An 877,326-nucleotide genomic window follows, 5' to 3' on the forward strand; every position below is an offset into this window, starting at 1 on the left:
AGAGCGTTTCAAGCACCGCACGGCAACGTGCTTCGACCTCTGCATCTTTGCAGACGCGCGAGGGGCAGCGCGGCAGGTGAAGGCGAGAGACGCCAAGGGAAAAGAGACGTGGTGCCCCAAGAGACTCCCGGTGACAACCACAGAACACCGCCCCCGGCTAACTCCTCAGTGGCCTCGGGTCGACGAGGTGGAGACAGAAGTTGGGCAGGAAACTGGCAGACAAAAACGTAAAAGGCACACCTCAAGGGTGGTCTCATACCAGCTCAGCAGAGCTTATTTCCTCTTCGCGTCCCACCCGCCCCTCCGCCCCCCCATGCAGCCAGATGAACTGTAGCCTACTGATGCCCTATACTTTCCTTTAAGTCAGGTCATTTTCCCTACAAATCCTGCCATAGATGGGGCTTGTGGGGCATAGAAGTGACTGTGTCACCGAAATGTATAGTTTTTCTGAAAACATCGGGTATTTTGGCCAGTGTTCTAATTCTTATACAAATATTCATTGGCAGCTACTCTGTGTCCAGGCACTGGGCTGGACGCTAAGGATGCTACGACGACAGCAGATAGTTGTTTTCGTTCCTTGTCCAGGTATTTCCCCCACCCCACAACTAACCAGAAAGCTCTTTTCAGAGTAATTTCCTCTGAATTATCCATATATAACCCCTTACATTTTCATGTGGCATTGCTGTTATACACGCCTGCACTTTGTGCTGTTTCCTTAGCTTAATATTTTCACTTTGCAGTCTTTCTGTTGCTCTTTTAACAGTCCCTGCCTTTCAAACTTCTTTTCTTTATTTCTATTTGTTACTTTTTTGGTTCCTTCTGACTCTGATATAAAACGTGTAACCCCTACTCAAAGCAGTGAAACCAGAATGTTCAATAGCAGCATCAGATTTTGGTAATAAGCCATTTTGAACCATATGACTGCTGAATTCTCTGAGCAGAAGGGAGAGAATTCAGTTAGAATGTGACCCTTAAATCTACACTTAATCACACACCTTATTATAACGCAAAAACATACGTAAGCTCCTTGACACTATCTTGCCATTATGCCCAATCTGCCCAGCTTCTTAATAGGACAGTGAGACACGTGAGATACCAGGTGGAACATGAAGTTAGCAGGAAGAGGTAAGAACACTTAGAATGGTTCGGTTTGGAGGGGTGGCTACTGGGGACCAAGGAAGGAAAGCTCCAAAAGGCATTCGGCTACATAAGTGGCTATTATATGGAAGAGGGGTCACACCCTAAGTGGTGAAGACCAACCATGCCCCTCACCTAATAACTTGAAGATTTACGATTGTATGGGGAGAGGGGGGAGATAGTGGAAACAGGGATGTGGGACGCAGAAGCTAAGGAAGGGATTGAAACTGGGAAAGAATTTAAAAGGGTGAGTGTTGGAATCTTACATTCAGTTTTTCCTATAGGCATGAAGTTCAAGGTCCACGAGGCAGGACTTTGGAAGTCAAGAGGACAGCGTTAAACAGTAGCATGAGACATGAAAGTTTAGATGATGACTAAGAACTTCTTACAAATCTGGTTGTAGACTCTCAGAAGGTCTTTTAAAAATCAGAGGGATTGGGGAGGGGGATGGGTAGGGAAGATGACCTAAATATGAGCCAGCCCAATATAACACTTGCAAGTCTCTAAAAATATAATTCGTGATGATGCCCCGTCAGTGCACTGGTGGCAATGGAGGGTCAGGACTTCTGTTAGGTTGCATTTGTTTTAACTCCCCTGAAATTGCTGTTAAATCAGAAAATCAGAAGTGTTTTAACATGGAAGGAGGAAGAGGAAAGGTGAGGGTAATTGGATTTATGGGGCCATCTGGCAGGCCATGTGTCCCAGGGGCAGAGATAGCTTTACAGCAAGAACTGACAGTAATTACTTGTGACTCTTCCAAGCCCTCAAATCCCCCCAAACCTGCTTGTATAAAGTGGTCTTTCTTTAAATTCAGTGCCTAAAGGAGATCTTACTGTTCCCCTAGGGTGGTTGAGATGGAAGGTTGCTGAGAGGGAAAAGGCTGAGAATCAAAAAGCCTGGTTTAGATCTCAGTGCTTAAATTGAATTTACAGGACCAAGAAAAGACTGGCGAGTGACTCAGATTCAAATGTTGTGATTCAAAGAGCTTTTCTATTTGAGTCATGCCCAAGGAGATCCTTATTCTTATTCCAGTTTTGGAATTGCCTCTGGGTTCATGCTCAGTATCACTATGCCTAGGGACACACTCAAGGTGTCCCCTCTTATCAACAGCAACTAGGAACAGACCAGTGTTGGTGTATTGCTGACCTAAAGTGACCCCTTCCCCGTGAGAATCAGAGTTGTTGCTCCCTGAGGTGTGGAGTCAGTCTAGGATGTACTGAACCCTTCCAATGGCCTTTCTCCCCACTTTTATCCTTCCCTGCACTACAAAAGATTTCCAGGATGAAGCAGGATCTCCCAAGACTCTTGGAATCAGGGAAGAACTGGAATACATGTAAATTCTTCAGTTGCCATCGATGAATGCAGATTGTCCTTCTACTTCTTCCCAAATCCCCCCGTTGCCCATCTTCAACCTTGCCCTTGGCAACCAGAAACCCCAGAGATAAGACTGTCCCTATCCTTAATCTAAAGCTATAGTCTGGCACCATGCAGATTTTAGGAGCTCAGACAGCTAAGCATCTGGGCAACTAATTACATTCATCAAATGTGATGTGACCAGGACAGCTGTTTGGGGGAAGAGGAAATAATAAATCTAGCCTGGTTCATGCTAAGAAGTTACTATTGATAGAAAAGTATTTTGAAACTATAACATGATTCATATGTGCTAAATAACTAGTAGAAGTCAGTGGCATTGACAGCATCAAATTAGAAACACTGAGCACTCAAATCTCAAACTTCACTGTTAAAAATGTTTTTCTCTTACTGCCACAAAGGGTCAGTAGTGAGACCCAGTTTTACCCCAAACTGTTTTAATGTTAGGGCTATAAAAGAGAAAACAGAAGAAGAATAGTTGGACTGTGTAACACTACTCAAAAGATTCCTGGTGAGTAAAAGGACTAAATGTTTTGATCCCAAACTAATCTGTGATGGCTTGGGAGAGTATAAATGTTTTGGAGGGCAAGGGACTTGGGATCCAAACCCAGCACCATCTTCACCTAATCATGAGAAACCAAGGCTCTTGGGGCTCCTTTCCTCATCTCTAGAATTATGATGAGGAAGAAGGAGGGACATCAGAGGAATTCTAAGGTCCCTTTCTGCAGTAAAATTCTATTCTGTTCTACAAAGACTATTCCAGGATGACTTTGCAAAAAAAAAGATAAAACACAGTACTTGAAAAAAAAAATGACGTGAGACCTAACAAGAGATATCAGACTCTGATGATGCAAACATTTTATTTAAAATTGAAAATCCTTTCTGAGGATTGTTATAATTTTTCAGGCAGTGGGTACTTAGTATTTTCAGGTGAGTCATTGCTATGACCTTGGAAAATGGAGGAAAAGGTGATTTCTAAAATCTGTTACTTAATCAATGATTAGGGCCAATATTAGATCCCACTCCAGAATATAAAGATTCTAAAAATGAAGCTCTTTTCACTCACCAAGGGTTTCCCTCTGCCCCTCCCCCAATCCTTTTTTTTTTTTTTTTTTAAGAGCTTTACAGAAATCATGAAACATTTCTTAGTCACTAGGTAAGCATTGGCACAGATGGATGGAGTGTTTCAATGCCCCATACAAATCAAGATCAAATGATCACAAGGCTCTGATTTCACTGCACCTTGGTCTATACCACTTTGCAATGAGATGTGGAACTCCACATACGGAGAAAAGTGGGAAATAGAAATATCAGTCGTTCTCTTTCCTGACCTTTTTCCTCTAGTTTGAATTGGATTCTGTGTAAGAGTTATCCCTTTTATAAGTTCTTTTCATGTTTCCAGAACCCAGCTAAAATCGTAGGTTATTTTCTTATAAGGCTGAACACCTCCAGCAGCCTATGTTAGAAGAACTATCTCTCTGTTAACCCTTTTAAGCCCTTGAGGATTTCAGAACAATTCTGTCTGAAGGTAAGTAGTAACCTCTATTGAGTAAAATACTATGAAAACGTGACCATCACTTGAGGGATGATTTTTTAAGCCTGTCATGGAGTGCTATTATATTAAAGTTTTAAGTTCAGTATGTAGGTTCTGTTCTCTTTCAAGTTAGTACTGATTGGTCGTCCTGATCTTCAAAAAAAAAAAAAAAAAATGAATTCTACCTGCTATTCATTCTGAACCTGCTTCATGGAGTTTCCCATTCAAGATGCACCTTGATTGAAAATCAACATTTTCATTTGGAACATCTACACTTGTATTTTTAGTATTGGGCTCATATTTGAAACTGCTACTTGAATTCTCTGCTAAAGGCATCTTTATCCACAAAACTTGTCTCTCCTACTAGGCAATCACTTGAGTCTCTCAAATCTCAGGTTCGGCCTTGGTGAGACTATCCCCCAAGCCACATACTGTATATTTTAAGTCTTATAGTCCCAAACACCCCTCTAAATGTGAAGAAAACCCACCCAGATGCTTTCTTTTACTACTATAGTGACACAAAAATATTAATCTTGATAATTCAGTACTTTTATTGAAGGGGCACATTTTCATGCCGATATTAGTCAGCTTTTGCTAGAGAAGCAAACCAAACTCTCAGTTGCTTATAAACACAAGCATTTTCTTTTAACCCACATCACACAATGGTTGTTGGTTGGCTAACCAAGGTCCAGGCAGTAAACCTGACTGCAGGTCTGCTTGTATTCTCATTCTGAAGTCCAAGTTGAAGGAGCAGCTCCTATCTGGGGCATGTTTTTGGCATAAGGACAGAAGTGCAAGAGGCTAAGGCAAATTATAAAACCGTATCTAAAAACTTCTGTTCAAATATAGCATGCAGCATGTCATCTCATATTCCATTGGCCAAAGCATGTCATAAGAAAAAGCCAAAAGTGAAAGTGCTGGGGGCATATAATCCTCTTACAGGAAACAAATGTGTGAAAAATTAAGAACTTTAATCAAATCCATCACATCCATCCTCTGATAAAACTTTAATACCAACTTACTTTTCAAACAGTTCGACTTCCTGGAAAGACTAAATGCACATATGATTTTTGTTTTAAGGCTGCAGACTATTTCATTTTGAATAAATACTTCATCCCACTCACTGGTCTTTTTTTTTTTTTGGCTGTGAGGCTTGCAGGACTCCCACTCAAGGAGTGACTATGATTAAGGCAAGACAGTTGGGCCTCATGAAAGCCCTTCATCCTGACTCTACCCCATCAGGGTCTTCTGGGAGGAAGAATGACCTTCCCACCGTGGACAGATCTACTGACCAGGGATTGAACCTAAGCCCAATAGGGATACCCTGGAAATGAGAGAGCCATAGAAAAGCTAGATAAGCTCTCCACACACCTCCGGCCGAGGAAGGACATGCACATTCAGAGGAGACAAAAAAGGATTTCATGGAAAGTAAAAGCTGAGGAAGACTTGAGAAATGCTGGAGGAATCCATTTTCAGAGGATTGAAACCTTACAGGTTTGATGTATTTGAGCACAGTCTCTACCCAAATCATTTCCTGACCACAAAGCTATGCACACTTAAGGGAAAACTCTAGGAAGGCAGGCTAAAAAATAAATGTAATAATAATAATAAAAACTGAGCAGAGATATTAGCAGCCACACACCATGAAGGAAACAGATTCTGCAAGCTAAGTCCTAGCAAATTACTGAAAAAAAATGCCTCAGGAGGGAGAAATGAGAATCGAGAGTTGCTATAATGTATTATTTAAAAGGCTCCGTTTTCAACAACAGCAACAAAAAAGAGACAAGCAAAGAAATAGTAAAGTCTAACCCTCACTAAGGAGAAAAATCAGTCAGTAGAAAGTGACTTTGAGTGGGCCCAGATGTTGTTTGTTTGTTTGTTTGTTGACACAATAGTGTTTTATTTATTTTATATATATATATATATTTTAAAATTTATTTATTATTTTTGGCTGTGTTGGTTCTTCGTTGCTGCGCGCAGGCTTTCTCCAGTTGCAGCGAGCAGGAGCTACTCTTCATTGCGGTGCGCAGGCTTCTCATTGCAGTGGCTTCTCTTGTTGCACAGCACAGGCTCTAGGCACGCAGACTTCAGTAGTTGCTGTACGCGGGCTCACTAGTTGTGGCTCGCGGGCTCTAGAGCGCAGGATCAGTAGTTGTGGCGCATGGGCTTAGTTGCTCCAGGGCATGTGGGATCTTCCTGGACCAGGAATTGAACCCGTGTCCCCTGCATTGGCAGGTGGATTCTTAACCACTGCGCCACCAGGGAAGTCCCGAGTGGGCCCAAATGTTGGTTTTAGCACACAAAAACTTCAAAGCAGCTATTTAAAGTGTTTTAACCGTACACCAACAAGAGGTTAATATCCAAAATATACAGACAGCTCATACAACTCAATATCAAAAAAAAAAAAACCTAATCAAAAAATGGGCAGAAGATCTAAATAGACATTTCTCTGAAGAAGACATACAGATGGCCAACAGGCACATGAAAAGATGCTTAACATCGCTAATTGTTAGAGAGATGTAAATCAAAACCACAATGAGGTATCACACTGGTCAGAATGGCTTTCATCAAAAAGTCTACAAATAATAAATGCTGGAGAGGGTGTGTAGAAAAGATACCCCTCCTGCTCTGTTGATGGGAATGTAAACTGCTGCAGCCACTATGGAGAACAGTATGGAGGTTCCTTAAAAAACTAAAAATAGAGTTACTATATGATCCTGCAATCTCCCTCTTGGGTATCCCTCTTGGGTATATATCCAGAAAAGATGGAAACTGTAATTGAAAAAGATACATGCACCCCAACGTTCATAGCTAGCACTATTTACAATAGCCAATACATGGAAGCAACCTGAATATCCATCAACAGATGATTGGCTTAAGAAGATGTGGTATATATATGCAATGGAATATTACTCAGCCATACAAAAGAATGAACTGCTATACATAAAGTAAATAAGCAACAAGAATATATTGTGTAGCACAGGGAACCATATTCAAAATTGTATACTAACCTATAATAGAAAATAATCTGAAATATATACATATATGAATCACTTTGCTGTACACCTGGAACTAATACAATATTGTAAATCAACTACAGGTCAATAAAAAAAACAAATTTAAAAAATATGTTTTAAAAAATGAAAGGAAACCATGTTTAAGACTTACCTAAACGTATAATAACTATTACATAACAAATAGAAAGTTTCAATAGAGAAATAGAAACTACAAAAAAGAACCAAATGGTGATTCTAGAGTTGAAAAATTCAATAACTGAAATGACAAATTCATTAGATAGGTTCAGCAGCAGATTTGATATATCAGAAAGCAAGTGAATTTGAAGATAAATCAAGAGAAAGTATCCAATCTGAAGAAGATAGAGGAAAACAAACAAAAAAAAAGATTAAAGAAAAATAAGCAGAGCTTCAGAGATATGTGAGACAATATCAAGTGTACAAAAGATGTGTAATGAGAGTCCTGTATAGGGGCAAAAAGTTTATCTAAAGAAATAATGGCAGAAAACTGTCCACATTTGATGAAAAACATTACAGATCCAAGAAGGTCAATAAATCCCAATTTGGATAAACACAAAGAGATTCATATCTAGGCATATCATCGCTAAACTGCTGAAGCTGAAAAGGAGGAAACATTGAAAACAGCAAGAGAAAAACACTTCATAGGAACACTGGAACAATACAATTTATGGCTAATTTCTCATCAGAAACAATGGAGGCCAGTGGCATTGGGATGACATATTCAATATCCTGAAAGAAAAAATAACTGTGAATCAAGAAGTCTATATCCAGGGAAGCTGTCCTTCAAAACTGAATATCGGGACTTCCCTGGTTATTAAGAATCTGCCTGTCAATGCAGGGGACACGGGTTTGATCCCTGATCCAGGAAGATCCAACATGTCGCAAAGCAACTAAGCCCATGCGCCACAACTACTGAGCCTGCACTCTAGAGCCCGTGAGCCACAACTACTGAAGCCCGCACGCCTAGAGCCCGTGCTCCGCAACAAGAGAAGCCACCGCAGTGAGAAGCCCATGCACTGCAACGAGGAGTAGCCCCCGCTTGCCACAACTAGAGAAAGCCTGCATGCAGCAAGGAAGACCCAATGCAGCCAAAAAGAAAAAAAAAACAAAACAAAACTGAATATCACTCAGCAATTTCAAAAAAGAAGCAAACTATTGATACATGGAGTAGCTTGAATGAATTATGCTGAGTGAAGAAAAGCCAATCCCAGAAGATTACTGTATATACTTTTTTGGGGGCCGCACAGCACTGTTTGTGGGATCTTAGTTCCCAGACCAGGGAATCGAACCCAGGCCCTTGGCAGTGAGAGAGTGGAGTCATAACCACTGGACGGCCAGGGAATTCCCAGAAGGTTATATACTTTGTGCTTCTATTTATATAACATTGTTAAAATAAAAAAAATTATAGAAGTGGAGAACAGATTAAGAGCTGTTAGGGGTTAAGGAGGTAGTGGGTATCTGAGGGAAGTGGGTGTGGCTATAAAAAGGTAATTGGGAGGGGATCCTTGTATTGATGGTAATGTTTTGTATCTTGACTGTATCAATGTCAATATTCTAGTTGTGCTGTAGTGCTATAGTTCTGCAAAATGTTACCAACTGGGGGAAAACTGTGTGAAGCGTACACAAGAATATCTCTGTATTATTTCTTATAATTGCATGTGAATCTACAATTATCTTAAAATAAAAAGTTTAATTCTAAAAATTCTGTGTAAAGATATACATATTTTAAACTTAAAAAAAAAAACAAAAACAAAGTGAATGGACCAAACTCTCCAATCAAAATACAGAGATTCTCAGACTGGCTAGAAAACAATCCAAATGTCTGTGAACTGGTAATGGATAAACAAAATGTGTTTTTATCTGTACAACAGAATTTATTCAACCACAAACATGAAAAAACTACTGATACACGCTTCAAGACGGATGAAGCTTAAAAGCATTACACTAAGATAAAGAAGCCAGTTGCAAAAGATTCCATTTATATGAAATTTCCAGAAAAGGAAAATACCTAGAGCAAGTAGATTAGTGATAGCCTGCAGTGGGAGGTGGGAGCAGGGATTGATTCAAATGGGCCCAAGAAAACTTTGGGGGGAAATTTAAATGTTCTAAAACTGGATTATGATGATGGTTACACAACTGTAGAAATTTACTAAAAAAAATCCTGGAACTGCACATTTACAATGCTTGAATTTTATGGCATGTAAATTATACTTCAATAAAACTGTTTACCAAATTAAGTTTAATTAAGTCCCTATTCTTATACTTCTTTTGAAACCTACTCATACAATTATCAATCCAAAAGTTGTCTACAGATTAAATATAGTCAAATCACCAAACTAATAAAATTCAAATGAACATTTCTAGGACACAACTGAGAAACTTAAAGATACCACCTAATAAAAATCTTCTTCTTAAATATTATTTATTCCCTTATACTAATACAAGTTGATATGCATAAAGACAAGATCAACTCAAGAAGTCCTCTCTCACTATAAATTTGGCCATGGTTGATCTGGCACAGGTTTTTTAGAGGCTGCAATGTCTGGACTACAGTGTGCCCTGTGGCAACTCAATTATCTCACCAATTTTCTCCCTCCAAACTACTGCAAAACTCTCCCTTGCACAGTTGGACCATAATGTGCTTTGGCTTTACTTGGTGCTTAGACATCTTTCACTAGAATGTAAGCTCCACAGGACCGAGAACTTTTTCTGATTCACTGCTGTGTCCCCAAAGCATAGAACGGTAGTACATGGCATATTGCAGATATCAAAAGAATAAATGAGTGACTTTACACATAAAGACCACTCTATTATGTATTATTACTTCACAATATTACTCTGGTGTACTGTATCATTTTCTTCTTTTTCTTTTCTTAATTTTTAAATTTTATTTTATTTATTTATTTTTTATACAGCAGGTTCTTATTAGTTATCTATTGTATACATATTAGGGTATATATGTCAATCACAGTCTCCCAGTTCATCCCACCACCACCCCCTCCCACTTTCCCCCCTTGGTGTCCATACGTTTGTTCTCTACATCTGTGTCTCTATTTCTGCCTTGCAAACTTGTTCATCTGTGCCATTTTTCTAGATTTCACATATATGCGTTAATATACGATATTTGTTTTTCTCTTTCTGACATACTTCACTCTGTATGACAGTCTCTAGGTCCATCCACGTCTCTACAAATGACCCAATTTCATTCCTTTTTATGGCTGAGTAATATTCCATTGTATATATGTACCACTTCTTCTTTATCCATTTGTCTGTCGATGGGCATTTAGGTTGCTTCCATGTCCTGGCTACTGTAAATAGTGCTACAATGAACATTGGGGTGCATGTATCTTTTTGAATTATGGTTTTCTCTGAGTATATGACCAGTAGTGGGATTGCTGGGTCATATGGTAGTTCTATTTTTAGTGTCTTAAGGAACCTCCATACTGTTCTCCATAGTGGCTGTATCAATTTACATTCCCACCAACAGTGCAAGAGGGTTCCCTTTTCTCCACGCCCTCTCCAGCATTTGTTGTTTGTAGATTTTTTGATGATGGCCATTCTGACTGGTGTGAGGTGATACCTCATTGTAGTTTTGATTTTCATTTCTCTAATAATTAGTGATGTTGAGCAGCTTTTCATGTGCCTCTTGGCCATCTATATGTCTTCTTTGGAGAGTTGTCTATTTAGGTCTTCTGCCCATTTGTGGATTGGGTTGTTTGTTTTTTTAATATTGAGCTGCATGAGCTGTTTATATATTTTGGAGATTAGTCCTTTGTCCATTGATTCATTTGCAAATATTGTCTCCCATTCTGAGGGTTGCCTTTTCATTTTGTTTATAGTCTCCTTTGCTGTGCAAAAGCTTTTAAGTTTCATTAGGTCCCATTTTAATATTTTTGGTTTTATTTCCATTACTCTAGGAGGTGGGTGAAAAAAGATCTTGCTGTGATTTATGTCAAAGAGTATTCTTCCTATGTTTTCCTCTAAGAGTTTTATAGTGTCCAGTCTTACACTTAGGTCTTTAATCCATTTTGAGTTTATTTTTGTGTATGGTGTTAGGGAGTGTTCTAATTTCATTCTTTTACATGTAGCTGTCCAGTTTTCCCAGCACCACTTATTGAAGAGACTGGCTTTTCTCCATTGTATATCCTTGCCTCCTTTGTCACAGATTAGTTGACCATAAGTGCATAGGTTTATCTCTGGGCTTTCTATCCTGTTCCATTGATCTATATTTCTGTTTCTGTGCCAGTACCATATTGTCTTGATTACTGTAGCTTTGTAGAATAGTCTGAAGTTGGGGAGTCTGATTCGTCCAGCTCCGTTTTTTTCCCTCAAGACTGCTTTGGCTATTTGGGGTCTTTTGTGTCTCCACACAAATTTTAGATTTTTTGTTCTAGTTCTGTAAAAAATGCCACTGGTAATTTGATAGGGATTGCACTGAATCTGTAGATTGCTTTGGGTAGTATAGTCATTTTCACAATACTGATTTTTCCAGTCCAAGAACGTGGTATATCTCTCCATCTGTTTGTGTCATCTGTGATTTCTTTCATTAGTGTCATAGTTTTCTGAGTACAGGTCTTTTATGTACCATTTTCAAATGATAGTATCATAGTCACTAAATAAGAAATCAAAATTTTATTCTATGAAAATGATTTTCAATTGCAAATTATCACTGTAAAAAAGAAGAGTGAAATTTTTTTCCTGTATTTGCAACTAATAAGAGTTGTGTAATAGTAGTTGTGAGATAAGTGTTATCTTCTTGACATCAGGATGTGTAGTAGGGCTGGACATTCTTACCAACACATTTAAAACTAAACTCTTTGGTGGATCCCTCAGCATAAATGCAATCATAAATACGGAGCCCTCCTCTGATCTAAAACTGTTTGTCAGTGCAGTTTTTCAGTCTGTCTCCTCAACAGACAATAAGTGTATCAGATAATTTGAAATATGCTTGTATTAACTTTTAAATTAGCATCTAATTAAAAACTAGAATTAAAAATTCTCCTACAGAACTCAAAAATGCTGAAAGACGTGTTGTGTGGATCTCAGTTTAAGAAGCACTGGCCTAGGGACTTCCCTGGTGGTCCAGTGGCTAAGACTTCATGCTCCCAATGCAGGGGGCCCAGGTTCGATCTCTAGTCAAGGAACTAGGTCCCACATGCCGCAAGTAAAGATTCCCGCGTGCTGCAACTAAGGTCTGGTGCAGCCAAATAAATAAATAAAATATTTTAAAAAGAAGCACTGGCCTAAATCATTACACATTTCACCTGACAGTATTCTGCAGTTTCATGAGCATTTATATTTCATTAGTGTCCTCACTAAAAGCATGAAATAGTGCTCCAACTAATTATTCTGTTGGGAGGGGTATTCTACTTAATACATTTTTAAATTGAAAACCTCTGCTTTTAACGATTTTTCAAGCTTGATTCATTCCTACTGTGTTTTATTATGGAGAATTCTGAAATCTCAGTTGAGTATTTCTTCAAATGCTGAAGCAGATTCTTGACCAGGGGTGGAGGGGTAGCTGGACACTGGGGAGGGAGAGAAGGGAACAAAGACAGCTCATTGGGGAATTCCCCGGTGGTAAAGTGGTTAGGACTCCATGCTTTCACTGCTGAGAGTGTGGGTTCCATCCCTGGTCAGGGAACTAAGATCCCGCTAGCCATGCAGCATGGCCAAAAAAAATAAAAATAAAAAGTGAAGATCAAAAAAAAAAAAAAAAAAAAGAATGAGGTCTTAAAAAAAAAAAGAATAAGACAGCTCACCAGCAACTTTCTGGTCTCTTCCATTGGCAGAGGCAATGGCAACGCTTTGGGGAAGCAGACTAGTTGTACTCCTAATCTTCCCCCACAGAATGTCAGCTCTGACACCTTTGCATTTGGGGGTCTTATACACATAGGATTCATTCCCTTCCTTCATGGACATAAACAAATACTAATTAGTGCCTCCTGTAGTTTGTACAGTGTGCTAATTGTTGGAGTTATGGATGTAAACGAGATACAGTCCCTGACTGAGGAGGCACACACTATCAGGTAAAAGAGAGACAAACTGAGTATTGCAATGCATTGTGGTAAGTTCCAACATCGGATAGAGGTGCCCTCTGAAGGCACAGAAGGGAAGCATTTAACTAGCCTTAAATCCAAGAAAGCTCCCTTGATGAGGGATGGATTGATGAGGGAATAGAGAGAAGTGAGAACAAGCAGGGAAGATGTTACAAGAAGAGGCAGCAAAACCAGTAAAGGCACTAAGGCAGGAAAGAACTAGGGAACTTGGAGCTGAAGAGAGATGTGCCCATTTTCTTATTCATCCCTCCGTCCATCCATCATCCATTCATCCAACAAATACTCAGTGTTAAATTATGTCTTAAATTCCAATTGCTGGGCTAAGTGGTATGGATTCAAAGGTTATAAAGATTTGACCCCCATTACTCTAGAGAAACCGGAGTCCAGTGGTTCAGGAGAGACCTAAATAAATGCAGGATCTCCTACCTATTTCTTGAATCTGTTCAATTCTCACATTCTTTACCACCAGGCTAAGTTATTAATCACCTCTTGCCTGAACTACTGCAATAGCCACATCATTGCTCTCCTTGCTTTCACCCTCTCCCATTTATCCTTCACACTGAGGACAGCGTACTTTTTGAAATGCAAATCTGATTAGGCCATTGTCTCTGTTTAGAACACTTCAGTGGTTTCTCACTTCTCTGAGACTAAAGACAAAATGTCTTAGCATGCTCCTGCCTGGTCTGGATGCTTCTACCAGCCTCTTCAGCCTCAATTTATTTGACTCTGTCCTTCTCACTCACTCCTTCAGCGACACAGGCCTTCATGTCTTTGTTCTTACTATTTCCTGTCCTTCTACCACAGGGCCTTTCCACATGCTGTCCCCTGTGCATGGAATGCTCTTGGAGAAATTTAACTTTCTCAACCTTATTTGTTTCACTCTTATTTGTTCTTCCAGAAAGAAGCCTTTACCGACCTCTTAGACCTCCTTATACTCCCTCATGATCTCTCATTTGCACTATTTATCGGCCTTATAATCATATATCTATTTATGTGATGTTTGAATAATGCCTACTTCTCTCGCCAGATAGTAAATGTATGTTTTTCCTCACCACTGACAACTTAACTCTTAATCCAGTGATCAATAAATATTTATTGAATGAATGAATGAACGCATACAGTGTGTCAGGTTGCACTTTCCAAAACTGGCCACAATAGTATCTCCCCATCCCACATGTTTTTCTTAATGTGTGGCTTTAATGTTCCTCCTGTTGAGAGGTGGTAATTGTGTTCCCTCCCCTTGAGTCCAGGAAGGCATGTGATTACAGCAGAAGTGAAGCTATGTGACTTCTGAGGCCATAAAAGGCAACAGCTGCTGCCTGGTTCTTTTGAGACTTTTAGACTTGGAACTCAGCCACCAAGCCACGAGAAAGTCCAAGATGAAGAACTGAGACCCCCTATTCCACAGCCCTGTCTGAACTCCCAGCTGACAGCCAGCACCATATTGCATCAAGGGTAGGAGCCATCTTGAAAATGGACCCTGCGGCCCCCAGTTGAGCCACCACGGTTTGTACTGTGTGGAGCAGTGACGAGCCACCTCTGCAAAGACCTGCCCCCAAATAAACGACTGCTATTGATTTAAGACAGGAAATTTTGGGGTAGTTTGTTACACATCAAGAGATAACTGGAACATATAGTAAAAGAGGTTCATACTTAAGTGACAAGATATCCAGATTAGGTTGTCAAGATCGCTAAATCAGAATGAATATTTGGTCACTCATAAATTGTTTTTCAATCAACCATTTCAATAATGGAATAGAGCAAAGCAACCATCAAAACAGCACATCAAAGAATCACAAAGAACACAACGTTGTAATTCAACTATACTTCAATAAAAAATAAATTTTAAAAAGTCACAAAGAAATCATAGTAATATAAAGGATTTATGCCTTTTCACCCAGTCTAGATCCCAACTCTATACTTTATTTCTGTCCACTCCTTTATTCTTCTTTAGTCTTTCCTATCTTATGCTATTTAAATCTACTAAGTTGTCTTGTTCTAATTTTTGCGATACAGGGTTTAAGCCAATGATAATTTTGTGATCGGTAGAGAAACAGCTAAAAGATTATTACAAGGATAATAGAAATAACTGATCAAAGGAATTTGCAGTGACATCCCTTCTGAACAAAAGTGTCTGGAATTCTTTAGGTTCTTGATTTTACTTTTGCATGTTTGTGGCATGTGTCTTACTAGATATATGCAAGTTGAGGAACTCTGTGGATTCTCTGCAACGTGGCTGCTGATTAAGCTGATAAGGTAATCATGTTTGTGATAGGGGGCATATAACTAATTTCCCTCTGGAGTACACCTTGAAAAGCCCTGCTCCAGTCTCCCCTCAAGCGTTAAATGTCTACTGACAGGATGCAAAGAGAGCATAGTATATTGTGAATAAAGAGTGCCAGATCCTGAGTCTGGCTACCTGGGTTTGAATCCTAGCTTACCATTTATTAATTATGTCACTGTGGGCAAATCACTTATTCTTTCCAAGGCTCAGTTTCTTTAGCTGTACAATGGGTACAAAATGGTACCCATTCTGGAGGTTTGTTGGGGAGGTTAAGAGAGATAATTCACATGAAGCATTGAAGAGGTGCTTGGCCATAAAAAGTGCTCAGTAAGTCCAACTCTTGCATTGTCTGTATCATGACTCATTGCTTCCAGTTTCATTCTAGATGGACAATCTCTGCATGACCCTTAGGGAAAGATGGTGTGTGTGAAACAATCTTGAAAGAAATGAGTCAGTTTACAATTTTCAAGACTACTTCTCACCATATCAAATCATTCCCCTTCCAGAGTCAGAGATTAAGATGGTGGAGTAGAAGGACATGGAGCTCCCCTCTCCCACAAACATACATGTGGAACGAGTCTCACAGAAAACCAACGGAAAAGTAGCGGAAGATCTCTTATACAACCAAAGCTGCAAGAATGATCTCCACGTTACCATCTAGGACAAAAAAAACCATTCCCCTTCCCACTTCTATTGTCTTCAGGTTTGTTGCAGTTTTATTACAAGTTCACCAGGTGAAGAACAACCCTGCTCAGTGTGATGAAACTATTGAATATATACAAAACAGAAACAGACTCACAGACATAGAAAACAAACTTATGGTTACCAAAGGGGAAAGGGGGTGGGAAAGGATGAATTAGGAGTATGGAATTAACAGGTACAAATCATTATATGTAACATAGATAAGCAACAAGGATTTACTGTATACCACAGGGAGCCATATTCAATATCTCGTAATAACCTATAATGGAAAACAATCTGAAAAAATGTATATATAACTGAATGACTTTGCTGTACACCTGAAACTAACACAATATTGTAAGTCAACTATACTTCAATAAAAATAAATAAAAACAGGTAATGTTAAAAAACAATGAAAATAGGGCTTCCCTGGTGGCACAGTGGTTGAGAGTCCACCTGCCAACGCAGGGGACGCGGGTTCGAGCCCTGGTCCAGGAGGATCCCACATGCTGCAGAGCAGCTAGGCCCGTGCGCCACAACTACTGAGCCTGCGCTCTAGAGCCCGCGAGCCACAAATACTGAGCCCGCGCGCCTGGAGCCTGTGCTGCACAACGGGAGAGGCCGCCGCAATGAGAGGCCCGCGCACCGCAACGAAGAGTAGCCCCCGCTCGCCGCAACTAGGAAAAGCCCACACGCAGCCACGAAGACACAGTGCAGCCAAAAATAAATAAATTAAATAAATAAATTTTTAAAAATGAAAATAAAAATTAAAACCATAGTGAGATACCACTGCATACCCACCAGTGAGGCTAAAATTAAAAAGACAGACATACCAAGTGTTAGTGAGAATGAAAAGCATCTGAAAGTCCCATATTATGCTGGCAAGAGTGCAATTTGGCAAAACCACTTTGTCGAAGTGAAGATACTGGTTTGCCAGTATCTGCTAACACTAAACACTTGCATACTCTGTGATCCAGCATTTCCACCCGTAGGTATGTCCCCTAACAGAAATGCAGGGGATTCTGTATAAATGTATACCAAAAGACACGTACAAGAATGTTTATTGCACCACTCTGTAAAACTCCCCAAATGGAAATAACCCAAATGCCCACCAACAGTAAATGGATTTTTAAAATTTTATTTAATATTCATACAGTGGAATACTCTATAACAACGAGAATAAGCAAACCACAACTGCACACAACATGGGTGAGTCTCTAAAGGTTCTGGTCACCAATTCCAACGTGTGTGGGGGGAGGGGCAGTTCCACACAACAAGAAGAAATTCTCAAACACTACAATTTAACTCAATTCTGACACTATCTACGCTGAGATAGCATCAGATCCCACAGGTCAAGGGGTCACTCCTACAAGACTGCCTGGTATCCAACTTCAGATAACAGTTGCCAGTCCAGATTGTCATGTGTGCTTCTGACCTACCTGCTATAGACTGGAAGGGCCAACGAACCCCTCTCTGAGTCTGATTGGTTTGCTAAAGCAGCTCACAGAATTCAGAGAAACATTTTACTTGCAAGATCACTGGCTTATTATAAAAGGCTATATAACTCAGGAATAACCAGACGGAAGAGATACACAGGGCAAGGTATGGGGAAAGGGTGCAGAGTTGCCCTGCCTTCTCCAGGAGCATTGCTCTCCCAGAAGCTCCGTGTGTTCACCAACCCAGAAACTCTATGAGCCCTGTCTTTTTGGGGTTTTATGGAGGCTTCATTCTGTAGTCCTGATTGATTAAATCATTGGTCATTGGCGACTGAGTCAACCTCCAGCCTCTCTCCTCTCCCTTGAGATTGGGGATGTGGGACTGAAAGTTCCAACCCTCTAATCACATGGTTGGTTCCCCTGGCAACCAGCCCCCATCCTTAGATTACCAAAGAACTTTCCAGAAGTCACCTCATTAACGTAACAAAAGACACCTTTTGGGCTCTTACCAGGCATTTCCAAGAGTTTTAGGAGCTGTGTGTCAGGAATGGGTTGAAGACCAAATATATATTTCTTGTTGTAAATCACAATATCACAGTCTCACAAGAATATTGTTGATGAAAGGAAACCAAAGATGGAAGCATGTATTGTGTGATTCTGTCTACAGTGTTAAAAGATAGGCAGATCTAATTGACAGGAATAGGAAAATGGTTACTGCTGAAAGCAGTAATGACTGGGAAGTGGCCTAAGGTAGATAATGTTCTATTTCTAAATCTGGGTACATGAGTGTGCTCACTTTGTGAAAATTCATTAGGTTGTGCACAAAATACTTTGCTTCTGTATGTACATTATACTTCAATTTTTTTTTTTTTTTTTTTTTTTTAAGGCAAGCAACTTGGCTCAAGTCTATATCCCGAATCCATAGCTGTTAGCTGATGGTAAAGGTTTTATTTCGAGATCAAGACACACCCTTTGTTCTCCAAATCCTACTCTGTTATACTTTTAAAAGCTCTGCAACCAAATGACTATGACCTTAGTTGGCTGGTTATGACCTTTCTTAGCCTCCTACAGTAGAATAAGTGGATACTCTAAGCCTTACTGTAATTCTGCTTCTACTCATTAGACCTTACCAAGCTTTTTCTGCACATTTTGGACTAATTCTTGCTGTGGGATTGTCATCTCACATTATCGTTATTGGTTTGAGCTTTTTGCCAGCTGTTGCCCCATCTCCTGTTTTTTATACTCATAGACGTGACATGCTTACACCCTCTATTTATCTCACTTACCAAACTACAGCCAAAACAGGAGTTAAACTAAGCCTTGCCTCTCAGAACTTGCCACTCTTAATTATGATTGAGACTGGGCTCAAGCAGAAGCATCAGAGAGCAGTGAGAGCTACAGAGGAAACCTGGCTGAGTGGTCTTTGAATAGTGCTCCCAAGTATTAACTGAGAAATAAATCATACTAAATCAGGAATAGAAACAGAAGTAGAAAAAATGTGGCTGAAAATTTTTTCTGTGACTTTAAAAAACTGCTTGAAATATCTATGATTATAGGCCATAGACAGTATGTCATGTATAATAATAAAAAATTAGTATTTAGAGTGTTTAATGTATGCCAGGTTCTGCACTAAGTCCTTTTATACACACTATCTCATTTAAGTCTCACAACTACCCTATAAGAGGGATTATAATTATAGTTATCTCCATTTTACAGATGAGGAATTTGTAATTCAGAAGTGTTAAGTAACTCACTCCAGACTGCCCAATAAATGAGTGGCAATGTTAGAATTTGAGCTGAGGTCTCTTTGGTCCCAAACTCTATCTTAACCACTATCCTCTACTACATATTTATTGTACAACAGATAGTGTATGCTGATTGGAGATCATGGATGAAAGTCTATATAGGAGGGCTGAAATGAGAGCTATTACAGTAAAGTGTCATAAGGATAGAGCAAAATTCAGAAATGGAAAGTACACATCATGCTAATCAGGCCCGATATGGAGAGGCCACCAGTAAACCCAACCATATGCTTATTATTTTATTTTATGGGACCTGGATGCATTGTACATTCATCAAAGATGTCTCTACTCTCTTAACATTCATCAGCATGTTATTTGTTTAGAAACTCAAGGTTGTTGTATCTGTTTACTGAGAATAATTTATAAACATTATGGGTTTTACACATCGTCTGGGACCATTCTTTATTCTTTAGTGCCAGTACTAGGAAAAAGAAACAGAAGACTTGGAGGCTAGAGGTTCATGCTCCTGTATTACTGTTGCCATGACAACACCCAGGCTCTTCACTGATGAGCTGTTGCTATCATTCAAAAAAAAAAAAAAGTTTTGTGTTTTTATTTTCTATTATTGACTTTTTTTGATGTATTTTATTTCTTATTTCTTATGACCCATAACCAGACAAACTACAAGGCATGAATAATCATCTTAGTTGCTTTGGGATCATGTTCACTGGTTTGTGTAATTCAAATTTTTTAAAAGACATGAAAATAATTACTGTGCTTTCAATTTAAATTTTTGATGTGTTATGGTTGAACTAACCATAAAATATAAAATCATAAAACAACAGGTTTGGCTGGTACTGAAAGATTATGGTTAAATCAATAAACTGCTGCATAAATGACCAGGACTAGGCTTTCCAGGCTAGTGTGGTAGATTGTGGAGGGCAAGGTTGCCCATCTGAGCAGCAGAATGGATAAATTGGGTGTCTAATGTGGTTGAAGGGATAATGAGTCTGCCTACTTTACCCAAAAATATCTCTTCTGATACTTGTCAGACATGGTGCTTGAAATGCCACTATTAGAGCTTTGTTTCTGTGGGTCATGAAAGGTTTTCTTAGGAAAAAAAAAATTTTGGGGGGGTGAAATACAAGATACATATTTAGAAGTGCATAAGCCATAAATAAAGTTTAACAATTACAGTAATTACTAAGTAAACACCTGAGAAACCATCACTGAAATAAGAAATAAAACCCTGACAGCACTCCCCCAAATCCTCTATGTATCTTATCCAATTAACAGCCCCTTCTCTCTTTCCCAGAGGTAACAGCATTCTTGATATTTACAGTAACAATTTCTTTTCTTTATAGTTTTATCAGCTGTGTATGCATTCCTAAACAATATAATTACATGTTGTCTATTTTAAAAGACTTTATATAAATGGAATAATAGGTATTTTTTAACATTTTCCTTCTTTTGCTAACATTATATGTAAGATTCATTTATGTTGTAATAATTAACTATAGTTAACTCACTACCATTAGTGTATAGTATTCCATTGTACTCTACTGTTGATGGACATTTGGGCTGTATTTTCTTCATCTTTTGGGTTGATCACATGATTTTTCTACTTTAATCTTTTGTTGTGATGAATTACTTTGATTGATTTTAATGTTAACCCAATCTCACATTCCTGGGTTTTTAGTTCCTGGGCAACTATTTTCATGTGTTGAGATTCGCCTCTATTTTTCCTTTTGTTTACAATCCTTGTTGAGTTTTGGAATCAAGGATATACTAACTTCACAAAAGGAGTCGGAAAATGTTTCCTCTTTCTATTCTCTGGAAGAGTTTGTATCCGCTTTATTTCATCACTGAAATATGTCATTATTGAACGTTTAGCAGAATTTTCTGGTAAAGAACTTGATTTCTGTCTCCCTACCCCTGAGGCTGCTGAATCAAAGCTCAAGCTTCCTGGTATCTTTTCTAACACTGGCAAATGCCCTCAAGCAGCGTTGGGGCTCAGTGACTTTCCTTACCTCTTTGGGATCAGGCTTTCTCTCAGAATGTGTCTGACAGTTCGCTACAATTTTGTCAACTTGTCAATGTTTAAACATAAATTAAAAATTTTTAATTTGTTTTTTGCTTCTTTTCAAGTCTGCATTTTCATTTGTTTTAAAGTCCAAGGAAGGTAGGTCTGAATAAATATTTAATTCCATAAAGAGTCCTCTATAAAATACGAATGCACTTGGGAGGGTAAACTCTTTGAATACCCAATTGATTCATTTAAGTTCATTGTTTTCCTAGTATATTCCAGAGCTGAGCTAGGTAAGACTGATGGGACAAAGGCTGTGGTCCTAGTAAGAAGGACAGATCATGGAAGTGACTTACCTCCCATGCCACACCAGCTCCAACTTCTATTGGAAGAAGTAGGAGGTATTGCTACTGCCCTGTGACTCACTTGCTTTGACTCCAAAATAACTTTAGTGCCTGAGGCTACCTGTTGACTCCACTCTGTCTCCACTTCTGCTCTGGTCACAGTTCCACCAACTAGCTCTGTTCCCATCTTTTCCACACTTTCAATCTCAGTTCATTTGTCTCTGGAAACCAAGAGGCACCAAACCTTCAGACCTCAGAAATTTCACTTCAAAAGAAGCAGGTCCTTGATGGGATTCAGGGGACACAGCTTGCAGAGTCATCACATGGTGCCCTGGGTATAGTAAACCACCCCAGAAACTACTCTGTTCTTTGAAAGAGGGCATAGGCTGTCTGGGTCAGATGAATTTCTTGGATTATTGAGGGAATAATAATCTCTCTTCCTTAGGGAAGAGGATGCCTCATTCAGTTGTCTACCTGAGCTCTGAGCTGTTCAACTGAGATCATTGAGCTTCGAGGCAGCAAGAGAGTTTGGAGGACCCCGGCAAGACATGCTAGATTGCTCTAGCTGCTGAAAATGGCCCCTATCACTGTCATCCCTCACTATAGCACCTGAAATCTGAATCCATAACTTCAGATTTACAATTGTTAAGGGACAATTCCAACAGGACGTTCTACCATCAACTCACACTCAACATTTCCAAAGCAAGCTCATCCTCCTCTATTTTGAATGTCCCCCTTTTCTTCTCCACCCCCTCCTTCATTTCTGAATTACCTTAAAGAAAATAGCATTCCTCCATCACTCAGGGTGAAAAGGTGGAATCGCTTTTTAATAACTATCTTTCCTCCATCCCCTGATCCTATTACATTATCAAGATCTTTTAAATCTTTTTTTGAATGTATCTTATTCCTATTTCATTCTTCCAATTCCTACAGCTACCACCTTAGTTCATGACCCTATCACTTCATGCCTCTGTTACTGTAATATTTTCTATCATATTTGGCCCAGTTGATTTCCATGCTCCATTCCTTCTGCAGCCAGGATATTGATGTCATTGAGCCCTGCTTTCATCAACTCATTGTTCTGCATAACAAATTTCAAGGGTTTCCTCACTGTGAGTTGGATCAATTGCAACTTCCTTTATGTTGCTTTCAAGTCCTCCACAAGTTGCCTCTTTCATCTACCTACCCTCTCTAAATCCATAAATCTTCTAACCCAGCCAGGCTATGACCTAAGAGTCATGGATACATACCATGGCCACTTCTAGAATTGATATCTCAGATAGTCTGACATGCAGCTGGGGCTGCAATTCCTGCCCCTGCACTGGGCTGCCTGCCTCTCTGGAGACAAAATTTTCAGTCAATCCTCCACATAGAGACCAGAGGTGAGTTTTCTGGAGGTGAGAGCATTCAACAGTAACAGAAAGACTGAGCCTTCAGGAGTCCTTCTCCCCCAGCCAAGAGAATAAATAAAAAATACTGTCCCTCCCAGAGGGAATGGCCAAGATTACTCCTACTCTTAAAAACATAAAGGGGGCTTCCCTGGTGGCGCAGTGGTTGAGAATCTGCCTGCCAATGCAGGGGATACGGGTTCGAGCCCTGGTCTGGGAGGATCCCACATGCCGCGGAGCAACTGGGCCCGTGAGCCACAACTGCTGAGCCTGCGCGTCTGGAGCCTGTGCTCCGCAACAAGAGAGGCCGCGATAGTGAGAGGCCCGCGCACCGCGATGAAGAGTGGCCCCCGCTTGCCGCGACTGGAGAAAGCCCTCGCACAGAAACGAAGACCCAACACAGCCAAAAATAAATATAAAAATAAATAAAAAAGAAAACTAATTATAAAAAAAAAAAACATAAAGGATACAGGGGTGGTGGTTCCCATCTTTCTCATGTCATTCAGCAGTTTGGTCCCTACAAAATCAAATATATACTGTGGAGGATGAAGGTAGATTACTGCAAACTCAACCAAGTAGGAATTGCAGTATTAGATGTTGCATCTTTGCTGGGGCAGATTAATGCAGCCTAGGTATGTGGTATGCAGCCACTGATCTGGTAAATGCATTCTTTTTCATCCCTATCAGGAAGAAGAATCAGGAGTAGTTTTTATAAATGTGGCATAGACCACAGTACAATTTATGCCTTCATCCAGGTCTATATTAACTCTCTTTGTCTCTGTCATAGTCTGAAGGACCTAGAGCATCTGGACATTCTGTAGAATATCACATAGGTCCACTGTATCCATGTATCAATGAGATCATGTTCATCAGACTGGTTGAACAAGAAATGCTAAGTATATTGAAAGCCTTGATTAAGAACACAAACTCCAGCATGAGAGTGATGATGAAGTACAAAGTCCTGGCCCCCTTCCATCAATTGGGGACAATCTGAAGGAACATCCTAACTCCACTGCTTCTCCTGAAATGAGCTGAAGCTTCTCTTGCAGCTACATCATGGATCAATTTCTCCTCAGTCAAATCCTGCTTCTTTCACTGCTTTACAAGAGTTGTTTCATAGGGCAGTTCCCAGTAGGTCTCCTGCATACAAATATCTCACTGAGAGTCTGTTTCATGGGCAACCTGAACCTTAAATAAAGCCTGAGGTAAAGTCTTTAAATAATGAGGGGGAGTTGGTGGCTGATATCAACCAGTGAGGTAGTGGGTAGTAGATGCTGATGACTCAAAGTTCTAAGCTGGTATTTTGTGGGAGGGAGGAAAGAGGAAGAATGGTCTACCATCTACAAAAGACAATGAGAAGCTAGGACGACCTGCAATCCCACTTGCACAGGAGTGTGGGAGAGAAAACAGCCTCCATTTGAGAGGACCAAAGCAGAAGCAGAGGCCTGAGGGGATTACTACCTTTTAATGAGGGCAAGAAGGTGAAGGAAATGTTCAGAGAAGACTGAGGAGAGTTTCTTATAGTGGAACACGAGTTTCAGATTGCTGGTGGAAAGGAAAGGCATGAAGTAAAATCTAAAAGGAAGATGTGCAGAATTGCTTGGGAATTAGAGTGGGTGGGAGGAGAGGCATCCTGGGCTTCTACCAATAATTAAAGTAAACAGAGATGAACATAATGAAATTAGTCTCGGGATTATTAAAGCAGAGCAGGCAGGAGAGTCTGTGCCTGTGGATGAAGAGGACAGGTAAGGGCGTTGTTGGCAATGCAGAGTGTCGGGGTCCCATTTCCTTCCACCAGAGTTGATGTGAAGGCTGAATGGAATAGCTTATACATAGCATCAGACCCTCTGAGGCTCTCCCTTCAATCCTTGCACAGGGGAGAGGCAGTCTTTGCCTAAAGTAAAACTTTCAGCACATTTGTGAGATCAGGTGAATTATTTTTATTCTCTTTCTCACAATAGTAACTATGAGACATACACTCCCCCATTATAAAAATTTTTCCTTCCTAATAGCTGATATAGCATTAAATTAAAGATGTTTGGTTATAATAAGAAGCTTCAGAAATTGAAGCTGTCAAGCAAAAATATCTGTGTTAATCTAAGCTCCATTAAACATACACACAGAAAGAAAAAAAAAATGGTTATTTGTCAAGTAGGAAGAATAAAATCATCCAGAAATGAAAACATGTTCATGTTTATGAGAAGCTGAGGTGAAGAATAGGCAGAAAAAAATAGAGTGAATTTAAAATATAATCCTGGGGCTTTTTTCTTTGATAAGAATGTTTAAGTTTGGTATTTGGAGAAATATTTCTTCTGATAACTTCAATAACTGCTGAACAAAGCCTTTCCAATTTGTCCAAAAGATGGATTAAATGCCTCTGGAAGAAAGACTCTAATTGTGAGGCCATTTTTGCCCTGAGTAACTTGGTGAAAAAGTCATTGATTTATTGATCCATTCACAAAACAAATATTTGTTTTGCACCTACTACATGCCAGGCACCGAACTTAGTCTTGAAGATAAAGTTATGGAGAAGATGGAGACGATCCTTCCCATCATAGAAGTGGGGCTCGTAGCCGGATACAGACAGAGGCAACAGCAGGATAGTGTGGTTAGTGCAGGTGGCGAAAGTACAGGAGTCCTCTGTGAGCATTTAGGAGGGGCCCCACCTTAATTTTAGCAGGAGTTAGAATAGTGAGAGGACTAGAAGGGTGTTTGAGGCAAGTCAACAGCTCCTGAGAAGGCCCAAGGTAGAGGAGGTCTTCGCAAAACAGACTGGAATTGTCGATGAGTGATGTGGGGAGGGGAGCAGGGGAGCAGCTAGAGCATTAAACCAGGTAAAACAATTTGGTCTTTACATTGGGGAGGGTGAGTCTTTGATCACATCGGCATTTTAGAAAGATCACTCTGAGTACTGTGTGAAAAAGAAGGATTGTCAAGAGGGCTTGAAGGGATTGGACCAGGGGGTTTTTAAGACTTTTTTCCACCTCAAACATTTCATGATTTGTTTAAGTAAATTATATAGAACTTCTGTGAGTAATCACTAGGTCGTTCAGAATTGCCACAGATTATAATAAGGGCTAACATTTCCTATAGCCCTTCTGTAAATCAGGATCTATTTAAGCATTTTATATGAATCAATAAATTAAAAACCCACAACAACACTATGATACATGTTCTATTATTATTATCATTGTCCCACTTTACAGAGAAGGAAACTGAGACGCAGAGAGGATCATCAGTAAGTGGCAAATCTAGATTTGTATCAGATTTCAGTGCCCAGGCTTTACCTTGGGATGCAAATATACTGACTACTCCACTTCCCATTATTCAGAAATCTCGAGTCCTACAGGAAGCATTTCCCAAGTGAAATGAGAGGGGATCTTCCTTTGTGACCAGGAGTGACAAATCTATAATCTGTACCCAAATTTGGGATGCACTCCTATGGGAAAGCAGGAATAAAACCAAGCTGATTTCCTCAACATCTGGGCTCTGAAATCAACTTTGTCTTTCATAAATAAAAAGTTTTCTAGCTTTCATAAAATCTTTTCCCCAATTCCACCACCACCAAACTTAAATTGGTTAACCAAATACCTCCTCTTTTTGAGTAATAAAATTAGAGAAAGAAAAGTGTAAGAAGCAATATAAGACTATGAACATGACCTTTATAAATAATTAGAGGTGTTGTTTTTTCTTCAGCTAAGTGTAACTATTCCTGATTTTCAACTGAATTTAAAGTGGCTTGAGTTAAATAAATGAATTAAATGCACAACAGATGGGAAGTAACTTTGATATTCCAGGTTTGGTAGCTGAAAGTATTGCAGTTCTTGTCTAAAATTACTATTAGTAACAGTTTAAGAAAACCAGTATTTTTTTTCCCATGAGTATAAAAAATATTCTTTTGATACAGCCACTATGGAGAACAGTATGGAGGTTCCTTTAAAAACTAAAAATAGAACCACCATATGAACCAGCAATCCCACTACTGGGCATATACCCTGAGAAAACCATAATTCAAAAAGAGCCATGTACCACAATGTTCATTGCAGCTCTATTTACAATACCCAGGACATGGACCCAACTTAAGTGTCCATCGACAGATGAATGGATAAAGAAGATGTGGCACATATATACAATGGAATATTACTCAGCCATAAAAAGGAACAAGATTGAGTTATTTGTAGTGAGGTGGATGGACCTAGAGTCTGTCATACAGAGTGAAGTAAGTCAGAAAGAGAAAAACAAATACCATATACTATCACATATATGTGGAATCTAAAAAAAAAAAAAAAAGGTTCTGAAGAACCTAGGGGCAGGACAGGAATAAAGACGCAGACATAGAGAATGGACTTGAGAACACGGGGAGGGGGAAGGGTAAGCTGGGACGAAGTGAGAGAGTGGCATGGACATATATACACTACCAAATGTAAAATAGATAGCTAGTGGGAAGCAGCTGCATAGCACAGGGAGATCAGTTCGGTGCTTTGTGACCACCTAGAGGGGTGGGATAGGGAGGGTGGGAGGGAGATGCAAGAGGGAGGAGATATGGGGATATATGTATATGTATAGCTGATTCACTTTGTTATATAGCAGAAAGTAACACACCATTGTAAAGCAATTATACACCAATAAAGATGTTAAAAATATATATTCTTTATTTGTGGACATTTCTTCGAGGATTCTTACATGAGGGAAAGGCACCTTTCAATTTCCACTCTGACAACCTCCCAGGCACAGGGGCTGTATTCCTTTTCCTTCAGGTAGAGATGGATTCCGAGGAAATACTCCCAGGCAGCAAGTCCCAAATGGCAGCAATCCAGATTGTCTTTTTTCATCTGCTCCAGTTGGTGCAGCCTCAGATCAAGGCTAGAGGGAAGTTTACGGAGGAGGGTGTCGTTCCAGGGAGCACGGCTGTCCTCCGTGTTGAAGAGGTTGGAGATCTGCTGGAGCATCAGTTGGTAGAAAACCAGTAGTTTTTAAGCAGCCTGGTGGTTGAAGTGAACAAACTTTCCATTTTGTGATTTTCATGGAAGAAATGGTCGCTTCAAATTGGGAGTGATTAATATACTAAGATATCAATTCATAGAACCACCTATATTGTAACCTAGCAGCAATACTGGTAACATATTCAATAGCTTAAATTCTTACTTACATATGGGTTCAGTTTGGGGAACCTTACCTAATTGCAATGCTTATTTTATTAATTACTGTGGTAAAATATTATTTGAGATCTGAAGAGTCTATTTTCCCTTTCCTTCCTGGCTTTTGGTATTGTCTCCCTCTCACTCTCTATTTTCCAGTAATTTTATCCCACCATAGGAAGGAAGGTGTTAGCAGTTTACACACACAAGCACACACACACACCACACCGTATAGTGTTAGGATGCTTCATGTTTCTTTTCTGGTGTCCTAAAATCCTGTCCTATGCATTCTGTATTGCTATGGATCCAGTTATCTTTGCTGATTGAGTTTAGAAGTTGATTTTAATTTACCTCCTTTATTATAATCCTTAACAAATTGTTAGTGGGTGAGAGACTTCTTTAATAATTCATCCATTTATTTGTTTAAAAACATTCAATTAAGTGTCAGCTACTATGTGTCATAAAATGTATTTGGCCTTGAGGATATAGGAAGAAACAAGACCATTCTTGCCCTTAAAGACTTCCTGGTCTCGTGAGAGGGAAGGGACAGTGCTATGGTGAAGATGAGCCTAGGGTGCAAGTAGAAAAGAGAGAGAGTTGGGGTTCCACCTTCCTGTTCTCTACTAGTTTCCTACTGCTGCTATAATAAATTACTACAGACTCAGGGACTAACACAACACGAATTAATTTTCTTATAGTTCTGAAGTTCAGAAATCCAAAGTGAGTATCATTAAGCTAAAATCACATTGTTGGCAGAGCTGTATTTCTTCTGGAGGCTCCAGGGGAGGGTCTGTTTCCTTGTTTTTCTCCAGCTTCTAGAGGCTGCCCACATTCCTTGGCCTCTCATCTTCAAAGACAGCAATCACATCACTGTGGCGTCTACTTCCGGCTTCACACCTCATCCTTTGTCTCTGCCTCTCCTGCTTCTCTCTTTCATTTATAAGAACCTTTGTTTTTCCATGAGGCCCACCCCGATAATCGAGGAAAATCTTCCCATTTCAAAATCCTTAATTCAATCACATCTGCAAAGTCTCTTTTACCATATAAGGTGATATGCGCACAGGTTTCAGGGATTTGCACATCGATACTTTTGGGGAAATATTATTCTGCCTACCACAGTTTCCAAGACACCTGTGCCTCCTCAACAGCCTTTTTACCTCCTGCCACCTTGCTCCCTGGTAATAGAGCCCAATTGGTTCAGCTGGCAGGTGGGATTCTTTGATCGTAGGTAGGGAGGTCCCTGTCCAGCCCTAGGGTATGAATCACTGGTCCAAAACTGTCATATAATCTCATTCCTGTTAGTCAGTGACCCTTCTAAGGGTAGGCATGTGACCTAGTTCTGGCTAATGGGTAAAGGTACAATATCAATAATACGACAAGATACATGAAGTGTACACAGGTGCTAAGATCTTTATACAAGTTTAAAACTTTAATCCACACAATAATCCTATGAAGTAAATTGGTAAAGCCATTTTACAGATGAGAAAAGTGAGATACAGATCAGTTAGGTAACATGAACAAAGTCAAACAACTTATAAACGGCTGAGGTGGGATTTGAACCTAGTAAGTCTGGCTCCAAAATCCATGTTCTTAATTGACACTTCATTGCCTGCAAGGGAAAAGCTTCTGAGGAGAGCATCCTTCCCAAATACAAACACAAAGCTCTAGGAGGAGAAAGCCTAATACCCCATCCCTTTCTTCTTGCCTTAAAACTAGACATGATACCTGGAGGTGCAGTAGCCATTATGGAGTCATGCGGAAGCAAGAAAAGCATGAATTAATGATGGAGAAAATTACAATGATCTCAACATTTCTGTTGAGGGTCACTGAACCAATGGCAGTAATAACCTGCCTCTGGATTCCATATAAGGTGAGAAAACTAAAATCCTGTATGTTTAAGCCACTGTAATTGGACTTGCTATAAATTGCAGCCAAGCACCTTTCTAATTGATGCACTTACGTACTACTCTATCACAGCACTTTTCAAACTGCTGCAACTATTTGGACCCACATCTCCCTCCCTTATCAGACTGGGTGTTCCTTAATGGCAGGAGAAACCTAGTCCAGTAATTAGTGCCTCTCATAGATGGCTCCCAATGATTCTCACTCCTGGATTCATGCCCTTGTGCAATTTCCTTTCCTTGAATGTGGGCTACAGCTAGTGGCCAGCTTCTAATGAACAATTTATGGTAAATGTGATGAGGTGTCACTTCCGAGATCAGGTTATAGAAGACTGTAACTTCCCTCTCTCTCTTTCTCTCACTTACTTTTTTCCTGATGGAGTAGGCTGCCATACTGTGGTGTGGCATATGGAGAGGCAAGGAACTAAGGGTAAACTTAGACCAACAGCCAGCAAGAAACTGAGGCTCTTGGTCCAATAGCTCTCCAGGAACCCAATCCTGCTATCATGAGTGAGCTTGAAAGCTAATTTTTCACCAGTTGAATCTTAAAATGACTTCAGACCACCTGTCAGGAGAGTGTGTGCTCTAGAGCTTGAGCTCACACCTTTCCATTCTTTAATCTGAGAATAAAGCTTTCCTTTGCTTCTGAACCAAACTTGGTCTCCTTTTGGCACAAGCCACACCAGCCAGAAGGACCCATGTTGGAAGCCATGTGGCTGACAGGGTCTTGGTGCTCCGGCCAGGTGTCAGGCCTGAGCCTCTGAGGTGGGAGAGCCGAGTTCTGGACATTGGACCACCAGAGACCTCCCGGTCCCATGTAATATAAATCGGCGAGAGCTCTCCCAGAGATCTCTGCCACAACACTAAAACCCAACTCCACTCAATGACCAGCAAGCTCCAGTGCTGGACACCCCATGCCAAACAACTAGCAAAACAGGAACACAATCCCACCCATTAGCAGAGAGGCTGCCTAAAACCATACTAAGTTCACAGACACCCCAAAACACACCACCGGACGCAGTCCTGCCCACCAGAAAGACAAGATCCAGCCCCACCAACCAGAACACAGGCACCAGTCCCCTCCACCAGGAAGCCTACACAAGCCACTGAACCAACCTTACCCACTGGGGGCAGATACCAAAAACAACGGGAACTATGAACCTGCAGCCTGCGAAAAGGAGACCCCAAACACGGTAAGTTAAGCAAAATGAAAAGACAGAGAAACACACAGCAGATGAAGGAGCAAGGTAAAAGCCCACCAGACCAAACAAATGAAGAGGAAATAGGCAGTCTACCTGAAAAAGAATTCAGAGTAATGATAGTAAAGATGACCCAAAATCCTGGAAATAGAATGGAGAAAATACAAGAAACGTTTAACAAGGACCTAGAAAAACTAAAGAGCAAACAAACAATGATGAACAAAATAAATGAAATTAAAAATACTCTAGAAGGAATCAATAGCAGAATAACTGAGGCAGAAAAACGGATAAGTGACCTGGAAGATAAAATAGTGGAAATAACTACCACAGAGCAGAATAAAGAAAAAAGAATGAAAAGAATTGAGGACAGTCACAGAGACCTCTGGGACAACATTAAATGCACCAACATTCGAATTATAGGGGTCCCAGAAGAAGAAAAGAAAAAGAAAGGGACTGAGAAAATATTTGAGGAGATTATAGTTGAAAACTTCCCTAATATGGGTGGGATGGGGGGGTGGGAGGGAGACGCAAGAGGAAGGGGATATGGGGATATATGTATATGTATAGCTGATTCATTTTGTTATACAGCAGAAACCAACACAACAATGTAAAGCAGTTATACTCCAATAAATATGTTAAAAAATAAAATGACTGCACCACTAGATGACACCTTAACTGAAGCCTTGTGAGAGACCCTGAATGAGTCAGAGAACCCAGCTAAGCTGTGCCCAAACTCCTGACCCACAGGAAATATTGTTTAATAAATGTTGTTGTTTAGACCACTAAATTTGGGAGTAATTTGCTATAGAGTGATAGGTAACTAATTCAGTGTCCAATAAGTATTCATTGAATACAGCAATAAACATTTGTTGAGTTGAAAAATGCAAAAAAGGTGGAAGTACGGGAAATATTAGGGAATAATTCTTCCATAGAGAAGGTGATAACTAAGCTGAGGTTCGAAGGATGAACAAGAGGGAATGGAGTACATCCAACAGGGGGATTGGCATGTAAATGGCAGAGAGAATGTAAGGAGAGTTGAGTTAGGAAACTTACTAGTAGATCCTTAAGAATGGAGGGCAGGATGTCTGTGGAAAGGAGCTGGAGATAAAGGTGAAAGTTTTAGTAAGATGAACACTCCGAGGCTTTGCAGTACGCCATGCAAAGATGTGAGCTTTGTTCTCTAGGCCGTGGGGAGCCAGCGAAGGCTTTCCAGTAGGGAAGATGCTTCCGATGGTAGCTATGGAGGGAGATGGAGTTGTGGGGTAGTGGTGGGGATGAGTGGAGGGAGGCCAGCTGGAAGACTACTGCAGGAGTCCAGATACAGGGTGAAGATGCCCCAGAGTGAGACTGGAGTCGTAGTGGGGAAATGAAAGGATAATCCTTTCAGGGTAATGCGACCCCACCTAGGAGTGAGGTAGAAGATGGGATCTAAGGTGACCTGTAGGCCCCGATGGGGTACATACCCTCAGTGAGACAGGGTCTGAGCTGGACCCTAAATGTAAATTAAGACATTATCAGTGCAGAGGTGGTAGATGAAGGAGGATGAACATTTAATGAGCACATACCATGTGGCAGATCTGAGATTCTCTCATTACTTATGGTTTCACATTTATTTCTTACAAGTACTTGGTGAGTTATGCATGATTAGCTCCATTTTACGGAGGACAAGGATACTGAGGGTCAGAGAGGTCAAGACCATGTAGTTAATAAGTGAAAGAATCAGTGTTCCAACCCACGTGACTGTCTCAGAGTTCCAGATTATTTCCATTTTCCATGGTGCTCTGGAAGACTGACAAAGCAACAGGACCAAGAAGAGAGTCTGGGGAAAGAATGATATTGAAGAGGTGGGTGAAGAAGAGGAGGCTGTGAAGCGGACCACAAATAGGTGGTCTGAGGTGGGGGAGAAGATTAGAAGGCGCGGTGTCATGGGGGCAGTGGTAAGAGAGAGATTCAAGATGAGGACAATGTCCCCAGGATTATTTCAGCACTGAGCTGAATGACAGGAAAGTGGTTATTAGCCGTCTTAAAAGGACAATCTCAGTAGCTTGATGCCAGGTTGCTAGTGCCTGAGGCAAGACTTAGATAAACCAGCAGGGGAAATCAATGCAAACAATTCCTTTTCTGAGGCTGGCTGTGAAGGGTAGGAGAAAGTTTGAGAGATACAGAAATAGGTAGAGGCTGCTCAGGCTTCAGGTAAGATTTTGCTTGTTTACAGGATCAGTTTAGACATCGGGAGTGGATCAGATTCTGTGCTGAGAAAGACCCAGTGGTTAGGGAGAGGATTGGCAGTTACAGGAGATGGGGGTTGTTGATGGAATCAAGTTTGTCAGCTGACACGAGAAATCTCAGTCTGGAGACAGATGACAGCCTCCACCTTGGTCTCCAAATTTAGTCTCCCCTCCGTGTGACCAGGAATGATTCTTCCTCTGCTGTCTTGAAGGTGACTTTCATGGTTCCATTATTCTTTATGTCAGTTCTTGAAAACCATTTGTGATCTTTAAGAATTAATTCAAAACTCTGCTTCTGAGGGGCAGCCCCAGACTAAAAGAAGTTCTAACATGATTTCTGGTTCTACCATACATATTCTGTGTGACCCTTGTTTCTTAGTTTTCCTTCTTATCTCCTTAGATCCCTGAGATATTGTAAAGATTCAAGAGATCACTGTGTTCCTCTTATATCTGCCTAGTACTCAGCACAGTTTTGTGCACACAGTGAGTGTGTAATAAACACATTGATTTGCATCTGCTTAATCCTCAGAAAATCAGGTGCATATAAACCTCCTGGAGGACCTCCTTTTTTCTTACACAGGAGGAAAATATCTCAGTATTTAATCCCTGCAATCCATAGGCTAGAGGTGAGGTCATAGGATAATACCTAAGCAGCCTTTGTTATATTTCTTATTAGATAAAATTGTTATAACAACATCTATATAGACTGTGATTTAGAGGTAAACCAGAAACTGCTGGTTCCCTCTCCTTCAGACCGTGGAGATGTCCTTTCTGCAGCACGTAGGGACAGAGTAATTGTGTATTCTATATGTATCAATAAGTTGTTTGCAAGCATCCATTACCAAAATGAATGAATTAAGTAATAGCATTACGATGGCTAGTTGATATAGAAATTTGACCCAGCAACAAATCCATTAACATGTTTCTGCTTGTTTCTAATTTTAGAATTCTATCAGATTAAGGCAAAACTGAGTCAAATTATCATTCAGTTCCACATAAACTGACGTCAAGATGCTGTTCTTTTTCATTTCTATCTGGAAACTTATTCCATCCAGCGTTTAAATTAAATGCAATATAATAGGCGTATGGCTGGTATGTGCAGGACGATTAAGCTAGCTTGCGGATGCAGAACAAACCCACAACTAGAAGAAAGGAAAACATATTCAGTTCTCCGGCCAGGCATGTTTCAGTATCATGGTTGATATTTTTTACTCTTTGTAAGGTTGCTTTGATATTGTATAGTCACTCTCTTCAAATCACATCTCTACATCTAGATGAAATCCTGACCCACCTCAGTATATCCCTTAGTCTTCAGCAGCAGGGAACATGAAAAATCACAGCATGAAGAGGTCAGAATGCACCCAGACTCAGGATTGAGTTGAGTAACAGTAACATCCCTACTGCACTGGTTAAAAAGATACACTATGGCTTCATCACTAATATTGTATTCTGTTGTGTCACTCAGTAGACAAGCTGGTGGTCAAGCCCTATTTTGAGCCCAAGGGTAAGAGAATCAGGAGTGAGGGACTGCCTTTTTGAAGTCTTGAAGCACCTCCCCATCTTTGTCATCAATTTTCATCACTGGAGTGTTTGGAGACCATGTGCCTGAGGGGGCTGTCCATCAACAGAGATGTAAAGCAGTGTTCTTGGCTGCATGTGATCAATAAGTATCCCTTGGCCCTTCTGTGAATAGCAGAGCTGGTGACCTCAGTGTCACAGAAAATTTCTAATTTGGATAATTACATTCTGCTTCTCTCTGTTGCTCCTGTAGCTTAAATAGAAAATGGAATTCTTCATTTTCATTCGTCAACTGCTGCTTAACTTACACTGCTGTGAGGTGTCACTGTGAGCTGTTAAACATCTGCTGCACCCTACTTCGAAGGTGGTTGCATTTTAATTGAATTTTACTTTAATTGACTTGAACACACTATATAGGTTATAAATCTGTTTGCAAAATCCTTTCCAATCTACTTAGAAAGATTCCCATAAATATTAAAACACAATAATTAGCTTTATGAAAGAGATTTGGGGGATACGTTTTTTTAAAGACATATTGTTAAACAAAGTCTATTACTGAGTGTTTTCCACAAATGTACAATAAAAGACACATTATTTTTTCTTTATAAAGCTAAGAGTTTTTGATTAACAAATTAGTCAATCAGTGGGTATGTTCTCAATACCTGCTTAGCACAGGGCTGGGTTCTTTCTCTCATGAAGAGGTGCTAAACAGGTCCAAGAATAAGTAGTTTCCACTAGAGGTCAGGCCTATCCCACTAAAGCAAGCACTGGGGATACCAAAATATGGGGGTGGGGATGTGAGGCGAAAACGGTATGCTCTGGCCCCCCCAAACCACCTTTCCCTCCAGTCTCCCACAAATACCCAAAACCCCAGTTTTAAAGTTCTGTGGAAGATCCCATGAAATGCGAATTTATGTCTTGAAAGGACTACAAATATTCTTACAAGTTTTTTTTTTTTTTCAACATTTACTGAGAGCCCACTATGTTCCAGAAACCTTGCCTACAGTATTATGATCACCATTGGGCAGGTGAAGAAATTCTGAGAGGTGTATTAAATTGGCCAAAGTTGCATGGTTAATAAATAGCAGAAATGGGATTCAACTCCTTTGGCAAGTTGCTGTTTCCGCCTCGCCAGCTGGCCTCCCTGCTGAACTGGATGTGGCCTTTTTCCCACAGGCTGAGGGGAAGGTAGATGCGTACATAACTACAATACAGTGTCACGAGAACTGCCACAGAGAGGTGTACACTCTGGCACCCGAACTCAGAGGAGGGAATGACTAACTCTGCCTGGGAATCAGAAAAGTTTTCATGGAGGAGGTAGCTTTTGTTTTTTTGGTCTCACCACGTGGCTTGCGGGATCTCAGTTCCCTGACCAGGGATAGAAGCCGGCAATGAAAGCACCAAATCCTAACCACCAGACCACCAGGGAAATCCCACGAGAGAGCATTTTAGACTGGATTTTGAAGGACAGAGAGAGGGTGAGTTCCAGAGCACAGCCTGATTTTGTGAAAAGTACTTGGGCTTTAGAATCAAGGACTAGAATTTGAATCCTGGTTCCAGCTCTTAAACATTCCATGAACTTGAGCAAGGTTTTTAAATTTTTCTAAGCATGATTTTTCTCATTTTCAAAATTGGAAAAATAACAAATTTCTAGGAGTACAGGAGGAGGAAGTAGATAGCACAATGCCTGGCACATAGTGGACATTCGGTGATGACCATTTATCTTCTCCTTTCTCAGGCAGAGAGAGTGACATGCACCAAAACTGGCTGATGTGAGAGCCAGAAATTTGGTGTGGCTCCAATAGAAGGGTGGGGCATCTTGGTGGGAAACAAGGTTTATACAGATTCTGAAAGACCTTAAGTATTCTGTGAGGAGTTTGGATTTTATCCTATAGGAAGTCAGGAGCTATTAGCCATTTTTAAGCCAAAGGATGTCATGATCAGATTTCTGTCTCAACAGAACTCTGATTTCAGTGTGAATATCGGACATTAGAGTGACAAGGAGGCCAGTTAGAAAGCTGTCACAATAGGACAACTGACAAGATTTGAGACCCAAAATCCAGATAGTGAAAGTAAAGATAGAGAATGACCCTCAGTAAATGAAATTGATGGAAATTTTTGATTGAAAAGAAATTAAAGCTGACTTGAAAATTTTAATTAATGGGTCCATGTAGATGGTGTTGCTACTAACCAGTTCAGGGGAGTGAAAATGTTTTGGGAGGAAGGATTATTCATCTTATTTTATATACTAGAATTTGAGGATCATGTAGGAGATACCAGTAGACATTTTCAATGTAGTTAGAAGTTTGACCTGATGCTCAGGATAGAGATATTAACATGATTGTTAATGTTATGTAGGTGGAAATTGAAGTTATGAGATGAGGCAAAATCACAATGGGAGAGCAGACAAAGCACTAAGAGAAGAGGTCCATGGGAGGAACCATGGGAGAGCATAAACATGTAAAGAAGGAACAGATAATGTGAAACTGAAAAAAAATCTGAAGAACTGTGAAAGAACTTGGAGGAGACTTATACAAGACAGGAAGCCAAAATTTCTGCCACTACTAAGAAGTAAGTTCCATGAGGGCAGAGGTTTTTGCTGTTGTTGTGTTTCACTGATATCTATCCCAGCTTTGGAACAGTGCCTGGCACGTAGTAGATATTCAATAAATTCACTGAATGAATAAGTGTTAATTAACTTGTTAGGGAAGAAGGAAGTTTCAGGAAAGAGTGGTCAACAGCATCAAATGCTATAAAGAGATCAGGTAGAATGAGAACTGAAAAGATCAGCAATTAAAAAGTCATACGAGACCTTTCAGTATACAGTGTTCATATTTCAGTGGGTTATAATCTAAATGGAAAATAGAATGGAATTCCCTCAAAAAACAAAAAATGAACTATTATATTATCTAACAACCCGTCTTCTGGGTATATGCCCAAAAGGAATGAAATCAATACCTCAAAGAAATACCTACACTCCCATTTTCATTGCAGCATTATTCACAATAGCTAAGATATGAAAACAACCTAAGCATCTAGCGACAGAAGAATGGATAAAGAAATTGTGTTTATATATATATATATATATATATATATATATATATATATATATATATATACACACATACATACATACATACAATGGAATATTATTCAGCCTTTAAAAAGGAGATTCTGCCATTTACAACATGCATAAACCTGAAGGACATGATGGTAACTGAAACAAGCCAAACACAGACAGAAAAAACCTGAATGATCTCACTTATATGTGGAATCTACAACAGTGGAATACACAGAAGAAAAGAGTACAACAGTGGTTACCAGGTGTGGGCAGTGGCGGAAGTGGGGAGATGTTGGCCAAAGGATACAAAGTTGAGGTTATGTAGGATTAATAAGTCTAGAGCTCTAATGCATAGCATGATAACTATAGTTAATAATTCTGTACTGAATACTGGAAATTTGTTACTAGAGTAGATTTCAAGTGTTCTCATTTAAAAAAAAACAAACAGTAACTATGTGAGGAAACGTTAATTAGCTTGACTGTAGTAATAATTTCACTATGTCTATGTATAACAAATCATCATGTTGTACACCTTAAAATATATAATTTTTATTTAAATTTTTAAAAAATAGACAAATTGAGAAGGAGTTGATAGAGAAGAAAACATAAAATGCAGAATGCCAAGAAATTTGGAAGTGGAGAAAAGAGAGGGTAGTTGTAGAGGACAGTTTTCTAGAAAGTCATTATTAGTATGTCTACAGAGAAAGAAATGACTAGAGAGGAAGAAAATGAGCATACAGAGGAGAGTGGTGGCAGGAGACTTTGAGTCTAGGTAGAGGGCTCAGCCTTTAGAAGAAAGAGGGGCAGAAGTAGCAAGAAGGACCTTGGCTATTTCAATCTTTTGAGTTAGAAGGGAGGAACCTCAATGAAGTAGGAGGAAAGGTTTTCTAATGAACTTAGGGAGACTGAGGATTGGGTAAGGGTTAGGGAAAGAGAGTGAAGAATAGCTAAGGGGAATCACCAAAGCAGGAAAACTGAGGTGAGGTTAGCATAGATGAGTTTATCCCATTAGCTGCTGGGGCCTTTGGAAGCAGAGATCAATGCACAGAGGGAAAGTTATTTAGGACATTTTCTCAAAGAGCAGTAGATGGGACATTGACCAAAGAAAGAAACCTCAACTGAAACACCAGAAGGGCACTTGGCCCTTGGGAAGGTGGAGAGGGTGACAGGTGGGGGAGTTCCAAGAGGAAATTGTACAGATGTTCTTAGAATGAGAGAATCTTGTGTTATATAGGAACTTAGAGGCCATCAAGTCAAAACTGTCATTCAGAGATGCATGGTAACACTTATTATGAGCTTGGTACTGCATAAAGCATTTATATGTATAACCTAATAATAGTTCTTAAATGAATGTGTTTTTCTCTTTTGCCTTCCTGGGTACTTAACCTTCACTCCATTGAGCCTGGATATCCAAATGTGGGTGAAAGAGTATGTTTGAGAAATTAGGAACTTCAAAGAAAGAATGCAGAGTAAGAACATGATAACACTGTGAGATTCAGCTTCTGGCATGCAAAATAGGATTAGGCAGCAAGACTATACCTTTGCTAACCAGATTTTTGTCTTGAAAGAGGATTTCCCAAATCCCCTCATCCTCTATATTGGCAAATTTTCTACTGAGCTTGGAGGACAAAGCTCATAATGTTATACCATCTTGTAAGTGATATACTGCGTCTTTCAGTAGGCTTCAAGGTAAGGTGGAGGTTGTGACAGAGATGCTAGTCTTCTCAAACAGTGGAAGAGGAGAGGAGATAGTGTCAATCAGACATCCCAATTGGGTCCTGACCTAGTACAAAGAGACCAGACTATGAATTATGCATTGTGGAAATAAAACTTTCATTTAAAAAAGTATTATGAGTGAAGTACTGTGATATTTTCTGTTCAGTTCTACTTTATTCTATACAATTTTATTTTTAAAAATCTTGGACACAATCTACTAAATTGATTTTATAACCTACAAATGAATTTTGATCAATAGTTTAAAGAACATTTTTTTAAGATTTGTAATGAGGACTTACATATTCTTTATTTTCAATATGATAGAGAAGTTTTACTATGTTCCAACATCGTTGGAAAACATATTGGAATGTCAAAGAGGTTGATGAAGAAGACAAGGAAAAAGAAGTGAACTTAGAAATTAATGGAAAACAATGTCTCTGGAAAAAGACTCCAAGAGCCCTCTGTACCCTAAATCAGAAGTCTTGATGTTAAGAAAAGTTAATAATATGGAACTGGAGCTGGAAGATTTTGAAGGACAAGAAAGTATAGGACAAAGGGTGGGAAAAGAGAAGGCTTTGAGGGGGTACAGTTGGCTCTCACCAAGGTGGTTTCCAGGAAATCCCTGAAGGAAGTCTCCCACCTAAACCTCCTTTTACACAATTTGCTAGAGAGAAATAAGCAGGAACCATTCCTGAGAACAGTAGGATGTGTAGAATTCTCTGGAGGGGTGCCAGGTGCTTATTTGAATTGCTGATGGTTGATGATGAACATCTTTATTTGAATTGCTGATGAAGTAGGATCCAATTTTGGTATATCAGTGGTTCAGATGTGTAAGGAAGTACCTCCAATCTTAGAAAAAAAGGAATCTGACATCTAAAATACTAAATATGTGTAACTAAAATTCTTATTCATCTCATTTCCTCTCCTTACTATATTCTCTTGAAGAATCTCCACTTTGCAGTCCTTGGGACACTCACCAGGTGTCAATTAGAGATTGTGAGGAGAGCGGAGTAAATGGAGAAGATTGGCCTTGGGGACAGATATCCCAAAGGGAAAGATTTTACAGGCTGAGAGGCATAGCTCAGTGGGTAGGGGTCTTTGTTTGCAGGCTAGAGGCAAAAAAAAAAAAAAAAAAAAAAGTTTATTTAAGCAAGCAAGAAAGAAAGAAAGAAAAAAGAAAAGAAAGAGTGTTGTTGGGGTGACTTGCAAATTCAAGTCAGCAAATATGCAGTGAGGACAGGGGCCAGAGCAGTCTGGGGACCTCAGTAACAAGAACCAAAGGATAATCTTTTCAAAGTGTCATCACTGGAATGGGCCAGTTCCTTGTATCAGTCTCAGTTCAAGAGTCAAAGTCCCAAAGGCCACCATCACCCTGATACCAAAACCAGACAAAGATGTCACAAAGAAAGAAAACTACAGGCCAATATCACTGATGAACATAGATGCAAAACTCCTCAACAAAATACTAGCAAACAGAATCTAACAGCACATTAAAAGGAGCATACACCATGATCAAGTGGGGTTTATCCCAGGAATGCAAGGATTCTTCAGTATACGCAAATGAATCAATGTGATACACCATATTAAAAAATTGAAGAAGAAAAACCATATGATCATCTCAATAGATGCAGAAAAAGCTTTTGACAAAATTTAACACCCGTTTATGATAAAAACCTGCCAGAAAGTAGGCACAGAGGGAACTTATTTCAACATAATAAAGGCCATGTATGACAAACCCACAGCCAACATCGTTCTCGATGGTGAAAAACAGAAACCATTTCCACTAAGATCAGGAACAAGACAAGGTTGTGCACTCTCACCACTATTATTCAACATTGTTTTGGAAGTTTTAGCCACAGCAATCAGAGAAGAAAAAGAAATAAAAGGAATCCAAATCGGAAAAGAAGAAGTAAAGCTGTCACTGTTTGCAGATGACATGATACCATACATAGAGAATCCTAAAGATGCTACCAGAAAACTACTAGAGCTAATCAATGAATTTGGTAAAGTAGCAGGATACAAAATTAATGCACAGAAATCTCTTGCATTCCTATACACTAATGATGAAAAATCTGAAAGAGAAATTAAGGACACACTCCCATTTACCACTGCAACAAAAAGAATAAAATACCTAGGAATAAACCTACCTAAGGAGACAAAAGACCTGTATGCAGAAAACTATAAGACACTGATGAAAGAAATTAAAGATGATACAAACAGATGGAGAGATATACCATGTTCTTGAATTGCAAGAATCAACATTGTGAAAATGACTCTACTACCCAAAGCAATCTACACATTCAGTGCAATCCCTATCAAGCTACCACTGGCATTTTTCACAGAACTAGAACAAAAAATTTCACAATTTGTATGGAAACACAAAAGACCCTGAATAGCCAAAGCAATCTTGAGAAAGAAAAATGGAGCTGGAGGAATCAGGCTCCTGGACTTTAGACTATACTACAAAGCTACAGTAATCAAAACAGTCTGGTACTGGCACAAAAACAGAAATATAGATCAATGGAACAGGATAGAAAGCCCAGAGATAAACCCATGCACATATGGTCACCTTACTTTTTACATAGGAGGCAAGAATATACAATGGAGAAAAGACAGCCTCTTCAATAAGTGGTGCTGGGAAAACTGGACAACTACATGTAAAAGAATGAAATCAGAACATTCCCTAACAATATACACAAAAATAAACTCAAAATGGATTAAAGACCTAAATGTAAGGCCAGACACTATAAAACTCTTAGAGGAAAACATAGGCAGAACACTCTATGACATAAATCACAGCAAGATCCTTCTTGACCCACCTCCCAGAGAAATGGAAATAAAACCAAAAATAAACAAATGGGACCTGATGAAACTTAAAAGCTTTTGCACAGCAAGGAAACCATAAACAAGACGAAAAGACAACCCTCAGAATGGGAGAAAATATTTGTAAATGAAGCAACTGACAAAGGATTAATCTCCAAAATTTACAAGCCGCTCATGCAGCTCAATATCAAAAAAACAAACAACCCAATCAAAAAATGGGCACAAGGTCTAAATAGACATTTCCCCAAAGAAGACATACAAATGGCCAAGAGGCACATGAAAAGATACTCAACATCAGTAATCATCAGAGAAATGCAGATCAAAACTACAGTGAGATATCATCTCACACCAGTCAGAATGGCCATCATTAAAAAATCTACAAACAATAAATGCTGGAGAGGGCGTGGAGAAGAGGGAACCCTCTTGCACTGTTGGCAGGAATGTAAATTGATACAGCCACTATGGAGAACAGTATGGAGGTTCCTTAAAAAACTAAAAATAGAAGCACCATACGATCCAGCAAGCCCACTACTGGGCATATACCCTGAGAAAACCATAATTCAAAAAGAGACATGTACCACAATATTCAGTGCAGCAGTATTTACAATCGCCAGGACATGGAAGTAATCTAAGTGTCCATTGACAGATGAATGGATAAAGAAGATGTGGCACATATATACAATGGAATATTACTCAGCCATAAAAAGAAACGAAATTGAGTTATTTGTAGTGAGGTGGATGGACCTAGAGTGTGTCATACAGAGTGAAGTAAGTCAGAAAGAGAAAAACAAATACCGTGCGCTAACACATATATATGGAATAAAAAACAAAATGGTTATGAAGAACCTAGGGGCAGGACAGGAATAAAGACGTAGACCTACTAGAGAATGGACTTGAGGACACGGGGAGGGGGAAGGGTAAGCTGGGACGAAGTGAGAGAGTGGCATGGACTTACGTATGCTACCAAATGTAAAATAGCTAGTGGGAAGCAGTCGCATAGCACAGGGAGATTATCTCGGTGCTTTGTGACCACCTAGAGGGGTGGGATAGGGAGGGTGGGAGGGAGACGCAAGAGGGAGGAGATATGGGGATATATGTATATGTATAGCTGATTCACTTTGTTATAAAGCAGAAACTAACACACCATTGTAAAGCAATTATACTCCCATAAAGATGTTAAAAAAAAAAAAAAGAGTCAAAATCCCAGAAGAAAACTTCTGATGACCTAATTTGGGTCACAGTCTTACCCCTTGACCAGGGGATGGCAGTATGTCTTGATTGTTATACCCATCAAGTCTATATCCAGTGAAGGTGAGAATATAATTCTACGGAGCGAAACTGGGACACAAATGACAGGATAGGGATTGGATGCTGGACCGTGGAAAATCACAGTGTCCACATCATGCAGGGTACCATGCTGATAAAGAAGGCAGCCTCAGGAGACCTGCTGGGCCCAGAGGGAACAGAGGAGCTGACATCAGTTCTGAGAGGCCTGGGATCTGCACATGGCTCTCATATCCAAAGCAAATGCACTTGACTCCCTGTATTCCTTTCCAGGACTGAATTTGGAATTCAAATCAAACATTATTTGGATGGAAGAGATATGACTTTACTGGACTGTTTCAAAGAGCACATCAAAGGAGCTCTTTGTAAATAAATCATACTGCTGTGTTACATAAATCTTGAAGGACTGTAACTGCTCTTAAATATGCAACTGGGTTAAGTTACAATTAATGGCAAATGCCAGGACATTGCTAAATATATTTTTTCCTTTTCCTTTTATCCTTTCAAGAGGTGCAAATGTTGATTCCATGCCTATGGGAATTATGGATCAACCTTGTCTATTCTGCTCGTCATCTGCCATGATATTCCATATTTGAACACTTACCCAATGCAAATAGGGCTTTTTCCTATGCAAATACAGGATTTTTACTGAGAACATTAGGTTGTTTTTAAATCGGAAGAGAGCACAGATTACTGAAAGATAAAATACTCCTGTGACGCCACTTTCTTAAATGAATAAACTTCACACACAACTTGAGATGTACCTCTTTAGTAAGTTTACGTAAAGTACCACACAGACACAAGCATTCAAATCTGTACATTCATGTTACTGCTGCGGCTACTGCTTCTGCTATTGCTACTTCCTGAGTGCATGAGCCCATCTGATTTGTGTGATCACAAATGGACACAAAACATCCGTTTGTGATCAGTTCTTCTTTCCCCACAGGACAGAGGAACACCCTAGGGAAGACTGCCATTTGCAGAGTTTGAATCTTATAAAATATGTGCTCCTTGCCTCATGGTCTTCCTTTACTAAAAACTTTCAACAGCCTCTGATTGCCACTCAATTTGTGGTCCCTGCTGCTGTTTCCCAATAAGCCACAGCTTTGGTTTGAAGACAATGTAAATTCTTAAGTAAGATCAGCACTATCTGATGTTAGTGCTAGGTTGGAGATGCCAAGTTACTTATCCTGAAGTTCCCATGAGGTTTAGGTCTAAAGAACCTCTACAGTCCAACTCCTGGACCACTTCTGAAAAAGACAGTGCAAACGTTAACACCATAGCAACAGAAACAGTTTAAGTAGGCCATCACCTTCTAAAATCTATGGATATTAACCCTAGTTGGGGAGGAGGAAGATACTGAGTGATCGTGGGGGAGCTGAGAAGGCCATCTGCTTTAAGTAAGTGGAATTAGATATGTCCACAAGTGATCCGTTCATTTCTATTTGATCACTAGACAATTTCCTACCTTCTGACAGAATACCAGTTTCGCTGAAACTGGACTTGTGTATTTATATAATGGATTTCATACTTTTTTCCAGTTGCAATTTCCTTGAAAATATGCCAATGTTAATGAATGAAGATAAATATATCTACGGGTGCAGCTCCTCACTACCATTCTAGGGAAGGCTATTTCTAGAAATATTTGCTCAAAATATCTAAGCAGAAAATTTTTGTGAGATCTACAGAAATTCCAGCAATGTAGGTTTTATTTCCTTTTCCAAAAATGAATAAACCAAACAAATATGAAGTTCCTAGTTATCCCTATATCATAATAGTGTAGTGTACTTCAAGTTACTAGCCTTCCCCATACATTATATGTAATAATCATGGATCCTCACTGTGCCTATGAAAATCTATATTAATACTTTATATGGCCTTCTTTCCTTTCGTTTTACATCTGAGCAACCACTAATTCTGCTTCCACTAATGTCAGCCTGACTGATGTACCACCTCTTTAAAATGCCGAAAGTTCAGATTTGATTTTTCCAGATGAGACACTGCATTTATCATGATGAATCAATTTGAGAGGTAGACTAATTTTTTATAAAAGAAAGATTGTTTTCATAGTTCCTGGCCTTTCTCTTTCCTGAATAAGATCGGTCTTGTATGGGGAATCACCAATGGTTTCTCATTATGTAGACTGCTACAGTAGAACCCTAATTTTTAGTTGGAAGAGTCATCTTTTGATCTTCAACATGGCTACCTGTCAGAGGGACCAATATTTTTCTGTCTCAGCCAATCTTGCTGAGAGCTATAACTTAATCATTTTATCAGAAATTACCATTGACCTCCTGTGGGACTTGTGCTTCCATCAGACATATAGAATCAACTGTAGTCAAGTGTTGCTCACTATGCTATTGAATAACTCCTAACTCCTGAGATTTGTGAAACAAATGTATAATTCAATGCAGTTATTGTGTTCTTAAGGGACTTAATTACAGTCCCCCAAATTATAAAAGAAGTATGTGTTGTTTGATTCCCTTTGGGATAGTCTAGATGTTGAATGGTAACTTCAGTTTTCACTCTACCCTAGAGATCTTTTGTGATTCCTTGTGTTGGACCTCTCTGTAGATTAAGATAACTGTCAATCTAAGAATCATATAACTGTTCAAATTAATTGCTACATATGACCAGATTTGGGGAGGGGGGATAATGTGCTTATTTTTCTTCCCTAAACTTTTGCTTTGTAGTTTTCTTGAAATCATTGTCTTAAGGGATTGGCCTAGACTTACTGCCCATTCTGACAAAGCTCTCCTTTATCTCAGGCACCCTAAATAAATGACTTCGGGGCCAACCTTAGACATAATCTGATTCAGAAGCAGAAGAAAATAACTCCCCCACCCAAAGCAAAACCTACTTCTACTTGCTGACCTGAAATTCTTTTCACGGGAATCAAAGTGTCTCATTTCACAGCTAGAAATCAAGGGCAAACACCTGGAAGATTTAAACTTCAGAGTAGAAGAGGTTCAATCTAACTGCAAATGCTGCTTATGGCGTTTGATTATGTAGGCTTGGGAAGATAAAAGATGGACCAGCAACAGTGAGGATGGGAGGTTGTTAGTGATGAGCAAGAGACAGTAAAAGAGAAACTCCAGGGGAAATGCAGCCTGGTAGTAGGTGTTCAGAAGGCTGAGAGAGAGAGGCTAGAGTAGTTTTGCCCTGCTGGGTAAGGCCCTAATGATAAGTAGATCAGGGGAAGTCAAGAAGAGGCAAAACGGAAAGGTGATGGCATTTATACATGTGCATATGCTTGGCTAAGATGTTTCTGGAAAGCTGTGACAATTGAGAGGAATGACTCCTCAACCATCAATTTTGAGGCAATATTTTGGAATGTGGAAAAATCTTGAGATTAAGGATTTATACTCCAATCAAAGTGTTTGGAATGTTTGTAACAGAGTGCGAAATAAACCCATGATATAGCTAATCAGAGTTTCCTGAAATATGTTATATTCATGTGTCTGGGATTAAAATACTGAATGAAAATCACACTTTGAATCTCACTAACATACTTGGGAGGCTCTCATATGCAAGGGACGATAGAAAAGCATAGTTTTTTATATCTTCAGAGACTCTCCAGTGACACAATGGTAAGACTTACTTCAGAGGAGAAATCCATATTTTTTAGGCTATAGAGAGTTTCCCATCACTGTAATGAACCATGATGCGGAATGTGTCAGCAAAATACCCAGAACAATGAAGCAATTTCTAACAGAGGAATTCTCTCTGGCCAGTGACCTGTCCTGACTACGCAAGGCAAGTATACAAATGGGAAAGGAAAGGGAAATTAAAATTTGTTTGAAAATTGAAATAAAAATCAAGAACAAGCGAAAAGCTTTGGATATATGATAAAAGAGTATTTAATGGAAAGTGTAGTGATCATTGGCTATAAAAATGAGTTCAGTGAGACAGTAATATTAAACTAATCTTTTCCTTTTTGCATAAGACTTACGGTTTGTTGGAACACAGAAACATCATAGACATTTAACATATCTCAAGTTTCAATACACATTTGATGAAGACTTCCACAACAGCTTCATGGATGGGTTGTTGACAGGACAGCATGGTTGGTGAGTTATGGCGGCTTGCACAAACACAGCTGGTGCTTATGAATGACAGCGTGTGGGTCAGCCCTCTTCCAGAGCAAATCCTGAGTAAAGCACACAGTGCTACCAGTGAGGCAGCATCTTCAATAACGTGTTAGAAGCTCTTCCTTGACTTCATCCTGTTCAACAATCTCAGTGACTTGGATAAATTCCCAGAAAGCAAGATTATCCAAATTTCAGAATGTAAAATTAGGAATGATGATTTATTGAACAGAAAGAAACTACACAATAGATTCCATATTACAATTTATTATTTCTAGCAGCTAGAATATTGGATTAAAAATCTGTAGAGGGAAATTTAATAGAAATAAGTGATAATACATGTAGTTTTCATTTAAAACAAAGTTTGCTTTGGAAGTGTGGTTTGGAGACAGGTTGTTTTTCATGAAAACATCTCATAGAACATCATCCGATCTTAAAAAGAATAATGTCCAGATCATGAGACTATCAGTTCCTTAACTTATGGAGTATTATATTTGATTTTTTTTAGTGGCACATTTTAAGAAAGACGTTGACGAACAGTGAAGTATCCAGAGGTGACTGGAGCATCCTGGAAACCAAACCTATTGAGGAACAATGGAAGGTAATATACTACTTAGTGTTGATAAGAGAAAACTAAGAAAGTCCATCATAAAGCTTTTGAAATATATTTTAAGAGTTTTCCTGGACAAGTGAGAGGACACATTTGTTTTATATTGCTGCTGCAACAACAACTACAACAACAACAAAACCCCCCAGAATCGGTAAGGAGGCAGATTTCAATTCCTGAGAAAATACTTATTTAATTAACTAGGTCAATGATACATGTTGCCTGGCAAGGCAAGGCGCTCCCTTTGCATCATGGCAGAGAGGTCCACAGAGGCAATATTTAAGACACGGGAGTAAGTAGAAGGAGAGCTATAGATTATGAGGGGGAGCACACCAAGGATGGAACCCTGACATTGGGGGTCCCTGAGGAAGACAATCCACAGGAGACTGAGTAGAAGAAACTCAAGTGTTAGGAGACAGAAAACAGCATCATTTTATAGAAACCAGAGGAAGAAGCCAAGAAGAAATTAAATGATCACCAGCATTGAACAACTCAAGAGAGATCAAGTAAGATAAGAACTGAAGAGGAATCTTTGTATTTAATAGGCAGATCACTGGTGATCTAAGTGATTTCAGTCACATTATGAGGACAGAAGCCAAATTGTGGAGAGTTGTGGGAAAATGAGAGATGAGGAAGAGCAGCAGATAGCCAAAGTTGTTCTTTCCAAAATGCTATCTGAAAAGTTGCAAAGGAAGGACAATGCGGCAATGGTATGGACTGAATGTTCGTGTCCCCCCACGCCCAATTCATATGTTGAAGACCAAACCCCAATGCGATGGTATTTGGAGATGAGGTGTTTGGGAGGTAATTAGGGTTAGACGAGACCAGGAGAGCAGAGCCCTCATCATGGGATTAGTGGCGTTATAAGAAGAGATATCTCTCTCTGCCATGTGAGGACACAGAGAGAAGGCAGCCATTGCAAGCCACCAGAAAGAGGGCTCTCACCAGAACCTATCCCTACTGGCACCCTGATCTTAGACTTCCAGCCTCCAGAATTGTGAGAAAATATATTTCTGTTGCTTAAGCCACCCAGTCTATGGTATTTTGTTATGGCATCCTGAGCTGACTGATACAGGCAATAACCAAAATGAGGTTCTGGATCAAGGGAAAGACTTTTAATTTTAATTTTTTTTAGGATGGACAAGGTTGAGCATGTTTCTAGGCTTAGAGGAGGAAACCAGTGAAAAAGGAAAGGTTGAGGATACAGAAGGTAAAATAGATAATTAATGGAACAAAACTCCTCAGAAAGCAGGAGGAAGTGGAGCCAAGAGCATGACACAGGGATTGATCTAAAATGGGAAAAACACATACTGGGTGTATAGGAAGCAGAGTTTCCGGAATCACTCCCCATAATTGGCTGTTGAAGTGTTGAATATTCTGCTTTCAGGAAGTGTTGGAGGACAATAAAATATGAAGTTGGAGAAGAGTGGATTCCACAAAATGCTTCGTTTATTAGGAGATATGTTGGTTTATTACTAGCCTTTCAGAAACTATTTCCCTCCAAATATAGGAACCTCCACTTATTTTGGGGGAAAATGGAGAAAATTTTATTTCCATTGTAGCTATATGGTAAACAGAGTGATTAAAAAAAAATAAAAAGCAAAGCTTAAATAACTGCTTCTAGGTGAAGTTTTAAGCCAGGGACATACAAGTCTATAATAGTCAATGAAAATAAATAACAGACATATTACTGATGCTGCACAATACTCAGCCAAAAGCATTTTCTAAAGATTCCCAATGCAAATCTGAGTGTCAGAAATATTTTTCAATGGAGAGAATAATTTCTCCTCTCCTGGGGTTATTGAATGCCCAATATTTAAGATATAAACTCTTATTTCAGTATTAGGTTCTTTTAAAAACACACTTAATGTTATCTGGGCTCGATTAGTCTCTGCTGATGACCGTTATTAACATAATTTAGCCCTGACTTTTCCTGTTCCTGAGGCACAGGGAATTCCATGCACTCCTCAAGTAACACCTGGCACCTCTAAAGTACACAGAAAATGTTTGTTAATTCAAGTTTCATTGCTTTTTAGCATTTGCCCAGGAAATAATAAATGTGAGAATCAAAGCATGACTGTTTTGCAGAGCCTCATCTACATATAATATAAATAGCCTGATTAAAGGTAATCATCCAATCGTCCTGATTTGCAAATGGAGGACGTTTTAAAACACTGCCATCTACTGCACGAGCCACAAATTGCATGGGCATTTTACAAACCGAAAGTAGATACAGATGTTTGTGCCTTACCCAGCTCTATCATTTAACTGTTGAGATGATTTGAAATAATAAACAAGTTATTGGTTTTCTTAGGTGTTGTACCAGGAAAGATAAATTTATATATGCACTTCTATGACACTTTCTAGAATAGTCAGGCTTGTGGAAAGGCAGGATTGGGGAGGATTTGTAGGTTCTGACATGGGAAGCCTGGTATGTAACTAGTGTTTAGTACACCACTTCTGTTAGTGGCTCAGAGCCTCCTGTTGTGAGTCACTAAGTAATAACCATCTTGAACATGAAATCCATGCTTGATTTAAAGGGGAGACTTATAAAACCTTCAGTGAAACTAAATAGCTTTTCGTCTGGCTCTCAGAGTCCTTGAAATTCTCAGTTCAAGGGAGGTGAAATAATTACATAATAACGCATAGAGTTAATTTATCTTTTTCTGCAGATTTTTATTGTAAAAATGTTGCTTTCCACAGAATAATTCACTGATTCTTTTTATATCTCATTTGAGTGTATATATTTGGTAGAGAAATTTTATGAGAGTATTATCTGTGGAGCCTCTATCACCTTAATATCATGAAAAAGTAATCTTGACTGAATTAAATAAAAAGAATATGCTTTCACTGTTAAGTCTCCATTTGTCAGGGGAAAAAACGTTCTCTAAATCTCAATCATTTTTATCTGTTTGCCTTTCACTGAAGTAGATGATCTATTCTGTGATTTTGCAGTTATTGTCTAGTAATACACATTGAGGTGACATATCTTAGGATTTCAATTGGCAAGACAAATATAAACAAGCAAGATCAATAGCCTGATGACCCTATGGATCAGAACTTTGGAATCTTAATGTTTACCCATTATCTTTCACAGGCTTCTATTTAGGTGTGTGACATGAATACCAAGTTTACCTGCTTGCAATCTCTGAATAAAGCATACTGATCGAGAAAAAAGAATTGGGAGTAAGCATGATAAGACTGGTGCCCTCCAATTCTAACCACTAATCATTAGAACAAGCAATTTAGAAAAGTGTATAGTAGGGAATTCTGGTGCATTTAAATTCAACATTTTAAACTGGATTCAAATTACATTGCCGTTAGTCTAGTCGTTCACTTTTTGGGTTACATCTATAGAAATAATTCTTAATTTAAAATACAGATTCTCAGTATTCTGATAAAGAGTTTTATTTTTCTGGTGTGATGGTTAATTTTGTGTCAGTTTGGCTGGGCCACAGTGCCCATGTTCGTGGTTAAACGTTATTCTGGATATTTCTGTGAGAATGTTTTGGATGAGATTAACATTTTTTTAAACTTTTTATTTATGACAGTGGACTTCGAGTAAAGCAGAGTGGCCTCCATTGGATGCGATTCCTCCAATCAGTTGAAATCCTGAATAAAACAAGACTGACCTCCCTGAGTAAGAAGGAATTCTGTGGCAGATAGCTTTCGAACTTGAAAGCTATCATTGGCTTTTCCCGAGTCTCCGGCTTCTCAGCCCACCCTGCGGATTTTGGACTTGCCATCCTCCATAATAGTATGATATCCTAATGGTTCTGATTTCTAGACAACCCTCACTAATACACCTGGTGTTTAATTTTTTAAATCAAAGATGAATGTCATATTAGATTTTTCCTTTGCAAGCAACAGAATCTGACCCTGGCTGAGTTAGTTATGTTTTCCATGAGCCCATTGAGTAAGCCTTGGATTGATAGAGCAAGTAAGTTGTCTGACAGCCTCAGGTTGGTCATCTTGTCTACCTGCTGGTCCAGGGGCCATCACAGGGGGATTTGGTGAGCATTCACAGTAGCCACTGCTGAGCCTAGGTGTTAGTCAACCAACCAAGCAAATAATACCCATGTAATTCTCTCAAACATTAATCCAGAAGCTCTGTTAAGTGCATTCATATTGATCAATTTAGCCCAATCTAGAATTATTTATCCCCCCTACTTTTTTCTATCTCTTAGAATCTATTACTATACATATTCTCTTCCCCCTTCCGTCCATCCTTCCTTCCTTTCATTCATCAACACAAATTAGCAAACCCTGGCAATTCTTTTGATGTGTGAGTCTTTGACTCTTGGGTTTGACTTTATATTTGGGCTCACTGGGAACAGGTAAAAGGTCTGGAGACAATGGGAGATGGTACAAGTGGCAGAAGGAGAATCACCTTCCCCTTGCAAGGAAACTGAGGTGAGATAATCATAGGATCTTCACATGAGGCAGGAGGAGCCTCAGGCAGAGGAGCAGGTGGTGCTTCTCCTTGAGGAGCCTCGGGGCAGTCTGGGATTCTGGAGGACTCTGAGTCACTCAAATCTTGCCATAAATTCCCATTTTGGGGGGTCTCATTCTTTCCCTTAACGTTCTTATAAGAGAATAGGCTTGGTCATGAATTCAACTGTTATAAAAAAACAATCCAGAGAATCAAATTTTGAGTTTGATTTTTCTAGTATGTGATCCTGTAATTACTTTTTTTTTTGCAAGTCACAAGATTTATTTATTTATTTATTTTCTGCTTTGGATAGTCTTTTTTTTTTTTTTTTAAATTGGGAGTATAATTGCTTTACAATGTTGTGTTAGTTTCTTCCGCACATCGAAGTGAATCAGCTATACGTATACACACATCCCCTCCCTCTTGGACCTTTCTCCCCCCTCCATCCCACCCAACTAGGCCATCACATAGCACCGAGCTGAGCTTCCTGAGCTATATAGCAGGTTCCCACTAGCTATCTATTTTACACATGGTAGTGTATTTATGTCAAACTTAATCTCCCAGTTCATCCCACCCTCCCCTTCCCCCACTGTGTCCACACGCCCATTCTCTACATCTGCCTTTCTATTCCTGCCTTGCAAATAGGTTCATCTATACCATTTTTCTAGATTACACATATATGCGTTAATATACGATATTTGTTTTTCTCTTTCTGACTTACCTCACTCTGTATGACAGACTCTAGGTCCATTCACATCTCTACGAATGACCCAATTTCATTTCTTTTTATGGCTGAGTAATATTCCATTATATATATATGTACCATATCTTCTTTATCCATTCATCTGTCTATGGACATTTAGGTTGTTTCCATGTCCTGGCTATTGTAAATAGTGCTGCAATGAACGTTGGGATACATATGTTTTCTCTGGGTGTATGCTCAGTAGTGGGATTGCTGGGTCATATGGTAGTTCTGTTTTTAGTTTTTTAAGAAACCTCCATACTGTTCTCCACAGTGGCTGTATCAATTTACATTCCCACCAACAGTGCAAGAGGGTTCCCTTTTCTCCACACCCTCTCCAGCATTTATTGTTTGTAGATTTTCTGATGATGGCCATTCTGACTGGTATGAGGTTTTGATCTGCATTTCTCTGATAATTAGTGATGTTGAGCATCTTTTCATGTGCCTCTTGGCCATCTGTATGTCTTCTTTGGAGAAATGTCTATTTAGACCTTCTGCCCATTTTTTGATTGGGTTGTTTGTTTTTTTGATATTGAGCTGCATGAGATGTTTGTATATTTTGGAGATTAATCCTTTGTCTGTTGTTTTGTTTGCAAATATTTTCTCCCATTCTGAGGGTTGTCTTTTCGTTTTGTTTACAGTTTCCTTTGCTGTGCAAAAATTTTAAGTTAATTAGGTCCCATTCGCTTATATTTGTTTTTATATTCATTAATCTAGGAGGTGGGTCATAAAAGACTTGCTGTGATTTATGCCAAAGAGCGTTTTTCCTGTGTTTTCCTCTAAGAGTTTTATGGTGTCCTGTCTTAAATTTAGGCCTTTAATCCATTTTGAGTTTATTTTTGTGTATGGTGTTAGGGAGTGTTCTAATTTCATTCTTTTACATGTAGCTGTCTAGTTTTTCCCTGCACCATTTATTGAAGAGGCTGTCTTGTCTCCATTGTATATTCTTGCCTCCTTTGTAACAGATTAGGTGACCATAGGTGTGTGGGTTTATCTCTGGGCTTTCTATCCTGTTCCATTGATCTATATTTCTGTTTTTGTGCCAGTACAAGACTGTCTTGATTACTGTAGCTTTGTATCATAGTCTGAAGTTGGGGAGCCTGATTCCTCCAGCTCCATTTTTCTTCCTTAAGATTGCTTTGGCTATTCAGAGTCTTTTGTGTTTCCATACAAATTGTGAAATTTTTTGTTCTAATTCTGTGAAAAATGCCATTGGTAATTTGAAAGGGATTGCATTGAACCTGTAGATTGCTTTGGGTAGTATAGTCATTTTCACAATATTGATTTTTCCAATCCAGGAGCATGGTATATCTCTCCATCTGTTTATGTCATCTTTGATTTCTTTCATCAGTGTTTTATACTTTTCTGAGTACAGGCCTTTTGCCTCCTTAGGTAGGTTTATTCCTAGCTATTTTATGCTTTTTGTTGCAATGGTAAATGGGATTGTTTCCTTAATTTCTCTTTCTGATCTTTCATTGTTAGTGTATAGGAATACAACAGATTTCTGTGCATTAATTTTGTATCCTTCAACCTTACCAAATTCATTGATTAGTTCTAATAGTTTTCTGGTGGCATCTTTACAGTTTTCTATGTATAGTATCATGTCATCAGCAAACAGTGAGTTTTACTACTTCTTTTCAAACTTGTATTCCTTTTATTTCTTTTTCTTCTCTGATTGCCGTGGCTAGGACTTCCAGTACTATGTTGAATAATCTGTAATTACTTTTGATTAGAGACTTTTATGTCTTAACTATGGACATTCCATAGTTTTCTGTGAGCTGGGAATTTAATAAGTTGAGGCTTTTATTCTCTTTCTTTAAGCTACCCAGTGCAATTAGAAGCAAACATCTTATCCTACAGCCCTTAAATCCCTCACAACCTTCCTATTTTTTTCTATGGTAGCAGCTACATGGTCACTCAAAGTATTGCCTTCAACAGGCATTTTATTCCATGTGGCTGTAGGTGTTAATTGTTATTACCTAAATTAATTAGCTCTTTTGCCACTATGTGTGTGCTGTGTGATGCCAGAATCTACCTATTGTTATTAGCTGGATTTTAGTAGCTAGGTCCAATGAGTTCAGATAACCCATTCCAGATTTTCTCCATTTTTCTGAGATTCTGCTGTCTGTAGCCACTTCCATAATTGACTTCTGTAACATGAGTTTTTAGCAGTAAGGAAGAAAAACAAAAACATTAACGAAAGACCTGAAACTGTGTATACTTAACTATTTTATTAACATTTGGTGAATGGTTGAAAAGGGTAACTTGTGAATATATTTCAGAAATGAAAGGAGAAAGACAGAGGAGAACAGTGACTAAGAGGGAAAAAAAAGGAGAATAAAGGAGGGCAGAGATGAAAGAGAGAGAAACAGGAGGGAGAGGAAAGAAGTTAAAGGACATGTTGATAGGAAAGAAACTAGAAGGCAGGTAGACTTGAGGGAAGGGAGAAGAACTGGGGGAGAAAGAAATGTAGAAAATTCAAATCAGAGTGCTGGCCTCCAGAGCTCACAATTTTAAACATTATAATCCAAGTTTACACAACTAGTAAGTGGCATTTGGATTTGGAGCCAAATCTCTTAATTCCTTGTTTTGAGAGCCTTTATTTCAACATTTTTTTTCATTTGATTTGGTGCATAGAAAACTATAAAGTCATGTACAAATGAGAATGCTAATGCATTACTTGAACCATACAGTTTACTCCATCCAGTGAACTCAAAAGAAGTAATTAACTAACTCCTTTGATTCTGTATTTTGCTTTGCCTCATGAGACCTTGATCCTACATGTCCCCCATCCCAGAAAGTAGCCTATAGGATTGTTTCTTGTTAACCAGATATTCCCACAATAGATAATCTTTGCATGTTCTATGATATCCTGTAGATGGCACCTTGGTTGATGCTTCCATTTCTTACTAAGCTTGTACTGATAGGACTATGTGATGTACAATTTAGATAGGAGGCATTTGAGTTAAGTCAAATGTAAAATGTTAAGTAAATGCATGAATTTTTCTGGTGCAAATTCTCATTTTACTTAGGCCAGCATGATTACAGTTTTATAACATGATTTCAGACTATAATGACATTACTACGCTAATTCTGAGGAAGTCAATTGGATTTTATATACTAGCTATAACAACCAGTAATATTTTATAGCTATATGATGGTTGTTATGAATATTAATTGCCACTATCAACTGTTCCCGGACTTTTACCATTTATTCTCTATTCCTTTGACTTTACAATGAAGGCTCTATAGTGAAATTATTATTATCTGTGCAAAGCAATTTTTTTAAATGTCTTTTTGAATCTTTTGGATTACTCTAATTCTATCTTCCTATTTTTAATGACCGAATATTGTAGAAGTAGATTATTTTGGAGGTGGAGGTCTGATTTTACCCTTCTATTACTCATACAATTTCAGCCAGTCTTTATCCTTACACATAGATTATATTATTTTCTAGCTGTTCTACAGGAAGAAAAAAAAAACTTTAGTGAATGGAAGAGTTAATACTTAGAAGAAATTAATCAGAAAAGCCTGGATAATTAGGTAAATTTCAGAATAAAATAATTATGTTAAAAGTCAATAGCTATGTATGATCTGCTTGAACAATATTAGTCAACAATACTTAGTGAGAATTCTTTACAGTATTAACTGTATATAAAAAGAATACATCCCAACTATGACTATACTCTTTTGGCAAAAAAACTTTTGTCAAAAGTATACTAAGAACTCTTAAAGAATAGAAACATGAATATGTATAACTGAATCACTTTGCTGTACACCTGAAACTAACACAACATTGTTAATCAACTCTACTCCAACATAAAAAAAAATTTTTTTTAAAAAGTATACTAAGAACTCTTAAAGCTCAACAGCAAGAAAACTAACCACCCAATAAAAAATTGGGCAAAAGATGTAAACAGACACTTCACCTGAGAATGTATACATATGGCACATAAGCATATGAAAAGATGCTCAACATCATTTGTCATTAGAGAATTGCAGATTAAAACAACAATGAAATACCACTACACATCTATTAGCATGGGTGAAATTTTAAAAGAAAATGACAATACTAAACAACCCTAGGGCTTCCCTGGTGGTGCAGTGGTTGGGAGTCTGCCTGCCATTGCAGGGGACACAGGTTCGTGCCCTGGTCTGGGAGGATCCCACGTGCTGCGGAGCAGCTGGGCCCGTGAGCCACAACTGCTGAGCCTGCGCGTCTGGAGCCTGTGCTCCGCAACAGGAGAGGCCGCGATAGTGAGAGGCCTGTGCACCGCGATGAAGAGTGGCCCCCGCTTGCCGCAACTAGAGAAAGCCCTCGCACCGAAACGAAGACCCAACACAGCCAATAAATAAATAAATAAATAAATAAACAACCCTAAACTGGCAAAGATGTGAAGCAACAGGAACACTCACTCATCATTGGTAGGAATGCAAAATGGCATAACAACTTTGGAAGACAGTTTGGCAGTTTCTTACAAAGCTAAACATAGTCTTGGCATATGATCCAGTAATTGTGTTCCTAGGTATTTACCCAATCATGTTGAAAACATATGTCCACACAAAAACCCACACAGGGATATTTATAGCAGCTTTATTCATAATTGCCAAAACGTAGAAGCAACTAAGAGGTCCTTCAATAGGCGATGAGTAAACAAACTGTGGTACATCCAAGCAATGGAATATTACTCAGCAATAAAAAGAAATGAGCTATCAAGCCACAGAAAGATGTGGAGGAATCTTAAAGGCATATTTCTAAGTGAAAGACGTGAGTATGAACAGATCTTATGATTCTAATTATATGATTTTCTGTAATTATATTCCAATTATATGATGTTCTGGAAAAGGTAAAAGTATAGAGACAACAAAAAAGATCAGTGGTTGCTAGAGGTTCAGGGGAAAACAGAAGGAATGAATAGATGAAGCACAGGAGAATTTTAGGGTGGTGAAACTATTCTGTGTGGTACTGTAATAGTGGATACACAACGTTATGCATTTGTCACAGCCCACAGAATTCTACAATACAAAGAGTGACTTTTGATGTAGACAAATTAAAAAAAAAATCATTTAGGAGGTTGGAAGATCCCAGGAAAAATGCAGACTGTGACAAGAGAATCTAATTGTATTACAAATGCATGAAACAACCTCACTGAAGGGAGTCCAGGGAAAGGTACTGACCTCAGTAACTGTGGAAATGAACATAAGATGAAAGGCAAAAGGAACCATGCATAAATAATGTACTCTAGTCTATAAAGTTGTTTCCCTCAGGAGTACGGGTTAACAATTCAAAGATTACTATACATGTTTACTGGAATTAGACAATTAAGTAAATGAATGGCAGATGGTGGGAGCCAGATTTCTTACTGCTGATGTAGAAATTTACAGATTACCAAGGGGAGAAAGCGAGAATGATCCTGTGGTGATGGAGTAGAGTTGGAAACATCATTAAGAACTCATGTTTAACTTCATATACTTAAGATGGCTACATATAGAAATATTTACAGATATGTGTATATATGTGGGTTAGTATGCACATATATATTTCTTTGCTCTGTCAGCTGACAGAAACTTGAGGAAATGACACTCCTACAGCAACGGGCACGTCTAGCACTCAGTGTGGATTTCTAATACCATTCTCCGATAAAAGGAACAGAGACCCTTGAAGAGATAGCTTCAAGGACTGGACTTCTAGAACTGGGGCAGGAAATATTAGAAGATAAGCCTAAAGCATCTTGTAGTGCCAGAAAGTAAGGGAATTCGTAAAACAAAACAACCCGTATCAATGGGGTTATGTCAAAGGGGCAGGGGATCCAAGTAAGAGAGCTTCTAATGGCCAAAGTGGGACCAATTTGAGCAACAAAATAGTGTTGGATTATAACCCAAAGTTTAAATGAGTATTTGTGAGTCCATGCTGATATAAATCAATGAGTGAATAAATAAACTAACAAACTGGTGAGAAGGGACAAATCCCCCATGCAGGAGGAGTCCAAATAAGTTATGTAGCTTCTTCATCACAAAGGAGGGGGAGCATAGCTCCACCCCTTATGTGTGGGCTCACTTAGAGATGTTCCTCCTAAAGAGTACAATATGAAAAGTGGAGGGAAAGAGGGTAACTTTACAATGCAGAAACCTGACAAACACTACTTCAGCCAGGTGATCACAGTCAACATCACCACTCAAAAAATCATACTGATTGGGTTTCCCTGGTGGCGCAGTGGTTAAGAATCTGCCTGCCAATGCAGGGGACACGGGTTCGATCCCTGGCCCGGGAAGATCCCACATGCCGTGGAGCAACTAAACCCGTGCGCCACAACTACTGAGCCTGTGCTCTAGAGCCCACAAGCCACAACTACTGAAGCCTGTGTGCCTATAGCCCGTGCTCCGCAACAAGAGAAGCCACGACAATGAGAAGCCCACGCACCCCAACGAAGAGTAGCCCCCGCTCACCGCAACTAGAGAAAGCCCGCGCACAGCAACGAAGACCCAACGCAGCCCAAAATAAAAACAAATAAATAAATTAATTTAAAAAATCATATTGATTGCATGTACCCTTCACATAGTATGATGAAAATGGACTTTACCTTTGTCATCTTCCTCCCCCAAACTCATAACCCCAATGTAATCATGAGAAAAACATCAGACAAGTTCCAATAGTGGGGCATCCTGCAATGCACTTGACCAGAACTCCTTAAAACTCTTTGTTTTTACAAAGAACATCTTAGAAACTGCCACAGATAAGAGGAGCCTAAGGAGGTGTGACAGCTAAATGTAATGTGGTATTCTAGATGGGATCCTGGAACAGAAAAGGGATATTAGGTAAAAATTAAGGAAACCTGAGTAAATGATAGATTTTAGTTAATACTAATGCATCAATATTAGTTCATTAAGTATAACAACTGTACCATACTAATGTAGTTACTAACAGGAGAAACTTGATAAAGAAGATATATGGGAACTCCCTGCACTAGCTGCTCAATTTTTCTGTAAATCTAAAACCATTCCATTGGGCTTCCCTGGTGGCGCAGTGGTTAGGAATCCACCTTTCAATGCAGGGGACACGAGTTCGAGCCCTGGTCCGGGAAGATCCCACGTGCCGAGGAGCAACTAAGCCTGTGTGCCACAACTACCGAGCCTGTGCTCTAGAGCCCGCGAGACACAACTACTGAGCCTGCGTGCCACAACTACTGAAGCCCGCACACCTAGAGCCCGTGGTCGGCAACAAGAGAAGCCACCGCAGTGAGAAGCCCGTGCACTGCAACGAAGAGTAGCCCCCGGTCACCGCAACTAGAGAAAGTCTGTGTGCAGCAACAAAGACCCAACATGGCCAAAATAAATAAATAAACAAAATAAATTTATAAAAAAATAAATAAATTAAAAAAAATAAAACCGTTCTAAAAATTAAAGTCTATTTATAAAAAAAAAAACCATGCATGCTATTTGCCAGCACTAAACTTGGATTAATTCTAATGTTACTTTATTTTATATTCAAAGGCAACCTGCAAGAGATACACTACTAGTAAGCAAAAGAGCAGGGATTTACTATATCTTAGTTTGGCTGCAAAGCCCTAATCTTGCCACTAGATCAGCATTACTCAAAATATGTCCTGTGGAACATTAAGCCCATTAAAAACTCCTGGGAAGAAATGATTTTTTTAAAATAAATTGTTTACTTGTTAAATATATTTGGGAAATTTGTTATAGAGCTCCCCTGGGACCCTTTAGAGATGCCTAATGCACATTAGCAAATAAATGATTCTGAGAAATCCTGCAATAAAGAAACCTGTTTAACTTTGTAACACAGTTTTTCCCAAACTTATTTTCTACAGAATCCACTTTTCACAAAACTTTTACTCTACTGGCCTTGCTCCACCAGGCTTTCCTTCTGCGGCTATGGGAGACTGTGATGTGGTCTTCAGGTAGTATGTGTTCAAGTCCAGATGAATTGACAATCTGTGGCAGATACTGCTGGTTGCTTCCCAATATCAACTCACCCCTTCTTCCTTAGTAACAAGCTCAATTTTTAGTTTGACACATTGTTAGCTAGATAAAAGACAACATTTCCCAGCCTCCCTTGCCACATGTTCTAACCTTGTGACGAAGTTCTGGCCAAGGAGATGTAAACTGCATTATCTATGGAATTTAACCAAATATCCTTAAAAGGGACAGAGAGCTCTCTTTCCATCTCCCTTCCTTCTTCCTGCTGGCTGAAGTGTGAGAGCTGGAACTCTGACAGCTATCTTGAACCATGAAACAGCACACCAAGGATGATATAGCAGCAAAACAGAAGAAACCAATACCCCTGACAACTGTGTAGCTGCCATATCAACCCTAACCTTCCAACCTCCAGACTTCCTTACAAGAGAAAGAAGTACAAAGATATATACTCCTATTTTGTTTAAGCCACTTTTATGATTTTTAAACATTTATTTTATTGAAGTATAGTTGATTTACAAGGTGTTCATTTCTGCTGTACAGCAAAGTGATATGTGTATATATATATATGTTTATCCATTCTATATATATTATATAGAATGGATAAATAACAAGATCCTACTGTATAGCACAGGGAACTATATTCATTATCCTATAATAAACCATAATGGAAAAGAATATGAAAAAGAATATATATACAATAGTTTGTATCTACTAATCCCAAACTCCCAATCCATCCCTCCCCCATATGATTTTTAAAATTTGATATGTTGCTAATTTGGTTTGGTTGTTATATGCAGCTGAAGTGACTCCTATATGATATACATTCTGATTTAAAATAAAACAGTCCAAAGAAAATAATACATAAGCAAAACGAAATTCACTAAAGTATTGATTATTTGGGGTTTGGGAGAGGAAATAGTCCTTCCATGCTAATAATTGGCACCTAGTTTCAAATAGATAAAGCCCTGGAAAGTCAGTGATGACAATCTCTTTTCTATTCAAGTATTAGCACAGAAGCATCATCCTCTGAAAAAGCTTCCATTATTTCCCAGCCAGACTTAGATGTTCCTCTTCTAACTCGCATCAAACCTTGAGATACTCCTTATAAAACAATCACTATATTGTGAATTGTCAATCTTCCAGTTACATTTTTACCACCTAAAGAAAAAAATTTAGATACTCTCTCCTGTTACCTCCCATACCACAGGCGAGGACAGTTGTTGCAGCTCAAGAAATAATTGTTGAATGAATGAATGAATGAATAAAGGAAACTGCTTAAGCCTTCCAATCAGGTAAATATGTTCCTTCCCCTAATCCTCCAATATCAGCAAGACAACAGTTATTTTTTCAGGTGGTTTTCCTTCTAGTTTTTGGTCTTTCCGTTTGAAGTTGTTTTTCCTCTGGAGGTTTCCCCTGGCACTCTCCACATTTTATGCAACGTAGAATGACTTGTCCTTTGTAAAGCCATGGCAAGCCCCTCTCCTTTATCTCAGGTCTGATACATAGGCCAGTTTGATCAGGATGGAGATTTGCCCTTCGTGACTGAGCACAGCTTGCCAGGTGACACAGGCCCAGGAGAAATGTGGCTCAGGGTTGGCCACATGGAAAATGGATAACTTCATACCCAGTTTTCTTGGCTTCCCGATCACAGACTCCAGAAAATTTGGTGGACTGGGGGGTGTCAGATAGGGGTGGCAAGTCCCAGAGGCCTGAAGACGCTTCAGTCAGCTCAGGTTCTCAGTTAGAACATTTTTGTGACCTTGTAGAAGGTAAAATCCTGAACATCTCTAAGACTAAGAGTCTAAGAAAACCCTTAATTTCAACTCATTATCTCTAAACGTATAGGTTTCTTTACTTTTCAGTATAAAATATGCCTAAACATTGCAAGTGAGATAGGAAGGTTCTGTCTTCTCATTTTTCACTTGAAAAGGAAAGTGACAAATCCAGCATTTTGAATCGAATGTCTTTAGGAAGGGCAGGAAGTCTGTGCTTTGCTCCAGACCCCATAGTCACAGTCACTTTATGTTTCATGTTACCTGCCTATCCCTGCAGGTAGCTGCATTTGGGATCTCTAGAAATAAAAATTTATTTTCAGAACCCTCCATATTTTAAACTCTACCACTGGTCCTTGCTTCTTAGGCACCCATTTTATAAATGATACATCTAATTGGGAAAAGGGAGGATTATTTAATAAATGGTCTGAGATGGTGAGTTAGTAATTTAAACCACAATTTAGACTCTTACTTCTCAGCCATATATCAAAATAAGTTTAAGGAACATTTAGAGCCACGCATACAAATTTCAAACCATTAAAAAAAAAAAAACTAGAACTGGGAATGGGATATTTCTGGAAGGAGGAGGAATACTAAATTTAAAACATGGATGGAAAAAATGGGATTATTTAACTACATAAAAAAAATTACTTTGGCCATTAAAAAATCCACTCTAGGGCTTCCCTGGTGGTACAGTGGTTAAGAATCTGCCTGCCAATGCAGGGGACACAGGTTCGAGCCCTGGTCCGGGAAGATCCTACATGTCGTGGAGCAACTAAGCCCGTGCGCCACAACTACTGAGCGTGCGCTCTAGAGCCCTTGAGCCACAACTACTGAAGCCCACGTGCCTAGAGCCCGTGCTCCACAAGAAGAGAGTCCACCGCAACGAGAAGCATGCACACTGCACCAAAGAGTGGCCCCCGCTCGCCACAACTAGGGAAAAACCTGCACGCAGCAACGAAGACCTAACACTGCCAAAAATAATAAAATAAATAAATAAATTTATTTTTAAAAATCCACTCCATTAGACTTAAAAGATAAATAAGAAGTAGGGGTAAAATATTAACCAAACAAAACAAAATGCCTAATTCTTATTATGTAAATATGGTAAAAAATTAAAAATAAAAACAAAAACTACGACTGGGTACTAATTATTAGCAAATGCTTTTTCTGCACCTACAGAAGTGTGATTACATTATGATTTTCTTTGGGTTAATCTATTAAACTGACAAATCTCTTAAAAATAAGAAAATTGATGTAGAGGTTGATAATAAAGACATTAAGACCATATTAAGTGCGTGAACAAAGCATTTAAACAATTTACAAAAGAATAACTGAAGGTGGTCAACAAATGGGTAGGAAAAAAATTCTGTTATCAATAAGTGGCAATTACAAATTAAAATAACTACAAGATACCATTTTTCCTATCAGATTAAGAGAAATTATTCTTAAAAGCAGTATTTGTTGCTGGTGAGATGATGTGAAGTAGATCTTTTATACATTGCTGGCAGTGGCAAATTGTTGTAACAGTTTTGGGGTTTTTGACCCTCTTAATCTATACCCCTAATTTCCCCCTCCCCCTTCCCTCTTCCCTTTGGTTGTTTTCTATATCTGTGAGTCTGCATCTACTTTGCATATACATTCATTTGTATTATTTTTTAGATTTCACATGTAAGTGATATCATACAATTTTGAAAACTAATTTGGCAACATATAGTAAATCATTAAAATATGAATATACTTTAAAATAACTTTAAATAAGATCACCTTTAAAAATAAAGTACTTTGAACACTACTTTTCACTTCTAGGACTATATACTAAGAAAATAAGCCTAAATGCAAAATTATATATAGCTGCTGCCCCCTCTCCCTGCAAAAGGACCAAGGATGTTTCCAGACCTACATGCCGGCTATGGAGGAATGGTTAAGTGAAAGAGGGTGCCTTCATATCAATGGGATATTGAGCTGGTATTAAAGTTATAGTTATAAAGAGTTATAATAATGATACTAATAACCAAAATAATAATAGCTATGTGTCAAGTGTTATACAGATCATCTTTAATCTCCACAATAGCTGAAATGTAGTTATCATTAACTAGATTTTTTTTTAATTTTTAAATTTTTATTTATTTATTAATTTTGGCCGTGCCACGCAGCATGTGGGATCTTAGTTCCCTGACCAGGGATCGAACCTGTGACTCTTGCAGTGGAAGCACAGAGTCTTAACCACTGGACCACCAGGGAAGGAAGTCCCTATCTCGATTTTAGAGATAATGAAACCCAGGCATGAGAATAACAAAATAACTAATATTTATTGGTGCCAATCATGTGCCAGAACTGTATTTTATCCATAAATGACAACCACATGATGTTGGTATTATGTGAGGTAATGGATGTGTTAATTAGCTTGTTTGTGGTAATCATTTCACAATGTATATGTATATCAAATCATTATGTTGTACACCTTAAATATACACAATTTTTACTTGTCAATAATACCTCAGTAAAGCTGGAAAAAATACACTAATTCTGAATAGTATATGAAATCTCTACCACATCATATTTTACTAATGCGATGTTCTTCTGCATTCAATAAATAAATGCTTTATGAGTTCTGAAAAAAATAAACTAAGTAAAAATTCTAGAATAATAAGTGAAGAAACTAAGCTAATCACACAGCTAGTAATTTGCACATATGCTTAGAACAAGTGCTTTTCTCCTGTTTTTTCTTTCCATTTTTCCTTAATTTCTAAATTGTCTTTAGTGAGAATTCATTTTTATAAGGAAAAATAATGTCTTAAAAAATTCCTATGGAGAAAATAGCCAGTGCTATTCATATCCTGCCTGCCATCCCCTTGCTCAGTCATTAAGAGTTCTCAGATTCCTGTGGTGAAGACAATCAGAACTTGAGTGTTTAGTAAGGAAATTCACTCAGATTGCTTTCTTTCTAACACCTGCGCAAGATCAGATGCATTAGGAAAAAGAGACTTAATTATTCTGGAGCTTAGAGTACTTTGGGAACTGAGATAGACCTGGAGAAGGATTTAAATCACTGATCTCTAGGGGGGTGAGGGTACTAGAGGTGAAAGAGGAGTGCCAAAAGGAAGGAAGGGTTTCAAATATAAATTTCACTACTACCTAGCAAAAGAGAAACTAAATTTTTAAAATATTTAATATGTGCCAGGAATTGTGAAAGTCAACTCATGTATATTATTATGACACTTAATTCTCCCCAAAATCCTTGTGTTATTTTTTCCCACTTTACAGATTGAAAAACAAAAGCAAAAACAAAAGCAAAAGCAAAACAAAGACTGGAAGCTCAGTAACGGAGAATAACTTGCCCAAGTCAGCTGTTTAGTGACATGGCCAGGATTGACTGAACCCAGGTTTGTTTTCCTCCAAACAAAGCCTGCTTGCCACAATGGTTTCTTTGGACTAGAATCTAGCCATTCCTTATAAGATTGTTTCTATGAGGAAATGTAAGTCAAAGTCTTGACTTACAAATGTAATTCTGAAACACAATCTGTTTTTTAAATGGAGGCTGCCAATGTTCATTTTGATCATCATACTGTTATTTGGAGGGGTCTTCATGACACAGAGAATTGGCCTGATGGGCTTCTTTTACCAGTGCTTGCTTTTTAGATGATCTCCCTGTAAAATATGTTGGCATTCTCCAAACAAACATATGCCTGCGTGTTAGTTAATTAACTGTCTAGCTATGAACATTGTGAAATTCAAGTTTACATATGTTTTCAAACAACATATTTTAAATAAAGTTATTTGCAGAAGAGGAAGCTCATGTATTCATCACTCATTTGACTACTATCTGTCAAGCATCTCCTCTGTGCCAAGCACTGCAGTAGGACAGGGACTGGTGCAGTGAACCAGAGTCCCCTTCCTCAAAGAGGCTATGTCTCCTGAAAACTTTTCAACGGAGTTTGAGATGCTTTTATCATGGTGCCCCTGTGGAGTAAAACTTAAAAGAATCAATGTATTTTGAAGAAAAGGCATGGAAATAGCCTTTCCACCACATAAAATATAAATAATCTCTGGATTTTCCTGCTCATTTGGTGCACTTAAAAATGTTTCTTAGATGTCAGCCATAAAAAGAAACGAAATTGAGTTATTTGTAGTGAGGTGGACGGACCTAGAGACTGTCATACAGGGCAAAGTTAAGTCAGAAAGAGAAAAACAAATACCGTATGCTAACACATATATATGGAATCTAAAAAAAAAAAAAAAAAAGGTTCTGAAGAACTTAGGCACAGGACAGGAATAAAGATGCAGACATAGAGAATGGACTTGAGGACACGGGGATGGGGAAGGGTAAGCTGGGACGAAGTGAGAGAGTGGCATGGACTTATATATACACTACCAAACATAAAATAGATAGCTAGTGGGAAGCAGCCACATAGTACAGGGAGATCAGCTGGGTGCTTTGTGACCACCTAGAGGGGTGGGATAGGGAGGGTGGGAGGGAGATGCAAGAGGGAGGAGATATGGGGATATATGTATATGTATAGCTGATTCACTTTGTTATATAGCAGAAAGTAACACACCATTGTAAAGCAATTATACTCCAATAAAGATGTTAAAAAAAAATGTTTCTTCCATGAATGCTTGTCATTCAATCAGAAATTCAACTCTTTCCTTGTGTGGAATGTATTACAAGTTGCAGCAAGGGAAACAGGTATGGGCTTAAGCAGGCTGCAATGTAATGAAGGGGACCAGACAAGCTAAGATTATCAAGAAAACTCGAGGTCACGTGTCAGCAAACAATCTGTAAATGACTGAATACTGAATTTTAATTTTAGGTTTTGCAGCCCATATGGTCTCTGTTACAACTACTCAACTCAGCCATTGCAGGATGAAAGCAGCCACGGACAATATGTGAAAGAATGGATGTCGCTGTGTTCCAGTAAAGCCTCATTTACGAGAAGAGGCAGCAGGCTGAACATGACCAACAGGCCCTGGTTCACTGACCTCTGCTTCAGGTGAGGCAATTTTGCTACATCTACCCTCTTACAGATGGCCAAAACAGGAATCCCTTTCCTTTCTCACCATAGGATGTGTGTCCTTTCCAAAATGACAAGGCCATTTTTCCAGATAAGTAGGCCATGCTTGGGGCAATGACTTTTTGAGTTAATGCATTCCTATGCCAGAACTTCCATGAAACCACACAGAAGCCCACATTGCAAAAGTAAAATATTTAATTTAAATTAAAACTATGAATGATCGGTAAAGAAAAGTGGGGAAACCATTGCAAATGAAAAACAGAATAGGCCTCGACTCACTAAGAATATGAGGGTATGAGGAACAGCCTGATGGAAGAAAGGGCATGGGTAGGCATGAATGAATGAAGCAGGAGGTTTCCATGGGAAGATGAGCATGAATCTTTGGAGTTGACATTTTAATTCAGTTTGAAAAACAAGCAGGGGATCTAAAGGAGAGACAGACCCAATGTAATAAGAGTTGAGGCAGGAAGAAGTTGCAGTCTGGAAGCCAAAATGCATCTAGACCAATGGTCCAGGGTATGGCACATGTAAGGTCTACTCTAGTCCCGGCTGTAGCTTATTACACTAGTGAGGGAGAGCAAAGATCTTCGTGAATTGCTGATGTGAAGCTGAAGGAAGGAGAAAGATTGCAGGCTGATAAACCATGACCTGGCCACTTGCACAGACGGGACTGTGTGACAAAACCCCAACTTGGGCACTTTGCATACAGATCAAAGACACGTATCTTACGTGGGTGGCAGAGGCATCTGACGTCATAATCCTAAATCCTAATCCAAATCCTAATCCCCACATATGCAGAAGGCCACCTCCAGCCAGGCTAGTACCTGCCTAGCCAACAAGCTCAGGTATTGCCCACCAAGAAGCAACACTCAGATGGGCTTTCCTACTATGTGACAGACCTTGTTCTGTTTTTTTGCCTTTAAAATACCTACTCCATTTCCCCTTCTCGGGACCTCATATTCTGGAGTCTAAACTATCCTGCATGTGTCCCAGTGTCCCCTTGGTGCTCAATATTTGTTGTTTTAGTATTGCTCTTTTCTCTTTAAAGGAGTGAAGCCCAATTTCTACTTGACCACTTATTTCCACACTTTTTATACTTCTAGAACTTTTTTTCTTTTTTTGCATTTCCATATCCTGCTCCTCCTTAACATCTACCCTATTACAATGACCCAGTTTCCCCACCATCTGGCTCAATTAGGCCCAATAAATACTTAATGAGCGTTTACAATGCCCAGACACTATCTTAGGTTTCGGAGATATAATAATGAATAAGATATTACATTTCTCCTCCGTGAGTTCACAGTCAGATGGGATGCATTTACAGTTGATGTAGAAAGAGATTTATTTATAATTTATTAGACATTGATGTAGTCACCATTGTAATAGTAGAAGTTTCTCTTAAAGCATTGTTAATAATATCTTAGATTTGCATAAGCAAAATTACAAAGTCAAAAGCCTTTAGGGTCAGGCAGTTTATATAAATTAATGTTATACCAGCTGTTAAACCTGTTGGGGACTATCATTCATCTGAAGGCACCCAAATTAGACAACATGAAACACATTCTTCTATCAAACCAAACATGTCTCTGGGCTACGTGGCTGAGATCACTGGTTTATTGCTTTAGTTTTTATGAAGCGAACTCATATGTTTTCATTTAGCTAGCACAAGAAACTGTCAGGCAGCCTGGAGAGCGGTTACTATGCTTATTTTACAGATAAGGAAACTGAGATTACAGTCTACTCCTATCTGCCTGGGTGAAGTTGTACTTATTATTCTGGTGAGCTCATCTAAGATGTTTATCAGTATAGCAACTGGTCTCTGAGGAAGGCTCCCTGTGGAGTCTGGCCTTTTAGAAAGGCATGTGTGTAACAGTGTATAATGCTGAATATGACCTCTCGTCTAGAGCCAGAATTCTGAGCCCTGACCTCCTTAATTACTGTGCTTAAACACAGGCCAGTAAACATAGCCTCTTAAGGCCACCCATCCTTAAAGCACTGCCCGGCATTCAGACTGGGGCTCAGTGATTAGCACTTGTCCATGAGCACCCTGGTTGATATAAGATAGTCCTTTGGCATGATAGGTGAGCGGAGCTAGACAGCAAACCAGAAATACACATGTGCCACCTGTATCCTGAAATGCTGCTCCCAAGTGCATTTTCATCGCCTATGGGAGTGGGAGCCAGACTTTCAGAAACTGAGCTGAGTGAGATGCTAACGGATCTCTTGGCCTCTAGTCTGTCCCTCTTCAAACCCAGTACACGGGAAGTGATCAAGCAACATTCTCCACGCTCAAGCACTGAGTGCTGGTTATGATATCATTGGCTCAAGCTGGAATGAAAACTGGACTCCATTACACTGAACCTTAAATAAGAAGGGGAAAATTTACACATGTGGGCAGATACTTTCACTCCAATGTAGTCAATTGACATCTTAATACTTTGGTTTTCCATTTTAGACACGACTTTTAAAATTATTCTTACATCCGGGGACTTCCCTGGTGGTGCAGTGGTTAGGAATCCGCCTGCCAATGCAGGGGACACGGGTTCGAGCCCTGGTCCGGGAAGATCACACATGCCGCGGAGAAACTAAGCCCATGTGCCACAACTACTGAGCCTGCGCTCTAGAGCCCGCGAACCATAACTACTGAGCCCGCATGCTGCAACTACTGAAGCCGGCGTGCCTAGAGCCCGTACTCTGCAATAGGGGAAGCCACCACAATGAGAAGCCCGTGCACTGCAATGAAGAGTAGCCCCCGCTCGCAGCAACTAGATAAAGCCCGCGTGCAGCAACAAAAAAATAAAAATAAATTAATTTAAAAAGTTATTCTTACATCTGGACTAAGATATGGTGCTAGTATTTAAAAATCACATCTATTTGTGGCTGATGAATAAAGCTTTCTTAAACAAAATAAATAAAGCTTTCCATTTTAGCCTAATTTTCACATAGTTCTCACATTTCACTTACAGAGATTTCATATCCTAAATATAAAATGCAAAGGAAAGGAGAGTGGAAAAAAGGAAGCGGAGAAGGAGGAAGGAAGACTATGTTACCTAGTTTTAGAGGAAACAAACTTCCTTAGACTTCTCGTATATTCTGAAAATCTGTTAAAGCATGTGATTACATAAAAATATAAATATATGTTTTTTCCTTAAGCTCCTTTCATTGGTGTGGTAAGAATAAGAGGGATATTTCTAAATTAAAAAAGCAAAACAAAAACCACATGTAACAAGATTGTGCAATCGGTTATTCTGACCACATGTCTTCATTAAAATTCAGGATGCCTGTTTGGGCACCCATAAATCTGGACCAGATGCCAGGGGGCAGCTGCATCCAACTGCTTCTCTATTTATGAAATTAAACGATGAAGATTATGTCCCTCCAACTAGCACCTTAATTCATACATATCTGTTTCCTATAATCTTTCATGGGTGAAGTTTTCTCGTTTTTCCAAATTGTGTGGCAGTTAAGATTTCAGCTTGATGCCTATAAAAGCTCTGGCTGCTTAGACAGCGAGCTGCCTCACTTCAACCATTTCATTAGATTTACACTTGAGCAAAAATGGATTCCAACTGTGTTATGAGTCTAAAGAAAGAATCTTTCCCCTCCTCTCCAAACTACTTTTTATTCCATTAACTTAAAGCAAATAGGATTTAAAAATGACTATTTAATGCACAGAAGTTTAGTAGGCTTTTCCTCTGTGCCCTCCCTTCAATTTGACTGCAGATTCCAAGAGCCATTTCTCTTTCCAGATTGCTCTGTCCAGATTTGCTTTCAAGCAGGGTCCATGCTTTAGGATGACAGAATGTCCTCTCCTGTCACGGACATTGCCAGCTTTCAGCTTCAGCACTGTTGTCTGACTGTTCCGAATTTATGAACCTTTTCCAACTGATGGCTGCCCCCATGGCTCTATTTGAGGTGTCTCTAAATGAGACATACTGTGTATTTCTCTAATTACAGAAATATCTTGACAAGGACAGTCACTGCCTGTAATTACTCACCCCAGTTTCCTCCAAATCTAAAAAAAAAAAAAAAATGTCAAGGCTGACAGGCTACTCTAACATTTCAAAAATAGTTATTTTCTTGGGTGTAAAATTGTCTGCTATTTTGCCTCCCCTATTCTGCCTCCTTGGTTGTACCCACGCATACCTCCCCAAAGGTCTTCATCAATCATTTGTGAACAGATGCTACGCGTATTTCTCCCCTCTGTGGCCACTGCCCTAGAGCCCCCAGAACAATGAATTGAATATATGCATTTGAAGGCCTTGTATACAACATCTCTGCAGCTCTCCCATAACTCACTGCAATTTCCACCAAAGGGTGGGAGTGATCGGAGCATAATGAAAACTTACCAAGACATCAGTCTCCTAGACAAAGGATCTTGAGTCTGCTAGTCTCGTTAGTGTTCCTGTGAAAAACAATGAACAAACTAATGAATTATCCTGAAGCATATTAAAGAGGAAGGTAGACAAAAATCTGCAGGGGTAATGAGACTTATCTCTGTTGGTTTTTTATTAATGAGAGAAATATGCCTTTTCTATACAGAATGAAATCTTTAGGCAAGAAACAATTACTTAAGAAAGATCACTGAGGCCATTGTATTATCACTTGTCTAACAGCTCTAATTTACATTTGTGCTCTGACACAGGAAAGAACTGAAATGTGACATTTCAGGATACCAGAACTGTTTGTAATGACACAAAGCAAATTTAATCATCTGACTTTCTTGCACTTATTTATTTTTTTAAACGTCCACACTCCTCCCCTTGAACCTTGACTTTTCAGGAAAAAGAGTCTGGTATGATGGCAGACCATACTGTGGGTGTCTGCACCCAGAAAATTTGATTGATGCATTGGTGAGTGTTACTTCTCTATAAGGCTAACTAGGAATAGTGATAGCACATCTTTATTAGTCATTATTACCATTTACATGGCACCATTCATCTCAGGCCAGTCAACAAAAATAATGTGAATCCAGATTCTTATATGTTGTGACAGATAACTTTAAATTATACTTGTTTATTTACTTATTTACACCTCTTCTGTTTACCAAAGCATTTGAACCAGCTCATATTTATGCTTTATTATATGAAAAAGACTTCACATTATGGATGTTTCCTCAAACTGTGAAAATAACTCCTGGATGTCTTTTCATACTGTGAAGTAGCTGCAAGGAGGCCCATGAATGTTGAAAGTACTTTTCTTCTTGATTTTCTTGGATTCTTGCCTGCATCTTTACCTCTTAGAGAATTTCCTCTTTGTGTATTACCCCTGGTCTCCTCGTGTAAAGGAATAAACCATTTCCTATTGAAGTGCCTTCCTATTTCATTTTCCTTACTGCTTTCTTTTCCCCAACTACATCTTCTTTGTCATATAAAACTGAGGTCTAATAAGCATGTGGTCTCTACCTGGTAAAACCCCTTGATAAGTCGCAAGACCTAGATTTATGTTCCCCCAAAGCTCCCTTTCTGCTAACAAGCTTCAGTCTGGGTTAACAGCAATGGACCACTCCCGTCTCTTCCTACGCTTCACTTCCATCTCAAGGACATAGAACAAAGCTTCAGCTTCCAATTTAGTTCCCAGTGTGCAAATAAAGCCCAGCCACAGAGAGGGAGTTATTACTATCCTGGATTTATTGCTTCCTTGCCCAGCAGACTTACACACCACACAGAGAGCCACGGAGCCCTGGCCACATGCTACCTCTCCTCATGATTCATTGCTCCCTGTCTGCCCTCAGGAGAGACCAGGCCTTCAGGTTAATCAACCTCAAGTGTGATTACCCTGCACATCTGCTCAATGTTATATGTCCCTATGGTTGGAAATAAGTGACTTTAGGAGTCTGTTGTGGAACAGTTCTGTGCATGAGCCAGTAAGATCAAAGTATACAAGTTCCACAATCATTTTTCTAAAACCCTTGTGGCTTAATATTTTGGAATTCAGAGTGTTTCTGATTTGATAAAGAAAATATGGTGCATGGGTCATCATATACTACTTAATATCCCCTGCAAGTCTGAGACAACACCCTATTATCTAGCACATTATTATCTTACCAGCAAAACATGTGACTACTCACATGAAATAAGGCAAATGAAGACTATGAAGAGTTTTAAGTCATATCAGGCCAGATATTGTTTCCAAATGATTACCAAAAAAACTTTCAGTTTTCCAAGCTTTGTAGATTTTAGACATGTATTGTAGACAATAGCTAATATGTAATACACTGGGTACCAACTGCAGAACCTGGTTATTTATCTAAGATTGGCCAGTCACCTGCTGAGGTTGTTGCATTGTGAACACTGTGAACTGGGGATTTTGATTAGAGGTCTCCACTCATCACTGCTTTTCTCTTAAGTCTGGGAATTGCAGGCACCCATTCCTATGTGGTCTGTTTGTTGCCTAATCAAGGTGCTGAGCCTGGCTGAGATTACACAAGGTTTCTTTGACTTTGAATGTGAAAGGATAATTTGTTGAGATATTAATTTGTGTTCTTCTCTCAGCATTTTCCCCAATCCCCCAGATCCTCTATGTTCCTTTGCCTCTGGATAGGCAACCTCCTTTTCTGACATTTGTTTCCCAAAAGGCTGAAATCCTTGAGGAGATGACATTTGGAAGAAATGGAGAGAAGTGAATGATTTTGAGGAGTGAGAGACAGAAAGAGAGAAAGTGGATTTTCTAAAGACTTGGAAGGATTTGGAGGTCAGCAGGTTCCACAGGGAGTGGGGACCTAAGGATGAATGGGAAAGGTGGCAGAACTTGGGTTGGAGGTTGACTGCATGATCGCTGTTGTGGACTGAAAGTTTGTGCGCCCCTCCCAAACCCATATGTTGAAGCCCTAACCCCCGGTGTGATGGTATTTGGAGGTAAAGCCTTTGGGAGCTGATCAGGTTTAGATGAGGTCATGAGAGTGAGGCCCCATGATGAGACTGGTGTCCTTAGAAGAAGAGAGACCAGAGCCCTCTCTCTCTCTCTCTCTCTCTCTTTCATGTGAGGACACAGCAAGAAGGCAGCTATCTGTAAGCCAAGAGGAGGGTCCAAATCTTCCAAGCCTGATCTTGGACTTTTCAACCTCCAGAACTCTGAGAAATAAATTTTTGTTCTTTACCTACCTGGTCTATGGTATTTTGCTATAGCAGCCCAAGATAAGACAGTCACCACCTAGCATTCTGATTTTGATCAGAGGTCAAAGATATTCACATGCTCAAGAAGTAGAAGAGCTTTTCAAAGGTCTAGCAAGGATAATATGAATATTAATAGTAACCAGGGTGGACTGAAGATGGGAAGTGCCACTCATAATATTTTGTAAGTTCCCTGGAGTACTTCATAAGATTGGGGTGGGGTTAGGGTGTTCCAATATGATTGAGATTGAGCTTTCTGTCAACCTGGTCATGGGACTTGGGACCAAACTCATACTAAATTAGATTTTTAAAAATAAAGTAAGGTAAATATTTTGTATATCTGAGGGTGTGGATTCATATTTGCCATCATTAATTTTCCAATAACTCTCTCTCTTTCTTATTTCTTGGCTGCTTTTTTAGATATATTGCTATCTCACGCCTGATACCTATGGTTTGATTTATATTTTTTATGCTTTATATTTTACATTTTTCACTTCTCCATATTTCTTCCTTACCCAACCATTTTATTCTCCTCTTTTCTTGATGAGGAAGAATCTCCTCTCAGAAAATTCTGGGATGACCCAGTAGGACAAAAATAGAGGTAGGACATGGGGTAGAGGTGAGAGCCTGAGTGTGGCTCCATATAACTCAAAACAAACGATTCAATTACATTTGTTTCTACCTGAGACCCTTGACCCATCTGTGTCCTCTTGGCTCGGGCTGGAATGTTGGAGCAGGAACTAGATGCGGGAGTGGGAAGGCTTTGAACACTTAGTAGATCTGTGTTCTTTGCTGCTGGGCTGACAGCAAATAGCAGTATAAATACGTACAAAGTGCCTTGAACAAAGTCTTCCATAACTGCGATTATACTCCATGACTGGCACCATTCAATAGTGTTATGTCTTTGAGAAAAAAACAGGTGAAGGATGAACGTCAGTAATCATATATTAAGAGTGTTTAGGATTTAGGAAGGGCTTCCCAAGATGTCGTAGTATGTCCCATATGAAGAAGCCACCAGTAGACTCTTCAGATATCATTCCATTGTTGTCTGGCTGGGAGGTGTTGTGAAAGAGGAACAACACCTGGTTGAGGGCTTCCCTGATTGGACATACATCCAGCTTCATATCAGGCCTTTTCAGCATCTTGCTTCCCCAACCCCTAGGTCTTCCTGCAAGCAGCCCTGAGGATTTTCCTGGTGTTGCTCCCAAGCGACTGCAGGTGGGACCAAATAGTTCAAAGTTTTCATACATGTACTATATGTTTTTAGAGTGATAAGCTCACAGTTCCTTAAAAGTCTTGCTTATATTTTAAGATTTATTGCTAGGAACTTATTGTTGTTTTGGCAAATAATTTTTTAAATTACATTTTATACTGTTTATTACTAGTGTGTAAAAATGTTATTGACTTTCATCCTTTGTGCTATCGACGTTGTGAAATATTCCTGAGCATTCCTTTAAGGTGAAGATCTTTGCCAGTGTCACTTTCTCTGGGACATCTTCATTTTTTTTTTCTCATTACAACCACTTTCCTTATTTATGTCAATGCATTCACCTTCACAAAGTTCCTCTGTTGTATGTCAAGAGTTTCTCGAATGGTGGCATTGTCAACATATCCACAGCTATTTCTTACATAACTCTATTCATAGTGATTCAAATTTCTCTTCCAACGCTATCACTTTTCATTTCTTTGCTGCACTTTCATCTTTGGTGACCAATTCCCTCTTTTGAGTATTCATTTTTGTAAAATGTCATGTCATGTGGGTTGGGGTATCACTGAAAGACAAGAAGGCAGCGCAACTACATACTTTGCTGTCTGTATTTGAACTTAGTAACAAATGCACAGTGACAAATTACAGACAGACTTTGAAAGTAGTGATGTGACTGGTCACTGATCATTATGCTCGTCTGTTCTTTATACACTGATTTGATATATACCCTCTCCTGGGAAGAAAATGAAAACACTGATTTGAAAAGATACATGCACCCCATTGTTCATAGCATTATTATTGACAACAGCCAAGAAATGGAAGCAACCCGTGTCCACCAACAGATGAATGGATAAGAATATGTGTATACACACACACACACACACACACACACACACAATGGAATATTACTCAGCCATAAAAATGAATGAAATTTTGCCATTTGCAAAAATATGGATAGACCTGGAGGATATTATGCTTAGGGAAATAAGTCAGATAAAGACAAATACTGTATGTTATCCCTTATATGTGGGAATCTAAAAAAACAAAACTAGTGAATATAACAAAAAAGAAAGAGACTTACAGATATAGAGAACAAACTAGTGATTACTGTGGGTAGAGGGAAGGAGTGAGAGACAAGATGGGGTAGGGGATTAAGAGGTATAAACTATTATGTATACAATATATAAGCTACAAGATTAAGTCTTATAGCACAGGGAATATAGCCAATATTTTATAGTAACTATGAATGGAGTATAATCTATAAAAATTTTGAATCACTATGCTGTGCACCTGAAACTAATATAATATTGTAAGTTAACTACACCTCAATAAAAAATAAAATAAAAAATTGATTATGCTTGTGTGCATGTGTAATCAAAAAATTCCATGTGGAGAGCATAAATGACAGAATTAAGGAGACATTTTCACTTTATACACTTCCTAAGTTTTCAGATGTACATTTTATTTTTCCTTTTGGAAAGAAGTTTAGTTAAGACATGATTTATACAAAGCAATATATTTAAAGAACAACATATGTTAAAGTCTAAAGTTAATATGTTAACTTTACTCCCCTCTGAAAAAGGTCTTTGGAACACTTAGACTCCTGTCAACTTCCTGCCACCTTGCATGCCATTCTTGCCCCATGTTTTAGTTCTGTCTTTTTTGAATACCCTTAAATTAGACATTATTACTATTACTATTATCATCATTATTTTTTTGCAGACAATGTTTTAGATTCAGCTATGTTTACCACTTTCTTTCCTCACCATTGCTCCTTGCATTTTCAGACCTTCCTTCTGATATAATTTTCCTTCTTTTTGAAGTACAGCTTTTACGTGTAATTTAAGTATAGATCCATTGGTGACAAACTCTCTAAGTGTCTACTTATCAAGAGAAATTTATTTTTCTCTCATTCGTGAAAGAAGGTTTTCTTGGCACACAACTTGAGATAGATATTTTCTCTCAGCTCTCGGAAATATTCTTCCTTTCCTGGTATTCACTGTTGAGTATGAAGTCTACTGTCAGTCTAATTGTGATTTCTTGTTAGACTTTTCTCTCCGGCTGTTTTTATGATCTTTTGTTTGTTTTTGTTTTTCCACAGTGTGGTAAAGTAGATAATGGTGAATTTTGCAGTATCACGTGGTAAGAAACAGGCTTTACTCCGGGGACACTCGCAAGCCAAGGATACCAAGCAAGGACCTGAGTGTCTCAATTCTTCCTCCACCCCATAGAGATCTACATCTCTGTGGGCCATACAACCAAGTTGCAGTGAAGAGACACCCCCTTCATCCCCTCTCCTTTTTTTATTGAGCAAGCATGAGAATAATCTCAGTGGGGCAAACACAGATGACTTAGTTTCCAGGAAGTGATGATGCAGGTATCAGCTATTTAGAGAGAGTTTTCTGGGAAACTCAGCTGTCCAGCACCTTGGAGGTCTTGGGGCCAATAAGAAGTTGCAGCACCTCCTTTGGGGATTGGAGGCAGCTCCTGACCCAAACTAGTTTATTGTCCAGGCAACAAAGAGACTTCTGGAGTCTCAGAAGTCTCAGTCTCTGAAGATTCAGTTGCTGTAGCATAATTCCAGCCGCTAACCTCTGGTCTCCTACATATCTGACACAGGAAGAGAGAGCGAGCAGTTATTTGCCCCTCACTCCCACCTTGCAGCCCTTCAGTTTCGGGGTGGGATGTGTCTCTAAGTTCAATCAGTCAGTGTTTCTCATCCCCCCTGAGGAGCAAGGTACAATAGATCCCATGTCCTATTGTTGGAGTCCTACATTCTCAGGGAATCCAGGAGTTATTATTCTGACTCCAAGGGCGACATCTAGAGGCAGAGGAGAGTAGCTGCAGAGCTAGCTGAAGCCATTGGTATCTGAATCGTCCTTCCAGCCATCCTCTGTGGCCCTCTTTCCCCGGCAACCAGGGTTCCTGCCAGGGCAGAGTGGCCAAGGGCAGAGACTGCTCGCATAATGTCCGACCCACTCTTGCCCATTTCGGACTGCATTCTGGTTAGACTTGGCCCTCCATTGTAAAAGCCGTCAGTGAGGCAATGTGATGAACTCTCATGGTTTAGCAAAAAGTCCGCAAACTAAGTGCGGTAAGTGGAGTACTACCTGCCCCCTTACCCTCAGCATCAGCAACCCCGGGGGTCGGGGTGGGAGGGCACAGACGACCAAGCCCCACCCTCATGCTCCTCTAGTCCTAACAGTCCGAACCAGCAAGGTGATCCTCTGGCTCTGGACTGGCCTGGATTTGCAGGGCGGCCCTAGAGCTGGGTGGGTGGTTGGGTAGAGGCGTGGGTTGGTCACCCTCACCTTCTTTGACTGGGAGGCTGTGAATTTGGATGGCAAGTTCAAAGGCCTGATCCCTAGAGGGAATCAAATTTCCCATCCCCAGGGCCTTCTACCTCATTGTCTTCTTCAAGGCTTTCTTCCTTCTTTGCTGACCTTCTAGGAGGGCTTCTTTCCCTAAAAACTGCTCTATTTTTTCTCTTTCCCATTTACCCAGCCCCAGGGCAACTTGTTTTTCTATCAGTCTTCTGGCTTTCTTCTCTACCCTACAGCTGCAGCTGCCTGCAAATACCCTGCCCAGAGCCAGAAACACACCGTTCCTTGACAATCCGGCCGCTCAGATGAGGGATTTTCCTAAATTGGCATGCTGACTCCAGATGGTGCAGCCTCAGGCTCGGAGAACGTGCCTCGGCTTCCCGAATACTGTTCAAGAATAGGGAGGGCATGCCTGCTGCCTCCTATTTGGTCAGTGCAGCAATTTATCCTGCAGTAGCAGGCCCTAGGATTGGTAGATCTTCACCCTTGGAGACTCTGTCCATAGGCGCTTTTCTCTGGAGAGGATGTTCATTTCCTTCTGCCCAGAATCAGGTGGCATTACTAGCTTGTGACCACCCACCCCTTTCCAGTCTCCCTGGTTTAATTCAGAAATCCTAAGTTTAGCTAATTGGAGTAAATTACTGGAAGGCAATTTGGTAAATAATCTGTAGATATTTTGACTGTGTTACTGATCCCCAAGGGGTCGGTGACCCCTCAATGGATTCTTTGCCTGGAGTTGCAAATGCCAATCAAATGAAACCAGGTTTGGCATAGCACAGCAGTAACTTTATTCATTGATTAAGGAATGGAGAAGGGAGAGCTTGTGCTCTAAAAACACCTTCCCCTGGGACGGAAGGGAGTAAGGGAATTTTAAGGCAGGAAGATGTTGTAAGGGCTCTAGGAAAGGGGTGGACATTTCCAGGAGCAGCTGGGGCATTTGCAGTCCTACATGCTTCTTTGCACACACTTCTTAAGGCCTAGCAGAGTACAAATCCCCCCGTTGGGCAGAAATCTTAGCATAGTAATGAAGCATAGGTAACCTTTAGCCACACCTAGGTCTGCTTTCCGCAAGCACTTTCCAGTGGTCAAGCCAGAGCCGGTTCAGGGCGGTTGACCATGCCTATCTCTTAAAGCACAGCTGCAAAACATCTCTGTCAAATACCAGGTGCTTTTGTAACAGATAAATCAAGGCAAGGATCAGCTCTCAGGGGCTGGTATGGGTGACAACCTAATAATTCCAATTCTAGGATTTTAACCTAGGGAAATATGTGAACGCATGTCAAGATCTATATACAAAGGTATTCATAAAAATTTTTATAAAAGCAAAAATTGGGAATAATTTTAAGGTTCAGTTGGTGATTGGCTAAATTATGGTGCACCCATACAATTGAATTCTATGTAGCAGCTACATGTAGCTATTTAAATTTACAGTGCACATCTTCAGTTATTGAAATGAAAAAAAAATCTTGGCAATATCTTGTAAGGAAAAAAGTAGTCTACAGAGCAGCATATATGATATGATCCCAGTGTGTATTTCATTTGACCTCTGGAGCATTTGGCACTGCTGATTATTCTCTTTTGTGAACCTTTCTTAGTTTCATGACACCTCTTTCCTCACTCCTAATTTTCCTATGCTCTCTCTGGCTGCCTTCTCAATCTGTTAATCTGTTCTGTTTGCTCACTTCTGAATGTAGATATTTTTTAGATATACATGTTCCCCTTCTTTCATCTTATTCTATCCATGCTCCTTGAATGACTTCACTTAATACATGAATTTAACTGCCATTTAGATGTTAATAACTCTCAAATCTGAGTGTTTAGCTCAAGTGGCTTTCTAAACTCCAGAACCATTTAGCCAACTGGGCATGACCATCTGGATGTCTTTCAGGCTCCTCAAACTCTGCCTGCCCAGAACAGAACTCATCTTCTCTCTCGCCCCCAAACCCCTTCCCCCAGTATTTCTCACCTCAATGATGGCCACTACCTGCATCCTGACAGTCATTGTTGTCTTTTCCCTCTCTTTAACCAAACCAACCTGTCAATTCTACCATCTGAATAGCTCTCTAATCTGTATTTCTCTTCATATCCTCTTCCTGATGTTGGATTATCTAACTTCATCGCATGATCAGGGCACTAGCAGAGTATGGGGTCCCAGGGACCCCTCAGAAACTCCCACCTTGCCAGCCAAGACTCTTGGCTATTTGTCATTTAAGAATTCTACCCTCATCTGAGAAAAAGATGAACTTGATGAATGGACACCAGAAGACAAAGATCTGCCCTGTCCTGTTCCCAAGAAACAATTGATATGTTACTGCAAGGGGAAGATATTAAAATATTAGATGCTCTTCAAAATCTTATCTTTCTCAGCCATGGGAATTTTTACATACTTGTTACTTTGTAATATTTTTAGTAAACAATAGAGGAAGCCCACCTCTCAGTGCTCCAAATTAAGAAAGGAAAGTTGTATTCAGACATTTTCACTGTCAATCATCTCAGATATAAAAGAGAGAGGCACTTAATTTGAATACACCTGCCCCAACCCAGGGAATCAGTGACCAGATCATGTCCAGAGTTTAACTGTGAATGGGCATCATTTTATCAGCTATTTCTGTGACAGGAGAGGCATTCATTAATAAAACTATGAGACAGTTCTAAGAGAGAAATCTCACCAGTAGAGAACTGAGAAACCAGTGTGTAGATAATACATGGTTATTATTTAATGAAAATGTTAAAGAGAAATGAAAAAAGCCTTTTTAAAAGAACTCTGGGGCTTCCCTGGTGGCGCAGTGGTTGAGAATCTGCCTGCCGATGCAGGGGACACGGGTTTGAGCCCTGGTCTCGGAAGATCCCACATGCCGCGGAGCAACTAGGCCCGTGAGCCACAACTACTGAGCCTGTGCGGCTGGAGCCTGTGCTCCGCAACAAGAGAGGCCGCGATAGTGAGAGGCCGCGATAGTGAGAGGCCCGCGCACAGCGATGAAGAGTGGTCCCCGCCTGCCGAAACTAGAGGAAGCCCTCGCACAGAAACGAAGACCCAACACAGCCAAAAATAAATATTAAAAAAATAAATAAATAAATAAAAGAGCCTGCCCTAAAATTAAAAAAAAAAAAAAAAGAACTCTGATTTCTGTCACAATGTTCTGAGTCTTTCAAACCAGGTAATTAATTTACATCCTGACAACTAGGCGGAAGTCTCCCTTGATATTTGACCAATAATTTCTCTAAAACACCTGGAATATTTTTTAAAAGGAAAAAAATTAGAAAAAGAATATTTGCTATATCAAAAAAAGATTATATTCAACATAAGACAATATCAGAAAATAATTGAATTTCCTTGCAAATATTTTTATGGTTTAATATAGCTTTTCTTTGAAATACACAGGGGGAAACTTGAAAACATCACAACTTTTGCAAGATTTGAATCTTTATCTGACCCTGCTTCTGCCATTCCCTATTTGAATTTCGCAAAAACTCTAAGCCAGTTTATTAAATCAGAGATTTAAAAGGTCTGTTTCCAATCTTGCCTGTTTAATGTTCTCAATACTGCTGCCACTGTGATCTTTCCAAGATGCAAAGATCCATGCTCAAAATCCTTCAGTGGTTCCCTATAATCTTCAAGATTATGTCTAAACTCCATGTTATGGCATACATGACCTTTTATACCCAGGACACTCTTACCTCTTCAAATTTTTTTTATATGCTCCCCTAGCCTTCCTCCTCCATTTCCTTCTCTCTACCTTGTACACAACACTCTGGCTCTGCTGCAACATCTGAGGCTTTTCTAATGTTTTCATGCTCTTTCTAGCACTGGACCTTTACACGTTCTTCTAATCCACCTGGCTAACTCCTACTTATATTTCAGTATTTATATCATGTCATTTTCTCTAGGAAGCCTCCTATGATGTGCACTTTTGAGTCTATGTCCTAATCCCAGCATTTTTGTGTGAGTGGCCCAAGCCCCAATTTCCACAGACCAGATAACACCTGCACATGCAGTGGGTTTTGTTACATGAAAGGGAACCCTGAGCTTGGGGAATCTGGGATCTTTTATAATGGGTAGTAAACATGCCTGCACTTTACTCCTGAGAGAGGTATTATCTTTATTATACTGGACAGAAAGCTTGGCTGCCCCTTTGCTCCAGAGAGAGACACTATATCTTCCAAAGCTGTTTACTGGTTAAACATCCTGGAGGAGATAGTCCTGAAAAAAGGGCAGTCAGTGTCTTGCTCATAAGACATGCAGAAATTTGAGAGACCCATGGAGTGACTCCCAACAATATTTTGAAGATAGAGCCAAGATTTATGATGGATTTGTGAGGTATTAAGAAAAAAGAAAAATAAATATGACTTCAAAATTGTTGGCCTAAGCAACCGAAAAAATGTAATGCCGATTTACTGAGATGGAACAACTGTGGGAGCAGCAGGGCAAGAAGATAAATGTGGTTTTGGTCAGGCTAATTAATCAACAAAATAATTACAGTCATAATGATATTTATTGGGTATTTGCCATGTGCTTGGCACTGTGTTAAACACATCACATGCATTTAATTGATAAACACTAGCTGAGCACCTTATACATGCTAGTCATTATTCTAGGAGCTGAAGATACCACCGTATTGAACAAAGCCAGCAATATCTCTGCCTTACATTGTGGTGCTTGCATTGTAATGAAGGACAGTCAGGCTGTTGGGGAAATTCAATATGAGCGGGAATCAACGCATCCTGGAGATACAGAGATGTCAACCTTGTAAGGAAGGTTTTATTTCCCCCCACTTTACAGATGAGAGGAAAAAAAGGCTTAAAAAAGTAATATGCCTAAGGTCACAGTTAACAAGTGTTGGAGCCAAGATGCTAACTCAAGTCTGTTTAACTCTAGAGCCTATGCTTCATTATTTGCCTTGTGAATAAGAATGTAATCATGAATATTCACTAGTAAAAGTGAATATAATGTCTTTTAAGAAGTGTTAAATTAGCCTGTCCAATAAATTTTCCTCAGAAATGCAGTACTGAAAGTTTAAAAAAAAGTAATGTAAAAATAACGGATCTGGCTATTGCAGTGGAAAAGTTAACTGAATTGCTTTTTCAATTTAATATTGATTTAATTTCATGCTGATATTGGATTTTCTTATATCTCATGACATAAATTACTTTTGAATATAGTTTCATTACATATCCTTATTACTTTCTTTTTCCTTTGTGGCATAATTTTTAAAATTATGTCATTGAAATGAATTAGAGTAAACGTAAATTTCAAAATATTTGTCCTATTCAGTGGAACATTAAAAAAGACTTCTAATATATGTTAGTAGCTCTCAGATAGTATGAAGCACTGAAAACTGTGGTCCTGTAATGAAAACCCAACACTTAAAAAAGAGGTACTTTTTGACCATTTATCAAAGACAAAGTTTTGTGAAAAATATTCCCTGGGGCTATATACAGTGAAATTCTCAATAATGTGACAGGGACCATAAGAAATATTATATTTTAGGCTAAATGTAATATAAAGAAGAGGGAAAAAATTGTGAAGGGATTATACTAACACATTTATTCAACTACTCATTTATTCATTTTGTAAGTATTTATATTAATATTGTTATTTAATGAGATGGCATTTGTAGCATGCAGTAAGCTTCTAATTATTGTGCTGGCCAACAAGTTCGTTCGGTTTTTCCATAAGATGGCTCTAGTTGCGCTTAGTTGTCTTTAACATCATTCAAAACAATTTTGTTAGATTGTATTGTGACAGCTGTCATGTGACAGTGTGCATTTTAAAAGAACTTATCAAAACTGGTGAATTTTTGTGTAGCCATTTTAATATTGAAGATGGAAGAAAAAAGCAACATTTTCGGCATATTATGATTTATTATTTTAAGAAAGGTAAAAACGCAACTGAAACGGAATAAAAAGTTGTGCAGTGTACGGAGAAAGTGCTATGACGGATCGAATGTGTCAGAAGTGGTTTGCGAAGTTTCTTGCTGACGATTTCTCGCTGGATGATGCTCCATGGTCTGGTAGACCAGTTGAAGTTGATAGCCATCAAATCGAGACATTAATTGAGAACAATCAACGTTGTACCACGCGGGAGATAGCCGACATATGTAAAGTATCCAAATGAAGCACTGAAAATCATTTGCACCAGCTTGGTTATGTTAATTGCTTTGATGTTTGGGTTCCACATAAGTTAAGCGAAAAAAACCTTCTTGACTGTATTTCTGCATGCGATTCTCTACTTAAAAGTGATGAAAACGTTCAGTTTTTTTAAAAAAAAATTGTGATGGGCCATGAAAAGTGGATGCTGTACAATAATGTGGAATGGGAGAGAATGTGGGGCAAGTTAAATGAACCACCACCAACCACACCAAAGGCCGGTCTTCCAAAGAAGGTGCTGTTGTGTATATGGCGGGATTGGAAGGGAATCCCCTATTAAGAGGTCCTTCCGGAAAACCAAACAATTAATTCCAACAAGTACTGCTCCCAATGTGACGAACTGAAAGCAGCATTTGAAAAAAAGCGTCCGGAATTAGTCAACAGAAAATGCATAATCTTCCATCAGGATAACGCAAGACCACATGTTTCTCTGACGACCAGGCAAAAACTCTTATAGCTTTGCTGGGAAGTTCTGATTCATCCTTCATATTCACCAGACAATGCACCTTCGGATTTCCATTTATTTCGGCCTTTACAAAATTCTCTTAATGGAAAAACTTTCCCTGGAAGACTGTAAAAGGCACCTGGAACAGTTCTTTGCTCAAAAAGATAAAATGTTTTGGGAAGGGACTTCCCTGGTGGCGCAGTGGTTAGGAATCCACCTGCCAGTGCAGGGGACACAGGTTCGAGCCCTGGTCCAGGAAGATCCCACATGCTGCGGAGCAGCTAAGCCTGTGAGCCACAACTACTGAGCCTGCGTGCCACGACTACTGAAGCCAGTGTACCTAGAGCCCGTGCTCCACAACAAAGAGAAGCCACTGCAATGAGAAGCCCGTGCACCGCAATGAAGAGTAGCCCCCGCTCACCGCAACTAGAAAGCCCATGCGCAGCAATGAAGACCCAATGCAGCTAAAACTTAATTAATTTAAAGAAAAAAGTTTTGGGAAGATGGAATTATAAAGTAGCCTGAAAAATGGCAGAAGGTAGTGGAACAAAACCATGAATAAGTTGTTCAATAAAGTTCTTGGTGAAAATGAAAAATGTGTCTTTTATTTTTACTTAAAACCCAAAGGAACTTTTTGGCCAGCCCGATACATCTTCACTGCCTGTCTTCCAATTTTCACAAGGATGGGTACAATGTCTCTTTTGGTCACACTTCCTTCCCCCAGAACTCCGGCATGATAGGTCCTCAATAAATGCTAGACTAATGAATGAAGGAATTAATAAATGAATCTGGGTATTTTCATTCAATTGGTGCCTGAAAAACCATAGGCACAAATATTCATAATACAAGGTTGAAAGTTTTAGGGGCTATAACAAGTGTAAATGATAAATCCTGTGAGACTTGACAGATTAGAAAATTTTGTTGAGAAAATTGGGGGAGTTTCATAGCATTGGGGCTTGCACTTAAGATAGGCAGATGTGTTAGGTTTGGTTTCCTAGAAAACGCAGCCTAAGTCAATGATGAAAGTGCTTTCAGATGGAAGGTTCAAACCAAGGGCAGAAAGGGTGAGTTAAAAGGAAAATGAGATGAGAGAACATACGTGAGCTTGGATTTTAAAAATAACTAGTTGAGTTCCACTATACTATGTAGACTGTAAAATTATGGAAAGAGCATAACATATGGAAAGACCCTAACAACAAAAAAGGCAGGAAAAACTAAAAAAATAATAATTTTTCTGTAACCCATCAGAGAGCTAAGATCACAGAGGGGGCTTCCCTGGTGGCGCAGTGGTTGAGAATCTGCCTGCCAATGCAGGGGACATGGGCTCAAGCCCTGGTCTGGGAAGATCCCACATGCTGTGGAGCAACTGAGTCCGTGAGCCACAACTACTGAGCCTGCGCGTCTGGAGCCTGTGCTCCGCAACAAGAGGCCGCGATAGTGAGAGGCCCGCCCACCGCCATGAAGAGTGGCCCCCGCTTGCCGCAACTAGAGAAAGCCCTCGCACAGAAACGAAGACCCAAGACAGCCAAAAATAATAAAATAAAAATAAATAAATAAATTTTTTAAAAAAAGGTGTCTATGTGGTAAATCAAGCCTATTATGTTTTTTTTCAAATCTCCTATATCCTTACAATTTTTGTCTTCTTATCCTAACAGTAATTTAGAGAGACTCTGTTGAAATCTCCTGCTGTAGTAGTGGATTTGTCAACTTTTCCTTGAATTTCCACCATTTTTTGCATTTTATATTTTGGTGTAATTTTAATAGAGTTGTTCCATAATTTTGATGCAATAAAAAAGTTATACTTCAGAGTATATTGTATTATGGCCCTCACTCTTGATGAAAGAGATAAGTATCCATTTTAGTCACTTAATATCGCTGGGTTGTTTCCAAATATGATTACTATGGAAACTAATCAATACGAGTACAGTAGTCCCTCAGTATTCATGGGATTAGTTCCACAGATGCTCAAGTCTCTTATATAAAATGGCATGGTATTTGCATATAACCGATGCACATCCTCCCATATATTTTGAGTTACCTCTAGATTACTTGTAATATCTAACACAATGTAAACGCTGTGTAAATAGCTGCCAGAGACTGGCAAATTCAAGTTTTGCTTTTTGGAAATTTCTGAAATTCTTTTTTTTTGGAATATTTTCAATTTCAATCTGAGCTTGGTTGAATCCACAGATGTGGAACCTGCAGATCCAGAGGGCCGAATGTACTAATCACTGGAGTACATATAAATTTTTATCCTAGCAAAAAGATCAGAATGAACTCTCATGTAATAGGTAGGGTTAGTTTTCTTTTGCTGCTGTAAAAAATCACCACACACTTACTCACTTAAAACAACACAAACTTATTTTCTTAGAGTTCTGGAGGTCAGAAGTCTGAAATGAGTCTCACTCATTTCGAGGTTTCAGCAGGGCTGCATTCCTTTCTGCAGGCTCTGGGGAAGAATCCATTTCTTTCCCTTTTCCAGCTTCTAGAGGCTGCCTGCATTCCTTGGCTCCTGTCCCCATTCCTCTCACTTCTAAGCCAGCAAGGTCACACCAAGTCTCACACTGCCATCTCTCTGGTTCTTCCTCTGCCTCCCTCTTTCACTAGTAACAATGCCTGTAATTGCACTGGGCCCACCTGGATAAGTACTGTCTAATCTCCCCATCTCAGAGTCAGCTGATAACCTCCTCCCATGTGCAACCTAATTCCCCTTGGCCATGTAATCTAACATATTCACATGTCCTGGAATTAGGTCGTGGCTATCTTTGGGAAGCCATTATTCTGCCTATCACAGGTGGTAAATGGAGGGAGCAGGAAAGGTGGACATCATGCTTAGATTGAATTAGAGTAAGTTAAGGTTAGAGAAGGTACATAAAATAACACAGCAATCTGTCCAAGTATGACATTGCTTTCAGATCTACTTGATGTTTTCTCCTAATATGAATATGTGAACATAGGTAATTATTATTTAATCAGTATTTATATGTTATTAAAATATGTTTACTTTAGAAAAACGTTAATATTTGGTTTATTTTCAGATAATACCCTAAACAATGTCCTCATCCACCTGGGGGGACTTTCACAAATGTCTAACATGGTACTGAGGATACACTATCTAATTTCTAAAGACCATGCTGGTCCTTCACATTCAAACTTCCTTAAGAGTAAATGTCCAAAAGACCTAAAGTTAATTTCATTTCAGAGTAAACTGCCTGGATTTTAACCCAATTTTATTTATTTATATGTTTATTTTTTGCACAACAACAATTTCATTCTTTCTTTTGGGTTTAGGGTAGTCTTCAAAGTGGCTAAAACTACAATAATCAGACTGCTGAATAAGGATGGGATGCCATATTTAAAGACACAGAAAACAATCAGCATTGCAACTAAAACTAGAACTTTTGGGGTTTTTTTGGTGTTTTAATTTTTCAGTAGTTTTTCCTTAGTAATTCATTTCATTAACCAAATGTGGTTAAACACGTACTCTGTATCAGAGCTCATGTTAGTCATTTGGGATAAGCGAAGTCATTAATTAATTCAATAAATATTCATTGAGTGCCTACGATGTACCAGGAACTTTTTTTGATAGAGCTCCTCACAGGCCTTACATTTTAGTGTGAGAGACTGACAATAACAAGTAAAATATGTAGATGATAAGTACTGTGAATAAGTATCATGAATCAAAATAAAGAAAAAAAGGGGAATGGGGGACGGCACAGACTTAAGTGGTCAAAGAAGGCTCCTATAGTAAGGTGAAATTTGAGCAGAGATTAAAGGAGATCAGGAGTGAGCCATGCGAATTAAGATTGAGAAAAGGATTTCAAGAGGAATTGCAAGAGGAGAGTCACAAGAAGCTGAAGCATGCCCAGCATAGTCCAGAGAATGCAAGGCCAGTGTGGCTGAAAGAGAACAAGCTTAAGGAGGAGAAGCAAAACATGAGGTGAGCAAAGTAAAGGGTGAGGCGGGGAGCAGGTTTTATGGGGTCTTGTACATTGTGAGGGTCTGGCTGGCAGGGGAAATGAGAAGGATTTGAGCAGGGGGATGAACCGGAATTATTTTCATAGAATTAGATTAATTTGCTAAAATAAAATCTTCTTGAAATTTTCCATCTATATTTGGGTTTACTGGTAGTTTATGTGATGCCATGACTAAGTTCCACAACCATTATTAAAGATTTTCTTTCTGTTTGATTACTTTTTAAACAATTAATTTATATTTTATTAGGCTTGGAATGCCAGTACATCACAATGTAAACCAGACTTTCAAAATGGCATTGAAAGACAATTAACTTGAAAGCCCATTTTATCACCGAGTATTTTAGGATTAAAGCTTCTATGTTTGTTTAGTAAACAAATCATTAAGTTAAAAATTACAGAATAAGTAACCAAAGATTAAAAGAGCACAGAAGTATTGTTAAAAAAATAAAAAATAAAGATAGTAAAGTTAGCTTCATTAGGTTCCTGTTTTGGGCTCATAAACACTTATAAACAAGTTATTTGAGCTTTGTTTTGAAAAATAAATTTTCCTGTTGTTTCATGTTATTTGCTTAATGTTTTAACTTTAAAAGATTAAAATTATGGTTAAAGACCCTTTTAACACATAAAAACTATACTTTTTGCTCCTTATGTTTACATATTGATAGACTTGGCAATTTTCAGGCCTCTTTAAAACATCCCTCGTGCATAACTATTGGTGATGCATGGCTTGTGATGTGTTCACTTTTTCTTTTCTATAGGAAACCGTTCCCACATTATCTTCTCATACTCCTTAAACTAGTGCTATATGTATTACCCAAATTTTTGGTTTATAAAACTAATTCTGATAAGTGGAAAACCTACTGAAACAATCTACTTGTGATTGTAGGTTCTCCTGATTTTTTCCATCAACTAAAACTTGAGTTCTAATACAGCTGGCCCCAAACTACAGCTATTAAATATGCTGTAAAGGATTTCAGTGAGCTTTTTACTATTGGGATATTTTTTGAAGACACATTCTTTCTGTGGAAAAAATAATTTACAGTACTTGAGCACCAACTTTCATCTACTACTATTACATTTTTTTGAAGGATTATTTGCAGGTTTAATGTGTAACAAACATGTATTCTCTGTGTGTAATCTTATCCAGAGGACTGGCTCAACTACCTATGTGGTGATAACTTCTGTATCTCCTTCTCTAGGCCACTCTCTTTGGGAGCTTCAGATTCTATTTCTACTGGACCTCTCTATCTGGTTATCCTGTAGACACTTCAAATTTAATGTGAGAAACTCACTTTGGTCCTAAAGATAAAACTAAATCCCATATAGATATCACCAAATCTATAAGCCTGCTCCTACTTTATTTTTGATTTTATTAGTGGCAAAGCCAAAAATCAGCTAAATAAGAAACCTAAACGTTACTCTCAAAGACTTCCCCCTCCATCTCATTTAAGCAGCCACTGATTTCTATTAAATGTACTTCTAAATCTCTCTCAGATTCAGCTTCTTCCCAGTATGATGTAGTAGAAAGATTAAGGATTTTGGAGTGAAGCAGACCTAGGTTCGAGTATACACTACTTGTAAGATAAATTTCAGCTAGTTTTTCCATTTGCAAATCTATACTGCAAAGTTTAAATGGGATAATATATCTATCACAGTGCCTGCCACATTATGTTTAATAAACCTTAATTGCCATTCCCTGTCACCTTGTTTACCATTGCTTTAGTTTAGGACATTATCATTTATTGTTTAGAACTCTGCAACAGTTTTTTTAACAAGACAAATTGATTCTATTTTCCATGCCGTAGCCAAAAGGAGCTTCCTAAAAGTCAAGTCTTGTCATTTGCTTTTTTGCCTAAAATTCTTCATTGGCTCCCTGTGGCCTATATGAGGTCCAATCCTCTTAGCATAACATACACTTGCCCCAGCGTGACCTCCTGCCACTCTAGGTTTATTCTTAAAAATTACTTGCTAGTCCCTGGCATATCATTGCCTACTTGTCCCTTCTATGTCTTTAGCTTGTCTTTTTGTTCTTTTGCTTAGAATTGCTTTGTTGGTCTCACAGGTGAACCCTTATTCTTAAGTCTCAGCATCCCAGTTCCCTCCTGAGGAGCTTCTCTACACCTGTCCAGGCAGTAAGGCACTTCCTCCCAGGTCAACAATTACTTACTGACTGCTTATTAGGTATGTACCAGCCAGTAATACACTGAAAATGGAGCTGTGAAGAAGACAAGGTTTCCTGCCCTCACAAAGCAGCTAGAGACAGAGACTAACATTTAGATAATTTACTTATAATTTTGTTGAATGCTATAAAGATTCAGTGTTATGGGAATGTATAACCCCGTCTTGAGAGGGTGGTCAAGGGCTAGCTTCCCTTAGGAAGAAACACTAAAAGATTTGATGGATGGTGCCATTGTACCCTTTATAATTCTTTCTTAAAGTACTTAGGCAATTGCACTTGAATTGCTTTCAATATATGATTTTGACTAGCGGATAAGTTATAGGAGACCACGATTACCAAGAGATCCTTTTGGCTATCACAAATACAAGATTCTGATTCTGATATCCATGACTTAAATCTATGTACATCAGGCACTAAGTATATAATCTTTTATCCCTAGCAATAACCCAGCTATTATCTCTCTTTTATAGATAAAGAAGTTAAAGTTCAAAATGAATGGTTCAACGATTCTTCCAAGGTCTCTCTGTTGAGTCAATGACCCCAACCCAGCAGCTTCAGGATCCCAAACATTCTTTTCACCATACATTTCTGTCTACTCCTATATCTATTTCCAGAATCTTCTAGCGTCTGGTTTCTAGCAGGTGTTCCGCGAACAAATAAACGGAAAGCCTTATGCTAAAGGTAGCATTATTTTTCACTCTTGTTGCCCTCAGCAACTCACACTAGAACTTCTTCCCATTAGGAGGGAGACGTATTTCCAGATCTGTTTTCAGGCTTGCAGTAAGACTAGTAATTCCAAGTTGTTTGTTGACTCCCATCAGTCTTTTTTTTGCACCGGACGCCAATTTTCCACACCCTCCTCAGGAAAAAACCCCGCAGCTTTTGAGAATATTGGTTATCCGAGCCCGCTTTCCTCAGGTTCCTGTAAGGAGGCGGGCCTCGGCTCCACGACCGCCTCCCCCTCCTGGGTGGGGCTACACGACAAAGCTCCCCAGCACTTACGGTTTCTAAATTTGGGGCCTTTAGGCGGGAAAACCGAAGCCACAGGTTCTCGACTTAGTGGAGCCCACAGGGCCCCCTTAGCTCCTTCAAGTGCTTTCTCTGTTCGCCAATCCCTGCACCCCCCTCTCGACCTTTGGGCGGCAAAGGCCGCAGCCCGAGACGCCCTACCGCACAAAGCAGGCTCCGCTAACCCCTCTACGGCGCCCAGAGCCCTACCGCTTCAGGCTGTGGAAGACTAGGGCGGGTCCGACGCTCCTCTTGCGCGCTGACGTCACGCCGACGCACGGCCACGCCGGCTCCTCCCACAAGCCCGAGAATCCGGTTTCCGGCGGGAGCGCGGAGATCCGAGCGTGGGTGAGGTTGCGGTTGTGAGCGCGGGGCTGGCTGCGGGCTCCTCTGTCCTCTGGTACCCGCCAGGATGCCTCACCTGGAAAACATGGTGCTTTGTCGCGAGTCCCAAGTGTCCACCTTGCAGTCCCTGTTTGGAGAGGTATTGTGGTCCAGCTATCTTTTCTCTTCCAAATCCCGAAGGCAAACAATTCCGTGGTCTTGCGACATGTTCCAATTTTTAAATTTTCGTTCGGATTGAGGGGCCGTAGACCGTCTTTTGCGTTGAGGTAGGGGGTGTTATACGTTTCTCCCACTCCTCACCCGAAGTAACTTGTGAGCGGTCTCTTAAACTGCACGGGAAGGACCGGGCTGCACTAGGGCTCGTTGGCCCAGGACGTCATCTTTTACACACGCCACGGTTTTGAGGGGGTGTTAGTCCAGAGTAGCTACTCGAAGTTGCTTCTTACCCCAGCTGAACAGGATTTTATACAACAGGTGTGTTTGCCCAGTGTTACTTATTCAAAAGTGAGTCCCCACGTTTCAGTGAGGTAGTTAGTGTAAGTCCTGTGTGGATGGGTAGTTGTCAAGACCAGTGAGGGCCAACGTGGTGCTTCAGGTTTAAAACTTCAGCGGCTTTTCCAGCGTTGATAAAGCACAGAAGAGGTCTTGTCTAGGCTTCTTGACTAGCAGTTCAGGTGTTGCCTAAGAGAAGAGGTTAAATGTTTCCTCTGGATGAACACTGCTACGGAGTCCTTTCCATAGGAGGTAGCATTCATCAATTCCATACTTAATCTGTTTTTGATTATATTCTGGTGGCCTTTAGTGAGCCTTTTGCTTCAGACTCATTAATTAGACTTGGAATTGATCACACTTGGATCTCATCTGTAAGGAGAGTAAATGAGAGTTTAGGGTCACACTCACGTTCTCCCCTCACACCTCTGGTTTGCTTTCATTAAGTACTGCTTTCATCCAACTACCGGGGTGGCAGTCTGGGGTGGCCTGTGAAGTATTAGTGGAAAAGTACCACCCTCCTTCTAAAGGGGCACATTAGTTAGGGAACTAAGAGGTCAGGGACTGCACCCTCAGTATTCTAGTTATAACGCTTTTTTTTTTAACGTCAGATTTTTTTTTTTTAAAGAAGGCATTGGGTCTTTTTTTTTTAACTTTATTTATTTTTGGCTGCGTTGGGTCTTCGTTGCTGTGCGCGGGCTTTCTCTAGTTGCGGCGAGGTGGGGCTACTCTTCGTTGCGGTGCGGGGCTTCTCATCGCGGCGGCTTCTCTTGTTGCAGAGCAGGGGCTCTAGGTGCGTGGGCTTCAGTAGTTGTGGCACGAGGGCTCTAGAGCGCAGGCTCAGTAGTTGTGGCACACGGGCCGCTTAGTTGCTCCGCAGCATGTGGGATCTTCCTGGACCAGGGCTTGAACCCGTGTCCCCTGCATTGGTAGGCGGATTCTAAACCACTGCACCACCAGGGAAGCCCAGTTATAATGCTTTTAACTGTAGTTATCTATATTATCACTGAAACATTTTCTTAGTTATACCTTATGCATTCCTTTCCTGGAGTAGACAAACCCAGATCACTACAAACAGAAGTGGTCCTCCTGAAAATGAATGTTGGCAAATAGAGATGAGTGGTATCGATTTGGTGTAGATCACAGAAAGAAATCATATTTAACAATTTTAATAGCACTTTTCTGTAAGGTGCTGTTCATGTAGGAGATGCAAAGATCTATAAAAAACTGGTTCGTATTTCTTAGCAGATTCATTTATGTATTCAGCAAATAAATATTTAGTAAGCACCTTCTCTGTTCCAGGCACTGTGCCAGATCCTGGCTTATTACAGTTTATGTTAGGTTTATGAAGGTGAAAGGTTAAATAACAGTGCAAGAGTTCAGTACAATTCTAGTTAACAGTAGAAAAGATGATGTAAGGTGGAATATTATTAAGCACCAAATAATGGATGCAGATAAGTGTGGCAGGATTCCAGGAAAGGAGAGTTTTAGTGTAGCTTGGAAAAGAGTCCTGAAGGATATCTTGTGCTTCTCTTTCAAGGTGAAATATAGTATTGTATTAGCAGAGATGCTCAGCAAGCATGCGTTTAATTCTTGTTACAGAATTTTTGAGCTAGTTAATTTAGAAGAGTGTTACGTATAAACTTAAGAAAAGAATCCCTGTATGAAACATCCATTTTTAATCTGTTGGGCTGCTCTTGCCATAGGCATTTGCCATTAGAAAGTATTTTCCTGTATAAATCTGAGTTCCTGATTTGTCTTGAAAAAGGAAATTTGTAACTTGGTGGCTAGAATGTGATAAATGTTTGTGACTACAGTTGGCCTTTGAACAATGTGGGAATTGGGGGTGCTGACCCCCTGTGGAGTTGAAAATCAGTGTGTAACTTTTGACTCACCCCAAACTTAACTGCTAATAGCCTTACCGAGAAACAGTCAATTAACACATATTTTGTATGTTATATATGTATTATATTCTGTACTCTTACAATAAAGTAAGCTAGAGGAAAGGAAATGTTATTAAGAAAATCATAAGGAAGAGAAATAATTTATAGTACTATACTGTATTTATCAATACTGTAAGTTTACATTGTTTATAAGATGAATCGTCTGTCAATATATCAATATTGTCATAATAATACAAAACACTGGGCATGTTATACCTATTACTAACTCGACATTAAAAATGAAAAGATAATGTGAAAAAGAAATTCATAGCTATTTACAGGTATAATGATTCATACATTGATAACAAAGAAGCAGCGATATGATTGCTTTATGGTAGCCTTCTGTTATGGATAGAATTCCTTCATGGTAGCCTACCTATATAATAATGAATGAACCCTTATAAAGTTTCATGGCGTACAGTATTCCAGTCATATTCATAATACAGTATTGTAAACACATGGTTACATTTTTTGAAAAACCACTTACCTGTGATGATAGGCTAATACACAGTTTCTCCAATTATAGGAAGGAAGGAGGGGTAGGAAGAAGGGAGGAACGGAGAGGGGGAGAGGCTGGGAGGCACAGACATACCATATGGTATGTATGGTAATGTAATCCTTTGGAAGCAAAGTTATAAAACAGAAAACTAACACATTATTAATTTTATATTAAATATCATTCACCTTATGCCTTTGTAAGGATATACTATTATCTACATATATTTTACGCTTCATGGCATACTTAATTTTTCCTATGTGTTTAGGCTATGTGGTTCATCTGTGAGTTTTTTCAAATTGTTGCAAATCTCCAGAATTGTTTCGAATATGTTTATTGAAAAAAATCCATGTATAGATGAACCCAAGCAGTTCAAAACCTGTGTTGTTCAAGCGTCACCTGTACTATTGTAGTGGTAGATGATGATCATAGAGACTCTACTTTTTCATGAAAATTGCATCATCCAATTTTCTTATAATTATTTTTTAAGTGTATGTGAATTCCTCCAAAGCAGGTTTTATCTCTGATTTTTGTACTCTTTAGTGCATCATGGTTTTCAGCATTTAGTAGCTGTGTAATAAATGTTCATTGAATGAATGAAACATATTTGTAGTATTGACCAGACCAATATAGGGGTGTTTGACAATTTTTACTTTTCTCTAGGCTGCTGACTCAGTGTACTTCAGGAGAATCTTGGGAATATGTATTTTGAAATATATGCTGTGTAGATTTGATCATTGAAAACAATGATGAAATGTACACATTTAGGCCAAGGTAAATGTAGTATGCATAATTCAGAAGTATCCTGTAAGTTTTCCTTAGAACAGAGGACTCTTGAAATTCTTTCTAGCCCTGTGATTACATATGCTTAGTTTCAAACCTTAGAATGTAGACTGAAGTTGCAGCCTGTGGGCTTAGATTCTATAAAAAAAAGGTTAAGAAAAAAATTGAAGTATGGTCAAAATTATTCTTGAAAATTCTGTTAAATCTCTCATAAATTTGAAAATACAAACATTTATATATATAAACCTGTATAATAATAAAAGGGTTGAATATATATATGTATAGTAATATATCATATATAATAAATAGGCCAAATGTGATTTTGCAGAAATTTTGAGAAAGAGTAGAGTTGAATTCAAGTAGGTTTAAGGTGTAATGATGAATCCACTAAATGCTCACTGTAGAAATCATTTGGATTGAATAATTTACTTTATCATGGAAAAGTTTGTCACAAGTTGATGAATGTTTATTTTCTGTTTTGTATGTGCAGACTGATATTTGTCTTTTCTCTGCTAGAGACATCATTTCAGTTTTCCATCCATTTTTATTTATGGACATACTGCCAGTGGAAAGACCTATGTAACACAAACTTTGTTGAAAACTTTAGAGGTAAGAATATCCGAAACTCATTGTTAATTGATTTTTATTCATAGACTCCTAGAAATAGAAGGGATCTGGGAGATGTTTAGTTTACCTTTCTCTGAAGGAATATCTTCTACATAAAACATTTCTGACCAGCTTTTGGTTGAAGACCTTCAAAGACTGTAAGCTTCAGAAGGCATTGTCAAATAACTTGAGCCTTGATGTTAGAATGCACTTTTTAAGTTGAGCCAAATTCCTCTCTCTAACTTTCATTGGATGATAATATTTGGGGGAAAACACACATAATAATAAATTCTTTAAAAATACTAAAATCTGTTTTTTCTCCATTATTGTACATATTTGTAATATTGATAGTGATAAGTCTGAATCTCCACAACTACAAAACTAAATATGTCACCTTTACCCTGCCCTTCTTCCCGTATTGCCTCTAACAGTGAATTTCACCATTCACACAGTTGTCTAAACTTGCTCTTTACTCTTTCTTTATCCTCACTCTCTCAGTAAATTGAACAGTAAACACATCCTGCTGATTCTGTATCATTAATGTCTGGACTCCATGTAGCTTGAATCGTAGCCATTCCTGCTACCTGAGTTTCATTTACCATTATTTCTTTCATTTATTTCCACAACAGTTTCCTAAGTGCAGTCTGTTCTCCACCCTGCAGCTAGTCCATGAAAATCTTAAATAAGATCTTTAGGAAAATGTTCGGGTGTTTTGCCTGATATATAAAACCCTTCGTGAGCTGAGTTCAGTTTATCTTTCTTAACATAATGCCTAAGAATTTGAGATAGAGTCTGGCAGACTCATGTTCTTCTTCAGGGTTCACCCCTTAGTGCTTTCGCATCTGAAAAGTAGGGCTAATAGTGACAACATTTGGAATTGTTGTGAGAATTCAGTGAGTTAATACATGAAAAGTGCTTACCACAATACTTAGTATATAGTAAGCACTCGATAAAGTTTAGCTGCTCTTGTTCGTGATTATTGCCACACCCTCTTTCATATCCTAAGCCAGGGATGGGCAGACTTTTTCTTACGGGCCAGATAGTAAATATTTCAGGCTTGCGGGCCAGGTACTTTATATTACAACCACTCAACTCCTCCTCAGTGTGGAAGCAGCCATGGATAGTATCTGTCTAAATGGGTATGGCTGTATATATCAAAACAGATTGCTAACCCAAAGGCTGTAGCTTGCTACCCCTGGTCCTAACTCTACCTCAGAGTATGCGTGTTTTGTGTGGCATACTGAACTATTTACAGTTCTTGCTGTCTCTTACTTTCAACCCTTGGCACATACTTCTTGGAATGGCTTTCTTGTACTCGTTCACTCCAACTCTTCTACCCTATTATTTGGCAAATGCTTATTTATTTTGCTAGGTTTTCTTGTGTTTACACTTTGGGTAGCCTTTTTTGACTCTCTGGGCTGTGTTAGATGCCCCTCTGTTGTGCAGCCTCAGCACTCTGTGCTTAATTCTGTCATAATATTTATCCCTTTCAGCTGTGATAAATGTTTGTGTTTCCCTGGCTTGAAACTGTGAGTTTCTTGAGATTATTCCCAGCACAGTTCTTGGCATATATCAACTTAGGGATTTTAGCCTTTGATCCTGAAGATTGCCTGTGCATTTTAAAATACAGATGCCTGAGGTTCATACCAGGCTTCAGAACCTGAGTGTACAAGGTCCTGGCTCAGGCATTTGCATTTGGAACTCCCTGCATGAAGTGTCCAAAAATATCTATATTGAATAAAAGCATGAAAACTGAATATGAAAGTTCCATATTTAAGGGCTGTATATCATTTTTTAATGTATCTTGATTTTTGCTGCTACTTAAACATTGTAATGATGATTATCACCACTTTTGGTATAGGTACACAAAGACATTTAGAATATGCTGCCATTAAAGGTCATGGATAGCACACAGGTAGCAGTAAACAAGACAGTCTTAACAGAGCTATTGTGGACTCTCGTTTATAAAGGAGTAGGGGTAAAGGAAGTCAGAAAATGCTGGTGAAATTGTGCCTAAGTAAATATAATGAAGCCTTAGTTACACTGCTACTCTGAGAAAAAAAAGCCTCTTTATTGGGTGAGATTTATAGAATGTCGCTAAAAATAGTTATAGGTTCCATTATTTGTGCCAGATGCCACAAGCTGTCCTCCTCTGAGTGATCAGTACTGCTTTTGTGATTTCATTTTGAGAACAGACTATATTTATAAATCTTTTTTTTCCTTGTTACTTCTGGAATTAGCTCCATTTTGATAGTTCTCTAAATGAAGAGCTAGTTCTAAGTCCTCATAGGGGGATTACTCTGGTTTTTAACTCTTAAAAATGTTTTTTTGGTTTAGGTGTGTCCATAATTAAAAATATTATCTTAAAATTATAAGTAAGAAATTCCCACTAAGAATTTTAACATTCCCATGTTTTTGGGTTTCTTTGTAAGAATTCTTTAGCGGGAAATACAGGTTTGCTTTCAATCCCTGTAGGAAACAAATGAAAACTCAAATAATTAAAGTGAGTTTAATGGAGGGACTATAATATTTTACAAAGGTTGAAGAAATGTTAAGGGAACCAATAAGGGATGGTGATGTGCTGAGAGCCTTTACCTCCCTGAGACCTGAATGGCACAGGAAGGAGCTGTAATCAGGCCCCAGCAAGAGGTGTAGCCTTTGATGAGGGGCTGCCCAGCTCGACCTGTAGCCTTTGGTAGAAGGTGCAGCCACTGTCAAGCTGTGGGATGGGGGTGGGAGTCAAGGGAATGAATATTCAACTTCTTTCTCTTACCACTTTGCTTCTGTCTCCTGGTTCTTCCCATTGGCTGAATCCAGCCAGAGCCAGAAAATAAGAATCTGGGTGATGCAGTCTGTAGTGGTCAGCCTCCTGGGGCATTCTCCAAACTCCAGAGCAGTTTGGAGAACGGTGGGGTATATATTTAGAAGGGCAAATGGCGGATATCCAGCAGAGCCATTGTTGTGTATGTGTGTTTTCTATTTACACTTCTTTGGTTTTTGTTTTCAGCTTCCACATGTCTTTGTGAATTGTGTTGAATGCTTTACCTTGAGGCTGCTTTTGGAACAAATTTTAAACAAGCTGAATCATCTTAGTTCTTCAGAGGGTAAATGTTCTACTCAAATAACCTGTGAAACATTTAATGACTTCGTTCGCTTATTTAAACAAATAACCAAAGCTGAAAGTCTCAAGGATCAGACTGTATATATTGTAAGTATCATCTTATTTGAAAACTGATTGATTAGATCAATTTCCATATTTTTCTTTTGAGACTTATTATGTACAGTGCATTGTACAAGGTGCTTATGCAATATAAAAATGTTTTAGATATATTTCTTTTTTTAACTGAGGTATAGTTTTTTAATTGAGGTATGTATAGTTGATGTACAACATTAGATAAATTTCAGGTGTACAGCATAGTGAGTCACAATTTTTAAAGGTTATATTCCATTTATAGCTATTATAAAATATTGGCTATATTCCCTGTGCTGTGCAATGTATCCTTGTAGCTTATTTATTTTATATGTAGTAGTTTGTACCTCTTAATTCCCTACCCTTATGTTGCCCCTCCTTCCTTCCCTCTCCCCATTGGTGACCACTAGTTTGTTCTCTTACCTATGAGTCTGTGGATGTAGTTCTTATCTAAAGGGAGCTTCAGTGTAGTGGAAGAGCTATGACGTGACGTACTCAAATATGACTACATGTAGAATGGGATTAGTAATAACCATGATATGCAAAGCACTGATTCAGGCACATCTGGTACAGCTTCATAAGGTGATAACATTTGAGATAGATCTAAAAGAATGATTCGGGTATCATTAGGAAGAAACTGAAGAAGAGGAATTTCCTATGGAGGGAATTAGGCAAAGGCATGCAGATGGGAATGGAGGCCAGGGAATGCCAAATAGTCTGGTCTTAGTGGATTTAAAGTATGAAGGAAGAAAAAGAAGAGTAGAAAGGTGGGTGGGGGTAGATCAGGGAGTGTCTTGAAAACCATACTAACGAGCTTTATTTCATTTCCTAGGCAGTGAGAGGCAAGGACGTAGTGAAGACTAGAGCAACAAACATGCTTTAGGAAGATTGCTATGAAGGCATGTTGAATAGGTGAATTTGAGGGGATTGAAAGACATAGGCTAGATGGTTTTGAGGCTCTTGTAACTGTTTCCATTAGAGGAAATTTGGGCCTGGACTAGAGTTGGGGCAGAAGATGCAGAAAAGAATAAATGAAAGAGACAGCAAAGGTCAAACTTGTCAATTATGTATGGGGTAGGTCTGGGAAAGATGAATTGTTTGATTTTAGGTTGGCTAAGTTTAAGTTTTAGTTGTTAAATCAATGTGAAAATAACTAGCAGACAACTGAAAATATATAATGTGTTTTACATTAGTGAGATTTTATAACACCGTAACCTTATTTTAAAAAATGATTATCTCTGGAATTGAAATTAAATTTTAATATAATACCTTCTCATAATGGCTAAGTTTATACTCACCGAAGGGACCACATCTTATGCATTCTTGCATCTCCTTAAATGTATAAAACAGTTCCTTCCACATTTTAATTTTGTTCATTTATTTATGCAAATATTTACTGAGTACTTCTTACGTGCCAGGCACTATTTTAGATACTGGAGATGGAACAGAGACAGAATAGTGTCTGCCCACTTGTGGCTAATGCCTCTAATTGAGGAAGATAGGTAGTAAGCAAGTTAATATGTAGTATGTCAGATGTGGTACATTAGAGTAAGGGAGAATCCACTGGGCGGGGGAGGCTAGTTATTTTTCTAAGTGGGGAAGGCAGAGAAGATCTCACTGAGATGATGATAACTGAGCTGAAACCTGAAGGAAGCGAGGAGCAAGTCATGAAAATATCTGAAAAAAGAGTATTCCAAGCAAAGAGATTTACATGAGCGTACAGAGGAGACTGGAGCATGCCTGTGTATTCAAAGAATATGAAGGAGGCCATTTTGGCTGGAATATAGTTTAAGTAAGGGGGAGAGGGGTAATGTTGAGAATCAAATGAAGAGTACAGGTACATTTGATACTTATTTGAGAATCAAACGAAGGGTACAAGAGTACACTAGTGCAGGCTAGTGTTATGGGTTGATTTGTTTCCTCCAAAAATTCGTATGTTGAAATTCTAACCCCTACTACCTCAGAATATGACCTTATTTGTAAATGGGGTCGTTGCAGTTCTAATTAGTTAAGTTGAGGTCATACTAGAGTAGATTGGGCCCCTCATCCAATATGACTGATGTCCTAATAAAAAGAAGAAATTTTGAGACAGACACGCACAGAGAGAAAATGCCACATGAAGATTGGAGTTATGCTGCCACAAGGCAGGGGATTATCAGGAGCTAGGAGAGGGACCTGATACAGATCCTTCTCTAGAACCTTCATGGGAAGCATGGCCCTGCCAATAACTTGATCTTGGACTTCTAGCTTCCAGAACTGTGAGATAATAAATTTCTGTTGGTTAAGCCACCCTGTTTGTGGTGCTTTGTTATGGTAGCCCTAGGAAACTAATACAACTAGTTATGAAGCATTTGTATTAATCTAGGCAAACAACATGTTGGCTTAGACTGGGGTAGTAGCAATGGATGTGGTAAGATATGGACTGGATATATTTTGAAGGTAGGGTTGACAGAATTTTCTGATAGAGTGAGTGTGGAGGAGGAGAAAAAGAAGTCAAGCATGACTCAAAAAAAAAAGTTTTTGTGCACTTGAAGGGATAAGGTTGTCATTATCCGAGTGGAGAAAACTGAAGCAGGTGGGGTCTTGCTGGGGGAGAAAGAGTGATGAGGAATTTGGTTTGGGGCATGTTAAGTCCAAGTAGAGATGTTCAGTCGGCAGTTGGATGCTTGAGTCTGAGGTCAAGAGAGGTTCAACATGGAGATACCATTTTGGACTGCTGAGCATATAGTAGTAGTACTTAAAGCTGTGAGACAGGATTAGGTCACCGAGAGAGTGAGTGAGTTAGAAAAGAGGTGAGGCCAGTGACCGAGTATTCTGGTGCTCCAGTGTTTAGGGGATGAAGAAATGAGGAGACAAGAAATCAGTGATGTACTGATGTCCTATACAAAGAAAACTTGGAGAGTGCATAGTCCTGGAAGTCTCTCTGAGCTGCCCCTTTCCTGGTCCTTTGGCTAGAGGAAGTAAGGTTTTTGTTGGGGCTGTTTTGGTCCGTGCTGCTTGGCCTTCCTGTGTTGCCGGCTTCTTCAGCTCCACAAATGGGATATGTGAGGGAAAAAGACAACTTAGACAAGTCACCCTCTGAAGTGAGTTGTCATTCTTCTGGTCCTGAGGTCCCTAGCTGGTCTGCCTTCTTCTTTCCACCTTTCAGAGCCCCATTTGTTTTATAAATAATACTCAAGATTCTTAGTTTTACTTAGGAGGAAGAGGAAAGTACATCTACTCCATCTTAGAAGCAAAAGTCTAATTTTTTTTTTTTTCTTAAGAGCAGGTACATAGTGAAGAATTAATAACTGCTAGTATAGTTTGGCACTATTACCTTGATTTATGCTAAGGCGACTCTAGTTTAACCCACCATTGCTTTTGCACCATTAGTGCAAATGTCACCATGATGAAAAAGGCATGTAAATTTTTAGTATTATTATGAAAATAGTTTTGACCTCACCAACTTCCTGAAAGAGTATCAGAAACAGCACGCCCCCCCTGCCCTCACCTCACAGGGGGCCACAGACGACACTTCAAAAACCAGTGATGTAGGAAATAAGTTGATCTTTCACTGGGTAGGGTAGGCAACAAGATCACTGGTGGAGAGAGGGGTTTAAGGAAATGAGTCTACCATATCAGAAGGTCATTTATGTGGATTTTGAAATATCCAAAAAATACAGGAGTTATATTAGAGATGTGATAGTCAGAAACTATAATATTTAAAGACCAAGGAGGAATGACCCCAGAGTGTTGGATGACTCCAACAAGTAGAGTTTCAAAGTTGTGTCTTTAGGGAAGAGGGAGAATCAATATTCTGCAAAGAGCCATGAGGAATAAGTAGGACCCAACTCACTTTTCAGGCCCAGTGGATCAAAGTAGGCATTCAATAAGTTATTTGTTAGATGACTAAACATTAGGGTGGAAAAGTTTGCAGGTGTTTAGCATAGAACATTATTTAGAGTAAATCGTAGAATGTTCACCTATCTAATATATGAATTGGTAAGTTTCAGCACTTAGGAAATAATGCAGAAAGATGTCTGAGAATGTTTTCTAGTCAGTAAACAAGCTTACAAATCAAGAGTCTATTAGAATACCTTCAGGTAAATTATTTAAAAAATGTTTGAATCTGAATTAAAATTTTAACTTCTTCAAATATTAGTTATTTGATAATTGCTTTTTTTTAAACATCTTTATTGGGGTATAATTGCTTTACAATGGTGTGTTAGTTTCTGCTGTATAACAAAATGAATCAGCAAAAATATGGAACGCTTCACGAATTTGCGTGTCATCCTTGCACAGGGGCCATGCTAATCTTCTCTGTATCGTTCCAATTTTAGTGTATGTGCTGCAGAAGCGGGCACTGATAATTGCTTTTGAAGAAGGATCATTTATTAAAATACCATAAAACCATTCATTACAGTGGGTTAATTGTATCCAGTCAGAAGAATGAACTATTAACTTATTGCTTCAGCTTTGTGTTTTGCATTAAAATGGGCATACAAATGGGCCAGTTTATTTGAATTAATCTGTGTCCTGTATTAGAGAGTTTTTAAATGGAAATTGATGGGAAAATTGCAATTGCGAATACATAGTGGAGAAACTAATTTGTATTTTTTTAGTGGTAAATAATTTTAGCTTTATTTTGTCTAAATGAATTAAGAATGAAATATCTTAAGTTGATTACTCTCATACATTGTTTCAAGCTGTCTATTAATAAAACAGATACAAAACAATTTGGACTATTCAGGGAAATAATATTATATTCCCTGCATTTTAATTTTATTCCTAATTTAAATGATTATAATTTGCAACATAATCCCAGTAGCATTATCATAACACTGAACAAAAATTTAATCTTTCTTAACATGATCGGTTTTCTAGTTAAACAGGGTTTAGTATCGAGTTACAAAGTTCAAGCAAGAAAAGTTTTACATGATGAAATTCAGAATTTTCTTCTGTCAGGTCAGAAAGCTTTGTAATTATTGGTATGTGGTAGACATTTATCTTTTACTAAATGTAATTAAAAATGCACATAGTTTTATTAGTTTTATTTCTTGTATACCTATAAGAAAAGGTCCTTAGAGCGTCTTAATTCATTATCTTTTTGATGGTATATCTTTAAAACAAACCTTTTTTAGTATAACTATGACCCATTCTCTAAAATCTGGGTTGAAACATGTTGTTAGTAGTTCATTTTTTAACTTATTTGACCTATTTGAAATGTCTTCCACAAATGTAAATACTGTTTAAAAAATTAATTCATAAGTTCCATCTTTTTTTAACATGGGAAGTTCAGATCTTGAATTGTGCATTATATTATGTAAATGTTTTGCTAAAGGGCTTTTAAAATCAATTTTGACACTGCTTTTCTTTTTTTCCATAAGGTTCTTGATAAAGCAGAGTATCTAAGAGATATGGAAGCAAATCTTTTACCTGGATTTCTTAGGTTACAAGAATTGGTAAGTGATGAATGAATCTTTTTCCCCTATGGCCTAATCAGTAGAACTGTATTGTCACATTTTTTCATTTTGCCAATTTGATAGGTGAGAAATAATCTCTTAATATAAAGTTGATATGCATTTCTCTATTATGTGTGAAGTTGAGCATTTTTTCAAAGTTAAAACAATTTGTGATTTGATAAGACTTATTCTTCAACTATTTTAGCTTTTATTTTTGATTGTGAAGTGGCTAACACTGCTTTCTATTAAAAGATTTTAGGTGGTTGCTAGAGTAAATGGTGGGGGTGGGCTAGACTTTGAACTCTCTGCAAGAATTTTAAAATTTTCATTTCAGTAATCTAAAAGAATGATAAGTCTGTTCTGGATCATCTGATGTTCTGTCTCATGGCCACTCAGATTTTGGAACGAGCTTTGTGTTTCAACTTAAAATTGTGTTGGTACTGAATAACACTAATTCTACTGTGATTGTCATGGCCTAATAAGAAAAGAACAGGGAGAGACTTACTATGTAAATGTCAGGTGAAAGCCAAATAGTAATATGATGGCAACAACAGGCAGTAGTTTGTAGTAATTTGAATAAAGGAAATTGGTGAGAGAATTCAGTTTTTACTAATACTAGTTGCTATAGGAATGCTAAACTCAAAAGGACTGTGGCTGTTTCCTGTTAGTACCATATTCATGAAGTGAGCAAAGATTTAGTTTAGGCAAAACAGTAATGTTCATCATATTCAAATAATGTTAATTTAAATTTTACTAGTTTTATAGTTTTATATTTAACTTATAAATAAAAATATTTGGTTTTATAATTTTATAAGTACCTTGAGCATAAATAGTTTATACCTACTTAGTTTTATGTCTGTATTATTTAAGTATTAAGGAACATTATAATAAAAATTAAGTAAACATTTGGGGAGACAGTGCCTAGAGCATTTCCACCTTTGAAAAGTTAAATATATTACTCAAATTTGAGAAACTGCTAGAAGTTCTCAGCTGATTGCCACTGGAATCATTGTGTGCCTAAGGCTGACTCCTAAAATCCCCTTTTAGTAATAGTCTTGAGGGGAAGATGTGGAGAGGACAAGAGAAGAGTAAGTGTAGCTCTTGGTGACTTATCCTGGAAGTTTCCTCATGAAGTCTAGCCTTTCCCAGATTGATTAACTCTTGGCATTTTACTACTGACACCAGGGACCCATCCTCATTGAGTAAAGGTCTCTTTCTCTCTTTCTTTTTTTTTTTTACAATTATTTATTTATTTATTTATTTATTTATGGCTGTGTTGGGTCTTCGTTTCTGTGTGAGGGCTTTCTCTAGTTGCGGCAAGCAGGGGCCACTCTTCATCGCGGTGCGCCGGCCTCTCACTATCGTGGCCTCTCTTGTTGCGGAGCACAGGCTCCAGACGCGCAGGCTCAGTAGTTGTGGCTCACGGGCTGAGTTGCTCCGTGGCATGTGGGATCTTCCCAGACCAGGGCTCGAACCCGTGTCCCCTGCATTAGCAAGCAGATTCTCAACCACTGCACCACCAGGGAAGCCCTCTCTCTTTCTTTTTATTTATTTTTTGTTGTGGTTTGTTTGCATTTATCCATCCACTATTTCCCATTGTTTTGCTCAAGGACTCCCTCTCTGGTAGCCAGAGTGCATTCTTGCTGTCCTCTCGCCCTTCCAGTAAAGCTCACCCCACTATTTTTATCTTGTCACAGTACTTAGACCTTTGATCATGCATCCTGTCATAGTACTTAGGCCTTTCACTTTTTTTTAGTTTTAATTATGGAAGTTATTTGAAGAAAATGAAAAGATTCATAGTAAGCTCAACTCCATCAGAAAAGAAAATTGTTGTTTTGATGTTTCTGAAAACATGCTTGATTTTTAAATGTGTATTTCATTTAAGAGAAATACAGCAAAAGCATTTCACACTTTTTTATATTAAATACTTATCAGAGTAAAATGAAGTTTAAATTATGATAGATATCACTGTACATTGAAAGCACTTTCAGATGAACAGATGAGAACATTACCCAACTTAAATCCTTTTATTTATTTATTTTGTAATATATATATTTAAATTTATTATTAATATACTTTTTTTTGTATTTTGGCTGTGTTGGGTCTTTGTGGCTGCGTGTGGGCTTTCTCTAGTTGTGGCGAGCGGGGGCTACTCTTCGTTGCGGTGTGCGTGCTTCTCATTGTGGTGGCTTCTCTTGTTGCAGGGCATGGGCTCTAGGTGCGCGGGCTTCAGTAGTTGCAGCACGTGGGCTCAGTAGTTGCAGCGTGCGGGCTCAGTAGTTATGGCTCGCAGGTTCTAGAGCGCAGGCTCAGTAGTTGTGGCGCACAGGCTTAGTTGCTCAGCGGCATGTGGGATCTTCCTGGACCAGGGATCGAACCCGTGTCCTCTGCAGGTGGATTCTTGACCACTGCGCCACCAGGGAAGTCCTTAAAATCCTTTTAGACTGATAAATACCTCTATTTTTTTTAACCTCTCAGTATTTTTTTAACTGACTTTATAAAATTCTTCTGGGTAATCATTTTAAAGCAAAAACAGCTCAATGCTTTGTAATCAAGATTGTGTTTAGAGCACGCTTTTTGATCCCTATGGAAATGAATTCAAGGATTCTTAAAAATTAATAAGACAAAAAGAACATTTGAAAGTAAAAATCTTTTTCTTTCTTTCATAAAGATGCTACATTTTCTGTGGAGTTACTAATTTATTGAACTCAGCTATCTTTGTTCGCCAGAAGTATATTTCTCTAAATAATGAAAATTGGAATATAAGGTTACACATAAGTTAGAAATCAATAAATAGTAAATCACCATCAAAGTATAGTGTAATTTATGTATGACATTGGGTCCTAAGAATAGTTATAGAACAAAACAAATATGTCTGTTTTGTCAACTTGGGAGACGTCCAAAAGAACATGGGAAGCATTAAAATTTGTATTGAGAATGCCAGGTGTCTATAGATAAATTCTAGCATTAGAATTAGCATTTGTGGCCACTTTGTAGAAGGATAACGTACACATTGAGCTTGTTCTCTTAATGTTATTTTTGGAATACTAATTATAATTTCTACATATATTTCAAAAGATGTCTGTTTACTTAACATTGGTATTTTGGATACTCAACACTTGTTTGTGTTTTTAATGTATACTCAACATCTTCTTGAATCTACATTAAAATATGCAACTGGTATTTTCTTTTCTCTGGGTACTATAGCCATTTTAATAATGAAAGATGTTAAGTTTTGTCTTTTTTGGTTTATTGATGTAAAGCGTGTGATTTCTTTGAAAATTCCCATAAAAAGTTCTTGTCTTAATCATTGAAGCAGACATGTTTCTTAATTTCTATAAAATTAGTCGTTGTGTGACTGTCCTAGCATTCATGGGTAACTGAATTGTCGATTAACCTAAAAGTTTTATGGAAATTCTAAGTAATTATGTTTGAAAATTTGCATACAAGGATGAGCTCCTTGATTGGGTTTTCTAAATATGGCTTATTAATATGCAAATAATTTGTTATATGTTGGAACTTTGCTGGATTTCTTTTGAAAGAAAAATTCAAATGGAATTACTGTTCTGATTAAGATTTTTTAATGCAAAGTTACTTTTATTTATCTCTCTTTTACAGACTGACAGAAATGTGACTGTTATCTTTCTCAGCGAGATTGTTTGGGAAAAGTTTCGTCCAAATACTGGATGCTTTGAGCCATTTGTCTTGTATTTCCCTGATTATAGCATAGGTAAATTTGAAAACATTGTTTTGATAAATGATATTCAGTAAAATAGTTTTTGTTGTTTGAAAGATTAAGCTAACATGTTCAAATGGGAATACTTTGATGTTTTAATCTATTATGGTTTGCTGCCAATCTCAAATAAAATGTTATTTATATTTCTGCACTTACAGAGGTTGTTCTTGCATAATTACTAACGTTTTTTGAAAGAGCAGTTCTCACATATTTGTAAATAAAGGTGTATTTTCACATTTTTTTAGTCAGTACAATAAGATGTATATATAAGTGGGATTATTACATCCATACAAGTGAGATGTTTAGATTGGCAAAGCACATTAAAATTGTACTGAAATCTTTATATACCATGTACTTGAGTTAAGTACTATGTGGAATGTATCTTTTGATTTTGTAAATCTCATTTTTCATTACTGTAACTCTTACAGTAGCAACTGTCCTAGCCCTTGTGTTTCTTATTTCTTTTTGGTTTGTGTTTAATCTTAAATTTCATAGATCCTAATAATTTTTATCTTTGGAATAATACAATAGCTTTTTTGTTGCTGAGTAGCTTTGTAGATTAATACTGTGCTGTTACTGTGCAAATATGATACTTCTGATTCAAAGATTATAACTGAAGCATAAGATGGTTAGAGGCTATGAAAAAATAACATTCCTTGACCTTGGCCTCAAAACACTATCCCTGTGAACTAATCAGCTACAAACATTCATTATTAAGATCAACACATATTTGCCTGTTTTCACAAGAACAGCGATCAGATAACACCTCTTGCCTTTGATAATTAACTGAGATAACAAAAAGGAACCCAAAATAGATGAAGGGAACCCTTAAATTTTTCATAGCTCCTCTTCTATGAAAAATCACAAGGAGAAGAGAAAAGGGTAGGAAGAAAATGAATAAATCAAAGGATTTCATAAAAAGAATTTCTTTTTACTTATGTCATGACCGTTAGATGTTAAAGTTTTTCATGACCCATTTAGTGAAAAATTATTAAAAAATGCTGGTTTTCTAGTGAAGTTGAAATTAAAGTATGCTGTAATGAATTGTAGAATTTGATTAAATTTTATAAAAAATAAGGATACAAAGCTGCAGAGATGGAGAGAATTTGAGGACATAATTAAATAATTAAAGTGACCTTGCTAATTTTAGAAAGTGTTAGCTAATAGATTTTTTTAAAAAATAAATTTATTTATTTATTTTTGGCGGTGTTTTCTTTGTTGCTGTGTGCAGGCTTTCTCTAGTTGCGGCAAGTGGGGGCTACTCTTCGTTGTGGTGCACGGGCTTCAGTAGTTGTGGCGCGCAGGCTTAGTAGTTGTGGCTCATGGCTGTAGAGCGCAGGCTCAGTAGTTGTGGTGCACGGGCTTTGTTGCTCCGCAGCATGTGGGATCTTCCCCGACCAGGGCTTGAACCCATGTCCCCTGCATTGGCAGGCGGATTCTTAACCACTGAGCCACCAGGGAAGCCCTAAGCTAATAGATTTTTGAAAAATGTATAATGTGGAGCCAAGTTCATCTGGTTATTAAATTTTAGAGCCTTTAACATATTAGGTTTTTTTTAATAATACAAAAGCATCATAATCATACAAAAAAAGTTCAAAAAGGAAGCATTAATTGATAAGTCAAATTATAGTCAGAATAAGTAAGCATGGAACCAGGGCAAAAGGATAATCTTAGTGTCTAAGTCGTCCAATCATAACTTGATACATATGTCATCTGTAGAAATATGGTATCTGATGTTCAGGACACTTTCCTCTTAGCAGTATCACTAGGGCCCTAATTTGGATTTCTTGTTTTCTCTCTCCCACATGCAGACTGCTCATCTTTTGGTAATGCTTTGTGTTTTTTTGTTTTTGTTTTTTCCTTCAGGTGGATTATAGTGCAGTTGATCAGGTTTTTGGTTTAGTTATTGAATCAATCAGAATAAGTTAAGTTATTCTCTAGTTAACAGTCTGAAAATCTCAATGACTTATAATTTCCCACCTCACAACCTTTGTGCTATTTTTGTCCTACATTTTACATATACATTTATTATAAACCTTATAATATATTACTATTTGGGCTTTACAGAAATAAAAAGGCAAGGTGGAAAATATCTTTTATTGTTTATCCTGCTGGAGATTTGTTGAGCTTTTTGGATATGTGAGTGTATAGTTTTAACTTTGGAAAAGTTTCAGCCATTATTTCTAAAAATATTTTATCTGTGTCCTGTCGTTTCCCCCCCACCCTGCTCCCCACACCTTTTTCTGGGACCATGTTACATGAATGTTAGACCTCGTGATATTGTCCTGCTGAATCTCTTATTTATTTATTTAAATTTTACATCTTTTTTTGTCCTCAGTGTTTTATTTGGGATAGCTTTTGTTTCTATGTCTTCAAGTTCACTGATCTTTTTATCTACAAGTGTCTAATTTGCAATTAATCCAAGCCAGTGGAATTTTTCACTACTGACCTCATTATGCTTTTGTTTTCCTTTATATTCTTGAGCATATGAGCATGTTTATAATAGTTGCTTTAATGTTCTTGTCTACTAATTCCATTACCTCTTTCATTGTGGGGATGTTTCTATTGACTAATTTTTCTCTATTATGGGTATCCATTATGCTTTCACATGTGTTTAGTAATTTTTGATTGAATGATAGGTATTAAATTTTTTGTTGCATGTTGGACTTTTTTCTGGTTAAGCATTTAAATTACTTGAAGATACATGTGACCCTTTTGAGGTTATTTTTAAGCTCTTATAGAGAGAGGGTCTAGAGCAGCCTTTATTCCAGGGCTAACTTTAGCTCCACTTCTAAGATATAGCCCTTTTGGGTTCTCTGCTGAATGTCCCATGTATTTAGTATAGTTTCTCCATTCTTACTGGTGGCAAAATGAACAGTTTATAGCCCTGTCTGAACTCTGGAAATTGTTTGACTTACAGCTCTCTAGTAATTGTTTTTTCCCCAGAAGTTGTTCTTGCTTGTCCTTTTGAGGTTTTACTCTATGCATATAAGTACTGGTATTCAGCTAAGAATCAAGGGCAACATCTAGGCAGATTTCTGGGGCTCTTTCTCTGCATAGCTTCCTTTTCTCATGTATTCTACCCTGCACATTCTAGCTACCTTAGGTCTCTCTTCTCTGATCTCTGTCTTATCAACTCACTGAGATTAATGGGCTCCTTTTGGAACTCTCCTGTACCACAGTTCTAAAATTACCTCTAGTTAGAAAGCCTGGCTGATGGTAAGACTCACCTCATTTCACTTTTCTCATGTATCACAGTCCTTTGTTGCCTATTGTTTGATGTCTGAAAATTGTTTTCTATATTTTGTCCAGTTTTTAGTTATTTATAGGAGAGTATTTCTGGACCCTCTTACTCCCTTATGACTGGCAGCAGAAGTCCCTCTCCATGTTAGAAATGGTTGTTCTTGGTGTGTTAGACCATATTTTGATAGTGAAATTTTAATACAGCAGGGGACCCATCAAGTGATTTCTCCTTCCCTTTATTTATTACCTGCTAGTACACTGCTTTCAGCTTTCTGTTAGAGATGGGATTTTTAGTAAGTTTGACTGTTAGAGCTGGTATGGCTTCCTTAATGTTGAGTTGTACTCTGAGAATTTGTCTGTAGCCTGTATAACTAAGCAGCTGGTCTACTTTTGTTGCAACCCAGTGAAAGTTCTAATTCTTAGAAGACTTTAGTCAGAACTGAAATGGGCCAGTGGTCATATATAATCAACTTTCTTATGAGGTACTGAGTGTCACCTGTAAGGGATATCCCGAAGAGAGTCAGGAGGAGCTTAGGAGTGCAGTCTAAGCTGGAGACTTAACTGTTTTCCAGGTTTCCTCATCCATGCATTTAGAGACCACCTTTTTGCCTACGTATGTTTGTCTGTCTGACCATTGATCCGTTTCTTCCTTTCCTCCCTCCCTTCTTTCTTTCTTTCTTTCTTTCTTTCTTTCATCTATCCAGTTATTTGTCAGCTTTTATTGGGTTGGCCAAAAAGTTCTCTCGGGGTTTTCTGGGTTTTTCCGTAACATGTTACGGAAAAACCCAAACAAACTTTTTGGCCAACACAATATATAAATATCTTTATCTCCAAGTTTTAAGGCACCTTTAGAAATTTTTAGTGTATCAAATATTTGTTTTAAAAAGCTTAGTAACATTAAATTTAAAACTATTACATGTAAGACTCCAAAGTCAAGTTTTGCACTTTGTGTATTTTTTTTCAGTGGTTGTGATATTAAAATACAGATCTAGTAACAGTCTCTATCTGGAATTCCTTCAGGATAACATTCTAGGCATGAGAATAGGCTTTGAAATGTTTTTTGGGCTTTTGTTTGTTTTTTTTGTTTTGGCCAACTGCCCTGTTTGAAAGATCCCATTAATATAACTATTTCTAAATTTCTGTATATTAGTATGTATTGATAGGCCATATATATTGTTATGTACCTATATCTAACTGACTGTGAGGAATAAGACAGTAGTTAAAATCAAAGGCTGATGGTAAATGGGAAAGTATCCATGGTAAAAATACTCACAGGGATTCTTAGACAAAAGGAAATTGACATGATCAGAACATCCCATGAGAATTTTCACTTCTAAGTATTGTGAAAGTCTTGAATCCTGTGGAAGTAGGCTTAAAGTACTAGTCATGTTCAAAGAGCTCTTAACTGAGAAGTCTAAAGAGACCATTGCATCAAGAAGTCAGAGGGAATTGCAATAAGGAATGAATGAATGACTGATTTATGTGCTATAACTGGGAAATTTTGAATAATAGGTCGTTTCTTTTTAGTTTTAACTGTGCTTCTACAATATGATATTTCTAGCAGGATAAAATACAAGTTTAGGACTCTAAACATGTGATACTGTATAAGGAGTTTAAGGTAGAAGAGAAATAAAGATACCAAAGTTGTAGGAAGAAAACACATTTTATAAAGAAAGGGAATGACAAAGTAAAGATGAAGATTTTCATTAAAAAAATCATGAGTTCTTTTCACTTTACAAAAAATGAGCATTTTCCAGTTTGGTGGTAGTTTATGTAGTATCCCTTATTTTTATCTAGTTGATTTACTTAATTGGTAGAAAAATAAGTGGAATCCATATTATTTTTTTGCCCTTGATATTGATGTTGCCTGTTATAAGGTTCTTGTGATTTTCTTTAGATGTCATTGCTTCGTATTTGTCTTAAGTAAAATTTAGTAATTTTTTTTAGAACGATAGGTTCATAATTCTTTTACCTCAGTTTTAAAACTTGTATTACTTTTGCATTCTAATCTTGTAACTGTTTCATTGTTCCTAATAATTGCTGAGCCTGTGTATTTATTGTTTAAACCTTTGTTATAAAATGCTAGAAGATATAACTAGTGTGATTGGTCAGTCATTTCTGTTCATTTGTGTCCTTTGAACAGGTAACCTTCAAAAGATCCTATCCCATGATCATCCTCCAGAGTATTCGGCTGATTTCTATGCTGCCTACATTAACATTCTTCTTGGAGTCTTCTACACCGTCTGTCGAGATTTGAAAGAGCTCCGGCATCTGGTCCGTGCTCATTTTGCTTTAAAAAAAAAATGTACATCTTTTAATATTTTTCCATGAAGAAAGGGTGTGAGATAGGCTAGAAGCTGAAAATTTATTCTGGAAATTTGGATATGGCCTTTGGGAGCAAATACACCATAAGAAGGTGGAAGTCTGTGGGTTAGTACAAACTTTGACCTGATCAGAAACCTTTCGGTCATTTTTAGTTGTTTCTTTTAATACATCCTTAGGAGTGTTTTTTAATTTCCTCCTTTCTCTTTTCTCTAATTGCAGAAAATGTTTAACTTTATTAAAATTAAAATGAAGATTAACAGAAAGGTGGTGTGAAAACTTAAGCAATTTTATATCTTTTTGTTAATTTTTTGTAACAGATTTTTTCAGGTTTATGTATGTATTGATAGTGGTCTGGAATCTAGATGAATTTGAATATGGTCAGAAGTTTTATATAGGTCTTTCATTAGCCACTGACCTTGAGTTAGTAATCTTTATATAAAGGATTACTTTTTTTTTTTTTTTTTTTAACATCTTTATTGGAGTATAATTGCTTTACAATGGTGTGTTAGTTTCTGCTTTATAACAAAGTGAATCGGTTATACATATTAAAGGATTACTTTGAATATTTATATAAAAGATTACTTTAAAAAGTTTTTAAAAACATTAGAATAGCTGTTTATACTTCATAGGCAGTTTGGAAAATAATTGTATTTACTTTAATTTTCATATTTAATTTAATTTTTACCTTTCTGCTTTAGTTGTGGGGATCTGAAAAGGAGGAGGCAAGAATATCTGGTTTCACTTTTAGAACCTTTTATTAATACTTAAGGTCTTATCTCCATGTAACAGAAAATGGTAATATATCTAAGGCTAGAAAACAGTTACTTTCAAAGGAACAGATTCTATATCTCTTGGTACATTTTCTTTGCTTTGCTCTTTTCTTTGCTCTGAAAAGTGTTACTTAGAGGGATTCCGTGTGTATTTGAGATAGAATATAGGAGAAAATGACCATTTAAAATTGTGTTCACATTTAGTATGTTTTTGGAACTTTTAAACTTTAGGCCTCTTCTGATTTAGTTGTACGTTTCGAGCATCTTCTGAGTAGGGAAAAAACAGAAGACAAGCTGTTCTAGTTCAAGCTCATCACTAACATCTCTCTGGAAGTTGAATGTCTGGGACTCCTGGTGCCCAAGGGAAATGACGACAGGGGGGCTTACAGAGAGGAGAGAGGGTCAGTGCACGGTCTCAGCGTGAGGTGGAGTCAGGAGCAAATACTCATCCATTGTCCTTCCTGGGAGATAACTTGTAGCTTCTACTCCTTAGCACTGATGTCCTTGAATCCTGTGGGAATCTGTGCTGGCAGCCATTTCAAAGTAGATTATAAAGTACAAGAAGGAGGAATTATTTAGAGAAACTATTAGTAGGAAGAGAAAATGTGAAATTTAAACATGGTTTTTATAAAGTCCTTTGGGTTTCACTGAGGAATGATTTTATTTAGGGATGAGGTTACAGCTTTTTATGTTATTGTTACATCATATTCATAAACTTGAAGCTTGAAGTATGGTTTAAGTCTTTACTACTACTAGTAATACTAATAAATATAAGAAATGATCTTTAAGCATTGGAGAAATAATAGTATAGTGTTCTGTTTTTCTGAGTATGTAGAACATAGGAAAATAAATATATGTTGTCCTTTTTCCTTCAAATGGTTACTATTATTTGTTTTAAAGTTTGTAAGTGGCATATTAAGAGTTTAATAAATCATCTGCAGAATATTCTTTTTAGGCATGTTTTCTATGTATGTGCTTTTTTTTAATATAATAAATTTATTTATTTATTTATTTTTGGCTGCGTTGGGTCTTCGTTGCTGCACGCAGGCTTTCTCTAGTTGTAGCAAGCGGGGCCTACTCTTTGTTGCGGTGCACGGGCTTCTCATTGTGGTGACTTCTCTTGTTGCGGAGCACAGGCTCTAGGCGTGTGGGCTCAATAGTGGCTTGCGGGCTCTAGAGTGCAGGCTCAGTAGTTGTGGCGCACAAGCTTACTTGCTCCGTGGCATGTGGGATCTTCCTGGACCAGGGCTCGAACCGGTGTCCACTGCATTGGCAGGCCGGTTTTTAACCACTGTGCCACCAGGGAAGCCCCTATGTATGTGCTTTTAAATTTGCTTTGGGAATTGTTATATTTCTTTATATCTAGAGGCTGATACATTAGGCAGGATTTAGCCAGTTAAGGAATATTTTACATATTGTTTTACTGTTGTTATTGATACTTGTGGTTTTATTGTTGTAGTAATAAACTATAATAACATTTTACTTGAGCAATTATATTGAAATAAAATTGCCTGAATTCTAATAACATTTTTACTTGAAAAATAATATCTAATTGTGGTAGATAAGTGCTTTTTTCTCTTTTTTTTCTTTGTTTATAGGCAGTACTTAATTTTCCTAAATATTGTGAACCTGTTGTTAAAGGAGAAGGTAACTATAATTTTACTGTAATAATATTTCTTTTGAAAAAAGTTTCTGTAATATCTAAATTATTGAAATTTTCTCTCTTTGGAGTAGCAAGTGAACGTGATACTCGCAAACTCTGGAGAAATATTGAACCTCATTTGAAAAAAGCCATGCAGACTGTTTATCTCAGGGAAATATCAAGGTAATTTTCTATTTAGTATATGTAATTTTTTCTATATTTGGGATATCCACTAAAGTGTACATGTTTTCCTTTACCTTCTTCACAAAAAACTCTTATGATTTGAATCATTTCTTATTATTTTGGGAAGGACAATTTTTAGCCAATATGTTACACAAGGCATATTTCTAATAATTGCTAATTTTTTTAAATCTGGAAAGCTATAGGAAAATCAGTTTCAGCTTTGTTTTTTATATTTATGTTAGATATTTGAATGGTATAATAAAAAATTGATTATTAAAGAAATGTATAAGTCAAGTCATAAATCTACATTTGTCTCTTGTTAGACTTTCATAGTAATGAAACTGCTTAGGAGACATGGTTGCACAGACATAGACTAGTGAGAAGAACATAGTTTTGATTTCCAGCTTAGCCATTTTCTGCCTTATGGGGTCTTAGCAACTCACCTAAAACCTCTAGACCTCGGACCCCTCTTCTAACAGTCCTTAGAAGATTTCAATAATATATGTGAAGATGATTTGTGAGTAATAAAGTGCCTTATAGGTGTTAGGTTTAGCCTACGTTACAAAGCAACATAGGAAATTTAAAAACGTCAACGCTTTTTGTCTTTTTTCACTTTCTAATCAATTTTGTTATCATTTTTATTTCATGAATACCTTATTCTATAACTACTTTGTGCTTGATTTAATTAGCTGATTTTAAGAATGTAATAGTTTCTGAATAAGTAGAAACATTACAAAGATATTATTATTCCTCTTTTTAATAATTGATGAGAATTTTTGGAAGTCACAGAATAGAAAAGCTTGTGATCTGATCTTTTAAAGGCAGAAAAATTTGGATGCTTGTTAAAGTGACTCTTACATAGTAATACAAGGACTTCCAGTTTCCCATAGGATAATGTTGGCCATTAAGCCAACAATCAAGTTCTCTCCACAAGGTCAGTAAGGAAAGCAAATAAAATCACTCATAACCCTTGCCTGCAGTATGACTAGGAGTCTACGGAGCTGACTGTAAACTTCAGTTTATATGTAAATAGTGAAATAAATAACTGAAGCCAGCAGAGCCAACTGGGGCTTATGCTGAAGTGAAAAGTTAAACAAAAGCTTTAAGGAAAAGAGGAGAGGACAGTGGGGACAGGGGATGGGGTCGACTTGTAGTGATGAAATACAAATGAATCACCTCCAGAGAGAGAGTCCAACCCTGAGTGGGATAATACTGAGAACAAGTGAGACCTGAAGGATTAGAGCACCGGCTACTGAAGAATCAAAAGGAAGTGTTTCAAGAGTATGTAGATAAGAATTAACAAGGCAGATTTGGGAAAGTACTGTTTTTGAGGGGAGACGGAGAGGTGATTTGGAAGGACATGGCATCTCCTGGAGGCTTGGTGGTGAAGAATGAAGCAAGGGGTGGAAATTAAGGCAAAAATATGTCACTTACAAAGGAAAGTGAATCTGTAATAAAGCAAGACAACAAGTGAGCAACATTTTCAAGAAACTTAAGGAGAGAGGATGTGTAAGCCAAGGAATTTTATATCTAGCCAACCTGTCATTCAGGTAGCGTGGCTATAGAAAACCAGTTTTAAACATGTGAGAACTCAGGGAACACTATACTCATAAACACTTCCTCAAGAGTCTGCTAGTGACAGTGTTGGTGCAATGGAGATGACTGGGGAAACCAGCAAAAGGAATGATGAGCACCAAATTTGATTAATTTTAGCTCAAAACTAAAAGATGGGAATGAGGGTAGAAGAACACTATGTATATGTTACATACTTTGACGGGGTGGCAATAACACAGTTACAAAGTTAAAAAATGGAAAAGAAGAGAAAGAGAAAGGGCAAAGAATAAACTCACTGTTTGCTGTACAGGTAAAGGAGGGCGTCAGAATAATTCAGAACCTAAAACTATTAAAAAAAGTACTCAAAGAAGTCTCACACCCCATTATTCCTTTCATTCCTTTCCTAACCACATGTATAATTTCTGATTTGTACTAACCTTCTTTTACAGGTATGCATATATAACATAACATCTTTATATATGCAATTAATATATAATCTGTAGTATGTTTCTTTCACAAAAAGGTATAGAACACAGAAATAAGCATTGCTAATTTGACCTCCTGCCTTACCGAGGCATTCTGAAAACCTTTTTCTTTAATGGGGTACACCCATTTATATTTATTGATAGGAAATATGTATGTTTTATTAACTGTTGTATTAATTTGCAGAATTTCCTATGTGGTTATTTTCTTTGTCTTTTTGAAAAAAAATTTTTGGTATTTAGGGCAGTTTGCATTTTTGTTCCTTTATAATAATAGCATATATAATGCCCTTAGTTACCTTTTTGTCACACTGTGCAATAAAGGACCAGTGAGACTCTCCAATAGTGTAGTAGAGAAATGGCATTCTAAGCCTGGTGATATCTCCTGGTCCATTTGAAATTTCTTCACAGTAAATGACTCAGCTGTTTTCCCTGCTACCCCCAACCTCCATTCACCCGTGTATAATAAAATTTTTACTAAATTAAAGAATAATAATCATCACATATTTCATATTTTCTAATTGAGATTAAATAATTGGGATAAGCAGAATAAAGAAAAGGAGAATAAAGCTATAGAAAGTTAGATGCTCACTCAACAAACTGTTATTGGGAATATATGTTGGTTTTATAGCTTTTATAAGCAATTTGGACAAATTATGAAAAAGTCTCCAACCTTGTTCCCTGGTAGTGGAACTAAGAGCTGAATCCTTGTAGAATGCCTGCAGAGTTTGTGTTATTGACTGGCTGAGTGTCCCTGGACAACTTAACCTGTGGGCCTCAGTTTTCTGATGTAATGATACTTACTTTAAGAAATTGTTATAGAGTTTAGAAATGGTGCATAACAATTGTATTTAATACGATAACTGGAATATTGGGAGTTCTGTTGTATGGTAGGTGATGTTATTTATTTGTTGGTGCTTTTTGATAGCTTTATAATTATGATCAGAGGAAAAGAGATTTTAAAAAATTTAACATCTGGGCATTGATATATAAGTTTATATTGTTCTAATATACACTAAATGATTTTGTAGAGGTACCAACATGTATATGTTATTTGTCTTATTTATAAGGAAATTAAATGTATTTTGTCAAATAAAATAGTTTTAGTTTTTCTACGGCTTTGTTTTAAGTACAGTACATTGATTTTATATGTTTGCGGTCCATCATTGCTCTTTCATTTTTTTTTCAGTTCACAGTGGGAAAAGCTACAGAAAGATGACACAGATCCAGGACAACTGAAAGGTATCAAAGGAAGTGTTGAGACAATTACCAGAGACACTTCTTTAATTGATTACTAATAATCAAGATACTAAAGTTAACACTAAAGATAGCATCAGTCAGTAGTGTTATAAAAGATAATTTACAAGCTACCATGATTTTTTTTTTTTTTTTCCTGCACCACGCAGCTTGCAGGATCTTAGTTCCCCGACCAGGGATTGAACCTGGGCCCCAGCAGTGAAAACATCAAGTCCTAACCACTGGACCACCAGGGAATTCCCTACCATGATATTTTAATTAATTATTTTCTTTTAAGCAACACACCAATGTAATAGGAAGAAATGAAGTTTGAATACCAGTTTCTACATGTTGGGTTATATCATGTGAAAACCAAGCAGTTTATATTTCTTTAAATGCTTGTGTTAAAACAATCAATTGTATACCTAATTTTATCTCAGTATATATGTATTTCATGAGTTATGGAATAAAATTCAATTTTATGTTAATGTAGTTTAGGGAATGCATTTCATTTGGTTATATTTTGAAAGTTTTGTGCTTTTGTTTTCTTTAAAGAAACTATTACTTTGGGTTTTTCCCAACAGAACTACAGTTGACCCTTGAACAACACAGATTTGAACTGCATAGGTCCACTTATACACGGATTTTTTTTCAATAAATATACTGGAAAATTTTTTGGAGATATACAACAATTTGAAAAAACTGGCAGACGAACTGCATAGCCTAGAAATATCAAAAAAATTAAGAAAAAGTTAGGTATGCCATGAATGCATAATATATATGTAGGTATACATATAACATACAAAATATGTGTTAATTGACTGTTATCAGTAGGCTTCCAGTCAGCAGTAGGCTATTACTAGTTAAGTTTTTAGGGAGTCAAAAGTTATATGCAGATTGCAGATTTTCTACTGTGTAGGAGAGTGGTGTCTGTGCCCCTAACATTCCCCCACCCCGTATGGGTCAACTTTACTTTTACTTTAAAAAACAGTAAAGCAACTATCTAAAATACTCTTATTTAAAAGTTGGGTCAGTAGCCAGTGGTGGGGGAAGTGGTATGAAATGAAGTGGTGTTGAGATTCCGTTTTGGTTTTTATTTTTTAATTTAATTAATTAATTAATTAATTTTTAAAGATTTATTTATTGTTTATTTTATTTATTTTTGGCAGTGCCAGGTCTTAGTTGTGGCATGCGGGATCTTTCATTGCGGCGCGCGGGCTTTCTCTCTCTAGTTGTGGCGCTTGGGTTCCAGAGTGCATGGGCTCTGTAGTTTGCGGCACGCAGGCTCTCTAGTTGAGGCGCGCCAGCTCGGTAGTTGTGGTGCGCAGGCTAGTTGCCCTGCGGCATGTGGGATCTTAGTTCCATGACCAGGGATCGAACCCGTCTCCCCTGCATTGGAAGGCAGATTCTTTACCACTGCGCCACCAGGGAAGCCCCTGTTTTGGTTTTTAAATGCTTGAAGTACCATACAAGTGATTTTCAGTCGTGTGTTGTAATGTAAAGAAATAGATACTAGAGTTTTAAAAAATCTGCAGTAATTTGCTCTGCTGCCTGTGTGGACTTGAGCCCAACTCAGTGTCTATCTAAAATGGAAAGAATATCTACTTTTAAGTTACTGCAGAGATTCAGAGATGCTTAAGGAAAGCACCTAGCACAGTGTCTTACATATACTAGATATTTCAGTAAATATCAGATTCCTTTTTCCCTTCCCATAAAAATCATTGCTGCTTGACTGACTCTATTGTTTTATTTATCCATTCATTCAGTTATTTCCTTTGTACAGGGTACTGTAGGGATACAAAAAAGCATTAGACTTGGCTTCTTCAGTGAACACTGTAGCTTAGTAAGAAATATCACTTAGTTTAATTAATTCTTTATATAAGGTATAAAGTTATGTGGACCGTAAGTAAAATACACGAAGTAGGAATTCACAGTAGAGACAGATTTTCTCTTTTGGTGTGGTAGGGGAGCATCAGGGAAGGTTTAATGGAGAGTGTGGCTTTGAAGGGCAGGACTTTAGAAGAGGCAGAGCCAAACAAAAATAACAGAATGAGCAGAGCATATCATTAATAATGTTTCCCCCACCACCATCATTATCATGGCACTTTAAGCTCAGGGCACTTTAAAATCTTTTGACTAGAGGGTACCATATGAAAGTCAAAAGATAAGTGAGAAAAGGTAAGAGACACTTAAAATCTAATGGTAGCCTGTTAAATACCTTCATAAAAGTATTTTGTTGTCTAGGTCTCTCGGCATATACTCAGGTGGAACTTCCATATTACTCTAAGTTTATTCTCATTGCTGCATACCTCGCTTCTTATAATCCAGCAAGAACTGACAGAAGGTTTTTCCTTAAGGTAATCATTATTTCTTTTTCACTTTATTTTTGCAGATCTAGGGAATATTTTGAAATTCCTCAACACCTGTAAATTTGTAAGGGATAGAGATTAGAATAAGAGATTCCTAAATATGTATTTAGGACTCATTCTTTAAAGATTTTATTTATTTATTTTCCTTTAATCATTTATTCTTTATTTCTCACTTTACCTTTGCCAGTCAACAATGTTATTTGAGAACTTTCTTTAGGTTATTGGGGGTGAGTGAGTGCCACTTTTGGGGTGGGGACAGTCGCGGAGCAGACAGGCTAAAAAAGAGGTGGTATTAGTGTCTAGTAAACATGATATGATAAACAACTTGCAGGGAAGTGTTGAGCAAAGAAGGCTTCATGGAGGGGGTAGCATTGCTTGCTGAATTTTGAAAGACAAACAGAAGTTAGTCTGAAAATGACAGCAAAAAACAATGTTCCTGAAATGAATGTTGATAATAAAATCTAGAGGCCCTCAGAACTTTATCCATCAATGGAGCATTCCTCACAATTAAACTTCCCAAGAGGGTTTCTTTGGGATGTGTGAGCCATTACCTCAGTCACCTTCCACCTAAGCAAACACCAACTCTCCTTCTCCAGAATGAACGGGTGCTCTGTTTGGTCTTCTCCCTATAACCACTCGCTCTCTCTTACCAAGGCATTATGTCAAGTGGGTGAAAATTATCCTTGCAGCCCGATACATTTTGCTACACATCCTAAGCAAGTCCAATTACAAGCTGATTAATAAAAAAATTCAAACTGAACTTTTCTGTTTCCAGAACTTAGCTGTTTTTCCTCCTAACTCCCCGAGCTCTTGTTTACATTGGTTTCTCCATCTAGAATTCCTTCCTCTCCCATCTCTACATGCTTAAATTCCACCTATTCTTTTTTTTTTCTCCTCGTTTAATCATTTATTCTTGACTTCTCACTTTAAGATCACAGCCCAAATGGGTGAAGTAGGTAGTTTCACAGAAGCGTTCAGGTATACCTTAGGTAATAATTCTACATTTAAAAAAATGTAAATAAGGTTTTGTTAAAAATATGAGAGATGGGAATGATTTTAAGGGTCGTAACTCCTTTATTGTTCTAAAGCTCCTACTATAGTATCATGTACTCCATACATCATTATCCAGAACATTCAGGAGGCTCTCTGCATGTATATTAGTTGGAGAAATCTCATTTTAGAATTTTCTTGTTGAAAACAAATAATATGCAGTTTGATTTATTATTAAATATAATACATTTTTGTCTCTTTATTTTTTGCCTATCTCTACCACTAGTCTTTGGTTTCAAGAGGGCAAGGACTGCATCTGTATTTTTTCCCTACTATTGAATCCCAAGTGCTTAACTAAATGCTCTCAATTTTATGCGAATTGACAGCCTGCCTTACAGAATGAATTGAAAACCCGTTTATCTTTGGAAGTTTTGTTTTTATAGAAATAAATGTGCTGTAATAAATCAATATAAGTTCTTTTAGGAAATGTCACTTTTATTTTGAAACCTCTTTACATGCACAAGTAATCTTGTGTACAATCAAAATTGATTTAAAAAGCCTAAAATATGTTGGTATTTTAAAGTGATGTTTTAGGTGATAAATAGAATAAAATAAAAAAGCCTAAGATACATAAGTTAGTCTTATGTGTATCATGTTTTAAACAAATTATGCTTTCTGGTTTTGTGGAGTACTATCTTTCATCTTAAAAATTATTTTGCTTAATTGCAGCATCATGGGAAAATTAAGAAAACCAACTTTCTAAAGAAACACGAAAAGGTATTTATGTTGTAATTTCTTTAATGGGAAAAACTTACAAATTTAGACTATTATAGGAAGTAAGTAAATGCATAATTGTATGCATTTACATAGTCATTTGGATGTAAGAAGTTACTTGTATTGATATGGTACCATCATAATGCTGTAGTAGTATTTTGTTATGTTGGATACAGTGATTGGGGAGGCACAATTCAGGTGAGGTGGTTCTAGAGATAAAAGGGAGTTAACAAAATTTTTCTAGTGAATTAATAGATGAAAAAGGTCACCCTGGAATTTTAAATTAAATATAGCATAGTTTCCTCTTTTCCCCTTCGAAACACCACAAAGATGGCATTGAAGAAATGAAAAAGGTTAAACTAACAAGGACTAAGCAGATGAGATATCTATAAAATTTGGAATTGACTAGTAGGTAGATATGCCGGTGACTAAGCACATCAGAGAAGGCTGAAACCTAACCCCCAAAACAAGCTGATTTGACCCAAGGAATCTGGAAAAGCTTAGGAATTAGAAGCACTAAGCAACTTTGAAGGTAGGGGTGTGGGGCAAGTTGAAATTGGCAAAAGGAGCATTTAGACTGTTCAGCTCTCTCGTACATCTTAACCACTGTGGTTTCTCCTGGCAGAAGATAGGGAAGTTAGAACTGTAGACTTTGCACTATAGAAGCTGTGAGTTTTGTTTCTCACTCTCATTGTTAAAAGCAGTTTTGCTCAGTATACACTTCTGAATTGAGGACATTGTTTTACTGTCTTCTGGCTTTATTACTGCTAAAAAAAAACTGCTGTGAGTATCTTATTCCTGTGTTATTCCTGTTTTCTCTGGCTGCTTTCAAGTTCTCTTCTCCTTTTACTTTAGTCTTCTTACAGTTTCACTGTAGTGTATCTGGGATTGAATTTCTTTTTACTTGGCATTAGTTTTGCTTCCTAAATTTGAATAATGATGCCTTTATTTAATTCTGGTAAATTCTCAGTCATTAACTTTTCAAATATTGCCTCTCCTCCATTCTCTCTTACATGTTTTCCTGAGACACTGGTTAGGCTTATGATAGACCTTTTCACTCTACCATCTGTGTTTCTTAAGTCTTCCATATTCTTCATTCCCTTTCATCTCTGTGTGCTATGTTCTGGGTAATTTCTTCAGTTCTCTGTTCTTGTTTTCTCTTCACCTTTGTCTGATCTGCTATTTACATCAATTTTGTAATTTCAGTAATGTTATATGTAATCTTCAGAAGTTTTTACTGGTTCATTTCAAGTCTATCTGATCACTTTAATATTTTTCCTAGTCATATTTTTCTTTAACATAAAAAAACCTATTTAATATTCTGTGTCTTATATTTCAGTTTTAGAAGTCCCTGTTAGTCTAATTCCACGTTTTCTATTTTTGCTGACGTGTGCACATAATGTCCTGTTTCCTGAACATTTTATTGTTTTTAATTGTTGGCTGAACTTAATCTTTGGAATTTTTGAGGCCTGAGATGTGTTCCTTTAGAAAGGTTTTACACGTACTTCTCTGCAAGCACTTATGAACACCGGTAACCTGGGATCATTTGAAATTCAGTTCTCAGCCTGGGGACTTGCAGACCACAAAGCTACTGTGCATTCTGCCCCCACATCAGCATTAGCTCTGGCTTCTAGTTAAAAGTCTCAGGGAAGCCTTTTTTCTTGCATTCACACAGAGCTAGAGTTTGGCAGGCAGATTTCCTCACCAAATCCATTTGCTTGGCATTGAAAGACTTTTCCATTATGCCCTTTCACTGAGACATCTCTGATTAGGCTCTCCACTATAGGCAGATCATTGATTTTGTACCCTCTTTCTTATGTATGTAGCTGCTTTGGGTCATAAAGGATGGGTAGGAGGAGAGAGTACTTCTGGCTGAGGTAGGGAGGGAAGGATGTGTAATAGGGCTTGCATTTTGAGTGGGCACTCAGGAATGGCGAGGATTAGATATGCAAAGATGGGAGGAGAAGACATTTTAGTTGAGGAAATGGTTTGAGCCAAGAAACAGAGGTAAGATAGTATAGGGTATATACAAGAAATAATGAAATAAAATTGGCTGGAGTGTATGGTGAGTTTGAGAGAAAAATCAATTGAGGCCAAACTGTGGAAGAATTTCCTTACTCACCAGTTAAGGGAAGAAAGCCCATCTCTTCACCTCTGTAATCTCGGCACTTGGTGGTAATTGGTGGGTGTTTATTGCGCAAATGAATAAATTGAATGAATGAAAGAAGGAAATCAAAGAATGAACGTAAAGCTAAGAATTTTAGGCCTTATTCTTTAGACAGAAAATTATTTAAGAATGTTGAAGAGGGAGATATATGAGTGCTGATCAGTGAGGACTGTGAAAGAGCTGGCACTTTAGACCATCCTTGCGGAATGAGTGGATTTGTACAAGTCTAGGAAGACAGTCTTGACAGAGGGAACCATATGAGCAGACACTGTGAAGTTGTCTTTAGTTCTAGGTGAGCTCTAGTTCTTCTGATGTTATTCTTATAGATTTGACTTTTGTGTTAGCCTCTTTTGTCTTTGGTTCATGTCATTTTAAAATCTGAGCTTAGTTACTAAAATCTATGTACACTTAGTAGTTTCTTTGTATTTTTGTTCCCTCTCTTTTTGAAATCTTACTGAATGCTTACTCTATGCCATGCACTCTGCTAGATGCTGTGGACATAGTGGAGAACAGAATAACCATTGTCTCTGCTCTCATGAAGCTCTCAATTTAATAAGGGCATCAAACATTAAAAGCAAACCACATGAATAATAATCATAACAGTTGTTTTAAATCTGTTATGTATCTTCAGTTGTATAGTTCTTTTTCTCTGTATATCCTCAGTTGACACTCATTTTTTAAGATTTTGCTTTTCAGTTCACCTAATGCATGTATGTGATACCAGGTTATCTGCCACTTAGTTTATGTGAAAAAGCAGCATTTTTTCCTCTCCTCACTCATAGTCCCATTCCCCACAATTAAACTTCTTTTAGTTGTTCCTAGTTTTAGTTTTTCTGGTATAAATATCTATAACTCTAAGTTTATTTTCCCATCACTGTTTTTCTTGGTTTGACTTGATACCAGTTTTCATTCCATTTTATCTCATTTATTTGGTTTCTTTTTTCGCTTATTTCTTCCATTTGTACAGACTTTCATTCTGTCTAATAAGCTATAGCAAATCTAGTGAGATATTTCTCACACTTTGACTTTCTCTCTAGGTGGGAAGCCAATTTGCATTTATAGCATACAAAGTCAGTTCTGTGAAGAAGATAAATGTCATATGCCCTCCATGGCACTAGAACACTTTAATTTTAAATTGGAAATGTGTTTTCTAATCACAAAAATAAAAAGTGAAAATCAGAAAAGTGTCAGCAGCATTTCACAGTGTGATTCTCAGCCTGAATTGCCTCCCACTTGATTCCCAACACTTCAGGAATTTGGTAATTTTTACTAACCTCAAGTCACTTCTAAGTGTTAATGAGGACAGGGACACCAGTTCCATTTAGATAGCTCAACATTTACCTTTATTTTTTTCTTTCTTCCCTCTAATACCATTTCATTCATTATCCTTTCATCCGTTCATTTATTTAACTAACAGTCCCAAGTGCTAGGGATGAAAGAGGTAAATAAAACATCACCTGTTTTCAAGGCATTTGTGTAGAAAAGAAAATACGTATAAACAAGTATATCATGATGATAATAATAAAAGCTGTTGAGCAGTATAAGCCAAACACTGTTAAGCGCCACATATGATCTTACTTAATTCTCACAATGACCTAATAAATGTAGTTGCTATCATTATCCTCATTTTCTAGATGAGGAAACTGAATATTAAAGAGAAATTTAGTAACTTGCCCAAGAATACATAGTTAATATGGTAGAACCAGCATCCAATTCCAGGACTTTCTGAATCCAAAGCCTATCATGATGTTTAACCACTGTTCTTGAACTCATACACCTGATAATGATTAGTATCTAGGATTTTTAAAGCTCATACAAACTAATAAGAAGAAGGCAAAAATCCAGTAGATAAATGGGTAAACGATACAAAAAGGAACTGGAAATGTCCAACAAACGTAACATGATTATCACCCTCATTCACTAATGAGAGAAATGCAACTTTAAACACCACTGAGGTATTATTTTACACTCCAAGGCTGGCAAAACGAAAAAAATGTCTGATGATTCCAAGTGTTGGTGATAATATGGAAGAATAAGAGCCTGCGTGTTCTGCAGGTTGGTCATATCTAATAAAGTTAATATGTGAATGTACTTTACATTGGTCAGGATAGGTTGGACAGTGGTGTAGTGAAAAACAAACTCCCTAACCCTCAGTGGCTTAACATAAAAGTTATGTATTGCTCATATGTATATCCATATTGCTCACGACACAGTTGGATATGAGTTATGTGGGCCTTTTTCATGGTGGTATAGTGATGTCAAGTGAAACATGGTGGCCTCTTAAGTTGTCACCAAAGGTAAAGAAGACTAAAGGATCCAGTGGTTTGAAAGGCCAGGTTTGGTAGTAGCTCACATCGCTGCCACCTGTATTCTGTTGGCCAGAACTCAAATCAGATGGCGTCCATCTAACTGCAGGAGGGACTGAGACATGTAGTCTTCTACGTGCCCAAGGAGAAGCAGTGTTGATGAACACATAGCATTCTCTGCCCCCTACTTTAATTGAGCAATCCCACAGAGAAGTTCACACATGTGTGCAAGGAAAAATGTACACGGTTGGCCATCACAGTATTCTTTGTGATGAATTATAGGGATTAATTTTTTAGGGTAGACAGTGATTTGTCATGAAATGGAATTCTGTAGGGTAATTTAAAAATGGACTAGAGCTACATGTATCAAAACGAATAAATCTCAAAAACATAATGTTGAAGGAAAAAAGCAGTTTGGTAGAGTGCTATGTCCAAAATGATATCATTTATTTGAGATACTAGATTATGCGAACAATGCTGTATATGGTTTATGGATACATATATAGCAGTAGTAGTTTAAAAATTGTCATCAAAATGATAAAAACACCAAATTCTGGATGGTGGTTCCTTGAAGGGAGGGAAGGGGAGAGTGGTATGTGGGAGGGATACAAGGGGGCTTCAGTTTGTAATGTGATCTAATGCTTTTTTTACACAAATTGCATAATGTTTGGATGTGATAAAATTGGGTGGTTGCATTGGTATTTATGAATCTCTTTTCTAAATGTTTGAAGTATTTAATAAGAAAGCATATAAACTTTAAGACCTGGAAAATGATTTCTAAACTATGTTTTAGATATAAATAGCTGAGGTAAATACTTCATTTTGTAATTATGAGTAGGTTTTTTTTACTTACAGTCATTATTTTAAAGAAATAGTTATTCCCATTCTTGTAAATAAAGCTTCTCATTTTATTTGCCCTTGCTCATATAGAGTACTTAAATTATTACATTGCTGCTAAAATTATCTAATAGAGTTATCTAATTATCTATAGACCCTTGAGCACTGCAGTTTTCTAATGGCAAGTAATTGTACCATTGACTTTGTAGACAAGTATGAACATTTTACAGTCTTAAAAATTTTTAATAAATTTTACATTGTTTCCGACTGGCAGCTTATCCGCATACTATGAAACACTGCATTCATTTTCTAAGCTAGTATTTATTATAACTGATCTTTTTAGAACTATTAATTTTGAACAGATATATTTTTCAGGCAGTGGCACAAAGAGGAATGGTGAGGAGTTAGTAGTAAGTTCTAGTCTAGGGGTTAGGGCCTAGACCCTTGTTTTGGTTGTACACTGTCTTGACAAATGACTTGGCTAAGTCACTTAACATCTGGTTACAACAGCAGAATAGGGGTGATGTTCGGGCCTAGACTGGGTAACTTGTGAGTTCTTTAATATTTGTTGATGCTAAATCAGAACATCTTGAAGAAAATGTTGAAAGATAAATCATGATAATATCAGGTAAAGTTTTAACTTAGAGATTGCAAGTTAGATTTATTAGCCTCTTTGGGGAACTGTATACAATGTAAATAAGTTATTGGAATTTATAGTACAGAAAGTGAGTGTTCTGCTGTAAGAAGAAAATCCATGATCTTTTTTTCTTATAGACAAGCAATCATCTCCTCGGACCAAAACCGTTTCCACTAGACAGATTATTAGCAATATTATATAGTATTGTGGATAGCAGAGTTGCTCCAACAGCAAATATCTTCTCCCAGGTAATGTTAATGATCGGTTATTATGTATCATCTTTACCTTTATGGAATTCTTCAGGTAATGTGATCAGCAGAGTTCCAGGCATTTAGATTTTTGGTCAGCATATGTTACTAATTAAACTATATAATGAACAACATCCTTGGTAAGTAATTGAAATTCCAGATATACAATTTTCGAGGGTGTTACTGAATTTGCATATATTTAAAGGTGTAATTTGATGACAGAAACAACTTGATGTTTCTGGTCTTTTTCTTTTTTCAATAAAGGAATTTTTAAATGATTATAATTATCTTGCTGATTAAATAAAAAAGTGGCTTCATGATTAAATTGATGAATTATAATATAGAAATATAATTTAATGAAAAAATTTAGAAATGTATTTATAAGAAAATAATCCATAATATTCTTATTCCTCATATATATACTTTGCAGATTGACAGTATGCTTTTTTAAAGAAATGATATATTGATATTTTCCAAAATGATTAAGTTCTTAAAATTTTCACTAGATGGCAGCAGTAGCATAAAAATAGGAAATATGACATTTATAAAGTAGCTAAGGTTCTTTTTTTCGGTGACATTTAAGAAAAACCTATTTGTTAAAAATACAGTCACAGTAGATTTCTTAAATGGTCCAGAAAAACAGCACTTAGCACATGGTATGAATGGATAGAAGAAAAACCACATGATGTAACTAGTATTTATTGAAAAGCAAAGTCACCTCATGTTTCAATGAGCATTTTATTTTATGTATATGTTTTTAGGTTGAAAAACATGTAAATAATAGCATTTACATTTTAATTTACTTCAAATAAATTTGGTTCCTGAATGGATATTAGACTTTGTAATCTAATGCGTGATAGTAACTTTTGATTCTTCATTTAAAGAAGTCTTTGGGGACCAAAAATAGCTATGTTCTCAATGTGCTCAACATTAAAGTTAGATAATTTTTATATAAGTCAACTTTATAGAAAATCGTGTCTACATTTATTACATTTTTGAAGAATGGTAGTCTAGTGAGTTATTTGGTTATGTAAATAACTAGCTAGATGGGTAGGTGGATGGTAGCCCTAATGCTGATAGTTTTAAAAATCTAATTCAGTTTTAATCTGTATTACAGGGATTTTTTTGCCATGTGTGTGTGTGTATGCATGTGTATATATATATTTAAATGCTTTTGTCTGAAATTAATTTTTAGTCAAACTGTACATTTTTATTAGTAGCTTTCTACATATAATATGTGAGGTTTTTGTTTTGTTTTTGCTGTTGCAATAACTGTGAAATAGACATCAGGTATTATGATCTTTATTGTAAGGAATTGAGCCTCAGAGAGTTTAAGTGATTTTCCCACTATGACAAAATGAGTAAATCTTTGAGAATTAAAGCCTAGGGAAGTGAAGGAGACAGTGCTTCTAAACAGAACAGAAAGGTGTTTGTATCACATGTGATTAATATTTCTTGGGTGCCGAAAAGTTACGTTTGTGGGAGACACAAAGAAGGATAATAAATGTGCATTTCTTCCTTCCAGAGAGCTTATAATTTATTCTGGGGGGCAGATAAAAAAACATGTACATAAAAGTAATATTGTAAGGCTGTAAGTGAATGCTAGATAGTGCTGCTGAGAAGTTTAGAGTAGAAAGAGATCACTTCTGGATTGGACAAGAGGAGAGAACTTGAAGGTATCACAGAAAAGGTGAAAAATGGGGCCGGGCTATAGAGAATCAGTAGGATTTTTTTCTTTAAATATTTCTAATTTACATACAACATGTTTGTTGTACAAGAATGAGTAAATAAAAAAGGAAAAATAATAGTAAAATTAGCTGACATCTTGTTTCCAATGGATAGAATTTATAGAGCTCTAAGAGGGAGAATAATATGACCCAAAGGTGTGGGACTAGGAAAAAAAGCAAGACACAGTTGTGAAGTGTCACACCAGATTAGTTGAAAGTAAGCGGGGTTATACTGTAGCAGGGGTAGCAGTCATTGTAGTTCTGATCTAGTACTAATACTGCCACCACCACACGTCACACCTTACATATTGTACCTAACATTGGTAGAGCATTTCCTAGCAGCAGGTCTAGGTTTATAGGGATGGACAATCAAAAATAATGATAGGCTGCTGACTTAGAGGTCTACTAGCTACTCTGAGGCTTTGATTATAGATGAACAATGTAACCAGTCTTTGTTTTCAATAATGCCTATAATGTTGTAATTAAACAATTTAGCCCCAAATGTATCTCTATGTTTTAATGAAGCTAAATTCTTTTCAACGTAAACAACCTCAGTCTTTTTATTCTTTATCTCTTCTAACTATCAGTAATCAAAATGATAAATTTTGTATATTTAAAACACTGCTTTAAATGAACTTACGTTTATTTGATGAGAAATCATTTAGGACTTGATCTCAGTGATTTCATTTGGGATGCAAAGGTGGGGCGGCGGGTGGGGGGGGTACAAAGGGATAGTTACAGTCATCCCTCCATATCCGTAGGTTCTGCATCCACAGATTCAACCAACCACAGATTGAAAATATTCAGGAAAAAAAATCCAGAAAGTTTAAAAAAGCAAAACTTGAGTTTGCCTCACTGGCAGCTATTTACATAGCATTTACAACTATTTACATAGCATTTACATTGTGTAGTAGGTACTATAGATAATCTAGAGAAGGTTTAAGTGTATGGGAGGATGTGCATAGGTTATGTGCAAATACTGTGCTGTTTTATATAAGGGACTTGAGCATCCTCGGGTTTTGGTATGGAGGGGTGGTGGGTGGTATCTTGGAACCAATCCCCAGCAGATACCGAGGGGTGACTGTATAACTAGCCCTAGGAAGTTTACCTTTACTTTTGTTTGGTCAGTAGAGTATCAAAGAAAATCAGATAACATACCATATTTTAAGAACAAAATGTGGTAGAAATTGCATCCAAAAGAAAGGTATTTCTCCCACGTGCCTTATATTTTTTCTTCCCATTATCTCTTAGTGACTTTTTCTATTTTTCTCCTTTAATTTATCCATCAAAACTGTACTCTTACCCATAGGAATGACAATTTTGTATTTAACCTGTACACAATTTTTTAAGTGCAAAACAAAAATATGACTACATTTGTATTGGAAGTACTTGATATGAACACTAGATGGCAGTATTGTTGCATTCTAGCTTTAAAATGAGCAGGAAAACCTAGCTTTGTTAATATTGTCTTTGATATTTAGAGAGGGCTGTTTGTTAATTTAACACATTAGTTTATTTGCAAAACAAATTTGCCTGAAGATATTTAATGTTATATGCGCATGCTCACACTTTTACAGTTTCATGAAAATGTAAATAAAATTGGTAAGGAATTGTTTTGCATGAATATTTTCCACCTGGAACCAAATTGCTTTTTATTGGTTATAATATGTCTATATGAGATGGTAAAGTATTATTTTTCTATTCATTTTGTCTAACTGCAACTGTTTTAAGGATTTGCTTTACAGTAATGTGTTATTTTATAGCTTCATTTACCAGTTATATAATTATTTATAATTTTTCACATATAATAAATTGATTAAATGTGGTATATACATTCAAAATCCTTTTGAAGCAAAAGTTTATTTCTATCACATTCATTTAAATCTATTTAAATCTATTCTGTCATAAAGTTATAAAAATAGTAGCTTAAGGGATCTCTAATATTATTAAAAGTCCAATTGAGAATAATAGTCAAATTCATAATAGTTGAGTAATAGTAGTGTATTGTAGTTGGCATTCTTCTCAATTTCTTTATTCTTTATTAAATTTTAGATAAAATTCTACTCATTAACTTTTTAGTCTCATAAAAAAGTAAAGGAATAATAGCACATTTAACATTTTACAATAGGTTAATGCTCAAATTTATTGAACTGAAATATAGTTTTTAAATTTTTCTTAGACCTTTAAGATAATTTCATCTTATCCAAATCCTTATACAATTTTACATTCATGATCATGGGTCATTTTAAAAAATTCATTCAAATAAAATAAATGTAGCCTTTCTATATATACCTAAACTTCATGAATGATGAATCATTAATTCTGGTGTTTTCATTCTTTTCTCCTGTCAGAATGTAAATAGAATACCATTTATTTATAAGTGGTAGAATATAAATAGAATACCATTTATTTATAAGCAAGAAATGGTAATTTCTGTAGGTATTACCTTCAGAAGTTAGTTATGAGATACATTTTTGAAGACCATTTATTATCTTTAAAAGATATTGAATTGCCTTTTTTTCAAAAGTATATTAAAACCAGGTTATGCTTTTAATTTATCTTTTTTTGTCTTGAAGAAAAATGATAAATTGTTTGGAAACTTTTGAATGATTTATTTCATTGTTTTGATATTTCTGTATCTCCTCTTACTCAACCTTGCCTACCCCCTCCATATTCTTGTAGTTAGGTGCCCCTCCATACTCTTGTAGTTAGGTGAAGGCAGTAGGAGAACAGTTCTTTAAGATTGTCAGATATATCATTTATTTTAAAATATTGGGACTTCCCTGGTGGCGCAGTGGTTAAGAATCGCCTGCCAATGCAGGGGACATGGGTTCAAGCCCCGGTCCGGGAAGATCCCACATGCCGCGGAGCAACTAAGCCCATGCACCACAACTACTGAAGCCCGCGCACCTAGAGCCCGTGCTCTGCAACGAGAAACCACTGCAATGAGAAGCCCGCGCACCGCAACGAAGAGTAGCCCCCACTCGCCGCAACTAGAGAAAGCCCGCGCACAGCAACGAAGACCCAACGCAGCCAAAAATAAGTAAATTTAAAAATAATAAAATAAAATATTAAGCCATATTGCTTTATATTTTCCCAGAGGATAAAATTGCTGAAGAGTTTATTTCTGAAATTATTGGTACAGGTTTCTAAAGTGACTTTTAAAAGGAAAATTATCTTTAAACAGTTAAGGACATTCAATTACACATATATCAAATATTATTATTGATCTTGTTTGATCAGTTAACATTTTGAGAAATTACTTTTGAAGGTAGTTCACTGTAATTCTACAGTTTGGGAGGTTTAAAATAATAAGTTTTTTTTTATTATAAGAAACAGTGCACTCTGAATTAATTTCAAGAAACAACTGAAAAATGAGAAAAGGAGCATAGTTCTTTAGTTCTGTGTACCAAATTGACAAGTTGTATTTTTCAGTAATTAATATTTAATTTCTGAATCGTTTCCTATTTAGTTGTGCATATTAATAAGAAAAACATTTAAGTTAAAATGTCCTTTTAAATTTATTTTCAAGAGTAAATAAAACATTATGGAGCAAAGTGTAGTAATATATATATTTTTTCAAAAATACGCATTTCCATTTTCTTTTGAACTCACATCATTATACTATATATTAGAATATATTTGGACTTACGTTTGTTATATCAGTTTAATTTTTTAGTCATAAGTCAACTTGATCTTTTCCCACAAGTGTTGCATTAATTGTAGTAGCATTTAGTTAACCTTATGCTTTTTGCTCATTTAAGTGTTGGTTTATGATAAGGATATATTTAAACTAATTATTTTGGGGTTTTTAAATTTTATTTGTTTGTTTGTTTGGCTGGTGGTGTTGGGTCTTTGTTACTGCACGCGGGCTTTCTCTAGTTGCGGCGAGCAGGGGCTACTCTTCATTGTGGTGCGCAGGCTTCTCATTGCGGTGGCTTCTCTTGTTGCGGAGCACGGGCACTAGAGTGTGTGGGCTTTAGTAGTGTGGCTCGCGGGCTCTAGAGCGCAGGCTCAGTAGTTGTGGCGCATGGGCTTAGCTTCTCCACGGCATGTGGGATCTTCCCAGATCAGGGCTTGAACCTGTGTCCCCTGCATTGGCAGGTGGATTCTTAACCACTGCGCCACCAGGGAAGCCCTATTTTGGTATTTTTGAAATGAATTTATCATTAATCAGAAAGCAAAATTATTTAGTTATTTTACATATGGGAGTTTTTGAAGCCGATGCTTAATCTCTAGTTTACTATAGCTGTAGGAAGATGTTTTTGCTATAAATTTTAGGGCAGGTTACATTTATTTATTCAACCAAAAACAGATTTGGCATTTTTCTTCAGCTATAGATAGATGTATAGAACATTTATGTAATTTTCAGTTTTTTTTAAGGTGAAGGGATTTTGTCCATATTTATTTAATTAAAAATGTTTAAATGTAATTTAATTCAAGCTTCAAATTCAAAGTCAGTATTGACCTTTTTTCCCGTAGTTGGAATTAAAGTTTTCTTTGTCTGCTTAAAATTTCATTTAACATGTTTATTAAGGGCCTATTATGTTCCATGCTCTGTGTTATGTAAAGAGAATACAAAAGTCAAGAAAATGCAGTTCTTGCCCTCAAGGACCTTATGGTCAGTCTGTGGCTTCCTCTGCCCTTCATTAGTATTGTGTGCAACTGCCAGATTATACAAGAGTTAATTCGTGCTGAAGGAACTAATACTTAAATACTTGAAGTGAAAACTAATAGTTAAATTTGTAAAGTGAATATATAAAAATAGGATTTTTCAGTTCAGTAGTCCATGATATTTGATAATATAGATATTTAAATGTCTTCTTCCAAGTAAAATAACAATCCTATTTGTTGAAATTTTCATTCTGACATTCCTTGAACTTAGTGTTATGGAGCACAATTGTTTGATGTCTATGTCACAGCTAAATTTTGTTAATAATTAAATTATGACATTGGTATCAAACAATCAGTTGAAACTTAAGTTATGGACAATAAGTAGTGTATTATGCATAGCATATTATAAACTAAGTGGCTTTTCTTAAAGTTACGTGGCTACATTTCAGATACCTTATGATTAAAAGTTATACTCATTATGTCACTCTTTTATATGCAGTATTTCAAACTACTTTTATAGATTTTTAACCAAAAAAACTCATTTTGTAGACTTATAAAACCTCTTTATCTTAAAAAATTAGTGTATTATATAAACTATAGTTGTTTGATTTATATTTTTTAAAAGATAATTACATTTATCAAATGATAATCACAGAACCTCAGAAATCATAGTTGATGAAATGCTATCCTTTGCATATATTGCTTAGATAAGAATTTGAACCTTGTAAACATAAAACGTAATATCCTAAAATCTAGCTGTATAAGATATTCATATGAAGTGATTTAAGTATGCGAATTATTTTATAGATAATGAAGTTGGTGAACAAAAGGGGCAGTTTTCCTAAAAACAAATTCCCTGGTTACTAGAGTATTAGAAAATGTGAAAAGCTCTTCTTTGGCAATTTTTCTGTGTTTCATTTGACTTGTACCAGCATTCCAGTGTCTCTATAGTATACAACTGAAATGCTTGATGTCATTAAGGTAAATTATGTAAATCACAGGAAATATCCCAAATGCTAACATTTTCTAGTAATCTTACTATGTTTTTTTCTTAACCACAACTGAAATTGTGAGACATTCCATTCCATAGATAGTGCAAGAGCCTTACTTAATGCCTACTTTGCTGATGAATAGGTCAGCAGGGGTGCTGTTTGATAGAGGCGGGCTCTTCTCTAGCAGGGAAGAGCCTTTCCATCGTGATGCTCTGTCTCCGCTGGTGCAGTAAATCAGATTCTGAAATCTCCTACTACCCTTGGTGTGGATGTATTACCATTCTGCCTATCAGACCACTCTGTAGTAGGTGTCTATTTCAGGAGACTTTTTAAAAACCGTTTTGTCGTGCTTCATATTTGGAAAGAGTAAAATTGAACTAAGATTTTCACCAGCTGCACTGTTGTAAGGAATACTCAGTATAACCAAGGGTAATAAAAAACACAAGTATATTTTACTCTGTGGCCCAGGGATAAAATCTTTCTCATTTTCATTTGTAAAAGGACAGTGTTTACCCCTACCTTTCTCCAGTCTTCCCTAAATCTGGTGTTAAATTTCTTCAGTGTAACCACTTTGCCTTTGTGAATATATCAGCCCAGGAGTAGGCATGTTTACTGAACTCTAGAGAAATGGAACCATTGCTTAAGGGTGACATGTAAAATACTGCCTAAGGGGTAGAAATAGTGCATAAATTATGCTTTCAACTGTTGAATAAAATAATATCTTGGAACCTTTTTTGTAGGCAATATTTTATGACTAGCTTTCTAATAAATATAGCAAATGTATACCCTTTATTCACAGTTTTTGGGGAAAAATATTGAACACCAATAAATTTTATTTGACTTTGCAAATATTTTGCTGAAAGCACGCACAAAAGAGTTTATATGGATATGTGCTTATACATGCCTATTCAAGTAAATCTGTTAATACAGAGACTATATAGGCAAATGCATACCTTAGAGCTTTATGACTGGATTGTTTTAATGAGGATAGGAGTTTTAATAAGAACAATTTAGGAGTTAAATGATTTGGAAAAAATCTACATTATGGAAATGTGTGCTACATTTTAAAATACTCTGTAAAAAGTTGATTAAAAGGAATGTTGATGCTTAAGGGGGTTTCCAATGAGAAATTGTCCTGATTCCTTGTCAGCTCACAACTAATCCGAGTCCTTTGGAGGATATAGGCCTCACCTGCCCATAGTAGACATTTTTCATGAGATGGTGCTGCACCAAGTCCTTGTCCTTTCCCCTAGATGAGAAATTAAGGTCCTTGTTCCCAAGTCACCTCTAGAACCTAAGGTGTTCTCTCACCTTGGCCACTCTGAATAGTGGTGGAGAGCTGAATTTCCAATAATTAGGAATAAGAAAGGGAACTAGGTTTATCTGGGAGTGTCTTATTTATTCCCTTGGCTTCAAATGCTATGTGTATGCTGATAACTTTTTTTTTTTTAATATTTATTTACTGATTTATTTTTTTGGTCGTGTTGGGTCTTAGTTGCGGCACGCCAAATCTTTTGTTGCGGTATCCGGGCTCTTTGTTGCAGTGTGTGGGCTTCTCTCTAGTTGTGGTGCGTGGGCTCTCTAGTTGTGGCACACTGGCTCCAGAGCATGTGGGCTCAGTAGTTGCAGTGCGCGGGCTCAGTTGCCCTGCGGCATGTGGGATCTTAGTTCCCCGACCAGGGATCGAACCGGCATCCCTTGCATTGCAAGACCAATTCTTAACCACTGGACCACCAGGGAAGCCCTATGCTGATAACTTTTGAATTCTCTATTTCTAGTCCTTTTCCTCTATCTCTGGACCCAGACTGCCAACAGAACAATCAGACCTGAATGTGCCATATTTACTAACACCTGATATATCCAAAACCAAAGTATTCACTAAACCTTTTCCTGTGATTTTTTTCTGCCTTACCTAAGTTTCAAAACTTGTCATTTACTTGTTCATCCTTTACTAAGCACATACTTCATGGCATGCACGATGTTAAGTACTAGAAAAACAAAGATAATACAGTTTCCAGTTTTTAGTTTAGTTAAATGGAAAAATTGTCTCTGAACCCTCTTTTGTTTTCACTTCACTTAGTTGTTCAACAAGCCCAGTCTGTTTTTCTTCCTAAACACAAATGTCTCAAACTTGTTCCTATCTTCCCACCTCCACTGCCATCGCCTTAAATCCACAGCTTCATTATTTCTTAGTTAGACCATTGCAACACTGTCCTAACTGGTCTCCCTGACACTGACATCTTCAAATTCATTTTGCATGCAGTCATCAGCAAAGATCTTAAAAAATAAATATGGTCTTATTTTTCTGCTTACGCTTTTTTAGTGAGTTGCATTATCTACAGAACCAAGTCTACATTTCATAGCATTTCTTGTGAGGCCCTTCGGAGACTGGCACTATTTTCTGCCACTGTCTTTATTCATCTTGTACACCATTCACAGTAAGGTGTTTCCTCGCTGAAAGCACACCCGTTTTCCTTGTTGTGTTGTTACATATGCTGTCCTCCCCACTGTTGAGCTCTCTTTTACGTTTCGTGGTCCACCCCCCAAATGCCATTTCTCAATGAATTCACATTTTGCCTCCCTTCCTATTAGTCATTACCTTTTCTAAAGTCAGGTAATTGGATTTATCCATATCACTAGCATAGCACTCATATTGTGTTATTGCCATTGTATTATATGTTTGTCTCCCCTGATACCCTGAATTCTTTGAGGGCACAGACTTTGTCTTCATTTTTGTGTCTCTTGCACTGTGCCTTGAACATGGGATTCACTCGTTGAATGAATGACTTCCCATTCTTCTAAGCATGAAGTTAGGGTCTTCCTGGATAGTAAAGACCTGCAGTCATCTGTATGCTAAAAAGTTCCAGAGATTAGAGGTGCTATCTTTAGTTCCTCTAGGTATAAACATTCATGCCACTTTTCGTTTATCTGAGTGTTTTGAAGAGTAACAGTCCATTCCCTGCCTTTTTTTTTTTTTAATACAAATTCACGGTGATGGTTTTTTAAATAAATTTATTTACTTATTTATTTTTGACTGCATTAGGTCTTCGTTGCTGCAGGCAGGCTTTCTCTAGTTATGGCGAGTGGGGTATACTCTTCGTTGCGGTGCGCGTGTTTCTCATTGTGGTGGCTTCTCGTTGCAGAGCATGGCTCTAGGTGCGTGGGCTTCAGTAGTTGTGGCACGTGGGCTCACTAGTTGTGGCTCATGGGCTTAGTTGCTCCGCGGCATGTGGGATCTTCTCAGACCAGGGCTCGAACCCATGTCCCCTGCATTGGCAGGTGGTTTCTTAACCACTGCACCACCGGGGAAGCACCACTGTGATGATTTTAAGTTGAATTAACTTAGAGAGTATTTCCCTCCCTTCCATTGCTGCACTCACCACCTCTCCTTTGTATGCATAAAAATGTCGGTTGAACTCTTCTTGATATATGCCATATGTTCATGAATTATCACATTGCCTGAAATCAGATCAAATGTGTTGCTTGTTGGGTTGTGTGGACCTCATACACTGACATGTTAAGTTTTTTTATTTAAATAATTTAATGTTTCAGATTGTAAAGCTCTTCCAAAACAAGCAGGATAGGATATTTCACAAATCAATTGACAACCTATGAAAGTATTTCGCAAATCAATTGACTAACCTATGAAAGTATAAAAATAATGAGCATGTTAAAATTTAATTACAGTTGTAAATTGATTTCCTTTTGTTGGCATAAAGAACATAGTTTATTAGCCCAGGAACAGGTTCACACTCTTTTAACATCAAGCACTTCCAGCTGAAGCTTGTTAGTGACTGCCTCTCGGATTAAGAAAAAAAATCCTCCCTGTGGTACATGAACTCCTATTGTTAAGACATAAATAATCAGCTCATCCCCTAGATGGATGAGAACAAAGAACATAATAGTACACAGAGCAAAGATTAACTAAGCAAATATTGTATAACCTCATCAAAGATGTAAAGTTTAAAACATTTTATGTTTAAGGAGGTTTTTAGTTTTTATTTTTCTTTGTGAATGCCTCAGTCATGACATAGGTGCTAGTTGGAGGGAAAAAAATAAATATTTTGGCTTTTGAATTAGGTAGACTGATTATTTTAAGCTAAAGTAAAATAAAATCCTTTAATTAGTGTCAATATGTTACATATATATGTATATATATGTGTGTTTATATATGTGTGTGTGTGTGTGTGTGTGTGTGTATAAAGACTACGGAAATACTATTCTCTTTGATAGTAAGATGCTTCAGATTTTTAGTTTTGTTTATTTTTAAACCAAGAAGTAAAAACCAGAATTTATATTTTGAGGAGAAACATCAGTGTAAACATGGCTAAAACTTAGAGGTAAAGTGACTGACTTTTTGTACAAGTTTCTTTTTAAACTTTATTCTGTATTTCCTAGCACAAAATCTAAATCCTCACTTTGAAAAAGAAAACCCATTTTCTAGACTAGTTTTTTTTTTCAGTTGAATTTCATTCATTTGAATTTGAGCTTGATACAATAGACAACAAAAACAGCTGTGGGAAACAGTGTATACTTCCCTAAAATCTGAAAATTATTGGCAAAGGAATATATGTCTTCATAGGTAATAGAAACCAAGAAGGGGAGTAATAATTTCCCCACAGAAATTTAAATTTACTTAGGTAATTAAAATGGTATTTCTTGAAAATTATTCCAGTGTTTCAGGAAAGACCTTTTTATATCTTTGCTTTAAAATTTTCTATGTGTATCCTAACTTTTAATTTATTCAACTATTATATATTTTGTATGATTTATAGTCATGAATGTTTTTGGTAAATTATCTTTAATCCACAAATGTGTAGGAAGTTTTGCTTTGGGATACCATTTTCAGTGTTGAATAATTTCAGATTTTAAGAAATTGTGCTTTTTCCTCCACCTTAATTTATCTTTTAAAATTAAACCTTAAAAACAGTAATTTTATGTCTAATATAATATGCAGTTTGATTTATGAAAAGTTTAAATGTCATAAGGTTAATAAATTCCACATTAATATTACTTTGGTAATATCAAACCTCTCATATCTGATAATTTTGTTCACAGGGTTATTGATTGTTAATTCTTTTTTTTTTTTTTTTTTTTTTTTTTTTGATTGTTAATTCTTAAGGCTCTTACCTGTATCCCTGGGGCAGGACATTTGCCTATGTTGAGATACTTCTTTATCCTTTTTGCTACAATTTCATTTAAATTTTTTCCTCTGTTTTATCTGCAGTGCCTTTGCTGCTGGGTTTCTAACCTCCAGCAGACTCACAGTATCCCCTTTCATTGTGGAATGCTTTCAGAGTTGTCTTTTTACTCACTTTTCCTTACTGGTGCCTTCTTCTGTAAAGCTTTCCTTAGTCTGTCTCAATATGATGATCTCTTCCCTATATTCTGCATCTCCCTTTGGGGTAGTGTAAGGAGTATAAGCTTTGAATTCAGATGGTATTCAAACCCAGTGTAGCTCTTACCACTATTACCTCAGTGATCTTGAATATTTACTAACCTCTCTGAAGATGTTTCCTCTTCTCGAAAAAGAGCTTTATTTATAGTACCTAACTCACGGCTGTGCTGTTGTGAGGACTGAAGGAATTAAAGTGCCTAGTACAATGCCTGTATCTATAGCCTGCAGATACAGATCTGTCAATGTCTGTATCTAATCTATAGAGCCTGGACTCAATAACAAGTTCCACTCCCTATACTACTAATTACCCATGGTCACTGATATTCAGTAGAACTAACCAATCAGGAGTGAATGCCAGTTACATATGTGTCATTCTCAGGAACTTTGAAGAGCAGTAGAAGAAAAGATAAAAGCACTGACTGGGGTCTTTACTACAGTAGTCATAGTCTTGGCAGACCACCTTCTAATATTCATGAACACCCAAAATGAAGCATTATTTTGGCTAAGCATTTTTAATACGTTAAATATTCTTAGGATTAAGTACTTAATTTAAAATTTGTCACAACTCTAAAATGTTTTCTAGTAAACCTCTTGCATGGTATATATGTTATATTCTTTTTCATTGGGACTTTTGGATTAATAATTTGAAACATCTGCTAACATGTCCAACATATTAATTACTTAGGGGTGACTGACTAGGGGCTGATAATGCCAGTCATCCTTTTATGATGTCTGTTTTCTCATCTGTGAAATGAGGCATTGATCTCCAAGGATTCCAGTCCTGATGAGCTAGCTCATAATTTTATTTCATAATAATTTTTATAGTGGAACACTAGTATTTAATAAGTTTGAAGTGCATTTGGTTGCTATAGCCTCCAAACAAACAAAAACAAAACTTTCACCATTGAAAAAAATAGAAATAAAAGGTAGAATTTGGGGAAATGTAGAACACTGAGGTTGGGATTTACATAATAGCAGTTTTGCTCTAATCCTTCTATGCTTTAGAGGAGGTGATAAGTTGTACTAGCCACAGGTTTGGAACAACTTTGTGATATTTTTATGGGCTCACAGCATGAAACCGGCAGCTACAAATCCTCCTTGTGGCTGAACCACAAGTCACAACTAATTATCTGGCTTTCAGTGGCAAAATCTGTAATCTATAAACTTTTAAAAACCCATATAGCCTCACTTCAGTGACCTATCAATATTGAAATAATATTCTCAAACTTACCCACTTTAAGCAATATTTTATCAAGTAGTTTCTTTAAAATCCCAGTAAATAAAGGTCAAAAAATGTTTTTATTTCTATGAGTAGGTTTAAGTATCTACTTCATAGGTACTTAAATATTTTGAGATAAAATGCGTTCTGGCAGTTTATAAGGTCTTTCTCAAAGCCCTCTATATTTTGTGTATTTTATCAGTGTTGTTATTTTTTAATTAAAAATTTTTTTTGAGTTGCTGTAGATGCATGTGCAGTGGAAAGAAATAATAAGGGCTCTTTCTTGCTGCATGCCCTTTACCCAGTTTCGCAACCAGGAAATGGCCATTGATGCGATCTACTGATCTTAATCAAATTTTCCACTTCTACATGTATTCATTTTTGTGTATATCTGTGCATATTTGGTTATTTGAAATTTTATTCCATGTGTAGGTCTGTGTATCTCTCTCCACAGTCGATATATCAGTTCTACCATCACAAGGACCCCTCCTTTTATAACCACACCCACCTCTCTCTTGCCTGTTCCCCTAATCCCTGGCAACCACTAATCTCCACCTCTAAAATTTTTGTCATTTCAAGAGTTTGTATAAATGGAGTCATACAGTATGTAACATTTGAGTTTGGCTTTTTTTTCACTCAGCATAATTAATTCCTTTGAGAGTCATCCAAATTGTTGCAGGTACCAATAGTTCATTCTTTTTTACTGCTGAGTTGTATTCCATGATATGGAATACACAGTTAGTTTAACCATTCACCCATTGAAGGATATCTGGGTTCTTTCCAGTTTTTGGCTGTCACAAATAAAACTACTATGAATGTTCATATACAGGTTTTTGTGTGAACATGCCCAAAGGGTGCAATTTCTGTGTAATATGGTAATTGCATGTTTAGTTCTGTAAGTGGTATCAATGTTTTACTACTTCCAGTGAAATGCGGTAACCTTACTTACGTTTAGGTTATTTTAACTTTCCCACTTTTTAAATATCATTGTCTTGATTATTAGATGGTGTCAGTTTTTAATCAAATATGATTTAGAAAACTCATGAGGAGATAGTCTACTTTATCCATATTTCTGCTCTTTCCGTTGTTCTTTATTCTGTCTTGATGTGCAAGATTCCTTCTTTTTTTTATTTCCCTTTTGTTTAAAGAACTCCATTTAGCCATGCTTCAAAGGTAGGTAGGTCTACTAGTGACAGATTCTTTAGTTTTCCCTCATTTGAGAATGTCTTTATTTCCACTTCATTCACGAGGGATAGTTTTGCCAGATACAGAACATACAACTGCCAGCCTTTGGGCAGGACTCCTGTTCAATCCAGGAGAGAAATAAGCCTACCTGGGTAGCTTTCTGTTCTGGATTGGGTGTCAGGAGATGCTGAGCCTGGGTCACCTTGTGCTGTGTGTGGGGATTCGTCAGACTTCCAGCCTCTACATTATTCCTCCATTCCTGGGTCCTTAAGCAGTCTGCCTTCCTCTTTCCACCTTTCAGAGTCCTTTGGTTGCTGTTTAGGTTATTTCCAGGGTTTATAGTTGCACTTAGCAGGGAAGAACTGTAAATACGAATCTGTGCCATGTTATCTGGACCAGAAGTCCTCCTATATATTTTTTTTAAATATATTTTCTTCTGGCTAGGCTTGTTTTTAGTATTTGTTTATGAAATATGTTTTAGGGTTATTTTAGCTCAATTGGATGAAAAGCTTTCTGTAAATTGAACAGTGCTAAAAAAGATTTCAAAATATTCAAATATATTTTGCCATTATTTAGAGAGCTTTTTCCCAACAAAGATTAAATCTTTCTAAGACATCGATTTTATAGCCTGCAAAATATTCCAGTTAATTCTTATTTGCTGGAACTAAATCACTTCCTTCATTTGGGGTCTTAACAACACTAGTGACTCTTGTGTGCCTGTTTTCTTTGTTACTAAATCTTCGGCTGCTGCAGCAGATGAGAAAGACTGATTCCACCTCTGTCTTATGTTTGCACATGCTCACATACAAAACTGAGTCTGGTCCTGAGTACCCTTACTGTCTACAGACTTTTGCCATATTCCTACTGACCATATCAAAATATTTAGGCATTAATGCCAGCCTGCAGATGCGACCTCATCATTTTGTCATGAACATTTAACGTTGGGCAAGGAAGTAAATTAGTATTTTCCATGATCCTATTCATCTTTGAATGCACAGTACCTAGACCAAGTCCCCAAGAGTTTCATGGATATGCAGTGGGAAATAAAAATTAGATAATTTTAAGGATTCAATAATGGAGAGGAAGGTGGGTATTCTTGTACTTACACATGTATAGAAATAATTTTCCAAAAGTTTCATATATTTTTTCCAGAATTTTTCATTTAGGCATAAATTAATATGTTTGAGATTCAAAATGTTGAACCCATAAGTTAATCTTTGTATTTGATTTTTTCAGTTTTACTCAGCATTATTTTCATAAACTGGCAAAGTACTTTTAAGTTGTTGGTATTTGTACACTGCTTTATGTAACGTTCTCCTAAATTATGTATTTGTATGTTGGTTTTGTTCATACGGTAAGTTCAAGGAGTAAAAGATCTCTGAAATTAGTGTTATTTAATGTGAAAAATCACATTACAATTTAATTGTTTTCACTTTGGTTTAGATTTTTTGTGTATTAGCTTCTCCTAAATGAGACCCTACCCTCCCACCCCGCAACAAATTGAGCAGTCATCTTACTAATATTTTGGAAATGCTTTTTGACTGCTACATCTTAAAGTTGTACTATATCCTTTGTGTAATTTATAAGATTCATTTATCATGGAATCTTGGTAGAACTGGAAGTGATTCAAGGGACTGTCTGTTTCAACTTAACTGCCTTTGGTAATTTGCTGTAACTAATATGGTAAAAGTAATAAGACAGTGAGATACCTGAAAATATTCTTGAAATTCTAACTTAACTAGATTAAAGACAGATTTTGTATTTATGAAGAAAATGGAAGAAGAGTAAATATAGCATACAGTTTGGATTAAAGAATTGAATTAAATATGTGAGAGTATTTGAATCACAGGAAGGTAGAAGTTATAAGAAATAGTATAAGGAAATGCCAGTGGGAAAGTAAAATGTAAGTAATGTCTTATATATTAAAAGAAAAAGAACTACTAAAGAAATCTATTTTTAATAATAAAGGGAGATTAATCTGTGAGTTTCAAATGTCTATTACTAACCTACTTTAGCAAATGAATTCCTTGTAGAAAAATAGAAAGGAATGAAGTTAATGAGTATATTTTGCCATAGGAGACGGTGTCAGCTCTTTTCTATGTAACCTCCCATTCATTAAACTTTCAGACCTACTTTCTCATCATGATCCCTACCTGTTTCTAAACTGGGAAGGAAAATGAGTTTGTCCTGACTTTCAGCAGTACTCACTTTCCCCCAAAGATCCCATTATTCCCTGGCTGCTCATCCTGTTCTGTGTCTCATCCCTTCATAGTGAGGGTCTCAAGCCACTCCTCTTGTGAGAGATTAGGAGCTCAGGGCCTGCATTCTGTCATTACTAAGTGAGCCCTTCTTTAAATCTCTTTTTAATTCTCTTTTGTCTGCGTGAAGACACCTTCATCATTTTACTTTCTCTTTAGTTTGCTTCATGTATCTCATTTTGTCCTTTGACTTTTAACCTTCCCATATTCTTCTGTTTTAGATGTATCTCTCCTAAACAGTATATAGTTGGATTTATTTTTTCAGTCACTTAATCTTTGCCTTTTATTTGCAAAAGTTAGTTAACTTTTAATATAATTACTAATGTAATTTTGTTTATATCTATTATCTTGTTTTATACTTTATATTTGTCTTACCTTTTTTTGTTTCTTCTTCTTACTTTCTTTTGGAATTTTCTAGTTCAGGTTTCCCCTTCTAATTTAGAAGTACATACACTTGTTTCTGTTCTCTTAGTTGTTACTATAAATATTATAACATTCATACTTATCAAAGTCAAAATTTAGTGAGTACTTCTATTCTCTCAGATACCATAGGACCTTGGACATTTTAACTTCTATTTTGTCCACTCCCAATTTATGTATTACTGGTGTTGTGCACTTTAATCCTATTTTTAAACCCATAATATAGTATTGTTATCACCTAAACAGGCAAATTAATTTAGATTTACCATCACATTTACCAGTTTCTTCATTCTTCATTCCTTCTTGCACTTCAGACCTTCCAACTTGGATTCCTTTACTTTCACCGGGAGGTACCTTTTAGGAATTTGAGTGAATAAGGATCTTTTTTTTTTTTTTTTTAATTTTATTTATTTACTTATTTATTTTTGGCTGTGTTGGGTCTTCATTTCTGTGCAAGGGCTTTCTCTAGTTGCGGCAAGCGGGGGCCACTCTTCATCGCGGTGCGCGGGCCTCTCACTATCATGGCCTCTCTTGTTGCAGAGCACAGGCTCCAGACGCACAGGCTCAGTAGTTGTGGCTCACGGGCTTAGTTGCTCCATGGCATGTGGGATCTTCCCAGACCAGGGCTCGAACCCCTGTCCCCTGCATTAGCAGGCAGATTCTCAACCACTGTGCCACCAGTGAAGCCCGAATAAGGATCTTTTGATAGCAAACCTCTGGTTGTTCTTAGTTTGGAAATGTGCCTTTTATTTCATTCTCAGCCTTAAACGATTGTTTTTTCTGGCCATATGGTTCAGAGTTAACAGTTACTTTCTTCAGTATGTTGAAAATACACCACTGTTTTATGTCTTTCATTGTTGTTCTTTTTTTTTTTAGAGAATACTTTATTAGTTTCTGTAATCAAACCCATGTAGATAAGACCTTACATATTTAATACAGTGTGTTACCCCTGTACAAATGGAAAAAATTATGTTTAATGTTTCTAGACCAATATGGCTGTTGAACAATGCCAACCCAACACAGTACAACTGGGATACTTCTCCAAAGTTGACAGCAGAGCTAAAGTTTCCAAAAATTCAAATTATATATATATGTGTGTGTGTGTGTGTGTGTGTGTGTGTGTGTGTATATAGATAGATAGATAGATAGATTTATTTATTTATATAAAAAGACCAATAGCAGTATGTTATACATCGATAGTAGCAACAGCTTTTCCGGGTTCTGCAGTCATCTGAACAAAATAATAGAGACAACCAGCACACTCCATTAAAAAAAAAAAAAAAGGTGAAAAACAAAACCTGAGAAAACAGCAAATTCTGTTACTGTTGTGGTACCTGGCACCATTTTTTTTTTTTTTTTAATTAGCTTCTCAATTACCATCTGTCATCATTGTTCTTAAAACAGCTGTCAGTCCAGTTGCCAGTCCTGTGAAGATAATCTGTTTTTCCTTTTCTAGCTACTTTTAAGAACTTTTTATCTTTGGTGTTTAATACTTTCACTATGATGTGTCTAGGTATGGATTTCTTTTTATTTCTCCTTGTTTGGACTTATTTGGTCCTTTAATTCTGTGATTTGGTGTTTTTAATCTTTTTTTTTTTTTTTTTTTTTTTTTTAATTTATGGCTGTTGTTGAGTCTTCGTTTCTGTGCGAGGGCCTTCTCCAATTGCGGCAAGCAGGGGCCGCTCTTCATCGCGGTGCGCGGGCCTCTCACTATCGCGGCCTCTCTTGTTGCGGAGCACAGGCTCCAGACGCGCAGGCTCAGCAGTTGTGGCTCACGGGCCTAGCCGCTCCGCGGCATGTGGGATCCTCCCAGACCAGGGCTCGAACCCGTGTCCCCTGCATTGGCAGGCAGACTCTCAACCGCTGCGCCACCAGGGAAGCCCCTTAATCTTTTTGAATGAATTTTCATCCATTGTCTTTTCAGATATTACTTCTGCCCTATTCTTTCCATCTCTGTTTTCCTTCTCGATCTTTGATTAGAAATATGTTAGATCTTCTCACTTGTTTTTTCTATTTTTTAACCTCTTTCATATTTTCTCTTTTTTTAACCTCTTTAGTTTGCATTCTGTATCATTTCTTCAGAAATATCCTCATATTCCTTAATTTTCTCTACATCAGGGTCTAATCTGCCATATAATTTTTAATTTGTTATATTTTTCATACAGGTTTTTTTTGTCAATTCATTTTTTTAATCTACTTCATTTCCTGGTGAAATTGACACATTGAGTGTTTCTCCCTAAGTAATTTATATATGTGCACATTACTTTTCTTGACCTGTTCAGAAGTATTTTTTTAATTAAAATATTGTTGGTTTGTAATTATGTTAGTTTCAGGTGTAGAACATGGTGATTTAATATTTTGGGGCGTTATACTCCATTTAAAGTTATTATAAAATATTGGCTGTATTCCTTGTGCTGTACAATATATCCTGTAGTTTATTTATTTTATACATAGTAGTTTTTACCTTTTAATTCCCTACTCTTGTCCCTCGCCTCTTCTCTCTCCCCACAGGTAACCAATAGTTTGTTGTCAATATTTATAAATCTCATAAAGATATTTTAAATCTGCAGATAGTTTTATTTTTTATTTTCTAAACAAGCATGGCATATTATTCAGAAAGCTATAGGATATATATATATGTGAAACTGTTTTCAAATAAAATACAGTGAGTTTTCACTAAATGGGCTATTAGAAAAGAAACCTATTCATTAAATTTGAAATTAAAAAATAGTGCTAATACATGGTAATAATATAAATAGTAGCTCATATTATTGAATACTGTGTTACAAGCACTGTGTTAAGTTGCTTTACAGATGACCTCATTTAATGAGCACAATACTATTTCACACATTTTTAACAACCAACTTAATTTTCTGTTTCCTTTAACTTAACTCCTAAACTAAGTAAATGGGAGCACATTTATAAAAATATTGAGTAACTTGACATTTTTTAACCTTTTCATCAACTTTACTCAAAATATTACTAAGAAAATCATTAACAGAATGACAGCTGGACAACTACACCTCTACGGTGAGCACATAACTTACACACATACCAGATTTCCAGCTTAATGGGTAAGGATCCCTTGGTCCTGTTGGCTGGAGGCACACTGACAGGTCTGTTCTCTTGAACACTCCCTTTTTTACAGATCATCCTCATTCTTTTAACACATTCTTTATTCAGGCAAGATTATAATACAACTTATTAGAAGTTAGCTCTCTCAGCTATGATCGCATTTTAGTCATACTTTTCATAAGTTTTGGAGTTGTAGTTAGGAGACCTAAATCCTAGTCAAGTAAGTTTCTGTCATTATCTAGTCGTTATCACTTCGGACAAGTCACTGAACATCTCGATTTCTACATTGGTTAAGTTAATCATCTGAATATAGCAATTTTTTTAATGCTGAGGTTGGCATACTTTTTCAGTAAAAGGCCCACATAGTAAATATTTTAGGCTTTGCAGTCCAAGAGGCAAAATGGAGGATAGGATATAAGTATGTGTATAATTAAGAGAGAAAACTCTTGTCTCACTCCACCTTGTTCGCCTATGATGGGGTCATCCCATTTTGTGGGCATGTTTTTCACTCATTTGCCATCAGCTGAAGACATTCTTGGGACAAAGAGGGAAGGGGCTTGGCAGGCAGGACAGGCAGAGTGACCACTGTGGTCAGTTTCACTCTTTGCCACAGTGGCATTTGTGTCCCTGTGCCCTCTTCTTTCCCCCTGAAGAATCCAGCTTTCTCATCAAATTTCAAAGGATTAGTAGTATACAGACCACATTCTGTGATATCCCCCCCTTAAAAAAAAATCAGAAAATACTAGAGGAACTTTATGAGTTGAAAATTAAAGAAGAATTCTAAAATAGCTTGGGGGCCAAAGAAAAAATTAAAATGGAAATTAAGAGTATAAAACTATTTCCAAGGTAATAGAGTAAAACAATAGAATGAAAAAATATTATAATTCATATCTTTTTTCCATCTTTTTCAAGTGTTTTCTCGAATGTCTACACCTCAGTGGGGATTAATTTTTTTTTTAGCCGCACCCCACGGCATGTGTGACATTAGTTCCCCCACCAGGGATCAAACCCACGCCCCCTGCATTGGTAGTATAGAGTCTTAACCACTGGACCACCAGGGCAGTCCTCAAAATATTATAATTCAGTTCAATAAAAGGCAAGAAAGGAATAAGAAAGACACATAGAAGAAGGAGAAATAGAAAGCTTGACATAATGGTAGAAATAAAATTTTAGAATATCTTTACAGTGAAAGCAAATGGAGTATATAGTCCAGCCAAAAGGACTGTTGTTAGACTGACTATAAAAAGAAAGTCACACTATATGTTGTTTATGTGAGCACTATCTAAAGTTAAGAAAATACAAAACCTGAAAGTAAAATGACGAAAAGTACATAGGAAAAAAGATTAGCACCTAAAAGAATGCTGATATAGGTATATTAATATTAGAAAAAAAACACACTTTAAGGCAAAGCCATTACTTTTGAAAAAAAGGACCATTAGATAATAATGAAAAGGTTTAATTTGCCAGCAAAACATGATAATTTTAAATGTATGCACCAAATAACAGATTCAGAAATATAAAGCAAAAACTAACAATTACAGAGAGAAAAGGACAAACTTCTTATTATAAGGGGAGAATTTTAGTACCTCTCTCAAGTAGATAAAAAAAATGATGTTTATAAGATTTCAACAACACAAACAAGCTTGATCTAATAAATATATGTAGAATGGAGAGTGTAACAGCTTCAAAATACATATTCTTTTCAACACATAGAACATCTATAAAAAATGTTTAGGGACTTCCCTGGTGGTGCAGTAGTTAAGAATCCGCATGCCAGTGCAGGGGACATGGGTTCAAGCCCTGGTCCAAGAAGATCCCACATGCCGCGGAGCAACTAAGCCCGTGCACCACAACTACTGAGCCTTTGCTCTAGAGCCCACGAACCATGACTACTGAAGCCCAGGCACCTAGAGTCCGTGCTCCACAACAAGAGAAGCCACCGCAATGAGAAGCCTGCTCACTGCAATGAAGAGTAGCCCCCGCTTGCAACAACTAGAGAAAGCCTGTGCGCTACAACGAAGACCCAGTGCAGCCAAAAATAAATAAATAAATTTATTTAAAGAAAAAATGTTTCAAGACATAATCTAATTTGTAATATTAGAAATTAAAGTCTTAGCCTTTTGAATGCAGAGCTTCATATTTCAATGTATTGATACAAAATGTTTTTCTAATTGAAAAAATATTTTATATTTGCTAAATGTAGTATTTTCTATACATAAAATACTGTGGTAATCTATCCATATGTTCATTTAAAAAATTGTTAATAAAGTAATGACAGCTGACTGAACACTGCATAACAGTTTTCCCTTTGAAATTGTAATGGGAGGGAGTTCCCTGGTGGTCTCTGGTTAGGATTTGGCACTTTCACTGCTGTGCCCGGGTTCGATCCCTGGTCAGGGAACTGAGATTCTGCAAGCTGCGTGGTGCAGCCAAAACAAAAATAATAATAATAAAATAAAAAATAAAATTGTAATGGGAAACATAGTGGAGTCTTTGCAGCATAATACGGTGAGCAAGGACTCTAGGTTTGAATTCTTGCTAAGCCACCTCCAGTTCTGGGATCCGAGGAAAGTTACTTAACATCTCTAAGGCTCGTTTATAAAATGAGTACAATAGCTTCTACCTTGTAGGGTCAAGAGGAATAAATGAGATGCTGTGTATAGGTACTTGGTACCAAGCAAATCACTACTACGATTACTGTTTTTATTACTCAGAATGTTTACTGCATCTCAAGGTATTGATCTCAAGTTAAGTGAGCATTTTTTTATTCCTAAGACACATGATTAGGTATTACGGATACTATAACTCTTATCCCTTATATTGCCACAGACAGTTACAGGTCACCAAGTCTCCAGATCTTGCCATTGCTGGCTTCTTTTTTCTGTTGGCCTGCAGGAGATGAGAATAAAAAATTGGGAGAAGAGAATGGGCTACTCAAAGAATTTCAGCTCTTGGGTCAGCTTGCTTTCTTGGGTTTCAGAGCATTTAACACTTTTGTTGGCCTTATGCATGTGAAGTTATTTTGATTTTGACCTGTCAAAATACACTTTTGCTTTTGCCAGTATTAATCCACCTGGTGTTTTCCTGACTACCTAGTTGGTGATCAGTTTTAAAAGAAGACTAAGTCCCGGTCTGAAGGATGTATTTCTTATCTCATCTAACCAGCTACCCAACTCTGAAAAAGGCCCACTTTCACATTTTAGCTGCGCAATTCTCAAGGGAGTACAGATTTGCTATTCTGAGCTATGTAGATAGAAACTTCATAAATTTTTTATGGAGAGAAGGAATGTCCTTTGTTTATAGTTTTTAAAGGTTAGCAGTCATGTGTGTGTCATTAAATGAAATAAATTTATATCTCTAGTGGAGTCCTTAAAGGTTGATCATTGGTTTAACTAAGACTTTAAGCATATGTACAAATTTGTATATACAAATTTCGAAGTAGTCATATTCTTCGCAGATGTTCTTCTGAATTCAGTTATATATCTTTATCAAAGTATAAAATGTTTCAGAAACAAGGGCATCATGTAATCTGATTAAACCATTTTCTCATAAAAATGCTTTCTTATTTTTAGATTACCTCTTTAGTGACTCTTCAGCTATTAACCCTGGTTGGCCATGATGATCAGCTTGATGGACCAAAATACAAATGCACAGTATCTCTAGACTTCATCAGAGCTATTGCTAGGTAAGTGTAGAATAATTGTTAAATGTCTTGAATTATGTAAATGATACACTAAATATAAAAATTAATCTTCTTTCTAGTGTAATGTCATTAGTCATTTAAGCAAGAAAAGGTCATTTTAGTGCCAAGAATGCATAAGTTTCACTGTAGAATGAACCCGCTCATCAAATTTACAAATGACATAAAATTGGGAGAATTAGCTAACATGTTATATAGCAAAAAATCAAGATTCTGAGAGACCTTATCAGACTGGAATAATGGTCACATAGTAGCAAGGTAAGATTTAATGGGCAGTTGACTACAAAAAACTAGTATGTACTGTAGTGTATACAGAAGTCGAAATACAATTACACATGAAACTTATATAATGTTATAAACCATTGTTACCTCAATTAAAAAAACAAAAAAACCTCATAGGTGCTAAAACAAGATGGAAGAGACCTGGCTTAAGTTCTAAGTATTTTAGATGACTACAGGGTTTTAAAAGTCTTGGTGTCTTGTTCAAGGGATATAATAGGTCTTCTATGTGTTGCCATAGGCAGATCAAATGTGGTATGCTATGCTGTGCTTGGAGTTTTAAAAGGGGGCATTAATGAATGGGTACATGCTGAGGGGGCAGGAGGAGAGTAGTAGAATGAGGAACCATGTCACATCCCTGAGTGAGGGGCAAGGTGTGAGAGAAAAGGCTTAGGAAGGATATGGTAACGACCTCTAGATTTCAGAGGCTGTCATGTGCAAAATGGATGAGACTAATTCTCGATAATTCTAGAGCATTAGAAATTCAAGGGAAGAAAGTATGTCTGTCAAAATGAAAGCTATCTAAAAATGTAACGCGTTTCCTCATGAAGAGGTGTTAGGCAAAATGTGATAGCCATTGGTTGCAACTGGATAACAGTTTGTCAGGACTTGTAGTAGAAGAGGTAGTGTGTGGGTAGTCTGGTAGGTGGAACAAGACAAGCCATAATGCAGTGTCTTCCCAACCTTTTTGAATATGATGATTCCATTTTAAAATCCTTTTAAAATTAATCATGGAAGTATTTATGTATATTTCAAAATTAATAATATATAGGCATGGAACATTATTCAGCCTAAAACCAGTGCTTGACATAGGTATGGATTTGCAGATCTCCTCTAATGAATTTTACAGTTTCTTGAAGTTTCTGAAGTCCACAGGTTGGCAGCCTCTGCCCCGAAGTCTCTTCTGAATTAAAAGTTCTGTGATACTATGAAGCAGGTATTGAGACATTTTGATGACATGTAGACTCTGAAACTTGAAATGAGGGTTTTGAAATGTGTTGTTAGGCTAAAACTGGGCAAACTTTTACACTGAGGAAATTGAGCAGAAACTTTTTTGGAGTTCATTCCACATGACCATAAAGCAGGAACGTTCTGTTTCTAAACAATGGTATTTAAAACTCTGTATCCTAAGAGCCTCTGTCAAAGGCATAACTTTTGAATGCTGAATGTTTACTTCAGGGATTTTGTTATGACTGTGTATGTGTTGAGTTGTGCCCCATCATAATCATGTACAGGACAGGTTTGTGAGTGCCCCATGTGATGAATATGCAGTGAACCGAACTGAACTGTGTGTTGCTTAATCCACAGCATCACTGATAATGAACACATCCAGAGAAGTGCACTTCCATTTACAACCTCAGAAGGGAGCAGGAATTGTAGACCTGGAATTTTGCCGTAGAATTTGGGAACACTAACTTGCTTTGTTACATGTGTTTACTCTTTCTTACTTTCCATGGGCAGTGTCCAAAGAATAGTCACCTCCCTCTTTCCACATCTGCCCTCATCCCCACTCCCAACCCAGTGATGTTTTTGTACTTCTTTTCTGATGATTTAACCTGCCATTTTTTCCCTCCCTCCCCCATCCTTCTCTCTTTCCCTGATATTCTTCGTCACTGCCTTAATGAAAACCTGATTCTTACCTGGAGATACTACTTTCCCTAGAGTTATCTCTAGTGGTAGCTTCTTACTTTCTCAAACCCCAGTCCCTCAGGGTTGGATGCTCGTTAAGTGCTCTCCTTTTTTCTTGTTGCCATTTCTAGATTGTTACTTTCCCCCAGTTTCTTGTGAAAATGTGGGTTTGTTTGAGACTCTTGCAATCTGGCTCTATTTTCCTCTTCTCCTTATGACTGATTATCTTCTACCAGCCTCCCAGCCATTCCACCTCATGTATCGAACAGTAGAGCACGTGGTTCATAGGTTTCTTTTCAACCTAGATTCTCGACTATTCAAACCGCAAGTCCTAATGTCTGTATTTGCTCTGTTCAGCATTCACTGTTTCACAGAACTAAATCGAGACTATCAGTTGAGAACTTCTTCAGCTACCTACATTGGTGCCCATCTTCTGTCTTTCCTTTATCAGTAGGTTGGGGTCCTCTTACTGTCTAAGGTGGCTTCTTCCACTTCTGCTCTGAATTCCATCTCCTCCCTTTCCCCAGAACCTTTTGCAGTCCTCAGACTCTCTGTTCTGTTCTTTCAGGCACCCAACATGGTTGACCTCTTTCTCTCTCTCTGTCTCTCAAAACTCTCTTCTCCTAGAGCCCATGATTCCAGTCTTCTGGTTTTCATATTTATTCTTTGGCTGTTTCTTCTAAAGCTCATTTGCCAGCGTATCCTATCCACCTGACCTTTAAATGTAGCTGGTCCTGGAGTGCTTTTTTCTTTTCACATTATATTTTTTCCTAGGTAATTTTAGCTTTACCCCTGCTTCAACATCTATCTATGCACTGATCTTACTCCCCAGTTTTTAAAGGCCAGACCTTTTTTCTAATATTCTTGACCTTTATTGGATGTTTCCCACCTATATCAATGTATTTCCAAAACTGAACTCAGGAATTCCTACCTCTACTTCTGCCTGCCAACAAAAAAGGAGTGATGCAGCTTTCCTCCAGGGTTCCCTGGTTCAGTGACTAGCACTGCAGTCTGCCATGTTACACAGGCCTGAAACCTGGGAGTTATTTTTGACATTTCTCACTCCCACACTGCCAGTATCCAAGCATTAGTCCTTTTGAGCCTGTTGAGTCCCTCCTATTGTATCTCAAATTCATTCACTTTTGTCATTTGTTCTGTTAGCCCTCTAGACCAGGCCACCATCATCTCTTCTCTGGTAGCTTCCTAATTGGTCTTCTGTCTACTCTTATTCCCTTATAATTTGTTGTCCACACTATTGCCAGAATGATCTTATAAAAATTTAATATCACCTTCCTACTTAAAAGTCTTTAATATCAATAGTTTCCCATAACTCTTAGGATAAAAGACAGAATGTTTAAAATAGCTGGCGAGGCCCCAGTGACCTGGCCCCGGCCTTTATGCCCAGCCACACCTGCCGCGCACATCTTCTCCCCTAGGTATTTGCACTTTAACCGCTCTGGCTGTTTTCAGTTCTTCATATACACCATTCATTGCATATGCAGCACTTCCCAACTCCTCCTCTCCTTTATGTAGCTAACTGCTGCGTAACCTTTAGATTTCAGTTTAAATGTCTCTTCCTTGAAGAAGCCATCTCAAACATACAATGACCTCCCATCGCTCACGCCTGCACACACACACTATAAACAGTTATACAGGTCCCCTTATCTTCTCAGACTTACCATTATTTTACGTAAATAATTAATTCAGTAATTAGAACTTCCTCCCTACAGTATAAGTCCATGAAACTCAGAGCAGAGACTGCGTCAGTCATTGCCTTACTCAAACCCAGCACAAGACTTTAAACTTAATATATGCCAAATGTCCAAAGTATTGCATGTTTCTTAAAAATCACAATTAGCAGTAAAATTTCAGATGAAAGGGAACAATTGTGGTCTTGACTCTGGGGGCAGCAAGAAGAAGGGAGCTACTAAGGAGGCAGAGTTTCATTCGAAATTGAGGTTTGGTGGAGATCGGAGATCCCAAGGATAGTTAACAAAGATGAAGTAGGTAGCCCTAGTTCCAGACACCCGTGGAAGAGAATGAACAATTAGATCACAGGACACAACCTAAATATCCAAAGTAAGGGGATGGATCGGTTATTTATTATATATTCTTACAAAAAAACCATTGTGTGGTTATTTAAAATCATAATTTTGAAGGATAAAAACACAGGAAAATACTCATGATACAAGCTTAAGTGGATAAAACAGTGATATAAAAAGTTGTATATTATACAAGAAAGGCAGAAAACCCTAAGGCAAGGGAGTAATGGTCAAAATTGTCAGTTGCTGCCAAGAAATCAGGCCGAGTCTATGCAATTTAATGGTAAAGCAGTCATTGGTAACTTTATCAAGAACACTTTCCGGGATACAGTGGGGTAGAAGTCAGGTTATAGGGCATTTAAGTAGTATTTACAAGAAAGTTGATGCAGCAAATAGAATGCTTTTTATTCACTTAAGATTTATTGTGTTGTCCATTATAATCCCTATGCTAGGTTTTGGGGATATAGCAAGAAGTATAACAGATTTGTATCCTATCCTCATGTGCCTACATTCTAGAATATTTTTGCTATAAAGAGGAAGAGAGGATTATTACCTACTAAACAGTTTGTGGGGTTGTGAGCAGGTAATTATTTTTTAAAGATTTGAGCATATTTAAATGCTGATAGGAAAGAACTCATTGAGAAGGAGAGTTAATGATACAAAAGAGAGGTATTAACTTAAAGCACAAAGTCCTTGAAAAGGTGTAGAACATGGGATTTAGAAACATTAAAGAAATAGGCCTAGATGAGAGAGGGGAATCCCTTTGCATTATAACAAGAGGAAAAGATGGATTCAGATGGAGCTGAATTGGGAGATTTGGTGGCAAGAAGTTGAAGGAGATCTGATCTGACGTCTTCTGTTTTGCCTGTAAAGGAGGAGGCAATATTGAGACTAAGGACAGAAGTACTAGCAGTTTGAGAGGAATATGGATATTTGAAATAGCTGCTGTGGGGAATGGGAGAAAGTGCTGACAAGGAAAGCAACTTGATGCTAGTGTTGAGGGCCCAGTTGAGGTTCTTGACCTTGAATTTACAGTGGCAGCAATCTGTGAAACTTGTGATCTTCTCGCAACAGCATTCCATATGCCAGGTACTGGGACAGCAAAGGGCTGTAATTGAAATCACATAGGATTGGGGTTTTGCCAGGTGAATTCAGTGGATGCTAGCAAATGAATGCTTGAAGTGACAAACCATGGAGTCTAAGCTAGGAAGGGAAGGAAGGAAGTAAAGCCAGTAGAGGGCTAATAGTTCAGTGCCTGGCACATAATACTCAGTAATTATTTGTAGATCAGGAGAAAGCAAAGAGAGGTTTGTGAACTAGTTGTCTCCTCTGGAGGTAAGAAAGAGGGATAGTGTGCAGTGAAGTCACTAAAGCTGAGGCAGATCTTGGGATGGAGAGGAAGACTGAACTGGGTGCTGCATTATTAGCTGACTAAGAGGTGGTGACGGGGGGGGGATAAAGGGTGGCTAGTGGAATGGTCTGAGACTCAGAGGAGCAGAGCTTTTTGCACAGGGACACCAAGCCCACCTGACAGGACTGCCTGGGCTACAGTAGAGTCTAACCTCATTGGAAAGATCTGAAGAAGAGGCTTGGTCCTTCAGGGGGAGCCAACGTTCAGTTAAGCCTGGAAGAGAAAAAAAACCATGCATTCATGGAAGAGGTAGAGGACATAGAGAATGTTCTTGACCGAGGAACAGTGGAAAGATTTGGACAGAGAAGCAGTAGGAGGCTGGTTCCAGAAAGGAGCACAGAATATGGAGGTGTAGAGTATGGGAGAGGACAGATGCCAAGAAGCGTATTAAATATTGTCCCTGGGTTGTTCTTAATGTTAACGGTAGTTAAAGTTTCTAATTTTTTCCCTCCACAGTCAGTGGGTAGACGCTACAAAATAACTTAGATTGCAACTTAAAGTTGTATGATTGCAAATTGTCGGAAGGACCAAGCTAAAAATGAATAACTCAAACTGCCTACAAAAGTAAAAGGAAATAAAATAGTATCCCATGAGAAAAAAGTATTTCAATGTAGTAAAAGCATCAACAACGTGAAATAAAAGGATAAAGGCAAAATTAAATCCTTAGATATATGCCATGTAATTAACTCGTATTAAAGTATTCTAAATTCTGATTTAAGAATTACTCCTAGGCAGAGTGCCACCAACATTATTTTTGTTTTTCCTATTTCTTTCTAGATGCTTACTTTAGAAAATAATTATTTGTGTTCTATGAGAGAGAGAATCTCCTGTAGTATTTAAAAACTATCTTTGGGATGTGTGATTTAAGTTTTGATGTTGCCCTGTGGTTATTCTATCAAATTCTGCTGTGTCTTAAAATAATATATGTGGGGATCAGTTGGGTAAGTCACCTGTTTATACTGGGGGGTGGAGGGATGATAGAGAAAGGTAGTCATACATCTTGGGCAGTAAATGTTTCTTAGAGGAATGATCTTACATATTCATTTCACAGTTAATTTAGTTTTTTTTAAAGTCCAGAAATCTTAACTGTATGATTCAGTTTGCTTGAGTGCTTCCCAGTGGCAAAGCAGAGAAATGGAATGTAGTGAACCTTTTATAAATGCTTAGTGTTTTAAGTGTTTAAGTGTTTTTAGTGTAAATTGCTTAGTGTTTTTAAGTCAGTCCATTCATTCTAAAAAGAAAAATTTATTGCATAAACTATGCTGCAGTGTTAAATAGATTATTAGATAAGATGAAGGAGTCCTACCACTAACAAATCACAGTATTTTCATTTGTTTATGTTCTAGTACTAGTCCATTATACAAACATTTCTCTGTAGCTATCACAACATAGTTGCAATTCTCTTTTCTCCTTACCTCTCTTAATATTGTAGTTATGGCTTCACATTGATCATTTTGTATGGCTTTGTAATAGTCTATCAAATAATGCCTTCTAGTCCCATAGTGTGGGAATTTTAATTGTTTTCATCTTAGCTTCTTCTAAACTTTTTCTTTTCCACTCAGTGCAAAAAAAAAAAAAAAAAAGAAAGAAAAAAATCCAAAAGACAATAAAACTTAACATTAGGTTCACTTTACCTTGTCACTTTAGGTTTATAACCTTAAGACCCAACATCATTGTGGGGAGATGTGCCTGGAGAGATATACAAATTCAACCTTCCTTTTTGCCTATGATTAAAAATAGCCTACTATCTCTGTTTCCTTCTAAAATCCTCTAAAAAAGATCTTTTCAACCAATCATGAAAAATCTTTTCATGATTTTTTTTAAAATGGTTTGTTAGTGGTACCTTGTTACTAGTAAGTTTGGTGGGGCTCTAGAGTTGAATGAAAGAAAAGCACATAAAAATAAACAGCTTTATGATATAATAACCATACCTTTTGTGTCTTTATGCCTGAGATAAGTTTTTATTTTAGTAACTATTTTTAGTTGTTTTATTACTGCTAATGATAACAGAATTGTTTTGGCAGTGTTTTTATACAATTTGGAAAGTTTTAGTGTTCTTCAGAGAGACACTATTGTAATGAAACAATTAAAGTACTCTTCATTCCATCATTAGGTACCACAATAGCCATAGCATCTCATTTGAGCTATTTTAAAATGTGTTTTCATAAGCAGTATCTATAGTTCCCCATTCCAGATTTTTTAAAATATTTGATATGTCAGTCATTTGCTTAGAAACTTTTTTAGAAAGTGTATTACAAAATGATAGACAAAAACACTAATTGATGATGGTTTAATAAATAAGAGCATGCAATTAGTGCATCTTTAAAGGCTGTTCTCACATGGATGATTATTTTTGCAGAATTGAATACTTTAAGGCTTTAATTTTATACTTATTGCTAGATCATTATATCTAATTATTTTGACCATTTATTCAAATAATAAACCTCCAAGTCTGAATATTTATAGTGAAGAATGAGTTTAGAGAAAGGAAAATAATTATATGTCTCTGTCTCCTGCTATTTTATTCTGCCTGCTATCAGAGTACAAAAATATACATTTACATCGTCTGTTTGTTGTATCGTATTCTTGTATCATACAGATTTAGTTACAATACACACACAGGTCAGCCAGTGTTAAAAGACTGAAAAGAATGAAAACTACAAATGAGGACAGATGAGCTATGCATTATGTAATGATAAAACAGGTGTTTTGGAAGATAAACAATGTTCAAAAGCAAAGAAGATTTAAATACTTCTGCATCTCTAATTACTTTATTCTGGTTATTAGACAAAAAGCAAATAGCTTTCAGATGAAATCCAAACTTTCTGTAGTATAATACAGAAATACAGAATGTTGGATAATTCTAACTTCGTTTCCTTTTTTTAGAAAAGCAAACTTGATGCATTGGGGAAAAAAAACTTTTTAAAGAAACTCTGTTCCTAGTGACATTTAAAAAAATAATGTCAATTCTATCATGATGCTTTTGACAGTATCTTAGGATTGTTTAGCAGTAGTTGTGAATTATTTTGCATGTGATTCTCAGAATCATACATACAAAGCTGAGCAGTCTAGGCGGTGAGGATGCTAACATACTATCTGTTTTTGTTTATAGGACGGTGAACTTTGACATAATAAAATACTTGTATGATTTCTTGTGAAAACAAGCTTCAAAGCCATATGGACACTGTGACAATGACTAAGCCAAGCTGTGTTCATCCAACTACTCAGTTGGCCAGGGAGAGGAGTTCTTTGGCTCTATTGGATTTGTCCAGACAGGTGCTGGCCCAGCATGGAATCTGATGAAAATACTCTGATTGGTCTGGGTGAATGTGAGCAGAAGACTATTTACCAGGGACCCTGGAGTATTTGGAAGGAACGTGTTAATTATAAACAGCAGGGTTTGAGCACAATCTGTTCTACTCTTAATGATGTTATCTTAACACTGAAATTGCCTGAAACCCATTTACTTAGGACTACATTTTACTCTGTGAACTATCCCCTGCACCTTGAATGTGCCAGCAGCCCTTGTATATAAGCCCAGTCTTTTCACTTCCTCTCCACAGGAGCCTCTGCAGTTGCTTGCCAAAGCAGATTTTCCTAAGGCCACCACTTTAAAAAATCATAGTTGCAAAATATAGTAAGTAGAATTTTTTTTTTTTTTAAGATCCAAGTTTGTATATGCTTATCTTTCACCCTGATTTTCTCAAAAGGCAAGGTAGTTTGATCAGATATAGGGCAGCTTTCCACCTCTAAGCCTACTTGATAACTGCAGTATGCTTAGGTGAGGTTTATCTGGTCACTTTTGCAATTAACTACCCAACATAGCTTTTTAATCTGCATGATGGTTTTCTTTCCTTTTTTTAGTCATTGGCCTTTACTAGTTCTACAATAAAATTTTTTCCTGTTATATCAGTTATGAACCTTGGGTCTGATTTTCTTGTCTATTCATATTTTTTAAGACGTTTTCTGTTAGCATGTAAATGCTTGAAAATTATTTTGAGCAGATTTAAAGTGCTTAATTACGGAGCCTAGTTTAAATTTCAGTTGCATTTTATTCTTTCATTCTTTTTTTGAAGAAGAATTCTCACAATAGGCACCCCCAAATAGGAAGCCTTTTAATGTAGTGACTGACACTTTCTGGATCAAAGAAAACGAGTGGTTGTCTACTTGCATTTATTTAGAGGTACTGAGTAGGGGGAGAAGGAATGAAATTCCTTTGTGTCTGCCTACCCAAGATAGCATGGAGCACCCTCACCCTGTGTCTCTTGTCCCATGGAAGATGGTGAAATTTTGTGTTCCACAGATGTTTGTAGAAGCCAGGACCAGGGAAAAGCCATGTGCACTGCAAATTCAGGCTTAGGCTTCCTGCACGTAGAAATCTGTGTATCATTCAAGTAGAAGGCAGTTTGAGTAGCTGATTCAAGGAAGAGTAATGCCACTTCGGGGATTTTCAGCCCCTCATAGTTTGCTATAAAGTGGCAGATCTGCTGTGCAGCTTTCTTGGATAGCCTGGGACCAATCTGCATTTTGAGGGAAGAACTCTGGAATATGAGGGGGGACAGAGATTGTCAAATAGGGAACTGGGGAAGACAGAACGGAGGCAAGGTTTCCTGTATGTGACTCTCCCTGCCTTCTCACTGCTGGCCACCTGTCCCCCGCCCAGCACCTTGCTTATCTTGTACTGCCCCACACTGTGCCACCAGCCGTATGTATGGCTTCCCTGCAAAACACCTTGTAACCAGATTTTCCCTGCCTCTGACTGGGCCATGAGAACTTTATGTTTTGTAATTTACTTACTAATGGGTTGCTAAATGACTCACTAACTAACTTGATTAATTTACTTAAACGAAGACTAACAGAGCTTAATGTGGATATTAGCATTTTAATAAGGGTCATCTGCAAATGAATTTTCTAATTGGAAGATACAAATCTCCAATTAGAGGAGGGAATCTAATGATGAGAATGATGCTGGCTGGTGGGCCAGATATTTCTGTTAAGAGAGGAGGTGCCTAAATTATATTAAGCATCTATTCTACCTAGATCTAAAAATGATTTAGGTGGTAGAAGAACAAAGTTACCAGGCTGTGGGATTTTAGATTTTTTATACGTGGTTGATCCTCCATTTTAAAAATGTCTTCTTTCCATTACCATGACTCATATACATAGTAAGGTGGAGACCTTATTCCCCCTCTTATTTTCAAGTCAGTTTCAATCCCTGAATCAGCCTTCATTGCTGAAACAGTTCCTTTTCAGTAACTCTGGAAGGGATTCTGATCCAACAAGTCTCTTTTCATTAAGCCCTAAAAAGTCAAAAAGGAGTCAAGTCTCTAGGGCAGCAGTTAAGAGCTGGGGCTCTTGAGTCAGACTACCTTTGTCAAATACCAGCTGTATCTCTAGGAGCTGTGTGATGTTAGATAAATTATTGAATCTCTCTGTGTCTCTTGTTTTCTCACCTATACAATGGAAAGTAGAACTTCCCTCATGCAGCTGTTTAGAGAATTAATAAATAAGTTGATATATTTAAGGTGGTAGATCTCAACTGGAGGCAGTTTTGCCCGCCAGAGAATATTTAGCAATTTCTGGAGACATTTCTGGTTGTCACAACTGGGTGTGGGGTAGGGGAGGGTAGAGACCTAGGATGCTCCTAACCATCCTAAATGCATGTCCCACAACAGAATTATCTGGTCCAAAGTATCAGTAGTGCCAAGGTTGAGAAACCCCGATCTAAGTAAGGTACTTGCCACTTTGTAAGTGCTCAATAAATGTTAGCTATTACTATTATCATGAAATATTTGTGACCTCAAAAGGAGTTAAGTGACAGAATGTGACAACATTCCAACTAAATAGAGAAGAGGTACTCATACCTAATCCTATCTAGGAAACTTATTTCTTGTTAAAAATTTTTGAATTATTCAAATGGATGCAATACCTTGGATTTTTATTTTTAGAATTGAAGGATTTTCTACTGGGTTCTAATTCACATGTAGGTTTCATTACTTATTTTTCAGGATCTTGTTGAATAGTCAAAAGCATGAACTGAGAATGATCAATCAGAGAGCAGGTGACTGAGGAGTTACATTGTTTGCCCTCAAGGTGTGATGGCTGTACAATTAGTGGTATACCTCCAACGGATTTAGTTAACCAACAACTGTTTAATGTAATTAAGGTGGTCTGGAGCAAGGAAAGCTCAGCATAAGAAGAAGCCTCCTTTGTTACTCCAAGGTATGCCCTACTCTGCTTGTACTATGCAAAGAAAAGAAAAGTAATGGACCAAGTCGAGGAATAATGCATCCCTTATCGCATTAAGTACTCAGAGAGTCTCTAAAATAGTAGAGGAAATGCCACAACTGCCCATGTATGCGACCAGGGCTATAATAGCATCCTCTACTTTTACCTGAAGTCTCACACTATTGAGTACCATAGTTGCATCTCATGCGTTTTTCCATGAGCAGAGACTTAGATAGGAGGTAATTAACCAGAGGTTGATATTATTCAGCTTCATCCCCTACATTTTGAAAGCTTCATCTCCTGCAAAGTGTGACTGTATCATATGTAAAATAGTTTAGATAATTTTGTATGTAATTTCAGTCTGCTGACACAATTTGCTTTCAGAAATGCTTAGTAGAACTCAAAGAAATCTTTCCTATCAAGATATCAACGTTTCACTCAAATTTGATGTTAAATGCCCTCAATGCACAGTTAGTGTTCATTTTCCAGCAGTGACACATTCATGAAGCACAGTTTGAGAAGTAGAAATTTGGTAGAGCAGAGAAGATTATAATCAATTCATTCATTTAACTGCATGTTGATGCACAATAATGATGGGATTTTAGGAGGCATTCAGCTGTTTGAGTAAATAGTGGTAGCTTTGGCATGAGAAAAGAGTCTGGATTTTAGAGGCAGTAGAGATTTGCTTGGGGTTTTGGATAAACCATAATCCATTTCATTGGTCTTTGAGGAAGTTGAGAGTCCTATTTAATGAGAGTTCCCATAAAATAATTCAGTATTCATCAAAAAAAAAAAACTAAGTACCATCTACGTGTCAGGCGTTGTGTTGGGTGTAGGAGTAGGAGGTACAGCAATGGACAAAGGAGACAGATTTCTGTCCTGGACAACAGGTGCTTTCAGCATTGGGAGAGCCGTTCCTCGAAATGGGAAATCCTGAGGGAGCGACTATGTCTGTAGGATGAAGAGGATCATGAGTTCAATTTTGAACATGTGCCGTTGAGGTGCTTATCCAAGTGGAGTGTGAAGTGTGTAGCTGGATCTAGTTAGAGATCAGAGTTACTGCCAAGCATTAACGTAGGGGTCACCAGAATAGAGGTGAAAACTGTTCTTGACATAGTGAGGGAGAAACCATCTTGAAATGAATTAAGAAGGTGGTCATAACTCTTGCTCATCAACTCACCACAGAACTGCAGGTTAATTTTATTTTTTCAAATAAGAGTTCTCCTCTATTCATATAAACCCCATCCCTTTCAGTATAAGAAGTGGCAGTAAGAGACCTGGGCTAAGTCCCATTTAGTATTTGGTCCCAAAAGGAAAAACCAAACCCACTTAGCGTCTTAGTTCTGTGGAGAATGTTAGATCCAAACACATGATTTCATCACTTTGGACCAACTTTCATAATAATAGAGGCATTGCACTGGCTTATGTGTGCCCTAGAATTTCTGAAACCACTTTAGGTTCACTTTCTCTGGGAAGGAACATTCAGCCATCCTAGTTCATGGGATTCATCCAGCTGGAAATGAAGAGAGCCTTAGAGGAACAGAGATGCACTAACCCCGTAAGCATCCATGAGAAAGGATGCTGAAATAGAAACCCCTGCTGTTTTCTACATCAGTCTTTCTTTTTGAATTGAAAAATATTGACTAACTAAAGCCTAGTCATCGAGAGGATGGAAAGACGTGGGAAAGAGCCACATGGCTTGAGGAGGGATAAAACAGGCAGCTGCTACAAATGCCTCTGAGTGTAAAAACATAATAATTAAGCTGAGGTGACCTACAGAGAAAAATAAGTAGATCTAAAAAATCAATTTTTTAAAATTGTGATATTGTAACTGAAAGTTATGTGGGAGAAATAAAACATGTACCAATAAAAAGAAATTTTCTTAGATTACTAGAGTAGGAGAGCTAACTCCCCAGCTTAGGTAAGAATAAAACTTTGGAAATGTTGAACAGCAGAGGACACTGCTCACAGCTCCCTGCAGCCTGGGCTGGTCGCCTGATTTCTTTATGATAAAAGTTCTGGGTTAAACTGTAAAAAAAAAAGCAGAAGGTGAAAAGAGCCCCACCCCTGTTTAAAGAGAAGACAATTTAGAACTTGTATTTTATAATGCTGTTATACATAATTTAAAAATCTGTTTTTAATTATTATAAAAGGAACACATGTTTACTGTGGAAATTTGGGGCAATCAGGAAGAAGTAAAAATCACCAGTTAACAACATTCAGAGATAGCCTCTGTAAGTAAAAGTTTTGGTATATTTACTTTAGTTACTGTATTGTTCTGGTAGTTTAAAGAAAAGGGGTAATTGTGTCTTTTATATTGAGAAAGAAAGGACGGATCAGGTGAAGATTAATGATTCTCATAGCAGCCTGTGAAACATGACTGGTAGGACTTAAGTTTGGTATTTCATCAAAAATGTTTAGAGTGACAACAGTTGTTTTTTTTTTTTTTGTAAATCACTTACATCCAAGTATATAAAATGTGAAACCACATCAACATAATGAAAAGCAATATATTTTAAAGCTATAACATCAAAAACCAACTCTCAAATATGTGTGGCCAATATATCTCTTTCAGTAGAATTGCTTATTTAAAATGCTTGTCATGATAATAAAATGGGAGAAAGAACAAAAGAAGCACCAAAGTGAGGGCAGAGAGACAAAAGTTGAAGTATGGAAGGAGGAGGGCAGTGAAGTAGATGCTAATTTGTGGAAATACAAATCAAAAATGGTGTGGAAACAGGACGTTTCCTTATCTATATCTGGATGACAAAGCAAAAAGAGCAATCATTTATTTTGATCATGAATCTGCAGTTTGAGCAGAGCTTGGCTCAATGTGGTATCCCTTGGGTCAACTTGAGAGTGGAGTTGAATCACATGAAAGCTGGTTTCCTCACCCTTGTCTGGAGGCTGACACTGGCTAATGGCTCCTACCTGGAATACCTACACATGGTCTCACGTGCTCTCTCCACTTCATGGAATGGTGACGAGGTTCCGAAAGTCAGCATGCCAAGAGAAACTAGCAGATGCTGCATGGCCTTTTCTAATCAAGCCTCAGAAGTTTCATAGCATCACTTTTGCAGTATTGCGATTAAGGCAGTGATTAAGTCCTCCTTTTATTTAAAGGGAAGGGAATTATTATACCCACCTCTTGATAGAAGGAGTGTCACAGAATTTGCAAGCATGCTTTAAATCACCACACAGAGCATAATAGGCTGAAAATAAAAATATGGAATGCAGATGGAATATATTTTATGTCCTTTAAAAATTTGAGTTAGTGTGACAAACTGTTTCTTATACACATACCCTCATCAAACCTCTCTTCTCCATTCCTCCAAAGCACAGGAGCTCTGGCTGCAAGGGGGCCAATATGGTTGGAGTACAGGAAGCAAAGGCAACCTTGGTAGGAGATGGAATCAGAGGGGTAATGGGTGCCAGGTCATGTGTAGCCTTGCAGGGCATTGAAGGACTTTGGTTCTTTTTTTAATAGGTTGTAAATATTTTATTGCATTTGCATATTTTAACTGTTTCTTTTTAAAAAATTTTTATTGGAGTATAGTTGATCTACAATGTTGTGTTAGTTTCTGCTGTACAGCAGTGTGTATCAGTTATACATATACATAAAAGCAACTGACAAGGGATTAATCTCCAAAATATACAAACAGCTCATTCAGCTCAATATGAAAAAAAACAAACAACCCAATCAAAAAATGGGCAGAGGATCTAAATAGACATTTCTCCAAAGAAGACATACAGATGACCAAAAAGCACATGAAAAGATGCTCAACATTACTAATTATTAGAGAAATCCAAATCAAAATTACAATGAGGTATCACCTCACACCAGTCAGAGTGTCCATCATCAAAAAGTCTACAAACAATACATGCTGGAGAGGGTGTGGAGAAGAGGGAACCCTCCTATACTGTTGGTGGAAATGTAAATTCCACCAATATGTGAAAATCTAAAAAAATGGTACAAATGAACTTATTTACAAGATAGAAATAGAGTCACAGATGTAGAAAACAGACTTATGGTTACCAGGGGGGAAAGCGGGGGTGGGAGGAGGGATTAAATTGAGAGGCTGGGATTGACACATACACACTACTATATATAAAATAGATAACGAATAAGGACCTACTGTATAGCACAGTATTATCTACTGTAATACACAGCTCTTCTCAATACTCTGTAATGACCTATATGGGAAAAAGAATCTCAAATAGAGTGGATATAGGACCTTGGTTCTTATTCTTTGTGAGATGGGGAGAGTTTTGAGTCACATGATCTGGTTTAGATTTTTTTTGAAAAGGATTACTGGAACCTATATTGAGAATAGAGTGGAAGCAAGAAAAGTAGAAGGCTATTAAAAAATCTAAGTGAGAGATAATGGTGGCTGGTGGAGGTGGTGAGATGTTGCCAGATTTAGGATATAATTTAAAAGAAATGTCTGCATGATTTGCTGATTAATTGGGTGTCAGTTTTGAAAGAAAGAGTCAAGAATGATTTCAGGGTTTTTAACGTGAACATGTGGAAACGTGTAGGGGAGATAAGATCAGGAGTTCACATGTGGACATGGTAAGTTGGATATTTCTGTTAGGTATCAAATTGGAAATGTCAAGGAGGCAGTTAGATAAATCTGGAGTTCAGGGTAGAAGCCCAGGCTGGAGATACAAATTCAGGGGTTGTCAGTATCTAAATGGGAATGTGTAAGGGAAATGTGTACATGAAGGAATTATGGCCAGCTCTTCTGAGTCAGAAAACTACCTTCTCACTGAGCTTCTGCCTAGGAGTGTTCAGAGCCCCTCTAGAAGGTAAACCCCCTCCCTGGGGAGTTGCTTCTAAACTGTAAGGAACCCTCAGTTATTTGTTTCCATAGGAAGAAGGGATTCATGATAAAAGTGAAATTTTCTTTTTTTATATACTGAAATTGCAAATACTAAATTACTAACTTTAATACTAAAATTTCAAAAAATCTTTGCAACATTAAAAAGAAAAATGACAGGAATGGAGTGAGTGGGTCATAGATTTAGATATAGCAATTTATGCGATGCCCAGCCAAGACAAAATGACCTGTAAATACTGAGTTCACAGATTGAATATGTTAATTAATTTCCAAAATCCATTCTTTTAGAGCTGTTCTTACTACTAGGAATTTGTGTTCTTTCCATTTCAGAAGTAAAAATTAATTAAAAGATAATATGCCGAATTTCATCATTAAAATAAAGGTTCCTTCTAAGTATATCTAAGTTTGTGATATTTGGTAGCTTTTTTTTTTTTTTCTTGGCATATCCATCTATCTTTTGTTGTGTTTTTTTTACCCTAATCATGATAAGTCCACCACTGAATCATGCTCAGTAGAGGACATGTTTGGAGTTGTGGCTCCAGATGCTGGATTGGTTTGCACTGACTCTCTTTTAATCCCCATCATAAACAATTCATTAGTAAGAAAGTTGTAGGAGGCAGAAGAGAGTAAAACTGACAGGCCTATCTAATGACTAAAACTATAAATATGGGTCCATCATTACATCACAATAAATAAGAACTCCCTGAGTAAGGAAGATGAGGAAAAAAGCTCAAGGGGTTACTGGACACATATTGCCATTTGAGATGGAAATTTGTTTTTCTTTTCCTCTTTCACTTTTCACTGTTAAAACTATGTGATTGTAATGGTGATAATTACCAGGTGAACATTTATGTGCTTGACACTGTAATAGACAACTCATATACATTATCTCTAATACTTATATAGTGTGTATGAAAAAATGTATTCACTCAACGGCTGACACTAGAATGCCTCTTAGGGGAGAAATTTGAGGAGTAGACGATGAAAAAGCTGTGAAGTGGCAGATGAGACCCTGATAGTCCTTGGAAGAAGTGGCTAAAGGAACAGAAAAAAATCTGTCTATTGCTAGGGAAAGATCAGCAAAATTGATACCTCTGGTCAAGCTAATCAAGAAAAAAGAACACACACATTACTGTATGATAGAAGGAATGTAATCACTGAAAGAGAATATTCTGAATGCCCATGAATTTGATTATTTAAATGAACTGGACAAATTCCTTGTAAAACACAGCCAACCAAAACTTATTCAAGAAGAATTAGATAACCTGAATAGCCATATTCTTCATTAAAGAATTCTAATAATTATTTAAAGGATAAATAATACTTAGTCTACACAAACTCAGAAAATAGAAGAGGAACACTTTTTGACTTATTTTACAAGGCCAGCGTTACCCTGATACCAAAACCAGACAAAGATAGGACAAGAAACTTGCAGACCAATATCCCTCATTAAGATAGACACAAAAATCCTCAGCAAATTATTACTGAATCAAAGCCAGCAACTGTATAAAAGTATCAATAATAATACATTATGACCAAGTGGAGTTTTCTCAGGATTGTGATTTAGCACTCAGAAATCAATCAGTATAATTCACCATGTCAATAGACTAAAGAAGAAAACCACATGATTAATGCAGAAAATCATTTGACAAGATCCACTTATGATTTTAAAAAAAACCTCTATGCAAATGAGGAATTAAAGAGAACTCTCTCATTGATAGGGCAGTGATGGCCACTGAGCAGAGGAGAAGTCCTGGCTCACACCTGCCTCTGGCCTTAGCCCCTCTATCTCCAGTACCCCCTCCTACCAAGGTGATAGCTGCCTGCACATCCTGGGGAAAGATGTGACTCGTGTTCACATCAGATCCAGCTTCTCCCGCAAAGTAACTGGGCACACGCAGACTGTATAGGGTCACTCCCACACAAGGACACTCCTTCAAGACTACAATAGGTAACTGTTTCACCTAATTTCATAGAGACAGAGAAAGTTAAGCAAAATGAGAAGACAGAGGAATTTGTTTCAATTGACAGAGCAAGAGAAAACCCCTGAAAAAACAACTAATGAAACAGAAATGAACAATTTACCAGATAAAGAGTTCAAAGTATTAGTAATAAGAATGCTAACGAAATTAGGGAGAATAGATGAACACAGTGAGAATTTTAACAAGGAACTAGAAAATATAAAAAAACAGCTGAAGAATACAATAACATTAAAAACACATTAGAAGGAATTAATGGCACATTAGATGGTACAGAAGAATGTGTGAGTGATCTGGAAAATAGAATAATGGAAATCAGAACAGAAAAAAAGAAAAACAACAGGAAAAATGAGAACAGTTGAAGGGATCTCTGGGCAACATCAAGCGTACTAACATTTGCATCATTGGGGTCCCAGAAGGGAAAGAGAGAGAGGAAGGGGTTGAATATATATTCGATGAATTTATTGCTGAAAGCTTCCCAGACCTAAAGAAGGAAACATATCTAGGTACAGGAAACACAGAGGGTCCCAAACAAAATGAACCCAGACTCAAACCAAGACATAATTAAAATGGTGAAAGTTAAAAATAAAGGGAGAATTCTAAAGGCAGCAAGAGAAAAGTGAAGAGTCTCCATAAGGCTATCAGCTGATTTCTCTGCAGAAACCTTGAAGGTCAGAAGGGAGTGACATGATATATTCAAAGTCCTGAAAGGGAAAAACCTAAGATACTCTACCCAGCAAGATTATCATTTAGAATTAAAAGAGAGATAAGGAGCTTCTTAGATAAGCAAAAACAAATAGTTAATCAATACAAAACCTACGCTAAAAGAAATGTTAAAGGGTTTTCTCTAAGTGGAAAAGAAGTAAGAATCTACAGGAAAGGGAAAATCCCACTTAGGCAAATATATAATAAGGACTGAGGATCAGCCACCTCAATAAGGCAGTATGGAGATCGAAAGACAAAAAATTACAAAAGCAACTACAATTAAACAGTTAAGGGATAAAACTAAAGATGTATAATATGACATCAAAACCACAAAGTGTAGGGGAGGGGAGTAAAAAATGTAGATCTTTTAGAATGTGTTTGAACTTAAATATTTGATTACCAGTTTAAAACAAGTAAATACAGGTTAACATATATGAATCCCATGGTAACCACAAATGGAAAACTAAAAAGAAGGGAACACAAGCATACTACTAAAGAAAATCATCAAACCACAAGGAAAGGAACAGAAAGAAGAAGAAATGAATGGAGAAGAACTATAAAAGCAACCAGAAAACAAGTAATAAAATGGCAGTAAGTACACGCCTATCAATAATTACTTTAAATGTCAATGAACTAAATGCTCCAATCAAAAGACATAGGATGGCTGATTGGATTTAAAAAAAAAAATAAGACCCATCTATAATATATGTCGCCTACAAGAGACTGGTGGCAGAGCTAAAGACAGAGTGAAAGGGGATGGAAAAAGATATTTCGTGTAAACAGAAATGACAAGAAAGCAGGGGTAGCAAAGTCATATCAGATTAAAGTATACTTTAAAACAAAGGTTATAATGAAAGAAAAAAAAGGGCATTATATAATGATAAAGGGATTAATACAAGGGAAGGATATTATACTTGTTGACATATATGCTCCTAATACAGGAGCACCTAAATATATAAAGCAAATACTAACAGACATAAAGTGAGATATTGATAATAATACAGTAACAGTAGGGGACTTTAACACCCCACTGATATCAATGGATGGATCACATAGACAGAAAATTAATAAGGCAACGGTACTCTTAAATGACACAATAGCCCAGTTGGACTTAATAGATATCTGCAGGCATTTCATCTAAAAACATCAGAATACACATCTTTTCAAATGCACATGTATGTTCTCCAGGATAGATCACATGCTAAGCCACAAAACAAGTCTCAACAAATTTAAGAGGATAAAAATTATATCAAGCATTTTTTCCAACTACAGTGGTATGAAACTAGAAATCAATTACAGAAAGAAAAAAGGGAAAAGAACAAAAACATGGAGACTAAACAACATGCTACTTCGAAACAAATGGGTCAATGCAGATGTCAAAGAAGAAGTCAGAATATACCTTGAGACAAATGAAAATGGAACTAAAACTCTCCAAAACTCATTGCATGTAGCAAAAGCAGTTCTAAGAGGGAAATTTATAGTGATACAGGCCTTCCTCAAGAAATAAGAAAAATCTGAAATGAACAACCTAACCCACAACCTAAAGGAATTAGAAAAAGGACAGATAAAGCCCAAAGTCAGCAGAAGGAAGGAAGCAATAAAGATCAGAGAGGAAAGAAATACAACAGAGGAAAAAAAAAAAAAAAAAGAAAATGGAAAAGATCAGTGAAACCAAAGTCTGGCTTTTCTAAAAGATAAAATTGATAAACGTTTAGCCAGGCTCACCAATAAGAAAAGAGAGGACCCAAATAAGAAATTAAAGTGGAGCAATAACAACCAATACTACAGAGATGAAAAAAAATCATAAGAGCATACTACAAGTAGTTGTATGCCAACAAGTTGGACAACCTAGAAGAAATGGACAAATTTCTAGAAACATAACAACCTACCAGGACTGAATCAATTAAAAACAGACAATTTGAACAGACCAAATTTGTAATTTAAAAACAAAAACAAAAACTCCCAGCAAACAGAAGTCCAAGATCAGCCACCTTCACAGGAGAATTCTACCAAACATAATGGAGAACTAATACCTATCCTCCTCAAACTATGCTAAAAAATTGAAAAGGATTGGACACTCCTAAATTCATTCTATGAGGTCACCATTACCCTGATACCAAAATCAGACTAAGACACTACAATTCCAGTCCTAGGTGATATGCTCAAAACTTCTGAGTGTGTTTGCCCACCAAAAGATGTGTATAAGAATGTTCATAGTGGCTTTATTCATAATAGTCAAAACTGAAAATGACCAAATATTCATCAATAGGAGAAAGAATTTAAAAATTGTATGTTCTTAGAACCCGCAACAGCATGGATAAATCTCATAGACATTATGTTGAGTGAAATAAACCAGAAACAGAAAAAACTAATTCATGGTCATCTGAATAGTGGTTACCTCCAAATGTGGTGGTTATCATGTTAACTGAAAGAGGATATGATAGAACTTTCTGGAGTGATGGAAATATTCTGTATCTTGATCCAGGTGGTGGTGGTTACACTGGTGTATAGAAAAATTCAATTGAGCTGTACACTACAGAGTTATGCAGTTTATGCACTTCACTATTATGTTTTTATTTTTACCTCAAAAAGAAAAAAAACCCTCAAATCTAGCAATGATTCTTTGTTCTAGACCATAAGTAATCTCCATGAGTCAAAGAGTATCACTGGCTCAGTGGTAAAAATAAAACAATAGAATAGAACAGAATAAAATAAAGTAGAAGTGAAAAAAATTTAATATAAAAGCAAAAATTAAAAAGAGGGAAAAGAAAACGCTAGGTTTAAATTTGCCACTTCTAAAAACCCTGCTATACTTTCAGTAAATCCGCAGGGAGGTACGTGAGGAAACCAAAGCTTTGGAGGGATTAAGAGGTATTTCCAAGGCACAGCTAATCAAGTTGCAGAGCCACGTCTCAAACCCAAGCCATAGTGTACCGTTATACCATGGCTACAATTTTAGTGAGGCTAGGTTGGTCAGTATATCTTCAATGCTGTGTTCTCTAGCAACTGCATATGTCACAGTTTGTATCCTTGAGATAAACCTTGAAATCCTAGTTAATGGGACTGCAGACACCACAGCCATCAATTTCAGGGTCTCTTAGTTTATCTTTGCCAAATGCAGAGTCAGCATATTTGCATTACATTATATTCTAAGGGGCCTCAAAATGTTTGTGGTGAGGAGCTAGTCTGTTTCTCATTTGAAGCTTTGCTCTTGATTACTCTCTCAGTGGGGGAGTACAATCCAGAAAGTTCATGTATGGGGAAGGGGCGAGCGTGCTGACAGGTTTAAGCCAGGCATGTCTTTTTTCCCGTTGGAAATACTTAGGTCATGGTGAGGGGCCTCTGCTGAAGCTAGTGACCCCACAGTCAATCTCAGCTAGGTTTTCAGTCTTCTAATAAGTCATGAGCAGCCAGTGGGGACCCTGTGGGGTTCAGTTGTCAAGGGAATCTGACTGTTTGAAATGCTGAGAGTGAAAGGAAGAAAATGTGTTGAGCATAATATACTACTTTAAAAATCTATGATTTGGGGGGCTTCCCTGGTGGCGCAGTGGTTGAGAATCTGCCTGCCGATGCAGGGGACATGGGTTCGAGCCCTGGTCTGGGAGGATCCCACATACCACAGAGCGGCTGGGCCCATGAGCCACAGTTACTGAGCCTGCGCATCTGGAGCCTGTGCTCTGCAACTAGAGAGGCCACAATAGTGAGAGGCCCGCACACCGCGATGAAGAGTGGCCCCCGCTTGCCACAACTAGAGAAAGCCCTCGCACAGAAACGAAGACCCAACACAAGCCATAAATAAATAGATAAATAAAGCATGACACAAATTAAGGGAAAAAAAAAAAATCTATGGCTTGGGACTTCCCTGATGGCACAGTGGTTAAGAATCCGTGGGCCAATGCAGGGGACATGGGTTCGAGCCCTGGTCCAGGAAGATCCCACATGCTGTGGAGCAACTAAGCCTGTGCGCCACAACTACTGAGCCTGCGCTCTAAAGCCTGCGAGCCACAACTACTGAGCCCGCGTGCCATAACTACTGAAGCCCGCGTGCCTAGAGCCCGTGTTTCACAACAAGAGAAGCCACCACAATGAAGAGTAGCCCCTGCTCGCCACAACTAGAGAAAGCCCCTGCACAGCAATGAAGACCCAACGCAGCCAAAAAAAAAAAAAAAAAAAATCTATGACTTGTAATGCTGAGACAATGTAATGGATTTATTAAGAACACAGCAAGGGTTTGAAAATTATTTCTTGAACATCCTAGCCTTGTATCTGTAGATTCACAAACTTAATGAATAAGAAAAATTGTTAGCTGTCTATATTTTTTTAAAGAATCATCTGAAATAAAGCCTTTCCCAAACTAGTTATTATAAATTAATACATCAAAAGTATATTGATTAAAATATTAATCCCATAGAAGGGCAATTCAGTAGCAGCATACTGAAGGTTGAGGAGTGCTCAGTGGAGGCTGGGGCTTAGGTTAAGACTCATGTGTGAACTAGGTTTGTAAATGTTCTCTTTGGGATTAATGGTGCATTCATGACATTTGATAATTATTCTGTTTACAAATCAGTGTCAGCAGCAGTAAAATTAAATTATAAATGGACAGAAGAGAAATATTACAGGTGGAAAATAACTGATACAAACAAGTAACAACCAAATTCACATTAAAAAAAAAAAAAAAAAAAAACAAAGATGGGAACATCCATCACAGAGTGTTTCTCCAGCTGGTGGAGTCACTTACTTAAAGGATCATCCAGCCATATCCTTGATGAATTCAGAGATGTCGCTTATAGACAGTATCTTTATAACCAGGTCTACTGAATATGTATTTGCTGAATTCAAGAAGCCCCAGGAAACTGTAATGCCAAAATATATGTTGGGTAGTGGAGAGCAGGTAATTGACTTTATCATCACATAGGGGAACAGTAGTTGTCCAAGTAGGTTATGCTTGGGGCTGGGGTGTGGGGCTCTGTATGGAGGACATGTAATTATTCCTGCTGATTCTGTGCCTTCAGAATTTTCCTATACGTGTTCCCACATTAGGAGAAGCGGTGACTATATTTCTGGCTCATTGTTTGATGAAGGATTTTTTAAATGAGAATGCTTACTTAACAGTTGTTGTTTATGTCCACAGAAGCCTCAATGAGATATAGAATTAAGGTAACCAGTTTTGAGTGAGGAACTTGTTTGAAAAATCAGGGTAATATATCCAGCCTTGTTAGGTGACAAGGCCAGAGAACCATTTGACTTTATTAAATGATTTAGGACCTTGTCATCTATTACTTTGTATTGTTCAAGACTATTCTACCTCTGTCAGGCACTTTTAAGTTGCTGAGCATCTCTGGAGAAATTCCAAGCTAGAGGTAGATTTGGGAGTCATCAGTTTCTGAGTGACAGCTGAAGTCCTGACCATGGATGAAACCCTGCAGAGAGGAATAGTGAAAAGAAAAGGAAGGCCCAGGTAGACACCAGAGAAATTTGGGTCATGGATGCCAATGAAGAGAATGTCCACTGGAAAGAATATAAACTGTCAAATCACAAAGACTAGAAAGGAGTAAAAGGCAGATTACAGTGGTTTGAAGGGTGCATCCCAGAGAAGAGACCCCACTAGTGTGCCTTTCTGAGTTGCCCATGAGTGCTGGTTCTAGATAGTTCTTTGGTACTAGGCAATACACCTGGTAGTGGCTTCATCCATTCAACATAGGTGTACAGTGTCCACTATGAGCTAGGTAACGTGCTTAGCCTGGAGATGCAGCAGCAAGTAAGGCAGACTCGGACCCTGCACCCACAGGCGTATGCTCTAGCAGGAAGGAGGGCGACTGGACAGGAAATGCCAGTAGATTGTGACGGGGGTCAGGGAATTCTGGGAGCACATCAAATCAGTGAGAGCCTCCTTAACCTGCACACAGCACCGTCGGGATACCAGCTCCTCTGCAGGAAGCTGCCTGCTCCCTGATGCCTCCAAAGGCTATGCTAAGAAGGTCCCACCTCTGCCCAGACTCAGGGCACACAGTTTGGAAACATTTCTGGGTTTATCAATGTATTAAGTGAAAACTATTCATTCTCAAGTGTAGGCTTTCCTTAAATAGGGCCTTCCTCCGAGAGCAAGCCTTGGTCTCGGTGGTGGTAGGGTGGGAGGTGTCTCTGCCCCTTTGGAGACACTCAGAAGGTTGGGCGAGCAGTGGGCATGCCTCGTTGCTCAGAGGACAATGGTGGAGTTCAAAGTAGTAGTCCTTGAAGTTGCCCTGGAGCTCACATGCCCTGGAGGGAGAGCCCTCTGATAGCTGAAGAGCAGATGGGATGTATTAGTTTCCTATCGCTGCTGTTAACAACCACAAGTTTAGTGGCTTAAAACAGCACAGATCTACTGTCTTACAGTTTTGGAGGTAAGAAGTCCATGGGTTTCACTGGGCTAAAATTCACCTGTTGGCAGACCTGAGTTCATCTGGAAGCTCTAGGGGAGAATCTGTTTCTTTGACTTTTCCAGGCTTTAGAAGCTCTCTGCATTCCTTTGCTTTAGTACCTTCCTTCATCTTCAAAGCCAACAGCATAGCTTCTTCAAATCCCTCTCTGAATCTGACCTCCTCTTCTGTCATCACATTTCCTTCTCTGCCTCTCCTGCCTCCCCCTTTCCCTATGAACCCTTCTGAATACAGTGGGCCCACCCAGATAATCCAGGATAATCTCCCCATCTCCAGATCCTTAAATCAGTCATGTCTGCAAAGCCCCTTTTGCCATGTAAGGTAACATATTAACAGGTGTTGGTGAATAGGATGTGGACATCTTTGGGGGGGCCGTTATTATGCCTAGCACCTGAGGATTCTTCTTTGCTAAGGGGAAAAGTAGCTAAATTCCCATTCACAGCTGTTCATCAAGCACCCACCTTGGCTAGGCACTCTGCAGAGGGGAATGGGACCAGAATGCCCACACCACGTTATGACCAAGGAAAGGGTCAAAGGGTTCAGGAGAGGGGAGGGTCACATCCACTTGGGGAGTCAGGGGAGGCCTTTTTTCACCTGGTTGGGGTAAATGCTGTGATAGAGGCACACAGAGTGAAGGAGTTGGAAGGTGATTCATCCAACTGGATGAACTAAAGACAGTCCATTGTGTGGTGACAGCATACAGGGGAGGCGGTGGCATGTAGCCCGGACACTGCAGACCTGGTAAGATTTTAAGGCGAGGAAACAGCTGAGCAAAGTCTGGAAACAAGGAATGCTTTCTTCTTCAGGAAGAGTGAAGGAGGGTCCAGTTGGCAAGGAAGTTCGCCCAACTGGAGTCTCACCACCCAGTTCACAGCAACTGTAGGGAGATAACTGCCCCCGGTTTGCGTGTACTGCATCATTTCTTACAGGCTGCCCACCCCCTTCCTCAGGTTAAGCTCTTCTCTTGCATCATTCTGCTTCCTCTCTTGGCCCCTTCAACTCTGTCTTCATTTCCCCTGTTATTCTCCCATTCTCAGTCCTCACTGTGCTATAGCTTTGTCTTCTAAACCTCAGGTTCCTAGAACACTTTAGTCCCTCAGGTGATTTCGCTTACAGGTCAGACATTCTTCATTCTGGGGAAGGGCTCAGCTCACTGCTAGCCCATGTTTGATAAGAGGTGTTGGGTATCAGGCCCCATTATTTATTACTTAATTAGCCCTTACGTAAGTGACAGTGCAGTGCTCCAAGTCCAACTTTTCCAAGGGGTTAGGTTTTCAAATGTGGTTATATCCATAGAATAAAAAAGAAATGATCATGAAAGTAAGGTGGGGAGGGATGACTACAAAAGAAAAAACTGGTTTTCAGGAATCTATATCATCCATAACTGTTCTGTCCAACATGGCAACCACTAACCACGTGTGCCTATTTAAATTTAAGTAATTGATAAAAGTAAAAATTCAGTTCCTCAGTTGCTCCAGCCACATTTAAAACTCTCAGTAGCCACCTGTGGCTAGCAACCATGTTATTGGACAGGGCACATATAGGGCATTTTCATCATTATATAAAGTTCTGTGGGACAGCACTGGTCTGTATCCATGCTCGAAACCCCCAACACCTTCTCGTAAAACCCAAAGCCTCTGTCAGGGACTATCACAGTGGTTTCCAAGGAGATGATACTGTCTACTGGGGGGCTTATGGGAAGTATGTGGAGGTGCTACTGGCATTTAGTGAGTGGGGCAGGAATGCCAGACATTGTACGATGCTCAGAATAGTTTCCCACAATGCAAAAGTGCTGCATCCAGCAAGACCTTTGAAAGTCCTGAAATCTATTAATTATGACTCAAGCCTAGATCCTAAGTCCATTTTACACATAAACACAAACTAATTTTTACAGGCTTTTGCCACACACCTAATTATCCAAGAGTGCAACTGTTGCATACCTCAGGGAATGTTTGTACTTCGCTTTGTTCGGAACTCTTCAAGAGTACTTGCCGTTTCAGAAAATCTCTATACGGCCACATGATGCTCTCGAGTTGCCAACACACTGGTATCAGTCCATTGTCACATTCACAGTGATTTGATGTACAGGTGCAAGGATCCTGTTAACTCATTATATTTTCTGGTATGGCTGGGAAAGAATTATTTTATTGTAGGCCTTCTACTTCTTCCTGGAATTGGGGCATTATATTAATTTTTTAAAATTATTAGTGAAGGCTATATTATCTACAGGTTTTTATTACAAGAGAGTAAAAGGGCCATTTGAAGACATTTGTTATATGAAAGAGGCCTTTGTTTCGTAGACTCACAGACCCTCATGGGGCTCTACGAGTGATGGGCCTCTGGCTAACACTCTCACCTAACCTCCAGCCACTTTGGACTTGCACCCTCTGCTCCCACCACACCGGCCTCTCGCTCTTTCTCAAGCCCAGCAAACAGGCTCCTGCTTCAGCCCTTTGCACTCGCTGCCCCCATGGCCTGGAACACTTTTTCCCTAGTGGTCTCAGTCCCTCCCTTACTTAAGTCTCAGCTCAAACGTCAGAGAGGCCTTCCCTGACCGTGTTGTGTGCAATGGCACCTCCACTTCATTCATCATCCACCTATCCTGTATCTGATGGTTCATTCACTGTCTGCCCCCGGCTCACTCATGGCAGCAGGGACTTTGTCATGTTCACCACTATACCCAGCACCGTGTTGGTGCTCAATATCCCCCTTGAAGGGAGGAAAGAAACTCGAATTCCTCAAGCAAAGTATTCAGGGCATTGAGAACTTATATAGCTTGAATGAATATTAGGATTTTTTGTAATTGAAGTGTAGTTGATTTGCAATATTATATTAGTTTCAGAATTTTGTTTTAAGGTGGGGAAACCATTTTCTAGAAATCTGAAATGTGTAAAAAATTACGACTTGTATCATTACTAACTTTCTTCTTCGTTAGACTAAACAACCCAATTTTTCAACTTGCTTGTTCTCCTTGGAATTTATCTCCAGTGATGCTGCAAAAAAAGCTTCCAGTTTTGATATGCTGGATCCCAGGAACAGTTTGACGGTTTTCTTACTGCTCATAACCTGCAGTTCCCTACAGAGGCCTCCTCTGTACTGCAGTCTCTGCCAGGCAGTTGTCACGGCATTAATTAAACGGGCAGAATAAAGGCATTGCATGTCATGTTCTGTGTTGAATGCCTTCATGTTATGGATGTATCTCCATGGAGAAATCTGGTACATAAACTGAAAACAAATGCCTGGTAAATTTACAGACGCTCAATCAGGGTATTGTTAAGGGGAGAAATTGCTGCACACTGAAATGTGAACTCTGTTGCATGTATCAGATTTTTTAAATGTCTAGAAAAATATGAGTTTGCTACCTTTTTTATTTTCCAAATTATATTTCAACTTCGTCCCCCAAAACACTTTTTCAGCAGTTTTAAAATGGTCACATCTTTTTAATAGATACAATTCTTAGTGTTACTGTATCCAGGCAATAGACTATTAACTGCTGTAAAATAAGAATTATACTGCCCCACTACATTCATAAATATGGATAAAATTTTTGATTTATTTTTAGATGTTCTCAAGTACCATATATACAAACTGTATTAAACATATTGCATTTTAAGAAATATGTTTTTAGTAACGGTGAGCATAATCAACTATAAAATCAACTGAAAATGGTGGCCTTGCTGTTCCCCAATAGAAGAATAAAAGACTTGGGAAAGATAAGGCTTTATAACTATGTTACAAAGATCAGCTCACTGGGCTTCTGTTAAACTAGAATGTGCAAGGATTCTATAGGAGGCTTCTGGAGGCCTTCCTTGGAGAGAGATTGTGGACAAAGTTAGCAAAACACATAGGCCAACCTTGTTAACCTGAGGGCACAAGGGGAAAGGCATGCTGAGAGCCTCAGGAGGGCAGGAGAGCAGAGTGAACTCTGAAGCAGAGTCTAGTCCAGTGCTTCTCAAAGCATGTTTCTCCAGCTGTTCTTACTTGACAACCATGGTGTAAGAATAGAAATTAAGAATAGGTGGTCAGGGGACTTCCCTGGTGGTGCAGTGGTTAAGAATCTGCCTGCCAATGCAGGGGACACGGGTTCGAGCCCTGATCCAGGGAGATCCCACATGCCGCGGAGCAACTAAGCCCATGTGCCACAACTACTGAAGCCCGCGCACCTAGAGCCCATGCTCTGCAACAAGAGAAGCCACTGCAAGGAGAAGTCTGCCCACCGCAACGAAGAGTAGCCCCCGCTCACCACAACTAGAGAAAGCCCGCATGCAACAATGAAGACCCAAAGAAGACCCAACACAGCCAAAAATAAATTAAAAAAAAAAAAGAATAGGTGCTCAGGATTTTGATAATTATATGTCCATTGAACATAATAGTAGTACATTATATTTTATTAATAATTTAATTATTCTTATATTTCTATTTTCTGTTTTTATTTTTCTTGTAATACTTTTTACTGTAATGTTTAAAAGTATTGGTCTACTGCAGATTGTATTTTTTTCTCTTAAAAAAAATGGTCCCCAGAAGTAGACTCACAGACACAGAAAACAAACTTATGGTTACCAAAGGGGAAAGGCAGGGGAGGGATAAATTAGGAGTTTGGGATTAAAATGTGCACACTACTATATATAAAATAGATAACCAACAAGGACCTACTGTATAGCACAGGGAACTCTACTCAATATCCTGTAATAATCTGTAATGGAAAAGAATCTAAAAAAGAACATATATAAAACTGAATCACCTTCCTGTATACAGGAAACTAACACAACATTATAAATCAACTATATTTCAATAAAAATTTTTTACATTAAATTAAAAGGGTCCCTCACTGCAGATAATTTTAGATCCAGTGGTTGCAATCAAATTGAACTGTGTAAGTTAATCCATTGCCAAGGAGGGCACTCTTAGCAGAACTTCATTTAGAGCATAGAAGTACAGATTGTTCTCAGTTTTTGTATTCGATGCACAATTCCTGAAAAGTTTGAGGTGTCAGATGGGAGAGGTCAGATTATTTCTAAGGTATCTTCCTACCCTGGTTATGTGATTAATCGTTCATTTAACAAACATGCATTGTTAAATGTTCCAGGTGCTTTGAATACACTAGTGAATAAAATAACAAAAATAGAGTTTACATTCTGGTGGAAGGAGAAGAATAAACAATAAATATAATAAGCAAGCAAATTACACAAATGTAAAACAGTAAATCAGTGATAGAAATGCAAGTTAGGAGTGCCAGGGTTGGGGGTGTGTGTGTGACCATTTAGAATACTGTGATAAGGGTAAGCCTCATTGAGAAGGCGATGTTTGAGTAAAAGTTTGAAGATGATGAGGGGTTAGTCATGTCGCTTTATGGGGGAAGAATGGTCCAGGCTGAGGGAAGAGCTAGTGCAAAGCCCCTGGGGTAGGGTAGCTGGGAGGATGGGTGAGGGAGCAGCAAGGAGGCCAGTGTACTAGAGCAGGCTGCTCCAGGGGAGGTGATTGGAGACGAGGCTGGAGAGGGAATGGAAACCTAGATCTCTGGGGCAACTTTGGCTTTTACTCTGAGTGAAATAGGAAACTACAGAGCATAGGGCCAGGAGTGTAGGGGTGGCGGGCTTTAAAAGGGCCACTCAGTCCACTGTGTTTAGAATAGAGTGTGATGGGAGATCAGTTAGGAGGCTGTTCCCAGTGAGAGATGATGATGGCTTGGTCTAGGGTAGTAGCAAGAGAGGTGGTGAGAAGTCGGTAGAGTCTATATACTTTTATGGTGGAGCTAACAAGATTTCCTGAGCTATGGGGATGTAGCATATAAGAGAAAAAAGGAATCAGTTGTCTTGGTCTCATATCCTTTTTTCTACCATTATAACTTCAGAAATGTGCTTCCTCAGAGAAACTTTTCTCTTTTTTGTGTGTAAAAACTACACTGAAGAGCCATGAATTCAAACACTGGATTGTGGCCTCCTTCGGGATGGGCCTGTATCTTTTCCCATCTCTGACTCTATCATGAGACATGATTCCAGGTATAGTACAGGCTATTAATAAGTGTTTTATGGCATAAAAATATTATACTTTCATTTACACAGAGGATACATGTGTGTAATTCTCCCATACTTTCTTTGAGACAATAACAAATAATCCCAGCAAGCTATCATACCTTACCATTTATTAAATATGTATATCAATGTCTATATGACATTGATTCTTATTTGGTGGGTTTTACCTCCCAATGGCAGTTTAAGCAGTTTAAGCTGCTCTATGGGTTAAATTATTATTTCCAAGTTTTACTGGAATTCCCAGCTTGAAGAAGCACAAGAAGATAATTCTTTAGGAGTACCTCTTGTCCTTCAGAATCTGGACTCTGGTCACAGCTCACCGAGACCAGAAGATCCTCACACACATACTCTCTGTTGTGGAGGTAATGGAATGGTAGACATTTGGCATTTTGTAAGATTTGTTCATCGGAAATGCAAACCGAAGAGCTACATTTTTGGAGTTTCAGCCATGCCCCTTTTGAAATCTAACTTCAATCGGACCTGAAATCTAGCCCCTTCAAAAACTCTGCCTTTTAGCCTAGGGCCCTGACATCAGCATCCTCTGCTTTTAAAAACAGAATCCCATCCAGAAGAGGTAAAGACACAACTCTCTGGAGGAGCTGTGCCAGACCCTACACCAGGCCCTCCACATGCATAATCCAGCTGACTGCAGCCTTTCACCTTTGAGGCCTGCGTCACCATCCCAAACGACAGACTGGAGAACAGGCTTTGAGTTTAAGCAACTTGCCTAACGTCACCCAGCTAGTTGATGCAGCCAGGATTTAACTCAGATGGTTTGATCCAAAGCCCTTTTGATGTCCACCATCCCACTACTCTGCCTCTTAACACAACATAGCACTTGCCAAGTGATGGTCACATTCCTTCCTCTGAAACTCCAACATCCCCTTGTGGAAAACCCTGTGTAAAGAGGGACCAGGGTATCTCTTCCAATTTCTATAGTTTACCAACCCTGGGCATTCATCTTGTCTGGATTGAACTTCAGCCAGTTCATTTTTAGCCAAGTTTCCAATTTAGGCTGCCAGTGGGCAAAATACAAAAACCACCCTGTCAGAATCAGATGAAAAAGAAATACAGGCTGGGGATTCTTGGCATAATGTTGAAGCAGGTGGTCCAGGTCCCTTGCTGGTGTTTTAAATGGTCTCCTACTGACACAGAACAGGCAACATCCCTCTGGCAGGAGACACAAGAGCAGCAACCCCTCAGTAGACGAGCAATCACCACAAACCACCGTTTGGGTTTTCGGAGCGAAGGATGGATTTGCTGGAGCCAAAATGAAACAAAACTCTAACTGTGCCACCTCAGCACCTGAAATTGAATAGTGCTCGGTGATGGTACAAGGAGCACAATAAATATTAAATCAGCCAAACTGAATTTGCTTGACCACAGGAGTCAAAGTGGGAAACCAAAAAGAATTGATTGAAATGGTTCTGCTCCTCCCTTCCGTTCATCCTCCGCCTACATCCATCCTTCCCTTTATCTATCCTTGCCACCTGCTCAGTCCTCAGCCGCCAGCAGTGCTGTGAACACACTAACCCTAAGGAAGCCTACGTGGGAAGGTGAGGGGGCAGAACCTGTGGGCCTCAAGAGCACTGAGGCTCCAATCTTTTGTCTCCTCTCAGCCTGGAAGCAAAGGTAAAGTCAGGAGAGAAAGATCCAGAGCAGATGTGGGCGAAGATCCTCCAGATTCTGATGGGAGGGAGACCAAGAAAGAGGGAAGAAGGAGAGTTGAGAGGAGGTGAAAGTAAAGGAGGCCAGGGAGTGGGAAAACTAGGAAAGGGAGGAGGGATGGAATGAACTAAAAAGGCAGGGCCCCACCCAGAAACCACCAGGGAGGCCCTCAGAATAACTTGCCCAAATACCACGACTATGCCGCCCTACTCTGTCGTCCAGTCCCTAGATAATTTTAGAATTTAAAATCGGTATCAAGATGGATGTCTGAGAAGTCTTTCTAATCTACCTACTGAGCCCCTGTGGGACTGAAGCCCACCCGCCTGGAGCCCCCCTGTCTTCCTTCACAGACCCACTGGCAATTACCTGCCTCCATCTGTGTGCAGGTCTGTCTTCCCCCATCCCCCAAAACGGAAAGGCTGTCAAGGGCAAGGACTGTCTCTAATAGGTCTTTTTTTTTTTTTAAATTTAATTTAATTTAATTTTTTTATACAGCAGGTTCTTATTAGTTATCTATTTTATACATATTAGTGCATATATATGTCAATCCCAATCTCCCAGTTCATCCCACCACCACAAATAGGTCTTTATAGTCCCTGCCCTTAATATGTTTCCTGCCTCATGGCAGGGACTTAATAAATAAAAAACCTAAGTACCATAAAACCAAATCATTGGGCAGACACTGACTATATCCTGTGTGACTGCATGTATAGAAACATCCAAAACAGGCAAAACTAATCTGGGGACAGGAGTCAGGATTATTTTTGAGTAAGGGTAACAATGGGAGGTGGTGTGAGGGGGCCTTTTAGGAGTGATGGTGTTCTATCACTTGAGCTGGGTAGTACTTCTTTTTAATATTGTAAATCTGCTTTATTTAGCAATCATAGCGGGCAAAGAGCAGAGGAAACATCACAGGGATACAGACCCTGTACGTCACAGAACTAGCCATTTGTGCTTTCATGATCACTGCAAGGGAGGACCCAGCGCCTGTATGATGGGGAATTCCTAGGCCAGTGGAAAGCAAGGGGGAGTTGCCCCATTGTGGCGTAGGACCCAGGCAGTGACCTTCCGATGGTGAGCAATGGAAGCTCAGGTGGAATAGGTGTTGGCAGAGAGGAGATGAGGGCTCTCAGCAACTTCAGTTCTAACTCAACGAGTAAAAGAAGTAGGAAGCAGGAGAGAAGAAGGAACTGGAGGAGAGGGCAATGCAGCTGAGAGGGGGCCTGAGACATTGTGGAACCAAGGCAAAGGCAGGGCTTCAGTGCTTATAGCTCTTCCTGCTGGAGGAGGAGTTGGGGGTGTATCTGATGGTGGAACTGCTGCCCCCGGCAGAACTGAGGCCACTTCCCATGGCAAGCTGAGTTGTACTTTTTTTGTGTTTCCACTGTGAAATTTAATAAGCTGTTCACTTATGATTTGTGCACTTTTCTGTATGTATATGTATGCTTCAACCAAAAGTTTACTAAAATTCAAAAAGAAAAATAAAAGAATTAGCTACTCCAGACAGAGAATCTATCAAAAGAAATTGAGGTGGGTGAGAGATTTCTAATTATACATGGAGCTGCTTCTCCCTTCTTTCTTCTGCTGAGTATGAATTAAAATAGCTTGCAAATTATGTGACAAGCCTCACTAGCACTTCCTAAACATAATTACTCAGTAGCATGTCTTATTTCACTGCTGATCAATCGCTGATCCTTAACAGGTCAACAAAAAGAAATGCATCCATATGTATGTGCAAAGCACAATCTAATTAAGGACCTCTGTAGTCCCATGTTCTATATTATTGATTCCCAAAAATGTTGTTTCACTGGAGGCAAACAAGAAGCCTTTTCTGCATCAGTAAGGTTTCAGACACTGAAAAGTGAATTGTGCCTCTGATTAATTGACTTTAATAATAATACTTTTATTTATATAGAGACCTTGCCAAGGCATTCGGGGAGCTGTAAAGCAACCCATAATCCATGATTAAAGCATTACACAAGCAATATATAACATGCCTCCCTCCTAAAGTAAAACAAAGGGAAGAGATGGATGGGGCTGAGATATGAAGGTACAAGAGAGGGAACAGGCTGTAGATTCAGTGTGGAAAGGGTGATAGATGCTTCATTAGGGAAAGAGGGGAGTTTCCTGGGATTGGCGAAGGAGTGTAATTTAATAGAGTTGCATTGCAATAGTGGCCTATGGGGAGTCAGTCCGGGCCCTGCAGAGATGTGTGCACTTCCTCCACTCCAAGCCTGATGGAGAGAGCACAGATAATCATCACATCTTTCCTGTCAGCTACATCCTATCTATGAGCAAAGTTTTTCATAATGATCCAAACAGCAGACATTAAGGAAAAACATATAAATTATTCCTCACTTCTTGACATTGGCAAAAGATCTAGGTAATTTTCTTTTTATCAGGTCTTAGTGAAGTCCTGGGAAATATAAACATATGTGCAAGTGACTGTGAAGGTGCCCAAGTGTGAAAGTTCTGAGAGAACAACAGCAGGAACTGAGAATTAGGTGTGATCAGCTGGGGCTTCCTTCCTCTGCAGACCCGTCCCCAGTCCCACCTGCACGCCTTTCCCATGCCTGCACCCTGCCTGCCCCAGCCTCCATCTGCCCACATGACATGTCTCCTCACTGTAGCCCCTCGCTTGGTCTTTTCAGTTTTTTACTTTCTTTTATTGTGATTTGCAACCAATGCATGGACATTATTTTAAAATGTGCAAAGCAGAGAAAGATGTAAAGAAGTAGAAAAAAATTATGCCTCGTCCAACCACCCAAAAGCAACTGCTTTTGAGATTTTCTAAAATATTAAATACTGTATTAATGTGTATGTGACATATTTATGAGAATAACATCTCCATGGATATGTACCAAAGTGTTGTCGGTGGTTATTCTAGGTGGTGGAATGATGGTTGATTCTCACTTTTATCTTTATACCTTTATATAATATTGTGGAAAAACAAATATATGTAGGTATCTATTAGTTAAAATCAGGGAAAAACAATAAAGTAAAAAGAGTCAAGCAGGTTATTTCTCTGTTGAGCTTTGTCACCTGATATTAAATGTTATCTAGTCCATCTTTTTTAGATGGGATGCTATAAAATATGACTTCCAAAAAGATGAGATGGCAGACGCTGAAACAACATTTTTGGACAGAAAGTTGGTGGTCTAGTTCTACTCCACTCTAGGTTACAAGTTTAATTTGTATTTAGTTTGGTCATATGAGTAATAAGAGAGTCACTGAAGGAAAAGTACAAATAATTAACAATAACCACAAGTGATGAGATGGAAGATTAAGAGTGACACCGCCCCACTAGCAAGGAGATATGTGCAGTTAAACAGAAAGGCCGAGATCACTAACGGGAATTTTTCGCTAGCCAGGGCTGGGGCAGGGAATTCCCTATGGCTCAATTAATTCCACCTAGTCCCTGGGTAAATCAAATAAAATCTTTATCTTATGCTGGGTAGATACAGTGGCTAATATCTACCCAATAGACAACGACGTTGTCTGTAATGAAATAAAAAAGTTTTAAACCCCGCTTTTGTTTTGTGTTCTTATCTAGGTTGGCCACGTAGTCCGGTGCCTTTGTTTGATGAAAGCTGAAAAGATGTTCTGGCTGGGAGGAAGGGGAGCCAGAGTTTACTGGGAATCCTTGGGCGATGAGTGATTGATTACTGGGTGAGGAGTCAAGTGAGAGCTAGTGCCCTGGATTTAATAAAAGAGCTTCCATTATTCAGAGAATGCTAGAGAAGGATGGAGAGAGACTGCATGGAAGGCTGCCATGAGTCTGAGAAAAAAGCAACTTTCTGGAAAAGAAAGCACACATTAGGGCAAAGAAGGCAACCGTATTCTACCCACTGAGCAAAAAATTTGACAGTAGGAAGGACAGAGGATAAAAAATTAGTCTAGAGGGAGGCAGGTTGTAGAATGTTATATGAGTTTTGCTTTTGTGGGACTATTTCTCCTTCAATATTTGCCCTTCTCTTGATTGCTGATTACATAATCACCAATTTTATAGATTTTTATGTCCAAGATGAGAGAATTTTTTTAAAGTCTGCGACTGATGCTACATGATTGCTTAGTCTTATCTCTTGGCATGTTTGTATTTGCCTGCAGTATGTGGCATCTGAGACTATTACAGAAGAAAGAAAACAGGGAAGAATATAAGCCATCTCTGTTACTCAGAGTGGGCTAGCAGCTGAGTCAAAGCTGGGATTATCAGGTAACAAACTGAGGTTCGATTCTTGGATTACTTTGATGTGATAAGACTGTCTTTCTCTAAACAGTGTTTATCAAACTGAAGGTTGGGGTCCGTTACTGAATTGTGAAATCAGTTGGGTGGATTACTCAGCATTTTTACAGAATTAAAGAAATAGAATAGAAAATATCAGAATGCATTGCATGTAGTAAGGGCAAGTATTGTTTCATAAAACTTCTGTTGTTTCACGCACACACATGTACACACATACACATACTCCTGTGTGTGTACTGATTTTCAATGTAAAATGTATTTTTTATATGTGTCAGAGTAAAAAAATAGTTTCAAAGCTACTTTCATAGAGTACATTCTTTAATAATACCAAATTACAAGTTAAAAATATGGAAGCATTATAATCCCAATTCTTTGGAAAATTATACTTTATTGCAGTAATTTTCTACAAGGATTTTGAAGCAAGGAGAGCCCAGGCTTGAGTTGTTTCAAACCTGACTAAACAAAGACATTCTCAGAAACTGCACCTAACTGGCAGGTTAAACCTTTCAGTAAAACTAGTGAGGGTGAATGTATCTTTGGGCGAGTGGGTATTTGACTTAACACATCACCTTTTGAAGCCCAAACACATTAAATCTACATATGTTCAACTTGTGGTAATTTAGGATAATACATGGAGGCTAGTGGATCAGAGAATTAAAAATACTACGTAAGAAAAATATCACTTGTATTTGCTTTGGAATATGCTACTTGAGTTTTCTTATTAGATTTACCTCACTATGTACATTTCCTGTTTAGTTGTATTAAGATGAATTTCCTTCTCTGAACATAGACTTTCTGACAGAAGGTAGGTAACTCAGAAGCAAACTGAGTGATTGAAAATTGTCACTTTGACATTAAAATTTGCCTCATATAATCCATGAAGAAGCTATCTTATATGAGATTTTGCAGCTGGCAAAATTCACAGTTATGACATATATATTTGAGTATTATTTCTTCTATTACATAGTATTTGCCATAGAAAAAAATTTTTGATTTGTCTAATCAAGCTTAAGTCCGATTGAAGATGAATTTGTCTTAGAAGTACTGAAGCATTTTTATTATTAGGGAATTTTACACCTAAGTCTGTCTTGTTGTATAGTCAGCTGAGGGTGAATAGCATCCTACCTTGATATTCATGTGCACACCCACCTGAATTGATCCATACACTCCCCAGCCAGGTCCTTGCTACTTTTCCAGGATGTAACTCAGGAGCTTGGTGTAGAATGGGTCATCCGTGACCTGGATGTAAGAAAATAAATTATTTAAGTAATAATGTATTTTAATTTTATTTTAACATACTTCAAAAAATCAATACCTGAAATTCCCCCGAAAAGGAAGCACTCAGTGAAGAGAAGGTGGGGTAAGTGATGAGGAGGCACTGAGGAAGATAAAGAGCTGTGAAAAAATCAATTGCATGAGTTTGGCACCAAACCTATAAGGGGAAGCATTTTTAAATCTTTTTCTTTGACAGTATTGCTAACTGAACTCCTAGGCAATCAGTCTTCTATGAAGTAGCATTTTAAGAGCTTATACCAACAGATTGAAATGTGGTGGTTGCTTTTTGAATTTTCATTCTCTGAAAATTCATCTTTCAATCTGTTCCTCACTTAGTTGTTTGGAGTTATGTAGTACTCTCTTTAATAAGTAGCAATCAGATTCCTTCCAAAGAAAAAAAATCCCTTGCAAAATTATCTTTTTTTTAAAAAAACTTGCTGATTAAAGAGCACTAGTTCTTGGTAAGAGTGCTGTAGATTACTCGGCAGCACACATCTTTATTCATGAACACCCTTTGAAATTCAGTTTTGCATGTATTTAATGTAATTTTTCTTCAAAATGAATGAAGTTATTTAAAAATGAGAATGAATACCCCGCATTTAGTCCTTTGAAAAAATTAAAATAGTCAAAAGTGATTGTCCTTAAAAAGCCTCTTTGCTTGGAAAAGCATATTGGCTATCACTTTCTTTGTAAGTTTTAAAAATACTAAACACAATCTTTATCAAAACCATAGCTGTCTTTTTTGCAGAAATTGACAAGCTGATATTAAAATTCATATGGAAATGCAGGGAACCCAGAATAGCCAAAACAATCTTGAGAAAGAAGAGCAAAGTTGGAGGACACACACAACAATTTCAAAACTTACTACCAAGCTACAATAGTCAAGACTAGCATAAAATTAGCATATGTTTAGACAAATAGAGCAATGGAACAGAATTGAGAGTCCAAAAACAAACCCATACATTTATGGTCACCTAATTTTTGACAAGGGTGAAAGAGAATTCAATGGGGAAGAATAGTCTTTTCAATAAATAATGCTAGGACAACTGGATATCCATGTACAAAAAATGAAGTCATATCCCTACTTCACACCATATACAAATTTTAATTCAAAATTAATCGTAGACCTAAATGTAAGAGCAAAACCTATGAAACTCTTAGAAGAAAACTTAGGGGTAAATCTTTGTGACCTTGGATTAGGCAATTGTTTCTTAGAAATAACACAAAAAAACAAGTAACAAAAGACAAAATAGATTGAACATCATCAAGGATGAGAACTTTTGTGCTTGAAAGGATAGCATCGAGAAAGTGAAAGTTCAACCACAGAATGGGAGAAAATATTTGCCGATCATATATCTGATAAAAGTTTGATATCCAGAATAAACATTTACAACTCAACAACAAAAGACAACTTAATTTTAAAATGAGCAAAGAATTTGAATAGACAGTGTTCCTAGAATCTATTTAAGTGGTCAATAAGTACGTGAAAAGGTTCTCAGCATCATTGTTATTAGGTAAATGTACATCAAAACCACAATGAGATACCATTTCACACATGTTAGGATGGCTGTGATAAAAAAGATGGACAGTCATAAGTGTTGATGAAGATGTGGAGAAACTGGAACCCTCATGTATTACAAGTGGGTACGTGAAATGGTTCAGCTGCTTTGGAAACAGTTTGGAAGTTTCTGAAAATATTAAACTTAGAGTTACCATATGTCCCAACAATTACATTCCTAGATATAGACTCAAAGGAAATGAAAGCATATGTCCACACAAAAATTTGTACATTAATGTTCGTAGCAACATTACTCATAAAAGCCGAAAAGTAGAACCAACCCAAATGTCCAGTCAACTGACGAATGGATAAACAAGATGTTTATCCTCACAATGGAGTTTTATTTTTCAGCTATGAATTATTCAGCTATGAAAAGAAATGGAGTGCTGATACATTCAACAACATGGATGAACCTTAAAATCATTGTGCTAAGTGAAAGAAGCCAGACATAAAGGCCACATATTGTATGGTTCTACTCACATGAAATGTCCAGAATAGGCAAATCCATAAAAACAGAAAGATGAATAGTTGGCAGGGCTGGAGGGAGGAGAGAAAGAAGAGTGACTGCTAATGGGTAAGGGATTTCCTCGAGAGGATGAAAATATTCTAGAATTAGATAGTGATAACGGTATATAATGATACCACTAAAAAGTACACTTTGAAAAGGTTAATTTTATGGTATGTGAATTATATCTTAATAAAAAAACAAAAAAATACATTTTATGGGACAACTGAGGAAATTTAGACATGGTCTAAATATTAGACAATATTAGGGAAGAATTTCTAATTCTCTTAGGGTGAAAATGATATTATGGCTATAAAAGAAGAATATCATTATTTTAAATTGACAAATTCTTAAATATTTAAGGATAAAATTTATGATGTTTGCAACTTATTTTCAAATGGTTCAACAAGAGAGAAATATTTTTATATATGTATAAATAAAGCAAAGTTAGCAAAACAATGGTTCAATCTAAGTGGGGGGCATCTGAGTATATACTCTACTCTTTTTCAACTTTACTTGAAATTTTTCGTGAAATAAAGTTGGGAAAAGAAGAAAAAAAAGTCTCTTAAAGTTTCATCATTTGTCATGTAGTAAATACTTTGTGGGTTGGTTTTTAGAAGCAAGAGGTAATTTATAAAATGCCATACAGAATTTAGTGATTTCTGTTTTAAAACTCTGCATTTTTAGAGATTGGAATGTCTGTCACCACTCAATTATGACAAATGCAAAATCCATTATTTTATGATAAGTCAATCATCAACTGTCATTATTTTATTTTATAAATTTAAGACATGCTTTACTTTCCTATTAAAATTCTTTTTAGAAAAATTTCAGGGCTGCTCAGGGTTAGATGCTAATAGCTAGCAACGATTATTTTGATGGCAAACTTTATTTTCCAAGCTGTGGGGAAAAAATTTTATCAGGACAGTCTTCAGAGAGTAAAAACAGAAACATTAGACTTAGCTATAAATTCACAGCATGAGATTCTTGAGAGAAACAGCACATAAATGAGTAGTAGACATTTTGTAAATAGGATTGATGAGCTGACTGAATCTGGAACTAGGAAAAGTAGAGACAGCTTAGGCAAAATATTGTATAGACAAATCCCACTTAAGACTGATAAAGCAGGGACTTCCCTGGTGGCGCAGTGGTTAAGAATCTGCCTGCCAATGCAGGGGACACGGGTTCGAGCCCTGGTCCGGGAAGATCCCACGTGCCGCAGAGCAACTAAGCCCTTGCACCACAACTACTGAGCCTGCGCTCTGGAGCCCACGAGCCACAACTACTGGGCCCAAGCACCACAACTACTGAACCCCAAGTGCCTAGAGCCCGTGCTCCACAACAAGAGAAGCCACTGCAATGAGAAGCCCGTGCACTGCAACGAAGAGTAGCCCCCGCTCTCTGCAATTAGAGAAAGCCCACACACAGCAACAAAGACCCAATGCAGCCAAAAATAAATTAATTAATTAAAAAAATGTTATTAAAAAAGAAAAGACTGATAAAGCAGCCCTCTTGGTGCTCAGGCCCTGGGTGCCTGGTTATCCTGCACCCTCTCACCCTGCCAGGCCCTCTACCCCTGACAGCCTCCTTCTGACCTTCCAACAGCAAAGCTTTCTGCTCTAGAGGGAAGCCTTGGACGTCTGTGGACACACTTATTGGTAAGACAAAGACAAGTTTTCAACCAAAGAGTTTTATCTCTTTCAAGAAGTAAGAAAGGCCTTACAGAGCAACATCTACAGCACCTGAATATGGAAACCTTTACTCCTTCATCCATTTACCCTCTCACTGGCAGGCTTTGCATGTATGTACCATCAGAGCAAGAATCCCATTGATCTTGTTCACCTCTCTATGCCACCTGACATAAGGTAAGTGCTCGGTTAATATTGATTGAATAAATAAGTATTATCGAGTGCCAACTATGTACCATACCCTATGTCAGGTATTGGGGTTACTAGGATGAAGAAGACATGATCCTAGCACTTGAGGAACTTTCAAACTCTTAAGAGAAACAGCCATAAACAGATTATTATAATATTGCAAGTACAATGAAAGGGATACATATGAGATATTATGAGATTACAGAGGTAGGTAGACTTAGGAAAACCTTGCATAGCTGCAATCCATAGTTACATTAGTAGTTTTAGTGACAGTGGGGGGCTTGTTTCATTGAAGAACTGCCTCTATTCTAACAGTGTAATTGAAACCCAGAGGCCCATGTAACCAATGTCTACTCTCATTTGTACATATTGGGCAGTTATTAAGAAATAAAAACACCTGGGAATGACCTCTTCCCTGATGCCTTATGTCTGATACTACCTTTTGGTGAGGCTCGGATCTTTTCTGCAGGAAGTGCTCTCTGATCAATCTTGCTTAGATCCAACTTTCACTTACATACTCTTTGCCTTTGTTTTACCAATTTGAAGTAACAGACATGTTGCTTTGAATTGCTTTTCCTTGTTTTGTGTGTCTATATGATTTTTCTTACTGGATTTTCAAAGGACGAGGGCAACCAGTTCTTCTATTTCTATTTAATTCCATTCTTCTTCCTTCACCACCTTCAAGTAGAACTTTGCCCAGAGCAGTTACTTCATTATGGCTGCTCAAACGTGTTGGCTTATGATCTAACTGGTTGTTACCAAGTACAACACAATGCCACCAGGGGCTCCCTTTCCCTTTTCACTTGACTTGAGGCCTTCTGTGAGTTTCTCTTTATGGAAGAATTCTTCCCAATTACTCCTGTGGGGTGGCCAGGCCCCTCCCATTCCCCTTTGGTTCAGTGACTGAGTGACCCAGTGAGACACTGACATGGCAGTGCAAGACAGGACTTGGACAACACTGGGTGTGTTCTAAGCACCTGTCCCTCATCGCTCCTTCCAGAGGTACATTCTTATTCTTTATTTCCATTTCTAAAACATACAGCATAGGATCTGCAACTCATTCCCAATAAGATAATAAAGAATTGAAAAGATTTTAAATGTCTCTTCTCCTTAGATTAATTGCAATTCAATAACCTAGCAAAATGTGAAACTAAGGAGTGAAACTCCAACCATGGAATTTCAGATATTATACTGCAAGAGAAACAAGTATTTTCTGGCCATCTTGGTTTCCTCACCCATCTCAGCACCTTTCTTAAATCGAAAGCCATCATGCTCCCTAGGGGTCACTAGTTCACATCTAATGTTGGCACAGGTTGTTGCCTTCTTGGTGACAACTTGATATTTATGTGAAATGAAGTGGTAATTTCATTTCCTGTTCCTTGTACAAGGATGCCCAATGCACAAACTCCATCTAACAGGTTTCCACCAATATTTAGCACTCTGTAGGAAACCAGAGACCAGGGAGTGAATAGCCTGGAGGAGAAAGCCTCTCTCCCTTGAGTACTTCCTTTAACAAAAAGTGGACACGTCCTTCATCCTTCTGCAGGGGGAGCTAAGAGGAAGGGGTGGAAAACTTAATTTGCAACTTTCCAACCTCTGCTGGGAATAAATTTGATAAGCATTGGGATTCACCAGAATCTGATTTGCTAATCTTGAGAAAGTCGTTTACATGTTTAACATGAATTTAGATGTACTCTTGCAAGGAGAACCAAGCAGCACAAGTGTTGTGCTTTTGATTTACAGCTTCAATAGTGAGACTCTGAATGTATTTCAGATGATGTGATCATATTCTATCAATACGGTGTGAACTCTGTGTAGATCATTTACTGACTTTCCTGATAATAAAACATCAGAATATGAACATTTCTTACTTTGGGAGCATAACAGAGAGACAGACACTGTATGTGGCTCTGTAGCTGTATAAGCCAAAATACTGATAGCAATCATCCATAAAAACTGGGGCCACTATAAAAGTTAATTTGGATTCAGGTAATAAAAGTATTTAAAGTCAGAGAACTGAAATCATAGGTTAGAAGTACCAAATGTCATGAATAGTTTTTGGAAGGTTCTATATGAGAAACTGATTTTAAAAAAAGCAAACCCATATCTCAGAATAGTTATTTAATAACAGTAACATGGACACTAATTCTTATGTTAATTTCTTCCAAATGATAATAATGCTCTACATACCTATAGTGTTTTACTCTATATAAGGCAACATGTCACAATGGTTAAGAATATTGACATTGCTAATTACTAGCTGTGTGACCTTGGATAAGTTTCTTAGCCTTTCTGTGTCTCAGTTTTTTCATATGTAAAATGGGAATAAGAGTAGCGCCTACCTCCTAAGATTGTCGAGGGCTGTGTTAAGACACTTACAGCACTTAAAATGGTGTCTGATACAGAGTAAGCCCTCCATAAATGTTAGCTCTTAGTACTATTTTCTTTTTCATAATCTACATTCATTTGTTAGTCACAATAAGCTTTGCAGTGTTAAAGTATGTTAGTGTGGTAGCCAGTGACAGAATCAGCTTAGGCAGAGAGGCAACTTACTTTGACTCATGGGACCCAAGGAAGGGTTGGACACCCAAAATTGTGGGAAGGTCTTCCAGCTCACTAATTTGTTCTTTAACTATAATCATTCTGCTGTTAAACCCATTTATTGTATTATTCTCCATCACAATATGTTCAATTACCTATTTTTCATAACTGCTTTCCTCTGCTTCATGTTTCTAATATTCCTCCTTATATCTCTGAATTTTATTCATTTAAAATCTTTGTCTGTTACATTAATTCTGCTTTTTTGGTGCAAGTTTTTCAGTATTTGTTTTCACTGTATAGTGTTTGTCTTTGTAAGATATCTCATTATTTGTTCTTTGGGATTATCAGCTAACTTTGTGTTCTGGAGGTCTTCTGTTCATCCCTGCAGATCCACTCACCATCTTTTCCCACCCTGCTCAGTATCCCTTAAGGCTGACCTATACAGACAACATCAACAGGTTCTCTGGCCTTCTGGCTTCCTCTTGGGTTCAGCCACTGGGAAGAACCATCAGGAGAATGGTGGGAGGGGAGAATGTGAGGTCAAGTGTATTTATTCTCTCACTTTGCTCCCTATGGTGTTGGCTGTGTCCTTGACTGAAGATCAGAATCCCAACTTTCTCCTTGTGATTCTAATATCTCTTAACTCCTTTCAGGTCTGTTGCTAGCACTATATGCTGCCTACATAACTAAAAATAGCCTTAATATTAAAGTTTTCTCAAATTATCAGGTTGAATATGCCACCATTTTCCACTGGAACCCTGGCTTATATATTCAGCTAGTGGTGTCTACCTGGAGAGAAGGGCAAAAGCTTATTAGACCCTGGCTAGCATTTCCTCAAGTGAGTTAGAAGATGGGGAGTTCTATACCAAATGATTTTGGGGAAATGACCCATGGTGGAGAGACCCTCGTGCTGAAATCCAGGATTAAGTCACCCTTGCATCATCCTTTCTACCCTGGGAGTTCAGTCCCTCTTCCCAGGAACTGCTTTTACCCAAGGATGCCATTGCTAAAGCTGTTGAGGGTGCTTTGAGGAAGAGCAGGTTGCTCAGGTGCTTGCCAGCTCATCTGCACTGAGACCTTATATTCTTTATCTCTGCAGCTTCCAGAGCTTCTAAGATATCATCTTAAGGGCTCTGTAGTTATGGTAGAGAAGGCAATGATCTCTGCTCAGGGAATGTTGGGAAGAGAAAAGAACACAACTAGAAAATTCCCTGCCAGCCTATCCCCATTTGGGGCTTTAGAGCATGCCTCATCATCTACGCCACCCTAGACCTAACCACCTTCTATTTCTCAAGAGTTTCTTATAGTTTTTATTTTGTTTTGTTTTGTTTTTTAGAGGTTTAGAGCCAGCTCCGAGCTCTTCTTCAGCTTCTCTTGAGTGTGGTTTGGGGAAGGGGATCATTGGTGGATTCCTTGGACCTGTAATTGAACATGGGTGCTCAAACAGATACCTATGTTTTGCTAGCACTGACATTTTGATTCATTAGGGCAATAATTATTTGCCCAAGGAAGCCTCTCAACTGCTATTGATTCATATGTAGGCTGATAATGAATAAGGTCAACCTTCAGAGGTCACCCAATCCATCTCCCTAGGAAAATCTGCACCCAACACTATCACAGAGGACAGATAGAAAATCTCTGCCCAAGTGCAGGAAGGTCTGGCCCTACCTTCTATGGTTATTACACTAACACTGTCCTGAATATTATAGTGGATGTTCTGATGTACCACCCAGGCCCCCATCAGAAATGAAGGTTTGTTACCCCAGCTGCTGAGCGTGCTGTCAGCCCTTTGGGGGGATTGCCTTAGCTGAAGAGATAAGAGGAGATATGATGAGAAGATGCCGCTGCTGCTAAGCATAAGAGAGGAATCAGAGAACTATTAAAGTTTCTACCTTTGAGTAGCTCACAGCCTTGTTAGGAAGACAACTCATAGATAAAAAGAAGTATAATTGAGAATACAAAACAGTAGGTGATAAACCACAACAGCGAGCCAGGCAACAACTACAGTAATTTTGGAATTTGGAGGAATATGCATGAGGTCCTTTTGGACAAGGACCTAGTTATGGAAGAATCTGTATATGGGAGGGATTTGTAAAGAGTCTTGAGGCTGGATGAAATTAGCTAGGATATATTGCAGATATGGTTGATCTAGAGATTTCTTTTTTTTTTTTTTAACTTTTTTTTAAATTTTTATTTATTTATTTATTTTTTATTTATTTATGGCTGTGTTGGGTCTTCGTTTCTGTGCGAGGGCTTTCTCTAGTTGTGGCAAGTGGGGACCACTCTTCATCGCGGTGCGCAGGCCTCTCACTATCGCGGCCTCTCTTGTTGCGGAGCACAGGCTCCAGACGCGCAGGCTCAGTAATTGTGGCTCACGGGCCTAGTTGCTCTGCGGCATGTGGGATCTTCCCAGACCAGGGCTCGAACCCGTGTCCCCTGCATTGGCAGGCAGATTCTCAACCACTGCGCCACCAGGGAAGCCCTAGAGATTTCTTAACTCTATCAGATAGTGTCTATCCTATTTCAAATAAATTGATATGTATTGAGAGAATTCACCACAATAACCATGAGAACAGTCAAAAAATGGCTGAATTTTTCCCAAAAAAATGCCTACTCATGAGACAGGTACTATTATTGTTCCCAACTCCCCAATAAGAAAGTAAGGCGCAGGATGGGTAAGTGACTTGCTCAAGATTACACAGCTAGTAGGTGGTTGTGTTGGGATCCAAGTCCAAGCAGTTTGAGCCAAAGCATGCATTTTCCTACCATGTTTCCAAGGCTTTCCTCTGAGACAGCAAAAGATGAGACTTGGATTGAAACTGTTTATGAAGTGATAGTTATGGATAAGCTACTATGGCTCTGGGAAGAGGAGCTTGTTTATCATTTTTCATCTTTTTTGCAAAAGCAATTTTTACAGGAGCTCGAGTTATATCATGAGTAAATGAAACAGGTGCTCATTAGACTTCCAGGCCGGTGTGTCTCTCACTTTGCAATTGCTGTAAGAGGTGAAGAAGATGAACAATCCTAAATGTTCATTACAGAAACCTGCATACCATTTCTATTCATGTGGAGTCGATTAACCTAAGTTTCTTTAAACTGAGTTTTATGAAACAGGCAAATGTTTTTGGGTGTGGAAGGGCAAAGGTCGTGTATCTTAAAAAAACCACAAAGAACAGAAACAGAAATAATAGAAAATTATCCCCTGCCCTTTCCTTTTATGGCAGTCTCTGATGCACATATGCACAGACTGCCTTATTGTTTTTAGTGAAAGTTAATAAAAGAGACTTTGTTTTGGAGATGGGACAATACCTTACCTGATGGCTGAACTATTTTGAGTTCAGCCTTTATGGCTTTATTGAACAGAGAATGTGTGGTACTGTGAGATGTCTGCACAGAACCCAGCCAGTCTGCACAGAGACAAATGGGCTTTTATAAACAAGGGGAGAGCTATGCATTGATTCAAGGGATTCCTGAAATTGCTGATTCCTTTTAATGACTCTTCTTTGATAAAGTGTCTGCTGCCATTCACCTGCAGGTAAACATGGGATCAAAGTTCTGATTCCCCCAGGATTAATCATTTTCTTCTTTATCTGTATCAAAGTTCTTTGATATGGCAAAACTTCCTTTTTCAGTTGAACCTACTGTATGTTTAGATTTCAATCAATAATAGTAAATATTGACTTGAAAGGTCATTGCTTACTTGAAGGAAAAGGGTTATCATTAGAAAAATTCCCATTTGCCAATTTTTTACTCTACTTCTTTCCATAAAAGAGGTAAACTTAAAAATCTTATTAGTCTGAGAAAAAAAAGTTTGGTCAAAATTCCTTCACCGTTTCGCTTTATTTCAAAATATTTGGGGGAATTTTTCTGATTCTACATGGATTTTGTAGCACAGTTTTTACAAGCACAGTTTGAAATCACAAACACTTGAGCTGACTTGTGGTTGTACACCTTTTCATTGCCTAACATTGGGCAAGATAGCAACCTCATAAAAGGAGATCATGACAAGACCTACGTTTTATGGTGGTTTTGAGATTCAAAGGATATAATCAATATAAAGAATTTAGTTCAGTACCTGGCACATAAGTGCTCAATAAATATTAGCTATTAATGCTATTGTAATATTTAAAAACATATATGTGTATGCAAGTTATGGTGTGTGTGCTTGCATAATCTAAAAACTGCTACACATTACAGAATCCAGATGTAAGTGAGCTCAGCAATTTTCTTAAAAGAGCAATACATTTTATTTATTTATTTATTTATTAACACCTTTATTGGAGTATAATTGCTTTACAATGGTGTGTTAGTTTCTGTTGTATAACAAAGTGAACCAGCTATATGTATACCTATATCCCCATATCCCCACCCTCTTGCGTCTCCCTCCCACCCTCCCTATCCCACCCCTCTAGCTGGTCACAAAGCACGGAGCTGATCTCCCTGTGCTATGCGGCTGCTTCCCACTAGTTATCTATTTTACATTTGATAGTGTATATATATCAATGCTAATCTCTGACTTTGTCCCAGTTTACCCTTCCCCCTCCCCATGTCCTCAAGTCCATTCTCTACATCTGGGTCTTTATTCCTGTCCTGCCCCTAGGTTCATCACAACCATTTTTTTTTTAGATTCCATATATATGTGCTAGCATATGGTATTTGTTTTTCTCTTTCTGACTTACTTCACTCTGTATGACAGACTCTAGATCCATCCACCTCACTACAAATAACTCAATTTTGTTTCTTTTTATGGCTGAGTAATATGCCATTGTATATATGTGCCACATCTTCTTTATCCATTCATCTGTCGATAGACACTTAGGTTGGTTCCATGTCCTGGCTATTGTAAATAGTGCTGCAATGAACATTGTGGTACATGACTCTTTCTGAATTATGGTTTTCTCAGGGTATATGCCCAGTAGTGGGATTGCTGGATCATATATGGTATTTCTGTTTCTAGTTTTTTAAGGAACCTCCATACTATTCTCCATAGTGGCTGTATCAATTTACATTCCCACCAACAGTGCAGGAGGGTTCCCTCTTCTCCACACCCTTTCCAGCATTTATTGTTTGTAGATTTTTTGACGATGGCCATTCTGACTGGTGTAAGGTGATACCTTATTGTAATTTTGATTTGCATTTCTCTAATGATTAGTGATGTTGAGCATCCTTTCATGTGTTTGTTGGTGATCTGTATATCTTCTTTGGAGAAATGTCTGTTCAGGTCTTCTGCCCATTTTTAGATTGTGTTGTTTGTTTTTTTGCTATTGAGCTGCATGACCTGCTTGTATATTTTTTGAGATTAGTCCTTTGTCAGTTGCTTCATTTGCAGATATTTTCTCCCATTCTGAGGGTTGTCTTTTCATCTTGTTTATGGTTTACTTTGCTGTGCAAAAGCTTTTAAGTTTCATTAGGTCCCATTTGTTTATTTTTGTTTTTATTTCCATTTCTCTCAGAGGTGGGTCAAAAAGGATCTTGCTGTGATTTATGTCATGGAGTGTTCTGCCTATGTTTTCCTCTAAGAGTTTTATAGTGTCTGGCCTTACATTTAGGCCTTTAAACCATTTTGAGTTTATTTTTGTGTATGGTGTTAGGGAGTGTTCTAATTTCATTCTTTTACATGTAGCTGTCCAGTTTTCCCAGCACCACTTATTGAAGAGGGTGTCTTTTCTCCATTGTATATTCTTGCCTCCTTTATCAAAAATAAGGTGACCATATGTGTGTGGGTTTATCTCTGGGCTTTCTATCGTGTTCCTTTGATCTATTTTTCTGTTATTGTGTCAATACCGTACTATCTTGATTACTTTAGCTTTGTAATATAGTCTGAAGTCAGGGAGCCTGATTCCTCCAGCTTCGCTTTTCGTTCTCAAGATTGCTTTGGCTATTCGGGGTCTTTTGTGTTTCCATACAAATTGTGAAATTTTTTGTTCTAGTTCTGTGAAAAATGCCATTGTTAGTTTGATAGGGATTACATTGAATCTGTAGATTGCTTTGGGTAGTATAGTCATTTTCACAATGTTGATTCTTCCAATGCAAGAACATGGTATATCTCTCCATCTGGTTGTAACATCTTTAATTTCTTTCATCAGTGTCCTATAGTTTTCTGCATACAGGTCTTTTGTCTCCTAAGGTAGGTTTATTCCTAGGTATTTTATTCTTTTTGTTGCAGTGGTAAATGGGAGTGTTTCTTTAATTTCTCTTTCATATTTTTCATCATTAGTGTATAAGAATACAAGAGATTTCTGTGCATTAATTTTGTATCCTGCTACTTTACCAAATTCATTGATTAGCTCTAGTAGTTTTCTGGTAGCATCTTTAGGATTCTCTATGTATAGTATCATGTCATCTGCAAACAGTGACAGTTTTACTTCTTCTTTTCCTATTTGGATTCCTTTTATTTCTTTTTCTTCTCTGATTGCTGTGGCTAAAACTTCCAAAACTATGTGGAATAACAGTGGTGAGAGTGGGCAACCTTGTCTTGTTCCTGATCTTAGAGGAAATGGTTTCAGTTTTTCACCATTGAGAACGAAGTTGGCTGTGGGTTTGTCATATATGGCCTTTATTATGTTGAGGTGGGTTCCCTCTATGCCTACTTTCTGGAGAGTTTTTATCATAAATAAGTGTTTGAATTTTGTCAAAAGCTTTTTCTGCATCTATTGAGATTATCATATGATTTTTATCCTTCAGTTTATTAATATGGTGTAGCACGTTGATTGATTTGCATATGTTGAAGAATCCTTGCATTCCTGGGATAAACCCCACTTGATCATGGTGTATGATAAAAGATCAATACATTTTAAAAATCCTTGAACAGAGATGTCATTTGTAAAGGGATATCCAACATGATTTTTAAAAATTAAGCATACACGCCAACCAAGCTTGATTCTATACTTTAAATTGGTGAATATATTTTCACTTCAGAATTCAAATTCATAGGGTCAGAATGCCCAGTAGAGTTAAAATAACATACATATATGTAAATACATACTAATTGAAATGATAATATATGCTAGTTTTTAAATGCAACTAGTGTGTGTAAATGTGACCCTCAGTATTTCAAATAAGGAACCGTAGGCCTGTCAGTTAGTGACAATGGCCTTTTTCTCATCATAGACAACTGGGGAACTGCACTGTAGAATCACTTTTATATACTTTTTTCACAATGCAGATACCAGGGTCTCACCTTGAATCAGAATTTCCAGGAGTGGAATCCAAATATTTGCACTTCTATTACTGTGGTCCTACTGTAAATAACTGGAAAACTGGGGAAAATATATGAAACTGTGGTTTTTAGACATTAGATAACAGGCCATTGCAAGACTGTTATCCATGGAAGGAGACAAACAAATGAGGTGAGCCCTTCAATTGCCCCAGCTTCCTTCCTGGAAGCTGTTTCCAGGGGGAACCCTAACAGAGCCTGAAGGTTTCATTGTGGGGTTCTGGCAGGCTAAAATGGCATGGGATTTGTGGAGCAGAGTATCATAGAGGAGGAAGTTGTAAAGAGAAATCTCCAGAGATTAGCAGAGGATTCCCTGACATCTCTGGCTAGGTACCAACTTATACATGTGTAAAATATATATATATATACACACAATATATATATGTATATATATTTGGGGGGAGGGTGATATTTTGCTCAGACATTATGTTTGTGAAGTTCATCCATGATGTGTGGCAGTTGCACCTTAATTGTCATTGCTCCATGTTCTTTATTATTATATGATTAAAATACATGGTATTTATCATTTGATGGCTCATAGGACTTTGGTTTGCATGGTTCTTTCATTCTTAGCTCTTACAGATAATGGTGCTGTGAATATTCTCATATGTGTATTTTGGCTCATACATGCAAGCATTTTTCTTCAGTGTAAGCCTAGGAGAGGACTAGTTGGGTCATAAAATATGTATGCATGTAATGTACATTTTCCCAGAATGATTGCACCAATTTCACTCCCCAGAGGGCATGAGAGTTCTAGTTTCTCCATAGTCTCACCAACACTGGATATTGTCAGTCTTTATAATTTTAGCCATTCTGATGGGGATGTAGTGGTACCTCATTGGGGTTTTTATTTGCGTATTTCTGTTTAGTAATAAAATTGAGCACCTTTTCAAATGCTTATTGGCCATCTGATTATCTTTCTGTAGGATTATCTATGTTTCTCTTATAGATTTATAGAAATTATTTTTACATATTCTGGATTCAAGTCCCTTGTCTCTTATATGATTTTCAAACATCCTCTCCCACAAAGTGGAAGAGGTTTGCCTTTCACTCTCTTATTGGTACCTTTTACTTTAGGAACAGGAGTTCCTAAATTTAATTTATTCCGATTTATTTATCTTTTCTTCTATGGCTAGTGCTTTTTGTGTTCCATTTAGGAAATCTTTGCCAATCTCACTTCATGAAGATATACTCCTGTGTTTTTTTCTAGAGTTTTTTCCTGTCATGATCATGGGAGCAGTCAAATTTTATTTTCTGAATTTTATTTTCAGTTTTCTCTTTGATGTAGGTGTCCAAATACCCCAGCACCATTTGCTACAAGACCATCTTCTCCCTTCTTCTCTGCTATGCCCCCTTTTACGTAAGTCAAGTGTCATATGTGGGTGGGTCTTTTGCTGGATTTTGTTCTCTTCCAGTTCTCTACTAGTCTATCCTTGTGCCAGTACCACTATCTCAACTGTAACAGCTTTAGAACAAGTCTTGATATTCAGTAGTGTGGCTCCTCCCAACTCTGTTCTTTTTCTTCAAAAGTATTTCAGCTATTATTAGCTCTCCGTGTTTCCATATAGATTTTAGAACCCGTTGGTCAATTTCTACCTTTTCTTTCTTCCAGTTTTGAGATTTAATTGACATACAGCACTGTTTGAGTTTAAGGTGTACAGCATAATGATTTGACTAGTATATATCATTAAATGATTACCACAATAAGTTTAGTGAACATCCATCATCTCATAGAGTTACAATATAAAAGAAAAAGAAAACAATTTTTTTTCCTTGTGATGAGAACTTGTAGGATTTACTCTCTAAACAACTTTCATACATAACATACAGGAGTGTTAATTATATTTATTATGTTGTACATCACATCCCTAGTACTTATTTGTCTTATAACTGGGAGTTTGTACATTTTGATTGCTTTCATCCAATTCCCCCTCCTCCGTCTCCATTTCCATATAGATTTTAGAACCAGTTGGACAGTTTCTACTTTTTGATGTCAGTTGTAATGTGTTCTTGGAATTTTTTCATTTTACCTAAAATTTCAAATCTCTCATCATAGTCCTAATATCCTCATGTTATCTTTTTTATTGTCAGAAGGACCAGGGATAATATCCCTTTTTCATTTCTATTATTGGTTATTTTTGCCTTCTCTCTTTTTTCATGGATTAGTCACACCAGGGGATTGTCAATGTTCATAGTCTTTACAAAGAATAATTTTTTGGCTTTGTTAATTTTTCTTTTATATTTATTTTCTTTTTAAATAATTTCTGCTTTTATAATTTCCCTGCTTTTACTTACTTTAGGTTTCATTTAATTTTATTTTTGCAGCTTCTTGAGATGGATACTTAAATCACTGATTTTAAGACCCTTTGCTTGTCTAATATGTATGTTGACATTTATATATTTTACTGGAAGCACTGCTTTCATTTCATCACACAAACCTTACTATGTATGTTTTTCATTATTATTCAGTTCAAGTATTTTCTAATTTCCATTTTGATTACTTCTGGGTAACATGGGTTATTTAGAAGTATATTGTTGAAGTTCCAAACATATGGGAATTTTCTAGTTTTCTACAGTGGTAGTGTTATTATGGATATCTAACTTATTTCTAGTGTAGTCAGAGAATATATTCTCTAATTTTAATCTTAAGAAATTTGTTAGAGTAGCTGATGAACTAGCATATGTCCAATTTAGATAAATGGTGCTGTAGTTGTTGGGTACACTCTTCTATGTATGACAGTTGCGTCAAGTGTATTAATCATCAAGTTCTTAATACCAGTTACTATTAATATGAGGATTTACCAGCTAAAGTGTCTCTTTCATTCTTTTTATTTCTCTGCTGAAATTCTCTGTTTTGTTCTTTTAGTTCTTTGAACATATTATTTTGAAGTTCATGTCTGATAACTGCATCAAACGAAATAATAAATATCTATCGTATGTTTTATTATCTTGGCTTTTAGTTAAGTACTATCTTCTCAAATGCCGAAATATTTTTGATTGGGTGCCAGACACTGTATATAAAAAAAAAAAAAAAAAATGGAGAGGAAGTTGAAGTTCTAGATAATGTTATCTTCCTTCAATGAGAATTTTCTTTTACTTTTGGAATCTGGTCTTGAGCTAGGGCCTCCAGATCACCTTATAACCAGAAATTGAAATGGTTAGAAGTTGGATGTCAGTATCTGGCAGGGCTGTACTTCCAGTGTATATCCCTTTGGGGTCCCAACTCACCTCTATAAATAGATTCCTGCTCTATAGAAAGCCTTGAGCTTCAGTTTTTGCCCCCTAGACCTATGTCTGCTTAAAGTTCTGCTCAGCTTCTCATTTACTGCTTGTAAGAATGCCATGTCTCTTGAAAGGATAGTGGCACCAAATGCCAGACTCACCTCTTTGGGCTTCCTCCCTCTCCCTAAGATGTTTCCCCACACATTTTTACTGGCTTGGGGTGTGTGTGTGTGTGTGTGTGTGTGTGTGTGTGTGTGTTCCAGCTTTCCTAGTTCTCAGTGGGGAGTTTGGTCCAAACAACTAATTTTTGATGGCTAAAAAGTAGAACTCCTAGCCCAGAGAATTTTAAGCTAACAGAGCAATCTCATCTCATCTTATGTGTTAATTGGTTTAGTAAACACAGCCCTATGTCTAGAATTCTCCTGGCAGATTTGTGAGCTTAAACAAAAAAAAGATTGATTGTTGTTTTAAGCTAAGTTTTAGAGTGGCTTGCTATACAACTGTGGATAAATGACGCATATTTTGGTACTCGTACTTGATTCTGGTACTGATGCCATAAGAAAACCCCAAAACATGTCATCAGCTTTGGCATCTCATGGTTCATGGTAGCTGGAGGGAATACAAGGGGCATGTTAGTAAAAACCTAAAGGGGCTTGAAAAGAGCGTTAGCAGAAGTCTAAAACCCCCCAAGGAAACTTTCGGTAAGCGCTAAAGGAAAGAGAGTAAAAATAACTAGAAGCTGGAGAAAAGGGGGCCCTTTTCATTCGGTAGCTGAATGTGGAAAATGGAAAATATAATAAACTTGATGATGAGCGAACAAATTTCCATGAAGAGCATGGATGGTTCTGCTTGGGTTTTTAGCAACCTATGGTGAAATGGGAGAGGAGAGATGAACCAAAAATGACTGTGGCAGGGAGAATTCTAAGACAGCCCCCCATGATCTCCACCTCCTGGTGTGGCACCCGTGATTAGGTTATATTATATGGCACAAGGAATTTAACAGATGTGATTAAAGTTCCTAATCAGCTAACTCTGAGTTAATCAACGGAAGATTATCCTAGTGGGATTAACCTAACCAGATGAGCCCTTAAAAGGGAGTGGTCCCTTTCTGTGAAGAGATTTGAAGTGTGAGAAGGCTCTGGAAGGGCCACACGGTAAGGACATGACAGTGTCCTCTAGGAGCTGAAAGCAGGAAGAAATAGAGACCTCAGTGCCACAGTTCAAGGAAATGAATACTGCCATCACCTCAAGGAGCTTGCCAGCAGATCTTTCTGTAGATAACAGCTGCCTGATTGTAGCCATGTGAGACCCAGAGCGGAGGACCCAGCTAAAATATGCTCTGAGATAATAAATCTGTGTTGTTTTAAGCTACTAAGTTTGTGATAATTTGTTGCACAGAAATAAAAAACTAATACAGCAATTGTTCAATTTCAAGGAAAATTGGAAGAAATATAAAGAAGCCAGGCCTTTTTAGATTTGAACATAAAAGATGTCTTTTCTCAATCTGTTAAGATGGCAGACCACTCTCAAATTAAGAAACGGCTTCCAGGCAAAGATCAAATCTAGGATGGGCCATTAGGATCCTTTTATAAAACCTCAGAAGAGGTAAGATGGCACCTCAGAGACTCTTTCAAATAGGCAAAAGTTTTTCTAAAGATCTTAAAGCATGCCTTACAGACTCTTGTTATGCAATGGGGCTTTTTAGAATCTTAAGGGATTGTCACACAGCAACTTCATAAGGACTCTAAGGTAGAAGAGAGCTTATCTTAAAGAGATTTGAGGTTACGGCTTTCTTAAAAGTACTGAATTCATGGAGAACTCACAGAATATTTAAGAGAACTGTTCTGATGGAAGCACCATAAGCTTAAACTAAGAACCAAAAACAACAGAAAATCATTCCCAAGGAGCGGAACTGGGCTTCCACAAGAAATTAACATGTGCCTGCCTGTTTTCCAGAATTACTATGGACCAGTGACTATTGCATGCCTCTATTTCCCCACTTTTCCAGCTTTAGTCTTTGAATCAACTTCCTGCCTTCCAATCCTGTCTCCATGATGGTGGCAAAACAAAGCCAAAGCAGCTTATATCTTGCGTTGAAGCCCTTGGTCTCTGAAAGATCCATGCTGCTGTGAGGGTAAGCAACTTTTGACACAAGCTTAGATCAGTTTTATGGCTCAGACATAAAGTGTGTGGGCTGCCACAGACTTCTCCAAACGAAAGAAGAGCAAGGTTGTGGAGAAGGGGACTGACGAGCTGGCGCCTCGTTTTTTTTACCTTCAGAATTCCCCATCCTTCTCATCATTAAGTACATATGTGAGAGCATGAGTGCGTGTGCAAGCGTGCATATATGCCTGTGTTCAAGTGTATTTGGGTGTCTTTCCAAGATGACCTTCAAGCAACTCTCCCCTAACCTCTCCTCCCCAAACTGATATGTGCCCTTCTCTCTAATAGAAAAACTTCCTTTGCCCCTTTATAACCAAATTCATAGCCCTAGTTTAAAAGAAAAAAAAAAGAAACAGATATCTCTAGCTCTTTTGTCAAACATGGGGCTTATAAGAAAGGGAGATGCTCATATCACATGTTGCCCAGGACCTATTTTACTAATTATTCCCTCAGCATATCATCTCCATGGGCCAGTCACTTAGTGACAACCCCTGGACATCTCAAATGTGGCCGCTGAACTCCCAGGCTGTCCTCATTAGCGTAGGTCCAGCCTCTGCACAGACGTAGAGAAAAAGCAAGCAAAAAAAGAAAAAAATCCGTCACTCAGGCACATTTCTCTCAGACACTCTTTGTAAAAGAAAACATGGGCTGACTGAATTGCATAATTCTCCCTCCGACAACCCCACCAGACAGTGTGGACTTTCTTAAAATGAAAAAGCTGAAGAAAAGAGTTGTCTAAAATGGACCACATGTGTTTTTTCCTTTCCTGAGGGAAAACCTGTTCGACTTTGGGTTTCACCACTCATAAATTATCAAGTTATTTCTCACTTATGGCATAAATATCAGTCTGGTTGGTATATGCACCTGCACGTCAGCTGAGACTGAACAGGTCTAAATTTGCAAAACATTAAATCAATAAACATGTGTGAATGGGTAAACAGCATGATATCCTTAACTTAATAATGCCACGGCATTGCTGTTAATCATCTGTTTTGCCACTTCTGAAGTTTTTTTCCTTCTAATTTTATAGTGTTGCTAGAAGCCTAGATGGGTGAGGTCCTTCTATCAGAAGAAGAAAACAATGCACCTCAAAATAGGAAATGAGGGGCTTCCCTGGTGGCGCAGTGGTTGAGAATCTGCCTGCCAATGCAGGAGACACGGGATCGAGCCCTGGTCTGGGAAGATCCCACATGCCGCGGAGCAAATGGGCCCGTGAGCCACAACTACTGAGTCTGCGCGTTTGGAGCTTGTGCTCCGCAACAAGAGAGGCCGCGATAGTGAGAGGCCCGCGCACCACGATGAAGAGCGGCCCCCGCTTGCCACAACTAGAGAAAGCCCTCGCACAGGAACGAAGATCCAACACAGCCATAAATAAACAAATAAATAAATTTAAAAAAAAAAAATAGGAAATGAGAAATATTCCCAAGGAGATGAAACCATGATAATATCCAAAGTGCTGCAACCATTGCAAGATGCTGTATTCATAAGGAAGAAATAATAACTACAGTGCATTTTCCTTATTGTTTAAGCTAAGGAGAAACCCCAGAACAGACAGGGCTACCAGATGTCTCTCAGGAAAACACCAATCTTCCAGATGGCAAATGGAGGAAGATGCAGGAACAAATGAAAAAAAATAGCATTTCTTCTCCCTTCTCTGTTCTAGGGCTCCCCCAAAACATGTCTCTAAACCCACAAGAACAGATGGACAATCTCCTTACGTTAAAAAATATCCTTCTGTAGAGAAGTACCCATCCCCACCATGGGCTCTACTTTTATGTTACTAAACAAATGCCATTACAGGCTAGATTGGTGTATTTGAACTGCATTACTTACCAATGCCCAGAACTTTTTCCAAGGATAATGTACTAGAGGGAACCACTAGCAGATGAGAGATTTCATCTGGTGGAAGATATTAATGACGGCTACAAATTGGTGGGAACTATGGTCCTAAACAGTTCTGTGTAAATGCAAAGAAGGACAATAGTGTGGAAAGAACTGAGCTCCCAAACAAAACCCAGAGGGACTCTAAACTTGGAGTTGGCAGGGGCAGGTGTGGGAGTGAGAAGGGAGATGGAAAACATGGCATTAACTGGGATTCTATGTAAATACATAGAGCAGACTTGCCTGGCCTCTCTGTTCATTCACCTGATCAGCATACAGACCAACTCTCAACCACTTATTCTAGTTGTATTGATGACTTCTACTCCCTCTCTACCACAATTAACACACATAAACATAGCTCCTAGGCAGCTTTTCTACTCAGGGGTGAAAATGAGCAAAAAAATATGCTAACATTTGCAACAGGAGAAAATCCGTATCTGCTACCTAAAAAAGAATAATCTAGTCCATGTTTACATGTGGATGGACAATGAATCATATGAAGAAATCCAGAATCATGAAATCAAAAGTCCAAGATAAAGAGAATATCTGATCCCCAGGAAATACAAGATAATTTAGGAAAGAGAAAAAAGAAAAGTAAAACTGAAGTTATATTTTCAAAGAGATTCAAAATGTATTTTAAAGAAAATGTGTATTTTTTAAAGTCACGAAATACCTCTCAAGGATTCATAAAAAATTAATAACAAGGTTGTCTCTAGGGCTGGGAACTGGTGAGAGAGAGCTTGTCACCATGCGTTTTTTAACATATTGAGTTTTGTCCCAGGAGCAAGTGTTACTATTTAAATTAATAAAATATAATAGATCCATAAATTAGAACAAAGTACTATAGAAAAGGAGCAATCAGAGTACATGAAGGCCCTCTTGGAAAGTAAAGACATTATTGATGAAATAATAAAAGAGTTGGGATAAAAGAGTAAATATACAAAGAAATGGCAAATCTCACAAGTATGAGGTTCATGAAAGGAAAAAAGAGATATTATCAAAGAAATAATAGAAGAAAATTTCTCAGAGCTAAAAGGACATGAGTCTTTGGATTGAAATTATCTTTTTCCTAATTCTTCTCTTCTGTTTTAAAAGATAACTGCAGAAAACTATGATTATAATACTATGTTTATGGGCTCACGCATGTAAAGATGTAATTTGTATGATAATAATAGACCAAGGGAGGAAAAAAGGGGTATATGTATATATTGGGAAAAAGGTTTTATATAATATTGAAATTAAGTTAGTATTAATCTGAACTAAATTATTTTAAATTAAGACTGAATTTACTCACCAAATTCTGAGAAGGATGAATGAAATAAAGACCCATAAATAAACATATCATTGTGAAACTTCAGAACTTCAAGGATAGATAAAAGATCTTAAATACTTGCATGGAAGAAAAAGAAGTCATTATATAAAGGAATAAAAATCAAACTGGCATGAAGCAATGCCTTCAAAATTCTGAGAAAAATAATTTTCAATCTAGAATTCTACAACCCAGTCAAATGATCAATTAACAGTTATGGTAACATAAAGACAATTTTAGATCTACAAAGCCTCAGAAAATTTACATATAAAATATTCCTTCTAAAGAATTTTCTTCTGACAAAATAAGATAAAAAGTAATTCAAAAGGAGTTGTAGGATGCAAGAAATGGTGGCACTAATTCGGGTGCACAATAAAAAGAAATCCCAGGAGAAGAATTCTGTAGCAGGCCAGAAAAGCAATTGACCCAAATTAGAAGAGCAAGTCAGGGGGCTCCTACAAGCATGTATTTAAGTGGTAGCCAAAAGGGAACAGTGGTAGCATTACCTATATCAGAGAAAATACCATCAACATCTTCTTTTCCTCTGATTGACTCACCTGACAAAACAGTGCAGGTTAAACTCCACACTCTGCCTAGGCTGTGTCTGCACATCAGCAGCTGTTCATGACTGGGGACACAATTGCAGCTGGGATGACTGGTCTCTAAGTACTGGACCCCAAATCTCACAGGTACCCTCAGCACAAACTACCAATGCTGTTATACTTAATTTCCAGTCCCTCTCTCCCATCTGACTATTTTACACTATATTCTTAGTCCCCAAACCTCATACAGCTGTTTCCCATTTCTAACTCTTAGCTGATAACTACATTATTGATTTATTGATACAGTAGACATATTGATCTATATGATTCTTTTCCTCATGACTGCAATTGATTAAATCAGTGTGGACACCTCCCTGACATGCACACACATATAAAACCCCATGTGGTCTGGAGAAGCAGAGAAAGAGAAAGGCGAGCAAGTTGAGGGATGTCAAGATAAGAGGTGGAGTGAATCCAGCTGGACTCACATTTCCTGTTTCCTGTTCCCTTTTAAGGTCCAATAGCTTTTCTGTCCTGAGTTCAATGAAATATCGCTGTATCTTCATGTAAAAACTCCATTCCCTCCCCACCCCCCTTTCTAGCTTGAGTTGGTTTCAGTTGACTAATACAGAGAATCTGAATACTTTATGGCCCATTTGGGACTTTGAAACTGTCTTCTAGACAAATCCCCTTAGTTCAGATGGTGAATTTTTGTCTTGGGTTGACATACAACTCCCCCCATGCCAAGTCCTGAACCGTGAGATAAAGGAGTCAAGCAAATGAAGATAAAAGTATTGGGTTTATTGCTGATTAGTGTTGAGTTGGAGGATGTAACTTAGGTCTGAAACCAGAGAGAATTTCCTAATGCTGAACCCCAGAATTTGACCAACTTATCCATCCATCGCAGGTAGCCCAAGAAAATGGTGACCTCCCCTTGCAGGGGCAGAGCCTTTGCCACTAACTTACCTTGTGGCACATTTTCTCTGCAGCCAGACAAACCCCAAGAGGAAAGAGGGGAAGGAGGGACTAAGCTGCAGAGCCACAGTCCCTGCTCCTAAAGTCAGATAAGCAGATAAGAAATTCCTCCTTTCCTGGGGATGAAGAAGGGGTCAGAGAGTCCAGGTGTGCTTTGCGATGGATGTCTTTCCACAAAGACGGAAATCTATGGAGAGGGAAATACTTAGTCACATGTGTTCCCTCCCCCTACAGCCTAGTTGTGTCCTCCATGCACATAGAGTCAGGAATCCCCTTTTGTCTACTCTAACGCCGCAGTAAGGCTGTCATCATGGAAGAAGACACACAAAAATTCAGCAAATCATGGGAAAACATTTTGAGACATCTTTTAAAATAGAGATTTCTCCATCTGGAGTAGGTTTAGGAAGTTGACATATATTTCTGACCAAGACGTCTTAGTCGTATTTCATGGAGTATGATTTCCTTTGATGAGTTACTGGCAGTATTCTTACTTACACGACAGTCTTTTACAACCCTTACATAAGCTACATTTGGGTTACCAAATGTAGCTTATGGCCAAGGTCTTCTTCCAAAAAATTGCTTCATTGTGCTTCACTCATTGTGGCTAAGGTAATGTGACAGATGCCTTCTGGAATAACAATGAGATTTCTCCATAAAAGTCATTCTTTATGGGCAGATAGCTCAGGATGACAGCTCGTTAAAAGTTTGGGTGTCTCTGCCCTTCTTTTTTGGCCACCCCATCCATACTGCATTTGAAAGCAGACAGTTAATATGATGGTCCCAGCCCAAAAAGATGGATCAAGGAAGTATTTGACATTAAAGCTCTTGCAGGGGAGATGGCGTACCGTAGTTTGGGAGCCCCTGGGACATGTAGCCCAGGATATTGGAATTAGATGTTGTTCTTCAAGCCTACTAATATGACTGGAATAACTGGGCAGAATCTTTATTTTACATATCTCTCAATGTAATTAAGGTGTAGGTTGATCTTTAGAAAAAAGTACCCAAAGAACCTTGTGATCAGCATAATTTTTAAAGGCAATACCATAGAACTAGAATAGTTGCAAGAACTCTTTAACTCCTTTGATAAGAGAAAAACTTCTTTCTTGATTTATGCCCAATTTGGCAGTGAAAATATGATTTGTTCTCAGTGGTGAGAATTCTCAATGCCATCTATTTGTGGCTGTATTATTCAGAGTAATTAATTGCAACAGACAGCCTTGAAATCTCAGGGGTTTAACACAATAAAAGTTTATTTGTCACTCTCATCACAGCCCAGTGTTGGCCACGGAGATCTCCATCTTCTATGACACCTGTGCATGTTCTTCAAGGTTGCTCCCACTGGGGAAGAGAGTGATGGAGAAGGCATACCAGCTCCTACATGCCTCTGCCTGGAAGGGACACATACAGAGCCCACTGGTCAATTTAATCATATGGCCCTAACCTAATTGCAGAGGGGGTTGGGAAATACATAATGAAAGTGTAGGCTGATCTTTATTTTTTTAGGTGTTTTTTTTTTTTAATTTTTGAATTTTATACAGCAGGTCCTTATTAGTCATCAATTTTATACACATCGGTGTATACATGTCAATCCCAATCGCCCAATTCATCACACCACCCCCCCACCCCCCCGCCGCTTTCCCCACTTGGTGTCCATACGTTTGTTCTCTACATCTGTATCTCAATTTCTGCCCTGCAAACCGGTTCACCTGTACCATTTTCCTAGGCTCCACATATATGTGTTAATATACGATATTTGTTTTTCTCTTTCTGACTTACTTCACTCTGTATGGCAGTCTCTAGATCCATCCATGTCTCTACAAATGACCCAATTTTGTTCCTTTTTATGGCTGAGTAATATTCCGTTGTATATATGTACCACAACTTCTTTATACATTCGTCTGTCGATTGGCATTTAGGTTGCTTCCATGACCTGGCTATTGTAAACAGTGCTGCAATGAACATTGGGGTGCATGTGTCTTTTTGAATTATGGTTTTCTCTGGGTATATGCCCAGTAGTGGGATTGCTGGATCATATGGTAGCTCTATTTTTAGTTTTTTAAGGAAACTCCATACTGCTCTCCATAGTGGCTGTATCAATTTACATTCCCACCAACAGTGCAAGAGGGTTCCCTTTTCTCCACACCCTCCCCAGCATTTGTTTTTTGTAGATTTTCTGATGATGCCCATTCTAACTGGTGTGAGGTGATACCTCATTGTAGTTTTTTTTTTTTAAACAGTGCTATACAGCATGGTGTTGGAAGCTATTGCACATAGGCAGAGTCAGGAGCAAAGGCTTTTTTAAAAAAATTTATTTATTAATTATTAATTATTTATTTATTTATTTTCGGCTGTGTTGGGTCTTCGTTTCTGTGCGAGGGCTTTCTCTACTTGCGGCAAGCGGGGGCCACTCTTCATCGCGATGCGCGGGCCTCTCACTGTCACGGCCTCTCTTGTTGCGGAGCACAGGCGCCAGACGCGCAGGCTCAGTAGTTGTGGCTCACGGGCCTAGTTGCTCCGCGGCATGTGGGATCTTCCCAGACCAGGGCTCGATCCCGTGTCCCCTGCATTGGCAGGCAGATTCTCAACCACTGCGCCACCAGGGAAGCCCCTCATTGTAGTTTTGATTTGCACTTCTCTAATAATTAGTGATGTTGAGCAGCTTTTCATGTGCTTCTTGGCCACCTGCATGTCTTCTTTGGAGAAATGTCTATTTAGGTCTTCTGCCCATTTTTGGATTGGGTTGTTTGTTTCTTTAATATTGAGCTGCATGAGCTGTTTATATATTTTGGAGATTAATCTGTTGATTGTCCATTGATTCATTTGCAAATATTTTCTCCCATTCTGAGGGTTGTCTTTTCGTCTTATTTATGGTTTCCTTTGCTGTGCAAAAGCTTTGAAGTTTCATTAGGTCCCATTTGTTTATTTTTGTTTTTATTTCCATTACTGTAGGAGGTGGATCAAAAAAGATCTTGCTGTGATTTATGTCATAGCGTGTTCTTCCTATGTTTCCCTCTAAGAGTTTTATAGTGTCTAGTCTTACATTTAAGCCTTTAAACCATTTTGAGTTTATTTTTGTGTATGGTGTTAGGGAGTGTTCTAATTTCATTCTTTTACATGTAGCTGTCCAGTTTTCCCAGCACCACTTATTGAAGAGACTGTCTTTTCTCCATTGTATATCCTTGCCTCCTTTGTCATAGATTAGTTGACCATAGGTGCGTGGGTTTATCTCTGGGCTTCCTATCTTGTTCCGTTGATCTATGTTTCTGTTTTTGTGCCATTTTAAATTAATTAATTAATTGGTTTGTTTGTTTGTTTTGGCTGCGCTGGGTCTTAGTTGTGGCATGCAGGATCTTTTAGTTGCAGCACGCAGACTTCTTAGTTGCGGCATGCATGTGGCATCTAGTTCTCCGACCAGGGATTGAGTAGATATTGTGGAGCATATATATATATTTTTTTCCCTTTGCTAAACCTGTTAGTAAAAGCTTATTTTCATGGATAGGATATTTATTTGTAATAAGTCCTTTAATTTTTGAGACTCACTGGATAGCTCTCATATCAATTTTGCTTTAGTCAAAAGGGGCTTCCCTGGTGGCACAGTGGTTAAGAATCCGCCTGCTAATGCAGGGGACACGGGTTCAAGCCCTGGTCCAGAAAGATCCTACATGCTGCGGAGTGGCTAAGCCCGTGTTCCACAACTACTGAGCCTGTGCTCTGGAGCCCGTGTGCCACAGCTACTGAAGCCCGCGCGCCTAGAGCCCGTGCTCTGCAACAAGCCTGCGCAGCACAGCGAGGAGTAGCCCCCACTCGATGCAGCTAAAGAAAGCCCACGTGTAGCAAAGAGGACCCAACGCACCAAAAAATAAATAAATAAATAAATATTTTTTTAAATTTAAGAAAAGGGGGGTTGGAGGGCCATTGATAATGCCTCTTAAAAGATGATCCTGCAACATTATCCAAGAAATCTTTAAGATTCCTGGGTGGAGACAGGTGGTGCCGCTCAGCAGTAAAATAATCAGTGAGCACCAGACTGTTGATCTTATATGTGGATCATAAATCTCCAGACAATGACTGATGGTGCTTGTGAACATTCCCCCACAAATTCATCAGATGTGTTTGTCATAATGCAGCCAGAGAAACGAGTGCCCCTATTATGGTAATTGTGAATTACACAGGCAATGGAAGCACAATACACTTGACCAAGTCACAGGGTTTGATTTGCTTTAAAGTAGAAGTGAGCCTCTCAACATAAGAATCCCAAGAAGTGGCTTGACATCAGATTGTTCAATTTGTTTTAGTCCTTATGTTTGAAGTTGGATTCATTTGCTTACCAGTAGTATCTGAAGGTGGATGTGTACTGAGGGTTGTTTTTCAATATTTTTAGGAAAGAATCTCCTCTCTGTTGTTATAAAAGACTTTGAGTTTGTTAAAAGTAAAGAGCAACAATAAATGAGCAGGCCTTCATTCAGCAAGACTGTTCATAGTTGTTCTAGAAATACTCTAGTCACCCCATCTTTGTTTTCTAAGAAACTCAAAGGGACCAAAATACTAGCAGTGAACCACTCTACTATATACATATTTAGAAACACATAGCTTGAGTGACTTTTATTCCATTTTATGTATGTTGTAGATAATTAAGTACAGTATTTTGAATCTTTTTGTTAAATGTTTTAATGGAAAAAAAACTGATGATTTCATGCTGGGATAGTTGAAGAGGGTTAGGGTACCATTAAATTCACATAGATTATCTGCAGGTCTAGGAATTGCTAATGTTTGACTTTGCCTATTACTTTCAGGGTTATCCTAGTTCATCACAAGTTCTAGCATAATGTGTCTTCTCATGAAGTCTATGCAAATGCTGCCTCTGAGGATGTGAACAAGGATAAGGATGTGTAGATGTTTAAGAAGTGGTTTAGACAGAAGATAGCCATTTTGACTTGTTCTCTCCATTATTCTTTGTTAATGAGTGTAACTTGAAGGAGGTGAGGTTAGCCACAAATAACTGACAAAGCAAGACTTTTTACATGTATAATCTGTTACTTGTAAGGGAGGATAATACAGTGGTAAAACATGTTGGCTTGGAATCAAATTTCCTGTGTTCAAATTCCATCTCAGCCACCTACTAGCTATAAGACTTTGTATCTCAGAGCCTCAGTTTCTTCATCTGTAAAAAGAGGAAAATAATATTATCTACCTTACAGTCTCATTATGGATAATGATATTGTGTTCATAAAGAATTTAGCATAATTTAGTAATTAAAATTAATGTTTTTGCATGTGCTAACATGAGAGAGCTTACCCAGGTGCTGTCCAAGGTCCTGAGGTGAGCTCTGAATCATGATTTTTATGACACAAGTGCAGAGTACATACGGTCTATCAAGTAGATGGCCTCCCATTCAGCAAGGCTATATCTATGTAGGGCACCATTTTGACTAAATTGAAGGGGGACCACTGATAAACTACTTCACATAAACTGTATGATGGGATTCAGTGCCACCAAATCAACTAGCCATTTAAGAAAACAGCTGTTTTGACTTGATTTGCCCCTCACTTCAATGAATTACCATATTGACCAATTAATATCTCTGTGGACCACTTTAATTTTAAAAATAAAATACATATGCAAATTTATTCATTATATAGGTTTGATGTATGAAAGGAAATTCATTATGAGAATCTGTTTAACCTTGTAGGTATCTAACCAACATGTTATGTTCATTTATTAACTTATTAACTTATGATTGGAATATAATGTCCAATGGGTTGGTAAGCTGTCATCTATTAAACTGTACTCTATAATCAAATGTCTTCCTGACCTCATATTTTATATTATAGAACTTATTTTTTACTTCTTGTCTCCCTCTCTTATGAGAGAATAGTTGCTGCATAAGGGCAAGGTAGCATCTTGTTTGCTTCCTAGAGCCTGAAACTATGCATGGCATATAAAAGACATGTCAACAATTTAGATAACCTAAATGAAATGGATGATTTCTTAGAAGGATAAATTATTGAGATTGACTCAAGAATAAATAGAAAATCTGAGGAGATCTATGGAAAGTGAAGAGACTGAATTAGTAATTTTAAAACTTCCTACCAGGAAAATCCCAGGCCCAGATGGCTTCATTGGTCAGTTCTACCAAATGTTTAAAGAAGAATTAATACCGATCCTTCACACACTTCCTACAAATAGAAGAGGGGGCACACTTCTTAACTTATTCTGTGAGGTCAGTATTGTCCTGATAGATAAATTACATGAATATCACAAGAAAACTACAGACCAATATCTCTTATGAATATGTATATACATATATATACATATATATATGAGGATTTTACATATATATATGTAAAACACTAGCAAACTAAATCCATATAAAAAGATAGTACAACATGACCAAGTGATATTTATCCCAGGAATGCAAGCTGGTTCAACATACAAAAATCAATTAATATAATATACCATATTATAAAATAAAGGACAAAAACCACATGATCATTTCAACAGATGCAGAAAAAAATTTTGACAAATTCCACCACCTTTTCATGATAAACACACACAAACACGCACACACACACACACACACACACACACAGTAGAAGGGAACTTCCTCAACCTGATGAAAGTCATCTATGAAAAACCCACAGCTAACATCATACTTAATGGTGAAAGGCTGAAAGCTTTCCACGATCCACAGAATGGGAGAAAATACTTGTAAATCATATATCTGATAAGGGACTTGTATCCAGATTATATAAAGACAAATAATCCAATTAAAAGACGGGCAAAGGATATACATAGACATTTCTCCTAAGAAAATATGCAAATGGCCAACAAACACATAAAATGATGCTCAACATCATTAGACATAAGGGAAATGCACATCAAAATCACAATAAGATACTACTATGAACCAATTAGGATGTCTATAGTCTAAACGATGGACAGTAAAAAGGTAAAATTGGAATCCCCACATATTGCTGTTAAGAATGTAAAATAGTGCAACAGTTTGGCAGTTTCTCAAAATATAAGGTTAACATATGACCCAGCATTTCTGCTCCTGGCTATATACCCAAGAGAATTGAAAAGATATGTCCTGTACACAAATGTTCATAGCAGCAGTATTCATAACAGCCAAAAAGTGGAAACAAATGCCCATCAATGGATGGATGGATAAACAAAATGTGTTATATCCACACAATGAAATAGTATTCAGTCCTAAAAAGGAATGAAGTACTGATCCATGCTACCACATGGATGAACCTTGAAATTATTATGCTAAGGAAAGAAGCCAGTAACAAAAGGCACATGTTGTATGATTCCATTATGTAAAATGTCCAGAATATCCATAGAAACAGAAAGTATATTATAGTTGCAAGGGCTGGGCGTGGGGATAATAGGGAGTTACTGTTAGTGGGTACAGGGTTTCTTTTTGGGTGATGAAAATATTCTGAAATTAAATAATGGTGATGTTGCAGAACTCTGTGAATATACTAAACAGCACTGAATTGTGCATTTTAAAATGGTGAAATGCATGATATTTGATTACATTTCAATAAAGCTGTTTTTAAACATATGAATGAAAAAGCACAGTTAATAGCCAAAAATACTTTATAAGGAATTCCATTCCTTACTTGCCTCTTACAAGGAAAGCTGAAAGGAATACAAATATATAGTTCTCTATCCATTGCCCTTGCTCTGTACATCTGCTCTGCCACCTTTTCCTTTGAACTTTGCAAAAAAAAACAAAGTGTTCTTACTTTCTCTTACCCCCTCACTTCTCTCTAAGCCCTTCATTGTGTAAATAAACTTAGCATCTCTGACAGTGAGAAAGAACTCATCCTCTTCACAAGACTGAAGGGGATGAGGAATAGCCTGGAAGTTACAGGATATTTTTGGTAGACTAGGGGAAGAAGGAAATCTGCACGTACTCCCACACAGAAACTTCTATTCTGTCCCATATGTGTTTGTATATGTAGAAATAGGACATAACATACATTTAATGTTGCAATAAAGCAAATTGTTTTGTAGTCAATGATGCACATTAAGGTAGGGATTCCTAAAGTGATATAATATTGTAGGAGGAATTATCTTTTCTCTTTATCCATCCCCCTATTTATGCCATCATGGCACCTGGTTCTTTCCAGTGCTTGGAGAGGGAATAGAAAGGAGCTATTTGTAATGTAACTGAAGGGAAGGAGACAGACACTAATGCATCATGCTGCGTGCAGGAGATATCCTAAAGGGAATTAACCTCTGGGATGTGAGTTTTTTGGGGTTTTTTTTTGAATGTTTGCTAGGTGTTTTCAGTCTTAGACCAGTTCAATTTGATATCTCTTCCTTCTTTGTATTCACTCAAAGAATTTGAAGCTCACTTTCTCCCCTAGGGCGTTAGAGGGACTTGACGGTACATAGAGTGCCTACAACCATCAGCAGTAGCAGAACATAAGATGAGGTCTGTCGTTTGGGGGTGATACTTTTGAGGGAGACAAGAGAAGGCACAGGGAGAGGGCCCCAGGGGAACACTTTCTGATAACTGAGGTCATCAGGAGAACCTGAGAGTCTAGTAAGGCCCTGTGTCTAAAAGTAGAAATCAGAGACAACACAAATAGGTGAAGAAAGTCAGTCATAAACCTTGGCCACCCCAAGGGCCTTAGGTGGGTTGGAATACTATATTACTTAACTGTGGTATAATAATAGATAACATTCAATGGGACTTTGTGCCTATATTTGATTGGTTGAAGGAGTAGGTAGGTCACTTTTACCATCACTCCCAGATTACCGCCAGCTCTTTGACTCCTCCAGTCTGAGGGGCAGCAGGTGAAGAGAGCCACGAGTGGGACCACCCAACAGTCTCTTCCCTGATAAAGGACCTACTTTCTTGGTTTCGATTATATAAATTCACATCAGGGGGAAATTTAAATTTTCCTCTTTTGATTTTGCGTTGTACAGATCATGGTTACACACGTACAGTAACCACATATCGGGGGATCAGTTGTATGGGTTGCTTTGTCAGATGATGCTCGATTGCATTAGTAAACAAATACATTTGAGGTGACAATGAGAGTGATTTAAAATTAGGGGAAGAGAAAGGAATTGAATTCATAATTAATACCTTAACCAATAGGAAAAAGAAAAATATTCAGTAATTTTATAAAAATGACTAAATGCCAACTCTACTTGATAAGCATCACAGAGAAACCTGCAAAAGCTAGGAGTCCTTGAATCTGGCATGGTCCCCTCCTCCTAATAGAATAAATCTCCAGAGATTTGTTGCAGCCATCTAGTGGGAATTGTGTGCTAATGAGACCCACAATGAAAGAGATCTAAATTCCAGTCCAAATCAATAAATAAAACCACTGCCCTCACACCTCAGAATTTGCAAAATTTTTCATTCTCGAATTATTAAAGTGTGTCTAATCACCAGACTCACACCTATTTTTATGAGGTGGGCAAAATGACTCTTGTGCCAAATAATTTAGCATTATTGGCAGGGGCTGGATTTCTTCCACTATTATTGTTTCAATGCCCAGGAAAATACTTTGTTTGAAGCATGTTGCAAGACAAATACATCTTTTGAGTGTCAGATTTCATATGCCTGCATCTTTTCCTAGTCCCTTACCTGTCATTATATGAAACTTTTATGACTACTTGCAGACAACGGCCAGAAACACAAAGGGAAGAAAAAGAGCATAGTTCAGTAAATAACAAATCAGCAATTTAAGCTTGGCTGAGAAATTCAGCTCCCAGGCCCCAGACTGCTGAAGAGGCTGGATTCAGGTGTAGTTGACACTGGTGAGTCATAGAGAGGAGCTTTAAGCACCCTTGTGTCCTACTGTTAGTGGAGTAAACCTTGCTTCAACTACTAACCAAACCAAAGAATCTCACATCGATTGCTTAATTTGCTTGCCTCTGTTTCTTGACCTGCAAAATGAATCTACCAACACTGCACTCTCCTTTGATACACAGTATTGCTGTAAAATATTGCTAATTAAAAGATTAGAAAAGCAGATGACAGTTATAAATTAAATAAATATAGATTAAATAAAGATGACACACTGCAGGCATAAAGAGGAGAACTTTGATTTCTCCATAACGATAATAGCCTACATTTATGGAGGGTTTTACTATGTGCCAGGAATTATTCTAAATACTTTACTTATTTAACCACTTATTTAATCCTTTTAGAAACCCCATGAGTTCAGTATTTCATCTATAACGTGCAGAGAATAATAATTCTACATTGTAAAATTGTTGGAACAATTCCAGGCATAGAAGAAATAATAAATGTTAGCTGTTATTATTTGGCTCACAATCTACTCTACTCTTTTTCACTCCTTGAAAATTCAGGCATTTGCTTTTCTCCAGTTTTCAGGCACTTTTCCCCTTATCCATGACATCACAAAAGTCACACAGATTCTTTTAAACTTTTAGAGCTTGAAAGAATGGATGCATTTAACACAACAGGTCAAGCTTACTTGATATCTCTTCTCCTCTTCCATCTTTCCATTCCCTTTTGCTGAGGTTTATGCCATATTTACCTTGATAATAGTCTTTTTTTTTTTCACTTTTGCCTGGTAATTATATTGTAATCTTTTTTAAATTGAAGTATAGTTATGTACAATATTATATAATTTACAGGTGTACAATTTAGTGATTCACAATTTTTAAGGCTTATACTCCATTTATAGTTATTATCAAATATTGGCTATATTCCCTGTGTTGTACAATGTATCCCTGTAGCTTATTTTATACACAATAGTTTGTACCTCTTAATCTCCTCCCCCATCTTGCCTCTCTCCCCTTCCCTCTCGCCATTGGTAACCAGTAGTTTGTTCTCTATGTCTGTGAGTCTGCTTCTTTTTCGTTTTATTCACTAGCTTGTAGCATTTTTCAGATTCCACGTGTAAGTGATATCATGCAGCAGCGGTACCCAACCCCTGGTCTGTGGCCTGTTAGGAACTGGGCCACACAGCAGGAGGTAAGTGGCGGACGAGCGAGCGAAACTTCATCTGCCGCTCCCCATCGCTTGCATTACCACCTGAACCATCGCCCCCCTCCCCAGTCAGTGGAAAAAATTGTCTTCCATGAAACCAGTCCCTGGTGCCAAATAGGTTGGGGACTTCTGTCATACAGTATTTGTCTTTCTCTCTCTGACTTATTTCACTTAGCATAATACCTGTCAAGTCCATCCATGTTGTTGCAAATGGCAAAATTTCTTTTTTATGGCTGAGTAATATTCCATTGTACATATACACCACATCTTCTTTATCCATTCATCTGTTGATGGACACGTAGGTTGCTTCCACACCTTGGCAATTGTAAATAATGCTGCTATGAACATTGCATGTATCTTTTCGAATTAGTTTTTTTGTTTTTTTTTGGATGCATACCAGGAATGGAATTGCTGGGTCATATGGTAGTTATATTTTTAGTTTTTTGAGAAACCTCCACACTGTTTTCCACGGTGGCTGCACCAATTCACATTCCCACCAACAGTGTATGAGGGTTGATGTTTGAATTGTACATTTAAATTTACAAAGTAATTTTAAATGTGTTCTCTCCATACTGCAGAGTGGTCCTTGGAGTTGAGCTTTGGGGTAGTCTTTAGGCTTGTGTCCTAGCTCAGCATCTACTGTGTGTGTAATTTGAAGTGATTCACCAACCTCAGCCCAAATTTCCTCAGGTGTAACATGAAATTAATAAAAGTACATACCTTCTGGATTCATTTTTAAATGATATAATACATGCAAAGGGTTTAGCATAGTCCCTAGCACAATAGAAAGTATACATAGTAAATGTTAGTGGAGATTGTTATTTGTAGTGATAATAGTGGTTGACTTTCCAACATCTGTACTACCCCATAGGGTTAGTCTGAGCTAGTCATAGTTATACACTTACCTTTACTGTAACTGACTGTATCTTTATTAACAGAAAAAGGGACAATATTCAATAATTTTACAAAAATGCCTAAATGCCAACTCTACTTGACAAACTCCCCAGGGAAACCTAGAATGCTGAGGGTCCATGAATCTGGCAAAGTCTACTCTTCTTAACAGAATAAATCTCCAGAAATCTGTTGAAGATATCTAGTGTGTATTGTGTCAATAAGACCCACAATTGGCATGTCACCCAATTCTAGACATAAGACAAGAGGGGAAGTCTGCTGGGGAGTTTCTGGGAGACTACTAAAAAAGAGCTGCAAGAAAGAGCTGGTGCCTCTTCTTCCTTTGGATATTGTCATGCCTGGATGTGATAATGGGGACAGCTGGAGCCGTCCTGCTGCCAGCCTGAAGATGAAGGCAGTGCGCAAAGGAGGGCACAGGGAGCTGGAACCCCAAGGTGCTGAGCTTGGAGATGCCCTACCTCTGAGCTCCTAGTTAGGTTTTCTTACCGCTTAAACTGTTCTGCATTGGGGTTTTCTCTCCCTTGCAGCCAAAAGCACTTTCTGATATAAAATGTTGATAATAATACTAATCAGCAGCCACATATGAGAAAGATGGATGAGGTTTTGTATTTCTCTATAACAAACTTTCAAAGAGGTTCTACAAGTGAATTATTTAATCGAAGTATTCACAGAAGAGATAACCCAGTCCTTATAACCCATTTAAAGTTACCATATTCTAAGTTTATGTGGGGCAAATTGGTTTTCAGAATCCCTTGTGCTTTATATTTCAGCTGGATGTGCTGGAGGATGAGGTAGGAAAATACTATGTTCCATGAGGTGTGGCTTGTAACTACTCTTGCCATCTTACGATAAAACTGGGGTTGTATAGTCACAGAACTCTACAAAGTAATGATAAACTAATGGTTTTCAATCATCCCCTCGGTCTATTTTATTATCGTTGCTTCCTTATGTTCATTTAAACATTGGCTTTTAATGGTAGATTGTCAAATAACCAACATATTTTTATCAAGTAATCTGTCTCTGTGCTGAGAACATTTTATGAACATGACCTGTGTTTGATCTTGTGCTTAAACTGATTTTTTTCTGATCATCTGATAGCCAGCATTCCTTAGATCAGACAACCTTTTACTCTTTGTACTCAGTACTCTCAGTACTGAGAGCTTCTCTGCCTAACTATTGTGATCATCCCTTTCCTAACAGTGTTGCTTCTCAAACTTTGGGGTGGTGCAAAATCTCCTTGAGGGCTTGTTAAAACAGGTTGCTGGCAAACTTTAGGTCTGGAGCGGGGCGCAAGAACTTGGCTCCACTCTCTTGTCCACAGTCCGACACCCTCCCCTCTGGTTAATTTTCCCCCTTTCTTCTCAGCCTATTTTGTATTTTCCTCTCTGTTCTTTTTCTCTCTTTATCTTTTCTCTCCCTCTTTTCCTGTATTTCTTTAGTTATCTGCACATAGGGTGGCAAGGTGAGAGTACAGGTGCTCACCGCCACAAGCAAGCTTCAGGTCTTTTTCAAGGTAAAGTGCTATATTTATTGTAGTAAAATTGTGTATTTCTTAACTATTGCACAGCTATATAACTGTGTATTTATTGTAGTAAAATTATGTATTTCTTAACTATTGCACATCTATAAAACTGTGCTACCATTTTTATTAGGTTTCTCTCTTTTTAAAAATTTGCCACTGAAAAGTTTTTATGTATTATACCCCAACGCACAGAGTGGTGATTTTTAGGAACACATGCATCATGTTATAGCAGAACTGACTATAATATCAATAACTGTCTCTTTCATAAAGCTAATTATTAAGTGAGTGAATATGTACAAAACACTTAGGATAACACTTGGCTATAGTGAGTGGTAAATTAGCAGTGGCTATTTTTGCTCTAACAAAGAGAAGATTGAAGTAGACACTATTCTCCAAAGACCTTCCAGCTCCAGGATTTTGTGCATGCTAGAGTTTAGACTCCCTCATTATACATACGAGATGCGAGACTTGAGACCTGCTCAAGGTCAGACAACTAGTTAATGAGGAGATGAGAAAGCACTGTTATCCAGTACCTTCTCTCCAAACCAGTGACCCACAGACTGAAGGCAATAATAGCTGAAAACTAGTTGAAAAATCATTAAGCATCTGGAAATTTCTAAAATACATATGAAAGTTTCCTGGGTATGGTAAACTGTGTCAGATGGAAGGAACTGGAAGGATCTTTGCAGTTTGGGCTATGTAGAAAGTTATAGCTAGAAGGCAGTTGTGTAGCCTAGTCAAATTTTACTCTGAGTTGGAAGCTCCTTTCCATCTGTGGCCTGAAATGAGAAAGGCATCCAAGGGTAACATCCAGTCATTGGCAGATGAACACCTAAGGGGCAAAGGGTAATTTATTTTTCTCTCCCGCATCACATTATTATTATCTCTTCTATAACGATTCCCTTAACCCTCAATATTCAGAATGCTTATGCCAATAGGTGAAGGTTTTCTGCTTATTGCTTATGGTATACAGTGCATGCATAGCTAAGGAATATGTTTGCCTTTGTGATGACATAGCCTCAAGAGCCACTGTGACCTAAACTCACCCCAAACTCTTTTTAATCCCTCATTTTGTATTGGACCAAGAGTAAAACAATAGCATGTGGACCCTCCATACATTGTAACCATCATTGACACTTGGGTTATCATCCACTCTGTAAATGGTGTTGAGTTTTCATCTCATTGCATACTTCCTAGCTTGCCAGCTCTAGAAGGACACATGATTTTTAAAGATAGCTTCATGGGAATGATGGGTTATTTAATGGTAATCATTGTATCTCCTCTTCGGGGGAAGATGAGCCAATAAAAATAAGAACAGTCTGCTAAATGTGTGTTTTTATTTTCCAGGCTGGATTATATATAAAATAATAGCAAGCTTTTTTTTTTTAAAGTATTTATTTATTTGGTTGTGCCAGGCCTTAATTGAGGCAGGCGGGCTCCTTAGTTGAGGCATGCGAACTCAGTTGCAGCATGCATGTGGGATCTAGTTCCCCGACCAGGGATCAAACCCGCGCCCCCTGCATTGGGAGCTCAGAGTCTTAACCACTGCACCACCAGGGAAGTCCCACAAACTGTTTTTGTTTTTGTTTTTAATTAATTAATTAATTAATTTTTGGTTGCATTAGGTCTTCGTTGCTGCATGTGGGCTTTCTTTAGTTGCATCGAGCGGGGGCTACTCTTCCTTGTGGTGCACGGGCTTCTCGTTGTGGTGGCTTCTCTTGTTGCAGAGCACAGGCTCTAGGCACGTGGGCTTCAGTAGTTGCAGCATGCGGGCTCAGTAGTTGTGGCTCACGGGCTCTAGAGCACAGGCTCAGTAGCTGTGGCGCACGGGCTTTGTTGCTCCGCGGCATATGGGATCGTTTCGGACCAGGGCTCGAACCTGAGTCCCCTGCATTGGCAGGCGGATTCTTAACCACTGCACCACCAGGGAAGCCCCCAAACTGTTTTTTTAGAGCAGTGGTTCTCAAAGTGTGATCCACAGACCCTGGAGTCCTCAAGACCTTTTCAGAGATCTGCAAGGTCAAAGCTAGTTTCAAAAAAATACTAGGATGGTCTTTGCCTTTTTTTGCAATGTTGATATTTGCTTTGATAATGCAAAAGCAAGCTGCTAGTACCTGAGCCTAAACCAAGGCAATGGTACCAAACTGCACGAGTACTCATCCTTCACCATGATGCACTTGCAGTTAAACAAATGAACAAACTAGTCTCAGTTAAGAACATCCCTGATGAAGCAATAAAAATCATTAATTGTATGCTATCTCGATTTTTGAGAACATGCCTTTTTAACTTGTGTGACAAAACAGAAAGTGCTCATAAAGCACCAAAGTCCAACGATTGTCTCAAGGTAAAGCAATAGTGCAATTGTTTGATTTGTGAGCTGAACTAGCCACTTTTTTTCATGGAACACTATTTTAATGTGAAAGAACAACTGGCATGTAAAATATGGCTTTTTAGACTTTGCAAAAATGAACTAAGTAAACCTTGGTTCTAGGTTCTAACTTTAGATATTTATTGCCAATGATAAAATTCTAGTTTCCAAATGAAAATTAGGATTCTGGAACATTCATATCTGCCACTATAAGCTTGACAGCTTCTCAATACTTAATGACTTTTCTGACAATATTGGTGGTGATATTAATGAATATGATTTTTTTTAAATATGTGTAGTAAAATATGTCAAAATTTGGAAGATCTGCATAACTCTGTGAAACAATTTTTTCCAAATGTTATTTTCCAAATAATATATAATGTTATAAAATCCAAAATAGGTAAAAGAATATTCAAAATACAAGTGAGACCAGTGGATTTTAATGTGACAGAGTATGAAAAGTTCACCGATAGGGTTTCAGATTCCACATTGCAACCAACCCTTAAGAAACTTCCACCTGTTGAGTTTTGCTATAGTATCAAAGAAGAATATCCACAATTATGTATAAAGGTTACTAAACTAGTCTATCCTTTTCTATCTAAGTATCTGTATGAGGCCAGATTTTCTTCGTATACTTCAACCCAAAGCAACATATGGCAGCAGAATGAATGGACAAGCTGATAGGAGAATCCAGCTGCTTTCTGTCTAAGCCAGTCTTAAAGATTTGCAAAAACGTAAAACTATGCCACTCTTCCCACTAATTTTTATTTTATTTTGGAAAATATAGTTATTTTTCATAACCAATGTGTTTGTTAACATGTAATGGAATTATTATTTTTAAATGAATTTATATGTAAATATTTTTTAAACATCTCCATTCAAATTTCTAGTACAATACATGTTGATAGATTTGACCTACAAAAACAAAAGCTTTGGGGGAGTCTCAATATTTTTAAAAAGTTTAAGTGGTTCCTGACATCAAAGTTTGAGACTCACTGTCTTAGAGATTTGAACTAGATTTAAAGATACAGGTTTTGAAGTGTGGTCTGTGAACGACCAGCCTTAGGAGTATTAAAAATAATATGTATAACAATGGATATTCCTTGAGCTCTTTCCCAGATTCCTGAAATGGACTCTTGCAGCATGGGAATGGGAAAATTTCCATGTCTGAAAAAATTTTCAGTCATTCTGTTGCACACACAGGACCCTGCACTGGTCAAAGGTTTTGGACTCCACGTCTGGATTGGCTACAACTTATTAAATGACCTTGGGTAATTCTGTTAGCTTCTTGGAACCTCTGTTTTTGACATAGTAAGTTGGACACATGGGCGCACCATAATAAAAGCTTATTTACAGAGCCTCAGATAAAAGGATTTAAAAACAACCCACATGTTGGCATTTCTTAAATTACATGTGTTAAAATAAATGACTAAAGTACAGTATCCTTGACTTTGAAAAATAATTTTTAAAGTAGTCTTTTAAAAGACTTTTAAATGTAGTCTGCTGATCTATTATCCGTCAATTTAAAAAGCTCACAGTGGACATTCTTGTCGTTAGTGTGTATTAGCTGGCTCCTTAACCCAAAGTGCATTCCCAAAAACCAACACCTGAAAAGAGAGAGCAAAACAAAAACATAAAAAAGATAAATGTAGACTACCAAACAAATAAATAAGTAACAGCTATAAAACTCAGATGTAAAATGAATCTGAGGTGCCAAGGGGCCCTGAAAAATGAGAGGTTTTTTAAAATGAGAGATGATCCTCCCTGCCTGGGGGCTGCATAAGAAAAGAGACGTACAGTCCCTTTAATGTTCTGCTAAGCCCCAAAGTCCAAAGCTCCATTCCCTCAAACCCCCTGAAGGCAAGGGCTGGCCCAGAGTTTGTAAAGCACACTTGGAAGCAGTCCTTCAAAAGCTTTAAAAGTTAAAAGCAAAAACTTTAAACAATCTGTTGCTCAGACAAATATCCTTTCAAGGAGGTGCAGATATGGGCAGCCTATGTCCTCTCTGCCCTTCTCAGGAAATGGAGGGGCCGTCACTTCTGTTTCCTTCCCATACCAGATCTAAGCCACCCAGTAACTCCTGATAGAGACTCACCAAACATCTTTCCTTTGTGCTCCACACGCTGGTGCGTGATTTCAAGGCAAGGTATATTTTCCGAAACTTGTAGCCCCTTGATTTCCTACTCTGTTGACGTGGAATGTGTTTAATATTAATGGTTCACAGAGCTCAGCAACACTCCCAACAATTTTGTGAGGCAGGAACTATTATTATGTCTATTTATACATGAGGAAACTGAGGCATGGAGAGGTGAAGTAACTTCCTGAACACCACCAGCTAGTAAGTAGGTACATGGGATTCCGTCCTATGATTGTATGACTCCCCACTTGAGCTCTGAACAGCTGGTCTATTGTATTTCCTTACCCAAAGAACTGAGAGCAGAATAAACACCCTCAGGGCGGGGGTAGAGAGTGGGAGGGAGCCCCTCAGTCAAGCCTTTAAAGCCCAATAACAAATCTTCAGAGAACCATTTTAATATTTAATAAAATCCCCAGATTTTATTAAAAATTTCTCTGAATTAAACTTGATTGTTTTAATGTCTAGTTGAATTTGTTGCCCACTTCATTTGTGAATGGTAGAAAAGCTGCCAATCTCAGGACCATGGCAGCCAAAGGTTTCTGATACACAATCCCCCCCTTTATTTTATATTTTTCTGTGTCCATTGGTCAGGATTCAGGGCAAGATCATGGGTAGGGATTTTGTAGTATGGCCTGGACCTGCATGCAAACAATGTGGACCTTTGACTAATTCTACATTTATTTTTGGCTCCCCAGCACCAAAGTAAGTAGCTCTTGCGGACAATGTGAACAATGTACTTTCTTGCATTGGATCTGAGAAGAATGGAGGATTGTAAGAGGATGTGCATCTGAGGGGATCACATTTTTAGAATCCATCGTAGGAACTGTTGCTGGATGCTCTAGAATTATGGCCGTTCTGAGTTTTTCTATTTCCTCCTACTTTCCCAACCTCCAAGCTGAGACTGAAGCAATAGTTTTTAGCTACCCCCATTATTCTTTTTCTTTGTGTCCACCCGTTCTTCCCCCAATGGGATCTTTTTTTATATCTTATACTTTTAACACTGACATTGGTTTTTAGTCCAAAACTTACTCATTTGGGAGTTACATGATCATTGACTTGAGTTGTACAGAGTGGATGTACTGCAAAAATCTAAAAAAAATAGTCAGCTTCTTTGCTCAAGGGAATGTCAACAGATAAGGGAAAGGGGGAAAAACAACTCTGATATTCTAGAAAGCATGTATTAGTTTCTCGGATCTTTTTTCATTTTTTATTATTATTAAACTTCATTACAGTGGAAAGAAGGAATCTTCTGAGGGTTGCCAGTCTGAATTTATAGCACAATTGGACTACAGAACATGTTTTTTACTTACTCTCAGATCTTCAGAGTAAATTATCAAGGTTTGACTCATTGACATGGCTAAGGTGTGGAACAGCACGGTGTCTAAAATATTTGCACGGTTGTAACTTAATTTATTTAATAAAATAAATAATATTTATAAGATGTTTTTTCATTCATCACTATGTTTGTCTTCACAGCAGTGCTGTTCAGGAGGCATCATTGATAACGCTCAGAGTGTTAAAGTACTTGTTTGGAGTCATGTAGCAAAAAAGCAGAGGAGCCAGGAGCTCTTTCCTTTCCAATAGTACTAATTTAAAATGTTAAATTTGCATTTAACAAACATGCTGTCATTCAACAAGCACTTACCATGCACATCTTAAATTAAATGACTAAAGAAGTTTTCTTGAAAGGCAAATAACAGAACCTCTGCCATGAAATTCCCTATTGAGAAAAACAAACCTGTAAACCAACCTCAGTTGTAACATATGCAATCAAAAGAGGATATGAGTTTAAAATGTGAGTTGAATGCGCATTTAAAGTTGAGAAGGAGAACTTGCTAATTCATGGAGTACTACACTGTAATGTGAATATTCACCCTCTAGTTTGTTTTCTTTGTCAGTTGACCTTAAACAATACTCGGTTTGTTTAGACTCTAAACGTTAGACTAAGATAATTTAGATTTTTAAATATCTTTCTTATACCATTAATGTATAAAAGAAAAAGAGAAATTCAACTCAATTCTTTTCCAGATTAGAACAAATTTCAAGTGGGTTGGGTACTAAGTACATGTTAAGAAAATTTGAATTTAGCTGTGTCCCTAAGGGAGAGAGGTCTGTGCAATATAACCCATGGGGCTACATAACAATATCCTTCAAATGTTACTTGGCCCAGTCACTATCCTTGATAGCAGTGACAATCAACTCCTGACATTTTGTCTTCTATATTTTGGTTGGAAGCAGAATCATTTGACCAACTAAACAAGCATAGAACCTGGAGTTACTTTAGAATCCTATGCCTCACAGATTTGTGTGAGTAACCTGTACATTATTTCATCTAAATCTACATAATCAAGAATTTCATTCACACCCTGTCTGCTAGCTACCATGCTCCTCTTTTAGATTATTGGGGTACCCTCTCCCACGTCTTCCTCTAAGAGCCTGTGGTCAATTCTGAATGCTAAGATTCAGAGACAACATTAGGCAGTGGGAAAGCACAGGATTTGGAGTAAACAGATTTGACTAAAATTCTTCTGCCAGTTACTAGCTGTGTGATCTTAATTTACTTAACATCTTTGATCCTCAGTTTTCTCACCCATAGAAAGAAGATGATAACTATAAAACTTTGCTAGGTTCTTGTGAGGATTAAACAAACAAATATATTAAGCACCCAACACAGTGTCTGGCACATTTTAGACAACGAACAAATATTAGTTTTATTTCTGTGTCCTCCATTAGGTTTCTCATTACCCAGTAATTCAGAATCTGAGGCGAGTTATCAGTGAACTAGTCCCATAGTCCTTTCTTTTTTCCTCCCATCCACTACTATCTTCCCAAATAGTCACCACCCTGCTCAGCATTCTTTCTTTGTCCGCTGTAGCCTGCTTATCGGGAAAACCTTTCCCCTCTATCTTGCCCTTCATTCATCTCCAGCTCAGAGTCCAACTCATCCAACAGGTCTTCCTGATTAAATCAGAAGTTGATGTGTTTGTTAGCTTATCTTTGTAACATTTTTAACATTTGAGTTTAATGTTAATCATGCTGCTTTGTATAGAATACTTACATAGAAGTATCTTTTGCCTGTTCACTCATTCTATACCACACAGCAGGCAAACGGTTGGTAGGAAAAATATGTTAATCAAATACATAAACTGTTCTTACTAACAGTTTTCTGCGAGTGAAGTCAGAGGTGCAGAGAGGCCGTGTAATGCGATACTGATAAAAGGAACAAGTCATTATTTCTATGCATTCAACTCCAAGCAGCTGTGATTTTCACTGATGAAAACACCAGTTATGATTTACTGATAGCAAATGATATTTGACTCTTAAAGAAAAACACCTCTCCAGGAGAAGTGTCCCTCACTACAGCATGGTAGAAATCCATTGAGAACTGAGCCACTACTGACCCCAATAGTCTATCCAAGGTATATCAGGGCACCATACTGAATGTTTTGCCTTGACATTCTTAGGAAAAGGTTTTATTGCTAGCAGATTAGTTGTCTACCCAGCTTTGTGTTCCCACTTCCCCCTTCACAGTGGAACTCTGATTTTATGCAGGCATCCACAAAATGCAACTCATGTGACTCAAGGGAATGTGACCCAGCCCGGTCCCTAGATGGGCTTTAACTAGTGTAAAGCAATTGTGGTGATCTAATGTCTCTTACCTGAATTGGTTAAGTAACCTGGCTTAAGCAATCAGCTCGTGGCATTCTTTTGGTAATGGGACCTATGTTGGGCCAAGTCAGACTGAAAGGAAGTACTCTTATTGCATAATTGAGGGAGAAACTCTCATTTGCTCTCTGCTGGATATGAATGAGGAATCATGTACCCTTATTACTACTGGCGCCCATGCTCTGATCCCTGGGGAAACCTGTTGTAAGAAGTCCACACTGTGGAAGAAGTTGTAAGAAGTCCACACTGTGGAAGGCAAAGCAGTAAGATGGAAAGAATATGGGGCCCAGACTTCTTTCAGCTTCTAAATCAGCTAACCCTCAAGCCCTACCTACACTGGACTTCTTATTATGTGAGATAATACATTTTATAATTGTTTAAGTCTGTTTGAAAGTATCCTAACTGTTAACAGTACTGGAAATGGAAACAAATGAAATAATAATCAATCTTTAAGGTTTTGTTGATCTCCAAGCTTAAGGACATTATATAAATACACATTCTTGGATGGCACAGTTCCAAAGAATATTCTCTCAGCCCATCTGTGAATAGAGATAGATTGTGCCTTTTCAGGTTCAATTTCTTTTTTTTTTTCTTTTTCTTTGTTTTTTAATTAATTAGTTTATTTATTTATGGCTGTGTTGGGTCTTCATCTCTTTGCGAGGGCTTTCTCTAGTTGCGGCAAGCGGGGGCCACTCTTCATCGCGGTGCGCGGGCCTCTCACTATCGCGGCCTCTCTTGTTGCGGAGCACAGGCTCCAGACGCGCAGGCTCAGCAGCTGTGGCTCACGGGCCTAGTTGCTCCGCGGCATGTGGGATCTTCCCAGACCAGGGCTCGAACCCGTGTCCCCTGCATTGGCAGGCAGATTCTCAACCACTGCGCCACCAGGGAAGCCCAGGTTCAATTTCTTATTGGCCTTTTTAGCTTTCTATACAAGAGCTTCTTAAATACAGCCTATGGGTCTGTATTCAACCAGCAACATATGATTGCTGAATTCAGGTATTTGACATCTCTGAGTTCATTGCCATAAACTTCTTTCCCCAAAGCTGGCTTCCCTCTATTTAAAAAATATATCCTCAAATCAAACCAGAGCATCATGGTTATTTTTATTGAGCTTCCCATTAGTGTGATGTCATCACTCTAACTTCAAGATCCTTATCTTCTTTTTGTAGAGTGCCAAAAGCATTATTATTTTAATTCCATACTGCCCTCTTTATATTGTCCCTCCCACGAGAAATAACTGTCTACTATGAAAATTAGTAATACATCAGCAATTTGTTTATTTTTAAAATTAAGAACATGGTCAAATATGTTTCTACAAAAACAATGTTTCCCAAAAGAGGGAACTTGAGAGTTATTTACAAGAATACTTAAATTTTGTGTTTTTATTTAAATGACATTCTAGAAAACAAATTAATATAAGCATATTTTGGATCATTTGTATCTTATAAGTGAAAACTGCCCCCAATAGAGTTGATGCCAAGTGGTAGTTCTTTTTCTTTTTTTTTTTAATTTATTTATTTTTATTTTTGGCTGCGTTGGGTCTTTGTTGCTGCACGCAGGCTTTCTCTAGTTGAGGTGAGCGGGGCCTACTCTTCGTTGTGGTGTGCGGGCTTCTCATTGCGGTGGCTTCTCTTGTTGCAGAGCACAGGCTCTAGGTGCGTGGGCTTCAGTAGTTGTGGCACACAGGCTCAGTAGTTGTGGCTCATGGGCTCTAGAGCACAGGCTCCGTAGTTGTGGCGCACGGGCTTACTTGCTCTGCGGCATGTGGGATCCTCCCAGACCAGGGCTTGAACCCGTGTCTCCTGTGTTGGCAGGCGGATTCTTAACCACTGAGCCACCAGAGAAGCCCCGAGTGGTAGTTCTTGAATTGTTGCCAGGAATGTTAAAAGAACACTGGTGTGCTTGATACATTGAGGATGTCTTCTCACCAAAGGAAGGACAAACAGTATCGCAGCAGGCCATATGAACTAGGTTTCTCAGTAGTCTAATTAGAGAAAAATGGAGGGAGAATTGAGTCATCAACTTGTAGCATGCCAACGTAAATGAACTTTCATCTTAGCACTCAGTTCCATATTACTATTACAAGCAGGATTCAGTTTCCAAGAACATTTATCATATAAAATTGAAGTTGTCAGCTGGCTTATTTTTGTAGTTTTGTTTATATTTAATCAAATTTGTTTCATATGGATGAAGATATAAAAACTATAAGCCCATAGCATTTTTACCTTAAGTACACATTTAATAACATCTCACTTTATCCCTTACTAGGTACATGATCTTGGGCAAGATTAAAAAACTTCTTTGTTCCTCGGTTTCCTGATCTATAAAAAAGGGGTAATAGTATTATTTACTTTACTAGATTTTATGAGAATTAAATGATTTAATATATATAATGAATTCAGAATTGTACCTGAAATTATAGTCAGCACTCTGAGTTAGATCTACTCTAACTGTTAATGTATTTTTACTACTCTTACAAATAAAATAATTTAAGCCAATGCTGAAGGTTCATTAGGACTTTTCCCTTTTATAAGAATATGCTAGATTTTGATGTCTTCCTTTTCTCAGTCACTGCTAGAGAGTTTAGCACCAAATCTGTGGCCCATGAATAGCAAGAGTGATGTTATTATAACATGTTTTCTTTGGCCTTATTTCTGGTTCCATTCATGCTCCCATCCATATTTTCCTTTCTTCTTTGCTCAGACTTTTAACTTATGAGGCCTTGTTGCACTTTATGTGTCTTTTAAAACTATCTTAAGTCTGTTTGGAACTGAAGGTGTGGTACATAAAAATCAATAAAAATGCATATTCACTTTTAGACTGTGTGAAAGTAGGGCATTTAATAGACAATAAGGCTCACTGGGACATATTACCACATACAGGAAGGATCTCAGAACTCATTTCCTGGAGTGTGAGATATTTTCTCAGGAGTAGGAGTATAATATAATTGACCACAATTATCTTCTGTCTGTTGTATGAATGTTGCGAGTGTTTATTCCATTTCTGTAAAAAAAACTTATGTAGCGTATTTTTTTTCATATTTTTAACTCTTTCACAATGATTACATTTAGGAGTGCAATGTTTGTCTCTATTTTATTTAGATTTCTAAATTTTTGATGATTATTTCTCCTGAGAAGGAAATATAGGTATTCATGGTGAAAATGCTATGATTCAGTTCCAGAAGAACAGAGTATTATTTGTGATGACAGTTATGTAATTTCCCTTTCCTGATCTTTCTGCTCCATTTTCTGGGCCAGATTTCAACCTCAAACATTTTGAACTGAGATAAATGAATATCCTGTAAGAGATTTTTAGCTGCCTATTTGAATTTTTTAAGTGAGATGTGAAATAGCAATTCATCAGGTGTTGAAATTTGCTACTTATAGTCCTTGGGGAAAAAATACCTATCAGTGTATCAAGAAGTATTTTGCTCTTAAAGCAATTATCACTTTGTGTTGGGGGCTGAGATGAGAGAGAGAAAGGAAGTGATAACTTTACTTAAAAACGTCATCCATATCACAAGGACCATTATTCTCCAATTAAAATTCTCTACTCAACCTGACATTCAACTCTCATTTTGCTTATTTTTTTCTTCAGTGGTATTTATTTGATGTGTAATTTATTAAGACAATGTAAAGAGGAAAATTGAACTTGAGGATTTACAAGTAATAAATAACTTTTAAGTGTTTCTTTGTGCTTCCCCACATCCAACCAGTTCAGATATTATAGCATGACTTATAAAAGTAATTGATTTTTTCTTTTATTAGTTATTGTAATTTCTGCCTGTTGGACTTACCCAGGAATAACAGCAGATTATTTATTCTCTCAGTATTGCCATCTACTCTTTATGTGATCAACATCTACCTCCTGCTGGTCACATAAAGTTAGCTACAGATGGCTTTTCACAGTGTTCTTGTAAAATGCAATCACCAGCTTTAGGTTTCCTTGAGACATGTAAACAAAAAATAATTTTGATACATAAGGATTTCTGGTTCTTTCCAATCTGTGAACCGGCCTGGTACAAAAATGACGTGGTGGGGTGATATGAAGAGTGTTAATGGTTGTATGTAATATGTTTACCAACCTCTTTTCTCCACATTTCATGGATTATTATTCTAATACTAAATGTTCCCCTCCCAGCTTCCTTGGAATCCTGACAGCAAAGCTTTTAAGTTCAAGAACACTTGAAAGGAGTTGTGAGTAGGTAGACCAAGTTAATGGGTCTGTATGGTATGTTTTGATGAGTTCTTCTCCTATTGGCCCTGGTGATCTATTTGAAATAGACTTATCCTTCCTAGATAAAAAGTTCTGAGTCATCCATTAAAATTTAAATATTCCTTTAAGGGTTACATTAAGCTACTTTCAATCACTGGAATTAGTTTATCAGATTTTTAAAAATGAATACATGCTCCTTGTTCAAAAAACAAATTCAAACAGTACAAAAGGGTACAAACAGAAAAGTTTCTTTCCCTTATGCATACTCAAATTTCACTTTTGGGTGTCTTCCAGAAATTTTCTTTGCGTATGTATTTAGTTTCCAATTAAATTTTTTCAAGTGGGACAATTCATATATTTAAAAGATAATAGTGTTTTCCTTTATACCCACCTCCTTTATTTCACTCCCAGGGGAAACGTATTAACAGCCTTTCTCAATGCCCAGATAAAGCAAATACCTTATAATGTCTGATTTTTAAAAATAAGAAGATACTCTTTATATTATTTGGCAATTGTCTTCTCACATAACATTACTTGGACATCCCTAAAAAATAACAAATATAAATCTTACTTTTTTCTTTAAACAGCTACGCAAAATTACTTAGAATGGATATCCCATAACTAATTGCAACTATGATGTTGTAATAAGTATTTTTATAGAGTACTTTTACATTCTCATGGGTTTTTTTTTCTTTTTAAATTTTTATTGATTATAATTGATTTACCATGTTGTGTTAGTTTCAGGTGTACAGCAAAGTGATTCAATTATACATACATGTATATCTTTTTTTTTTCAGATCCTTTTCCCTTATAGGTTATTACAAAATATTGAGTATAGTTTCCTGTGCTCTACAGTAGGTCCTCGTTGGTTAACTATTTTATATATAGTAGTATATATATGTTAATCCCAAACTCCTAATTTATCCCTCACCCCCACACCTTTGGTAACCATAAGTTTGTTTTCTATGTCTGTGGCTATATTTCTGTTTTGTATATAAGTTCATTTGTATCTCTTTTTTTTTTGGATTCCACATATAAGTGATATCACATGATATTTGTCTCTGTCTGACTTACTTCATTTAGTATGATCATCTCTAGGTCCATCCATGTTGCTGCAAATGGCATTATTTCATACTTTTTTATGGCTGAGTAATATTCCATTATATAAATATACCACATTTTCTTTATCCATTCATCTATTCATGGACATTTAGGTTGCTTCCATGTCTTGGCTATTGAAATAGTGCTGCAGTGAACATAGGGGTGCATGTATCTTTTCTAATTATGGTTTTCTCCAGATATCTGCCCAAAAGTGGGATTGCTGGATTGTATAGTAGCTGTATTTTTAGTTTTTTAAGGAACCTCCGTACTCTTTTCCATAGTGGCTGCACCATATACATTGACATCAACAGTGTAGGAGGGTTCCTTTTCTCCACGCCCTCTCCAGGATTTATTATTTGTAGACTTTTTGATCATGGCCATTCTGACCAGTGTGAAGTGATACCTCACTGTAGTTTTGATTTGCATTTCTTTAATAATTAGTGATAAATAAAGAAATAATATTTTATTTCTGTATATAGAATGAGATAGGGAAATAAGTTTGAATTTTTTTCCTAGATGACTAGCCTACTATATTTGCACTATATATATTAAATAAGCTCTACTTTCTCTTATGAATGGAATGCTACTTTTGTCATTTATCATTTATCTATACTTTGTGGCTTTTCTTTTACTCGCTATTTTATCACAGAAGCATTATATTACATTTAATATCTGACAAGGCAAGTCCCATATCACAATTCTCTTTTTCAGAGTCTTCTTGGCTATTCTTGGATGCTTTCAATTGACCTTTAAAATGTTACTCAGCTCTAAAATATCTATATTTGAATTGAATTAAATTTACATATTAATTTTGGAAATATAAGATTTTATGATGTTAAAACTCCTCATTCAGGATCAGGGTATATCATTCAGTTTGTTCAGGTCTTGATTTATGTTCTTTAGTACAATTTTATATTTTTCTTCATGTATATTTTGTCATAATCAATGATCTCATAAATGATGTCTGTATCTGTTATTTTATGCTATGTTATTCTATTGGTTATTGCCAGTATAAAGAGAAACTAAGTGCTTTTGTATATTACCTCAAATCCATTCCTTTTTTAATACTATTAACTTACTAAACTGGCTTCTTGGAGTTTCTATGTCTATAACCACATCCTTCAAAAAAGAATAATTTTTAAATTTTCCAATATTTATATGAATTATTGTTTTCTTATCTAATACATTAGCTCTAAAATGATGTTTAATTATGTTGATGTGGACATTATGCACTGTCCCTGATTTTAATAGAAATGGCTTTAGCATTTTACTGTTTAGTTTGATGTTGGCTTTTGGTTTGTGTCAGTCTCTATCATATTTCCTTCTACTTATTTTTTATTTGGAGGTTTTAAAAATTAGGAATGGATGGTAAATTTTGATAAATCTCATTTTAGTATACTATTGTTACATTCATAAAAATATTCATTTTTATACTGAATTATCTTGAAAAAATATTGAACTATCCTTGCATGCCTAGAATAAACTCAAATTGTTGCTCTTTTCATTTAATGCTAGATTAGATTAATAATATTTTACTTAGAGTTTTTCATCTATGTTCATACGCAAAACTGATTTATAAGTTTCTGGTTTGTACTATCCACTGGGTTTTGTTAATAAGGCATTGCTATCTGCATAAAATGGAGATTAATGCATTTTTCTATGAGCTAAAGTACATTAAGTGACATGAATCATTAGTTTTTTAAGACTAAATATATCTGTATAACTACCTGGGTCTGTAGCTTTTCTTAAAGATATATGTTTAGCTATTTTTTATGATTACTGCTCTGTTTAGTTTTTCATTCTTTTTTTAGACTAACTTTGGTTATTTATATCCTGCTGGAAAATTACCACATCCCCCCCTCGATTTTCAATTTTATTTCCATAGGGTTACACAGATTTCCCCCACAGTTTCCATAATCCTTCCATATCAGTGCTTAAATCTCTCTTTTTAAAGCATGTATATTTTGCTTTCAGTATTTTTTAAAAATTGGGTTTATCTTTTTTTTTTTTCTTAAAGAATCTACTCTTTTTTCAGATTGCTTTTCAAAGAAGAATTAATTGAAGTGGAAAAAGTAGGACACAGGCACACAGGCACACAGGCAGCAAGGAGAGTAACTCCAGAGAAAGGCCTGTGGTGGGAAGGGGGTAGGTGGTTCTCATCTCAATCTCACAATTTTTGTCCATAATTAGTACTTTAGGCACTAGATAAAGCCACTGCTTTCTAGCTATCAGATTGTAAGTAGTAGATTGGCACAGTGCTGAGATGGCAACTCGAATAGTTTGGAAGCTGCTGCCTGCTTTTCTATGTTGAGGAAGATACTGAAACCATGTTTCTGACAGTAGATTTAGTTATTAGATTTAGGTCCCAGTTAATTTACTAGCTATGCTTGGCACATTGTAGGCAGTCAACCAATAATTGTTGGAATGAGTGAATATCTGTTGAGTACTCTTAAACTCACCGAGCCTCGTCATCTCCATCTAGAGAATGGAATGGTAATACCAACCTCATGGGTTCAGTTTGAGGACTAAATAAAATGAGTGCTTGTGTGTGCAAACGTTTTCTCAATCATAGAATGTTATGAAAATATAAAATTTATGGCCTGATACTATAGTACCAATGTTAGTAAAACTATGCTGTTGGATTGCTAAGTCATCTACTGAACACTTATTGTGTTTTTATTTCCCTGACCTTTGTTTAATAATTTAACATTCAATAATAAGCAACCTAGAAAATACAATTCAGCAGCAATGGACAGCTTATTGGAATTTGGGTGATCGTATAGCGTTTGCCTGGTACATGGTAAGATGTGACCTCAGGGCTTTCTCCATCTCTGAACTTCAGCTTATATATAAATATATATTTAAATTTAGTAATTAGGTCAAACAGTATATTTGACCATAAAAAACACATGTTTTAACATATTCTGCTCTCATATGAGGTCTTAAAATTTCATCTGCCAGGATAATTAGGAAAATTATTCTGATTATTGAATCTTTGAAATGTGATTTTCTCCTTCCCTAACTTCAGATTTCCTTGTTTGTATCTAATTTGGCTATGGGGAAAAAAAAACCAAAAAAAAAAAAACCCACATCATTTTGGCTTCGAGCTCTCCAAAGAATACTGACCATCAGATGCCTAAGATGACTATAACAAAAGAAATGCCTCCAAGAAAATAAAATCATGCCCAGTTTTATCAGTAGTAAATACTGGGAGGTACAGTCACTAAGCCAGGACCTTCAAAGTCTTTGAGGATTTACATGTGATTTCCTCTCTTAGAGAATCTGTCACACATGCTCACTTTAAATCTCAGTGAACCAGTTGCTTTATATAGAGATCAGGACAATAGTTGTCCCGAACGAGACCAGTCATGTACATCAAATATTAGCAAAACTCAAATGTGGTGGATCAAAGGAGCTCCATCCTACCTTTAGATGTTATAGTTTAGTCTAGGTTCCGTTTATCTATGAGCAGGGAGCACAGTTGTACTGAAGGTCATTTTGAGGTCAACATTATTTTTCAAACAATAACACTTGTCACAGACCTCTCTTAAGTTGGCAATTGTTGTCATTTTCCCCTCTTTTTTTCTTTTCCTTTGACCTGGAAATCCCAGGGCAGGCCATTGATGACCTTTATCAGGCCACCCTAGAGTTAAAACCATGGCTCATTCTGAAATTCAGAAAAAGAGAGTTCAATGATTAACAGAGGCAGGAAGAAGAGCTGTGGGGAAGCCCATCATTGAGTTCCCAGAAAGTGCTGCTTGTTGACACACAAAGTTTAGGGCTTTAGTATCAGCAAGCAAAGCTGCTTGATCCCAATAACTCACCAGCCTGTGTCACCCTGTGCGTGGATCACCTTATCCAAACAGGTCAGAGAATGTGGATCTCTTAAACAGAGGGGCATGTGGTGTCCTCCGTGGGATGTCTGCTCCCTGGGCCTTCTGACCTCACCTCATGCAGAACCTCTGAACTGCTCATTCTTGGAGAAAATCCTCTCTCAGCCACTCTAAATGACTCTTGGAAGAACCAATTCTCACCCGGGGAGGAGCTTCTGCAAAATAAAGCAGGGCGGCTAGACTATATTTTCATGAAAGTAAAGGAGAGTTAGGAAATCAACCCTTATATTGTATATAACACATTATGGTCGATCTAAAACATGGATAACTCTGGGAGTATTTCAGCATAATACCTGAGAACTACGCATTATAAGAGCATAAATGTATTCTTTTGCCAGCTCTCTCAGCCTGTGACACCCCAAAGATGTAAAATTAATCATACTGCACAGAAAAAACAGTTATAAGTTGTTGAATACCTTTGACTTTAATTCTACCTTTACTGAAAAAAAACGAGCAGCTTAGTGGTTTACATTATTGTGATTATTGTGTGTACCTTAAGTTCTAAACTCTTATAAAGTGGAAGGAGATTTTTCTCATCATCAGTATTTCAAAAACACTGCAGATAAAGACTATCTAGAATAAATATTTACAACTGAATTTAAAAACTTGTAAACCCACCTTGCAGGCAGTAGTTTGGTGAACCAACTAGGAGTTCTTCCAGAAAGGAGGAACAGTGTCTTGTTAAGAATCTCTTATTAACAATGTCATTAAAATTCTTATTAAAGAATTTAATATGAGCAAAGCCATTAACGAAATCTGTCTTAAAATTGAGAAATCTAACTTTAAGAGTTACAAAACCCATCACCATTAAGGCATGGTTGCACACATTTGCTGCTCATGCTTCCCACGCCAGTGCAAAATAATAATAATGCTAATGATTTTAAAGCCTTCAATTTGGCCAAACTATCATATATATAATTCATAAAGTGCTAAAATAATATTTAAAAAATAATCATAACTACCATTTCTTTTAAATGAGCATATAACTTACAGTTAGTAGGCTTATTAAATTGGGTAAGAAGTATATTATTGGATTTCTGTTTGTGGGTTCTCATAAAAACAAACAAACAAAAAACCTCGCAAGTCCTGTAGAATAATCAGAACCACAAGGCTAGAAGTTCATGCAAAAGGACTGGGGGTTTTGTTAGAGATAATTGGTTATGATCCCCAAATCTAACGCTATGGTCACACCATTTGGACAATTCAATTATTTACACAATTAGCTGGATTTGAGCACCTTTAGTTTTGGGTCCAGATTCATTTACTTATCTTAATACTGAAGGTACAGCATTGGTCTTGTTATAAATACCTTGCCTGATATTTTAATGTAAAATGTGTGATATTTAACACTTCCTGTATGAAGTATATAAATGATAGAGAATTTGGCCAAGGTAAGGCTTTAAAAATTATTATTATTATTACTTTTCACATTAGTGTCTTCAGCTTCAACAGCAACTTTGTCAAACCGTGTTTTAATAGTGACCAGTTTTATAACCCTTAAAATGTTACGATTTTCAATTATAAGGCAAGTTTGTCAATGGCCTTTCTCTCATTAAATCCTCTAATATCAATGAACAATGAAATGTCCATTGAACTATTAGGAAATAAGATATATTAGACTGGATTTTATAATGCTGAGAAGTTTGTCTCCAACAAAATTGTTAGACCTTCCCTGGCTTTGAGCAATATCCACATTATAGTCATTAACTGAAAAATAAAGACAAAAATATGCCATTGTGTCCACTATGTGAAAAATAAAATCTCGTAATATCATAGGCATGGAAGTTGCTTATCATTTCACATTTAGTGCTTTGTTTGAAACGGACCCGTGACCCATTTGAGATCAAAGTTCATGTACTTGGCAAGTAATGGTGGCATTATTGTGTGTGTTTCTCTGACATGTGAAGTGCACAAAAAAGGAATTCATAAATTGTTTGGCATGAACAAGTCCCCTCGAATCCTGTAAGATTTTCTCAAATTCAAATGAGGATAAAGCATTAGAGAAATAAATTATTAAAGGTAGCTAGTTTTATTCTTTTTTTTCCCCTACCAAAAGGCTTGGGATTCCTAGTCTTTCAATATTTTTATTCTTTTCAGAGTGAGTTTCATGGTCCAAGACCATGAGACTTAACAGAACTTTAGCAGTGGAATAGTACCGTATTTCAGCTATGTAATATGTTAAATAGGCTTTTATGTTTAGGCTTAAACCCGAACTATGATTTAGTATATTTGGGGGGAGGGTGCTAGGAGAGGGAGATAAATTCAGAATTGGAATGGAATGTTCACTGTAATCTGCACAAAGCCAAAATTACTTCTGTGGACATCTGTGTGCCATGCATAGGCCAGGCCGGCGGGGAGGACCTCTGATACTTTACAGTATAAACTTGAAAGGGAGGTGTACCCCTGGAACAAGAGAAGACACTTAGTTGTATAGGATTCCTACCTCCTCCTCTCCAAGGTAGGGAATGAATCAAGGAGGGATGGGCGGCGTTTCCTGTCTCTCTTCAGCACCATCTTCCAAACTGAGATAGAATTTCTTATACAGCTTCTGAGTGGTGGCTCTTTGAGAGAAAACTAAGAGAGGGGGAAGGGCTGTCTGTTCAGGCAGATATTCAAAGTTCAAAGTTTGTTGTTGGGGTCAGCATGGCTAGGAAGGGCACTATTTTTGGAATCCTAAGCCCTTGGTTTAACTCGCAGCTCTGTCACCACAAGTCGCTGGTCTTGGTTAATCAAGTTCTATTGGAACAAAGCCGTGTCCATTGGTCGCATATTGCGTATGGCTGCTCTCACAATATGACTATATTGCTGAGTAGTTGCAAAAGAAACTGTATAGCTTGAAAAGCCAAAAATATTTACCATCTGGCCCTTTACACTAAAGTTTGCTGACCCCTGATAGAGACCAAGTGTTAGGGCAGCAAACTGATTAAACTAATTGACACTAAGATGCAGATGACTAATATCTCTTCCATAACCACCCCCAGGAATGTTAACCTATTAAAAATGTTTTAAAGACATAATTGATTGCAATTACATAAATAAAATCTCGGTGGGTACTTGACAGATACGTTTTAGTAGGTACACTTCTCAAGGCCTACCAGGAAGTGCCTACATCTTTACTTATTTGCTCATTTCTGTTTACTCTGCTTGTGTTGCCCTTTCCACTCCCACTGCTTGGACTTGGATAATTCCTACTTGTCCTTAAGACTTAGCCCAAGTCTCCCCTAAGACATTTATTCCCCACTGAAGCATTCCCAACACCTCTGTGATCCTTTTCCATTATTTTTCTTGCTGAACCTCAATTCTAAAAACCACAATGAAAATTATTCATTTTATCAAACTATTTATCACACTATATTTTACTTACTTGCCTGTATGTTTCCTCCATTAAACAACAAACTCCTTGAGAGCTTAGACTGTCTCTTTTCACTCTTATATCCCCAGGACTTACCATGTTACTTGGCATACAGTAGGTGAACAATATTTAATGAATCTGTATTTATTAATCTCCCTCAGTTTAACCGCTGAAAAGCAAAATTCTGGCTACCTATTTCCTTGGGAGGAATATTTATAAGTAGAGAATCTCCTTAGAAAATTCCCTTGAATACTGTGAAAAGAAATCGGGTAGATATTATCTATAATTGTATCCTCTCTGTTAGAGAAAACTTACATTATGAGCACTGCTAATAGCTGTTGAACTCTAAGATAATTTTTTGTGTGTGGTGAAAGTTGCCAACGAGGTCATGTGCTCAGAAAATATGGCTTATACATTACAAGCCTAGGTGTGTCAAGGTTTTCTATATTGATATATAGAAAACACTGTTATTATTATTAAATTTTATGGAACATGAGACTCCTGGCCTCTATTTCACAATGGTCCAGATTTTTCTTGATCAAGTTAAAATTTACCTTACCACGAATGCTGCTTCTGAAAACCGGGACTGATCGGCACTTATCATTAAGCAGAAGAATCCATTCAGACATATTGTCAGACATGCTGTAGTTACTAGAGAAATACGTGACACCAGAATGAACCTCCACTGCCAGACAATGGAAGGCATTTCAGTTGATGCAGCGGGCATTTGTTGTTTGTTCTGCTTAGCTTTCACTTTCCCTTCTTTTGGTACATTTTCTTTTGGGGACCCACCCCTTTCTCTCTCATAGTGTGTGTGGTTTGGCGGGCCTGACTCTACCCACTCTGCTGACAGGGACCATCAGCATTTCCATCACAGTGACTGTTCAGGGACTGGCACACAACCCTAAGCCAATCCATGAGACGCAATCCTGTAATGATAAAGTATGTCTGAACGTGCCAAGGGCTACCATGTTGAGAGGGTCTGCCTGAGAGTGATACCTCCGCAGGAAAGAACAGAGCTGAGAGACAGAGGGTGAGCGGAGTCCTGGTAGCATTACTCAAAATGTGCGCAGAGCTGGAACTTCCTTTGGATGTTTCCGTTTTCTCAACCAATAATAGCTTTTTTTGGATTAAACAAATTTGAGTTGGGGTCTCCATTGCTTACAATCAAAAGGTTCTATCAGCTCTAATCAACAAATAATAGTGTAATGAAATTTAAATGTTATCTGGAAAAGATGTCTTGGGAAAGTCCTAGGAGCTCAAATAATAGAGTATATAAAGAGAAAGAATATTAAACATCACTAAAAGCATTTTGAAGCTAGTTTCAAAAATTAAACAAATTCTTAACTGGGAATGATAGGTGAGAAAAAAGTTACTATATTTTCACTTTCCATTTTTGAATTTCACAATTTTGAGTATGGCAAAGTATTTTAGTCATATGCGGGGCATTAATATTTTGAATATTATAATTGATATTTAAGTAAAGGCTTTAATTTTTCTTCAATTACATGTTTTTAAAAGTTAATTCATTCTTTTAAAAATTGATTATGAAATATTTCATACAAATGGAAATACACTGGAAACATTAACATATAAAATAATATAACCAGCACCTATGTACCTGTCACCCTAAGAAATATATCATTGCAAGTTGAAGCCCCCTTTTTCCCTCCCTGGACAAATCCCTCTCTTTCCCTCCTAGAGGTAATTACTATTCTGAATTTGTTGTCATTCCCATGCAGTCCTTCATACTTTACCATATATGTATGAATGCCCAAACAACAAATAGTGTTATTTAGCAGGTAACTAAGCTTTACATAAGTGGTACAATAGTACATATTTTCTCCAGCTACTTTTTAAATTAGGCATTATATTTATGAGATTCATTCATGGTGAAATAAGTATCTCTCCTTTATTCATTTTCACTACAGTATATTATTGTATTTCAAGTTTTTAATAGGTTAAGGACCCAGCAGGGGGTGGAGGAAATCTATGAAATAGAATTTTCACCAACCTATAACTGAAATTTAGAATTCCTTCAATTATAAAGCAGGCAACCAACCATAGTAATATGTGACTAGATCACCATTAGAAATCACAGATATTTCCATATCACATTTATGCTTAACATAGAGACCTTGAAATATAGAGTAAGGCCATTAATTATTTTCTTAAAATGCTTAACACTTTAAATTTGCATTGATATTTTCTTTACAAAGTGTTTTAATGACTAATACCTATCCAGTAATCCCCTGGGGAGGTATTTTCCCCATTTTACAGAGGAAGGTATTGGAGCTAAAGGGTTTGTGTGATTTATCCAGACACCCAAAGTGTGTATTTCATACACAAAGACACACACCGTATGTATACACACAGTGAGACAATCTATGTATTGCATTTAGGCTAGGCATACCTGGTCTTACTTTCCATTCTATCTTTTTTTTTTTTTCCAGTTTGTAGTTTTTTGCTTTTATTGATTTTAGCGTCTAATATATAGTGTCAATTATTTTATTTTTTAAACTTTTTTATTTTTTTAACATCTTTATTGGAGTATAATTGCTTCACAATGTTGTGCTAGATTCCGCTGCACAGCAAAATGAATCACTATATGCATACATATATGCCCGTATCCCCTCCCTCTTGCATCGCCCTCCCACCCAGCCTATCCCACCCATTTAGGTGGTCACAGAGCACCGAGCTGATCACCCTGTGCTATGCGTCTGCTTCCCACTAGCTATCTATTTTATATTTGGTAGTGTGTATATGTCAATGCTACTCTCTCACTTCGTCCCAGCTTACCCTTCCCCCTCCCCGTGTCCTCAAGTCCATTCTCTATGACTGCATCTTTATTCCTGTCCTGCCCCTAGGTTCAGAATAACCTTTTTTTTTTTTTTTTTTTTTAGGTTCCATATATATGTGTTACCATACGGTATTTGTTTTTCTCTTTCTGAGTTACCTCACTCTGTATGACAGACTTTAGGTCCATCCACCTCACTACAAATAACTCAATTTTGTTTCTTTATATGGCTGAATACTTTTCCATTGTATATATGTACCACATCTTCTTTATCCACTTATTTGTTAATGGACACTTAGGTTGGTTCCATGTCCTGGCTATTGTAAATAGTGCTGCAATGAACATTGTGGTACATGACTCTTTTTGAATTATGGTTTTCTCAGGGTATATGCCCAGTAGTGGGATTGCTGGGTTGTATGGTAGTTCTATTTTTAGTTTTTTTAGGAACCTCCATACTGTTCTCCATAGTGGCTGTATCAATTTACATTCCCACCAACAGTGCAAGAGGGTTCCCTTTTCTCCACACCCTCCCCAGCATTTGCTGTTTGTAGATTTTTTGATGATGGCCATTCTGACTGGTGTGAGGTGATACCTCATGGTACTTTTGATTTGCATTTTTCTAATGATTAGTGATGTTGAGCATCCTTTCATGTGTTTGTTGGCAATCTGTATATCTTCTTTGGAGAAATGTCTATTGAGGTCCTTTGCCCATTTTTGGATTGGGTTGTTTGTGTTTTTGATACTGAGCTGAATGAGCTGCTTGTAAATTTTGGAGATTGATCCTTTGGCAGTTGCTTCATTTGCAAATATTTTCTCCCGTTCTGAGGGTTGTCTTTTCATCTTCTTTATGGTTTCCTTTGCTGTGCAAAAGCTTTTAAGTTTCAGAAGGTCCCATTTGTTTATTTTTGGTTTTATTTCCATTTCTCTAGGAGGTGGGTCAAAAAGGATCTTGCTGTGATTTATGTCATAGAGTATTCTGCCTATGTTTTCCTCTAAGACTTTTATACTGTCTGGCCTTACATTTAGGTCTTTAATCCATTTTGAATTTATTTTTGTGTATGGTGTTAGGAAGTATTCTAATTTCATTCTTTTACATGTAGCTGTCCAGTTTTCCCAGCACCACTTATTGAAGAGACTGGCTTTTCTCCATTGTATACTTTTGCCTCCTTTATCAAAGATAAATTGACCATATGTGCATGGGTTTATCTTTGGGCTTTCTATCCTGTTCCATTGATCTATATTTCTGTTTTTGTGCCAGTACCATCTTGTCTTGATTACTGTAGCTTTGTAGTATAGTCTGAAGTCAGGGAGCCTGATTCCTCCAGCTCCGCTTTTCTTTCTCAAGATTGCGCTGGCTATTCGGGGTCTTTTGTGTTTCCATGCAAATTGTGAAATTTTTTGTTCTAGTTCTGTGAAAAATGCCACTGGTAGCTTGATAGGGATTGCATTGAATCTGTAGATTGCTTTGGGTAGTATAGCCATTTTCACAATGTTGATTCTTCCAATCCAAGAACATGGTATATCTCTCCATCTGTTTGATTCATCTTTAATTTCTTTCAACAGTGTCTTATAGTTTTATGCATACAGGTTTTTTGTCTCCTTAGGCAGGTTTATTCCTAGGTATTTTATTCTTTTTGTTGCAGTGGTAAATGAGGGTGTTTCCTTAATTTCTCTTTCAGATTTTTCATCATTAGTGTATAGGAATGCAAGAGATTTCTGTGCATTAATTTTGTATCCTGCTTCTCTACCAAATTCATTGATGAGCTCTAGTAGTTTTCTGGTAGCATCTTTAGGATTCTCTATGTATAGTATCAGGTCATTTGCAAACAGTGACAGTTTTACTTCTTCTTTTCCAATATGGATTCCTTTTATTTCTTTTTCTTCTCTGATTGCTGTGGCTAAAATATCCAAAACTATGTTGAATAATAGTGGTGAGAGTGGGCAACCTTGTCTTGTTCCTGATCTTAGAGGAAATGGTTTCAGTTTTTCACCATTGAGAACAATGTTGGCTGTGGGTTTGTCATATATGGCCTTTATTATGTTGAGGTAGGTTCCCTCTATGCCCACTTTCTGGAGAGTTTTTTTTTTTTTTTTTTTTTTTTTGGTAAAATAACTTTATCCTCTGTCAAAACACAAACCAACACACTTTGGGGGGAGGGGAGGAGAAGGAGGCAACACAGTCTAGCCCCATGGCTCATTTAGAAGAGGACATGAGATTTAAAAGCCTCACCCCACTGCTTGCCCAGCTGAGAAAAAGTCACGACCCTAACACCCACTTATAAATATCTCTTGTTATATTAAAAAAAAAAAAGAAATTTCCAGGGCCCATCTGGCTCTACTCCTGAACAGAAAGGGTTAACCTTCAAAATTCAATATCAGGGTCCCGGGATGGGGCTGGTAAGGAGAGGCAGATTGGGAAGAAGGAGGGTCCTGAAAAACAGAGAGGGACAAGCCAATGTGTGACTGGGCCCCTCCAAAATATCCAAAACAGAGAAGGGGGAGGATGCCTGTCAGAGACAGAAACCAGTGTTGTCCCAGGGGTTGTCTCACTCCTGTCCCCAGTGTCAAATGCTCTGGAGTGATCTGTCCTTTCAGACACCCCTGTGAGGTCCCAATATCAGGATCCATCCTTTCCTCTCAGTCCCAGCCCATTCAACTCACCACCGAGATTTTAAGGTCCTAAGAGGGAGCAGCCCCCCGCCCCAAGTAAGAAGCGTGAGGAAAGCTGGAGGTCCTTCCTGGGAGGAGGGTATTCCGGGGGTGAGCCACGTCTGGGGCCCCCCTTCAGTCCCTGACCAGGCAGTAAATGTGGTGCTGGGCCCCCTGCTCACTGGTGGAGACCTCGAAGACATAGGGCGGTGCAGAGCAGCAGTTCCTGGGTGTCTCTGTTTGTCACCACCTGGAGGATGGTGAAGTTCTCCAGGACACTGTTCATCATATAGTGCTCGGGCAGCTTCCGCAGCTTGTGCAGAAAATTCACCAGGTACTCACACATGGGTGAGCGCAGCAGGCGGTACACGAACCTCCCGTCCTCCAGCTGGGCACGCTCTGTCTTGGAGGAACAGGTGAGGGTCATGTGCTCCAGGCTTTCGTACTGGCTGCTTACTCCATAGAAGCCACCACTGCTACCGCCGGCCCCCACCTCCTCCCCAGTGGGGCCCCAGTTCAGGTCTGCCCAGAACTTGACCAGGAAGAAGGCGTGGGGGGGGGCCACGATCATACAGCTCCCGCAGACCACCCTTTTTCTCAGGGAATTTGTCATAGATCTGCCGGATGTCCACACTCTCGGGGCGGGGGGCGCTCCGGGGCTGGGGCAGTGCTGGCTGATGTGTACAAACAGGTGCCTCTGGTAAGAGTCAGCTGCATCCGGAGGTTCCACAAAGGCCGAGAACTCCACCAGCTGCAACCGAGCAGTGCCCAGAGCCCGAGCCTGCCAGGCTGGGGGTGATGGGGCAGGTGGGGGCAAAGCAGGAGGTGAGAGGGCTTGGGGGGGCTCGTATCCTGGGAGGTCAGTAGATGGAGGAGTCAGTGACAAGGAGAATGGTGTCTGCGAGAATGGCTTCACATCTGGAACATTGCAGGGGGGCCCAGAACCCCCCAACCAAAACTGGAAAAGCTCTGGGGCCTGAGGACCGGCGGGACCAAGTTTGGCCTGCAGAGAAGGTGCTGAGATGAGCTGGGCTGAGGACGTGGTGGCCATTGTCTGGAAAGCCTTGTCCTTGGAAACCTAGTCCACATTCAGGGCCTTGAGCTTGGACTGGATTTCCCTCGATTTCCTTCGGGCCAAAACCTGGATATGACTAGAGACCTGTTTGCAAGTTCGAGTCTTCCCTGTTCTCAGCTTGATGTAGCGGGCAATCAGTTCATTCCGACCATACATCTTGCCTTCATCAGACAGGATGATTTTCTGCTGGCCACAGGGTGGGTAGATGGCCAGGGCCTCCTGGAAGCTCTGCTCCATGTCTGGACCCCAGACACCCTCTGCGTCCGGGCCCCTGTCTCCCCCCGCCCCCTCACTGCCGTCAGTGCCCTCCTCGTTTCCTTCCTCACTTCCTGTCCAGCCACTGCCATCATCCAGGGGGGTCCCAGCGCAGGGTTCCCCCATCTGGGCCTCCCGGCCTGGGTCTGGGGAGCTGCTCTGTAGAGTTTTTTATCATAAATGGGTGTTGAATTTTGTCAAAAGTTTTTTCTGCATCTATTGAGATTATCATATGGTTTTTATCCTTCAATTTGTTAATATGATGTATCACATTGATTGATTTGCATATATTGAAGAATCGTTGCATTCCTGGGATAAACCCACTTGATCATGGTGTATGATCCTTTTAATGTGCTGCTGGATTCTGTTTGCTAGTATTTTGTTGAGGATTTTTACATCTATGTTCATCAGTGATATTGGCCTATAGTTTTCTTTTTCTTTTCTTGTGACATCTTTGTCTGGTTTTGGTATCAGGGTGATGGTGACCTCATAGAATGAGTTTGGGAGTTTTCCTCCCTCTACTATGTTTTGGAAGGGTTTGAGAATGATAGGTGTTAGCTCTTCTCTAAATGTTTGATAGAATTTGCCTGTGAAAGCCATCTGGTCCTGGGCTTTTGTTTGCTGAAAGATTTTTAATCACAGTTTCACTTTAGTACTTGTGATTGGTCTGTTTATATTTTCTATTTCTTCCTGGTTCAGTCTCAGAAAGTTGTGCTTTTCTAAGAATTTGTCCATTTCTTCCAGGTTGTCCATTTTATTGGTATATAGTGGCTTGTAGTAATCTCTCATGATCCTTTGTATTTCTGCAGTGTCAATTGTTACTTCTCCTTTTTCATTTCTAATTCTGTTGTTTTGAGTCTTCTCCCTTTTTTTCTTGATGAGTCTGGCTAATGGTTTATTAATTTTGTTTATCTTCTCAAAGACCCAGCTTTTAGTTTTATTGATCTTTGCTATTGTTTCCTTCATTTCTTTATCATTAATTTCTGATCTGATCTTTATGATTTCTTTTCTTCTGCTAACTTTGGGTTTTTTTGGTTCTTCTTTCTCTAATTGCTTTAGGTGTAAGATTAGGTTGTTTATTTGAGATGTTTCTTATTTCTTGAGGTAGGATTGTATTGCTATAAACTTCCCTCTTAAGACTGCTTTTGCTGCATCCCATAGGTTATGGATCATCATGTTTTCATTGTCATTTGTTTCTAGGTATTTTTTGATTTCCTCTTAGATTTCTTCAGTGATCTCTTGGTTATTTAGTAGCGTATTGTTTAGCCTCCATGTGTTTGTATTTTTTACAATTCTTTTGCTGTGATTGACATCTAGTCTCCTAGTGTTGTGGTCAGAAAAGATACCTGATACGATTTCAATTTTCTTAAATTTACCAAGGCTTGGTTTGTGACCCAAGATATGATCTATCCTGGAGAATGTTCCATGAGCAATTGAGAAGAAAGTTGTATCCTGTTGTTTTTGGACGGAACGTCCTATAAATATCAGTTAAGTCCATATTGTATAATGTGTCATTTAAAGCTTATGTTTCCTTATTTATTTTCATTTTGGATGATCTGTCCATTGGTGAAAGTGGGGTGTTAAAGTCCCCTACTATTATTGTGTTACTGTCGATTTCCTCTTTTATGGCTGTTAGCATTTGCCTTATGTATTGAGGTGCTCGTATATTGGGTGCATAAATATTTACAATTGTTATATTTTCTTCTTGGATTGATGCCTTGACCATTATGTAGTGTCCTTCTTTGTCTCTTGTAATAGTCTTTATTTTAAAGTCTATTTTGTCTGATATGAGCATTGCTACTCCAGATTTCTTTTGATTTCCATTTGCATGGAATATCTTTTTCTGTCCCCTCACTTTCAGTCTGTATGTGTCCCTAGGTCTGAAGTGAGTCTCTTGTAGACAGCATATATACACGTCTTGTTTTTGTATCCATTAAGCCAGTCTGTGTCTTTTGGTTGGAGCATTTAATCCACTTACATTTAAGGTAATTGTCAATATGTATCTTCCTATTACCATTTTCTAAATTGTTTTGGGTTTGTTTTTGTAGGTCTTTTCCCTCCTTTGTGTTTCCTGCCTAGAGAAGTTCCTTCATCATTTGTTGTAAAGCTGGTTTGGTGGTGCTGAATTCTCTTAACTTTTGCTTGTCTGTAAAGGTTTTAATTTCTCCGTCAAATCTGAATGAGATCCCTGCTGGGTAGTGTAATATTGGTTGTAGGTTTTTCCCTTTCATCACTTTAAATATGTCCTGCCACTCCCTTCTGGCTTGCAGAGTTTCTGCTGAAAGATCAGCTGTTAACCTTATGGGGATTCCCTTGTATGTTATTTGTTGCTTTTCCCTTGATGCTTTTAATATTTTTTCTTTGTATTTAATTTGTGATAGTTTGATTAATCTGTGTCTTGGAGTGTTTCTCTTTGGGTTTATCCTGTATGAGACTCTGTGTGCTTCCTGGACTTGATTGACTATTTCCTTTCCCATGTAGGGAAGTTTTCCAGTGTAATCTCTTCAAATATTTTCTCAGACCCTTTCTTTTTCTCTTCTTCTTCTGGGAGCCCTATAATTCAAATGTTGGTGCGTTTAATGTTGTCCCAGAGGTCTCTCAGACTGTTCTCAATTCTTTTCATTGTTTTTTCTTTATTCTGCTCTCTGGCAGTTATTCCCACCATTTTATTTTCCAGCTCACTTATCCGTTCTTCTGCCTCAGTTATTCTGCTATTGATTCCTTCTAGAGTATTTTTAATTTCAGTTATTGTGTTGTTCATCACTGTTTGTTTGCTCTTTAGTTCTTCTAGATCCTTGTTAAATGTTTCTTGTATTTTCTCCATTCTGTTTCCGAGATTTTGGATCATCTTTACTATCATTACTCTGAATTCTTTTTCAGGTAGTTTGCCTATTTTGTCTTCATTTATTTGATCTTGTAGGTTTTTACCTTGCTCCTATGTCTGTAACCTTTTTTTTGTTGTTTCTTTTTTTTTTTTGATGGGTGGGGCTGTATTTCTGTCTTATTTGTTGTTTGGCCTGAGGCATCCAGCATTGGAGTTTGCAGGCAGTTAGATACAGCCAGGTCTTGGTGCTGAGATTAGGACTTCCTGGAGGCCTCACTTTGATTAATATTCCTTGGGGTCTGAGGTTCTCTGTTAGTCCAGCAGTTTGGACTCAGAGCTCCCACCACAGGAGCTCAGGCCTGACCTCTGGCCTGGGAACCAAGAACCCACAAGCTGCGTGGCGTGGTAAAACAGAAAGAAAGAAAGAAAAAAAGGAGCAGTACATTATCAAAGAATAAAAAACAAAATTAAATTATAAAGATATAAAAAATATATTAGGAAAAATAAAAATATAATGGAAACAACTGCAACAAGGTAAAGTAAAACCACAACAGAAAAAAGAAAAAAAAAAAAAAAAGGAGGGGCGTGGGGGGGACAAGCCAAAAGGAGCAGAACAATAACAAAGTACAAAGAATAAAATAAAATTAGAAAAATAAAAGATTTATCAGGAAAGATAAAAATATAAATGAATCAACAACAATGAATCAACAAGGTAAAACAGAACCTCAACCTAAAAGAGGAAAAAAGAAAAAAAAAAAGCTTTGGCTATGGGGGGCAGAGTTTAGGCGGGGGAACTTAGGCAGGGGTGGGGTTTAGGGTGGGGCGGGACCTAGGCGAGTGGGGGGTGACATTCAAGTGTGGGGCGGGGCCTCTTCTTAGGACCTGGTTGCTGGGGGTTCCTCCCATCCCCTTAGGTGTCTGTGGTCCCCCATTGGTGACTGGTAGGTGCCCTAGTTTGCAGAGACATGAATTCTGCATTCTCCTAGTCCGCCATTTTGACTCCACCCTCAGGCCATTAATTTTTGACATTGTTAGTTGCTTATCTTGCTGCTATATCTAATTATTTAATGGGCTAATAAAAATACATATATAACTTTTTTAGTATGCTGATAATAACCATATTTCAATATAATTTGTTTCTTTGTAAACCTATATATTATATTTAAAGGCATTAAATTTTTGAAAACATTTTTCTAAGAAGAGGTCCGTAGGTTTCATCAAACTGCCAGAGAGGTCCTTCGCACAAACAAGGTTAAGAACATTTGCTCCCGAGCAACTCTACTCCTAGGCATCTACCCAGGAGATAGGAAAATGTACGTCCATACAAAGACTTGTATGTTAATGTTCAGAGCAGCATTGTTCATAATAGCCAAAGAGTGAATGGATCTATCCATACATTAGAATAATGCTTTAGAATAAAAAGAACTAACTGCTGATACAGGCTACAACATGGATGAACTTCAAGAACAATGTGCTAAGTGAAGGAAGCCAGATCTAAAAGACTACAAATTTTATGATTTCATTTATACAAAATGTCCAGAAAAGGCAAATCTATATATACAAAGTAAATTAGTGGTTTCTTGGAGCTGGGGGTGAAGAAGATGGGATTAACTGCAAATGGGCATGAGGGATCTTTCTTGACATAATGGAAATGTTTTAAAATTGGATCATGATGATGTTGTACAACTCTGTAGATTTACTAAAAATCATTGAACTGTACATTTAAAATGGATAGCATTTATGGTATTTAAATTAAACCTCAATGAAGCTGTTAAAGAAAAGCAAGGACCTTTGCTCCATTGTATGATCAGATCATTTATTTATTATTCTATTAATGGATATTTAGGTGGTTTCCATTTTTTGGTTTTGCTATTAATATCAATATTGCTATGAGCATTCTTGTTTATTTATATTTTTGGCTGCGTTGGGTCTTTCTCTAGTTGCTTCGCGCGGACTTTCTCTAGTTGTGGTGAGCAGGGGCTATTCTTTGTTGCGGTGCAGGGGCTTCTCATTGCAGTGGCTTCTCTCGTTGTGGAGCACGGGCTCTAGGTGTGCGAGCTTCAGTAGCTGCAGCATGCGGGCTCAGTAGTTGTGGCACATGGGCCCTAGAGTGCATGCGCTTCAGTAGTTGCGGCACGTGGGTTTAGTTGCTCCACAGCATGTGGGATCTTCCCAGACCAGGGATCAAACCCATGTCCCCTGCACTGGCAGGCAGATTCTTAACCACTGTGCCACCAGGGAAGTCCCCTATGCATCTTTATCTGTTGTAATTCTTTGAAGCCTAACTTAAAAGAATGGGGTTTTTTCTTCCTAGAGACAAATTCAAATTTATTTCTTCTAGGGCCTGGAAGCAGTTTCAACCCAGGACCACCTTAAAATTAATTTTTGGCTTGAGGTTTTTGAAATAAAACAGATGTATGAATTTGGGCCACAAACTCTTGAGAACCAGATTGTGGTTTCACATTTTGGTGAGGGAATTGCCCTGACATCACTACTCTCCAATAAGATTGAGACAAATGAGGAAATTTTTTTTCTAGTTCACCTTACCATTGAGAGTCTAGCTATTTGAGGATGGGTCATAGCTTTATGCATGAATTTCCTATCACAGTGCTTCACAAACTGTCTGTGAGCCATCATAGGCAGGTACTTTTTTTTTTTTAATAAAATATAATCAAAATTACTTACAAGAAAAATGGAATAGTGCTTGGATGTTACTGCACTATGAAATCCCTAGAAAAGTTTCCAAACATTCTCAATTTCTGTACACATCTCAACATGGACTGGCAACAGATAATTTGTAGACCGATCTGCAAACCCCACTTTGAGTAGCACTGTCTTATCATTCTTCCCACCTTGGGCAGGCCCTAAGCTTTATCTCCTGTTTCCACACCTCATTTGGCCATCAAAATGGAAGTTCAATGTCTGTTGAAATGGGAGATGCCACAGAGTCCTGGGTGGGTTGGATACTCATTAGCTTATCTCTGGATTCTTGCTTTCACTTCGTTTTCACCTCTAAAGATTTCTCTATATATCTCACTAGTTTGGCAATGTGTCAAAAGAGGTTCCCCCATGATCCACCACTCCCTTTCCTAACTGAAATGTATGCATATGTTTACCAGTAGACAGGCACAAGAGTAATTTTAACCGCATTTTTCATAGTTGCCGCAATCTGAAAATAGCCAACCGTTCCATTAACGATAAATACATTGTGATAGCCCTCCCCCCATACGCTATGTAGTAATAAGAATGAACAAACTATTGATACATGCAACAGTGTGGATGATTCTTACAAACATGATGCTGAGCCAAAGAAGCCAGATATAAAATCGTATGTATTGTATAATTCCATTTAGATAAAGTTTTAAAACATGCAACACTAACCATCCTGAAGACATATTATGTCCCTGCCTAAAATCCCTTCCATGCCTTGGGGAAGACTGATGGCTCAGAGGGGTCATAGGCCCTTCTGCTCTTGTTCTCTGAATGCTGCTCACTTGCCGTGTTCCACTTGTGAAAATGCATTGAGCTCTACATTTAAGATTTGTTCACTATTTCCTGCATATACTTCATTAAAAATTTACTTAATAAAAATATTTAAAAATATAATATAAATATACTATTATATAATGTCTATAAATATAATAAATAAAAATATTTTAAAAATAGTTTATCCCACAGCAACAGTCACCAAGCTTCAAAAGACTGAAAGCTGGGCATCATTCACCTTCAGCCCTTCTCTCTCCCCCCAGCCCTGTCCAGTCAGTAACCCAGTCTATCACCGAGTCCTGCAGTTGTCTTGTAAATACTTCCCAGTTCCATCCTCTTCTCTCCATCTCCTCTCCAGAACACCATCTCTCACCTGAGCTCCTTGCACCACATTTCTAATCCTCTCGCTGCATCTACTTTTACTGCTCTCCAGTCCATTCACCCCTCTGGAACCAAGAAGACCTTACAAACAAACAAACCATGACCAGGGAATGTCCCTGCTCAAAATCCCTTCCATGCCTCACCATTGTTTTCAGGAAAAAGACCAAAATCCTCACTATGGTCGACAAGGCCCTGCCCAGTCTGGCCACTGTCCATGCTAGGGCAAGACCAGTCTCCCTGGATAATCTTTACTCCATCTGCACTGACGTTCTTTCAGGACTTGAATCTGCCACCTTCCTTTTCACATCGGCTTCTTCTTACATGTAGGTGCTCTGGCCCAAAATGTTTTTCCCTCCTTCTCCCCACCACTTTTTACCAAAGTAACTACTTGGAGATCTTAGCTTTGACTCTTTTTCAGTTAAGCCTCCACTGTTCTCTTTTTTCTTGCCATCCTTAATTTTTAATTTAGTTTAATTTCAATTTAAATAGCTACTTGTGGTTAGGGCCTATCTAACGACCTAGTTCTAGAGGAACTAATTTAGGTTGGGGGGAGAGGCAGGTCAGGAAAGGGCAAGGGCAAAAACATGTAAATTGAGACTTGGAGGATGAATTGATAGCATCCAAGTGAGGAGTGAGGTGGGCGAGGGGAAGGCTGCGGGAGTGTGGTCAGGGCACAAGAAATGGGAGGGACATTCCTGAGAGAGGAAACAGCATGTGCAAATCCCCGGAAGTGGAGAAGCTTTAAAAAAGGGATTTTTAGTGTTGAACTGTTTTCTCTTTTAGAAATTCTATGGTATAATGCTTTTTTATTGACCCATGATTTAATTATTTAGTATTTTAATTTGGGGTACATTAAGTAACTTGTTCTGGCAAGACATGCATATCAGAGCCAATCCTCAAATATCCCACCTTTCCAAGTGGTTTCATTCCCTAAAGACTTAGTTAACTGTTTTTTGTTTTGTTTTTGTTTTGTTTTGTTTTTTTACTTAAGAGCCTCAGTTTCTTCAGATTGTACATCTTATGGGTAGTAGGTTTTATAAGTTTACTAACTGCTATCTAAAGAAGGGTTTTCTTTTGTTTGACCTTTTATTACCATTTTGGAGCCTATAGAGTTGACTGATTTCACCATCTCCATATTTATATTTATATACTTTTTTGATTTTATGTACTTTTTATTTGACTTTTACATAGTAAATAAGAGTAGAGATTCACTTTCTCATACACACCAAAACGTTTGATACTTTGACTCAAAAAATCAGTAAAGGCAGACAGTGAATGAATGCTTACAACTTTAAAATGTAATTTAACAGCTTTTTTGTGTTTCATTTAGAGTCATCATCTTCCAATGATTTGAAAGTTGTGGATCTCATAGTATATAATTTAATTTCCATTGTGTTAAAATTATTCAAATGCTGGTCAGTAATTTCTACTTATCAGCAAGAAATGAATGTATAGTCTGGATGCTTAAATGTAATTTTTTGGTAGACTAATTGCTTCTCCAAAGCTCTTTTAATTAAAAAGGGATCTTACCCCATTTTAAACTCCCTTTCCCACAGATTCACTCATTTTCACCCTGACATCACCTTCTATTTTTTTGCAGATATTTTTGGATGTAAACCAAATTTTCTTGAAGAGTATGTCTCTATTTTTCCATTAGTTCAAAGGTTTGTAGATTTTGTGGACCAGACAAATATTCCTCAAGATGTTTATTATGGCTCACTAAACAGAAGTAAGATCTAAGTGTTAGCACACGAGCTGGGAACTGGAAGTTTTGAATTGTAACCCAGTTTGCCACGTTATTGTGGGACTTAAAGTGAACTGCTCACTAGGAAGATGCTGTTCCCCATGTTCAAGGTGATTCAATATCCATGTTGTGTAATTTTCCTTCATTTTAAAAAAGATTATTGGGCTTCCCTGGTGGCACAGTGGTTAAGAACCCGCCTGCCAATGCAGGGGACACAGGTTCAAGCCCTGGTCGAGGAAAATCCCACATGCCGCAGAGCAACTAAGCCCGTGCGCCACAACTACTGATGCCTGCACTCTAGAGCCCACGAGCCACAACTACTGAAGCCAGTGTGCCTAGAGCCCATGCTCCTCAACAAGAGAAGCCACTGCAATGAGAAGCCCACGCACCACAACGAAGAGCAGCCCCAGCTCGCCGCAACTAGAGAAAGCCCGCGCACAGCAACAAAGACCCAACGCAGCCAAAAATAAATAATAAATTAATTAATTAATTTTAAAAATATTTTAAAGATTATTAAAAAGTATTAATAATAATTAGTTGAACTGGATTCCCTGAAGAAGGTATCAGAGATGTGTGAACTTGGGCTTCTATTACTGTAAGGGCACAGGTACACATGCTAGTCCAAAGGACTGCTAAGTGGAGTGTACAAGCATTTACCCTCTTCTTAAGCAGCTCAACACCACTCAGGGCATTATTTAAACCGTCTCTATGCCTGTTAATGAACAACCACAGGGCTGTAGTCACAGATTCGAGCCTGCGTAGTTCAGAGTATAAAAGTCACCCAAATGCACATAGCGAAGTCATGCTGTAAAAGTTAAGAAAGCACAAAAAAGGGGAAGATTGGAAAATAAACTTGGTCACATAAATTGAATGTCAAGAAAGCCGTGGTGAGAGATTCACAAGAGAATATTTCTTACAGAGTGAAAAGAGGGGGACTTCCTGGGAACTGGGGACCTTCTGGGAATTAAGTGTAATTGTGACCTGGACCAAGTATCAGTGCTTTACTACTTTACTTTTCGGTTTATTTAAAGCAGCGACCTTGGGATCAAGCATGGCCAGATTTGATCCCAGGCTCCTCTTCTTATGGAGTGCCCTTGACAAATTATTTAACTTGTATGAATCTCAACTTTATCTTCTAAAAAATGAGGATAATTATACCTACTTCACAGGCCAATGTAAGAATTAAATGAGGTAATCCAACATTGGTTAAAGAATAATTCTCATCCCATCCCTCTAACAGCATCAATAGGCATTCATTCCTTACAGCGGTTTGCCATGGTTAAGTGCAGGGACTCTGGAGAGTGCAGCTCTCTCACAGTTACAGCTGTGTGACCTTGGACACATTACTTGACCTCTCTGTGCTTCAGTTTCTTCGTATGTAAAATGTACTATTAACAGTGATTTCCCCATAGCGTTATGAGGATTAAAGGAGTTAATATATGTGAAGTACTTAGGACAGTACTCGGCATATAGTAAACATTTAAAAAGTGTTAGCTAAAAATGTTCAATAGTTTTGGATTCTTTCTAGAAGTGATTCATTTCATCTTAGGTTTTAGTCACATAACGGGACAGGAAGAGGTGGTGACAGCCTTGCCAGCTGCAGGCGAGTGTCTTGTAAGTGAGGCAACATCGCCTGCCTGCGGGGAAAAGGTGGTGGTGGTGGCTTCCCCTAGTCTAGCGAGGGTTGCCGTGGATGGTTGCAAGGCAGGTCCCGGTGACAGCCTTTGTAGCCAGCAGCCAGGCTGCCTCGCTTCCAGCCTTTGTTACCGACCGTTTCCTCCCTTGTGAAATGGGGATCATTTTCGCCTCTCCGGGTGTTGTGAGGATTAAATGAGGTGACTTACCTACGGCCCAAAGCCTGCCCCAGCACAGAGCTACAGCGGTAACGACTGTTACATCAAATATATACAACAGTTGAGCCCTGGGGTATTTTGAAGGGAGGGAAACCAGAAGGCAGCTAGAAGTGGTCCTTCTACCTGTCTGAACTCGGCCTGGGTAAGAGGAAAACCACCAGTCTCTTCCTTTTGCAACAAAGTGACTACAGAGGTCTCCCCTTGGCAAGACTCCCCTTGTCTTTTCGCACTCCCCCCCGTCCCCCTTCCCCGCCCCGTCCCCCCAATGCAGGCAAAGACACCATCCATTCCAATTTTATAATCTACTCATTTCTGTACGTGCGGGTTTATCTGGACTTGGTGGCAAGCCAAGGGTGGGTGGGGAGAGGCATTAAAACCTGGCAACCCCGCTCCCCCATCTCCGGATGCCGCAGGGCTCCTGCCAGCCGTCCTCGGTTAGAAACGTGCTTTTTATTTCTCTTCCCCGCAGCCTCCTGTGCAGCAGCTCATTACCACCCACTTCAATCACCGCTGCCAGCATCTCCCCAGACGTTTTCCCCTCCCCCCATTTCAGGGACATTGGTCGTAGCTGACATTTAAAGGAAATAAACACCGATTTAAAAAATTACAACCATCTCCGCCTGAAGAACCCAGCAGCAATGAATAATAGAACAGTCCAGCGAAGAGCGCCTGTCGGGGCTCAGCTCCGCCAGCCCTTCCCGCCACACAATTCCCCACACCCGAGCAGCACAAATCACCATTTCCAGGCACCACTGGAGGCTGCCAATTCTACTTTCGCTTAATCTCATTTTAAATCCGACTACAGATGAGGCTCGGTCGCTGCGGCGAGGAGCCGGGCGGGGGCCAGCGGGAGAGACTCGAGGCCTGGGTGGGAAAGAAGCGCAGGGGCCCCTCGCGTTTCGGGGCCGCGGGCGGATCCCCGGAACAAGTGCGGGCCGCCGGGGGCTCTGAGGCTGGCGAGCCCCGAGGGGCGCGGGGCGCAGCCGGCGCAGACAAAGAAGCCGGCGCCCGCTCCCGTCCCCACCGCCCCTCTACTTCCCCCTCGCCTCCTCTCAGGAAAAAGGAGGGAAATCTGAGGGGCAAAAGGGACTGTCCTCTCCTTTTGCTCCTCCGGACAGCTGGGCGGGAGGGTTTTTCTCTCTCTCTCTCTCTGAGGCGTTTAAGTCCCTCCCTGCAGATTCGCGTACCTCGTGGCCCCGAGCCCCCCTCCCCCAACCCGACCGACTCGCATCCCTCATCTGCCCTTCAGTGTGAGAACTGGGCTCAGGAGCCGGGCCTCGCGGAGGCGTGCGCCCTGCGCCGCGCGAGGTGCGGCGAGCGAGCCCGAGTGGGCGGGGGCCGGGCGGGCGCGCGCGGCGCGGCGCGCAGGGGCGGGGGAGCGGCCGGGACACGTGTGGCGGCGGCGGGGGCGATTCCGCGCCCCGGGCTTTAAGAAGGTGTGGAGTGGGCCGGGTGCTTTCCCAGGCCTGGCGGAGGGGCGTCGCGCACAGGCGGCGGCGGCGGCTGGGCGGCGCACCGCGGCAGCGGCCGACGCGCTCTCGGCGTCCGCAGCCCGGCCCCGCGCTCCCGCGGCCCAGAGAAACTTTGGGAGCTGCAGTCTCCCGCGGAACTTCTCGGCGGGGCTCCGCGCCCGAGCCCTCTCTGCTCCCTCTTCCACCTTCTCGCCGTCTCTCCACGCGGCTCCTTCGTCCCGGCGCCTCCAAAACTGAATGAGAGAGCGGCGCTCGGGGCGCGCGGCGGCGGCAGCGGCGGTATGGAGCGCAGTGGCTGGGCGCCGCGGACTTTGCTCCTGGCGCTGGTGCTGGGGACGACGCTGAGGGTGCGCGCCGCGGTGGGCTATTACCCCCGCTTTTCGCCCTTCTTTTTCCTGTGCACCCACCACGGGGAGCTGGAAGGGGATGGGGAGCAGGGCGAGGTGCTCATTTCCCTGCACATTGCGGGCCACCCCACCTACTACGTACCGGGACAAGAATACCATGGTAGGTACCACAGCATCTCCGCGCTCGCCGCCCAGCGCAGCTTTGTGTCCCTTTCCTTCTTCCAAGGGGCCGTTTAACCAAGAACCGTGACAACCCTTACCTCAGCATTACTTCTGAGGAGGGAGAGAAAACAAAGTTAGCGGGGGATAGAGTCGCGAGTTGGGATTTATTCCCCCCTCGCCCCCCCCTCCCCCCACTCCACACACTCCCCTCGCGCGTCTCCCCGTGAGGAGCCGGTTCTGGTGAGAAACGCCAGAGAATTCTTGAGGTCTTTCCTCCTCCCTCGTGGTTCTGGCACCTGACACGTGAATGAAAACGCGCATCTTGTTTCCTGAACCCGAGTGCTTGGATTCCAGACCTTTGTCCTGCTCCCGTTTCCCCCTGAAGGGCATCCGGGGGGTGCTGGGCTTTGCGGACCGGCTGATGACAGCTTGACGCGCCCCGGTCAGCGGCCGCCCCGCGCCGTCGCCCGCCGGCCCGCCGCAAAGTTCTCGCTGCTCCCCAGCCAGGGGTCCCTCTCGTTTCCTTCAGTGTCAGACGACCCTCCTGACAGAGAGCGGCTGCTTCCAGCGCTCTGTTCTTTTAAAAGTGGCTTTTAAAATGTCAGGAAAGGGTGCTTTTTTCTGAGTCCTCTCTTACTTGTAACCTGCTACTTGTTTTTAGAATGATCTCTGTGATGTTTCTTAACAACTGTGTCTTTAATCTGCACAGCTTTAATTTCCAGGTAGGGGCTGGAAGTTCCTTATAATTTAAAGGTACCTTTTAAAAAAGGATCATTCTGGAGTCCTTCATCATAATGAAACATGATCGAAAAAGGACAGTTTAGCTGCAAGCAAGAGAATTTTCTGTAGTGCGTGCGTTTTTGATATTTGAAGCGAGTAAATCGTGTATGTGGGATAATAAGATATTGTCTATTTTCTGTTATTTCCGCTGGAACTCCTGAATATTTCACTTCTATGGAGCTTTTAAGCGGTGACAGGCACTGTTTAATTAGAATTTCAAGGCAAAAATACTGATACCCAACTATTGTCTAGTGATTTCCTGTTATAGTTTCCATCTCTTGTAGGCTAACAGTTATTGGTATAGCAGGAGATAATCCACGGAGCAGCTGGCATTTCAGATAAACATGGATATAAAAATGATAAGAATCCTTAAATTTTCTATTTAGAAAGCCCTTCATATCTGCTTTAAAATGTTTAGCCTAAATAAATGCTTTCTAGAGATTGAAAGTAGTGCTTTTACAACTTTCTTGTGGCATGGTGTCAGCCTTGTCTGTAGAGCGGGAGTCTAATTCGGTTGGAACTTTAGACTTTGGAATATTAAATTTCTGTAACTGGTCCCTTCTTTTAAAATGCATATTGTATTCTCTTTCCAAGAACAGTCTGGTGTTTCTCTGAGTTCATGAGAATCTTTTAAGGAGAAGGACCAGCCAATATGATGGCAACCCAGACCTCACCCAAAGACTGATTGATTGAGCTTGTCACTTAGTGTGACCTTTAGTAAAGGTGCTTGCCCGTTATTAGCTCTAAGTGAGAGTGGTAGGTAAGTGAGTCAAGGCTGGGCTAAAAGGTGTGATTGTCAGGTTGTGATGGAAGACCTGTGATAACACGTAGCCTTATTTTTTTTTTTTTTCCTGTTTTCCATATCCTTTGTAAGGTGCCAGCATAGAAAACTTAAAATACCAAAATATGACATAGCCTTTGCTTTTGCTATAAAGCTAGCAAATATAAGTCAGCCTAAGACTGACCATAATCACATCCTAAGTCAGAAAAGGAAAGAATGATAGAGAGTAAGCATACAGTGTAATACTTCAAGTTGCATATTGTGTGGGAAAGTCTCAATTTCTACCTCTTCTATCACCAGAAAAGGTAGAGAAATTTTATTATGTAAGTTTAAGAAGATCGAATTATTATTATAAACTTTGAGAATGGTTATTGTAAGATTTTAAATTCCTGTTACCTGTTTTGTCAAATATTTAGATTTTGAAACTGGCTGTAGCTATAGGCCTTCAGTAAGAGTTTTTCCTTGTAAAATATTCTACGAGTAGAAGAAATGTTTAAAAATGAAATGGTGCTTACATGTGTCTCCTTTTCTTTTAGACTTTTGGAAATTAATTTTACAAATTAATTATGTAACATCTATTTAAGAATTGAACTTTTGATAGGAAAACTTAACCTAATATACTTTGGGAGTTAGCTCATTTTATAGGAGACCAAAGTAGGAGGTTATTCAGCCAAAATTTTTTAAAACTAAGAAATATGTAAAATATTAGCTTGAGACTTTATTTGTAATCTTCCGAATCTCTAAAATGTAACACTTATGTCAGGAAAACTCAGTCTTATCTGTGATTTACATTGAAGTCAGCATTTGAGGGAATAGTTTCTGGGAGCAGCTGATGGCTGTTAACTTTTTTACCTAAAGGAATGCATTGAGATGTGCAGTGGTACCTAACACAGAACATGACTGTAGACCAGGCTGTGTCAACTGCCCTCTGACACTTGTGTTGTGAGACAGAATATGAAATGGAGAGGCAAATGTCAGAGTTCAATATCATGGGTCTCTGTATGTGTCATATTTATTTAAAGATTTTTGTTGAAAATCTTTTGGAAAAAAAGCAACAAAAATATAATAACAAAAGAATTTGAAACTTGTGTATCTACAGCATTGTCAGATATTTCCAGTGTTAAGTAGTATATCCATCTGTTTGCAGTTTTGGCAACTCTGTAAACAGTGCATGGTTACTTTTGCTAGTTCTCGTCACTCGTTCACTTGGTACCTCTGTTTTCCTATAGCTTTTAAAATCTGTTGTCTGTGACTTTCTTGAGATGACATCGTTGGTCACAATGAACTATGGTGTCTTTGCATGATGAGTACAATGCAGTTTAGAAGCTCAGCAATAAGAGGTGATACATATATATATGTATATATATATCATGTTGAATTAGAAAAGTCTCAGGGTCAGAACATTTTTTTCCTAGAATTTCCCTTTTTTGCACAAGTCCCAAAATATGGTCAATTTCCACAACATGGTTTCCAAGCCCTGTTTTTTTCTGTGGGGGGGGGCCAGAAAGTTGCAAATGATGGGAAAATAGGAAATGGAAACCCAGATGGTCCAGTCAGGTAGCCATTTCTCTTTCCCAGCCACACCTGGCTGTTCACTGCTCCTTCTCCTAAGGGCCGGGGCAGTATTGTGAAACATGCAAAGGTCGAGTTGATGTCTGCACCTTTCCTTTCCCCTGATAATCCCTCTTCCTCACCCCCACTCAGGCTTTTGTTTAAAACTCCTCCCACAACCAATTTGTAGTGACTGTGACTTGTCAATGTTATATTCTCCCACAATCTTAATTACAGCTATGGAAAGATGTTTTTCCCTTTTTGTTCAAAAGAATTTTGGCATCACTGAGCAGGCAGATAATATATTTTGAGATAGAAAGACTTTTAGATAACTCTGAAATCCTGTAATGAGGACCTGCCTGCTCACAAGATGGGCTTTATTCAGTCACCATCAAAAAGGAGAGGTCAGACATAAGAGAAAACTTAATCTATGAAAGCCAAGCATAAGTAAATGAGTCTGTGGAAAGTGCTTGAGCTTTGGTGAGACAATTTATCTGAATTTCTAAAAAGACGAGAATCCCCATTATTAAGGTGGCATAAGGTGGGGGAAACGTTCCATTACAGTGGAAAATACGCTCTAAAATATTGATTGAGAAAAAAAAATTGTCTTAAGCAGAACTGAATTGTTAATAAAGCATGGTGCTTTAAAAAGGAGATTTGATTGTATTTTGTAAATCCAGTATCACTATTGGTAGTTCTTTTGTGCTACATTTTCATTCTATTATTTACTTAATCCTATTGTGGGGTGGGTGGGAAAATCAATTTCAACTGCTAAAACAGAATGTTTACCTAAAAGAGATATAATCAGGATTAAGTATTTATGGTATTTTGTTGTAAGAATTGCCAGTATTCCTATTATACATACATGTGTTCTGGAATCAACTGGTTGCTAATTAAAAATCACCGTTCAAAGGCAGTTGCAATATAATGACTTTTCAAGTATAAGACATAATTTTTGGTAATATACTCTAGATTAAATTCCTTTCAAAGGAATGATTTTTTAAAACATTTGAATTAAAGTTATCTGCTATTGCTAAGGTAACTGGCTTGTTGATTGGGTGAGTGGATATTTGTTTTTTATATGTCTCTGATTCTGGAATCAGCATATTTAAACTCAGAATCATTTGTCGAATGTAATTTATAAGTGAACTGCAGCTGTGTCCTGCTTGCATATGACTTTGAAAATTGAACATTTAAAGCATTTTTCTCTACTTGTCTTATATTTCATCTCACTCTCTACAATTTATTTCAAACATATTTTACTGATGTGGTTCAGATCATTTCTTAAATCATATAAATATTGCTTTAATATATATTCCCTGTGTGAGTTTCAATTCCAGTCATACACTAAAAAAATCAGGTCTTTAGAATCATAATTGGAAGCATCTAATTTAGGCAGGTATTCTTACTTCAGTCACAGCACTACATTACTAGAAATTATTTAATTAGAATATTTTCCTCCAATTTTTATGAATCTTTATTTTAAACTATTATTTTTAATTTCATTAAAAATGTTAAAGAGTAAACTAAGAAAGTTGTATCATTGTAATCATACAAGTATATTTTTTACAGAACCATCTTATTCTAATAAATTTGTCTTTTCATCTTTAAAAGTGAGTGATAGATATTGTCACAAGATTTTAAAGTCAATACTATTGACTTTCAAATTTTTTCATAAATTAGTTTCATTCAAAAGACAACATCTAAAACCAATCTTTGATTTATTTTTTTCCCTCTCTGGAATTGGTCAACTCTATAGATGATCTGGGAACCTTACATTATCAGTTATTTAGGATATGTTGCATATTAAGCCATAATTGTTCCTCCGATGACTTCAAATGACACTTTGACAGTTATTTATTATGTCTTTAATCTTCACAAGTAGTTGTTGGTACATATATGTTTGAAATATATTTCAGATAACCTTTACATTAGACAAGCATAAATAAATTGAGCTACTGGTGCTTTTTGAACATTGGCATTTAAAAAAAAATCTTGTATATATTCTCACACAAAAATATAAAGTTCTTCCTTTTTTTTTTAAGTTCTTTCTTTTTTTAAAAGTTCTTTATGCTGTATAGAAATAGAAAAAAATGGATAGCCCTACACTCAGTGCATTTGGTTAGAATGGACAGGTTCACGTAGGGCTTTAAACTATGTCTGGGTAATGGCATAACACACATATGAAAAGGAAAATTCATTTATCTAAATATTTTGGCTTCAAGAATAATTTGGGTGATTAATCCACGTCACCCCTACCCCACCGATTTTAGAGTTATTTATATTGAATAAAATAACCAAACTGTATAATTTCAATCTTATCAACCTTAAACAAATAAGTATTAAAAACACATTTTCAAAACTTGGAATTGAATTTTCAAATGTGAAGATTTCATAATGACTGTTCAAACACAAGAATGGTGTGTTTAAAAAAAAATATTCTTGGCTCTCAGGAAATTCCACGTGAGGTGATCTCACTTAGGTGTCAGTTGTGTAGCTTAGAGAGTAATTTTCGCCACGGTCACCTGCCATGCCCATCTCATTGAAGGCAGAGCTTCTGAAGGGTTGAATGCTGTGCCTACAGGTTAACCAATTATTTTAGAGAAACACATGTGTGCTTCTCTAAAACTACACACATTTTTTCCTTCTTTATTCGATTTCCTGTAGGAGCTAAGTGTAGCAACTGGATTTGGGGGTGTGCGGAAGGGTCACTACACATGTACAGATGTTGATTTGAGGCTTAAGGCAGCTCTAATCATTCAAAAAAACAAAGCTAAGGTAATTAGATAGCTTTTGAATGCCACAAAGAGATAGTTATAGGAACTCTGAGGTTCTGAAGTAAACACTGAAAACCCAGGTTATCTTTTAATGCTAATTTAGCTTTCCTTAGAAACATAAAACTTTGTTTGGAAAGCAAAATAAATTAAATTTTATTGATTAAAGGATTCTTTGAAACTATAGGAGAACTCAGGAGTGTTTCGAATAGCCCTGGTTATTGATGTACGCCGGTGCCCGCATACCAAGTTACATGAAGGAGTGATAATAGTTTACCATTAAGTGCTACCCTCACCTCAGAATCGTCTCTCTCTGCCTTTCCTGCTCTGCCCCTCTCTCCTTACACCTGTATCTGACCTGCTTTCTCCCATGGCCCCTCTCTTCCTCCTAAATTTTCTCATTTTCCTTCTTCTTTTGCTCCTTTCCTCCATGTCACAAGGGCTTTGTCTTCCCTCTCCTCTTCCTTCCTCTTTTCTGCTTCACAACTTGATTCCTTTGCTCCTTCAATTCTTTCTCTTTTTCTTTTTCTTTCTTCTCTTCAGATTTCCTATCACTAGCTCTACCCCTTTTTTTCCCTCTAACTATAACATGAAAAATATTGGTGTATATATAAGTATATATTATATAATTAGTATATATTGTACTCATTGGATGTTTACAGTAATAAAAGTGGGTGAGTAGGCCTTTGTATTTCGCTCAAAAAATTAATGTTATCTTTCTGTGACATGCACGTGCCCTTTTTAAAAATCATGGGTTAGTTATTCCTGGTGGGAAAGTAGGCTCTTCTTCCTATACTGTAAAATCTCTTAGAAGAACTTTCAAGCCAGTAGCTGTTTAATTCTCAGTTAGCTACTGTCAGCTATGGGGTCAAACTGCAGAATCAGAAGTCTGTGCGTGGAAGCACATGTATACACCATGAGGAAGAGTTGTAGAATTTAGAAAAATGCACACTGAATTAGCTTGAATCTAAAAGGCAGCTCAATTTTGAGATGTCTTCAATGCTTGAGTGCATAGAGACTCTTCTAGTAAATGGATGAGGGCTGTCTCTGTCATCACCACAGTCACCTCAAGTTATCTCCTTTACTTGCTGGTCTCTTTGCCAAGACTTGTAACAGTTGCATAGCTATGAAATAGTGATGACACCTTTTTAAGTAGCTGGCATTTAACGGACAGGTCGAAAAGGGGGTGGGGGGAGTTGGTATGAACACTAGATTGGGAGTCAAGAAGGGAGGTGTGTTGCTCTGGGGTAGGTTCCACAGTCTTTCTTCAATGAGACCTATTTTACTGTTTTGTACCTGTGAACGCTAATGTCTATTCCAGCTCAAAAATTCAAAGATTCCTTGGCTGAGAGCTCAGACTTATACTAAAAAGAAAGTCTAGGGAGGCACAGTGATGTAGTGGGAAGAATTCGAGCTTTGGCAGCAGAGAGACCCATGCTTATATCCTTTCTCTGCCACTTATTAGTTGTGTGCTTTCAGCAAGTTACGTACCCTCTCCTAGCCTCAGTTTCCTCATTTCTAATGTAGAAATAATAGTATCCGTATTTGGGGGTTGCAGTTATTAAATAAGGTAATGCATATATTAGATAGTAGTTATTATCATCTGGTACAGTCACTCAGCATTAGATAAGGATTTTTGAAGCATTGGATATACAGATAGGAGCTCTTTACCCATGCCTGTTCATTTTGTGCCTTGTCAACATGTGGCCCATTTCAAGGGAAATTCCAAACTGAGTATATTAAGGAGGGTCACAAAAGTAAAAAAAAAAAAAAAGTCACCTTGTCACCAAACATGTATGATCAGAAAGTGTTTCCCAGCCAAAATAGATATGACTTGCCTAGAATTAAACAGTTGATTAGTGTAGTTCTAGTCTAACCAAAACTTTTATTAACTTAGCCAGTTCCCAAGTCAGACCTTCCTGTTCCTAAATTGAGTATGTTTCCTTAGTTGATGGCCATGATAACAACCAAACTTTGTGTATTTAGGTGGTAGTCTAGGAAAGATGCCAAGATAAGTAAATAACATCGGTTTAATATATTTTGTTAAATCCTACAATATATGTGTCTACAACCCCATGTAAAATAATTTTAAAATACAAAAACTGTTTCAACAAAACTAGAAATGAGAGAAATTGATTTTGATAGTGAACCCAGAGTTCACCCCTCAGGGGCTGACTGAGGAAACTTAAATCCACACATGGTTAGGTGGTGAAGTAGAAGGCTAGTTCATTTACAATAAAACATATCCTTGTCAGGATAAAGGCATTGGCTGACCAGTGTATTCTGTCCACGGTATCAAAGTTTATATGGGTGGGCAAATGACTATTAGTAGGCTGTTTGGCAGCATGGAGTTAGATGATCTCAGTGGCAGATTCCACACCTAGGAAAGCTTCTCCATCCAATCCAAGTCAGCTGGGCTGGTTGGCATTTTCCCTAGATTGTACTGGAGGAACACTGTCCTCTTTCTGGATTCTATAATGCCTCATTATGTGGCATACGTTGCTCGTTGTCTACCCAGTGATTACTAAAATGCCCTTTCTTACTAACTGATTTTGAGAACAACTATGTGTCTAGTTAAAAATGCTTACCTTCAAGGCTCCCCTGCCATGTAATTTAGTGAGATGCAGTGGAAGTCTACCGGGTAGGGTCTTTAGAAAGATTATTTTTAAAATTAATAAAGATGATTTTTAAAAGGACTCAGCAAATATTTTTTGCTCTGCCCTTACCCATTTCTTCTAGGCAGGGTGTGGTACAACCATCTTGTGACCTTGAGGATAATGGTCCCATGTTAAGGATGGTGGACCAGGAGTTCTGAAGGAGCCTGGGTCTTTATTTATACCTTTGAGTGGCTGTATCAGCCCTGGAATACCTCTTCTGGACTTCTCATATCATAAGAAAAATCAGTCAGGTTCTTGTTATTTGCAGCTGAGTGCAATCCTAATCATTTCTTCTGAACACACAAATGACTCAGTTTACATTCTCTTTTAGGTCAGTCACAATTCTTGTATCAAGCTCTGAACTGCTCTGGTTCTCCCATAGAATTGCTTTTGGTCACCTTGATGGAACTAGAATATTTTCTAAGACAGTTTTGTTAATATATTTTCAGAATATCCTTCAAGATGTGCTACTTATGCAGGTGGCAAAAATAGTGCATTTTATGTTAACTTTTTAGTAATGTTTTGAGAAGGTAACCTGTGCCTGACCTCCAATTTCTGGAGTTTCTTATAACTGACAATTTATGCTAGTGAGTTTGTTTATGAACTTTGTTTCCTGTCAGTCCTATCTCTCTAAAATGCAGTATCACCATATGTAAATCCTGTTGACACTTAAAATACTTAGATGTGTGACATGGTTGTGAATGTGAGCTCTGCCCCAACCTTAACCTTGTTTGTTATGTCTGGCTCAGCCTCTAGGACCAAATCCAATAATGTCATTTCTTTTGCTTGCTGCATATCGACAGAGGAAACAGGCATCTCAGCCTTACCTTCAGGAACATGTAATCTTTTTGTTTAGGCCACCTTTGTTATGAATGTTGAAATATCCTATGATCATGGTTCCAGATCTTTTCTTACTTCCTTTTCTCATGTAAACACTTCCTGCATCCTCATCCTGCAAAAAAATGTTATAGGTCCAGTGATGGTGATGGAGGAATATAAGAAAATTAGTTGGTTTTAGGCATTTTTAGAAAAGTGTGTTCACATTCCCATTCCAAGCACTGATACTACCAACAATTTTTTTAGAAAGGTAACTCAAGAACTTAGGAATCAATTAATAACAACAACATTAACAATAGCAAACTCTAGAGTAGCACTTATTATGTGTCAGGTACTGATCTATATGCTTTACATATATTGATTCATGTAATTCTCACAACAACCTCATGAGGTAGGTAGTATTATCCTCCTTTTGTTTGTGGATGTAGAAACTAAGTCACAGAAAGGTATTTTGCCCGAGATCATAAAGCTGTCATGCAAGAGTGCTCCAGAATCCATATTGCTCCAGAATCCATACTTTTAACTGGTATGCATTTCTTTTTAGAAATGACAATTATTTCAAGAAAGGAATAGTAATAAGAAATAACAAAAGACATTTGAAGAAAGAGAAAATAAGGAAAAGTAAAAGCTAATTTCGTTATTTAAAATAAAGATTGCAAAATCAAACCAGAAGGATGATATCCATGCCAAACTAGGCCAGAATTTTACAGTCCTAAATATTTCTTGACTAGATATCACCTTCCAGATGAAGCACAAAGCAAAGATATCATTTAGTATACTGCTGACCTAAAAGAGTTAACATGCTTTCAGAGTATCACCACAAATACAAATATAAGAAAGTGATTTGCAAATTTTGCTCAAATTTATTTTTAACATTTTGATGAATGTAATTTTAATGAAGATTTTCAAGTAAATAGGAAATTTATTCTTTGACGCACTAATAGAACTTGAGAAAGACATGAATACAAGGGGAGAAGTATAATTTAAGCAGAGAGACATTTAAAAAGATTTTCATTGATGTTCATCTATTTGTAATGTATTTCTTTCTTTAGGAAATTCCTGTGAGTGTTATCTGTCAGCAGGTAGAGCCTGTGAAATTGAGTGATGGGGTACACGGTGAAACTCCTGGTGACAAGCCAGATCATCCTGCAGTGTCTGACCTCGCTCATCAGAGGTCTGTTCTCACAGTGATAGTGACACCAGTGGGATAATGTTTGTTTTGTACTCGCCTTTGTAGGGTTATTTTTCATATGTGGATCAGACTTATAAAAATCACTTTCTCTTGAGCTTATTTGAATGAGAAGAAAAGGGCTAAGCATCCTCTCCTGCCCTTGCTCCCAAATTAATTCACCTCCTGCCAAGGAGGGCAAAGGTCAGCCATAGGTTTTCTTGCAACCAGGTGAGGTGGCAACGTGAATTACGTTAGTAATGCCAGTGTTTCCTGATTTGTCACCATTATAGTTTATCCCAGAGTTTGACATCAGATCTGAACTGAGAGCCACTGACCCCTGGTGGAAATAAAACAGAGGGTGGAGGACAGATTCAGGGTAGGAGCTTCCTGTATGGAACCCACGGAGGTTCTCAGCATGCCTGAAGGAGGCCCATGCTTTCACTAGGAGAGAAAAATTTGCTTCATTGGACATTAACAAAAGGACAGTAGCCTTAAAAAGCTATTATCAAAAAGTGTAGAGAAGGTCCACATAGAGATCATTTCTTTCCTCAGGCGGGACACCCTGGATCATCTCTCCCTTTAGTATTCGCCCGTGAGCTGTGCCTAGCTGTAGCTCTAATGGCAAATCTGTGAGCCTCCAGGGTGGTGTAGGAAGCCAAGAGGCTGCTTACGGGGTGATCTGACTTGATGCAGGTATTAAACTATTGAGACTGTTTCTCTCAAATATGAGTGGTTTATTTCAGCCTTTTAACAGAAACTGTGAGGCACACACTTCAATTCCAAATAAATTGTGAAATATTTTAAACATATAGAAAACTACAATAAATTAAAATACAAAATTGGTATCACTAATGAGTACCCAAGGGATACCTATCTGTATTCATTGAAGTAAAATGCAGATGCTCTGGAGATCAAGCGCTTCACAGTTGTTAGAATAAGACTCATTGATTTGACCAGCATTGCTGAATGATTTTTGCATGGCTTAGAAGAGATTGTCCTGTCCCATCTATGCCAGTGGTTCCCATGTGTTTCTACAACATAATGAAAAACACGGAGTCTCTGTAAGCATAAAAGAGTAGGATATCTTGAGTGAGGTACATGCTTGATAGTCATCCTGTAGAAAAAACTGGTAAAAAAAAAAAAGTCTATTACTTTGATTAGTTAAAGACAAATAAGTATTTCCAGTGAATGAAAAGAATGTTTCTCCTTAGAAAGATTTGTCAGTAAAAGAAAGATTTACAACCAGAATTTAGGATGGTTATTGGAATATTACCAAATAAAACAATTTCTTAAGCTTTTATTTTGCTTACGATAGCCTCTAAACCTTTATTTTTACTTACGTTGAGAAATGGACCCACTTGAATATTTATGCGTTTTATTGTGAGCTACCACAGAGCTGTACAGTTTGGAGAGTGGCAGGTGTGCCAGGGTACCCTGGCTGCCAGCCACAGAAACCGGTTCTGGCTAACTTGGGCTAAAGGAATTCATTAATAGGAGGTGGGTTAACTTGCAGAATGGAAGGAAAATCCAAACATTAGATTTAGAAATGATGGTAGTGTGTCAAGGAGCAGGGAGTGGTCAACTGCTAAAGGAATCGTGGTGGTAAGAACCATGATTTTCTGACTTTTTAAAACTTTCTGGCTTTTTTTCTGATTTTCAGCTTTTCTGGCCCCAAAGTTCGGATGAATCCTCTCCAACTCCTTTCCTTTCTTGTGTCACTGAATTCTAATTCCTGGGACCACAAGTCTCATTGGCCGACCTGGGGTGTGGCCATCCCATGAGATGGATGTTGAGGTCAGAGGAGTATCTCTCTCTGAAGGAAAATGGAGGTGTTGTTACCCCAAAGAAGGGAGAGTGGGTGTAAGGCAGACAGAAACAACAGATGAGTGCCACAATATTCACGGTATACTTTTAAGGAAAAAAAGGTGTGAAATGACCTCTGGGATAGCAAGGTATTGACAACACAGGCCATGTGGAGAAGCAGTGCTCTCTGGGGTACTATAGCACCCTTCATCAGATGTGAAGATTTTAATGATGTTTTGGGGAGCGAGGGGCAGAGGGCAGAATTATCTATTTGTTATGCATATCGATCCAACCTAACAGTGACTTATCATGCTTTTGTGTTTTTGTGAAAGTGTCTGATTCTCTTCTCAAAGCTGCACAGATTGCCTATCCTTGTACAAGACACCCATATTCACTGCGATGTGTATACTTTTCTTTTTACCTCAGACACCGAGGGATCTTAACACTCAGTGACCTGCAAGGGAATATCAAAGGTAAATTAGTGAGTACATGTCTCTGCATTCATGCATCACTGTAGACAAACCATCCCGATATTCACTAGGAAGATGTCAAAATGCTTCTCTCAGTCCTCCTTTGCTCTTTCTTCTTCTCCTCCTTGACTCTGTGGTGTCGGGGCACCCAGGGCTCTGTCCTTTCTCCTTTTCTCTTTTTCATCTGCCCTGTCTCCCTAGGGATGCCATCCATTCTGATGCCTTAAGTGCCAGTCTACATGTTGGTGACTCTCTCACAACTCCCTGAACTCCTCTGTCTTACTCTGCACTCAGCATCTCCACTTGGATGTCTATTGGCATCTCAAACTTAATATACCCACAAATGAGCTTCTTGTTTCCCTCACCCTGCCACCCCCAAAGTAGCTCCTACTCGAGTCTCCTCAACTCCATTATTGCCAACTGAGTCCTTACCGTTGTTCAGTCCCCAGACCTTCTTTCCCTAGCATCCCACATCCGATCCATCCCTAAGTCCAGCTGGCATTACGTTAAAACACACCCAGAATCTGCCATTGCCACCACCCTCTCTCACGTGGATTACAGCAGGCTCCTGATCACTTCTCCTGCTTCAATGCTTGTCACCTTCATCCTAGTCCTAACACAGCAGCTGGAGCGATTCGGTTAAAACCAACCCTCTGCTCCATACCTAGGACAACCATCCAATCCACCAAGTTGCCTGGAGCAGCTCTGGTCTGCCTCTGTTTTCCCAAAAATATTGCCTGAATTTGAACAATAAAATCTTCTGTAATTCTATCCATACTTAACGTTGCTCCCCTTCTCCTTAAGAAGAAGAGAAAGTACTTGGTGTGGCCTTTAAGGCCCCGTAGCACCTGCCTCCTCTGTTACTTTTCTGACCTCATATCTTACTACTTTCCTCTTACTCTTCCACTGAAATCATCAAAAGAGGGCCTCTTTTTTGTTCTTCAGACACATGTGGGGCTCAGTCCCATCTCAGAACCTTTGCACTTTCTGTTCCCTTTTTTAGCATGCTGTTCCCCAGATAGCCCCATGCTCCCTCCCTTCCTGATTCAGGTGTGTCTTCAGATGTCCCCTTTTCAATGAGTTCTTCCCTGTCCACACTCTTAAAGCTTTGTCCTCTCTTCTCCCCAGTATTCCGTATCCCCATGGACTGCTTTGTTTTCCTTCATAGGTGTTATCATCATCTATATATTTTACTCTTTACCTTGTTTGCTTTCTGTGACCATCAGCATAATGCCTTTAAGTTCCACAAGGCAGGGATTTTTGTCTGTTTTGTTTGCTGCTCTATTTCCAGTGCCTACGATAGTGCATGGCACATAGCAGGCACTTTAAACATTTTGATTTAATGAATCAATGAGCAAAAATAGCACTTGAGAATCCTGTCTAATCTCAGTTATATTTAAGATTATGTGAAAGTGATATTCCAAAATAATTAAAGCAATCAAGAAGATAATTTATAAAGATATATTTGTGAGTACAATTTGGCCTTTTGAATCCATGATAACAATGTTTAAAAAATCTAAAAACCATGTTTCTACTTTCCCACCCTCCAAACTTACAAAATTCTCATGACTTTTGTGAGACTATGCAACTTTATTTATAGTAGTCTGTTGGATTGGCTTTGCTTTAACTATATGTTAGCATATCCAGAAAAGTTCTCATAGCAATTAGTGACTAGAATTATTAATAGAAACTATAATAGACTTGAAGCTCTTATTCCCAGAAGCTCCTCTGTGCTGTACCATAAATAAATTTGAAGCAATTTTGATGAATGGGTATATAGTTTGCATTTAAATTTTCATCTGAATGGGAATAAATAATGGGAAGAACAGAGACCGAAATAGCTTGGCTCCGTACTCAACAGATACGTACCAACATTAGAGAAAACACACAAAAAAGGAAACAAAAGATTTCTCTTAAAAGATTTCATCTTTTAAGAGAAATCTATTTGGGCAGTGATGAATATATGAAGGGAACAGCAGCTGAGAATTCTGGCTCTTCATTACATTTTATTTACTGATACCTTGTAAGTTGACAGCATCAGAGGTTCCATACTTACGGATTTCAACATGAACGTTTCCAGGAGTTGTGAGAACTGCTCCTCTTATAGATAAGATTGAAAATTCTTTTCCCCACTCTATTTCTAACATACACGGATACTTTAATTTATAAGCCTTTGAAATCAGAGGAGACTTAGCTCTTAGGGATTTGTGGTGGTGGACAGCACATAAGCTGGGTTGGTTTCTGGACTTTGCATTTTCGAGCTACGTGGCCTTGAGCAAGTGACCTCACCTCTCTGTGTCTCGGTTTTCCCTTCTGAAAAACAGCAGTGATGATAGTACCTGGCTCATGGGTTTGTTATGAAACTTCAATGAGACAGTGCTTATAAAGAGCAACACAGTGCCTGGCACAGAAAATAATGTTAGGTATTATTATTGTCGCACACTTGCTGATATTTTTTTCCTGTGAGTAAATAGATCTATATTTACAAAAAAAGGATTTATAATCTTTTTTTTCTTAACATTATGTGCTCATTTTTTAAAAAAAATTAATTAATTAATTTATGGCTGTGTTGGGTCTTCGTTTCTGTGCGAGGGCTTTCTCTAGTTGCAGCGAGCGGGGGCCACCCTTCATTGCGGTGCACGGGCCTCTCACTATTGCGGCCTCTCTTGTTGCGGAGCACAGGCTCCAGACGCGCAGGCTCAGTAATTGTGGCTCACGGGCCCAGTTGCTCTGCGGCATGTGGGATCTTCCCAGACCAGGGCTCGAACCCATGTCCCCTGCATTGGCAGGCAGATTCTCAACCACTGCGCCACCAGGGAAGCCCAGGGTGCTCATTTTATTGATATTTTTCAAAAAAATACAATTTTAAGAGCTGCATAATACTCTATTGAATGGCTATAGCATAATTTATAAATTTATAAATGTTTGACATTTTTGTCATTTACATTTTGTTTTCAGTGTTATAAACACTATGGTGAATATCTTTATACATCTTTCCAAATTTGGCAAAATTCTTTCCCTCAGGTTGTCATGAATTTTTATATGCAGATTATGTTAGGAAATTTATGAAAACAGGTGTATTTTTGTTTCTTTTGTTCTCTCATACTACTTTTGTGATTGAGGAGTCTTTTCCTACTCAAACATGAGATAAATATTTACATAAATATTTTCCCTATCTTATTTTAAATTGTAGATTATCGTAACTCCATGCATTGTTAGTGCATTGATCTCATTTGTTTATGTTTCTTTTCTTGTGAAGCAAGTGGCTCCCCTAGAACCACAAAGGCACTCTCTGTTGATACAGTAACCTTCTGCCATTACCTGCTTTGTCTTAGCCACTATTCAAAATGCTCTTGAAAAAGCTGTCCCATGTACCATATGGATTGAATTATTGCTACTGACTGCTGTGGTTGAGTGCAAATGCCAGGTGCCTTTACTTAAGCCTTCAGGGGACATTTGCTTTTTTCAGCAGGGTTTAGTTCACTCTCCTGCATAGAATTCTTTTTGGGATTCTAATATTCTCAGTGTGAGCCACCACTGGATCAGAGAAATTGCTGACATCATGAATTTACTCTTTTGCTGATGGTACCTTTTTTGAGTGCCACTAATAAAGCACTTCTATGTAATCGTGTATCACATATATATTATCTTATGCCTACATACATTAACAGTGTGTGAAGCAGCTACCTTTTTTTTTAAAAATAAATTTATTTATTTAATTATTTATTTTTGGCTGTGTTGGGTCTTTGTTTCTGTGCGAGGGCTTTCTCTAGTTGCGGCAAGCGGGGGCCGCTCTTCATCGCGGTGCGCGGGCCTCTCACTGTCGCGGCCTCTCTTGTGGCGGAGCATAGGCTCCAGACGCGCAGGCTCAGTAGTTGTGGCTCACGGGCCTAGCTGCTCCGTGGCATGTGGGATCTTCCCAGACCAGGGCTCGAACCCGTATCGCCTGCATCGGCAGGCAGATTCTCAACCACTGCGCCACCAGGGAAGCCCGCAGCTACCTTTTTTATCCAAGAAAATGTTAATAAACCAGAAAGTGAACACATATGAAATGCAAAGTGTGTAGGTTTCTTGTTCTTTCTAATTTAGCTCTCAAGCTACTCCTGTTACTCCCAAACTTCATTTTACCCTTTTTCTGTAAGCCTCTGTCTGACAGTGATGCTGCATCTCATCATGGCCTTTTCTTTTCCTAAATCTAGTGGTGTCAAGCATCAGGAGTCCTCAACGGCTGACTGCCCCCTCTATTCTAAACAGAAGTCAGGTGTCTGATGCCAGCAGTTGTGACATGGGATCTGCCCGTACCTCACCTGCATTTCAATCCTGTCAGTGCGTTTCAGTGGGATAGTACTGTACCTCTCTGCCCTGTAATTCTAGGGATTGCTCAGTGGGAAAATTTAGAAAGTTTAGTGTGTGAGCCAGTGAAATCCTCTTTGAAATGGTCCTCAGGACTGAGCCCTTCCCGTGTGAGAGAGGAAACTAACCTCTAAACCAAATGTCTTACTTGTAAGCAATCATGTGTTTTGTCTGGGTATGTACATCCAGACACAAATGGGATCAAATTATACCTAGCAGTCAGCTTTTTTTCACTCAGCTTGTGTTTTCAGTATTATGCAATAAATGCAGAGCTTCATCTTTGTTTGGTGGCTATATAGTGTTGTATGGATGTACACAAATACAAAGCTGACTCTTCTACAACATGGGTTTGAACTGCATGGGTCCAGTTATGTGTGGAGTTTTTTTTTTTTTTTTATAAATTTAATTTTGTGGTGCTATTTATTTATTTATTTTTAATTAATTAATTTATTTTGGCTGTGTTGGGTCTTCGTTTCTGTGCGAGGGCTCTCCCTAGTTGTGGCAAGCGGGGGCCACTCCTCATCACGGTGCGCGGGCCTCTCACTATCGCGGCCTCTCTCGTTGCGGAGCACAGGCTCCAGACGCGCAGGCTCAGTAGTTGTGGCTCACGGGCCTAGTTGCTCTGCGGCATGTGGGATCTTCCCAGACCAGGGCTCGAACCCGTGTCCCCTGCATTAGCAGGCAGATTCTCAACCACTGCGCCACCAGGGAAGCCCTGTGTGGAGTTTTTTCAGTAAATACATACGCAGTACCACGTGTTCTGAGTCTGGTTGAATCTGCGGATACAGAACCAATGGATATAGCAGACCAACTATAAAGTTATACATGGATTTTCGACTGAATGGAGAGTCTGTGCCCCTAACCCCTTATGGTTCAAGGGTCAGCTGTACTTAATACCCCCTTTTTTTTTTTTTGCATTTCTAAAAAATTCTTGTTTGTACCAGGCTTTAAAAAAGTCAAAATACAGTTGGCACTAGAATTGTGATTTTATGCCACTTTGATAAATTAAGGGGGAAAAAAGAACGATAAGTACTGATAAGATTATGGATTTCAATATGGTCATCAAAGTCAAACTCTAGGAAACTTACTAAGTTGTTAGTACCTAGAAATTCTATGAACACACATATTTTCTAAGAAACACATATCATTCCTCAGGTAGAGGTTCCCTCATTTCATTCCCATATTATAGAGCTTCTTTTCTTCACTTGTATAAACATTTAGGTTAGATGAAATGATGACAGAAATCAGTAGCAAGTAACAAACAGTGGGTAGCACTACATATATTGCATATAAAATGTTAGGAGATAACATGAGCAAAATTTATCCTAAAACATGTAGAAATTTAATGTAAAACCCCGTTGGAAAATCCCATGGCTCTGTTGATCACACAAGAATCAACACCCTACTATATATAAAATAGATAACCAATAAGGACCTATTGTATAGCACAGGGAACTCTACTCAATACTCTGTAAGGGCCTATATGGGAAAAGAATCTAAAAAAGTATGGATATATGTATATGTATAACTGATTCTCTTTGCTGTACACCTGAAACTAACACAACATTGTAAATCAGCTCTATTCCAATAAAAATTATATAATTAATTAACTAACTAAAAAAAGAATCAATGCCCTTTGATGAGTGCACTGTGTGACTGAGGACAAACGGGAGATAGGACTGACCTCCTTTCACCTAAAATCATGCAAACCTGTCCTGTTTAACTTAGCATAGAGACTTATTTTTCATATTTTTATTCATGACTACTGTCCAAACGCAAATAATCTGCGTTCTACTTTGTCCATATATGCTCAGTCCAGTGCCCACTCATCGCAAATCTAAGACTTTGCCTGCTCTAGTTCCCCAGGCAACAGCCTGAGAATTTACCAAAAAAAAAAAAAAAGGAAAAAGAATTTCTCTCAAAATCTTTTCTTTTCACAACTTTATTATCCAAATTCTCCACTGTAAAATGGCAGACCTAGATTCTTTTTTTTTAAAATTACTTTTTAAATTATGGTAAAATACACATAACATGTAACATTTTTAACAGTTTTAAGTGTACAGTTTAGTGGCTTTAAGTACATTCACATGGTTGTGCAACCATCACTACCATCCAGCTCCAGAATATTTTTTCATTCTTCAAAACTGAAACTCTGTACCATTAAACAATAATCCCCCATTCCACCCCACACCGTCCCCAGTCTCTGGCAACTGCTGTTCTACTTTCTGTCTCTAGGAATGTGACTACTCTCGGTACCTCATATAAATGGAATCATATGGTATTTGTCTTTTTGTGCCTGGCTTATTTCACTTAGCATGTCTTTAAGTTTCATCTGTTTTCTAGCATATGTCGGGATTTCCTTCCTTTTTTTTTTTTTTTCATTTCTTTAGCTTGTTAATGACAAATAATATAGAACAGAGAAGTTAGCATAGGTGTACAACTCACTGAAATTCATAAAATGAACAGTGTATCTCACATCTAGATCAAGAAACAAAACATTGCCAGGAACACAGAAGTTCCTCTCATGTTTCTTTTCCAGGTACAACTCCCTCAAAGGTAGCCACTGTCCCTGATTTCTTTTTTTTTTTTTTATTCAAACAGAAAGTCACAAAAATTATAATCATCCTCATCAGTTCACTGAGTCCCATGTAATTAATTTTTTTTTCATCTTGATCTTTTGTTAGCACTTTTATGAATTCATCACTTTTCCATTAGAGTTCTGAAAATGCTTATTCATTCAGTTCAGCAGTATAGTCAGTTACCAGAAACCTATACTTGTCAGAGTCTTTTCCATGAATTCCTTGAAGATGAAACCCTTTTATAGGAACATTTTTGCAAAAGCATCAGAGTACACCCAGAACTGTCTGTAAATGACAAAAGACTTAAAAATGACCATGGTTAAAGATTAGATGAAAGTTCATAATAATGCAATTGACACGGAAATTTAGTTATTTCTGAGATATACATTTTAAAGTAATAACTAGAATTATGACTTATAACATTATACCAGAACATATAAGAGTTTTAGAAATTTCATGTAATGTCTGAAACATTTATATTAATATATTTCCATACAAATAACCCAAAGAAAGTTTAGTATTAGTTGTTTTCTTTGTTTGTTTTTTTATACTACAGGTTCTTATTAGTCATCAGTTTTATACACATCAGTGTATACTTGTCAATCCCAATCGCCCAATTCAGCGCACCACCATCCCCACCCCACCGTGGTTTTCCCCCCTTGGTGTCCATACGTTTGTTCTCTACATCTGTGTCTCAACTTCTGCCCTGCAAACTGGTTCATCTGTACCATTTTTCTAGGTTCCACATACATGCATTAATATATGATATTTGTTTTTCTCTTTCTGACTTCACTCTGTATGACAGTCTCTAGATCCATCCACATCTCAACAAATGACTCAATTTCATTCCTTTTTATGGCTGAGTAATATTCCATTGTATATATGTACCACAACTTCTTTATACATTCGTCTGTCGATGGGCATTTAGGTTGCTTCCATGTCCTGGCTATTGTAAATAGTGCTGCAGTGAACATTGGGGTGCATGTGTGTTTTTGAATTATGGTTTTCTGGAGGTATATGCCCAGTAGTGGGATTGCTGGGTCATATGGTAATTCTATTTTTAGTTTTTTAAGGAACCTCCATACTGTTCTCCATAGTGGCTGTATCAATTTACATTCCCACCAACAGTGCAAGCAGGTTACCTTTTCTCCACACCGTCTCCAGCATTTGTTGTTTGTAGATTTTTCTGATGATGCCCATTCTAACTGGTGTGAGGTGATACCTCATTGTAGTTTTGATTTGCATTTCTCTAATAATTAGTGATGTTGAGCAGCTTTTCATGTGCTTCTTGGCCACGTGTATATCTTCTTTGGAGAAATGTCTATTTAGGTTTTCTGCCCATTTTTAGATTGGGTTGTTTGTTTCTTTAACATTGAGCTGCATGAGCTGTTTATATATTTTGGAGATTGATCCTTTGTCCGTTGATTCGTTTGCAAATATTTTCTTCCATTCTGAGGGTTGTCTTTTCGTCTTGTTTATGGTTTCCTTTGCTGTGCAAAAGCTTTTAAGTTTCATTAGGTCCCACTTGTTTATTTTTGTTTTTATTTCCATTACTGTAGGAGGTGGATCAAAAAAGATCTTGCTGTGATTTATGTCAAAGAGTGTTCTTCCTATGTTTTCCTGTAAGAGTTTTATAGTGTCCAGTCTTACATTTAGGTCTTGAATCCATTTTGAGTTTATTTTTGTGTATGGTGTTAGGGAGTGTTCTAATTTCATTCTTTTACATGTAGCTGTCCAGTTTTCCCAGCACCGCTTATTGAAGAGACGGTCTTTTCTCCATTGTATATCTTTGCCTCCCTTGTCATGGATTAGTTGACCATAGGTGCGTGGGTTTATCTCTGGGCTTTCTATCTTGTTCCATTGATCTGTGTTTCTGTTTTTGTGCCAGTACCATCTTGTCTTGATTACTGTAGCTTTGTAGTATAGTATGAAGTCAGGGAGTCTGATTCCTCCAGCTCTGTTTTTTTTTTTAAAGACTTTATTTTATTTTTTTTATTAACCCATTAACTTTAATTAATTAATTAATTTATTTATTTTATTTTTGGCTGTGTTGGGTCTTCGCTTTTTCTGTGCGAGGGCTTTCTCTAGTTGCGGCAAGCGGGGGCCACTCTTCATCACGGTGCGCGGGCCTCTCACTGTCACGGCCTCTCTTGTTGCGGAGCACAGGCTCCAGACGCGCAGGCTCAGTAATTGTGGCTCACGGGCCCAGTTGCTCCGCGGCATGTGGGATCTTCCCAGACCAGGGCTCGAACCCGTGTCCCCTGCATTAGCAGGCAGACTCTCAACCACTGCGCCACCAGGGAAGCCCTCCAGCTCCGTTTTTATCCCTCAAGACTGCTTTGGCTATTCGGGGTCTTTTGTGTCTCCATACAAATTTTAAGATGATTTGTTCTAGTTCCTTAAAATTGCCATTGGTAATTTGATAGGGATTGCATTGAATCTGTAGATTGCTTTGGGTAATTTAGTCAATTTCACAATATTGATTCTTCCAATCCAAGAACATGGTATATCTCTCCATCTGTTGGTATCATCTTTAACTTCTTTCATCAGTGTCTTATAGTTTTCTGCATACAGAGCATTTGTTTCCCTAGGTAGGTTTATTCCTAGGTATTTTATTCTTTTTGTTGCAATGGTAAATGGGAGTGTTTCCATAATTTCTCTTTCAGATTTTTCATCATTAGTGTATAGGAATGCAAGAGATTTCTGTGCATTAATTTTGTATCCTGCAACTTTACCAAATTCATTGATTAGCTCTAGTAGTTTTCTGGTGGCATTTTTAGGATTCTCTATGTATAGTATCATGTCATCAGCAAACAGTGACAGTTTTACTTCTTCTTTTCCGATTTGGATTCCTTTTATTTCTTTTCCTTCTCTGATTGCTGTGGCTAGAACTTCCAAAACTATGTTGAATAATAGTGGTGAGAGTGAACATCCTTGTCTTGTTCCTGATCTTAGAGGAAATGCTTTCAGTTTTTCACCATTGAGAATGATGTTTGCTGTGGGTTTGTCGTATATGGCCTTTATTATGTTGAGGTAGGTTCCCTCTGTGCCCACTTTCTGGAGAGTTTTTATCATAAATGGGTGTTGAATTTTGTCAAAAGCTTTTTCTGCATCTATTGAGATGATCATATGGTTTTTCTTCTTCAATTTGTTAATATGGTGTATCACATTGATTGATTTGCGTATATTGAAGAATCCTTGCATCCCTGGGATAAATCCCACTTGATCATGGTGTATGATCCTTTTAATGTGTTGTTGGATTCTGTTTGCTAGTATTTTGTTGAGGAGTTTTGCATCTATATTCATCAGTGATGTTGGTCTGTAATTTTCTTTTTTTGTAGTATCTTTGTCTGGTTTTGGTATCAGGGTGATGGTGGCCTCATAGAATGAGTTTGGGAGTGTTCCTTCCTCTGCAATTTTTTGGAAGAGTTTGAGAAGGATGTGTGTTAGCTCTTCTCTAAATGTTTGATAGAATTCACCTGTGAAGCCGTCTGGTCCTGGACTTTAGTTTGTTGGAAGATTTTTAATGACAGTTTCAATTTCATTACTTGTGATTGGTCTGTTCATATTTTCTATTTCTTCCTGGTTCAGTCTTGGAAGGTTATACCTTAGTAAGAATTTGTCCATTTCTTCCAGGTTGTCCATTTTATTGGCATAGAGTTGCTTGTAGTAGTCTCTTAGGATGCTTTGTATTTCTGCGATGTCTGTTGTAACTTCTCCTTTTTCATTTCTAAGTTTATTGATTTGAGTCCTCTCCCTCTTTTTCTTGATGAGTCTGGGTAATGGTTTATCAATTTTGTTTATCTTCTCAAAGAACCAGCTTTTAGTTTTATTGATCTTTGCTATTGTTTTCTTTGTTTCAATTTCATTTATTTCTGCTCTGAACTTTATGATTTCTTTCCTTCTGCTAACTTTGGATTTTGTTTGTTCTTCTTTCTCTAGTTCCTTTAGGTGTAAGGTTAGATTGTTTACTTGAGATTTTTCTTGTTTCTTGAGGTAGGCTTGTATTGCTATAAAGTTCCCTCTTAGAACTGCTTTTGCTGCATCCCATAGATTTTGGATCGTCATGTTTTCATTGTCATTTGTCTCTAGGTATTTTTTGATTTCCTCTTTGATTTCTTCAGTGATTTCTTAGTTATTTAGTAACGTATTGTTTAGCCTCCATGTGTTTGTGTTTTTTACGTTTTTTTCCCTATAATTCATTTCTAATCTCATAGCGTTGTGGTCAGAAAAGATGCTTGATATGATTTCAATTTTCTTAAATTTACTGAGGCTTGATTTGTGACCCAAGATGTGATCTATCCTGGAGAATGTTCCGTGTGCACTTGAGAAGAAAGTGTAATCTGCTGTTTTTGGATGGAATATCCTATAAATATCAATTAAATCTATCTAGTCTATTGTGTCATTTAAAGCTTCTGTTTCCTTATTTATTTTTATTTTGGATGATCTGTCCATTGGTGTAAGTGAGGTGTTAAAGTCCCCCACTCTTATTGTGTTACTGTTGATTTCCTCTTTTATAGCTGTTAGCAGTTGCCTTATGTATTGAGGTGCTCCTATGTTGGGTGCATATATATTTATAATTGTTATATCTTCTTCTTGGATTGATCCCTGGATCATTACATAGTGTCCTTCCTTGTCTCTTGTAACATTCTTTATTTTAAAGTCTATTTTATCTGATATGAGTATTGCTACTCCAGCTTTCTTTTGATTTCCATTTGTATGGAATATCTTTTTCCATCCCCTCACTTTCAGTCTGTATGTGTCCCTAGGTCTGAAGTGGGTCTCTTGTAGACCGCATATATATGGGTCTTGTTTTTGTATCCATTCAGCGAGCCTTTGTCTTTTGGTTGGAGCATTTAATCCATTCACGTTTAAGGTAATTATTGACATGTATGTTTGTATTACCATTTTCTTAATTGTTTTGGGGTTTTTTTTGTAGGTCCTTTTCTTCTCTTGTGTTTCCCGCTTAGAGAAGTTCCTTTAGCATTTGTTGTAGAGCTGGTTTGGTGGTGCTGAATTCTCTTAGCTTTTGCTTGTCTGTAAAGCTTTTGATTTCTCCGTCGAATCTGAATGAGATCCTTGCCCGGTAGAGTAATCTTGGTTGTAGGTTCTTCCCTTTCATCACTTAAAGTATATCATGCCACTCCCTTCTGGCTTGTAGAGTTTCTGCTGAGAAATCAGCTGTTAACCTTATGGGAGTTCCCTTGTATGTTATTTGTCGTTTGTCCCTTGCTGCTTTCAATAATTTTTCTTTGTCTTTAATTTTTGCCAATTTGATTACTGTGTGTCTTGGCGTGTTTCTCCTTGGGTTTATGCTGTATGGGACTTACTGTGCTTCCTGGACTTGGGTGGCTGTTTCCTTTCCCATGCTAGGGAAGTTTTCGACTATAATCTCTCGGGTCCTTTCTCTCTCTCTTCTCCTTCTGGGACCCCTATAATGCAAATGTTGTTGCGTTTAATGTTGTCCCAGAGGTCTCTTAGGCTGTCTTCATTTCTTTTCATTCTTTTTTCTTTATTCTGTTCCCCAGCAGTGAATTCCACCATTCTGTCTTCCAGGTCACTTATCCGTTTTCTGCCTCAGTTATTCTGCTATTGATTCCTTCTACTGTAGTTTTCATTTCAGTTATTGTATTGTTCATCTCTGTTTGTTTGTTCTTTAGTTCTTCTAGGTCTTTGTTAAACATTTCTTGCATCTTCTCGATCTTTGCCTCCATGGTTTTTCCGAGGTCCTGGATCATCTTCACTATTATTATTCTGAATTCTTTTTCTGGAAGGTTGCCTATCTCCACTTCATTTAGTTGTTTTTCTGGGGTTTTATCTTGTTCCTTCATCTGGTATATAGCCCTCTGCCTTTTCATCTTGTCTGTCTTTCTGTGAATGTGGTTTTTTTTTTTTTTTTTTTTTTCACACACACACACTGTATTTTATTTTTACAAGAGATAAATCGACTGACACCAAGCATTGTACATGGATGACCAAAACAAAAGCAAATGTGAATGTGGTTTTTGTTCCACAGGCTGCAGGATTGTAGTTCTTCTTGCTTCTGCTGTCTGCTCTCTGGTGGATGAGGCTATCTAAGAGGCTTGATGGGAGGGACTGGTGCTGACTGTTGCTCTGGTGGGCAGAGCTCAGTAAAACTTTAATACGCTTGACTGCTCATGGGTGGGGCTGGGTTCCATCCCTGTTGGTTGTTTGGCCTGAGGCAACCCAACACTGGAGCCTACCTGGACTCTTTGATGGGGCTAATGACAGACTCTGGGCGGGCTCACGCCAAGGAGTACTTCCCAGAACTTCTGCTGCCAGTGTCCTTGTCCCCACGGTGAGCCACAGCACCCCCCCTCCCGCCTCTGCAGGTGACCCTCCAACACTAGCAGGGAGGTCTGGTTCAGTCTCCCCTGGGGTCACTGCTCCTTCCCCTGGGTCCCGATGTGCACACTACTTTGTGTGTGCCCGCCAAGAGTGGAGTCTCTGTTTCCCAGAGTCCTGTGGAAGTCCTGCAATCAGTTCCCACTAGGCTTCAAAGTCTGATTCTCTAGGAATTCCTCCTCCCATTGCTGGACCCCCAGGTTGGGAAGCCTGACGTGGGGCTCAGCACCTTCACTCCAGTGGGTGGACTTCTGTGGTATAGGTGTTCTCCAGTCTGTGAGTCACCCACCCACCAGCTATGGGATTTGATTTTACTGTGATTGCTCCCCTCCTGCCTTCTCATTGTGGCTTCTCTTTTGTCTTTGGATGTGGGGTATCTTTTTTGGTGAGTTCCAATGTCTTCCTGTCGATGATTGTCCAGCAACTAGTTGTGATTCTGGTGTTCTCGCGAGAGGGAGTGAGAGCACGTCCTTCTACTCCACCATCTTGGTTCCTCTTCCAGACCTAGATTCTTTGTCTTACTTCCTCATCTGATACTCTCCTAACTCCAGAACTCCACACTCTGGAGGCCCCCCTTTCCACGTGCTGCCTCTCCCCTTCTGCCCAGGTCCTAAGCAGAGGCCCACTCCATGCTTGAACTTCACCCCGCCTAGGCCCCGCCCCCTTAATTTCCTTTAATATTCAAGTTTGGGATAATAAATACACCATTCAAAGAGCGTTTTTTTTTTTTCATTCATGTTTATCATTCACTGATGTCAACAAGTACTTTCACAGTATAAGTAACTAGAACTGAAATTTCCAGTTTAAAGTTTATTAATAACATGAAAATACTGATACCTACTGTCAAATTGTCCTCCAAAAATATTATATTAGTTTACACTTTGTACAGCAGTCTGTCTGCATGCACACACTAATACTGGGTGCTATAATTCTTTTTAGTCTTTGACAAACCTATATGTTTGAAAAGTAGTATTTTACAATTATTTTATCTTTACTTCTTTGATTATTAGAGAGATCAAATACTTTTTTTATGTCTCATTACTGATTTGTATGTGTGATCCTTTGTGTGTATCTGTTAGATCCTTTACTCAGTTTTCTTTTTTAAAGTTCACCTTTTTCATATTTATTTGAAGAAATTTTTATTGATGTTAGTAGTCCTTTGTAATAAATGTTACACGTATTTTTTGCCCAGTTTGTCCTTTATCTGTTAATTTTTATGTAGTCAAGCCAATCTGTTGTTTTCTGTTTTCAGAGAGAGAATGACAGTATGTTAGTAGTGGGGTCTCTGGAATCGGACATGCCTGGATTCTAGTCCTGACTTTGCTACCTTTTTTTTTTTTACAGTTGATTCTCGTTATATGTGATAGTTATATCTATCACATCTCTGGGCACAGTGAATTAAATACTAAACTGTGGTTCCTAGAGGAAATATAGAGTTAGGTTCCTGTGAGCCTCTGGTCACATTTTCATAACTGATCAATACATAGCATTGTTTTATGTGTGTTTCTGTTTAAAGATACCTTATTGAATATACATTGTTGACTCATTAACATTGAACTCATGGCCAGCAGCACTATATAATTCATGCATAAACGTATTTTCTCCGTTAGGCACATCACAGCCTTCTTCCTCTTAAGAGCACTAGACAGCATTCCAGCACTATGTTTGGGGGCCATGTCAAGCAGCAAATTCACCAAAAACAGCACAGAAATGTGAAAACGTGGCTAAATAGATCTTGAAAAGGGTACTTGTTTACAGTATGAAAGCTGAAATAAGAAGACAGAGACTTGCCTTGTTTGACCTCAGCTGGGACTGTGCGTGTTGGGTGACTCAGAGTTTTTGCCACTCTGTGCATCTGAATGACTGTGAAAGTGCCTTGAGTATTGGTTTTGGAGTTACAAATACATTTTAGAGAGTAGATAAATTAACAAATATGGAATCTGTGAATAATGAAGATCGGCTGTATACACTGTTGTGAAAGTTACTTAACGTCTCTTAAGTCCCCTTTCTTTATATCTAAAAGGAAGACTTACATAGAGACATAACAATATTGAGATAATGTATGTTTGGTGTATAATAAGCTGGTGAATGTTACCTGCTATTGTTGTTGTATGATTTCTGCCTTCAGTGTCATGCATATAAAAAGCTTCCTGAACCCTCAGATTACAAAAACATTCTTAAATTCTCTCTCCTAGTAGATTAGTTTTTACATGTAACTCTCAAATCAGTTGGAATTCATTCATGTCTGGGAAGAATGATACTGATTTAGTTTTTTCTTATGTGTTCTGCCAGTTTCCCCCCTACCATTTGTTGAATAGAACATTTTTCTCCCACTAATTCTTAAGTATTTTATTCTATAGTACAAGTGATCTTTTACAGTACATCTTTTAATCGACCATTTCTAGTATATAGGAATGTTATTGATTTTTATATATCTTGTATGCAGGCATCTTATTGAACTCTCTGAAAGTTTTTACAGATATTTTGGGGGGTCGATTTTCTTCCATTTTTAGGAAGCATTTTTAAAGATTTGAAAATGAATAAGACAGGATGGAGGAAAAAGGCAGATTGCATGCAAACTGGAAAGGGGTCACAACAACTTAATTTTCCATCTTGCTGAAAAAAAAATTTATTTCCAACAGGTCATTGGGGCATAAATAGAACACTGAAATTTTAGAATACTTGAATTGGAGGGGTTTCAAAACCCCAGCTTATTCATCTTAGAAGCGTCTCTTTTGTGAGTGCAAATGCCTCCGTTTTATGGATGGGAGAACAAGGATGGTAGGAATACTCACATATATGAGCAAAAACAGCACCAGAGTTAATTGAACTCCATGTGCTGGGCTTTTCTTTAACCCCTTTATGGAATTAACTCATTTATTCATAGGAGAATCGTATGGGGTAGGTACTGGTATTCTCAATTTAAGATTGGGATAATGGAGGTCCAGAGAGGTATTGAAACATATAAAATGTCAAAGTAAATTGGTCATCTTATTTTCCATCGTTCTGAAATTTTAGTTGAATTTGGTATGACTGGCCTTTTTATATTTCAATAAAACCATGACAGTTCATATCAAATTCTTTTTTTATGAGGTTTTGTACTTAATTCTTCTTTTAAGCAGCATATAAAAATTTGACATCATTTAGTATTTTTGGTTGATCATCTCCAACTCTTCTGTCTCTTAATAGCCTAGTGCCTCTTTATCTGCAAATGAATTATATAAATAGTTTAGTGAAAAGAATTACTAGATGGTTAGATTATGTTTGAACAAGGAAGCAATAATATCCTTTGCCTTGTTGTATCTTTGACTGACGAGATTTAGTTTCTTCTCCTTTACATTTACTTACCTTTCTAAATTTATTTCATATGTTTAATTTCCTTTTTTCTCTCCCTTCTCTTCTTTACATTATGTATTTAATTTTTAAAACAATTCCTCACCTTTTCCTTGTTTTTCATCTTAATGAAGTGTGCAGTTTGGAATTGGCTACATTAGGAGTGATGACGGTGCAGCTGCAGAGACTTCATTCAAATCATTTTAGAGCAGTGATCCCATCTAATCTTAGAGGGACTGAATAGTTGTGCGGGGAAAGGGGTTTTGGTGGCTCTGTTGACACTCGTTTTCTGCTGGGACATCTGAGAGCGGGGCCAGCCACTCATTGCTGTCGCACAGTGGATTCCTCTGCTCCTCCTCAGTTATTTCTCACAGAGTACCAATTAGTCCTTAGTAGTGAGTGCTGGTACCTGAGACCTAGATGTCAAACCAATGGGCATATGTACACTACAAAACGTAAAATAGATAGCTAGTGGGAAGCAGCCGCATAGCACAGGGAGATCAGCTCGGTGCTTTGTGACGACCTAGAGGGCTGGGATAGGGAGGGTGGGAGGGAGACGCAAAAGGGAGGAGATATGGGGACATATGTATATGTGTAGCTGATTCACTTTGTTATAAAGAGAAACTAACACACCATTGTAAAGCAATTATATTCCAGTAAAGATGTTAAAAAAAACAAGGCAATCAGTTCACTGCCACCTAGATGTAACACATATTAATATTTGCCACATATGCTTAGATTTTTAAAAGAAATAAAACAACAGAGATGTAAAAAACTTCTTTTTTCCCCAACCAGTGCTACTCTCACCCACAACCCACCTGACTGGCCTAGGGATAGCCAGTGTACTGAAGTGGGCTTGTATCCACAAGGTTATGTTGATAATAAAAAAGAGATAATGTCTATGAAAACCCCTAACCTAGAGAACCTGTGTCGTGAATTTCATTAAGCCTTTGTTTATTCATTGGGGATTAAAATATTGTCTTTACTTACCTGAGAGGGTGGCAGATGATTATGTGGAAATGTTTTGTAATTTGTAAAGTGGTACAGAAATGTAGGGCAATGTTGCTGTTATTATTATTATCATCATCATCATCTAGTTTTAGGGTCTGCCTTATGATTGCCACTGGTTATGGAGAAAAAGCTGGGTGGGAAGAGAGGGTAAAGCAAAGACAGAGGAAAGAGAAGGAGCAGAGAGAGACAGACATAACAGAAAAGAGAATGGGGAGAAAAAAAAAAAAAGGACTCAAGCAGAAGGCTTTGGAGAGGGGGAGAAAATATCCTATGTAAGGCAGACGCAGCGTCACTCAGTCTCTTCAGATCGTCTTATTGTTCCCATCACTGGCTGACTTCTGCATCCTGTTCCCTGTGTTTCTGTCTCTAACCTACCTGACAAAGCTGGACTCTTTTCTTAGCCTCACCCCACTGTCTTCACTGGTTTAGGGTATCATGTCCTTAGAAACTTTATATTATTGCTGGTTTTGCTTCATTTTCACGGCCACGTTCAGAAGTTTTTCTATCAGCTGAAGTAATCATAATAGTTTTCTTTATTATAAAAATACAGTTACAAATTTTTACTCTAATTTACTTTTTTTTTACCCTTTCTGGTTAGATTATCATTTCAAAGTGTATTCTGTGACATTCAGCCTAATTCTTAGTTGTACTGTTCTGTTTTGGTAGTGGCAGACTCATGAATTCATTAGTCCATCTATCTAGTGCACACACACACACACACACACGCACATGCATACACACACACTTATGATGACTTCTGAATGGAGTATCCAAAGACATCTGCCGTGAAATGTCTTTTGGGAGGTGTCCTCTCTTCTCTCTTGTGTTTCTGTGAACACTTTGTGTTCTCCAGAGCTAAAACCTCCTAGTGGTGAGGTGCCTCAGGGCAGTGACTTTGTGGCAGACCACCTGTTTGTGGCACAGAGCTCTGAGTAGAGGCACATCACACTTGGTGATGGTTGGAAAGGCATAGGAATGGAGAGGGAGGCAACAGGGAAAGATGGGAACGGTAATGGGACAGGAGAAAGGAGAGAGTCTGGTAAGTTGTAAAGGGGGTGTGTGTGTGTGTGTTGAGAGGAATGTATGGGAGGGAGTTTAGGGGATAAGGGCCATTATGAGGAGTGGAGGGAGCCAGTATGTAGTTTGGACGTTTAGTTGAAGGATAGTGGTGGGCGCTGAGGAGGATGAGAGTTCATAAAGGGGAGTAGGGAAGTAGCTTTTGTTACAGGTGTTTTGTTTATTACAGGATATTGCTTTCTATAACTAACTGTAGATAAGTGAATGTATTAGAGATTAAATAAAATAATCCAGAAATGAAAAATGAAAGAAAGAGAGGGAGAAGGAGAGGGAGGGAGGGAGGAAGGGAGGTTTTTCAGAAAGAAGAAAGAGAACTTTGGGAAGTTCTCCCCCCGCCAACTCCTGATTAAATGTTTTCAAATAAGACTTACTTTTCTTTTTTTAATTGAGGTGTAGTTGATTTATAATATCCTATTAATTTCAGGTGTACAACATAGTGATTCAAAATTTTTATAGATTATACTCCATTTAAAGTTATTATAAAATATTGGCTATATTCTCTGTGTTGCACTGTATTTCCTTGTAGCTTATTTATTTTATACACAGTAGTTTGTACTTCTATCTCCTATCCCTGTCTTGCCCCTCCCCCTTCCCCCTCCCAACTGTTAACCACTCATTTGTTCTCTATATCTGTGAGTCTGTTTCTTTTTTGTTATATTCACTAGTTTATTATACTTTTTAGAGTCCACACGAGTGATATCGTACAGTATTTGTCTTTCTCTGTCTGACTCATTTCACTTAACATAATACCCTCCAGGTCCATGCATGCTGTTGCAAATGGCAAAATTTCATTCTTTTCTATGGCTGAGTAACATTCCATTGTATATATGTACCACATCTTCTTTATCCATTCATCTGTTGATGGACACTTAGGTTGCTTCCATATCTTGGCAATTGTAAATAATGCTGCTGTGAACATGGGGGTGCATGTGTCTTTTCAAATCAGTGTTTTTGTTTTCCCAGGAGTGGAATTGCTGGGTCATATGGTAGTTCTATTTTTACTTTTTTGAAAAATCTCCATATTGTTTTCCACAGTGGCTGTACCAATTTACATTCCTACCAACAGTGTACAAGGGTTTCCTTTTCTTCATGTTCTCACCAACGTTTGTGGTCTTTTTGATGTTAGCCATTCTGACAGGTGTGAGGTGATAGCTCATTGTGGTTCTGATTTGCATTTCTCTGATGATTAGTGATGTTGAGTATCATGTCTTGTGCCTGTTGGCCATCTGTATGTCTTCTTTGGAAAAAATGTCTATTCAGATCTTCTGCCCATTTTTAAATTGGGTCGTTTGTTTTTTTGATAAGGAGTTGTATGAGATGTTTACATATTTTGGGTATTAACCCCTTATCTGTCATATCATTTGCAAATATTTCCTTCCATTCAGTAGGTTGTCTTTTCATTTTGTCAATGGTTTTCTTTGCTGTGCATAAGCTTTCAAATTTACTTAGGTCCCATTTGTTTATTTTTGCTTTTGTTTCCTTTGCTTTAGGAGATGGATCCAAAAGAATGTTGCTACGATTTATGTCCAAGAATTTAAAATAAGAACTTTACTTTTATTTTGTTGTGGCGAAAAGAGAGATGGAAAGACCCCTTCCAGTTAGAAAGACATGTTTGGGGGAACTCAGAATTTAAATGCTGCCATTATTAAAAAGTAGCTAATATTTACTCCATGCTTATTACTTATAGACACTTTGTTAAGTACTTTATATACATTATCTCATTTAATTGTCACAACTCTTTGAAATTGTACTCTTATGTCCATAGAGCAGACCTCAAACCCAGGTGAATGATTTCTAGAGCTTGGACTCACAATCCTGAATTATTTTTGATGTGTATGTCTCAAAGCAAAGCTAAAAAAAACAAACCCCGGAAACTAGTTCAGCAGCATCTTCTGTTTGTGTTTGCTTTGCTCTTGTGCTTACAAGACTACACCGTTTTCCACTATGCATGAGTGAATTACCTGGCACCTGGTAAACGTATTACCCAATCAGCTAGATTTTCTTCTCTCTCTCTTTTTTTGGTCTCATCTTGCCCATTTTATTGTTTATTAGCTGCCACAAGCATATAAATGATAGAAAACATGGTGGGTGGGGACCTAAATTCATCAGTTTGTGATTTCTAAGCCTCAGTTTAGTTGCTCCACAGGTAAGGGAAAAATAGATCAAAATATTTCTCAGATAGCTATTGCCAGCTGTAAATTTTAAAGATGACTTTTCAGTTCCTTAACATTTAAAGTATATTGAAAAAATACAGTTTGGGAAAAAAATGGATTGGTTCTTCATCAGGACCTGGAACAGTTGTAGAATATCTTTCTTCTGTATTCTCTCAAAATTATCATGTTTATCTTAGTTAGCAGAGAACACAAGAGTGTATAATCAGACATATTTTCTATCTTGTATTTCCTGCACAAGCAGCATTTTAAATTCCTCTGTTCGTTAGCACTTTGCTGACCAAATATGTAGTCCGCATTCATGCTTAAAGAAATTCATCTTCCCTAACAATTTACATATCCCTCTTGTGTTCACTTAGCTCCAAAATACCAGCTATCCATAAAAGCTTGCCCAAGCTTGTTAGTGATTTCTGAAGAGTAAAGTGAGCCTATATTTGAGGAAGGCATCTTAAAGCAGTGTTTTTTTTTTTAAATAAATAAATAAATTAATTAATTAATTTTTGGCTGTGTTGGGTCTTCGTTTCTGTGCGAGGGCTTTCTCTAGTTGCGGCAAGCGGGGGCCACTCTTCATCGCGGTGCACGGGCCTCTCACTGTCGCAACCTCTCTTGTTGCGGAGCACAAGCTCCAGACGCGCAGGCTCAGTAGTTGTGGCTCACGGGCCTAGTTGCTCCGCGGCATGTGGGGTCTTCCCAGACCAGGGCTTCAACCCGTGTCCCCTGCATTGGCAGGCAGATTCTCAACCACTGCGCCACCAGGGAAGCCCAAAGCAGTGTTCTTTATTAGTTACATTGGTTCTACCATTTCTAATCTTTGGGAAACAACTTACAGTACTTTTTTCTATATATATATATATATATATATATATGTACACAAGGATTTTGGGGGCCGGATCAGAGTGTTAACTTTGCTTATTCATAGGAATCTTCACAGTAAACACACACATGCACATATACTGGCATAGACATTCTCATGCACAAATGTAAATGAAGATATATAGGCACATTTAATATATGCTTTAGTTTTTTCTTAGCAGCTGGTCACTCTGGTCCTGCTTTGGGAACCAGTTTTATTTAGAGAAGATTTTACTGTTTCATTCATTGATTTATTCATTTATTCATCTAATACACCAGAAACTTTCTAACCTTATGGAGGTTATAGCCAAGATGGGAGAGTCAGAAAATATGAAGATATGTAAATGGAAAAATATAGATGAGGAAAATAAAGCTAAGGAGAAGAAAAGGCAGGGAAGGGGGCTAGGGAACCTTTGAAGGTAGGGGTGGGGAGGAAGGCTTTCCCTGAGAAGCTGACTTTTGAGTAAAGATTTGAAGGAGATGAGGGCGTGAGCTCTGCAGCTGTCTAGAGGAGGCGCTTTCCAGGCAGAAACGACAATAAGGACATAGGAGCCTGCCTCTGTATTTGAGTCACAGCAAGGGTAGATAGTGTGTCTGGGGAGTGGATAGTAGAGGGAGGTTAGGAAAATGGGGAAAGGACAGAGCCGATACTATAGAGTTTCATGGGCTTTTGTAAGGACTTGAATGTATGGAGACCTTTTGGAGGGTTTTGAGCCAAGGAGCAATACCATCTAATTTCTTCCTTTCAAAAGGATCATTCTGAGCTGCTGGGCTGCTGAATTGAAATTGAACTGCAGAGGGGCATGAATGGAAGCAGGGACCAGTTAGGAGGCTATTGTAACAATATAGTTGTTAAATGGTGATGAGTTGGTCCAGAGTAGTACTGTAGTTTAATTTGTTGAGGATAACTTGAGTGTGGGGGGAGAGAGATAGAGAGAGAGACTTCAAGATGGCCTGAAGAGTAGTGGCTTGAGCAACTCAGGGAATGGAGTTGTCATTTATTGAGATGGGGAAGACTTCAGGAAGAGGAGGTTTGGGCATCGTATCAGGAGTTCAATTTAGGATACGTTAAGTTTGGAACTACTGGCCACACATGTGAGGATTTCTAGTAGGCAGTAGGATGCAAAAGTGGGATTCAGGAAAGGGGTCTGGGCTGGGAATATAAATATTGGTGCCATCTGCATGTAAATGGGATCATAAGGTGTGAGTGTGGTTAGAAGAAGTCCACAGGAGTTCTCTGTAAGTAATTCAGGAAGGAGAGGAGCAGCACGTGATTTAATGGAAAAATAACTGGGCTGATGTTTGGAGGTTTGTGAACTTTGAACACATCTCTGAATCAGACTCAATTTTCTTGTCTTTAGAATGGGGAAGTAAATAGGCTCAGATATCCCTTTCTTGGACTAGATATCTCTAGGGTTCTGGTTATTTCTAAAATATAAAGCCTAATGTTCCTGATTTTTTTCAGTTTTCAGTTTGGCAGTGGAGAAGCTCAGATACTTTAGCTTTGATTTCGGTAGGATTATTTTGAGAGCCACTGCATAGTGAGTCCCTTGTGTATGGCTAATCACAGACACTGTTTCTGACCCTAGTCTTTCATTTGTCCAAACATAATGCCTGACCCAAAGTACACACACGCTCACCCACACAGACACACATTCTGATAATCTCTATCAGTTTGATCTTTCATACCTCCCCACTTAGATGAACGCACGCACACACACACACACACACACACACACACTCACACACTCACACAGATATTCAATGAAATATCAAACTCACTGAGACCTTCACAACAGTGGAGATTTTCCCACTATGTGATCTTTGCTGGGGGCGGGGTATGGTTGGGTGGCTGAGAGAACAGGGAACGGTAGGAAACTACCTATGAAGCTGCTCCATTCATGTTGGACAGAAGCATTCTGTGGTATGTGAATTTTCTTTAAACTTGCAGAAAATCAGTCACAAATCAGACTTTACCTTTTATTTCAGGAGTCTCAGCCCATGGATCTTACTATCTCTCCTCGAAATAGTGGAAGCCATGTACAAAATCTACACAAGGTTTTGAAAGTTTCTGGAACAATGACTGACACCGGGTCCCATTTGTGACAGGACTGATGCCCTCGATAAATTGCCAGTGAAAAGTGACTTATTCTTAGGGGAGGGGAATATTCATTGACTTCTTAATCGTGGACACTGCTGGGTGCTTCATATGCATTATCTTGATTTAGTTAATCCTTATATGAACATAGTGCAGTAGATACTATTCAATCCATTGTGTCGGTGAGGACCTGGGGCACAAATAGCTTAAATTGCTTGCCTTGGGCTACATCAGTAGGGCCAGTAAATTTAGGAGTTAGGCATCATACAGCCCCTCTGGGGCCTCCCGGACACACATTGTATTCTTACGGTGTGCAGGTCAGGAGAGCCAAATTTAGGAGTGGTGGGGTCTTCCTAGGTGAGTCTGAAGGGGTCCAAGTCTGTGTTGGTACTTGACCAGTGTGTGTGTGTCTAGTGTTTCCAATACTCAGGGGACAGCTGGACTATATGTTATTATCCTTCAGACTATTACTAATGCTTTGTCAAATCTACATTAAGGTACATATTTTGCCTTCAGGTGGATTTTCTGCAGATTTAATGTATTTCCGCTCTGTCACGCAAGCATTCAGGAATGACTGTGAACTCTAAAAAGACCCATCTGGAAATATTCAAAGATGTATAAAACTAATACAGATGCATTCAGGAGAGGAAGGGACCCTGTAGGGGAGTACAAAGGGCCTGGGATAAAAGTGGGATGAACAGGCATCACACCAAGGCCCTGCTCTGTGTGTGTGTGTGTTGTGTGTGCACATTTTCATACTTGTGTGCACTAGCACAGCGGTCCCCAAAATTTTTGGCACCAGGGACCGGTTTTGTGGAAGACAATATTTCCACGGAGTGGTGGGGGGTGATTTCGGGATGATTCAAGCACATTACATTTATTGTGCACTTTATTTCTATTATTATTACATTGTAATATAGAATGAAATAATTATACAACTCACCATAATGCTGACAGGAGGTGGAGCTCAGGCGGCAATGAGAGCGATGGGGAGTGGCTGTAAATACAGATGAAGCTTCGCTCGCTAGCCTGCCGCTCACCTCCTGCTGTGTGGCCCGGTTCCTAACAGGCCACGGACCGGTACCAGTCGGTGGCCTGGGGGTTGGGGACCCCTGCACTAGCATGCAACCAGGGTGAGTGATTTGACTTCCTTGGGCCTTGCTACACAAAAGGGCAAAAGAGTTCAGGTAATCTCCACTTTCCCTATATTGCAAGATTCCTAGGAAGGTTAAATTAGACATGTGACAGTATTTTATGATGTGTTACACACATGTAAAGGACTGTTATTATGGTTGAATCAACCTTCTTAGAATTAGATAACTTTTTATTATGGTTAAAAACCAAGGACTCGGGCTTCCCTGGTGGTGCAGTGGTTGAGAGTCTGCCTGCCAATGCGGCGGACACGGGTTCGAGCCCTGGTCTGGGAGGATCCCACATGCCGCGGAGCAACTGGGCCCGTGAGCCACAACTGCTGAGCCTGCGTGTCTGGAGCCTGTGCTCCCAACAAGAGAGGCCACGATAGTGAGAGGCCCGCGCACCGCGATGAGGAGTGGCCCCCGCTCACCACAACTAGAGAAAGCCCTTGCACAGAAACGAAGACCCAACACAGCCAAAAATAAATAAATAAATAAGTAAATTTAAAAAAAAAAAAAAAACAAAAAAACCAAGGACTCATTCTCTTAGTTTTAATCCCTGAGATAATTTTTGTAACTCCATTCACTTTTGTTCAGCAACTGTATATAAAAAGAAGAATTTGTTTTCCTTTATGTATTAATTGTCTACTGGAGTGCTGAGAAAAGTTTGAAAAAATATTATTTCACTTGAGACAGATTCAGTGTAGAACGCTTTTTTTTTTAACTCAAGGGAACTGAATTCCAGAGATATTTCCAATGAGAATGGCTTGACGAAGCCAAGGCAAACAGCCCAGTGCCCCTCCAGTTATACCTCAGCAGCATGAGTCATTTATCCTTTCCTGCACACTGCCAGTTTTCTTCCCTGCTTTATGGCAGATTTCTTAGTCTCCTGTTACCTGTGTTTATGCTTCGGCTTCCAGCTCCAGATATGAAGTGTTAATTTTCGCTCTGGCTTAGAGAATCCCAAGACACCAAGAACGTCCATTCATCCCCTCCCCTATGTTTTTCTTTCCATGTTCTTCTTTGTCATTTCTAAGCACAAGTTGTAAAGTTGCCAGGAGAGTTCTCTTTTAACATTCCAGTGATCCCATTCTTCTTTCTTTTGGTTCAGTCCAACAGTTCTTGCCCTCTACAGCTTCATCCTTAGCATCTAGCTCCTTTTCAAGTCTACATTGAAATTTTAGCACTGCTAAGCCTTCTTAAATCCTTACGAATGACCCCTTTTGGGAGAAGATGTACACACGGTGTTCTAGTCTAACACACTTTCCTATCATCTCCTTGTTAACCAAGTTTCTATCCAAAGATTATAATATATCAGTTTGATTCCTAATTAAAAAGTTTTGAAAACTAGCCCAAAGGAGAGATTTTTCTCATAAGATTAATTATTATTATACCCAAAAATCATTCTGTACGGATATACTTTTATGTCTTGCTGATTAAAACTCACAGTTTTTGTCAAACTTCTTAAATTGTGTTTGGCCTTATCCTGGCCTTTCCTTTCTTTTGCAGGAGGTTGATTCAGCAACGTTGTGAACTTGTTTTTCTTACTGAACTCTTCTAACATTAAAATCAGTTTTACCATGGTCTCCTGTCTTTCAGGAAATCTGTTCATTTCAGGTAGTGGCTCTTCTAGATACAAGGTTGACTGATGACTAACAGCAATGTAGTAAGTAGAACTGACATTGCAACTGGATGTTTTAATGTGCCTGAGGGACCACCAGGGATGTAGCACCTTACTGTCTGTGTAGAATGTAGTTATAGCAATAGGTAGAGGGTGAATTAACCTGGCAAAACCCTGTTGCTATTCCAAACATATTAAATGCTGGATAAAATATGACAGAAAAAAGTTTAAAGTACATAGTTGAGCTCTAAAGCAAACTAGGGGATATCTTCAGGTGCCAGAAACAAGAAAGGACCCAGAGACACAGTAGTTAGAAAGAACAGAAGCTACTGTAGGCCACAAGGTTATCTGGACCTAACACATGCCTTAGGTGCTGAGATTTTTAGCTCTGAGTCAACATCTCTAACCACAAAAGAAAGATCGACCTGAGCTTTCAGTATAAGGCCCAAAGCTGGGATGGGCTTTTCCTGTTCCACATGAGTACGAGAAAATCTCTGCCCACCCTTTAGATTTGACATGTGACATGGAAGTGAGCATCTTATCCTGGTTCTTGGGGGAGAAAAGAGGTTGCCTGAGCGGAAACAGAAGCTAAAGCCTGCCGTACATGTAGGTAGGGGCCTGAATCTCTACCAGTTGCGGGAACCTGAGCCAAGAATGTAGCAACAGCACTATCCTACATCTAATAGGAGTTCCAGAAGGAGAGAGTGCAGCAAATGAGGCAGATGCAATATTCAGAGGGATAATGGCAGAGAGTTTTCTAGAATTGGAGAAAGTTTTGAGTCCTCAGGTTGAAAGTACACACTGAATATCACTGAGTAGGATTACTTTGGATGGTATAGAATCATAAGGAATTACCAAGTCATATCTATTCTTCTGCTGGTGGAGAAAATAACCTTAAGTTCGAGCAGAAAGACATTTGATTATTTTTACTCAGTTTTAATTTCTAGAGATAGGAATTCAGTAACTGTTCATGGTAATATATTAATATATTTCATAAGAACGCCAGAGAGTCATACAAGATTTTGAGCTGGAAAACATTTTGTATGTCATTGAATCTACTTCTGTTTTATGTTTATTAAATCCTTCGAGGTCCAGAAAAATTGGTTGGATTACTCAAGGTATCATAGCTATGCAAAGATAGGACTGGAACCCAGTTAAGATTGAATCGAATAGTATGCTGTTCAAAAAGTAGAACCGCTGATACCTTTAAGGTCCGAACACCAGGCCACAGCTGCTGGCTGGCATCCTTTCCTGTGTTTGATGAGCAGAATGATCTGCCATTAGCTGAAACCTCTTTTATAAAAGATAGCCTTTAGCTTTTTCTTCAGCTAAAAAAGCTTTTTTTTTTTTTCTCCTCCATCTTGCTGATTGTGTTTTCCGAGGCTCTTGAAATTACTGTCCTTAAAAAAAAAATCAGCTTAAATACATGTGACAACACTTTTCTCTGTGTGCTTTTGAAATAATGATGATTTAGCCTACATCCAGATTAATAACTCCTTGTCATTTCTGTTTTAGTTTACCAGAAAATAAAAATTGGTTCTTGCCTATCCAGATCTTACCACTTTGATAATCTAATTATGAAATCTGTTTATGCAATATTGATTTTAAGTCTAATTGTCCATTTTATATAGTCCATGCCAGAACTTGGTCTCAAGAGTATGTAGGAATTCTAGTATCTCATGTGTGTTTTGTTCTGTATCAGTTCACACTTTAATTCAGATAGCCTATAGTTGGAAAATGATTGTCGGTAGATTACCAGAAAGGACGTATGAAGAACATCCTTTTTTCCCAATAAAGGAAAGTGGGAGTAAATAAATCACACCTGCGCACATGTACACACACCTACACACACTTGTGCACAAACACACACATACACACTCACATCATTCTCTTCCAAAGTGTTTGGTTAGGTGCCTATCACCATAGTATCCTTGGCAACTGTATGTTACAATTAGAAGAGATAAGAGTAGGATATAAATTAAATAAAGCTAGTGGGTTTTGATCATTTAGTTTTACCAAAACAAATTCACTATAGCTGCTAGTTGAGATTACATTCCCATTAGATATTTAGATCGATATATTTAATATTTTTATATAAAATTCTCTGTGTGTGTATGTATGTTTCCCCCAAGCAATGCCTCAAAAATATCTGCACTGCCAAAACATGATTTGTCAAGAGCACATTCAAACTGCTTTTAGTGAAATTGTGGAGAAAACTATGCGTTGCTAGTTATTGAATCTCATTGTCGAAGTTGCCCTGAGCCCTCTTGATGCTTTATGGCAAAGTGCAATAAACTATGCATGTGGATTCAAAACCAAACAAAAAATGATAACCCTCCAAATCATTATTTTGAGCTTTAGGTAGGGCAATATTTTAACTTCTTCAATAAACTGTTTGCAATAATGTGAGTTTAGGATACTTTCAAGTTTGTCTTTATTTGGGAGCTTTTTCTTGCACTGACTTTTTCCCCTATGGTGCTGATCCTGGAGCACATCTCCCTGTGAAGTCAGCAGGAATCTTGGAACTTGGCTCATCACACAGAATGAGAAAGAGAAAGGGAGAAACCAGGCTTTGGTGATTGGTCTCCACCAGAAGGCCCACTGGGAGGTGGATGTAGTGATGGCTGTGACATCATAGAGGGGTGTGACTTCATCTAACGAAGGGTTCGTAGGGGAAGACACCTTAAACTAAGGCCAGAGCCCATTTCCATGTTAAAATACCATTTTCCCAGTTACTGAGGGTGGAATTTTTTTAAAGGCAAAAAGGTATTTTATCAGACGGTTTCTTTCATCCTTCTGTGAAAGTGTCAGAGACACTATGATATTGCTCACCATCTTTACTTTTCAATAATATAATGACTTTTAAAACATTTCTTGAACTTTTGAATGTAAACAGCTACTGTATATGCTTTTTTAGTACATATCTCCCTAAGCTTTATATAGAAATTATACTAGTTCCTCATGTTTCCATTTATGCATTTGGGGTCATCTCTAGTGACATTATTTCAAGACCCCAGAGACTTTCTTACAGTGTTGAGCTTACATCAGAAGAGAGAGAGAAAGAGAGAGGTACAGAGACACAGAGAGAATGTGTTTAAAGAAAGATTTATAGAAATATATTAGGAGAAATATTCATTTTAGTTGGAAACTGGAAAAGGGCTGAGAACGAGTTGTTAACTCATGATAATTGTTTAAGTACCAAAGCAGTAAAATTTTAAATAAATTTAAGTAAATTTATTTTAAAATTTAAGTAAATTTATTCTATTTTAAAATTTATTTAAAAATTTTAACTAAATTTAAGTAATTTTATTTTAAAATTTATTTTATTTTATAATGAGTATCATACAGTATGTTTGCAAAGTCAAGAATCACAGGGAAACTAGTGGTCCCCGGAAGGGAGAGGGGATGGGGAAAGGGCAATATAGGAGAGGGGATTAAGAGGTACAAACTATGTATAAAATAAATATGCTACAAGGATTAATGTACAGCACAGGGAATATAGCCAATATTTTATAATAATAATAACTATAAATGAAGTATAAACTTTAAAAATTGTGAATTGGGTTCCCCCGATTGTGCAGTAGTTAAGAATCCGCCTGCCAATGCAGGGGACACGGGTTCGAGCCCTGGTCCGGGAAGATCCCACACGCCGCAGAGCAGCTAGGCCCGTGTGCCACAGCTACTGAGCCTGCGCTCTAGAGCCTGTGAGCCACAACTACTGAGCCCACTGCCACAACTACTGAAGTCTGCGTTCCTAGAGGCCGTGCTCTGCAACAAGAGAAGCCACTGCAAGGAGAAGCCTGTGCAACCGCAACAAAGAGTAGCCCCTGCTCGCCGCAACTAGAGAAAGCCCACGCATAGCAACGAAGACCCAACGCAGCCAAAGATAAATAAAATAAATAAATTTTAAAAAATGGTGAATCACCGTGTTGTACACCTGAAACTTATATAATATTGTTCATCAACTATACCTCAGTAAAAAATGAAAAGCAAAACAAACTAAAATTCAAACATTAAAAAAAGAATTGTAGGGAGCTGTATATAATTAACATACTTTAAAAAATCTGTTTCTTATATTTCCTGACTTTGCAAATAGACTATAGGATGAAGTGAAGAATCAGACTTGAGGTTCTCACTACTTCTTGTACTCAACCCGTTACTGCCTTAAAATTCATGAAATAATTAAAATCAAAACAAAACAGAACAACAACAAAACCACTGGTTTTAAACAAGCCCAGAAAAGACAATAAATAGTAATAATACCAAATCTAAATTATTTTCTTTCAGATTAACTTGACAGTTGTTACAATGAAAGGATGTTTCACTAGCCAGATTGGAACTGGTGTCTGAACGTGTGCATGTAAGTGCATTAGATTTTTAAATTTAGGGGCTCAAAAGTCAAAAAGGGCCTAGAATACAGATGCTTATGAGAGCTAAATCACATAAACACACCCCAGAGGAGATAATGAGCATGTTTTCATGGTAAGGAGTGTTGGAGGATTTGATGAGGAAAGTTCAGGCTAAGTACTCGAGTGAAGGAAATGTCTCCTTAGAGCAGTCGGCTGTAGAAAAATTGAGATGAACCTAACTCCCACCCTGCCAAGTCTGTCTTATTAGGACTGTGGTTTGGCAATACGTGCAGTATTCAAAGTAGTGATTATATAATGATAAGGCAGTTACAAGATTTAAATTAAAGAACATAGTACTTTATTTCCCCTCAAAAATACCATGTTTACTCTCTAGGATATTATTCCTCCCTCTTTATTTCATTTAGATACAATCCAAAGAAAATGTACTGAAATAGATGTTATTTGCTTACAGTTAAAGGTACTTGACTTTTAATAGTTGGTAAGCTGACAAAGGTGCAGGTGGTGTCAGATTTTTAATAGATTTGATTGCTGGTAGACTTGGGATAGGACTGGGAAACCCACTGGTTAAAAAATAAATCAGCTGCAATTATAGTGACAGAGCGTTGGAGATTCTTTGTTTGCAGAACATCAACATTTCAATATTATTTACCCAAATTGTATTTTCAACAACATTAACAGCCTCTTTAATACAGAAATAGGAATAGGTCATCATGGCAGTATACAGTGTAGGAAACAAAATGTTTTCATGATAACTGTCCTTTAAGAGCCAAAAGCATTTATCAAGAGTTTTTAAGTAAAAAAAAAAAAAAAGATTAACAATTTTTTTTTTGGTAGTAGAAGGCACTAGGAAATATCTTCAAATAACTAGATGAAGCAGAGGTTAAAATCATTTAGTAATATTTGACTGAAATGTTTGGTATTTACTTTAAAAGCTTATATGTTCGCATAAATATGGGGCAAATGCTCAAGAGCCACTTTAAAAAAAATATCTAGATTCAGTGTTCTACATGCCTTTTTTTGGGATAACTAAATTCATATTGCTAAATTTTCTCATGTCTTAGTTTATCATGAATAATTTATCATGACTTAATTTATTAGTAGTTTTACTTTTCCATACATTTCTTTTTTTTTTTTTTTTTAATTTATTTATGTATTTATCTATTTATGGCTGTGTTGGGTCTTCGTTTCTGTGCAAGGGCTTTCTCTAGTTGCGGCAAGCGGGGGCCACTCTTCATCGCGGTGCGCGGGCCTCTCCTTATCGCGGCCTCTCTTGTTGCGGAGCACAGGCTCCAGACGCGCAGGCTCAGTAGTTGTGACTCACGGGCCTAGCCGCTCCGCGGCATGTGGGATCCTCCTGGACCGGGGCACGAACCCGTGTCCCCTGCATTGGCAGGCGGATTCCCAACCGCTGCGCCACCAGGGAAGCCCCCATACATTTCTTGAAATTTTATTTTAGAATATGGTATGTATTATAGGATCTTAGTAAACTATACTGTTAATTGTAAATCTGACTATGTCTTGAGAACATTATTTCCTTTAAAACGTGAGCTGAAAGCTTGATATAACTTGCTTTGCTTAGCATTTTGATACAGAAGTATAAATGTAGCCCACAGAATGTCTGCATCTGTGGCTAAATGTTAGATACAGAGTATGTGAGAGGCGCAGAGTAGAAAAGAAAATATTCTTTTCAAATTTATATTTTTAAAATAACACTAGTTAATTTGTCCACTAATAATGAAAGGAAGGGTTGTAATCTAGAATATCTCTGGCCTTCTTCCTCACATAGGATCAGGCTAGTCCCAGATTTGACCTTGGAAATACGATCTTGGGGAAATTACTTTTCACTCAGTGGAGATTTCTTAATTGTAAATAATGCTGCTGTTTTGGATTTTTCTTACACAGGCATTTTGAGAATTAAAACTTATTAAACTAAAATGAATATATTAATATATTCCAACTTATGCAAACTTGACATGAAATGCCCAAATTATTTTTAAAAAATCAGTTGATGTAGAATGAAGTTAAATATATACGTACACACATTATATAAAGAAGGAAGTGTGTATATATATATATATATATATACTATATACATACCCATATATATATATATATATATGGGTATGTATATTCCTCAAGTATTTCTTTACATAGAAGACTCCTTAGAATACTGAGAATGTGATTCCAGTCACAAAAATGTAGTTTTAGTGTAAGGCATCCAAACAAAATAATGCAGATATTAAAAGTTTTAAAATTTTTCAAATGTTTTAATGAATATTCTATTTTCTTAAATTTATTTATTTTTGGCTGTGTTGGGTCTTCGTTGCTGTGTGTGGGCTTTCTCTAGTTGTGGCGAGCGGGGGCTACTCTTCGTTGCAGTGCGTGGGCTTCTCATTGTGGTGGCTTCTCTTGTTGCAGAGCACGGGCTCTAGGCGCGGGCTTCAGTAGTTGTGGCTCACGGGCTTAGTTGCTCTGCGGCACGTGGGATCTTCCCAGACCAGGGCTCGAACCCGTGTCCCCTGCATTGGCAGATGGATTCTTAACCACTGCACCACCAGGGAAGTCCCTTATTGAATATTCTTATTGCATTAATGATTATAATTGTCATGGGCATCAACAGTGCTAGGCATTAGTGTACTTGTAGATAATACTTATTAATGCATTTGAGTATCTGTTCTAAATGTGCTTTACTCAGTGAAAAGTAGTGTTATTCATCTGGTGAAAATGGCCGTATTTTATACTTTGTTCTTTGCTGTAGTTAGCTTTGCTATAGATAGATATAGATATATAGACAGAAATTAAATAGTTTATTTTGGAAAAGAATGAAGACAATGTCATGGTAAAAATCTATATCAGTGTGGAAAACGGAATTTCAGAGGAACAAGTGCCATAGCAATTATAACTCTCCCAAGTAACATGACACTGTAAGCAATAATATTTAATAATATATAATATATGCTGAGATCTCATGTTAAGATATGCTCTAGAGTCAAATTGCAGCTTCACTGGGAAATTCAATTTTTATATTTTATGAATGAAATATTTCTGTTGTAATACACAATATTATACTTATGTCACTGTGTTTGTTTTCTAGATCTGCTGTAACAAAGTACCATAAACTAGGTGACTTAAAACAACAGATATATATTGTCTCACAGTTCTGGAGGCTAAAAGTCTGAAATCCCCAGGGCGGGATTGGTTCCTTCTGAGGGCTGTGAGGGAAGAATCTGTTCTAGTCCTCTCTCCTTGGCTTGTTCACGGCTGTCTTCTACATGTGTTTCCTCACACTGTGCTCCCTCTCTGCATGTCTGGTTCTGTTTCCAAATTTCCTCTCTGTAAGGACACCAGTCATTGTGAATCAGGGCCCACACTCATGACCTCACTTTAAATTGATTACCTCTGTAAAGACCGTGTCTCTGAATAAGGATGCAGTCTGAGGTTCTGGGAGTTAGGACTTCAATATATGAACTGGGCAGGGGCGGCAGGGAGGCAGGTACACAGTTTCACCCGTAACAGTCACCATTGTTTTGTTTTTGATGCACAAAGAGGCTTGTCTGATAGGGTTAAAGGAACTGACTGTGTTGTAAGATACAGTGAGTCACAGTTACTGTCTTTGAGATTTCTGAGTGTTAGACTATATATAAGAATAAAACATTATGACCATTACCTTGAGTTTTTAAATGCCGACATTACTTTTAAGATGCCTGAGAGGACTTGGAATGAATGAATTCATTTTGGGGATTATTATTCTATTGCCACAGCTAGTGTTTAGAAGATTTGCTAGACTAACATGGCAAGCACGAATACTTTGTATTATCTAAAATGCCTTTAGCATACCACTTACATTTGTCTAGGGGAGTTCATGAAAGCCAGATTTTTAGTAAGCTTCTACAAATAATTCATCATGGATGAAAGGCAGTCCCATCCCATAAGCACTTACTGTTGCTTACCACGAGTGTTTTTGTTGTCATTATTATCTCTGCATCTGAGGTACATGTGTTGAGAATTTCATCAAAAGCTTAATGCACTACAACCATGCTTTTCTCTAATGTACTATGGATTCCATAACCAGAATTCTCAGATATTATATATCAACTCTATTGTCATTCAGTTGTAAGACATAATAAAGTATAATAATTTCAAGAGACTGTAGAAGCACTAGCATTAAATATTAAATATTTAAATGAGGAAGCACTGATTAATTCATAATATTCTGAGCAGCTTATGAATGTTTAATACCCATATCTTGCCTTGAATGGATATTATTTAACTGGAACCATGGTCACCGTAGGACAGTTTAGTTACCATTTTTATTTGCAGGCCCAGTTTACAAAATAATTCATTTTATTTTAGGTAAATACTGTTTTGAACTTCTCACCATTTTTTTTGTTCGCTGTTTCACAAGCTAGAGCAGAATGAAAAATTGAAGGTTAACAATATCTTTTAAACATTTTAAGCCTAATTATCTTTAAAAGTAATAGTTGAGGTTAAGTTTGCATAGTCTTTTTTTTTTTTCTAAAGTATTTATTTATTTATTCATGGCTGTGTTGGGTCTTCATTTCTGTGCGAGGGCTTTCTCTAGTTGTGGCAAGCGGGGGCCACTCTTCATCGCGGTGCGCGACTATCGTGGCCTCTCTTGTTGCGGAGCACAGGCTCCAGACGCGCAGGCTCAGTAGTTGTGGCTCACGGGCCCAGCTGCTCCGCGGCACGTGGGATCTTCCCAGACCAGGGCTCGAACACTTGTCCCCTGCATTGGCAGGCAGGTTCTCAACCACTGCGCCAGCAGGGAAGCCCTAAGTTTGCATAGTCTTAATAATGTGAAAGTATTGTAGTGATAACTTTACCTTGATTTTAATTTTTAGTTGCTCTTTTATTCAATCATTAGATACTATTCAGCAGCTATTATATGCTCAACACTGGTATAACAGTCAGCAATAAGATACTGTCATGGCTTCATGAAGCCCATGGTCTGTTGTGGAATAGAGATTAAACAAATAACTACTCAAACAATTTAATTACAGTATGGTAAGTGCTAAGCTGGAGGAGTGTGAGTTTTTGTGGGAATATTTAATGGAGCTTGCAACCTTGTCAGAGAGAATTAGGGAAACTTCCTTGAGGAAAAGCAGCTACGATATGACTTGCAGGCAGAGCAACCGTTGGCCCAGGGAATGGCTGGAAGAGAGAGCATTTTGGAGAGAGGGTAACCACACATGAAAGCCTTGAGGCCCATGAGTCTTTGGAATGGGGAAACAGAATCAGGTTTGAGGTCCGAAGTGATATTATGTATGAGAACTTGTTTTCTCTATAGATTAGGACTAGCTGTTGGGAAATGTCTGAGAGGTCCTGTAGTTGTGTAACCTCAATTTGTGATGATGGATTATGAGTATTTATGATCAAGACTGATCCTAGTAAAGTAATACAATTATAGGATTTCTTTGGCAGGGTTGGCGGTGGGGAAGAACTTTCTCACATCAGTCAGCTCTGCCCTGTGTACTTTCCCCTGGTCAGCCATTTGAGAGCTCCCCAGCACCCTAATATTTGAGTGTAGTGCAGAGATCCTTGCTATTTGCAGCTCGTCTTCTCTTTCTGTGAGTGTGCTTAACTCAACAGAATTCTTGCACTTCTATTTTAGGGGTGAACTGGAGGCACTGCCAGGCACCATAGGCACCACAGGGGGATCCATAGGTTTTTGAAAAAATATCTGGGGGCTGGGAATTTCCACTTCTCAGGAAACAACCATGGAGGACTCTCCTTCCATTGCCTTTAATAAAAAGGTTATAGGGCCCTTTTATTCCAAACTGAAACAAGCATGGGGCTATTTCCAACACCCAAGGCTTGGCTAGTGTCAAGGTCTTTAGTGTTTATTTGCTCATACCAGAGTCTGCAAACCCCAGGGGTGAGTGGCTAAAGGTTCTCACTTATGGCCACCTTGCCACATTGAAAGCCCGCTCAGCCCATTACCTGAGAACGTGCAAATCTGCACCACTCAGGGATTCATTTTCAAGAGACTGAGCCCTAGCTGTATCACATCTGACTTCCTTAAGTCCTCACTTGCAAGATGGTCACTAAAGTGTCCTCCCTTTCCTTCTCAGCCCTGAGTAGCACCACCACAAGTGAGAATTCAGGGGACTCCTTGATGGTCATGATGTAATCCAAGTAGAGTGTTAATTCCTGACTTAAATCAACCCTTAATTGAATTGGACTTGGTTGTTTCTGGGCTCCAAGTCTTGGTGTGCCACCCCTTGGCAGATGACTCGCTGCAGTATTTATCCTTGAGCGAACCTGGGCTCAGAGCACGCCTCCCAGCCTATGCTCAGTGAAGTTATAGATGTGACCTAAGCCTCCTAGTCACTGTTCACCCGCTGTCCACCACACTTCTGTAATTCTTGGCAGAAAAATCAGAGTTTTTACTAAGAATTATAAATTAATTTACTAAGAAGAATTACTGCCATTAATTAGTACTAAAACCACAGGGTCTGGCCTGACTTAGCACAGTTTACCTCCAATCTCTTGCAGTAAGAGTTTCTCTACAGATGAACTGATTTGCAGGGCAGAAATAGAGACACAGATGTAGGGAACAAACGTATGGACACCAAGGGGGGTAAGCGGCGGGGGGTGGGGATGGTGGTGGTGTGATGAATTGGGAGAGTGGGATTGACATGGATAACTAATAAGAACCTGCTGTATAAAAAAATAAATAAAATAAAATTCAAAAAAAAATTTATTTACAAAGATTAAAAAAAAAAAAAAAGAGTTTCTCAAGTGTCTGGAGGCAGTTGGTCTGTCTCAGGAGTTCCAGCGCCTGCTTGATCACAGAAGCATCCAATCCCCAGGGTCTGGACTTGGCTAGTGTGTGGCACTGAAGCCTTAAACTAGTCTGACTGGGTCCAACAATATCTTGCCATCTAGAAAAGATTCTGAATTTTAAGGAAACCATTGTTTATGGAAATGGGGGGGTAGTAATTTCCAATTTATCACTTCTGAAAGGAACTTTTTAAGACTTCCTCAGTTTTTGGTACTCACACAGCACTTAGTGCTACAGCTGGTATAATTAGTCTTAAGGACTAACTATATTCTCCCCAAATGTGCACCTCTAACTTGAATACTGTCTAGCCTCAGAAGATCTCATTGAATTTCCACTGTTGTGCCAGTAAACATCATGGCTTCCCTTTCGTGAAATCTCGTGCACAAAGCTTTGCATGGTTATGCGAACAAGCTGGTGTTGAGGAAGGAAATGGGTTTCTGGCTCAGGGCACCTTTCACAGTTTTAATCCAAGTTGTGTTCAGTGTTCCATCTTATCTCCCATTTGGTACCCACCCTTCTAACATCCATCATGACCAAGGTTAAACCTGCCTTCTTTCTAGCAGAGAGAAACCTTTCTCTTTTGAAAGGGGAAAATTAGGATTTCAGTGATAGGATTCTTTTGATCTCATCACATATTATTTATTGTATTCTATTTTGGAGAAAGTAATTGTCATAAATAAATCATATTAAGTGTGCAGTTATCACTGGCCAAGTCTGTAAAGTGTGTTGACCTAAAACAAATAGACTGCAAGTTATTTCTCCAGCAAAAATGGGTTTATTTGGGATGAGCAGAGAATTGCAATTTGGGGTCTGCAACCGTGGCAAGCCTTGTGCAAGTCCCCAGCAAAAATGGAGAGGAAAGTTCTTTCGTAGAGGGGAAAAGGAAGTTGGGAGGGCTGTCCTAAACAGAGTCCATGGCTTTTCTTTGGCAGAGTTATTGCCAGGAAGAACAGGCATCTTTCCTCTTCTTCTTGGATTCTGCTGTGATCGCAGGACATAAGAGCTCCCCCTTCTGGTCTCCTGACTCTATTTAATTAGGGTTTCTGTTTATTAATATTTTATAAGTGATACCAAAGAATGTAAATCTGTTTGATTCTCAAAACAACTGCAGTTGTCATTTCTATTAATTAAGAGACAAAGCAGCGGTTCTTCAACTTTATCACTTTTAAGAATTATTTGGAGACATGCAGATTCCCCAGGTCTTCCTCCCTGCCACCCACTTAACGCTTAGAAATTCTATTTTCTTGGCTCTTTGATAAGGGTTGAAAATCTGCATTACATCTATAGCCCCTAGGTGATTCCTAGATAGTTTGTATTCTATAGAGAAAATTTTGAGAATCACTGGGTTAACAAATGTGTCCCTTAATAAGGTACTAATTTAGTTTTTGCTTTTTAGAATAGACATATGCTTAGAATGTTTGTGTAAATTACATGTAGTAAATCAAATTGTATTTTAAGCCTTAACTGTGCTATTTAAGCCAGATACGCTCTGTCTATAGTTATATTTTTAAATTATGATGTGCACACATCACTTTACTTAAAGAGATACTCCGGCCTGGCAAGTTCTCCCTCTTTGTCCTGTTGGCCTAGTGTGCCATGAATGCTTGAAACAATCGGTAGCATCATCAGTAAATTCACAGCTTTGTTTGTAATTTGTTAGCTTTAAGATGGTTATGAGCTCTTTGGTTATCAGCGAAATAGTGGACAAATGTCCTTTGGTTAAATGTTATAATTGTACATAAAGTCACCCTTCAGTATCTGATTGGTTCCGCCCCCCCCACCCCCATGGATTCCAAAATCTGCAAATGCTGAAGTCCCTTTATAAAATGGCATAGTGTAGTGGGCCCTCTGTACATGCCTGGAACAAAATGTTGACAGTGTTGATTTCAGGGTAATGGTATTTCAGGTGACTTAATTAAAAATTTATTTATTTATTTATTTATTTTGGCTGCACCGGGTCTTATTTGTGGCATACGGGATCTTTTAGTTGCGGCATACAGGCTTCTTAGTTGCGGCATGCATGCGGGATCTAGTTCCCCAACCAGGAATCGAACCCAGGCCCCCTGCATTGGGAGTGCAGAGTCTTACCCACTGGACCATGAGGGAAGTCCCTCAGGTGACTTAATATTTTTAAAAACTTTTTTTTAATTTCAAAAGTTTGAGTAGGTATTACATTATTAATTAGAAAAATGTATAATTTAGTTTTAATAAGTGGAAAATAATTTTCATCTGGCTAGGTATGGTTGGAGATAGAGACTAAAAATAATAAATGGAATAAAAAAAAATAAAATGGAAAGGCACTCCAGATAAGAGAAGAAATCAATTCGCCCTAGATGGGGTTTCTACTTGTGAGTTTGCCTAAAGGAGGAAAAAGCCAATCAATCCCCTTTAAAAGGAAAGAAACAGCTTGAATTCTTCCATGCCCTTTGGACAATCTTGACAGCATGTATTTGTCTTAATAAGTTCCAGAGTATCTAAAAGTGTTTTAGTTACCATTTAGAGGAAACACAGGAGGGTCTGAGATTTATGGTCAGAGTAAATGCAGTAGAAATTTCAGTGTGTCTTTCTCTTTTTCAGCTGTATGAGAACTCTCCCAAGGTGACAGTTATGGAAGGCTGATCTCTTCTGAGGGGATAGTTTTGACCTGATGGTATGGGGGCAGGAGGGGAAGGGGAAGGGGAGGCGACCAAGGGAATAGTGTTTCCCAGAGAGGAAGATTTGGGCCTTGAATGTTTATTGAGTAGAAGCTAACTTTAATTCATTCTTGACCTTTGGAAAAAGAGGTTACTATTAATTTAGCAATGAAGTTTCCTGGCTAGGATTGAATCCAAAGTGTCCATCAAAGTGTAGATAATAGATAAGAGCTTTACAAAGGAAGGAAACATTACCCACAGCTGATATCCTGTAAGATGACTTTATTAACAAAATCAACTGTGGAAATTTTTGGTTTCAGATATCTCTTCTCTAAACCCATTATCTAATCTATCCCCCAGATCCCCATCACCAAGTGAATCTGGAGACAAATTAAAGCAATTTGGTTATCCTTAAGGTTTAAGATTTGGTTATCTCATCAGGGGCCAGATGAGAGTTTATACCTCAGGGTACTCCCAGGCTTAGCCCTAGAACTTTATGGGGTGCTGTAAGGAATGAGAGGTTGGGAGATCCACATCAGGAGATGAGTGTGGGAATGATAGCAGCTGCTGGTAAGCAGTGATAATTGTGGGGCAGGGGCTTGTAATGGTAGCATAGTATCCTCTCCAAATCTGAGGTTTTAGTGGTTGCTTTCAATAACCTTCTCAGTAAGAATTCAAGTCCTATTCAATGGTAGTTTTAAAGGTTAAATAATGATTCTAAGAGTTTTGAATGCACAACATGTACCATATAGTTTTCTAAAAAATTCATATAAATTATTTAATTGCTATAGCTCCTTTTTGCTTTCTAGATAGGCCTTCTTCCAACCCCAGTAAATTACCAAGGCAAATACTGAGGAGGTTAAAATTTTTTTTTGAATTTCCTTCCATTTTTTTGGCTGGCATTTGTATAAAACATAATAAATCAACATTTAACAAATATTTTAATGATGTATATCATGCCTCCAAAAAAAATAAGGAATAGCATAAATGTATAGCTCATTGAGTTTTCACAAACTGAACACACCTGTATAACTTTCACCCAGATCAGCAAGCAGAGCCTTTATAAATATACTTTTAAACAGATTGGGATCCTGCTGTTATCTAGAGATTGCCATCCTGCTTTTTCCACTTAACATTTTATTGCCAAGTATTTCCCATGTTGCTACATATTCCTCAAAAACAAGCTTTTTAATGGCTGCATGACAGATCTTCAGGTGGGTGTACAATAACTTACATAACCATTCTTTGAATATTGGACATTTTTGCTGTTTCAGTTTTTCATTATTATGAATAGCATTGTAGGTGATAGTCTTGAACATAAATCTCTGACTGCATCTTTGATTATTTCCTTAGGATACATTTCTAGATGTGTAATTGCTAGATCAAAGAGCATGAATGTTTTAAAGCTCTTGATACACAATGACAAATAACTCCACAGAATGGTTATACCAGTCCACCAGAGTTTATTGAGTGCCCACATTCCAATATTGGGTGTTTTCTTCGTCCGTGTGTGTGTGTGTGTGTGTGTGTATCTTTGCTTTCTTGGTAGACAGAAATTGATATCTGACCACTGTTTAGGTTTTCTTTGTTTATTAATGAGGTTAATGTTTTCATATATTTATTGGACATGGTAATTTATTTTTCTATTTATTTTATATAGAAATTAAAATAAAACTACAAAATTACTCCTTATTTATTTCTTTCAAATTTCTTTGGGACATTAAAGCTTATAAAACTTAAGGATAATGTGTTTTTTAGCTCATAAAAATTTGGGAAAGTGATGATATAAGTTTTCTTTTTATTATCACTTTTTCAAAGCATCCATATAACTCCTTTAGAGAAAAATCTGTGTCCATTCCTGAAATTTAAGGAGGATTGTAAGTAAATTGGAATCAAAATTATACATATCAAAGGCTTTATAGTTGGCTGTTTTCAGCCTTTAAAGATACCTTTGATTTTTTTTTTTGTTACCATATCTGGGAGACATAACGTTTTTATAATTTCAGGAACTAGGGATTTTCTAAAGTAGCTTTTGCATGAAAGCAGTGGAATTTTAATAAAATAAGAAAGAATCCATTCACAAAAGTGAGGGTCAGTGGGGGTGAGGTGGGAGGTCTGTTTCTCATTGCCAAATGTATCTTCCTTTGCCTCTGGTTCTATTCTGAGCCTTGTTACTGAGCAGAGGCTATGGGGACTGGCCGATTGCGCTGTGTTTTATGTAACATGGACAAATAACCTGCGGCTCCAAGCCTGTTAGGATGAGGTCATTTTAACATGTGTGTCTTAATCCCTGTGCTAGAATTCTGACCTCCAGGTGTTATAAGCCTTAAGCCATTCTTTCCTCTTTTGGAAATAATTTGGCAGAATATTTTTTGTGTCTCTGAGTACCTGGATGTTAAATTTGAGCTTTACCTGTTGTTTATTCTTTGCTCTCCATTTTGATGTAAACCAAATTCAATTTTTCTCATTATTTCATAAATATTTCCTGTATAATAAGGGCCTAAATGATTTTTTACAGTTGGAAGGGACTTTAGAGATCATATAATCTTTTGGGTTCTCAAACCTGGTGTTCCAGGGCCAGCAGTACCTGTGTGAAGTTATCAGGGTTAGGATGAAAGGAGGTGATAGTTACTGTGCAAACTAGAGGGTATAGGCCCCACCTAAAGGCACCAAGTTCAAAAGTTTATTCAGACACTGCTGTGCTAACAAAACATATCCATGGCCATATTTGGCCTGCAGGTGTCCAGTGTGTAGTCTCTCTAGAATCTTCTTATTTTAAAAATAGGGACTTCCCTGGCCGTCCAGTGGTTAAGACTTCACCTTCCAGTGCAGGGGGTGCGGGTTCGATCACTGGTCGGGAGCTAAGATCCCACGTGCCTCGTGGCCAAAAAAGCCACAACATAAAACAGAAACAATATTGTAACAAATTCAATAAAGACTTTAAAAATGGTCCACATCAAAAAAATCTTTAAAAACAAAAATGAATTGGTCTTCCTAGTGAAGTTAGTGTGATCAGGGATTAGAGACCAGGTTTTCTGACTTCCAATTAATTGATTAATTAAATATCTCTTCAGTGCTCGCTTCCACCAGACATTTTCGTATGTTTATTTATTATGTACATGTCATTTCCTTACAAAACCAGATTTGAGGTTAAGGACAATAGATACACAATTAACGTATCTGCCAGGAGGATAAAATAAAGATGAAAAAGATATTGAAAACCACAGGGGAGAAAGGGAAATATTAGAACAATTATCTTAAAAATATTAGAAAAAGCCTGAGATGGAACATGGTAGCTAATTTTTTTTAAGGGCAAAAATGGAACATAAGATTGTAAGTATCCTCTGCTGACCTTTGATGACTTTCGTTGGTTGACAGATAACCATGGAAATAGTTTAGAGCAAGAATATAGTTGTAAACTGAATGAACATAGGGAAAATTTGGGAAGATTTACCTGCGAAGCTTGCAGAAGAAATAGAATTTTACCCTTTAGAGGCCATGTGTATGTGTGTGTAAGAAGGTCCCCAGTAAAGGGAGTAGCAGCAGGCACACAGGTACTGTGATGGGAGGAAGGGAAATTAAGTGTGGTCAGAACAGACAGGGAAGGGATATATTGTTCTCAAGATGAGGCTTAGCATTTAAAGCAAGGATTTGTAGACCATTGCTTATGTTTTTTTCCTGTATCCAATGAAAAAAAGAAGCTAAAGAGAACTTTTTTTGTTTTTTTTTGTTTTTAATTAATTAATTAATTTATGGCTGTGTTGGGTCTTCGTTTCTGCGCGAGGGCTTTCTCTAGTTGTGGCAAGCTGGGGCCACTCTTCATCGCGATGCGCGGGCCTCTCACTGTCGCAGCCTCTCTTGTTGCGGAGCACAGGTTCAGTAATCGTGGCTCACGGGCCCAGTTGCTCCGCGGCATGTGGGATCTTCCCAGACCAGGGCTCGAACCCGTGTCCCCTGCATTGGCAGGCAGATTCTCAACCACTGCGCCACCGGGGAAGCCCTAAAGAGAAGTTTTAAACTGGGGGTATGAGTGGGTCCCGCGATCACATCTACCTTTTGAAGAGACCCCTCTGGCTGCTGTGTAGGGAGGTGAGCTAGAGTGAATGCTGAAAGAGCAGTTAAGAAGTGGTTGAAGCAATAAAGTGAGTATGATAGAAGCTTGGAATAGGGAGGTAATAGAGAGCTGAACAGAGTTGAGATATGGACAGACTTCAGATACACCGAAGAGAGAAAATTGGCAGTATTGGAACTGGGTGTGTGGGGAGCCGAGAGAGAGAGATAGATGTTAACAATGATTCCAGTCCTTGTATTTTGCATCTGGTTGTACGGCTGTACCATTCAGGAATGTGGGGAACACTGAGAAAGGATCAAATTGGAGATGGCGGAATGGAGAGTATTTTTGTGCTTCCGAAGGTCAGGGGCTCAGTCTCATTCACTGAAGTCCCTCAGCTCCAGAGCAGTGCCTGGCACATAGTCGGTCCTCACTAAATATTTGTTACATAAATCAATTATGCATTCAGTTTTGGACAGGTTGAGTTTGAATGTCTTTGAGACATTCAAGTGGTGATGCCAAGTAGCTGTCTGGACTGAGGGGGATCTACTGGAGCTTAGAGGAGGAAGGCTTGGGATCCACTGATGTGTAGATGATAGAAGATGCTGATGTTGCCTGGGCATAGGAGATAGAATAAGAATTGGAGAGGGCCTAGGACAGAACCTTAAAGTATATTCCTTTAGAGGTTGGGAACAGTTGGCCAAAAAAGTATGAGAAGAAATTTCCAGTTACGCAGGAGAAGAACAACAAATGAAGCTCAGAGAGACTGAAAGAAGAAAGGGTGGGGTGATACAGAGGAGTCAAGTCAGATGGGAACTAGAAATGCCATTGGATTTAGCAACATGGAGGTCAATAGTTACTTTAGTGAGAGCTGTTCTAGTGGAGTATATGAGGTGGAAGCTAGATTGCAGTTAATTGAAGAGTGAATAGGAAGTGAAGGAAGAGAGGCAGTAGTTTAGAGGCAAAAGATGAGGACATTTGATCACTTATAAAATATGGTTATAGACCAACTAAAAACCCAGGAACTAGGGAAACTGGAATATACTTTAACATAAATACTTAGGAGGGAGAGAAATTTCATTCACGTATAACCAAACATTTACTGAGCACTCTTTTGTGTTAGGCTGGAGAAATAAACGAGTCATGCTGATGGCTTTTCTCTTCTTGTGTAGCCATTGTGATTGGAGATGCGTATAGCTCTGCATTTCAGCCGCTGGTGGTTATGTGTTAAAAGCAACTAGGTGAAAATGCTGTTCTGTATGGGATCCCTCCCAGGATGGTTGCTTCTTCAGAGATTGTGCTTCTCCTTAGGTGCAGGTGTGGTGAACATCCTTCTCATTACCATCCTGAAATCCCTTTATGTCTGAGTTTAGTGGGAGTCCCAAGTTAGTGAAGTGCCTTCTGCTGCTGCCAGCTATTCTGACCCCAGAGCCAGTGAATAAGTGCTGCCACCGCCACCAGGTGGAATAGTAGGAGCACGCATGTGCTGCCAGTCAGCATGGTTGCCTAGCAACAGGAGGAGAGGCTGATGTCTGTCAGTGTGTGGGCACAATATATTCCAGCTCCAGGTGCTTGATGGACGCACTGATTACACGTACCCTCCGCATCACCTTTGGAAGTTGTGATTCTGAGCTGGGAAGCTGAATTTGGAAGAGAAAGAGGAATATAGGATATGATCATCTGGCTACATAGATAAGTATTGAAAAACAGGATTTGGGTTTCTGCCTATGGCTTAAGCTACGAGAATAATGGGCTCCTGGCAAAGGATAAAGTGTATCTCATGGAGACAAGAAGTAATGTGTCTAGCAGGTGTGTGATTTTCATTGAATATGAAGAAGTGGGAGACAAATGCTTACATAAATCTGAAAAGCAAACAAAGGAACCCAAAGATAGATTTTACGATTTTAACCAGGTGTGAAGTAGAAAGAACCACAGTGGAAAAGATACACAGAGTGAATATGAAATTTTAATACTAGACAACAGTTTATTTCCTAGGTATATTGAGATTTGGAAGTGTCCTGCAAGGTGGATCCCTTTGTGATCACCAACTATCCTGAAGGGTTTGGGACAAATTCTACAATGTGATTGATGGTCTGGATTAATAAATAGGCATTACTGAGAAAGCTTAAAGGACAAAGAGCCACAGGTAGAAAGTTTGTGCTGTCTCTCATCATCCCAAGAAGACGTAGGCAGGGACCAGGGTCTGTATTTCAGTGGAGGAATCATCCCCTCCCTTGTGATTTTCCCTTTTTATAGAGCAAGAGAGTAAAAAAGCAATCTTGCCAATGGCGGAATAATCAGTCTGCTTGAGGCCAGTAAGTCAGAAACCAGAGTTGTCTGGAAAGTTACCTGTCCAGCCTCTTGAAATCATTGGGGTTCATGGAGTATTGTAGCTCCCAATGGGGGCGGAAGCCCCCCATCCTATGGGAATCTGGGCTTGAGTGCAGCCTCTCCTGCTGAGGAGAGGAGGACCCATCTCCAGCTAGCTCCCAGGCCACCTGGATTTTTAAACAATTCTGCTCATTGCCCTACAGGTAGAATAAAATGCATGGTTGGAATACAGTATAGAAAGGGTATATTTTGTTCAAAAAGAACAGACTGCAAGTGAGACTTTAGTGCCCTCCCAAACCATCCCCTCACAAATGCCGTGTGTTGCATTTTCAGGAATTCTGTGAGCCAGGTGTTAAGCACAGTGATTATTAAAAATTAAATTATGTAGAATTATCAATATGTAAATAATATGAAAAACAACAGTAATATATACTCAAATCTCATCACTTCCTAATTGCTTTACTACATTTTACTATTGTTTATGTCTCTTGTATCTCTGTGGGGAAAATACCCAATGGTGGAGTAATGGTGTGCTGCTGTTTTCCTTCCCAATTCAGTGCTCAGTGAGGTAGCAGCTGGTACCTTGACATCAGCCATGGTGGGAGTTTGTAATATTTATAATAAAATACCAGGGTCTTTTTGCCCCAGAGAAGCAGTTGTCACACATTTAGCAGCACACCACTGCCCATATCCTTAAACCTTGCCATTTCATTGTGCTCCAGCATGCTTCTAACTGCAAAATCTGCATCTCTGAGCCAGAGGACTTTTTCTGGAAGGTCACTTCGCTCCTGCCCATGTGCACTGCAGGCAGGAACAAACTCCCCCAGGAGTAGCCTTTCCAGTGAATGACAGGAATCGGTATATAAGTACCTCAGCTCCCTTCCCCCTCAAGGGGGATAATGTTGAGGCAAGTATTGGATACTATTTCCCAAAGTTTTCCCACAGGATTAAGTTTCAGTTGCCCACAATGATAGCTTATTTCATATGTGCTTTCTGTTGGCTGCCCTCCCTTCCCTGTATCACTTCTTTTCACTTCTGTCCCTCTACCTTGCCTCAGGGACCACTTCTGAGAGAGTTGTGTAAAAGGGAGGGGAGTAGTGCTGTGTGGAAGGTGGAAGCATATTGGAGAACTTTGGGGCAGGATCAGGGGAAGAAGCAGAGGTGTGGTATCCTGTGAGAATCAACAGTAAACCATCCAGATGGCAGACATGGGTGGTGATGTTCTCATAGCTGGCAGAAAAGCAAGATAGAGTAGTCATGGGGGAATTCAACTGTATTCACCTAATTCTAATTCAAATTTTTACTTAAAGCAGAGCATTTTTACTTCAAAAACACTTGCTCTTAATCTGTTAGGCATTGTGCTCAGTGATATGGGGATGTGATGAATCACTGCCACTAGTTCCAAGAAGCTTATAATCTATCAAGGGATATCAGATGTATACACATAAATATTTCAGGGTAGAAGATGGCAAGCTTCACATAGCTGAGAGTGATCGCAGCTCTCGGGAGGGAGAATGAAGGCTTGAATGGATGCAGAATGTGGTATTGTGATTTTTTAAATTTTGTTTTTTATTAAGGTAACATTGGTTTGTACATTATACATTTCATGTGTATGACATTATATTTCTATTTCTGTATACACCACAGCATGCTCACCACCAAAAATTTAGTTTCCATCTGTCACCATACAGTTGGTCCCTTTTATCCATTTGTACGCCCACACACCCCTTCCCCTCTGGCGGCTGCTACTCTGTTCTCTGTATCTATGTGTTTGTCTTTGTTTGGTTTATTTTTGTTCATTTATTTTGTTTTTTTGTTTGTTTTTATCTTCTACACATGAGTGAAATCATATTTGTCCTTCTCTATCTGATTTATTGCACTTAACATAATACCCTCAAGGTCCATCCATGATCTCATCTTTTTATGGTTTAATGGATATTCTGTATATATATCTTTATCCATTCATTTGTTCATAGGCAGTTAGATTGTTTCCATATCTTGGCTATTGTAAATAATGCCGTGATGAACATAGGGCTGCATATATCTCTTTCAGTTAGTGTTTTTGTTTTCTTTGGATAAATACACAGAAGTGGGATAACTGGATCATATGGCAGTTCTATTCTTAATTATTTGGGGAGTCTCCATACTGTTTTCCATAGTGACTGCACCAATTTATGTTCCCAGCAATGGTGCGTAGAGGTTGTCTTTTCTCTACATCATGGCCAACACTTGTTATTTTTTGCCTTTATGATAATAGCCATTCTATCAGGCATGAGATGATATTGTGATTTATAATAAGAAATATATATTTGTTCATCATCCCCATTTTTGACACACAGCTCGGAATTTCCTCAATGATGAGAGCCATAAGTGTGTCTTTTGTTATTACAGTGAGGTGACTTTGGAAGGCATCTAAGGATGGGGACAGGTTGCCAGTGGAGCCAACAGCGTGATTAGGGGGTGAAACTTTCAGTCTCCCCTCCACCCCCAACACCTTCAGGGAGGGGAAAGGGGCTGAAGATTGAGTTCAATCACATATGGCCAATGATTTCATTAATCATACCTATATATTGAGCCTCCATAAAAAACCCAAAAGGATAGGGTTTGGAGAGCTTTCAGGTTGGTGAACATGTGGAGATTTGGGGAGAGTGGGACACTTGGAGAGCATGGAAGCTCCATGTCCCTTCCACGTACTTCATTCTCAGCATCTCTTCCATCGGGCTGTTGATTCATATCCTTTAATATCCTTTGTAATAAACCAGCAATCTATCAATAGTTAGTAAAATGTTTCCTTGAGTTCTGTGAGCCTCTCTAGCAAATTAATCAAACCCAAGGAGGGGGGTTGTGGGGACCTTGGATGTATAATGCCTGGATATGTGCTTTGGTCAGAAGCACAGGTGACAGCCTGGACCCGTGATTGGCATCTGAAGTGGGAGGCAGTCTTCTGGGACTGAGCCCTTAACCTGTGGAATCTGATGCTGTCTTTGGGTATACAGGTTAGAATTGAGTTGAATTGTAGGACACCCGGTTGGTGTGGTGTCGGAGAATTGCTTGGTGGCATGAGAAAATCCCCACACACATTGGAATTGGTGATCAGAATTGCAGGAGCATCCTGAAGCAGGGACATTTAGATGAGGCCTTGAGGAACTGGAGGGATTTCAGCAGGGAGAGATGGAGAGGAAAGGAGTTCTGGGTGAAGAGAATGGTGAGAACAAAGGCCTGCAACTGGGAAAACAATCCTTGTGTTCACATTCTTGGAAATACAGAGGTATCCAGGAGCCTGGAGTTGTAGGAAAGCCTGGAGAGGCAGTTTATAGGCAGGTTGTGGATGCCTGGATGGAATTCTGGTGAATTCTTGGTATACCTCCTAATATAATAAGTGTTCAAGATGCAGAGAAACTGTTTAAGGAGTCTGATCCCTTGGGCACAGACTCCAAAAGGGAATTTTATAAGACCCAAGAGGGACAGGGGTCTCGAAACTGTCGATTCTGATGATAAATTATAACTTGTTATAATGAGGAATAAAAGGGAGACAGCCTGATCAGCTCAGATTTCAAAAAGCATTGAAAAAAGTCAAAAGAGAGATACACACAAGGACGCATACCCTGAAGAATGCTTTTGGGAAGTCCAAGGCTGCAGTGAACTGAAGCTTGGAGAAAAGTGCTGCGTGTTAGAGAGGCGTTGATGGTATTATGGGCTGAATAGGGTCCCCCTCCAAATTAATATGTTGAAGTCCTAATTCCCAGCACCTCAGAATGAGACTGTATTTGGAGAAAGGCCTTTAAAAAGGTTATTTTCTTAAAATGAGGTCTTCTGTGTGGGACCTACTCCAATATGACTGATGTCATTATCAGAAGAGGAAGTTTGGACACAGATGTATGTGTGCAAAGGAGGACACAGTGAGGAGGTGGCCATCTGCAAGCCAAGGAGAGGGCCCAGAAGAGACAAAACCTGCTGACACCTTGATCTTGGACTTCCAGGCTCCAGAACTGTGAGGAAATGCATGTCTGTTGTTTAACCCACCCAGTCTGTGGTAGTTTGTATGGCAGGAATAAGCAATGGGATGGCCCTTGGCTTGGGGCAGATGACATAGTCAGTATTCATTTTTTGCAGGTTCCATATTTGCAACTTTGCCTAGTTGCCGAAATTTATTTGTAATCCCCAAAATCCATACTTGGAGCACTTTTGCAGTCATTTGCAGACCTTCTCAGAGCTGCCAGGCTTGCCTTTTCCCAGCTGAGGTTGAATGCTCTGTCATCTTGTTTCAGCTCTCATACTGTAAGCGAGTGTCCTTTTTACAGTCTATTTAGTGCCATCTTTTGCATTTTTGTGCTTTTTCTTGGCAATTTTGCTGTTTAAAATGGTTCCCAAGTGGTAGTACCAAAGTGCTGAAAGTTGTGATGTAGGGAAAATATGTGTGTTAGGTAAGTTTCACTCAGGTATGAGTCCTAGTGTGTTGGCCCTAAGTTAAATGTTAATGAATCAATAATACCTATTAAGTAAGGTTGTGTTTAAACAGAAGCATACATAAAACAAGGTTATGTAATTGAGTTGATGAAAATGTTGTGACCTGAGGCTCAAAGAAACCTAACCCTGTCTGTCCCCTGGGAGCAGTGGCTCAGTATTTGCTAATTCAGTGTTTGTGGTGTCTTTCTAGAACATAAATTACAAGAATCAACTGTATGATGTTGGAAAATGGTGGGAAAGTCTAGCTATCCAAATTATGTTTTCATCTTTTCCACCAAGAAGTATATTCCAAATGAAAAATGTAGAACCCATACGTACCTTTAGAGAAGAGTTGAAGCTCAAGGTAGATAAAGAGGTAGTGAGATCACCTAACACTGGACATGGGCTCAATTCTCCAGCTGTGGTACCGAAAAACGTACACATGTGTTTCCTGAGCCACTATTTCTCTGTCTCATGGATAACAGAAGTACTATGACTACTTCTGATGGTAAGGATTCCAGCAACCATAGACCTTTAACCTCATGTTACTCCATTAGTAAATTCTAGAAATTCTAATGACCTACTAGCAATCAGAAAAGAGAGGGTGCACCATAGCACCCAGAAAGGGTTTCCTACAACAAGATACACTAACTTAACCTCCCCTACCTTCTCCCCCCCTTATTTTTGTTGGTATTAAATTCATAACCTATGTAGCATTGGGTAAATAAATGTTCTCTAAAGGTATACCTGCCAAATTCAGGAAATAGTTAGCTTCTTTTCTTTATTACTAATTCAGTCAGGACATACAGTGGGGTCTCCATTTGCCACATATGTCGCCACAGGCTCTGACATTGCTCTTTAGTCCTCGCCGCTAATCTGCTGCCTTGGCTGCTAATCTTTATTCTGGATTTGTTTCTGTCCTTATCAGTGAGAGAAAAGTCACTGGCACCCATGAGATCTAAGAACAGGTGTCCCATTATATCCTCATTTTGTTAAACATCACTTGCACTAGGAGGAAACTGCAGTATAATAAAAGGCAAAGTAACTTTTTAGTGTAGTGGAATTCTTAATGTAGTTTCAATTCAATTCAATTATAATTTTTAGTCCTATGGATAGCCTTCACTGGAAATTCTATTCTAATCTGGAACCTTTCATATCAATGTAATTGGTCTATTTTAGGACCACCTACACAGAATTTACCCGGGTTGGACACTTGTTAAACATGCTAATTCCTGGCCTTTATATCAATCCTACAGAATCAGAATCCCTGGGGGAGTCAAGTGGGGAAAGGAAGGAGACCTAGGAATCTGAATTTTAGCAAGCTTCTCAGGTGATTGAAAGCTTTAGTTAATAAAGTAAAATAATCTTTGGGAGAATTTAGTTTGGCTCATGGTTCTACCAAATACTCAATTATTTGACTAAAAAGTAGTAATTTTATTAGTTAGCACTTGTAGAATATGGGTCCATCCATGTTGAATAGATATTGTAACTGATATTTTAAATTCTGTTTGGAATTCTATCTTAGATAAGCCTTTCTGTATACAAATACTTGCCAACAAGATGTACAAGTTTATAAAAATGTATCTATATGCAAGCTTGCCTTTCATCCAACTCTAGTTTTTTATGGCAAGTCTTTAACTTAAGAATTTAGATCAATTTTCTCAAGAAAAACACCCCAACAGATCAAAAACAGGTATGCGCTAAGGCTAGATTAAGATTTTCTTAGAAATCCTACATCAGAAAATAAGGAATACCACAGGTGCAAAACACATTTAGTCCTTTGCAGACTCCTCTCATTTAAACAATTTTTACATAACTAATCACTTAACTTTTTCCTGTATTCCTAAGCCTTCAGACGTTTCTTAATAATTATTCACACCTGGAGTTTTTCTTTATCTTCATCTTTGGAAAAACTGTCTTATGGTTGTATTGAAAATGCAAATTTATACTAAAGTACAAGAGATTTTATTATTTTAAGAAGGATTTTAAGACTCACGATACTAAATGCCACGTTGTAGAATATAAAGTGTGACATTTTCCATTTTACACATAAGAGAAATATTATATGTAATTACAATTTGATGTTATATAAATTAGTTATGCATTTATTCCTTTTATAATTTATCAAAGAACTATCATATACCATCTATCAATGTAAGTGTCATTTAAATTATTTTCTTATTTAGTTAATATTCTTATCTAAAATTCTTAGAAAAGCGTTTAGTTGTAGCTTATTAGAAGAGCAACTAGCTGTGCCTGTACATGAACATTTCTTTTTCCCATCATTTACCTAACATTATTCTGTGAATTTCAATGCTAGCAGTTTTGGATTTTATGATTTGGATTTTGAAATATGGAATAAAGATTATTCTGCAAACGGACAAGAACAATTATTCAAATGTTTTTATAAACATACAGATGGTTCATATTATATCAAGTAGTAGCACTTTATAAATATTTGTTTAATGAATGAGTTGGGCAAGACACACACACACGTGCACACACACACACACACACACACACACACACACACACACTAGGTCTGACTATAAATGAGAGTTTTCTATTTGTCCTAAGTTAATTGTAGAGTTTTAGAGTTTATTTTTTTCATATGTGTGTCATATGTGTAATAAACTTAGTATGTATTTAAGTGGATGCTTTGATGTTAGCACAGTTGCTTGTAATTAGTTAAGTGAATTGAAATGAACATACAGAGGTGCCAAATGAGAGTACTGTGGAAATGCCCTTTAAAAAAATGCAGTAATTTTACAGCTACATTTAGTTTAACTATGCCTATTAGGAGTTCTATTAATTATTGGTTATTAATGTTGATTTAGTCAGTTTACAAGCATAAGAGATGTATGCTACATCTCTGCCGCATAACATATAAAGATACATTACACATGAGTACCATGTTGAAAATTTGTAATATATTATCAATATGTTGAGTTGCAAATAAAAATATATATTTATGTTTTGGACACCTTGGGGCACTAATAGGAGTCACTCCGTAATTTGTTACATGAGTTCAAATTTTCTTTAGTTAGGCTCAATCAAAACCACATTTTGGAGGAATTGGGGGGCACTTCATGATAAAAAGAAAAAAAAAAATCCAAGATAGAGTAATAAAAACAAAATAACTACAGGGCTTTTTAATTGTGTAAAGGCTTTAAACACCTGACTATACTGGAAAAAAAATTACACATGTGTTTATTCCCTAAGCATCTGTGCATTTTATTGGAACATATTTACCTGTATATGTGCTTAAGAGAATTACTAGGCTTATTTTTTCCAGCCTGGAAGAACTAATTAACATCCATATGTCAAAGAAAAAATTTCTTAGAACTTCTTTGAGATGGTTGGGGATAATAAGTCCCCCAAAATGCTTTCTTTTAAGGTTAATCTTTGCTTAAATTTTAAAAAGTTATGGTGAGTTATAGACAAGGTAGTCTTTCTTTTAAAAAAGAAAGAACAAAAGGATAAAAATTGCTGAAAATCTGAACACCACGTTGCTATTCACATCACTTTAATAATTTATTGAGTGCAGGGCCAACAATATGAAATTTTCATGTGTAAGTATCATCCAGCCTCATATAAAAATAATACATGAAAAATAAGGGCAAAGATAAATCACAAATACCAGTAATTCTTGACAAGTTCTCTAAATTATAATAATAAAGTGCTAGTTATAAAGAAAAAAATAAGCATTTTTGGTTCTAGAAACTAAAGAATTTTATCATTATTTGTAGGAATTTTTAAAACTTCAGAATTACATTATGAAAGGCAAAAATGGATGACAAAAAAAATCATTACTGCTTTAACTTCAATTGGGACTAGAAGTAGGGTAAATCAATGTAAAATTATATTTTTCTTCTTTATATTCAAGATCACTAATTAAGAATTTGTGTTTAGCATAGATTGAACAGTTTTAAGGAGGTTTCAAAAATATTGTTCAGGACCTCATCTCAGGTGTTTATTCTGACCTAGGTCTCCAAGTCTTGTGAAGGGTTTTCACCTAAATAAGATATGTGAGATTCTACCCCAATTCTTAGTGTTTTCAGAAATGCTCAGTGTGTGTGTGGGGGGAGAGGGGCGGGGGGGGGGAGAGAGAGAGAGAGAAGAGACAGAGAGACAGAGATGGGGAGAGACAGAGAAAGAGAGAGACAGACAGCTCTGGGGCATAAACGAGAGAGAAAGGCAATGTGGAGGGATGGAGAAACAAAAGATTTACATTCACCAAATGCTGTCATTTAAACTTACTTCCAAAGGGCTTAATTTTAAAATAATAAATTCACAAACACATTTGACTACATCCGTTTTATCTCCTAGGAAGAATTTAAAAGAGGGAAAAACCTCAGTGGTTCTCCTTTTATTACTGGTGGTGCCGGAAGATAAGACTTAGAGACTACATGTGGTTCATCTGAATCTCTGAATCTGTAATAAATATATCATAATAGTCTTCCACAGAGATGCTGGATCCCTCCTCCAGCTAGCAAAGAGCATTTTTACAGACCCTGAAAAATGTTTTAGTACATCATTAAATTTTGCATATAATGGGTTCCCTGCACCTGTCACAATTCCCAGATCATACTCAGTTTTTCCTCTCCTTTCAGATGGAGACAAAGGTGGGAGGGCATTTGCCAGGGCGTGCTCCCCCTGTTTTCAGAGGTGGGCTGATCCAGGGCTCTTTGACCTTTTTATTGTGATCTTTAGCTTAGTCCTCCATCACCCTGCATTTAGTCCTCTGGGGAGGCCATTCTTTCTGCCTCCTTTGTCCCCCAAGGAACAGTACAAAGCCATATAAAATGAAAAAAAGGAGTAATAATAATAATTTTTTTAAAAGGGCTGTGATGACTGGTGCAGCAGATGTCAGGTTAAATGCATTCCATAGATCAGCCTGCTGGGCATATTCCCAGGAGACTACACCCATGCGCCTGGGCCTTGGGAGTACCACCGTAGCAGTGCCTTCCAAGAGAAGGTCAAGCCCCTGCCACTGTGTCACATCTTCCAGGAGATGAATGCAGTGTGTCCAGGATAAGGAGCATGGCTTCCATTTCTTAGAGCCACCTTTTACATGCCACGTAAGGTGCAGTTCTTAACCCACCCCCACTTTGTTTAAGCTTTCTCATGGGTAAAAGGGTATATTAATAGTAATTATTTCTTAGGGATATTGAAATGATCCAATAAGTTAATCCTTATAAGACCTACAACAGTACCTGGCATATAGTGCTCAAATATTGTTTAGCTGTGATGATGATGATGAGGATGACGGTGATGAGGAGGAGGAGGAGGAGGAAGAGGATGGAGGTGACTGTTAAATCTGAGGGTAAAATGCTCTTAGAGATACTCTAGGTCAGCCATCTAGTAGAGACTTAGGGAAGCAGGAAAGGGTGAGTGAGGTTCATTCAGCAGTGCTTCTCTAGAGACTGACACTAGGTGGGCATCCATATCCTTCCTCATCATGCCTCTTTTGAGCAGCTGTTAGAGCACATAGGTAAGGCACGGGTGATTTCTCTCTACCCCTCACAAAGGGCTAACTGGAGTCTATTTGTTTGTGGTCTCATTATTTAAGATCTGTGTGTTTAGTTCACTGCTACTGATTCATGCACTCCCTCAGTGAATCCTGACCTCCAGTCATTTCTTTTGCATATTTACTGGGATTTTTTTTCTCAGCTACTGTTGGTTTGGGGATGTCACTGAAATGGCTGGCTTAATATTTGAAAACCACATAAAACCATGTCATAATGGAATTAATATATGTAATGAGAAGTAGTTCGAGGATTGTGTTCTTATAGAGATTTTGAATGTAAATTATAATGTATTTTTAGATGGTCTCTATTTGGTACCAGGGCTAGTGGCACTTGAACTAAGGAAGAATCAGTAGTTGAACACACCTTGTTGATGAAATTTTGTGGCAAATAAACTCAGTTGATATCATTTTCGGAGTACTGTGTTTGTTCCTCAGGCTCTTTAATCTGTTCTGTATTCAAAGGCAAATGAGTTTCTGTTCATAAGGCAAAATGCGGCAACATTTTTTTTTTAATATTGACAGTATTAGTTCTGGTGCTTTTCATTTTCAAAATATATAAAAATAAGAAATGGAAACTCTTTGCAGTAGGTGCAGCATCACTAATACTTAATTTCAACATTTTTGCAATTTGCTGTTCTCTGATGTTTGTCATCTTGCAAAAGATGGAAACATCATTTCAATTATTATAAAATATGTTTCTTTTTTGCGCATATTAAAGGTCTTTTGTATAAAGTAGTAATGGAATATGCTTGAAGTGATCAAAATTTAATTGCCCATAGAGTATTTGTAAGCCAGAAAGAAGCTTTAGGATGAAATGCAAACAGCATTAAATGTCTAAATTTATCTTCTTCCAGACTTTCATCTTACAGTGATTTTCTGCAAGAATGGTATTAGGGTCTTGTTGGGAACAGTTAATAGAAGCTATAATAGATAATAACTGACTCTGTAATTAGTCATTTCAAGACAGAGGTACTCTCTGAGCCACTGATAAGAATTGAATTGTAAGGCTACATCATGTTTTCATTCAGCTGTCACAACCCAGCAATCCTTATTCATAGTCTCCCAGTGCTAAGCTCATTGCCAATTTAACACAGATGTGGGAGAGATATGTACAACCTCCTCAGCCTTTTGATCCATTCTTATTTTTTATTTGAGGAAATAGCAGAGTAGCTTCAGAGTGAGGATAAGGGTGTCTTAGTGACAAAATTATCAGATTAATTTGGTATGTACATAAAATATGTATATGTATATATACATATATATATTCACACACAAAGTACATATATGCAAAATCACTCTTACGGTTAAATGTAAAATTCAACCAAAATTTTCTTAGATATTTCTGATTTTTGAGCACTACAATAAAAATACTGCATTAATTTTTATTTTTGTTTCCATTCAGGAGAAACCTCTATTTTCACATTCCTCAATGAATAACACTGGTCCCTTGTTTCAGTAGAGGAGATAGAGATTTTACACTTTTAGTTACATTGGCTATACTATATTCTCAGTGATATTTTATTTTTATGTTATTTTATGTTGTAACAAATATTTCTGTATGGTTGAATTTCTAAAAATTATTTATTTAATTTTTAAATTTTTATACAATTTTTAAAGGTTACTTTCCATTTACAGTTATTACAAAATATCAGCTATATTTCCCTGTTGTATAATACATCCTTGAGCCTAACTTACACCCAGTAGTTTGTACCTTCCACCCCCCCATCCCTATATTGCCCCTCCCCCCTCCCCCTCTGGTAACCACCAGTTTGTTCTCTATATCTGTGAGTCTGCTTCTTTTATGTTATATTTACTAGTTTGTTGTATTTTTTTAGATTCCACATATAAGTGATATCATACAGTATTTATCTTTCTCTGTCTGACTTATTTTACTTAGCATAATGCCCTCTAAGTCCATCTATGTTGCTGCAAATGGCAAAATTTCATTCTTTTTTATGGCTGAGTAGTATTCCATTGTATATATATACCACAGCTTCTTTATCCATTCATCTGTCAGTGGTCACTTAGGTTGTCTCCATGTCTTGGCAATTGTAAATAATGCTGCTAGGAACATTAGGGTGCATGTATCTTTTCAAATAAGTATTTTTGTTTCTTTTGGATATTGTATGGTTGAATTTAACAAGCTTTGATTGAGCTCTTCCTCTGGGCCAGGCTCTGTGGAAGGTGGAATGTGTCAAGTATTCCATGTTTTTGAGAGCTATGGGGTCACTGAGGGGAGAGAGGGAGCTTTCCCTAAGAGGTCAGAAGAGACTTCATGAGAGATGGCATTTGAGCCTGCGCCTGAGGAATGGGTAGGATTTTAACAAAAGGAAACAGGGGAAGTCATTCTAGGTGAAGGTACCGTTTAAAGAAAGGCAAGGAGGGCTTCCCTGGTGGCGCCGTGGTTAAGAATCCACCTGCCAGTGCAGGGGACACGGGTTCGAGCCCTGGTCCGGGAAGATCCCACATGCCGCGGAGCAACTAAGCCCGTAAGCCACAACTACTGAACCTGTGCTCTAGAGCCCGCGAACCGCAACTGCTGAGCCTGCGTGCCACAACTACTGAAGCCTGCGCGCCTAGAGCCCGTGCTCCGCAACAAGAGAAGCCACCGCAATGAGAAGCCCGCGCACCACAACGAAGATTAGCCCCTACTTGCCGCAACTAGAGAAAGCCCGCGCGCAGCAACGAAGACCCAACGCAGCCAGAAGGGAAGGAAGGAAGGGAGGGAGGGAGGAAGGAAGGAAGGAAAGGAGGGAGGGAGGAAGGAGATAGGGAAGTAAAGAACATGTTCTAGTTTAAATGGATCAAAGGGTGTTTTCAGCTGAAATGGGGAAAATTGACTGGAGAGACTGGTTATGGACACAACCTGAAGGACTCTGAAATCACACTGAATATAAGATTGTAATCTGTGAATGATAGGAAGCTAGAGATGTTTGCTGAACAAGGGAATTATGTGATCTGATAAGACACATTTGCTTTCTGATCATAGGTAATAATATACTTGCTTTATTTCTTCCCTAAAATGTACTGATAGTTTCAAAATACTACTTGCAATCCATAATATATATATTGCTTTTTTCTCTATAATTAAAGTAGCTAGTTCTCCGTATAACAGTTTAATGCAAAAATATAAAAGATAGAAAAATTGACTCTAAGGGGAAAAAAAGTCTTCTGGGGAAGAATTTTATAAATTTACCATGAAAATTTGTAAAACCATGAAAAGAAGTAGATCATAAGGCAGACTGAATTCTTTTAAGTAAGTGTTTACCTATTTAAAGTCATTACATTATTATTTGATGATTTTTACATAAACCGTTGGTGTCTGAAGTGGGTAACTGGTGGCTCCAATACCATGGTGGCGATAAATTTGCATAAAATAACTAGAGTTGTTAGGATATCAGATAGAGTTTATAAACATTTTGTCAATAGGGAACTAGTTCCAAATATCTCTTTTTGCTTTTCTATGTAATAAAACCCAAATTACAGTGTTAACACAGCTCTTGGCTGATAGAAGGTTATACAGTTTTTAAAGGCTGAAGGTATTATGTACTTTCCAGTGCATTTTTATTGTTTGGGTTAGTTTGCTCATCCTAAGTGCATTTATAAGTGTATTTATACTAAGCTCCTTTCTTTCCCCCAACTTTTTTTTTTTTTTTTAATATTTATTTATTTATTTATTTTTGGCTGTGTTGGGTCTTCGTTTCTGTGCCAGGGCTTTCTCTAGTTGCGGCAAGAGGGGGCCACCCTTCATCGCGGTGCGCGGGCCTCTCATTGCGGAGCACAGGCTCCAGACGCGCAGGCTCAGTAGTTGCGGCTCACGGGCCCATTTGCTCCACGGCATGTAGGATCCTCCCAGACCAGGGCTCGAACCCGTGTTCCCTGCATTGGCAGGCAGATTCTCAACCACTGCGCCACCGGGGAAGCCCCCCCCTCAACTTTTTAATATGAAATTTTCCTGAAACAAAGGAGACTAGCACGACAAACATCTGTATACCCCCTACCTAGATTCAGCAATTATTCATATATTATAATACATTTCTTTTTAAGTGAATTGCTGAAATATTATTTGTTCCCTATCTTAGCATATTAGTTAGAACATTTGGCTGATAATCTTGGAAAGAAAATGAAGGGTTTGCTTATCAACTGGGCTAGTTAAATATCAGTTAGATACAGGTATTCCTAACAGTTAAATAACTGTTAAAGGCAGTTCAAATATAAACATTTTGTGCAATTGTTCTCCATGCTAATGTACCCAAGTATACATATTTTAACTATAACTTCTATTTACAAAAAGGTAGTTTCATATACAAATATTTTTAAAGGGAACGTTTTTAAATGACATTAGCTTTGGAACATTTTAAATTATGCTGTTGAGACTATACCATTCTGAATCAGAGTATCAGAAACTTACAAAAATCGCTGTAATCTGAATTAGTACTATGTATTTTACATTCTGCAATTAGTATATCTATTTTGTCTACCACATACGCAATCCTATGATTCATGTATAGTTTATTTAAAATAGTAGACAACAGGTATCTATCTTTATTTAATCAACTTGAGCCAAATATTATGATAACCATGAAAATTGTAAGTTTTCTTTCTAGTTCATATGCATATTAAAATAATTTTACATTCAGAAATGTGAGCTTCAATTTTTTTTCTGTCAGTAGCCATATTAGTGCTGTGTATAGTAAACTTTTCCTTTAATTTATCATACATCACTCTTCCACTTTCAAGAAGTTTATTCCAGTTGCCTGGATGGCAGCAGTTGGTGGATGCAAGTGATGAGCTAAGAGTAGAGAAGCTAACATAGTGCTTGAAGGGTGAGTCCCAGTGGAGTTAGAAGAAAGGAAGTCAAGATACAGCATGTAGGTAGAGTAAGGGTCAGTGCAGGTTGGAGATCCTATGAAGCTTGGTAGAAAGGAATCAGGAAAATCTCAGAAGGTAAGATGAGGGAAGAGGCCCCAAATGAAAACCGAATTCTGCACAAGCTAATGATTGCAGAATTACACAGGGAAGGACAGCTTCAGAGCACCACACTGAGCAGCCTCGTTGTAGGAAACAATTATTTGCTTCTGTGGGGTTTTGTGTGTGTGCGTGTTTTTAGGAAACCCTGACAGACTAACCAGGGGCTACAGGTAGAGATAAGAGGAAACATTTGATGAAAGGGAAAGAATAGGGCAGAGGGAAGGATGTCCCTCACATTGTTTGAAAGTCAAAGTGCCTTGGTGTAAAGTTTTTGTTGTCTCGCTCAGATTGCTCATGGATTTGCTCCAGTGCTCTCGTCGATATAAACATGTGGGCTGCGGACATTCTGACGTTTCCTACAAACTAGCAGGGAGTCCAAACTGTGTCAGGTGTTTCTTAAATACAGAAGTTAGACCGATTATCTTCTTGAGTAAAAGGGACCTGGTGCCCAGAAGATACCTCTTTAATTCCGTAAGAGTCTGAGCAACATTTCCTCTTTCGTGAAAACAGAGACCAATTACCAGCCAGTTCATGTATGGATTATGCATTACATCTGTTTAGAGGAGGAAAGGCAATGCTTGCTCCACAGTGTCAAGAGTGAAACATTTTTCCAAAGGCAAATCTCATTTTTTCCCTAAAAAGTAAATTCCCAACTCCAACAGGCAGAAAAATAGATGATAATCAATTCATTTTTAACAGGGAACTCTTTCTTTAGATGATGTCTATAAACATACAGTATCTGAGAACGTATGTATACTGAAGTTGGTTTGCCATTTTAACAAATGTCTTTGGCTGGTCTCTGAGTCAGTTTCTGTCTGCATTGATCTGTCTTGCACTCTGGAAAATGTTTTAAATGTAGAAATAGCCAACTTTTCTCTGTTCTCTTTTTTTTTCCCATGTGGCTTCTCCAAGTGGGATTCATCTGACTGTCAAAGTCTGGGATTCACAACATACTTTTCCTCTAGAAACAAGTTGAAGATAAGACAACCTGGCTCCACTGTTCTATGAATGAGCTATTCGTGAATAAATATTTCCATGTATATTTATTGAACACCCAAAAGTGTCAGGACTTGTTTCAGGTACTTGAGATATATTACTGAAAGAAACGCTCAAGATGCCTGCTTTGATGGAGTTTACATTCTACAGAATGAGACTGACAATAAACATAATCAACAAAAAATACTTGAAGTAAATATATCAGTATAATGTGTTAGAAGGTGATAATTATAGAAAAAAGTAGGGGTGGGGAAGTTAGAACAAAGTATGGGGCATTGGAGATGTGGATATTGCAGAGACCGGGGACTGGGGGCTGTTTGTAATTTTAAATACTGTGGTTAAGGCAGGCCTCATTGAGAGGGTGACATCTGAGTTCACTTGAAAGAGGTGAGGGAATTGGCCCTTCACATATCTGCAGAAAGAGAATCCCAGGCAGAGAGGAAAGAGCTAGTGCAAAGGCTTGGCATATCTGAATAACAGCAAGGAGGCTAGTGTGCCTGGAGTGGGGTGAGTCAGGAGGAAAGCAGAAGGTCATGGGAACAGAGATGGCACGGAGGCAGATCACATAGGACCTTGTAGGCCACTGTAAAGACTCTGAGAGCATTGGAGAGTTGTAAGCAGGGGAGTGACATGATTGGATGTCTAAAAAAGAATTCCTCTGACTCTTCCACTGAGATTAGGCTGTAGAGAGAGGATAGAACAGGAAGACCAGATTGATGTCTAATGCAACAACGGGAGAGATGATGGTAGCTCAGAACAGTGTGGTAAGTGGTCAGATTCTGGACATGATCTGAAGGCAGAGCCGGCAGGATTTACTGATGGACTGCATTCAGGGTATGGAAGAAGGTGATTCCAAAATTGACTTAGAGGTTTTTGGCCTGAGCAGCAGGAACAACGGTGCTGCCATCAGCAGAGTTGGGGAAGGCTGCAGGAGACGCAGGTTTGCGGGGTGGGGTGAGTGTTCAGTTTCGGTCGTGTTGAAGTTGAGACATCTTGTGGACATCTAAGCGGGGGTGTTGAGCAGAAGCTTGATATATATCTGGAGTATATTTATAAAGAGGTCTGGACTGGAGATAGAAATTTGAGAGTAGTCAGCTTATGGATGGTATTTAAAGCCAAGAGTCTCTAAGAGTAGTAAGTGTTTTTCTTACGAATTTCTTTTTTTTTTTCAAGTCATTTAATGTTTAGAAACGATTTCTGACATATTTAAGCCCACCTACCCTTGAGGTTACCAAATAATAGGTACTCACATCACTACTAGGAATAGAACCAAGCAGAGAGAAAACCTTGCTCAGTCTGACATAGCAAATTAATAATATTGGGAATGAAGTCCAGTTCTCTTATTCATGGGCTGTTTTCACTAGACCTTGCTGCTTCAGCACCCAAGAATCTAAGTAAAGAAGAGAACTGATCTGAAGCAGGCTCCTCTTACGGTGTGTGGAAGAGTTAAGATAGAATTTGCTTCATCCTCTGGGTCTGGAGAGGCACTGGGTGGTAGGTGAGAGGGGAGGTCTGGAAAGGATTAACAGTCTGGTTGGATATCTAAGGGGCACGGTAGACCTTGGCCATGCTCAGTTTCCAAATGAGTCACAGGCCACCCAGATAGCTTACTAGATGTACATCTCTAAGCTATTGAAACTTCCCTAGATACGTACAAGCCACCAATAAATTGAATTTTTCAATTGTCACGGTAGACATGGCAGGGCTTATGTTTTGCTGGGAGGGACATAGCTGTTTGAGGCCAGAGCTGAATAGCTGAGGGCAGTAGAAGAAAGACTGAGAGCTGCCACGCATGGTTCTTTTCTTTCTCAGCCACTTCTCCGAGAGTGTTTAGCGTCTGTTTTAAATTAACATTGAACAGATGCTTGAAGGGTATCTTTTGGAAAGACAGTTAAACTAATAACAAGCTGGGGATGCTCATTTATCTTGGGCCCATTTGAGATCACAGCTCAGACTTGAGTGGACTGTGGTCGGAAATGAAGCAGTGGGTGGGAAGGGTACGTGGAGCGTCCTGGCAGGCAGAAGGACTCAGAGGTGGTAGTCCAGTGATTGGACATACCCAGGCATCTGGCGAGGGAGATGCCAGGAGGTCTGTACAGGACCCCGGTTCTCAGGAAGGGAGGAGCACAGCAGGGCTTCCAGGTCTGAAAAAGGGCAGGGAAAGGTAACTGACTTTTATTGATTCATTACTATGTGCATGATAGTGTGTTAAGGATCTAGATACATTGATAGATAATACGTATTTGTCTTTATTTCTTACAGTAGACCTGATAGTATTATGATTCCCTTTTGTATATGGGGAGTCTATGACTCACCCTAAGGTCACACCCTGGACAAAGGTAGAAAGAGGTGAGAGTCAAATTCAGTTTTGCCTCAATCCCAAACACATAAACCCTTACATTTTTCAGAATCTTGGAAATAGGAACCAGAGTAGAAGCGTGAAGGAATGCAGAGGAGTCCACAGGGGCTGCATTTGTGCATTAACGTGGGATTGGTGCCATCTTGCTGCAGTAGAGTGGAGTGGATTGAGAGGAAGTAGGTAAAAGCAAGGTCCCGTGGGTCCACAGTAAGACTCTGCAGGTTGGGTCTGATTTGCTGTGAAGGACAATCTGAGACACAGCACTTGAGTTCAGTGGTTAGTATAGGCAACTTAACAGGAAGTAACCTAATTCTAAACCTCCTGGATGGGGCACAGAAGCAGTTTAAGCACTTTTTACCTCACTGAACCAAAGGATGAAGGCAGCAATACAACCACCTGTGGGAATCTGGGGTAAGCAAAACAGGGGGCTGACAACTAGGGTGTTATTCTACAGATGAGGAACTTTAGACTCTGAGAAGTGAAGTGGTTTTGCTGAAGAACAGGTAGCAGTAGATGAGGGCCCAGTTCCAGATCTCATCCCTTATCTGGCCTAGGGCTTCACCCACCGTGCCATAGGTGACACCTCCTAGCTGCCTTTTGGCCCTCTTCCTCGCTAGTAACAGTGATATTGACTCCTGTAGCTTTCATTTTGCTTTTCAAATACTCCTAATGCATGTGAATAATGTGGGAAAGAGGTTATTAAACAAAAATTTGGCCACGGCCACTTTGCCACTTGGGGATTTGGTGGGGGGTGGTAGGTGTAGGGTAGGAAGAAAATGGGAGATAAGCCAGGTAAACAAAGGGAACACTCTTGCACTGTTGGTGGGAATGTAAATTGATACAGCCACTATGGAGAACAGTATGGAGGTTCCTTAAAAAACTAAAAATAGAACTACCATACAACCCAGCAATCCCACTACTGGGCGTATACCCTGAGAAAACCATAATTCAAAAAGAGTCATGTACCAAAATGTTCATTGCAGCTCTATTTACAATAGCCAGGACATGGAAGCAACCTAAGTGTCCATCATCGGATGAATGGATAAAGAAGATGTGGCACATATATACAATGGAATATTACTCAGCCATAAAAAGAAACGAAATGGAGTTATTTGTAGTGAGGTGGATGGAGTTAGAGTCTGTCATACAGAGTGAAGTAAGTCAGAAAGAGAAAAACAAATACAGTATGCTAACACATATATATGGAATCTAAGGAAAAAAAAAAAAGATCATGAAGAACCTAGTGGCAAGACGGGAATAAAGACACAGACCTACTAGAGAATGGACTTGAGGATATGGGGAGGGGGAAGGGTGAGATGTGACAGAGTGAGAGAGCGTCATGGACATATATACACTACCAAACGCAAAATAGATAGCTAGTGGGAAGCAACCGCATAGCACAGGGAGATCAGCTCTGTGCTTTGTGACCACCTAGAGGGGTGGGATAGGGAGGGTGGGAGGGAGGGAGATGCAAGAGGGAAGAGATATGGGAACATATGTATATGTATAACTGATTCACTTTGTTATAAAGCAGAAACTAACACACCATTGTAAAGCAATTATACTCCAATAAAGATGTTAAAAAAAAAAAAGTTTTAGATGTTATCACATGGTCCTGGACAAAGTTCTTAATTGCTCTGTGCCACAGATTCCTCACTTGTATCCTGAGAATGATAACAGTACCCCCTTTACAGAGATGTTTTGTTAATGAAATGAGATAATACATGTAAACTACTTATCTCAGTGCCCTGCTGAATGGTTTTCATGTGATTTATATGCCAGCACTCAAAATATTAGCTATTATCTTATTAAAGGATATGGAGATGATTTATTCCAACATCCAGTGCCATTTTGGGGGTAGCATGATGTCAGGCTGTTCTGTTGATACATGTGTCTTATTTATGTTTTATAATACGGATGTTTCAAACCATTCCGCTCTACTCACTGGATTTCCTGGAGTTTAAACATTCTCATCACAGTTAATGTAACTGTGGTCATTCTCCTTATTGCCAGCAAGCATTATGACAGCCTTGTACTGTGTACTACCAAAATAATATTACCTTCTCCTGGCTGCTTCCTACAGATGCCTTCATCTTGATGTAATAAAGGCAATGCAGGAGAAAAAATTATTATGTCAAGGAGGAAATTATGATCAACTTTTTTTTTTTTTTTTTTTAAGGAAAGTAGCTGAACTTTACCATGGAGTTAAGTGACATGAGTGCCTCAGGAACATACAGTTTTCATTTGTCACTATCCCAACTCAGTAAAGACTGCCACATTCTTTTTTTTTTTTTTTTTAATTTTTATTTATTTATTTATTTATTTAATTTATGGCTGTGTTGGGTCTTCGTTTCTGTGCGAGGACTTTCTCTAGTTGTGGCAACTGGGGGCCACTCTTCATCGCGGTGCGCGGGCCTCTCCTTATCGCGGCCTCTCTTGTTGTGGAGCACAGGCTCCAGACGCGCAGGCTCAGTAATTGTGGCTCACGGGCCTAATTGCTCCACGGCATGTAGGATCCTCCCAGACCAGGGCTCGAACCCGTGTCCCCTGCATTAGCAGGCAGATTCTCAACCACTGCGCCACCAGGGAAGCCCTATGATCAACTTTTAGGGTGGTGAGCAAGATACGATTGTTTAAGAAGCCAAACCTGAGTAGTGTACAGATACACTTAATTTGACCCTTTTTCCCCCAGGAACATCCTGATTTTCTGGTTATAAAACCATTTGGACTCCTCTTGTAGACTTTGTTCTAAAACTTAAAGCATGTAGTGGTCTTTTCCTGTTCGCAAAGGGAGAAGGGCTGACTGTCTTCATGCAAATTAGTCCGCTTTTGTTGAAAGACTCCAGGGGACTCATCTATGAAACACAGAGTAGCAATAAGAAATGCAGTGCAGCTTACTATTCTGCTTTCAGCTGATGTAAGATTGTTTCCCACAGTATTGAATATTAAAAAAAATAAGAGTGTTTCATCACAATGCTAAAACTCCAGCAATGCCTTTGACTGCCTTCAGGGGTGGTGATGGAGGTGGGGAAACTGACTATTCAGTACTACATTATTTTCCGATGATTTTGCACATAGCTAGGGAAAGTGTAAATGAATGCAGAAAGGTGGAACTGATGTACTAAATTTAAGACCAGCAATTACAGACATTGGAGTTCTGAGCTTTTGTTTTTTTCTTTTTCCTCCTCTGTACTTTCTAATATAAAGAAAATACTAAGTAGGGATAGTATAAAAATAATTTGTTAATAATGCGTAAAGATTGTTTTGACAATGTCTAACACTTCAGAAATGTATCTCATTATTCTGACTGTATTAATTAAGGTTTCTTTCTTTCCCCTGTATTTCAGTGACAATTTCAACAAGCACCTTCTTTGATGGCTTACTGGTGACAGGACTATACACATCTACAAGTGTTCAGGCTTCACAGAGCATCAGAGGGTCCAGTGCTTTTGGATTTGGTAAGCTATCCCGACATAAGAAACCCATGACTGTCTACATTTTATACAGTTATAGGTCTTATTTTTTGAAATATCTGTTTTTAAAGTATTTGACATTTATTATTTCAGAAGAAATAATCTGAAGTGATTTTTGTGTGTTTGCTTGAAGTTAGGTGAATTGAAATAAATCATGTAAATATGCAAACAACCATGAGCTTGGTGTGACGGTCTTTCTATCCCTCTCTCCGTGTACTACTGCTATTACACTTGGTCCTATGGGGTTTGAGTAGATTCCTGTGTTCTGTCATTTAGGTTGCTGGAATTGGAATTCATTCTGATGCCCATGCATTTATTCAGTAACCTGTTTTTATAAACAGTTCTTAAAATCCTGAATAGATGAAAAGTGTCACATTGTTTGGCAAGTAAGCATTGCACACAGTGGAAGATAGCAATAATTGTTGAAATGATTACATTCTGTGAGTATTCATAAAATAATGTGATTTAATATTTGAAATACTTATATGGAGTCTTTGTCCTTAAACCAGAGACCTGGAAGGTTACTTAAGTGGAGAGGCAGAAGGCTACATGATGGTCACTGATCACAGAGGATTCTTGATTTGGAAATCTATAGTTTACCCATAATTCGATAAACATGCCGAGCTGGAATTAAGTAGACCCTTTACAGCATCAAAAATGCAAATTTAACGTATCAATTTATATAAGACTTGAAATCGCTGATCCTACTCTAAGATTAGAAAATTGCACAAGACTTCCTCCATTGATGTGAGAAAGACAAAACTGCATTATCTAAAGCAGCCACATGTTCAACGTTTTATTTTTTCTGGGATACTTATTAAATAAATAAATTTTACCTACTTTTGATATATGAAGGAACATCTCCTCTGTGTTGAGTCCCAGCAGAGCTCTGCCCAGATGACTCACTGCTTGATGTCAGAGCAATAATATTGAGGCTGCATTGTTACCCTGCTGGCCCAAAATGAGGTTCACAGCCTCAGGGCTTAAAGGAACCTAGAAGTCATTTAATAATCCTGTTAAAATTATTTGACATTGAGAATTTGCCCCATTTTAGATACCAAATAAGCTTTTAAAATCTGTTGGTAACTACTTGTAAGGTCTAATCCTTAAGAAAAAAAATTTAAGTCTAAAAATTCCACTTTTTTAGCCTCACCCTTTCTGTGCTCTGTAGAAGTGAAAGGTCAGCTTACAATCATATATATAATATGTGTACATAAATATATGACATACTATGTGTTATGTTGCAATAGGATTTCCAAGTAGAGTTACCAGATTTAACAAATAAAAATGTACAAGACATTGGTTACATTTAAATTTTATATAAAAACGTTTTTAGGATAAGTATGCAGTATTTGGGATAAGATGTCCTGGGTTCTACCTTAACCCAATTAAATCAAAACCTCTGGGAGCCCGGCTTGGCATTGGCTCCCCGGTGATTCTAATGTTTACCCAGAGTTGATAACCACTGTACTGGATCAGTCCAGGGTCCAGCATCTTCAGCATCCCTGGGAACTTGTAAATATAGAGTTCCTGGCCTTACTCCAGACTCAGAGAATCAGATAGTCTGGAGGGTGAGATGCAGTGATCACTTTTTAATAAGGACTCCAGGTGATTTTGATACACACTAAATTTTAAGAACCACTCATCTACATTAGTTAAATGGGAGAGACATTATTTAAATAACCATGTAAATATGTAATAGTAAATCTTGCTAGGGGCTAGGCAGGAAATGTACTGAGTGCTGGGAAAGGGCGTGACAGAGAAACGAGATCTAGTCTGGAGTGAAATGGCATGTAGTTTGGAAAGGCTTTCCTGGGGCAGTGGTATTGAGCTGAGATGTGAAGGCTGAGTAGGAATTAGTTCGCTAAAGGTCTGTGGAATGTGGGACACAGCATACCTGAAGGAGAGAACAGTAGATGCAAGGGCCTCAGGGTGGGAAGAGGCTGGCTGTGTTCTAGGAATGGAAAGAAAACCTTGGAGTGGCTGACCTGGAACCAAGAGGGCAAGAGGTAAGGCTGGATAGGACACCAGGGCCAGATCATTCAGGCTCTTAAGCAGAGAGTGCCATTGAGGGTTTCTGGCTGAGGAGATCACTCTGGTGTCAGTGTGGAGAACAAACTGTCGGGTCCGGCAGTGGATGCAGAAAGACTGTTCTGTGGTTAAAGGTCTGATGTGACAAGGCATGGAAGGAGTTCAGGTGCAGGCTGGCATGGGCCAGGCCTGGACCGGAAGGAACATATTAGGGGGGATAAGAGCGTGGGCCGTGCAGTCAGGCAGACCTGCTTGCAGATCCATACCCCGACCTTCGTTAGTCATGGGCCTCAGCCACGTTGCTAAACTTCTCTAATCTTAACTTCCTCATCTATGAAATGCTGATGACAGTGGCAAAATACTCAGTAAAACTAGGTGTTCCAAAATTATAAATCTTGATACCTGAAGCAGCTGCTGCTGAAGTCTGAGCTGAGACCTGAAGTCTCATTCCAGGACTTGCATATACCTCCTTTGGTGGGGGTGAGGAGGAAGCACACACACACAAACAGGTCTCAGGTGGAATTTTTCTGAAGTTTTTACACCCAGATGATTTGAGAGGACTTGGCTGCATGAAGTAACCATCATTTACCAAGTTGGAGCCTTTAAATGAGAAAAATCGTTAAATATCATTTGTAGTATACTATAAACACATTTTGAAAGAACATATAAAAGGCATGTATCATATTGCCTCAGATTTTAGCTAGTAACCAAACAAAAAACTAACAATTGAAAATTGTTAGAAATGATTTAAAGACGTTTTCTTTAAGGCTTTTAGTCTTTAAGACATTTTCTGTTGTGACTTTGAAAGCTGTAAAAAGGCAGTTTCACTTGAATTAGAATGTATTTTGATTAGCTTAAATTGCATGTAGTCTTCCCATGACCACCAGCCCTAGGATACAGAGTCTGAAGAGGCTTCTGAACTTGAAGCTCATCGATGGTAGTTTGACCTCCATAATCAAACTCTCAGGTCTCCCACTGGTCACTTGGCATTTTTTTTTTAACATTTTTTTTTTTAACATCTTTATTGGAATATATTTGCTTTACAATGGTGTGTTAGTTTCTGCTTTATAACAAAGTGAATCAGTTATACATATACATATGTTCCCATATCTCTTCCCTCTTGCGTCTCCCTCCCTCCCACCCTCCCTATCCCACCCCTCTAGGTGGTCACAAAGCACCGAGCTGATCTCCCTGTGCTATGCGGCCGCTTCCCACTAGCTATCTATTTTACATTTGGTAGTGTATATATGTCCATGCCGCTCTCTCACCCTGTCACATCTTACCCCTCCCCCTCCCCATATCCTCAAGTCCATTCTCTAGTAGGTCTGTGTCTTTATTCCCGTCTTGCCACTAGGTTCTTCATGACCTTTTTTTTTTTTTTTCCTTAGATTCCATATATATGTGTTAACATACTGTATTTGTTTTTCTCTTTCTGACTTACTTCACTCTGTATGACAGACTCTAACTCCATCCACCTCACTACAAATGCCTCCATTTCATTTCTTTTTATGGCTGAATAATATTCTATTGTATATATGTGCCACATCTTCTTTATCCATTCATCTGTCGATGGACACTTAGGTTGCTTCCATGTCCTGGCTATTGTAAATAGAGCTGCAATGAACATTGTGGTACATGACTCTTTTTTGAATTATGGTTTTCTCAGGGTATATGCCCAGTAGTGGGATTGCTGGGTCATATGGTAGTTCTATTTTTAGTTTTTTAAGGAACCTCCATACTGTTCTCCATAGTGGCTGTATCAATTTACATTCCCACCAGCAGTGCAGGAGGGTTCCCTTTTCTCCACACCCTCTCCAGCATTTATTGTTTGTAGATTTTTTGATGATGGCCATTCTGACTGGTGTAAGGTGACACCTCATTGTAGTTATGATTTGTATTTCTCTAATGATTAGTGATGTTGAGCATCCTTTCATGTGTTTGTTGGCAATCTGTATATCTTCTTTGGAGAAATGTCTATTTAGGTCTTCTGCCCATTTTTGGATTGGGTTGTTTGTTTTTTTGATATTGAGCTGCATGAGCTACTTGTATATTTTGGAGATTAATCCTTTGTCAGTTGCTTCATTTGCAAATATTTTCTCCCATTCTGAGGGTTGTCTTTTTGTCTTGTTTATGGTTTCCTTTGCTGTGCAAAAGCTTTTAAATTTCATTAGATCCCATTTGTTTATTTTTGTTTTTATTTCCATTTCTCTAGGAGGTGGGTCAGAAAGGATCTTGCTGTGATGCATGTCATAGAGTATTCTGCCTATGTTTTTCTCTAAGAGTTGTATAGTGTCTGGCCTTACATTTAGGTCTTTAATCCATTTTGAGTTTATTAAACTCTGAAGAACTTAGGGGCAGGACAGGAATAAAAACGCAGACGAAGAGAATGGACTTGAGGACACGGGGAAGGGGAAGGGTAAGCTGGGACGAAGTGAGAGAGTGGCATGGACATATATACACTACCAAATGTAAAACGGATAGCTAGTGGGAAGCAACCACATAGCACAGGGAGATCAGCTTGGTGCTTTGTGTCCACTTAGAGGGGTGGGATAGGGAGGGTGGGAGGGAGACGCAAGAGGGAGGAGATATGGGGAGATATGTTTATGTATAGCTGATTCACTTTGTTATACAGCAGAAACTAACACAACATTGTAAAGCAATTATACTCCAATAAAGATGTTAAAAAATAAAATAAAATAATATGCCTGAATATTATTGAACAGTTAATCTTCATAAATAATAGAATAGAAAGCAGAAGATTAAATGTCTTTGTAGGTAAATGGTCATTTTTGGAAACAAAAGCACATTAAATTTTTGGGTATTTACGTTTAATATATTCTTTATAATTTAAATAAAATGGAAAAAAATCAATTTGAGTAGGGTACAGGTGAGAAAGTAGAGGAAAAGTCTTATAGAAGACTTATAGAAATTGTAACAGAATTGCTGCTTTTTGGTAGTTTAGTAGTTATAGTAGGATCAGGCTGAAGTAGTGTGGCATTCTTTGATCTAGAACAAAAGAATTATTGAATACATAATCTATCATTAGGCTCTGACTTAATTGATGGACTGTTAAGGAAACATGACTTGTTTGGCATTTTCCCAATATGTTGTGGAATTAGTGTGATGTTTAACTAGCTGTGATAAATAAGGCAAAGTAAAACATACAGTTGAGTCTAAAAAGGTACTTTGGAAAGTTTTTTCTGCTTATAGTTAATTTTAATTGTACTGATTACACTAAAGTTATAGCCACTCTCTTTTGAATATAAAATGTATGTATGACCAGCCAAAATAAGGCCATAATTATCCTTAAGATACTGTGGTATAAATGTAATTCCACTAACATAACTACAGCCTTTTATGCGAAACCAGAATTCTTTAAATCATACCTCACTGACCAAAAATAGACAAATGCCTAATAGCCAGAAATACATTAAAACAATAGCTATGCAAAAGATGACTGTATGCCAGCAATGCATGATTTTAAATACCTCATTTTGCTTGTCAGTATAAGAAAACATGCTGCTCTAGGGAAGTGTGATGTTTAATTATGGGTATCTCTTTGTGTATCCCAGAAAAAAATGCTTCCCTCTTGTCTTTGGCACTGAATTCCAGCTCAGTCATGTAAATCTTCAAGGCTTATTGTGGTTGCTCAATGAAATGCTATTTCAATATCCTTTCATACAAAATTGTTCCTTTTCCAGACCCTGAAATACATTTTACTCAATATTTAGTATTCTGGCTCTAAAAGCATATTACTCAGTTTTTGGTATTCTGGCTCTCTAAAACCTGAGAATCAGGTTTGCACATCTGATGCCACACTTCAAATTGTTAGACCATGCATAAATTAAACTTTTGTTAGACCTTGCATAAATTGCTTTGCAATTCCTAGATAATTTTGCTCAGCTAATACATCAGCCATTTTAGCAGTTTTTCACGTAAACCTTTATAATTGCCTATGTGTTTCATTTATTTTTTCTGTAATAATTAGCCATTCGAGAGTCAATCATTTGTTAATTTATAAAACTCTTAAAATGGCAAGACTTGATGGACTCTAAGTTTGGGGAGAAAATGTAGTAAACAGATCCAAGACATGTTCTTGGATTCAGTCAATCCTGTCATGTTTTTAGATTAAGCAACTACCATAAAAATTTAATATTTTCAGTATTATCTTTGAAGCACAGTATTAGAACTTTTGAGCTTAATGATCTGATTTTTTTCCAGTGTGATATGATACTCTAACTTTAGATGAATAGGGATAGATTTACAAAGCAAAACAAATATTTTAAGACTTCAAATTTTAGTAAATCTTATATTGGTCACTAGTTAATAAGAATGTGTACTTTACCAGTAGATTTAGATTGTATGTTAATCTTTCATTTCCAGAATGCAAGTTTTTGATACTACTTTGTTTTATTGTCACTAAGAATAAAAAAAATATAGGGTCTATTTAAGCTAATTTTTGGATATCCTTCACATTAAAACTAACTAGAACTTTTTGCAGCTTTACTAAGTATCACCAGGACTGCTGGATCCCTGGACATTAACTATAGTTCTGTCTTAGGTATCCTGTCTGTGTGACTGAGACATACATGTGTTATGAATACATGTACATATTTAGGCCATAATATCTGTAAAGAAGGGGCAGCCACTAGCAACTTCATTAAATAACATCCTGTATAGTAGTGGTATTTATTTATTAGCTGCAATTAAGTTTAATTACTCAGATGGTCTTGTTAAATTTATTTTGTCTGTCTCTTTACAAAGAAATGCTTTGTAACATACTTGAGGAATTTTAAACACATTGAGGGATTGGAAGCATGACCTTTTATTGGGTATGGTAAATGATCTATAATTAACAAGAAGCCTCTAGTTTAATTAAACAAACTACTGTAGTCAATAGTACAAAGAGCATAGTTGACAAGAGATGAAATTGCCATTAATTTTTACTCTTTATAGGGTATTAGACTAAGTTTGTTCTTTATTCATTCCATCTGGGTATGCCAGCATTACCTTGATTAAGAAATACTATTATATAGTTTGCATTTGACATATGACAAAGAATTCAGGGATATTTCCCAATTCCTAAATCACTAAAAAGAATCACTTACTAGAGTAATGGGCATGATGAATGAAACTGTTGGATTCATCAATCGACAAATTGCTAGAGAAAATGTTGAGGGGCATGAGATTTGGGCCAAGCGGAGGAGTTAGTGGAGAGAGGCAGCTCAGTGCAGAGGTCATGACGTGACCTCTGGAGTGAGGCAGCTCCAGCTATATGCCCAGCCCTGCTTCCACCTACCTTGGACCACATACTTTCCTTCCCTGAGCTTCAGTGTCTGCATTTGTAAAATGAGGTTGATAAGAAAGGCCAGTTCACAAAGTTGTTAGGTGGGTTAAGTGAGATTATCTATTCAACTGCCTTGTATATGTGCTCAAAATAGGTGTTTTTTTTAAACACTCAGAAAGAAGTGAGAATTCTTTCCTTGAAATAGGAAACAGAATGACAAGATGCTTCAAGTGACAGAAGATATGAAAGTGGGAGGTGACATTAATTTGGAGTGGGGGAAATACACCCAATTTTTAAAAATAATTAATTAATTAATTAATCGGCTGCACTGGGTCTTCGTTGCTGCGCGGGCTTTCTCTAGTTGCGGCGAGTGGGGGCTACTCTTCGTTGAGGTGCGCAGGCTTCTCATTGCGGTAGCTTCTCTTGTTGTGGAGCACGGGCTCTAGGCGCGCAGGCTTAAGTAGTTGCAGCACGGGGGCTCAGTAGTTGCAGCATGCAGGTTCAGTAGTTGTGGCTCACGGGCTCTAGAGCGCAGGCTCAGTAGTTGTGGCACGTGGGCTTAGTTGCTCTGCGGCATGTGGGATCTTCCCAGACCAGGGATCAAACCCGTGTCCCCTGCATTGGCAGGCGGATTCTTAACCACTGTGCCACCAGGGAAATCCTGCACCCAATTTCTTACCCATAGAACTTGGAGCTGAAAGGTACCTTGGGTAGAGCCTGGCTCAGCCCCTGCCCCAGTGTATAGGTAAGGAGGCAAGGCTTAGGAAGGGCAAGTGGTGACTCTGCACGAGAGAGAGTGTAGGTGTGAAGACTAAAACCAGGTGTTCTGACATCATATACAGTCTCAGATACTTTTTAAAAATATATAATTCACATACTATAAATTTACCATTTGAAGTGTACTTTTCAATGATTTCTAGTATATTCACAAGGTTGTGCGACGAACACCACTATCCAATTCCAGAACATTTTGTCACCTCCAAAGGAAACCCCATCCCTGTTAGCAGTCACTCCCTATTCCTTCCTCCCCTTAGTCTCTGACAACTACTGATCTACTTTCTGTCTCTATGGACTTGCCTGTTTTAGACATTTCAAGTAGACAGAATCATATAATATGTGGCCCTTTGTGTCTGGCTTCTTTTACTTAGCATGATGTTTTCAAGGTTCATCCATGTTGTAGCATATATCAGTACTTCATTCCTTTTTATGGCTAAATCATATTCCATTGTATGGATATACTACAGTTTTAAGTGATATACTATATTTGGTAGTGTCCAGATTCTTAAAAGGAGTTAGGGCTGTGCAAATTGGAAAAGTTCAAGGAGGATGCAAAGCGAAGGACCACCAGAATCCTTAAATAACTCATCAGCAGCTCTAACAGCTCTGAAGATGCAAATTGCTTCACCTGTTCTATGGTTCAGATCCAGAAAATAGTAGAAATCAAGGTAAATTACTCCTTTGCCCTCCTTTCTGCCATTTAAGGGAGATAGGTCACTGTGGCATGTTTTTATCCTAACCCTTCGGCCTCAGTTTAAACCACGGGATACATAAGCTAAGCTGAGTCATTCAAATTTACTAGTACAGGAATTTGGAATTAAGACTCATCAATCACAGTTCAACAATTCATGAGCTGGATCAAGGCACATGTAAACATTTGGGAGCTCTGTGCAGCCCTCCTCCACAGTGGCTCAGAGGAAGGTCGTGCAGAGAGAGGAGAAAGAGAGAGAGAGACAGAATGCTGCCTGGGGTTTCACAGCTTTACAGGCTCTTATTTTAGGCTTTCTTCCCACCAGGCTCAGATATTCTTGGGCTCTAAGAAACAATTAAAAATAGTTAACATTTATCAAGCACTTGCTATGTGCCAGGTGTGTTGCAGGTATTAACTCTTTTGATCCTAACAAAAATCCTACTATAATTATGCTCATCTTGTTAGTAAAGAACCTGAGGTACAGAGAGGGCAGGTAACTTGCCCAGGGTCACACACAGGGAGTTGCAAAGCCATAATCCAAACCCTGGTCTATAGCCTCTCATTAAACTCCGCTTACAGACCAAGCCAGCTTGAGTTGGTTTCTATTACAACCAAAAAAACCTTGACTAAAAAAAGGCCCTCTCTGCTGTAGCCCTGCATGTCCCTAACCCCCATCTCTTCCCAGCCTCCTTCTATTCCTTTCCAGTCACCTACTCTCACCGTATATACACACACACACCTGTGTAGCAATCATAGTAACCCACACACAGTTTCAAAATCCCAGCTTCTTTAGACCTTGTTTATACTGCTTAGAATTCCTTCTGGCTCTGTCTGCTGGGCAAGCATCCTGCCATCTTTTAGGGCTTCTGTCCTGACTCACCTCCTCTCTGTTCCTCCCTGGTCCCCACCTCATGGAACTCTCTGCTCCTTCCTCCATGCTATACTCTGTGACCTTTACCAGACATCTCTAACAATCTACTGAATTTACTTGTTTAAAAAACCTTTATACCTCTTTGAGGATGAGAGATGGTCTTGTTATTACCTTCACTCTCATGGCATATAACAAGTGCTCAATAAATATTTATTGAATGAATAAACCAAGAAAAATCTTTGAGGCTTCATCGGGTATTTTACTGTTTACTAGCATTGACATTAGTAAATGCATGTATGTGCACAAGTGGACAGGTATGGATAAGAGAGAGAGAATATTATTGCCTTTAAGTTTGAGTGTATTTCTGAATCTGTATATGTATATATAAGTCTGTACATCTGGACAGACATTTAAGACTAAAGGAACATATGTATATTGTATCATCAGAGATCCTGGAGAAATTTATTATCCTGCCTACTGCTTTGTTCCTTTCTCTCCTGGAAGTGGCAGGCACCAGTGCCTTCAGATAGGAGAGTGATTGATTAAGTGCCTTCTATAGGATCAAGAGAGTAGAAAGAATGTCAAGAGATCATCCAGTTCATCTTCATATCATAGGGCAAGTCAATGTCTGAATGATACGTGACAGCTAAGTTCTAATTTTATCTCTTAGATCTTTACAAAAAATGGTGATTCTATAATTTCTTGGGAATATAGTCTAAGAGTACATCAAGTGAGATGATTAAGGAAGGTTTTCTGGTATATATGTGTAATCCTTTGCATAACTTTAACACTTTTTTTTACATAATTTTTTATATAATTGAAAATGGTAGATGTTAGTTTAAAAGTTATTAAGTCACTTGTTTTCTTTCCTTTAGGCAAACAGCAAACAAATGACAACAAAAAACCAAACAAACAAAAAACCTAACAAACAAAAAACCTAAAAGAAACCCAATACTTGACCTATGATTCAATCCATTTCATAGCTCCTTAATAATTTACTTGTCTATTTTCTCTGGACAGTCCACAGATTCTAGGTAGAGGAATTCAGCCCTGATAAGATATGTGCCCAGAAACCACTGCAGTTACTTTAAAAATGTATCCCTAAGGAAGAGGAGTTCTTGTAGCTCCATTCTCTTTCTTATTCTTACTCAAATCCATGTGCTCAGGAACAGAGTAAACTGGGCTGCTCATAAATAAGAACATCAGTAAAGTCACATTTTTAGAGCAGATTCTAATAGAAGTTGCCACTATGCTGTATAAGTTATGAATTTCAAATTGTTCTGTTATAATTTTGCCTGTTAGTGTTAAAAAATTATTGGCAAAGAGACTCCTCTGCCTTGGCAAGTGTAACCTAATTTTTGTTATTAAAGAAGGTATTTGCTCTGAAGACTGAGCACCTAACGAAAAGGATAGAGCACTGGTCATTAGTACTCTAGGTCATGGGGTACTTTCTCATATGCCCAAGTTTTTAAGAATAATTCTGGAAAATAAGTTTCTGTAAATGAGGTCTTACCCCTCAGTAGATAAAAGCAGAATCGGAAATACTTTTCTCTCTTTTTCTTAAATAATAATTTTTAAAACCACTTAGGAATCCTGCGTCTTTGCTAATAAGAGGTAACTGTTTTCTGTAAGAGTGAGGCTTTTCACAGTATGCTGTCCACTTTAACCAGAGACAAGATTGAGTATATGCTTAAGGGAATAAACTTTAAAACAATTGGTCTAGTGGTCGTTTTGCTTGTAATGTAGTTTCCTCTTCAGGTTTTCCAGTCCTTTTTTGAGGTATCCAGGTAATGATAAATGAGTTTATGTTTCATGTTCACAGTAATTGGTTTATAATACTCGTGGGTAAGGTTGGCCTCTTCTTTCCTGGCAGTTAAATTTGAGAACAACTTAAAATAATTTTACAGTGTTCTTACTTCCTAGAAATAATTCTGATAATTATCTTTGAAGTATGAAAAAAAGTGAAAGTAAATTCTTGGCATTGCTTAGAAAATAGTTCTGGGTGCAACATGTGAATCTGAAAACAGATGTAGGAGTCCAATAAAGGCACTTCACCAAATGCCAGTTCTGTTTTCACTCTTGTCTTCTGTTGTGGTTTGTATTCAACCCTCTGATGCTGAGTTTTGCATGTAGCCTAATAGACATGTAGGCTGCTCTCTGAAGCAAACAGGCAACTAAATTACTGTTTTCAGGACTCTAAATGTCTGGATGGAAAGATACTTGATAGTGTGGGAGTTGCCATTTTGGAAAACAGAATAGCAAAAATTGTTAATATTTTGGTAAAAGTTCAGACTGAGCTCCCCTCCTGCTTTTCTTCCTATGTGTTTTCATACATCAGAACCATGTTGTTGTTATTATCTAGTTAATTATGTTATTTCTGGTTCTCTTTCAGAAAGTTCCTCTCCACATGAACTCTAGTAAATAGCAAGTTTAAAGTAAAATGAATGGAGCTATCAGACATCAGGCTCTGGGAAGATGTTTTATTTATCCTTAATTGTTTTCTTTTTAAAATAATTATTTACATTATGAGACGATTCTTTTTTAACCTGACTTTTAACCTCAATGATCCAATAGCATTTCTAACAATAATAATAAAAATGGATAGAAATCTGTTACTAATAAAAGAATGCAATTGGGATTTGGCTTTCTGCTTCTGGAGAATGGGACAAATGACCAGGTCTAGAATAATGGTGAGGTTGATGAAGTCTATCCCTTAAGCCCCTAGCCTTCCCCTCCGTTTTCTCTTTCTTGCTGTTGTTCGCTTTTTAACAAGGAGGTGATAGCCACATCTTAGAATGAATTTTAAAATGTTGTGTTAATAGCAGCTTTTCCCACACTGTTTCTTGAAAACATTAGTGTCTCATGGTATGTTAATAGGTCTTATGTGGAAAAAGAGTAAACAAGCTTGGAATATGGCTGGTTAAAGAAAGTTACAGTACTTCTTAAAATCTTTAATATGCTTTTGTTTGTTTTTCTTTTTGAGCTATAATTCACATAATATAAAACTTTCCATTTAAAAGTGTACACTTCAGTGATTCTTAGTATATTCACTGTGTTCTGCAGCCATCACCACTAACTTGAAAACATTTCCATCACCCCTGAAAGAACCCTATACCCATTAGCAGTCAGTCCCAAATCCCCCCTCCTCCTATCCCCTGGCAACCACTAATCTAATTCCTGTCTCTATAGCTTTGCCTGTTCTGGACATTTTATATAAATGAAATAATGATATGTGACCTTTTGTTACTGGCTTTTTTTACTTAACATGTTTTCAAGTTCATCCATATTGAATCATATTAAAGGATGAAGTACTTCATTCTTATTTATGGCTAGATAATAGTTCATTGTATGGATATTCCATATTTTATTTATTCATTTATCTGTTGGACATTTGGATTGTTTCCATTTTTGGCACTTTTGGCTATTATGAATAACACTCCTATAAACATTCATATACAAGTTTCTTGTATGAACATATATTTTAAATTCTTTTAAAATTCCACTTAGGAGTGGAACTGTTGGGTCATATGGTAATTCTGTGTTTAATTTTTTAAGGAACTGCTAAACTGTTTTCCATAGCAGCTGTACCATTTTACAGGCCCAGTAGCAATATATGAGGTCTCAATTTCTCTGTATCTTTGACAATGCTTATTTTCTTTTTTCTTTTTTTTTTTTTTAGAGTAGATATGAAGTGGTATCTCATTGTGGTTTGATTTTTTATTTCCCTAATGACTAATAATGTTAAACATCTTTTCACGTGTTTATTGGTCATTTATATATTTTTGAAAAAATGTCTATTCAAGGCCTTGACCCATTTTAAGAATTGGATTATCAGTATTTTTATTGTCACATCATTAAGTCTAATGAGCTTTTTCACACTGTGAATTTTCAAGAACAGCATATAATAAGCTTTCTTTTAAAAATTTATGTTAGTGTGGAGTTCTTTTTTTCCCAAAGGGTATCTGTTTACATCTTTCAGAGCTAGTTTTGCATGGGACAGTTTGGGAAGCACTGTTTTAAGGAATAGAGCATCGTGACTAAGTAGGTTTTTTAAATCCCTGGACTGTAAGGATGGTATAATCTTAGAACATCTAATGTGTTTCCTTTCTGCTTTCTAATTGTCTGAAAGCTAAGAACTGCTTGTGTAATAAAAATGCTAATTTTTAAAGATTAAAAAATGAACAAACATTTTGCCCTAGTGGTAAAGGCAACCAAAAGAAAACAAACAACAAACTCATACCATTTGCAAAAGAAGAAAGATAGGCGTCCAATAAATGTGAGCAAAATATTCAACTCACTTCTAATAAAAATGCGTTATTAAGGACTTCCCTGGTGGTCCAGTGGTTAAGACTCCATGCTTCCAATGCAGGGGGCATGGGTTCGATCCCTGGTTGGGGAACTAAGATCCCAAATGCCGGACAGCACGGCTGAAAAAAAATAGAGTATACAGTAAATAAATAAATAAAAATAGAGCATACCTTTAAAAATACATTATTAAAGCAATTCTGAGGTATATTTCTTAATTTGGCAAAGATGTTTAAACTCATATATATTTAATTTTGACACCAATGCTGGAAAATAGCTATTTATTGTTGATGTTGGTGTATACTGGGTTAGTGGCAATATGTAAACAGAACCATTAAAATGTTCATATACTTTGACATAGTTCTTTTAGTTTGGGGTAATCTGTTATAAATTTTAAAAAACCAGGAATGTAGACAAAGGTTGATGTATATGATTGTTCACCGAAACACTATTTGATAGAAAAAATTTGAAAGTAGTTTAAATGCCCAATAATACGGGAATGATGAAACATGTTAGAGTATTAATGGGAATAATATGCTGCCATTAAAATTCTATTTTTGTATAATATTTAATGGCATGAGAAAATGGTTACAGGATAACTGAAATGACTATATATATCTGTATGTATACATATATTTGTATGTGGATATATATACACATACATATACACACACACACAGTTTGAGTGTTCACCTTGCTTCCTCCAATACTTAACACATCTACACGCGCCTATGAAAGAAACTATAGAAACCCTATTGTTTGACATTATCAGTACAGGTATTACGTCAGTTAAAAGAAATTGGTTAGATATGTTTATTGTTTATTTTCTATGAATGACTAAACAACATAGTTTGTTAAAAGGCAGTCAGTCCCATGCAGAGGGCATGGACTAGGGAGAGGATGAATGGCAGTACTTGTGTGGGTTTTGATATTAAATACGACGGTCATGTAATAAATTTGCCAATTTTAAGATGTCAACTAAGGGCTGTTCTTTAAATATGAGACCACTGATTGGAGTTTCACTGATTTTTGTTTGTTAAGACATTGTTTTTTTACATAAACCATATTTCCAGTTTTAGTTTCTTTAAAATGGAGCAAGAACATAAACAGAATTGTGAAGTCTGAGTGCGGAATTCTAAGTATTTATGATTTTTGTTTTGCGATCTTTTGTTTTGGTACCTTTTCCACCATAATTTGAAAGCAGCATTTCTTTAGCTTCTTTTTATCAAGTCTGTCCGAAGCATTCAAAAATTAGTTTGTATAGAAACAGCAGAGCTCTCTCTTAAGGGTATTCATTTTTCATTAGTTTACGTAGCATTTAATGAAATTAGGATAATAACAGGTTCAAATGTAATAAACAGATTTGGGGGCACACGCTAGATAAGTACACATATAAGAACACACCATCCTACACTGTTGGTGGGAATGTAAGTTGGTGCAGCCACTAAGAAGAAGGGTATGGAGGTTCCTCAAAAAACTAAAAATAAAGCTATCATATGATCCAGCAATCCCACTGCTGGGTATATATCTGGAGAAAACTCTAATTCAAAAAGATACATGCACCTTTATGTTCATAGCAGCACTATTTACAATAGCCAAGATATGGAAACAACCTAAATGTCCATCAACAGATGAATGGATAAAGAAGATGTGGCATGTATATACAATGGAATATTACTCAGCCATAAAAAAGAATGAAATAATGCAATTTGCAGCAACATGGATGGACCTAGAGATTATCATACTAAGTGAAGTTGGACAGAGAAAAACAAATATCTTATGATATAACTTATATGTGGAATCTAAAAAGATGATACAAATGAACTTATTTACAAAACAGAAATAGACTCACAGACAGAGAAAACAAACTTATGGTTACCAAAGGGGAAAGGGTTGCTGGGGAGGTGGGGAGGGGGGAGAATACACCAGATAAGCACATTGGTGGAAGCACAAAAATCAAACACAAAAGCGGAGGTACCTACTCCCCCATGTGCAAGCCTGATGTGACCAAATCAATTGGTGAAAGACATGCTATCACAGTTATATTTACATGATTTTATAATATGTGTAGGTACTCATCTAATGAAACAATATTGTTTTAAAAATTAATTTAATAGGGATTTGATTGAAGTAATCTCAATCTACTTTTAACATTTTATTATGAAAATTTTCACACATACATCAAAGTTGAAAGAATTTTACAGTGAGTACCCACTACCTGGGTAAAGTTTGTATACAATGAACTGCACAAATCTTAAGTATACATGAGAAGAGATTTGATAAATGTACACATCTGTGTAACCCAAACTCTTATCAAAATATAGACCTTAATCCCATAAAGTTCCCTCTCCTTCATTAACTTTTACTCTCACTTCCCAGAGGCAACCATCATTTCGATTTTATTCCACCACCATAGATGCGTTTTGCCTGTTCTAGAACTGTTATAAATGCTGTCATTCAGTATGTACTCTTTTGTATAAGGCTTCTTTCACTAGACATAATATTTGTGAGAATTATTCATGTTGTGTCTATCAGTAGCTTATTCTTTTTTTATTGCTGAGTAGTATTCCTTTGTTTTTTGTTCTTTTATTATTAGACAGCTGGTCGTTGTTTTTTAAAAAAATTATTTATTTACTTATTTGGTTGCCTTGGGTCTTTTTTTTTAATAATAACTGGTACTGTTTATTGAGCGTTAGCCATATTCCAGGCCTTGTTTTACGTACTTCCATGTATTTTCTTTCTTTTAATCCTCAGAGGTTGCGTTGGGTCTTAGTTGTGGCACACAGGATCTTTCATTGCAGCATGCAGGCTCTTTGTTGGTGCCCCGGGGCTCTTAGTTGCCCCGCAGCATGTGGGATCTTAGTTCCCTGACCAGGGATTGAACCCACGTCCCCTGCATTGGAAGGCGGATTCTTAACCACTGGACTGCCAGGGAAGTCCTGACTCCTCGTTGTTATGCGTACAGCTTTTGGTTTTTGTGCATATAGCAGCATATGGATATACCTGTACAAGTCTTTTTGTGAATATATGCTTTCATTTTTATTGGGTAAATACTTAGTAGTGTATGGCTCTTGTTTTATAAGAAGCTGCCAGACCTTCTCCAGAATGGCTATACCTTTTTTACCCTCTCACCAAATTAGTAGTAGAGTTGCAGTTGCTCTGCATCTTCACCTATATTAAGCGTTGTCAGTGTTTTTTTAGTTTTAGCCATTTTTGTAGGTGTATGGTGGTTGTAGTTTTAATTTGTATTTCCTAGCTGACTCCTGATGTTGAGCACTTTCTCATGTGCTCGTTGGCCACTTTTGTCAAGTTCAAGTCTTATGCTCATTTAAAAAAATTGAGTTGTTTTTTATTATTGAGTTATAGGAGTTTTAATATATCCTGGGGTACCAGTCCTTTATCAGAGGTATGTTTTGTGAATGTATTTTCCCATTTGTGGCTTGCCTGTTATCTTCTCAATGGTATCTTACTACGAGTAGAAATTTAAAATTTTGATGAACTCTGATTTGTTGATTTTTTCTTTTATGGTTATTGCTTTCTGTGTATTGTCTAGGGAGCTATTGCCTGCCTTAATGCAAATCTAACCTTTTAAAATGTGTGTTCCAGATGATGGAGCCTAAAAGTAGATGTTTTATCATCATAACCTTTGGGTGAGTAGAGAGCAGATACCAGAATTCATGTAGAATCTGTCTACAAGTTTCTCTTGTAACTGTTGCCTGCTTGTATTTAAAAAAAAAATCAGGACACTTTCCATTATGTGGCAGCATTTTTATACTTAAAAGTTTTCCATTCACGTGTGTAGCCTTCTGATTTTAATATGCCACTTTATAAACAACTGAAATTGCTTCAGACTACTGGATTACACTATGATAAGCCAAATGGGCTTCAGGACACTCCCTTCACACCAGAGACACATGCCAGAAACCAAACAGATGGTAAACTAGGCAGAAATGACCCTTGGCATTCTCATTAGAGCAGTTGGGGGAATTTTAATGGGCCCCTGTTTGCCTGGTCCTGTATCTAATACCCTTTGAACTGCCACTTTTTTTTCTTGTTACAAGTCAACAACCACCATGTATATTTTAATAGGGATTATCAAACACGATTTGCCCAGAAGCTGTACAGCCCTCCAATGCTAATTAGCCAAGTTTAAATAATCACTGAGTTCTGGGATAATTGGAAAGAAACACTGTTTTTCTTGCCAGTGCATAATTACTAATTAACAGGAAGATAAAATATCTGTGTAGCAGTCATGTCTAGAAGAATCTGTTAACAGTTAATTAACTGATGAGTTGGTGCCAAGTCAAGGTTGGTCAAGAAAGTTTACAGATGAACTTCTCTTGTAAAATAAATAAATAAATATACACAGTATGTAAAGATTACATCGTTGAGACAGAGCAGAGCATGAGTGGAGTTAAAACTGTGAGTTTGGCTTAGCATTACGGTGCTTAAGGTGGACTGTCATTACATTATAGAATTAGTTTCTTTGGCTCTAAATATTAAAAACACCAACTGCTGGTTGCTATTCTGCTGCGAACACATAAGATTTGAAGCTTCATTAATGTGCTTTTCTCTTGACCCTAATAATTGCATGGGCTTTCTCAGCCTTTAAATATCCTCATGAAATTGGGCCACAGCTTCCTCTGTGTTTTTCAGCTTATTAGAGTTAGAACTTGAGTGCATGAAATGGTTAGCTGGAGATTCACCAAGAAGAAAATAAAAACTTGACTCCCAATTTTCTTTGTTTTTGTTAACGCAGAAGTTACCATTGTGTTACTCTTCAAAAGAATTCAAAAATACATAGATTAAACCGTTTTTTAAAAGTTAATGTTTTTATTAAATAGTATGCTTTTAAATATATTTTAAGTTTTTTCGTTTAGACTAGTGAATGAGTGGGTAGTGCCAAGTATTTAATACACACTGCTTAAGATTTAAGTGTTTTAAAATTCCATTTGTTTAGGGAGTCTTTTAATCACTGGGCAAAAACTAAAAATTAATGATTTATGAATGCATATATTTTATTAATTTTTTTTCAAAATCTTTACTGCAGTGAAGAGTATACTGTATATAAAAAATATTTTAGAACTTAGAAGTTCTGTAAATAATAAAGTGTTGAATTGTTCAAAAGAGATAGAACACTTGGTAAAACTATGGTTTCATAGATTATGGTGGAAGTAAAGAATATTTTTGCTAATTTCTTCTGAAATAAATGAAAGTGAATAAAGAAAACTTGGTAGTAGGAACATTTTAATCCTTGTACACACACTTACATTTAACACTGAAAGTTCTGAAAGTGTTATTGAATTAGGAATTTTAATGTTATGGTTTATTCCCTTATATTTAGAACCCAGCCATACTAAAAGTAGTCTGTCTTCAAAGAATGAAGGAAGGAGAATCAGTGACTCTTTTACTTCTTTTCATTTGTCTTCTCTTCTGATGATGGGGAATCACTTAACCAATTTACTTATCCATTATACATATTCTCATAACTTAATGATCTTCAGCCTTGGGATATGTAATATTCTTTAGTTAATGTTTCAACACATCATGACAAAGGTACATATTGTTTCATGATTTTTGTTTGTTTGTTTTTTGAGCGTATATTTGTGTGTCCTTGGCTGCAAAGTAAAAAGTATATTCTCTGCTGGGTTGTGGTATTATAGAAGTTTGAAAAGCACTCACTGCTTTTCAAACCCTGTGGTTTCCAACACTGTGGTTGCTTAAGTCTGTGTGCGTTTATGTTCAGATATTTATATACATTAGATCTTTGGCGTATAAGATTTAACATTTGTAGTTTCGATGGCTAGTAAGCCTCCTCAGAGAAGAAGACCATGTAATAACATGTTATTCATCTAAAGCACAAATTTGAATGATACACATTTCAAGACTTGGTGAGTAGCCACTCAGTATTCATATTTCAATGTGTTTTTGTGTTTCTCTGATTGTTCTCATTCAGTATGGCAGGGACAAGAACTTTTATTCCTTTGTGAAAATTACCCTACAGAGGAGGTCAGCCATTTGAGCTAGAGATGAACATGAGGGGAAAGAGAAGAGTCTCAGCCTGGATGCTCACATTCCTGGGGTCCCACTTTATGGGCCCCACTTGAGGGCTCTGCATCCTGTAGGAATATCTGCGGGGTCTGGCTCGTCTCTAGCTGCATGCTGGCATCCTTATATTCCATCCTCAAATGGAGTCACCTGCGAACACAGCTTTTGGGAGCAGGAAGGGGAAACCTTCATTTCTTTCTTTACGCCCTGTGCATTGTCTTCCTCTCCTCTGCCCATGCACTTGGGCTGTGCAGAGGGATCCTTCTGGCCTCTCTTCAAGGCTCTTTCTACATTGTCAGACTCGGAAACCTTCCCCAGAGTCACTCTTCTCTCTGGAAACTCCTATATTGGATTCAGACCTAAAGACCATTTTGGCTAAGACATCAGCTTTCCTGTTATACATCTAACATATAGATTAATGATTGATTGCAGGTATATTCTGAACTATATTATTTCCTGTAGACATAGAGGAATTTTCTAAATTGATCTTAGTTTCTGAATGGTAGTATGAGTCTGTATTAGAAAAGGCAGTATTATGCTGGCAAGACCTAGTGATTTTCCTTTTAAACTAGACACTAATTTATATGCTAGGGCATGAAAAAAAATAAGCAAAATGAATTACAGTTTTGAAGGGATGCACTGGTCTTTTGAACTGCAGTCATTTTTTAAAAAACAGGGTATGTGATTGAACCTAAATTTTAAAAAAATGGTTTGGTCCAAGAAATTTAAAAAATTTAAATCTTAAATTACCTTGTGAATAATTGAAACACTTATTAGTACAGTTCTTATGTAGGAAAAAGGACTATCTCAGAGATGGATGTGTTGACACTCCCCCTCCCCACCCTGAGTTTCTGCATCATCTGAATCCCTGGGGAATCGACAGGATTCTGGGGCAGAGAGGAGGGACAGTGGAGGGAGAGCACGATATTTAACCACTGGTGGAAGGATTACACCAGGCTTATGAGAGGCATGATGACTTTTATTGGTACTCCTTACTTTTCCTTTTATTTTCTTTTTTCTCCCATTTCAAATTTCTGCCCTGTCCCACTTTGTTTTTTAACTCCTATTTTTAGTCCCTCTTCAGTGCTTTTACTTATTTTCTCTCCCTCTGCTTCTAGGTGGCTACTCATTTGTTTTTTATTTACTTTTTTATTGAGGTATAATTGACATAACAGTATACTAGTTGCAGATGTACAACACGATGATTTGATATTTATATATATTGCAAAATGATCACCACAGTAAGTTTAGTTAATATCTGTCAACATACATAGTTACACAATTTTTTTTCTTGTGGTGAGGACTTCTAAGATCACTCTCTTAGCAACTTTCAAGTACACAATACAGTATTATTAACTGTAGTCACCATGCTGTAACTTACATCCCATGACTTATTTATTTTATAGCTCGAACTTTGTACCTTTTGACTCCCTTCACCCATTTTGCCCCATTTTTTTAAATGAAATAGCCAATAGTCTTTATTTTGCACTTCCCCACCCCCCCCATCCCTCTCCAGAAAGCACTAATGGGTAGATTTGTGCATGTGAAAATGTAGTATAAAGTACTTAGGGTGATCTCAAATTAATTGAACAAAAAACACGTATCTCAACATAGACGCTTTGTTTCTCTGTAGGGATGGAAAGGTTTTGGCTTCTAGAACAAGGAGGGCAATGACATTCTGCACTCTCAATAGGTTGACTACGTTTCCCCAGATTTGCAATTTAACATTCATGGCAGAAATGCTCATTCCTCTGACTCCTGCCTCCCTGCCTCTGGTAACCACCTATCTCTTCTCCGCATCTATGAGCTTGGTTTGTTTGTTTGTTAGATTTCATATGTAAATGAGATCATGCAGTATTTGTCTTTCTCTGTCTTGACTTATTTCACTTAGTGTAATGCCCTCAAGGTCCTTCTATGTTGCTGCAAATGGCAAGGTTTCGTTCTTTTTTTATGGATGAATAACATATACTTATATGTATATATATATGTATTTATGGCTAAATAATAATAACTATATATATATGATATGTATCACATCTTCTGTATTCATTCATTCATCGATGGACACTTAGGTTGTTGCCATATCTTGGCTATTGTGAATGATGCTGTAATGAACATAGGGTTGTGTATATCTTTTCAAGTTAGTGTTTTCATTTTCCATACCCAGAAGTGGAATTTCTGGATCATACAGTTGTTCTATTCTTAATTTTTTGAGGAACGTCTCCACTGTTTTCCATCGTGGCTGCCCCAATTTACATCCCCACAACAGTGTACAAGGGTTTCCTTTTCTCCACATCCTCACCAATACTTGTTCTTTCTTGTCTTTTTGATGATAGCCATTCCGACAGGTGTGAGGTGATATCTCATTGTGATTTTGATTTGCATTTCCCTGTTGATTAGTTATGTTGAGCATCTTTTCATGTACCTGTTCGCCATCTGTATGTCTTCTTTGGAAAAATGTCTATTCAGATCCTCTGCCCATTTTTAAATCAGATCGGGGTTTTTTCTCTGTTTTTGTTTTTGCTATTGAGTTGTATAAGTTCTTTATATATTTTTTGGTATTAACTCCTTACCACATTTGCAAATATTTTTCTCCCATTCAGTGGGTTACCTTTTCATTTTGTTGATGGTTTCCTTTTAGTTCCCCTTTTCAGTGCTTTTACTTATTTTCTCTGCCTCTGCTTCTAAGTGGTTGCTCATTTCTTTCAATTCTCTATTCCTTTTTATCCTTCCTTTAATCTTGTATTTCTCTTCTTTTCTCCCTGCCCCCACTTTTCTTCCTCTCTTCAGTGTATCTTTTCTGTTGGCATGAGCTCACTTTCTACTCTTGTCCCCTCATCCCTTCCCTCATTATGTAAGCAGCATTTACTCACTTGGATTGTCCAGAGTGATAGTATTTAGGTTCCTGGCTTTTTTTCATAATCAAGCAGAGTGTGGCCTATATTTACAGCATGTCAGGAGCAGAGCAGTTTATGAAGGCACATCAAGAAGAATGCAGAGAAATGGCAGCCCTAGGTGAAAGGCTGAAATTGTGAGACCTTGTCAGGTGATTGGTCATAATGTGGAAGAAGAAGTATACTTTAAATTACATTTTAAAATAACAAATATATTATAAAAGTATATTTTAAAGTATATTTAAAACTATTGAATAAGGTTTTATGCTCCTTGTTCATAATTTTTCTTTCAAATATTTGAGATACCTTATGAATTCCAAAATACAAAATGTCACAAATGTGTTAGTCCTCTATAATTTTTAAAGACTTCAAAACAAACCTGAGCAGAGTTGGTTGTGATCTTATAAAGAGTTACCCCAGTTCCCTAATACACATGTAGAAAATGAATCTTCACATGGCTGTGGTGAAAACTGAGTGTAATTATAGAGAAAAACTACCTAGTATATAACATGTGCTCTCAATGATTGTTTTCCCATCTCTGCTTTCACCCTTTAAATTTGCTAATGAATCACTAGGTTCTGTCATATATACCTGCAAAATATTAGTGGCTTAAAACTAGAGAATTTCTTTCCTAATTTGTGTATCGGTCCATGGTGGGTGTTTCTGGTCAATATGGAGGGTTTGCTCCACATAGTCATTCAGACCTGAATGACTGACAGAGGCTCTGTTATCTTCATAAGGCTTCTAAGGTTACCTTGGGCATCAGTTTCCAGGTGATAGAAGAGAGAAAGCAGAGTAAAGAAGGTACAGGTACTTAACTGCCTTGGCTCAGGAATGATACATCACTTCTACTCACATTGCCTGAGTGAAAACTAGTCATATGGCTTCACCTGGATACGATGGGGTTGGGAGGAGGCATACTGGAAGACGTAGTTCTAGATGGGGCAGCTGCTTCTCAGCAACAATTCTGTTCTGTGTCAGGGGGAGCATGGCTCTCGGTGGACAGTGAGATGCTTCTTACCCTTTACTCCAACACACTATATTCTTCCTTCCTCTCGTTCACTCTGTTCCCCTGGGTTGAAGCAAGGGAAGCTAAGGTGCTGGTGAGAGAATGTCCAGGGTTCAGATGACGTGATGCAAAGTGGGTCTGAACTTGTTGAGAAAGCAACTGAGACCTGGAGGGTCCTAAACATGGGCATTAGCAAGAGAAGTAAGGGAATCAGAGGGCTCAATGAGGTTGTAAAGGCAGTAGGTATTTGTTGAATAAATGACTAATGAATAAACAGCAAGGTAGGGGTAAAGTAGTAAGAACTGGAAGAAGAGGAGCATTTGGTCAGAGTTGGGATGTGAGGAGCTAATATTTCACAAGTAGAATAATTCCAGGTGAGGAAAAGGTCCAATGTGTCCTTTGAAGTACTGCTGACATGGAGTGACTGGCGTTGAGTTCGCTGTAGAGCTGGGAGGAAAGGCTGTAAGATGTAGTGCTAGAGGGAAGACTACTGAGCCTGATGCAAAGTCACTGGACACCCATTGCAGATAAGTCTCCTGCCTCACCAGCAACATCAATTACCACAGAGAGCACAATGAGATGAGAATCACCATCCCAGTCAGCACATTTGTAGGATATGCTACAATTTACAAACCAGTGTCAGGCACGTAATCCCACTAACATAAGCTGGAAAGTGTCTCAACTGAACACAGTGTTGTTTTCAAGATGCAAGAGCACTTCTTATTCTAACTCAGGCAGAGTGGCTAAGGAAGACTTTTTAGAGCCACATGAAGGATGGCCTAGTTAGATCAGTGGTTAATTTCTTCTCAAGCAAATAAAGACTTTGATGGAATTTCACTTTCAGTTGCTACTATCCATTTCTTGATTCGGAGAGAGAATGGGACTCAAGGATCATACCATTTTCTGTAGTGTTTAGTTCTCTCTTTAGGGAGCTTGATTGCTTAAATACCAAAAGGGTCTTGGTCTCCCCATAATAGAGTCTCACAGTGTGGATCCCAAGGACAGTCCTCTACAGGTTGATAGACATATTGTGCTAAAGCTACAATGAGATGAAATGACAGAATCTCATTTAACTAGAAAGAAAAACGATTTAAAAAAAGTTCTGAGTGCCACCCACTGTGCCCAAGCAGATCCAAGACATGGGTACAGCTGCAGTGCATTAAAGACGTGGGGAGAGGAAAACAGGGGCCAGCAGAGTGCACAAACTATTGCCAGAAGTGCCATGGAAGGGACTGGAGTAAAGTCAAGGAAACAAGAAGAGAATTGAAGGGTACATCAACAAAAAGGTTATAGAATTGAAAATAGAATTGAATTGTGGTAACTTCTTGGCTAGAGCTTAGAGAAGCCCACCCTAAAAGTGCCAGCTAAGTCAGTGTTAGAAAGGTCACGTTTTTCGCTGGCACAAACTCTGTGCTGTCCTGTCTACTTGGAGAAGGCTGGGGAAATGTTTCTTATGCCAGGCCGTTAGACAAGGATTTTGGGGTTAGTGCATCTAATAGTGCCTCATTCCTCTCCAACGAGGAAGCACGTGAGTCTTTGTAGATAGCTGCAGAAAACGTACCCATTTGAAAGAACCTTCACCAATTTTTAGAAAGTCATCCCCATTTATTGTCTGTGTCTGCCTGCCTGCCTCCCTCTGTCTGTCTTCCTCTCTCTTTCTCTTAATCTGTCTCCATGAGGTGGAGAGAATAAGATAACTCCTGGAAAGATGTACTGACTTTGGGGGGAGCCTCTGACTCCGTTTAAGCCTGATCCTGTCAGTAATGACTGAAGAATGAGAAAAGCAAAAAGGGCCTCCTTCACCAGGCCTTTCTTCACTAAACCCTCTTGATGTTCAGAAATATAAAATTTTATATGGCTTTTCATACTTTCTATGAGTTGTGCACTTTAGCTCATAAGTTACATGTTCGATTCTTGGCAGCATACTCAAAAGAGAAATAAGGGTGATGGCCCTCAGTCCTCTGTCATTAGTGCTCTCCTTGGGTGGAATCGGCTACCTTCTCGCTAGCAGCATTCCCATGTAGCTCAAGAGCGACCAGCAAAGCTAATCACCTCCTAAAGGTGTGAGGTCAGAAAGCAAGAGTGTTTTACTTACTTACATGACATGAAGTGTAGATTGTTTTCACCTTCTAACGCAGACTGGGATCTTCATGCTTAGAATAGTTAAACGATGGTATAAACTGTCTCTCTACTCCAGACATTATCACCCTCGATAAATATAAGCTTGTGTAATTGGCTGTTTTGGCCTCTGCCTTTTGTCTCTTGTCATAATCAGGGCCGGGTGACAGGGGATCAGAGAAGGAACTGCAACTCATGAGTCCTCGGCACGCTGAGGTCATGGCTTGCGGGTCGGTGGCCAGCAGGCCAAAGGAGAACATCAGGAGTCCCTGGGGGTCTGAGAACCAGAAAGCCAGAATGATAAGGGTGGGTCAGTAAGAGTCACTAGAGACATAAGACAAGTGGCTGGAAACTGGGGAACAGAGCTGCTCTGAACAGCGGCTGAGCAGTCTGTGCTTTACCCAAAGCCTCTTGCTAAGTAGGACTGAAATCTGGCTCCTGTTGTGCTTGCCAAGTTTTTTTGCTTTGGTGCAGGACCTAGTCTTCCAGGGAAAAGCACCTGTGGATTATCATGCTGTGGGGCTATGGCGCTTCATACATCTGGAGGGGATATTGGTCTACTTTCTGCAGAGGCCAAGAGTAGAGTGGCAGTGGCTTTGCTAGAGAATCTTCTTACTATACTTTCAGACCTTTTTTTTTTTTTCTACAGTAAATCTCCAGCACTCATTTATTTTGTATAACTGAAACTTTGACCAACACCTCCCATTGACACCTTTCCCAGCCCCTGACAACTATCATTCTACCCCCTGCTTCTATGTATTTGAGTTTTAGATTTCATATACAAGTGAGATCATGCAGTATTTGTCTTTCTGTCCCTGGCTTATTTCACCTAGCACAATGTCCTCCCAGTCTATCCATGTTGTCAAAATGACAGGGTTTCCTTCTTCTTTTTTTTTTTTCCCCTCCAAATCTGGAACTTTTATTTTTTATTTATTTATTTTTTAATATTTTTATTGGAGTATAATTGCTTTACAATGTTGTGTTAGTTTCTGCTGTGTAACTCCTTTTTTTAAAGCTGAATAATATTACATTGTATGAAAAAGTGCTCAACATTGCTAATCATTGGGGAAATGCAACTCAAAACTGAGTTATCACCTCACGCTTGTTAGTATGGCTATCATTAAAAAAAAAAAAGAAAAAGGAAAAGGAGAACAAATTGTTGGTGAGGATATAGAGAAAAGGGAACCGTTATACACTGTTGATGGGAATATAAATTGGTGCAGCCATTATGGAAAATAATACGGAGGATTCTCAAAAAATTGAAAATAGTGTTACCGTTTGATACAGCAATCTCACTTCTGGGTAGATATCCAAAGAAATTGATATCTGGATCTCAAAGAGATATCTGCACTCCCATGTTCACTGTAGCATTATTCACAATAGTCAAGATATGAAAACAACCTAAATTTCCATCAATGGATGGATGGATAAAGAAAATCAGACCATCTCTTTAGCATGAGGTTAAATAAGTGGACGCTAGAAAATTTAAGTGGTTAAGTGGGATTGGACAATGCCAAATATTATCAACGTAGTAATATCAAGGAAATGTAAACCCTAAAGCAGTTTCTGCTTCAACTTTTGGGATTCTCTATGGCTTTCAACGGCCAGTCGCAGAGATCCTGTTCTAAGGCCCCATCTGTGATAAGAGACTATTGAAAATCCCCAATGAGGTGGGAAGAGCCACAGCAGTTCCTTGTGATTCCTCTCTAGGTCTCTTTATACCCTCACTCCATAAATATTTGTTTGATTCCAGGTTCTCAGGTTATATATATTTTTTCTTAGATGACCTGGTATAGGAGAGCTCAGAAATCAGTTTCAGAAATCAGTTTGGGAGACCAGGGGATTTTATTTAAGGGAAAGAAGATTTGTATGAGATTTCTTCGGGACAGACCAGAGGGTAAGCTTAGAGCTCTCATCATGTCCTGGGATACCTGGAAGCAACAGAGAACCCCTCCAGGGTAGGATAAGGCAATGAATAAGGATAAGGCCTGAGAGTATTCACTGTTTTACCACTAGCTTCTGGAACAAAAGGAGCACAGTTGATCCATACCACTGAAAGTTTTCTACAGAATTCTGTGGGCTAGTTCAACCCTAGTCATTTTGCCATATTATGTCTATGTATAAGATGAGAAATGACTATATTCTTCCTAGAACTCTTCTGAGACTGTCAAAGGCAAGGGTAAGGAAATGGAAGATCTTTCCCAATTCTGGTGCTTCTTCATTATATCCAACCACTCATGTTCCTTTCTGCCAATGACACCCATGTACACACCAAAACACTTTAATTAGAGCAAAGACACAGCACCTCTTCTGCATATGACATTCTGTGAATGTCTTCTTGTCTAGACTCTGTTGATCTCGTCTGACCACAGAAAGCTCTTAATCACACAACATCCAACTCTTAGTTCACCATCCCTTCCTCCCATCCTGACTGCCACAACAAGAGTAGACCACAAAGCACGATTATGCTACACCCTCCACTTATTTTTCTTTTGACTTTTTGTTGTGTAGGAGACGTAGCTCTCTCTTAGCACTTCGGCTCTCCCTTAGGTAATTTCCCTTTTAGTTGTCAGTATTTGAGTTAGTATTCTCCCATCCATGCAAGCTTCCAGCTCTCTTGCAGCTCACCTTTTGGTTTGTTCTTGTACACTGTATCAGGATCAGACTCCTCCATTCTCCATTTTAGGTGCAATGGCTAGGCAGTTTTCTTCTGTTCACCTAGATGCACCTAAGACCTGTCATAGGGGATTCAGCTAATCCTCACTTCTGTATAGCTATTCACCATTCAATACCAATATTCGTATAAACTGTGAGGTTGTCTGGGGTGCCAAATATTGAAGTTAGAAGAAGAAGTGGATTCTGAGTTCCACCAACTCTTCAGCAGCTACCTTGTATCATGACTGATATGCTTTCTCTTTGGCAATTAAATCATTGCCAGGACCCAGGGATGGGAATAATCAGAGGTTGTGGAGTAACTATTCTGTTAATGAATAAAGACCCCTTAATAGAAATCTGGACATAAACAACATTTGCATGAAGCAGAAAATCACCTAGTACTGGTCCTCCCATTGTCCTTTTTATTGTTTTGTCTTTATTTGTATATTGTTTTGCTACATAGTTTATTCCTATTCTTAATTTCTCCTTGCTCACTTTATATTGCCACTAGATTGCTAGTAATTTGTTCAAGGGTGGCAGCTGCCTAGTATAAACTCCATAGCACCTAATATGAAGACAGATATCTTGTGGGTATAGAATTGTCACTGGTGATGAGATACATCCTTACAATGACAGGGAAATGTGACATTTCATTAGGGAGTGGTAAGTTTAGGTGACCTGAATTGTTATCACAATTGTTAGTCCATAAACAGCTATCCTTATTTCATAGCTGTTTCCTAGATAAGGTTATAACATTTTAGGATTTGCTTAATTAGAATTACTTTTTTTGCTGTTCTGAACATCAAAATGACTTTTATGTTCCCACAAAACAAATAATTCACCATAGCTTAAAAATCAAGATGTGCATTAATTTGTACATGAAAGATAATCCCTTGATTGAGAAAGGCTAATTGGGGTTAGCGTCTGTTAGTACAGACTCAGGAAATAGCTTTGATAGATTTTAGCATATGGATAAATCCCTTCTCCAAACTTCCCATGATGAAGAATATCCTTCAGTTGGGTATCTTTTAAAGAATTTAATGCATAAATAAAAAATCTTATCAGGCATAAAATGTTTGTCCATTTCCTCTTGATATGGGTAATGAATTCCCTATCCTATTAACAGAGGCTGTGTATACCAAACAGCTGGGCTTCCAACTTTTTTTTTTTTTTCTTTCCTTTTGTCTATTGATTTCATTTTGGTTTTTAAGACTAACAAAAACCAAGTTTAAATTGCTTCCTCACTGCAAACATCATCTATCACCTCACCTATTCTTATAGCACTGCTCATGAATAAAACTCATTAAATAATAGGCTCTAATATTGATTCCCTTCAAGGAATTATTTTTAAGATCTATTTACTTTCACCCTTGCAAATAATGTAATTTGTTTTTGCTAGAGCAGGATGGCTATTGAAATAATCAGCATTTCTTCCAAAAAACAAATGACCTAATTAGCTTTACATTAAATGTTTAGCTTATGAAAGACCTTTACGTTGGACACACCTATGACTTGGAAATGCAACTGTAAGGCTCTACATGCATTTTACTATTTTATTGTATTTTTTGGTACGTATTCAGCAATGTTCAAGACTTTACAGGCTATATTAGAGAAGAATAAAGTACTGTCCATATAATCTGGTTTGGGGGGAGCACACATGTTACATTAGGTTACATTAATCAAGTGCCACCTTGTGAGGCAACCATTTTTTTCCAGTTTTATTGAGAAATAATTGACATACATCACTGTGTTAAGTTTAAGACATATAGCACGATGGTTTGACTTAACGTGTATTGTGAAATGATTACCATAATAGGTTCAGCTAACATCCATCTTCTCATATAGATACAATACAAAGAAATGAAAGAAGAAAAGAATAAAGGGAAAAAAATTTTTCGCCTTGTGCTGTGCACTTTTAGGAGTTACTCTCTTAAAAGCTTTCCTGTATATCATACAACAGTGTGAGCTATAGTCATGTTGTACATTGCATACCTAATACTTATTTATCTTATAACTGGAAGTTTGACCATCTTCCTCCAATTTCTCCTCCTCTCAGTCCCCACCTCTGACAACCACAAGTCTGTTCTCTTTTTCTACCAGGGTTTTTGGGTTTTTTTGTTTGTTTTTTTTAGTTGTCATTGTTGTTATGTTTAACATTCCACATATAAGTAAGAGAGGTGGGATGATGAAAGTCAGAACTAGGCTGGGACAGAAGGATTTTAAAGAAAGGGATGAATTTTTAAAAAGTAGCCAAACCAAACTGGTGGGAACTAGAGACTGGAGATACTGGTGAGGAGATGAAGGTAGAAGTCAAAGGTAACTTTTATATTTAGAGGATGAACAATTATTGTAATACAGCCAGAATGATCAAATAGGTTTGGAGGGTTTGTAAAAGTTCAATTTGAGGTAACAGAGGGGGACATACCCGAGTGGAACTATGTAGTAAGGACTAGAAAAAGTGAGACTGTAGCTGTAGAAGCAGATCAGAGCTAGAGCTTTAGTCGGGAGGGTCCTCCATGGGCATGAATTTAAGTAGCATTAGTTTTCTTTTTTCATTTATCTCTCCCTCTCCCCATTTTGTTGTGCTTTGGTTCAAAGAAACATTTAATTAAAACAAAGGAAAAATACTAAATTTAAGGACTTTTGATTGATGGACTGGCTGACTGGTTAGTTAGTTGGTTGGTTGGTTGGTTGATTGATTGATTGGTTCATTCATTCATTCATTCATGGGACCTTCATGAATCAGGGAATGTATTGGTTTGAAGACAATCAACAAGACATGATTCTGCATTTGAGGAGCTTTTAATTTAGTGGGTTGGGAGTGTTTTGTTTATCTATTGCTGCCTAAGGAACCACCCAAAACTTAGTTGCTTAAATAATAACCATCATTTATTTGTTAATGATTCTGTAATTTGGGTAGGGCTTAATGGGGAAATTTGTCTCTATTCTATGACACATCTATTTAGGATGGAACATCCAAACTGACTTTTTCACTCGCAAATCTGGTGCCTTAGCTGGGATGGCTGGAGCACAAGGTGATGCTTGAACCGACAAGCAACCTTTAAGGACAAAGGACAAGGGAAGGGAGAAGAAAGAAACATTTTTAAAAAAGAAGAAATAATATATGGAAGACTGAGAAATAGTATATAATATGAGGCATTCAGGGAGCTTCAAGTAGGTCAATAGCATGAAGAGGCCAGAAATAAAGGTATGCGGTTAATTGTAGGAACTGAGGCTACAGAAGTAAGGAGGGATAGATCACAGAGGATCATGTTTGTTGAATGAGAAAGAGTCCAAAGCAGAGAATGTTGATGGTGCCAATTGTTAAGGGTCTATTAAGGAGGAGGAATTTATAGGAAATCAGAAGGAGCAAGTAAAGGAAGGAAACAAAACCAAGAGAGAGGGTTATCACAGAAATCAAAGGGGAGGGAGTTTTCAGAAGGACAGCATGATCAAAAAGATCAAGTGGTCTCAAGAGGTCGAAGAAGATGAGGAATGAGAAGTGTCTGTTAGATTTAGCGATGAGAACTGGTAGTTGATGACCTCAGACCACTTTTAGTAGAAGCAGAAGCCAAATTACAATAGATTGAGCACTTAATAGGAAGTAAGGAAATGAGAAGGAGGAGAAGAGAACAGTAGCTAGAGGGAGTTGGGGATGGAGAGAATTGGAAGCTCAGAGAAATTAAGCAATTTCTTCCAGGTCACACAGCTAGAAAGGGAAGGAGAAGGGATTTGAACCTAGATCTCGCTTTCTGGAGCTCATACTCTTAACTGTTGTGCTTTTAACCACTATGTAAGATGATGGTGATGACAATGATGATAGTGATAATGATGGTAGGGGGAGGATTCTTCCTCTGAGTTTTGACTAATGAAATGGACATTGTATATATGCAGCTTATAATTATTGGTGTCTTAATTTTCTTACATTTGAAATAGTAGCTTTATAGTGGTGATGATTCATGATCTACATCACAACTGAGCTAAAATAAAAGAATAGGTAAAAATAGCTTTAAAAAGATGTGAAGTATTTGCATGTATAAAATTCTAAATCTGTGTTTTAAATTGTTTTTCAGGTTCTAAATAAAAGTTACTTATAAATTGCACCTAGGATGTGTAAGCTTTTCTACCTAGATGTGCTATGCCACCTTTCTGCTTGTGATGGTGGATGTTAAAATTGCCTACTTCTTAAATCAACCATCTGTTTATAGTCTAGAAGTAACACAGATGAAGAACAAGTGGGCTACTGTTGGGAAGAAATATATTATTATAGTTTTTTATTTCAGAAAAGGGTTAATGTCTTACTTAAATACACTATTGTATTAAACCACAGCTTGTGGAAAATGCTTAGAAGCAGTTTTTATGGTATTTTGATAAACATTGCAATGACATGTAGGTGGGAAAAATGGCTCAAGGGAAAGGAAATTAATGAAGTCTGGGAAGGAGCCAGCTGTGTGATTACATGTATGGAGAATCAGTTTTTAGAAAAGCATTTTTATTTTTCCTCTCAGTGTCTTCTGTTGTCAAATATTAAAATTAGAAATATGTCCAAGACAAAATTGGCCCATGGGAAAAACAGCAGTTAAGGTTATCAAAACATTAGAAAACACTGCATTACCCCACCCCCCCCATCACACATGTGAGAAACTGCAAAAAGATGAAAATGCATATGCTGCCAGCTGGGCCATCTGTTCTAGCTAGTGTTGGCCTGGTCAGTGTTGGGAATGGAGACACCTGTCAGAGAAATTCACGTGTTGCGTGAAGTATAGTTGTTGCTGTTTTGGCAAATCATTCTCTTCCCTTTGAATCAAAATGAAACAAATGTTTTAACGTTAGAAGACTGCATACGGTACACCATCCTTCCAAAGGAATAGGGAGGTATGGTTTGGTTCCCTCACTGTGGTGGCCAATCCCATAGCACTTAATGCAAATATCAGAACATGAAAAACCAAGAGATGTTCTCCCTTCCCCCTCCTTGCTAACTCCAGTTATCTCTGCTTGACCTGACCTGTAAAAGAGAAGAGGAAGGAATGGTAGCAAGCTTACTAAAGGTAGCTAAGTGCTTTGCATGTATGAGCTCAACTACTCATACTCTATTTAAAATGCTTTGGAAAAGATATAATCTGTGTGAAAATTAAAGCTGGGAGTGTTTGAGTGACTTGCCCAAAATCAGACAATGAGCTGAGCCTAGACTCAGGGTGTCTGTAACTGCAGAGCTCAGTCTCTTAACCATAAAGTTATACTCCTTCGCATGTCTGAAGAAGATGTGGTTGATGATACTTTGCAAATGGCCTGAAATTCAAGATAGCTTCAAGTCCAGTGTTTGAAAATTGACCAATAATAGAGTCAAACCCTGACCATCTGCCCACTTGTAGGGAAACAGGTAAATAATAGAAAATCAATCTGGGTTTAATCTGTAATCAGAAGCATATATTCTGGTGGAGACAAACATTTGGAAAGACTTTTTTTTTAACTTAAAGTATGATTGATGTATAATATTATATAAGTTATAGGTGTACAATATAGTGATTAACAATGTTTAAAGGTTATACTTCATTTATAGTTATTAGAAAATATTGGCTATATATATTTTTTATTTTTTATTATTTTTGGCTGCGTTGGGTCCTCGTTGCTGTGCGTGGGCTTTCTCTAGTTGTGGTGAGCATGGCCTACTCTTTGTTGCGGTGCGTGGGCTTCTCACTGCGGTGGCTTCTCTTGTTGTGGAGCACAGGCTCTAGTTGCGACACACAGGCCCTAGAGCACGTGGGCTTCAGTAGTTGTGGTGCATGGGCTCAGTAGTTGTGGCTCACGGGCTGTAGAGCACAGGCTCAGTAGTGTGTGGCACACAGGCTTAGTTGCTCCGCGGCATGTGGGATCTTCCTGGCCCAAGGATTGAACCCATGTCCCCTGCATTGGCAGGTGGATTCTTAACCACTGCGCCACCAGGGAAGTCCCTGGCTATATTTTTAAAAGGGCTTTATGAATCTACCTTACTTGAAGACAAGAAAATAAGTTCAGTATTATTTCTTTATTGAATTCTAGTATTTGAATATCCCACTCCCATCCTGGGCACAAATGATTGTGTAGTTTTGATGATCTGTTAGAGCTAAAATTTTTGAAGCAGGAAGTTTTGTCATGCGTTCCCATCAGTGTGCCAGACACTGCAGTTGGAGGAGCTCCATTCACCCACCTCTAGGCTGCCCTCAGGTGGGAGTCTCTAGTGACCTCTACCTACTCTTGTCTTCAAAGTAGGCAGAGACATCTCTGTCACATTACTGCATGAGTCATTTCTCATGAATGGAGCAGCTTCAAGGTGTATGTACTTGAAAGTTGAGAGAAGAGGGGGGCAAACACCAACAATTGATAAACATTCAACAATTTGATAAATGTTTACCAAAGTAGACACCAGAGAAACAGTGTTGAATAAGTCACAATCCTAATCTGAGGGTAAACTGGCTGTGCAGAGTTACAGAGGTCAGGGAGCATGTAAATGTTAAGGGAGCATGTAAAAGGGGCAAAGCTTCTTCTTAGCTAAGACAGGAAGGCTGCTTAACTGTGTGTGTGAAATTGAGGGATCAGGAAGGAGGGGGATATTCCAGGCTGTGGCACAGGCTGATTCTGGAGGCAGGAGAGAACATTATGGGCCATATCAGGGAGTCTGGATTTGAGGATGTTTTATCAGGGAAGTCACATGACCAATTTGCATTTTAGAAAGATCACTCTGGGCACAGGATATGGAGATTATTTTGAGAAGGGCAGGAATGGAGGAGAGACATTCTTGGCAGTAACCCGTGGGAGAAGTAATGGGGGCTAAACCACAGTGATGACTGAGGGAACAGAGACAAGTGCATCTATAGGAGATTTTAGAGAAATAGAATCCACAGGTTAGGAAGCTGGAGCTGAGGGTGAGTGATGGGTCAAAGCTAACGCTCAGGTTTCTGACCTGGGTAGGAGGTGACGGTCTTTATTCTAACAATCAAGGATGATGAGTTGAGTCAAACAGTGTTGGGATATTCAAATGAAAGTGTCCAATATGCAATAATAGTGAGCTCAGGGAAGGTTTTTGGCTTGAGATATAAATTAGGAATGAGCTATTTTCCATAGGTGGCAGTTGAAGCCATAGGAGTGATTGAGATCACCCTGGGAGGGGGAAGGGAAAAGAGAAGAGTGGATTAAATTCTGAGAAATACTGATACTTATGGGAGGGGCAGAGAGAAATTTGCAAAAGACCCAGGGAAGAGACAGGTGAGAGGTAGGAGAGACGGAGTGGTTGGGTATCCCACAAGCCAAAGGAAGAGAGCATTTCCAGAAGCGAGGAGAAAGTCAGCAGGTCAAACCTGTGGAGAAGTCAAATTAAATAAAGCCTGAGAAAGGGTTTAGTGGAACAGAGATGTCAACGACCTTGAATTAGACTTTCTATGTCTAGAAACTTCTCAAGTGCTAAAGCAGTAAGGTAACTAATTTTGTAATTTCTATTTTATTTTATTTTTAAAAATTTTATTTACTTTTTAATTTTTTTTGACTGCATTGGGTCTTTGTTGCTGCACGCGGGCTTTCTCTAGTTGCGGAGAGTGGGGGCTACTCTTTGTTGCGGTGCACAGGCTTCTCATTGCGGTGGCTTCTCTTGTTGAGGAACACGGGCTCTAGAGCGCAGGCTCAGTAGTTGTGGTGCACGGACTTAGTTGCTCCGCGGTATGTGGGATCTTCCAGAACCAGGGATCAAACCTGTGTCCCCTGCATTGGCAGGTGGATTCTTAACCACTGTGCCATCAGGGAAACCCTGTAATTTCTATTTGAAAGCCTGAATCTTTTTTTTTTTTTAACCAAGGAGTCTTTTTTAATAGTCAAAATTTTAGCATATGATTTGATTTTTTTTTTCGTATTTTGAATCAATTTTTTTTCAGATAACATTAAGTATCACATGGTATGCTTCTGAAAAGAGTGCACTTTGTTAAACTTTTTAGATAGAGATTAGTTCACACAGTGAAAGTAAAATCAGCCAGGCATCAGGCTTTATCCTTTTAATGCTCAGCGTAATTATAATATAAAGTATTACTAATATCAAGAAAAGGTACAAAAGCAATAAAAGCTTAATAATAGTAATAACTTAAATACCATTTTGTACTTCTATATACATTTAAGCATGAATAAAAGCTTATAATCAAATATTTTTGGAAGGACAGGAGGTAACTGGGGTTAGGGGAAATAGTCATTTAAAATCTTTGTGTTCAGAGCTTTCAGCGGTATAGTAAATCCCGAAGTTAATACTCCACATCTTTATCCTGTGTGGGCTTGCCCTTGCATACAACCTTTCATAGGTATATGTATGTAGGAGATGAAGCAACATATATTTAGGGGAATAAAAAAAGATATATCCTGACATTTCATGTTAGTTGAATCCCTAATGAAATGCCTTTTTTTTAAGTCTTCCTATACAAGTTAACCCTAAAAAAGTATCAGTAATGGCCAATTGTTAAAGAAAGTGAGAGACAGAAACTAGAATCAATAGTCCCTTAGGAGTACATAATCAAACAAAGAAATAGCTATACTGCAACAAGAACATCATGGTTACTGTGGGAATTCATGCTGTTGTGTTCTCTTTAGAATGCTTCTTCAAGTATGCTTGCTAGAAAGTGGCTTGTATGTGATGGTGCATAGACTCTTGGGGGTTGCCTCTCACATGTACTTAAAATATGAATTATGCCCTAAGTCTCTTGGATCTCTTCAGAATCATCTTACTCCAAGGAAATTTCATTTAGAAGGACCTGAGGTGCTTTCCAACCATCAATTATAAAAGAGAGATTCAGGGTTTTGAGTTTTAACTGGTTGCAATTTTTGACATTTCCAGACTATGCCTGGAAAAAATTTCTAAGTCTTGTGTATATTTTCTTTTGCTGTAGTCGTTTAAGAAGTAAGTCACAAGTTTATATCCACTTTGTAGTTTTAACAAGGCATTGTAAGTTTGCTTAGATTGCAGTTAATATCTACCATTTTTTGGCATGGTAGCACATTAAAACTCTATTAATTACAGAACCAACCTGTGTTTAATATTTGGACAATATTTCAAAATGTGGTCTTCTAAGATAGTTGAAATTTCTGTTAAAAAATATGTTCATATATTGTTGTCAGTGTCAATAATAAATGGTTGAATTAGCATTATATCTCATTGGTTTAATTTCTAATACTGGTAAAAATGGATCCATTATTTCTAGCATAGACTCTATTACTTAAAGCCTCTTGTTACTGCCCTATCTCGTGATATAGAAATGTTGAAATATACAATTGAGGAAGCCAGACTATAAAGCTAGGGATCACCCTCCCTTCCAAAGAGGAACTGATATTATTATAGAGACATAGTGGTTGCTAAAATGTTGGTTTGCTCTTCTGTCCTCCTCTTCTCAATTCTAGTCTTTTCTTACTTCATACCACAGTTAAGAAAAAAAGCAGTCAATAGAAATCAGTCCTGAGATTGCCAAGCTGTTGGATTTAACAAAGACTTTAAAGCAGCTATTATAAAAATGTACAAAGAAGTAATGGAAAATATGTTTAAAGCATTAAATGAAAACATGGTCTTAGTGAATTTAACATAGAATCTTGACAGAGAAGTATAAATTGTAATAAAACAGCCAAATGGAAATTCTAGAGCTGAAAAGTACCACTGAAATGAAAAATTCATTGGTTCAGCTTAACGGCATATTAGATAAGCAGAAGAAGGAGTCAGTGAATCTGAAGACAAAAATAGAAATTAGTCAATTGGCACATCAAATAGGACAAAGTTTGAAGAAAAACTTCAGGGCCCTGTGGGCCAATGGTCTAAAATATGAATAATAGGATTTCCAGAAAAAGAGAGTGAGAGTTGGGCATAAAACTATTTGAAGATATAATTACCAAACATTCCCCAAATTTGATGAAAAATGTTAATTTACAGATTCAAAAAGCTCAACAAATTCCAAGTGATGTAAATACAAAGAAATTCATATGTAAGCACACTGGTCAAACAACTAAAAACCAAGGATGAAAAGAAAACCTTTAAAGCAGCCAGAGAAAAAAGATACCTCAGACATAAGTAAGAGTGACTGCTTTCTTTTTGTCAGAAATAGTGGAAGCCAGGAGACTTGAATCGCATCATTAAAGTGAGGAAAGGAAAAAAGAAACCTGTCAGCCCAGAATTCTATATACAATATAGATATCCTCAAAATAAATTTTAAAAAGATATTCTCAGATAAGTGTCAGCTAAACTAATTCATTGTCATCAGATCTGCACTGCAGGAGATTCTAAAAGACTTTGTTCCAGTTAAGAGGAAATAATAGTAGGTGGAAACCTGGATCTGTATGAAATAAAGAAGCTGTAAAGAACAAAACTGAAAATGATGTAAAAGTAGGTGAATATAAAATATGGTAGTTTTTTTCTCCTTGTAATATCCTAAAATAAAAGAAAGAAGAAAAACTAATTACATTAAAATGTGAGGTTTCAAATGCTTATTTATTATACCACTTCACACCTGACCCTTTACACATCCTTTTTCACATTTTTGACTTCTTCACATCTTTAAACTTCACATTCCACACCTCACAAAATTTGTAAAGTTATTACTTGCCCCTGAACAAAAGGGACAAATGAAAAAGTGATAGACTTAAACCTAACTGTATCAATAATTACATTAAATATAAATAGATTAAACACTCTAATTAAAAGGCAGAGATGGTTAGACTGGATATAAAAATTAAGATCCACATATATCCTGTTGGAAGAAGTGCAGTTTAAATAGAAAAATATGAGCAGATTGAAAGTAAAGGACAGAAAAAATATACTATGCAAACAGTGCATATAAAAAGCTAGTGTGGTTATATTAATATGAGACAAAATATTGAGACAAAGATTATTACAAAAGATAAATAGGAACATTTAATGAGGATAAAAGTTGCAATTTAGTAAAAAGTTGTAATGATCTTAAATATGTATATATACGCCATTTAACAGAGTCTCAAAATTCATGAAACTGCAAAACCTAAGGGAGAAATAGTCAAATCCAAAATCATAGTGGGAGATTTTAAGTCTGAGTTCCATAACATACCAGGTAAAAAGGGAAACATAATTGTTAACTCGTTCCATCTGGATACTGGAAGGTGATCTGGATGAACAGACTCTCTCTGGTACTGACTTCTGGGAGGATTTATGATATAGATACTTAAACTAAGGACACTTTCTTATGGATTAAGGTTCTGAAATGATATAGAAATAATCTTCAAATGCATTTCCTTGTTTTACATTTTCTATGAAATAAAATTTAATAAAATACCTTTAATCAATTGCTTTGTGGAGGTAGGTTTAGAAAACATTATTTTGCTTTTTAAGTTTATTTTAACCCAGAAATAGGGTTTAGGATGCCTAAAAATATTAACATGGCCCTTATAAGCTTTCTTTAAGTTCAGGTGGTTTAGCAAAACATTTAGCTTGGTCAGCCTCAGGCTGAATTTTCAAGTTGGTTCCTGATATCCTATTTTCTGATTAAAAAGAGATCTGCATGTTTTAGGTTACAGGGAGGCAGGTGGCATTTCATTATGAAAATTCAGGCGCTCTCTTTGTATCTGTATCCATATGGAACACCGTCCCACTTGTGCATGGAGGTGACCTTAGGGGTGCCTTTGGGTAGGGCCAAATTTTTTTCTTAAAATAGTGCTTTGAATTTTGTCAAGCACTTGGACAGAGCGGGAGAGCACTTGGCGCCAGGAGGAAAAAAGGCATTGAAGAGGGAGGTGGGAGGACACAGTGGATGAATTTGGCTGACTTCACAGCGTTGCCTGGCCTCTGCTCTGGTTTGGAATATGAATTAGGCAGTTTGTGATTGGTACACATTGTTTTATCACACAAAAAAAATTGGTAGATTTTTTTCCCCTTGCTATTCTGTAAAATGACATCAATAGTATATCTCCTTGCGTAGTTACTAAACATTATAGCCTCCCGCAGTCAAGAGGAGATTAAATTTCAAGATGACATAGAGGAAAATATGCCAAATCAGGAACAGCACCAAAGATTTTTTTAAAATAACATATTCAAAGGTAAGAATTCTGAGCCAATAATTAATTTAGATATTTCAGTGGAATAAATATTGATTTTCTCCTAGGAAGTATTTTTAGATATTCTCTGTTAAAATGTATTCTTTTTTTGTTTAAGTGTGATAGCTGCATAGAAAGCTCAGCCACTTTGATCTAGCACATTTTAAATGGTTTGTAATATATGTTCCAAAACAAAAAAGTAACATAGAATCTTTTGTAACTTTATATTTTCATGCCCAAAGGACACATAACAAACTTTTATGTGAGTTTTTTTTTTTTTCAGTAAGGCAATATAATGAACTAATCTTTCTCTTAAGAGTTGACCTTGTGGGGTACTGTTATCAAACTGGGAAATATGAATGGTCTGGTTTATCAAGTTTCTCTTTTAAATGAAGGTAATTCCTCATGCACACAGTACAGCAATAAGACTACATAAATAATTCTTATTTTGTGACAAGCTCCACACAGAAATGTTTAGTTAAACTGCTTCAAGTAAATATTAACTGTCACTTACTTACCTGTTGCAGAACTTATGTAATATTTAACATCTATTCAGGTACAGTTATGTGGTTGAAGCAGTCTAATTTCAGTGTTAACTAGTTCTCATTTTTGGTTGGGGTTTTTTAATTTTAAAATACAACTATATGTATCACCTTGTTTTGTTTAATAGATGAAATTTGTTGACATATTAAGCTAGTAATTAGGGATAGCTAATAATTCCTTCTCTAATTAATTAATGAACAAAAACAATCTAGTTCTATGTCCCTAATGTGTGTGTATGTCAGGGGATGGGGGAGGCTATGTGTATGTCATAGGGGGCAGAGAAGATGATCCACTGGATGATGTGAAGAAAATATTAGAACTTCTGTTTTTATACTGTTAGTTTTGTCATTGTCCTATCCTTTTACAATATCTAATTTTGTGTATTTTATAATGTGTAAAATATAATAGTGCAGTAATAAGTGTATATATTTTATAAAATAAAGACCCAGTACTGTGGTACATGTTCCAAAAGTATTTTACTGGTAAGAATGCCTGATTATTGATTCAATTACAGCACTTCTCTTTTTGACTTAAAATATGAAAATAAGAGAAAAATAACTACTTTGTAATATCTGTTTTGGTTATCTAATTGATTTACTGGGGTCTAAATGATTTCAGGGGTACAATCAGAAATATCTAGTTTTTAAAAATATAATAAATTGTACATTTAATAAATTGGGTTACCAGAGCTACATCCATTCCTAAAAAGAAGCAAGCCCACACCTGCTATCAAACATGCCCTAAAGTGGGTCTTTCAAATAAACCTTGATTCGATGGGAGAACGAGGAAGACAAAGCAAATCTGTTTTGATATGTTTTGCCAACTTTAATCAGGGTTTGTTTTTTTTTTAAGATGTAGTGCTCTTTCACGTGGGGTGAAATAGTACTCACTGCTTGCTTCTAGTAATAGACTGAGAAGTTTATCACATTTCCAGGATCAATTCCAAGACAGCAACTGATATTTTTTTTTTTTTTTTAAACATCTTTATTGAAGTATAATTGCCTTACAATAGTGTGTTAGCTTCTGCTTTATAACAAAGTGAATCAGTTATACATATACAATATGTTCCCATTTCTCTTCCCTCTTGCATCTCCCTCCCTCCCACCCTCCCCATCCCACCCCTCTAGGTGGTCACAAAGCACCGAGCTGATCTCCCTGTGCTATGCGGCTGCTTCCCACTAGCTATCTATTTTACATTTGGTAGTGTATATATGTCCATGACACTCTCTTACCCTGTCACATCTCACCCCACCCCCTCCCCATATCCTCAAGTCCATTCTCTAGTAGGTCTGTGTCTTTATTCCCGTCTTGCCACTAGGTTCTTCATGGCCTTTTTTTTTTTTTTCCTTAGATTCCGTATATATGTGTTAGCATACTGTATTTGTTTTTCTCTTTCTGACTTACTTCACTCTGTATGACAGACTCTAACTCCATCCACCTCATTACAAATACCTCCATTTCATTTCTTTTTATGGCTGAGTAATATTCCATTGTATATATGTGCCACATCTTCTTTATCCATTCGTCTGTCGATGGACATTTAGGTTGCTTCCAGGTCCTGGCTATTGTAAATAGAGCTGCACTGAACATTGTGGTACATGACACTTTTTGACCTATGGTTTTCTCAGGGTATATGCCCAGTAGTGGGATTGCTGGGTCGTATGGTAGTTCTATTTGTAGTTTTTTAAGGAACCTCCATACTGTTCTCCATAGTGGCTGTATCAATTTACATTCCCACCAACAGTGCAAGAGTGTTCCCTTTCCTCCACACCCTCTCCAGCATTTATTGTTTCTAGATTTTTTGATGATGGCCATTCTGACCGGTGTGAGATGATATCTCATTGTAGTTTTGATTTGCATTTCTCTAATGATTAATGATGTTGAGCATTCTTTCATGTGTCTGTAGGCCATCTGTATATCTTCTTTGGAGAAATGTCTATTTAGGTCTTCTGCCCATTTTTGGATTGGGTTGTTCGTTTTTTTGTTATTGAGCTGCATGAGCTGCTTGTAAATCTTGGAGATTAATCCTTTGTCAGTTGCTTCATTTGCAAATATTTTCTCCCATTCTAAGGGTTGTCTTTTGGTCTTGTTTATGGTTTCCTTTGCTGTGCAAAAGCTTTTAAGTTTCATTAGGTCCCATTTGTTTATTTGTGTTCTTATTTCCATTTCTCTGGGAGCTGGGTCAAAAAGAATCTTGCTGTGATGTATGTCATAGAGTGTTCTGCCTATGTTTTCCTGTAAGAGTTTGATAGTGTCTGACCTTACACTTAGGTCTTTAATCCATTTGGAGTTTATTTTTGTGCATGGTGTCAGGGAGTGTTCTAATTTCATACTTTTACATGTACCTGTCCAATTTTCCCAGCACCACTTATTGAAGAGGCTGTCTTTTCTCCACTGTATATGCTTGCCTCCTTTATCAAAGATAAGGTGACCATATGTGTGTGGGTTTATCTCTGGGCTTTCTATCCTGTTCCATTGATCTATATTTCTGTTTTTGTGCCAGTACCAAACTGTCTTGATTACTGAAGCTTTGTAGTATAGTCTGAAGTCAGGGAGCCTGATTCCCCCAGCTCCATTTTTCGTTCTCAAGATTGCTTTGGCTATTCGGGGTCTTTTGTGTTTCCATACCAATTGTGAAATTTTTTGTTCTAGTTCTGTGAAAAATGCCAGTGGTAGTTTGATAGGGATTGCATTGAATCTATAGATTGCTTTGGGTAGTAGAGTCATTTTCACAATGTTGATTCTTCCAATCCAGGAACATGGTATATCTCTCCATCTATTTGTATCATCTTTAATTTCTTTCATCAGTGTCTTATAATTTTCTGCATACAGGTCTTTTGTCTCCTTAGGTAGGTTTATTCCTAGATATCTTATTCTTTTTGTTGCAATGGTAAACGGGAGTGTTTTCTTAATTTCACTTTCAGATTTTTCGTCATTAGTGTATAGAAATGCAAGCGATTTCTGTGCATTAATTTTGTATCCTGCTACTTTACCAAATTCATTGATTAGCTCTAGGAGTTTTCTGGTAGCCTCTTTAGGATTCTCTATGTATAGTATCATGTCATCTGCAAATAGTGACAGCTTTACTTCTTCTTTTCCAATTTGGATTCCTTTTATTTCTTTGTCTTCTCTGATTGCTGTGGCTAACACTTCCAAAACTATGTTGAATAATAGTGGTGAGAGTGGGCAACCTTGTCTTGTTCCTGATCTTAGTGGAAATGGTTTCAGTTTTTCACCATTGAGGACAATGCAACTGATATTTTTAAATAACAGTAATTCTTGCATTTGTTATGGCTTTTCTGTTTACAAAATATTCTAGCTGGCATTTTTTTCCATTTGATCCATATAACATACTATAAGTAAAAGATCGGTAATATTAACCCCTCTTCCAGGTAAAGAAACTGAAATGGAGAGGTTGGGCAAATTGACTAAGGTTCCATGGCCTTCAGACATCAGATGTGGGTACTAAATCAAGGTGTCTTGACTGCAAGTTCAGGGATTTCCACACCCTGCCTTTGAAAATAAACATTTTTCATTAACTTTTTTCAGGACATCATATACCTAAGAGCCTGAAGTAACACAAACTAGCCTTGTGACCTTGGGTTAGTCACTTAGAGTGGAGTAGTGTCATATATATGTTTGTTATGAGAATTCTACTATAGTTGAGAGAGACAGAAGGAAGAATAATAATAATTGGTGCAAGTGATTCTACCTATCTTCCCATCCAAGCAGCATATACCTCTGAGGGAAGGTAAAATACGAGATGTGAATCTGCTGTTGCTTCAGTTTGCCTGAGTTCTTCATGGCTTCAGTAGTGTGAATATCTCCCAGGCTCAGTGTAACTTTATTGTTTAAGGATGCATGTGTTTTGCAAAACATATCACATTCATGTAAGCCAACTACCACATTCAGTGCTCAGCCAACAAAACAGTGATATCTTCCAATGCTGAGCAACTTAGGGGACTTTTAAAGGGAAAATATTGATTATAAGTGATGTTACCTTATGTGAAATGTAAGATGTGGCTCCACTGTACTGTCTTGGAGTGGAATGTCCTCACTGAAGAATGGAGCTTTTAGCAGTCTCAAAGGAGATTCAGCTGAAGAAATGTACAGAAAAGCACCTTGAAAAAAATCACTCTATAGATATAGGATATATAAATATTGAATGTTTTATTTAGTCTAATCCCACTGAGCAGTCTGCCACCCTCTGTATTCCACCCCCTAGATGCCCCCACTTTAAGCCCCATTCTGTAGCTTTTTCAAAAAATCTTCAAAACTCTAAGAGTCAGTGTCCCATGAAGGTGTGAAAAGAGAACACTAATGTGAGGCCATTAAAGAGAACACAAATGTCAGACCATTAAAAGGACTCCCCCTGTTACAGGGGTGTGTGATTTTCAGAATAGCAGTCTGGGCCTCTGAGTCCTGGATTCTAACCCCAGATTTCTCACTCATGATCTCTATATCTTTACACATATCACTTTTCCTGCCCGAGCACAAGTTTCCTCATCTGTAAAAGGAGAAGATTAAGTCAGATGCTTCCAGGGCCACTTCTGGCTCTAACATTCTGATTCTTTCGCATGGTACATGGTGTCACAGCTGTCTTTTGAGTGGAAACTATAATGATCATTATTATTCCTTTTGCTTTTATGCTTTGTGTCTTTTCTTCTTAGAGTCATAAGCATCTTAATACCTGCATTCAAAATGACACACCTTGGGACTTCCCTGGTGGTCCAGTGGTTAAGACTCCCACTTCCACTGCAGGGGGCACGGGTTCAGTTGGGGGGCTAAGATTCTGCACGCCCTGCGGCGTGCCCCCCCCAATGACACACCTCTTTTTTCATAGTTGCCAAACTGTTCATTATAGGTGGCCCACATTGCGGCTTATTCTTTTCAGTCTCTTTTGCTGGGCTTCATTATTTGAATAGCAGATGGCTGAGTTCTTAAAGCTTTTCTTCCTTTTACCCTCTCTGTGTTTGGACTGTTTCAGCTCTTCAGGTCCCTAGCCTGTTGGCATTCTGACTCCCCAGTAAGTGTTGATGTGAACTTGAATAGATGTTCACTCTTAAATATGTGGCTCTCCCTAAGTAAATCTTTACATTCCTCAACTGGGGGAAAGAGACGTGCCCATTATCTGATTTCCTGCCTGTTTTGGATCAGATAAGCATTTTTACCATCCTTTAGACCATCTGCTCCTTGCCTCCTATCTGCTGGAAGAGAGCATCCTGGATGCCTAGGACTGCCCAAGGCTTAGATTTCTGTTCCTTCTCAACTTTGTGTTTCACTACTGCTGACCTTTCTGCCTTTCAGTCATATCCCCTTCATCCTTGGTCCCTTATCTAGGAATCAATCATAGGTTTCACTTTAGATGAAGAGTTCATAAAGCAAAACTTTAGTTCTTTATTTCACTAGGAATGTAGTGAGGACCTGTCATGTTCCATGCTCCAAACATGGGAGCCATGAGTTAGGGTAACTGAAAGGTGGAAACATAAAAGAGGAAAGGGAAAAAATAAGAGAAAGAGGCATGGGAGTGAAAGAGACAGAGAGACGGGCCAGCCTGGAGGAGGAAAGAGAGATTGAGAGATGAGGTAGGTAGATAGAAAGATAGCTGGATGGATGAATAGATAAAGGCATAAATGGAGAAGACCAGTATCACAGTAGGATGGCTGATACTATAACTAAAATTAATTTCCAGTTATCACTGCCTTTCATCTTCCTGAAGTCTATGTATCAGCCATAATCAAGTAGAAATACTCAGTGCTGCAATATTTCACATTTACTGGCAGCCAAGCATTTTCAGATTCATACACCAAAAGATCACCATTCTGGAGGGGACCTTCAAGATGGCAGAGGAGTAAGACGTGGAGATAAACTTCCTCCCCACAAATACATCAAAAATGTATCTACATGTGGAACAACTCCTACAGAACACCTACTGAATGCTGGCAGAAGACCTCAGACTTCCCAAAAGGCAAGAAACTCCCCAAATACCTGGGTAGGGCAAAAGAAAAAACAGACAAAAGAATTGGGATGGGACCTGCACCTCTGGGAGGGAGCTATGAAGGAGGAAAAGTTTCCACACACTAGGAAGCCCCTTCACTGGCGGAGACGGGGTTGGGCGGGGCGGAGGGAGCTTCGGAGCCATGGAGGAGAGTGCAGCAACAGGGGTGCAGAGGGCAAAGCAGAGAGATTCCCACACAGAGGATCAGTGCCGACCAGCACTCACCAGCCCGAGAGGCTTGTCTGCTCATCTGCTCACCCGCCGGGGCAGGTGTGAGCTGGGAGCTGAGGCTCGGGCTTCGGAGGTCAGATCCCAGGGAGATGAGTGGGGTTGGCTGCAGGAACACAGCCTGAAGGGGGCTAGTGCACCACAGCTAGCTGGGAGGGAGTCCGGGAAGAATTCTGGACCTGCCTGAGAGGCAAGAGACCATTGTTTCAGGGTGTGTGAGGAGAGGGGATTCCTTCCCTGTCTGCCCACAGAAGGCAGAGCACTGCCTGAATGAGCTCCAGAGGCGGGCGTGAGCCGTGGCTATCAGCTCAGACCCCAGATATGGGCATGAAATGCTAATGCTGCTGCTGCAGCCACCAAGAATCCTGTGTGCAAGCACAGGTCACTGTCCACACCCCCCCGGGAACCTGTGCAGCCCGCCACTGCCAGGGCCTCGTGATCCAGGGACAAGTTCTCTGGGAGAACACATAGTGTGCCTTAGGCTATTGCAACGTCATACTGGCCTCTGCTGCCACAGGCTTGCCCCAGATTCCAATTATAACTATCGTACCCCTCCCTCCCCTCTGCATTAGTGAGCCAGAGCCCCCTAATCAGCTGCTGCTTTAACCCCATCCTGTCTGGGAGGGAACAGATGCCTGAAGGCAACTAACATGCAGAGGTGGGGCCAAATCCAAAGCTGAACCCCAGTGGCTGTGCGAACAAAGAAGAGAAAGGGAAATCTCTCCCAGCAGCCTCAGGAGCAGCAGATTAAATCTCCCCAATCAACTTGATGTACTCTGCATCTGTGGAATACCGGAATAGACAACGAATCATCCCAAAATTGAGTTGGTGGACTTTGGGAGCAACTGTAGATGTGGGGTTTGCTATCTGTGACTGATTTGTTTATGATTTTTATGTTTATCTTAGTATACATTTTAGCACTTGTTATCACTGGTGGATTTGTTTATTGGTTTGGTTGCTCTCTTCTTTTTTTTCTTTCCTTTTTTTATTATCAAAAAAATTTTTTTTATTCTAATAATTTAAAAAAATTTACTCATTTATTTATTTATTTATTTTCTTTCTTATTGTCTCCCTTTTCGTCTGAGCCGTGTGGCTGATAGGGTTTTGGTGCTCTGGACTGGTGTCAGGCCTGAGCCTCTGAGGTGGGAGGGTGGAGTTCAGGACATTGGACCACCAAAGACCTCCCAGCCCCACATAATATCAATCGGCAAGAGCTGTCCCAGAGATCTCCATCTCAATGCTAAGACCCAGCTCCACTCAATGGCCAGCAAGTTACAGTGCTGGAGGCCCCGTACCAAACAACTGGCAAGACAGGAACACAACCCCACCCATTAGCAGGCTTATGATTTTAGGCTGCCTAAAATCATAAGAAGTTCACAGACACCCCAAAACACACCCCAAAACACACCACCAGACATGGCCCTGCCTACCAGAAAGACAAGATCCAGCCCCACCCACCAGAACAAAGGCACCAGTCTCCTCCACCAGGAAGCCTACACAAGCCACTGAACCAGCCTCACCCACTGGGGGCAGATACCAAAAACAACAGGAACTACGAACCTGCAGCCTACGAAAAGGAGACCCCAAATACAGTAAGTTAAGCAAAATGAGAAGACAGAGAAATATGCAGGAGATGAAGGAGCAAGGTGAAAACCATCCAGACCAAACAAATGAAGAGGAAATAGGCAGTCTACCTGAAAGAGAATTCAGCGTAATGATAGTAAAGATGATCCAAAATCTTGGAAATAGAATGGAGAAAATACAAGAAACGTTTAACAACGACCTAGAAGAACTAAAGAGCAAACAAACAATGATGAACAACACAATAAATGAAATTAAAAATTCGCTAGAAGGAATCAATAGCAGAATAACTGAGGCAGAAGAACGGATAAGTGACCTGGAAGATAAAATAGTGGACATAACTACCGCAGAACGTAATGAAGAAGAAGAATGCAAAGAATTGAGGATAGTCTCAGAGACCTCTGGGACAATATTAAATGCACCAACATTCAAATTATAGGGGTCCCAGAAGAAGAAGAGGAAAAGAAAGGGTCTGCGGAATGTTTGAAGAGGTTATAGTTGAAAACTTCCCTAACATGGGAAAGGAAATAGTCAAGTCCAGGAAGCACAGAGAGTCCCATACAGGATAAATCCAAGGAGGAACACACCAAGGCACATATTAGTCAAACTATCAAAAATTAAATACAAAGAAAAAATATTAAAAGCAACAAGGGAAAAGCAAGAAATAACATACAAGGGAATACCATAAGATTAACAGCCGATCTTGCAGCAGAAACTCTGCAAGCCAGAAGGGAGTGGCAGGACATATTTATAGTGATGAAAGGGAAAAACCTACAACCAAGATTACTCTACCCAACAAAGATCTCCTTCAGATTTGATGGAGAAATTAAAACCTTTACAGACAAGCAAAAGCTAAGAGAATTCAACACCACCAACCAGGTTTACAGCAAATGCTAAAGGAACTTCTCTAGGCAAGAAACACAAGAGAAGGAAAAGACCTAACAATAACAAACCCAAAGCAGTTAAGAAAATGGTAATACGAACATACATATCGATAACTACCTTAAATGTAAATGGATTAAATGCTCCAATCAAAAGACATAGACTGGCTGAATGGATACAAAAACAAGAGTCATACGTATATATGCTGTCTACAAGAGACCCACTTCAGACCTAGGGACACACACAGACTGAAAGTGAGGGGATGGAAAAAGATATTTCATGCAAAAGGAAATCAAAAGAAAGCTGGAGTAGCAATTCTCATATCAGACAAAATAGACTTTAAATGACGACTATTACAAGAGACAAAGAAGGACACTACATAATGATCAAAGGATCAATCCAAGAATATATAACAGTTGTAAATATTTATGCACCCAACACAGGAGCACCTCAATACATAAGGCAAATGCTAACAGCCATAAAAGGGGAAATCAACAGTAACACAATCATAGTGGGGGACTTTAACATCCCACTTTCACCAATGGACAGATTATCCAAAATGAAAAGAAGGAAACACAAGCTTTGAATGATATATTAAATAAGGTGGATTTAATTGATATTTATATGATGTTCCATCCAAAAACAGCAGAATACACTTTCTTCCCAAGTGCTCATGGAACATTCTCCAGGATAGATTATATCATGGGTCACAATTCAAGCCTTGGTAAATTTCAGAAAGTTGAAATCGTATCAAGTATCTTTTCCGAGCACAATGCTATGAGACTAGATATCAATTACAGGGAAAAAAACTGTAAAAAATACAAACACAGGGAGGCTAAACAATACACTACTGAATAACCAAGAGATCACCTAAGAAATCAAAGAAATCAAAAAATACCTAGAAACAAATGACAGTGAAAACACGAAAACCCAAAACCTATGGGATGCAGCAAAAGCAGTTCTAAGAGGGAAGTTTATAGCAATACAGTCCTACCTCAAGAAACAAGAAATATCTCAAATAAACAACCTAATCTTACACCTAAAGCAATTAGAGAAAGAAGAACAAAAAAACCCAAAGTTAGCAAAAGGAAAGAAATCATAAAGATCAGATCAGAAATAAATGAAAAAGAAATGAAGGAAACAATAGCAAAGATCAATAAAACTAAAAGCTGGGTCTTTGAGAAGTTAAACAAAATTGATAAACCATTAGCCAGACTCATCAAGAAAAAAAGGGAGAAGACTCAAAACAACAGAATTAGAAATGAAAAAGGAGAAGTAACAACTGACACTGCAGAAATACAAATGATCATGAGAGATTACTACAAGCAACTATATGCCAATGAAATGGACAACCTGGAAGACATGGACAAATTCTTAGAAAAGCACAACCTTCTGAGACTGAACCAGGAAGAAATAGAAAATATAAACAGACCAATCACAAGTACTGAAATGAAATTGTGATTAAAAATCTTCCAACAAACAAAAGCCTAGGACCAGGTAGCTTCACAGGCGAATTCTACCAAACATTTAGAGAAGAGCTAACACCTATCCTTCTCAAACTCTTCCAAAATACAGCAGAGGGAGGAACACTCCCAAACTCATTCTATGAGGCCACCATCACCCTGATACCAAAACCAGACAAAGATGTCACAAAAAAATAAAACTAGAGGCCAATATAACTGATGAACATAGATGTAAAAATCCTCAGCAAAATACTAGCAAATAGAATCCAACAGCACATTAAAAGGATCATACACCATGATTAAGTGGGGTTTATCCCAGGAATTCAAGGATTCTTCAATATATGCAAATCAATCAATGTGATAAACCATATTAATAAACTGAAGGATATAAACCATATGATCATCTCAATAGATGCAGAAGAAGCTTTCAACAAAATTCAGCACCCATTTATGATAAAAACTCTCCAGGAAGCAGGCATAGAGGGAACTTACCTCAACATAATACAGGCCATATATGACACACCCACAACCATCTTCATTCTCAGTGGTGTAAAACTGAAACCATTTCCTCTAAGATCAGGAACAAGACAAGGTTGCCCATTCTCACCGGTATTATTCAACATAGTTTTGGAAGTTTTAACCACAGTAATCAGAGAAGCAAAAGAAATAAAAGGAATCCAAATTGGAAACGAAGATGTAAAACTGTCACCGTTTGCAGATGACATGATACTATATATAGAGAATCCTAAAGATGCTACCAGAAAACTACTAGAGCTAATCAATGAATTTGGTAGAGTAGCAGGATACAGAATTAATGCACAGATATCGCTTGCATTCTATACACTAATGATGAAAAATCTGAAAGAGAAATTAAGGAAAACCCCCATTTACCATTGCAACAAAAAGAATAAAATACCTAGGAATAAACCTACCAATGGAGAAAAAAGACCTGTATGCAGAAAACTATGACACTGGTGAAAGAAATCAAAGGTGATACAAACAGATGCAGAGATATACCATGTTCTTGGATAGGAAGAGTCAACATTGTGAAAATTACTATACCCAAAGCAATGTACAGATTCAGTGCAATCCCTATCAAACTACCAATGACATTTTTCACAGAAAGAACAAAAAATTTCACAGTTTGTATGGAAACACAGAAGACCCCAAATAGCCAAAGCAATCTTGAGAAAGGAAAAGGGAACTGGAGGAATCAGCCTCCCTGACTTCAGACTATACTACAAAGCTACAGTAATCAAGACAGTATGGTACTGGCACAAAAATAGAAATATAGATCCATGGAACAGGATAGAAAGCCCAGAGATAAACCCACACACATATGGTCACCTTATCTTTGGTAAAGGAGGCAAGGATATACAATGGAGAAAAGACAGCCTCTTCAATAAGTGGTGCTGGGACAACTGGACAGCTACATGTAAAAGAATGAAATTAGAACAATCCCTAACACTGTATACAAAAATAAACTCAAAATGGATGAAAGACCTAAATATAAGGCCAGACACTATAAAACTCTTAGAGAAAAACATAGAACACTCTATGACATAAATCACAGCAAGATCCTTTTTGACCCACCTCAGAGAGAAATGGAGATAAAAACAAAAATAAATAAATGGGACCTAATGAAACTTAAAAGCTTTTGCACAGCAAGGAAACCATATGCAAGATGAAAAGACAACCCTCAGAATGGAAGAAAATATTTGCAAATGAAGCAACTGACAAAGGATTAATCTCCAAAATTTACAAGCAGCTCATGCAGCTCAATATCAGAAAAACAAACAACCCAATCCAAAAATGGGCTGAAGACCTAAATAGACATTTCTCCAAGGAAGATATACAGATTGCCAACAAACACATGAAAGGATGCTCAACATCACTAATCATTAGAGTAATGCAAATCAAAACTACAATGAGGTATCACATCACACCAGTCAGAATGGCCATGATCAAAAAATCTACAAACAATAAATGCTGGAGAGGGTGTGGAGAAAAGGGAACACTCTTGCACTGTTGGTGGGAATGTAAATTGATATAGTCACTATGGAGAACAGTATGGAAGTTCCTTGAAAATCTAAAAATAGAACTACCATATGACCCAGCAATCCCACTACTGATGAAAGTATATACTGGGCATATACCCTGAGAAAACCATAATTCAAAAAGAGTCATGTACCACAATGTTCATTGCAGCACTGTTTACAATAGCCAGGATATGGAAGCAACCTAAGTGTCCATCGACAGATGAATGGATAAAGAAGATGTGGCACATATATACAATGGAATATTACTCAGCCATAAAAAGAAACGAAATTGAGTTATTTGTAGTGAGGTGGATGGACATAGAGTCTGTCATACAGAGTGAAGTAAGTCAGAAAGAGAAAAACAAATACACTGACGCATATATATGGAATCTAAAAAAAAAAAAATGGTACTGATGAACGTAGTTACAGGGCAGGAATAAAGAGGTAGACATAGAAGATGGACTTGAGGACATGGGGTGGGAGGGCGAAGCTGGGGCGAAGTGGAAGAGTAGCATTGACATATATACACTTCCAGACGAAATATAGTGGGAAGAGCCTGCATTGCACAGGGAGATCGTTTGTTGGTTTGTGACCACTTAGAGGGGTGGGATAGGGAGGGTGGGAGAGAGACGCAAGAGGGAGGGGCTATGGGGATATGTGTACATATAGCTGATTCACTTTGTTGTACATAAAGCAATTATACTCCAGTAAAGATGTTTAAAAAAAAAAACCAAAAAGATCACCTTTCTGTACTACCCGAAAAATCTTAGGTTTTCCTTCTTTAGTGAGAAAATTTGTACTTGTTATATTCCATTTTGCTTCTTGGATTTCCTATATCTTGGTCTTATCCAGGAGAGTTTAGAGTTATAATCAGAGGGAGCTAAACCTGAGGGGTAGCCATTGAATTAATTTATGAGTCCCCTACTGGCAAAATCTGACTTTATTTTTGCATATGTGATATTGTGATTTATAATAAGAAATATATATTTGTTCTTGACTTAGTTCCTGGCACAGAGCTCCTAAAACCCTTGGAATTTCCTGTGATAAGAGCCATTAAAATGTCTTTTGTTATGTTAATGAGGTGATTTTTAGAAAGACCTTCGGTAACCCAAGGATGGGGGCTGTTTGTCAGCAGAGGTGACCATGTGATTAGAAGGTTGGCACTTTCAGTAAACCTTCTCACCCCTCTAACCTCCCAGGAGGGGAGAGGAGCTGGAGGTTGAATCATGGCAAATGGCAAATGATTTAATCAATCGTGACTATGTAATGAATTCTTCATAAAAAACCCAAAAGGACAGGGCTCAGAGAGCTTCCAGGTGGAAATTTGACACATCTGGAGAGGGCCAGGGAGCTCTGTGCCCCTTCCTCATACCTTGCCCAATGCGTCTCTTTCATCTGGTTGTTGCCGAGTTATATCCTTTCACGATAAACTGGTGATTTAGTAAGTAGCATGTTTCTCTGAGTTTTGTGAACCGCCCTAGCAAATAAATCAAACCCTAGGAGGGCGTCTTGGTAACCTCTGATTTGTAGCCAGTCACTGAGAAGTACAGGTAACAACCTGGACTTGAGACCAGTGTCTGAAGTCCGAGGAGGGGTTCTTGGAACCTCCAATCTGTAGCTGATTGTTCCAGAAGCATAGGTGATAAGCATAGGCAATTGGCATCTGAAGTCAGGTCAGAGTGAGGGCATTCTTTGTAGGACTGACCCTTAACCTGTGGGATCTGATGCTATCTCCAGGTAGATAGTGTCAAAATTGAGTTGAATTGTAGGACACCCAGCTGGTGTCCAGAGAATTGCTTGGATGTGTGAGAAAATTACAGAGTTCTTCTCTGTAATTGTGCCACCAAGTAAATATACAGTTAAGTTAATATGCTTAATTTTACTTTCGATTATTAGAGATTGTTTTTTATTTAATTTTGTTTCAGAATTACACAAATAATTTACATGATTAAAAGTATCTATAGAATCCACAAAACAAGATTTATTCCAAGAAGTCTTGTTTCTCTCCTGTATTTCATTCCTCCCCCTCTATGTAATCATTTAAAAAATTATAGGGTTTTTTGTTTGTTTTATAATATAAACAAATGTCTCTATATTTGTGTATATCTGTATCAACGTCTGTATCTGTATATCTTCTTCCCCCTCATAGATAAATAATGATAACAATAATCTAAACATAAATATACATACATAATTTCTATATCTATGTTGTTTTAAAAAAATTAACAATATCTGTAGGACACCGATCAATAGTAATGTATAGACACATTTGTCATTCCTTTTTTATAGCTGTATAGTACTTCATTGTGTGTACCATATTTATTCATCATCCCCTATTAATAGTCATTTGGGTGGTTCTAGGTTTTTTTTTTCCTGTAAATAAATAGTAGTGTAAAGCAGTGTTTATCAACTTTTGACATTGAAAAAGATTACTGAATCCTACCTCTTCAACTTCTGATTCAGTGGGTGACTTATGTTAAATTGATTTTTTACTTCAAGTGTCAATATTGTGTGTGTGTATATATGTGTGTGTGTATGTGTGTTTGTATTGTAGAAAATTTTACTCATGTACAAAACTAGACATAATAGCTCAAGGAACCCCCATGCATCTGTCACCCAGTTTCAACGATCATCAACTCAGAACCAATTTTGTTTTATCAGTATCCTCACTCATTTTCCCTTTTCCCGCTGGATTGTTTTGAGGCAAATCTCAGGCTTGAATTTTGTGACTTTGATCAAATTACTTAACCATGTTAAGTGTCAGTTCCCTCCTCTGTAACATGGGAATAATCATACCTATTGTCAGTGGTGTGCTGGTAAACGTTTAAGAACCAGCTCTCTGGGGGAAAAGAAATCCTGATTTGTATCATGTGGCAGTTTCTGTGATGTAAATCCTCACACCATGGCCAGTTTCAGGCTACCAATGTGATGTCACTGAATTGGGAAGAGTTGGGAAGAGACATTCAGCTACAATCAGCAGCGTTCTTTAGCCTGTATAAGCCAGCTCCACCACACCACGCTGCCACTTCATAGAGTTGTCGTGAGGATTTATTGGGGGGAAGAAGTGCAGGTAATAGAGTAACCATCAATAACTTGTAGCTCTTACTGTTCTTATTATTTCTAGCCTAATGAGACTCTTATCACTTCAGAGACTCCTTCAACAGGTTTTTCCTCATTACATGTTTTCCTGCATCTAAACATTCAGTTCTCAGTACTATCACAGGACCCATAAAGCAGTGTGATCCCATTCACTGACTTACTCCATATAATAATTGGCTTGCTACACATTATAATTAAAATAAAAACTTAAATACCTTAATCCCTTAGGGAATATAGCAAAGAAGTGTTGAAGTATTTGCCTCACAGATTTCATAATCTGATGAATATTAAGTGTTTTGAGGGGAGTATAAAGTTATTTCAGTGTTTTTTTTGTTTTTATTATTTTTTAGTCTTGTCAATTACCTTCTGCTGTTGATAGAAACATCTGGGGAAATATAAATATTTCCATTTATAGTTATGATATAATGAACAACATATGTCCAATTCAGTTTATCATGGCTTGGCTTGCATCTTTAAAGCCAATAAAATAAGTAATTTTACTAATGCCTTTAGAGGCTATAGCTTAATGGTGTACTTATATTGCTTTGACATTTTGTTCATGGGGATTTGAGGAATGTTAATTGTTGTCATTGTGCACATTTAAAAAAAATTGAAGTGGTCTCAGTGTCTTAACATTGGATATCTTATCTTCGCTCTGTAATCTTTTCTCAGTGAGCTGAAAGCAAGTCAGACAAATCCTGAAACCTCTGTCACTATGTTCTGTGCTCCATTTATTCAATTTTGGGAAGCTTGCTATAGATTTGACACAGAAACAAAACCAAGATTAGGACTCTAGGTTTTGTGAAAAAAAGTTCAGTTGCCATAAAGTTATTTTACGAGGGGAAATCAAATAAAATTGGATGCATTGTGCACCATGTTAAAAATTCAATTAACATTATACTTACATTATATATAATCCAATATTTGTAAGACTAAATATGAAACCTTTAAAGGTACCAAAAGTGCAGAGCATCATCATGGTGAAATTGGAGTTGCCATTTTTTGAGTAGCATTCGTGTCAGGGTTTTTTGCACACACTCAAAAGGTGCACAAAACATGCATTTTTTTCTCACTGAAACTAATCTGATAATTTCTATAGTCTTCTCTACTTTTTTCTATCCTTTCAACTGGCCAGTTTTTTTCCACCCTTCGGGTTTTTTTAAATTGAAGTATAGTTGCTGTACAATATTATATAACTTACAGGTGTATAATATAGTGATTCACAATTTGTGAAGGTAATTCTCCATTTATAGTTATTATAAAATATTGGCTACATTGCCTGTGTTATAAAATATATCCTTGTAGCTTATTTTATACCTAATAGTTTGTACCTCTTAATTCCCTACCCCTCTATTGCCCCTCCCCTCTATCCACTCCCCTCTTTTTACCCTTCAGTTTTAAAGCTAAAAGGATCAGATTTTTGCTACAATCTCAGTGACTGCGCCACAAATTTTTGCTGCAATCTCAATGACTGCCCCACAGTTGTGAAGACTTGAAAATATAGAATTGAGGTCTTTTATCACCAGTCTTCTATTTTCTTTGGCAGGCCTGGGCTCAGGTCTTCATTATGTGTAATAAAACATACAGGGATTTTTTTTCCGAGGGGGCTAGTAATCATTTCTAAGGCCAGTTGGACATAATAGGATCAGGTAATTAGTAAATAAAATTTGAGTCACATCGTCAGCATTTGCTATAATGAAGAATAAAAGCTTTGGGAGCACCATTGCTACATTGTTGGAGTGTCTCTGTGTTTGTGTAATAAAGCAATGGGTAATCGAGGTGATGAAATAAAGATGTCCAGTAAGGGATACACTAATGACACTGCTGGTTCAGGTCAGAAAGGAAAGGCTTTTGTGAATAGTCTAAGTATAATCAAATACTTTATACTTTCATGATGTTTAGGCTCTGTAACTATATAATTACAACTACAAAAAACCACAACGCTCCCAATGCCTCTTATTTCTGCATATTTCTAACTCCTAGCCCCCACTGTAAACCATCAAAGTATTTGGCTTGAATACTCAAATTTTATAGTATTATACTTACGAATGCAATTATCATGTCAAAGGTGAACAGACAGTGTACTGAATTACAGTAGCTAACATTTGTTGAGTACTGTGTGCCAGGTACCATTCTAAGAGCTATGCTTATAGTAACTCATTTAATTCTCTCAGTAATTCTAAAAATTAGTTATTATTACATTACCATTTTATAGGTGAGGAAATGGAGGCCTAGAGATTTTAAGTTGGCCAAGATCACACAGCTATTAAACGGCAGAGGCAGGATTTGAACCTAGTTTGCCTAGTGCTGACCCTGTTGTACTTAACCGTTACACTATACTGCATCCTATAGAGAATATTTTAAAATGAAGTAGACATGATATATGTATTTTAAATGCCACAGTTAGCTGCTGGTACCATAGAGTGGATTTGAAGATTTCCAAAGAGACTGCTGAAGAGGGTAGTTGCATAAAACATTACTAGGTCGTGAATGAGGTAGAAATATTAGTGAAGTCATAACTAGAGATAAATGTAGAAATTTAATCAAAAACTTCTGCAAATCCTTAAAGATGTGGCTTCCCTCCCACCCCTTCCCTGGTGACCTGTTTTCCTGGAGTAGAACAACTGATTAGCATATTTTATTTCTGTTGTTAATGCCAAGCCTATTTGTCACCACCGGGTTTGTCTGATTGGTGGCATTTAGTGCAGTGCTTGGAGGTTCTCTATGGAGCTCTTAGACGTCAGCTGTAAATCATCTGCTCAGCCTCCCTGACTGCAAGCTCCAAACCTCCCACCTGGTGCACTGGTCACAGGCATCCACGCACTCTCCATATGTGGACAGAATTATGCTTAGCCTCGGCCGGGGCGGGGGACCCTGCAAATTAGAAGCTCTCTGAGCAGGCCCTTATGTGGGCAAATCCTCTTCCTTGTAATTGGGATTGTGTTTGTAAATCCCTGTACCCTCAGGTGAGACTATTACACCCCTGTAATTTGCATGGAAAGGAAAAAAACAGTCTGCTTAAAAGAGGCCAAATAAACTTCCTCTAAAAACTGGACAGTGTGGGTGGGCTTTTTGCAACCACACTCTTTCATGAAACGCAATCTCAGTCTTTCATAGAGAACTTCTCATTGCTTAAAAAAAAAATTCCTAAAGTCTACATTCAATGATAGCTTAGTTAGTCGTGTTTCCAGTCTTTAGAAAGAGATCTTGATGTCACCTCTTGTGACATCTTTATAAAGAATCATATTATTGTCATGTAAGCCGAAACTCTGCCTGGCTCTCATCAATAACATGTTGGGTGGGGTGGCAGTATTGGGGGGGGGTAGTGTAATTAATTGTGTTGGCAAGTAAACTTAGGATAGTTTTTACTAATAACTTTTGCTAGGTACAAATGACTTCTTCCTGTCTGAAGGTCTTTAATGAAAAGTTTAATTATCATTATACTGTAACTGTTTATATGTTCTTTTAGAGTTTATGTTAGCCAGTGATCTTCAATATTAAAAAAAATTGTATGGATGACAATGGGTTACGTCTCTGTAAAGATACATATTAATTTCAAAAAGTCATGTGGACTCCTGCATGCAGTTTCCAATTGCAAATCTAGAACTTTTTTTTAGACTTTTTTGTCAATATATTTGTTTTTTGATGTAAATTATCTCTCCCCCTCCTGCTGCCCATGCTTCTAAGTAATACCCCTCATTATTTTATGTGATGTTACATTCTATTACGCTTTGCATTTTAGGCAAGTCTGAATTGTAAAATCAATCAATATTTAGAAAATGAGTTATTCTTATATGATAGCGTCTTAATAAAGCATTGCCTCAATACCTAACCCTGAGTCACAGGACACTAATCGCAAACATATTTCTCTGAGTGAGAGCACTGCAGTTCCTCATGATCCTCTTCATTTATTTGAGTTGTGTTATGAAGTCCTAATCCCCAGTATCTCAGAAGGGGACCTTATTTGGAAGTAAGATCACTGCACATATAATTAATTAAGTAAAGATGAGGTCATACTGGAGTAGGGTGGGCTCCTAATCCAATATGACTGGTGTTCTTGTAAGAAGATACAGAGACACAGGGAGAATGCCATGTGACGGTGGAGGATTGGAATGATGTATAGATCAAGGAACTCCTGGACCCACCAGAAGCTAAGAAAGAGGCATCAACAAAATTTCCCTGACAGCCCTCAGAAAGAACCAACCTGCTGACACCTTGATTTTGGACTTCTTGCCTCCAAAACTGTGAGACAATAAATTCCTGTCGTTTTAAGCCACCCAGCTTGTGATACTTTGTTACAGCAGCCCTATTACACTAATACCAGGCATAAAGCAATGAATTCACGTAAAAACCTTTCTCTTAACACCAGAATTCCAGCCCATCTCATGCCTTGCTGGATCTTTTGCAGTAATTTTCCAGGCACTGTCCTTGATGCTCTTTGGTTTGTACCCATCCATTTTACACACCACTACCATTTTAATATTTCCTTCTGTGTATACAAAATTCCAGTAATCACTCTTCATTGTGCCTGCAGCAGTGCAAATTTTTAAGTGAGGCATTCAAGGGCCTTCTTTTCTGGCCTCGACTGCCTTTCCAGCCCTCCCCATCCCCCGCCTTGCGCCTGCTGTGCACAACACTGTATTCCAACCACTCCCACTTATTGTTTTCTCAGTGTGACCAGCACTTTTCCACTTCGAGCATGCTGTTCCTTTTGCAACAAGTCCCGCTCCAGAATTATACTCCCCTTTCAAAACCAAGCTCAAAGGCTGCTGTCATTGTTTATTGATTCTGTCCCCAAAGCATTTGCTGTCCCTTTGGGCTCACAAAATAATGTAAACTTCTTTATGATCCTTAGAGTAGTTTGCTTTGTATTACCAATATCTGTGCATGAGTCTTTCATTGTGTTAAGCCCTCAAGGAATCTTTAACTTTTGTTGGCAGAAATCTGGCATCTTCAGGGTAGATCATAATTCCGTAATAGACCAATCAGAAACACATTCTGCTGATTTCAGGCTTCTGGTATGCTCCCCTGACATGTTTGCCTTACATTCCCTTGAAAAATACAGCAACGGGCTCAAATCACAGCTTTTTCTGTCCTTATTCCCATCACTATTTGTATCTCCTTACCAACCAAAGGAGGCTAAGTTAAGAATCTGGTGATTCCCTGATGTCAGAAGGTCACAAGAGAGACAGTTATTCACACTAAATCTCTTAATTTCCTCCCTGACCTAGCGAAGGCTCTAAACCAAATGTAGCAAAATTTTTCTTTTAATTGGACTCCTCTATTAGTAAAATTTTTGAACATGCATGTATAATTGTCTATTTGCCTATTTATTTACTTTTAATTTATAAATTCTATACATATACTCCTGTACTTACCTACTTTGTATATTATAGGACATACACATTTGATGTTAAAATATAAAAATTCTAATATTTCCTTCCCAAATATAAATAGAGATATACAAATGGATTCTTTTAAAAAATGTTTAGGTGATTGCCTTTTCAGTTAGAAACTGTAGATAGATAATTCCTAACCTAAAATTAAATTTCTTTCTCTCAAAGAATACAAACTGGAAATGATATAAACTTTACCAGCAATATAAGACTTATGGTTACAAATTCACATTAAAGGTTATATATTTTACATAAAGCCTAAAAGAAGCCATACAATGGAAACATAATCATTCAAACTGAAGCTTGGAATGGTATAATTTGTATGTAAAGAAGAAACTTTGAAGGCTTCAAGTCGGCATGATTTATTAAAAAATAAATGAAAACTGCAGGGGAGAAAAAATTTAAATTTACCTTTAACCAATAACTTGCTTTGTTAAGAACCTTTTTGGTGAACATTCAAGTAAGTGTATATTCAAATAATCCCAGCATCATTTTTTTTAGTCAAACCAATATGCTTTGCTTAAATTTGAGTTAATAGATTATAATAAATTTTAAAATAGCTGTGTTTTGTCTCTTTTTCTTTTCCTAATATATTTTATTTTTAAATACATCTTTACTGGAGTATAATTGCTTCACAATGCTGTTGTACAACAAAGGGAATCAGCCATATGCGTACATATATCCCCATATCCCCTCCCTCTTGATCCTCCCTCCCACCCTCCCTATCCCACCCCTTTAGGTCATCACAAAGCACAGAGCTGATCTCCCTGTGCTGTGCTGCTGCTTCCCACAGCTATCTATTTTACATTTGGTAGTGTATATATGTTGATGCTTCTCTCACTTCACCCCAGCTTCTCCCTCCCCCTCCCCGTGTCCTCAAGTCCATTCTCTATGTCTGCGTCTTTATTCCTGCCCTGCCACTAGGTTCATCAGTACCATTTTTTATTAGATTCTATAAATATGTGTTAGCATACGGCATTTGTTTTTCTCTTTCTGACTTACTTCACTCTCTATGACAGTCTCTAGGTCCATCCACCTCACTACAAATAACTCAATTTCGTTTCTTTTTATGGCTGAGTAGTATGCCACTGTATATATGTGCTGCATCTTCTTTATCCATTTATCTGTTGATGGACACTTAGGTTGCTTCCACGCCCTGGCTATTGTAGATAGAGCTGCAGTGAACATTGTGGTACATGACTCTTTTTGAATTATGGTTTTCTCAGGGTATATGCCCAGTAGTGGGATTGCTGAGTCATATGGTAGTTCTATTTTTAGTTTTTTAAGAACTCCATACTGTTCTGCATAGTGGTTGTATCAATTTACATTCCCACCAACAATGCAGGAGGGTTCCCTTTTCACCACAACTTCTCCAGCATTTATCGTTTGTAGATTTTTTGATAATGGCCATTCTGACCAGTGTGAGGTGATACCTCATTGTAGTTTTGATTTGCGTTTCTCTAATAATTAGTGATGTTGAGCAACTTTTCATGTGCCTCTTGGCCATCTGTATGTCTTCTTTGGTGAAATGTCTCTGTAGGTCTTTTGCCCATTTTTTAATTGGGTTGTTTGTTTCTTTGATGTTGAGCTCCATGAGCTGTTTGTATATTTTGGAGATTAATCCTTTTTCCGTTGTTTCATTTGCAAATATTTTCTCCCATTCTGAGGGTTGTCTTTTCATCTTGTTTATGGTTTCCTTTGCTTTGCCAGAGCTTTGAAGTTTCATTAGGTCCCATTTGTTTATTTTTGTTTTTATTTTCATTACTCCAGGAGGTGGGTCAAAAATATCTTGCTGTGGTTTATGTCAAAGAGTATTTTTCCTATGTTTTCCTCTAAGAGTTTTATAGTGTCTAGTCTTACATTTAGGTCTTTAATCCATTTGGAGTTTATTTTTGTGTATGGTGTTAGGGAGTGTTCTAATTTCATTCTTTTACATGTAGCTGTCCAGTTTTCCCAGCAGCACTTATTGAAGAGGCTGTCTTTTCTCCATTCTATGTTCTTGCCTCCTTTGTCATAAATTAGGTGACCATATTGTGTGCTTTCTAACCTGTACCATTGATCTATATTTCTGTTTTTGTGTCAGTACCATACTGTCTTGATTACTGTAGCTTTGTAGTGTAGTTTGAAGTCAGGGAGTCTGTTTTCTCCAGCTTGTAGTAGTCTCTTAAAATCCTTTGTATTTCTGCAGTGTCAGTTGTAATCTCTCTCTTTTTTTTTTTTTTTTTTAAAACTTTGGGTTTGTTTATTTATTTATTTATTTATTTATTTATTTATTTATTTATTTATTTATGGCTGTGTTGGGTCTTCGTTTCTGTGCGAGGGCTTTCTCTAGTTGTGGCGAGCGGGGCCACTCTTCATCGCGGTGCGCGGGCCTCTCACTATTGTGGCCTCTCTTGTTGTGGAGCACAGGCTCCAGACGCGCAGGCTCAGTAGTTGTGGCTCACGGGCCTAGTTGCCCCGCGGCATGTGGGATCTTCCCAGACCAGGGCTCGAACCCGTGTCCCCTGCATTGGCAGGCAGATTCTCAACCACTGCGCCACCAGGGAAGCCCTCTCCTTTTTCATTTATAATTTTATTGATTTGCGTCCTTTTTTTCTTGATGAGTCTGGCTAAGGGTTTATCAATTTTGTTTATCTTCTCAAAGAACCAACTTTTAGTTTTATTGATCTTTGCTATTGTTTTCTTCGTTTCTATTTCATTTATTTGTGCTCTGAACTTATGATTTCTTTCATTCCACTGACTTTGGGTTTTCTTTGTTCTTCTTTCTCTAGTTGCTTTAGGTGTATGGTTACATTGTTTATTTGAGATTTTTCTTGTTTCTTGAGGTGAGATTGAATTGCTATAAACTTCCCTCTTAGAACTGCTTTTACTGCATCCCATAGGTTTTGAGTCATCGTGTTTTCGTTGTCATTTGTTTCTATGTATTTTTTTGATTTCTTCTTTGATTTCTTCAGTGATCTCTTGGTTATTTAGTAGAGCTCTGTTTAGCCTCCATGTATTTGTGTTTTTTACAGTTTTTTTCCTGTGATTGATTTCCAATCTCATAGCGTTGTGGTCAGAGAAGATGCTTGATACAACTTCAGTTTTCTTAAATTTTCCAAGGCTTGATTTGTGACCCAAGATGTGATCTGTCCTGGAGAATGTTCTGTGTGCTCTTGAGAAGAAAGTGTATTTTGCCACTTTCGGGTGGAATGTTCTATAAATGTCAATTAAATCTGTCTGTTCTGTTGTGTCATTTAAAGCCTGTGTTTCCTTATTTATTTTCTGTTTGGATGATCTGTCCATTGGTGTAAGTGGGGCGTTAAAGTCCCCTACTATTATGTGTTACTGTCGATTTCCCCTTTCATGGTTGTTAGCATTTGCCTTATGTATTGAGGTGCTCCTATGTTGAGTGCATAAACATTTATAATTGTTATATCTTCTTCTTGGATTGATCTCTTGATCATTATGTAGTGTCCTTCCTTATCTCTTGTAACATTCTTTATTTTAAAGTCTATTTTATCTGTACAAGTATTACTACTCCAGCTTTCTTTTGATTTCCATTTGCATGGAATATCTTTTTCCATCACTCCACTTTCAGGCTGTATGTGTCCCTAAGTCTGAAGTGGGTCTCTTGTAGACAGCATATATATGGGTCTTGTTTTTGTATCCATTCATCCAGTCTGTGTCTTTTGGTTGGGGCATTTAATCCATTTACATTCAAGGTAATTATCGATATGTATGTTCCTATTACCATTTTCTTAATTGTTTTGGGTTTATTTTTATGGGTCTCTTTCTTCTCTTGTGTTTCCCGCCTAGAGAAGTTTCTGTAGCATTTGTTGTAAACCTGGTTTGGTGGTGCTGAATTCTCTTAGCTTTTGCTTGTCTGAAAAGCTTTCGATTTCTCCATCGAATCTGAATGAGATCCTTGCTGGGTAGAGTAATAGGTTTTTCTCTTTCATCACTTTAAGTATATCCTGCCACTCCCTTCTGGCCTGCAGAGTTTGTGCTGAAAAATCAGCTGATAACCTTATGGGGATTCCTTTGTATTTTTTTTTTTTACTTTTTGCCTTGCTGCTTTTAATATTTTTTCTTTGAATTTAATTTTTGTTAGTTTGATTAATATGTGTCTTGGTGTGTTTCTCCTAGGGTTTATCATGTATGGGGCTCTCTGCACTTCCTGGACTTGACTGACTATTTTCTTTCCCTTGTTAGGGAAGTTTTCCACTATAATCTCTTCAAATATTTTCTCAGACCCTTTCTTTTCCTCTTCTCCTTCTGGGACCCCTATAATTTGAATGTTGGTGTGTTTAGTGTTGTCCCAGAGGTCTCTGAGATTGTCTTCAATTCTTTTCATTCTTTTTTCTTTATTCTGCTCCTCAGCAGTTATTTCCACCATTCTGTCTTCCAGCTCAGTTATCCATTCTTCTGCCTCAGTTATTCTGTTACTGATTCCTTCCAGTGTATTTTTCATTTCAGTTATTGTTCATCTCTGTTTGTTTGTTCTTTAGTTCTTCTAGATCTCTGTTGAACATTTCTTGTATTTTCTCAATCTGTGCCTGCATTCTATTTCTGAGATTTTGGATCATCTTTACTATCATTACTCTGAATTCTTTTTCAGGTAGATTGCCTATTTCCTCTTCATTTATTTTGTCTTCTAGGTTTTTACCTTGCTCCTTCATTTGTGAGATTTTTTTTTGCCGTCTCATTGTTTTCTGTGGTTTTTTTGGATGGGTGGGATTGTGTTCCTGTCTTACTGGTTGTTTGGCCTGAGGTTTCCAACACTGGAGTTTGTAGGCTGTTGGGTAGAGCTGGGTCTTGGTCCTGAGATGAGGTGCTCCAGGAGACCTCACTCCAATGAATATTCCCTGGGGTCTGAGGTTCTCTGTTAGTCCAGTGGTTCAGACTCAGAGCTCCCACTGCAGGAGCTTTAGCTTGACCCCCGGCTTGTGAACCAAGATCCCGCAAGCGGTTTGCTTGGGGGTTCCTCCCATCTCCCTGGGCATCGAGGTCCCACACCAGCATCCAGCAAGTGCCCTAGTTGTGAGGAGACCGTGAACTCTACGTCTTCCCATACTGCCATCTTGACTCTGCCCCCTCCTAATATATTTTAAATATGAAAGGAATTTTTTAATTTCTAAGACTACTTTGCAATCATTTAGCCTTGAGGAATATGAAACACTCATTTTTCTGATAGAATAGTCAAATTATTGCCTCAGTGGAGTATGAATTTTAACAAAATTTAAATGAAAGTAGTATACATCATATTTGAAAACAATTTCCTTGTGATCTGTCTTTAAAAATTTATTGATATTTATTTTATCTGATTTGGAATCAGATGAATTGAAAACATGATGAAATATATATCATCAGAATTCATTCATTAAGTGACGGTACTTTCTTACAGCACATAAACTGCCACTATGATGTATATAGATAAAGTGCTTGCCATAATTATAATGCTTTACATGTTTAAACTGTAATTTTTTATATTATATGATTTAATATTTTTTAACTTATTAGTTAATTTGTAAGAAAACAAAGACTGAAGTTACTGAGTGAAATGTCTTTACCAGAAAAATATATCTTTGTTCTGTAAGTTACTAGGGACATGGATAGAAATTTAGGGCCCCTAACAAGAAGTTTTAATGATGTAGAAGAAGCCAACATTTATGTAGCATTTATTATGGGCTAGGTATTGTTCTATACACTTACATGTGTTAACTATGTAACCTGATGAGATGGGTAATATCGTTTGTTTTCCATATTTCACGTGTAAGGAAACTGAGGCACAGGGGGTTTACATAATTTAACAAGGACATAGCTAGTATATGGCAGAACTGGGATGTGAACCCAGGCAGTTTGGTTCTAGAGTCCTTTCTCTTGACTACTGCTATACAGCTTACATTCATCACAGTTTTCCTTTGACTGCTGTAAAATAGACAGATTATTGTTCTTTTTGACAGTAGGAAATACTATGGAGAAGAGGAAAGCAGACTTAGAAGTCTGCTCATTTAGCAAACAATTATTGACTGATGCTGTGCAAAATCAATGTAAGACCAAACCACTTTTCTCAAGAAACTTAAAATTTAATAAAGGAAATAGAATTAAATGAAGTGTGATAAGAGTTATATTGAAAGGATGCATTAATCAGGGAAATTCAGTTTTGCTTTGGTAACAAGTTAACCCCCAAGTTGCAGCTTAACTCAATAGTCTGATAGGCGTTGAAGACTCTTCAGGGTAGTTGTCCTCCATGCAGGGACTCAGCAATCTAAGGTATTTCCATATTGTGGCTATACTATCACAGTGTGTGGCTTCCACTGCCATCAAGGCAAGGGAATAAAGGAAGCTAGAGGGCTCACAGTCTCTGCTCTGTGCTTCAAGTAGGAAATAGTACGCTTCACTTCTGTTCATATCCCATTGGTCAAAATTATTCACATGGGCCCTTGAACTGCAAAGAGGCTAGAAATTGTGTGTGAGTATATGGCTATCTGGTGCATACCAAATGCCCTGACCAAAAAGGTATGTACAGTTAACTGGAGCAGAAGAGAGTTGGTCAAGAGTTAGTTAGGATTCTATGGAAAGTTGACTAGAAAGTAGCAGAAAAAGTCATGAAGTCATGATAGAGGCTGGTGAAGGTAACTGAGAAACACAAGACATAAAGGTTCTGGGCATTGTATGGGAAGAAGCTGTAGGCAGAGTCTCTCCAGTACCACGGAGAGCTCCTGTCATTTAAATTACTGTAATACCATATGATGTCAATTGCAATGCCTTTATGCAGCAACAGTTCATTCCATTAACATTTATTATGTGTGTATGATAAATTTTTGTAGATAAAATAATTCATAATATAACTAACTTGTCTAATGGGGAAGACAGATAACTCTCTGTAATGCAATGAGTACTTCAATAACAGAACTGTTCTCTGGGTATTATGAGAACATGCAAATGTTCCTAACATTAACCTTGAATACATGAGGAGTTGTACAGGAAAATTTCGTGGAGGAGATGGTTTATGATCTTGTGTGTATTAAGTGAAAAGTAATGGTTTAGCCAAGCCAGAGGAAGAAAGGGCACTTTAGGTCAACGGTCAGCAAACTTTTTCTGTAAATGGCCAGATAGTTAGCATTTTAGGCTTTTCAGGTTATAACATAGGTCTCTTTTGCATATTTTTCATTTTTTTACAACTTTTCAAAATGTAAAACTATTCTTAGTTCAGTGGTTGTACAAAAACAGGCCATAGTCCAGATTTGACCAGTAGGTCATAGTTTGCTGACCCCTGGTCTAGGCAGAAAGAACAGGAGCAAAGCCAGAGATAAGTACATACAACTATATTCAGTTTGGTTTTGATAGAGTATGAAGTTTGAGTAAGGGTCATAATAGATGAGCCCAGTTAGATAGAGGACAGAATTTCATGTTGAAGTACTTAGGACTAATTTTGTCAAGTTTGGATTGCACTGAAGGATTTAAATCAGTAGAATGATAAAATCAGATTTGCATTTTAGAAAGATACCTGTAGTGAGAATTAACCTGAGGAGGCAAAACTGAATACAGAGACCAATTTGGGAGCTATTGGCACTGGTCAAAAAAAGAGATAATGAAAGCCTGAAATAAAGCCATGGTGGGAAGGGTAGGCAAGAGGGGACACAGCTGAAAAAATTTTGAGGTAACATCAGAAAGAGTTGATGATTGATTGGAGTGACTCCAAGACTAGGTAGGTAGTGTACTTTAGCTGAGATAATAAATATTATGCTGGCTCATTGATGTTCCTCCTTTAGTAGGAACTCTGTCATTTATTCCAGATTTACACCATTTGGAGTCAGAAACCAGAGGCACATCTTCTCTCCTTGTGTGACTTTTGGGGAAATCTATTAGGCTGTGCAGGAAGGGTATGGGGAGCTTTTGCTCCTGTCCATCACATAGATTGACTGCTATGAGCAGTACTTTTCCTGTGACAGAAAGCCTGTTCAAGGTCAAGGGTAAAGAACTCAATGTATAGTTTCATGGAAATAGTCCTAAAAGCTGTGGTCTTTTAAGACTATCAGTTATTTTAGCTATTTTTGGATCAAGAAATCCAGAACTTTATAGACTTTGAAATTGCCCTCTGAAGTAGACATAAGCCATCTCTGATTGACCACCATTTCTATACAGTTTCCCATATTGTTAGTACCACCATCCCAAAATAGAATTTTCATACTTTCTTTCTAGGGTGAAGGCATGTAACTTAGTTTCCGCCTACTAGACCAACGCTCATGAGACTTGAATATAGAAGAATGCAATATGAAGTGAGGACCAAGTGTGGGGAAATCCAGATTCAGTCAAGTGCAGCAATGAGAAGGAGGGGAGTATAGTTCTGGACACATAGTCAACATGGTGTAGTTAGTTTGGAAAGGCTGGGGGCAGACAATGTGTAGAGATTATCTACCACCAAGCAGCTTTTAAGAGGGAAGGCAGAGTATGCAGTGTTAGGAGGAAAGGCAGCAGAGATATACTTTGAAACAGTGGATCAGAGAGCTTCAGTTAAATACAGTGCAGACTTTACATAGCTCTTTGGAAAGGATGCTGCTCTGTCAAACTCAGTGGCCACATAGACCTAAGTGTAACTGGATGGCTTCGCCCCTTAGGGGAGCACTTTTGACCTAAAGATGTCTCACTCACGTCTGTACCTAACTCAGGGATGTGTCTAGCAAGAGGACAAAGGTTATCCAAAAACTGTCTGATAAGAAATTAACATCTTTGGAGAGAGAGGGTTGGAAGCAGGGGAGGACAGCACCTGAGCTTGTTCCTAGAGCAGGGGCCCTGTTCATGCTCACTCTCAGATGGTTTGCATCTCATCACAGGATTTGGATTTAGGCTGGATAGACACAGGGGCCTGTCCCGGAATTGAGGTACTGCCTCTTATGGACACAAGGAGGGAGGAAGCCAGTGGACAGTGTAAGATAGAAGATGGATCTGTGTTCCAGTGCTGTTCACTAGCTCTGTTATCAACAGTTGTTTAAGTGTTGGAAAGTCACTTAAATCCACCGGTTCTTGATAATTCTCATTTATCTCTAAAGTGGGAATGATAGTAACAGCTAACACATATAGTGCTAACTATGTGCATATATTCATCTAATCTTCAGAGCCACCCTATTATTATCATCTCCATTTTCCTGGAGAGGAAAGTGAGGAACAGAGTTTCAGTAACCTGCCCAAAATTCCACAATTCCTTGGTAGTGGAGCAAAGATCTGAACCCAGGCAGACTGCCTCCAGGGTCTGTGCTCTCAACCTTTCCCCTCTATTGCCTCTATAATAGTAGTAAGGTAATAACATGGGGAAAACACCTGGCACAGAGAGGGCATTTGATAAACAGTAGTGCTGGAAGAGGGATGGAGAGGGAAGGCAAAAGCAAGAATTCTCACCTTTGTAACTGCATGAGTGAGGAAAGAATCAGGTTGAATTAGAATAAGCTCTTTGTGTATGACCGACAAGACGTATGGGAATAGCATGGATCCTCATACGTTTCTAATGTATACTGATAGACATACAATTCCAGAAAGATTTTTAAAAGGTTTTTGTACTTTTTTCCTTCTAGACCTAAATCTGAAACCAAATGCCTTCAAATCAATGCTTTAAAAGTTAAATATACCCAGTGCATATGTGTGAATGTGGGTGCCCATACTTTTCATTAACTTGTACCACTACTTGAAAGCTATTATTTTCATATCCATTTTCATCAGGCTGGTACTTCACAGATAAGCTGCAATAAGTATGTTTTCAGGAAGTTCGGTGATTACTTTTCAGCATATAAAATCATGTTTAGCTTTGTTGAAATATTTGTGTACATTGACCTAGCAAAGAAGGCAAATAATAGACAAGTCAAATTCTGCAAGTAAACAGTTATTCGTATTTGAATCAAATGAAAAGATTAAAGAATGACATAAAGGAACTCCATAATTCACTTTCTCTCTTCACTTAAAATATAACACTAACTTTCCAGACTACATTTTCAGAACAGTCTACTTTTTATTAACTGATGTAAGCCTTTAGATATCCCTTTGAAACAAAGAGAAAATGATGAAAATAAAAGGAAACAGAAATCATCTTAAATATTTGTCTGTTCTTACACTTTTATACAGACATAAGTTAATGAATTCAATAAACTTCCTGACAAAATATTCTGCCATACTTTCTGAAAGTGTTTGAAACAATAAAATATTTAAGATTTCAAAATTTTTATATATGAAGGTTACATTTATCACAAACCAAAAATCTTTAATCTTAATGTACTTTCCCTTTATTTCGTGATATCCCATCCACAGATGTCTTAGTTCTTGAATCACATGGAAAAACCAGGACATGCTTCTACCCACTTTAACACTAACTATGGCAAATTACAAACTGAACTGATTTGAGTAATCCACGTCTTTAATCTATAAAATATAGAATAAACCCTACATGAATGTGTAATTTTCCTCGTACGTTGGTTATTTTTGGTAATAACATCTTCAGGGTGTTTCTTGGAAGCGGATAGCCTACATTTTTATGAGGATGTGTACATTTTATTCTCAAAATGGGGGAATCATAGAAATTGTAGTTAAAGTTCTGAAGACTCAAGGTATGCACATTAAAAGCATAAAAGAGTATTCCTGAGGGAAAATGGAGTTCATACAAGGTTTAGTCACGAACTTAAAATAACTGAAGACTTGTCAAGGAAAATGACATCCCAGAAGGCACAGAAATGAGTATCACTGTCTTAAAAGGGATCATGGAAGCAACTTTAGAACAATTAAAGACATCGTGAGCCACATCTTGCAGAAGTATAATGTGGATAAAGGAAACTCTGGCATATTCCTATCCTTTAACCACAACTTTGATTAAGAAGACAGATGCTAGATAATTTTAAATTAGATATCCAATGGTTTGAAGAATTTAATGGATTTAAAACACTCATACTTTGTCAAAGGAAGAGTTATATTAAAAAGTTACCTTGGTTATTTCTTGATACAGAAATTATAGCTAAATTGTCAATATTCCTGTTTTTCAAATGTGTGCACACAATATTCAAAAGGAAAATGTATCTATAACATAAATGCTTTAAAATCTATCAGGACAGTTATTGGTCTCATAGAACCTCACAGATTGAAGGATACCCTTTACTTTTTCATCCAAAGTGAGACAAAGAGAGCCATACTTCTTGAAGTGCTTTCTTTCTCTCATAGTCCAGTTCTCTTGGAAAAGAATAGCTTCTTTTTCGGGGGAAGAAATACCACAGAAAAAAAATTTTGTATGAAAGTTTACACATAGCCACAACAGTGAAAATAAAATCTTTATTATAGCTACACTACACACATATATATTTTATATGTATATATCTCCCTGAGATACACAGTGTAATTAAATTCTTTTATCATAGATCTGATTTTCCCTTTTTCAAGTAATATTAAAACTCAATATATATATCCTATTATCCAGCATGCAGCAAGGGAAAGCACCTTCATAAATTTAAATTCATTATCAAATTCAAATTAAAGTTATCCAAGAATAGGTTTCCAAATCACATATATTAGATGGTATATGTCTTTCATGACACAAAAGCCATTAAGAAGATCACTGTGGCAGATGCAGTAAATTGTGTTTCACAGAACATTGGAAGCTGATGCTGACTGCTCTCCTCCTCGTTCTCATTTTCTATGCGTACCTCTGCTCATTACGTCTGCCTTTGTGAGCTGTCCTCCCATCTTCCTTCTGTTCATTTAAACTGTACTCAGAGAGCTAAGGCACTGAAAGGAGTCTTAGAGATCATGGACCAGCAGTTTATAGATGTTGGAACTGAAGCTTGAGAGGGAGCATCCTGACCAGGGTCATGCAGCAGCGGGTGACAGAGCTGAGGGTACAATCTCGTGCTTATACTCTCCTGCCTCATGTACATAAAAACAAATATGGGAAATCTTAGTTTTTCCCTCAAAACTCAATTCCAGTCTCCCTCTTCAACAAAGTCATTTTTTTCTTTTTCTATTATAGTTTACTATAAGATATTGAATATAGTTCCCTATACAGTAGGACCTTGTTGTCTACAGAGCCATTTCTGACTGTGCAGCAAGGATGCTTGTTTGAATCCAGGCTATACTGCCCTTGCTGTATAACTGTAAGCGAGTTTTTATCTTCATCATATTAGTTTCCTCGTGGGTAAAATAGAGAAAATAACAGCTCCTACTGCATAGGATTGTTAAGAGCCTTAAAAGTAAATATTTATGAAACGCTTAGAATAGTGTCAAGCCATAGTAAGTGCTCAATAAACATTAGTTGTCATTATTATAATTGTCCACATTAATCACTCTTTCTCTCCTCTTTTGTATTTTTCACAAATACCACCCAGTTAGCACTTACTTATTTTCTAGTTGTTCTATTTATAATGTTTATTCCAGTTTTCTCGTCCCAGCTGAAGTCATTTCAAGGTAGGGACAATGTCCTATATTTCTTCTGTGTACCTCCATAGGGCCTAACCCAATGTTTGATGCAACACAGGGATACTGTTTTTTTCTGCTGGTTCACTCAGAATGTGTGGGAACCAGTATTTATTCAATCTCTTTGGGTGATGCTGCTGTGTAGCCAAGTTGGAGAACTGCTGTGCTAGACGGTTGGATTGCAAGAATGTCATCCTGTAGGGTAATTACCCAGGGTAGGGCACGAGGCAGTTACAACTCTATAGCTACCTTATAAAATTCTGTCAAGTAATATGCAGTCTAGACATGACTCACTTACTAAGAGGAGCTTTGAGGAGTGAGGAGATATTTGAACATGAATTCTGTTACCAAGACTCTGAGACCCTGAAATGTTATTTTGTTTGATTCATTTCCATTCCCACATGATTGTGGCTGGAACTTTTGCCTTCCTTTTTGGCCAGGCTGACTCCTGCATATGTATCATTTTCCATACACTGGATCCCTGCTTTATGCCCGACTAGAGGGGAGTGGCAATTCCCGAGTCACGGCTACTGAGTCTCATTCAGCACTCTGTGATTTCCTTGGGAGTCTGGAGTCTGTCATCCTATCTAACCTTGTGGTTTCTCTGGCTTGATGACTTTCATCCTTTTGTCTCAAGATACAGCTTAAAAAATACCTATATATATATATATATATACATATATACTTGAGAAAAGTAGCATCATTAGGATATGTCAAAATATAGACTTGTTCTTCTATTTCTTTGGCCAGTATGACCTATTCTGAACAACTTGCTATTCTAGAAGATTCTATTTCATTAGTTGATGCAACATGTATAATTTATATTGTCTTTTATTTTTATAGTTAAATTATTCTTGTATTTATTTAGAAAATATTTCTTGAGTATCTGTGATGTGCCAGACATTGTGATAGTCGCTTGAAATATAAAGATTAAAGACCTAGTCCCTCATAGACTCCCTGGAGAGATGGTCCAGGGTATGATGGAGCAGTGTGTGAACTGCTGTGATGACATGTAGGTAGGGCATCTATCCCAATACAGGGGTACTGTACCAGATGCTGCCATATGTATTGAGTCATTTAATTCTCACAGTAACTTTAGGATGGAGTGGACATGTGTTTTCATTTTAAAGACAGACAAACTGGATCTCAGAGTAAGCCATTTGCCCAAGTTCACAAAGCCAACAAATTAATTTTTTATTTAACTACCCACTCCTGGCAATGTTTTTTTTTAATTAATAAATTTTATTTTTAGAGCAGTTTTAGGTCACAGCAAAATTGAGTAAAACGTTTTTCCATATACCACTCACCCCCCCCAACCTCCCAGGCATCCTGCACCACAGTGATATCTTTGTTACAGCAGATGAACCTACACTGACACATCATTGTCACTCAAAGTCCATACTTTACATTAGGTTTCATTCTTGGTGTTGTGTATTCACCATTGCAATATTATAAAGAAGAGTTTCACTGACCTACAAATCCTCTGTGCTCTGCCTATTCATACCTCCCTCCTTCCCTCCTAACCCCTGGCAACCACTGTCTCCATAATTTTACCTTTTCTAGAATGTCACATAGTTGGAATCATACAGCATGTAGTTCTTTCATATTGGCTTCTTTCATTTAGTACTATGCACTTACTTATTCATGTCTTTTCATGGCTTGATAGCTCATTTCCTTTTAACTCTGAAAAATATTCTATTGTTTGGATGTATCAGTTTATCCATTCACTTAATAAAGGATATCTTGGTTGTTTCCAAGTTTTGACAGTTATGAATAAAACTGCTATATACATCCACATGCAGGTTTTTGAGTGGACATAAATTTTCAGTTTATTTGAGTGAATACCAAGGAGTCTGATTTCTGGATTATGTGGTAAGAGTATGGTATGTTTATTTTTGTAAGAAAACACCAAACTGTCTTCCAAAATGGCTATACCATTTTGCATTCTCACCAGCAATGAATAAGAGTTACTATAGTTCCACATCCTTACCAGCGTTTGGAATTGTCAGTGTTTTGGACTTTGGTTGAATATTAGGTGTGTAGTGGCATTTCATTGTTTTAATTTGCAATTCTCTAATGACATATGATGTTGAACATCTTTTTGTATGCTTATTTGCCATCTATATATCTTTTTTGGTGAGATCTTTTGCCTATTTTAAAAAATCAAGTTATTCATCTTCTTAGTGTTGAGTTATCTATTAATATTTTATATCTGGGGTAAACATAAGAGAATCACCTTATTAAAAAAGAAAAAAAGCATCTCCTGATAGCTCAGCTGGGAGCTGACTTGGTACTCAGCTAGGCCATGATGTTCTCGTGTTGAACATGAGCAATTTCATAGGTCATCCACTCTGAGACAGTTGTGGTTTGAGACAAAAACAAGATCACCTTGTAATCATGCCTGAACACAGACAAAAGCAAGAACATGGTGCAAACCACAAAAATGACCAACATCCCCTCTCCATGCTAACGTGACTGCCGCTGCTTTTTTATCGATCTCAGCTTTAGCCCTACTCTATTCCTCATGTCTCATAGATAAAAATTAAGATACTCAGTGATAAAATTGCTCCCACTTTCTGATAGTACCAGATCCAGAAGCAAAACCACCTTTACCTGGAACCTCCCCAGCAAGACTGAGGGGTCCCCAGGATGCAGGACTTTCAGTACTACAATCGGGAAATTCCTGGGCCAGCTTGATCACCCTACTCTCTAAAATAACCTAACACAAGCCCAAATATTTTAACAAGCTCCTCCTAACATCCTCATACTGAGATACCGCCAAGTTCCCAATAGTATTTGGTCTCCATTGCTGCAAACACTTCCAATAAATCCAACCTTGTTATACCGTGTTCCTGGTGGTCTTTGTTGATGGGCAAAGACCAGTCAACAAAATCAAAATGAAGCAAATACTATAGCAGTAATTTAGTAGATTGCTCCTTAACAATAATGTTTTAAACGATTCATTTCCTTCTGACAATAGGAAGTGGAAAATTGCATAACTTATGGGGAAGCCAAACAGCATGTTGAATCTTAACATAAAAGAAAAATGTCCAGAAAATATTATTATGCCATCATACGGACTTTGTTTTATTGTTTTTATAACAACTTCCCTTCCTTTCTGTTTGTCAGGGATCATGTCTGACCACCAGTTTGGTAACCAGTTTATGTGCAGTGTGGTGGCCTCTCATGTGAGTCATCTGCCCACAACCAACCTCAGCTTCGTCTGGATTGCTCCACCTGCTGGCACAGGCTGTGTGAATTTCATGTAAGTGCCCAAAATGTCTGTGACTGGTACAGAAGGCAAATGTGTTATCAAACCAAACTTGGGTCCACTTGCCTGCACACAGTAAAGCCAATCTATGGACACCAGCTTGTGGTGAAGGGAAGTACAGTGTTTATATCAGGGCACCAAACAAGGAGTCCAGGCAACTAGTGCTCAAAAGGCCTGAACTCCACAGTGGCTTTCAGGGAAAGGTTTTTAAAAGACAGGGTGAGGGAGAGGGTTGTGGGGCATGTGATCAGCTCATGGACATTCTTCTGATTGGTTGATGGCGAGGTAATCAGGAGTCGGTATTATCAACCTCTGGTTCCAACTGGTCTGGGGTCAAGGTATTTGTGGGCAGCATACAGTTAACCACCTGGTGGGGGTTTCAGTATCTGCACAGCAGCTCAGAGGACATGGCTCAGAATATTATCTATAGCCCTTGAGGAGGAACTAAAGGTCCTTGACTAAACTATTATAATTTTGTCTTGCTTGGCTGTTTGCCTTTGTTTCTGCATTTTCTTACTTCTCTGATTAAATATATGCTTTGGCACTCAGGGAAGGCCTAGGAGGCTAAAGTTTTTCTACAAGTAAGAGGCAGGTGTAGGACATGGGGTGGTCTGTCCTGGGAAGGCCCCATAGGGTCCTGCTAGGTTACAAATATACCTCTCATGAGGTTACATATACAGTCACTATTTAAATTATTATTTTAGCAGATTTAACCTTAATTAAAGCCTCTCATTTTAGTGTCAAAAGAGGCCAAAACTGTAAAAAAAAAAAAAAAAGTAATTTTAGCAGTTTATTTTTGCATATTTATTTATACCTCAGGAGATCTATATTGGATTTTAGCTGATTAAAATACACAATAAGATAAAAATATGTGAAGAAATCAAGGCAATAGGAAAATGATATTCAGAAAATAAGATGAAAACAGGTACAAAAAAATGCTGTGAGGCTCCATACATGGTATAGAAGAAGACCACAGATTAGAGATTAAGCTTTTAGCTTTCTAGCCACTAGTGCCAAGAGGAAAATGTGATCAGTTAGCTGGTTCATGGTGGTAAGAAGTCAGAAGTCTATAGAAACCTACTGAATCTCTCCTATGCTTTCATTAAGAGGAAACAGGGAAATGTAGTGAGCAATGTCCCAACAGCATCCTTAGATAAACTCTGAACTACGGTTCAAAGTCTCTGACTTGTGACATCTCTTAATATATACTATGCCCCTACCCTTTCCTTACAATCACTGCTCCTCATCTTTCTTAGTCATCTCTTTTTTCCCCCATAGCCCTTTGTTCACTTCTAACACATGATATACTTCATTTATTTAATTATGTATGTTATTTATTGTGTGACTGTTCCTGCTGAAATGCAGGTTCCTTGAAGGCAAGAATGCATTTCTATTTTGTTCACTGATTTGCCCCAGTTGTCTAGTACAGTCCCTGCACACACAGTAAGCATTTACTAAATATTTCTTGAATGGATGAGTAGGCCAATGGAACAAGGTCAAAGGCAGTTTAGAAACAGCTATTCTATGGGCAGTCAGGTGAAATAGAGCTGGAATTCATCTTGAATAGTGTTCTATTCCAACCTTCTACTCAGACAACAAAATCCCATAAAACCTGCATACTCCAAAATTTACCACTACCTTTTCTTCTCCCTTAGTAATACACAGTTGAATGTCAAGGGTTTATATCACGTCACTGATTATATACTCTCTCTGCCTATCCTCTGGGTCACGGGTCCCCAACTTCCCCCAGTCCGCAGACCGATAGCGGCCTGTTAGGAACCAGTCTGCACAGCAGGAGGTGAGCAGTGGGCAAGGAGCGAAGCTTTCTCTGCTGCTCCCCATCACTCCCCATCACTTGCATACCGCCTGAACCATCTCCCCGCCCCCCCCCCCCCACCCCGTGTCTTCCACAAAACCAGTCCCTGGTGCCAAGATGGTTGGGGACCACTGCTCTGGGTTACTCAGGCTGCAAACGTGCGATTCATCCCACCCAGGTGGTTGACATTTAATCCCATCATTTTCTCCCTCAGAAAGTTTTTCACACTTGAACCCTTTCCTTCCAGTACCTCTTGCTAAGATGATTGCAGTAGCTTCCTAACTGGTCTGTTCACCTCCAGCCTATTTCCCATACAGTCCATCTTGCACATTGTTGTCCAGTTAATCTTACTAAGGCACAAGTGCTCAAAACTTGGATATCCTAAGACTTCCTTCTAAAGGCCAGCCCTTTGGCATTGGTTTCAAGATTCTTCCAAATCTTGCTGTTTATCATCTTCCCTCGTCTCCCATAGCCTGCACCTCCTGATGGGCGCAAATTGGCAGTACTTCCCACAATTCCCTAAACATTCCATGACTTTCTCTCTTTCTCCATGCTTTTCCCTTAGCCTAGAACGCTTTATTCTCTCAAATTCAATTGTTAAATTCTTATTCTTTCTTCAAGCTGGCATTCTTAAAAAATCTTCTGTAAAGCTTCTAAGACATCAGCAACAGAAGTGATGTGTATTGTCACATTTTGCTTGTAACTCTATTATAATGCTGACTATATTTTACTCTATATTTATTTGAGTTAATTTCTTGCCTTTTCTATTAGATTAGATTGGATAAGGACAAATTCTTATTTCTTCGTGATTCCTCCACAGTTGGTTCAAGGACTTATACATAGAATTCACAGAAAATGCCCTTTGAATTCTGTATCCTGGGAGGGTGGGGGTTATTGGTTCTAGGACCTCCCACGTATGCTCAAGTCCCTTATATGAAATGGCATGGTACAGCAGACCCCCTGTATCTGTGGTTTCTGCATCCAGAGATTCAACCCACCATGGAAGCAAAATCCAGGTATACAGAGGGCCAGCTGTATCTGAAGTACAATGTTGTCTTTTTCTTTAGTTTAATAGTAAGCTCTGATTCTCTCTTTTGGCATGCTTTATCTTACTCATGTTGGCACTTGTTAGGGTAATTTAAATTCTTGCCATGCATAACTTCTTCATTTAAAATAAGAATTATTTTTTGAAAGAACACAAATTAAATCTATGCCAGCAATACAGAACTGCCTATTTCCAAATAGATATAGTTTTTCATTTAACCTGTTTTAAAATGATATTTGATGGCTTATGGCCTCACTGTTCCTGCGATATCAAATTGTATTCTCTTCTGATAAATAATGTAGGTATTTTTTTGGGAGTGCCCTCAAAATACATGGTATGGGCCAAGTGAATCTGAGACTTAATTTTCCCACCCATTAAATAAGGTTAGTAATAATTTCCTGAAAAGGGTTGTTTTGAGCATGCAGAGTCGTGGATCTAGTCCTCAGCTTTGCAGGAAGTCCAGAATCTTCAGAGATGATCAGCCTCAAATCAGGGACTCCCCAAACCAAAAACAAAATTGGAAGATGCTGATAAATAACCAAGGAACTGGACATTGGTTCAAGATGGCGGAGTAGAAGGACATGCTCTCACTCCCTCTTTCGAAAACACTGGAATCACAACTAACTGCTGAACAGTCATCGACAGGAAAACACTGGAACTCACCGAAAAAGATACCCCACGTGCAAAGACAAAGGAGAAGCCAAAATGACACGGTAGGAGGGGTGCTATCACAATAAAATCAAATCCCATAACTGCTGGGTGGGTGACTTACAAACGGGAGAAAACTTATACCACAGAAGTCCACCCACTGGAGTGAAGGTTCTGAGCCACACGTCAGGCTTCCCAACCTGGGGTCTGGCAACGGGAGGAGGAATTCCTAGAGAATCAGACTTTGAAGGCTAGCGGGATTTGATTGCAGGACTTCGACAAGACTCGGGGAAACAGAGACTCCACTCTTGGAGGGCACACGCAAAGTAGTGTGCGCATCGGGACCCAGGGGAAGGAGCAGTGGCCCCAGGGGAGACTGAACCAGACCTACCTGCTAGTGTTGGAGGGTCTCCTGCAGAGGGGAGGACAGCTGTGGCTCACCAAGAGACAAGGACACTGGCAGCAGAAGTTCTGGTAATTACTCCTCGGTGTGAGCCCTGCCAGAGTCCACCATTAGCCCCACCAAAGAGCCCGGGTAGGCTCCAGTGTTGGGTCACCTCAGGCCAAACAACCAACAGGGAGGGAACCCAGCCCCACCCATCATGAGACAAGCAGATTAAAGTTTTACTGAGCTCTGCCCACCAGAGCAACAGTCAGCTCTACCCACCACCAGTCCCTCCCATCAGGAAACTTGCACAAGTCTCTTAGATAGCCTCATCCACCAGAGAGCAGACAGCAGAAGCCAGACGAACTACAATCCTGCAGCCTGTGGAACAAAAACCACATTCACAGAAAGATAGACAAGATGAAAAGGCAGAGGGCTATGTACCAGACGAAGAAACAAGATAAAACCCCAGAAAAACAACTAAATGAAATGGAGATAGGCAATCTTCCAGAAAAAGAATTCAGAATAATGATAGTGGAGATGACCCAGGACCTCGGGAAAAAAATGGAGGCAAAGATCGAGAAGATGCAAGAAATGTTTAACAAAGACCCAGAAGAATTAAAGAACAAACAAACAGAGATGAACAAAACAATAACTGAAATGAAAACTACAGTAGAAAGAATCAATAGCAGAATAACTGAGGCAGAAGAACGGATAAGTGACCTGGAAGACAGAATGGTGGAATTCACTGCTGGGGAACAGAATAAAGAAAAAAGAAATGAAGACAGCCTAAGAGACCTCTGGGACAACATTAAACGCAACAACATTCGCATTATAGGGATCCCAGAAGGAAAAGAGAGAGAGAAAAGACATGAGAAAATATTTGAAGAGATTATAGTCGAAAACTTCCCTAACATGGGAGAGGAAATAGCCACCCAAGTCCAGGAAGTGCAGAGAGTCCCACACAGGATAAACCCAAGGAGAAACACGCTGAAACACATAGTAATCAAATTGGCAAAAATTAAAGACAAAGAAAAATTATTGAAAGCAGCAAGGGACAAACGACAAATAACATACAAGGGAACTCCCATAAGGTTAACAGCTGATTTCTCAGCAGAAACTCTACAAGCCAGAAGGGAGTGGCATGATATACTTAAAGTGATGAAAGGGAAGAATCTACAACCAAGATTACTCTACCCAGCAGAGACCTCATTCAGATTCGATGGAGAAATCAAAAACTTTATAGACGAGCAAAAGCTAAGAGAATTCAGCACCACCAAACCAGCTTACAACAAATGCTGAAGGAACTTTTCTAAGTGGGAAACACAAGAGAAGAAAAAGACCTACAAAAACAAACCCAAAACAATTAAGAAAATGGTCATAGGAACATACATATCGATAATTACCTTAAACGTGAATGGATTAAATGCTCCAACCAAAAGACACAGGCATGCTGAATGAATACAAAAACAAGACCCATCTGTATGCTGTCTACAAGAGACCCACTTCAGACCTAGGGGCACATACGGACTGAAAGTGAGGGGATGGAAAAAGATATTCCATGCAAATGGAAATCAAAAGAAAGCTGGAGTAGCAATACTCATATCAGATAAAATAGACTTTAAAATAAAGAATGTTACAAGAGACAAGGAAGGACACTACATAATGATCAAGGGATCAATCCAAGAAGAGGATATAACAATTATAAATATATATGCGCCCAACATAGGAGCACTTCAATACATAAGGCAACTGCTAACAGCTATAAAAGAGGAAATAGACAATAACACAATAATAGTGGGGGACTTTAACACCTCACTTACACCAATGGACAGATCATCCAAAATGAAAATAAATAAGGAAACACAAGCTTTAAATGACATAATAGACCAGATAGATTTAATTGATATTTATAGGACATTCCATCTAAAAACAGCAGATTACACTTTCTTCTCAAGTGTGCATGAATCATTCTCCAGGATAGATCACATCTTGGATCACAAATCAAGCCTCAGTAATTTAAAGAAAATTGAAATCATATCAAGCATCTTTTCTGACGACAACGCTATGAGATTAGAAATGAATTACAGGGAAAAAAACATAAAAAACACAAACACATGGAGGCTAAACAATACGTTGCTAAATAACCAAGAGATCACTGAAGAAATCAAAGAGGAAATCAAAAATACCTAGAGACAAATGACAATGAAAACACGACGATCCAAAACCTATGGGATGCAGCAAAAGCAGTTCTAAGAGGGAAGTTCATAGCTATACAAGCCTACCTAAAGAAACAAGAAAAATCTCAAATAAACAATCTAACGTTACACTTAAGGGAACTAGAGAAAGAAGAACAAACAAAACCCAAAGTTAGCAGAAGGAAAGAAATCATAAAGATCAGAGCAGAAATAAATGAAATAGAAACAAAGAAAACAGTAGCAAAGATCAATAAAACTAAAAGCTGGTTCTTTGAGAAGATAAACAAAATTGATAAACCATTAGCCAGACTCATCAAGAAAAAGAGGGAGAGGACTCAAGTCAATAAAATTTGAAATGAAAAAGGAGAAGTTACAACAGACACTGCAGAAATACAAAGCATCTTAAGAGACTACTACAAGCAACTCTATGCCAATAAAATGGACAACCTGGAAGAAATGGGCAAATTCTTACTAAGGTATAACCTTCCAAAACTGAACCAGGAAGAAATAGAATATATGAACAGACCAATCATAAGTAATGAAATTGAAACTGTGATCAAAAATCTTGCAACAAACAAAAGTCCAGGACCAGATGGCTTCACAGGTGAGTTCTATCAAACATTTAGAGAACAGCTAACACCCATCCTTCTCAAACTCTTCCAAAAAATTGCAGAGGAAGGAACACTCCCAAACTCATTCTATGAGGCCACCATCACCCTAATACCAAAACCAGACAAAGATACTACAAAAAAAGAAAATTACAGACCAATATCACTGACGAATATAGATACAAAACTCCTCAACAAAATACTAGCAAACAGAATCCAACAACACATTAAAAGGATCATACACCATGATCAAGTGGGATTTATCCCAGGGATGCAAGGATTCTTCAATATATGCAAATCAATCAATGTGATACATCATATTAACAAATTGAAGGAGAAAAACCATATGATCACCTCAATAGATGCAGAAAAAGCTTTTGACATAATTCAACACCCATTTATGATAAAAACTCTCCAGAAAGTGGGCATAGAGGGAATCTACTTCAACATGATAAAGGCCATATATGACAAACCCACAGCAAACATCATTCTCAGTGGTGAAAAACTGAAAGCATTTCCTCTAAGATCAGGAACAAGACAAGGTTGCCCACTCTCACCACTATTATTCAACATAGTTTTGGAAGTCCTAGCCACAGCAATCAGAGAAGGAAAAGAAATAAAAGGAATCCAAATCGGAAAAGAAGAAGTAAAACTGTCACTGTTTGCAGATGATATGATACTATACATAGAGAATCCTGAAGATGCCACGAGAAAACTACTAGATCTAATCAATGAATTTGTAAAGTTGCAGGATACAAAATTAATGCACAGACATCTCTTGCATTCCTATACACTAATGATGAAATATCTGAAAGAGAAATTAAGGAAACACTCCCATTTACCATTGCAACAAAAAGAATAAAATACCTAGGAATAAACCTACCTAAGGAGACAAAAGACCTGTATGCAGAAAACTATAAGACACTGATGAAAGAAACTAAAGATGATACCAACATATGAAGAGATATACCATGTTCTTGGATTGGAAGAATCAATATTGTGAAAATGACTCTACTACCCAAAGCAATCTACAGATTCAATGCAATCCCTATCAAATTACCAATGGCATTTTTCACAGAAGTAGAACAAAGAATCTTAAAATTTGTATGGAGACACAAAAGACCCCCAATAGCCAAAGCAGTCTTGAGGGAAAAAAATGGATCTGGAGGAATCAGTCTCCCTGATTTCAGACTGTACTACAAAGCTACAGTAATCAAGACAATACGGTACTGTCACAAAAACAGAAATATAGATCAATTGAACAAGATAGAAAGCCCAGAGATAAACCCACGCACCTATGGTCAACTAATCTATGACAAGGGAGGCAAGGATATACAATGGAGAAAAGCCAGTCTCTTCAATAATTGGTGCTGGGAGAACTGGACAGCTACTTGTAAAAGAATGAAATTAGAACACTCCCTAACACCATACACAAAAATAAACTGAAAATGGATTAGAGACCTAAATGTAAGACCAGGCAGTGTAAAACTCTTAGAGGAATACACAGGAAGAACACTCTGACATAAATCACAGCAAGATATTTTTTGATCTACCTCCTAGAGTAATGGAAATAAAAACAAAAATAAACAAATGTGACCTAATGAAACTTCAAAGCTTTTGCACAGCAAAGGAGACCATAAACAAGACGAAAAGACAACCCTCAGAATGGGAGAAAATATTTGCGAATGAATCATCGGACAAAGGATTAATCTCCAAAATATATAAACAGCTCATGCAGCTCAATATTAAAAATCAAACAACCCAATCCAAAAATGGGCAGAAGACCTAAATAGACATTTCTCCAAAGAAGACATACTGATGTCCAAGAAGGACATGAAAAGCTGCTCAACATCACTAATTATTAGAGAAATGCAAATCATAACTACCATGAGGTATCACCTCACACCAGTTAGAATGGGAATTATGAGAAAATCTACAAACAACAAATGCTGGAGAGGGTGTGAAGAAAAGGGAACCCTCTTGCACTGCTGGTAGGAATGTAAATTGATACAGCCACTATGGAGAACAGTATGGAGGTTCCTTAAGGAACTAAAAATAGAATTACCATATGACCCAGCAATCCCACTACTGGGCATATACCCTGAGAAAACCATAATTCAAAAAGACACATGCACCCCAATGTTCATTGCAGCACTATTTGCAATAGCCAGGTCATGGAAGCAACCTAAATGCCCATCGACAGACGAATGTATAAAGAAGTTGTGGTACATATATACAATGGAATATTACTCAGCCATGAAAAGGAACGAAATTGGGTCATTTGTAGTGACGTGGATGGATCTAGAGAGTATCATACAGAGTGAAGTAAGTCAGAAAGGGAAAAACAAATATCGTATATTAATGCATATATGTTGAACCTAGAAAGTGGTACAGGTGAACCAGTTTACAGAGCAGAAATTGAGATACAGATATAAAGAACAAACGTATGGACACCAAGGGGGGAAAGCGGCGGGGGTGGGGGTGGGGTGTGATGAATTGGGCGATTGGGATTGACATGTATGCACTGATGTGTATAAAATGGATGACTAATAAGAAAATAAATAAATAAATAAACATTTTAAAAAAAGGAGAGCAGAGAAATACATTGCTAAATACTTAAAAAGGTTTGTCATATAGTTTCTTAACTATAAAAGATAAATGGATCTTGAAAATGACAAATATTGGATTTTTTACTTGATATGTCTGATTTGCACTCCTCCAAATCAGCTGGTTTTAAGTGCTCAAAATCCCAGTGCTTTTATATCTGTTAAATGCTTCTTTTCTTTTTATAAATTTATTTATTAAAAAGAAAATAACCAGGGTACTGGAAAGGTATTCCCTTAGTGTTTTTTTCCACACATTCTCTGACAATAATTAGCTGGGGAATTTGCCAAAATACAAATTCCCTGTCCCAGAGAATCATATTCTCCAGAAGAGAGGGTCTGGGGATCTATATTTTAAACTCACACTCCAGGTGATTCTTACCAGAGAAGCCTGTGAAACATTGTAGTTTAATACATTGTCATTCTGGTATTGATTTATGGTAGGAGGAGAAATATATATTTTTAGTTCCCAGGTTTTTAAAAAAAATATCTATCATCTAGGGTATCCTCTTTTTAGTATCAGTAATATTGGAAACCAAATTATAATCAGAAGTGACTTGGCAAGCATAATGTAGGTATTTTAAGTCAGCCCCAAACGATGTTTTATTAGCAGTTGGTAAAAAAAATACAGTTTGGTTAGAAGTAATTTTTACTGATTACAAAGAAGTTTACACACCCTCACTTGTATTTCATAATAAAATTTTGATGATGCAATTTGCACTTTTTAGCATTCTTAATAAATGTTTGAGTCTCTGCTTATTGTAAGCCATGACTATGTTGAATCTTACATAGAGCAGCTGCTTCCTATGTGGGCAAGATGTTTTTGTTGATCTCTTTTCCTAATTAGTTTGTGAGAGATTACAGGAAAACTGAAGATTGAACGTGGACCACTGAACAATTCATTTGAAATTTTCTGAACTAAAGTCTTGCAATTTCTTACCTTTGTTCCTTACTACAGTATTTATTATGTGTTCAGTAGAGGTATCTGTAAGAGTTAATATCTATAATTAGTATGTGCCCAGTAGTACTTGAAGAAGATTGCTAATGTTCAACATTAATGTAAACATTTCACAAAGATAAAATAAAACAACCACCTATGGCATTTGAATATAAATATACTCTGATTCTCTCTTTTCTAACTCCCAAAATTAAAGCTTTTACTTTTTAAGGTAAGGAGAATTACTTTTTAGAAATTAAACTTCAACCAGAGTTATATGCTTTTGTATGAGGTTTTCATATCATTAGTTAATTCATATCATTATTTAATTTTTCACATGTGTGTTTTCTTTATTAACTGGGTTTGAAATCCCACAAGGTCAGGGACTGTGTTAGGTACTTTCATATATCTAGTAGTTCTTAATACTGAACTATAGACAATAGAAAGTCCTCAATAAATATTTTTTCTTGCTTTATTTTTTTTAAATTTTATTTATTGAGGTATAGTTGATTTATAACATCGTGTTAGTTTCAGGTGTACAGCACAGTGATTCAGATATATATATACATACATACATATACACATATTACATATATATTCCTTTTCAGATTCTTTTCCATTATAGGTTATTACAAAATATTGAGTATAGTCAATAAATATTTCTTAATAACTAATGACATATTTCATTGATTCTAAAATACGGAAGTTTCTTTTACATTTTGGTGTCTCTAAAGTTGCATCTGACATTTGATGGCATCTTACAATTATAATTTGCAGCATGTATTTTACTTTTTTAATTTATATATTTATTTAGTTTTGTCTGTGTTGGGTCTTCGTTGCTGCACGCGGGCTTTCTCTAGTTGTGGAGAGCAGGGGCTACTCTTCGTTCGGTGCGCGGGCTTCTCATTTCAGTGGTTTCTCTTGTTGCGGAGCATGGGCTCTAGGCACGCAGGCTTCAGTAGTTGTGGCTCGTGGGCTCTAGAGCACAGGCTCAGTAGTGGTGGCGCATGGGCTTAGTTGCTCTGCGGCATGTGGGATCTTCCCAGACCAGGGATCGAACCCATGTCCCCTGCATTGGCAGGCAGATTCTTATCCACTGCGCCACCAGGGAAGCCCTTAATTCTTAATATTATGATTGATGGTGTTTCGGATTTGAAGAAATCCAGCAACTAATATTTATCATTTACCATGTATGTGGTCTCTCTAGAGGTGACAGTTGAATCAACACTGTACCCAAGTCTGCAACCTCATATTGGTATAGCCAGTGTATGGTGCAAACTCTGTGATTTTAAAACCTAGTTATCTATTTAAATCCTTTTTAAAAAAACCTCATAGTAAGAACTATGGAATATTTGAAATGAAATTCCAAACAATTATATAATGTGCTGTGTGTGCCTTTCCCAGAGAAGAGTAAATGGCATGCTGTCTGAATAAGCCAGGTTTTATTGGAAAACCACTTAGCCACATAGTCATTTGGACTCTTTTTTTTTTTTTAACGTGGTTATTGGAGTATAATTGCTTTACAGTGGTGTGTTAGTTTCTGATGTATAATAAAGTGAATCAGCTATACATACACATATATCCCCATACCTCCTCCCTCTTGCATCTCCCTCCCACCCTCCCTATCCCACCCCTCTAGGTGGTCACAAAGCACCGAGCTGATCTCCCTGTGCTATGCGGCTGCTTCCCACTAGCTATCTATTTTACATTTGGTAGTGTATATATGTCCATGCCACTCTGTCACTTCGTCCGAGCTTAGCCTTGCCCCACCCCGTGTCCTCACCTCCATTCTCTAGGTCTACGTCTTTATTCCTGTCCTGCCCCTAGGTTCTTCAGAACCTTTTTTTTTTTTTAGATTCCATCTATATGTGTTAGCATATGGTATTTGTTTTTCTGTTTCTGACTTACTTCACTCTGTATGACAGTCTCTAGGTCCATCCACCTGACTACAAAAAACTCAATTTCGTTTCTTTTCATGGCTGAGTAAAATTCCATTGTATATATGTGCCACATCATCTTTATCCATTCATCTGTCGATGGACACTTAGGTTGCTTCCATGTCCTGGCTATTGTAAATAGTGCTGCAATGAACATTGTGGTACATGACTCTTTTTGAATTATGGCTTTCTCAGGGTATATGCCCAGTAGTGGGATTGCTGGGTCATACAGTAGTTCTATTTTTAGTTTTTTAAGGAACCTCCCTACTCTTCTCCATAGTAGCTGTATCAATTTACATTCCCACCAACAGTGCAAGAGGGTTCCCTTTACTCCACACCCTCTGCAGCATTTATTGTTTGTAGATTTTTTTGATGATGGCCATTCTGACTGGTGTGAGGTGATAAACCTCATTGTAGTTTTGATTTGCATTTCTCTAATAATTAGTGATGTTGAGCATCCTTTCATGTGTTTGTTGGCAATCTGTATATCTTCTTTGGAGAAATGTCTATTTAGGTCTTCTGCACATTTTTGGATTGGGTTTTTTTTTTTTTTTTTGATATGGAGTTGCATGAGCTGCTTGTGTATTTTGGAGATTAATCCTTTGTCAGTTGCTTTGCTTGCAAATATTTTCTCCCATTCTGAGGGTTGTCTTTTTGTCTTGTTTATGGTTTCCTTTGCTGTGTAAAAGCTTTTCACTTTCATTAGCTCCCATTTGTTTATTTTTGTTTTTATTTTCATTTCTCTCGGAGGTGGGTCAAAAAGGATCTTGCTGTGATTTATGTCATAGAGTGTTCTGCCTATGTTTTCCTCTAAGAGTTTGATAGTGTCTGGCCTTACATTTAGGTCTTTAATCCATTTGGAGTTTATTTTTGTATACAGTGTTAGGGATTGTTCTAATTTCATTCTTTTACATGTAGCTGTCCAGTTTTCCCAGCATCACTTATTGAAGGGGCTGTGTTTTCTCCATTGTATATTCTTGCCTCCTTTATCAAAGATAAGGTGACCATATGTGTGTGGGTTTATCTCTGGGCTTTCTATCCTGTTCCATTGATCTGTATTTCTATTCTTGTGCCAATACCGTATTGTCTTGATTACTGTAGCTTTGTAGTATAGTCTGAAGTCAGGGAACCTGGTTCCTCCAGGTCCATTTTTCTGTCTCAAGATTGCGCTGGCTATTCAGGGTCTTTTGTGTTTCCATACAAATTGTGAAATTTTTTGTTCTAGTTCTGTTAGAAATGCCATTGGTAGTTTGATAGGGATTGCATTGAATCTGTAGATTGCCTTGGGTAGTATAGTCATTTTCACAATGTTGATTCTTCCAATCCAAGAACATGGTATATCTCTCCATCTCTTTGTATCATCTTGAATTTCTTTCATCATGTTTTCATTGTCATTTGTCTCTAGGTATTTTTTGATTTCCTCTTTGATTTCTTCAGTGATCTCTTGGTTATTTAGTAACGTATTGTTTAGCCTCCATGTGTTTGTGTTTTTTACGTTTTTTTCCCTGTAATTCATTTCTAATCTCATAGCGTTGTGGTCAGAAAAGATGCCTGATATGATTTCAATTTTCTTAAATTTACTGAGGCTTGATTTGTGACCCAAGATGTGATCTATCCTGGAGAATGTTCCATGCACACTTGAGAAGAAAGTGTAATCTGCTGTTTTTAGATGGAATGTCCTATAAATATCAATTAAATCTATCTGGTCTATTGTGTTATTTAAAGCTTGTGTTTCCTTATTTATTTTCATTTTGGATGATCAGTCCACTGGTGTAAGTGAGGTGTTAAAGTCCCCCACTATTATTGTGTTATTGTCTATTTCCTCTTTTATAGCTGTTAGCAGTTGCCTTATGTATTGAAGTGCTCCTATGTTGAGTGCATAAATATTTACAATTGTTTTATCTTCTTCTTGGATTGATCCCTTGATCTTTATGTAGTGTCTCTCTTTGTCTCTTGTAACATTCTTTATTTTAAAGTCTATTTTGTCTGATATGAGAATTGCTATTCCAGTTTTCTTTTGATTTTCATTTGCATGGAATATCTTTTTTCATCCCCTCACTTTCAGTCCGTATGTGTCCCTAGGTCTAAAGTGGGTCTCTTGTAGACAGCATTTATATGGGTCTTGTTTTTGTATCCATTCAGCCAGTCTATGTCTTCTGGTTGGAGCATTTAATCCATTTACATTTAAGGTAGTTATTGATATGTATGTTTGTATTACCATTTTCTTAATTGTTTTGGGTTTGTTTTTGTAGGTCTTTTCCTTCTCTTGTGTTTTCTGTGTAAAGAAGTTCCTTTAGCATTTGTTGTAAAGCTGGTTTGGTGGTGCTGAATTCTCTTAGCTTTTGCTTGTCTGTAAAGGTTTTAATTTGTCTGTCAAATCTGAATGAGATCCTTGCTGGGTAGAGTAATCTTGGTTGTATTTTTTTCCCTTTCATCACTTTAAATATGTCCTGCCACTCCCTTCTGGCTTGCAGAGTTTCTGCTGAAAGATCAGCTGTTAACCTTATGGGGATTCCCCTGTATGTTATCTGTTACTTTTCCCTTGCTGCTTTTAATATTTTTTCTTTGTATTTAATTTTTGATAGTTTGATTATGTCTTGGCGTGTTTCTCCTTGGATTTATCCTGCATGGGACTCTCTGCGCTTCCTGGACTTGATTGACTATTTCCTTTCCAATGTTAGGGAAGTTTTCAACTATAATCTCTTCAAATATTTTCTCAGTCCCTTTTTTTTTTTGTCTTCTTCTTTTGGGACCCCTAGAATTTGAATGTTGTTGCGTTTAATGTTGTCCCAGAGGTCTCTGAGACTGTCCTCAAATCTTTTCATTCTTTTGTCTTTATTCTGCTCTGCAGTAGTTATTTCCAGTATTTTATCTTCCAGGTCACTTATCCATTCTTCTGCCTCAGTTATTCTGCTCCTGATTCCTTCTAGAGAATTTTTAATTTCATTATTGTGTTGTTCATCATTGTTTGTTTGCTCATTAGTTCTTCTAGGTCCTTGTTAAACGTTTCTTGTATTTTCTCCATTCTATTTCCAAGATTTTGGGTCACTTTACTATCATTACCCTGAATTCTTTTTCAGGTCGACTGCCTATTTCCTCTTCATTTGTTTGGTTTGGTGGGTATTTACCTTGCTCCTTCATCTGCTGTGTATTTCTCTGTCTTCTCATTTTGCCTAAGTTACTGTGTTTGGGGTCTCCTTTTTGTAGGCTCCATGTTCGTAGTTCCCATTGTTTTTGGTATCTGCCCCCAGTTGGTCAGGTTGGTTCAGTGTGTTGTGTTGGCTTCCTGGTGGAGAGGAGTGGTGCCTGGGTTTTGGTGGATGAGGCTGGATCTTGTCTTTCTGGTGGGCAGGACCGCATCTGCTGGTATGTTTTGGGGTGTCTCTGGACTTATTATGACTTTAGGCAGCCTCTGTGCTAATGGGTAGGATTGTGTTCCTCTCTTGCTAGTTGCTGGGCATAGGGTGTCCAGCACTGTAGCTTGCTGGTCGTTGAGTGGAGCTGGGTCTTAGCTTTGACATGGAGATCTCTGGGAGAGCTTTCGCCATTTGATATTACATGGGGCTGGGAGGTCTCTGCTGGACCAGTGTCCTGAACTCAGCTCTCCCAAGAGGCTCAGGCCTGACACCTGGCCAGAGCACCAATACCCTGTCAGCCACACAGCTCAGAAGAAATGCGGGAAAAAATAAATAAAAAATAAATAAATAAATAAATAACGTTATTAAAAAATAAAAAATAAAAAGTATTTAATGTAAAAAAATTAAAAAGTAATAAAGAAAAGAAAAAAGAAAGAAAGAAGACAGCAACCAAACCGAAAAACAAATCCATCAATGATAACAAGCGCTAAAAACTATACTTAAAAAAAAAAAAAAAAATTGGACAGAGAGAACCCTAGGACAAATGGTAAAAGCAAAGCTATACAGAGAAAATCACCCAAAGAAACATGCACATACACACTCACAAAAAGAGAAAAAGGAAAAAGAAAAGAAAAAAATATATATATATTATTAAAAAAAAAACAAAGGAAGCCAGCAACCGAACCAATAAACAAATCTCCCAATGATGATAATCTCTAAATACTAAACTAAATAAACAAAAAAGCAGAAACAAATTAGATGCAGAAAGCAAACCCCAAGTCTACAGTTGCTACCTAGGTCCACCGCCTCAGTTTTGGGATGATTCGTTGTCTATTCAGGTATTCCACAGATGCAGGGTACATCAAGTTGATTGTGGAGATTTAATCTGCTGCTCCTGAGGCTGCTGGGAGAAATTTCCCTTTCTCTTCTTTGTTTGCACAGCTCTTGGGGTTCAGCTTTGGATTTGTCCCCGCCTCTGTGTGTAGGTCACCTGAGGGCATCTTTTCCCCGCCCAGACAGGACAGGGTTAAAAGAGCAGCTGATTAGGGGGCTCTGGCTCACTCAGGCTGGGGGGAGTGAGGGGTACGGAATGCAGGGTGAGCCTGCAGTGGCAGAGGCCGGCGTGACGTTGCAACAGCCTGAGGCGCGCTGTGCGTTCTCCCGGGGAAGTTGTCCCTGGATCACGGGACCCTGGCAGTGGCGGGCTGCACAGGCTCCCAGGAGGGGAGGTGTGGAGAGTGACCTGTGCTCGCACACAGGCTTCTTGGTGGCGGCAGCAGCAGCCTTAGCATTTCATGCCCGTGTCTGGTGTCCGTGCTGATAGCCGTGGCTGCGCCCATCTCTGAAGCTCATTTAGGCGGTGCTCTGAATCCCCTCTCCTTGCACACCCTGAAACAATAGTCTCTTGCCTCTTAGGTAGGTCCAGACTTTTTCCCGGACTCCCTCCCAGCTAGCTGTGGTGCACTAGCCCCCTTCAGGCTGTGTTCACACAGCCAACCCCACTCCTCTCCCTGGGAACTGACCTCCGAAGCCCGAGCCTCAGCTCCCAGCCCCCACCTGCCCTGGTGGGTGAGCAGACAAGCCTTCGGGCTGGTGAGTGCTGGTCAGCACTGCTCACCTGTGTGGGAATCTCTCCGCTTTGCCCTCTGCACCCCTGTGGCTGCGCTCTCCTCCATGGCTCTGAAGCTTCCCTCCCGCCCACCCCCTGTTTCCACCAGTGAAGGAGATTCCTAGTGTGTGGAAAGTTTTCCTCCTTCACAGCTCCCTCCCAGAGGTGTAGGTCTCGTCCCTATTCTTTTGTCTCTGTTTTTTCTTTTTTCTTTTGCCCTACCCAGGTATGTGGGGAGTTTCTTGCCTTTTGGGAAGTCTGAGGTCTTCTGCCAGTGTTCAGTAGGTGTTCTGTAAGAGTTGTTCCACGTGTAGATGTTTTTTTGATGTATTTGTGGGGAGGAAGGTGATCTCCACATCTTACTCCTCTGCCATCTTGAAGGTCTTCCCTGGACTGTCTTTTTACTGCCTTTCTCATTAAAAATAATCAAGTGAGAGACACAGAGAAGAGGATGGCCTGAGGATAAAGTGTTTGGTTGTACTGGTACAAATATATCAAATGGATCAAATAATAGCTAAAATTATTTTGTCATTAGTTTTTTGACATCAGTTGATGACATTTACATTTTAAGTGATAGGTTCATCCAGAGATCTGCTTAGTATGCAGATCTTATGACAGTAAGTTTGTATTTACTTTTGTATTTGATTAGTCTTTAATGATTAGTAAGCTTAATTATCTCAAGTTTTTGGATGTAAATTAAAAAAAAAAATTCCCAAGGGTCAGGAGGTGGTACAGAGAGAAAAGAGGGAAGAAGAAGGAGAAGAAGAGGGTGGGAGGGATGAGGAGGAGGAGGAGGAGGAGAAACGGTAGGGATGGGGCAAGGGATGGAGGGAAGAAAGGAAGGAAGGAAGGAAGGAAGGAAATCTCCAGGGCATCTAACCCTAAAAGTTAGTGAGAAACTAACAAGGAAGGAAGGCTATAAAATAACAACTGCAAAATTCATTAATATTTTTGAAAATATACAACGTACCAGTCACTGTTCTAAGTAGTTGACATCTTTTAACCCATTTTATTCTCACAGTAATTCTATGAAGTAGATGCTATTATTTTCTCAGTTTACAGATGAGTAAATCAAAGTACAGAGATGTTATATAACTTGCTTAACATAACTCACCTAGCGATTGACACAGCCTGCATTTAGAAGACAGTCCAGTTTCAAGCAGGTGATTTTTGTCACTTTACTACATTTGCCTCTAAAATCATCACTTACCTATTTTATAGGATAAAATACCCATGATATTGATATGATGAAAATTAGAGTTTTTAATGGGGTATCAGAATCTCTCAAACTTTTTAACGTGGCAACTCGTGTTTCCTATCCTCATTTTGAAATCTATCTCTATATGAGACATTATAATATTATCTAACTCATTCAAATATCCTAAGGCACTGATTTAAACTTCTGAAATGTGGAGAACACAGTAGACTCATATGTCAAAACATAGGCCTGATCTTGATATGTATGATGTAGGTTCATTCTTTGGGTGCTGACTATACCCATCCCTTGTCACAAGGGGATTGCATATAGGGAGAGAATGTGTGAATTAAAGGCAAAATTGAATACTGTTAGATTTAAGTTAAACTGATTGGACAGATGCTAGCATAATATTAGAATAAAAATGGAACAAAAAAGAAGATCAGATTTGTGCCTAAATTAATGCTGATTTAACCTTAAGTGAACTCCCTCACAACTGAGAACAGAATGAAGCAAGCAATGTTCTATTTAAGATACTGAAGCAACAACAAAGAATTGAACTCAGGGCAGCAAAGAGGTGCACAGGTGGACCATATTTGAACATTTGATATTTTAAAGGAAAATTCTCCTAGAGGGGCCTTAAAAGTACACTAAACAAGAAGACAAAAAATCATTTTAGAGAATTGAAGACACTGGTACTTTCTGAACACTGAACAGGCGCAAAGTAATACTGAGGCAGAGATTTGAAATGCTGCCTTGAGTATATCTCTGGTGCCTTTAATTTTTGATGAGAGCTATTCTGGTCTTTCTGGAGGATTCCCATGAAGGATAGTGTGGTTGCCCATTTATTACCATCGATCAGAAGAAAACATTGGAGATGTTTGCCTTGTTACTTAAACATTTAAAATAAGATCAGGAACTTCCCCATGGGTGCATTTATGGGGAGTGCATTCATACCTATAGATAAGGATGCTAACAGTTGTTACACAGAAATGTTATTTTGCTTTGTAGGTTATGCATAGCTTACTGCAAAAATAAATTACTTCTCATGTAAGGCTGAAATGATCGTATCCACACTGTTTGATAAAACCAGCTATGCTGTTTTACAAAGGAGGAATTTCATCTGTCTCCTAAGTCACAAGTGTGTTGATTTTTTCTGATGGTCCAGTTTTCTTTTTTTAAACAGACATTCCCCAACTTGAGACAATGATTTCAGTGCTGCTCAAAAACATACCTTTGAATGACAGGATAAAAAAAAAAATTATCTACCCTTAAAAGTGAGTGGCTAGAAGCCTGATAGTTCTCATTTCCCCATAGGCCTGTTTTTCATCAAAGTTAAATAGCCAGTTAGGCTTGGACAAGGATATAATCTAAGTTCAGGGGCCAATGTGTGTTCTTATTTATCAACATTTTGGTAAATGAGGTCAAGATGCTTCCTGGGGATTTAATCCTTAATTTTAGGGAATATGGTAAAATGTTGAGATAAAATATATCCATTAATCACCAGGAAGGTGTGAAGAAATTATTTTTGTTATATTAATTATATAACATGTTTTTTAAAAATTTATAGATATTCAAAAAGCAAAATCATTCCCTTCATTTTTTCCTGTCTCCTTTCTCCCTTCCTGTGTCCCCTTCTTGTAAAAAGCCTCTGTGTAAACGGCACTGGTTATATTAGAGAAATCTACTGGAATCTCACTGTGACACTTTTCTTTGCATCAAAACCTTAAGACCAACAGAGAAGTAGAACTGCTTTATAGTGAGAAAATTGTCTACTTCGGTAATGAAGTATTTTAAACTAGGGCCCAAAGATGGACCTGCATCTATGGAATTCTATCCCACAGTAAATATCAGTAGTTGTTAGTGATTTTTTTTTTATGTTTCTTTTCTTTTTATATAGAAATAGTAGTTTTTCCTAATGTTAAGTCTAGAAACAGAACAAAACAAAACTCTGTGGCAAACCCGTCCTTCCCTTCATCCCTTCCATTCCTGTAATGGAATCATAACTTGTGGAGGGTACTTAAGTAAATGGACTGAGGTTTGGAATCCATGAGATGCTTCTTATTACAAGGCCTTGTGGTTTAGACGGGATTACAACTCCACTTGGCACTTCTTACTTGAAAACACATGGAACACTTGTGAAAGCAGAAAGATCGAAATCAGTAAATCTAAAAGCTTTACATATTACAATTATTAGGAGTTCTCAATATCTGACAGAAATTTCCTAAATGAGATATGGGCAGAGATTTGAGTTATTTCTCTGTTAGTAGAGTTTGATGGAACCAGTTTTAGAAGCCCCAAATGTGAAATTATTTCCTTTTCTTTAAACTGCCTACACAGTTAAAAATAGTGATGACAAAAATGTCTGGGAAACAGGTAAATAAGCTTTTCTCATGGCAACAACAACTCCACAGTTTGCCAATATAGTTAGTCACTTGGATAATACATACCAGCAAAAGGATTTTAATTCTGCTTTTAGTAAAATCTCTGAATATTAAGACATTATTACAAATATGAAATAAAATTTTGATTGCTTCTTCCAGATAAGAATTTTTTAAAGAACTTATCTTGTCCTCTGTGACTTATCTGAATATACATTGTATGTGTATTTATATACAGATGTATATTTGTATATATATACACGTGGCTATATGTGTATATATGTACATATGTATATACATACACATATATGCATATACACACACACATATTCTAAAATTTGTTTAAATTTGTACTTTCTAACATGGTAGCTATATGTGGCTACTTAAATTTAAATTAATTAAAGTCAAATAAAACTAAAAATGCAGTTCTTCACTTGCACTAGCCACATTTCAAGTTCTCATTAGCCACATATATCTAGTGACTATTGTATTGGACAGCACAGATCTAACACATTTCCATCATTATAGAAAGTGCTAGCATCTCACACCGGTCAGAATGGCCATCATCAAAACATCTACAAACAATAAATGCTGGGGAGGGTGTGGAGAAAAGGGAACCCTCTTGCACTGTTGGTGGGAATGTAAATTGATACAGCCACTATGGCGAACAGTAGGGAGGTTCCTTAAAAAACTAAAAATAGAACTACCATATGACCCAGCAATCCCACTACTGGGCATATACCCTGAGAAAACCATAATTCAAAAAGAGTCATGTACCAAAATGTTCATTGCAGCTCTACTTACAATAGCCAGGACATGGAAGCAACCTAAGTGTCCATCGACAGATGAATGGATAAAGAAGATGTGACACATATATACAATGGAATATTACTCAGCCATAAAAAGGAACGAAAATGAGTTATTTGTAGTGAGGTACATGGACCTAGAGACTGTCATACAGAGTGAAGTAAGTCAGAAAGGGAAAAACAAATACCGTATGCTAACACATATATATGGAATCTAAAAAAAAAAAAAAAGAAGAAAACAAAATGGTCAGAAGAACCTAGGGGCAAGAAGGGAATAAAGATGCAGACCTACTAGAGAATGGACTTGATACGGGGAGGGGGAAGGGTAAGCTGGGACAAAGTGAGACAGTGGCATAGACATATATATACTACCAAACATAAAATAGATGGCTGGTGGGAAGCAGCCGCATAGCACAGGGAGATCAGCTTGGTGCTTTGTGACCACCTGGAGGGGTGGGATAGGGAGGGTGGGAGGGAGGGAGATGCAAGAGGGAAGAGATATGGGGACATATGTATATGTATGACTGATTCACTTTGTTATAAAGCAGAAACTAACACACCATTGTAAAGCAATTATACTCCAAGAAAGATGTTAAAAAAATAAAAAAGAAAAAGAAAAAAAATTTTTTAAAAATAAGAAAGTGCTGGTGCGCAGCACTGACTTAGAGGATCAAATGAATTATTTTTTCCTCTAATGTTATCTTAACATTTACAGAATGTAACCATGTACTTCAAAGGGCATACAGAAGGAGTAAAGTAAAGCTAAGATTTTGCAGTTGTCCTATGAACTTGAATTATTGTAACTGCTAACCTGGACAAGTAGGGCAGTTATATGTAAAAAGCTAGTTACCAAACTGTTCATTTTAATTTTGTTTGTCAGTGCAGCAATTTCTATGGTCCTTAACTTTGTGGGCAATGGTAGGCGAAGTGTGACAGGTGAGGATTCCCTCTGGCTACCTTCCCATACAGAGCTCAGGCCTCAGAGCTACTCTTTGGCTGCCCTGGGCTCTCCCTGCCCCCACCCCTGGGCCTCAGCCCCTGCTCTGACCTTGCCAACCCCCGACTCCCCCCATCCCCTGCCATAATGTTTTAAGTTCTGGGCCTTTTCAAATATGCCCTTATGCCATGAAAATTTACCACCATGTACCTAATATTTAAAATTAACTGGTCTGGAAGGCTAATCATCATTAATAGGAAAATGAGTGATAATGAAATTTGGAATACTATTTGATGATGATGAAGATGATGATGATAGTGATAGTAGTGGTAAAAATAGCAACTTCCATTTAGTGAGTACCTGTGTACCAGGCAGCCTACTAAATTCCTCTCCTCTCCTAGAATCATTACTGAAGGAAGAACTTGAAGAGCTCAGGGATAGGTTTGTTTTGATCCAAAACATATCCTTTTAACTATCATTCTGTATTACCACTCTATGTCACTTTTAAAATAGTAATTACGGAAGACAGTATAGCAACCTGGGAGATGCTTAGAATATTAAATGACAAAAGCATAAAAAAATTATTTTTACAACTTCAGGCACATTAAAATTATGTTTGCAGAGAACTTTTGGCAGCGTGGAAGCCTGAGCTGGCATGGCAAAAACGCTTTCCACTGAAATTACATAGAAATTTTGGATAAAATGAGTAAACGTTTAAAATATATTAAAAAACTGGTTTGAAAGAAAAAGAAAACACAGAATTCTGGAAGAAAAGGGAGCTATCAGAGTTGGATCAGGAAGTGGCAGCCCACATTGTGGTGGCCTATGGGTATTTTAAACTTGGATTTAGGTCCCAGGTCTAGAGTTTTAACCTGAGTGGGGCCTGTAACTATTGCCATGAGATGGGGGAGGAGAGGGAGCAGGAACTGGGCCTATTACATGAAGCCTAGAGCCTCAAAGTATTATCCAACTCTATCTGGGAAAACAGCAAAGAAGCTTGTCATTTGACCGGAGCCTTTGGTAAAAGTAAGTCATTTATGGGAAACAAAAACTCTCAGCTTGGGAGGAGTCTAATTTTACATTTTTGACCTGGTACAGAACACCAGGTTAAGAAATTAGCATATAATAGAAGTTTTAGAAGGGGAAAATAGAAAGAATGAAGACTAGCATATTTCAAGAGATCATGGAGGAGAATTTTCTAGAATTAAGGAAGACATGAAACTTTTTAATCTAATCAAGATAAATAAAATAAATTAGCAATGATATAGATCATAGTGAACCTTCAGGATGTCAAAGACAGAGAAAATCTCAAAGACAACTGAAAAGAAAAAGCAGATAATCTGTAAATTTAGTCTGGCAGTGGTTTTCTCATCAGCAGCAAGAGACACCAGATGACAGTGGAACAGTATCTTTGAAGTGAGGATGGAAAATAATTATCTTCCCAGAATTCTGTACCTTGATAAATTATCAGTCAAGTGTGAAAACAAAATAAAGACATTTTCAAAGAAATAAGGTTTAATTGTTTTTACTACACAGAGATCATTTTAAAGCAAGTTTTAAAAGAATGTGCTTTAGTAAAAAGAAAAACTCAGAAAGTGTAGGATGCATGAAATTATGATGTGACCCAATAATAAATAATCATTGGTAAGCATGTTAGAAATTCTAAATGAACACTGAATATACAAATAAATTTATATGTATAATATAAAGCAATAACTATTTTAGGATAGAATTTAAAGGCAAAGAATAACCAAAATACTAAGCAACATCAGTGTATAAGGGAAATCAGTATTAACATTTTCTAAGGTCTTCCAGTTATTCTGGAAGAAGACTGTAGGCTTAGTTAAGGATGATTGTTAGAAACATAAATGTATAGAACAGAAATAAGTGTGTAACTTCCAAAATAGGGGATGGGATGGGGAAAGGATTAAATAAAACTTAATCCACCAGAAGAAAGGGGAAAAGGCAAATATAAAAAGCATAGGAATGTGAAATGTAATATAACATAAACATGTAGGTATTATCTATATATGTGTATATATACACATACACATACATATATACTTACAATAAATGTGAACAGATTAAATTCACCAACTAAAATGCTGTGACTTTCAGAAGGCAATTTCAAAAATCCAACAATGTACTTCTTCCAAGAGACAAACCTAAACATAATGGCACAAAAGCATTAAAAGGAAAGAGAAAGAAAAGGACATACCAGGAAAATATTAACCAAAAGAAAGTTGGTTTTTGAAGTATAGTTGATTTACATGTGTCACTATATTAATATCAGACAAAACAAGCAAAAGTTAATAATGCTAGGGACAAAATAATTACCTAAAAACAAAATAACATGCATATACACAGAGCTGAAAGAAAAAACATGCAAAATTGAAAATTGCCTTTGAGGTGGCAGAATACTGAGTACATATTTTCTAATATTTCACTTGCAAGTAGTATTATAAAATTATTTGAGCAAAAAAATTCTTTAAAAATTATTTGTTGGATAGTTGAGTGAATGCATGAATACTTGAATGAAAAAATGCCTTAATGCACAAAGGTACCAGAAGATTATGTTAGAAAATTAGGGTTTATACTATGTTATTTCAACTTTCAGGCATGCACTGGTGGCATCTGGCTTTATGCTATGATATTTTATTTATTTATTTATTTTCATAGTTTCTTTTTTTTTCTTTTTTTTTTAACATCTTTATTGGAGTATAATTGCTTTATAATGTTGTGTTAGTTTCTGCTGTATAACAGAGTGAATCAGCTATACATATACATATATCCCCATATCCCCTCCCTCTTGCATCTCCCTCCCACCCTCCCTATCCCACCCCTCTAGGTGGTCACAAAGCACCAAGCTGATCTCCCTGTGCTATGTGGCTGCTTCCCACTAGCTATCTATTTTACATTTGGTAGTGTATATATGTCAATGCTACTCTCTCACTTCGTCCTAGCTTACCCTTTCCCCTCCCCATGTCCTCAAGTCCATTCTCTACATCTGCATCTTTATTCCTGTCCTACCCCTAGGTTCTTCAGAACCATTTTTCTTTTTATTTTTTTTAGATTCCATATATATGTGTTAGCATATGGTATTTGTTTTTCTCTTTCTGACTTACTTCACTCTGTGTGGCAGACTCTAGGTCCATCCACCTCACTACAAATAACTCAATTTCATTTCATTTCTTTTTATGGCTGAGTAATATTCCATTGTATATATGTGCCACATCTTCTTTATCCATTCATCCGTCGATGGACACTTAGGTTGCTTCCATGTCCTGGTTATTGTAAATAGTGCTGCAATGACTAAATACATGACTAAAAATAGAACTACCATACGACCTAGCAATCCCACTACTGGGCGTGTACCCTGGTATGACATTTTAATTTGAAAGGCCCAAGTCTACATAAAACTTTGCTGTTAAAATTTTTTTAAAAAGAAAAAGGCAGTTTGAGGAAATAAAAATATTTAAACCACATATTTTCTGGAGTTCTAAGATCACCTCTTTTAAAATTGAATCAGTTTGTATTGAGAAGTTGTCATGTTTAACACTGAGAAATAAATATTAAACAAAATTATTTCCATCTCTATTTAGCACCTCACAGTATTGAGATCAGGTTTTGTTTACCCACACTGACAAGTCGTAAGCTGGAAACAAAAATGTGTTAGTCAGATCTCCTCCATTTGTCTCCACTACTGGTATTTATAGAAGGGATTATGAATAATACGAACATTTTAGTTATCTGGGCTGACATGTATTTCAAAGAGCAATGCCCTAAAATATTATACAAAAGATAAACAGTAGAAATGCTTCTAATTAAAAATGTACGTTGTAGTTGCAAAGGAGCTAAGATGGTTGGTCCCTTAATCAACCACTGGTTTTAACTTAAGCAAATATATTGAAAGTATGGCTGTAAAGCTAAGCTACATAAGCCTTTCTTCTAAATCCGCCTGCAGGCATTAATGCTCAGATATGAGATGGCATCCTTATTTGCTAAGTGCAAAGATGGTTACAAAAGAGCTTTGCTCACTTTGAGGATAAAAGCTAAAGTATTCTTTAATTTTGGTTACTGCCTGGCTCATCTCAGTACCATAACAGTTATTTGGCTCAAAACCAAAAAGTAGCAACACAGTGCTTACATGTCTATGGATCAAAATTAGATGAAAAATTGCTGTTTCTCATCTCCAAAGCTATTTGCTGCACATTTTATAACCCTCAAGATGCCTTTTGTCATATGTGATAACAGAGCCAACTGCAGCATCTGCCTGGAAAGAGATTACTTTAATTATGGACTCAGTGTCCTATTTTCTGCAAGTGATCCCCAGAGACAGGCTTCCTGACGGAGGAGAGGTGCAAGGATGCACATTAAAGCTTACACATCAACCATGAAGAGGTGGACAAAGTGAGACAAGGGCACCCATAAACCGCCTTCATTTTCCTAGTCTGTGATGTGATAGAAGAGTCTATAGTGATAGGTTTTTAATTATTCCAGCATCTGCTCTTATGGACTTCTGATGGTATGGGCAAGATGAGCTTATAAAAGAGCAAAACCTTTGAAAGCTCTGTACAGGAAACAGACTATATTAAAAAGGTTAGGTAAAACATCATACTCTTTAAAGTTTTTCTTCCAAATTGAAAAATATAGGTGCTTTATCAGTAACTTGCTATAATATTATTAGAAAGTGAGCTAAGTGGTTTTCTTGTCAATCCCAGTTCTCGATAACACATCAAGTGCCTTGTTACTAAGAATTCATTTGCCATTCAGTGTAATAGAGCTGCTTATAATGAATTTCATTTAGAATCAATGTATATGTCTTGTGTATTTCCATGGAAGTTCTTTATAATTTAACATTGATTTAACATTTTGAATGGACACTTAAAGCAAATTGTTACCTTGTTCGTATTAATTACAGAATTAGATTCCTTGATGAATAGTTTTTTTAGAGAATGAGTGTGTGGTTTTTCTTTTTAAAAGCATAATACATACTCATAGGATATTTGGGATTTCATCTGATTTCTCAAAAAGTATGAGCATATTTTGCATTTTCAAAAAGATGGGAGATTATAGAAGAGTAACCATGGGAATTAATTTTAAACTTCAAAAGAGGAATTTAAGGGATTTGGCATGGAATCATTTTGCGTGGGGGAGGGAAAAATGGAACAGAAAAATGTACCTACAGTCATATTAGGTGAAAACATAAAGTCTTTTAAATATTATACCAACCATGGTATTCATTAGTTTTTGGTGTTAAACTTAAATGCTATTACTATTTTTATACTTTGATAAAGAATCTAAGTAAATATATCTCAGGGCATCTTAAATGGTAACATTTAACTCTAAAAATTAAAATAAAATATTTGATATTTTTCAGACTTTCTAGTTGATAATAAATGCCACAGTTGAGAAATTTTTTAAAATATGTTGAAATGGATAGTTTTACAAGGATCTTTATATTGTATATCTTATAGATGAACAGTTGAATCTATGTTATCTATATATCATCAGAATTTATAAATAGAATGGGTTTAGTGTCTGCTTCTGTTTAAAGATCTTGGATACAGGGAATTAAAGCAATATTTATGGACTTACAGGAAAATAGAAATCTATTAGAAGAAACTGAGAATATAAATAACTGTAGTAAATCATCAATGCAAAGGAAATAATTCCTGATTTTAAAATGTTATATTTTGCCATTGAAACATAGGTTTTAAAATTTTTGTACAATGGATCTTAGGTATGTTGTGCAATCAGGTATCCCATACAAATAAATAGCAAGGGGAGATTTCTCAACAGCTCACTTGGAGCATGAGATGACCTCTTTGAAGATCAAAGGAGTTTTCTCTCAAGGAGTATTTATTCTGTAATTTCAATTCCATATTGCACTTTGGTAACTTCAAATCAGGCTTTAAAAAATAGGTATATTTTTTAATCCAAGCGTTATAGTTGGAATATATGCTTTTTTCCTTCCAATTGTTTGTTTCAGACATTGTTTTTTGTAAAAATGTCAAGTTAATTTTTTTTGGCTTTCTGTATTTTATGTTGGAGTGAGAATGCAAAATGCCTTGATTTGGACTTATAATTTAAAAGAATGACAGTAAACAAATATATGCTGCAGACAGGCTTTGTTTTTCTTAAACTTGACAGTAAAAACGACTTCTTTTTAAATGTTTTTAAATAATTTTATTTTATAATTGTGAAAGCAATGCTCATGTAGTGAAGAAAACATTTAAAACTACAGCTAGGTGAATACCTATGTTTGTATACACACATACATGCACCTTGACACTTGTGCCCCTGCATGCATGCACGTGTGTGCACACACACGCACCCACACACACACACACACACACACATATGCATGCTCCTACTACCTCACAAATAAGAATACTAAGTATATTGGGGTATATTTTTCTAGATTTATATATGTGTTCAATTTTATTTTTTATAAAATTGGGGTTCTATCATACATTCTATTTTCTAATCTAGCTTTGTTTTAAACCTAACATTACACTGCAAATGGTTTCCTAATAAACATCCATCTACAACATTATCAGGATAGTATTCTATTATATGGCTGTACTATAATGTATTTAATCAATCCCTTATTTATGGACATTTTGCATGTTTCCAGTGTCCACTACTGTAACAGCTTTATGATGAACAACCTTATAGTTAATGCTCTTTGCACACTACTAATTATGAAAATATATTATTTTCATATTAAACTATAAAGTCAACTTGATTAAAATGAAAAGTTAAGCTATGAAGTCAACCTGATTAAAATAACATCATATGATTTTTGTACTAAGGCTGGCATCACAAAGACTAATGGTAGTCAACTTTTCAACTTTTAACAGTAGTAATTCTATAGAATAATATTTGATAGTTATTGATAGATTAAGATGAATGTTACTTTCCTTATCATTGTTCTATCTAGTCATCACTTTAATTAAGAAAACATCGTCTCAAAAAAAAAAAAAAAAAAAGAAAACATCATCTCTCACTTTGCAATATTTTTTGTTCCATTGTTAAATGCCTTTTAAATGTCTGTTTTATAAAGCAAACTAATTCAGTTGAAAAACAACACATTCAGTCCCTTTCCCAAAGCTCCCTGGAATACATAGCCTTGCAACTAACTTGTTGGTAGTGAGTGAGCCACTTAATCCAATGTTTATATATTTTTAAACATCTTTGTTATTTCAAGTGTATAATTTGAATGTAACATACCCATTTTTTTCTTGTGTAAGGAAAACATAGAGAATATAAATTTCACTAGTAAATGAGAGTGGCTTTATTATATTATATAAATATTCACTTTCTAAATTCTTAATTATTTAATGGTTATAGGCCCATAGTAGAGCCTTTAAAATTGTCATGAGTGATGACACATACATTTTTCTCTTTCTTAATTGTATTTTTTATAGCATTGTCATTGTCTATCCCTTCTTCCATATTCTAATTAGTCTTTACTGGGAAAGTAAATTCTTACTATAAATATCTTGAGCTTTTCCCAAAGGAAATCCTACAGACTGATTCTTAGACATCATAGTTTATTATACAAACACAAATGTGAGCATAATTAATATTGACCATTTTAACCATGTAGAATAATCTGTAAAATAATGTCTTTTTCATCTGGGTAATGCCTTTTTCACCTTTATCTCTGCAATTCCTTTATCAAAAACAAGGCATTGCATCAAATAGAGAGGGCCTGGCCACATATTTAGAACCGTGGCCTTCAGCTTTGGATGTCTGTTTACCCTTGGTCTCAATACACGGACGTATAAATCACCTAGAAGTGAGAATTCACAGTGAAATATTCAAGTTTATGGATATGCTAGATTCTTCCAGGGAATGAAGTGCTGACTTCATGTGTATAAATTGTAGGATGATATTGTAAACATGAGTGAGCAGAAGAGTGACAAAATTGGTATCAATGTGCAGACAAATTAAAGAAATGTAAGAGGAAATAGAATTTCAGCTGTTATTACAAAATGATGATCTGTGAGTTATCAGTTTTATTCCAAGAGGTAGACCCTAGAAGCAATCGTGGACTCTGTCTCCAGCTTCAGACAGGGTTCTTGTGGTTTCCATGATCCTCCAAATTCTGGGAAGCCTCTCAAGTGCCACTGAGAAGAGAGTGATGGTCTCGCAGGCAGCAGTCCCTGGAAGAATGGTTGCAATGTCAGATAAAATTATATTTATATTGAGTCTATATGATATCAATCCTGATGGAAAGACATTGGCAAGTGTGTGTGTGTGTGTGTGTGTGTGTGTGTGTGTGTGTGTGTGTGTCTTTTCAGAGAAAGAAGTCTCTGGAAAGCCACTATAAGACAGCTTTTTTTTTTTCTTTTGGAGATAACTTTCTGCATCTGATCTTTTTATATTTTTATGCAAAATAAAGGGTGGTTTAAATTTTTTTATTTTTTTAGCATAATGATACCTGTCTTGAGAGCTATAGCCCCCTTTTGCTAATTCTAATTCATTGAGAAAATAAAGATAAAATTCTAGAGCATACAGAAGTGCCTTTTATTCTGTTTTAGAGAACTTGATGTATAACAGTTCAACTTATGGGCCATTATACATGATTGAACTTAAAAAAAAAGTGTTTTTAATGAAAGATTTTATCAGGGGATTTATATATCAAACACCTTTGAAATACATTTTTGTTGTTTCAGATCCGTTTACACAGAGCTTTTCAGTACAGCAGTGTTGGGAATGAGCATGGCCTTGGATAATTAGTATCTCTAAAAAAAATTGCTGTTTTCTCATGGAGATTTTCAAAGTAATGTACTTTGGTGTGCCAGTTTTTTAGTCTTTGAGTTGAAAAATTTAACATACAAAGTAACTACCAAAGCTGTTATTTTTGTGGCACTTTTGTTGCCTCTCTGCCAGTTCACAGGAATGACTTCCCACCACCAATAATGCTAATCCACAAGTGGAAGTTTCATTTTTAAGTGTGAAATTGTCACAATAACAGTAATTGGCCAAGAAGTATGAATTATTGGCAAATCAAAAGGTTCAATTAATAAAACTGTAGTAAATACAGTAATGATACTCATACACTTAAATTTTCATAGATAACTTACTTGTCATTTGATGCATCAAGTCAAACTCATGACTTAAAATCTAAGGAAAATTACATTTTAAAGACATCCACCCAGCTGCCTGTCTTAGAAACTTCAACACGTATGCAAAGATTTATTTTGTTTACCTGGAAAGAGTAAAACTTTTGTAAGTTATCATGAAATGTGTAAAAGTTTACAAGGTCAAATATTAACCAAAATATGATGATGTGGCTGAGTTGAATTTCTCGAATAAATATTTGAAAATGGAAAATAATTCCATTGCAAAATCAACTCAGAAATAGATCTGTAATAATATTTGTCTGCATTACTGCAAATTCAGTCACTTTCATGAACAAATCTTTTCAGTATATAAAGTTGCTTGAATGACCATTGGGCAGCTGAAAGTTGACAATGAAAAATCATACAACAAAGATTCCAACATATCTCTATATTATCTAAAAGATTGCTTATGTTTCTTTCTCATTTTCCTCCATCCCTAATTGCCTTTTCAACTGGCCATTCCTCTGGATAATTAAAGATGTGTAAGTTAACTTGGATAAAGCTACCTTTTTAGAAACATTGCCAAGAAGTTGTATTATTGATAAGAGGAGAGTTTTCTTAGCATGGAAAAACTTCAAGTTCTAAGACTAGCTAGAAAGACCTAAACTCTCATTTTAAAGGTGAGGAAACAGGTTAATTCAGTGTCACCAAGCTAGATGATGACAGCCTGCAGTAGAACCCAAGGCTTCTGCTTCCTTCCCTCTTCACCACACCATGCTGATCTTTCAGCTCATTGGTCCTCTGGGCCCTCAGAGGGCATTGCAGGCTGAACTCCACCCTTCTGCTCTCCATCTTTCCTTCACATATTAACAATGCAGCAAAGACAGTGAGGAGTTACACTTAAACCCAATACTGATCCCTGATTACTGATGAAAATGTGGATATTTTATTTGGATTTATTAATCTACATAGACTGTGACTTTATATTCTGGATTTTCTGGGACAGGCTCAGTTTCAGGTAACTGTATTATTTCCAATAAGGTCATTTGTTAAATATATAGCACTAACTCATAAATGTATAGAATTTAATCTTCATCTGTTTAAATGTCAATCAGAATAAACTTCCAAATCAGAAGAAAATCTTTTATCAGATTATGCAGCTTTATTTTTATTTAAGAATATATGATTCCCTAGGTGTCTCTCTGTGTGCCATCCAGTATGCTAGGCTCTTCACCTCATTCTTCTTATTTAATCTTCATAGCACTCTTATGAAATAAGCAGTATTATTATCCCCATTTTACGGATGAGGAATCAGAGACTTGGGGTACTTAAATAGCTTTCTTATTTCGCAGCTAGTTTATATAGCTAGTAAGAGGCAGGACTGCAACTCAGGTTTAGCCTGGGCTAATATGGGCACTTAACTGATGCTTTTCCAATGACCACACAAAGTTGATCATTACTATATGTAAATGCAGAACAAACAAACAAGAAAAAAAAAACCTCTTACTTTAAAATATTATAATTTGGAGTCTACTTATATGGTAATGGTTAATAAATTGATTAAGAAGTATTATTTTGTGTGTTTAGGTAAACCACTATTTGGAGAAAAAAGGGAAAAGAAAAAATTTAAATACAAGAAGAGACATGGTCTTCTGATTCATTGAAGGAGTCAAAACTGGTAGAAAAATAGAGAAAAAAAGATGAGAAAAATACAGGGAAAGGAGATCTTCAATCTTCATCCTTTCCTCAAAGACCTTCTTCCTGATACGTTACTAGTATTCCAAGTGTCAGATTTTCTTGCTATGCTCATGGCATAAGCTTCAGTTTTCTGGGCTTATCTGGAAATTTTGCTTATGTGGAAAATCCAATTTTCCAACTATGTCTAAATAATGGAGCATTTTGTATACATGTATATACTGGCTTTTAAAAATACTATGTATCCTCCCTTTAAAAAAAGTAAAGGCAAAAGTAATCAGATTGACTTGTTAAAGTTCTGATGTCATTGGCATCTCTGTTTCAGTTTCCTTACCTGGAGACAAAGTTACTTCTATTTAGCATTTTCCTAATTCATTTAGGGAAAATCATAAAGATTCAGTGTGTGCCTCCTTGATATTCCTGGGTGTCAGTAACCGTAAAGACATGAAGCCTTGTCTGTAGGCTATTATCTTTTCTCAGTTCCCATGCAGTTTTACTTCAAACTGACAAGGATATGGATATTACCACATAACAGTAAACAAAACAACTGGTCAGAGGATCATAGAGGATAATTGGCTGTGTGTGTAGCAAGAGAACAGGTTTCCAGTGACCTTCCAGGGAGACTAATGTCACATCTATATTAACATCCTCATTATTGACCTGAAACAAGAGAAAACGGCAAGTTAATTAAATTCTCAGATGATGCTAAATGGATAAGTGTTTGTAACTAAATACCAGTGAGAAGACAAAATTCAAAAGGTCCCTAGAGAATGTTAGAGATAGGAAATAACAACAACAATATTGAAGCTGAAAAATGCAAGCGGATGTATCTAGAGAGGAAGTCATTTAAAAACTGATATTAGATAAGTTAGAATTAGAATGCAATGATGATAAAAGATCGCCTTAAGGTGATTTTACGCAGAAAATTAGATATCAGCTTGAAATGCAATATAGTTAAAATGCTACTGTATCTAGGACCCTTGTATTCAGATTCTGCATAAAGGATCAGATTAACAGTCTTTGCTGATGGGACCTCATTTAGAGTTCCTTGATTACAGATTACAAAGCAATAAGAAAAAGGAAAGATTAGTCTTTGTTATATGTATGCAAATATCTTACAGCCCAAGAAAATCCAGTGCTAGGCAGCTACAAGCTCCATAAAAAGGTTTCTTTTCCTTCAAAATATGTCCCTTACCTGTCTGCCGTAGTGCATGAGATTCTCATCTTTAGATCCACCACTTTCAGTTAGGCTGCTATTCTAACTGTTCCCGTTAAATTGTACACTCATTACCTGGAAAGAATAAATCTGGAAATGAATTTGTTTGAAAGACGCTTTAGCAGCCAAGTGGCAGAGTCAGGAGTCTGAGTAGAGGAGGCAGGACAGACAATTGTGTGGCCCTGGGGTCTGCACAAAGGTTGGAAGGGCCGGGTGCGGCCAGATGGTGTCCCCTTGGGTAGCTTGAGGGCCTGTTTCTAGAGGGCTAGGGAGAAGGAGCAGCTGGAGAGCTCTCACGAGGTGGGAGCTGGTGGGTGAGGAAGAGGTTAGTGAAAGTCACTTGAACGCGAACGTTTTCTGATTTACCTAAGAAAGCAAAGTGGTAAAGAGCTACCTATTTTCTACTGGTCCTCTAGAGGCAATAAGGCAAACCATTTGAATAACTAGCCTCATTCTTACCAGTTTATTCTTTACAGAAATGCTATTAGCTCATTCAGGGGCTTTATGGCAGACCCATTATATCACTCACTGGATAGATTCATAATTTGGGGCACTAAAAAAAGTTCCATTGGATTTTAATACCTGAAATGTGTTTCACTCTGGATGAAAGAAGTTTTGGGGTTGATTTTGTTTTTTTTTTTTTTTAAATTCTGTGTTATGTCTGCTAAGGGAAATTCACAGTGAATTAATTCTGCTCAATGAATTTTTGCTCTTATAAAATTGTTTTAATGCCAAACATTGCCTGTTCCGAATATTGTACCAGAGACATTTATTTACAGCCTGGTACATATGTAGTTTGAGCTTCTTAGCATAACTTACAGTGAATTAATGACTTGTTATTTATTGCTCAGCCACTCTTCAGGAGTGATTTATAGGGCCGTGCTATGCACTGGCGGTTACTTTTCAGTCTCTGTGCTGGCTGTCTCATCAATATCATTAAATGAATTCACAGTGACAGAGCTCTGCTACTGTAGTTTTTGATATGAGGGATAACTGAACATAAATCAGGACTTATGTTTAATTCATAAGATGTACCAATCTCTCATATAGGCATGAGTTAGGTTAGAGGATGTCACAAATGTATTTTACAGTACTTCTTGTGATTAAACCCAGGCTTTTCCATATGACTATATGCACCAGGTAAAAATAATAGGTTGCTCTACACTATGCCATTTTTCAGATAAATGCAATTTATTTTGATTTAGGTATGACTGGTTTCTATTGTTGCCCCACCAGTGGGATATGTTTTAGAAAGTAACACTAAGAGAAGTATAATGAAAAAACAGTTGCTTTGAGTTTGCAATTCTTGTATATTCTTTAAGTAGTTCAATGTGAATTAATAACTACAGTTTATTTTTTAATCTTGTTTTGCACAAGTTTTTAAAAAAATAGAATAATTGAACATTCATGCTGTGTCAAAATAGTTTTTATTTTAAGCCTTAAAATTTCTTTTCAGTAATAATTTTAAAAATAACTAACTATGGGAGGATAGGCCTGTTTCTCTTTCCTTGTTAGTCCAGCCCAAGAAAAGGAAAATGTTACAGTTTACTGCAAGGAAAGTCAGTCCCTTGCTTGTTTGGAAGCAAACTATACAGAAAATAGAAATCAAGATATGTCAGTTTCCTAAAAAAAAAAAAAAAAAAAAAAAGAGGGTGACAAAAGTGAACTCTCCTAGTGTCAGGAGAATTTTACTGGCATTGTTGTTATCCTTGCTACAATGCCCGATATTTATTCTTTGAACCAAACACTGTGAGTGCACTGTAATCCATGCAGAAGACATGATTTTTTTCTCCCAAAGAGAAGGGTAATCTGACTCCAGCTGTGCTGCGACAGGGCGCTGGGATAATGGCGAGATTGCCAGGTTGTCGAGCTTCGTCACTGGCCCGCTGTGGAGCCCTGTAATCAGCTCTGCTGACTGTCACAAAGAAAGAATGTGATATGTTCCTGCCAAAGAAAATAATTCCAACATATGCAAGAAACTGACACAAATGTCTTCCCCTCCTTCCTTTGGTTCCAGTTGATTAGACCTAGCTTGAGGTCGTGATGATTTTAAGATCCACTTATTTGGGCCTTGCTCTGAAAAGAAGATGGATGAGCTATTGCTTTCAAGGCCCGACTGACAAAAGAATGAGAGGAAATGACGTTACTTAGTAGTGTAATAAGTAATTGATTTCATAACGCTTGGGGCAAAGGGCAGAGTAAATGCACCCAGGAGAGCAGAGGAGGCCTTGGGCATGTCAGCAGAAGGGAAGGAAAGTAGGCACAGGAGAATTGGGGAATAGGGTGCCTCAGAAGGGAAAATTACTAAAGAAGGGGGATTGGTAACAGCAGGATAATCGAGGTAGTTCCTTCTTGTATGAACTGTGAGATTAAGGATTTATTAAAAGTAGCGAATTTCTGTAAACAGTATCTACCGGAATTTGTATCATTTAGGAGTAGGTTTTACTACACATAAGAGAAAACCTGACTTGTTTTGCAAGTCTGTTTTTGCTTACCGAGGAAGTCATTAATGTCACATACTCCCTGACGTGTGTGTTTCTGCTGTCTGAGGTCACAACAGGGATCCTCTTTTAGCTGATTCTTTAGAATTTTCCTCCATATCTCTACATAGCATGCTTATTTTGCCAATTCTTGGTTTTCCAATTTTAAGCATTATCTCTCGACTCTCTACACTGGGAGACTGGATTGTTATTTTGTGATTTTGGTTGGACCAATAGTAATGGTCTATAATATCGATTATGTAAAGACCGTTCACAGCTGAGTCATATACTATACTGTAATTTCTTTTCCTTTCCAGAAGTTTTTGTTTTCCCCAGAATTAATAATTTCCTTGCTTTTTTATTTGCTTTCTTTTCTGAGTATTTATTTCTTCCCTAGTTGTGAAACCTTCTCTCAACACAATCAAACCCATTAGGTTTTCCATTAGTTTAAACTTCTCAAAAAAATCTCCTGGAGCCTTCTGGCCTGTTCTAATCTGGACTGGCCACTCCCTAGGCTGGCTGCACAGCCAGTACCCTGGGATCTCCTCTTTCTCTCTCTTGCTTTGCTTCTCTGGTTTCCTTTATTTTACATATTCCTCTTTCTTGATATACTCCCTGCAAGCCCTCCTCCACTTTTGTCACTGTTGTTTTGCTGTTTGGAAGAGAACATCCTCTGGTAATTTCTTGAGTAGAAAAAACAAAGTTTTGAGACTTTGTTGGTCTGAAAATGTCTTAATCCTACCTCTTGATTGAAAGGTTGATTGTGTATAGAATTCTGAATTGGAAATACTTCCCTCAGAATTGGAAGGCAATACTTCAGTACCTTCTAGCCCCCAGTATAGCTTGAGAAGACCAAGGCCATTCTGAATCTTGACCCTTTCTTGAAAAATTTTTTTTCTTTATAAAGTTTTGTGACTTCTAGGGTTTGTGGAATTTCATGATGATATAGATTGTTATGGTTCTGTTTATATTCATTTGTACTGGAACCTCGGCTCTTCTGTCTGCAAATTCTTGCTCTTCGCGTCTAGGAAATTCTGTTGAATTATGTCACTGAGGATTTGTCCCATTCCCATCCCCATATTCTCTACTCTCTTCCTGGTATGCCTCTACCTGACATTTGACATTTTGGACAGATCATCTAGTTTTCTTTACTTTTTGCTCTTATTTTCATACTTTTTTGTCTTTTTGCTCTACCTTCTGAGTGAATTCCTCAGCTTTATCTTCCAAATCTTTTACTGGCCTTTCAGCTCTGCTATAATATTTCAAATTTTTAATACATTTTTCCTTTTGAATCTTTCCATTTTTTATAGAAATATTTTAACTGCACCAGTTTTTTCCTTTGTGGGTATGCGTAATCTATTTTCTTTATTTTTTTTCTGCCTGTTTGTTTGCTCTCTCTTTCATAATGGAGAATTTCCTCAAAAGTCCTGTGATCTTTGGCTAAAGGACCCTATAAAATCACCCAGAAGTTCTGTGGGGGAAATGAGGAGGGGTAGGGGTGGTAGTGAGAGAGGTTGGTGGTAGTTGTCTTCACTGTAGGTTTATCTGACTTGGCTAATTCCCTGAGGGTCTCGGATTTTAGTATCTTTAGATTTTTCTTTCAGGCAAGTCAGAGTTTCCAAAAAGGATGTTCCAGTCTCTTGAGGGAGGGTATACACCTGGTCTGCAGCTTTATGGGAACCAAGAAGGGAAAGAAAGCTGGAGGTCTCACTTGGTAGTAAACTTTTGTTTATTCCTGTTTGCCGCATGGTGCTCTGGCCTCAAAGGTGCCTAGGGTTTCTGAAGAATAAACCTCCAGTCTTTTGCTGGTATGATGAGGGCCTGTCACTGAGCTATGTAGAACTGAGGAGAGGCGCTCTTAAAGGAAGCTTCTTAAACAGGACTTCAACAAAGAGTTTCTAACTTCGGAAGGCATCTAGTGCTACTAATTTCTGAGTCTCTTTCAGCCTACCCCACTGCTGGCTTCGGATTCAGTGTTTTAGTGTGTGCTAGGTTAGTTGCAACTCATCCATCTGCTTTCCAGTTTCCCAAATTTTGATGTTGTTGTCACCTCTCCTGTCTTTTTGGCTCTTTGGGTTTATGCCTTTTTCTAAAATCTTGTACTGTATTTTAGTGAGGTTTCAGGAAGGAGTGGAAGTTGATGTTTGCATTCAATCCACCATCTTTAAAACCTGACGACTTCTCAGTTACCAATTAAAACTAAGCTCAGCTATCACCTCTCAGTGTCCCCATTCAGATTAAAAGTCCTTGTTTTGTGCTGCCGTTGCACTTAACCTCATTCCGTTATAATTGTCATTTCATGTGTCTCTCTCCATTAGTCTGTGAGGTCTTTCACTTGAAAGCTGCCTACTGTTTGTCTATCTCTAGCACTTGCGTGGAGCCTGTAACACAGTAGATGCCAGGAAATACTTATTAACTGAATGGATGAGCATGGATCTTAGGATACTAAGGAAGAGACACTTTTCCTGACTTAAATCTATCCTGAAGAGATTATACTGACTCTTAAGGCTTTGGCTGCAGTGGTACTTGATTTTTAAGGCCAAGAAAAAGACAAACTGATTTTTGTATTTTTTAAAAAAGAGATTATTTTTGGGATTCTCTTGATGGTTACTCAATTCACTGTTTGTTTTTCTTCTTTTTTTAGAATGTGAAAGAGGCAAATTATATTTTATGGCTGTCGTTAAGAAAGTACCTACAGGGAGCTCTATTCTCGCTTGATACCAAGGATAATTACTTTAACCAGTGGACTTAACTGAAGTCCCCTTTTCCTTCTCTCCAGTAACTATAGATACACTGGTTATCTAGCACTTACCTCAGATGTTAGCAAAATGTTCGGTTCTTTCTCTATTTTTTAAAACATACTGTGTATTATGACCTCGTTCGAAAAACTAGCATGACTTTATTTAAATTTCTCTAAAAATACATACTATATTTTCTTTATCAATAAGTAGGGCATTTTTTTCAAGATGGGTAAAAATTCCCTGAAGATATATACTCTTGATTCTTCCTTATTCAGCAACTCAGAATCCATATGTTCTATTCCACATATTTTGTCTTTTGAGCTGAAAAATAAAAAGTTTTATAAAGTATAGTGAGTCAGTGTTCATCCCCATGGAGTATCTGATAAGAAAAACACTTGGGAAAACATTCCATGTCCCTTCCAGCTCCTCCTTGCTTATCCAGCATTTTTCTAGACACCTCTGTGACCATATCCTCATGTCCCTTAAGTAAAAAAAAACCAAACATTTTGGCTTATTCTTCATTTTAAAAGTGGCTGTGTGACCAATTAAAGCACATTTTGATAAGTTAAAAGAGCCTGTGACCTAGGGAAATGCAAACAGTCTTCACATCCCCAAGATTAAGCTGTCATCAGACCAATGGCTACTAGAAGAACCCTTAGATTAGACCTAGAGATTATCATATTAAGTGAAGTAAGTCAGACAGGGAAAGACAACTATCATATGATCACTTATATATGGAATCTTAAAAAATGATACAAATGAACTTATTTACAGAACAGAAATAGACTCACAGACATAGAAAACAAACTTTGGTTACCAAAGGGGATGGGAGGGGAGATAAATTTGGAGTTTGGGATTAACATATACACACTACTATATGTAAAATAGATAAACAACAAGGACCTACTGTATAGCACAGGGAACTATATTCTTTATCTTGTAATAACCTGTAGTTAAAAAGAATAAATACATAAATAAATATATACACACACACACACACACACACACACACACACACACACACATATGTATATATCTGAATCACTTTGCTGTATACCTGAAACTAACACAACATTGTAAATTAACTATACTTTAATTTTTAAAAAATGGTTAAAAAAATCCAAATTGCTGGAAGTTAGCTGGCTTATTCAGAAGGATTTGGGGGGTGGACCCACTCTTTCCTCTGACACACACCATGGTACTTTGTTTTAAATACTTAGACCAGAGGATTAGAACATTGAAAATGGAGGTAGCGTTCAAATATTGATGACTATTTTACAAATTTGAAAGTTGATAGCACATATGCCTTTTGTATGTTTTTATGCATGTGTGCCCACACTTATGTATTCACATGCCATGCACACTCATGTATCTAGAGTTGGAAAAAACATTGATTCTTGGGGATTTAGGTTTTACTTTTCTACATGTATTGAGTCTTCTACTGCTTACAAAACACTTTCATATCGTTTGCCTTATTTGATATCCATCTCAACCTGTGAAATAGGTAGGCCAGCTATTGCTCCCATTTTACAGATGAAGACTGGTGCTTGGACAAGTTATACTACTTGCCCAGATTCATTCGCCCAGACTATTAGCTACAAAATCAAGAGCAGAGTCTAGTTTTTTTTCCCTTAGACCTTGAATTACTCCTTGACCCTGAGGTATTATTTTACTCAACCTTAAATTCTTTCATGAAAGCCAAGTCCCTGCTAGACCTCTGGATCAGCAACACTTGCTCTTTCATCCAGGATCATTTGTTCACTCCCCCAAATTAAAACTATCTTGGCTGGATGTGACTTTCATAAAAGAATGGAGAGAAAATGCGTTATGAAAAGCCACTCTGCACTGAATAACTTGGGATGCTGTTTTCTAACTTGTTTTTGAAACTAATATTTAAGATTTAGGAGTTTCATTTGTTAGCAAGAAATAACCTATCACTAGTTTCTACATTATTTCTTAGTGATGTCTTGTATTAGTTCATTAGATCTGTCTAAAAGATTTGCTTCTTATTCCTTGTAAATAATTCGTGGATGCCCAGACATCGCAGAATCAGGGTTGGTATTACTACGCATTATTTATGACCATATTCTTTAAATATATTCTAACCTGGAAGTTGTGTGTAGATTTCACATTTACATAGCTAATATATGCATTGTCGCTGCCACACAGTAAGAGATGCTTACCTGACAGGCTGTGACCTGCATAGTGTATCAGGCATTACTCCTAATTTGTCAGAGATTCAGAGCATAAATTATGGGATTCTTTTCAGACGACTATTTAGTGACATTCTATTTGAAATAGAAAAGCTGTCTAGCAACTTCCGATGAAATTTGAGATTTTGCCTCATTAATATTTTGGCTCCATTATCAATCATGATGGTTGAGTTAGACATAATTTAGAATTATTCTTATATGTCCTTGAAATAACCTTTCTCTTAACCCCCAAACGTAATCAAGTTTTGCAAAACTGTCAGTAAACAGACACAAGTCTCAAAGATAAAGATATGAACACTTTAAAAATATTCCAACAGTCGGAAATTTTTTCCCATACAAGAAGGGGAAATAAATGGGTGTGATAGACTCTGTCTCCCTCGGCAGGAGTGAAGATAAAGCTAATTACGTGATGGAGGGCTTCTTTCTGATTACACATCATTTGAAGATCTTAGACACAGAACTCAAAGATTCTCAATGGTTTTCATAGCCTTGAGATATTTTGGGGTGCAATTTTCCCCCTAGACACAGAACTCAGAGATTCTCAATGGTTTTCATAGCCTTGAGATATTTTTGGGTGAAATTTTCCCCCTGTATAAAAGTTTCCACCTTTTAAAATAGCTAATGAACCCCAATATCTAAAGCATTTCCCATAACTGCATCTGTTGCTAGGAGAGGAGCAGAAGAAAAAAATGACAGCATCCTAAGATTTATAATCTTGCCTGTTCCTATTGTCCTGGAAATGTAAGAGTCAAAGTTGTCGTCAAGTCTCATAATGATCTTCACCCATTATAATTTGCAGAAGTTCCTGTAAAATTGTACATGTCTCTAAGTTCCTTCTAGCCTTAGAAGCTAGTTATCGAGCTGCAATGTCGAAGCAATTTAACAAGGTTTGTGTATCTATCCCCCATAGAATGTAGCATAAAGCCTTACATCTAGAAGGCGCCAAAGAATAAATATTTTTGGAATCAACTATTGGAGCACTAGGCAAAGTCATGGAGTTATTCTCATAATTTTTCAATTATCATCACTCCTGTCAGGTGTCTTTTATTAACTCATAGTGTTAATCACCTCAATGTATAAGAGTTTATTATATGAGGAAAGAACACTAAGTATATTAAAGACACCTAGCATATGAAGAGGCATTAAGTGAAGGCAATGAATGGAATAAGTAAAGAGTTAAGATGTATTTAAAAGTGCTAGATATATTAATAGGTGTTTTGATCATTATCATTGTGAGTCATTGGTATGAACAAAAGATAAATACCTTTAGTGAAATAGCAGGTGAAAAAGCAACAACTGGGAATGTGTTTATAAAGTGTGAGTTTGAGTAGGAATAAAGATGGAGTATTTTAGTAGTATAATCATAAATCTGGAAAGGGTTTTAGGAAAAAAGCGAGCTTTTTTTGACCCACAAGAGAGACACAAAACTTTGGTGTTCATATATCTATGTGGATGATTCCATTTTGACCCAAATTTAAACTCACTTGGAAACTGGGCCTGGGAATGTTCTTCCTACATATTGATTGGAAATATGAAAATAACTCATTATAGGATATATTACCATGTGAAACAAATGCTGTTCGTTTACTTCCTTTTAAAAAGTGCCAGCATTCCTAAAATAGCTTTATCGTGACCATGGTTACTTTGGAGGCTTTATTTTTGTTCAGTAAAACAAGCATTGCAGGAGTTCTTATATCTACACTTTATATGAAAGGTACACTTTTTCAAAATCCCTGCTTGGATATTTCAGATGTAGTTATATACCTATTCCTGAAGCTAATCCAAGCGTTTAAATGGAACTGGCGCTCTGATTTCCTAAGAAGACTTGCAATTATGTTGGTACTTAGAAGCTTAGTTTGTTTTCCTAGGGATTTAATGCACAGTGCTAATATTATCCTTTGCTACTAAACAAAATGCTTCTCAAAATTTTACATTTGGGTATCTTAAATTTATGTGACTTTTATAGCACTTGTATATTTAAATTAATTTAAATTCTGGTGAACCTTGTTCTAAGACTAAATCCAATATGTGAAAATCCAAGTTTATAGAAAAAGACCAATTAGAGGATCGTGATTTATTTTACAATAGTAATCCTTTAACTAGCAGTCTTCCTTTGTGCTCTTAATATTTGAACACCCTCATATACGTGTTAAGGAATGTATGCATAACATCATATAAGGCAAATATCAATGTTACTTCTGTTTATTTGATCATATCTCATTATATTTTTTACTGAAAATGATAATTTTTTACATGTGATCATTTTTGTTTCTTTTTTCTCTCTAAAAAGTTTTTTCAAGAACCTGTGACTAAATTTTGAGTGGGATAAATTGTTTCTTTTATTTTTTTTCTCCCTGAATTTGTGAAAATTATTGATCTCTCATGTTGCTCTTGCCTTTGTTTTCTTACTTAATTTCATGCATGAGCAACTTTTCCCTCTGAACAGTAAACTCTGACCAAGAAGAAACTTGATTTTTATTTATTTTGTTTCTCATCCATTCAGTAATTCATCAGATGTTTATTGACCATCTACTATGTGCCATAGGTCATGCCAAGCCCTAGAAGTATACGAGTGAACAAACAAAATTGGTCCCTGCCATAGAACTTGTATTATTATTGTTGTAGTTGTTGTTGTTATATTAAATCATAATTAGTGTAGCTAACAATTAACCACAACTGTGTGAGGTAGGTACTGTTATTGGTGAGGCACAGAGAAATTGTCATTTATTCATGTGATTTACCCCAATAAGTACTGAAATCAGATTTAAATCAGGCATTCAGTTCTTTTGACCACTCTACTATACGTCCCACAGATAAAATAATTATAGTTGTGACAGATGCCACAAAGGAGGAGCGAAAGCTATAATGAGCAGCTATAACAAGGAATTTGATTTAGTCGGGGAGGTAACGAAGGCCTCTACTGAGGAAGGCGTTAAACGTGAGACCTCCGGGATGACTAGGATTGAGCCTGTGGAAGAGAATTCCCCAAAGGTAATTGCACAGCACATGCCAGTGTCCTGAGGTAGGAAATGGTTAGGTGGTTAGAGGAACTAAAAGCAGACCTTAGGCTGTAAATGTGATAGGTAATAAAGGAATATTGATAGAGCAGCATGCACTCCAGAAGCAGTGGTCTCTCCCCACAGAGGCACAATTTGTTCAACAATATAACTTTGCCATAGTTCTAATTATAGTTGCTTTATATGTAATCAGATATATTCATTTAAAATGCATACTATTGATAGACAATGCATGATTTAAAAGTAGAAATATCATCAGGATGTCATTCCCCAAGTGTTTCCCGTTCAAGATTGAAGAAATCTGGAGGTACAAAGTATTTAAATCTATAAACCATTTACTTAAGGTGGATAATTCTGACACTGTTTATTATTAATAGTAAGGTTGTAGCCCCATGGATGTTTTTATTGCTCTTATAAACTGCAACTCTGTACTAGGTGTGGTGGTCACAGCAACCCATGACATGTGGAAAGCAAGTAGAAAGGAGGGGATAGGTCTGACACCAAAGCTCAGGATACTGACCCTATGGCAGAGACTAGCCAGAGGTTCTACGTCAGGCAGGGGACAGCACAGACCAAGGGGCACTAACGTTGGAGTTTCCCTGAATTGGAGCCCAATGACAAATCTGGGCAGCCAACCCTGGGAACCTAGAGAAAGGATGGTTTGCATCTGGAACTCTAGCTGTGGAGACTATGATGTAAACTTCTTGAGGGCACAAAACATCTTTTGTTCATTGCTTTATCCCTGGTGCCTGGAGTAGTGCCTGGCGTTATAACCAGGAGGTCTTCGAGCATGTGCCTAAGTGGAAGTCTGAAGTCCACTGAGTCAGTGTGGAAGGGAGAGAAGGAGGGAAGTTCCTGTGAGGAAGGGGTCCCGGATCTGCCTGACAGTGAAGGAGATAGAGAGAACAACATGGGTTCCCAAGAATCAGGGCTGTTCCCTGAGACCCTACTTCTGAAACAATGTCCTTTGTCCTGCCTAACTCCAGGATTGGTTTTAAGAACAGGGATGAAAGAGACCTTATGGGTGTCAGGGATGATTACATACTCATGGGGAACTTCTCATTTCGTCCCCCCCAAAAGATAGCTAGGTTCTATTATTGCTCCTATTTTATAAATGAGTAAGTCGAGGTATGGGGAGGTTATTTAATTTGCCCAAGATTAAGTCTATTGAGTGGTAGCTAAGATTTGAACCCAAATTTGACTCCAAAGCTCAGGCACTTAATCGCAACACTTTGCTGCTTCTTAAAGTACATCTCTGCTTTCAAGTAGCTGTCAAAACAAAGACTGTAGCTACTAAGGGCATCACAGGGAGGATTTGCTATGCCCAGTAGCAGAGTTCCTTCTGAATTGGTTCTGCAGAGTCAGTGAGTGGTGCTGTCCAGGGCTGGGCAATCAGAGATGTCTTCACACAGGACCCCCAGGAGTGAGGAGCTGGCAAGGCTGAGGGAGCAAAACGGTGGCTGACCAAGGGCACAAATCACAGAGCATGTAGAAACCACACACAAAGATTTTAATCCATGACTTATTACCATAATTAATGATTTGTTGTTTTCTCTCAAATGAAAATTAGTTTGTCAGATGTAGTAATCGAGGACGCTAATTACACGTCGCTGCACAGGGCCTGCCCCAGGCAAAACTGAATGTCTTTGGCTCTGATTTGTTTCCTCCTTTCTTGGCAGCATTTCCTTCCTTTCACAATTCCTTTATGTATCCTCACATGCCCAGGATTTTTATGCTGCCCTTATCTTTTCCTTGCAGAAGAAAATTTATATAATAAATGAGTTCATAATAGAGTTGGTTAGTAATTTAATAAATTACACTGCCTGGAAATTTTTATATTTACAAGAGATCTGACCAAATATGATGTGGTATCCTGGATTGGATTCTTACGGGGCAGGAGGAGGACATCATCAGAAAAACTGGTAAAATCTGAATGCTAATTTCTAAGTATTGACAAATGTACCAGGATTATGTGAGGAGTTAGCATTTAGGGGAAGTTGAGTGAAGAGTGTATGGGAACTCTTTTGTACTATGTTGGCCACTTTTCCATAAGTCTAAAATAATCCCCATATAAAACATTTAAAGTAGAGGGACCTTATAGAGAGATCAATTACTATTCAAAGGACTAAATCTCTGTTTAAGAATTTCAGGCATGCAGGTCATATCATATAGGTATGTAAGGATGCCCCTATAGCTGTGTACGCATTTGCTTTCTACAGACCCTTAGCTTATTTAACCATTGAATGTTTCTATTTTGTACATTTTGGATGCTATGACTTGTATCCAGTGTAAGAGGATTGATTCTATTCTTCTCACTGCAATAAATGATGCTAAAAGACAAAAACCAAGCTGAGAATTAAAGTTGCAAAACAAGAAGCACACAGCCATTTTTTTCCTCTTCAGGGAAGGGTGATTGATTCCAGAAATCTGAATTAAGCAAACACTAATTGATGTGCTGGGAGATGAATAATTTAGAAAAACCAAGGTCACTAAATTGCCACTGTTTTAAAATATCAGAAGGAAAACAAATTCACTTGGGCTTTCAAATACTCATATAGGGTTTTTTCTTTGTATAATGGCAACATGGAAATCAGTAGTCTTTATATGACCTAATTTAAAGGGGTAAGTGCTTGAGTACATAACGCTCAGTTCAGTGTTCCAAAAGAATTTACCGTGTGTAACTCCAGGGACATTAAAATTAGATAAAGAGTTTAAAAACATGATTTCCCTCTTGGAAAAGGTAGCCCGACTAGTTGGCACTGTGTCAGATGAGAGACAATGGAAGCTTGTTCTATTATTTGTACAAATTGACTGGTTTGGCAGTTGCTACAGCAATGAGCCATAATGAACTATAGAAAAATGAAAATGTGATTTCTTCAGCATTATACAAAAATGGAATATTCACAGGAAGGCAGAGAATGACATTATACGAACCCAAGCTGTGTCAAAATGGTCTTCCTTGTTGCTACTTTACCCAGAATGTAATTCAAATAGTGGGCAAAATTATGATGGGCCATCATTTTTGTGCTATTAGTCAGGGGGCAGTGCCTTGTAATTCCAGAGGAATTTTAATATATTCATTTTCCATGACTTACTTTTGACTTTTGACTATACTGGCTCTGCCTTTGTTTGCAGTGAAGGCTTTCTTTTAACTTAAGTTCCTGAAATTGGATGATTTGTTCATGTCTTCCTAGCAAAGGGAGGAAAAATATGCTGACTCATGTAATTCCACTGGAAAATACCTGATTTTCTTATCAATTTACTCACTTTCCTTTGCTCTGTTAGGGAATCCCTGGCCTTTGTGGTATGTTCTTGACTTTGAACTTTAATGTTTATGCCTTATATTTTCATGAACTCTCTTTTATCCACACTGGGTTTTCTCTAACAACATTGTGTTCAATTCCAGGAAAGGGCTTTTTTAAACAAAAACGCTACACACTTCAACTTCCCCAACCCCAAGGGCTGTGTTAATCAAAGAGTAAAGTCACAGAAAATGTGAGTCAGACAGAACAGTTTTCCTAGAACTGAGACTTAGTATGAGCCAGCAAGGACCATTTATACAGACATCTACTGCAGAATGTGTGTCGGATCTTACTTTTCTCTTTTGCCCAGAGCAATAGAGGAAACCAGTTGTGACTGTTCCACAGAAATTGACTTCAATAGAAAATTCTATTTGGCATTAGGGGATATTATATATAATTAAACTCCTAGACATAAGCCAAATCTGAAATATTTTTCTTTGTATAAATGTCAAAATGGATGATATTCAATGTGGTAAACAGAAGGTTCAGTGTGAATATTGTGACTTTGATATGGGCTGAGTTCTTACAAACCTATACACCAGTGATTCTCAACTGGGGCAATTTTGCCTGTGCTCCCAGGGGACACTTGACAACGTCTGAAGACTTTTTTTTGTCATACCTGGCATCTAATAGTTAGAGACCAGGGATGCTGCTAAATATTCTACTATGCACAGGGCAGCCCCTACAACGAAGAATTGTCCAGCTCAAACGTCAGTAGTGCCGACGTTGAGAAACCCTGCCTATACACCAGCTTGTGAATGACTATACTGGAGACAACGCTAAAAATACGGCGTTTCATACAGTTTTAGGTTAATAGGGGAATCCCTCTTCACCGCAAAATTACTCTTTCTGGCTAATGTTGTGAAGTGAAATATACATGTGATTCCCATAAACCAAAGACATTGAAAAATGGAGGGGAAATGAGGGGCAGTGTCCTGCCGGGATTAGCAGGATACATTTTAATCCTTACTAAAGGGTCTTTGGTTGGAGAAAGACAGGATAAAATAATTTGCTGATAGTGATGGCTGTTACCACAGTGCAAGATGTTACTAAGAGGGAGAGCGAAACATTTCTGACTCATAAGGAAAAATGTACAGCAGTGTAACTGTTCAGACCAGTAGTTTTAAAGCCTGGCTACAAGTAGAATCACCTGTGCCTGAGCCCTCTGCCCAGAGATTCTGAATAAATTTTTTTGAAAATTTTTATTTTATATTGTGGTATAGTTGGTTTACAATGTTGTGTTAGTTTCAGGTGTACAGCAGAGTGATTCAGTTATACATATATTACTTGAATCTATTCTTTCTCAAATTCTTCTCTCATTTAGGTTATTACAGAATATTGAGCAGAGTTTCTTGTGCTATACAGTAGGTCCTTGTTGGTTATCTATTTTAGTTTTTAATTTTTGGATGGGACCTGGTAATCTGTATATTTTTAAAGCTTCCGATTTCTGAAAGCACTAATTTAGATGGTTTAGAATCAGCCTTTTAAACACTCTTAAAATAAAAAAAAATTATCTGTTTAGCAAGATTTCATTTGTCCTACCCATGATGACCACTACCATTCTTACTGTCCATTCCCATCTCCCGTTCCCCTTGCTTGCCCTAAAAATGCACCTGCCTGAGTCTTACACTTGGCAGTGATTTTATATTTCTCACTGGGGCCACTGACTGTTTCTGAGTAGGCTAGCAAATGGTTCTTGTTAGATTTATGCTGAAATTTGTGCTATTCCAAAATCAGACTCACTAGTAACAGAACTGTTGATATCACTAGGAATCCCACTTGGACACTCCACCCAGCAACCCAGCAGTACTGGAATTTACTTGAAACACTTAGGAGATTCAGTCCAAATATGGTTCTTTATTGACCTAAAGGAGTGTATTTCTAGGTGAGAACGGCACAGAAAAAAATCAGCCTTCATCCAGACAACATCCTAAGCATTCATTGTGCTTACTTCAATAGTGCAATTCATTTTTTTTTTTTTAATGGTACACATGACTGCTTTTGAATGTACTTGTAAGAGTTGTAGTTTTGCCTGAACCGGGCCAAAGGGCTTTGCTGTAAGTATGCTAGACAATTAAGGGGACTTTCAATTAATCATTACATCAATAATTTAATGTGTTTTTCTTTCATCTAAATGTGTCCTGAGGCAGGTAAGAGAAGTACTACTTATACATTGGAAGAGAAAAATTATTCTCTTCCTGGGCTCAAAGTTGCATATAATATGCAGAAATTAAACTTTGGTTTAATTGAAATTTGGTTGCAGTTTGAGGCTTCATAGTTTCCTTGGGCCACCTATTGTATTCTTTTGAATGAAGCATTGAAGGATGGCAGCATTAAAAAAAATACTAATTTAGCTCTGTTCTCTGGTTGTTTCAAGCAACAAAACACTTCTTTTTGTCCATTAAAACATCATTCTCCAGGAAATAGAAGTAACCCCAAAACGCTCATGATTGTCCTTAATAATGATTATATGCCTATCTATTATTAGCTTGTCTACCTTCTAGAATATATTTCAATTTTATTTTTTAATAAGAGCTTCATTGAGATATAATTTACATACCATAAAATTCATCCCTTTAAAGTATACAATTAAGTGGCTTTAGTATATTCTCAGAGTTGTGCAATCATCATCAAAAATTTCAGAATAAAAAAAAAAAAAAAAAAAAATTTCAGAACATTTTCATCACCCCAGAAAGACACCATGCATCCGTAGGAGTCATTCCCCATCTCCCCATCCCCTGGAAACCACTAATCTACTTCCTGTCTCTATGGATATGCCTGCCTATCCTGGATATTTCATATAAATAAAATCGTACAACACCTAGCTTTTTGTGGCTGGCTTTTTAAACTTACCACGTTTTCAAGGTTCACCCTTGAAAGGTTCCTGTTATAGCAACAGTACTTCATCCCTATTTCTGGCTCAATGATATTCTTTCGTATGTATATACCATGTTTTATTTAGCCATCCACCTGTTGGTGGTCATTTGGGTTGTTTCCCCTTTGGCCTATTGTGAATAATATTCCTAGGAACATTTGTGTACATATTTTTGTGTGAACATATGTTTTCGATTCTCTTGGGTATCCATTTACAAATGGAATTGCTGTGTCATCCAGTAAATCAATATTTAACATTTTGAGGAAATGACAAACTGTTTTCCAAAATGGCTACAGCATCTTATATTCTCACCAGCATACATGAGATTTCAATTTCTCCACATCTTCATTAACACGTATTGTTGTCTGTCTTTCTTATTTTAACCATCCTACTGTAGGTCGAGGGTAACCCATTTTGGTTTTTTTTTTTTATTTCCCTAATGGAGAATGATATTGAGCATCTTTTCATGTGCTTATTGGCTATTTGGATGTCTTCTTTGGATAAATGTTTATTCAAATCCCTTGCCCATTTTAAAATTGGTTTATTTTCTCTTTTACTATTTTAAGAGTTCTGTATATATACTGGATACAAGTCTCTGAGCAGATACAGGATTCGTGAATATTTTCTCCCATTCTGTAGGTTGTCTTTTTACTTTCTTGATGGTATCTTTTCTTGCACAAAATTTTTAATTTTGTTGAAGTCCAATTTATTTATTTATTTTTTTGCTTGCACTTTCCATGTTGTATTTTAAAAAGCATTGCCAAATACAAGGTCATGAAATATTTACCTCTATGCTTTCTTTTAAGAGTTTTATAGTTTTAGCTATTACATTTAAGTCTGTATTCCATTTTGAGTTAATTTTTTTAATATGGTGTGAGGTAGGGGTCCAACTTCATTCTTTTACAAGTCGATATCCAGTTGACTGAACACCATTTGTTGAAAAGACCTCTTCCCTCATTGAATTGTCCTGGCTCCTTTGTCAAAAATCAATTAACCATAATGTGAAAGTTTATTTCTGGACTCTCAGTTCTATTCCACTGATTCGTATGTTGCTTCTTATGGCAATATTACACTGTCTTGATTAGTGTAAGGTTGTAGTAAGTTTTGAAATCAGGAAGTACAAGTTCTCCAATTTTGTTATTTTTATCAAGATTATTTTGACTCTCTCAATTCTTTGCATTTCTGCTTGAATTTTAGTATCAGCTTGCAAAATTTTTAGAAAACACCAAGTTGGAATTTTGATAGGTATTGTGTTGAATCTGTAGATTCATTTGATTATTATTGCCATCTTAACAATATTAAGTCTTCTGATCAATGATCATGGGATTTCTTTGCATTTATTTAGATCTTCTTTGGTTTTTTCCAACAATGTTTTGTATCTTATCATGTGCAAGACTTGCACTTACTTTGCCAAATTTCTTCCTAAGTATTGTTTTTTTGTGATGCTACTGTACGTGGAATTGTTTTTTAAATTTTACTTTCAGGTTACTCATTAAGAATGCATAGAAAAACGGGCGACTTCCCTGGTAGCGCAGTGGTTGAGAATCCGCCTGCCAATGCAGGGGACACGGGTTTGAGCCCTGGTCCGGGAAGATCCCACATGCCGCAGAGCAACAAAGCCCATGTGCTACAACTACTGAAGTCTGCGTGCCTAGAGCCTGTGCTCTGCAACAAGAGAAGCCACCGCAGTGAGAAGCCAGCACACCGCAACAAAGACACAACATAGCCAAAAATAAATAAGTAAATTAAAAAAAAAAAAAAAGAATGCATAGAAAAACAACTTATTTTTGTATATTGGTCTTTTATTCTGCAACCTTGCTGGACTTATTTATTAATTCTAATAATTTTCTTGTGGATTCCTTAGGATTTTCTGTACACAAGATTATGTCATTCACAATGACATTACTTCTTCTTTTTCAATCTGGATCCCTTGTATTTTGTTTTCTTGCCTGATTATCCAGGCTAGAACCTCCATTACAGTGTTGAATAAAAGTGGTAAGAACAGAATTCTTGTCTTGTTCATAATCTCAGAGGGCAAACTTTCATTTTTTCCAATAAGTATGACATTACCTCTTAGTTTTCACAGATGACATTTATCAGGTTGAAGATGTTCCCTTGTATTCCTAGTTCGTTGGACGATTTTTATCATCAAGTTGTCAGGTTATCTTACTGCATCTATTGAGATGATCATGCGCTTTTTGGTCTTTTTTCTATTATGTGGTGTATTATACTGAATGATTTTTGTATATTGAACCAACCTTGCATTCCTGGGTTAAATATGGCTTGGTCTTAGTGTATAATGCTTTTAATATGTTGCTGGATTCCAATCTGCTAGTATTTTGTTGACAGTTTTTGTGTCCATATTCATAAGTAATATTTGTGTAGTTTGTATTTATTGTGATGTATTTGTCTAGTTTTGGTATACTGGCCTTGAAGAATGTTTTGAAAAGTATTCCCTCCTCATCTGTTTTTTGGAAGAGTTTGTGAAGGATTGGTGTTAATTATTCTTTAAACATTTTATAGAATTCACCAGTGAAGCCATCTGCACCTGGGATTTTCTTTGTGGGAAGTTTTGATTACTAATTCAGTTGTTTACTTGTTATAGGTCTATTCAGATTTTCAATTTATTCTTGAGTCAGTTTCAGTACTTTAGTCTTTCTAGGAGTTTGCCATTTCATCTTGGTTATCTAGTTTGTTGATATTAATTATTCACAGTGTTTTCTTATAATTCTTTTATTTCTGTAGTCAATAGTAGTGCCCCCTCTTTCATTATCGATTTTAGTAAATTGTTTTCTGTCTCTCTCTTTTTCTTGATTAGTATAGCTAAAGGTTTGTCAATTTTGTTGTTCTTTTCAATGAACCAACTTTTGGTTTCATTGATTTTTTCTATTGTTTTACTATTCTATTTTTCATTCATTTTTTGCTCTAATCTTCATTATTTTCTTCCTTCTGCTTGCTTTGATACTAATTTCTTTCTTTTCTTTTTTTTCTTGATTGCATGGGGTCTTGGTTGCTGCGCACGGGCTCTAGAGAGCAGGCTCAGTAGTTGTGGTACATGGGCTTAGTTGCTCCATGGCATATGGGATCTTCCTGGACCAGGGCTCGAACCCGTGTCCCCTGCATTGGCAGGTGGATTCTTAATCACTGTGCCGCCAGGGAAGCCCTAATTTCTTTTTAAATTAAATTTTATTTTGACAAAAAAAGTTTTAAGTATTATATAATAGGAAAAGGCTCATAATAAAAAGGAAGACTTTCCTTCTCTACTCCTCCTGGTAGCACTCCCAGAGTAAGTCATTGTAATCATTTTTTGCTGCTCCTTCTGGTATTCGTATCTATATTTTAAAATATTATACTTAAATCAAGTTACTGCACATTGTGGTAGATGAAGATATACATCTTTTACATCATTACCCCCCAAACACACAACTTTATCCCCCACATCCTCTCAGTATATCACATAGTTCATAAAATCAGTCATCAGTGTTTCAATCAATAATTATATAAATATTATTCACTGCAGAACCAAGTGGTATATTATAATTTTTTTTCTTTCTTGAACAACTTTTCATTTTTCCTGGATTAATGATTTTTTCTCTTTCTTAATTTACTCTGTCATTTTTTCTGGAGCACTTTCTCAATTTCTTCCTGAGAAAGTATACATGGGAGGTACAATGTTTGATTCCTTATTTGTGATGACAGATTGGCTAGAAATAGAATTGCAGATTAAAAGTAATATTCTCTGAAAATTTTGAAAGCTTCTAGTGCTGTAATTGCATGAAAATGGTGCAATTCTTTTCTTATTTTGAAAGTTCTTTTATTTCCTTTTTCTGGAAGCTTTCAGGATCCTCTCTTTAGCCTTGTTGGTTTTCAATTTCTTGATAATTTGTATAAAGTAAAGGAAGTAGGTGGCAGTCCAATTCTTCATGCCAGACGTTTCTCTCCATCTTCCTCTTTTCAGCCCCCTATATTATACCTTATGTCTAAATTCCAGACACTCTCTGATACAATATTTCTAGAGAATAAGACTCAGATTTATTAAATTTTCCTCAAATTAATTCCTTTTCACCCACATAAATGCTCAACTGACAAGTCTGTATTCTCAGACTGCCATAGGAATTATTCCCTATAATTATCTGAATCAACTGATATTTAACAACTAGAAATAAGCATAATCTGTGGATTTGAAATTTTCACTGTGCATTTCCTCTTCATGATTATAATTATGGCTAATAAAAGCATTGTCTATTTATGATCAAGTCAGAAATCATGAGAATACATTATTCCCAAGTCCCTGATTAGTCTATCCATGTAATTGAGTTTAGTGTGGAAATTATTTAGTGTGGAAAATTGTCAAAGGCTTTCACATCAATGGAACTGTATAGATATTTCAGAAAATAACTCTGATATATGTTCAAAACACAATATAGAAAAGGTTCCATAATAAATAGGTTGATCAAAGATTATTCAATAAAATATGCAAAGACATTTTTAAATAAATGAAAAAAAAATTTAAATCCCCACTGAATGGCCGTATACTAAAATAAATTCCAGATGAGTAGAAAGAATTCCCAAAAGAAAATGGATGCAAGCATCTATTTAACTGAGTTTAGAATGGGAAAGAGCTTCTAAGCATGAAAACGCTGGAAAAAATTAGATGGCAATAGATTGAAAGATTTGATTACACAAAATTTTTAAACTTTTAAAAATAAAAAATTATAAAGACAGTAAAAGACTAACTATAAACTGCCTTAAAAGTATTGGCAACAAATATAGCATGGAATTAATAGCCTTAACATTTAAAGAGCTCTTGTAAATCAATTAGAAAAACATTAAAACCCAGAGAAGGGACTTCCCTGGCAGTCCAGTGGGTAAGAATCCACGCTTCCATTGCAGGTGGTGCAGGTTCGATCCCTGGTCAGGGAACTAAAATTCCACATGCCATGCGGCACGGCCAAAAAATTAAACAAAACAAAACAAAACCCATAGCAGAATTGGCAAGGACGTGAATATATAATTCCCGAAGCTGAAAAATGTAACCAACAAACATGCAAAGTATCCTCACTCATAATCAGTGGGATGAAAATTAAAAGTAGCATGGCACCTTTGAAATGAAAACTGATAGACTGATAATGCTCATTGCCACCAGAGGTATTGTGGGATGGGTGCTCTCTAGGACGCTGAGGGGGACATGTACCTTTTCTTAAATGCTATTTGGAATTATGGCTTTCATGTTTATGCCCTTGATTTAGTTTTCCCTGTCTTGGAAATCCATCTTAAAATGCAAGATATGCTAAAAATGTCAAACTCAGAGAAACAGTAGAATGGTGGTTATGAGGGGTTTGGGGAGTAGGGGAAATGGGGAAATATTTGTCAAGGTATACAAACTTCCAGTTACAAAATTAACAAGTTCTGGGGGTCTTTGTACAGCATGGCAATTATAGCTAACAATACTGTATCATATACTTGAATGTTGCCAAGAGAGTGGATCTTAAATGTCCTCACCATAAAAAAGAAATGATAATTATGGACAAGATGGATGTGTTAGCTAATGCGCTAATGGTAATCATTTTGTGATATATAAATGTATCAAATTAATACCTTTTACATTCTTAAACTTATACAATGTTACATGTCAATTATATCTCAGTAAAATGGGAGGTAAAAATAAAAGATATGATCAAAGGTTATTTATTTTATTATTTAAAATATTAAAGAACAGAAACAAAATTCCAACAATAGTATAATAAATAAATTATGATATAGCCATACAGTGGAATATTATTTAGCCTATCAAAATCTTGTTCTAAGAATATTTAATGACATAGGAACTATTTATAATAAATATTAAGTATAGAGGAATAGAAACCTACTTTTTAGGCAAGTAATTTTCTAAAAATCTTTATATTCATAAACTAATTTTTAAAACTAGAAGAGTATATATAGTTTACTGAAATGTTAATAGTGATTATCTCTCCTAGGCATGAATATGAGTAATTTTATTTTCACATTAATACTTTCCTGTATTTTAAAATTTTCATAATATACAGAAATTATTTTTAGAACAGAAAAAAATACTAAATACTGTTGCCTATGATAGAGGCTTGCTTTATAACTTGTTTCCTCCAAAGTAACCATTGTATGTAATTTGGCAGGATTTTACAAGAATATCAGTATTATATCAATACACCAATATTGTTCTAATTCATTATGATTAATTAACTAGGTTAGAAATCCTGTGCTTCATTAGAGCTTTCATCAGCTTTCTCACAGCCATAAAACATTTTAGAGTTTACAGCCCTTTTTCTTTGGAGGATAAGGGGGTGACTTTTCCTATGGGATATATGTTTCGTAATTCTTTTTCAATTTTGTGCCAGTATTTTCCAAAATGACAGAACATCATCATCATAATTCCTCACATTTTTTACAGTCTTTTCATGGAGTTGATGTCTTCTGATTTTCACCACAACCCTGAACAAGAAGTAGTGCAAGTTTTTAAGTCCTCTCTCAAAAAATAAACATTCGTCTAGGGTCAACATAAACCATTGAGCTGTGGTGCCAATCCACATCTTCTGATTCCAGATCTACTGTTTGAACTTTAGAAATTATCCAGTCCAGTCAGTTTATTTCATAGGTTAAAAGAATGAGACACACAGAAGCTAAGTGATACGGCCTAATTCATGGAGATAATGAGCGCCAGACCTAGAACAATCTCCTTTTCTGTATCTGCAACTAGTACTCTTCCTATCTGTCCCCTCGGAGATGAGACCTAAATACTTAGCATGAATGTTTCAACAAATATACAGACTCCTTAATTCACTATCCAGTGGATAACATAATTTTTACTAAGGTTTTCTTAGAATTGGTTTACTATTTTACCAGTTTAGTCCTTGCATTGCCTAAGGATGCCTCTGAAGCAAGTTGACACAGGCTTACTTAGTTAAAAGGTGTTTAAAGCAGCAAAGCCACTCACACACTTTTCTTTGATGAGTTTTAGGGATTTTAAAAGGTGGTATGAAAAGCATTTTTGTTTTGAAGTTAGAAGGCATTTCTGGATTACAAGTGATTTAAGAATACTCTGGAAGATGTTACATCATGAAAACATGTTGCAATAGTAAAACCAATACATTAGCTTATTTACTTTTATTGCTCTTGCTGTTAACTGATTTCTGGGATAAATCTTGCTTATAATAATGTTTATCTTGACGATCTATTATTATCACCTAACCATCTTTCTCAAAGTGTTTCTTATGCAATAATTTATGGTTACTTATTAAAGCGTTTAACATTGTATAGTAATCATAATGCAAACTAATCATTCATGTATTCCATGAACATTTACTGCATGGCTACTATATGTCAAACACTGAACACAATATAAAAAAAAGAAATAGACAAAAATTCCTGTGCCTAGTGTACACGTAGCCTACTAGAAGACACAATTCAAATTAACTCAAAAGATATTTGCTGAGCACCTATCATATGTCAACAGGGCCAGACTAAGAAATGTGAGCACCTAAATCAGGCTGTTACCTTAGCACCTCATCAAATTCATAATACTTAAGGGTTTGTGAATAATTATTTAGTGGAGGCAGACAGAACATGATCTTTTTATTAACAACAGTTGTACATCTTTTCTTGTTGTACTTGTGGTTTTCTGAACCAGGACAATTCTTGATAAAACTCAAGCTATTTAGAATTTAGACAATAAAAAGTCCTTCATTTTGGTGTACAGCACTCCTCCATTCAGTTTTAGAAAAGTGCCATGTGAGTTGGGAGCTTTGGAAGATGTTTGGCACCTGGGTATAATCCTTCTTGCTACATGAATCAGTCCTATCAGCCTTCTCTTACTTTAAAATTCTGTGATCAATCCTGAGAAGTTTGGCATCTCTGCTTCTTTTAATAGTTGTTGAGAGCAATCCTTTTGCGCACTGACAAAACAAAACATAGTTTTACCTGCTCAGAGGTTATCTTCCCTCCCTAAATCCACTTTGCTGTTGATTTACAAAGCAAACAAAGGATAAAACTCTGCCAGTGATAAATGTTTGCTTCTCTTTAGTGTTATATATCCTGCAACTATCAGTGCTTTTTCACCAAAATGATTATTCTTTATTTCAATGCAGTATCACATAGCAGTGTTATTGAAAGTACTTTAAGTGAAAATCAGGGTTTCAATTACATTTGGTTGAGTGCATACAACACCATAGATGAACATAACTGCCAGATGAACATAGACCATCTATGTTTTGCCAAATTTCCACATATGCAGGCAGTGGTGGTCACATCACAACCCACATCTGGGAAGCTGATGAATTTCTTCTGATGTGTATAGTAAGATGCTCCCAGATATCAGAAACATAAAATTGTGGTGGAAAAGTTATCAAAAGGAGGAAAGGAGTTAGGATTTTAGGCCTGGGCTCATGTCCAAACTATCTCAATTCAAACTCCTAAGTTTATCAGTTGGGTTTTCATTCCTGAAATCTCTTTTCACACACTAAAAATATCAAAATTGTGTATAGAAATAAAATACAAATGCATACCTTTAAAAATACTATGTATAAAAACAAAGCATCTAAAATCTATATTGTAAATATCCTTTAGGAGAATTTTTTGTCATGGTCTAAATCTAATGTTAGTTGTAGAGAAAATGGCTTTTTTCTTGTAAGCCCAGACTTTTTTTTCCTTTTTCTTTTTCCCTTTTCTTGTTTTTCCTTTCTTTTCCTTTTCCTTTCTCTTTCTTTTCTTTCCCCCCCTTCTTCCTTCCTTTCTTTTTTTTTTCCCCCAAGGAACTTCAAACTACATTTAAAGTTGGAATTCACTCTTTGGAGAATGCCCATTATTGATTCAATATGCAGAATGCTTCTGAAAGTCTTTGAATGATAGATGTTGGATAAGGAAGATCATTCATGGAATCTTTTTTAGTTGTGCCTTGCTCACTTTTTAGTGGAAGTTAAACTCCTATTATATACAACAATCTTCCTTTTCAATGGTTTCCTGTTAAATTTTCTGGAAAAATATTTCATTCTTGTATATCAGTGCTAGTACTCCATCCCAGAAATCTGACTATAGACCAACTACTTCTCTGCTTGAATAGATAAAAGCATCCTTTGTTGCGCTGAAAGATCCTTATTTAATGTTTTAATTAAGCATGTTGTTAAAATTTCAAAGACAGACAATGCCTTTGACAAAATTCTTGCCAGGTTCAGAGATATGTGGATTCATAGCATCTTATCATATACTCAGGCAATCAATTCCTTTGTAATCTGATTAATTTTCCATAGTATTAACCTTTCACTGTGGATTGTAGGGGCTTAGCCTTGGTGGATTTGGAAGGCATCAACGTTGATTTTGTGTTAGTTAAGGTTGTTAGGCAGTCATGAATACGAGTTTGCTACTTACCATGTTGTTTCAATTTATGATAAGAATGACTGTGAAAAGAGAGGGCTGGGCTGCAAGTCAGATCACCTTAAATTAGGAAGCTTCTATGTCAGAACAAGGAAACAGGCTGTGCTATCCTTGGAGAAGGTGTCTAATGCTACCTGGGAGATCTAAGAAGGTTTTGTAAGGGAAAGAGATTCCTGGATAAATTTTAGAGGATGAATAAAAGATTTTTGGCAAGAGACTTCGACGCACAGGGGACAGGACATAAAAAATTTGGCGGGCATGAAATATATTGTGCATTCTGGAACCCGTGAAGACTACTCTGTGGCTCAACTGCAGGGTGCAGTGGGAGGTGAGGCTGGATACACAGGCAGGGACCAGAACCTGAAGAACCTTTTAGGCCATTCTAAGGAATTTGACGGACTCCTTTAAGTGTTGGAGAGCTGCAGAAGGATTTCTAGCAATTTTAGAAAGAAAACTGGCACAGTGTGAAAGCTGCATTGGCATGGGGGTGAATCTGGAGGGAGATTCCAATCAAGAGAGTGTTGCAGCTTATCAGATGAGAAATTATTAAGTCCTGAATTAAAACATGGCTGTGGAGATGGAGAAAAAGGGTACATTGGAGAGTAAATAAATAAAATTGACAGAATTTGCTGATGAATGAGGAGGTAAGTCTGTGACTCACTTTTTTGACTTGAATGACTAGGATAAAGTTTACATTTTTACATGAGTTAGGGGATATAGCTGCAGTAGTTATATTATATACATGCAAAACCCATTTATACACACACACATATATTAAATTGCACATTAAAATAAAAATATAACTGTTAAAAAAACAAGCTCTCATGAGCTGATGCAAGCTTGCTGTAGCACACCATTACCTGTGACCTGTGCCACGTGATTTTGGGAAGCACTCCTCTCGATAGAGGCTGCAGCTAGCATGTGTTTGTGTGTGTGTGTGTGTGTGTGTGTGTGTGTACATGCTCATATATGCTCACTTAATCTTGAATCATGGAATCATAGAGGTTTAGAACTTATAGGAACTTTGAAGATCATCTGTTACTATTTTTTTAAACAAATCAGGAAATTAATCAGGAGAGGTTAAGTTACCTCCCAAAGTAATAGAACTAGCTGGTTTTATTTTGATTAACACGCTACATCTTAATTTGAGTAGTTAGCTCTGCTGAGTCTCTTGAAAGGGATTAACCATCATGGTTGTCATTAACCATTAAGTTACTAGCACTATTTGAATTATTTTATTTATATGTTCTTTGTTTTACTGATGAAAATTATACCTTGATCAGAAAATAGCGTAAATTCATGTATTTGGTGACTTTTAAGAATATGGAGACTGTGATTACTGGATAAGCACACAAAAACATTAAGGCTGAAATTTGTGTTTGGAGGGAGAGAAAGTATTTATACATTTGACAGAAGGAAAATGCTACGACTTAGGAATAAAAGATGTAATTATAAAAACAAAGAGCCCAGTAAAGCTTTGAAAAGCAAAAGCATTATGAAAACATCCACAATTTTTTATCATTTTGCAATGGCCTTGACATGGTTTAAGGTGAGAGTTTAATATAAAAATAATTTCTCCCTGAAGTTATTCATTACTCCTTTTTACATGTTTTAAATAATTTGGTATTTTTTTCTTGTTTTAATAACGGTCAAGCTAAATCCTCAACCTAATTAGAAGGTACAGTAATTTGCTGATGAAAAGGGGTCAAGAATCTTTGTAAGTGAATTGATTCCTTTGAAGATCAAATTGACCAAACTTGGACTGCCTCTCTCTTTTCCCATGTTCCACATATTTATTGATATTTCCTGGAGGGTAGTTGGCACAGGCACGCTGATATTACACTAGATTAACGTCACGTTGCTGACAGATGAATGCCCTTACAATTGTCAATGGACGAGACACAGTAACATATCAGACCTCACTGGTAAATCAGGGAGAAAAGTGGGAAAGTAACCCACCACTGGAGATGTAAAGCACATCGTCCTAGGTTTAAAAATGATTCTTTAGGTTAATCTGTGAGCAAATTGATTGATGAAGTAACGAAACAGTACACTTGGGGAGGCATTGTAGCAACTACATTTAAACCCCTTTTTAGTCCTGTTTTGGATGGCGATATTGCACAATAGAAGCAAATTGTGAGCTGAAAAAATATAGTTTTGATTCCCTTATATGTTCAAATCATTATGACAGGTGCCTTGTGGGAGATAATTTTAATTATTCCTACTGTTCCAGAAGCTTGAAATCTGTTTAGGTAGAGAGACTGTAAGTATCAGAAGAGTGAATATTATTGTCTTTAAATAATAACTGTTATTATTAACCCTATCCTCATATAGAGAATCTGAAGCCTCAAGTGAATAAAGAAGTACGAAGACAGATAGCTTGTTAGCAGCAGCTCACTGTGGTTACGCACTGGTCTTTCTGATTCCAGAGACTGTGAGCTTCAGCTTTGTGCCTCATTACAATACATACTTATTGTTAAATGGCTTGGGCAGACAGTTGCTCTAGGAGTTCAGTAAAAACTAGAATATGGCGTGTTCTTTTAAATTCAGGCTATTTCAAGCTCTGAATATGGTGATCATAATGAACTTTCTTCATTTGGCAGAATCTATGGAGCTTTTCAAATGATAGATCATAACAGCCCCCCTAACTTTTAAAATTACTTATTTAATAGGGATTCTTGTTGGCAAACTTGCTCTAGAAACCTATGCATCTCCCAAGAAGATAAGTACTTATTAGAAGCTTATTTAAGAAATTTGGTCTACTCCCCAGGACAGTGAACAATGAGGATAGCTTCTGAACTCTTCTGAAAAATTACTGGTAATTATGGAAAATTAAGTACAAGTAGTACCAACATAGTTATTAGCACCACAAATTTGATAGACCTCCTCCTAAAAGAGAGCTATAAATTGCATAATATAATTCTGAAAACAAATAAGGCCCGTCACCATATACCATAGCTGTATCTTATTATAACAAAAGAAAAATATATTATGGGTTAAAAATTGGAGGACATGACCTCTAGGGACTTTTGACTCTGAGTTACTGTGACTTTAGCAATTTTTGAATAGATAAATATATTTTTATGTTTATATTTAAATGTATATATTTATGTTTATATATCTATATTTTAACTATATATTTACATATTATATTTAAATATATATTTGTATAAATATATATTTCTGTAGAATATTTGAAGTAAGTACTGTGCGTCTGTAAGTAAACCACCATGAATTATTTCATAGCTCTAAATGTGTTCAAAGTAGACTTGCCATTATTGACATGTCACACCCTGGGGCATTTAGAGCAGATACATTCATGGGTAAAAGCAATGGTACTTATGTTCTTGGTAGTCACCTGGGCTTCTGTTCTTTCTTCCCTCAAAGATAAGGTGTGTGTGTGTGTGTGTGTGTGTGTGTGTGTGTGTGTGTGTGTGTGTCCTGTGTATCCTTCCAGGGCTTCCACATTGATGTTGATGAGGTTAGCATCCAGCGCTCTTATGTTTGGTGGGGAAAAGGAGCGATACAAGGGATCTGGGGGCTGATGGAGGAAATGTGATAGAGTTGAAAGGGAACTGCAGTGAGCTGACTAGAAGCCCAAGGACTCAGAACAGTGTAGGAGAAGCGATCAAGAGAAATGTACTGAAAAGTTGGAGTCGAGAGCACAGTCTCAAGGAGGCATGAATTTAAAGATCAGGCCTGGAAAGCAGGCTCTCCCTCTGAAAAGACATCACAAGCTACCATCCCATCTTTGAACCAGATCAATGACAATTTAATGCTAACAGTTAAAAGCGAGGACTCTGCACTCAGACTGCCTGGACTTGAATCCTGGCCTAGCACCAGTTACATGACATTAGGCAAAGCAAACAATAGATCTATGTCCCAGGAAAATGAGAATAATAGTATCTACCTAGTAGGGTTGTTGTCAAGATTAATTGAGTTAATTTATGTAGAGCCCTTACAACAGTGCCTAGCAGGGGGTCAATTTCAATTCATAATAGGTGTTATAATAGTAATAACCATATATGCATGGTTTATATATATACATGACATATATATATATATATATATATGCCTTATATATACCTCTGCCAGTCACATTATTATTATTATTATTACTACTTTTATTTTTCCCAAGCAGAAGACTTCAGATAATGACATTGAGCACATAGTATGCTTCTCAATCCAGTTTCGAACTGCTGAGCCCTTTCTTCAAACAACATTAAATACTTAGAACAAGTATTAGAACCAGGTGCTCTGGTTGAATTAATGGTGCCTGAAGCATTCCCTGCTGCCCATCCCTCTGACTCCCATGGAGACCCCTGGGCACCACTATGGAGCGCATTTTGAAAACTGCTGATGTGGTGGGAAGAATCCAAGGCTTGGAATCAAGACCTGGAATCAGGTTCCATCTGCCATTAACAGGCTGTGTGACCTTCAGCAGGGGTTCCCTGGGCCTCCGTTTCCTGATCCATACACTGTAAAGAGTTAGACTAGTTCAACGGCTTTCAAACTCTTCCACTTCAAACTCCCAAGTGTTCCAGAGAAGTGCACCAGGACCTTTTGGGGAGTGGGTGGTGGGGAGCATGCTGGGTGAGGAGAGGGAATCAAACAGGGCTCCCCTGTTCTTATATAGGAGTTCTGTAATATTTGTTTGAAGAATGAGTACCACTGCTAAAGAAATTTTGACTAGATGATAAAAGTTTCTTCAGTTTCAGTTTTTCTCTAGTTCTCAGAAATTCACTCATTGAACCACAGTAGAAGAAGTAAGAGCATGAATGAAATTCTAAATCTGAAGAAACTGAGTAATAGGGGAAGCAGTATGGACTATTCACAAGGTCCTGTGCAGTGACCGATATATATCAGTATCTCTGATATCCAGGGAAAAAGCAAAACCTCTGTGACATGAATTTTATTTGGATACTTTGGCTTTTTTGTGTTCATGGGAGCATACATTGGCACAATGATAATAAGTTTGTGGACCAACAAGAAATATTACTGTAGGAATAGTATATACTTAAAATCTGAAGACAACTAAAATGAACAATTATTTAAACATTGTATGTTGTAGGACTTTTCTTGGTGGTTAGTGATTTCAGAAAATATATCCCTTCCAAAGTAAATGTCAAATTAAAATTATACATTTATGATTGCCATGTTGCTATCAGAAGTATATGTGAGCTCAGAAGCTCTTGACTTGATTGAGATTTGAATAATGAAATGTATTTAGGTAAATCAAGTTTCCATGTTCTCTCTGGAAATAAAATTTGTAATTGATGAGTCTGTGGGTCATGTTTATGGCTTAGATTGGCCCTAAATTCAGTCCCTCTCATATTCACCTTGCTAAAAGCAATGGAAAACCTGTAAACATATATGAATATATAGGGAGAGTGGTAGCATCTGTTTATCTGTAATTTCAAGAATGATTAATATGCAACAACAAAGGCTGATTACCCTTATAAACTTCACATATAGTGTGAGTTGAAGGCTGCCCAGTGATTTTTCTCTTCAATTATATCTCCCTCCCACCATTCAAAACTCTCACTACTGTGTCATTGTGTGTGTGTGTGTGTGTTAAAGTATAATGTTTTCAGTTTCACAGCTGAAATATGTTAGCTTGGAGGAATATCACCCATTAACACTTCATCATGGCTTAGTCTATCAGACTACTTCCAGAGACTCAGGTCCTGGGGGACTGACACTTGTAACAATTCAGTGGGGGATAGAAATCAGAAAGGTCTGCGGCATGGAGGAGGAACGTGCATCCACCTGGAGACCAGACTGGGGATGTGGGCAACCATGAGGTCCTGTTGGGCTGGACAAAGGGCAAGATGTTGACTGAGGGGTGCACATATGGAGGGGAAATGCAGAGGCCAAAAGTTGCCTTTTGTGACCTAGCCCAGTGCCTTGTACATAATCCATCTTCAGTAAATGATGGCTGAATCAAATTATTTTTGTCCTAGGCTGGTTTTGGCTAGAACTAAACTTGAGATTTAATGTTAATATATTTTAGTTATTAAAAAGATTTTGTATGGCTTATTTTCTGAAATCAAATATTTTAAAGAGGCATGATTTCCTGTTTTAAATTCATTTAAATAATAACTTTTGTGCCGGAAAATAATCTTTTTTAAGGAAAAACACTTCAAATATAAAGCATAAATAATTCTTCCTTTAATAAGACAGTTCCTATTATAACCATTGAATAACACATCTGCTCCAAGGATGTTATTTTTTTCACCAGTCCATGTGCACAGCTCTGATTAGAGGAGGTAAAAGATGCACATCTCCTTCAAGTGGTGAATTAGACCCAGTGGGGAAAAGGTGTATTTTATTATGACAGACTTTGTAATTATGAAAACTCCAAATAGGCCTCTTTAAAAAAAAAAAAACTTTAAAAATGTAATTCTCGGTCTCAAATCTGTTACGGTGTTATGGTGACTGTTGATTTCAGAAAAAAGTGCATTAAGAGCATCTTCTTCCAGTGCTAATATCATTATTGCACCACAACACATTTTATATCAAGGTCTCCTGAAGAATAAATTTTAATAAACATCCTTGCCATACTTTTTCTTCTACCCAAGACTTGCTCACATCTGCAGTTTTCAGAATAAGCCCACAAATGTTACAGTATCTTTACAAAGTAAAACCAATCAGAAGATAATTCTCAACCCAGGTGACTTGGTTTAAGCCTTGACTCTTGTTCATTTTTATCTCTATTCAGAGGCACTTTTTTTAAAAAAAAATCATATCCACATAACATTTAAAAATGAGGTTTTAAAAAAGTTTTAAAAATACATTGTTATCACCAAACATATTACAAGATTTGTATTAACGTTTTTCTATTCATTTCCAGGGCTACAGCAACACACAAAGGCCAGATTATCTTCAAAGATGCTTTAGCCCAGCAATTGTGTGAACAAGGAGGTAAGAATCATCTTTGACTTCTTCGTATTGGTTGTGTCAAAATTATTCATGGTAGGTCCTATGTACTGAGTAAGCATTTCATGACTATTACTTGATCATGGCGCTTTAAAAATGGAATTATTGACCCCTTAATATCTCTAATAATTATTTAGTTACTACTTATTGATAAAGATCTGTAGACTTCTGAAGATACTAAGTGTGAGTGAAATAAACCAAGAGAAAATTTATATTCTTTTCATAGTTCTTTTTTCTAATGAGTTATATTTAGTTGTCCTGGAAATATAAATCTTACTAATTTTAGAATTTTACAAAAACACATCTGCATAATTTACCACTTAAATTTCTTGTTAACTTTGTCGAAAATATTTGTTTATAGCTTTTAATATTTGAGTGTGTTATAGATGATCGTGTTATGTAGTATCTATATGCTTGTTTCAACTGTGTGCACTATTAATTTCAGATGCAACATCGTTTTAGATACGTTAAGTGTAAATTAAGTAGTCACATTAAGCTTTGTGACTGCCTCATACACATCCAGACTCTCACCCATGCCAAAGTCTCATAGATGCACATATGTGAATGTATGCACATGCACACGATGAAAAAATGTCATCCCATTTTCACCATTATCATAGGCATATTATCAATTTTTGTTTACAGAGTTCTATTTTGGGGGAAACTTGTTAACTTAAGAATTACATTATTGAATGTAAAGGAAATTTCTACTAATTATCTCTCTGCTAAGGAGACTCTAATGGGTTTAAGACAGAAATTAGGAAAATTATGTGGGTTTTTGAAAGGCTTAAGAAAGTACCATTTATTATTTATAGTCATATATATCACCAGTATGGCTTTATCTAAGTAATGAGACACTTGATGACCATTACTGGCACACTTCTGATTGTTTACCTAATAACTCTTGAATCAGAAAACCTCATTCTAATTCTAATTTCACATATATTATCAGTGTTCTTAGTTTATTTGAACAGCTTTGTATTCTGTGACTTTTGAGAATGCAAAAATGTGATAGCCTTTGTGTAGGCTCAAGAAATCTACCACGATGTAAATCTTTTTCCAGACTATAAAAATGTTCGCGTTACTGAAAATATAGAACACCATATAGCAGTGAACGTTAATATCCTGAAAACCGCATAGTGTCAGGAGAAGACATGTCTAATTTTACTGACATTTATCATTGCCTAAAAGCTGATTTCTTTTAAGCCTTGAATTTTTGAGTCTCTTCTGTTGTAAATGAATTGTTGGGATTGGGTTCATTTGAAATGAAAAGAAAAAACCAAGAAAAATCAGTAGGAAAAAATTCTCAACCAGTGAGGGAAAAAAATGCCTTACATAATAGTAATGTTACACATGACCATGATTTACATGACGGTAGACTGGGATGTTATTAAAAATTCTATTCAGCCCAGGACCAGAGGAAAACATTGAGCTTTTTCAACAGCACATAATCAATTGAAATCATATCAATCCATCCAAGATAGGGTGGAAAGGATACTAACAAGAGTGATTGCTTCCTGCTGTCAGGAATAATAAGGGAAATAATTGGTGCTATAAAACATATATTTATTTTGGCCCTCTCCACTTTCAATTAAAACATTAATTATCTCCTCAAATAAAATAACGTAAATTTAACATGTAATAATATCCTATGCATTGGATGAGGAATATCTAATATAAGTATTAAAGAGAGTAAAATGACAGTCTCTATATACCTACCACCGGACAATGCCTTTCAGTCACAACATACTTAGTAGGTTTGTTGATTTTAATTAAATTAAGGAATTTAAACAAAACAAATTTTGCTTGTGGAGCTTGAGGATAGCTATTATTACAAGATGATTGCTAGCTAAGCATATTAACTATTTTTTTTATTGAAGTATAGTTGATTTACTATGTTGTGTTAATTTCTGCTGTACAGCAAAGTGATTCAGTTATACATATATATATACATTCTTTTTTATATTCTTTTCCATTATGGTTTATCCCAGGATATTGAATACAGTTCCCTGTGCTATACAATAGGACTTTGTTGTTTATCCATCCTATATATAATAGTTTGCATCTAAGCATATTAAAAAAGTAAAAGAATCAGAAAACATACTAACAATGTCTTAGATGGCATGTAATCTTGATCCCCTTCCTTAAAAGACATTCAGTGAAGGATTTTATTCTGCAAACATGTATCCGGCACCTGCAAGCCCCTGTCCTAGTGCATAGTGCTAAATATGGATATAAAAGTAAAAACAGCCGTTTCCTGTTCTTGAAGGCTGGGCTGTAAATGGCAGGTCAGTGGATCACAGAGGTAGCTAGATTCGCCTGGGGTGGTTAGGAAAGACATCCTGAGGATCAAGTCCTGAAGGGTCAGCCACAGTTTAAGAAAAAATAGGAGAGAAGATTCCATCTCTCTCATCCTTCCCATTGCTACTGACCCACCTTAGATGAGGACCCATCCCCTCCTTGGGGAATTGCTTACTAGCCTCTTCCCTAGTTTCCCTGCTCCCACTTTCTCTGTGCTCTATACAGAGCTGCTAAAATGGAAATAGGATTCTATCATTTCCCTGCTTCGAACCCTTCAATATCTCAATTGGAGGCAATAGTTTATCTTCAGAGTAGAATCCCTACTGCTAAACGAGGAAAATCCTTTACAATCTGGCCTCAGTTTTCCTCCCCTGCCTCATTTCTTGTCATCCTTTCTTTTCTCCTTAAAATTCCTGGCATGCATGTCACTTGATCACCAGTGTTATTGGCACTCTATACCCTCCCTGTCTTCTTTGCCTGGACGACCCTTTTTCATCTTCTCGTCTTCTTCGTCTCGCTCAGGCTTTCAGACCCTGCTTTGGTTTTACCTCCTCCTGAAAAAAAAAGTCTCTGATCTCCCTTACAGTCCTCCTCGATCTGGTCTTGGCGACTCTCGTGCATGGTGACATAACTCTGAAGGCACAGTAATAATGCAAATGGAAACACCGTCAGCACTACTATGTGCCAGACTGCACCCTAAGCACTCCACAAACATGGACTCGTTTAATCTTTACTGCAGCCCCCTGAAGAATGAACTATTATTATCTGCACTTGACAGATGAGGAAACAAAGGCACAGTGAGACTAACTTAAGGTCACACAGCTAGAAATTGACCAAGCTGGGACTGGATCCCAGGCAGTTTGGCCAGTAGCCCATGGTATTAACATTCATATTACATTGCCTTTCAAAGAAATCTCTTCCTTAAGCATGCATTCGTTCATCTGATAACTATTTATTGTGTGTTGTAATAAAACATTAATGCACATGCCTTGTCTGCTGTTCACTATAAGCTCCTTGAGGATTGGGACTGTGCTGTTTCTTACTGAATCTCTAAAGCCTTCCACGATGTCCAGTGCATAGTGTGCACCCAATTAATGTTATTGAATGAATGAATAGTTGGAGTACAGTGGTTGGATTTCAACGTGTTGGCCTGAGGAAGCTGCTTTCCATCCCACAGGGCTGTCCAGCAGCCTGCTGAGTAGAGAGGCAGGTTGGAGAGACATCAGGATATAGATGCTGAGGGGGCAACGTACTCATCCAGGGAGTTCCCCGGAGAAGGGAGGAAGGGGCCCAGTGTGGAATGCTAGCCATTGCAGGGACGGAAGAGGGAACTCTGGGAGAAGGGGAAAGCTTCAGAAATGGGGGTACTAGGGAAGACATTTCAACATGGGAGAGACGTTCAAAAGGGACAGAGGCTTCCAAAAGAATGGTGAGGAGAACAAGAAAAATGCTTTAGGATTTTTCAATTAACAGGTCATTGGCAATTTATAAGTGAGGATGGTTTCGGGAGAGGCCAGACTACATGAGCATCTAAGCATATTAAAGCCTTACAGGTTGGAAAGCTCTTGCCCAGGGTTTGGAGTCAGACAGTCAAGGGAAGACAAATTGTTGTGAGTTGAGAAGTATTTAAAGTTGAGGCTTTGAAAAAATCTAAGATTAAAGGGAAGGAGAGAAAGGGCAGCCCGAGTGGAAAGCAGGTTCAAGGGAAAGATGGGTTCATTCTCTCTCTCTCTCTCTCTCTCTCTCTCTCTCTCTCTCTCTCTCTCTCTCTCTCTCTCTCTCACAAAGTATTTATAGACTTTCACTGCCTTGTAGACAAAGACCATCAGGAGCACACCTAGAGTTGAACAGATGGGGTTTAGTGCTCATTCCAGAATAGGAAAAGGCACATCATTGGGAACCATGGGGTGGGTCAGTAAGTGGAAATTATAAAAGGAATCATTATGATATTTGGGCCTATATTTTGTGATTTTGGCTCAGGTTTAAGGAGGTGGGGCTTTGCTCTGGATTGGATGCTATTAGCAAGTGTGGGTATTCTATGGTTGGGGATCTCGGTAAATCTTATCCGCAGGGAGGGCAGAGCAGAGCCAGGCGAACGCTGTCATTGATAAAGGAGCAGCAGTCACTTCTATCAGCCAGGAGAGAGGGATGCATGGTATTTTGTGAGTTGGACAGTGTTCTGGTTGTGCTTGCATTCAGATGTGATTATAGAGTGGTCCTTTGTCTGTCCTGACCCATCATGACCGCAGAGTGGCTTTGTCTGAAGCTGATGTTCTGTGAAATTGTTTCTGTTCACCGGAAGAGCACCAAGGCCCAGCTGTGAGTGCCAGACCAGCTCCTGGATGTCAGGAGCTGCTTTTCCTTTCTTGAGGCCTGAGGGGAGATTGATGCTAATAGGCAATCATTTCCTTTTGGATTTAGGCTTTATGAGGACTTTTGAATCATAGGGAAGTAGGTCTGGATCCAGGCTTTGTGTGACCATACTCTCCAGAATCCCTAGCACAAAGTACAAGCTCAGTAAATGATAAAGGGAAGGCATCTTGCTGGAGCAAAATTTTATTCAAGGTCAGCCAGGAGGAAATAAAAAGACTAAGTAGATCAGTGTGGTGAGATTATGGATATTTAATCTTTTTCTTTGAACTTATCTGTATTTCCTAATTTTTTTTTTACAATAAGCTTATATTATTTGGGTTATAATATATGTTTCCCCAAAACACAACAAATATAAGGTTATACTTATGAAGAAGGAGGGGCAACTCTGCTGAAGCAGGTGGAATAAATCACTTCTAAGAACTGAAGGAAAATTCTGAATTACAACTCCCATGTCTTCTCCTGTGTGAGGTCTTGCCTGGCTCCCTTAACGTGATTGGTCTATGTTGTCATAATTATTTGTTTAAATATTCCTGTCCACCCCATCACCCCGACTTGAAGCTTCTTGAGCCCAGCAACCATGACTTAATTTTTTGTTTTTCTTAACATCTAACAATGCTTGGCATAAAACAGACACTCTCTAAATGTTTGCTGAACATCACCTTAAACATTATACATTTGAAACATCTGTCTTTCCTGAAAAAATCTTCTTTAACCCTGAACTTTTGCTGCGGAACATCATGAGGCAGTGTGGCTGTCACCAAAGCAGTGTTCTCTACACTGACCTCAGGTTGAAAAATGTATGAATCATTGCGTTAAGAAATCTGAAAACTATTCTATTCACAGATTTCCATCTAAACACTAATGAGTCCCGTGAATGCTCTTGGGACATAAATTAGGTTTGGGGATTTTATGTCTTCACCTTGAATCCTGAGGTCCTAAGTAATTATAAACACATATCCAGCTGAATTCTGCTGACAGTCGTAGTACAGACGAGGAAGCAGAGTTTTCTCATCTCCAGTCTGGTGTGGGGTAGGCAGGTGCCAGGTTGTATACTCCCAATTGTTTTGAAAGTGGAAGATGCTTAGGTTCATTCACCAGCAGTAAAGAATAAAGAAATGAATTCATTTAACATTCAGTACTCAACAAAGGATTGTTGAATGCCTGCCATGAGCCAGGCTAAGCTAGATCTTGGGACATGGTAGTGAACAGAGCAAAAACCCCTGCTTTACTGGAGCTAACATTTTAGTGGAGAGGATAGACAATTAATATGAGATATAATAAATGAGTAAATATGATACCATGTTAGAAGGTGGCAAGTGCTGTAGGGAAAAAAAAAGACCTCAAAATAGGGCAGGGTAAAATTACACAGTTGGGTAGAGGGGGGAAAGGCAGATTGCAATTTTAAATAATGTGGCAGGTAAGTCAGGCAGGCCTCAGTGAGAAGTAACATAGCAAAGACCAAGAAGGTATCTGTGGGATTGTCCAAAATGTCATTAGGTGATTTTAAAGACAGATGTGGTGGTGTTTTTTTTGTTTTTGTTTTTGCTTTTGTTTTTTTAACATCTTTATTGGAGTATAATTGCTTTACGATGGTGTGTTAGTTTCTGCTTTATAACAAAGTGAATCAGTTATACATCTACATATGTTCCCGTATCTCTTCCCCCTTGCATCTCCCTCCCTCCCACCCTCCCTATCCCACCCCTCTAGGTGGTCACAAAGCACCGAGCTGATCTCCCTGTGCTATGCAGCTGCTTCCCACTAGCTATCTATTTTACGTTTGGTGGTGTATATATGTCCATGCCACTCTCTCACTTTGTCCCAGCTTACCCTTCCCCCCTCCCCGTATCCTCAAGTCCATTCTCTAGTAGGTCTGAATCTTTATTCCCATCTTGCCCCTAGGTTCTTCATGACCATTTTTTTTTTTTTTTTTTTTTTTTTTTTGTGGTAGTGTTTTGTGAACTACTGTTAGAGGTGATCAAAGCAAAGGATTGAAGCAATTTCAGAATTGACTGAAAACCTGAAAGGAACTAGAAGAAGTCAGTCTTTTGCAGGAATTATTATTGTCAAACAGTCTAGAAAGAGCTGCAGACCTAATCCATATTCCTCAGAATCATGTAAACAGAGTTTCTGCTGAAAATGTTAATGAATGTGGTATGTATAGACTGAGGATGAGGAATAATATTTGAATGTATGCTCTTGATCCTAGATCTGTAGTTTCCTTATGTGTAGATTAGCAACGAAGCCAGGAAGGTTAACTTGACAAAACTGTACACCACTTACAAGTGGTAGGATTAGAATCCAAATCTCTGGCTGGACTCACAGCCCAAGGTGGGTTCCATTTTTCCAAATAGATTCTTAAATTTAAAAAATCCAACATTAAAAAGCCTTAGGAATTACAACTTCAATAAGCAAGATCACCACTGCTGCCTTAATTCCCTGAACACCCAGGAGAGAACACACACTTCTGAGCCCTTGTAAGACAAAGGTGCCAAGTGTCAAGCTGATGTGAGTGTATCGAGCATGGCCACTGCTGGTGCCGCAGTGTGCACAGATCACGGTGGAGGCGCGGGCAGGAGTGGGCGTATACTCATTGGCCTGTGAGCTGCTTGGCATAACCTCTTCAAACACACACATTGATTATTTAGCAAGGCCAGATGGCAGGCTTAACGACCACCAGTTATCATGCCCTGTAGTGCCTCCAAAGGGTGCATGCCATTTATAAACCATGCTGGAATTCTCTGTTGTTGGACTGATGGAAGTGGATATAACCAAAAGCAAATGTTTTATGTCGGGAGGAAAGGGGTCAGGCTTAGGTTGGAGCTGTAAACCTTGGCTGCCTTGTGCCAGGCTTAGCAGTTTTTCTGCTGTTCATCACCCTCAGAACAGTGAGAGGTAGAAAGTGTGACTGTGTTCTCCGAGGGCCATTGAATCATGGTGGTGGATAGTGTATTTATTTCATTCAGACCCAGACTCTTAGCAATTCTTTAATCCTTTGTGTTAAGGATTGGTGAAAGTTTACTTAAACTGTGAGATGGAGGGGGAAAAAAAGTTCAGTAAGCAAGTCCATAAAGTGAATGAGGTGTTTAACCTACCTAAATTTTTCTTTAGCACATTAAGAATGCTTTTTTTTTTTAACATCTTTATTGGAGTATAATTGCTTTACAATGGTGTGTTAGTTTCTGCTTTATAACAAAGTGAATCAGCTATACGTATACATATATCCCCATATCTCCTCCCTCTTGCGTCTCCCTCCCACCCTCCCTATCCCACCCCTCTAGGTGGTCACAAGGCATGTAGCTGATCTCCCTGTGCTATGTGGCTGCTTCCCACTAGCTAGCTATTTTACATTTGGTAGTGCATATATGTCCATGCCACTCCCTCACTTTGTCCCAGCTTACCCTTCCCCCTCCCCGTGTCCTCAAGTCCATGCTATATGTCTGCGTCTTTATTCCTGTCCTGCCCCTAGGTTCTTCAGAACCTTTTTTTTTTTTTTTTTAGATTCCATATATATGTGTTAGCATACGGTATTTGTTTTTCTGACTTCCTTCACTCTATATGACAGACTCTAGGTCCATCCACCTCACTACAAATAACTCAATTTTGTTTCTTTTTATGGCTGAGTAATATTCCATTGTATATATGTGCCACATCTTCTTTATCCATTCATCTGTCAGTGGACACTTAGGTTGCTTCCATGTCCTGGCTATTGTAAATAGAGCTGCAATGAACATTGTGGTACATGACTCTTTTTTGAATTATGCTTTTCTCAGGGTATATGCCCAGTAGTGGGATTGCTGGGCCGTATCGTAGTTCTATTTTTAGTTTTTTAAGGAACCTCCATACTGTTCTCCATAGTGGCTGTATCAATTTACATTCCCACCAACAGTGCAAGAGGGTTCCCTTTTCACCACACCCTCTCCAGCATTTACTGTTTGTAGATTTTTTGATGATGGCCATTCTGCCTGGTGTGAGGTGATAGCTCATTGTAGTTTTGATTTGCATTTCTCTAATGATTAGTGATGTTGAGCATCCTTTCATGTGTTTGTTGGCAATCTGTATATCTTCTTTGGAGAAATGTCTGTTTAGGTCTTCTGGCCATTTTTGGATTGGGTTGTTTGTTTTTTTGATACTGAGCTGCATGAGCTGCTTGTAAAGTTTGGAGATTAATCCTTTTTCAGTTTCTTCATTTGCAAATATTTTCCCCCATTCTGAGGATTGTCTTTTCGTCTTGTTTATGGTTCCCTGTGCTGTGCAAAAGCTTTTAAGTTTCATTAGGTCCCATTTGTTTATTTTTGTTTTTATTTCCATTTCTCTAGGTGGTGGGTCAAAAAGGATCTTGCTGTGATTTATGTCATAGAGTGTTCTGCCTTTGTTTTCCGCTAAGGGTTTTATAGTATCTGGCCTTACCTTTAGGTCTTTAATCCATTTTGAGTTTATTTTTGTGTATGGTGTTAGGGAGTGTTCTAATTTCATTCTTTTACATGTAGCTGTCTAGTAAGAATGCCTTTTAATGTGACGTGATGGATATGTTAATTAGCTTGATAGTGGTAATTATTTCACAATGTATATATATGTACACATCAAAGCATCCAGTTGAATACCTTAAATATATACAATTTTTATTTTTCAGTTATATCTCAGTAAAGCTGGTGAAAAAAAAAAGAATACCTTTTATACCCAAATATTGTATAAATTGTAGGTTACATCTACCAGAATCTTCTTTTGGCTATCCTTGAATGCTCAGTAACTTGTATTACTAAATGTCCTTCCAATATCCTGAAATGTAAATTTTTTATTAATTCAGACTAGAGAAGTCAAAATTGACTAAGCGTCAGAATTGGATTTTACCATATCCACTTTAACTGATGAAGTGAAAAATAATGAATGATGTGTTTCACTTGAATGTTCCCAATGATAAAACTTTTGCTAGCTAAAGACGTGTTTTGGGACTTCCCTGGTGGCACAGTGGTTAAGAATCTGCCTGCCAATGCAGGGGACACGGGTTCGATCCCTGGTCCGAGAAGATTCCACATGCTGCGGAGCAGCTAAGCCCATGTGCCACAACTACTGAACCTGCACCCTAGAGCCCATGAGCCACAACTGCTGAGCCCACGTGCCACAGCTACTGAAGCCTGCACGCCTAGGGTCCGTGCTCCACAACAAGAGAAGCCACCACAATGAGAAGCCCGTGCACCTCAACGAAGAGTAGCCCCAACTCACCACAACTGGAGAAAGCCCACGCACAGCAACGAAGACCCAACGCAGCCAAAAATAAATAAATAAATTTATTTTAAAAAAAGACATCTGTTTTCCTGTGGCTATTTTGTCATTTACATTTCAGTGTAGCAGTTGCAACTGCTGTTCCTGACATCCTGCGTTTTGTAATTTACAAACAAAGAGAGCTGAATTAGGATGCTCTGGTAAAATCATCCAGGAACCCCCAGTCTTGCTTCAAGGTCTCACAAACTACCCAACAGGGGAAGGAACTGAAGCCCTCCTGGGGCAGTGGCCGGCAAAAAGTGTCCCTAAGTGATCTTGACAACAGACAAGATTAAGGGGAATGATGAAGAGCTGACTCGTAGGGCCACAGTAAAATTCCTTGCTAATGGCTCTAGGTTGGTCTGACTACTTTTTTAATTTCCTAAAGAATAGTGTTTTGGACTGGTGCTGTTTATTCTAAGATGATTGAACACAGATTTAAACAGGCTTCTTTTCAGTTCTCAGGGCTATATACATTCCCCCTTGACAGCTTTATCTAGTCCAGAGTCAAAACACCAAGATTTATGCCTGAGAAGAATTTGGCATTGACTTCTTTTGGATGCCCATAGAAGTACACTTTCTACTCAAGCTGGTGTGTAATCTGCTGGATTCCCCCACATTTTGGAGGACAAAGCCTAGGTTTGGATCTGTATAATTACTTGAGGGAGAGCAAAGCTGTTGTAAACACACGTAAATTACAACTTTACTTTGGCTCTTGTGAAATATTATTTCATGCAACCAATTAATCCAACCTTATTTTTACATTTGAAGATTCAGTTGTTTAATGTAATAATTAATACAGATTTTCATAATCATGTTTGTAAGAGTTGGAATTCATTAATATTAATTAACACATATTATGCTGTGTCCCCTATGGGTATATGTGGAACATTATACCACATGCATGGGAATTGTGTAGCAATATAAGGCAGTTTCCCATCCTGTTCATAAATAGTTTATAATATAGATATATTGGTCCAAACCTAGAAGAGAAAGTCCAAAATACATCTACAGGAAAAACATAAACTCAGTGGAATGGCATTCCCCCTATCTCCTCTGAGGCCGTGGTCAGCAGTTTCGCCCTCTCTTTCCCATATCGTCAGCTTCTTCCTCTTCACCATCCCCTCCTCCTCAGGGTTTAAACATGCCAAAGCCACTGCAGCTTTGAGCAAGAACGCTGTCTTTGACTGTGAGTACTCCTCCGGCCATCATTCTCCCTCACACTCCAGCTTCTTGAAAGAGTCGTGTGTGTTCTCAGGCTTCACTCCTAACCCCGCCATCTGACCTCTACTGCCAGTAATCTATGGAAACAGTCATCCTCCAGGTCATCAGTAACCCAGTAGGTGCCAACCAATCCAAAGGACTCTGGTCCTCACCCTACCTGACTTCCCTACTCCTTCTCAGTTTCCTTAATGAGTTCCTGAACTTCCTATGGATACATTCTGGGATTGGCAGTGATTCTGTCCTGCAGCTTCTTTTAGACTCTTTATATTGTCCCTGGTGATCTCACTCACACCTGTGATTTTCATCTCCTGAACTCTGTCCATTTGCTTCATACTTACTGAGTCAGTAATGCAAAGTGGTTGAGAGAATAGAGTTTGGAGCTATATGCCCCTGGGTTCCAATTTCTTTTATTTTTTTAATTAATTTATTTATTTTTGGCTGCATTGGGCCTGAGTTGCTGCACGCGGGCTTTCTTTAGTTGAGGTGCGCGGGCTTCTCATTGCAGTGTCTTGTCTTTGTTGTGGAGCATGGACTCCAGGCACATGGGCTTCAGTAGTTGTGGCTCGCAGGCTCTAGAGCACAGGCTCAGTAGTTGTGGTGCACAGGCCCAGTTGCTCCACGGCATGTGAGATCTTCCTGGACCAGGGCTCGAGCCCATGTCCCCTGCCTTGGCAGGCGGATTCTTAACCACTGCACCACCAGGGAAGTCCCCAATTTCTAATTTGATACTTTCTAGCTATGTAATCTTTCAAAGTCTCAATTCCCTAACTGTAAAATAGGGAAAATAGTAGTACCTACTTTTCTGGTCATCCCATACCATTCCCAAGAGCCTGGCACAATATTCTATGCCCAGAAGAAACCTAGTGAACTTGTGAGAATTAAGTGCAATAATGATGTGCATAGCACTGTGGCTAGCACATAAATACTCTATAAATGTTAGCTATCATTATTATTACTGGGCACGGACATTTGGATTCCTTAGGTACCTTGAACTCAATATATTCTAAAATGAACTTGACATTTCCCCCAAACTGGTCCCCTTCATTGCAGTTCTAGTCAGTGACATGTTCGACCCAGTCAATAAACAGAGATCTAGGTAATATTTCTTTCCTCATTCCTTTCTTTCTTCCATGTCTACTCAGTGTCTCTAAGACCAATTTATTTTATCTTCTCAGTATCTCTTAAACAAATTCTTTTATTTCTGCATCTACAGCCATATCTTTGGTTCAAGCCTTCCACACATCTATCAAAATGTTCTTCAACACAAAACTCATTTTTTTCCTCCCAGCCTCAAACCCTGTAACTGCCTCCATTTGCCCAGTTTAGCCTGCTTTCAAGGCCCTCCATGATCTGACCCTGCCTCTCTCTCCAACCTCATTGCATGTAGGCTCTCTCCATACTCCCCACCCTCACCTAATACCAAACTCTCTACTTCAGCCGTAAAAAGCACTGACTTCATCAAACATGCTGTCCTGTCCCCTATCTCTGTAGCTTATATATATGCCAGTTTCTTTCCCTGGAATACACTCCACATTACCTCCTTCTCCATATTACTGATGAAGTTGCACTCATCCTTAAAGATCCAGTTCAAATCTCTCCTCCTCCATCATTTGTATTTTTAACCCTAATCCACCTTATACTTACAAATTGAAGTTAGTTTATCTTCTTGCATTGTCATGTGTTAACTTCTACATGTATTTCCTCCTGCCCTTTGAAACCCTTGATCAAGCAGATACTGGATCATTTTTCCATTCCCAGAATCTGGCAGTGTCTGGCACTTAGTAGGTACTCAACTATTAGTTGAAGGAATGGATGAACCATATAGAGCAGGTATACCTATCACAAATTGTCTAATTACTATTGGGTTGGCCAAAAGTTTCGTTCTTTTTTTTCTGTAAGATGGCTCTGGTAGCACTTAGTTGTCTTTAACTTCATTCGAAGCAATTTTGTTAGATTGTGTGTGACAGCTGTCATATCAGCGTGCATTTTAAAAAAGACATCAAAATTAATGAATTTTTGTGTAGCCATTTTAATATTGAAGATGGAAGAAAACAACATTTTCAGCATATGATGCTTTATTATTTCAAGAAAGGTAAAAATGCAACTGAAACGCAAAAAAAGATTTGTGCAGTGTATGGAGAAGGCGCTGTGACTGATCGAACGTGTCAAAAGTGGTTTGTGAAGTTTCGTGCTGTAAATTTCTTGCTGGACAATGCTGCATGGTCAGGTAGACCAGTTGAAGTTGATAGTGATCAAACTGAGACATTAATTGAGAGCAATCAACCTTATACCACGTGGGAGACAGCCGACATACTCAAAATATTCCAAATCAAGCACTGAAAATCGGCACCAGCTTGGTTATGTTCATCACTTTGATGTTTGGGTTCCACATAATTTAAGCAAAAAACACCTTCTTGACCATATTTCTGCCTGCGATTCTCTACTTACACGTAACGAAAATGTTCCTTTTTTTTTTTTTGAAAATGTTCCATTTTTAAAACAAATCGCGATGGGCGATGAAAAGTGGATACTGTACAATAATGTGGAACGGGAGAGATCGTGAGGCAAGTGAAATGAACCGCCACCAACCACACCAAAGGCTGGTCGTCATCCAAAGAAGGTGATGTTGTGTGTATGGTGGGATTGGAAGGGAGTCCTCTATTATGAGCTCCTTCTGGAAAACAAGACGATTAATTCCAACAAGTACTGCTCCCAATTAGACCAAATGAAAGCAACACTCGACAAAAAGCATCCAGAATTAGTCAACAGAAAATGCATAATCTTCCATCAGGATAACGCAAGACTGAATGTTTCTTTGATGACAAGGCAAAAACTGTTACAGCTTGGCTGGGAAGTTCTGACTCATCCCCTGTAGTCACTAGACATTGCACCTTCTGATTTCCATTTATTTCAGTCTTTACAAAATTCTCTTAATGGAAAAAAATTTCAATTCCCTGGAAGACTGTAAAAGGCACCTGGAACAGTTCTTTGCTCAAAAAGATAAAAAGTTTTGGGACGATGGAATTATGAAGTTGCCTGAAAAATGACAGAAGGTAGTGGAACAAAATGATGAATACGTTGTTCAGTAAAGTTCTTGGGGAAAATGAAAAATGTGTCTTTTATTTTTACTTAAAAACCGAAGGCATTTTTTGGCCAACCCAATATTGTTTCTTTAACTGCCAGTCAACCTTCACCTCCTTTATCTGCATAACTGTTTTTACAATCATACTTAAACATTATGCACTCCTTTTGCTTTGATGGACTCTATTAGGAAGAGCCCTATAAAATTCACAGTTGGATGGATGTTATTTTAAATGATGTTCATTGCACTGCTCAGTGTCCCCTTTGTAAGAAACCGCAGGAGAAGCTTCTCTTAAGTCTCTGCATCTGAAATAACCATGCTTCTCCTGATCAATATGTGTGCTTTTCATGTTTTAAACTCTTCAGTTTCTGTAACTTTAGAGCTTCAGAACCAAACTTAAAATGTCAGAGCATGCACCTTGCATATTTATCTCCACTGGATATATTTTTCCGACCCTGATTTGTTATCCTCTTTTCCCACGTTATTGTCTTGCTCGATTGCCTTTCTTTGTTAGCTGCCTTACATCTATTTTAGAACAAGACGAATTGTACAGTTTATCCTTAAGTACATAAAGGAAAGTGAAAAGGTAAAATGAAGATGATAACATATGTACAAGTAACTAAGAGGGGAGGGAACAGAGGAGAACATTAGAATTTTCTAGCAGCAATGGTTTTAGCAATAATATCTTACTGATGTTATCAGTCACCAATCAACTAACATTTTTGGAGCAGCTGTGTGCCAGACATTGTGCTAGGCATGGGGGTGCAGAGATATACAAATTGAAGTCTCTATTCACAGGAACTCACAGTCTTATCAGCTCTAAATTACACTCTGGCCTTTAGGATTATGACTGAGATAGAGAGGATACCCTTCCCCAATAGGGACCCATTCCCCAGCCCACAAGAAATAACTCTTTTACTTAGAATATAGACTAAGCTTCTTTGGCATGTGCCTCAAACTGCAGGTGGCTTAAATGGCTAGAAGTGTGTTTCTTTCTCAGTCATAAACCAGTCTGGAGGTAGATGGTCCAGGGCTGGCGGAGTGACTATACTGTGTACAGCACAGAGCTTCCATATCCAGGGGCCATGTCCTCGTAGCAGGAAGGGTAGAGGGCCAGGAATCATGCCCGTTCCTTTAAAGGGCATGACCCAGCTCTGAAAGTGACCCAGGTCACTTCTGCTCCCCTCCTTATGGGCAGAACTTGATTCCTTTGTCTCAGGAGCTGCAGGGGATACTGAGAAATATACCTCTAACTGGGGGCCACAGTCCAGTGAGGATAAAGAAGGGGAGAATAGATATATTGGTAGACCTCTAACAAATTTCTGCTAACATTAGCAACAAGGTTTCTTCTTGTTCCTGTTCTTCTTAGTAGTAGTATTAATATTGCTGCTGTTGTTATTATTTTTATTATTTGGTGATGATGATGATCCTAATGATTTTTCTTCCCACTTCTGAAAGCTATTTAAAGGCCATATATGCTCAGGCTACAGGTCAGTTTATAGCTGCACTTCCTCTCCTCTGCCCCATCTATGAACTTCATCTCTTCAAGTTCATCTTGAATATATCATCTCCATCTCTTCACAAACAATTCAGATGATATATTGTTTTACATTCTGATTTTTCGCTTAAGATTTTATTCATAACATAGGCAAAGTTTTGAAAAAATATATGAATATCTCCCCTAGAAAAGGTGAAGGCACGAGCATGGCAAGACAATGAGTCACAAGTTTTAGTGTTTAAGAACTCATTATTGACAGCTCCTAGTAGAATAAGTCTTACCTGAAAGAGTTCTCTGTTCCCCCAGTTGTAGGTTATAAAGATATATTTTAGTTTTGTACCTATTCCATATATTTTAGAATATTAGTGATGATAAGTTGCTATGAGACACAATTCAAATTGAGATGGGATATAGGAGAGGAAGGGAAGAGAAAAATGCTTTCTAATATTGCTGGTTCTGTGTATAATTTAGCTGTCTTTAAATATTAAGTAATCTTTTATACTGATCATAAGTATATTCCTGAACACAGGGAAAACTATTCTCACTCTAAATTTATAACATTTTTGGAAGCTTAATTATCATACTTGAAGGTCAAATGGTGCTTTATTGCAATAAAATACAAAGAGTAATAAAGAAATTATTCCTGGGGAGATGAAAGTCTAGGTTCATAGCTCATTAAATGGTAACTTCACAGACTGTGTCTAATTTGTCATATTTAGCTTTGGAAGTTTCATACATTTGAATTTCAAATTAGGTGAAGAGATACCTGAGGCAAAACTACCTAGGGCCTTTGAATTCTAAAATGATTCAGGAGCTATAGTTCCCATAACATAATACCTATATTTGTAAGAAATGCCTATCATCAGCCATTTAGTGCTTGCCTGACTCAAAGGCTTTTTAAAAAAATAATCAATAATATTCACACAAAGCTCATTAACCACTCCCTCAGTTTGTTTCCAGACATTCCTTTCTTTTTCAGCCCAGCATATTGAAATCTCCATCCTTTGCAGTGAATAATTTATTGAACAAATTGGCCAAAATATATTTTGGAGTCACATGATTTCTCAAAAGTTTCCTCCAAAATAAGCCATTTGAAAGAAAAACACTTTTGTTAAAAGAACAGCCTTTGGAGGAGTTAAACACGACCCCATTCTTTTGCTTATTGTAGGTTGCTGTGACCTCATGAGGTGCTGGTGACCTCAACCTTTGAAAGAGCATAAACACAGAAATGCTTTTTAAGAAATGAAGCTTTTCTTTACTTTCAGCATGTAATTTGTCTCTTGGACAAATTGAATTGATGATAGGAAGAATTTCTGCTTCAATTTAATATTGAGAAACCATGTAATGATCCATGTTTGTGATATTTTCTAAAAACACCCAAAGATTTAACCTGTTAGAATGCAATTAAGAAAAGCATGGCTGTGAGCTCTAAGATCCAAATGAAATCATTTGCTTCCTGTTGAAGTTTACAGAAATTTTCTGATCTTCCATTGAATTTGAATATCTGCAAAGTTCAGCAAGTGCTCTGTTGCTAGTGTCATAAGGACAAATTATTATAATCTGTGAGATTCTCCAAATAATTGGAGATAATAGAGAAAATATATTTAGTAAATGAAAGGCAGTATTGACGGAGTAACTCTATCTAGTGCCAAACAATAGATATTTAACATTAGTTGTGTTTAAAAGTTTGGAAAGGGGTTGATTACTGGTTATTTTCATACTGTAGTGAAGGTCAGATTAATTTACAGTGAGTGGAAAATAATGAGCTTTTAAAAATATATCTCACCCTCCAAAAAAGTAAACATATTCCTTAGTAAGTTCAACTCTTGCCAACTCTAGAACCAGCACCAGCACACAGGTGTGTTAACATATATGGGCTGAGTGCTTTTTTTCATTTACTCAACAAAGTGTCAGTACATGCTTTTTTTATACTTGTATTTTAAACAGATAAATAATAGTCTTGTTTAAAGAGACCAGGAAGCATATTTTTCTTTGAAAACTTTGCTACCGAATTTACTTTTTTTCAGGTTAGACCTCCTCAATCTCTATGATGTGAATTGACTGTCTTGTTTGTAAGTGGGGTCTCTTTACAGTTGTTTCACATAATAATCATTCACATTCACTATTCCTGGCATAATTATCTTTATCAAATTTGCATTAGTATGAGTTCTTGTATTCATTCAAGGCAATTCCAGTCTTTTTCTTATAACTCATGGAGATTAATAAACCATTTCAAGAATAGCACAGCTAAGTAAAAGGGAAGCTCTCCAAGGAATATATTTTTTCAGAGAAATTTTAAAGTATCTTCTGAAAATAATGATTCAGGTTTCTTTTATTTTCAACTATATTAGCTTATCAATTAAAAAGATCCATTCTTGTCTTCTTTACATAGCCCATGAAACGTTAGAGAAATTATATACCTAATATTCAGGTCATTTAATAATACCCTAGCATCTAGGAAAATGTTTGACTAGGCAAAGACCTAGAATATTCATTATTGATGTAAACCTTTGTATTTTACCAAAACAAATAACCTGGATGGGTCCTACCACAGAATTTGGAAGACAAATAACTTTTAAAAAATTAATTAATTAATTAATTTAATTTTTTTTTGGCTGCGTTGGGTCTTTGTCGCTGTGTGCGGGCTTTCTGTAGTTGCAGCGAGTGGGGGCTACTCTTTGTTGTGGAGCACGGGCTCTAGGCACATGGGCTTCAATAGTTGTAGCACGTGGGCTCAGTAGTTGTGGCTCACAGGCTCTAGGGTGCGCGGGCTTCAGTAGTTGTGGCGCGCAGGCTCAGTAGTTGTGGCACATGGGCTTAGTTGCTCTGCGGCATGTGTGATCTTCCCAGACCAGGGATCGAACCCGTGTCCCCTGCATTGGCAGGCGAATTCTTAACCACTGTGCCACCAGGGAAGTCCCCAAATAACTTTTAAGTGGCACCATCACAAACACTGAAAGGAATCTGGAAAAATAAATTGTTAGTGCACAGTTATGAGTGATTTTGACTCTTAAGAACATTTATTACCTATCTAGTATGAAAGGACTGTATTATGCTTAAAACATTAAAAGTTTCCCCATTTTTTTTCTTGTTTACCTGCTTTCAGGAGATATTTGACTAATGAAATTACATAGATCCTCATTTTTTTAATTCTTTCCTGGGAAAATTGCTACCAATTTGTGTTGATAATTTTAAAGTTTTAAAGGTGTTTGGCTTTTTCAACTAAAACCAAGTCAGAGTATGCCATGCTTTCATTCCTAATGCTTTACTGGAAACATGCTTTTAAAAAACATGGAGGCTTTAGTGAGATTGCCATGATGATTCTTACATTCTGTTGGCTTGCTTTTACTTTATTTTTTTAAGCAAAGTAGAATCTTCATTTTAACTTGCCTGTTTAGCATTTCATATTATATCTGTGGTTTTGACTAAGTTGATTCATTTTGATGACACTGGCATACTCCTTAAGTTATCAAGATACAACTTAAGTTCAATTTCCAATTTAGTCCGGTTACTTGAAGTTGTCAAGCTTTACAAAGGACGTAGTCTTTAAATTTTTGTGGATTTCAATGACATTAACTTTGTGGGTAAAGATTACAAAGATGTGCTATAATTTTGAATGAGATCTAGAGTTCTTTGAAACATGAATCTATTTACTCTTTATGTTATGTCGTCTGTTAACATAGATGTTGTCATCTTGCCTAGGATTCGTAAAAATAAATAGATATTCAGAATTATGAGTTGGATTTATTTATCCATTGCCAATACTCATGGAGCTCCTTGGAGTGATCAATGAAATCCAACTGCAAGATATGGTATCCCATGATCATTGTACTTTAATTCTAAAACACCACTGAAAGTTTCGCCTCTAACCGTTGCATTGTTTATGAGAGCTTACAAGTTATTGGTAGAAACTTCATATTAATCTGAATTGCCCCAACATTTATGGGAATTTAAATGATTTCTCATAACTAATCAATGGTTTGTGTAAACCAAGATGAAATCCTGGTATTTTTCTCAGGAGTGAATTTTTTCTATAGTGTAGGATGTACAACTAATTGTTTTCGTGCATCTAGACATATCCAGATTTGTTAACAGCTCGGTGTTAGAATAAAAAGTGAGTACCTCACAGTGTAAAGTTCTGTCCAGCCTTTATATATAGTCTTATGGGTCTCACCAGTGAAGCTAAATCAGGACCATATTATGAAACTTCCCCTCAGTCACCTCTCTGGGTACAGAACCACTCCAAGCTATCTTCCCCTCTCTCCAGTTCAATCCCCTCTGACAACTACCAGGACCCTCACTGCCAGTGCATCCTCCCCTGTGTCTGTCTTTGGTCATCGTCTGACCTGGTCTTCTTATCACAATGCAGAGACACCTGGAAGAAACCTTTACTTCTGTTAAAGGTGTGTTGTATCCTATTTTCTCCAAAGCCAAAGCCTACTTCTTTAGGAACATTTTTGTTGTCTCTCATTCTTAGAAACAAAGCTTCCCAGTTTAAGCCATTTGGCAACTTTATATGGTAGCTAGTGTCAGTAATGCAATTTCAGATTCAAAGGAACGGTGAAATTGGACCAAAGTGGGTGGTGGGGTGGAGGCAGGCTAGAGTCCTTGGAGAGGCAGAGAATCAGTAACAGACCAACAAAATGTTGAGATAAAAACATTCAAGCAAACTAGAGAGATGAGTCAGTTCAGTGGCAATGGAGCAGGAAGGGTATACTTGGAGATATGCCACTGGGTAAGCACTGGAAAGTTGACAAATTAGGACTGCTCTGACGCATGCATTTTATATTTAATAAAGCAAAGAGTAAAGACCTTTTTGCCAAATTCACATAATTCAGGATCTTAGTAATTCATCTATGTCAGTAATATGAGGCAAAGCAGATACTATCCAAGTGGGAGTGTAATAAATGACGTTGAGCTATATTATACTTCTTCAGGCTACTTATTCTATTTTTTCTATGGTACATTTTTCATGATAAATGTAGAAAAGATGGTGAACTTCCTACAAGCTTAAAAAATTCTCTTATACTGCATAAAACTAGATTGATAGAGTTACTTACTGAGAGATGATTAAAATAAGCTTCCCAGGCCCATTAGTTTACTAGATTTTGGACCCTACTTACACCATATATGTGTGAATATTTTTCAAGGAAATTTCTACTTTTCATTTCACCAAGTTTAATGTGTGCTGTGTTCCTGTTTTTAAGGAAATAATGTTTAGTTATCTCAGACAGTGGATATATTTTTTAAAAATACTGAGTCTTCCTAACTAGTGATTGAAAACATGATTTAAGTTTGTTGAGTTAAATTAAATCCAAGTGGACGTTAATTGGGTGTTTAAGCTGCCCAGACTACTTATACTGAAGGATCTTTTGACAACATTGTACTTTGGCATTTTTCAGAGGTTTGGATCTTCAGTTATTTATTTTCCAAAATATCATAAAATACATTACAACTAAGGAAGAAGGTAGCGTTCAATTCAATTAAGTATTTATTGAAACTCTATTGCCAGCTTAGGCTGGTGTGTTGAGTGGGCATATTTTATGCCTTTGAGGAACTTATTTCTTCTTGGGATAAAAGACATATGCTTAATACACATAACAGCAGTTCTGCATGCTGTAAAAATAAGGGCTGGAATGCGTGATCAAGATAATGGGTTTTTTTGTTTTGTTTTTATTTTTCACACCTTTATTGGAGTATAACTGCTTTACAATGTTGTTAGTTTCTGCTGTATAACAAAGTGAATCAGCTATATGTATACATATATCCCCATATCCCCTCCCTCTTGAGCCTCCCTCCCACCCTCACTATCCCATCCCTCTAAGTCGTCACAAAGCACCGAGATGATCTCCCTGTGCTATGCAGCAATTTCCCACTAGCTATCTATTTTACATTTGGCTGTGTATATACGTCAGTGCTATGCTCTCACTTCATCCCAGCTTCCCCTTCCCCATCCCTGTGCCCTCAAGTCTGTTCTCTACATCTACGTCTTTGTTCCTGCCCTGCCATTAGGTTCATCCGTACTGCTTTTTTAAATTCCATATATATGTGTTAGCATACAGTATTTGTTTTTCTCTTTCTGACTTACTTCACTCTGTATGACAGACTCTAGGTCCATCCACCTCACTACAAATAACTCAATTTTGTTCCTTTTTATGGCTGAGTAATATTCCATTATATATATGTGCCACATCTTCTTTATCCAGTCATCTGTTGATGGACATTTACGTTGCTTCCATGTCCTGGCTATTGTAAATAGTGCTGCCATGAACATTGTGGTACATGTCTCCTTTTGAATTATGGTTTTTTCAGGGTATATGCCCAGTAGTGGGATTGCTGGGTCATATGGTAGTTCTATTTTTAGTTTTTTAAGGAACCTCCATACTGTCCTCCATAGTGGCTGTATCAATTTAAATTCCCACCAACAAGACAGGAGGGTTCCCTTTTCTCCACACCCTCTCCAGCATATATTGTTTGTAGATTTTTTAATGATGGCCATTCTGACTGGTGTGAGGTGACACCTCATTGTGGTTTTATTATGTGTTTCTCTAATAATTAGTGATGTGGAGCATCTTTTCATGTGCCTCTTGGCTATCTGTATGTCTTCTTTGGTGAAATGTCTATTTAGGTCTTCTGCCCGTATTTGGACTGGGTTGTCTGTTGTTGTGATATTGAGCTGCATGTGCTGCTTGTATATTTTGGGGATTAATCCTTTGTCGGTTGCTTCATTTGCAAATATTCTCTCCCATTCTGAGGGTTGTCTTTTCATCTTGTTTATGGTTTCCCTTGCTGTGCAAAACCTTTAAGTATCATTAGGTCCCATTTGTTTTTTATGGTTTTTATTTCCCTTACTCTAGGAGGTGGGTCAAATCCCTCGTTGTGTTTTATGTCAGAGAGTGTTCTGCCTATGTTTTCCTCGAAGAGTTTTATAGTGCCTGGCCTTACATTTAGGTCTTTAATCCATTTTGAGTTTATTTTTGTGTATGGTATTAGGGTGTGTTCTAATTTCATTCTTTTACATGTAACTGTCCATTTTTTCCAGCACCACTTATTGGAGAGGCTGTCTTTTCTCCATTGTATATTCTTGCTTCCTTTATCAAAGATAAGGTGACCATATGTGCGTGGGTTTATCTCTGGGCTTTCTATCTTGTTCCATTGACCTATATTTCTGTTTTTGTGCCAGTACCATACTGACTTGATTACTGTAGCTTTGTACTATAGTCTGAAGTCAGGGAGCCTGATTCCTCCAGCTCCATTTTTCTTTCTCAAGATTGCTTTGGCTCTTTGGGGTGTTTTGTGTTTCCATACAAATTGTAATATTTCTTGTTCTAGTTCTGTGAAAAATGCCATTGGTAATTTGATAGGGATTACATTGAACCTGTAGATTGCTTTGGGTAGTATAGTCATTTTCACAATATTGATTCTTCCAATCCAGGAGCATGGTATATCTCTCCATCTGTTTATGTTATCTTTGATTTCTTTCATCAGTGTTTTATAGTTTTCTGAGTACAGGTCTTTTGCCTCCTTATGTAGGGTTATTCCTAGGTATTTGATTCTTTTTGTTGCGATGGTAAATGGGATTGTTGCCTTAATTTTTCCTTCTGATCTTTCGTTGTTAGAGTATAGGAATGCAAGAGATTTCTGTGCATTAATTTTGTATCCTGCAACCTTGCCAAATTCATTGATTAGCTCTAGTCCTTTCCTGGTGGCATCTTCAGGATTTTCTATGTAAAGTATGATGTCATTGGCAAACAGTGAGAGTTTTACTACTTCTTTTCCATTTTGTATTCCTTTTATTTCTTTTTCTTCTCTGATTGCTGTGGCTAGCACTTCCAATACTATGTTAAATAATAGTGGCGAGAGTGGACATCCTTGTCCTTTTCCTGATCTTAGAGGAAATGCTTTCAGTTTTTCACCATTGAGAATGATGTTTGCCATGGGTTTGTTGTATATGGTTTTTGTATGTTGCGGTAGGTTCCCTCTATGCCCACTTTCTGGAGAGTTTTTATCATAAATATGTGTTGAACTTTGTTCAAAGCTTTTCCTGCATCTATTGAGATGATCATATGGTTTTTATTCTTTAATTTGTTAATATGGTATATCATATTGATTGTTTTGCATATATTGAAGAATCCTTGCATCCCTGGGATAAATCCCACTTGATCATGGTGTATGATCCTTTTAATGTGTTGTTGAATTCTGTTTGCTAGTATTTTGTTGAAGATTTTTGTGTCTATATTCATCAGTGATATTGGTCTATAATTTTCTTTTTTTGTGATATCTTTGTCTGCTTTAGGTATCTGATGGTGGCCTCATAGAACGAGTTTGGGAGTGTTCCTCCCTCCGCAATTTTTTGGAAGTGTTTGAGAAGGATAGGTGTTAACTCTTCTCTAAATGTTTGTTAGAATTTGCCTGTGAAGCCATCTGGTCCTGGACTTCTGTTTGTTGGAAGATTTTTAATTGTAGTTTCAGTTTCATTACCTGTGATTGATCTGTTTATATTTTCTAATTCTTCGTGGTTCAATCTTGGAAGGTTGTGCTTTTCCAAGACTTTTTCCATTTCTTTCAGGTTGTCCATTTTATTGGCATATAGTTGCTTGTAGTAGTCTCTTATGATCTTTTTGTATTTCTGTGGTGTCAGTCGTAATTTCTCCTTTTTCATGTGTAATTCTATTGATTTGCGTCCTCTCCCTTTTTTTCTTGATGAGTCTGGCTAAAGGTTTATCAATTTTGTTTATCTTCTTGAAGAACCAGCTTTTAGTTTTATTGATCTTTGCTATTGTCTTCTTTGTTTCTATTTCATTTATTTCTGCTCTGATCTTTATGATTTCTTCCCTTCTACAAATTTTGGGTTTTCGTTGTTCTTCTTTTTCTAGTTGCTTTAGGTGTAACCTTAGATTGTTTATTTGAGGTTTTTCTTGTTTCTTGAGGTGAACTTGAATTGCTATGAACTTCCCTCTTAGAACTGCTTTTGCTGCATCCCATAGGTTTTGGATCATCATTTTATCATTGTCATTTGTTTCTAGGTATTTTTTGATTTCCTCTTTGATTTCTTCAGTGATCTCTTGGTTATTTTGCAGCAGACTGTTTAGCCTCCATGTATTTGTGTTTTTTACTGTTTTTTCCCTGTAATTGATTTCTAATCTCATAGTGTTGTGGTCAGAAAAGATACCTGATACGATTTCAGTTTTCTTAAATTTTCCAAGGTTTGATTTGTGACCCAAAATGTGATCTATTCTGGAGAACGTTCTGTGTGCACTTGAGAAGAAAGTGTATTCTTCGCTTTCAGGTAGAATGTCCTAAAAATGTCAATTAAGTCTATCTGGTCTATTGTGTCATTTAAAGCTTTTGTTTCCTTATTTATTTTCTGTCTGGATGATCTGTCTATTGGTGTAAGTGGGGTGTTAAAGTCCCCCACTATTATTGTGCTACTGTCGATTTCTCCTTTCATGGCTGTTAGCATTTGGTTTATGTATTGAGGTGCTTCTGTGTTGGGTGCATAAATATTTGCAATTGTTATGTTTTCTCTTGGATCAGTCCCTTGATCATTATGTAGTGTCCTTCCTTATCTCTTGTAACAGTCTTTATTTTAACGTCTATTTTATCTGATATGAGTATTGCTACTCCAGCTTTCTTGTTATTTCCATTTGCGTGGAATACCTTTTTCCATCCCCTCACCTTCAGTCTGTATGTGTCCCTAGGTCTGAACTGGGTCTCTTGTAGACAGCATATATAAGGGTCTTGCTCTTGTATCCATTCAGCCAGTCTGTGTCTTTTGGTTGGTGTATTTAATCCCTTTGCATTCAAAGTGATTATCAATATGTATGTTCTTATTATCATTTTCTTAATTGATTTGGGTTTGTTTTTGTGGGTCTTTTTCTTCTCTTTTGTTTCCCGCTTAGAGAAGTTCCTTTAGCATTTGTTGTAAAGCTGTTTTGGTGGTGCTGAATTCTCATAGCTTTTGCTTGTCTGTATAGCTTTTGATTTCTCCATTGAATCTGAATGAGATCCTTGCTGGGTAGAATAATCTTGGTTGTAGGTTTTTCCCTTTCATCACTTTAAATATGTCTTGCCACTCCCTTCTGGCTTGCAGAGTTTCTGCTGAAAAATCAGCTGTTAACCTTATGGGGATTAAGACAATGGTTTTTGAAGCTGGCTTTTTATCAGAATCAGCTGAGGAGGTTTTTAAAAATACAAATTCTGAGTTTCCATTCTCAGAGATTCTGATTCAGAGGGTCGTTTCTAAACGGCCCCTCCCTGATGATTAGATTGGCGGTGGTTCAGTGAAAGATGCCATGTGCCAAAATTTCGGAAAGGGAGATATCAATTTGGGTAGACTCCTTAGATTAAAGTACACTAAAACATAACATTCTCTTTATTGCCTCCAGGCCTTAGTCACCAGAGTCATTTAAAGTCAAGTAGGTAATTTAATTGATGCCTCTGCAGACATTTTGTTACACTTATCTACCCATTGTACTGACTAGAAAATATTTCTGAGAATTGCCATAAATAGTATACTTAATTTAACTAACTTATTTCCCAGTTTTTTTCAAGTTACATATTTTACAAATATCAGTGTTATTTCCTGCCCATCTTAACAATTTATCCCATGAATACAGAGACCCCCTTTGGTAAGGTAGTTAATATTGGACATGGTAAAATGATATGATATCCTAAGAAACACAGCAAACAAAACATCCCTTTGGTCCAAGTCCCTTGTTAGCTGCTACAAAATCTCATTTCTTGTCTTTGCAGTGAACCTTCTTGAAAAAGTAGTTTGTACAGTAGTTGAGAGAGTTGCCACTGAGGCCAAATTCCCTGGGTTCATCTACAGACCCTGCTTAACACTGTGCCTTGGTAACAGGATATTCTCAGTAGATACCAGCTTTATTAGGATTATTTTGGCCTCTCCTTTAACCCTCTTCTCTCTTAAAACTCTCTCTTTTCCTTATATCCATAATAAAATGCACTCCTTCTTGGTTTCCTTTGCTAGCTCCTGTTCTACCAGTCCCTGAAATGCACAGTTACCTCTTCATTTCACTATTTTTTTTTTTTCCCTATGCTCTCTCTGAGTGACATGCTGGTCTGCTTCCATGACTTCACCACCTCCTGTGTGATAATGCTTCCTTAATTGATGAACAGTACAGATATCCCTCCTAGCTCTTGCTTGGAACTGTCCAATAGAAGTATAATGTGAGCCACAGGTATAATTTTAAATATTCTAGAAGCCACATTTAAAAAACAAAACCAAAAAAAAGATAAGTTTAATAATGCAGTTTAATTCACACAGACTATATAAATACTAAGTATTTTGATATAATATAATCAATATAAAATTGGGATTTTTACAGTTTTGTACTAATTATCTGAAATCTGGTCTGTATTTTACAGTTAAAGCACATTTTTTAATTGAAGTATAGTTGATTTACAATGTTGTATTAGTTTCTAGTGTACAACAGTGATTCAGTTCCATATATATATACACACACACACACACACACATATATATATACATACACACTCTTTTTCAGGTTATTTTCCATTATAGGTTATTACAGGATACTGACTATAGCTCCCTGTGCTATACAGTAGGACCTTGTTGTTTATTTTATATATGGTAGTGTTACAGCACATCTTAAATATTGGAATACTTGGTCTGTATTAAGATCTTTTTAAAAATAAATAAATAAATAAATTTATTTATGGTTGTGTTGGGTCTTAATTGTGGTGAGCAGGGGCTACTCTTGGTTGTGGTGTGCGGGCTTCTTATTGTGGTGGCTTCTCTTGTTGCAGAGCACGGCCTCTAGCATGCCGGCTTCAGTAATTGTGGCAAGTGGGCTCCATAGTTGTGGCTCACGGGCTCTAGAGCACAGGCTCAGTAGTTGTGGTGCACAGGCTTAGTTGCTCCACGGCATGTGGGATCTTCCCAGACCAGGGCTCGAACCCATGTCCCCTGCATTGGCAGGCGGATTCTTAACCACTGCGCCACCAGGAGAGCCCTGTATTAAGATTTTGTAAATTTTACCTTTGAAAACTGGATTCACATATCAAAGTATTCCATACCTACTTAAAGGTGTTCCAATAACTGATTCGAATATAAAAAATTTATTTTCCTTTAATATCCACACCCACCTTAACAAGATTTGTCCATCTTTTTTCAGAAGAGCTGATTTAACTTTGGTACAAAAACATGTCAGTTTGAAAACTATGTGTGTCCAAGTAAATTCATTTACTCTTGTGTCAGCCTAGTATTATTAACATGGGATTCACAGGGATATTACATAAGTTGAAAAGCAACTCAAAAATTATCAATATCAACAAGAAATTCTTCAAATATTTTTGGAGTTTTTTGCAGACAATTTAGAAAATTGTCAATTGCAATTAAAATCTGCATATTGGGGGCTTCCCTGGTGGCGCAGTGGTTGAGAGTCTGCCTGCCAGTGCAGGGGACATGGGTTCGAGCCCTGGTCTGGGAGGATCCCACATGCCGCGGAACAACTAAGCCAGTGAGCCACAGCTACTGAGCCTGCGCGTCTGGAGCCTGTGCTCCACCACAAGAGAGGCTGCGACAGTGAGAGGCCCGCGCACCGTGATGAAGAGCGGCCCCCGCTCGCCGCAACTGGAGAAAGCCCTTGCACAGAAACGAAGACCCAACACAGCCAAAAATAAATAAATAAATAAATTAATTATTTTAAAAAATCTGCATATTGATCATATTAGGAAAATATGTCAGATTATTATTTATTTGTATGTTGGAGGTTTCAATTTCAACATGAATTCTCTTACGTTTTCCAACTACCTTGCAAATAAACTCTTGCTTTCCTTGAGGCTTCAAGTTCAGTTCACTCATATGTAGTGTGATATTAGTGAGGGAACGTGCATCCGTGTGCCTTGTTTTTGTCATTGGTTATTGGGTAATTGGCAATTATTCCTTTTGTTTCAAAAAATTCTTAGAGTTAACAGTTCAGTGAATCCTTGTAAAACTCCTCATAACCAATAACCTTTGGCGTAAAACACAAAATCATTAAATTTTTCTTCTGGGTTTTTTTTTTTTCTTGATTTCTGTAAACTAGTGATGATTCAGAGCATTTGCATGTGTATTCTAACAACTGTATCTATGACACTTTCCACAGAACCTACTTCATAAAACTGAGCACAAGTATTTTCAATATATATAATATGTTGGTATGCAGCAGTAAGACAAACATCAGTCTCTAGTTTTAAAGTGCTCTTAAGTCTGGATTTTTCATCTAACATAACTGAAGCACTGACCATCGTGATAGAAACTAATTTTTTTAATATCCAACTGAAGTTCTTCTTTAATGAATGTAAAAGATTTTAAGTTCTAATTTTTAGATAGTGATTGACAATATTTCATCATAGATTTGGAAGTCCTTTGAGAAAAAAACATAACCAAAGTATTAATTGGCCAGTGTCCCTTATTTCCTAACTCTTATCAGAGTGCCCTTTTGTAAAATGCATATTTGAACATGCACTCCTTTGCTGATAAATGTTCAGGAGATCATCATGGTTCCATGGTAAAATCCAAATTCCTTAACATTCAGTTCCATGATCTTGGCCTCCCAATCTTACCAACTTCACTTTTCCACCCCCTCCTCTTAAACTTCCTTCTAGTCATGCTGAAATTGTTGTGGTTCTTGTAAAAGGCCGTTCTGTCTTACCTCTCAATGCCATTTCACTTTCACTCCAGAAAGAAGCACATCTCCCCTCCCTTACCCCCACCTATCTTCCTCCTGCTAGTCTTTCAAAACTCAGCAGCCTCTCCTGACAACCCTCTTCTCCTGGGCAGCCTGGAATTAGTATCCCTCCCTTGTCCCCCTTTTCACCCCAGGAGCTCTGAACACTCTCCCATAGCACTTATTACACTATATTGTAGTTGTCTCCACCAGATGGTAAGCTCTTTGAGGGCAAGGATGGTGCTTTTTGTCTCTATACCTCACACACACAACAGCCCATGGCATGTAATGGGTACTCACATCACATTTATATTGTGTGTTTTAAGGGATACCTGACTAAACTTGCATAATAAATAACTGCCCTGTATGTAAGGGGTTCTACTTTTCACTTTGACTTTTAAATATAATGAATAGTGAGTTGGCCGTCTTATTTTAGGATGTTAATTGGCATTTTCTTCTTACTCCTCTAAAAAGGTTCTATCTAGCCATTTAATTTGTTTAGTATGACTAAGTTTTGTAACTGTGTTTGTGATTATTTATTAATGGATTTTGCTCTTGTTGCTAATCAATCACCTTTCCCTTTTTCTCTCTCGGTCCAGCTCCAACAGAGGCCACTATGCACCCGCATCTAGGTAAGTGTTTGAGACCCCGATGTCACTGACCCTAGTACTAGATCTACTTGTTTCACTCCTCTGCCATGTGAGCAGGTGATACAGAGGTGAGGAAACTCTCTGCCCTCTCTGATTCGCTGATCATTCACTGAAATCAGACTCAGGTCCAGATTATGCTTGAACCCGGGACCTCACCTTATGAGGTGATACAGCTGCCCAGCTGGGGCTAATGGAGGGACTTCTGAACCTGTTCGTACATTTATCCTTGGGATCCTGTTGAGTGTGATCTTTTGACACAGTGTTCTAATGCTGAAATTTCCCCAGAGCCCCTACCCATCATAAATAGTAGAGCATGGAGGCAATGGGCAAGGAGCTGTGAGTATGGAGGAGTTGAGATTATTTCAGGTCTGAGATAGCTGCTCAAAGTAGTATTGGGTTGTAAAAAGAGAAATAATTTGGCCATTTCTTCAAAAATTAAAATGAGGTTGTTTAAATAACTAAATGCTTTTTTTAATGGTACCATGTAAAGTTGCCACCTCTCATTTTTCTCATGATCTTTTCATTCTGCCGTGTACTTAGTGGGCCACAGTTCTTGAGGCAGGGTTGTATAGTGGTTAATAGCACAGATTTGAAGCCAAACCAACTGGATTTATCTCACTTTCACCACTTGCTAGCAACGTGATATTGGGCAGGTTATTTAACCTCTCTGTGCCTCAGTTTCCTCATCTATAAAATGGAAGTCATAATAGTACCTACCTCCTATGGTTGTTATGAGGATTAAATGAATTCATATTTGTAAAGTATATAGTCAAGGATATAATAATGTTTGTAAAGAAATAAGTACATGAACAAATAACCATAGAGGCTTACCCGTGCCTTTGTAAAAAAATCTCTAGAAAGCAAATAATCTTTAAGAGTTAAATTTCTCATAGGTGACAGTGAAGACTTATTTTAAAAGCAGTTTCCTACACACACTATTTAATAAAAATGAAAAGAAGTCATCCTAGCTGGCTCCAGCTTTTTCAGATGTCTCTCTCTGTGGGACTTGCAGATGGGTCAGTATTTGTCTCTTGGGCTTTCTCTTTCAACCTGTAAACCCAATTAATTTATTTTTCTCTTTGGAAAATCTGCCTTGAGAAGCTCTACTTTTATGTAATGCTACAGCTTGGGGCTCCTCTTCTTTGGCAGATGAACGCAAGCACTTAGAAGCATGCCTTCTAGCAGCCGAGGCAGGCTGGTGACCCGCAGTGGCCCAGCTGAGCCTCGACCAGGTTAGGTATTTGAGAGAGCGGTACCCTGTAGGCATTTCAGACACTGCATCTAATTGCTCAGAGGAGTCATTAAATCACTCCCACGCACAGAAGACATCACGGTGTTCTCTCCAGTGTAAATCCATATTCTCCCTATTGTCAGGCCTAAGGCTTCGAGTCTGAACAGCCATTTCTCTCAATACATGCTGATTCACTGGTTTCCCGGACTTCGTTATGTGCTTACCTGCTGGCATACCTGGTATAAAGAGGGTGAGGATGGCTGCAGGTGGCAAAGAGAATTTAGAAGTGTGCTTCCTGGTATTTGGAGGTGATTTTAATTACCCAGTGATTTCAGTGAATTATATTCAAGTGAGCCCCCCAAAAAAGGGTAAAATGTCACTTTTGAAAAAAATAAAAAATTTTGGTTATGTTTTATTAATCAAATCATATGATTTTAATTTTCCCGAAAAGCATGTGTAGACTAGTCCTAACAAATTTATACAGACCCAGAGAATTTATATTAGCTGAAACAAATTTCCCAAGCAAACCATGGGAATCAGATGAGGAGGTTTTTTGAGCACTAGCTTCATTTTTTAACAACTCGAGTAGAAATAATTATCATTCCTCATACAACCTTAAAAATGAGCCTACTTACATGGTAGTTGGTCATGAAATTGTTTTTACTCGTCCACCCTCTATTCAGTGGAAATATCACATACTCTACAGTTTATGAAAACATTCTTTGCTTTTGGCATGACCCAAGTTCTTCTGTAGCTTAAAAATAAGTATTTAATACAATGTCAAGTGTAACGATAATATATATAAGACTATGGATGGTTCCCTGGCATTCTTCCTGACTTCTAACATGACTTTATTTGGGAGTTTTACTTATTCATGTAGATAATTTCTCCTGTGCAGCTCTAAGGGGGAAAAATGTTAACAATTTGAAACACATTAAGTAAACAATGAGTGAATATAGGGAATGAGAGAAAGCAAGCCAGGGCAAGAGGGATAGTAGGAAAGAGAAGAGGAAATGGGTTAGTAAATACCATCAATGTTAGCTGACAATAAATAGTCACAATGTTCTGTTCCCTTCAATGCTCTAAAATGAGTTAGACACTGACCTTGTTCTGGGTGTGTCGAGCTATGAGGGGCAAGTCTTGGGTGACATCTCCTTGTAGGTTAGTGCTGACCTTGGTCTTCCCACCTCTGCAGCCTGGTGACACCTTGGTAGGGTTCTCTTTGGGGGCTCTGGTTTCCAGACTTCTAAACAACAGAGTGACTCTTTCACTTAGTAGTTTAGGGACAAAGCAAATATAATCATCTGCTCATTTAAAATCCAGTTGTAATTTAAAATACTGTTATTCCTCATAAATGCAGCATGTTGACTCTTTTGTGTAGCTAAATCTATTGTTTAGTATAATCCTTTTCTAAATTTTTGTTCTTCTTTTAGCTGAAATTCATAGCGACAGTATTATCCTACGAGATGACTTTGACTCCTACCACCAAAAGGAATTGAATCCAAACATATGGTAAGTTATAGGAACATGCCTCACTTTGGTCTGTATAATGCAAAAAAAATTTTTTTAATTAAAAAAATGATTCTGACTGCTCCTTTGGAGTAGTTACATAAAATGAAATTGCTCTTTAGCTCTAAGGTATCAGTGAGAATTGTTCAACTAGGGAACTGGGCTTACTGTCGCCAGCAGAATGTCTTTTTTTTTTTTTTTCCAATTCAGCATAATGATTTTATTTTATTTTTTTTTAACATCTTTATTGGAGTATAATTGCTTTACAATGGTGTGTTAGTTTCTGCTTTAAAACAAAGTGAATCAGCTATACATATACATATATCCCCATATCTCCTCCCTCTTGCGTCTCCCTCCCACCCTCCCTATCCCACCCCTCTAGGTGGTCACAAAGCACCTAGCTGAAGAATGTCTATTTCTTGACTTCTTTAAGAACTGAATCTAGTTGCCCCTCAAAGCCATGCGTGTGATCAGTTGTTTTCTTTCAGTTGTACAAGTTCTTTACATAGAAAACATTGTGCTTTACGATGTCTAATAATTGCATTTTGCCAAACGAAAGAAGGGAAATGGTTTATCTGAAAATGATAGATGATTTGAGTCACACTTCCAAATAACTTCTATGTTACTGGGTTACCTCATTTATACTCCAGTCTTTCCTTCCAAGACTGTTTAGGGGCAACACCATGGGATTTTGGAGGGCAAAGAAATAATGAACCAAAATGCATTCATTAGAAACTTGTTGAACACATAAATGGATGCACGAATTTGTTGGCAGTTTGTTGTATTTTTGCTGATTTTGGAGAAATGCGTCTATCCACCCAGACCTATAGTCTGCGTAATTTGAGAGAATATATGAATGTGGATTTTCTGTGGTGCTAAATGTTTTTGTGTACATGATTAAGAGTTAAGATAAATTAGAAACTCTAATGTAATCAAGTTGCAACCAGAATCCAAGCAATACTCAAGACTAGAAAGAGAATAAAACCATTTCATTCTCAAATGTCAGAGTATGATATTCATTTGCTTTTCCTTATTTTTATTGTTCAACAAATATCAAGCAGTAATTATTTTATTTATATAGTACATTAAAAAGAGATGTGGTTCCTTCTCTCAAATAGCTTATAGTTCTGTAGAGGAGACACTAAAAACATATTTTTAAAAAGCTTGTAATCCAGGATAGAAATCCTTAAGTGTAATAGAGGATTACAAATAGCATACTGCAGTTCTGAAAAAGGAGGGATGACTCTGGTGAGAGTTTCTTGGAGAAAGTGGTCCTTGACCTGACAGTTGAAGATGACATACAGATTTAGAGAGTGTTGGTGCTTAAATATAGACAGAGAAACTTTTTATATCTTTTCTAGAAAGAAATATAGATCTAGAGAATGTAAATACACAAAAAAATCAGACTAGACAGAGATATAAAGTCTTAAAATTGATATGCCATTTAAAGAAATAATTTATCAACAAAATTTCACTTCCCTCTGAACATATCCTAAATATAAATTTCCTAAAATAAATTGAAAATCTTTTTTAAGAAAATGCCAAAAAAAAAAAAAAAAGAATTTTCTAAGCATTAGTTTTACCCAAGAAAAATTCTCTAGTTCTCCTCACTTTTGGCTTTTTTATATCCCATTAGTATAAATGTTATCAGATGATTGTTTCTTTCAAGGCAAGTTCATTTCTGTCAAGCTAATTCATTTTCTTCAGTGAGTTTTCTTGACAAATACAAAATGTGACTTTTATGTGGTCCAAATTCTGCTGTTTTTAAAATCAATAAAACATGATTGATTTTGCTTCACCCATTTTCATGACTTATCTGATAGATGCTTTCTTGACCGAAGTTATGGATTTTATGTCCCTTTTACTTAAGCTATGGTTTTTCTTAATGTTTTAAAAAACCTTTTATTAACTTTAAAAAGCCACATACTTCTGTCTTCTATCAAATGTGCTTCAGAGTAATTTTACTTTATCCCTTATTGCCCACAATCTCGTTCATCTAGCCTCTTTAAGATTAAAAAAACAAAACAAAACAAAACAAAAAACAAACAAACAAACAAAAACCATGAGGCTCTCATCATTTGAGAGATGGCTTTGTTAAACAAAGGTGGCAGGGGTTTTGAGATCAGGCTGGTCTGGTTTGACTCTTGAGCTAACCACTTGCCAGCTGGGTATCTGAGAAAAGCAAAAAGCTTGCTTTACCACTCTGAGCTCTGTTTCCTTGTCAGTAAAAGTGAGCCAAATACTGTCGTAACAGCATTGTTTTAAAGTCTGATGAGCCTGAAAAGGTCTGGCACCTCGCCTGATGTATTGACGCTGCTCAGTACAAATCAGTTCCCTCCCCGCCTCTCTTACTCTCTCTCTCTCCTTCCCTGCCTTTCTGTCTTCTTCCCTCCCTCGCTCCCTCCCTTCTTTCCTTTCTTTCTTCCTCCTGTGGAATATCTGCACATTGGTCTACGTGGCTCCCGTAAGCCCAGATATGACCCCAAATCATTATTATTAAAATACTCTTCAGCCAATTTATGTAAATGAGTCCCCAAGTCTTCCCTCACTGTATTTGGATGAAAAACAGACTTCAAATCAAATATATCTGTATTATATAATATATGGAATATATATTAATGAAAATATAGCAGAGTCATAGAGAAAATGAGGGTATTAGATGCTTAAGCCCCCTTAAAATAGACATAAGCTCCCTAAAGTTAGAAACAAATACAATCAAATATTCCAGTGAAATATATCCAATAAAGTAACAAAGTCCTATGTTGTTTTGGAATCTCATAGGCAGTTTTCACTCTCCTGACATCTCTGTTCTCTTGGTATACATATTGACATGTGAGTTTTGTCCCTTATGATATTGTCTTTGATTTTTTTACCCCATGGAATTAGAAACCACTGGGCAGCTTTGTGGCAACTGAAAAGGAGAATCCTTGCTGACAACTTATAACTCTTTGCCACTACCACTCACCACCAGATAGAAAGAAGCATGAGGCCTGGTGTGCTGCTTTTGGACAAATTCCCGAGACTCGATAATCACTCAATAATTTGCCACAAGAGCAAAACATGCTTTTATGAGCATATTTCTTCCATGGAATTGAAAAGCATCATATGCATTATTTAACTTGTAATTTTTAAGGACAAGCAAAAGGAGAAATTATGAAACTAAAGTCCCGTCTGTGCAATGATGGGGAGAGAGATCAGTTTAACAGTTAATCACTCACAGCTTATTTGCTTCCATTGACTTCATCTCATGAAATCAACTTTTTTTCCACTTCATTTCATGTAACTTTTGATATCCAAATTTCTTATCTTCTGTACAAATGACTGTACACAAAAAACAAGGAACATAAAACGATACTAGTATTATTATGAATGAACGTAACAACCAAGTTATTATTCCAAGTGTATGACGGCAGTTGGAATAGAGCCAAGAAAGTTTTTTACACCAATTCAATATTGAATGTACTGTCTCTCTGCTTAGTTTAAATATTAGATTTGATTTAAAAATTAAATGTACTTGGTGAAAAGTTCAATAATATTAAAACATAATAAAAATAAACCTTCCTACACTAGATCTATATTCCCTCCCTCTAGAGGCATCAACTGTTACCAGTTTCTTCCAGTCTTTCCAGAAATTGTTTAGGCTTACGCAGGTGTCACCGTTATGAATTCTGTCTACAAACTTGGGTATCAGAGAAATAAAACTTTATTTTTTTTTATAATCCAACTTAATTTCTTTTCACTGTCCCCCTTTTACCAGTGGTGAAAACTTTAATTTCAGTCAACTTTGGCTTGCCCTCTCCCATTTTTCTGGTGTTGTAGTTAAGTCTCAGAGAGCTTATTAGTTCAAAAGCAAGGGGTAGGGTGGGGATGCACCTCTGGTCCCCCAGTCCTCTGTTCCTGCAGGTGCTCACTGAGTCTTCCCTATCTCATCCAGTTTTTGGTGACTGGTCCACACAGGTAGCCTTCGCAACTGTCCTAACCACTCCTTCATGGCAATTGCTCTGTTTTGAGCCCTGCTTGAGGGCATGAAAACCTCTGCTGCTCCTGGGCCTGGACTGTGGGTGTCTTTGAGATGCTCTGATGTGCTCTCATGCCGCTATGGTCCTTCTGCCTCCCTGAGATGTAGAGTATAGGATCCTTCTGCTCTTTGCCCCCCAGATCTCTTTGGGGCTCTGCCAGAGAAGTGACCTTTTATCTCCCATTCTCTCAGCCACTTCTGATTGCTTTGTTTGAATGAAAGATGAGAAGTAAAGTTACAAATGAAGACAACAGCAAAACCCCTTCATGGGAATATAGTGGCGTCTTAGGCTTGATGAGAGTGAGGCTTCTCCACTTTAACTTTGCCCTGATGCTGGGCTGCATGCAGGTTGACCTCTGAACCACAATAGTAACTTCTTCTGTTCAAATGTGCCATTGAACCCAAGGGGGTGAGAGAGAGTGTGGATGGAGCCACACCGACTTATCAGCACTACTGACAATTCTCCATTATCAAGTGTGTTCAGTGTGATTACACTCCTGAAGATGGAGGGGGATCGATAGGGTCTTGTTCCTGTAGAGACAGCCCTACAACCAAAAAGAAAAAAAGGTAGGAAGAAAAACCTCATATAACTAAATTTAGAAGGAAAGTAAGAACCTACAAATACGCTCTATCTCAACATTTCATTTAAGCATCTACTACTTGTGTCTCAACTACATTTTTATAGTTTTTTAAAAATCTTTATTGAATTTGTTATAATATTCCCTTTGTTTTTTTCATGTTTTGGTTTTTTGGCCCCAAGGCATGTGGGCCCCTTGCATTGGAAGGCGAAATCCCAACCACTGGACTGTCAGGGAAGCCCCCATAGTTTATTTTTATGTATTAACTATTTTAGTATGATATAAACACTGCCAGTATTCCATATGAATGGAGAGAAATCTTGATTTTTTTTTATTAAAAAGAAATATACCTAATAGCCCAAAACTGGGAACATCCCAGGTACCCATAAACAGGAGAATGGATAAACAATGATACATCCATTCAGTGGCCTACTACTCAGCAATAAAAAGGAATGAATTATTGATAGTTGAAACAACATGGTTGGATTTTAAAAATATTATGTTGAATGAAAGAAGGCAGACCCAAAATAGTTCTTACTGTATGATTTCACTTATATGAAATCTAGAATAGACAAAATTATCTAAAGTGCTAGAAATTAGATTAGTGATTGTTTCAGAGATGGGGAATTGACTGGCAAGGGGCATGAGGAACTTTCTGGGGTGATTAATACATTATATATAATCTTGAGGGAGCATGGGTTACATAGATGTATACCTTTGTCAAAACTTGAGATCCATATATTACACTGTGTGCAAATCTACCTCAATAAAAAATTTCAGGGCCTTCCCTGGTGGCGCAGTGGTTAAGAATCCGCCTGCCAATGCAGGGGACACGGATTTGAACCCTGGTCCAGGGAGATCCCACATGCCGCGGAGCAACTAAGCCCATGCGCCTCAACTACAAAGCCTCGCTCTAGAGCCCGCGAGCCACAACCACTGAGCCCATGCACCACAACTGCTGAAGCCCGCGCCTAGAACCCATGCTCCACAACAAGAGAAGCCACCGCAATGAGAAGCCCACGCACCGCAATGAAGAGTAGCCCCCTCTTGCCCTTCAAGAAAGCCCTCACACAGCAACGAAGACCCAACATAGCCAAAAAATAAAATAAATAAATTTTAAAAAATTTCAACAGTAATAAAAAAACAGGGAGAAGAGTTAAGAAATAGGAGACATTTCTGATTCATAACTTGGGTTAAAAATAGTTCAAAGAGAGGGAGAGAGAGAGTTAAAGGAACTAAAAAAGTGAATGAATTTTTAAAAACATTTTAAGTTTTCTTAAGAGGTGTCTTTACTCTCTAAGCACTTACAAAGTCTAGAAGGAATCTTTGTTTTGCTTAACAGATTATCCCTTTAATGCTTGTTTTGTGAAGATCACAGAAGGCATCCAGAGCTATAATATCACTAGGCTCTGATGTTCTAGTGGGAAATGTGCGACTGTTAGAAAACATGATGACAAATAGCAACTAGAAGACAACAGATGTTTCCCCTCCAGCACAATAATAATAGCAGAGATGTTCTATTCAGCAGAGATCAGGGAAGAACAAGAGCCACTCGTCAGAAGAAGCATCTTAGATGAATAAGCTGTGATGCCGACAGGGATATGAGACATCAAGAAAAAGGACACAAATGAAGTTGTCTCAGATCCTATGGCAAATGAAGACGTCTGTCAATTGGCTTATCATACAGAAAGCCCCACAATTTACAGCCAAGGAAGCTAAAGCTGTGGCTGGCATTGCATAGGGTTGCTTGAATCAAGAAAAGACTAGGACATTTCCATTTTTATATGTAAAAGATCATACTACAGGACTAGAGAAATTGAGATCACAGACTCTGCTGCATGTAATATTTTCTTGAAAATACAAATTTATTGGAGAAATTATTCAGAAATGGAGCAAAAAGTTTGGTGAATTGGCTTATTAAAGTTTATTTGCTTTGAGAAAAATAATTATCTGAACAAAGACTCTAAAAAGACTGAAATTTTAGTTTGGAGGTGAGTTATTCTGGCTGGAGCTTTATTTATTCAGTGATTAGTAGATTAGCCCATAAGAGAAAACAAGTCAAGTGAAGAGTAAAACTACTTCAGAGCTCCTTAGTATCTTGGAGCCCCCATTGAGAACTACAGCAGAGGGAACTCCATTTAGTAGCCAAGTATGAGAACCACAATGTAAATGGAGTTTCCAGGTAATCAGAACAAAGTATTAATAAGTCTGATGAACAATGTCACTGGGAAAAAACTGGATAAAAGTGCATCCACTTTGCTCAATGTCCACCAGGCCAATGGGGAGTAAGACTTGGAAGACAGTGTTGGGTGAAGGGGAGCACTGACCATGGGCATCAAAGGCGCCACATCACTGCTGAAGGATGTCCAAGGGATTTTTTTGTAGTGATGATCACTTGGAAGACATATCACCTAATAGGCTTACCCATGTAACATGGAACATACACCTTACAAGTTTTCAAGACCAGGTGACTACGGGAGATCATGAGTAGGTGAGAAAAGTCTGGCAAAATAAATATTTTATCGGATGACACACCTTTGCCAGAACTTCTAATATATCACTGTATTTTGGGGTTGTGGAATTATAATTTGATTTTTAGGGTTTAATGGTCCAATATTCTGATCTTACGTGCATCTTTTTCTACTTTTTCTCTCATCTTTTCCCTCTTGACTTCACCTTTTTCTACTATCTCTCACTCTCTCTTCTCTTTTGTTAATAACTTTTTTCTCTTATTATTAAACTCTCCTCTAACCTTCGTCTCTTGCTTCCTTCCCCTCCTTCCTCTTACCATGATGTAATTGCTCTGGGGAAAACTTCATCTACAATAGAAAGGTTAACCAGGAGGTGTCCTACTAATAAAATAAGGTGTGAATCTGGAGGCTTATTATTTCCTTCTTTAATCTCTGTTTTATATGACAGAAAAAAGAACTCACTCAATGGAATTAAATGCCAAGTACATTTGAAACAAGTGAGAAAATATTTCCTCAAGCAGTATGTAGTGGAATTCAGCATAGTAGGAAGTCAGAATATTGCATGCAGTAGTAGGGTGTAGATGGGTTATTTTTAATCCAAATAATATTTGCCATTATACCTCTTAGCAAAGGTGAGATCAAATTTTTAAACTCCCTGGTGAAATAAGAAGAGTTCTCTTACCTTCCTCAGTGAGAAGTAATGAGAAAGAATGAGCTATAAATGGAGTTTGTTATTTTCACATTTAGAGCATGTGTTAGCTCCTTAGAAAAAAGGCATGACATCGTTGAAGGTGATATTATTCTCAGTCTTATAGAGTGAACTTTCCTTGCTGTTTTTCTAAAAATATTCCACATTTACAAAGAGAAGAGGATTTTATGAGGGTTTTTTTTTAAGCTTGATCTTTCACAAGTAAATAGTCATACCTTTTTACTATAAAACATTGTCTCTTTGCTATAAAATATGGTCAAAAGTTGAGTGTTTTGCTTGTTGAGGTTTTTTTTTTTTTAATTTTTATTGGAGTATAGTTGATTCCTTGTTGAGGTTTGAGTGGAAATTACAAGAAGCTCCGACGTCTCCAGAAGAAGTCAGCTGACTGCCCAGCTCCCACAGGGCTAGCAGGGTCCTATTTGCTTTGGTGGATTCACCGGTCCCTGATCTGGCCTTGTTGTGCAAGCCCACACATCAGATGGTGTCAGCACATGCAGTGTGAGCTGTAACTGGGGGAAGAGACTTGTTGTCTTTGGGTCAGGAAATTATAAGAGATTTCTCTTTTCTCTTTCCATTTTTAATGTACTTTTTATAATCAGATCAAATATTAAAATTATTTTAATATCTCTGTTCAGAAATGCCGGTGAATAGACAATTCCGACTCATAGAATACCAGACACCGAATCCTTCAGAGGCAATAAATTATGGATAGATAATACGATGTCCTCGGTCTTGGGGACAAATGGCATGTATCTCAAATGAGAATTTGATGATAACTGATTGTCACTGAGTTTCCAGGTGATTAACTTGTTTCAGCAGAGTGACTGACTAAAGGCTGAGTGATTTCACTCTGATCTAAAAAGAAGAATGAGCTGTGTAATGAGACTGCTCTTGAGAAAATAATATTTTAGTTATTTATTTACTGTTATCAGGATGATGTTACCACCAACCATTCATAAATCTATGGTTGTGCGAAGGAGCCCAATTTTCTCATTAATCCTCCTCCTCTTTCCTGTGTCCTGAAAGTCCTGTGTGAGTCACTGCAGGACATGGGGACTGCAGGGAACTCCAGGGACATTTCACTCCAGCTTCCTCTGTGCCTCCTGAACAGGGGCTTTGGTGTGTCTTCCAGCCTATTAATTTTAAAGTCATGATTAAAAACAGAATTATACCTTCAGAAGTGTGCTCTCTACAGCACAAATGCACATTGCATATAATTCCTAAACAGAAACAGCCACCTAAATGATAAAAAACAAAGACAGAGAATTGACACCACAATAACAAGTTTCAAACTGCCAAGGAGCTTGTTAGAGTGAAAAACAAATCTTGGTTCAAAGCATTTCTTTTTGCTTTATGTTTCCAGTTGGACCCTAGATGTGTTGGTCAACAAGTACCTGCCTTCATCCTTACTGATTCCTTTATGTTTTTGTTAGTGAAAAAAAGGTAGTGTGATAGTGTGTATATAAAATAGGGATGAATTATTTAAGGATGTACATAACCAAAGCAATATTGAATTTGATTATGTACTTTAGTCCAGTGAATTCATTCTGAACATTTTCTGTGAAGTCCATGACATTTCTCTTATTTTTGTACATTTTCATTAGCAAAGCAAAATCCCTTATCCTATAAATGAAAAAAAGAACTTTTAAGAAAAGACATTGTAGCTCTTCCAGATAAACTCTGACAGTAAAAATGATGACAAACATTTTTGAAATGCACATGAGTTTTATAGAATTGGAGTTCTTTTCTCTTCTTGGCTGCATTAGAGTAGAGTAGGAAGAATATTGGACAAGGAGTCAGGGAATCTAGCCTCTAGTCCTGTTCTGTCATTTGTAAAATGAGGGGGTGATGAGACTCGGTGATACTTCAGATGCCCTCTAACTCGAACGACCAATGATCTGTGAACTGTAGTAATAGATGAGATTCATGTGGTACCTAAGCGTGTGATAAATAGGTTCAGAGAGGGCTCAATATATTCAGGCTTTGCCTGGTCTTCGGGGATAGCAAGCATTTCCCTTAAATTGTCTGTTAATCATACTGTTCATGGCAGATTATATTTTGAGGTGGGCGATTCGTATGATGTGCTTTGGTATTTGTCAGATTCTTATGTTCTGTTTTTCATATTGAGAAAAAGAAAAAGAGGGGGAAAGTTTTCTTAGATTAGAGAAATATTCGGTATTACTTTTACTCTTAAGCAGAGAAGCAATTCATTTCTAATCCTTAGCCTGGGAGGTCACATTCCTTTTTAAATTGAAAAATAAAAGTCTATTTAACTGGGATTATTTAAAACTTCTTCTTCCCACCAATCTCTGAAGAATATGTTACCTAACTTTACAGAGCCCCTCATTTTCTTGAGAAAATTCAGTTGGGAGACCACAGTTTAAATGTTAGAAATAAATAGCACTTTTTGTTTGCTCCAAGCCTAAAGAAAATTGGACTGCTCATTATCCAGCAAATTGAGCCCTTATTCTTAGGAACAACTCATAAGGGAAGAGTAGAATTTTAGACTACTAGTATTATTCACAGAGAGCACCCTTTGGGGTTAGGTACCTAACCCTCCTCAACCAAGTTAACTTGTTAGACACGGGCATTCTGAGAAAGACAGGGAGGGAAGAACTCAGGCACTCAGAGCACTTAGGCATTGCTTTAGATTCTGGGATGAGCCAAGAATTTCTCTTCTTGAAATTTGGATGCTTATTTACATCTGTAGGTTTTTAAAACTTACCTTGTTTTTCTGACATGGATCACTATCTCCTTCGGGGAAGCCATGACTTCTAGTTGCCCTTGGTACTATTTGGCCTCCATCAGAGTCATTGTGTTCATCATGAGTTTGTGATTTTTCTTTTCCTTTACGATGATGGCATTCATGTAAGTGGTTGTACAATGCTCAACTTTAATGGTAGAAAAAATATTAGGAAGGTCATATTATAGACTCACTGTTACAAAAGTCACCTTGATGGGCAGCACTTAGCATTGTTAGGAACATGAACAGAAATGAACCCACTGCCAATAATCATGGAAAAGTATGCAGGGATAGCCTCAGATTGATACACACTGCAGGGTCACAGTGATAGCTGGAGCTTTCCGGAAACCAGACTAAGGATATAGTTGTTCCCCAGGGATCCATTCTTGGACCTCTACTTTTCTCACTTAGTATATCCTCCCCTCTCCCCCTGGCCCCCAGTAATATGCACTCCTATGATTTCAACCATATCTTAAATTGTCCTGTCAGTGCTGATCTCCTTTCCCTGAAGTTCAAATACATGTAATCATTGTGAGCTGCTCATCTCCAATTGTCAGCATAACCAGAAGAGCAGTCAGTTTCCAAGCCCTGTAATTCCCTAGAGTTGAGCTGTCCAGTATGGTAGCCACTAGTCACATGCAGCTATTAATCACCTGAACTGTGGTTAGTCTGAATTGAGATGTGCTGTAAGTGTAAATACACCCCATAATTTGAAGACTTTTTATGAAAAAAGAATGTAAACTATATCATTAATAATTTTGTATAATTGCATGTTAAAATATAATTTGAATATACTGGGTTAAATAAAACATATTATTAAACTTAATTTCACCTATCCTTTTTTATTTTTAATGTAGCCATTAGAAAGTTGAAAATTACATATGTGGATCATATTATGTTTCTATTAAAAATGAGACTCTTTTCTTCATCTTCACCTTCTTTCAAGGCACTGTTGTGTCCTACTTGTGTTATATCAACAGTCCAGTCTTTTCTACCGCTAATCCATTATTTGCTAGAGTAATTTTCCTAAAAGTTGGATCGTATCATGACTTTGGAAACAGAATGGTAGGAGTTTGAATCCCAGTTCTATAATTTTCAATCTGCGTAACCTTGGACAATCATTTAATGTCTCTAAATCTCAGTTTTAGCATCCTCTAAATGTGGACAAAAATAAAGGCGGGGTATATGAATTAATTGAGTCATTGTTTGTAGAGTTCCAAGTGCAGTATCTATCACTTGGTAAATGGCGCATGAGACCTTCCATGAACTGGCTGCCACTTTCCAGCCCCATCCTTTGCCACCCTCTTCATGTACCAGTGTGGTTCCAGGCACACTAACACACTGAAGTAGCAGTTTTACTTGTATCATAATCTCTGCATTCCTTGTGCCCTGTGACACCATAACCTTTCTTCTTTGATTAACTCCTATTTCTCATTCAGGACCAGTTCTGGGACCACCTCCTTTGGGAGCTTTCCCTTTACTTCCTTAGTCTAAGTTAGGTACCATCACAGCCAGCGCATACTCCTGTTATAAGGAGTGAGGAGCGATGGAAAACGTGATGGGTGTTGGAATTAGCAAGTCCTGGGTCCAAATTGCCAGTCTGTCAACTTCACAGCTGTAGGATTCGAGCAAATGCTTAACTTCTTTGAAGCTCAGTTTTCTTATTAGTAAGGCGAGGACACTGATAACTATCTTATAGAGAAGTTGAGAGATTCAAATAGGCTTTAGAATATCTGGCACATAATAGGATGCAGTAAATAGCTATCATTGCATTGGCACCCTGTATTTTAATTGTGTGCTTGTTTCCCTGCCTTTCCTTCTGGAGTGTAAACTCCTGGAAGAAAATAATACAGTTTTTTGTTTTGGTCTTTGTACCACTAAAGCTCATCATAGTGCCTATAGGTTCTCAACATAAGGTTGTTAATTGTAAGAATGAATTAATGAATGATAAATGAATAAATAACACCATCGGCAGCTAAGAGTGGGTTGGATTTGACCACCCAGAGGGATGTGCTTTCAAAATAAATTACAATAAATTATGTTGACAAACCCAGACATACTGTGAGAAATTCAAGCAAAGGACATTTAAAAGACCTTGACAAGAAGCTAACGGATTTGTTTCATCAATCCTTGGTGAAGCCATTGTACCTCCAGGTAGCAACAACTCCGTGAATAATAGCCAGTAATTCTAAATCTTTAAGTTTCAACAGGGTACCAGTGCCTTTGTAATTTTATTTTAAGTTTCTGGAGCTATACAGCACAACAAAGAAAGGTCCAGAGGGGTTTTTGAGCCAAATGGGGAGAAGGCTGTATGTGATTGCCTTTTTCTTGTGTTTATTGTTTTTTTAACTCCTTTTATTCCACAAAATAGAAGTGGTTGTCCAAACACATCAAACATCTGTGGTCTATTCACTGGTTCCCGAGTGCCAGGCTGTAGGCTACCTATGCTAGAATCACCTTTAAACAATATACAGATATCTAGGCTGCACATGAATCCTATTTAATCAAAACTGTGGGTGATGGAGACTTGTAATACATGTATTTATACAGATACAGTTTTTCTGATATACAGTTGATTTGGGGAGTGCTGATCAATATTTATAGATAGAATGATTGCTATGAGAATTCAAATATCAGACCTTGGACTTCACATCAACAATGATGCTTTTAGTTTAGAATCACTGGAGGAAAATGGCAGATAGTCATTGTGAGGGTTGAACAATCTTTTAATTTCTCTCTGTCAAAGCTTATATTTCTTTTGAGCCATTTCACAATGCCTTGGAGGCCAAATAATCCTCATGTATCAATAAGTAAGAAGCACACTGTAATTTCAGTGCTACTGCTCTGTACTTTTATCATAATCACACTCCTTGGGAAAAATTAATGTATAGTTTTAAGAATAGAATAATAGTAGTAAGAAGTTCATGTAGTAGGTTCCCTGTGGGGAAAAACAACTAATATACATGTTCTGGATGAAAATGGTAGAAATCCATAATAATAATAGCTAACACTTATGCTAACGCTTACATCACGATTGCTCTATTTGAAGTATGCCAGGCTCTATTTGAAGTGCTTTAGATCTCAGGCCTTAATAATAGTTCTGTTTATGAAGTTGCCTTATATTTATTCACTCATTCAACACATATTTATGGAATACAACATGCCAGGCATAAAATGGTGAACAAGAGACATATTTGTTGCCCTTATGAAGCTACTACTATGCCTCTTCTAATGTCAAGGACATTTTATTAGAATCTTGCTTCACAGTAATCAAGAGAAGATTTAAATCTCCTGCTAAGATTTGAGATACTACCTTTTAAAATTCCATATCAGAAGTTGTTCTCTGTTTATTCTTAAAAAAGCAAAGCTTTTTCACATTGTTGATCTCCTTTGTATAGGAACACAGCTCAAAAGATTAGAATAATTTATTCCATGCAATACACATATAGGAAATAATTCTATTTTTTTGCCACGTTTTTACTTACTTATTGTGCTTCTGCCTCTTGCTTTATGGGCTACCTGGTATCTTTTCACACTTTTGTCGTCTTCCTATTTGAATAGGACTTCCTGCTCCCTTTTTTCTCTGAGATTAGCAAACAGCTGAAAGGGCCTGATACAATGATCTTCAAAAACAAAGGGCATGGTGCCCTTTCCATAATGTTTGGCACCTAGAATGTGAAAGTCTTTGAAAATGTCCTTTCTGCATGAAATACAGCTCTCATGTGCTTTGAGGTTCAGACTGAGGAAACATAATTCTTTCTTTGTACATGTAATGATTCTAGGTTGAAGTATCATGATGCAAATCATTGTCAATGTTATTGTAAATGTGCAAAGTCAAATCCAGAATATTCATATTGTCAATTTATACTGAAGACATGAATATACTTATTTTTGAGATTCTGTTCTAAGGTTTTATTAGCCACTTCACTTTATAATAATAAAGCAACTAATTAAATTATTTACAAGGTTAACATTAACTCAGTCTCCAAAATTTGCTTGAATTAGAATTTGTGTTTATTTCATATTTCTATGTGGATTAAGTACAATCAGATTCCATTATTTTTTACATTTCGTAGACATGCAAATCTATTTGAGGACAGTTATTTTAAACATTGACATTAATCATAACTCAAAAGAAAAAGGTTTAAAATTTGTAAAGCACCTTTTGATTTCAGAGATACATGGTTTTGGTTGATTATATAAGTGTATATTACTTTGCTTATCTTTCATATTAGCAAAATACTTGTATTGGGCATAGTATATTATGTAATGATTGTTAATAATACCAACGGCCATTAAGTGCCTACTGTGAGATTGGTTCTGTACTCTGTGTTTTATATACACTCTCTCATTTAATCCTCATAACTATGTGATATTTAGGTCAATATTATTTTCCTCATTTTACAGATGAGAAAACTGAAACTTTGGGAGGTTAAGTAACTTGCCCACCATTGCGAGTAACTGAAAGAATTGGGATTGAAGTTCAAATCTTTCTGTTTTTATGTTTCTTTAACATGTCACAATACAAAATACCATTATCTTCCTCGAAATGTTGATTTCAACTGAATAACAACAACTATTAGATCTTTCTTTACGTGAGTGATAAACCACATTGTGCTACTTAGTTCACAGCCTGAGGTTGTGTTCTGTGTTCCCACAGGGTTGAATGTAACAACTGTGAGACTGGAGAACAGTGTGGTGCAATTATGCATGGCAATGCTGTCACCTTCTGTGAGCCATATGGTCCAAGAGAATTGGTAAGTATGCGCTATTTATGTACATTATTCCAAATACATTGTCTTTACTGAACTTTTTGCCAACAAAAGGTTTTCCTACCCAATTCCAGTTCAGATAAAAATTTGCAGTATTATTTATGAGTCTATTGCAAATATCTCAAAATTAGGAGCAGTGATTTTATAATTTATTTTCAAATGTAAAAAATAAAGAATGCAGTAATAAAATTGGCAGCATCAATGGATCTCATTAAACATGGTGCATCATTGTGATTATATGCCTTTTTAAAAATATGGGTATGACAGGCCTGACATATGATATATATGACACACATATATTATATATATATATCATATCTAAATAATTTGTGACTTTATAAGTTCTTGTATAAAGCTTTACTTTTACACTTCTTATTTTCTTCTTGCAAGCCAAAAATATTAGATGAGCAATTTTATCACATTATTTTTAAACTTTGTTTCCTAACCACCTAGGAACTTTAATGAATTTTTTTAAAATGAAAAAGCACACTGAATAAACCAGTTTTTAAAAAATTTTGGTTTATGCCAAACTGTTCAGTAGTAGGTTACTTTAATTTAGATGATTAGATTTTGCTTGCCAAAGGTAAGTCCTTGGATCATATGTAAAATGAAACATGAGCATTCTAAATTGAAAGCAATAAAACCACTAGCCATCAGCATGTGGCTAGTGAGCCTTTTGTTGTCACTTGGTACTTCTTTCTGGCACCAAGACTACCTTCATTCCACATTCTTGAAAAAGGATATAAAAGCAATTGTTGTGTTATACTTCTAGCTCAATTTCTTTGCATCTAATTTTCTTTTTGCAACATCTCTTGTGCTTTGCTTTTCTGCTTTTTGACTTGAGTTTCAATGCCTCTCCTTTTTTCTCCCACATCTTCCTTATGATGGAGTTTTTAGTAACAAAGTTGTGTTTTTCACCCCTCCATCACAGTTATGTTTCCAATTCATTAATTTAAAAAGTGGCCAAAAGACTGGCTTCCACAGAAAAAAGGAGGAAAAAACCTTGCTAGGTAATTAAAAGAAGATTTAGTTATCAAATTGTGAAAGTCAGTTAGTTTTTATAACATGGTTCTTATTTTATGCTGCTTGAATACCCCTTTCATGGCAATAGATAAATTTAATTTATTAAACATACGAGCTTCAGAACATTGATAAATTGAAGAGTTTTTAGTTGAAATTAGAACACAAACAGAATTAATTGGATGCAAATTAAAATAGGTGCTCATAATTCAAGTCTTAACAAGATATTATAATATTCCTGCAGACAAACGTGACTCTGTAGTGAAATTCTTCTTGAAAAAATAGATTTGCTAGTACATCTTAAATAATGTACCATGACTGAATTAATTATCTATAAACCTTAAAACAAAATTAAATTTTTGTCATAGTTAATCAAGCTTAGAATAAATGCCTATTTTAGAATGTTCACCCATTCAGTAATATTTCTAGAAATGCTTGGTAAATTCTTTTTTGTTTCTGATTAATAAGAAATAAACATATCTAAGAATATAATGCCAGAATTCATATTTCTGTAACATAGAAACTGAAGTATCTAGTTTATTTGATCCCATGTAATATATTTAATCCTGAAGGTTTCACTATATCCCGGTTTATTTAGCATTAGAGCTTATACACCCAGTGGGCTAGTTTTGAATTGTGTTATATAATTAATGTGAGATCAGCCTTGCAACTAAAAAGGAAAATATTCAAAATAATTATCTTTATCCAAGAAAGGAAAAAAATACACAGATTTATATTTACGTCATAAGTATTTTCCTAGGATGAATTGTGTTGTAGACTCAAAGGGAATAGAATGAAGATACATTAACAAAGATAAGGATGACATCTACATTTTACACACTAGCAACTTCTAATTTCCAATAATTTTTATACCGTATTGGTGTCCCAGGAGCAGAAATATATATTGTACCCAAGTTGTGTTTACAGAAGAAAGATCAATCGAAAGAAAAGTGATAAATTCAGTGGTCAGTAAACATGCTGTTGTCCACTAAAATTCAAATATTTGCACGGCACTTCAAAACTGAATCCAGTTAAAACAGTTGTGCATGAGAACTGATGAAAGTTATCAGCCCCAAACATCACTTTTTAAAAAAATATACTTTAAAATTTTTCATAAATCCAGTTCTTACTGAAGTTGTGAAACAAAGAACCACCGACCACAGGTGAAGAACCTTAGTAGGTTAATGCTTTATTTTTTAAAATGCCTAAGAGAGCATTTCCATTTTGTGAATTTAGTCAAATGGCTATTTCATTTCAGTAAAACCCAGAGCCAGTGAGAGGCAGTACCCGCTTACACATGGGCACACCACGCCTTTCTGTTTCCACTGCTGCTCTGCTGTGCGGGCCTCACACGTTTCACTACTTAAGGGAGTCTCCATATTTCAGGGAGTGGCACCTACCTAACTTGATTCATTTTGCTAGTCTGAAATGAAGGTAATGAGGAACTCATTTACCCACTCCTTCTAGAGAAAATGTGCTCTCTCAGAGCTTAAAACAAAAGTAGTAATGTTACTCTTCATTTTTTAAAAATAAAATATTTACTCAATTATTCTCTCATGTTTGGAAATGCATTTTAGTTACAAGGAGGAGTTTGGGCTAAAACAGGATTAAACCCAGTAAAAATTTGCAGGGAAGAAGTGTAGAATGAACAGCCTCAGCCTGCAGTGAATTATTCAGATTCATTTATTGAGCATATTAATTTTCTATAATTTTCTATAATTTGAAGTTTATTTGATAATTTAAGAGCAGTGAGATTTGGTAGGGAAAAAGTTCTCTCTCAGACATTCACAGTCGCTATAATATTTATCAAAATCTCTTTAAGAAGTCCTTTAGTTTTCAGAATGTCCCATGTAAAGACTTAATAACTTTGCAGACTGAAATCATATATTTGAACTCAAGAATAATAAATAACTTATAATACTCAAATGTAAATATAGGTGAATAGATTTTATAGGCAATGCTTCATTGTTTTTTTCTCTTCATCTTTCCTGTTCTTTCTTGTAGCTGACAATTTTACTAATAAACTAAATGGGGAAAGGTAAAAGAATGGCAGTCAACAGTCCTTAGCTTCCCTGGTGAAGAAAAAAATGTGGAATCAATGACTAATCGAAGTCTAGGGTCACCCTCAGTTAGCACATATAATTGAAATTTGGCACTATTTCAAGTGATTTACTGTTTGCTAGCAGAGGTCACAGCTGTGAAACTTGATCACCCAGGTGACACAAGCATCGTTTATTACACCCCCAGAAGTATCAAAGACTCTCTGGTCTGTTTCATGCACTAGCAATAGCAATAGCTGTGGTGATTTTAACTTATATAATACCATACCATTGTTTCAAAGAACTTATATTCAGGAGTGTTTCATAACTCATCTGGGAATCTACTCAGTTACATAAAATCAGAGGGGGAAAAGAGCATTCATTCAATTTTGTGAAAAATTTTTAAAATTTCCATGTGCCTCTTTGGACTTCAAGATCAAAATTTCCAAGTGGAACACCCATGAGGATAAGTATTTAACTTACTTTAAAAGTTATGAGGGAAAAACAAACAGATTTCTTTTAACCTTGCAGGACTTTTGGTTCTGTCTAAAACATCCATGAGACATTTGGTTCATAAGACATTTGGTCCACACCAAAGGGTCCTTGAAGTTTGGTCTATCCAAAACATCCATGAGCTTGTTTGATCCACATCAAATGGTTTGGGCCAGGACCAAATATCAAGGACTTTTTGTAGTGGACCAAATGTCTTTTGGGCATTTTGGACAGCACCAAATGTCTGCTAACCTTTTTTAAAGGAATCTAGAAAAGGAGCTAGTATTTTTGTTATTTAAAGAAAATTCTATTAGTGCATTTTTCCCTAATGACTCTGGTGAGAGGAAGGAAGTAGGAAACAGTTCTGAGCATGGTGGGCCAGCTTTCTCTTAAATAATCTGTGATAATGAGAGATTCACCTGACATCCTGACACCAGTGATTTTTGCTATGGTGAAAATCAATTAGGAGCTGATACCTATACTGATATCTAGACAACTTACAAAATGGGCTGTCTTGCCCTCCCCTCTATTGCCTTTTTCTGCTTCTTCATGAACTTTAAAGCCACATATTTAAAACACATGCTCAGTCATGTTTCCAAATTGTGTTGTAGAAATGGGAAGTGCAATTCAACTTTTTGATATTCACATCTCAGCTGAATTCTAGCACTTCAAGAGGCTTGCTCACTGTTTGTCCACGAATTCCCGTGGCGATTCATGAACTGGGTATCTCTTGACTCTTCTGCATTGTGAACTCCATCACATGGGGACTAACACAGTGCAGGGACAAGTCTAAGGATGTTATTATGACATTTAAGAAGCCTCCTGCTTCTGCCATGTTGAAAACACAGTTATACACTTTTTGTTTTATAAGGTGCAGTCATGGGAGGCATCCCATACCTTACCTTATGGGGTCAGAAACCCAACAAGAGAGTCATTGAAAATGAGAACCTTATTCCTCATCTTACTTAAGCTGGTATGGGTCAAAGTCACTATTCCATAGAATGAATGAATGAATGAACGAACAAAAGAATTAATTAATAAATAAATATTTTTTAAAATTTTAATTTATTTAAAATTAAATAAGGTACCATTCCTTTTTTTAAAAGGGGGAAAAATGCTTCTTCATGAAACTAAGGGAAAATAATAGAAATGTGTTGGAAGGGTATTTCTAGGCCCATAATTTGATTACTTTTTGGGGGAGTAACAGTTTTATTGAGAAATAATCCTCATATTCTACAATTCGTTCATTTAAAGTATACAGTTCAAGGTTTTTACTTTATTGACAAAATTATGCAGCCATTACCACAATCAATTTTATAACATTTTCATCATCCCCCAAAGATATCCTGCACCTTCTACCTGTTGCAATTATATTTATTTTTCAAAACGTTCTTTCTCTTCTCACTTGCTCTTAATTTTGGTCCCAATTTTTGTTTGGTCACTTTTTATGATATTCTCTTGGGCCCTAGGTCTGTTGATGAGGACAGAGGGGAGGTGGTGGGGTGAGTGGAGGGGACTGTGTTACGTGCCTGGTAAATTATACTAAGAAAGGGTTTTCGATAGGACCCCGAGAAATGTACCAGCAGTGTCTAAGTGAGGATCTCACAGAGAAATACATCTGTGTTCTGACATGTCGACAGAAGTAAGCTAACCACTGGATGAACATAACCTCTGTTTATGGTTCCTTTCTATCCTTTACACTCTCCCTCCTCCTGAATCTTCTCCTCTTTCTCCTCCTCTCTTTCTATCTCGTCTTATTTTGTTATATTCCTTTTTCTAGATTACCACAGGCCTTAATACAACAACAGCTTCTGTCCTCCAGTTTTCCATTGGTAAGTTTTTTAGCAGTTAAGCAATTTAACTTGGAAGTGTTTGTTTTAATCATAGTGTATAAGCAGGATTATGGTGCCAAATACTTTTAGATTTAGAGAAGAGTAAGTCTTAACACTGCAGTAAATAATTTAAAACATTTTTGAAGTGAAATTAAAAAATTGTAAATACTACATCCTGTTCTCACTTCTCTCGGGCAGCAAGTGGTATTTAAAAATAATCCAAATAATCCGAAACATCTTAAAGGTGGATTTTGAATGTATTGGATTATTACACAGAATTACCTTACTAGTAATGTTTTCCTCAGATTAAGATTGAAATCTGTTAAATTTCCTGCATTCTTACTGAATGGCAGTGAAAAAGATAATTATTGGTGGCTCAGAGAAACCAATTAAGGCTTCATACTTGACATAAATAATCTATGTTTAATTCAGACACAGATAATTTTAAAATGACTGTATCTGGCAGTATTTCTTTTAAGTGCCTTTGTATTAGAGCTAAAAATTTCTACCCAAAGCCTTCAGTAAAATCAGGTATCTTTTGATCAAGTGTTTATAGTTTTGCTGTCTATTATATTATTTTCCATTTGAATTTTCAAAGGTGTATATTAATAAATAGCACAAGTTTCCAAAGGGAATGTTCTAGGTAAAGAAAGATGTTGCCTTCTAGATGGGGGCTAGTTTATTGGTCTTGGTCTCATAACATGGAAACCTCCTGGCCTCTCCCCATGACATGCGGACTGCTAGCGGCCATGCCCCTGAGACGGCATCCTCCGCTTTCCACTGTCTTCACCCTCATATCTTTGGGCATCCCGCATTAGCGAAAGGACTGTTTCCCTCACTAGCCTTCTAGTCCTAACTGCAAATCAGTGCTCCCACAGCCCACTGTGGTTGATTGTGCCTAAGAACAGTTTTCTTCAAGTCATGTATTGTAGTTGTCACTTTTTCCTCAGGTTGCCTCCTTTCAGCTTCTGTAAGTAAAAATGTGAACCTGCCTGACTATGGTTTGGACTCTTCTTCTAACATTGATAGCATTACCTATAACAATTTACAGACTATTCAGAAGTCCGTATGTGGTCATAAGAAAAGCATTGGCAAAAACAAAATAATGAGTTTTTTGGTAAGACGATTTTCTTTGATCTATTAACAAGTGTATCCTAGATTTTCTATAATGAGCATGTAATACTTCTATAATCAGAAAAAAAAGCTCATTTTTAAAAAGTTGTGGTGCTACAAAAACAGATTTTTAAAACTCTAGCATGACGGGCTAGTGTAACTTAGAGGTTCTTAGCCAGAACAAATGTGTTTAAATTCATTATGCTATTAATATAAAATATAAGCTAGATTTTTTATTTATCTGTATTCTGAGTATTTATTTGAATATTAATTTCAGATAATATCTTTATGCAATTAAAGAACACAAGAGAATGCTCTTTAAAATATATGCCTCACAATTCTACTATATTTAAATTTTAGTCATGGTAGCAGAGATCCAGCACCAATTAAATTATCCTTCCTTAAAGGAAAAAAAAATTCTATTTTTGTAAATAGTAAAGAGTATACTGTGGAGCTGGCATAGATTCATTTCCTTGCCTTTCAATAGCACCCTACCATGAACAATAGAGCTGATGAAAGAGGGCCAAGAAGGGGTGTTTATCAGAGAATTTAAGGTTTGGTGCCTGAGACCCAAAACCCAGAGCAAGCACCATGCCCAAAGGCTTGAGACTAGACCCAAAAATGTGACTTAGCAAGAATCCTTGATTTCCCCACAAGCCAGAGGGCTGCAGCTCAGCAAGCCAGAGAGTTGCTTGTATTATACAAAGCATGGATTTGAATCCCAGGTTAGAAGACTGGAAGAGTAACCGAATCAGGGAGTTGCAAAAAGATGGATGGATGGATAGATAGATAGTTATGTCAAGTTTATAACTAAAAAATACACTTAGAAATCTTTTTTGAGTGGGAGGTTTAGAATAAAGAGTGAAATTTTAACATGTCATTGTTTGGGAATGAAACAAAATATTTAGTTAAAGAAATTATAATTTACTGCCTAGTGACTTCATTGGGGAATTTGCTTACTGCATTTTGAGAATGAAAATTCTTGGGAACTAAGAAGTATTAAAGTGGCTGAGAAACAATGTAGTGGCAAACCATTAGCTGTATGGTGTAGTATGGTAAACAGGCATAGCGGGCAGAACTTTCCAGAAATGGTTTTGTGTATCTCACGATGAATGCTTGGAGTAGTATTCTTCTGTTTGTATGTATGGTGCGAGGACTAGACTGGGGCACATACACAAATTCCAGAAACGTCATAATTGTGTATATTCATCCTGAGCTTTACAAGCCCCACAATAACCAAAGTAGCAATCGCAGCCAAGTAGCCACTGAATTTATATTCTCTTCAAAAATTTTATTGAGTGTGTTATAAAAAAAACATTGTGTGTAGACAGTTCAACATTTATATTTATTTGTGTCTTGTGGAACTTTCCAAATCTATTCAAATAGTGTGGTTAAATATGGTCAGTCAGATTTAGAGTCACTCCTTAAGGAGTCCTCTGGGATGTTAAATGTTCATTGTATATCATGATGATTCAGATGTAATATAGACCATTTTCTAGGGGATTCTGTCATTATTTATGGCCTCAATGATAAGTATGTTCATAACTATGGCTATATAACCACAATTGAATAAATTATTGCCTTGATATTTTTATATTGCTCTTGTAAACATTTTAATTTCATCACAAGCGTTATCCAAGGTAGTCCCAAGTACCTCAGGGATATGTATATAGAAATGTCTTGAATTACTAAGGAGTGTCTCAAATAAACTCTATCATGCCAATGTTTAGCACCAATGCTATCCCAGCTCTTTCTAAATACACACACACGCGCACACACACACACACACACACACACACACATATAAATATACAGACTATCTTAACCAAATGAATTTTAAAGTTAAAGCATCCTGAAAACACAGTTCTGCAAGTTGAAATGTACCAGGTTATGAACAGCTAAATCATCATGAAAGATGTCCTAAAATATTCTTAGAACAACTTTTCATTTTTCCATTCCAGTGAAATATCTCATATCCATTTCTGTGCTGAGGCATTGATCTGCTACAATCCTCACTTGATTCATTAGATTCAACTTGTGGAATTTATGGTTGTAAGCTTAGAGACATTTACCCATTTCCTTTAGATTTCCTCTGGGACAGGAAGAAAAATTTGAAAAGATGCCCTTGTAAACCACTATTTTACAGATGCCTCCAAACTCTGTTTTCCCAGGCAGGGTCCTCGGTCCAAGGGAAGTGCTGGTAGCGCTTTGGAGCCATTATTCACTTAACAAAATTTCACTGACTATTTGTTGTCTGCTTAGGCTTTTCTGAGCTAACGTTAACTATGGAAAGACAAAAAAGTTAGAAAACAACATTTTTACAGTGTTCAGTGGTGTGGTAGAAGGCTCTGGATGCATATGGAGCATGAAACATCTAGAGAATTACCAGACTGTTATAAACATAGATGGACGTGTGTACTGGTCCCCGTGGTGTTAGGTCCTGCAGAGTAGAACAATTCAGGAAGGCTTCTTAGAGAGGAGAATCCCTGAAAGTCAACAGGATGAGTCAGTGGAAAGGACAAAGTTTTTCCAGTTCAGGAGATAGAGTGACATAAGCAAGGCTTAAAATGGGAACGTGAGTGCCCTCCTAGAGCAGGAGGACTGGCTGGGGTTGCTATGAGCAGTGTCACAGTATTTGTGTCCATCTGAAGAGTTAATCTGCATCAGCTGGGAGTTTTAAGTAGGAAATAGAGGTCAGAAAAATGACCTCTTTCTCTCTTGAGCAATAAAGAAATATAATGAAATTAATTCTTAATGGGTGTGTGATCTTTCTTAAGAAAGATCAGTTGTGTTAAGAATGGCTTTGTCCCTTCCTTAATGTAAATCTGCATTGATTCACTCAACAAGAACTTGCCAAGTAATATGCTTGTTCAGTTTAGCCCAGCTCTTTCTTTCAGATTAATAGAATCCATTGGCTAAATGGGGATTGAAAGTAAAGCATTTAAAAACATACATTATGAAGAACGGTTTGCTATGAGAGGTAAATCAGTCTTGTCCCTCATGCTATTCTCAGCCCCTAGCCTAGGGACTCAAAATTAGTAGATGCTCATTAATATTTCTTGCCTGAGTGACAAGTAACTATTACTGAGACATCTGTAATATTATGTAGCCAAGTGCTAAATTGGTATGATGCAGACATTTCACGCCAAGAAATTTGGGGGAGGTGATCTGAGGACCTCAATCAATGGAAAAGATGACCCAGAAGGAAACACAGAATCACCAATAAACTATGCTTTTAGTGAAGCCAGTAGATGAAAATACATATCCATGTGTTTATCAGTTTGCTATTATTGAACTAGCTAGAATCTTTTATTTGTTCATAATTTATAGAGTTAGTATCTTTTTTCTTTGGTTTTACTTATAAATATCCTAAAGATTTTGGGTTTTGTGAGTATGTGTGCGTGTGTTTTTTATTTATTTATTTTGGCTGTGCTGGGTCTTCGTTGAGGTATGCGGGCTTCTCTAGTTGCGGCGCACGGGCTCTAGAGTGCGCAGGCTCAGTAGTCGTGGCGCACAGCTTTAGTTGCGGTATGTGGGATCTTAGTTCCCTGACCAGGAATCGAACCCGGGCCCCCTGCATTGGAATCGTGGAGTCTTAACCACTGGACCGCTAGGGAAGTCCTGTGTGTTGTTGTTGTTGTTTTTTCCACTGCTTTTTTGTTTGTTTTTAATCACCTCAAGCAGAGGAAAGGCATTATATCATAAATGTTTTATATTTACAGATTAAGATATGAAAATGTCCTTAGGCCTGAATTATTCTGCTTTGTGCTGTACATGCTACAGAGTCTCTGAGATAAATGAGAGCTACTCATTTTGTATTTTGAAAAATAAAAACTAGAAAATTACAAAGTTAAAGGTAATCATTGCTGAATTGGAAGATTGCTTTGTAAAAGAAAAGAGATCTTTCTCAAATAGATGTAATGAATAAAATGCCACTTATAAGAGGTATTATATTGCATTTAGCATGAGGGAAGTTTTTCCCTCAAGCCTGATTCACAGGCATCTTAATTACTTAGAACTTGATTCAGTAGAGAAACTGTCCCTCATCTCTTGGAACAGCTAATCAGAAGGAGGAGAAATTGAGCCCTCTTATATCTTGGTAGGAATTATTGCTCATTTCCTCTGTGAATATCCTGAGATATATTTCTAAATCAGACTCTTTTTTTTTTTTAAGAGTCACTTTTCCTGGGTAAGTAAGTAAGACCTTGGGGAATTTATTATGAAGTCGTGAAAAACTCTTTTGAAAACACGGGAATCTCTGAGTATGAGGCTAACAAAATCTCTGGTGACTTGAGCTCTAAACATACATAAATAAAAACAGAAGTTTAGAAAATTTTAATGGTAAAATTAGCTCAACACGTGCTTTTAAGGTTAAATACATGTTTTATTTGAGTTTAAGATTCTTGGATATAAAAGATATTAAAATAAGATTTGTTTATTACTTAATTTTTAGATCTTCAGGAATCTATATTAACACAAAAATTGAAATATTTATATATGGAACACTGCTGGGTTATCTATTTAATAATTAAAGTTTGGAACTGATTTTAATTCAGGTTATCCTTCTTCTTCATCCTGGAGTTGACCTTTTTAGGGAATGTATATTTAAAAGACCAGTTTATATGAACTTTATATATTTTTCAAGTCCACCTCACCTCAAGTTCTTAAGTCCTATCTTATGTAATAAAGGGGAATATTCTGAAATATTGTAAGATGCTACTAAGTATAAGGTTCTGGCAAAGATTGTTGAGATTAATTATGTCTTTGCATTATTGAAACTGATAACTAAAGAGTTGTCTTCACGTGAATTAAAATACAGTTTGAAAGATACTGTACCCTTTCTCTTTTGAAATATTTATTTCATTGTCACTCATCTTGCAGAGGCTTAAAAATAAATATTAATAATTCATTCATAAATATGTTTCACTAATATTTATTGAAGGCTGTTCTAGTAGAAGGGATAAAACAGTGAACAGTAGGATGAGAAGAAATTGATCACTGATATAGATTAAATGGTCTTTCCTCCATGAAAACTCATCTCATTGCCACACCCTCATATCTCTGAATCCCCACTTCCTCTGTGTTTATTTTATGATGCCTACTTCACTCTGCGTTGATTTACACTCTGGCCATTTATGCACATCCACTTTCACCCTCTATAGCTTAAATGTTCTGTGAGGACTAAGAAGTGTACAAGTATCCCTCTTTGTATTTAGGGCAGAATTTTACTCACGACTACAACTAAATAAATATGAACTGAATTGAATTCTATTCTTAGGTTAGGAAAGAGATTTAGTGAGGTTCCACGTTGGCGGTCAATACTAGACCCTTCTTGACTGCTGAGGCAGGGGAGAGTGCTGAATGAAATCCGCGAGCAATATTAAAACCTGGTCTGAGCCAGCAGTTTTCACTTTCTTATCAATCAAGGACTCTTGATCAAGGATTCTTTTGTCACAGATCTTTAGGATGTGAATACATCCACTGTAAGGAAAGCAAAATCTAAGAAACTGCCCAGGCTTCCAGGAGTTTGTTATCAAATAGGTGGAGGTGGGGGAGGGGAAGTCCACGTGGGAGAAGAAACGGAGGGGTACAGACCACAGAGGAGGGTGAGAGGGCAGCCTGTCGGAAAGTCCAGGAAAGAGGGAGATCCAAAGGCAGGACTATATCATTTGGGAGGGAGACTGACAAGAGCAGGTGTGGTACCGCCCCAGAGAGTCAGCGTCACAAGGAAGGTTAGAGCGATGGCTCCCTTCAGGGAGATAAGACAGTGGCCATTCTAAGACCTTGAGACCAAGGTCAAAGCCCGAACTGCAACAAGGGTGGTAATGCAGAGTCTCCAGATTGCTGGGGGTGGAGAGGGACGTTACTTAACACCTGCTGCCAAAGGTGGGGATCAGTCCTCCTAGAAAATGAGCCAGGCCTGAGCCCTGGGGCTCGGTTTATGGCCTCCACCCCAGGGAACGGAGGGCTGCTCAGCAGGGAACCTGGCAAAGCCTGGCACGTTTTGCATTTGTCTTCCTTGTGTTTTTCTCAACATAAGATCTGATGAAACCTCTATGTTGTGGACTTGGGAGGGAACTTGCAAAGAGCTGGGCACCTGAAATTGGTTGGAAATGACATGGCGTTCCATAAACCAGGAGGGAATTGGTCCCTTTCTCTCTTACAGGAGTGGCAGGAAAAAGGAAAAAATACAAATATTTTGGAAGTGAGGGAATGGGGAATAGGAGTGAAAGGGAGCAGGGTACAAAGGGGAGGAGGACAGCTGTTCATTTTATATCCTGTGGTCATTGTCCATCTGCCATAAACTGAAAGAAGTCACCTAATGAGGTTTGGGAATTTCAGCCAAGGAAGTGACTAAGGAGCAAAATATTAAGTACAATAAATCACATACTGTCACATTTATTCAGAAGGAAAGGCTTGCAGATCTAATAGCCTGTTTACTAATAAAGTCAGTCAAAACAAAAATTATTACTAGTAGCCTCATTTTAAAAATAAATATAAAACCTAAGGGGAAGAAGAGTTGCTTTTAAAACCTGGCTCTTTTTCTATATTTTATGAAAGAGGTTTTTTGAGTTTCATTCAAGGTAGTGTGTTTTTAGCATATGTATAGCATAAATATAGAATATTTGTGAGGATTTTTTTACTGTCACTTTATTTGACCTCTCTTAATCCTTAATATCAGTTTTTAGTAGATGCTTAAAATGGAAATTTTACTTTCATATAATGGTCCTTTTTACAACACTATCCTTGAAATATGTTTCTTCATTTAAAAATATGCTAAATTCCCCCCAAAGGTATTTTCTGGTGGGCAAAACAGAGTTATAGACATAAATTCTGGATTTTCATATTCAAATAATTGCTTAATTGATCTTTTGGGGCAGCCGCAGATTTTGGACATGTTGATTTCTCTAAACCGACAGTTTCTATTAACAAAATAATGATTTATCTCAGCTTCGGTCATCATATTTTACCAAAATTGAATTCACTTGCTCTTGACAGAGTAATTCGAGAATTTCCTCTTGTGTGGAATGGAACTGTTCTTAATTAAAGTAATATCTGTGGGCTCCTTTCAGTCACAATTCCCATCCCTGTCATTTGGGACTGAGAAGCCCCAGGATGCGTCCCGCCTGGGCTGCCACAAAGCATTATCCGATACAGTAACCATTTTTTCCTTCCCTGCCTCTTACCCACAAATCAGACTGCTTCCCTTTTGGCTACAGTGTCTGAACTTCATCAAGGCATGAGCTGCTGTCTCTGTGCCGGCACAGGCCAGGCGCATTGAGCCTGTATTTTATGAGCCTGAAGCAGTGCTGCATGGCAGGATGTGTGGGCAGGGTTAGACGTGGGGACAGCAGCTACTAGAATGCCTCAGAGGAGCCAGGGAGACTGGTGCTCAGCCAAGAACAGCATCCAAGTACTCTGTGGATACCTGAGGTACATGAAGGTAATAGGTAACCAAAACAACTGGCTTCGAAGGGTACACCAGGCAAGAAGCTAACTCACTGCTAGAGGACAAACTTGCTTACGGTGTTTACAAAATTTATAAACTAATGAAACAGATTTATACAGATGTGCCACATTACAAAATAGTATGAACAGGTACATAAAATCTTATCAAGTTTAGGTTTTTCTACTAGAAGAGGAATTAAAAAAACATGAAAACTAAGAAATATATAAAACTGGTTATCCTGGAAATTACAGCATTATCTTCTTAAAACCGGCAGTCACAATCTAGGTCCCGTGCATTAGGTAGTACTTCTAGACTGGCCGTATTACAAAGATTTTGCTCTACTTATGGTAGGTGGTTTTGATGCCATGGTCTGAGAGAGCTAATGCCCTTAGGATTTTTCTGGCAGACTTGGTAATGAAGGAAATAAAAACCTAAGTATAGTATAATCACTGTTGTTACTGGAAAATAAACGTGCACAGCTGCCTCCAGTGAAATACTTGAGCAGAAGTTTGTGAAACTATCAAAATATTGATCATCTGTATAATAATGGTCCATGACTTGCTTGTGGCAGAATTACTTAGAAGAAGAAGAATTGCCAGGTAGCAAATAAGCTTTTACTGTGTTTCTCAGTGCTTTTGGATACAATGAACATTTTCTCTGTAGTGAGTAGTACTGTCCTTAAAAATCTCTCTGGGGGGAAAAAAATATAGATAATTGCCAGAACTGCTTATTATACCAATATCTTCATGTTGCTCATCACATTTTTCACTATATGGAATGAGGCAAGTCCCTTTGTTGAATGCCTTAGCCTACAGTAACATGTAATATCCTCTGGGAGTGACAGTGTCTGGCTTTTAAAAGCTTCTCTAAAAGTTCCCCGTTCATCTCTTTCTCTCTTTCCATTCACTGCAACCTCTAGTTAATGGCCCTGTCCTCCATTTATCTACCTTGAAAAGATGAAAGGATGTGTTGATTCTGCTAAGATTTGCTCCAGTCCTAGCAGGGAGTTCTAAGTAGCCTGATTACATCGATTTCATCACTTTATGATCTTTCTATATCAAATGCTGTTGTTTACACGCGGCTCTGGGCGCCCTGCTTGTCTCTGAGGTCTGAGTTTTGAGTAAGGGCAGCAGCAGCACTTGGGTTGCAAGAATCCTCAGCGGGGCTCTGTCCAGACACTCCTCGAGCCTTCAGGATTCATGGGTCCCGCTCCACTATCTAGAGGCATGATTTCTGGCAGTGCTTTCCCCATCTATAAATTCTGCGAGATCACTTCTCTCCTTCTGTGGCCCTGTGCCACATTTAAAAAGGCAGCTTGTTTTTCAGGCAGAGCTTTGAGGAAAGAGCCTGCTCCCGGCAACCACTACCGAACCCCCAAGAGGCAGTAGCTCCTTCTATTGTTTCTGTTCTGATTTACTTTGAAAAGTCTGGGGCTTTGTGAAGAAGGGCATAACCAAATAAGAATAAAACTACCCTGGGCTTGGGAGACTAAAACCAATTGATTTATCCTTTTACTATAAAAGTAAAAAGAAATAAAGAAATAGAGAGGGCTACTGGAGACACAGGCTCACAGTTCCTTATCTGTAATTCCATATTACAATAAAAAACTCTCGGAAAAACCACAAACCTTTTTTTTTTATATTTATGTGATGGCAAAGCCTCCCATGACCTGAATTCATTTGGCAGCCAGACCTGACTTGAAATGATTTAAGGCTATTTATAATCTTTATTTATACTACTTATGTGAATCTTCATGTATTTCACTGTAGAAATATCAATATGTTTCATTATAGGGTATTGCCTCAGACCTTGCTGGGGATGTCGCATAACATATGGTATATTTACCATGTTACCTTTCTGAAATCTGTAAATTAAGTAAAGAAGTAAGTAATTTGGATCCTGAAGTTTATCTTACCTTAAGGGATTATGGACTTGTATGACAGTTATTTTGAGAAAGGGAGTAACTCTTGAATTCTTAATAGAATAAATGACTAATATATCTATTTTTTAAGTAGTCTTGATTTTATACTAAATCAAGCTATTTTTTAAGTTGTTTATTTTTATGGCAACCACCCAAGAGAGATGAGAGGAAAGGAAGAAGTTTATTTGTGAATTTTGGGAAATTTGCTGACTCTAGGAAGTTCCCTAGCGTCTCCTCCGGGCGTGTACATTATGGTTAATGGGCTACTGAACAATGAACAGGTTTTCAGTGTGCTTAATATGGGCTTCCTTGATTAGCACATAATTGGTACTTGTTCATGTGCTTGTGTATTCTTGGCATTATAAACTCTAACAGCCCTTTAAGAACCTCTCGGCCAGCACTGCACAGAAACACTCCACTTAGTAAATCCTGGAAGGTACAGGTTCTCACTGGCTTTTTCTGAGCTCCTGAGGTTCACTCAGGTGGTCTCCAACACAGTCCAAAAATGAATGGCATGTTTCTTATGTAAGCAAACGATTACTTACAAGTCATTTCATCCATCCTAATCTAGTTGTAACGTGATAGTTTCCTTTTAAGAATATTTTAATTGAGCCAGATCTGCCTGAAGTAATAGAGAAGGAAAATAATTTCAAGAATCATATCTTCTCATTCTCTTTTTATTGTTGTCCTGCATTGCAATACATTTGTCACTGGAATGTGCCATGTTAAGCAAAGTGGAAAGTGAACCATGTAATCTGGACCTTGGTGCTCCCACGTGAGTTAAGACATTCGTGAAATGTGCAGGAACACACTTCAGGGCATGCTCTGTACAGGGGTGGGTCTAGGTTTTGTGGGTCCATGTTTGAACCTTACACAATTTGGGTGAGGGCTAGGTTGTCTTTAAGGAAAAGAATACAAAATTACACATTCAAAATTAGGTACAAATGTGAATATTTATTTAGAATGAGAAAAGAAATCACAACAAATTACAAATCTTTAGAAGTTGACAATACCACAAGCATCACAAAATCCAAAAATATAACATAACGTCTTTGTTAACTACCTGAAATACTCTTTTCCTTACAACTTTTGGGTGCATATTCTTAAACTGCCTCTGCATATGACAATTCTATAATATTTTTATTTAGAGACTAGAAAAATAATTCTGCCTCTAGCTTGGTGGATCAGAGTTTTTTTTTTCATTTATTTAACATCTTACCTTCACAATTCCTTACTGGTATATCATGTACGTTTTTAGGATCATTAGCAAATTGTAAAAATCTCTGTCTTAATTTCTTTCATGTATGAACTACAAGGCTTCAGGGCATTTTGACTTCTCTTGCACAGTGACCAATCTTAGCAACTCTGAATTGACGTCACTCACTGAACAGTTTATTCCCACTGTTCTTGAGTCATGATGACATAGGTACTTCATCACAGTGGGTGGTAGGCGTGTTCCTAGAAGCTCTTTCTACGCTGAGGATGACTGCACTGTGGAATAGAAGTGACCTGCCTAACTATGTAACTGTATCACACACACATAACATATCTCCAACTCAACTTCCCCTTAGCCGGATCCCGAAAGCCGCCATGGCCACTCCAACACCACCTGGCATGAGGGTAACATGGTAAGGCAGTAGTCAAGAAAGGAGGCAGCAGTCTCAATCGGTTGCAAATGTTATAAAATATGGTCATGTGAACACATTGCTAGAGTTCCTCCCAGGGCCTTGGAAGGTGCTCATCCAAGTGCAGAGCCCTGAAGCTTAAGCTTCATGAGCTTCATGGTAAACCCACTTCTGTCTACCCTGTCCACTGTCTACACTAACATGTTAGAATTGAGCATTATATTTATCGATGTTATACTGATAAAGATGTGTTTACATTCTTATAATAAACTTATTGTCATTTTCACACTTCTTTCATGGGAAAGCCTCAACTTCCCTTCCAAATACCAATCACATCCTATCACCTTCCCTTTATTTAATATTCTATTACTTTTGCCTGTCTCAGTAGTCGTATGTAGGAATCATGGAGATTTCTATACACTGCTCCACCTAGTATTCTGATTCCCTGTAAATAATAGTCATTAATGCAAAATAAGAAAAAAATTTTTTCAATGTAGATATTTTAAGCCATGTATTTTTTTCATTGAGAATATTTCCATGTCTTTGTGACTCATTTTTGTTGATAAACAACTTTTGTTGTTGATATAAATGGGGAAGGGAAAAGAGCACTGGATTGGGAGTCGGGCCATATCGTCCTTTCTCTGCCAACTGGCCTTGTCGTGTAACCTTGGGGAAGTGGTGGAGCCTGTGTGAACCCCTGACAACTTGTTTGTAAAGTGAGAGTGTACATCTTCATGATCTCTTAAATGTCTTCCCACTGTAGTCCTAAATCCTAGAACTGGGTGACAAGAATGAGCTATGAGTTAACCAGGAATACATTTTGTCTGAAAATATGGTTATGATGTTGTCTGTTTTAGTTCAGGGGGGCCCCACAAGAAATATCACAGTAGTTGCCTTTGATACCTTTATTCAACCAATTGTAGCTAATTTATACTTGTAGCCTGTTTTGCCATCAGGGAAAGATATTAAGTAGAGGAACAGAAAAGCAGCATCAGCCAAACCATGCAGTGTTGTTACCCTAACAATTCTCAGCATCGGAGAACAAATGTGCTGCCCCTCTAGCTTTCCCAGAAGAGTGACAGTCTCTGTGCTAGTGGACAGAGGCTATAAATCACCTCCATCTCCTTATCCTGCTGAAAAGAAATGCTACAAAAGAGCCAGTAACAGCAAAAATAATAATAATGGTATCATTGCATTTCCAAAAGACTTTCTTCCTAGAGTTTAAAGTGCTTCCTAAATTGCATTCATTCATTCATTCGTTCGTTCATTCAACAACTATTCACTGAGCTCCTATTCTGTGTGAAGTAGCTCTCAAGGCACTGGGGAGACAGGATTCACAAAACAAAAGCTTTGCCCTGATAGGGCTGACATGCTGATGAATATCAAACAAATGAATGTCAGGGAATAATGAATGCAATGAAGAAAATTAATCAGGGGTCAGCAAATGAGGAGTAGCATTTTGTTGGAGGCAGCCAGAGGGCAGCCACTGAGGATGTAACCATTGATCAAAGGCTTGAATTGTTTCGGGGGGGTAGCCCGGCAGAAGGAACGGCCAACATAAGAGCCATGTGGACTGCTAAGGGGTCACCACACAGCTTATGTAAATGTCAGTTCTAAATGATATTTTACTTCTTAAGTGGGAAAGGCTATTCAAAGTGTATACATTTCCTAGTTTTTCCTGAATGACAGCCAAAGTCAAGAGAAGTGGGACTGAATCACGAGAAAATAACTAGGCTTTTGAGTTCCAATGTACCTCAGAAATAAGAAATATTTTTAATAATTGGTTGACTCATTGATTGATTGATTGACTGTTAGATTGATCATCTTGGCCTGACTCCCTGTAAAAAAAGTGGAAAGTTACTTATCTATTGTTTTCTAAATTATACTAAGAATGATACTATTTAAATAGAACGGGGAGGGGGGTGGGGGATAAAAGTTGATACCAATTTTAGTTGCAATTTTAAATTGAATAAGTGGTTCAAAGATCAAACCGAGATTACAAAAAAATATTTCTTAGAATCATAGTGACGAGTCTCTCTAACAGTGAAAGGAAGCAACCTTTTAGAAATAAGCTTTGCCATTCTTCTTATTTCTTTATTTTTAAATAAGAAGTACTAGGCACTGTTTTACATTTGTAAATATTAATTGTTTCCTTATAGTAAAATGATTATTTCAGAAACAGATTTACAAGATATTATGGAATGCGTTATTTAGGATACAAATGTGGATTACACTGTTATCTTAAATTTAATCCTGATTGTAATATTATATCAGGTTAATGCTTTCCACATAATTAAAATTTTCTGAGTTGGGAGGTGTTAGGATTTACTTCTTTGGAATACAACTATTCTTTAAAATCTCTTTTAAATGCCTTTCTATAGATTTTTCAAGCAAATGACAAAAAAGTGTTCTTTACAATACCTTTTGTGTTTGTTCTGAGTGCCCAGATAGGAGGTTATCACACTGATCTGGGTGAGAGATGATCTAAGGAGGTGGTGGTGAAGGTAAAATAAAGGCATAGATTCAATAAATTTGCAGGAGGAGGGTCCGCAGATTTGGGTGACTGGCTATGGGGGCAGGGAAAGGAGGGGAATGGGCAGGGAGCCTGCAGAGAAAGTGATGGCCAAGTAAACCTGATATTGAAGCTAGAGGTGGTTCAGTCCTTTAGATTTTACCAAAAAAAGGACCATCTGGCTCAAGTCAGGAGCCTGAGTAGAAGCAGAAGCACAAAAGCCTGTCCCAACATGTTCTGACCATGTGAAAATGAAGCACTGTTTGTCTGGTTTTTTTTAAAAGTGTGCTTTATGCACCAGAAGGAGTATAGTGAAGTGGTTGAAGGCATGGGTTCTGGTCTACCCAAATCTGAATCCCATTTGGGTCTAGCGTAAATCGCTTAACCTCTCTTTGCCTCCGTGCCCTTACCTATAAAGTGGACATGCACAGAGTAGTACCTCTCTGCTCATAGAAACCTTAATTGTTCTCTTGAGTTACTAGAATTTTTTCTTCTTTGTGGTACTACTAAAACTTTGATCAGATTTTCTGTTTTCTTTGGATGCTAGGAAGTGCAAAATCAAATTTCCACTCTAGCAATTGTAAAGACCTTATAAAGTTTATTTCATTATACTGATCCCAAAGGGCCTTCTTTTTCTTATCAAGTAGACAACTTTCTTCCCCTCTAACACATTTACAGTGATGCTTACAAACAGGTAGATTACTCATTTGGGTCTCAGTTTTCATCTCCAGGTTGAACTTACAGTGTTTCCATTAAAGAGCTGGAAAATAACCCCAAACGAAAGAATCGATGGGGGAAAAATGTGCCATAAGTTCTTTGATAAGCAGTAATTCAACTTAATATTTAGCCCATGAACAAATATTTGCTCCTTTTTCTGGGATAAATGAATTTATGAAATGAAACAAAAATACTGAATCATACCTGAAATCTCTTAACGTGGACCAAGATTTGTTGTCTAGGCACTTTTAATGCATTAATGCCTTAATCTTCACAACAGTTCTGTGAAGTGATTGCTATTATTATTCACATTTGACAAATGTAGAAACTAGACACAGAAAAGATAAGTGACTTGTCCAAGGTCATACAGCTAAAAAGTGTCAGAGCCCAGATTGCAAACCTGGCAGCCTGCCCCCACCATTCACTCTCCTAAACCCTACACATACTTTCTCTCTGGAAGATAACTTATATCAGAGGGAATTTCACTCTAAAAACTGAAGTTTAAAAAATTATATAGAATTATCGGTAATACTAACAAGCATTGAATTTATTATCATATAGAATTCCTTCATATGAGAAAAATAAGATCTATTTAAGGCTATGTGATGATAAGGTTATATGATGATAAGACGTACCTATCATCAAAGATTTTATAACATTACAATTTAGAGTAACATTTTTCTATAAGGTTACAATTTTATTAGGTTTCTTCCTAGACATAAAAGTGGGTTTTCTCCCTTAGAACGGGGTATTAATCTAGTTAAATATTCAAACAGAAACAAAATAAATCAACTTGAAAGGACAAGATAATGTCTTACGATTAAGAAGACATTACATTCGAGAAACTTGCTTTTTTTTTTAATGCAGTAGAAAATGATTCCTGATGGAGAGGTCAGAACATGTGTCTTGGGGATGATATTCTATGTGGCTTTTGAGTACTTTGTATGACTTTGCAAATTGCTTATTTTTAATTATGCTGGGCCATTATAATAAGACTTTACTAATAAGTAAAATAATTCATCTGGCTATCATTATTCCTCACATTACTTTATCTGGCTGATAAAAATGTACCATGATTACTCATGTGATCTGTCTCTGATATTTTTATTCTAAAAGCAGACTGGATTATGTAACCATCTAAGTCATCTAAGGGCAGTTCCTAATTAACATGGGGGAATTATTGCCCTGTTGACTATACAACAGTACCAAAGTTAATCTGTGGTAAGGATACATAAAGTCCAGATATTCTACAGCACGGCTCTCAGATGCCTTTTCACTTTGACCCAATTCAGGCAAATCGAAAGTCCTTAAGTCCCATCGATCTACAGTTATAGTTCCCCTTTCTAGTATAAATATAACACAGTAAAAACAAAGAAATGGAGAACTTAAAATAAGCAAATTACAGCAAACTTACTTATGATCCAGCCAGAGTTTATTGAGCTTCTATTGTGCACCAGGCACTATTCTGGGTACCAAGGACACAAGTAGTAAACAAGACAGACTCGGTTCCTCCTTCAATGGAACTTGCATTCTAACAGGAGATGGGCAATGAGCAAGTAAACAAGTAAATAAATAAGGTAAATTTAGATAGTGATAAGTACTATGAATTACTTAAAATGGAGTGATAAGATGGAGGGTGATTGGACACTGGGGACTGGAGTTCTTTAGATTGAATGTGCAGGGAAGGCTTCTTTGAGGAGGTGATGTTTGCACAGAACCCCAAGAGAGAAGATGGACCCAGCCAAGGGGTGGTCTGTGGGGAAAGATATGAATGGAATGAGGAGAGAATAGAGTATGAGGAAATTGACATAATCAGTGTTGTTGTAGGCAGAGAGAAGGCATGGAAGCCCTGAGATGGAGTGTTCAGGGAGGAGAAAGAAAGTCCACAGTGTCTGGAACACAGTAAACAAGAAGAGTGGTACAAGGGAAGCTCTAAGTCACGGAGGGAGCTCAACCTTTTATTCCTAGTGGGCTGAGAAGCGTTGAGAGGGTTTTAAGTCAGGAATGAATGGCATGATCGCTAAAACAATTTAAAAGACTCCTCTGTTTTTGAAAGACCTCTTACTGCTGTGTGGACAATGGATTACAGGAGGATAAAAAAGGGAGTAAGAAAACCACCGAGACATGACCCTGACTTGACTAAGGTGGTAGCAGTAGAGAGGGATAGAAGCTGAACAATATTTTGGAGTCAGAACTCCCAGGCTGATGGGTTGGAAGTGGGCAATGAAGCAAAGGGAGGAACCAAAGATGACACCTAGTGCTTTGTTTGAGCATCTGGGGTGGTGTCATTTGAAATGAAAAGGGTATCCTAGATATTTGGGGGGTGGAAAACCAATAATTCTAATTTTGACTTAAAGAGTCTGAGTTGTCCATTAGAGATGGTGAGTAGCAGTTGGATCTATAAGTGTGGATCTAATGGAAAATATAATTCTGGGTATTATCTGTTATAGATATTATTTAAAGCTTCAAAGTAAAAGGAAGCAATGTAGATAAGAGAAGAGAAAGCTACCAAAACAATTTGAGATCAAGAAGGAAAAGGGCAACAAAGGAGACTGAGAGGCGGCAGTCAGTGAAGCAGGAGAAAAATCAAGAAGGTGGTAGAAGATAGAAGAAAGTATCCAAGAAAAAAAGAGGGATACACAGTGACAAATCCTGCTGAGAAGTCAAGTAACCTGAATATGGGGAAATGATCTGTTGACTTGGCAACACGGACTCCCCAGCCACCTAACCAAGAGCAGTTTCAGGGTGGAAGGGAAAGGGAATCGGAGGATGTGACGAAGTGGAGACAATCACTGGACAGCCCTTCTGAGAAGTCTTGCTATAAAGGGAAACAAAAATAGGATTGGAAGGAACAGAAGTTAGGGGTGTGACATCAAAAAAAACTTTTTTAAGATGGGAGATGCTTTGTATGTTTCTATGATGTTTGTATGACAATAAGAATGATCCAGGAAACTCATTGGCAGAAATTGGTGATACAAGAGAAAGAGGGGAAATCTTAAAGAACAACAGAAGATAGGATCTAGACCACATGAGAAGGTTCACCATTGGTAAGAACAGAAACACTTCATCCAGTATAACAGGAGGAAGGCAGAAAACACTGGTGCAGTGGTTGAAAAGATGAGGGCATTACTGTCTGGGTCTCTGTTTTTCTTAACTATACATGGTGCATTGTTAACCTAATAAGAACGAACTTAGACATATGATTGTATGTTAAAATTCGAAAAATTTAAAAAATAACCCAGTATTTTTATACATAATTTGATAATGCAGAGCAAGTTATTAAAATAGCATAAATTCATAGGCACAAATTCAATAGCACAAATTCAGGACATCATCAATGAAAGGTGGTTTTGTTGCAAGATAGTTTCAAGGCATTATGTAGATATCTGCTTTAGCAGAGGAGTAGAGATGGCTTGTAGTTATATTGCAATGCATATATGTCTTAAGCCATAGGACAAACTGTAAGCCAATAATAGGCCAGAAATGTTGCTGAAAAAAGTATCCATCATTATGTACTATGGGGTTGACTAAATAATCAATAATAATGTAAATGACAGTTACAGTAAATTAATGTAGGTTTATCTTTATCATTTATCCATGTTATTTGTCAATTTAAAATCAAGAATTGACAACCAAGACCAACTGGAAACAACATTCATGAGGTACCTTTAACACAAAATACCCTGTCCTCCCCCAAACTGGGGATATTGCAGTAATCCTGGTGTTTGTAGCTCTACACTGGAGCCAGATATCCTAGACTGTTAGATGGGGGTCCTCAGTAAGTTCTAGAAGTTCATCAGTTTTATCTATGAGTATCAAACTTTAGGAACCCTTAATCACTTTGTAGGCTACTTGTATCCTTGATGTGGGTAAAAATGAAAATATATGGAATTTCCTCATTTGTCGGTAAGAACCAAAGAAAGAGTTTGAATTTTTAGACCTGGTTAAGTTCATCATGGTTCTCAGGCCATACTTTTATAACCATGGTTCTAAATTATCTTCCCTCCTTCAGCAATTGTTTAAATCCTTGCAAAATTACTACTTTAGAGTGAAGGATTACAATTACATTGGAAGTGGTCTGAAGGAGAGAAAATGGATCTGCAAGTGAGAGGACATTTTGCATTTTTCACTTGGGTTTGTCTTTCCTTTCTGGTTTTAAATATCAGCTTTGGCAATTAAAGATCTTCGATTTAAGAGGGGAAAGAAAGAAGTACCTGTTGTAGGTGGCACCTGCTCATTATTGTCTCGTCACTGCATCAGAGGTGCTTTGAGGTATGTGATAGCTCTGCACCACCGGATCTGGGAGCAGGGAGTTGGGGGTGGCGTTAGGCACCTGGGCACGTGGATGTAAATTAACTCTTTCCTCCCTTTATCACAGACAGAGTCAAGCAACCTTTGTCAACCTGGGCAAGGGGAAATCTTATTCTGTTGACAGAAGTCTATGTGACAGTGGGGCTGCAATTCAGAAGGGCTTATGTGAAGAAGAAATTCACCCAGTCTATGTGGAACAGCTGTATTAGGAGTGGGCATGGAGAATCATTTATTCACTGGCTTGGCACCATTTGGGATAGTAGTTTGATGGGGAGTGGTCCCAGAGGGAGGCAGCTATCCAAAGCCGACTGGTTGTCTTGGGTGGCGCTTCTTCCAGGAGGGGAAGTTCCCTTGGCATGGACAGTACCTCTCCTCTGGCATCCATTCGTACCGCACACCTCAGTCCTGGTCTTCTAGTCGTCCACTCCTTTGTTGGGAGCCCCTGTGGCTTTTGAGCTATCTTTTCACATGGGAACCCTGGGCTAGTTCTGTTTTCCAGGGTACACATTTGGTCTCTAGAAACTGTGCACCTTTATCTCACTGGGGTAGAAGTACTGCTTTATCCTGAAGGGACTGAAAAATTGTTGAAGGATTATAAGCAAGGAGGTAACAATTCAGTTCACTTGTAGGAAGAGCACTGGCAAGAGTGGGGCTGGATGAGGACATGTAAGGCTGAAGACAGGGAGACCAGCTAATCATTATTAAAAAGTTTTGGCAAGAGCTACTGAGAGTCCATTGACAATAGTGAGGAGGAGATGAGTTCGGAAGATATTAATAGTTTAGGTACAAAAGAGTTTAATGACTAAGGAAAAGTGAGTCACCGGTCAGGTGCCTTTTTTGTTTTATGGGTGCATAGTAAACTTATTCTCGCAACACTGAGATGGTAACATAAGAAAATAGACAGGAGAGGGGTCATATTGGTCATCAGGGTCATATTTAGACACATTTTTATTTTCATGTTTATCAGCTTTCCTTCTCTTTTTTTAATTTGTAAATAATTTCCACTGAATTGCTTCTGTAAGGAACATTTTTTGGTTATCATTTGTTCTATCCTTTCCTTTTTTGGGATTCACCTTATACATTTGCTTTTAAGTACTTATGGTGTATAAAACACAAAGAAAGCACATAAATACCATTTATATTCTTTAGGCTAGTTTGAACTGTCTTTTGAAAAAACAGATTGTCTGCCAGACCTCATAGTTGTTTGTGTTGAAGTTTGTCTCACATAATCCTGCCTGTTTCCATTTCCGGCGCCACAGTTTGATATTTATTTTAAACAGCTGCTTAAGAAAGGTGGAACTTAACAATGATCAAAATGGCATAAAGTAGGTTTCTGTTTGAGCTCAGGGTTGCTGTGTAACTTTCCTTTCAGTAGCCTTCTCTCATGCTTTTTCATCTACATTTTAGCTGTGCGAATAAATCTAGGAAAACTGCTGTTTGGCCTTTTTAGCACACTGCCAGCTTTGGCAATTGCACACTAACTGGTGTTGTACTAAACACCACTGAAATAAAATAAATGAGTTTGATTAAAGCTTGGAACTCCTGAGTACCACAAATGTAAAAACCATCAACAGATGCCATTTGCTGAAACCAAGGCTCCTCTAGCAGATGGATGAAAGTTAAAAATAAATTGCGCTATTTCTTTGTATTTTGGTTCATTTGTTTTAACATAGTATAAAAAACCCTGCTATCGAGTTACAGTAAACTCCTGGCTTATGTTTCATGGCTGGTTTCGGAATCTATGAAGATCTTTGATATTACAGTCAAATTGTGCTTTCTTGTATGTATTCATTGAACATGTAAAAACAAATTCTTATCAGAGTTTTAAAACTTTCTTTGGTAGTCATATCTCCAGTATTGAAAATAATAGTGAAAAACAATGACCGGATATCCACAATGGGACATAATGTCTGTCTTTTAAATCTTTAATGTTGGGCTGCAGTAGAATAATATCAATCATATCTCTAATAGTTCTCATTCATTTAGTACTTGAATTTACTTTACAGTATTTTAGTTTCTCACATACTGCCTCATCATTTAAATAACACACACACAGAAGAAGAATGCTATTTTTATTCTTCATACAACTGAATGACTTACATGCCATTAAATGCAATCATTATTGATATTATCTTGTAAGATCCATATTAATCATTCTATAATATTTAGATATTTCTTGGCATAGAACTGAACGCTTACATTGTAATTTAATTTAGAAGTTCATGTATTTCTAAAGAGACCTGAAATTTACCTTTTTTACCTTTTTTCAACTCTTAAAATTATTTATCAAATAATGTTTATCAGAACAGATTACAGGAAATTTTAGCAGAGTTAGAAGAATGGGGAAATGATCAGATAACTATCTAAGTGGTTAGAAAATTATCTAGCTTATTTATCAGGAAGGATAATATGTAATTACACTGTATTAACTTTGAAATTTATTGTTATTGCTATTTACAGGTTCAGGTTCATGTCGCTTTAGTTATTCAGACCCTTGCATCATTGTGTCATATGCCAAGAATAATACTGTGGACTGGATTCAGCTTGAGAAAATTAGGTTTGTTATCATTTAAAGTATCTTCATAAATTTTGACGTAGGTGGATTTCTGCTTCCCTGTTTACCTTCATTCTACCACTGGCTTTATTCCTCATGGTTAAAAGTACTCTGGTTGTTAATTATGTTGAATTACATTGATGCACATATTATTACCTGCTCTATTTGAAGAAGGTATTGTTAAAAGTGTCATTTTCCATTCAATACTTACCACTGTCAGTAGTAGCTATAACAAACTATTTATTTTTGGTAAAAGTACGTTTGAGATAGTAACCTTTCTGATGGAATTCTCCACAAAATAACAGCACCACCCATCTCTTTAGGTGGCCTGGCTGTGGCCTGGTTTATGGCCTAGGAATATATCAGATTACCACCTCAATTCCTTCCAGTCTGTGATGATAATGAGTTAATAGCCTCTTGGATCTAATCTCTAGTTCTGTCATTTTCCTTCTAACTTCCCTAAGGCCAGTTCTAAAATTCTATTATCGTAATTGTGATGCGACTTGTAATCATTTATTACATTTTCTTTATTTAAAAAAAAATCCCTTCATAAGAAAATTAGGTTGATGCTTAAAGAGGGAGAAGTTCATTCAGGTCGAAAATATTTGATTAAATTTAGCAAAACTCAAACTATGTTAACTATTTTTGTGTAGTTTAAATCATAAAATAAAATTCAAAATGGGTGCTTAATTTCAGGTATGGTGAGGTATTTAAAGGAAAAAATACCTTGAAATTTTATTAAGTGGTTATTCTGATCAGTTTAGTTCTTAAATTAGCATGACTCACGTAGAACATTTTCCATCAGTTCTGTGACAGTTTTCTTTTTTCTCACACTATTTTCCTTACCATTTTTCCATATTGAAAGAATTGTGATTTGTTTGGGGGAGAAGAATAAATATTAGGTTCTTAGTCTTTAATATTAAACCAATCTGTCCAAAGTTTCTAGTAGTATTTCAAATAAAAATAAAAGTCTCACACGTTCAAGCTCTAGTCTAACCAAAAACTGAGAAAATGATTCTAACTCATGGATTTTAATAGATTGTCTCCCTCTGTGACAGGATAAGATATTATTTATAGATACCTGGTACAAGCCAAGCTCTGACATGCTGTGCCAGTTACCAATTTTATAACAGAGCATTTTGCTCTTCCTTCTAATTTCTAGTAGTTATTATGAAAATGCATTCATATTAAATACTGATTTATATAAATGGCTTTAAGCAAAGCAGCATAAGTATTGGAAGTTTTACTCATGCCTCCATTTTTTTCTCTAATAGTTATATACCATAGTTTAGATAAATTGTAGTGCGTTTCTTGCTGAAAAACAGCTACATGCTTTTGATATGACAAATAGTGAGTGTACACATTTAATTACAAGATATAAAGATCACACTCAGCTGATTCCATTTATTTTTCACTAAATGAGACTTTCAATTTTAGTCCAGGCACCAAACTATCACACTCATTTAATGCAAATTTACCATTATTGATCAGAGTGGACATATTTTCAATCACTTCCTAAAACTAAAATGTAGCATCTTCATTAGTTTAAATTCTTTTTGAAGTTAAAAACATAGTCATCATTAAATATTTTAAAGGAAAGGGGAATTGATTACCACCAAAGGTGAGGTACACCATTCATAACCTACACAGACAATTCTGCGGATTTATATGTGCTTCATTGCTGAGTGAAAAATATGGCTTTTCTCTAGTCCTTTCAAAACTGATTTATAGTAAGCCCTGGGTACTACTAGTTTGTATTTTAGTACTACTTTTAATCTTGGCTAAAGCCATCATTTTTACTGTAGCAAGTTTCTACTTTGGTAGAATAAAATGTTTAATAAAAATATTATATAGCAAAAGGACCTAGATGTAACAGATGTAATATAAAAATCATGTTAAATTATATCATGTTTTTAAAGACCGGTCTGCATGGAATTCTAAAGAATTCTAAATGAGAGCATTTAATTCTCATGGCAAATCTGACATTTTCAAAAAAAAATGTATCTGGTTACTAGAAATTAACTATTACATAAAGACTGATTATGAAACATATAGCATACAATGATCTCTAATAAATGCAAAATTTCAAAGTAAGAATTAAAATTAAGATAATTTTATAGTTTTTCTCCTTTTTTTCTTCTCAGAATCATAAAAAATATATGGTTTTTTAAATTTATTTTTTTAAGCACTTTTATTTAATTAATTTATTTATTTTGGCCTCGCAACATGTGGGATCTTAGTTCACCGACCAGGGATCAAACATGTGCCCCCTTCAATGGAGGTGCAGAGTCTTAACCACTGGACCATCAGGGAAGTCCCAAGTATATGGTTTTAGATTGAGTGTCTACCATTCACAAAAAACTGTGCTGGATACACTTTGATTTTTTACAGGAGCCATGGCAGTGGTGTACCATTTTCTCTTCAATTATCCCTTTACTGGCTTGCCTGAATATGCTTACTGCCTGCTTTGTGTTAAACGTAAAGCTCATTAAGACATTTAATATTTAAACTTTCATCACTCAATACGAACATCTTAATAATCAGCATGTATTAAAAGATTTAAGGGGTATGGGATTGTAAGTATTTAATCTGTAATGTGTACAATATTTTTAAGATAAGAAAACCACAGTCTTAATTAAGAAACAAAAAGGATCTATAAGAAAAGTAAAGTGGACACTGTTGAACTTTATTGTGACACCAGTTCTCATCTCTCCAGGGCCCCTTCCAATGTCAGCACAATCATCCATATCCTCTACCTTCCTGAAGATGCCAAAGGGGAGAACGTCCAGTTTCAGTGGAAGCAGGAAAATCTCCGAGTAGGTGAAGTATATGAAGCCTGCTGGGCTTTAGATAACGTCCTGGTCATCAACTCAGCTCACAGACAAGTTGTTTTAGAAGATAATCTGGATCCAATAGACACGGGCAACTGGCTTTTCTTCCCAGGAGCTACAGTGAAGGTTTGATCTCTCTTTTGTTCCTTCTCCTCTCCTCTAAAACCTAAAGCTCAGTAAACCAAATTGTACAAAGATAACAGTTTTACTAAAGCCACTATTAAAAGAATAGGTCATATTACTTTACCCTCCGTTGTAAGCATGGAAAATCATTCATTTATTCATCCCTTTAACAAGTATTTTTGAGAATCCATGGTGCCAGGTACTGGGCTGAACCTAGAGAATATAACCACAAAAAGGCAGATATGTCTCTTCCCTTCACTGGCTGTCAGTTTAGTGGGGGAGTTAGACATGTCAACATGCATGTGCAAAATAGCATCATTGTTGATTTGCTGGGAAAGTTTAGAGTGCTGTGGAAATACAACATACAGTACCAAATCCAGACCTGAGGGATTAAGAAGACTATCCAAGAGAATAGGGATCCAAGCAGAGAATGAAGGGTAATTTCAAATTGGCCAGGAGGGAGGAATAGCGTTTCTAGAATCATAAATCACATACATAAAGGCTGTAAGGTGATAGCACAAAGCAGAGGCCTTGGACAATGTTCCAAATAGTTGTCTAACAGATTTTGAGTTGAGACTTGTGATAAAGTCTGAAGATATGGCCAGTGATGAAACCTTAAAGGTCTTGAAACCTGCTGTAGAGTTTGAACTTTATCCTGAAGTTGATAGGGAGTCGCTGAAGTACTCTGAATAAGAGTCAGATAATTAGATCTGAGTTTTGAAATATCCCTTCGAGGATGGAGGACAGAATGGAAGGGAAAGAGTGCATACAGGAAAACCAAATAGAAGGCTGCAAACAGTAGTCCAATGGGCGATCACATTGAACAGAAGTAGGGGAGAGATGATGGGAAAATATGGATGGATTCAGAGATTTGTAGGAGGAAATGGAGAAGACTGGGGACTGACTGAGACGATGATGGAGCAGGAGGCGTCAAGGACAAGGTTTGGGCATCGTTGTTTCAACAACGATGCCATTTGTGGAAACAGGAAACAGGAAGAGGAACAGGATTACAGGAGCTGAATTCACCTTGGACATGTTGATTTTGATAATCCTGGGGGCAGGCAAGAAGAAACATCTGGTGGGAGGTTAGATGTATGGATCAGAAACTCAGAGGAAGATCCAAAATTGGCAATTATCAACCTTTTGAATGAGAATTGAAATCATGGCTTGTCTGTCCAGAGAGTGTGTAGAGTAAGAAATTGTGCCTAGGCAATATTTTAAAATACCATTAGACCCTCAACTGGACTCTCTCTAGTTTCCAGTATATACAAATAAAATACAGATGCAGATTGGAGAATTTTTTAAAATGTGACTCACTGGTAAAAAAAAAGTCCTGTGCTGCATGGGGGTGAGGTCACAGGAGGAGTCCCAAGCAGAATATAAAGATCTAAGATGCTCATCTCCTTTTAATAATTTATTTGAATTCTAGAAACATGGTTCAAAATGGTTCCAGATTATTTAGAAAACCTTCACCTCTTTAGGAAACTCCCCTGACACAATAACTTGTTGCTTAACAAATCAAACTCTAGATGTTTTGTTTTAAGTTGATGAAATTACACCAATTGACTAGCATTAGGAACAGGCATCATCTTTGCTCAGCATGAGAAAACACCCAGTAAACCTTATGGAAATTTGTTTTGACTAAGACTCTAAAACTTTGGTTCCTTTAAAGAGAGTCCATGGATGCCCTTCATATGGGTATGGAAAAGAACCTTTGTAAGGATATCCCATGTCATATCCCACTACTACTTGATTAAGAGAAGTATTTCTGTTGTCACTGTTCAACATTGGCAAGAAGAAACCCAGGAAACACATGGAGACCTCAGGGCCTGGGATTCACATCCTTTTCCCGTGATAATCATTGGTGATTATTTGGTCTCAGTTCCCTTTACTATATAAATGTACTTTTTATGCCTTGTTTTGTAAGTCATCATTATACTAATCTAATTAGCTTTTTGGTGCCTTAATGCACTGTACTTTGGTACCACCCATGATAAAAATGCATGAAGTGTGGTTTTGCTTCATAGTAATGGTTACTTAAATTACAACTTTGTGTGGAGTATACTTTTGCTTTGTGGTCTCTCATCTTACTCATAAGCTTGCTAATCACACGTTTGAGACTTGCCTAGTTACCTAGGCCTACTAAGAAAAAAGTCATTGTAGTAATGATTTATACCAGGGTCTTTGGCTATCAAGTAGAAGCTTTTCTCTGATGTTTCTTTTATTTTTAATTAATTTATTTATTTGGCTGCATCGGGTCTTAGTTGCGGCATGCAGGATCTTTCGTTGTGGCAGGAGGGCTCTTCGTTGCAACGCGCAGGTTTCTCTCTAGTTGTGGCGTGTGGGCTCAGTAGTTGTGGCTCACAGGCTTTCTAGTTGTGGCACACAGGCTCTAGAGCGTGCAGGCTCAGTAGTTGTGGCACGCAGGCTTAGTTGCCCCACGGCATGTGGGATCTTAGTTCCCCGACCAGGGATCGAACCCGCATCCTCTGCATTGGAAGGTGGATTCTTAACAACTGGGCCACCAGGGAAGTCCCTCTGATATTTCTTTTTAAAATTTCAAATAAGTGCAATGATAAAATCTAAGAGTTTGTCATTTTAACTCATTTGCATGACCGACCTTTTGCTTTTTGCCTCAAACATCTAAGCATGAAAAAATTGCTTTTGCCAAGTGATTTGGAGTTCTAGAAATAAAAACTGTTCATTTAAATTGTATGCAATTTCTCCACCAAATATTGTTCCTTTACTGGGTGGCCTCTGAGATGAAAACCGAATACAACCAATTAGAAAGCATATCTCGGTGTTCCTATTGGTCATAGGACATGTTTTGAACATTGCTTTATTTTGGACTTTTTAGTTTTGAGGGTAATGTTTGTTTGTTCAACCTGTATGTTATCTTTTCTATATTCATTAAAACTCTCCAAGATGTTTACATCTTAACTAAATCGAAGATCGAGTCTAACAGCAATCAAGAAAGTGTGCGTCATTACAAAGTAGAGTTTATTCCAGGAAAAGTGTCCAAGCACAGATAGGATACTCTTTGGTTAAATAATAATAGCTACTTTTTTTTTTAATTGCTCTGAACGTGAACAATTTCCTCATTTATTTATTTATTTATTTGGCTGCATTGGATCTTCATTGCTGCACGTGGGCTTTCTCTAGTTGCGGCGAGCGAATGAAGAGAGCGGGGGCTACTCTTTGTTGCAGTGTGCGGGCTTCTCATTGCAGTGGCTTCTCTTGTTGCAGAGCATGGGCTCTAGGCACGCAGGCTCAGTAGTTGTGGCTCGCGGGCTCTAGAGCACAGGCTCAGTAGTTGTGGCGCACGGGCTTAGTTGCTCTGCGGCATGTGGGATCTTCCCAGATCAGGGATCGAACCCATGTCCCCTGCATTGGCAGGCAGATTCTTAACCACTGTGCCACCTGGGAAGTCCCAACAGCTACTTTTTATCGTTCACTTATTATTCTAGGGACTTGCTATTCCAGATGTGCATGTGAGATTATATATGTATAATCTCATACAGTTGATCTTTATAAACCTATAAAAATGTGCTCTATTAGCCCCATTTTACAGATGTGGAAAGTGGACATGGAGGTGTTGAGTAACTTGTCCAGAATGCCCCTTTTCCAGTGGCAGAGCCAGGGTTCAAATACAGGAATCCGACTTCAGAACTCTTGCTCTCAGCTCCACATAACTTTGCTCTTACAAGTAGTAAATATAAACTGACATGCTCCCTATTGGTCCTGTGTTTCTTCCCATCATCTATTTGTTAATTTATCTGCCTATTTTCTTCACCATCACTCTCTGGCTCTAAGCTGAAAGATTCTTGTTTTTCTCGTATTTCTTGATCTTGCCCCAGCTTTATTCCATTTGTACTATATATTCCTTTCTCTGGGTGACAGATTTTGATACATCAGAATTTAGTAAGTTCAGGCCAAGCACTGGTTGCTTCCTTTTCTTCCACACTACAACAGCTGATTTTATTTTCACAATCATAGTTACTGGTCCACCACTGCTGACCTAAAGTGAACTTAAGGAGAAAGGAGTATTAAAATATTTTCTATATGGAGGTAGGAGGCATTTGCAGTAACCTATAGGGAAGATGAAATAGAGTGAGAACAGGGGGACACTAAAGAAAGAGAAATCAACAGTCTCATGGTAGCAGACTTCCTGTGACGAGGATGTTGGAGCCAAGGATCGTACAAAGGGATGCCTGTGACAAAAAATGACACGGTCATTCCTTAAAAGAAATTACATCATACACCCTCCATACTCAAGACCTTTGATGGCTTCCTGTGTAGGCCTAGAGGAGACAAGCCAAACTCCCTAGCATGTAATTCAAGGCCATTTCCAATCTCGGCCCAGCCTAACTTTTCATCCTCATCTCCTGCTCCCCTGTGCGCCAGCCTCACAAATACAACACAGAATTTCACACTCCCACCCCTTTAGACATGCTTTTCCACCTTTCTTTTTTCTATGCCTAGTCATTCCCCAGCATCCTTCAGGGCCCAGTTCAAATGTCATTGTCTGGGTGAAGTTTTGCATAGTTAACGTCTGGCTCCTCTCTGTGCTGCTGTAACCATGAGGTTGAATAAGCAGGACTTGAGGTTGGAGACTGGCTCCAAAAACACATTCTTTCTTCCTCACTAGTGACCATTCGCATTCACTCAGACAGCTTTTTAAATCTCTATCCTTTTTGCACAAACCTAAGGCAGGTCCCAAGACTACTGATAGACCAAAAAAGCAATCAATCACTTTAGTCCCCGGTCTCCGTTCCATAACAAATACCACACAGTTCACCGTAATAATGCAAACTCCAAGCTTCGCCCATAGCTTCTCTCCTCCAGCTTAGGTCTACTGAGTAGGAATAGAGATAGAGGTCAGCTCCTTCTCCCTCCTCGCTAACCGCCATGAGTTTTAGCCTCTGAACCACCCGGGGCTGGGTCAGGAGGCAGGAGAAGAATCAAGAGGCAGACGCTGTAAGCTGGAATTATTGATCCCTTGGTCTGGCAAGTGATCAAAGCTGGCTCTCTCTTGGTTCTACCAAAAAGCTCTTTGGAAATGCCCCTACTTTTCACCAGAACTGGGGATTTCTCACCTGTAGCTCCCCAATGCATCTCTCAGGTCATGTCTACTTCCACTCCTAGCCACTGGGCCTCTGACTCATGACCTCAGCCTCTTTCTTCTAAGGGTCCTTGCCCCTCCAGGAAGACCTTGGGGGCAGGATCTTAGACAAACCAGACTGCCTCTTGTGTGCATGGGCCCAATTCTAGTCTATGGTAAACATTCACCTTGAATCCATCATTGGGAGAAGAGAAGTTAATTACTTTGAAGTGCAGCCCTCTTGTTACCCAGCTACCTGCCAGGCAGCCCCAGGCACTAGTCTAAGCCCTTACAGCATTCCTTCCAAGGGGTGTTCTTGAAGTCCTGAGCACCAGGCTTGAGGCAAGGGGAAGGTACCCTCCTCCCCTGACAAGGGCATGGGTGTGACCCACAGTTCACCAACAACCCTCTCTAAAGGAATCATCTCTCTGCTTTCCAGCTACCTACATACTTCAGCTTTAAGTTTGTGTGCTCTCAATTTGAGTAAGTGGCTAAGCCATTTTACCGCCTCTTTTGCTAAGTCCTTATAGTTGGTCCATCACCTCTCTTTGGAATGTAGAGCAGTTGCTACCTATTTTCTTGGCACCTTAACCAAATCCAACACTAACCTAGTTCCATTTCAACATTCTGTTATGCCGTAAATATACATCTATGAGAGTGTTTACAACATTGCTTTGTAGTTATGTTTCTGTCTCCCTGGGTAGCGTGTTAGCTTCTTAAGCTCGGGAACTGTTTCTACCATTTTTGAATCTCCAGTATTGGTACATGATACATTGTGCTAGTTGAACGAATGAAAAGCTGAAAAAATATCAAGATCTAGTTTGTGGGGAAAGAAAATAAATTTTATATTCAGTGATGACATGCAGGCAGCTAAAAATATTGTGAATGGGACTGGATATAGCACAACTGTTAAGAAAATGGGCTTAACTGGGTTCAAATCTTGGTTTCACAGTTTATTAGCCATGTGGTCTTGGGCAAGTTATTTAACCTCTTGGTTCCTTGGTGTCCTCACCTTTAACAGGGATAGTAATAGTATCCATCTCCTGTTGTGATAATTAAATAAGAAGATACATGTAAAACCCTTAGAACAGTGCCTGGCATATATAAAGGGCTAAATAAGTATGTGTCCTCTTCATTGAAAACCTTAAGAACAAATCAACTCTACAGGGAAGTGAATATGGAGAAAAATATGTAAAAGGCAAAGGATTGAGCTGATAGCTCCAATGGAGGGGGGATAGGATAGAAAAAATACAGAACTCACAAATTATGTCATCCTTATATATCATTAAAGTAATATCAAAATCAAATGCAGTAAATTGATTAGGTTGGACACAAATATTGCCCGTAGATGTAACTTTGGCAATCAAAATAAGAAATAGTTTCCACTGGAATTAAGTTGAAATGGCATTCATGTAATTATAATATTAATAGTAGTTTTCTTTATTAACAACAAGTGATTTTTTAAGTGCTGCTGTTCATAAAATAAGGTAATAGAGAGTAGTGAGTATGTAAACTGTCCAGTTGATGTTGAAAATAATGTTTGAGAGTGGCAGGTCAAATAGGAAAGATAAAAATGAGTCACTGGCATTCATAGTACATATTTCTCCTTATCTTCTTTAGATTTTTTTTTCAATTTCTTTGGTACTATTTAATTCATTTCATCTGAGCCTGTCCTTGTTTATCTCAAGTAGGGCAGAACGATAGAAGACCAAATGGAGTCATTAACTTAAGGAGTTATGTGATCTGGAGAACTGCAATTATAGGTCACCAGTTTAAATCTGCCCTGGGCTGGTAGAAGGCCATTACCATCTGTTGGCTCTTTAGTAATTAATATGAAGTAGATGTCTAACAGTATCGGCTTTTAATGTAGAACCCGACCTTATGTTTGTTGCACTTTTTTATTTGGATTGGTAAGCTGAAGAGGACTGTAAGAGGTTACAGAATTAATATGTTCTTCCTCGACAGCCATCTGTGTTCCTCCTCCATTCTCTTCACAAGTTCATGGCCTTGCCTGACTCAGCTTCCAGTGTTTTTCCAGAGAACCTGCCCATGTGGAAGAAAAGGGACACCACATTCTTATCGTGCTTCTAATTACCATCATAATCTTTTTATTTCCCATGAATCCCTAAGCAGCCCTCTGTTCACAACCAAATAGGTGGGGCTCTGGATGCCAATAAATCTAGTACTGCAAGTCAGAAAGCTAGCCAGAGCACCAGCCTCATTAGCAGTCTCCACAGTAAGTCCATTGTGGACTCAGCAAGGCAAGGAGCCTGAACCCACTTGATAGTGAAACACCTGTCTTAATTATTAGTTACGATGGTATTTCCTTCTTTTGCAGAATGTTGCATCCTTTTTTAAAATTACTTTTGTGTACAATTTCTAAACTAATCAAGAATTATTTGTGTCAGTTGTTTCTATTCTAAAGATACGGAATATACTCTGTTAGTCCATCATTTGCAGTTGCTAGAATTGGCTGCTGCTGCCACAGCTGCCATCCCCTGACAGCCCCGCTCTCTATCAGATGGCTGTGGGTGTTTTGCCGCATTTAATAGTGGGAGGCACGTTCTTCCTGCCTGAAATGGGGGAATGATTAATCTCAGGGCAACTTCTGGTGCTCCAACTCTTTGCAAATGGTCTTGGTTTTGTCATCAAGGTTTAAGGGAAATGAATGTTTTGGCCCCTTCCATTTAAGATGTATAGAATCAAGAATCAATGTTTCCCCTTGGGTAGGATTCTCATATCCATCTCCATTGAGTAGCATGGATACTGGATAATAAATAATAATAATAACAACCATAATTATAAGTAGTAGTAGCAGCAGCAGCAGTAGTAATGGTGGCATTTCATGAATCATCTGTAGGTGCCAGCACTATGAGGAAGGCCTTATCCTCCAAGTTGTATATCTATGGTAGGTGAACATTGCATGTCTATAAAGACCCTGAGTACTTAGTGCTTAATTGTCCTTAGTCATTCTTAAAACATCTGGACAAATCCATCAAAGTCATCTCTTCCCAACTCCTCAAAAACACATCCTGCAATCTGAAAATGTCCTTAATTTCAAGTTCAAAGAAAAACACTAAATGTAAGATTTTTAAAGGGTCAGCCTGGAGCTGCTACAGCTACCTGCTTTCTGTAACTCACCCTTAGAGAGAAGAGCTGCAAAGGTCAGGAAAGTACTCAGAGGAGAACCCAGGAACAAATGATTTGGAAAGAGCTATGAGCAGATTTTTTGCTTTGTTTTTTCTTTTTTCTTCATCTTTTAATATTACCCAGTGAAGCAGAATTTCCAGATGGATCAATATGCCATGGAGGTAAATATTGGTCAAGCAGCTGCTTCATTTTGTTTGTTTGTTCACTCCCATCTTTGGTGGCAGCCAAAATTTGTATTTTGAAAGCATGAATCATCCACAACTCCTTGATATCTGTATGTGTGTGAGAGAGAGAGAGAAAGAGAGAGAGCACACTTTGCTCACTCACTGTTAATAAATGTTTATATCTGCTCAGCTAGCCTGGTTACCCTCAGCTTGCAAAGGCATAAATCACTGGCTTCTGTCAACTCTGGAATTGACCCACAGATTAAGTGCACATCACTAGGACATACGTGCTGTTCCTCGTATTTTTTATTTTTAAGAAATCTTCCCACTCTGATTTCTGTGCCTGCACCTGCTAATCTTTTTCTGTTTATTACCCTAGTTCATTGTATGGATAGCAAAGAATTCCAGATTACTCCTTTTACACTTTTATGTCAACTTGTGTTGAGAAGTAAATCAGTACGAAATGTCACAGATTCTGTTGTGAAGGTTTGTCCTTTAGAATAGGCTGTGCTCAAATGTATTTAAAAGAAATTTTCTTAAAAAGTAAATTATGAAATTTTCCAGATGTGTGCCAAGGATTGGGAGTAACTAAGTATACAGAATTCAGAAGTATTTCTACTTCCAGTTAGACTGCTGCCTCTCTCCTCCATTTACTGTTGATAAATATCCAATCATAGTGTCAATTTTCCTAGTTGAACAAACACCGAAAGGCCCTAATGAAGACAACAGCCATCAGGTGAATGAACAACCCATTAAGGAGAAGAATTAAGTCAGAGCAAGAGAGTCTATTAATTTTCTTATAGCTCTTGTACATTATGCATTTGCCAAATTCCTTGTCCCAGTGGACACTAGGCAGATCTCCAGTCCTGAATAAAAATTGGAGCTTTCATTCTGGAATTCTGCTGTCACCTGTCTAATACTATTGTCACAAATTGTTGAGTCATTAATGGAGAATAAAGGTTATAATATCCAAATTATGAAAAAAATGTAAATTTATTTGTCTGAAAATGTAGTCTTAACACAAGTCGAGGCTAGTGAAAAAAGTCAAAGACAAATGGTGAAAGGGATGATCACATTCAAAGCAGAATTTATTTTTAAATGTGCTTTTTGGGAATATAATCCCCTGGCAGAGCAGTAGCTGCCTACTATAATGCCTAACTTGTCTTCCATGAATTGGGCACCCCAGAAAACGGTTTCAAAAATCCATTCCGTGATTTTCTTTTTTTAGAATGTAAGGACAAACAGGAGGAAATCAGATGTGCTTTCCAGAAATGTGCTTTGCAAATCGCTGTACTGGAAACTATCTGGTCTGTAACTTGAGGGATTTGAGTACCGGCTTTCTAATGAGGATAAACCTGAACTCAGTAAGACTTGTGGCGAGACCATGTTCCCACGTCTTTTTCCATTAAGAATCAGAATGTTACCTATGATTTTCTGGCCGGATTCCAGCTTGGTTAATTGCATGCTGTCTCTGTAAATTCCCTTTGCTTGGGATGTTTTTCACTTTGGATTGCATTGCTCTTATTATCATGTTTCCCCCAAGAGGTGGGTACATGATATTGTAGAATGAGCCAGAATATATTTTAAGCTAATAAGAGTACTTTGGGGATGAAGGGTTAAACGTAAGTAGTGTGCTTTTCACAGTTTCCCCCCAATAAGGCCTATTTGTACAGTAATTAATGTGCAATAGCATTAGTGAAACATGGAATTGAGCCAAATCACCATGACAAGAGTGGCAGTAACACAGAAACAAATAATTTCGATAAATTCTACTAAAAATAACCATTCAAACAAATCCCCAGAGCGTCTTTGACTATGCACCCTTTTCTTGTTTGTTTATGGTCTGAAGCTGACACATTTAATCACTAATTAAGTTAATATGTTATTCAATGTGAAATTTATTTTATTCTGTCTGAACATCCAAAACATAGTAACATTACCCATCATCTTTGTACTTAGCACAGCACATAGCCCAATTATTTGCATAGTGGCACTCATTAAGGTAAGGGTTTTTAAATAAATGAATGAAGATAGGGGACGAAAGAAGGAAGGGAATTTACTGATTTCCTAAGATTCATCAGTCTTTAGAATAAGCATGTTACTTCCACTATCTCATCTAATCCTCACAATTGCCCCATTTCACAGATGAAAATATAGAGGCTCAGAGAGGTTAAGTGGCTTCTCCAAGATCAAACAGCTTTGAATTTCAAAGCCAACTATGTTGTATTTTAAAGCCCCAGCCCTTTTGTTCCTCACTATCTTGCAGCCTCCCACATTGCGCCTGGCATTCTTGGCCTTAATTTGAGGAGGCCAGTCTGAAAACTTCAGACTCTGTGAAAGTTAAGTTGATCCCTACAGACAAGGTTAACAACTGCCCTATGGAATTTTACATTGTTATTCTTTCTCTTATTACTCCAATTCAAATCTGTCACTATTGCCATTTTAGAGTTGTCATAACTATTGCCAAATAATTACACACTTGTTACGAAATATACCATGAATTGAATCTTTATGAATCGTAGTACAAAGTGGTTCAAATGCTTAATGAATCCATAAAATAATGAGAAAGAAACATTCTTTAAGCTCCCTAAAATTCGCTCACTGTGGTTGAATCTATTGTGTTGACTAGAGAAAATGCACTTCAGCCCTCCTGCACCTGGACTGTGTTCATAGCCAAGTTTTCAGTTTTTTAACTGGCATTAAATTACCTAGAAATTGAATGTGTGGAAAATGACAGAAATTCATTTTGCCTCATGAGAGAAATCATTCTCTTCCTATTTTTTTTTATAAGCATGAAAGTCTGTACCATTAAAGACCATTGAACCAGGATGTAGGAAATATATATATTTCTATATGATAATAGCTATAGCATGGTGAAAGGCTTAGGAAACACAATGATTTGTAGGCTGTAGGTCAGTCCATTTCTAGTCACTCAGTCATACATCCCAGTTTAATCCAGAAACTCCTATACCCATATATTTTATTTCCAGCCAGACAGTGGCTAATTTATGGCTCTTCCAACAATGCCATTTTAATTAATTTTATTCATCTTATTTCTCTTTCCTCTGCTCCTCATATCTCAACTGTTATGCGTTGCCTAGATTTTAATTTAAAAACCTCTCCTCTCTAAGGAGCAATCTGAAGTGGCAAAAATAATCACTTAAAATATTACAGTCATTAAAAAATTGGCTGTGGTGGAAGCCGTGCATTTTCAATTTTCCTACAAATGATGTTTTAGCTCCTTTTAAAGTGCGCTTTGTATCTGAATTGTCTGCCACCAGCCAGCTTGGCTATCAAAAATGGTCTTCCAGCTGGGTGGGCTGAGTGACAACTCCTTAATGGAGGAAATGGATGGCTCTCTGCTCATGTGGAGGGGAAAGCATACCAGGCAGATTTCGTTCCATCTGCCACCAGCTCTCTGCAAGCTGGCATTGCCCAAATGCCCAATATACTCATTCCAACTAAAAGGATATCGTCAAAAATAAATTGTGAGGCTACAGATGTCTGAAAGAATCATCAGGGCCATTAGACCCCAGGGAGATAACATTAAGAGGTACCTCAGTGTTCATCTTTGATGAAAACCTAATTAAACTATGGTGAAGGCAATTGTAAGTACTTTTACAAGAACAGAGGTGAAGTCGTTAACATTTTCAGCAGAGTATAGGGAGCAGCCTTAGACAAATGCTATCCTGAATTGTGGCCAAAGACTTGTTATATTGAGGAATTTTCACTGATGTTTCCTGTTGATGCTTTTCTGAATGGCAAATTCTTGTCAGTTACAGTGTGTTCTGCTTTTCAAGTAAAGGAAACCCATTTAACAGCAAAGTAGAAAAATATTTTTGATTGACAAATGGAAACAAATAAGGATGATATTTAAGTGATTTTAAAAACTGTCATTGGTCAGTGCTAAAATAATGAAGTAAAAATAATGATAATTAACATCACCATTAATGTAATTAGGAAGGCTAGGGATAGGAAGAAATATATAGAGCCATCTGCAGAATTTATACCTTTATTTTACCAAAAATAAATTCTTAATTACCTGATATATACTCACCATAAGTCAGTCAAAAGTGAAGACTCAAATAAAACTGTACTTGATTTCACTATGAAAAAAAAAAAAACAGCTAAGACTCACATGATAATATGTTCTGTTAATTGTATTTTCCACTTAAGATAGCAGCTCATCCACCTTCCAGATCAATTTTGTTCTTTTTCATTGCTGTGTAGTATTTCATCATGTGGCTCTACTATAATCCATTTAAGTATTCCTTATTTATGGAAATTTGTCCTCTTCTTTTTCTATAACAAGAAATGCTGTGGTAAACAGCCTAGTACATATATTTTCAAGCACTCATGCTATTTTTGTCTATAGCATAGATACCTAGAAGTGGAATTTCTGGGTAAGGTTGCATTAAACACTAAAATTTTAAAATAGTGACTGCCAAATTATTCAACCAAAATAATCCTGTCAATTTATATCCTAACCAGTAGAGTCTTGTTTTCTTGTACCCTCATTTATGCTGGACGTTTCAGTTATTAAAACTGTCTCCAATACAACAGTAAATAAAATAAAAAGCTAAGACTCAGGAAGTCACATGTTATTTGTAATCATTTACTCAAGAAAACCTGCTATATTTTTACCATACTCAAAATAAAGTAGCCCTGAATTCCAAAGTATTCTTCTTATCATATTAAAGCTCATATATCTCACAGAGTTAGACATTTAACTGTCTTATGAAGTTGTTTAGATTTTAATTGTCTCACAAATGACATGAGTTTGAATAGATGCTGAACAAAAACAACTGGGTATTAAAATCACTGAGAGCAATTTTCTGAAATTCTTTTCATACTTTCAGTTCACTTTTTGTTTGGATCTTTAACATAAATACATAAATGTTATACATTTCATCTGTAAGAAAAGTGGCAGCAGACATCTTGCATTATTAAGTTTTCCTAAGGAAAATGTTTGGTAATCTGCCAAAATTTGGAGAACTTTTGAAGTTCTAATTGATGGCTCAGTATGCCCTGAAAATGAATGAATGTTTGCAATATTTTACCATATTGTATTGTGAAACATATTCTTTTACATTTTACTAAAGGTTTTAAGTTGATCTGAAGAATTTTAGTGACTAGTCTAATGAGAAACAATTTAAAATAGATTTAAATATTCTATTTCTCTATAACCTACTGCCAAGGGTATATACTGCAAAGGGAATATAATACTGCATATTTAGAAATAAAATAACAATTATTTTATACCACTTAGAGATTTCAAAAAAACACTTCCACATATAATATAATTTGTGCTTCTAACAGCGTCTCTAGGAAATAGATATTATTGGCCCCATTCCACAGCCTAAGAAACTGAGGCCTAGATGGGTTAAATGAGTTGTGCAAAACCATGTAGCCATTCGGTAGAGAAAATGCATCGGAACATGCCTTCTGATTCCAATCCCCAAACTCCTTGAAGATGAAAAGTAACTGAGTTTTCATTCCTTGTCAAGAATGTTTTTGGTTTCCAGTATTTTGGGTTTTTTTCTAACCTTAATCACCTCAGCACATGTAAGTGCTGAATTAATTGAATTGGGTTCTAGGGGAAAGTTCAAGCACCCCTACCCACACAGGTGGTGGATTTCCATTCAGAGGCAGAGATGCAATCTCAAACAAGCAGAGGCACAGGGGCTCTATCTCAATCTGAATGTAGTCAGGCATAAATTCTCAGTTTGGAGAGCATCTGGGAAACCAGTCCAATACAAGACACTGAGCCCCCTGTGACCAATTCTAAAGTAGAATTAATGTAAAACTTTAACTAGCCTTGTAATTGATGTAGGAATCCTAAGAATGAGAACCCTGAACTGGCCCCCCTATCTTTCCCAGGATTCCTAAATACAAGGATTATACATAATCAACTTCTCGGTAGGCCCATTCCTGCCCATTCCTGCTCAAATGGCTCAGTAATTCACCAGTTTTGCACAGACTAGCCCCTATTTTATAGTCCCAATAGTACCCAGCTGGCTTATATTACCCTTACTCCAAACCTTGAAAACATGTGTTCTACTCATAATGGCTGAGGCAGAAATTATGTCCTGATCTCCTTAGCATGGTGGGGAGCAGAGCAAGCCATCCATTGTAGTGTGTGCATTCAGTGCGTCTCCAGGCCCTGCTACCCAGAAATTGGCAGCCCCGTCCTGCGAAGAGACAGGGGGATTTGATTCACTTCACGCTGAGCTGTGGCTCTTCACTTTGGATGTGTCACAAACTTTCTTTAGCAATGTGTTGATGTACTAAGACTATGACGAAGAAAACATTCAAAGAGCAATACTTTTCCCCCTCCACATTCAAAAGGGCATTGGGCCCATTTGGGAAGAGAGAATACAGTGGACTCTGAATCTTCCCCTAAACTCGACAGACAGGGTTAAGATGTTTCAGTGCAAGTCCAGCACTGACTGTTATAAACCACTGCCCTGTTTGTTTGAATTTAGACTTCGAGTATTGTCCTTTTACTGCCAACTGGTGAAGAACAGCTCCTTCCCTATAAAAATAAACTATGTAAAAAACTATACCATGCTGTCCTTCATGGAAACTTGGCAAAGACAGATCCTACTAGTTTTTAGATTCTGCAATTATGAAAACTGGTTAACACTCAAAGTGAGTGTTCATTTTTTTCAGGTTGCTTTCTTCATACTTGTTACGGTAAATATTACTTGTATTTCATATGCTGGCGCTAGCAGTTATAATGACAGAAAGGTATATTGATAGCTAATTTTTTTCTTCCAGTTTTATTGAGATATAATTGATATACAACACCGTAGAAGTTTAAGGTGTACAGCATAATGATTTGACTAACATACATGAAATGATTAACACAGTGTTTAGTGAACATCCATCATTTCACATAGATACAATATTAAATATAAAAATATTTTTGATAGCCAGTTTTTAATAGTTGTGTAATTACAAATGATCTACTAAACTACCAAATGTATTTGGCAACAGCCAAATAACTAACAAAAAGATCCTTTAAAATATACTTCAGGGACTTCCCTGGTGGTCCAGTGGTAAAGAATCTGCCTTCCAATGCAGGGGACGCGGGGTTTGATCCCTGGTTGGGGAACTAAGATCCCCCATGTCGCGGGGCAACTAAGCCCATGCACCACACTACTGAGCCCGCGTGCCTCAACTAGAGAGCCCGAGTGCCGCAAACTACAGAGCCCACGCGCCCTGGAGCCTGTGCACCACAACTGGAGAAGGGAAAAACTGCTATGCCACAACGAGAGAGAAGCCCACGCACCGCAATGACGATCCTTTGTGCCGCAACGAAGACCCAGCGCAGCCAAAAATAAATAAATAATAAATAAATCTTAAAAAAAAAAACTTCAATTTTTCTAAAACACCAACTCATTTTAATTTTGTGAAGTGAGTTTAACAGTATGGTATTCAGTTTCATAATGATGTGTTTCTTTACATAAATTTTCTATCTCAACTAAATTAAAATATGCATCAAATATGTTAGTAATATAAATCTTGGAAGAGTAGCAAAGCATAGTTATGTATAACACAGAGTCTTAAAATATTAACAAACAATTCTGAGGTAAACGGAATCAAAATGGAAATAATTAAATTGATGTTTAGCCAGATACGACCAAGATTTTATGTTAAGCAAGTCACTCTTTTCATTACACAAATATATCCTTTTAAATTGTAATATAGATTATTCTGTTTTCACATGTATAGATATTTCATATATGCCTTTTCCTTGGACAGTGACCTAATGTCATTTGCATCAGTGTCAGAGTCCTTATATTAATTCTAAATAAACATAAGCCATAGTTGTTCAGGATTCCAGAGTGGGAAGATAACTGTGAAAACCACTATTTAGAGCTCGGTGGATTTATTATTAGGAAAGTAATCTTTGTTATTCTAGTTAGCATTCATTATCTTCACAGAGTGCATAGTAGTAGAGGATCCTTGGGTTTGTCATTGCTTGACAGTTTCTATTTACTGTTTTGTTTTTTGGGTTTTTTTGATAGATGTATTTAATGCAGAATAATTACCACAATAATGTTAGTTAACATATCCATCATTTCACGTAGTTACAACTTTTCTTTTTGTGGTGAAACTTCTAAAATATATTGTCTAAATAAACTGAATCCTAGTTTTGATCAATGTATGTGGGTTAAGGATCATATATAATGAGCTCAATATAACATCTGTGAATAATCTGTACTCATTGTGGTGTGAAGAAGAGCCTCAGGCAGGTGAAGCCTGCCACACACTACAGTATTATCTAAGCTGATGGCAGGCCCAGTGGGTATGCCTTACATCTTAGTGCTGTGAAATGACTCCCCCAAGATCATATGCTCCAATTCTCTTGAACTTCTGGAAGCTTCTGGAAGCTTTTTTACTCTTTCAGTATAGAAGTCTGATTTCCCTCCCCATTGATTTTACCTGCCGTAATTAGTTTAATAGTCATAAAATATTTCTTTGCACACATCACTGCTCTGTTTTAGAACATCACTGCTAATGGCATATTGCAGATATCTCTTAGACTACCATTTAAGATCCTTTACAGTCAGGCTCCAGTCTAATTCTCAAAATTATGCCTACTTATCAGCTATGTAACTTATTCAAATTTGTCACCCAACTTGGATTTTTCTCAGTCCTTTAAAGCCAATTGAAGACCTGCTCTTCAATACATGAAGCCTGCTCATCTAGACCAGCCCTGGACACAGTGATTCCTACCTTCCTTCACTCATTAGCACTTTCCATATGCTGCCTTTGATAAATATCAACTAGACTGTAATTTTTTAGAGCAAAGATTAGATATTATTATACCCTTATAAACCCCTTCCCTCCAGGACCTTCCTTAGTGCTTACTGCATCATGAGTTCTCCATAACAGATTAGTTAATTACCTGAAAGGCATAACCATATCATTCATGTATTCATTTATTGAATTATTCAACAAATATTTTTGAATTCCTACCATATGCCAAGCACTGTGCTGAAACCTGGAATACAGGGACGTGATCCCTGCCCTGCAGAACCTACAGTCACTGGGCCCAACTGATACTCTCTGTCCAGTTATTTTTCTTCATTCCTATTTTAAGAGTATATAAAACTTAAAAGAATGTTTGGTCTTTCATTTATTAGCATTTCTCTATGAGTGACATTACCAAAAAATGATTAATGCAAAAACTTATCATATTTTTAAAAACTAAATACTCAGTTTACTCAGCTCCAGAGTTGGATCTTGCCTTCGACTATTCATTTTAAGCTGAAAAAATGTAGGTTAAAAAAAAAGCATCACTGGGGCTTCCCTGGTGGCGCAGTGTCTGAGAGACTGCCTGCCAATGCAGGGGACACGGGTTCGAGCCCTGGTCGGGGAAGATCCCACATGCCGTGGAGCAATTAAGCCCGTGAGCCACAATTACTGAGCCTGCGCATCTGGAGCCTGTGCTCCGCAACGAGAGAGGCCGCGATAGTGAGAGGCCTGCGCACCGCGATGAAGAGTGGCCCCCACTTGCCGCAACTAGAGAAAGCCCTCGCACAGAAACGAAGACCCAACACAGCTATGAATAAATTAATTAATTAATTAATTTTAAAAAAAAAAGCATCACAAAAAATTATTTTTCTTTATTCTTTGTAAGCCTGGTGTTCTTTTGGAGAATAACAAAGTTTGTTGTTTACGAGCTCCTCATCGGGGACATCATGCACTTCCTAGGTCTGGTCAGACACTTTTACTCAAAAGCTGGCTGAGAATATACGATCATATCAGGGATTACTTTGACCTTTTCTGTATTCCATGTTTTGATTAGCAAACTATTCGGCTCATATCCCATTTATAGACAAATTGTGAAAGGCTTGAATGGCAAGCCAGAAATATATAGAATATTGAAAAGGTCAGTGTGATTTAGCCTGTAACCACAGTATTGAAAATATATGACAAGTCATTATCACACTTAATTCCCACAACAAGGACTGTGGTAAAGATGGGAAATTATTCCAATTAAAATATTCTTGTTTCATACTGAAGGCCGAGGTGGCAAAGCTCAAATGGCCTCTTGACTCCTTTTTTGTGATAACTTAATAAGCTAGAGAGAAACTGTAATTGAATTAAACAAGACCAAAAAAAAAAAGAGGTAACAATTTCTTTTGATTTCGGAGTCTACCATAGAGGGAATAACATAATGACTTTCCTAAAAACTCTAATTATACATGAGTAAGACAGATATAGCTACAAAACCAATTCAACAGACACCCCATGCTCTCTTTTTATCTACAGCATAGCTGTCAGTCTGATGGGAACTCCATTTATTTCCATGGAAATGAAGGCAGTGAGTTCAATTTTGCCACCACCCGGGATGTAGATCTTTCTACAGAGGATATTCAAGCGCAGTGGTCAGAAGAATTTGAGAGCCAGCCTACAGGGTAAGTAATTGTTATCTCCCATGCTGTGTATAGCACTTACATTTATTCCACTGGGAATATTTTAAATGCATATTGTTAAATAGCAAAAGCATACTTAATACTGGTGATCCTTATCATAGACAAGCCAGAAGGGGTACACTTATCTTCAACATTCTTTATTAAGTTATCAACTATTTTTATGCATACTAATTTTTGTGATTGCAAATACCTTTTAACTTCAGTTGAATCACTTATATCTCGTCTTTGTTTATTCAGCTTTTACTGGGAAAAGGTGTTTTATTTTTCAATGCGTATAGAACATAAAATCTTTCCACTACTTTTATATTGAGACTTTCAGTTGTCTTCCTGGGGTCTGAGATTTATAGATGCTGTTACCTGATTTTCAGTGGAGTGTGGCTGTGATCTGTAAAAATTGTTTTAGGGGGTAAAATTTAATCTTTGAGAGATTTTTTTTTTTAATATTTAAAAATTTTTTTATTTTTGGCTGCGTCGGGTCTTAGTAGAGGTGTGTGGGCTTCTCTTAGTTGTGGCGTGCGGGCTCCAGAGTGCGTGGACTCTGTAGTTGTGGCACACGGGCATCTCTAGTTGTAGTGTGCAGGCTCTCTAGTTGTGGCGTGTGGGCTTAGTTGCCCTAGCAGCATGTGGGATCTTAGTTCCCTGACCAGGGATCAAACCTGCGTCCCCTGCATTGGAAGGGGAATTCTTAACCACTGGACCACCAGGGAAGTCCCTGAGAGATTTTTAAAGAAAGAATATGGGGTTGAGGTTGAAACAATGAGGATGGTTTGGTGGTAGTATTTTCTGGCCATTCTGAGCTGTGTGCCTTCTTCTGGGTCCAGTGGCCCTAAGATATTTCCTATTAATTGAGTAGCACTTTCAGAAATTCAAGTTGAAAAAAATTAATAGGTCCAGAGAAACAATATTCATAAGGTAGTATGAATTGGAAGGAAATTCTAGAAATTCTCTGGTTTGCACCTGGCTTTTTTTTTTTTTTTTTTTTTGCAGTATACAATTGTAATCATAACACCAGGCCCTTACTGCTATTTAGTGTATGTTTTCTAAGACTATGATGAAGATGAATGAAATTAACATAAAGTGTAATTTCATGATGGATATGAGATAGCAATAATTTAATGCTTAACTACGAGGAACTTTTCCAGAACACAACATTTGAGGTAGTCACGTCCCTCTGATCTCAACAAATTCAATCAAAATTGGATGGGATTCTAAGTGTCTGAGGGGCGAGAAGGCCACTATTGATGACCTCTTGGGTTCCCCACTTCCTATGCATTGCCCAGAAACTGCATTGGGACCCAATAAGAGGGAAATCTGACCAGCAGCCTAAGCCACTGCTACTGCTGCTTGACATTCTGCTGCCACATCAGGGTCTCTCACTGTTGAAAGCTAGATTTCTACAGCAGCTGACCCAGCCCTGCTCTTCCCCGCCTCAGGGAAGTCCAGCTGTGGGAAGCCTCTGAAGGAGATTGACGCTTTGAGGGACCCGCCCCCTCCAGGATGCACTACTGACCTTTCCAAGCCTAGCAGTAATGTTCAAGCCCTTCAGTCCACAGAGCCCTTCTTTTTCAAGGTTCCTGTCACTCTTGAAGTCCCATGTCCAGTGTGGCTGTGGTGTCTCCTTGAGGCACCAGCAACCATTGTTCCTCTTTCTCGTGTCCAGGATCTCCCCAGGAATCTGGCTGCTTTCCTTTGTAACCCTTATACTACATAAGGCTCATTCCACTCCCCTCACAGACCCATGGGCTTTGATGGGGTCTAGAACTTTGACAATGCATGCCAAGTCTTCTTTACCTACCTTCTAGAGGTAAAAGATCCATCACCAGCTTTACATCACCATATCAGTTCTTTCCTGCTGACTCCTGATATAAAAGACCAATTCAAATCCCCTTCCTGATGATGGAGCTTAACTGCCTATGAGAGGGTCCCAAATTTTGAAGCACCAGAGACTCGTGACCTCCACTCCTTCACCTCTCCAAGCTAATACCACCTATGCAGCAGTTGTAGGTCATCTTCTTCAGTGAGACCTACATCCTCTAGGAACACAAATGATGCCACAGTGTTGTCCAGATACCCAGTCTCCATCCCACTAAAGCAGAGAAAGAAACACAAGTCTCCAGTGGTACCATTCTGATAACATACGTAAACCCTTTCCTGTTATTTATGTAGCTAGCTGGCTAGCTAGTTACCAAGCTATCTCTTTCCTCGAAGTCCTAATGTCCTCTTATTCTTTTGGGAAGAGATACAATTTATTTTTACCTATGCCCTTCATATCCACATATTCCCTCTCCTAGAATGCCCTCTTCTTTGTTTTAGCTTGTTGTAGTATCAAAAAGCATCTATAAAAGAACAAAAGAATGCTTACTGGATGGATTAATGGTCCATACAGCTCTCTGCTACTAACATTAGTGGAGACTTAGTACAAACACACAAAAAAACCCTTTATGAATTAAGCTTAGAAAGGAATAGTTTTGATATTAGAAGAAACCAAGCATATTTTAGAAAATTAATGTACTAGTTCAGAAAAATAGCTGGCAAAAAATATATTCCAATTAACAGATCAGACATTCTGCTATCTCAGAGTACTACTGATGTGAGAATTTGTGGCTAAACCAAAATACTCATCTCCCAAAACAAACAAAATGAACTAAAAGTATTTATGCTTAAAAAAAGAGCTAAATTCAGCACAGATACAGAGGAACATCAGAGCAAATTCCATTCGCTCAGTGACTCAGGTGGTTTCTTTGGCCACTTCTCAGTACTGAGATATATCAGGTTTTGGTCACAGATAAGAGGCCGATACTTTCAGCCTGTGACATTGTCACCAGATTTCTGTTCCAATAATGTAGAATAATGTGCTTGACAAAAGCACCTGTGCCACTCTAATTAGAACACAATTAATTCACCTAAATTCTAAAAGCAGCTTAATTATTCTAGCAACCACACCTTAGGTTTATTTGTAGCTTTTCCCCTTAGGTTTATTTGTAGCTTTTCCCCTAGGATATCAGACCACACCGCCCCCCTCAGAACTACCTCATTTATGCTCTCATCTGGTGAACCATTTATCCACATTGGCATTATATTATTAAAAAAGCTATAAAAGGATAATGAGACTATTTAGTATTTTCTCTGTTTTGGGATGATGGTAAAATGCCGCTTTAATCCATAGCATTGTATGTGAATGTGTGTGTGTGTGCCCCCTCTCCACGATCCACCCACTTCCAAAAGATGCTTTATTGATCTGAGAAAGAAAGCTGTTATAATAATTTACAATCAAAGCTCCAGGGAAAAAATCCTGTGACAATCAAATTAACGTGAAGCATTTTTACCTAGGGTACGAGCTGACAAAGAAACACAGATTAGGAACTTGGTAGTGAAATTCTTGGTACAAGCTGACAAAGAAACACAGATTAGGAACTTGGTAGTGAAATTCTTGCTGTGTTTTATCAGGCAGATTTACTGAATATTTGTCTCATTCCTCCCCTCAACCATCACCACCCACAGAATTTATCATCAGAAGCTCACCTGCTAAAATAGACATAAAACGTAGGTGGTAAATCCCCACTCTATTCAAGAGTGACCAATTAAATTGATTGGATTGTAGCTTTGAGGTCACTTTCTTTTAAGAGAGAAAAATTAAATTATTAATATGGATATAATATTTTCATCTCGTTTAACTATATTTTTCTCCCATAAGAATTATGAGAGAGAAAAAAGAGTATGCAGTCCTCTCTAATAATAGCTTCAAAACATTTCATATGAATGGCAAGAAAAAAAAGCCAGTGTCATTATGACTTTTTTGGAACCCACTTTCCAAATATTCCTGTTTTCTTTCCATTTGAGTCAAATTATTTGATCTCAGATCACAAGGATGCAAAAGCTGTTTGCCTTTTACATCATAAAGCTGTATGTTGATAGGTTTATTTTAAGTGGGATTTTAAAGTTTCTTTTCTTTTTCCTAAAAAAGACACATCTGTTACTTCAGCAAGAGAGAAACTTAAATAGATACATTGTTAATTTATGTGAGCCTTTCTGAACTTTGGCGTAACCTCACAAACACATCATTTAGTTAGCAACTACCATATCTCACCCATCTGAGGCTGTCTTTGGGTGGGAGCGGGCTTTGTAGAAAAACACATTACTAGAATATGGAATTTGTATACTTGTCTTTCATCCCAAATGAAAACATTGTATGTTTTTAACTATTAAGATAACTTTAAAAAATATCTGTTTTTTTGCTGTCACCAAAGTATTCATGTTAGAGAAGCTCCACACATGTAATGAATATTAAACTATTTTTTTGAAGTGTAGTTGATTTACAATGTTGTATTAGGTTCAGGTGTACAGCAAAGTGATTCATTTATACATATATATATATATATATGTATATATATATTCTTTTTTCAGATCCTTTTTTTTTCTTTTTCTTTTTCCAGATTCTTTTCCATTATAGGTTATTACAAGATATTGAATATAGTTCCCTCTGCTATACAGTAGGACCTTATTGTTTATCTATTCTATATATAGTATTTTTTTAAAGATTTTTTTGATGTGGACCATTTTTAAAGTCTTTATTGAATTTGTTACAATACTGTTTCTGTTTTATGGTTTGGTTTTTTGGCCACAAGGCATGTGGGATCTTAGCTCCCCAACTAGGGATTGAACCCACACTCCCTGCAGTGGCGGGCAAAGTCTCAACCACTGGACCGCCAGGGAAGTCTCTATATATAGTATTTTGTACCTGCTAATCCCAAACTCCTAATTTATCCCTCCCCACCTTTCCCCTTTGGTAACCATAAGTTTGTTTTCTATGTCTGTGAGTCTATTTCTGTTTTGTAAATAAGTTCATTTGTATCATTTTTTTAGCTTCCACATATAGGTTATATCATATGACATTTGTCTTTGACTTACTTCACTTAGTGTAATAATCTCTAGGTCCATCCATGTTGCTGCAAATGGCATTATCTCATTATTTTTTATGGCTGTATAATTGAATATTAGACTATTGAATCAACACAGCATGCTCTAGTCTTCCCCACCTGCCCCAAATCCTTGGAAACTACAGAAAACAAGCAAATGAATCTATAATGACAAGAAAGTGTGCCCTAATTGAGTCAGGAATTATGAAGTGTTGCACAAAAGAAAAAGAAAGGAGAGAGAGAGAGAAAGAGAGAGAAGAAAAGGATCTGTTGGAAGGAGGAAACTATAACCCATAACATATATTGAATGAGACACTACAAAAGGGTCCTAGGTACTGGACACAGGAATCAGATGGGTCTCTGGGGTCCTGCTGTCGGGATTGCTAAGTAGGTGAGTATTTGACTACACACACTTCTGTGCAGGCATGTCTGCCCCTAGGAACAAGCAGTGAATGCGGACACTTGGAATGGAGAAGCAGGGCAATGCCAGGTAACTGGAAACCTCAAGGACCCCTATGGTACCCCCCACCCAAGGACACATCTGCTCCCATTGGTGGGCATTTTTACACCAAAACTAAGGAAGAATAGCAGATACAAATCTAAGCAAATGATCTAGAATCATCAAATCTGAGGAAAATCCACTCCATTAAAAAAAATTCATCAAACTAGAGAACTAAGAGCTGAGAAAATAGAAGTAGCAGAATAAATAAATGGAGATTTTATAAGAAGTATAATTGATACCCTCAGAGAGATAAGAGAGCATACTGCATTTGTGAAATTAAAACAGATTTTGTGAGGAAAAAATAGAGATGTGAGAAATGAAAATATATGATTGTTGAAACAAATTTAATGGATTTTTTCCCTCTGAATATGAGCATAAGCATAGCTGAAGAACAAATTAATAAGCTGGAAATTTGAGTCTTGAAATCTTTCCAAAACTTAGGGTTATTGGATGTAAGAAAAAGAAGTTTAAAGTGTAGGGGGGGAGATTGGCACTTCTAACATTAGAAATAATAGGAATTCCAAAAGGAGGAAGGGTCAGAGGGAATATGTGGAACGAAATATTCAAAAATATAATTGAAGACAAGTTCACAAGACTTAAAAAAGAAGAAGAAAGAAAAAGACATAGTTCCTATGAATGAAAATGTTTAGCAAGGTGGATGGAAAAATATCCAGTCCTAGACCATCAGGGAGAAACTTTAGAATGCAGATAAAAGAGGAAATGCTAAAAGCTTCTAGATGAGATTCACTGTATAATACTTTCCTTAGTAACACTAAGCATAATTTTATAAAATGAGGCAGTTATCTTAATGTTCTGAGAGAAAATTATTTGGAACATAACATTCTCTTCCAGTCAAATATCATTCAAGTATTGGGGAAAAATAAAAATTTTCAGACACACAGGGTTCAGAAAGTTTACTACCCCTGAATGCTCTCTGAAAGAATTACTAGAAGATGTATACCTGGAAATTAATCCAAGAGGAGTATGATAGATTCAAGAAAGAGGAGTGAGCAAGGAAAAAAGTAAAGCTTGTAGTTCAGACTGAAAAAAGTATTGATTATTGAAAATTTTTAATAAAAAATTGGAATTAAAGCCCAGATGACCTCAATTTGAGAGGTACAGAGGGAGACTGACAAGAAGAGAAGAAGAAGGAATTAAAATACTGCCAAAGTTCTTAACTTGCTTGGAGTGAGGATATAGATCTTGGGTAACTCTTAATGTTAATAGAAAACTTTAAGGGTAAATATGTGTGTTAAAGAAATTAGATTAGACCAGAGGGCAGACAGCAGAAGCAAGAAGGACTACATTCCTGCAGCCTGTGGAACAAAAACCACATTCACAGAAAGATAGACAAGATGAAAAGGCAGAGGGCTATGTACCAGATGAAGGAGCAAGATAAAACCCCAGAAAAACAACTAAATGAAGTGGAGATAGGAAACCTTCCAGAAAAAGAATTCAGAGTAATGATAGTGAAGATGATCCAGGACCTCGGAAAAAGAATGAAGGCAAAGATTGAGAAGATGCAAGAAATGTTTAACAAAGATCTAGAGGAATTAAAGAACAAACACCTAGAAGAATTAAAGAAGAAACAAACACAGATGAACAATACAATAACTGAAATGAAAAATACACTAGAAGGAATCAATAGCAGAATAACTGAGGCAGAAGAACGGATAACTGACCTGGAAGACAGAATGGTGGAATTCACTGCTGCGGAACAGAATAAAGAAAAAGAATGAAACGAAATGAAGACAGCCAAAGAGACCTCGGGGACAACATTAAACGCAACAACATTTCCATTATAGGGGTCCCAGAAGGAGAATAGAGAGAGAAAGGACCTGAGAAAATATTTGAAGAGATTATAGACGAAAAGTTCCCTAACATGGGAAAGGAAATAGCCACCCAAGTCCAGGAAGCACAGAGAGTCCCAGGCAGGATAAACCCAAGGAGAAACACGCCGAGACACATATTAATCAAATTGTAAAAATTAAAGACAAAGAAAAATTATTGAAAGCAGCAAGGGAAAAATGACAAATAACATACACGTGAACTCCCATAAGGTTAACAGCTGATTTCTCAGCAGAGACTCTACAAGCCAGAAGGGAGTGGCATGACATATTTAAAGTGATGAAAGGGAAGAACCTAAAATCAAGATTACTCTAGCCAGCAAGGATCTCATTCAGATTCAACGGAGAAATCAAAAGCTTTGCAGACAAGCAAAAGCTAAGAGAATTCAGCACCACCAAACCAACTCTACAACAAATGCTAAAGGAACTTTTCTAAGTGGGAAACACAGAGAAGAAAAGGACCTACAAAAACAAACCCAAAACATTTAAGAAAATGGTCATAGGAACATACATATCAATAATTACCTTAAATGTGAATGGATTAAATGCTACAACAAAAAGACACAGGCTTGCTGAATGGATACAAAAACAAGACCCATATATATGCTGTCTACAAGAGACCCACTTCAGACCTAGGGACACATACAGACTGAAAGTGACGGGATGGAAAAAGATATTCCATGCAAATGGAAATCAAAAGAAAGCTGGAGTAGCAATATTCATATCAGATAAAATAGACTTTAAAATAAAGAATGTTATAAGAGACAAGGAAGGACACTACGTAATGATCAAGGGATCAATCCAAGAAGAAGATATAACAATTATAAATATATATGCACCCAACATAGGAGCACCTCAATACATAAGGCAACTGCTAACAGCTATAAAAGAGGAAATCAACAGTAACACAGTAATAGTGGGGGACTTTAACATCTCACTTACACCAATGGACAGATCATCCAAAGTGAAAATAAATAAGGAAACACAAGCTTTAAATGACACAATAGACCAGATAGATTTAATTGATATTTATAGGACATTCCATTTAAAAACAGCAGATTACACTTTCTTCTCAAGTGCTCACGGAACATTCTCCAGGATAGATCACACCTTGGGTCACAAATCAAGCCTCAGTAAACTTAAGAAAATTGAAATCATATCAAGCATCTTTTCTGACCACAACGCTATGAGATTAGAAATGAATTACAGGGGAAAAACATAAAAAACACAAACACATGGAGGCTAAACAATACATTACTAAATAACCAAGAGATCACTGAAGAAGTCAGAGAGGAAATCAAAAAATACGTAGAGACAAATGACAATGAAAACACGATGATCCAGAACCTATGGGATGCAGCAAAAGCAGTTCTAAGAGGGAAGTTCATAGCTATACAAGCCTACCTCAAGAAACAAGAAAAATCTCAAACAATCTAACCTTACACCTAAAGGAACTAGAGAAAGAACAAACAAAACCCAAAGTTAGCAGAAGGAAAGAAATTATAAAGATCAGAGCAGAAATAAATGAAATAGAAACAAAGAAAACAATAGCAAAGATCAATAAAACTAAAAGCTGGTTCTTTGAGAAGATAAACAAAATTGATAAACCATTAGCCAGACTCATCAAGAAAAAAAGGGAAAGGACTCAAGTCAATAAAATTAGAAATGAAAAAGGAGAAGTTACAACAGACACTGCAGAAATACAAAGCATCCTCAGAGACTACTACAAGCAACTCTATGCCAATAAAATGGACAACCTGGAAGAAATGGACAAATTCTTACTAAGGTATAACCTTCCAAGACTGAAGCAGGAAGAAACAGAAAATATGAACAGACCAATCATAAGTAATGAAATTGAAACTGTCATTAAAAATCTTCCAACAAACAAAAGTCCAGGACCAGGTGGCTTCACAGGTAAATTCCATCAAACACTTAGAGAAGAGCTAACACCCATTCTTCTCAAACTCTTCCAAAAAATTGCAGAGGAAGGAAAACTCCCAAACTCATTCTATGAGGCCACCATCACCCTGATACCAAAACCAGACAAAGACACTACAAAAAAAGAAAATTACAGACCACTATCACTGGTGAATATAGGTGCAGAAATCCTCAACAAAATACTAGCAAACAGAATCCAACAACACATTAAAAGGATCATACACCATGATCAAGTGGGATTTATCCCAGGGATGCAAGGATTCTTCAATATACTTAAATCAGTCAATGTGATACACCATACTAATAAACTGAAGAATAAAAACCATATGATCACCTCAACAGATGCAGAAAAAGCTTTTGACAAAATTCAACACCCATTTATGATAAAAACTCGCCAGAAAGTGGGCATAGAGGGAATCTACTTCAACATAATAAAGGCCATATACGACAAACCCACAACAAACATCATTCTCAATGGTGAAAAACTGAAAGCATTTCCTCTAAGATCAGGAACAAGAGAAGGATGTCCACTTGTACCACTTTTATTCAACATAGTCTTGGAAATCCTAGCCACGGCAATCAGAGAAGAAAAAGAAATAAAAGGAATACAAATTGGAAAAGAAGAAGTAAAATTGTCACTGTTTGCAGATGATATGATACTATACATAGAGAATCCTGAAGATGCCACCAGAAAACTACTAGAGCTAATCAATGAATTTGGTAAAGTTGCAGGATACAAAATTAATGTACAGACATCTCGTGCATTCCTATACACTAATGATGAAATATCTGAAAGAGAAATGAAGGAAACACTCCCATTTACCTTTGCAACAAAAAGAATAAAATACCTAGGAATAAACCTACCTAAGGATACAAAAGACCTGTATGCAGAAAACTATAAGACATTGATGAGAGAAACTAAAGATGATACCAACAGATGGAGAGATATACCATGTTCTTGGATTGGAAGAATCAATATTGTGGAAATGACTATACTACCCAAAGCAATCTACAGATTCAGTGCAATCCCTATCAAATTACCAATGGCATTTTTCACAGAAGTAGAACAAAGTATCTTAAAATTTGTATGGAGACACAAAAGACCCCGAATAGCCAAAGCAGTCTTAAGGGAAAAAAATGGAGCTGGAGGAATCAGACTCCCTGACTTCAGACTATACTACAAAGCTACAGTAATCAAGACAATATGGTACTGGCACAAAAACAGAAATATAGATCAATGGAACAGGATAGAAAGCCCAGAGATAAACCCACGCACCTATGGTCAACTAATCTATGACAAAGGAGGCAAGGATAAACAATGGGGAAAAGCCAGTCTCTTCAATAATTGGTGCTGGGAAAACCGGACAGCTACTTGTAGAAGAATGAAATTAGAATACTCCCTAACACCATACACAAAAATAAACTGAAAATGGATTAGAGACCTAAATGTAAGACCGGGCAGTGTAAAACTCTTAGAGGAAAACATAGGAAGAACACTCTGACATAAATCACAGCAAGATCTTTTTTGATCCACCTCCTAGAGTAATGTAAATAAAACCAAAAATAAACAAATGGAACCTAATGAAACTTAAAAGCTTTTGCACAGCAAAGGAAACCATAAACAAGACGAAAAGACAACCCACAGAATGGGAGAAAATATTTGCAAATGAATCATCGGACAATGGATTAACCTCCAAAATATATAAACAGCTCATGCAGCTCAATATTAAAAAAAAAAAAACCCAATCCAAAACTGGCCAGAAGACCTAAATAGACATCTCTCCAAAGAAGACATACAGATGACCAAGAAGCACATGAAAAGCTGCTCAACATCACTAATTATTAGAGAAATGCAAATCAAAACTACAATGAGGTATCACCTCACACCAGTTAGAATGGGCATCATCAGAAAATCTACAAATGCTGGAGAGGGTGTGGAGGAAAGGGAACCCTCTTACACTGTTGGTAGGAATGTAAATTGGTACAGCTACTATGGAGAACAGTATGGAGGTTCCTTAAAAAACTAAAAATAGAATTACCATATGACCCAGCAATCCCACTACTGGGCATATACCCAGAGAAAACCATAATTCAAAAAGACACATGCACCCCCAATGTTCGTTGCAGCACTATTTACAATAGCCAGGTCATGGAAGCAACCTAAATGCCCATCGACAGATGAATGGATAAGGAAGATGTGGTACATATATACAGTGGAATATTACTCAGCCATAAAAAGGAATGAAATTGGGTCATTTGTAGAGACGTGGATGGATCTAGAGACTGTCATACAGGGTGAAGTAAGTCAGAAAGAGAAAAACAAATATCGTATATTAACGCATATATGTGGAACCTAGGAAAATGGTATAGATGAACTGGTTTGCAGGGCAGAAATAGAGACACAGATGTAGAGAACAAATGTATGGACACCAAGGGGGGAAAGTGTTGGTGTCATGAATTGGGAGATTGGGATTAACACATATACACTAACATGTATAAAATGGATAACTAATAAGAACATGCTGTATAAAAAAATAAGTTAAATAAAATACAAAAATTCAAAAAAAAATTATATTAGCCATTTATAGGCTACATAACTTCTAAAGCATTAGGTTAACATAAAACAAAGAGGACTTATTCCAACAAATGCCAGGAAAGTGACAAAAAGTAAACAATAAAAAACAGGGTAAATAGAAAACAGAAAACAATTTGACAGGAACATATCAGTACAATCTGAACATATCAGTACACAATAAATTTGAGTGAGATATAGTCATTTATTAAGTGAGATTTTCACAGTAGGTTTCTAAAAAATCAGCTATATGTTTACTATTTATGAGAGACTCAAACTAGAACAACACAAGAAGTTGAAAGTCAAAGAAGAGAAACTAATATACCAGATAAATGCAGCAAAAGAAGCAAGGAGGCATATTAATATCAGATATTCAAATCAGATAAAACAGAATTCAGATTTAAGCATTAAAAGGGCTAAAAAGGAGTATTTTTGTGTGTGTGACTTTTTTTTTTACATCTTTATTAGATTATAATTGCTTTACAGTGTTGTGTTAGTTTCTGCTGTACAACACAGTGAATCAGCTATATGTATACCTATATCCCCTCCCTCCTGGGCCTCCCTTCCACCCTCCCCATCTCACCCCTCTAGGTCGTCACAAAGCACCGAGCTGATCTCGCTGTGCTATACAGCAGCTTCCCACTAGCTATCTATTTTACACATAGTGGTGTATATATGTCAGTGCTACTCTCTCAATTCGTCCCACCCTCCCCTTACCCCACTGTGTCCGCAAGTCTGTTCTCTAAATCTGTGTCACTATTCCTGCCCTGCCACTAGATTCATCAGTACCATTTTTCTAGATTCCATATACATGCATTAATATACGGTGTTTGTTTTTTTCTTTCTGACTTACTTCACCCTGTATGGCAGACTCTAGATCCATCCACATCACCACAAATGACTCAATTTCCTATGCAACAGTATATGAAGAGCACTTTGCACAATGCATGACATATAATAAGCAATCAAAAGACATAAAAATTGGTTGTTATTCCAACTATGCTTACTGTCGGTAATGGGATATGACCAAAGTGGTACTCAAAGAAAAATTATATTCATAGTAACTAATAAGATATGAAAGAAACACAAAGTTGAATAGTCCAAGGAAACCTACATTAGATTCTCTAAATAAACCAATGAAATGTCATTTTAAAAAAGACAGTATTAGTTAAAATGATAATTGGATATATTTTACAACCGTGGAAGTACTAAAGTGGATCAGAGTAAACTTGTTGCAAGCTGTTAAAAGACTTCTTACTTGTTCTGGTTTACTTTTGATGTGGGTTCTAAAATTGCTTTCTATTTACACAGATTGTTTTTCTGTTTTGAAACATAGACAGTAAATTTTCAAATAATAAAAAAGTAAGTTCATATGATTAGGTATGCTAAAATTGTTCTGGAATTCCTTCATAGAAATTTGAAACCCTTCTTTAATTTGCAGCACGTGTACATCTTTGCTTTTGGCAGTGTCATTCTTGAGTTGGTTAATAACCCCTTCCCCTCTCCAAACCAGCTGTCCATGTGAGCATCCAGAATACAGCAGCTCACTCCCTCTTCAAGAGAGGACGCTCTTTACTGAAGTCACAGAAAGAAGAGAATGAAATCTGAATCCTCCCAAAGTGATTTAATTCCTCACAGCTTGGCATAACACTAGCCCGTGATAGGGTTTTTCTTTAGAAGGCTTTAGAGGAGGCTGCTGGCACTGAAATGTTCAGATGACCACTTCTTCAGCATGTTTCATTTTCTGTAGTCTTTCCTCAGTAGTTCACCTGCTCCACACTGACCACAAGGCAGTCCTGAATATGTAGGAGTTTATACGAAGGAAAAGCAGAACTCTTGACACCTCACGAAACATAGCTCAGGGTTATCTAGAACATATTCAGGAGCATTAGGAAACTGAGAATTTAATTCCTCAGCCCCATAAAGTATGCTAAGTAGTACAATTATTTAGCTTTGTATTTTGAAACATGACAATGAAATAATGACTAGTTTGGCATATATGTAGTAAAATATTATGTGACCCATATATAAAGAGTTAATAGTAACCTGGAAAATGTGTATATTACTAATGTAAATGAAAAAGGGCAAAATACAAAACCATCTGTGTTAATATTATCATGACCGCTTGGAAATATACATATAAAATATTAGAAATAAATATAGTAAAATATAAATTGTTCTTGTCTCTGGGGTAGTATGGTTATGGGTGATATTTTTCTTCTACTCTTTCTATTTTCCAATTTTCCAATAATGAGAATATTGCTATCATACTACAAAACAAATAGATGGAATACCCAGAATTCTCCCACATACCAGCAAGACATAGAAAAGATGCCAGAGGGCAAACAGGACTTATCAAATGGTCAGAGAGATTAGTCTCTAGACTGCTGACCTGACTATTTCCAGTTCTCTCCAACCTCCAGCCCTAACAATCCTGCTCTGCTACCATCACACCCTATTAAGATAACTGCTTTATAAATTTGTTCTGAAGAAGCTCTTTCAAGAAATATATTTTAAAACAGCTCATCTAAGATTATAGAAAAAAATTTGAGCACAGATAATGTTTTCCTCAGGTCAGCCATGACTTAGTCTCTGATAGGTGATTTACTATAAAGAGACCAAAATACAAGTATTAGTTCTGTTTTTTAATGGCATTGCTTAGAAAAGAGGGTCAGTCCTGAAACTGACTCAAAATGTCTTTCTTAAATTTCAGTGCTATCCACTGGAATAAAACCAAGAAAAAAGCAATATAAACTCAATAAAACAAATTTATATTGGCTTCCTTGTTCTGGGGAGATAGTTCCAAAGAATGTTACATATACCTTGAAAACCAAAACTGCATATAGACCAACAAGAACAATCTCCATTATAGCCCCTTCAATGTCAGTTGATGCTTTTATTAAAAATTGATTTTAAAATTACATAGAACTCTTCAGAACAGTTTGAGCATCTTCTTGCTATTTTCTACAGATTCTTCCCTCTATCCTACCCAGAAGAATTATGTTACCTCTGGCATTTTATTTAAGCTTATAATTCACGGTAAGTGAATTTAAGATAGACTGACAGACTGAGTTAACACTGTATTAAGTGGGTCTTTTTTTTTTTTACAGGCATGTTCATTATTATTAAAGTAAAACCCACTTGGCCATTTAGATCACATAAGTAATAAATTTAAGCACCCCGATAGATTTGTAGCCAAAATCTTAAACTGTACAAAAAACCCACGGATAGAAAGTACAGTTTTTCTTTCAGCTAAGTATCCCCTTGCTTAAATTGTTTAAGCAGTTACCCTCTGCATATTGTACTACAACTTTGTCTAAGATTGCTGCTCTGCTAATTCTAGTGTGAAAAAAATAAAAATACTCATTATAATTTAGAAGTTCATTTGAATTGCCACTTTCACTTATTTTAAAACAAAAATAGTACTACATTTTACAGGGGGAGAAAAGGAAACTAACATTTATTGAAACTGTAATATGCCAGGCAATACATCATTTTCTCTAAACTTCCTCAGTCTAGGTCATATTTCTGTCTTACTGGTGAGAAAGCTGAGTGCTTTCTACCATTCTGAAGCCAATATTCTTTATTAATGTTATTCCAACAAGAGTGTAAATAAATACAATGCATGTAATAAAAACCTAAAACAAAATTGCATTTGAGTGAAATATAGGGGAACTGATTGAAGAAAAGAATTTTTGAAATGCAGTGCATACAGGAAAGCCTTCAAATAGAGCTTATCCTTTACCTTCACCTAAGCTGTCATGCTGGAGGAAAAACCTATAAATGCAATGAAGGTGGAGAAGCCTTTAGTCAAAATATACACATTGCTAGACCTCACAGGACTCATGCTAGAGATAAACCTCATGAATATAAATGAATGTGGAGGGTCTTTTCCTATGGCACATCCCATATTAAATATCAGAGAATTCATCCGAAATAGAGACCTTATGAAGGTAATGAACTTATTCAACCTCAGAGAATATCTAGTAGATAAAAACCTTACGAATTTGGTAAATGAAGGATCTTATAGCCAGGCTCTATTCTATATCTTAGTTCAAACCTAAAGTCACCAACTTTAGGTGGTTTAATATATTCTGGGAAATATAATCAAAAAAATTTTCATAGATAATGTGAAATGTTCCACTACCCTTTAGAGCCTTTTATGCCAATATTTGTAGGAAAAAAGGTGATTAAAATATAAGACCTCTATTGCCTATGTTCATATTCTTAGTAGTTTCATCAACCTATGATGAGATAATTTAAGTTTTCATTCTGAATTATAAATTGAATACCTTTCTTTTTTCTGAAAATGATTTTCCTTTTGCAAAAAAAAAAGAAATGTGCAAAGTAAAAAGTAAAAGTCCTCCAGTGCTAATCCCACTCCACACTGTTGAAATGTAGGCATATATTCTGGCATATATCATTCAGAAATTTTGCTGACTATACAAAAAAAACCACTAGAGTCACATTTTCCTTACTATACTCAACTTGATTTTTTATTTTATTTTATTTTTTTATAAATTTATTTATTTTTGACTGCATTGTATCTTCGTTGCTGCACACGGGCTTTCTCTAGTTGTGGCGAGCGGGGGCTACTCTTCGTTGCGGTGCATGAGCTTCTCATTGTGGTGGCTTCTCTTGTTGTGGATCACGGGCTCTAGGTGCGCGGGCTTCAGTGGTTGTGGTTCGCGGGCTCTAGAGCGCAGGCTCAGTAGTTGTGGCGCATGGGCTTAGTTGCTCTGCGGCATGTGGGATCTTCGCGGACCAGGGCTCGAACCTGTGTCCCCTGCATTGGCAGGCAGATTCTTAACCACTGTGCCACCAGGGAAGTCCCACAACTTGTTTTTTTTAAAACTTAACAATATATTATGAATGTCTATTCTAGTCAGTAAATATATATCATTATTTCAGAAAGGCACTATACCAGTTTATCTAACTAAACCTCTATTGATAGACAAAGAATACTGTAATAAAATTTTTGTATACTTGTTAAAGTATTTCTGAAAGAGAAATTCCTAAAAGAAAATTAGAGAATCAGACATGTACGTGTACATACACATATATATGTATGTATGTAATTTCATTTTGATAGTTACTGCCAGATTGCCCTTCAAAGAATATGTATCATTCTCTTTTTAAGCTTGTGAAGAAAATATTCTTAATTTCAGCTCTATTGAGATACAGTTGACATATAAAGTTGTAAGATATTTAAAGTGTACATTGTGGTGATTTGATATACATACACATTGTAAAAGGAGTCCCTTCATCTAGTTAACTAACATATCCATCAACTCACATATTTTTCTGTTTTTGTTTGTTTGTTTGTTTTGGGGTTTTTTTGGTGAGAGCAGTTAAGTTTTACTCTCTCATATCATTCTTCTTTAAAAATTCTTATTGGAGTATAGTTGATTTACAATGTTGTGTTAGTTTCAGGTGTACAGCAAAGTGAATCGATTATACATATACTCTCATATCCTTCTTAAAACTATTAAAGTATAAGCTAATTAAAACATAATTAATTTTATTCTCAAAGCAGCTGATAGGGAGGATCATCAGCTTTCCAGCTAAGAAACTTCTTTAAATTATTTTTGCTTACAAAAAGAACTCTCTTTTTGACACAGAAAGTAGAAGGACATACTTTAAAATATAAATTAAATATTATTGTGACCTTGCTACCTCTAAGGAACGAAGTTGCCTTGAGGCATTTTATTGATTATTAAACTTTTTGTGTGTGTTCCAACTTCGCCCCACTCTATTATAAATAATAGATACCAATGTATTTATAATAAATAATGTAAGGGATCTTTTTTTAGAATTAGCCATCAAAGATAAATATAAATTGCTATGTTGTAGAGAGTTCTCCCCTCTAGCAGACATTCCTTCAAATGCAGTTCACAAAGAACCACATTTCCTTGGAGAAAACATAATTTAAACCATAGAAAAGTAACACTCCTTTTCAGGGAAATTGTGGTGCCATCCAAGATATTGCCAAAACTATAGAGCTCTTTAAATACCACTGCTGGCCTCAACGATCTGATCGTGCTATAATTTTACTTCATGTAATTATTATATTAAGAGAGAGTCAGAGACCATGACATTTTTGTAATTGGAAAAGACCACAACTTTGCAACCTTACAGAGAGGGATTCTGAAGTCCAGACAGGTGAAAGGGCATCTCTGAGGTCCCTCAGTAGTTGATGCAGCTCTGGGATCCCCTCAAGGATGCTTTGCCTCCAACTAAGCTCGAGCCAGTGTTTATACAGATTCACGAAGAATGAGCTTGTGCTACAAGAAGCTCCTACTGAATTTTTAATAAATGCAAGATGATTTATTTAAAGCAATGAGACTTCTACAAAATGATTTTCAGATTTCTCTGTGCTTTTTTCTCTTCAGAGCCAACTAAACTTTCCATTTCCTTTGATTTTAAATATTTGGGTTTCTAAAGAAAATAACCTCACTTTTGTTATCTTCCAACAGTTACAGTGGGATAAATAAAGACTGGAGTAAAATTGAATATGTTGGACTTTAAAATAAAGATTAAAAAGAAATGTACAGCCTGGATCATACCTCATATAGCCCTCTCTGTGGTAGAAGTCAATGCAAATAATTCCTTTAGATTAATCTAAAAGAGTTAATCATTTACAGCTAATAAGAGAAAAAGACTACTAATCTCATTTCTCACGTGAATAAAACGTTCTTTCAGTCCATGACAATCTGATCTTCTCCAATTTAATTTTTCATTTTAAAAATACTCTAAAGCAGATGGATGCCTAAAAGGAGTCATCATATGCATCATTTATAACCTTAGCTTGCTTTATGGAGCAGTAGGCTGAGTGGCTTTATTGGGATAAATGGAGCAGGTGAAAGACCAGTGAACCAGTGTGAAATTTTCTCATATGAGTCGAGAGAGGTTCCTGGTATTTACAGTGGTCCAGTACTATTAAGAGCTGCTTCTCCTTGAATAGCTGATTCACTTCATTGTACAGCAGAAACTAACACAACATTGTAAAGCAATTTTACTCCAGTTAAAGAAAAAAAAAAAGAAATGATAAATCTGAAAGACTGTAACACAAGGAGAGTATCTGCAATAAAAAGTTTTTTAAAAGAAGAAAAAGAAAAAGAGCTGCTTCTCCTTGAATGATTGATAATAATCTTTTAAAAGACAAAATGTTAAGCATTTCCTAAACATCTTGGTCTCAAACGGTTCAACGTAATTGTCCTGGCACAGTGTCCTCTTTAGAACTCTAACTACTAAAATAACAGGGAACTAAGAAACAGAAGATCTCAATTTAAAACCAAACAGGCAATTGGCCTTAGGCAAGCCACTTACCTCTCTGTGTCCCAGTTTCCTCTGTCTGTAAGCAAGTTAGTTGTGTGAAAAGCGGTGGCCAAATTAGATATGAGCAGAGATAAATACTAAGGAGATATAAGAGTTTTTATATATTAGATATTTTTATTTTCCTACATATTCAAATACCTATTTGACAGTTTAAATCCCATCCCCTTTTTGAAAACTTGCTAGATTCTTGCCAGCTTGTATGACTTTTCATCCTATAACTATTTTTTAGTTTGCAAAACAGCATACAAGTATTTACGATATTATGGCACTATCTTTTATGATTTCCTTTTTCCTTAGTTCAAATTTGATTCCCCACCTCAACTGTAAGTGCTTTGAGAATAAAGGCTATCATGTAGTAGACACACTATACATAGTATTGATTAAACTTAGCCTCTACAGAAAAACTGTAATTGTGAATGGAATGTGTTTTAAACTTTGTTCATTACCCAAGATCTGTAGTACCCCATCTTATTTTTTTAAATTTTTTAATTTTTTGCTGCATTGGGTCTTCATTGATGTACAGGCTTTCTCTAGTTGCGGGAAGCGGGGGCTATTCTTCGTTGCAGTGCGTGGGCCTCTCACTGTGGTGGTTTCTATTGTTGCGGAGCACAGGCTCTAGGCATACAGGCTTCAGTAGTTGTGGCACACGGGCTCAGTAGTTGTGGCTCGTGGTCTCTAGAGCGCAGGCTCAGTAGTCGCGGTGCACAGGCTTGGTTGCTCCGTGGCATGTGGGATCTTCCTGGACCAGGGATCGAACCCATGTCCCCTGCATTGGCAGGCGGATTCTCAACCACAACACCACCAGGGAAGTCCCTGTAGTACCACATCTTTATTTCAGAATTATTCATTAGTAAGCATATGTTCCTCATTAAAAATAAAATGTTATACTCTATAAAGTTTTGACTTACTATTTTAACTCTTAGTGATTGTCATTTTTTAAAGGTGGGACATCTTGGGAGCTGTCATTGGTACAGAATGTGGAACAATAGAATCAGGTTTATCAATGGTCTTCCTCAAAGATGGAGAGAGGAAAATATGCACTCCTTACCTGGATACAACTGGTTACGGGAACCTGAGGTTTTACTTTGTTATGGGTAGGTACATTTTGAACAAATTTTATTGGCCTAGGGCAAATTCTAGATGAGCACCTATTCCTGAGGAAGTAAGATTGTTTGTTGTCTACAATATAAAATTAAAATTCATGAACTATGAGTTCTACTGGTTGAGCAAAAGTCTGTGGTGCTCACATCTGCCTCACACCAGCCTTGCTGGAACCATCCTGTGCAAGAGCTAGTCTTGTTCTTGCATGACTAGGCCTAAAGACAAAATGCCTTAAGACCTTCCTTCCACCTTTCCTGCAATGGTCATAGCTGAAAAGACAACGAGAGAGAAGCTAAGAACAAAGTAACTCCTTTGTCCAAAGCCTCTAGCCTCCCCAAAATACAGTCATCAAGGTGAATCATTTGTTTTCATGGATATCTCATCATTGCATAACTCTTTTGTTGTGGGAAGCTAAGAAAGAAACAGATTTATTATACTTTTTAATGCTTTAATACTATACTTTCTAATATGTTGGCAAACACATAAAGGAAAAAAGTGGTTATAAGATGTTATTTTTCTTCAGATGACTGCAGAGCAAATAAGTAGTTAAGAGTTTAGAAAAATACCCAAGGAGGAATTAGGGGGTTGAAATGGGTGTCCTCTGAAATTTATCATTTTCGTCAGCAAGAGCCACAGTTACATACTCTTTCACTGAATGTCATTCCAGAAATGTGAGTAGGTGTCACATGCCTTTTTTGTTAAATGACTGGAAAAGCACAGGCAACACCTGGAAGTGAAACAGGAAATAAACATTGTCCACCTTTGACCTTACTAGCAAAGATGTCAATTCATCAGGACAAACAGACCTTCCAAGTTTAGGCTTCTGCAGTGGCTATTATTTCTCTCACATTCCTCACCTCCTACAGCTCAGAGTGGCAAAGCAAACTTCAGATTGTATCATGCTCTCAAATACGTTGCCTGTGTGATGCTACCTCATTTTCAATAATGATCTGTTTGGTAACAGGGAAGTTGTGGATATAAAATACAATAATGTAATCTTCCTGCCATAAGGATATCCTCACCTTAACTCTGAAATGAGTTGTATATTTAAAGACCCAGACCTCAATTCCTTTAAATAATTAGAATTCAAACTGGCTCTCATTTTATTAAGAGTGATTCCTGGGAAACTTTAAGAACCGCCCTCACCCCCTGGCAAATTGTAATAAATATTTAATATGCCCGTCTAATTTAAGTATTTTCCCTTTTTTTCATTTTTCACAAAATATATTTGAATTCTTCATTTTTTAGTAGTAAATTACGGTAAATCAAACCATTCGATGCCTTTATATAAGAGATTGTCATCTTTATATAAGAGATTAAGTCATCTTTAATTCTTTCTAGAACAAAGCAGATTATTAATGAATCATTTAAAATTATATTGACTCTGAGGAAAACATTCACTTGAATAGACCCAAAGTACCTTATCCCAAATAAAAGCATCTCCATCCGATTGAAAAAATTAATGAGTTCCTGTTGAATGTAGAGCACTGAGCTAGCATATATAGAGACTACAACTGGGGAAAATAATGATACCTAAATCGCAGAGTTGCTGATCAATGAGTTAATACATGCAAAGCCTTCAAAATGGTGTGTAATAAATACTTAAGACTCAATATATCTTTGGTTTTTTTATGTATAAAAATTACTTAAGAGCCCTTGCCCACAAGTAACACTTAACTATAAAAGAGATTGCAGTTGGGCTGTAATGGAATGAAAATGTTATGGAAGTGCAGAGGAAGCTCTGGGTATTGTAGTGGAGGGATTAGGGTAGAGTTTCGCGAAGGAGATGGTATTTGAACTGGCCTTGAAGGTTCAAGCTAAGCCAGCATTTTGAGAAAAAGCACAAGTATAAAGGTATATGACATGTTTGGGGCTGGGTGATTTTCCCAGTATAGTTGAAAGGAAAGACATAAGCTGGAACTAGAAAAGTGAACTGAAACCAGAGTAGTGAGTGACTTTCTTTAACGTCATACTGAGGAATTTGGATTCTCTTACTCTAGGCAACATGGAGCCATCAGATGATTTCTGTCAGTTCTATAATATATTCTCATCTTTGTTTTAGAAAGATAATTCTGGCATAGTGTGAAGGAAAGACTGAAATAATCAGAAATTAGAGGATAGAAGACCAGGTAGGATAGGGTTGCCAGATTTAGTGAGTGGTGGGGGAGACTTATTTAAATTTAAATTTCAGATAAACAGCGAATAATTTTTTGTATAAGTATTGGTCATGCAATGTATTTTAGCTGGCAACCCTAAGTTAGGGAAGCTATTGCGCTGGTCCAAGCAACAAAGGAATTATGGCAATGATGGTGGCAATAATGTACAGGAGGGGACAGAGATAGAATAACTGGAGAAGGAACCAACCAAAGTTCACACCCAACTGACTAGGGACTATGAGAACAGTCTTGAGAGGGCACATTTCTCTCCTGGGTGTTTGGAAGAATGGTGCCATTTCCCAAAATAGGAAATGTCAAAAATAAGTCTGATCACAATAAAGAGCAAGTGTGCAGGAGAGGATTTTGATATTAGATTTGTTGAGGTTGAGGGTTCTGAAAGGCCATACGAAGGCAGAAATTCTACTCAGGGACTGAATCGGATTTGAAAGTTGTCAGCATACAGGTGATAACCGGAGCCACTAAAGTTGCTGTGTTCTCCCAAGCAGGAGACAGAGTAAGCAAAGGACATGAAAACTCCTTAAGGAGAACCCTCACCTAAGTATAGGTAGAAGGAAAAGGAGTAGACAAAGGATGCTGAGAAAAGGGCATGAGGAAATGCAGGAGGAAGACGTGGTTCTATGCTAAAGAGGGAAAGGAAGAGAGTGGTTCATGGGTGGGATGACAGGGAGGTGATCCCCAGTGTAGGAAGGCCACAGAGACAGAGGTCATCCAGGACAGGGCTGAGAGCCCACCTGTGACTCCCCATGGTGTGGTGCCTGGGAAGCCAAAGAGCATAGAGTTAAAAGAAGTGGAGACGTGGCACTGACTGAGAACTGCTCTTTCAGGAAGTTCACCAGTAAACACAAGGAAAGAAATGGGGTCTGACCTTGAGGAGAAAGCAGAATCCAGCAAAGGTGTTTTTAGGATAGGATAGGGTAGGCTAGGCTAGGCTACGCTAGGACAGGATGACAGTAGGATAAGGTAGGATAAGACTGGATTCTACAGAAAAGACTTCAAAACTTTGGTAGCTGATAGAAAAGAAAACAATATGGGAAGAGATTTAAGATACGATAGACAGTTTATAAGTAACCCCTCACTAAGTATGGTGCCTTAGGAAAATCAGTGACTGATTGTTAATCTAGACCAGATCACACTCCTTTCTTCTTAGACACTGCCTACGTGTCCTTCCTGGTTTCATCCTTTGGTTCATATCAGTCTGCTGTGACTACCATTTCTGGAAAATTTGCTCAACTTTCAAAGTTTGGTTCAAGGTCTATTTCCTTCATTCACACATTTTCATTTATACAACACAAATTATTTGAGGACTAGTATCCAGCACTGTTCTTAGAGCCAGAATGCAGTGAACATGACAAAAATAACGTAATATACATCATTCATTTGGGTTTTTTTGTTTGTTTTATTATTCCTTCAACAGATATTTACTTAGCATCTCCTGTATACCCAGCTCTTTTAGCCTACACTTGTATCTCTTTTCTCTGAGTTTTGACTGCAGTTACGGCAGCACGACACAGTTTACTGCTAATCATCATTGTTTCGTGTATATTAGACATGTGTATTAGTTACTTGCTAAATTACAAACTTTTTGAGGTCAGGGCTTATCTCCCCTTCAGGCCCAATGTCCCGCACATAGTCAATAAAAAAAAAAATCACTTTCTTAATATAAATAAGTGTCTTAAATCTCCTTAACACAGGATTTAAAATACTTTAAAACTAACTGTCCATCTAGTTTCTATTGAAATTTTCTGTACCTTAATTGCTGTACAAAACGCCCTTTGAGTCATACCTTTCCACAATACATCAAAGTGAATGAAGCTGAAGAAGAATCCGTGTCTTTCTGTAGGAGCTGCTGTCACTGAAACTTCACAGAACTGATAAATTGCCCCAAGAGGGATCTTTCAGATAAAGTCTGTCATCATTTTAAAGTCTTGGCTCCTTTTGGACTTTCTTCTTCTGTCATTCTGGGCTGGATGAGCCTCCCACGTGGGTTTCTGTTCTCTCTGAAACTCAGGTGCAGTTCACGAACTGTTCTTGAGAGAGCAGAGAGGATTTACAGGGAACTAATTTTAATGAAATTAGAGAGAATTGATGGTTCAGTTCCTGTGTCTCTGGATGTGGTGCTTTAAACCCACACTGCCTGTGACCTTTCACCTTTTTTTGTTCTTTTTTGGTAAGTCTTTAATATGGGCTCAATAGTCAATTCTTAAAAGTTACATTTTAAAGAAGAGAATTTAATTTTCATGGAGGTCTTTCCCCCACCTCTCCCCCGCCCGCCACACTGTCATTTTGAATGGCTTTACTTGCTATATTTACTATAATCTTAAAGTGTGTAATGAAATGCTAAAAATATGATATCAGTTGTCAAAATCATGAGCTTTTTCTCGACAGGTTGCTGCCGTTGAACAATAAACATCTTTTAGGATGAGGTCTACATTATCCTTATATCTGGCTTCTCTATTCTCAGTTCAGATTACTTAACTCAGTAAATACTTATTATATACCAAGTTACATATGTCTGACAGATGTAACATGCCAGATTTCACAAATACCACCATCCAAGTTACTTCTGTTATCATGGTCTTTCTTGTACTGGTCAGGTTCTAGCTTTCTTACTTAACATCACATTTCAGTAATTTCTCCCCAGGACCAGACCCCAGTTACCCAGATCGAGTTTAAGCCAGGCACTTGCAATAATTGATACTTTATTTTTTTATACAGATGGTGAGTCTCAGGCATTATTTATTGATTTTACTAGATTAACTCTTAAAGGGTAACTTTATTCTAGAGTTTTTGAAGTTGCATTTTTGTCACCGTAGAGTATTAGCAACAAAAATTGCCTGTAGATAAAAATTAACATTGATGGTGGTTGATTTAAGAAGAACTGGAAGAGGATTTTTTTGAAAGATAATAAAAAGTTAATATTATAAATTTTGGACCTTAGGGGTAGTATATTTGCCAGGAAATCCATGTACATATCGCCACTCCTGCTATTATGTTTGGTGCTGTTATGAAGGATAATGGTGGGTGGGGAGAGGTTTCTGGTTAGACATGTAATCCTTTAAAATCCAGGTTAAGCAGACAATTGATAGAAGCCAGCAGTAATAAGGATTATTGGCAGAATGTGGTAGAATAGAAGGTCAAAGGCTAAGACATAACATCAACTCCTGGCTCTTCCACCAACTGGTTAAATTATCTTCAGTTTCAGGTACTTGCTCTGTTATTCAGTTGCATCATCAGGATGATCTTAACTACCTCTCAGTTCTAACTTTATATCATTTCATATGACTATAAAGTAGTGTAATAGGGAGTAAACTACTCTATATACCTTCCAAGAATCAAATGAAGTACCAAAAGTAAAAATGAAAAATGTAAAATGAACTGCATCTAAAATACACATACCCCAATAAAGATGTTAAAAAAAAAAATTTTCCTAAGTACTAAAAAAAAAAAAAAAAAGCAAATACCTAATATGTGCTAAAATATTAAAGACTACATACAACAGTTTAAGTAACACACTGCTTCACAAATCCTTGATTCAGTGAGTCACCACAATTTTTTTAAAACCATAATCAATAGGTTCTGAACTTTGGCCGTAAAGACCTCAAATATAAGGAAGTAATGGTTTATTAAAAAGCAGAGCACACTTCTTTAATGAGAATTAAAATACGGACAGGTAGTCACAGTTTGTTGCAGACTATTATTTGAGTAATCTCATTAAGTAAATAGTTACTTTGGCCTTCACAAATGTCAAGTCTTTGATCTTTAGCATGGCCTATCTGAACTATCTTCATAAATTTTTTCTTTGGGTCTGGTTACCTTTGTGTAGGATCATTCTTAAGTGACATCTGGGTTTCATAATTATTTTTTATCCTGAAATTTAACACTATGTTTTACATGTTAATGGATGCAAGTTGGTACTAACACTTAAAATTTTTTGTGCAGGAGGGATTTGTGACCCTGGAGAGTCTCATGAGAATGATATCATCCTGTATGCAAAGACTGAAGGAAGAAAAGAGCACATTACACTGGATACCCTTTCCTATTCCTCATATAAGGTACCCATGCCAATCTGTGTGTCAGATGGCCCCACCCCAGTACAGGTCAAAACCATGAAGACCATGCTAGATGCCGTGCTAGAGGATAAATCTCTCTTCTGGCAGCCCAGAAAGTTGCCACATTTCTTTGAAACAGTGACATGGACATTATTCTAGCATTCATTTTTTTTCCTGATATAAAGAAAAAGTGAGGTTTTATCAGGAAGAGTGAACTACAGCCCATTAGAGACAATAAGGAGGAGCCCAGTACTCTGACAATTATTCTCGTCCCTAAGAAAGCCCTAAAAGTGGCTCTAACTATGCAGCTTCACAGACTTGGCATCAGGCATAGTGAGTATTAATTTAGCATTTGAGGTTTCCTAGGCAGAAGACATTGTAAAAGTACAGATTGTTATTACCTTTGCTTTTTTCTTTGATAATTTGAGCCAGAGATTGAGTCTTTGGATCCAGAGATTTGCCCTTTGGATTTAGGACAGATGTTGGCTCTGGTTATTTACAAACGTCTTCAAAATTATGTGATGCTTATCATAAGGTATAAAATTATCCTTTTCTAATAGTAGATGTATTTGTGCTGAGAGTACACTCACACATTCATTATTAGTTAGCCTTCCCTCCACGTTGATGGCACCTTCGGGACTTTAAAAAGCTTGAACACAGCCAGCCTCTAGCATCTCATAGCTTCAGTTAGGAAGACAGGAGATAAACATCAAGGCTAGAATAGGCAACAACCAAAGAAAGTGTCCAGTACACTCCACACGCTATGGTCACCCAAGTTATACCATTTGGGATTTCATAATGGACCACTCTTCCAGCTGTGACTAGGTAGGGTTACACCTGCCCTGGTCAGCTGCATGCCTCAGACCAAATCAATACGTCCGTTATCGTGGATTAACTCTTTGCTCTGGCTGTTTCTGCTTAGAGTCCTATTTTCAGAATACCTAGTTTGGCAAAGAGTTCATATTATACAGTACGCTTTAAAGAAGACTGATGATGAAATGTAAATGTCAAGTTGCCTTTATCTTGTGCTAAGGTAGATAAAATGGATACCTATGCTTTGATAACTTTTAAAGACCTTAAACCAGTTTATCTTCAGGTAGAGAGGGCCTGATCAGTCACACACAGGGAGTTCCAGGTCTCTGCAAAGGAAGAATTCTGAGTGACTAAAATGAGTGCCCCATGAGGACAGCATCTTCTACATGAAATAACAAATGGAATATACAGAACATTGCTTGGTGCTTAATCAATGGCAGTTATGTATATAGTAATTGCAAGATTGAATTTAGGAGAATTCACAGACTGCCGTAGGGAAGGTTATGAGTGATTTTGGTTTCCTTTGTTTTGAAGGTTCCATCTTTGGTTTCTGTAGTCATCAATCCTGAACTTCAGACTCCTGCTACCAGATTTTGTCTCAGACAAAAGAACCATCAAGGACATAATAGGAATGTCTGGGCCATAGATTTTTTCCACGTCTTACCTGTTCTCCCTTCTACAATGTCTCACATGATACAGTTTTCCATTAATCTGGGATGTGGAACACAGCAACCTGGGAACAGGTAGGAAGCCGCATTCTGTGCGCCTGTGGACAAATTAACAATGAACACATGGACTTGGCTATTAAATCAGAGCAACTTCTCAGTAGGTTTTCAGCTGAATTTTTAATAAAATATCCATTAACAAAATACACACTTTCCCTCAAAGGAAGAAAAAAGTTCTTCAATTAATATGTAGAGTATGATTAGATAGATTTTGATTAGAAATGGCTTTATTCTAAGAGCTTGGTCTTAGGTATCAGAGGTGTTTGGAGGAGCTGTGGCAGCCATCCATTCCGACAGATTGCTGAGAGAGCAGAAGAAACAACCAAAGAAAAGCTTGACCCTAGTTGGTTAGTGGCCCCATAATAATAGGCACGGAAATCAATTAGCACTTCAAGAGCTATGACTTCTCGGTTTCACTTGCTGAAGTGTTGCCCTTGTCCTTTCTAAGGATTTTGTCAGTCTGACATTCACAGGATGAAACGGCAGTGTGAGACATGGTAATTGCCTTGTCATCTATCAGATTCAGGAGCACAAACTCAAGTTCCCATTTGTTGTCTTTAAAACATATTTTGTTTCTATAGCAGTAATTTAACTGCTTGCCCTTTGAAAGCTGGTCAGACTTCAGTAGAGGGGAAAACAATCACTTTGGAAACAGCATCTTAAAAATTTTTACAATAGTTCTACAGATGTTTAATGTACCTTGCCAGAGATGAGTCATTTCATTTCATTTGTTATCTTTCCCTCTTTTTTGTTGTGCTTGGTCTGGTGTTATCAGTGTCAGCTTAGAGTTTTCTACCAACCATGGGCGTTCCTGGTCCCTGCTCCACACTGAATGTTTGCCTGAGATCTGTGCCGGACCCCACCTTCCCCACAGCACGATCTACTCCTCGGAAAACTACAGTGGGTGAGTGCATTCTAACGTAGCAAGAGATCAGAATCCATGTTGCAGGCTCAAAGTCGATGAGTAAGCCTGAGATTAGTGTTTTTGGCATAATAGGTAAGGAAGCTGCCTTCTCTTTTTCAGCTGATTTAGTAGTGATCTCATTTTTAAAAAAGACAGTAACTTTGGTAAATCTAATGCAAGATCACAATTTATAGAGTCATTCATTCTTTAGGTATTTGGCTTTTATATTTTGGATTACATAAATTTAAATTCTATACGGTGACCCTACAGTTACTGCCAAAAGGCTTATTGCCAAAATACTTACTTAAGAAAAGATGCAGCGTACACAAGTGGAAGAAAGTCAAGCTTTGGAATTGAACCTGGGCTCAAATCCTGGTTCTGCCGGCTATTGATACTTGTGTAATGCTATTTACTCTAACTTTCCACTTCTTTCCACGTAAATTAAGGACAATGATTGACCCCCCTTAAGGACTGTTAAGAGAATTAAAGATGACTATGTAAAATACTTGCCACTTTACAGGATAAGTACTAGATAAATAGATCAACAAACTCCACAGGTGAATTTAAAGAGTTCATTACCAAACTTAAGTGCTATCTCAAGCATACAGAGACTAGAACATCAAAAGCATGTAAAATAGATTCAAAAGATGTGAACATGGATGTGAAGCTGTTTTGTGCTAAGAAGCTCTTTTGTGCTAAATTTCTTGCAGATGGAACCGAATAACGATTCCCCTTCCTAACGCAGCACTAACCCGGGATACCAGAATTTGCTGGAGACAAACAGGACCGATCCTTGGAAACATGTGGGCAATTGATAATGGTTAGTTTATGTCTGTCATAATCACATGCCATTGATGTAGCATCTTTCTGTGCTTTTGTTCATCTGCACAGACTTAATCACCCTTCTAAGTCATGGTCTCGCGATTCATTAAATGCCCTTTCTTCCCTTTCTCCTTTGCATTCCGTTAGAAGCCCAGGGATGCACAATCAGAAAAAAAGACAGTGGAGTCAGCAATATTAGAGGCTAGAATGTTTCAACATACATTATTTTAAAATGCATAAAGTCGTGAAACTCAGACTTGCAGTTGATGACAAGGGATATCCTAACATTTTCCCTGAATGTTTTATACAAAATTAACATACATACCATCCTGCATGTATTAAAATAAGACCCATTCTTCTCTTAGTAACTACCACAACATCTGGAATGCTTCTCCTGTAGATGCAGACACCACACATCAGGAAACATCATCTCTAAAATGAAACTTCTGAAGTGAAACTTTTACCTCTTTTTCAGAAAACAGTATAAAAGGAAAATTCAGAAATGCATAAAATATCCTATGTTATCTTTAATTTTTAAGTGAATTGTTGATAAATAATGTTGCATTACATTAAAGCCAATATCACTTATGACAAGTGCACATGAGAAAAGATAATATTTAATCTATTGGAGTGCATGACCATAAATTTCTTATATTTTTTATTAATAGCCAACTCTTTTAATAATTCTCATTACAGACAGATTCATAGATTCCCTATTTTCAGAGAGTATATAAATCTGACTGAAGAGTTATACTACAATGAAGTAGAGGGAAGGAAGGAAGGACAAAATATCAATACTTAGGCAAATTTAGTAGTATAGCCACTGACTTGTGTCCATTTTATAAAGTAGGAAAAGCCTACGCCGTTGTTTCATGCTGATTTTCCATCTCTCAATAATATTTTTATTTTTGAAAATTTAAAAATTGATACATAATTCAAGAAGTTTTACATTCTTGAAACTCAGGAGTAACTTCAGGCAAGATAATTTGCTGATGAGCCAATGTAAATTTTTTAAACAATCTGTATTCAAAGAAGACCAATAAAAGACCCAGAATTCAAAGACCATATGAGCTGTATGGATATAAACATATGGACACAAACATAGTGTATTTGCAAAAATGTCTAAGGATGAATTTGTTAAAATGGAATTTCTCCATTGGTAGACTATTTTGCATAGTATTTGAATTACTACACCTGTTAATTAGCTCTAGGGAATGAGTATGTGCCTCTGGATTATGGGATATGGATGACATTTTCCTGCTGTCATACTTTTCAATGGTCCTATAATGAACTTAGATTACTTTAAAAAATCATAAAAGAAATTGGAAAATCAATAATGAAATAAAGCATATAAGGAAACTAAGAGCACAAATGAAGTCATATAAGCCTGTGAAAAGAATATCTAAATTTCCTAAAGAAGGCTAATACAACATGATTCTAAGTCAGAAAGTGTTTGCTATAACATCCTGAGTTCCCAACATCAAGCTTTGAGTAGAATGAGAAAAGATAAAAATACATGGACTAGGCATGGTTAGGAGTGAGGGTCGAATTCAGAACTAGAGGCAGAATCTCTTAAATTCTGATATTATTCTATACGTGAGGCTTTCGCAGAAGCAGAACCTGCTCTCTGGTTTCTTCGAAAGGCAAGAGGAGGACACACTGTCACTCCTTCCCAAGGGAAATGTGTGTCAACTTGCCAAAGAACCCTTGAAGTCTCCTCCATTTCATTATGGAATTTCAGAATTATATCAAAGAAAACAAACAGAAAAAAAATAGATCAATATTGGAAATTATCCTGAAATTCTTAGCAAAATGGAAGATCCTAGAGCCCAGTATGTTTATTACCACTTTTTAATTTTTTAAACTTGATTGCATTAATGATAATAGTGAAGAAAACTATCTTTTCCACACTCTTAGAAAAACAGAGCCTGTAAATTTACTCATACTGCAAGTCCTAATGACTTCATCATTAGCAGGGAAAGATGACAACAAAATTATTATTTCCAGTTTTTTCATTGACTTGGAAAATCTTATTCTACTGTTGAGTTTTTTTAATGATGGGGACTTTTTGATGTATGACATTGGTACACTATAGGGCAGCCCCACAGAATACAATGAACCGCTTACAGGGCTTAGAGCAAATCCTACAGCAGCCATAAAATCAAGAGGGCTTGTAAAACAATCCATACACTCTTCCATGTTAAAGAAGGATGAAGCCCCTTTCTGATCCCTCAGCACTCGGTGTCCAATGGAGCCAGCAAAGCAGGTGGGGCAGGAAGGTGGCGAAGGATACTTGACTCCAGTGTGAGATGATCATAAACATATGGTGCCAGTTTCCAGGCATGAAACATTTAGTTTATTCTTTCCTCAAGGAGTATTATCCCACTTTAAAGAATAGGGACACCGAGGCTTAGACAGGATAAATCACTTATCCACAGTTTCCCAGGTGAAGCCAGAATTCGAATCCAGGGTTTTTTGACACCTAAAACCAATACCTTTTGAACAACTGAGCCTGCTATCTAATCTCTTCCTAAACCAACAGTTTCCTTGAGGAAGAGTTTTTCCACTGGCCTGCTTTGCATCTCATTAGCTCTCATTTCCCTAACAGCTGCACCTGTTAATTGACTTCCAGGAATTAAATGCTTGTAGAAGCATAGACCACAGGAAAGTTTTTTTTAAAAATAAAATTGCTTAACTCTTTTGATGTGATTACAAGACAGAGAAGAAAATGATAATGAATAGTAAATTTGTTTATGCCTGAAATTGAATACGTGAGGTCTCAGTAACCATTGCGTCTCTAATTCCTCATTGGTTTGTCCCACTTTCACACTATTTAGTGTGTTACTGATTGTACTGATTATCAAAAGGTTTAATATCTTTAAATGTATTTGAGTCTGAGTATCTCAGAACCTGCCATTCGACAGTCAGGGGCCCTTTTCTCAGCATTCCCAAGGTTAGAATTTAGGTTTGTAATATCATTATCAGTCAAGCCCACCATTTAAAAAAAGGTCTGCGTTATAGAGAAGACTTTATGCTCAATCACAGATTTTAACTCCCCACTTCAGGAAGGATGAATTAATGTTTAGAAATACATATAACAATCATCTGCAGTGGTATAGATTTTCCTCAGATGAAAATGAAATTATAGTTTTTTAAATTAAATTACAATCTATTTATTTTTTGATATATCAAATTGATCCTTTCTAAATTCTTTATTTCCACCTGAAGAATATAAACTTTGTGGAGAGTTCAAAACAAGCACTAATATTCTGCCTGAAATCATGTTAGCTGAAGAGACTCCATTAAGGAACCCAAATCATATGCTTTCTCTGCTATGAAAGATTAAAATCTTGAAAGGATTATTTAGGTTAAAAGAGTTCTGGCAGATTTGTAACTAAGCACTTACCTTGTCATGCAGCACTCTATATGTCATCTGGATTCCTGTGCACAACATACATACAAGGAACGAGGTTTCATGGGTATTGCTTCACAAAATTGTTTCACATGCTGATGGTGTTCCTGGTCGTCTTTCCAGTGATTTTGCCATCTTTCACATGCTCTCTTTTGCCCTGCAGTTTATGTTGGTCCATCGTGTCTCAAATTCTGTTCTGGCAGAGGACAGTGCACTCGACATGGTTGCAAGTAAGCAGTTCTGAGTAATATCTATACTTCTCTTTTATGATATGTGCTTTATATACTGAAACCACGGGTCATATTAGTTTGTTTTAATTTCCTTTTTAGGCTTTTAAGGTCTTTGCAAGACAAAGTAGCATACTCCAAATGGAATTTAAGTGTAATAGAATATTAAATGTATTTTGTAAGTGGAAGTTGCTTAATAAATAAATTTTCTATTAGGCTAAATTGTGAACAAACGTAGCATACTTCATGTAAATTTGTGAACAAATTTGAATTCTTCATAGCTTGATGGCTGCCTTTTCCATCTTTAGTTTCTTCAATATGGTATTTCCCCATAAACTTGGTCTAGTGTTCATGAGTCATATGTTAATTCCTGGCATGCTTTGTAAATGAATTATAAAAATCAATAATGACCCATAGACCCAATGTTCAAGGAAACTGGAGTAGGCCAAATTAACAGATTTGATAAGAAAATTCATCTTTAAATGTAACTTCAAATCTTGCTTACTTTTGAAAATCTTTTGAGTCTTCAAAATGATATGTAAAGAATTTTATATAATAATGATGTAGAAAATGAAGTATGAAATTACACATAAACAGTTTAATATCTAGTCACCATCAGAGCATTGCATTATATTTATTTATAGCAAGAATGGATAGTCATTATGTCATTCCCCTATAATATTTAATTATAAGATATCCTGAGAATTACTGAAACCACAGTCTTTGTTACACAGATAAGTTTTCAACAATGGATCATCTAGTCTCTCTTCTTGTCCTTGAAACAAAAAAGAGTCATTAATTAATTAGCCAGTTAAATAAGTAATTAATGGAAAAATCATAAAAGTGCTTTGAGCCTGATCATTTAGAAATTATATGTATGAGGCAAGACATTGGTCACCACTGAGATTAGAGTGTCGGGTTAACTTTGTTATTTAATTGAAGTATACTTGCTTTACAATATTGTGTTAGTTTCAGGTGTACATCATAGTGATTTAGTATTTTTGCAGGTTATATTTCTTTATAGGTTATATACTTCCCTGTGCTATACAGTAAATCTTTGTTGCTTATCTATTTTATATATAGTAGTTTGTATCTGTTAATCCCCTACCGCTAATTTGTTTCTCTCCTCTCCCTCTCCCCTTCCATAACCACAAGTTTGTTTTCTGTGTCTGTGAATCTGTTTCTGTTTTGCTATATACATTAATTTGTATTATTTTTTAGATTCCACATATAAGTGATATCATATAGTATTTGTTTTTCTCTTTCTGACTTATTTCAAAAAGCATAATATTCTCTAGGTCCATTCACATTGCTGCAAATGGCAGCAGCATTTCATTCTTCTTTATGGCTGAGTAATAGTCCATTTTATATATTATATATACCACATCCTCTAATGTAAACCATCTGTTAATGGGCACTTGGGTTGCTTCTATATCTTGGCTATTATAAATAGTACTGCTATGAACATTGGGGTGCACGTATCTTTTCGAATTAGAGTTTTTGTTTTTACCAGATATATACCCAGGAGTGGAATTGTTGGATCATATGGTAGTTCTGTTTTTAGTTTTTTAAGGAACCTCCATACTCTTTTCCAAGTAGCTGCACCAATTTATATTCCCACCAAAAGTGTACGAGAGTTCCCTTTTCTCCACATCCTCTCCAAAATTATTGATAGGTATGTACTTATTGCCATTTTATTTCTTGTTTTCCAATTGTTTTTATAGTTCTTCTATGTTCATTTCTTTTTCTTTTTGTTTTTCCTATTGTAGCTTGATGATTTTCTTTTGTAGTAAGCTTGAATTTCTTTCTTTTTGATTTTTGTGTATCTCTTTTATATGTTTTATTTGTGGGTTCATATATGTTGACCCATAATTATATCTACTTGCTTTAAACTGATAAAACTGATAATTTAAGTTCAAATACATTCTAAAAAACCTATATTTTTTACTCTCCTCACCCACATTTTGTGTTTTGGCTGTCATTTTTTACATCTTCATGCTTATCCCAATAAACTACTGTTTATTGTAATTATGGTTGCTTTTATAATTTTTCTGTTTTTTAATCTACATACTGGTTTATTTAAATGATCTTCAGTCCTTACTATATATTTTCCTTTCCTATTGGGATTTTCCCTTTCCTATAGGTTCTTGCTTCTTTTTCCATTTAGAGGAGACCCTTCAACATTTATTTTAGGGTAGGTTTAGTATTGCTGAATTCTTTTAGTTTTTGCTTCTCTGAGAAGTTCTTTGTCTCTCCTTCTGTTTAAAATGATAATCTTGCTGGGTGGAGTATCCTAGGTTGCAGATTCTCCCTTTCAGGACTTTGAATATACCATGCCACTCCCTTCTGGCCTGAAAAGTTTCTGCAGAGAAATCAGCCGAAGCCTTATAGTGTTTCCCCTGTGTATGACTGTTTTTCTCTTGCTGCCTTTAGAATTCTCTATCTTCAACTTTTGCCATTTTTATTATATGTCTTAGTGTGGGTCTCTTTGGGTTCATCTTGTTTGGGACCCTCTGTGCTTCCTGCACCTGAATATGTTTCCTTCTTTAGGGTGGGGAAGTTTTCAGCCATAATTTCTTCAAATACATTTTTGATCTCCTTCTTTCTCTCTTCTCCTTCTGGAACCCATTATGCATATGTTGGCATGTTTTATATTATCCCATAGATCTCATATGTTGCTTTCATTTTTTTCATTTGTTTTTCTGTCTGCTGTTCTGATTAATTTCCTTTATTCTATCTTCCAGACCATTTATGCATTCTTCTGTATTATTTATTTGGCTATTCATTGCTTCTAGAGTGTTTTTTTATCTCAGAAATTGAATTATCTGTTTTTGATTGGGTCATCTCTATAGTTTCTAGTTCCTCGTTAAGATGATCTGCATTTATATTGATAGTCTTTCTTAATTCAGTTAGCATTTATATTACCAACTTTTTTTTTAAATGCACAACGTGAGAGTTGTGATTTGACTTTTAAGAATTTTCTTGTCTTTTATAAATTGTTTTTGGCCGTGCCACGTGGCACGTTGGATCTTAGTTCCATGACCAGGGATCGAATCCACGCCCTCTACATTGGAAGCGCAGAGTCTTAACCACTGGACCACCAGGGAAGTCCCTATTACCAAATTTTTGAATCTGTGTCTGGCAGACCAGTTATCTCTGTTCCATTATTTTTTCAGGGGTTTTCTCTTGCTCTTTCAATTGGGACTAGTTACTCTGCCTTTTCATTTTACTTAACTTTCTCTGTCTTTATGAATTTAGGTGAAACAGTTATCTATTGTGGCCTTGAAGGGTTTTTTTTGTTTTTTGTTTTTTGGCTGCACTGGGTTTTCATTGCTCTGCCTGGGCTTTCTCTAGTTGCAGTGAGTGGGAGCTACTCTTCGTTGCAGTGCGCAGGCTTCTCATTGTGGTGGCTTCTCTTCTTGTGGAGCACAGGCTCTAGGTGTGCAGGTTTCAGTAGTTGTGGCACGCGGGCTCAGTAGTCATGGTGCACGGGCTTAGTTGCTCCGTGACGTGGGATCATCCCGGACCAGGGCTCAAACCTGTGTCCCCTGCATTGACAGGTGGATTCTTAACCACTGAGCCACCAGGGAAGCCTAAGGGGGTGTTTTTATGTGAGAGCATCCCCATGTAGACTGCATGTGCCCAGTGTCTTTGGTGTGAGGACTGGATTTGACGTGGATGCCAGCCACGTCTTTCCTCAGGGTCTGCTGGCCACTATCACCTTGATAGGGGGTGTGGCTGATGCTGGAGGAGATAGAGCCTGTGCAAGGTGTGAGGCAGGACTTCCTCTCTGCTCCATGAGTGTTGGAGCCATGTCAGGGGTGGGGTCTGCTCCACAGTTGCTGGAGGGGAAGACCTGAGGGTTGGGCTCCAGCTGGCTCTGTTCCATTTAAGTGTGCGTTATGCCTTCTCCTGGCACTGGGGCCTTTGCCCCAGTGGAGGAGAGTGCTGAAGTAAGGGAGGCTACTGCGCTTACAGAAGTCTGATGTGCTGCTTGTGTAGGTATCTGCAGCTCTGCTCAGATGCAACCCAAGATTGCATCCTTTGCCTGTTGTCATTTCCTAGATCTAGTGCAACGTTGTGGCATGGAGTGAGCGGAGCCAGAGAGTTTGCTCAGCTGGGACTGGGGGTCGGTGCTTATGGTTGCTGGAATTGAAGCAGCTGAGCTGCCATCAAGAGGTCTGGGTTGCTTCTGGGGTGTGTAAGCGCCAACAATGGCTGCCACCGCCCCATGTGGACCACACCCCAAGCCCCCAAACCTCCTCTTTGTCCCTAGATCGAGTTTTCTCCCAGGACCTGTCTTCCCCAGATCGAGCACCAGGCTGTGGCACGGAGTGGGCAGGGCTGGAGCATTTGCTTGGCTGGGAGCCAGTCGCAGGGGCTTCAGCAGCTGCACTGCCATCAGGGGTCTGTGCTGCTTTCATGGTGCTGCCAGAGTAAGCTGCACTGCCCCACCCAAACCCCAGGCCCCCTGGCTGCTCCTGTGCCCCTATATCAAGTTTTCTCCCAGGACCTGGCAGCTCTAGATCCAATGCCAAGCTGTGATGTGGAGTGGGCAGGACCAGACTGTTCACCTAGCCGGGATTGGGGAGCACGGCGAGGTAGCAGCTGCTGGTCCAGAGCTTGCTCTGCCCTGTCTGTTGGCAAGCCAGCACCCGCGTGTTCCTTGCGAGTGAAGTCTAGGCTTCTCCAGCCCTACTGTCTGCCCCAGCTGTTCTCCCAGCAGCCACGGGGGCTTGTCTCCTCCATGTAGGACCCCAGGACTGGGACGCCCAGCCTGTGGCTCACTTCCCAGGGTGAGGGTCCAACCACGCAGTCCTTCCTTTCCTCTTAGACCCCTCCCAGAGGTACAGGTCCCAAACTGATGCCTTTTTTTCCCAACCTACCTGGTTACATGGCCATCTTTCTTTGCAGCCTTGGCTGTATAGAAGTTCTTCTGCCGGTTTCCGGTTAGTTTTCCATGAGAATTGTTCCACATGTAGGTATATTTTTGATGTGTTTGTGGGCGGGGGGAGGTGAGCTCCACGTCCTCTCACTCTGCCATCTTGAGCCTCAGGTTAACTTTTTAACTGTATTTCAATGAATTTGGTTAACAGAGATATCGCTCTGCCCAATGGAAATGTTTATAATGGAAATGTACGTAAAGAATTGAAAAGTTCCCACTTGTATCTCAAAATAGAATAAGCATCTCTGCCCTTTTTAATAAAACCACCTGCTCCCGCCCAGAAACACTGACTCGTTAGATCTATGAAACATCAGCTGGTGTTTGCCTCAAGTTTATCTTCATTCATTATCCATAACCAGATCATTCTCTTGTTTAGTGCATTTCAAATAAAATTAACACAGAGAAGCCAGACATTTTTGTAATTCCTGAAGTTGTCCTGTAAAGTTTTGAAAACAAATTATCTAAAATGACAACTGCTTTTATTAATGAAAATAGAAAGTGCTATTTCTAAAATACCTATCTATAATTATAACAGTTATACTTTGTACTTCATTATTTTGTGTACAATGTCTCTGTTAGCATTAAATGATTTTGTTAGGCAACTATCTGTGTCACCCACGATGGATGCAAACAGAAATCTGAATGGCAGTTTTATGCCTTTTGGGCATCTTTTTTTTTTGATACTCTACGTTATCCTGAATAATAATGGCCTTTCCTTCCTGCTGAGGTTTTGCAAAATATTGTCACCAGTTGGAGCTTTAGTTTTTTCCCTATTTGTGACAAAGTTTGATGTAATATTCATTGGCTTTGTTCATTTGCGACTGGGCTAAAAGTTTGGCCACTACCTCTTTTTCCAGCAATATACACCTTTCAATTTTGAGCAGAATTCCACAGAAACATAATTCATATTCAAAACCACTTATTTCCTTTAAACAGATCCTTGAATTTGGCCTCTGCAGCTCTTTTTCTCCCCATTTCGCTCCCTTAGTCACTACCATTGTTTGCTAACAGGATTCCACCTTTCCTGCTTTCTAACACTTTCTTGCCTGTGTACAATCCCCAGGCCTGATCTTCTAAACTGACAACTTATTATCCTGTTAAGCTCATTTCTGTTAGAGATGCTAGTGAGAAGGACAGAGAGTATTAGAAACCTTCCTACACAAGTGTTATCCATGTGTCTTAACAATGGAGCCTTTTTCCCTGACATGCAGGGTGACCATAATGCCGCATTTAAGGGTGGGTAGATGAACCAGTAGGGGACATATTTGGAATCAGAAGAGCCTCTGGTCATTCCTGAAATCCCCCGTGTGTGCCAGCCTACAATTTTGCTGCAAAATAAAGGCTACAAAGGTATTATAAATGTATATGAGTGGAATCCTTACCAGCATTTTATCCCAATTATGTAACTTTTGTTTAAAAGTATACTTTCAAAATGGGAACTGACTCCAGTGTGAGTCTTCTTTAAATGATCACCAGTTTCCCCCAGTCAGTAGGCTGAAGAAGACGCATTTAATACACAGATACGCATTTGCCCTGAAAAGCACTCTGGCAATAGATAGTGTTATTGGGGGACATTAATTCCAATTTGTGGCCATGGTAAACTATATTGTTTTCGAATGTTAAAATGTGTCCTCTTTAGCTGACTTTTTATCCTTTTTAGAAACTGCTTGGCTCTTCAGAGTTGGCCTAAGTCAAGGGGGTAACATGTGAAAGAAGTGAACTGTTTGAGGCTTATTTACCTGCTCTGTAAATATTGGTTTTCTTTCCCACTCCCATCCCTAACGCCAAGACAACCTCAACTTCATGCTACAGTAGTTCTTGGCATTTTAGGGTGCAACCTTTTTGATAAAATGGTGATAACTATAAACCCCCCCAAGAATATCCAATACACATAAAATTTGGCATTTGATTTCAGGACATTCACACACTCCATGGACCCTCTGTGAGGCCAGCATAGATCCCAGTTTCTGCACTAGTGCTAAAGAAGTAACCTTATGAGTTGTGCCATAATATCACTTCATTGGTACACTTGCTTTATAAAAGGCTTGTTTCACAGACTCACAGACATAGAAAACAAACTTATGGTTACCAAAGGGGAAAAGGGGTGGTAGAAGGATAAATTAGGAGTTTGGAATTAGCAGATACACACTACTATATATATAATAGATAAACAACAAGGACCTATTGTATAACACAGGGAGCTATATTCAATATCTTGTAATAAACCATAATGGAAAAGAATATGAAAAAGAATATACGTATGTATAACTGAATCACTTTGCTGTATACCAGAAACTAACACATTATAAATCAACTGTACTTCAATAAAAAATTAAAAATTAAAAATAAATAAATAAAAATAAAAGACTTGCTTCAAATTTTAGAAAGTTTTGAATGCTTAGATGAGAACCCTGCCACCCACCCAAAAAGACACCAATTTAATTTTATAATGGGAAACATAGTAAATATAGTGAGAAAGAAATAGTGCAGTAAAAATAAAGAATTTGAAACTAATTCCTGATGAGAAAACTCCTTAAAATATAGAAAGTTTCTGATATTCAATTATTAAGTCATCTGTGATGAGTTTTCTCACTGATAGAAGACTCAGGGAGCTCCATATATATTCTAGTCAGCTAACATAAATACAGCACATCCTTACATGGCAGCAGGCAGGCTGGTGTGTGTGTGTGTGTGTGTGTGTGTGTGTGTGTTTCTTTTTCTTGAAGCACCGCTAATGTGGAATTCCACTGAGAGACAACACAGTTCTGCTAAGGACATCCATCTATCTAGGTCAAGGGTGTATACATTCCCTTTATAATGCCAATCTAGTTTCCAATCTTTTCCAAATATTTCCAGTAATTACTGTCAAAAACATAATGTGTATTTTTACATGTGTTCTTAAAGGAAATTTATTCTAGATATCTTATAGAAGTATTTTGTTTATGTTGTTTCTTTTACAAATTTAATGAACATCATTGTGAATAAAATTATATACATATAATATACCTTTTATAAAGATTTTAAATTGGAAATGTGCACAAGCATAGATGCATTTGCAGATAAATTACTGACATTGGTTGAAGGTGAGTGCTGAATTATTGTTTTAATCATAAGCTTTTTTTTACAGCAGGACTGTGCAAAGGCTGTATTCTTTTGGGATATTTACAATTACTTCTCCCATATCAAGTCTTCACATTCAGTATTCTCCAAAGACGAATGAGCCTTGCTTACCATTCAATCCAGTCCTGGCCTCTGGACTTCCTAATCCCCAAAGTAGATAAAGGAATCCCTGAAAGGGCCAACAGTTTAAGATTTAATATCATGGTTTCTTTTTCAGGTGTGACCCTGGATTTTCTGGCCCAGCTTGTGAGATGGCATCCCAGACATTCCCAATGTTTATTTCTGAAAGCTTTGGCAGTTCCAGGCTCTCCTCTTACCATAACTTTTACTCTATCCGTGGTGCTGAAGTCAGCTTTGGCTGTGGTGTCTTGACCAGTGGTAAGGCCCTGGTTTTCAACAAAGATGGGAGGCGTCAGCTAATTACATCTTTCCTTGACAGCTCACAATCCAGGTGAGTTAAAGCAGGGTGGAATACATACAGAAACAAGATAACAATTGAATTCAGATCTATTAATTTTCAATTTTTTTCTTTTTTACTAATATATATCTTCTGATTTTCAACCAGGATGAGAGGAAGCTTATAGTTTATATAGAGTTAATTTGCCCTAGTTTTTAATAAATTAAAAGGCTCACTGATGACGTTAAGATACTAATGACTGACTAGATTTTTAAAAATATGAACTGTTAGCATCAAAACTGTCCTTAAGCCAAGGGCTAGTTAATTATTTATGTAGTTTTATTTATTTGACAGCTTGCAGAGGCTGATTAGATTTACTCTACATCTTTCCTTCCCCCAGTGCTTAATAAATAATGCAGCAAAAGAATGATTGGCGTTTTAACTGTATGTACACAAGTATGTAGTATACAAATATGTATAAACATACCGTTATATTTGTATAGATATATCTGTCTACAAAACACATGCAGTGACCTCATCTTCTACATATATTCATACATCTCACAGTGAAATTACTTACTACATTTTATAGAAGAGAGATGAGTGGAAACCTACAGCTTTTGAGTAGTTTATTTAAATTTGTTCAAAATTCTTTAAAAGCCAAAATGAATGTTATGATTTAAAATGTTTATGCACACTAATTATAGACAATTCATTTCTAGGTTTCTCCAGTTCACGTTGAGGCTGGGGAGCAAGTCTGTTCTGAGCACATGCAAAGCCCCTGACCAGCCTGGTGAAGGTGTTTTATTGCATTATTCTTATGATAATGGGATAACTTGGAAACTCTTGGAGCATTATTCATATCTCAACTATCATGAGCCCAGGTATGTTGGAAAGCACTTGGAAAAATTGGTAAGGGTGATATCTCCTTCCTGGGGAAATCATCATTCAAGTGGTGTAAGAGTCCAGATGCTTTTGCATTGAGAGATGGTGAGGACAAAGATTGATGCCTCTTGCAATGAAAAACTAGAAAGCTGCCTTCTTGTAATTCATTTGCCCTACTGACTTCTGGTAATTTGAAGAAATTTATTCTCATATTCTGAAATGTGCATCTAAGGGAAATATTTTGATACCTAGGAAACAGAAAAATAACTAACACTACCTTCCTTATTCAACTCTAGTGCAAACTATTAGGTACGATTTTAATTATAAATTAGGTACGATTTTAAATTATAAATGCTGTTGATAAATATTTTTTAGCAATATATGATAATATAAAAAATTAGATGAGATAATAACTCATAAAATCTGATGACCAATATGTTTTTTAAATTTGCATGTAATATAATTAAGTAATGAGTATAAAGGAGTTTTTCTAGCATGTGTAGAGTCCCTGGCAAAGATGGAGTGGAGGCTGTATTTAAAGCCCTTTCTTCAGGCCACTTCTATTTTTCTTTGGCTTATATATTTCATAATATATAGTCACAATTGTGAGATTTAAGTTTTACTTGAAGTAGGGCCATCCCTCACTTTGGGAGAGTGGTAATCACCATTTGTGATACAATTTCGGAAGAGTCCAAAGAGTCCTCTCCTTTTCTAGAACACTTATTGACCTGCTCACTGAAATTCCTTTAAAATAGCAGGAGAAGAGGAGGATGGGAAAGTTAAAATAGCACTAGAGGAGGTATCACTCTGACTTACATTCACTTTCAGATATAAAGAGCTAATACAGTTTACCTTCCTGGACGTACATACATGTTGATCATGGTAAGATGTGAAAAAGGGTGAGGACTTTGGGCACTGAAGTGTGCACTGGCACCATGGCAAAAGGACAGGGGCAATGATGATAGAGTTTATATACTTTAAAATTCTGCCTAGAGCTATCCCTTCATTTAAGTATTTGCAAATAGATGAGAACTTTTATTTTCATTAGAAGATGAAGTAGCAGGTAGCAGAGATAATAGTTAACAACTATTACGAGTGGTAAATACTATATGTTGTAAAATTTAAGAATGCACCAGATGTGTTGAGTCTTTTCCCTATAAGGGTAAATATAAGACTAAACTCAACTTTCTCACTCAGTAGAGACATATGAATCCTAAAGAAACATTTCATAGGTTCTCCATAATAAGCATTAAAAGAAAATTAAGCAAAAATCAAGGTGATAATAAAAATGATGAAAGCATGAAGAAAATATCATTGTCCTAAGTTAAATTGGCCCAAAACACAATTTTTTCTAACAAGGATGGACAGCTTCAAAATTCAGTAATCAATTTGTAGCATGAAATTTAATTAATCTTTGTTGATATGAAAAGAAATTATACATTTAATGTACTATTGCAAAGGTACATTTAATCTTGTCTGCCATTTGACAGCAACATTTTTCTTCTAAGCAGAACCAAGGTGGCTTTTCAACATTAGGTATGTGCACAGCTTGAAAGATTAAGATCAGATGGGAGATTTTTTTTTTTTTTTAATTTATTTATGGCTGTGTTGGGTCTTCGTTTCTGTGCGAGGGCTTTCTCTAGTTGTGGCAAGCAGGGGCCACTCTTCATCGCGGTGCGCGGGCCTCTCACTATCGCGGCCTCTCTTGTTGCGGAGTACAGGCTCCAGACGCGCAGGCTCAGTAGTTGTGGCTCACGGGCCCAGTTGCTCCGCGGCATGTGGGATTTTCCCAGACCAGGGCTCGAACCCATGTCCCCTGCATTGGCAGGCAGATTCTCAACCACTGCGCCACCAGGGAAGCCCGGGAGATTTTTTTAAAAGGAGAACGTGGTAGTAGAACCAAGAACACTTTCATTTTATATATATTGCCTCTGTCCAAGAGACTCTTCCCTCCTCCCCCTCTCTCCTATAAATATTAATGAAAGGTGACATGGCAGAAGTAGAATTTGATATATTCTAGACACTAAATTATGTTTCATATGAGAAATAGTACAAACCATGTAAACTCTCCATGAGACAGTTAATTATTGATGCCTTTAGCCATTTGCTGTGTTTTCTTCAGTATAAATTGCTGCCTGTAATTGCTGTGAATTCCATATTGTTCCTTTCTGCCATGGTTGTTCGAAAATGAAGTGTGATCCATAAATTAGATATGCTAGTTGGCTAACTACTGTTATTCCTAGCTGATTTCTAATAATTTCCTTACCTATAATTCACTCAGTAAGTGAAAGAACTCTATCTGCTTGATATTTATAAAAGTTAAAGTCTGTAAATATATCTAAGTTAATCTTTTAATTCTAACTGACTAGACTGCCTTGTGAACTAATTGGCATTCTTATTAATATAAAACTATATATTTTTGGTGAGACTAAAATTATTCTAGATTTTTCTTAATTATGGGGCTTGGTTTCTTATTCTAAAATTATTATGAAGTCTAATTATATTTTATTTTTGTCTTGATTATTGTATTTGATTACAGGAAATCCATGAGCTTAGTACCTATCCAAAAAAGGAAGTTTGAGACAGAAAGTTGACCTAAGTCCCTGGGTTCTCATCTAGGAATATTCTGATCAAATGGCTCCATAGCCATTCTAACCAGCCACTGTAATATGCATAGAGTGGTAAAGCAGAGACTCCCACCCCACTCCAAGATATAACGTAGAGGTAAAGGACGCAGACTCTAGAGCCATGTTCCCTAGGTCCATACCCTGGCATTGTCAGTTAAAAGCTGCTTAACCTAAAAGAAAATCTTTAACCTCCTTGTGCCTCTGTGTTTGAATCTCTGTCAGGGTATACTGATAATATGTACTTCATCTATGCAGCAAGAAGTTATTCTTTTTATATGCCAGACACTATTCTAGGTGCTAAGATACAATAGTGGAAAATAGAAAAAAGTCTCTGACTTTGCCATCAGGATATTACTATCCCAGTTTCACAGATGAAGATGCTAAGGCACAAAGAAGTTAAATACCTTTCCTGCAGCTGCAAAGTTACCAACCATGAGGTGACAAAGTACGGACTTTAACCCAAGAGTCTGACTACAGACTCACAGTCTTCACATCTCTGCTGGGGAAAATATTGGTCACTTCAGTTACTGTTCTCACACACATATGCACTTTATTTTCCTTTAAAGTTGCCCGAAAAATTCTACTTCTCAGTTGTTAATTTTTAATATTATATTTATTTTCATCAGAGAGAACAGTAACTGCTTTTAAAATTATTAATATTAAAAGAAAATTATAATCTTCTAATAACATAATTCTAATCAAATTAAATTATTAAATTAATGCATGATGTTTTCATTGTTGAGCCAGTTTGAATATAGTTTATTTTATTATATATTTGATATGTTAACATAAATATTATTTAATTATTTAATAAATAAATAAATATTTAGAAAATTAAAGTGAAAATTACTGAAATAATTTAATTAAGTATTTAATAAGTACTTTTCTTTTAATAAACTCACATTGGTTAAAAAAATTCAGCAGATCATGGAAAGTACTTAAGAAAATCATAAACCTGTTATAGCTATGTCTTTTTAGTTTAAGAAATGTTTTTTAATTTATATTTCTGTATTTGAACATTGATTTCTCATCATTTAAAATGTATGTTTTCTCACATTACAAAAAGTCCTACCAATTTTTTACTGTTTATATAATCAACGGTGATAATTGTGTTATTCCACCCCATATTTTCATGTGCAGATTATTTAAAGTAAAAATAGATATTACTTTTAATAACTTTCAGTATGCAAAAAATTACATTTTCAAGATGTGATTTAATGTTTCTTTGTGTAATAACTAAAGATGAATGTAATACAAATATGAAAATCAATCTAATTTCTCAGTAAATCCAGCCTTAGACATTGAAGTTTTTAAATAATTTATTTCTAAGTTATCCAGCTAGTCACCTGTCTTAGGGAGATTTTCTTTGCTCACTAGGAAAAAGATTCAGTCCCTTCACTGTGTGTTTACTACAAACACCTCTCCTGGTGTATGATCATACACTGATGGAGATAAATGTTCCATTTGCCATTTGTTTCACATCTCACCTTGTGTACAGATTTGAGCAGCATGGTACTATGATTTATGGAGCTTTCAAGCAGATGTCATGGCAGTGGCAATTAATATATAGTTCCTGCTGCTGTGTACAATGATTGCTCCTGGAAATTAGATATTATTCTTAATTTTCTTCCCCACTTGTCAGATACAGGTTTACTGTCATAGCCACCATGACACAGCAAGTGACCTCACACAGTATGCTAAACTCATGGGAATGAGGAAGTGCCATGGTTCCAACCAGCCCAAAACTATAATGTGTGTAACAAGCTGCCCAAGAGCCTTTGCCAGACTTAGGCAAATCCTGCCACATTGACAACTATGTTTTATTGAGTTAGCTTTTCTGAGAACAGCTGAGTGCAAGCAAAGTCACAGTTTTAGATGTGTTGAGAAGACTTTGTTGGAGTCAGACAGGAAATTGGAAATCTCAAGAATGTTTGTCATAGTGGGAGAATTATTTTTTTCAAATATTATACTGTAGGAAAAAAAATACTGCTATAAATGTTTGTATTTTAAGATAATCAAAGTAATCTGAATTTTTACTTCTATTTTCTCCTTTAGAATAATCTCTGTAGAATTACCAGATGATGCAAGACAGCTTGGAATTCAGTTCAGATGGTGGCAACCATATCATTCTTCCCAGGGAGAGGATGTATGGGCTATTGATGAGATTATCATGACATCTGTACTTTTCAACAGCATTAGTCTTGACTTTACCAATCTTGTGGAGGTCACTCAATCTCTGGGATTCTACCTTGGAAATGTTCAGCCATACTGTGGCCACGACTGGACCCTTTGGTAAGGATTTCATCTTTGTTCTTGTTGTTATTGTTACAATTTGCATTAAGGATTGAAACCCAAAGATGATCTTCCAGTCCATCCAGCACTTAGTCATTTGTTGACAAATATTAGCTGAACATGAACCATTTGAAAAGTCGCTGTTATGTCTATAAGTAAGTTATCTTGGGAAAGAAGACTAACAACAAAACACTGATAGATTTAAATAAATATAAAATTTCACTCTTCATCTCAAATTTTCATTTTCTCACCATTACATATAAAAACCCTCTTCAAGAAGTGTTAATAACTAAAGTGACTAACATATTCTCCCTTCATGGAGGTCCATCATGATCATAGTGAAAAGTGAAATCACTCTAATGACTATTTTAATAAAATTTCTCATCAGGTGTTTTATTTTCATGCTGTCTTACATAAAGTCCAAGAAGTTTCTCCAACCCAAAGATATTCTTTTTAGTCCATTTTATCAAGCAATATTGGACCAGTGACTTGTATAGTTAATGTCAGTGGGGTTTCAAGAGTGTGGGATCTCCTAGTCAAGATACCTTTCATTCTTAGATTTTTTTTCTCCCTATCGTCATATGCAAACTTAATTATACATTAAGCAGTAAATAAGTAACTTAAGACTATGATTAGTACTTGAAGAACATCAGTAGGATGACACAATAGTGATTACCTAGTTAGGAGGTGGCAACATTAGGTAGAGAGGAGGAGGCTGTGTTTTGGGTAGTTCAGAGAGTGGATACAACACATTCCACTAATTGGAAAGTAAAAGAGCAGGAAGTTCCAGGCACATGAAGATCTGAAGGAATAGCGTACAACTACAGGAAACTCTGTGGTGCAAAGACTCCCAAAGCATGAGTGACCATGACGTGTTCAAAAACCAGGAAGGAGGCCAGTGGTGCTGGAGCCCAGGTAATGAGGGAGCGAATGTCAGAAATAGAAGCCAAGAGATATGCAGAAGCCAGATCAGATAGGACTTTCTAGGCATAGAGATCCTAGGTTAAGTCTCAGTTCTGTATAATTTCAAAACTCACAACCTTCACCACTGTGCAAACTGCCCCTCTTTGGGTTCCTTTAGAACTTTAAACATGATTGAGGAATAATTTTCTAAGAGTCTTTTACTTTCTATTGAGTCATGGTCAGACCAATTTAATTTCTCCAGATGAATCTTGCCAAAAGCTATTCACTGCAATTGTCTCCCGAGAGCATATCATAAATGACCCATCAGTGACCTTATCATAATTAGAGGTAAATTTTACACACCATTGCACATAAAATTACCTTTGATGGGAATTGTGCCTGGACAGTCACATCTCACACACAGCAGGCTAAAATTCTAGCATCAAAATGACAGCTAATGGCATGGAAGTACAGCTGATCACTTTTGCTGCAAGCACTGTCAAACTAGATAGAATGAAATTTCTCTATGACAAAATATGAAAGGTTATATTGTGTGTTTTCTAGTTGATAGCCTCAGATGTTTGTTTTTATGCATGCTCTTTCTTAGTCCTGGAGTCCTCAAAGAAAATAAAGGGGTGAAGCAAATAAGATACAAAGATGTAAAGCAAAATGAGATTTCTTGGAATTTTATGATTCTGCAATTTTAAGTTGACCTGAATTAACAATAATCCAAACTGGTCATATACCATAAACTATATCCCCCAAGTTTGTGTAGCAGTTTTTCTTTCCAGCACTTTGAATACAAAAAAGAATCATATCATGAATGCAAGTCCTGTATAATGTTTATTTTTTCGTAAATAGTTAACATCTGCTCAGATAAACTCCAAAGTTGCTGAGCATTTTAATTTTAACACTTCGGTTGAATACATGATAACAGCAGTTTAATTTCTGTGCTTTGCAAAAACCCTAAGAACAATATCCTCTCACACAAGTCTGATGAATATTCTTAACCCACCACTGCTTTAATTGGTGGAGATACATTTACTCTGTGAAAGTACAATCACAATAATTATAGAAAACCATAAGAAAATATAAATAATTGTACAATCCCCATGGGCACCTTGAGCAGCGCCACAGGAGTTTTATTAACAACCACATGTGAGCAATCAAATCTGACTTCTCTGAAACGAAAAGGAGTTCTCTTGGTTATGAAACAACAGAGAGTATACTCTGGTGGTGATAATGAGACTAGAGAAACACATTAACCGCTTTAATAAGGACATGAAAAATGCTCTCTGCTCATTAAAATGAAACAATATGGAAGATTTCAAACTGTTCCCATTTTCTTAGCCAATGAATCAGAATAAAGCCCCATTTAATGACACCGTTTTCTCTCTGCTGCTGTTGAAGAATATATTGTCCAAGTTCCAAGTTCAATGTGAACTCACTTTAGTGATTTTTTCAGAAACACTTTTTACAGTACTGAAATTCAAATGATGATATTGACCAACTATTTATCATAACTACCTAGTCCTAAAAACAAGGTTTTTTTAAATGTAAAACTTTTGGAGCATGTTATCTTATTAAGTAAAAATTCTTTGAACATATTCAAATATGTGGCCTCTGCCGTTCAATGACCTGTTTTTCTCAAGGGGAATTTTGAAATGTATACATGTTCTCTACAAATGACTGGTGTTAAATTAATTGTTGTTGGCTTTTCCCAGCTGAGAGTTCATTTGGTTCTCATTTTCTAACTCATGACTTTCCATGAGCATGGATTGTTGTTACTGAGAGTGTTCTCGAGGGAAAACTTGGACAATTGTTTTTTCATCAGAAGAACTATAGTCAATATGCTATAAATCACTTTACAGTATGTCATCTTAGAGCACATTTTTCCATGGGGAAATGAATTGCCTTTAATTATTTGTAGTACTTTCCTTTCTTCCGTACATAGTATCTGAAATAAGAACCTCTGTCTGCTTTATGTTCTAAAAATAGTCTTTAAAGCCTCTTCCATATATTTTAAGATCACTAAGGGAATTATTTTAATTGAGATTTATTAAAGATAATTTGACTAATACTATTAGTGATAATACCGAGGGACATTTACATTCCTCTGTCTTATCTAGTAGACTAGCTAAGTATACAGGTGGAAAGGACATTGCTGTCATATTATCTAGAGTTTTGGTTTCAAAATGTGTAAAAGTATGAGGGTATGGTCATCATAGCATATTAGAGTTGGCAGTTCATTTTAGTAGAAGAGATAAGGAGTTTTCCAGACAAGCAAAGGCTAAAGGAGTTCAGCACCACTAGATGGGCTTTACAAGAAATGTGATAAAGGACGGTCTTCAAGCTGAAACAGAAGGGCTCTAATTAGTAACAGGAGCAGATATAAAAGTGTAAATCTCACTGCTAAGGTAAATATATAGTTAAATTCAAAATACTCTCATGTTGTAGTGGTAGTGAGTAAATTACTTATAAATCTAGTATCAAGGTTAAAAGACAAAAATAGTAAAAAAAATAACTGTAACTATAATAATTTGTTAACAGATAGACAAGATAAAAAAGATGTAAATTATGACGCCTAAAACATGAAACATGGTGGGGGGGGTAAAAATGTAGAGCTTTAGTATGCATTTGACTTAAATTGTTATCAGTTTAAAATAGCCTGTTACAAATGTAAGATGTTTTATATAAACCTCATGGTATCCACAAAGTAAAAACCCAGAGTAGATACACAAAAGCTAAAGAGAAGGGAATCTAAGCATACCACTGCAGAAGATATCAGATCAGAAAGGAAAAGAGTTAGAGAACAAAGGAAAAAAGGAATTACAAAACAGTCAGAAAACAATGAACAAAATGGCAATAGTAAGTCCATACTGATCAAAAATTGTAAATGGATTGAATTCTCCAATCAAAAGTCATAGAGTGGCTGAATGGATAAACAAATAAGACCCAAGTGTATGCTGCCTCCAAGAGTCTCACTTCAGCTTTAAGACCACACACAAACTCAAAGTAAAGGGATGGGAAAAGATATTCCATACATACAAAAGCCAGAAGAAAGTAGGAGTAGCTATACCTGTATCAGACAAAATAGACTTTAAGACAAAGACTGTAATAAGAGATAAAGAAGGGCATTACGTAATGATAAAAGTGTCTGTCCAGCAAGACAATATAACATTTGTAAATATTTATGCACCCCAACATAAGAGCACCTAAATATACAAAGCAAATATTAACAGACCTGAAGGGAGAAATCAACAGCAATACAGTAATCGGAATGGACTCAGTACCCTACTTTCAATAATGGAATCATACAGAATATCAATAAGAAAACACTGAACTTAAAAGACAAGTTAGACCAGATGGACTTAACAGACATTTATAAAACATTACATCCAAAAGCAGCAGAATACATATTCTTCTCAAGTGCACATGGATCATACTCCAGGATAGGTCATATGTTAGGCCGCAAAACAAGTCTTAACAAATTTAAGAAGACTGAAATCACATCAAGCAACTTTTCCAACCACAATGATATGAAACTAGAAATCTATTAGAAGAAAACTAGAAAATCCACAAACGTGGAGATTAAACAATGTGATACTGAACAACCAAACAGGTCAAGAAATCAAAGAATATCCTGAGACAAATGAAAATGGAAATACAACATAACAAAGTATATGGGATGGGAATTCCCTGATAGTCCAATGGTTAGGACTCTGCGCTTTCACCGTCGAGGGCCCAGGTTCAATTCCTGGTCGGAGAACTGAGATCCAGCAAGCCACGCAGAGTGCCCAGAAAAAAAAAAAAAAAAACATATGAGATGGAGCCAAAGCAATTCTAAGAGAGAAGTTCATAGTAATAAATGCCTAAATTAATAAACCTAGCTTTACACTTCAAGGAACTAGATAAAGAAGGGCAAAATAATTCCAAAGTTAATAGAAGGAAGGAAATAACAAAGATCAGAGTGGAAATAAATGAAATAGAGACTTAAAAGATAATCGAGGTCTTCCCTGGTGGCGCAGTGGTTAAGAATCTGCCTGCCAATGCAGGAGACACGGGTTCGAGCCCTGGTCTGGGAAGATTCCACATGCCGCAGAGCAACTAAGCCCGTGAGCCACAATTGCTGAGCCTGTGCATCTGGAGCCCGTGCTCCGCAACGGGAGGGGCCGCGACAGTGAGAGGCCCGCGCACCGCGATGAAGAGTGGCCCCCGCTTGCCACAACTAGAGAGAAGCCCTCGCACAGAAACGAAGACCCAACACAGCCATAAATAAATAAATAAATAAATAATAAATTAATTAATTAAAAAAAAAAGATAATCAAAAAGATCAGTGAACGTAAGAACTGGTTTTTTTAAAAACTAAACAAAATAGACAAACTTTTAGCTAGACATACCAAGAAAAAAACAGAGAAGACTCAAATAAATAAAATCAGAGATGAAAAAGGAGAATTACAACTTATACCACAGAAAAATAAAGGATCATAAGAGGATACTATGAACAATTAATATGCCAACATATTGGACAACCTAGAAGAAATGGATAAATTCCTAGAAACATACGACTTACCAAGACTGCATTATGAAGAAATTGGAAATCTGAACAGACTGATTACTAGTAATGAGATTGAATTAGTAATCAAAAACCTCCCAGAAAACAAAAGCCTAGGATCAGAGGGCTTCACTGGTGAATCTTACTAGACAGTCTAAGAATTAATACCAGTTCTTCTCAAACTCCTCCAAAAAGTATAGAAGAGAGAGGAATACTTCCAAACCCATTTTACAAGGCCAGCATTACTCTGACACCAAAACTAAGCAAGGGTGTCATGAGAAAAGAAAATTACAGACCAAGATTCCTGATTAACATAGATACAAAAATCCTCAGCAAAATACTAGCAAATCTAATTCAACAACACATTAAAAGAATATATACCATGATCAAGTGGGATTTATTCCTGGGATACAAGGGTGATACCACATGTGAAAATCAGTCAAGTGATACACCACATTAATAAAATGAAAGATAGAGAGAGATTGGTTCAAGATGGTGGAGTAGAAGGACGTGTGCTCACTCCCTCTTGTGAGAGCACCGGAATCACAACTAACTGCTGAACCATCATGAACAGGAAGACACTGGAACTCACAAAAAAAGATACCCAATGGGGAGATTGGTTCAAGATGGCGGAGTAGAAGCATGTGCTCTCACTCCCTCTTGCGAGAGCACCGGAATCACAACTAACTGAACAGTCATCGACAGGAAGACACTGGAACTCACCAAAAAAGATACTCCACATCCAAAGACAAAGGAGAAGCCACAATGAGACAGTAGGAGGGGACGCAATCACAATAAAATCAAATCCCATAGCTGCTGGGTGGGTGACTCACAAACTGGAGAACACTTATACCACAGAAGTCCACCCACTGGAGTGAAGGTTCTGAGCCCCACGTCAGGCTTCCCAACCTGGGGGTCCGGCAACAGGAGGAAGAATTCCTAGAGAATCAGACTTTGAAGGCTAGCGGGATTTGATTGCAGGACTTCGACAAGATGGGGGAAACAGAGACTCCACTCTTGGAGGGCACACACAAAGTAGTGTGCGCATCGGGACCCAGGGGAAGGAGCAGTGACCCCAGGGGAGACTGAACCAGACCTACCTGCTAGTGTTGGAGGGTCTCCTGCAGAGGCGGGGGGTGGCTGTGTCTCACTGTGAGGACAAGGACACTGGCGGCAGAAGTTCTGGGAAGTACTCCTTGGCATAAGCCCTCCCAGAGTCCGCCATTAGCCCCACCAAAGAGCCCGGGTAGGCTCCAGTGTTGGGTCGCCTCAGGCCAAACAACCAACAGGGAGGGAACCCAGCCCCACCCATCAGCAGACAAGCGGATTAAAGTTTTACTGAGCTCTGCCCACCAGAGCAACAGCCAGCTCTACCCACCACCATTCCCTCCCATCAGGAAACTTGCACAAGCCTCTTAGATAGCCTCATCCACCAGAGGGCACACAGCAGAAGCAAGAAGAACTACAATCCTGCAACCTGTGCAACAAAACCCACATTCACAGAAAGATAGACAAGATGAAAAGGCAGAGGGCTATGTACCAGATGAAGGAACAAGATAAAACCCCAGAAAAACAACTAAATGAAGTGGAGATAGGCAACCTTCCAGAAAAAGAATTCAGAATAATGATAGTGAAGATGATCCAGGACCTCGGAAAAAGTATGAAGGCAAAGATCGAGAAGATGCAAGAAATGTTTAACAAAGACCTAGAAGAATTAAAGAACAAACAAACAGAGATGAAAAATACAATAACTGAAATGAAAACTACACTAGAAGGAATCAATAGCAGAATAACTGAGGCAGAAGAACGGATAAGTGACCTGGAAGACAGAATGGTGGAATTCACTGCTGTGGAAGAGAATAAAGAAATGAAGACAGCCTAAGAGACCTCTTAAACACGACAACATTCGCATTATAGGGGTCCCAGAAGGAGAAGAGACAGAGAAAGGACCAGAGAAAATATTTGAAGAGATTATAGTCAAAAACTTGCCTGACATGGGAAAGGAAATAGCCACCCAAGTCCAGGAAACACAGAGATGCCCATACAGGATAAACCCAAGGAGAAACACGCCGAGACACATAGTAATCAATTTGGCAAAAACAAAAGGCAGAAAAATTATTGAAACCAGCAAGGGAAAAATGACAAATAACATACAAGGGAACTCCCATAAGGTTAACAGCTGATTTCTCAGCAGAAACTCTGCAAGCCAGAAGGGAAGGCATGACATATTTAAAGTGATGAAAGGGAGGAACCTACAACCAAGATTCCTCTACCCAGCAAGGATCTCATTCAGATTCAACGGAGAAATCAAAAGCTTTACAGACAAGCAAAAGCTAAGAAAATTCAGCACCACCAAACCAGCTCTACAACAAATGCTAAAGGAACTTCTGTAAGTGGGAAACACAAGAGAAGAAAAGGACCTACAAAAACAAACACAAAACAATTAAGAAAATGGTCATAGGAACATACATATCGATAATTACCTTAAACGTGAGTGGATTAAATGCTCCAACCGAAAGACACAGGCTCGCTGAATGGATACAAAAACAAGACCCATGTGTATGCTGTCTACAAGAGACCCACTTCAGACTTAGGGGCACATACAGACTGAAAGTTAGAGGATGGAAAAAGATATTCCATGCAAATGGAAATCAAAAGAAAACTGGAGTAGCAATACTCATATCAGATAAAATAGACTTTAAAATAAAGAATGTTACAAGAGACAAGGAAGGAAACTACATAATGATCAAGGGATCAATCCAAGAAGAAGATATAACAATTATAAATATATATGCACCCAACATAGGACCACCTCAGTACGTAAAGCAACTGCTAACAGCTATAGAAGAGGACATCGACAGTTAACACAATAATAGTGGGGAACTTTAACACCTCACTTAACCCAATAGACAGATCATCTAAAGAGAAAATTAGTAAGGAAACAGAAGCTTTAAATGACACAATAGATCAGATAGATTTAATTGATATTTATAGGACATTCCATTCATAAACAGCAGATTACACTTTCTTCTCAAGTGCGCACGGAACATTCTCCAGGATAGATCACATCTTGGGTCACAAGTCAAGCCTCAGTAAATTTAAGAAAATTGAAATCATATCAAGCATCTTTTCCAACCACAACGCTATGAGATTAGAAATCAATTACAGGGGAAAAAACTGTAAAAAAGCACAAACACATGGAGGTTAAACAGTACGTTACTAAATAACCAAGAGATCATTGAAGAAATCAAAGAGGAAATCAGAAAATACCTAGAGACAAATTACAATGAAAACACGACGATCCGAAACCTACAGGATGCAACAACAGCAGTTCTAAGAGGGAAGTTTATGGCAATACAAGCCTACCTCAAGAAACAAGAAACATCTCAAATAAACAATCTAACCTTACACCTAAAGGAACTAGAGAAAGAAGAACAAACAAAACCAAAGTTAGTAGAAGGAAAGAAATCATAAAGATCAGAGCAGAAATAAATGAAATAGAAACAAAGAAAACAATAGCAAAGATCAATAAAACTAAAAGCTGGTTCTTTGAGAAGATAAACAAAATTGATAAACCTTTAGTCAGACTCATCAAGAAAAAGATGGAGCGGAATCAATAAAATTAGAAATGAAAAAGGAGAAGTTACAATGGACACCGCAGAAATGCGAAGCATCCTAGGAGACTACCACAAGCAACTCTATGCCAATAAAATGGACAACCTGGAAGAAATGGACAAATTCTTAGAAAGGTGTACCCTTCCAAGACTGAACCAGGAAGAACTAGAATATATGAACAGACCAATCACAAGTAGTGAAATTGAAACTGTGATTAAAAATCTTCCAACAAACAAAAGTCCAGGACCAGATGGCTTCACAGGTGAATTCTATCAAACATTTAGAGAAGAGCTAACACCCATCCTTCTCAAACTCTTCCAAAATATTGCAGAGGAAGGAACACTCCCAAACTCATTCTATGAGGCCACCATCACCCTGATACCAAAACCACACAAAGATACTACAAAAAAAGAAAATTACAGACCAGTACCTCTGATGAATATAGACGCAAAAATACTCAACAAAATACTAGCAAATAGAATCCAACAACACATTAAAAGGATCATACACCATGATCAAGTGGGATTATTCACAGGGATGCAAGGATTCTTCAATATACACAAATCAAACAATGTGACACACCATATTAACAAATTGAAGAATAAAAACCATATGATCATCTCAATAGATGCAGAAAAATCTTTTGACAAAATTCAATACCCATTTATGATAAAAACTCTCCAGAAACTGAGCATAGAGGGAACCTACCTCAACATAATAAAGGCCATATACAACAAACCCACAGCAAACATCATTCTCAATGGGGAAATACTGAAAGCATTCCCTCTAAGATCAGGAACAAGACAAGGATGTCCACTCTCGCCACTATTAGGCAACATAGTTTTGGAAGTCCTAACCACGGCAATCAGGGAAGAAAAAGAAATAAAAGGAATAAAAATTGGAAAAGAAGAAGTAAAACTATCCCTGTTTGCAGATGACATGATACTATACATAGAGAATCCTAAAGATGCCACCAGAAAACTACTAGAGCTAATCAATGAATTTGTAAAGTTGCAGGATACAAAATTAATGCACAGAAATCTCTTGCATTCCTATACACTAATGATGAAAAATCTGAAAGAGAAATGAAGGAAACACTCCCATTTACCATTGCAACAAAAAGAATAAAATACCTAGGAATAAACCTACCAAGGGAGACAAAGACCTCTACTCAGAAAAGTATAAGACACTGATGAAAGAAATCAAAGATGACACAAACAGATGGAGAGATATACCATGTTCTTGGATTGGAAAAATCAATATTGTGGAAATGACTATACTACCCAAAGCAATCTACAGATTCAATGCAATCCCTATCAAATTACCAGTGGCATTTTTTACAGAACTAGAACAAAAAATCTTAAAATTTGTGTGGAGACACAAAAGACACCGAATAGCCAAAGCAGTCTTGAGGGAAAAAAACGGAGGTGGAGGAATAAGACTTCCTGACTTCAGACTATACTACAAAGCTACAGTAATAAAGACAATATGGTACTGGCACAAAAACAGAAATATAGATCAATGGAACAAGATAGAAAGCCCAGAGATAAACCCATGCACCTATGGTCAACTAATCTATGACAAAGGAGGCAAGGATATACAATGGAGAAAAGACAACCTCTTCAATAAGTGGTGCTGGGAAAACTGGACAGCTACATATAAAAGAATGAAATTAGAACACTCCCTAACACCATACACAAAAATAAACTCAACATGGATTAGAGACCTAAATGTAGGACCAGACACTATAAAACTCTTAGAAGAAAACATAGGAAGAACACTCTTTGACATAAATCACAGCAAGATCTGTTTTGATCCACCTCCTAGAGTAATAGAAATAAAAACAAAAATAAACAAATGGGACCTAATGAAACTTAAAAGCTTTTGCAAAGCAGAGGAAACTATAAACAAGACGAAAAGACAACCCTCAGAATGGGAGAAACTATTTGCAAATGAATCAACAGACAAAGGATTAATCTCCAAAATATATAAACAGCTCATTCAGCTCAATATTAGAAAAACAAACAACCCAGTCAAAAAATGGGCAGAAGACTTAAATAGACATCTCTCCAAAGAAGACATACAGATGGCCAAGAATCACATGAAAAGCTGCTCAACATCACTAATTATTAGAGAAATGCAAATCAAAACTACAATGAGGTATCACCTCACACCAGTTAGAATGGGCATCATCAGAAAATCTACAAACAGTAAATGCTGGAGAGGGTGTGGAGAAAAGGGAACCCTCTTGCACTGTTGGTGGGAATATAAATTGATACAGCCACTATGGAGAACAGTATGGAGGTTCCTTAAAAAACTAAAAATAGAATTATCATATGACCCAGCAATCCTACTAGTGGGCATATACCTCCAGAAAACCATAATTCAAAAAGACATATGCACCCCAAAGTTCATTGCAGCACTATTTACAATAGCCAGGTTATGGAAGCAACCTAAATGCCCATCGATAGACGAATGGATAAAGAAGATGTGGTACATATATACAATGGAATATCACTCAGCCATAAAAGGGAATGAAATCGGGTCATTTGTAGAGACGTGGATGAATCTAGAGACTGTCATACAGAGTGAAGTAAGTCAGAAAGAGAAAAACAAATATCATATATTAACGCATATATGTGGAACCTAGAAAAATGATACAGATGAACCGGTTTGCAGGGCAGAAATAGAGATACAGATGTAGAGAACAAACGTATGGACACCAACGGGGGAAAGTGGCCGGGGTAGTGGTGGTGGTTGGATGAATTGGGAAATTGGGTATGACATATATACACTAATATGTATAAAATAGATAACTAATAAGAACCTGCTGTCAAAAAATAAATAAAATTAAAAAAAATAAAAGATAAAAATTATTTGATCATCTCAATAGATGCAGAGAAAGCATTTGACAAAATTCAACATCTATTTATGATAAAAACTGTCAACATAGTACATATAAAGGGAACATACCTCAACATAATTAAGGCCATCTATGACAAGCCCACTGAATGATGAAAGGCTGAATGCATTTCCTCTAAGATCAGGAACAAGACAAGGATGCGCACTCTCACCACTTTTATTCAACATAGTCCTAAAAGTCCTAGCCAGAGCAATTAGGCAAGAAAGACAAAAGTCTCCAAAATAGAAAGGAAGAAGTAAAACAGTCTTTATTTGCAGGTGATGTGATATTATATCATTATATATAGAAAAACTAAAGACTCCACCGAAACTGCTAGAACTAGTAAGCAGGTTCAGCAAAGTTGCAGGATACAAAATCAATACACAAAAAATCAATAGCATTTCTATATGTTAACAATGAACTACCAGAAAGAAAAATTAAGAAAACAGTTCCATTTACAATTACATCAGAAAGAATAAAATGCCTAGCAATAAATTTGACCAAGGAAGTGAAAGATCTGTACACCGAAGACAGTAAGACATTGGTGAAAGAAATTGAAGAATACACAGAAAAATGGAAATATAATCAGTGCTCATGGATTGGGATGATTAATATTGTTATAATGTCCATACTACCCAAAGTAATCTACAGATTCAGTGCAATCCCTATCAAAATTCCAGTGGCATTTTTCACAGAAATAGAAGAAACAATCCGAATAGTTGTATAAAAACCACAAAAGACCCTCAAATAGGCAACACAATCTTGAGAAAGAAGAATAAAGCAGGAAGCATCATACTCCCAGGTTTCAAACTATATTACAAAGCTATAGTAATCAAAACAGTATGGTATTGGCATAAAAACGGACATGTAGATCAATAGAGAACAGAAAACAGAGCCCAGAAATAAACCAATCCATATATGATCAGTTAATTTTTGACAAAAGAGCCAAGAATATACAATGGGGAAAGGACTCTCTTCAATAAATGGTGTTTGGAAAACTGAACAGCCAAACACTAAAGAAGAAAACTGGACTACACAAAACCATACACAAAAATTAACTCAAAATGGATCAAAGACTTGAACATAAGACCTGAAGCCATAAAACTCCTAGAAGAAAACATAGGCAGTAAGTTCCTTTACATCGGTCTTGGCAATTATGTTTTTGCATTTGACACCAAAAGCAAAGACCATGAAAGCAAAAAATCACAAGTGGGACTATATTAAACTAAAAAGCTTATGCACAGCAAAGAAAACTGTTAACAAAATGGAAAGGGAACCTACAGAATGGGAGAAAATATTTACAAATCCTATATCTGATAAGATGTTAATAACTAAAATATATAAAGAACTCAAACAACTCAGTAGCCAAAACAAAAAACCCTAACAATCTAATTTTAAAAATGGGCAAAGGATCTAAATAGACATTTTACCAAAGAAGATGTACAGATGACCAACAGGTACATGGAAAGATGCTCACCATCACTAATCATCAGGGCAATGGAAATCAAAACCACAATGAGATATCACCTCACACATGTTAGCGCGGCTATTATCAAAAAAACAAGAAATAACAAGTCTTGGCGAGGATGTGGCGAAAGGGGATCTTTGTGTACTGTTGGTGGGAATGTAAATTGGTGCAGCCATTATGGAAAACTTTATGGAGGTTCCTCAAAAAATTAAAAATACGATCCAGCAATTCTGCTTCTGAGTATATATCTGAAAGAAATGATATCACTATCTTGAAAATACATTTGTTCCTCCCCCCCATGTTTGTGGCAACGTTATTTACAATAGCCAAGACACGGAGATAACAAGAGTGTCCATCGATGTGTGAATGTATGATAAAGACAGTGTGATACATACAGTGGAGTATTTTCATCCATAAAAAAGAAGGAAATTCTACCATTTGTGACAACATGGATGGACCTTGAAAAAATACAAACTCATAGATACAGAGTGAGATTGGTGGTTGCCAGAGGTGGGGGGTGGAAGATGGGCAAAATGGATGAAGTGAGTCAAAAGGCACAAACTTTTCACTTACAAGATTAATAAGTTCTGGGGATGTAATGTACAGCATTATGACTGTAATTAACAATACTGTATTTTGTATTTGAAAGTTGCTAAGAGAGTAGATCTTAAAAGTTCTCATCACAAGAAAAAAATGTTGTAACTATGTGAGGTGATAGATGTTAGCTAAACTTATCGCAGTGATCATTTTGCAGCATATACATATATCAGATCGTTGTGTTGTACACCTAATACAATGGCAATTATATCTCAATAAAACTGGACATTCAAAAAATGTATGTTCATATCTCATGGGGCATCTATAAACATGCACAACAAAAAAGAATTTGTATATTTTATGAGAAGCAAGAGTTGCCTAGGGGAAAATCTCAGACTAAAAGGATCCTAAAAGCCTGTTTATCTCATAGTACAGATTAAACACAATTCACGTGCAATAAAAGGTAGGAAATAGTACTGTGGCTCTATTAGCAATTGAAGAAAATCAATAATTTAGCATTATATAATAGTCTTGTAATAATATAGCAGAACTGAACAATGAGTGGAATGTGTTTTAAGCTGTACAAGAGGATCTATAAAGTAGTTGTTAAGGTACTTCTGGATTATAAGAACCATCGAGAATCAACAGTAGTGTGTAGTAATGGATAACACAAAAAGATTTCCTAACTGACCTAGAAAAATCCCTTCAGAGCTCATGCTTGCACAAACCTGACCTGCATTTGTGGGGACCGTCAAGCCCACAGGCGGATCTAATACACATTTAGCAAGCAGTGGGCAAAACACTTTTTAATGAGATCTACCTTTTCTTCTGCTACCTTTTGGTTAATTTTTAAAAATAGGAATATGTATTTGCAGGGGTTAAGAGTCAAGAGTCTTTTCTACATGCAGATCTTTATTCCTTTGGACTGGTCTCATGAAAATAGTCAAGGAGGTTGCCTGATACTAATATAAGGAATGTGTCATTGGTAAACATTGACAAAGGAGAGCTTGGATTAGTGCCCTGCTGAAACTTTGGACAGCCTTGATCCCTTAGGTCACAAGAGAAACAAATTTATAACTATCCCTTTATAAAATGAATTTGCTTATAGAATAAAAATGATAGCCAAGTAAATGTCTTTAGGATTTTTCTTTCATTGAACATCAACCCATAATTTACATAGAAATTTTGTCAGCTTAAATTGTTTATTAGTAAGCCTAGAGTATTCTTGGGATTATTTTTTACAAAAACTATTAAAAAGAATAATAAATTTACTCAAATTGTGCTGCTGAAGAAAGTCAGTTGGGGTGAACTGGCTCCCAAGAGCCACTTCAACTACCATTTCTCAGTAAGTGATTAGGAAACTTAGCAAATAGATAATAAGGTAAATACATTGAGTGACAAACTGAAAAGTCACTATTATTTTCAACAGCTATGAAAAAAGTATTTTCAGTACCCAGAGGAATCAGTGCCTCTATAAAATTGGTAATATAATTGAATATACCCCCAAATAAATTTATAAATGACTTTCTAAAATAAATCCTATTTATTAGGCTTTTTCATCATGAGGGTTTCATTACATGAAATTTTTCATTTGTTGATAGGCTGATTTATACATTCAACTGTTTATTGATTGCACTACAAGTGCTGTTTGTCCTGAAGGTATAGCACTTGGTACTGAAGATGAAGATAGAAAAGCCCTTTGTTTGTGGAGCTTATTTTCTAAAGGAGAAAAACAAAAGTGAGCAAGTAAACAAATTTGTAATAATATTCCAGATAGTGGTAATTGCTGTGAGGATAAAGGAATGGAATGTTAGATGACATAAGTGGAGAGTGAGACTATTTTAGGTAAGATGTTTAGGGAAACCCTCCTGGGAGTGTAGAGACCACAATAATGAGAAAGAAACACTGATGTGAAAGTGTGCAAGGAAATCATTACAGGCAGAAACAGCAAGAGCAAAGGTCCTGAGGCAAGCAAGGAACTATTGATAGATTATGTTAGGGCCTTATAGAGCAACAGAGAGACTTTGGATTTTATTTTAAGTGTTACGGGAATCCAGTAAATAATTTGAAGCAAGGGAGTGATGTAATCATATTTTTAATATAATTGTAACTGCTATGTGAGCATAGATGGTAAGGGTAATAGGAGAAGCAGTAGAAGGGACTCAGCTCAGAGGCCAGTAGTGTCATCCACATATGCTTACAATGTTGCAAGGAACAGGCTGATGGACCACTTGAAAATATATATTGGAGAACAGAGGCTTAGGACCTGCCAAAGGAATGAATAAAAAGGCCATGTTCCCAGATTCATGTCCAAATGGTTGACTTTTGAGTCATTTATTTTTCCAAAGTTAGATTTTCCTAAAATTCTCCCTTTGGACTAAGCGGCTAAGTGAGATTTCGGAAGTAGGAGAACGTACCACTAAACAAATTAATAACAGAAATCTGCCTTTCATGATCTAGATTCAAGGTATGTCTGGCTCGTTGAAAAAGAAATTTAATAGGCTGAGGTAGTTGCTTTCTACGGACAGTGGTTCACAAAGCTTCGTGGTAGGCCTTGGGTGGCCTGACCTGGTCAGCCTCTCCTGCCTCCCTGCCTTTCACTCAATCCTGTCCAACCATGTCGTTTTTCCTACTCTACCCCAACAAGCCAAGCTCTTTCCTCTCCCAGCACCTTTGCATTGCCTATGCCTCTTCCTAGGAAGTTCTTTCATTAGTCTCAGTGCCAGGCCTCCAAGTTTTCCAGAGAACTGGAAGAAGTCCAGGGGCTTGGAAAATGAATATTGTTTCAAAAATATGATAAGAAAATTGCAAAACTAAAATTAATAAATTTAAATTAAATATCTACAAAACACAACATATGCCAACCCCATTAATTGCTAAATTTAAATATTCATGAAATTTGATGCTATGAGAAAAAATTTTTTATTTAGATTTTATTTTTTATTTAGTCAGATTCCTGAGTATGTTGAGAAATCATAGGCAAATGTATATTCCATGCATTACCAGTAGCCAAATAAAATTTAAAGGCAAAATTATAAAATCCACTTGAAGGTTTTTGCAACAAAAAATACATATGTAATGTGAGACATGGGTGCATTTTAATATGTTTGCCATGATGTGTGATGGAGTTTCCAAAATTAAAAGTGTCAAAGTCCTATAAAAGTCTTAAAATGGCCCTGCTTCAGTACTAAGTAAGTTAGTACATGCTATATGGCTGCACATAGTTGGAAGGATAAAGAAAAAGAGAATTTCAAAGATTCCTCATGTATCTTTCTCTCTCGCCTCACCTCTTCCCTCCAAGCTAAACATTTTCATTCAGGGCTCTCAGGCCTAACTGCATGGGCCAGTGTGTTCCTTCCTGAAAGGAAGTGAGGTGCAAGAGGAAACAGGAAGGGGATGACAGAGATAACAGGATTGTGTTGAAAAGGCAAGCCCTAATTATAAGCAGTGTAAATATGGATTGGGTAAGTTCACTTCAACCAAAATTGGTTCTGGAGTTAGTATGTATGCAATGTAAGAATAACAGGAGGAAGGAGGTTCTGGATAGCCAAAAATCTGAGATGAGGTGAAGTTATTAACAGAGGCTGGAAACAGCTAAAGCTTCTCTGATTCCTCTCCTGCCGCCAGAAGAGGAGGGAAGTCTTGTTGGGTCCCTGACAACTTCACTACTCACACACCCACAGGTTCCTGGCAAGAGGCTGGCAGGCATTATGAGAGTTGAGAGGAGCTATTTTCCCCTGGGTCCTTGGTCTCCCCGCTCTCTGATAGTCTGTCCCCTTTCTGGCCCTCGGTCTCCCTCTCTTTCTCTGCTTCTCTTCGGGGGCCGAAGCCCAGGCTGTGCTTCATGCTGACTCCCCCTCTGACTTTTAAGGGAAACGACTGTGGCAGACATTTCCCTTTTTCTGCCGCAGTTTACTTCCAGCTGCTGAACATTTCCTGAAACTGCTGTGAGGTGGACAAAAAGAAGATTCAGCTGAGACTCGACAGAAATCTTTGAAAGCATTACCTCATCAACAAATTTCTGTAAACTTTTTAAATTTCTATAAACGTTAAAACTAGATTTTTTTTAAAGTTATTGGAATTAGCTGCTGGCATGTAGGGTTTGGGAGAATTGAGCTAGTTTCACAGGAGACAAAGGTGGATGACTGGGGTACAGATGGACCTCTGGACTCCCAATAAAGGCAAGTCACCCGCCAGTCTCACGTAGCACCCATGTAGGTGCGTGCAACCTGGTTAGAAAGAGAATACAGTAGTCACAGCCACTGTGTACAACAGCCTGAATGTCTAACCTAGGTGACGCATTCCCCCCATTCTATCTCCCGCACAGAAAGTTATCTGATCCTTGAGAGAAAACTGCTACTAAGTGTCCAGTTTTTTGCTGAGTTTTGTTTGCCAAGAGGCTGCTTTCTGTAAAAGCTGAAGAAACAGCAGCCAAGCAGCTCAATTTAAGCGTCATATAGCTTAAAGTAAAATGTTAGTCCTGACTTGAAGAACCGTGTGTAAATTTCCAAACTGAGAAAATGGAAATGACACTGAAGAAGCTAAAGAATATAAACTATGTACTTTAAGTAGGAATGGTAACAATAAGCAAAATAAAGCAGATGCTAGGAACAAAAGTATAAAAGGAGCCTGAAATATATGCTGAAAAGCACATGCATTCCAAAATATCTTCTATTGCCAATTCAGCCTAACAAGTTAAATACAGAGTGGTTTAGTCACTTAGAAATCCATAAGGATTTTAAAAACGAAGTATTGAATAAATACATGACAAAATGCATTATATGTAGAAATTTCAAATTTGTTCAAAGCTATAGATTGAAGTAAGTAAAAAAGATCATCAGGGACTTCCCTGGTGGCACAGTGGTTAAGAATCTGCCTGCCAATGCAGGGGACACAAGTTTGAGCCCTGGTCTGGGAAGATCCCACATACAGCAGAGCAACTAAGCCTGTGCGCCACAACTACTGGCCCTGTGTTCTAGAGCCCATGAGCCACAACTACTGAGCCCGCAAGCCACAACTAGTGAAGCCCGCATGCCTAGAGTCTGTGCTCCGCAACAAGAAGAGCCACCACAGTGAGAAGCCCACGCACCGCAACGAAAGTAGACCCTGCTCACCACAACTAGAGAAAGCCTGTGTGTAGCATCGAAGACCCAACACAGCCAAAAATAAATAAATAAATTTATTTAAAAAAAAAAAAAAAAAAGATTGTCATAAAATAAATTTGTATCTAGAAATTTCTTACATGGAGAATTACTCGAGTTGAGAAACTGGTGGAAAGAATGTAGTCAGGAAAACAAGGGGAAAATTAATAAATCAGACTGTCATATGAATACAATATGTTAACCCCGTATGTTTTACATACTCTTTCTCTAAACTCCTCATTGAAGTGATCAAGGCAATGTAACAGAGAAAATGCTGAACCATTTTTGGAATTTGAAACTTGAATGAGCTTCTGGAAGAAATGGGGTGTGGGAGGAAAGTTTGTTGATGAGAGTGGAGTGAGTGAAAGATGCATGGGGGGCCCAGATGTAAATCTGAGTGGAAGCCATAACCTGGGCCTCAGATGCCACTCGAGACCCCTGACGCTGTGCTCCAGAGCAGAGAAGGGGAGCACCCAGCGCCCCGCATAGCTCAGACCCAATGCCCAGCCCTCAGGTGACTCTGTGACAGGATGGCTGCCCAAGGATTCTAAGCGAGGGAGAGAAGGAAAGTAGCAGGAAGGAAAACAGACATCAAGAGCCGTGTGGCTGACAGGGTCTTGGTGCTCCAGCCAGGTGTCAGGCCTGAGCCTCTGAGGTGGGAGAGCCAAGTTCAGGACATTGGACCACCAGAGACCTCCAGGCCCCACATAATATCAATCGTCAAAAGCTCTCCCAGAGACCCAGCTCCACCCAACGGCCAGCAAGCTCCAGTGCTGGACACCCCATGCAAAACAACTGGCAAGACAGGAACACAACCCCACCCATTAGCAGAGAGGCTGCCTAAAATCATACTAAGCTCACAGACACCCCAAAACACACCACCAGACACATCCCTGCCCATGAGAAAGACAAGATCCAGCCCCACCCACCACAATACAGGCACCAGTCCCCTCCACCAGGAAGCCTACACAAGCCACTGAAACAGCCTTATCCACTGGGGGCAGACACCAAAAACAACGGGAACTACGAACCTGCAACCTGGGAAAAGGAGACCCCAAACACAGTAAGTTAAGTAAAATGAGAAGACAGAGAAACACACAGCAGATGAAGGAGCAAGTTAAAACCCCACCAGACCAAACAAATGAAGAGGAAATAGGCAGTCTATCTGAAAAAGAATTCAGAGTAATGATAGTAAAGATGATCCAAAATCTTGGAAATAGAATGGAGAAAATACAAGAAACGTTTAACAAGGACCTAAAGAACTAAAGAGCAAACAAACAATGATGAACACAATAAATGAAATTAAAAATGAAATCAGTAGCAGAATAACTGAGGCAGAAGAACATATAAGTGAACTGGAAGATAAAATAGTGGAAATAACTACCACAGAGCAGAATAAAGAAAAAAGAATGAAAAGAATTGAGGACAGTCTCAGAGACCTCTGGGACAACACTAAATGCACCAACATATTCACATTATAGGGGTCCAAGAAGAAGAAGAGAAAAAGAAAGGGTCTGAGAAAATATTTGAAGAGTTTATAGTTGAAAACTTCCCTAACATGGGAATAGAAATAGTCAAGCAAGTCCAGGAAGCGTAGAGAGCCCCATACAGGAAAATCTAAGGAGAAACACGCCAAAACACATATTAATCAAACTATCAAAAATTAAATACAAACAAAAAATATTAAAAGCAACAAGGGAGGGCTTCCCTGGTGGCGCAGTGGTTGAGAATCTGCCTACCAATGCAGGGGACACGGGTTCGAGCCCTGGTCTGGGAAGATCCCACATGCCGCGGAGCGACTAGGCCCGTGAGCCACAATTGCTGAGCCTGCGCATCTGGAGCCTGTGCTCCGCAACGAGAGAGGCCGCGACAGTGAGGCCCGCGCACCGCGATGAAGAGGGGTCCCCAGTTGCCGCAATTAGAGAAAGCCCTCGCACAGAAACGAAGACCCAACACAGCCATAAATAAATAAATAAATAAAATTAAAAAGGTCAGCAGCCTGGTGGGAAGGTGAGAGTGTCCCAGGCTGCCCTGTGTTTAAAAAAAAAAAAAAAAAAAAGCAACAAGGGAAAAGCAACAAATAACATACAAGGGAATCCCCATAAGGTTAACAGCTGATCTTTCAGCAGAAACTCTGCAAGCCAGAAGGGAGTGGCAGGACATATTTATAGTGATGAAAGGGAAAAACCTACAACCAAGATTACTCTACCCAGCAAGGATCTCATTCAGATTTGATGGAGAAATTAAAACCTTTACAGACAAGCAAAAGTTAAGAGAATTCAGCACCAGCAAACCAGCTTTACAACAAATGCTAAAGGAACTTCTGTAGCCAGGAAAGACAAGAGAAAGAAAAGACCTACAATGACAAACCCAAAACAGTTAAAATGGTAATAAGAACATACATATCAATAATTACCTTAAATGCAAATGGATTAAATGCTCCCACCAAAAGACATAGATTGGCTGAGTGGATACAAAAACAAGACCCGTATATATGCTGTCTACAAGAGACCCACTTCAGACCTAGGGACACATACAGACTTAAAGTGAGGAGATGGAAAAACATATTCCATGCAAATGGAAATCAAAAGAAAGCTGGAGTAGCAATTCCCATATCAGACAAAATAGACTTTAAAATAAAGACTATTACAAGAGACAAAGAAGGACACTGCATAATCATCAAGGGATCTATCCAAGAAGAAGATATAACAATTGTAAATATTTAGGCACCCAGTATAGGAGCACCTCAATACATAAGGCAAATGCTAACAGCCATAAAAGGGGAAATCGACAGTAACAGAATAATAGTAGGGGCCTTTAACACCCCACTTTCACCAATGGACAGATCATCCAAAATGAAAATAAATAAGGAAACACAACCTTTAAATGATACATTAAACAAGGTGGACTTAATTGATATTTATAAGACATTCCATCCCAAAACAACAGAATACACTTTCTTCCTAAGTGCTCATGAAACATTCTCCAGGATAGATCGTATATTGGGTCACAAATCAAACCTTGGTAAATTTAAGAAAATTGAAATTGTATCAAGTATCTTTTCTGATGACAACGCTATGAGACTAGATATCAATTACAGGAAACAGTCTGTAAAAAATACAAACACATGGAGGCTAAACAATATGCTACTAAATAACCAAGAGATCACTGAAGATATCAAAGAGGAAATCAAAAAATACCTAGAAACATATGACAAGAAAACACGATGGCCCAAAACCTATGGGACGCAGCAAAAGCAGTTCTAAGAGGGAAGTTTATAGCAATACAATCCTACCTCAAGAAACAAGAAACATCTCAAATAAACAACCTAACCTTACAACTAAGCAGTTAGAGAAAGAAGAACAAAAAAACCCCAAAGTTTGAAGAAGGAAAGAAATCATAAGCATCAGATCAGAAATAAATGAAAAAGAAATGAAACGATAGCAGAGATCAATAAAACTAAAAACTGGTTCTTGGAGAAGATAAACAAAATTGATAAACCATTAGCCAGACTCATCAAGATTTTTCTTGAGTCTTGGAGAACCCTCAAATCAATAGAATTAGACATGAAAAAGAAGTAACAACTGACACTGCAGAAATACAAAGGATCATGACAGATTACTACAAGCAACTATATGCTAATAAAATGGACTACCTGCAAGAAATGGACAAATTCTTAGAAAAGCACAACCTTCCAAGACTGAACCAGGAAGAAATAGAAAATATAAACAGACCAATCACAAGCACTGAAATTGAGACTGTAATGTAAAATCTTCCAACAAACAAAAGCCCAGGACTAGATGGCTTCACAGGTGAATTCTATCAAACATTTAGAAAAGAGCTAACACCTATCCTTCTCAAACTCTTCCAAAATATAGCAGAGGGAGGAACACTCCCAAACTCATTCTACGAGGCCACCATCACCCTGATACCGAAACCACAGAAAGATGTCACAAAGAAAGAAAACTACAGGCCAATATCACTGATGAACATAGATGCAAAAATCCTCAACAAAATACTTGCAAACAGAATACAACAGCACATTAAAAGGATCATACACCATGATCAAGTGGGGTTTATTCCAGGAATGCGAGGATTCTTCAATATCCACAAATCAATCAATGTAATAAACCATATACAAATTGAGGGAGAAAAACCATATGATCATGTCAATAGATGCAGAAAAAGCTTTTGACAAAATTCAACACCCATTTATGATAAAAAAAAAAACCCTCCAGAAAGTAAGTATAGAGGGAACTTACCTCAACATAATAAAGGCCAAATATGACACACCCACAGCCAACATCGTTCTCAATGGTGAAAAACTGAAACCATTTCCTCTAAGATCAGGAACAAGACAAGGTTGTCCACTCTCACCACAATTATTCAACATAGTTTTGGAAGTTTTAGCCACAGCAGACAGAGAAGAAAAAGAAATAAAAGGAATACAAATCGGGAAAGAAGTTAAGCTGTCACTGCTTGCAGATGACTTGATACTATACATAGAAAATCCTAAAGATGCTACCAGAAAACTACTAGAGCTAATCAATGAGTTTTGTAAAGTAGCAGGATACAAAATTAATGCACAGAACTCTCTTGCATTCCTATACACTAATGATGAAAAATCTGAAAGAGAAATGAAGGAAACACTCCCATTTACTATTGCAACAAAAAGAATAAAATACCTAGGAATAAACCTACCTAAGGAGACAAAAGACCTGTATGCAGAAAACTATAAGACACTGATGAAAGAAATTAAAGATGATGCAAACAGATGGAGAGATATACCATGTTCTTGGATTGGAAGAATCAACATTGTGAAAATGACTATAACTACCCAAAGTAATATACAGATTCAGTGCAATCCCTATCAAACTACCAATGGCATTTTTCACAGAACTAGAACAAAATATTTCACAATTTGTATGGAAACCCAAAATACCCCAAATAGCCAAAGCAATCTGGAGAAAGAAAAACGGAGCTGGAGGAATCAGGCTCCTGGACTTCAGACTATACTACAAAGCTACAGTAATCAAGGCAATATGGTACTGGCACAAAAACAGAAATATAGATCAATGGAACAGGACAGAAAGCCCAGAGATAAACCCATGCACATATGGTCACCTTATTTTTGATAAAGGAGGCAAGAATATACGATGGAGAAAAGACAGCCTCTTCAATAAGTGGTGCTGGGAAAACTGGACAACTACATGTAAAAGAATGAAATTAAAACACTCCCTAGCACCATACAAAGAAATAAACTCAAAATGGACTAAAGACCTAAATGTAAGGCCAGTCACTGTAAAACTCTTAGAGGAAAACATAGGCAGAACACTCTATGACATAAACCACAGCAAGATCCTTTTTGACCCACCTCCTAGAGAAATGGAAATACAACCAAAAATAAACAAATGGGACCTAATGAATCTTAAAAGCTTTTGCACAGCAAAGGAACCCATAAACAAGATGAAAAGACAACCCTCAGAATGGGAGAAAATATTTGCAAATGAAGCAACTGACAAAGGATTAATCTCCAAAATTTACAAGCAGCTCATGCAGCTCAGTATCAAAAAAACAAACAACCCAATCCAAAAATGGGCAGAAGACCTAAATAGACATTTCTCCAAAGAAGATATACAGATTGCCAACAAACACATGAAAGGATGCTCTACATCACTAATCATTAGAGAAATGCAAATCAAAACTACCATGAGGTATCACCTCACACCAGTCAGAATGGCCATCATCAAAAAATCTACAAGCAATAAATGCTGGAGAAGGTGTGGAGAAAAGGGAACCCTCTTGCACTGTTGGTGGGAATGTAAATTGATACAGCCACTATGGAGAATAGTATGGAGGTTCCTTAGAAAACTAAAAATAGAACTACCATACGACCCAGCAATCCCACTAGTGGGCATATACCCTGAGAAAACCATAATTCAAAAAGAGTCATGTACCACAATGTTCATTGCAGCACTATTTACAATAGCCAGGACATGGAAGCAAACTAAGTGTCCATCGACAGATGAATGGATAAAGAAGATGTGGCACATATATACAATGGAATATTACTCAGCCATAAAAAGAAACGAAACGGAGTTATTTGTAGTGAGGTGGATGGACCTAGAGACTGTCATACAGAGTGGAGTAAGTCAGAAAGAGAAAAACAAATACTGTATGCCAACACATATATATGAAATCTAAAAAAAAAAAAAAAAGGTTCTGATGAACCTAGGGGCAAGACAGGAATAAAGACGCAGACTTAGAGAATGGACTTGAGGACATGGGGAGGGGGAAGGGTAAGCTGGGACGAAGTGAGCGAGTAGCATTGACATATATCCACTACCAAATGTAAAATAGATAGCTAGTGGGAAGTAGCCGCATAGCACAGGGAGGTCAGCTGGTGCTTTGTGCCCACCTGGAGTGGTGGGATAGGGAGGGTGGGAGGGAGACGCAAGAGGGAGGGGCTATGGGGATGTATGTATACATAAAGCTGATTTTCTTTGTTATATGGCAGAAACTAACACAACATTTTAGATAATTATACTCCAATAAAGATGTTAAAAAAAAAATGTTGGGTGGACCCTCGTACCTGGCCCCACTAAACTCTTCAAGGCTGAAGCTGGGGCTAGAGACCAGTAACACAGGCGATGCATGAGGGATAGATGTACACAGGAATATGAAAAGTCAGGGGCCTCCACACCCTGAATACCACAGAATGGTGAGCATAATGCAAAACCTGTTAGAATCACAGAGGGAAAATTACAACAACCGTAATCCAGAATGTGATGTTAATATTTTGTTTGAGTCCTTGATGGATGAAGCAAACAAAAAATAAGTGAGGACCTAGAGAAATGTAGGAGAGGTAAATAACAAGGATGGTTTAATCGATAAAGAAAAAAAATTGTACCCTACAAATAAAAAATACAAATCCCTTTCATGTGTCCATTAGACATTTGCAAAAAATGATTATGAACTAGGCTCTGAGGCTGACTTAATAGATACCAATAAAGCATGACACCAAAAGCAGGGCCCATTAAGGTCACATATTCCAGCACTTGAAATTTTAAACTTGTTTTTGTGGACAGGGGGGTGACCTCCCTGAAAACAAAACATGACAAGAAATTGGGAGCAGGGGGCTATTTGCAATGTATAGGACAGACTATTTATCCCAAATATGTGAAGAACTTCTACAAATAAGTAAGGAAAAGATAAATGCCAACTGTAAAAATGGGCAAAGTACATGAAAAGGCAACCCCAAAAAACTACAAATAGGCAATGAATAGTTAACATAAATAGCATGTTAACTTCTCTAGTAATCAAATAAATGTAGATTAAAAGACTGCATAGAGTAGCTGAAATGAAAAATATTGTGCATGTTCAGTGTTGATATGTGGTGAGAATCAGCAGCTCTGTCTGTCGTTGTTAATATTTTTGGTAAATATAACTTTGTACAACCTTTTTGAAGGGCAACTTAGCAATAAGTGCTAACTTTTAAATTTTGCTTTGACCAAGTAAGTCTGCTTCTAGGAATTTATCCTAAGAAAATAATTGGACAAGTACATAAAGATATACAAGGATGCACATTATAGAAGCATTGTTTGTAACAGTGAAAAATGGAAACAACCTCCAAAGATTTCCATAATTGGAGATTGGCTTTATTCATTAAAAATGACAGTGTCTTACCATATTTTTCGATCTGGAAAGACGTCAATGAAACAGTTTGTAGAAAGAAAAAGACAGGACTATTACAATTCTATAATTTTTTTAAAAGAAAGAAAAGTGAGTATGTGTGTGTATTTGTGTGTGTGTAAACATAAGAAAGTCTGGAAGTACCTACACTAAAATGTTAGCGGTGGTCATCTCTAGGAAGAATTGTGAATTTTTAGTTTTTAAAAAAATGCTTCTATAATGTCAGATTTTTTTTTCCAATAAGTGTAAAATTTATATAATCCACTAAAATCATGGTTATTTCTGTTTTGAGACATAATATTATAGAAATAACAAATGAGTTTAAATGTCACCTTTAATTCCACAGTATCAGCAAGTTTTTCTGTCAACTCTAGTAAACATTTTCTGATGATTACAAGAACAAAAGCCCCCAAAAAGGATGATGGAGAGGCTTAAATTCATTCACATGTCCTTCTGCAAATTAATATAACTTCCGAATAGTATCAGACTAAAAACAGCTTTGTGTTGGTCTTCTGCTTCTCTGAAAATGAGTTCTGCAGAGCTGTTCTATTCCATGAGGCTCTTGAAAATGATAGAATAATGCTTAGATTTCTAAGAAATGTAAATATTGGTGCATTGTCTTCTCTTGTGGCCCATGGGTAGTGACACTACAGCCACATTGTTTACTTACCAAACTATTCTGAAAGAGATGGATCAATTGTCAAAAATGGCTCAGTCGCTAGGTGATTTGGCTGTTTTACATGAATTTGCTTTTAAAGAACTTGGTGGCCTGAGTATTCTCCTGTTTAGTTTAGTAAGATGTATCTGCCTTTCATATAAAAGAGGCTTTTTCTGGAGATGGGAATGAGGCTCTAGGGAAACACAGAAAGAACAATTTCTTTAAGTGAGGAAAACCTCAAAACCTTGTCTGTGTTCATTACAGCATTTAAGTAACTGTGGTTTTGGAAAACTTGCCTTTTCTCCCATTGAGACACCTCACTCATGTGCTCATTTTATTTAACATTCTTTACATGCCTTTGATAGGTGTGACATAGTGGAAAGGACATCAAAGTAGAAATCAGAAGACCTGGTTGCTAGCTTTTTAGTAACTGTGTGACCCTGGAGGCCAACAGCTCAACCTCTCGGTTTTCCTTCTCTGTAATACAGTGTTGAGGATCCCTGAGATCTCCCAAATGGTCTTGACTCAGAGGTCAAATGAAATAATCCAGCTGTTAGAAAAGCACGATGTCGTGCAGTAACACCAGGTGCTTCTTGAGGTGCACAAGGCTCTGAGTGCTGTGAGGGATGTAGAGATGAACAAGATGTGACCTCTCCCTGCAGAGAGGCTTCCAGCCTGGCCAGGAAAATAGATCCTCAGCAATACCGGAGATTAAGCAAGGAAGGGGGAGGCGAAGGACCTATACTCTGGACTAAGATACGACTAAGGAGACTTGAGTTACATTATGGTGTCGTCCACTAACCAGTGTCATAACTGAGAGCCTACTAGCCTTCTTAGGGGTGGAAATGAAAAGTCACAGGGAGGTAAGCTTGTCCTAATGGAAAGTGTTATCCCTATTCTCTCATTAAATCTTATAATTAGATGCAGGACTTTTTTTATTGTTCCTTTATTTTTGAGGCACTCTTGCAAATCAACGTGAAAAGAACTGAGCCTCCGATTCCCAAGGCATTCTGTCTCCGGAATTTTTCCCCAAAATGCTGATGTGGACTATTTTTTTCTGTTTCAGTGATTGCAACAGAGAAGTTCAGTTTCAGTTTTGCCTTTATAAATGTATCTTGACTTAGACAAGCAGCAAAGAGGAGCAGTTCTGTAAATTAAAGGATTGCAGTCTTTCAAGTTCTCTCCCCTAAAATTCCAGCTGTGTGTGAACATCAGAGTATTCAGGAGGAAAAAGTCAGACCTAATATCACTTGGCTTTCAGCCAGTCTTGAATAAATCATAAACAATCGAGTGAACTTGTTCTATGAATTGTCAAGATTTTAAGGCACAAAAAAAAAAAAATTTTAAGGCACAGACGTCTGTGATCTTGGGTTATTTTGCTTCAGATTAAGACATCAGGAGAGGTATCCTGCAATACCATGAAGTATGGCAGGTGTATCAGAAATGCATTCAGCTCTAGGTTGTAACAAAAACAACCAGAAAAGACTGACCATTGCATAAGCAAAACTGAAGAGGCTTATTTGTCATTTGTAACAAGCAGTCCTAGGATTGGCAATCCAGGGCTGGTAAGCAGCTTAACAAGGCCATCAGGGACCCATGTTCTCTTCATCCTTCTACTCCACCGTCTCAGCAAAGAGAGCTCCAACTGAATATTTGTTCATAGGCTGACTGCTGCCCCGTTAGGGGGGAAAGAAAACAGTAGGAGCAACAGGCAAAAGGGCATGCCAGCCAACTCCATCTGTCTCTTTTTTAAAAGCTTATATTAAAGCTGAGTATACCCACCTAGCATCTTTCACTTAATGTCTCATTGGTGAGACTTATGATGGACGTGGACACCCCCCAGACCAATCACTACAAGGTGACTGGGGAAGAGAGGGGCTGTGGATGGCCGCTGATCAGCCTACCCAACAGTATCTCCCTACAACTACCAGTGGAACAAACATTCATGCTAAATAAGAATTTTATTGTCACTGTTTAACTGTCCTCATTTAGCCTCTTAACTTGTCCTTTTATGTACTTTTTGTCTTGTTTCTTTCTCGGTGTCTTGGCACCTTTAAAAGCCGTTATCATCAGGGTAGCTCACAGAGCACACACTTCTCAGGTTTGAATGCTTCCTCTCTCCAACCAAGTTCATGGTTAATCTGTTACTATGCAAAAGTTGGGTGCAGGCACTGTTTACAAAACGTAGCACTTATTTCTGAATCTGTGTAGAATTGCCAGGACACTAAACCATCTCAGAAGGGAGGAGTTTAAAAGGGGCTGATTGTGAAAATAATCTTAAATTATTTCAGAAATGCTGGGGTGGAGAGACAATGTACATGACACGAGTGAGAAAGTTCTAGTGCCTCTGTGTGGCCTGTAGACCGTTCAGCCCACGTGCTTCCATGCACTCTGTGGTTTTTTACCAGATGCCCAGGGTATATGTGCCTTTAAAGTAAAAAGTTAAATGAACCCTAGTTGGCTGCCTCTGATTGCCTTTCTCATAAAGGGTAGTAGAAAGCATATAACCCTTGAAGCAAAAAGCGGCATTCATTTCTCACAGGGAGAAGCATTTGGGATTTTTTTGCCTGTTTTAAAGACTCTGGAATTTATATAGATGAGTTTGTGCCTATATAGCTTACTATTATTTTTGCTCTACGTTGATTTATTTTGTAATATTGCTAAAAACTGCATCCTACAGCTTCATATTTTCTAGATCACATCCTGTATGCCCTAACACATAGCGGCAATCATGGTTTTACATCTCTAACATCGGAGCATCATTGCATAGTAACAGAAAGTTAATGATTTTTAAATTAAGTATAAATGAAAATTATTCAAAACTACAGTGTTTTCTTCTCCATCTTAGAGTAATAGAAGGACAAAGAGATAGTGTATGGGTTGAGAGGTTTTGGAGTCAGGCAAAGCTGATTTCTCATTGGGTCTCTACCATTTACTGTCCCCATTTCCTTATTTGTTAACTAGAGGTAATTGTTCCTACTTCATAGAGTTATTGTAAGGATGTATTGTAATATGGGTATTGTGCTTAGCACTGTCTTAGGATATAGGCCTAACTCAGCAACTGGTGGGCATCTTTATAATAGCAACAAACAAGTTGTAGCACTGGATTTGTAAGCCTAGCAGTACTAAATAAGACTTTTCCCTTCATTTATGAATAGTACACTAAAGCAGAGATTGGGACTCTTACATTTTATTACTCTATTTGTTGTTCAAGTGTTTAAAACTTAGTTAAACAGTAATTAGTCATTGTGTGGAAAAAGCTTCTTAAATTTTATAACCTTGAGCCCAAACCCATGATGATCTTCCATATGGACAAAATTCCATCTTTAAATAACATCTGAAACTCTGCAAGAAGCAAGTCAGAGTAGTAACTTCTTATTTTGCTGATTCAGCAAAGGGGAATTAAGAAAAAATATTAAATGCCTCAAAGATTTCATGGAGTATTACATTATCTTCTTTGTCTACGGCAGCTAAGCCCCCTTACCGTTGAACAGTGGTACTTGACCTGCTTCAGAATGGCAGTACCAATTACTGTGGCAGACAAACCCCAGTGTGGTTGGCCCTGGGAGTATTTACATTGACCCATATTAACTACAGTGAAACATGTCCATATTTTAATCTCCTCTGGTAGGTTATAAATTCCTTGAGCACTTTTCTCTGAAAAAGTAATTGTGCCTGCCTTCAAGCAGTTTATAATCACGTAGTACTCAATTGAGACGAGTAAAACATGGGAATTTTTGAGTTGAGGTACAACCATTAAAACTACATTATCATGTTTTCAGTATTTAATGGCTGAGTATTAAAGACTATTTGGAAAATAAGAAAAATGAGAAGTTTTAAATTGTCCCGTTTCCTACCATCAAACACAGCCCCTGCAAACATTCTGGTGAATTTCCTTCATTCATCATTTTGTGGATTTTTTTAAAACTTACTTTTTCACATACACGTTAATTTGATTATATAACCTTCATAAATATTTGAAATATGGACAATCTGTCGTGACTATACCAATTTACTAAAGCATTCCATTTTCCCTATAGTTTGACATTTAAATGGTTGCCAATTACTACTGTGAGTAAACCTGCAATATTCATCATATTTTATAAAATTATTTTTGAATTTAGGACTATTTCCTTAGGATAGGTTCCAAGAAATGAGTCAAAGGGTTTATACTCATGAGCAGTATATGAGTGAGTACCCATTTTCAAATATATTTGACAACTGTAGGTATTAACTTAAAAGAAAATATTGCTTCCTTGATAGGCAGATTGTTTCAAATTGCCTTTTTTAAGATTTTTTTTTTAAATAAATTTATTTATTTATTTTTGGCTGCACTGGGTCTTCGTTGCTGCACGCAGGCTTCCTCTAGTTGCGGCGAGCTGGGGCTACTCTTCATCGTGGTGCATGGGCTTCTCATTGCAGCGGCTTCTCTTGTTGCGGAGCACGGGCTCTAGTCGTGCGTGGGCTCAGTAGTTGTGGAGCGTGGGCTCTAGAGCGCAGGCTCAGTAGGTGTGGCGCACGGGCTTAGTTGCTCCGCGGCATGTGGGGTCTTCCCGGACCAGGGCTCGAACCATGTCTCCTACATTGGCAGGCGGATTCTTAACCACTGTGCCACCAGGGAAGCCCTCAAATTGCCTTTTTTAGATTAACTAAAATCCATTCTAGAGCTTGGCAAGGTTTGAATAAGTAAAATGAAACTATTTTGATGTATGATATGAAACGAAGAGGTTAATTTTTCCCTAATATATTGCTGTTTTTAATTTTCTGATTTCCACCTCTGTCTTTCAGTTTTACAGGAGATTCTAAACTTGCCTCAAGTATGCGCTATGTGGAAACACAATCAATGCAGATAGGGGCATCCTACATGATTCAGTTCAGCTTGGTGATGGGCTGTGGCCAGAAATACACTCCACACATGGACAACCAGGTGAAACTAGAGTATTCAACCAACCATGGCCTCACCTGGCACCTCGTACAAGAGGTAAGTCTATTTTTTTCTAAAGTTTGTGATAGGTGGCCTTCACGTTTTAACATCAAATTTTGATCACGTTTTGACATCAAATCAGCAGTGGATTACAAGGATGCCACATTCTGCATTATCAGATACTAAAGGGCAATTGAAAATTTTTAAAAATGGGAATAACTTCAGGACTAGATATACTGGGATGGTGTTTTCAACATTATTTTCTCTAGCTCTCTTTTTCTATAAATGTCTTTTTCTTCTTTCCCTATAGCATGTCTTCATCTGTTCTTTTCTAAGTCTCTTCACCTGCAGGTAGACCATATTAAGAATATGGTATCTCTTGTTTTAAAAAATAAAAAAGAAATACATAATTCCAGTTTCTTGGAATAAAATGTACTTCTTTATATATACATACTGGTGATCTGATATTGCAATAAATGCATAAATACGTAGTGAATAGGGTAATTTTACCAAATGCCAATGTTACGCTAACAGGTCAAAAAATGGATCCTAATCCATTTTCTGTTTTTCCATGTGAGAATTGGAAGACATTTAATTCCACTGTGGGATCTCATTTAAATTATTTCCCAAATATTTTAGCTTCACAGAAGGACAAATTATAGATTGCATTCATGTTGCAAATGGTTAAGATTGTAGCATTAGATTTCTCCAAGGTCTTTTTCACTTGTGTTGAGAGAGTAAACGTATTGCCCTGGAGGAAAAACAGAAGCTGAGTTGAATTTTTGCATGATTCTCTTTTAGGAATGCCTTCCAAGTATGCCGAGTTGTCAGGAATTTACATCAGCAAGTATTTACCATGCCAGTGAGTTCACACAGTGGAGAAGAGTCATAGTGCTTCTTCCCCAGAAAACTTGGTGAGAGACGACATCTTCAGATATGGCTGTCACTTTAACTTTTCTATCTCTTTTAGCATGACGAACATGAAGAAGAATTAAGCACAAGGTGGCAAGACGCATTCTTTTTTTTCAGCATCAAAAGATCTTTCTTTTATACCTAGGATATTTGAAAAATAGAGCCAATGAAAGTTTGGTTTCCAAACTGTCCTGGCTTTTTCTCATCTCCCTTTTGCCTCAACTTTTCTGTTTATGGGAAAATTAAATGAGCCTGTTCCTTTGGGTTTGACATGTAAAAGAGAATGATACAGGAATCTAAAAACTCTTTATGTCAAGACAGTTTGGATTGCAAGGCTGTTTTCTTGGTGCAAAGCCCTTCTTTTTCTTTTAAAAACTTAATATACACTCTTTTTCTCTATTCACATTCTTTCAGTAACAATGGAAATCATCCCGCAGGAAGCAGAAGCCTCAGTAACTAGGGAGAAAGTTAAACATTTGATAATATGAAAGAGAAAAGCACATTTTCCCCAAATATTACATTGTTTCATGTTAGACTGATCACTCTGAGGCCTATGTGAGGAATAGATTGTAGGATAAAGAGTGAAGACAGGGAGACCAGTTCGAGGGGGGAGGTCCAGGCATTAGATGTTTAGGTGGCTTGGAGTATGATAGTAACAACGTGGAAAGAGACATCTTTTGCGAAATGTATTTTAATCAGATAGGGCTTGCTGATGGACCAGATCGGGGCTGAGATAGAAATGTAAGAATCAAAAGCAGTTTCTAAAGTCTGGGCCTGGGAACATTGTTGGATGGTAATACCACTGACTGAGATGGGAGGGATTAGAGGAGTGGATTTAGGGCAGAGAATTAAGAGACATAGTGCTTCTTAGGTTTTCTAATGTGAAGTTTGAGATACTTATCTACTCAAGCAGAAATGTCAAGAAGCCAATTGGACTTATGAATCTGGAGCTCAGAAAAGAGGTTTGGGTTGAAAAGTTAAATACTATGAGTCGTATTTAAGCCCTGGGATAGGACGAGCTTGCCCAGGAAAGAACCTTTGACTAGAAATTAGAAGGGCTGAGTTCTCACTATATCTCTACTGATTGACTACATGCTTTATCCATTCACAACCTCTTCAAACGTGACTCCTTATGTGTATGATGAAGAGGTTGAACTAGACAATCTTAAAAGGTCCCTGGCAGTTCTGGAATTCTAAGATTCTGTGATTTGTGTAGCAGAAAAAGCATAAAAGAGACAAAAGTTATATTTTTCTGTGGTATCTGCCTTCCAAGACCCCTTTTGTAAAGAAAATTACTAAATCAACCCTTCTCAGACTATTTCATGTAAGTTAGGCTGTACAAAAAAACAATTGGTTAGATAACTACCTAGAATTATTATTATACCTCCTTTAGTTGAAGATTAAATTACTACATTATAGAAGAATGCCTCCTTGATTATTTTTAAGGATTCATCATTATGTCGGTTGGAACAAAACGCTTGAAATTTGATTTCCACAGATTTTTTTATATCCAACTGTGAGCCATTTCCTGGATACTCTATTAGTGCTTTGTATAACAAGTTGCTACTTTTTCTAACATCCTACTTTTTTATATCTACTACTGGGAATATAATCAAGATTTTTATTTAATTTCAATGATATTCCAAGCATATCTATCAAGATTATAAAAAGCGACACATCAAACAATTGAAATACTGGTCATACTTGGTGCAAAGCTACTGAGCTTTTTTTATTTAATTTGCCCCCATTATTTTGCCATTAAGTATATTACCCTCATTATTTAAAAAACACTGATTTTTATTCATTGACGTGGGGTACAATTTCAAAATTATGACAAGATAATACTGATAGTGTATTTTAGAGATGTCCTTTTGTTCCCAGAAATGTTTTAAATTATTATTCTTAATTAATATAGTTTAGGCAATATCCAAAAAGTATCATCCTTTATCGAAAAGGCCTTTGCAGGTTATTTTACACTGAGATTGTATGTTGCATTATTATTTTCTTAGCTTAAAAGATAGTACCAGTGGGTTGAAAGTTTTAGTATAGTAAGAAAAGGTCCGGTTCTTGTCAATGTTTATTCAGCACTTGAGAGGAAATATACTGATCCTTAAACTCTTTAGTTTTAACACAGAGCCTGGCATGTTGTAGGGGTGCTCATTAAATGTTGGGACATTAAATAAATTTCAATTCAGTGTGCCTTGATGAACTAAAGAGATGTTTTATTACAAACCATCTCTTTTTACAAACTGAAAAAAAATCTACTACATCATTCCTCTGACAATTTGCCTTTAAGTACATGTAGGTAAATAATTGAATTCTGCTTTTCCAGATTTCCTTCAAAGCCCTGTGTAAAGAAAGTAAAAATATTTCTTAAAAACAAACCACCCGATAGGATATTTATTTTAACATTTCTACTGACTAATACGTAAGCTAAACATTATTGTTATAGTATTTCAAAAAAATAGTGTTCAAATGGTTATTATCATTGTTTTTAGATCTGTAATGCTTTAAAGCTCTGCTATAAAGTACATTTATTCTCTTTGGCATTCTTGATAACTTTATGATATGCATTTCAAACTTTTGCAAATTGCATGTTTTTCCCAAGCATTGGGGCAAGGAAGTACAGTTTAGTGTGAAGCAATATTCCTTTTGGTGAATCTTTCTTCTGCTGTTTTGATTGTCAAGCGCATGCAACTATAAATTGAACGTAGACAAGCAAATGTGGTCTGCACTGTCAAAGATCTGTTAACTTTAGAAGATAATGCTAGATAGGAAAACTTAGAGTGGAATATTGAATGTGTATACACCTGCTCAAAGAAATTATTTTGTATATGAACTGAACATTTGTTACCCAATGAAAATTAATTTTGTTTTTGTGAGAGACATTTACATAAGAACAGGGCCTAATGAGACCCAAACAGCTGTCAGTTGCTGACTTCATGAACAAACCAACACCTAATGACTGAATGAGTTTCAGAATATTTGGGTAAATGTAATTACAGTCACTCTGAAGGTAGAAAATACAATTTAGTCAGCCTTCATTTACCTTGATTCCTCAGTTACCTATCGAGAGATGACTCAATGGTATTTTATTTCAGTCTAGAAGTTTATAAGAGGAAAAAAATCAAATAAAGAAGAGACTGTCAAGTTTTGTTGCCTTTGAGAATCCATAGTTTGAATTTTAAATGTAGGTCAACTTCATTTCATGATCCACACAGCAGTACTGCTATTTCCAGACTCAATCCAAAGTACACAAGATTTTCCTCCTAAGAATACTTAGTTTTGAGAGAGAGACAGAGGCGGGAGAAAGAGGAAGGGAGAGAGAGAAAGAGAAAATTGGCAAATTAAATATTTGTATTGAGGGCGATATTTAGCAGTGATGCAGCTGCAAATCAGTGAGATCACACCTTGTGTTCTCACATGTGACCAGCTGGAGATTGCTCACACAACTAATTTTTCTTTTCTCACTAAAAACGAAGCCAATATTCAACTGCTTTTGCTTTCTTTTCTGTTAATTAACATCAGCACATGAAACTGTGGATTGTCACTTTAAATGGAATAATTCACTTTTTAAGCTTTTTATCTTAAGGAAATATCTTTTCAAGAGTTCATAGGTACATGTAAGGATTAATTTACTTATAAAAAGAATTTGGAGAGTGTTTACATGTGACTGTTTAGAAGCATAAATAAACTGAGAAATCTAGGTCAGGTTCTGAAACCCTCCAACCCCATTTTAATGTTTGAAACATCAAAACTTCAAAATAATGTATGCCATGGGTTTCATGTAAGCATGTGACTCTAAAGAAAATAAACTATCACCTCGGTCAACAAACCACCAGAACAATCATTAAATTTTTGAGCTGGAAGGGATCTTAGAAATCAGATTGCCCAATCTATTTATTTGAGAGGTGAGGAACTAGAAGCCCCTGAAGGCTTAAATTTCCCACTAAAGATCACACAGCTGATAAATTGCAGAACCAGGGTCCTGCGGGACGGGTCGCCTGACTCCTAGCACTTTCTTCACACTGTTACCTACAGAAGTCAGAAACAGGCTGCCCTTTCCTGGCCTTGTCCATCCACTCATTGGCTCATTTTTTAGCAGACTATTTTTGTACACTTACTTTATTCTGTTCCTGTGCAAACTACTGAGACAAAAACATATCCCTGTCCCCAAAGGAGTTCACAGTCTAGATACCTGTGACCCTAGACTTGACTCAGATTGTAATCGATCTTAAAAGAAATATAGTCATCTCTCCTTTAAATGACAGTGGTGCATGCGTCTTTATTTATTTGTTTTCTGTGGGGCTCTAAGATAATGTACCTACTTTTATAGTAGGCTTTTCTAAAAAACATTTCTTAATGGGACTGTGAAAATTGTGATGGCTGTTAGATTACAAATATGAACTATTACCATAGAAGAGGTGCATCTGTCTCACTGTATGTACCATGAAGAGCACTGATATCCCGCAAACCTGTGTCTACCGGATGCACCTCAGTGAATCCTGGAATCATCCTACTAGGAATAGAAATGCAACCTATTAGCCACAGATCGTTAGTAAAATAAACAGTAAAGGCTTAGTCTGGATTTTAACAGCCTGTTATGTACTTAGGGAGTATTCAATATGTGGGTAATTGATGCAGTAGACTTTAATGGATCATTCAGAGCCATTAAGATCAAGTGTATCTGTAGATAGTGTACTTGGGGAGGGTTTAATTAATGGAACTGAGCATGCACCTTAATTCTGCAAATTCTTTTTGTTTTCTTTTTTTTTGGCGCTTTGACCAGAAAGAACTAATCATGGATCCCTGAAAGTTCCTAGAGGTGAAAAGTATGATGTGATTTTAAAAGAATTTTTTTGTGGTAGTCACTGAATGAAAACATTCCTGGCATTGCTCTCAAACATCCTCTTCTTTAGACTTTATATGTACTTTAGACGAATCAGGGTCCCAAGTATTTCTCTATGTGTAATGGACTGTTTAAGTTTTTATCTGCACTTAACATCAGCATGTCCATGAAACCCAAGCAAGTTAATGTTTCAGAAATAAGAAGCAGGATTTAGCACCCAGATGTTCTTACTTGTAAAATAGTACATTGTAGCCCATCCCCTCAACCCCAAAACAATACCTCCAAACAAAACTTTTGTTTTATATTGAGAGCTAACTGGAAGCCTTCCAATAACTACTGATACATTTATTTTAAGAAACTGCATTACTCTAAGTTAAACACTGTGCGTTTTCATCTGTGAAAGAGACAGTTTCTTATAAACTTTTATTTTTAAAAAATATCGTCTTGCTTCCTTTCTTTTCCGAGTATCAAATCCCTGTGCAACAACAACAAAAATCTGATATTGTGTTTTTCTTTAAAATACAAATTAATTAATTAAATTTAGTCTCAAATTAAGATTGAGGTATATACAAAATAGGCTTTCCTTCATGGTGGATGATTAGCAGCTAAATTCAAGTTCCAGAGAGTTCGTTCTCTGAAGGATTTTGAGCTCTGACATTCTTTGTCTGTACGATCCCGTGTCAGTTAAAATACTGTTTTTGTTACTGTGCCTTGTTTCTAGGTCCAGCGCCACCCGCTTCCGCTGGAGTCAGAGCTATTACACAGCCCAAGACGAGTGGGCGTTAGACAGCATTTACATTGGGCAGCAGTGCCCAAACATGTGCAGTGGGCATGGCTCCTGCGACCACGGCATGTGCAGGTACGTGTGTCAGGAGGCCTGGTTGACTCTGCTTTTCCGGATGTATGTTTATAGCCATACCACAGCAGCTGTCATCAGTTATAGGGATCACCTGATAAATAATGAGATCGCCAAAGGAAAATGATCCTCCTTTCTGTCTTTATTTTAGGTGTAAAAGATACTGTTGCATTTCAATAAGTATAAAGCCATAGATTGTAAACCTTAAAATGTAACCTCCTGGGTTTAAATTTCAGAGTTTATCAATTAGCCCCAGAGTCCTCTTTGTTAGTTAACAGAGCCTTGCTATTGCTTCCCCCTTCCTTCCCTTGATAGTCTTAAAGCCCTAGTCAAACAGCTGCTACACGCTTTTCCTACAGCACTTCGCCAGAAGCTCAAGGTTGTGTACAGTGGGAGATGTTGATTATCGCTAATGAAGATGAGATAGGAACACACTTGAATACTTAAAGACTCTAAAAGAGACATAATCTAATCAGAAAGAGGAACTATAAAACACAGCCACAATTAAATGTTGGGTGAGCAGACAAACATTTATATGTGGCCTTTTAAGCCTACGGGAAGATCTCACGATCCTTCCCCTCCCCCCATCACACGTGTGCACACACACCTGTATCCTTCATTACTACTTGATGCCTCATCTCTACTATTACAGCACTATTTGTTTTAAGAACGGATTCTATCTCTTTTTTCCCCCTTGTGAAAAACTGAAGGTTGGTACCACCATATTCAAAGATTACACTGTAGAGAAAAGTCTAGTGCAGATGCTAATACCCAAACAAAAGTGAGATATAGGAAATGTTGCAGGTCAGATGGCTGTGGCATTCACACAGGAGTCCATCACTTGTTCACTCGGCCCTCCTCTCTCATAGGTGTGACCAGGGATACCAAGGCACTGAGTGCCACCCAGAAGCTGCCCTTCCTTCCACGATCATGTCGGACTTTGAGAACCCGAATGCTTGGGAGTCTGACTGGCAAGAAGTTATTGGGGGAGAAGTTGTAAAACCAGAAGAAGGGTGTGGAGTCATCTCTTCTGGATCATCTCTGTATTTCAGCAAGGTATGACTAAGAGCCGGGAGTAAGTGTTCAGGACAGTGGCTATTTCAATATGTGATGTTGGAGCCGTCTGAACTCAGAAGGTACAAATATGACGCAGTTTTATTTTTCCCTACATTCCCTGCTTTTGACTGGACTTTGTCAAATTTCTATGCCTTAACTCCATTTGGGAAACTCATAGTTTTATGCTTGTCTTTGCTTGCTACAAATCCAGATAGGCCGGTTTAAAATTCCTGCCCTTCTTGGACCTGATTTAAAGCTCATTGCTTTCCTTTCCTCCAGTGCCAGCCAGGCTTGTGTCTTAGGGGACTTTGAGTGGGGCAGGGTCTTGGCCCCTTCTCATACCAGGCTTTGGAGGGTGTGTGAGCACGCGGGCCTGGGGGTGAGGACATGAGTGGTGGTGGAGGTGGTGGAGCTTAGAAGTTAACAACAGCAACTCTGGAGCCAGACTGCCTGTTTCAGTCTGATTCTGCCACTTCCTAGCTGTGTGACTTGGAACAAATAACTTAACCTCTCTGTGACTTGGCTTCCTCGTTTGTAAAAGAGTATCTACCTCATTAGGGTTATTATGCAGGTTAAATGAGTTAGTAAATCATGTAGAACAGTACCTAACATGTAGAAAACATTTCTAGAAATGTTTATTAAATTTGTCAATCCATTAATCCCAAGAATATGATTGGAGGAAGGAGGAATAAAGGTGAGGGTAGGGGTGTGCAAAGCCATTCCTAGGGTACTGACCAGCTCTCCATCAAGAGCAGACATCTCGGGTCCTATTTCAGCTCAGTTCGGTGGCTGCTGATGGCATCAGCTGATATGGGACCATCCTAGTCAACTTGGGCTACTATAACAAAATACCATAAAGTGGGTGGCTTCAACAGCAAATGTTTTTTTCTCACAGTTCTGAAAGCTGGAAAGTCCAAGATCAAGGCACTAGCAGATTCAATGTCTAGTGAGGGCCTGCTTCCACATTTGCAGGACGGCCATCTTTGCATTGTATCCTCACATGGTGGAGAGAGAGAGCAGAGAGGGAAAAAGCAGGCCTTCTCCTGTCTCTTCTTATAAGGGCACTAATCCCATCATGAGGACTCCACCTTCATAATTTAATTACCTGCCAAAGGCCCCACCTCCTAATACCATCCCTTTAAGGGTTAGCCTTTCAACATATGAATTTGGGGGCACCCCATAACAGGGACTCTGAGTAGAAGGTTTTCTTGCAGGGTTCAGCTTTCCCAGTGGAAGCAGACAGATCAGTACATGCCAACTAGGGACTGAGGTGCCAGCCAGAATCCCTAAGGCTGATTCTCTTGGAACACTCCTAACCCACGTTGCTTGGTGAGGGATGCCGCTGAGAGAACCACCTCCCTCTCCTCCCTTGCTACAGTCCAGACAGGACATTCTTTTCTTCCTGCCTCCTCCAATTCATCTCTTCATCTAGTTTTCGAAAGGACTGCAGAGGGGAGCAGGTCCAGCTCTCCAACCTGAGCAATGTGTTCAACCCTAATTATTGGCAGCTCTCTTTAGAATGTGGGGTGACCAGCACCACTTCTTTCAAGCAGGGACTATAGCCGCCAATTCTAGGACAACTGAAAATGTCCCATTCCACGTCACATAGCAAGTACACAAAGGTGGGTGCAGGTGTTGCAGAACCTGTTTGGGCAGAAATCCAAAACAAGTTATTGTATGCAAATGCAAAAATAGGTACAGCTTTTGTTTTGATGTAGGTGCAGAACAAAGAGTCAGAAAATGTAAATGAGATAGAAAATGTAAACAAGAAAATGTAAATAACAAAGTAAACAAGATGGAAAATGACAGAAAATCAGGGATGGATTCCATTTAATGATATTTCTTATCCATTGACATCTAAGATCCCCATGTCATTAGTCTTAGAGATAATAGTCAATAAGTGACCAATATTCATTGCATAGATCTGGGTACACTGTATAATCGTGCAAAAATGAAAAGATTGTGGCTCCCATAACCATCAATTTTAAAACAAGATTATGAATCCTTAACCAATATTTACCCAAACACCCCAGTAAACATGTGTGCGTACACACAGATATTTTAAACATATAAAGGTTACATATCAATATTTCTAACACTTAATTCAAGATTATGTCTTGAGTCAAGCTACCTGGCTTTATACCTGGGCTCCAAAACTAATTAATTGGTTCACCTTGCAGAGTTATAACATCTTTCTGTGTCACAGTTTTCTCGACTGTAAAGTAGGATGTTGGGAGTGAGTTAATGCAGGTAAAGAATAAAGGATAGTGTTGGGCATATAGAAATAGCCTTATAAGTGTTAGCTATCATAATTACATTTTATGAAAATAAATTTCACACTGGTATCATTGAATATTTCCATATGTATGCCCTGCCACTAACAAAATCAGCATTTCAAAAATAAAATCATTCTCTTCCTCTCTGAAACCAGCTTTCTCCCTAAATTTTTGTCAAAAGATCTAAGGATCATATTTTTACTTTTTTCTCTTGTTATTAGTCAGATCTGTTTTGAATTCTAAGTGAGAGAAACTAGCTTAAGCAAAAAAGAAGGAAATTTGGTTCTTGTTATCAAAACAGGGAAGGCTTAGATGAAACTTGACTCAGAGATACTTGGAGCTGGAAACTCAAATGCCCACAGAACTCTCTCCTTAAGAGGAGACTCTATTTTCAGGTCAGCTGTCATTGTGAGAGTGAAACCATGGCCACAGAGCTCTGTAAGCAACTCCATAGGAAAATGTGGGAAAGGTTTCTGATTGGCCAGTCACGTGTCCGGGGAGTGGCATAATATGATTGGCATGGCCAGAGTTATGTACTCACTCCTTTGGCAGAGAGGTGGGATACACAGTTTGGCCCCCGCTACTAGCCAGCATAATTGAAGTAAAGAAGGGGTAATAACCCAAAGGAAGGGTTCCTTAGACCTTTGCAAACCACCCTAGATTAATTTCTCTAAAAACATGCTTCTGTCCTGTCACTCTTCCATCACCAGTGTTAGGATAGTCTCCAATACTGCTGCCCTAACTACAGAACTTATTTTCTTTTCCCAAACATGAGTCCTCTGCTCCAAACAGGAAGCTCTCCTCATCATCCCAGATTTTGCCAATTTCCCTCTTTGCTTAGCCTCCACTGCTTTCCGTTATGCCTTCCACGGCCTCTCACATCCATATAAACCTTGCAGTGTTTTGCCCAAATCCTGCTGCTTCTGACATCGAAAGCTTGGCCTCTGTATACTAGTGCCAAATCGAATCTCAGAGACAGAATTTTGGATGAAGTAGAAAAAAATAGCTTTATTGCTTTGCCAGGCAAAGGGGGATACAGTGGGCTCCTGCCCTGAAAAACTACCCCAGGAGGATTTGGTGAGGAGTTTTATAGCAATAGTTCAAGGGTGGAGTTGCTGATAAGATTAAGGTGTGTGCAGGGCCTGCACTCTTTTAATCTCATCTCAGGTGATCTCTTGATAGGCTTCTCTGGTTCCTTTAATCTGGCCTCAGGTGGTCTTCTCTGGTATGAAGAATGCTGACATCTGCCACTTGTTGGGTTTTAGTTCTATAAAGAGCTCAAAAGATATTGTTAATGTGTATCCCTTGAGGCAGAACCACAACCCTGCCCCAAGGCTGCATTATTGTTTCTTGGCTGTTCCTCCCTTGTCTCTGCATACCCTCCCTTCCCTGACTGACAACTGTTTGAATCTGCCCTTTGGGACTCAGGGAAGGTCATAGAGGCTGGAGTCTATTCCCTACAAACAAGGAATGGGGGACACGGAAAGGCTTTTGTGCCCAGAAGCCCCACAGGGTCCTGCTCGGTTTCACTTCCATGGGGCTTTCTGGGACTAGGGCAGAGTACACTGATCTTTCCTTTCTTTGACTGCCCCTCTCATTGTGTTCCCTACATATATAGATCATATTTTTATTTTTATTCTCACAGTACCCAGCAAAATGCACAGTCTTACTGACTGAGCCAAACTTCTAGATAAGATGTTCAACTCAGAAATGCATGCCTTGCGTTAGGCATTTACATATCAATAAATACCCTTGAGACTGAATAGATTGGAGCATTGATAATTAATCATATGACCAAATGGGATTTAACAAGGGATAGAACTTGGTCTGCAGCCCTAAGTTGTCATTACTCTCCCTGCACGTATCTGTGAACTCTCCTTTCAAGTTTGTTTTTATAACACGTGGTATTGAGCTTGGTATAACTGGCAACCGGTAATTATTTGTTGAAGAAAGAAATCAATGAATGAATGAAAGAAAATTGGAAAACAACAGAAAGTTATAAAGAAATGGTTATTTTCAAATAAATATAGTAGACTCTTTTTCTAGTGGCATTTTGATTAAAGAAGATTTTAATGGAAGTCAAAAGGTAAAGTTTTTATAAAACATTTTAGAGGTTTTGTTATAAAGGCTCTAGATTCTGTAGGCATTACCTTTAAATTCTGTATTATTTTATCTAAACACTGAAGACATTTTAACCTAGAATGTTGGGGGAAATTGGAGGGTATTTTCCACACTCCAGGAATGAGGAGGTCCTTAATCTATTACTCCAACACACGTATATGCACATTCCATGTATATATATATCTACACATACACATAAATACATTGATCATAGTATAGTAGAAAAACTGCAAACCGTGTGTTAACATCTGATTCTAAATTCTGAGAAAATAGTTTGCCCTGAGCCGTTTCCTTTTTCTCTCTTTTCCCCCTTTAAAACAATGTTCAGCATTTCAGGTCACCAAACAAAAGAAAATGACTTGTACTACTCTCTAGGAAAAAACATTTTCAGTGCCAAACCAAGCATTTGTGTGATATTTTTCACCATTTAAAAAAAATCCCACAGGGCTTCCCTGGTGGCGCAGTGGTTGAGAATCTGCCTGCCAATGCAGGGGACACGGGTTCGAGCCCTGGTCTGGGAAGATCCCACATGCCACGGAGCAACTAAGCCTGTGAGCCACAACTACTGAGCCTGCGCGTCTGGAGCCTGTGCTCCGCAACAACAGAGCCCGCGATAGTGAGAGGCCCGCGCACCGCGATGAAGAGTGGCCCCTGCTCGCCGCAACTAGAGAAAGCCCTCGCACAGAAACGAAGACCCAACACAGCAAAAATAAATAAATAAATAAATTTATAAAAAAAGTTCCTACCAAAATTCTTAAAAAAAAAAAAAAAAATCCCACAAAACACTCTCAAAATCTCTATAGAGCAACACCATAGTCTCCTGGAAAAACAACACTGTTCTGTGAATTTCACAATTGACCAATCATTCCAACCACTTAATTGTGATAATTGGATTTTTATCATTCTCCTCACCTTAGATCTTTATCCTTCTGGCTGTTTTCCACATGCCAGGGTTTTCATAGAAGTTTGCTGGGTGGGAATTAACCAGCTGGGTTCTTCTCAGATTCATTCTTCCTGTACTGATCCTGAGGCACGAAAATTCTAGGTCAGATTATAATAATCTCTGAGGTGTTTCCACTTAACACTATTTCAAATCAACAGCAAGAAAAATGAAAAGCACATCTAACACGTTGAAAATGCATATTTTAAGATTTCTTCTAATACATACATAAAATTGAGAGTTCCAAAAAATGAGTTTCAGTCTCAGGATTAACCTCCGTTCTCCTTTTGCTGGCACCCTTGTCTATTTTGGAATCTCTTAATTGCCTTTAGATTTATCAGTAACAGTGTACTCCTATAATTATCCCCAAGTATTTTCCCTGTGACTTCTAATAACTGAAACCCTTTCTTAATTAACTTAGTGGATTAGAGTAGGGTTTAAATTATAAGTGTGAGGGGTGCTTTTCTCTATACTGTGTATTCTGTCTCAGGTTTTCTTCCCAAATTTTAATTGAACTCCTCAGAAACCCTCTAAGACCACTCAGTGCAGTCCATGGATTAGCTTTGGCAGAATCAGTTTGGGTGAAAGAATCTTATCAGCAAACTTTTTTTCAATTCTGTTAGCATGAAACCATTTACAGGCAACAGAAATGATGACAAACCTTGTCAATTTGTACCTAATACCTCACAACAGAACTGTGACAGGCAGGGGATGCACTAAGCAGAAGAAGCAAGTTGCTGGATTTGAGGAAGTTTTTAACATTTTTAAGACACAAAGAGACCATTTAATTGTTGCAAAAACTTATTTAATGATCCCTCCCCACTCTATTTCCAAGAAATAGACTGACTGGGAGCCCGAGAGACTTCAGTACTCTCTTTTTGTCAAGAAGTTTCTGTCTTGCCTGTTTTACCTCAATTCCCAGGGCCGGGGCATATCTATTGAGAGATTGTCCCCTCAGGAAGAGATGCCGTGTGCTAGGCAAGTTATGTAACATATTATTTCATCTAATTGTCACAACACCCTGTAAGGAAGGTATTATTACCCATGTTATAACTTTGAGGAAAATAAAAGCTCAGAAAGGTCACACAGCTAGTGAACAGCATGAATCATGGGCTGAGATTCAAACCCAGCTCCAACTGATTTCAAAGTATGTATGTGGTCTTTCTTCTCCATGACTCTGCCTGGAGATTTCCAAAGCGAATGCTGGGAGTGTTTTAATTAAAATGAATTTTGCTGTAAAGACTTTTGAGTACCCTTTGGTAGAATTAGCAGTTCTCAAGGGTCTCATAACCGAATCTGGGAGTCAGTGATGTAGAGACTAACAGAATGGATCCAGGAGCAGTTAAATGGCATAACCTTCTCCTCTCAACAATAAATGAGAATAAGATCATCTCCACACAGTGCTAGGATGCTCATATGAATTTGAAACGGAAACAACTAATTGCTCCCAGATAACTGCATCTGTGATTTTTCTGTTCTTCCGAAAGGCTGGAAAAAGACGGTTGGTGAGCTGGGATCTGGATACTTCCTGGGTGGACTTTGTCCAGTTCTACATGCAGATCGGTGGAGAGAGTGCTGCGTGCAACAAGCCCGACAGCAGAGAGGAGGGCATCCTCCTCCAGTACAGCAACAATGGGGGCATCCAGTGGCACCTGCTGGCAGAGATGTACTTCTCAGACTTCAGCAAGCCCAGGTAACCAGCCCCAATCTCCTTCCAGTGTGATAATAATAATTATCTCCTTGATTATTATTAAGCCTTACCATACTAATGACCCTGTTTTGCATTTTACAACTGAACCTTATTTTATTGGAAAAAAATTATTGAAAAATATGTAGATCCAATTCTTACAAATTAAATATATTTTAGATATAATACTAACAATAGAGCTATTTTGTAGATTGAAGGTTCATAAATTTGCTGTTTTAAAACATTGAGTTATTTCAAGGTGACATAACTCTCCATAATATAACACAATTAGATATGCAGACAGACCAACCAAAACCATTTCTTCTAAGGCACACAGGGGGAGAGGTGGAAACCAGAGAAGAGGCAACTAGGTCTACCAAGAGTCATAACATCCAGGGAGAGAGCCAGGGATGGTGGGTGGGAGATGGAGCCTGGTGAGATTCCCCCCATACAGTAGAAGGGGAATTGATAATGGGGCCAAACTGGTTTAAACAACAGTTTAAAACTATTCAAATTATTTTTTCCAAGTAATAGCATTGTCAATCTGGAAATTACTGAGAATTCAGTAAAGCAACTAGAGTACTATACAGACAAACAAAAATTCACTAGCTTTTTCAGATTCCAGAGATATTCCATTTTATTTAAGGGAGTTTTTCTTTAGGGGCTAACTATATCATCACATTCTCAAAGAGTTCTATGACACTAAAATGGTTAAGAAATTCTGAGTTGGAAGATATCAGAAGAAGACCCCATGATGGCAAATACATAAATAAATATAAGTTTAAGAAACAATACTGAGAATCTCTGTAAAGGAAACGATAAAACTTCAAAACTTCCTTCAGAGATATAAAAGAAAACAAATAAATGGAAAATAATACAGCATCCCTGGATAGGAAAACTGAACATCGTGATATGAAGAAATCTCTTAATTTACATTTAATGCTATTCCAATCAAAATCTTAGTGGTATTTTTTTTGGGGGGGGAGCTTTATATCTGGAAATATAAACTGGGAAAAATAGTTTAAACTTTTGATAAAATATAGAGGGATGCCCTGCACAATATTAAAACATACTGTATAAGCTACAATATTAAAGTGGAATGATACCGGTGCATGGATAGAACAATCAAGCCAAATAGATGACCCAGAAATTGACTCAGAGTATCTGTACAAACTTATATATGAAAAAAAGACACATCAACTATCAATGATAAAGAAATGGTTATTCAGTCAAATGGTGTTAGAAAAAAATGGGTAGGCTCTTGGGGAAAAATATCTATTTAGATTATCACCTTACATCAGCAAAAACTGTTAAAGACTGGTTAAAGATTTAAACATTTAGGTTGCTATCTGATCTTGGAAAAAGACCTGAACTTTCTAAATATAAATTCAACGCAAGAATTAACAAAGAAAAGGACTGCTTACACAGAAATATACTACATACAGATGTAAAACTGCATACACATGTAACACATACATTTCAAAGAAAACAGAAAAAAAATGAAAAGAAGGAAAGCAAACTGAGAAAATATATGAAACAAATATGAGAAATAGAGGATCAGTGTTCCCTTAAAGAGCTTATACACATTATCAAGAAACACACTAAGATCCCAATAGAAAAATGGGTAAGAGGAATGAGTAGATGTTACACAACAGGGAAGACATATGTTTAATAAAATATGATTAATATCCAACCTCTGTTGCAATAAAAAAGATACCATTTTTCAACAGTCAAATGGTCATTTTTTAATGATAACACCAAGTGCTCTCTCCACATGGAGCAGCAAGGCAGGCACTCTCATGTCATCCTGCAAACCATCATGACCCTCCCAGAAAGGAATTTGGAAAAGTCCAGAGCCTTAAACATGACCAGTTTATTTGACCTGGTAATTCCGTTTCTAAGAATCTTCCCTAAATAAATAAACTGAGGTATACATAAAGCTTTATGCATAAAGATTTTTCACCACAGAATTATTTATAATAAGGAAAGGTGAAATAAATACTAGCATGTCTGTGTGATGAAAAATTATATAAACGGTAAAATGATCTTAAGAACTTACTTTACTGACATGAGAATGTGCTTATGATATAATGTTAAGTTTTAAACTGTAAGATACCGAATTATACATATATCTCACCTATGTAAAAGATTACATGCTTTAAGGATATACATCAAATTGTTAATAGAGGCCAACCCCATGTGGTAGCTTATGGGTGATTTATGTTTCATTTTTAATGCTTATTTATGTTTTCCCCCAATAAGTAAGAACTGCCATGAAAAAAATTTTAATGCAATAACATACAAAGGAACGGCTTTTTCTAAGGGTTTCTTTAAAATGTTATGGCCATTGTCAGAGTAGTCAAAAGACATTGTTCAGTGAATCAAACTCAGTTGAAATATTTGCCTCCAAAAGATACAATTCCAAATGGAAAAACCAGGATCAGGACTAAACTTGCTTACAACTTTAAACCTCTTGTCTGATCTGTCTAAATTTAGAAACTTTACAAAAATACCAAGAGATCAAACAAAACATAATCTTCTCTTGTTGCTACTCGTGTTATTTTAACAGCTGCTAAGAAAAACACAGCTTTTCCTTTCCCAGCGCTAAATGATTTGCTTTTATGCAGATTTGTCTATCTGGAGCTGCCGGCTGCTGCCAAGACCCCTTGCACCAGTTTCCGCTGGTGGCAGCCTGTGTTCTCAGGGGAGGACTATGACCAGTGGGCGGTCGATGACATCATCATTCTGTCCGAGAAGCAAAAACAAATCATCCCAGTTGTCAACCCAACTTTACCCCAGGTACTTCTCATTATGTCTGAACTCCAGGAAGACATAGAATTGTAAAAGAGGATGGGATCAAATAACTACTCACTCCCCCAAGGATTTAGTGCTTGACACTTGAACATGTAATTTAGTTTTCTGTGTTGGCACTTAATTTTTTTACCTCTCTATGCTACTAGTTCATAGATTATTTAGATATTTAAAAAAACAAAACAAAACAAAAAACAAGACTAGAAAGTTTGGCCAAGTCATTAAATATGATTATTAGTGTGTTTATGAAATGATACACAGTGGCAAAATATATTCAGTTTTTAAATAATCAGGAGAAAAAGTTCATGGCAGTTTAAAAAAAAAATGTTAATTTAGAGAGTCTGCTGTATTTTCCTAGAAATACAAATAGTACATGGCCCTGCATGCCATGAACTGAAAATTCCTTTCTTGTTTTCAAAGGTACCAAATTGCCTTTCTGTGTTGTTTGTGTTGTTCCTATTAGAACTTTTATGAGAAGCCGGCTTTTGATTACCCTATGAATCAAATGAGTGTGTGGTTGATGTTGGCTAACGAAGGAATGGTTAAAAATGAAACTTTCTGCTCTGCCACGCCATCAGCCATGGTGTTTGGAAAATCAGATGGGGATCGATTTGCAGTAACTCGAGATTTGACGCTGAAGCCTGGATATGTGCTGCAGTTTAAGGTATTTATGCACAAACTTTTTTTTTTTTTTTTAACATGTTTCCAAGTTTATTTTATTTATTTATTTATTTTTGGCTGTGCTGGGTCCTCGTTTCTGTGCAAGGGCCCCCTCCAGTTGCGGCAAGCGGGGGCCACTCTTCATCGCGGTGCACGGGCCTCTCACTATCGCGGTCTGTCTTGTTGCGGAGCACAGGCTCCAGACGCGCAGGCTCAGTAGTTGTGGCTCACAGGCCTAGTCGCTCCGCGGCATGTGGGATCTCCCCAGACCAGGGCTCGAACCCGTGTCCCCTGCATTGGCAAGCAGACTCTCAACCACTGCGCCACCAGGGAAGCCCTGCACAAACTTCTTGCAGGTTAAGGAGCAACCGTCTTCCAGATTTATAAATGAAATTCACAAAGAACACAAAATATTCATATGCTAGTAAAGTAGGGACTCATCTGAACAAAGTTGCCAACAATCTTAGAATGGCAAAGCTTTTTAGCTCTACCCATAAGGAAAACAGCTTGTCAGTTTTTAATGAGCCCCAGAAGTTGTGGCTATGTCATTGTATTTCTTTAAGGGCTCATGGAACTCTACCAGAATTAAAAAGAAAGATTGACTTTGAGGATTTCAATCTGATTGTGACTTAATAAATACCACGCTTCTGAATGGTAATGGATAAGTTCTCCTTTTCAGCTTACTAGTGCTTTTTGGACTCATGAGTAATTTTATGTTTTTACTATGGGGTTTTCAAACAATTTGTCTTCCTTTGATTGAGTAAATTTTTACTTTAATTTTCATTGTTCTCTTAAAAGCTGCTTGTTTTCTGTGCTAACATGTCAATATGTATAACAAGTATTTACTTTGACAAGCTCTTTTTTCAGAACCCTAATCAAAATTTCATTGTGTTTATAATAAAATCCCATTGGTGAATTCTGGGGTTGAAAGTAATGCAGTTTCAATGAGCCAGCACAACTACATGGTCCTTACATAATGGCAGGATGCAGATCCTAAATAAGTTACAAATGGAATTATTAAAGAGATCAGATGTTTATAGGAAGCTCTTCAAATATAATTTCCAGAGGTCTGTAAACAAGTCAGTCATAAATAAGATGATTAGTGAAATGTCCTTCTATGTTTAGATTTTGATGCTAAATTGCCATGGAAAGAACACTAATAACAGTATATGACTCTATATTAATTTGTTGGTACTACCTAAAATGGGAACAAAATAACAGCAATAGCAAATACATTGCCAGAAAAATATGCTCTTTCTCATCTGGCACGTTTTCTAATTAATTAGTCACAAAATCATGATAGTGTAGGTGTTGAACTCTGTAAGGTGGTATTCTGAAGTTTAAAAATCTAAATAGAGAAAACATTATTAAATGTTTCAAGTACTTAAACAACTAGCAACAATGCATAATGCCTAAGAATTCTCGAATCACACCAGCAGAAAACTGTTGATTTGTGGCTATCAGTTGATAATAGATATGTAATATGAGTGATTTGGGGATTGATAATTAATGTATATTTGGGATCTGTAATAAGAACTTGGTGTTATTTTTCCAAAAGGCACGGTGCTGGTAAAGTTTTTGTGACTGCCTGCCATGTGTCAACACTAAGCTCTAGGAATATAGAGATGAGAAATATAGCCCAAGCCCCTTAAGGAGCTCAGAAACTAGCAAGTGAGCCAGAAAAGTGAACAGTTGCAGTACAGTCGCTGGAGTGCTGTGGTAGAGACAGGCTCTGATACTATAGGAGTATCTGACGTAGTTCCTGGCATATGGCAGGTGCTCCAAAATTATCTGTTAGTTGAATAAATGGATGGATAGATGGATGGATGAGTTGAAATTGGAAGTTTCTGGAAATACAGAGACTTAGCCAGCTGAAAAATGGAGGGGGTGGGGGGATTCTAGTTAGAGGGAAGAGAATGTGCAAATATGTGAAAATACATGAAAGTGCAAGTGAGAATGGAAATGTCAGAAATTTAAGGAGTTTGGAGTATTTGCCACAGAAATAAGAGATAAGGTTTGTCCTAATGGGCTTTATATGATACACTAAGTCACTTGGATATTAACCCAAGAGCGATGAATCATGGAAGATGTTTAATCCATTGAATGTAAAAATCAGACCTGTGTTTTAGAAAGATCATTCTGTTGACTTAACAGGAGGAGAAACTGGAATCAACAAGTACATTCATTCATTTATTCAGCAAATATTTATAAAGCATCTACTATGTTCCGGGCTCAGTTCTAGGCTATGAAAATAACTAGGAATAGAGAGTTTGACTAGGATGGTGGAGGATAATTACTATTTTGTAAAAGGTTGTCAAGTTAGCCTCACTAATAAAATAACTTTTAATCTGAGACCTGTGAAAAGTGAAGGAGGGAGTCATGCAGCTATCTGGGAAAGAGCACTCCAGGCACAGAGAACAAAAAGGACAAAAGCCTTGAAGCAGGAGTGTGCTTGGAAAAGTTCAAGAAACCAGAAGGATGCCACTGTGACTAGAGCAAAGTGAGCAAGGGGAGACAGGTAGAAAAAAATAAGGTCAGACTTTGACTTCTGCTCTAAATTAAATGGCTAGCAGAAGAGTGACATACTCTGACTTAGGCTTTTAAAGAATCACTCCGGTGACTGTGTTGCGAGTACACTGGCAGAGTCAAGGGCAGAGATAGAAAGACTGGCTGGGCAACTATTGCAGTGATCCCAGTAATAGGTGATGCGAACTTGGACCTGTGGGATAGCAGAGGAGGCAGAGAGAAGTACTCAGATTGCTGGGCATATGTTGAGTAAAGTGAGGATGCTAGAGCAGTTATCAAAGTAAGAAATGAGGAGGCCAGATTAAGGCATAGCCTGGGATTATAAGATAAATGGATGGGTCTGAAAGATGTTAAAGGTGTGTAGTCTACAGGTTTGGGTGACCTATTGGGTGATAGAATGGATTCTAGAATGACTCCCACATTTCTGGCTCCAGTCACTGAAATTGCAAATATAGGATTTAGGGATGCCTGTGGATTGCTGAAGGGCAGATGCACAGGAAGTAGTTATGTACATTGTGCAGAGAACCTGAGACAGACCATATCTGGGAGTCACAGGGATTCAGAAGGAATCTGAAATTATGATTGTGAATGAGATTAGGAAGCATGTATGGAGTAAAAAGGTAAGAAAGCCAAGAACTGCATTCTAGAAAACATCAACAGTTAAGAGGCAGGCCAATAAAAAAAAAAAAATCACAAAGATGTCACAGAACTGAAAGTTCCATCGACTTGCTTACTTTAGAAACAGTGGCAGTGATAATAATTCTAAGACAAAAAGCTAACTATGTGTGCCCAGTGTGAATGCTGTCACCACATGCCAACCGAAGGCTGTGCTTACTAACCGGTAATATAATAAAAGGGTTTGTGTTACAAAAGGTAATCATGCATCTGAGAGGGTCAAATCTTTATTTTCTTGACAGTTAACTATGTAAACTTGGATAAATGAATCACAATAAAATTGCCACTAGCCATATTGTAAATCCTTCTGAGAGACACTTTCTAGCTCTGAGCATGGAATTAAGGAAAATATGGAGTCTTCCTTTTTTTGAAAGACTGGCTCAAGCTACCTTATAGTCACAAAGATAAGCTGGTTGGCCCTTGAACTCTGACCCAGTGTTATTTGCCTATGGGCCTCCCTTTCCTTTGTCCTTTATTTTTTGGTCATGATTATGTTCTTTTGAGTTCTTCAATTTTTTTCTATAAAAATTGACTATTCTTAGTTATAAAGTCTTATACAATAAAATTCTATGGTGGCACCAACCAACAAATGAAATAAGATATGAATAGATCATTTATATAAGATAGCATGTAATTAAATACCAGGAAAAGAGTTTGACATTTACAATTATCAAAAAATATAAACTAAAACAGTAATACAATCATTTATATATTTATTAATTTAGAAAGAAACTGTCTAAAATCATAATAATACTGAGTGCTGTGTAAAACTGATTCATTTGAACCCAAGTGATTAAAAATGAACATGTATAAATAGGAAATTCAAAGTGTTTCTGCATTTTGATTCAGTAATACTACTTCTAGGTATTGATATGCTTCTTTGTAAAGTTTAGAAGAGAAAACAGAAGAATAAAAATGGTTGTGCTAGGGTATTGGGATTTAGGTTGCATGTTTTTACAATTTTTTTTGAATATTGTTAATCCTGTGATGACAATCATCTACACAAGTACACAGAAGAGTAATAGTTTTATTTCTGGATTATGTTGCTTATTTGATGCTGTGACAAGAACTTAGCTCTTTCATCTAAGTTGACAATGATTTCTTACTGAGCTTTTGTAAGAAACCAGAGTAAAATTGCTTGTTCCACTGAAAGCAGAGGACAGCTTCAGTAACCTTCATGTTCTGAAGAGGGCAGCTCTTTATCGTCTGCTTCCCTCTGTTTATACCCCCTATCTGGGAAAGCAAAAAAAAAGCAGTTTCTTGGCATCTTATCTTTTGTCCAAGACTCCAGTCACATCTGTGCTTCTCTCTTCCCTTCTATAATCTCAAGAAATCCACAAAATGGGCAACTGGTCCTGCTTTCTATTGAAAAGCACCTATTGCTTGCCTATACAGAGATTTCCAGAACCTTTGGAAGGGTCTTGGTTGGAATTGAGCTGCCCATGTCTTATCATTGTAAATTTAGTGCAAACTCAGTAGAAAGAGCCCTGACGGCTGTAGCACCTAATTTGTTAAATGATGACTTGAAACCAAATCCTTGTATAATTCTGTCTTTTCTTTTAACAGCTAAACATTGGGTGTGCCAATCAATTCAGCAGCGCTGCCCCAGTTCTTCTTCAGTACTCTCACGATGCTGGGATGTCCTGGTTTCTGGTGAAAGAAGGCTGTTACCCAGCTTCTGCAGGCAAAGGATGTGAAGGAAACTCCAGAGAACTGAGTGAGCCCACCCTGTATCACACAGGGGACTTTGAAGAATGGACGAGAATCACCATTGTTATTCCAAGGTCTCTTGCATCCAGGTAAAGTGACCATTCTTATTATGTGCCATAGTTGCCATTTCTGAGGAGCATATATTTATCTCAGTATCTTCATCTCATATATCTCAATAACCTAAAAGAATTCATAAACTCTAGCTGTAAGGACTCTTGAGGAAATGACGCTCATACTTGTGAAAAAGTTCACTCACTCATCCATTCATTCATTCAACAAATATTTATTGAGCCACCTACCTGTGCCAAGTTCTGTTCTGGGCACTGGATTACAGCCCTGAACAAAAGATGTTTAAAAGCTAAGGGAGTTATAAGGCATTATCGTATCAGACTTTCACTGTATAGAGATTTTTGATAATGTAATGCCTCCTTAAATAGACAATTGGAGATATCTTAAAATATAAAAGATCCCTTTAAATGACCATTAAGATACATAGTTAAAACAATAGAGAAAAAGATTTAAAATCAATTGACAGAAGGATGAGATAAATGGATCAAGAACTTGAAGCAAATTAGTTACAGTAATAGGGCAACAAATTTAACTCTTAGCTTCCTGGCAGCTAGGACATAGTGTGGGAGGTCAGGGGATAGGGTCATTTGGTTCTCATTGTTGGGTAAAAAGAAAGAAAATACATATATTCTGATAAAAAAATAAGAATTACTTTTTTCTACACTCAGTATTCTAGAATACCTTTATAGTACGTATACGTATCTTTGTGTCAGGTAGAGTAGGTAACATGAAAATCAGTGTTTTAACTCTATAATTTTTCAAAAGATGAAGCATTCTTCAAATAGACACTTCTTAATTGAATCCTAGAACATAACATTCAATTGTGACTCAGTCAAAGCATTTCTGTGCAGAGCTAAGATGGTATTATAAGACTACTTGCACTGCTGGTGATGTAAATTAATATATGGTTGAGATACTCATTAGTGCCATTCATCAATATTTCCAGCTTACTTCCTTCCTGGAATATGGTAGGATTATACTTTCCCCACACCCTTTAAAGTTTGGCATTGCCAGGACTTCCTTGGTGGCGCAGTGGTTAAGAATCCGCCTGCCAATGCAGGGGACACGGGTTTGAGCCCTGGTCTGGGAAGATCCCACGTGCCATGGAGCAACTAAGCCCACGAGCCACAACTACTGAGCCTGCGTGCCGCAGCTACTGAAGCCCGCGCGCCTAGAGCCCGTGCTCCGCAACAAGGGAAGCCACCGCGATGAGAAGCCTGTGCATCGCAACGAAGAGTAGCCCCTGCTCGCCGCAACCAGAGAAAAAGCCCGCACACAGCAATGAAGACCCAACGCAGCCAAAAATAAATAAATAAATAGATAAATAAATGAATAAATTTATATAAAAAAATAAAGTTTGGCATTGCCTAATGAAATGTGAGTGGAAATTAAACATATGACTTTAAGAGTTCATGTGCATTTTGCTATCTTCTCTGCTTCATGAAAGCCTCTTTTGAGATGAAACTTACATCAGTCTGGGTCCTTGAGTGTCTACAATCAACAGACTTTCTTACAACCTATACTGGACATTATAGCACAAGCAAGAAATAAACTTCTGTTGGGTTAAGCCCCTGAGATTAGGGGCTGCATGTTACCCCGGCAACCTATCTCATCCTGACTGATACAGTGGTAAAAGCTAGAAAATCTATAGGAGTGGCTTACTTCTAATGTTTGTAGAGACCATTCTGTCTATAATCTTTCACCTAATTGATCACCAAATTTGCATCTAGCTGGATATGCTGCTTGTGTTCATCTGCCTCCCTCAATACTTAGATGTGCATACCTCCAAAAATTACACCATAGACTTTGGTACACAGACTTCCCAAATGGGTAAGAAACTTGTATGGTCAGGATGTATAAGTTTGTGTGGTAATCTACTAAACTTTGGAACATAATGTTTAAATGCCAACTGTTCCAAGAAAAGATTTATCAGTCAGCGGATCCAAGTCAACTTATAAGTAATTTTTTTGTCTTTACATGCCAGTGTACTTTGTTATGTATCAAAGAGGGACTCAAATGATTTGATGTGTATGTGGCAGAGTTGATGAGTTGACCTTCTTTAGTGAAATTTAATAATTTGACTTGCATTCTGCTTTAGTTAGGATACAGGCCCAGCTACTATAACAGAGAAACAAATACAAATGCTTAACAAGACTTAAACAAGTTAGAAATCCATTCTTTCTTGCATAATAGTCCACAGGTGAAGACTTCAGAGTTTACAGGGTGTCTCTGCCATTCTGAACACACAACTTCTATCTCTGGATCCAAGGCAGCTATTCCAGACCATGTCATCTCTTAACCAGTGGAAGGCAAAAAGATCAGGAATGCATAGATGCATTACTTTTTAAAAATCATCTTTATTCCTTTTTCATATTCCTCAGTAGAGCCTAGGATAATATTTGTACAGTTACCTATTGCTATGCAACATCCCTCTCTAAAACTTAGTGGCTTAAGACAACAGTGGTTTATTATTTCTCATGGTTTTATGGAATTGGCTGGGTATTTCTTCTGCTGGTCTCTCCTAAGCTTTATAATGTAGCTGCATTCAATTGGTAGGCTGATTAGTGTCTAGGATTAGTAGGACTTTTCTCTCTATACTGGTCTTCATCCCAGTATTCATAACAGTTTCCACAATTAGGTGGTTCCAGAATTCCAAGAGAACAAAAGTAGAAGCTGCCAGGACCCTGTCTTCTTTGCCACATCCTAGTGGTCAAAGCAAGTCACAAGGCCAGTCCAGATTCAGAGGGCGAGAAAACAGACTCCCCTTTTTGATAGGAAGTGCAAGGAAGTCTTGTAGAAGAAGATTTAGTATGATCCATTGGGGGGCATTGTTGTAACAACCTACCGTAGTTTGTCCTAGCCCTAATGACTCATGTCTCCCCCAGGCAGATGTACTCACTTTCCTCCCAAAACCCCCAAACGCTCATCTCATCACAGCATCAGGTACTAAGTCACTCATTTCATGATTTCTGTCAAGTCAGAGTTCCCTGGATATGGCTTCTCTTGACCCGTAGACCTATGACCTAAAAAAAACAAGTTATCTACCCCACCCATACCCAACATACAACAGTGAGACAATGACAAGATAAACACAATAGACACCCCAACTCAAAAAAAAAAAAAGAGTGGGAAGCACATAGCAACCACTGGCTCATAGGAATTCTGAAAGCTAGCAAGATTGTTGTTACTAGGGTTCCCTCCTCCATGAGCAATGTCCAGGATAAGAAAGTTTTCTTGATTGAGACAATTCTGCTCCCTACGAGTGGTTCCCTAATCTGTTGTTCTTCTCAACTGTTGGTTCTACCCTCTAGGCTTCATCCTCTGAGACATCTGTCCATAAGAACATATCTGTGTTTGCAGCTAAATAGCCCTTTCATCCTGCTTTCTGCCCATTTCAAGCTAGGCATGTAACAGTGCAGCCCTTGTAATTCTCTCCTCCACCACTGCCTTCCTCTTCCCTATGCTTTTCTGAAACTGTGGCCCAACCACATCTCTTCCAAATAGACAAGTGCAGCATGCCATGAAGCTGGAGTGCATCAGGGGCTACATCTTTGCTGCAATGACTAGGATACCAGGATGCTGGAAGACATCACTGTGAAAGAAGCCAATAGAATCAGGAGCCAAGGAACACACCTCTGGTGCAATACCCCAAAGCCAGATAATACAAAGTTGAATCTGAAACTGCAGTTTGTTTGACGCTGAGTGGAAACACCCAGTTGGTAAAGCCACATCTGAGAAATAAGAAAAGGTTGTCCTTAACATCACAAAGTGAGCCAAAATGTTGAGGCTCCCAATTTATCAATATTTTCTTGGACCTCAGCTTTTGGAAGAAGAAATCTTGTTCGTTAGGATCTGGCTTCGTGGTTCCTTTGAATACCGTCCAGCTTGCTGGTGGATGGCATTTGTGATGGAGAGCTCTCTGCTACAGAATAGTAAACATGTTTCTACTTCAACCCAAGTAAATAAGCTGTTGTTGTTTCTTCTGCAATATGTTAAACTCAGAAATCTCCAAATGCAGTGCTGGAAAGCTGAGAATTCTAAGTGTGAAAATTGTTAAACTTTGGAGCTATTTTGCCACAAGGCAACATGCTTGTAATAGTTACTAGAACGTTGCTCTTTGACGAGTACTTCGAAGCTGATTTTCTCAAAGGAGCAGTTTGTGCTCATGTTACGTCTCTTGGTTCTTGCCTACAGAGGAGAGACACTGGTGGTGGTAAATATGTGCTGGTACATCCCTCCTGACTGTCTCTCCAACCACACAGCCTGCCCCTCAGCCTGCTCTAGGCTCCCTGTGCAGAATGCAAGAAGTCAATGTCTCTGGAAAGGGCTAGAAACACCGTTGCTTACTATGCTGCAGAATGTCTCCTCCACCACCACCTATCACAGGGCAAGCAGGTGCACGTGCACCTTCCTGGTTTGAGAGGCAGATGCAACACCCCTCTGAAGTGTGGTGGTGGAAGGGGGAGGGGAAACTGGTTCTCCTGGTCACTCAGGCATCCTTTGAACAAAGGTGGCAGTTGGGGAAGAGAACAAAGAGAGAGAGAGTCTTACCTTTTACTTGTTCCGTATCTAGAACATGCAGGGCAAAGGGGAAGTTTTGTTCAACCATTTGAATAGTCGAATTGCACTGTGGTTTATTTCTAGTTAAATTACATAAGATTAAATTCTGTCTTTTCCTCAATCATCACGTCCTATAACACCTTCCCAGAGCTTCCTGACTGTCAGGTCAAAGACCTCTAAGACTACATGCTCTCCTGGCTCTATGTCCTTCTTAATGGTGATAGTTATCAGAGTTGCACGTTTACATTTTTTTGTGCAGGGGTTTGATTAAATGTGTCTTCTCATTCGACTGTGGGCATCGTGAAGGTAGGGACCATGCAGGAATTCTGCTCCGCATCGTGTGCCCAGCCCTGGCACCGCCTGGCATGTTATAGGCACTTGTAAATGCTGGTTGAATGAAGAATAAGGACCAGCAACAGATGATTAGCTAATTGAAGACACCTCCCTTTCTAAAATATGTTTTCCAAAATAAATTCAGTGCTGCTCAGCAAGAAATCATTGTTCTGCATTCTGCTGTGTCTCCTTGAAAAGATATGAATAGCACATGTACGCATGTGCACACACACATTAATAATATTAATCATTTTAAAGCTACATCTCCTCTATTTAAAAAAAAAGGGGGGGATTAACTATGTGGAATCTAGACATGCTATTAGCTAACTTTGGCCTACTTATTTCCTCCCTTCTTCCAATGGTCTATGATTATGTTTTTCTGTAAATTCCTTACTAGTTCTTCCTCTTCTTCAAGCAGCCCTGAGGTTGCTAAATTACTTGTACTCATTTCCAAGGTTGTGCTCCTAAGAGAACAGAAAAGCAGTAGGCATCAGGAACCAGGCATAACTTGGAGAAATGGAGATAAAGCAAAGCTTGCTTATGTCATGATCAGTGAAATCTTTGTTGCTTTGATTTGTACCTTCCAACTAAAAGCCAACTAACAAAGATTAAAAGAAGTAAAAGAGGTGCCATCTCTTGCCCTTTCACTCTGAAATATGGGCTTCCAGCTAGGACTCTCAGCTATAATTCACCATGTCCTGGACACCCTATTAATCAAATGATTAGTCATTTTGCTTTTTTTTTTTTTTTTTAAATATGGATGCCTTAATACTGAGCTCCTGAAGTCTTTTGCCTTCTCAAGTATCTAACAGCCTACTCTGTTTCTTGGGTCTATAGCAGCCTTAGAATCTACAAACAAGGGTGCCTCATCTCTCTGGCCAGACTAGACCTTGATTATTTTATTTTTATAATGAAAACTACAGGACCCCAAGAATCAGAGATGGGTCAAAGGACTTTACTTACCCTTCACTCCCTATCGAATTACCAAAGCTTCTAGAATTCTACCTACAGTTGGGATTCTTCAACTTTCTGAATGCTTCTGGGGCTCAGTCTGAACTTGCTTCTTCCATGAAACAGAACAGTTGATAGAGAGATGCCCTCATCTTGCCCAGGTGAGAGAGCCTAGGTGAAGAAAAGAAATTATTCTTACCTCTTTTTTCACTTTCCATGTGGCAGAAATCATAGATCCATGTTTCTCTGGGTTCTATTGATATTATAGAAACATAAAAGAAAAGGCAAGTATGACTTCTAATTAAAGAAGACTTCTATCAGGGAATTGGTATGTTTTCCTCTTTTATTATAGATGTGCAGCTTATCTTTTGGAAGGGGCATAGAGGGCTTACCATTTTCTTACGAGCAATTGTCAAAAGATGCTGTTCATCAATTCCATTTATTTCCTTTGAAAGGAAAAATATCTTCACAGGCTAAATAATGTTACAACTTTATTGGGAGGAATTTTCCCAAAGCCCATGACTTTTTTCTTTTCCTTTCTGTTTTTTGGTTTTGCTCTGTTTTTCTAATCTTCAATTCAATTGTCTTTTGCCTTAAAAAATAAGACCAATATATTTTGAATTATTTCCAAAGTAAATAAAAGATGTGTTCACCTTCCTCTTGACACAATGAAGAATGTGTTAAGACTTGCATTAATAGAAATTAATCTCTGAAAACTTTTAAACCTAGTAAACAACATCGTTGGTTACATTTGCAAATTTGCTAAAAGTAGGTAACTTAAAATAATGAAAAAAAGCCAGGGTTATGATTCAGTGTTGCCAAATTACCAAAGCTATTTGAAGAGCCAGAAAGAAATGCATTCTGATACTGCTGTATTATTTTCACAATAATAGAGGGGAAAAGGAACCTTTGTCTACAGTTATCTTTGACAATCTTCATTAATCTTTAAGATTCTTTATTCTTGTTTACTAAGAGACTGAATTCACTCAGAAGTCTATAAATATTGGCAGCAAAATTAACTGGTATCCAGATAACCTAATCCATCTTCCCTCTTTAATGTTAGTAGAACTCAGAAGGAAGAGGTGTTTTCTTGGTATGAAATTATAGATGTGTGTGGATTTCCATATATTTGAAAAGAAAAGAGATGTGTTGAAGGGATTGGAAAGATTAGAAAGCAACTGGGACAAGTTTTAGTTTGGCAACCTCACAACTGTTGTGGGGAAAATAGGACTGGGCAGTAGCCCAGGCCACTGGTGTTCCAGGGTTTTGAAGCACTGGGACCAGGTCCCCCTTTTGTTTGTTGGCAGTTACTAGTGTTCATTGGCAGCCCAGCTGGTTGCTAAGAGTTTATAGAATGAGCATCTTGGAGATTTGAAGATAAGAAGAAGAGGGCAAGGAAGGCAACAGGTGGGAATAGAGCTGTCAGTCCTCCCAGAATCATGAGAATGGCAAATAGCCAGAGTCCCCTTATTCGTCCTAACAAAGAACATTCTGTTTGATGGTTTCAAAGATTCCCAAATAGCCTCTAAAAATGTACAAGCAAAAACCTATAATATGTTTCTAGCCATCAGAATCTTCTTTATCTGATCCTCCTGATATTGAAACATTTATGCTGAAGAAAAAATCAAGACGTTTTGAGAAAGATCTGAGAGAGACACCTTATGAAGGTTAAGTGACCAATCAAGTGAATGTGACTTCCAAATAAATATTAAATCTCTCTTGAGTTTTTCTGAAACGTTCTGTATTTCGGTGCTTTGGTATGAGATACTGGTACAAGAAACACCTGTGCTGTTTTTCCCAACAGTAAGACCAGATTCCGATGGATCCAAGAGAGCAGCTCACAGAAGAACGTGCCTCCCTTTGGTCTGGATGGCGTGTACATATCAGAGCCTTGTCCCAGTTACTGCAGTGGCCATGGGGACTGCGTTTCAGGGGTGTGTTTCTGTGACCTGGGGTACACTGGTAAGGCTGCAGACATGTCTGATGATTTGTTTGTAAAATATCCGTCTCTAGTTACTATATTTCATGTTACTTCTTCCAAGGAAATAGATTCTGAGTTTGTTCTTCTTTAAGTCCTAATTGTAGGAATTTGTAACCCAGGCAAATGAGGTGCTGAGATATTTTGTAGTTTTGAACTGCCTAAGAAGGAAACGCATGACAACACAAATTTCATTCCTAAAGTATATTTATTTATTAGTAATAGTAAAAATAATTAACATCGCTTGAGTCCGTACTTCATGCCAGGCGCTATAGTAGGTGTTTTTATTTCACCTCATTTAATTCTAGCAATAAATAACCCTATAGTGTAGTACTGTTATTGTCCCTGTTTATACTTGAGGAAACTGAGGCACAGAGAGGTATAGTAACTCTCCCAAGGTCACAAAGCTAGGAGTTACTGGAGCTAGGCTTCAAAACCTGGCAGCCGAGCTCTTAACCACTTGGCTGCCTGTACTCTTTACATTGCTTTTATACAAAATGTAATTGTATACATTTAAAGTAAAAATCAACTTATGAAATGATAAATACAAGACTGCCAAAAGAGAACTTTACAAGAGAAGTATTTTCTGACCACAGTCACCCTTGGATGTTGCTACAAGCAAAAATAAAAAGGAAGCTGAGATTAAAGAGTAAAATTGGAGAAAATATTATAAGCTCCGAAATCTTTTTATAGAATTTTTCCTGGAGGGAACTTCAAAGGATCCTTCCCAGCTTTTCAGTGCTCTGCCCTTCATCTGGTGCGTGACCAAAGACAAACATATGTTGTTGCAGGCCTTCTGTAGAGAGTGCTGTCACTCATGGTTTCAGGGTGTTTCTTTTAAATCTGGGATTAACTCCCCTTATTGATCCACTAATACAAAGAACAAATGAACCAGTTTTGTTGTGGACAAAATCTATTTCTCAGTTTACACAAATCCTCTGAGTAACAAGAATCATGGAAATGTGTGGTTCCTGATGTCTCTCTGTTTAAAAATTTAAAATTATAGGAGCAGAATAGTGTTTTTGATGTTAGAAGTGATGGCTGTATTTCAGGCAGATGATTGGGAGATTCAAATTTTGATGTGGTTTCTTTCCTCTAACACCTGTGGCAATGCTTCTTTTGCCCATGCACTGAATGTACCTTCCAGTGTCTCATGATTTTAACAAAACCTCTCTCCTGTGTATTTCTTTTCTCGGAAGCCACACAAGGAACCTGTGTGTCTGTTGTCCCTAACCACAGTGAGATGTTCGATAGGTTTGAGGGGAAGCTCAGCCCATTGTGGTACAAGATAACCGGAGGCCAGATTGGAACGGGCTGTGGAACACTTAACGATGGCAAGTCTCTGTACTTCAGTGGCCCCGGAAAAAGGGAAGCAAGGACCATCCCTCTGGACACCAGGAATATCAGGTGAATAGTTAATTGGTATACTTCTCCATGAACATAGTACTTACCGTGCCATGTGTTCTAACCTACAACACTCTGTTCTGTTATTGAGGGTTTACATAGTAATGTTTCTCTATATAGATTCTGATATATAAAAATAAAGCATAACTTTATAATAAAATAGACAGTTTCTGCAAAACGTATACTCCAATTCATTAATCAGTGTACAGTCATCACCAAGGCCTGTGTGCCTAATATATATGTCAGCTTGGTTTTCTAAAGTTCTGTGTTATTATGAAGACTATTTGGTATTAATTTTAATATATGCCAGGAGAAACAAAGAATTTTTTTCAACTTTAAATTCTGTGTCCAAAAATGTCATGACCCCCGTTCATCTAAGTTTATTTGTATTCACTTATTGAAAACTGTTCCAGAAATTCAAAATACCTACACTGACACCTACTGGTAAAATAAATAACTGCTTAGTTTTAAGGGCAAATGAAATAGTAGCACACCTAAAATAAAACTGTGCGTTTTTATTTTTAATCAAACTATTTTAGAATTGAAAGAAAGGAAACTAAAGAAATGTTTGAAACTTTTAGACCTTCTTCTCACTAAAATCTGGGGTTCTGTGTCATAGTTTTTCTGCCTTCAATCTCCTTCCCCTTCCTTCTGAGTCCTTCTCACAGAGGTGTGCCTGCCATGTAGGTTGGTTTACTGTGGACTGAGGCATGGTTTACATCACACTGAGTGAGTGTCAGTTGTGAAAAATTAAACCATCTGAGTCTAAATCAGTAATACAGGTAACTATCTGGCCCTAAACAAATACAGCATTCAACTTTTTTTTTTTTTTAACAATTTTTTTTGTTGTTGTTGTTGGCTACATTGGGTCTTCATTGCTGCATGCGGGCTTTCTCTAGTTGTGGCGAGCCGGGGCTACTCTTCGTTGCGGTGCGCGGGCTTCTCACTGTGGTGGCTTCTCTTGTTGCGGAACACGGGCTCTATGCACACGGGCTTCAGTAGTAGCAGCACGCAGGCTCAGTAGTTGTGGCACGTGGGCCCTAGAGCACGCGGGCTTCAGTAGTTGCGGCGCGTGGGCTCAGTATTTGCGGCGCCCGGGCTCTAGGGCGCATGGGCTTCAGCAGTTGTGGCGTGCAGGCTCAGTACTTGTCGCTCGCGGGCTGTAGAGCGCAGGCTCAGTAGTTGTGGCGCACGGGCTTAGTTGCTCCGCAGCATGTGGGATCTTCCTGGACCAGGGACTGAACCCGTGTCCCCTGCATTGGCAGGCAGATTCTTAACCACTGCGCCACCAGGGAGGTCCCAGCATTCAACTTTTTAATGTTAGATTTTTCCTCCTGAGTTTCCAAAGATAGTATCATCTCAATTTAAAGGAATTCCCATTTCAGTGATTTCATTAAATCATATCAGACTGTCGCAATGAAGTGGAATTAAACTGTTTCCTTTTGTTTCAGTAATTATTCCAGAATAAAATTAATGGTCATGTTAATTAACTTTTTCAAATGGTTACAGAATTAACTTACTATATAATCTTTGTAGTTTCTGTTTGTCATATGCCCTTCGAATTTAAAAGTAGTACCTAAGAATTATAGGAGTTTTACTTTTTAATGTGTCAAAATACAAAGGGCTAAATCTCTTCTGAGCTCATCTATTTGTAAGTAAACTGAAGTGTTTTGGGATTTTTTCCCCCAGACTCGTTCAGTTTTATGTACAAATTGGAAGCAAAACTTCAGGGATTACCTGCATCAAACCAAGAGCTAGAAATGAAGGTAAGCTGCTATATTTCCATAGAAATTACAGTTACTACTAGCAAATTAGTTCTTTCTCCTCCCAAAGTTTGGCCGGGATTTTGTAAACTGATACACTACCTTAAATCATTCCTTCTCTTCTCTTCTCCATCAATGAGTGGGTAACTACATAGAGCCTTGGTCTCTAAGATTCCTCATCCAGATCCTTAAGCCTGTAAACAGGGAAACCTGTTCCTTTATAACTTTACACGGGAGGAAACAAAATTGCAGAGACTTTTACATTCAGCACGGTGTAGGTCTAGGAACTTGTTTGCATAGGGTATTACTGAATGCAGATCATACTCTGCTTCCCGCCCGTAAGCATCCTGGGGGGTACTAGAATCCTTTGGTGGAAGGAGCAGTTCTTGTAATAATAAACATGAACTTTTACTGAATACCTACTATATGCAAGGCACTGTACCAAGTGTTTTATCTGTTAATGCATTTAATCCTCACCATACCCCTTTGCCATAGGTACTATTATTTGTCCTATTTTACACATGTAGAAGCTGAGGCACAAAGAGGTCAAGTAACTTACCCAAGATCATTCAGTCAGTAAGGAGATGAGCAGGGAGTCAAACCACTCATGCTGGCTCTAGAGCCTATGCCTTAACCACCATGCACACTGCCTCTCTCGTTGCCCAGAAGTCTACTCTCTCTAAGCATCCATACTATCTTCTGCCTCCGTGATTCAGTGCTGAAAGAAATTCATAAGGCCTGAAACATACAGAGGTGGCCTTCAGTTGCTCTACAGATATGATGGGATTCCGTAAGGGACCCCGCATGTGAGTTGGTTCCTGGTACAAAATCCATGAGCTTCTCAGATGGGTCTTCCTCCAAACATTGATCTCGTGAATAGCATGTGAAGAATTTTGCAGCTTCTAAGTTTGTTATTCTCTCAGGCATGACTATGTAAAACATATTGGCTTAAACACTATAGTACCTGTTAGTCAGTAGAGCTACCAATAGCTCTGTTCGTCAATTCTAAACGTCCTTGACCATCTCATCACTAACTGAAAGCTTCCATGACTTTTTCTAAGTATCTCAGTACTTTTAGTCTAGTAATTATCCAGATCATCTGTTTACTGAAGCAGCGGTCTAGAAACTTATATAGACTATTTTGCATTTCCTAATCTCTTGACAAACATTTATTAAGAATCTGCTGTAAGCTAGACACTGTTCTAGGTGGCACCGATACAGTGTCACTGAAAGACGGATGCATCAGTCATGATAAGCTAGGTTATGCTGCAATAACAAACAACCCTCTAAATCTCTGTGGGTTAAAACAAAAAAGATTTGTCCCTTGTGCTGCATTTTCCTCATGGGTCATCTGAGGTCCTCATTCCAGCACCCAGGATAATGAAACAGCTGCTGGGTAGCTTCTGGATGTTGCCAGCCATGTGGCAGAAGGAAAGAGAGTGTGTGGTAAAGGGGACAAGAAATGCAGACTACCACATGCCAGAATGGGAAGAACTAGTGGGGCAATAATGAGCAATAGCAGACAGAAACCCTGCCCTTAAGGGAACTTACATTCTAGTAAGAGGAGTCAGAAAATCAACAGTAAAGAAAAGAAATAAGCAAGATGTTAGATTGATGGGCTAGGCAGAAATAAATAAGCTGATGGGATGGAAAGTAAACTTATGCAGGGGGAGATGCAGATTTCGATAGAATGGTCTGGGAGGGGCCTCACTGAGGAAGTGATATTTAAGTTGAAATCTAAAGGGTGAAAAGGAGCCAGCACAGGAGGAGCTCAGGGGAAGTTTTCCAGTCAGAAGAAACAGCAAAGACCACGAGGTGGAAAAGAGTTGTGGTATTGGAGGAACAGAAAGAAAGCCAGGTGGCCTGGGGCACGTGAAGGTCGAGGAGTGCTTGGGGACGAGGGGGCAGGAGCCCTGTCATGCAGGACCTTGCCGGCCGTGGTAGGGAGGTGGGGTCGGAATCCACTGTCGGGGAAACCAATTGAAGGCTTTTAGGTCAGGTAGCTACGTAACCTGATTTAAGTTTTTACAGGATCACCCTGCAGAAACAATATGTAGTTCAAAGCAAAGGAGTATTTCTGGAGCACATTCTCCACCCACACAGAGACAGGAGCTTTGAGGGATGCAAAGGTAGATGGGGTCCTGTCCCAAGACATTGCTTACTGATTGGAGAGGTAGAGCACTTTAATGTTGTCCTTAACCCTTGTAATAAAATTATTATTTAAAAACAGTTTGTGGTTGGCACAGTGTAGCAACTGTGTGCATGTGCATATGTGCATGACTCTTCTGAAAATTACAAATCCGTACCCCTATTTGTATATGAGAAAAAAAGCCCAGCTCTGGCCAGAGTACAGTGGGAAGCATCCACTTACTGACCTGAAGCTCTGCTCTATACTTAACCTCTGATTACAAATGTTCTTGTCTGCCCTGTTGGGCTTATTCCCTTAGGATCCCTTTAAGAACACAACTTTTTCTCAACGACTCTGAGCCACTTTCTTGAACTCACTGCTGCCTGTGTAATTTACATCCCACAGGCATTTCTCAGTCTTTTATTGACAACTGGTTGTTAAAATGTAAATCTGCCTAAATCCTTGAACAAATCTTTCCTAGTGATGAAAGTAACAATTTTTTACATACTCAAGCTGAAGCCTCAATTTACATATTTGGAATTAAAATCAAAATTAGGCTATTTTCAATAAGACTGGGAAGATTGTAGATGGAATTGTAATTTAAAAAGGGAAATGTTTTATGTTCCTTAAACGCTCAGTAGATGAGCTAAAATGGCTTGGTTTATTCAGATGGATACTGTTTAGATGACACAGCTAAAGAGGCTCAGCGATTGATATAAAATATGGATATTGCTGTTTCCCTGTCTTGCATTTCTCCATTCTTTCATACTTATCTGCAAGGCACTTCATTGTCCTGCAGAATTGGGGCCCTCATCTCTGTAGATCTTGTGGCTGCCTGAAGGTATAAGTGGCACCCCTGAAAAAGTTAACGAGGAGAAAGGCAGCAAGCAGAAACCAAATGAAGTATGGACCTCTTGAGCTGTGTTTCTCATATTCTTGTGTACATCTGAATCCTTTAGGAGGCTTTCAAATGCAGATTCTGATTCAGTAGGACTTGGGTGGTATGCTGCATAACAAATTATTCCAAAACTGAGTGGCCTAAAGCAACATCTGTTATCTTCTAGTTTCTGTGAGTCAGGAATTCAAGAGCAGCTTTGCTGGGTGGATCTGGCTCCAGACCTCTCATGAGGCTGCATACAAGATAAAAGCCAAGACGGTGCAGTCATCTGAAGACTCAACCAGGGCTGGAGGATCTCTTTCCAAGATGCTCACTTACATGGCTATTGGCAAGAGGCCTCAGTTTCTTTCAGTGGACCTAGCCATAGGCTGCTTGAGTGTCCTTACTACCTGTCAGCTGACTTTCTTCAGAGCAAGACAACCATGAGAGAGCAGGGAAGAAAGTGCAAGCGCCTTTTATGGCCTACTCTCAGAAGTCACACATTGTCGCTTCTACGATATTCTATTAGAAGCAAGTTACTGAGTCCAGCCACACTCAAAAAGAGGAGAATTAAGCTTCACTTTTTGATGGGAGGAGTGTCAAAGGATTTGTGGACATGTAAAAACACCACAGGTAGAGCCTGTTCCCAGGTGATGCAGACACTGGTCCTTGGACCGTACTTTGAGTAGAAGGTGCTAAAGTACCACCAGTGAGATTTTAGTCTTGTGATGCTTCATTTCTGGTACTGTATCTGCTTTCTGAATAGGTCACCAAGCTAACTATCTAAATTATTCATTTTCTCTCCCTCTCTCTCTCTCTCTCCTATGTTATTAAGTATACACCATATCAAACAAATTAATATCCACAAGAAAAACTATATTTTGAGAAAACATCGAGGGTTGGAGACTGGAGTTTTCTCAGATGCTCCTCACCTTGACCAGAATAAAAATGAGAAAGAGCCTAGCTTCAGTCTTCTTCCTGAACTTTGGTGTGGTTCTCTCCCTTCTCCAACACATGGGTCTCACCTTCACCCACTGAAGCTCCAACTGCGCATGTCTACACACATACACAGCATACTGCCTCCCCAGAGAGTTCCTATTCTTTGAGCTGTTTTTATCCTCTCATCAAACACGATGATTTCTTCTATTTTAAATATGGTAGGATTAATTCTCCTGAGATTTCCAATTTTTTAGCATGTTAGTCATTATTATTTCTGGCATCACCCCTTGTCAGATGTGGTGACAATAATTCCATGTAATATCAATTCACCTTAAAAGGCTTTCTTTTAGTTCTATATTTTATCATATTATTTCTTGAAACTTAATTTTAGTAAACTCTTTGCTATGCAACATGACAGAGGGATTGAGATGTTCTGGTTAGTCAATAATGAGGAAACTAAAAACTTATTGTAAGAACCATGAATTATTACAATTACAAAAAGGTTAGAACATAATAAAATTAATATAACAAATACAACTTTACTGAACATAATTTCTGTGAATACTCAGAAAGCACTTCAATATCCCCAGTCATAATTATGAATATGCAGTGCCAGTCTTAGGAACAGTTATAGAATAGCAATTAGATAGATGCCAAGAAAGCTCTCTGCCCCCCCATCAAGTAAAATATATTTTTTTATTAATTGCTAATGATCATATATATATCCTGTTGATTCCTACCATTTCATCATTAGCAATTTTTTCCTTTGCATTCAACATTACCCTTTCCCTGTGTCCTCTTTTAAAAGAAAAATTTTTCTGGGATAGGTAGCAGGAATAGCACACAAAGTATCTTAAACTTTAATGTGCATTTCCCTAAATCACACCAGGTGACAGGCAGAGGGAGGTGGGGTAGAAGGGATAAGTGAAGGGGAAGGGTGACACAGAGAAAGAAAGGTAGAACTAGAAAGGTAGAAAGGTAGAGAAAGAAAGGTAGAACCATCGGATGGGAGTGAGTTCTTCTGCTTTGCTATTTAATAATTTGTCTTTATTCAGTCTTCAGTGACCAAGGTCTGACAAAGTGTGAAGTGCCAGTAAAAATTCTATTCTGCTTAATAGAATTTCAGATTGGGCTGTGCTTCCTATCTGGTACATTGGTGGCAAAGAGCACTTCTTGATTTTGTACTGGGAGATTGAGATATTTTTTCTGAGTATATAATAATGATATGAGACTTTGTAAAGTTCAGGACAGAACCTAAAATTCAAATACGTAATCTGGAGTGGATTTTTATGTCCCCCTTACCAACCTACTCATCACTCATACAAAGCTGAGTGGTCTTTAAAAGAGCTTATGTATTTTTCCCCCCCACTTCCTAGAAGTCAGTGCATTAGAAACTGTCAAGAAATTGATGAGCCTTCAGGTCTACTAATTCGTTCCTTGGAAGTTAGATGAATGTGCCCTCATCCTATGAGATGCAATCTGAAGTTTCTCCTGCAGTCTTGCCATTTCAAATAATGCTGTTCCTTGCCTTTTTTGCCTCTAGGAAAGCTGTCTAAGTAACTGGATTTATGTCTTTTAACTCAGGGCTTGTTGTTCAGTATTCAAATGACAATGGGATACTCTGGCATTTGCTTCGAGAGTTGGACTTCATGTCATTTCTGGAACCACAGATCATTTCCATCGACCTTCCACGAGAGGCAAAGACACCTGCAACAGCTTTTCGATGGTGGCAACCCCAACATGGCAAGTTACTACTCACCCCAAGTTTCCTGGTAGCATTTAGATCATCCAGTTAAAGCCACGTTGTACTGTGTGTTTCTTAATTTGCTGTCAATTTCTAGATAATTTGATTTAAAACCACAGTCGTAAAGATATTCATATTGCTATATAATGAATCTTCTCTAACTGCCTTTATTTATCTGATTTCAGGGAAGCATTCAGCCCAGTGGGCCTTGGATGATGTCCTTATAGGAATGAATGACAGCTCTCAAACTGGGTTTCAAGACAAATTTGATGGCTCTTTAGATTTGCAAGCCAACTGGTATCGAATCCAAGGAGGTCAAGTCAATACTGACTGTCTCTCTATGGATACTGCTCTGATATTCACTGAAAACATAGGTATACATTTTCACCAGATAAAGGGAGAATATTTAATTAACTGGAGGATTAAATTAACTAAAACCCAAGAGCAGATTCTCTAATGCAAAACTGTGTGCATAACTGCCCGTACTGAGAGGGGGGCTCTTGGAAGTAAAGACCTGTGTTGTCCTTTAATGTAACTTGGTGAGCCCAATAACAATTTTTGCAGGAACTGTCTTTCATGGCATGCATAATATGACTAAGGTTTCTTAAAAGTGGGGCAAAAGTACCTATCTGAAAACATTCCCATGTTTCATAATTTGCAGAATTACAATTTTCAGACTCTCTATTAGCCTGTCTCAAGGTGGTAAAGCTTTTCAAGTTAGCAGCCTTCCATATTTCTGAGTCTATGCTAACTAGATAAAAATAGTCAACGTGAGATGAAAAGCCAAAGCACATGTGAGACACTATAGATAAGACATGATTTTTGTTTGCCACTGAAAGCATGATGAGCAGAAACACCAAATAAGAAAAGAGCACAATTATGTGCTGCCATTAAACTTTTCCTTTTTTTGTAGGAAAACCTCGTTATGCTGAGACCTGGGACTTTCATGTGTCAGCATCGACTTTCCTGCAGTTTGAAATGAGCATGGGCTGTAGCAAGCCCTTTAGCGACTCCCACGGTGTACAGCTCCAGTATTCTCTGAACAATGGCAGGGACTGGCATCTTGTCACCGCAGAGTGTGTTCCTCCAACCATTGGCTGTCTCCACTACACAGAAAGTTCAATTTACACCTCCGAGAGATTCCAGAATTGGAAGCGGATCACTGTCTACCTTCCACTCTCCACCATGTGAGAATTGTCATTTGGCTACATGTCAGAACTTCAGGTTTCTGTCACCTAATTGGAAAATAATTATGATGCCACTTGGCAATTCAATTACTCTCTCATGATAATCATGCATGGAGTATACCGGGGGGAAAGAGAAGTTCAAGGTGCTTGGGTAACAATTTTTAAATGTGGTTAAGAGTTCCGAGAGTTTTCCAAGGCTGAACTTTTCTGTTCTTCAGCAACGTGAAGGCTGCCCACCAGATTCAGTTTTTAAACTGGTGTAAAAACAAATACCTACCCAATAACCAGACTGATACTTATCCACATGAAGCAGTTTGTGAAATCATCACATGTGGAAGAGTATCCTTAGTTGTTTGGGTTTTTTTTAATCTCAGTACCGGAATAAGAGTAAAAGGTTCGTTCTTTTGGGATGCTCATATCTTTTACATCTTTCTTCCCCTCCACAGTATTTCAGATCACATTCAGGAGTTATATTAGGGCTTACAGCAGGCTCCCACTTTTGTGGTTTAGGCATTTGCATAATTTGGGGATCTTTCTAGGAACCAATGTGTACTATGGTAGGTGGTAGAGATTGTACCATCCTGGGGCTGCTCCCTGCACATCCCTGTATCTCCCTTCCACGGCTCTGCTCTGAATTGTAGGCAAATTGGCCTCTGTAAGCTGCATTTGCCAGCTGCATGTGTTTGCTGGCTTCCTGATAGATTTAGAGAGTAGCAGATATTGGCAAGAAGTTGGAGGGTGGAAATAAAGTTAAACCAGGGTGTTCCTTCCCCTCCCTTTCTATCTCAAGTGCATCTTGGCCAACTTCAGCAGCTCCAGCTCCCCCGAGATGTCCTTCCATGTGACACTGGCCCCTGGGCACTAACCCCATCTCCTCTTGTGTCCCTCCATCTTTGGACTTGTAGTGCTTCCTGACTTTGTTAAACTCTGGTTTCCTCACTACCCCCATGCTCTGCCATGAACTGTGCATCCAATTCCTTGTGTTAAATTCCCTCTGTGTTAAATATTTACAGTGGTTTCCATTTTCCTGGTTCAATTTGGATTCAGAGAGGCACAAACAAGTGGCAGAAAAAAAAACAAACAAACACAGGAAATCAAAGCGTTTTAGTATATAACCCAAAATAGTTTCCTGTGGACCCCAGAGCTTTAAAGAGTGCTAACTTGAAGCTCATTTATTCACTTTATTTTTATTCAACAAACATTTATTGAATATCTTTTATGTTTTAGATCTCTGACACAAAATGAATAAGTTGATGCCAGGATCCAAATATATTATTTAGGGTAACAGGTATCTAAACAGTTATGTTATAAAATGATAACAGAAGCAAAACCCAATGATACTATTGAAACACAGGGAGATACTACCTAACTCAGTTTGGGGAGGTCAGAGGGAGCTTTCTGGAGGAGCTGATGTCTGAGCTGAGTCTAAATAAGTGAGTAGAGCTTGTCTGAGTGAAAAGGGCTCGTTGGGGGGGGGGGGGGGGAGGGGCATATGTGCTGTTGTAAACCGAAATAGAATCCCAGAGGCCAGAAGAAACATGAGTTTATGGGGAAATGCAAGGATTCGATGCTATCAGAGTATAACTTTGAGGCAATAGGGGAAGATGAGGCAAGGGAAGAGGGCAGATGATGAAGGGGCCGTGTATTTATTAGCAGTTTGGCCTTGACATTGCATGTGTTGGGGAACCATGTCAAGGGTGTTAAGCTGAGTGTTGATGTGACTAGATTTCTGTTTCAGAGCCACCATGCTGGCAGCTGTGTTGCACTGAAGGAGAACTTGTGTGGGGGAAACTATAGCACTTGAGATTTTACTGTTGAAATTCCGCTTCAAGTCAACTGTGTTCTGCTTTCCAAATAACTAACACATTTCTACTGTGCAATCTGTTCCTAAATGAGAGAGACTGCTGTTTGGTAAGGCTGCACATATTTCTGGATAAAGTGGTCTTCTGTCAGTATATTCCAAATAACAGATTGCAAATATAATAAAAAACACGGGAGTACATCACATCATTCTAGTTCTCCCCTTTAAGGGAGCCAGGCCCTCGGGAACCAAAATAGAAGCAGAAGTTGGATGGGGCTTCCATTGACTACCTCAGAAACCATTTAGGGAACAGTAGACCTCACGGCAAGACCTTTGTAGGATTCCAACTTATACTCATGTTTACCATCCTCAGTCTTGTTCCCAGTACTGAAAAGTAGTAAAAGCCTGAAAGCAAAAACTAAGGTTCTGCATGTAGTTCAAACACAGAATAAATTGATAGTTTGAAGTAACTCTCCCATCTCACATGTGTTCAGAGGCTCTTGTATGAAAGAAATGGTGAAATATTTTTAAAGCATGTTTTCTACTCTCCTGTTTGTGGGTCTGGAGTAAACAACATCCTTTACTTGGTATGAAAACAAAGTGTCTCAAATAAAGAGGGAACTGGAACCCAGAGAGAGCACTTTAAAGGGAAAGAATTAAAATAAATGTTTTCGTGCTTTGAAGGTTGCCACTCAAACCAAGTGTGGTTTGTTTTTTTTTGGTCATTTTCTTTTGTTTGTTTGTTTGTTTGTTTTTGCTTAGCTCTCCCAGGACCCGGTTCAGATGGATCCAAGCCAACTACACCATGGGGGCTGACTCCTGGGCTATTGATAACGTTGTGCTGGCCTCGGGGTGCCCTTGGATGTGCTCAGGACGAGGGATTTGTGATGCTGGACGCTGTGTGTAAGTTAATAAAACTGGCAGTTTCTTTCTTTGTAATGCAGAGATAAAGATGGCTTCTTGATCTCACGACAAGTAATGCCTTTTCTCCACTCATTTTTTTTCTCAGGTGTGACCGGGGCTTTGGTGGAACCTACTGTGTTCCTGTCGTTCCTCTGCCCTCGATTCTTAAAGATGATTTCAATGGGAACTTACATCCCGACATTTGGCCTGAAGTATATGGTGCAGAGAGGGGGAATCTGAATGGTGAAACCATCAAATCTGGAACATCGCTCATTTTTAAAGGGGTCAGATAAGATTCTTCTTCACTACCACTGAATTACCTACTTCACTCACTGCTCCACACACATGCATTTCTGTTCAGATGATGTATTATTTTATATACAGTTATTGTCTTCTAGGACGTATCATGGTTTTAGAAGTCAGGATAGTGGTGGTTTGGGCAGAAGAAAATGAGGTATAAATTGGAAGAGAGAATTAGGGGCCATCTGGACTGCTGGTAATGTTCTGTTTCCTGAGTTGTATAGAAATTACGTAGCTGTGTTACCTTGTGATAATTCCATCATGATTTGATACTTTCCTTTATGTAATTTATATTTCAGTAAAAAAGTTTCCATAAGGAACATGAATATGCTCATGTCATCAACAACAACAAAAAATGTTTCCTCTTATATTCACTGCAGTCACTTTTTATGATCACTTAGGCATAAAATTTTTCCTTTGCTTTGGTAATCAGACCTTCTTTACTCTCTGCTGGAATTATATATGTAAAAATTATGTATATACTATTTCTAGAATCTTGACTTCTAGAATGTAGCATTTTATGTTTAATTAAGTATCTAACTTAGAATATTTTTTAATTGATTTTACGGAAGGTCTTTGCTTTTTCCTTTCACTTTCTTTCTTTTCCTCCTACCAATACAACCATTTGGTGACTTTAAGAAAACCAAACATTTAAGCCAAGTTAAATAATATTCTCAAACATCATTAGTGTATTTTTTGTATTTCAACCTAGATGTTGGTTAGAGGGTTGTTAAGCAATTGTGTGAAACTGTGCTGAGCTGGCACATCTTCATATGCAAATACATGCTACAACCTGTCTCACTCAGCTGGGGAAATCGGCTAATCTAGGTGTGCAAATGAAATCTTTAACAAAAATCTGCATGGGTTTCTGTACATCCTTAATAATTAACACCTAACACTTAGAAAATTAGACACCCTGGAACTTTTTCAATTATAGCTAATAGATGCTGGCTATCATCCTTGTTTGAATCCAGAATTCTTCTCAAGTTTTAGATGAGATAGAAAAAACACTTCAAGGGTCAGAGAGATTTACAAGTCCCTGAGTGCTATAAGGGGCCAAAAAAATTGAGACAGGACATTTCAGGGTGGAAACTACTGTTTTTTTGTGTGTGTGTTTTTAAGTCTTGTCTGAGGCTTTAGCTCTCATTACCACTATCTATTTGAAGCAGTTGACAAGACCAAAAAAGATAAAGTCCTGTGATTCAAATATCTTTACCTGATAAAATTTTAAGCAGTAGAATTAAACTGGTCTCTAGATCCTATAAACAAGGAAGACATATAGTCTTTTATATGTTCCCTTTAGCCATCCAATTGCAAGGGCAGCCAAGCATTATATGTGTTGGACATATTATCTATCAGCTCTGCAAGATGCAGAGAGGGCTCAGCGTGTGCCATTCAGTAGGTTGTAGTTTGACCTAGAAAGGCATTCTTTTGTGAAAAAGGAAATGATAGGCTCTTTTTAATGTTTATAGATTCAGGAGTGCTATCCACTATTAAAATAGCTTCCCATTTAGCACAATGAATTACTGAATCTGGAAGAGGATGAGAAAAGAAACATCTGTATGAACTAGAATATATGCAGAAGCTGGGCATGACAGTTCCACTGGGCAATTATCAATATCAAGTGCTTAACTATACACAAAATTTAAAATATGAAAGAAAGATACTTTCATAATTACAGATCATGCCAACTTTCAACAAAATTGCCCCTACAGGGGACTTCCCTTGGTCCAGTGGTAAAGAATCTGCCTTACAATGCAGGAGACACAGGTTCGATCCCTGGTCAGGGAACTAAGATCCCATATGCTGCAGGGCAACTAAGCCCGCGGGCCACAGCTACGGAGCTCGCGCACCTCACCTAGAATCCACGTGCCACAAACTACAGAGCCCACGCACTCTGGAACCCACGCACCACAACTACAGAGCCCACACACCCTGGAGCCTGCACAACACAACTAGAGAAGAGAAAACCCGCACGCCACAACTAGAGAGAAGCCCGCGCACCACAATGAAAGATCCCACCTGCCTCAACGAAGATCCTGTGTGCCTCAGCTAAGACCCGATGCAGCCAAAAATAAATAAAATAAATAAATTTTTAAAAATTGCTCCTACAAGATACACTATAAAATGGGTTCTTTTATGGCTGACTTATATTTACCCATGGGAACAATTTTATACTCACATTCCATAATCAAGGGGGAAGAGTAATCATATTCCTTTATCTTGACGTTGTCAAGGGATATTTATGAACTGGATCTATTAACTACCCGCCTCAAAGCTTTTTCATTGTATTGATAAGATGAAGAAGTGACCTTTCCCCATAAGCTTAACCTCTGCATGGCGCCAAGCTATAAAAACATCCAAGGCCTTATGTTTGTAAGTGTATGAGGGAGAGGGTAAGGACATAAAGACATGAAGGACAGGCAGTGATCAAGCATCATGGACTGTGCAGGGCGGTGAGTTATTATGATAAAAGAAAAATAAGACTGGAAATATAAGGCTTTTACACAGCAGCCTTTAATCCAGGAAGTTTGAAACTATGCTTTGTGAAGTTCAAGGATGGGTATAAATGCAGTTGCTTTTTCATTACCATATCAAATAATTCTCAAATTCTAAATTTAACATTAGCTGGATATCTCTCCCCAAACCAAAAAATAATTTAATAAACAAAATAATGGTATCTTAAAGGGTGGAGGATAAGTTTCAGAATCTGACATATCTAGGTTCAAATCCTGCTATCATCACTTTTGCAATCTTGAGCAAGTTACCGTCCCTCTCAGATTTTGTTTCCTTATCTGCAACAGGAAGATAATAATATATTTCCCTTAGGAGCGATAGGTGCTTTTTAAAGGAGTACAGTGGTTCTTTTAGAACCCAGCATGTTGTAGGCACTCAATATATGGTTACTATTACAAAATTAGTCCTATTTAAAAATTTTCAGCTGTTGAAGAATGTACTCTATAATAAATGTTAAGAAGAAGAGGAAGAATTTGCTTTCTCTACCTAAGATTCCATTTGATATTTGTTAGTTGATAATTAAGCAGTCGATAGACAATGTCCACTCAGTATCACACAGCCCCACACCACCAAAGAGCCACTTCATTCAGAGTCAGACCTGAGGAACTGCAAGGCCTGTTTGTACCTAGGACATCTGCATAGTGAAGTTCTGTTTTACTGGCTGTCACCGCAACCCTGTGTACACATGGAGAAAACAAGCTATGGAGCTGTCAATCCCAGGCAACCAGAAATAGTTAATTAGCAGAAAAAATTACTAAAGCCAATATGATCACTTTCCGCCTTCCTTGGCTTCTCTGCATGAATGGTTCCAGCCCAGGCTTGGGGACTTGCTTAGTTATGCCTTATTTAACTTGACCAACTGGAGGGTGTTGTGTCAGCCTGAATGAGAGCTTCCCAGGGCCATCACAGCACGCAAATGAGTAAGTTCCTAAGACTCTTTGGAACCCTGAAAAAGTTACCTATCAGCTCCCAGCTTCCAGCAGGAGCACTTGGCACATTTTCCATCTGTTTCCTCGTTATTCCTCTCACAGCATGCTGTGATCAAAGGAGGCTTTTTTTTAAAAAGGCCTGTAGATATGCAGTGCTATCATTCTTGCACTGCTTTCTATAAGTCACAGCAAAGTGTGACTTGGAGTTGAGACAATGAAATATTGTTATTTAGGCATAGGGAAATGAAAGCCATTGAAAGGGGAAATGATCAATTTTTCCTTCCAAACTGGACCCAGTATTGCTTCTTGATCATTATGTATCATTTAGCTAATGTAAGTTAGATGTATAAAATCAAAGGAAAATAATTTTGCAAATGAAATAAGATTGCCTAACATATGTGTTTTTGTTTACAGGAAGGACTACGGATGCTCATTTCAAGAGATCTAGACTGTACCAATACAATGTATGTCCAGTTTTCACTTCGATTTATAGCAAAAGGTAAGTCATTTCTATGAGTATGAATTCACTATTTCCCTTCAAGCAAATTTCCCCACAGAGAAGTAACAGATTTGAGGCCTATAAATTTTGTTATATGGGAGAGCTAACATAAATTTGAGTACATAGTGTTCACAAATGTTCTATAATATATATTCCTTTTAATATAAGGGTAAGATAGCTACCTGTTTCATAATAATTTCATACAGATGTAGTAATCATACTAGTCCTGTGGTAGTTAAATTTATCATCATGTCCCTGAGTCTTTTTTCCACCACTTCTTTCTAGCCGTAAGAAATTTAAATTTAAAAAATTTAACTTATGGAAACTTGGGATTTTCTTTCACAGATGTGAACAGTGAACCCCAAAAGTCAACTCTGTCATTCTGACCTTTCATATTAACTAATTTTCTTGACAAATAATGCCATTTGGATATAATAAATTCTCAAGTAGATTTTCTGTGTATTCTGAGATTTAAATGTTTGGCCCTTTGTAGAACTGTGATGCCTGTAGAATCAAAAAATTTTGATGTAATATTTCCTAAATGAAATACAGAAAGATATGTGTTCATATCTGAGAAAAAGAGGGAGATATTATTGTGTGAAAATGCAAGATTTGGTGTGTGTTTTGAGATATATTTATACAGAAATCCCAACCCATCATCACTTTAAGTTGCCTCGGAAGCATTTGGACTCTAAGGTGTCTATGTGAATATAAGTCAGCTTATGCATCGATGCAAAAAAAATAGTCTAAGATCATACCATTTCCCCATTTTTATAATGATGTGTTCACGCCTCTGTTACCTTCTTTCTAGGTACCCCAGAGAGGTCCCACTCTATTCTATTACAATTCTCCGCCAATGGAGGAATCACCTGGCACCTGATGGATGAATTTTACTTTCCTCAAATGACCAACATACTTTTCATTAATGTTCCCTTGCCATACACTGCCCAAACCAACGCTACAAGATTCAGACTCTGGCAACCTTATAACAATGGTAAAAATGCACATGTTCTCCTGTGATCAAAACTGACTGCTGCACGTTAGCATGCTTGCTCCTAAGGTGTAGAGGAAGGGTTTGTCAGCTGAGTGGCTTCGCTGTCCACAGCACCTTTTACATGCTTCGCTTTTGAGGAGTCTCAAGGAATATTTAGCTTTATATATCTTTATCTTCATACTTGACTATGTATTATCTTTGGGTAAGTTCTCTTGATGTAAATACAGCTAAATCCTGACACAGAGCTAAGGTTTTTAAAACTTAATCCAGCTCTACCATTAGGTACTCATCAGTTGTAACTATACTTTTTACTGAATTTATTTAGGAAGACATAGTTCTTTTTTTTTAATATTTATGTGTTTTTGTTTTTTTGGCTGTGTCGGGTCTTAGTTGCGGCACGTGGGATCTTTCATTGCGGCGCGCTCTAGTTGTGGCGTGCGGGTTTTCTCTCTCTAGTTGTGGCACGCGGGTTCCAGAGCACATGGGCTCTGTAGTTTGCAGCACGTGGGATCTCTCGAGCTCGGTAGTCATACACATGGGCTTAGCTACCCCGCGGCATGTGGGAACCTAGTTCCCCGACCAGGGATCGAACCCGTGTCCCTTGCATTGGAAGGCGGATTCTTTACCACTGGACCACCAGGGAAGTCCCCATAGTTCTTCTGAGTATGGCACTTCATTAGTGAGATAGAACAACATTACAGCAAAAGCCATGACAAAGTGAGAGGGACTGACACAAAGCAGATAGTGCCTGAGATAAAATATTCTTATCACATACACTTGCCTCAGTGATAAGCTAACGTGAATGTATAATTTAACAGTATTTTCAAATGGTGGTTACAGAAAACGATTTTACAAATTTGTAATGTTTTATTGCTTCCTGTAATTCTACTAGCTACTGATTATAAAGGACCAGACTCTACCAAATTATGCATTTAATGGCCTAAGTAAGCACAGAAACATCATATTAAGCAGATTCTTTGCAGAGGTAACACAGAAATGGATAAGAAAAATGTATTTCCATCTCTAAAATTTAACCTGAATATTTCCTTTATAACTAGTAAGTCAAAAAAGAATTTTAATTTACTGTGAACAGAAAAAATAATCTTGTATAATCGCTGAGGAAAAGTCCAAAAAAGAAATGCAACCAGTTTCACAGTCCAGAAGATAGTTGTCTTCATGTTATGTTTGGAATGCTCACCAATTGTTCTTCATTGTTTTCACCAACTGCTTCCAAAATAAGAAAAGGGAAGAAAGCTACTAGGATTAGAACAGAGATAGGATTAGAGAGGGAGAGGCACATGTGACTTCATTTAAATCATCAGGTTGTTTCTACAGGCTCCTATTTACAGATCCTTTTTTATATTTTGTAAGAATTCTACTAAAAGTAGGAATCAGTGAAGAAACATCCTTGAGGAATCTTGTTTCTGCTTGGTATGGTCTTATCACCTTGTTTCCAGTTCAATTCAAGCAATGCTTTACAAAAGCACTGAGCTCACCCTTCTTATCTACTCAGTAATATCTTCCTTAAACACCCTGCCGAAGTCACTGAGTCAAATTCTCTGACAGCCTAAGGAGTGATTTTCCTAGTTTTCTGTATGTTCCCACATATCTTCAACTAAACATACAAGTTTTGAAATGCTTTAAGGGGAAAATAAAGTATTATATAACACAGAATATTTTCTTCTGTGTAGTTTTTAACACCTAAATAAAATTGTGCATCAAGCCAGTATTATAATAGCCATGGTCCTTCAGCCTGAAGGAAGCATGATTCTAAGTCATGGGTTGACTCTAAAAAGTCCTGAGTTACTCCATGAACAGACTAGTTAGTGTAACTCAGTTCTAAATCCACAGGCTGACCACCCATCCTCACAGATTCCAGTGTCTTACAGAGTCCCCTAAACCGTGAAAGCATAACTCAAAGCCCACTCTTGCTGGTGGAGGGTCCATAGCACTGCTGTGACGGGAAGGGCAGCAGACTCTTAGCAGCCTTCTGAAATTAGTGAAGCTGCTCCATGCAATGTCAATTTAATAGCACTGAAAGCTTAATTTTTTCACACTTTAATCAGTGTAAACACACTGTTACATAGTTTGTGCTTCTTTGTCTAGAAGGCATCTGTTTAACCAGTTGTTACTGAGTTCCTTCTGTCCTTTACATTCTTCCAATGAGCAAAAATGTCCATCTGATTTTCACCATTGAAAAAACTTGCTTTATCCAAAAATGCCTTAGGTAAGAAAGAAGAAATCTGGATTGTTGATGACTTCATCATCGATGGAAATAATTTAAACAACCCTGTGATGCTTCTAGATACTTTTGACTTTGGGCCCAGAGAAGACAATTGGTTTTTCTACCCTGGTGGTAACATTGGTCTTTATTGCCCATATTCTTCCAAAGGAGCGCCGTAAGTACTTAATTGAGAAGGTAAAAATAAAACCGCTGCTCTATACAGGTCACAATGATCTTTTGCCTAAATGGATTCCTTGTTGTTTTCTTGTATAACAGCGAGGAAGATTCAGCTATGGTGTTTGTTTCAAATGAAGTTGGTGAGCATTCCATTACTACTCGTGACCTGAATGTGAATGAGAACACCATCATACAATTTGAGGTACTTGATTTTGTTCTATTAGAAATGCTTTAAATTTTGTCTTGAACAAAAGCTAGGAAAGAGGAGGAAAATCTCAGATGATTTCATGCATTATGACTTTCCATTTTTGTGCAAGGACAAAAGAGATTTTACATCATAATTCACTTTTATTAGCAGAACCAGTTGTCCTACTAAGGTTTATTTCTGAATTTTGGTCCTTTATTTATGACAATCTCCTCACCTACTACAATGGGAAATTGTCAAAATAGATTATTTCAAACATTATAAAAATGAAAAGGACCATACTATTCAAGTATTATTATAGTCACAATTTTTATATATTACTTAGGATCCAGGTCAATGTAACTATACCATGCCAGCACATTTATATAATATTTATCATGGTGTCATGAATTTTACAGATAAAATAATACTATACTGTTTCTTATAATTTCTGGGTATTTCATTAATATTCGCAGACTCCTTATATTTTTCAAGACAGCAAACTAATAATGTATAAAAGAAAAACATTTATATATTTCAAAAGCTTAGATAAAATCAGCAGAACCAAAGGTACATTGTGCTAGGGTTCAATAGTGTTAACTTTTTTTTTTTGGCCACGCCACATGGCATGAGGGATCCTAGTTCCCCAACCAGGGATAGAACCCATGCCCCCTGCAGTGGTAGCATGGAGTCCTAACCACTGGACTGCCAGGGAATTCCCATTAACTTTTTCTTTTTCTTTTTCTTGTTTAATTTAATTTTTATTTCTTATCGCAATAAATTTGATTACAATGTTGTGTTTGTTCTAGGTGTACAGAATCTGGTTCGTTCATACGTATACATATATATAATCAGGTTTAGACTCTTTCCCATGTTGGTCATTACAGAGCATTGAGTAGACCTCCCTTGGCATCCAGTAGGTCCTTCTTGATTATACGTTTTATATGAATTATTAAATGCATGTTAACCCCAACATCCTAATTTTTCCATTCCTTTCACCTTTTTCTAAGTCTGTATGGGCCTTTCTCTGTGGAAATATGTTCATGGGTATCAATTTTTAGATAACACTAGTAAATGATATCATCGGATATTTGTCTTTCTTTTTCTGACTTACTTTACGTAGTATGATTATCTCTAGGCTCATCTGTGGTGCTGCAAATGGCATTGTTTCATCTTTTCCATGGCTAATATTCCATTGTGTACATGGACCACTTATTCTTTGTCCATTCATTTGTAGATGGACATTTTGGTTGCATCCATGTCTGGCTATTGTAAATATTGCTGCAGTGCACGTTTGGGTGCCTATGTCTTTCTGAATTCTGGTCTTCTCGGGTTATAGGCCCCTTAGTGGTTCGGCAGAATCATATGGTAGCTCAATTGTTACCTTTTAAAGGCACCTTCATTCTGTTCTGATTAGTGGCTGTTACCAGTTTACATCCCAGCAACAGCATAGGAGGGTACCCATTCTCAGAAACCCATTCAGCATTTATTGTTTGCAGACATTTTTTTCTGATGGCAATTCAGACTAGTGTGAGGTGATACCTTTTTGTAGTTTAAATTTGCATGTCTCTAATAATTCTTGATGTTGAACATTTTTTCATGTCTCACGTGGTTGTAGGTAGGAGGCCTCAGTTCCTTGCCACATGGATCTCTCCTTAGGGCTGCTTGAGTGTCCTCATGACATGGCAGCTGGCTTAACCCAGGATGAGTGATCCAGTCCGCGGTCCCCAGGACTGTCGCAGCTTCGGCTGCTGGGGCCCCTCCAGAGCCGGCAGCCTCAGTGAGGCCGCCCTCCCCTCGGGCTCCGGGGCAGTTCAGTGACGGCAGAGGGAAGAGACCCCGAGCCAGGAGTTCCAGCTCTGCGGAAACGCGGGCTCCATTCGGGGCACAGGGGGTGGGACCTCTGTGCCCTGAGGCCTTCCAGGAGGGCCCCATTAACTTTCGAAGATACTTGTTTCATAGCTGAAATCTATAACAACCATTGGACAGTGCCTAATTTCATCAACAAAAATTTTGAATATTTGCTCTAGATTAACTGTCTGCATCCTCTAAATTAGAGTTGTTTCTTTCATCTTAAAGTCAGAGACCAAATGATGCCTTAGTGGAGAAATGATTCTCTATCTCTTTTAAGCTTTCTGTTATATTTTCTGATTTTATTTTAAGTTACTTACATAACCTTCTGTTATATTTTCTAACATTTATGCTTTAAATGTTAATAAAAAGTAATCCCTGTGGCCCTTTCAAGAGTTCTGTTATCAGAAGAATCTAGGTAGAGACAAATGCCTGTAGCTGAAAAGTTTATCAAATGTCAATAGTTTACTCTTCAGAAGGTAAGAGGAGTAAGTTCAGCAACAACAACAAATATTATATAAGTATATCTGGTGGCTCTGACAGCAAGAAAATGTTAACCCCAATTGGAAGTGGGAAAATTTTTTAATAGAAAGAATCACATGCTTTATTTAAGTTTTAGTTTAATTCACTTGAAAGTATGAAAAAGGAATGGAGTGGTTATTTCCCTAATGGTTAAAAAGGTCTTTCTGAGAATATTCTCCCTATGCCAGGGAAATAGTGACAATAATTGTATTTTGTTCTGTTTTAAGACTGAAAACATACTGAAGATTCTCCATGTGCAGAACTTTGGGGATTATTTGAAGGTATCCCAAGAAGGAAAGTAGAAGGTCTTCTTTCCATCCAGCAGTCTGAGAAAAAGCTAATGGTTAGAATTAGGGAAGCAGTCTTTTCATTACGATTTGCTTTGGCTTGGCAGTGAAAGTGGGCTAAAGGTAAAATTTGGAATTCCATGCCAACCTCTGCCTTATTCACTTCCTAGCTTTTTATCAAATGAGGGAAAGTAAATTTTTCATGAGGCCCTTTGAGGTTCTTTATGAAAAAGTATTATTTAAAAGTAATGTGCAGTATTACTCAGGCAAAACAGAATTTCATGGTGTTAAGTATTTCAGCAAGACAGTTCCCAGGAAAATGGACTCTGGAGAAGATAATGACGTGGTGAATCATTTCAAGGCTTGTTGCTCTGAGGTGATTTGTATCATTTTTTCTTCTTCACCAAGATCAATGTCGGATGCTCCACTGATAGCTCCTCTGCCGATCCGGTCAGACTGGAGTTCTCCAGGGACTTTGGGGCAACCTGGCACCTGCTGCTCCCCCTCTGCTACCACAGCAGCGGCCACGTGAGCTCCTTGTGCTCCACGGAGCACCACCCCAGCAGCACCTACTACGCGGGGACCACCCAGGGCTGGAGGAGGGAGGTCGTGCACTTTGGGAAGCTGCACCTTTGCGGGTAAGGACCTGCTGCTTCGCACCATGTTCTTCTCATTTCACGGTTTTCTCCGTGATGTCGTGGTTGCCTTGCCACTTTATCAGGGAAATTTGCACCTTACATTTCTTCCTCAGTTCTCCACTGAAAGTAGATCAGTGGATGTTTAAAACATAGGACACTGCACTGACATACTACTAATTCATAGTTTGAAGATAGATTTAAAGGAGCACACCCTGGGCAGCACCCCGTCCTGGGGTTCATATCCCCATGGGTCTTTATTAGATCAATTAGGAAGCAACAGAAATATGGTTTTCCCCTAGTGTTATAATCCGTCTCCCTTCTGCCCCCTACCTCACAATATAAATGCAGTTAGAATTTTTACTTTCGAACATCTGCCTATGTCTTTCGTGCAAGGAGAGGGCACGTATGGAGGATCGAAGCCTGCAGAATATTCCAGGTGTCTCATAAAAAAAAATTTGTTAGTGCTCTTTCCCCAGGCATTTCTACTTTTTCAACCTTTCTCAGCATTCTTGTTACATATATTTGACTCTTCTGTTGAAAAGCTATTTGGAGATAAAGGACTTCAATTCCAATAGAAATGAAAAGTATAGTTCAAAAAATAAAACTAATAGTATAAGTGAACAAAGAGAGGAAGTCAGTAAAGCAGTCTGCCTCAGAATTTGTCTTTTCTCTCAGAATAAACAACTTAAGGGTATGCCAAAAAAAGAAGGAAGTACTAGTATCATACTTTCAAGATGGAGATAGATTTACATTCCTGATGTGAAACTCAGCATAATTAGAAGTCTTGAGTCTTCAAGCAAAACTCCTAATACCTAGTACTTTTCCAAAAGGGTGAAAGTGTATCTTCAAAAGTCTTCATTCTCTTTGAACATAAATCCATTCACTCCTCATCATATCATTAGCAAAATTTTTATAATTTGATTGCTAAAGACTCTAATATTTTGTGTTATCAAGTAAGTCATTTATTAATTCTTACTATTACACCAGGTATCATTCTAATTATTCTATTAAAAAATCTAATTGTTTTTTAAAAACAAGCATTACTAAGTAAAACATCCTCAAGATTCGTTAGAAGTGATAGCTGAGGAGGCAAGGAGAATCTCTGAAGACCACAGGGATAAATAGAGCTGATGACTCAGCCAGCACAGCTGGAAAGCTGCTATTGGGGTGTTCGGGAGTGGGGTGTGAACTTGTCTATGGAAGAATTGGGCGGGGGGAAATAGCTCAGGAAAAACTCTTTATCCAAAATTAGTTGTGTTATTTAAGATCATATGTTGTGAGAAATAGAAAGAGGCTTACCGAAAAAGTGGAAGAACTTATTAGAAAAATACTGGGGAAGAGCATGGACTCCACTCCGGAAGTTTGGGGACATCAGCAAAAGTTTGTGATCCTCCTTTTTATCATGCTGTATTAACGTCAGTCAGCAAACTCCAGCTCTCATTTTCTGGAACTCTTAATTCTACATTTCTAGAAAAGAAAATCTGAGCAAATCAGCTACAGCCCGAAGGCCGTGTTGCAACAGAAACATAAATGCCAAAAATCTGTGCTTATGGGCAGTGAAGGCAGGGGAAAATGGCTGGATAAACAATCACTTCGGCTCCTATGACCAATATCCATGATCATTATGGTACTGTGAAAAGCTCCAGGTTTCCTTTTCAGTGGACCACTAATTTCTTCCAGTTGCTCAGCTAAGAATTAGATTAAATAGAAAACAACCCTAAAGATAGGGTGAAGGCCATGATTTTAGATTGTCTTAACAACTGAGACTTGCTTCCGCAAGTTCCCACATGAAAATAATCTGATTTAAAGGCGTATGATATACAGTCACTGCCAACCAGAGGTACTAAATGAAGCTACCCACCCCAGGACAGTGCTCCAGGATCATGGAGCCTGTATCATTACCAGTTGGCTTTGTCCACCAGGCTGTGCTTACACATAAGGCATGGAGATGTAATTTGAACGAGAGAAATGCAGACATCTGTATTTTCACCGACTGGTATATTGGGAGTCAGTTTAAAATATACCTCCTCTAATTATAAAGGTACAGAACTTAAACCATCATGTTATTTACATTCCATGTGATTTTCATTTCTATGAAAGGAAAGTAAATCTGTTAAGGAGGCATGCCCACTCTCACAGTGGTATAAACCTACCTTTCAAACTGCCTTCAACTGTTTCTACAAAGAGAAGAATTTGCCTTAGAAATGTTGTCTAGTCCTTGTTTCAGGAAAACAATTAGCACTCTTCTTAAGACCCACACAGGCATGAACTGCTGGAAGGCAAAAGTTAAATTTTCTTCAACTCAGTGAACCATTCCTTGGTCTGTATTCAGCGTGGTACATAATAATGGCACAAGTGCTATATGCTAAAAGAAATATATTACCCATGTTTAAATTGCCTTTTTCTGTGCACTCACAGGACACTAGGTACCAAAAAACTATACTAAATGTTTCAGGTGCAGAAATGGCTGTTTCTTGCCTTTACATATAGTCAATTCACATTTAAAGCATAAGTATTGAGCTTCCATCGAATTTTATTCACATCACCCTTGTGTCTTTTTCATTTAGAGTCTTTTTGTCTTTAAAACTTCCTAATTGCTTTTGCTTTATGCAGTTTCATGAGTCAACCAAAACCCCTATTTAATGAAAGCACTGCTGTGTGCTTGAAATTTTAAGTTTACATTAAAAAAACAGATTCTTTTCAATACCACTGGCTTGGGAGAACAGACGCTGACATTCACCAGGGAGGGTGGCAGTGAGAAATTTTCAAAATAAGATTTCAGCAGACTGGGAACCACAGTGAAACCAGACCCTTCAGTCCATTTATCATAGTGCTTGCAGTTTCTGTGTCAAGACAGGTGAACAATAATAAATATCCAACCAAGGTGGTTCATTTGTATTCAGAACATTTGAATAAATAAGAAGTTCAAACAAATTCCATGTAGGCTTTGTTCAAAGGAAAACTCCAGCCGTTTCCCTCAACTCAGCAGTCTGAAAGTTCAAAAGGTAGGAAGTGCTTCTTGCCAAGACTAAACTCTGACAAGTATTAGAAAATAAAAGTTAATTATGAACTGGCATTTTGGGGGCAGCTTAATATAGTTGGAGTCTTGATATAAACAATGAAATTAAGGTTAAAATTGTATGTGGGAACTTGACTCCATCTGCTTTACTATCTGCTAAACTTTAGAAGTCTAGTAAATGCTTCTAATACTGACTTCTAATTTCTGTTTCTCAAATAAAAAGAACTATTCTGAATTTGGTTTCTATATAATTGAAAATTGGACAGATTCACAGGGTACAAATATGAGTGCACATGCCATCTCTATATCTAGCTCCTCTGAAATAAAGTCTATCTTCTTTGAACTGAGTTTTGTACATAATAAAATATACTCAACTATTTCTGACCTGCTACCTAAATATGTAGATTATTTCTAAGGAGCTAACTTATCGTCAGCAACATGATAGGGCAATCATCTTACAAGTAAAAAGGAAAATTGTGTTTCATTTAAAAAGAAATTAAGAAGTGAGACATTTAACTAAAAATAAATCTGACTTTGTCACTCCTCTCTTTAAAATAATCTTTTGGGACTTTCTGTTGCCAATAGGATAAAATCCAAAACACCCTAGTTTGTCTTTTAAGGCTTTCCATAACAAATGACATTCAAGAAACATTAACTGAGCATCTGCTATGTGTGAAACACTGTACTGGGCACCGTGAAAGGGTGCAAAAAAGAAAGAGGTATGAACATTGGCCTCTAGGAGCTCATAGCCAATGAGGCAAATAAGTGTGCTTTTAAATACCTCCAGCTGTGATAACTATAATAATGGAAATTCCATCAAAATTATGGAAGAGAGAGAAATTAAAGGATGAGTTATTTACCACATGACCCAGCAAATCCACTGTGATTCTACAAAAAAAATATTGAAAAGAGGTATTCAAACAAATACTTGTACACGAATATTCACAGAAGCACTATTCACAATAGCCAAAAGGTGGAAACAAAACAAATGTCCATCAATTGATGAATGGGTAAATAAAGTTGATATAGCCATACAATTGAATATTATTCAGTCATAAAAAAAGGATGAGGGCTTCCCTGGTGGCGCAGTGGTTAAGAGTCTGCCTGCCAGTGCAGGGGACACGGGTTCGAGCCCTGGTCTGGGAGGATCACACATGCCGCAGAGAAACTGGGCCCGTGGGCCACAACTACTGAGCCTGTGCGTCTGGAGCTTGTGCTCCGCAACAGGAGAGGCCGCGACGGTGAGAGGCCCACGCACCGCGATGAAGAGTGGCCCCCGCTTGCCACAACTAGAGAAAGCCCTCACACAGAAACGAAGACCCAACACAGCCAAAAATAAATAAATTAATTTAAAAAAAAAAAAAGGATGAAATTCTGATACTTGCTACAACATGGATGAACCCTGAAAACATTATGATAAGTGACTAAAGCCAGACATTAAAGCTCATATAGCATGTGATTCCATTTATATGGAATATCCAGAATAGGTAAATCCACAGAGACAAGAAGCAGATTAGTGGTTGCCAGGGGCTGGGTGTAGGGGAGAATGGGCACGGGGTTTCCTTTGGGGTGATGAAAGTGTCCTGGAACTTGATAGAGGTGATAGCTGGCTAACACTGTGGAGGTACTAAACACCACCAAATTGTACACTTTAAATGGTTAATTATTACTTTTATACTTTGTGAATTTTACCTCCATTTAAAAAAAGATTAGTTATGTAGAACATAGACAGTATTTAATGGAAAAATCCTCACCAAGAAAAGTCAATATTGAAAAAGGTGGAAGCTCAAGTGGAATTTTGACATAGTGATAGAATTGGGAAGGGCTTATAGAAAGCAGGAACTTTATTGGCAAAATCCTGGAGCTTGAGGAATGGAGTTTATGGTCCTGAGATGTTGAATCATGTTTTGTACTTCTTGAGTGTGGTGCAGAGGTAGTAACTGCCCACTGCTCATTGATCAGATGTGCTTACTTAGATTAATGTGTTGATTAGATTTTGAAGGGCTTGTCTCTCTTTTCCAGATCTGTGCGTTTCAGATGGTACCAAGGATTTTATCCTGCTGGCTCTCAGCCAGTGACATGGGCCATTGATAATGTTTATATCGGTCCCCAATGTGAAGAGATGTGTAACGGACACGGGAGTTGTATCAATGGAACCAAGTGTATATGCGATCCTGGCTACTCAGGTCCAACCTGTAAAATAAGCACCAAAAATCCTGATTTTCTCAAGGATGATTTTGAAGGTAATTTCTTCATATAAAATCTATGTAGCTTTGTGAAAGAACTTATACATTAAGCATAATTTGTAATATAGAAGTAATCATTAAGTTCCACTCTGATATTTCATTATTTATCATTACGTTTGGGACCACCCAAGCCTTCATTTAGTTCTGAATTTCATAGGGTTCCATTCTTGAAACAATGGTCAGTGAGAGTGAACAAGACTGTAATTGAGAAGAACTAAGGCTATTTTAGCCATTTTTTTCTATCACATGTAATTTCTGATCAATGATAATTTTGGAAAATGTCTATAGAGGGTTAATCTTGGGTAGAAGGAGCAAGTTTGCAGAAATATAAATTCTTGTCATTGCTTTATCACCAACTCATTATGCAGCCTTTTGTCTCTTTATGCACCTCAGTTATACCTAGAATCTAATGTCATTATGTATGAAGATATGTGACAAAGTAGAAAAATGTATGTGCTCTAATGATTGAAATTATTCACAGTTAATTGTATATCCATTGGATATGCTTTCTGATAATAGTGGAAAAACATTCTCACAAGAGAAAGTCTTAAATAAATGTAATAGCTATCTCTGTTAGGATAGTGGGATTAAAAGATTTTTTCTTTTTCCCAAGTTGTCTGTAAATTTTTTATAATATATCTATGGTTTTAAGGTACATTTTAGAATTAGGTTTAGTTATATCAATACTATGGAATATTATTCAACCATAAAAAGGAATGAAATGCTGATACATACTATAATATAGATGAACCTTGAAAACATTATACTAAGTGAAAGAAGTCAGACACAAAAGGCCACATGTCATGATTCCATTTTTATGAAACACTCAAAATAGGCAAATCCATAGAGACAGAAAACAGATTAGTGGTTGCCAGGGGCTGGGTGAGGGGGAAATGGGCAGTAACTGCTTAATGGGTACAAGGTTTTCTTTATGGTGATGAAAAAATTCTGGAGCTAGTTAGCACAACACAACATGGTTTTACAACATTGTGAATGTACTGAAAGCCATTGAACCATTAACTTTAAAATAGTAAAAATGGCAAAATTTATGTTATATGCATTTTACCACAATCAAAAAAGTAAATTAGATCTAAGGTGAATATCTAAAGAGATTGGCAAGCTGGTTTTGAAAGACATTATTTAATAGGAAATATTAAATTACACTGAAATTTCTCCCATTAAAATTGTGTTTTTTTAAATATTATATAACACTGGCCTGATACTGTCCTCTCAGTAACAAGGACACAGTGAAGAGGCCAGTGGAAAGGTCTTATTACCCTTTTTTAATTTTGGGCTGAACCACTCTGACTAGCCAGTGTCTTTTTTTGCAGTGCAGAGGAGCAGAAAGAGGGAACAATTTGGGTGGACCATAGATACTCAGGAAAAGGCCTCCTCCCTCTGTCATGTGAACCCTTAAATCATACAGCCAATGTTAAACAGGTTTCAAACAAGCTAAAATGTTGAAGAGACTTCTTATCCCCCAAATATATGACTTCAGTATTCATGACTTCATATTTTAAAACTTCACAAAGCACTTACTATATTCCTTTAAAAAAATAATATGACTGTATTTGGGGTCATAGGTAAACCACATTTTCCACTTTTTTCAGGTCAGCTAGAATCTGATAGATTCCTATTAATGAGTGGTGGAAAGCCATCTCGGAAGTGTGGAATCCTTTCCAGTGGAAACAACCTCTTTTTCAATGAAGATGGCTTACGCATGTTGATGACACGAGATCTGGATTTATCACATGCTAGGTAATCATTTTTAAATGCTGTTGAAGAGCCACCTTGTAATGTAAAGTAGCAGAACATAATCAAAACAGAAAGAAGCAGAGATCTCAAGGATAAGGCCTTCCATTGTAAATGCTGAGCTTCTCTCTTGTCAAAGACTCCATTAAGACACGATTTATATAATTTCCATTCTAAAACTGAGATTTGTACAATAACTGGATCAGAAATGAAACGCAGCTGAACGGACAGAGGTTAATACCTGGTCTTCTACATGGTGGATGACCAGGGAGTGACAACGTTTAACTCACTTTAACTTCAAGAAAGTAATGTTGCATCTTCTTTATCCACCTTCTACAGAATACTTTTCATTAGCACTTGGACTATGTAGAAGTTATTTACCATTCTTAGGGGAAAGCTTAATTGAAATATAATACATCCACAAATTATTCACAGTTAATTTTATATCCATTAGCAATATAAGAACATCTAAAGTGTAGCCTTATTGTTTATAAGCATTTCTTTCCAATGATTTGCTCATACATTCAAAGCACTCATTTTCTAAATTGAGCACAGTCACTCAGAAACAAACATTTTAAACTGGCTCAGAGGATTATGTCCTGTCAAGATGTGTATCCCTTGATCATTTGATGAGCCAAAAACTTAGCCAGTAAAATAGAAAATACAGTTTAACATGTATAAAATGGAACCCTGACCTATTTTTGCAAGTGAACAAAGAAATCATGTTTCATCTTTTGAAACATTTCAGAGTATCTTAACATACACTGTAACATATTTATCCTCTTCTTCCTCCTAAATCTTTCATTTATTGAATTATAAATTTGATCATGCTTCATAGAAAATACAACTCTATCTATGAGATAATAATTTTAAGGTTATAGAAAGCAAGATTTTATTTATCTCCATCCTATTTTAATGCATGTAGTTTAATTTGTTTCTCTTTATTTAAGATTTATCACTGGCAGCTGAGTTCTCTAATTTAGAAATATGAGATTTTTCCAAATAATTCTAACATGGTTTGTCTATAAATTAATATAAACATTTTCCCAATACAAGTAGACAATGTGCTAAAAGTGTTTCTCTGTAAATGATTATTGTTTTTATAGATATAAACTTCACAAGGCACTAACCATGTATTTTTGTCATTAATCCAATGTTAAAAGCTCCATTATTCATCTCATCTTAGTAGCATGCTGTATAAGATTTGCATATATTGACCTCCATATAAAATCCCAATTTTCTCAGGGTTATGAGGTAAATGAATGCCCAGTTAGTGGAGATGGGGGAGGGGAGGAACCCATGAAGAGTGCATGATTTTATATATGGCACTGTTAACTTTTATTGTAAGCCCCAATATATTTCATATGTTTGACATGCGTCCATAATTGGGTATGTGTGTTGGGTTGCATATGAAATTTATTCTGCATCACCAGCTAGCACAGCGGCCAGACCAGGCACCAGCAGCTCGCCTGCCAAAGATAACATGTGAGCTGGTTTTCATTGGCACCCCAGCTGGTTGCTGCCGCTCTGTCCACCTCCCTGCCAGCTGGGAAGATTGCCACTGGCTGACTGCCACAGTTCTTGATGGCCAGTATCATCCATCCCAGACCCAGCAACAGTCAAAGGCTGGCACAGCCCACCATCACCACCACCCCACACTCATGCTCTCCTGCCCCTGGCACAAAAGACAGAAAAGAGGCTCAGGTTTGACACACCTCTTCCAAAAGATGCCTGGCCTTTCACAAAGAGGTGCTACAACTGGTGAATTTAAATGTGTCTCACAAAACCAACAATATGAGATCTGGAAAACTACTGGTAAAACCAGGGAATGGATGATTTTGCCAATAAACGGCATAAACTACATTGATTACATTCTTCCAGTTTCAGATACTAAGGGCAAGGATACAAATTTATCTTGAATAGATAGCAATACACACTCCCAAACCTGGACAGCCTTTGAACCCCTCCCATCTTCTTACAGAATAGCCAGAGGGTGCAGTGAATGCTCACTTCCCTCAGACTCTCCCCTCTGGAGGGGTGCCAAATATAAATATGGGTACAGAATGGCCTTTTTCAGACTTCACGTTTTATTAACTCCCTTTCACATTAAAATGGGAAGTCAGACTTGGAGACAATTGCTTCGGACATTCGTTAAATCATGATATTCATTAAAGGTATACCTTCCCCCTATTATCCTGTGCACTTGTCTTTTGTCAATGGTGTGAATTTTCACTCAAGTAAAATTCTACAGTAGATTTTACTCGTATCAGATTTGTGCAGTTCTTCATGAGACTGGGATGTGGTAAAGGTGTTCCAGACCCCAGGAGCCAACCTGTGCTTCTGCAATATTCTCTCAATGGTGGCCTCTCGTGGAGTCTCCTTCAAGAGTTCCTTTTCAGCAACTCCAGCAACGTGGGCAGGTACATAGCCCTGGAGATACCTTTGAAAGCCCGTTCTGCTTCTACACGTCTCCGCTGGTGGCAACCATCTGAAAATGGGCACTTCTACAGTCCCTGGGTAATCGACCAGGTCAGTCCCTTCAGGATTAACTGTTACAATGTTGTCACTTGAGCTAAATATGGCTTTAGAAAGCAGTTAGTCCAACCCCTCACTCAGTAGAGGAAGCCCAGTACCCACAGTCGGGTGACTTACCCAAGGGCACACGGCTAGATTAGATGTGGCATTTAGGTTCCTTTCATTCTCTATTCCTTCAACTGCCTGAACCTATAAAAACAAACGACGCAACAGAAGGCCCAGGTTCTGCTCATAGAGGATTCTGCCATATGGATAGAGGGACCTTATCAAGCGTGATACGAGGCTATAATTCTCCGAAAAGGAAAATGTGCAAATTAGCATTGGTGCCACATGCAGTAGTTGCCCAATCCTCTTTCCTAGCCTTTAAAGAAAAAATAAATAAATCTCCCTAACATCCTTATGGACAGTTCTAAAGGATCTTCATACATAATAATATGCATATCAAATAGATCTCAAAGAACCTGTTAACAAACGGTAGAATCCATGCAAAGAATTGGAACTGAAATGGCTTAGGGTACAACTGTCCTTAAATAGAAATTTTACATGGAAAATAATGTAAGCCAAACTTTGCGTTCCCAGCTTGGGTACGCGTAGTTTCCAAAGGCACAATTTGGCCCATGAAGGCTGTGAATGGTTTTGTCAGTCTTTCGATTTGTTTCTGTAGCTTTTTGCCAGATGGGCAAGCAGACCACATAAACAGGAGCATTCTGAAAGGCCCTCTAACATTATGCTTGCTGTATAATGCCAGTTCTGAGCGATCTGACAGATAAAAACAAACAAACAAAAAGAAATGAACTTTCTCCTATCTCGAAACCAAATTGAAAAGTTGTTTTTTAAAAAATATATTTCAGATTCTTATTGGAGGAAATATTTCTGGTAATACAGTCTTGGAGGATGATTTCACAACTCTGGACAGTAGGAAATGGCTGCTTCACCCTGGAGGCACCAAGATGCCTGTGTGTGGCTCTACTGGTGATGCCCTAGTCTTCATCGAAAAGGCCAGCACCCGTTATGTGGTCACCACAGACATTGCTGTGAGCGAGGATTCATTCCTACAGATAGATTTCGCCGCCTCCTGCTCGGTCACAGACTCTTGTTATGGTGAGTATTCCCTTTCCAGGTAGAGGGACAGAGAAGTGTAAATGGGCATCCAAGGCTGCCTCTGTCAAAGGACTATACTACACCTCCAAGAAGTCTGTAAGTAAAACACAAGTGTGCTTTCAGTCAAAACATAACTGCATTCTTGAAAATGCTGTGTGTAAATTGAGTTTTAGACGTTTATTTTTTAAAGCCTGTGAGCCTATTTTTAAGCATATGTCCATGAAGACTTCTTTTTTTAATAAACAATAGCCCCCAATTTATCTCTTTTTATAAATCCAGATTTTTTAAGTATCATATTTACAGAATAAAGGGTTCTCGTCATATAGAGAATGTCAGAATAAGCAATAGGATTTACACATACATTTGTATTTACATGGGTTTTAATTCATAGGGCTTTAGATTAGTCCAGTTATTGTCTCCTTTCCATCTCCCAGGAATCATGAAATTTTGTTGTTCCTATTTTGTCTGATACTTTCTGCCACTGTGGGTCATAGCATATTCTAAACCACTGTGATTGTGACCAGTTTGCATCTTCTAGGTTATGCATACCTTACACACGCGTGCACACAGACACATGCGCACACACACACACACACGAGCCTATCTTAGGAGCTATAAAAACTGACATCTTTGCATACTTGGACCCTTCACTGGAATTTGCAGATCTGTCAGGATTCTGGGGACCTTCTGGTCTTTCACCACCCTGTATCACTATTCCTCCAAGAGATCCAAACTAGAATGTTCACACTACAATGTTTTAGGTTCTTGGGGGCCAAAATCTGGAGAACTTGGTTACTTCCAAGGTCCTGAAAAATCCAGATTTTTCATATTTCCTTTAGTCTGAATGTAATGGACAGATCTAAGAAGGAAGCCCAGAAGAACTCTTTCTATTTCAGACTCAATCAGTCAACACTAAACTAGTCAGTAAAGGTGGAGCTTGGAAAAGTATAAGGTACACAGCCTGTCTTCACTAGGTACAGTCTAGTTGAGGGGATACTTCAGAAAATGAGTCCAATAAATGACTAAATCCAGTGCTGTATGGAGTGGTACTAATGCAAAATGTAATGAGAGTTCGGCCGAGGAAGAGATAACCAGTGGATGGCCAGTCCAAGAAGTTTGGGAAGATTTCACAAAGAAGCTAAGTCTCAAGTGGGTGTTGATGGTTGGAGTGAATTTGAAGGGTGAATGGGGAAGAGAGGACACCCCAGGCTGGGCTGGCAGCATAAAGCGGGGATTCTCCTGGTCCATGGGTAAACCATGAGCAGACCAGCCTGAACAGACAATATTTGCATCTAATGGAGGAGAGTAGAGTGCTAATTTTGAAAATAGATAGGGACTTTAGGGTCCTAGACACCCACTCCCTCATTAGCATAGGAAGTCAGCTAGAGACCAGGGAGGTGAGTTATGACACGGTCAGCATGCAGCAGAACCAAGACTGAAACTCTGCCTTCATAAGCCCAGTCACATGTACTTTCTTCTGTAGGCTGGGTAAACCTCTTGAGAAAGATGAAACTGAATAAAAAATGAAAGAGGAAAGTGGCCAAGAAGAGTTGGCAGCAGATTAAGAAGGGCATTAAAAGGCAGGCACAGGAATTTGTGCTTGACAAGGTCATGAATAAGAGGGCACAAGTGCAGGGGAGTGGCATGGTGGGTTTTAGGGAGATCAGCCCAGGAGCCAATGAAGGTGGGTAGAGAAGAATCCCAACAAAAAAGTGTCAGTGTTTGAATCTGTAGGAAGTGATGAAAACCTGAATTACGTGGCATGAAGAGAAAGGGAATGGATAAAACTAGTATGAGACACTGCAAACCAAAAGGAAAGAAGCAGCAAACTTCAAAACCAGGTGAGATGTTGAACATAGAGGGTAAAGAAGAAAGGAGTAAAATTTCTAAAATAATTTCTAAATTTTGAGCCCAGAAAACTAGTGCAAAAACATTGTCACTGATAGCATTTGGTAGTTAAGAAGAGATGTTTATTTATGAGGGAAAATGATGAGTCTTTCTCTAGTGTGGTGAAAACAGTTTTAAGTGGTGGTATCCTTTAGTGCAGAGGGCTTGCAGTGTAGAAAGCAGGAACTTTGTCTATACTGTGCATCATGGTATGCCAGCATCCAGGACAATGCCAGGCTGAATAAACATTTGCTGAATGAATAAAATCAATTTTGAGACGTAAAATTGGGAGATTTGGGCACAGAGATAGCAGTTGAAGCCCAAGGAAGATAGGTGTAGAATAGAAGGCCAGAAATGGGGTCTGGAAAGATGCCCATAGCTGGGCTAGTTAGCACAGAAGTCAGAGGGAAATAAGACAGGAGATTCAGAATAATGTCCTCCAAAAGAAAGGAAAGTTTCAAGAACCAGGGAGTCATCAATAATGTCCAAGGCTGTAAGGAGGGCAAGAACAATGAAGACTGAGACAGGCCATTTTATTTAACTAGAAAAGGCCACCAGGAACCTTAGGCCACCAGGACCAGTGAGTGGTCCCACGCTGGCTGCATGAGAGAATCCCCTGGGGAACTTAAAAGCTCCCAACACCTTGGCCTGCCCCACGGGAGTGAAATCCCAATCTCTGCAGGTGGGGCTTTGGCATCAGTAGTTTCTAAAGGTACCCATGCGATTTCAGTGTGCAGCCAAGACTGAGAATCGTGGTCTTAGGCAGTTTCAGTAGGGAGGTATGGGCTGAAGTAGTTTATAAAGTCTTAAGAAGGGACCAGAGAGAGAAATATCAAACATAGCGTATAGGTTGAATGTTTTGGAAGAAGAGAAAGGAAAGAAAGGAATCTCTTCAGACCCACAGCCTGACTGCCTGCTTTGGCACGAACTGCATGGCCTTCAGCTCCCTCTTTAGGCTTCTCTGATTTCCCAGTATATTCCATAACACAGCAAAGCAGGATATATAAGCAAAAGAGATTTGTCAGTTTCTTAGGAGTTTCACCTATACCAGAGAAAGTTTGGCATAAGTTGGTCAGGATCCCTATAGAATGCTTAAATTTTGAGAAGGCTGCTCAATATTTTTAACTGTTTAAAAAGTAGTCATTATAACATATGGTTACTACATTTTATATTTGTATGTTAACCTTTAAATAGACAAAATATAGTTATTATAATACATAAATTATATCTAATTTATATAATGTATTTATATAATATATATCCTATAACTATTAGATTAAATAATAAATATATATAAATTATAACTATTATTATTATTGCTTTAACTGCATGTGAAGCAATAGATTTGTTAGAATTGTTCTGAAATTTTCACAGTATAAGAAGTGATTCAGGGCTTCCCTGGTGGCTCAGTGGTTGAGAATCTGCCTGCCAGTGCAGGGGACACGGGTTCGAGCCCTGGTCTGGGAAGATCCCACATGCCGCGGAGCAACTAGGCCCGTGAGCCACAACTACTGAGCCTGCGCGTTTGGAGCCTGTGCTCCCAACAAGAGAAGCCGCGATAGTGAGAGGCCCGCACACCGCAATGAAGAGTGACCCCCGCTTGCCGCAACTAGAGAAAGCCCTCGCACAGAAACGAAGACCCAACACAGCCAAAAATAAATAAATAAATTAATTAATTAAAAAAAAAAAAAAAAGAAGTGATTCAGGAAAAGTTACTTTTTCACTTGATCATATCCCCTTAACAGAAAAATTATTTTAATTTGGAAAGTTAAAAATAATCACTAGTAATATACAGAGGAAAAAATAAAACCAGGAAATACATTTGGGGAAAATCAAATGATATTTGATTGAAATTAAAACATATGAAAACATAAGTAATTATGGTTCCTGGATCTGCAGATATGTATTTCTAACCAGAATAATGCTTCCTGTTTCAGCTATTGAGTTGGAATACTCAGTAGACCTTGGATTGTCATGGCACCCATTGGTAAGGGACTGTCTGCCTACCAATGTTGAATGCAATCGCTATCACCTACAGCGGATCCTGGTGTCAGATACTTTCAACAAATGGACCAGAATTACTCTGCCTCTCCCACCTTACACCAGGTATGGATGTTTCTGCATGTAGTGAACCCGAATGTGATATAATTTGGCATGTCCAATTTCAGCACAGTAAGTTTAAATGAGTTACATGAGATTTTGTTACTTGTTGATGATATTGCCATGCATGAATTATTAAAGCGACCTTCATACATAAAAAAGAAACCAGTTTTTGTGGTGACATTGTTCTGTGTTTTCCCTAAATCCAAGCCTTTACTGACTTTTAACTCTAATATTTTTTTAAATGGCATATGAAAGGAAACAGTGGCCAGCTCAGTGAGCTTCTCCAACTTAAGTCACTATGCCAAGAACAAGTCTTAATGGATTTAAATGGAGTCTATTTTCTGTCAGTCAGACTACTGTAAATATAGCAGTGAGTGGTATCATATAAATGGATGTAGCACATAAATGTGTATTAAAATTACTGTCTGCTTTTGAAATTTTATTTTGAACAGTATCTTGAGAATTATCACCTGGAACGTTCTTTTATGTGAAAAACAATTGTAAATGCTCCTTCATTGTGTCTTTAAGAAATGACAGTGGCTTAATAAAACTGCCTGGTAGATGCTGGTAGAGAAGTTAAGTCTAAACTATCTGTGTATTTGCGCTCCTGCTTGAGTAAAGCAGAGAACTCACCTTGCCTAGTGGGATAGTGTTACATGCCTCTCTCTCTTTTCACCATCTGAGTAGAAAATGGTAATCAGTTGCTGCCGTTAAGAAAGAAGCAAAGCCAGCAATGCAGTCTGTGGAACAAGAGTTATAGTTTGGGCTCATTATTGTTCTCTCACCTCCCCACAAATGAAGAATGAATAAATCTTCCTAGCGAATGATCGTAAAATTCAGCCATTCATCTAGGGCTTAACTTTTCCTGGGATTATCATAAATGGGATGGGTTCAGTTACTAGCAGCCTAGGGCTCCTGTACAATTGCTGGCTCAGGGGTGCAAGACTATATTAACTGTCAGCAGAGTTGCCAAGTTTAAATGAGATACGTGAGATTTTGTTGCTCGTTAAAGGTATTGCCATGCATGAATTATTAAGGCCATCTTAATAAGTAAAATAGAAAAAAAAAACTCTATTAAGGTGGTAGTCTTTTAATTCATTATGAATTCTGTGAATTATTACCCAGCTACTTGGTAACATTTTGCAAACAAACGACATTCTAAGATATACTCCAGCTCGTCATTATGCCCTTGAGTCTTTTACTCAAGAAAAATAATTAATCCTCATCTTTTAATTTATCTTTTGTCTCTTTCACATACCCATAAAAATTTTGACCCTTTCAAATGATACTTGAAAAATCTGATGAGCTTGCATTTCATCTTGTAATCATATTGAAAATATGCAGCTTGTTTATTATATTACCCTCAAAGTTCATGTTGTACAGTGGTCTTAAAGGCAACACTGCTTTATAACAAGGCCCTTTGGGTAATTCAGAAAGAAACGAGCATGGCTGGAACCCAAGCCAGACCCCCTTCTAACTGTGCTTTGCCATATGCCAAAGATCATTAGAACAAGGTGCCAGACTCAGAGCACTTTGCCTCAAACTCAAGATAGCTAATCTATACTATATCTGCTCTTTCATCCAGTTGCTTTTTAAATGTGGTGCTTCCTTATTCTGAGTTGAACTTAGTGCCTCAACATCTGCGGAATACTGGGACCTCAGTGTTTATGTCATCTGCCAGGACAGAATTGAGGATTTTAGTTTGTAGTTCTTCACTATAAACAAACATGATGCTGACAACTTAAAGCCATGTGCTGAGTAGGAATTAAGAGTGACTGTGACAATGTGCCAATTGTAGTTTGTCCACTCACTTATCATGTGACCACAGAGCTAGGCTCCCAGTATTGTTGGCACAGTGGTGGTAACTGTCAACGAGGTTGGGTGTCCACAAATTGACATCAAACCGTTAACCAAACTGAAATGACTAGTAGTCATCAGTAGTGATTATTTATGCATTAAGCCATTCATTAAACAAGTATTTTTTAAGTATTTCATTACTACCTAGGTCTGTGTGAGAGGCTGAACTTAGCCCCACCTCAAGGAACTTTTAGTCTAGTGCGAGAAAGAGGTATTAACCAGAAATCACTAGTAATCAGAGAAGTAAATATGAAATTCAACTCTGATAAGTGATGGAGGATACTTGCATGGTGCTGAGAGATTATACATCATAGAGAGATTTGTCTTGGTCAAGAAGGTCAAGGAACACTGTCTTGAGAAAATAATTGTAGTGTGATGTGAAGGAAGGATACGAGTTGACTAGGAGAAGAGTAAGGGGAAGAGTGTTCCGGGTAAGGATAACACCCTATAGTAGGAGGAAGCAGGCATATTTGAGATGCTGATAGAATGGATCAGACACCAAGAGAGAAAGTGGAGTGAGCTGTAAGATGGTGTCAGACCATGGAGAGTCGGTCGTACTAAAGATTTAGGGGTTTGTTGGACTTCCCTAGTGGTGCAGTGGTTAAGAATCCACCTGCCAATGCAGGGGACATGGTTTCGAGCCCAGGAAGATCCCACATGCCATGGAGCAGCTAAGCCCATGCGCCACAACTACTGAGCCTGCGCTCTAGAGCCCGTGAGCCGCAAACAAAGGAAGCCCGCGCACCTAGAGCCCATGCTCCTCAACAAGAGAAGCCACCGCAATGAGAAGCCCGCGCACCACAACGAAGAGTAGATCCCGCTCGCCACAACTAGAGAGAAAGCCCGCGTGCAGCAATGAAGACCCAACACAGCCAAAAATCAATTAATTAAAAAAAATAGATTTAGGGGTTTGTTATATGGATGCTGGAAGCCTGCTAAAATGCTTGGGGTTGGGGATACATGATCAGATTTGATTCAGAAAAGCTTATTCTAACTGGAGAACAAATTGGGGAGGATAAGAGTAGATGTAAGGAGGCCCTTAAAGAGACAGTGATTGCTGGTAGCTTAGACTAAGATGTGGCAGACATGACGAGAAGTGAAGAAGTTCAAGAGAAATGGAGGCAGTAACATTGAGCTTAATGATGAAATGCATGTGAGACAGTGAAGGAAAGGGCAATGCTGAAGATGACTCCCTGGTCTCTGAGTTGCAAAACTGAACGGATGCTGGTGCTTTTCATCAGGAAAGCAACAGTGAGACTAAACACAAGATACGTCACACTGTGCTCCAGACATTGCTCTGTTGAAACCTAAATAAATTGGGGTAGATAGAATCATAGTCTCTAATCCTCCCCATATACACTGGTGAAGTTAGATCTTCGTGAAAGAAAGAAAGAAAAGAAAAAGACCAGAAAGCATTGCAGTTTAGTGGAGGGCTCCCACTTTTCAGCCCTGTGAGCTTCTAAGCAAGTAATTTCACGTCCCTAAGCTTCAGTTTCCTTATCTGAAAAATGAAGATTTTTTTACCTTATAAAAAGCTAATCAATGTGCCTGGAAGTGTTTGGGACATTGTAAACATTTACTGAAATGTAAGTCGTTTTTACTTTTATGAGTTAACTACATAATCACATTTGTTAACCATAGCTCAAGTGTATTACCAGACTTCAGTCAGACTAAGAAGTCGTCCTCAGTTAACGAGAGTGAGCCCATAGTAATGGTAGGACGCTATCTTAAGTTTCTGCCCTGGAGGAGGTTACAATCTGGTTATGGGAAAATAAACAACTTAAAAATAATACATGCTGAGTATAATTTAGAGCTTCACTGAGGAATGGGCTGGAAATGCTGTAGGTACTGAGATGGGAGACAGTGTTGAATGCCAGAGTTAGGGATCCGGGAAAAGATGGGCCCTGGCCTCAAAGGATGGCTAGGACTTAGGTGGGTAAGGAAAAGAACATCCTAAATTAGGGGAACAATGTGAACAGGGCATGTGAGCCTGGGAGAAGCACAGAGGTTGCTGATTAAAGAGGGAGCTCATATCTGGAAGTTATGGGAAGTTGTTTGTTAGCAGAGTTGGGGTAATTTATAGTAAGCATTGAAGCAAGGCAAAGGGGTTTAGACTTGTAGGGAAAATGAACTATGGTGAGTTTTGAGCTGAGACTATTCTTCCAAGAAAAAAAAATTGGAGAAAAGAGAGACTCAGGTAGGAGAAAGACAAAGGCATTGTGATAATGACTGTACATGGTAACAAGGGTCTGGGCTACAGCTAACATGAGGGGGATGAAGTAGATATTATAGGACATTTCAGGGAAAGAATTGATAAAACTCAGTCACTAACTTCTTCTCCCTTGCACACATCAAAAGATGACTTTAAAGTTTGAAGCCTGAGAAAGTGGTGAGAAGAAGAGAGGAGTGAGCTGAAGCTGATTCCAGGAGGGACAGTATGGCAGATTTAATCAAAAGATGCTGAATTAAATGTGATGGAAATATCCTTTTGACAGAGCTATGAAGACTGGAGCCCAGGGGAAGATAATAAACCTTGAAGGCATGAACATAGAGGTCGTAGGCAGTGCTGTAAAACTGCAGCAGCTCTCCAGAGGAGAGCATTTAAAAAGAAAGGATCCCTAAATTTAATAGCAGAATGAGTGGAAATAGCTATTAGAGGAACCAGGAGGATGCAGTCAAGGAGGTAGGAGAATCAGGATAACGTGGTATCCAAAAGCCAAGTGAAAATCGAATATCAAGCAGGGAGAGATCAAATCAGTGACAAATGCTACATAGAGTCAAGAAGAAGTAAGTTTCACCATAAATTTACTAGAGTTTTCAATAAGGAGATAGTCAATGACCTTCAAAAGAACAGTTTCAGTGACATACTGGAAATAAATACAGCTTGTCTGGTGCCAGAGCCCATGGGCTTAACCACTGTATTAGTACTACATCTTTATTGCTTGCCTAAGAGATATGGTCTGAGAAGAAATAGGAAAGGAGGATGCCAGGCGTTCTTGAGAAAGGCTGAAAAAAATAGGAAGATGCCAAAATCAATTTCATAGCCCCTACTCTGAATCTGCCTCCTTCTCCTCTTTACTAACCCCAGACCTAAAAATAAAAGGTGGCTCAAGTGACATCGTTCTTGAAATGTCACCTGAGAACCAGGGTGAGTCAATGGAAGGGCAGGTAACCCAAATCCACCAAGAAAGGTGGGGTGTGGGAGCTGCCACTGGAAGGCTCAGGTGTGACTTGGCTATTTAAAGTCACAGTTTGAAAATGATCCATTCTTTTCTACTGGCCCTAATGACCTGGCTGATACCACTGTCTTTAAAGATTAACTACTACACTTTGGAAGCCAGGTGGTTTTAACCACAGCACAGAAGCTATTCAATGTGTGCAGGAAGTTTAAAGGAATGGTGATAAGCTCAAGAAGGGGCAAAAAGATTGTGGAAGGACTGGAGTGATGGAATGGGGTTGGAGGAGTCTGTACCTTTTGGCAGTAAACAGATTTAGAGTAGGAGGATATTTTTCAATGATATTCCCAACTACTGTAACTGCAAAGAAAAGGTCTTATTCTAAGAAAACCAAATAACTAAACATAATATTTGTTGGGTTCATCATGGAGAAATAGTCAAGGGAATTACAAGTTCTTTTTTTTTTCGCCATTTATTTAATTAACAAAAGGAGAGAAAGAAAAACACATTCCAAAGTTAAAATGCTGATAAATGACAGAAAATTCACACTGAATCACCAGCTTCTATGTTGTATAATGTTGTCTTTTTCTTTTTAACATCTTTATTGGAGTATAATTGCTTTACAATGGTGTGTTAGTTTCTGCTGTATAACAAAGTGAATCAGCTATATGTATACATATATCTCCATATACCCTCCCTCTTGCGTCTCCCTCCCACCCTCCCTATCCCACCCCTCTAGGTGGTCACAAAGCACCGAGCTGATCTCCCTGTGCTATGTGGCTGCTTCCCACTAGCTACCTATTTTACATTTGGTAGTGTATATATGTCCATGCCACTCTCTCACTTTGTCCCAGCTTACCCTTCCCCCTCCCTGTGTCCTCAAGTCCATTCTCCACATCTGCGTCTTTATTCCTGTCCTGCCCCTAGGTTCGTCAGAACCATTTTTTTTTTTTATTCCATACATATGTGTTAGCATACGGTATTTGTTTTCCTCTTTCTGACTTACTTCACTCTGTATGACAGACTCTAGGTCCATCCACCTCACTACAAATAACTCAATTTCGTTTCTTTTTATGGATAATATTCCATTGTATATATGTGCCACATCTTCTTTATCCATTCATCTGTCGATGGACACTTAGATTGCTGCCATGTCCCGGCTATTGTAAATAGAGCTGCAATGAACATTGTGGTACATGTCTCTTTTTGAATTATGGTCTTCTCAGGGTATATGCCCAGTAGTGGGATTGCTGGGTCATATGGTAGTTCTATTTTTAATTTTTTAAGGAACTTCCATACTGTTCTCCATAGTGGCTGTATCAATTTACATTCCCACCAACAGTGCAAGAGGGTTCCCTTTTCTCCACACCCTCTCCAGCATTTATTGTTTGTAGATTTTTTTGGTGATGGCCATTTTGACTGGTGTGAGGTGATACCTCACTGTAGTTTTGATTTGCATTTCTCTAATGATTAGTGATGTTGAGCATCCTTTAATGTGTTTGTTGGCAATCTGTATATCTTCTTTGGAGAAATGTCTATTTAGGTCTTCTGCCCATTTTTGGATTGGGTTACTTGTTTTTTTGATATTGAGCTGCATGAGCTGCTTGTATATTTTGGAGATTAATCCTTTGTCAGTTGCTTCATTTGCAAATATTCTCTCCCATTCTGAAGGTTGTCTTTTCATCTTGTTTATGGTTTCCTTTACTGTGCAAAAGCTTTTAAGTTTCATTAGGTCCCATTAATTTATTTTTGTCTGTATTTCCATTTCTCAAGGAGGTGGGTCAAAAAGAATCTTGCTGTGATTTATGTCATAGAGTGTTCTGCCTATGTTTTCCTCTAAGAGTTTTATCGTGTCTGGCCTTACATTTAGGTCTTTAATCCATTTTGAGTTTATTTTTGTGTATGGTGTTAGGGAGTGTTCTAATTTCATTCTTTTACATGTAGCTGTCCAGTTTTCCCAGCACCACTTATTGAAGAGGCTGTCTTTTCTCCATTGTATATTCTTGCCTTCTTTATCAAAAATAAGGTGACCATATGTGCGTGGGTTTATCTCTGGGCTTTTTATCCTGTTTTTGTTTCTGTTTTATCCTATATTTCTGTTTTTGTGCCAGTACCATACTGTCTTGATTACTGTAGCTTTGTAGTATAGTCTGAACTCAGCCTGATTCCTCCAGCTCCACTTTTCTTTCTCAAGATCACTTTGGCTATTTGGGGTCTTTTGTGTTTCCATACAAATTGTGAAATTTTTTTGTTCTAGTTCTGTGAAAAATGCCATTGCTGTTTGATAGGGATTGCATTGAATCTGTAGATTGTTTTGGGTACTATACTCATTTTCACAATGTTGATTCTTCCCATCCAAGAACATGGTATATCTCTCCATCTGTTTGTATCGTCTTTAATTTCTTTCATCACTGTCTTACAGTTTTCTACATACAGGTCTTTTGTCTCCTTTGGTAGGTTTATTCCTAGGTATTTTATTCTGTTTGTTGCAATGGTAAATGGGAGTGTTTCCTTCATTTCTCTTTCAGATTTTTCATCATTAGTGTATAGGAATGCAAGAGATTTCTGTGCATTAATTTTGTATCCTGCTACTTTACCTAATTCATTGATTAGCTCTAGTAGTTTTCTGGTAGCATCTTTAGGATTCTCTATGTATAGTATCATGTCATCTGCAAACAGTGACAGTTTTACTTCTTCTTTTCTGATTTGTATTCCTTTTTTTTTTTTGGGTATGGACCATGTTTTTTTGCTTGTTTGTTTTTAAACTTTGGGTTTATTTACTTATTTATTTATTTATTTATTTATGGCTGTGTTGGGTCTTTGTTTCTGTGCGAGGGCTTTCTCTAGTTGCAGCAAGTGGGGGCCACTCTTCATCGCAGTGCGCGGGCCTCTCATTATCGCGGCCTCTCTTGTTGCGGAACACAGGCTCCAGACGTGCAGGCTCAGTAATTGTGGCTCACGGGCCTAGTTGCTCTGCGGCATGTGGGATCTTACCAGACCAGGGCTCGAACCCATGTCCCCTGCATTGGCAGGCAGATTCTCAACCACTGCCCCACCAGGGAAGCCCTGTTTGTTTTTTTATTTTATTTTTTTAACATCTTTATTGAAGTATAATTGCTTTACAATGGTGTATTCCTTTTATTTCTTTTTCTTCTCTGATTGCTGTGACTAAAACTTCCCAAACTATGTTGAATAATAGCGGTGAGAGTGGGCAGCCTTGTCTTGTTCCTGATCTTAGTGGAAATGGTTTCAGTTTTTCACCATTGAGAATGATGTTGGCTGTGGGTTTGTCATATATGGCCTGTATTGTGTTGAGGTAGGTTCCCTCTATGCCTACATTCTGGAAAGTTTTTATCATAAATGGGTGTTGAATTTTGTTGAAAGCTTTTTCTGCATCTATTGAGATGATCATATGGTTTTTATCCTTCAGTTTGTTTATATGGTTTATCACACTGATTGATTTGTATATTGAAGAATCCTTGCATTCCTGGGATAAACCCCACTTGTCATGGTGTATGATCCTTTTAATGTGCTGCTGGATTCTGTTTGCTAGTATTTTGTTGAGGATTTTTGCATCTATGTTCATCAGTGATATTGGCCTGTAGTTTTCTTTTTTTGTGACATCTTTGTCTGGTGTTGGTATCAGGGTGATGGTGGCCTTGTAGAATGAGTTTGGGAGTGTTCCTCCCTCTGCTATATTTTGGAAGAGTTTGAGAAGGATAGGTGTTAGCTCTTCTCTAAATATTTGATCACATTCACCTGTAGAGCCATCTGGTCCTGGGCTTTTGTTTGTTGGAAGATTTTTAATCACAGTTTCAATTTCATTACGTGTGATTGGTCTGTTCATATTTTCTATTTGTTCCTGGTTCAGTCTTGGAAGATTGTGCTTTTCTAAGAATTTGTCCGTTTCTTCCAGGTTGTCCATTTTATTGGCATATAGTTGCTTGTAGTAATCTCTCATGATCCTTTGTATTTCTGCAGTATCAGTTGTTACTTCTCCTTTTTCATTTCTATTTCTGTTGATTTGAGTCTTCTCCCTTATTTCCTTGATGAGTCTGGCTTATAGTTTTATCAATTTTGTTTATCTTCTCAAAGAACCAGCTTTTAGTTTTATTGACCTTTGCTATTGTTTCCTTCATTTCTTTTTCATTTATTTCTGATCTGATCCTTATGCTTTCTTTCCTTCTGCTGACTTTGGGTTTTTTGTTTGTTTCTCTAATTGCTGTAGGTGTAAGGTTAGGTTGTTTATTTGAGATTTTTCTTGTTTCTTGAGGTAGGATTGTATTGCTATAAACTTCCCTCTTAGAACTGCTTTTGCTGCATCCCATAGGTTTTGGGCCATCGTGTTTTCATTGTCATTTGTTTCTAGGTATTTTTTGATTTCCTCTTTGATTTCTTCAGTGATCTCTTGGTTATTTAGTAGCGTATTGTTTACCTCCATGTGTTTGTATTTTTTACTTTTTTTCCTGTAATTGATATCTACTCTCATAGTGTTGTGGTTGGAAAAGATACTTGGTATGATTTCAATTTTCTTAAATTTACTAAGGCTTGATTTGTGACCCAAGATATGATCTATCCTGGAGAATGATCCATGAGCACTTAAGAAGAAAGTGTATTCTGTTGTTTTGGGATGGAATGCCCTATAAATATCAATTAAGTCCATCTTGTTTAATGTGTCATTTAAAGCTTGTGTTTCCTTATTTATTTTCATTTTGGATGATCTGTCCATTGGTGAAAGTAGGGTGTTGAAGTCCCCTAATATGATTATGTTACTGTCGATTTCCCCTTTTATGGCTGTTAGCATTTGCCTTATGTATTGAAGTGCTCCTATGTTGGGTGCATAAATACTTAAAATTTTATATCTTCTTCTTGGATTGATCCCTTGATCATTATGTAGTGTCCTTCTTTGTCTCTTGTAATACTCTTTATTTTAAAGTCTATTTTGTCTGATATGAGAATTGCTACTCCAGATTTCTTTTGATTTCCATTTGCATGGAATATCTTTTTCCATCCCCTCACTTTCAGTCTGTATGTGTCCCTAGGTCTTAAGTGAATCTCTTGTAGACAGCATATATACAGGTCTTGTTTTTGTATCCATTCAGCCAGTCTGTGTCTTTTGGTGGGAGCATTTAATCCATTTGCATTTAAGGTAATTATTGACATGTATGTTCCTGTTACCATTTTCTGAATTGTTTTGGGTTTGTTTTTGTAGGTCTTTTCCTTCTCTTGTGTTTCCCACTTAGAGAAGTTCCTTTAGCATTTGTTGTAAAGCTGGTTTGGTGGTGCTGAAGTCTCTTAACTTTTGCTTGTCTGTAAAGGTTTTAATTTCTCCATCAAATCTGAATGAGAGCCTGGCTGGGTAGGGTAATCTTAGTTGTAGGTTTTTCCCTTTCATCACTTTAAATATGTCATGCCACTCCTTTCTGGCTTGCAGAGTTTCTGCTGAAAGACCAGCTGTTAACCTTATGGGGATTCCTGTATATGTTATTTGTTGCTTTTCCCTTGCTGCTTTTAATATTTTTTGTTTGTATTTAATTTTTGATAGTTTGATTAATATGTGTCTTGGCATGTTTCTCCTTGGGTTTGCCTGTATGGGACTCTCTACACTTCCTGGACTTGCTTGACTATTTCCATTCCCATATTACAGAAGTTTTCAACTATAATCTCTTCAAATATTTTCTCAGACCCTTTCTTTTTCTCTTCTTCTTCTGGGACCCCTATAATTTGAATATGTTGGTGCATTTAGTGTTGTCCCAGAGGTCTCTGAGACTGTCCTCAATTCTTTTCATTCTTTTTTCTTTATTCTGCTCTGCAGTAGTTATTTCCACTATTTTATCTTCCAGGTCACTTATCCATTCTTCTGCCTCAGTTATTCTGCTACTGATTTCATTTTTAATTTCATTTATTGTGTTGTTCATCATTGTTTGTTTGCTCTTTAGTTCTTCTAGGTCCTTGTTAAATGTTTCTTGTATTTTCTCCATTCTGTTTCCAAGATTTTGCATCATCTTTACTATCATTACTCTGAATTCTTTTTCCGGTAGACTGCCTATTTCCTCTTCATTTATTTGGTCTGGTGGGTTTTTACCTTGCTCCTTCATCTGCTGCACATTTCGCTGTCTTCTTATTTTGTTTAACTTACTGTGTTTGGGGTCTCATTTTCACAGGCTGCAGTTTCGTAGTTCCTGTTGTTTTTGGTGTCTGCCCCGAGTGGGTGAGGCTGGTTCAGTGGCTTGTGTAGGCTTCCTGGTGGAAGGGACTGGTGTCTGTGTTCTGGTGGATGAGGCTGGATCTTGTCTTTCTGGTGGGCAGGGCCACCACATGCTAGGCAGCTCTGCCATCTCCCAACTGCTGGGAAGATCTCCCCCGCCTTTAACAGTCATCAAATCACTGCCCCCTCCACCACTGACCCCCAGCCCCTGCCTGACCACTCTCAAGATGTCTCCTATTTGATTCTTTCTGGCCACCTTTATTGCTGCCAATTAAACATTCTTTCAGTAAAGGTTTATGAAGTCTCATCTATAGGAGTCACCAACAGTAAAATGGTAAGTAAGGAGAATAATCCAACAGCAGAAACTATGCATAAATAGGCACTTTTATTAAAAGGTGATAAGAGCATTAATAAAAGGTGATGGATTTGTCAGAATGGCCATCATCAAAAAGTCTACAAATAATAAATGCTGGAGAGGATGTGGAGAAAAGGGAACCCTCCTACACTGTCGGTGGGAATATAAATTGGTGCAGCCACTATGGAGAACAGTATGGAGTTTCCTTAAAAAACTAAAAACAGAGCTACCATGTGATCCAGCAATCCCATTCCTGGGCCTATATCTGGAAAAGACTAAAACTCTAATTCAAAAAGATACGTGCACCCTAATGTTCATAGCAGCACTATTAAAATAGCCAAGGCATGGAAGCAACCTAAATGCTCATCGACAGATGAATAGATGAAGAAGATGTGCGATATATATATATACAATGGAATATTACTCAGCCATAAAGAAGAATGAAATAATGCCATTTGCAGCAACATGGATGGACCAGAAGATTATCATACTAAGTGAAATATGTCAGAAAGGGAAAGACAAATATCATATGGTATCACTTATATGTGGAATCTTAAAAAATGATATAAATGAACTTATTTACAAAACAGAAATAAACTCACAGATATAGAAAACAAATTTATGGTTATCAAAGGGAAAGGGATGGGGGAGAGATAAATTAGGAATTTGGGAGTAACAGATACACACTACTATATATAAAATAGATTTTAGGGCTTCCCTGGTGGCGCAGTGGTTGAGAATCTGCCTGCTAATGCGGGGGACGCGGGTTCGAGCCCTGGTCTGGGAGGATCCCACATGCCGCGGAGCAACTAGGCCCGTGAGCCACAACTACTGAGCCTGCGCATCTGGAGCCTGTGCTCCGCAACAAGAGAGGCCGCGATAGTGAGAGGCCCGCGCACCGCGATGAAGAGTGGCCCCCGCTTGCCACAACTAGAGAAAGCCCTAGCACAGAAACGAAGACCCAACATAGCAATCAATCAATCAATAAATCTTTAAAAAAAAAAAAAAATAGATTTTAAAAAGTACCTACTGTATAGCACAGGAAACTATAGTCAATATCTTATAATAAACTATAATGGAAAAGAATATGAAAAAGAACATATATTGGGTTGGCCAAAAAGTTCGTTTGGGTTTTTCTGTAAGATGTTACAGAAAAGCCCAAACGAATTTTTTGGCCAACCCAATATATATATATAAAACTGAATATATGTATATAAACTGAATCACTTTGCTGTACACGTGAAACATTGTATATCAACTATACTTCAATTTTAAAAAATTTTAAAGGTAATGGAGCATATATAAAATATTAGAGGAACAAGGAAATCTTATTACTTGCCCACTATCTATGCACACTGAAGATATAAAACAATATTCCTTGAAGGAATACAGAGATATTTCCTGCCCTTCAGAAACATATAGTCTAAAATACAGAATAAATATGTAAGTGTTGACTTGTTATTAAAATCCAAGTAATGATGTGCTATGGAAAATATGATATTCCACTATGTTATTTATGAGATGTTGCTGCATGTAACAGGCATAGCTGTTAATAAACTTAGTCATTAAAAATTAACTGGTGAGCAGAGCACTGAGTTACACAACCACAGCGGGGGCATCTTCATATTACTTACTCTGAGAATACCAGCTCCCTGCACCTTAGAGCACCTACTAAGGGCTAGGTGCTGTACACTGAGTGTATAATATTAAACAGAAAGAGATTAACCCTGCTCCCTTACAACTTTTCTGAGGAAGAGACAGACATTTAAGAAATACATATGCCAATAAATATATGACTACAGATGTGATAAATACTATGAAAGGAAAAGAACCATTTGCTATGGAAGAAATGTAGTTTTTAAAGGGATCTGAAAGAATATTTCTCTATGAGGACCTCACATTTCCTCTGAGACCTGAAGGACACACAGAGGTTAACCAGGCAGAAAGGAAAAACATGCCAGCAGAAGGCAGGAAAGAGTTTGAGGAGCTTCAGGAGCTGAGAGGAGGAGCAGGGCTCCAGAAGTGAGGCTGAGGGACTAGAGGAGAGGGCTCAGCTCTGGCAGAGCCTTGTGGGCCAAGGAGGAGCTTGGGATTGAAGTTAAATGCAATAGGAAGTGACAGGAGGGTATTAGGTAGACGTTTCTCTGCTGAGACGAACAGATGGGAGCTGGCGAGCAAGACAGGTTATGGAGAGATGAGTGCATAGATGCTCAGTAAACAAATATCAAACTGAATGATTTATTTTCAGAGTGAAGATTTGAGTTCTGTTGTTTCTTTTCTATTTTCTAAACTTAATATAAATGTGTTCAATTGGAAAATTTTAAATCCTTGCTGGTATTTGGTCTTTGGTCCTGCCTAAAACAGGTATCTTTCAGTCAAGTGGTTAGCATATCTCTTAATGAGAAAAGTATATAAATCCATAAAACAAGAGTTGCTTTGGCTAATTATTTCCTCCAAGGTCTTTGAATGTTCAAGCTCACTTGAGCCTCAGGCATTGTTTGGATTTTACTGCCATCTAGCGTCCCTAAGCACATAAGTTTATTGGTCCTTATGAACAAGACTCTCCCCCAAGCTGTGCAAATGAGCAAATATATATTCTCCAGAATGGGAGAAGCTCTGTTTGGGTTTTATTTACATTGCATTTAAATCAATATAAAATAAGTCTGGTCTTACTATCCTCTCTCTTCTCTGTCCAATTATCTTATCTAGGGTTTCACTGATCCTTCTGATACACACCCCCAGTCTTCCTAAGGCTCTCATTGTGAGAAGTCCTCGTAAATGCTGACCAGTGTGCCTCCTGCACAAAAGGGTCTGGCCTTAGGGAGCACGTAGGAGTTGAAATCCTCTCCCCGACTCAAATGCAGAGGGGTTATGGCTGCTCAAGGACAAACATCTTTTCCTAAAATGCAAATACAACTTGGCAGCGGCCCTGTTGTCCCTCCACAATGATCTCCACACAAAATTCAGGGCTCACTGGTCCCATGAGGCTACTGATTTTAGCATTAGTTTTAGTATCTGTTTTAGTCTGTTTTTACAAGGCTCAGAAAGCTCATTGGCCTAAAATATTGGGTTGGCCAAAAATTCCCTTCAGCTTTTAAGTAAAAATAAAAGACACATTTTTTTTATTTTCACCAAGAACTTTACTGAGCAACGTATTCACCGTTTTGTTCCACTACCTTCTGCCATGCTGATACGACAGCTGTCACAGTACAATCTAACAAAATTGTTTCAAATGAAGTTAAAGACAACTAAGCGGTACTAGAGCCATCTTACGGAAAAAAAACGAATGAACTTTTTGGCCAACCCAGTTGTTCTCAAGCTATTGCAGTTCAGTTTGGTTTGGTTTTCTTAATCAAAGTTTGGCAAAGAATTGGCCATAATGAATACATTTTTTGGAACACAAGTGAGGATGTACGTGCATTTGTGTAACACTCCTCCATGTGCTTGTTCTAGCATACCAGAACACGTTCTCTTGTCCACCACATCCTTCATTGTAATTCTCTTTTTCTTCAAAGGTCCCAAGCCACTCGTTTCCGATGGCATCAACCAGCTCCTTTTGACAAGCAGCAGACGTGGGCAATAGATAATGTCTATATTGGGGATGGCTGCACAGATATGTGCAGTGGCCATGGAAGGTGCATCCAAGGAAACTGTGTGTAAGTAGGTTTTTTTCTTCCTTTTACAGAAAGTTCCTGACTCACATTCCGGCCAGGAGATTTTTCTGAAACTGGTTTTTTAATCACTTCCAAGCTGCCTTAGCTTATATGGATACATTTTTCCTGAAATCTGACCTTGAGCTAACTATGGAGTTTATGGCTATCTTTGTTCTTGCTTAGAGATTAGGAACTGAACAATAGCTATCTTGTAGGGAGAAGGCTGAGTTATAATTGACTTGTTTTATTTTCTTCTATGTTTCTGTGGTACACCTGAGCCTTGAAAAAGACATTAGAAGAATTTCAGGAATTCAATATGTTCTGACTGAAAATAATACATCATAAGTATTTTTCTCACTTAGGTCTGAATGTATGTAGTGATATGCCTTATGTGGTTTGAATGGTATTCCTGTGGTATTAGCATAAGGAAGTATATAAATGCCTGATCAATTTGCCAGGTGTATTTGATGGAGAGACGTACAATTTTACTCAGAGAGCCTTAGTATCTTTGCAAGGATCTAAATAAAGAGAGAGAGAGAGTGTGTGTGTGTGTGTGTGTTGTGTACTACGGGGCTCTGTGCTTTATTTTCAAAGACTCTGCTGTTCGATGGGGTACTATGAATGAAAATGCTGATAGAGAATTCAGTTCCTTCTCCACTAATCCCTGTACACCTGGAGAGTCTTTCCTTTGATTAATGATTCTAGCCCATATCCAGCATGACCTCTGAGATCCCGGAGCCTCCCAGTCCTATATTCATATTTCCTCCAACATTGAACAGGGAATTCACTTCTGTGGTCAAAGATGGCAGATGCTATCCAAAGTACCCTCTGCTGTTTGGAACATGGCCTCTTGGATTCCTGATTGGCTCAAAGCCTCTATTAAAAAGACCAGTTTCATAAATTGTTAGGACCAACCAGTTTACTTTGGTAGCTGCAATTACTTATCAGCCATCCAGAGCTGTGTCATGCAGGGACAGGGCTTTAGTAAATTCTTTCAAATTGCTTCTCTCTCCACCTGTAAGCCCAAGTCACTACTTTAGGAAAGCCTAGAGGCAGTTAATTCACAGCTTATTTCTAACCTAAAGCACTGTTAAGGGGAGCAGGTGAATTCCAGCAAGCTCTGTGAAGATAACTAACCTTTCATCATCTTGGACTAGGAAAAGGAGTTGGCTTTGCTAATTTAAGAGAACACTTGCAGGGGCTTTGTTTGATGTTGACTTTTCTTTTCTCTTTCTCCACTCCCAGCTGTGACGAGCAGTGGGGTGGCCTGTACTGTGATGAGCCCCAGACCTCCCTTCCAACCCAACTCAAAGACAACTTCAATCGGGCCCCATCCAACCAGAACTGGCTGACTGTGAATGGAGGGAAATTAAGTACTGTGTGTGGAGCTGTGGCTTCGGGAATGGCTCTCCATTTCAGTGGGGTTAGTGTTTGGCTGCTGTTTATTCATTTCTGCATCCTCTGAGTTCCCCCCCCAAAAAAATCGAGTCTCTTTTGAAGTTTAATTGGCAAATCAAGATGCAGAGTTAGACACTCTAAATGCACAACCCTGATGTGAACTCACAACTTTCTACAAATCAGAAAATGCTAATTATTTTCAACACTTTCCTATCACAAATCAGTTGCGACAATTTAATTATGCAGGGTAGTGTCAGCACAGGCATATTTAAGTACACATTTAAAAAGGACTTAAATGAATTTCCACCCTGGGATAGAGAGCTTGCACAATTTGTGAGGGTCTTCCACCTGAATGATGCTCTAATTGAAAATTCCTGAGCTTGCAACAGAGTTGGGATTTAGGGAGCCAAAAATCTGGAAAATGAGCTTCAGTTTCCTGAATTTATTAACAATAATTAATCCCTTATGTAAATTATCCAAGAATGAGTAATTGTTAGTAATTACTAGACATGTGTATTTATAGCAGATTATTTTGTGAATGATAGCAGCAATGTTAGAAAATTGCTTTGAGAAATTTTATAGTCATTATGCATTGCTGCCCAAGATGACTTGTTTAAAAGTAGAATTTCTCCAATACTATAATTAAATACCCTTTACAGGCAATTTAATTTTTAAAAATTACAAATTCACTCTCAGTTCTTTACTGCCCTACCACATCCTACCTTAGAGTTTACGTTTGCGCCAATGAAGTATACTAGTATTTTAGCCCAAGAGTAGCAAGAGGACATACATTATGTTGGATTTTTATAATCATCAACAGTGATTAAGAATGCAGTGTTCACAGTACTCCTCCTAGCTTAGATGGAACTCTAAGAGGCCTAGTTTTCTTCATAGGTTCAACTAAGAAATGACTATGTTAATGAATTAATACAGAAAACATTAAAATCAACTATAAAAGTTTAAAAAGCTTACAACTAATATCGCTAATTATAATTAAGTTGTATTACATTTTTGGACATCAGTTTTAAATTTCATATTAAAATAGTCATCTCAGTGTACTATTTTGTTAATAGCTGATGCCTTTTTAAAAATCTAAAAGATACCTATAAATAGCTACAAATAATTTAATAAAAATATAGAATAGTTACTTTAATTTCAGCTCTCCTGTTGCTTAGAAGAAAATAGAAGAGAATCTCTTTAGAATACATTGCCCTTTGTAAGTAAATTCTAATACTGAAATTTCAAAGTTCAGCATATATTTGCTGTGTACCTACTGTGTGCTAAAGGCCATACTAGGAGTTAGTATAATAGGAGAGATAAGAAAATCAGTATTGCAATACTGTGTGACTTGTATTGCAAAAGAAAGGATGGAAGCCAGAGAATACCTAGAACGTGTAATGACGATTCCGTATCACCGTGTTGTTGCATTCTGCTTCTTTTCCTTAGGGTTGCAGTCGGCTGTTGGTCACAGTGGATCTAAACCTCACTAATTCTGAGTTTATCCAGTTTTACTTCATGTATGGATGCCTGATCACACCAAACAACCGTAACCAAGGTGTTCTCTTGGAATATTCTGTCAATGGAGGCATTACCTGGAACCTGCTAATGGAAATCTTCTATGACCAGTACAGTAAACCTGGGTTTGTATTCTATTTTATCTCTTATAACTAGTGTGTTGAGCAAAGATGCTTGGTAAGGCCTGCCAGCAATCCATCACAGGGACCACAGGGGACCTGGACCACACTCACCAGTAGAGGATGCCTCTGAGACCAACACGAAGACAAGGTTTCTGAGCTAGATAAGCAGCTGGTTTGGGGTTTTTATTACAAAAAAAGCTAGTTTGTGAATCCGCAAATAAGATAAAATACACAATCACAATGCCAATAATGAATAGACCCACTGTAAAAGCTCATATAAATTAATGAATATATGATAATTAATTTCAACAGCATTTTGGGAAAGTGGAAACAGAAAACTAATTTATTTGTTTGTTTATATAGTGTTCACTCCATTTTAGAGAATTGGGGGCTAGAAAATAAACACAAAATGTAAATATCCTTAAGAAGCCTAGAGTCTGTTTTTAAATTCCTTATTGAAAAACCCTGACGAAACACAATGTATGGGTCATTTTTAAGAATATACTCTTGAAGGGCAAAAAACAATTGTGGCTGATTAGAAAAGTCCAAAGGTTGTTAAAAAGGTGAAGAGCATATTTATTAAAGTAGGAGGAGGAGAATAGGAAAGAGGATGGTGATATAGGAGAGAAAGAGAGAAGGAGAGAAGGTTGGAGGAGAGCAGAGCAGAGGGGAGGGTAGGAGAAAGGAGGGGAGGGGAAGAGTGATTGCAGCCCAGTCAAGAAACAGAATAAATAAAAGGAGAAACATAGATAATCCCTCAGTGCATGGCAAACCAGGTACAAGCTAAAAATTATGTAAAATAAAAACAATCAAGAATCTTGTAAATGATAATTTAAATTCAACGTATCAGTCAAGAATATGTTCAGCTGTGAATTACAGAAAACCTAAAATAACTTAAAAGGTGTTTTTTCCTCTTTTATGTAAGTTAGACCCAGAAGGAAGTAACCCAGAGCTGCTACAGCGGCTCCACCAGGACCAGAGACCCAGGTTCCTTCTGCCTGGTACTTCTGCCACACTCAACGCTTGACCTGCATCTCATGGTCTGAGAGGACCCACATTCCAGCCTGCAGGCAGGAGGATGGGGCAAGAGCAGTGTGCTGTCTCTCTTTAAGGACACTTCCTAACAGTTGTCCACACTTCCTTTCACATTCTAATAGCCAGAACTTAGTCACAGAGACACACCCAGATGCAAGGCAGTCTGGACATGGTGTCTTTATTCTGGGTGATTATTCGCCTCGCTAAAAAGATAGGCTCCTAATATGAAGGGAGAATGGGGAATATGGCAATTGAGGAAATGCCAGCAGTCTCTGCCATAAGCAAAAGTTTTAAATACTGCACTTGCATTAAAGTTGGACACCAATAAAGGATTCCAGATAGAAACTAAGTGGTACACAGTGTAATGGTGCAAAAAAATGTGCTCATCTATTAGTAGGAGATAGTAGGCAAGGCAAGTAAACTGTTTATGGAGAAAGTTATAATGGCTCTCACATATGAGTTCCTGAACACTTTAACAGCATAATATACAGGGAGAAGGAAGTTATGTTTCTGTACGGTAAAAGCATAACTGTCTAATCCACTTTAGTTCTCTGAAGGAGAAACAAATTCACCAAGGTAGGAACAGTGGTCATAATTTATTTACACTTTTCAGCATCCTTGGATAAATTTCCACTCCAAAGGTTTTTAAAATGTGGTCAAGGATTTATCAGGAAAGAGAAATGAAGATAAAAGATTGTTGCTCTGGATAAAGAAGTGTGACTGTGTGTCCCTCCAGGAACGGATAGATTTCTGATGTTATTTAATACTTTTTAAAATGTTAATTAAACATGCCAATTCAAAGGAGAAAAATTATAGAAAGATCTTACGAGGTGAGCATACAAAAAAAGAGGGAAGGGAGGGGCACAGGTGAGCTTCAAAACTGAAATGCATGAGGAAATGAACTTTGGAAAAGATTATTTACTAAAGACTCATGGTCTCCAAACTGCCAGTTACTACACAGGTGAGGGTCTGGGATCCACAATATACAGTTCCCTTCCCTAAGACCAAGATCCATTGAGTTATCATGGCCCAAAGGGTGCACAAAATGATGGACATAATCAAAACAAGTATGTAAGGGACTTCGCTGGTGGTCCAGTGGCTAAGACTCTGCACTCGCAATGCAGGGGGCCGAGGTTCGATGCCTGGTCAGGGAACTAGATCCCACGTGCCACAACTAAGAGTCCAAATGCCGGGGCTTCCCTGGTGGCGCAATGGTTGAGAATCTGCCTGCTAATGCAGGGGACACGGGTTCAAGCCCTGGTCTGGGAAGATCCCACATGCCGTGGAGCAACTAGGCCCATGAGCCACAACTACTGAGCCTGCGCATCTGGAGCCTGTGCTCCGCAACAAGAGAGGCCGCGATAGTGAGAGGCCCGCGCACCGCGATGAAGAGTGGCCCCCGCTTGCCACAACTAGAGAAAGCCCTCGCACAGAAACAAAGACCCAACACAGCCAAAAATAAATAAATAAATAAATAAATAAATAAATAAATAACAAATGTTCAAGTACAATTGGTGTCAAAAAAAAGAGTCCACATGCCGCAACTAAAGATCCTGCATGCCGTGACTAAGACCCAGAGCAGCCAAATAAATAAAATAAATAAATAAATATTTTTTAAAAAGTATTTAAAATCCAAGTACTGGAAGTCCAACTGATAACATCCTAGCCTTGAATGGATTTTGATTGCTCCTCATCTGGAACACTTCCTACTCTTCTGGTCATTATACTTCAAGGAAGACATCAAAGAGAGAAGAAGAAGGGAACATAAAATCAACAAGGAGATAGTGTGTAGGCAAAACTAAAATAACAAAACCTCTTCCATGTGAAAGACGAAAACCCAGGGGTCATATTGAAGCCCTCAGCTTAAGGGGTCTTCCCAGGATGAACTGCAGTGCTAACACGAAGGGGCAGCCCTGGAATGTAAAGGGAGGTAGATTAGCATGGATAAAAAGATGAGACTTTATGGGAGAGTAAACCTCAGGAAATTATTTTCCCCAACAGACTTTGTGAGTTGTGAATATCATTTCGAAGGGGTTTGATATCTTCCCGGGGTTTAAATGCATCATTGTGATTAAGGGGTGTTTCCGACCTTATTTGTAGCTGGTTAAGATTCATGTTGGAGGCTGGAGCCATGTGTTTCCATGTCTGTCTTTGGTGACTGAGTCAGGGGCAGCCTGCTTGGCTTGTTAGCCCATGGTTCTCACTCAGCATTTCTAAGTATAATGTTTTCAATAAAGCATAAAGTCGATGTCAAACCAGACAACTGATGAAGTCATTACATACATCCCGGTACTCTCAGGCTGAGAACCCAAATGTCCTGCCACAATCTAGTGCCCAAATTCCAAGCAAATTTCTGGTACACATGGGAGTGGAATAAAATCAAGGTGGCAGGGGAAGGAAACAGATGAAACCAACCCCTGAGTGGCAGAAAAAAAAGTCAGCATTGGTTTATGTCTACCAAAGTGCATATACCCTATGCCTACCGATCTGGAGGGTCTCTAGGCAAGCAGAAAACTGTAGGGTCCCTCTCAGGCCTGCCCAGGGACAGTTAGAGCAAGGGGGTAGTTCCAGGATGCTTGAATTTGTTCACATTCTGTTTCCCCAATTTAGTGATTTGTGAGACTTCGTAAAATTAAGACAGTTTATCGTGGTTTTTAAAAACGATTTTAGCTAACGTCCTCTCTTCATCTTCCATGTGACATGGAATATCTTATCTCTGGTTGCACATCCCTTCCTTGCATGAGACATTTGACAAGACTTTCCCCCCCACCCCAACCATCATTTTCTTCAGATTCGTGAACATCCTTCTCCCCACTGATGCTAAAGAGATTGCTACTCGTTTCCGCTGGTGGCAGCCGAGACACGACGGCCTGGACCAGAACGACTGGGCCATTGACAACGTCCTCATCTCAGGGTCTGCCGACCAGAGGACCGTCATGCTGGACACCTTCAGCAGCGCCCCAGTGCCCCAGCACGAGCGTTCACCCTCGGACGCTGGCCCTGTGGGAAGAATTGCTTTCGACATGTTTATGGAGGACAAAACTTCAGGTGAATTTTTCACTGATGCTAAATGAAAATCCATTTGGGTCTTTTCCAAAAAGTGGAATGTGGAACCTTTTACAGATTCTCAAGTGGTACAGAAACAGTGAAAAGGGTGTCACCCTTTTGCTTCTCTCAACCTTCCTGGTTTACATTGTAACTAAATCTTTTCTTTCGGTCAAGCCAGCAAGTTTGTTTTAATAAATAGCATTCAATAATTTTATTAACAGGGTAATTTTCTTTTTAAAAATTTTCATTTCTACGTTTCTTGTTTTTTATTTTGGTTAGAAAGCCAACATTTTTTGGACATTTGTTTTATTCTCCAAGGACAAGTGTTTTGCTTTGCTGCATGTCAGACGCGTTTGTGATGGTATTTCATGTTTTCAGAAGTGTCCAAGGTCATGCTTGCTATTCTTCATTCCTGATAGGAGTATCACAGTGTCCCAGTGAACTGTCAAGGATCTCTCCATGCTGTTCTTATTTTTAACGACTTCTTTTCATTTCGTGACACTATTCTGGTCACCTTTTTTTAAGGATTAAGGATATGGCTTTGTCATGCCACATACTTGGTTATACTACATAAAACGTGGTATCTTCAGGTGAAGTAGTGATGTTTAATTACACATATCGTATCAACACTGCAAGTGCTATCGAATAGATACACTGTACCACTATAGATTCATCAGACAGTGGGACTGTGCCATATCCAACTCTGCACTAGCCTCTTGCATAGAAAGGACAATCTGGTTGTATTTTACAATAATAAGACTGATAAGAACCTTCTGGAGGAATGAAATCTATGCTGAAGACAGTTGAAATGTGAGGAATTTTAATAACTTAAAATACTTAATTATTATTCGTGTTTTATTTTAAAAGCAACACATGTTCAAAGTGTGAAATTAAGAAAATACAGAAAATCATGAAGATGAAAATGAAAATCATCCAGAGGATAACCATCATCAATATTTTGATATTTTTCTTAGAGTCTTTTTTTTCTATGCCTCTATATAATCGTATTTTTAACAAAATTATAGTCTTAAATTATACATATTTGTAGCCTGCTTTTTTCATTTAGAATTAAATCCTTACCATTTCCTCTTGTCCTTAAGTATCTTTGAAAATAAAATTTTAATAGCTGTATAGTATTCCGTTATAATTTTTATCATTTTAACATTGGATATTTAGATTAATTATTCTTATTAATTCATTTATTAGTATTTCACATGGCACAGTGGTATCACTGCAGATATTTAATAAAAATCACCCTTTTAAATAGAAAAAGCTTAAAATGTTCTTCACCACTACCAAGTAGTCTTACTCTTTCAAGGTTATTGAGAAAACTTACATAGATCTGATTCAGAACTTTGCTAAAGTACTCATTTATTTTTCCCTATGTAATGGTTTACATAAGTGAGTTTATGATCAGAGAATAATTTAAGTACAACTTCTGTACGAATAAAAGCAAATACGTATTTTTCAAGTACCTAAAATAGTGATTTTTACTTTAGACTAATTCGTGATGTACAGTTAAGCTCCTGCTTGTCTTGCAAAGACAGTGCTCCTAGAAAGTGTAATATCTACTTATATAAGTAGTTTATGATATTGTGGAAGAGATTGGTGTTAGCTGATTAACGTAAGCCCTTTGTCATCAGGATTGCAGAGTTCTAGCATAAAATAAAATATGTACCCCAGAATAAACTCAGGGTATTCTTATTGGAATTCAGATTTCTGTGCCTTTTGATTCTTGAGTCCTGTATCTGTGCTGTAGGACTAAATGTAGCTCCAAATCCCATGGAATGAAAACTTAACAAATAATGGCATTGTGGTAGCCATTTGAGTCCTGGAGATAAACTGCTTGTTCTACAGACATATGTTATGCTCAGACAATATCAAAAAGACACAACACTAGTAAAGGCTCAATTCCAATTAAATTGTTTGGTCTCTTCTCTGACTCTTCTGAGGCCAGCTAACTCTGTGATTTGCACAGTAACCCAAGCCTCCAGTTGCACCCATTCATCTTCACTGTGAATGCTGGAGCTAACCAGGAAACTGCCAGAGAAACGTTGGACCTATGAAATCAAAGTGTATCATGAATTAGATGAAATTTACAGATATGTTTAATTTCTAACCTTTCTGGGATAAAATCATTATGTTAAAACACCTCTTCTGAAAGGGAAAGCGAATTGTGACGGACACGAATGTGTGCACACGCGCACGCACGTGTGTGTGTGTGTGTGTGTGAGAGAGAGGGACAATAGGATTATTCTGCACTGATCAGATCATAACCTTGCTGCTTAAATTTTCCTTAGACTTCTAGAAGCTTTTTTAAAAAAATCACTTTATTGAGGTGTAATTGATGTACAAAAAGCTTTAGATATTTAATGTATACAATTTGATGAGTTTGGAGATAAGTGTTCACCCATGAAAACGTCACCACAATAAAGGCCATAATTTATCAATCACCTCCAAAAGTTTCCTCCTGCCCCCCCTCTTTTTTAATATTGATTTTTCTGTTATGGTAAGAGCACTTAACATTAAGATCTCTCATAGCAAATTTTTAAGTATGAAATGCGGAATTGTTAACTATAGGCCCCATGTTGTACAGTAGATCTCCTGAACTTATTCGCCTTGCATTACTGAAACTTTGTGCCCTTTGACTGACAAGTCCACATTTCCCCTTCCACTATTCTACTCTCTGGTTCTATGAGTTTTACTATTACAATTTTTTTAATTGCCCAGAAGATACTACCAAAATGTGAGTAGAAATAGCTAACTCACTTGGCTATCATGTTACTAAAAATCTTCCTCCTTCTTTAGATTCTACCTAAAAAGTTAAACACCTGTCAGAAAAAGAAATGGGTATACATTTTCCTTTGCTTTTCATCTGTAACACATACAATACACTCTTTCTTTCTAAATGTAGACTTCGCTAGTATTGGATACTTGATATATCTCAATCTCTCAGTATCCATGTTCCTAAAACGATGTGCTTACATTGATGTTGTGTCTATGGGTGGTATGTAATAAGAGAGATTTCTACTTAAAATAATTCTAGATCTTGCCTAAAGTGAAAATTTGTTTCGAAGTATTTTTGTCATAAATCTGTCATAAAATTTTTGTTTTTCTTTGTTTAAGTAAATGAGCACTGGCTGTTCCATGATGATTGTACGGTAGAAAGATTCTGTGACTCCCCTGATGGTGTCATGATTTGTGGTAGTCACGATGGAAGAGAAGTGTATGCAGTGACCCATGACCTGACCCCCACTGAAGGCTGGATCATGCAATTCAAGGTGAAAATGTGATGACCTCAATTACATAAATAGCCATACACCAGCAATATAAAAATGAAAAAAATTGTGGAGACAACGATCATACAATATTTTATTGACTTAATACATACTTTGAAAAATGAAATTTAATATTAAGATAATATATCAATACATCCCAACTATATATAACTTAATGACTAAAAGTATTTTATTTTTGAACTATTTCAAGATGAAACTTACATAAGAGTAAATGTGTTTCTGTCTGGGATTAAATACTGATAGAGCAAAATATTGATAAATAAAATGTGGAATACTGATTTCAGTTCCCTGAGTTTAAATCATTATATGATTTAGGCAATTTTTTTCCTTTAAGAGAAGATTAAAGCTATTGCGGTTATACCTACTTTTTTTTTTATACCTACGTTCTTTACAAAAGCATTTCAGTGTTTCTGGAGAAAGAAAATTATAGAAAACAAAGGCATGATTAGCATTAATGCCAACATCAATTTTGGCCAAGATTTTATTTCAATCAATTTATTCTGTCTACCTCAATCCCACTGTATTAGCAGTTGCATTATGGGGTTAGGGTTGAAAGTACCTTCTGTAATTACTTCATTGCATCTTACTTGTAGTTGAAAGTGATTTATTGAGAGTCATAAATTGTATAACAAAACAGTAAACTTGGTAAAGCTGTTAGTAATCCTTCTTGGTCGAGCATTCTGCCAAACAGAAGTGCCGGACCATTAGCACAACAAACAACAATTTGTAAGAGTAGGCCCAGGCCTACCAAGGCAATCAGCCAGCCATGGCAGAAGCACAGATTTCAGCTTCTCTCCAAACTCCCTGCACAATATATGTGGCACTTTCTATAATTTGTCACCTTGGGCAACCATTTCAACTCCGCCGTCTATCAGCAGAGCAAATAATGAACCTGAAAATACAGGACAGATGTGGTTGTCTGTCAAGTGATCAGCAACTTTCTTGCTACCAAGTCTTTAGAGCAGAAACATGTAATATGGTTTTAATACCTTAATAATCTTGTATTTCCGTTTGTTAGATCTCTGTTGGTTGTAAAGTATCGGAAAAAGTCACCCAGAATCAAATTCACGTGCAGTACTCTACTGACTTTGGTGTGAGCTGGAATTATCTGGTCCCTCAGTGCTTACCTGCAGACCCAAAATGCTCTGGAAGTGTTTCTCAACCATCTGTATTCTTTCCAACTAAAGGGTGGAAAAGGATCACCTACCCACTTCCTGAAAGTTTAGTCGGAAAGTAAGTAGAAAATTAAAATAAAGCTTAGTTCTAAGCACTAGAAGTAGGTTTAGGGACACTGTGGTCAGCCTGAAAGTATTGTGTAATTGTGTATAAAATGCTCTCTTCCTCCCTAACTCTAAAGGTTCTCTAACTGGTGACCTCCATGATGAGCTAATTTAAGGAGACCTCAAATTGTAATCCTCAGACTTGTCAAGATAGGCCTTGACAGGCCCTTCCATTTTCCATACCTCAGTGTCTGAAAATGGGGACAGAGCAATAGTGATGGCCTTGGATCCAGTTGAAAACATGTATGCTACCTTATGGACCTTGTAAATTGTGGTCCACTGTACATCATATGCTTTCCACATTACTGCCTTATCAATCCATGATAGACAGAGCCAAGAACAAAACCTAACTCATCATGCTATTTGTACAAATCCTAACTCTTCATGCTATTTGTACAAATGTAGTTTGTAGGTAGGTTTCATTTTTTTCTTACCAAAGCATTATGTTCTGCACCTGCAGTGAAAAGTAATTAGCCTGGAGCAGTAGTGAGCCAAGATGATTAAACTGTTTTTTGAAAAGTATGTGGATAAGTTAATTTAGGCAATTACAAAAAATTTCCAAAGATGCCACATGCTGCAACTAAGACCTGGTGCAGCCAAATAAATAAATAAATATATATTTTTTAAAAATTTCCCTTTAACTATAAAATTAAGGGAAAAGATACATTAAAGAAGATGACAGGTATACTTCCACCATATAAATCACAGTTTCTGGCTAAATGAAGAACCTTCTTGTGAAACAGACTTAGGATATATGACCAGAACATATAGAGTCTTTGAATAAGGTGCTTACACATGGCAAAAAAAAAAAAAAAGTCCCTCAGAGATCATTTATTACATGACCACTCACAGTTTTCTGCTACAAATCTAAAGGCCTTAGTCAATTAACATGCTAGAAAACAATCAGGATACTTTCAGCTGCAGGTAACAGAAAACTCCATTCAAATTAAAATTAAATTTGGCTCAATTGAAGATGAAATGTACTGTATCTATAATGAAAAAAACCCAAAGATAAGTGGACTCTAGGATTGGTTGATTGACAAGCTCAACAGTGTCTTCAAGGCCATTGTTATTTCTTACTCTCTTACTCTTCGCTCCACTGTCCGCACACGGATGTCACACTCAGTCTTCAGGCTGGTTCCCCTCCTGAACATAGATGACTGCCAGAAAGCTGGAGCACAGTGCATCCTTACCTGTGTCCAATGGGAGAGAGACAGAGAGAGAGTCGCTTTTCTTTCTAACAGAGCTGGAGCAAGTGCCTCCTTGCATCCCGTTGGTACAAATTAGTTCAAGAATGCCCGTTCCTGGCTCCGTCAGTAGTGAGGGGCATTATATTACAGCGATGATCTCATATGAGTCCTCTGGGCTATATTACAGCGATGATCTCATATGAGTCCTCTGGGCTATATTACAGCGATGATCTCATATGAGTCCTCTGGGCTATATTACAGCGATGATCTCATATGACTCCTTTGGGCTATATTACAGCGATGATCTCATATGAGTCCTCTGGGCTATATTACAGCGATGATCTCATATGAGTCCTCTGGGCTATATTACAGCGATGATCTCATATGACTCCTCTGGGCTATATTACAGCGATGATCTCATATGAGTCCTCTGGGCTATATTACAGCGATGATCTCATATGAGTCCTCTGGGCTATATTACAGCGATGATCTCATATGAGTCCTCTGGGCTATATTACAGCGATGATCTCATATGAGTCCTCTGGGCTATATTACAGCGATGATCTCATATGAGTCCTCTGGGCTATATTACAGCGATGATCTCATATGAGTCCTCTGGGCTATATTACAGCGATGATCTCATATGACTCCTCTGGGCTATATTACAGCGATGATCTCATATGAGTCCTCTGGGCTATATTACAGCGATGATCTCATATGAGTCCTCTGGGCTATATTACAGCGATGATCTCATATGACTCCTCTGGGCTATATTACAGCGATGATCTCATATGAGTCCTCTGGGCTATATTACAGCGATGATCTCATATGAGTCCTCTGGGCTATATTACAGCGATGATCTCATATGAGTCCTCTGGGCTATATTACAGCGATGATCTCATATGACTCCTCTGGGCTATATTACAGTGATGATCTCATATGAGTCCTCTGGGCTATATTACAGCGATGATCTCATATGACTCCTCTGGGCTGAGATGTATGCTGGGGAACCACCACAACCTCATTTCCTCATTTCCCCCTCCTGTCTTCACTCTCTTTTTTATAATGAGGTATAATTTACATTCAGTAAAATGAACACATTTTAATTGTTCCTCACGGTGAGTTCTTCCCATTGTATAACCCGTGTAACCACCACGTGAAACAAGATACAGAGCATTCACACTGTCCCAGAATGTTCCCTCATGCACTGTGAACTCTTTCCACCAAAATAGGGTGGCATATTTTAATATAAGGTTAATTATGAGGCTTGTATTTTCCCCAGAAGACAGAGAAGTGCAATGATGAAATTGAAATCTCAGGGAAATTTTCCTTTAATATATAATCCTTTCAAAATTGTTTTCTAATTAGCACAGTTACTCTGGGAATATTCATTATCTTTGGGGCATTCAGAAGTTGCTGTTTCCCAACCACCTGAGGGCCGTGTGTATGCCGACAAGGCTCTGTCAAAGGATTGATTCACCTTCTGTACAATTTCAGGAATACGATTAATGAATCGAAATTGTTTCGCAGCCACAGGACTCCAGTTCATAAGCCACCTGATTTATGATAGTTATGGATTTGCATTTTTAAATGTTCCTTTTGCTTGAAATAGAGATTCCACTGTGGTTTTGGTGGGGGTTTTTTTTTACAAGTTTACTCACGTATTTTAAAATGTAAATTGAATTGGCTTTAAACTTCCATTTCTAGAAAGATAGTGGTACTCTGAAAACATCTTTTATCAACCCATTTCATCTTGTCAGAATGATTTAAATGTTTTTTCTCTTGACTACTGAATATACGCGCAGGAAAACGGACCTGAGTAAAGTTAGCTTTTGTTCTTCACTCCTTTGCTTTTGTGTTGCCAATAGTCCAGTAAGGTTTAGGTTCTATCAGAAGCACTCAGATACGCAGTGGGCAATTGACAATTTCTACCTGGGCCCTGAATGCTTGGACAACTGCAGAGGCCATGGGGACTGCTTAAAGGAACAGTGCATCTGTGATCCGGGATACTCTGGGCCAAACTGCTACTTGACTCACACTCTGAAGGTAATGTTAAAGCCCCTGAATGAAGCATGTACTCACATTGCAGACTGTGCATCAAGAACCAACTTAAGAGTGAGACTAATAATTTATAACCACATTCTTTGGGGCCCCCAGTAAATAAATCCTTTGTATGGAAACTTTAAAAATATGTATTAGGTTTAAGGGTTCTGGATTCCTAAATCAGTCTCCATTTGGTGGGGGGCACGTACTCCCAGGGAGAACGAGACAATCAATCAGGGAATATTGGGGGGAAAAGTGCTAAAACACCTGTTTTATTTTGTCTTACTCCTTTAAATTTTCAATTCTTGTTCATGTTTCATAGAATCATAATAAAGTACAAAAGTATTTTTATATAATACATAAATAAATAAGTATATTTTGAGAGTACATGCTTAAGTAACGTTTTACCAGTAGGAGTATTACTATACTCAACTTTACAATTGTTTTATTTTAAGATTCTAGATTTTAAATTCCAATTATTAAACATTATTTAACCAGTTTAAATGATCTTCAATATATGATGGAAAAGAATACTGTGGATGTGTCCTGTTGGGTTTCTTTTAATATCTTTTGGAAAAGCATTTGAAATCAGCTCTAATTTTTTTCAAGTCCAAGATGTAATTCTGTATTGTCTTAACTATTCCATAATTATTCTTTAAAATTGTTATTTTTAAACACATGCCACTTAATTTTTTCCAGACTTTCCTGAAGGAACGCTTTGACAGTGAAGAAATCAAGCCTGATTTATGGATGTCCTTGGAAGGTGGAAGTACTTGTACTGAGTGTGGGATTCTTGCAGAGGACACTGCACTCTATTTCGGGGGATCCACAGTGAGACAAGCTATTACCCAAGATTTAGATCTCAGAGGGGCAAAGTAAGTCAAATTTTTGTTATTTTTGTCACAACTTAGCAAATTGGCCCACAAACCAGAATGCATGTGTGGAAGAAGCTGTTATCCAGGACTTGAGTAGACGATTTGTTCTAATTAACTGTTCTGACAGATAATATGTGCTTGCATTCAGATTCCTGCAATACTGGGGGCGCATCGGTAGTGAGAATAACATGACCTCCTGCCATCGACCCATCTGCCGGAAGGAAGGCGTGCTGTTAGACTACTCTACCGATGGAGGCACGTTTGGGGGTGAAAGCCACGCCCTGGAGCAGATTGCAACATTCCATCCAGTGCCCCTCAGCAAAGTCCCTGCAAAGCTTTGCTGACCTGGCAGTGCAAATAGTGAAAGCCACAAAGAGAAAGCTACAGACCTTAGTTGCATTACACGTTCTATATATGTGTGACTTCTGTGTTATACAAAATCTACCCAAAAAAGGGACAAGAGAGAAATCACATTAAAAAAAATAAACTCCAAACTTTATGAATAAAGAAAATAATCACTATGCTTAGCTGAAGCTTGATTATAAATGATACAATTAAGAGATAAATTTTTGCCTGGTCTTCCAAGTAAAAGATAATTTTAAAAACATTTTAGGGGCTTCCCTGGTGGCGCAGTGGTTGAGAATCTGCCTGCCAATGCAGGGGACACGGGTTCGAGCCCTGGTCTGGGAAGATCCCACATGCCGCGGAGCAGCTGGGCCCGTGAGCCACAATTACTGAGCCTGCGCGTCTGGAGCCTGTGCTCCGCAACAAGAGAGGCCGCGATAGTGAGAGGCCCGCACACCGCGATGAAGAGTGGCCCCCGCTTGCCGCAACTAGAGAGAGCCCTCGCACAGAAACGAAGACCCAACACAGCCAAAAATAAATAAATTAATTAATTAATTAAAAAAAAATTTTTTTTAATGTTTTAAAAAGCTTTTGTGTGAACAAGCATGTAATAAATGCTATAGAAGAGCTACAAGAAAACGTCATTAGTTGTAAAAAAGAGAGTCGATTCCTGAGTCTGTGACACACGATTTTAACAAGATTCTGTTTCATTATTTTGAAGTAGCTGAAACCAGGCCAGTAGTACCATGAGGTCTTTAGAAAATCAGCTTTAGCAGATGGGTATCATTCTTAATAACTGGCAGATAAATAGATGACCCTAAAGTATTTTAGGGTATTCAAAAAGTGTTTTCTTAAGTAATGTAAACATTCCACCTACTCTCTTATCAGTTGATGACAGAAGCTTCATATTCGTCCAACAAATCACAAATTGCATAGAATTATAATAGCTATATTTAAAAATACTAGGAGTTCTTGTCCAGAAACATGCAGAACATGGGTCTTTCTCATTATTTATGAGAAATAATGCATATAGGAATCGAGAACAAAATTTTAGAAGCAGAAAGTATATAATTTTTACTTAAGTGTTTCTATTTGTGGCCAAGTATTTCTAAATACCCTTCCCCTTATATCATCAGCCTCATGTTGAAACAATATGTATAAGTGGGGAACACTTACATTAAAGTCAGTGAAATCAGATCTCATTACCTGGCTGAAGATTTCTTTGGGAAATTTACGGTAACTGCAGTATACTGGTGGTTTGTGGTGTTTTTTCCAGATATGTTACTTTTTTGGTGTATTTGCTTTACAGGAATTACTTGGACTTTGCTCCATGAGATGGATTATCAGAAATACATTTCTGTCAGACACGACTACATCCTTCTCCCCGAGGATGCTCTCACCAACACAACTCGACTTCGCTGGTGGCAGCCTTTTGTGATCAGCAATGGACTTGTGGTCTCCGGGGTAGAGCGTGCTCAGTGGGCACTAGACAACATTCTGATTGGCGGAGCGGAAATCAATCCCAGTCAACTGGTCGACACTTTTGATGATGGTAAGAAACAAGACCTTGAGCAATCTTTCCTGTGAGTCTTTTGTTTGCTTATGTCTTTACATGAGTTACTATATGAAAAGCCTTTAGATGAGTTCCTAGCACATATTTACTGATCAACGAATGTTAGCTATTATTTTGCCCAATAGTTTATACATCTTCAAGGTTGGCTGCTTGTTGAAATATCAACTAAGAATTTATGTTGAAATGTCAACTAAGACTTTAATAAATCTTAAAGACAATGTTTAATAAATCTTAAAGACAATCATTAAAGACAAAATGTCTCGCTCTAAGTATAATTTGAAATTTCAGTAGCCCAAAATAATTTCTGTTTCTTTAGGAATTTCTGTGCAGAGATACACATTGTATTGGTTTGAAAGTATACCAGGAAAAATTTTGCAATGGTGAAAGTTACCAGTCTAGCAATTACATTTTAAAAGTTGAGTAATCATTGTTCTAGCATTTAATAATCTTTTCTAGATGCGATTTCTCATCTTGGATTTATATATTATACCAATTAAATAAGATAAAAGTCAATCTTAAAGGGTAAGTAAAGAGCTAGAGCATAGACATTCAAGTAGTTCAACACTAACCCAATTAATTCAAGAGAATAACATGCCATATTGCTTCCAATTTACCTTAACAGAAGGCACTTCCCATGAAGAAAACTGGAGTTTTTACCCTAATGCAGTGAGGACAGCAGGATTCTGTGGCAATCCATCCTTCCACCTCTACTGGCCAAATAAAAAGAAGGACAAGACTCACAATGCACTCTCCTCCAGAGAACTCATTATACAGCCAGGATACATGATGCAGTTTAAAGTAAGGGGAAGCGACTCTTCCAGAGTCTGGCACTACATTTGGGGGAGGGGGTATAGAGAGAATCCTTATTTGAACAACTCCAAGGAAATGATTGATTTCATTCATTAAAAGAGACTTTATCTTATGAATACAAGAAGTTATCTTTCACAAAGACCTTTATCTTGTAGGATTATTTGAACACAGGTTAAAATCTAAGTATATTGGGACATAGCAAGAAATGTAACTGTATTGTCCCTCAGATATGTAATCTTGAGTTCACTTTTCCAAACTTGGAAATAAAAAGCTCAAATAGGCACATCTGCCTATTAGTTTCTTTGTCTCTGTCCCTCTCTGTCTGTTTCTCTCCTCCATTTCTCTACCACTTTCTCTTTATGTCTATTTCATACATCAAGCCACTTTACTTCTTTATCTATCCTTTTTCATTATGTCTTTCCATTTTTCTTTTGTCTCTGACTTCCAAAAACGAACCTGTACATTAGCCCAATTGGAACTTCCCAAATCCTCAAAGATTTGAAAAAGACTCTCACTTCTTATAAATGCATATTTTATTCATATAGAAGAATGGAAGGGAAGGCATAGGAGGTAATTAATAGACAATTAGAGAGAAAGATAAAGCAATATCAATTAATGTCTTTCTCACTGCAGAACACACTAAAAAGGGGCATTACAGAAATGCAGTTTATTACTAGATCATTTTAAAGAGACAGATCAGTTGTTCTAATACCCTTATTTAAAAAGATGTGCTACAATCACAATTAATAGTAAGAATCCTTATTAGTATAATAAAAATGTATTCACAGCTGGGAGAAGGGGAAAATGAGAACTTAATATGTATAGGGCTTCAGTTTTGCAAGATGAAAAATTCCTAGAGGTATGTTGCAAAAAAAAAAAAAAAAAGAAACAAATTTTCTGTTTTCCTCAGCTCTGTATTAAACTCTCCTTCAGAGACTGTAGGGTGAGGCAAGCCCCCCAAATGCTACCACTCCCTAAGGACTGTCTTTAACTTAGTGACATGAAGGATGCTCAACGTCATGTCCAGTGTTATACCACCCCTAATTCCAAGCCACATCCCTTAAGGCTTTCCCTCTACCAGGCTCACATCAGAGCATTTCTTGATTAAGTTGGTTGGGACCTCCTCTTTTGCTGCCTCTATCAACCCAGAACTGAAGAGACTGAAATTTTCTTCTCTAGCCAAGTCAATTTGTTCCTTAAAAAAAAAAAAGCGGGCTTCCCTGGTGGCGCAGTGGTTGAGAATCTGCCTGCCAATGCAGGGGACACGGGTTCGAGCCCTGGTCTGGGAAGATCCCACATGCCGTGGAGCAACTGGGCCCGTGAGCCACAACTACTGAGCCTGCGCGTCTGGAGCCTGTGCTCCGCAACAAGAGAGGCCGCGACAGTGAGAGGCCCCGCGCACCGCGATGAAGAGTGGCCCCCGCTTGCCGCAACTGGGGAAGGCCCTCGCACATAAAAACGAAGACCCAACACACCCAAAAATAAATAAATAATAAATTAAAAAAAAAAAAAAAAAAGCTTGTCCCCAGAAATTGAATGATTAAAGTGTCACTAAATCTGCATTTTTACAGTCACCATAGAATGGTTACCTGTATATGTGTGGCTGAGTTGCTTTGCTGTGCGCCTGAAACTATCACAACATTGTTAATCGGCTACACTCCAATATAAAATAAAAAGTTTAAAAAATAAAAAAATAAAGTCACCATAGACTTTCTAAACACCATATCCAACAGCTTTCAGCTTTCACCCATTCCTCATTTTTCCTTTTCTTTGTACTATTTGGCACTCTTGTCCTTGTCTTCTCCAGCTCGTGAAATTCTCTTTGCTATTGGCTTCTGGGTTCTCTGCTGCTTCTCCTCTTACCTTCTTGATATCTACGTCTGTCTCCTTTTTGGTTCCTCTTCTTCCCTCAACCTGGTAAATATCAGCATTTCTTAGTACTTCTCCCTGGCTTTCTTCTCTCTTCACAGACATTCTCACCTTTGGAAACTTCATTCATCCTCTGGCTTCAAATATCACATCTTTAAGAGCAACTCCCAAATCTGCATATCCAACCTTGACTGGCTCATCAACAGTCAATTCAGTACTTTTAATAGCCTGTGTACATTTCTACACCTCTGTCTTACTGGCACCTCAACTCAACATGTCTTAACAGTGAACTTCATATCTTCCTGCCCCATGCCAACTCCTCTTTCTGATTTTCCTATTTCTCTTGATGGCACTGCCTGTCACCTATTCACTGGCTCTAAATTTTAATTTAGTCTTTGACTTTTCACTTTTTACATCTAATCAGTTACTACATCCTTTTAATTCTAATTCCCAGTGTCCCTGGCACCCGTCCCGTCTCCTCTGTTTGCACTCTTACCACCTTTATTCTGGCCCTAATTAAATGAGTAGGCCATTGAGTAGTCCTTTGCTTTCTAATCTCTCTCCACTCCCACCTGTCTTCAACAGCACAGTCAGACTGATCCTTACAAAGCACAGCTTTGAGCCCATCATTCCACTGCTCATTAACCCTCAATGACTCCCCACTGCCTACCAAATTAAGATCAAACACCTTTGACTACAACTCATGGTCTGTCAAACTCAACCAATCTTTCCAACCTCCTCTACCAATATTCCACATACTCTACACTTAGACCAAAACACACCACACGCTGCACTCCAGACATGCCACAGTGCTTTCCCACCCAAATGTCTTTCTCCTGTCTCTACCTCTCAGACTCTTCCCATTCTTCAGGGACAGTTCACATACACTCTACCTGATTAATTCTTTTCTTTTTTTTTTTAATTGAAATATATTTGACATATAGCATTGTGTAAATTTAGGGTATACAACATGTTGATTTGATACATTTATATATTGTAATATGATTGCCACAATAGTGATAATTAGCACCTCTATCACGTCACACAATTATCTTTTCTTTTTGTAGTTGGAATAATTTAGATCTCCCACTTCTGATGAACTATTTTCTAACCCACTCAGTAAGATTCAATCTCTCCTTCCTGTGAAGCACCACAGCATTTTATTTGTATGTGTTCTGGTTTCCATTTCTGCTATTGGAATATACTTTGTATTCTATCTCTGAAACCAGGGTTGTTTTATGAATAAGCGTATAGTCTGAAGTTTTTAGCATTAACCTTCCCTAGTATCAGCACTGAAATAGGACTTATTGATTGAGCAGATGATTAGAATTTAAATTTGAATCACCAAATTTTTCTAGCATTTATGCATTATTGATGATTCAAGCATTTAATTGCACATAATATGGAATGCTTTTATTCACATGGAAATGGAAAAAGACTAGGAATAATTATTAAGTAATTAAAAATTACTATTTTTAATTACAAATAAAAATTTAATGGTAGCATCAACAAAGATAGGATATCAATGAAAATGTTTTGAACCAATGATACTTTGTTTCTTTCCTTTAATTCTCCAAATACTGCTTTCCTTTTGACCAATTTATCTTCCCCAAATTTATGATTAATATGTTATACTAATTAAGTAAATAGAAATAGTATTTTTTTAACCTTAATTCTCGTCTCCTTGCAAAATGGCATGACTTTAACAAAGCTCAAAAGAATGTATTCTCGGTGTCCTAGCAGGCTGCTCTGTAAAAGCTTCTCTGAATACTTCTTGATTACTTTTCAGAGTCATAATGAAGAGAGATGGGATTTCTAATTAATGAGAGGTATTATTTAATCTAGGCTGACACATATCAATTGTTTGCTTGTTTTAGATTGTGGTGGGTTGTGAAGCCACTTCTTGTGGTGACCTTCATTCCGTAATGTTGGAGTACACTAAGGATGCAAGGTTTGTGAAATAATGTTTTACATTTCCTCCAAACGTGAATATAAAATTCAAATGTTTGTCTATTTTTAAGGCAGCTGCTTACAGGGGAGCATTCTTATGTATTAAAAGTGGCAGTTCCTGTGTATACACGTAAAAATTTCATTTGTATAAAATTCACACATGTATCTTATTTTCAAATTTTTCCTTCAAACCAAGAAAAATCAATGTTATATTACGCTGCAGCCAACAAACTTTACATTGTTAAGATAAGTAAGACACTACGTTTGTCCTCAAAGTAGAACCCTCTTTTATTCACGTTGCTTGTTCTCAACCATCCCTAATAGAAATATAGATCAGTGAAAGGTCTGAACATGCTTTAGCTAGAGTCACACCTCCTAAAGCATAGTAGCAGTACTGAGCATCAGTCTGACAGAGGAAGGTTGCCTTGTTGGTGCTGGGAGGCCTGCCTCTCACCACCACTTTGAAAAATGAATTATAGTGAGAAAGTTTGGGTAGATAGAGAACTTTGTCAATCGACTCCAGGTGTGGTTCTTGTAACAGTATCAGTGGGAGGAAGTCGCTAGAATGCCACTCTGTTCCTGCCATCATCTTATGCTGTCATCTGTGAATATATTAATGTTCCTGTAAAGAGTTAGGATCTATCTCATACGAGGTAGTTTTCAATTTTTCTTTTTATTATCTGTAATTATAAATATATATAGGAAATAGGAAAGTTACATTAAAATGTCTTAATTTAACCCAGCCCTAAAGCATTCCCTTGACATTAGACAGGTCATATATTTCTCTGAAGAGCTGTCTAATGCAGCCTTTTTGGTTTCTGCAGGTCCGATTCCTGGCAGCTCGTTCAGACCCAATGCCTTCCTTCCTCTTCAAACAGCATCGGCTGCTCCCCCTTCCAGTTCCACGAAGCCACCATCTACAACGCTGTCAACAGCTCCAGCTGGAAGAGAATCACCATCCAGCTGCCTGACCATGTCTCCTCCAGGTAGGTTGCATACTAAGGTAAACTTCGTGGCATCATCTGCCAGTCTCTGCAGAGCGCATACAATGAGGCGAGAGCAACTGATAAAATGAGGCTAGACTTGTAGTTGCAGCCCTAGTACCCTTTCCTCTCATCTCCCCCTCCTCTCACCAACCCATGCCCCTAAATGGCAATTGCATGTCCCAAGAAGAAATAGGATCTTGTTTGTAAATGATTCATAGACGTCAAATTTTCTTTTGATTAAATACCACAGCACACACCAAACTCAATCACAGGCCCAGAGTCACAAATGCCCAAAGACTTGGACTTGGCACCGTATCTGCCCCAGTGTTCTGTGCTCCCAAGGGCTGTGCTGCTCTTCCCAGAATCAGTGCCCTCTGGGTTGTGCCAGGCTGGTTGGGTTACGCAAAGCTGCAGGGTAAATATAATGGCGCACAGTCTTCCTAGAGCAGCATTGATTTTCCTCAAAGATTTGAAAATGATACACCACTATAGGGAAAATAGACAGGTTTATTATGGAACAGAATAGGAAATTCACATAAAATTTTCAGGGCTTTTGGGGTATATACTCCTAGAATGTGAGGGGTACACATTCACTCACCTCCACCAATTGGGTGCTTCGGGGAGAAGTTTGGGAAGCCCTTTTCTTAGAAATAGCCCCCATTCCCAGAGGCTGGATGCTGGACATAGCCATGGAAGATAACAGCCTCCTGAATCCCTTCTGCTCTCTGTGGGACTTTCAGTGCAACACAGTTTCGCTGGATCCAGAAGGGCGAAGAAACAGAGAAGCAAAGCTGGGCAATTGACCACGTGTACATCGGAGAGGCTTGCCCCAAGCTCTGCAGTGGGCACGGATACTGCACCACCGGCGCCATCTGCATCTGCGATGAAAGTTTCCAAGGTCAGAATCCCATTTTGTCCTTCTTGACACAGGAGACCATGGAGTTCTCCTCATCTCAACATGCGTGCAAAGGCTGCTAAGAAATGGATAGAAACTCTGGCCTGAGGGATTTGAGATAGATGATACACTCTTTGATCACATAGTTATTTACCTTTGGAATGAATTACCACGGGTAATTTTATGCTATGTTCCTTGAATTTTTAAAAATGCAGATTTTATCCTCCCAGGATATTCTGTAGTACCTCACATTCTCCAACTTCCATATAACTCCCTGCTCCAACCCCTATCTTTCACACTTGATTTCCACTCTGGACCTTTCTCCTGCCTGGCCTGGCTGCTTGTCCCTAGATACTGGACCAATATTCCTTCTCCCTGGACCTTTCCCGGTCCAGGGAGCGGCCACTGTCCTCCCAAGATGGAGACGACAATTCAAGATGCTCTGTTTCCCAGGTCACTCTGTCCCATACGAAAAATCCTTCATGGCTCAAAAAAATATACTTTTACTGCTTGAATTTCTAGAGGCTAACTGTGTATTTGGGGCAGAGTATTTAGTCAACTCCTAACATCCCAGGAGATTGCTATGTCGGCCTGTTTGAAGGCCTGCAGCCCTGCTTTCTTTTGATGCAATGTTTCTCATAGGTTTCAGCCTCTATGTTACAAAGTTCACTCTATCCAATTACCATTATACCCTCGGAGCCTAATAGCAATGCACAGTAAATCTTTTTTGAGTGAATTCTTACACTGCCTTATCCTTTACCATTTACACAGTATCCACCAATACATTCAGCAGAGTCATTTAGTATTTATGGTATTCCCCATAAATTAGCTATGGTTAATATCATTATTCCCACTTTACAGGTAAAGAAACTGAGACTCAGGGAGGTTAAGTGACTTGCCTAAGGTCACATAGCAAGTACATGTCAGTAAGAAGACCAGAACTCAACTGACTTTCCAGTCAGCCTTGCTGTCTCTCAGAGCTGAGAGAGTTATCCAAAGAGGACCAAATTATATAGCTTCCCCAAGGGTACAATGGAAGAACCCATAGATTTGAATTGAGTAGAATCCATTTAGATTTCTTGGCAGATGCTACTTCCTTGCCTCCAAGTGAAATGAGTATGGTAAATGTAGACTGCTGCACATCTCTGAGGTTAGAAATTACTTAGCTGCCATCTTTTTCCGCTGGTCTCATTACCGCTCAGACCAACTGGGTCTGTTTGTATATTAGCTGGAGAATTTGAACTTTAGGCAAATGAACAAATCAAATGTCTCACAAGGAGTCCTAGGTGTCTGGAATTTGCCCTCTTCTCTGATCCAACAGAGCTATGACCTTTCGATTTTGAACTATTGTAGACATTGAGAAAAGTTGTGCTGTTCCAATGAAGGAGAAATGCGAAGACATACACATTAGCTAAAGTAGCACCTTCCTTAAATGGCCATATTTCAGCTCTGTGGTCTCTGAGAGACATTTCCAGTTTATTATTCATGTATTTATCCCAGCTTCATGATGGAATATTTTATATGTGCTCAATATTGTGCTAGGTGCTAGGATCCAACAATGAATAAAATATAGACTCTGCTCTCAAGAATCATCAAATATAAGAGCTAGAAGGAGAACAAGAACATGACTTATCTTCTGCTACAAACTCACGCTAGGGGACAAGAAATTAGGTTGTCTCTAATGCCAGGGTGAGATCACCCTCTGGAGACACGTCATTGGTAAACATACAGGCCCAGCCAGACGCTGTAGTTTTTTAACAATGGGCTTATACAAGAAATAAGCACATTAGCACCTACATATTTTAGTAAACATTGACTCAAAGGTAATGGTATTTTTCAGCAACACAAGCCAATAATTACTGAAATAAAAGAGAAACATGCATTTCTGGGAGTCTATATCTGCTTGGTATTTTGTCATTCTTACAATAAATCTGAAATTGATTGGATTAAATCTGAAATTGAACGCTTGTTCTTAATCTTTGATGATTCTACTTGTTCCAGCTAATTTTTGCAACTATTCCTTTCCCTCTAGGAGATGATTGCTCTGTTTTCAGTCATGATCTTCCCAGTTATATTAAAGATAATTTTGAGTCCGCAAGAGTCACTGAGGCAAACTGGGAGACTATTCAAGGTGGAGTGATAGGAAGTGGCTGTGGGCAGCTGGCACCCTATGCCCATGGAGACTCACTCTATTTTAACGGCTGTCAAATAAGGCAAGCTGCCACCAAACCTCTGGATCTCACTCGAGCAAGGTAATACGACTCCCGGGTTGTAGTCCAGATATAGAATCAGTCACAACGCCTCACTGTCTGCTGTTAGCAATGATCATGAACTTTATGGCACAGGTGTCACTAAGCAGTGGAAACCTAAATATCATCCAAATTTGGTATGAAAAAGCATTATATGTTTTCACAACTCAGAATTATGCTTTGCTTAAATTTAGTGTAGAATTACCTTGTATCTCTTCATACACACTGGCTGAGTGTTGGTAACACAGGCATAAGCCTGGAGAAATGGCCAAATATAAGAAACGGAAAAGTGTATCCCATCAACACGTTGAACACCGTGAACTCACACAATGTTAGAGGCCAATTGTATCTCAATAAAGTTGACAAAAATAAATAATTGGTTATGAATAATCTATATAGATAATTTAATATGGACCATATGCAAGCATGTAAATATAAATGTGAATGTGAAGAAGATTCGTAGTAATGCAAACATACATATTCCTGTATTTAGCATATGTAGCTATAAAAGGAAGTGGAGGATCGATGGCTGGATGGATGGGAACTTTAAAAGTTCACATGATTTATGAGCTGCACGCTAATTCAGAATAGAGAGGACAGAGAAAAAGAGACCCAGGAGGGTTCCTTCCCCACCTGCCCTTCCCAGCTCTACCACCTTAGCCAGAGCAAACACAGCTTATTGTCTGTGTAATTCAAGAAGAGATTCCAAGGCTTTATAAAGGTTGCAAAATACTAAACTACTCACTGAATGCTCAAAAGTGCATGAGTATTTTTGAGAATTAAATGTTGGGTTAGTGGGAATGTAGATGTTTGCTTGAAGCTTAATATTAGTAATGTATTTTCAGAGGCAGAAAGGCAGGTTGGGGGGCCTTCAATATGATAAACAATAAAAATATTAAAAAATTAATTCCTGTAGAGTAACCATATAACTAACCATAGATGCCAGAAGTTGTTGTGTCCACCCATCCCCAATTTTTTTCCTACCAAAAAGATGTACATAATCTAGATCAACCTGATGTCTTCCTTGACCCCATATATAGCTACAACTAGCCACTTAGTTAATGATTGCACACCATGTCGTACAAGTAACTTTGCTTTAAATTAATTAATGCATTTAAATAATACATTTACCAGTTTAAGTCAGGCTCTTTATTTGACCACCTGTTAATCACTAGGAATCTTACGAGGATAGATTTCCTATGTTTAAAAACTGTATCTTCTAAGGGTAAGGATGCCTGTGAAAACAAAAGGACACGTCAAACACGATAACAGATATGGTCCACAGCCTGCGTGTCTAACTCAGTTTTCCCTCTGCTCTGATCTCCAGACATCCTTTCCTAAAATAAACATGATGATTTATCCTTGTCCAGATTCTGTTCAGCTTGAAGCTATTTGTAAAAAGCACGTAGCATAAATACTGTGGTTTTATTTCTTGTCCTCTCCATGTCCTCAGCTGCCTATTTGGCCCATATCACTTTGCAGAGAACAGAAGGTGTTTCAGGAGAAATGCTCTAACAAGATTTCTAACATCATAAGAAGAAAAAAGATCTTTGAAAGTCAAAATTTTCACTGTGTAGAACACCAGCCTTCTGGGCTTATTTTTCATATGTATGATGTAAAAGATAATTTCAGTAAACTGTCATTTATGTGACTTAGTCATAAGACTGGATGCTTCTGTTTTTACTATATTATGAACATGAAAATTATGGACTTTAGGAACGAGAAAGATAAAAAAATAGAAAGTATAACTCCTTGAATACTTCCTGACTTTTGTTTACACATGGTTTCCCCTGTGTTTGTTCAGCAAAATCATGTTTGTTTTGCAAATTGGGAGTACGTCGCAGACAGACAGCTGCAACAGCGACCTGAGTGGCCCCCACGCCGTGGACAAGGCCGTGCTGCTGCAGTACAGTGTCAACAACGGGATCACCTGGCACGTCATCGCGCAGCACCAGCCGAAGGACTTCACACAGGCTCAGAGGGTGTCCTACAACGTCCCCCTGTAAGCGGTCAGAGAGCAAAAGCATGGTGTCACACATGATCCTAACAATTAACAGTGTTTGGTGAAGTTACTGAACCAACGCCGCAAAAGTAGGTGGTGGCAGAACCAAGACTAATTCAGATCTCCAGAATTGTGTTACCGTTTTCTGTTAGGACCACAGACAGAACTGGGAGGCAGGATGAGGGCAAGAGGGAAGAGAGAAAAACAATTAAATGCAAGGGTGCGCTGTGCGTATTTCCCTCTCAGTAACCAGTGTTTCTAGTCGTTTAGGAAACAACATTTTTAATCTTCTGCTGGGTACACCGGTTTAAAAATTTGCTGAGGATAGGCAGCTTAGTCAGTTTTGCCTGGCATGGTACCCCAGTGTCTAGTACGGTGCCCATCACATAGAAGGCACGTCACATTTGTTGACTAAAGATGTGACTCTTCCAGGTACTAGTGGAGCAAGGGGAAGGAGAGAGATGTAGAAGGATTGCAAATCCTTGAGTAGCCAATAAAACTTGATGCTGCTTAGGAGAATACTATGACCTAAGCAAATCTAAATGCCATACCCAAAGTTATGTTGATTAAGATTAGGCTATTGTAGTTGAAGTCTGGAAGTCACCTACCAGAAAGTTCTCTGTGTTCTAGTGTTTAACCTCTCTGTCCTTCTGTCTGTGACCCAGGGAGGCACGGATGAAAGGAGTTTTATTGCGCTGGTGGCAGCCACGCCACAATGGAACAGGTCATGATCAATGGGCTTTGGACCATGTGGAGGTCGTCCTGTGAGTATCTGATACATAGCATCTCATGTGCATTTCAGAAAGGTTTGAAATTCCTTTGATATGGCATGCTCCTTAATTCAGTAAGAACTGTCCCTGATGAGAAACCCCCATGGGACCACTTTGGCTTATACTCTTCCACAATTGCAAACTACAGCTCTAGTCAACAGTGAAATAACAAAGCCCCAAATATAATTTAATATACCTTAGAAAACTTCAATAAGCAAAGGTTTATTTAAGGGTTTGACAATATTAATTAAATTGGATCGAACAGAAGTCTCCAGGTAAATGGGAAACAATGCCTACTACCAGATCTGAGTTGCCTTATAAAATGGAATGACATCCTGAAAAGAAAAAGGATCTGTACTGGTCGATGTACAGAGTATCACTAGGACATGTGCCCAATTACAAACACCTGTCCTAGCAACAGATGCCTGGGGCATTCTTCCATTTAATGACATGGTCAAAACTAGAACAAAGAATTTGTGGTTTCAGATTCCTCGTGACCAGTCCCAGCGCCTAAGAAGTCAAGGGTGTTCCCCCATGGTTTCTCCCATAGAATAAAGTTGTCAGCGCTCTCACCTAACTGGGTTGACTGTTCCACAGAGAGATGACTTGCTTTTTCTCTAACAATCTAGTTCCTGTAGAACTGGAATGCTTATGTCTCGACGGGTTCGGACCGATGGCTCCAAGTGGTTGGCAAGGAGAGGCGAATCTTCTCGGTAGATAGGTTCAAATGTTCATTCTGTTTACCAAATCGAAAACGAGATCAGTCCCTTGGCTGATTTCAGTCATTTTGAAAGCAAATTTAAGTGATTAATTGGTAGGAAACCTACCAGATTTGTTTTCTTTCAGTCACAGCCACGAATAGCTGAGTTTTTCAGTCTTGAGTTTTGCCCTCGTCTTAGTTTTCACTGAGGCACCTGCTTGCATGGCACCCATATCAATCCCCAAATCCGAGAGCAACCCGGATCCTACACAAGCTCCCACTGTGCGCTCTGCTGCTTTGGACAACTTGCTGGGCTCTGCCTCCATAAGATACAGTTGAAGTTTAAAGTAACAGTCCGGACTCACTTGAATCTATATGATGAGGCTGATGTTTTACTTAGATTTTGATTTCCTCAGACTGCATTATTCCAGGAGAATAGACTAACCTGGGCTCTAAAACGAATGATGTATGGTAAGTTCAGAGAGAGAGAGATCCAGACAGACCAAAAAACCAACCCTCTGGCCATTACGCTCTGGCTACTTTCCTTTCAGAGCAGCGCTTCTCAATTCTGATTGAACATCAGAATCACTTAGGAGCTTTTGGAAGCATCAATGAGTGTCCCAATGTCCATGCCCATACCTACGGATTACTTGATTTAAATTGATCTGCAGTGAGACCTGAGCATCGGTCTTTTTTAAAAGCACCTCAGTTCATTCTAATAAACTGGTGGAGAATCAAATTTAGAGTCAATAACCAGTTTTTATCTTTCAAGTCTCTTGCCAAGACAGTTTACATTAATGGGGCTTCCTGTGCCTGACAAAGCATTACCAACTTTTATGGAAAGTTCAAAGCTTGACAGTCCTCAATAGAAGGCAGGATGCTAATACTGACCTTGGGTAGATACAACAATTGTTAACATGTCATGTGTTTGAAAGGATATTTCTTATCCCCCCATCCAACCAAGCAATTGCAGTTATCCATTTTGGATTTCAAAGGCATATTATCACCACAGTTCCCTCCCATGTACTAAGATTAAAGAGTAGGTGGGGTCAGAAGTACAAATATACTCCCTGGTATAAAATAACCCCTTGACAATTTGGGAGCAGAACAGAGTTGACCTGCTGCCTCAGAGGTTCTCACCACACAGCTCCCCAGGGAACCTTCTGGTATACCTGCTGTTGGTATTAATTTTTATAAGCAGTAACCAGAATCATGATATTATTACAAGAATCAAGGTCAGATTATATAAGATACCAGAAACCTAGCATTTCTGGTATTTTTCTGGAGCAATAATCTGTATTTATAAAGACTTCACTTTTATTCCATCTCGAGAATTTTAAGACTTCGAAGAATTTAGCACGTAGGCACCTGTCTGCTCTTATTCTGCATGATCGTTTCAAAGTCTCAGGGCACTAAAACATTTCAAATGAGAAAAGAGCATTGCCACACATGCAGAGTATTGCATGACTTGAGTTTTATTCAGTCTTCTTTTGGTGAATAATTTTAAATTATAACTTTACACGTGTAACCATAAAATTTTATATATTTATATAAATATGTGTGTGTATATATATAATATGTTAAAATTTGTTAAAACTAAAGGAGTCACTTTGTTTTCCTTCTTTTTTGGAAAGAAGAAATACTTCATAAAGCTGAGTTCAATCAATGAATTGTTTAAAAAATACGGTACAAAGAAATTATATTTTCAGAACTATGCTTTTGATGTTTTGCTCTTGTCTTAGGATTTAATATTTCTATGCCACTGTATTCGTTCAAACTACTTTTTTTCAGAAGAGGCGCAAAACGTTTTAAGGCATTTGCTAGTTAATATGCCCTTAGTAGCTCTACAAAACAGTTACTTTAATTGATTCATTTGATGAGCTTAAAAATGAAGTTCCAGATAATTCAGAAAAATAAAATATAATAATTTTTCCAAGTGTCTTGCAACCAAATAAAGCACAAAGAAGCCAGCCAAGGTTCATGTCACAATTCACAAATATTACTAATTATAACTTTGCTGCAGTAGATGTATATTTAGAAATGGAGAGGTGGAATACTCCCATAAAGCCCTATTAAATTCAAAATATCCTCCTAATTAACTATACTTTTGTATAATAACACTTAGTTATAGGAACTAATAATGTTAACTCCTTAAGTGTGGAGGGAACAGGACGCTGAGGTGCATATCTCAAGAGATACAAGCCCTGCCTAATTGAGTGCTACAGAGAGGGCAACTAATATGTTTTTTGCAACCAATGGTTGGGGGTATACATTTTTAGAACATATTTTCTTTTCTGAGTAAAGATTGGCCCTAATCTAGCTTTATTACCATAGTTTAGCTTTTGTGCATGTGCACTAAGGACACATGCTAAAAACTCCTAGAAAGAAAAACTGTGGTCACGCATGGTATCTTGAGTCTAACCTCAGTACTGCCCATATTAACCAAGAAGATCCATGAGTTTGATGAGAAAAAAATGTAGCACTTTTGAAAATATTTCAAGGTTTAGGAGTGTATCCTAAATGAGCAAGATAGAGAATATATTTTTAATTTAATGGTTTAATTCTAAAATACTCCATCCAGAAGGATTTGAGTTTCATAAATATGGATATACAGAAAAAGCCCCACACCATAAAGATAAAAACCACAGTTCTAGCATTTAACAAGCGAAGTCACTTATGCCTTATGCTTGTTTGAGAGTGTAATCTCCCCACTCTGATGATGTTTTTCAATAAAACCTGCACATGAAAAGCACTTCATGATGATAAGCCCTTGCTAATCTGCCACAGAACAGATGAACTGAATTGACAGATCACTTTTTTCCAGCCTCACTAGCTTACAAAATGTCCTCATCCGTAAAGTCTGAGTGATGCAGCTTAACACAGTCATTGACAATCAAGCGTCAGAAACCTAATTTCTCTGAATTCATTGGCTAGTGTAGAATATTTGTTTTTCAGTAAATGTTTTTGAATACATTTGGGCAGATCCCTCACAAGATCCATGCTGGTGGGGTTCTTCTTAGGATAAAAGGGAATCCTTTGTCTTATTGCTGGGCACTCATCCTTCTATCCTAAGAATCTCCCTCACCCAACTATGCATTTCATTCACACATCACATTTCCTGTGTACGTGTCTAAGTCACAACCTGTCATGTGTACAATGAAGCGGGCCAATTTTTGCATGTGTACCTTGAAAGCAAATTGCTCAGCAAAGAGTCAGCCTTTGTGAATTGATTTACTAAAAAGTGAATTATTACCACATTTGCTGAGAATTGGAAATGAATATGCTGCTAACTATGGTCCTAAAGGCATTTATCAGATTTTATAATATGAGTTCCATCATGGCCATTCCCTCATGTATTCATTACTAAGATACTGTCACATTTTTGGCACAAATGATTTATGGAGAACAGCATATTACATTTGTTGCAAAGCATATTTATCCTTTATTAAATTTGATTGTGTTGTTTGATATAGAGGACTTACGTATTTTTAAGAGCCCATTCCTTAATATATTCAGGAATAAGTATGTTCTAAAATGTAAATAATTGAAAAATCAAATAATAAAATTAATGGTAGTTATTAAACTATTACTTTCATATTTATACTTTATATGCAACATTTATGCCAAATGTAGTACTATAGCTACATGTACCTTGACATACGGTTATGAGCAAATATTGCATGTTGCATTACATAGAAAAGTTAAATATATGTATATATTAGGTATAGAAGAATAAGAAATAACTTCTTTAATTTTTATTTTCAAAAGAGATGAAAAATCCTATATCACATCTAAACCTGATCAGACTTTTATGACTAATCACAGTGCTGCATGTGTTGAAAGGCATTTTTTAACTTGTGTTATATTTCATTATTTGCTGTCATTGGTTTTCCACTAGAGTAAGGTAAGTCCTCTTACTAATTCCGGGGAACTGTTTACTAGTAGTTTCATCAGTGTTACCTACGTTAACTGAGAAGTTTTGTAGAAGACCTTTGCAACTGAAAAAAAAACCTGTGAAAACAAAGTTATATGTGATACTGAAATATACTGGAACACTTGAAACCTATATCATGTAAACTCGGAGTTCAGCCAAATTGTGGTAATTTTCTGATGTATACAATACGGGGCACAAGAGCATAGACCAGAGTACCAATCAGCATTCCTTCATTTGAATGTTTGACTCTGTGCCTGGGATTTTGTTAGGTGCTCTTGAAATGTTAACAGTTTATAAGTTTGTTATGAGGGGAAAGTGGAAATAGAAATGTGTGGAAAAGAGCTAGGGACTTTGATTAAATGCAGTGTCTTTCAAAAGATCTCTTATGCTGGAGATGAGTGAGGATGCCTAGACTTCTTAATTCTATTCTAAGTTAATAAATGAACAGGCAAAAGGGAATGGGTTTATTCATAATATTTGTGAGTTCTAGATGCTATCCTTAGGTAAGATTGGCCTTTTTAAATATATATTTACATTTGCTCTCTAATAGAGATACTTTAAAACTTAGGAAAGAAGGCATCCTTAGGTAAGATTGGCCTTCTTTAATATATATTTACATTTGTCCTCTGATGGAGGTACTTTAAACTTAGGAAAGAAGGTAAAATGGTTATCATTTATTAAACATCTGCATATTCTACTAGAAGCTTTCATTTAATCCTTACAATTCCCCAAGGTACACAATATCAGATATTATTCCTATCCCCATTCAGCAGGGAAAAGAAAAATGAAACCTTCTGCATTTGTAAGATATATGAGCCCACACTTATCTACATGTAGCCCTCCTGAAAACACATGGCCTTGAAAGTAAAATGTACTTTTTTTTCTTCTATGCAGGGCAGTTTCATTGATTAGTTTCAGTGGCAGCTTCCCATTCTACTCTCATCAATATTTCTCTGAAAGATAATGGCAGTCACTGGATTCTTATTTTTGCATTGATATAAAATATTATTTATTGTATCATTTTGTTTTGATGAAAAATAAATTACTGAACAGTAAAAATGCCTAAATTTCTGTGAGTTCAAATTACTTCTACCAAGTCTCTATCTTCCCCATTTCCTTTAGAATCAATTAAAAATCAGTCGAATTTTTTCAAAATAATAACCTAAGATAGTGGCTCCAGTGAAGAAGAGCAGTTCGAGAGAACACAGTCACTAGTTCTTGAAAAAACTTGCAATATCCGTATTTCCTGTGCAGAAACAGGGAAGCATTTTATTATTTCATATGCTGTCTAAAGTCCCCAAATTCCCTCAGTGATAATGGAAATTTAAGTTAGCATTTCCAAGAAGTCATCATTCTCCCTTCCTTCAATGACTTAACTCATAATGGGAGTTTATAAATGGACCTACTTCTATTCACAATCAAAGCAAATTGATAAGTACTGTAGTTGATATGCCTTGGGATGAATATGACCTGCTTTCACTGGAATTATCATAAAAATACTCTCCCCTATAATCGCAGAGAAGAAATAAATCCTTAAAATTCCACCACACCTTAATTATTTTGGTTATAAGTTTATCTATAACTATACATCTACATGTATCAAAAACAAAAATAGGCTCTCAGATCTGCTTCACAAAAAAAGATAATAAGCATGAGATCTTTAAACTTGTTTAAAATTCCTCTAATGCCCAATCCTATAACTTAGACATTTTAGAAGCCACAACAAGTTTAATAACCATGTCAGTTTATTAAATGGTCCTCAAAGCAGGCAGCACTTTGGTATAGCTTCCCATGGTGCTTGATTTTCAAAAGCTTATGAACTGGAAAAATCTGCTTTGTTAGATTCCAACCTAACTGTCTCCAGAGATATTTATGCTTTACATTTACATAACAAAATTACTAGTTAGTTTAAAGTGTGCTTTGAAAATGTGGCCATTTCTAATGTGACTACAAAACACTAGACATCTATAGCAAATGCTGAGTGCATATCAACATTCGCAGAGATCCAAAGATATGCTACTGATACGTAAATGTGTTCAAAATTAAAGGGTATCCAATGACTCAAAATGCCTCCTAAAGTAGAGGTCAGCTTCCAAGCTGGACCGATCGATTATCAAGGTATTAAAAGATCTGCAACCTGTTAATACTTATTTTCTCACGTACAAAAATGAAGAATTTAAATCAGTCCATAATAAGTAAATAGTTATATGGAGAAGTTGCTGTAAAGCCATTAAACGTGCACATCAACTTTTGTTCAAATTAAATGTTCCTTTGTTCCCGGATATTGAGGTCACTTTCATGTCCATCTCGGTCGCATTAAGATAACTAAATATCTTGAGTGTTCTGAGTTTATCTTTTTTCCGTGTAAGATATTTTAACTATTGTAAATTCTCTTTGAGTACCTTATATCTTTAAATGTGTTTTCAACAGAATATTTTCATTGCTTTAACTTTGCAATTATTCCTTATAGTTAAAGAGTAATGATTTACAACAGGAATCCAATCAGTAAGTCACCATAAGTTCAACAAACATGCCTTGACCACCCAGGGGTCAGGCAGGAGGCTCAGCGCTATGGTGTGGGGCTGGAGGGAGTGGGGCACATCCACGACACGCACCGCAGTTTAGTCATGGGGAGCCAAGATGTGAACACAAATCATTTCCATGCAAAGCAGAAAATGAGCACTATGAGGGTTCACAGGAGTGGGGGGAAATCCCTACTGCAGGGGGTGAGCAAGAAAGAAAATGTGATACTTGAAAAATAAGTAGAAATCTTAGGAAGCTGTGTTGGGGATTGTCCAATAAGGCAGATGGAAGGGGCTCAAGGTGAGTTTGAATAGAGATGTCTGTGTGAGGTGTAGTGGATGAAAGGACTTGAAAAACAGAGTAAGGTGGAACATGTGGAGGACTTGAAATAGCTGGCGAAGTTGACTTACAGGGATTGTGAATGGTTTTGTTTGTTTTTTTTTAAACAAGATAAAGCCAGCATTTGAGGGAAAGTTTACTGAAACTGGTGTGCAAAATTCACTGTATGTGTGCTTGGGAAGATACACACACACACATACATACAATTACACATTCGGTGATACTTTCTTAGTATTTCATAGTATCTTTTCAGTGGTGTTTCTTTCATAAGGGGAGAGAATGTGGAGGCTAGCTTAGGGGGCCACTGTGATAGCTCAGGGAAATTCAGGGGAAGGGCCACAAGGTGTCCTAGGATGCTGGCAGGAAGACAGCTAGTGCCAGCCCCAATCTTCTGTGACTAAAGAGGTGAGAGGATTCTTTCTCCTGACACTTGATTAGTTCAATACATTAGGTCGTTGTCCGTTTTTTGTAACTAGACTTTACATAGGCAGCAATTAGTACTTACAGCAGCTAATGGATAATGGATACATTCATTTCCTTCTTCAACAATGACATTGAAACGGATCAACTTGGTTGATACAGGGGAGCAAGGAGGATAGTCAAGCTACCTGAAGACGAAACCTGATTTTTTTCTTTTTCTCTACAGTGTCTTCAGAGTATATTTTGTTTCCATTCTATAGTTTCTAGCATTTTGATAGTATAGAAAGCCAGGGTGAAAAGTTATTAGCACTTTATTTTGCAAAATATATATCAATGTGATGTCTTCTTTTTATCAAGTTTTCAGCACAGATACTATTGCTTTTTGATTAAACATATCTGATGAAATTCACTTTATGCATTTTCCTTTGAGAGATTTTATTATAAATGTTCTTTTCTAATGATCAAACATCTAGAAAATCCTATTTTAAAGGTTTCTGTATGTTACAAGTGTTAGTATAATATCCTAGGTAAAACAGTATCATTTTACACCTTGCCTGGTCTGTTGATCATTAATAACTCAGAAGAATACACTACTCAGTGCAAAATTACCCATTCCTACCTCTTTACCGTGACTCAAGTTCATGTCATATTGACTGACCTTCATGGTGATAGCACATCACATGACATTATCCTGCTTCATACGCATTTTATGTTCCCATAAAATTAAGGAGGAAAAGACTTTAGGACGAGACAGTATTCAAGAAATTCAGTGAATTTGGAAAATACTAAGAGGCTCACACTTAAAAACCACCCTTCAGTGCTACATAGAGACATGTTGTCACTCCACTCCATGTGTGAAAGGAGTCTGATTCTTGTCAGTGACCTTATGGATAATGATCCTTTTTAAATTACATTTTCCATACCAAAACTTTAACAGCTGTCTCTACCAGTATCGTGCATATTCCTACAGGCTCCTAAAATCCATTTTCAGTATTTTTAATCAGCTTCACGTAGAGTATGTATGCATGAACGTGTAGGTACATACATGGGGGGAATATATACACATATATTTACATCTATACATTGAATTACACTTTCTTAGTATTTTATGATCTTTTTTCAGTGGGGTGTCTCCTTCATAAGGCCATGTTTATAGAATATGACCCAAGCTGCTGATTGTTTGAGGAAGGCAGCGGAATCCGACCTTCTGAGAAAAAAACTTACTTCCTCATTTTGCCCCGAGACTGCATAAAATAGGAAGGTCAAGCTGATTCAGATAACAAGTTTGTTTTCCCTTTGTTTGTTTTTGCTTTTTAAGCTTTAAATGAAAATGTTTGCTGAAAGAATCAAATTATGCTTTCTACTTGTTAAAGATGTATTTGCATAAGGTAATGGGTACAGCACGCACTTTGTCTCAAATGAACTCCAATCCAAGTAAATGTTTTCAGAAAGAGTTCAAGAATAAAATGAAAAAGCCAAAAACAGTTTCAGTCCACTTTTGCAATGAATCAAGAGAATTTACCATTTTTTCTGGTTCGGACATCACTCATGAAAAGAAGGGGATTTCTTCAAGGCCAAAGGCAGTGAATTCAGGTGTCAATCTTTAGTTGTTCTGTCCTGGGGTGGTAATGTCAGCATGACCTATTAACCCTGAAAATTTTCAAATAAGTATCAGGGTAACTTAGGACCTAGACTAAGGTCCTAGATTGTGCTTTCAATGATGGGACTTACATGCTCTTTCTCCTTTCCCTCCCCTGCCTCTATCCTTTCTGATTTTAACAGCACTCGCAAACAAAATTACATGATGAATTTTTCACGACAACATGGGCTCAGGCACTTCTACAACAGAAGACGAAGGTCACTTAGACGATACCCATGAGGAATCAAAAAGTTTATTTTTCCTTCCAACTTGTGATGTGTTGTTTTCCGTTCTTTTAAATCTCGTACTGCATCTGATATCAGGAAATTTCTGTGAAGGACTTGGTGATTAACTGAAAGCCCTTCTCAAGACTGAGTATACACCACTTTCCCACACTGTGAACTAATGACAAGTGACTTATTTTCTCATAAGTAAATGTCTTCATGTTGATGTGTCTGTGCAAATTGTGATCTGTGGTAATATCAGTTACAGTGGCAGTATTGAAAATAAGAAATAGTTTAACAGAAAAAAAAGTTTAAGCACAAAAGTTTAAGAGATTTTATGTTTAAAATGGCATTTAGTACAGTATTTAACATTCTTGGTCACAAAGCTATTTAAGTGGACTGTATTTCAGCTATGTATCATGTTTTATATGATTAAATTATCATTGTTTGTCCTTTATGTATTCTCTTCTACAATATAACAACACATTGACTCTGTATTTACTTATGTTGCAATATTTTGCTGCTGAATTTCAGGCTACTTATATTCTGCAGAAAATTCATTGAAATACCTACTCAAGAAGATAGTTGTAAAGATATTGTATCTCCTTTAATATACCCCTTGAAACGTATGTTGGCTTAGCGTTGTTTTGTGGATAAGAAAGATGCCTGACCTTGAAATTTTTTCTACTTAAAAATTGTGGATGAAGACCCTATCTCCCACAAAGGAATTCCCATTTCCTTGTCTAAAGGTTCTTTTAAAGTGTTCTGTGGCTGATTTACTAACAGTAACTGCCATTTTGTGTCTGTGGTAACAGAGTGATTTGTAAAACAGTGGATGTTTTCATTGTGTTCTCTTTGTGGATTGTTCTTCCTGCGGGTCATATTCATACATTTCTGATGAAGTTGTACCAACACCAGCAACATTATAATGGCCCTGTAGCCCTGAACTCTCTATTAACTTAACGAAAAGGTTGCACTCTAGGGTGAACCATGCTAAAAGCCCATGCTTAAATAAAAATTATGTTCAAAAGCCATTTGAAGTTCATTTGTCTTTATTTACTGTTAATTAAATTTTCTGTAGGATTTGTAAGCCTGGCCAGGTTTCGAAAGAACAGTGTCAAATATATTTACTGTTTTTTTATTTTGTTTCGTCATTGATAATAGCAATTATGAAGCCACACTCTCAATGTAGCCATTTTTCTCTTACTCAGTTTTTTTCTATTATTCACTCTGTAATTACACTAAGAAAAGTCAGTAGAGAATTTTGAAAATTATTTAACTCCTGAAAATTTTGTTAGCTGCTGACATAATGCCTAGCTCATAATAAGTACTCATGCATTCATTCAGCAAATATCTACTGAGTGCTTGCTATTTGACAGGCACTGTGCTAAGTGTTGAGGATAAAAATGCTGATTGAGACATTTTCCCTGCTTGCTTTTCACATCTACAAAAAAATAAATATGTTGATACTGTTGAATTTGTTGGCTTTCCAGACGGCTAAAAAAATATACCCAGGTAATAAAGGGCTGAATGGCAGTAGTATTTCTCATTGGATGATCTCCAATGAGATTGGAGATCATTGGATTTTCTCATTGAAACGATAAGGGATGATCTCACTGAGAAGTTTAGTTAAATTTTATTTTGAATCTGGTATCAAATCCATTGTAAATCATTGCCTTGGAGATACAAGGCCTTCTTTTTTCTACCTAATATATGACATATTGTATAATTCAGTGCATATGTGGCCCATAAATGTTTATAAATATTGTATGTTAATTGTTGATTCTCCTTTCTTCGTTCACAAATTGTCTGCTGCTGGTTCACCATTTGGTGGTATTTTTGTTCCATTTTTTTCATTGGTACGAGGGGTTGAATTTTTCCCAAAGCCTCATCTTTCCAAGTAACTTATATGTGCCATAGAACTAACCCCTGACTACGGCTGAGATATTTTCAGTGCTCCCATCCACGTGTCTTGCCGTCAGAACAGGATTTGAACTCCCCACCAATTCATCTCCTCGAAATTTTAATAGCATAAGTTGGGACTCACATCTATTGGTTTATTTAATTTGAAAACATAGTTAAAGTAGGAATTCAAGTATTGTTGGCTCAACTGACTTATCTTGCTAAAGGAAACAAAGTTTAGTAACCGATAAAAAGTATTTGTATGGCCAAGTTTCCATGGTTTCTACACTGTTGTCTCTTATTCACTGTACATTTTAATGTAAACTACACTCGTATCTAATTTAAATATATTCAATATCACACGTATTTTACCTTTTACCTAAGAAATAACTTAACACATATATTACTTTAAAAATTCCCCAAACTGAGGTTGTCACTAGCACGCTCTTCCTTATGTTCCAAGGTTAAAGAAAGAATTAGAGGGGATCACTTAAAACATGTACCCATTCATTTTAATGTTTTCCAGTTGATATTTTTGACAGCAAATTGTATATGTCAGCAAGACCCCAGATGCTAGGACATCAAGAATACTGAAAATAAGAAAATACGGTTAATACAAATCTTTGTAGAGAGTAGTATAGTATCAGTAACATTGAATATGTTACAATATCAGTAAAAATTGAATTTGTATATACAGCATGACGAACCTACTTCTGGGTATTTACCATAGTAAAACTCTCACATGTATACACAAAGAGATTTGTGCAAGAATGTTCACAGCAGCATTATTTGTACTTGCAAATAATGGGAAGCAATCCAAGTGTACATCAACAAGAGAATGGATAAATTGTGATTTATTTGCATAATAGAACATTGTTTGGTGGTGAAAATGGATAAACTTAGAGTACACCTACTAACGATAACAAAAGTTGCAAAATTATAAATGTAGTATGATGCCATTTATCAGATATTAAAACTTGCAGACAAATACTGTATATTGCTTATGAATACATGCATACGTTGCAAAACTATAAAAGCATGTATGGGAGTGATACATACAAATGCATGACGGTAGTTACCTCGGGTGAGGAAATAAGATCAGAGTGGGGGATGTGGAAGACATTGTATCTAAAATATTTTATTTCTTTTTTAAAAGTCAAAAGATAGTATAATGTTAAGACTTGAATGAGTTGTGTGCGTACAAATGGGCTTGTCATATTTCTGTTCTCATGTGAGGATCTAAATATTATAGCAAAAAAAAAAAAGAATAGGGAATTCCCTGGCGGTCCAGTGGTTAGGACTCGGCGCTTACATTGCTGGGGGCCTGGGTTCAACATCCCGCAAGCTGCGTGGCCCAGCCAAAAAAAAGAAAAGAATAAATAGGCTTTGTCAGGCAGGTTCAATGGGGAAATATATTCTAACAATAGAGCAGCGCGTGCAAAAATGCAAAGACGGGAAGCAGCTTGGCTCCTTGGGGGAGTCAAACTCATTTGAATTTGAGGAGGGGCGCCGGGGAGCATCCTGGAGAGAGGCTAGGGTCCAGGGTTGCTGGGGGTGTTAGGAGGGAGGAAAGGGGAGCACTTTCTCAAACTAACAAAATTCAGCTTCACCCAGGAGGCGCCGGGATAAGTCCACTCTGACCAAAGTATGGAGAGGGGTTGGAGTTAAGAAAAGAAGCTGGGAGACTGGAATTAACAGGTAGATCTGGGACAACAGCTGAGGAATAATTTTAAGTTGTCTGATAAGAATGTTGCTAAGGATTCATACTTCTCCAGAGAAACTACAAACTGCTTCACATACAAAATATAGTAGTAAATACAAAAAGTAACTATGTGTTTATTTATTGTGCGGAAGGAAAAGAAAAAAAAATAGCTGTTACTGAAAGAATTCCAGTTCAGAGGTGAGAGGGGCTTGTCATCATAACTGTATCTTCTATTTAGTCCTTTGGGTGCTTATTATAAATGAATTTTTACAGTATTTTTTAAACCCAACATGGATGGAAATGGATGCTGTCTTTATAGACACGGAAGACCATGCAATGACAGTGGGAAATTCTGCCTCTCTCCAGCGGCCTTATTACCTTATTCCAGCCCCTGGTTCCACTGTCCAGAAACCATGCCAATACAGCAGAGAAAGAAAAGTTAAGTCTGGAAACATGACTTTTATGGAGAGAATACTGGTTGAGCAATATATGGATATACATGTGAATAATAAAAAGGCACAGAAACTGTGTGTAAGAAATATTGCCTCAGTAAATCTAGAGACAGTAAACTAACTTACAGCAAAATTATTATAAGAATCCCTTAATGTTACTATCCATGGAAAACAGACATACTGTGATAAGTCAGGCACTTTTCACCACCTCTGCAATCACCGTAACAAAAAGTAAACAACTCCCTTAAACACTGAAGAAACCCAGGCATTCCTAATTTTAATATAATTTCTTTCATGTTCATATTTTAAGTGATTCGAAGTTGATTATTTGGTCTTCCTCTAAATTTCCTAACTGTAATAAAATATTTATAACTATAAAATGTTGGAAACTACATAAATATCCAAACATACATGAGTGTTTGAACACAGTGTGGTACATATACACAATGGAATATTATGTAACTGTAAAAAAGAATGAGGATAATCTCTGTGAAGTGATATGGAGAGATTTCCATAGATATTGGGACGTGAAAAAAGCTAAGCACAAAAGAGCATTTACAGTCACTCTTTGTTTAAGAAAGAAGAGGAAACAGAACACATAGCTATACCTGCTTAGCTTTATGGAGAGGAACCAGGAAGAATAAGACAGAAAATCATGAAGTTGGTTACTCCTGGGGGGATTGGGTGGCATGAGTGGAACAAAGGAGGGAAGACATTTCTCTGACTATTAACATTTGTATAGCTTTCACTTTGGAGGTCAGTGTTAATCTACAAGTTCAAAAATTAAATCAAGCCACCAAACTGAAAGTAAACTCATCTCTAAACTAGAAACAATAGCACTAACTCACGAAGTTGTTGTGATATAAGTTAATACAGGTAAGGTGCTTAGAACAATGCCAAGCACATGTGCCAAGCACTGAATAAGTGTTAGTATTACTATTACAATTGTTATTATATTAGGTACCTGAGCAGTACTTCCAAAAATAGTTTATAATCCACCTGTCTACAGTGTTGCTACTCAATATTTGGTCCTCCAATCGGCCCACCAGCCCCACCTAGGAGCTTGTTAGAAGTGCGTATCTCAGGCCCAACCCAGACCGACTGAATCAGAATCTGCATTTTTAACAAGATCCCCAGGTGATTCCCATGTACATTATAGTTTAAGTACTGGGCTGTAGGACCTGTGTGTGACAAGGTAATCTCCTAAGATGGCAAAGACCAGTGTCAAATGGACAACAGAAATTCATGTCACAGGAATCCCATTCCTTCTCAGTATCTCACTCTGTTAGGATTTATTCAGAGATGATCAAAGCCTGAAGAAAAGCAAAATTGGTTTTACACACAGGCCGAGATACCAGTAACTTCCTCATCCCAGGACTCTCAGGCTGGTGTGGTGGCCTTGAAGAGAGTGCCCTCCTGTGGAGTAGAGAGGAAATTTCCAGCTCTTCCTCCCGGCCCGCGCTGCGAGGGTGATAGCCGGCCTGCCTGGGAAAGAATCTGTCGCGCATGTTTGCAGGTAAAGTGTTCATCCGAGGCAATTCGTCAAAGCTTTAAAAAACAAAACAAAACAAAACAACTGCACTGTCAATTCAGTATTGTCATCGTTCCTGTGTCAATGTGAGTCTCCATAACGAGTGTATTTTGAAATATCCGTTAGGGTATTTTCATTAAAAAAAAAAAAAAAGGCAGTAAGCGATGTTTCCCGCTTGAATACTCTCGCTTGTCTATTGTGTTTGCTGCACGAATCCCATCTTGAGGAGTCCGTGGGCCGCGGGAGACGAGCGTGGGTGTGGCTCGCGCGGCGCTGGGGGGCTGGCCGCGCGGGGTGTGGCTTTCCTTCCACCTTAGAAGTTCGAGAGGAGGCTCTGGGTCGCAGGGGTCGCGCAGCGCAGCGCGACGGGGGGCGGGGCGGGCTCGGGTTACGGGTCGCGCCGGGCGCCGCGCCTCCACTGCCGGTCCGGGGAGCGGCGGCGCGGCGTCGAGGCGGCAGCAGCTCCGAAGCGCGGCGGAGCGGCGGCTCCGCCCAGGGCAGCGCCGGGCAGCGCCGGCCGGTGAGTGCGCGCGGGCCGGGGCCGGGGCGGGAGCGGCCGCGGCGCGCGCGGAGCGCCCCCCGCCTGGTCCGCGGGGGCCCAGGGGGCTCCCTGCGTCGCCGCCTCTCCCGGCGTCTTTAGCTCCGCTGTGTGTCTCGGGCTCTCTACCTCTCCGAAAACCCCTTTCCTAAATCGAATTCAACATTTGACGTGCCCACGCCTTGGTCGTCTCTCACCCCTGACAGGATAAAGTCTGAAGAAGCGCCTTCCTTTGCCAACCCGCCCCCCGAGGCCGCCGCCGCACAGCTTCTTTACCCGACGTTTGCTTCTTCACTGGACGTGTGCGTCCCTGTGGTTCTAACGCAACCCTCTGGTCTTTACAGTTTTGTTTTCGTAGCTTCTCAGGCGCCCAGAACCCTCCGCCTTGCCCTGCTGTGCGCAGCCTCAAGCCGCGTGTACCCCAGCCCCGGTGCTGCCCTTCGCCCTCTCCCTGGGGCCCGGCGCCGCCTCCAGCCAAGCCGGGAGCCGGGGTGCGCTCGCCGCTTGGACGGCTCGGGTTCCCCCAGGGGAGCTGTGGTTCGGAGACGGGGCCGCTCCCCGCCTCCTCCCGGCGCCCGGGGGACGTTTGAACCTCGGGTCTCCGGCCTCTCCTTGAGCGGAGGGCTTGCTGAGAGCCTTCCTGCCCTAGAATTTGGTAGTGGTGGCCTCCGGCCTAAGACACGTCTCCGGCCTGAGCAGTGGGCGCTTAGGCGGGCGCTCTACCGTAATAGCGGCCCTGATATGCTGGCCTCTGAAAGCCCTGACTTGGAAAACAGTTGATCAGGAAATCAGTTCTCTTGCATTGACTGCGTCGATGGGGCGCACTCTGGGCCAGACCCACGAGGAAGCAGGATGGAAACCCTAAAGCAGCGGTCGGATAGGCTGTGAGGCAGGTGGGGAGATTCTTTTCCTCCCCGTGATGACTGTGTATCAATGTGGAGTCCAAAACTTTGAAAACCTGAATGGAAACACAACAAAAATGGCAATTTCGGGGTGGAGGGTGGACCGAGATTCATCTTTTTCTTATCTGAGAACTGGGAACAATCTCTAGTGTTATATAAATGTATCATTTAAGGTGAGCTTGGAAATGGAGAGGAATTTGAAGCTTGCAATAGGATGCATAAGCCTTTCTGAAGTGAAATTTGAAATAGATTTTTGCCAGGCGACCCTTCTAATTACTTCTGTAGTGTTTCTTTGTTTCTGAAGACTTTCAGGCTGGGGACGGGAGGCAGGACAGAGAAATTCAAGCCAACTTGCATTACAAAGAAACGGGGAAGAATTCCTAGGTAAGGTTGCTATGGCTGATATCTTAAGTGCACTGCTGGAAAGCATTCTAGCCTGTTAAGTAACACCTGAAGCCCCAATTCTGTTACGTAGCATTTCTTTCTTTTTTTTTTTTTTTTTTCTCTTTAACTACTCTGAAACTATACAGAGTTACACGTTCCTCATTAATTTATGAGTGATACCAAAAGAATTGACTCAATCCAACAAGAATTTGAGCACCTTTCTTGTATGAGGTGCTTTGCTAAGAGCTGCAGAAGAATGGAATATGGTGGAACTTTGTAATTAAAACAACAGTGGACTGATGTGTAAGGTGTAGATGCAGGTGTGCACTGCCTGTTAAATTTAAAATCAAAAACAGTTGGGCTTCTCTTCATGCTAAATGCCATGTGTAGCCCCTGATAACCTAATCATTTGGCAGTTTTATCCTGCCATTGCAGGTGGTCTGCATTTTAGTAATTCCAAAGTAAAAGGTTTTCGAAGTAATACAACTAAATAAGAAAGTAAGTACGTTTTCTTTAGCGTTTGCATTACCATTAGTTAATGAAGTCAAAATCAACAAGAAAAATTAGATGATGATTTTCCTTTCCTTTGGTTTCAAACCAGTGAAATCTTGCACAAAAGAAGACAGAGTCAGCATGAATAAATTTAATTTCTGGTGCTTTCCAAACTTTTTTTTTTTTAATTAATTAATTTTATTTATTTTTTTAATTTTTGGCTGTGTTGGGTCTTCGTTTCTGTGCGAGGGCTTTCTCTAGTTGCAGCAAGCGGGGGCCACTCTTCATCGCAGTGTGCGGGCCTCTCACTATCATGGCCTCTCTTGTTGCGGAGCACAGGCTCCAGACGCACAGGCTCAGTAGTTGTGGCTCACGGGCCCAGTTGCTCCATGGCATGTGGGATCTTCCCAGACCAGGGCTCGAACCCGTGTCCCCTGCATTAGCAGGCAGATTCTCAACCACTGCGTCACCAGGGAAGCCCTCCAAACTGTTTTATCTAAGTCCATTCTTTTGGAAGATAGATCCAGTTTCATGAAATCTTTCAAGCCTTCTTTCGAAAGATAGTTCCAGAGGCCAACTTCATAAAACCTTTCACTGTGGATACCAGAAGCCATCAACATCATCATCAGCTTTCCAATTTTATGCTTCGAAACGGTTGTATTCTAGGGGACTTTTGGGGAGGGGACAGGCCTTTTTTAAAATCTGGCCAAAGCTAGGGACTTTATCCCTAGAAAAAATGCACACTCATTTAGAATGTTGTGTATCTTTTGGAGGATTCATGGTATCTTGCTTAAGAACAGGGGCAGTGGAACTTCCCTGGTGGCACAGTGGTTAAGAATCTGCCTGCTAATGCAGGGGACACAGTTTCGAGCCCTGGTCCGGGAAGATCCCACGTGCCGCGGAGCAACTTAGCCCGTGAGCCACAACTACTGAGCCTGTGCTCTAGAGCCCACAAGCCACAACTACAGAAGCCTGTGCGCCTAGAGCCCGTGCTCTGCACCAAGAGAAGCCACCGCAATGAGAAGCCCGCACACAGCAACAAAGACCTAGCACAGCCAAAAATAATAAATAAATAAATACATTTATTAAAAAAAACAAAAAAAGAACAGGAGCAGTAAATAAGTCAGAAGGTAGGTAGATGGAGAAAAATGGAAATGAAGCAAGGATGTGGGTAAATCCACAGACTGTAGATGTATTTTAATTTACTTCAAATGGAATAAATACCTGGCCTTTTGAGTAAGTGTTCTGTGAATGGGAAGTAATAATTGTATTAGTTGAAAAGACTGAAGACAAATTAGTCCTATTAATTTTTTAGTTGCTCAAGATCAGCTTTTATCTTGAACATCATGAATCTCGTTTTGCAGTTTTTCTTGTTCTTCTCAAGGAAAGTGTTTCTGAGATGATTTTTCTTTTGGCACTGATGCCTCATTCAGAACAGTTTATCACGTGCCAACTTTTAATGGTTGAGTTCAAAATTTGAACTTGCTCACTCTCACACAACACATACTAGTAGTTCACCTTTGGGAAGGAGATAGATATATTTATGTTATATAGTTACCATATTCACTGTGAACCACTGTGATAGCAGTGGTTGTGTCTTGGAGAGAGTTGGTTAGTATTAGGAATGAGTGGACAGCATTAAGAATATCTTGGACATAACTTCTTTTAAAAAGAAACAGTAACCAGTGGATTAATTTTCCTTCTTCTATCCCCAGGGCCAAGGAGCAAGCTCTCCCGTCTCCAGCTCTCAGCCTCACAGATCAAGATTTCACTGAGCTGCACCAGACCTCCCACCTAGGGACCCTGTCCCCTGCTCTGTGTGCTGCACGTTGGATCTGGGTAAGTAGAGGCCCCTGGAACTAGTAAAATGGGAGAGTGAGTCATAGGTAGTGATGAATTTTACCTGGACTACAAGATTCCTTAATATTTCCAGAAGCCTATATCACATAGCACTATTTGGAAGAAAATGGTAAGAAAGAGAATGCCAGAACCATCACGGCTTACTGTCTCCTTTTAACTTGGATCAGGACCAACCTAACTGATCCTTAGATATGAACCAGTTTTAACTTATCTTATTTTTGAGTGACAACTAGGTAACTGGTGGCAACCCTAGAATGTCACTGATAGACATTAACTGGATTACTAAATTAATGGAGATCATGGTTTTAATCCAAGTTCTCTCCTTAACTAGGTATGTGATCTTGGTTAAGTAACAAATCAATTAAATTATTTGGCCCTTAATTTTTCTATGTATGAAGTGTGTGCCGTGGGATCAGTGGTTCTCAACTACTGTGTAGTTCCATGCATTTGATGGAACTGGAGAGTTTATTTAAAATATGTGTATGCACTGCGTCAGAGACTCTGATTTAATTGGTCTGGGGCAGGCCCAGGCATCTCTTATTTTTTAAAAGTCCCCCCACCCCCCCAGGAAACACTAATGTCCAGCCAAGATTGAGAATCACTGGGTTAAATAAACGCTAAGAACTGATTCTAAGGTTGTGTAACCTAAAGACAGAAAAGCAGTAAAATCTGCTTTCATGCATAGCTTGGCCCAGCATTACGTCCACTCCATGGTAACCAAGCCTAAACGCGCCTTTCTAAGAAGCAGTCCAAATCAAGCAATTTAAATTTATTCAAGGAAGATGCTGTGCCTTCTCGTCATTTCAGTATTCCCACAATGTTTTGCGAGTTCTCAGCACCTCATTCGTTTTGATGAACTGAATTAGGTGTAACTCTGCCCATCTAAAATGATTAGCTGTTCCTGAAGGTCCCCAGAGACGAGTATCTCTCTTCTCTCGGTATCCATGCCAGTGTTTACTGGCCTATTGAAAGTTTCTCCTAGAGGTGATCTGTGACTTTCTGGGGTTGGGGAGAAGGTGTCAGCAAGGGATAAGGATGATCACATCGATCGTTGCTGAAATGTGAGCTTCTGTGTCCAAACTGAGATAAAAAAAAGATCCTCACACCTTCTCAAGTAGTTGTAGACTATCGAGTTACCAGAACTGGGATAGGAGCACATTGTTTACTTTCATCAGTTGTTGGGACCTAATCTTGTTGCCATTACATTGTAAATTCTGTACATGTTCACACTTTGAAAATTATTCTTCAATTTAGAGATAGGAGTTATTAAATTGTAATCCGTGAAATTTATTTCTGTGTATCCTACCCTTTTTTTCCTCCCACTGCCCTTCATATCCCAAAACACTTAGAGAAGAAAAAAAACTGTGTATGTGTGACTGTCAGATCAGTAAAGGGAAATGGACCTGAGTTGACAAAAGATGGAAAGACATTAAGAAGGAAACGTAAAACAAGGCTAAGGAGGCTCATGGATTGCAAGGAGCTACACTTAATTTCTTTTCTCTCTGCTATTGGTCTTAGAGCTGCTACACATTTATTCTCAGGTTTTCTAAACTTTAGGCAAATCGGATCCCACCTGCTGTGTGTTGGTAGATGTGGGCTTGTGGCCCATGATCCCTACGTGTTCCCTGCATCTTCCATACACAGTGTGTGGAGTGGTATCTTCATGGGTGAATTGGCAGCCTGGACATACTTGGACTAATTCAGCATTGACCAATCCCAGAGCCTGACTTAATGCTAAATAATGTCTTAGGTTGGGGAATATTTTTTTTCTGGAGTGGAAAGCTGCTGGCTCTGGAGCTCTTTACTTTTGTGTCTCGGAGCTGCCCTTACCTGGCGTCAAAAATCTGATGGAGAACCACAGACTCAGCTCAGCCCTGCACTCTCCATCCTCCTAGAGCTGGCTGCACTCAGAAAAAATTCTAAGCTTGGATTCGTTTTATATGTTTATTGCTGATCATTGTTCCCAAAGATGTAGTGGTATTGGGCACAGGCTGTTTTGTTATTTCACAATTTCTTCTTTATCTACTTCTTAAAATGAATTAAGATAGGAATAAATGTACTAGAAAAAGATGGTTTTATCATCATAACTTTAAATCTAATGAAAAACTTAATTCTTGCTAAACTCAAACACCCAATTATGTGTTTATATATAAGCATTTGTCCTCCCACAAATCTAATTTTTGAAGCTAGTAAGTATAATCAGGGTTGGTCTGGTTCTTAGGATTATCATTAGTTTGCTTTTTAATCTTTACTTCCTCAAGGTAATTAGAAATGATAACATCTTCTTAACTGGTCTCTGTTTTCTTGAACACTTTTAACAACAATCTCCAAAGCTAGCAGGGTATTTTGTTTCTTCCTTCCTTCCTTGATTCACTAATCCATTCAACAAATGTCTAATCAATTTCCGCTTTTCACCTGTCCTCCTGTAGCTTTCATTTTTGCAAAGGGAGGAGGGGAGACAGAAAATAAAGACGTAAAATACATTGTGAGTTAGATGGTGATACGTGCTGTGGAGAAAAAGAAAGCTGGGAGGAGGGCAGCGGAGGAGTTGGTTGGGCAATATTTAAAATAAGGTGGCCTGAGAAGGTGACCCTGAGACTAGACCCGAAGATGATAAAAAAAAAAAAAAAAAAAAAAAAAAAAGAATAGGTTATGGAGCTTTCTGGGAGTGGAGCTTTCTAGCCAACACAGTGGCCCTGAGGCAGGTGTGGGCCTGGCACATACACAAAACAGCAAGGAGGTCCAAGTGGCTGGAGCAGAGTGATGAGGGGGCAAGTAGAAGGAAATGAAATCAGCAAAGAAAGGGGTGGCTGTGGGGTGGAGTTTGGGAGGGTGGAGAAGATCTTGTAGGGCCCTTTCAGTGGGATACTTCTAAGGTGAAACGAAGATGCGGCTTCTTACTATTCAGTCAAAACGACGGAAGCGCTGTGATCTCTGTTTCTTCTTTGTTACACCCTCTGGATGTTACCAGTTTTTGTTTCCTCAACAAATCAGGCTCTACCAATATTTCCCCTTGTGGTTTCTTTATCCCCAAGGCTGTCTCTGGAGTGGGATTCAGTCTTCCCATCTTTGCTTTCTTGATGCCCTGAAGATTAGGCTTGCCCTTCCCTTTTAAAGAATGTGCCACTAGTCAATAAGGAATAAAAATTGTCAGTACCAAAACCAACAATCATGAGAGAAATTAATAAACTTATACAATGTATATCCTTGGTTTATACTGTAGTCCAGACACAAAGTGGTTGCATTGCTAGTGAATAGAATTTAGCCTGTGTGATTTGTTGGGTCCGCACATTGTTTTATAAAAACTTGTGTTGGTTTCCAACATTTAAAAATTAAGAAAGTTTTCATTAAAATACAGTTTCAAGTTCTCTTTGAAAATTGAATGTTCTATTTATATGAAGTTCTAGAATAAGCAAAACTAATCTATGACGATGGAAATCGGAACTGAGGCTGCCTGACATGGGGGTGTGGCAGGGATTGACTAGGTAGGGCCACTAGGAGAAATTCTGGATGATGAAAAGGTTCTGTGCATAGTAGTCTGAAATGCATGATAAAACACATTAAACCATACACTGATCTGTGCAGTTCACTATATGTCAATTGAACCTCAATATGAAGAAAGTTTAAAATGGAAGCCAACATTCAGTGAGAGCTGACTAGCACTGACCACTTCGGACTTGGCATGTGCTCTTGAGATTGGCACAGACTCACCTGGTTCACTTCAATCATTGTCATTACCTACCTGGCCCCTGTAGGTGGTATTGGTGTGTGGTTCCTGCAGTAGTGGTTTTGGTTTCAATTATCGACAGAGAACAAATCTGAAGGGGCCTGATATGCTTAACTGACAGTGGAGAAATTATTACCTGCCTCCTCGGATTGTATGTGAAGCATGTAACAGAAACATAAACCTGGTAGCTTGGATCCATCCCTCAATTAGCGGTATTCTCAAATCTGGGATTCTCAGAGGTCTCTGAACATAAATCTCACCTTTCCTCGCAAATGTAAGGGTCGCCTACGTTTGCAGACACCTCCTCTGAAAGTATAACAGAAAGTACCTCTCAATCCTATTATCAGCACTTAAGACTTACTTTTATTATGTTTGTTATGAAAATAACAGGGTCTACTATGGAAATCCTAGAAAGTACAGACAAGAAGAAAATAAAATTACCCACAATTCCAAACATAACCCCTGTTTACCATTTTGTGGTAAATGCTTTCACATTTTTCTCCATACATCCATATATACTTTATATTGAAAATACGTTTACTATGTAAAATTTAGCACACAATCACCCAATTTGCAAAATGAAAAAAAAATAATAAGTTAAAGATGAAAGATGACAGACTAAGCACAGGCATTTGCCTTCCCTCTATCCTATAACCCTTTTTAAATGGCTGTAACATTATACAAATAGTAGGAAGAGCTCTGAAGAGAATGGGATAGCGAAATGTTTGGAGGCAAGTTGCTGATGAAACAGAACCAAGATCTGGATCACCACCATGATCAGGAAGGACCACCATGGGAGGGAGAGTGACCCTCTAGAAAGAAGCTCTGAGCATGAAGTCAGCAAGGACAGAGAGCGGGCATAAGCAGGGGGGCCTGAAAGCAGAGAGACTGATGGAAAGTCTATGAATTAGTTAAGGTGAACCAATGCTTCTTATGTGAGTTTGGCATTGCACAGCAAATCCTTTCTGTTTCTCGCATTTGAAAAGAGGGGTGCCCCTAGCCTGAAGGCCAGCTCTTGCCTCCTCATCCTAAAGTCAGGCTAGAAGTTGAAGAGCCTGCTCTGCTATACAAAACCTCATAATCACCATTCCATTCAGGGAGGGATCCTATGCTGGAAACACTTATATACATGATAGTGGAGGAAAGTGATCCCAGTTAACCAGAAAAGTCAATGAAGTCTTCCATTTATTTAACTATATATATATATATATGTATAAAACCAAGAATAACTTGACATATGAAGGAGCATGAAAAAAACAAAAAACCAACAGCCCCAAAATAAACAGTTATTAATGTCAGAGGGGAGATCGTTTATTTTATATTTATTTATTTATTTAGGCTGCACCGGATCTTTAGTTGCGGCATGAGAACTCTTAGTTGTGGCATGAATGTGGGGTCTAGTTCCCCAACCCCAGGGATCAAACCCAGGCTGCCTGCATCGGGAGCATGGAGTCTTCCCCACTGGACCACCAGGGAAGTCCCAGGGGAGATTGTTTACAATAGCTTTAAACTTTGAGTAACCAAATGGAAGCTGGGGGGTGGGGGGGGGGGATAAGCTAGGAGTTTGGGATTAACAGATACACACTACTATATATAAAATAGATAAACAAGGACCTCCTGTATAGTACAGAGAACTATATTCAGTATCTTTTAATAACCTATAATGGAAAAGAAGCTGAAAAATGATATATGTGTGTGTGTGTATATATACACACACTGTATAACTGAATCACTTTGCTATACACCTGAAACTAGCACAGCATTGTAAATCAACTATACTTCAATTAAAAAAATAAAATCTAAGGACTATCAAAAAAAGAAAATAGTTTTTAAAAAAATGTGAGTACCCTCAGAGTGATTAAAAAGATATTGTTTCCATACAACAAAAACATAATTCTATAAAGAAAAAGTATAATCAAAAAACAAACAGGCAAAAAAAGATCTTGAAAATTTTTAAAATAATTACCAAAATAAAAATTAATTTATTAGAGCAGCTGAAAGATAAAGTTTAAGAAATCTCCTGGAATGTACCATGAAATCAAAGAGATGGAGAAATATATATGCTAGAAAAGATAAGAAACAGTCCATTGAGTCCAATTTCAGCCTATTAGTGTGCTAGAAAGAGAAAACAAAATGGAAGGGAAGAAGTTTACAAAATAATACTAGGAAAAGATTTCCTGTAGTTGAGGAAAAGCATGAGATAAAAAGGATCCATGAAATGAATGGAAAAATCTCTATATAGAGATACAATCATTATAAAATTTCAGAGTCAAGGATACAGAGAGGTTCCTAAAACTTTCTGAAAGAGAAAATAAAGTCACTTAAGATTGATGTAAAGCTTCTCATCATTGAACTGGATACTAAACTACAGTGGAGCAATGCCTTCAGAGTTATGAGGGAAAAAGATTTTGAACTTAAAATTCTATTGCCAGTAAAATTATTAAGTGTGAGAGTAAAATGAAGACATTTTCAGATCTTCAGAGACTCAGGCAATTTACTTGCAAGTACCCTTTCTGAAACAGTTGCCTAAGGATGTGCTCTAGCAAAAGGAGAGTAAAAAGTAAGAAGGAGGAACATGTGAAATAAGAGTGTTACTCCCCAAATGCAATCCTAGGCTGGCAGCTTTGTACCAGGCTTAGAAAGAAATTGATACAAATTAAAACAAGTAGTCAGTAAACTCCAAGAAGAATGACTTTAAGAAGAACTAAGTAATTTCTGTTCAACAGATAGAACCAGTAATGAACTATATTCACATAGTTATAATAACAGGACATCTAGCAACCTGGAGAACTAAACTGAGTCATACAGACCTCCCTTCAGTACAAACATACAAAAATAAAGAATAAAACACAATGACATGTTTAAATAAGTAGTTAACTTTAAAATAAAGACTGCCAGAAGAATGCAGGAAATGGTTTAAAAGAGCATTAAGTGCAAGCTTATACTCAGCACAACCATAGCAGTTTCTCTGGGGGATACAGATCCTGGGGTGTGGGGATGGGATCATGCCATTTAAATCTGGAAGGAAGACGTGACCTCAGGCCCAAGGAGACAGGGAACCTTTTCTCACCTCCCTCCCATTTAATATGAGCTCACAATTTTAAAAACCTACAAACCACCATAAGGGAGTTTCAGCAAACAACAAATAGAAGAATCAGATCCCAAAGAATTGAAAATAATAGAAATATATGAAAAAAATCGTGTGTTAAAAATTATTAAAGGGATAAAAAGAATAGAAAAAAGGAAAAAGTGCACAAAACATATTTCAAAAAGAAGATAAACGAAAAATATAGGCATTTTATTTTAAATTAATGTACTAACTAAACAACATATTAGAGCCAAAGGTAGATTAGTGAACTGGAAGCCAAATCTGAGAAAATTGCCTAGAATCAACCCATTGAGGTTAAAAGATGGAAGATGTCAGAGGTTAAAAGACACAGTGGTATAATCAGAAGCTCCAACAGATGTCTAATAGAAATTCCAGAAGGAAAGAATAGAGGGAATGACTTAGCCTATATTGGTTATATAGGTAAACACATTAAAAGGTAATACAGGGACTTCCCTGGTGGTGCAGTGGTTAAGAATCCCCCTGGCAATGCAGGGGACCTGGGTTTGATCCCTGGTCCGGGAAGATCCCACATGCCATGGAGCAGCTAAGCCCGTGCACCACAACTACTGAGCCTGCGTGCCACAAGTATGGAAGCCCACACTGGTGCTCCGCAACAAGAGAAGCCACCTCAATGAGAAGCCCGCGCACCACAACAAAGAGTAGCCCCTGCTCGCCACAACTAGAGAAAGCCTGCATGCAGCAACGAAGACCCAATGCAGCCAAAAATAAATAAATTTATTTTGAAGTAATACAATCTAGCAAAAAATTGCAGGGAGTGTGGAGACTTAAATATTCATTTTTCATGGTAAGCATTCATAAATAATGTCTAAATTCAATAAATCAGAAGATAGACTCAGCCATGAAAAGAAACGAAATTGAGTTATTTGTAGTGAGGTGGATGCACCTAGAGACTGTCATACAGAGTGAAGTAAGTCAGAAAGAGAAAAACAAATACCTCTGCTAACACATATATATGGAATCTACAGTTAAAAAAAAAAGGTTCTGATGAACCTAGGGGCAGGACAGGAATAAAGACGCAGATGTAGAGAATGGACTTGAGGACGTGGGGAGGGGGAAGGGTAAGCTGGGACAAAGTGAGAGAGTGGCATGGACATATATACACTACCAAATGTAAAATAGATAGCTAGTGGGAAGCAGCCGCATAGCACAGGGAGATTAGCTCGGTGCTTTGTGCCCACCTAGAGGGGTGGGATAGCAAGGGAGGGAGGGAGACGCAAGAGGGAGGGGATATGGGGATATATGTATACGTATAGCTGACTCACTTTGTTATAAAGCAGAAACTAAAACACCATTGTAAAGCAATTATACTTCAATAAAGATGTTAAAAAAAAAAAGATAGCCATATAATTATATTGCTTAGAGCAGTAGTTCTCAATCCTAGAGGAGACTTGGAAATGTATCATAGTGGCTGGAGGGCACTACTAGCACTTAGTATCGGAGACGAAGATGCAAAATGCACAGCACAGTTCCACACAAGTCCCACCCAAAATACTAATAGCACTCTTTTTGAAAATGCTGATTTAGAGTTAAAAATAAGCCCACCAGAAGAACTAAAAACAAAAACTGGTTTTAAGAAAATGGTCGCTTCAGTGAATATAGCTGGAGTTGGGGAAAAGAGGGATGGAAAACTTTATTTTTGTGATTAGCCCTTCCATAATACTTGTATTTTTATCATGTCTGTATTATTTTGACTAAAGTTATTATTGTAGAAAAAGAAATGACTGGTGAGCCAGTAGTTCCTTCATTTTCACTTAAACTAGAGAACTCTTTCTTATTAATATATCTGTCATTCAAACTTAAGCACCAATATGAATTACTGAGCTTTTTATCCCAAAGAAGATTCTGGAGGCATATCTTCTGACTATTAATGATCTTTCATGTGTTCCTAGTTGGAAAATAAATCTTGCAATTTATCAACTTAAGGAGTCACAGAAAATTAGTGCTGGAAGGGATTCAGTACCTTTAGTGGAATTGAATAATTTTTCCATGGTACGGTGGTTTTTATAAATTTATTTATTTATTTATTTTTGGCTGCGTCTGGTCTTCGTTGCTGCCCACAGGCTTTCTCTAGTTGTGGAGAGCGGGGGCTACTCTTTGTTGCAGTGCGTGGGCTTTTCATTGCAGTGGTTTCTCTTGTTGTGGAGCACAGGCTCTAGGCGCGCGGGCTCAGCAGTTGTGGCTCGCAGGCTCTAGAGGGAAGGCTCAGTAGTTGTAGCACACGGGCTTAGTTGCTCTGCGGCATGTGGGATCTTCCCGGACCAGGGCTCGAACCCGTGTCCCCTGCATTGGCAGGCGGATTCTCAACCACTGCGCCATCAGGGAAGTCCCTGGAATGGTGGTTTTGATCAGTAGTTCTGTATAGGACAAAGGAGGATGGGAATATATTCAAATAGCTAGAGCATATGGCTTCAAATTTGAATGTGTAGCCTGCCTTTTATGGTCCTATAAGACCTCATCCTATTCGACCTCTCCAGTTTCATTTCCTGTAACTACCTAAAACAAAGTTGTTACCAGTGCTTTTGGTATTCTGTGAATAGGTCCTATTAATTTTTACTTTTCACTTCTCTGTGCAGAGTCACACACCCTCACTTTTTGCCTTCTATCTATCACTCAAGAGCTACTTCCAATGCAGCGTCCTCTCTGAAACCTTCCTTGACTGCTAATCTTGCTTCTAATTTGGTTAAGACCACCATGCTTCCTAAGCAACAAATCACAAGTGACAACATATGCCTATAATTAATATAATTTAGATAAAAGTAGATAAACATTTTGACAGGATTAATCTGATACACAGTTAATGAGGCAGCATAGCATAAGAGCATGGTTTCTGCAGTGAGCAGACCTAAATTCCAATCCCGGCTCTTATTACTTCTGAAAAATGTGGGTAATTCCTACCTTACATAGATAACTGTGATTCTTCCATGGCAGAGTCTCAATAAATGTTATACTATAATTACTAGTTATTGTGTATAGACAAGAAGCTCACATAAATGTCAATCATTCGTAATATTTTAAGTCAATTTGAAGTTTTTATGTACTCACTTTGCAAGTTATCCACTACTTAAAATGAGCATTAACGTTGTTTAAATATGAACTATATTTTATTACCATTACACACATAAACTCACACAGATCGAAAAACAAAATCTCACTTGTGATAGCAGAAAATTAGAAGTAGCCTAAGTGTCTAATAATAAGGAAGGTGGTTAACTAAATCATGGTGCATATATATTAGAAAATATTATACAATCGTTAAAAAATATCTTCTGAAGTTGTTTTTTTTTTCGTTTTATTTCTTTATTTTTTGCTGCATTGGGTCCTTGTTGCTGTGCGCGGGCTTTCTTTAGTTGCAGCAAATGAGAGCTACTCTTTGTTGTGGTGTACGGGCTTCTCATTGCGGTGGCTTCTCTTGTTGCGGAGCACAGGGTCTAGGCACGTGGGCTTCAGTAGTTGTGGCGCAGGGGCTTAGTTGCTCCACGGCATGTGGGATCTTCCCAGACCAGGGATCGAACCCGTGTCCCCTGCATTGGCAAGCGGATTCTCAACCACTGCACCACCAGGGAAGTCCCTGAAGTTGTTTATTGACGTGGCAAAATGTTTATGATATAATGTTAAGTAAAAAAAAATTTTAATGCAAAACTATTAAGACTATTTCAGCCATGTGAATATACATTACATATACATACAAACATATGTATTTGCAATATACATTTACTATGTATCATTTATGCATGAGAAAAATGGAAAATTTCCAAATTTTCACAGTGCTTATATATTACTTTTATAATAAGAAGGAAAAAAGTAACATGATTTTTATATCAAAGGCCCTTGATCTCATTTCCTAAGGGTTGTATTTCCTCACCAATGATCTCTTGCTCCCATCCCCAGAACCTCCTACGTTCCCCTATATGTTCCATTATTTCATATGCCCCTAGCCACCTGTAAGACATCCTTAAAAGGATATAGATTGCTGCAAAGACATTAGATGACAAGTTCCCTGAGGGCATGTACCATAGTTTATTAATCTCTAAGCATAGTCAACTTGCATGTTTCAGCCAAACATATAAGTAGGGACTAAGTAGGTTTGTATTGAACAAATGAATAAATGGAGACCCAAGGCCTCGAGAAATGGAGCAGGTGAAAGGAAATAAATGTGAGGTTTGTTTAAAAGGTAATAGTAATTATAAATAATAAATATTGAGTGCCTTATTCGAAGCGCTTCATAATTCTTACATTAAGCCTCAATGTAGCACTACTAGTACTGGCCAAGCAAACTGAGGAACATCCACCTAACAGCACAGTATGTAGCTGTTTAAAAAAACGCAAGAATGAGGAAACTTTTTTGTACTGATACGGAAAGATTACCAAGATACAGTAAGTGAAAAAAGCAAGGTGTAGAATGGTGTTAAGTCATGCTACCGTTTATAAGAAGACCACATACTCATATCTGCTTATGTAGAAAATATCTCTGGAAAGACACACAGGAAACTGACACCGTGATTGCCTCCCAGCCACGGAATGGCAGTGTAACTTCACTTTAATTCTTTTTACACATGAATTTTTGAGCCTTGTGAATATGTCAGTGATTCAAAAAGACAATTAAATGAAAACAAAGGAAAATCATTATCCCCACTTACAAATGAGCAACCCGAGGTTGAAGGAAATTAGGTACCCTCTCCACAGTAGTAATAATAATGGTCACACTTATTGAGCACTTACTGTGTGCCAGGCCCCATGTAAGTACTTTAGAAACATTTTCTAATTTATTTTCACAGATATATAACGAGGTTTTATCTGAGTGGTATAGCTGAAGAATCTGAAGGAAACATATAACTTATTTTCCAATCCAGGACACTTTGGAAGTAAGAACTACTCTGGGACAGCAAGCATGAGCCAGGACTTACGGTCACCCTATTTAGAGAGGTCAGGTAACTTGCTAGATGTCCTAGCAAGAGGACAGTAGCAGGACTGGAACTTAGATCTGTGTGATTTCACAGCCTATGCTCCGAACTTCCACTTACAGATAAACAAATGGAGGCTTGCAAAAAACACATATGTAGAGCCAGTTCCAATCTACAAACACAGTCTCTCCGAACCCAAAGCCTACCATATGGTGTTGCCTCTCTGGATACTAATCTAAGAATCCTTTGACTGAGGAGGTAGGTGGCCTCCTCCTCAGGGGAGGTGGATAATTATAAAAGAAGAGGGAAAGGATGGGAAGAGCCCCAGGCTACGTCCTCCAGCAACCTTGGCCCCCAACACTCAAAAACACTCCGGGAGCATTCAGTCAACAAGCTGCATGCCACTATGTGCTAGGTGTTCAGACAATGGCCCTCCCCTCACGGAGCTTACAGTCTACATTCAGGACCAGCTTGCATGGATTTTGCATGGCCTTTGGCTCTTTCTACATATTGGGCCTCTTTAATTAATCAATGATTGTTAATAAGGAAAAGCAGGGAATTTATCTTGGTTATGCTAAAAGTCCCAGAAGTGTAGAAAAGAGGAAGCAACTTTTTCAAATTGCTTTCAGGGAAAGGCTGGTAATGTCATAGGTGAAAGAAAAATTATTTCTGGACTGTAATTCTTTTCTGGACTATAATCTTACTCTGTGAGCTTTGAAAAATAGAGACTCCAGAATTACTAAATCAGCATTTCTAGAGGGCCTGGAAATCTGTGGTTTTTGACGCTCTCCATGTGATTCCAATGTGCTTCCAAGTATGGGGACTCCTGGTCTAGTTGATCCTGTCATAACAGTATAGAATAGCTCAGATGCTTGAGAGGCAGAACTAGGGCCAGACCCCGCCCCCAACCTCCAGTCTGGAGCATCTTCCACAAAAGCATAGTGAATCTTCATAATTGTCAAGCAATTAATTCTTGCCTTTAGTTTGAAGTTTAAAATGTTGCTGCTGTTATAAATAAAAATGTAGTTATACATTTTTATTTATAAATATCTGAGCCTTTTATATTTGATGACTACTTTGAATAGGAAACAAGGTTTGCATTCTGAGAATATTTTTGGGTAAGTCAAGTGAGTGAAGATGAGCTCCTTTTCTCACAAAGTGAGGGAGTTAAATTGGGTGATTTCCAATATTACTTTCAGATCTAAAAATCTATGTTGAAAGATGTTCTAAACTGTTTTTAAATCCCTTCTTTCATAGCTGTGGAAAGCAGGGCTTGAATGTCTAGATCAATTTGCTTTTCTTATATTAGCATTTTCATTGGAGGGCCTGCCAGAAGACTTGTCCCTTTGGGCCATCTGGGAGGTGACTTTTCTCACGTGAGGGTTTATGTACTTAGTCTTACAACTTGGTGATTTATAATTGCAGTCAGCACACTGGAAGCTCATTATCTGTCAGATAAGCATCTGGTCATTTGATCTCCTGCATTGGTCCCTTGGTTACTTTGCCTCTCTTCTTCTGATAAGGTGGTTATTGATAGCCTTCAAGGCTTTAATTATTTAATCATTGTGATGAACATAAAAAGTTCCCCAATAGGACAGCCTTTCATTATAACATCCTCTTCTCCTTTACTCTTCTTAGCAGTCCTTTTCTTTCCCAGCTGAGACATCTTTGTCTCAACTCCAGATATCTCAAGGAGGACACAGATTGTAGCCAGGGTCCTAAAACCTCAAAACTTTGAGAATCCCGTCTTTTCTCTGTCTCTTCCTGACCTACAGAGAGTTATTGTTGCAAGGTTTAGCAAAGAAAAATATGATACTCAGTTAAAGTTGGGATAAACAGTAAATTTTTAATATAAGTGTGCCCCATGCAGTATTTGGAACATACTTACACTTGTTGCTTATCTGGCATTCAAATTTAATTGGACATCCTACATTTTATTTGGCAGCACTGCAGAGAGTGCACCCCCTAAGGCTTTCCCAAGCCCACCTCAGGTTTTGGGGCCTAAATGCCTTTAATATTTGATCCTAATTTAAACCTTGACTGGAACGATTGTAACCGCGGAGACTTCAGTTTTATTCAGCATTTGCGTGAAGTGCAGTGGATTTTGCACTGCCCACCTACACAACTCCCTTTTGTTATGAGACTATACAAAGAGAAATAAGACTTTGCTGGGGAAACCTAAGCTAGATAATTCTCTCTTTTGTAAGTTTTTATTAAATATTTCAAAGATACACATAAGCAAAGACAGTAACATAATGCATTGCGCACAATTTATTTACACCCTGTTCAGTTTTCTCCTTTTTGTTTGTTTGGTTGGGTAGGTTAAGTGTGAGTGTGTATACTGCCAGCCCCTAAGTCAGTGGTTTTGAACCTTGGCTGTGCATTTGAATCACTTGGAGAGCTTTTAAACTCTCAATCCCTGCCTGCCTCCCAGACCAATTAAATCAGAATCCCTGGCAGTAGAGTCAGGTGATTCCAGTGTGCAGCCAGGGCTGAGAACCAGTGCCCTGAATGAAAATGGCAAATGCAAAGAAACATTTTTTTACTGGTAAATCATGTCCTTATATTTCATATTCCTCTTCAAAACTTATTTCATGTATTTTTCAGTAAGCATATTACATTATAGCATGTTATATGTATTATGTTGTATTATAGCATAGCATATGTTATTTTATAACGTTTACTTAAAAAAAAACTCATCTGGCTTTAATCACGTCACTGATTCATTATTAATTTTGGAAAAGCCTATAGTTGGGTTTTGTTTTCAAATGTTTCTTTGTGATTTTCCTATGTCTTTTTCATATGTATTTCTCTCTCCTAGGTTCTAAACCAGTGGTTTTTAACTTTATCTGCTCATTAGAATCATCTTAGGATGCTCTAAAAGACGACGCCTGGGCCACACCTCCCAGAGGCCCTGCTCGGAGGCTCTGTGCTAACTGGTCTGGTGTAGAGCCCAGGCATTGCTGTTTTTCAAAAGCACCTGAGGACATTCCGTGTTCAGGCAGAGTTGAAAGCCAGTATTTCTAAATATGTTAAATTCCTACCTAGCTGATCATCTGAATCTTGCTGGAGAAATTTAAAACTTACATATAATTGCCCTGCTTAATGAGGTAGAAATTATTTCCAGGTTCTGTGAGGAGGAGAAATGAGGGGACGATAAATGGCCTTCCGAGTAATAGGTGTAAATGAGGAATTCCTGTTGAGGGTGGCCAGAGGACTTTTGAGAATAAAGAGAAGGATCTCTAATATTTTAGAAATATTTTATTTCTTCTGCTACACTTCAGCCTAACCTATTATGTTACTCTGAAAACTTCAAAGAAGGTTGCCACTCAGGTACAGGGATGTGTGCCCACACCTACACAGAGTAAATGCCCACTGTCCAGGCCCCACCTATGGGACCCTAATTCAGGAGGTTCAGAGTGAGGCCAGACACCAGTCCTTTAAAACCTTCCCCAGGTGCTGAGAGGGCAGTTTTGGTCACTACCGCCTTCTACGATAACACATCCCTAGATGTGGTCATCACAATTCATCCCACTGACAACTGGGCAAATTCATGTGGAGTAACAGTAAAATCAGTGGTAAAAGTAGGTTTTTGCAGCAGGGATTCTTATTAAACCTCCCTCAGATCTACCTGGTCTTTCTCTCTTTGAGTGGCTATATCAAGAAAGAAGTTATCTTTCTAAAGTAGGACAGAAGACAACCAAGGAGGTGTCCAGAAACATAAATAATTAAATTAAAATGTCAGAGCAGACTTAATCTTCTGTAATAGGAAGTAACAGAGAGGAGGCGTGGCATACACTATCAACAACATGATGCACCAGTCCAAAGACTGCGTACGTTCATCAGTGAGACAAGGACTGAACTGGGTCCTGGGAATTCAGGGTATGGTATTGCCTCAAGGAATTTGCAGTCCAGAAGAGGAGACCAATAATTGTATAGTGGGAAGAAACAGAAAATTACATGAAGCAGCGAGTATAGACCGACATCATGGGGGATTACAGGTGAGAGGGGACTCAGGAAAGCAGAGGACAAAACCTGGCTTTTGAAAGATACAATGATTAGGGTGTGGAGAAAATGGAAGGAGAGTGAGGGGAAAGAAAGAATTTCTTGCCAGAGCGAATGGAACTCTGGGCGTGGGCACAGAGGCTTAAAGCAGCACGGGAGGTTGCCTGAGTTGCATATGGTTCTGTGACGCTGTTGCGTGATGTTCTGGAGGAGTTGGGGGCAGGGGGAAGGCAGAGCGGTAGTGTTGCTGTGTTTCAGACCCCACCCGCATACCTCAGCCCAGTCGTTCTTGGATATTATGATGAGTTCCTGGAACAATAAATAAAAAGTTAGATGAGAAGCCAGCCAGCCTTGCTAACTCTAAAACAAAAGATGTACAATCTTTCTTTGTCAGATTCTGCTGCAGAATGGTCTTTCTCCAGGCTTATCTTTTCATATCATCCGTCCTGATACTTAGTTGCATTTGCTGCTAGAATTCCCTTTTATTCTAGACTTTTAAAATTTCAGCCTCCTTGGACTTAGGCATTTATTTTGCGTGATGTTTCCTGGTTGATCACACGAACGTGATTTCAATTTGAATGTTAAGATTTCACCATAAGGGAATTGGATTGACCAGCATCAGTAATCCCCCACCTTCACTCAGTCACCACACAGGCACCTAACCATTACCCACGCTAACCCCCATCTCCTCTGCCCTTAACTTCCTTCAGTTGGGACCGATGGCTTTAGCTGTTGTTGTGCACTTAATTTTTAATTATAAAATATATCATTCAAATTTACAGACAGAGTCGTGTACTAAACACCAGTTTACTTACCACATGACTTGGTCAAATCTTAACATTTTGCTCTTTTTGTGCCAGTTCTTTTTTACAAACTGAACATTGCAGATTCGGTTAGTTGAAGCTCCCTGTCTCTTCCGAGTCTCATTCCCCTTCTCTCCAGAGGTAACACCATCCTGGTCTTAGTGTTTATCATTGCCATGCATGCTTTTATACATTTACTACGTATATGTGTGACCACAAACAACATACATTATTGCTTGGTAAGGTTTTTAAACTTTGTTTAAATAATTGCATCCTTGAAGTACCCATCTGTGCCTTGCATTTTTATTGAAAATTAAGTTTTTGAGATTTATTGATGATGACATACAGATTTAGTTCATTTTTTTAAATTACTGCATAGCGTTCAATTTATGACTATACAAAAATTTATGTTTTATTGCATATAGGTAGACATTTGGGTTTTTTGCAACTTTTCACTGTCATAAAGCTGCAGTTAACATCTTTGTACACATTCCCATGTGCAGAAACATACTGGGTTTTTATTCCTTAATCATTTCTTTTACTCATATGAGTACTATTCATTATGTAGATAGGTAGGTAGGTAGATAGATAGATATAAATATAGATATATCAGTCATCCTAATAGTCTTACACATGACAACACAATAAACTTTAAAATGATTATAACAATGCACTGATGTTTTCAACTTGTAGCTTTTCACAAAAGTCATCAGGAACTTCCCTTGTGGAGACATAAGCCTCAGCTCTGAACCATAGAATAATTTAAGGAGTAACCAAATGTGAATACAGAATTGGAAAGGAGGCTAATGTACCTTCAAGAAACTGAGGGTCAATTTAAGCACTGACCTTGCTCCTTTTTCTTTTTCTTTGATGTGTAAATGGTTAGAGACAGCCTGATTCCCTGTTCCCTTAATATTGACTTGGAGTCAACTTGCTGCAGTATTTAACCACTGAAGTTAATACGATCCTCTGTTTAAAGTATGCACACTACCCCCTCGTTGCCCTGGGAGAGACAACATGTTTTTTTACTGACTTTGCTTTCCTTTCATTTATTAGTGCCTACTCTGTCCAGATCACTAGGTTAGGTGCTCTGGGTGTCCAAAGATGAAGAGGTCCTCAGAAGAACTTGCAATAATACCGCCAGGAAGAGGTGCATAGGAACAGTCATCAGTAGGATTTTGGCATCTGACATAGAGTTTTTATTTTCTCCCTTAGTAAAACTCAGGAAATGCTCGTCTCCTGCTATTGATGAATAATTTCAGAGTACTATGGATCATGCTGAAGAAAATGAAATCCTTGCAGCAGCCCAGCGGTACTATGTGGAAAGACCTATCTTTAGTCATCCGGTCCTCCAGGAAAGACTGCACAAGAAGGACAAGATTTCGGATTCCATCGGCGATAAGCTGAAACAGGCATTCACGTATGTTGTTTCAACCTATTTCCTTTAATCTGTCATTCAGTTATGAGAGAAGCAAGGTCAAATGTATAAAGAGAACCTGGCGATGTGGAGGGAAAAACAAATGGTGAGCACTCGTGATCTGCAGAGCTGTCCACGCAGTTCCTTCACTGGTAGATATTTGATGGAACACAAGCTTCATTACATATTGCACCATATTTATTAAATTCCTTCTATGCTTTATGTCTATATAAAGGTTTATATAAACAACCCGCTTTTCAATTCTCCACCCGCCTACATAATATCCACCTCTTCCATTTGTCTCTCAGGAATGTTCCAACCCCTCTTTCCCACTTGACTTCTACTCCATGTGGCAACACCCTGAATCTATGAATTTAAGTCCCCAACCTATCAAGGACACTCAGTGTCTTAGGACACTTAACATTCCCAGGCCAGCAACATGGCTGTGTAATACATGTGTGCCTGACATGTGTACCTGATTGCACACCTGATTTTGCAGACCAACTGATCGCTGCCTCCTGAACCCTTGAGACCACAGCTTCTGTGCTGGTCCATTTAAGCTTCACAGTGACCCTGTGCTCTAGGTGTGACATCACGAGAGGTTAAAAGTATATGCACCGCCCACCAGCTGTGCACTTGAGTTTCCTGCTTTGTAAAATGGGAATAGTAATTAGTGCTTACATCATCAAGTTACTGGGGTTAAAACCTATTAATATATGCAAAGTGCAAGGCACATGGCAAGAACTATATAAATGCAGCTGTTATTAATATCTCAATTTTCTAAACCGGGAGACTGCTGTGAAATCTGGTTTGTTTCACTCAAATTCATTGCTCTTGCCATAGTTGCCTCACATTTTGCTTCCTGCATCTTCCTACATCTAATTACCAGATACTTCTAACCACTAAAGGCACTGTATAAAATACCATGCATGCTGCAGTAATGCATTATCCTTTTAAATGGAATAAGTTGCTTCCTCATCACCAGGAGGACTTGAGGCTGTCATAGTGGTGATGGAACTCATCTGTCCATACTCTTACTCGCTGATGTCTTTGATTATAGGCATAGACTGGCAAAAGGACTGGCTGAGGTCCAGAATATAGTCTGTGTATCAAAGTTAATTAAACCATGCAGGGATTAAATGCAAAGCCTTGGTTTTTTCAGCATGGTGTTCACCTAACCAAGACAACCAGACATAGACTTAGCTACAGTGCTCCCGTGACAAATGGTGTTTTGAGTTTGCCTAATCAAAGACCCTAAAGCACTGAACACATGTTCATAAAGCTCATAATACCTGTGTAAATTTCCTTCATTTTATAAGGAAAGGGAAAACTAAGTGGGTAGATGCTGGTCATTGGTTCCACATTCAAAAGTTAACTCAATCAGTAAATAATTCCCCTACTTCACTTTACACCAACACAGAAAGCACATTAATGATTTCACCTGTTGAAATAATAGCTTCTGGGATATCTCAACTATTTTGAGGCTAATTTTTTTTTTTCATGGTCAGTTGTAGAGCATTAGAATGGAACCAATTCAGATGTTCCTATTTTTAAAAAATAATAATAATAATAAGCAGGTCGTCTTGCCTCTGACCTCTGCAGAGTAAAAGAGTCATCCTCGGCACCAGTTGTGAATTCTTCCTTACTGCTCCAGGATATGAGGAAGGGAAAACGCCTTGGTGTGAATTCTACAGAAATGGTCCTCATTTTATCTATTTCTTTGTCCTCCAGATGTACTCCTAAGAAAATACGAAATATCATTTACATGTTCCTCCCCATAACCAAGTGGTTGCCTGCATACAGATTCAAGGAGTATGTGTTGGGTGACTTAGTCTCAGGCATAAGCACAGGAGTGCTGCAGCTTCCTCAAGGTCAGTAGAATATATTTCTTTCTTTCCTTTGCTACCATCTCCTCAAACAGTTGCTTGACCATTTTTCTGTTTAATTTCATCGTGATTGGAAATTCATAGTTTTTAATCATTATCGTTCTAGTAACCTTCACCTGTTTAAAGGAATTCTCCGGAAATAACCCTTTTAAATAACCTTTTAAAAGCCCCGGAGATATTAGTTGTAGAATGTGGTAATACTGTTTTACAGACCAGTACATTTAGGAGCTGGCTGGGCATTGCCTTTCTCTCGCTAAGTTAATCAGTCATTCCATGAGCATGTTGTTGAGGTTGTCCTTTTTTTTGTTGTTTTTTTGTTGTTTTTTTAAATTTTATTGAAGTACAGTTGATTTACAATGTTGTGTTTCATTCAGGGGTTGTCCTTGTTCAGGTTCTTGACTTTTAAGTCCATATTCTTATTACAAGGGACCATGATATACTGAATTCTTGTGCCTTTGCGTGATTTTATATGTGATATAAGAATTTAAGAAAACACTCATTGATTATTCATCTATTCACACGCATTTATCAAGTATCTGCCTGGCCGTCCCCATCTTCCTGGAACTAACTGTCCAATCAGGGAAAGAAACATGAAGCACATAACAGCACGCATCAGTTTTTAATTGCAAATGATGGTAAACACTGTGAAGGAAGATACAGGGCACTCTGACATGATGATACTAGGGGGACCTAATTTAAGTAGGTAAGTCACAAAAACCCCTTTAAGAAGGTGAGATTGAAGTGAGACCTGATGGACAAGTAGGAGGGAGGTAAAAAATGAGAAGACGTGCACTTCAGGAAGAAGTGATAGCATGTGTGAAGGCATTTAGCAAGAAGAGAATTGGGTGTCTGAAGAATTATGAGAGAGGCAGGGTGCTAGGAGTGTGGGGAGTGAGGGGCCGGTGGCTGGCAAGGCGAGCAGTGGCAGGTCTGCACAGCCTTGACAGGCCCCTTTGGATTTCATTCTGAGCGCGACGAAAGCTGTCAGCGAGCTTTTTTCACTTGGCTATTTCTGGTAAGAGATCACTGAGACTGTCGTGTGGGGAATGGACTTGGCTGGCGAGAGGGTCACCAGGATGAATGTAGGGAGACCAATTAGAGGTGACAGTGACTCAGTGTGGTCAAAAGGTGATAACGGCTTGAACAGCCCTCTGAGAGGGAAGCTGGCTGAAAATCTATTCCCTTCTCCAGTTTCCCAAAAACTAATTATTGAACAATCAATTTGTAAAAAAAAAAAAAAACAAAAAAATTATTTTCCCCAGTGATCAATTAGCTGAGTTTTTAATTTTCCAAGTGACTGAGTTATCGAATCTATTAAATCTGTTAAACAAAAGCCTTAAATCACGTTTAGGACCATCCTCCACAACAATTTTGGCACCAACACCCCAAGGATAGAGAAAGGGATGTATTTAAAGACAGAGGTGAAGGCGGGGGAGGAGCAGACAGAGGCTTGGCACCTGGAGTGGGAAATAGGAGCTAGACTGACATTCAGTCAAGTTGGACTGACAGAGCCACAGGAAGTGGTTGCGGTGAACGCACGTACATGAATACGTCAGAGAAGTCCTCAGAATTCTGCCTAGTTGGGTGTTCACTGAAATGCCATTCCACAAACGTTTTCGGACCTGTAGACATTATGTAAACATCTACCCATTGAACTGTGAGCTCGCAAAGGCTCTTCCTTGCCCTGTTCAGCTCCAGAGAGCCTGCAAGAACTTACAGCACAAGGCAGTCAGCCAGCTGTCCCCAGAGAAAAGAGCTATAGTGACAAAGAGTATTCTCAGAATTGAAATACATGAGTTTTCAGACTGAGAGCAACCATCAGGTACCCATCAGAATTAATGAAAAATTAACGTAAGACAAGACACACCACTGTAAAATATCAGAATACCAGAAATAAATAGAAGATCCCAAAACTTTCCTGAAAGGAAAAAAAAGTCACATAACCATGAAATCATAACCTAGGGGAATCTGCAAAAATAGGCATTATAGAATGTCAACAGTTTATATCTACAACGATAAACCAAGAACAATGTGAACATGTTATGTAGATCGGGTTTCTCAGCCCGTACCACGTACATTGGTGGTGGGGGCCATCCTGTGCATTGCAGGGTGGGTAGCAGCATCCCTGGCTTCTACCCACGGGATGCAGCAGCAGCCCCACTCCCAGGCTTGGTAATAAAACACGTCTCCAGACATTGCCAAATGTCCCCTGGGGGTGGGCAGAATCCTCTCATGTAGGAACTGCTGATTTAGAAAAACGGAGATAAATGGTAGAAAAACAGCTGAAAGAGTTAGAAGTGAGTGCTTCTGGAGAGTGGAACCTAGAGTAAGGCAGAAGAGTGCTGGCTTTTCCTCCGAGCCTCCCTAGTACTGCTTGGCTTTTTATACTATGGACATGAGTTTCTTTGCTAGAAATAAAATATTTTTTTTAATGCAACATTAAAGTTACCATATTATTACATATGAAGTAAGGATGCTTTCCCAACTCTTCTTTTGCTAAAATGTTCTTATCCGCAACATGACAATGCATTACATGAACTTCCTAGTTATTCCAGATACTTGGCTGAGGCCCCAAAGCTGAGAACGAAGGGTGTTTATTGCTTACACGCTCTAAAGAGGGATTCCAGGCCATCCATGCAAAACGATGAGTGAATGACACACATGCTCTCTCCTTAGTGCATCACTCCAACAGGATGTGAGGGGACAAGACGACTAATATTAGATTTGGAATGAGAATTTTCGAGAGAAAGGTGCAAAAAGCCCTATGCATTTCCCCTCCACCTAAAGTTAAGGAAGGACTGCAAGAGAATCACTCGGAACACTGGACGTGTGTCCCCTGGAGTTTGTGGGCACTGTTGCCTAATTCTTGCAAGAAAAATAAATCTACAGGTGAAGGGGTGTGAACTGCCTATGACAGCAGAATGAAGAGGACCCCTCCTGTGGGCGTGGCCTGCACTTGCACAGTTTCCTGGGGTAAAGCATCAGATAACTGGGCGCCCTGGGAGGTAATCAGGCTTGGCTCATTTGAAAGGTACCTGCCCAAGAAGTCTGCCTACAGGATGAGCAGCTGCCAGCAGAAAGAACCTGGAGGAGGCGTAAGAACTGGAACCTGTAAGGGGCCTAGGTCAGGGGGAGGGGGCATTACATCAGCCAGGGAATAGTACAGTGGGAGCTCCTCGTTGAAAACGGGTCTCCAGAGAACCCTGAAAACACCCCATTGGAGAAACAGCTGGCATTTGGGCATCAACACCAGATTACAACTGCACCAGTCAAGTAAGCCTTTCTGCTGTTACGTAATTTGGGAAAGAATAAAGCAGAAAAGAATCCACCCCTGGCAAAGAGGAGATGACAAGGAAAACTGTCTCAACCTGGACTCTCTGAACACAAATATAGGATTCCATGTAAGAGTGGGATGGAAGGGTGGGCATGTTAAAACACATCTGCTTAAATTAACATGATTTTCACTTGTTCATCATATATAAAGAACCAAGAGAAAACACACATAGCCCTCTGTTTTCTAATGAGCTCCCCATTTCTGTTTGGTTTTTAATCCTACAGGTTTAGCCTTTGCAATGTTGGCAGCTGTGCCTCCGGTGTTTGGCCTGTACTCTTCATTTTACCCCGTTATCATGTATTGTTTTTTTGGAACCTCCAGACACATATCCATAGGTAAACCTTATAGTTGATATTTTAGTACCTTTCCTTTTGGATTTCCAAGCTTTGCAGTGTGCCAAAGAGACAGCATGTTTGTTATTAGGACATCTGCTTAGTAACAACTTTTGTTACTGTATACCCAATAGGTGCTTTTAAAGAATACACTCCCCCTCAAGATTTCTAGAACTAACAGCTTTCTTATAATCTGGGCATAATAGAAAAAGACAATTTTCTTGTGTAAAAAGAGCAATTGTTGAAATCTGTGAAATAAGTGCTTGAGTTCATAATACAATTTGCCTGCATCTGTTTTTTTCCTCTATTTTATTAGTGCAAGTTCCTAATTACTATGCATATAATGCATTTTCATCTTATTTTAGGCACTGAACTGTACTTGGTTTCTCTTTAGTGTATTTAGGATCAGATTTATATGGATTTCATAATAGTGTTAATGCTGCCTGAGGCTGCCACCAGCCAACACACACAAGGTCTCAGCTGTCCGTTGCTGGATAACACATACCCCCCCAAGTTTAGCAGCTAAAAACAACCACCATTTGATTATCTGTCACAGTTCCTGTGGGTCAGGATTGGGGAAGGGCTCATCTGGGCAGTTTAGGCTCAGCGTCTCTCAAGCAGTTAAGAGTCAGGTGGGAGCTAGAGCCAGAGCAGCTACAGGAAGGCTGGACTCCCCTTCCCTCTCTTCTTACCCCCCGCCCTCACCCTCTCTCCACGTGGTCCTAACTGGGGCTTTCTCGCATGTAGGGCTGCAGCACAAGTGAGCAGTACAGCTCTCAGGTGGAAGCCGCATCACTTTTTGTTACCTGGCCTCAGCAGTCACGCAGTATCACTTCTGCTGCATTCTTTTGATTACTAGCATGTCACAAGTCCACCCAGATTCAAGGAGACAGGAATTAGACCACCTCTTCATGGGGAAATGTCGGGGTTCTAGAAGAGTGTGTGGGATGGAAGATTTTGTCACAGTGCAGTGTTATTTCGAAGATTTATTGACCTCACCTGTGTCTCCTGGGGTACTGGAAACAACCACATCAGACACACTGAACGTAATTTCCCTGATTAATGCTCCCTTATTTCAGGTCCGTTTGCAGTTATTAGCCTGATGATAGGCGGCGTGGCTGTTCGATTAGTACCAGATGATATGGTCATTCCAGGAGGAGTAAACGCAACCAACGGTACGGAGGCAAGAGATGCTTTGAGAGTGAAAGTCGCCATGTCTGTGACCTTACTTTCAGGAATCATTCAGGTAAGGTTCACAGATGTGGAAATGGGCTCTCATTTGCTCATTTAATAAATATCTGTTGAGCACACTTGGCTGGTCTACATGGTGGAGAGGGTCAGCCAGCAAAACTCCAGAGCTCAGTGTTCATAGCTGAGGAACGCCAGTCCCACTGCATGCCTTACTTAAATTGATACTGAATAGGAGCTAGCTAGCTTCAGTTGGGTACTTTAGAGATTCCAAAAGCAAGACTAGCTTGAAGCGGGATGGGTTAGTCATGGGAAGAGGGCATTTCTTATCTGCCTGGAAGGAACCGGAAGTGACATGACTAAGCCTACCCCCACTTCTGAGGGACAGGGAGAGTACGGGGGTGCCCATTGCTCCGTGGGGCTCCAGGCCCTTCCAGACCTTCCATTGTTTTCTGCATAACCAGTGATTGATTTATTAGCTACTTACTTGCTGCAGGTGCAAGTTTGTAGTGTTAGAAAATGGTCCAGAAAGAACTTTTTAATGTTTTCTGTTGGTTTTAACTTCCTGACCTATCATGTGATTTATTTGTTTCTTTGTCATTAAAAAAAAAAAATAGTTTTGCCTAGGTGTCTGTAGGTTTGGATTTGTGGCCATATATCTCACGGAGCCCCTGGTCCGTGGGTTTACCACTGCGGCAGCTGTGCATGTCTTCACCTCCATGTTAAAATACCTGTTTGGAGTTAAAACAAAGCGGTACAGTGGGATCTTTTCAGTGGTGTATGTAAGTAAGCAACTTCCCGACTTACTGGTACTTGTTTTCCCTTCTTTATTTTTCCCCCTTCTCTTCTGTATCTCTTTTACCTTCAAGGCTCACTTTTCTTATTTCCAAGAATTTCAATAAAATGGAGAAGATTTAGTTATTCTAAGGCTTTTCTGAGAAGAGCACTACAAGGAAAATTAAACCTTAAAGTCTCATTTCTTTAATATATGGTACTATCTACCTCACAAGGAATTTTTTGGTTAGGTCTTTTTTTAATATTTATTTATTTGGCTGTGCTGGGTCTTAGTTGCGGCATGCAGGATCTAGTTCCTTGACCAGGGATCCAACCCGGGCCCCCTGCATTGGGAGCGCGGAGTCTTAACCACTGCGCCTCCAGGGAAGTCCCTGGTTAGGTATTTATTTGGTTATTTCACCTTGACTCTAGTTAGCTAAAGAAACAGCTTTTTCTTAAGACCAAATTAGATTATCTTTGGGAACTAACAAATAATTTAAAGGCATTATGGGATAATAGATCTTCCTCAAAACCTGCTTACTCAAGCAGGCAAAAAAAGTCTGTAAAGGATTTAACTATCACAATTAACCAGTTTAATCTAATAAAATATACACAGATCCTTCCACCCAACTCAGAAAATATAAATTATTTGCAAGCACGTAGGTAACATGGTAATAACTGATCACGTTGAGAGTGGTCATGTAAAACTGATCACAAATTCCAAAAATTCAATGTTGTTTCACATGGTGCAGTAAATTAGCAATCAGTAACTAAATATAGCTTTAAAACCCCCATACATTTGGAAACCAAAAACATATTTTTAAATAACCCATGGATAAAGAGGAAGTTATGAAATAATTAAAACCAAATGATAGTGTAAGTACTACATACCAGAACTTCTGAGATGCTGCTAAAGCTATCCTTGGAATGAGAGATCTGTAGCCTTTGTAGGTGTTGATGTGTCAGGCACTGTGTTAGGCAGAGCAGTGAGTTTACAGTCCAGTGGGAAGACAAATAGTAAACTGCTAATCACATAAATGTGTAATTAAGTACAAATTGTCTTAAGTGCTATGAAGAAAAAATCAGGCTGCTCTGAAAGTTGAATAGGGAGACCTTTAGATTAGGGGTCTAGGAAAGTCGCTTTGAGGAAGTGACAGTTAAATTGAGTCCTTCATTGATTAGAATGGAGTCCAACTGTGGGAGCATTCCCTAAATAACTAAATTCTTCGTTTCCCATAATAGCTGGTAACATGCTTCTTACTCTGAGATTTCTCAAAATGCCTTGTCACAAAGGAAATAGAACAGACAAGCATACTAGAGAATGCTCTAGGCATTGATAGGAAAGGTGTGTAGCCTGGACTCGGTGGTAACCTACTTTCCCAGGGTCCAGATAAGTACTGACTGCACTTGGGGTGCCGAGACTGCAGCCTTAGGAGGAAATTAAGCGGCTTTCTTCTCTACCTTTCCTGGGCTTCTTTCCAAGCTTCAGCCACTCTCTTTCCTTCAAAGCTCACCTGATTCGTCTTTCATCTGCTAACAGTGATTTCTCCCTCTTTCAGCTCCTAAAAGCTTTTGTATGTATTTACCTTTGGATTTTTTTTTTGCTGATAGTACCCCTAATCCTTTCCTAATGCTCAGGACTCAGCTTCAGGGTTACTTTTCTGAATTTTACAATTCTACATTGAGATGTTAGCATAGCAAAGAACACTGTAGTATGAGATTGTCAGGTAAGGATTACAACTACCAAGCTGTATGACTGGGTAAAAATGGCTCCTAATTGGTGAAAGCTGCAAAGAGAGAGACTTCAGCCTGAGAACCTTTAGCTAGAAATGTCCACTAATGGGATGGCTGGTGTGAATTAGAGCACTAGACTGTCTCTGTCTATTCAGGGGCTCTTGCTTGATGTAACATCCAGTGTTCACTGTGTTACAGAGTACAGTTGCTGTGTTGCAGAATGTTAAAAACCTCAACGTGTGTTCCCTAGGCGTTGGGCTGATGGTCTTTGGTTTGCTGCTGGGTGGCAAGGAGTTTAATGAGAGATTTAAAGAGAAATTGCCAGCACCCATCCCTTTAGAGTTCTTTGCGGTAAGTCAACTTCCAGCAGCATACACCTACCTGTTTCTGTGAGGGGTTTAGAAGTGGACCCGGGAGGAGGAAATTCGACCTCTTTTCTCTCACTTCTGCCAAGAGAAGGTTGGAATTTGTCAAGGGGAACTTTTACAAATACACTGACAAAAAAAAGAAAAGCATTAAAGCAGAGTCATGGATGATTTTTAAAATATAGCTAAGTCCATAAAAATATGAATGTAAATTATCTTTGAGTGGAATTATGGAGATTTTTCTTTTTCAAAGTTTTTATTGTCTAATTGTTTTATAATGAACATATAAACTTTAATAACCTGAAAAAATTAAGCTGTTTCCATTCTGAAAAGAGCAAATGACAAAGGTTCCCAAACTTTCTTGGTTCCTGGCACTCCTAGGCCAAAAGAAATACCTAACTAGTAGTTCCATTTACTAAGTAGTAAGGTCCAAACAACTTCATATGTATTTATGTCTAACAACTTAAGAACTGTTTGTAAAAATAATGCACATAAATTGAAATAAAATATATTTTATGACATTCTTAAATCACCACAGTAATTTATTAATGAATGTGTATGGCGGCTGGTGGGCACTTCACAATCCCTCAAACCTGGGAATCAGATGGACACCACTACCATCATTTCCTGTTCACTTTGATTTTTGCATGGTACCTGCTTTTTTATCACAGTGACCACTGAATGCCCAGCTTTGCAAACATGTGGTGTGACTGAAAGGAATGTAGTAGGAACTAATATCGAAACTGTGAACTACCTCAAACTAGAAGTTTGCATGGTGTCTGACAGGTGTCACTGTTTTCCTTGAAAGTCATGTCCCACAGTGTCCTGGTGAGTTCTCCTTGGGACCCTGGAGCACTTTGGTGTATTTTGGGAGCCACAAGGAGAAGAAATAAAAAGTATAGGTGTCTGATCCAAATCTAGCAAAAAGTTCCAGCCACGAAAACCACTGGCTCGTATAGCTCACAAAGAAGCCAGTCCCTTTGACCCTTTTCCTTGCTTTTGTCTTGTCTATACCCGAATAGGACTGTCTCTCACTGTTTTAAGACCTGTTCTCTCATTGGGGTTGGGCACAGAGTTCCTGTTTCCTCTTGGAGAACAGCAAGAGGTTCTCAGCTCCTTCACATGGCAGTGGAGAAAGGCAAGCCCTAATCATGAAGTAAATGATGAAGACTGACTTTCCTGGCTTGGGTTCCTAGTTTTGTCCACTTTCCAGATTCCCTTTGAAGTTTCCTTCATGTTTTCCAGGGCAATGGTTCTCCAGAATTCTATCATTATAATTATGGTTGAACCTGTTTTTTGTTTTTTTGTTTTTTTTTAACTTCTTATCTGTATGCTCCTCAGAGCAAGGGAGAGGGAAGCCATACTGGAAAATCTGGGACAGAATCTTCATGACTCTCTTTAAACATACAGTTCCTTTGTTATCATAAAATTGTTTGGGGTTCTGCATTCTATTTCAAAATGCATCTGTTAGTGTTGGTAGGAAAACTTTGGTTTGAATTTATTTATCGCTGCATAAAGTTGATGCTCCAGGAACTTGAGCCCTGTGTATCCTGTGGATTTGAATTTTCTGGGCATTCCCCCAGTTTGAGATGATCAACAGATGCAATTAAGGGTGACAGACATTGCAACCAACAAAGAAGGGGCACTTCATCATAGCAGCCAGAAGCAGCCACGCCCTTGGTCTCTCAGGCTGCTGTGTCTGATAATGAGCTTACCTTCTTCTTGGTTCCCTGCAGCAGCCCGCTTTGGTGGGGGTCTGGCTCCCTTCCCTGGCCAGCCCTATGCCTTCACTCCTGGATAACCCACTCAGAAAGTTCTACAAGCAGTGGTTCTTTGGGGTGAAGAAAGTTGCTGTCTCTCCTTCTGTTATTTTTCTCTTCTTGTAGCTCACTAAGGCTTGTACTTTACACACAGACTGAATCTGTGCCCCGACAATCCAGGCAACCTTATGTACAAGGACACTCTGTGATGGGCGGTTTCACCCTGACCCTGACTCGGCAACAGATATGGGAGACGATAGCCATGGGGTGCTGGTGGAGGCCTCTAATCACCTTGGTGCTGCTGTCCTGGAAACAAGAGTCCATAGGAAGACTATGCAATAGATCCAAACCTACGTGTTACAATGATACGCTGTCACTGTACCACCCTCACAATACGTATTTCATGTCCTTTATTTGTGCCACCTTGGCCAGAGCCTCATTTTACCTGCCCCAAAGGCAAAGCCAACTCCTGAAAGGCTTTATGGCTTCTTTCTGTTTGTAGCCAACTAGCCAAATGCCTCAGGATGGAACAGAACAAAGTAAAGGGAAAAGAACTCCAGGCCACAAGGAGACTGTAGAGTCCACTTTAATTTTGTGGAGAAGGGTCATTAGGAGAAGTTAGAATTGCTGGAAGCTAACTATAATTCTTTTTTTAAAAAACCGAGAAAGTGAGAATAGATTTGGCTTGGCTAACAAGTTCTTTGAAGCTTATTTTTGTGGTGTTGCAATGTTCATTTCTAAAGGTACGTTTGGTTTTGTGTCTGTTTCAGGTGGTTATGGGAACTGGCATTTCAGCTGGGTTTAACCTGCATGAATCGTACAATGTGGATGTCGTTGGGACACTTCCTCTTGGGTAGGAAAATAGTTTCAAGTAACAGTGTGACTTGAATAATCAAGGGATCTATTATTGCTTCTAACTCCTGCTTTAGTATTGCAATGAACAGTCTTTTTTTTTTTTTTTCCTACATATCAGATAGCTGAGGGTTTGGGGGGTTTTGAGTTTGGTTTTTTTGGCTGTGTGTGAGGGGGGGGGTGGCTTATTGTGGTTAAAAAAAAAATAACATAAAACTTAACCATTTTAACCATTCATAAGTGTACAGTCCAGTAGTGTTAAGTATATTCACATTGTTGTGAAACGGATCTCCAGAACTTTTTCATCTTGCAAATCTGAAACTATACCATTAAACAATAACTCTCCATTCTCCTTTCCCTCCAGCCCCTACTTTCTACCTCTATGAATCCGATTACTCTAGTACTCGTAAGTGGAATCATACACTACTTGCCTTCTTTGTGACTGGCTTATTTCATTTAGCATATTCCAAGGTTCATCCATGTTGTACCATGTGACAGGATTTCCTTCTTCTTTAAAGCAGAATAAAATTCCACCTTATGTATATACCACATTTTGTTTATGCATTCATCTGTTGATGGACATTTGGGTTGCTTCCACTGCTTAGCTATTGTGAATAATCCTGCTATGAGCATGGGTGTGCAAGTGTCTCTTCAAGACCCTGCTTTCAGTTCTTTTGGATATATACATAGAAGTGGGATTGCTGGATCATATGATAGTCTGTTTTAACTTTTTGAGGAACCTCCATAATGTTTTCCAAAGTGGTTGCACCATTTTACAGTTCTACCAACAATGGCATGTGGTTTTTCGTTTTGTTCTGTTTCCTATTTAGCATTTATCGGTTTTTTAGATCTCTTCCTGGGTAGCTTTGGAGCTAAAAGCAAAAAGACCTAAATCTAGCCTGCCACTTAGCAGCTTTGTGACCTTGGGCAAGTCACTTATCCTCTCAAAGCCTCAGTTTCCTCCCCTGCTAGGTAAGCATGGTAATTAATGACTATCTCAAGAGCAGTTGTGAGAGTTACAGGAGAAAATGTGTCTAAAGCGGCCAGTGTAGCATTTGGCATGCACAGTACACGTTGAAGACATGTTAATTGAAAGTTCTATGGCTCATTATTTCAACCAGGTTTCTAGTTTTAAATCACGTATTACTTCTTTGCTTCATCTGTTTTTCTTTTACCTAATTCTACATTTTAAAAATTTTACTATTATTTTTATATTTGAAGGAGTGAGAGTGACTACAAGCCTCTCCTAGTCTCACTCTGGCTATCTCTATACCTCTCTGCGTGTCTCTGTCTTTCTGTTCCTGGTACTGTCTCTTTCGTGCCACTCTGTTCTCTCTTTCCAAAAGAAGAGTCAGACATTTGCCCAGATGCTGGACATTGACAGGATCTGGTATATTCCATCAGGCCTTGCCCCTGGAACCATCTAAGAATCTCCAGGGAAGCACAGGCAGCAGGAGTTGCTCTTTAAGCCAAAGTTCACCCCAGGGAGCAGGTGTTGAAGGAGGAAGCCTGCATTCAACTTCAGCGAATTGCTGTCATAAACGTGTTACTTATGATTCAATGTAAAGGTATAACACAGTGATAACCCTTGTTTTTCTATTTGCACTTATAATTTTTTAAGTACTTTTATACCCACCATGTCAGTTGATGCTCACAATTACACTGTTGATATATGTTATCTTCATTTAACAGAGAAGAAAGTTCATTCATTCCCATTTATTCAGCATATGTTTATTGAGTGCCTAATATGTGCCAGGGACACACCAGTTAAAAACAAAAGTGAACATGCAAGCAAAAAAGCCTTTGGTCTCGTGGAACTTATATTCTACTAGGAAAGATAGACAATACATCAATAGTGAGACATGCTATGAAGACAAGGGAAGCCACGTAAGAGATAGGAGGGGCTGGGGTTGCTGTTTTAGGTAGGGTATCAAGGAAGGCGACATTTGAGAGACGTGAGTGAAGTTTGGTATGTCCCAGCCTGGACCCAGAACTCAATCTTCTGATACCCAGTTGTGTGATCTTTCCATTACCTCACACCTGGGTCACTAACATAATTCGTCATGTGATAAACATGTGTCTTTGGATCCAGTAGGTAACCCTATCCAATAACTAGTCACAAATAATCTACATGTGAATTCTCACACTTAGATTTCTCCTTTTAAAAATTCACACGCCACCATCATTCCTACCTAATACCTTCCTTTCCCTATTGCATTATACCCAAATATGTTGCTTTCCCTCTATGTGTGAGAGCTAAACTTTTTTTTTAAATAAATTTATTTATTTTATTTATTTACTTTTGGCTGCGTCGGGTCTTCGTTGCTGCACGCGGGCTTTTCTCTAGTTGCGGTGAGTGGGGGCTACTCTGCATTGCAGTGCGCGGGCTACTCGTTGCAGTGGCTTCTCTTATTGCGGAGCACGGGCTCTAGGAGCACGGGCTTCAGTAGTTGTGGCACGCGGGCTCTAGGAGAGCTAAACATTTTTTTAAAAAATAAGAACATTTTACCTTTTTGAAACTTGGCTTCCCAGAAACCTTGTCTTTCTGGAACTTTGCCCAAAACCAGGCAAGCAACCAATAATGCCTCCCTAACTTCCTATCTGTATACAGTCATACTGCTTCAGTGATCTGTGAGTCTCACTGCCGAAGAACAGTGGCTTATAACAATGTCCGTTTACTTGCTCGCAGTTTGCCAGTGTAGGTGGGGCTCAGCTGAGAGGTTGTCTCACTTGGGGTCTCTCAGGCAGCTGCGGACTCTGAAGGGGTGACCAGGGCTGGAGGATCCAAGAAGGCCTCGCTCACATGTCTGACAGCTCAGCTGCGGCGGCTGGAACAGCTGAGGGCTGGCTGGCATCGTCTCTCCATACGGGTCTCCAGCAGGGCAGACAGGTTCTTTATGTGTCAGCTCAGGGCAACAGGACGGAAAAGCAGAAGCTGCCAGGCTGCTTACAGCACTCATACAGCATCACTCCCACCACATTCTGTTGGTCAAAGCAAATCACAAGGCCAGCCCAGATTCAACCAGAGGGGAAACAGACCACATTTAGATAGGGGAGCAGCACACGGAAGTGTGGGAGAAATTGGTGGTGGTTGTATTTGGAAACAAACTACCATACTTATCTACACACATAAACACACACACACACACACACACACACACACACACACACACACACACACACACACACACACACACACACACACACACACACACACACACACACACACACACACACACACATAAATATATAATACAGTGTCCAGAAAGTGACAGCTGACTGTTAGAGATCCCATTCATGGCAATATATCATGTTCCTTGGTTTACTTCTCTTAACTCATTGCAGCATACATTCTTTTCTCATATTCTTATTCCTCAGACCCAAACCTGCTGCCAGGCCTTCTCTCCTGGTTAGTGCTTATGTAGCAAAGTGCAAGGAAAGGACAGTAAGTTCTATAGTCAGACCCCCTGGGTCTGATTCCTTGCTCCATCTTCAGCAGATTACTTAACATCTGCAAGCATCCATTTTTTCACGTATAAATTGGGATAATAATGACACCCATCTAAAAGGATTGTTGTGAGGACAAATGAGATGACATATATCAAGCATGTAGCACATAATCTAGGCTTAACATATGTTAGGTTCCTTTCCTTTGCTCCCCTCCCTTTCCCTTACCTCAGAACCTGAGACAGCCCCTTTGTCACTGTGATATGACACAGTATGAGAAATAGTGTGGAGAGACGGGTTCTTTGTGGTTTTTGTTGTACTTAATAGATGAGCTGTTTGACCTTGGACAAGTTGCTTGACCTCACTATGCCTCGTTTTCCTCAGCTGTAAAATGGGGATTATAATGGTACCTAGCTCGCAGTGCTGTTGGAGATAGATAAACACAGAACCTGGCACAAGAGGAGGCACCTAATGAGTGACTGTAACAGTAATAATATTGTGCATCAATTAATTGATATTATTATTTAGCCCAGTGCCTTGAATTGGAGCAGGTGCCTTTGAAAACCTCTCTTGCCCCTTCCCCCATACCATTCTGGGGAACACCTATTCTGTTCTTTTAGGACAAAGGTTCCAGACTATAAGAATGGGCCACAAAAATTAGGTTCCCCATTGGGGAGCTCCAGGAGCCACACTTTTGGCCCCTCCAGATTCCTAAGATTCCCAGATGTAACCCAAGGAGTATAATCTGCTGCTGCTCATTTCCCATGTTAGACACTCACCTAAAGGGATCCAGGGAAGAAGCAGGGTCCTTACATCAAATAGCAAGGGAGAGTGTGAGTACCTCGTGCTGCCTGGACAGTAGTAATTCTCTGATATGATAGCCCTTGTCCAGCTCCCCCCTCACCTCAGTTTTTGGTTCGAATGTCTTGTGGCATCTGAGCACTTTGCTGACCCTCTCCTCTTCCTGCTCTGAGTCTTACTTACACCTGCCATACGGGGTGCCGTGAGGTATGAGGTTACTCCTTTTCTAAATAAAACGACATTTGATCTCTGCTGATAACCCATTCAGGTAGAAAGCCGGCACTCTGGGGTTGGGGCCTGGAAAGAACTTGTGTGTCAAAGAGGGCCCTGCTTTTTGCCAAACAAGTACCCAGGTGTTGATCACCTCATCTGCAGATAATGCCCCCCCCCCCTACAATGCTCCCCTCTAGCTGCATGTTTTTTTCCAGTGGTCACAATGCCCAGGTTAAAGTCAGCTTCACCTTTCAGGCTGCTACCTCCGGCCAATCCGGACACCAGCCTCTTCCACCTTGTGTACGTGGATGCCATTGCCATAGCCATCGTTGGATTTTCAGTGACCATCTCAATGGCCAAGACCTTGGCAAATAAGCATGGCTACCAGGTTGATGGCAATCAGGTAAAAATCATTAATTTCCTGCGGATGTTTCCTGGTGGCACAGTCATCTCGCTGTAGTATAGGAGACAGATGAACTGGATTTCTCCATCTTGGTAGAAAAAAAATTAGTTTGGTGATGGATGTATTTGAAGCATGTATTTATTCAACACTACAGTTTTTTCGTGGTTTGTGTGCCTTAAATCATCAGAACACTGAGGTACAGGCTCCTACCTCACTTCATCAGTAGGTGCGATCTCCACTCTGAGGTTTACAGTTTGCCATACGCCTCTAGGCGCTATCCCTATTCTTAAAGCCCACAGCCTGAGAATCTAACGTTTTTCCAGAACCATTTTTACTCCACAGGAAGCCTTCTCTTTGTTCACTGAACTTTGAGTTTATGATTCATCACTTAAACTCCACAATACATTCTTTGCCGCTGCCTTTTATAAGATAGCTACAGATGAAGTATTTAATCTGAATACCATGAGCCATTATTTATTTCTAAGATGAATACCCAGTGTGTATTTATCTTAGAAATTCACACTGGGTACTTCTAAGAGGAGACTAGACGCTCCATATTCATACGAGACACAGTAATCCATCTAGGAAAACCGGAAGTTGCCCTGAGATCAGGACTCACTCACTGGTCCCAAGAGGACACTGGCATGGGTTCCTTGATGAGCAAGAGCCCAGGCATTTAAAAGATGCCAGTAGTCCTATTCACCAATAACTTTCTCTTAAACAACAAAAATATTGTGTCCCTTTTGCTGCAGTTTTCTTTAAAAACAAAAACATCATTTGTGTAGAGAGTGTGTTTGGGAAAGAGGGGGCTAGGTGGTGAGCGCAGCATTTATCTCCAACACAATAAAAATTCAAGGTGTTTTTTTCCCACCTTAGATTATGCATTAATTCCTGTTTTGAACTCACGCTAAACAAATTCTTGTCTGGAAAGAGAATGAAGAGACAGCCTGTACTGCTGAAAATGTGCATTAAACGGGCCATCATGCCTGGCTTCCTGAAAAATAACTGATCTCTTTTGTGCTTTGCTTCCACGTGGAAAAGGAGCTCATTGCCCTGGGACTGTGCAATTCCATTGGCTCACTCTTCCAGACGTTTTCAATTTCATGCTCCTTGTCTCGAAGCCTTGTTCAGGAGGGCACTGGAGGGAAGACACAGGTGCGTATGCAACTGGCCTCCAAGGTCTGGTGATTTGGGTGATAAACTTTAATCTGTTGATTGTATTCTGCCTGAAGATCCATGCTCCAGTGAGCTGTGTATGAATCAGAGAAAGGCATGATTGGTTGAAGCAAATCACAAGGAACTGAATCTACAGAAAAGGGGTATATTTGCCAGTCAAATCGAAAAATTAAACATCACTCCCTGCTACCAGTAAACCTCAAAGTTCAGACCTAGGATGTTGTCATGAAAGCCTGAGAGTGAGTATGGGCAGGATGCCAGCACCATCCAATAGACCTTTCTGCTGTGATGGAAATGTTTGATGTTTGTACTGTCCAGTATGGCAGCCACTAGCCACATGTAGCTCTTGAGCACTTGAAATGTAGCTAGTGCAACCAAGACCTGAATTTTTAATTTTATTTAATTTTACTTTTTAAACTTTAAATAGCCACATGTGGCTAGTGGCTACCACTTTGGATGGCAAAGTCTTATCTGAACTCTTCTGGCCCCTGTGAGTCTTGGGTCAGCACCATACATCTCCTTTCCCCCACCCCTGGCACGGGCATTTCATTCAGGGTGTTTAAATATTTCAGCTTCTGTTTAAAGGCTATATGAGGAACCAAAACCCCAGAAAGGGAGTGGGAACAAGTTACAGGTTTATGTAATGGTATGGATGGACTTATGTGAAGCCATGTCTTCCCACAGTGATTATCAAAAGACTAAGACCAACCTGTGCCCCGCCTCTTACTCAGGTCTCCTAAAAGCCCCTTCCACGTGTCTTCTCTCATTCAGCTTGCAGGTTGTTTGGCCTCGTTAATGATTCTGCTGGTCATATTAGCCACTGGATTCCTCTTTGAATCATTACCCCAGGTGTGTAGCTTGGACTTGGTGTGAGGTTTTCTCATGTATAGAGATTTTGCTATTTTATTTGTTTATGTTTTTGTGGCTGTCTCATGGGTTTTTACTGTAACCCTAGTGAGGTGGTATGAGAAAGGGCCAAAGCTAGGATCTCAATATCCTGTTCCACAATCTGCCAGCAACTGGGACCTAGGGAAAGCCATCTCAGCATCTCTGATTCTCAGTTTCTTTATATGCAAAGTGGAGGTTTTGGTTTGGCTAATCTCCTATCTTCTATGACCTTATACTCCCATTAAAAATTTGAGAAGGCCTACACTCATAAAACATTTGGTTACTGGAACATTTAATCTAGTAGAGCTCAGGAATGCTATAGCATAGAGAAAATCATAATGCAGGAAGACCATGGGTGAGATAAGTCCTTGAGTACCATTTAATTCTGAACCTCTTGACCACCATGCAGGTTTGTTACTAGGCTATTAGCCTGGTTTTCAAGGCCCATTTTAGCTAACCAAGTTCTGAAAATCCAGGTGTTCTTGTCTCCACATGTACCATCACCGCCCTGTAGGAAGTGAGTGGGGAAAGGTCGGTGGGAGGGCAGCCGCAGGGCAGTGAGGAGCCAGCAAAGGGCGTCTCTGGACACAAGAGGAGAGACATGCATGAATGTGCTGTGTTTCAGGCTGTGCTGTCGGCCATTGTGATCGTCAACCTGAAAGGAATGTTTATGCAATTCTCAGATCTCCCCTTTTTCTGGAGAACCAGCAAGATAGAGCTGGTAAGTAACAAAGGTGATTGCTAGGTGAATATGTCATAGCAGCAAATGTATTGTTGCTGATAAAAATATGAGAAAGATAAGTTACTGTGGCGAGTTATTATATGCAGTATCCAGTTAGGCAACAAGGCTAGGTACTCTGTGTGTCTGTGTGTGTGTGTGTATGTGTGGAACTCTTGGGAAATTTTTCACATGATTCTACCTAAAGCTTTCTGTCTTTTGTTTAGACCATCTGGCTTACCACTTTTGTTTCCTCCTTGTTCCTGGGCTTGGACTATGGCTTGATTACTGCTGTGATCATCGCACTGCTGACTGTGATTTACAGAACACAGAGGTGAGTGCACAGATTGGCATGGGTGTGTGTCCCGCCTGAGACTGCAACAGTGAGTTTAAACGTAGATCAAAGCTCAATCTGGTCAAAGTAAGCTCTTTGGTTACTTCTGGTCATCATGAAAGGGAGCTGAGGACTCATGGGGCTTGTTGACTAAATAAACAAAATGCCAAGTGAAAAACTCAATATGATCGTGCCAGATGCTCTACTCTATCACAGTTTATAATTCCATCAGTGGTTTTCTTAAAAGAGCCTACTTTGTCTCATGGTTCCTGCCATTCAGGCCCCTGTGGCACGCTGGCTTATTTACCCTCTTGTGAGGGTAAATGAACTGTGTGTTCTTGCAGTCTGCTTTGGCACCGGGTGCTGATATAGGTTTTGATAACATGGAGCAGACGCTGACAACAAGTTATCATATGTGGGGCTTCAGCTGTTCCTTCCTGCACCCTGAATTATTACCGCCTGTCATCTCTTCTCCTAGTAGCAAGCTGAGCCCAATGGGGAAAGTATAAAATAACTTAAAAAAAAATACTCTGTTCATGATAAATAAATAAATCACTATAAAGAAAAAAAAAAGGAAACAATATGTTTTCAAATAGCCTGACTTTGGAGTCAGACAACCTTAGGTTCAAGTCCTGGCTACACACTCTATAAGCTCTGTGATTTTACGTGACCTCTTGGAGCCTCCATCTCTGCCTCTATAAAATGAGACTATTACTTGCTACCTCAAAGAGTCACAGTAAGGTTCAAATGACAATAATGCACATGAAGAGCCCAGCACAGCGCCTGACACATCCTATGCACGCAACAGATTTAACACGGGAGGAATGAAAATGAGGTTAGTCTGATTTTGCCTGTAGTTGCAGATCACACGATAGTTCTTAAAGTTTTGATTGTGGTATATTGAAGGGCTGCTGGATGGAAACGATGGTATGCTCCCCACTCTACAGAGTAGGAAATGAGCGTTTTCCTCTTCAGAAACGACATAGAGGGAAATGTAAACAACACGTGGAATCTAAACTCAAGAATTACACTGTTTTTAATAACAAACTCTACCCTGTCACCCACTTTTATGTAAGAGAAGTTCACCCCCCCCCCGTTTTTATACGAGCATTATTAATACATGCAAGAGTTCTTTATCTCGGAGCTTTAGTGAACATCATGGTTTAAAAATACCTATATCCTTTAACAAGCCATAGTATAGAATTGGAGGGTTTTTTTTCACTTTTTGGGTTTTTTTTTAACCCAAATAATAGTTTATGATTTCTTATCATAAATTTTAAAGTTAGGCAGGTTGTTTTTTTAAATGCTCTGCTTCTTTTTCTCCCCCAGATAATTAACTAAAGTTCATTTTTAAGGTTCTGTCCCTGTTGGTGATTGTGCTGGGTCTTTGTAGGTTAGAGTTTGGGGAGCCAGTACCAAGGCTACATGTTTATTTTCAGCTGCTTCTTTCTCTGTAATTAGGGCATGCTGTCCAGAGAGGGCTAGTGCTTCACTGGCTTTGCTTGTCTTCCAAACACCCAGATTCCCTCAAAGCCCACATGGTTAAGGGACAATCAGTTCATCAACAAATTGTTCCTTATGCCTTCTCCATGCAGGCGCTGTGGGTGATGCTATAAATATGACGGAAATTCAGTTTTTGCCCCCAAGCGGGGGCAAAACATATTAAAATAATTATAATCTTAATTGGACAGTTTTTTTTGAGGGACTACTAGGTTCCCAGGGAGATACTAGACTCTAGGGATATTGCAGTAAATAAAACATGGTCCTTCCCTTCAAAAAGGCTGCACTCTCCTAAGGATGACAGATACATAATGATAATGATGATGCTAATCATGATAATGAAGTAATGGTGGCACTAAATTATTGTAGTTAGTTATGTGCCTGGCTGTGTGCGAAGATCCGCGCTTTATGTCATTTCATTCTTCCAGCCCAATGACTGTTGGCATCCCCGTTTCACAGATGTGGAAACTGAGGCCTAGATCGATTGAGTAACTTGGGTCACACAGCAAGTGGTAGGCAATGATTGAAATATGAGTTTTTGTGAATCCAGAGGCTAACTCTTAATCAGCATTTTATAATCCATCTTCAAGAAATTGGAATACACAGTTGTAAGTGCTTCAGTTAAGTGTAAGCAAGGTACAGGTGATAATAAGCATAAGAGATGGCCAAATAAAACCCCATCAGAGTTCATAAAGAGAGACTTTCTTGCTCCTGGGGTGATTACGGAAGAAACAAGGAGTATTTAGACCTGAGGAAGTGGGATTCCAGCGCACTCCAGGTGGTCAGGAAGGCCTTCTCCTCATCTGCCTGTTGAAATCCACGTAAGTTTAGACCCCGCTCACCCAGCCAGAGAGATCCCAACTCCCCTGTGCGCCCACAGCAGCGCTGTGGTCCTCCAGCACCTCACATGTCTCCCAGTTACTTGTGTGGTCCCTGTGTCCACCCCTCACTCACCTCCGCCCGCTGGCACTAGATTGCAACATGTGGACAACATTTCGAGTGTCGTATGGAAGGTTTTCTCATAATTGGGAACTCAACTGAGAACCTTGCCTCTCATCTCCAGTATCAGTCGTTGGTGTTATATTTGTCCACAGACGTCACTAGACTGTGAGCACCTTGGTTGTGTACGCGAGGTCCCTAGAGCCCAGTACCAGCATACAGTGTGTGTTCTCTGAATGCTTGTTGAAGGAATCCACCTAGAAAAACCCCTGCCATTTCTGCTCTAGATTCTAACTCACAAAGCACTTGCACATATGCGCTGAGAACACCAGAGCATAGTAACAAGACCATGGAATGTCCGTACAAGACCTTGAGCCATATTCTGGGTCTGCCGAGCTCTCTGACCTTGAACAGCTCACCTAACCCCGCTGGACTTCAGTTTCTCTTCCACATGACGGCAGAAATAAGCCCAGTAGGATTTTTCATGGGCTATAATAAGGTAATATCAGGTGCTTAAGAAGTAGTACCTGTCATCATTTCAGTATCTAATTTGAGCCAGACTGTCCTATAAAAAGAATTCGGAATTTGTGCTTTTAAAATAATGTTTAAAATCTATTCACACCAGACTTCAGAAAACTTTCTATGCTGATTTGAGATTTTTTTCTCCCCACACCTTCTGTTGACTAACCCCCCGCCCACTGCTCCATGAGTCAGAGACTCTTATTAGAGACAAAATGAAAATCCCCTCTCCTGCTTCAGAATTAAAACAGGAAGATAATTCTATCTACCCAGTAACATGGGATCGAGTTACACATGTCCCTGGCATGGTTTGAACTCTGCACAATTCATTTTTGCCCCCATCTTTAGATGCCTGAGTCTTTTGTCTTGGTCAGGTTGTGTGTGTGCTCTCTGGATGGTGTGTACAGGGTGTGTGTGTGGTGTCACGTAGTGGGTATGTACGTGGTGTGCGTGTGTGCTGTGTGGGGGGTATGTGTGTTAGGTGTATGTGTTGCGTGTGTATATTGCGTACGTCTTGGGGGTGTGTGTGGAGTGTGTTAGGCTTGGAATGGCACTGGGAATGTGAATACATGTGGAGCCCTTCTGAAAAGGCACCATAAAAGGATCGAGTATCCCTGAAGTCACTAGCAAATCCAACGTGCAGAACCTCGTGTTTCCGTCACGTCCTGCGCATCAGCACATTGGTATTTTAACACGCTCCTTCTCTGTCTTCAGTCCGAGCTACAAAGTCCTTGGGCAGCTTCCTGACACTGATGTGTACATTGACATAGACGCGTATGAGGAGGTAGGACCTTTTTCTATCATTTTAAATGGTTGTAAGCATGTGATGTGACTGGCCAGCTAGATATTGTTTTTACTTAGGACAAAGAGTGGGGTGGAGAGCAGGGAGGTGTGGTGGTCAAAGCGAAAAGCCTGAACTTCAGTTTACTGTCTGGATTCAGTTTTACAGTTTATACTACACGCCAGTTACACAACCTCCTAATATTTATTTTTCCTCTTTTTTTAATGAGGATAAACATATGTTCTTGGCCTTAAAGTATATGTTTACAAAGTACTGAGACTGTTTGCCAAGGTGGTCTGTATGGGCATGATTTCCTTCTGATGAATTTAAACTGGTGGCAAAATACTAGTATTAGCAGTGTAAAATGTAGGTGGTGGGGCTATGGAATTCTCCTGCTTCATTTTTTTTAATATATAAATTTATCTATTACATTTTATTTATTTTTGGCCACGTTGGGTCTTCGTTGTGGTGCACGGGCTTCTCATTGCGGTGGCTTCTCGTCGCGGAGCACGGGCTCTAGGGGCACAGGCTTCAGTAGTTGTGGCGCACAGGCTCAGTAGTTGTGGCGCACGGGCTTAGTTGCTCCGCGGCATGTGGGATCTTCCCAGACCAGGGCTCGAACCCGTGTCCCCTGCATTGGCAGGCGGATTCTCAACCACTGCGCCACCAGGGAAGCCCACCTGCTTCATTTTTCATCGTTAAAATTATGGCTTAAAATATTCTTGACTTTGAATGTTCTTTTCTTATATGGAATCTCTTATGTAGAATCTTTTACAAAGTCTTCTTAAACTAGTTTTATCTGTTTGTTTTGTTGTATGCTTGGGAGGAAATTCTCAAACTCACTATAGGATATTAAGAAATCAGACTGGTGTTAGGATTGCTATTTTTTCCCCCTTCCTAAAGAATTATGTGCTGGGTTACTTGTTTCCAGCTGCATTCTAGAGTTCCATGAGGCTTCTTGATAAAATTTTCACTCTGTTTCACTTGGGTCCATTTTCACTCCTTCCTACATTCTGTGAATCAAGCAATATCAACCTGTGTTCATTTTATTTGGCTGCTTCTCACAGACTGAGTGGCAGCTTCCCCTCTCCTATCCAGTTCTCTTTTTTAACATTTTTCAGTTTCTTCTTTGTACTTTATGGTAAAAATGAAACAAAGAAAGACTTTTAAAAGAAATGAAAACCTGTGCATTTTTAAAGGCTTTCTGCTCAGCACGTGTTCCTCCAGAGCACGAGTAGGTCAGCTAGAGTGACATTATTTTATTTAAACACTGTCAGAGTGCCCTTCCTTAGCAACTTCTGTATTAATTTTCAAGTTAGAAGAGGGAAGCAATTGCTGTTTTGATTCTGAAATATTTCCATATATTAAATTCACTAACGTTTTATTTCTCAGGTGAAAGAAATTCCTGGAATAAAAATATTCCAAATAAATGCCCCAATTTATTATGCAAATAGTGACTTATACAGCAGTGCATTAAAAAGAAAGGTGAGTCACAAGAAATTAAGGGTGATTATTTCTGAGGAGGGAATCTGAGGATTGATAGGCATGGGGGGTCACTTAAATGTCTTGGTATACCTTTTATACTATTTGTTTTTCTCCACCTCTATTTTTTTTAATTGTGGTGTAATATGCATAACTTAAAATTTATCTTTTTTGTTTTGTTTTATTTTTCTTTACATAACTTAAAATTTATCATTTTAACCATTTGGAACTGTACAAGTCAGTGGATGGAATTAAGTACATTCGCATTGTTGTATAACCAACACCGCTATTCATTCTCTTTTATCATATGCATGTATTACCTTTTCAAAAATACTTAAGAAAAAAGGTGAAAAAATAATTTTAAGTTTCTTATTCTTGGGTTCCTTTGATGATGATTAGAACTCCACCCCACACTATCCAGCAAGGAGGAAAACCTTCCATTCAACCCACAGAGTCTCTTAAATATAAGACTCTGAGAGATCTAAGTTTGAAAAATACTACTTTAAAATTCTCTTTAATATTTAGCTTCTGGTTGTCTTGAATCAAGACCAAGAATAAGAAAAGTTACTACTGTTCTTTTCATGAGGGAGTAACCCAGTTCAGGGCATCTGAGGGAAAGGTAGAGCAAGGGTTATGGTGATAATTTGGCATAGAAAACAGTCAGATGGAGAGATTTGAAGATTAATTGCTTTGGGTGGGTTCCTGGGAGCCAAGAAGTGATTTTTGCATATATTGCCCTTCTGTAAAGACTGGAGTGAACCCAGCCCTCATAATGGGAGCAAGAAGAAAGGCCATGAAGAAGTATGCTAAGGAAGTTGGAAATGCCAACATGGCCAATGCAACCATCGTCAAAGTGGTGAGTGATCCCTTCATTGTAACTTTCCCTTGTCTGTTGATCTGCAGTGCCCCCCACCTTTATTCATGATTGAAGTTTTAACACAGCATAAAGTCCTTAAAGTAGGAAAGCTTAGAAACAAGCTAAGTATCCTTTGTATATTAAGGATACATGGTAAGGTCAGTTATGAGAATGCTTCTGAAATAAGTAGTGATAGGAGCCCAGGAAAACATTATTACTTTGTCAGAGATTCATTCAGCTGATAGTAAAAAAAACTCAAAAGACTGGTTTTTGCTGTTTGGGCTTATGATAACTGTGGTCTGTCATGTTGAAGTTAATGGGACAATTTTAGAAGTTAGGGGAAAATGTATGTGATGACTAAAGAGAGTGGATTTCATTGGACAAAAAAAAAGAGGAAGAGGAGGAAGAAAAAAAGAAACAGCTAAAACTGAATATTGTGTACATATCCTTTTTTGTCATATTACAGGGCTAGGATATAGCAAATATTTTGGAAACAGTCTGGTATAGTCAGAAACTTGAGCATATGAGGACTAATTTTTCCCTCATAAATCCTTCTCAGAACCGAAATATGAGTTGTTCATAGCACTCTGGGTTGGTTTGATTTTTAACATAGGATGCAGAAGTAGATGGAGAAGATGGCACCAAGCCTGAGGAAGAGGAGAATGAAATAAAATATCCCCCAGTAGTCATCAAGAGCACACTTCCTGAGGAACTGCAAAGATTTATGCCCCCGGGGGATAACGTCCACACCATCATTCTGGATTTTACGCAAGTCAATTTTATTGATTCCGTTGGTGTAAAAACTCTGGCAGGGGTAAGCATCATCTTTAACAAGTCTTTTAATATCTCTGTGCCCAGTATCACCATCAGTAAAATCAGAGGACTGAACTAGGGTCCTTTTTCAACTCTCAAAATTTTGTTGTTGTTTTTGTTTTTGTTTTTCAACTTTTGATTGTGGAATATATCGAAAATATACACAACAAAGAGCAGAGTGTAATGAACCCCCGTGTAACTGTCACTCAGATTCAACTATTATCAGTTCATGGTCAATTTTGTTTCATTTATCCCCACACCCATTTTCCCCTTCTCTTATTTTGAAGCATATCCCAGTCATCATTAGTCTTTAAGTATTACAGTATATATCTCTTCGAGAAGATTCTTTTAAAAACCATTACCATAATACCTTTATTACACTTGAATAAAATTTGACAGGAATTCTTTGATGTTCCAAATTATCAGTTGATATAAAAATCAAACAAAGTACATATTTTTAAATGATTAGTTCAAAATGCATAATTATTGGAGTAGCTCAAGTGGATGAACCAGAGCATCTTATGTCACTAAATACGTATTGGTAGAAAGAAACTTGCACCTCACAGAGTCAAGAGAAACTAAACTTTATTTCAACATTATTACAGATTGTAAAAGAATATGGAGATGTCGGCATTTATGTGTATTTAGCAGGATGCAGTGGTGAGTACACTTTTAGAATGGGAGACGTTTTAACATTTTGGTTTTGTTTGTTTTTTAAATAACTGCATTTGGAAGTATTTTCCCTTAATTTTAGTTTTAGGTGAAAATGAAAATTATTCTTCTGAAAATCTAAAGCTAGCTTTGAAATTTGCCACTTACAGCACTCACATCCCTGGGTTACTTGTGGCAGGCCTCCTGCACTGGAGTTGGAGGAAAGGAGCTAATAAACCATTGTTCAGGGCTGGTATATTTTTTAGTAATTATTTATGTAATGGCTGCCATGAACATAGTTATATAAAATCATTTAGGTTTTTCCAGACAGTGCCTGCGCTTTTTGTTTTAATATAAATTTTGGCTAAAACAGTGCTTGAAAATGAAATTCACATAAAGGCATCACTTTTCACCTACCAAAATGGCAAAAATCGAAAATGTTTGCCAGCAGGCTCTGTAGGCTCACTGTGGGACAACAGGAACCCTCAGACATTGCTGGTGGGAGTGCAAACTGGAGCAGCCTCTGTGGAGGGCAGACAGGCATTTTCTTTCAAAATTACAAATGCATTTACGTTTAACCCAGCAAATCCAGCAGTATGCTACACACATTCAACATGACACATGTACGTGGTTAATGATCATAGTGCTGTCTATAAGAACAAAACACTAGAAAAAATCCAATTGTCAAACAAAAGGGACCAGTTAAATAAACTAGGGTACATTTACACCACAGAATAATACCATGTATGGTAAAAAAAATAATTTTTATTATATCGTTTTAATATTTAAACTGTATGAAAGTGTTACTTTTTTTTAATGTTTAAGACTGACACCCAGAGTGTGGGCTAATTTTCTTTTTTTTTTATTTATTATTTACTGATTTATTTTATTTATTCTTGGCTGCATCAGGTCTTAGTTGCAGGATCTTTGTTGAGGCATGCAGGATCTTTCATTGCAGCGCGCAGTCTTCTCTCTAGTTGTGGCTTGCAGGTTTTCTCTCTAGTTGTGGCGCACAGGCTCCAGGGCACGTGGGCTCTGTAGTTTGCGGCACCCGGGCTCTCTAGCTGAGGCGCGCGAGCTCAGTAGTTCTGGTGGGCGGGCTTAGTTGCCCCGCGGCATGTGGGATCTTAGTTCCCCGACCAGGGATCGAACCACATCCCCTGCATTGGAAGGTGGATTCTTTACCACTGGACCACCAGGGAAGTCCCTGGGCTAATTTTCCTTTCTTCTTTTATAGCACAAGTCGTGAATGACCTCAGTCGAAATCGATTCTTTGAAAATCCTGCCTTACTGGAGCTGCTGTTCCACAGCGTTCACGACGCAGTCTTAGGCAGCCAAGTTCGAGAGGCACTTGCCGAGCAGGAGGCCACAGCTGCCCCTCCCCAGGAGGACTCTGAGCCCAACGCCACTCCGGAAGCTTAGACGAGGAGCTCAGCCTGCGATGGGGTATGAGCCTCTCGTGAAATTACTAGCCTACACACTTTAAATAGTAGACAATAAATGTTGTTTTCCTAAGGGTAAATACTAGTAGTAGGTAAATACTAGTAAATACAAGGCTTGATTTGGAGGGTGAATGACGCATAGCAAGATGTATCTTACTTGTATTTTTTTAATTGACTATTTCAAAGATATTATTAGCCTCTTGCCTGCATTTATTGTGTAGTGACATTTCTGTTACTTTTTAGTATTATCTTTGTGAACTTAAAGAATTTATTTATTTTAAGTACTTTATCCACAAATCAGATACACTGTCACCAGATGGGTAGTAGTTCTTTGCTTTTGTACTTGTTGGTCTACAGACTTTCTGTAATCAGTTATCTCACAGAGGAGGCAAACCCACAATTTTCCAGAAGTTCTTCTTTTAAAATAACCATTTATTGTTACAGAAGCAATGTAAGTACATGGCAAAAAACTAGAAAATATAGACAAGCAAAAATCAGAAAAACATTACATTACCACCAAAGATTATTGCTAACACCTTAATGCATATCCTTCCAGATCTTTTTCTATCCATATATATTTACATCTTTTAACCAAAATAAGATCATACTCTACATAGTGTTCTGTGACCTGTTCTTTTTCAGTCATCAATCTCTGCTTTCTCATTCTAGAACATGTTTACCTCAGACCATATTCAAACGTCCCCAGTTGTCTCCACAGTTGTAGTTGGTTTATCCAAACTAGTATTCATTCTGTGACCTTACACGACAAATGGTCATGTCCCTCTAAGTCCCATAACTGTGTCTTAATCTAGCACTGTCCCTTTTTTGATGACATTGACTTGTTAAAGGGATTTGGGGCAGTTGTCCTGTAGAATCCCATCTTATGAGTGTGTCCACTCGCTTTTTCAAGGTGTTATTTAGTTTGTCCCTTTATTTCCTGAACTACCTATGATCTAGAAGTTATGTCTAACTAAAGGCTTCATGAATTTGAATAAAACATTTCTTGCTAGAATATATCATAGATGAGACACATGCTTCAAATCACTTCACAACAGAAAACAAGTAATATCTAGTTGACCTACCATTAATGATGCTAAAATAAATCACTTGGATTAACATGACAACCAATCCCCCAATTACATTTTCTCCTTTGTGACTAGTGAGTTATCTGTATGGTGTTCCTTTGGCATTGAATGAATGCTCAGTTCTCCATTAGCCGTTCACCCAGGGGTTTTAATGTCTAGTGATAATCCTTGCCTAAAGTAGCAATTTTGTTAAGGTGTGTGAATTTTCTTTTCCAATTCTTTCATTTCTTCTGCATTTATCAGTTGGTGTTTCTGTGTAAACTACAGCTTTTCCTCAACTTGAATTATTTAGCCATCCTTAAATATAGTTCTTACTGGAAGGGCAGGTTAAATTTTTTTTTTTTTCCATTTAGTTATCAACTTCAAAGTAAGGAGTTGGTTTAATAGATGGTGACGAATTAGGTTCTTTTTGATTTTTCCTTTTTCGTATAATTATACACTCATGAATTGTTGTAGTTTTAATGTGTTTCAGTGCATTATCGTTACTCTTTTTGGTGTTCAAATTGTCACACCTGTGGCCAGTAGGAGCCCCTAGAAGTTTTGTTGTTGTTGCTAAAAGTGACTTACCACATATTTTAGAAAACGGACTCCTGGGTATAATTTAATACCTTCCTTCTAAGTCCATAGAGTTAGTTAATTCTTCATCAAACTCAGTTTTAAGCCGATGAGTGAGTAAACTGCTGTTTGAAGCATTTTCTCTACAGTTGTTCAAAAGGAGTGGGGAGACCTTTAAGCCAGTTTGTCATCAGAAGTTCCTGCTCCTGTAATTCTAACCACCTGCTCACTCCAAATCACAGCACAAGTATTAGCCAACCTGCCTAAAGCCTCATCTGCTAAGATTTCCTGCTAATAGTTGTTTTTGTTTTTGTTTTACGTGTTTCCTTATTGACTCCTTGTTTTAGTTTTCATGAAGAAAACACTTCCAGGGGAAAAGTGCATCAGGAAAGAAGTAGGTTAGCATGGGTCTACTCCAAACCAAACCCTATGGCTTGTTTGCTTTAAGTCTTATCAGGTTTCTCAGTGACTTTACTAATTTAATTCAAAGTAGACCCCCGCCCCTTTCTAATCAATACTTTCTCTAGATCTAGAGTGAAATTAGATTTGCAGTCAGTTATTTCCTTTGCAATCATCAGATACATCTGCATTCTGATACAGACTGCCTTCTGAAAGAGCATGTAGTTATAGGACCTCAGCTTATACTAGAAACTTTTATAAAAGGGCTTGTATCATTTCAGCCGTTAAAGTAGAACTTAAGGATTTTAAACAATATTATAAAATATTTTATTGCATAATCTTTAGCACCAGTCTTCAATAAATGCTTTACACACAGCAGATATTCAAGTCCTGGTTATTGATAGATTGAAAGCAGTGTACAAAAAAAGTACTTGTCTATAGCTTACAAATTTGTATTTAACTTTTCTGTCCTTTAATTTTTAACCTATTTTGAATAGAATTCTACCATGTACATAAAAAGCATTTAAGTCTTACTGAGGGGTAATATGTTTTTGTTTTGGCATGCCTCTGATATCATAAGAATGTATTTCAAAATGTATTCTATCTATATGTAAATATTTTGGAATGTTTTAGTTAGAGTTATTCCATACAGTGGGAAATTTCCTGACTTCTTTTACTTACAATCAAGTTTTGTCTCTACCTCCTTCTTTCTGGACTTTAAAAGCTGCTAGTATATACCTTTCTATGTTTTTCAGCCCTGGTTCAAATTCGGATTCTTACTGCCCTATCAAAAAGGGCATAATCCACACTGATGGATATAGGGACTAGTCTAGCCTTATTTTATGGAAATATGGGAAAGCCCTGTTTCCAGGAAGGTCCCATATAGTGATGTTGTCTTTCTCAAATCCTGTGCAACATGACCATGGTTGTTCTCTGTCTCATGACTGGATGGAATACGTTTGCAAACAGTTTTGAACCAGGGCCCGGGAAACTCCTCATTCAGGTCATAGACGCTGACTGTACAATCATACGGCAGCTGAGAGTGGGATCCCAATGCCAATCTCATCTGCAGTGGGACTCAGAGAAACAGTGAAGGGTATGACTCCTCTGCAGGCTCTGGGAGAAGCATTTTGTAGTTTTCAGGTAACATCTAAAATACCCATGTGTTTTGATCCTGTATCCTTACCTGTTTAACAGAGAAAGGAGGTGCCTGCCTCCAAAGGTACATGTTGAGAAAATGAGACTGCCCTCCAGTGTGTGTGGAGAGGGTAGCAAACCCAGAGAATCTGCCCCAGAGTGGGTGGGTGTGTTGTTCTGTTTGGGGAGTGGGGGGCGAGGGGGTACCCTTGCGTGGGGCTGAGGGAAGGAAGGGTATGTGGTGAAGACGACTTTATTATGTCTGCCCCTTTAATTAATTCAAATTCTAAAATCAAACACAACTTCCTTGGTATGAGCCTGTATGCTTTAGTGAATGCAAAAATGCTGTTGGTCCTTTTTTTCAGCAATGCTTTTAGGATTCAGTGGTGTAGATTCTTGATAACATGGATTGAGTGCTGATAAAAGTTGGTTTGAGGACTGATAAAAGTGTTATCTAATTCTCCAAACATACAGCTAACCAAAATGTGTGCAGTGGTTTTGAAACCCCTCAAATCCCAGCAGGAAAACGTTCAAAAGCCAGGACTGCACCAGGTAACCTGCCTGCTTACTGAGTTGGATTTAAACAAGTTTGAGCATCTCAAAAACCCACTTTGCCTTTAAAAAAGGCTTACCAGGTTTTTCATTGTACTGGTGTATATAGCATTTCAGCTTTATGTAACAGGTGAACCTGAGCTTTGTGAAAATTAAATTTTATAAATCTAATCACATTTTTAAAATGGTTTTTAAAAGTTTTTTTTTTAAAGGATCACTACAGTATTTTTCTGAAGTCATAAACCCTTTGTATTGATTTATCAGCATGCTAATATGTGTAAACATGTGTGTACACACACACGTGTTTATGCACACACACATACATATTTTAGGTGGAGGGAGTTACCAGTGAATGTGTATATTTTCTTTTTAAATGGGGTACAAACACGCTAATCTAGATAGTGTTGATGCTATCTGCATACATATGCCTGGGTAGAAACGCCCAGATTTTTCAAATAATTCATTGTGCATTGATTTGATGTGTGGCCAGTTAGATTTTCATCACGAAACTGAGATGTCAAGATTATTCACAGCCTATGACACGTTAGGCCTGAGTGGGCACCACATAACCAACTTCAGTTGTCTCACGTTGGTGCATCTGATGCATGTGGCAACATGAACAAGTGGTCAGACTTGAAGGAGTGTGTTCTGAATGCTTATTACATTGATCAAAGCAGCACAAAAACACACATCTGTAGTCATTCACTTATCAGCATAACCTGGAAATGGTTCGCTTTCATACCTCATGAAAGACTAGGGCAGGCTTAGAAAAAAAAATTTTCTCATCAAGTTCACAAAAATGAAAAGAGAAAGGATGTTGGTTGGATTTTATGAATGAACAGCTTTATTCTGCTTTAAAACTTCCAAATTTTAAATATTTCAGTGCAACACAGCATTTTCTATGTTGTCAACTTTTTCTTTTGTGAATTAAAATGTATCCGTCTCTCACTATTTTGCATTACTTGTGAATACTGAACTACAATAAAAATATTCTTTATTGTGTTTGGGTCTCAGTGTTTGGCAGGGGCCTGGAAGGGGGTAATTGTGGTGGAAGAGGGGAGGGAATTTGGTGGTGGCTGTACAAGAAATAATTTTAAAGAGCTTTGTTTAAGATTCTAATAAAAACTTTTATTTTAGAAATACCTCACTATAGACCAGAAGTCTAACGGGAGCTTTACTGAAATTTTTAACCATTAATTTATAAAATGAAAATAAGTACTTTTCTGTATAAAGCCAATTCCGATTTTCTAAATGAGATTATTATATGTATATGTTTCTCTTTTTGCTTTACTACTTCGCTAGTCATTAAAATCAACAATTCTTCTTGATTAATTTGAAATCAATCAACTCAAATGGCAAAGCAAAACACATTACATCAGATGCTTCCTACACTTTAAACATAGTTTAGCCAAAGCTGCTTTATTCAACGTTGTAGGAAAAAAACCTGTCGAAACACATGTGATCACGTGCCTGGATGGGCCGTTGTGATGAGGGCAGAAGAGCATAATGGGCAGGACATCGGCGATGGAGCTGTCAAACTTGGACTTGAATCCCAGCTCTGCTACAAGGAAACGAGGTAGGAAAATTCTGCATCTGTTAAATCCACGTCACTGGGCAGATGGGAAGATAAAATGAGATAATATATGTACAGCACTCAACCAGCATATGCCTAGAACATATGTGGTTAAAGCAAGCACTTCACAATTTGGAACCTTTAAAAATGGTAGCAAGTCAGAAAACAGCTTTTCTGCCTAACGGCATTAGATATCACCCTTTATTGTACCACAGAGAAAAGACATCTGAAAAACATACAATTTTGAAAACCATTTATTTTGTGTGTGAAATGGTTATTAAGAAGTCTATATAACGTTAGGATTCCAGTGAAAAGTGTTTTTCACGAACACCTCCAGGGCTCAGTTGTATGTCATATAGCGCGGAGTAGCACTGAATTTGGCATAGGACTTGATGACCTTATTTACAGCTTCCAAGAAATCCTTCTCAGTAGCAATTTTTCGCCGTGCTCGGATGGCAAACATACCAGCTTCTGTGCAGACGCTTCTGATCTCAGCACCTTTCAAACAAAAAGAAAATAACAGGCTTAATTAAAGCAGCCCAAATAGACAGACCAGCAAATAGAAGCAAGACCTTTCTACCTACCAGTGCTATTTGGACACAGTCGTGCTAACAATTCAAATCTGATATCTCTTTCAACACTCATTGAACGGGCATGAATCTTAAAAATGTGAGTCCGACCCTAAAAATAGGGGAATTGACAAATATTAAAATGGGAAACAGCACAGGAAGAAAAAATTTCAAGAATCCCTTTTCTACAGTGAAATGATGTTCCCACCTCTAGATCAGGTAAGCTAAACTCAATCTTCCTGTCCAGTCTCCCGGGCCTCATCAGTGCTGGGTCCAGAGTGTCAGGTCTGTTTGTGGCCATCAGAACTTTAATGTTGCCTCGAGGATCAAACCCATCCAGCTGATTGATCAGCTCCAACATGGTCCTCTGCACTTCATTGTCACCCCCAGCACCATCATCAAAACGAGCCCCTGAGAAGACAGGAGGAAAGACGCTCTTCACATCTACTCAGAGCAGCACAGTAAATCTCAGCTCAGTAAATCTCAGCTCAGATCACACCCTCCAGCCCAAGGGAACTTCTCAGTTTTAAGCAAATCCTGTAAGAACAGCCTGATTTACACAAAACTAATGAGAAAAGGACTCGTCATAGGTTGATTTAACATAAGTTCCTTTATTTTTTTTAAATCCTCTTTAAGGATTTTGGTTTAAGTCACTCAAAAACACCTCCATTCAACACAATATACTATACACCTAGACTAGGCAAAAGAATACATGTAAAGTTCAGCACTATAATGGTATTTGAGTATATGTAAGAAAATGCCAAACTTCTAAATTTCTCAAAACTGTCCTTAAAAATATGGCTAAATCCATAATACAGTAGAACTGTTAACAGCTTACTATCACACTGATTTGGATATATTAGAATACTCTAGGTTAATGTCAATACTCTTCTTCATTTCAACCAAAATAGCACAAGAAGAGGCCTCCGTATACATTTTTTCATTTTAAAATTGTATAAATACATACTGTTGTATTAATGCATTACGTACATTATAAAATACAAAAACAGAAATTTTAAAAATGAGATTAAATATGAAGAAAAGTACCAATATTTTCTTCCTTCACCCTAATACTGTTTTATACAAAATCCATTTTGGAAGCCACAGTTTCAGAGCATCCTGACATCATAAGGCTTATTCCAGTGATACTACAAAAATGACTTCAGGGTCACAACACCGCATCTACAGACTGCGGTCAAATTATGGCCCTTGAACATTACCTACAGAATGTCCAAAGCCCACAACATCCATCCAGTCTAAAAGCAAGACTTTAGGTATCCTAACCTCAGTCCCCAAACAGTGTTACAGCATCCACTATATTTTTTAAGACTTTTTTTGTCACTAAGTTCATTAAGTAACAACTGTCTGGTGATATGACACTTCTGCAGCTAATAGGAACTATTACTCTTATAGACTGTAACAGTAGCCAAGGCCTATAGTACAGTATAGAGTTTTCAAAGTCAATCACAGTTATGACTGACTTCAAACCTCAAAAACCCATGAAATAAACAAGGCTGGAATTATCATTTCTTTTATAAAAGCAGCAAACTGGGGCTCAGAGGTAGTTAAAATAACTTGTCTAGAATGCACAGCTAATACTGTATTTCATCAAATCGATGAAGCCAATAATGTTATTTTATGTACACTTTATGAAAAACTACCACCAATTAAATTATGCCCCAGTGCTTTCTGATCCGATTAAGTGAAGCTGTATCCCAAGTTAGGAGTTGCTGAAGTGAAAATATGTGCCCTAGGAAAGAAACTGGCAAAGTTCAAAGATAAAGACTTTGAGAAATACCAATACTATATAATGCCGCTTCTTTCCTTTATGGTGTGGCCCTACAGTTTATTAGATCCATGACTCTGATGTGCTAAAGCTCATAAAAGAGTTGGAATTAAAATTCTGTACAAGATTAATGTATCAGGGGAACTTTACACATATTACTACAGAATTCTCATGAAACCCAGTTGTAAAGTTCTCGAGATACCATTCATACCTCCAATAGCATCAATTTCATCAAAGAAGATAAGGCAGGCTTTCTTTGTTCTGGCCATTTCAAAGAGCTCTCGAACCATTCGAGCCCCCTGATGAAAAAAAGAAAGTGTTAATTCAGAGTTGGTTTTTAAATCTTTTAAAATATAATAAGTTATACTTCAAACTTTTTAATATTCCTAACAGTATTCTCAACCATTATTACCGAAAGCTTTTTCAGGAGGACTGAAGTTTGTTACCTATTCCGTCAAATTAATCTTATTAGCTTTAAAACAATCTTAAGTAATTTCATGATTTTGTACCTATTAAATAGCCAATAACTTTAAGACCTGAAGAGGTCAAATTAACACGATTAAATAAAATAAAGGCACCATTTCAATCAATAAAACTTGAGGAAATAAAAGCATCTGATCCATCACTTGGCATTTCTGATCAATGAATTTGATTTTAATAAGGAATAAAAGTATATCTCAACTCATGCAGATCCTTTTTCTAATTCTCATTGTAAGTATACTAATCATTAATGTTTCAGTTATAATATATTCAGCCCTAGACTTACTCTCTAATGAAAAAAACATGTGTGTGTGTGTGTACATACATGTGTGTACATACACCCACACACATACACATAGACAATCTCTGTTCTCTTTCTCAAAACAACATAAAACACTGCCCCTGAAGTGAATATACTTTTGAATGCATTCACTGGGCATTACTGGGTTATTGATCTTACAAATCAAATCTGCAGAAAATGTCACCCTTCTGAGTAGGGAGCATACTGATTAAAAATGTTAAGCAGTTTTATTTCCAAATGACCACACGGGAAGGCTGGTGGCTTCTGGGCTTCTGACCTACTAATTACAATCCATCAATCAAAAAATTTCAGGTCTCAATCTTCAATGTGGAATTCCCATTTTAATTTCATCTATGCTTTATAAATCTTTCATAGAGCTACATATTCTTTGATTATGATCAATTTACTTTACCTCACCGACGTACTTCTGTACAAGTTCAGATCCAATAACTCGAATGAAGCAAGCGTCAGTCCTATTAGCAACTGCCCGAGCACAGAGTGTCTTGCCTGTACCCGGTGGACCAAAGAGCAGCACACCCTTAGGAGGCTCAATGCCAAGGTTAACAAACCTCTCTGGCTGTGATGGAGACACGATTTTTACACTTATCAATTCTCTATAATAAAAGCAAGACTACTACTACATCAGTATTTTTAAACCAAAATTATTAAGTCCACAATTTATATACTTGATCTAAGTAAGAATTTTACTTATTCTAAGACATAAGATCTAAACTAGACTCATATTAATACACAAGGCTGAATGGCTTTTAAAGGTATTTCTATTACCCAGGGTTAACAAAACATTTTTTTCCCCTAATTTTAAAAAATTACAGTGTTTAAAGAACAAAAGTATTATCTCATATTTAATACATAATAATATGATAATTAATATCCTAGTTTTTTCCATTATCCCCCAGGCTTAATTTGATTCAATTAAAGCCCATTTCTTCTTGATAGCATTAAAACACATTGTTTCTTCTACAACCTATTCTAAAGGTTACGCCTCAACCTCCCTTGTCACTCTAAAGAGCAGATTCTTCTTTTTTTGAATAGGCTTGATGACTAAATCCTTTTGCTTTCTCTTCTGGAACTTACCAATTCTCCACACCTTTACCCTCTACCCCATCAAAAATTTTCGTTTAGGAAAACATAAAATTTTAAAACTAATATATAGGCATAATTTTAGTGCACAGTACACAAAACGCTCTCACATCTTTGTACAAAGAAATTTAAAAGGCAAAAGACTCAACCACTTACATGAAGTAATGGGGTTTCAACTACTTCTCGAAGTTTCTCAATCTGTTCCTTACAGCCACCCACATCACTATATGTAACATCAGGTTTTTCCTCCACCTAAGAGAGGGATGAAAATGTACAACATAGAGCCACACGCTTTTGCATACTAATCCAATTGTTCTATCCAGTAGAGCAGACCCAATACCCTAAAAGAAAAATCAGATTTATAGCAAGTAAGAATTATAATAAAAATGGAATACACTGCCCAGTGTCCTAGACCCACTTGCTATATTACTTGTTATGACAATAAGTGAGAGACAAACTACTAAAATAAAGACCGATAAAGACTTCCTCATCTGAAAAATTGTTTTAAAAATTTTGGCAACTCTTCAATACATACCCACATATTAATATTTTATTAGTTAAAAGTTTCAACGTTTTTTTGAGATGGATGCAATTAGTCATGCCATTCCTTTTCCCTCCCATAGTTTCTTACCTGCATCATGGTAACTGTTGGGTCAATCTTAGGAGGCAGTGGAATGTGAATCTGATACTTATTTCTGTCCACACTAAGGAGGTAAAAAAGAGCCTCACCAATACATTCAAAAAATTTACTGAGTGAATTATCATGTGTTCTATATACATTATTTACATTAACTCACTTAATCCTCATAACCATCCTAGAGCAAGTGCCTCCTCCACCTACACCATGTTACCTTAAATAGACCGGCAAACTCAACTCTACAATTCTGTACTTAGTTTGATCATGACACTTGAGGGCATAAAAGGCCAAGTGGGGGTGGGGAGGTCAGGAAACAGATGCAGCAGCAGCAAGGCTGTCCAACTGCAGCCCTCTCCTAGGCTACCCCAGTACTCCATGGCACCCAGTTCACCCATTCAGAAGCAAGCCAAGGGTGTGAACGTGACATGGCATCTTCAATGAAAGACAAGTATTTACTGCAAATAGAAATCTTACCCAACTCTCATCCCTTCTTCAATGTCCGTAGGTGCAACCTGATCACTGAGGTCCACCACAAACTTGGCAAACTGCTTCACGTTGATAATGTACTTCGGGTCCTCCGAATCAGCATTGATTATCTTTGTGCATCTAACATGGCAAAAGGCTTGATTAGAGTAAGGAACCTGAACCACTAATAATGAATTCAAGTAACTAGATTCTCTCCTGGGTATGCAGTACACTAATAAGCAGGTGTAAACTAGAACTGCAGAAACTGGGCCACTGTTAAGGATCCTTCTCTACAGAATATGCTCAATCCCAAGGGTCTGCTCAACTTTAGCCAAGCCATAAAAATTTCAAAAGATACATTCCCCTGGAAAATTAAACCCAAATATTTCATCATTAAGTTCTCTTTACCAAGGGGGAAAGTGGCGGGGAGGTGGGATGGTGGTGTGATGAATTGGGAGATTGGGATTGACATATATACACTAATATGTATAAAACATAACTAATAAGAACCTGCTGTATACAAAAATAAAATAAAATTCAAGGGCTTCCCTGGTGGCGCAGTGGTTGAGAATCTGCCTGCCAATGCAGGGGACACGGGTTCGAGCCCTGGTCTGGGAAGATCCCACATGCCGCGGAGCAACTAGGCCCGTGAGCCACAATTACTGAGCCTGCGCGTCTGGAGCCTGTGCTCCGCAACAAGAGAGGCCGCGATAGTGAGAGGCCCGTGCACAGCGATGAAGAGTGGCCCCCACTTGCCACAACTGGAGAAAGCCCTCGCACAGAAATGAAGACCCAACACAGCCATAAATAAATAAATTAAAAAAAAAAAAAAAAAAAAAGGCTGAATCCTGGTAAGAACAGCGAGCATTTTGCGTTTAAATTCGCCTTCATCCCACAGCCCTCTCCCCAGCTCTGCACAAGACTTGAAAGCCAACAGCCTCACAGCCATGGTAGATGTGAAAACAAGCAGCCTTCCTGGGGGAAGGCAGGGACAAAGAACTGGAGCTCCCCAAAAGCCCAACCCCAGAGAACTAATTGACCTGTCTGGCAGCTAGCTGAAAAGCTCCGTTCTCAGGGCTTGCTTTTATTTGACCAGACTCAGAGCTCACTGTCTACACACCCCCTGCCCACAGGACATTTACTGGAAACAATCGGTGGCAACTGTTTAACATCAACTGTCTGAGGCGGCATTTACCAGTTGGGGCTAACAAGAGGCTGACCAAAAAACTTCAAAGAAAAAACAGCAAGGAACAGCAGCAGTAACAAACCCTGGGGAAAGGGGAAATCTGAGTTCCAGAACTGACGTTATTTAAAATGTCCAGTTTCTATCAAAAAATTATGAGACACAAAAAGAAAAATATGGCCCATACATAGGGAAAAAAGTACACAGAAACTGTCCTTGAGAAAGCCTAGACATTGGTCTTACTAAACAAAAACTTTAATCAGTGTCATAAATATTCTTTTAAAAACCAAAGGAAACCATGTCTAAAGAATTAATGGGAGGTCTGAGAACAATGTCTCACCAGAGAGTATCAACGAAGAGAGAAATTAGACTGGAATATAATCTGGCTATTAAAAAAAAAGATGTTCCTGTACAAGCTACAACGTGAGTGAAGCTTAAAACACTATGCTAAGCTAAAGAAGCCAGAAAAAGGTCATGCCTTGTATAATTACATTTATATGAAATGTTCAGGACAGGCAAATCCATAGAGACAGGAAGTAGATGAGTGGTTGCCAGGGGCCAGTGAGAGAGGGGAATAGGGACAGTTAATAGGTACGGGGTTTCTTTTGGAGGTGATGAAAATATTCTGGAGAGTAAAACAAAGTGTCAAGAAATGCTGGGGCAAGGGGTAGGGTGGTGGTACCTTCACTGAAAATGAGGAGAGTGTGGAGGTGAGAGGGGAAGGGTGATTAAACATAAGTGAACCTGCCACTGACATTCCCTAGCCCTCTATCTCCACTGTTCTTCCAAAATACTGGAGATTGGAGACAACACGAGACTGAAGACAACTTCTCTGGGAAAAGTGACCATCCAAATGAAAGGATCTAAAGATACTGACCCTGAAGGCTCCCCAACTAAACACTTAACCATATAAGCTACAGTGAAGCTTGAGATAGACATGCCTCACTATTGAATCTAGAGCTTCTATCAGCTTTTTGGTCTCCCACTAAACAAAAGCACAAAGTAAGATTACCAGACATCTAACATAAAAGACAGACAACAAGCAAGCAAAGAGGAAAAAAGCATCTTAGAGGAAACAGAAACCTTCCAGTTATCCTTAACTTCCTTAGACATGACAGCATATTACAACCATGATATGAGAACAGGACAACACAACATATGCACTGAAAGAAAGAAAAGCTCTTGGAAATTAAAAACTTAAGTGAGAGGGAAAAAAATCAATACATAGACTCAAAGTTAAGAAAATCTAACAAAAAAGTAGAACAAAAAGACAAAACAAAGAAAAGCAGGAGAGAAAGATTAGCATTTCCCGGAGGTCCAATATCCCTGTAACAGAGGTCCAGAACAGAGGACCAAGAAAATGTAAAGAAACTATTTACAAATAAATAGTTTCAAGAAAATGTGCACGCTGAAGGACATGAGAGCGCAGCACCACAGCTGAGAACACACCAACACCAAGGCACGCAGCCATGGAATTTCAGAACACTGAGAACAAGGGAAGACCCTACAACTTTCAGAGGAAGAACAGGTCACATATACAGGACTGGGAATCAGAATGGCTTCAGACTAACAACACCGGGAGGCAGAGGACAATGTAACAATGCGTTCAAAATTCTGAAGGAGAAGAATTTTCTATCAGCCAAGATATTTCCAGACATATGTGGTCTCAAATGGTACCTCCCAAATGACCCTTTCAGGAAGCTACCAGAGAATACAGGCCACCTAATGAGGGTGTAAAGAAATCAGAAAGAGAAACTCGTGATACACGAGCAACAGGAGAGAGTCACAGGGAACCTCCAGGGTAAGAAGTCACAGGATGCTCGTGATTCAGCAGGCGTTCAGGGCAACCAGTCCAAACTGAAGCAGGTCAGAAAGTGCTGGGAAAGGCTTGCTCAGGAAGATGAACCTGAGAGAATACCTGATGCAGCTGATGCACCTGAGGTACACATGAGAAAACCTGACGGACCTAATGCATCTGAAGAACAACTGAGACGATCGGGAAAAACCGGGGGGCGGGGGGTTGAGTTAGTAATATACATAGACAACAAGGCAAATGAAAAAACGAGACAGTTAGGGCAAGGAAAACAAAAGGTGGTCGAAGAAAGGAAAAGTAATCACAGTTTACTAATGGCTCTTTGTGAATAGGGTTTACTTAGCCATAATTATGAAAACACTAAATACGGATCTAACCAAAATTTTAATATAATTACATTATGAGGCCATAAGGATGAGAAGGACATGTCTTTGGGATGAAGGTAGAGGAAACAAAGCAAAACAAAATCCTCATCTTTCATGGTGGGAAAACCAATAAACACCACCTGAAACTAAAAAATCAAGAAAAAGTGATCTACAATATACAAAACTTGACACTATCCATTAGAAATAGAAAGGCAGAAACCAAAATAACCACCTAAAAATTTTGAAAATAGGTGTCTCTAGTAAAGAGGAATTAGGGAAAACTGTTGTTATAGAACTATTTAACTCTTTAAAACCATGATAAAACTAAAAAGCAAATAAAGGAAAGCATGGAAAGACAGAAAAAGGAAAGGATAAGACGAAAGAAAAATAACCTGTAACTGTATTAAAGAGGCAAAATTAAAACTTTCAATAATTAGAATAAAACACAGGAGAACATGTTTATAATCTTGGAATGGGCTAGGCCTTTTTAAGCAACATTAAAACCCAAAAGGTATAATGACAAAGCTAACATATTTTATTTACCTCCTAAAAAGTTAAAACAGTACAACAAAAAGTACCGAGAAGTTAAAAGTGAGAGACTGAGAAAAAATATTTGTAGCATATTTAAGAAAAGATTAATATGTACAATATATGAAGCATTCCTAAAAATTAACAAGAAACAATCCAATGGAACAAAACATGAATGGTCAAAAAAATACAAATGTTTAATAAGTATAAGAAGTAGCTATCATACTACTAATCAGCACGACACAAATTAAAGTGAATTTTTTTTTAAATTTTTTTGCCCAAATGGCAAAAGTGTAAAAATCAATAATTACAAATCTTACATTGATCAGGCAAATATGCATTTCCCTCAAAACCTTTGGGTGAGAGTGTAGACTGGCCAAATCACTTTTTTTCACACATTTTCAAAACGATAAATGCCTCTGTCCCCATAATTCCACTTCTAGTAAGCTATACTATAGAAACGTATGCACATGTGTAGAGAAATATTTAACATGAGTGTTCAGTCCAGCACTGTTATCATAACAGAAATTGCAAACAACCCAACACCTACAGAATATTATGTAATTTTTAAAAAACAAGAGAAACAAGAAATAAAAAAGGTACATCTATAACAAAGACAATGAAAGATTTCCAAAATATGTAGTTATATCTAAAAAGAAAACAGGACGTTTCTTTGTATGTAAATATATACGTGAAGACGCACTGCAGGATTAAGAGGACCAAATCATTTTCAGTAGTTAGACGGGAAGGAAGGTTTTCATATTTTGCTCTGTCTCTGCCTGTATCATTTGAATCTTTTATATGATTATGTCTTCATCTATTTCTTAAATAATTGTTTAAAGTATAAAGTTTTAACCCCAGATACTTTTGGAGAAAGCTGCATTTACTTGGAATATGGCATAAAAATTCTTTACGAACTATTACATTATACCCAAGACTTGAAAAAGTACCTGAAAGTACAGATAAAAATAAATTTCCACAGAGCACTATGCGTACCTTGCCACCTGCAAAGGCTGTTCACTCTGGAGTGTTTGCTTATCGGCAGCCAAATCCCAGAGTGCTGGTGGGGCCAGGCCAGTGTCAGACTCTTTAATACCTACGTAAGGAAAGATTACAAAATTCACTGGACTGTAACGCAAGCTTTCTCACCCCAGCACCACTACCATTCTGGACTGAATAACTTGACGCGGGGGGCGTCCTGTGCATTCCAGGATGGTCAGGAGCGTCCCGGCCTCTGGCCACTAGTCACTAGCACCACCTCCCCCTTAAGTTGGGAGAATCAAGAATGAGTCTAGATGCTGCCGAATGTCCTAGGGGGATGATCCCAGTTGAAAACCACGGCCCTAAAGTAGTCACAGGTCAAAATGTGATGCGATGCCATATTTTGACATTTTTTTGTGCAAGTCAAATACTATCAATATAAAACTTCACCACCCAAGTTCCCTAAAAGAAGTTTCCGACTACTAGGCCATAGCCCGCTTGCTTCAAGCAGTACCATGTGAGATCATATTTTTATTCAAGAAGAAATTTTGACTTATTTATTATAGTCAACTGAACTTGGCTTTGACCAACAGAACCAATACTTGCTTAAAGGATGATGTTTTTTAATTGCTTAAGCATTAAACTTCCTTGTAAAAGGTAATGAAAAGAGATTATTAAATGAGATCCAATTTCTTAACAGATGGGAAGGATAATAATTTTTTTAAATCTGTGATTCATGGAAGAGTGACATTTGCATTTCAGCTCCTTTGATATAATCAAACCATTACCCATAAAGAGGGGAAACAGAAATAAAAAATATACATACCCGTGAGCTCATTAATTTTCTTGAGAAGTTGTTGAATGTCATCTTCAACCTGTTTGATTTGCCTAGAGTAAGTGCTCTGACCCTAGGAGATAAAGGTCAGTTTAATTAGAATATCAGGATACCAACAATATATTAAACTATAAACAAAAACTTTTAACAGTTACACTTGTAATAGCTATTATTGTCCTAAAGCTTGTGAAATGAGAGTAGAGAGAGGGAATCTATCATTTTCAGAACTATTCCTGAACCAATATATTCCCCTAACAGGCAACACACCATTATGCAAGGTAACAAATGAAAATCATGCCTGAAATTATCTAAAATTCAAGTCCATTTCTATGCATTAAAACTTACCACTTCAGATCTAATTCATTTTCATACATTTTAAATATAGTAAATTATTTCAAATATCTTTCAATATAGTACCGCACTTTAATTACAAATAGTACAAAGATAATGTATAAGCTTAGACACACTGAGTATTTACTCTCTCATCTATTCTAAATAGAAACTGTAGGTGGATAACTTTTTTCAGTGAAGATTAAACAGCTGGACAGTCTCTTCCAACTATTCTGGAAGGCCAATACCAACAAGAGTCCTTATTTCAACACAAAACATCTATATTTTGTAGACATTGAAAGGACTTACATAAGTTTTCAGCAAGGCAATATCCCCCTCATCCAGAGCTAAAAGAAAAGAGATAATACATGAAATTCAAACAAAAGAAACTAGAGCTTACGATTCTTTTCTGTTCAATTCAGATTGCATTGAGTGAGAAAAACTGTGAAAAGTTGTAATGATATAAACACAACCATCAAATAGTTCCTGGACTCAAGGAACTTTTATCTAACTGGGTGAAGGCAGATTTTAAAAAGTACATAACATAGCTTCAAAGTGATATGACATAACAAGAACAGGGAGCCCAAAGAACAGACTTTGAGATTCAAAACGACCTAAGCACTAGTCCCAGCAAGGTCATGCATTTGCTAAGTAACCTTGGAAAAACCATTTAAGTTCTCTGAGCATCAGTCTTCTCACCTGGAAAAATGTCAGCCTCAGTGTTGCTCTAAAGACCCAGTAAGACATGGAGGAAGAAGCGCAGAAAAATGCTACACACATTAGTCATAACTGTATCCAAGGGATAAATTTGTTAATATAGTTATAGAATTACAACCTACCCAGATGAAATGTTACATCTCTGTGACTAAATTTTACACTAGGTGACTGAGTACCTCTTTCAAGGGAAAAGAGTGAGATGAAAGTGGAGAGGAAATGCTCCTTCTCTGAGGGGTGGGTGGATATTAAGAAGAAAGGGTGCTAGGAGAGGTTGAAGTTGTTTAGGAAGGAAAGACAACAAAAAACCACCATAAGAATGTTTTAAAATAGCCTATAAGGAACAAAAGAAAACAGCATAAAGATAAGGCTTTTACAAAAGGGGCTACTGGGAAGAAATCATGAACGAACGTGCTGCAGGGAAAGGGTCAAGTGGTATAGTCTGTAAGGAGAATAACCCAGCAGTGTCTATAAAAATTACAACTTCATTTCTAAAATTTACCCTACAGCTTGTGTTTGTGCATGTAGTAAAGAGTTATATTAATTAACAAGGTTATTCATTGCCCTACAATGGCCAACAGACTGGAAGAAAACGCAATGTCCATCAATAATGATTATTACTGATGATTATTACTGAACACCCAATCATTTGGGATACTATACAGACCACACTGACTGTACATAATGATATGAACTTATATCATTAAGATTTTTTAAAAAGCAAGATGTACAGCATGTTACATATATGTAAAAAAAAAAAAAAGAATATACAAACAAACTTGCTTGTATGTACACAGAAAATGCCTAGAAAGATGAGGCAAAACGGCAACATCAGTTGCCTCCGTGGATAAGAGGGGGCCGGGGTCACGGATGAGACACCTTTCCATTTATCTTTTTCGCTTTCGTGTTTTGAATCATGTGAATGAATTATCTAGTCTAAGGAATGTTTTTTAAAAAAGAAAATTATGTCTCAGGATCCTGGCTATACAGTGATAACAGCAAGCTGTCACTTGAGGGGGAGGAGAGACAGCCAAGAGGGTCCAGGCGACCAAGCACCGCCAGGCGGGGAACTTTTCAAGGCCTGCAAGGCCAAGCGGGGCGCGTGACTCCCTCAAGACCTGAGAGCTGAATGTGAATAAAAATTTCGATCAGCGGGAGATGAACACAGGACGCGGGGCTGGTAGAGGGAGACGGAGAGGACAGGCCGGTCAACCCGGCTGCCGCACCAGACTCAAATCACTAGCGGCACAAAAGCGATGGAGCGCCGAGCAAGAATCCAAGCCCCCCATCCCGGACCCCGGGCCAAGACTGGTCCTGCCCCGGCCCGGAGCTCCTGCCTACGTCAACTGACCTCGGATGGGCTTGTCGTCCTTCTCATCTTCTTTGGTTTTCCGCTGATCTGCACCGAGGTAATCCGGCATTTTAGGAGATCCAAGGACCTCGGCTTGCTGGGTGATTACACAGCACCTTCCTCGCTTCCGGTGGCGCCCCCGCCTTTCCCTTCCTCACCGGAAGTAAAGCCGCCTCCGCGGGCCCTTTTGCCCCAGAAACGGGCGGAAGAACGCCCCGGAGGAGACGCCCTGCGGCGGGAGAGCAGCAAAGGGGAGTGAGAAGGTTTCGCTGTTAGGAGGGAACGTCGCTCTCCCTTAGCCGCTCACCGTGGCGAGTTCCCTGAGCAACAGATTGCAAGATCAACTCAGGCTCAGGTCGCAGAGTTTAAATCCTGCTTTAGTCATTTAAACTCTGTACTCTTGGGTAACTTCTTTAATCCCTGTGCTTTAATTTTCCCCTTGACCTCACAGCACTGTGGATGCATTAAATAACAATGTTTGTAAAGTACCTGGCTTATTCGATACGCAATGAGTAGTGACTAGATTTATAAATAGAGTGAAGGTAAATAGAAGTTGTTCACTAATTTGACATTAACAAGGGATGAGGAGGTAAACGGTTTCCATGTTTGACCCTGATGCCAAAGAGTGGTACCATCTTCAGATACAGGAGAGCCAGAGAAGAGAGCAGGTTTGAAAGAAATGAATTGGGGAGATGAGGAACGGAAGAGAGCAGTTAGACAATTGTAGAAGTTAGAAATGAAAAAAAGAAAAAAGCCTGACCTTTCTGTACCCAGTCAGCAGTGAAAAGGCAACCTACAGAATGAGAGAAAATATTTGTAAGTCATATATCTGATAAGGGGTTAATATCCAGAATATATAAAGAACTAAAACTCAGGAATTCC

The 877,326-nt window shown here is 38.0% G+C and overlaps 4 protein-coding genes and 1 pseudogene across 10 annotated transcripts; 3 read left to right on the forward strand and 2 right to left on the reverse strand.

The window, feature by feature from the left end:
• Nucleotides 1–94,199: 94,199 nt before the first annotated feature.
• Nucleotides 94,200–216,177, forward strand: ORC5 (origin recognition complex subunit 5). Of its 2 annotated transcripts, none has more exons than XM_082399868.1 (14): nucleotides 94,200–94,378; nucleotides 98,467–98,559; nucleotides 101,564–101,764; nucleotides 107,113–107,187; nucleotides 110,806–110,917; nucleotides 116,310–116,440; nucleotides 118,860–118,908; nucleotides 118,996–119,086; nucleotides 122,312–122,364; nucleotides 124,603–124,715; nucleotides 126,447–126,494; nucleotides 132,576–132,686; nucleotides 157,147–157,259; nucleotides 165,748–166,547. In XM_082399868.1, the coding sequence occupies exons 1-14, from the start codon at nucleotides 94,307–94,309 to the stop codon at nucleotides 165,791–165,793; spliced, it is 1,308 nt and encodes a 435-aa protein (XP_082255994.1). In that variant the 5' UTR covers nucleotides 94,200–94,306; the 3' UTR covers nucleotides 165,794–166,547. The 2 variants fall into 2 exon arrangements, with proteins under 2 accessions (XP_082255994.1, XP_082255995.1); XM_082399869.1 differs by lacking the exon at nucleotides 165,748–166,547 and adding an exon at nucleotides 216,138–216,177 and having other exon boundaries at nucleotides 94,203–94,378.
• A 40,296-nt stretch (nucleotides 216,178–256,473) lies between these two features.
• LOC309632352 (transcriptional enhancer factor TEF-4 pseudogene) lies at nucleotides 256,474–262,078 on the reverse strand (annotated as a pseudogene). Its single transcript has one exon. The product of its transcript is annotated as a transcriptional enhancer factor TEF-4 pseudogene (transcript).
• Nucleotides 262,079–272,492: 10,414 nt separating this feature from the next.
• Nucleotides 272,493–801,804, forward strand: RELN (reelin). Of its 3 annotated transcripts, XM_082399693.1 has the most exons (66): nucleotides 272,493–273,013; nucleotides 354,273–354,383; nucleotides 431,923–432,058; nucleotides 499,397–499,467; nucleotides 529,516–529,548; nucleotides 532,231–532,309; nucleotides 547,486–547,582; nucleotides 552,929–552,980; nucleotides 575,090–575,186; nucleotides 577,900–578,140; nucleotides 596,840–596,985; nucleotides 617,059–617,210; nucleotides 623,334–623,446; nucleotides 624,791–624,999; nucleotides 625,757–625,885; nucleotides 626,596–626,705; nucleotides 630,283–630,349; nucleotides 638,629–638,862; nucleotides 639,531–639,692; nucleotides 644,376–644,612; nucleotides 676,872–677,064; nucleotides 677,809–677,921; nucleotides 683,490–683,627; nucleotides 684,494–684,680; nucleotides 691,505–691,710; nucleotides 694,332–694,503; nucleotides 694,979–695,179; nucleotides 699,943–700,175; nucleotides 707,804–707,961; nucleotides 709,177–709,384; nucleotides 711,071–711,147; nucleotides 716,673–716,831; nucleotides 717,018–717,206; nucleotides 717,746–718,019; nucleotides 720,583–720,723; nucleotides 720,830–721,007; nucleotides 724,884–724,968; nucleotides 725,780–725,962; nucleotides 728,190–728,361; nucleotides 728,463–728,565; nucleotides 731,616–731,845; nucleotides 736,887–737,107; nucleotides 738,721–738,868; nucleotides 741,133–741,391; nucleotides 742,249–742,498; nucleotides 746,323–746,491; nucleotides 761,600–761,740; nucleotides 762,983–763,160; nucleotides 764,582–764,775; nucleotides 768,599–768,855; nucleotides 771,982–772,136; nucleotides 773,173–773,387; nucleotides 776,493–776,670; nucleotides 777,367–777,542; nucleotides 777,691–777,797; nucleotides 779,197–779,439; nucleotides 780,083–780,258; nucleotides 784,017–784,090; nucleotides 784,914–785,075; nucleotides 785,816–785,973; nucleotides 788,003–788,222; nucleotides 790,024–790,221; nucleotides 790,887–790,985; nucleotides 791,621–791,704; nucleotides 795,460–795,595; nucleotides 800,690–800,778. In XM_082399693.1, the coding sequence occupies exons 1-65, from the start codon at nucleotides 272,788–272,790 to the stop codon at nucleotides 795,587–795,589; spliced, it is 10,494 nt and encodes a 3,497-aa protein (XP_082255819.1). In that variant the 5' UTR covers nucleotides 272,493–272,787; the 3' UTR covers nucleotides 795,590–795,595; nucleotides 800,690–800,778. The 3 variants fall into 3 exon arrangements, with proteins under 3 accessions (XP_082255819.1, XP_082255821.1, XP_082255820.1); XM_082399695.1 differs by lacking the exon at nucleotides 795,460–795,595 and having other exon boundaries at nucleotides 800,690–801,804; XM_082399694.1 differs by lacking the exons at nucleotides 791,621–791,704; nucleotides 795,460–795,595 and having other exon boundaries at nucleotides 272,494–273,013; nucleotides 800,690–801,804.
• A 5,011-nt stretch (nucleotides 801,805–806,815) lies between these two features.
• SLC26A5 (solute carrier family 26 member 5) lies at nucleotides 806,816–863,094 on the forward strand. Of its 3 annotated transcripts, XM_082399366.1 has the most exons (20): nucleotides 806,816–806,877; nucleotides 810,389–810,512; nucleotides 828,315–828,519; nucleotides 830,248–830,387; nucleotides 833,961–834,071; nucleotides 835,148–835,314; nucleotides 835,874–836,038; nucleotides 837,963–838,115; nucleotides 840,660–840,742; nucleotides 845,458–845,605; nucleotides 846,647–846,760; nucleotides 847,553–847,630; nucleotides 848,295–848,390; nucleotides 848,615–848,721; nucleotides 852,394–852,463; nucleotides 853,853–853,945; nucleotides 854,691–854,798; nucleotides 855,412–855,612; nucleotides 856,217–856,271; nucleotides 857,500–863,094. In XM_082399366.1, exons 3-20 carry the CDS (start codon nucleotides 828,368–828,370, stop codon nucleotides 857,682–857,684), a joined length of 2,226 nt encoding a protein of 741 aa, XP_082255492.1. In that variant the 5' UTR covers nucleotides 806,816–806,877; nucleotides 810,389–810,512; nucleotides 828,315–828,367; the 3' UTR covers nucleotides 857,685–863,094. The 3 variants fall into 3 exon arrangements, with proteins under 3 accessions (XP_082255492.1, XP_082255493.1, XP_082255494.1); XM_082399367.1 differs by lacking the exons at nucleotides 806,816–806,877; nucleotides 847,553–847,630 and having other exon boundaries at nucleotides 807,541–810,512; XM_082399368.1 differs by lacking the exons at nucleotides 806,816–806,877; nucleotides 833,961–834,071 and having other exon boundaries at nucleotides 807,541–810,512.
• A 149-nt stretch (nucleotides 863,095–863,243) lies between these two features.
• PSMC2 (proteasome 26S subunit, ATPase 2) lies at nucleotides 863,244–876,604 on the reverse strand. Its single transcript, XM_082399404.1, has 12 exons — nucleotides 876,445–876,604; nucleotides 874,689–874,726; nucleotides 874,041–874,122; nucleotides 873,230–873,329; nucleotides 868,354–868,485; nucleotides 867,874–867,946; nucleotides 867,399–867,494; nucleotides 866,554–866,718; nucleotides 865,572–865,659; nucleotides 863,783–863,985; nucleotides 863,590–863,686; nucleotides 863,244–863,503 (listed from the first exon to the last, which is right to left on the reverse strand). Exons 1-12 carry the CDS (start codon nucleotides 876,512–876,514, stop codon nucleotides 863,346–863,348), a joined length of 1,302 nt encoding a protein of 433 aa, XP_082255530.1. The 5' UTR covers nucleotides 876,515–876,604; the 3' UTR covers nucleotides 863,244–863,345.
• Nucleotides 876,605–877,326: the final 722 nt, after the last annotated feature.

The sequence above is a fragment of the Balaenoptera borealis genome (genome assembly GCF_965194805.1).
Source record: "Balaenoptera borealis genome assembly, chromosome: 7".
Taxonomy (NCBI): domain Eukaryota; kingdom Metazoa; phylum Chordata; class Mammalia; order Artiodactyla; family Balaenopteridae; genus Balaenoptera; species Balaenoptera borealis.

Coding starts and splice junctions, on each gene's coding strand:
- ORC5 (XM_082399868.1), top strand. CDS start 94,307: ATGCCTCACCTGGAAAACATGGTGCTTTGTCGCGAGTCCCAAGTGTCC. Junction 94,379..98,466: donor TGCAGTCCCTGTTTGGAGAG/GTATTGTGGTCC, acceptor TTTCTCTGCTAG/AGACATCATTTCAGTTTTCC. Junction 124,716..126,446: donor ACAGAAGGTTTTTCCTTAAG/GTAATCATTATT, acceptor GCTTAATTGCAG/CATCATGGGAAAATTAAGAA.
- RELN (XM_082399693.1), top strand. CDS start 272,788: ATGGAGCGCAGTGGCTGGGCGCCGCGGACTTTGCTCCTGGCGCTGGTG. Junction 707,962..709,176: donor CTGTGACCTGGGGTACACTG/GTAAGGCTGCAG, acceptor TTTTCTCGGAAG/CCACACAAGGAACCTGTGTG. Junction 773,388..776,492: donor CCTGAAAGTTTAGTCGGAAA/GTAAGTAGAAAA, acceptor TGTTGCCAATAG/TCCAGTAAGGTTTAGGTTCT.
- SLC26A5 (XM_082399366.1), top strand. CDS start 828,368: ATGGATCATGCTGAAGAAAATGAAATCCTTGCAGCAGCCCAGCGGTAC. Junction 846,761..847,552: donor GCACTGGAGGGAAGACACAG/GTGCGTATGCAA, acceptor TCTCTCATTCAG/CTTGCAGGTTGTTTGGCCTC. Junction 847,631..848,294: donor TCTTTGAATCATTACCCCAG/GTGTGTAGCTTG, acceptor GCTGTGTTTCAG/GCTGTGCTGTCGGCCATTGT.
- PSMC2 (XM_082399404.1), bottom strand. CDS start 876,514: ATGCCGGATTACCTCGGTGCAGATCAGCGGAAAACCAAAGAAGATGAG. Junction 867,495..867,873: donor CAACAGTTACCATGATGCAG/GTAAGAAACTAT, acceptor TCCCTCTCTTAG/GTGGAGGAAAAACCTGATGT. Junction 865,660..866,553: donor TACAGAAGTACGTCGGTGAG/GTAAAGTAAATT, acceptor TTTTTTCATCAG/GGGGCTCGAATGGTTCGAGA.